This window comes from Cetorhinus maximus, chromosome 3 (assembly GCF_964194155.1).
Source record: "Cetorhinus maximus chromosome 3, sCetMax3.hap1.1, whole genome shotgun sequence".
In the NCBI taxonomy this organism is placed as follows: domain Eukaryota; kingdom Metazoa; phylum Chordata; class Chondrichthyes; order Lamniformes; family Cetorhinidae; genus Cetorhinus; species Cetorhinus maximus.
In genome coordinates, this window is record NC_135881.1 from 121,346,089 (window position 1) to 122,499,521 (window position 1,153,433).

At 44.0% G+C, this 1,153,433-nt stretch overlaps 4 protein-coding genes across 7 annotated transcripts in view; 2 read left to right on the forward strand and 2 right to left on the reverse strand.

The window, feature by feature from the left end:
- Nucleotides 1-195,548: 195,548 nt before the first annotated feature.
- sp4 (sp4 transcription factor) lies at nucleotides 195,549-286,273 on the forward strand. The gene is made up of 6 exons (XM_078538865.1): nucleotides 195,549-195,670; nucleotides 195,990-196,072; nucleotides 196,444-198,112; nucleotides 264,049-264,286; nucleotides 268,163-268,362; nucleotides 283,811-286,273. Exons 1-6 carry the CDS (start codon nucleotides 195,664-195,666, stop codon nucleotides 284,059-284,061), a joined length of 2,448 nt encoding a protein of 815 aa, XP_078394991.1. The 5' UTR covers nucleotides 195,549-195,663; the 3' UTR covers nucleotides 284,062-286,273.
- Nucleotides 286,274-328,623: 42,350 nt separating this feature from the next.
- Nucleotides 328,624-880,763, forward strand: LOC144678871 (dynein axonemal heavy chain 11-like). Its single transcript, XM_078538870.1, has 82 exons — nucleotides 328,624-328,973; nucleotides 334,470-334,613; nucleotides 341,945-342,147; nucleotides 356,134-356,323; nucleotides 356,484-356,583; nucleotides 361,940-362,151; nucleotides 369,081-369,314; nucleotides 370,284-370,451; nucleotides 398,647-398,763; nucleotides 409,428-409,565; nucleotides 412,754-412,878; nucleotides 422,110-422,305; nucleotides 429,494-429,598; nucleotides 436,843-437,238; nucleotides 457,425-457,757; nucleotides 460,658-460,912; nucleotides 463,635-463,804; nucleotides 464,312-464,534; nucleotides 465,387-465,503; nucleotides 465,642-465,728; nucleotides 472,124-472,282; nucleotides 475,797-475,880; nucleotides 481,449-481,607; nucleotides 484,185-484,307; nucleotides 486,576-486,698; nucleotides 496,055-496,279; nucleotides 500,025-500,116; nucleotides 502,463-502,589; nucleotides 507,707-507,859; nucleotides 523,316-523,549; nucleotides 535,180-535,311; nucleotides 540,111-540,271; nucleotides 549,226-549,382; nucleotides 549,633-549,778; nucleotides 549,874-549,990; nucleotides 558,161-558,299; nucleotides 559,863-559,955; nucleotides 566,853-567,047; nucleotides 572,124-572,201; nucleotides 596,302-596,434; nucleotides 603,698-603,825; nucleotides 607,412-607,560; nucleotides 611,880-612,030; nucleotides 613,675-613,806; nucleotides 633,633-633,806; nucleotides 637,790-637,994; nucleotides 638,884-639,049; nucleotides 642,107-642,209; nucleotides 646,027-646,266; nucleotides 653,206-653,367; nucleotides 662,315-662,508; nucleotides 666,081-666,243; nucleotides 675,159-675,282; nucleotides 678,953-679,095; nucleotides 691,189-691,350; nucleotides 705,085-705,318; nucleotides 706,131-706,277; nucleotides 710,894-711,007; nucleotides 711,712-711,855; nucleotides 715,819-716,001; nucleotides 730,482-730,583; nucleotides 733,789-733,923; nucleotides 747,284-747,457; nucleotides 750,532-750,767; nucleotides 750,905-751,027; nucleotides 768,249-768,453; nucleotides 771,362-771,526; nucleotides 772,579-772,719; nucleotides 790,580-790,750; nucleotides 792,700-792,822; nucleotides 794,583-794,776; nucleotides 807,928-808,076; nucleotides 810,951-811,078; nucleotides 814,303-814,530; nucleotides 815,187-815,378; nucleotides 834,468-834,587; nucleotides 850,597-850,839; nucleotides 872,002-872,184; nucleotides 873,429-873,544; nucleotides 874,513-874,625; nucleotides 878,262-878,402; nucleotides 879,632-880,763. The coding sequence occupies exons 1-82, from the start codon at nucleotides 328,749-328,751 to the stop codon at nucleotides 879,877-879,879; spliced, it is 13,416 nt and encodes a 4,471-aa protein (XP_078394996.1). The 5' UTR covers nucleotides 328,624-328,748; the 3' UTR covers nucleotides 879,880-880,763.
- On the reverse strand, nucleotides 880,189-897,389 carry cdca7b (cell division cycle associated 7b). Of its 3 annotated transcripts, none has more exons than XM_078538868.1 (11): nucleotides 897,258-897,389; nucleotides 895,515-895,619; nucleotides 893,521-893,646; nucleotides 888,476-888,610; nucleotides 887,164-887,439; nucleotides 885,041-885,118; nucleotides 884,209-884,394; nucleotides 883,779-883,907; nucleotides 883,119-883,268; nucleotides 881,916-882,052; nucleotides 880,189-881,012 (listed from the first exon to the last, which is right to left on the reverse strand). In XM_078538868.1, the coding sequence occupies exons 2-11, from the start codon at nucleotides 895,617-895,619 to the stop codon at nucleotides 880,985-880,987; spliced, it is 1,350 nt and encodes a 449-aa protein (XP_078394994.1). In that variant the 5' UTR covers nucleotides 897,258-897,389; the 3' UTR covers nucleotides 880,189-880,984. The 3 variants fall into 3 exon arrangements, with proteins under 3 accessions (XP_078394994.1, XP_078394992.1, XP_078394995.1); XM_078538866.1 differs by lacking the exon at nucleotides 897,258-897,389 and adding an exon at nucleotides 896,970-897,049; XM_078538869.1 differs by lacking the exons at nucleotides 893,521-893,646; nucleotides 897,258-897,389 and adding an exon at nucleotides 896,970-897,048.
- Nucleotides 897,390-1,129,027: 231,638 nt separating this feature from the next.
- Nucleotides 1,129,028-1,153,433, reverse strand: part of LOC144678872 (rap guanine nucleotide exchange factor 5-like) — a 282,112-nt gene continuing 257,706 nt past the window's right edge. For both annotated transcript variants that reach the window (XM_078538871.1, XM_078538872.1), the window contains exons 21-26: nucleotides 1,143,973-1,144,063; nucleotides 1,141,888-1,141,938; nucleotides 1,138,783-1,138,870; nucleotides 1,132,582-1,132,646; nucleotides 1,131,409-1,131,463; nucleotides 1,129,028-1,130,241 (exon numbers count right to left, since the gene is read on the reverse strand). In XM_078538871.1, the coding sequence (XP_078394997.1) occupies nucleotides 1,130,123-1,130,241; nucleotides 1,131,409-1,131,463; nucleotides 1,132,582-1,132,646; nucleotides 1,138,783-1,138,870; nucleotides 1,141,888-1,141,938; nucleotides 1,143,973-1,144,063 (469 nt within the window). In that variant the 3' untranslated portion in view covers nucleotides 1,129,028-1,130,122. The remainder of the gene's footprint in view (nucleotides 1,130,242-1,131,408; nucleotides 1,131,464-1,132,581; nucleotides 1,132,647-1,138,782; nucleotides 1,138,871-1,141,887; nucleotides 1,141,939-1,143,972; nucleotides 1,144,064-1,153,433) is intronic.

The following is a 1,153,433-nucleotide window of genomic DNA, read 5'->3' on the forward strand; positions in this document are numbered from 1 at the left end:
TCCCAAAGTCCTATATATACAGCTCAAAATAACATATATAAAATAATAAATACATAAAATACTTAAACATAAAGTCCACCAATGAATGCTAGAAATGCCTCCAAGCTTTTCTTGAACACATCTTTACGCGTCTCTGGCCCTGGAGCTTATGTTCTGCCACATTCCCAGCTTGCATTGTGTAATGTGGAACTTCTTAAATCAGGAAACTCCTACTGTTGCTCTGAGTGTAAACAAGTGGATTACAACTCGCAGGATGCAGCAGTATCACTGTGCTTATCACTTTTATGAGCTAACACTTCCAGAATGCAGTTTAAGAATTGTTAATATGAACCTGGAAATTTCAACAGCTGTAACTTACCTTTCAAATTCTAACCAGGGAACAGTGGGCAGACACATCCCCACTGAACACCACTTATGTCCCCCCAGCATTTAGGATTGGGCCTGGGGAATTCAAAGGATTTCTCATAAAATCTACCATTGTATCCTCCATCTAGTGGACCCTGCACCTGCTGAAAGCAGGTATGGCTTCTGCTGGAGACTCATAAAGATCTGATGAGAACTTGCAATGGCAATCTATCTCACAAAATGCCAGGCAAATTCCCTGCTCGGGTAAAAGGATTTTACTGAGCTCAGTCTCTTCAGTTCAGGAAGTGGAATAGTTATAGTTTTGGGAAATGTAGAACGGTAGCTTTAAGAATAATCCTGTGCTGTAAATGATCTAAATAAACCAATGTGTTAGCAGCACAAGGAACCTCTTAGAGGAGAGTTCGTCTTTAGTCATGGAGTTTGATGCACACGTGTAGTTGCTGCTGCTGTTTTGTAAATAAAGTTTAATCTTTCCGCTAAGAAAAGTTGTCTGAAGGTCAGCTCCATAACAAACTGGCGACGAGGATAAATCTGATTCGGCGCTATACCTCGCCCAGTGATTGTGAGCATCTAAGTTCGTTAAAAATAAAAGAAGATATCATCATCTGAAATGCTACAGTTTAGCAGAATCAATCCCTTTGAGCCAGCCATGGACGATTGGTCTCAATATATAGAAAGTCTTGCATTCTTCTTTCAAGCAAACAAAATCACAGGAGAGGAAAAGAGGAGAGCAATTCTCCTGAGTATTTGTGGGGGCAACACCTACAGTTTAATTTGAAGCTTGATGGCCCCCGTGCTCCAGATTAGAACATTTTCAGTGAGTTAGTGGACCTCAGTCACAATGCAGAGATTCAGGTTCAATTCATGGAATAGAGCTCCGGGAGAGACATTTGCTCCCTATGTGGTGAAATTAAAACAACTAACAGAATATTGTCATTTTGGTGCAACCCTGAATGACATGCTCAGGGATCATTTAGTATGTGGCGTGCAGGAAGATACTATTCAGCAAAGATTGCTGGCTGAAGTGAATCTTGGTTTTAAGAAAGCGTTAGAAATAGCGCTGGTGATGGAAAGCATTGTAAAGGATTCACAAGCAATTCAAGGGGTGCAAAATGGTGTTCTCCCAGTCGGATGGTAATAGTCAGCCGAAAGTGGCCAAAAATCCAGGACTCCGAAAAATGAGAGGAAACAGCTTAGCAACTGGATCGAAAAATAACTTTCATCAATGTGGAAACAATCAGTCTTCTAGTGATTGGCAATTTTAAAAAGTTCAATGTTATTTTTGTCACAGATGTGGACACATAGTGAAACAGTGCAAAGTGAGATTTAAACAGGCCTCTGAACAACAAACAAAGTCCAATGAAGTCTATAGTGTAGAAGAGCCAGAAACAACCAATTCTTACATTTTATTCATTATTCAACATGAAAGTTGGGAAGACAGAGCCAATATTTGTCACAGTGCAAGTGAATGGCAAACCATTGAAAATGGAAGTAGACATGGGTGCTTCTACCACTGTAATAAAAGAACACACTTTCAGATATTTAAATAAAGGTGATTAACAATTAAATTTGGAACAAACATCTGCCAAGTCAAAAATGTGCACAGGCAAAAACATCCAAGTAAAAGGTATCATCAGAGCAACTGTTCATTATAGACACCAATCAGCACAGCTACCAGTGATGGTATTAGAAGGCAGAAGTCCAAGCCTTCTGTCTCAAAATTTGTTGAGAGAAATTAAGCTTAATTGGCCAGTGAGATTTTAAAAGGAAGCAGGAAGAGTTCTTGTCTTGAAAAAGATACTTCCCAGGCAAGGTACTTCAGAAAGAGCCTGGAGAGTCCAAAGACTGCAACAGGATGAAAAATGGAGTGTGTAGCCATTCAGCCACCTGAAAAAATGAAGACTGTATTAAACAATGATGTGGAAGAACAGCAGACGAAACCCAAAAAGACTCCGCTGAATGATAAAGTTCAGGATGAAGCGAGCGAACTTCGCAAAGAAAAGGAAAACCTGTTGAAAGACCTTCACACACTACAAGAATCCCTCAGGTCAAAGTTTGTGCCTCTGAAAAATTACAAAGAGAAACAGGGAAAATTTAACACCTCTCTGAACAAACTGAAGAACCAGTTGGCAGAGAAGACGCAGCAATGTTCAAGGTTCCAGGTGGAAGCCAACAGAGACAAAAAGGAGACAGAAGAGCTGAAGAATCAGCTGAATGAAGCTAAAGAGGCTTTGAAAGGAAAAGTCATTGAACTTTTCAAGATGCGGGGAGTTAATGAAGTTACGGGTAGCTCAACTACTGAAATAAGACAAGTTGTGTTTGCATCTGAGAGAAGTCTGGCCAACAATAATGTAAAAAAGGAGGCCAAAACTAAACTCTGTGGTAGAAAGAAGAAGACACGTAAGAAGAGGATGCAGAATTACTGACGAGGCACCGTCTCTGAACAAGACTAAGCCTAATACTTCCTAATTTGGAGGGGAAGGTGGAGAAAAGTCAAGGGAACCAAAAAGTGACTCATGATTTGCATAGTCGTGAGCGACAATTTACTGTTGGAGAAGCAGTATATGTAAAGAATTTCAGTGGTTACCTGGTAAAGTAAGCTGTGTGACCAGACTATTGTCATACCATGTGGAAGTGGAGGGCCGGATCTCCGGTAAGCATGTGGATCATTTAAGAAAAAGTGAGATACCCCAGCAAAATGATGTTCCACCTGAACCAGTGGTTCCTGTTGAAGTTGCTCAACCAAGGACAGACATGCCTAACGTCTCTGTCAGAGTGAAAGATACTGAACTGCAAGTATCCAATGAGGTACCTGATGTTAATGCGGTTCCAGAGAATGTGTTTCCTATAAAAGAATCTGAAGCCATGGAGCTGCGACATTCCACATGGATCAGGGAACCACTTGAACTTGTAATTTCATGACTTGTGTAAATATTGTAATGTCATGAGATGAATATCCTTGTAAATATAAAATGTACAGAAAAGTTAAAAGGGGAGGAATGTAGTAATTTTAGTTTTGGGAAATGTAGGACTGTAGCTTTAGGAATAATCCTGTGTTGTAAGATCACATGACCTGTGTAAACCAATGTGTTAGCAGTGCAGGGAATTTCTAGGGGAGGGTTCTTCTTGAGTTATGGAGTTTGATGCACATGTGTAGTTGCTGCTGCTGTCTTATAAATAAAATTTAATGATTCCATTACGAAAAGTTGTCTGAAGATCAACTCTATAACAGGAAGGGTCTAGGGTTTCCCATTTCAGCGATACATTGAGTCGAATGCAAACTTTATGAAACATAAAGCACAATGGACAAGAAAAAAATCATTGATCTGTCCAGCCTGTCCCAACAACTTGTTGATGCCTTGTTCAGCACTGCTCCCGCCCTCACCTGAAAGCCATGAAATCTCCAGAATGAAGCAAAAAAAAATTAAAAACTGAGGACAATTGGGGGGAAAATATCTCATATATTCCTCCCTATTTCCTTCTCATCTACCCTCCACACCCTCGCCTTAAATGATCAAAGCTAGTCTAAGAGACCACTCCTAGCCCTGATTAATGATGTACTGTATCTATTTTTTATACCAAGTAGCTAGAAATAGTCCAGTTCTGCCTTGAAAGAAGCCAGCAAGTGTCTTTGTTGGTCCTAGTGCTCCTATGCAGAGCTCCTCCAGCAGCTGCAGCATGGCTGGAGAAGGGTGCTGCCCTTCAGTGCAGGAGACTGCAGATGGCCTCGCAGGACAACCTTGGGCAACTCTGGCCTTAGAAGGCCAGACACCAGAAAGCACAAAGTTGGCATTAGTGGGAAAAGTCTGGGCTGGCTGAATGGGAACAGAAAAGTCACAGGGAGGCAGTGGTGGAAGAAGCAATGCCGTCAGCCTGAGAGACAAGAGCAGGGTTGTGTACCATGGAGCCACTGCCTCACTCCCAGAGCGGTGCCTCAGCAATCCCAGTAATCTGGTGGGGGACAGGTTGCTGGATGGCTGTGGCATCCTGCAAACCCCTTTGAACACTACTATCTGCAGCTCTGATGGCAGCAATCTGTGTTTGCGTGGCAGCAAGCTGACCTTGCACGACTTCAGTTAGAGCTTCCACTGCAGCATCCAGATGTTGGCTGACATCTGCAATTGAAACTGAGACATTGGCCATCAGCTGCTACATTATGGCTGAACGTGCAAATTGCCAATGCAGTTGACAACCATTTCCACACTGGAAAGGATGGACTTCAAGCTCTGCATAATCTTTGTGCCAAGCCGGATTCCCGAATGCTCCCTAGCATTGACTGCAAGCTTTCTAACGTGCCTGCCAATGCACCAAATGTTTCTTTGTGTATACCCATCAGCCATCCTCTGAAGGCTGCCATATTGAAGTCATCACTGAGTCCTCTGTAGCAGAACTCGTGTGTGACCTCGCCCTGCACCAGTGCTACCCTTGTCTTTCATTCCTCAGCTCCCCTCACAGTGTTCCATTTCCTGGTCCCACTGCACTTAATTTCCCAGTTTCCTAACTTAGAATAGAATCATGCTATGCATCGCCATGATCTCAGGCTATCCACAAGCAAATCCATGGGAAACCAATTAAGATAACTTATGTTTACAGTGATATAAATATGTCAGTGCACATTATTTAAGTACATGAATTGTGATGTTTTCATTGCAAACACAAGTATAAGTTAATCATGCATTTTTTTTTAAAAACCTAAAATTGTATTTCGTTTTTAGGTTGGGCATGGTCTCAGCAGTGTGGGTAAAGATGCTTCCTCTTCCTCCTTAACCAGCTGTCCCCCTCTACAATCCACCTGTGTCCCACATCGCCCATTGTGCTCCCACAACCTAAATATGTACATACATATGAATTAGGAGCAGGAGTAGGCTACTCGGCCCATCAAGCATGCTCCACCATTCAATAAGGTCATGGCTGATCTGATTTTAACCTCATATTCCTGCCTTCCCCCAACAACCCTCCACCCTCTTGCTTATCAAGAATTTATCTACCTCTGCCTTAAAGATATTCAAGGACACTGCCTCAACCTCAACTGTCCAACTTTCTTCAGTGTAAGTATGCTGCAACATCCTGATTTTGCTCCCAAGTAGCCTGGCTTGCATTGTAGGACTATATCCCCTTGTTCTTGATTGCTCCACCAGAGGAAGGAATTTTGTCATCTACTATTTCTGTAACAAATTATTTTAATGTTTTAAACACCTCGATCAGGTCACCTCTTAATCTAAGCTCTAGGAAATAGTTTATTCGGCCTGCCCTCACATTTTAACCCTTTAGTCCTCATGTCATTCTGGTGAATCTGTGCTGAACCCTTCCGAGGCTAATATATCCTTCCTGAGATGCAGTGAATACAGCACTCCAGATGGATGTAAAACAGTTGCAAACCATACTAATTTAGTAGTGGGACAGCCTGTTTTCAATCAGTCCAAGCATTGTTCTGACTGCTAATTTTGTGGGGATCCATTTTACAGACATGTTTGGCAGGCACCTAAAACAGGGATTTGGCCATATAAGTATAGTAATGAGTAGGGCAGATGTTGGGCCCTTTCAGGATTCTTCGGTGGGCCAGCAGACACCAACTGATGGTAATTTTTCTTTGAATTTTCTAATGGAGCCAGAAGGAACAGGAGTGCTCCAATTTACTTAATAGTCCTGGTAATAAGCTCCACTCACCTTCATCATAGCCAAGCCCAGAAATTACATTCAGACCTCTGCTGGTGGCCCAGAATTAAATTTTCTCATTTAATAAAAGAAAAATACTGCAGATGCTGGAAATCTGAAATAAAAACAGAAAGCATTAGAAAAACTCAGCAGGTGTGGAGAGAGAAACAGAGTTAACATTTTGGGTCGAATATGGCTCTCCTTTAAGCCGTTAACTCTGGGCAAAATCGTCCCAGATATGCACTAAGTGCATACCCATCAGCCACAATGGCAGCTTTTCACACAGTATCGTTCCAAATCTGCTGCATTAATTATGCATTCCCAGTATACACACCGTTTGGATGGTGGGTGGGCTCCAATTCACCCGCCATGCTGTCACCTCACTGCTTCATCACACCAGGTGCTACATTTAAAGTACAGCCGCGCTCAGTACTTCCAGCCCAGGACTGCAGCAAAGAAGACAGGGCCCTGAAAGGCAAGAAGACTGCAGCCCTCGAGCACCTTTTGGACACCGTGGAGGCCTGCTGTGGTGTCCTCTACACCCACTCTGGCCGCAGGAGGGGCAGCTACATTACCACTCCGGCTTGGTAGGCAATGGCAGTGATGATCAGTGCCAATGTTGTACAGAAGAGGTTGGCCATCCAATGCAGATAGAGGATGCACAACCCATTCTCACACATATACCCTCACATGTCCATCTGGCCTCATCTCCTCCGGAGACTGCTTCCTCAGCCCTCACCGTCTTGGGGCCACTTGCACAGATCATCATGTGCCCCTGCTCAAACCCTGGGATACCCTCCTATCCCAGTACAGCTCTCGTCCTGCAGCCCCTTCCCTTGCCTGAGGCCACTTCTCCCCCTTCCCCAAGCAAGCCCTAGCCCTGGAGCCATTGAAAAGCCACCCACATATAGCTGATCTGGTAGGTAGAGACCTTCCCGTCAGATCCCTAAAAGTGATGTGGTGCTGTCTGTGAAGCCTGGTGCTGACAACAGTGAGCACTGACCGAAGCAAGATAGGCAAACAAACCTTGAAATCCCGAGCAAAGTGGAGCCTGCCAAGTACATGCCTTATATATGCTGCTGTGGAACACATCAGCGTGTTTTCCCGCCAGCGTGGGGGGACGATCCAGCAGGGAGGGATGAGTCTGGCGGGCTGGCCTTATAATGGCATGCTGATGTATTAAAATGAAGTCCAGGTGTCCGGGAATGCGGTCCACCATCGGCGGGCAGAGCGGACAATTGCAAGCTGGCTTCACGATGCCGCGAAACAGGTTTCTGGCCTTCCTGCCATATTATCTGCTCATGTCACCGATCACACCCAACACTGGTGGGCACAGAAAATCCCGGCCTCTGTTTTTCTCTCTCCACAGATGCTGCCAGACCTGCTGAGTTTTTTCAGCACTTTCTGTTTTAATTTTTCACATCCATGTAAAGGCATGACAGGAGACTGCAATTCATATGAGGTGCAACTTTTGAGAATGACTCAGAATTGTTATTTGGGCAGACACTGCTCATAGTTTTGACCTGAGAACTAGAGGCATCCATCATGTCCCCAATGTAAAAGCTCACTTTGAAGCAGTTCATTCAAGTCTCTGAAAGGTGATTGGAAGGTGCCAGTAATATCAAAGTTCAGTATGCTGGCTATCTTCACTTTCATTAACACTTCTTGTCAATCTTATCCACAGATTATCGTGTACCAGATGATGCAACTCAGCAATTACTTCTTTGCTGATCAGACACTTCTATTTGGTTATTTTTATGTATCTGTCTTATGTGGAAGTGTTCACAGGCATAGTGCTGAATCTGCTCTGCCCCAATGCTCCTTTTATGTGAAACAGAAACAAAAATTGCTGGAAAAACTCAGCAGGTCTGACAGCATCTGTGGAGAGAAAGGCAGAGTTAACGTTTCAAGTCTGTATGACTCTTCTTCCTTTTACCATCTGATCACCCTCAATGTCAAAGTTGCTAATTGGTACTAAATTCATCCTGCTGCCACCATGTTTGGAGAAAATAAGATTCCCAATAGGCACAGAATCCTCAACTTGACTGATTAAATGCACTCCCTTACAATCAGAAGAACTGAACTAAGCCATTTAATGTGCCAGGACTAAACAAACTCTTTCTCTACTGAAAATGCTATGAATATTTTAACTTTTAATTATCTGTAGTATGAATCAAATACTTCTACATTGAAACTTCATTAACTTAAATGTGTCGGTACTTGATTTACCAAAATTGTCTCTAACAAGTTCAAGGCACCCTTTATTTGGGGAGCAAGGCAATATTTCATAAATTACACCGCTTGTTGCAATTCTTCTGATTGTACCAAAGGCAAAGGCTCACCCAAAATAAATGAATGAATGGTGAGGGCATAGTTCAGGCATGTAGAGCCATAATATTACATGGCATTACTTATTAAAGTGTCCAACTTTATGCAAGTCAGTGTTTTTGTACAGTATATTGTAGAAGCAGGCAATATCAATTTACTTGCCTGACTGTGATTTACAGGATGTGAACCTCCTGCAGAAGCTTACCACATATATGTTTTATTATGCTGTCAGTGTATGCTCTTTCTGCAAAGGCAATATTGTACAGTGTCTCATGCACTTCTCATTCAGCTGCAGATTGATCAGGCCTGGTCTGGTTTTACAACAGAAGCATGTGTTGAGGTTGACTGCAGGAGTCATGTGTGAAAGCAAGGTTTAGGCTGTAAAATTGCAACAGGATCATCTCCTGCACCACACATAAAACAACTAAACTATTTCTGATTGCAATATTTTCTGTTCGAAAATGACATTCCCTCTAACTACATGAAAAGTTCATGTTTTCCAAATTGTTCCTTCAAAGTAGAAAGCACTAACTCTTTATATCCAACTAAAATCAAGCAACCAATTAACAATGCCTTGATAAGGCCCTGATTTTCTCACCATGGCAAGGTTGGCAATGTACACCATAAATCCGCAAAAGAATACGTTGCATTTAGCACAGCTTTGAATTAGGCTCTCACCGTCCAGAGAAGCTGTGGAGTTTTAGTGAATGGAAGTGTAACTAAACCTCTATCTGCAGTTATTTTAAGCTGCACTATTCATTTTTGGGATTTGAGATTTTTGTCTATTTAACTGCTGTGTGTGGTCAATGACCTCAGGCCAGTCAAAATCATTACATTATAAATTATTAATACTTAAAATATAAATTAATTATTGGCTTCTATTTTCATGGATTATGAGGGCGTAAATTGCAAACCTTGAATCTTTAACTTAGTGAAAAGTTTTGATTTTAAATGAAAGCAAATCCCTGTGGACATGTTGAACATTTACAACACACCATGTTAACATTGTTAGGAGCAGATGGTTTGAGGCATATATATATCAATTTACAAATTTATTGAAACAATTGTGATTGGTAGGAAAATTAGAGTCATTACAAAAGATATTTTTTTTGTTAGTATCTCTATTGAGGTAGAGAACGGGGCATTTAAATTCTTAAAATTATCTCTTAAATTGAGTGAACTCCATCCATCATCGTTGCTGAGATACAATCCTGAAACTGCCTAAGAAACAGCACTGTGGGAGTACCATCGGCACACGGGCTGCAGCCGTTCTAGGAAAAGGCTCACCATCAGCTACTCAAGGACAACCAGGGATGGGCAATAAATGCTGGCCTTGCTGGGTGCAGCACAGAGCATAACCACAGATCACAACATTAGTTGAGGGGCCAAGAATAGACAGTTGAGAATTCGGTGAGAGTAGGAGTTTGGTGCAAAGGGGAACGGGGAAGCTTTGTTTTGTTCTTAAACCCTGTAGTGGTTTGCATAAGCTTGAGACAGTACAGCTGCAGAGTTTAACAGCATGTGAGAGTCGGTAGAGTTTAACAAGAGAAGCAGAGCGGCAAACACCATACAAACAGAGGGAAAAGCTCAAAAAGTGATCATAGTCAGCGCAAGGCATGGAATGGCATGGGTAAGTTATAGATAACTTTTACAACAACAACTTACATTTGTAAGTGTCAAGGTGTACCTTTAACATAGTAAAACATTCCAAGGCATGTCACAAAGACAATATAAAACTAAACATGGCACTGATTCACATGAGGAGATAATATGGCAGATGACCAAAAGCTTGACTAATGAGGCAACTTTTAAGGACTGTCTTACAGAATAAAGCAAGGCAGAGAGGTGAAGGGATTTAGGGAGGGAATGCCAGAGATTAGGGTCCTGGCAGCTGAAGGTAGCGGAAGATGTATATAATTCAGATAAATACACGGGGGAGATGTAGAGTAAAGGGTTAACATCAGAAGCACATGATGCTGATGTAATGATGATGTAACACCACATGATTAAGTAACAGAGATCTGGAGGGAGCAGAAGTTCCAACCTCATGAGAGCTCCTAATATCTATATAGTAGCTCTAAATAAATACAAACTGCAGTCTCAAGCAGCTTACTTTAAGGGAATAGACAAGCCCTAAAGAACCCCGTCTAGGCCCTGAATACATGATGAAACATGGGCCAGAACTTTATGTGCTGCGATTGGACTCATAGCTGCCCCAACCTAGCGTGAAGTTACGTGAGAAAACATCAGGCGGGCGTCCCGGCGTCATAGTGACTTCACAACATATCACGGTCAGCGGGCACGTGCAGAAGTCGGAAGCGCATCTGCCGACAATCAAAGTTCCAATTAAGCCAATTAAAGCCGCAGTTGACTGGGATTTTTAGTGGCCTGTGTGCTTTTTCGCTTGGTGCATGAGCCAATCGGCCAGGCGGCCTTCATGTTATTGCATCATTCTCAATCCAGGGCAGGATAAAATGCCCAGAAGACAGTTGAAGGTTGAGGAGTTATGAGTACCACTGTCAGTTGTTTGTAGTTGCCTTAGAGATAGCTTGTGACATTTGTTTGGGTGCAAATGTCCTTTGAACAATACTGCAACTCCTGCAGGCAGCTCCACAGCAGTTGTCAGCCTTCAGGGAGCTCGTAGTAAATCATACAGCCACACCCTTACTTGATTGTCACCTGCCTTCTTCCCGCACCTCCCCGGCAGCGCTGAGCTTCTCTCAGCACATGTTTCATGCTGGTCACCAGTTAGTTGGCCAGCCAGTGTGAAATCTCGTGTCAGTTGCAACCACGGCCAGAAGCACATATGGCATCCGTTTCTGGGCCCACCAATGCATGCATACGCCGAGCACAAAATTCAGGACATCGTGGCAGCAGGCAGTGAGTAAAAAACCCAGAAAAATCTCCAGAAAGCAGCTGCAGACCTGGCAAGTCAAGAGATATTTAAAAGAAAGATGAAAGGAGCAGGTTCAAAACGCAAAATGTCAGAGCATCGCAGATGCAGCAGATGCAAGCTGAGGCATAGACCCAGAGTCCAGACAGCAACGAGCACAGACCAGAATCAACAAACACCAGTGGAGCAGCAACAATTGCAGGGCTCAGTAGAAGCCATGGAATCCAGACTACAGATAAGAAAATACTGTCTGGAAGGATGGCCAGACTATATTCCTAACAATCCTGTATTATGTCAATACTTCAAACAGAGAAAGCACCTCACAATCATTGATGATCTCCTAGTTTGCAATGACAGAGTAGTCATTCCAAGAACACTTTGGCTTGATATTCTTCAAAGACTTCACCAAGGTCACTTAGGGATAGCAAAATATTGAGCAAGAGCCCAGCAATCAGCCTGGTGGCCAAGCATTACTCGTTCTATAGAAGAAATGATTTCTAATTGTCTTACATGTGCAGTGAACAGCCAAGAACGAAAAGACCCACGATCACCTTCTACTTTTCCATCAAGGCCATGGGAGCACCTGGGAATGAATTTATTGATTTTAAAGGCAAGACGTTCCTTATTGTCATTGATTACTGCGCAAGGTGGGGATTGAAGTGAACAGATTGCACAGCATCACGACGGGAGCCGTCATTCAATCACTGAAGAGAATTTATGCAACATACAACATTCTGGACATTGTGGTGTCAGACAATGTCCACATTTTGTGAATGAATTATTCCAAAACTTTGCAAAAGAATGCAGATTCATTCATGTAACCAGTTCACCTCATTATCCTCAAGCAAATGGAGAAGCTGAAAGAGGTGCACAACCATCAAAGACTTAGTGAAGAAGAATGAAGACCCTAATTTAGCTCCTCTGAGTTACTGAACCTCACCACTACAAAATGGTTTCTCACCATCAGAGTTGTTAATGGGAAGAAGATTGAGAACACAACTTCTAGCTCTGCGACAGAAACTAAAACCTAATATTATCCCAAACAACCACGAAAGGGTAAAATAGCATGAGGAAGAATAGAGAAATGAACAGGCTCGTAACTTTAACTTCAGGGCAGAACACAAGTGCTGAAGCCTGGGGAGGGGGTATGGGTATGAGACCTTCAGAAAGAAGGCATAATAATCAAATGAGCTCCACAACCGAGAACTTACAGGGTTGAGACAGACCTGGGAACTATAAGGAGAAACCGCAGTGCCTTAATATCCCTGGAAAGAAAGCCAATAGAAACTTGGGATTAATACTCAGATCCTGGTGGAGGTAAAGAAGAAGAAACCAGACAAAACTCTACAGCCACCCAGGAGAAGGACACTCACACCAACAGAAGGGAGAGTACAGAATATCCTCAACCTCCAAAAGAGATCAAAACAAGATCGGGGAGATTGGTCAAGGCATTTCAGAGACTAACCATGTGAAGTCTGAGACTTTGGGCGAGATGTAGGAGGATGTATACAATTGGGATAAATACTTGGGTGGAGATATAAAGTAAAGGTTAACATCAGAAGCACATGATGCTGATGTAATGATGATGTAACAGCACGTGATTAAGTAACAGATCTGGAGGGAGCAGAAGTTCCAACCTCGTGCAGAGGTCCCACTACGTACATAGTAGCTGTAAGTAAGGAGTAATGATTTTAACAAATTACAGTTCTTAAGCAGCTTACTTTGGGAGAATAGACAATTGAGATAGGGAGCAGCCTGGCCATAGAGGCATTTGTAAACAAGAAATAGATTGTGGCATTGCTTAATCTGAAGGCAAATTTGTTCAGTCAATACAAGGGTGATGGATGAATGGGACCTGTTGCAATTAAGGACATAGTTGGCAGAGGTTTTAATGATGACAAGTTTCTTGAGGGTAGAACATGGGAAGTTGACCAGAAATGCATTAAAATAGTCAAGTTTAAAGGTAACAAGAGCATTGGTGTGGTTTCAGAAGCAGATAAGCTGCGCCAGGGGCGTTGCTGGGTGACATTATGGAGGTGGAAATAGGATTAGTGACTGTGATTGGAAGCCCTTCTCGGGGTCAAATTTGACACCAAGGTTGCAAACAGTCTGGTTCAGCCCTCAGAGAGTTACCAGGAAGAGGGATGGAGTCAAATTTCTGCTCATCCAGAACTGGGTGTTGGACAAGCAGTCTGATAATTTAGAAACAGTAGAGAGAACAGAGAGAGAGATATAGTGAGGTAAAGCTGGGCGTCATCAGCATAAATGTGGAAACTGATGCATTTTCAGATGATGCCACTGAGGGTGGTAGAGTCATTTCCAGCACAGAAGAGGCTATTCGGCCCATGTAGATGAAAAATGGGAGGAGGCCAAGGATAGATCCTTGGGGTAGTCAGAAGTAACTATGCAAGAGTGGAAAAGGAAGCCTTTGCAGGTAATTAGATAGATAAGAATATAACCAGGCATGAGCAGTGTCAAAGGTTACAGACAGGTCAGTAAGGATAAGAATGCCATTTGTGAATTTGATAAAAGCCATTTTGTTTCTGTGGCAGGGGCGGATAACTGGTTGGAGGGATTCAAATGGAGTCCTGAAAGATGGGCATGGATTTGAGAGGTGACAACACATTCAAGGACTTTGGAGCACAAAGGGAGGTTGGAGAAGGGGAGGTAATTTGCAAGGTTGGAGGGGCATGGGTTCTTTTTGACAGTGATGACAGTGGATTTGAAGGAGAGAGGTACAGTAGCTGAGGAGCAGGTACCTTTAACAATATCGGTTATCATGGGAGCCAAGAAGGGAAGTTGAGTGTGCAGCGGTTTAGTGGAAATAGGGCCAAGAGAGCAGGAGGAGCAGATCAAGTGATGGGCTCTCTTCATCAGTAGCGTGGTGTTGCTCCTTCTCTTCCTTCTGGGGCTCCTGTGGCTGAGCAGGTAGCAGTTCTTGGGTGTCTGAAAGCAGAAAATTAGAACAGGGAGGTTGGGCTGAGGGAATGGGGGTGGCGCAAGAAGCAAAGGTTCCATAATCACACTATCTGCACCTTGCTCATTGTGCCAGTTGCAGGATGGGGGTGAGCTTGGAGTTGAGAAAGGGCAGAAGATACAAACATACCATCATCCTCATTTTCTCAGCAACGCTGGATGCCACTGGCTTTGTTGCAGCCAGCCCCATGTTGCAGAGAACCATCTCTTCCATAGGGCTTAGGGAATGCTGGAGTTCCTGCCCCCTGCCAGGTCTGCTTTGCTCTTCCCAATTGTGTGCCGCCTTGTCCTGCAAAAGACAGAGAAGAATGTCAGTGAGTGCATTGCAATGTGTTTGGCTGAATTGCCTACCACAGCTGAATAGCTGGAGGTATGAGGATGCAGTGGGAGCTGGGCGTGAGCTTGGCATCATTGAAATGTATGTGAGAGTGAGGTGGAGTATCTAGATGTTAGGCATACATCATGAGTACTAGCAAATGTTGCTGGGTGAGTGATGGGGATGTGGTGCATTGAGCAGCGATAGATGTTGGTGGAACGTTGGGTAGAAATTGTCATGTGACGACACATTCACTGACCATGACCAACTGCTGGAGCTCATTAAACTTCTTGTGGCACTACTAGCAGACCCTCTGCTCTAAGGTCCAGGAATTGACCTTCCTGGCCATATGCTCCCGTTCCTTTTTGATGGTGGTCCTGAGGGCCTCCTGTCACCCTCAGAGAACCTTAGCATCTCTCCTCTTGTCCATCTGTACCACTAATGCCCCCAACAACACATCCATGACCCTGGAGTCCTGGTGTTCATTTTCCTTGTTTACAATTGCAGCAATATTATTCAGCAGCAGACATCCGTAATTCAATGTAGCTTCCCTTTTAGAGTGAGAATCCACATGCCCCAAAGTAAGAATCAAGTAAACAAGGTAGCTGCACCAAATTTGCATGCCACGTACCTCCACCCCACACTCCAAAAACAGCATAAATTCTAGCCTGGGATGACCAAACACCTTTATAATTTTCAACAGATCAGAAAGAGCTAGCATGGATTTATAAAGGTTAGATTATGCCTAATGAATCTGATTGAATTCTTTGAAAAGGTAACTAAAGTAGTGGCCAGAAGACATTTGATAATGTCCCTCATAAGACTGATAAGAAACTGCTAGCTAACTGAAGCTCATGGAATTGAGGGCAATCATTGACCTGGTTAGGAAATTGGCTGAATGGTAGTAGACAGAAAGTAGGAACATGGGCAACTTCACTAATTGGCAGGTTGAAACCAGAGACACCAATCTGTTTTGATGCCTATTATACTATTTACTGTATATATTAACAACTTAAATGATGGGATAAAGGGATACATATCCAAGTTTACCCATGACATAAACGAAGGTGACATTGTAAGCAGTGTAAATGGAAGCATAGCATTGTGAAGAGATATTAACAGATTAAGTGAAAGGGCAAAACTGCAGCAAATGGACTTCAATATAAGTAAATGCACTACACCCACTTCATTCACGCATCAGCACTCAGGATTTACTCCTTACATCCAGATACTCTACTCCATCCATTTTATATCTAAAAGACATAGATCAGACTACTTTCTAAATGGTGAAAAGCTAGAAACAATGGAGATCCAAAGAAACTTAGAAGTCCATGTGAACAAACCATTGCAATGTCATGGACTGGTACAAAAATCTGAAAATGGAATGCCAACCTTTATATCTACAGGACTAAATTACAATAGGTTATTCATCTTGCTACAGCTGTACAAAGCCCTGGTTAGCCCACACCTGAAAAGTTGTGAACAGTTCTGCATGCCACACTTTAGGAAGGATATATTGTGCTTTGAGGAAGTGCAGTGTTGGTTTACTTGAATGATAGCTGGACTCCAAGGGTTACATTATGAAGAAAAATTACATAAATTAGAGTTATATTTCCTGAAATTTAGATTAAGGGGTGTTCTGATCAAAGTTGTCAAGATTTTAAGGGGACAGATAGGGTGGCCGAATCTTCCATTCTGAAGTCTAAGGGCAAAATCGTCCCAGATTTGCGCCAAGTGCGGTAGCGGGTGTGGAAAACGATATCTAATCCACAGGCCGCAATGGCTACCTCATTAATAATGCGCTCACAGGAACACATGCCAGATCGCTGGTGGGCGGGCTCAGATTTGCCCGCCACGCCATGGCCTCAGCATTTCCTTGCTCGGGCACCATATTTAAAGCACACCAGAGTGCAGGCTACTTCATGTCTAAAGACCAGGACTACTCCAGGCGACAGATGGCCCTGAAAGCATAAGTGACGGCAGACCCCAAATTTAGTGACGCCTCTCTGAGACACCTCCTGGATGCAGTGGAAGGCCATTGGGAAACTATAGGAAGCAATTCTGAGGGACAGAATTAATCTACACTTGGAGAGACAGGGATTAATTAATCAAGGACAGTCAGCATGGTTTTGTTAAGGGGAGATCATGTCTGACCACTTTGATTGAATTTTTTGAAGATGTGACCAGGTGTATAGATGAGGGCAATGCATTTGTCGTAGTCTCCTTGGACTTCAGCAAGGGTTTAGATTAGGTCCCGCATGGAAGACTGATAACGAAGGTAAGAGCCCATGGAATCCAAGGCAATTTGGCAAATTAGATCCAGAATTGGTTGAGTGGCAGGAAGCAGAGGGTGATGGTTGAGGGGTGTTTTTGTGACTGGATGCCTGTGTCCAGTCACAGGGATCCACAAGGAACGGTGTTGGGTCCCTTGCTGTTTGTGGTATATATAAATGATTTAGACTTGAATGTAGGAGGGTTGATCAGTAAGTTCGCGGGTAGCACAAAAATTGGTGGGGTGGTAAATAGTGAGGAGGATAGTCTTAGAATACAGGAGGATATAGACGGGCTGGTCAGATGGGCTGATCAGTGGCAAATGGAATTTAATCCGGATAAGTGTGAGGTGATGCACTTGGGCAGGACAAACAAGGCACGGGAATACACGATGAATGGAAGGACCCTGGGAAGTACCGAGGATCAGAGGGACCCTGATGTGCATGTCCACCGGTCCCTTAAGGTAGCGGGACAGGTAGAAAAGGTGGTTAAGAAGGCATATGGGATACTTGCCTTTATTAGCCGAGGCATAGAAAATAAGAGGAGGGGGGTTATGCTGGAACTGTATAAAACGCTGGTTAGGCCACAGCTAGAGTATTGCGTGCAGTCCTGGAATCCGCATTATAGGAAGGATGTGATTGCACTAGAGAGAGTGCAGAGGAGATTTACCAGGATGTTGCCTGGGCTGGAGAGTTTTAGTTATGTGGAGAGATTGGATATTTCCCTGGAGCAGAGTAGATTGAGGAAGGACATAATTGAGGTGTATAAAATTATAAGGGGCAGAGATAGGGTAGACAGGAACGAACTTTTCCCCTTAGTGGAGGGATTAATAACCAGGGGGCATAGATTTAAGGTAAGGGGCAGGAGGTTTAGAGGGCTTATGAGGAAGAATTTTTTCACCCAGAGGGTGGTGGGAATCTAGAACTCACTACCTGAAAGGGTGGTAGAAGCAGAAACCCTCATAACATTTAAGAAGTATTAAGTATTAAAAAGTATTTGGATATGCATTTGCGATGCCATGGCATACAAGGCTATGGGCCTGGTGCTGGAAAATGGGATTAGAATAGTTAGGTATTTGTTTGACTGGCGCAGGCTTGATGGACCGAAGGGCCTTTTTCTGTGCTGTAGACCTCTATTATTCTATGACTGTATGACACTGTGATGTCCCCTACCCCTGCTGTGGCTGCAGGAGGTCCACCAGAGTCACCAATCCGACCTGGGAGATGGTGGCAGCAGCAGTCAGTGCCAATGGAGCACCAACGAGGTCATCCAGTGCAGGAAGAGGATGAATAATCTCATACGTTCTGCTAGGATAAGTCAACCAGCTCATCATTCTCAACACACTCACAAACCCATCACACATCCACAGGGATCTCACACCTCAAGGGACAATACCACTAACTCTCACAAAGTCTCACATCTCCATCAGGCTCATATCCTCTGGAGCGCGTAACCTCATCCCGTCCATGGCTCCGCTCACCACACAAACATTCAGTGCCATGTGTCCTGCTCACACTCTCTCCATCTGTTTTCATGCAGAGGAAGCTGGCACACAACAGCAGGGAGAGGTCCCAGATCGGGGGTGGAGTGGCCCACATTAGGCCCCTCACTCACTTTGAGGAGTGTGCCATCGCGCTGAGGACATGGACCCTGACTGTGGTGATGGTGAGGTTGGCAGCGAACACCCTCGTGAGGATCCTGCACCAGGTCATCCCTCTCTCAATACAACTGTGAGTGCTCTCTCTCTTGCTTTTGACTCTGCTGACATGTACTAATTATCTCTACTTTGGTTCACAGGCAGCTCTGCCAAGCGACCAACACCCTCAGCCAGCCAGTCCCTCAGCTCCATCCCCATCCTCACTTCCAGCCAAGAGGACACCTCCTCCATTGAAAGGCTGGAAATAAGCAGCCTGGAAGACCAATCACAGCGCTTACCCACACCCTGCACCAGCGCAGAGACACACACCTCGATGGGACCTAGATCTAGAGCAGGCACGGGTTCACAATCTGGTGGTCACCGCACGGACAAATGTCCGCAGCAGGAGGCAACAGGTTCAGTCAAGCTCTCCGGCACTCAGAGGACTGCTGGAAAAGAGGCATCCATGAGGTCTGTGTCAGATGACGGGCCACTGGATTTTGCCTTCCAACTCATCACGTAGAGTCAGCAGAAAGCTGAAGGCAGAAGGCCGAAGGAACATCAGACAGAGCTGTTGGAAACCCTCAACAGAGTGGCACATGAGTTGGAGGAGTGAATCTGCCTGCAGTCTGGTGAAGTGGTCCCTCATGTGCGCATATGGAGGTCTCCATGGGGAGAATGGCGGATGCCACGGAGACCCTGATCCAGCAGAACGCGGAGATGTGCGCAGACCTGCTTTCCATCGTGACAGCCATGGGTGAGTTCCTGCAGTGGCAACACGAGAGGGAAATAGGGCACCTCGATGTCCCTCCAGGTGCTCCTTCCCCTCAAGGAGTCAGGCATCTGAAGGAGGAGGACCGGCAGCTGGACACCCCTGGTTCAACCACTCAGGAACCTCAGAGGCTGTCTGCTCCCTCTGAGTCCCCTTCACCCATAACCCCCTCAACCTCATCCTCTGTCACTGCAGAGGAAGCAGCTGGCCCACGGGAAGTCAGCTAGAGCAAGCTGGGGCCCCCAAGGTCTCACCTCTCCAGAGGATACATGCTAAAGTCATCAGAGGCAACAGAGCCAATCACTGCACAGGCTGTCTCCACCCCTGCTGCGGATGTCAGGGCAGCACCTAGAAGAAATCGTAGGCCTAGAAAAGTTAAGAAATTCTGATCACAAGTAGCTACACGGGTGAACACATTTTGTCACTTTATGATCTGAAAATATATTCACTTTCACTGAACAATGTTTAATGGTGTCTTTCAGCTTCATTTACAGGCTTTGCAAGTGCTCCCCCTGAATTCCCCTGCCCACTAGCAGTTCAGCTGCAAGCAGCTGGATGATGAGTGATTCGGAGGGAGAAGTGTGTGTGTGGAAGGGCCTTCCGGAGACTCATGCAAGCTCTCTCCCACATCCATCATCCATCACACTCATCTCAAAGTCCCGAGCATTTGCAATGCTGCCTGCTGGAGTTCTCCTTCAGTTGTCCATCCGAGCTGACCCGTATCTCCGCCCACCCACTGATCACACTCCCATGCAGCACCTGTTCCTGCCCAACACGAGGCCCTGCTCACTTTTGATTTGCACAGCATGGTAGTCATTAAGCTTTTGATAAGCTTCCCCGTCCTTTCCCCTCCACCTGTCACCCATCGCTTCCCCCCATCACACTCCACTCCCCTAGCATCACCTTCCATCTCTCCAACTTTACCATACAGCCTGAACCCTTGTCATTCCAGGATGTCCAGGTGAATGTGGACATTCCCTACCTTCCTGAAAATCCCCCCCACCATCTACATTGACCGCCCCGACCTCCTCCTTCCCACCCCCAGTTTGGTGTTTGCCTCCATGTACCCGCCAACCACCCTCGCCGCCCCTTCGACTGGTACCAACATACCCTCACCCTTCTACCCTACAGGCTCACTCTGCCCCCTCTCACACTCACCATTCCATCCTACCAAGTCCACCCTCAGTTCACTCCCAGGAGACTTACATTGACTCCACAGACCCCTCCCTTACACGTTCACCTGGGCATTCCACCCCCTCTTACTCTTTCCTCCACCTTTGCGCCCTTCTCCGACGCAGTCCCTCCTCCCCCATACTCCCTCTCCTCACCAAACTCCCTCCTCCGCCCGGACACCTTCTCCCCTCCAAATTCTCTCCTCCCCCGGACACTTTCCCCCCTCCGAACTCCCACCCTTACACCTACCTCCCCACTTGCACCATTGTTATACCCTTCTCCCCCGTACAACCTCCTTCCCCCTGGACGCCCCCCTTCCCCCTCCCAACTTCACCACCCCGACACATTCGCTGTCCCCCAACCTCACCTCCCGACACCTTTGCCCCTCCCTATTCCAACCTCAACCCCCTCCCCGCACAGTTCCGAAGGAGGTCCCGAAGCATCAACGAGACCATGGTGCGAGTCCACGGCGAAGTCCATGAAGTTCCAAAAGCTCAGCGAGGTCAAAGCTGCTGCGTGAAGACCTCCCACCTTCCGAGAGCTGCTTCATGGAGGAGCCATGTGCATGAGGATCCACCCAGCCTGCGATGTACATGTTATTCCTGGGTCCAGTAGCTGTCGGCCTCCAACATCTTCTTCTCCTTGGATGTTCACGATCTGAGCAAGGCCCTACAGTTAAGTCCCAACTTCTGCACATCATGTTTGTCCAGACATGTTCTAGGTCAGCGTGTTTTCCCGTCCACATAACAGTAAATTGGGCATGGGAGTGGGTGGGGGGCACTTTATTTTTATTCAGTCACGGGATGTGGGCTTCGCTGGCTGGGCCAGCATTTATTGCCCATCCCTAGTTGCCCTTGAGAAGGTGGTGGTGAGCTGCCTTCTTGAACCGCTGCAGTCCATGTGGTGTAGGTACCCACAGTGCTGTTAGGAAGGGAGTTCCAGGATTCTGACCCAGTGACAGTGAAGGAACGGCGATATATTTCCTAGTCAGGATGGTGAGTGGCTTGGAGGGGAACTTCCGCATGGTGACGTTCCCATCTATCTGCTGCCCTTGTTATTCTAGATGGTAGTGGTCGTGGGTTTGGAAGGTGCTGACTAAGGAGCCTTGGTGAGTTTCTGCAGTGCATCTTGTAGATGCTGCAGCGGGGTGCAAATCAGGTTCACACCATCCTCCAGCGGGATTTGCAATCTGCCATGACGGACACCATCGGATATTCCCGCTGTGAACCCATTTCTGCCCCTCCCACCTAATTCTCCAACCCCTCCTGCCATGATCCCGCCGCCAACAAGAGCAGAAAATTCATGCCTAAGTTTGGTGGGGGAGTGGGAGTAATTCCCGCTATGGGGCAGGACGGCTGACCGCGCACAATCCTGCACTCTTCTGCTTATTATAATGCGTCCGTGTGGAGCTCGCTGAATCTCATGACAGGGAAGTCACCATGCCTGCTGTCACCTCAGGGGTTCAATGGTCCGGACACCCTATTTAAAGGGCACCCAGACAGCGTGCATTATCCCTCCCACTTTTGCCCAGTCACTGCCCCACCTTTCCCCGCTAACCCTTTCTCACTTCCTTGGCCTTCCTCCATGCAGCATGCACTGCTACCATCTGGCCTCAAGTGTAGACTGGCATTTACAGACCCTCCCCAAAGAGGACAATGCAGAGACAACTCACTGGTAATCATGGAAGAAGTCTACCTCACCAGGTGCACGCCACTTATGTGCAGTTGTGAATGTGAACATTCTAATTTCTCCCTGGTTGGGAACTTAATTTGGAGGGGGAAACCTAACTCCGGTGAGGTGGCCCTTTAATGAGCATGCATGACATGCTATTGCATGAGAAAGGCCTTTCTGACATTGTTCGTCAGGAGGCTCGACCCACCTTTAACCCGTCTTAAAAAATCCCGAGAACCTAACTGCTAAAGTTCATCCTGCCGTCGGTAAACTGAATTTTTGTCCTTCTGCCGAATTAAGTTCTCCTGCTGCCAAGCCTCCCATTGCTGGTGGGACAGAAAGATTCCACTCACCAATGGAGATAAACTACTTCTGCTGACTGGGGAATCTAGGATGTGGGGACGTGGATTAAAAAGTTCAGGAGTGAATTTAGGAAACGCTACTTTGGGCAAAGAGTAGTAGAAGTTTGGCATAGCAGTTATGAATTCTCTATGGCAAGTCGATGTTGGGCCAGATGTTAACTTTAAATCTGAAATACACAGATTTATGTTAACCAAAGGCATTAAGGAATATGCAACAAAGATGGCCAAAGATGAAATATGGTGTTAGGTCACAGATCTCGTTAAATGGTGGAACAGGCTTGACGGGCTAAATGGTGTACTCTAGTTCTTGCATTCCTATATTCCCATATTCCAAAAATGCAGGTGCAGGAAGTGGATACTCAAAGGGCTCAGCTGTAGAGTCTTTGCAACAGTAAGCAATTTTTAATAATTGACGGTTTCAACCCGATCAGGGTTCAGAGATCCTGTGGTATACAGCTTATATATCACTAGCGATCTAATTTCAAAACTTTACATGAGCTACAATGATTAGGTTACTGGAACAAAATCACAGGGAAGATTTCCTTGTGTCTTCACCTCCCTCAAGTTTTCAGTAAGATGGTACTAGCTCTAAGCTTGTTCCGGTCATGTCTGTCAATTGGTTTTCCTGCCCCAGTACCTAATCAGGGAAAGTCAGCAGGGTCAGTCACATACAACTTAGGTGGATGCAAAGCCTTAAATTCATTGTTCTCATGTACATCAATTGAAACATTCTCTTCTTACTGCTAGACATACTCTCAGTCTGCAGTGAAAAATGTTATAATCTGAAATTAGACCTTATAAAATTCTTAAAATCAAGCAGCAGAGAGGTTCAATGGGACACAGATTCACAAAAGCAGTCAATGAATACACATTAACATTTTAAAACTTGAGATTTAAACACTTAAATTTGATTTTGATCATAAAAGTACACAAGTCCCAATTTTCAAATTCACTTTTGTTGAAGTGTATATTTTTTTCTTGAATTACATTAAAATAAGGCTTGATACTAACCAGCAGTGCACCAAGATTACTGCAATATAGTCTTCGTCGATCTAATACTACAAAACATTTGTAGTGCACAAGATATTAAAGAATGTAACTTTTGGATTATTTGGATGACTTGCCCAGTGTTCTACCATTGCTGTCTTGCTAAATAAATGGCATTTGCAAAGGGGTGGAACAACACACACAGTGACAGGCATTTATACTAGTACTGAACCTTATAGATTATGAGGGTCTCCTGGAAACCCCATAGGTATCAAAAGATGAGTGAACTCTCATTTATACTGCAATCACTACCTTCCCCAGTGCACAATAAAAAATGATTAACCTATTTTTCACAGCTATCATTGGCATCCCCCGTGTATCCTTGTTATGATTAGCTTGTTTCCAGAGGCACCCTTCAGGATCAGCAAATGTAACTCCTGATGACCCCAATCTCATGCTAGGTAGCAAATCAGCTTCAGAGTTAAACAAATTTTTGAACCTTTGGCTCCACGTGTTTGTTTAGTATTGAAGGTCACAATTATAATCAGCATGCCGTGCAGCATAACTAAATCTTATATACAATGTTACATTTTTCAATTAATTATTTTTAAATTAGAATAGGCAGGTTGTGAACATGACTAAAAAGACATATGGGTTTTGGAAATAGAGGCATACAGTGTAAAAGCAAGGAAGTTATGATGAACCTTTATAAAACACTGGTTCAGCCTCAATGGAATATTGTGTCCAATTTTGGGCGCCGCACTTTAAGAAACATGGGAAGATTTCAGACAGGGTGCAGAGAAGGTTTACGAGAATGGTTCCAGGAATGAGACTTCAGTTATGAAGATCGATTGGAGAAGCTGCAGTTGTTCTCCTCAGAGAAGAGAAAGTTGACAGGACATTCGATAGAAGTATTCAGAATCTTGAGGGGACTGGACAGAGTAGACAGGGAGAAATTGTTCCTGTCTGAAAGACATAATCTAATGCAATTCTCAAACATAATCCAGGGATTTTGTCCAGTCACTGAATTAAGGGTGTAATTTGCATGATACATAAAGCTATCTACTAATTTTCCTGGTCTGGCACCTGGTAAATAATTTTAGTTGTAGAAAACATAGAAGAATTTGCAAATAGTCAGTTCATCCTGCTTAACCCCAGGTAAATCAAACATTATCAGTGAAATAAAAACAAGCACTGATATATTGTTTCTTCTCTATTTACATTGGAAAGTATTAGCCCATGCCTAATGCTTTTAGCACTTGTAAAATGCTGTTGTTTTCAAAAGAATACAAGCTATCATGCTGTCAATTCGTGACAAATTTCATAAGGAAGTGGCAGAAACTCACCAAAATTTTACAGCGGTGCTCCAACTTCAGAACAAATCTTAAACCAACTGTGTTTAATGATACTGGGTGTATTTCTGCTTATAATATGCATTGTGAACTATGAGCACAGCTAGCAAGCAGATTCCTGGTTATTTTTAAGTTCAAAAATATATGTCATACAAAAATTATCAAACATAAATATGATTATCTGGTCAGATACAACAGTCTCAGGTCCACCATGTTTTGCTCTTGCCATCTTTACTTAAATAAATACTTAAAAAAGGAAAAATTTGCAGAGACGTGAGGAAAGTGCATGAGAGTGAGTCCAATTGGATACCACTTTCAAAGAACTGACTCAGGTACAATGGGCCGAATGGCCTACCTCAGTGCTGTGTAATTCTCTGATTTTACCCCTGAGGGCAGATGTCAATTTCTTAATATTTTCATTCCTTCAGAAGAAATACACTGTAAGCAAGGCAACTTGTAGGTGTTATATTTGCTAATTGATACATCCACATTTAAGATCTATTGAGGCATTTTACGTATGCTGAGAAGCAGGGAGTTTGTATTATTTTTGTGTGCACAAAAAAGAATCATGGAAACAAAGGCCTCAGTTCCTGAAATAAATGTTATACAGATGATGCAAATAGTTTAATATTTCTCTACAAGATCAGGCAATTTAGAAGATTACATGTTATGATGCCACATTCGAAGTAAATGAAAATGAAACCTCCCATAATTTTCATTTTTTCTAAGTTCTACATAAACATGCTTGTTTTCATTGACCATTCTACATAGCATCCAACAGAGGGAGCTATGATGTTACACAACAGATGCATATTATACTGCTTCATTTGCCGGAAAATACAATGCAATAATTCCGCCTTCTAGAGCCAATTTGCATCCAACCAGACTGATAAAATCAAAGTCACATCTCTCTGATGGCAGTAGAGGGCCTTAATGAAATTCATCTAGGTAGTTTTTGGTATGCATAATTCACACCAAAACACTGGCTATAATTTGTCCACTAAAACAGTCAATTTTGTTTTTATTCATTCATGGGATGTGGGCTTCGCTGGCTGGGCCAGCATTTATTGCCCCTCCCTAATTTCCCTTGAGAAGGTGGTGGTGAGCTGCCTTCTTGAACTGCTGCAGTCCATGTGGTGTAGGTACACCCATAATACTGTTAGGGAGTTCCAGGATTTTGACCCAGCGACAGTGAAGGAACAGCGATATATTTCCAAGTCAGGATGGTGAGTGACTTGGTGGGGAACTTCCAGGAGGTGGTGTTCCCATCTAACTGCCCTTGTTCTTCTAGATGCTAGTAGCCATAGGTTTAGAAGGTGCTGTCGAAGGAGCCTTGGTGAATTCCTGCAATGCATCTTGTAGATGGTACATACTGCTGCCGCGCTGCGTCGGTGGTGGAGGGAGTGAATGCTTGTGGATGTGGTGCCAATCAAGCGGGCGGCTTTGTCCTGGGCGGTGTCAAGCTTCTTGAGTGTTGTGGGAGCTGAACTCATCCAGGCAAGTGGGGGTTATTCCATCACGCTCCTGACTTGTCCCTTGTAGATGGTGGACAGGCTTTGGGGAGTCAGGAGGTGAGTTGCTTGTCACACAATTCCTAGCCTCTGATCTGTTCTTGTAGCTACAGTGTTTACATGGCTAGTTCTGTTCAGTTTCTGGTCAACAGTAACCCGCGGAATGATGATAGTGGGAGATTCAGTAATGGTAATGCCGTTGAACATAAGGGGGCAATGATTGGATTCTCTCTTGTTGGAGCTGGTCATTGTCTAACATTTGTATGGCACAAATGTTACTTGCCACTTGTCAGCCCAAGCCTGGATATTTTTCAGGTCTTTCTGCATTTGGACATGGACTGCTTCAGTATTTGAGGAGTCACGAATGGTGTGACAATGCTGAACATTGTGCAATCATCAGTGAACATCTCCACTTCTGACCTTTTGATGGAAGGAAGGTTATTGATGAAACAGCTGATGATGTTTGGGCCGAAGACACTACACTGAGGAACTCCTGCAGTGATGTCTTGGAGCTGAGATGACTGACCTCCAACAACCACAACCATCTTCCTTTGTGCTAGGTATGACTCCAAGCAGCGGAGAGTTTTCCCCATGATTCCCATTGACTCCACTTTTGCTACGGCTCCTTGATGTCACACTCAGTCAAAGTGCCTTGATGTCAAGGGCAGTCATTCTCGCCTCACCTTGGGAGTTCAGCTCTTTTGTCCATGTTTGAACCAAGGCTGTAATGAGGTCAGGAGCTGAGTGGCCCTGGCAGAACCCAAACTGGGCACCAGTGAGCAGGTTATTGCTAAGCAAGTGCGGCTTGATAGCACTGCTCATGACCCCTTCCATTACTTTACTGATGATCAAGAGTAGACTGATGGGGTAGTAATTGGCCGGGTTGGATTTGTCCTGTTCTTTGTGTGCAGGACATACCTAGGCAATTTTCCACATAGCTGGGTAGATGCCAATGATGTAGCTGTACTGGAACAGCTTGGCTAGGGGCACAGGAAGTTCTGGAGCACAAGTATTCAGTACTATTGCCAGAATATTGTCAGGGTCCATAGCCTTTGCAGTATCCAGTGTCTTCAGCCATTTCTTGATATCACTTGATACTGAATTGGCTGAAGACTGGCATCTGTGATGCTGGGGACCTCTGGAGGGGGCCAAGATGGATCATTCACTCGTCACTTCTAGCTGAAGATTGTAGCAAATGCTTCAGCCTTATCTTTTGCACTGATGTGCTGGGCTCCTCTATCATTGAGGATGGGGATATTTGTGGAGCCTCCTCCTCCAGTGAGTTGTTTAATTGTCCACCGCCATTCATGGCTGGATGTGGCAGGAATGCAGAGCTTAGATCTGATCCGTTGTTTGTGTGATCGCTTAGCTCTGTCTGTCACTTGCTGCTTATGCTGTTTGGCATGCAAGTAATCCTGTGTTATAGCTTCACCAGGTTGACACCTCATTTTTAGGTATGCTTGGTGCTGCTCCTGGCATGCCCTCCTGCACTCTTCATTGAACCAGAGTTGATCCCCTGGCTTGATGGTAATAGTGGGGTTGGGGGTATGCTGGGCTATGAGGCTACAGATTGTGGTTGAGTACAATTCTGCTGCTGCTGATGGCCCACAGCGCCTCATGGATGCATAATCTTGAGTTGCTAGTTCTGTTCAAAATCTATCCCATTTAGCACAGTGGTAGTGCCACACAGCACGATGGAGGTCAATGTAAAGGCAGGACTTCGTCTCCATAACAACTGTGCAGTGGTCATTCCTACCGATACTGCCATGTACAGATGCATCTGCGGCAGGCAGGTTGGTGAGGATGCGGTCAAGTATGTTTTTCCCTCTTGTTGGTTCCCTTAACTCCTGCCACAGACTCAGACTAGCAGCTATATCCTTTAGGATTCGGCCAGCTCAGTCAGTAGTGGTGCTACTAAGCCACTCTTGATTGACATTGAAGTCCCCCACCCAGAGAACATCCTGCCACCCTCAGTGCTTCCTCCAAGTGGTGTTCAACATGGAGGAGTACTGAACCATCAGCTGAGGGATGGTGGTACGTGGTGATCAGCAGGAGGTTTCCTTGCCCATGTTTGACCTGATGATTCATGGAGAGTTCATGGGGTCAGGAGTCAATGTTGAGGACACCAAAGGCAACTACCCCCCGACTGTATACCACTGTTCCACCACCTCTGCTGGGCTGTCCTACCAGTGGGACACGACATACTCAGGGATGATGATGGTGGTGTCTGGAACATTATGTGTAAGATATGATTCCATGAGGATGGCTATGCCAGGCTGTTTCTTGGCTAGTCTGTGAGACAGCTTGAGATAGCTGTGAGACTAGCCCCCAGATGTTAATAAGGAGGACTTTGCAGGGTCGACTGGGCTGAGATTGCCGTTACCTTTTCCGGTGCCTAGGTCGATGCCGGACGGTCCATCCGGTTTCATTCTTTTTTTGTGATGAGTGGCTTGCTTGGCCATTTCAGAGTCAACCACATTGCTGTGGGTCTGATGATCTGGAGTCACATGTCGGCCAGACCAGGTAAGGATGACAGATTTTACTTCCCTAAAGGGCATTAGTGAAACAGGTGATTTTTTTACAACAATTGACAATGGTCATAATTAGGCTTTTAATTCAAGATTTTTGTTGAATTTAAATTCCACCATCTGGATTATTAGTCCAGCAACAACACCACTACACCATTGCCTCGCTAATGTTGTATCACTTGTTCATGATATTTAAGAGATCACAAGAATCATTTCACACAGAAAATTCACACAGCTACAGTGGAGTATGTGTTATGTCTTGTAGTTCCCAGGAGTTTGAAATAATTACACTTTTAGATACAAATACTGGAGCTTACGTCGCGTGTATTTTTCCAGATCTCACCATATGCTGTGGAATGATACATTGTTGCTTTGGTACATTGACTGTAATTCAGTAATGAGACCCAGGGCATATTGGATATAAATGTATACCAGCGCATTACAATATAGTTCCTAAATCATTTTGGAACAACCCTCTTTTTAAAAAAAATACCCGTTATATCAACCCAATCATTAATTTTTGTGTCTAAGCTAAAGAAAATGTGCAATCGATTTTCGTAATTAAACGTGTAATTCTACACTTAAAACTCTTTTGTAGCTTGTTTTATTTTCTCAAAAAACATTATTCACGGTATTGCTCAGTGGTAAAATGTTGTGCCTCCATCTAGTGGATTTTGTATTCATCACTCTCAGTGGTAAGTTGGCACCCTGTACTGGTGATGTTGTGCATGTTGCTCCTGGCTTTGTAGGAGTTGTGCTTTATGTTTCTAATGTCGTGTCACTTGTTCATGATGTTGCTGAAAAAAGACATTTTGTCAAAGCTTTTTGTCTTGCACTCATCAGAACAATCGCAAGAATACCAATGTCAGAGAAAGCAACAACTTTGTCCTGATGAGTACAAGATGAAAAGCTTCAGCAAAATGTCTTTTCTCAGCAATACTCAAGCTCTGTGCTACCAAACGACTATTTGTTAATGACGTTGTTGATGTTACACCACTTGTTGATGATGCTGTGGGTGTTATCTCAATTGTTAGTGATGTTGTTGGTGTTTCTGATGACCGTTTCTGCTTTAATAGTTCAGGTGGAGGTAGAATATGCACTCTGTTCCTTCTCATCTGCTTACCGGTTTCAGTCTTGATGATTTATGATCTTGGATTCTCAGCTTCACCAACAAATTTTGCTGGGTTCCACATTTTCAAAACAGGATCCTGTACATATACAATTTGACCTCTTAACAACTCAGGCAAGATTGGAAATACTTGAAGCATTGACTTCCAACTATCTATGCATCAGTGAGTTGTTGCCTTACTTGCTCCTGGTTATTTGAAGAATATATCTTGCTTGGCAGAGTTGTCTTGTACTTCTTGCCTTTAATAGCTCCGCAGGCAATTTCATGTCAGCCTTGAGAGGTGTAGCTCAGAGTGACAATAAGGCAAGTTATGAGTCTTCCTTTGTTTCTTGGCACTGAATGAGGGTCCTCTTGACTGGTTGGACATGTCTTTCTCTGAACCCATGTCCCCTTGGGTAATGTGATGATAATGTTGAACCTATATTGTTCAGCAAATTCCTTCAGCTCTCTGGAGATTCCATTATCACATATTACTCTTTCAGGAATCCCTTGCTCAGCAAACAGAACTTATACTGCTCTGGTGATTGCTTTAGCTCTCAAATCTTTCATTTTTCTGATGAATGGCAACTACTATAAGACATAAAAACAGAAAGTGCTGGAAAAACTCAGCAGGTCTGGCAGCATCTGTGGAGAAAGAAACACAGTTAATGCTTTGAGTCCAATATGACTCTTCTTCCGCTTCAAATTTATGGTTGTGGCCTTATTTCTCACCTTCTTCCTGATCTGAATGGTTATGCGAATTTATTTTCTCTGAGAATTGTCACATTCTGACATGTCTTTGAGGTGTATGGTTCCTATGTCCCTTGTTGTGTCCGTAAACTCACTGTCATCTTCCAGGGAATGGATGTTTTGGTTTCTTTTCTTTCTCAATCGAACTGTTGCTCTGCCTCTGGTAGCTCATGAACATCTTCTTTCTTTGCTTTGGATATCTTTTCCCAATGATTGGGGTTTTCACAAGCTCTGCAGTTTGGTCTGTATGTGGGACGTTTCCTTCAGTCTGTAAACTCATGTGGTCGGCCACAGTTCTAGCACATCTTTCTCTCTGCCTGTTGTGCATTATTTTGTTGCTGTTTCTTTCCATCAAACCTGCTGCCTTTCCCTGACTTAACTGAAGGCTAGCCATTTGGGTAATCAATGTCTTCATCTGTCTACTTGTGCCTTCATGTGCCCTAGCAGTGTCAACAGCCTGCAATATTGTGAGCTTTCCTTTTCTAATCAGAGCTCAAATGAGCTGATTTACCAGCCTTCTATCCATTTCCTTGAATTTACACTTGCTGGCTACATTTTTCAATCTTGTTAAGGAATTATCAACAGGCTCACCTTGTTCCTGCCTCAGTTTCATTGCTGCCGCAGCTGCTATCTTATTTTTGCATGATTCACTCAGCATTTTTCTCTCTCTCTGGGTTGAGTTTTCTCAATCTAATTCAATATTTATTTTGTTTATTATGCTTGGGCTTTACACACAAATACCTGCTACCACCATATTTCATGGTTCCCAGAAATTTGAAATAATCACACTTCTGGATACAAATACCGGAGCTTACACTAAGTGTATTATTCCAGACCTCACCATGTGCTGTAGAATGATACATTGTTGATTTGGTACCTTGACTGTACTGCAGTGGTGAGTGATGTGGCTTTTTTGGATATACATCTATATCTACGCATTTCAATAAATTGTAATAAATCCTTTTGAAGTAATATAACAATATAACAGTATGCTACTCTTGGAGTGAAAGTGAGCCACATTTTTGGGGAAAGTGCATAAGAAATATTTGTGCAATAACTTGTGCTGTACCTATATAAAAGCAAAAGCTGTTCTGATGAAAGGTTATGACTTCGGAACATAGGATATAGGAGCAAGAATAGGCCATTTGGCCCGTCAAGCCTGCTACTCCATTCAAACAGATCATGGCTGATCACCTACCTCTACTCCATTTTTTCCCCAATATCCCCATATCCCGTGATGTCATTAGTATCCAGAAATCTATTGATTTATTTCTTGAACTTACACAATGATTGAGCTTCGACAGCCCTCTGGAGTAGAGAATTGCAAAGATTCAACACCCTCTGAGAGAAGAAACTCCTCCTCATCTCAGTCTTAAATAGCTTGCCCCTTATTCTGAGACTGTGTCCCAAGGAGAGTTCGAAACCCTGGAACTGAACCCTTGCGGAAGGCGTCTGAGAGAAAGAGGTGGCTTGGGAGAAGATTCCAAGGTGAGTTCTTGGAAAGTGGAGATTGGAAACCCTTGTGTGAACAATGGAATTCAGTGAGACTGGTTGGGTCATGGTGTAACAGGCATCTCGGAGGAGTTGATGAAAGATCCATAGCATCTGGTTGAGGTGGCATCTGTCACTTGGTTTCAGAGTGTGGTGTGTCTGACCACAGGGTGCCTATTGGTTTACATCGACTGTACTTACTATGAACATTAGTTTATAAGATAGCTTTTGTAACTTGTGTTATCCTTACAAATCTGTATACATTTGTAATGGTATAGTTGTGGGTGAAGGAGTATTGTAATATAGTTCATCTTTTCTTGTTAAATAAATATTTTATTCTTTTGTTAAAAGTTCATTAGCTGACTCCGGTGACTCTGTTCAGTAGCTACTCTCCATGTATCTAAATAAACAATTAAAAGTTAGGATCAATCAAGCTGGGTTCCACCCTGGGATCAGGCTTGTCCAGTGGTAACCTCAGCTGAGAACCATGACATTTTTAAAACATAAATACATTTGGCCTGGAAAAGGTATCCACGACGGAAGGGATCCTTTTTAAATTAACCTTGTTGCGAACAACCAAGGGGGTTGAATAAAGAAGGGGAGCCAGTTCATCCCTTCTTACCCAGGAGCATATCAGTTTGGGGTACCTCATCCAGGATCATAAGAAATTGGAGGAACCTCACCCAGTGACTGGTTGTAACAGTTGGTACTGACCACCACTGCTACCATCTCCCAAGCTGGAGCAGTGAGATTGCTAGACCTTCTGCAGTCAGAGCAGGGGCTGGAGGACATCATGACAGGCCTCCAAAAGGTATTCCAGTGATGGGTCACTGAACTCTTCCTGGCTTTCAGGGCCATGTCTTCACTGGAGCAGTCCTGGGCTGCAAACATTGAGAACTGTGTGCCCGGCTGCAGTTTAGATATGACACCCGGAGTGAGGAAACGGTGAAGTAATGGCATGGCGGGCAATTCAGAGGCCCCCCGCCAGTGAGATAGCGTGTTTCCTGTGGCTGCATAATTAATGTGGTGGGATTGGGACAGTACGGTGTGAAAAGCTGCCGTTGCAGCTGACGGGTAAAATGTCCCTTTTCCTGCTCACTTCTGCACTTAACTGCAAATCTGGGATGATTATGACCCTTGTCTCTGACGCAATATCAGTAAAACCAGGATTTACAAGGTTTTCTGGAACCAATACCTTGCCTGACCGTCTGTGTCTCACAGCCCTAACTCTGTCTCTCACTTCGCCCTCTTTTTCCCCCTTGCACTGTATAACAAAGTGGGCTGCTGTTACTGAACGGCCAGTGCAATATTTTTTTTCATGTTAATTAAACATATTTCCATTTAAAAGTTTTCTGAAAGGCTGAGCACAGGACCAGCTGGAAGCAGCAAAGTGACGTCTGTGTAGACCAGTGCCTATGCACAGAAGGCCATACTGTGTTGGCAGGAGACACAGTGTTTACATGGCACATGATGTGCAGCAGTCTTTTTCTCCTCCACTGTATTTGAAGCAGGAATGTCAAATAGTCAGTCTCTTTACAATTGTTTGCTCTTCTTTTCTGCCTTTTTGCAATGCCTGGTTACATGAGCCCCCTATTCAACTACCTGACAGTAGTCTCAGTTTTTCATATGGATCACTACTCACCTGCTGCTCCCCCAGACTTCCACTATAACCTTCTGCTATTTCTTATTATTTAACGGCTTCCACCCACTCCCTTCATGAACTGTTACCCCAGTATTGCACAAAATTGCATTTCAGAAACAACACAGGGTATTTAAACACCCTAACCTCAAATGTTAGGGCAGGGTTAGTACTACATGCTAGAGTGAGTAGAAGTTCATTATCTTGGTGTAACACTGGCATAAATGACTTTGCTCATTTTAAAGGCCAGCGTTGTGTGAACACAAGTTGTTGCTGTTTTAAAATGTTGACCAGATGTAAAGAAGCAGGCAAAAATATTGAGTAGGTTTGCTTAATGGAGGAAGAAAAGGCCAGGAAAGGCGGTTCCAGTTGGAAATATTGAAATCAAAGGTTCAGAAAGAATAAGAGCAACAGAAAGAAGAACATTGCAGATGGAGGAAAAGAGGGAACAACATGAATTCAAGGCCAAGAAGAAGGAGAAACAGTGCCACCATGAGGCCAAGGAGAAGGAGAATAAACAATGCTACACTCTTGAACAAGCAGTGAAATGTGCATCAGCTATGAGTTCACTAATTGAGGCCCTGGGCTATGCACCCCACAATTTTATTAAATCGAATCTGATTCTATATTTTAAAGGAAGGATTGATATTGATAGCTTTCTATGGGCATTTGAATTATTAGCCAATCACCATAATTGGAACAAAAGAGAACGGGTCAACTGACTCGCAACTTTGCTATGCAGAAAGGTGCTTGTGGTGATCATTCAGATCAACCTTGTAAATATTATAAACGATTGGTCTTATGCTTTAACAGCTAAAGCATACAGATCCATTCAGTGCATATAAAGAAATGGTTATCAAGCCAAAAGGTGCATGCGTTTAGAAAGCAAAAATGTCATAGGTCATGAAAGTCTTGGTCATTTATGTTAAGGGACATATACATTGACTAGTTCCAGGTGATTTAAGAAACTGGTTACTTGATCAGGAATGTAAAATCCTCAAGAGGTTTGACACACATCATTCATTTGATGGCCTGGGACAGGTCAGATCCCTTTTGTCACATGGCTGAACTGCTCAGTGAGTCAATTGTTCAGGTCAGACTGGCAGGTCAGAGTAGCACAGTCCAACCCAAATACCTGAAGACAATGAAATCAGATGTTTCAGATACCAAGTTGTTCAATGTGCAGCACACTATTAACATCTTTGAGACCTTGCCAGGCTTTCAGCACAGAACACCAACACCACCTAATCTAACCAAGCATATAAACCTTTATGTCATGAAAATATAATAATTTTCATAATATTATTGTGATTTATTGTAAAGGTAGGTTAATAGTGGGGTTTGGATTAGTTTCTCTGTGTGGACATGCGTGTTGGGGGGGCTTAATTGAATTGGAGACAGCTGGTCTGGAGCTTTTGAGTTATCAAGAGGGAAGCTATGTTGAAATGCTAAATATATAAACATGGCTGAAGTTTTAGGGTGTGAAGTGTGAGGAACATTTACATTTTTAGATAAATTAGGTTAGTTTGAATTTCAAAGAGATGATAAGATGTTACATCTAGCCATAAGAAACTAAGCCAATCAGTGTGTTTATTTTTCCCAAAGGTTACTGATAATGTGAGTACTATGAAAGATTTATATTATGAGAAAAGTAAAGTTGCAAAGAATTATTGGAACAATGGAATTTACATTAAAAAGGGAGAAATATGTATAAAGATGAAGCTATGTGTAAGGGGGAAGACATTCTAAGATCTAACACAAGTGTGAAAAGCTTCCAGCCTATATGCATCAGGTTGCTGACTACAGGAACTGAAGCTAAGAAAACTCACTTTGATTATCACTGTCCAGGGTATTGTGTACTTTGTCTGGGTCTGTTGAAATTTATTTGTTTTTACTGCTGCCTTAACAGGGGTGCAACTGGGAGCCAGATTAATTAGAGGATTTAGGAGTTATTATAGTAGTAATTTATAGACCTATGTATGTGCTTAAAATATTTTCTTTTATTAATAATTTAGTTTTGTAAAAAAAAAACCTCTAAGTCCTGGTGGACTTATTACTACTGAGTTCAAGGCACACAACCCAAAATAAAATACACATTGCAAAACAGTTGTGGCAGCTGTTTCCAGTTTCCCTCTGGGATTTGAGCAGCTTGGCATTTACCACCTGTTGTGCCATAATACCTTGTTTCAACATACTGGTCATACATATGCCTGAACATATCTCCTTTTACCTTTTATTCATGGCTGTTTCAATGAGGTCATGAGACTGGATGAAGAGAATATCCTGCATGTTTTCCCACCCAGTTTTCCTTCTTCAAATAATGCTGGCACAAATGACTTCCTTAAAAAGAAAACATCATGGCTGGTACCAGAATAATGAACATTCATTTGCATATGCTTGAGCACGTGGTCACTACAACTGTGCTAGGTAGAACAGATAACTGCATGATGCTGGTGTCTTTCCATAAGCTAAGAGTTCTCGTTGGCAAACAACTTATCTGTTGCTTTCCAACTGCAGCAGTGCACTACTGCTTAACTGATTTGGTATATATCTCCTAAAGTAACTTGGAATGATCCGATGACATATGTTATTACGTGACAGGTGATGTGTGCCAGGTGAACCAAATCCACAAGGGGAACTTGGCTATGCTATCACAATTTGTATTTATTACAAGAAGATTTGGGCACTGAGTTCAGAAGTAAGGAGTCCACTAACACCTTTAGAGATTTTAAAAACTAAATTAACATGTATCAACAAAAGAAAAGATTTCAAGCACATACACAAGATTACACTTACATAATATTATAACAAATCCCAAAATTCCTAATTAAACTGACTCCCAGCTATACAATTGCTTTAAGGCAACAGTCCAAAATAGGTTCTAAATTTAAAAAGCAAGCCAGAAAATTTACCTCAGCACCCATTTGACAGTGGAATTCCAAAGGCTTTTCTCCAACTTTAGTTACTGGGCACAGCAGACTTTTGCAAGAATGGCTGGAGGCTTCCCGGAGGGTGTTTCCCACATTCCTGTTAGATCTTACATGCCACCCACCACCCCCCAACACAGCCTTCCATTCCTCTTTATATATATTTCTCTCTCGTTAATCTGTAAATCCCATTGCTTTATATGTCTTCGGAACGTTACTTTTCCCATAATATAAACATCTTTCATGTTGCCAATATGGTCAGTACCTTTTGGAAAAAATAAACATAATAACCTTGCCCTATATATCTTGTTAGCTTTGAACATCCTACCATCCCTTTGAAACCCAAACAACTCCTTCACTTATCTAAAAATGCAAATTTCCTTCACACCCTACGTGCTAAGACCTTACCTATGTTTACTCATTAGCATTTCAAATGCCTGTTACCCCAAGCTTCTTTTGATAATTTCAAACTTGCAGCTTATCTGACTCTAATTTAGTTAAATCACACTGACAGAACCATCTAAACTTACACCCATAAACCTACTTTACAATAAACCACAATAATAGTATGAAAATTATGATAGTTTTGTGACACATAAAAGTTCATGGTTTTGGTTACCTTCATTCCAGACACCAAGAAAAATATCCTTGTAGCAGGCCTTGTTCAAAGATTGGAAAGCCTGGCACATTCTGTCCTTGACTCCCTAGTGATTGAAATTGGACTCATTAGATTCCCGGACATACCCAACTGTGGCTGGGCCTGTGTACACAGCTTTTTGAGTAAGGGCATGAAAGTGCAGTCCACTTACAGCATAAACCATCGGACTTTTCATCCCCCTAACACAGATCCTCTGCCTCCATAAACAAACAAGTAGATAGAAAAGAATAGCCAGAAAACAATTCTTGCCTTCTGAATTTGGCTGTTGAAAATTAAATTCACCTCCCAGAAATTCAGAAATAAACTTGCTGAAAATCTTTCATTCCAGTGTGCGTGCCGAAATCCACCCAGCTGAAATCTCTGCTGCTGACCGCACCCAAACTTCCCATCATCAGCTGCATGTTCTCTCGTTTTAGAGACAATGTCTTGGGCATCTACCAGTCATGAAAAGTCACAAAATGCAATGGAGCTGTCGGTGGATGATTGTTCCCTTTATAAGGTAGCAAAAAAAGTACCCTTGTCAAAATCTTCAAGAACCTAGGCAAAATTCCAGGCATTGACCTGCAGGTGAGTCTCATTTGTGCCCCCGTAAAAGCTGCTGCACTTTCCTTTACCAGCTATTGGCTAAAATAAGCCTCGGCCTGGGAGTTCCTTCTGCAAAACCCCTTCCCACCACCCTACTCCCAGCCATAAACCCTCCCTAGTGGTTGACATTTTTTGGGCCAGACAAAGGCTCTGCCCCAAACAGTCTTTCCATGGGAACTGGTGGGAAAGTCAGGAACACCGCATATCCAGACCCAAATCTAATTTCTGGCCCACTGGATGTATGATGAGATCTTGGCAGAACAACAACAGCAAATTTTGTTTAGATAGCACCTTTAATGTAGTAAAATGTCCCAAGGTGCCTCATAGGTGCTTTATAAAACAACATTTGACACTGAGCCACATAGGAGACATTGGAGAGATGATCAAAAGCTTGATCAAACAGGCAGGTTTTAGAGAGTCAGAGAGAGAATTCCAGAGTTTAAGTAGCTGAAAGCACAGTTGTTAATGTTGGACCAATTTCAAATAAGGTGTACACAAGAGGTTTTGGAGGAGCACAGAGATTGGAGGGTTGTTGGACTGAAGGATGTTACAGAGAAAGGTAAAGATGAGGCCATGGGTGTTTTGAAAACAAAGATGATAATTTTCAAATGGAGGCATTGCCAGCCTGGGAGCCAATGTAGGTCAGTGAACACAGGGGTTTTGGTGCGTGTTAGGATGCAGACAGCAGATTTTTGAATGAACTCAAGTTTCTGAAGGATGGAAGCTGGGAGACCAATTAGGAGAGCATTGGAACAGTTGAGTCTCAAGAGAACAAAGTCACGGATGAGGAGGGTGATAGATTTTTGGCCCCAGAAAATTGAGTGGGGGGAGAAAGCACAAAGGTGGAAAAAGTAAGGCAAATACAAACACAAAAACAAATGTGAAGAAAATAATGCAGAAAGCACAAACCCAATTAGCAATAATCAAAAGAGTAGAATGACAGCTCATCAGAAATCATAGTCTACAATTGTCCTAAGTTCAGCTTCCACTCTCAACACATGTACATATCCACAGGAAACTTCTTTTGACTCTGTATCTGTGATGATACACACTCTTTAGTCTAATAATCCTCTTCAGTATAATTTTAAACATTCTCCCTCTTTCCATTCTGAGATGGCACTTTCCCTATAGTTATGCACCTCCTTCTAGTACCACTGTTGACTTGCAGCACGCAGTAGGAATAATCACAGCACACAGGATGATGCCTGAAATACACGGGTGTACATATCAGGAGAGATTGACAGGCTGGGTCTCTTCTCTCTTGAAAAAAGAAAACTGAGGTCTGACCTAATTGAGGCCTTTCAGATTATGAAAGGTTCTGACAGAATCAATACAGAATGTTTCCTCTAATGCGGAACAGCATAGCTAGAAGTCACCAATACCAGATATTCACAAAAAAATTCAATAAGGAATTCAGAACAAACTTCTTCAACCAAAGAGTGGTAAGAATGTGGAACTCGTTACTGTGGAACTCGTTACCACAGAGATTGGTTGAAACAAATTGTATGTTGCATTTAAGGGGAAGCATATGAGGGAGAAGGGAATAGATGGTTACGATAGAAAGTTTAGATGAGAAAAGATGGGAGAAGGCTCAAATGGAGCGTAAGTACTGGCATGGACTAGTTGGACCAAATGGCCTGTTCTGTGCTTTATATCCTATGTAATCCAATATTCCACCAGTTTATGCCACAGCTTCTTTGGACAACTAATGGGTAGCACCATCGCACCAATGTGTCCAAAATGAGGTAAATCTTTAGTTAACACTTCCTGAAAAAGCCTAGGCGTAGGATTTCTGCAGGCACTCCCCAATCTTCCACCATAGCTTCAGCAGTAATCCCAGAGAAATTATATAAACAGCCATTTACACCATTTCTCCTAGTTATGATGGAAGATCAGGAGAGCCCTCCTGGGAATTACTGACATCAATTCATTGTTGCCAGTAAAGTTGGAGCCTGCTTTTTGAACACATACAATTTTTCAAATATATTAGTAGCTTCACCTTTATACTAATACCTTTTCCAGAGTTATTAGACCCAATTGTGTCCTCTCATTGTAGCCATGGTGGGATCACAGTACTTACATACACAACAGAGTAATGGTGTTACTCTGACTGGGGAGATTCACACAATGGTGTCTCCTGGAGGCCATCAGGACCATTACTCTAGTTTGATATATATAAAAAATTATCTCTACTTGGGCATCTTTTTCAGCTGTCTGTCTGAAGTAAGGCAATTAATCAACTAACCACAGCAGGCCTCGAATCTACCTCAGCCAGAAGAAGGATTGAACCCATGCTGTTGGTGTTAATCTGATCCACATGCTAACCATCTAGTCAACAAAGCTAACTAGTACTTGGGCATAAAGGGTATAATTTCAAAGTTTTCAGATGACATTAAACACAGAAATATAGTAAACAGTGTGGCGCATAGCTCAGGAGGACATAGACAGGTTGGCAAAATGGGCAGATACATGGCAGATGAAATTTAACCCACAGAGAAATGTTAAATGATAAATTTTGATGGGAAGAATGAAGAGAGGCAATATAAATTAAATTGTACAATTTTACAGGGTGCGGAGGGAGTGAGAGACCTGGGGGTGTACATACCAAATCTTTGAAGGTGGCAGGCCAAGATGAGAAGGCCGCTAAAAACACACAGGATCCAGCTTTAAAAACAGAGACATAGGGCAGAATTATTGGCTCATCGGGCAGGCATGCGCCTGACCCGAACGAGTGTAAAATGACGCACGATGACATTGGGCAAGCTTCCTGACGTCATTGCGCACTTGCGATATTTCATTCGGCGGGCGCGCACAGGAGTCAGCAGCATGCCTGCCGACAATTAAGCAGCCTATTAAGGCCCTTAATCAACTAACTGACTTGAATTTTTCACTGCTCGTCCAGCCGTTCGGTTGGCGGGTGGGTGAAAAGGCCAAGCGGCCTTTGCATTTTTGGCGAAACCTCATCCATGATGAATAAAAGCTTTATGCACTCATATTTTACATGTCCCTGCTCACATGAGGGGACATGTTTTCATTATTTTAAAATTCTTTATTTTTATTGATAAAAATCCTCAGCTCCCTTAGGCAGCTCTGTACCTCAGGGAGCTTTTACTGCATGCACCCGCGCGCATATGTGAACTTCAGCACTCATGCTCCTCTCGCCCCCATCCTGGCAGCGCTGAGGGCTGCAGCGCACATTTCACGTTGGCTGGCCATTAACTGGCCAGCCAGCGTGAAATCGCGGTCAGGACCCAATCACAGGTGGCAGTCCATTTCGCACCCACTCCCACTCGCCCCCGCCAAGCTCATCCGATGACCAGGAAATCCTGGCCATAAAGTACAAAAGCAAGGAAGATATGCTAAACCTTTCTAAATCATTGATTAAGTCCCAGCTACAGTATTTCCAATTCTGGGCATCACACTTTAAAAAAGATATAAACTATTTAGAGACTGTGCTGGTGAGATTTACTAGAATGGTACTAGGGATGAAAGAGAAACCAGAAAATCTGGGGATTGTCTGCCTTAGAACAGAGAAGGCTAAGGGAATATTTAATAGTGATGTTCAAAATCGTGAAGTGTTTTGATAGAGTAAACAAAGAGAAACTGCTTCCAGTGGCAGAAGGATAAGTAACCAAAGGACACAGATTTAAGGTGTTTAGCAAAAGAATCACATATGCAATGTGGAGAAATAATTTACACAATGTGCTTGTTCCAGGGATGACAGGACTGTCTTACAAAGAGAGATTGGGGAAACTGGGCCTGTATTCTCTAGAGTTTCGAAGAATGAGAGGTGATCTTATTGAAACCTACAAAATACTTAAAGGAACAGACAGGGTAGATGCAGGTAAGATGTTTCCCCTGGTTGGGGAGCCTAGAACCAGGGGACACAATTTCAAAATAAGGGGGAAGCCACTTAGGACCGAGATGAGGAGAAATTCCTTTACCCAGAAGGTTGTGAATCTTTGGAAATCTCTACCCCAAAGGGCGATGGAAGCTCAGTCATTGAGCATGCTTAAGGTAGAGATTGATAGATTTCCGATTAACAATAACAAAAAGGGTTATGGGGATAGTGTGGTTAAAAGACATTGAACTGTTCGATCAGTCATGATCATATTGAATGGTGCAGCAGGGTCGAAGGGTTGAATGGCCTTCTTCTGTTCCTATGTCCCTATATCCCTGACAGGGTGGTTGGAAGCAGATTCAATAATAACTTTCAAAAGAGAACTGCATAAAAATTTAAAGGGTAAACATATGTAGGATTCTGGGGAAAGAGGCAAGGGAATGGAACTAATTGGATAGTCCTTTCAAAGAGCCCCACTGACACAATGGGATGCATAGCCTCCATATGTGCTGTTTGGGCAGAATTTTGCCCTCGTTGGGCGGGCACGGCAGGCGGGCCCGGGAGTGGCCGGGAAAGTGACCGCTACCCACGATCAGGCCCTGACCACAATTTCAGGCTGCATGGCCAATTAACAGCCAGCCAGCACGAATTGCTGCCTCAGGATCTGCCTCAGGGAGCTAAAGATTTCTAAAATAAAAAAATAAAGAATTTTAAAATGTTAAAAACATGTCCCCCTCATCTGACTCTGTCACATGAGCAGGGGCATGTTAGAAATTAGTTTCAACATTTTTTTTTAATCACTGATCGAAACGTCGTCCTGTCCATGGATGAGGTTTCTCCAAAAATCCAAAGGCTGCCTGGCCGACTCGCCTGCCTGCCGACCGTAAAGTTGACCAGGCAGCGAAAATTTTCTTTTCATTATGACTTTAATGGCCTTAATAGGCTGCTTAATTGTCGGTGGGTGCGTTGCTGACTCCCGCGCATGCCTGCCAACCGAAATATCGTGTGAGTGCATGATGACATCGGGGCACTTGCCTGACGGCATTGCACATCATTTTACACTTGTTCAGGTCAGGTGCATGCCCACCTGACGAACAAAATATTCTGCCCTATGATTTGAAAAGGAAGAAGGAGAGAAGACCTTGCATGAGCCCTTGAAGTCAGGTCACTTCAATAATAATCACACACTCCCTGGACTGAATGGCTCAAGCATGGAAAGCAAGCTGGATATATAAGTGTAGGATATGAAGTAAGTCAGCAGCTCTTAAAGGGATGCTGCTTCGTGATGAAGCAGAGTGACACATTGCCAAATCTAAAGTCTTTCTGCTAGCAGATCAAGGAAGAAGCTAGGAGAGATAGTGACAGGAACAGGGCTGCTCTTTTTCAGGGTTTTGCTGTGAAAGTCTTATTGCAAGGGGTGTTGCAAAAGTAGGTTGTTCTGTTCTGAGCTAAAGGGTGGGGTCTGTTCAACAGCACTGTTCCTGTACTGGACATTACCAAGTGAGTCAATGGTATCTCCTATACATGTAGGTTGTAGGAATATGTGAAAACAACATTTTCTGACCAAAATCAGTTTGCTTAACTTTAATCTTTGTCGGCTCATGATGGAAAACAGCAAGAACGCATTCCCAACTCATGCTCCTTCACTGACACAATGTGGGAAGTACCTGAGCACTTTTCAGCTGGTTAAAACATTCTCACGTATACCTATGTTTACAGGGCACACTTTGTTCACGAGGCAAAAGTGAGTTTTAGGACCATCAAGCACACTTCAACATTCTGCACCAATGTAAGCTACTTGCATGCTCCCTGCTCATGGAATCTGCCTGCAAATGAAAGTGTACAATTCATGAATTAGCACTGCTACTGCAAAGATTTACTCAACAGAAGCACATAATCAGGGATAAGTATGCAGGGTCACTGTCCTACACACCTTAGTTCACAATACATGCTCTTGTCACATATGAGCTAGAATCACTAATTGATGCCCTCTGTGGATCATCACTTTGAAATGGTGGAGAGGCTTGTATGCTCCGATGATCCCTTGAGCAATGTTGTCAAGAGCTCCTCGCTCCTGGTAGGGCCACCCATGGTGCGAAGGTCAGTGGGAGGTGCCAGACCAAATGTTCCTCAATGGCAGAACAGGCAAAGGAACACTGTGTCTCACTGTCTGCAAAAGCAGGAGAAGGCTTCAATGGCAAGGTGGTCCCTTTCATCATTGTTCAACACGTCACTGAAATCGGAACACCAGCCCGTCGAGATTGTGTGGGCAATGACGCCACCCCAAGGTTCCCACATTATACAAAGTCACTCACAGGCTTCTGCCAGGGTCCATTTGCCAAGTCCTGTGGCAATGGAGAATGGGTGATGATGACAGGGCTGTGAACCTGGGAGTCCCTAGTGAAGAATCTGCACACAGGTGACTGATGCATGAAGGTTGTTGGACACTTGTGTTGGGACGGAGATGTCTCTGGGCAGCAGCATCTGTGACTGAGCAGTCCTCTTCAGGATACCCTCTGCTCACCCCAATTGGGTTGGGAGCTAGAAAAGGTGCCCTAAAAATAGGCTGTTCCACATTCTCCTGGCTGGAGAACCACACACTGCAGGATCGCCATCTTCGTGGTCAAAGAAAGAAAACTAAATTTTGTTATTTGGAATGTTAGGACACTCATGGATGACCTCAAGAGTGACCATACGGAAAGAAGAACTGTAATCATATGATATGAAGTATCAGGACTCCAAATTTACAACGCTGCCCTCAATGAGACCTGCCTTCCCGGGAGGAACAGGAACAAGAAGGGGATACACCTTTGACTGGAGAAGAAAGGCTGACAGCCACCCTCATGTACACAGAGTTGGTTTTGTCATCTGCAATAGGATCTTGGATACACCACCAGAGTTCCCCAATTGTATCAATGAAAGGCTCATGACATTTCACCTACATCTCAGCCATGATCAGCAGGCCACCATCACCAGCATTTGTGCTCTGACCTTTGACTCCAATGAAGATGTTAAGGAAAAGTTCTAATCTGACCTTGATGAAGTCCTCATTGCCATCCCAAAAGAAGAAAAGATCATCCTTCTGGGGGCTGTAATGTCAGGGTTGGCCATGACTCCAATGCCTGGTGAGGAATCATTGGGAAAAAGGGGGTGGGAATATTCATGGTGTCCTCCTGCTGACAAAGTGTGCTCAGTATGTCCTCATTATAACAAACATCCTCTTCTGCCAGAAGGACAAATGCAAAACTAGATGGAGGCTTCCTAGATCAAAGCACTGGCACCTCCTGGATTGTCATTGTTCAAGTCAAAGATCTAGGTGATGTCTGTATCACTTAATTCATATGGGGGACTGATGCCTGCTGGGCAGATAATCGACTTGTTCGATCAGTGATGAACATCCAACCAGCACCAAGGTGTCACAAGAACCAAAAGTCCAAAGGGAAGGAAATCAATGAGCCAGCTGTAAAGCAGCCCGACCAAAGGGAGGAACTTCAGTATAGCTCACAACCAATCTGGAAAATCTTCACACATCCATCTCAATTTTGTAAGAATGAGATCAAATAAAGTCAGCTGTACTAGACTCCTGTGCCCAGACCATTGGGTTCGGGTATTGTTGTCATCAGGACTGGTACAATGAAAACAATGCTGAAATATGTGACCTCCTGGAACAAAAACAAGCAGCTTTCATTACCTGGCAGTACAACACAAGGTTGCAAGTCAAGAAGGCAGCATTTCAACAGTTCAAGGATGACACCCAAAGACAAATCCATAAGATAAAGGACAAGTGGTGGGAAGAGAAAGCCTGAGAGATCCAACATTATGCTGATCGTCATGGCATGCAAACCCTTACTGAAATCACCAGAGCCATCTATAGACCAAGTTCAAATCAACAAAGTCCCCTTCGCTCACAATTTTGTGTCTCTCGTCTTATGGATGACAATGCTATTCATCAACACTGGAAAGAACATTTCCAACAACCCTCAACTGTGGATCCATAGTGGCAGCTCATGCTCCCTAGTACCCTGTGGTAGAATGCATGCGTGAACCACCATTGATGGGAGAGCTGCAACAAGCAATCAAACGGATGAAAAGCAACAAAGCCTGTGGCCTCAATGGTACGTCAGCTAAGGCCTTCAAAGCTGTTGGGTTTTTATCTCAAATCAAGACTCCATGCACTCATCTTACGGATTTGGGAGGAAAAATAACTCCCCCAACTTCAGAAATGTGACAATTGTAACTATCTTCAAGAAGAGAGATAAATCTTGCTGTGGAAACTATTGAAATATTTCACTCTTGTCCATAAGAGGAAAAACCCTGACATGCATTCTCCTCTATCGCCTACTTCCTGTGGCTGAGGAAATCCTCAGAGATGCAGTGTGGCTTTTGACCTTCCAGAGGAACCTCTGATATGGCCTTTGTTGCTGACAAATTCAAGAAAAATGTCTAGAACAACACCAGGAACTCTTCATTGCATTCATCGATCTGCCCAAAGCATTTGACTCAGTAAACCACGAGGCTTTATGGATTGTGCTCCAGAGGTTTGGATGTCCAAAAAGCTTCATCACAATCCTGCAACAGCTTCATGATGATATGACTGCAACTGTCTTGAGTGGGAGATCTGAAACAGATGCCTTCAAAATTTGGACCAGTGTCAAACAAGGCCTTGTGATAGTCCCCATCCTATTTACAATCTACCTAACAGTGTCTATTCACCTCATCAAAGATCAACTGTCCTCTGGTGTAAGTATTAAACATTGCCTGGATGGAAATTTTTTTGACCTCAGTCACCTCCCTCCGTGCCAAAACTAAGCTAATCACCGTAGATATTCATGAGCTGCGGATGACTGCAGTGTAATTTCACCAGATATGCAAGCCACATTAATCTCTTCAATTCTGCATACAAGAGACTCAGACTGTCCTTTGAATGTTGCCAAAACAAAACTCATATATCATCCCAGGCCTGGTCAGTCAAATATTCCACCTCCCATATGTGCTGAAGGAGAGACTCTAGAATATGTTGAGCACTTCCTATACCTTGACAACCACCCCCCTCAAAAGACCACCATTGAGGAAGAGACGTAACATCGGATCAGCTGCGCCACCTCAGCCTTCTACAAACTATGACAACAAAGAACATCTCAAGTCAATGAAAGTCCTTGGACTGGATTTTCAGCTTGGCGTACGGGCGCGTACCTGACATGATCGACCGTGAAACAGTGCACAATGATATCAAGCAAGCGTCCCGACATCATCACGCACTCACGCAATATATCGGTCAGTGGGCACATGCAGGAGTTGGCAGCGCACCCGCCGACAATTAAGAGTGCTGCTAAGCCCATTAATAAATTAATTAAAGTAAATTTTTCCTGCCCGTCCAACCTTACGGTTGGCGGGCGGGCGGGCGAGCAAAAAGGACAAGTGGCCTTTGGATTTTTGAGGAAGCCTCATCCACGGGCAGGATGAGGTTTCCTATGTTAATTAAAAATAAAATAAAACTTTTTAAATCTCATTTTTAACATGTCCCTGCTCATGTGCCAGAGTCACATGAGGGGACATGTTTACCATAATTTTAAAATCTTTATTTTTAATTTGAAAAATCTTCAGCTCCCTGAGACAGCTCTGTGCCTCTAGGGAGCTTTCACGGAGCGCAGCCACGCGCATGCGCTGACTTCCATGCTCGCTCTCCTCCCCCCCCACCACCCAGGCAGCACTGAGCCATTAATTGGCCAGCCAGCATGAAACCGCGGTCGGGGCCCCATCCTGGACAGCAGTCGGTTTTCCGGCCATTCCTGGGCCTGTCAGTTGGCAAGGTAAAAATCCTGCCCCTAATGTACAGAGCAGTTGTTGTCACCACAGTCCTGTACTGCAGTGAGACCTGAACTATGTACGAGTGACACAAAAGAACGCAAGATAAGTTCCATCGACATCCTCCGGATTCAATCAGAGGACCGTCAAACAAATGCCAGTGTCCTTCATGAAGCCAGCTCCAGAAGCATTCATGCAAAACTCCTGCCAAATAAATTATGGAGGATTGGACGCTGTGCCAGGATGGCTGCAAAGCATCTCCCTGCGGGGTCCTGTTTTTTGAACTTTCAAATGGCCAGTGTTTCGGGGGCAACAAATAAAATGTTACAAAGACACTGAAGCTCTCATGAAAGTGTGGCAGTATTGACATTAATGACTGGGAGAAGATTGCTACCAATTGTTCAAAATGGCAAGGACTTGTCCATCAAGCTGCATCATGCTTTGAGTCCAAACGCCTTAATGATGAGGCAGAGCAGTGGCAGAGAAGGAAAGGAAAGGAAGCAAATCCTGCACTCCGGATCCCACCACATTGTGGGACATCCTGCCCCATGTATCCAAAGATCTTCGAGTTGATATTTGGCCTGTTCAGTCACATAAAGACCCATGGCAGAAACTCGCGACCCTGAGTAAACATCATCCTCGAATGGATGGCCAGCCAACGACAGCAACTACCTGATAAAATCTATTCAAAGTCTCAGAACTGAGCATCCATGTTCCATTAATCCGAACAAGCGCCAAGCATCCTGCTATGCCTAGGGTCGAATATGGTGATATCCACTGGCCACATCTGTGTAGCGATGTTTGCCTATCTACCAAAAATGCAGATCATTATGGAGGGAGTGTGCACTCCAAAACCATTTGCAATGAAGCTCCCAGTGGCAGAGGTCCTTTGTCAACATGTCTACAAGTTTATTTTTCTAATGAATGCACTAATTGGGGATTTAAAAAAACATTGGGCAAAATTTTAGCTCAATCACAGTAGGGTAGTCCAGCAGTGGACCAGAATCCCGAAAGGTCTAGCAATGGTCTTTGCCACATCTTTTTAACTCAGTCTCAAACTTAGCATCCTGCTTCCTGGATTCCCAACCAATCAGAGAAAGCGGACATGATAATAACTCACTCCTGGCAAAGATTTCTATTTATAAGGGGATCCTGCCTGCCAGGGGTTACAATTCATCCATTCCCAAGTGTCAGCACAGGCTGGAACATTGGTGATGGACTGCCAATGGGGGAAGGTCACTGCCCAGTTCTTGGGCACATCCCTAGACATGATGCTGCAAGCAATAAAGGGCTGTATAGATGTGTTATTCCAGATGGATGGGAGGAATAAACCAGCATCAGAGAGCAAACAGGCGTGGTCCGAAGTTGCCAAGGAGGTGAGCAACAGGAGTGTGGTCCCTGTGAATACGGAGCCCAAAAGGGGTTCAATGACCTTATTCAGGCAGAAAAGGTGAGTAAGGTAAGAAGTAGAAGGCTAAGAGGGGAGTTGAGGAGAAACCTGTCTCATCCAGAGGGTGGTGGGAGTCTGGAGCTCACAGCCTGAAAGGGTGGTTGAGTCAGAAACTCTCGTAACATTTAAGAAGTATTTAGATATTCACTTGCGTTGCCGTAGGCTCCAGGGCTATGAGCCAGGTGCTGGAAAATGGAATTAGTGAAGTTAGATCTTTGTTGACCAGCACGGACATGATGGGTCGAATGGCCTCCTTCTGTGCTGTAAATGTCTATGAGTCTATGAGGCACTTTCCAGTGCAAACCCCATACTCTGATCTCCTGCACAGCACTTCTCACATTGCAGATCCACTCATTCCTCTCTCCAGGCACCTCCACACATTACCATGTGAATAGTCAACATTAAGACTCATCCTCATTTACTGGACATCCCACATCCATCCCTCACAGTCACCCTCCATAAATGTTGTAATTCCATCCTCTCCACATAATCCATTTCTCACATTCATAACTCCCTGCTTTCTCTCCTTGTAGAAGAGAACCCAGAACTCCACAGAGAATCAGGGATGGCCCTCCAGTGATAGCCACCCCAGCTGCTGCTGTGTAACTCGAGTCACAGAGTGCCTGGCCATTGGAGATGGAAAGATGGGGGTCCCCCAGATAGCAGATGGCAGAATTAGATATCACACTGCCCAAGGAAACACAACAATCACTCATGTTGGCATGGTGTCACCTATCAATGAAAATGGCGGGAATTCCCCTAGGGCTTGGGAGGCAGTTTTGGAGGTAGGGGTGGGGGTGAGGGTGAGGGGGAAATTAGAAAAAAAACTTACAGCAGACTGCTTTTCTGCCATGTTCCAGCCTTCAGCCGCTTTTCCCCACCGGGGCAGGTTGGTATACAAGTCAACAAACCTTGAAGTTGAGGCAAGAAGGCAATTAAACTCAATAAGGATGTAATTAAGAGGGAATTTCCAAATGGAATCCTTCTTCCCCAAAAGGGGGGAGGTGTCAGCTGTGGCTCAGTTCATAGCACCCTCGCCTTTGAATCAGAGGGTTGTGGGTTCATGTCCCACTCCCGGAAAACCAAGAACTGTGATTGTACTCGAAAGAGTTGCAATCTGTGACTGTTGATTACTCGGAAGAGTTTTCTTCCCCAAAAGGAGAGAAGTCCCTCGCTGAGTCTCCAGCCGGATAGTTAGGAAAAGGGATGGAGTGTCTCAGTGTAATTGACAAACTGTGAAGGCTTTGATCAGTTGCACTGAAGAGCTGCAGACATGGCCAGTCTGAGAGACAGCCTTGCAAAGCAGCCCTTCAGTCAGAGATACGTCCTGTCCACAAACAGCAGAAAAAATCCAATCCAGCCAATTATCACTCCATCAGACTACTCCCAATCAGCAAAGTGGTGGAAGATATCATCACTATTGCTATAAAACAACATGTACAGCACAACCTGTTCAACGACGCTCAGTTTGGGTTCCACCAGGGTCATTCAGCTTCTGACTTCATTACAGCCTTTGTCTGATATGGAAAAAAAAGCTAAATTTCAGAGATGAAATGAGAGTGATTGCCCTTGACATCAAGGCAGCATTTGACTAAGTGTGGCATCAAAGAACTGTTAAATGTTCCGCTCCCTTCCTCCTCACAGTGGTTCTTGGACCCTGGAATTATGAGAACAAAATGCATGCAGCAAACAGGGTTTGGCTCAATCTTAGATTCATTCGTTTAATGAACCCACAAAAGAACAGTACAAACCCATTTGCGATTTGACTGAAACTTACAATCACTCATACAGCTGGTCATTGCCAGTGTTGATTGTAGGGCTGGATCTGGAGATGACCAGTCCCTGTCCTTCTCCTCCTGACTTCAGTGGCCAAGATTTGATGCTGTCTCTTTTTTAGGGTGTTCAAGTCACACTATCACACACCTGAGCCTCAGGCGTAGATTCTGTTAAAATCCCATTGGATTGTCCGGCACTTCACCCACCATTACCCTGGTCCTTTCAGTGTTATGAGCTATGCAGAACTGCAAGGGCATAGACAATTCTCCTGCTGTTTACACAACAGAAAGATAATATGAGTTCCCTCCCACGGCAGGGGCGCTTAACTCATAGCTTATTAAGGTGTAAACGCTCCTTTCATTCTCAAAACAGGAACTGCTCACAAGTCGTAACTATAGTTAACCTGGGTTATTGTCCAGTTTCGAAATCAATCATGAGTCAGTTAGCTTTCCCTCTGTGTGTCAAGGTTAACTGTTTCATGTCCTTCAGTTCGGGGGTTAACTGTTTCATGTTCTTCAAAACCCACTCAAACTTGACATTAATAAGGATTAGGTGGAAAACTCAAACTGGTTGGAGTCATAACGAGCACAAAGGAAGATGGATGTGGTTGTTAGAGGTCAAATCATCTCAGTTCCAGGATATCATTGCAGGGTTTCCTCAGGATAGTGACCTAGGCTCAACCATCTTCAGCTGCTTCATCAATTATCTCACCTCTAACATAAGGCCAGAAATGGAGATGCTCACAGATGATTACACAGTGTTCAGTGTCATTCACAGCACCTCAGATACTAAAGCAGTCTGTGCCCACATGCAACATGATTTGGACAACCTTCAAGCCTGGGCTGATAAGTGACAGGTGACATTCATGCTGCACAATTGCTAGGCAATGACTTTCTCCAACAGGAGAGAATCTAATCATCTCCCCTTGACATTCAATGGCATTACCATCACTGAATCCTCCACCATCAACATTCTGGGGTTTACCAAACTTAACTGGAGCAGCCAGATAAATATTGAGGCTGCAACTGCAGGCCAAGGGCTGGGAATTCTATGGTGACTAACTCACCTCCTGACTCCTCAAAGCCTGTCTACCATCTACAAAGTACAAGTCAAAAATGTGATGGAATACTCTCCACTTGTTTGGGTAAGTTCAGTTCCAACAACTCTCAAGAAGCTCGACACCATCCAGGACAAAGCAGTCCGCTTGATTGGCACCCCATCCACTAAGTTAAACTTTCACTCCTTTCACCAACGATGCAGAGTGACAGCAGCATGTACCATCTAAAAGATGTGCTACATCTACTCGCCAAGGCTCCTACCAAACCCACAGCCTCCATCACCTTGAAGGACCAGCTATCCTGACATGTGCCCCATGAGGCTATGGCTCACGCAGCAGGTTGCTGTTGACATCTGCATCCTCATGGTGCAACACAGCCTTCATAGTGGGACAGACAACCATTGCCTGTGACCAACAAGGTGCCTGTCACTGGAGGCCCAACATCCCCTGCCTCTCCCAACCCTGTTCCTCTAGTTCTAGCCAAGTTGTATGATCTTTTCTCTTGCACAGAGAGAAAGCAAGAAGGTAGGAGAGTTAGGAATGGCTTGTGTCTATTTGCTTGTTTGAAGAAGCTGTTGCCCATCGTCCTGCCCTTAGGTGAGTTTGCTTCATTGCAGCCCCTCAGCTGACCCTTTAGAGAGCAGACCTGGGGACCACCCATCCCAGCGCATCTCACTGTTCCTGTAGATGCTACAGCCTGAAAAGTTGAAGTCCAGCTTAGTTTCTCTGAAGAGATCATTCCTTTGACAAAATAACCTCATCATCCCTCCCACTCTCCTTAATTGGTCAAGGGGTCCAGAGGCGGGCTCTTAATATTTTTTATTTGTTCATGGGATTTGAGTGTCGCTAGCAAGCCAGCATTTGTTGCCTCTCAGATCCCTCCTTGGAAAATTTTTGGTATAGTTGACTGGAACAGAATTAAGGCATTATGGCAGCTTCCTACATGGGTATCTTGCACAGACATGTACAAATACCTTACAGTGGTTGCGTACCAGTTTAACATTAATGAAACTGATTTCCTTTGGATTGATGAATACTCCCAGTTTATCTGTGGGCGCCTTGAATGTTACATGGGTACAATCTATCACTCCCTGAACTTATGAAAATCCAGACATTGAAGAAAATCTGTAGGCCCTCCTGTTCTGACTCAGTTGCAAAGAAAACATTGTTATGAGACTGTAGAGACCAATAGCTTTTTAAATGAGATGAATTTCCCAAACAAACAATGGAAACAAACCGAAGGACAGGACTTCACATTTTAAGACTTTTACTGTAACAAACAAACTAACATCAACAGAGATCAAACATTATTTAACAAGCAATTAATACATCAAACTAAAGAAAAGGCACTTTTACATTAACTAGCGCAATTGAGATAGATATTACAATCCTTTTCACTGTGCATTGCACTTCTGGCAGATGTGCAGCATTACAATAACAAGTACAGTGTTAGTCCCAGCTCTTCACCAGGCTCACTTCTCCCTGCCGCACTAGATCAAAATTTCCAGTGTCAATTTCCGGGGGTACCAATCAAGTGCGCTGCTTTGTCTTGGATGGTGTTGAGCTTCTTGAATGTTGTTGGAGCTGCACTCCTCCAGGCAAGCAGAAAATATTCAGTCACTTCTGACTTGTGCCTTGTAGATGGTGCAAAGGCTTTGGGGAGTCAGGGGGTGAGTTACTGTCTGCAGAATTCCCAGCCTCTGGCCTGCTCTTGTAGCCACAGTATTTATATGGCTGGTCCAGTTCAGTTCCTGGGCAATGATAACCTCCAGGATGTTAACAGTGGGGAGGATTCAGTAATGATCCTTTTAAATGAGTGTTATGTTCCTTCTATTGGGTTGCTTTGCTCAGCGCACATAGTTGCACACCTATCTACTGATGAGTGAGTTGGTAATCAAGATGATGCAGACGAAGAGACCATTGTAAGCCGAAGCACATGCTGTTTATTAACATAAGTAACAGAGCACCAACACATGTGTGCTTCTCAAACCAGACGCTATTCTAAAACTACTGATTAACAATGTAGCCCATGCTATACAGCAATTGGGTAATACAGTCATGTGGTCAATCTGCTCACATTCTCTTAAAGGTATATTGCACCTCAGATTAACACATCCCTCCCCCTCTACTCAAAGGTACAATTTACAATCTTTACAATATATCAACTATTTACATAAATAAACTATTTACAAATTCAGTCTCTCTGGAGGCTTCTTCAAACATGTCGTACATCGTACTTCTATGACTTCAGATGGTTTATCTGAGGCCTCCCTCTCAGGAGTCATCTGTCCATTAGGCTCTCCAATAGGAACCTGTAAGTTTGTTTCTTCGACTCTCTCAGGCTCAACAGACCCTACAGGTACTTCCAAACAAAGGGGAGTTCCTTTCACATATCATGTAGACTCAAACAGGAATGCTTGGCGCATCCTTTCTTGTAAATCTGTTTCCCTTTTCCTGAGGTGATCTATGTGTCTCCTAATTTCCTAATTATCCGACCTTCAACCGATATATGATAGAGAAGAGGTCCTGTCACTGCACTAACTTTACCTGATAGCCATTTGGGCCCATCTCCAAAGTTCTTTGCAAAAACTGTGTTTCCAGCAGTGAAGTTGCTTTCATGACTGTGGTAATCATGTCCATTTTTCTGGGCCTCCTGACTTCTCTCTACTGTCCCCGCTAATTTCAGACTTATGAGACTCAAACGTGTCCTGAGACGCCTCTTCATCAATAACTCCGCGTGGGCAATACCGGTCAGGTCATGTGTGGCATAGTCCTATAGCTGAGTGGGAAACATGATAATCTAGTTGCAATAGAGTCTCCATCCAGTTTTTTCATTCCAGACTTGAAGGTCTGGACTGTCCTCTCGGCCTTGACATGTGTTATACCATTTAGACTTGTAAATCTTTGGAATTCCCCACTGGTGAATGCTGTTCCATTATCAGACACTATTATCTCTGGTAAACCGTGTATCACAAAACTCTGATGGAACCTGTCTATGGTGGCGGCAGATGTGGGTGACCTTAGTTCATATACATCCATCCAATTCGAGTGAGCGTCCATAATCAAGAGAAACATTCTACGCAAAAAAGGCCCCACATAGTCAATATGGAGGTGGACCCACGGCCTTCCTGGCCATTCCCAGGGATGCAATGGAGCCGAAGTGGGCAATTTCTGTACCTGTTGGCACTGTATGCAGCTCTTGACTAAGTTTTCGATTCCTGTATCCATTCCTAGCCACCATAAGTAGCTGGGTGCCAAAATTTTCATTCTAGAAATGCCGGGGTGAGCACTATGCAATTTGGTCAATAATAGTTTTCTTCCTCTCGGAGGCACAATGACTCTCGTTCCCCACAGCAAGATGCCATCCTGGCAGGTGAGCTCATATCTCCTATTAAAATGCGGCTTTGCTTCATCAGACTTTGGCTCGTTAGACGATTCCCTGTAAGTTCCCTTGTGCGAAACAAAACTGGATCTCAGTCTGTCCACTCTCTTATTTGTTTGGCATGTACTGGTGACAAATCCCGAAAGTTTAATAACAAGACAGGTACTTGAGGAATTGGGACATTTGCATTGCTATCTTTTAGAGGTAATTGGCTCAGTGTGTCGGCATTTGCAATCTGGCTTCCCAGCCGGTGGATAGAAGTATATTTGTGAGCAGCCAGAATCAGTGCCCACCTTTGGATGCGTGCAGAAGCAGTTGGGGGTATTGTCTTAACTTTGCCAAACAAGTCTAGTAGTGGCTTGTGGTCGGATACAATGGTAAAGTGGTGGCCATGGACGTATTGGTGGAACTTCTTAACGCCAAATACAATGGATAAACCTTCTTTTTCTATTTGTGAGTATCTTCGTTCTGCAACACTGAGTATTCTTGAGGCGTAACCAATGGCCATTCGGAGCCATCCGCCATCCAGTGGGAGGGTACTGCCCCTACTCCATTAGGGGATGCACCACAGGAGAAAATTAATTCTTTCTTTGAGTCGAAATTTACCAATAAGGCCGATGAATATAGCAACTGCTTTACTGTCATAAAAGCTTATTGTTGTGGAGCTTGTCGAGTCCACCTGTGGTTTTTCTTGAGTAACCTGTATAATGGAGCCAGTACTGTTGACAAATTTGGGAGAAAACAGCCATAATAGTTAATCATACCCAAGAAGGATTTGAGTGCTGTGGCATTTTTTTGGTGCTGGCATCTCATGAATATCTCTCACCTTCTCTTCTACTGGGTGAAGGCCCTGTGAGTCGACCCTATGACCCATGTAAACCACTCCTTTTGCTTGGAAGATACATTTTTCTCTTTTCAAACATACTCCAGCTTGTGAGAAACACTTCAATACCTCTTCCAGGTTAGCCAGGTGTTCAGTTAGTCCTGTTACTAGGACATCATCAAAGTAAACCACAACATGAGGCAGTACTTGAAGTAAATTTTCCATGGTCCATTGGAAAGTGGCACAAGCCGATGTGATTCCAAAGGGTAACTGGGTATATTGCTATAACCCCCTATGTGTGTTGATAGTCACAAAGTCCCAAGAGGCCTTTTCTAGTTCAACTTGTTGGTAAGCGTGGCTCATGTCAAGTTATGTATATGTGATTCCCCCTGCCAGCTTGGAGTACAATTCATCAATTTTCAGAATAGGATGCCTATCAAGTTTGGCCATTTTCTTAATGGTTAACTTGTAGCCCCCACATATTCACACACTCTGGTCAGGTTTTTGTACTGGAACTATGGGCGCTGTCCATTTGGAAAATTATACAGGTTGTAAGACTCCCAACCTTTCCAGCCTGTCTAATTCAACATCAACTTTCTCTCGCAGTGAATAGGGGACTGCCCTCGCCTTCATGAATCTAGGGGTGGCCTCAGGATCCATGTGGATTTTAGTTTGCTGCCCCTGGATCTTCCCAAGCTCCTCCTTGAAAACAGAGTCATGTTTCTGTGATAATTCTTGCAGATCTATCAGTCTGGGCAGAATTTTGACCTCGGTGGGTGGGCTGGGCAGTGTCGGGTGGATGAGGTCAGGAACCCAACTGCTGCCCGTGATCGAAGTCGGAAGGTGATTTCACGCTGGCGGGCCAATTAAGGAGTTGTCCATTAGGCAGCAGATGCTTGATGTCCAGTGCGGTGTGCAGGAGGATCTCGTGGAGATCCATGAGGGTATGGTCTCCATGTTGGAGGAGTCCCTGCGTGCCATGGTCTCCATTTTGGAGGAGTCCCTGCGGAACATGACCACTGCGTTGACCCTAATGGCCGAGCACAATGCCTCCTCCATGGAGAGAGTGGCGACTCTCATGGAGAGGCTCCTCCAGGGACACAATCAGGGATCCCTGGGGATGCACTCGGACCTGCGAGCTCACACTCCGGCAATGACCTCAGCTGGCAATGTCCATGCATGAGATGAATGGAGAACCCAGTATCCCAGCTAGGTGCCCATCCATCAATGATGAGCAGGGAGGTCGAGAGCAACCTCACATTGGCGCACGAGCTGCCTGTCGTCTCTGCGGGCTCCTCTCAGGGTGCTCCAGATGACGGCAGCAGTTCCTCCACCCTTCTGCCAGTGACCATGGCATCTAACGAGGCAGCGGCTAATGGGGAGATGCCAGCCATGGCACAGGACATTCCCTCCCAGGCGGCGCCACCACAGGCTCCACTGACCAGAGGACGACCGCCAAGGTCATCAAGGTCAACAAGACAGCAGAGTCAGCAGGCTGTCTCCAATGCCAGTGCCAGCAAGAGGGGAGCACCTAGACGTAGCACCCGTAAACGTAAGTTTAAAGCACCTTAAGCACAAGGCGGGGCTGGTCATGGGTGATATTTTGTTCCTCCATTTTGCTTTTAGTTTTTTAATGGTGTGACTACCAACACCGGTTAATGTTCAGATCAGGAATCTGTCACTTCCAACTTTAATGACATTTGATTTTGTGTTATTGGCCAAAGTATGCTTCATTTGTCCTGTAGGTGCAGGGTAGGCCAATGTTTAATAATGGATGTGTGTCTCTTGAAACTTTATTGCACAGGCACTGAGTGTATCTTGGTGGCCAAGGAAATGCTCCTCTCTGGGATCGAAGCTGGAGCCTGCAGCCCTGGCATGTGGTGGTGGTTCTTACTTGGTAGCCTGGCTGAACGAGCATTGGATCAAGGCGTCCCTGGTGTCCCTGCCTCCCTGGAGGTTACCCAGGTCAGCGTCCATGCCCTCAGCGTTCTCCTCACCGTGCTCATCCTCGGACTCACTACTGGACTCATCATCTGTGGCCTGTGCAGCTGCATCAACATCATTTTCCTCCACTGGGGTCCCCCCTTGTCAGTGCCAGATTGTGGGGAGCGCAGCATGCAATCACTATCAGTGACAGACACCCTGGGGGGTATTGCAGTGCACCCCCTGAATGGTCTGGGCATCGGAAGCACATCTTGAGAAGACCTATGGTCCTCTCTAACACTGCCCTGGTGGAGGCATGACCCCTGTTGTACCACTGCTCGGCCTCTTTCTTGGGTGGCAGAGAGGCGTCATGAGCCACCTTTTCGGGGGATATCCCTTGTCACCCAGCAGCCATCCATCCAGTTGGGCTGGAGCACTGAAGAGCCTTGGCACCTGAGAGTGTCTGAGGATGTAAGCATCATGGGAGCTGCCAGTGTACCTTGCACAGACTTCTGAATCTGCATCTTGTGGTCACACACTATCTGCACGTTCATGGAGTGGAAGCCCTTCCTGTTGACGAAGGCACCAGGCTCACCTGCTGGTGCCTTAATGGCCACATGTGTACAGTCTATAGCACCCTGGATGCGGGGGAAGCCAGCAATTGCTGCAAAGCCTCTGGTTCGCTCAGCCTGGCTGGCCTCGTCCGTACGGAAATGAATGAAAGTCAATGCATGCCTAAGCTTCTGTCACCAGTTTGACACAACTGTGAACAGCTGATTGAGAGGCGCCACACAGAACCCCCACTGAGCCCTGGAAAGAGCCGGAGTTGAAGAAAAGTTGAAGGCCACTGTGACCTTCAGAGCCATGGGGTGTCCACCTATACAGTTGGAGCTGATTTCAGGCCCGATCATCTGACAAATGGAGTTAACGGTCTCCCAGAGCCTCCTTCAGCATTGCACCTCAGACATATCGAGGTAGCTGCATCGCCGCCTGTAAACCCTGGCAGCAGGATAGTGGTGTCTTCTGCGGCCCCTTCCGCCTTGGACTCTCTACTGTCCCTGCGCCCCTTGTGCCTGCACCTCTCCTCCCACAGGTTGCTCCCCTGGAAGCTGCATTGGGACACCTGGCCTCCTCTCCCTTCTGGCTCTCTCTTCCTCCTCAGAGCAGGTGCCTCCAGCGGAGACCACAATCCCTATTACCAGGGTAATGGAAGGCTGTCTGATACCTGGAAGGGTCCACACAGTCTGAATCCTTCGGGAGCCTGGAAAGAAGCCTAGAAATGCTCAGAATGCAGCTTTGAAGTGAGATGAGGCTGTCCAGTTCAAATAAGCAACCAGCAGTACACAACCTCGAAAACTCCTCACTACTCGGATTGACAATGCCACTGACCCTTCTTATCCCGCCCTCGGATGAGCTTTTGCAAATTGTGGTCTTCCCAGCTGCCCGTTTTGCCTGTGCAACAGCCAATAAATCGCACGGGCAATGTAAAATTGCCGACAATTGGGGTGTCAAGGGCCTTAATTGGCCTCCTAACTAATGGTGGGCGTGGCTCCGTCTCCTGCGCGCGCCCGCCAAATGAGATATCGCGAGAGTGCGCATTGACATCGGGATGCTCACCCAACGTCAACGTGCATCACTTCATGCTTGAGTGGGTCAGGCGCGCGCCCGCCGAGGTGAAAATTCTGCCCTCTGAATTAAAAAATCTCAGTCCACTCCAACTTTAGTTCCTTAAGTCAGTTCTGATCAAATAGACATGGACTCTCCCCTTCTACCATTATTAAGGATAGATTAACAGACTGATTTCCATACTGTACTGGAACATTGCATATACCTCTTACTCATATGTCTTCACCATATACGTCTTTAATTTAGCATTTGAATTCTCCAGATTTAATGAGTAGTCTCCTCTATTCAGGTATTTGAACGTATGTTCCCCTATAACTGTCGTGGATGCCCCTGTATCCACCTCCATTCAGATGGGTTTCTCGTTGACTTTCACCATCACGTAGATTGTCTGTTTTACCCATTTTTATGTTGTTTAGTGAGTAAGTATCTGACCCTGTTTCTTCTGGTTCCTCCATTATGTAGATTTCACAATTTCTACCTTTTTACTTAAAGTTATGTCTTAATCTGTCTTTACAATGTCGCATTACGATGACTAAAGAAACGTTCACTTCTTTTAAATTGTCGCTCATTTGCAGGCTGTGTAGTTCCTTTTCTGCCGTTATCATTGTGGGTTTTCTCTATTAAACCATTGTTTTTTGCTGGCCTGTTAATGGTGGCTGTTTCCTGCCTTTCCGCGGAGTCCTGTGCTTCTGCGCCATTTCTAGCCGGTGCTTCCCTCCCGACGTGAAGGAAAGTGCCATTTTTTACTTCCTTGATTGCTTCTGAGTCCCTGACTGCGCTTTCCATTGTGAGCGCCAACTCCAGCACCTTGCTGAAGTCTAAATTTGTTTCTGACAACAGCCTTTTTGAATGGCGTCTTCGTTAATCCCACATACTAATCGGTCTCTTGACATGTCGTTAATTGGCAACCCGAACTCACAGTGCTCTGTCAGCTGTTTGAAGGCTGCTACATAGCAAGCGATTGTCTCTCCAGGGTCACCGCACCTTGAATTAAATTTAAAATGCTGCATTGTTACCAAGGGTTTCGGCTGAAAGTAGCTTTTTACAAGATTTACCAACTCATCAAAGCTGTTGGAATCTGGGATGTTGGTGCCATTAGACTACAAATTAGGCTGTATATTTTACTGCCACATGTCGATAAGAGGACTGCTCACCTCTTCTCCTCCCCCGAACGCAAGGTATTCAATGTAATGTCATCAGTGGTCTAATCAAACGGCTTGATACAGCCAAACTGTGGCATGCTGGAGGGAGAAAGTTTCGACAACTATGATGAAGGTCATACTTACAATTGCCTTGCAAGGTACGGCTGATTTACTCCTAGTTAATTTCCGTGGTTTTCTTTGCCGTCGACTGGTCGCATTTTGCCTCGTTGCTATGTTGTTATGTTCCTTCAATCAGGCTGCTTTGCTCAGCGAACACGGTTGCACACCTATCTACTGATGAGTGAGTTGGTGATCAAGATGGTGCAGATGAAGACTGTTGTAAGATGAAGCACATGCTCTTTATTAACATAAGTAACGGAGCACTAACACATGTGCTTCTCAAACCAAACCTTATTCTAAAACTACTGATTAGCAACGTAGCCCGTGCTACACAGCAGTTGGGTAATACAATCACATGGTCAATCTGCTCACATTCTCTTAAAGGTGTCTTGCACCTCAGATTACCACAATGAGTGCTCAACAACTAGTACTCAGCATGTAAAGTTAATAATGAGGATATTGAAAGAAAAGTGGAAGCACCCTCTTTGAACATATAAACTTGCCTTAAAAAAGGATGTGTGTGCGTAGGTAAGGAACAGGCTTGTTTATGTGCTCCTATTCATCCAATCAGCACTTCCAAACAGATCATTTTCAGAAATAATATTTATTGACACATCTGTGCCTTGTGTGAAAATAGCCATAGCGTTCTGTTCTAAAATATCTCCAAGGGTTATAGGCTGCTAAGCAATAAAAACATAAGAAAGGGTTATTACATTTTAGTTCCCAAAGTTTACAGACACATATATCAGGGCATCTAAAATAACCATACATTACTGAAATAACAAAATCCCATTTACATTAAGACTATTCTACATTACATCACAATGTTGCAAGTCAAGAAAATGGAAAATGAAGTGAATTCATGTGTCAATGTCAAATGAGGCTCATCAAATATTATATTGTTCTACGCTTCAAAGTGAAATGTCAGAATTTTTAAAATACCATAATTGACAGTTAAAGTAAAAAGATTGAAGACAGGCTGAAGAGTTGGTTGAAATCATAATTATGCTAATCAAAACAGCAATGCTGCTTAGCCTAGTTCTTTCATGTTGGTGAAACTACTCTCTGATGTTACCTGGTCTATACCAGTTGGTGTAAGTATGCATCACTTTATTTGACCAGCACAAACTAAAGGCTTTCCAATCAATGATACAATTGTCAGAATAAAGGCTATGAGCTTGGACATAGGCCTGACAGAGGACTAAGAGATAGATCATGTCAGGGTTTGAGATGGGGTTGTAATTTATAAATCAGAATAAGGGCACATTGGGGAATTAAGTTCAGTAAGGATTGGGTAATCGGCCAGCAGGATAGCACAGAATAAGATGCATGCTGGTGAGTTTTCCCTATATATGCAGGGAGTGCTCATCAATGACTTGATCCCAGGCAAAGAGTTTCACACACTGTAACGGTCAAGTATTCGAGGGTGTGGAGAGGTAAAGCTCAATGTTGCCATCACACATATGGAACCTGTCACCATACTCACAGATAATTTCACTAATGGGTAGCATTTAGATACACAACATGAGAAGACCAGAGAAAAGTCCTGGTGGAACATCTGTAGGTGCATGAGGAACCACTGAAAGAAGTATTCTGACTACAGTGGGACTGGAATGAATAGAATCATGACAGAAGAAGGAACGGCCTTCTGTTTCAGAGGCTGGAGAGAAGTTGACAAGTATAAGCAGGACTAGAATGCTGTGGTCGTAATCACACAGCATGTCACTGGTGACTTTGGGCACAGAAATCTCAGTGGACTGGGAAGGACACAAACTGGAGTGTAGCAATTCAAATAGGTCTGGGTGTTAGAGGAGAAAACAGAGCTGGCTAGTAGCAATGCATTCAAAGAAGAGCAGAAGAGCCATAGAAAGGAAGAGGATATTAAGGTGGCAGATTAGTAGGAAAGATTGGGACTGGGCTTTTTCACAAAGGAGGTGATGATAGTAGTTTTGAAATGTGAAAACGATGCCCTTGTAAAGGATACAGATATTTGAGCATAAAAATGATAAATTTAGTATTGAGCTCTAAACAAATCAACAAAATTATGTATACGCAACTTGTGCATATATTTAAGTGGCCATGCATGAATATCTTTTTTAATTGTGTTTGATTATCATTTAAAATTCAATCATGGATGGATGTTGCACATAGTCAGACAGAGCAACAACAAGTTGCAGCTATATAACATTAAATGGTGTAAAATAACATCACAGAAAGCATCAACTAATATATTCAAAATGTATATTTCCAAATGAGGTATCCCCAAGATTTCAATATTTGGGCCTATGATTTTTATTGTCCTCATCAATATCATTTGGACATATAACTAAGGAAATTCATAGGAAAATGTGAGCTATTAAGAGTTTCTAGAAAACGTTATTTCTGTTGGTGCACCCACAAAATTGTGTTTTCAGTCTGGACAAAGCTGCAGGAATTCATGTAGTGGGCTACTTAATGAGAAGGGAGTAACAATCAATCCTCAGTGGGAATAGTTATATTCATATGAGTCCCAGTAAAAAACACAAAACATTTCTGTGTTAACTAAATGACCATAACAAAGAAATTGTGTTGGCATGGCGGTCTGTGGAGACAATTATCCCTCCGGAATGAGACACAAAACTCTTCTAGAAAAGCAATTGGACAGCCACCTTAGGTTGAGCCACTCCAGATGGGTCAAGGTGCAGGTAAATAATGACCCTGTCTTCGTTATCTACCCTCCAGTGACAAAGGATGCTAAGTGTTATGAATGTTTTAACTGTTCTAGCTGAGAGGAAGCTACAGCTGCATCTGTCAATCTAACCCAGACTGTTTTTAAGCCTTCTTTTACACAAACTGACGAGGAAGATTTTATAAGGCCTTTTAAAAAGTCCATGAGGATTCCCAGTTCAATTATTAAGGATTGGGAGGGACCTTATTCAGAAACAGAGGCTAGAAGATCAGGCATCGAACCTAAGTGATAGTTTTATTGATTGGGATTCTAAAGTCTATAATAATTTCACCATATATATTTTGATCCATAAAGATATTTCGGATAACTTCAATGCTGCCAATAATGAAAATAGTATGGTTAGTTCAGGAAGTTCCTACTATGAATGGATTAGAATTCTACCCAAGGATAACCATTATGACTTTAACTGTAATAATCCAAATGTTGTCAGGATTCATTATCCTATGGATCAATTAACATTGCTTGCAAAGAGGTTTTTAAATATGATAAATTATTTTTAAAACTTAAACTTAATTATCTTATGAACTTCTTGACCATTTGTAGTAAATGTGACAAATGGGGGAGGGATTATCATACTATTCTTGTTATTATGCTAAATGTGCAAGAATAAGGCAAGTAGACCATGTGGAAGAATTCCAATTTTCAAATTCTCAATTTGTAAAATGAAATTTAAGATACAAAATGTTCTTAGTCAGCAGGAATGCCATCTTCATGCTGAAGTACATAATGCAAAAAAAATTTAAAATGCTTCCTCACAGAAAATCAAAGGTAGGAAGTCTATGTGTTCCCATAATGAAGTACAACTCTTATCAGAGCCAAAGCTTAAATACAAAGATTTCCGCAGCATTAACATTATAATTATCAAGAAATTAACAACTAAAACAAACAAGCAAGTATCCAATAAAAAAAGACCGGGATTTTCCACCCCCCTCCGCGGTGGACGTAATGGCAGGCAGGAGTGGAAAACATTGTGAGAAGGCCAAAAATCGAACCAGTTTGCAATCGTCTGCTCCACCAGTCAATGCCAGGCCGCGTTTCCTGACTTTCATCTCATTATAAGCCCTGCTCGCCAGAATCATCCACCCACACAGGATCACCTGGGCACTTTGGCAATTAAAACAACGCATGTTACAACAGTACATAAACAACATACACCTGGTGACCTGCACTTCACTCGTCACTTCAAGGTTAGTTTGCCTAACATGCATCATGCTGCACTTGCAGAAATCATTGTCAGACTTTGCAGGCAGCACTGCATTGCTTTCAGGGGGTGTCACAGGCAGGTCTGTACTTACCAGGCCAGCAGCAAGGCAGGGGTGGCTTTTAATGGGCTGCAGGGCTTGGGCTCCACTGGGGATGAGGGGGTGGGGGGGTGGGGGGGGTGGTTGGCAACTGGCCTCAGGTAGGAGAAGGAGCTACAGGGCTAGGGCTATACTGGGGTTTACGAGTGTGGAAAGTTGCACTCAGACATGTGACAGGGGGGAGGGTGCCGGGGAGGTGGGGGTTATTTGTTGAACAGTGTAAGCAGCCTCAAGATGTGGATGACCATAGGCACTGTAAGGAACATAAATTTTTATTTCTGTTGGACTCTTGTAAAGAACATATCTTTTTATTTTCTGTTGGAATATGGGTTAAAATTACAATGGCTGGAGTTTGAAAGACATGTCCACTGGAATAGGATGAGAGATATATACAATGTTGCAATCCTGGAACAGAGTGAGCCATGAAAGAGTCCTGGGACAAGGGAGCTGCCTGGCAACAACATTTTAATTGACTCCCAACCAGGTGACCAGGTTTTGTGTGAGGGCAGTACTGCAGAACAGCTCCTAACCTGAAAGGAAAAAGACCTAAAACCTCTCTCTCCTGTGTCTGTATGATTTCAGTAATTCTACAATAATAGCTAGCTGGCTTTTTCTCCTCACATCTCTATTACCTGCTCTCTCTCTGAAAACCCCTGTCAAGAGGCAAAGGGGAAAATCACTGTTAGAGACATTGAAGGGCAAATACTCAACCAGTGAACTAAATACTGAAAGTGCTGGAAGACCACCTCATGTCATCAACAAGAAATTAAAGGAAATTGGAAGACATTGATCAAAATCAAGCCATTGAATTCTGTACTCCAGAATTGATGCTATTGAACTGTTTTATCCCACCCTTAAAATCCATGTTTTTGTGTGTCTTGTATGTGTGTGCATAGGGATTTAAGAAGCGGTAGAGTTTAGGTTATAGAGTTAGAAATTAGCAGTTCATATTTCTTTCTTTTGCCACTGGTTAATGATAGTTTGCTCAATAAACAGTTATTTACTTATTAAGTTTACAACCCTGGTGTTTGTATTCTGTTAACCTAAATTGAACAGTTAGGTAGAATTAGGGCAATCTGATGGTTTGGTCAAGCTTTTCATATGTTTTGAGGCTCAGGGAACAGTGGGGCTTGATATTGCTGCGCACTATCCCCAGTGAGACATGACAAAGTTTGGGGGCTCGACCGGGATATTTTGGAACAAAAGATAATGGCAATTTGGGTTTAGATTTAGTAAATAATAAAAGTTAAAAGGAAACACCAGGTTTGTACGGTCAAAAATAAGATAGCACTGGAAACTGCTAAAGCTTTCCTGCAAGTGGAAGAAATGTCCCTGACGATTTTACAAGAGATCCCAAAAGCCAGGTTAATCGAATTGGCAAGTAAATTAAGAGTAGAATTGCTTGCCAAACCTAGGAAGGTAAAGATAATTGAAGGTACAGCATTTGAAATTGGAAGGAATACCCAAGAGACCAAGTTCTCCAAGGAGTGGTTCATTGGAATGGGCTCAAGTTCAGTTGCAAATAAAAAAATTGGAACGAGAGGCAGCAGAAAATCAAAGGGAAAGGGCATTCCAAAGGGAACAGGTGGAAAGGACAGAGAAAGAAAAAGAAAAGTTAAGAGAGAGAACATTCCAAAAGGAACAGGCAGGAATGGCATTCCAAAGGGAGCACATGGGAAAGGACAGGGAAAGGACATTTCAAAGGGAATTAGAAATGGCGAAGTTAGAAAAGGAGGAAAGAAAAAGAGAGAAGATTCCAGCTTAAAATGCTGACAGTTAAAAAAGGGACACCAGTAGGTGAGGCAGGATTTATTTCCAGATCACAACCCAGTGGGGAGATGTTTATATTTGTACAAGCTCTTCCAAAATTTGAGGAAAGGGATGTTGAAGCATTCTTTATTTCATTTGAGAAGGTAGCTAAACAGATGAACAGGCCAAAGGAAAACTGGACATTGCCCATGACGAGCAAATTGACAGGTAAAGCACAGGAAATTTATGCTTCACTATCAAAGAAGATTTCTAGGGATTATGATGTGGTGAAAAAGGCCATTTTGAGTGGATATGAGTTGTCCCCTGAAGCAGACAGACAGAAGTTTTGAAATTTAAGGAAACAGCCTGGGCAGTTTTGAATTTGAAAGGATTAAGCAAAGTAGGGGACTCAATGTCAATAAAACAACATCATTATCGGTTGATCCCAGAGAAACAAACTCGGTTAGAAACAGAGATCCAATATATGCTGGACAATCAATTGATTGAGCCTAGCCAAAGTGGCTGGAGTTCACCGGTAGTGTCGGTTCCTAAGCCAGATGGATCCACTAGGCTTTGTATGGACTGCAGGAAAGTGAATGTCGTAATGAGGACAGATTCATACCCAATTCCTCGGTTAGAGGATTGCATCGATAGGGTTGGCAGTGCCTCATTTCTTTCTAAAATTGACCTATTGAAGGGGTACTGGCAAGTGCCATTAACATCAAAGGCTGAAGAAACATCTGCCTTTGTTACACCAAATGGGTTGTATCAATGTCTAGTCATGCCGTTTGGGTTTAAAAGCACCCCAGCTACACTTCAGAGACTTATGAATCAAGTCATAGCTTAAGTACCTAACTGTGGTTTATTTAGACGATGTCGTAATATATAGTAACACATGGTAAGACGATGTAAAGCAATTAGAGGATCTGTTTAAGCAATTGCAGTTGGCTGGCTTAGTCATAAATCTGGCCAAAAGCGAATTTGCAAAAGCAAGGGTAACTTACCTAGGTCACATTATAGGACAAGGGCAAGTGCTGCCAAGAACAGCAAAAGTGAACGCTCTAATAGAATTTCCCATTCTTAAAGCTAAATGAGAAATCCTGAGATTTTTGGGAATGTGTGGGTTTTATAGGAAGTTTGTGCCTAACTTCAGCACAATGGCTACACCTCTCACCAATTTGTTAAGAAAACAGGCAAAAATGGTATGGTCAGCAGAATGCCAAGCAGCCTTTGAAAAGCTGAAGGCAATCTTAATAAATGAACCAGTGTTGGCTGCGCCTGACTTTACCAAACCTTTTAAAATGGCAATTGATGCTAGTGACTTGGGGGTAGGTGCAGTCCTATTACAAGATGATACCTTGAGGATAGAGAAGCTGGCGGGGTACTTTTCCAAGAAACTAAATCAATATCAGAGGAAGCAGTCTACAGTAGGAAAAGAAACTCTAACATCATTGTTGTCTCTTCAACACTTTGAAGTTTATGTCCGACATGATAACAAAGAAACACTAATAATCTACATTGACCATAATCCACTGGCATTTATTGAAAAGTTTAAAACTTGAAATGCGAGACTGTTTAGATGGAGTCTATTTTTTCAACCATTTAATGTAAAGATCGTTCACATTGCCGGCAAAGATAATGTGATTGCGGATGCATTGTCCTTGGTGTAAAATACTAAGATAAGCTAAAGGGGTAAGAAATGCTAAAGATTGTATAAGACTGTGTAAGGGAGAGGAAGGATGAATGAAAGTAAGTCTCGTGTTTTGTTGTCCATGTGTCACATACCTTGTGATAATATACATTTTGAAATGGTGTTTCATCTTTTTTAAAGGTGGAGGCATGTGAGGAACATATCTTTTTATTTCTGTTGGACTGTTGTAAAGAACGTATCTTTTTTTTTTCTGTTGGACTGTGGATTAAAATTACAATGGCTGGAGTTTGAAAGACATGACCACTGGAACAGGATGAGAGTTATATATACTATGTTGCAGTCCTGGAACAGAGTGAGCCATGAAAGACAGGATGGAGCCAGAAAGGATCCTGGGCCAAGGGAGCTGCCTGGCAACAACATTTTAATTGGCTCCTGACCAGGTGACCAGGTTTTGTGTGAGGGCAGTGCAGCAGAATAGCTCCTAGCCTGAAAAGTCAAAGACCTAAAACCTCTTGCTCCTGTGTGTGTATGATTTCAGTAATTCTACAATAATAGCGAGCTGGCTTCTTCTCCTCATGCCTGTATAAACCTGCTCTTGCTCTGAAAACCCCTGTCAAGAGACAAAGGGGAAAATCATGGTTAGAAACACTGAAAGGCAAATGCTCAACCAGTGAACTAAATACTGAAAGTGCTGGAAGACCACCTCGTGTCATCAACAAGAACTGAAAGGAATTTGGAAGACATCGATCAAAATCAACCAATCGGATCCTGTACTCCGGAATTGGTGCTATTGAACTGTTTTATCCCACCCTTAAAATCCATGTTTTTGTGTGTCTTGTATGTGTGTGTATAGGGATTTAAGAAGGAGTAGAGTTTAGGTTATAGAGTTAGAAATTAGCAGTTCATATTTCTTTCTTTTGCCACTGGTTAACAACAGTTTGTTCAATAACAGCTATTTACTTATTAAGTTTACGAACCTGGTGTTTGTATTCTGTTAACCTAAATTAAACAGTTAGGTAGAATTAGGGCAATCTGGTGGTTTGGTCAAACTTATCACGTTTGCTGTGGCTCGGGGAACAGTGGGACTTGATATTACAACGCACTATCCCCAGTGAGTCATGACAGCACATCCGCTTGAAAATGTTCAGGGACTGACAAACAGACATACAGCAGAAGCACGATGGGATCAAAGAATACAGCGGGAGAATGGAGAGGTCTGTGAGGCCAAAGTGTGTTTTGCTGAAGATGGGTTTGTGAATATTTGTTGGGACAGAAGCGAATGAGAACTCCTTGGTTGTTTTAATACAAGCTTGACATGGGAGTAATTGCCACTTGGTGCGAGAAGTAGAACAGTAAACCAGTCTTCACAGTGATGAACACAAAAGGATAACATACCCAAAAAAGATAATAAATTACAAATGCAGGTCACAGACAAGAGTTAGTATACAGTACATTTCTATTGATATGCAGGACATGGGGCAGAATCATCCACAATTTGCACTGAGTGCAGTAGCGGCGGGAAAAATGATGGTATACCCATTGGCCACAATGGTGGCTTTTTGTGCCATTTCGTCCCAATCCTGCCTCATTAATCATGCATTCCCGGGAAACACGCCGGGTCGTTGGCATGTCGTCCTTTCATTCATCCGCCCCACTATCACCTCAGGCCTTCAGTAAACTGGGTGCCATATTTAATGGCCACCCCTGCACAGAGCTAGCACTTTTCAAGAGATGGGAAGCTGCTGCGAACTGATGGCTGCCAAAGGGAGGAAACATGCTGCCCCCAGATTTAATGATGCCTCCCTGAAGCACCTACTGGACACAGTGATGCCCATCCCCTGCTCTGGGCAAAGGCCAGCAAGCAAGGTCACCGATCCTGCATGAGAAGTAGTGGCAGCGGTGGTCAGCACCAACACCCCTGCAAAAGAGGACAGCTATCCAGTGCAGAAAGAGGATGAATAGTCTCATCCGTTCCGCCAGGGTAAGTCACTCTTCTCATCACTCATAACTCACACATTCACAAACCCATCACACATCCACAGGGATCCCACACCTCAAGGGACAACAACACTAACTCACACACACATGCTCACATCTCCATCAGGCTCATATCCTCTGGAGATCATGTCCCCATCCTGTCCCTGGCTCTGGTCACCACACAAACGTTCCACGCAGTGCCATGTGTCCTGCTCACAATCATTCCATCTGTTTTCATGCAGGAGAAGCTGCCTCACATCAGCAGGGAAGGGACCCAGACCGGGGGTGGAGTGACCCAGATTAGGCCCCTCACTTACTTTGAGGAGCGTGCCATAGTGCTTACTGGTGAAGATGTGGACCCTCCCTGCAGCGATGGTGAGGTTGGTGGCAAACACCACCTGAGGATCGTGCACCACATCATCCCTCTCTCAACACAAAAGTGAGTGCTCTCTTTCCTGCTTTTGCCTCTGCTGCCATGCACTACTTATCTCTACTTTGGTTCACAGGGAGCTCTGCCAAGCAACCCTCACCCTCAGCTAGCCAGTCACTCAGCTCCATCCACATCCTCATCTCCAGACAAGAGGACACCTCATTCATTGAAGGGCTGGAAATAAGCAGCCTGGAAAACCCATCAGAGCGCTTACCTACAGGTGCTCCTTCCTCTCAAGTAGTCAGGCCGGGGCCTTCGGGCACCAGAAGGGAGGAGGAGAGGGAGCTGGACACCGCTGGGTCAACCACTCAGGAATCTCCCTGTCCTCTCCCCCCAAGGCCCCTTTGCCTGTGACCCCCTCAACCTCATCTTCTGTCACCACAGAGGGAACAGCTGGCCCACAGGAGGACAGCCAAAGCAAGCCGGGGCCTTCAATGCCTCGTCCCTCCTGAGAACCCATACTGAAGTCATCAGAGGCATCAAGGCCAACCATTGCACAGACTGTCTCCACTCCTGCTGCGGATGTCAGGGCAGCAGCTAGAAGAAGTTGTAGGCTTAGAAAAGTTAAGAATTTCTGATCACAAGTGGTTGCATGGGTGAACACATTTTGTCACTTTATAATCTGAAAATATATTCACTATCACTGAAGAATGTGTAATGTTGTCTTTCAGCTTCATTGACGGGCTTCGCGAGTCCTCCCCCTGCATCCTCCACCACTAGTAATTCAGCTGCATGGAGCCAGCCCACAAGTGATTCTGGAGGGAGAAGTAAGTGTGCATGTGTGTGTTTGTGGTAGGGCCTGTCAGAGCTGTGCGCAAGCACTCTCCCACGTACGTAGATCCTTCCTCCATCACACTCATCTCACTGTCCTGAGCATTTTCAATGCTGCCTGCTGGGGATCTCTCTCAGTTGTCCATCTGAGCTGAGCTGTATCTCTGCCCACCCACTGATCGCATTCCTATGCAGCCCCTGTGCCCGTCCAACATGAGACTCCTTCACTTTCCATTTTGCGAGGTGGTAGTAGTGAAGTTTGTCTTCAGCTCCCCCATCCATTCCCCTCCCCCAGTCACCCATGTCTTTTCCCCCAGTGTTGTTGAGCCCCCCAGCATCACCTTCAACCTCCCCCCATCACCTACAGCCAGAACCCTTTTCTTTCCGGGATGTCCAGGTGAATGTGCACATTCCCGACTTTCCTGAGAATCCCACCTCCATCCACATTAACCTTCCCAACCTCCTCCTTCCCAACCCCAGGGTCCATGTCTGCCTCCGAGTCCCCACCAACCACTCTCCCCGTCCCTTCTACTGCTACCGATGCACCGTCACCTTCCCATCCTACCGGCTCACTCTGCCCTCTCTCATTCTCACCATTCCCTCCTACCACGCCCACCCTCATTTCACTCCCATCCAAGACAGTCATCAGCTCCATAGACCTCTCCCTTGCACGTTTACCTGGACATCGTACCCCGCCCACCCCCCCACCACCCACTCCTTTCTCCACTTGTGCTCTTTCCTCCCCCCTTACTTCTTCCTCCCCACAGACTCCTTCCTCACCCTGGACTCCATCCCCACTGCGAATTTAGGGTTCGGTAGCTGTTGGGCTCCAGCATCTTCTGCTCCTTGGGTGTTCATGATGTGAGCAAAGTCCTAACAGTAAGTCCTGACTTCTGCAAATTACACTTGTCAAGACGTGTTCTGCACCGACGTGTTTTCCCACTGGCATGGGCGGTAAATTTGACGTGGGGGAAGATTCTGGCGAGGAGGCCTTATAATTAGATGCACGTGTATTAAAATGATGTTCCTGACGTGTAGTGGCGGGAAAGGTGGCGCGCCATTGACGGGCGGAGCAGATGATCGCAAACTGGTTTCACAATGGCATGAAACCGAATTTTGGCCTTCCCACCATATTGTCCGCTCACACCCACCATGACGCCAGACACCAGCGGGCATGGAAAATTCCGCCCACGGTTATCCATGCAACCAGCTTTGTCATGTCCTTTCGAACAGCCTATTACATCAGTACATGTAATTTATGTAATTATACATTCACTGTTGCTAATTTGGTGATTTTACATCTCTGTGCCATAACCCAAGGTATAACTTAATGGTAGGCCTCTCAAAAGTTTTATGTTTGGTAGGACAGAAGTCAGTGATTATAAATCAACATTTATCTTCCGATGGATCTAATGCTTGACTGAATTTCATCTGCACTCTGGAGGTGAGATATTGCAGCTATTATCAGTCTTAGAAATGGTCTGTTGGAAACTGAGTTAAGACATCCAAAACTTGTTTCACTTGCACTCAATCACTATTCAAGATTTGTATTTCCATTAATTTGGGCTGTTTACAAACTACCACAGGTGAAGGGAAAAGTGCTAGCCACACCCTGTTTTTCCAATTAATTATTTCCAATAGATTGTTGACAAATTTTGGAAATTTAGATTTTATTGGCATCCAATTCTAGTTCCATTCACGACCTCTCAGGTAATGAAGCTAGCATGCAGCAAGACCTGGACAACATTCAGATTCGGGCTTACTTGGGCAAATAACATTCCTGCCACACAAATGCCAAGCAATGACCATCTCCTACAAGGGCTGAGTTTACACCGGAAATGACAACAGCAAACTCAGTCCTGCCAAACCAGCCAAGTCCTCCTTCCTAACATCTGGGGGCTAGTGTCATAATTGGGAGAGCTGTCTCACAGACTAGTCACCCAACAGCCTGACATAGTCACACTCACGGAATCATGTCTAACAGACAATGTCCCAGACACCACCATCACCATCCCTGGGTATGTCCTGTCTCGCCAACAGGATAGCAGAGGTGGCAGTATAGTGGTATACAGTCGGGAGGGAGTTGCCCTGGGAGCACTCAACATCGACTCCAGACCCCATGAAGTCTCATAGCATCAGGTCAAACATGGGCAAGGAAACCTCCTGCTGATTAACACATATCACCCTCCCTCAGCTGATGAATCAGTGCTCCTCCATGTCGAACACCACCTGGAGGAAGCACTGAAGGTAGCAAGGGCACAGAATGTACTCTGGTTGGGGGACTTCAATGTCCACCACCAAGAGGGGCTCGATAGCACCACTAGTGACCAAGCTGGCCAAGTCCTAAAGGACATAGCTGCTAGATTGAATCTGCAGCAGATGGTGAGGGAACCAACAAGGGGGATAAACATACCTGACCTCATCCTCACAAACCTGCCTGCCGCAGATGCATCTGCCCATGACAGTATTGGTAGGAGTGACCACCGCACAGTCGTTGTGGAGACGAAGTCTCGTCTTCACATTGAGGATACACTCCATCGTGTTGTGTGGCACTACCACCGTGCTAAATGGGATAGATTTCAAACAGATCTAGCAACAGAAAACTGGGCATCCACAAGGCACTGTGGGCCATCAGCAGCAGCAAAATTGTACTCAACCACAATCTGTAACCTCATGGCCCAGCATATACCCCACTCTACCACTGCCACTAAGCCAGGGGATCAACCCTGGTTCCATGAAGAGTGCAGGAGGTCATGCCAGGAGCGTTACCAGGCATACTTAAAAATGAGGCGTCAACCTGGTGAAGCTACAACACAGGGCTACTTGCATGCCAAGCAGTATAAGCAGCAAGCGGCAGAGCTAGGCGATTCCACAACCAGCGGATCAGATCTAAGCTCTGCAGTCCTGCCACATCCAGTCATGAATGGTTGTGGACAATTAAACAACTCACTGGAGGAGGAAGCTCCACAAATATCCCCATCCTCAATGATGGGAGAGCCTAGCACATCAGTACAAAAGATAAGGCAGAAGCATTTGCAACAGTCTTCAGCTGAAGTGCCGAGTGGATGATCCAACTCGGCTTCCTCTGGAGGTCGTCATCATTACAGATGCCAGTCTTCAGAGAATTCGATTCACTCCACGTGAAAGGCACTGGATACTGTAAATGCTATAGGCCATGACAATATTCTGGCAGTAGTACTGAAGACCTCTGCCCCAGAACTTGCCGCGCCTAGCCAAACTGTTCCAGTACAGCTACAACACTAGCACCAACCCGATTATGTGTAAAATTGCCCAGGTATGCCATGTACACAAAAAGCTGGACAAATCCAATCAGGCCAATTACTGCCCCAGTGGTCCACTCTCGATCATCAGTAAAGTGATGGAAGGGGTCATCAACAGTGCTATCAAGTGGCACTTGCTTAGCAATAACCTGCTCACTGATGCTCAGTTTGTTATTCCGCCAGGGCCACTCAGCTCCTGACCTCATTACGGCCTTGGTTCAAACATGGACAAAGGAGCCGAACTCCCGAGGTGAGGTGAGAGTGACTACCCTTGACATCAAGGCAGCATTTGACCAAGTGTGGCATCAAGGAGCCCTAGCAAAACTGGAGTTAATAGGAATTGGGGAAAACTCTCCGCTGGTTGGAGTCATACCTAGCACAAAGGACATCAGTTCCAGGACATCACTGCAAGAGTTCCTCAGGGTAGTGTCCTCAGCCCAAACATCTTCAGCTGCTTCATCAATGACCTTCCTTCCATCATAAGGTCAGAAGTGGGGATGTTCGCTGATGATTGCACAATGTTCAGCACCATTTGCGACTCCTCAGATACTGAAGCAGTCCATGTCCAAATGCAGCAAGACCTGGACAATACCCAGGCTTGGGCCGACAAGTGGCAAGGAATATTTGCACCACAGAAGTGCCAGGAAATGACCATCTCCAACAAGAGAGAATCTAACCATTGCCCCTTGACATTCAATGGCTCAAACCCCCACTATTAATATCCTAGGGTTACTATTGAACAGAAACTGAACTGGACTAGCTATATAAATACTGTGGCTCCATGAGCAGGTCAGAGGAATCCTGCAATAAGTAACTCACCTCCTAACTCCCCAAAGCCTGTCCACCAACTACAAAGCACGAGTCAGGAGTGTGATGGAATACTGTCCACTTACCTGGATAAGTGCAGCTCCAACAACACTGAAGAAGCTCGATACCATCCAGAACAAAGCAGCCTGTTTGATCCACAAACATTCACTCCTTCCACCACCAACGCACACTGGCAGCAGTGTGTACCATCTACAAGATGCAGTGCAGGAACTCACCAAAACTCTTTAGGCAGCACCTTCCAAACCCACAACCACTACCATCTAGAAGGATAAGGGCAGCAGGCACATGGCAACACCACCACCACCTGGAACTTCCCATCCAAGTCATTCACCACCCTGACTTGGAAATATATTGCCATTTCTTCACTGTCACTGGGTCAAAATCTTGGAACCCCCTCTCTAACAGCATTGTGGGTGTATATTCACCACATGGACTGCAGCAGTTCAAGAAGGGTCTGGGAGGAGTGATGGGTTTGGGGGAGTGTCAGGGTCCGGGGTGTGGGACGGGAGGGTTTGTGGGGGGGGGTTCCAAGGTCAAGAGGGGGTCCGAGGTCGGCGGGGTCAAGGTCCGGGGGGTAGTGTGGGGGATCCGAGGTCACGGGCGGAGGTGGGTCAGAGGTTGGGGGTCCGAGGTCCAGGAGATTCATGGAGGGGGTGTCCGAGGTGCAGAGGGGGTGGGTGGGAGTCAGAGTTCCAGGGGTGTCAAAGGTCAGCGGGGTGGGCGGGGGTGTCAGAGGTCAGGGGGTGGGGGTAGTGGAGGTTGGGGGTGGTAGGGGTTGTCAGGGAGTGGGGGGAGTCCCGTGGGCGGGGAGGGATCAGGGGTGTGGGGAAGTCCCATGAGGTCAGTCTGCGTCCTTTCAATAGTTACTCAAAAGTTAGAAGAGGTTTTCATTTTTCTAACATTTTCTGGGTAACTTCTGGAGTAACCCTGATGGAACTATCTGAAGTTTGTGATTTAAATGGCATTATAGGATGTTTCCCAGCGCAGTGCAATTATCCAGAGGAAGTGTGTGCTTCTGGGCAATTGCTGTGCAAACCCTTACTGGGAATTTCCTAGAGGAATTCCCTAGCGCATCTTTGGGGTACGCGCCAAATCCGACACTGGGAAGTGCAAAAGCTATGGGCCAATAAAAAAAAAAGAAAGCCTAAACACCTCCCTTTGGCATTTAGCAGCCTGACAGCAATCCAGCATGTTACCTGTGCATGCATAATTAATGATGTGAGAAACGGACGGATCCAGTGCGAAAACCCATCATTGCGGCCGGCAGGAGCAACACCATTTTTCACATCCACTCCAGCACTTAATGCAATGCGGGGCAAATCCCACCATAGTCTTAAAAAAAATTGTGTTATTAATATTTACCTCATACCAATAGTACAGGTCACAGAAGTAACACCAGAAGCAACTGAATGACCTAATCTCCAGCAACAGAAGAATTTTCAAATCAGAGTGCAAGCAAAAATAGAAATTCAAGGACTATTGCATGAAAAACCTGCAAGAGTAAAATTAATTTACTATTGATTGTAGATGCAGAACAGCTAATGCTAGTCAAAAGGAGCAAGATGGTAAAATACATGCGATTAATTTAATAGAGAATGTCCAGAAATTATAATTACAATTAGAGAAGCGAAAGTAATTTTACTCATTAGAATAATGGTTTTCTTAAATCGTGCAATAATCATTTTAGTAGATTTTTTAATAATTGTTTTAATAAAGCTTTTAAAAACACTGGTTCACAGAAAAGATATGTAAGGAAAAATACAATTTTAAGAGGACTCAGTTCCTTTTTAAGAAGGATATAAAGAGATTGGCTAGACAGATAATGGATGGTCCTGATCGAATTAAATGCCTATTAAGTTGGGAAGAATTGGAATTATAAAATAGCACATTATCAAATTTTAACAATAAAGTTCATATCAATAAATTTGCAGCCTGTATTAAAAAGGCCAATAATGAAGATCTCATGGTCTCAGTGAGCGAGGTAGAAATTAGCAAAGCACTAGAAAAATTTAAAAGAATCCGGGAGAAGAGTGTCTGACCTGCAAGAAGAGTGGCTGTGGTGCAACAGGGCAAGCTCCCTAACACAGGACTGGAGGCCTTGGCGTGGGAGGTGGACAGGGGAAAATAGGCCCTCTAACCACAGTGGACCAGACCCTTCAAACAGACACTGCCAAAGCAAAGGGAGTTGGTAACTGTCACAGTCAATGTCTAGCCCCACCAATCTGGAGGCAGTGCCATTACATACAATTAGATAGAACATACGGCACAGAAACAGGCCATTTGGTCCAACAGACTCTGTCTATGTTAATACGTATAACATACAAATTAGGAGCAGGAGTAAGCCTTTCGGCCCCTCAAGCCTTCTTTGCCATTCAATAAGATTATGACTGATCTGATTGTGGCCTCAACCCCACATTCTGCCTACCCCCAATAACCTTTGACTTCCTTGTTCGTCAAGAATCTATTTACCTCTGCCTTAAAATTATTCAGTGACCCTGCCTCCGTTATTCTCTGGGGAAGAGAATTCCAAAGATTCATGACCTTCTGAGAGAAAACATTTCTTCTCATCTCCATATTAAATGGGAGACCCCTTATTTTTAAGCTGTATCTCCATGCTCCACTCAAACCTCCTACCATCTTTCCCCATTGAAATCTATCATTGTAACCCTTTACTCCCTTCTCACTGATATGCTTACCTAGCTTCGCCTTATATGCATCTATATTTTTCACTTCAACCACTCCCTGTAGTAGCTAGTTCCATGTTCTCATCACTCTTTGATAAATAAGTTTCTTATGAATTCCCTATTGGATTTCTTGGTGACCATCTTATATCGATGGTCTCTAGTTATGCTCTTCGTCACAACAGGAAACAATCTCTCTGTATCCACTCTATCAAAGCCTTTCATAATTTTAAAGATCTCTATTACTTCACCCTTTGGCCTTTTTCTAAGAGAAAAGAGACCCAGCCTGTCAATCCTTTCCTGATATGTATGCCCACGCATTTCTGGTATCCTTCTGGTAAATCTTCTCTGCATCCTCTCTAGTGCCTCTATATCTTTTTTATAATACTGCAGTACTCTCAGTGTGGTTTAACCAAGTTTCAATACAGGTTTTGCATAACTTCCCTATTTTTCAATTCTATCCTTTAGATATAAAGCCTAGTGCTTGGTTTGCTTTTTTTACGACCTTGCTAACCTTTGGCATAACTTTTAATGATTGATGTGTTTATACTCCGAGCTCTCTTTGCTCCTCCATCCCACCTAGATTTGCAGCTTCCTATTGAAATGTACTACCTCACTTTTATTGGTGTTGAAGTTAATTTGCCAATTATTTGCCCACTGCCAGTTTATTAATATCCGCTTGTAATTTGTTGCAGTCCTCCTCAGTATTGATTATCTTCCCGAATATGGCGTCATCCGCAAATTAAGAAATTGTGCTTTTGATTCCAAAGTCCAAGTTGTTAATGTAAATTGTGAACAGTAGTGGAACCCCTGAAGGATTCTCAAAATTCCCACATTTTTCATATCATCAACAAGGATATGACTTTTGGACTTTTACCTGAAACCAGACAACGAGAGGAGACAGAATACGCACTCTTCCCTTTAAAACAATCAACACGAAACTAAAGCCCATCAAAATCTTGCATAAATAATTGCTACTAACTACTAAGGCAGGATGACCACAATCTGCAATTATGCGAATCCATCAATATTCCACACATACAATGGCTTTCAGTTCAAAACTAGTTACGGGGGCAGGAAGACAATGATAAACATCATGCGAGCCCATTAAAAACAACGGGACAACAATCACCTGAGGAAGCCCACCAAAATCAAACAAAGAACTAACCTTGATTTGGATTGAGATAAGAAATTCGATAAAAAACAGTATAACTGAGCCAGCAGATCTGAGTGGGAGCAGTTTTGAAAGCAGTTTGTTTTTGGGCAAGGCCAGCAGCTCTGAGTGAAAGCAGTTAGTTCTTTGGGCAGTGAGGAGTTTAAGCAGGGAGCTGAGCCAAGCGGAGGAAGGAGATCTGGAGGTTTGCAGGCCCGCAGGCAACATCGCAGTGAGGGGCACGGGGTGGCAGGCTCAACCGAAGACAACAAGGCCGCAACCGCAGCCCTCCACGAAGATCGACCACCCACAACAGCGCCCTCCACCCAACTGAAGAACCTTCTCAGATTCCATAGACCAGGACCACGTGGGGACAGCAGGCCCCAGAGGACACAAAGAGCGTACCCCAAAACTGCAACCAGCTTACCTGGCTGGATTTCGAACTCTCAAGGAACTCTAGTTGATGAGCATGATCCATGACCTCTTCTAGTTCAATTTAGTTAGGTTTTGGCAGTGGGACAAGGGTAAGGGGATTAGTAGCATGATTTTCCGTCATTATGCCGTGTGTTCCCCATTCTTAACTAAGTGTACTTTGTAAGTCTGTATAATATCAGTGTAATCCTACTGTTATAAGTTCATTTGTGACTTCAATAAACCCAGTTTTTTTCTTGCACCAAAACCTGTTGTCTGCTGCACTAAGTCCAAGGTCTAGAACCCAGGGAGTGGGAGCGATTCAAACCGCTCAGAAATCAGAGGTGGAGCTGACACACACACCACCACCCCCAACACCCCTCCCAATGTCATCACATGCCATTTAGCACTGAGTCAGGACTGCCGAGTGCCTGCAAGGGCCTCACAAATTCTGGCCAATGTTTAGTTTGCTCTTTCCTTTTAGCAGAATATATTTTTCCTGCACTCTGTCGAACATTCTTTTAAATGTTTCCTGTTATTGTTCTACATCATCGTTTGCCAATATTGTTCCCCATTTTATTCTGTTCTGAGCCCCTCAGCTTTTCTACAATCTATTAACCTGGTTTTCATCATAATTATGTACTTCGCTACCAATATGTTAAAGAGTATTATATTAGGATCACTATTGCCTAGATGTTCCCCTACTTTTACTTCTCTTAACTGCTCTGGTTCATGTTTCCCCTAGTTGGGGGACTCTAGAGCCAAGAGCCACAGTCTCAGGATACAGGGCAGGCCATTTAGGACTGAGATGAGGAAAAATTTCTTCACTCGGAGGGTGGTCAACCTGTAGAATTCTCTACCACAGAAGGTTGTGGAGGCCAAGTCACTGAATATATTCAAGAAATAAATTGATAATTTTCTGAATATTAGGGGCAACAAGGGGTATGGAGAGAAAGCATAAATATGGCGTTGAGATAGAGGATCAGCCATGGTCATATTGAATAGCAGAGGAGGCTCGAAGCGCCAAATGGCCTACTCCTGCTCCTAGTTTCTATTCCCCAGTACCAGATCCAATAGTGAATCCTCCCTTGTTGGGTTTTTAGATATTGGGTTAGAAAGGAGTCCTATACATTATGTAGGAACTCCATTCCCTTATCCCCTTTACTCTACCTCTTCTGTCCAATCACTATCAGGTTAGTTAAAATTTCCCATGATTATCATTCTATGTTTTTTACTCAATTCACTAATTTGTTCGCATATTTCTTCCTCTACTTGCACTCCACTATTAGGTGATCAGTTGACTACATCTATTAGTGTGATTGATCCTTTATTATTTTTTATCTCTATCCATATGGATTCTATTTTTGCCCTGCTGAAGTTGTGTTCCTTTTTCTTACTGCCATTATGTTATCCTTAACAAGTGCAGCTACTGCACCTCCTCTTTCTCCCTCGCTATCTTTTCTAAACATGCTATACCCAGCAATGTTGAATTCCCAGTCTGGATTTTTCTGTAGTCATGTTCCAGTAATCCCTACTATGCCTGGTTCCTCTCAGTGGATGACCAGCTACCCTGTTTTATTGTGGACACTATGGGTGGATGTTTTACCCGCTGGCTGAGATGGCGGGTTTTCACGCTGTATCATCACAAACCCACCACATTATTTATGCATTTCCAGGAAACACGCCATTTTGATGGTTACCACCTCGACGCTTCAGCACACCGGGCACCATATTTAAAGTCCAGCTGCGCGCACCACATCTCAGTGCTTCTAGCCCACAACTACTGCAGGGAAGATGTCCATGAAAGGCAAAAAGATTGCAGCCCCCCTGGTTTAATGATGCATCACTGGATTGCCGTGGAGGCCCACTGTGATGTCCTCTACCCCGCTCTGGCCGCAGGACGGGCAGCAGCATCACAAATCCAGCATGGCAGACAGTGACAGCGATAGTCAGTGCCAATGCTGCACGGAAGATGTTGGCCATCCAATACAGATAGAGGATGAATGATCTCATCCATGCAGCCAGGGTATGGCAACATCTCATCACTCTAAACTCACACACTCAAGCCCATTACATATTCACTGGCATCTCACTCACTGCCAGCTCAAGGGACAACACCACCCATTCTCACATGCATACCTTCACATGTCCATCTGGCTTCATCTCCTCTGGAGACTGCCTCCTCAGCCCTCACCATTTTGAGGCCACTTGTGCAGATCAACATGTGCTCCCACACACAACCTGGGATAGCCTCCTTCCCCAGTACAGCCCTCATCCTGCAGTATCTTCCCTTGCCTGAGGCCGCTTCTCCCCTTTCACCAAGCAAGACCTAGCCCTGCAACCATTGAAAAGCCACCCACATATGGCTGAACTGATAGGTGGAGACCTGCCCGAGAGCCCACCTAAAAGTGATGTGGTTCTATCTGTGAAGCCTGGCACTGATGACTGTGAGTGCTGACTGAAGCAAGGTAGGCAAACAAACCCTGAAGTTCTGCATGAAGTGCAGCCTACCAGGTGCACATCGCTTATGTGCTGTTGTGAAACACGTCAGTGTGTTTTGCCACTGGTGTGAGCAGACGATCCAGCAGGGGGGGATGAGTCTGGGAAACTGGCCTTACAATGATATGCAGATGTATTACAATGAGGTTCCCGATGTCCAATGGCAGGGAGCACGGCCCGCCATCAGCAGGCTGAGCGGACAATCACAAACTGGTTTCACACCATCGTGAAACCTATCACGCCATATTGTCTGCTCACGCTACCAAACACGCTCGATGCCAGCAGGCATGGAAAAACCCTCCAATGTTATTGCAGAACAGACATTTTAGCTCACTTTTAATAGGTTTCCTCTTACTTTATCTTTAACCATCTTTCTAGGTCCTGTTCTGTAACCCTACTTATTCCCTTGCCATTAGTATCCTTCCTCACTTTATTCTTTCCTTTGATTTTCTGCACTGTTTTGTTTACATTTAAACTGCTTCCATTTCCTGTGGATGCCTTCCCCCATGTTACTTCCTTAAAATAGTAAACTGCCGCAAGAAGTCCAATCACCTCACATAAGTGGCAAATGAATGTGTCTCCAAATAGCATTTCCAACCAACTGCACTACTGCCCTCAGGCGTTCCCTGTGCAACATGATTTTGATTACAGTGTGGCTGGGGGAAGGCTAAGAGAGGAGTTAACTGGAGTATTGAACTCAAATAGCACCACTAATGGCTAAACGATGTTGCTGCTACTTGGCATTGTGATCTGGTGGCTTTGTATACTTCCAGCAAACATTCACTGAGAGCGTGCTAACATCCTCACCTACATGAAGTCCACACGATTCAATACTCCAGTTAGCTCCCACCTTAACCTCACACAGGGGGAACTTGGAAATAGGCATGGCTGCATGTATTCACCCCAACAGAGGAGATGGTGCTTGCCAACGTTGAAATGACCATGACTGAGTGTGTGATGAACGGCGGGGCTGAAAGCATTGAAGATGACCGTGTGCTCTTACCTAATCCTCCTTCTCACATCCCACATCCCCCTCATCTTAAAATCTCTGTTCATATACAAACTGCAGATGGTCTAAGCATGCGCCTCTTGACATCCCTGTCTCCTCCACACCACACCCCTACCCTATGCCACTCTCCTTTCAGACACCCATGAACCTGGCTAGGCAGTGGTGAAAGAGAAAGAGGTGAAAGAACAGGAAGACAGTGATAAGATGAAATACTGTCATTCACTCTCACACTTGCACTCAGTATTACACGTTGACTGACATCATGATCTGCCTACTCTGCATACTTCCGACGTATGCTCCCAGTGCCCGCACACATGATCTCACCAAAATGGTGTAAGACACAGCAGCACCAAACGTGTGAGTACATGGCACAGAAGCCATCTTAGACTTGACATTACATCGGTAGCACTGAAAATACATGTGCAACGTATCCGAATTTCACAGCAGAGAAATTTTTAATTAAGAAGTGTAAGGCAATGGTCTATGAACAAAGCTGCTTGGCACATGTGTTTTGCGCTGTAAGAAATAGTTCTGCTGTGTTAATCCTTAGAAGCCACCTGCAATTAATGTTTGATGCACTCGCCTTCATTGTTGCATTTCTGTTATCATTTATTTCTTACTGGCATTTTTACTCTTTGCTACGTTGGCTATCCTGGTCATCAGCATGCACACTGAGGCCTCTTTTCAGCTGCAGTTAAGACACTAAGGGCAAGAAATTTAGCTTGTTAGCACCTGTTGGGCACTCTAGGAGCCTTTAGTATTCCAAAATGGCATCAGACCGGGCGTGAATCACATGGACTACATGTAGGTGAGGACATCGGCACACTCACAGTGAATGTTTGCCTGAAGTATACCTGGCAGCCAGATCATGATGTCAGGTAGCAGCAACATTGTTTAGCCATTAGCGGTGCCCTTTGAGTTCAATACTTCAGTTAACTCCCCTCCTAACCTCACACAGTGTTCAAGAGCAGGAAGGAACCTCCAACAAGTACTATTTAAAGGGATCATCAACTATTTACAGGTTAGTTGTTGGTTGATTTCTTCTGCCATTTCACAATTAGACAAGTGTTTGCTGCTTTCCATAGTTGCTTCAGGTTGCAAAGGTTTACAGGGAGTGGTGTGGCAGGTACTCAAAGGTACTTTTTCCTGACTTCAAGGCTTCTGCACAAACCAGATGCTCCTTACTATGGGTGCGCTAGTAAACATTCCCTTTGGAATGCAATATGCCTTAGAGAAGGAACAGAAGCAACACAGAGCAGGACAAGCTGCTGGAAGAGGGAGGAGAAGGAAGGGGTAAAGGGCACCCAGCAGGAAGACATAACCACCCAGCGTTCAGTGTACAGTTTTCCTAATTCAACCTCAATGAGAAGCAATGTGTGAGACATCTGTGCTTCAGTAAGGATATCCTCAATGAAATTTTATCACCTGATGCAGCCACCAGATCACTGGAGTGCTGTGATACCCTACAATCCCCTTTTCACACTGTAATCCAAAGACATTATGGCAGCAGTCTGAGCTTCCAGTTTGCTAAACAGTTTATTTATTTTGGAGATCCTGGGGTGGGGAAGGGTTACACTGTAAAGTTATCCTAGAGAAGTTCAGGATTGTAAGATGTTTTTCCAGTGGTATGTTTGAATTCTAGGTGCAGTATAGGCTTCATTGTACTTGCATTGTACTTATTCGTGTCTGTAGTTGAAGTATGGTAGCATGTGGCATGGCTACATGGAATAGCTTTGGTGTTCTTCATGCCATTCTTCCATTCTTCATTTTTCTTCAAAATAAAAAGGACTGATAACTGTCTGAAAAGAAGTAATTGTAAGAGTTTCTGGATAACTGTTGGTCCACATTGAATTTTTAAAATTCATATAGGGTACAGTATTGTGATCAGAGGCCTGAATGGATGCTGCTAATGTGGAGCCTCACCCATCAGACATTCATAACAGGAATTCCCTGAGGCATCCTTTTCATGGGAAGACTTCCCCAACATCTATGGCCAACAGGCATGGCTCCATGCCAATAGTGCACGTTCAGAAAGTAAATCCTGATGATCGACTCCTTGCAGCTTTTCCCTTAATGCCTGTTTCATCTGGGAAAGAAAATACATTGCATCAGCATTACATTCCTACAACAATATAAGAACCACCCCTCCACCCCTTAAATATTTAATCTGGCTCCCTGTTCAATCACATGATTTAAGTACATTAGTAATCAACCTTAATTTTCACCCTGCAGCAATTGTGGTTAGGAAAAATGCAGTGACTGCTGCAGCACACTCAACAGTGCCACTCCTGTCATACTCAATTAGCATTAGCATAATGCTTTACACTAACAGCAATTTCCAGGCTGTAGGAAACTTAAAATGTCCTGAAGAGGTGAATATTTGCACACCAATCTACTTTTCCAATTTTGTTGGATATAAATGATTGTTATATATGATATATGATATGATAATGATAGGATATCCACTAACCTGGAAATCAACCATTAGTCTGTACAAATAAGTCGGATATAGACAAAGCAATGAATATCTCCTTCCATATGAACCATGTACAATCCTTTCACCTGAACTATTTTGCCTTTGGCAAACAATGCTGCATGAAATATGTCAGGTGGTGTTGTTTCAAAGCTGTTTGACTCTGCCTTTCTTCCTGCATGAACAGGGCTACGTTATAATTTTAATCTGAACATTTACTTAATTTATTATACAGTGAGTCAGATCAACAGATGGTCTGAAATTACTACACAAAGAACTCTTTCTTATTGTGTTATAAGGGGAAATAATTCATGGTTTGCTCCACACATCATCTTGGGTATGTAGAACACTTATAAGCTTAGAGTATCCATTAGCACAATCCAGGTGAAATCAGCCGAACTAACACAAAAGATTCTGGAAACTCAAGTGTAAGCTACATCAGGAATAAGTTGGGTTTCTGCGCTCTTTTATGCTAGTTTAAAAATGAGATAATGAGATCATTAAAAATGACAGGCCAATGCCGGTCAATCCCACAAAACTGGCCACAACCCCAGATTTTCCATTAATTTTCCGCTGCTTGTGTTCTTTTGCATTTATTCAAGGGGGGTTCTCAATTTGAGCTTGTTTCTTTTAGGTACACAAGCATGAATAGATAAGCTTTTATATATTAAAAATATTTAATTTACTAAGAAACTTACTAGTGTGCACCAATGAAACCAGTAAATAATTCAGTATGGTTCTTTTTAAGTCATTATCAGTGGGGAGGGCTAAACACTGCTGTATTAATAAAACTGCACGAGATTACCATACTTAAAAATGCTGGTGAAAAAATAAACAATTATTGTACATACCCATGTAAAAATTGACTTTTTGAGACCAACTGTTTTGGCAAAAAGTTAAGGGGTCAACTTTTACACAGGTAATGTTTTCGAGGGGTTTGCTTTCAACTGAAACACACCCGTTCAGGATACCTAACATGGTCCTCAAAAGAATCCACGAGATAGTGGGGGAAGCAACACCCATTCCAGTCATTTATTGTCTCTCTCTCTCTCTCTCTCTGTTTTAATTGCAGAATCAGCCCCCCACCCCCGCTCCCACCCCCAACAAACCCAACAGCCCAGGACAGGAAACGGTGGCGGCAGCTGGGCCTGTGGTTTCAATCCTATCAGGGGCCAGGAGAAGGAAAGAAAGGGAAGGGAAGCACCATTAGAGAATTTATGCCGACAGCCTCCAGCCATCAACCCCCAAACCTAGTCCTTGGTGCAGGGGAATTGCACTGATTCAGCACTCACAAGGGCCTCCCTTGCCCTACCCAGGAAATGTGAGGGTGATGGTCGAAGGCTCAAGGCCCAGGCATTCATTTAATTAATTTTCACTCTGGAAACTAGCCCTTGCATCCTGTTTCGTTATGCACTGTTTATTTCCCTTCTCCGACCTGTCAGTTTCTCCCACCAAAAATCAAAATCAATCTTCGTTCTTGTCTTAATTGACAAGTAGGAACTGGACGAAATACCATAAAGGTAACTTTTTTAATGAACAATGAATTAATGTTTTTGATGTGATTGTAGAGATTATACTTTGGTTCTGAAATTTTTGGGTTTTGATGCCTGAAAAGCTAAGGTTGACTTTTATTTGAAGTGTATGAAAAATTACATCTTAGGCCATAACTTAGAGGGGTTAACTTTTACATGAGATAGGCTTTTACACAATGGGCAGAATCATCCCAGTTTGCACTAAATGTGGTAGTGGGTGGATAAAACAATGTTTTACCTGCCAGCTGCAATGGCAGCATTTCACACCGTATCATCCCAAACGCGCAGGATTAGTTTTGCATTCCCAGGAAAACACTGTTTCAATGCCGGGTGGGATCTCATTCACCCGCCACACCATCACCTCGCAGCTTCATTACACTGGGCACCATATTTAAACTCCAACCACGCACACACCCCTCAGTGCTTCTAGCCCACGACTGCTGCACGGAAGACATGGCCCTGAAAGGCAAGAAAACTGCAGCCCCCGGGTTTAGTGACACGTCCCTCGAACGCCTTTTGAATACCATGGAGGCTCGCCATGATGTCCTCTACTCCCGCTATGACTGCAGGATGGGCAGCTGCATCACTAATCCAGCATAGAAGGTGGTGGTAGCGGTGATCAGTGCCAATGCCCTGCAAAAGAGGGCAGCCACCCAGTGCTGCTATAGGATGAATGGTCTCATCTGTTCCACCAGGGTAAGTCACTCTACTCTTAACTCACACACTCACAAACCCAATAACACATCCAAAGGGATCTCACACCTCAAGGGATAACACCACCACTAACTCTCACACACACCCTCACATCTCTATCAGGCTCATATCCACTCGAGCTCACGCCCTCATCCTGTCCATGGCTCCGCTCACCACACAAACATTCCATGCAATGCCATGTGTCCTGCTCACATTCTCTCATCTGTTTTCATGCAGGAGAAGCCTGGTACATCAGCAGGGGAAGGTCCCAGACCAGGGTTGGAGTGGCCCACATTAGGCCCCTCACTCACTTTGAGGAGTGTGCCAGCACGCTGACTGATGAGGACGTGGACCCTGCCTGTGATGTCAGCGGCGAACTCCTACCTGAGGACCCTGCACCACATCATCCCTCTCTCAATGCAAGTATGAGTGCTCTCTCTCTCCTGCTTTTGACTCTATTGCCATGCACTAAATATCTCTACTTTAGTTCACTGGGAGCTCTGCCAAGCGACCGACACCCTCAGCCAGCCAATCCCTCAGCTCCATCCAGATCCTCAACTCCAGCCAAGAGGGCACCTCCTCCATTGACGAGCTGGAAATAAGCAGCCTGGAAGACCCGTCACAGCGCTTACCCAAACCCTGCACCAGCGCAGAGACACACACCTCGATGGGACCTAGATCTAGAGCAGGCACGGGTTCACAATCTGGTGGTCACCACACGGACACATGTCCGCAGCAGCAGGAGGCAGGTTCAGCCCAGCTCCCCGGCACTCGGGGGACAGCCGGGGAAGAGGCATCTGTGAGGTCGGAGTCAGATGACGAGCCACTGGATTTCGCCTTCCAACTCATCGTTTAGAGTCAGCAGAAAGCGAGGGAGCATCACACAGAGCTGTTGGAAGCCCTCAACAGAGTGGCTCGTGAGTCGGAGGAGTGCATCCACCTGCTCTCTGATGAAGTGGTGCCCACATGAGCGCATATGGAGGTCTCAAAGGGAGGATGGTGGATGCCCTGGCGACACTCGCCCAGGAGAATGCAGAGATGAACACAGACCTGCACTCCATCTCGGGAGCCATCGGTAAGTTCCTGCAGTGGCAATTCAAGAGGGAAACGGGGCACCTCAACATCCCTCTAGGTGCTCCTTCCCCTCAAGGAGTCAGGCCAGGGCTCCCGGGCACCCAAAGAGAGGACAAGTGGCAGCTGGGCACACCTGGGTCATCCACTCAGGAATCTCAGAGGCTGTCCTCTCCCTCCGAGTCCCCTTTACCTGAGGGCCTCTCAGCCTTGTCCTCTGTCTCCACAGAGGGAGCAGCGAGCCCATGAGTGATTCTGGAGGGAGGAGTGTGTATGTGGCAGGGCCCTTCAGAGCCTCCTGCAACCATTCTCCCACGCACGCGGATCCTTCCCGTATCACACTTATCTCAAGGTCTTGAGCATTTTCAATGCTGCCTGCTGGGGTTCACTTTCAGTTGTCCATCTGAGCTGACCTGCATCTCCGCTCACCCACTGATCACACTCCCATGCAGCACCTGATCTTGCCCACCAAGACTCTTGTTTCACTATCAATTCGGACAGCATGGTGCTAATTCAGTTTTACTTTTGTTCCCCCATCTTTTACCCTCCCCCAGTCACCCATTTCCTATCCCCCATCACAATTGACACCACCCCCACCCGGCCCCCAGGGCTCACCTTCCACGTCCTTTCCATAACCTACCAGCGACAACTCTTTTCCTTCAGAGGTGTCCTGGTGAACGTGTACATTCTCTTACTTCCCGAAAATCCCACCCCCATCCACATTCACCTTCCCGACCTCCTCCTTCCCACCCCAAGGTCTGTGTCTGCCTCTGAGTCCCCACCAACCACCCTCACGTCCCTTCTACAGCTACCGTCGAACCCTCGCTCTCCCACCCTACCGCCTCACTCTGCTCTTGGTAATTCTCACCATTCCTTCATACCACACCCAACCTCAGTCCACTCCCAAGGAGGCAGTCATGGACCTATCGACCTCTCCCTTGCAGGTTCACCTGTACATCGCCACTCTGGGCCCCTTCCCACCCTGGAACCCCTCCCCACCTCCGGACTCCTTCCCCCTCAAGAACCCCTCCCCCCGCTTAGTCCTCCCCTTCCTGACTCCCTCAGGCACCTTTACTTCTTCCACCACTCTTAATCCTTCCCCCTTCCCGACTCATTTCTCCACCCTTACTTCTTCTTTCACCCTTACTCCCTCCCCTCTCCATACTCCTTCCTTCTTCTCGACTCCCTCCCCTTTCCACACTCCTTCCACCCCTGGACTACCTCCCCTCTCCACACTCCTTCCTTCTTCTCGGCTCCCTCCCCTTTCCACACTCCTTCCACCCCTGGACTCCCTCCCCTCTCTGCACTCCTTCCTGCCCCTGGACTCCTCCCATTAAACCTTCCACACCCGCCTTACACCTACTTCGCAGTTGCCATCTTCTACCCCATTACCCCTCCTGCCCCATACTCCCTCCCTGCCAAATTCCCCCCGGTACCTTCATTCCACCCCTCCCAACCTTCCCCCGACACCTTCTTGGCCTCCCACTCCCAACCTCCCGATCTGATACCTTCATTCCCCCCTCCCAACCTTACTCCCTGAAACCTTCATTCTCTACCAACCTCACCTCCCCAGCACTTTCATTCCCCCCCCAACCTCACACCCCACACATCGTCCTCTCCCACTTCATCTTAGACCTTCCTCTCCTACCCCCTCAACGATCATCCGTTGTGAGCATCAACGGTGACTTTCCAACTTCCGTGAGCTGCTTCAGAGCAGAGCCATGTCCACGAGAATACACCCAGCATGCCATGGATATTCCCCCAGGATCCTGTTGCTGTCAGGCTCCAGCATTTTCTGCTCCTCGGATGTCCGCAATGTGAGCAAGGCCCTGATGGTAAGCCCCAGCTTCTGCACGTCACACTTATCAAGACGTGTTCTGCACTGGCGTGTTTTCCTGCTGATGTGGGCAGACGATCCAGCGGGGAACGCAGCCCGCCATCGGCGGGCTGAGTGAACGATCGCAAACTGGTTTCACGACGTCATGAATCCAATTTTTGGCCTTCCTGCCAAATTGTGCACTCACGGCACCAATTCCCACCTACTGCCCTCCCTCAGCTGATGAATCAGTACCCTTCCATGTTGAATACCAGTTGGAGGAAGCAATAAGGGTAAGAAGTGCACAAAATGTACTCTTCAACTTGATGACGGAGTTCATTGTCCATCATCTAGAAATGCTCGGTAACACCACTACTGACCAAGCTGGTCAAGTGGCAGGTGGTGAGAGAACCAACAAGAGAGAAAATCTCCTAAACCTTGTCCTCACCAATCTACCTGTCACAGATGCATCTGTCCATGACAGTATAGATATGAGAGATCACTGCAGAGTCCTTGTAAAGATAAAGTTCCAACTTCACATTAAGGATACCCTCCATCGTGTTGTGTGACACTGTCACCCTGTTAAATTGGATAGATTCAGAACAGATCCAGCAACTCAAAACTGGGCCATCCATGAGGCGTTGTGGGCCATCAGCAGCGGCAGAATTGCTTTCAACCACAATATGGCCTGGCATATCCCCAACTCTACCATTACCACCAAGCCAGGGTGTCAAGCTTGGATCAACAGTGAGTGCTAGAAGGCATGCTAGGAGCAGCACCAGGCAGACCTAAAAATGAGGTGTCAACCTGATGAAGCTACAACATAGGACTACTTACAAGCCAAACAGCGGAAGCAGCATATGATAGACAGAGCTAGGTGATCCCACAACCAACAGATAAGATCAAATCTCTGCAGTCCTGACACATCCAGTGATGAATGGTGGTAGACAATTAAACAAATAACAGGAGGAGAAGGCACCACAAAGATCCCCATCCTCAATGATGGAGAAGCCCAACACAAAAGAAAAGGGTGAAGCATTTGCAACCATCTTCAGCCAGACATGTTGAGTGGTTGATCCATTTCAGCCCCCACTTGAGGCCCCCAGCATCAAAGATGTCAGAGTTCAGTCAAGTGTGGCATCAAGGAGCCCTGCAAAATTGAAGTCAAGGGGAATCAGGGGAAAACTCTCCACTGGTTAGAGTCATACTTTGCACAAAGCAAAATAGTTGTGGTTGTTGCAGGCCAATCAACTCAGTCCCAGGACATCATTGCAGGAATTCCTCAGGGTAGTGTCCTAGTCCTAACCATCTTCAGCTGCTTCATCATTGACCGTCTCTCAATCATAAGGGCAGAAGTGGGCACGTTCGCTGATGATTGCACAATATTCAGCACCGTTCCCAACTCCTCAGATACTGGAGCAGTCCATGTCCTTATGCAGCAAGAATGGACAACATTCAGATTTGGGCTGGTAAGTGGCAAGTAACAATTGCACCACACAACTGCCAGGTAATGCACATCTCCAACCAGAGAGGGTCTAACCATCTCTCCTTGACATTCAATGGAATTGCCATTGCTAAATCCCCCATTATTCACATCCTGGGGGTTACCAATGACCAGAAACTGAACTTGACCAGATTCATAAATACTGTGGCTACAAGAGCAGGTCAGAGACTGGGAACTCTGAGGTGAGTTACTCACCTCCTGGCTCCCCAAAGCCCGTCCACCACCTACAAGGCACAATCAGGAATGTGGTGGAATACTGCAGCTGGGATGCAGTTCTAACAACACTCAAGAACCTCGACACTATGCAGGACAAAACAGCCCGTTTGATCGACACCCCATTCACCACTGACACAAAGCTGCAGCACTATGTACAAGATGCACTGCAGCGACCCACCAAAGCTCTTTCGACAGTACCTTTCAAACCCACGACCTTTAACACTTAGAAGGACAACGGTAGCAGATACATGTGAACACCACCGCCTGCAAGTTCCCCTCCAAGCCACACATCATCCTGACTTGAAACTACATTGTCATTCCTTCACTGTTGCTGGGTCAAAACCCTGGAACTCCCTTCAAGAAGACAGCTCACCACGACCCTCTCAAGGACAATTAGGGTTGGCAATAAATGCTACCCTAGCCATTGACACCCACATCCTGTGAAAGAATAAAATAAAACTTCATATTTTTCTTCAGCTGTCATCATCCAGATAGGGTGTAGCCCTGGCAAGGCGTGTTGTCTGTCATGGTGTGTTGTCTGTCATGGTGGAGCAGAAATCTCTCTCACTCTTACTGCCTGCCATGGAAGGATTAGCAACCTGCTTGGCTGCAGCATGAACACTCCTTCCGTGACCAACAAGTCCGAGAATGGCACTTGAACCCAGCACTTCTGGCTCAGATGCAGGGACGCTACCCACTGAGCCACAAGGCATTCTTTTATGTGGTACTTACGGAAGGACAAAAAGAAAGAAAGACTTGCATTTACATAGCGCTTTTCATGACTACTGGATGTCTCAAAGTGCTTTACAGCCAATGAGCTTTTGAAGAGCAGTCACTGTTGTAATGTAGGGAACGCCGCAGACAAAATGGACACAGCAAACTCCCAAAAACAGCTATGCGATATTGACTAGGTAATCTGTTTTTGTGATGTTAAATGAGCGATAAACTTTGCCCGGGACACTCGGGGTAACTCCCCTGGTCTTCTTTGAAATAGTGCCATAGGTTCTTGTATATCCACTTAAGCAGGCAGAAAGGTCCTTGGTTTAACATTTCATGTGAAAGAAAGCATCTCTGACAGTGTAGCACTCCCTCAGTACTGCTCTGGAGTGTCAGCCTTGATTTCTTTTGTGCTCAAGCCCTGGATTGGGACATGAACCTGGAACCTTATGACTGAGACAAGAATGCTACTAATTGAGCCATGACTGACAATCATAGACCATTGATAGACCAAAATTAGTGATACATGCTAGGGTTGTCCTTCTGTTTGAGGGCCTTGATACTGTGATGCTGACCTCTTGAATATCAACTGCACTTGAAGGATTTCATAGGTTCTGTGATGATCTTGTGGGGTTGAGGTAACAATCTGTGTGAGAATTTGGAAGGGATGGGTGCTGTTAACTTGTTCCACCTTCGACTTGTTCTGAAGATGTGATATATAAAATATTAATTTAGAATGTCATTGGCTGGACATTTTTTTGTATTGAAATTCTTTGAAAAGAACACTTTTCCAAAACAAAAGACACTAGCCTACAGCAGCTACTATGTTGCATTTGCAAAGGTCACATGCTGCTTTATGGAGACAGTCTATAGAGCTCTCAGAGAGAGGTCATGTGATTCAACTCATGGTGAAAAGGTGTTGGACTGAGAATAGTCAGATACAGAACGGCCACAGGGGAAACAGCCTTGCCTCATCTCCCTTTCTTCTGATACCTCTCTCATCAAAGCTGAGCTGCTTGTGATTTGAAAAAAAAACCCAGAAGACCTCATCGCTGCAAACCGAGAGCTCTTAAAGGAGAGTTTTGAATCAACCAGCCATGACTACAGACCGACTGCTCCACTGTAAACAAGCCTCTGGACAATCCCTGAATAATTTGTTTTCTGACTTTACTTGTTACTTGGCTAAGCTTTGAGATCTGATACTCTGCAGAAATTATTTCTTTTTGCATCCTTTGGTGGGGGGGTGTCTTGTTTTTTGTTTCAATGATGCACACAGGCTGTCGACATTGTAGCTGAACTAACTTTATTGATAACACATTTTTCTAACATAAACACATATCTCTGCAGTAACTGAATTCTATCAAGACAAGTTCCAACATGTGCTATCTTCAATACCTAGGTCAGGTGGCCCCCTTTCGAGTAAAGAGTGCCATATGTTATCTAATACTGGAGTCCACAACCACAATCAGCTATTATCATGATACTTCCCTTTTATTGTTTAAAAGCTTTACACAAGGTCTCTTATCTATTCTGTCTCACTGTTTTAATCAGTCTGTTTTGTCTTTTACTGATCTATGTGCTTTTTTCACAATTCTTCCACTGAATGTACTGAATGGTGACAGAGTTGATTTTAAAGGACAAGGGGCCTTCTCCAGCTCTGTGTCACTATTACCTCTTAGAAAGTTTTCAGGACTCTCAGGCTTTGTCTGGGTTGCATTTCATTTATTTTCTGCAAGAATTTCCTGTTTCTCCTGTACTGTTGTTTGTTTGGAGTCTGCACTATGTAAGACCTTGGTTCTCCTGTGATTCCTGTGACAACAGCAAGATTCCAGATCCCTTCATGCTGAATCCTCGCTGTTTCTCCCATGGTCGTGCCAGGCAGAGGTCGGGCCCCTCAGTCAAACTACTGTTTCTGCTTCTGATGTCTCAGTTTGAGCAGGTCCTGCATGCTGTAGCTCACTGGCTGTGGAAATATCAGTTGGGGCGCAGTTGGAAGCTTAGTACTTAGTCTTCTCCCCATCAGGAGCAGTCATGGAGATGATCCAATGCCCTCTAATGGAGTATTCCTGAAATCCAGCAGAGCCAGGTAGGAGTCTCTTCCATTCGCCTTTACCTTCTTCAACTGGTGTTTTAAAGTCTGCATGGTACGTTCCACCATTCCATTGGATTGTGGATATTTGAGACTTGACATAATGTGGTAAAACTCCCAGTCCTGTGCAAATTTGTGAAACTCAGTGCCTGAGAATTGTGGACCGTTATCTGAGATGAGCACTTCAGGTATGCTGTGGCGAGCAAAAATGGATTTTAGATGATTTTTTACAGTGATGCTCTTCCTGCCATTTCTCAACAACACAGGCTCAAAAAACCTTGAGTAATAACCTACTGCTAATAGGTACTCAATGTTGTCAAATATGAACAAATCCACTCCAATTTTCTGCCAGGGCCCCTCTGGAACACTGTGTGGTTGAAATGGTTCTTTTTGTTGCGATTTACTGTACTTTTGGCACACTGCACATGCCTTCAACATTTCGTCGATTTGTGCTCCCATTCCAGGCCAATACACTACATCTTGAGCTCTTCTCCTGCATGTTTCTATGCTGAGGTGACTTTCATGTATGCGCTGCAGCATTTCTTTCCTCGATGTTGCAGGAATTATGATCCTTTCTACCTTGAGAATGATTCCTTCTGCTGCACGAAGTTCCTCACAGAAGTTCCAGTACTCTTGCACATCAGAAGGGGCTACGCTCCGATGTGTGGGCCAGCCAGTTTGTACAATCTGCTGCAGTTTTCTCAGGGTGGTGTTGTTCTTGGTCACTTCCCTGATCTCATCCAGTTTGGTTACAGCCACAGGTAAGTTCTTTGTCAGCATGTGAACCTGTGCTTCCATTTCTTTATCCTCTTTCTCCGTGATGGTTAGGTCTGCACGTGACAGAGTGTCTGCGATGTACATTTCCTTGCCCGGTTTGTATTTAACTCTGACCTGGTACTTCTGCAGACGCATTAATAATCTTTGGATTCTTGGTGGTGCACAGTTCAGGGGCTTTTTAAGTATAGCTTCCAAAGACTTATGATCAGACTCTACCTCTACGTCTTTGCCATAGACAAAATGGTGGAAGAGTTCTAGGCCAAACACAATTGCTAGCATTTCCTTCTCTATTTGGACAGACCATTACTGTGTTTCAGTCGCTCCTTTTGAAGCATGTGCCACTGGTACCTCGTTTTGCAAGAGGACAGCTCCCAGGCCAGGCTTTGAAGGTCCACTGAGGTCTTGACAGGCTGACTGACATCGTAATACTTTAACACTGGTGCCTGAGTCAGTGTTCTCTTCAGACTGGTCAAAGCTTCCTGGTGACTCTGTTCCCAGTGCCATTCCACATCATTTTGTAGATGTTCTCTGAGAGGTGCTGTCAGGTCTGACATGTTCAGAATGAATTTCCCAAGATAGCTCACCATTCCCAAAAACCTCTCCAAGTACTTCTTATGTTCTGGGGTGGCATGTTCATGGCTGCTTCGATTTTATTCGGGTCCGGCTTCAGTCCCTCACTTGTTAGCACATGTCCCAAGTTCTTGATTTCATGAAGACCTATTTTGCATTTTTCTTTCTTCAACTTAAGGTTCCTTTCTCTAGCTCTGGCCAGCACCTGCCTCAGTCTGTGGTCGTGCTCTTCTCATGAGCCTCCCCAGACCAGCACATCATCGATATAGATTTCCACGCCCTCTAACCCTTCAAACAGCTGCTTCACTATTCTGTGGAACATCTCCGGAGCTGAATTAATACCAAAGCGTAAGCATAAAAACCTATATCACCCGTATGGTGTGTTGAAGGTACAGGAATAGGAGCTGCTTTCATCCAGTTTGATCTGCCAGAAGCCTGAACTCGCATCCAAGACTGAATAGTATTTAGCATCAGCTAGCTTACACATGATCTCTTCTACTGTGGGCAGCTGTTAATGCTCACTTTGTACTGCCTGGTTTAGGTCTCTGGGATCCAGACAGACTCGCAGATTTCCATCTGATTTTTCGACAAATACAATTGGATTAATCCACTTTGTCAGTTCTTCAATTTTCTTGATGATGTGAAGTTTCTCCATTCTGTCCAACTCTGCTTCCAGTCGATCTCTCAGCATTACTGGTATTTTCCTGGGTGGGTGTATTTTTTGTGTCACAGTTTCATCAATCTTGATGGTGTGTTCTCCTTTTCGGCAGCCAATCCCCTGGAACACATCTTTATACTCGCTCAGGATGTCATCAGTGGTGACAATCATTATACTCTTGATTAGCTTCAGATTTTCACAAGCTTTGATTCCAAGAATGGGTTTTGCATCAGTTTTCCCCACTATGAATGGAAGTGCTTGAGACTGTTTTTTGTAGTTCACTTTAAGTGTGTATTTGCATTCTACTGTAATTTTTTCGCCTGTAAAAGTAGACAGCTTCGCTTTTGTTTTAGTTACCTGTTTTTCTTTGCTTATCATACGATACAGGCTTATGGGAAAGGCATTTGCTTGTGCACCTGTGTCAAGCTTGAAATTCACCATCATGTTGGCAATTTTTAAATCAACCTTTCATTCGTCTTCTTTGGAATTTGTTGTTACTGCTCCAGCAACAAGTTCAGTTTCAGTGTCTGTGTCATCATCTGCAATCGTGTGCACTTTCATCAATTTACACATCTTAGCGAAGTGATTTAGTTTATCACAGTTCTTACACTGCTTTCTGTAGGCTGGACAACTACGTGACAAATGCTCTGTTCCGCATCGGCTGCATTTAAATGTTTTAATAGCAATTTTGTTCTTCTTATGTTCAGACTATTTGTTCTTTCGCGGGGCTGTTTCTGTTTAACTGCATCTAATTGCTTGACCATGTGTGGCTTATCATCTTCTTTCATCTGTTTAATCTGGCATTTCGTTGTCTCTGCCACTCTACAGATATTTATTACTTTCTCCATCATGAGATCTACTTCTCTGAAAAGCCATTCTCTGAGAGAGTCATTTGCGATTCCACAAATTATTCTATCTCGGATGAGTGATTCTTCAAGCTCTTCAAAATCACATGATTTAGCTCATTTTCTCAGCTCAGTTATGTACTGACTAATGTTGTCACTGCCTTACATGCATGTAAAAAATCAGTATCTTTCATACGTGATGTTTTTCTTGGGGCTGCGGTAGGCTTCAAATTTTTCCATTATTTCTTTCAAGTCATTTCGTTTGTCATCACTTTCAAATGTGAATGTATTATAAACTTCTAGGGCTTCTCCCCTTGCTACATGAAGAAAGATAGAAGACTGTATCTCAGGGTCTTCTTATCACTGCCCATCGCCGTGACGTACAGCTCAAATCGCTGCCAAAACCTCCTCCAGTTTTCGGTGAGATTTCCCTCCAAACTGAGCTCTTTCGGTGGCTTAAGAACCTCCATTGTCGCATTTAGTTTACTTTTGACACCATGAGCAGAATTTTGCCCTTGGTGGGCGGGGAGGCAGCCGATCGCCGCCGCCGAAACGGGCCTCGCCGCCATTTTACGTGGGCGGGCTATTTAAGGCCCGCCCAGTGGGCCGCCCGACGGGAAGTGCTATGAGCTTTCTGTGGTGGGGGGGGGATTCCCCAAAAGCGAGAGTGTGCTCTTTTGCGCATGCATGCGAAAAAGCGCACATCTCCCTGAAACAAAGTGCTGCCTCAGGGAGATCACTGAAAGTCTGTGAGACATTAAAAATAGAAAAATAAAAAAATCATTAACATGTCCCCCTCATGTGAAAATGTCACACGAGATGGGACATGTTAACGAACACTTTAGTAAACTTTTTTGAAACCGAAATGAAACCTCATCCCGCCACTGGATGAGGTTTGTAAAAAAATCACTTACCCGCCTGCCCGTTGGGCCCATGCGCCGACCCAAAGTTTGCACCGGCCCCTCAAAATCCTGGTCGATTGGTCACTTAATAGCCTTAATGAGACCTTTAATTAATGGCGGGGGTGCATCACACTGCATAGCATGCCCACCGCCCGAAATATCGCGCTGACGTCGGAACGCTCGCACGACATTTTAAGCGCTGATGAGCGGGCTCTGCCTCCCACACGCCAGCCAGAAGATTCTGCCCCATGTCTTGTTTTTTGTTTCAATGATGCACACAGACCGTCGACATTGTAGCTGAGCTAACTTTATTGATAACACATTTTCCTAACATAAATATATATCTGCAGTAAATGAATTCTATCAAAATAGACTCCAACTTATGCTATCTAACATTCAATCCCCAGGTCAGGTGACCCCCTATCTATTACAGAGTACCATATTGTATCTGATATTGGAGTCTACTACCGCAATCAACTATTTTCATGACTTGGGGAGTGGGTGGGGGGTGGGGACATTTTGTGTGTGTTGTTTATTCATCAGTGGGTAGTTGTACATATTTGTATATTTTAAACCTTTTGTTAATCATTTCTGCATCTTTACCTAAGTAAGCTCTCTAAATAAAACTAAAAAACTAAAATAAAACGCAGTAAAACTAACTCTATTGTTAAAATAAGGAATCTGTCTAGCTTATTTCTTGCACCAAGTTATATACAGTTAAGTATATATTAAATTGGCAATATCACCTCCCATTTAAATGCAAACTCTGTTATAACCAACTCAGGAATGGGGCAAAGAGTGGAGTCAGTTCACCCCTGTCAGCCTCTTCATTACAAACTTCTTATACGAGGTAGAAAGAGATCTTTGCTCTTTTACCAAGTGTCATCTACAGGGGCTATCATTCCAGTGATCGTGCATTCAAGAGTTCTTTCACACACGTTAAAAACTCAAAAAAGTAAATAATTACAGACACATGCAAGACAAATGGCTACCTTTCACACAATTGTGATGTTTCATTTATCCAAAATCACATAATAAAGGCTGCTAAATAAAAATTAACTGCAATTATCTGCTTTTATTCATGCCATACCATGGAAGAATTAGCAGATTGATTATTGACTACTTAGTTAAAATGAAAATAAAACATGAGTATTGAAGTACCCAGCTGTACGAGAGGCATTGGTAATCATAGGTCACTGTACATCAACAACGTCAACAATTTATATTTATATTGCATTGCACAGGAACGTTATCAAGCAAAATTTGACACTGAGCCAGAGAAAGAGATATTAGGACAGATGGCCAAAAACTTGGTCAAAGAGGTAGGTTTTAAGGAGCATCTTAAACAAGGAAAGAGAGGAAGCGATGCAGAGTGGTTTAGGGAGAGCTTAGGACCAAGGCAGCTATGGCAGCGCCAATGGCGGAATGATTAGGATCAAGGACGCTCAAGGGGTCAGAACTAGAGAAGCACAGTTATCTCAGAATGTTGCAGGGTTGGAGGAGATGACAGAGATAGGAAAGGGCAAAGCTGTGGAGGGATTTGAAAACAAGAATTACAGTATTAATATCAAAGCATTACTTAACTGGGAACGAACCACACTTTCAAAATCCCAACTCCCCAGCTTTTGGCCCATCGTGTGTCATAATATTTCTGCAGCTACTGATTTGCTCAACCACACCCTCAGTTCCATCTTTGATGCCCTACTTCCCAGTAAGACCATTAAGCTCTCTCACCCTTGCCATTTCCCTGATATGGCCCTCATCTCCGCACCCTTAAGTCAAATAAAAACACAGACGTGAAAGGATATGACAGACAATTTGTTTAGCCATTCAATGCCATATCTGGCTAGAATACATAAAGCACTTTGGTCCTCCTCTCATCTGCTAAAATGATTCATTATAGCCCCTGGCTTCTTTATTGTACTGCAAATTGGTTTCTTAAACCCTCTCCCCGTCTCCTCCGTGCTCACCTCCAACAATAATTGTGAGGAGCACATGGGCTTCTTTGTCACTAAGGGAGAGGCCATCCAATCAGCTGCCTCTGCCATGTTCCTCCTTCCCATTAGCCCACCTGGCCATGCATCCTGTAAGGCTCCTCCTGAACTGGTATCCTTCTCTAGTTTCTCTCCTACCTTCCTTCATGCCCTCTCTGAGCTCATCTTGTCCATGAGATCACTCCTGCTTCCTCAGCTGTATTCCCACTAAACTGCTGATCACCCAATTTGCCCTCCTAGACCCCATGTTAGCCAATATTGTTAATGGTTCTGCCTCTTCACCTGTTATCTCTCCATCCTATGCATCTGTCATCATCATCACTCTCCTCAAAAAATTAATCCTTGAGCCCACACTCCTTGCAAACTACTACCCAATCTCCAGCCTCGCTTTCCTTGCCAAAGTCCTTTAATGTGTTGTAGCTTCCCAAATCAGTTCCCATCTTCCGCGGAACGTCAGGTGCCACAGTACCGAAACAGTTCCTATCAAAGTCACAGTGACATCCTGTGTGACTGTGACAAAGGTAGACTATTCCTCCTCATTATTCTCGACCTGTCTGCAGCCTTTGACACAGTTGACCACACCATCCTCCTCCAATGCCTCTCGTACAGCTGGATGGAACTGTTCTCAACTGGTTCTATTCTTATCTATCTAAATTTAGCCAGGGAATCACTTGCAATGGTTTCTCTTCCTGCTCCCACATTGTTACCTCTGGTATCCCACAAGGATCTGTCCTGACCCTCTCCTATTTCTCATCTAAATACTGCCCCTTGGTGATATCATCCAAAAGCACAGCCTTACTTTTCACTTGTACACTGCTATGACCCAGCTCTACCTCACCACCACCTCTCTTGACTCCTCCACTGTTGCTAAATTATCAGATTACTTATCTGACATCCAGCACTGGATGAGCAGAAATTTCTTCCAATTAAATACTGGAGCCATTGTTTTGGGTCCCTGCTCCAACCTCTGTTCCCCAGCTACTGACTCACACTGGCAACAGTCTGAGACTAAACCTGGCTGTTCACAACCTTGGTGTCATATTTGACCCCAAGAAGAGCTTCCAACCACATAAAAGCATCATCACTAAGACAACTTATTTCCACCTCTGTAACATTGCCTGACTTCACCTGTGCCTCAGCTCATCTGTTGCTGAAACCCTCATCAATGATTCCGTTACCTCTAAACTTGATTTTCCAATGCACTCCTGGCTGGTCTCCCCCATTTTACCCTCTGTAAACCTAAAATCATCCAAACTCTGCTGACCTTAGTCCTAACTTACATCAAATTCTATTCACCTGTCATCTGTGCTCAGTGGCCTTCATTGGGTCCCAGTCAAACAAGGTCTTGATTTTAATATTTCCATCCCTGTTTTCAATCCCTCCATGGCCTCAACCCACCTCCCTACCTCACTTTTCTCCTTTAAGACACTTGTTAGGTTTTACCTCTTTGACCAAGCTTTTGGTCATCTGACCTAATATCTCATTATGGGGCCCATTGTCATATTTTATGTTATAATACTCCTGTGAAGTGCCTTGAGATGTTTTATTACGTCAAGGCACTTTATAAATATAAGTTGTTGTTTTAATGTAGGTCAGTGAACGGAACTTGTTGTGAGGTAGGAAATGGATAGCATAATGTTGGATGATCAAGTTTATGGAGGATAGAATGTGGGAGGCCAAACAGGAGTGTGTTGGAGTTGTCAAATCTAGAGGTGAAAAAGTCAGTCACACAGGTCTGGAAGACTTGTTGCAGCAGCTCTTGGGGTGAGGGGTCCTACATCCTACCCGACAAGTGAATGAAGTAGCCAGTGAACTACTATCAAAAAAGTATTTTTGATGAAACTTCTTTCTGTGTGGGTCCATGTCATAACCATCTTCTGCACGGCCCTCTTGTCTACTTGCTCCAAAGCTTCTTCCGCTGACCTTTGAACATTGGATGCCAGGGCCGAAAGGAAGTCTTGCATATTTAAAAAGTGTAAATAGCAGGAAATATGGTGATAAAAACCACCTGGCTCATGAAAAACAAGACCAAGGCTGTTCTCACATAGTCTTCAAACTTTGCCCAACCAAATATGCCAGAGCGGGGGGTGCTGGGTGAAGAGTGGAAGTTAAGGTGGGGGAAGGAAGGGAGGAGGTAGAAAGTCTAGTGCAAATTTCCTCCATGTCCGTAATCCAGCTGATGAGCTATGCACAATCACAACAACTTGCATTTATATAGGATCTTTAAAATAGTAAAACATCCTCAGGTGCTTCACAGGAGTGCTATCTAATTAAATTTGACATCAAGCCACATAAGGAGATATTAGGACAGGTGACCAAAAGCTCAAACAGTTTTAAGAAGCATTTTACAGGAGGAAAGCGAGGCAGAGAGGCAGAGATGTTTAGGGAGGAAATTTCAGATCTTAGGGCCTAGGCAACTGAAGGCCCTAAGATCTGAAGATCACAATAGGGTGATTAAAATCGGAAATGCATGATAGGCCAGAATTGGAGTTGCGCAGGTATCTTGAAGGCTTGTAGGGCTGGCGAAAGCTACAGAGTTAGGGAGGGGTAGAGTCATGGAGGGATTTGAAAAAAGAATAAGAATTTTAAAATCGAGGCGTTGCCAGACCAGAAGCATGGTCAACAAGCACAGGGGGGGATGGGTGAACAAGACTTGATGTGTATCAGGACACAGGTAGCAAAGTTTTGGATGAGTTCAAGGTTCTATAGGATGGAAGATGAGTGGTAGGCAATGGAATATTCAAGTTGCGCAGTAACAAAGGTATGGAAGTGGGTTAGAGCAGCCGCTGAGCTAAGGCAGGGGTGGAGTTGGATGATGTTATGGAGGTGGAAATAGGCTGTTTTGGTTGTGGAACAGATATGTAATTGGAACCTCTTCTGTGTCAAAATGACAAAAAGGTGATAAACAATTTGATTCAGCCTCAGTTAGTTGCTAGACAAAAATCTACCCTCCTATATATTGTACCCTTCAGTTGCTTTTCTCATTTTAAAAAAATGTGCAACTTCCCCTTAAATTTGCTGCCACACATTGGGTGGGATTTTCCTCGGCTGTGAGAGGTGGGTTGATGGGTTTGGAGGTTGGGGAGCAGGGTAGAATCAAGGAAAATTGGGAAAAACGCAGTTGGACCTGACATGTTCCCAACTCCTTCTATCTTACCCAGTGGCAGGTTGGTGGAGAAGTCAAGAATCCTCATGGCTGCGGTGGAAGGCAACTAATGTCTTTAAAGAGTAATTAAGAGGGATTTTCCCAGTGGAATCCCTCTTTCCCAACAGCGGAACAATCTCATGTTGTGTCTCCAGCCCAGCAGAAAGGAGAAGGCAAGAGCACAGCAGCAGGGACTGCCTCAGTGTAACTGTGAAGGCTTTGATCAGTAGCTGAAGAGCTGCAGACATGACCAGGCTGAGAGACAGCCTTGCAAAGCAGCCCTTCTGTCAGAGAGTGTGCTGTCATTGATTGACAGTAGAGTCCAACTGCCTGGAAGACACTTCACCCAACCAGCACTACACCCACCTTCCTGCTGCCAGTCTTCACTTGCATGGGAGCAGCTTATCCAGTTACACCATCCATTCTGTTGAGCGTTTAGGGCAGGGCGCTTTCCACTGCAATATACTTCAGCTGTCACTGGGGCAACAACAGCAACAGCTGCCTTCTCCACAGCCACTTGCCCCTCTACAGCACATGGGGACAGCCACTGAGATGCAGGTGGAAGGAGGCCAGACCCCCCACTAGAGGGTCTATGGGCAATAGACCAGCTATCCTGATATGTGCGAGCACCAGTGCTTCATGAATCTCCAGCTGGTCGCTGCTGACACCTACATTCTAATGGTGCAACACCGTCTTCCCAGTCAACCAGGCAGCCATTGCCTGTGGCCAACATGTTGCCTGTCACTGGAGGCCCAGCATCCCCTGCCTCTCACAACTCTGCCTCTTTGAATCTTACAAAGTTATAGAATCCCTTCTCCTGCAAGGAGAGGATACAGGGAGCGGAGTGTTAGGAATGTCTTGTGTTCAGAGCAGTGAAGGACATTGGGAATGTGAGGGATGGTGTGAGAGGGCAATAGGGTGAATGTTTGCTGATCAAATGTGGGGCCATAAGATGCCTGCAGAGAGAGGAATGAGTGGAGCTGTAAGGTGTACTGATTGGAAGAGTGCCATGCTAGAGAATGCTGGGCAAGTCAGAGTGTGGGGCTTGGCATCTGATAGTGTTACACCACTCACCTGTCATATCCTCCTGAGACCCTGCATTCTCCTGGACAACTGTTTCCAGGTTAGAGGGGTCACACTATTGCTGCTCTCACTTCAGCCACTTCCATTCATGCCTACTTGGTTGAAGAAGCTGTTGCTCATCCTCCTGCCTTTAGAAGAGCTCTCTCAGCTCCCTCAGTTGTACCTTCATGAAGAGTGGGAGACCCAGGCTCCAGCCTTCCCAGGTCTGCTCTCCATTCCAGTGGGTGCTGCAGCCTAAAACACCTAAGCCCTGGTGAGCTTCACTGGCACATAGCATAGTCCCTTTAAGCAGAAATCCTTCTTCCGACAAAATGGATACATCATCCCTCCCACCCTCCCTAATTGATCAAGAAGCCCGGAAGGCAAGTTCTTAATTGGTTCTTAACTGGAAGTCCTGCTACTCCAGGGATTGAGTTCACAACCTGAAAATAGTCCTGTCACCTGAAAACACAAAAATGATAAGATTCCTGTCTCCAGCTCTCTGCCTACCAGCTCTGAAGAAGAGTCATTCTGAATTGAAACATTAACTCTGTTTCTCTTTCCACAGATACTGCCAAACCTGCTGACTTTTTCCAGCATTTTCTGTTTTTATTTCAGATTTCCAGTATTCACAGTATTTGCCTTTATCCCTGTCTCCATTGTCACCTTTGGCAGTCTTTTCCATATGTGCACCACCCTCTGTGTGAAATGGTCAAATATAAATTATATCCTCTCCTTTCTTCCTTTAATCTTGAACCTGTATCCTCTACTTTCAGACTTTATGATTATATCAAACAGTTTATTTGTGTTCAGTTCATCTATTCACCTTGGTATCCTCAATAAATTGACCACTGAGCCTTCTTTTCTCAGGTATAAACATTACTAATTTCCTTTGTTAGTGATCACAACTTTAGAGACCCAACTCTCTACTGTCTCCAAACCAGCATGTTCAATCTACAGTGCAGCGACCAGGAGACAACATGTCGGGCGGAACCTTCTGGTAGCGGCAAGGTTGTTGGTAGTAGGACCAGAAGTGTGTAGCATTTCCACTTGTAGACAGGACAGTTGGCCACACACGATCACATGGCAGCCAGCCAATTGGGCGTTCACGCACAAGGAGGATGGTGAATCAGGCAGCAGGGGGGACAGGAAGTTGATGCCCCACTATTACTTCATGGAGATGAAGATCCAGGCATCATATTTAAAGTGCGCCAGGCAGGCATCCATTCGCTGCAAGCCAGGAGCATTATTCTTACCGTCTGAGAGGAGGTTTTTGGAACTGGTGCCACGCACTCTCCACCTGTTGAGCCTGCTCACCTGCTGTCACCCCAAAAAAAAGTGGACAGATGTCCAAGCGCAAACAATGTGTGGCTTCACGGTTCAGCAATGTCTCTCTGCAGGTATACCTCCAGACCAGACAAGACAGCAGAAGTGAATTTTAAGCCAATGTTGTCGTCTATGATGGCTCTGGAGGATGCTGAGCTTGATTGTAGCACTCCTCCATATCGCTTGGGGGCGCCTCACCCGAGTCATCAGCCATGTATACAATGGATAGTCCTTGTCACCATTCATCCAGCAACCTGACCTGGGGCTTCAAAAAGCCATGGGAGCCGTGAATTGCCCCAGGTGTATGCATTGTGGCAGCTCCCTGGGAAACAATCACAGACCTGCGTTACTCATCTCCTGCGCTTGCAAACCAGCTGGAAGGTCAAGGAGTAAAACCCTTTACAAGACACAAAAACCTGTTCCCAGGGAGTTCTAATGGCCACTTCAGCCCAGCTGTTGACCCCTTGTGCTCAAGGAAACCGAGGGATGGCCTCAAGTGCAACTGCCCCTGCTGCCTTGCTGTCTTCATCGGTGGGGGTGGTGGATAAAGTCATAGGTACAATAGAATAGGGCATTGGTCACCTCCTTTATGCACCTATGTGTGGCAGCCTATATGTCACACCCTGGAGATGCCACATATGTCACCCATCACAGAGGTAAAAGCAAAATACTGCGGGTGCTGGAAATCTGAAACAGATGGTTGGACCTGCTGAGTTTTTCCAGCATTTTCTGTTTTTGTCACCCATCACACCCTGGAATCCACCACTAGCGTAGAAATTGAGTGCTGCTGCAACCTTGAGGACCACTGGCATGGGGTTGACACAAAATCCACGTGGCTGCACATCTCAATGAGCAGCCCAATTTCCCAGGACATGCTCAGATGCCACTGGCATCATCTCTCTGACACCTGGAGATAGATGGTTCTTGTCCTTAGGATACATTGACACACCAGTATCCATTTCTGCCAATGCCTTCCTTGGATGTCTGTATCCAGACCAGCCTCCAACTCTGACGATGCCTGTGGCCTTTGTTGTCAGGCAGCAAGAGCTCTCTTTCTTTGCATTCTCTCCTGATGCTCCAGAGGTTGCAGGAATATCGGGTGAATGAAACCCATGGTTATTGCAGTAGTTGCAATGTGGAAAGAGGGCAGGCATAGAGATGAGAGCAAGCTTGTCCATGGTTCTCATCCATCGAACTAATGATCAGGGAGTCCCTTTAATCAGCCAATTATGCACCCACAGAACTCCACCTACCCAAGACGGTCCTCCTCCCACTTTGATCTGCAATCTTGGCATCCCCAGATACATTTGAAGCGACCCAAAAAATATGGTGCATGGAAACTTCCAAACCTGTCCCTGTACCCTACGCCATCCTCCTATCATCCTCACACTTGCCCCCATCACCGTTGACCCACCCAACATGAACCTTCGCTTTCACTTGTGACCCTTGAACTTCCCCCATTATCTTGGACCCTATCATCATTTTCCTGGACATTCCATCTCTCCCCCTGTGCCTAACACCTGCCTATACAAATGTCCACTCTGACCCTGAACCCTCCCATATCCTCCTCACTGCTTGTGTCCGCTCCCATGCCCCACCCTATGAGACCTTTGAACCCTGCCACTGGACCTGCGCCCCCCTCCCAAATCCAACTCTCCCCTGTGACTCTGACTGTTCCCTCAACCAACCAGCACCCTCAATTCAACCCATAGGAGCCCAACATTGACAGTGCCAACCTTGTCTCTTGGGCCCATCATTCACCTTATCATCCCTGCATGAACCCAGCCCCCCTCCTCACCCCAAGGCCACCACACCCAGGATGCTAGGGCCTTCCCTCCACCACACCTCCCTACACCCTCCGTCAATCACCATCAACCTTCGTTCTATCACCCTCGACCCTCACCCCATCACATTTGCCTTGCCTTCAGTGACCCTTGACCTATCTCCATCACCCTTGACCAATTATCATTCGCCCTAGAGCTTCTCCTCATCACCATTGGTCAGCCATCCCTCACCCTCAACCTGCCATCCATCATCCTCAACCCTCCCTCTATCATCCTTGACCTTGCCTCTGTTTCCCTCAACTCTCATAACTTCACCATTGACCTTCCTTGTATACCCTTAACATCCCCACAATCATGCTTGACATGCCATCTTTAGACATTGACCTTCCCTATACAGTCCGACTTCTCCCTGTCCCCCATCAGATTTCGGACACCTACCACCTCCCTCCCTCCTTCCGTCAGCCATGCCCCGTCCACCACCCAATCTCAATCACACAATGCCTCCTCCCTATTAGTTGAACAAAGCTCCCCATACAAGAAACTACTCAATCCAAATCTACCAGGAAGAGTACCTCATCTCCACATTTAAGCAGTCGTGAATCTGAAGACATGTGTTTCTCATTCACTGAATACTTAATTGGAAAGGTACACTTAATTCTGGCAAGTTTGCCTTTTAATAAGCATGCATGACACACAAATGTATGAAAAAGATACTTTCCGCCAGGAAGTTCGATCCACCGTCAATCCACCACCAACCTAATACCACAGTTTCTTCCTTTGGCCTCTTGTACAATTAAACCCACCTCATTTCCTGCTCCAGGGGCTTCACAAGATTCCACTCTTCTTCTTCAGTGCTCTTAATACTTCATATTCCAGAGGCCTGTAACGGCATTGTTATCCCCGGATGTAAGTTAAATCATTCTTACTATATGCTCTTATTAACTTTGTCAAGCACTGTGTCATGGGCTTCAAAAACATATCCATAAGTAGCCCCAAATGTCTCTCCTATGTTCAGTTCTGTGGTCTACTATCATTCATCTAATATTTTCAGTGTTTATTGCTCTTTCTCAGTCTCAACTCCTTGGATTTGTCCACCTTAAATGACATTTTCCACTTGTTAGCCCAATCTCCAATCTTTCCAGATGCCTCTTATTTAGTGTGCTTTTACCCTCCTATTTGGAATTCCTCCAGTGTTATAATGATTCACACTATCAAATAATTTAGGTGTGTCACTATGTGTTTTATAAGGCTCCATTCCCAGCCCAGAGACTCATTTGACAAGTGTGCAGATCAGATATTCAGGCACCGTGGCCAATACGCCCAATTCACAACACTCTCAGCTTTTTGATAAGTGCTTCAATCATTGGAATAGTATAGCAATTACTATGATCTCAGTCAAGACCAGTAATTTTCTTATTAAAAAAATCCAAAATCCAAAATCCTTGTTATTTACTGAAAGATTGAAACTGCAAGATTCCATGGTTTAAAATAGAAGTACTTTTACTATACAAGAGTCAAACATGCAAACACTAAATACTATCTTGGGTAACTACCTATACTTTAAAACCCAGAATCAACATACGTTAAACATGAATTAAGAGACAAATTGTGGCTGATTATAAACTATAAATTACGCAATAAATGGCAGATACATCTAGGACAGATCTTACGAATTAGCTAAGCAGTCCACTCATCATATCTGTCAACAATCTCAGTCACAAAGTCTTTCAAAACTCTATCTTCCTCTCAAAGAATTTTAACCCTCCTTCTTCTTGCATTTAGCCTGATCCCTAGCCAAGAGCAGCGCACAACCAACCCGAGTTCTACAGTCACAGTCTTAACCAAAAATGGCATACGTCTGCAGAACATCCTTAACTCTGTTTACAATGGTCTGGATGGTGTAGATCCACCAATGTTATTTTTGAGTAACAGAAACAGCAGAAGCTACTGTATATTTGCCTATTCTCAGCTTTGGGATCTAGCCTCCGCCTTCTTCAGCCTGCCTGTACTGCACCACTGGAATCGCCATCCGAGCTATGAAGGATCTGCGTCCTTTTATATGGTTTCAACTAGTTTCAATCTCCCCAGAAGTTTCGGTTTCCAATCTCAGTTAAGTTTTAGCTTCCTTAGAAGCTGGAAGGGTCAGTATCCTTTGTCATGTCCCTTTTCAGGTTCCCTTTTCAATTAGGGTCTGTCTCAAAAAACACAAGCTTTGAAACCATGGATTCCATCACACAAAGCACTCTATTTAATTTTAATTGACAAAAAAATAAGAGCACTAATAATCAAACAGTGTTCCTCTGAGATTCGCAGAGTTCATGGATAAGTCAGATCACCAATAATGAGAATGTAGTAACGCACCTCTATTCACTTAATTACCTGACAAGTCATCCCTCTAGTAAAGCTAGATTACTGAGATTATATCAGCAGACAGATATTAACAGTTTCAGTCATTGGAATACCTATTCGTTGACCTCATCTGCCATTGATAAGTTTGATTTTTGCCAGGCCAGCCTAATTAATAGAGAACCACACTAATGTAGAACACTTTATCAAGGGAGAGGATGGGCCACAGAAGTAAGGAAATGAATGAAAAATTGATTGTCAGCTTCCTCGTCTCATATTGATCCCCTGTTGTGTTGGCCAATAATAGTCATGACAGCTTCTGTAGACACCTGAGTAATTTGATTCCTCTGCCGGACTTACCAAAGGACACTGTCCTTTGCAAAATAAATCTTCTATAGGAAAATATAATGTAAAATATTTGTTATGTTATTTATAAACAGGAAATAAAAATTCTCTAATATAGTGCAACTGAGAAGTAAATGAAAATAATTACTATAAAACAAAAACAACTTACATGTCCTCAACTATTTTCTATTTTCTGTTAAAATTATCTTTCTCCACACACAACTACAAGTTTATATTTTACATTAAACAACACGGACAGCCAGTAGTTTATGAGATTAATATTGCTTCCTCTCCCCAAAGTAGATGGCCTTGTTCCCTAGACAGCAAACATTTAAGTGTCAAATATAGTAGGCTACCTACTAAGTTTGATTCTGATTATGACCAGCTAGGAAGTAGCTGAAAAACATACAATTAGTCAAAGTTGAACTAAACTAAGAAGTTTTTGAAGTACAACTGGAAAAAAGTCACTTATGCGTTTAAAGTCATTGAAAATTTATATTTTATCAGCATCTGATTTGGACATAATAATAAACTAATCTGCTCATAATTATTATAATTAGTGTTTTCTTTAACAAATTGAAGATAATCTCATCAGAGCTCAACTATACTGAGATTCAACAATGATTAAATAGAAGAAGATGGCATCACGCTCATCACCACCGCTGCCCAGGAGACATGGCCAGCAAAGGAAAAAGGCCACAGCCCCTGCTTCAATGACGGCTCCCTTGAGCAACTGCTGGATACCATAGAGGCCCACTGGGATGTCCTCTATCCCCGCTCTGGCCGCAGGATGGGCAGCAGTGTGACCAATCCAGCCTGGGAGGCAGTGGCAGTGATGGTCATTGCCAACACCATTCAGAAGAGGACAGCCATCCAGTGCCGCAAGAGGATGAATAATCTCCTGTGTTCCGCCAGGGTAAGTCACCCTTTTCATCACCCTCAATCACATACTCACAAACCCATCACACATCCACAAGGCCCTCACTCACTGCCATTTCAGGGGACATTACCATTCACTCTCTCACACACACCGTCATTGTCCTCATCCCATCCATTGGACCACTCACCACCCACACAATCCAGGCATACTTATCATCTGGCCTGGTAGGTGTCCAGCTTACAATTTCTCCATCTCTATCTATGCAGGGCAAGCTGGCACACAACAAGAGAGAGGGGTCTCAGACTGGTGGCAGAATGCCCGAAATCAAGGTCTTCACGGACTTTGAAAACAGACCCATTCTAGCTGGCCGGCAACAATCAGAACCGGTCCAGTGCTGATGGTGAAGTCGGTGTTGCACTACCAAGTGAGGATCCAGCAGTGCAACACCAATCAGACAACCATGCCATGAGTGATGTGTCCTGTTTCACAGGCCACTGCCATGCACTAATTATCTCCCCTTGCTTTCGCGGGCACATCTGCCAAACAGCTGACAGAGTCCATGACCGAGGGCAGGAAACGTGGCCCGCCATCGGCGGGCTGATTAGACAATCACGACCTGCCTTCCCGTCATTGTGAAACAGATCGCGCCATATGGTCTGCACATGCCACCTATCACGCCTACCGCCAGTGGGCAGGAAAATCCGGTCCTTTGTCACCAACTTGGGTACGGGAACTGACTTTTGAAATTTGGAGGGCCTCACCTGTACCACGTGGCAGATGCTGCAGGTACAACAGAGGTGGCACTGGAGGAAATATTACCAGTCCTGAATTTTATTGATGTCACCAAGGAGATCAGGAACAAGAATTGCATCCCTATTTTGACCCCCATCTGCCCAGTTTGCAGTGCCAGTGTAATCAAAACCTGAAGGAAATTCAGGATCAGGAACTCTGAAAATGAAGGCAACAGTGAACCAATTTTTTTTTATTTATCTCTGCAGAATGTTGCACAAGTTCATTAGTGATGACTGTAGTATAAAGGGTTAATGTTAAATATATAAAATATATAGTCTACATCATCAGTGATGCAAGATCACATGACAACATCATGGAGAGAGATAGTGCTACATAGAGCCTCGTGCTAAGTTTGTTAGTTAGTTAGTTAGTACAACATTCAATAAAAGGTAGAGTTTACCAACAGCCTTGTCAAGTCAAAATTATGGACAACCCCATCCAAGACCCACAACAAATGATAACAGATGGTGACAGCGGAAAGCACAACAAAAGACAAATGGAGAACCCTGTGACTGGGAACAGCATCAAGAGAAATGACTGCAGGACAAGGACACCATGGGAAAATCTTCAACAAAACTCCAGAAAAGACTTCAGTGAAGTGAAGCCATGGAGACAATCCTACTATTACCGGAGTGCTTTAACTATGTGAAAGGGCTAGATCAAGCATAAAAGTGACAGAACTGGTGTCACAGGTTTACCAGGTACAGAACAGCTTTACAGCTAGCAGAGGAGATTTGTAAGGAACTGGTCAGTATCTTACTCTACGCCATAGGCAGTAATGCAGATGACACAATGGTCAGACAGGGCATAAACAAAGACACGGTGGCATATGAATAAGTTATTAAAGCCTATGATACTTATTTTCCATTTTGAAGGAACACCATTATCGAGAGGGCAAAGTTCGATAGGCGTATGCAATGTTTGGGAGAGAGCATAGATTTATTCATTAACGATTTATATCAACTAGCTGGGAATTGCAAATATGGACCTTTGAAAGATGAATTAATTCATGATAGTGCTGTTGTAGGAGTCTTAGAGGAGACTTTATCAGATTTTCTGCAGTTGAGGGAAGATTTGACCATATTGAAAGCTGTGCAGTTAACAAGGCAGGCAGGAGTGAGACAGCAAAACCAGGTTTTTATTCAAGGTGGAAAAAAAATCTCATGGAGAAAAATGGCTGATAAAATACAGATGTAGGTTACAGAAGTAGCAGCACGCCTAATCCCAAGCAAGGAAAATGTGAAGAGAGCATGGTAGCCGTTATTACTCAGCGTTCTCATTGTGGCAGGAAAAGGCTGTATCGGCACATAGTGCCATTCCTGCAAGAGAGACCATTTTAAATCGATAAGGCACAGCAAAAAGCTCCTAACACAAAAATTAAAGGAGAAACAACTAAGGTCATCTACCATTCAAAAAGGTGAAGACAAAAAAGGTAATGAAGTGCCATTCTTGGAAGAAATTACACGATCAAATGGGAACTATTGGCGGGCAGATATTATGGTTCAATGGATGAAAAAACAAACTTCAAATTAGATGCTGGAGCAGTAGTTTTGAATCTTTAAGGCACAAAACAGTAGCTAAAGCAAGACTTCTTCCAACCATCGACCATATGACTGCATGGTCCAGGAGGCATTCAACTGAAGATCAAGGAACAGTTGACTGCTAAACTCAAGCGCAAAGGAAGATAAATCATCATAGCTTTGTATGTGATTCCCAACCAAGAATGTTCACTGTTAAGTGGAAAAGCTTGCACAGATCTACAACTCATCAACAAAGCTGATGAATTAGGAAGCTGTGAAAAGCCAACAGAAATTCAGGACAGAGTTCACAAAAGTATTCGGAGGTCTAGGAAAGCTGAAAACAGCCTACCGCATCACATTGAGACCAGAGGCAGTGTGCTTGTTCGTCCCAAGGAAGATTATCCACCCACTTTTATAGAAAGTGAAACAAGAAATTGAGTCAATGCTGCATCACGGAGTCTTCTCACCTGTAACCAAAGCTACGAGTTGGCGTTCAGGCATGGTGCCAGACATCAAAACCAAATGGCTCAATAAGAATCTATGTTGACCTCACACAATTAAACAAAGCAGTGGAAAAGGAGATCCACCCAAAGGCATCCATGGATAAGTGTGGCAAAACTAGAACAAAATGTAATTTTCACAAAGTTGGATGCAAATAGTGGTTTCTGACAACTACCTTTGGATGAGGAATCCAGACTACTGACTACATTTATCACACCCTTTGCCAGATATTATTTCAATCACCTCCCCTTTGGGATCACTTAAGCACCAGAGATTTTCCAGAGAACAATCACAGCCATTTTGGATGGACTAGAAGGGGACACCTGTCACATGGATGACAGCCTGATCCATGGGTCCACTACACTGGAGCATGATATAAGGGTGAGAGCAGTGTTGTAACATTTAGAAGAAGTAGTGCTAACTCTCAACGATAAGTGTGAGTTCTTAGAGCCAACCATTAAATTTCTGGGACATATCATTCAGGCATCAGGACTGATCTCCAAAAAACCAAGGCAATCAAGGATTTTCCACCATCCCGTAATGTTAGAGAGCTTCAACACTTCATGGGGATGGTCAATCAAGTGGGGAAGTTCTGACCCAAAGTGGCACATGTGAATGAACCACCACAAGAATTGTTCAGGCAAGACCAAGTATGGTGTTGGGCAGAGCATAACAAATCTCATTCCAAAAAATAAAAGAAATGCTCTTTTCACCAGACATATTGGCACACTATAACTCAAAACTGCCCACAATAGGATGCATCAGTGACTGGGTTAGGAGCAGTATTCTTCCAAATCCAGAAAGATGGAACACGCAGACCAGTATATAATGCATCTCAGTCATTGACTGAAATGGATCAAAGAAACACTGTAATCGAATAAGAGACATTATCAGTCACATGGGCCAGTGAGAAGTTTGCCGACTACACCTTAGGCCTGCAGTTCACCATTGAGACAGGCCACAGGCCACTAATCACCTTAGCAAGGAAAGTCTTCCAACCATGGATAACGAAAGTAATCAAGGATTGGGTTAGGTCAAAGGAAGAGGCGGATAAGTTGCCAAAAAGAATGCTAAGCCTGAGAATTGAAAGCATTTCAGAATTCTGCAAAGGAGGACCAAGAGAAAGATGAAGAAAGGGAAAATAGAGAATGAGAGTAAACCAATGAGAAAGATAAAAATGGATTGTAAAATCTTCTATAGGTATGTAAAGAAGAAAAGATTAGCAAAAAAAGTCTGAGTCCATTACAAGTGGAGTTAGGAGACTTTATAATGGGGAATAAAGAAATGGCAGAAAAACTAAACTTCATGTCTGTCTTCAAAGAAGAAAATACTAAAAGCCTCCCAGAAATAATGGGAACGAGGAACTGCTAGATATTAATATTAGTAAAAAAATAGTGACAGAGAAATTAATGGGACTTAAAGTAGATAAATCCCCTGGACCTGATGATCTACATCCCAGAGTGTTGAAAGAGGTGGCTGCAGAGAGAGTAGATGCAACAGTGGTCATCTTTCAAGATCCTACAGACTCTGGAATAGTTCCTGCAGATTGGAAGGTGGCAAATGTAACCTCACTATCTAAGAAAGGAGGGAGAGAGAAAACAGGGAATTACAGACCTGTTAGCCTGACATCAGCAGTAGGGGAAATGCTAGAATCTATAATAATGGATGTGATATCAGGACACTTGGAAAATAATGGTAGGATTGGGCAGAGTCTACATGGATTTATGAAAGGGAAATCATGTTTAACAACCCATTGGAGTTTTTTGAGGCTGCAACTAGCCGAATGGATAAAGGGATGGATGTGGTATATTTAGATTTTCAGAAAGCTTTTGATAAGGTTCCACACAAGGGGCAGAATCATCCGTGTCCGGCTGGCGTCAGGCGTGTTCGATGGTGTGAGCGGGCAATATGGCGAGGACAAATATCAGTTTCACAACGTCATGAAACCAGTTTGCAATTGTTCTCTCAGCCCATCGATAGCAGGCCACATTACCCGCCATCAGACGTCAGGAACCTCATTGTAATACATCAGCATATCATTATAAGGCCAGCCCGCCAGACTCATCCCCCTCCCCCTCCACTGGATCGTCCACCCACGTTTCACAACAGCATATAAAAGGCGTACTCTTGGCGGGCTGCACTTTAAGGGGAACTCAGAGGTGTGTGCACGGTAACGTTGCGGAGTGCTCGCGAGGGACGCCTATTGAACTTCAACGTTGAGACGCATTTTGGTGGGGGAGGGGGGGCAAAGGCTGCCCTGCGGTTGAGGTGACTTTGGGGGGGCGGACAAAAGCTGCCTTGCGGTTCAATGTAATGCACAAGCACATGCTGGGTCGGGGAGGGCACGGGAGGCAAAGGAAGCAGCCTTGCATTTGGGACACGGTGTATAGAGTGACCATTCCTCTACAGCTGAGACAGTTCAGGCGCAGCCACATTGACATGATTGGAGTTGTGCCTCTAGCTTATCTGCCCACTCAAACAACACAGCTGCATCAAAATGCCACCAAGTGCTCTAGAGCTTTTAACCCCACAGGCACAGACTGCAAACTAATCAGTGGTCTAGTGGACTGCAGAACAGTTAGACGGTTGGGGACAACTGGACACATTGTACAATCTCCTTGCTAAAGCTGGCCGTACAGCAGTTACTGGTGGAGGCGCTCACAGCCCCTTGCAATATCATCATCCCGGCTTGGACCAGTCTCTTCCATGGTTCAAGATAATAATATAGCCTTGCAGTGCGGGTTAGGAGAATGCCTGCATCTGAGCTGAGAACACAGCATGCAGTCCAATGGACAAAGCTGCCACCAATTGGTCAAGTGGAGTGGGTAGAGGTGGGTGGGGTTTCGGGCAGCCATGCAGCGCACTAATCTCTGGCCATCCAAGTGGTGGCTAGCACTCTCTGCGATGTGTTAAGGGGCCTTCAGATTTAACCAAGAGAGATTCTTCGTACACCTATGCTAATCACACATCTCTCTCTTTCATCCTACAGGAGGAGTACATCAGGATCATGGAGCCTGGTGAACTAGCTGTATGTCTCGCGGCGTACAGAGAGCGAAGATAACGGAGAGGAGAGTGACTGAGGCTCCTGGTGTGCAGAGGAAGGAGCAGCACCCTCAGGAAGAAGGGGCTCACACTCAGACCGCCGAAGAGCCACAGCGGGCCATCACCAGTCGGTGCCTAGCGATACCCAGGGTCTATAGTCACCACCTTTCATTCCTGCAGATGACCACAAACCAGTGTCGCTGAAGACTGCGCATGTCCAGGGAATTGGTTGCTCACATCTGCCAGCTACTGCAGGATTTGGCACCACGGGGACATGAAGGGCATCCACTGCCAGTAGCTGTGAAAGTGACCACGGCACTCAATTTCTGCACCAGTGGCTCCTTTCAGGGCTCCATGGGTGACCTCTGTGGGATCTCACAAGCCTCCAACCACAAATGTATCCATGAGGTCACGGATGCCATCTTTGCGAGGGCACACAACTTTGTGCATTTCGCACGGGGGCCAGGACAGCCAGGATGCAAGAGCGATTGGATGTGCCCAGATCTCAGGTTTCCCACAGGTGCAAGGTGCCATCAACTGCGCTCACATGGCGCTAAGGTCTCCATCACAACATGCGGCCAACTATGTCAACCGCAAGAGATTCCATTTGCTGAATGTGGTGTGCGACCACCACAAGCACATCCTGCAGGTCTGCACACGGTTTCCAGGGAGTGTGCACGACTCCTACATTCTCAGTCATTCACAGATTCCTGACGTCTTCCAGGGTCCACAGAGGCTCCAGGCATGTCTCCTCAGGGGCATGACATCCCTGCGGCGGCCTCAGACTGCAGCAGAGCGAAGGTATCACAAGGCTCATGCTGCAGCTCACAACTTGGTGGAGCAAATGACTGGGATGCTGAAAATGAGGTTCCAGTGGCTGGACTGGTCTGGTGAGCCCTGCAATATAGTCCGCAGAGGGTGTCATGCATCATTGTTGCCTGCTGCACCCTTTACAATCTGGCGCTGCAACAGGGAGAGGAGCTGGGTGAGGAGGAGCTGGAGGTCTTCTCCGATGAGGAGGACATCAATGGTGATGAAGGTGAGGAGGCCCTTGAAGGCGATGATGATGGCGATGAGGCCTTCGCTCTGGCCAGATGAGGTAGGGGCGCTCGAAATGCCCTCATAGCTGCTAGATTTGTAGAGAATAATGATGACATGCAGTGAGGAGACACCATAGATCCTCACGTCGTGTCTGTCAATATTTGACTCCAGTCTGGTTTATGGAAACACATCTGTGCTAGGAAATAGAGATAGTTTAAGTAAGTTATATTGGTATTTATAGGTGTTAGGAGCGAGTTTTAGCTTTCAAGTTTAATTTTGATTTGTATTTCTGCATCTGTGTGTTAAGAAAGGCCAAATTGAGTTTTAGTTTCACTTTAAAAAGGTGCTTGCAATTCTAATGAGTTTTTTTACGACTGCAAACTAAGGTAAACAAACAAGGGTGCAAGAATTGGGCTGTTGCCTAGCAACAGGGGCCCAGAGAGGCAGGTCCCTCCCACAGACACACAGAAAAGCTAGAAACAGCAGTTTGTTTTTAGAGGCTGTTTGAGCTCAGTTGGTTTTGAAAGTAGCTGCCAGGAGAGACTGGAGCAAAGGGGACAGATAGCAAGTCCCAAGCTAAAGAAAAGACCCCAAAATCCAGGGGAGTGGAACAAGAAAAAGTCCCAAGCAGACCTTCTACTTAAAGGAAGGACAGAAACCTGGAAAAGGTCCTGTTAAATGAAGTTAAGTATGAGAGGCAGAGAGAAAGACTCCAAGCTTCAGATTTAAAGAGACATGCCCCTGGCATGGAGACGCAGTGGAAGAAAACTGTTTGAAACTGAGCTAATTCAAACAAGAAACCTTGGTGTTGAGACAGTGGTAAATCTTTACTAGAGTTTTGTACCTGTCAGGGTTGTTGGGATAAAAGGGACAGTGTGAGTTTGAATCATTTTCTGGTAACTCTTTTGAGCCAAAACAACTAAACTAAATTAACAAATCAAGGATCAAATTAAAAGGCAGCCCCTTAAAGGGAAACTGCAAAAACAAAAGACAAAATTTAAAGGAAACTTACAAACATTAAACCAGTCATTTTCTGGTATCTGTACTAAAATCTTTCCAACCTTTTTGTCTAATGCGATATAGTTTTTTTTTTCTTGTTTAATGAATGTTTTATTCTTAATGGTACTCTGGCAGACTCTTGTCAATGTGTTCAGCAGCTGATCTCCAAAAATTTCTTTAAAAAAAACAAAATTTGGATCTACCAAGCCAGGTTTCACTCTTGGATCTGACTTGTCCAGTAGTAACAACAGCTGGGATCATAACAACCTAAGGAAAGATATACTTGTCATAGAAGAAGTGCAACAAAGGTTCACTAATTTAACTCCTGGGATGGAAGGATTGTCCTGTGAGGAAAAATGAAATAGGCTGGGCCTTTATTACTGGAGTTTAGAAGAATAAGAGATGATCTCATTCAAACATACAAAATTCTTACAGAGCTCAACAGGGTAGATGCAGGAAGGATGTTTTCCTTGGCTGGGGGGCATTCAGAACCAGGAGACACAGTCTCAGAATAAGGGGAAAACCATTTAGGACTGAGGTGAGGAAGAATTTCTTCACTCAGAGGGTGGTAAATCTTGGAATTCTTTGCCCCAGAGGGCAGTGGAGGCTCAGTTCAAGACTGAGATCGATAGATTTCTACATATTAAAAACATCAAGGGAAATGGGGATAGTGCAGGAAAATAAAGTAGAAGATCAGCCATGAATGGCAGAGTGGGCTCGAAGGGCTGAATGGCCCACTCCGACTTCTATTTCCTATGTTTTTTATGTTCTTATCAAATACCAAAGAACTAATAAAGACACCACCTAGAGTCCAGAGATTTTGGCTGATACTCATTAGGTTCAATGCCACGACCGAATATGTCTAAAGCAAACAACAAACAACAGGAGATGCATTGTCACGCATTCCTGTGAAGAAGCCAGAACAGGAGGACACAAATTTCATTGAGGATTTAGAGTCAAAATTCCCACTAGCAACAACACGGAGGCTGAATGAAATCCAACAAGCACAAAAAGCAGATGAAGAATGTGCTAAAATTAGGGACTACAGCAAAAATGGATGGCCAGAATATGTTTCAAACAATCTCATCTGAATCAATACTTCATGCAATGAAGACATCTCAGTGTTGTGGATGACTTACTAATTTGAAATGATGAGAGGTTGGTCATACCGAGAGTCCTCAGACTCGAGATCGTTCAGGGGATACAGAGGGACACCTAAGCATGATAAAGTGTCATGCTAGACCCCAGTCTGGTGTCTGAGGATCTCAAATCACTAGAGGAAATCATCTGTGCAACCCATCTCCATGAGCAAAGAGAACGACTGATGGTATCCTCATTTCCATCCAGGCCATGGAAAAATCTTGAATGGACCTTTTCAAGCTCAAGAGGAAGACATTCCTCATCGATGTTGACTATTACTCTAAATGAATTGAGGTTAAACGTCTTCATGGTACAACTTCAGATGCAGACATCAATTCACTAAAATAAATTTTTGCCACACATGACATTCCCAATCTTGTCATTTCAGACAATGGCCCACATTTTGCTAATGAATGGCTCAAGGAATCTATGGAAGACTAAGGATTTGTCCACACAACTCGTCCAGCCAGGTATCCACAAGCAAATGGAGAGGCTAAAAGAGGAGTAAGGGTGGTAAAATCATTGTTGAAGGAAAATGATGATATCAACTTACCACTGTTGAACCACCATTCCACACCACTTCAGATTGGTTCGGCTAGGCCCGAACTTCTGATGGGAAGAAGACTATGGATTCAACTTCTTCCACATACACTCATGCCATATCAAAAATCAACTGATATAGAGAAAATGAAGGAGAAGCAGGATTAGTATTGTGAAAATCAGACCAAAAACTACAATCAAAGTGATAGAATGCACGATTTACCAGAACTCCAACCAGGTGAATCAGTCTGGATTAGAGACCAGATCGAAAAGGCCAGTTACTGTAAAAGACACAAAATCCAAGATCTTATCTTGTAGAGACTGAAAATGGGATAGTGAAAAGAAATAGGAACGCACTTATATATAGAAGAAGAAGACCATCAATGGAAATGGACTAACTATCCATGTGATCAGGAAGACAACTTGAACAGAGAACCAATAGTCTCTGATGATTCACATACTATTCTACAGAGTTTGACAGCGAACTTGGAGAACTTGAATCCTGTGCAACCTCTGAGGGAGCTGGGAGCAAGGTTGGGGAGATTGGTGAAAGCACCATAGTGTTTATCTCTGTGAACCAGAGATGAAGGCAGAGACTTAGGGGAGATTTAGGGTTAATGTTAAATATGTAGTTATATAGTCTACATCATCAGTGATGTAAAATCAAATGACAACAAAGCATGGAAAGAGATATTTCTATGTAGAACCTCGTTCTGAGTCTGTATTGTATATGGTATAATGTTCAGTAAAAGATAGAGTTTACCAACAGACTTGTCTCCAGCAGTATCTAAATTAAGATCACGAAAAACCCCATCTAAGACCCACATCAATGATAGCTTGACAAGGCCATTTCTTGCTCTGTATAATTCAAAATCTTGATCAAAGAGTAACAACGGGCAATTGATAGCAGAGGGGCAACAGCAGAGTCTTGAGCTGTCTGTGCTCAGTCTAGTTATGACAACTAACTTATACTGAAGAAGGCATGTTCTAACTGCAGTGCAACATCTAGATATAGTACAGAAATCTATCAGAATTATGATATCACGTAGCTTATCCTCTTTGAATGGGTTGAATGACCAACTATGCTCAAAAAGTCTATGGTTCCATTAAAGGAAAAAACAGGCCTATAGTTTTGGGTTACTCGAGCAAAGAACTGGCACAAAATACCTTGAATCTGACAGCCTGCATCTGAGTGTTTTAAAAGGGTTAGCTGCAGAGATAGTGGATGCATTGCTTCTGCTATTACAGAGTTCCTTAGATCTAGAATAGTTCCCTAGGATTGGAAGGTAGCAAATATAACCCGGCTATTTAAGAAAGAAGGAAGAGAAAAAATAGGAAGTACAGCCCAGTTAGCCTAACATCAATAATAGGCTAAATGCTGGAATCTATTATTTGGGACATGGTAAGAGAATATGTAGAAAATCATAATATGATTAATCAGAGTCAACATGGATTTATAAAAGGGAAATTGTGTTTAACAAATCTGTTTGAGTTCTTTGAGGATTTAAGTAGTAACATGGGTAAGAAGAAACCAGTGGATGTAGTGTATTTGAACTTTCAAAAAGTATTTCATAAGGTGCTGCACAAGAGGCTATTAACCAAAATTAGGAATCCTGAGATTGGGGGAATATATTTTGATATATTTTTTGAATGGTAAAATGTGAAATGTTTGCATTCAGAGGGACCTGGATGTTGTCATACATGAATTACAGATTGTTAATATGCAGGTAGAGCAAGAAATTAGGAAGATAAATGATATGTTAGTGTCATGAAGAGATATTAATGTCTATAATGTTATTGGGAAATTATTTTTTAAATGGAATTGTAGCGGGTTCTGTTTCTATCTGTTTGACTGTGTGTGTTCTAATTGGATTAAAGCCAGTTAGTCTGGGTGCTTTGATGTATAGTAGTTTAGTATAGTATATGTATAGTATAGTATAGCCTCTAGGGGAGGTGATGGCGTAGTGGTATTGTCACTGGACAAATAATCTAGAGACCCAGATTAATGCTCTGGGGAACCAGGTTCAAATCCTGCTACGTTAGTTCAAACATGGAGAAGGAAACTTCCTGCTGATTACCATGTACTGCCCTCCCTCAGCTGATGAATCAGTGTTCCTCCATATTGAACATCACATGGAGGAAGCACTGAGGGTGGCAAGGACGTAGAATGTACTCTGGGAGTGGGACTTTAATGTCCATCACCAAGTGTGGCTCAGTAGCACCACTGCTGGCTGAGTCCTAAAAGACATAGCTGCTAGACTGGATCTGCAGCAGGTGGTGAGGGAACTAACAAGAGGGGGAAAAACATACTTGATCTGATCCTCACCAGCCTGCTTGCCACAGATGCATCTGTCCATGACAGTATCTGTAGGAGATGAAGTAGGAGATGAAGTCCTGCTCTCACATTGAGGACACCCTCCACTGTGCTAAATAGGATAGATGTTGAACAGATCTCAAAACTGGGCATCCATGAAACACTGTGGGCCATCAGCAGCAGAATTGTACATGAACACAATCTGTAACCTCATGGCCTGCCATATCCCCCACTCTAGCATTACCACCAAGCCAGGGGATCAACCCTGCTTCAATGAAGAGTGCAGGAGGGCATACCAGGTGTCAACCAGGTGAAGCTATAACACAGGACTACTTGCATGCCAAACAGCATAAGCAGCAAGTGATAGACAGAGCTAAGTGATCCCACAACCAACGGATCAGATCTAAGCCCTGCCACATCCAATGGTGGTAGACAATTAAACAACTCACTGGAGGAGGTGGCTCCACACATATCCCCATCCTCAATGAGGGAGGAACCCAGCACATCAGTGCAAAAGAAAAAGCTGAAACATTCGCAACAATCTTCAGCCAGAAGATAAAAACAAAAAATTACTGCGGATGCTGGAAATCCAAAACAAAAACAGAATTACCTGGAAAAACTCAGCAGGTCTGGCAGCATCGGCGGAGAAGAAAAGAGTTGATGTTTCGAGTCCTCATGACCCTTCCACAGAACTGAGTAAAGTTAGGAGAGGGGTGAAATATAAGCTGGTTTGGGGGGGTTGGGAGAGAGAAGTTGGGGGTGGGGGGGGGGGTGGTTGTAGGGACAAGCAAGCAGTGATAGGAGCAGATAATCAAAAGATGTCACAGACAAAAGGAACAAAGACGTGTTAAACGTGGCGATATTATCTAAGAGAATGTGCTAATTAAGAATGGATGGCAGGACACTCACGTAATACCCTGTCAGTCTTTCCACCCCACCCCCACTAGAGCTGTACCTTAAGTGTCCTGCCATCCATTCATAATTAGCACATTCTCTTAGATAATATCACCACCTTTAACACGTCTTTGTTCCTTTTGTCTGTGACATCTTTTGATTATCTGCTCCCATCACTGCTTGCATGTCCCTACAACCACCTCCCCCCCGCCCCAACTTCTCTTCCCTCCCCCCCCCCCCCCCCCCCACCCCCCCCCCCACCCCCACCCACCTTAATCCAGCTTATATTTCACCCCTCTCCTAACTTTACTCAGTTCTGGCGGAAGGGTCATGAGGACTCGAAACGTCAACTCTTTTCTTCTCCGCCGATGCTGCCAGACCTGCTGAGTTTTTTCCAGGTAATTCTGTTTTTGTTTCAGCCAGAAAATATCTGTCCCAGCCTCCTCCGGAGGTCCCCAGCATCACAGATGCCAGTCTTCAGCCAATTCAATTCACTCCATGTGATATCAAGAAACGGCTGAAGGCACTGGATAATGCAAAGTCTGTGGGCACTGACAATATTCCGGCAATAGCACTGAAGACTTGTGCTCCAGAACATTACCCACCCTTAGCTAAGCTGTTCCAGTACAGCTACAAGACTGACATCTACCTAGCCATGTGGAAAATTGCCCACGTATGTCCTGTATACAAAAAGCAGGACAAATCCAACCCGGCCAATTATTGCCCCCATCAGCCTACTCTCGATTATCGGTAAAGTAATGGAAGGGGTCATCAACAGTGCTACCAAGTGGCACGTGCTTAGCAATAACCTGTTCACTGATGCCCAGTTTGGATTCTGCCAGGGCCACTCAGCTCCTGACCTCATTACAGCCTTGGTTCAAACATGGACAAAAGAGCTGAACTCCTGAGGTGAGGTGAGAGTGACTGCCCTTGACACCAAGGCAGCATTTGACCGAGTGTGGGATCAAGGAGCCCTAGTAAAACTGGAGTCAATGGGAATCAGGGGGAAAACTCTCCATTTGTTGGAGTCATACCTAGCACAAAGGAAAATGGTTGTGGTTGTTGGAGGTCAATTATCTCAGTTCCACAACATCACTGCAGGAGTTTTTTAGGGTAATGTCCTAGGCCCAACTATCTTCAGTTGCTTCATCAATAACCTTCCTTCCATCATAAGGTCAGAAGTAGAGATGTTCGCTGATGATTGCATAATGTTCAGCACCATTCGCGACTCCTCAGATACTGAAGCAGTCCATGTCCAAATGCAACAAGACCTGGACAATTATCCAGGCTTGGGCTGACAATTGGCAAGCAACATTCACGCCACACAAGTGTCAGGCAATGACCATCTCCAAAAAGAGAGAATCCAACCATCGCCCCTTGATGTTCAATGGCCTTATCATCACTGAATCCATCACTATCAACATTCTGGGGGTTACCATTGACCAGAAACTGAATTGGATTAGCCATATAAACACTATGGCTACAAGAGCAGGTTAGAGGCTAGGAATCGTGCGATGAGCAACTCATCTCCTGACTCCCCAAAACCTGTCCACCATCTACAAGGCACAAGTCAGAAATGTAATGAATACTCCCCACTTGCCTGGATGAGTGCAGCTCCTACAACACTGAACAGTCCGCTTGATTGGCACCACATCCACAAACTTTCACTCCCTCCACCACTGACACAAAGTGGCAGCAGCGTGTACCACCTACAAGATGCACTGCAGGAATTCACCAAGGCTCCTTAGACAGCACATTCCAAACCCACGACCACTACCATCTAGAAGGACAAGGGCAGCAGGGAGATGGGAACACCACCGCCTGAAAGTTCCCCTCCATGTCACTTACCATCCTGACTTGGAAATATATCGCCGTTTCTTCAGTGTCACTGGGTCAAAATCCTGGAACTCCCTTCCTAACAGCACTGTGGATGTACCTACACCACATGGACTGCAGCGGTTCAAGAAGGCAGCTCACCACCACCTTCTCAAGGGAAACTAGGGGCGGGTAATAAATGCTGGCCCAGCCGGCGAAGCCCACATCCTGTGAATGAATAAAAAATAAAGTTTGAGATGTTAATTGACTAAACAGTAAGGAAGTTAAAAGGTAAAGTGTACATTTGCATTTGTTGAATAAAGCATTCAAGAGTGGGAGTAAAACCTTGCACCTAGCTGGGAGATGCCAAGCAATGTGTTTACATTACTAATAAAATTAGTGGGATGAAAATGTTATTGTTAGATGTGAAGTTAAATGCCTAGTGATACAATGGAAAATTTACATTCAAAGGTATAAAGAGGGAAAGGAGATTGTGTGTAAGGTAAAGGCATTTAAGATCTAACCAGCCTGTAAGCCTCCAACTGTGTCTGCAAAGGAACCAAATTGCAAGGAACCTCAATTTTGAATTTGTAAGGTCAAATGTGCTTTGCCTGGTGTCTGTTTAAAGTCTATGGGTTACTGTAGCCTTGGTGGAGATTTGCCTGGGAGTGATTAATTTGGGGGTTAGTTTAAAAGTTATTATGGTAGTAATTTGTAGACATGTGTATGTGTTTAATTTGTTGTAAATTAATAAATGTTTAATTTAGTTTATAAAAAATACCTCCTGAGGCTCGGTGGTCTTATTCCTGAATTCAGAGCTGCATCTCAAACATTCCAACTGAAAATATAGATTATGACAGTTGTTTCATGTTTCCCTCTGGGATTTAAACAACTCAACCTTTACCAACTGCTGTGTCATAACAGTTAGCTTTTGTTACAAAGGGATTTTGGTAAAGGACATTAGTGAAGCCACACCTGGGGTACAGTGTGCAGTTTTTGACTTCTTACAGAAGGAAGGACATACTTGCCCTAGAAGAAGTGTAATGGAAATTCACTAGACTGGTTCCTAGGGATTTGTTCCATGAGTAAAGATTAAGTATATTAGGCCTATATTCCCTGGAGACCCTCCAGACAGACACTGCAAAGGCAGCGGAGCAGATAGCCACCTCGATCAATGCCAATAGTCTGGCCCCGAATAGTTGGTTGCAGTGCCGCAAGAAGCTAAATGACCTTAGATGACTGGTTAAGGTCAGTGAATATATCTTCAAATACCTTATCCTTACAAATGAACTACTAGCCTCACACACTGCTCAATTCGCCACGCCATTGTCACCCACTAACTAATATCTCCATTAATCAGTACTCATGCCTCACATTTATAGCTTCACCTTACTCTCATACATTTAGCACTACTCCAAACTTCACACCCACACCTCACAGCTTGCACACACTGCAAGCTATTCAACCATGACAACCGCATCACCATCAGATTGCACCAAACACACTGACACACTTTCCTTTCTCACAGGACAAAGTGGCACACAACTGTACCCAGCAGTACCAACCTGCATGGCTGCATGTCTCAACCCAATGGTGGAGACAGAGCTCACTGTCATTGAAGTGGCCATGACCAAGGCTGTAGCCAACAGTGAGCCTGAAAGTATTGAAGATGATGCTATTTTCATACAAATCCACCTTCTCACTTTCCACTTTCCCATATCCTACAGTCTCTTCTGATTTACAAGCTGCAAATGGTGTAAGCATGCATCACTTGCTTTCCCCCCCTCCCCCTCACCTCAATCCCTCCCTGTATCTTTTGCCTTTAAGATGCCCAAGAACTGCAATCTGGCCAGGCAGTGGTTCAAGAGCAAGGTGGAAGAGGAAGAAAAGACTGATAAAGAAGGAACACCACTACTCAATTTTACACTTACAGCCACCAGTTCAGATAGTAACACTGGGAAGAATTTTTCCCCGTCGGGGGGGAAGTGCAGGAGCGGGCACAGGCAGACATGCCTCCAATCGGCGCCCCCAATTGGGGGCACACTGCCATTTTATGTGGGCGTGCCAATTAAGGCCTGCCCAGCGTGATATCCGCCAGGAAGCCCACATCTCATGAATGAATTTTTAAAAATCTGAAGCTGGGCGCTCAAGCCCAGAGCTGCTTGAGGTTGTCCTACAAGGCCATCTGCAGTCTCCCCATTGAAATTAAGCAGCCTTCCACCAGTGATGCTGCAGGCACTAGGGTAGCACTGCATGTGAACATGAGGACGGACAAAGCCAAAGGAGACAGGCACTAAGGGAATGTACAGCAGCAACAAGTTAACTTTTGCATGGAAAATTGGGTGGTTTGATTTCTGGAATTGATTTGGAATATCTACTTTGAGTTGCCTTTTATTTTGGCATTGTGGCCAAGAGAATGCTGTGATGGTCAGTAATAGAAGAAAAATGAGATGTGGAACTGATGGTGAGTGGGGAATATGGATCGCATTCATTGGTGGAACAGTCAGATGGGGGTGTGTTGATTGCCTCCTCTCCTCCCCCTCTTCCTCCCCAGCTGCTGAGCATATACCTGGTGGCAAGGGCTGTGCCCTCATGATAGCAAATTTGTGCAGGATGCAGCAGACCACCATGAATTGTGACATGTGTTCTGGTAAGTACACAGGGCTCCTCCAACAGCAGGAACATTGTTTGAGCATCACAATGGTCTCCTTGATATCATTTTATTTGGCAGCAAGGCTCTTGGTTTTTGCATGCTTACCCATATGTGTGTGGGTTGTGCACTGGTGTCATAACCCAGGTGGTCTACAGATAGCTTCTATTGCCCAGTTTCCATAATCTGGTTCCTTGTGGTGGTTCACATGTTAATGGTCCAACTGACTGTCGCAGAATAATGATAGTCTGACTGCTACCAGGTTATAGAGCATTCACTTGCATGATGCACTGAGTATGGTTGCAAACCACCATTGAGGGAGTAGGGTTCTTTCTGTTTGTGTTACATCTCTGAATTTACATGCAATGCCCACAAAGTGACTTGTATGCAGGAAATGTCACCCTGCACCATGGTGAAGCCTACTATCCTGCCAAGGCTGCATGTTCACTTCACTTGGCTGGGAGCTCCACTCCCACTCTTCCTCCCACTTCTTTGAGCAACTTGCCCTCTATGTTGCCTCTGCTCATTCTCTCTGTCATGTGCAGGCCAAGGGGGATAAAGTCTACTGCACCCACATCTAAGCGCAAGTAGTCTGAGCAGAACCCTTGAAGTCATGACCAGCTCTTCTTCGTGTATCACACCACTCTCTGTAGACTTCACCAACATTACATATCAGTACAAGACACCCCACCCCCCAAACACATCTACTAAATAAGTAACGGCCCATAGTAATCAATCAACAGCTAACCTAAAAGTAATTGATGATCCCTTAGTTGGCAGGGTCTGGGGGCTGGGAGGGGGCAGGTTGAGGTTCTTCTTGCTGAACACATGTTCAGCTGTGCAAGATTAAGAAAAGGTATGAGCTGGAGCATTCGGGTTGAAAGTGACACTGCTGGAATCAAAGCAGCAATTCATGCTAACTGGTGTCATGATCCACCTACTCTGCACACTTCTGGCATGCACTTCCTGCACCCATGCTAACAACCTACCCAAAATGACATCTGGCAGGCTGCACGTCAGAAATGTGCACACATAGCACAGACATCATTTTGGTACTAACACTATGGGCAACTACATAACTGATTTTGTGGTGATAGAAACTTATATTCATTGAGGGTTAACTATGTCTGTGGTGTTCTAATCGCCAACAGTCATACTCACTGCATTGTAACCATTGGTAAGTTGAAACCATCCAATCATAAGACATTAACAATACTCTGAAGCTCGACACCATCTAGGCTGCATGATTGGCACCCCATCCACCACCTTCAACATCCACTCCTTCCACCACCAATGCACACTGGCAGCAGCGTGTACCATTTACAAGGTGCACTGCAGCAACTCACCAAGGATCCTTCTGTAGCACCTTCCAAACCCATGATCTCTACAGCCTAGAAGCAGCAGATGCGTGGGAACACCACACCAGGAGCAAGTTCCCCTCCAAGCCACTCACCATCCTGACTTGGAAATATATCACCGTTCCTTCACTGCCACTGGGTCAAAATCCTGGAACTCCCTCCCTAGCAGCACTGTGGGTGTACCTATGTCACAGGGACTGCAGCAGTTCAAGAAGGCTGCTTGCCACCACCTTCTCAAAGGCTTCAGAAGGTTACATTTTCCTGTGGAAGCTCTTGGAGAATTATCCCTCCTGCTGGCTAAAGGCCTGAGCCCACGTCACCAATGAGCACAGTATTATCTCTTAACAGTGGAAGTTATTTTTTTCACTACTGGATCTTTTCAAATAACCTTAGTCACATTATGAATATCAGGGATGCTCTATACAGGCAGACACCTCAGCTCATGCATTTCGCAATGGAACCCATAAAACAAAGAGGGCAAACAGTCCAATTCTGTAGGCTTGCAGGGTTTTCCCGGGGGTGGGCGGGGTGGAGAGCAAATAACAGCACAAGACCTTAAATACACACTACAACAACCCCTTCATTTCATTAATAGGAGTGGATTTAATTCCATTTATTTCCAATTATACAATGCAATCGCTTTGTCCCAAACATTAACACCTAATCAGGAAGCAAGGCAGAAATCTATCATGGTGTTTTTTATCATGCCCCAACCCCTGGTATCAGTTCTGATGTGCCGGAAACATCTAACAGGGTGACTGATTGGCTCCAGTACAGCATCTGCAGATAGAAATTGAGACAACAGATATTTCGAGGCCTATGGGGTGACAGGAACTCTGATCAAGCAGCCTCATTTCTGATGCCTAAATAAATGTGGTGAAGGCCTCCAGTATAGTAAAAGAAAGTCCAGATTCATTGTAGTTTTCTAGATGCTGCATAATGTCATAGTGCAGAGGGGATTAGTTTCTTAAGGCAGCAGAGGATGAAGGTGAGGAAGTCAGAGAGATGGCCTATGTTATGACCACAGCCAGTGTTAATTGCTGCGCAAATCAAATCCCAGAGGGAAACTTGGCTTCCAGGCCACAGCCTTTTTTTTGTATTCTGATAACGAGAAGACGATGTAGCGAGTTCAGCAGTAATTCTGGGTTTTTTTTAATTAAAAGTAACAACTTTATTAACAAGAGAGAAAAGAAAACTTACACACACAAGATTACAGTTACACAATTCCGGTTACTCTTACAAAACATTCCCCCAAACTCTCTACTTGGCCAAACCTCGAAGTAAACACTTTCCAGGCAACACTCCCTTATAGCTATTCAAATATTAAATCCAGTAATATCACACAAGGCAGATTGCTGTAGCTTCAATAAAGGTGTACCACATGACCTTTACCCTCTTCCACTTTGCTATGGAATTCACTTCAGAATCAAACTGCTTGCTGCAGCCCAAGGCTTCTCAACAGCTCAGACAGCTCCAGCTATCTCCAGCCATCTCCAGCTCAACAGCTATACAACCATCTCCCCAGCACAAAAGCCAGAAACCAGCTATCCACAGTAACTCTAATGTACCTTTTTTTTCCTTTCATCTCATTCCCATTGATCTCACACTCCTTTGAAGCTCAAACCCTTGCAAATATTTACTTGTGCCTCAACTTAACACCTTTATCCTTTTCATGTTCCCAAAACTTCAGATCAGTTGACTCCTATCAACTCTGCCCAGTTTACTTAAATCACATATTTGCACAGACACCCGGCCTTCTTTACAGAGTAACCAAATATTCCCCAAAATATTAAAAATATCCATTCTCACATCCAACCCCTAACAAAAAAAATGAACCGTCATAATTCCAAAAACATGATTTTATTTTTCAACCCATTTCTTATTGCCTACTACATTTAAATATACAAACAAACTATTACATCATAGTGCACAGGCATTAACCATGAAAATATATACACAAGTTTTTTGTAAAAATTTAATTCATTCCCGTCCATTCTCCATTTGCAAAAATCAAACTTCTTTTGAATTTTAAACTCTTGATAATGCATCTGCTAACATGTTTTCTCCTCCAGCACCTGTATAATTTGTAAATTGAACAGTTGCAATAATAAACACAACCAAAGCAATCTTCCGTTTCTGTTTCAAAACTTATGCAGGAACTTCAAAGGATTGTGGTCGATGTATCTAACTGTCTCTGAAGAATTGTTTGCAACACTCACTTCAAAATGCTGCAAAGCTAACACCAAACTTAAAGTCTCTTTCTCTATAGAGTTTTAGTTATGAGGAGAGATTGGATAGACTGGGGTTATTTTCCCTGGAGCAGAGGAGATTGAGGGGAGACATGATTGAGGTGTATAAAATTATGAGGGGCAGAGATAGGGTAGACAGGGAGGAACTTTTCCCATTGGTGGAGGGATCAATAACCAGGGGGCATAGATTAAAGGTAAGGGGCAGGAGGTTTAGAGGGGATGTGAGGAAGAATTTATTCACCCAGAGGGTGGTGGGAACTCACTGCCTGAAAGGGTGGTAGAGGCAGAAACCCTCATAACATTTAAGAAGTATTTGCATGTGCACTTGCGATGCCATGGCATACAAGGCTATGGGCCTAGTGCTGGAAAATAGGATTAGAATGGTTAAGTACTTGTTTGATCAGCACAGATTCGATGGGCTGAAGTGCCTTTTTCAGTGCTGTAGACCTCACTGACTCTATGACTCTATGAGTTGAATATTTCTCCTGGTGTACATTCAACTTCCGTGAGAAATATCCTACCGGCTTCTCAATTCCTAGTTCATCTTCTTGTAACAATACAGCACCAATACCACTCTCATATCGCTCTCATCAACAGCCAATGTAAATGTCAGGAAGACTTATGAATGTATATAATGTTATTATAAATTATTTTTTTTTAACTAGAGGTTTAGTCTGTGTGTATTAATTGGATTAAAGCCAGCTGGGCTAGGTGCTTTGATATATAGTAGTTTTGAGTTGTAAACAGTAGGTGGGGGAGACATTTGTATTTTGCTGATTAGAGCACTCAAGAGTGGAAGTGAAATCTTGCATCTAGCTAGGAGACACCAAGCAATGTTTATATTACTAATAAAATTGGTGCTATGAAAGAGGTTCAAAGGGTCTGGTGATACAATAAGAATTTACATTCAAAGGGGAGTGCTGGGTTTAACAGAAAGGAGTTGTGTGTACAGGTCAGAGGCATGTAAGATCTAAGCAGCTGTAAGCCTACAACTGTCTGCAAAGGAACCAAATTGAAAGGCACCTTATTTTGAATTTGTAAGGTGAAAAATGCTTTGCCTGGTGTCTGCTTAAAGTCTATGGGTCATTTTGCCTTAATGGAGATTAATTTGGGAATTTGTTAAAAAGTTATGACAGCAGTAATTTGCAGCCATGTGTATGTGTTTAATTTGTGTAAATTAATAAGGTCTTATTCAGGTCTTATTCCAGAATTTAGAGCTACAACTCAAAACATACCAATTCAAAGTATCGGTTATGATAGTTGTTTAAAATTTCCCTCTGGGATTTTAAATAACTCAGCCTTTATCAACTGCTGTGTCATAACAATTGGGGGCTCTTGCTGGGATAATATTTAGATTTCCTTGATTGGTTTGTAATTGGTGAATCTTAAGGTTACAAGTACGAGAAGCACTTTGAATTCAGGAGTTGGTGAGGTTTTTTAGAAGTGGTAAGACTGCAAAATGGCTTTGGCAATTGCTAATACTTGTCTGGGAGTAGAAGATATAACACTGATTGGGTTGCAACAAGTAACCAAGAGTAAGTTAACAGAGTTGGCAGATAAGTTAATATTGGGAATACCTGCGGGGGCTAGAAAATCAGATATAATTAAAAGTATAGCACAACATCTACAGTTGGAAGTGAAACCTGACACTAGTGAGTCACATCTGGAGGTAGTGAGCCTTCAGTTATAAATGAAGACGCTTGAATTGAAACAAGCAAAGGAACTGAAAAAACTTGAATTAGAGGCAAAGGACAAAGAAATGGCTTTTAAAAGGGAATAGGTAGAAAGGCAGTAGAGAGAAAGAAAACAGGAAAGAGGATTAGAAATTGTGAAGATAGAGAAGGAGGAAAGAGAAAGAGAGAGAAAGAGAGAGAGAGAGAATCCCAACTGAGAACGTTGGCATTTAAAAAAGAGACACCAAGAGATGAGGAAGGACTTGTCTCCAGCCGGGGAGATGTTTAAATTTGTACAAGCTCTTTCAAAGTTTGAGGAAAAAGGTATTGAAGCATTCTTTATTTCATTTGAGAAGCTAACTAAACAAATGAAATGGCCACAGGAAAACTGGATAATTTAATAATCTAAATTATTACAGTCTAATTTAGTGGGTAGAGCACATGAGGAATATGCTTCGCTATCAGAAGAATTGTCAGTGAATTATGATGTGGTGAAAAAGGTTATTTGAGTTGGTTGCTAAAGAATACAGGCAGAAATTTAGGAATATGAGAAAATAGCCTGGGCAAACTTATATTGAGTTTGAAAGAGTAAAACAAAGTAATTTTGACTGGTGGATACGGGCGTTAAAAATAGAGACAACATATGCACTTCTTAGGGAAGTAATTCTTTTGGAAGAATTTAAAAATTCAATCCCTTCAGTAGTGAGAACTCATGTGAAAGAACAGAGGGTTCGAATGGTAAGAGCTGATGATTGTGAGTTAGTTCATAGAGCTAAACCTTTTTTTCATCACCCTTTCAGATTGGAAAAGGATAAAAAGTGGGAAGGTGAAAGGAAGGTAGTAGCCAGAGAAGAGAAGGAGTGGCTGAAAGTTCCCAGGAAGTTTTTTCTCAGAATAAAAAGGAAGGTGCTGAAGGCAGAAGTGACATTCAAAAATTGAGGTATTTTCATTGTAATAAAGTGGGGCACACAAATTTAGTGTGTTGGAAATTGTAGGAAAAATCTGTTGGAATTATTAGGGTACAGAAAAGCCCTGGAAGTAAAAGTACTGTGGGTTCTGAGGTTCAGGAACAGAACCACTGGTTTGTTTACAGGTGAAAGAGGGAGAATCGGTTTTAGGTGAAGAAGTGGGAATGTGTTCACAGTTTACTCAAGAGAATTTTGAAGGGCAGGTTGCAGAGATGTTTAAAGACTTTGTGTGTGAAGGGAAAGTCTTTCCATGTGTACAGGGTGGAGTAGGTAAAGATGTTAAAATTTTAAGAGGCATAGGGGCTAGTCAATCTTTAATGTTCTGGAATAATGATATTTGTTGTTCAAAGGGAGTATTGCGGGAGCAGGTGATAATAAGTGGGGTTCATAGAGATGCTAAATCTATTCTGTTGTGGAGGTAAATTTAAGGAGCAAATGGAAGTCAGTGACATTATAGTTGAAGTGGTAGAAAAATTGCCCTTTGCAGGGGTTCAATTTATTCTGAGTAATGATATAGCTGGATTACAAGTGTGGGTGATGCCTATGGTAGTTGAGTAGTCTGTAGAAGTGTTTTCATCAGAGGTGTGGCAGAAGGAACATCCTGGATTGTTTTCTGATTGTGTTATAATGAGATCAAAGGCTCATAGGGAAGAACAAGATAAACAAGAGGGACAGACAGTTCAAAGGCAAGAAGAAGGTGTCAAAATCCAATTAGCTGGCACTGTGTTTGATTGCATTGTTCAGGAGGAAAGAATACAGGACAATTTAGCTGAAATGTTTAACTCAAGGGTGTTTGTGAAGTTACAGAAAAATGATTTGCAATTAAAACAGTTATATCAGAAAGCTTATTCAGAAACAGAAGCAAAATGCATTCCAGTATGTTATTACCTTCAGGGAGATATTTTAATGAGAAAATGGAGGTGGGATCCTGTCTCAACAAATGAAAGCTGGAGTGAGGTGCATCAGATTGTTATCCCATTAGCATATAGAAATGAGATTCTGAGGATTGCTCATGATATTCCAACAGGGGGACATTTAGGAATTAAGAAAACAGGAAAAGAAACAGGTATTTTTTTTGGTCAGGCTTGCATAAAGATGTAGTCAAATTCTGTAGTACCTATCATACATGTCAATTAACAGGCAAACCACAAGCAGTGATTAAGCCGGCACCTTTAATCCCTATACCAGCATTTGAAGAAACTTTTTACCAGGGTCATGATTGATTGTGTAGGACCCCTCCCTAAGACTAAGACCAGGATTTTATGGCCCCGTCGCAGGCGAGGCAGTACTCCAGCCAGAAGTCCATTGACTTGTGGCGGGACCAGAAGATTGCGGTGGTAGGCGAGTGCGGAAAATCCCACCCTAAAAGTGGAAATCAGTATTTACTGACAATAATGGATGTGTCTACCAGGTTTCCTGAAGCGATACCTTTAAGAAATATTACAACTAAGAAGATTGTGGGGGAGTTAATTATATTTTTTGCAAGATATGGTTTACCTAAGGAAATACAATCAGATCAGGGGGTCAAATTTCATGTCACAGCTGTTTAAGGCAGTAATGAACAGTTTGGAGATAAAACAGTTTAAGTCAATCGCTTATCATCCAGAGTCACAAGGAGCTTTGGAAAGATGGCATCCAACTTTAAAAACTATGATGAGAGTGTACTGTCAGGATTATCCACAGGATTGGGATAGAGGAATTCCATTCTTGTTATTTGCTATTAGAGACACTCCTAATGCATTGACTGGTTTTAGCCTTTTTGAATTAGTTTATGGTCATGAGGTAAGGGGACCACTGAAATTGATTCATGAGAAATTGGTGGGTCAAAATTCGGAAACTATTCCCCTGGATTACATATCAAATTTCAGGGAAAGATTGAACAGAACATGTGAGTTGGCTAAGGAACATTTAAAGACATCACAGCAAGTGATGAACGTGAAGACAGATAAGAAAGCTAATACTCACAGTTTTGTTTCTGGAGACAAAGTATTAGTTTTGTTACCAGTACTAGATAATTCATTAAATGCAAGATTTAGTGGGCCTTTCAGGATTGAAAGAAATTGAGTGAGGTATATTATTTAATAAATACTCCAGATAGAAGAAAGAAGCAGAGGATGTGTCATGTAAATATGCTTAAAAAGTACTTTGACAGTGAAGAGGAACAAAAAGAGGTATTAGTGATGGTGGATGATGAGAAAGAGGTAGAAGTGCAGGGCTCTTAAAATGATTTTCCTCTAATTAAGGTGGATAATGAGGAGTGTTTGAAAATTTAAATGAAATATTGAGTTACCTTCCAAACAAGTGTCAAAGTGATTTGGAAAGGCTACTGCAGTCACATAAACCTATTTGTGGAAATAAATTGGGGAAAACAGATTTAGATATACATGATGTCTCTGTACAAGTTTCATCTTCAATAAGGCAACATGCTTATAGATTAAATCTGGCAAAGTTATCACAAGTACATAAAGAAATTGAGTTCATGCTTCAAAATGATATCACTGAGTCTAGTTGCAGTAACTGGAGTTCGCCTATTGTACTAGTACTGAAACCGGGTGGAACACACAGACTGTGTGTGGACTATCGAAAAGTGAATGGGGTGACAAAAGTGGATTCATATTCTATACCACAGTTGGAAGATTTCATTGAGAAAGTGGGACAATCAAAATTTATCACAAAGATTGACTTGCTAAAAGGATATTGGCAGGTACTGTTGTCGGAAAGAGCAAAGGATATATCAGCTTTTGTAATGCCAAGTGGACTATATCAGTTTAAAGTCATGCCATTTGGTATGAAGAATGTACCTATGACATTTCAAAGACTAACACAAAGTAATTGCAGGTCTAAGCAATTGTGCTATTTATATTGATGATCTAATAGTTTTCAGTCAGACGTGGGAGGAGCATTTGCAGCATCTGGAAGAATTATTTATTTGACTACAAGAAGCTATTTTGGTGATGAACTTGGCTAAAAGTGAATTTGCAAAAGCACAAGTTACGTATCTAGGGCATGCCATTGGACAAGGTAAGGTGGCTCTGAGAGATGCGAGAGTCAAGACTATTGTGGATTTCCCAGTGCCTACAACAAAACGAGAAGTTTTGAGATTTCTGGGCCTGAGAGGTATTACCAGAAATTTGTACCAAACTTTAGCCAAGTGGTTGCTCCACCTGAGCTATTAAAAAAGAACAAGAAGTTTCAATGGGCACTGGAGTGTCAGAAGTCATTCAATAGTTTGAAAACTGTATTAACTACGACACAGTTTTGGCAGTACACAATTATGCCAAGCAATTCAAGTTGGCCGTTGACGCAAGTGATATAGGCATTGGGGCTGTACTGTTACAAGATGTTGACACTGGAATTGAAAAACCAATAGGGTATTTTTCACAGAAGCTGAATGTACAACAGAGAAAATATTCAATGATTGAGAAAGAGACCTTGGGTTTGATATTAGCATTGCAGTATTTTAAAATTTATGTTGCAAACAATTCATCAGAAACAATTGTTTATCCTGACCATAATCCTTTAAAGTTTTTGGACAAATTTCGAGACAAAAGTGCAAGGCTTTTCAGATGGAGTTTATTATTACAACCGTGTAATCTACGGATTATATATGTTGCTGGAAGAGAAAATCTGTTCACAGGTGCGTTACCAAGAGTTTGAAGTTTAAAGGAAAATTGGACATCTTTTTTTAAACCTGGACATTGAACTGGAATAATTTTTGTTGATACCAAGGACTTGTGTATATATATTGTTATGTTAATACATGCATGTGGTAATATAATAGTGTAATAAGTATAGGAGATAGTATGAGATGGGTTATGTTTAAAAATGAAGCCGTCTTTTAGAGTTATGATGATTCATTTTTTGATAGGAAGGGGGATGTCAGGAAGAGATATTAATGTATATAATGTTACTGGAAATTATTTTTTTATATAAATAGAGGTGTGTGTTAATTGGATTAAAACCAGCCAGTCTGGGTGCTTTGATGTATAGTAGTTTTGAGATGTAAACAGTAGGTAGATGGGGCATTTGCATTTTGTTGAATAGAGCACTCAAGAGTAGGAGTGAAATCTTGCACCAAGCAATGTTTACATTATTAATAAAATTGGTGCTATGAAAGGGGTTCAAAGGACCTGGTGATACAATGAGAATTTACATTCAAATGGGAGTGCTGGATACAACAGAAAGGAGTTGTGTGTACAGGTCAGAGGCATGTAAGATCTAAGCAGCTGTAAGCCTACAACTGTCTGCAAAGGAACCAAATTGAAAGGAACCTCATATTGAATTTGTAAGGTGAAAAATGCATTGTCTGGTGTCTGCTTAAAGTCCATGGGTTGTTGTTGCCTTAATGGAGATTAATTTGGCAATTTGTTAAAAAGTTTTGATTGTAGTAATTTGTAGCCATGTGTATGTGCTTAATTTGTGTAAATTAATAAATGTCTCATTTAGTTTGATATAAAAAGCTCCCAAGAAGTGGTGGTCTTATTCTTGAATTTAGAGCTGCAACTCAAGACCAATTGAAAATATAGGTTATGACAGTTGTTTAAAATTTCCCTCTGGTAACTGCTGTGTCAGACCAGTTATCTGCTTTGTCAAATCAGGTGCTGTTAGAACAGGTGTAGTTGTTAGTACAGCTTTCAAGGTATCAAATGCATCCTGACACTGTGTCCATTGGAATTTTCTGTTCTTTTTTAATAATTCAGGCAATGGAGCAACTACACTGCTGAGGTTTGGCATGAATTTCCGATAATATCCATTCATGCCTAGAAATATCGAAACTTCCTGTTTCGCTGTAGGCACTGGGAATTCCACAATAGCTTTTACTTTTGCATCTCATGGGGCCACTTGACCATGTCCAACAGTATGGCCTAAATATGTAATTTGTGCTTTTGAAAATTCACTTTTAGCCAAATTCACAACCAAATTGGCTTCCTGCAATCAGTCAAACAGTTCCTTTAAGTGTTGTAAATGTTCTTCCCACGTTTGACTGAATACTATTAAGTCATCAATATAAACATCACAATTGCTCAGTCCCTCAGTCACTTGGTTTGTTAGTCTCTGAAATGTTTCTGGTGTAGTTACTTTGCATTGATATAGGCCATGTGGCGTTATGAAAGCTAATATCTCTTTTGCCCTTACCGATAAGAGTATTTGCCAATATCCTCGCAGCAAGTCAATTTTTGTGATAAATGTTGACTGTCCCGCTTTCTCGATACAATCCTCCAGTCATGGAATAGGATATGAATCTGCTTTTGTTACCGCATTTGCTTTTCAGTAATCAACACACAGTCTCTGTGATCAACCCGGTATCAGCACCATTACAATAGGTGAACTCCAATTACTATGACTGGGCTCTATGATGTCATTTTGAAGCATGAATTCAATTTTTTTCCACACTTGAGCTAAATTTACTGGATTTAATCTATATGGGAGTTGCCTTATTGACTCTGAATTCCCCACATCAACATCATGTACAGCTAAATCTGGTTTCCCCAGTTTACTTCCTCAAATTTCTTTGTGAGGCTGCAATAGCCTTTTTAAATCACTCCTGACACTTTTCTGGAAGGTAATCCAATATTACATCCAGACTTTTAAGCACTACCTCATTGTCCAAGTTAATCAGAGGAAGATAAATTTCGGAATCCTTAATTTCTACCTCTGTTTCCTTAGTTACAGCTACCAGTACCTCTTCCTATCTATCCTCTCTTGAAGTATTTTTTGAGCATATTTACATGGTACACTTGCTGCCTCTTCCTTCTATCTGGGGTACTTACTACATCGTTTACTTCACTCAGTCTCTTTTCAGTATGCTAAGGTCCACTAAACCTTGCCTTCAATGGTTCACCTGACATTGGCAACAATACTAACACTTTTTCCCCAGCCACAAAGCTATGAGCCTTTGACCTTTTGTCTGCCTGTGCCTTCATCACTTGTTGAGATATCTTTAAATGTTTTCTCACTAATTCACATGCATTACTCAACCTCTCTCTGAATTCTGTCACAAGATCCAGGAGATTTGTTTCAGAACTCTGATTCACTAAATTGTCCTGAATCAGTTTGAGTGGTCCCTTCACTTCATGACCGTAAATTAACACGAAAGGACTGAACCCTGTTGACTCATTAGGGTTGTCCCTAATAGCAAATAACAAGAATGGAATCCCTTGGTCCCAATCATGCATATAGTCTTGACTGTTTGCTCTAATAATAGTCTTTAAAGTCTGATGCCACATTTCTAAGGCATCTTGTGCTTCAAGGTGATAGGCTGATGACCGAAATTGCTTTATTCCTAGGCTGTTCATTACTTCCTTAAACAGTTGAGACATGAAATTTGATCCCTGATCTGGCTGTATTTGTTTTGGTAATCCATATCTTGTAAAGAATTTGGTCATCTCCTCCACAACCACCTTTGCTGTAATCTTTCTTAAAGGAATTGCTTTTGGAAATCTGGTGGACACATCCATAATTGTTACTAAGTCCTGATTTCCATGTTTTAGTCTTAGAGTCTTAGAGTCATAAAGGTCTACAGCACAGATAAAGGTCCTTCGGCCCATCGAGTCTGCGCCAGTCAAACAAGTAGCTAACTATTCTAATCCCATTTTCCAGCACTAGGCCCATAGCACATCCAAATACTTCTTAAATGTTATGAGGGTTTCTGCCTCTACCACCCTTTCAGGCAGTGAGTTCCAGATTCCCACCACTCTCTGGGTGAAAACATTCTTCCTCATATCCCCTCTAAACCTCCTGCCCCTTACCTTAAATCTATGCCCCCTGATTATTGATCACTCCACCAAGGGGAAAAGTTCCTTCCTGTCTACCCTATCTATGCCCCTCATAATTTTATACACCTCAATCATGTCTCCCCTCAATCTCCTCTGCTCCAGGGAAAATAACCCCAGTCTATCCAATCTCTCCCTCATAACTAAAATTCTCCAGCCCAGGCAACATCCTGGTAAATCTTCTCTGCACTCTCTCTCGTGCAATCACATCCTTCCTATAATACGGGTTCCAGAACTGCACGCAATACTCTAGCTGTGGCCTAACCAGTGTTTTATATAGTTCCAGCAGAACCTCCCTGTTCTTATGTTCTGTGCCTCGGCTAATAAAGGCAAGTATCCCATGTGCCTTCTTAACTACCTTATCTACCTGTCCCGCTACCTTAAGGTGGACATGCACGCCAAGGTCCCTCTGATCCTTGGTACTTCCCAGGGTCCTTCCATTCACCGTGTATTCCCGTGCCTTGTTTGTCCTGCCCAAGTGCATCACCTCACACTTATCCAGATTAAATTCCATTTGCCACTGATCAGCCCATCTGACCAGCCCGTCTATATCCTCCTGTAATCTAAGGCTATCCTCTTCACTATTTACCACCCCACCAATTTTCGTGCCATCCGCAAACTTACTGATCAACCCTCCTACATTCAAATCTAAATCGTTTATATATACCACAAACAGCAAGGGACCCAACACCGATCCCTGTGGAACCCCACTGGACACAGGCATCCAGTCACAAAAACACCCCTCGACCATCACCCTCTGCTTCTTGCCACTCAGCCAATCCTGGATCCAATTTGTCTTAGCAAGGGGCCCTATGCAATCAATTAGGACCCTAATTAAAACCCTGTTAAAAGGTTCCTCAAATGCTGGAACTGGAATTAAAGGTGCAAGCTTAATCACTGCCTGAGTCTTTCCTATCACCTGGCATGTGTGATATGTCTGACAGAATTTGACTGCATCTTAATGTAGTCCAGGCCAATAGAAATGTTTTTATATTTTAGCTTGAGTTTTCCTAATTCCCAAATGTCCAGCCAATGGAATTTCATGAGCCTCTCTCAAAATGTCATTCTGGTACCCAGATGTCATTACTACTTGATGCACTAACGCCCACTTTGCATCTGCTGGAACATGAGCAATCTCCATTTCCTCATTAACACATTGTTCTTAAATAATAACACTCTAGAATACATTCTGCTTGTCTTTCAGAATAAGCTGTCTGATATAATTTCTTTAAGCCCGAATCCTTCTCCTGTAACTCCACTGTAACTGCACTAAACCAAACACCTCAACCTCGTTCTCTTTTATCTTCTCCGCCTGAATAATCTTTTCAAAGATTGATCCAGCCAACTGATTTTCAGTATCGTCCCCCATCTAGGAGGTTCCTCCCCTTTCTGTTTAAACTTGTGTGTTTATGATCTCGTTACCACACAATCTGGAAACAATCCAGGATGCTTCTTGTGTAACATCTCTGTTGATTGCGAATGTGTTTTTCAGTCCATTGTGGAGTTTTACTTGGAGCTGGTGTACTTGGTCACCGCCTTTGTCCCTTCTGACATGGCGTGCTTGGCTAGTTCCCCAGGCAGCAGCAGGTGGACGGCAGTCTGGATCTCCCGGGATCGAATGGCGCTGTGCTTGTTGTAATGGGCCAAGCGGGAAGCCTCACCCGCAATGCACTCAAAAATATCGTTCACGAACGAAGCTCATGATGCTCATGGCCTTGGAGGAGATGCCAGTGTTGGGGTGAACCTGCTTCATTACTTTATAGATGTAGATGGAGTAACTTTCCTTCCTCGATCTTCGCTGCTTCTTGCAGCCCTTTGCTGTCAGTTTCTTTAAGGCTTTCTTCACACTCTTCTTGGGAGCTGGTTTCTTCTCACCAAGCATCTTCAGCTTCAGGCACAGACTGCTCTACTACAGTAGACAATGTCCATATCAGTGATCCAGCTATATCATTCCCTTGAATAAATTGAACTCCTGCAATGGGAAATTTCTCCACTATCCCAACAATCAACTCTCCTGCTTTCAAATCGCTTTTTACATTTACCTTAGACAATGAAATAGGTTTGACTTTGCCATGGATTCCCTTAATTAATATTTTGTCTTGCAATAACCTTTCTGGACAACCGATAACACTATCCCATAACATTAAGGACTAGCCAGCCCCGGTATCCCTCAAATGTTAACATCCTTTCCTGCTCTTTCCTGTACATATGGATATATTTTCCCTTTGCATGTAAAACCTTTAAACATCTCTGCAACCTACCCTGCAGAACTCCCTTGGGTAAGTTGTGAACACATTCCCACTAGCTACCACTGATCCACCTGCACACAAACCATTGGGTTCTCTTGCCTCTGGATCTTAGAGCCCACAGTACTCTTATTTCCAGAACTTTTCAGAGTTCCAATTACCGCAACCGCTTTCCCATTTAATCTCCAACAACTTGATCTTGTGTGTCCCGCCTTATTACAATGGTAACATATCAGTTTCCTTCCTTCAACTTTACTTTCCACCTCACCATCTTTAATAGACTGAGTCTTTCAGCTTGATCCTTATTACTAACATTTTTACCATCACTAGGTTTTCTAAATCTCGAACTTCCCTGAGAACCATGTGACCCTTTTCCTACACTTAACTGTTTGTGTGAAATATACATATCGGCTAAAACAGCAGCTTCACTGAACCTTTTTGCTTTATCTTTCATCTAAGTATGTCTTAATATTTACTGGAAGGCTATTTCTAAATTCCTCCATAATTATAGCCTCTCTTATATTTTCAGAAGTCTTTTCTCTCCTTCCTTCCTTCCTTCTAAGTTTCGCTTTAGCCAATTCATACTGCCTGGCTCCTTTCTCTCTCTGAAGCTCCGTATCTCTTTCCCTCTCTCTTTCCTCAGATGCTAACTTCTCTCTCTGAAGCTCAAGTTCAAGCTTTCTCATTTCTATCTCTAATAATCTTTTCTTTTCCTTTTCCTGCTCCTCTCTTCCCCATTGAAGTTTCTTTATTTCTAGGTCTTTTAATCTATTCTTTTCTTTTTCCAGTCTTGGAACCATAGAACCATAGAAAAGTTACAGCACAGAAGGAGGCCATTTGGCCCATCTTGTCCATGCCAGCCCGAGGACACTCAGGTGCCCTTTCTAATCCCACCTTCCTGCATTCGGCCCATAGCCCTGCAGTTTACAGCACTTAAGGTGCAGATCCAGGTACTTTTTACAAGAGTTTAGAGTTTCTGCCTCTACCACCAACTTGGGCAGCGAATTCCAGACACCCACTACCCTCTGCGTAAAAAAGTTCTTCCTCATGTCCCCCCTACACCTTCTGCCACTTATCTTGAATCTATGTCCCCTGGTTCTAGAATTCTCCACCAAGGGAAACAATTTTATCCTGTCCTGTAATTTCTTGTAATTTCTTTCTTTCTCCTTTCTTTCTAATACGAGATTTTTCATTTCTCTTTTTTTTCCTCTTTCTTCCAAATCAAGCTTTTGTCTTTCTCTATCTCTTTCTATATCAAGCTGCTTCATTTGCAACTGAAGTCTTACCACCTCCAGCTGTGACACACTAGTTTCAGATATCCCTTCGTCCAACTTTAAATGCTGGTAAGTACTTCAACCATATCAGTCTTACGAAATTCTGCTTTTATTTCCACCTGCACTTCTTTCAACTGAATTTTAGTCAGAGATCTCAAATACTGCACAGATACATTTTCCACTCCCAGAAAGGTCATAGTGATTGCCAAAGCCATCTTGCAGTCTAACCACTTTAAAACCCCTCAACACAAAATTCCTGAGTTCAGCGTTCTTCTCTTCCTCGTATCCCTTGGATTCACAAACTCCAACCCAATCAACGAATTTTAATAACCCCGCAAAGAGCCCCTAAATTTTTTATGACCATTGCTGTTGTTAATTGCTGCATGAATCAAATCCCAGAGGGAAACTTGGCTTCCAGGCCACAGCTTTTTTTTTTGTATTCTGATAACAAGAAGACAACATACCGAACTCAGCAGTAAGAAGTCCAGTAACACTTTTAGGTTTTTAAACATTGAAACCAAAAGTTTTATTAACAAGAGAGAAAGGAAAACTTATATACACACACAATTACAGTTACACAATTCCAGTTAGTCTTACAAAACATTCCCCCAAACTCTCTACTTGGTCAAACCCACAAGTAAACACTTTCCAGGCAACACTCTCTTATAGGTTTTTAATATGAAATCCAATAATATCACACAAGGCAAACTGCTGTAGTTTCAATAAAGGTGTAATACGAGACCTCTACCCTCTTTCACTTTGCTAGATACAGGCACGGTACCAGAGGATTGGAGGTCTGCGAGCGTTGTAACATTATTTAAAAAGCGTGCGAGAGATGGGCCAGAAAATTATAGGCCGGTCAGTCTGACTTCGGTGGTGGGTAAATTATTGGCAACAATTCTAAGAGACAGGATAAACTGTCACTTAGATAGGCACAGACTGATCATGGATAGTCAGCATGGTTTTGTTAAGGGAAGATTGTGTCTTACTAACCAAATTTTTTGAGGAAGTAACAAGGAAGATTGATGGGGGTAGTGCAGTGAATGTGGTCTACATGGATTTCAGTAAGACATTTGACAAGATCCCACATGGCAGACTGGTCAGGAAAGTGAGTCCTCATGGGATAAAGGGGAAGGTGGCAGGTTGGATCCAAAATTGGCTCAGTGACAGGAAACAAAGGGTAATGGTCAATGGATGTTTTTGCGAGTGGGAAATGGCTTCCAGTGGTGTTCCACAATGCTCAGTGCTGGGGCCCTTGTTGTTTGTTGGATATATTAATGATTTAGACTTAAATGTTGGGGGCATGATTGGGAAATTTGCAGATGACACAAAAGTTGGCTATGTAGTTGATAGTGAAGAGGATAGCTATCTACTCCTGAATGATATCAATGGTTTGGTTGAGTGGAGAAGTGGCAATTGGAATTCAATCTGGAAAAGTGTGAGATAATGCATTTGTGGGCAGCAAACAAAGCAAGGGAATATTCAATAAACAGGGAGTTATTGAGGGGGGTTGAGGAAGTGAGAGACCTTGGAGTGCATGTCCACAGGTCCTTAAAGGTGGCAGGACAGGTGGACAAGGTGGTCAAGAAAGCATATGGAATGCTTTCCTTTATTGGGCGAAGTATTGAATACAAAAGTAGGAATGTAATGATGGAACTGTATAAAACGCTGGTTAGGCCACAGCTGGAATTTTGTGTACAGTTCTGGTCACCACATCACAGGAAGGGCATAATTGCTCTGGAGAGAATGCAATGGAGATTTACAAGAATGTTGCCAGGCCTTGAAAATTTCAGCCAAGAGGAGAGATCGGATAGGCTAGGATAGCTTTCCTTAGAACAGTGGAGGCTAAGGGGTGACCTAACTGAGGTGTACAAATTTATGAGGGGCCTAGATAGGGTGGACAGGAAAGGCATGTTTCCCCTAGCTGAGGGGTCAATTACCAGGGGGCATAGATTTAAGGTGATTGGTGGAAGGATTAGAGGGGTAATGAGAAAAAGCTTTTTCACCCAGAGGGTGGTAGGCGTCTGGAATTCACTGCCTAAGTTGGTGGTTGAGGCTGAAACATGCAAATCATTTAAAAAATACCTGGATCTGCATCTGAAGTGCTGTAAGCTGCAAGGCTATGGACCAGGTGCTGGAAAGTGGGATTAAAATGAACGGCTAGTTTCTTTTTTCTCTTTTTGGCCAGTGCAGACACGATGGGCTGAATGGCTTCTTGCTGCACCGTAACTTTTCTATGGGGAGAATTTTCTCCCCATCGGGCGGGCTGGGCGGGAGCGGGCACGGGCGGGCGCGTAGCCAATCGCCACCTGCAATCAGCTGCGTGCCGCCATTTTACGTGGGTGGGCCAATTAAGGCCCACCCAGTGTGACGTGCACCTGGAAGCGCTCAGCGTTACCTGTGCGGGCAGGTGGAGGAGGGAGAATCGGGGCCTGCGCTCTTTGGCACATGCACGTAAGAGAGCGCAGAAATCTCCCTGAGGCAGCTCCATGCCTCAGGGAGATTAATTTAAGAATAAAGCATTGCGAAAAAGAGAAAAAAAAATTACTCAAACATGTCCCCTCATGTGACAGTATCACATGAGCTGGGGCACGTTTATGTATTTCAATAAAAATTTTTATTGAATTTATAAAGCCTTCATGAAACCTCATCCCACCCATGGCTGAGGTTTCATGAGAAATGCGAAGGCTGCCCACCAACCTTAATGCTGGATGGGCAGCCCATACAATTAGCTCAATTAGTTGATAAATGGCCTTAATAGGCCTTTGACAGTTCGGCGGTGCGCAGCCAACTCCAGTGCGCGTGCGCTGAACCGAAGATTGGAATGACGCACGGTGACATTGGGACACCCGCCCGACATCACCACATGTCATTTTACGGGTTGGCGAGCAGGGCCCACCTGAGGATTCAGGCCTATGGTTCTATGGTTCTAATTCACTTAAGAATCAAACTGCTTGCTGCAGCCCAAGGCTTCTCAATGGATCAGACAGTTCCAGCTATCTCCAGCCATCTCCAGCTCAATAGCTACAAACCACCTATCCACAGTAACTCTAATATACCTTTTCTCCCTTTCATCTAATTCCCAGTGTTCTTACACCCTTTTGAAGCTCAAATCCTTCTAAATATAAGATCTTTCATGTTCCCATCCTGTCTTTGCTTTGGGAATAAAAATATAACACCCCCACTATAATTCACCTATGGACTCCTGCAAGGTGCAAACATTTTGCTACCTCTGACTCCTCTTTGAAATTCAAACAACTTCTCAACTTATTTAAAGTTGCAAATGTTAGATCTAACTTATTCACTTGTGCCTTAACTTAACCACTTTATCCTTTTCATGTTTCCAAAGCCCCAGACAGCCTAACCCGTACCAACTCTGCCCAGCTTATTAACTCTCACGTACACACAGACACCCAGCCTTCTTTACAGAATAACACAATATTCCCCAAAATAATAAAAACAAACTTACATTCTCACAGCCTACCACACCCTGGCTATGAGCAGGTAGCAAAGGAAAAGAAGATAAAGTAAGAGATGTACCAGCCTTCAGCCAGAGAAAGGACATAGCATCTTATATATAAAAATAACTTAACACTTATACAGTGCCTTTCACAATCTCAGCATATCCCAAATTTCTCTACAGACAATAAAGTACTTTATAAAAGAGCAAGCTGTTGTAATGTAGGAAACACAGCAGCCAATTTGCACACAGCAAGATTCCGCAATAGCAGATGTTTTTTTTATGACGAATGTCTTGTGACAAATGAAATAATACCCACATGACCCCTCCACTGTCCCAAGTGTTCTTCAGTAATAGAAAACCTAGGCCTGAATTTTACCCTTGGTGGGCGCTTGATGGGAGGGCCCAGGAGGTGTCGGGAAACAGGCCCCCCCACTGCGATTGGCCCATGACCGTGATTTCACACTGGCTGGCCAATTAAGGCCCACCCGCCTGAAACGCATCTTCCCAATGGTAGGGAATCGCCGGGCAGGGGCGGGGGCCTGTCGGGCGCTGGGTCCAATGGCGACTTGGCGGGCAGTTTAAAATCAGCAGAGGCAGCTCCCTGAAAGTTGCCAGGGCAGAATCATATTCTGCGGTCTGGAGACTGAAGCTATGGACTCAACAGCGGCCGGGGGCGTCAGGCAGGAGGACAGGTCGGGTGGGCACTCGGTCCCCTGTTTTTTGGATGCGTGCCTCGTGGCCCTCATGGAGGAGGTGGCTGCCAGGAGGGACACCCCCGTTTGCAGAGAAAGCAGGAGGAGGGCACCGCACCAGACAAATAAGCTTGGGAGGAGGCGGCAGCCAAGGTCAGCAGCCACGACGTTGTGCAGCGCACATGAGTGCAATGTCACAATGTGCCCTGCTGCGCTTGGGAAGGTGAGTACAGTGTTGGATCAGTGTGGAAAAGTGTTAGGGGCTGGCTATCCCCCCATGGAGCTCAGGAGTGTTAGAGTCTGAGTGCCAACTGTCAATGTCGCTGGAGCTGGCCAAGGTGGTGAGCCCTGGTGCTTGGACTACCTGCCTTGCGACACGACTTGAATGTGCCCTGCGAGGTGTTCCTCAGCTGGGGTTGGCCAGGCTGCAATGACGCTGCAGGTAGAGAGTGGACTAATCCATGCTCCTCTGTCCTAGCCACATAACCACATTGAGAGGTCACGGACAGGCGGAGGACCCCAAGCCTCCTCATATTGACCCGATTTGAGCAGGACGCCTTGGAGCTGGAGAGCCACCACACACCTCGTTCAGCCAGCCGTGGAGATGCTGGAGTGTCAGATGAAGGTAAGAGTGCAGTGCACGGAGGTGAGAGTTTCGAATGGTGCAAACATTCTTGTGTTGTCTCTTAATCAATGGGAGCTTCAGAACTGGAGTACCCATTGATCATTGAAAGACAATGGCACCATGATGCAGATCTCCATTGTCTCACCAGGGTGCCTGGCATGCACAGTGACAGTGTGATGACTTAAACTAATGACACATCATTGTTCTCCCTTAGATTCGCCAGCAGGCACTCATTCCCAGGAACCCAAAGAGCCACCCCTGACACCAGAGGACCGCGGGGCTTCAGTTGCACCTGCGTCACATCCTATCTCTGAACCAGGCACCAGCGCAGATACCAGCACCTCACTTGGTGTTAGATCTTCAGCTAGAATGTAGGTACACAACGGTGAGGGCACTTCACACTTGCTTAAGGTGCAGGCGGAGGCAGAGAGTGCCCAAGGCGCCGGCAGTTGGAGGACTGCTGGAGACTAGGATGATGCTAAGTCGAAGGAAGATGATGAGTCTCTGAAGTCGTCCATTAGGCGGCAGATGATGGATGTCCAGTGAGATATGCAGGAGGAACTGGCGGACATCCATGAGGATATGTGTGTCATGGTCTCTGTTGTGGAGGAGTCCATGCAGAACATCAGCACTGCATTAACCCTCATGGCCAAGCACACTGCCTCCTCAATTGAGAGAGTGGTGACCCACATGGAGACGCAGCTCCAGGGACAGAATGAGGCGTTCCTGGGGTTGCGCTCGGACCTGCAAAACATTACATGGGCAATGATCTCAGGTGGTCAGTGCCAGTGTGGGAAATGGATGAGGCACCCAGTATTCCAGCTAGGTGCCTGTCCATCAATGGTGAGCAGGGAAGTCCAGAGTGACCTCATGTTGGCGCACAAGCTGATTTTCGTCTCTGTGGGCTCCTCTCAGGGTGCTCTGGATGATGGCAGCAGCTCCTCCGTCCCTCTGCCAGTGACCATGGCATCTGATGAGGCTATGATGACTGGGGAGATGCCAGCCGTGGCACTGGCCGCTCCCTCCCAGGTGGGGTCAGCACAGGCTCCACTGGCCAGAGGTCATCAAGGCCAACAAGACAGCAGAATCAGCAGGCTGTCTCCAATGCTGCTGTCAGCGACAGGGGGACACCAAGACGTAGCACTCATAAACCTAAGTTTAAGGCACCATGAGCACAAGAGGGACTGGTCATGGGTGATTTTCTGTTCTGTAGTGTTTTGTTTACGTGTTTACAGGTGTGGAAATGAACACCAGTGATGGAGTGTCAGTTTGTTTTGTGTGAAAATTACATAAATTTTGCTTTTGGTCGTAATTGCTTAAGTATACTTCACATTTTTTTTTTGGTGCAGGGTACGCTCTGCTCTGTGGGGTATTGTAGCGCTCCCCCTGAGCAGTCCAGGCATCAGAAGCACATCTTCAGAAGGCCTATGGTCCTCTCTATCACCGCCGTTGTAGAGGCATGTCTCCTATTATAACGCTGCTCTGCCTCTGTTCTTGGGTGGCAGAGAGCCAGCATAAGCCACCTTTTCAATGGATAACCCTTGTCACCCAGCAGCCATCCATCCAATAGAGCTGGAGCACTGAAGAGCCCTGGCACCCGGGAATGTCTGAAGATATAAGCATCTTGGGAGCTGCCAGGATACCTTGCACGGATTTGCAGAATCTGTGTCTTGAGGTCACAATCTATCTGGATGTTTATCGAGTGGAAGCCCTTCCTGTTGGAGAAGGCACCGGGCTGACCCATGTGTGCCTTGATGGCCACATGTGTGCAGTCTATTGCACCTTGGATGCGGGGGAACCCAGCAATCGCTGCAAATGCTCTAGCTCACTCAGCCTGGCTGGTCTCGTCCATACAGAAATGAATAAATGTCATTACCACCTGAACAGAGCTTCTGCCACCAGCTTGATGCAACTATAGACAGCTGATTGGATCATTCCACAAAGATCCCCCACTGACCCCTGGAAAGAGCTGGAGACATAGAAGTTGAGGGCCATTGTGACCTTCAGAGCCACTGACATGGGGTGTCCACCCACACAGTTGGAGCTGATCTCAGGCCCAATCATCTGACAAATGGAGGTCACAGTCTCCCTGGATAGGCGGAGCATCCTTCAGCATTGCACCTCGGACATATGCCCCTCGCTGCCAGCGGCATTGGAGGCAGCCTGCTAACTCTGCTATCTTGTTGGCCTTGATGACCTTGGCGGTCATCCTATGGCCAGTGGAGCCTGTATAGGCCCCGCTTGGGAGGGAGCGGCCAGGCATCGCCGCCTGTAAACCCTGGCAGCAGGATAGTGGTGTCTTCTGCGGCCCCCTCCACCTTGGACTACCTGCTGGCCCTGTGCCCCTTGTTCCTGCACCCTTCCTTCCACAGGTCCCTCCCCTGGAAGCTGCAATGGGACATCTGGCCTCTTCTCCCTTCTGCACCACCCCCCCCCCCCCCCACCACCCCCACCTCTTCATCCTCAGAGGAGGTCCCTCCAGCGGAGAGCACAATCTCCGTTACCAGGGTTACAGAAAACTGTCTGATACCTGGAAGGGTCCACATGGCCTTAATCCTCCAGGGGCCTTGCAGACACCAATGAGTCCTGAAATGAAGCCTGGAAATACTAAGAATGAAGCTCAGAACTGAGATGAAGCTGTCAAGTTCCAATAAGCAATCAGCAGCAAACTATCTCCTAAACTCCTCACTATGACAATGCTGCTGACCCTTTTTATCCCGCCCTTGAATGAGGTTTTGCAAAAAATGGGCTGCCCGCCTGCCCGTTTTGACTGTGCAATGAGCGTAAAATCACGCGGGCAATGTAAAATCTGGATCAATTGGGTTTTTAATGGCCTTAAGTGGCCTTTTAATTGTTGGCGGATGTGGCTCCGACACCCGGATGCGCCCGTCGACCTGAAGATTACGCACATGCAGGATGACGTCGGGACACTTGCCCGACCTCATCTCGCGCAATTTTACGCCCAGTCGGGTCAGGCACGTGCCTGCCTGTGAGGCATAAAATTCTGCCCCTACATTCTCACAGTTAAAAAGCACTCATTCCACTAAGTTTCATGCATCTAGAAAAATAAATTATGAAGTCAAGTGGTTAAGCAGTTTTTGCATTCTTTAACAATGTTACCAAATGAACCAACAATTTCAAATCCTCCCAATGCAATTATCCCTTTCCAGCATGTTTATCCTTTGTGACTAAATTCCTACTTTCCCACTCAAACTTTTGTGCTTCTAAGAATGCCCTAACTGATAGGATGTTGAGAGGTGGATAGGTGAAAACACTCCCCTAGATGCCTCAAAGAGATTCAGGTGGTATTATCTCAGTGATGCTACTACTCCTGAAGGGTCCATGTCTGGTAGGCCATTGCTTGCAATGTAAAGGATGCTGAGCCCAGGACTGAAAGTCACTCATGCTAGCATTGTAGAGGGTTGTAGGGAAGTCAACTTATTATTACTCTCATAAGAGAGAGTGACATCTATTACTGCTCCTTGAATCCTACCGGTGCTGCATGGAGGCTCAGAAGTGCAACTGCTTGTTGGGGGATCAGGCTAAACAGCCTCAATTGGCTTGCAAGTCCTAAAGAAGTGTCTTGTGAAGACTGAACTCAAGACATTTAGTGAAGCAAGTATAGTTCTTTCTACTTCCTGGCATCTTGGTGCCACACTCTACAGAGTATTTTGTGTGGTATGTGTTTTTGGGGAGAAAAAACTATGGCCAGAATTGCCCCGTTGGCAATTTGGGGGCGGGGCCCACTCGCCAAGGCGAAAATGACGTGGGGTGACATCGGGAGGAACCCCCGACGTCATCCCGGTCCCTTTAAATTTTCAGGAAGGCAGGCGGACAGCGAAATCAGCTGTCCGCCCGCCAACCTGTCAATGGCCAATTGAGGCCATTGACAGGGTAATTAAAGTAATTAAAGGCCCTGCCTGTCCAACCTTAAGGCTGGCAGGCAGGCTAGGAGCTCCAGTGGGCTTCTGATAATACATGAAAGCTCATCCACTGGCGGGATGAGGTTTCATGTTCCTTTTTAAAAACTTTAATAAATGTAATGTGATATTTATTAACATGCCCCATCTCATGTGACATTGTCACATGAGGGGGACATGTTAATAATATTTTTATTTTTCTATTTTTTAAGTTTTGTACACTGTCACTAATCTCCCTGAGACAGCACTTAGTCTCAGGGCGCACTTTGACAGCTGGGGGTTCCCTCCCTGCCCACACAGGCAGGCCACTGGGCGGGCCTTAATTGGCCTACCCACTCAAAATGGCGGCGGGCCCCGTTTCGGCGGCAGGGGTTGGCTGTCCGCCCACCGCCGAGCCAGTGGGGCCCGCATGCCCATCAAGGGCAAAATTCTGCCCTATGTTTTATGTTGGGGTGATGAAGAACTTCCTTTAAGAACTTGGCTTCTCGGAAAAGAGGTTTTTTGGAAATCACAGCTTGCTTTCAGTAACTGATCATGTGATCAAGCTGTCTGGAGATAAACAGTTAATTGTAGGGGTGAGTAGATTCCTGGATGTGGTTCTGTGTTCGAGCATTTTGGGTTTTAGTATAGAACAAGCTGGATGCAGGGAGCAACTCTTTCAAACAGGATTCAGTTGAAATTCTATGTTCTGGCTGAAAGGATTTTAAAAACCTTGATGCCTGAAGGACTCTATAAACAGTGAGTTAGACTTTTTGGATAGCCAAGCTGAGAAGAGAGAGAGTTCTAGGTAGAAAGTGCCAAAGTTAAAGAACATTAAAACCAGGAGAGTTCTGACCCGAGGTGGCTAAGCTTAAGACAGTAGCGACGCCTGTGTTGAACTGAGAGTCTACAAGCTTAAGACAGTTGGAAGAGATTTGAAGGGACAACCTTGCCAGAAACAAGTGGAAGGACCAAAAAATGTCCACCCTTACACGAATCTTTGAAATAGTGCTCATATCAAAAATGGGAAGATTAACAGCTTGATAAGTATCTGTTTTGAGTTTTGGTAATGTAAGTCAAATGGGTGTAGAAGGAAATTTGAGTTAAGAAGTTTAGTTTAGGGTATATAAGTAATTGTGCTCATTGTACTTTTAATATCTTTAACATAACTGACTATTTAAGGTAGGATGTAATTATTAGCATTCATGTTCTTTGATTTTTCTGTATTAAAATTGTTCTGCTTTAAACCATGAACCTTGCAACTTTATTCTTTTAGTAAATACATGGGTTGTCAGGTTTTTAAAAATATAAGCATGTTACTGATCTCTACCATGATCATAACACATGATAAACTGTTTGCATTGTGTTGCAGGTCATTTAGTGGACTTCTCCCATTTTTCCATCTCCTCAGTCATATGCAATGTCTCTATTGCTCCGGAAATCACTGATCTATTGAAGAATGGCTCCCTAGGCTCATCAGCTGAGGGAAGCTATTTCTTCACTCTATCTGGGGAGGAATGTGTTTGCGTCACTTCTTCCACTTCCAGGTGCTCATGTGTATTAATACTTGGTGCTTCGCCCAATGAAAAGCCCTTTAGCTCAGTAACTACTCCCTTTCAAATGGGTGAAGCTGGGCTAATGCTACAATATATAAGATGCTATCACGGATTTGTTGAGAATAGGACAGGAGTTCTGGAGCCCTATACCCTGATGTTTTTCACATGCATTCTCCTCCTGTTGTATACAAACACCCTAAAAGGTCAAAAACACAAAAGCTTTCTTCAATCACATGTCTCTTTGAAGAAATAACAATTAAATCAAAGGCCATTTGAAGACTTTGAAATGTTAGAGAAAATGGAAACTGAATGTGCCCGGCCTTGACCAACATCTTCTTGGAAATCTTCCTCTTACTGTCCCTCTCCACACACTGTGTCTTCCTACATTTCCACCGCATGTACATTCTTCTATGGCCTCATCCAGTTGGTTTTTCTTGTCTCTGGTTTGGTGCAAACTTCTCCTTTGCAGCAGAGAACACAGTGTTGAAGGAACCTAATTGGCAATTAAATTTCTTTTCACTAAGGCCAGAATTAAAATTTTTTAGGTGCAGGTTCCCATTACACACCTTTTCTCCGAGACCAGCACAACCCCTTATAGTAGGCATTATGAATTTAGATGGTAGCTTGGTGCAATATTTCAATATTGGTTCTAGAGGTTTCACCTAGTTGCTGGCATATAGAAGACATGATGGATATGGACCAGAGCCATGGTTCTATTATTCTTACAGGATATGCGTGAGGAATAATGGATTCACTTACTTTTGTCAACCTTGTGAGGTTATTAAACCTCTTTCTGCACTGGATGGCAGTTTGTTGAATGCATATCTGCATATTTAATGGTCTACTTGCCCTCAGTCCCCAGGAGTCTATTTCCTTCTTTGCCATTTTTCTGTTAGCAACATATCCTCCAATGCATCAGAAAACCTCAGGTCTTTCCTGCTGCTGAACCCGCTCCCATACCTTGATTTTCTTAAAAAAACACAAATATACCCTTTTAAAAACCTGCAAAATTTCCTTCCATCCCAGTGGCTGGACCCAGATAATGGGCTTTACCAGCCCAGGCTTGCCTTAAGTACATTTCATGGAAAATGTCAGCAGATTAGTGTTCCTCAGACAAATGGAAGTCCTACTCCACTCATCACCCTATCATCCACCTGGGGAAATTTCAGCCTGATATCTATTAAATGTTCAATTAGTTTTTTAAAGTTTTTTTTAATAAGGGTTAACTTAGAAAGCAAGGAGAACTGGTGGCGCACCCAGGAGGAAAAGGGACTTTCAGAAGAAAATGGAAGAGTTATTCTATGAGAACTTGAAATTTATTTTTAGAATTTCAGATTCGAATCTCCACAAATGGCTCTCATGAGTCACCTTCCAATGTATACAACTTTGCAGAACATATATGATTATTTAATTGTTGTGAACTGTTAACTGTCCAGTAAAACGCGACAGAATGCATATCTACTTCATTATTAATGCAGTATCTTCCAAAAATAACCTGTCTGATGTGCTAATGCAGATGATATGATACCTTTAAAATGAATAAATTTTCTTTCTCAGATATGCCTGATCACCTGGTGTACAAGCAATGTTACAAACAGTAGCATGCTATGCAAACAATGTCCTATGTTGGTCCACCAACATAATAGGCGTAACTCTCTAGGTCACTATTCCTCAAACTGTGGCTGTGCTGTAATGATGAGACCCACAGCTTGTCTAAAATTTAAATGGGGTTTGTCAAAACCTTGTACAAACTGCAGCCACGTCACACACTAGAAAATGAATACTGAATCCAGACCACAACTGAAAAAAAAACTACAAAGCAAGTAAAGTCCATACGGGTAGAAAAAGCTGTGCTAAATAAATGAATGGTATCAGCTTTGGTCTGTTCCATTGAACTATGAAGTACAAACAAGCAACACTATAAGTGACACAGGGTTTCATTCCTAAGAGAGCAGCAAAAAAAAATCAACCTCCAAAAAGCGTTGGAGTAAAACACTGCCAGTGACAGTTACTATACGAGCTGCTGCTTAAAATTCCGCTTTGTACTTTTTTTATTTTTTCATGCAATGTGAGCATCGCAGGCAAGGCGAGGATTTGTCATCCATCCCTAATTGCCCTTGAGAAGGTGGTGTGCTGCCTTCTTGAACCACTGTTGTCCATCTGGTGTAGATACACTCAGAGTGCTATTAGGAAGGGAGTTCCAGGATTTTGACCCAGCAAGAGTGAAGGAACGGTGATATATTTCCAAGTCATGATCATGTGTGACTTGGAGGCAAACTTAAAGATGATGTTGTTTCCATGCATTTGTTGCCCTTGTCCTTCTAGGTGGTAGAATATGGTACATACTGCTGCCGCTATGCATCCGCGGTGGAGGGAGTGGGTGTTGAAGGTGGTGGATGGGGTGCCAATCAAGCAGGCTATTTTGTCCTGGATGGCATTAAGCTTCTTGAGGGTTGTTGGAGCTGCACTTATCCAGGCAAATAGAGAGTATTCCATCACACTCCTGACATGCACCTTCTAGATAGTGGACAGGCTTTGAGGAGTCAGGAGGTGAGTTACTTGCCTCAGAATTCCCAGTCTCTGACCTGCTCTTGTAGCCATAATCTGCCTGGCTCACTTTATTTTCTAGTCCATGGCGTAATATAAGAGTCTGGCACATACAAATAGGACTGAATACAGTACCGCCATACATACCTAGGCCTAGGGTCAGTGTGGTGTTGAGCAGAGATGTGAAAAAACCTTGACATGGAGTTAGTTCCTTGCCTGTACCCTTTACTATATATATCTATATTGTTACAAATAGTTAGTAAAGACTTGGGGTGGAATTTTCTGTGCCCGCCAGCTTCAGGCGTGTTCAGTGGCATGAGCGGACAACATGGCGCGATCGTGTTTACGACGGTGTGAAACCAGTTCACGATTGTCCGCTCAGCCCACTGATGGTAGGCCGCGTTTCCCGCCATCGCACGTCAGGAACCTCATTGTAATATATCAGCATATCATTACTAGGCCTGCCTGCTGGAATCATCCACCCCTGCTGGATCGTCCGTCCACATCAGTGGGAAAACACAACGATATGTTTCGCAACAGCACAAAAGCAACGTGTATGTGGCGGGCTGCATTTTGAGAGGAACTCGGAGGTGAGTACACAGTAACATTGTGCAGCGCTCGCTAGGGTAGTTGTTGGACTTCAAGCTTGAAGGGCACTGGGGAGGTCGGGGTTAAGGCCAGCCCTGCCACTGATGCAACTTTTTGGAGGTCCCCCCAACCTAACCCCAGCCCCGCACTCCATTCCCACCACCCCCCTCCCCACCCCACCCCCCACCCCCCCACAACATCACCGTCTTCCCCCTCCGGCACAGACTGCAAAGTCATGAGCATTTTAGTGGGCGGCAGAGCAGCTGGACGGCTGCACACATTGAACAATCTCCTTGCTAAACCTGGCCATGGAGCAGTCACTGTTGGAGGTGCTCACAACCCCTTGTAATGTCAGCAAGCTGGTTTGGACCAGTCTCCCCCATGGTTCAAGCTAACAGAGCAGCCTTGCAGTGCGGGTTAGGAGAATGCCTGTGCCTTAGCTGAGAGCACAGCATGCAGTACAGTGGGCAAAGCTGCTGATAATCAGTAAAATGGGCTGGGGTGCAGGCGGTGGGGTTTCGGACAGCCATGCAGCGCACTAATCTCTGGCCATCCAAGTGATAGCCAGCACTCTCCGGGAATTGTTAAGGGCCCTTCACACTTAACCAGGACAGGTTCTTAGTACACCCATGCTAACCACATGTCTCTTTCTTCCATCCTGCAGGAGGAGTACGTCAGGATAATGAAGTCTGACGAACTAGCTGTATGCCTGTTGGCCTACAGAGAGCAAAGACAATGGAGGAGAGCGCGACTGAGATTCCTGGCTGCACAGAGGCAGAAGCAGCAACCTCAGGAAGAAGGAGCAGTTGGGGCTCCCGCACACGCCACCAAAGAACCACAGCAAGCTGCCGCTGGTTGGCACCTACCAACAACCAGGGTCCATAGATGCCGCCTGTCATCCCTGCTGATGACCAAGAAACAGTGTCACCGAAGACTGCGCATGTCCAGGGAACTGGTCGCTGACATCTGCCAGCTACTGCAGGATTTGGCACCACGGGGGACATGGAGGACATCCACTGCCAGTGGCTGTGAAAGTGGCCGCAGCACTCAATTTCTATGCCAGTGACTCCTTTCAGGGATCCACAGGTGAGCTCTGTGGGATTTCATAATCTGCCACCCACAAATGCATCCATGAGGTCACGGATGCCACCTTCGCGAGGGCACACAACTTTGTGCCTTTTGCCCGGGACCAGGACAGCCAGGATGCAAGAGCGATTGGATTTGCCCAGATCTCGGGTTTCCCACAGGTGCAGGGTGCCATTGACTGCACTCACCTGGCGCTTAGATCTCCATCGCAACACACGGTCAACAACATCGACTGCAAGGGATTCCATTCACTGAACTTGCAGCTGGTATGCAACCACCAGAAACACATCCTGCAGGTATGCACACAGTTTCCAGGGAGTGTCCATGACGTCTACATCCTCAGTGAGTCACAGATCCCTGCAATCTTCCAGAGCCCACAGAGGCTGCAGGGTTGGCTTCTTCGGGACAAGGGCTACCCGCAGAGGCCGTGGCTGATGACACCCATGCGGTAGACTTTAAATATGGCGCCCGGCATGATGCAGCAGTGGGATGATGGCAGATGGGCGAATGAGAGCCCACCCGCCATGGAAACGGTGTATTTCCAGGGAATGCATAAATAACGTGGCAGGTTTGGGATGATACGGTGTGAAAACCCGCCATCGCGGCTGGTGGGTAAAATGGCATTTTACCCGCCCGCTACTGCACTTAGTGCAAATCTGGGGCAATTCCGCCCTTGCTGTTAACCTACTGAAGACTACAAAGGCCTCTTTAAGACACGTCATTCTGTAGCCAACACCCTTACTACATGGCAGCAGCTGGGGATCAAAAACTCCAAAATGCTGAAGGACTAAGAAAAAGAACATGAATGGAAATTCTGAGAGAAGGTGCCAACAGAAGCTGAAGACACTGAGAAAATTCACCAGAAAATGCTCCAGAGAAAAGAACCTGGAAGCTGAAGGCAGAGATTTTTACTGCAGCAGAAGACTCCATTGAATCTACCTTGGAAGTCCAGCTTCAAAACATAGGGTCCATAGCAGCTAGGCCAGAGAAGCCTCTCGCTAATCGAGTGTCATAAGCACCGTTTGAACAAAACCCACCTCTAAAACCCAATTTCCCAGTCGCAGACCCAAACAGGTGAACATGCTTCTTTACTCTATAGGGCCAATTGCAAATGACATCATTGTGAGACAGTGGCATGAATGAGTCACCTGCCAAATTTGAAGAGATTTTAAAATCATTTGACATTTATTTCAACTTGCGAACCAACAAAACATTGGAGAGAGCTAAATTCAATAAGAGTCCAACTGCCTGAGGAACCTGTCAATTCATTCATAAATGATCTCTACAGGATGACAGAAAGGTGTAATATGGAGATTTAAAATCTGAACTCATCAGAGACAGAACCATAGTGGGTGTCACAGACGATTCACTCTCTGATCTCCTACAAGCTCGATAAAGCAATCCAGATAATTAGACTGTCTGAACTAAATGAGCAACACAGGACAATATTAAGGAGCATGAATAAAACATGGAACAGAAGCCAACCCTCAGTCCAGCTGATCAGGTCACAAAGGCATAGGCACAATCCAAGTAAGGGAGTGACCTTGACAGTGAGATCAGTGTCCTGCGAATACAGCCAATGCTTCCACTGCAATGGGATTGGACACTTTGGCAAACTGTACAAGTCAAAACCCCAGATACAAGGTCCAAAAGTAATCCACGAGACCAAGGCCAGAAACCTAGAAGATACACAGCCACACTTCTTGGCTGAGGTCAAGGGTTGTGGTTCTTCATTTTGGAATGTTGACATCCTTGTCAATGTTCATCCAACGAGTTTTAAATTAGATTCAGGTGCCAACGTAACAGTCCTGTCAGACAGGAACCATGGCTCAAAGACCTCTGGCTTCGAACAATGGACACTCCACTTTATGGGGCAGGAGGAACCCAACTTCCAGTCATTGGCACGATTTTGGAACCACTAAGGTATGGTGGGAACAGACCTTTGAGCTGATGTACGTCATCCGTAACCAGCCTTTCTCTCTCACCTGAGCAGGGATGCCCACATAGCCCTGGATCTCCTCCAGATGGCAGAGGATGTCAAGGCAGCCATTGTCGTTAGTCAAACACACCTGCACGGTCCTGAGTACCCAAACACGAAAGAGTATTCAGATTTGGATTTCAGCTTTGAACTCTCTTTATTTGCGGAGCAGGTCATCCATTCTCATCACAGGTCCCAGAAACCCCACAGTGTTCAGACCAGCCGACCGTCCATGAGATAACCATGGCATCTCCAGGTGCAGTGGTACAACAGAATGACCAGCAGTCTGAGGAGGCTCAGCAACCACCGTACACATTCGGCAGCTCCCAGCCAGCGTGCCACGACCTGCTGCAACCTGGTAGTAGTCTTCCACCATTGACAACAAAAAGCAGAGGTGAGCGTACACTAAACTTTCTCACCACAAGAACGCTCTTCCTCAGCCACAGGGGCCATCAAGAGGCAAATGGAATGTTGTAATTTATTGCAAGGGAAATGGAATATAAAAGTAGGAATGTTTACTACAGTTGTACAGGTCATTGGTGAGACCAAATCTAGAGTACAGTTTGGTCTCCTTGTTTAAGAAAGGATATAAATGCATTAGAAGAAGTTCCGAGAAGGTTTACTTGACTGATAACCAAGATGGGTGATGAGGTTATCTTATTAAGAAAGATTGCACAGGCTGGGCTTGTATCCTTTGGAGTATAGAAGATTGAGAGGTGATCTTATTGAAACATGTAAGATTCTGAGGAGACTTGACAGGGTTGATGTTGAAAGGATGGCTCCCCTGTTGGAGAGACTAAGGGACACAGTTTAAAAATAAGCGGTCTCCCACTTAAGACAGAGCTGAGAATTTGTTTTCTCTCAGAGGGTTATGAATCTTTGGAACTCTCCTCCCCAGAGCACAGAGGAGGCAGAGTCAATGAATATTTTTAAGGCAGAGGTAGATTGACTCCTTTGTTAGTCAAGAATCTAAGGTAATCAGGGGTAGGTGGAATGTGGAACGGAGGCCACAATCAGGTCAGCCGTGATCTTATTGAATTGTGGAGCATGTTCGAGGGACTGAATGGCTTAATCTTGCTCCTAATTCATATGTTTGTATGAGACGGCCTACACAGAGAAGAAAGAAGAGAAAGTGGAGCCAAGGAAACAAATTCAATGTTAATCCACCCCTCAAGAAATGATTCAGAGTAGCAGCAACCACTGATCAATGCAACCACCAAATTGACCAACTGCAGTTCAACATGAAGCAATGGAAGAAAAGAATGAAAGCAAACCCAATTGCCAGTCCAACCTCCAAGCCAACAGCAAAAGCCAGAAGTAACAGAACCTACCACTCTTCCAACAAAACGGCAAACAAGATAGGGAAGGATTATTAGGCCTCTAGACTGCCTGAACCAGTAAATTCAAGGGCCTGAAAGGGAAAGATGGGGTACTGATAATATTGCATTAGTGATAATGTAGTAATAGTAATAATGTGGTAACAACAATTTAGTGCATGAGACTGATAACAATGTAAGACATGAAGTAAACTAGTGTAACTTCATATACATTAAGACTTGGGGGGAGTTGTAGTCTAAAGGTCTGGCACATACCGGGTTAATGTGGAGCTGAGTACAGTACCACCCACACACTGAAGTAAGATGGCACATGACTTAGATCTAGGGTCAGTGTGGTGTTGAGTAGAGATGTGCAACAACCTAGACATGGAGATAGCTCCTTGCCTGTGCCCTTTGCTGTATATATGTATATAGCTACAAGTAGTAGGGCAATTAGGGTTGGGCAATAAATGCTGACCTAGCCAGTGACACCCACATCCCATCAATGAATTTTTAAAAAATTAATAAAGTCTTGCTGTTAACCTACTGAAAACTATGAAGATAGCAGGTAAGAGAGACAAATAGGAGAGAAACAAGGATTATACAACATGCAATATTTACCTGTTACCTATAAAATTTACACTGCATACATTTACCAAATACACTGTCAAAACTTTTGGGGGAGAGGAAAGATCATCTCTTCAGAACTCTCAAGAAAACACATTTTATGCCTTCAGCATATAAAGCCACCTTTGTAAATGTCAAACTGCTGCCAAGAGAGAGGTAATGAGCTTTGTTTTGAGAAGTCTAGCCTGAAATAAATGAGGAAAATATGAATGACCAGGAGGCAAGACAATTTTGGACATTCCATTTCTGGAGATACTGTGTGTCATTACACAAAGCACTGCAGTCCTGCCATTACCCGTCACAAACAGTGGTGGACAATTAAAGATCTAACAGGAGGAGAAGGCTCCATGAATATTCCCATTCTCAATGATGTGGTAGCCCAAAAGACAAGGCTGAAGGGTATGCAACCTTCTTCAGCCAGAAGTGCCAAGTGAATGATCCACCTCAGCCCCCTTCTGAGGCCCCAACATCACAGATGCCAGTCTTCAGCCACCATGGTTCACTCACGTGATACCAAGAAACAGCTGAAGGCACTTGATACAGAAAAAACTAGGGGCCCGACAACACTCTGGCTACAGTGCTGAAGATCTTCTCTCCAGAACTAACCACACCTCTAACCATGCTGTTCTTATACAGCTATAACATTGGTAGCTACCTAACAATGTGGAAAATAGCCCAGGTATATCCTGTCCACAAGAAGCTGTTAAAATCCAATTTGGTCCATTGCCTCCCCATAAAACTATTCTCAATCATCTGCAAAGTAATGAAAGGTGCTACCTACATACTATCAAGCAGCACCTACTCACCAATAGCTGGCTTACCAATATCAATGGGTTCTGTCATGATTGTTTCCAGGCCTCAGTACACCCTCGATCCAAACATGGACAAAAGAGCTGAATTCCAGAGATGAGGTGAGAATGATTGTCCTTGGCATCTGGAGGCATTTGATTGAATGTGGCAACAAGAAGCCCTAATAAAATTGAAGTCAATGGAAATCAGGGGGAAACTTTCCATTCATTAAAGTTATACCTAACACAAAGGAAGATTGTTGAGGTTGTTGGAGGCACTAAATACTGCAAAGGCTATTGGCCCTGACAATATTCCGGCAGTCGTACTGAAGAATTGTGCACCAGAATTAGTTGCGCCCCTAGCCAAGCTGTTCCAATACAGCCACAATGCTGTTATTTACCCAGTAATGTGGAAAATTGTCCAGGTATGTCCTGTCCATAAAATGCAGGGCAAATCCAACCCTACCAATTACCGCCCCATCAGTCTACTCTTGATCACCAGCAAAGTGATGGAAATGATCGGCAATAGAGCTATCGGCATTCCTTCAGTGACACTGGGTCAAAATCCTGGAACTCCCTTCCTAACGGCACTGTGGGTGTATCTACACCACATGGACTGCAGCAGTTCAAGGAAGTAGTTCACCACCACCTTCTCAAGAGCAATTAGGGATGGGCAATAAATGTTGGCCTTGCCAGCAATGCTCACATGCCCTGAAAAAATAAAAGAGGCAGCACCCAGTGTCTCGATGGGCCTTTTTAAGATTGTCAAGAGAGGCACAGAGGGAAGCTGTAGGCTTATCAAAGGGGTGTATTGCCTGAGACATAGCAAGAGTAGGAAGTTCGAAGAGTGCTGAAGAGTTGAGGCAGAGTAGAGAACCTGAGAGGGGAAAGATGAAAGGAGACATAACGACAGAAGAGGGGAAGGAGGCGTAAAGAGAAAAGGAAAAGAAAAATATGGAAACGGAAAAGATAGGCTGGTCAGAGTGACAGCCAAAACATGCACACAAATGTATACAGGGAAAACTCAAGTTACATAGGCCTGGGTACACAGTAACTTATTATGTGATATACATTGTGATAGGAAATATAGGGGTGACATAGTGGTAATGTCATTGGGTTAGTAATCTAGACACCCAGGCTAATGTTCTGGGGCATGTGTTCAAATCCTATGGCAGATGGTGGAATTTGAATTCAATTGATTAATAAAATCTGGAATTGAAAACTAGTCTCAGTAATGATGACCATGACAGCTATCATCGATAGTTGTAAAAGCCCATTTCATTCACTAATGGTTCACCAAGGAAATCTGCCATCCTTACCTGGTGTGACCTATGTGAGACCCACAGTAATACCCTCTGAAATGGCTGAGTAAGCCACTCAGTACAAGAGCAATTAGGAATGGGCAACAAATGCTGGCTTTGCCAGCGATGCCCACATCCTGTGAAAGAATAAAAATAACAGGAAATAAAGAGGAGCCAAAGAAACAAGTCAGATGTGCCATGGTAAAGTTGGCATAGGTTAGGGTACAGTCACTTGGAGTATCAGTGAAGTGTGGTCCATGTTTGGAGACAAGTGTGTTGTGTGAGTGAAACCCAGAAGTTACATAAAGGAGGATGCATTGAAGGAGGCATTTCCCTGTGAATGGAGATCCAGTGTACATAATTAGTTGTGGGTTAAAAAAATGACTGAAGAAGTTAAAGGTCATCATAAGATCTGTACTTCAGCCCAGGAGAATAAATAATTGGCCAGAAACAGTCTGTGGAAGGAAGTGGTTAACCAGTACAACCTGTACTCAAGTCACATATACTCCATAGGAAACAACGACAGTAGGGGGAGTGCTAGTTCCAGTACCAAGAGACTCTACCTGCTTTGGCACATGGGCCATGGGGGCATCCTCCAGGCAACTACTCTTATGGAGCCCTATTAGTCCTAAAGGCTTTCCTTGCTATTTCCAGCACTCAGGTTCTGGAATGGCCTATTTTATTTCAGTGGGAATATACCGGTCTCTGGGTGTTCTCCTTTCAGGCTGCAGGAGAGCTTCTCACACTCTCCTTGTGTTTTCTTTTCTGGATGGGGGGGGGCCTCTCCTATCTAGGTCACCCTGCTTATCGTTCCAATGTTCTTGGGAATGGTCTGGAAGCCTGAGCTTCCTGGCATAATGGTGAAATCATAGCTATCTACTGTGACTGCTGCATCCCTAGCTGTGAGGACTCTCTGCTCCTCTAAGTGCATCTGCAGGATGGAGGGTAAGCAATTTTTGAATTCACCCAACAATATCAGCTCAGGCAACCTCTAATAGATGCATGGGATCTTTAGGGACCTTACCCATCGATCAAACGCAATTTGCTTCAGCCGTTCCTACCCGAGGTTGGTTTGTGCAGGTTTCTTATGAGTGTTCTAGGACTACTGGAGATATACCTCCAGGATTAATTCATAGGCACTTAGGATGACAGCTTTGGTCTGTTCTTAATTCATGGACATATCAGAAAGCAGCATGGAGTAGACCAGTTGGGCTCTCCCTGACAGCTGCCCTTGAATTAAAAAAAGTCCAGATATCTGATGACCATTTTAGCTGTCCTGCTACTTTCTCAAAACTGGCAAAAAATGACTCCACATCACTCTCATCGAATTTGGGAATGAGTCAAGCATACTTGAGGGCCTCAGAGAGTAGTTCAGGGCTAGAGAGATAGGGAGGGCTGCTGGGTAGAGAGAGATTTTCCTTCGCACCTTCCAGCTGCCTGGTCTCTCTCTCTCTCCCTTTGAACTGCTAGCTCCCTTTCCAATTTTCAGAGCTGGAATTCTTCTCTTTCCCTTTCTCTCTTCTGTTCCCTTGCTCTCTCTCTCTCTTTCTCTTTCCCTTTCTCTCTGTTTCACTTTCTTGAAATTCTAGCTGCATCCTGAGCTTTTCCAGCTCTAATTTGGCTAGGAGAGGGGATTCAGACTCATGGCTGAGCCCTTCATATTCCTGTTCTATCAGATACGTGAGATCCAAATGTTTTACCAACAACTGGATCAGTTTACCTCCCTTCACTTTACTGGGTAACTTTAACTGTACCTCCCTAGCTACAATCTTCAGTTGCTCTGTGCTAAGGGATACTAATATTTCACCATTCGGATCTCCTTGTTGACCAACATTTGGGCATCAAAAGGTTCCATTTTCTCATGTTAGGGAAAACAAATTTGCTGCGGTAAGTTATGTTTGTTTTAAAATTTGTCCCAGCCACCGAGTTTTTCCTGTTGGTTTCCTGTTTTATATCAAGTTTGGCTCATGTCCAACTTGGACTCTGTTCAAATTCAAATGGGTGCTCCTGGTCTTGAGCTCCAAATTTCTGTTACAGACAGGAGTGGGGGTTATTTAAATAGCACTAATTTCTCCTCTCACCGCCCACCTGTAAACAGAATGGTGTTTTGATTTGTTCCCCTCTTTATAAGCGGTGGCGTATTACCCAACCCCCTCGGTTTTAGTGTGATCCAATATTCTATTAATAACCCCACAGCAAACTTGAGGTAGCATGAGCTCAAAGGGTTAGTTTATTTGCACACACTCAAAACGCGGAAAGAGGGTTCACAAAGTCCCCCTCCCATTCATATAGTAAAGAGAGGCATAGAGAAAAGATTTATAGTGCAGAGACCACAGAGAAAAGAAATAATGTTTCACATGGGTTCCAGAGTCCAGAATCAAAGTCCAATGAAGTAATTCTTCATGGAAGTAGGTGGCTTGAAAACCGATGCTGGGTAATTCACTTCTCTGGTGGTGTTGACTTCACATGAGATAGGCATGCAGAGATGAATCAGTCTTGTAGGTGATGGTACAGAATTTCCAGCAAAAGCAGTGCAGATAGAGGCCAGGCTTTCCACCCAGGCAGAGTTCCTTGTCTGTGAGGCTGCTAGTTAGATGGCAAACAACAGATTGAGCTATGCAGTTCCGGAAGGCAATATTACTTGTTCCACAAGCCAGAGGCTCATGTCACATGGCTCGCACCTTTCTGATTTGATAATAGCTGATTGTGGTTGTGGACTCCAGTATTAGATACTATACTGTACTCTGCACTAGATATGGGGTCACCTGACCTGGGGCTGAAGGTCAGATAGCACATGTTGGAACCTGTCTTGGTAGAGTACAGATACTGCAGATATATGCTCAAGTCAGGAAAATGTATTATCAATAAAGTTAGCTGCGCTACAATGTCGACAGCCTGTGTGCATCATTAAAAAAAGAAACAAGACATGGTGTCAGAAGTAAACTAAACACAACAATGGAGGTTCTGAAACCACCAACAAAGCTCAGTTTAGAGGGAAATCTCGCCAAAAACTGGAGGAGTTTCTGTGAGCACTTTGAGCTATACCTCACGGTGACGGGCATTGATAAATAAAGAGCCTCAGATGAAGTCTTCCATCTTTATTCAAGTTGCAGGGGAAGAAGCCATAGAAATCTATAATACATTCATGTTTGAAAGTGATGAGAAATAAAATGACTTGAAAGAAATAATGGAAAAATTCGAAGTCTGCTGCAGCCCTAAGAAAAACATCACATATGAAAGATATTGATTTTTTACATGCATGCAAGGCAGTGACAACATAAGTCAGTACATTACTGAGCTGAGAAAAAAAGCTAAACCATGTGAATTTGGAGAGCTTGAAGAATCACACATCTGAGATAGAATAATTTGCAGGATCGCATATTACTCTCTGAGACAATGGCTTTTGAGAGAAGTAGATCTCACACTGGAGAAAGCAACAAATATCTGCAGAGTGGCAGAGACAACGAAATGCCAGACTAAACAGGTAACAGTAGATGATAAGCCACACACGGTCAAGCAGTTAGATGCAGTTAAACAGAAACAGCCCCGCGAAAGAACAAATAAACAGTCTGAATATAAAAAGAACAAAACTGCTATTAAAACATTTAAATGCAGCTGATGCGGAACAGAGCATTTACTATGTACTTGTTCAGCTTACGGAAAGCAGTGTAAGAACTGTAGTAAACTAAATCTCTTCACTAAGATGTGTAAATCAAAGAAAGTGCACACGATTGCAGATGATGACACAGACACTGAAACTGAACTTGTTGCTGGTGCAGTAATAACAAATTCCAAAGAAGACGAATGAAAGGTTGATTTAAAAATTGCCAGCATGATGGTGAATTTCAAGCTTGACACAGGTGCACAAGCAAATGCCTTTCCCATAAGCCTGTATCGTATGATAAGCAAAGAGAAACAGCTAACTAAAAAAGCGAAGCTGTCTACTTATACAGGTGAAAAAATTACAGTAGAAGGTACACTTAAAGTGAACTACAAAAAACAGTCTCAAGCACTCCCATTCATAGTGGGGAAAACTGATGCAAAACCTATTCTTGGAATCAAAGCTTGTGAAAATCTGAAGCAAATCAAGGGAATAATGATTGTCACCACTGATGACATCCTGAGCGAGTATAAAGGTGTATTCCAGAGGATTGGCTGCCTAAAAGGAGAACATACCATCAAGATTGATGAAACTGTGACACCCAAAATACACCCACCCAGGAAAATACTAGTAATGCTGAGAGATCGACTGAAAGCAGAGTTGAACAGAATGGAGAAACTTCACATCATCAAGAAAATTGAAGAATCGACAAAGTGAGTTAATCCAATTGTAATTGTAGAAAAATCAGATGGGATTCTGTGAGTCTGTCTGGATCCCAGAGACCTAAACCAGGCAGTACAAAGAGAGCATTAACAGCTGCCCACAGCAGAAGAGATTATATGTAAGCTAGCTGATGCTAAATACTATTCAGTCTTGGATGCGAGTTCAGGCTTCTGGCAGATCAAACTGGATGAAAGCAGCTCCTATCTCTGACCTTTCGATACACCATACAGGGGATACAGGTTTTACACCTACATTTTGGTATTAATTCAGCTCCAGAGGTGTCCTACAGAACAGTGAAGCAGCTGTTTGAAGGGTTAGAGGGTGTGGAAATCTATATCGACGATGTGCTGGTCTGGGGAGCCTCACGAGAAGAACACAACTACAGACTGAGGCAGGCGCTGACCAGAACTAGAGAAAGGAATCTTAAGTTGAAGAAGGAAAAGTGCAAAGTAGGTCTTCATTAAATCCAGTACTTGGGACATGTGCTAACAAGTGAGGGACTGAAGCCAGACCTGAGTAAAATCGAAGCATTAACATGCCACCCCCAGAATGCAAGAAGGACTTGAAGAAGTTTTTGGGAGTGGTGACCTCTCTTGGGAAATTCATTCCAAACATGTCAGACCTGACAGCTCCTCCCAGAAAACGTCTACAAAATGATGTGGAATGACACTAGGAACAAAGTCACCAGGAAGCTTCGACCAGTCTGAAGAGAACACTGACCCATGCACCAGTATTAAAGTATTACGATGTCAGTCAGCCGGTCAAGATCTCAATGGACACTTCAAAGCCTGGCCTGGGAGTTGTCCTCTTGCAAAATGAGGCACCAGTGGCACATGCTTCAAAGGCACAGCAGCCGTATGCCCAAATAGAGAAAGAAATGCTAGCAATTGTGTTTGGTCAAGAAATCTTCCACCAGTTTGTCTATGGCAAAGATGTGGAGGTAGAGTCTGATCATAAGTCTTTGGATGCTATACTTAAAAAGCCCCTGAACTGTGCACCACCAAGAATCCAAAGATTACTAATGCATCTGCAGACGTACCAGGTTAGAGTTAAATACAAACAGGGCAAGGAAATGTACTTTGCAGACACTCTGTCACATGCATACCTACCCATCACGGAGGAAGAGGATAAAGAAACGGAAGCACAGGTTCACACGCTGACAAAAAACTTACCTGTGGCTGTAGCCAAACTGGATGAGATCAGGGAAGTGACCAAGAACAACACCACCCTGAGAAAACTGCAGCAGATTGTACAAACTGGCTGGCCCACATATCGGAGCGGAGCCCCTTCTGATGTACAAGAGTACTGGAACTTCTGTGAGGAACTTCATAATGCAGAGGGAATACTTTTCAAGGTAGGAAAGGTTATAACTCCGCAACACTGAGGAAAGAAATGCTGCAACGCATATATGCAAGTCACCTCAGCATAGAAACATGCAGGAGAAGAGCTTGAGGTGTAATGTGTTGGTCTGGAATGGGAGCACAAATCGGGGAAATGGTGAAGGCATGTGCAGTGTGCCAAAAGTACAGTAAATCACAACAAAAAGAACCATTTCAACCACACAGTGTTCCAGAGGGGCCCTGGCAGAAAATTGGAGTGGATTTGTTCATATTTGACAACAGTGAGTACCTATTAGCAGTAGGTTATTACTCAAAGTTTTTTGAGCCTGTGTTGTTGAGAAATGGCAGGAAGAACATCACTGTAATAAATCATTTAAAATCAATTTTTGCTCGCCACGGCATACCTGAAGTGCTCATCTCAGATAACGGTCCACAATTCTCAGGCACTGAGTTTCACAAATTTGCACAGGACTGGGAGTTTTGCCACATTACGTCAAGTCCCAAATATCCACAATTCAATGGAATGGTGGAACGTACCATGCAGACTTTAAAACACCAGTTGAAGAAGGCAAAGGCAGGCGGACGAGACCCCTGCCTGGCTCTGCTGGATTTCAGGAATACTCGATTAGAGGGCATTGAATCATCTCCAGCACAGTTTCTGATGGGAAGAAGGCTGAAAACTAAGCTTCCAACTGCACCCCAACTGTTATTTTCACAGCCAGTGAGCTACAGCATGCAGGACCTGCTCGAACGGAGACAGCAGAAACAGAAACATAGGCTAGGATTTCCCTCTTTGAAAGGGGTTTTATTGTTAAAAGAGGTGGAGTTCATAGTGCCAATTTTATTAGTAATATAAACATTGCTTGGTTTCTGCTCGCTAGGTACCAGATTTCACCCCACTTCTTGAATGCTTTATTCAAAAAATGCAAATGCACTCTACCGCTCTTACATCTCAAAACTAGTACACATCAAAGCACCCAGACTAGCTGGCTTTAATCCAGTTAAGACACACCTACAGAATAAATCTCTATTTTAAAAGAAAAATATTTTCCAATAATATATACATTAATAGCTTCATGACAGTGGCTGGAGGCTTTTCTCCCAAGTCGGTTTCACACAGTCACCTTTCAAGATCGCACACGGCCACAACTCTCAGAGCCTTCTGCCCTTCTTTAAATATATTTTATCCCTTTTGATTTGTAAATCCAATTGCTTGCACTTGTTTTTAGAAGTTACTTTCCCCAGAATATAAATATCTTTCATGTTGTCATTATGGCCAGCACTTTTGGGAAAAATCAACTTAATAACCTCGCCTTCTTTAACTTGCCAGTTGTAAACATTTTCCATGTCCCTTTGAAAGTCAAACACCTTTCCCACTTATCTAAAAATGCAAATCTCATTCACACCATCTCTGCTGAGACTTCACCCTAGCTTTACTCATCTTCATTTCCAATGCTTGTTTTATAACTCACTTCTTTGATAATTTAAACATTGCAGTCAATCATCTCTAGTTTAATTAAATTGGCCACACATACAGAATCATACACCCACACACACGTTGGGCAGAATCTTTAAGTCAGCAGGCGGGCGCAATCAGTGGGTCCAGGGTTGGCCAGGGAACGGACTGCCGACCGCGATTGGCCCCCCAACCACGATTTCATGCTGAAAAGCTCAGCGCTGCCAGGGTGGGGGTGGACGCTGACGTCAGCAACGGCACAGGCGAGCACTGACAGAAAGCTCCCTGAAGGCAGAGAGTTACCTCGGGGAGCTAAAGACCTGGAAAGCATTAAATAAAGTTTTTAAAATCAGGAAAAAAATGTCCAAGCATCGCAATCAGTCACCTGAACATATGCATGATAAAAATGCTGTCCATAGATTTTTCTTTTTCTTTCATTTAATAATGGAAACCTCATCCCACCCTTGGATGAGGTTTCATGAAAAATACAAAGTCCACCTGGCTGATTCACCCCTCTGCCAACCATAAGGTTGGATGGACCATGAAAAATCAGAGACAATTGCACCTTTAATAACCTTAATTGGCCTCTTAATTATCAGCAGGCATGCATCCGACCTTTGCGCGTGCCCACCAACTGAAATATCACGCGAGCACGGGATGATGTCACACGATTTCGTGTCTGATTGGGTTGGGCATGCGCCCATCCAATCAGCATAAAATTCTGCCCATAAGCCTACTTAAAATGTCCCACAATAATATTAGGAAAAATATGATAGCTTCCTGACAGTTGTAGATGGTGGACAGGTTTTGGGGAGTCAAGAGACAGTGTGCTTGCACACGAACAGGAGAGCGAGCACATCCTGAGTGGGGCACAGCCAGAGTGGGTATTCAGAATTTGGTGCAAAGCGGAATTCGGTGCATAGTGGACGAGGTGCTCTTTGCATTTTTTCCTTGCTTTTCCAACTTCTTAAACCTTCAGAGTGTGCTGCAGCAGTAGAGGCTACAAGGGAAAGGAATCACTGGTAAGTAGTGGGTAAGGTATTTACTACTTTAATCGCTTATAGTTTAAGGTCTTTTTGTGGTTTACAGTTTGTATACTCTACAGTAACGAGGATCAGGAAAGAAGGGCCCTAGAGTAATTGACTTAAAAGGTTTAATTTAAAGGGATAAGTCATGGCAGGAGCACTCAAAGCCATGGTGTGCTCCTCGTGCTCCATGTGGGAAGCCGGGGACATTTCCAATGCCCGGGACCAGCATGTGTGCAGGAAGTGTGTCCAGCTGCAGCTCCTGGAAGCTTGGGTTTCAGAGCTGGAACGGCGGCTGGGGACACTGGAGCATCCATGAGTCTGACAGCATCATGGATAGCATGTTTAGAGAGGTGGTCACACCGGAGATGAAGGGAATTGAGGAAGGAAGGGAATGGGTGACCACCTGGCAGTCCAAGAGAAACAGGCAGGTAGTTCAGGAGTCCCCTGGGGTCCCGCTCGCAAATCGGTATTCCGTTTTGGAGGCTGATAAGGGTGCTTGTTCCTCCAGGGAGTGCGGACAGAGCCAAGCTTCTGGCACCATAAGCAGCCTGTCTGTACAGGAGGGGAGGAAAAGTAATAATAATAGGGGATTCTATAGTCAGGGGAATAGATAGGCACTACTATGGCCGTCAACATGACTTCAGGATGGTATGTTGCCTCCCCGGTGACAGGGTCCAGGATGTCACTGAACGGCTGCAGGGCATCCTGAAGGGGGAGGGTGATAAGACAGAGGTCATGGTACATGTTGGTATCAATGATAGGTAGAAAGAGGGATGAGGTCTTGCATCAAGAATTCAGGGAGTTAGGCAGTAGACTAAAAAGCAAGACCTCTCGGGATGTAATCTCTGGATTACTCCCAGTGCCACGTGCTAGCGAGCTCAGAAATAGAAGAATAGCACAGATGAATACATGGCTTAAGAGTTGGTGCAGGAGGGAGGGTTTTAGATTCCTGGATCACTGGGACGGTTTCTGGGAAGGTGGGACCTGTACAAGCGGGATGGTCTACATCTGAACTAGAGCGGGACTAACATCCTTGCAGGCGTGTTTGCTAGTGCTGTTGGGAGGAGTTTAAACTAATTCGGCAGGGGAAGGGGAGACAGAATGTTAGCAGAATAGGGACACGTCATAATACAGTAAAACAATCAAGTCAGAGGGAGTACAGCTGCAATAAGTTTCAAGGGAGTGAGGCAAGGCTGGATGGCCTCTACTTTAATGCCAGGAGTATTACAGGTAAAACAGGTGAGTTAAGGGTGAGGGTTGACATGTGGAATTGTGATATAGTAGCCATCACTGAGACGTGGTTGAGGGAAGGGCAGGATTGGCAGCTCAACATTCTGGGATATAGGATCTTCAGGCGAGACAGGGGAGGGGATAAAAGAGGAGGAGGCGTTGCATTATTAGTTAAGGAGTCCATTACTGCAGTAAGGAGAGATGATATCTTGGAGGGGGCATCGAATGAAGCTTTGTGAGTAGAGCTTAGGAATAAAAAAGGGGCAACCACATTATTAGGTGTTTATTATAGACCCCCAGATAGTCAGCAGGAAATTGAGGAGCAAATATGTGCACAATTTGTGGAGGTGTGTAAAAACAATAATAGGGTAATTATATTAGGTGATTTCAACTTTCCCAACATTAATTTGAATAGACATAGTGTCAAGGGCTTGGATGGAGTGGATTTCTTGAAATGTGTACAGGAGAACTTTTTAGGTCAATATGTAGAGGGTCCAACAAGGGACGGTGCATTGCTGGACCTAATTCTGGGGAATGAAGCCAGACAGGTGGCTGAGATGGTGATGGGCGAACATTTTAGTGATAGCGACCACAATTTGGTACAGTTTAAGTTTGTTATGGACAAAGAAATCGACAAGTTGCAAAAAAATATTTTGGATTGGGGGAGAGTGGATTTTAGTAAAATAAGGCAGGATCTGGCCAAGGTAGACTAGGAAGAGTTACTTGTGGGGAAATCTACAGAGGAACAGTGGGGGGTGTTCAAAAAGGAAATGTGGAGGGTACAGGCTCAACATGTTCCCTCTAGGGTGATAGGAAGGAGTAACAAGCCCAGAGAACCATGGATGACCAGAGATATTCAGGTTACGATGAGAAGGAAAAGAGAGGCTTTTAGCAAGTACAAGGGAAGCAAATCAGCAGAGGCATTAGTGGAGAACAGACAGTGTAGGGTGGAGCTTAAGAAAGCAATTAGGAGAGCAAAGAGGGGATATGAGAAAGCTCTGGCTGGTAAAAGTAGGGAAAATCCCAAGATATTCTATAAGTATATCAATGGGAAGAGGATAACAAGGGAAAGAGTAGGGCCCATAAGGGACCAAGGGGGCAATCTATGGGTGGAGCCAGAGGACATCGCTAGAGTGTTGAATGAATACTTCACGTCCGTCTTCACCCAAGAGAATGAGGGTGAAGGTATCAAACTCGTGGAGAAAGACTGCGAGGTTCTTAAGCAAATTGATATAGTGACAAGGTATTGGAGGTGTTGGCAGGCTTAAAAGTGGACAGATTTCCAGGTCCAGATGATTTGTGTCCCAGACTGCTGAGGGAGGAGATTGCAGGGGTTCTGGCCCAAATTTTTAATTCCTCTCTGACCACGGGGTAGGTGCCAGAGGACTGGAGAACAGCTAATATGGTCCACTGTTTAAGAAGGGTTGTAGAGATAAGCCAGGGAACTACAGGCCAGTGAGTCTCACGTCATTGGTAGGGAAACTATTGGAGAAATTTCTGAAGGAGAGAATCTATCTCCACTTGGAGAAGCAAGGTTTGATCAGGGATAGTCAACATGGCTTTGTCAGAGGGAGGTCATGCCTAACAAATTTGATTGAATTTTTTGAGGAGGTGACCAGGTGTGTAGATGAGGGTAGTGCAGTTGATGTAGTTTATATGGATTTCAGCAAAGCCTTTAACAAGGTCCCACATGGGAGATTTATAAAGAAGGCGAAGGCACATGGGATACAGGGTAATTTGATAAGGTGGATTCAAAATTGGCTTAGTTGTAGGAGACAGAGGATGATGACAGAAGGATGCTTTAGTGACTGGAAGCCAGTGTCCAGTGGCGTACCACAGGGATCTGTGCTCGGTCCCCTATTATTTGTCATTTATATAAACGACATAGATGACTATGTGGGGGGTAGGATTAGTAAATTTGCGGATGACACAAAGATTAGCCGGGTGGTTAGCAGTGAGGTTGAGTGTCTTGGGCTACAGGAAGATATGGACGGGATGGTCAAATGGGCAGATAAGTGGCAGATGGAATTTAACCCTGAAAAGTGTGAGGTGATACACTTTGGAAGGAGTAATTTGACTAGGAAGTATTCAATGAACGGCATGGCACTAGGAAGTTCTGAGGAATAAAGGGACCTTGGCGTGTGTGTCCATAGATCTCTGAAGGTGGAGGGGCATGTTAGTGGGGTGGTGAAAAAGGCATATGGGATACTTGCCTTTATCAATTGAGGCATAGATTACATAGAGGTCATGTTGGAGTTGTATAGAACCTTGGTGAGGCCACAGCTGGAGTACTGTGTGCAGTTCTGGTCACCACATTATAGGAAGGATGTGATTGCACTGGAGGGGGTGCAGAGGAGATGTACCAGGATGTTGCCTGGGATGAAACATTTAAGTTATAAAGAGAGGTTGGATAGACTTAGATTGTTTTCGTTGGAGCTTAGAAGACTGAGGGGTGACCTGATTGAGGTGTACAAGATTATGAGGGGCATGGACAGGGTGGATAGGGAGCAGCTGTTCCCCTTAGTTGCAGGGTCAGTCACAAGGGGGCATAAGTTCAAGGTGAGGGGCAGGAGGTTTAGGGGGGATGTGAGGAAAAACCTTTTTACCCAGAGGGTGGTGACAGTCTGGAATGAACTGCCTGGGAGGGTGGTGGAGGCGGGTTGCCTCACGCCCTTTAAAAAGTACCTGGATGAGCACTTGGCACGCCATAACATTCAAGGCTATGGGCCAAGTGCTGGTAAATGGGATTAGGTAGGTAGGTCAGATGTTTCTCAAGTGTTGGTGCAGACTCGATGGGCCGAAGGGCCTCTTCTACACTGTGATTCTGTGAAGAGGTGAGTTACTTACTGCAGAATTCCTAGCCCCCGACCTGCTCTTGTAGCCACAGTATTTATATGGCTAGTGCAGTAGTTTCTCTTTTGAAAGCCACGATTGAATCTGCCTCCACCACACTCAGATAATGCATTCCAGATCCTAACTACTTGCTGTGTAGAAACTTCTTCCTCATGAAGCCATTGCTTCTTTTGCCAATTACCTTAAATCAATATCCTTTGTTTCATGATTCTTCCACCGTTGGTAACAGTTTCTCCCTATCTATTCTGTTCAGACTCCTCATGATTTTAAACTCCGCTATCAACTCTCCTCTAAACCTTCTCTTCTTCAAGGGGAACAGGCCAAGCTTCTCCAATCTATCTATGTAACTTAAATTCCTCATCCCTGGAACCATTCTCATGAACCCTTTCTGCATCCTCGCTAATGCTCTCACATCCTTCAAAAAGTGTTGTGCCCAGAACTGGACACAATGCTCCACTTGAGGCCAAACCATATTTTATACAGGTTTTTCATAACTTCCTTGCTTTTGTGCTCCTTGCCCCTATTTATAAAGCCAACATCCGAACTCTCAACCGGTCATGCCACCTTCAGTGATTCATGCACATGCAACCCAAGGCCCCTCTGCTCCTGCAACCCCTTTAGAATTGTATCTTTTATTTTATATTGCCTCTCCCCTTTTTAACCTACCAAAACAAATCACTTCACACTTGCCTACATTAACTTTCATCTGCCACTTGTCAGCAACTTGTCTATGTCCTTTTGAAATTTAACATAATCCTCTTCACAGTTCACAATACTTCCAAGATTTGTGTCACCTGCAAATTTTGAAATTGTGCCCTGTACTCCAAAGTCTAGGTCACTAATATATATCAAGAGCAAGGATTCCTAATTTTGACCCCTGGAGAACCCCACCGTAAACTGTCCTCCAGTACAAAAACCAATCATTCGTTACTACCGTCTCCTGTCACTCAGCCAGTTTTACATCCATGTTGCCACTATCTCTTTTATCCAAAGCTTGGCAGACAAAACTGTAATTGAACAATGGGCTGCCTTTAATAGAGGAGATAGCTCAGGAACAGTCAAGGTATATTCCCACGATGGGGAAAGGTAGGGCAAACAAATCCAGAGCTCACTGAATTATGAAATAAATATAGAGTAAGATGAAGCAGAAGAAGGGCATGATATATGATATGGTATGTCATAAGATATGATGTATGTGAGGTGGATAACAAGTTCATTGTGCAGCACTTAATCAAATGCCTTTTGAAAGTCCATGTACACCGCATCAAAGCATTACCCTCATCAACCCTCTGATACCTCATCAAAAAACTCAAGCAAGTTAGTCAAACAAACAGGATTGGCCCTTAAATCCAAGCTGGCTTTCCTTAATTGCACAAGTAATTTTAATTTTTCCCTGAAAAGATTTCTAAAAGCTTACCCACCACTGAGGTTAAACTAACTGGCCTGTAGTTGCTGGGCTTATCCTTACACCCTTTTTTGAAAAAGGGTGCAACATTTTCAATTCTCCAGATCGATGGCACCAACCCTGTATCTGAAGAGGATTGGAAAATTATGGCCAGTGCCTCCGCAATGTCCACCCTTATTTCCCTCAGTATCCTTGGATACAACTCATCTGGTCTTGGTGACTTAACAATCTTAAGGCCAGCCAGCCTATCTAATAACGCCTCCTTATCAATTTTAAATCCATCAAGTGTCTCAATCTTCTCCTCTATCACCATGACTTGGGCAGCATCTTCTTCCTTGGTAAGGATAGATACAAAGTACTCATTTAGTACTTTAGGCATGCCTTCATGTATAAGTCACTTTTCAGGTTCCTCATCAGCCCCACTCCTCCTTTTACCACCTTTTTACTATTTATATGCTTATAGAAGACTTTTGGATTCCCTTTTATGTTAGCTGCCAGGCTCTTCTCATATACTCACTTGGTTTCCCGTGTTTATTTTTCAATTCCCCTCTGAACCTTTTATATTGAACTTGATTCTCCATTTATAGTATCCACCTGACATGCGTTATATCTACCTTTTTTCTGCTTATCGTACTATTTCTTTCATTATTCAGGGAGCTCTAGATTTGTTTGCCCTACCTTCCCCCTTCGTGGGAATGTACCTTGACTGTTCCTGAATTATCCCCTCTTTAAAGGCAGTACATTGTTCATTTACAGCTTTGTTTGTCAACTTTTGAGTCCAATTGATCGGGGCTAGATCCATTCTCACCCCATTGAAAACTGCCCTCCCTCAATTAATTATTCTTACTCTGGATTGCTCCTTGTCCTTTTCCATAGCCAACATAAACCATATGATATAATGATTACTGTCCCTCTAAATGTTCTCCCCCTGACACTTGATCCGCTTGGCCCAGTTCATTCCCAAGAAACAGATCCAGCATTGATTCAAAATTCAAATATTAACCAACAGCTGTGGCACATCAAAGATTTTATTTCTGTTCAATTAAACGTTTAACATTTCCCAATCTTTCAATTTTTTTACTCGTAAGAATCTGTTTTTTGCTTTAAAAGTATCTTTCTAACTTTTCATCTTTTCCAGGAAGCTTCCTAACACTTCCTCGGCTACTTTTTCTCCTCTTCTTACTTCAGTGGCGGTGAAGAGCATGCCTTATATCTTAATTGTTATTAGTATAAGCTTGATTCTCAGGCTGAAACATTGGTGACCAAATCAAGAAGATTGACTGAGTAACATAGATCCTAAGAGGTTAATCAGTTGGATAGACATTTGTCAACTATGATTGCTAGATGCCAATTTGCTTACAAAGGTGAAGTTCAAGTCATCTCTTTTCTAGGGATCTGTTCATGACCAGGGCATTGTTTCAAAGTTCTTTGTCAGTAATTCCATTGCAAGGCTTACGCCACATCTTTGCTACTACTCAGCTCAGTATCAGGATGCTGACAGTCTTATCCCAACTGTTCCAAGAATTTTCCTACTTGTTGGTTGTTGCTATAAGATACATGTCACATTAGTCAATTCACTATTCCATCAGTTTGAGTGGTCTCGTTTAGACTTCGCTGAGAAGATACCATCTCCATTAACCTTCAGGTGACACTAGGATGTATTGATCCTGTAAAAGTTTCAATTTTGCAGAACTCAAGGTATACTTTTTTCTTTAAACAAAACATAGGACTTAGAATTCCAGCTTTTCGTCAGCTTTAGACTTGGAAATGGTAAAATCAGCCAGGGTTACTGCTCAAGTGAGCCCCGAAGGGACGCATGTTTGTCTACAGATGTTGGGTGAGGAGGACAAACTTGTGCTGTTATATCCCAATGGTAAAATTGCCCTGTTTCATGTTGCCACTACCCTTGGAACCTCAACCCAATGTGTTTCTTTAGCTCGAGGAAACATAGGGAGGAAAGATTTTGATGCAGTCTTACATCGGCAAAAGTGTATTTATAGATAATGGTCCTGAATGTTGCAGAGACATATTTGCAACAGCTTGTGAATAAGGAGGAATTGTAATTGCACTATGGTCTATGGCATGCTTTGTGACAAACGTATACAATGCAATATTTTTGTCTCACATGTTATGGTAAATGACCCACCTAGGAATCCTGTTTTTATTTATTATCTGGGATATGGGCAGCACTGTCAAGGCAGTATTTATTATCTGAGGGATTTAGAGTTAACTATGTAGTTGGTACTGGGGTCAAATAGAATACGGTTCGGGGGAGGGGGCAGTGGTGGTGGGAGGGTGGTTGTGGGATGCGGTTTGATTCCTTTCTCCGAAGGACATTAGTAAACCAGTTGGGTTTTTACAATTCAGCAGTTTATCATCATTTTTCTACTGTTATTCCATAAATTATGGACTTTATTAAATTCAATTTCATAACTTGCCATGGTAGGTTTTGAATTCACAAACTCTGGGTTGTTACTCCAATACCATTATCGTCAGGCTATAAAACATGATAACCCCTACTTATATAATGGCTGTATGACTACTATGCATTGGATAGACCTCAGAAATAGAAAAAAAAATCAATAAGGATAGATTTTCTGTCCATTGATTAAGAATGGGTGAAAATTCTACCACTGTGTACTCAAAGATAAATACAAGTGGATGAGTGAGAGAGAGAGTGAGACAGAGACAGAAGAATGCAGGTAGACAAAAAGGTAAAACTTAACACAATTGTAGAAAGTCCAGAGGAATCTTGAAGTGGAACGCCCCAACTGACAGATATTTCTGTAAGTTATGTAACCTATTATTTAGTATAATGCTTATACATTGTTCAGTCTTCGTTCCTTGTTATTACTAATTGGTATACAGTGAGAAGGAGCCTCTGAGATCATACCTGCTAATATATCTGCTAATCCATGTTCTTCAAACATTGGCAGCTCTACTGCTGGTCAACATTACAATATTACATTTCTGGAGAATTAACATTGAACAGCAATTCTTAAGTAAAAGATTTCATCACTAAACCATCTTCTGAGCAAATACATAAACATCTACAGGAAAAGGTATCAACTTGCAATATTTATAGCAATTAAAATTGACTCAGTCCCAGAATCTCACCACAATTTATCTACTGTTCATTGTAGTATGTCAAAAAAAAACGTGATGGGTGATGATTTCTGGAGAATAAAACCACAATGTGACATCTGGGTACATGGTCCATAAATATGCAGAAACCACCAGCTGTGAATTGTATTTCTGCTTTTATTTTCTGCTATGTATAACTTATCGCAACTTTTAAGAACTTTATTCAATGAGATTTCTTTACCTTTTTCTCACCAAATTTTTCCACTCTCCTTTTCAATGTTAATTCTATGGTGAACTTCCTCTGGTGCATTGCACAAGTTGCCAACGTCCCATATCTTAACATTGATGGGGACTGCAAGCAAATGTTTACAACCATGATGTGTATCACAACTGCATACAATCCTGACCTCATCAATGTACACACATGCACTCTATCAACAAGAACCATTGGCTGGCAAATGGAATTTTGAATTTGGCTAATTTTTCTTTCTTTAATCCAGGGCAGTTAACCCATCATAGGCTTCCTTGTTGTATTTGTTTATATATTTATGCCATCTCTCCTGGATTTCCAAGGCCCTCAAGTGGATCAGGCCCTAAAAAAGGCTAATAGAATCTAGAACTGTGTGAATATCCATCTTAATTTCAATAGTTTGAGTCAAGATATAATGGTGAATCCAAATAAAACTTTAGTAAAACTACAGATGGAGTACTGTCTACCGATTTGGTCTCTGCACTACAGGATGGCAAGAGAGAGAGTACAGGACATTCTCTGGGACACTGTCTGATATGAAAAGACACATCATAAGGCATGAAAATTTGGGGCAGAAATGAGGAGATTATGGGGTAGTTTGATAGAGTAGTTTAGAATTATGTAGCAATAGGGCAATGTCGATGGAAACAGGTTGTTTCCAGTGGTTGAATGGCCCAGAACTAGGGGCTATAAGAATAAATGTAAGAGATTCAGGATAGAGAACAGGAAATTTTTGTTTTAAACACAGAGGATTGTGAAACAGTGGAATGTACTAGCAGAGTGTTATATTGTTATATTATTCACGAAGAGCTAGGATCTAATTGCTGTCTGAATATATATCCCAGGATACCATATTCACTGTCATACTGCAGTCATGTGCTGAGGAACAATGTAACAATCCACCAGCCACATGGAAAAGAACAAGAAACACACTCGATGAAGCTCCAGCATTTTGAATCTAAACCATGATCATTTCTAACTTACAGGAACCAGGAGACATAACATGGTCGTAGCAGAGTGTCTGTGAGTAAAAACCCAAACATTTTAAACACATCTAATGCTGAATTAGGTTGAAAAATCAACCTGGATTAATACCAGAGAGAGAGAAAAAAAACAGCGTGAATCATGCAAAAATAAAATGGCTGCTGCCACAACAATAAACATGCAGCTCCACCCATGATGAATTGGGAGGCTGATAATGTCGTAGAGGTATTTGAGAAGTTAAAAGAAAAGTGCTGACTGACATTCAGTAGCTTTCTAAAAGGCACCAGTGAAGAGGAAAGGGTCAGCTACAGGAGAGAAAGGTTTAGATTTTTGGGAGCCGAGTGAAGACAACAACAAAAACCCATACAAAATTTTTGAAAAATTCAAAAACACCATGCCAGTCAAAGTCAAATATCGGATTTACTGATGTGAATTTCAAGGCGAGGCTGGAATCAGGTGACATTGTTAAAAATTCCATGCTAAGATTGAACAATGCAGCCAGAAAGTGTAAGTTTAAGGACACAAATCATCGGCTGCTGTCAGCTTATTTGAAGCTCTGCGCACCCTTAAGCACAAAAAAAAGAGTTGAATGGAAAGGACAAGCCCACAATATTGCAGGCTGTAGACACTGCCAGAGCACATGAAGCCTCGAGTGTTCAGATGAAGATGCTGACTACCCAAATGGCTAGCTTTCAGTTAAGTCAAGAGAAAGGCAGCAGGGTTGATGCAGTGAAATAGCAACAAAAGAATGCACACCAGAGCGAAATATGTGCAAGAGCTGTGGATGACCACATGAGTTCACAGACTGAAGGAAATGTCCCAAATATGGAACAAACTGTGGAGCTTGTGGAAAGCCAAATCACTGGGAAAAAATGTACAGAACAAAGAAAAAAAAGATGGTAAACGAGTTATCAGAGACAGAGAAACAGGGCGAATGAGAAGTAAAAGGAGCCAAAACATCCATACCTTGGAAGATGAGAATTGTATTTGAGAATACAATAGACATAGGAACCTATGCAACTGCACGAACTAGCTGGATGCGCCAGTTCCCAGAGAAAAGCAATTCTCAGCTTTTCAGATCAGGAAGAGGGTGAGAAATAAACCCACAACCATAAATCTGAAGCTTGATACCAAAGCACACAATATCATCCTGCTCAAACTATACCAAAAGATCTTTCCTGAAAATTTGAAAGAAAATGGGTGCCCAAGGAAAGGTGCGCTAAACTGAGTAATGTTATGCTAATGGGGTATAGGTGAATGGAGATTCAACAGCTAGGTTCAACCCAAATCAAAGGGACACAGAAAGGAAAAGATATTAACTGTATGTTCTATGTCACTGAAACAGATGATCCTGCTATCCTGGGGTTGAGCAGTTGGTAACAGCTGCAGCTTATCTCAGTAAACCATGAGACAAAAGGTCTAGATATCAAGACCTATCACCTAGTGAACGTAATACCACCAAAACTGAGTCAAATTAGAGATGAGACCAAAGACGAAGAGTTACAGATACTCTCAGCAAGTGGCCTGGGGATGACCTTATAAGATACAGCAAACACAGCCGGCAATATGAAGAGTATTGGTTTATCAGAATGACATCGCACTAGAAGATGGTGCTCTGCTAGCCGGATCCAGAATAATCATACCCAAAACAATGCAGGAAGAGCTTCTCCTAAAGCTACATGAAGGCCACATGGAAATCACAGAATTTCAGAATAACTTTTTACAGCAAAAGGAGGTAATTTGGCCCATCATGTCTATGCCAGCTCTCTGAACGTGCAATTCGTTTAGTGCCATTCCCCCGGTCTCTCCCCGTAACCCTGAACAATCTCAGAATTTTTACAGCGCTGAAGGGGGCCCTGGAGAAGTGTATGCTCAGAGTCAGATCAGCTGTGTGCTAGATAGGCATCTACAAAGATATCAAAAGAATGGTGTCCAGATGCAATGTATACCAGAAGTACAAAAATACACAGCAAAAAAAGGAGATGATAGCTACTGAAGTAACCACCCAGACCATGGAAACTGGGGGAGCCAATTTATTCACACACAATCAAGACTGGAATCTCATAGTTGCAGACTATTACTCAAAGTTCATTTTTATCTGAAATGTGAAAGATTTGACAGCTACAACAATCACCTCAACAGTACGAGTTCTTGGCTGTACAGAGTTTGAGTATTGCTGAAAAAAAACATGTTGTCTAAGCTTCTCATTTTGCACTCATCAAGAAAGATGCAGGAATGCCAAATTTCAAAGGCAGCAACAATTTATATGGCATGAGAAAAGGGTGCTGATTGGTTAGCAAATTGACTGATGCGTCAAGGCATTGCCATGGAAAATGCTGGGTGACAAGGGCTATCCCTCGAAAGGTGGCTCCCATGACACTAACATCCTGAGACACTCCCAGGTGCTGAGACTCTTCGGTGCTCCAGTCCGGCTGGATGGATGGCTGCTGGGTGACAAGGGCTATCCCTCGAAAGGTGGCTCATGACGCCTCTCTGCCATTCAAAAACAGAGGCCGAGCAGCGGTACAATAGGAGCCACGCCTCCACAAGGGCCGTAGTAAAGAGAACAATCGGTCTTTTCAAGATGTGCTTCTGATGCCTGGACCGTTCAGGGGCCGCACTGCAATACCCCCCAGATCATGTGTCACTGATAGTGGTTGCATGCTGCACTCTCCACAATCTGGCACTGGAAAGGGGGGGCGCAGTGGAGGAAGAAGATGTTGACGCCACTGCTCTGGCAGCAGATGATGAGTCCAGTAGTGACTCCGAGGACGAGCACATTCAGGAGAACGCTGAGGAGATAGACGCCGACCTAGGCAACCTCCAGGGAGGCAGGAACACCCGGGAGACTTTGATCCAACGCTCCTTCAGCTAGCCTATCAAAGATGAATCACCAACACATGCCAGGGCTGCAGGTTCCATACTCGATATCTGAGAGCAACATTTGCTTGGTCAGCAACATTAACTATATGCCATTTCAGTAAAGCTCAATGACAAACAAGTCACTTATAACATCATGGGTTATCCTGCAGGACTAATGAGGCACCCAGAGGCTTGCTGAGAACCAACACATTTAATGCCTTGCAGCTTGGCATACAGAAATCAAAGTAAATTAAGAGGTGTTGAACAGCTCGCCAACTTAACAGTAACTTAAAAGTGGGGCAAAAGAAAACCACTTGTGATAAGCCCGTGTTGTGTCTAAGGTGATTTACGTTTACGCTTGCGGATCTACATCTAGGTGCTGCCCCCTTTCTGGCACCGGCATTGGAGACAGCCTGCTCACTGTGCTGTCCTGTTGGCCTTGATGACCTTTGGCCTGTGGGGCCTGTGGTGGCCCCGCCTGGGAGGGAGCAGCCAGTGCCATGTCTGGCATCTCCCCAGTCGCCGCAGCCTCATCAGATACCACGGTCACTGACAGAGGGGCGGAGGAACTGCTGCCATCATCCGGAGCACCCTGAGAGGAGCCCACAGAGACGACAGGCAGCTCGTGCGCCAATGTGAGGTTGCTTTGGACCTCCCTGCTCACCACTGATGGATGGGCACCTAGCTGGGACACTGGGTGCCCAATCCATCTCTCACACTGACACTGATCACCTGAGGTCATTGCCGCTGTGAGGGCTTGCAGGCTCGAGCGCGTCCCCGGGTAGCCTTGATTGTTCTCCTGAAGCAACTTCTCTATGAGAGTTGCCACTCTCTCCATGGAGGAGGCATTGTGCTCAGCTATGACGGTCACTGCATTGTTCATGCTCTGCATGGACTCCTCCACTACAGAGACCATGGCGCACATTCCCTCATGTTTCTCCGCCAGATCCTCCCCCACACCCTGCTGGACTTCCAGCATCTGCTGCCTCAGGGATGATTCCAGAGGAACATCATCAGCCACCGACTGAGCATGTCCCTGGGCCCCGGCATTCCTCCAACTGCTGGCACCCTGGGAACTCTCTGCCTCTGACTGCATCTCAAGTGAATGTGAAGTGCCCTCACTGCCGTGCATCGAGATACTAGCCGACGATCTTATTCCTACCAAGGTGCTGGCATCTGCGCTGGTGCCTGCCTGATTGAGAGGGTGTGACACTGGTGCACTAATGTCTTCTGTGCCCTCAGGGGTAAGCAGCGGCCCCTCAGCTCCTGAGTCCGGGCGTGCTCTGGTGAGGCTGAAAGGAAGAGCAAGGACATTTGATTAGTTGAAGTCGTTACACTGTTAATGTGCATGCCTGGAACCCAGATCAGGGTGAATTCCTCCTTCCATTATCAATGGGCAACCCATGTTGGATGCTGAAATCAATATACAGTCAACAGTGGAATGATTGCACTGACAGACATTGTGACTTCAGTGCACGGCACTCTTACCTCCCAGTGGCACCCCAACCTCACCGCGGCCGGTTGACCTGGGGACATGGCGTCTCTCCAGCTCCAGTGCCTCCTGCTTGTATCTGGTGGATAATGAGAAAAAAGCAGCTACCCTCTGCCAGTCCGCAGCCTCTCAGCATTATTGTGTGCTGTCTTCTCCTGAAAGGAGGGAGGAGCATTGATTAGTCTGCCCTGTACCTTCAGCGCCATTGCAGCCTTGCCACCCCCAACAGAGGGAAACCTTGCAGGGCTCATCCGATTCGTGATGGGGCCGCCATATACTCATTCCAAGTAGCTAGGGCTCACTCCCTTGCCCAGATGCTGCCTTCATGGCATTTGCTAGTCACACTGTAAGAACTTACAAACCCACAACCACTACCACCTAGAAGGACAAGGGCAGCAGATAGATGGGAACACTGCCACCTGGAAGTTCCCCTCCAAGTCACTCAGCGTCCTGACTTGGAAATGTTTCACCGTTCCTTCACTGTCGCTGGGTCCAAATCCTGCAACTCTCTCCCTAACAGCACTGTGGGTTTTCCTGCACCACATGTAGCAGATCCAGAAGGCAGCTCACCACCACCTTCTCACGGGCAACTAGGGATGGGCAATAAATGCTGGCCTAGCTAGCGATGCCCACAGCCCACAAATGAATGAATACAAAAACAAAATTCTGAGGTGGGGTGGGGGCAACCTAACTGCTGTGCTAAGTGATCCATGCCAACATGGTACTCACCCTTCCCGATCACAGGAGGTCATTAAACCGCTTGCGGCACAGCACTCAGGTGCGTCTCACCACATAGTAGGAGCTGACCCATGATACCACCTCCTCCCAGGCATGTTTTGTTTGGTGGTGGGGGTCTCCTCCTCCAATCTCTTGGGACCAGGATCTCGTGGTGTGCTGCCACCTCCTCAAGGAGGGCAGCAAGGCACTCATCGGAGAGCCTCTGGGCCGACTGCCCCGCTGACCTGCCCTCCCGCCTGGCCTGCTCTCCGAAGACGTTCTCCATCATGTAGCTACTAACCAAAATCAGTGGCAGATTTAGGACGGCTGCCCGCGCCATTTTTGAATAGGCAGCCAGGTTGCCATTGGACCAGGTGGACATTGGGCTCCCGCCACCGCCCGTCCTGTCCCACTGATCTCGGGAGCCGCAAATTATGCTGGGCGAGCTTTAATTGGCCCACCCACATAAAATGGCTGCGCGGAGCCAATTGCAGGCGGCGCCAAGCCCGGCTGCCATAAGAACAATTCTGCCCATAGTCATTGAAGCAGAGATCATATCATAAGAATTGGTTAGATAGGTGGTTGAAGAAAACGGCAATAAAAGTGGGACAAAAGAAGGTACTTGGAATTAGGACTACTGAGAGCATGAAGGATAAACACGAATTGAAGGCTAAACAGCCTATTTCTATTGTGATTTATATGTAATTCTATGTAAGTGTAATTCTACTTTGTACTTTTGATTTTTGTAACCTTTTTATGCTTAATATTAGTTGGTACATTCTAGTCTGAGTTATATCCATCACATAGACAGCATGTTAAATCCAGTGAACAAATTACTGTGCATGGAATAATTGTTAACCTCTCAAGCACACATTGGTACAGACCAAATACAGAAAAGATAGTTTCCAGATGATAGAGGGCATTATCTGTTTGCTTAAGCTGATGGTAAACTGTTAATAAATGGAAACAATGAGAGAAATAAGCGATGAGAATGAGAAATGGGACATTTTATACTTTTGACATCAGAAGCTCAATGTCAGCAAAAACACCCAAATTCAGGGATTATAATTGAGTAGGTGCAAGGTAAAGCTTCAACTCCAACCTCAGAAAACCAATCTATTTCTGCACAAGTCGCATCTCTATTTTCTGCACAATCCCAACCTTGAGAACCAAGAGAGTAAAATTGCCAGACTGTGCTAACATAGAATCCTTTTTTGCTGCACTCACTGTGAAAGGGGTTGAAGCAACCCACACATGTCATTTAAAACCTTGCATCTGCTAGGAGAGAAATGTTTACTCTCCTCCTACAATGTGAAATTTTCAGTATCTGAGGCATTGCCTCATAACCTAGATATTAACTTCAATGCCTTGCCGCAAAAAGTACATTTTTAAAAACAAACACAGTGACCCAACATAGCACGCTCCATTTTTAATAAATGAAAAGTACTGGCTGCCTTATTACCTATTTACAATCATGAAAAATGGCAGTTGGTGGAATATTATGATATGTGCTGCTTCCATGCATGAGTGGCTGTCTGCTGTCCCTAACCTAGATCCAATTTGCATACCTGCGAAAAAAGCTAATTTAATTTTCTCGTACTCAGCTCCTCTCTCAAAGCTAATTGCGGTTTCCCCACTATTAATCTGTCTAAAACAGCTAATTCAGAAGTGTCCTAGAATCAAACATGGAGCCTTTTTAAAAATAATATGGTCCCTTTCTTCACTGGATAAACTTGTTGAACATCGGGGAGTAGGTTTGACTTATTATGAAATGTCCTTCTTGTAACAAGGACCAAGAAGACAAGAAAACATTGCCAGAGGCATGTTCTCATTAGGAAGCTTCAACTCTAGAACAGTTTACATAAAAGTCATAAAGGCTAAAACACCTTCTCACCGTACCAAACTTTCTATGATTGCTTGAGTATCATTTTTGGGCACAACTGATCCAGCTGTTATTAAATTGAGCAGTAGATTGCCTTATGCATAATAATTCATATGATTATTTTTCAAATGTTGGTATCTTATAATTGACAATGGCAAATGAGGATTCCATAAAGAATCAAACTTCTTTTAATTATTCCAAATTTTGGTACAGCTTTACAAAATATTTACACAAAAACATGTGCAAAGGAACCATAATAGAAATTAAAAAACCCTGAGCTGATCAGGAAACAATAATCTGATGTACAGTCAGTGCAAGTATATAGTGCAATTAGATGTTACATAATACTGTTTATTTGTCTTCAAATATTCAGGAAAAAATACACCAGTAGCTACTGGGTTAATGTCCTGGGGCCGAGTTGAGATATACATTAAATTGTGCTATAGAACAAATTATTTACCAAATTGTATCATTCCTTTTTTCATTTATCTTTTTCCAACTGTGTATTATAGGGCAGCTCCTGCACAGATGTCTTTTGCCACTATACATATACCTACCTCTGGCAGAGAGGACAGGCAGATGACCAACCGCTCAGAGGTGACGCACTCATTGATTTTTCCATTCAGGTTCGTGAGCAAGTGTATTTTATGATAAAGATACAGCCAGGATCAGGCGTCACCAGGTGGGGAATCCTGGATGCAGAATCAGAGCATCAATCCCAATTTCTGGATCACTCAGCCACCCTACATAACCAACAATAGTAACTTCTGTTAAATGAAATTTGATTATGTCATGTTGGTGGCAGCACAATACAAAAATTGTGCTTAGTTTCTCCCAGAAAGAAACAGCTAACAAACTCTCATGGACAAATAACTGCAGGGATGGGACACATATTCCCTCAATAATTCCCTCGTTTTCACACTCCCTTAACTGGTCCAATTCCCATATTTATCACATATACCAACCCAATCTATTCATGTGTGATTACATCTCCATACCCATGAATTGCCACACTTTCCTGCTATAAACTATTTGAACTCTTCAAACCTCGAATACTATGCTGAAATAAATCCAGTCCAGATTAAATTCTAAAAACTGCAAATTGTCACAGCACAGCAAAAACTAATAGTTCAGGGAGTCAGAAATTTCATCCCAATTGCAAATCAAGTTTAACCTAACCAACTATCATGTGACTCCAGGGGTTATTTCCAATTAAGATCTTCAGTTATGGAGCAACGTAGTGTTAATGAAGTACTATTAGCAAGTTCTCAATTCATCATATTGCCCTGCCAGTTTCAGTACTTGAATTTTTATAGCCAGTGTTCTAAAATCTCTGCTACCTGTAAACAGTCCATTACCAATGCCTGACACACCCCATTGGGAGGAGCTGTAAAATTATATGTATGAATAGGCCAGCTTTCATCATTAACACAGGCTGAGTTGAACGTGGAATCCATGCAGTTAGTTAAAATGGCACCATATCATCCTGGTAGCCATGTGTTACATCTAAAGGTGGAGCTCAAACAATTTCCAATACTTCCTGTAAAATTTAGTACACAATTCTCCATGCTTTAAGCCCTTAAGGCATAGGAGGGTGGCATGCAAATGTAATTTCTGTAACATGCTTTAAGATCAAGAGCATGCAATAAAATGTACAGTAAATTACATGGTCCAGGCAAACTCAGGCAAAGTACTGGTCACTTGTGAACACTGAGATGATGAAAATTGTCAATACTAATATGCAAATCTATTTGCAAAAGGCTTAATCCTAAATACCCCCTCCACCTCATTGTCTGGGTACTCAGTTTTCAATGAAAAGATATCTTCAGAAGCATCCTGAGTTTGGCGTTGCAATCATTATGGATTGGCAATTGCATCAAAGCAGCCCTCCAGAAGTCCCAGGAGCGTAAACAATTTGAATTTTCCTCAACCAAAACTGCACCTCCAACCATCTACATGAACATAATACAAAAGGCATTCCACTAACACTTTATAAAACTGTTCTCCCATATGCACAGTGAGAAAACTACATCATCCACACATGCAAACACATACATTGCAAAACGATACCCACCAAATCCCCTCGCACATACTTTACAAAACTGACCCCAGCCCCTCATACATGCAGTGCAAAACTGGCTCCATGCACCACACACATAAATCATTAAATGATACATCACTGAAGGAGGTTCTCATCCTTGTGCCTATGCCAGTTATTTGGGAGTGCTGTCCAACTGGTTGCACTCCCCCAACTCTTTCCCAATTCTCCTGTATATTTTTCCCTTCAAATATTTATCCAATTCCTTTTGAAAGTTACTTTTGAATCTACTCCAACCATTCTGTCAGGCAATGGATTGCGGATCACAATAATATGCTGTGTTTTGTCATGTCATCTTTGGTTCTCTTGCCTCAATATTAAATCACCTTAATCAGTGTCCTCCAGTCACTAACCCTTCTGCTACTGGAAACAGTTTTTCCTTTATTACTCTATTAAAACTGTTCATGATTTTGAATACCTCCACCAAATCTTCTCTTAACTTTCACTAAGGAAAGCAACCTCAGCTTCTCCAGATAACTGATTCCATCATCCCTCGTACCTTCCAGCAAATCTCTACTACCTGGTATCCAAGGCCTTGACATCCTTCCTAAAGTGTGGTGTCCAGAATTGAACACAATACTCCAGCTGAAGTCAAACCAATGTTTCATAAAGGTTTAGCATAACTTCCTTGCTTTTGTACCTATTTATTAAATACACCAAGGATCCCAAATGCTTAAAAAAACAAAAGCCTTTTCAACTGTCATTTTCAGAGATTTGAGCACAAACCTCACCCCCAACCAAGGCTTTCTGTTCCTGGCCTTACCAGAGATGACCAGATCCAATAAAGAAATTAAGCAAAACTTTAAAATTGTATCATTAAGTTTATGTTGCTTCTACTCATCCTTCCTACCAAAATCTATCACTTTACACTTCTCTGCATTACATTCCATCTGCCTATTTCACTCATCTGCCTATGTCCTCTTGAGGTCTTACTATCCTCTTATTCTTTAATTTCAGAGTGTTGTGTCATTTTCAAACCTTGAAATTATGCTCTGTATATCAAAATGAATATTGGTCTTAATATCAATACCTGGGGATCATTGTATGCTCCAGTCTAAAAGAATAGTGCTTTCTGTCCCTTGGCTAATTTTGTATTCATGCTGCCACTTTAATCCCATGGACTTCAATTGTACTAACAAGTCTACTTTTGAGTGTGTATAGACACAAAGAACTCAATCAAACTGGCCAAATACCATTTTCCTTTAACAAATGATAGTTTCATTTATTAGCATGTACTTTCCAATGTCTCCAAATCAACTCAATTTTGAATATTTCTAAATTTCCCCACCATCAATGATAATCTGACTTCTCAGTAATTGATGGCTTAATCACTGCTGATTTTATTTAAACAGGGATATAACATGTGCAATCCTCTAGTCCTCAGGTATCAGCACCCCTCACCCCAACCACCCAAGGAGGGTTGAAATCTTGAGTCCAGAGCCTCTGCAATTTCAATTCTTACTTCCCTCAGTAACTTAGGATACATTTTTAAAAGTGCATGCACCCCACCACCTGCATTACAATATGTGCATGCACCCCTGCCACCTGCATTACAAAATGTGCATGCACCCCTGCCACCTGCATTACAAAATGTGCATGCACCCCTGCCACCTGCATTACAAAATGTGCATGCACCCCTGCCACCTGCATTACAGAAATGCATCTACGTTTTTCCCTAAATCTGCTCTGGGATTGAAGAACGACACAGAAACTTGACAAATGGACAACAGGCACCCGAACCCTAAGAAATGTAACCCTAAATGCTTTAAATACAGAGCACGAAAACACCACCGCCCCCTAACACACAAAGCGCCGCCTTTGTTCATTTCCGCCCAGCCTACCCTGATGCAGGGGGAGGGGGGAAGGGCAGCTCTGGGGCGGGGAGTGCGTCAACATACACACATACATGGATCCGCCTATCGCGCATGCCTGAAAGCCTGGCCATGGCCTCCTGGGAGCTGTAGTTCCAATCACCACCATCGAGCAAGCTTTGCAGGAGGGGGAACTACAACGTCCGGCGTGCTCCGCGCACCACCCCTGCCATTCCAGCGTCGCAGCCCCAGAACCAATCAGCTGGCGCCTCGAGCTCGGAACGTCAAGTCTCCGGGTTCGCTGGTGCTGTCGCCGGGTTCGAAGCACCGCCTCCCAGTTCCATTTCCGTCAATCAAGAGGAACCTGATTATTCCGTCCTACGCAAACAGCCATTCGTGGAAAGAAAGGGCCAGCCCTGCCTTGTTCTGCCTACATTTTGTACTGGCCTTATTTTTTTCCCTTCTTAAGCAATGCAGAATGAGTGGTACGTAACCCTCCCTCTATCCCTCCCTCCTTTAAAAAAAAACAAGAGGGAAAAAGTCAATTTACCTTGGTGACAAGCTTTCTGCTAATTGATCAGCTTGACACCAAGAATCTACAGTAGTGAGTTGTCTGAGACAACCCTCTTTTGGGTGTTACTTTGTATCCACTGGGTCGGGTTTCAAACCACGTTTCTGTTTTTTTTCCCTCCTTGGGGGGTTGATCTGAGAACAAAGAGAGAATAGGCAAACAATCATTAATAAGATAAGTTCATTTTTTATGAACTTATCTTATTATGATTGTTTGTATTTTTTTGTTCACAGATCAAAAGGAGGAAAGTATGGCCACCCTAACTGAAGGAGGGAAACCTGGTGAATATTTGCAAATCAAAACATCAGGCTCACAGGTAATGAAAACTAAAATTTCAAATCAAGACTTGTAATGTGTGTGTGTGTGTGTGTAACATTTTATTTTACGTGTTTAGATGAAAATGCTTCCTGTGCCACAACTGCTGCTGCTGAACTAATGTTGCTAACCACTTGTCTGTGTTGCATTTGTACGTGAAGCCATTTTTTTCCTGCAGATCTGAGCACCTACTTCCTGATTTTTAACTAACTATGAATGCACGATTTTAAATTTGTTCTAATGATTGAAATGCAACTGTTTTATCGTTAATTGCACTGTACTTCCTGAGTGAAGCCCCTTTTTGTGCTAATGTAAATTCACACCCACTCTTTCCTCTCTAAACCCGCCCACTGTGTGTGTCTATGTGGGTAGGACACCCAGCCCTCTCCTCTCGCCCTGCTCGCAGCCACTTGCAGCAAGATCGGATCCCCGGGGCCGGCGGACGGTGTAGCCGCCTCCAGCACAGTCCAGGGCGGGCAGCTTGTCCTCGACCAGAGCTCGGGAGCGGTCCAGCAGCAGCAGCAACAGCAGCAGCAGCAACAACTGGAGCTCGTCACCGCTCAGCTGTCGGGAAACGGCTGGCAGATCATCGCCGCCGGCCCTGCCACAACGAAAGAAGGCGCGGCTCAGCAGCAAGGGGCGTCGGCAGCTCCCAACAGCAACAGCAACGGTACCAGTGGGCAGGATGGCACAGCAGGATCCCCCAGCAAAGCCAGGCCCATCGTCTCGGCGGCCGGTCAGTACAGCGTGGTGCCGGTGCAGAGCCTCTCCAACCCGACCATGGTGGTCAGCGCGGCGGGGGCCGGGGCTTCGGGCGCTGCCCTCCAGTACCAGGTCATCCCGCAGCTGCAGACGGTGGACGGGCAGCAGCTCCAGTTCAGCTCGGCCGGCCTGCAGCCGGACCTGCACCGGCAGATCCAGATCGTGTCGGCGGGAGGCGGCCAAGCCATCCTCGCCCCGCTGAGCCGGAGCGGCGCCGCCGGCCATGCGGCGCCCCAGAACAGCTCCCCGCAGAGCACCACCGTCCCCATCCAGATCCGGCCCGGCCTGTCCATCCCGCTGCAGCTCCAGGGAGTTAACATTTCCGGCGCTCAGGCTCAAATGGTCGCCACCTTGCCGATCAACATAGGAGGCGGCGTGACTTTGGCCGTGCCCATAAACAGCATGGCGGCGGCGGGCAGCACCGGAGGAGGATCCATCCAGTTCGTCCAGCCTTCCGACGGCGGGGTCTCGAATGGGAGTCAGGTCGTTTCCACGCCCATCTCCTCCAGCGCCTCTCTGAACAACACGCCCGAGTCTCCACCTCTCGCCACCACCGCTGCCTCCACATCCACCTGCGTGACCAGCGCCTCCCCGGCCCTCTCCTGCAGCGCTTCCCTGGTCAACTCCTCCGACGCCGCTCAGTCCGTCTTCAGCAACGCGTCCAGCTCCGAAAACGCCGAGGAGGAGTCGGCCCCCGGCGCGCCCGCCTCCGAGGCAGAAGGTCCCAGCATCGCTCAGGCCAACGGCCTGCAGAGCCTGCAGGAACAGGGGCAGCTCCAGCAGGTGCAGCTGGCTGTTGGGCAGCAGCTGTCGTCTCCCCTCCAGCAGCAGATCATTCAGACAATTCCCCACCATGCTGTTCAAACCATCCAAGGGGCTGCAGTGCAAGGCCAGACTGTACAGACTGTCCAGCAACAGGCCTTGCAGAACGTTCAGCTGTCAACATTGCAGAATCCAACTCAGGTGATCATCAGGGCACCAAGTTTGACACCATCTGGGCAAATAAACTGGCAGACCATACAAGTGCAGAACATCCAGAGCCTTTCAAATGTGCAGCTCCAGAATGCTCAGCAACTAACTGTGACTCCAGTGTCCTCAAGTAACTCTGGTGAAACTGCTATTGCCCAAATTACCCCTGTAACTGTTACTGGCGGTACCATTAATTTAAGTGCTGCCCAACTTGCATCAGTTCCTAACCTCCAGACAGTCAACATTGGCAGTTTGAGTTCAGGAGGACTCCAGGTGCAAGGAATACCAGTGGCCATCGCCAATCTAGCAGGTATGACCATACTTGGCAAGTATTTCTTACAGATAATATAAATGTGTGGAAAATTACTTCTAATGTAGTTGCATATAATAAAGTCTTTATATGCATAGAGCTGCATATAATAAAGACTGAAAATTGAGTACAAGATTAGTTTATTCCTGGAATTCCAAATTAAGCGTTTCTATTTAATTTTGCAGAAAACCTTTTAGAGCAGTTGTTTTGTAGAGAATGTGTTGACAAAAGGAAAGTGGGTTAGTCTTCAGGGAAGTAAGTTTTAAATAGTCTGTTTTTGCTTTTGGTGTTTTTCTTATGTAGCATTGTTTAACCAGATAGTGATAGGTTTGATTAAATAATGATTATACATTAGCTGGTTAATGATATCACCATCAAAATATGTAGCAAAACATATTGTGGGGAGTAGAGAAAGGCTGTGCATTTCACTTCTGTTGTATTAAAGCTACAGAGTGATGCCTTTCAGTACAATTATACCAATGCATGTTAATAAAGGGAAAATGTATTTCTCAACACTTGCTCCTTTAAGTTTAATGTTTCCACATCAGTGGTGATATTTTTATTCCTGTAGGCATAACTGTTTCAGTGATAATTGTACTTCTTGGTTAGCAGAATGTTTTTGCATGCTAATCAAATTAATAGTAGAGCCAAGCTGCAAAATTTAAAAGTAGATTCAGATCACTTAACCATCCTGATAGTTTGTTCCTTATGTCATATTTATCTTATTTTAGTAAGAGGCCCATTTCCCAATATGGACATGGGTGGCAATGGTAAAGACTTCTGAGGATCAAAATCTCCAACCATTAATAATTTGCAGATTAAAATTTTCTAGTGACCTTATAAAAGGACATTTAAAAAAAAAAATGTTCTTATTTTCATTTAATTACAGTTACATCTTCTAAACTATCAAAGCTTTCTACCTTAAACTGAAAAATAACCAAGTCTGACTTCTCAAAGTAGAATACAGTTAAAATTTTTGTTATCCGGCATGCTCGTGGAATGGGTGGTACCGGTTAATCAAAAATGCCGGTTAATGGGGAGTTACATTACTCTGGTCACAAGGAGAGGTGCAATATATCTTTGTTCAGACACAATAACCAAAACTGACCAAACAATTTCAATGTAAAACCCAAGAATAACTTTGCAGATTTACAATCTATTGTTATTATTAGTTTTTTTCTTAAATAATGCATTATCTGAATGCTGAAAGTGATTGGCTTTTTTTAAAAAATCAAGCTGTTAGAAACTCCTGTTACTAGAGGATTCCAGTTGGTAGAGCCAGATAACAAAAAGTTTTTTGTATTTCCTAAGTAACTTTTTATCTACTCAAAACATAATTTCAAATAAATTTCATTGGCTGATATTTGTGTAACTCCACATACAAAGAAAATTGAACTCTCTCCTGTATTCTGGGCTTAGAAGCATGACTAGTTACCTTATTTCGGCAAATTCTGTCTTCACCACCACTGTTATCTCATTCTGCAGCTTGAATCATGTTTTGATTTGGCTTAAAATCACTACAAATGTTTGGTCTGTCGCTTTGCTGACACCGTAAGTTCAAACTTCAACACCACTTTTTCCTGATTGGCCTGTGAACCGTAATATTTTTAGTCTGTAAGACAATTTTTAGTGATGCAGTCACAGCTCCAAATGATTTTTTTTTAAGATCAGGTGATTTGGAGTAAATAATTCATGGCAAATGTAAAACTTGACTGTTGACCAGTCACTGAGTGGATTACGTGTACAGTAGGAGAAATGTTCTAAATCCATGTTCTTTAATGACAAAGATTAACTATTCAGTTCACAGGTAACAGTCCCATAAACAGTGTACTAATCAAGGGGTAGAGATTATGTATTAAGCTTCTGTTTATGGTCCTGAATGCATAGTAAGAAAATGTTGTTTCAGTAAAGCCAGCCAGTCCTGAAGACTGATGAGGCAGGTTGGCTTAAACTTAATGTGTTAGAAGCTCCTGCTCAGGATTATGCCAGTGTTTTTGAAGAAAAATTGCTCTATCCTGTGCCTACTTAGGCTTTTTAAAATATATTTCAAATAACTCTTGGGATGTAAAGAAAATTGTTTTGCTTCCAATTAGAAGGTAAATGTAGATTGTGACATTTCCTTGTTCACTCTAGTTCCTAATAGTCCATTAAAAGCATCATTGGGTGCTGAGGTGAAGTGAATGCATTTGCTTCAGTCAGCCTTGGAACTAACAAGAAGGTTCATTTGAGAGTACTGCATGGTCACTTTTTCTTTAAAGTTTTCTTTAGTTGCATTTGTGCAAGTATTTTCACCTTTTCAAGATTTTTGTAGTATAGTTTCTCACTTTTACCAAAATCTAATTGTGTTTTGTATATTAAATGAAAAATAATTTGCCCTAACAGTCTGGTGAGTAAAGGCATTGCCCACTGTGGCACCAGTTCATGAAGGCTGGAAAGGCCCCAGGTTAATTCCTGTTTTAATCCGTGCTAATACGTCCAACTGGTGCTAAATATAATACAAAAATTACAAATGTCACTTAAACAAATGAATATGCTGGTTACAGGTTATGTAGAAGGCTTCAATCTAATTAACTATCTCTTTTTATGTTCTGCTGTGTCCCATTTTGGCCCCATTTCTTAATTAAAATTTGTATTTTTATACTTAAAATATAGTAATTGCCACTAGAGTCACTGGAAGGCATTGGATATGCTGGAGTCTGTCTAGAAATGCAAGTTCTTTGGAATCTTCTCCATGAATAGATATTTTGATTACACACAGACACCCTAATTTTCCATTAATAATTCACACTTCTGCCTTATTACTATAGCACTAAATTATGTTCAGATAAATATAGTAAAACTAGAGTACCCTGCACTTAAGTCATTGCCATTCTATCAGAGACCAGCACATTGAGTATTAGTGCAGTGGATTGTTTCAATAGTATTTTGATTTTAGAAATTTCCTCTGACTTGTTGGGTGAATGCATTATCTATTATGATACTGAGCCTGTAGGCCCTGGGTTTGATCCACGATTAGCGCTGAGTAGCTGATTTTCAGCAAGGAAGCAGTTAGGATATGATGTATGCTTTAGTGATGCTTAGTTAAGGAAGGACAAAATCATCCACTCTTGGTTGCTGACCACTGATTCCTGCTGGGAAGTACAATGCATTATGAGTACAGAATTCAACTGAATTATTACATTTTCTATAGCCAAATAGTCGACCAAGAGTCCATGCCTAGATTTATGCAGGAAGAATGGTATTTAGATAGTGTCAGAGAGGAAAAAAAGAACTGTATCTCAACCAGACTCAGCCTTCAGATGTTGTGTGGAGCATAACAATTTTCGTTGCAGGTCAGAGATCACACTTTTTTTTTCTTCAATTTTAAGTGCATTAAAGTGAATCAATTTATAACTCCCTTTCTTTTAAACCTTAAGAAAAATAGTCTTCAAAAACAATGGCTATTATGAGTGACATCCAAGTGTAAGAAGAGAAGTGTGAATGTACTATGTACACTTTCAAATTTTTAACTGTCTAGCCCTTGATCATCCATTCACCATGACATTTGTGTAGCTACTGATTTGACTCGATCACTTCCACATTTTTGTTGCCATTGTCTTCACTCAAACCATATCTCTCACAATGGTTTCTCATCTCCACTCTCAAGGATACAGACATCAATTCTTATGGTGGACAACTGGTTTACCCAGTCATCATCTGATCTGGCTTGACCAATTAAAGCACTATTGGGTCCTTCTCTCCTTGGCCATAACTGCTCAGTGTTCCAGGATTGCCTTGGAATGCAAAGATAACTCTCAGCTTTTTTCCTCTACAAGCCTTCACCTCCGAGAAGCCTTTTTCCCCTATCCCCCCCATCTTCACTGCTAACAAGTGCAAGAAACTCATGGACTTCTTTGTGATTAAGACTATCTGTTCAGCATCGCCTGCTGCTCCCTTGTCCAAGCCTTGAACTTGCATCTTTCTCAAGTTTCTCCCCGCTTGCCCTCTTCTGAACTCATCTTGTCCATGAGACCCACGTCCTGCTTCTTTGACCCTATTCCCACTAAACTGCTGATCACCCAACTTCCCTGCCTGGTCCCTGTTCCTTCCTTCCCTGTTAATGGTTCCTTCTCCTCAGGTACTACCCCCCCTCCCCTGAAAATCTGGTATTGTCATCCACCTCTTCCACAAAAAAAACCCTTTCACCTCCCCGTCCTTGCAAACTATTGCCCGGTCACCAAATTCCCTTTCCTCTCCAGAGTCTGAGTGTGTGTCACTTTCCAAATATATGACTATATTTCACTCAACTCCATGTTTGAATCCCTCCAGTTAGGTTTCTGCTTCTGCCACAGTACTGAAACAGCTCTTATTAAAGTCATAAATGACATTCCATGTGACTTTGACCGTGGTAAACTATCTTTCCTCATCCAGCTCAACCTGCCTGCAGCCTTTGACATGATTATCCATACCGTCCTCCTCCAATGACTCTCCTGTATCTTCTAGCTGGGTGGGTCTGTCTTTGGCTGGTTCCATTCTTATAGAATCATAGAATAGTACAGCACAGGAGGAGGCCATTATCTAGCTATTTGTAGCTAGAGCATCATCTGCAGTGGCTTGTCTTCCTGATCCAGCATTGTTATCTTTTGGAGTCATCCAAGGATCTGCTCATTGTCCATCCTATTTCTCGCCTGCTTGCTGCCCCTTGGCAACATCATTTGAAAGCACAACACCATGTTCCACATGAGACTCCTAGCTCTAACTCAGCATCACCTCTCCCAACCGCTCCACTCTCTGATTTGTCGTGCTATTTGTTTGTCATGGTATTTGTCCGACATCCAATCTTGAGTTGAAATTTCCTCTAATCAAAAATAGGAAAGACTGAGGCCGTTGCCCTTGATCCTTGTCATAAGCCCTGTTCCCCAGCCACAACTCTGTCCCTTGTCCTGGTTGCTCTCTGCGACTGAACCAGATCATTCATAATGCTGACATTCTGTTTGGCCCCTAAATTAACTTCCAACCACGTATTCGCTCCATCACCCAGACAACCTTCTTTCGTCTCTGTAACATTGTCCATCTTTGCCTTTGTCTCAGCTCATTGCTGGTTAAGCTCTCATCTGTAACTTTGTTCCCCCTACAGTTGACTATTCCAATGCTGTCCTGGCCAGCCTCTCGTCTTTCATCCTTCGTAAACTTGAACTGATCAAAAACTCCGATTGAGTCCTGTTCACCCTTCACCACTGTGCTCACTGACCTGCATTGGCTCCTAGTCATTTTCAACCTTGTTTCCAATGGCATCAGCCTTCCATGGCATCATGCCTCCCTATCCCTGTAACCTCCCCCAACCTTAAAACCTTCCACATCTTTGCTTTCCCCCAATTCTGATCTCTTGCCCATCACTGGTTTTAACACTTGACCATTGGTGGCTGTGCCTTCAGCTTTCTAGATTCTGAGCTCTGGAGTTCCCTGCCTAAACCTCTCCACCTCTCTAACCTTTTCATTTCCTTTAAACATGTCATAAAACCTGCTTAAGATATCTTAATATCTCCTTATGTGGCTTGGTCTTAAATTTTATTTGCTTTTACTCTAATAAAGCAACTTGGAATGCTTTACTGTGATAAAGGTGCTATAGAAGTGCCAAATTGTTGTTGTGATGTATATTGTACACCATGAATTGGGTGTTAAAAGTTCCTAAAGTAAAAGTTCTATTTTACTGTCACAATGCATCAGTTTAAAAAAAAAGGCAGTTTGAAGTGTGATTCAAATGATAGCAGCTGATTCTAACAGGTTAATATAATGCCCTGATGAAGATAACTTGTTCCAGCAACAGGAAATAATTTGAAGAGGAGGGGTTTGGCAGGTAATTATAGCTGGGTTCCTAGACACAATCAGACAGAGCAAGTTATTATTTGCTCTTAATGGGTAAGGAAATATTTCAGATTCCCAAGATGGATGGATGGCTCTGCTACCTCAATAGGTAATAGAACCTATCAGGTTTTTCAGTTGAGTTAATTCTAATTTCTAAGATTGAATTACCATGGGGAATTTGTTACACAAGAATTGCATCAATAATTATTTCCAACTGACACAGAAACCATAAATGGGACAAGTGGTCAAAGATGGATAGAACGTGCCAACTTGAAGACTTAATTATCCAAAGCCCTATCTCGAAAAGGATAATCAAAGTACTGAAGATTTTGCACATTTCTGTTTAATATTTTGTTCTTGATGGTATCTGCCATCTTTTGTACATCACTGTTTCTTTGAAATGTAATTTAAATACTTTGGATGTTTTAGTCAGTAAAACCTGTAGTGTGTTTAATATTCCACAATTTCTGTTATCACTGTTCTAACTGGGTCAGGACAGATCTAGCAATCAAAATCGGGGCAAACATGAAGTATAGTGAGCCAACAGCAGCATTGGATTGCAACAGGTACAATCAGTAACCACGTGTCCCAGCACATCCATCAAGCTAAGGGATCAACCCTGGTTCCATGCGACATATAGAAAGGTGCCTCAGAAGCAGCATCAGGCATATTGTAGAATGAGGCACTAACCTAATGAAGCTACAATTCAGTGCTCTCTACATGCCAAAGCAAAAAGCTATAGTGGCTCCACATCAATAGATAAAAGCAAAGCTCCGTAGCCCAACCACATCTAGTGAAAACTGAGTTGCTTGATTCTTCAGCATCCAGAGGAGGAAGCTTCAAGAATAACCTATCCTCAACTGTGTTGCAGTCCAGCAAATGAATATAAAAGACAAAACTACATGCCATCATTTGCAGTCATGGGTTAAACTTCCACATGTACACTGACAACATCAGGCTTTACAAATCTGCCACCCCCGTCGATCCCTTCGCTGTTTGAGTTGTCATTGCTTGACTGGCATCCAGCCACAATTGGAAAGACTGAAGCCATTGTCTTCGACCCCCACCGCAAACAGTGATTACATCATGCTCTCTTGTCTTTGTCACAGACACAACCAAACAGTTAGCAATCTTGGTGTCCTGTTTGCCCTAGAGTTGAACTTCCAACATTATATGCATGTTTTCAAAAAGACTGCTATTTCCATATCTGCAATATCACCCACTCTCTTGCCTTGATTCATTTGCTGGTAAAGCCCTCATCCATGCCTTTATCAGCTGCAGACCTTGCCATTTCATTGCTCTCCTGGCCTGCTACCCATGAGTTTATAGCACAGCAACCGGCCACTCTGCTCAACTGGTCTATATCAGTGTTTGTGCTTCATGTGAGCCCCCTCCCGCCCTATTTCCTTATATTTCTTTCTCCTCATGTAATTATCATATTTGCCCCTGATGCATAAATTCTATATGACACCAGGTCTGTGTCTCCTGTCTTTTCTCCGCTGTGTTGGTTTTTGGTCCCCAATCTCTATTCTCTTCACAGCCTCATCACTCCCCATCTTTCATTCCAGTCCTACAGCACTTCCAGAACGTGTTATTCCTCTATCTCTGGCTTCTCGTACACCCTTCTTGCTTTATCCCACTATTGGTGGCCATGGAATTCCTTCCCCAGTCATTCCGCTCCATTCTGCCTTCTGTGCTTCCATCTCACCTTCTCTGCCTTTCCATCTAATCCTCCTGGATTGAGCCTTTCTCTGAACAAGCTTTTGGACACCCCAATTTATATTTTTTTTCTTTGGCTCGATGTTCATTTTTTGTTTGACTACACCTCTGTAAAGAGTTTTTCTACATTAAAAATTCTATATAAATACATTTCTTTTGGGGAATGTCTTACTACATCTTCAATCCATAGTGCCAAGCAGTTCACCCTGTTGAGTCTCCTCTCAAAGTCTTACAATTTACCAACAGGGTAAAAATTGTCCAGCCAGTTCAGTTCAGTCTTAAAATTATAGAATGGTACAGCCTGGGCTGGCTCTTTGTAGTACTATCCAGTTAATCCCACACCTGCTCTTTCTTCTTAGCCCTTTATTTTTTTTCTCTTTTAATGTTTATCCAGTACTCTTTTTTTGAATGTTACTGTTGAAGCTGTGTTTACCAGTCTTTCATTCCAGATCACCACAACTCTCTGTGTATATATGTTTCCTCATATCATTTCCGATTCTTTTGCCAATTATCTTACATCTGTGTCTTCTGAGAACTGATCCTCATGCCACTGAAAACAGTTTCTCTTTACCCAATCAAAACCATTGATTTTGAATACTTTTCTATCAAATCTCCCCTTAACATTCTCTGCTCTTAAGGAGAACAATCTAGCTTCTCCATGTAAATTAGGTCCCTCATAACCGGGTACCGTTCTAATATATCTCTTCTGTACCCTCTCCAAGTCTTTGACATCCTTGCTAAAGTGTGACACCAAGAATTGAGCACACCATTCTAGCCGAGGCCTAACCAGTGTGTTTTATAAAAGTTTAGCATAATTTTCTTGCTTTAGCACTTTATTTCTCAAATTAGATTATGAACTGTTCATCAGAACAGTTCTGATGAAAGGCCATTGACCCAAAATATTTACACTGTTTCTCTCCACAGCTGCTACCAGATCTACTGAGTATTTCCAGCAGATTTCTGGCATCCACAGTATTTTGCTTTCATAATAGATCTAGCGCTGTTTTCTTTCTCACTGAGCCTGGAAACACAATCAAGAAAGTTGCACACGTTTCTCCCTTTTCCTATTGTTCCTGAATACCTTGTATGCAAGAATATTAAGTTCCCAAACCTTCCCTCCTTTAAGCTGGGTGCCCATTATTTGTCGCAGTCCCACATGACAACTTGTGCACTCCAACCTTATTTACACCACCTCATATGTTTATGTATGTGCACTTCACACCCGCCTTGGACTGCTTTCTATTTGCCCTCCCCCCTTTGATCTCTCCTCTTTCTGAATTTACTGTAGTGCTTTTTGGCTTGCCTAATCCTATATACACTTTGTTTCTGCTTTCTAATATTTCAACCCCTGCCCAATTAGTTCAAACCTTCCTCCATGTGACAATTAGAAGTGGTGGCATACATTGGACTTTAGGAGAGCTTTAGGCCCTGTTAACATCCTGACTTTAGCGAGGAAGACCAAAACACCCAAATTAGTTGATCCCTAGCTAAACTATTCCAATGCACCTATGACGCTGCCATGTATCCAACAATTCGAAAGACTTTCCAGCTTTGTTACAGCTCAAAAAACATGACTAACTAAAACCGACAACTATCACCTGATCAATCTTCCAGCACTTTGTTGTTTGTTTGTGGAAGGAGTCAATAATAATCCCATTAAGCAGCACTTACTCACCATTAACCTGCTCACTGATATGAGAACATAAGAAATGGGAATAGGAGGAGGCCATTCAGTCCCTCAAATCTGCTCCGCCATTCCATAAGATCGTGGCTGATCATCTTGTGTTTCGATTTCCAAATTCCCACCTACCCCAGGTAATCTTAGATGCTTGTTAGGTAAGGGAATCAATCTACCTCAGCCTTAAAAGTATTCACCTCCACCACCTTCTGAGGCAGTGTTCCAAAGTCACACAACCGTCTGAGAATAAAGATTTCTCCTCACCCCCTAAAAGGGCGACCCCTAATTTTAAAACAGTGCCCCCTAGTTCTGGACTCACCCACAAGAGGAAACATCCTTTCAACATCCATCTTGTCAAGGCCGCTCAGGATCTTGTATACTTCAATCAAATCACACTTCACTCTTCTAAACTCCAGTGGAAACAAGCTTAGTCTGTCCAACCTTTCCTCATAAGACAACCCACTCATTCCAAGTATCAATCTAGCAAACCTCTTCTGAACCACCTCCCGTGCATTTACATCCTTCCTTAAATAAGGAGACCAAAACTGCACACAGAATTCGAGATGCGGTCTCACCAATGCCCTGTATAACTGAAGCATGGCATCCTTACTTTTATGTTCGATCCCTCTCGTAATAAAGGATAGCATTCCTTCTTAATTACTTGCTGTACCTGCATACTAACTTTTTGTGACTCGTACTAGAACACCCAGATCCCTCTGCACCTCAGAGTTATGCAGCCGTTCTCCATTTAAGTAATACTCTGCTTTTTTGTTCTTCCTGCCAAAGTGAACAACTTCACACGTTCCCACATAAGCTTCATTTGGCAGACCCTTGCCCACTCACTCAACCTATTTATATCTATCTGCAACCTCCTCATGTCCTCTTCACAACATGCTTTCCTACTTACCTTTGTGTTATCCGCAAATTTAGTTACCATGTTTTCACTCCCCTCGTCTAAGTCATTGATGTAAATCGTAAAAAGGTTGAGGCCCCAGCACAGACTCCTGTGGGACTCCATACCTCACGTCCTGTCAATCCGAAAAAGACCCATTTATGCGTAGTCTGTGCTTTCTGCCAGCCAGCCAATCTTCTATCCATGCTAATATGTTACCCCCTACACCTTGCACTTTTATTTTCCATAATAACTTTTGATGTGGCACCTTATCAAATGCCTTCTGGAAATCCAAGTACAGTAAGTCTACAGGCTCCCCTTTATCCATCATGCATGTTACTCCTTCAAAAAAAACTACAATAAATTGGTTAACATGATTTTCCATTCACAAAACCATGCTGACTCTTCCCAATTGCTTTGACCTCTTCCAAATGTCCAGCTATAACCTTAATGATCGATTCTAATAACTTCCTGACGACAGACATCAAGCTAACTGGCCTATAGTTTCCTGTTTTCTGCCTCCCTCCCTTCTTGAATAGAGGGGTTATATTTGCTACTTTCCACTCTGATGGAACCTTTCCAGAATCTAGCGAATTTTGGAAAATGACTACCTCAATAGCCACCTCTTTTAAGACCCTAGATATGGTCCATCGGGACCCAGAGACTTGCCAGCCTGCAGCTCCATCAATTTGCTCAGTATCGTTTACCTAGTGATTTCAATTTCACCAAGTTCCTTTCTCCTGTTGGCCTCCTGATTTGCAGCTATTACTGGAATGTTTTTTGTATCCTCTATGGTGAACACAGAAGCAAAACATTTGTTCATTTCTTCCGCCATTTCCTTATTATCTACACATAACGCCTCACTGTCACTCTCTAGAGGACCAACACTCACTTTACATGCAACTCTTGCAATCCGTTTATTCATTTGTAGCTAGCTTCCTCATGCTTTCTTTCTTCCTCATAATTTCTTTCTCCTGATTAACCTTTTATTCATTCTCTGCCGTTCTTTATATTCTGACTGATCATCTGTCCTGCCACTCATCTCTGCGGAGTTGTATGCTTTTTTTCCCTTAAGTTTGATGTTTTCCACTACTTTAGTTAACCACGGATGGTGGGTCCTCCCTTTAGAATTTTTCTTTGTAATAGGAATGTACTTATTCTGGATACTCTGAAATATCCCCTTAAATGTCTGCCACTGCTTCTCTATTAATCTATCCTCTAGCCTAGTTTCCCAGTTCACTTCAGCTAGCTCAGTTTCACTTTAGATTCCACCAGGATCACAAGGTCCTGACCTTAAGTTTTTTTTTCTTTATTTGTTCATGGGATGTGGGCATCACTAGCTAGGACAGCATTTATTGCCCATCTCTAATTGTCCTTGAGAAGGTGGTGGTGAGCCACCTTTGGTGTCAGCTCTGGCTCAGTGGTAGCATTTGCCTCTGAGTCACAAGGTTTTAGGATCAAGGGCCACTGTAGGACTTGAGTGCAAAAATGAAGGCTGGTACTCCAGCGCAGTAGTAAGGGAGTGTTGCACTGTCTGAGGCCATATAGAGTAATGCTATATATAGAAAAGAAAATAGAATAGAAAAAGGCTATTCAGCCCATCAAGTCAATGCCAACTGTGCTTTAAGCAATCCAAAGCCAGCTTTTGGATCCAGTCGTTAAAATGAGGCCCCTGTCTGCCCTCTCTTTGCCCTTTGAGACAAAAATGACCATGTTCTACATCTGCGGTGCTTGGTAGGGTTCATAAGAATATAAGAAGTAGGAGCAGGAGTAGGCCATTCGGCCCCCCAAGCCTGCCACGCCATTTAATATGACCATGGCTGATCTGCCCCAGGCCTCAACTCCTCTTTCGTGCCAGCTCCTCCTAGCCCTCAACTCCCCGATATTTCAAAAATCAATCTATCTACCTCTTTAAATATTTTCAGTGATCTAGCCTCCACAACTCTCTGGGGTAGAGAATTCCAGACATTTGCTACTCACTGAGAGAAGAAATTCCTTCGCATCTCAGTTTTAAATGAGTGTCCCCTTATTTTGTCACTGTGTCCCCTAGTTTGAGATTCCCCCACTAGTAGAAACATCACCTCAACATCTACCCTGTCAAGCCTCCTCAGAATCTTGTACGTTTCAATAAGATCACCCCTCATTCTTCGAAACTCTAATGAATAAAGGCCTAACCTGTTTAGCCATTCTTGATAAGTCAACCCCTTCATCCCAGCAATCAGTCTAGTAAATCTCTTTTGAACTGCTTCCAATGCCAGTATTTCCTTTTTTAAATATGGGGTCCAAAACTGTACTAAGTACTCCAGGTGCGGCCTCACCAACACCATGTACAGTTGTAACAAGACTTCCCTATTTTTAAACTCCAGCCCCCTAGCAATACAGGCCAAAATTCCATTTGCCTTCTTAATTTCTTGCTGCACCTGCATGCTAACTTTTTGTGCTACATGCACAAGAACACCTAGATCCCTCTATGCTGCACTTTTTGGAGTCTCTCTCCATTTAAATAATAGGGTGCCTTTTGATTCTTCCTACCAGAGTGCATGACCTCACATTTTCCTACATTAAACTCCATCAGCCATGTTTTTGCCCACTCGCTCAGCCTATCTATATCCCCTTGCAGATTCCTTATGTCCCCATCACAGCATGCCTTCCCACCTATTCTTGTATCGTCAGCAAATTTGGATACATTACACTCTGCCCCCTCCTCCAAGTCATTAATATAGATAATAAATAATTGAGGCCCTAGGACTGATGCTTGTGGCACTCCACTAGTTACGTCTTTCCAACCTGAAAAAGACCCATTAATCCCGACTCTGTTTTCTGTGTGTTATCCAATTCTCAATCCATGCTAATACATTACCCCAATATCTTGTGCAATGACCTTTTATTGAATGCCTTCTGGAAATCCAAATACACTACATCTACCGGTTCCCCTTTATCAACGCTGCTTGTTATATCCTCAAAGAATTCTAGCAAATTTGTCAAACATGAATTCCCTTTCACAAAACCATGGGCATCACATTAACGGTTTTCCAATCCGCTGGGACCCTCCTGGAATCCAGTGAGTTCTGGAATATTTCAACCAATGCCTCCACTATCTCTGTAGACACTTCCTTTAAAACACTTGGATGCAGGCCAACAGGTCCTGGCGTCTTGCCTGATTTTAGTCCCGAAAATAGATGATGAACGTGACTTGTCTGTGAATTGGATTATAGTGAGGGTGAGTTGCACATCATCAGCCTCCCTCTCTCCTGTCCTGACCTATCTTGGTCCACTGGCAAGACAAGTCTAGACAGCTAGAGATGGAGATAGATCCAGACAAAGTGTCTAGGACATCTTCTGCATCTTATTGAGCTCTACGTGTTCCATGACACGATGCTGGACTGCCTTCTAGACTGTTGGATCTTAGATTGGACTCAACCACGCAGTCTGGTGGAATCAGTCTTCGTATGCCAGGATAGATAAATCTCAATAATAATGATAGATAAATAAGTTGCAGAGAGTAGGAGGCCTGACAGATATCCTCGCCTGGTTTGGCCTGCCTGTCAAAGCAGTTTATCGGGGTGTGTCCGCTGTCGTATGCTAACAACTACTTGGCGCCACAGATGAGAACTGAGTGAAGGTGGACCAATACAGGGTAAACTGCAAAGAGTGTGACGAACCCACCTGTGAGAGGTGCTATACCCCTCCTTTGCACCTCATCTGTGCCTGCCCTCTAGCACATAAAAGATTCCATGGCACTAATTCAAAGAAGAGCAGGGGAGTTATCCCTGGTATCCTAGCCAATATTTATCCCTTGATCAGCATCCCGGAAAACAGATTATCTTGCCATTATCACATTGCTGTTTGTGGGAGCTTGCTGTTTGCAAATTAGCTACTGTGTTTCCCACAGTACAACACTTCAGAAGTACTTCCAAGGCTGAAAAGTGTCCAGTGGTCATGAAAGGCGCTACATAAATGCAAAGTCTATTTTTTGATTCTGACATGATTGTAAGAACTGGGTAGCTAAGAATACCTGACTTTGACATCAAGGCACCTTCAACTGAGTATGACATCAAGGAAACCTTGCTCAGTTGGGTCGGAGGGAACGTTTTCCAGTGGCTGAGGTCATACCTGATGCACAAGGAGGTGACCGTAGTTGTCAGAGGCCAGTTATCATAACACCAAGAAATTTGATGCCAGCGTTCGTATCATTCACAGTTGCATCGTCCATCATAATGTCAAAGGTGGGGCTGTTTGTTAACTATTCCATAGTGTTCAAATTCTGTCACAGCTCCTCTGCTAATAATTTTTTTAATTCTCTCACGGGATGTGGGTGTCACTAGCTAGGCCAGCATTTTTATTGCCCATCCTTAATTGCCCTTGAGAAAGTGGTGGTGAGCTGCCTTCTTGAATCGCTGCAGTCCAAGTGGTGTAGGTACACCCAGTCCTGTTGCAGGAGGGGAGTTCCAAGATTTTGACACAGTGAAGGAATGGCAATATAGTTTCAAGTCAGGATGGTGAGTGACTTGAAGGGAAACTTGCAGGTGGTGGTGTTCCCATGCATCTGCTGCCCTTGTCCTTCTAGATGGTTGTGGCCGTGGGGTTGGAAGTACTGTCAAAAGAGCCTTGGTGAGTTGCTGCAGTACATCTTGTAAATGGTACACACTGCTGCCACTGTGTCTGTGGTGGAGGGAGCGGATGTTGAAGGTGGTGGATGTGGTGCCAATCAAGCGGCCTGCTTTGTCCTGGATGGTGTCGAGCTTCTTGAGTGTCGTTGGAGCTGCACTCATTCAGGCAAGTTGGGAGTATTCCATCACATTCCTGACTTGTGCCTTGTAGATGGTGGACAGGCTCTGGGGATTCAGGAGGTGAGTTAATCTCTGCAGAATTCCTAGCCTCTGGCCTGCTCTTGTGGACACATTATTTATATGGCGGGCCCAGTTCAGTTTCTGGTTGATGGTAACCCCCTCCAGGATGTTGACATTGGGGGATTCAGTGATGGTAATGTCATTGAATGTCAATGGGAGATGGTTGAATTCACTCCTGTTGGAGATGTTCATTGCCTGGCACTTGTGTGACACAAATGTTACTTGCCACTTATCTGTAAATTGGCATGTGTGGCTTCAGACTGGTGCTGAACATTGTGCAATCATCAATGAAAATATCCTATGCTAGCCTACAGCAGGACTTGGGTGGGATTCTGGCTTGCTTTCAGTAGTGGTACATAGCATTTGCAGCAGCAAAGTGCCAAGCAGTGATCCTGTCTCCTGAGAGAGAGAGAGAGAGAGAGCCAAACACCCCCACCCCACCTCCCCAGCATCTTAAGGGTTACCATCACCAAGTTCTCCTGACATCAATATCCAAAGTTCACTATGGTCAGAAACTAAACTAAGCGCAGCAATATCACCAATGTTTTTAGTTCAAGTTTCCTGCAGCCGACTAGGATGTTTTAACTTTTGTACTTTTTCTATAAAATGCCTACTTTGGCCCAAGGACATGTGTAACTATAGCATCATGTACTCTGTCTGAAAATGACTATTAGACCTCAGCTTTCACCTCTCGTGGATAGAAACAGGTATAGGCCATTCAAGGCCATAGGCCTTGATCCTGTCTCTTTCCCACCAACCCCTCACCCCCATGCAGTATGATCATGGCTAACCTGTATCCGAACTCAATCCGCCTGCCTTGGCTCCATTTGCATAATTTTTTAATCCCCAAGTTAAAATTATTAATTGAGCTAGCACCTTTTCCTTTTTGTAGGAGAGTGTTTCACACTTCTACCTCCCTTTTCAGTGAATAAGTGTTTCCTGACCACTCCAGAAAAGCCTAGCTCTACTGTCATGGTTATGTCCTCTTGTGCTCAACTGACCCACAGAGAAAACTTCTATCTACCCTCTTGGTTCCTTTCAAAATCCTGAAAATTTCATTCAAAACATCCCTTAACCTTCTGTATTTTGGTGATTACAGACCTAGTTTATGTACTTTTCCCTCATCATCTAACCTTTGGAGCCTTGGTTCACATTCTGGTGAATCTGCACTGCATTCTCTCTCCAAGGCCAATATATTCTTCCTTAAGGTGTGGTGCATAGAACGTACACAGTACTCCAGATTTGGCCTATCAAAGCTTTGTATAATTGCAGCAAGACTTCCTCCTAGCCTTTTTGATTTTTTTTGTACTCGATCACGACATTTTGGTGATCTGGTGATGGAGCCCCTAAATCTCTTTGGACCTCCACTGTCCCTAGCTTTTGACTTTAGTAAGTTACTTAATGAATCATTCACCGCCTTTTTCAAGCAGCACATCCCAGACTGTATCTTTCCTTTCAATATTCTAGTTGAGTCATTCTTAGTATTTTTCCACTTGTCTATTTCATGCTAGTGCCCCAAGCCCCTGTGACTATTTTGACTAACATTGTGATATCCAAGTTCCATCTAAGTGTCTATTGTCCCTACCCATTTTTACAGGAGTACAGTTCATTTCTTCCACGTCAGTTGCCTTAACATACTCAGACTGTATCTTCTGCACAGAGGTGCATCTGGCACATCTCTCTTTCTTGCACTAGCCCTCTTCTCCCCTTTACACACGTTTCCTTATCACAATTTTAACCCCTTATTACATACCATTCTAATTTCTCAGTGCGCCTCATGTAAACATGGAATTGACAGGCAGAAAAAGCAATTGGCCCATCAAGTCCCACATACATAATAACCCCTAGCCTTTGACCTCTACTCCAGAGAAACACAAGTAACAAAGTAATGGGAGCACCATTATCTCCAAATCACTTGGCACCCTGACTTGAACATATATTGCTGCACCTTCATTGTTGCTGGATCAAAAGACCTTAACTTGATACCTAGCACCATCACCTCGAGCTCAATGATGCAAGGAGAATGCCAATCGTCACCACCAACTGGAAGTTTGGTGTATGTTTTTGTTTTTATTGGAAACCAAAGTGTAAGACCATGCTCGCATTCTGGGAACATAGTTTTCATTCAACTAATGAAGCTAATGCCCCGTGCAGAAAGAAAACACCTAGTGATGTAAGTGGTAATCATCAGGTAATACAACTGCTAGGGTAGCCTGTTGGAATGATCCGCTTCCAGGAGCTGCTGAAAAATTATTACAGAAGAAACCCGTTATTAAAATCTAAAATCCAAAATATATCAGTCGTGTGTATTTTTCAAAATAGTTGTAAACTGCTGATAAGTTTGACTTTTGAATGATAACTTTGCAGATTCAGTGGCACAGTTGGTTAGCACAATATTCTGCTATCTCAGGAAATAGTGGTCACATCTACCCCCGGATTGATAGGGTAAAATAAAACATTTTATCTCAATTGCCTGTGGGAGATCTATCTGAAAGAGAAGTTTTGGGCAGCTAAAACTAGTGGAGGGTTGAGTAATTATCTATAATTTTGCAATAAATTGACAATCTCAAACTATAAGGGTGGCCAAAATGAGAAATGGTGTTGTATTCCTTTGAATGACAACAAGTTACAGTAAAATCTGTTATCTGGAAAACACGGGAAATGGGTGGTGCTGGTTAATCAAAAAATGGCAGTTAACGGAGAGTTCCATTTATTGATGGATACAGCGCGACACTTGTATCATGAGCTAATATGCAAATACTCAGGAAGTAAAGAACAGTATTACTTTTACTTCTAATCTTCAACAGTGCGTTAAAACCTAAAGTATAAATTAATACAATATACAGGTCTGGTTTCCGGATAACTTTGTAATTGCTTCTGGTTGGTAAAGTGACAATTCATACTAGGGGAACTTCAGAAATTCTGATTAGTAGAGAATTCTGGTTGGTAAAGTGCTGAATAACGCAAAGTTAACTGTATATTGTTGGGGCAGAGTCAAGGGAGCTTTACTGTGCAATCTGTCTGTGCTGCATTTGATTAGATGTTGACACACATCCCATTCTCTAGCCTTGATATCTATGACTTTGGGGGAATCTCCCACCACAGCAGGAGTACCATACAGCAGAGACTGTAATCACTCATTATTGAACTGTTTGACTTGCAGCATTACACCACTGAGATAGCTATAAGCAAGGATATCGAGAAGTGTAAATCCGATGCATGCATTGTAAAGGTCATTATAATAGTGCGTTACCATTGTGGACATGACTTGCTTTTAGAATCCTGGCTAAGAGATGTGTCTGGTTGGTAGCTACAATATGGCCTGCCAAAATGATTTTTGCAGTGTGAGCAGCCATACATCATGTGACAATTGATCATTAAAAGCAAAGCACTGAAACACCTACAGAAGAGGTGAAGGTGGCCATGGAGACTGGAAGGTAGTGTTCATTGGCTTAACGGACTAGTGAGCTGCAACATAAGCCTACCCAAAGGGCTGTCAAGAGAAACCAGAGCAAACCCAGAAGCTGATTGAAAGCAACTTATTGTTTTCCTCTTCAAGAGGTGTATGTTCCAGCTTTAACTACTTTATTTCAAGTGCCAGAAACTCAGTCACAGACCAGCAAGAGTGTAAGAATAGGCTCAAACTGTGTCCGTTTGTCATACAGCATCCCAGTGTTCTTGATGAAGCCATGATGCTAGCTGCCTCAACTGTGGAGGACCCTACTAAGTGGGGGCCCCAAATACCTCTCTGACTTCAAGGAAACCATAATCTATCTAACTGTATGTTGACAATCATCAAACAATGCCAATTCACTATTGAGCCCCATACAATCCGCCAAGGGATAAATGAATTAACTACATTAAAACAAAGCCCCTATAGTGTCCCTTCTGAAGAGCCATAAGTACATGTGAATATTAGAAAAACAATGTGTGACCTATTGAGAACTCTGCTCAAAAACAGAGTCATCTTAAATCTTGGCAAATGAGAACATTGCTCATTTTTCATCTATCAATGCCAATGTCCATCTAGTTTACCTTCCACTATTTTGGTAGTTCCAGGAAACAACGGTAATGGGGTTGTTGACAATCATAGCAAGCAATCAATCTCTATCAATTAATCTACAACAGACCCAGATGTGGCGTGAGGGATATCTCAATAGTGGAGAGCTTTGAGGAGAAGGAGACCTATCTCTGCAGCAAAGACAATTTGGCCTATGCATTAGGCATTAGTCTTAGATCAGACAGGAAAGCCGGTTGAGCAGCCTTCCGCATACATTGCAGTCTGGCGTTTAGCAACATTGATGTCTCTGGTGCTGCCTGTGATCTGTAGTGTGTGGTCACCTGAGTTTACCTGGAACAAGGTGCAAAGTGAAATGCCTGTACAATGTCCTCCAGGCACTTCACCATTTGTGTCATTCAGGAGAAAATTTACAATTTAGAAGCAATATGCTTATCCTGGAGATTGCAAAGCAATATATCGGGGAATCCAGCATTCTACAGGCAAGGCGTGACTGGGCAATTTGGATGATGTGGGCTAAAGCATCTTAAAAGCCCCTGGACTCCATATATCACAGCAGCCGCTTTGACCGTCACAATGTGCTTGACCATACCATTGTAACACCAGCAAATGTTCAAACATTAGGGGTGGAGAAGATGTGGGAAAGGAAGAATAGGAAGCTAGGTAAAGGTGGAGGGGCAGCACTGTTAATCAAACAGGGCAATGGTGCAGTAGTTAGAGATGACCTTGGTTTAGGAGATCAGGATGTAAAATTGATTTGGGTGGAGATGAGGAATAGTAGGGGGGAAAAGTCATTAGTGGGAGTGATCTACAGGCCCATATCAGTAGCCACAGTGTAGGGCAAAGTATTCAAGAGAAAATATTGTGTGCTTGTGATAAAGGGACGGCAATAATCATGGGTGATTTTAATCTAAACACAAACTGGAAAAATCAGATTGGCAGTAGTAGCCTGGATGAGGAGTTCTTAGAATTCTTTTGAGAGAGTTTCTTAGAGCAGCATGTTCTGGAACCAATCAGAGACAGGTTATATTAGACTAGGTATTGTGTAATGTGACAAGATTAATTAATGACCTCAGAGTAAAGGCATCCCTAGGTAGCAGAGACCAGAATATGATTGAATTTTACATCCAGTTTGAAAGGGAGAAGAGCGGGTCTAAGACTAGTATCTTAAACTTAAATAAGGGCAACTATGTGGGGATGAAAGCTGAGCTAGTTGAAGTGAATTGGGAACCTAGGCTAGAGGATAGATCATTAGAGAAGCATGGCAGACATTTATGGGGATATTTCAGAGTATTCCGAATAAGTACATTCCTATTAGAAATAATTCTAAAGGGAGGATCCACCATCCGTGGTTAACTGAAGAAGTTAAGGAAAGCATCAAACTTAAAGAAAAAGCATACAACTCCACAAAGATGAGGGGCAGGACAGATGATTGATCAGAATATAAAGAATGGCAGAGAATGTCTAAAAGGTTAATCAAGAGAAAGAGATTAGAGTATGAGAGGAAGCTAGCTAGAAATGTAAAAACAGATAGCAAGACTTTCTACAAGTATTTAAAAAGGAAAAGAGTAAGTAAAGTGAGTGTTGGTCCTCTAGGGAGTGACAGTGGGGGTTTAATAGTAGATAATAAGGAAATGGCGGAAGAAATGAACAATTATTCTTCTTCTGTGTTCACTGTGGAGGATACAAAAACATTCCAGTAATAGCTGCAATTAGGAGGTGAACGGGAAAAAGGAACTTGGTGAAATTGAAATCACTAGGGAAATGGTACTGAGCAAATTGATGGAGCTGCAGGTTGGCAAGTCTCCAGGCCCTGATGGACCACATCTTAGGGCCTAGCTAATGAGGTAGTCGATGCACTGGTGTTAATTTTCCAAAATTCGCTAGATTCTGGAAAGGTTCCATCAGATTGGAAAGTAGCAAATATAACCCCTCTATCAAGGAGGGAGGGAGGCAGAAAACAGGAAACTATAGGCCAGTTAGCTTGATGTCTGTCGTGGGGAAGTTATTAGAATCGATCATTAAGGATGTTATAGCTGGACATTTGGAAGAGCTCAAGGCAATAGGAAGAGTCAGCGTGGTTTTGTGAACAGAAAATCACGTTTAACCAATTTATTGGAGTTTTTTTGAAGGAGTAACATGCGCAGTGGATAAAGGGGAGCCTGTAGACTTACTGTGTTTGGATTTCCAGAAGGCATTTGGTAAGGTGCCACATTAAAGATTATGAAAATAAAAGCGCATGATGTAGTGGGTAACATATTAGCATAGATAGAAGGTTAGCTGGCTGGCAGAAAGCAGGCACTATGCATGAATGGGTCTTTTTCTGATTGGCAGGATGTGACTAGTGGAGTCCCACAGGGGTCTGTATAGGGCCCTCAACTTTTTACGATTTACATCAATGACTTAGATGAGGGGAGTGAAGACATGGTAGCTAAATTTGCAGATGACACAAAGATAGAAATTATGTTGTGAAGAGGACATGAGGAGGCTGGCAGATAGATAAAGATAGGTTGAGTGAGTGGGCAAGGATCTGGCAAATGGAGTGTAAAGTGGGAAAATGTGAAGTTATTCACTTTGGCAGGAAGAACAAAAAAGCAGAGTATTACTTAAATGGAGAACGGCTACATAATTTTGAGGTGCAGAGGGATCTGGGTGTTCTAGTGCATGAGTCACAAAAAGTTAGTATGCAGGTACAGCAAGTAATTAAGGCGGCTAATGGAATGCTACCCTTTATTACGAGAGGGATTGAACATAAAAGTAAGGATGTTATGCTTCAGTTATACAGGGCATTGGTGAGACCGCACCTCGAATACTGTGTGCAGTTTTGGTCTCCTTATTTAAGGAAGGATGTAAATGCACAGGAGGCGGTTCAACTAGATTGATACCTGGAATGAGTGGCTTGTCTTATGAGCAAAGTTTGGACAGATGGGCTTGTTTCCACTGGAGTTTAGAAAAGTGAGGGCTGATTTGATTAAAGTATACAAGATCCTGAACGGCCTTGACAAGATGGACGTCGAAAGGATGTTTCCTCTTGTGGGTGAGTCCAGAACTAGGGGGTCGCCCTTTTAGGACAAAGGTGAGGAGAAATTTTTTCTCAGAGGGTTGTGCAACCTTGGAATTCTCTGCCTCAGAAGGTGGTGGAGGCGGGGTCATTCAATATTTTTAAGGCAGAGGTAGATAGATTCTTGTTGGACAAAGGAGCAAAAGGTTATCGGGAACAAAAACAATTACCTGGAAAAACTCAGCAGGTCTGGCAGCATCAGCGGTGAAGAGAAGAGTTGACGTTTCGAGTCCTCATGACCCTTCAGCAGAACTGAGAATAGTTAGGAGAGGGGTGAAATATAAGCTGGTTTAAGGTGGGGGGGGCGGGGAGAGAGAGAGAGAGAAGTTGGGGAGGGTGGTTGTAGGGACAAGCAAGCAGTGATAGGAGCAGATAATCAAAAGATGTCACAGACAAAAGGATCAAAGAGGTGTTGAAGGTGGTGATATTATCTAAGAAAATGTGCTAATTAAGAATGGATGGCAGGACACTCAAGGTACAGCTCTAGTGGGGATGGGGTGGAAAGACTGACAAGGTATTAGTTGTAGATTTAAAAATAATGGAAATAGGTGGGAAAAGAAAAATCTATATAAATTATTAAAAAAAACAAAAGGGAGGGGGAAGAAACGGGGTGGGGATGGGGGGAGGGAGTTTAAGATCTAAAGTTGTTGAATTCAATATTCAGCCCGGAAGGCTATAAAGTGCCTAGTCGGAAGATGAGGTGCTGTTCCTCCGGTTTGCGTTGGGCTTCACTGGAACAATGCAGCAAGCCAAGGACAGACATGTGGGCAAGAGAGCAGGGTGGAGTGTTAAAATGGCAAGCGACAGGGAGGTTTGGGTCTTTCTTACGGACAGACCGCAGGTGTTCTGCAAAGCGGTCGCCCAGTTTGCGTTTGGTCTCTCCAGTGTAGAGGAGACCGTATTGGGAGCAACGAATGCAGTAGACTAAGTATGGGGAAATGCAAGTGAAATGCTGCTTCACTTGAAAGGAGTGTTTGGGCCCTTGGACGGTGAGGCAGAGGAAGTGAAGGGGCAGGTGTTGCATCTTCTGCGTGGGCATGGGGAGGTGCCATAGGTGGGGGTTGAGGAGTAGGGGGTGATGGAGGAGTGGACCAGGGTGTTCCGGAGGGAACGATCCCTACAGAATGCGCCAGGGGGGGTGAAGGGAAGATGTGTTTGGTGGTGGCATCATGCTGGCGTTGGCGGAAATGGCGGAGGATGATCCTTTGAATGCAGAGGCTGGTAGGGTGATAAGTGAGGACAAGGAGGACCCTATCATGTTTCTGGGAGGGAGGAGAAGGCGTGAGGGCGGATGCGCGGGAGATGGGCCGGACACGGTTGAGGGCCCTGTCAACGACCGTGGGTGGAAAACCTCGGTTAAGGAAGAAGGAGGACATGTCAGAGGAACTGTTTTTGAAGGTAGCGTCATCAGAACAGATGCGAAGGAACTGAGAATGGGATGGAGTCCTTACAGGAAGCGGGGTGTGAGGAGCTGTAGTCGAGGTTATCGGGGTTAGATGGGAATGTGGAAATCGAAACACAAGAAGATCAGCCATGATCTTATTGAATGGCAGAGCAGGCTCGAGGGGCCAAATGGTCTACTGCTGTTCCTAATTTATGTTCTCCTGACACCTGCTAGCCCCATTCACACTGACCCTCTGCCTAAATCCAATCACTGAGAACATTAGGCCGTCATAGCACAATAACTAATTGGGCTGCCTTCATGGTGCTTCTAGCAGAGAAGTACGGCCACCAGATCATCTGGGTAATCTCTGATAGGGCCAGGAAGCAGTTATTTGGTACTCTAATGCGAATGGCAAAATGAGTAATTCCAATTCAAAAGGATCCTAATGATGGGATTATTGTGATACCCCAACACATCAACTCACTTGATTACCTGAAAAAAAATTGATTTGATAGGGACATTAAACTTGGCTTAGGGAGACAAAAGTAAGAAGCATCTTTAGAATAATATCCAATTGCTTCATAAAATCAGTGAGATTTTTCCTGCAGAAAGGCACAATCCTAAACAATCCTGGTATCGGATTCACCACTACTGGGAGTGCAGAAACAGATTCCATTAAAGCATAATTCTTCAAAGAACACCTCTGCATGCCCCCACCAAATCAAACCTCAAGGAATTCTACAGTAGCTGGGCAAAGGTACTGCATTTGTACACATGTAGCACTGTTCAACCCCTGATCACAGGGCCCGCCAGTAAAGGAAAGGATAATGCACTGAAAAGCAAGGCAACTGCCTTTGCCCAGCCAGTTACTCTTACTGAATTCTAATTGAAGCTAAGGGGTGTGTGTGAAAGAGAGCCTCAGCGGAAAATTGCATAATCACATGTAAGCTTGTTTAGGCACCCACTGAGATGATGGCTGCAACAGCTGAGATCTTCACCAAATCACTGAACGTGGGCTACTTCCCAAGATGCTGGAAGTCAATTTTGTTCACAATAGTCCAAAAACCAGACTATGTCCAGACCAGACTAATAAGCCTGCTTTTCACGAGCTAATGTGCCTACGGCAATAAATGATGGATACGGTGGAATTACACGCACTTTAAAGCATCATCAAAATCTCAGCAGCAATTCATGCAAAGATGATCAATTTACTCTTGGGTATTTTGTTTCCAAATGGAATATTTTTCATCATACAGGCTAACTTATTAGACTAGGCTGAAGCCTTGTTATTGTTCCTCTTCTCCCATCACCAGGACTGCTGCTCTATGATTTGAGATTAGTAATTGAACACAGGAAGGACGACAGTCAGTGGAAGTACATTGTGCTGCCAGTTATAAGTATAGGTTGTGACATCTTTCAGATTAGTGGTAACAAAAACAAGTATGTCTGTGCACTGAGACATCTGGGTAGCCCTTTCTGAAGTTATTGATTATCTGAGAGATTGGATCATTGGCCCTTCCAATAGTGAATAGTAGAGGGGAAAATGATAGAAAAAAGTGACTAACTTCAACCCAAGTAAAATGCATAACAACTGGTAGCTGATATTAGTCTTAAATAAAAACAGAAAAATGTTGGAAATATTCAGAACTAAAGAATGAAGGACCCCTGGCCTAAAACATTAACTTTTTCTGCCTCCACAGATGCTGCCTGACCTGTTCAGCATTTTCAGTTTTTATTTCAGGTTTCCAGCATCTGCAGTATTTTCATTGTTGTTTGGATGTCAAAGATCTGATAACTATCCATGGACAGGTGTTGGGGTTTGAACACTATTTTTCTCTTGCATATAGTTTAATTACAGATTGTACAAATAGGATGAAAGTCAACTCTTCGTCTGGTGGCAGCCTTCCATCTTGCAAGATGATGGTTTGTGCCGTGGTCTTCAACTCTGATAAGCATCACCTGGTGTGGTTCAGGACGCCCACTCTGGCATGGCAGTTTCTGCCACATTTCCTTAACTAAAATTAGTTTTGAAAATTTCATTCCCATATTTCCCCAAGGAGCATTTCAGAAATCTGCCCACTAGTTGTACAATTGACATTCTTTCTTATATCAACTTATAGTTACAAAGAAACTCTGATTTGAATTCGAAGGGGGTAGGAGTGGTTGATTCAATACAGTATTTATTTAAGATTGTAGATTTCATATATGAAAGATATACAAAATAAATTGCCCTATCTTATATGCTTCAAAAATCAAGACCTGTAGGTGTAGTTTTTGTCTCTAAACTGAAATCCATTTGAAGAGGGAAAATGTCAGAGATAACACTTGCTTATCAGCTACAGTTAAGCCAACATCAGACGCAGCTCCTTCCTTTACGCAGGCAAAAAATTGAGCCATTTTTTGTGTAATATATTAAAAATAATTATGTTTGCATGCACTTAGTTTATGCCAAACCTACTTTCTGTTGTCATTTTTATTACACTTTTGCTTATTTAAACTTGTCACATTGTTATTAAATGCTCCAAACAGTGATAGCAATATAACAGTTCAGTTTCACGTTTCCAAATTCTTTAACCTTTTCTGCTGAGAAACCTTTTATACCAGGGAGAGATCAAAATTGAAAACCATAACTAATTTTCCCTTTAACATGTGCACTGTGGCCAGTTGTAGCTCCCAAAACACATCCAGCTAATAGAACAGACCAAATAGAAAATCTGGAACCTTCCAGGACTTTAAGACTCAGTAACATGTTGAATTTACCTATTCAGCCATCAGACTCTGTCAAATGCACATTTATCAATGTTTTTATCTACCTTCAAAGCAGTCTGACAGTGACTTTCCCGATAGTAAGTAAATAGCACAATACTAAGAAAAAATCCTGACCTATATCTACCAGCTATCCCCTCTTCAAGCTGTGTCTTGGTTGAAGCCTTACTCCAGAGAGGTGAGTGTAGTGCTGAGGGGTGCTGTCCTTTGGACAAGAAATCAAGCAAGGCCCTGTCAGCCTCGGGGGGTCTAAACGGTCCCATGACACAGTTCGAAGAAGAGAAATAGAGTTCTCCCAGTGTCCTAGCCAACATCTATCCCTCTAACCACGCCACCAAAAGTAGGTGATCATTAATTTCTTCTGCTGCTGTTTGTGGGATCTTGCTTTGCACATTACAACAATCAGTGCATTTAAAAGCATTTAAATGACTGTGAAACACTTCAAGATATCATGAGGATGTGAAAGGTGCCATGTAAATATATTTACTTCTAATCCACAGATATTACTCATTATATAATGGAATGTGTAGGAGCTAGGCACCATGATGAGCAAAAGGATCCACAGTGTTAATATATCTTCAAAATGATCCAGGAAATAATTTTTGGAAGTAGTTAACACAATAGCTGGGATAGGTATTTTAAACTTATTGATGAGCGTTGCAATATCAATGAAGAATGGAATCTCCTTCCAGATGGCTCTGTTGTGCTCCTGATAGGTGTCTTATGTTGAACTATTTGGTGGTTAGTCTTCTGTTATTTTGACTAGTATCGATTGAATGGATTATCAAGGATAAAAAGGAGAATAACTTGTATGGAAATCCAGCAAACAGTTTCAGAAAGAAATCAGCCTGATTGGTTCCATCCAGCTTTTTTGAGGAAATAATATTTTAAGTGGATTGTTAAAAACATTGACATGTTGTAACTAGATTCCCAAAAAGCCTTTGACAGAGTTCCACATATTACTCATAAATTCAAAGCAGTAAGATTCCAAGATAAAATCTGGGATTAGATAAGAAGTTGGTTGAAGGACTGGAAGCGACAGGTAATTGAGTGGGAGGGGTAGTGCTGAGTGCGATACCCAAGAATCACTATTGAAATTCCCGCTGTTCCTGATTTCAGTTTATAACTTGGATTCAGAAGCTCAATGCAAGGAGACTAAGCGGCAAAGCTGCTGATTCAGCAAACAGTCATTGTATAGGGGGCACAGAGAGACAATTGAATGATAGCACAACACAAAACAGATGACCAATTGTATTGCTTAACAGGGGCACTATAAGTACAGAATAAGTACAAGAATGGTGCAGGTTGTAATGTTGATTACAAAGCAATTTAGAGGGCAGAGAAAGGGGCAGGAGTAAAAGGTGTGAACTTCCAGTTGACATTGAAGCTCCCTTGAGAAATATAGTTGTATTTCTTTCTTATACGAAAAGTTATGTTGGAGGGTGGCTTTCAACTTTAGGACAAAAAGAATGCCTGCATTTATACAGCCCTATACCATATCTCTCAGGAGTGCCTTAAACCACTTCACACACAATTAATTATTTTGAAATGGTGACCATTATGGAAATGGTGATGGTGGCTATTTTGCATAGAGCAAGACAGCAGTGAGTTTATGAAACTTTGTGTTAAAACATTATTTTTAGAAACAGTTGTGTTTCATAATTTTTTAGGGTTTTTTTGAATAATATTTGAAATCCAGTTTTTTATAAAAGAAATGGCCAATAGTTCTCAGATTATTTTGGGCTATTCATTGCATCAGGTTTGGGTGAGATTTGTCAAGCAATCTCAGCACATGGCACCCACACAGTACTCTTTAGTAAAGTGGAGAGCAAATAATTTTTCACTTTGGAGAACTATAGCTATGGTCAGGAAGTCATTGGTGCTTATCTCAGCTTACACTTAGTTTCAGCATCACTGGGTTGGAGAAGAAGAAAATCAGCTAGGATTCTCACTAACTAGTATGCTTTCCTGGAAAGTGCATGGGTATATGGCTTCCATTTACCCATGATGCCTGCCACAGCTGAATTGTTTGCTGGTATTCAGTGTCTACACTTGCTCAGATGACTATTCTTCATTGCCAAAGTATTGGTCCATGGCGTTCTGTCAAAATAATGGCAAGGCTAATAATGTTCTCTATATTATTTAACTGTAAATGCTAGAACAACTTCAGGCAAGGGCAAAAGCATGGTAAAATGCATAAATCAAAAAATTGTTGCCTGCAATGTGCCATGCCACCACCAGTTTTACATCTCAATGTCTGCTTCACCATTGAAATATAACGTGAAGTTGCTGTACTTGTGTAGGAGATATGCACTTGCCACACAAAATTAAGCCTAGCCTATTTCGGTCTAAGTTCCATTTTAACAACGTAATACGTGGTATAAAAGTACAGAGCTGATGAAAGTTTCAAAGAGCTGTAAATGATAGATCAGTTTTGAATATGAATGATTATTACAAGAGGATTACATAGAATTGTATAAAATGACATAGGTTTGCTCTTGAGCTGTAATTTCTTTCAGTTCAACCAGTCCATGATGGTGTTTATCTCCACACAAACAGTAATCCTAATCTTGTGCCTGCTCTGTTTCCATATCCCTTTATTCCCCTTCTTGGGAATCTGCAGTTTAAATGATGCTATAACTAATTCAATATTGACAGTCCCTACATCAGAAATTAATTGGTAGAGTATTTTGTAACCTCACAGCTGTTTGAAGAATGTTTCTCTGACCTAACATTTAATCTTCACAGAATCTCAGAATTGTTACAGCAATTTGGCCCACTGTGTCTGTACTGGCTCTCTGAGCAATTCACCTAGTTCCGTTCTCCAGCCTTCTCCCCATAATCCTGAACGCTCTTCCTTTTCAGATAACGGTAAAATTCCCTTTTGAATGCTTCAACTGAATCTGCCTCCACCACACACTTGGGCAGTGCATTCCAGATCCTAAATACTCGCTGCGTGAAAACGTTTTTTTCTCATATCACTTTTGCTTCTTATGTCAATATCCCCTCTCATTCTCTATCTTTTGACCGGTGAGAACAGTTTCTCCCCATCTGCCTTATCCATACTCCGCATGATTTTGAATACCTCTATCAAATCTCCTCTCAACTTCTTTTCTGTAAGGAAAACAAGCCCAACTTCTCCAATCTATGTAACTGAAGTCCCACGTCCCTGGAACCATTCTCATGAACCTTTCCTGCACTGTCTCCAATTCCTTCACATCCCATCTAAAGTGCGGTGCCCAGAACTGGACGCAGTATTCCAGCTGAGACCAAAATAGTGTCTTATACAAGTTCAGCATAACCTCCTTGCTCTTGTGCTCTATGCCCCTATAAAAAAAAGCGTAGGATACTGTATGCGTTACAACAACACACTCAACCTCTCCTGCCACCTTCAATGATTTATGCATATATACACCCAGGTCTCTCTGCTCCTGCATCCCCTTTAGGATTGTACCCCATATTTTATACTGTCTCTCCATGTTCTTCTGACCAAAATGAATCACTACATTTCTCCGCATTGAACTTCATCTACCACCTGTCCGTCCATTCCACGAATGTGTCTCATGTCCTTTTGCAGTTCTACACTATCTTCCTTGTGGTTCACAATGCTTCCAAGTTTTCGATCATCCGTAAACTTTGAAACTGTGCCCTGTACGCCAAGGCCTGGATCATTAATATATCAGGAAAAGCAAGAGTCCCAACACTGACCCCTGGGGAACTCTACTACAAACCTTCCTCCAGCCTGAAAAACATGCATTCACCACTACTGTTTCCTGTCACTCAGCCAATTTCATATCCATGTTGTTACTGTCCCTTTTATTCCACAAGCTATAACTTTGCTCACAAGTCTGTTACGTACCTTTTGGAAGTCCATGTACACTACATAGACAGCATTGACCACATCTGATACCTCTTCAAAAAACTCTAGCAAGTTAGTTAAGCATGATTTTCCTTTAAGAAATACATGCTGGCTTTCCTTAATTTGTTCATGTGACTATTAATTTTGTCCTGAATTATGGTTTCTAGGAGTTACTCCACCACCGAAGTTAAACGTAATACTTGCAATTCTCCACTCCTCCAGCATCACCCCTAAATCTAAGGAAGACTGAAAAATTATGGCCAGTGCCTCTGCAGTTTCCACTCATTTCCACCAGTGCCCTGGTATCTTTTCCACTTTAAGTACAGACAGCCTATCCCACACCTCCTTATCAATTTTAAACCCTTCTAGGGCCTGAATTACTCCTTCTTTTCACTATGGCCTGGGTAGCATCATCTTCCTTGGTAAAGACAGATGCAAAGTATTCATTTCATACCTCATCTATACCCTCTACCCCCATGAGTAAATCGCCTTTTTGGTCCCTAATCGGCCCTACTCCTTTTACCATCCATTTACTAGTTATATGCCTTTGGGGTTCCCTTTTATGTTAGCTGTCAGTCTCTTTTCATACTCCCTCTTTGCTTCTCTTAGTTTGCTTTTTCACCTTCCCTCTGAATCTTCTGTATTCAGCCTGGTTCTCAGTTGTGTTTTCTACCTGACACCTGTCATAAGCAAACTTTTTCCCCTTTGCATTAATTTCTATCTCTTTTGTCATTGATGGAGTTCTTGATTTGTTTGCCCTACCTTTCCCATTTGAGGGAACATACCTAGAGTATTGCTGAGAAAAGAGATGTGCTGCTGAAGCATAAGTCTTGCACTCATCAGGTCAGATTTGCAAGAATACCAAATTTCTAAGGCAACAATGATGTATACTGCAGGAGAAGAGGGTACTGATTGGTTGGAAAGTGGATTCTGGTAGAGGCCTTGCCATGGAAAATGCATCAGAGAATAGTTAACCATCAAGCTTTTGTTTAAATTCAAACCAGACAGGTCAACTCTGGCCGAGGTATTGCCACAGAGAAAAACCAGGTAGTTCCCCAAGCTTTTCTTTAGAACATGCCCACACATTACACCTTTTTCAACTTTCTGTTTGCAAAGGACAGAACCCTGTGTGTGAATATATGTAGCTTCGAGCGCATGTAAGTGAGCCATACAGCAAGCCTGATTGACGATCTTAAATTGATTGTTAGTGTAATTCTTAGCACAATCTAAATTGTTTAGTAAGTGTTGTCCAATCAAAGTATCCAACATTAGATGTGATTCCATGTTCTGAGTTTTACAAGCATGGGCTGGTTGAATACAGTCAGTATTTTGCCTGTTGCGAGCAACCAAAGGGAGGTGCTATTTAATATGATCCACTAGTCATTGGGATGTATGGCCTACATAACCTGGCATCACACCGGCACTGAAATTCATATATCGCATTACTCATTTGTATGATCGGCAGAACGTCTTTTTGGCTTGACAGCAACATCCTGTTGATGGAGAATACCATTTGTATTGCTACTGCATAGTAGCAGAATGCAACAGCTAGTTCAACTGTTGCTCAAATTTTTGAGACACATTATCCTATCAGGAAAATCTGAGGTTCAGGACCGAAAGTGGCGGCCATAGGCGACATCCATGAGTCTGTGCTAAATACAATGAACAGTGATCTGACTGGGGTAGCCATTATCCCTCGGGATGCCTTTGATCTACCCTATTTCAGCTTCAAGCTGGCATAGTGAGCAAATGGCCTGGGCCCTATTTCTGAGGTTGCCGATAAGGTCAAGCGTATAGCGCATGTATGAATTCCAATGTGCATATTGACCAGTGAAGGCAGGCTTGCTGTAAACGAGTAGTAGAAAACCCACTGGCAGATTTCTCAACTAGCACATCAAGGAAAGGGTACTCATTTGACTGCTCCATTTCAAAGGTGAATTTGAGCGCAGGATGGTGCCCATTAAGTTGTGTAAGAACATTTTTATATGCAGCTGCAGCAAGCTTATATCTACATATCAGAAATATGTAGGGGGTCATTCCATCAAAGACACGTTTCTTGTGGAAACTGCCAAAGATGTTGGCGAGAGCTGGGCCTAGAGGGAACCCTGTGGCAGCATCATCTATTTGGGCATACATGGTGAGGTTAAAACTGAATTCAACTACGCGAGTTGCTGAGTTAATAAGTTCAATGAGTACAGATTCAGACAATGGTGACATCTAGATTGCCATGATATAGTGAAGTGGACGTTATGTTAGTCAATAGGCTAGCAATGTCAAACGAGTGCAAAGACACGGCATTGCTATCAATATGCAAATCTTGTATGGCCTTCACAAAGGTGAAGGAATCCTTCATTGTGCATGTGGAAAACTTGCTCAGAACTGGTTGTAGCAGCTCACTCAACCATTTGGCCAATTTTGTGCAGAACCAGTCATAGATAAGATGGGGCATAAAGGGACATTGCTATGCTCTGCCCAAGACCCACAAAAGTAATCTGTGCCTGTAACTCCATGCATTCACATACATGCACTATAACCCTGATTTAAACCCCACCTGTTAACTTACTATTCCTTATTTTGGTGCAATCTCTCCCTTCCAGTATTCTGTGCACCTTAGTGTTCCATTCTGAAATTATCCCACACGCCTGTCAAGTTATCCCCACACACCTCATAATTGCGTGCAGTCCTGGAATCCGCATTATAGGAAGGATGTGATTGCAGAGGAGATTTACCAGGATGTTGCCTGGGCTGGAGAGTTTTAGTTACGAGGAGAGATTGGATAGACTGGGGTTATTTTCCCTGGAGCAGAGGAGATTGAGGGGGCGACATGATTGAGGTGCATAAAATTGTGAGGGGCATAGATAGGGTAGACAGGAAGGAACTTTTCCCTTTGGTGGAGGGATCAATAACCAGGGGGCATAGATTTAAGGTAAGAGGCAGAATGTTTAGAGGGGATGTGAGGAAGAATTTATTCACCCAGAGGGTGGTGGGAATCTGGAACTCACTGCCTGAAAGGGTGGTAGAGGCAGAAACCCTCATAACATTTAAGAAGTATTTGAATGTGCACTTGTGATGCCATGGCATACAAGGCTATGGGCCTAGTGCTGGAAAATGGGATTGGAATAGTTAGGTACTTGTTTGGCCGGCACAGACTCAATGGGCTGAAGGGCCTTTTTCTGCGCTGTATATGTCTGACTCTATGACCTGTCAAGCTGGTTTAAACTCTTCCTAATAGCACTGGCAAAATGTCCAGCGAGGAACTCCATCCTGGCTTTAATTATGTAAAACCTGTCTGCCTGTAAAGCCCCATCTCCCCCAGAATTGGCTCCAATGTCCCAAGAACCTTAAGTCCTCCCCCCTGCACCATCTTTTCAGCCACACACTCATCTGCTTAATACTTCTATTTCTATACTCATTTGAGTGCGGCACTGGGCATAACCAGAGATTATTACTTTAGAAGTGCTTCTTGCTAATTTCCTACCTAGCTCTCCAAATTCTGACTGCAGGACCACATACCTCCCTGGCTATGTCAGTGGACCACGACTGAAGGGTGTTCATACACACTCCCCACCCCCAAAAAAAAAAACCTTTCAGGATGCTCTGCAGCTGCTCAGTGACATTCCTTGACCCTGGCACCAAGGAGGCATCACATCATGCTGGATTCATGGCTGTGGCCGCAGAAACACCTATCTATTCCCCTAACTATCGAATCACCAATGACTATTACTCTTCCAGCCTCCTTTGTAACTCCCTGTACATTGAGCCACCGGTGGTGCAATGGACTTGGCTCTGGCTGCACTCCCCAAATGAACTTTCGCTCTCATTAATATTCAGAACTGAATAACTAGTTGTAGAGTGGGATGCACTTGAGGCACTCCTGCACGATCTGCCTGTTGCTTTTTGACTCCCTGGTGGTCACCCATTCCCACTCTTCCTTACTGTTAAGCTGTGGGGTGGCCACATCTATAAACGTGCTATCCATGAAGCTCTCAACATTATAGATGTACTGCAGGGATGCCAGCTGCTGCTCAAGTTCTGAAGCCCGGAGCTGAAGCAACTGCAACTGACTTCCTGCACATATGGTTATCCGAGTTCCCACGTAGCACAGGATGTGCAGCCTCAGGGTTGGAGCAGCCTTGCAATTTTTCTATTTATTAGTTAACCTTGCTACTGTTAATAAATCTTACCAATTCTAATAAACCTTACCAATACCATTGAACCATACTACTGTTAACCCCTTCACATCATAACTTTAGACACCTCTTGTCAAATCCCTCCATAATCTCGGCTCTTGTGAGAAGTGTTGCAATTTCTTGAGTCTTTCTTTGTATTGCTTTATTCCAGGCAGCGTCCTAGTGAATCTGCACTGTGCAGCAGGGTGTGGTTCACACACGATGGAAACCAGAACTCAGCAGGACAATTTGAACTCGGTGCTCAGTCCAAATAGACCCTATTTTTGCTGTAGCAAGGACCTTAACTCACAGTGTGGGAGTTACGACTTTAGAGGAAACATAAATGCTCATGATAGGTGGATAAAGTGTGTAGAGCTGTCAAAACTGTGAAGTTATGTAACTCCCCAGCCTGTATCATTGAGAGTTGAAAAAATCTGCTCTAGCAGTTACAATAGTTTTTTGTTGTCATTGCCACAAGTGCTATCATTATGTAATTTTAATGCTTGGCTGCTTTCCACAATCTACAGTTACCCCAACAGGGGAGCTGTAAGGTCACTGATTGATTAACAATGCAAATAGGTCATTAAACGATTAGCAGTCTTTAGTATGGGGTTATGAGTACAAGCCCGTTTGATTTTATAATGGATTAAATATTTGAGGGGCTTTTAAAGCTTTGAATGGTTTTCATTAATAGGAGTGCTTTTTAACTATAATAAAAGCTGTAATAGATAATTTAACCTTAATTTATTTCATTTCAACATGGCTCCTGAGGTCTGCCCATGGTGGATGTTATGTGAGTTGACATGGAGGGTGTAAGAGCCAAGGTGGTGTGTCGGGGGCATGAGTTAGCATGGGGGCTATAAGGGATCATGGGAGTGGGTGGGGGGGTCATGGAATGGAAGGGGCATGGGAGAAGGGGGTGATGAAGGTTGAGGGTTAGAGGGCCTAATATTTAACAGAACAACTGGGGCAAAATCACAGAATTGAGCCGGGTCTTTTAACCAGCCCACCTCAGCACTCGGCAATTCCTGCGGCCTCCTCTGATCTGCATCCAGGGCCAACAGGCCTAACTACATTCTGCACCCGCCTGTATTTTTCTGCATTTTAATTGGTATTATAATTTGGAATGCACTACCTGAAAGGATGAAGGAAACAGATTTAATAGTAACTTTCAAGACTGAATTCAGTATATACATTTGAAAGGAAAGATTTCAGGGTTGTGGTGAAAGAGCAAGGGAGCTCTTTGGGGCTGATTGGTTAGCTCCAAGGAAACATAAGCATGATGGGCTGAATTGCCTCCTCTTGTGCTGTAAGATTCTGATTACCAGTTTGTATGGCGTTATCTGTGTGAGGTGCTGTATTTAATGCGTTGTCAACCTGAATCCCACCCCAACTCATTGCTTTTCCGCATTCTAAATATAATTATTTGTAGCAAAATTTACCATCTCACATTTACTAACGTTGAATTCCAACTGCCATTTTCTGCCCATTTCACTCCTTTAATGAACTTCCTTTGCAGTTTCCATTTGGTCCTCAGTAATATGGCATGCATAATAACCCTGTCAGTGCCATTCTCTCTAGCCATAAGTCCATATCCTTAATGTGGAATGAACAGAAATAGTTCCCAACAAAACTCTGGAACATAGCTGCCCACTTCCAACCACTCTGGGGAAACTGCCCTTAGCTGATGCTTTCTCATTCCTTTATTACAACTTCTTAAATCCAATTTGCTAGCCTTCTAATTCCATACTCCTGAATTCTCTCTGGTAGCTTTCTGTGTTGTTACGAAGCCAAGCTTTGTAAAAATAACTTAAGTTATAATGGGTGACTTTAATTACCCGAATGTGGACTGGAACAGTGGTAGTGTAAAGGGTGGAGAGGGGCAAAAGTTCCTAGATTGTGTTCAGGGAAATTTTCTACAGCAGTATGTGTCCACTCCAACAAGAAAAGATGCCCTGTTGCACCTGGTTCTTGGAAATGAGGTGAGGCAAGTAGATCAAGTGTCAGTGAGGGAACATTTAGGAGACAGTGATCATTGGATTGCCTATCATCCTTTTCTATCACTATCCTAAAACATGCAGAGTAAGAATAATTAACTGGATGAGAGGGGACTTTGATGGGGCAAGAACAGAGCTGGGCCAGATAGACTGAAACAAAAGATTGTCGGGAAAAACTGTAGCTGAACAATGGGCTACTTTCAAAAAATGATTGGTTCGGGCACAGCCAAGGTATATTCCCTTGAATGGGAAAGGTAGGGCAAACAAATCCAGAGCTCCCTGGACGGAAAAGGAGAAAGAAATTAAGGTAAAAAAGAAAAAGTGTGCTTATGACAGGTGTCAAGTAGAAAATACAATTGAGAACCAAGAGGAATACAGAAGGTTCAGGGGGAGAGGTAAAAAAGCACATGAGAGAAGCGAAGAGAGATTGAGAAAAGACTGGCAGCCAGCATAAAGGGGAGTCCAAAAGTCTTCTATAGGCATATAAATAGTAAAAGGGTGGTAAAAGGAGGAGTAGGGCCAATTAGGAACCTAAAAGGGAATTTACACGTGGATGAAGGGGTCATGGCTGAGGTATTAAACGAATACTTTCCATCCATCTTTACCAAGGAGGTAGATGCTACCCAGGCCATGGTGGCAGATCAGGAAACTCTGTTACTAGAAGGGTTCAAAATTGATAAAGAGGAAGTGTTGGAATAGACTGTCGGTACTTAAAGTTGACAAGGCACTGGATGAGATGCATCCAAGGATATTGAAGGAAGTGAGAGTAGAAATTGCAGGGGCACTGGCCATAATTTTTCAGTCTTCCCTAGACTCGGGAGGTGCCGGATTACTGGAGAATTCAAACATTACTCCCTTGTTCAAAAAAGGTTGTAAGGATAAGCCCAGCAATTACATACCAGTCAGTTTCACGGCGTTGGGCAAGATTCTGGAAACAATTATTCAGGGTAGAATTAGTGGTCACATGGAAAAATATGGGTTGATGAGGAAGAGCCAGCATGGATTTCGAATGGGGAAATCGTGTTTAACTAACTTGCTGAAGTTTTTTGAAGAGGTAACAGGAAAGGTCAATGAGGGTAATGCTGTTGATGTGGTGTACGTGGACTTTCAAAAGGCATTTGATACAGTGCCACACAACAGACTTGTGAGAAAAGTTATTGCTCATGGAATAAAAGAGACAGTAGCAACATGGATAAAAAATTGGCTGAAAAATAGGAAGCAGAGAGTAATGGCCAATGGATATATTTCAGGCTCAAGGAAGGTTTGTGGTGGAGTTCCCCAGGGGTAGGTATTGGGACCCTTGCTTTTCCTGATATATATTAATCTAGATCTTGGTGTTCAGGAGATAGTTGCAAAGTTTGCGGATGATACAAAACGTGGGAATGTTGTAAACTACAAGGAGGACAGTGTAGGACTTCAAAAGGACATAGACAATTTGGCGGAGTGGGCAGATGAAGTTCAATGTGAGGTGATGCGTTTTAGTAGGAAGAATATGCACCGACAATATAAAATAAGGGGTGAAATTTTGAAGAGGGCGAGGGAGCAGAAAGACCTGGGTGTATATGTGCATAGATATTGAAGGTGGTAGGACAGGTGGAGAGAGCAGTTAATAAAGCATATAGTATCCTGGTCTTTATTAATAGGGGCATAGAGTACAAGAGCAGGGAGGTTATGCTGAATTTATGTTAGAGCTCACCTAAAGTATTGTGTACAGTTCTGGGTGCTACATTATAGAAAGAATGTGAACACATTAGAGAGAGTGCAGAAGAGATTTACAAGAATGGTTCCAGGGATGAGAAATTTCAGTTACGAAGATAAGATTAGAGAGCTTGGGACTGTTCTCCTTGGAGGGAAGAAGTCTAAGAGGAGATTTGATAGACATGCTCAAAATCATGATGCACCTGGACAGAGTAGATAGGGAGAAGGTGTTCCCACTCGTAAAAGGATCAAGAATGAGTGGGCACAGATTTAAAGTGATTTGCAAAAGAAGCATTTGTGACGTGAGAAAAAACTTTTTCACACAGTGAGTGGTTCGAGTCTGGAGTGCACTGCCTGGAAATGTGGTGGAGGCAGTTTCAATCGAGGCATTCAAGAGGGCATTAGATGACTATTTGAATAGAAACAATGTGCAAGGGTATGGGGAAAAGGCAGGGCAATGGCACTGGGCCATAATGCTCATTTGGAGAGCCGGTGCAGACACGATGGGCCGAATAGCCTCCTCCTGTGCCGTTAACATTCTGAGATTCTGTGATGTATTCACTGGTCGAAAATCATTGACTTAAGTTTTAAAAGAATTAAAACAGCAAGCTGTTTAGATGTTTAGCTACTGGGAGTCAGGTGATTTTGTAATATCGGCACAGAATCAAAATTACCTCAAATCTCAGGAAAGTTCTTAATTAAATTACCCTGGGAGGGGTCTTCTCCGGGGTGGGGTTTTGAGACGAAACCAGTTGTCGAATTCACACCTATTGTTTGTGCACTCACGCAAAACTCAAAAGTCCAGACTGAGTGTCGCTCAGGGTCATGAAGGGAGCTGCAAGGAACCAGTTCATCATAAGTAGGCATTAACAGCCACCATCTAAAACTCGTTTTGTAGCAATAGCTTCTCACTTTGAATCATATGGATAATGGAAGTATTGAACATTTTGGTCACGTGACCAAAATTGGCTTCAGATGACAAACCTTTCTTATTCCAAGAACCAGAGAGAAACAAGGTGGTCTGGAAACAAGCAGCACAGAAGATCCCTACCTGGGCCTCTCCCTATGTCTCCACCTGTTTTTACCAGCTTGAGCCCTGTTTGCTTTTTGACTATCCTTGTGCCGCAAGCAGAAATTTTTTAAGAATTCAACCCAACAGCTGCTGCCTCCAGAAGAATGGATAAATCATCCGTCTACATCTTTAAACCACCCCAGCACCAAAACCAGAAGGACCACCAAACTCAGGCTGGATCCACCCAAGTCATCAACCTATGAGAACCATATCACTTTAATCTTCATTGGACTTCATCTATCCTCCCATTTTATAATGTTTCCTTGTATGTGTGAACCTGAGTGTTTGTGAGAGAGTTGGAGCATTTTATTATTTCACTTAGACCAGTTTAAGTACAATAAAAACTATCCTTTTCCCTTTTAAAAAAAAAACAACACAAGGAAACCTGCCTGTGCCTTTACAGTCACAACACTTAAACAGTTAATCACTCACTGAATTGGCAAGCATGTCTGTCTCTCTTCGGGTGCTCTGAAGAAGAGTCATATGAATTTCAAAGGTTAACTGTTTCTCTCCACAGATGCTGCCAGACCTGTTGAGTTTTTCTAGCATTTTCTGTTTTTATTTCAGATTTCAGCAGTGCTCTGTTTTTATTTTATGCCCTGAAAGGGCTTTGAAGACCATGGACTTCTGTGATTGGTCCATGGTTATGCTTGGCAAGGTAGTGAAGTGGGTTGCTGTTGCTTTCTGCAGATGGCTGACCAGGAAACTCTCCTGCTCTTACCGTCACCCATAGAAGTATGGGAAGGAATTGCATGTCAACCAACCCGTTTGGCCACGTTATGTACACACCTTCCGTGGCCAACAAGTCCTGCCAGGCAGGGACTTGAACACGGAGCTTCTTTCCCAGAGGTAAGGAGACTATCCACTTCGCCACAAGACCTCTTGGTAAGCACATCCTTTTTGCAAAAAAAAACCTGTCGCAGTCAAATGAGGGAGGAGAAGTGGGGAGCTATCCTACCCCTCCTTACCTGATTGTAGCAGTGTAGTAATTTATCAAAGGCTTCCTGAAAGTTCATGTGCAATACGTCCACTATATCTCACACATCCATCCTACCAATCATGACTTCAAAGAACTTGAATGGATTTGGTCAAGCACAACTTTTTCCAAAAATTATCTCTCGAACGCTATGGTTCACATATACAAGAAGGGATTACAAAGTGGGAGGATAGATTAAGTGATACTTTTAAAGTCCAATGAAGATTAAAGTGATATGGTTCTCATAGGTTGATGACTTGGGTGAATCCAGGCTGAACTTGGTGGTCCTTCTGGTTTCGGTGTTGGGGAAGTTTAACGATGTAGATGGACGATTTCTGTCCTTCTGGAAACGGCAACTGCTGGGTTGAATTCTTAAATCATCTTATTAATCTAGATATGTCGTAGTTTGATTTTTATAAGACTCCAACTATTCCCAACTATAGAAACTGACTGGCCTGTAATTACCTTGGTTAGCTAGTGAGATAGCCTCATTAAAGTTATCTGTTTCTATCTTTTGATCTCTAATAAGCAGATTGACCAATTGAACCTCCTTTGTACATCAGTCGTCTCCACTGCATATGATCACTCTTTCAACAATATTGCTGGCATTCTATTTTTCTTGCCTGTTCTGTCCATCTTATTTACACTATAACCAGGTATGTTTGTTTATATTTGCCCTTCCTGGGTGATTAGATGTTGAAAAAATGATGATCTCTAGGGTACACTGTCAGAATATAATAATTTGCCTGAGTTCTCTGTCATCTGTGCGAAATATATTGTTAGATCAGAGATGTTTAGGAGGTTGAAGGAGGCCAGGACTTAAGAGTGAATAGAGGTGGGAAAGGATAGAAAGCAAGGGTAGAACAAGAGGGAGAGCATAGCTGTTAGCCATTTCATCTAGGTAGTTATCACTGGGTCTACTGATTTTAGGATGTGTGAGGAAGAAAGAAAAACCTCTTGAATCTGTATGAAAAACCCTTTACTTTAAACAGTGGAGTGAGGGTTAGATTTTTTTTAAATGGTGGAAAGGAAGTACAATCTGTTGATTTTTATATAAGTTACTGCTGCTTTTTTCTAATATTTTGTTATATCTCATGATGTGTCAAAGTGCTTCAAAGCCAAAAAATTTCTTTAGGAATGCACTCACTATTGTTATGTAAGCAAACATAGCATCCAATTTGCAAGCTACAAGTCCCAGAAATAACAATGAGTTAAGTGATCAATGGCTCTGTTTTGATGATTTTGACTGAGGGATAAATGATGGCCAGGACACTGGGCCAATTGCTGTTTTTTGAATTGTCGTGCTCTCATCACTGAGTTAGAAAATTGAGAGTTTCAGGGCGTGAGCTGATATCTGGGCCTGCCCTCCCAGCCAGATGTAAAGATCTTCTAACTCCAAGGAGAGAGTACTGCTATTGAGTGAAGTTAAGATTTAAGTGCATTTGTCTCGCATAGTGAGAAATTTTTAAAATGGACTTCAAAAACCCAATGGTCATTGTGGACTTCACTGTCAAATAACTGGAATGCAATATTAATCTATGCAGACACTGAAAGATTAGAATATGACAGCAAAGTGACTGAGGAATTCCTTAGATAATTTTGACCATTTGAGAGAGATATTCAGTTGCATTGGAGATGATTTATCAATGCCTGCAGATTAGGGAGTTGGTTAGCAAATCAAACAGCTGTTTGGTTGATGAAATATAAATCCCTGAAAACCTAGAGTTTTAGACAGTGCCAACAAGAAATAAAGACTGGAGAAAGTTGTGGAAACAGCACAGAATAAGAGCATGGATGCAAATGTACAACTAGAGAGTTTCTCTGTTATGTTTAATATCCATGCACGCTCTAACACGGTCTCTTTAAGAAGCTGCTTGATGTCAGTGTGTGAAGATCTCTAAGCAATTAGTTCATTATCTGGAGGTGTCCATTTATTGAATGGTTATAAAGAGTTCAAGATTAATTTACACAAAATTATTGATTGTGCGGGTGATATTTGATCATGTACTTCTAGGTACTTCCTGAAGGAACAGATTTTGGGGAAAATACAAAACATCTTAATTTTGCCACGCATCTTGGTATTATCTGCATTTTGCAGTCTGACATTTCCGAATATATAAGCGGACGAGTATTTATAGACCTAGTGCACCTGGTACCGATTGTTTTTTTGATGGCTATAGAGAATTAAAATTTGTAGTGAGGCATGGAAGACGGTAACAAGGGTATCAAATTGGAGAGTACATATATTCATAAGGAAAGTTGTCCACAGCCAGATTTCATGTTATCTCCTTCACAAGGGCAAATCTCTCATAGAAGATACTACTTAAAATTGTTACACTACTAGCTACAAATTTCAATTAAAATATAGAGCCTACAGATTCTAATGATCTGAAACAGATTTGATCCTCACATAGAACCATAGAAAAGTTACAGTGCAGAAAGAGGCTAGTCAGCCCATCATGTCTGCGCCAGCCAAAAAGAGAAAAAAAAAACTAGCCGCTTGTTTTAATCCCACTTTCCAGCACCTGGTCTGTAGCCTTGCAAGTTACAGCACTTCAGATGCAGATACAGGTACCTTTTAAATGAGTTGAGCGTTTCAGCCTCAACCACCAGCTTAGGCAGTGAATTTCAGATGCCCACCACCCTCTGAGTGAAAACATTTTTCCTCATGTCCCCTCTAATCCTTCTAGCAACCACCTTAAATCTATGCCCCTTGGTAATTGACCCCTCAGCTAGGGGAAACAAGTCTTTCCTGTGTACTCTATCTAGGCCCCTCATAATTTTGTATACCCCAATTAAGTCACCCATTAGCCTCTTCTGTTGTAAGGAAAACAACCCTAGCCTATCCAATCTCTCCTCATAGCTGCAGTTTTCAAGCCCTGGCAACATTCTTGTAAATCTCCTCTGTACCCTCTCCAGAGCAATTATGTCCTTCCTGTATTGTGGTGACCAGATCTATACACACAATTCCAGTTGTGGCCTAACCAGCGTTTTATACAGTTCCGTCATTACATCCCTGCTTTTGTATTCAATACCTCGCCCAATAACAGAAAGCATTCCATATGCTTTCTTGACCACCTTGTCCACCTGTCCTACCACCTTTAAGGACCTGTGGACATGTACTCCAAGGTCTCTCACTTCCTCAACCTCTCTCAATAACTTCCCATTTATTGAGTATTCCCTTGCTTTGTTTGCCCTCCCCAAATGCATTACCTCACACTTTTACAGATTTAATTCCATTTGCCACTTCTCCACCCACTCCACCAAACCATTGATATCATTCTGGGGAGGGATGGCGTAGTGATATTGTCGCTGGACTAGTAATCCAGAGACCCAGGGAACTGCTCTGGGGACAGGGTTCGAATCCCACCATGACAGATGCGAGAATTTGAATTCAATAAAAACCTGGAATTAAAAGTCTAATGAACTATTGTCGATTGTTGTAAAAACCTATGTGTTTCACTAATGCCCTTTAGGGAAGGAAATCTGTCATGCTTACCTCCAGACCCACAGCAATGTGATTGACTCTTAAATGCCCTCTAAAATGGCCTAGCAATTCACTCAGTTGTAACAAAACCGCTACAAAGTCACAAAAAAAGAATGAAACCAGCCGGACCACCTGGCATTGACCTAGGCACCGGAAACGACAACGTTTCAATGACAACATGCCGACCCTGCAAAGTCGTCCTCACTAACACCTGGGGGCTAGTGCCGCAATTGGGAGAGCTGTCTCACAGACTAGTCAAGCAACAGCCTGACATAGTCATCCTCACGGAATTATACCCTGCAGAGAATGTCACAGACACCACCATCACCATCCCTGGATATATCCTGTCCCACCGGCAGGACAGACCCAGCAGAGGTGGTGACACGGTGGCATACAGTCGGGAGAGAGTTGCCCTGGAAGTCCTCAACATCGACTCCGGACCCCATGAAGTCTCATGGCATCAGGTCAAACATGGGCAAGGAAACCTCCTGCTGATTACCACATACCACCCTCCCTCAGCTAATGAATCAGTGCTCCTCCATGTTGAACATCACTTGGAGAAGCAGTGAGGGTGGCAAGGGTGCAGCATGTAATCTGGGTGGGGGACTTCAGTGTCCACCTAGAGTGGCTCAGTAGCACCACCACAGACCGAGCTGGCCGATTCCTAAAGGACATAGCTGCTAGACTGGGTCTGCATCAGGTGGTGAGGGAAAAACATACTTGACCTCATCCTCACCAACCTGTGTGCCGCAGATGCATCTGTCCATGACAGTATCGGGAGGAGTGACCACTGCACAGTCATTGTGGAGATGAAGTCCTGCCTTTACATTGAGGATACCCTCCATCGTGTTATGTGGCACGACCACCATGCTAAATGGAATAGATTTCGAACAGGTCTAGCAACTCAAGACTGGTCTTCAGCCAATTCGATTCACTCCAGGTGAAATTAAGAAATGCCTGATGGCACTGGATATTGCAAAGGCTATGGGACTTGACAATATTCCGGTAATAGTACTGAAGACTTGTGCTCCAGAACTTGCCGCGCCCCTAGCCAAGCTGTTCCAGTACAGCTACAACACTGGCATCTGCCTAACTATGTGGAAAATTGCCCAGGAATGTCCTGTACACAAAAAGCAGGACAAATCCAACCCGGCCACTTACCACCCCATCAGTCTGCTCTTGATCATTAGTAAAGTAATGGAAGGGGCCATCAACAGTGCTATCAAGCGACACTTGCTTAGCAATAGCCTGCTCACTGATGCCCAGTTTGGTTTCCGCCAGGGCCAATCAGCTCCTGACCTCATTACAGCCTTGGTTCAAACATGGACAAAATTGCTGAACTTCCGAGGTGAGGCAAGAGTGACTGCTCTTGATATAAAGGCTGCATTTGACCGAGTGTGGCATCAAGTAGCCCTAGCAAAACTGGAGTCAATGGGAATCGGGGAGAACTCTCCACTGGTTGGAGTCATACCTAGTACAAAGGAAAATGGTTGTGGTTGTTGGAGGTCAGTCATCTCAGCTCCAGGACATCACTGCAGGAGTTCCTCAGGGTGTGTCCTAGGCCCAAACATCTTCAGCTATTTCATCAATGACCTTCCTTCCATCATAAGGTCAGAAGTGGGAATGTTCGCTGATGATTGCGCAATGTTCAGCACCATTCCTCAGACACTGAAGCAGTCCATGTCCAAATGCAGGAAGACCTGGACAATATCCAGACTTGGGCTGACAAGTGGCAAGTAACATTAGCGCCACAAAAGTATCAGGCAATGACCATCTCCAACAAGAGAGAATCCAACCATCACCGCTAAATGTTCAAAGGCATTACCATCACTGAATCCCCCACTATCAACATCCTGGCGGTTACCATTGACCAAAAACTGAACTGGACTAACCATATAAATACTGTGGCTACAAGAGCAGGTCAGAGGCTAGGAATCGTGCGACGAGTAACTCACCACCTGACTCCCCAAAGCCTGTTCACCATCTGCAAGGCTCAAGTCAGGAGTGTGGTGGAATACTCCCTGCTTGTCTGAATGAGTGCAGCTCCCACAACACTGAAGAAGCTGGACACCATCCAGGACAAAGCAGCCCGCTTGATTGGCACCACATCCGCAAACATTCACTCCCTCCACCACCGACGCACAGTAGCAGCAGTGTGTACCATCTACAAGATGCACGACAGGAATTCACCAAGGCTTCTTAGACAGCACCTTCCAAAACCACGACCACTACCACCTAGAAGGAGAAGGGCAGCAGATAGATGGGAGCACTACCACCTGGAGGTTCCCTTCCAAATCACTCACCATCTTGACTTGGAAATATATCGCCATTCCTTCACTGTCGCTGGGTCAAAATCCTGGAACTCCCTCCCTAACAGTCACTGTGGGTGTACCTACACCACATGGACTGCAGTGGCTCAAGAAGACAGCTCACCACCACCTTCCTTCTTGAGGGCAAATAGGAATGGGCAATATGTGCTGGCCCAGCCAGTGAAGCCCACATCCCGTTAATGAATAAAGAAAAAATCTCCAATTTTAATTGCTCCACCATTGGTTGTGCCTTCAGTTGCCTGGGCAGCAAACTCTGGAATTTCCTACCTAAACTGCTCTGCTTGTCCACCTCTGTTTCCTCCCTTTAAAATGCTCCTTAAAACCTACCCCTTTGACATCATTTTTTGTTTTATAGTATTCATTTGAAGCATGCTAGGAGGTTTTACAATGTTAAAGGTGCTATATAAATAAAAGTTGTTGCTGCTGAGCATATCTGATTTCTTTGTACTTTATGCCATATAGTTTCGATAGCATCGCCACTGAGTTTAGCTGACTAGGATGCACCCACGATAGTTAAAAGTTTAGCAGCTGTTTTACAAATTCAGCAGCTGTTTTACAAAGATAATCTTGTCTCCCTTGTGATACAAGCCATGGGGCTGGGAGCTGCATTGAAGTAAACTTGGTGAGTTTGCATGCATCCCATATTTAATGCTTACTGCAGCCACAGTGGTGTTGGGAGTGGATATTTGGTTCTATAGCAGTTATGCTGATGTAGCAGACTGCTCTGCCTTAAATGATCTTGAACTTCTTGATGATGATGTGCTAACCTGGCGAGTGGTGAATATTATTCATGCGTTTCACCATGATACCAGTAGGTAATCTTCTGAGTTTCAGTGTTAAATGCTGAGTTGACGAGTAACACTTTTCTGTCACTTCAGACACTCTGTACTCTGCTTAACCCCATGCCTAAACTTCTCTCCAGCACCATCTGCCGCTGCATTTCTAAATTTAAAGTAAATTACTATTGCTGCCAAAATAAACCTGATGGTTATAGATCAGTAATTTTACTGTTTTGATATTTAAGCTTTAAATTCCTGGTTTAATTTAGTTTAGAATTTATGTTTTAAATTTTCCAGAACTTGGTGTCTTAAATTTCAGAAATGTTCCTTTCCCCTCCTAATAGTCCTGATTTTCTCCAGCCTGTCCTTTTTCTTTTAGCTTCATTTATATCTCCTCTTTTCCTCCTGCCTGCTCCTTCAGTGTTGGTAAAGGCTGCCAATGGCTGGAGATTGTTTCTGAAGCTCTTCAAAGGCTTCCTGAAGCTTTGGCACCCCCATCTGTTGTTATGGTCCATTTTCCTTGTCTACATCCCTTTAAATTTGACTTGTGCATACCTTTCCTCCTTGTCAGTAGTTTACTCTTTTTCAATTTGTTCAAATCTATACTTGAAATTATACTACTGAGATGATCACAGGTCCCTCACACTTGAGTCTGTCTAAAACTTGCCAACAGCATAATAAGAGCAAAAGAGGAAAATCTAAATTGAAGCATCAAATGGGCACCACAAACATGAGTTGAGGTCTTTAATACATTTGCCTGCCAAGTTATTCTCCATCGCTAGGATTGCACATTTGGAATTAACGATACTACCTACGCAGCACAGAATTACAATTCTTTGTGATGCTTACTATTTGACAATAGCAGCATAGCTTCTGTGAACCCTTAGATGAAGTAACATTTAATCTTGTTAACGTTTCGAGCCTTCACGGCCCTTCGGCAGAACTGAAGCATAGTTAGGAGAGGGGAGAAACATTTCTCCCCTCTCCTAACTATGCTTCAGTTCTGCCGAAGGGCCGTGAAGGCTCGAAACGTTAACTGATTTCTTCTCCACCGATGCTGCCAGACCTGCTGAGTTTTTCCAGGTAATTCTGTTTTTGTTTTGGATTTCCAGCATCCGCAGTAGCTTTTAGCTTTTATAACATTTAATCTTATTAACTTCTGATATTTTCATAAAATCATGTACTTTTCCATGCAGGTGAACTTCAAGCTTTCATCAAAATTTTCAGGTTACTAAACATTAGTTTGGTATACATAGACATTACTAAATTGTCAAAATCATTTCTCGTTTGAGAGTACTCAAAAATAAAATAGAAACATCCAAAATTAAATGAAAGTAGCGTTGGTGAGTCCAGCCAAAGGTAGAGAAGGAAGGAGAGAAAGAAAAGAATCATTTATTTTCTTTTAGATCTATGAAGGCAGTTTGGAGGTGCCTCCTTGAGGGGTCAGATAATCCCAATTATCCTGCTGCACATGAACTCCAAACTTTAGTGAAGGAATGAAGATAAGATAACTGATTCAAGAGGCAGGATAGAATTTTACATCAGCTACTGATCGTATCTATGTTTACCTGTGCTGTCTTCAAGGCTGTCCAATAGCACCATGTATTTCACCCCAGTGAAACTGGATAACACAAGCATTTTCTATATTGGTAATCTTTGGAAAAAAATGAAAACTGAATAGAGTTTATGCATTGTACAGTGTTCAGTTAAACCCTTTGTCCTTGAAACCATCACCTGAAAAAATTTATCTAAAGCTGCATATTGAAGCTTCAATTGTGTAAATGTAAAATAAAACATCCTTCAGTAATAGCTTATTATGCTTGGCATGGCTACATTTATACACGTGTCATGCTTCTGTAAGCAAACTAAACTGATTTTTTAAATTATGCATTCCTGTGATTATGGACGTCACTGACTATACTATACTCATTGCTCATCCAGGATTTTCTTGTGGGCATTAAGCATAAACCATATAGTATGGTACTGGAGCTATGTGGCAAGTTCCCTTCCCTTAGGATGTTAGTGAATCAGTTGGGACTTTACACCGATCCGGCAAGCTTCATGGTCATTTTTTTGCTTCCACCTCCCAGAGTACCAGGGTTACTGAATTTGAATTTCACAATTTACCATGGTGAGTTTTGAATTTGCGACCTGAGGATTGCTAGAGTAGCACCTAGAGTCAGAGTTATACAGCACAGAAACAGGCCCTTCGGCCCATCGTGTCCATGCTGGCCATCAAGCACCTATCTATTTCAATCCCATTTTCCAGCACTTGGCCCATAGCCCTGTGTGCTGTAGTATTTCAAGTGCTCATCTAAATACTTATTGAATGTTGAGGGTTTCTGCCTCTACCACCCCCTCAGGCAGTGTTCCAGATTCCAACCACCCTCTGGGTGAAAAGATTTTTCCTCAAATCCCCTCTAAACCTCCTGCCCCTTACCTTAAATTTGGTTATTGACACCTCTGCTAAGGGGAAAAGTTTCTTCCTATCTACCCTGCCTATGCCCCTTATAATTTTGAATACCACTATCAGCTTCCCCCTCAGCCTTCTCTGCTCTAAGGAAAACAACCCTAGCCTATCCAGTCTCTCTTCATAGCTGAAACCCTCCAGCTCAGGCAACACCTTTGTGAATCTCTTGGGCACCCTCTCCAGTGCAATCACATCCTTCCTATAGTGTGGCGACTAGAACTGCACGCAGTACTCCAGCTATGACCTAACTAGCGTTTTATACAGCTCCAATATAACCTCCCTGCTCTTATGTTCTGTGGCTCAGCTACTAAAGGCAAGTATCCCATTTGTCTCCTTAACCACTACCTGTGCTGCTGCCTTCAGGGATCTCTGGACATGTACACCAAGGTCCCTCTGATCCTCTGTACTTCCTAGGGTCCTAACATTCATTGTGTATTCCCTTGCCCTTCCAAAATGCACCACCTCACACGTCTCAGGATTAAATTCCATTTGCCACTGCTCTGCCCATCTTACCAGCCCATCTATATCACCCTGTAATCTAAGGCTTTCCTCCTTTATATTTACGACACCACCAATTTTCGTGTCATCTGCGAACTTAGTGATCATACCTCCTATATTCACATCTAAATCATTAATGTACAAAACAAACAGCCAGTGTCCCAGCACTGATCCCTGCGGTATACCACTTGTTACAGACTTCCAATCGCAAAAGCAGCCTTCGACCATCACCCTCTGCCTCCTGCCGCTAAGCCAATTTTGGATCCAATTTGCCAAATTGCCCTGGATCCCATGGGCTCTTACCTTCTTGACCATTCTCCCATGCGGGACCTTGTCAAAAGCCTTACTGAGCTTCATGTAGGCTACATCAACTGTACTACCCTCATCTACACAGCTAGCCACCTCCTCAAAATTCAATCAACTTTGTTAGACATGATCTTCCCCTGACAAAGCCATGCTGACTATCCCTGATTAATCCCTGCCTCTCCAAGTGGCGATTAATCCTGTCCCTCAGAATTTTTTCCAATAGTTTCCCTACCACTGATGTTAGAATGACTAAACTATTAGACCCTTCTTTTCCTCTCCCTCCCTTTCTGCTCTCTCCCAACCCCTTGGAGCAAATAGACTGCTTGCTCTATATTTTTAAAATTTGTATTAGACCATAAGACGTAGGAGCAGAAATTAGGCCATTCGGCCCATCGAGTCTGCTCCGCCATTCAATCATGGCTGATAAGTTTCTCAACCCCATTCTCCCGCCTTCTCCCCGTAACCTTTGATCCCCTTACCAATCAAGAACCTATCTATCTCAGTCTTAAATACACTCAATGACCTGGCCTCCACAGCCTTCTGTGGCAATGAATTCAATAGATTCACCACTCTCTGGCTAAAGAAGTTTCTCCTCATCTCTGTTCTAAAACGTCTTCCCTTTACTCTGAGGCTGTGCTCTCGGGTCCTAGTCTCTCCTACTAATGGAAACGTCTTCCCCACGTCCACTCCATCCAGGCCTTTCAGTATTCTGTAAGTTTCAATCAGATTCCCCCTCATCCTTCTAAACTCCATCGAGTATAGACCCAGAGTCCGCAAACGTTCCTCATATGTTAAGCCTTTCATTCCTGGGATCATTCTCGTGAACCTCCTCTGGACCCTCTCCAGGGCCAGCACATCCTTCCTGAGATACTTTTTATTATTTATTATAAAATATTATTAATATTTTTATTACTTATTAAAATAAGTATTCCTGCGTGAATTTCTCCACCATTGGAATGGAGATTCTACTTGGGTGCATTTACAGCCTTGAAGATTAATTTTGGATATTTTGATGAAAGCTTGTAATTTTCCATGCGGGTGAATTTTATGATTTTATGAATTGTTTCGCTAGCATCTAAAGTAAGGAAATTATTCAGGTGCAGTTTGATTGGTACTGATGATACTTTGAATTTGGTTTGATCATAGCACATAGAATTATCCATGGGCAAGTTGAATTGTCACACCCATTATGATGATCTTGCTTTTGTTGAACTGTGTGATGCTACAACTTGTATCAGAGACTGTATTTAGGAAGAGGTTTAAAAGGACTGAATCATTTCTGTGAATGCCTTCAAATGAAATAATTGTTACTGTAATTGCAAGCAAAAAAGAGCAAGAAAGGAAGACTTGAGTTTATAGCACCTTTCGCATCCACTGGATGTCCCAAAGTGCTTTATAGCCAATGAAGTACTTTTTGAAATGTAGTCACTGTTATAATGTAGGAAATGTGATAGTTAATTTGCACATTGCAAACTCCCACAAACAGCAATGTGATGATGACCAGACAATCTGATTTGGTGATGTTAACTGAGGGATAAATATTGGCCAAGACACCAGGGATCACTCCACTGTTCTTCTTTCGGGATAGTGCCATGGGATCTTTTGTATCCGTTTGAGAGGGCAGATGGGGCCTTGGTTTAAAATCATAAACAGAAGATGACACCTTTTGGCAGCGCAGCACTCCCTCTGCACTATACTGGAGTGTCAGCCTCGACCATTGTGCTCAAGTCCTGGAATGGGACTCGAACACGTAACCTTCTGACTTAGAGGTGAGAGTGCTACTTATTGAACCATGGCTGACACTCATTGAAAGTTTAATTTATTTAGTGGATATGCTTTTTTGTTTAAAGTTTGGATTTGTTCAACTTCTTGATGTTTGTGCAGAAATATGTTTCTGCAGAAATATAATAATTTTATTGTGCAGGTATCATTGGTTTCTAAGGCATATTCCTGTTTTATAGCTGACTTTTTAGTTAGTAACATACATTGATTGCACTCCATAGTCAAAGGCACAATGTGTGCAAGCTTGATTTGATGAAGCATGTTTTGTGATCAGTGATCTCCTGGAATTTGTTGTGATTGCCTTCAGAGGTCAGAGTAATTGTCTACATTTTCTCTTTCCCTCAATTAGCCCAGAGTTTTTTGAAATTCATTCTTCTCTCTCCCAAAAGATCATATGACTAACTGAGAGGTGACACTGGGAGTCATAGAATTATGCAGCACCGCATATATTCCCACAAGGAAAAAGGGTGGGCCTCCCAAACCTGGATGTCAAAAGGCATTAAAAGCAGGATAAGGCAAAAAAGAGAGCTGATGTCAGATGCCTGCAGCTCAATACTGCAGAAAGCCGAGAGAGCACGGAGGTGAAATTAGCAAAGGAACCATAGAATGGCCAGAGCGCAGGAGGAGGCCAGTCAGCTCTTTGCACTTGTGCCAGCTCTCTGCAAGAGCAGCGCAACTAGCCCTACTCCCCCTGCCCCGTCCCCATAACACTGTAAATTACTCCTGCTCAGGTGTATATCCCCTTCCCTTTTGAAAGCTACAGTGGAAACAGTCTCCACCACACTCTCAGGATGTGCATTCCACATACTGCATATAATAAGTTTCTTCTAATGTTGGCATTGGTTCTTTTGCCAGTCACCTTAATAAGTGACCCTTGGTCTCCAACCCTTCCACTGATGGGAACCGTTTCTCCCTTTCTCTTTTGTCTAGGCTCATGATTTTGATTTCCTATCAAATCTCCTCTTAATCTACTCTTCTGTAAGAACAACATCCAAGCTTCTCCAATCTGTCCACATAGCTGAAGCTCCTCATTCCTGAAATGATTCTTGTGAACCTTTTCTGCATCCTCTCTAAAGACACAATGTTCCAGTTGAGGTGGACCCAGTTTTTTTTTTAAGGCCCCATCGTAATTTCCTTGCTTCTGTATTCTCTGCTACTAATTATAAAGCCCCAGGATCCCATGTCTTTTTTTTAACCACTTTCACACCCTGCCCTGCCACCTTCATCAGTTTATGCACATGTACTCCCAGATTGTTCTGCTCCTGCACCCCCTTGAGAATTATGCCCTTTAGTTTGCATTGCCTCCTTATTGTTCTTAGCAAAACTCATCACTTCTTCACACTTCTGTGCGTTGAATTTTATCTGCCACTTGTCTGCCCATTCCACCAGCCTGCCTATATCCTCTTGAAGTCTATCACCAGGCTTCCCACAATTCACAATACTTTGAAGTTTTGTGTCATCTGCAAATGTTGAAATTGTGCTCTGTATACCAAAAGAAATTAGGAAAGCAAAGAGGGCATGAAAAATATGGGGAAGTAAATGCGAGGAAAAGTCAAACTTGCTTTACAAAAACATAAACAGCAAGAGGATAGTGAAGGAAAGGGTAGAGCCAGTTAGAGACCCAAAAGGTAACTTGTGTGGAAACGTGGTTCTTAATGAATACTTTGTTTCTGTTTTCACTGAAGAGAAGGATGTGGCAGAAGTAGTTGAGAAGCAGGAGTGTTCAAGGGAATCCCAAAGTCTTCTATCTGCAAGTAAATACTGTAGTAAAATGGAGGAGTAGGGCTGATTAGGGACCTAAAAGGGGATTTGCACATGGAAGCAGGGGGCATGGCTGAGGTATTAAATGACCACTTTGCATCTGCCTTTACCAAGGAATAAGATGCTATGGTGAAAGAGGAGGCAATTCAGACACTAGAAAGGTTTAAAATTGATGAGGTGGTATTGGATAGGCTGTCTGTACGTACTCAAAGCTGATGAAAAACCTGGACCGGATGAGGTGCATCCAAGGATACTAAGGGAATTGAGACTGTAAATTGCTGAGGCACTAGCCATAATTTTCCAGTCTTCCTGAGACTTGGGGCTGGTGCCAGAGGACTGTAATATTGCAAACATTATGCCCTTGTTCAAAAATGGGTGTGAAGATAAGCCCAGCAAATACAGGTCAGTCAGTTTAACTTCACTGGTAGGAAATTTCTAAAACAGTTCAGGACAAAATTGACAGTCACTTGGACAAATGTGGGTTAATTAAGGAGAGGCTAGATAGGCTGGGAGGAATCGAGGTATATAAAATTATAAGGGGGCTAAATATAGTGGTTAGGAAGGACCTATTTCTGTTAGCAGAGAGGACAATATCCAGGGAGCATAGATCCAAAGCATTTGACAGAAGGATAAGAGAGAAGTTGAGTAATTTATTCCCCCAGAGGGTTGTGGGGTCCAGAACTCACTGCCTGAAAGGGTGGTAGAGGCAGAAACCCTTGTGGCATTTAGAAAAACACATGGATATGCACCTGAGATGCTGTAACTGACCTGGCTACGGACCAAAGAACTGGAAGGAAGGATTATGCTGGAGAGCTCTTTTCCAGCTGGCTTGCAAATGATGGGCTGAATGGCCGCTTCCTGTGCCATAAAACTTTCTATATTTTTATATTAGGAGGAAGCCATTTAGCCCATAAGGCTTGTGCCAAATCCTTGAAAGAGTTTTCCAATTAGTTCCAATCCCTGTTCTTTCCCCATAGGCCTGATTTTTTTTTTCCGTTTTTTTTCAAGTATCTATTTTACCAAAACCTTTCATAATTTTGAACACTGCCTATTAAATTTCCCTTTGAACTCCTCAGAGCAGAGGATGTTGATCAAAGCTTTTGTAGCCTTTTCACACAACTGAACTCTCTCATCCTGGGTTGCTTACAATTATGATCAGCTGGGACAGACTTGCTGGACCAGTCAGCTTTTCCCTGACTGTCTTTTTGTATGTTCAGACAAGGTACATGTTTATCAATCGAAAAGCAGAATACTGCAGATGCTGGAAATCTGAAATAAAAACAGAAAATGCTGGAAATACTCCAGTCTGGCAGCATGTGTGGAGAGAGAAACAAGAGTTGACGTTTCAGGTCATGGATCTTCCATCAGAGCTGAGAAAGTTAGAAACATAATAGGTTTTGAGCAAGGGGTAGGTGGGACAAGGACAGTAGGAGAACCTGTGGTAGGGCGAAATGCAGGAGAGATTAAATGACAGACTCCCAGGACCAAGGAGAATGATGATGGGGCAAGAGAAGAGACAAATAAACAAAAGATGTTCCCTAGAGAAGATGTGCTGCTGTGTGAAAATAAATTTTTTTTAAAATGAAACAAGCAAAGGAAACAAAATGGGGATAGAGGTCATGGTCTGAAATTGTTGAACTCAATGTTGAGTCCTGGAGGCTGTAAAGTGCCTAATCGGGAGATGAGGTACTGTTCCTCCAGCTTACGTTGTGCTTCACTGGAACATTGCATCAGGCAGAGAACAGAAATGTCCGCGTGAGAGCTAGGTGGAGAATTAAAATGCCAGGCCACCGGCAGCTTGGATCATGCTTGCAGACTGAGCAAAGGTGCTCCGCAAAGTGCTTGCTCAATCTGCGTTTGGTCTCCCCAGTGTGGAGGAGACCACATTGTGAGCAGCAAATATAGTAGACTGACTTCATCCTAGGGTCTTGAAAGAAGTGGCTAGTGAGATAGTTGATGCGTTGGTTTTAATTTTCCAAAATTCCCTAGATTCTGGGAAGGGTTCATAAGATTGGAAAATAGCAAATGTAACTCCTTTATTCAAAAAGAGAGGGAGACAGAAAGCAAGAAACTACAGGCCAGTTAGCCTAACATCTGTCATAGGGAACATATTAGAAGCTATTATTAAAGATGTTATAGCAGGGCACTTAGAAAAGTTTAAGACAATCAGACAGAGTCAACATGGTTTTGTGAAAGGGAAATCGTGTTTAACCAATTTATTGGGGTTCTTTGAAGGAGCCACATGTGCTGTGGATAAAGGGGAACCAGTGGATTTACAGTACATAGATTTCCAGAATGCTCTGGCAAGGTTATTGCAGAAAATAAAAGCTCATGGTGCAGGGGGGTAATATATTGGCATGGAAAGAAGCAGGAAACAGAGGGTATGCATAAATGGGTCTTTTTCTGGTTGGTGGGGTGTAACGTGTGGTGTGCACAGGAATCAGTGCTGGGGCCTCAACTTTTTACAATTTATGTAAATAACTTGGATGAAGGGACAGATGGTTATTGCTAAATTTGTTGATGACACAAAGATAGGTAGGAAAGGAAGTTGTAAAGAGGACGTAAGAAGGTTACAAAGTGACATAGGTTAAGTGAGTGGGGAAAAGACCTGGCAAATGGAGTATAATGTGGGCAAATGTGAAATTGTCTATTTTGGCAGGGAGAATAAAAAAGAAGCGTATTATCTAAATGGTGAGATTGCAGAGCTCTGAGATGCTGAGGGATCTGGATGTCATAGTGCATAAATCACAAAAGGTTAATATTCAGGTACAACAAATAATTAGGAAAGCTAATATGTTATTGTTTATTGTGAGGGGAATTGAATACAAAAGTAGGGAGATTGAGCTTCAGTTGTACAGGGCACTGGTGAGACCACATCTGGAGTATTGTATACAGTATTGGTCTCCTTGTTTAAGGAAAGATGTAAATACATTGAAGCAGTTCAAGGAATGTTTACTAGGGTAATACCAGGAATGGTCAGGTTGTCTTATGAGGAGAGGCTGGACAGGTTAGGCTTGTATCCACTGGAATTTAGAAGAGTAAGAGGTGACTTGATCAAAACCTTTAAGACCCTGAGGGGCCTTGACAGAGTGGATGTGGAGAGGATGTTTCCTTTTGTGGGAGAATCTAGAGCTAGGGGTCAGGATTTAAAAATAAGGGGTCGCTCATTTAAGATAGAGATGAGAATTTTTTCTCTGAGGGTCGTGAGTCTTTGGAACTCTTCTTCAAAAGGCAGTGGAAGCAGGGTCTTTGAATATTTTTAAAGCAGAGCTAGATAGATTCTTGATTAACAAAGGGCTGAAAGGTTATCTGGGTGGGAAGTTACAATCATATCAGAATGGCGGAGCAGGCATGAAGGGCTGAGTGGCCTACTCCTGCTCCTAGTTCATTTGCATGTACGTATGTGTGTATGTAAGTTATAAGAAGTACAAGTAAATGGCTGTTTCACCTGGAAGGAGTGTTTGGATCCTTGGACATTGAGGGCAGATTAGGTAAAAGGGCAGGTCTTTCATCTCTTGCCGTTCCCTCCATGATACCCTGGTGCACTCCTCAAACACCCCGTTCTTTCTCGTGGCATCTGTCTATGCAAATGCACGAGATGTAACACCTACCTTTTTACCTGCTCTCTCCTCACCAGCCAAGGCCCCAAACACTCCTTCCAGGTGAAGTAGAGATTTACTTGTACTTCTTTTGGAGGTTGATTAGCTCAGTTGGCTGATTGCTGGTTTGTGATACAGAGTGATGCCAACAGCGTGCGTTCAATTCCCAAACTGGCTGAATTCATCCATGAAGGCCCCACCTTCTCAACCTTGCCCCTCGCCTGAGGTGTAGTGACCCTCATTATCTCTAATGAAAGATAAGCCTATGGTCCTCTGGGACTACGGCAGCTTTCATTAATTTCTTCAATTTAATCTACTATATTTGCTGCTTACAATGTGGTCTCCTCTACATTGGGGAGACCAAATGCCGATTTGGTGAGTGCTTTGCGGAACACCTCTGTTCAGTTGCAAGCATGACCTCAAGCTTCCAGGGGCCTGTCACTTTAATTCCCCATGTTACTCTCATGACATCTCTGTCCTCTGCCTATTTTTTGCACTGTTCTAATGAAGCTCAATTTAAGCTTGAGGAACATACAAAATAGGAGCAGGAGTAGACCATTTGGCCCCTTGAGCCTGCTCCGCCATTCAATAAGATCATGGCTGATCAAGTTTGTGTTTTGAATTCCACATTACCATCTACCCCATAACCCTAGATTCTTGTAGACAAGGGAGTCAATCTACCTCCGCCTTAAAAATATTCAGTGACCCCGTCTCCACCGCCTTCTGAGGCAGAGAGTTCCAAGTCACACTACCCTCTGAGAAAAAATAATTCTCCTCATCTCTATTTTAAAATTAGGGGTCACCCTTTTAGGACAGTGTCCCCCTAGTGGTGATCTGGCAAAAGTTGACTGGTTACAGTTACTTAAAGGGAAATTAGTGACAGACCAACGGGAGGCATTCAAAAGCGAGATTCTACAGGCACAGTCTCCACAAAGATAAAGGGCAATATTGCCAAATCTAGAGCCCCCTGGTTAACTAGAAGCTTAAGAGGAAAGCCTGTGATAGTCACAATAACTTAATACTGTAGAAAGCCTACAGGAATATAGAAAGTACAGGGGTGAAGTAAAATAGGTAAGTAGGAAAGCAAAGAGAGAATATGAAAAAATATTGGCAGGTAAAATCAAAGAAAACCCAAGGATGTTTTACCAGTACATTAAGAGCAAAAGAATAACTAAGGAAAAGGTAGGCCCTATCAGAGATGAACATGGTAACATGTGGAACAAAAATACCTGGAAAAACTCAGGTCTGACAGCATCTGCAGAGAGGGATACAGTTGATGTTTCGAGTCCATATGACTCTTCATCAGAACTAAGAAATATAGAAATGAGGTGAAATATAAGCTTGTAGAGGGGGGTGGGACAGGTAGAACTCGATAGGGGGCCAGTGATAGGTGGAGGCCAAGAAGAGACTGCCTCCACGAGATAGGCCTCCACCTATCACTGGCCCCCTATCGAGCTCTACCTGTCTCACCCCCCCTCTACAAGCTTATATTTCACCTCATTTCTATATTTCTTAGTTCTGATGAAGGGTCATACGGACTCGAAACATCAACTGTATCCCTCTCCGCGGATGCTGTCAGACCTGCTGAGTTTTTCCAGGTATTTTTGTTTTTGTTCTAGATTTCCAGCATCCGCAGTATTTTGCTTTTATCTTATGGTAACCTGTGGGTTGATGCTGAAGATGTGGGTAGGGCTCTCAAGGAGTACTTTGTCTCTGTTTTCACTAAGGAGAGGGATAATGCAAATTTTCTAGTTTAAGAGGAGTGTAAAATATTAGGTACAGTAATCAGAGCGAGAGAGGATGTACTGGAGGGACTGACATTCTTGAAGGTGGATAAATCACCAGGGCCAGATGGATTGTATCCCTGGCTGTTAGAGGAAGCCAGGAAGGAAATAGCGGATGCTCTGACGACCGCTTTCCAATCGCCCACTAGATACAGGAGAGGTACCAGAGGATTGGAAGTCTGTGATCATTGTACCATTATTTAAAAAGGGTGCGAGGGATAGACCAAATAATTATAGGCTGGTCAGTCTGACTTCAGTGGTGGGCAAATTATTAGAATCAATTCTGAGAGACAGGATAAACTGTCATTTAGAAAGGCACCGATTAATCAGGGATAGTCAGCATGGTTTTGTTAGAGGAAGGTCATATCTTGCTAATTTAGTCAAATTTTTTTGAAGTAACAAAAGATTGATGAGGGTAGTGCCAGTAGATGTTGTCTACGTGTATTTTAGTAAGGCATTTGACAAGGTCCCACATGGCAGACTGGTCAGAAAAGTAAAAGCCCATGGGATACAGGGGAATGTGGCAAGTTGGATCCAAAATTGGCTTAATGACGGAACAAAAAGGGTAATGATTGATGGGTGTTATTGCAAATGGAAAACGGTTTCCAGTGGTGTTACACCGGGCTCAGTGTTGGGTCCCTTGCTGTTTGTTGTATTTATTGGTGATTTGGACTTAAATGTGGGTGACATGATTGGGAAATTTGCAGATTTCTTTTTTATTCATTCATGGGATGTGGGCTTTGCTGGCTAGGCCAGTATTTATTACCGTAAGATATAGGAGCAGAAATTAGGCCATTCGGCCCATCGAGTCTGCTCCGCCATTCAATCATGGCTGATAAGTTTCTCAACCCCATTCTCCCGCCTTCTCCCCGTAACCTTTGATCCCCTTACCAATCAAGAACCTATCTATCTCGGTCTTAAATATACTCAATGACCTGGCCTCCACAGCCTTCTGTGGCAATGAATTCCATAGATTCACCACTCTCTGGCTAAAGAAGTTTCTCCTCATCTCTGTTCTAAAAGGTCTTCCCTTTACTCTGAGGCTGTGCCCTCGGGTCCTAGTCTCTTCTACTAATGGAAACATCTCCCCCACGTCCACTCTATCCAGGCTTTTCGGTATTCTGTAAGTTTCAATCAGATCCCCCCTCATCCTTCTAAACTCCATCGAATATAGACCCAGAGTCCTCAAACGTTCCTCATATGTTAAGCCTTTCATTCCTGGGATCATTCTCGTGAACCTCCTCTGGACCCTCTCCAGGGCCAGCACATCCTTCCTGAGATTCGGGGCCCAAAATTGCTCACAACATTCTAAATGTGGTCTGACCAGAGCCTTATAAAGCCTCAGCAGCACATCCCTGCTTTTATATTCTAGTCCCCTCGAAATAAATGCCAACGTTGCATTTGCCTTCCTAACTACCGCGTCAACCTGCAAGTTAACCTTAAGAGAATCCTGGACAAGGACTCCCAAGTCCCTTTGCACTCCAGATTTCTGAATTCTCTCCCCATTTAGAAAATAGTCTATGCCTCTATTCTTCCTACCAAAGTGCATGACCTCACACTTCCCCACGTTGTATAACATCTGCCACTTCTTTGCCCATTCTCCTAACCTGTCCAAATCCTTCTGCAGCCTCTCCACCTCCTCAATACTACCTGTCCCTCCACCTATCTTTATATCATCTGCAAACTTAGCCAGGATGCCCTCAGTTCCTTCATCTAGATCATTAATGTGTAAAGTGAAAAGTTGTGGTCCCAACACTGACCCCTGCAGAACTCCACTAGTCACCAGCCGCCATCCTGAGAAGGACCCCCTTATCCCGACTCTCTGCCTCCTGCCAGACAGCCAATCTTCTATCCATACTAGTACCTTGCCTCTAACACCATGGGCTCTTATCTTACTGAGCAGCCTCCTGTGCGGCACCTTGTCAAAGGCCTTCTGGAAGTCCAAGTAGATAACATCCATTGGCTCTCCTTTGTCTAACCTACTCGTTACCTCCTCAAAGAATTCTAACAGATTTGTCAGGCATGACCTCCCCTTGATGAAACCATGCTGACTTTGCCCGATTTTACCATGCACTTCCAAGTATTCTGAAATCTCATCCTTAATAACGGACTCTAAAATCTTACCAACGACCGAGGTCAGGCTAATCGGCCTGTAATTTCCCGTCTTTTGCCTCACTCCCTTCTTAAACAGGGGAGTTACATTAGCGATTTTCCACTCCTCTGGGACCCTCCCTGACTCCAGTGATTCCTGAAAGATCACCACTAACGCCTCCACTATCTCTTCAGCTATCTCCTTCAGAACTCTGGCGTGTAATCCATCTGGTCCAGGTGATTTATCCACCTTCAGACCTTTTAGTTTTCCTAGCACCTTCTCCTTGGTAATGGCCACCATACTCAACTCTGCCCCCCGACTCTCTTGAACTTTGGGGATGTCACTCGTGTCTTCCACTGTGAAGACTGACGCAAAGTTCCTATTCAGTTCCTCCGCCATTTCTTTGTTCCCCACTACCACTTCTCCAGTGTCATTTTCCAGCAGCCCAATGTCCACTTTTGCCTCTCTCTTACCCTTTATATATCTAAAAAAAACTCTTGCAATCTTCTTTTATATTACTGGCTAGTTTACCCTCATATTTAATCTTCTCCCTCCTTATTTCTTTTTTAGTTGTCCTCTGTTGGTCTTTGTAGGCTTCCCAATCCCCTGGTTTCCCACTGCTCTTCGCTGCATTGTATGCTTTCTCTTTAGCTTTTATGCTGTCCCTGACTTCCCTTGTCAGCCATGGTTGCCTCGTCCTCCCTTTAGTATGCTTCTTCTTCCTAGGGATGAATTTTTGCTGTGTCTCCCAAATTACTCCCAGAAACTCCTGCCATTGCTGTTCCACTGTCTTTCCTGCTGGGTTCATCTCCCAGTCAACTCTGGCTAGCTCCTCCCTCATGCCTCTGTAGTTGCCTTTATTCAACTGTAATACCGTTACATCTGATTCCAGCTTTTTCCTCTCAAATTGTAGGGTAAATTCTATCATATTATGGTCACTTCCTCCTAAGGGTTCCTTCACCTTAAGCTCCCTTATCAAATCTGCCTCATTACACATCACTAAATCTAGATCTCCCTGTTCCCTAGTGGGCTCCACCACAAGCTGCTCCAAAAAGCCATCTCGTAGACATTCTACAAATTCCTTTTCTTGGGATCCACTACCAACCTGATTTTCCCAGTCTACCTGCATATTGAAATCCCCCATGATCACTGTAACCTTGCCTTCCTTACACACCTTTTCTATCTCCTTGTGTATCTTGTGCCCCACATCCTGACTACTGTTCGGAGGCCTGTACATAACTCCCATTATGGTTTTTTTTACCTTTGCGGTTCCTCAACTCTACCCACACAGATTCTACATCATCTGACCCTACATCATTTCTTGCTATCGATTTAATTTCATTTCTTACTAACATAGCAACCCCACCCCCTCTGCCAACCTGCCTATCTTTTCGATAGGATGTATATCCTTGGATATTTAGCTCCCAGTCCTGGTCCCCTTGCAGCCATGTCTCCGTAATGCCCACCACATCATACCTGCCAATTTCAATCTGCGCCACAAGCTCGTTTACCTTATTTCGTATACTGCGTGCATTCAGATACACCTTCAGTCCTGTATTTCCCGTCCCCTTTCTCATTGTCGTCCCTTTATCTGATGTGCCTATCCAAATTTGCCCTTGAGAAGGTGGTGATGAGCTGCCTTCTTGAAACCGCTAAAGTCCATGTGGTGTAGGTACACCCACAGTGCTGTTTAGGAGGGAGTTTCAGGATTTTGACCCAGTGACAATGAAGGAATGGTGATGTATTTCCAAGTCAGGATGGTGAGTGGCTTGGAGGGGAACTTGCAGGTGGTGATGTTCCCATGTATCTGCTGCCCTTGTCTTTATAGATGGTGGTGGTTGAGAGTTTGGAAGGTGTTGTCTAAGGAGGCTGGGTGAGTTCCTGCAGTGTATTTTGTAGATGGTACACACTACTGCCACTCTGTGTTGGCTGCTTTGTCCTAGATGGTGTCAAGCTTCTTGTGTGTCATTGCAGCTGCACTCATCCAGGCAAGTAGAGAATATTCCATCAGACTCCTGACTTGTCTCTTGCAGATGGTGGACAGACTTTGGGGAGTCAGGAGGTGAGTTACTCGCCGCATGATTCCAAGCCTCTGACCTCTTGTAGCCATAGTATTTATATGGCTAGTCCAGTTCAATTTGTGGTCAATGGCATCCCCCAGGATGCTGATACACAAAAATTGGCCGTATAGTTGATTGTGAAAAGGATAGCTGTTGCCTCCAGAATGATATCAATGGTTTGGTTGAGTGGGCGGAAAAGTGGCAGATGGAATTCAATCTAGAGAAGCGTGAGGTAATGCATTTGGGGAGGGCAAATTAGACAAGGGAATACACAATAAATGGGGGGATTTTGGGAGGGGTAGAGGAAGTGAGAGACCTTGGAGTGCGTATCCGCAGGTCCCTGAAGGTGGCAGGACAGGTGGATAAGATGGCAAAGAATGCATTTGGAATGTTTTCCTTTATTGGACGAGATATAGAATACAAAATCAGGGATGTAACGATGAAACTGTATAAAATGCTGGTTAGGCCACAGCTGGAATTTTGTGTACAGTTCTGGTTGCCACATTACAGGAAGGACACAATTGCTCTGGACAGAGTGCAGAGGAGATTTACAAGAATGTTGCCAGGTCTTGATAATTGTAGCTATGAAGAAAGATTGGATGGGCTGAGGTTGTTTTCATTGGAACTGAGGTGGCTGAGGGAGGTGACCTGATTGAGGCGTATAAAATTATGAGGGGCCTAGATAGAGTAGACGGGTGCCCTGTTTCCCCAGCAGAGAGGTAATTACCAGGAGCACAGATTTAAGGTGATAGGTAGGAGGATTAGAGGGGACATGACAAAAACTTCTTCAGCCAGAGGGTGTTGGGTGTTTGGAGTTTGCTGTCTTGTTTGGTGGTGGAGGTAGAAACCCTCAACTCATTTAAAAAGTACTCGGATCTGCACCTGAAGTGCTGTAACCTGCAAAGCTACGGACTGGGTGCTGGAAGGTGGGATTAGAATGGGCAGCTTGTTTTTTCTTCTTTTTTGGCCAGCATAGACATGATGGGCTGAATGGCCTCTTTCTGTGCCATAACTTTTCTATTCTATATTTCTGGACTCAGCACCTCATCTTTCGATTAGAGACTTTACAGCCTTCATGACTTAGCATTTGAGTTAAACTATTTTGTTTCTGTTTTTGCATATTTCAATTTTTTTTTCTTATTTTTACTTTGTTAGCAGCACCATTGCTTTCGGCATATCTTCTGTCACTTTGTTTTTGTTCTTGCTCCATCACATTCCTTTTGGTCCTGGAGGACTAACTTTTCTGCCATTCAATCTCTGCTGTCTTTCACCCTGTCACAGACTGTCCTTTTGTCCTTATCCCACCCACCCCTTGCTCAAAACCTATTACATTTCTCAAACTTTTCCCAGCTCTGATGAAACATTAACTCTGTTTCTCTCTCCACAGATGCTGCCAGACCTGCTGAGTTTTTTTTCCAGCATTTTCTGGTTTTATTACATGTTCATATCAGTCTGAGTTTCCATTGTTGCAATGTTAAATTCCATTGTATTAGAATTTGCTGCCAAAATAATGGCCGCTCGCCATTTATTAATGTGCAAATCTTCCAGCAGCCAGCGGTGAGGAAGAGATACTATGTGAATTGCTGATCACCACAAGTTGGGCAATTTGCACTTTGCTATCCTTGTGAAAAGAGTTTGCCAATAATCTCCATGTGAGTTACATGAAGTTGCTACATTTGCACGTTAACTGCCCATTAAACTTGTTGCAGAAAGGTATGACTAGTACCTAACAGCACAAGTCATTTTTTTTTTAGATTTGGGTCCTTGCAAGGCTAATCAACCTCTCCAGTCCAGAAGGAAACAATTTAAACTCTGGAGACGCCTTCCCACATTTCTTTATTCTCTATCAAATATTTCCTTTCCTCTTTCTTTCTCCTGTACTGGATTTGACTCTGATTCCTTCTCCATCATTCATGTTTCTTTTTGAATCCTTCAGCCTCATTGATTGAGGAATTACATTGTTGGTTATTTTATTCACCAAGGTTCCAGATGCCCCATTGCCCCCTCATTCAAAGGGTAAAATATTTTCAAGCTGAAGGGTGAGGGGGGAAAATGTCTGTCTAACCGGGCATGCTCCAACAATTTTTTTTGCCAATTGTCATTTGGCTGCATGCCAAAAAATGTTTTAAGGAAGAATTTGGCTATTTCATTGTCTAACCTACTTGACCACACCACCTTAATCCATGGGTATGTGGTGTTGTCTTAAAAGTCTGTAAGCATAAATATTGTGTGTAAGTATAGCAATGGGGGAGTAATACTTCAATTGTACAGACTCTTGGTCGGATCCCATCTGTGGAACATTGTTCGGTTTTGGCTCCTACACCTCAAGAAAGATATGTTGGCCTTGTAAGTGATATGGTACAGATACACCAGAATGATGCTGGAGCTTGGGGGGTTAAATTATGGGGTCAGGTTGCAAAAAATTGTTTTGCATTCCCTTGAATTTAAAAGGTATGGGTGATCCAATCCAGGTCTTCAGAATGATTCGATAGGGGAGAGGCAGGTAAACTCTTTTTCTCCAGGGAGCGAATCCAGAACAAGAATAAATTTGCATTTGGATCTAAGCCACTTAGAACTGAAATCGGGAAGTATTTGTTCACACAAGGGGTGATGAAAATTTGGACCTGTTACCTCAAAAGGCTGAATGAATTGAAATGGTCAATGCTGAGATTCATAGATTTTTGTTTGGTAAGAATATTGAGGGATTGGAGCAAAGCTAAGTAGAGTTGAGATACAAATCAACCATGTTCTAAAGCAGGCTTGAGGGACTGAATGTTCCTATGTTTATGTTCCATTATTGAAATTTGTATAAATATTTAATGTAGTTAATCAATGATGTAAGAGATCTAGGAATATGGGGAGTTCTTCAATTCAAAAAGGACATGCAAGTAGAAAAATTTAAGAAAGTGTTAGAACTTCATTGGGTAGATGCTTTAACCACTTTCTTGCTATGTGCTATTCAAATATGAAGAACGAATAGCTTTACATGTAATACTATTCCACAGGTCAACACCAGAACCAGGATGGCGGAGATACAAAATGGCATCTGAAAGTACAGCCTGCAACTGTAACTCCAGTTACAGTAGCTGTTGGCAGCATTGCCAATGCTGCACTGGGCACTGTTAGCCCTAACAGCATCACCCAAGTACAGCTCCAAACAGCTAGTGAGCAGGATGTCCAGCCTGGCAAAAGGCTAAGAAGAGTTGCCTGCTCATGCCCTAACTGCAGGGACGGAGAAGGGAGGTGAGTAATGATAGTAATTTATTTTTTTTTTAATTTTTACCATGTTCCCTAACGCCTGAATTTCTAAAAGCTGTATTAAAAGTTATTTGGACTTAGTGAGTACTCTAAAACATAGCACCAAAAGTTCATTTTGGCACGGAGAGTGGGGAAGAACTAGTTTTTTAATGGCAGCCCCAGTTTGAAAACCGCCATTACAGTTTGCCTTCCATTTTCTGTAAGCCTTGTCATCAGCACCATAACCATCTTCCCCCTAAAAATAATTTGGAAATATGCATATGTAACTTTTTTTTTAAAAATGGTTGCAAATATTGCAAACCCTGGAATTATTTAGGAAGCAATTGGAATTTGTGATTGAAGAGACGGAGGCTTTATGAAATAGATGAGCAACAATGGGATGTGCTGTGTTGGAAGAAGAAGCTCGATAACTCGCTTGCACCACTCTCTGAAATGCTTCAGATGCTCAGCATCTGTCTTCAAATGCATGTAAATATAGTAACTGCACCAGAATTGGCTGAGGCTGGATTATTCTCTTAAACAAATTGTTAAATTGCATGATACCAGAGAGTGGTGGAAATGTGGAATTCATGACCACAGGGAGTAATTGAGGCAAATAGTACACATGCAATTAAGGGGGAGTTAGATAAGCATACGCGGGTGAAGGGAATAAACAGTTATGCTGATAGCTAGATGAACAACGATGGGAGGAGGCTCGAGTGGAGCATAAATACCAGCATGGATTGATTGGGCCAAACGGCCTGTTTCTCTGCAGTATATTCCATTTAATTCCATGCCACCGTAAATAAATTCAGATCAAAATAATTTAACTTTTAACTGAGTAAGTAGAGCTTTGAAAAATTTCATGAACTGTCTCTTTAAGCAAGCACTGATACCATAGACCTTTCCTCAATCTCTATTCTAAATGGTTGACTATTTGACTGGAAACCATAGTCTTCAGACTGATTATGGGGGGCCTAGCTTGGTTGAAATGAGCTCTGCCCTCAATGCTATTAAATCCAAGTTCCTTTGATAGGCAGCAGGCATGTCTTCTTGGAAGCTGTTCTCAGCAAAATCCAGGAGTTTACTTTGTTTGCGGCCAGCTATTTGAAACCTACTTATGGAGAACCTGGTGGCATTGTAGGGGTTCCCCTTTTCCCTCAAAGACCCTCTCCCCACATAAGTTCGTGACACCAGACTCTCAAGTGTATGGCTTGAACAAAATGACCAGTGAGATGAGTTTCTTCTGCTAATTCATAGTCACTTTACTGAATCACCCACAGCCCTCAGAAGGTCCACTTTCAACAATCACGAATACAGTTATGTTACCCGGAACCCTGTCCCATTAGATGCTAAACCCCCCCACCTTGTTACTAATACAGATACTTCTATGATTAATTAAAATAACACGGGAAAACCACAGAATTAAAACAACCTGTTCCCAGTATCAAACACACAGTCACCATAACTCAGTTTAAACTTGCAAAACCACAGGCAAAACATCACATCTTGTCCCAAAACCTTAAGAAAACCCTTAGACCAATATCACCACAATTTGGCTGAAACTACTTACAGTCCCCAACACGGCTGGTCTGTCCAGTGTTGATTGTAGGCCCTGAGTCAAGATGACCAGCCCCAACCCTTCTTCCGAATGCAGCCCAGATACTCAGATGTGCTCTTCTGTTATAATAATTTAACTCAAGACTTGTCAAAACATATTCCCTGTTGTTCCAATGTCCAGTTAGTTGATTCCATGCAAATTCCAGACAAGTGTTATCAGCTCCTGCTGGTTTAAGCAATATGGGGTTTTCCATGGAAGACGTATCAAGACGAATATTACCAGTTCTCATTGTATGAGCAGTTCTCCTGCTGTTTGAGGTGGCACACTAACAGCACCTGGCTCCAAGGTTAATGAGGGTTTGAATGACCCTATTCCCAGCACTTTGCCTATGATGCAGACCTTAGTTGCAGAATTCTTTGAGTGTATTGTATTGATGATATGTCCTTTGTGCCATTGTATTGGGTAATCAGACTTCTCAGTTGCATTAATGGCAGGTAATGGCATTTCCCTGGTGCCATTGACTGACTGCTATTAGGGAACAATGTCCAAACCCTTTTGGTGAGTCACTGTTTTTGCTAGATGTCCGAATTAACTCCTTGCTGCCCAGCTCTGTACTGTCAGGCTGCAGCTTGGCTTTTAGATTTTTGTAGTTCCAAACATGAGGTCAAAACATGTCAGTGTATTTTGGATTTTATATTCCATAAATTTCCCTATCTGAGGGAATTCCGGTCCTACACATGGTGCAGATCTTGCACATAAATGTTTCAAGAAGAAAGAATAGTCAGTTCAGCCCCATTGAGCCTGCTCTGCCATTCAATTAGATCATGGCTGACCTGCATCTGCTATCCATTTTATCTGCCCTTGCTCCAAATTCCCTCGATACCCTTACCTAATAAAAAATGTATCTCTGTCATGAATTGTCCTAGCATCCACAGCCTTTAGGGGAGAGTTTTTCAGATTTTATACCCTTGGACACACAACTTTCTATTCCTTTATCTAAGTCAAAATATTAGAAGTAAAAATGAAGGAATTAACCTTCAAACTGAAAGGGGACAAACTTTGAAGCTTTGAATCCGTCATGCCAGCTCTTAAGAACTTTTGTTTTCCTCACCTGGCTTGTTTTAAAATAAGAAATAAATGAATGATATGGGTGCTGAGTATGGATTATATATTCCACTGAAGCATGGAACTTTGCTAAATATTACAATTGGTCACAATTAATTTGCTCTTTGGCATTTTAATATATCTCTATTTGCCTCCAGTGCATTGAGCAATATGCTAATTAATAAAAGTTAACAAAGCAGTTTAGTAGTGACATAATTTGCACTCTTGCTCAGGAGACCAGAGTTCAAATCTAATGTGGACTGGTTCACACTGCTTCCTCTAGGGGGCAGATGTTTCCAGTCATTGTTATTTTTGGAGAGGAAATTAAATATGCCGTCAGTGTAATTTCTTGATACATGGCTGAAATGTGCCTTTGTACAGGTTAATCTTTCAGTGCTCCAGATTAAAGTCAGAAATGCCACCAATGCACAGGTCCGCATTTGTAACAGAAAGTTGTGACACCATTACAGGTGGGAATTGTCCAAAATAAACCAAATCCGCACACTGCGCTTTCCTGCTTTAATACCTGAGAATCGTGCACTGCGGAGGGGGCCAACTTCAGGGGAATGTCAAAAATAATTGAAAGAAGAGTGGCAAAAGAAACTGGTTACGTTGTGTGGAATGATTGTAGTTGCAGCCTAAATGAGTTTATTCTGTGGCTGATATTTATACGGTTCATTAAAAATTAGTGTTTACCAATTTCCTTTTGAAATCCACATATACCTCCTGCGGAACATTCCCTTTGATTGTGGCTTGGCTCTGTGGTTGCCTGGAAGCAACTGCTTAATGAAATGGCTAGCCCATTAAAAATTCATGCTGACTGCCCCTGATTATCGCAAGTGTTGTGTATCCCTTATTATGGTTTCTTACCACCATCCAGAGGTAGGGGAAACTTTGCCCTGACAAGGCTATCCTAGAGAAGCAAACATGAGGCCAACACTCAGTGTATCTAGCTCCCAGCCAAGCTAGCACCTGTGTGCTAGTGCTCTCTTCCTGAATTTATGGCAGGATTCTTGCTGGAACAACCGAACGGTTTTTGGGCCACTGGAGAAACCTTAATTTGAGCAGTTTTCAATCACCCTTACTTTTATTGCTTCAGAATGAAGCTGCTATTTAGTGTGGGATTATTTTCACAAAGGATGACTGGTTTACAGAAAATGTTGGCATGCTTTAATTTTTCTCTTGGAATCTTCCAATTGTGATTTCTGTTTAAATAGGGGCCCATCTGAACCAGGGAAGAAGAAACAGCACATTTGCCACATGGAGGGTTGTGGAAAAGTCTATGGGAAAACTTCCCACTTACGGGCACATCTTCGCTGGCACACTGGTGAGAGACCATTTGTGTGCAACTGGCTGTTCTGTGGCAAACGTTTCACACGGAGTGATGAATTGCAGAGGCATAGAAGAACTCATACAGGTTAGTAAAGAACAATGAAGCACTTTCTTTCTGTTTAAGTAACATTCAAGACTTGGGTGTTTATAAGTGAAAATTGCAACTGAAATAAAGCCTGTTTTCAATGTTCAAGCCTATCCTCGACCTTTTACCCTGGCTATCACTTTCTTCCCCTAATCTGGGGAATGGTACTTTGAAGCTATGTTATTGATTCAGCTCTCACCAATATCACTTTGTAATCAGCCAGCAGGAGAATTGATTCGAGTGTTAAGGGCTTTGTTCCAGCACAGCCTCTTATCAAAAGGGAAAAGCATAAGTCTCTGGGAGCAAAGCTAAAATAAAAGCAAAAAACTGCGGATGCAGGAAATCCAAAACAAAAACAAAAATACCTGGAAAAACTCAGCAGGTCTGACAGCATCTGCGGAGAGGAACACAGTTAACGTTTCGAGTCCGTATGACTCTTCAGCAGCAGCTGGGGGGCTCATAAATGTCACAGTTCAAAGTGAACTTCCTGTGAAAGTTCTGGGGGTAAAAAAAAGCTCATTGTCTTCATCACTGATTATCTCAAGTTCAAAGCTGAACCAATGTGAAACCTACTCTGGATCTGAGTATAAAATGTTCCCAATGATCTAACTTTTTAATCCTTATCATACTGTCCAACCCATTCTCTGCCAGATTTCACTTAGAAGCATCAATAAATGTTCTGAAGTCTAATTCTTTAATGTAGTGATTTTGTGTGATTTCTGATCAGATTGAAGTTTTAATTGATGGGAATGTAATACCAAAAAAAGTTTCTTGTATCTGAAGTTGGTTGAAAGCTTCCTGGGGTGTTTTTGATGCCAGTTGAATATTCAAATTAGATGTGTGACTCAGACAGTATAAGCATGAATATTTGTTTATTGTGCTTTGAGGCAAGACATAAATCAGAGGTTCATCGCCATCTAACAAAGTAGCCATTAGAATAGCTTCAGCAGTTATCCAGTAATAGCACTGAATGATTTTCTTCCAGTTTATACAAATGTTGGATACTGACGGCACTTATAAAATTTTACAGTGCAATCTTATGTGCCAGCTTGAAGGCACTTAATGTTCTTCTGTTTTTTTCCCCAGAGGAAAAAAATCAGCTTGATAATCATTAGTTTGACAGGAAGATGTATATGCGATTTTGTTGTACAAATGTATTGAACCTCTGTAGCAATATTTCATTTTCATCATATATATTTTTAAGTGCATATTTTCTTGAAGAGCTCTGACCTCTTATTGTCAGTTCTCTGAATGCATGCTGCTGTTATGTTCACAAGTTTTCCAAACATAACAGATCAATCAGCATCTGAACAGACAAGTTAGTGTTGTGGATTTAAACTGTTACTATTAACTTTGGTTTATACAACAGCAACAACCCCTGTCTACATAGGACATTTAAAGTAATGAAATGTCCCAATGCACTTTATAGAAGCATTATAAAACAAAGTATGACACTGAGCTACATAAAGAGATATTGGGTCAAATGACCAAAAGTTTGGTCAAAGAGGTAGGTTTTAAGGAGTGTCTTAAAGGAGGGAAGTGAGGTAGAGAGACGGAGAGATGTGAGGGAATTCCAGTGCTTGGGGTTTAGGCAACTGAATGCATGACCACCAATAGTGGGGCAGTGAACATTGGGGATGCACAAGAGTCCAGAGTTAGAGAAGCGCAGATATCTCTGGATTGTGGACCTGGAGGAGATAGGGAGGGGTGAGGACATGGAGGGATTTGAAAACAAGATGAGAATTTTAAAATCAAGATGTTGCTTCACTGGGAGTAGGTGTAGGTCAGTGAGCAGAGGGATGATAGATGAACAGAACTTGCTGTGAGTTAAGACACGGGCAGCAGACTTTTAGATGACCTCAAGTTTACAGAGGGTAGAGTGTGGGAGACAGCCTAGGGTGCTTTGGAATAGTAAAGTCTAGTGGTAACAAAGGCATGGGGATGAGGGTTTCTGCAGCGGATGAGCTGAGACAGGGGAAAAGTCAGGAGATGTTACAAAAGTGGTCTTTAGTCATGAGGTGAGGTGAGAGTGACTGCCCTTGACATCAAGGCAGCATTTGACAGTGTGTGGCATCAAGGAGCCCTAGCAAAACTGGAGTCAATGGGAATCAGGGGGGAAGCTCCACTGGTTGGAATCGTACCTAGCACAAAGGAAGATGGTTGTGGTTGTTGGAGGTCAATTATCTCAACTCCAGGACATCACTGCAGGAGTTACTCAGTGTGGTGTCCTCGGCCCAACCATCTTCAGCTGCCTCACCAATGACCTTCCTTCCGTCAAAAGGTCAGAAGTGGGGATATTTGCTAATGATTGCACAATGTTCAGCACCATTTGCGACTTCTCAAATACTGTCCAAATGCAGCAAGACCTGGACAATATCCAGACTTGGGCTGACAAGTGGCAAGTAACATTCACGCCACATAAATATCAGGCAAGGACCATCTCCAACAAGAGAGAATCCGACCATCGTCCCTTGATGTTCAGTGACATTACCATCACTGAATCCCCCACTATCAACACTTTGGGGGGTTAACATCGACCGGAAACTGAACTGGACTAGCCATATAAATACTGTGGCTACAAGAGCAGGTCAGAGGCTAGGAATCGTGTGACAAGTAACTCACCACCTGACTCCCCAAAGCCTTTCCACCATCTACAAGGCACAAGTCAGGAGTGTGATGGAATACTCCCCACTTGCCTGAATGAGTGCAGCTCCTACAACACTCGAGAAGCTTGACACCACCCAGGACAAAGCAGCCCGCTTGATTGGCACCACATCCAGAACATTCACTCCCTTCACCGGCAATGCGCAACAGAAGCATTGTGTACCATCTACAAGATGCACTGCAGGAATTCACCAAGGCTTCTTCTACAGCACCTTCCAAACCCATGACCGCTACCATCTAGAAGGGCAAGGGCAGAAGGTAGATGGGAACACCACTGCCTGGAAGTTCCCCTCCAAGTAACTCACCGTCCTGACTTGGCGTTCCTTCACTGTCGCTGGATCAAAATCCTGGAACTCCCTTCCTAACACCACTGTGGGCGTATCTATGCCACGTGGACTGCAGCGGTTCAAGAAGGTAGCTCACCACCACCTTCTCAAGGGTAATTAGGGGTGGACAATAAATGCTGGCCCAGCCAGCGAAGCCCACATCCCATGAATGAATTTTTAAAAATGACAAGAATATGTGATATCTTAGGATCAAATGTGACACTAAGGTTGTAACCCAACTGTATGACTGAATGTAAGATATTAAATTTGGATTGTGTTGAAAATAATTAAATGGGTGCTTTTGCTCTGTTGGGTTTTGGAACATATTTTGCAATGCACTTTCACCATTTCCTTTCTTTTAAATGTATAACTGAGTTTTGTTGAGTAATGCTTAAGTATTTAACTGGAAATCAGCATGATTGGTCTATTGGGCTGCTAACGGCTCCCATTCTCCTGAAAAATCACTGATGAAGATGTAACAATAAGTCAAAAGCACTTACTTTTCACAGAACCAGTGGAATCAAGCACCTCATTGACTGTTCCCCTTGAGACAATATATCAGTGTCCTCAAGCCTTCAGCTGCTTGTATGTGCCTGGTCAATAGGAGACTGGCTTTAAAGGAAATATTCAGTTACAAATTGCTACATGCAAAACAGGTTTTGATTTCAGGTAATTTTACAAGGACATTCAGTACTTTAAAAAGGTGATGGACTATGTTTTATTACAGAATAATCATAATGCCGCAAAGGTTTCATAGTTAGCCTTTTCATTTTAGTCAGTGTTCTCATGCTGGTTTTGGGATGTTGATAAATACATTTAAGTTGATTTTAAATTATTTTATTTTCTAAGTGTCTGCTGGTGCCTTTGTTCTCTGCATTACTAATAAATGTATTGCTCTCTAAAGAGAACTGCTGATATCAATTAATATTGCCTCCTGTAGCTGAGATGTCAATTTTAAAAAAAATACCCTTTCAGCCTTTGTTTTTGCCTATGATTTAGAATCTCCCTGTTAGTTATTTCCTAATACAATTAAATCCAACTCTGTTGGCCCAGCACCAGTTTTTGTGGGTCTACAATTCTGCTGTTCAAGTGAGGGAACTGGATTCAGTGTTCTAAGTGGAGGGAGTGGTTGATTGATATACAGGTGGGCATACTGTCCATTTCTGTTCTGTGCTGTGATACATTGGCCTCAAACTGCACAGATTCCATGCTATTTAAGGTGCCATCCCTTGACTCTGGTCACAATCTAACCTTTAGAAGGTCATGGATTCAAACCCCTCTCCATAAATTTGAAAATATAACAACTAGAGGTTTAAGATTTTTTAAAGAGACATTACTCCACCTTTGCAGAACATTGTGTATTCCATAGCACAACATTCTTGTCCTTCTAAAATAGTGACTGATCTAAGGCTGAGCAATGCCAGTCAAAGTTGTTGAAAATATATGTATTACACAGTGGGCTTTCTGGAATATGCTAAGTGTGTCAAACATCAATCTGATTGCTGAAAATGTAATATTCGCAAACCAGCAAATCAGAAATGAACAAATTTACCAGTGAAGTAGAAAATGGAAGTTAAAATTACCAATCAAGAGGTAATAAGCTACAAGAGCAACCAAACTGCTACCAATAAAACAAGTAGCGAGGAGCAAGCAATAAACTCACTTTTAAAAATTAATTCTTTTGTCTGCCACTGTTTTTTGTCCTCCATCTCTGGAGCTATTTACAGCATAGACTTGGACACCAAATTTGAGAAAATCAAACATTTATTCTGAATGTATACTGATTGTATGGAGGCCAACAGCAACATTTGACTGTGTGATCTGCACAACCAATTGCCATCCTCACTTCAGGTGGACTCAACCAGCCTCCAAAAATCATTGAATGACTGAGACCAGAATATCAGTCGGGGTCACAAATGTCCTGTTATGCTAAAAAATGCTCCCCATTTTTGCTAAAGTAGAACATTTCAGACAAGGTTTCTTACGTTGCATGGAATGCAAAGTTACAAGTTTAATCATTGTCTCAAAGATAGAATCTCTAAACATCCAACCTCAGCCGCTGCCTTCCCAATTTAACTGACTGTTTTCAGATTCTCTCATCACCTTTAAAGGAAGCTATTATTGATACCTTTTAATAATTCTAAATACCTGAATGATGAATCACTCGATTGCAAACTTGTCGTCGATTTCGAACATGATAAGGGCAGACTAAGCCCAGTTAACCCTGCAAAGTCCTTCTCACTAACATCTGGATTGGTGCCAAAGTTGGGAGAGCTGCCCCACAAACTAGTCAAGCAACAACTTGACAGATGTGATTCTCTTGGTATAACTAACCACCAATGTCCTAAACTCATCTTGCCACCATCCCCGGATCAGAAATGGCAGCACGGTGGTACACGGTTGGGATCTGAGGCCAGCAGGCGCACGTTTTGGTGCCACCAGCCTCCATGCTAGTCCACCACTATGATCCCAACTGCACTTGAATAAGTGTGGCTCGGGTCGGATCAGCTGCCTGCCACTACCTGGCAGGCAGCCAGTTGAGGCTGGTTATTGTTGAGGGCCCCATTCCTGCCCTAACTGAAATCTCCCATCAGCAGTGTGGCAGGCCACGTTATCCTGGAACCTCCCTAGATCCTTGGCAGATGTTGGGCCGCAGGTGTGGCCCTCTAGGATTATAATCAAGTAGTTGTGGCTTTTTAAAACATAAAATTAAACCTACTTGCAATTGTCCTTTGCAGTCTCTATTTTCAGATTGGTAGCTCGCACCTTGGCAAGTGGGACTGCTGATCACCGAGTACTGGAGGACTTCCCATTGGGTCTCCAGAGCCAGGATCCTGCCTACCTCCCCGATTGGATGGCTAACTTGGCCCCTGGTCTTTAATTGGCTGAAGATTTGAAAACCCTGTGGGTTTGCCTAAAGCATGCCATGCGGGGTCAGGATCCAGAACTAGCTCCTGTTTCTGGTTCCTGACCACCTGATTTGAAATGGCAGCCCCTCACTGCTGTGATTTAGTGCTGTCTTTGTTCAAGTACTTGTTAACCTATATAACATTTTACATCTGCATGTTTTGTAGGTTATTAACTAGCATTTCATTGGGAGTTATTCAGTCAAAACTATATCGTCACTGACTTGTGTCAACGTTTTTTTTCTGGTGTTGGAGGTTTCGTAGGGCAAAGAACTTCACTACTCGGCCGGAAAGAAAATAAGTGGGAGGTTAAATATGTATATAAAAATGAGAAATGCTGGGTGTAAATTCAGTCATTTTTGAGCAACGTAACAAAATTACTGTTGAAGGCTATTGTAAACCATGCCATATCGGGAGTTGCACATGTTGGTCGACCAACATGAGAATTCAAAAACAAATAGGATAGGCTATCCCATATTTAAAAAAAACAATTTGAAGAAACAATAACTGCACCTTGAAAACCTGCTATTCTTGATTGGAATTTGCCTGTGCGCCTATTAGGCAGTAACAATGTTTTATCCAGAAAACAATCAAGTTCATTTTATGAACTGGGCTCCAAACTGGCTATTAAGTTGTAATCATTGTGAGTGGCACTTAGACACAAAAATAAAGGACATTGTTTGCATTAATTAATGGTGTATTGGGCAGTGTTGAACTTACTACCAACTTCCTGTTAAGCTGTGGCTCAGTTCATAGCACCCTCGCCTTTGAATCAGAGGGTTGTGGGTTCATGTCCCACTCCTAGAAAACCAAGAACTGTGATTGTACTCGAAAGAAGTTGCAATCTGTGACTGTTGATAACTCGAAAGAATTTTGGGGGGTGTCAGCTGTGGCTCAGTTCATAGCACCCTCGCCTTTGAATCAGAAGGCTGTGGGTTCATGTCCCACTCCCGGAAAAACAAAGTCAAGAACTGTGAATGTACTCGAAAGAGTTGATTATATACTGGGAGGTGTCAGCTGTGGGTCAGTTCATAGCACCCTCACCTTTGAATCAGAGGGTTGTGGGTTCATGTCCCACTCCCGGAAACCAAGAACTGTGATTGTACTCGAAAGAGTTGCAATCTGTGACTGTTGATAACTCGAAAGAGTTTCCTGTTAAGCTGTGGCTCAGTTCATAGCACCCTCGCCTTTGAATCAGAGGGTTGTGGGTTCATGTCCCACTCCTAGAAAACCAAGAACTGTGATTGTACTCGAAAGAAGTTGCAATCTGTGACTGTTGGTAACTCGAAAGAGTTTCCTGTTAATAGTATGCTAATTACATTGTTAGCATACACAGGTGAAGGGCATTGTTTAATTAAGTACTTTACAGTGATGAGCATAGCTGCCTTCCAAGCAGTTGACCTGGGGTCATGAGGACTCGAAACATCAACTCTTTTCTTCTCCGCCGATGCTGCCAGACCTGCTGAGTTTTTCAAGGTAATTCTGTTTTTGACCTGGGTTCAGTTCCTGACTTTCGCAATTTGTTGATTTTGTTCCCTTTCAAAGTTTCCTTTTAGTTACAGTGCCCAATCAGGGACTGTCACCCACCCCCGGGCCACTGTTTCTGCTTAATTTAATTGATTCACTGTTTTATTTAAAAGACCATATAAGTAGGGAACAGCTGGGACACTGGTTGGATTGGAGGTGATCTGTGAGACTGAACAAAGTCAATAAACTCAATAGAGATAAGCTCTGTGTCTTGGTTTCTGCTTCACCAGCCGACTTGGATCCTGTAACATTTTCTCCTTTTATAAACAAATGTCCTAACTAATTTTAGTCTGGTAACTAATTTTTGCAGATTTGATAGAAAAAGGCTCATTTATTTTGACTGAAAAACACAAACATTGCTGTTTCATATTGCTCTGTTAGAGATTTTATCATGAAAAAGCTAAGCTTCAGTTTTCTAAAAGAACAGATCTTGTATTACAAAGCTGTACTTTCAGCCTATTTGAAACCTTGTTAATGTTGAATAACTCAATACAGGTTGCATTGATCTGAATTGCATAGGTTTTGATTTGGGCCTGGTACCTGTGTTGTATAAGAATAAAACTACCAAATAAGTATGATCCCAATAGTTAAAGATTTCTCTTCTGAAGTGCAGGACACGGGTTGGCTGACAGAACATAGGTTGTTAATAATCCCAATGAAGAATGAAGTTTCAATGGTTTGTTTGCCAAATTAACTAGAATGGAGATTACTCCTTGTAATTTGCTAACTGTCATATTGTAGTATTTCATGTTTTCCCTAGGGTTTAAGAAAGTTTTGTAGCAGGCTTTTAAACAAAGCTAAGGATAGAGCTTAGCTGGGGCAGCAGCATCAGGCACAGAATGTAATTAGTTTTGCTGCATCTGAGTTGCAGAGTGAAATGACAGGTTCCTCATCCAATTCTGGCCTTTTGAGCATTCCCCCATTTTAATATCCCCACCATTTGCAGCCATCCCATCAGCTACCAAGCCCTAAGCTCTGGGATTCCCCTAAACTATCCCCTATTCCCTCATTAAATTACTCTGCTTCTCTTCCCCTCTTTTCTCCTTTAAGGTGCTACTTAAAACCTACCTCTTTCACCAAGCTTTTGGTCATCTGCCCTAGCATCTCCCATGTGGCCTGGTGTCAAATTTTGTTTGATAATGCTCCTGTGAAGAGCCTAGAGGTGCTTATTATGTTAAATGCTGTATCAGTGCAAGTTGTTGTTATCTACCATGCTTTAACTGCAACTTCACTGCACTTAATACATTTCAATGGTGAATCGGACAGCAAGATGTCATTTTTAGGAAGCTAATGATGGAGCGGTGCAACTCTGACAGCAACCTTTAGATATTTGAGTTTAACCATGCATCTGGTCCTTTCCTGAAGTTGCTGTATCTTTTGTGCATAAGTAACAGCAATCACCATTAGCCTCAATGTTACTATGCAGGAAAGTCTGGGCCAATGCATCCCACTACAGCTTAAAAATAAAGTTGAGGTCTCTAAACCAGAGGAATATGCTGTTGAGAGCAGCTTGAAGGTTGTTAAAAGATTGAAAATTCAGTATGAATTTGTCTGATTGATCTACAGTCCTATGTAGATTATTTATTATTATGATCCAGGTTAAGAGCAATATTTGTTTCACTTTAGACATTTAATCTCTTTTTACAATAGTGTGAGAATCAGAAGGGGTTCTGAGTTGCATTCTGATCTGATTGTGCTGATATACGTTTGTATCATTTTGGTGTTGTACAGCACTGGCCTGAATCATAACTGGTGAATAGACCAACATTGCTGGTGGTATTTTGCCCAGCGAGAGTGCTTTGTTGCATCTGGCAGGATGAAACATGGTAAATTATCAATTTGCTTCAGGGCACTGTATTCTAAATGCAGTCATATTTTTATTGGTTGGAGCTGGCTGACAGTTAGACATGTTAGTAATGACACTATGGCAACTAAGTTAAATGTCTCTCCAAATAGTAAAATGCAGTCTGACAACAGCGAATAGGATTCAGTTGTCATGGGATTTGGATTTAATCTTTATATGATTCAATTAGAATTTGTGTATGACGTCCAGTAATCAGACATGTGTAAACATAATTATTAAACCAAAAGGTCAATTAAAATAGATTTCAGATTTCCAGCATCCACAGTATTTTGCTTTTGTTTAAATAGATGAACCTGGTGAAAGACTTCTCACACAAAGTGAAAATGATTTGCTGCAGGTTGCCAGAGAACCAAATGATTGTATGTTGGTTTTAAGGATAGGGCTTGTAGCAAACAATTGCTTTTAGAATTGACTTGATTGAACTTCTGTGTACATTAACTACTTTTAGGGTCATTTAGTTAAATGTTTCCTTCCTTGCACAACACTTCCCATGAGTTTCACTAAATCCTGTCTGGTATCTGCAGATTGCCATTTTGGCTATTATGTATGTCAAAAGCCAGACAGTAAATGAACGAAAGAATAGATGACCTGAGTAGCTAAATTAAGTATGCACAATGATATTTTCCTCCAATGGGGGAGTGGGCAAATGTTCAATATGAATGGATGGCTATTTTTATTCCCTGAATAATAATCCATTAATTGATGGCACAACCACAGTTAAGTGCAAGCTAAGTTTGTAAACTTAGCATTTGGGTTTTATATGGAGGGGTGATGGTTAATAAAGGGATTTGGTGAGTGCATTAGCACTAAGTTCACTACTAAACATTCTTCTCGTGTGCTAGCTGTTTAGAATCTGGGAAAAACAAATGCCATTTAGTCATTTTTATTTTTATGCATGTTGTTGAAGGAATGCAGTGTAAAGTTGTTGAATGGAGTGTAAAAGTTGGGAATTTGGTGAGAGTGGAAATTCTCTACTAAGTATTGGGTGAACATATCTCAAACTAAAATTTCATTTAGTATTTTGAATTTAACTTAGAAATTCAGTTTACAGTTTCTCTTAAAGTTTTTAGTTAACAGAAACTGTCAGTGGCAGTTAATTGTCAATTAGCCGTAGGTGATTACCTGAATAGGTGCTAATTACTGAGTAGGATGTGAAGTCAGCGATTGTAGTTTGGGGGCATGGTTCAAAAAGGTTATGAAAGTAAGCAGTATCTGCTAAAGCACAGAGTGGCTGTCATGATCCCAGCTGGGGTTACCCCTGCACAAGCCTGATCCCAGAGTGGAACCCAGCTTGATGATCCTAACTTTTAATTTGTTTGTTTAGATACGTGGAGAGTGGCTACTGAACAGAGTCACAGAAGTCAGCTTTTAACACTTTGAACTTTTAACAAAAGAAAATATTTATTTAACAAGAAAAGATGAACTATATTACAATACTCCTTCACCCACGATTATACCTTTACAGATGTATACAGATTGTAAGGCTAACACAAGTTACAAAAGTTATCTTATACTCTAATGTTCACAGTAAGTACACAGTCCATGTAAACTAAATAGGCACCCTGTGGTCAGACACACCACAGTTTGAAACCAAGTGACAGATGCCACCTCAACCAGATGCTATGGATCTCCCCTCAGACGCTTGTCCCACCATGAGCGAACCAGTCTCACTGACATCCATCTTTCGTACGAGGGTTTCCAATCTCCATTGTCCAAGAACTATCTTTAGAATCTTCCCCCAAACCAACGCTTTCTCTCAGACACCTTCCGCAAGGGTTCATCTCCAGGGTTTCGAATACTCCTTCTGATGTTCCTCTTCCCTGGGTCACCACGTGCGTTCAAGCTGTCATCCATGCACTCTCTTTCACCGACTCAGCCATCAACGGTATACCACTGCTTCATATGCCCATAGCAAGGAGTTACAGACCTTCAGCTGTTTCTTTGGACCTTCTGGCCTCTTGCAAGCTGTTCTCGCATTAAATCTGCTTTCTGCAGCTTTTGCCTCTTTAAATCTGGAGCTTTACTCTTAACTTCACTTAACAGGACTTTTTCCAGGTTCATGCCCTTCCTTTGACTAGAAGTTCTTATTGGGACTTCCTTCTGTTCCGCACTCCTGGATTTTTGGGGTCTTTTCTATAGCTTGAGACTGGTTATCTGTCCCCTTTGCCCCAGTCTCTCCTGACAGCTACTTTCAAACACTTTAAAACTCAAACAGCCTCCAAAATCAAACTGCTGTTTCTAGTTTCTTCTGTGTGCCTCTGGGAGGGACCTGCCTCCCTTGACCCCTGTTGCTAGGCAACATCCCAGTTTCTCTACTCTTGTTTGTTTAACCTAGCTGCTACAGTCATAAAATTCTCATTAGAAATGTAGGCACCTTTTAAAGTGAAACTAAAACTCAATTTGACCATTTCTTAACATAGAAATACAAATCAAACTTGAACTTTAAAGCTAAAAATCATTCCTAACACCTACAAATATAAATATAACTTAAAACTATCTCTATTTCCTAACAGGTTGTAAAAAGAGTGCAGTATAAACAGAGGGTAAAAGTTGGGAATTCAGTGAAAGTGCAGATTTAGTGCTGCTTTTTGCCTCCAATACTTGAGGTCTGTGTAAGCTTGAGTCAGTAAGTATTTAAAAATTCTTCTCTAGTGTTTTAGTGGTTAGTGCAAGTTAATATGTGCAAAAAGAAAAAAACAAACTACAAAGCACTGTAGATATTAATAATCTAAGCTGAGATATAGCAGAGCAAGTTGTGTGTCTGAACTGCAGGATGTGAGAGTTTGTGGTCAGTGAGACTGTTCAAAATGTCTCAAATATCTCTGACTCAGTCATTGAGCAGGAATGTGAATTGGACATGCTCAGAGAGACAAGCGAGGAGAAGTAGCATCTTGACGGTTTGCTCCAGACTTAGTCGCACCTCATAGAGCAGTACAGGTTCAGAATGGGGCTGGTGGATCATTAATGTACAGAGTAAGGGGAACCCAAGTGAGGTGGAGAATGAGGAACCACAAAAAACTGATCCTATCCCAACATGCACGTTAAACATGCTAATTGTGAGGATAAGGATAAAGATAGTCAAAAAGACACATGGAATGTGAACTATTCCACCTGGAAGCAGAAGAGGGGAGAGCTTAATGTGGTGGTTTTAGGATATTGAATAATTAGGAAGATAGCATCCTTTGTAGGCAGGATCAGGAGACCCAGATGGTATTTTAAAAAAAAGGAAAATGCTGGAAATACTCAGATGGTCAGACAGCACCTATGGAGAGAGAAACAGAGTTAACGTGTGATGTCGATGATCTTTCATCAGAACTGGGAAAAGTTAGAAATGTAGGTTTTAAGCAAGTGAAAGTGGAGAGGTTGGAAAAAGAACAAAAGGGGGAAGGTCAGTGATGATGAGATGAAATGACAAAAGAGTTGGTGGTGCAAGGCCAAAGGGGGTAGTAATAAGTCAAGAAAAGAAACAAAATATGTGTCTAGAGGAGGTGTGAATGGCAGAATGATGCCCAAAAGCAAAACCAAGAGTAAAACTGTTACCTGCAAAGAAAAAGGAAACAAAATGGGGAGGGCAGAGATTATGGCTTGAAATTGTTGAACTGAGTATCAAGTCTGGAAGGCTGTAAAGTGCCTAATCGACAAATGAGGTGTTGTTCCTGGAGCTTATATTGTGTTTCATCAGAACACTACAGGAGGGTAAGAACAAAGAGGTTAATTGGAAAGCTAGCTGTATGAAAGGATATGGACCATGATCTCATTGAATGTTGGAACAGGCTTGAGGAGGCTTCTCCTGTTCGTATATGCCAGAATTCCTTAAATTTTAATAGCTCATTTTGAAACAGCATTGCCTGAGGAACCCACCAATGGTACTTTGGGGTAAACCTCAGCTAACACGTTTTCTTTATGTACAATGTATATTGCCTTTTTATTTGATTTTTACATTAAACTGATACATAGCTGCAGGATCAGCTATAAAGTATAGAAACTTTGGGAACAAAAGTGCTATGAATGGGCACAATAATTGTAAAGACTCTCCCTGTGAGAAATATCAGAAAACAGAAATCAGTGATTTAAGGGCATTTTTTAACCCTCTATGTTGCTCCCCATCTCTCCTGAAGGCAGTGACTCTTGCTGAGGTACTGTCGCTGACATGCAGACAGTTCTCCAGTACCCCACGCGATGTTGCGAGTCAGCAGACTATTTTACAGTAAAGTAAACATCATCACAATCAAGTCCAATCCTGTATGCCTGCCTGAGACCTGTAGTCGGAATTTTGTGCATCCCTCCCCTGGGAGCAGGCTGGCAGGTTGTGGGGAGTAAAATTGGGTGGTGTGGTGGAAGGGTTGCTGTGTGCCTGTTGCCTACCTACCTGCTCATGTATTTTATCAGCAGCATGGTAGATATCAAGGCGGTGAGACTGTCAAGTCAACTTGGCTGCAGGCTGGGGTTCTCACCCACCACCTCCTGTTTGGACACCCTGTGCCCCAGAGGGCAACACCCCTCGCCTCTCCCCCCCCCCCCCCCCCCACCACCACCACCACCAACAGAAAGGGCCCAATCACTGCCCCCACAACCCTTGCCTGAGTGGCCTCGGCAAGGCTGCCCCACTTAACTTGAACTCGGGCAGTACTCCTGCTGGGGGACTGACTGCAGTGCCTGGCAGCTCTTGAAGGTGGGGCATCCTTCCTCATGGGGGCAGAAACCACGGTCTCGGGCAAATAATTGCCTGATGATCGTAATATGCATTTGGGGTTTTTAGGGCTGGTGAGAGGGTTAAATTTTATGCAGAGGCCCCTAAGTTTGCACAGGCTCGGAATTCAACTTTGGACTTGTTTGTGGCAGCCTGTTAGGTGTGCTGTAGTTACTGCCTTGCTATAGTGACACCAGTCACCCCTCTAAGTAGTCTAAGTGAAATTTGGAGGAGGTGACTCACGCTGCCTATATTTGCTTGTATGATAGCATGAGTCAAGGGTGTAACAGAAATGCTGCCTTTCCACCTAAGCCAGATATTTGTTTCTCTTGCACATGTACTTTTTCCATCTCTCTGAAGGTGGGCCAAACAAATATTTTTGTAGACGGTCTGATGAGTCATTATGCTGTTTAAAAATTTTAGTACAGTAAACATACAGAATCGCTGTTATGACTAGATTTGTGTAATTCAATCTGTACAAGTTAATTTTTATGTAATACAAAGTAAAAAACTTGCCATGTTGGTCCACTTTTGTGGGTCATCTTATTTGACTTAACTAAAATGGATTCTAAGTATCCTCCAATACTTCTAACCTTTCAGCTTCAGTGAAAGTTGTCTTTAACAAACTGAACTGTGCTCACAGTTTTCTCAGGAAATCCATCATTAGAAGTGTCTCCACCACCTGTGCTGCCTGACCTGAGTGTTTTACAGAATATTTTTCCTTTCAAACCCTTTCTGTTGAAATGTGGTGAGAGAACTCCAGAAATGTGAGAATGGCTTAGTATTATGCGGTGCATTTTTCTAATGAGCAACCTGGACAGCCTGCGAAATGGGTTTTAATAAACTTTACTAAACAACATACAGCGAAGGAAGTACTCAGACCTGCGAGTGTGAGTGTGAGTGAAGTTTACTGTTGACCAGGACTAAATTATAAGCATTGGTTTTGCCCTTCCTCTACCCAAGGCCATTGATTTGAATTTGTCATGGGAAAAATGGTCAGCATTGTGAAATGTGTTCCCTGAAATGTTTTGTCATTTTAAAAAAAAAGAAGAGTTTCACTTGTTCAGTCACCATAAATCAATGGGAATAATTATGGACTGATGGAATTGCAGAAAGTAATCCCAAAATCCCAGACAAGAGTGCTTTAAAATGGAATTTGACTTGTCTCAATCACTACAAACCTGTGACCATGCTTATAGACAATGGAACAGCTTAGAATCATAGAATCAACCAGCTTGGCAAGATAGAGCTCTTCTGTATGCAGCAAAATGGGGCTGATGGTTAACATTAATAAAACTTCAAGAACTTGTGTTTTATTTCTAAAGCTAACTGAAACGTTAACAAGTCTGTATGGCTGAAATATGAATACTCGAGTATTCTCTCTGCCTACACTCTTACACAAAAAAAGACCTGTAAGTGCAGTAGTGCTTTCTAAGGTATTGACCTTTTAAACCTATTTCCTTGCTTTCAGGTGAAAAGAAGTTTTCCTGCCCAGAGTGCTCGAAGCGGTTTATGCGAAGTGATCATCTTTCAAAACATGTTAAAACTCACCAGAACAAGAAAGGTGCTGCTGTTGTCCAAAGCGTTGGGAGTGCCTCACCAGACATGGAGGCATCTGTGGCAGAGGTTCTTGTCTCTCCCAGAATAGTTGCCATAACCACCGCTCCCCAAGATTCCAGTCCACCAATGCCAGCTATGGCAAATAGCATAGATGAATACTGATATCTTTAACATGCAGCAGTCCAGATTCCGCACTTATCTGTTTATTTCAAAGAAGTAGAAACAATATTAAAAATCTAGAAGAGCGTGGGGCGGGGGTGGGGAAACAACTCCTAGATTGCAATTCGTAACCTGTTGTATAGATTTGGATCTAACATTTTAACTGAACCAAGTAGCAATATGCAAAATAGCTGTTCAGCACCTGCCATTTATAAATTTATTGGGTATTGTGATTTAAACAATCAGTTTACCACTGTTTATTAAAAATGCCATTATTAGGATAATCCCTCTTGTAAACAAAATTGCTTGTTTGACACTATCCAAACTAAGTCTTTCAGTGATACTTCCTTTAGTTTTTAATTGTACAATCTTAATAAACAGAGTCCTATTAATGATAGGGAGCTCTTTACAGAAAATTCCATTTAAAAACAATAAGGTTCTCAGTAAGCTTGCATTCTACCACAATCTTGGGCAGATTGTATCTAATGGTCATAGTGTAGTAACCACATTGATTATTCTAGGATTACTGATCTTTAAAAAAAATATCAGTTTCTCAACTCTCCATCTTCTCTAGAGTGGATGACAATCGAAATTTTAAAATAATTCTATATGCTAGAATCATTCTCTTTAACAAGTAACCAAATTACAAAGAATATATCTGAAATAAGTGGATCCAGATACATTGGTAAGCAGCTGCAATAATGTAGAGCGGCTTAAGGGGATCCTATTTGATTCAACCTCTCTGTAAGGAGGATGATTTTATTCCAAGTTTTATTTACATGTGGAATAGATCTCAATTTGTAGTTAACATTTAATTGTGATGAACGTTTTTGTAGAAATCTGATGTCTGCAGCTGTTTAGTTATTGGAATAGCTTAAATGTTGAAGATGTCAGCTAGGGGGAAATTGTGGATACATGGTGGCAATTGCAACTCCCCTGGATGTCTAAGAAAGAAAACTACTTCTAATTTTCTTTTCTTGTGTAAAATATTTGTTTTACAAACTTTTTCAATTAAACTTGTGCATGCTTTTTTTTTACTCCTATTTTTTTCTCACCCAACTGTCATTGTTTAGGCAGAATTTTGTTGATTTCTTAAAATATTTTCATGGACCAGTTAACTGTTGTTAGCCCTGTGAGAGGGGGTTAATTTTGTTTAAACTTTACATATTTGGCTTTTATATGTGCACGTGTATGTTTGTGTGTCTTTTTTTTGCTACTTACCTCCATCTTTTAGGAATCATAAATTTTCACAAAGCTATCCTTGCTAGGGCCTTCTGGAGATAGGCTAGGCACTGCTTTGATCTAGTGTCTCAGTAAATCTCTTCTTGGAGACTCTGTGCTCATTCCTTTTTGTATAAATATGTTTATACCACCAACTTATTCGTGTATTTTGTTGGTCTTGATCCTTGGTACAGCTATATGAAATTATGATATATGTATAGTTCTATGAATGGTCAGTGTTGCCATTAGTGATACTTGCAGTTTTCCCCCCAGTGAGTTAGTGTCTGTTGCAAGTGGACATGGCTGTAGAAAATTACAGTTCTGAAATTTGCATCTTGATTTATTATTTATCACAAGTATTATTTACTTGCTTATTGTGTGCAAGGCCAGGAATGAAGGAGATGTATTTGTAGGTGCAAGTAAACTTGTCCTTTTGGGAAGCAGTAAAATATAAAATTATATATATAGATTTTCATCAATATAGTCATTAACTACCGTATTGTGATTATGCAGTTTGTTTCTGGCCTTGCAAAAGTACTTTTGCTTTAACTTATGTCTGCTTCCATTTGTGGTTATAATCATGCATGTAATGATTAAAAATAAATAATTGCCCATCAAACTAAATTCTAACTTACAGATGTTTAAGAGTAAAAAGTACACAATTAATATGTGTAAAAATATTAAGAGGGAATATTGTTGATGGTAGTATTTAGGGAAAAATAAATTTTGGTTTTGAATATCAGACTTTCTACAACAAAATTATTAACCTGAATATTTTGTTACAATAATTCACTTGTAAATCTTTTTTTAAAATGTGTTTTCCTGGCATCATAAACTTTTAATAATGGATTCTGCCAGAATGGCCTTAAAGGCACGATTTGTTCACATTTTTATAATGCAAATTTGTATAAAAGAGTGCATTTTGTGGTGAAGAAGTGTTTTTTCACCTGCAGCAGAAAACTGAACTTGTCCATTAAAATATCCTTTAAGTTGAGATGCTTGTGCTTGTTATTTTATTGATTGAATATTCTTGGTCATTGTTCTTATATTTTCTTAACATTTTGATTTATCTTTTCAGCTAAACTACAAACAAAGTCACTTACTTTCAACAGGCAAATGAAACTGCTTCTTAAATGGAAAAATCACTTCAATGCACATCAACAGTAAAGCCTGCAAGACAAATTAAAATACAAGGTGCCCTGAATATTGAGATAAAATAATTAAAGAAATGTCCACACATAATAGAAATGGCCTGAAACACATTCCATATATGTTTGACCTGTTCATTCAGTAACAGGTTTGGAAAAGAAATGCTATACCCAATGTTTCTTCTCTCGGTCATTTTTTTGCAAGTTATTTTTGCTCAAAGTTACCTCTTGTTCTGCAATGACTGCCACCTCAGTTTGACTTGACCTGACACTGCTGCAACTCTTTGGGCTGGATCAGACCTGCCCCGTGTTCCTCACCACTGCTTTGTGTGGCTGACTGCTGTCCAGGTTAATAATTCCCTCAGATTTCTCCTCCCACCCCACACCCTCCATTGTTGGAAAATGCTGCATTCTGCTCAGAATGAGGACTAATTGCTTTTAAACTTGAAGCAAGTGCTTCTCCATAGCATTGGCACCAAGCATGCTTTTTTTTCCATTTGCCACTCTCCCCGTGATACTTAATGGAGCTTTTTTTCTTTTGCTCATTCCAATACTGTGCAGCTCATCTTTTACCATAATCCATGGGCCTGGACCGATTTACAATAAGAGGTTTGCAAAACTTGGAATTCTCTCTCAGTATTAAAATGGACTGCCTCACTGCTCATCGCAAAGTTCAAGTGGAGCAGCTGTGGTCCCAACATTAAAATAAGTGAGAGGTTCAAACTCAAGTTGCTGAAGTGAGTTGTGTCATTTGTGATAAAAGCAAAATACTGCGGATGTTGGAAATCTGAAACGAAAACAGAAAATGCTGGAAAAATTCAGCAGGTCTAACTCTGTTTCTCGCTCCACAGATGCTGTTAGACCTACTGAATTTTTCCAGCATTTTCTGTTTTCATTTCAGGTTTCCAGCATCTGCAATATTTTGCTTTTATTACAGAAATAGGCCATTTGGCCCAACAAGCCTGCGCTGGTGTATATACTGCGTACAGGTTTCCTCTAATTCATCTATCTCATCAGCGTTTTAAAATAGATTTCTGTACCCTTTTCTCTCATGTACTCATCTAGTTTCCTTTTGAAAGCAACTAACTTATTTGCCTCAACCACGTCCTGTGGTAGGAAATTCTACTTTTGAACCACTGAGTAAAGACATTGTCTTTGTTTTCCATTTGGATTTGTTTGAGTAATATAGTACAATTTCAGAATTTGCAGATGACACCAAATTGAGAAGCATAGTTAATACAGTGGAGAACTGTGACAAAATACAGGAAGATGTTAATAAACTTACAAAGTGAGCATTTAATAGTCAAATGAACTTCAAAATAGATAAGTGGGAGGTAGAGCATTTTGGTAGGAAAAATAAAAAATATAACATACTCTGGTAAATGAGTGAATGAGGTGGAGGAACTAAAGGATCTGGGGGTATAGATAAATCACTTAAATGTGGTGATTGGGGTTAATAAAGCCATTTTTTTTTTAAAAAAAAGCACTGGGGTTTACTTCTGCTTTCCAATTCTAACCCTCTAGAAGTTATGGGTGGAATTTTCCATGCCCGTTGGCATTGGGCGTGTTCCACGGCATGAGCAGCCAATAGGACGAGCAGGTCAAAAATCGGTTTCACAATGTCATGAAACCAGTTTGCAATCATCCGCTCTGCCTGTCAAGGGCGGGCCGCGTTTCCTGCCATTGGCTGTCAAGAACCTCATTGTAATACATTATAAGCCCTGCCTGCTGGAATCATCCCCCCACGCTGGATCATCTGAGTACGTTGGCGTGTTTTGCAACAGCATATATAAGGCATGCAATTGGCAGGCTGCGCTTCAGGGGAACTGGGAGGGGAGTGCACAGTAACATTGTATAGCACTCGCCAGGGTCACCTGTTAGACTTCAAGGTTGCGGCAAGTTGGGGGGGTGGTGGGCAAAGGCTGCACTGTGGTTGATGGTGGTGCAGGGTTGGGGGGAGAGAAGCAGCCACACATTTTGGAAACCTTGTATAAAGTGACCATTCCTCTGCCACTGAGTCAGTTCAGAGCCACGTTGACATGGTTGGAGTCGGGCCTCTGCTTATCTTCCCACTCAAGCAATGCAGTGGTATGAAATTCCCACCAAGTACTCCAGAGCTTTTCACCCCTTGGGCACAGACTGCAAACTAATGAGAGTTTTAGTGGAGTGAAGAACAATTGGACTACTGGGCACATTGTATGATCTCCTTGCAAAAACTGGCCATGGAGTAGTCACTGGTGGAGGGCGCTCAGAGCTCCTTGCAAAGTCACCATTCCAGTCCTCCCCATGGTTCAAGCTAACAGTGCAGCCTTGCAGTGTGGATCAGGAGAATGCCTGAGCTGAGAGCACAGCATGCAGTCCAATGGGCAAAGCATATACCAGTCGGTCAGGTGGAGTGGGGCGGAGGAAGGTGGGGTTTTGGGCAGCCATGCAGTGCACTAACCTCTGGCCATTCAGGAATCATTAAGGAGCCTTCAGACTTAAACAAGAAAGGTTCTTAGAACGTCCAAGCTAACCCACATGTCTCTTTCATCCTGCAGGAGTATATCAGGATCATGGAGACTGGTGAACTAGCTGTATGCCTCGTGGTGTACAGAGATTGTCGATGGAGGAAAAGAACGAGGGAGGGAGCTGCACACTCGGGAAGAAGGGGTAGCTGGGGCTCACCTACGCCACTGAAGAGCCACGGTGAGCTGTCGCTGGCCGTTGCCTAGCTAGACCCAGGGCCTATAGACGCCGCCTTTCATTCCTGCAGATGACTGAGAACGAGTGTCGCCAAAGACTGCACGTCTACAGAACTGGTCGGTCACATCTGGCAGCTGCTGCAGGATCTGTCGCCAACCGGACATGGAGGGCATCCACTGCCAGTGGCTATGAAAGTGACCACAGCGCTCGATTTTTACGCCAGTGGCCCCTTCCAGGGCTCCACATATCCTCTGTGGGATTTCACAAGCCTCCAACCACAACTGTATCCATGAGTTTACAGACACCACCTTCACAAAGGCACACAACTTTGTGCATTCTGCCTGGGACCAGGACAGCCAAGATGCAAGAGCGATTGGATTTGCTCAGATCTCAGGTTTCCCACAGGTGCAGGGTGCCATTGACTCCACTCACATGGCACTCAGATCTCCGTAGCAACAAGCAGTCAACTATGTCAACTGCAAGGGCTTCCATTCACTGAATGTGCCACCATCACAAACTCATTCTGCAGGTCTGCGCACGGTTCCCGGGGAGTGTCCATGACTCCTACATTCTCACTCGGTCACAGGTCCCTGACATCTTCCAGGGTCCACAGAAAATGCAGGGATGGCTTCTCGGGGACAAGGGCTACCCACAGAGGATGTGGCTGATGACATCCATGCAGTGGCCTCAGACTACAGCAGAGCGAAGGTATAACGAGGCTCATGCTGCAATTCGCACCTTGGTGAAGCAAAACATCAAGTTGCTGAAAATGAGGTTCCGGTGCCTGGACCGGTCTGGTGGAGCCCTGCAATACAGTCCACAGAGGGTGTCATGCATCCTCGTCGCCTGCTGCGCCCTTTGCAGCCTGGTGCTGTAATAGGGAGAGGAGATGGCTGAGGAGGAGCTGGAGGTCTCCTCCGATAAGGAGGACACTGGCGGGGATTTGGCTGAGGAGGTCCTCAAAGGTGATGATGACAGCGATGAGGCCATCGCACTGGCTAGATGAGGCAGGCAGGCTCCTCATAGCTCAGGAGGTCCTCATAGCTGCTAGGTTTGTGGAGGATGATGACAATGTGCAGTGATGAGACATCATAGATCCTCACATTGCATCTGTGAACATTTAACTCCTGTCTGGCTGATGGCAGCACACATACCCCCTGTGAGAATGCTCCTGTCAAGGAGACGCAGTCGAGACCCTAATAGTTGCCAAATTCCAGGAGGATGATGGCAACATGCAGTCAGGACACTCCATAGATCTTCACATAGCCTCTGAGGATGTCTGACTTCTGTCTGGCCAAGGGCAGCTCACTTGCGCTCTGATCAGAGTCACATCATAGAGACGCAGCTGTGAAACTTTAAATGCACCTGGCCCTTTGTTTTCAGTCTTCAGCACCTGAACCCTACAGGAGCACAGCATCACCGGCCACAGATGTTGAAGAGATGGGAGCCAGCCACATCTTAAAGCTGCTGAGAATACAAAGAGAGAATGAGAGAACTCTGTGATGCCTGCCCATGACATTCTGGCAGCAATGACCAGCACCATCGAGTTGCAGGCATCAGTAATGTTTCCAGGGAGTGTGTGCTGGACCATCACTTTAGTCTAAAGGCTGCACAGAGCATAAGGAAAAGGCCCTAGACTGAGACACCTGCCTTTATCTTGTGCAGAAAGGTTTCACATCTGAATGACGACACTGCTCATCAGAACAAGGAGCCATAGGCAGCGAGACATTCTTGGGAGTTTATTTTCAATCGTGAACATTATGTACAAGTGATTAACACCTATGCCCAAGCTGTGCAACTACATCCTCTTGAGGAGGTGTCAGCTGTGGCTCAGTTCATAGCACCCTCGCCTTTGAATCAGAGGGTTGTGGGTTCATGTCCCACTCCCGGAAACCAAGAACTGTGATTGTACTCGAAAGAGTTGCAATCTGTGACTGTTGATAACTCGAAAGAGTTACATCTTCTTGAGAGGTGTCAGCTGTGGCTCAGTTCATAGCACCCTCGCCTTTGAATCAGAAGGTTGTGGGTTCATGTCCCACTCCCGGAAACCAAGAACTGTGAATGTACTCGAAAGAGTTACATGCGAACTGTTGATAACTCGAAAGAATTACATCTTCTTGAGAGGTGTCAGCAGTGGCTCAGTTGATAGCACCCTCGCCTTTGAATCAGAAGGTTGTGGGTTCATGTCCCACTCCCGGAAACCAAGAACTGTGAATGTACTCGAAAGAGTTACATGCGAACTGTTGATAACTCGAAAGAGTTACATCTTCTTGAGAGGTGTCAGCAGTGGATCAGTTGATAGCACCCTCGCCTTTGAATCAGAAGGTTGTGGGTTCATGTCCCACTCCTGGAAACCAAGAACTGTGAATGTACTCGAAAGAGTTACATGCGATCTGTTGATAACTCGAAAGAGTTACATCTTCTTGAGGTGTCAGCTGTGGCTCAGTTCATAGCACCCTCGCCTTTGAATCAGAAGGTTGTGGGTTCATGTCCCACTCCCGGAAAAAAAAAGTCAAGAACTGTGAATGTACTCGAAAGAGTAACATCTTCTTAACCTTCCTAACCCTGTTACTATGTCTTGGTGCTCCCTGGACATCCACAGAAGAGGTGGAGGCAGCCTGATGACTGCTACACTCTGCCTGTGATGACCTTGGCGGGCGTCCTCTGGAGGGATGAGTCCTGGAGGACCTTGGCATGCTTTTGTGGTCCTGATGCATAGAGCTGGAGCTGCTGGGGTCACAGGAAATGGGGATTCAGATAGCTGGGCACTCCCCGAGTCACCTGGATGGATGACCCAGGGGTGTGCACCTGCTCCCTATGGGTGTCTGAGGGCCTCTGATTAGAGTGAGAACCAGCTGCCCCGCACCCCTCTCATTACACACCTTTGGCGGCCAACTATGGCGTCAGCAATGGAGTTCAGCCCGTGCAGCAGTGCAGGTCCAATGTCCAGGACCAAGGTCTCCATGGCGGCTGCCATCCTGCCACTGTTGACCTCAGTGCATTGGCATGCCGGTGCTATCACCTCAGCCTCAAGGCCGACACTTCTCCATCATGCCTTGCATTCTGAGGAGTGCAGCTGACATCCATTCCTCATGTTCCCGTGCTTGCTTTTGCAGCTCCAGCAACTGAGTTATGACCGAGTCCAGAGCCTCGTCATCTGACTCAGACTCAGCAGATGTCTGGCCTCCAGCAGTCCCCCAAGTGCCAGAGACCTGTGAAGCCCTTGCCACTGCTCGAGTGCAATATGCTCACCAGATTGTGATCCCGAGGTTACTCTAAAGCTAAGTCCCACCGAGGTGTGCGTCTCTGTGCTGGTGGAGGACGAGTGAGCGCTGTGAAGGGTTTTTCATGAAGATGCCTTCGGATTCCTCTTCAGAGGTTTCTTCAGGGCTTGATTGGAGGCCCTGGGTCGTGGACTCTGTGGGCTGTTTCCCAGATGTGCCTGCAAAAGCAAGGGGAGATAATTAGTGCATGGCAGGGGACAGTGGAACAGAACACATCACTCTCAGCATGGTTGTCTGATGGGTGTTGCATTGCTGGATCCTCACTTGGTAGAGAACCACCGACCTCACCGTCAGCACAGGACCGATCCGGATTGTCGCCTGCCAGCTGGATGGCTCTATTTTCAAAATCCTTGATCTTAATTTCAGGCATTCCACCATTAGTCTGTCACCTCTCCCTCATGTGCCAGCTTGTCCTGCATGAATAGAGATGGAGAGAGTGTAATCAGGATGCCTGGCCTGTGTGGGTGGCGAGTGGTCCCACAGGCAGGATGAGAACAATGAAGGTGTGTGTGAGAGAGTGAATGGTGATGTCCCTTGCACTGGCAGTGAGTGAGGGCCCTGTGGATGTGTGATGGGTTTGAGAGTCTGAGTTGAGAGTGATGAGAAGAGTGACTTACCCTTCGTTCCCCAGGGTCTCATTCATCCTTGTTCAGCACTGGGTGGCTGTCCTCTTTTGCAGGGTGTTGGCTCTGACCACCGCTGTCACTGCCTCTCAAGCTGGATTAGTGATGCTGCTGCCCATCCTGTGGCCAGAGCAAGGGTAGAGGACATCACGGTGAGCCTCCACTGCGTCCAAAAGGCGCTCAAGGGACGTGTCATTAAACCTGGGGGCTGCAGTCTTTTTGCCTTTCAAGGCTATGTTTTCTTTGTAGCAGTCCTGGGCTGGAAGCACTGAGAGGTGTGCACGTGGCTGCACTTTAAATATGGCGCCCGGCATGATGAGAGCCTGCCACCATCGAAAGGGCATGTTTCCCAGAAATGCATTATTTATTGGGCAGGATTGGGACGATACGGCGTGAAAAGCCACCATTGCAGCTGGCAGCTAAAACATCCTTTTTCCTGCCCGCTACCGCACTTAGTGCAAATTTGGGACAATTCTGCCCTATGTTGAACTTTACTGAACCTTGGTTAGAGCACACTTGGAGGCCAGTTGTAATCTCCATATTATAGAAAGGATATAGAGGCACTGGAGCAGGTGCAAAATAGATCTTCTAGAATGAATACCCTCAATGACTGATTGTACTCGGGAAAGATTGTACAGGCAGGAGGTCTGTTCTCTAGAAAAAGAGATGACCTGATCACAGCCTTTAAAATTGAAAGGTTTTGACAGGGTAGAAATAGATAAGATATTGCCACTTGCAGGCAAGACCTGAACGAAGGCCCATAAATACAATATAGTCACAAATACACTTAATAGGGAATTTGAAGGAAGTTCTTTTCCCAGAAAGTGGTTAGAATGTGAAACCTGCTACCTCAGGATTAGTTGAGGCAACTAACATAGATAAGGGAGAGCTAGATAAGGACATGAGGAAGAAAGGAATAGGAAAATATGTTGATGAGGCTAGATGAAGAAGGGTGCAAAGAGGCTCACATGGAGCTTAGGCACTGACTTAGATCTGCTTCTGTGCTGTGAATAAGATGTATCTCATATTTATACCCCAGTTTTAGATTCACCCACAAAACATTTGTGCCACATAAATGCCAGGCAATGACTATAGCCAACGACAGAATTAGCTATCTCCCCTTGACATTCAATAGCATTACCATCACTGAATCTCCTCACTATCAATATCCTGGGGTTTACCATTGACCAGAAACTGGACTGGACTAGCTATATAAATACTGTGGCTACAAGAGCAGGTTAGAGGTTTGGAATCCTGCAGCAAGTAACTCACCTCATGACTCCCCAGAGCCTGTCCACCATCTACAAGGCATAAGTTCAGAGTGTGATGGAATACTCTGCACTTGCCTGGATGAGTGCAGCTCCAACAACAATCAAAACTTGACACATTTCAGGACAAAGCAGCCGCTTGATTGGCACCCTATCTATCACCTTAAAACATTCACTTCCTCCACCACGACACATAGTGGCAGCAGTGTATACCATCTACAAGATGGACTGCAGTAATTCACCAAGGTTCCTTCGACAGCACCTTCCAAACCTACGATCTCTACTACCTAGAAGGACAAGAGTAGCAGTGGATCGGATAGACACTAGGAGCAGGAGTAGGCCATTCAGTCCTTCGAGCCTGCTTCACCATTCAATATGATCATGGCTGATCCTCTATCTCAACACCCATATTCCCACTTTTTCTCCATACTCCTTGATGCCCCTAATATCCAAAAATTTATCAATTTCTTTCTTGAAGATACTCTGACCCGGCCTCCACAGCCTTCTGTGGGAGAGAATTCTACAGGTTGACCACCCTCTGAGCGAAGAAATCTTTCCTCATCTCAGTCCTAAATGGCCTGCCCTGTATCCTGAGACTGTGGCCTCTGGTTCTTAACTCCCCAACCAGGGAAAACATCCTCCCTGCATCCAGTCTGTCTAGCTCTCTTAGAATTTTATATGTTTCAATCAGATCTCCTCATTCTTCTAAACTCTAGTAAATACAGGCCCAATCGAACCAATCTCTCCTCATACGACAGTCCTGCCATCTCCTGTATTAGCCTAGTGAACCTTCGCTGCACTCCCTGTATGGTAGTATATCCTTTCTTAATTAGGGAGACCAAAGTTGCACGCAATACTCTAGGTATGGCCTCACCAAGGCCTTGTATAACTGCAGTAAGACATCCCTACTTCTGAATTCAAATCCTCTTGCAATGAAGGCCAACTTACCATTTGCCTTCCTAATTACTTGCTGCACCTGCCTGTTTACTTTCATTGGTGTACAAGGACACCCAGATCCCTTTTTACATCCAGATTTCCCAATATATCACCATTTAAATAATACTCTGCCTCTCTGTTTTTCACATCGAAGTGTATAATTTCACATTTATCCATGTTCTACTACATCTGCCATGTGTCTGTCCACACACAGAACTTGTCTAAATAACCCTGAAGCCTCCTTGCATCCTCACGACCCTGCCCAGTTTTGTGTCATCAGCAAACTTGGAAATATTGCATTTGGTTTCCTCATCCAAGTCATTTGTATATATCGTGAATAGCTGGGGCCCAAGCACTGATTCCTACGGTACACCACTAGTCACTGCCTGCCATCCGGAAAAAGACCCATTTATGCCGCTCTCTGTTTCCGGTCTGTTAACCAATTCTAAATCCATGCCAGTATGTTACCCCTGATCCCATGTGCTTTAATTTTGCTCACTGGCCTCTTATGTGGGACCTTATCAAAAGCTGCCTTGAAATCCAAATACACCACATCCACTGGTTCTCCCTTATCAATTCTACTAGTTACATCCTCAAAAAACTCCAGTAGATTATTTAAGCATGATTTCCCTTTCATAAACCCATGCTGACTTTGTCTTATCCCGTTAATACTTTCTAAGTGTTCTGTTACCACGTCTTTTAGAATAGACTCTAGCATTTTCCCCACTACTGATGTTAGGCTAACTGGACTGTAATTCTCTTTTTTCTCTCCCTCCTTTTTTAAATAGTGGGGTTACATTTGCCACCCTCCAACCTGTAGGAACTGCTCCAGGGTCTATAGAATTTTGGAAGATGACCACCAATGCATCCAATATTTCCAGGGCCACTTCTTTTAGTACTCTGGGATGTAGATTATCAGACCCTGGGGAGTTTCAGTCTTTAACCCCATTAATTTCTCCAGCACCATTTTTTTTTTTTACTAATGCTGATTTTCTTCAATTCTTCCCTCTCACTAGACCATTGGTTCCCTAACATTTCTGGGAAATTAGTTGTGTCCTCTTTTGTGAAGACAGAATCAAAATATGTGTTCAATTCTGCCATTTTTTTGTTCCCTATTATAATTTCCCCCATTTCTGACTGTTATGGACCTACATTTGTCTTTGCTAATCTTTTTCTCTTCACATATTTATAGAAGCTTTTACAGTCAGTTTTTATGTTCCCTGCAGATTTACCCTCATACTCCATTTTCCCCCTCTTGATCAATCTTTTTGTCCACTTTTGCTGAATTCTAAACTGCTCCCCATCCTCAGGCTTGCTGCTTTTTCTGGCAATTTTATATGTCTCCCCTTTGGATCTAATACTATCCCTAATTTCTTTTGTAAGCCATGGTTGAGCCACCTTCCCTGTTTTATTTTTGCGCCAGACAGGAATGAATAATTGTTGTAATTCATGCATATGTTCCTTAAATATTAGCCATTGCCTATCCACCATCAACCCTTTTATTAAGGTTCCCCAATCCATCATTGCCAACTCACACCTCATGCCCTTGTAATTCCCTTCATTTAGGACCCTAGTTTTGGATTCAACTTCTTCACTCTCCATCTCAATGAACAATTCTATCATTTTATGGTTGCTCTTCCCCAAGGGACCCTGCACAACAAGATTGTCAACTAATCCTTTCTCATTGCACAATACCCACTCTATATTAGCCTGCTCTCTAGTTGGTTCCTCAACGTATTGGTCTAAAAAACCATCACACACACACTCCAGGAAATCCTCCTCCACAGTATTATTGCTAGTTTGTCCAATCTATGTGCAGATTAAAGTCACCCATGATTACAGTTGTACCCTTATTGCATCCAACTCTAATTTCCTGTTTAATGCCTTTCCTTACATCTCTGTTACTGTTTGGGGCCCTTAGACAACTCCCACCAACGTTTTCTGCCCTTTTGTGTTTCTTACCTCCACCCAAACAGATTCCATATCATGAGCCAATATTCTTTCTCACTATTGCATTGATTTCCTCCTTTACTAACAGTGCTACCCCACCTCCTTTCACTATTTGTCTGCTCTTCCTAAATATTGAATACCCCGAATGTTTAGATCCCATCCTTGGTCACCTTGCAGCCATATCTCCGTAATTGCAACTATATCATGACCGTTTATATCTATTTGCGCTGTTAATTCATCTACCTTATTGCGAATGCTCCGTGCATTAAGATATAATGCCTTTACACTTGTCTTTTTAACCTTGTTAGTCATCTTAGCTTTATTTTGCACTATGACCCTATTTTTTTTTTGCCCTTGTTTTTTCTGCCTTCCACTTTTGCTTTTTACTTTTCTGTCTTTCGTTTCCATCCTTGTTTCCCCCTCCTTCGTCTCCCTGCTCAGATTCCCGTCCCTGCCATTCTAGTTCAAACCCTCCCCGACAGCACTATCAAACACTACCCCCTCTCTCCTCCTCCTCCCCCCCCCCCCCCCCCCCCCCCACCCCCGGAGGACATTGGCCCCAGTTCTGCTCAGATGCAACCCGTCCTGTTTGTACTGGTCCCACCTTCCCCGGAACTGGTCCCAATGTCCCAGAAATCCGAATCCCTCCCCTCTACCCCATTTCTTCAGCCACATATTCATCCGATATATCCTGTTATTTCTATTCTCGCTTTCTGTCTCACTGGTAGTAATCCTGAGATTACTACCTTTGATGTCCTACTTTTTAATTTGCATCCTAACTCCCTGTATTCAGTTTGCAGGACTTCATCCCTTTTTTTACCTATGTTGTTGGTACCAATATATACCACAACCACTGGCTGTTTGCCCTCCTCCTTCAGAATGCCCTGCTGCCTCTCCAAGGCATCCTTGACCCTGGAACCAGGGAGGCAAGATACCATTCTGGAGTCTCTTTTGTGGCTGCAGAAATGCCTGTCTGATCCCCTTACCATTGAATCTTCTATCACTATAGCTCTGCCACCTTTCTTCTCTTGTGCAGCAGAGCCACCCGTGTTGCCATGGACTTGGCTCCTACTGCTTTCCCCTGAGAAGTTGTCCCCACAACAGTATCCAAAACAGTATATCTGTTAGAGAGGGAGGTGGCCACTGGGGACTCCTGCACTATCTGCCTTCCTCTACTGGTGGTTGCCCATCCCATTTCTGCCTGTTCAGTCTTTACCCTCGATGTGACCACCTCACTGAACGTGCTGTACACGATAATCTCAGCATTGCGGACGCTCCACAGTGAATCCACCCGCAGCTCCAGCTCTGAAATGCGGTTAGCCAGTAGCTGCAGCTGGACACACTTCCTGCAAACATGGTTGCCAGGGACAGTGGAAGTGTCCATGACTTTCCACATAGTGCAGGAGGAGCCTATCATGGGTGTGAGCTCTGCTGCCATGAATTCCCTTTAGATTAAGTTCATTAGTTTCTCCCCTTAAAGAATACTAACTACGGTAGGGGCCTTATTCCACTCCAAACACTCCTACTACAGCCCAAAGTCCTCACGTTATTTTGTTTAAGCTAATGGACTGTAGCAGTTTAATTAGTAGAAAAAGTAGAAGTACTCAGCTGACCCTACTTAGCAATCAGCTGCCTCCCCTGCGACGCGTCACTTTTTGAATCATGGTGTCACTTCAAACTCCACTGCCTGAAGGTCCAGAGAGAGGGTATGCCTCTCCTCTCCGGTCTCTGCCTCTGTTTATCCTGCCCTTTTATATTGCTATCGCTGGCTTCTCCTCTCTGTTCTAAAACTCACCTTCTTCCAACCCTAACAGCAACTTTTAGTTAATTACTAAATTAAAGAAAGAACAGAGTTTAGATAGAATTTAACCCTTAAACTCCCTCAGTCACCAATCTCTAACTGAAGCTCTCTACTGCAGCCAAACACAGCACTCCAGTGCAGACACCACCCCCTGCATGTTCCCCTCCAAGCCACATACCATCCTGACTCTGAACAAAATCACCGCGCTTCCCCCGTTGCTGGATTAAAATCCTGGAACTCCCTCCCTAACAGCACTGTGGATGTATCTACACCACATGTACTGCACCATTTCAAGAAGGCAGCTCACCACCACCTTCTCAATGGCAATTCGGGACGGGCAACAATGCCCACATCCTGCGAAAGGATGAAAAAAAGCACTAACATTCTCTCCGTTTCTATCTTGCCCAACGCATTCATGATTTATAAAACCTCTATCAAGTCTCCTTTCTGAAAAAAGCCCAAACTTTGTAATCTTTCCCAATAGCTGTAATCTCTCAGTTCCACGGTACCATCCTAGTAAATCTGGAATTTTATCAGTGTTTCTATGTCCTTTGTATAGTATAGAAACCAAATTGGGCACATTAAATACAGCCTCCTCAGGATCCTTTACAAGTTCAACATATCTTCACTTTTTTTGAATTCTATACTTCTACGTTACCATTTTTAATTGCTTTGCTGAACTGAGATGCGGCTTTTTGCTCTTCTCTATTTAATTTATTCTTTCCTAGCTTTCATTGTTGCTGATATTGTTACTAATTTACTCTCTTCAGGTAGTGTCTCCCTCTCCATCAAATCTTCCTTTCTCTCTTCTCTCCATGAAAGTACCAACCCTTGATCCCCTCCGTCCTTGCAAATACCACCTCCTCTCCAACTTCCCTTTCCTCTCCAAAATCCTTGAATGCATTGACACCTCCCAAATCCATGCACATTTTTCCAGGAACTCCATGTTTGAATACTTTCAAAGCTTTCCACCCGCCAAAGTACCAAACGGGCTTTATCGAAGTCTCAGAAACATCCAATATGACTGTGGCAAACTATTCCCTCTTGTCCTTCTCAGCCTGACTGCAGCCTATGACGTTGTTGACCATACCAACCCCCTCCAGCATCTTTCCACCATCATCCAGATGGGTGGGACCGTCACTGCTCTCACTGGGTTCCATTCTCATCTATCCAGTCATATAGAGACTATCACCTGCAATGGCTTCCCCTCTTGTTCCTGTACCGTTGCCTCTGGTATCTCCTATGGACCTATTCTTGATCTCTTCATGTTTCTTATCTACATGATGCCCCTCAGCGACATAATTTGAACCTCAACACCATCTCTCTTGTTTCTTCAAGTGCTTCTAAATTGTCAGACTGCTTCAAAGATATCCAATACTTTGGATATCTTTTCCTCCAACGTTGGTAAGACTGAAGCCATTGTTTGCAGTCCCCACCACAAACTCCGTTCCCTCGCCACTAACTCCATCCCTCTCCTTGGTAACTATTGGAGCTTGAACCAGACTGTTCCCAAGCTTTGGTGTCATATTTGACTCCAAAATGAGCTTCCTACCACATACTCATGCCATTACTAAGACCACTTATCTCCATCTCTGTAACATTACCCAACTCTGCTCCTACTTCAGCCATCCATCCATAATTAGCCGTAGCCACAAGGGGTTGTAGGCATCTCTGTCCACTGCAATTCTGCGCGCCACTGTAATTCCTCCCTCCATCCAATTTCTGATGAAGTCCACCCATCCAGCCCATCTCTGACCTGGCCTGTTCTTTCTTAATACCTCACCTATTGTCACCAGCACAAGACACCCGCCCTGCCTTTTGAAAATCCAAGTGCATGATATCCACTGCATTAACCAAGCTTAAATATTTTCTGACCTATTTGTACACATTAAAGCGTTGGATGGGAATTTGAATTGTGATTGGTTATAGTATTTGGGTTCCATTCTGATCTTTATATTCTGACTGTAATGTACAGGTGAAATAAAACACAAAACAACTATAAGTGTTGTGATATGGGCCACACAGATTTAAAGGAGGAAATGTTATATTGTCTTCAATGGCAATTAATTCAGAGCTATAAAAGGTGGCTGCTACAGAGATTGAACACTCTACAGAAGTAAAGTTCAGACTATTAGATGTATGGCTGACTTTGCTGCTTCATGATCTACTGTAATAAATAGTATGTTAAGATTGTGCTGTGAAATAATGTCAGACTCCATTTTTCAAAATGCCCTAAATTAGAAGATGAGGATGGACACGGTTGCCATCAATTAAATCTTTTTCCACTTGTACACTGAAACCTTGAGAGTTATTTTCTTTTGCCCCCAGTAATAGTCAAGCCAACTAAAGGCACAAAGAAAGCAGTAAATTAATTTTTATGTGGGTTTAACTAGTATTGTTAGTTTCAGATGCTCTCGATTTGTCCATTACAGTGCTTTTTGAAAAAAATAATAAAACACTTCTGGGAAACCAAATTCAAGAACACGCAAGCTCTTATTTTGGCAAACTTCAAATTAACAATGAACAGCAACGTTATTGTCCTTGAGATACTTGGAGGCCGAGCTCATTTGCTCCTCTTGGGCAGTTCTAATATTGGTGCAATCTCTTTGTTCTATACATTTTAGAATCTGTTTTTTAAACAGATTATTTCTTAATGCCTTAGTTGGCTTATACAGTCTCAGTGAACAATTAAACTAACTGACTTAAAGCAATAGGATATATCTATCAGATCATTTGATCATTAATTGGGATATTCTGTTGCTTTTAGTATTTTAAGTATTAACATTAAAGGAAAGTTTGTAAGACAACTGATTAATCCTAGGACTGGGCGTTTAACCAGGTTAAGAACTGAATATTTTGTATCACTGTCCTGTGAAAATAAATTTGTTCTTTTAATGAGCCCCAAATCAGAAATCAGGTACATTTGAAGATTTTTATGTACAGCTCAGTATTGACAATTCAAAATCCCTTGTGTTCACTGCACCAATACCACTAAAGACACAGATAAATTTGCATGCCTTCTAGCAGGTAAGTTTGACTTTTTCAGGTCAATCATTGGAGAAAATGACAGAGTTTTTTTTGATCACTCCAGACAGCCTACAGGGAACTACGGTCAAGCTTTCTTTAAACTACATCATTGGAATTCAGCTCATGTTGCTCAAATCTTAACGTTAAGGATATGTTTTTGATAGCATTTCAAGTTATTGAAGCAATTCATGTATTTTTAAAGAAATGTTGCAGGTACATTTTAAACAGTCATTTTATTTCCCTTTAAAAGGTATTGCTATTTTTACACTAAATAGTAAATTTCATGTCAACCTTGGCGTTCGGCATTCAATGGATGGTCTTTTCTATATCTTGAGTCTAAAATGTTCATTCTATTATACTTCTTTGGAAGGGTGTGGAGAAGCCTGATTAGAGTAGGGGAAAGATTATTGAAGTTAGTTTTACATGCTGAACAAGGAGTCTCTTCCATGTCTTGAAAGTAATTTCTCCAGAGCCTTATTGTCGAGAGAAAAGAGTAGTCAGTGCCGATTGATAGAACAAAAATGGAGTGAATAAGACAGACTTATTAGACCAAGGATGATTGCACATTTGACAAGCAAATCTTTTCTGTTGCTTTGAAGTATATTGTACTGATTAGATAAAGTCGTTGATGAATTGAGGTAAATTTTCATAAATACAATAACTGTGTGATTAAGTTTGCATTGGTGTAGAATATGTTTGTATCTGAATGTTTATTTAACTAGGATTGTAAATGGTCTGCAGACTGTATAATTGAAACACTGGGCCCTAAAGGTCGCTATCATTTTGCATCCACGCTTGACACCAACTTCACAAAAATTAAATTATTTGTTCTTGGGTTCTTTAAAATACTTCCTTGAGATACAGGTTTACAGGACTGACAAATAATCCCTTTGGCGAAATTATGTGGATCCTAAGAAACTGAAGAACACCAGGTGATCATTCGTAGGCACTGACTGTTGATATGAGGGAATCATTGGATGTTCATGGAGTCTGCACGACTGGAAGCTCGCAAACATAGTTCCAATATTTAAAAAGGGTGATAAATGTGACTCAAACAAGTAGAGTCCTATTAGCCTAACATAGGTGGGATCATTGAAGGAGAAGAATGGAGGATATCTGTATAGCACCAATGTTAAAAACAAGAGGCATATAACAGGAAAGGGAATATTCTGCCTGAAGATCTTGACCTTAAAGAAGTATAATACAAATAGAAAATTCTGGAAATACAGGCTAGTCAGCTAATGTAGAGAGAAAAGATAGGATAGAATATTTTGTGTGTTTGCCCATCATCAGACTGACAGCTAAGTGACAAACTGAAACTTTAATAAAATTCAATGAACAGAAGGAGGTAGAGGATTGTGGAAAGAACCAACAGGTACATCTGTCACGGACGAGTAGTAACGTTGAATGTCCTGCAAACTGCTAAATGGAAAACAGTGCAGACAAAAACAAAAATGTGGGTAAGTTAATGTTTCTCTGGAGCATAGAACTTGAATTTTCCTCCACGCTACCAGCTGAAATTGAGCCGTAAAGCAGAGGAAAATCTTCTGATTTTGTTGGCCATGGTACATGAGCTGTGTGACAGGACTCAGCAGTAGGCACCTCTCGCCCCCCTTCTGACCTGTTCTTAGGTTTTTTGTCTGTTCAAAAGCTAAAAAAAATGTCCAACAAACTCATTGAACATTAAATGGACAAGCAAGTAACAGTAATATCATGCTCTGGATAATGGTTCACTCTAATTTGGCAATGGGAGGGGAACCAGGATGAAGCATTGGAGAGAGGAAATCAGGTGCACTGAGAATCACAGAATCTTTACAATGCAGGAGGAAGCCATTCGGCCTTGAGTCTTCACTGGCTTTCTGAAAGCGCATTCTACCTAGTCCAATTCCCCTGCCTTATCCCTGTAACTTTGCACATTCTCTCTTTTCAGATAGCAATCCAATTCCCTCTTGAATACCTCGATCGAACCTGCCTCCAACACACTCTCAGAAAGTTCTTTCCATGCTCCAGCCACCCTCTGGGTGAAAAAGAATTTCCTCACATCACTTTTACTGTTACTCCTTTTGCCAATTATTTTAAACCTGTGCCCTCTAGTTCTTGATGCTCCCTTGAGTGGGAACAGTTTCTCACTATTTACCCTGTCCATACCCCTCAGGATCTTGAATACCTCTTTCAAGTCTCCTCTCAGCCTTCTTTTCTCCAAGGAAAACAGTCGCAACCTCTCCAATCTATCCTCATAGCTACAGTTCTTTGTCTCTGGAATCATTCTTGTGAATCTCCCCTGTACTCTCTCCAATACCTTCACATCCTTCCTCAAGTATGGTGCCCAGAACTGGACACAGTACTCCAGATGAGGTCTAACTAGTGTCTTATACAACATGACCTCCTTACTCTTGTACTCAATGTCTCTATTAATAAAGCCTAAGGTACTATTATCTTAGCCTTATTATCTGCTCTCTCAACATGCTCTGCATCTTCAATGACTTATGTACGTATACACCAAGGTCCCTCTGTTCCTGCACCTCCTTTAGAGTTTCTCCCTTTATTTCATGCTGTCCTCCCTATTCTTCCTGCCAAAATGAATCACCTTGTACTTCTCTGCATTCAACCTCATCTGCCACTCATTACCCTAATCTACCAACATGTCTTTGTCCATTTGAAGGTCAAGAGTATCCTCAACACAGTTGGCAACATTTCTAATCTTTGTATCATCTGCAAATTTTGAAATCATGTTCTGGACACCACAATTTAGGTCATTGATATATATCAGGAAGAGCAAAGGTCCCAACACTGACCCCTGGGGAACTCCACTACAAACCTTCCTCCAATCTGAAAACATCCATTAACCACTACTCTTTGTTTCCTGACACTCAGCCAATTTCTTATTCAAGTGCCTACTTCCCCTTTTATTCCATGAGCTGGAATTTTGCTCACAAATATGTTGTGTGGCACGGTATCAAATGCCTTTTGAAAATCCATATACACTAACATTATTGCCCTTACCAAGCTTTTCTGTTACCTCCTCAAAACACTCCAGCAAGTTGGTTAAACATGATTTTCCCTTAATGAATCCATGTTGGCTTTGCTTAATTATCCTGCACTTGTCTAAGTGACTATTGATTTTGTCCTGAACTATAGTTTCCAGAAGTTTCCCTGTCACTAAAGTCAAACTGATTGGCCTGTAGTTGCCGGCTTTATCCGTGCACCCTTTTTTGAACAAGGGTGTAACATTTGCAATTCTCCAGTCCTCTGGCACCACCCCTGTGTCTCAAGAAGACTGGAAGTTTATCGCTAGTGCCTCTGCAATTTCCACTCTCACTTCCCTGGATGCATCTTACCCAGTCCTGGTACCTTATCTATTTTAAGTGAAGATAGCCTTTCTAAAAGCACCTCCATCTCAATTGTAAATTGTTCTGGCGTATCAGTTACCTCCTCTCTCACCTCAGCCTGGGTAGCATCTTCTTCCTTTGCAGAGACAGATGCAAAGTACTTGTTTAATACTTCTAATATTTCTCCTGCCTCCATGTGCAAGTCCCCCTTTTTATCCTTAATCAGCTCTACTCTTTTTTTTCATTCATTCACAGGATGTGGGCTTCACTGGCTGGGCCAGCATTTATTGTCCATTCCTAGTTGCCCTTGAGATGGTGGTGGTGAGCTGCCTTCTTGAACCGCTGCAGTCCATGTGGGTACGCCCACAGTGCTATTAGGAAGCGAGTTCCATCCTTTTATTATTTATATGCTTACAGAAGACCTTTTATATTTAGCTGCCAGTCTCTTTTCATGCTCTCTCCTTGCTTTTCTTATTAGTTTTTTCACTACCCCTCTGGTCCTTCTATATTCAGACTTATTCTCCATTGTATTTTCTACCTGACATCTGTTGTACATGCACTTCTTCCTTTTCACCTTTACCTCTATCTCTCTTGTCATCCAGGGCATTCTGGATTTATTTGTCCTATTTTTCACCTTCAAGGGAATATACCTTGACATTGCCTGCAATACTTTTTCTTTGAAAATGTCCCATTGTTCAGCCACTGCCTTTCCTGCCAACATTTGATTCCAACTCGCACAGCTCAGATGCATTCTCATCCCATCAAAGTTGGCTTTCCCCCAATTAATTATTCCTGCTCTGGATTGTTCCTTGTCCTCTTCCATGGCCAACCTAAACCTTATGATACAATGGTCATTGTCCCCTAAATGTCTCCCACCAATATTTGATGCACTTGGGGCAACTCATTCCTCAGAATAAGGTCCAATAGTGCCTCCCCTCTCATTGGACCAGAAACGTACTGCTGCATAAAATTATGTTGAACACATTCCAGGAACTCTCAACCCTCTTGTCCCTTTGCACTACTCCTATCCCAGTCTATAGAATTGAAGTCTCCCATTATAATTACACTATAATTCTTGCATCTCTCTGTAACTTCTTTGCAGATTTATTTCTCTACATCTCTTCCACTAGTTGGTGGTCTACATACCACACTGATAATGTTATTGCACCTTTTTCATTACTTACCTCTAGCCAGAGAGATTCCGTCCTTGACCCCTCTGGAACATCCTCTCTCTACAGTACTGAAATGCCATCAATAATCAATACTGCCACTCCCCACAATTTTTCTTCCTTTCTTGCCTCTCCTAAACATCTTGTACCCAGGAATATTTAACACCCAGTCTTGCCCTTCTTTGAGCCCGGTCTATGTTATAGCAATAATATCATAATTCCATTTGTCAATCTGTGCTTACGTTTCACCAATCTTATTAACCACACTCCATGCACTCACATGCATGCACATTAGCCCTGATTTAGGCTTTTTTACTTTTGTGCTTACTCTGACCCCATCTAATGACTTACTTTTTAAAAATTAATTTACGATATATGGGCAACGCTGGCTTGGCCATCATTTATTGTCCATCCTTAATTGCCCATGACTGTTACTATTTCCTACTCTAATTCTATCAAACTCTCCAAGTATTCTATCTACCTTGATGCTACTCTGATATATCCTCCTTCTCAGTTAATATTTCTCTACTTCCCACTGCCAATTTGTCTCCTCTCCATTCCCAATTTTGCCTCGGGTTCCCACCCCCCTGCCAAACTAGTTTAAACCCTCCCTAACAGCACTAGCAAATGTCCCCGCTAGGACATTAGTCCCAGTCCTGTTAAGGTGCAACCCATCCTTCTTGTACAGTTCCCACCTGCTCCAGGACTGGTCCCAATGCCTCAGAAATCTAAAGCCCTCCCTCATGCTCCATTTCTCCAGCCATGTGTTGAACTACTCAATCTTCCTATTCTTATGCTCACTAGCACATGGCACTGGGAGTAATCCTGAGATTACTGGGTTTCTTCAGAACGGGCGTGTGTTTGAGAGAGAAAGGAACATGATTGGAGCTGGGGTGGCCAAAGACTTTCTTGTGGAGCTTGGAGAGGGAGTAGTCCCCCTCCTCGCTCACTGGAATCTTAAAAAGAAGCAAAGGCTCAAAGCTTACTTGGACCTCTTCTTGCCAGCCAGGTGTCCTACCCTGTCACTGTTGCTGGACAACAGTGTGGAACTCCCCGGTGGTTAAAAATATGCTGTGATGCCAATGATATCATTGGGCCATAATATTTGCAGATGATGTGGATCCTTATCTACTTTTAGCAGTAGCTTTGTCAATGGCTTGAAATGTGGCTGTAAAAATTTAAACTGCCAAGAATGGGGTTAGCATTGCTTGAGTTTGATATTTTAACTTTCCCTGGCCCTCTCCTGCCTGTTGGGGTGGAGCAGGTAGGGTTAAAATGTATTTAGGAGAAATAGGGATAGGACAAAAAATGAAGCCGGGGCGGCAGTATTGATCAAAGATACTGTTACTGACCTGGAAAGCGATGTTGTGCTTAAGCGTTCAAAGACAAAATCTATTTGAGTTGAGTTAAGGGGCAGAATTGGAGTTGATACATTTGTGGGTGTATCCTATAGGACACCAAATAGTGGGAAGGAGATAGAGAAGGAATTGACAAGGAATGTTTCAGAAAGATGTGAAAACAATAGAGTGGTGATAATGGTGAATTTTAATTACCCTAATATAGACTAGGAAAGAGGCAAAGGGGAGGAATTACTGAAATATGTACAAGAAAACATTTGTGATCAGTATGTTTCTAACCAAATGGGGAAGGAAATAATGCTCAATCTTGATCTGTGGAATGAAATGGAAGAGCCTTTGGGAAAAAGTGATCGCAGTATCATTATGCTTAGATCCGGTATGGAAGAGGGCAAGGAACAATCAAACATGAAAACACTCAACTGGAAGAGGGCTAATTTCATTGAATTTAAAAGGAATCTGGCCCATGTGGTTTGGAAATAAAATATTGTCAGCTACAATATGCCATGTAAGGCCTTCAAACAAGAGATGGGTTTGGTCATAAACTAAACAGATTCTATGCAGTAGAGAGGAGGGGCATCCAAAACTGGATGACTAAAGAAATAGAGGCTAAAATGCAACAGGAACAATAAGGCTTGTGATGAATGTCAGTTTCATAATAAAGAACAAAAACAGTTCAAAGAGTACAGAAGAGAAATGAAGAGGAAATGAGGGACAAAGAGAATGTATGAGAAAAGATTAATGGGTAACATAAAAGAGAACACTAAAGCTTTTTTTATTTATATAAAGAGTAAAACGATGGTTAAAGGAAAAATGGGGCTGATTTAAGGACCAAAACAGAAATTACCTTGTGGAGACAGTGGGAATGGCTGAGGTACTAAATAAATACTTTACTTCTACCTTCACAAAAGAGGAAGGTGCTACCAATGCTATAATAAAGGAGGAAGTGATAGAAAAATTGGATAGGATGAAAATAGATTAAAAAGTTGGCAGTACTCAAAGTAGAATCGGATGCACGATCCTAGGTTGCTAAATGAAGTAAGAGTGACTTTGGCTACGATCTCCTGATCTTTGGATACGGGAACATTGCCAGATGACTGGAAGGTTGCAAATGTTATATCCCTATTCAAAAAAGGGGAGAACAATAAACTCAACAACTACAGGCCAGTCAGCCTATCATTGGTAGCAGGAAGACTTCTAGAGAGAATAATCCAAGACAAAAATCACCAGAAGGATGTGGATTAATAAACAACATTCAACACAATTTTTTTTAAGGCAAAGCATGTCTGACAAACTTGATTGAATTTCTTGTTAAGTAATGGAGAGAGTAGAAGAGATTGTGCAAATGGACTTTCAGAAGGCTCTTGATAAAGTACTGGACAAGAGACTTGTTAGCAAAATTGAAGCCCATGAGATTAAAGTGGCAGTGTGGGTACAGTGTGTCTGATAGACAGAAAGAAGTGTATTAGTGAACAGTTGTTTGTTAGACTGGAGGGGAGTATGCAATGTCTCTTGGGGAGAGGTATTAGGACCACAGGTGGTTCTGATATGTATTATTGACCCGGACTTTAGGCATAATTTTAAAGCTTACAAATGACACAAAACTTGGAAATGTAGTAAACAATGAGGAAGACAGTGGCAGACTTCAGGAGGACAGAGACTAGTGAAATAAGCAAACACATGGGATGGAATATTAATGTGAAGGGTGTTAATTGTTTTTAATTGTATGCAGCTGGTAGGCATTCATTTGTGCTTCTAAACTAGACACCCACTGAAGCTGTCATTGTTGACTTGGGAGTTACTTGCTTGTAATGTCTAATTTTGTAAGTAAATGCTTATAAAAGTGTATAAAAATTGGCTCCAGTTCTATCCTTCACTATTGACTTTCTGAAATATAACACAGTGCTTGGGTTTGAGTGCTGATGGGAAGTTAAAACTGGCAACATTCAGAGGGAGTTAGGAGGCCGTCTCCAACCCGACCTCTGTGTTTCACTCCAGCACATTAGGCTGTGTGGGCAACCCCCTCAGACAAGGCAGGGTGTTCAAATACCGTACACTAATTGTTCAATTAGCATAACATTTCAATATATATTTGAGTTTTACATTGAGTCCATGGATTTCCTCAACTTGGTGAAACTCACCAGTGAAATTGAGGTGAGTACATGACAGCAATTGAGCAGACTGAATCAACCTCAGGAAATATGCCAATAACAGTTTCCCTCATACCTGCTAATGGGAAAGGGTTTGTCCACAGCACTTTTACTGAGAGTTTACCTTCTACTCTTTGGGTGTTTGGTCTAACACTTCTGGATCAGCGACACTTATTCTGCCTTAGATTGGACCTCAGATGAGGACCAAGGAGACCAGAAACATCACCCGCAGCCTGCTGGTCAGAGGCTATGCCTGCAGAGGAGGGAGGGCAGCAGCAGAGAGGAGGCACCACCCATAAAACATTCTACAGGCGAGGGTTCAGTTTCTTTGACGTCACTGAACAGCAGTGTCTCAGAAGGCTCAGGATGTCAGGTCTGGTGATGACAGATATCTGCGCACATTGCCACTATTATGATCCTTGTGGGGAATCATAAACCAAAATAACTAAATTTACCAAATGTCTCCCAAACAAAGAAATTATCAACAAAATTTCACTTTTTTGCAACTTTTAGTTTAATTTAATCAGAATCAATGTAAACTAAACATGAATTAACAGGCAAATTACAATCGGTACAAACTATAAATTACACAAGGAATAGCAGATACAACAAAAACTATCTCACAAGATTACAAGAATTCACATCTCTCCCCACACAAATGTGGCACCCACATGCAATCTCACAAACTTTCCAACTCAGCCTCCGGTACATTGAATCTCTCACTTTTCCCACGGTCCTCAAGTCACCTTGCACTGTTTCAGAGTACCCCAGAGATAGTTGTCACCCAATGGTACACTTCTGCAGAAGCTTCTTAGCTAGGTCATGACAGTCTTGATGGCACAGATTCCCCAAAGACTCCATGAGGTGATTCCTTCATTAAACCTTATTAAATGGTCTGATTGGTTCTGGTAAAATTACAGCCCAGCAGTGGAATTGTCCAATTCACAATCCATGTTCTAATCCTGTCTTCAGCTTTCTGTCCCTTTTAACTATATTACATGGAGAGGTCCTTGTAAATATGCCTTCTCTGCTCTTCTCCTCCTGCAGCTTCTTTGTCCCTGGAAACACCTATCTTAACTTCCTTCCTGTTTGTTCTGCTTCCAGGTAAGGGGTGCCAGGTCACATGGACCAGTATTTCTTATTATCCAAGAGAATTACAATCAATCCCTTTATAATTGATGCAAACTCATAAAAGGCTTTTTCAAACGTCCTTAAAAACAATTACAGATTGCCTAGACATTTTTTAAAAATTATTTATTTTCCTTACTGTATACTTCCAGGTCAAAGGTTGTCACACTACTGGCTGTCAAAGTCACCACCACCATTAACGTCTTTGCCTCTGAATCTTTATAGGTCTCTGTCTCAGAAGTGTCCAGGATCTCCCAGTCGATTACCTACAAATGCTCTGTCTTTACCATGGAAGAAAATACTGTTAAAGTAATAGAGGAGGTGGTTGTGATACTGGATGGGCTAAAAATTGGTAAAGAGGAGGTAATGGAGAGGCTGGCAGTACTTAAAGTAGGTAAGTCACCAGACCTGGATGGGATGCATCCAAGTATGCTGAGGGAACTAAGGGGGAAAACCACAGAGGTACTCACCATAAACTTCCAATTCTCCTTAGATATAGGGGTGATCTCAGAGATCTGGAAAACTAAAGATGTTACAACCTTGTTTGAAGAAGGGTGTAAGGATAAACCCAGTAACTACAGACCAGTCAGTTAAACATTGGTGGGAAAGCTTAATAGAAACGATGATACAGGACAAAATTAACAGTCACTTGGACAAGCATGGATTAATCAAGGAAAGCCAGCATGGCAAAAACAGAATTACCTGGAAAAACTCAGCAGGTCTGGCAGCATCGGCGGAGAAGAAATCAGTTAACGTTTCGAGCCTTCAAAAGCCAGCATAGATTTGTTAAAAACAAATTGTATTTAACCAACCTGATTGTGTTTTTTACTGAGGTATTTGAGAAGATTGATGAGGGTAATGTTGATGTAGCATATACAGCCTTCTAAAAGGCGTTTAATAAAATGCTACATAATAGGCTTGTCAGTAAAATTGAAGCCCATGGAATAAAAGGACAGTTGCAGTGTGGATATGAAAGTGGCTAAAGACCAGGAAACAGAGTGGAGTGGTGAGCAGTTATTTTTCAAACTGGAAGTAGGTACACAACAGTGTTCCCCAGGAACCAAGATGAGGACCACTGATTTTCTTGATGTATATTAATGATATGGATTTGGGTGTACAGGTCATGTTTTCAAAATTGGCAGATGACACAATATTTGGAAGTATTGTGAACTGTGAGGAGGAAGTGATAGACTTCAATAGGCTGGTTGAATGGACAGATAGGTGACAGGTGAAATAATGTAAAGAAGTGTGAAGTGATGCATTTTGGTCAAAAGAATGAGGAGAGACAATATAAAACAAAGGGCTTATTTTAAAGGGATGCAGAAAAAGAGAGACTTGAGGGTATATGTGCACAAATTATTGAAAGTGGCAGAGCAGGTTGAGAAAATTATTTAAAAAAAGAAACATACAGTATCCTGGGCTTTGTAAATAGAGATATTGTCTACAAAAGCAAGGAAATGATGATGAACCTTTAGCACAATCATTTGACCACAACTGGAGTATTGTGTCCCATTTGAGGCACTGTACTTTAGGAAAGTGTGGCATTAGAAAGAGTGCAGAAAGGATTTACTAGAATGCTTCCAGGGATGAGGGAATTCAGCTATGTGAACTGATTGGAGAAGTCGGTGTTGTTCTCCTTAAAGAAGAGAAGGTTGAGAGGAGATTTAATAGAGATGTTCAACATTATGAGGGGTCTAGACAGAGGAGACAGAGAGAAACTGTTCCCCTTGGGAGAAGGGTTGAGAACCAGAGGACACAGATTTAAGGTGATTGGCAAAAGAACTAATGGAAACGTGAGGAAACACTTTCTTCTGCAGCGAGTGGTCATAAACTGGAATGCACCGCCTGAGAGTGTGGTGGAGAGGTGGGTTCAGTCCTGCCTTTGGGGAAAGGGCAGCGAAGTGGGACTAGCTGGACTGCTTTTGTAGATAACTGACATGAACTTGATGGATCAAATGGCGGCCTCCTGTGGTATAACTATTGTATGAAATGCATTAGACAGGTGACTATTGGATTGTTTGCCAAGGGCAGGCAATTATGTCCACTTTCCTACAATGTTGTCTATCAGAATGAACGGGTGCTCTGATGCATTGCTCTGGCTCACTTCCCACAGGTGCAGAGTACCTCTGACCGCACACACAAGGCAATCTGGGCAACCCAAGACAATCAGGAATATTCATCAACCACTAGAGCTTCCACTCATTAATACGTAGCTGGTGTGCAACAAAAAAAAGATGTTTTATGCCGGTGTACACAAGGTTCCTGGGCAGTTGCCATGTTGCTTTCATCCTGAGACAGTCAAGCCCACTGATCTGTTCGTATCTGAAAGCAGACTTAAGGAATGGTTGCTAGGCAACAAGGGTTAGCTACTGCAAACTTGGCTCCACACACCTGTCAAAAATCCCAGTATCAAAGCCCAACAGCACTACAATGAATGCTATATCACCAACAAGTATGTGATTGAACTGACCATTGACATGCCAGGGCCTCCAGAATGATCATGATTTACTGGGCTCTGCAATAATGTTGCACAATAGCAAGGTATCGTTCCTGCAGGAAGAACATGGTGAAGAACTCAGACCCTTCTCGGAAGATTCAGAGGGGGGAGTGATGAGGGCAGTTTCAAATTGCTACCAGGGATGTCCTTATTAATGCAAAGTTCATCTGAGTTGCACCTGTGCACCCAAGTCACCAGAAAATGAAACTGCCATTCTTCTCCACCACCCCACTAATGCCACTGAGACAAAACAGTTTTGCAATTAACCAGCAATCCCTACACCAGCAGCCCCATTGGTTTCCATCAACCTATGCCTTCCTATTCATCATCAAACATGTTAGAAGACCATTTACCATTCAGCACCCAAGGATGGGCAAGATAGCAATGTGGTGAAAAAAAACATTATCGCAAGTGAAATAAAGAACAAAAACCTGTCAAAACGTTTAATTCGGACACCCATGTGCATATTTTTGTGCAGCTACAAAGCCTTACGAAGCAACTACAAACCCTTTCGCCAATGTGAATAGATTCTCGCTATTTATTCAGTTTAAATACCTCATGATTTTAAAAGTTCTATCAATCCTCTTAATCAGCTGTGGATAAGTTAGTAGCACTCTTGTCTCTGAGTCAGAAGATTATTAATACTATCCCAGGACTTGACTGCAATAAATCTAGGCTGACACTCTAGTGCAGCACTGAGGGAGTGCTGAGATGTTCAATCAGTCTTTTAGCTGAGATGTTAAACCAGGCCTCGTCTGCTATCTTAGGTGCAAATTGGCTGCTGTGTTTCCTACACTCCAATAATCACTATTCTTCAAAAGTACTTCATTGGCTGAATAGTGCTTTGATAAGTCTGAGGGTTGTGATAGCGCTATATAAATACAAGTCTTCTTTATTTTCTTTTCCCTTTTTTGTTATTTTGCAAGGTGCGATCCGTGTGGCTTCAGCAGAGGCAGAGGTAGGCTGTTCAGATTCTTACTGTCACTGTGAGATGCTCTTGGCAGATGTCCTCTAGGTTTTGGAGCCCATGAGAGCCCCACCAAAGACTGTTCTACCTGCACCTGAGCAGGATTAGACTCAGTCACTGGGAGATGAGGCAGCATATGGGCTGCTGACTGAGGAGTGTGTTGCAGGTGAGAATTGGAAGCACCTTGAGTGGAATCTCCATTTCCATGATTCTTCCACTATTATCACTGTTATGGCCAAGCTTCACTTAACTGCTACTACTTTACTGGTGAGTACTTTGGTGCAGATCAGCACATCAGTGTCAGGCCAAGCTGAAAGTATCTGTCAACCTATTTATGATGGCAGACATGTTGGCATCCAGAGTCTGCATAGTGATGTTGAAGGTATGCATGGACTCATTACAGCATTTGATGTTACATGGCATTGACTGGCCTCTCAGAGACATGGGGTACCCAGCTCTTTGAAACTCAAGGAACGTTGCCCAGGATTGCTATAATGAGCACCATGTGACTGCCAGATGAAGCCATCACAAGTCTCAGATGTACCTCAGGTGCCTGAACAGATCAGGGACTCCCTTCTGTATGCATCAGCCAGAGTCTCCAGGATGATCTTGTTTGCTATGCTCTGCACAGCATTGTGCGACAGCAAGTTTGGACCTGCAGAAGGAAAAAGATGCAGAGCACTGAGCCTCTTTGGATGATTCTGAGGAGGAGCAGGAACCAAGGAGGAGGAGGCAGAAAGTGATATGGGCAACACACCACCAGCAGTGCACATTGCTGCCCGTGTTACTGTGTGGGCCACTTAGGTCCCACTAGCGCACCCATCTAATATACAAAAGCAATTTTTGCATTTTTGCACACATCCCCCCACCGCCCCAGCACACACACCACTCACAGGAACTAATACAAAACAGTCCTGCAAACAACCAGGTTCCTTTTCATAGTCCTCCATTGTTCAGCAGCAATTCATGTCTTCCTATTAATCACCACACAACTGAAAAGGCCACATGCCAGGCAGCAACCAGAAAAGGGCACAATGGGATAATCCTGCAAAAGAATTATATTTATGCAGCTTGCACATAAAACAGAAATGTAACAATCTAATATTGTGAAAGACATGCATGTGCATACACCCTTGTGCAACTACAAATCTTTACTATTCCTTTTCCTAGCCCTTCTACGTGGTGTATCACCCGCAGCTGAAGTAGAGGTAGGCTGCTCAGATCCCGGTTTTGACTGCTGAGCTACTCTGAGGTGCCAATGTCCTGTGGGTTTGCGGGTTACATGAGGGCCCCACCTAAGACTGCTTCACCTACATTTGTGCAAGGCCAAAGTTAGCCACTGGACATGAGGCAACATATGAGGTCCTGCTGGGGAGGGGATGGGGGTTGATGCAACAGCTAAGAAGTGGAAGTGCTTTGAGCCAAGTCCCAACTTCTATGTCACAACTTTCACCATCATTGCTCTTGTGGTCTAGCTGCACTTCCCTGCAAGCAATGAGCTGAAGAACACTTTTCCAGATCAGTGGGGTGAGGAATGGCCAAGGCTATGGTATCATCTATCCTATTTAAGATGGGATTTATAGTGTGTAAGTCATTGGTGACAGCCTGCAAGCACTCATGTGACTGCCCCGTTTGATGCTCCGTGCAGGTCGACCTTTTTTTTTTCCCTGGACAAAGAAACCATTGTAAAGGCCTGTGGCATCCTGTCAATCTTCAAATGTGAGCAATGCTGCGGGAATGCCAGCCATCACATTACACATTCTCTGCTGCTGCTGCAGAAGAAATCTATTTGCTGACAGCCCCCAAGGTACTGCATCTGCTAAGTAGGGCTTGGAGTGTGCTCCAACATGACCTCTCCACTGCCGTCCCTGTCTTTGCCATCTCTTCTTGCTCACTTGTGATGTGTGTGTAACCAGGTAGGACCCAACTGTTTGTCTTACTGGTCCCACATGTTACAAATGATGGACTTTGTATGATGATTATGTTTCAAACTGTCTCCTTTAATTCAAGGTAAATGGAGTAGTGGGAGATGTGACCTCCTATGAAATATGCCTGGAGAAAAGCCCATGTAATCTCATACTAAATCTGCCTGGAGACAAGCCCATGTGACTTGGCTACCATTGGGACAGGGATCCAGCTTAAAACTTATTGAAAATAAGGTGCAACCTCTAACGTCTGGGCACAAGAGAGGAGGCAACTGTTCTTGCTGCGTACAGACTTACAGACTCTCAGAGTCAGTCAGACAGAGAGTTTTTGGGGAAGAAGACCTGCAACAGGTGCTGTTATGCCAAGCGGATAAAAAGGACTGTTTTCAGATTAACTTTGATGCAAAGTACTGATGAGGGTGGATCCCCTGTTCAAAGAAATGAAGCTTGTGTAGAGTTAAAGACTAAAGAGTCACCAAGGGGACGCCTTGGTACTGGAAGTCCATTCAACTTTGTTGAGAAGATTGGGTGAAGGGGATTTTGTTTAATAGGACACTGGAAGATTGATCTTAGTGGGGGAGGGAGAAGAGATCCTGTTAAAGCCTGGAGGAGATTGAAAGTTTAAGCACAAGACTACATTTCTGTTGAGAGTACATTGTAATGTATAAATGTGTTGCGGGTTTCCAGTTCTGTTCAGAAGTTAATGGTCTATACCTGTTCTGTGATTTAATGTATTATTTGCCTACTAGATAATGTTTAGTCAATGTTGAGTTTAGTTTGTTTATTGGAATAAAAGTTTTAAGACATCAAATCTTGTTGATTCTTTCTATTGGTCATTGAGAAATTCATATCTCTTAAAATTTATCAGTCTCTATGGGGATTGTAATATATAGAAGTGTGAGTATCTGATCGACTGCATGGTCTGCATGAGTCTTGTGAAGGTGCATCCTCAGAGTGAGTGACCTCCTCTTAGGAGTCATCATTGATGGCCTGGTTCGCCACCTGCAGGACATGTGAAGGGTCTGTGGGAGAAAAGACATGAATGAGTACTGTGAAGGTAAGATTGCTTGAAGTTTTCATTATGCACACGATCATATTTCACTTGCTGTTGACATCAAGTCAACATTAGTGTTGTCTGCCATATGTTTGTGCTATATTTAATTATGTCACCAGGTAGCTGGGAGGCCCTATCTTCAATGGCCAAGCACACCAAGACTCCACTGATTTCCAGCGACTGCTCCTCTGGACTTCCAGGCTGTCAGTTGGCTGGAGGGCCACCTCCAGTTCTCTGCTTCTCCCTCGTGTTCTGTGCTCTTTTCCTGCAAGGTGGGAAAGGAGTGACTATGAGTGAGAGTAATGGCAAGTGTTGAATGGATGGATGAAAACATTGGTTGAAGGTGATTATGAGGGAGAGGCTTGGCATTGCACAGTGATGTAGGTGAGTGCCGGTGGTGGATAGACAGATGGGAATGTGAGTAAGTGCATAGGCAGAGAGGGAATTGTGCACCAGCAAGCTAACTTGGTGTGAGCATGATGTGCTGGAGAGCCTTGGGAAGACAGAGGGAAGGGACTGGAGTGATATGCACATCAGGATGTGGACAAATGTATCACTGCTTTCACCTTCCCTGCACTGTTTAGGTTATTGAAACACTTGTTGCATTGGACCAGGAGTGGGGCACCATGCATCTGATGCTGACCTCCAGTGCCACCTCCCACCATGCCTTTTTGTTGTTGCCAGCTGGGTTTTTCTTCCCTCTGCTAGAGAACAAAATCTCCTCCAGGTCCTCACAGCCCCCAACAGCACATCCAGGAGATGTTATTGAAGTGAGGTGCAGCCTTGGACTTTCCACCTTCCATGGCAACCCTTCTTTCTCTCTCCATCCCACCTTCAACTATTTCAACCTACACTTTCAGAATGTCCCTTTAAATAGTGAAGTTGAAATTGAGTCATGCAGGTAAACATCGTGCCTGCTGCCACTAATTGGTTGGGAAACCTGGAAGTCATATGTTAATGCAGTAGCTATGTAAAAAAAGCCATTGACAGATGCATTTCACATATCTTTGTGTCTCCCACAGGTTATAGCCTGAGAAGGTGGGGCAAATCCACTAGGTGAACCAGTGCAGACTCAACAGGCTGAATGACCTTCTTCTGTACTGTAATAATTCTGTGAACCATTTGAAGATGAATAGATCCATAGAGTCTGTCCAGAATGTCGGGGTGCAAGTTATGCACAAAATGATTGCCATCCACTTTCCCACCCTCAACAATGGGCCGTACAATCTTCTGGGAGAGGAAAATAAACCTTAGACTGATTTAGGATAAAATCTCTTTGAAATTCCTCATTGACCCCTGAAGATGATCAAACAAGCTCTAGCAGGCTACTGTGATGGGGTGACTCATCCCCAATACGCACTTGCCTTTTGTATGTAGTCATGTCGGCTACACTCGGGAATTCGTCCAATTCCCTTTTGAATGTTTGCAGCTGATCTGCACTCTCTGCATGAGTTGGCAATTTGTTCTCTAGGTCAGTCGAAGTAATTTTCATTATGAAAGGAGGAACCTCCTGGCATCTAACCTAGTTCTGTGCTTTAATAATTTGTACTCATATCTCCTGGTCCTCCCTAACATATTAATATGGATTTAATCCTTTTATTATTTTAAAGACCACAATCAAATCTCCTTGAAGTCTAAGTGAGTAAAAATGTTTTGTAATAATAAGGGCCTTTAAACTGGGTATCAGTCTAGTGGCCTTTGAACCTTTTACAGGGCTTCTGTATCATCCATCTTGTCAGGGGATCAAAATTATGCAAAGTGTATTTTATAGGCCACTAACTAGTGGGGAAGCTATAGAGGAACAAATTGGAAATTACAGAGTGGTGCAAGGACTATAGACAGTGATAATGGGAACTTCAATTATCTTAACATAGTCTGGGATAGCAACAGTGTAAAGGGCAGAGTGGGAAGTTTCTAAAGTGTGTTCAGGAGAATTTTCTTGATCAGTACGTTTTCAGTCCAATGAAGAAGGAGTAATTGCCGGATATGGTTCTCAGGAATGAGGTGGATCAAGTGGTCAAGTGTCAGTAGGGAAGCATTTAGGGAACAGTAATCATAAGGTCCAGGTCAGCTATGAAAAGGATTCAGAGCAATCTAGAGTAAAAAATAGTTGGAGGAAGGGTCAATTTTAGTGGTGGAGGAGCACAAATCTGTCCTAGATAAATTGGAATCAAAGATTGGCAGACAAAACTGGAACAAAACAATAGTCTGCCTTTAGAGAAGAGGTGTTTGGGGTACAGCCAAGGTACATTCCCATGAAAGATAAAGATAGGGCAACCAAAGCCAAGAGACTTCTAGATGATGAGCGAGGTACAGAGTAAGATGAAACAGAAAAAGGGAGCATATGAAAGACATCAGATTGATAATAGAAATGAGAACCAGATTAAATACAGAAAGTTCAGAAGGAAAGTGTAAAGGAGATAAGAAAGACAAAGAAAGAGCTTGAGAAGAGACTGGCAACTAAGATGAAAGGGAATCCAAGATTCTTCTATAGGCATGTAAATAGTAAAAAGATAGTAAGGGGAGGGTGGGGTTGATTTGGGAGCAAAAAGGAGACATACACATGGAGGCGGAGAGCATGGCTGAGGCACTAAATAAATACTTTGCATCTGTCTTTAACAAGGAAGTAGATGCTGCCAAAGTCATAGTGAAATTGAAAGTTGAGATACCGGACATACAAAAATAATTGATAAAGAGGAGGTAATAGAAAGGCTGACGGCACTTAAAGTTGGTAAGTCACAAGGATGGGATGCATCCAAAGATGCTGAGGAAAGTAAGAGTGGAAATTGTGGAGGTACTGCCATAATCTCCCAATCCTCCTTATATTCAGGGTGGTGCCAGAGGACTGGAGAATTGCAAATAATACACTCTTGTCCAAAAAAGGGTGTAAGGATAAACCCAGCTAATCCAAGCTAGTCAGTTTAACCTTGGTGGTGTGAAAGCTTTTTAGAAAAGATAATCTGAGACAAAATTAACAGTCACTTGGGCAAGTGTGAATTAATGTAGGAATTGTTAAAGGCAAATTACGTTCAACAAACTTGATTGAATTCTTTGATGAGGTAACATAGGTAGCTGATTAGGGTAAATTGGCTGATGTGGTGTAACTCTTTCTCTTTCGAGTTATCAACAGATCGCATGTAACTCTTTCGAGTACATTCACAGTTCTTGGTTTCCAAGAGTGGGACATGAACCCACAACCTTCTGATTCAAAGGCGAGGGTGCTATGAACTGAGCCACAGCTGACATCTCTGCTAATGTGGTGTACTTGGACTTCCAAAAGATGTTTGATAATGTGCCACATAATGGGCTTGTCAGCAAAGTTGAAGCCCATAGAAAAGGGAAAGTGGCAGCATTGATATGAAGTTGGCTAAGTGACAGGAAATGGAGAGTAGCAGAAGGGTTGTTTTTCAGGCTGGAGGAAAATATACAGTGAGGTTCCCAAGGGGTTTGTACAAGGACCACTGTTTTTCTTAATATATGTTGATGATTCTGACTTGGGTGCATAGGACAAAATTGGCAGATGACACAAAATTTGGAAATATTGTGAACTGAGGAGGCTAGTGATAGTCTTCAAGAGGATGTAGCCAGTTGGTGGAATGAGCAGATACCTGCAGATGAAATTTAATGCAGAGCAGTTCAAAGTGATAGATTTTGGTAGGAATACTGAGAGCCAATATAATCTAAAGAGTATAGGGATGCAAGAACAGAGAGACATGGAGGTATATGTGCACAAATCTTTGAAGGTGGCAGGGCAGATTGAGAAAGTGGTTAAAAGCCACATGGGATCATGGGTTTTATAAATAGATGCATAGAGTACAAAAGCAAGAAAGTTATGATGAACCTTTTTAAAAACGTTCAGCCTCAACCTGTACTATTGTGTCCAATACTGGGCACTGTGCTTTAGGAAGGATGGGAAGGCTAGAGAAGGTGCAGAAAAGATTTATGAAAATGGTTCCATGGATGGGGGAGTTCAGTTATGAGGATAATTGGAGAAGTTATCTAGTTCTCCTTAGAGAAGGTTGAGAGGAGATTTGATAGAGGTATTCAAAAACCTAAGAGGTATAGTGGGAATAGATACAGGAAAACTGCTCTCATTGGTGGAAGGGTCAAGAGCCAGAGGCCAGAGATTCGTGGTGATTGGCAAAAGCTTCAAAGATGACATGAGAATAAACTATTTTAGGCAGTGAGTGGTTAGGATCTGACCAGATAATTTGCTCTTGTAATGTTGAGTGAGGGATAAATATTGGCCAAGACACCAGGATAACTCCTCTGCTCTTCTTTGAAATAGTGGCATGGGATCAGTACATACGGACATATGAGATAGGAGCAGAAGTAGGCCATTCACCTCCCCCCCCCCTTAAACCAGCTTATATTTCACCTCTTTTCTATTTTTACTTAGTTCTGTTGAAGAGTCATACGGACTCGAAACATTAACTGTGTTCCTCTCTGCAGATGCTGCCAGACCTGCTGAGTTTTTCCAGGTATTTTTATTTATTTATTTTTTTGTTTTCTCTATCTATTCTGTCTAGATCCTTCATTATTTTGAAAACTTCTATCTAATCTCCTCTCAACCTTCTTTTCTTGAGGGAGAAGAATCCTAGCTTCTCCAATCTATTCATGTGCCTGAATTCCTTCATCCCTGGAACTATTTCAGCAAATCCTTCCTGCGCCCTCTCTAAATTCTTCATATCCTTCCTAAAGTGCGGTGCCCAGAATTGGACACAATTCTTAGCTGAGGCAGAACCAGAGTTTTCTAAAGGTTCATCATATTTTTTGCATCTCCCGATGGCTGAGTCTAACCCTGCTCAGGTGCAGGTGGAACAGTCTTGGGCTCCAAAACCCAGAGGACATCAGCCAAGAGCATCTCAGCTGTCAGACCAAAGATGTGAACAGCCTGCCTCTACCTCTGCTGAAGCTACACAGGTTACACCATGTAGGAATAGCAGAAAAAGGAAGAGAAAAGAAAAAGAAAGACACACAATTATACAGTGCTTTTCAAGACTATCAGGCATCTCAAAGTACTTTAAAGCCAATAAAGTACTTATGAAGAGTAGTCACCGTTGTAATTTAGGAAATATGGCAGCTATGTTGCACACAACAGGCTTCCACAAACAGCAATATGATAATGACCAGATAATTTGCTCTTGTAATGTTGAGTGAGGAATAAATATTGGCCAAGACACCAGGATAACTCCTCTGCTCTTCTTTGAAATAGTGGCATGGGATCAGTACATATGGACATATGAGATAGAAGCAGAAGTAGGCCATTCAGCCCCTCAAGTCTGATCCACCTTTCAGTAAGATCATGGCTGATCTGTTTCTGTTTCAAGTTCCACATCACCATCTACCCCCAATAACCTTAGATTCTCGTTAGGCAAGGGAATCAATCTACCTCTGCCTTAAAAATATTCAATGACCCCACTTCCACTGCCTTCTGAGGCAGAGAGTTCCAAAGACTCACAACTCTCTGAGAGAAAAAAATTCTCATCTCTGTCCTAAAAGGGCGATCCCTAATTTTAAAAAAGTGCCCCCTAGTTCTGGATTCGTCCACAAGAGGAAACATCCTTTCCATGTCCAGCTTGTCAAGACCATTCAGAATCTTATATACTTCATTCACCCTGCACCCTTCTAAACTTCAGTGGAAACAAGCCCAGCCTGTCCAACCTATCCTCAGAAGACAACCCGCTCATTCCAGGTGTCAATCTAGTAAACCTCCTCAGAACCGCCTCCAACACACTTACATGCTTCCTTAAATAAGGAAGCCAAAACTGCACAGTGTTCAAGCTGTGGTCTCACAAATGCCCTGTATAACTGAAGCATAACATCCTTACTTTTATGTTCAATTCCTGTTATAATAAAGGATAGCATTCATTCACCTTCTTGATTATGTACTGTACCTGCATACTAACTTTTTGTGTTTCATGCACTAGAACACCTAGATCCCCCTGCACCTCGGAATTCTGCAGTTGTTTTCCATTTAAGTAACACTCTGCTTTTTCATTCTCCTTGCCAAAATGAATAACTTCACATTCTCTCACTTTATGTTCCATCTGTCAGATTTTTGCCCAATCACTCAACCTATCTAGATCTGTCTGCAAACTCCTTATGTTTCTGCACAACATACTTTTCCACCTATCTTTGTATCATCTGCAAATTTAGCTACCATGTCTTCGCTCCCCTCATCTAAGTCATTGATGTAAATTGTAAAAATTTGAAGCCCTACCACAGACCTTTGCAGGACTCTACTCATCACATCCTGCCAATCAGACAAACACCTATTTATGCATACACTCTGTTTTCTGCCAGGCAGCCAATTTTCTATCCATGCTAAGATGTTACCCCCTACACCATGAGCTTTTATTTTCCGCAATAACCTTTGGTCATGATTTACTGGGCTCTACAATAATGTTGTGCAACAGCGAGTCTCGTTCCTGCAGGAAGAACATGGTGAAGAGCTCAGACCCTTCTCGGAAGATTCAGAGGGGGAAGTGATGAGGGCTGTTTCAAATTGCTACCAGGGATGTCTTTATTAATGGAAAGTCCATCTGAGTTGCACCTGCGGACCCAAGTCACCAGAAAATTTAACTGCCATTCTTCTCCACTACCCCACTAATGCCACTGAGACAAAACAGTCCTGCAACCAGCCAACAATCCCTACACCATCACCACAGCCACTGCCGCCCCCTCCACCCCCCACTGCCACCCACCCCCCCAACAATTGGTTTCCATCAACTTATGCCTTCATGTGGCACCTTTTCAAATGCCTTCTAGAAATCCAAGTACAGTACATCTAAATGGTTCCCCTTTATCCACAGCACATGTTAGTCCTTCAAAGAACTCTAATGAATTGGTTAAACATAACTTCCCTTTCACAAAAGCATGCTGAGTCTTCCCAATTACCCAGAATTTTTCTAAGTGCCCAGCTATAACCTCTTTAATGATTGATTCTAACCCCCTCCCCCTGACAGACATCAAGCTAACTGGCCGAGAGTTTCCTATTTTCTGCCTCCCTCCCTTCTTCAATAGAGTGGTTATATTTGCTACTTTCCAGTCTGATGGAACCTTTCCAGAATCTAGGAAAATTAACACCAATGCATCTACTACCTCATTCACCAACTCTTTTAAGACCCCAGGATGAAGTCCATCTGGATCTTTTACGTTAACCTGATAGGGCTAAAGAGCGCTGGATTAACATCTCAGCACTGCACTAGAGTCTCAACATAGAGTTTTATGCCAAGGCCCTGGAATAGTACTTGAACCCATTACCTTCTGACTCAGAAGTAAGAGTGCTACTAACTGAACCATAGTTGATTAAGAGGTGTGATAGAGCTGTTAAAATAATGAGGGGTCTAGGCAGAGAGAGAAATTATTTACATTGGCAAAAGGGTTTGTTGTTGCTTTGTAAATCTTTGTAGCTGCACAAAAATATGCACGTGGGTGTCCGAAAAAATGTTATGACAAGTTTTATAAAATTTTAATCACAATAATGTTATTTTTTTTCGCCACTTTGCAATCTTATCCATTCTTGGGTGCTGAATGGTAAGTGGTCTTCTATCATGGTTGATATGAATTGGAAGGCATAAGTTGATGGAAACCAATTGTGTGTGTGTGGAGGGGGCGGGTGACGTCGGCTGTGGTGCTGATGTAGGGATTGTTGGCTGGTTGCAGTACTGTTTTGTCTCAGTGGTATTAGTGGGGTGGTGGAGAAGAATGGTAGCTGCGTTCCCTGGTGACTTGGGTCCGCAGGTGCAACTCAGATGAACTTTGCATTAATAGGGACATCCCTGGTAGCAATTTGAAACTGCCCTCATCACTTCCCCCTCTGAACCTTCCGAGAAGGGTCTGAGCTCTTCACCATGTTCTTCCTGTGGGAACGATGCCTCGCTGTTGTGCAACATTATTGCAGAGCCCAGTAAATCATGATCATTCTGAGGACCCTGGCATCTGTTGGTGATATAGCATTCATTGTAGTGCTGTTGGGTTTTGATGCTGGAGTTCCTGATAGATGTGTGGAACAAGTTTGCAGTAGCTATCCCTTGTTGCCTAGCAACCATTCCTTAAGTCTGCTTTCAGATACGAACAGATCAGTGGGCTTGACTGTCGCAGGATGAAAGCAACATGGCAACTGCCCAGGAACCTTGTGTACACCGGCATAAAACATCTTTTTTTTTGTTGCACACCAGCTACGTATTAATGAGTGGAAGCTCTAGTGGTTGATGAATATTCCTGATTGTTTTGGGTTGCCCAGATTGCCATGTGTGTGCAGTCAGAGGTACTCTGCACCTGTGGGAAGTGAGCCAGAGCAACACATCAGAGCACCCGTTCATTCTGATAGACAACATTGTAGGAAAGTGGACATAATTGCCTGCCCTTGGCAAACAATCCATCAGTCACCTGCCTAATGCATTTCATGCAATCATAGAATGGTTATAGCACAGAAGGAGGCCATTCAGCCCATCAAGTCCAGCTAGTCCCAGTTTGCTGCCCTTTCCCAAAGGCAGGACTGAATCTGCCTTTCCACCACACTCTTAGGCAGCGCATTCCAGGTTATAACTCTACTTGCTGTAGAAGAAAGCTTTTCCTCATGTTTCCATTGGTTCTTTTGCTGATCCCCTTAAATCGGTATCCTTTGGTTCCCAACCCTTCTCCCAAAGGAGCAGTTTCTCTCTGTCTACTCTGTCTAGACCCCTCATAATGTTGAACATCTCTATTAAATCTCCTATCAACCTTCTCTTCTTTAAGAGAAAAATCTCACCTTCCCCAATCAGTCCACATAGCTGAATTCCCTCATTCCTGGAACCATTCTAGTAAATTCTTTTTGCACTCTCTACTGCTTGACACTTACCTAAAGTATGGTGCCTTGAATGGGACATAATGCTTCAGCTGTGGCCAAATGATTGTGCTGAAGGTTCATCATCATTTCCTTGTTTTTGTACACTGTGCCTCTATTTATAAAGCCCAGGATGCTGTGTGCTTCTTTTTTAAAAACCACTTTCTCAACCGCCCTGCCACCTTCAACAATTTGTGCACATTTACCAACGCTGCCCACCTACCCCTCCACCACCCCCAGGTCTCTAGTGGGAATCAGATGTACTTTGTATAGTCTCTTAGTTAACTCTATATATAATCTTATCTTCAGATAAAGAACCCACACTCATGACCGCAGCCGATGTTATTCACTGAACAAGCCAAATCTCTGAGGAAACTTGTCTTGCTGATCGTAACTTTTGTTTTGTATTTTGAAAACAAGGGGAAAACTACTGATCCCAGGAACATAGAATCCCAGTAACACTTTTAGGATTTTAAAATTAAAAGAATTATTAACAAGAAAAAACCTTAAATGCACAAGATTAAAATTACACAGTTAAAACAGTCCTACAAAACATTCCCCCTAAAAAACCCACTTGGTCAGAACACACAAGTAAACTACTTGGCAACAGCTCCCTTATGGATTTGAATCATAAAAGTCCAGTAATCCAAGGCAAACTGCTGCTACTTAAGTAAAGTATACCACACAACTTCTCACTCTCTTCCGTTCTGCTGTGGAACCGAAGAAACTTCAGAAACAGACTGCTTTCTGAAAACAAAGACTTTTCTGGCTTGACACTGGATGGCTGCTTCAAGTTCACAACTTTTCTCAGCACAGAGCTGGTCTCAGAACATCTCCCACACACAACCAGCACAACTCAACTAAACATCTTTCCTTAAATATCCTTTTCCCCTTTGATCTTAGACTCCATTGTTCTAAGCACCTCTTTGAACTCAATTTTTCCAAAATATAAAAATCTTTCATGTTTTCCTATTACCCCCACGTTCGGGTAAAATAAAATTGAATAACCTTCCCTTGTTTACCTATGAAACCTTTGTAAGTTGTAAAAGTCCCTTGTCACTTCTAAACTTCCTTTGAAATTTAACAGCTGAAAGGTCAAGTTCCGACTTATCCTATAATGCAATTTTTAAACCCAACCTATTTACTCTACATTCAACTACACCATAGCCTCTCATTTTAAATGCATGCATCTATCTCCTTTACCTTTCATCTCTCTGTTCCCTCAGACAAGCTGTCTTTAGTAACTTTTCCCCAATTTAATTACACACACTCACAGCCTTCTTTACAGAATACCACCATATTCCCAGAAATATTTTTAAAAAATCCATCTTCACATTCATCAATCCTTGTCGTGTGATTTGTACACTTATGTCAAATAGAAGGACATAATGCTGCCCACTGTGTACAAGTCCCATTGGTGGCGTAGACACGTTGAATGCTCTTAGAAGTTTTGTTAGAAATTTAAAAGTATGGCACTGCCAATCTAGCGCTTGCAACAGCATGTAATGTTTTGTTTCTTTGATAACTTTACAGAAGTTAAAAACATTTAAACTGTATACTTGAAGAATTACTTTTCATTCTTCTGTGCTACATACAGGACACTAAAGCGTTAAGGTGGGCATTCGAGAAATCTGACCCATACCCACACAACCACCCCCCACCACATCATCTCCCCTCCACCACCCAAAGGTGTCCTGATAAATGAGATTCTTGTACATAATTAAGTAATTAGACATAGTCCACACAATACTCTAGATTTTATACATTGATTTTCTTTAGTGAAGTTTTAGCTCCAATGCATGCGGGTTTGTTGTTTACTCTTGTGGCTCATTGTATGCACAGGTGCTGCACTTTTCTACTCATTTTAGTTTGGTAACATGTAACATTTGTCCTGATTTAAAAAAAAATCGGGGTATTTGTCAGTTAATTTATGTATATGAGCCTGTAATATTGGTGTGCATTTTTCATTGACTGTTTACATTGATACAAACTGATATAATTGTAGCACTTGGTACCAGTGCTTACCACCGCCTCCCCGGCCGTGTTGGTTTGTTCCGGTGAGGCTCTGTGGAAAGAAGGCATCGACCTGAAGTGGAATTGTTCACTGGCGGAAGCGGGGAAGAGGTGAACGATAGAAAGACCACATTTCTTTCCCATTCCCAAGGAAACCAGTCCATAGCAGGATCCACCTCAAAGGAGTCAGGGCGTCTGCTAAATGCGCAGCTTCAGTGCTCTCGCGGAATGAGTCGGGAACGCAGTGAAAATAAAAGTTGGGCTCAATTTACTTATTAAAAAAAATACATTTTGTTGGAAGCCGAAGTGCCAAAAATCAAAGTGAAGGAAATGGCAGAAGAAGATGAGGAAAACCATGTTGAAAGTTTCGCAGACGATGAGAGGGTGCAGTACATCGCAGACTGGATTGTCTTCTCATTGAGACTCCGAGCTGACAAATGGGTCAAATTCATTACGAGCGCAGAGAATCAAAAACTCCTGTCCGATTTTCTTGAAAGAGACTATATGCTGGTGTGGTTTGTTAGCACCACCGGGCTCCTCGCAGCCTCCTGGGAGGTAAGAACAATCCGTACTTCCACTACCCGCTTTATCCGGATCAGTTAATGAAGATTAAATGTTGCAACAGGTTGCCTTTTATCACCCCTTCCCCTAATACGTAGAAAAAACACTGAAAAAAACTGAAAAAAAAAGTAAATGAATCTTTTCTGAACAGCAAGTTCTTGTTTCGTGTGGGTTAACAGTATTGCCAGTGTAAAACATTGCATGTGTTGTAAAATTCCACCAAAAACGCAAGTTTTCTCGGATAAAAATGGAGTAACGCAAAATAGTTTATGGCCATAAATCCTGTTTGACAAATTTGACAAAGAAGTTGCATTTTCCTTTTTAAAAAGAGCTGAAATATTTTGGCTTCATTAAAATAACTGATGAAGAGTCATGCGGACTCGAAACGTTAACTCTTGTTTCTTTCTCCACAGATGCTGTCAGACTTGCTGAGTTTTTCCAGCATTTTTTGTTTTTGTTTCAGATTTCCAGAATCCGCAGTATTTTGCCTTTATTAAAATAGTATTTGAAGAAAATCAGCCTTATGCAGCAAGTTTCTTTAAAACTTCTAATCGAGAATTTGAATATTACTGATATAGTATTGCATTATATTTGTTTACAGCGTAGAAACGGGCTGTTCGACCCAACAAGCCTGTACTAGTTTTTATGTTTCATACGAGCCTTCTTCACCCTCCTTCATATAAAGCCCATCAATATATCCTTCTATTCCTTTCTCTCGTGTCTGTCTAGCTTGCCTTTCAATGGCATCTATGTTATTCACCTTATCGACTCCTTGGGGAAGCATCTTTCACATTCTAATCACTGGATAAAGAGTTTTCTACTGAATTCCAAATTACATTCATTAGCGGCTCTCGTATATGTATAGCCCCTCTCTGTGTACCCTGTCAAACCCTTTCATAATGTTGTTACCCCTCAGTCGTTTTTCTAGAGATAAGGGTTTCAACCTGGTAATTTGGATAGGTATAATCTTTGGAATTTGGTATTCTAGTAAATTTTGCACCCTCTCCAGTACCTCTGTGTCCTTTTTTAAATAATGTGGAGACCAGAACTATTCACAGTACTTCAAGTGTGGTCTAATCAAGGTCTGTACAAGTTTTACGTAACTCCTCTGATTTTCAATTCAGTCACTCTGGAAATGAGCCCTGTTGCTTTATTTGTTTTATTAAATGGTCATATAATCTATGCTGCTACTTTAGTGATTTGTGTATCTATTGTTCATTGTATATTGCGTTTAATTTATGCAGTTGCTGAGCATTAACTGGTGATTCACTTGAGTCCCTATAAATGGAGAGAGACTGAAACTGTGGATGTTGGGTTATATGTAGCTCTGTAAATAAATATCAAAGTGTGTAAAGATTGGCTCCAGTTCTATCCTTCAGCAATTTGCTTTCTAGATCATAACATCTGCATCTCCAGATCCCTCTGTTTCTCTACACTATGTAGATAATTATTTTCCAAGCATTATATGGCCTTTATTCTTCCTACAGAAATGTTCTACCTCACACTTACCTATATTTACTATCTACATGACACGTCTGCAAGTTTATTCATGTCTCTCTGTATTTTAGTTCTCCTCTGTATTAACTACACCCCTCTAATTTTGTGCTATCCATAAATTTTGAAATTGTAATTCCAATCCCCATGTCCAAATTGTTTATGTACACAGTGAGCACAATGATCTCAGCACCGATCCTTGTAGCATACCACTTTCACCTTGAACCCTCTACTCTCTGCATTCTGTTTTGTATCCAGCTTGTTATCCATTCTGCTGCTTGTCCCCTGACCCCACGTGTTCTGACCTTAGTCTACTATGTGTTTCTTAAGGCCTTTAGAAGTCCAATTATTTTATGTCTACTACATTACCCTGTTCTATCCTTTCTATTAGTTTTTCACAGAATTCAATAAGGTCGGTCAAGCATCATCTCTTTCGAAACCCATGCTGACTACTCTTTATTACATTTTCAGTTTCTAGGTACTTTTTCTATTATATGTTTGAATAAGAATTCTTTCCTACTACTGACCTTAAGTTAATTGTTATATAGTTCTCTGACTTGTTCCATTTCTGTTTTTAAATATAGGAATGACATTATCTGTCGGCCAGTCCTCTGAAACTATTCTGTTTGTGTTTTTATATGTATGTAATAGTGCCGCTGCTGTCTTTCCTTAATCTGTTAACCACGCGTATTAAAAGTTATTTTTATTAACAGTAGACCAATTCCATTTTATGCATGAGTACATATTCCAAATGTTACTGCTTCAACTGTTATATGAATGTGCTATTTTATAAATTAATTCTTTCAGACATGTCAACCTGTTTAGGGAAGGAGAGAAGGTTAAATGAGGTTACTGCAGTGTGTAAATGACCAGAGAAACCTAGGTGTTCAAATCCATAAGTGACTGCTGCCATCCCCACATTACAACAGTGATTACAATTCAGAAGTACTTAATGGGCTTTAAAGCGCTTTGAGACATCCTGAGAGATGCTATATAAATAGAAGCCTTTTTTAATAATTCCCGAAGTGTGAGTGCAGGTGGATAAAGCCTTAAAAATAGCAAGAAGAATTATGGATTTTTAAATGGGGCCTTAGAGTATAAGAGTAAAGAAGTAATGATAAATTCGTATAAAACATTGGCTAGCACACATATGGAGTACAATACTATCTGTACCAATAGGTGCTTCATTAAGAAGGAGCATTCACAAGGAGCATTAAAGACATAGGACTCAAAATTTAGGTGCAGCTGCTTTTGGGTGTGGGGAGGACACAAGGACTGATTCCTGTTGCTGAATGGTGAGGTCAGAGGTGCCCCTGGTTTCATGGAGCCTGCAATTGTGGTATCTGGAGATTGAGGGAACTGAAAATGTGGGAAATCACAGGTGGGGGTGTGGGGTGAGAGGGGCTTGGAGCTAGGAGCATGGCAATCATGGGTTTGAAAAGAGGCTGGATGGTTTTGGACTGGGGAGGGGATGTTAAGAGTGGCAATGATCAGAAGAGGAATTAAATGTGGGGTGTTTTCCATATTCAGGTAAGTTAGTTTCTTCCTTTATTTGCAGGTTCCCTAGGGCTGGTTTCCCTGAGTTCTGCTGGCTCCAGAAAGAAGGCAAGGCAGTGGGATTAGTTTTGGATTGCTTCAACAAAGAGCTGTTGAAAACACAGTGGGATAAGTGGTCCCTTTCAATGCTGTAAATATACATGGCTCTAAAACTTACTAAAAGCTAAACAACTTCAGAAGGCCAGACACAACCATGGATTTTAACAGCTCTAAAACTCTCCTGAATAAAGGCCTTTTACTTGTAGCTCGATAAAACGTACAATGGGGCTCGGACTTGTTATAAGTCAAACTACAAGTATATACATTTTATTACTTGTATAATGGAAACTTTTGGCACAAATTGTGAACATTCTTTAATTTCTTGAGAAATTGCGGGCTTTAGTGAGTATTTACTAGTACCCTCTTGCTCAACCTGATTGTTACAACTACTTATACAGTCATCATAATGCATTGAGGCACTCTTGTCCCTACCCCAGCTCACACAAGCACTCTTCATTTCTGATTTATTTATGCTGATATTTATTAATTTCCCTCTCTTCCTGTACTTTACATTGGGACTTCTCTCCTTCTTCCCTGCCCTTTCCTTCATGCAGACACTATTGCCCCTGCTTCTCCCTACTTCAAGTTGGCATTCTTCCCTGTTTCTTTCCACTACAAACTTGCACATTTCTCTCTACCCCACCAAACGAACCTCTTGCTCCCCCCTTCCCCCAATTAATGGTGACAGTCTTTCTCTGCATCCTCAATTCAAGTTGGTACAATTTGTGATGATATTCTTATCTCCCTATCTGCTGCACCCACAGCAACCCTATGTTCTCTCCACTGATCTCAAACTGACACTTTTTTTCCTCCCTTATTCCCCTGGAACTCTCCTTCCATTCTTCCTCAGCACTTCTCCCAGCTTTTATTGGATGCTGCTCAAGAAGATTAAATGCTAGTGTGCACTATGTGGATAGTATTGGGTGTCATTATAAGACCAGCATTTATTGGCCATCCTTTGTTGCCTTTGAGAAGATGGCTGTGCACCTTCTTGAACTGTTGCAGTTAATATGCTGAAGGTATCCCCACCATGATATTAGGTAAGGAATTCCAAGTTTTTGACACTGCGACAGTGAAGGAACAGGACTATATGTTCAACTTAGGATAGTGTAACTTGGAAGTGAACTTGGTGGTGATCGTGCTGTCATGCACCTGCTGCCCTTGTCCTAGGTGAAGGAGATCACAGGTTTGAGAAATTGAAGAAGTCTTAGCAATTTATTGCAGTGTATCCTGTAGGTAGTAGACAATACAGTCAAGCAACAGTGTTGCAGGGAGTGATGTTTAAAGTATGGATGGACTGCTGACGAAGTGGGCTACTTTGTCCTGGATGGTTGAGCTTCTTCACAGCTGCTCTAGTTGTACACATCCGAACAAATGGAGTACTCTATCATGCTCCTGACTTCTGCTTTGCAGGTGTTGGAGAGGCTTTGGGGATTCAGGAACAATGTTTCTGTTAAGATGTGTGAATGTGCAGCCACACAGATGCTTGGAAGGTACAGCGCAGGCCTTGTTGCGTTAAATGGTGTGTGTGACTGTAGCCGCCCCAAACATTTAAAGCTACTGTGCATAGAAAAAATTGGCCATGCACCACAATAAAATTTTAAAGGGAATATTGATCAGGAAGTGAGCCACTCACCACAAAATACCCAGCCATTGACCTTCTTTAGTTGCTACAGTATTTATGTAGTTGGTCCAGTTAAGTATGGATCAGTGACGTTCCCCAGGATGTTGATGGTGGAGGGGGGGGTGGGGTGGTTTCGATGTGGATAATGTAATTGAATCTCATGGGGAAGTGATTAGACATTCTTGTAGGAGATGGTCATTGCCTAACATCTATGTGGCAGGAATGTTACTTGCCACTTATCAGCCCAAGCTTGGATGTCATCCAGCTCTTGCTGCTTATGGACAATGCACTGTTTCATTATCTGAGAAATTGCGAATGGAACTTAACACTGCAGTGATCAGCAAACAGCTTGTACCTATAAAGCACAGTATGTGCTGCAATAGAGTGAGGTGAAGTCACTCCATCTCAGAAAGGATTTGAAAGCAGCATGAGGATCTTGAAGCCAGTTCACTGAGGCATGAGGAGCAAATGCAAATTAGCTCAAAAGATCATGAGAGATGCGAGTGCGGAACTTCGTGCTGATGGTAGATGATCATAGCATTGTGAATGAGTTTTAATTTATCAAGACTAGCAAGGAGAATATTAAAGAAGCCAAACCTAAATATAGGAATGCTGGGTTCTCAGCAACACAGAGGGAAACAGCAGTTGCAGAGCTCATGATGCTGTTGTGTACACAAGTGTAGCACGTTACAATATTTATGCTTATCATCGGGCAAGTGAAACACAATTAATACATGTAAGTGACAATGTCTAATCACATTTTAATTTATTTTCAGTTACCTTCAAATTTGAAAAGTAAAGTTGTTTACATAATCAAGAAAATTAGAGGTCCCATTCTAAAAGAGAATTACAGAAGAGCCCTACTGTTCGGGCACCTGTCTACAACTCCGTTGAATCAAATAACCACATTAGTTGAAGAGGTGAGTGGCTTTTCAGGTAAATTACAAAACTAGAGGAGCCAAAGTGCTCTGATTTAGCACTCTTGCTATAAGTATGAGTTTATTCTTATGTTTCTTTTGATGCTTTACTTTGATAATTATTTTACTGAATACATAAATATAATGTAAGAATTGAATTCCTGCATTATAAAGCTAAAGATTGTTTAAAAGCAGAATGAAATGTAATTTATTATTATTATTTTAAATATACAGGCACAAAATCAGTAGCCATTCTGGAATGACTGGAAACTAGGTTGGACCCCAGATATTTTGGAAGGGGAAGGGGAGGGCGGGGGGGGGGCGGGAATTGTAACCCCCAAAGACCGGGGTTTGGTTGTGGAGGTCGGGGTGGAGGAGAGGGGGTATGTGGGGTTAAACAGAAACCCAACCCCTAACCTGCCTCCAATTTCAATGAATCAAGTTGAGGGTGGGAGACTAACTGTTTTCTAGAGGTGTGACTTATAATTTAAATATTTTAATCGGCTGCCTCAAATTGTAGCGGAGTTTTACTTTTAATGCCCATGGGTCATGTTTCCAATGATTCAGGAAACTCAGGAGCTAAAGGGAGGAGAGAAGGCCTGGGCCCATCAGGTGGTGTCTTTACTTTTGGAGGTAATTAATTTCTTTCTCTTCCCCTGGGGGAAGTGATTCAAGTTTCCAAGTTGTTGCCCTTCATCTGTAAGTCTGAATGTTGAGCGTTGGCAGGTTATTTAATTTGGTGGGAGATAGGGGGGCATAGCAGCCAAACTTGATCCTGTTGTCAGTTGGTAACCTATTCTTGTATATCAGCAGGAGTCCTTCCTCTGCCTGAGGCTAGCTGTGGCACTTACATTGCTATTTCCAGCTCAAATCTGCTAACTCAGCATGGATCTGGGGTTGAACCTGGACACTTCTTGTTCTATATAGTGCAATATCCTATTCTGTGGTGCAATGCCCATTAGTGATTGGGACAGTGCTGCTTTTATTTAAACCTTTCATACTATGAGTAACTCATCAACTGAGAGGGAAAGCACATTGCCTGTTTCCAGATTTCTACCATTTCAACTTCATTTAACCATTAAGAAAAAATGAGTTCCGTGAAATGACTCACTCATGCAATTCCCTCCTCCACAGTGATAGCCCTAGGAAGATCATCAGCATCATGGTAACAGGAGTTAGAATAATCTAGTAATAGAGTTTCGGCCAATCTATTGCCCACAGTCTGAAGTTTTCATCATTTTTGCAGCTGCTAGACTATATGACAGACATAGACATGGACACAGGAGATATGACCTGTGTCTGATGATTTTCCCAAAATATATTTTTGTTGCACTTTTATTTTGGACAGCCCGTATTGTTCTGATGCAATTGTGAAGCACCTGTACAGCAGAATGGGAGAAATTTCATTGATGCACATTGCTACAATGTTAGCAGGCCCACAGGTCTCTGGAAGGGAAGGCAGAAATTTGAGAATGAGACTAGTAAATGTGCTTTCAAACACTCCACTCATTTGGAAGTGTTTCATATCAAAAAGAAAAATTGACTGTTCTACATCCTGTGTATTTTCTTAAAGCTTTTGCTTTTCTTCCCTTGGTGCCACTGTTAGTGCACAGAATAGTTGTGACTCTGCAGGCAGCTAAACAATGCAACTGCACTCTGCACTGTTTGCCTGGTAGTTATTGACCAAACCGTGAAGAAATGTGTGGGTGGAGTGGACTGAGAACACAGAACGCTCTGCCTCCACCAGGTTTGATACTGAGGATAGATTTTAAGTGTGCATGTCCTTGCTTGTGGTGAAGTACCTAGCCCACAGTGATCATGGATTGAGAAATTTCAGGTCTGCTGCCTGTGATTTTCCAGCCATTCGATTTAAGTTTAACCAATCTAAGAAAATGATTGAACAAAAAAAAAGACCATGCAGGGGTCATGGAGTGAAACCTCACAAGGAAGATTAACTGAAGTAAAAATGAAACTGATGCAGCATTTGTGCGGTATCGTCTGGATTCTGGCCAGGCAGTTTCCAATTTAAACTTGTGTTCGCTGGACCTTTAGTTCGTGTTCCAGGCAAATGTGATTATACATATGCGTAAAACTTTTGTCCTTCAGTTCACAGTTTAAATGTTTAGAGACCAGGATGAGCAGCATCTGCAAAGGCTGAACATTTAAATTTACTCAAGGTACTCCAAAAAAAATGTTTGAGGCCATTTTAAATTTTTTTGAAACCTATTTCACGCTGTATTGCAGTTGCATATTCTTTAGTTTTTGCTGCATTTTCCTCACTGCATTAATTCAGGCTGCTTTAATCTACTGATTTGTTGCATTATATAATAGACTATAATATTGCTTATAGCTGAAACATAATTTGCAGCAAAGTGCGAAGGATGGGAATTCTGTTGAGGTTGCAATTGCATTGCATCATTTAGATGATGAAGATGAACTTGTCTCAGGCTAACAAAGGCAGATGCATAAACACCTGAGGCACCATGTCTGAATTGGCTATTTACCTAAAGACCATCCTGTCGCAGCAGATGTGTGCATGGGGAGCTGTCACAGAAATATACCATCTGCTCCAAAGTGATCTGGAGATTCACTTCTAACTCAGAGATTGCTGTTTCAGTGACAGTGCTGACCACCACCACATCTTAAAGGCACAACATCTTTCCAAGTCACTGCAAAAGATGTCTGCTGAATCAGTCATTCTGTTGTCGGTAGATGCAGCCTACTGGTGCAGCATTTGCAAGAGGTAATGACATCTTCATCACTCCCTATAGAAAGGGGGAAGCAGCTGGGTATCATTGTTGTCAATTGGCTGCAGTTCCACAGTGTTGGAAATTCAGCTTAACGTTGGTAGCGATGAAACTCTTATAGACAATAAATCTGGATAAAATTAATTGACATTTAGAAAAGTATGGGCTAATAACTGAAAGTCCAGCATGGATTTCTTAAAGGCAGATGATATTTGACTAACCTGATTGAATTCTTGGATGAAGCAATGGAAAGGGTTGATAAGGATGGTGTGGTTGATGAAGTGTAAATGGAGTTTTGGATACCCTCATTGCATTTAAAAAACTCTTGGATATGTACTTGAAATGCCATAACCTAAAGGCCTACCGATTAAGAGCTGGAAGGTTGGATTAGACTGGAGAGCTCTTTTTCAGCCAGCATGGATACGATGGGATGAATGGCCAGTCAGTGGCGGTGCTGATTGCCTTCGGGAAAACCAATGCCAAGCAGCACAGAATGAAAAAAGGTTTAGTACTTATCTTATCACTGCTGGACCTGATCCAGATATCTTTGAGCTGATTCCTGACTTTGACCTCCAGGCTTCCCTGGCTCCAACCGGACCTTTTTTTTTGCAAAAATACACTTTATTCATAAAATATCTTCAACCACATTCCAAACCATTTCAAAATCACCATTACAAAAGTACCATCAGGTTCAACTTTTACAACATGTATCACAAGGTGCATCAGTAGAAACAATTAATATTACAATCATTTTCAGACATTCATTTTGAGCTGTACAGCCCGAGGGGTTCTACACAGTTCCCAGCCCCTCGGTGCACTGTGGCAGAAAGGTCTTAGGCAGCGACCCTTCCCCATTGCGCCTTTGCGGCAGCTGCCCCAAGCTTTAGTGCGTCCCTCAGCACGTAGTCCTGGACTTTGGAATGTGCCAGTCTGCAACACTCGGTCGGGGACAACTCTTTGCGCTGGAAGACCAACAAGTTTTGGGCAGACCAAAGAGCGTCTTTCACCGAGTTGATGATCCTCCAGCTGCAGTTGATGTTTGTCTCGGTGTGTGTCCCTGGGAACAGCCCGTAGAGCACAGAGTCCTGTGTCACAGAACTGCTCGGGATGAACCTCGACAGAAACCACTGCATCTCTCTCCGGACCTTCTTTGCAAAGGCACAATCTACCAGGAGGTGAACAACGGTTTCTTCCCCACCACAGCCACCTCGAGGGCAACGTGCCGAGGGAGTGAGACTCCTGGCGTGTAGGAAGGATCTGACGGGAAGGGCCTTTCTCACCACCAGCCAAGCTACGTCTTGGTGCTTGTTGGAAAGTTCTGGCGATGAGGCATTCTGCCAAATGACTTTGACAGTCTGCTCGGGGAACCATCCCACAGGATCCACCCTCTTCTTTTCCCTCGGGGCCTCTAAGACGTTACGTACCGACCACTGCCTGATGGACTTGTGGTCAAAGGTGTTTCTCTGCATAAGTTTTTTCCACGAGGGACAGGTGGTACGGCACGGTCCAACTACTTGGAGCGTTCCGCGGCAGCGTGGCCAGACCCATCCTTCGCAACACCGGGGACAGGTAAAACCAGACCTCCTAGTTCCCCCACCCCCAGTTGCACTCTGAGGCTCCTCAGTGAGACTGCAGACCTCCATGATCTTACTCAGTCACTTACTTGCACATTAGCACATGAACAGACTCATACTGCAGTGCTTTCTGCATGACAATATGGCCTGAGGCCCAAAATCCCAGGCTTCTTGGATTTTCCCATTTGAGCGGGGGCTGCTGCCCAAAAGTAAAAAAAAAATGAATGCTGCAACGGTGAGGCATTCAAAAATGAATGCTGAGGAATTTCTAGTCTTGCATATCTTCAAGAGAATAGGCAGGATGAGGAGGAGACAAAACCTAGATGCTGCGGAGAGGATAAAGGAAAGTGACAATTGCAGAAAAAATAGGGAGAAAAAATGGGAGGTGAGAGGAAAAGGCAATTTAACTTCTACTGGGCATCAAGCAGTTGAGAATAGCAAGGAAACAGTGGCTGCCCCTTGGATGCCCCAGTGCAGCTCCCCTCCCCCTTATACTGGCCACTTTTGACTCAGTGAAGCTGCAGGATTCCCTATATCACTTCACAATTTTCTAGTCTTACTAATGAATGTAACAAATTTTTACCTCACTGCGTGGCAATAAATCAGACTTGCACCTTTTGGTGATGCAAGTCATTGTTCTTCATTACAAAATGCAGCTTTCCAGTGCAATCAGGTCTTACTGGCGATATGTTTACAGGTAAATGGAACGTTTTATTGTAGATTCATTTGATTATAAGCACAAAGGCTTATTACTTTCCTTGTTTCCTGTTACGGAAGAAAATATAGCAAAAAGTCGTGTGTCCCCCCCCCCCCCTACTTTGGGATAATTTGAGATAATAGTGCTTGATTTGTGTTCCTTGTTTTGTTTATTTAGGTTGGTGTGTTGGGGTAGTTAAAGGAAATCTCATTCTCCTACGCCAAACAAGATTGCAACATATTGTTTCTTAATCTGCGCCAGATTCAACTACTGGTTTTCTGTTATGTACAAAACACAGCAAAGACTTTGTCTGTTTCATCTGTTTTGTTTTATGTAACCATGGAGTTAACGAGTAACCATTGCTAAACTGTTTTGTGGCTATTTGTTTATACCTCCAATAAAATATTGCGGGGAAGACTTGCACAGAAGAAAGAGATCTGTGCGTTTGATAACATAAAACCTCATGATGGTCACGGTTGAGATGGCAGTGTCAATAGCTGTACTTGCTAGACAACTGTGTGCTCTGATGTAGTGGCAACATCGATAAGTTTGAATATATATACAGTAGGGGTAATTTTCTGAAGGCTCACTCCTGGTGAGAAACCATATCTGCCAACTGTACCCATGCAGACAAGTGGTTTAAATCTCGACTTTCTGCATCAGTTTAAAACATATGATAGTGAATCTGTAGACCATTTCATGGTCTATTATAATTTCCTTTGAAGTCACAGTCACATAAAGCCAAGGTTTATCTCATGTTGTGGATGATATCCAGCCATGTTGCTAGTAGTGAGATGTCACACTATTACTCCCAGATGTTTATTTAGGAAATTTTCAAGGAAAATATTTTCAGGAAACTAGAAAGAATAACACAATTAATTCCCTTCATGCCCTCACCCCTGTCTGCCTACATAACTTTCCTCTATCTCTGACGTTTTGTTTTTAACTCCCATTCCTATCACCCTGCCGTTTGTAGTTATGCCTTGAGCTATCTAGAACCTATGATCTGGGATATGCTTCTTTAACCTTTCCACCTCTCAATGATGTCTTTGTGTGCCTTCTCTCACTCACCTCACCTCATGTAGCAGAATGTCAACTTCACCATCCATGAAACAGGTCGATGACAGTGCCAGCCTGTCATTATTTACAGATTCCATTTCATTCCTGTTCTTTCAAACTTCCTCAGTAGTTTCCATCCATCACGCCCTCCCCCAGCCCCAACACCAGACAGCCTTTGCAAAGGTTAAAAACTGCTGTGGTCATTTTCGACTCTTCATTTTTATTGCCCTGTAAGATGCCAGCTTCCTTTTCTGTGCCTATGTCCCTTTAAATTTGAACAACAACATGTTCAGGGTTCACCAGGATTCCCTTAATAACACTCCTTGTGCAAGGCTCAAGTGAGGTAAGCCTCTTTTAACTTATCTGAGCTTGAGGAGTGCCTGGATTCATAGCACATGAAATGTATCTTGACTTTGTGCAACAGTGTGACTTGGAAACTATAGTAGGAAGAAATGTAACATGGGCTGCCGATTCATCCATTTTACACTAACGCAAAAGGTCAAGATATGGCTGAATGTTTTCTGAATCATAAGTTCCAGGAGCTGGTCACCCTACAGCCAGTTAGCAAGTGGGTGGCCGCCCAGACTGGTAAGAAGTGGCAGGCAGTACAGAAATCTACCAGGGATGTGACACTCTTAAACCAATGTTTTTCAATTACTGGGAAGGGAAACAACAAACAATGCATCTCTCAGATGAGTTTCAATATCATTTTTCTCCAGCTTTTGGTCCTGTATTCTCCCCTTGTCCTGCTATTTTGAAGGTGGCGGCCATTACTTGGTAGAGTCAGTGGTGGTCCTTTAGAACCTTACCAAACTCTGAACTTCATCTGAAAACCACACACAGAGACTTGCCAGTTGAGGTCAATTGATAGTGACCCAGACATAAATTTTTCTCCCTCACTATCCCGCTGACGCTTGAAAGTGTAATTTTGAATCTTGCAAAAATCATTAAAAAAATTAGCAGTCTCCAAGTTAAGATAACTGAACTGAGCAAAGATCAAACCTTGAACTTGCTGAAATGGCTCAGTTACACATAGGTCTAAACTTTGGCTATAGTTAAGAAAGGACAAGTTACCAAAGTAACTTCTGAAAATGGTATGTGCTTGAAATGACGAACACCAGCCACATAATTTTTAGACTGTAATGTCTTGATATATTTCCATGTTTGGTTACATGTTATTCTTATTTCATCATTGTAGCACATATCAGTAATGCAATACAATTAAACCAATGAATATTCTCCTGACATTTTCTTTAGGTTCTGGTGCCAGTTCTTTCAAACAAGAGAAGCCACAGAACATGGCCACAGTTTATTTCACAAGATGTAGACCTTCATGTGGAAAATATTAGAAACAAGGTTTATGTTGTGAAAGGTCAAGCGATGGGACGGACCCTCCTGCCTATACCAAGCATCGCAGCCAAAATGAGAGGCAACAGTCAGAAACAGGGGAATGGGAACAAGTAAGGTGAAAAAGTTAAATTTATTGTAATAAATGCAGGTGTTAACACTGGTCATACACACAGTTGAAACTGGCATGTCTTTCAGTTAATTACTTTAGTACATGCCCATCTATATTAATCAGTAATTTAAAAAAGCCAATTTATGATACTGTGGACATGAAATACACACTGGGGTAATTGTGAACCTCACTAGCTGTGCTGTGATCTGGCAGAATGGATTGTCTGCCCATTGTAGAACCCATCCAATTTTTTTCCATTGTTGACAATGTCTGGGCGATCTGGTCTGCCACATTACTGACCAGGTGGTGAAATTCAAAATTAGCCCTTTTTGTGTCTCACACACTGATAACCCTTCACAGGCAAATGGTCACATTCGACTGCCTAATATATGTTAAATAAAAAGATCACCTGGGTGTTAGAAACTGTTAATATTGAAAACTTGGCCATCAATGTTCAATGTTCAGACCACGTGGACTACAGCGGTTCAAGAAGGCAGCTCACCACCATCTTCTCAAGGGAAACTAGGGATGGGCAATAAATGCTGGCCCAGCCAGCGAAGCCTACATCCCATGAATGAATAATCAAAAAAAATTGGATTACATCTGCTCAAGACCCTTACAGCTGTCTCACTGGTGAGAAAGATATCATGCTGAGTGTGGGATTTGTTTGTTTTTATTAACAGTTCATAATTCTTTGATATAATCAGTTGTTTGTGCCTTTGAAAATGTTTATGATTGACACTTTTATTTATTGATGAAAGATACATGATTGGTTGCTTGTCTCAATTAGGACTACGTCTTTCTTCAGTGAAATCTTTGCTCTGCTAGGTAGCTATCTGCAAATTTGTGGAACACTCATGAACATTCGATTTTACCTTTGGAAGTGGCATTAGTCCAAAGTCCAAATATAATGCAACTGAGAATAGCTAGAATTTTGAGTTACTTTATTGTTTTGAAGCAGAGACTACACAAGGATCTGCAACGTAGTGAGCTCTGCTGTTTGCTCTTGCTTCAGTTTGATTTTACTTAATGAATCTGCTTTGTAACTCTTTATCCAAGATACAAAGTCTGCCAGAGTGATAGTTGTTTGTCAATTAGAGAGACCAATAGTTCTCTGTGGAATTTATATTAATTAGTATCTAGTATCTATGCTTCATTGGTAGCAGGGTTTAGTGTTTGCCCTGTGGCTAACTGGTTCAGATTACTTTGTGCATAATGCTAAATGTTGCATAATAGTGAGTGTGGTCTTAGAAGCAGACCTTTGTTTTTCTACAGCCAGTGCAATCTAGGGTGTGTTTAAATCCTAATACAGAGCATGTTTTGCAGTACTGCACATTCATTGCTTCATACTGGCTGAATAGTTTAAATTAAACGCTAACTCCGGTCACCGAACAGGAACAGCAACTCGGCTCCCACTCTGCCAGCGCATGCGTGGCTTCTCATGCCACCGACATCACTGTTGTGTGCCTGCTCCCCACTTCCCTGCTGTTTATTCCTTGCCACCTGCTACTTTCCGCTCCTTTCGTCGCTCCTCCCTGCTCCCTGCCATCCGCTCTACCTGCCTTTCCAGTTTCCGGTTTCCTCCCAATCCCTTTGCCCCTTCCTCCCTCAAGTGGGAGGGAGTGGCGGTGGGAAGTGTGCAACAGGAGTGGGTGCAGGAGGGAATAGGGAGTGACAGAGGGAGCAGTGAAGAGCATGTTTTTTCCTCTGTTGGCTTTCCACCATCGTTTTGCAGACAGCTTTCTGATATGTCGCAGCCAGTGATGTCATAGGCACTGCACTGGTGGACGATGTGGGTGAGCGCTGTGATGGTTCTTCAATTAAGAGTGTCATCCAGTTCCTCTTCTAAGGTGTCTTCGGGGCTGGAGTCAAGGACCTGGCTCGTTGACCCCCTCGGCTGCTTCCCTGGTGCCAGTGAAAGCAAGGAGAGATAATTAGTGCATGGCAGGGGATATACCACCTTCTGCCCTGTGGATGGTGTTCTCATCCCGTCCATGGCACCATTCTGCACCCACACATGCCAGGCACCCTTATCATCTGGCCTGGCAGGCGTCCTGCTTACACTCTCTCCATCTGTCTTCATGCAAGACAAGCTGGCACACAATAAGAGGGAGAGGTCGCAGACTGGTGGAGGAATGCCTGAAACCAAAGATCCTTACAGACTTTGAAAATAGAGCCACCCATCTGGCCAATGATGATCTGGACCGTTCCTGTGCTGACGGTGAGGTTGGTGGTGCTCAATCAAGTGAGGATCCAGCAGTGCAACATGCATCAGACAACAGTGCTGTGAGTTAGTTCCCCTGTTACGCAGTCCCCTGCCATGCATTAATTATCTCTCCTTGCTTTCGCAGGCACATCTGGGAAGCAGCTGAGGGGGTCCACAAGCCTCCAGCCCCGAATACACCTTGGAAGAGGAATCTGATGACACCATAATTGAAGAACCGCTCGCCCACACCCACACCCTCCACCAGCGCAGAAACACACACTTCAGTGGGACCTAGATCTAGAGTAGCCTCGGGATCACCTGCTGAGCACATCACACTGTCTGATCCACAACAGATGGCGGCAGGGACTTCCCAGGCTGTCAGCACTCGAAGGATTGCTGGAGGCCAGAAATCTGCTGAGATAAGTCTGATGAGGAACCTCAGGACTTGGTCATTCCACAGTTGCTGGAGCTGCAAAGGCAAGCTCGGGAACATCAGGAAGAGATGTCCGTTGCACTCCTCAGATTTCAAGGCACGGTGGAGGAGTCCGTCTGCCTTCAGCCTGGGGTGATGGCGCTGGCATGCCAATGCATCAACCACTGGTAGGGTGGTGGCTGACATGGAGACCTTGGTCCAGGACATTTGTCCTGCACTGCTGCAGGAGCTGCACTCCATCGCTGAGGCACTTGCTGGCATCCATCAGTGACAACACAAGAGGTGGGTGGGGCATCTCAAGCTCACTCCAGTTGTCCCTTCCTCTCAAGAAGCCAGCTAGGGGCCCTCGGACACCCATAGGAAGGAGGATCAGCAGGTGCACACCCTGGTGCCATGCACCCAGGTGACTCCAGGAGTGTCTGGCCCATCTGAATCCCCTCTTCCTGTGACCTGAGCAGCTCCAACTCCACAGATCAAGGAGGGTGGCACTGCCACACAGCAGGGTCCCAAAAGCAGGCCGGGGTCCTCCAGCTCTCGGCCCTCCAGAGGATGCCCGTCAAGGTCATCACAGACAACAGGTATAATAGTCAGCAGGCTGCCTTACCTCTGCTGTGGATGTCGGGGGAGCACCAAGGCGCAGAAGCAGGGTTAGAAAGGTCCAGAAGGCTCAATTGCGCAATGTGGGCAAGGGTGTCAATCACTTTTACTTAATGTTGACTATTGTAAATATACTCCCAAGAGCATCTCCTTGCCTTTGGCTCCTTGTTATGTTGAGCAGTGTTCATGTCAATCAGATGTGAAACCTTGCTTCCTGCACAAAACAAAGGCTACTGTCGCAGTCCAGGGCCTTTGTAACCTGAGTGCAGAGTTTTCCCGGCTTCAAAGGCACTGTCCAGATTAGTGATTCCTGCACCTCGTGTTTGCTGCAAGAGTCTCGTACCCAAGCGACACTGGGTTCCGTGATGTTCTCTGTGCTCTCAGCACCTTAGGGGCAGGGCAGCCTCTCCGCCCCCATTCCGACACCATTCCTGACAGGTGAAGATGTGGTGCCGAAGATGACGGGTGATGAAGCCTACCAAAGGATCAAGTTGTCTGAAAGTCCATGTGGCCGCTATTTCTCAGCATCGTTTCCATGATATAAGCCTCTGCACAGAGCGTATGTGTGCTGCCCTCAGCCAGACAGGTGTCAGACGTTCGCAGAAGCAATGTGGAGATCTCAGGGGTGTTCTCACTGCATCTCGTCATCATCCGCCTGGAATCTTGTGACAATGAGGGCCTCATGGCCACGCCTGCCTCGTCTGGCCAGTGCAATGGCCTCATCGCCTGCACCCTCACCTTCCAGGACCTCACCCCCTTCGACTTCCTCCTCATTGGAGGAGACGTGCAACTCTTCCATCTCCTCACCATCCAGGTCCTCCTCCCTTTGCATCACCAGGTTTTGTGGCGCAGCAAGCCACTGTGATGTGCCACACCCTCTGGGGAATGTATTGCAGTGCTCCACCCGATCCGTCCAGGCACTGGAACCTCATTTTCAGGATGCCCATAAGTGTGCTCAGCCAAACTCCGGGTTTGGCATGAGCCTCATTGTACCTTCTCTCACCAGGAGTCTGAGACCGCTGCACAGGCGTCATCATCCACGACTTCTGTGGACAGCCCTTGTCCCCGAGGAGCCAACCCTGCATCCTGTGTGGTCCCTGGAAGTGTTAGGGATCTGAGCCCTGCTAAGGATGTATGAGTCATGGATGCTTCTGGGCTATCTTGCACACACCTGCCTGATCCGTTTGTTATGGTCGCAGACCAGCTGAACATTGAGAGAGTGGAAGCCTTTGTGGTTCACATACTGGACTGCTTGTTGCCAGGGAGATTTAAGAGCCATGTGGGTGCATTCGATGGCACCCTGCACCTGTGGGAATCTGGAAATCTGAGCAAATTCCAGCGCTCTTACTTCCTGGCTGGCCTGATAGCTGTTGAAATTGACAAAGGTATGCGCCTTGGCAAAAAGGCCGCACGTGACCACCTGGATACACTTGTGGGTGGAAGCTTGCGAGATCCTGCATAGGTCCCCAGTGGAGCCCTGAAAGGAGCCACTGCCTTGGAAATTGAGTGCAATGGTAACTTTAACTGCCAATGGCAGTGGATGCCTTCCAAATCCCCATGGTGCCAAATCCTGCAGAAGGTGGCATATGTGCATGACCAGTTCCCTTGACATATGCAGGCATCAGCCTGGTTCTCACTCATCTGCAGATAACACATGTGCTGCCTGTAGACCCTGGGTCTCGCGATGTGCCTATTAGCGATGGCTCTGTGGGGCTCATCCTCTGTGTGTGGAGGAGGCCATGCGGTCCCTTGATCTTCAGGGTTCTGCTCCTCCCTTTGGTGAGCCAGGAGCCTTTGTCACATTCTTCTCCTTTGCTCCTGTCCATAAGCAGTGAGGCAGACAGCAAGTTCACCAGACTTCATGTTCTTGATGGTCTCTTTAGAGATGTACTACTGAGAGGCTTCCTTAGTTGAATAGCGAACTTTATTTATAGAGCTGCTAGATTAGCTGCAGGCCTCTAGCAAGGCTACATACACACTCTAGACTAGGAAAACTCCGCCCCTTATAAACTTCCCCATGCTCGGTGTTGATTGGCTGTTCTGACCACATGATCATTACTCAGTAAGGCTGGCCTTAAAGCAACAACCACCACATCCCTCCCCCTTTAATTCCTTGTTTTACATTCCTTATTTACTTTATTACTTTTACAGAAATTACTTTATACAGGTGAATAGAAAACAATATAAAAAAATCTTAGAAATAATCACACTGGCACTTTGTCATGAATTCAGATTATACACTTATATACATAGGTCCAGTAATTATAAATCAAATCATTGAGGGGGTTTTCTGTTCCGGGTAGAGCGGCGTAATTCAGTAGCCTGAGGTTCTCCTACAGGATTGATACTAACAGGTACCCCTTTTGGCAAAGGCAGTTCATTACTATTTGATTCAATGGAAACATCAGTTATGTCTATAACAGGTTGATCAGGTACTTTGGTGCTTACGGGTTCGATAACATTCGTTGGTGACAACACTGACTGTGGAAGCGTCTTCCTGCTCCTCAGGTGATCCATGTGTTTACAAACAATCTGGCCTTCCATGTCTACTTGGCATGAAAGGGGTCCGGTCTCTCGGACAATAATCCCTGGGATCCAACTTGGACCGCTACTGAAGCTCCTTACATATACGGCTTCATCTACTATAAATTTCCCGGCTCTGCTACGAAAATCGTGACTTGTTTTCTGATTACCTTGGTTCTTCTCTCTGGCAAATTTGGAAACACGAGGCTCAGTCTTGTTTCTGAGATGACACTTCATAAACAGTTCTGCTGGTGGAACTTCCGTGGTTGCATGTGGTGTCATGCGGTAGCTCAGAAGGAAGCATGGGAATTTGATTTGCAAGGTTCCTCCTGACAATTTTTTAGCCCTGACTTGAAAGTTTGGATGGCTCTCGGCTAGTCCGTTTGATGCTGGGTGGTAAGGCACTGTTCGGATGTGTTTAATGCCGTTTAGATTAGTGAAGTTCTGAAATTCAGCGCTTGTAAATAGGGCTCCATTATCTGATACAAAAACTTCAGGCAATCCGTGAGTCGGTAACAATGGCGTAACCTTTCGATGGTAGCATTCGACGTAGGTACATTTTGAATGTGCGTCGATTATGACCAAAACCTTAGTGCCTAGGAATGGACCCAGGTCGTCTATATGGATCCACACCCATGGTCGGCTAGGCCATTCCCAAGGATGTAGTGGGGCTGCAGCTGGCAACTTTTGTTGCAGTTGGCACTGTTGACAGTACTGGACTAACTTCTTGATATCTGCTTCTATACTAGGCCACCACATGTAACTCCTAGTGAGCATTTTCATTTTAGGAATGCCAGAATGAGTGCTGTGTAATTCCATTAGGAGCAGTTCTCTGCCTGGTACAGGAACTCTTGCTCCCAGAGTATGATGCCATCCTGACAACTCAGTTCATACTTGCGGGTAAAAGATGGTTTCATTTTCTTGGAGACTGGGTCATTTAACCACCCTGTAAGTATCTGGTGTCTCACTTTGAACAGAAGCTGATCTCGATTGGTCCAGTTCCTGATCTGCTTCACGTCGATGGTGATGTGTTTAAAAAATTCATTGCAAGGACGATTTCTTGGGGTACAGGAGTACACAAAATGCTTTCTTGCAAGGGTAGGTGGCTTGCTATGTGTATCCCAGTTCAGTGCTTGAAAGTGTATTCGTAGGCGGACAGAAATAATGCCCATTGCTGAATTCTTGCCGAGGCTATCGACGGGATAGCCTTGTCTTCTTTGAAAAGGCCCAAAAGCAGTTTATGATCAGCGACTGTAGTAAAGTGCCTGCCATGTAAGTACTGGTGGGATTTTCTAACTCTGAAGATTATTGACAGTCCTTCCTTCTCAGTCTGCCAATTATCTTTTTCGGCCACTAAGAGGGTTCTTGATATGTAACCTAATGACCTCTCACAGCCATTGTCCATTTCATGGGCAACACTGCATCAACACAATACGGAGAGGCATCGCAGGTCAATATCAATTCTTTAGATGTGTCAAAGTGCACTAAAATTGTTGAGGAGTGCAGCAGTTGTTTTTACTCTGCTGAAAGCTGCCTCCTGTGAAGCCTTCCAGGACTAACGATGGTGTTTCTTCAGCAGTATGTGCAAGGGGGCCAGTACAGTCGATAGGTTGGGTAAAAATCGCCCGTAGTAGTTTACCATACCTAAAAATGATTTGAGTTTGGTGATATTTGTGGGGGAAGGCGCCTCCTTTATCGTCTTAACCTTTTCTTCCACAGGGTGCAATCCTTGTGCGTCTACATGGTGCCCCAGATAGGTGACCTTGGTGGCTTGGAAAGTGCTTTTCTTTTTCAGGTGGTCTCTAGCTTCCAGAAATATTATTAATACCTCCTGTAAATTTGCTAAATGCTCGGCCTCTGTCGATCCAGTTATGAGGCCATCGTCAAGATATACTACAACCTGTGGTAATCCCTGTAGCAAACTCTCCTTCGTCCTTTGAAATATTTCACATGCCAAGAACGCACCAAAAGGTAGGCATGTTTACTTGAATAGACCTTTGTGTGTGTTTATTGTGACATACACCCGGGGTGTGTTACCTAACTCCAGTTGCTGGTACACGTGGCTCATATCCAAGCCAGTGTAGGATTGACCTCCTGCCAGCTTTGCATACAAGTCTTCAGTTCTTGGAATTGGATATTTATCAACTTGGCGGCCTGATTAACTGTTAGCTTATAATCGCCGCAAATGCAGATGGTCTTATCTGGTTTCAGTATGGGGATGAAAGGTGCTGCCCATTCCGAAAATTGAACTGGCTGTATGATGCATAGTTCCTCCAACCTGTTTAACTCAGCACCCACTTCTTCTCTTAAGGCATATGGTACCGGTCTTGCCTTTTAAAAAAAAAAATCGGGGAGTTGCCTCTGGATCAACATAAATCTTGGCTTACGAGCCTTTGATTTTTCCTAATTCGTTGCAAAAGACGCTGTCTTTTTTTAAACAATTCTAGCAGTCCTCCTGCCTGCCCTTGAAAAATCTCGGACCAATTTAACTTGATTTCTTTGAGCCAATCACGGCCCAGAAGGCTTGGTCCTTCCCTAGTCACTATTATTACTGGGAGCTGGGCTGACTGCTGCCTACAGCTCACAGGTACCATGGCGGCGCCTTCTACTTTTATGGCTTCTCCCATTAAGTCTTCAACTGGGCAAAAGTTCTGTCCAGGCTTAAGGTTGGGTACCTTCTCTCAGGTACTGAAATGCGTGTTCATCCATCACTGTGGCTGATGCCTCTGTATCCACCTCCATAACTAGAGCCTTCCCGTTTACATGAAGTGTGACAATAATAGGATCTGCCTTGGCTGCTTTAGGATTAAAAAGAGAGTGAATGTCAGAATCAGTTATTTCAGGCTCTTTCACATATGTACTTCTAACATCTTTGCTGGCTGGTTATTTGGCACTCTGGACTTAGCTCTGTACTGATTTATCAAATGTCCTCTTTTGTGACAGTAATTGCACTCAACCTCCTTAAATCTACATGTTTCAGGAGTGTGGTTACACCCACATCAGTAACATTTCAACTTCAGGATCACTGTTTGATTGCCTCCGGTATGTTTTTTTGATTTCTGGGTGATTGGGAATGACTCCCACTTCGCGGCTGCTTCAGTGGTTTTGGCACCACGCCTGGCTGCAGGTTCCCGCCCTAACTGGTGAACGGCGCCATTTTGCAAGCTCTGTAGCTCCTGTGAATCTTTTCAGCACTGGCCATGGAAAGCACTATCTCCATTGCTCGTTTAAAATTTATATCGACTTCTGCCAGCAAACGATGCTGAATGCCACAAGCTAACTGATACCACAGCATGTCGCTCAAGGTCGCTCCGAAATCACAATGCCCTGACAATTGCTTCAACTTAGCAATATAAATTGAGATCGATTTGCCTAGGGCCCTCACCGTCGTATTAAATTTGAATCTTTGCATAATGGCTGATGGTTTGGTCTGAAAATGGCCCTTCACTAAATCCACAAGCTCACTGAATGATTTGGAGTCGGGCACGCTTGGGGCTGTGAGACTGCAAATAAGGATATAGGTTTGACTTCCACAGATGCTCAAGAGAATTGCTTTGCGCTTTGCCTCCTCCACTATTTCGTTGGCCTGGAAATAAAACCCAAGGCGCTCGATATATTGAGTTCAGTCCTCCGTGGAGGAGTCAAATGACTCACCCTCCTGAAGGGAGGCACCCTGGTGAGTATATATATTTTTTCCTTCTTTAAGACAAGATACTCATGGTTGTAGGGCGAGAGGTAGTGCCAGGATCATTTATCCTCATCGCCAGATGTAGAGATGTACTATTGAGAGGCTTCTTTAGTTAAATAATGAACTTTTTTTACAGAGCTGCTGAATTAGCTGCAGGCCTCTAGCAAGGCTACAATACACACTCTAGACCAGGAAAACTACGCCCTTTATAAACTTCCCCATGCTCGGCGTTGATTGGCTGTTCTGACCACATGACCCTTACTCAGTAAGTCTGGCCTTAAAGCAACAATCACCACAGTCTCCTCACTGCAGTATCAAAGAGAGAGATGCAAGGGTTAGCAATTATTTCCTAAGGACTGCTCTTGGTCCAGTCATTGCTTGCGGCTGCCTCTCAAGGCCCCTTAAAGCATGCCAGAGAGTCCAGGCCACCACATGGATGCCCAGTGTTTAGTGCATATGATGGCTCACCATGCCCGCACCCAGCACCCCTCCACACTACATGACTGAGTAGCGGCAGCTTCAGTTACTCAACTGCATTCTGAACTCTCAGCTCAGACGCAGGCATTTTCCTAACCTGGACTCCAAGGCTTCATGGTTTGCTTGCACCATACAGGTGACTTCGCAATGTCAACTGAAACATAATGCAAGGGACTAGGAGTGCACCCCTCCGTCAGTGTTTGGTGGCTGCCTTTCCCATCAGGATCCTCAGGCTTATCCAGTTGTGCAATGGCAGCACCTTAGCACTCATTCAAGTTTGAAGTGTGCGTGTGAGGAGTTAACAGTAGATGAGCAGTCATTGGCACTGTGAGGAATTAGTGCTGCTTGAGTGGATACAGTTGCTTGACTAGGCTGACTCCAAGCATGTCACTTCAGCTCAAGCTAAACGCTCTCAGTTGCAGTGGAGTGCTCACCTTTTACATGCTGTGCCATTAGCCCGGCCATTTTCTCCCCCAACTCCCACATGTGTTTGTGCTGAAACTTCAGTTGGTGTTGCCTTAATCCCCCTTTGCACTGTCGCCCTTGTCTCGAGGTTGCCTTCTCCTGCTTTGCATTGTCACCCTTGCCCTGGCACCATAAGCCAGCCACGAAGAAGCCCCTGCGCAGACTTGTCTGTGCCTCCACCTGAATCCGGGGAGCTGCTGAGATCATCATGAGCGCTGTGCAAAGTTGTGTGCCCTCACCTCCGAGTTCCCCTCGAAGTTGAGGTCACGAGGTCCCTATCTTTTTAAAGGTAGTTGTAAGTCACGGTGTTGTGGGATTTAAATTTGATGTAGGGGGATGATTCCAGAGTGTGGCCATGATAATTAGTTGCTAAATTATTACAATTAAGTTTCTGTCGTTCGACGGCGGGAAACGCGGCCCGCCATTGATGAGGGAGGGGACAATCTCGTCCTGGATTTACGTCGTTGAGAAACGTGACTAGGGCCTTCTCACGAGATTATCTGATCTTGCCACCGAACACACCTGCTGTTAATGGGGGCGGAAAATCCCGGCCATGGTGTCTGATTTTTGCTGTTGTAAACAAAAAAAATATATTGAATGCACAGTTATCTTGGTTCTGTGCGTTTTATGCTTCAGTACAGTTTTAAGGTTTGTGCAGAGCAAAACAGAATGTAAAATACATCACCTACAGAATATTTAACAGAATACCTGAGATCCAGTTAACTTGTGTAATTGTCAGCTGTGTGTAATTGTGTAATTAGAGGCAGTCTTCCAACCTCCTCACTTGCATCTTTGTACATTATCCCTTTTTAGAACCCTTCTGCTTGTTCTCAGTCATCTTCATTACTTCTGTTTCTGAAAATAAAGACATGTATTTATATCATCTTATCACATCCCAACATGCTGCAGGCAGTGAAGCATTTTTGAGGTACAATCATTGCTTTTTTTATAGGCAGCCATTTTGAATACATTAACAGTCCATAAACAGCAATGAGATGAACTATTAATTAATCTGTTTTGTTGGTGGCCAAGACCCAGAAGTTTGCTGGTCTTCAAGTAGTACTGAGAGATCAAATAGCGCTATGATCGCTGAGCGTGCAATTTAACATTGTCCTCAAAAGCAATACAACACTCCCTCAGCAATTGACTGAAATATCTGCCTAAATTATGACCTCCAATGGGGCTTAGACCCACTACCTTCTGATTTAGGTGAAAAGACTCCCAACTAAGCCATGTTGTCAAGTGCTAATTCAAGTTAAGTACACAAAAACACTGCAGCAAATTCATTTGGGGTCTGGAAAGCACTTTGGCATCAACAGCTATACATATTATATGAATGCATATAGTTGTTTTGTAAATTGAACACTGTGTACCCTGTCCAAGCTAGAATACCAGCATTAGAAATACATACGTATTGAAATGTTTGTTTAGATTATCCCCACCAGAGCTGTAGCCTTCTCGGAAGGTTAACCAATATCCAGCAGGAGCTATCTGGTCAGTTTCTTGTTGTGATTGTCTTTTTGAAATGCTGTGTTTTTATAGCTCTACACAGTCTACCTTTTTTGAAAAAAATGTTTCCAGTTTGTTTGAGAGATCTGGCTGGCTGTCTCTCTAGCTTGAGAGATAATTTTCTTTGTGGGACACAGCTTGAAAGGTTTTGAGAAGCACTGAATGAAAGAGTGCTGTTCAAATTTGTAATCAAGAATGACACTTGTCTTGTGTGAATTAGACCTATGGTGTTGGGCAGATTGTATAGATTGGCTTTTGGTATCCTTGGTTGTGTCTGTGGTCCCAGTGAATAGGTTAAGCTTATTTTGAACATTCTACAGAGCCAGATTTTGCAATAATAATGATGGTAAAAGTGCCAGCGCTTGCTGTCTTTATTCCTCCGAAACATGGGATTGCTGACAACAACTTCTGGAGTCCACATGTACACAGTGATACGTGGCGATCCAGAAGTTGCTGTTAGTAATTCCATGCTTCTCCATATGGTGCACTGTTGAAGTCCCCTAGACTGCAAACAAATAGAAATTCCTGAAATTGCCCTGCCATCTTGCATTTTGTTGAATGATGTGTTAACTGGGTTTTTAATGGTGTACTGAGTTCAAAACTACTTTGGAAAAGCTAATCTTATATTTGTGGAATGTCAAGTTTTTCTATTATGATAAAAAAGTCACCATTTTAAATTTTCTTTTAGTGTTTGTTAAGGATATTTCAACTTCTATCATAATCCATATGTATGTTCCAATCATTTATTTCAGCCCCTCTACAATTTTAATTGCAAGTGGAAAAAATGTGTGCAGTTTACTTCCTAGTTTGCCATCTGAGAATACTTCAGTGTGATTGACTGCTTTCTTTGCTTGATGATGTCACTGCTGCTGGACACTTAATGATTCCCTTGACTTGGCGCCAGATTCAAGCTAACGTCGGAAAAGTGGAAATCCACACCACAGAAATCACTAGATCTTTGTGGGCAGTTTTCTGTGAGGTCACTGCCAAGTGCTGTCACGTCATCATTGTCCGCAAAATCAGGACCATGGTTGTTTTTTTGCCTCTGCAGTTTTGCTTGCTCATTAACTTTGCTTGAACTGCGTTCCCTCAATGATTAGCCATTGATTGCTATCAGGTCACAAAAATTATCTCGTTTAGATGCCTATACACAAACACTATTACTGAAACAAAAGCTAATAAAATGTAATTAAATCACACAAAAGCCAGTATATTTATTATTGTAATACTATATTGCTAATCTACGAAAAGGAAGAAATTCAATTCCAATTACAAATAAATAAGTTAAATACTTATATATATACTATTTTAACTTTAATTTTAACTTTTTCTTAACATAAATGGTTCTAACCATTTTTCCCTTAATTTTAACTTGATGCGCTTAAATTTGTCATTTTTTAAATTCCTCTCCTCCCTGCGATTCTGTTGTCTTACTTGGAGTTGGGAGCTATTTAAGAAATTTGGCCTTTGGCAAAAAAAGAATATTTCCTAGAGGTTACTTTTTCAGCCACCAAATGGCAAAGATTGTTGCGCAATGAGTGTAGAACACCAGAAAATTATAAGGCTACTGTAAATCATGATAGTCAGTTACTGACTTTTAGCAGACAACAGTAACCACTGTAACTAAAACAGAAAATTCTGGAAACAGCAGGTCAGGCAGCATCTGTTAAGAGAACAAACAAGTTAATATTTCAGGCTTTCGCTCTGTCAGAACTGAAAGGCATTACAGATGAACAACGTTTAAAAAGAATCAGAACCAGAGGATTGGGAAAATAGCACTAACACGCACGCACACACACACACACACACACACACACACACACACACGGGAAAAAGAGTGGATGACTGGCAAAGCGCTTAAGTCTAAAACAGGAAACGGCTGAATAGCAGAAGTGATATAAACTTACAAAGATAGGAGGCATAATGAGAAAAATCAAATAAATAAATGACATAGTCACGATAGCATGTGTTTAATCACTCTGTGGTGTTTTGGATTTCCTTATATTAAAGTGCAGTTCCAATTCATATCATTTAATGAAAGAGAAATTGTTTGGCCATTTCTGTCTCATTCCTGCTTTGTGCACTTTAGGCTAGGTCATTATGACCGGTTAATAGTTCATCCAATTGAATCGATGGTAATCAAATGGACTCATCAAATTCGGGATGTACTGGAGAAGGATTCTTCTGAACCATTGCTGCAAGGGCTAAATCCAGGTCCAAAGATGGAGTTGGATTTCTGGAAGGCAAGGAAAGAAAACTTGCTGTGCATTCATGAACAAGTAAGTGGAGTAAAAACAGAGATATACTTTTTAATTGTCAATTCTTTTTTTATTTTCAGATTTTGGAAAAATTGGAGAAAGTTTGGTTCCCATTGTCACAATTGTTTATTAATCTGTGCAGGAAATTAATCTTAATTTAACTTTTGCATTCTTCTTCTAGCTTCAGACCCCAGTTGTTCGAAAAATGGCCAAAATTCTAGAAACAACAGAAAGCAGCTACTTTCCCACTTTCAAACAAAGTTTACAAGATGTTGTAGGTGGTAGGTACTGCTCTTACATTTTGTAAGTAACATTTGTGGAATATTTTCCAGTGCAAATATGATCAGTAGTGACTCTGAACAGTGTAAATATTAGTTCTAGTTTGTTGATACAGAGGCTGCTTTATATTAACCATTTTGTATCCATAAAAATGATTCTGCATTGTGTTGGTAGAAAAATTTTGCCTGGGTATGAAGTTGCTGAACTGCTCCTTTTCCTTTGAGCAAAATCTATGAGAACACTCTTGCCCCATATTAATTCCATATAGCCCACAGTTGGCAGTTGCTAAGATTCAAGAAATTCTCGGGGGATTAACTATTTAAAAACTTTTGGAGTATGATACCAACAAGGATTCTTCTGATCTTCAGCTTTTTATGCCATTTCTACAGGATTTTGTTCGATCTTTTGTTGAAATTATGGCAGGATATCAAGACGATGTCAACTCCTGAATTGTTTTTACCTTTCTAACATTATCATAAAACAGAACATTGAAACTGAATCAGTATTTTAAGGTCATTGTACAAATGTAGCACTCTGGTTTTCCTTACTAAAATATAAAATGGAACTGAATCTGCAACTCAAATTTGTTGCCTCGACTTAGCTCTTCTCAAACTACTGTGCTCTGGATAAATCGGATTGCTACTCCACTGTCCACAGAAGGTTAAAAACCTGTTGTCTGTTTGAAGCACTTGTTTCCTTTTTAGATGAAACAATGAATGTAGATTGATCTACATCATGCTTGCTTGTGATGCTGCAACTAATTCTACCAGTATGGCCTCTGTAACATGAAACTTATACAAGGGTCTAATATTCATGTCACTCAAATTGATATATAATTATAAAAGTAGTGATGTTAACACTTAATAAAACAAAACAGTACCATAACATTTCATCACAGGTATCAATAGTAGGTGGCTTACCTTGTGAGTTAGGCATATTAGTCATGTGCCTACAATATTCATAATTACTAGCATTTATGGTGCCTACAATGGTTCACCAAAATTTTGAAGCATCTTGTAAAATTAATAAAATATTATTTGATCTCCTGTGGCATTGCATGCAGTGAATTAGAGAAATGGATACCCTCTTTTCTGCCTTGGATGGCTTTAGTCTTCTCTTAGAACCATAGAAAAGTTACAGCACATAAGGAGGCTATTTGGTCCATCTTGTCCATGCCAGCCCAAGGACACTCAGGTGCCCTTTCTAACCCCAACTTCCTGCACCCGACCCATAGCCCTGCAGCTTACAGCACTTAAGGTGCAGATCCAGGTACTTTTTACAAGAGTTTAGAGTTTCTGCCTCTACCACCAACTTGGGCAGCGAATTCCAGACACCCACTACCCTCTGCGTAAAAAAGTTCTTCCTCATGTCCCCCCTACATCTTCTGCCACTTATCTTGAATCTATGTCCCCTGGTTCTAGAATTCTCCACCAAGGGAAACAATTTTATCCTGTTCACTCTATCTATTCCCCTCATAATTTTGTACACCTCAATCAAGTCACCTCTCAGCCTTCTTTGTTCTATGGAAAATAATCCCAACCTATCCAATCTCTCCTCGTAGCTACACTTTTCTAACTCTGGCAACATTCTTGAAAACCTCCTCTGCACTCCCTCCAGGGCTTTTACGTCCTTCCTGTAATGTGGTGACCAGAACTGCACACAATACTCCAGTTGTGGCCTCACCAGTGTTTTATACAATTCCAACATTATATCCTTACTTTTATATTCTATACCTCTGCCAGTGAAGGAGAGCATTTCACATGTCTTCTTTACAACCTTGTCTACTTGAACTGCTGCCTTCAGGGACCTGTGTACTTGTACGCCAAGATCTCTCACTTCATCTACCCCTCTTAGTATATTCCCATTTATTGTGTAATCCCTGTAACTGTTTGACCTCCCTAAATGTATGACCTCTCACTTCTCTATGGTAAAATCCATCTGCCACTTTACCGCCCACTCCACCAACCCATCTATATCGTTTTGGAGATTGGTGGTCTTCTGTTTGTGTTTCTATTTCTCTACACTACTGGTTCTTTTCGTTGAGCTGTTTTTGATTTTCCTCTATATACTTGGTTTTGCATTCAAGGGATGTGGGCGTTGCTGGCTAGGTCAGCATTTATTACCCATCCCTAATTGCCCTTGAGAAGGTGGTAGTGAGCTGCCTTCCTGAACCGCTGCAGTCCATGTGGTGTAGGTACACCCATAGTGCTGTTAGTGAGAGAGTTCTAGGATTTTGACCCAGCAACAGTGAAGGAACGGTGATGTATTTCCAAGTAAGGATGGTGAGTGGCTTGGAGGGGAACTTCCAGTTGGTTGTGTCCCTATGTGTCTGCTGCCCTTGTCCTTCTAGATGGCAGTGGTCGTGAGTTAGGATGGTGCTGTCTAAGGAGCCTTGGTGAGTTCCCGCAGTGCATCTTGTAGATGGTGCACACTGCTGCCATTGTGTGTTGGTGGTGGAGGGAGAGAATGTTTGTTCATGGGGAGCCGGTCAAGCGGGCTGCTTTGTCCTGGATGGTGTTTGAATGTCAAGGGGCGAGAGTTAGATTCTCTCATGTTGGAGATGGTCATTGCCAGGCACTTATGTGACGCGAATGTTACTTGCCACTTGTCAGCCCAAGCCTGGATATTTTCCAGGTCTTGCTGCATTTAGACATGGACTGCTTCAGTATCTGAGGAGTCGCGAATGATGCTGAATATTATGTAATCATCAGCGAACATCCCTACTTCTGACCTTATGATGGAAGGAAGGTCATTAATGAAGCAGCTGAAGGTGGTTGAGCCTAGGACACTACCCTGAGGAACTCATGCAGTGATGTCCTGGAGTAGAGATGATTGATCTCCAACAACCACAACCATCTTCCTTTGTGCTAGGTATGACTCCAACCAGCGGACAGTTTCTCCCCTGATTCCCATTGACTCCAGTTTTGTTGGAGCTCCTTGATGCTACACTCGGTCAAATGCTGCCTTGATGTCAAGGGCAGTCACTCTCACCTCTCCTCTGGAGTTAAGCTCTTTTGTCTGTTATGACGTAGCAGATGATATGTGCCAGGCGGATCAAATCCATGAGGGAAACCTGATACTGCCATCACAATGGTTTTGCAATTTGTATTTATTTCAAGATGTGTGCATTGAATTCAGAAGTAATAAGTCCATCAAGACCTCCAGAGATTTAAAAAAAAAACTAAATTAAAATATTTATGAACAAAAGACAATATGTCAAACACATACATACTTTTCCAGTTACTTAATACTATAGTGAATACTAAAATTTCTACCAAACCTGACTCCCAAATACCCATGTAAGGCAACAGTCAAAAAATAGATTTTAAAGTTAGAAAGTCAGGTCAGCACAACTATCATTTTTAAGGACAGAAACTCATGCAGACGTGCTGGAGGCGCTTCCGAGGTGGTTTTACAAGCTTCTGCTATATTTCACAGGGCCCCTCTCAACATAGCCTTTCATTCCCCCTTATTATTCCCTTTTTAATCTGTAAATTCCATTGTCCCATATGCCTTTGAAAATATACTTTCTCATAATATAATGGTACTAATATTTTCATGGTGCTAATATTGTCAGTAACCTTTGGGAAAAATAAACACACTGCTTAGCCTAGCTTCTCTTGTTAGATGTAAACATCCTGCTATCTGCTTGAAATTCAAAACTGCCCTGATTTATCTAACAATGCAAATTCTCCTCACACCTTACATTCTAAGACTTCAGCCATGTTTGTGTATTTAGCATTTTGAACCTAGCTTCTTTTGCTGAGTGAAAGCCTCCAGACCAGCTGTCTTCAATTCAATTACATCCCTCCCACATATGCACACACACTCACGCACACATAAGCACACAGAGAAACCATCCACACCCCATTATTAACCTACTTTTACAATAAATCACAATAATATTATGAAAAAATGTCCATGTTTGAACCAAGGCTGTAATGAGGTCAGGAGCTGAGTGGCCCTGGTGAAACCCAAATTGAGCGTCAGTGCGCAGGTTATTGCTAAGCAAATGGCGCTTGATAACATCGTTGATGACACCTCCTGTCACTTTACTGATGATCAAGAGTAGACTGATGGGCGGTAATTGGCCGGGTTGGATTTGCCCTGCTTTTTGTGTACAGGACATACCTGAGCATTTTTCCACATTGCCAGGTAGATGCCAGTGCTGTAGCTGTACTGGAACAGCTTGGCTAGGGGCGCGGCACATTCTGGAGCACAAGTCTTCAGTAATATTGCCGGAATATTGTCACGGCTGACCTTTGCAGTATCTATTGCCTTCAGACGTTTCTTTACATCATGTAGAGTGAATTGAATTGGCTGAAGACTGGCAACTGTAATGCTGGGGACCAAGGAGGAGACCAAGATGAATCATCCACTTGGCACATCCGTCTGAAGATTGTTGCAAATGCTTCAGCCCTATCTTTTGCACTGATGCGCTGGGCTCCCCCATTATTGAGGATGGAGATGTTTGTGGAGCTTCCTCCTCCAGTGAGTTGTTTAATTGTCCACCACCATTCGCAACTGGTTGTAGCAGGACTGCAGAGCTTACATCTGATCCGTTGGTTGTGGAATCACTTAGTTTTGCCTATCACTTGCTGCTTATGCTGTTTGGCACACAAGTAGCCCTATGTTGTAGCTTCACTAGGTTGACACCTCATTTTTGGGTATGCCTAGTGCTATTTCTGGCATGCCCTCCTGTACTCTGCTTTCTTTTCTGTCTTTTTCCTTTTTTTTTGAGTGGTAGATGAAGGGTGTTAAGGTACAGTATGGCGTGGAAAGTGCAATCAATCAAAGAAGGGAAACTGATGAGTGTGTTGGGATAGTTAAGTTTAAAAGGGGACGAGGATTTGAGCAGCAGGTGAGCTGAGGCAGCAGTGCAGTCAGGCGATGACAGACAGACACGCACAGCCTCTTTTAAGGGAAATGCTCAATATAAACCTCAGCTCAGCGAAACATTTGAAATTTGCCCTCTTGTTTTTCTAATTATGTGAGCAAATACTACAGAGCAGAATTTGCTAGGAGGTAAAGAAAAATGTCCCAACGGTAAAGCTGACTGAAAGGTATTGATCCATTCAGGGAAACTAGACACACTGCAGTGTTAAGTCTACACAATCTAACTTCAGCTCACAGCTATGGGCAAAAATATCATGTGTTAGCACAGGCCAAGACCTGCAAAAAAAAAATGTTTTTATGAAGGCATTAAAAAGTGCAAAAGGCAATCCAGTAGACTCATTTGTTCAATATATTGCAAAATATGCATTTTAAAATTTTGTCTGAACCTTTATTGGAGCGGTTGTTTCCATGCATCAGTATCATATACTAATATTGAATTTTTAATGTTGTAATTTTATTAAGCACTGGTGGAAGTTCAAGATATCGACCTCCATCTTAGACCACTGCTACGCCATATTGAAATTATGCAAGAGAGTGAACTTGCAGAGATTCTTGTGTTCATTCCAGCTCTCTTCCACACCATCTGCCTCATCTGGAGCCACTCCAAATATTATTGCATTCCTATTCGCATCATAGTTCTCCTGCAGGAATTCTGCAATTTGTTGATTGAAAAGGTAATTTTTAATAAGCGTCAAATTGACTTAACAGCTTTCAGTAAGCAAAGTGATAGTGATTAGCAGTGAAGAAATACCTGTTATTAGGGAACTGTTATTCAGTAAAACATGGTAGACATTTGACTTTAGTTGTTAATGGCAATAGGTAGTCTTTTGAAATCAGAGAAGGATTTGATCAGGTTACAAATGGTTAAAAATAAAGAAGCCAATTAGCCCCCAAGAATAAACAGCTAACCAGTCATGGCTTTATTCACTTGAAATACAAATATAAGTCAAATATGGTATCCAAAATTGTTAATAATGGTACATCCTGGGACATTACTGCGTGATTTTTCTGATGAACTTTAAAGTAGAGAAGGTGCTTTAAGAAATAGTCACCTTTATTGTCATGTTTTACACCACAAACCTCAACTTTTTTTTAGCTGTAACAGTAGAAATATACATTTAAAAATAATAGTCAGAGTTCAAATTAAAATATTTCAACTGTCTAATAGTGGTCGATGCTCATGTATATAAAAATGATATTGAGTTTAATGACAGATATCTCACTGCATATTTTTACAACCTTCCAAACTTTTTCCCATTTCTTCTTCCTTTCCTGTTGGCACTCAATCTTTCTGAGATGCGATATTAGGTTCACTAAAGTGTGACTGTTGGTTGAATGTTCAACTTTATCCTATCCTGACATCCAGGTACCCTCAAAATTGTGTCCCTGGCTCATTTACTCTCCTTAGTTCAGGGATAGTTATAACTCCATAATGCTCCAGCACAGCATAGCCCAACCTGAGATTGGTTCTGCTTTAGCCTTTAATCTGTTAACAAACAAACGCAGCAAAAGCTTGTGTAGATGAATGTGGCAAATTGTGATGGGAATTAATTAAACATATACCAACAATTAATAAGGTGATCCAGTAATGCTTTTGTGAGGTTTTATTCTCACAATATGTTTGCATTTACTATGATTTTAAGATCATTTTGAATGTCAGTGTAAATTTGTTTAGTGTAGCTGACACGTTAGAATTTTCCAAACTTTGAAGACTTTTCAATCAGAAAAGATCAATGAGTGGAAGAATACTTTCAGCCTGGGGCTGTTCTGTTGCCGTGACAACCCCCACAAGAGGATTGACTCTTGGATACCAGTGCTGAAATTCTGTTACAAACATGTAAAAAATCTTTTCCCGTGCATTGTTACTGAATAAGAAAAATTAAACACTATTTGACAATTAACTATTATGATGACATGAAGAGGTATATTTTCCTTTGTTAAACGCACCTTCTGTTGACTTTCCCACTCACGAGACTGCTTGGTCAAATCCTTGAAGTATACTTTGAGTGTATTTCTGCTGAGAATGTCTCTCTCCTGAAATGCTTGATTCAGATGAGAATAAACTCAAAATGGCTCAGGCATTAATCGGGTTTTATATTGTAATTTAATTTTCAACATCGCAATAAACATATGCCTTAAAATTTAGCCACGGTATAACAACTTTTAAAGTGATGTCAGCCAAAATACATTTTCCAATATTTTTCCTTCTATTAGTATTACTTGGAATATTGCATCAACAGACTCCACACTGTTCCCAGCCCCCTTCATGAAAATCCTATTCCTCCTAGTGGGGATTTAGTAGATAACATTTATTTTGCAATTTACTGAATAGCAATGGTGTCTTTTATATTGTTATATTATCCCAATATTAGGAACTATATGTTCATGCGTATACATACATAAGTATCCAAAGTGCTGCATCACTCACTGCTGCACTGCAGGCATGGTATTGAGCAACAGTATCGGTCTGCAGCACATGGTGTGACCTGAGAAATTAAAGCTGCAGCATTTGAGTCTAAAAGTGTGACTATTTTGAACTTCTGGAAACCACAAGACATAACGTGGTGGCACCTGGTGGCTTTGAGTAAAACCCGAACATTTTAAATAGATGAGAGAAATAAACCCAAATTAGTGCCAGAGAGAGAAAAAAAGACTGAATGAATCGTGCAAAAGGAAACACTGCCACTGCAGCAATGATTGCACAGCTCCAACTCCGGATGAATTGGGAGACTGATGATGTCATTGAGACATTTGAGAAGTTTAAACAAAAATGCAGATTAGTCTGGTAGCTTTCTAAAAAGGCATGAGCGAAGAGGAAATGATCGGTTACAACCTTGTGTGAGCAGGAGAGAAAGATTAGATCTGTTTAATAGCTGGGAGATCAGTGAGGATGACAGTAAGAACCCTGCCAAAATTGAGAAATTCAGCACACATCTCCAGCCAAAGTCAATTGGATCCATTGATATGAATTTCAAAGCCTGAGGCAGGTATCAGGTGAGCCTGTTGAAATTTTTTTGAGATTGAGGAATGTAGACAGAAAAATTCAAAGAAATGGATGAAAGGCTGGTAGATGAGCTCATTTGGGGCTCTGCACACACTGATGTACAAAAACGTTTGATTGGAAAAGACAAGCTCACAATATCACAGACTGTAGACATTGCCAGAGCACATGAAGGCACACAGATGAAGATGCTGACCACCCAAATGGTTCACTTTCCGTTAAGTGAAAAGAAAGGCAGCAGGGTTCATGCAGTGAAACAGCAACAAAAGAATGCATACTAGATGGAGAGAAAGATGTGCAAGAACTGTGGACGATCACATGAGTTCACAGACAGAAGGAAATTTTTCTTCACGTAGATCAAACTGCAGAGCTTGTGGAAAGCCAAATCATTGGAAAAAGATGTACAGAACAAAGAAAGAAGATGGTAAATGAGTTCTCTGAGACAGGGCGAATGAGAAAGAAAATAAACAAAAACAACCATACCCTGGAAGATGAGAATGAGTTTGAGGATGCAATAGATATAGGAACCATACAACTGTATGAAATGCCAGATGCAACAGTTCCCAGAGAAAAGAAATTCACACACTATTCAAATCAGGAAGAAACTGAGAAATAAGCTCACAACCGTAAAGCTGAAGCTTGATACTTGAAGACAGAGTAACATCATCTCGCTCAGACTAAATGAAAAGGTCTTTCTGAAAATTTGAAAGAATATGGTTACCCAAGGAAAGATGCCCTGAAACTGAGCAACATCATGCTAACGGCATACAGGGGAACTGAGATTTGACAGCTAGGAGGAACCCAAATCACAGGGGCAGATAAAGGAAAAGATCTTAACTACATGTTCTATTTCACTGAAACAGATGTTCTTGCTATCCTGGAGCTGAGCAGTTGTGAAGAGCTGGAGCTGATCTCAGTAAACCATGAGATGCAGGAGGCAACACTGAGGGTTAAGGTAATGCACCCACTGGTCCAAATGTATGCAGAGTGTTTTGATGAGATGGCTGTATGCTTTTGAAGGTTTTGAGTATCACAGAATCTTTACAGTGCAGAAGGAGACCATTCAGCCCATTGTGTCTGCACTGGCTCTCTGAAAGAGCATTCTACCTAATCCCACGCCCTTGCCTTATCCCTGTAACTTTGCACATGCTTTCTTTTCAGATAGCAGTCCAATTCCCCTTTGAATACCTTGATTGAATCTGCCTCCACCACTCAGGGCATTCGTTCCAGACTCCAACCACTCTCTGGGTGAAAGAATTTTCCCTCACATCAGTACTTCAGATGAGGTCTAACTAGCCTCTTATACAAGTTCAACATGACCACCTTACTCTCGCACTCAATGCACCAATTAATAAAGCCTAAGATACTATATGCTTTATAGCATATGCTGCTCTGTCAACATGCCCTGCCATCTTCAATGACTTATGTACATATACATGGAGGACCCTCTGTTCCTGTGCCTCCTTTAGAGCTTCTCCCTTTATTTAATGCTGTTTTGGCATATTCTTCCTGCCAAAATGAATTACCTCACGCTTCTCTGCATTGAACTCCATCTGCCACTTGTCTGCCCAATCCACCAACATGCCTATGTTCTTTTGAAATTCAAGAGTATCCTCATCACAGTTGACAATGTTTCCAATCTTCCTATCATCTGCAGATTTTGAAATCATGCCCTATACACCACAGCCTAGGTCATTAATATATATCAGGAAGAGCAAAGGTCCCAGCACTAACCCCTGGGGAACTCCGCCACAGACCTTCCTCCAATCTGAAAAACAACTATTTATCACTACTTTCTGTTTCCTGTCACTCAGCCAATTTTTTGTCCAAGTGCCTACTTTCCCTTTTATTCCATGAGCTGGAATTTTACTCACAAGCCTGTTGTTTGGCACTATTTCAGATGCCTTTTGAAAATCCATATATACCACATCAACAACATTGCCCTTATCAACCTTCTCTGTTACCTCCTTAAAAACTCCAGCAAGTTAGTTAAACATGATTTTCTCCTAATGAATCCATACTGGCTTTCCTTAATTATCCTGCACTTGCCTAAGTGATGATTGACTTTGTCCCGAACTATAGTTTCCAGAAGTTTCCCTACCACTGAAGTTAAACTGACTGGTTTGTAGTTGCAAGCTTTATCCATGCACCCCTTTTTGAACAAGGGTGTGACATTTGCAATTCTCCAGTCCACTGGCACCACCCCTGTGTCTAAAGAAGACTGGAAGATTATCACTAGTGCCTCTGCAATTTCCACTCTCACTTCCCTCAGTACCCTTATCCGATCCCGGCACCTCTATTTTAAGTAAAGATAGCCTTTCTAAAACCTCCTCCTTTTCAATTGTAAATTTTTTGAGTGTGCCAGTTACCTCCTCTCTCACCTCGGCCCAGGTATCACCTTCTCCCTATCACTATTGATCCAAAGAAGAAACCAGTGATTCATTCACCATGTAAAGTACCAATAGAACTGAAAGGAAAGCTTGAAAGAAAGCGCCAACAAATGGAAGAAAAGGAAGCTATTGCTAAAGTCACAGAACCCACAGATTGGGGGAAATTCCATCATTGTGAGAGAGAAGCCATAGGAACAACTACAAATTTGACTGGATTCCAAAGATCATAATCAAGCCATTAAGAGGAATAACTACCCTGTTCCAACACTGGAGGAGATCACACCATGCTGCTTTCCAACAAGCAGAATGTTAACACAACTGAGAAGACCACTGCACAGCTACACCCTAGTTCCAATAATGAGAATCCAAATGATCTGAATTACTGCAGATTGCAAGTTTGGGGTCGTGGAAAGGGCTGTGAGCACTGGCTACTTATCGACCAGCAGAATTCCAGTCCTACCGAGAATGCTGCTTTTTTCTGTGTATTGAGTCACCTGATAGTTCTTCCACCTTTGAGCTGATAGATGAATTTGACATGGAGGAGGTGGACCAAGAAGTGGAAGAAGCGAACCCTTCTTCTGGAAAAATGAGCGTCTCTGATGTGGAGGACACACGTTCTGAAAATGCAAATAATAGCAGCACCAATTGAGACAACTCGAAATCCATAACTCAGTCTTTCAGAGAGATGTATACCACTAGTGAGTGGATTTTGAAGCCAAACAGGACTGAATCCTGTGGGAGTTCCTGTGGCATTCAGAAGAAAGCAATCGAGATCGAAAACCTTGGCAAGCTGAAGTGCCTAAGTGAGCACCATAGTATCATAGTACCATCGCCTGATTCAGAAAACAGTGCCCAATGCCTTCATCCACTATTGCCAAACAAAGTGGCAGATGTGTGTAGAGCCAATGAGCAATGCAGCAGCTTTGCAGAGTGTGTGTAGTGCTTGTTTGTGTGTGTGGCTGGAATTGCGAAATAGATGTGGCCAACAAATGGCTACTTAAACAAGGAGGGAGAGACCAGAATGGTGTGCAGACAGGCCAGTCAAGCAATTGTAATGCAGAGCAGCAGAAGACCGATTTAGACCTGTGGTTGCACCCCCAGTCAAAATCCATAAAAGAGACAGAGTCCTTTGTCAAAAATCCTATAAAGTCGCCTGAAGCCCTGTAATCAAAGACTTCAGTTGACACCGTACCCAAGTAAACAGAGAAGAAAGCTGAGCAACGAATATCAAATACACGAGACAGAGGTACAACACCCTATCACCTAAGCAATACGGTGAATAATGTTTTTGAGAAAAGAAAACAAACTATAAAAGACTTGAGGTTTTCAGTTTAATTATATAAGTCAATTGTTAATCTTCTTTAGTTCAGACATATTAAAAAGTTAATGATTGGAGTAGTTATATTGATATATAGAGGCATTCCTTTTTTAAAGAAAGGATTTCATGTTGTTACATTATTCCAGTATTATTTAGGAGCTATATGTGCATGCATATGTATACGCAAGTGTGCAGAAAGCCACATCGCTCTCTGTTGTATAGTAGTCAGGGTACCGAGCAACAGTATCAGTCTGCAGCACATGGTGTGATCTGAAAAATGTACTCAAAGCTGCAGCATTTGAGTCTAAAATAATGATTATTTTGAACTTTTGGAAACCACAAAACATAAGTGCCCAACATAATAGGAGAATTGTAATTTAGCAAAGTGACTAGTAATTTAGCTAAGTGTTCATTTTTATTTGATTTTCTTTGTCATTTTACTGAGTTCCTTAGAAGAGTAGGGCTCTCTTGTGGCACCACATTAATTTAGTTAACCAGTACTCAAACTTGAAAACTGCTAGGCTAAATATTCACTTAATTATAAACAGAATTTAGAAATATATACACCTACATGCACGATGAATATTCTTCTTCAATTATTCATTTTGCAGTAAAATGACAGGTTGTGGGTGGGGAGGGAGGAAGAGATGGTTATTTTAAGCCACATATTTTGCATCATATTTAAAATACAGTTTCCAAAATTGATTCAGATCAAAATGTAATTAGTTAAAAGCAAAGTTTTTACACAATAAAACAAAAGATGTAATTTTGTTTCATTTAAGTTGATAAAGCAGACCATTGATAATATGGTATTTAGATAATCAGGTGTGCTATTTTTTAGATAGTTATTCATGTTTAAAATTAATTTCCATTGTGAATGTACTCCCTTTCTAGGCCACAGTTTCTTTGTCACCAGAGGAACTTTTGAAAGAGGAGATTGAGGAATCCCTGGAACGTGTGCAAATATCTGTGAAAATCTTCAAAGCTTATAAAGACTGTTTCTTGAAGCACAAAGAAAAGTTAGCAAGCTATTACAGAAACTTGCAAGATTGCATCCTCTGGGACTTCCCATTATCAATGGTTTTCTCACGGTTTGACAGATTTTTTAACCGGCTACTACAACTTGAGGTAAATGTAACAAACTTGTTGTTCAGTGATTTCTTTTAATATAATAAACCTTATGTGACATTGCAGATTTTTCTAATGGATAACTGTAGTAACTGTAGCTTTAAGGAATGTAGTGACTGTAGCTTCAAAATTTATTGTACTGTGTAGTATCACGTGAGAGTGTGAACGAATCAGCCCTAAGCGCAGGGAACCTTAGGAGTGGAGTTTGTGTCTCGTTGTGGTTCTTGATGAAAGCATGTAACTGCTGCTGAAGCCCTGTAAATAAAGTTCACTGTTTCTTATGAGAAACCTGTCTGGGAAATCAAGTCTATAACAATAACAATGTCTACAGATCCATATTCATATCTAATTAAAAGCCTTCGATGTATAGATACTTTCTGTTTGCAAAACTTGTTTTCCTTGCTGGGATTTTCTAGGAGATGGAGCTAAATGAAAGGCAGAACCGAAATTGTTGAGAAAATAAGGCAACTAATAAATGGAGAATAGAGACCAAGCTTGCGTATACTTGCAGAATTCCATTGGAGTCTGTTTTGGCTTTTTGCAGTTCATTCGTAAACATTTGAATAAATTCAAATAAAATTTGCTAATGACAGCATGTTAAATCTAGGTGACCAACTTACAGGTGATTGAGAATATTCAGTAGGATGTGAACACATGATATGGCTGGGCTGTGCAGTGGATGGTGAAGCTTAATGTTTAAAATGGGAAACATTTTAATCTTTTCAGCAAAGAATAAATTCAGGAGTAAATTTAGTCATGGAGAATACTCAGCTTTTTCTCACTGTTTGCATATGTTTATACTATTGCATTTTCAAAAATATATTTTCCCGCTCTAATATAGAGTTGCACATGTGTAGGTGCATACACATGCACACATACCTATTGTGAACTGATGAGCGTTTTCTGGTGAATATTTGCTGTCTGTTCGTTTACCTGAAATATTTGTGATGTTGTTTCTTTTTGTTGCAGGACTTGTTTATTACCATGCTAGAATTCCAAAAACTGGAGAAGCTGGAGTTTGGTGGCATGAAGGGAAAAATGCTAAGTGAACAAATTTCTAAAATGAACAGTGAATTCTTGGAGTCCTGTAAGACTTTCAGGGAAAGCACCTATAATCCTTTGGATTATGAAAACACGGTAAAGATGATTCTTTGTCCTTTGTCAGATTTATGCGCAAAGTGAAACTTCAAACTTTTAAATGTTGTAGCCCTGAAATTCCTTGTGGATTCCCTTGTACTACCCTCCGTAACTTTGAGGTGAATAAGGCAAAACCCTTGGAGAAGTGAATGGGGTTGTGTCGAAGTGTTAGACTGGGAGAAACTCCAAAGAACTTTGAGGTCTAGTTTCAAATATTGAGAGATATGGTGCTATTACTTTTTTTTAGAAATTTGATTTATTTTAGTTGTTATCCTGTTGTTTGATTTTGCTTATGCTTGTTCTATTTGTACAAAATAAAAACAAAGATCAAGTGCCTAGAACTGATACTGGGAGTCTTACCATTCACATGTCTTCTTTGGCACTGCTTTCCATCAGTTCTTTCCATAATATATACAAAAATAAACTTTCATGCTTATGTTTTTTGAATGGTTACTTGGATTCCATCAATAATTTCCTGGGCTTTAGGGAATCCTGCCACTTGAAAGATTGCAGTGTCATTACATTACCCATGGAATATGATGAAGATTTTTGCCCTGAAAAGCTTCATTGAAGTGTTTGATGAATATGTGGCAATGTATATTGGCTGATGTTGCAGATGTTCCCTGAGATACTTGAAAGGACGCAGAAGCTTAAAAGTTCAAGATGGTAGTAACCTTCACAACCACTGGCAATGCTCTTTGCGTGGTTGAGATGTCTGCAGTTTAATTTGCAGCAGATAACAGAATTATATTGTTGCCTCCCCATTGAACCTCAACTTACAAGGTGATCTGAAAGGGAGCTTCCCAAGTAAGTGTGCAATCCTGCCACAAAACTGGATTAACATTAAATTGTCTGTTGAAATGACAAATAGACCAAAAGCCAAATTCATATTGGGATTTGGCGAAGTGTATGTCAGTCTAAATTTCTGATCCTTGTTTGCCCATTTCATTTTTGTGTATATTTATGTGACACTGGTTGTTGTGGGGCATTCTGGGTATTGCAGTCCGACAGGAGCAGTTGAACACAAACACCTGGCATTTGACGGAGGAGGGCATCTTATGGCATCCCTGAATAGTTGGATATTTTCTTGCACCCTTAAGCTCAAAATATTTTTGCTCTATATATTTTTGGCATTGTGAGCTGATTTGAGCTCATGATATGTGCAACAGGGCACCCAGGGGCCTTTTTAGACAACAATGAATAAAGTTGTCTATGTATTATGAGCGGGCCCCGCTCTCTGATGCATAAAATGACGCGCGGTGACGTTGGGCGTGCGTAATTCAGATCTTAGGTTCGGCGGGTGCGCCCCGGAGTTGGCTGCACGCCTGCCGAACTGTCAAAGGCCTATTAAGGCCATTTAAACAGCAATTAAGACAATTAACAGGGCTGCCTGCCCAACCTTAAGGTTGGCAGGCAGGCGAAGAGCCCAGGCAGCTTTCGCATTTTTCATGGAGCCTCATCCATGGGCGGGATGAGGTTTCATGAAGGTTTTTAAACTTTAATAAAAATTTTAAATAAAATTCATAGACATGTCCCAGCTCATGTGACACTGTCACATAGGGGACATGTCTGAATAAATCTTTTATTGACTTTTCCACAATGAAATTAAACCCCCGAGGCGAGATTTCTGCACTTTTTCGCATGCATGCGCGAAAGAGTGCAGACCCCGACTTGGTCTCCTCCCCCCCGCCCACACAGGGAGTGCTCAGCGCTTCCGGGTGTGCGTCGTGCTGGGCGGGCCTTAATTGGGCCGCCCACATAAAATGGCAGCAAGCAACTGATCGCGGGGGGTGATCGGCTGTGCCCGTGCCCGCTCCCGCTTAGCCCCCCCCGATGGGTAGAAAATTCTCCTCCCCATAGTGTATCTCCTATGAGAACTAATGATTGAGAAATAAGCAGACAACGGGCTGAGAAGGAGGGTGAGTTAGTGTATGTGAATTCAGTGTCAAATGAGGTAGAGAAGGAAAAAGAGAGAAGAAAAAGATTGGATTAAGAGGGAGAAAAAAGGAGATTGAAAGGAAAAGTAATTTTTTTAATTCAAAATTTTACTTATTTAAAATCTCCAACATTAATTCACTACCTTAAGGAATGAGACTCCACACTACATATCATCCGCTCTCTAGGCCAGAGAGGCTGATTGAGAGTTATCAATGATGATCTTGCAAAGGTCATTTGCATGATTAATTGCAAGACCAACTTTCTGTGCACAATTAATATGTAAATACAGCAACTTAATGAAACCCATGGGAAGGTTAAGGGCGAGATGATTTTGCAAAGCTAACGTCAGAGTAATGGGGTATCTCTTCCTTGCCACAAGTTCTGATTGATTTACACATTAATAACAGCATGGTCATTTGCATGCTGTTATATTTTTCCGCATATTCTGGTTCAGGATCTGCAACTTGCATCAGTCATCAGTTAGAAATTCTGACTACCCAAGGCTCATTGGAAATTCCCAACTTAAAAGCCCAGGCTTCATATAGTGCGAAGAGACCTATCAGGAGAAACTTTATGCAAGTATTTCTAATGTTGTTACTCATGAACTCATGTCAAGGTAGAAGGATATTTTTGAGCTCTGTGCACCCATGTGAAGAAAATGGTGGTTCCATTTGGTGTAAAAGACATTGGGCTGGAATTTTGTGGAATTGTGTCGACTCTGAAGGTTTTCAAAAATGGTAATAGGACCCAGTTCCAGGATTCCTCCTCCTATTCCTGGTTCCGGCAATCTTCATCCAACCCCGCTCCCTTTGCAATTTAAAATTTGGCTCTTCATCACGCGTCCCCCCTCCCCCCCACCCCATTATTGTGTATACCTGTCAAAATCAGTTTGGACTTCAGAATTGAAAGGTCGAAAATTATGAAAAATGCTTATGGATGAGCAAAGAAATTCTCCACAGATGTAAAAATAGTGCTGTGAAGGTTGTAATTTTTACATTGTGTGTTAGGATACAAGGGCTGATGCTGGTTGCTTTATATTCTCTCCTTATTTAAGTAGTAGACATACACTACCACGCAAATATACTAAATTAAAAGCAAAATACTGCAGATGCTGGAAATCTGAAACAAAAGCAGAAAGTGCTGGCAAAGCTCAACAGGGCTGAGAGCATCTGTGGAGGAAGAAACAGAGTTAATGGGCAGAATTTTGCCCTAGGTTGGCGGGCGGGCCCCACTGGCTCGGCGGCGAGTGGGCAGCCGAGCTCCGCCGGAGAAGCGGGCCCCGCCACCATTTTAAGTGGGTGGGCTAATTAAGGCCCGCCCAGCGGTCTGCCCGACGGGAAGCGCTATGCGCTTCCTGTGCAGGGGGGTGGTGGGGAATCCCCAACTGTCAAAGTGTGCTCTTTCGCGCATGCATGCGAAAGAGCACACTGCTCCCTGAGACTAAGTGCTGTCTCAGGGAGATCACTGACAGTGCTTCAAAGTGTCAAAATAAAAAATTTTTAAAAAAATTAACAAGTCCCCCTCATGTGACATGTCACACGAGATGGGACAAGTTAATAAACTTCACATAATGTTTATTTAAGATTTTTAAAACGGACATGAAACATCATCCCGCCAGTGGATGAGGTTTCATGTTTTATCAGAAGCCCGCTGGGGCTCCTGGCCTGCCCGCCAGCCTTAAGGTTGGACGGGCAGGGCCTTTAATTACCTTAATGATCCTGTCAATGGCCTCAATTGGCCATTGACAGGTCGGCGGGTGGACAGCTGATTTCGCTGTCCACCCGCCTTCCTGGGTATTTAAATGGGCGGGATGACGTCTGGGGTTCCTCCCGACGTCATTTCGCGTCATTTTCCAGTCAGCGATGGGCCCCGCCCCCAAATCGCCGACGGGAAAATTCAGGCCAATGTTTCAAGCCCAATATGACTCCTCTTCAGAACTGGACGTGAAGATAGGACAGGGAATTGTGTTCAAAAGATAGAACTGAAATAGCTAACTAAATGAAATAAAATAAATTGGCCACTTTTGCTATTATATCATGATAATACCAAGAATAAACTGAACAAGATGCTGTTTGAATAAGCAGTTCAGACAAATTTAAAATCCTATAGTCACAAGTTATTTGTATTGCTTTGGAAGAATGATTTTTATAATAACATTTTAAAATTATATTTAGCAGGTACTTAGACTTGCATAAATATCACTTTAACCAGATTTTGTTTTCCTTTAGAATACTGTAAATATGAAATCTCTTTCTGCGCATGAAGATCAGGATACAACCATTGTCATGTTACAAGTCACATTTCTTGCAGTGGAAATACTGCCTGTTGTTATGAAGTGCATCTACTCGTGTAGCAGTATTTTATGCTTTTGTCAAATGGTAATAGGTGCCCATGTCATCTTGAATGTTAAAAATGTGTTGTGTATTTGTAATCAACATGTTTATGCTGCTTTTGACAAACTGTATTCAAGCATCTTCACACCGTTCTGAAATTTTTTTAAAATTGCAGCTTTATGGTTAGAATGAAGATGTCAGCTGTAAGATTAGTGTGTTGGAATTTGTGGATATTAGAAAAACAGATTCAAGAAACATATTAAAATGGTTAATAAAAACAGTGCATGCTCAGCAAGCCTGGCAGCATCTGTGGAGAGAGAAGCAGAGTTAATGTTTCTAGTTGTGTGTAACTCTTCAGAACTGAAGGAGGGTAGGAATGTGGTGGGTTGTATGCCATCGAAAGGAGGGGTGGGAGGTGGAAGAACAAAAGGAAAGGTCCGGGATAAAGCAGAGGGCAGGAGAGATTAGATGACAAAGATATCATGGAACAAAAGGCAACAGGCGTGGTAATGGTTGTCGTAAAGGACAGCATTTGTCCAGAGTGAGCTTAAATGCCAGAATGATGAACAGCTCTGTCCGAAAGCAAAATCATGACAAATAACATTCAAACCGGCACATAGCAAAAAAGATGTGAATCATTATGGGGGACAGAGCTCGTGGGGTGATATTTTTGAACTTGAGGTTGAGTCCAGAAGGCTGTAAAGTGGCTAATCGGAAGATGAGGTGCTGTTCTTGGAGGTTGTGTTGAGCTTCACTGGAACACTGCAACAGGCTGAGGACAGAAATGTGAACATGAGAGCAAGGTGGTGAATTAAAATAGCAAGCAACCGGAAGCTTGGGGCCAGGCTTGTGGACTGAGCAGAGGTGTTCAGCAAAGCGTCACCTATTCTGCATTTAGTCTCCCCAAAGTAGAGGAGACCACATTATGATCAATGAATATAGATTTTTAAAAAATTATTGCACTAGATTTTGGACTTTGAACAGTGAGGAGAGAGGAGATAAAAAGGCAGGTGTTATACCTCCTGCAATTGTATGGGAAAGTCCCATAGGAAGGGTGTTATGACCGGGTAGTTGCTAAAGCTGAGTTATTTAAAAGAAATCCCAGAGGGAAACTTTAAACAACTGTCTTAACCTATAATTTTAAGTGTTGTGTTTGAGATACAGCTCTGAATTCAGGAATCATACCACCATTCTTGAGAGGTTTTATATTAAGCTAAATGAAACATTTTATTAATTTACACAAATTAAATGTATACACATAGCTACAAATTACTACGATCATATTACTCTTGCATAACTATTGCATTCACAATGAAGTGAATGAATTAACCCCGCAAATAGATGTAAAGAGGTACGATATAGGCGGGATTACGGAGACATGGCTGCAGGGTGACCAGGGATGGGAACCAGGGGTATTCAGTATTTGGGAAGGACAGACAGAAAGGAAAAGGCGGTGGAGTTGCATTGCTTGTTAAAGAGGAAATTAACGCAATAGTGAGGAAAGATATTAGCTCTGATGATGTGGAATCTGTATGGGTAGAGCTGAGAAACACTAAGGGGCAAAAAACGTCAGTGGGGGTTGTATATAGACTCCCAAACTGTAATGGTAATGCTGAGAATGGCATTAAACAGGAAATTAGAGATGCATGCAATGAAGGAACATCTGTAATTATGGGTGACTCTAATCTGGATATAGATTGGGCAAATCAAATTAGTAACAATACCGTTGAGGAGGAATTCCTGGAGTGTATACGGGATGGTTTTCTGGACCAATACATTGAGGAACCAACTAGAGAACAGGCCACCCTAGACTGGGTATTGTGTAATGAGAAAGGAATAATTGGCAACCTAGTTGTGCGAGGCCCCTTGGGGATGAGTGACCATAATATGATAGAATTCTTCATCAAGATGGAGAGTGACATAGTTGATTCTGAGACTAGGGTCCTGAATCTTAATAAAGGTATGAGATGCGAGTTGGCTATGATGGATTTGGGAAACGTTACTTAAAGGGATGATAGTAGATAGGCAATGGCAAACATTCAAAGAGTGCATGGGTGAACCGCAACAATTGTTTATTCCTGTCTGGCGCAAAAGTAAAACAGGAAAGGTAGCCAAACCATGACTTACAAGTGAAATTAGAGATAGTATTCGATCCAAGGAAGAGGCATACAAATTGGCCAGAAAAAAAGGACAGACCTGATGATTGGGAGCAGTTTATAATTCAGCAAATGAGGACCAAGGGATTGATTAAGAAGGGGAAAATAGAGTAAGAGAGTAAGCTTGCGGGGAACATAAAAACTGACTGTAAAAGTTTCTAAACGTATGTGAAGAGAAAAAGATTGGTGAAGACAAATGTAGATCCCTTACCGTTAGAAACAGGGGAATTTATAATTGGGAACCAGGAAATGGCTGACCAACTAAATACATACTTTGGTTCTGTCCTCACAAAGGAGGACACAAATAACATACCAGAAATGTTGGGGAACACAGGGTTTAGTGAGAGGGAGGAACTGAGAGAAATCAGTATTAGTAGGGAAATGGTGTTGGGGAAATTGATGGGATTGAAGGCTGATAAATCCCCAGGGCCTGATAATCTACATTCCAGAGTACTTAAGGAAGTGGCCCTAGAAATAGTGGATGCATTGGTGGTCATCTTCCGAGATTCTATAGACTCTGGAACGGTTTCTACAGATTATAGGGTAGCTAATGTAACCCCACTATTTAAAAAGGGAAGTAGAGAGAAGACAGGGAATTATAGACCAGTCAGCCTGACGTCGGTAGTGGAGAAAAATCTAGAGTCTACTATAAAAGATTTAATAGCTGAGCATGTGGAAAACAGTGGCAGAATCAGACAGAGTCAGCATGGATTTACGAAAGGGAAATCATGCTTGACAAATCTACTGGAATTTTTTGAGGATGTAACTAGTAGAGCTGATGAGGGGGAGCCAGTGGATGTGGTTTATTTGGACTTTCAGAAGGCTTTCGACAAAGTCCCACATAAGAGACTAGCATGTAAAATTAAAATGCATGGGCTCGGGGATAGTGTATTGAGATTGATAGAAAACTGGTTGGCAGACATAAAACAAAGAGTAGGAATAAATGGGTCTTTTACCGAATGGCAGGCAGTGACTAGTGGGGTACCGCAGGAGTCGGTGCTGGGACCCCAGCTATTCACAATATATGTTAATGATTTAGATGAAGGAACTAAATGTAATAGCTCCAAATTTGCAGATGACACAAAGCTGGGTGGGAAGGTAAGCTGTGAGGAGGATGCAGAGATGCTTCAGTGTGATTTGGACAAGCTGAGTGAGTGGGCAAATGCATGGCAGATGCAGTATTATGTGGATAAATGTGAGGTTATCCACTTTGGTAGCAAAAACAGGAAGGCAGATTATTATCTGAATGGCTATAAATTGAGAGAGGGGAATGTGCATTGAGACCTACGTCCTCGTACACCAGCTGCTGAAGGTAAGCATGCAGGTGCAGCAGGCGGTAAAGAAGGTAAATGATATGTTGGCCTTTATAGCCAGAGGATTCGAGTACAGGAGTAGGGATGTCTTGCTGCAATTATACAGGACCTTGGTGAGACCACACCTGGAATATTGTGTGCAGTTTTGGTCTCCTTATCTGAGGAAGGATGTTCTTGCTATAGAGGGAGTGCAGCGAAGTTTTACCAGACTGATTCCTGGGATGGCGGGACTGACATATGAAGAGAGATTGAGTCGGTTAGGATTATATTCGCTGGAGTTCAGAAGAATGAGGGGGGAATCTCATAGAAACCTATAAAATTCTAACAGGACTAGACAGATTGATGCAGGAAGGATGTTCCCGATGGTGGGGGATTCCAGAACCAGGGGTCACAGTCTGAGGATATGGGGTGGACCATTTAGGACTGAGATGAGGAGAAATTTCTTCACCCAGAGAGTGGTGAGCCTGTGCAATTCGCTATCACAGAAAGTAGTTGAGGCCAAAACATTGTATGTTTTCAAGAAGGAGTTAGATATAGCTCTTGGGGCAAAAGGGATGAAAGGATATGGGGAGAAAGCGGGAGCAGGCTAGTGAGTTGGATGATCAGCCATGATCACAATGAATGGCGGAGCAGTCTCGAAGGGCCGAATGACCTACTCCTCCTATTTTCTATGTTTCTATGTTAACAAATTCACAAACTAATCTCAATTAAGGCAACAGCACCCATAGACTTAACCAGACACCAGGCAAAGCATTTTCACCTTACGAATTCAAAATGAAGTTCTTTTCACTGTGATTTCTGTGGAGACAGTTGGAGGCTTACAGCTATTTTGACCAGCCATTTCCTCTGCTCCACAGACACAACACTGCTGAAGTTATACCTAGCACAGCTCATTGAATGTAAATTCTCATTGTATCACCAGCCTCTTCTAACAATAAAACCCCCTTCATAGTCCCAGTTTTGTTCAGAATATAAACATATTGCTTGGTCTCAGCTTGCTTGGTGCCAGAATTCACCCCATTTCTTGAATGTTCTATTCAAAAAATGCAAATGCACTCTATCTCTCTGTTTACATCTCAAAACTAGTACACATCAAAGCACCCAAACTAGCTGGCTTTAATCCAAATAAGACACACCCACAGACTGAACCTCTATTTTAAAAGAAGAATATTTTCCAAAAATATTACATACATTAATAGCTTCATAACAAAAGGGACGAGGTATTGGGGTGATTGAGAAGTGGGTCAGGGTGTCACAGAGGGAACGGTCTCTTAGGAATCAGACAGGGGAGGGCAAAGATATGTTTGGTGGTGGCATCATGCTGGAGGTGGCAGAAATGGTGGAGGATGATTCTTTGAATGTGGAAGTGGGTGGGTGGAAAGTGTGGACTGGTATGGTTATCCTGATAAAGTAGAACCTTGGGATCTCCTTGGTATTGTTCATGGTAAATTGGGGGAAATGCTGTTTCACATGAAAGGAATGTTTTATCTTGCAAAACACAGCAGATGAAAGTCTGCAGCCTTTCCAGCGTACTCCTAACATAGGATTAGAGGAAGTTGCTGAAAGGTCAGGAATTACACTGTAATGCAAATGTGCTTTCAAGTTCCCAACCACCTAACCTTGCCCCTTCAGTTACCATAATACCTCTGCAAATGCTCAACCACTCCCTATCCTTCGCTTTTGATGCCCTTGTCCTCAGAAAAATTCCACTGTCTTCACATCTGGATTGTTCCTCCTTTGTTTCCTCAGTCAAAGGAGTGCGGACTTGAACATATACACAAGTGTCTTATCCATCCACAGCCAGACCTACCTGGATCACTTCAAGCTCTACTGGGCCTCAGTTACCTCTGCCAAAACCACTCACTTTCCTGTTGTCATCCTGACGACAAAGCCCTTGAATTATTTACTCAATTACCAACTAACTCTTTCAACTCATTTCCATCTTCCAACAAGCATGAGGTACGTAATAGTACTTTGTCACCAAGGTAGACATCATCCATGCAGCTGCCTCTGCTGCTTCCTCCTCACTCCATCCACTTAACTGAACCTTCTATCATGGCTTCACGCCTATACTCTAGGACTCCCTATTTCTGTCTGCCTCGTTCCTGTCTGTCCCCATGCCCTCTCCAGCCTGTGGGTGGACATAAACAACCCCATGGCACTTTCATAGGAACAATTTGCGTTTATAAAGCACCATTAAAATAGTTAAACATCTCAAGACATTTCACAGAAAGGATTATCAAACAAATTTTGACACTGAGCCACATATTAGGACAGGTGACCAAAAGCTTTATCAAAGAGGAAGGTTGGAATGAACATCTTAAAGAGGAATAAAGAGGTTGAGATGTTTAGGGAAGGAATTCCAGAACTTAGAACCTAGGCAGCTGAAGGCTTGCTCATCAGTGGTGGAGCAAGGAAAATTTGGGGATGCTCAAGATGCCAGAATTGGAGAAACGCAGCGATCTTGGAGGATCGGAGAGTGAAGAAGATTACAGAGATAGGAAGGGGCGAGGTCATGGAGGCATTTGAAAACAAAAATTCAGGCATTGGGAGCCAGTCTATGTCAGCGAGCACAGGGTTGATATGTGAATGGGACTTGTTAGGATTTAGGACATGGACAGCAGAATTTTGGACGAGCTCAAGTTTACATTTGGTGGAAAGTGGATGACAGGTCAAGGAATAATCAAGTCTATATTCTATAGGAATAGCCAAGTCTAGAGGTGACAAAGGCATGGATGAGGCTTTCAGCAAATGGTGACCTGAGGTAGGGGCTGAGATGATAAGCAATTAGTGTTAAACTAATAACACTAGCTGAATAATTCTCCCACAAAGCAGAAGTCTAATCTAAAGTCTAGCAAGAACCCGATCTGTTTTATGTAACTGGAGGCAAGGAGGTGTAGCTACGAGGAGAGATTTGATAGGTTGGGATTATTTTCCATAGAACAAAGAAGGCTGAGAGGTGACTTGATTGAGGTGTACAAAATTATGAGGGGAATAGATAGAGTGAACAGGATAAAATTGTTTCCCTTGGTGGAGAATTCTAGAACCAGGGGACATAGATTCAAGATAAGTGGCAGAAGGTGCAGGGGGGACATGAGGAAGAACTTTTTTACGCAGAGGGTAGTGGGTGTCTGGAATTCGCTGCCCAAGTTGGTGGTGGAGGCAGAAACTCTAAACTCTTGTAAAAAGTACCTGGATCTGCACCTTAAGTGCTGTAAGCTGCAGGGCTATGGGCCGGGTGCAGGAAGTTGGGGTTAGAAAGGGCACCTGAGTGTCCTCGGGCTGGCATGGACAAGATGGACCAAATGGCCTCCTTCTGTGCCGTAACTTTTCTATGGTTCTATGGAAATTTCCAGGCAGCATGTGATTATCTCTTGCACTTTATTCATGCAGCTGTTCATCATTACACAAATTGGATCACTGATACTTAATTCAGGAGACTATGTAATTCAAATCCTTCTCAATTGAACCAAAAAAACAAAGAGAGCTATGCATTTCCACAGACTTGAAAGGTGCAAGAAACAATTGACGGAACTCTTGTAACACTTAATTTTATGAAAAGGAAATACTTTTATTCTATAAGTATACAACTTTTGTGTGCTGCCACTCACTTTATACTACATGTCAATGCCAGCTCCCTAGGAAGTTGGACCATACCAACCATCATGATTCAGAACCGTGGATCCTCATGGTTGATTGATAATGAGGCCTTCTGATGCTGGGCATATGCTCAGAGGTGAAGCTGGTCTTTGTCATTATGAACCGAATAGTTCACATCAAGATCTTGAGAGCCCTATGGGAGTGTGGCATTTGGGCTGACTCTAAAGACATCAACAAAGCTGTAGTAGCTTCCAATTTGGAAACCACCAGGAGATGTTCCTGGTGTCTTGATGGTGTAGGAATCTCTCACCTGTCAGATCTCCAGGTGACCTGCAGGTCATGAGCCACTTCTTCCATTTGTCCATAATCTCATCCACATGTGACGAAATCATATTCATTGCTTGCTCCCTTATCATAGCGCCTTTGAAGACTGGGCCCCTGAGATTTGGATTCTTAGGCTTCACAGCCAAGGATCATTTGTCTACCCTTGTGGTTAAGCTACGAGCTTATGAACGTACATATGAATTAAGAGCAGGAGTAGGCTTCTCGGCACTTTGAGCCTGCTCCACCATTCAATAAGATCATGGCTGATCTCATTGCAACCTCAATTCCACATTCCCGCCTACTCTGATAACCTTTCACCCTCTTGCTTATCAAAAATCTATCTCGCTCTGCCTTAAAAATATTCAAAGGCACTGCTTCCATTGCCTTTTGAGGAAGAAGGAAGACTCACTATCCTCTGAGGAAAAAAAAAATTCTCCTCATCCCTGTCTTATTTTTAAACAGTGACTCCTAGTTCTAGATTCTCCCACAAGAGGAAACATCCTGTCCACATCCACCCTGTCAGGACCCCTGAGGATCTTATATGTTTCAATCAACTCTTACTCTTCTAAACTCCTGCGGCCTAGCCTGTCCAACCTTTCCTCATAAGACAACCCGCCCATTCCAGGTATTAGTCTGGTAAACCTTCTCTGAACTGCTTCCAATGAATTTACATCCTTCCCTAAATAAGGAGGCCAATATTGTACACAGTACCCCAGATGTGGTCTCACCAATGCCCTGTAAACCTGAAGCATAACCTCTCTACTTTTGTATTCAGTTCCCCTTGTAATAAACAATAACATTCTATTAGCTTTCCTAATTACTTGGTGTACCTGCACACTAACCTTTCGCGATTCATGCACTAGGACACCCAGATCCCTCTGTATCTCAGAGCTCTGCCATCTCTCACCATTTAGATAATTTTTTTTCATTCTTCCTGCCAAAATGGACAATTTCGCATTTTCCCACATTATACTCCACTTGCCAGATCTTAGTCCACTCACTTCATTCATCTTTATCACTTTGTAGCCTCTTTGTGTCCTCTTCAACACATTTTCCTACTTATCTTTGTGTCATCAGCACATTTAGCAACCATACCTTTGGTCCCTTTATCCAAGTCATTTATATAAATGATAAAAAGTTGAGGCCCCAGCACTGATTCCTGTGGTACACCACTCATTACAACTTGCCAACCAGAAAATGACCCACTTATGCCTTCTCTCTGTTTCTTGTTAGCTAGCCAAACTTTTTTCCATGCGAATATGTTACCCACTACACCATGAGCTTTTATTTTCTGCAATAACCTTTGATGTGACACCTTATGAAAAGCCTCTGGAAATCTAAGTACAGTACATCCACTGGTTCCCCTTATCCACAGCACATGTTACTTCTTCAAAAAACTCCAAATAAATTGTTTAAACATGATTTCCCTCTCACAAAACCATGTTGACTCTGCTGGATTACCTTAAGTGCCCTGCTATAAGGTCTTTAATAATAGCTTCTAACATTTTCCCTATGACAGATGTTAAGCTAACTGGTCTTGCTTTCTGTCTGTCTCCCTTTTTGAATAAAGGAGCTACATTTGCTACTTTCCAATCCAATAGAACCTTCCCCGAATCTAGGGAATTTTGGAAAATTAAAACCAAAGCATCAACTTTCTCACTAGCCACTTCTTTTAATACCCTAAGATGAAGTCCATCAGGACCTGGGGACTTGTCAGTCCGCAGCTCCAACAATTTTCTCAGTACCACGTCCCTGGTGATTGTGATTTTCTTGAGTTCGTCCCTCCCTTCCGTTTCCTGATTTCCAGCTATTTTTGAGATGTTACTTGTATCCTCTATAGTGAGGACCGATGCAAAATACCTGTTTAATTCATCTGCCATCTCCTTATTTTCCATTATTAATACCCCGCATTCACTTCCTGCAGGATCAATGCTCACTTTGCTAACTCTTCTTTTTTAAATAGCTAAAGAAACTCTTACTATCTGTCTTTATATTTCCAGTAAGCTTTCTCTGGTACTCTAGTTTTTACTTCCTTATTAATCTTTGTCATTCTTTACTGTTTTTTATATTCTGTCCAATCTTCTAACCTGCCACCCATCCTTGTGCAATTATATGCTTTTTCTTAAAGCTTGATACTATCTTTAACTTTTTTAGTTAACCACGGATGGTGGATCCTACCCTTAGAATTTTTCTTTCTTGGTGGAATGTATCTATTCTTTGAATTCTGAAATATCCCTTTAAATGCCTGCCACTGCATGTCTATGGACCTATCCCTTAACCTAATTTGCTTGTTCACTTTAACTAGCTCTGCTTTCATGCCCTCTTAATTTCCCTTATGTAAAATGTAATCATGAGCCCTGCTACCTAGGGGTGCCTTGACTGTGTCAGCTGTGGCTCAGTTCATAGCACCCTCGCCTTTGAACCAGAGGGTTGTGGGTTCATGTCCCACTCCCGGAAACCAAGAACTGTGATTGTACTCGAAAGAGTTGCAATCTGTGACTGTTGATAACTCGAAAGAGTTTGACTATGAGGTCATTAATTAATCCTATCTTGTTGCACACCTCCAGGTCTAGGATGGTCTGCTTTCTGGTTGGCTCCAGAATGTGATGTTCTAAGAAACTATTCCAAAAACATTCTTTTAACTTCTCATCTAGGCTACCTTTGCCCAACTGATTTTTCCAGATTATATGTAGATTAAAATCCCTCAAGATTATCACCATTTCTTTCTGGTAAGCTCTCATTATTTCTTCCTTTATACTCAGTCCTACCGTGTGGGTATTGTTACGGAGCTTGTACACCACTCCCACAAGTGGCTTCTTGCCTTTATCATTTCTCATGCCTACCCAAACTGCTTCTACATCCTGGTTTCCTGAATTTAGTACATCCCTCTCTATGGTGCTAATGTCGTCTTTAATTAATGGAGCCACCCCTCCACCTTTTCCTAGCTTGAGTATTGCTGAAAAGGAGACTTCTTTTGTCGAAGCTTTTTGTCTTGAACTCATCCGGACAATTCGCAAGAAAATGCCAATGTCAGGGGAAGCAACAAATTTATACTGTATGAGAAGAGAGTGCTGATTGGTTGGCAAGTGTACCATCAACTTGTGCATTCTCCATGGTAGTACCAATCAGAGTCCACATTTTTAATTCATTCATGGGTTGTGGGCATCACTGGCAAGGCCAGCATTTATTGCCCATCCCTAATTGTCTTTGTCAGAGGGCATTTAAGAGCCACATGTAGGCCAGACCAGGTAAGGACAGCAGATTTCCTTCCCTGAAGGGCATTAGTGGACCAGATGGGTTTTTTACAACAATCGACAATGACAATCAACAATGGTTTCATAGACTTTTAATTCCAGATTTTTATTTAATTCAAATTCCACCATCTGCTGTGGCGGGATTCGAACCCACGTCCCCAGAGCATAACCCTGGGTTGCTGGATTACTAGTCCAGTGATAATGCCATTGCTACTTGCCAACTAATCAGCACTCTCTTCTCATACAGTATAAATTTGTTCTTTCCCCTGACATTGGCATTTTCTTAAGAATTGTCATGAGGATTGCAAGAAGAAAAGCTTCGATGAAAAACGTCTCTTTCAGCAACTAAAGTTCTGTACTATCAAATGATTATTTTTCTAGCTTCCAGTCCTCCCTAAATGTCATGTACCCTTCAATATTCAGGTCTCAATCTATGTATTCCTGCAGCCATGCCTTTGTAATGGCTATCAGATTGTATTTATTTATTTTTATTTGAACTGTCAGTTCATCTGTTTTGTTTCAAATGCTACATGGATGCTACGTGCATCCAGATATGGAGCCTTTCGTTTTGTCCTTCTTTATTTTTGTAACCTCTGTCATTATCTGCTGATTTAGATTTGTATTCTCTATCGCTTCCTGTCATGGTCTGTGTTTCATTTCCCATATTAGTACCTTTCTCTTTTACCTTGACTCTTCTCTTTGTTTTACCACATCTTCCCAAATTTGATTCCTTGCCCCCACTAGTTAGTTTAAAACCCTCTCCACTTCCCTAGTTATATAGCTAGCTAGTACACTGGTCCCAGCACGGTTCAGGTGTAGACCATTTCAATAGTACAGCACCCACTTTCTTCCGTATTGGTGCCGGTGCCCCACAAACTAGAACCCACTTCTCCCACGCCAGTTTTTGAGCCACATATTGATTTCTCTAATCTTATTTGTCCTATGCCAATTTGTACGTGGCACAGGTAATAATCCAGAGATTATTAACTTTGAGGTTCTTCTTTTTAATTTGGTGCCTAGCTCCTCATACTGACTACGCATAACCTCTTTCCTTGTCCTGCCTATGTTGTTGGTACCTATATGGACCATGACGACTGGATCCTCCCCCTCCCACTTTAAGTTCCTCTCCGGCCCTGAGCAGATGTCCCAAACCCTGGCACCAGGCACGCAACACAGCAGCTTGGACTCTCATTCTTTCCTGTAGAGAACAATGTTGATCCCCCTCACTATATTGTCCCTTACTACCACTATGTTCCTTTTTGCTACCACTTAAATAACTTCCTGTACCACAGTGCCATGGTCAGTCATCTCATCCACCCTATGGCCCCCACTCTCACCAAAGCAAACTGAAAGAACTGCAAACCTGTTGGACAATTGCAAAGGCTGAGACTCCTGCCCTCTGGATTTCCTTACCTACCTCACTTGCAGTCACAGCCTCCTGTACCCGACCGCTGACCAAATTGGAATATCCTATCCTGAGGGGTGTGACTACTCCTAGTACAAAGTGTCCAGGTAACTTCCCCCCATCCCTGATGCATCACAGTGTCTGCAGCTTGGCCTCTAGCTCATTGACTTTGAGCCAAAGCTCCTTGAGCCACAAAGGCTTACTGCAGACTTGTTTGCCGAAGATCACGATGGCACCCAAGAGTACCCAGATGCTGCAGCCGTGACACATCACCTGTCCTGTCATCCTTAATGTGTTTCAATTAACTACTTAATTATTTCACTAAATTAATTATTTTCTGTTTTTATATATTTTCTTAACCTTACCACCAGTTTGTATATTATTTTAAACTTTAGGAATAGAATAGACTTTAACCACTTACCAGATACTCACCAAGCAATTAGCTTCTTCCCCTGTAGTAGAGTAAGAACCAATTCCTACTGGGTGAGAAAGTTAGAAAAACAAAGGAGCACTTCCTTTAACTCCCTCACTCACCCAACTCTCTTATTCGAAGTTAAGTTCCAGCACTTTCCCTCTCTTGCATTCCAAGATCCTCATTCTGACTAGTGTTCGGTTCACCTGATGAAAACCCTTGTGAAAACCATTGCTACTTATAAATGGATGTTACTGAACGGGTGAAGGACAAATAAGATGTCATGATACAGTTGGCGTTTAAGTGGAAGGGCTTGAGGCTGTTCAATTTGCAGCATGTTCTACAATGAAAAGGTCTAGGTGGTGATCATTGTGACTGGCCCTTTCCAGCAAAACATCCCCTGTGGTATGAAACACAGAGGAACTTGTTTAGCTGTAGACTCAGTGACTTTCTGCAGTTTCTCTTGCAAAAAGGCACTGAATGTAAGAACATCGTTTCTTTGAGAAAACTTGTGAACCTGAGATTAACTATGAGCATTTCCCAGCTTCTATCAATCTTCTTTTGTCAACTTGCCTCCAAAGTCACCCTCTCCCACAAACCATCCTGATACCTGCCCAATGCAGTGCGTCATCTTGATGCCTGTTCAATCATTTTAGCACCGCTGCTCATTCCCTGGTTGTATTTCTGTGCTGTTGAATATAGACCATCTTTACTTTTAGAGGGAGAGAAAGGTACATGAGTGGCATAGACACTTTACTTCATCCGTGCATCCCATGATGATGAGATGCGAAGGTGCATTGTTCATTTAAATAAAATGTCTTTGAAAGCTTGTGGCCCTTCTGGCAGGCAAATAAGAGTTGGCAGAATGGTTTTGAGCGAATAAGGTGCTTGAGTGTTCACTCTGCAGTTTCACTCTGCAGAGCTTAGTTTCTCTCTCGACACCTGAAAGGTAGAGAAACTAAGAGCTAAGGAGCTGCATGAACTCTGATTGATGGAGAATGTGTATTGACAACAGTACCTAAACTTAAATAAAAGCAAAATATTGCGGATGCTGGAGACCAGAAATAAAAACAGAAGGTGCTGGAAATACTCAGCAGGTGTGGCATCATCTATGGAAAGAGAAATACGGTTAACATTTTGAATCCAATATGACTCTGTTCCAAAGAAGTCATATTGGACTCGAAACGTTAACTCTGTTTCTCTCTTCACAGATGCTGCCAAACCTGCTAAGTTTTTCCAGCACTTTATGTTTATATATTAGTGCCACAGCTTACCTGGGCCACCCTTGAGTTTATTGAAACTCCTCCTGCATTGTGTGAGTTCTTGGAGCGGTGCAGGATGCATTGATCCACTCTGTCACACCCCTCTGGACAGTCTTTTGTGGGGTTTCATACTCTTCGTACCCAGCAGTCTGCCTCTCTCACATTAGCCACAGCATCTGCAAGAGATGGATTTGAGAATTTGGGGGGGTGCTTGCAGTTGCCAGCCACTTTTAAAGGTTGCAGCAGAACTGTATTTACTCCTTTCCCAGTAACAGTGAACTTCTCGGAAGGGGTTTTACCATTCCAAACTTACCCTGCATAGCATTTCAGAGCAATGGGAGGAAAAATCAGCCTGCATAGTCAATTGTTGATTTGCTGTTCGAGGGGCGTAGCTGTGCTAAAATTGACTGAAACATTGGTTTATATAACTACAGTAATAGCACTTTGAAAAGTAATTCATTGCTTTCAAAGTGCTTCAAAATATCCTGTTGATGTAGTTTGGTGCTAAATAAATGTAATTATTTATATATATATATTTCCAAGCCACTCACCATCCTGACTTGGAAATATATCGCCGTTCCTTCACTGCCGCTGGGTCAAAATCCCGGAACTCCCTTCCTAACAGCACTGTGGATGTACCTCCACTACATGGACTGCAGCGGTTCAAGAAGGCAGCTCACCACCACCTTCTCAAGGGCAATTAGGGATGGGCAATAAATGCTGGCCTAGCCAGTGACGCCCTCATCCCGTAAATGAATTAAAAAAAAATTAATTCTAAGAAAGAAACCGAACCTAGTACTGAGTGATATTGTTGGACCAGAATTAATGTTTTTAAATTCAAAGATTAATTTATATGATTACAAGATGGATTTCAATGAACATGGCCATTTAGGCCATCATAGACAATCTACCAACAGAGACTTTGTTGTGAAATTCAGTTTGATAATGCCCATTGTTGCTACGGATGACATTTGGGGACTAGAATGGTGTCTGCAGCGCACAGGCACTTCTACCTGTGAATCATACTGATGCCATTGGTGAAGAAAAATGTCAATGAGCATGCAGCTAACTTGCACTTAATGCGTGTAGAGCAGGCAGGTCATAATGTCAATCAGCATGCAATGCTGCTTTGATGCCAGTGGTGCCATTTTGGAGCTAAATTCAAAAATTAAAATGTCCACTGCTTCTTTTATTTCTTATGTGGTGCAAGGATCTAAGAAATGAAACTCTTGTTGAGCATCCATTTTTAAAAAAAAATCCTACATTGAAAATTGACTTAAGAGGAAATAAAAACATGCCACTTAAATCTCATGCAGGAATATTTTTGTTGCATAGGAAAGAAAGTCTGAGTTTCAACACTAAATAAAGTTTAGGAGTTGGACACTACTGTAATGAATTTAGATTTATGTCCTCTCTTAAGCTGACACAGCTGAGCACGGGTTAATCAGTAGAACAATGCCCACCAGCTCCATTTAAAGAGATCATCAACTACTTATAGGTTAGCTGCTGGTTTATTTCTTCTAGCTGTAGCTTTAATTTGACAAATGTTTGGTGCTTTCCATAGTTGTTTTCAGTTGTAAAAGTTTACAGGGTGTGGTGTGGCAGGTACTGAAGGACCTTTTGCTGACTTCAAGGTTTCTGCACAAACAGGTTGCTCCCAGACATTGGTGCACTGGCAGGCCTTCTCATTCGAATTGAACGTCATTGGGAGAATGAGTAGAGGCCACGCAAAGCAGCACAGGCTGCTAGAAGAGGGAAGGGGTGAGGGGTGCAGAAAGGCCCTCAGCTGGAGGCCGTATCCACTCAGGATGTTCGGGGAAGAACACTGATTCCTGAACCTTTGCGAGGAACAATGTATGAGTTGTTTGTGCTTCAATAAGGATGTCCTCACTGAAATCTGCCACCTGCTGCAGCCACAACTGTAACCTCAGAACAAGGCAAGGACCGCATTGCCTGTGGCTTACTTTTGCCGGTGCAGAGTTAATGAAACTACTGTGTTTTGTTATTGGAAGAGTTTAAATAACTTCTTCACGGGTGTACTGTTGGATCCTGACAAGGGCCGGATTTTTGTAGAGTCAGGCCAACTCTGGCGGCCTTTAGAAATGACAGGCAAGACTCGATTCTGAGATTCTTGTCCCCATCCCCATTTGTAACCAGCCTACTTCGGCACTTGCGATCCTCCGTGGCCACCTCTGAACTGCCTCCGCAGTTGGCAGGCCCACCTCCATCCCACCCCCGCCTCCCCAGCACAAAAATATGGCAATTTGGCAGACCCGTCTCCTCTTAAAGGAAACTGGTCTGCTGAGTTGGGAAATTTGCCAACTTGACCTTCCCACCACCTCCACGAAAATCCAGCCCAAGGGATCAGAGGAGTTATTTGACTTGTCAGGGGAAAGCTTGCTTCAGTAATGGGAGCTTAAATTGCAGTTCCTCTGTAGTTGAAGCAAGACTTCGAAATAGAGCACAGGTACCAGGGAGGGGAAGCAGTGTTCAGAGGAATAGGGAGGAGGAGGAGAAGGAGAAGGACTGTTAATGTGTGACCCTACGCATCAGGGATCTGCAGGAAGCATTTCCCCTATCTCCAGAACACCCAGAAACAGCGTGTGAGGCGCCTGCGTTTCAGCAAACAGGACTTCCTACAAGTCCGCCTGCAGGGTGAGGATATTGCTGTGGTCATCAGTGTCACTGTTGTCTTAATTTTTTATGCTAGTGGATGCCTCCAGGTGGGAGGAGGCGACACCAGTAACATCTCACAGTTCATCATTCATTGCTGCCATGGGGAAGTCACAGAGGCCCTTTATAGAAGGAAAGGGAACTTCATTGTCTCACTGACAAGAGAAAAGCAAGAGGAGAGAGCATATGGATTTGCCAGGCTAGTGGGAGTCTCAGTGGCTCATGGTGCAGATAACTTCAGACGTGATATTAATGGGGAGATGATCCATAACCACATGGTCTGCCACTCTATCAATGTCCAGTTGGTGTATGATGATGACTTGCAAATACATTCTATGAATGTCTGCTATCCTGGCATTTGTGCTACCTATCTCAATGGAATGTGGTGCACATTGCAACACCTGCATCTGAAAATATGTCTCAATGCTTTTTTCACCCCTTTGTGCCTTGTCTTCCTGATTTTGGAATTTTCTGGATTAAAATTTTTGATATTGGTTACCATCTTGTATAGCTCTCCCCTTTCTGTTGCATCTGTTCAAGGCTGAAGCATCAAAATGTCTCTAGACTTTTCTAACGCAGTTATCTGAGGCAGGATGTCTATTCTGAGGCTGTTTGTCATAATTGTCTTGGTGACCAGAACTGGACCAAATATTTAAGGTGTGTCTGATGAGAACCCTGTAGATTTTAAGCACATTTGTCTCCTAACTCTCCAAATTTGGTTCTATATTTTGACATTCTACTACATAAACACCCTGCATATATTGAAGACCAAATCTACCCCTACCCTTGATTCATTATAATTTTTTCCTCAGATATCTTGACACCATTCATGCTCTCTGCCTTCATGGATAGATAAAATATGTCAATGATGGAAGAGACTGCATTCATTTAATCTGGCAGGCACATTTTGATTTAGAGATAAAGCAATGAAAAATTGTAATGTAGATTTTTTGCGAATATAGGTAGCAGTTTAATGACAGAAGTGTATATGGTAAGGGACATGAGTAATTGACATTTGCATTTCCATTTAAGTGTAATTTCACAATATCTAGGTATTCTATAAATGGGATTGAGTATTTAAGAAAATGGTATAAAAGTTTTTAAGTACGAATTTTTCAATGTCAGCAGACTCTTGCTGTCATGGAGGGAGGAGGTTGATTTTGAAGGCTTTAATCGTTGGCACATGTAATTAGCATACGTCTGCTAGACTAAGACCTGTATGTTCAACAACAGCTGCATGCCTCGGGAGGAAAATATTGATTGCTCCAGTGATCCAGTTACATGACAGCATTTCAATGTGTAGTCTTGCAAAAACTCCTCCTGAAAATCACTTTAAAAGTCTGTGCTTGTGAGGTACTATAACTGCATTTGTAACTTTTGTTAGATTGATGAATCAGTAATTTCATATGTATTTTGACTTTGTGATAAACTGGTCTCTAACATTGTTTTCAAAAGTTAATTCTGCATCTTGAACTGGTAGTCAAGCTGTATGAAAGCACAGATTTTATAGGTAATGCAGAAATAGTTCATTACTGACTAGAATTTTTAGCAAAAGATAACCTTCATCTATGGCTAATAGATTGGTAGTAATCATTATGTGGGTCCTTTGGCACAGTCGGTAGCTTCCCTGCCTCTGAGCCAGAAGATCCGCGTCCAAGTCCCACTGGAGGGCTTGATAGGCAAGGAAGTTGCATTCATAATGCAGCCAAACATGTTGAGTATCAACTTGTAAATCTTTCCAACATATGCCAATGGCGGGTAGTGAGAGCAGGTGAGATTCCTGGTCAGCCATGTAATGGAAAGAAATTGAAGCCTCTACCATTGCTATCTATAGCTCCAGACTACAACTTGCAGGTAAAAGTGTGTGTTGCCACAACAGTTTGGATTCCTTGCAATCGTTGGGGGGGCTGGTTGGCTCAGTTGGAATAACAGTCAGTGTGGATCAGATTGATACCAACACCAGGGGTTTGATCCACGTTCCAGTTGGGGTGGATTCGGGACTTGCCTCCTTGTTCTACCTGTGGTGGAAGCTGTGGCGCTGTTAATCGGACCAACTTTGGGCAGAGAACTCGAGAAGAATCATTATGGGGTAGTGCCATCTTCGCAGTCAAGATAAACAAGTCTGACATGACCTATGAGCAGTTCCACCTTCTCTACTTATTTTACTTGAATATTTTAAATGATTTTAAGAGCCCAGATTATCCCTTCATATTATTTACTAGTCAATTTCTATATTCCCTTTTAGCTTCCTAAATTCCTTTTTCGCCTGCTCACTACATTTTCTATATTTTCTTTAGCACTAATTGATCTCAAGTTGCTTTGCAGGAGCAAATTGAAGGAGAGAAATTCAACACCATTTTGCCTGTCTTTTTGGGTGAAGAATTAAGAATGAGCAATGAATTTTAAGAGCATGTCCTGTACAATAGAATTTATTACACGGATAATGCTGATGGTGATTGAAAAAGCATTAGAGGTTTAGCATCGAAAGAAAATAACACTAATAAAATTTAGCCACTTAGACGTTGGTATCCAGAATGTTCTTGAAGTTCTGAGTGATGCCTAATTTCTTCAGTGGGTAGCAACTTAAATCTACGTCCTCCTGCCAGTAGAAACAATTTCACCTTATTTACTCTATCAAAACTCTTCATCATTTTGAAAACCTCTACTAAATCAGTCAAATTCCAGTGAAAACCAATACAAGTTAGATTCCAGAAAGCCCTAGCATAGTTTATTTCCTACAGGATTGTTGTAGAAAATGTAAATACTCCATGTAGGCAGGATTGAACATAACACTATTTGCGATTCCTGAGGTTGATGGTACAGCTAGCTTTGCAGGAGCACTTCAAGGAGATGCAATTTATGACCTTTGTTGTTTTGACACTTTGGCATGACCTAGCAGTGCGCAATTGAATTATTTTTGTTTGGTCTGGTATCCTAGGATATATAGACTGCACACATGAATAACTCCAGCATTACCTAGCAATGCAGAATCAAAGAAATTGTTCTTTCATTGTGAGTTTCTGTTTTCATGTAAGTTGCTGTAAGTTGCAGAAAAATGTAAACTTCAGACCTGATTTTTCTCCACTTGTGATAACATAAAGTAATTGGAATACATGTTTGCTTATGTGGACTGATGAAATTAACCATGACTTTATGTACCATGTGTAATCATGCGGCAGGCGGGGGCAGGATGTGTCCACCCCCATTGTCACCTGACTCAATTTAATTTTGGGGTGGGCTATAAAAGTCTCCCTTCTGAAAACATCCAGTCTCTGCAGGCAGGGAGAATTGGTAGGAAGCTGACAGCAAGACCTTGCTCCTGCAGGGCCAGTGAACAATCTTTTTGTGAACCACTGTCTCCACGCCTCGGATAGCTTTTGTAAATTTAGAACCCTGACTCCCCCACTTTCATCTACAGCAGTCATCTTCCTGGACCACCTCAACTGCCCCACCCGCCCCTGCACGCGCCTCCTCCCTCTCCCCCGCACCCCATTCCCTGCATGCCTGCATACAGACAAAGAGCGAGCCCGCTGTTCAGCAATGCCTCCCTGCTGGTTCTCCTCCAGGCCAGGTGATCCCACATGACCAATAGAAGACCCCGCCGCCTGACCAGGCTGGCCTGGACGGAGATTGCAGAGGAGGTTAGCAACCATGGAGTCGAGCCACAAAGAAGGATACAGTGCCGGAAAAGGGTCAGTGATCCGTCAGGGTAAGTGGCAGTGTGGTGTTTCTTCAAAGATCCTTTAATGAGAGTATCAAGCAGCAGAACTTTACAAGTGGAGAGAAAGGCCAAGCTGGAAAATGCTTCATCATTCACATTACTGCATGGCAATTGATACCAGGCCATGTGACAGCTGTGAACGATAAGGTGTTTGGGTTCCAGTTAAAACATGGAGCCAGCATGTGGCACAGGGATACACAGGGACAAGGGAGTTAGGTGTCTCTTGGACATGCCACTAAGCCTCCCACTTTGTTATGCAGGATACAGAGACCGTCAGCACCAAGGAGGGGGCCAAGACTAGATGAGGTGTTCCCAAGTTGAAGGCTCTAGCGCCATGTGAGGAGGAAGCCATGGAAATTGTGGGAGGACAGTGTGGTCATTCCATTGCAGGTGACGAGGCTGGATATGCCATCCAGCAGAGTGAGAATGTCTGTCACTTGGTGCTGAGACGTGGGCATCCTAGAGATGCACGTGAAACTGTGGTTTCCTGATAGCTTGCCCTTCTCCTTAATGTCTTTCTTCTTGTTCTGCACTGCAGGTTATCACCATAGGATGCAAAAGCCCAAACCCTATAGAAGAAAGTGATGACTCTGCTTCTGTTGGTGAAGACTGGCACCACTCAGAGGATACACCGTCATCTGCCTCTCACTCATCCTCCACCAACGCAGTTACATACACGGATCTCAGAGGATTTGTGTATAAAATCGAGGGGACATGTTGGTGAACGCTTCATGGACACATACCACCAGCTGAAGGAGGCTGTGTCAACCGAGGTACCTGACAGTTGGAGGACTGCTGGGAATCAGGCCCATGCTGAGCCCAGCTGGATGATGGGCCTCTGGTCTGAGCCACATTAAGCCTACTGGAGATGCAGAAACAGGCAGGGGAAAATCGGGAGGGGGGGAGGTGTGCGTGCGTGGCGGCGGTGTCAGAGGCTATGTGGAACCTTGCATGAATGGTGGAGGAGTCCAATTAAGCCTTGAGTTTTGCCATTTCTCTGGCAGGTGAGAGCTTGGATTTCTCCATGGAGAGTTTGGCAACCGCCATGGAGAGCAAGGCCTATCATATGACCCACGTGTGAAGACCTGCATTCTATTGTTCTGGCCATGGGTTCAGGACAGCAGTGGCTGGGTGAGAGAGGAATGAGGCACCTGGACCTCCCTCCAGCTGTCCCTTTTCCTCAGGGACACAGGGAGGTGCCATTGCACACCGAGAGGGAAGAGTAGAGCCAGCCAGCTGCCCCAGGGGTGTCCTCTCAATGCACTCCCAGAGTGAGTGGTCGCTCCTCATCCTCTCTGCTGGTGACCCCGGAGTCTCCGGTAGGCACGGCTGAGGAGGGTGTTCCTGCACCAGTGCAGGAGACACCAAGTACACAAAAGCCCTCAAGGCTTCGGGCCACCAGAGGATGATCACCAAGGTCATCATATGCAACAGGGCATTGCTGTTAGAAGCCTTTCTCCTCCTCAGCTGTGGATGTCGGGGTCACATCAAGGTGTAGGAGAAAAATTAAAAGATATTTTGAGGGAGCAATAGTGGCACGGGGGTTGATACACTAAAAACTTGTGTATATGTTGCATGATATTAGTTCCATTTGATAATTGTGTGCACCATGTGAAATATCTTTTCAAAGGCGTAAAACTTCCAAATGTTGATGCTTAGAGATAAGTAAATGCACTCATACAAGGAACAGCAAAAGTTAACCTGCAGGAACAGCAAGCAATTAGGAAGGCAAATGGCCTGTTGACCTTTATTGCAAGGGGATTGCAGTATAAGCATAAAGAAGTCTTGCTACAATTGATTAGGGTTTTGTTGAGACCACACCTTGAGCACTGCACATAGTTTTGATTTTCGTATCTAATGAAGAGTATTGTCATGCCCAGATGACATGAAGGGAAAAAAAAATATATATATATGTCTATATCATCCTGGCTACTTTATAAAATTATTTCTGAAGCCTGACTAGCTACCGCTCATACAAAATGAATTTCTAGCCTTCAGAAAACAGCAAGGATCTTGTTATTTCTAAAGAGGCTCTAATGTACCCTGTGACTGCAGAAGTCAAATTCCAAGGAAATGCACAAAGAACCTTTGCATTTTTAAGGCCGATCTCTGGCCAATGGAGACGCTACTTCTGCAAGGACAAAGGGGCCCTGAAACTACTGAAACTTAATAATGGGCAAGAATCCAGAGCAGGAATATACATCCTTTGTCCGAAACAAAGGAAAGATGTCACATGACGCCCCCCCCCCCCCCCCCCCCCCCCACCTACGTCAAGCTGCTAGAACCTGTAATATTGCCATGTGGAGCTGAATCCAGGCAGTCTTCCATCTTCCATCAACAAAGCATCAACAGAAACAGAGTCTGTCCAGGTTTAAATTGCCTGGCCCTCATCTACACTGTTTTCTACTGGAACGTCTGAACTTCAGTACCAGTACCTATTGCAAGACTGATTCATCTCCATGTGCTTCTCCCATTGTGGAAGTCTGTGCTACTGGAAAAGTGGATCATCCCACATCAGTTTCAGCCTGCTAATCCCTCTGAAGAAATACACCATTGGACTTTTGATTTTGAACTCTGGACTCGCGTGAAACAATAATTCACATTTTGGTCTGCGGTCTTTGCCCTGTACCTCCTCCTTTCCCTTACCCCTCTTTTATTGTGTGAATGTACCGGGTTTACGTAGTGACGCTCTCTCCCCGCATTTGGAGTGTGTGTAAAATAAACTAACCCTCTGGTTTTACTCTATCTTGAGTTTGCTGTGGGGCTATTAAAGGAGGATTGGATCACTCCAAAAACTGAAGGATTGGAGAAAATACGCCACCACTTAAAAAGCTGGTGAGAGGAGAAATCAGGGCTGTTTTGATTTAAAGCCCCTCCTGTCCATAACAGTATAATTCCCTTTGGGGTCGTACAGTGATCACTAGAATGGTAGATTGGTCCCTGGGATGAGCGGGTTGTCCTATGATGAGAGGCTGAGTTAATTGGGCCTATATTCTCTGGAGTTTAGAAGAATGAAACGTAATCTCATTGGAACATACAAGATTCTGAAGGGGATTGACAGGGTAGACACTGAGAGGTTGTTGCCCCTGGCTGGGAAATCTAGAACAGAGGGGCACACTCTTGGAATAAGGGGCCAGACATTTAGGATGAGATGAGAAATTTTTTCACTGAGTGTTGTGGATGCTCCAGTGTTGCATATATTGATGACTGAGATCAATAGATTTTTGATCTCTCACGGAATCAAAGGATACAGGGAACGGTCAGGAAAGTGATGTTGGGGTAGGAGATCAACTACGATTGTAATGAATGGTGGATCAGACTCGAGGAGCCGACTGGTCTGCTCATGCTTTCTTATGTTATTATCCATGGTTGCTACATTTATGGTTCATGCCTGGCAGCAAGAAAATTTTAGAAGGCTCTGATAATAAAGTCAAAGTTGTGGCGGTGGTATTAAAATGACAGTCACCATAACGGCGACAGATTAAATGTGCCTAGGAATGAATGGAAAGTTTTTTTAATGTTAACAAATTATTTGAAAATTTTAGTTTTCAAAAAGGTACAATGCTGCAGCAGGAATAATGTTTTAATCTACAGTGCTTCATCAAAAGTAATGCCATTTGGCCATTTGGCAACATTTGTTGTCAGACATGAAGATTGGATTGTCAGCAGAAGATCAATAATTTCCTGCTGCATAGTTTTTACATCCTTTTGATATTGGTATTTTTTGGAGTACTTTTGTAAAGTAGATCATTCAATCAGGTTGCTTTATTTTCTGACAAAATTATAATGCATTCTGCTTGACAGGATTTTGAAAAAGACTACATTGTGTTTAAAGAAAAAATTGTGGATTTTGATAGGCAACTTGGGACCATTCTGTGTGCAGCATTTACAGACTGCTCTGGTTTGGAGTCTGCTTTTAAGGTATGAATTTGTTTAAAGTTGACATGCAGAAAACAATGAAAATTGATACAAACTGTCATGCTATGTTTTTCTAAGTCATTTTTTTCTATCTACCGCTTTGGTGCATTGTGTTTACTTGCTTTTAACAATGACTTTGAATATTTACTTCTAGTCAAAAAGGCTAATTGTGTAGATACACATTTTTAACAAGAGAAAAAATTGTCCTGTATCTATCAGTTGCAATTGGAATGCTCCTTTATTAGGGACCAGCTTGATATGACTGTCTGGAGTAAAGAGTAAGGAGCATAGATAAGAAATTAATGTGATCACATTAATAGTGCACTAATAATTGCGCATGAGAAAACAAAATCTAAAATAATTATTCCAAGATGGAGAGGCGGGTATGGGAGCATGTTGGTACTCCATGGAGCCCCTGCTACTCTACCAAGCAGTGCCTCCTCAATCATCGCAATCTATTGGAGAATAGATTGCTGGACTACTAAGATGCCCTGGAAGTCCAGAGACATATTGACAACAATGTGCAGTCTAAGGTTACCTGGCAGCTGAGATTGTATGACAACAGTCTGAGCTTCCATTGAAGCACTCAGACTTTTGGTGGAAACTGCTTGTGCTGCGCAGTTGTTGAATCATCAGACTCAACATCCAGTGTTGGACAAACAGAAATTCCCTCTGATTGAACATTGGGAAGATTGAATCCACAGCTGTCAGTCCCCACTTTTGAATTGCATTCTCTAACTACTGACTATATCCCTCTCCCCGGCAACTATCTGAGGCTGAACCAGAATGTGCGCAGTCTTGGTGTCGTATTTGATCTCGCGCTGAGCTCCTGATTACTCAGTGTCTTTAAGACCGCCTGTTTCCAGCTCCATAATGTCACCCAACTCCACCCTTGCCTCAGTTCATCTGGTACTGAAATCCTCATCCATGCCTTTGTTACCTCCAGACTTGACTTTCCCAACGCACTCTTGGATGACCCCTCCACATTCCACCATAAACTTGAGGTCATCCAAAACTCTTATGATCCCCAGGTGACCAATAAATGAATAGAATTTAACAACCCCAATGACAAAAACAAAATGGACAAGATTTCACTTATTATAACTTTTACTTTAACAAGCAAACTAAAATCAACATAAATTAACAAGCAAACTAAAATCAACATAAATTAAACATGAATTAACAGGCAAATTGTGGGCAATATGAACTATAAACTACACTTCAAATAGCAGGAACAACAAAGATATGTCTTACAGATTTATCAAGCAGTCTACCCAGAATCACGTCCAGCCATAAAGTCCTTCAAAACTCTGTTTCCCTCAGGTAGAGTTCCATTTCTTTTCTCCGCACAGGGTTTAGCCACTGATTCTCTTCCAACAGCTGCTCCCATTCAACCCGTGTCCCACAGGCATGATCTTCACCAAAATGGCTGCCTCTGGTCGTCTTCTTATCGTGTCCACAGACAGCCTATACATGGCCCAGCCAGAACTGGACACATTTTTGTGCCTTGTTGTTGAATTCGGAAAGATCTGCAACAGTACAGGGTTCCTCTAGCGATTGGCATTGCGGGTGATGTTGCATAGTCTGTGGCTCAGTTCCACATTCACAAGTTGTTGGGCTGGTTGTATATCCCCATTTGCTTAGTGACACCTTTGCATGACCTACACCAGTCCTAAGTCTGTTAAGGCACTTCCAGGTTGCCCAGTTGCAATTAGCTCCTGGGGGAAGGCTTTTATCCGGTAGAATTTCCATCGCTGGGGGTTGTTCGAGACTGGTGAGCCGGTCTTTCCACAAAGTGATGCGGGCTTCAGATGGGGTTGATTGTAATGGAACAACACTGTTCATGAAGCTCTTCCTTGACTTTAGGCGGCTGGGTGTAGGTGTATGACCATGTAGAGGATGCCTCTCATCTGATGTTTGACGGAGTCGCTCTTTCTTGCTGGCTACTGTTCTTCTTATATCAGGGGGAGCGATACCCACCAGGATATATAGGCTGTTGGTGTTTGTTGGTTTTAAACAACCTGTGATAAGTCGGCAGCTTGCATTCAGAATGGCATCCATCTTCTTAGCATGAGTAGATCTTTCCCATGCAGGGCAGGCGTATTCGGCAGTGGAACAGCAAAGAGCAAGTGCACTGGTTCGCAATGTTTTCGAGCTTGTTCCCCATTTTGTGTTAGTGAGCTTATTCAGGATGTTGTTTCGTGAGCTCACTTTTGCCTTTGTCTTTTCGATGTGGTTCTTGAAGGTGAAGCGTCTGTCAAGGGTGACTCCTAAGTAGATAGGGTGCTCGCAATGCGTCAGTGTTGCTTCACACCGGGTTACTTTAAGCTGGCATTTGGCTTCATGTTTCCTGAGGTGGAATGCACAAACTTGCGTCTTTGATGGGTTTGCGTGAAGGTGGTTTTCTTCATAGTAGGATGTTAGACCCTCCAAGGCCTCAGAAAGCGTTTTCTCCATTAGCCTCTGGTTAATCGGTCTCTTTAAGGTAACTGAAGAAGCAGCAGTAATTTTTACTTTTTAACTTGCCCTCTTCCTGCTTCCTGGATTCAGCCTTCAGATTTCCTTCTTTAAACTGCCCCAAACACAACTCTGTACAGCCTGCCTGCACTGTACTGCTGGACAATCTGAGTTTGTTATGGCTCTGTGCCTTTATCTAGTTTGAAGTTTCTGCAGAAGCCTGAGGTCAGAGCCTCATTTCCCAGAAACCTGAAATTTTAGCTTCCCTTTCAGCTGAAGACTTGACAAACAAAAAAAAAAGAAAAAAAAGCTTGAAACCAGTGTCAGCGTAGTCAACAGAACATTTGACCAGTCATTTGTTCAGACAATAGCTCATGCACGCTTCCTACTGATTCCGCAAACTGCAGATTCTATCACACTTGACCCCACTCATCCTCCCCAAACCCACCTTGGGAAAAAGAAAGCGTTACCATATTGAAGATTTCTTTGCAGCTTTTTGGAATACAGTTAGTTCTTCACCTCATAAACATATTATCAAATAGCTGTATAAGTAACATTTTTCCTCTGTCATATTTCACAATTATACATATCGTATTTGCAAAATTAAAAGGGCTTAACCAATAACAAAACCAAGCGAATGTAACAATTAGGATTTCGATTTCAACTTCCACGACTTCTCAGACTGCAACTTTCTTGCAAACAAGAGTGTGGTTTACTGCTAGTTGAATCACCTTCTTTCAGTCGTCTCAGAAGATCTCCCTTTTTATTTTGCATAATGTTTATAGTTTTTTCATGTTCTTCTTTAAGATGTTGTACTTCCGTTTTGTATTCCTCATGTTGCCTTTCAGAATCTTAATGCATTTTTGCACATCAGTGGGATATCATCATTTACAATTATGTTTGTAATAATATTCCATAGTTTTCTCCTTTGCCCATGTTGTAACCTCCTTCGTCCCAACCTTTAGCATGTTCTGCTCATCCTCTCTGTGGCTGTGCTCCAAACTCCGTGAAGTCAGGACCCCGTGGCAACGTTTGTGAAGGGGCTAAAAGTCTTGTGGTTTGTTTGGTCTGGTTAATCTTGTCAAGAACTGCAAAATTGATTGCTGGCAGTCAATCTGGCCTCTGGGTACTGGCTGCTATGATCTGGAACCCAAGGAGAAATTCTCGGTCACGTCACTTCTTACCCTCTGGCTATCCTTGGTTAACTCTCACCACTCTAAATGCCTGTTGAATTTTTCCATGATTATTGCTTCAAAAACCTTATCCACCATTGATGTTAAATTGACTCGCCTATAGTTACCAGGAATGTCTTTGCACCCTTTCTTAAATGAGGGTATTACATTTGCCACTCAAATCCTCTGACACCTGCCCCACATTGGCAGATTGGAAGATTATGGCAAGCCCTTCCGATATCTTTGCTTCCAATTCCTTTAGCAACCTGGCATGCAAGCCATCCAGATCAGGCAACTTATCCATTTTAGCCAGCCTTTCTAGTACATCCTACCTTTCAATTTTCACCCTGTCCTCTAGCATCTCCCAATATTGTGTTGCACCCTCTTCCTTGATAAGCACCAATACAAAGTGCTCATTAAGTATTCTAGCCTTGCCCTGTGCCTCTGAACTCGTATCAACTTCTTTATCCCTAATAGCCCCCACCCTACTTATTACTGCCTGCTTAATATTTACATGCTGAAGGAAGATTTTTGAGTTCCCTTGTATGTTAACTGCTATTCTATTCTCAGATTCTCTCTTTGTCAGTCTTATTTTCCTCTTCACTTCCCCTCTTGACTTAATGGGCCATAAGTTCCAAGCTCCAGGGCATTGTATCTGGGGGGTACCCCAAAGGAGCGCTGGGACCCCTCCTCCAATCCCGGAGCTTCCCAGGTAAGGATTGAATTGCACGGCAATTGCCTGAGAAGTGTGAACTTCCCATGGGCAATTGCCCTGCACTGAGAACCATCCGAAAATTGTGATTTAAATCCGACTGTGTTACATCAATAGCTACCCAGACAAAGATAGAAGAATTAAAACCACTTCTAGCTTCTGCGTAAGTATTGTACAGGCCCACATTGACTCTCCCACAGTACTCCCCTCACACCCTTGAACCCCCAGGGGACTCCTATCCCCCGACCCATCCCCCCCCACCCCACGCCCTGAGTACTCATCACCCCCCACACCCACCCCACTGGACTCTCCCAGTCTCCCCACCGTGGAACTCCCCCCTCCACAGGACAACACCCCTTCCTCCCCCCAGTACAAGACTCAGGACTCCCCTAGTCTCCCCCCTCTCCACCAGCTCCATGGGACTCTGTTCTTGCACCCCCCACTCCACCCCCCGACAAGATACTCTTCTTCCCCACCCCCATGGGACTTCCCCTACCCCGCCCCAAGGCCTGGCTTGACCTGACCCAACAGGATCGCCACCCCACCCACTACTCAAGGCCCAACCCGACCCAATCTTGCACTCCCGTCCCCTCACCTCACTCCCCACCCCCACCCCCTCACTCCACTCCCCACCCCGCAAGGCCTGGCCCAATTGACCTGACCCGAACTGGCCCGACCCGCGTGCCCTATGCACCCTACCACCTCCAAAAACCCTATCCACTTATCTTATATACTTACCCTATCAAAGACCTGTAAACGTGGCTGAACCTTTAAACTTATCTGGTTTGTGGCAGCTAGTGCCGTAAAAAAAATGGGGCATTGCTTCCATACCTTGGACACTACAGCCCTCGATGCTGGCCTATGGACACGCTGCACTGCCTAGATCTTGCCCGGCCTGAGTTGGAAGGTCAGGCAAGTTAGGATTGGCTGGATTTTCAGGTAAAATCTTCTGAGCAGGCTGGCAACCTGACTCAATTGCCACTCCGTCGGAAGTTACAGGCCATTTGGCCAGGTTATCGGTTGAAAAATCCACCTGCCATGTATCGTATATCCTACTTTTTCTTGCTTCATCATATTCTCCATCTCTCTCATCATCCCTTCCCTTTCCCGCTTGTTGGCATGTACTTGTGCTTGGAGTTTACCAAGCTTATTCATCACACTTTGTGCATATACACACATGCATTGTAAACCAGTATTTTTATTCCTCCTAGTCCATGTTAATCTGTTCCTATCTAATATGGTCCTCCTTCCTTCTCTAGTACTATCTGAAACGCTCACTCCTTTATGCACCTTATTTCTCTTTTCTGCTTCTATATATTGGTTCCCAGCCCCCTACAAAAATTCGGCTGAAACCTTCCCAGCCACACCAGTGAACCTCTTTTTTGAACCTCTTTCCTGCCTCAGGACTAGTCACAATTTCCTAAGAATCTGAAGGCCTCCCTCCTGCACCATGGACAGAATTTTACATTTGGCATGTGGGGCCGGGCCCGACACACTGGAACGTAAAGTGACGCGCGATGATATTGGGCGTGCGTTCCGATGTCATTGCGCTGTCTCATGATACTTTGTTCGGCGGGCGTGTAGCCGATTCTGGCACGCGTCCGCCGATAATTGAAAGGCCTATTAAGACCATTAACGAACTAATTAATTTCAAATTTACACTGTCCGTCCAACCTAACGGTTGGCGGGCAGGTGAAAAGGCCAAGCGGCCTTTACATTTTTTAGGAAACCTCATCCACGAGTGGGATGAGGTTTCCTAAAGCTATTACAACTTAAATAAAAACTTCCTTTGAAAAATGAAAACATGTCCCATCTCATGAGGGGACATGTTTCATTAAATTTGTATTGTATTTATTTATTTTTTTAACAATCGCTTCAATCTCCCTGAGGCAGCTCCGGAGATTGAAGTGCTCTTTCGCGCGCATGCACGAAAGAATGCTGGAACCGACTCTCCCCCCGCCTGCACAAGAAGCGCAGCACTACTGCTCGCGTTCCGCGCTGGGCAGACCTTAATTGGCTCACCTGCGTGAAATCGCGGTGCGGAGCTGATTGCGGCCGCCCCCGCCTGCTTCTGCCGAGCCCGCTCGACCAATGCAAAATCCTGGCCCATATCTCAAGTCTCGCAATGATTCTCTCTGTTTCTCTAGCTTTTCCAAACATATTTGCTCTATGTCATTGCTATTGATGCGTACCACAATGCCTGGCTCACTCCGTTCTCCCTGCAGAGTATTCTGCACCCTCTGCGTGATATCTTTTACCCTGAGACCAGGGATTTACCATTAATGGCTACCCTTAACTATGAAATCTCCTATAACAACTGCATTTCTACTCTTTGCTATTCCCCCTTGTGCAGCCCCTTGCCCTTGGAGCCTAGGGCTAGGCTGTACTACTTCGATGTTACCTTCTTGAACACAGCATTATTCTGGGGATAGTTTTCTGTGCAGAGATTGGTTTATCTGGCTTCTGTAAAAGGTGATGGGCTGTAACTTCTGAGTTCCAGGGTGCCACATCTAGTTGGGGGAGGGGGGTACCCCAGAGATGCACTGGGGGACACCCCCGACTACCCTGGAGGCTCACAGGCAAAGTGCACATGGCAATTGCCCGTAAGTGCAAACTTCCTCTGGGCAATTGCCCTCCACTGGGAACCACCTGAAAATGTGCTTTAAATCGGATGGCTCCTACTAGGCTACATCAATAGTTACTTAGAAAAAGTTAAAATAATTAAAACCACTTCTAACTCCTGAGTAAGTATTGCACAGACCCAGACTCCCCCAGCCACCGAACCCCCCCAGGGGACTTTCCCCACCACCAGACTGCTCCCCTCCCACTGAACTCCCACACCGACCCCCGATGGGACACCCATGGGACTCCACCCACCCCCAAGGACTTCACCCCTGACATGAACTCCCCAATCCACAGGATTCCCACCACCCCCAAGGGGACTCTTCCCTATGTAAGAGATTCCGTTCCCTTACAATAGTTCTTGGACTCCAGGGGAGAATCTTCGGCTTGGCGAGCAGGGGAGGGGCCCGCTCGCTGAGGCGTAAAATGACACTGGGTGACGTCGGGCGTCCGTCCCGATGTCACTGTGCATCATTTAGATTTTCAGTTCGGCGGGCACGTAGCTGAGTCAGCTGCGTGCCCACCAAACTATCAAAGGCCTATTAAGGCCATTTAACTAACAATTAAAATAATTAACAGGGCTGCCCGTCCAACCTTAAGGTTGGTGGGCAGGCGAAGAGCCCAGGCGGCCTTCACATTTTACATGGAACCTCATCCACTGGCGGGATGAGATTTCATGAATGATTTTAAATTTTCTCAAAAATTTCTATTGAAATTAATGCACATGTTGCAGCTCATGTGACAGTTTCACATGAGGGGAAATGTCACAAAAAATTTTCAACACTTTATCGAACTGTATAACTTAAAACGCATTCCCGACTCAGGGAACCCCCCCCCCCACCCGCACAGGGAGCGCACAGCCGGGGGTGCCGATCGGGACGCGCCCGTCCCCGCACAACCCCCCCGACGGGGAAAATTTTACCCCAGGAATTATGAGAACATCATGCCCACAACACAGGGTTTAGCTCAACCTCAGATTCATTTGCTTATTGAACTCTCAAATTTCCCCCAGTGCAAAGTCCTCTGTGATTCGACTGAAATTTACAAAATACCTCCCAGCACAAACCCCTCGATGACTTGGCTGAAACCTACAATCACCACACCAGCTGGTCACTGCCGGTGTTGATTGTAGACCTGGATCTGGAGATGACCAGTCTCTGTCCTTCTTGACTGCAGTGTCTGCTCTCTGATGTTGTCCACTTTTATAATGATTCATATCACACTGTCACAGGCACAGACCCTGTTACCATTCCGCTGAGTTGTCCGATGATTTGTACCTCTTTACCTTTGTTCACTCGGTGCTCTGGTCTAGACAGGACTGTGAAGACGTAGTTAATTCTTCTGCTGCTAACATAACAGGAAATCATGTGATCTCCTCCCCATGGTGAGGGATACCTGGCTGCAAGATTGACTGTGGCGTCAATATTCCTTTCATCCCTGGCAGGAACTAATTGTGCTATGTAATGTCAGTTGCCCTGTGCCATTATTGTCCATGATAGTGGCCCTCTTAGTCTCTTGATGATCTAGAGTTTTGGTTAACTCGGCCCTCTGTATGTTACAGTAATCCATTAGTATCTGTACAGTTCATCTGGGTGTGTGGCTATTTTATATTCTTAGAGCTCAGGGTTCCTGTCCTTCACCACCCCCCACACCCCCACCCCGGCCAGGCCCCTCTTTCACACCCCACCCCCAGCCAGGCCTGACTCAACACCCCTACCCCCGAGGCCTTACCCAACCTGAACCCCCCACCTCCTCCCGAGGCCAAGCCCAACATTCCCTAAACCTCCTGAGACCCGACCCCCCCACCTCCCCCCACCTGAGGCCCAACCCAACCTGACCCCGAAGCCCAACCCCCCCCCGAGGCCCCACTCCTGCCAGAGGCCCGACCCCCACACCCTCCTGTGGCCTGTTTGTATGGCTGGTGCAGCTCAGTATCTGGTCATAGGTGGTTCCTGGGATGTTGATGATGGGAGATTTAGGAGTGGCTTTGAACTTTAAGGGGAGATGGTTAGATTCTCTCTTGTTGGAGACGGTCATTGCCTGGCACTTGTGTCGCACAAATTTTATTTGCCATTTATCAGCCTAAGCCTCAATGTTGTCCAGATCTTGCTGCATGCAGGCACAGACTGCTCCATTGTCTGAGGAGTCAAGAATGGCATTGAACACTACGCAATCATCAACGAAGACCCCCACTTCTGAACCTATAATGGAGGGAAGGCCATTGATGAAGAAGCTGAAGATGGTTTGGCCAAGGTCACTACCTTGAGGAACTCCTGCAGTGATGCTCCTGGGACTGAGATGGTTGGCCTCCAACAACCACAACCATCTTCCTTTGTGTTTAGTATGACTCCAACCAGTGGAGAGTTTTCTCCGATCCTCATTGACTTCAATTTTGCTAGGGCTCCTTAATACCGCACTCAGTCATAAGCTGCCTTGATGTCAAGGACAGTCACACTCACCTCAAATTTGGAGTTCAGCTCTTTGTCCATGTTTGGGACCAAGGCTGTAATGAGGCCCAGAACTAAATGCCCCTGGTGAAACCCAAACTGAGCATCAGTGAGCAGGTTATTGTTCTGCAAGTGCTGTTTGAAAACACTGCCAATTACATCTTCCATCACTTTGCTAATGATTGAGAGTAGAGTGATGAGAATGTAATTGACAGATTTGATTTGTTCTGCTTTTTGTGGACAGGACAGACCCAGGCAATTTTCCACATTGTCAGGTAAATACCAATGCTGTATCTGTATTAGAACAGCTTGTGTACGGGGGCCCGTACAAATCTCCAGTACTGCAGCTGGGATGTTGTCAGGGTGCGTAGCCTTTGCTGTATCCAGTGGTTTTAACTAATTTTTGAAATCATGTGTGCAGTGAATCGAACTGGCTGAGGACTGGCATCTATGATCCTGGGGAGTTCAAGAGGAGGCTGAGACAGGTCATCCACTTGTCACTTGTGGCTAAAAATGGTTGCAAATGTTCCCTTTTCTTTTCCACTGATGTGTTGCACTCCCTCATCATTGAGGATGGAGATGTTTGTAGAACCTCCTCTTCCAGTTAGTTGTCTAACTGTCCACACCATTCGTGATTGGGTGTGGCAGGACTGCTGAGCTTGATCTGATCCATTTGTTGTAGGATTGCTTTGCTTGTCTATAACATGCTGCTTCCACTGTTTAGCATGCATGTACCCTGTGTTGTAGTATCACAAGGTTGGCACTCATCTAGCGAGTGGTTAGGATCTGGTGTGCACTGTCTGAGAGTGTGGTGGAGGCAGGTTCAATCGAGGCATTCAAGAGGGAATTGGATTATTATCCGAAAAGGAAGAATGTGCAGGGTTACGGGGAGAAGGCAGGGGAGTGACACTAGGTGGACTGTGCCTTCAGAGAACCAGCACAGACATGACAGGCCGAATGGCCTTCTTCTGTGATGTAACTATTCTATCTGCGATGGTACTACATAGTTTGTATGGTATTGAAATCGGGTTTTGCCTATATTCAAAGCAATACTCGTAGCCAGTGTTAAGGATTGAGAAAAGTTTAACACGTTTTACTGTGCAGTATTTTCAACATCGTGAATGCATATTTTACATCCTGTAAAGATGAAATATACCTAACTAGCTTTAATGATTCCTTATCCATAATTTGGTTTATTGTGCTGCAACGATTGAAAGCCAAAAATATTCATCTGTATTTATTTGTTTTCTCCCAAAGCTTCTTGCTGTCTTTGGTGTGTTTCTGGAGAGATCCACCATTAAGGAGATTTTTAGTCCAAAGTACTTTACTCTGCTAGAGATGTTTGATCAAGAACTGGACAGATGTAAATGTTTATATGACAAACATCTAGAACAGGTTTGTTGAATAATAAGATAGTGTTTCAGTTAAAGTTGCCTTTAATAAATGTTTACATTCTTGAAAAGGGTTTAATTTTATGATCTCTTCCATTGTGGCACTTCTCTGTCAGAACAGTCACATTGGAATCCTTGACTCTTCGACAGTTTTGCTCGATAAATTGGCAAGCACATTGGATAAGAACGTATGAACATTAAAAAATTTGAGCAGGAGTAGACATTTGGCTCCTTGAGTATGCTCTGCCATTCAATACGATCATGGCTGATCTGATTATGGCCTTAACTCCACTCTCCTGCCTGCACCACCCTGCCACCCCCAAAAAAACCCTGACTCCCTTGTCAATCAAAAATCTGTCTAACGTAGCCTTGAATATATTCAATGATCCAGCCTCGGCTGCTCGCTGAGGAAGAGAATTCCAAGCATGTGATGCACTTGTGGAACTAAATGTAGCTGAATTGCTGAGTGGGAAGCCCCTCAAGGGGCATAGCTGAAGTCTGTCAAAATGCCTCATACTCCGCATTTAGTCATTCCTGTGCAGAATGGATAAATGAAACTCCGAGTCAAGTACTTCCAAGCTAGATCCTGAACGGTGCAGAGAGTAATTCTATTGTAAATTCATTCTCTGAACGTGGGTGTTGCTGGTAAGGGTGGCATTTATATTGCCCAACTCTGTTGTCTTTCTGAAGGTGGTGATAGCCTGACTTCTCAGACAGCTGCAATTCATGTGGTGAAGGTGCTTTTAGGTAGGGAGTTCCAGGGTTATGACCCAGCGACAATGAAGGAACGGCGATATATGTCAAAGTCAAGTGTTCTGTCAGAATCAATGTAAGAAAATATTTATGAAGTCGAGAAATGAAAACCGCATTTTGCCAATGATTGCCTGGACATTTCCAAACTATTTAAACCACGTTTTTTTCTGAACAAACCTCTCCTTTCCTTAAAATATTGAGAGAACCGCAGAACTTGGACTGGAATGCATCACATATAAGTTTGGTTTTATGATTAGTTCAGACATCTGCAGAGCACGTTTTAAAATAAATGCAAAGAATATCTTTAAGATCATGTTTTATTTTAAGCTTGAGCAGAATGAATGCTAAAAAGAATTGGGATTTCTAATGTTTTCAATACGACATCTCAGCTTTGTCAGGTAAGTAGAAGCAAAGAGTGATTGTTACGGATCGAGGACAGTTTAGAGCATTTTCTGAAGCACGAGCATCAATTACTTCTAAATACACTGAAGTGCTCAAAGGTGAAAATGGAGATTTTGGCTTAGAAACAAGGTCTGCATGCAGCCACTGCTTCAAACACCAACTGAAGCTGGCAGCAGGATCACAGAAAATTGGTCTGGCAGCCTCATTTGCTTACTAGCAGCCAAGTATGGGTGCCAGTCACAGCTCCAGAGGCAGCTCGCTGGTCACTTGGTGCAGCATGATTGGCTGATATCCTTAGAAGAATCGGGGAGGTGAGCAATCAGGAGTAGAGTTCATGGTAACCAGCACTGGATCCCCTGTTGGACTTATTTTTCTGGGGGCAGTCACCAACAGCCACTTTAAACTCAAAGTGATAGAAAAAGAAAATAAATATTTGCATTTCTATGGTACCGAACAGCCCACAACACTTAACAGCTAATGAAGTTATTTTGAAGTATAGTCACTGTCGTTATGTAAGAAATGTGGCAGCCAATTTGTGCACAGCAAGCTCCCACAAACAACAACATAGTAATGATAATCTGATTTTGTGATGTTGATTGAGGGATGAATATTGGCCTTGACACCAGGAATAACTCTCCTGTTCTTCTACAAAATAGTGCCAGGGGATCTTGACACCTGAGCAGGCAGATAGGTGCCTCAATTTAATGTTCACGTGAAATACAGTAGCTCTGACAACGCAGCAGTCCCTCAGTAATGCACTGGAGCATCAGCATGGATTTTTGTGCTCAAGTCCTGGAGTGGGACTTGAATCCACAACCCTCTGACTCAGAGGCAAGAGTGCTACCAGTTTTGCCATGGCTGGCACTTAAACAACAGAACAGGGCTCCATCTAAATGGTGTAAAGATAGAAACAGTGGAAGTCCAAAGTGACTTGGGGGTCCAAGTACATAGATTATTAAAATGTCATGATCAGGTACAGAAAATAATTTAAAAGGCTAATGGAATGCTGACCTTTATATCTAGAGGAGTAGAATACAAGGGGGTGGAAGTCATGCTTAGCTATACAAAGCCTTGATTAGACCACACCTGGAGTACAGTGAGCAGTTGTGGGCACAACAACTTAGGAAGGATATTGGCCTGTGGGGGACTCTATAGTGTAGATTTGCTAGAATGATACCTGGACTCCAGTGATTAAATTCTAGGGTCATATGTCCTGGAATTTGGAAGATTAAGTAATGATCTGATCAAAGTTTTCAAGATATTAAGGGGAATAGATAGGGTAGATAGAAAGAAACTATTTCCAGTAGTTTGGAAGTCTAGGAGTAGAGGCCATTGTCTAAAAATTAGAGCCAGATCTTTCGGAAGTGAAATGAGGAAACACTACAACTCACAAAAGATAGTTGAAATTTGAAACTTATGCAAATAGAAGTTGATGACAGATCAATTGTAAATTTTAAATCTGACACTGATAGGTGTGTTAACAAAAGATGTTAAGGGAAATGGGGCAAAAGTGGGTATGTGGAGTCAGGTCACAGATCAGCGATCTCAATAAATGGTGGCACAGGCTCAAGGGGCTAAATGACCTACTCTAGTGTTCCTATAAGCTAGTTTGATTGCTAAGCAGTCAGCTGCAGTCAAATGTTACAAAGGTAGCTTGAAGTATTGTGCCCCATAGTTGAGTATACAAAGTGCGGTATCCCTGTTTCAGTTACATGCCCTGGGCACCTATTGAAGAGCCCAAACCAATATGATGGGCCTGCCATATTAAACCATCCCGTGTCTGTTGTATGCCTGTAACATAGTGTCGTGCAAGCCAATTTCCAGGCCAGTGTTTTATTATTTTAGCTTACTGTTTTTTTCCAATTTGCTTTATGGATTGATTATGGGGTGCACAATGCAGTTTAAGAACCGTTGGTATGACAAATTTATTAACTAATAAAATATTGAAAAATGAGAGGAATAATGTAGTCTATTTCGTAGGGTTTAAAGTCAAGATTTGTGTTTGTTTAATTGTATGTCTATGTATCTGATAAACAGAAAGAAAAAGGTGCTGAACTATTAAACAAGAACATGCCTGCAACTTCAGGAAACTTAAAATGGGCCAAAGAGCTTAAGGAAAGGATTCAAATACCTTGGTCAAATTTCAGGCTTATTGATCACATGTAAGTGTGTATGTATTTATGTATTAAGCCATAAAATAATTATACGTTTTTTATGGAAAATCCTTCATGATATTTCTTTGCAATAATTTAAGATTAGGCCCCAATTTTCAGTAGCTTCCCACAACTGTTTGTCTTCATTAAACAGAAGAAATACTTAAAAATGTATGAGTTACATACTGTATCACTTGTATGTGAATACTATTCCTTTGGGAAATATAGCCTCCACAAATTGTCTATCAAGACCAACAAAGCCTCACACTCAGAAAGTAACAGCCATACTACAGGAAGCCTCCACTTGTAGCTGACATATGGCAACCGAAAGTGATATCTCTGCCTGAAACCTTTTTTGGGAGCAGGTGACTGCTTTGCTAGAAAAAAGGGAGGAAAACTTATTGCACGATTGAGGAGCAGCAAGAACATAGTTTCTGCTATTGTAATTTCTGTGGGTCAACTTTTACTATAGGTGATTGAGGCATACAAGTATAGTAGGACTCAAAATTGAACAAACCTTTGAGGAACAATTTCTGGAGACTTATATTATTTACTAACCCAAGTAATGTGCCCAAAGACTTTAAACTATTAGCCACTGGAAGTCCCACAAATAGTGCTTAATACTTCACAAACAGAGAGGTTGGAAGAAATTTTAAAGCCCAGAAATGGATGGGTTTGAGTCAGGTGGGAAGTAACAATAGAAATAAATCTCAAACCTGAACCCACCCCACCTTGAACATGCCCATTTCTGCGATCTTCTCCCAATCTCCAACCTCTTTCACAATCTTCTCCCTGACCCATAATCTCTTCCTCCTTCCTCTCAGCTCCCTGATGTATTGTCTGGTGATGAGGGCCTACCCACCAAACAGCCAACCAACTTGTCAACCTGGCTGCTGTAGCTGGGAAATCAATTCCAAAAATGCGAATCAGCTCCCATTATTAAATTTGACAGGACTTGAGGGAAACCAATTCTTTCTGCCTTCCCAACTGCTAAACTGCCACCCCACTTCTTTCCTGCATCCAAGTTAATATTGGGACTGTTATCTATCAGTATCACCACATGCTGTTCCTCTGCCTTACACATCCTCACTGGGTTGACTTTTAAGAGGTTATTTCTTGATCCAGTGCACCAGCAGAACCTGAAGCTCGTGTCAGGAAATCATGACCACAAAGTCTGTGATTTTACCTTCACCAATTTTAATGTATGGGAAACAAAAAGACCATAGGTGGAATTTAATGCCCTTCCCCAAGACGAGTTTGGAGGCGGGTGGGTATTTAATTGGGCGGGAGGGTGCTAGGTGGGGACCCCGCTGCTTTTCTGCCTCTGCGCCCATTAAGTCTTGGGTGGGAAGGCTCGTGGATGACCCTCCCACCATGCTACCAATTGAGGCCCTTAAGTGCGCAATTAATGCCTGTTTCATGGTCTCATCCCACCGCCACTAGTATTCAACCAGGGCCAGGGGTGGGGGACGGCGGGGGGAGGGTTGGCAGTCGCCACATGGAAGGCCCAAAAAGCAAAAGTTTATTTGCGGACTACTAGGCGAGACCCTTGTTGTCAGATACTCAGTGCCTGATGGAGGGACCCGGGATTGGGAAGGGGCTGTGAGCTGACCCCAACCACTCTCCTGCGATTGTACACTCCCCACCCCGTTACTGCCATTCCTGCCCATCCAGCACTCACTCACCAGCAGGTCTGGGTCCCCTGGTGATCCTAGGCCTCCCCTTCGGTGCATTGGTGGCAGCTGCAAATACTTCTGTCGATGCTGCCTGCAGTGGACAGCTGCCAGCCTCTGATTGACTGCTCGCTCTCGAGGGGGCGGGATTTCTGCCCCTGGGGTCCTTGATCCTGGTGAAGGTCTGCTGCTGGCAACTTAAGTGCCTGAGGGAGCATTTAATACCGGCGGGCCTTTCCCAGAGGAGGGGACGCAGGGAGTGGGACCCCCATTGCAAAATTAAAACCCGCGTCACACGTCTGTGATTTTTCCAGATGCATTTCTTAGGAGTCCTGATTTCCACTAATGCTGGTGGATCATGAAATCACTCAGCAAGATTTACCTTCTTCTTCTTCTTCTTCTTCTAGAAGTCTTCTTCAATATGTTATTATTTCCCAGGGCTTCAAACTAGAACTCCTCAGTCTTTATTTCTTAGTCTTTACTTACTGCTAAGTTCAGTCCCACTTAATCCATCTTGCTCATTTAGCTTTTTACTCTTTTTTTAACCTTAAATATGAGTCTTTGCCTTGGTTTCTCCGTTGGAAAAAGCAATGGCTTTAATCTCACGAAAATATTTTGTAATTTTCATCAAATGCCTGTCTATTTTAACTTCAGATTTGTCTCTCGGACTCTTAGTTATGTATCTCTGCTTGAATGAATTCCTTACACAAGAAGAAACTTTATATACTCTGTGGTGACCCATACAACAAGCTAGTGCTTAAAAATCCTAAAGATTGAACATAAAAATTTAGGAAATAGGAGCAGGAGTAGGCCATTCAGCCCATTTAACGAGATCATGGCCTACCTTCCACTTCAACACTGTTTTCCTGCACTATCCTTGTATCCCTTGATGCTTTTAAGATTCACCTCCCCATGAGTGAAGAAATTCTTTCTCATTTGTCCTAAATGGTCTGCCCCTTATTCTGAGACTGTGCCCCTCCAGTCCTAGAACCTCATCGAGGGGAAACACCCTTCCTACATCTACCCTGTCAAGCCCTGTAAGAATTTTGTTTGCGTGAATGAGATCACCTCTCATTCCTCTAAACTCCAAGAATAAAGGCCCAGTCTTTCCTCATAGGACAATCCCCCCATCCCAGGAATTAGTTTGGTGAACCTTTGTTGCATTCACTTTTTGGTATATCTTTCCTTAGGTAAGGAGACTAAAGCTGCACGCACTACTCCAGGTGCTGTCTCACCAAGGCTCAATATAATAACGGTCAGGGATCTTTACTCCTATACTCAAATCCTCTTGTAATAAAGATCTATATACCATTTGTCTTCTTAATTGCTTGCTGTACCTGCAAATTAGCTTTCAGTGACTCATGAACAAGAGCACCCAAGTCCCTTTGAAGTTCAACACTTTCCAGCCTCTCTCCATTGAAGAAATGCTCTGTATTTCCATTTTTCCTACCAAGTGGATGATCTCACATTTCTCCACATTGTATTCCATCTGCCAAATTTTTACCCATTCACTGAACCTCTCCAAAACCCCTTGAAGCTTCTTAGCATCTCCACACAACTCTCACTTCCACTTAGTTTTGTGTCTTCTGCAAACTTGGAAATATTACATTTAATCCTCACATCCAAATGTTTGATACAGATTGTGAATTGCTGGGGCCTAAGCATTGATCCTTGCGATACCCCACTTGTCACAGCCTGCCAACCTGAAAATGACCCATTTATTCCTACCCTTTCTTTTCTGTCCATTAACCAGTTCTTAATCCATGCCAGTATATACCACCCAATCCCTTGTGCTCTTAATTTTGCTTACTAACCTCTTGTGTGAGGTATCAAGAGCTTTATGAAAATCTAAATATACCACATCCACTGGTTCCCCCTTATCTATTCTGCTTGTTATTTCCTCGAAAAACTCCAACAGGTTAGTTAAGCCTGATTTCTTTCTCATAAATTCATATTTACTCTGCCCAGTCCTACCATTATTTTCCAAGTGTCCTGATATTACATCATTTATAATAGATTCTGACATTTTCCCTACTACTGATGTTAACAAGTCTGTTGTTGCCCGTTTTCTCTCTCCCTCCTTTCTTTCTTAAACAGTGAGGTTACATTTGCCACCTTTCAATCTGCAGGAGCCATTCCAGTGTCTATAGAATTTTGAAAGATGACCATCAGTACATCTTCTATCTCTACAGCCACCCCTTTGAACACTCTCGGATGTAGATCATCAGATCCTGCGGATCTATCTACTTTAGGTCCCATTAATTTCCCTAGTACTTTTCAAAAAATATATTTTGCAATTCCTCGTTTAGATTAGCCCCTTGATTTTCCATTATTTCTGGGAGGTTTTTAGTATCTTCCTCTGTGAAGACAGACACAAAGGGCAGAATTTTCCCCCCGTTTGGGGGGGAGGTTGATGGGTGGGCGCATGTAGGCGCGCTTCCGATTGGCACCCCCGATCGGAGGCGCGGTGCCATTTTATGTGGGTGGGCCAAATAAGCACTATGCGCTTCCTGTACGGGCGGGGGGAATCCCAAAATCGAGAGTGCGTTCTTTCGCTCATGCGCACGAAAGAGCGCACTCATCTCCCTGAGGTAAGTGCAGCCTCAGGGAGATCGCCTCTACTTTTAAAAATATTAAAAATAGAAAAAAAAAATTCCCTGACATGTCCCCTCATGTGACAATGTCACATGAGTTGGGACATGTTCATAATTTCCAACAAAACTTTATTAAAATTTTTAAAACCCTACATGAAACCTCATCCCGCCTGTGGCTGAGGTTTCATGTTTTTTCTAGTTGCTGCCGGGGCTCCTGGCCTGCCCGTCAACCTTAAGCTGATTTTGCTTCCTGAAAATTTAAATGGGGCGAGGTGACGTTGGGAGTTCTGCCCAACGTCACCGCATGTCATTTTATGCGTTGGTGAGCGGGCCCCGCCCCCGCTCGCCGACAGTAAAATCCTGCCCAAAGTATTTGTTTAGTTTCTCTGCCATTTCCTCATTTCCCCGTTTTAAATTCTCCTGACTGTGCTTGTAACGGCCACATTAGGTTTTGCTGATCTCTTCCCTTTTACATAAATATGGAAGCTTTTCTGGTTTTTTTTTGTATCTCACTAGTTTACTCTCGTATTCTATTTTCCCTTTTTAAATCTTTTTCTTTGTCCTCCTTTGCAGAAATCTAAAATGCTCCCAATCGTCAGGCTTAGCATTTTTTTTTGGCAATTTTAGACGCCTCTTCCCTTGATCTAATGGAGTTCTTGATTTCCTTCATTAGGCACAGTTGGAACACTTTCCTTGCTGGGTTATTGTACATTAAAGGAATGTATTTTTGTTGTAGACTATGTATTAGTTCTTTAAATGATAGCCATTACCTGTCTATCATCATATTTTAATGTAGTTCCCCAATCCACCAAAGCCAAATTGCCCTTTGTACCTTCATAGTTTCCTTTGTTTAAATTTAAGACTCTAGTTTCTGATTGAACTACTTCACTTTCAAACTTAATATAAAATTTTATCATATTATTCTTTCCTAAATGCTCTTATACAAAAAGATCATTAATTGCTCTTTTTCATTGCACAATACTAGATTTTAAATAGCCCGTTCCCTAGTTGGTTCCTCAACATACTGCTCTAGAAAATCATCTCGGACACATTCCAAGATTTCATCCTCTATAACATTAGTGCAACTTAAGTGAGAGATTGCAGAGCTCCTTGCCTTTTGAGGAAAGGCTGGACAGGTTAGGCTTGTATCCACTGGAATTTAGAAGTCTATGTGTAGATTGAAATCCCCCATGATTACTGTATAACCCTTGTTACACGCAGCTCTAATTTGATTTATACTGTCATTTACATTATCGCTGCTGTTTGGTGGCCTATAAACAATTTCCACCAACGTTTGCTGCCCCTTGCTGTTTCTTAGGGCAGAATTTTCTGCCTGTCGGTTGGGCGGGCCCGACCCAATCTCTGGCAGGCGGGGAGCCGATCTCCGCCGGAGAAGCGGGCCCCGCCGCCATTTTATGCTATGCGCTCCCTTTGGGGGTGGGGGGGGGGGGGTGGTGGGGAATTCCAGAAAAGGAGAGTGCACTCTTTCACGTATGTGCACGAAAGAGCGCACATCTCCCTGAGGCTAAGTGCTGCCTCAGGGAGATCGCTGACACTTTTAAAAATATTAAAAATAGAAAACAAAATTCCCTAACATGTCCCCCTCATGTGACAATGTCACATGAGATGGGACATGTTCATAATTAACATAATAACTTTATTAAAAATTTTAAAACCCTGCATGAAAGCTCATCCCGCCCGTGGATGAAGTTTCATGTTTTATCTGTTTGCCGCCGGGGCTCCTGGCCGACCTGCCAACCTTAAGGTTGGACGGGCAGGTCCTTTAATTGTATAAATGATCCTGTCAATGGCTTCGATTGGCCATTGACAGGTCGGCGGGCCCACAGCTGATTTTGCTGCGGGCCTGCCTTCCTGAAAATTTAAATGGGGCGGGATGGCGTCGGGGGTTCTGCCCTATGTCATCCCGCGTCATTTTACGCGTCGGCGAGCAGGCCCCGCCCCCTCCTCGCCGACGGCAAAATTCTGCCCTTAGTTCCACTCAAACTGATTCTACATCTTGACCTTTAGAACTAGGATCATCTCTCACTACAGTACTAATGTCCTCTTTAATTAACAGAACTATCCCACCACCTTTGCCCAGCTTCCTGTCTTTCCTGAATGCCACATATCCTTGGATATTCAGGTCCCAGCTTTGGTTTTCTTGTAGTCATGTGTGTGTAATGGCTATCAGGTCATATATATGAATTTCCATTTGAACTGACAATTCATGTGAACATACAAATTAGGAGCAGGAGTAGGCCATTCAGCCCCTCGAGCTTACTCCGCCATTCAATAAGATCATGGCTGATCTGAATGTAACCTCAATCCCACATTCCTGCCTACCCCTGATAACCTTTCACCCCCTTGTTAATCAAGAATCTGTCCAGCTCTGCCTTAAAAATATTCAAAGACTCTGCTTCCACCTCCTTTTGCGGAAGTGAGTTCCAAAGACTCACTACCCTCTGAGAGAAAAATTTCTCCTCATCTCTGTCTTATATCAGCAACGCCTTATTTTTAAACAATGACCCATAGTCCTAGATTCTCCCACGAGGGGAAGCATCCTCTCTACATCCACCCTGTCAAGACCCGTCAGGGTTTTAAAGGTTTCAATTAAGTTGCCTCTTACTCTTCTAAATTCCAGTGGATACAAGCCTAACCTGTCCAGCCTTTCCTCATAAGACAACCCGTCCATTCCTAGTATTAGTCTAGCAAACCTTCTCTGAACTGCTACTAACGCAGTTACATCTTTCTTTAAATAAGGAGACCAATACTGTGCACAATACTCCAGATGTGGTTTCACCAATTCCCTGTACAATTGAAGCATAACATCCCTACTTTTGCAATCAATTCCCCTGACATTGAATGATAACATTCTATTAGCTTTCCTAATTACCCGCTGTACCTGCATACTAACCTTTTGTGATTCATGCACTAGGGCACCCAGATCCCTCTGAATCTCAGAGCTCTGCAATCTCTCACCATTTAGATAATAAGCTTTCTTTTTATTCTTCCTGCCAAAATGAACGATTTCACATTTGCCCACATTATACTCCATTTGCCAGATCTTTGCCCACTCACATAACCTACCTATGTCACTTTGTAGCCTCCTTACATCCTCTTGACAATTCACTTTCCTACCTATCTTTGTGTTGTCAGCTAATTTAGCCACCATTCCTTTGGTCCCTTCATCCAAGTCATTTACATAAATGGTAAAAAGTTGAGGCCCCAGCACTGATCCCTGTGGCACACCATTCGTCACATCCTGCAAACCAGAAAAATACCCATTTATGCCAACTTTCTGCTTCCTGTTAGCTAACCAATCTTCTTTCCATGCCAATATGTTACCCCCTATACCATGAGCTTTTATTTTCTGTAATACCCTTTGATGTGGCACATTTTTAAATGCCTTCTGGAAATCTAAGTATGGTACATCCACTAGTTCCACTTTATCCACAGCACATGTGACTCCTTCAAAGAACTCTAATAAATTGATTAAACATGGGGGAGAATTTTTCCCCTATTGGGGAGGGTTGTGCAGGGGCAGGCGCAAACCCAGTTGGCCCCCCTGATTGAGTCTGCGCCGCCATTTTACGTGGGCAGGCCAATTAAGGCTCGCCCAACGTGATGCACGCCCGGAAGCGCTGAGCGCTCCCTGTCCGGGCGGAGGGGGTTCCCTGAGCCAGGGCCTGCGCTCTTTCGCGCGTGCCTCAGGGAGATTAGTTTAAGTTTTAAACATGTAAATAAAGAAATTTTTAAAATTTAAAACATGTCCCCTCATGTGACAGTGTCACATGAGGGGACATGTCAACGAATTTTAAAAATAAAATTTATTCAATTTTTAAACACTTCATGAAGCCTCATCCCACCCGTGGATGAGGTTCCATGAAAATTGCGAAGGCCGCCTGGGCTCTTTGCTTGCCCACCAGCCTTAAGGTTGGACGGGCAGCATTCTAAACTGCTTTAATTTATTTCTTAATGGCCTTTATTGGCGCCCGCTGAACTGAGAGTGTAAATGGCGCAGGGGTGACGTTGGGACGCACGTGGGCCCTGCCCCCGCTCACCGACCGGAAGATGCTGCCCCAAATATTGCTGGCATTCAGAGACAGAGCCATTAGTTTCCCTACTGTTTTTGTAAACTCTAGCCCTATCTGCTGGTAAAGTCTTGAGTTTGCAATCACTTGCCTTCCTGCCAAACTCTGATTATCATTATCTTATGAAGGAATAAAGAACCTCAGAAGGAGGTGAAGCATTCAATGGTGGTTGGGTACCGTTCTTCACCAGGCGACATGAACTAGGAGTAAATAATTGAATAATGTTAACCTTGGGTTTAAAAACCTGAATGTTTTTAAGGAAAAGTAAACTGAAGGGAGTGAGTAATTCTACGATTTTGTTCGTTATCACAATGAAAGATTAATTAAGAATAAGAGCCTGTAGAATGGGATGTTTTCACTGGAAGAAACCATGAACATAGTATTAATTTAAGAGGGAAACAAGGATTGTGGTGAAGAGATTTGAGATTTAACATGAGAAGAACTGTCTATGAAATGATAAGATTTTTCTTAGATTAGCAGCAAATAAGTACAGATATAAACTTTCTCCCAGCGCAGAATTATTTTACGAAATGCTTGTCTTTCTCACAGTTCTAGCTTGTTATACATAACTTACAGATCTCCTGTCCCAAGTACGATTACCTGGTTATGATCCAAGCTGCTACAAAGTCTCACTGGAGCTCTGCAGCCAGCTGCTGTGTACACAGGGGCAGTCCAGGGTGATTTGTGCTTTGATTTTTTTTTTCCTCTTGCCATGTTGTAGAGAGCAACTGACTTAAGTCATAGGATAAACTATATGTAGGATGAACTTGATACAGTCAAGATTCAATAATAATTCTTTGAACTAGAATCAGATTAATTCTAATCTATTCTTCCTTTATTATGTTGTTGACAGTTGGAATGAGTTTTGTATATTTCTTTCAGAAATCTTGAAGGCCCAGAAGCTGGGACAGTATATCAAAAATATATGGAGATGCTGACTTTACTGGATGAGTATGAGGAACAGATTTACTTTGCATGGACAAGTGGGGTCCACGCAATCTGCCAGTTCAACTTGGATCAGTCGATTATCAAGCGCAATTTTGAAACTGGTTTTCTCAGTGTGAACTTTGACCATCAGGTACAATAATAGTTAATATTCAGATTCAAATTTATTAAAATTAAATTTATAAAATTAAATGCTTTTGAGTTTCTGTAGGGATTTCTTAGTTCTTCTCTGTAACTCTGATGTATGACCATGTATGTAGTTTCTCTGGGGTTTCTGTCAGAACTTCCACCAAAGTTACATCGGGAAGACACTGGTCGAAATTCTACCCCAGCATAACATGTAATTGGGTCAAACTGGAATTGTAGGAAGTGAATTTCTCACTGCCTTCCGTACAGTTTGGAGGGGAAAGAATTGGGTGCAACATCAGAAGGATGCAGCCCATCCGATATTGCCCCCATCCTCCCTCTCCAAAGAATCTACAGGCCACACAGGTTCTATGAGGAACTCTGAGGTACTTTGAATTGGAAGGGTTTGCTTCTCAAAAACTGCTTTAGGGCATCTCCTAACCTGTGGCATGAGGATCTCAAACCATGGTTATCAGCCAGCACTGCTCTCTCAATGGCTATGAAGAAGACCACTGCCATCAGATTTACAGAACAGGCTCCTTTCAGGCTACCCCAGGGGATCTCTGCAATAGGGAACTGTAAGGGCAGGCATGCAAAGGTTGCTGATGCCCAGTGCAGTGGAGCATGCTCTTCATTACTTTAGATATCTCTACTAGGCAGCAGAGAGAAAATGCGCAAAGTTCTAATAGAATTGGTGGCTTCCCCAAGAGTAATCAGTAGCATCCATATTTCTCTGAAGGTGCCCACAATACTGAAATAAAACTGGAAATAAAATGGCTAGAAAAGTAGGATGTACCACTGAATAATGAAGACCGGGTGTGGTCAGTGAGGTTCGTGTCGGCCTAGATCGTGTCAACTCAGGTCACAGACTTGCCACGCTGAAGGTTGATGAGGTTCAAAAGAGTGCAGTTTTTGGATGTGTTTGGTTTTTGGATTTACGGGTAAAGGATATAAATAGGCATATGTAGTATAGAACTTGAGTATTGCTGAAAAAAAGCATTTTGTTGAAGCTTTTTGTCTTACAGGACAATCGCAAGAATAACTAATGTCAGGGGAAGCAACAACTTTATACTGAATAAGAAGAGAGTGCTGATTGGTTGGCAAGTGGACTCTGATTACCAACCAATCAGCAGTCTCTTCTCATGCAGTATTAAGTTGTTGCTTCCCCTGATATTGGTGTCCTTGCGATTGTCCTGCAAGACGAACAGCTTTGACAAAATGTCTTTTTTCAGCAATACTCGGGATAAAGGATACTTGACCTCTATAACCAAATACTAGAAATGCCCTGGAAGAAAATCGAGTTGGAGCTTTACAAAGGAAATGTGAAAAAAACTGCATTTGTTCCTGCTGTTTCACTGATTTATTTGATATTGACAGACTATCTAATAAAAAAGGGAAAGAAGTCCTAGCTTGATAAAAGCTTCCTTAGCATCTCATGGCATTCTTAATCATCAATAATCATATAAAATAATGGATGACCATCCAACAAAAATAATTCCAACAGCTTGCAGAGCAGAAATAAAACCAAAGTGCTGGAAAAACTCAGCAGGCCTGGCAACATCAGTGCAGAGAGAAACAGAGTTAATATTTCAACTCCAACATGGCTCTTTGGAACAGCTTTTTATTTTATTCATTGATGGGATGTGGCCGTCACTGGCTAGGCCAGCATTTATTACCCATCCCTAATTGCCCTTGAGAAGGTGGTGATGAGCTGCCTTCTTGAACCGTTGCAGTCCCTGTGGTGTAGGTACACCCACAGTGCTGTTAGGGAAGGACTTCCAGGATTTTGACCCAGCGATAGTGAAGGAGTGGCGATATATTTCCAAGTCAGGTGAGTGACTTGGAGGGGAACTTCCAGGTGTTGGTGTTCCAATGTATCTGCTGCCCTTGCCCTTCTAGATGGTAGTGGTCATGGGTTTGGAAGGTGCTGCCTAAGGAGCCTTGGTGAGTTTCTGCAGTGCACCTTATAGATGGTACACACTGCTGCCACTGTTCGTCGATGGTGAAGGGAATGAATGCTTGTGGATGTGGTGCCAATCAAGCAGGCTACTTTGTCTTGGATGGTGTAAAGCTTCTTGAGTATTGTTGGAGCTGCACTCATCCAGGCAAGTGGAAAGTATTCCATCACACTCTTGACTTGTGTCTTGTGGATGGTGGACAGGCTTTGGAGAGTCAGGAGGTGAGTTACTCGCTGCAGGATTCCTAGTCTGTAATAAAAGCAAAATACTGCAGATGCTGAAAATCTGAAACAAAAACAGAAAATTTTGGAAAAACTCAGTAGGTCTAACAGCATCCGTGGAGAGAAAGACAGAGTTAACGTTTTGAGTCCGTATGACTCTTCAGAGTTGTGTTCAGAGTTCTTCAGACTCTTCTTCCTAGCCTGTGAGCTGCTCTTGTAGCCACAGTATTTATTTGGCTAGTCCAGTTCAGTTTCTGGTCAATGGTAACCCCCCAGGATGTTGATATTGGGGGGGATTCAGCAATGGTAATGCCATTGAATGTCAAGGAGTGATGGTTAGATTCTTTTTTGTTGGAGATGGTCATTGCCTGACACTTGTATGCCACAAATGTTATTTGCCACTTGTAAGGCCAAGCCTGGATATAGTCCAGGTCTTGCTGCTTTTGGACTGGACTGCTTCAGTATCTCTGGAGTTGTGAATGGTGCTGAAGATTGTGCAATCATCAGCGAACATCCCCACTTCTGACCTAATGATGGGGGAAGGAAGGTCATTGATAAAACAGCTGAAGATGACACTACCTGAGGAGCTGCTTGCAGAACAGTATGAGTTCAGGCAATTCACTGACTGGCCAAGATATCTGCAATCAATGGACATGACTGAGAGCAGTGTTAAAATTGGAAAAGCACAGCTAGAGAGAGCATGTAAGTTATGTACAGATTTAACTCCCTCCTTTTAACTAGTATACACCAATTGATATACTGGCAGCTTAGCAGCTCAAAGACCATTTGGCAAATGAGATAAAACAGTCCTCCCTGTAGCAATTGCAGCTAGTGAGTGATGTGAACAAGGAGGTGGTCTAGAAATTGACTACACAGCCTAATAGGTAGTAAGAAACATACCTATGCTTCTGACCAAAAGTGTGCCACCCGCAACATTGGGCAAGGACAAACAAGACTTTCTTTACCCAGACCTGAAGCAAGCCCTTTGCATCTGCAGATCAGGGGCAGAATTTTCAGTTTAGTGGGCGGGCGCAGTCGGCGGTCCCAGGATCGGTCGGGAAATGGGCCACCGCCCGCGATTGGTCCCCCCCCCGGCCAATTAAGGCCCACCCAGCGTGAAACGTGGCTCCCCACTGGTCGAGAAGGGCCGGGTGGGGGCCTGTTGGTCGCCAGGTCCAATGGCGACCCGGTGGCCGGTTTTAAAACAGCGCAGGCAGCCCCTTGAAAGCTGCCATGGAAGAACATCTCTTCTGTCTCTTGTTACCTAACGTGATGGAGTCGAGTGTGGCTGGAGACACCAGGCGGGAGGGCAGGTTGGGTGGGCACTTGGCCCTCAACTTTTCGGATGAGTGCCTCCCAGTCTTCCTGGAAGAGGTGGCTGCTAGGAGGGACACCCTTGTCCCCAGAGGTGTGAGGAGGAGGCCATCGCACCTCACAAAGAGGGCATGGGAGGAGGTTGCAGCTCGGGTTAGCAGCCATGACGTGGTGCGGTACAAGTGGGTGCAGTTCCGCAAGAAGTTCAATGATCATCTGCACTCAGGAAGATTGAGTACCATGTTGGCATGGATCAATGTGCAGAATTGTTAAGGTATAGCCGTCCCCCAGTGGACCTCAGGAGTGCTAGAGTCTGAGTGCCAACTGTCAATGATGCCGGAGCTGGCCAAGGGGATGAGCCCTGGCTGCTTGGACTTTCATTACAAGTGTGAGGGTTTGCAGTTCCGAGCGCAACCCCAGAAACCCCTGATTCTGTCCCTGGAGCTGCCTCTCCATGAGAGTGGCCACCCTCTCCATGGAGGAGGCATTGTGCTCGGCCATGAGGGTCAACACAGTGCTCACACTCCTCAGGGACTCCTCCACAACGGAGACCATGGCATGCATACCCTCATGGATCTCCAACAGATCCACCTGCACATTCCATTGGGCATTCAGCATCTGCAGCACAAGCTGCACTGGCCAGAGGATGACCGTCATGGTCATCAAGGCCAACAAGACAGCAGAGTCAGCATGCTGTCTCCAATGCCGCTGCCAGCGAGAGGGACACCAAGACTTGGCACTCAGAAATGTAAGTTGAAGGCGGACAGCTCACAAGTGATTTTCTGTTCATTTATGTTTGGTTTATATGTCGGCTGGTGTGGTCATCAGCACCAGTAATGGTAATGTCATTATGCATTCAGTGTGACAATAACATTAAATTTGCTTATGTTCTGATGGCCTGAGCATGCCTCACCTTTTTTCTGGTGCAGGGTACGCCAGTATGTAATGTTGGACCTGAGTGGCTAGATACTTTATTGCACAGGCACTGAGTGGACTTTGGGTTCAAATGAAAGGGTCATTTCAGAATCCGGAAACCCTGGCATGAGGTGGAAGCTGATCTTTGGCAGCCTGGCTGAAGGAGCGTTGGATCAAGGCGTCCCTGGTGTCCCTGCCTCCCTGAAGGATCCAGAGGTCTGCCTCCACACTCTCAGCATTCTCCTCACCGTGCTTCTCTTCTGACTCACCACTGGATTCATCATCTGCGGCCTGTGCAGCTGAGTCAAGATCCTCTTCCTCCAGCCAGTGCCAGATTGTGGAGAGCGCAGCATGCAACCACTATCAGTGACACCTGCTCTGGGGGGTGTTGTAGTTGGCCCCCCCCTTCCCCCACCGAATGGTCCAGGCATTGGAAGTGCATCTTGAGAAAACCTATGGTCCTCTTAGCCACTGCCCTTGTGGAGGCATGACTCATATTGTAACACTGCTCTGCCTCTGTTCTTGGATGGCGGAGAGACATCATAAGCCACCTTTTCAACGGATAGCCCTTGTCACCCTGCAACCATCCATCCAGTCAGGCTGCAGCACTGAAGAGCATTGGCACCTGGGAGTGTCTCAGGATAAAAGCATCATGGGAGCTGCCTGGGTACCTTGCACAGACTTGCAGAATCTGCATCCTGTAGTCACACACTATCTGCACATTCATGGAGTGGAATCCCTTCCTGTTGACGAAGGCACCTGGTTGACTCGCTGGCACCTTGATGGCCACATGTGTGCAGTCGATGGCACCCTGGACATGGGGGAGCCCAGCAATAGCTGCAAAGCCTCTGGCTCGCTCAGCCTGGCTGGCCTCGTCCGTACGGTAAAGAATAAATGTCAGTATCCGCCTGAACAGAGCTTCTGTCACCAGCTTGACGCAACTGTGGACAGCTGATTGGGAGACTCCACACAGATCCCTGGAAAGAGTCAGAGGCATAGAAGTTGAGGGCTGCTGTGACCTTCAGTGCCACTGGCATGGGTTGTCCACCCACACAGTCGGAGCTGTTCTCAGGCCCAATCATCTGACAAATGGAGGTCACTGTCTCCCTTGAGAGGCAGAGCCTCCTTCAGCATTGCACCTCAGACATATTGAAGTAGCTGCATCGCCGCCTAAACCCTGGCAGCAGGATGGTGGCGTCTTCTGCGGCTCCTTCTGCCTTGGGCTACCTGCTGGCCCTGTGCCCCTTGTGCCTGTGCCTCTCCTCCCACAGGTCCCTCCCCTGGAAGCTGCATAGGGACACCTGACCTCTCTCCCTTCTGCCTCTCACTTCCTCCTCAGAGGAGGTGCCACCAGCGGAGACTACAATCCCCATTACTAGGGTAATGTAAGGCTGTCTGATACCTGGAAGAGTCCACATGGTCTGAATCCTCCGGGGGACAATAAGTCCTGAAATGAAGCATGGAAATGCTAACAATGAAGCCCCGAACAGAGATGAAGCTGCCAAGTACCAGTAAACAACCAGCAGAAAACTATCTCCAAAACTCCTCACTACCCACACTGGCAATGCTGCTGACTCTTTTTATCCCATCCTTAGATGAGGTTTAGCTGCCCGCTTGCCCGTTTTGCCTGTGCGACGAGCGTGAAATCTAGCTTAATTGCCTTTTTAATGGCCTTAACTGGCCTTGTAATTCATGCTGGGCGCAGCTCTGACTCCCATGTCTGCCCGCTGACCGAAATATCGCGCAAGTGCACGATGACGCTGGGACGCTTGCCTGACATCATCACGCACTATTTTACGCTCGAGCGGGTTGAGCACGTGCCTGCTCAGCCAAAAATTCTGCCTCAGGTGTCTAATGAGTGCTTCAGGTCCCTGCTGCAATATTGGTTTACCCTGAGGCAACTTGCACCAGCGCTAGCTGCACTCAGAAGCTAATGCTAAAGATCATCTGTAAATCACCATCCCAATCCCTACCACCCCTCGCACTCTTGGTCCTGAGATTAACATCCTTCTCTAACATCTTCGATTCTTGATTTTGAGACTTGATCCCATGAGATGTTGCTAAGTGATGTTGACCCACCTCCACCACCAATCGTTTCCCTCAGGCATGGGGATTTCCTTCCACTCCTCTTGGCCGCCAATCACTTACAGTGGCCCAAACTTCCATTGCTCACCTGCATGCCCTCCTGCAGCCACACCACCATCTGAGACCTAATTTTCAGTGCTCCTTGCACCCTACCATTCATGTGCAAGGAAAATATTTTACCCAAAAATGTGCGGTCCTGAATTTTTACAGTAAAGGTAAAAAGCTGGAAAAGCTTAGAAAAAGGTTTGGAATTTTGCTAACGGGAAAACAGAAATGGAAGGCAGCACACGTGCAACAATAACAAGGGGATAGTAAATCCTACAATTTGAGAATTGAAGGTGAAAAGGCTTATAAAACCAAAGAGAGAGTTGCTGGAAACAATCACCATTTGTAGAGGAAATTAACAGTTTAGTCTGTAACATTGGACACGCTGTGTTACGGGCATGTGATTCTCCCCTCACAATTTTTTGCTCTGTGCTTTGCCTAAAAGAAGCTTAACAACCACAATCGATTCCATTCAGTCTTCAATGCAGTGCTAATATCTGTAATCAAGTGTAGGAAATAACTAAACAAATGTTCAAAGATTATAACACAAAGCAACTATTTAGAGATTCTTACCTGTGGTGCACAATGCTGTGACAATGACTAGAAATATTTAACTAGTTGTTAAGCAATATTTTTTGATGGAATGTTGTGTTGCAGCTTGTTGCCGTATTGCGAGAGGTGAAATACCTTCAGATATTGAACCAATCCGACATCCCGGAGGCAGCTGCAGCCATCTTCAAAAAGAGAGAAACTTTGACCAAGGTTTGTCTTTACCAAAGATAGAATGTACTTTAACCCATGGGATGTCTCATTTTTAATTTTAATTAACAATTCAGACATACTTGCTTTCTTTGCAATATGATGTCTTCGCCACATTCATTCAAATTCATGATTGACTAATGCATTTTTATTGCAAAGTCTCCTTTCGAGTAAAACTGAGCATTATAAGTGTAAAAGAGGGATTCTTATGATTTTCCTCACGTCTTTGTTTTAGAAAAAAAATACTGCCTGTTAAATATTGAAACATACATCACTGACATAGACTTAGGAAGACCTGAATTACCTCTTGTTGCATTTATGTTTAATATTGCTAAATAAAAAAAAAAAGAATTTCCTCTTTTTTTGGGAGAAGGAGTTACTAACTCCTTTGTTTATAGATTTTAACGATCATCAATGGTAGGTGAGTGCAATTTTTGTGGTGTGTGATTTTAGGAAACCAAATTTTTGTTATAACAGAAGTTCAAATTGGTGGAAGGTAAATTTAGGACTGATGCCAGATAAAGAATGATCAGCACTCATATTGGACTTCCAGGCTGGGAAGTGAAAGAAAAAGCTCTGGAATAATTTAGCAGTTCCATGCTATGTTGAGAACACTGGGCTCTGCCTAGAAATTGGGCTGCTTGGCGTCCATTTATCAGGTGCATGAGGGTGACTAAAATGATGGGCAGGAACACGCACACTTCGTGCACTGACTACATTATTGTGTAAGAGCAAACAATAGGCGGTCTTTACCCACACATGAACCAGGCATTAGACCTTTAGAATACAAAGAAATAAGGGACCTAATGTCTGCTTTCGGTTCCCCCATCAAATTGGTTTGCCCTGAGATGGGCTGTCCCACATCTGCTGCACTCAGAGAAACTAGCCTACTGTTTACCCGCCACACAAGGAGGTAAGTAACTCATCTGAGCATGGAGTCGTGAAGAACTGGAGTGCTGCTCCTCCCAACTCCCATGCCTACATTGAAAGTTCAGTTCGTCACTCATGACTACCCCTGACCACCTCCCCTCTTGCTCCTGCTATTGTCTACTCCTCCAGCTCTGAACCCCAGTCACTGACTCAAGTTCCAACCTGACCCACAATCTCAGAATTCAGCCCCACTAATCACGGATCTCCAATCTGACTTGCAGCCTCAACCAGACCTGTGGCCAAATCCGACCCTTGGATCCACGTTCCTGAGGGCTACTGTGACACTACCAGTGCCCCGATTTTTTACTTCACTCCTCTCTTTGCAGCTGCAGCACCATGCTGGCTCTGTGGCATTGAGATTTGAAGCTCATTATCAGGGTGCCTCAGACCTCACTATTCTGGTGCAGGGTAAAAATGGGCAATCCTAAGTTTCTAGGCAGATAGGTTCTTTATTGATAGAAGGGTTTACATGGTCCATTGGCCTTCTTTATTTCTGTCCATAATCAACATAAAACCAACCAGCCAATCACTGCACCTGTATTCATTCTCCTTTCACATCTCTGTCTAATTCAGCATTATAATAGATGAAAGATTTTTATTCCAATGTTAATGGTTTCACAGGAAAATGAATGAACCCAAAAGGCAAGATCCAGGTCTTTGACTGAATATTAATCAGTACAGTTGTATACCAAGATCTCCATAGAATGGGAAGTTGTTTTATAAAGCTCTAATTTACAGGTCTTAATGACAGAATTTTATAAAAGAGACAATCTCAATCCAAGGCTGCCATGTATTATTTTAATGGAACTGATTTTCAATGTCATCACCTGGTGCCAATGTAGCAATAGCAGCCTCAAAATAGAGGTTGGTAACCTTCCTGTCCTGTTAACATGGGCATTCTGGCTAGCTTCATTTTGAAAGGGGACTACTACTGGATGTTCAAAGAGCTCATGCTTCAGGCAATAGACTCCTTTTATATGAAAATATAGGTCCTATGATGACAAGGCAACAGGGATGGATAAGAAGAAGGGATGCGGCAGCAACCTGCCAGACACCAGCATGTCCCCCGAGCCTCTCCTTCCTCAGCAGACCAAAACAATGGAGGAGGAACCAGTAGAAGGACAACCGAGTGAATGGCAGCTGGTGAAGAAGGTCTAGAAGAACAACAGAGCAAGAAGGAATCAAGCCAGTGGCAAGGGATGACCCCCATTAGAGTTAGACTATAGTGGCTGGTGCTCTTCGGATGAGGAGGGAAAAGGACAACACCTGTGCAGAAGAAGTGGCAAAATGCTAAGGAGCTAGAAGAGAAGAAACCCGAACTACAAAATAGTGTAGTCAACGAAGGGGTCAGTGCATTCAAGTTCAAAGGGAAGAGGCCAATGCATCCTAGCTCTGGGAATCCAGGAGCAGCAATGTCCGTGAAGAGAAACAGATTGGAAAGACCACTCCAACGGAGGACAGCCCAAACTTTGTTGCTTCCACAACCCACCCCGATGTTACCTGGACGGAACAACATTAGCGGGGCGGACCAGAATGGCTTTCTCGGCCCAACAGCAGTGAGACTGTTGTAAACAGTACAGGTATGCAGGAGCTTACCCAAGGGCTGGAACTGTCACAGACAAGAAGTAAGAGACACACAGTTTCAAATAGGTTTAAAGGTTGACTGCCTTAACGTGCATCGTGTCAAGTCTGCAATGCAATATGTTTAGACCTTGGGTACCTTGAAGAGGTAAAAGCTTACCTGCTGTTTCTGCAGGAATGTGGAATACTGCACTTCAGCACCTATAAGCAATGGTCGCAGTCGTGGTCCCATGGGCCATCGATCTGGTCAGGAGGAAATGATTCCCATTCCTTTGGCTTTGGTAAACAGCTGGGAGGAGGCAACTTCACCATCTCCAGCGTTAAGGAGGTGGTGGGTGGTTGCATCCTCATTGCAGATGAAATGTACAAAAATGCCCTGCTCTGGTTATGTGTATGCCCGGGCTCAAAGCAGCAAATGGCTGGCCGTCCTTCAGCGACTTCCACTCCTGCAGGTGATGTCCAGACCGGTCACTCTACCCAATGCCTTCAACCGCATCATCGATGTGGCTGGACAATCCAGCAGACCCATCAGAAAATTGGTAAGGGGCCACATCCAGACTCCTGATGGAAATAGTAAAAGATGCTAAACTGCATGACATCTTCAGCAACCCTGAAGACGGAGTGCTGTGCAGATACACCTGGTTGAGGCCAGATGGTTCCACCTGTTCCAGGATTAACTTCCTGTTTTAGTTAGATCCACTGACATCAAGCCAGTGTTCTTCTCTGACCACTATCTCCAATTGGCCGACTGTCACCTACAGGAGGAGCAAAAGGTTAGCAGGGGAACATTGAAGCTGAATGTGAGATTGTTGACCCCAGAAAACATCGAGGAACTCAAAAGGGATTACAAAGGTTGGAGAACTTCGAGTCCCTGACACACACACTGGTGGGAAGCAGTTAAGGTAAATATCAAGAGGTTCTTCAACCTTGAAGGTGTTCAGAAGGCGAGAGAGACACAGACAAATATCCTGACTCCAGAAAAGCATGCAGAATCCACTCCTGCTGCAGTCAATGGGGCTCAAAATTAAGGAAAAGCTCCAAGAGGTGAAGAGCCAGCAGGCCTCACTCTTTGCTGTGGAAGCCTCCAAGATCATCTTCTGGTCCAAAGTCCGCTCCGTGGAGCAGAATGAGACATGTTTAGGTTTCTTCTTCCAAAAGATACACAGGGAGAGTTTTGTTATCAGCAGCCTGAAGGAAGAAGATGGCTCACTAATGCCATTGCAGTCTGAGATGCTAAGGACCAGCAAATTTTTTTATACCAGATTGTATGATGTGAAGCTCACAGACAATACAGTCTCCCAGTCCTTTCAGTCTTAGAAGACAGTATGCAGGAGAGTCTGGATGAACCATTAACCCTGGACAAAGGCTGCCATGTTCTTTGAGACAAGTAAAACTCCGAGAAGTGATGGCTTGCCTTTAGAGTTGTTACGACTCTGTGGGACTGGATCAACCCAGACCTTCTGGAAGTGTATGAGAGCATGCTTCTGACCAACAGCATGTTAGACTCTGAGGGAAAACATCATCGCCCTCAACTACAAGTGAAAGGGGGAGAGGGAGGAAATCAGGAATTGGTGACCCATTTTACTGTTTAACGTGGAATACAGAATTCTGTCAAAGGTCATCACCAATCAAGTCAAGTTGCTCTGGATTTAGTGTTCCACCCAGATCAGACCTGCGCTGTACCTGACAGGAAGGGCTCTGCATAGCCTCATGCTAAGCATGAATATGATTGCCTACGTGTGGAATAGTGGGGTGGACACCTGCCTCATCAAGCTGGGCCAGTCGAAGGCCTTAAACAGAATATTACACACCTCCATGATGAATGCACGCTCCAAAATGGGGTTTGGGGAGGAATTTGCAGTTGGGTCCAACTGCTCTGCACAATAGTGCAGTTTCAGTAAAGGGTGGGAATCGAAAAGCTTTCTGATCAAATCTGGAGTCAGGAGACCTCTCTCCCGTTTTGTTTGTGTACTGTATTGAATCTTCTGATGAGCCTATCTGGAAAAATGCATGCATAAGATGAGTGACAGTCCTAGGCAGCGGAGACACTCTTCTTCAGAGCCTTTGTCCCCCTTCAGGTTAGACTACTTGAAGATGCTGGGGATATGGTTCGGCGGGGCTGGGGCATGTGCCAAAAACTGGAAGGAGCATGTAGCCATGGGAAAACAAAAACTGGGCATATGGGACCATCAATCCTTCTCCATTGCGGGTAAGAACCTGGTCATTCGGTGCGATGCACTCTTGGTGTTGCTGTATGTGGTGCAGGTCTGGCATATTCCTGACTCCTGCACCATAGCAGTTGTGCAAGCCATCTTCTGCTTTGTCTGGAGATTGAAAATTGACCATGTCAGCAAGCACACGATGTACAAACCTCTCGACAAAGAGGGGGGAAAATGTACCCAATTTTACCCTCACTTTGATAGCCATCTTTGTGTGCAGCTGCCTCAAGTTGTGTGTAGAACCTCGATACACAAACATCATGTCACCACAGGTTCTATCTGTCCTCAGTGTTGTGAAAGACGGATCTGGTCACGTTTTTACGGAACACTCCATTCAGTCAGACCACGCCATACCAGGAGAAGTTTATGCGGAAAAGCACCTTTGACCACAAGTCCGTCCATCAGTGGTCCGCACGTAATGTCCTCGAGGCCATGTGGAAAAAGAAGTTGGTGGATCCTGGTTGGATGGCCCGAAGCTGGAAAGAGGTGCAGTGGTTATTGTTGAGGTTCATCTCGAGCATCTCCATGACGCAGGACTCTGTGTCGTATGAGCTCAGGGGCGCACTTCAAGGTGAACTCCAAGATTGCTGCTGGAGGACCATTACTTGGATGAATACACTCTTTGGTCTGTCTGGAACTTGTTGGTCTTCCTGAAACTTGTTGGTTTTACAGTGCCAAGACTTGCCCATGACCAAACGTTGCAGACTGGCACATTCCAAGGTCCAGGACTACATGCTGAGGAATGCACTAAAGCTTGGGGCAAACACTGCAAAGGGTCAGTGGGGAAAGGATATGGCAGGTCCACCTGCCATGGTACACCTGAGGGGCTGGAAACTATGTAAAACTCCTCAGGCAGTATCCTTGTGTCGGAATGTATAGTGTAAATATCACACGTAATTACAATTGTATTGAGGCACCTCAGAGTACCACATACTGTTTGAAAAGAACTTGAACTGTAATGCGCTTTTTGCAATATGTAATTTGAACTGTTACGTAATGTAATTTTATAAATTTTTATGAATGAAGTATATATTTTGAAAAAGAAATTAGGTTCATATTATCATATTAAATTTGAAGTGGCCAGAACCTGTACTGTGCAGACTTTGACCTATTCCATGAGCAACAGAAACAAAGAGCCATGCCAAAGGTAAGCGTCAGATTATTTTTGTGGATCCTGGAGCAGCTGGGCTGGCAAAAATAATCTGGCTGCTGCTGCCCCAGGATCCAACCCTCCAATTACCTTGCTAATTGCTGTTCTGACACTAGGACACTTGTTTGGCACCCCACAGCGCACCAGATTTAAATGAAGCTGTGGCCTCAATGTTGCAGGGAACTCTTCGGTTGTAGCCTGAAATTTGTTTCCACATTTTTGCAAGTACCCTGCATTGCTGAACTATGGAATGGTGCCATGGATTGGGTGTCATGGATTGGCTCTCAACGCCTCTCACAAGTACCATGTGCAGCACCACCATGAGTTCAGCACCCATTAGACAGGGGATCAAATGCTAGCTACCCTGTCACTGGCCTGCTGAGTCATGCCTGCACACATGATTCCCTTTCTCTTCACCTTGGCCGGTCACTGATTGACCTCTTACCACTTCCATCTTGACAAAGGCTGTTAATGGATTGAATTGCCTTTTCCTGAAACATGTTGGTTTTTGGTCCTCCAATTTGACACTTCCCTTTAATTGCCACTGTCTCTTTATATTTCAGTCAGACAACTTTCAAACCAAAACAAAAATAAAAATACCTGGAAAAACTCAGCAGGTCTGGCAGCATCTGCGGAGAGGAACACAGTTAACGTTTCGAGTCCGTATGACTCTTTAACAGAACTAAGACAAACCAAATTGGAGCCAACTCCCACTTGGAGACAGAAACAAGCTCTAATCTCTTTTACATTGCAGTTTGATAGATTCAATGTTAGTTGCATAGACTGTGGTGATGAAAAATTTAACTCTGATTGTGAGAAATGGCCCTAACTGTTGCTACTGACTCATGACTTCTGCTGCTTTAGCATCTTTTTTGAAACAAGCGGATCACAGCTGAATGATTGAGATTCTGTGCTCCTCAAGCCCCCTGAAAATGATCTTGTGACCGATAAATACTACAGTATATGAAGTTAGATAATAAAATATATTGTTAGTGTATACAAGGTTCAGTAAAGGCACACCACCATCACAAGAAATGTTTGACAACTTTTTATTTGATTATGAATGCACAAGATGTAAACCTTGTCATAGCATATCAATTCATCAGTTCCACATGATATCACTGAAAATGGCATGCTGTTTTCTCTGCCCTGCCCCGTCCCCACTATAGGAAAAAAATTGTAAAATGCTTTTCCACGAAGATAGTTCTTTAATAAGTCATTTAACACAACTGATATATGGGAATCGAATATCGGATTTGTCATTGATTTATTCATTCATACAAAAAATGCAGTTCATACCTCTGGTGGAATGTTAGTATTTGTAATGAACTTTGCTAATTATTGTTTGTTGTCTGTAAATTATTTAGTATGTAGGAACCTTGGAGTTAATGGTGAAGTGGTACAATAAGCTGAAACAGACTGTCTTGGAAGTGGAATTTCCACTGATTTTTAATGAGCTGGAAGCTATTGACAAACGGCTGAAGGCTGCAGAGGAGACCGTTACCTGGCAGAGTGAAAATTGCTGGAGCTACATTGTGCATATGAAGGACACCGTGCATGATCTGGCAAGCAGGGTTCAGAAGACAAAAGAGAATGTGGAAACTATACAAACACTTATGAAAACTTGGAGCGAGTGTGCTATGTTTACAAGGAAGGATAACAAAAAAGATTATCTGCTGAACCTGGAAGACCGTGAAGACAGAGTAGCCAAGTGGTACAAGTTGATAAGGGAGGATGGTGTTACGATTCACAAATTGGTTGAGGTATGTCTTAAGAAAAGAACAAAATATAATGCAATAAGCTCGGCAAAATATAAATGCCAGATTAAATATTTTGTAGAAAGTTTTAATACAGCGAATGCAATATTGACTGTGCTAACAGGAGTGCTTGATATTCAAATTCAGCTAATACAATGTAGAGTGATTTTTTTCAAGCTCTTCCTGTTCATAAAACGTAATGTCAGCTTTAGCTCAGTGGTGATGTTCTCATTCCTTAGTAAGAAAGTCATGGGTTCAGGCATCACTCTAGAAACTGGAACACATAATCTAGGCTGAAGCTTCAATGTAGTACTGAGGCAGTGCTGCACTGTTGGAGGTGCTGTCTTTCAGATGAGGTGTAAAACTGAGGCCTCACCTGCATCCTCTGTGTCATATGGACATAAAAGATGCCACGGCGCAATTTGAAGAGTAGGGGAATCCTGGTGTTCTGGCCAATTTTTACACCTCAACCAACATCACTAAAAACAAATTATTTAATGATTTATCTCATTGCTGTTTGTGGTACTTCTGCACAAATTGGCATTCGCCTACATTATAATGCTGACTAAACTTAAAAAGACATCAATTGTCTGTAAAATGATTTGGGATATCCAGGCACCGAGGTGCTATAATAATGTGTTCTTTCTTTACTTTTTGTGTCATGATTGTGAGTAATGTTTTTTTCTGTCAACATTAGCAATGGGAGCTGCCTCTTTGTAATGGAAATTCTATATGCTAACAGTTCTAGATCTTTGGTTACAATGGCCAGAATTTTCGGCTTGGCGAGCGGAGGCGTAAAATGACGTGGGGTGATGTTGTCGGGCGTGTGTCCCGGCGTCACCACGTGTCATTTAGATTTTCAGTTTGGCGGGCATGCCCGCTGAACTGTCAAAGGCCTATTAAGGCCATTTAACTATCAATTAAAATAATAAACTGAGCTGCCCGTCCAACCTTAAGGTTGGTGGGCAGGTGAAGAGCCCAGGCGGTCTTCGCATTTTTCATGGAACCTCATCCACGGGCGGATGGGGTGAAAATTCTCCCCTGTGTGTTGCAGTGACATGAGTCATTTTACACTTGAGTTTTACATTTTGAAAATTTTAAGATTACTTTTAATGCTGATCGTTATTAGATCATGAATGCCCTATAAGAAACAGCACTGGAAGCAGAATCTACAATAATAATTTTTAAAAGAGAAGTGGACAAATATTCCAATAATAAACTTGTAGAAAGTTTTGGGGGAAAAGCAGAAGGGTGGAGTTAAATGGATAATTCTTTTAGCAAGGCAGCATGGGGCAATTTACTTTGTTTTAAAATTTTACAATTCTGTGAAAATATTTGTTTACAAAGTTACTTCTCTCCTTTGCACCCAACTCTTGCCCTGTTCCCAGACACATTTTTTAAAAATATGTCTCATTGTCCTGCTTGCTAACACCCAACCTCATTCAGACTCCAAGAAATTAAACTGTTGCTACATAGGCTCTAAAAGACTGAGCTCTCAAGTTGAAAAATACTAAAGTTAAACATTTCAGTGCACCCATCAGCTAAAAAGATCTTAGGCCACATCTGTGTTTATAAAACAAGTTTAAATTTTGTACATGATTTGAATTAAAGTTAATATAATTGATCAGTAATACAATAGTACCCAGAACACATTAACAAGTTTGTTATTACCGTGTCCGGCCCATATCCCGCGCATCCGCCCTCACGCCTTCTCCTCCTTCCCAGAAACATGATAGGGTCCCCTTTGTCCTCACTTATCACCCCACCAGCCTCCGCATTCAAAGGATCATCCTCCGCCATTTCCGCCAACTCCAGCATGATGCCACCACCAAACACATCTTCCCTTCACCCCACTTGACGGCATTCCGTAGGGATCGTTCCCTCCGGGACACCCTGGTCCACTCCTCCATCACCCCCTACTCCTCAACCCCCACTTATGGCACCTCCCCATGCCCACGCAGAAGATGCAACACCTGCCCCTTCACTTCCTCTCTCCTCACCGTCCAAGGGCCCAAACACTCCTTTCAAGTGAAGCAGCATTTCACTTGCATTTCCCCTAACTTAGTCTACTGCATTCGTTGCTCCCAATGCGGTCTCCTCTACATTGGAGAGACCAAACGCAAACTGGGCGACCGTTTTGCGGAACACCTTTGGTCTGTCCGCAAGAAAGACCCAAACCTCCCTGTCGCTTGCCATTTTAACACTCCACCCTGTTCTCTTGCCAACATGTCTGTCCTTGGCTTGCTGCATTGTTCCAGTGAAGCCCAACGCAAACTGGAGGAACAGCACCTCATCTTCCGACTAGGCACTTTACAGCCCTCTGGGCTGAATATTGAATTCAACAACTTTAGATCTTAAACTCCCCCTCCCCCCACCCCGTTTCTTTCCCCCCCCACCCGCCTTTTTTTTCAATAATTTATATAGATTCTTCTTTCCCCACCTATTTCCATTATTTTTAAATCTAAAACTAAAACCTTTAGTCTTTCCACCCCACCCCCACTAGAGCTGTACTTTGAATATCCTGTTTTCCATTCTTAATTAGCACTTTTCTCAGACAAAGACCACCACCTTCAACACCTCTTTGACCCTTTTGTCTGTGACATCTTTTGATTATTATCTGTTCACACCACACCCTCAATGTGTCTCTTCCCCCCCCCACCCCCACCCACCTTAAACCAATTTATATTTCTCCCTTGTTGAAACTATGCTGCAGTTCTGCCGAAGGGCCATGGAGGCTCGAAACGTTGACTGATTTCTTCTCCGCCGATGCTGCCAGACTTGCTGAGTTTTTCCAGGTAATTCTGTTTTTGTTTTGTTTTTAACAAGTTTGTCCTTCAGTGAGTGGATTTCAATAGTTTCTGTATGTTGGCATTCATTTTGTGATTTACAGAAGCCTGTTGTTTATGATTCCCTTATTAGTAGAAACCAGTACTGCCTCTAGAACACACTCGTTGTTATAAATTTTGGTTCCAATAGATCATACGCAGGTGTGTATTACCCCCAACCCAGTGCAGAGAGGACCTATCATGGCCCAGTTACCTACACATGCACCCCACATCATGTTCCACATCACGCTTGCAGCCCTGGGCTACTGGACTCAGGTCCTCGACCCATGCTGCTACCCCCGCTCACACTCTACGCTCCCTGCTCTGCCATCTGAAGCTGAAAAAACAGCCAAAACAGTAGCCAGGCACAGGCTCAGCAGGTAACCGAAGTATTTTTAATCACAGCAGTGGTGGGGAAGGGTAGGAGACTGATCCAAGATACTTTAAATATCGCAAAAGAACAGCAGGCCAATGAAAGAAATTTGCTCTTACGATATAACGAATGTAGTGCAGAGCAGAAACGTTGTCTTGATGTCAAGAAGAGCCCAGGTTAGGAGTTTGAGACTAAATTTGAAAGATGATATAGATCTAGATTTTTGCAGATTTTTTCCACCAGTCACAGAACAAAAAAAAGCAGCAAATTCTACTCAGAAGCGGAGTCTTACATTTTAAAAAATGCAGTGCAGTGCCGAAGCGTGGTCCAGATGTCCGCCAGACTCCTGAAGCAGCTGCAGTGATGCCTTCAACCACAGCATTGTTACCATCAATGGTGCTACTATTGCAATGCTGTTCCACATGGGCATTAACAATTGCTCAATGACAGCAATAGTGCCAAGGTCTCCCAGTCAAATAAATGAAAGAGATAAAACATTGCAGTGAGATCCAGTCTATTTTTAACTTTGGGACTGAGCACACATTTGCTTTTTCAACTCAGCAGCCTTGAAACAGAAATTGATCACAGCTATATTCCCACCTCATATAAACAAACCAGTTCTTGCCAGAGTTCCACTTTATCGCTTCTGCTTCAAAAAAGAGCTTGACAATTTTTCTGGTTTTTGCTTAGGGGTATTTTTACTTAACCCATAAAATCATATTTTCTCACTTTAATTAAAAATATATAGACAACATATTGAAAAGTTGTAATTTTTGCAGGAATGTTTTCTTCAAAGAATTAATTTGTCATTTATATAATTCAAGATAAGATCCACAAGACCATGAAAAGACTCGATAGGGTAGATATCGGAAGGATGTTACCACTTGTGGGAAAGACTAGAACTGGGGGACACAGTTTAAGAATAAGAGGTCTACCATTTAAGATGGAAATGAGAATTTTTTCTCTCAAAGTATCATTAGTATGTGGAATTCTCCTCCCCAGAAAGCAGCAGAGGCTGGATCATTGAATTTATTCAAGGCAGAGCCAGACCTATTTTTGACGGACAAAGGAGTCAAGGGTTATGGAGGGCAAACGGCAAAGTGGGGTTGAGACCGCAAACAGATCAGCCATGACCTTATTGAAAGGTGGGGCAGGCTCAAAGGGCTGAATGGCCTACTCCTTCTCTGAAGTTCTATGTTCTTATGCTCTACTCAGAACTCAGCTGAGGGAAGAGACTCCCAGGAGGACAGTGGAAACGCTTTAGGGATGTCCCCAAAGCATCCCTGAAGTGGTCACAAATTCTTGCTAACTCATGGGAGCGTGTGGTTTGTGTCCGATCAAACTGGAGAAGGTTTATCCAGGAAGGCACTCGGCACCACTTGCCGCACATGCGGTACTCTGAGGGTCAGACAGATGAATTGTTTGAAGGTTTGTGTGCTCTCTTCGAAGTCTCGATTTTGCTTCTGCGTGCTCCCGGTGAAGTCTCTTGATGTGTTTGGTTCTTTCCCATAACCCTTGACTCCCTCCCTTGCCTATCAAAAATCTGTCTAACTCTGCCTTGAATAAATTCAATGACCCACCCTCCGCTGCTTTCTGGGGAAGAGAATTCTGCATACTAATGATACTTTGAGCGAAAAAATTCTCCTCATCTCCCTCTTAAATGGTAGATTGTGCATTGGACTTAACATTTATCTCCCAACCCATCGAACTAGTGTGGAAGCACGTCATCCTCAATCCCAAGGGACTGCGGAGGAAGAAAATGATGATTCCAGTAGACAATTGTGGAGATCATCTTTTAAAAATTTTTCTTGGGGTGTGACCATCGCTGCCAAGGCCAGGATTTGTTTCTCAACCCTAATTACCCTCGAGAAGGTGGTGGTGAGCCTCCTCCTTGAACCACTGCTGTCCATGTGGTGTAGGTACACTGCTGTTAGGAAGGGAGTTCCAAGATTTTGATCCAGTGACAGTGAAGGAATGATGATATAGTTCCAAGTTAGAATGGTGTATGGCTTGGAAGGGTACTTCCAGGGGTGTTCCCATGCACCTGCTGCCCTTGTCCTTCTAGACGATAGAGTTTGCGGGTTTGGAAGGTGCTGTCGCATGAGCCTTGGTGAGTTTCTGCAGTGCATCTTGTAGATGTTACACACTGCTGCTACTGTACATCTGTGGTGGAGGGAGTGAATGTTTAAGATGGTGGATGGGGTTCCAATCAAGAAGGACGCTTTGTTCTGGATTGTGTTGAGTTTCATGAGTGTAGCTGGAGCTGCATTTATCCAGACAAGTGGAGAGTATTCCATCACACAGTGGGAGCACAGAGTGGAGATGCTGAGGCCTGAGTGTGTCGAGGGACGAGTGCTAACTTGGGAATTTGCTACAGGTGGGAATTGGCTGCGGAGAGGGAATGAGGTGCTCCTTTTCTCAGCTTATAGCAGCTGGTGAATATCAATTAGGTGAGCTGGCAGGTGATTGGTTGGTGAGTTTTATGATTTTATCCCTCTAAATGGGGGCAGTTGTTTAAACTGGTATTGGGGAGATATAAATATTGCATTAAATTTATAGCTTAAATAGTTAAACTACTTAATATAACTACAGATAACAGTTGAGTTGTATTTCTAAACTTGAAATCTAATTAGTTAAGTAAACACAAAGATGACAGGGCAATATGTGTTGTTGTTTTGGCATATGGAACTGGTGGACACCAATGTGATCCACGGCAACCAGATATGCAGTTTGTCTGCAGCTCAAGGAGCGTTGGGTCTGAGTTGATGAGCTAGAGTCTGAGCTTTGGACACTGAGATGCATCAGGGAGGGAGTAAGTTACCTGGGCACTTGCTCCATGTGGCAGTCACACCCCAAAGGCGAGGTACTTCCAATTTGGTCTGTGGTCAGGGGCAGGAGGATGTGACTGCCAGTGAGGCAAATAAGGAGATCCAGAAGTTAGCAATGGAGGAGCCTCAGCCCCTGCAATTGTCCAACAGATTCAAGGTTCTTGCAACTTGAATGGATGAGAGCAGTATCTGCAGGGTGGATGAACAAACTGACCACAGCAGTGCAGTCATTCAGGTTGAAGATGTTAAAAGGAATGTAGTTATAGTAAAGGACAGTATCGTTAGAAGATTGATACTCTTCTTTGTAGCCGAGAGTGAGTCCCAAAGGCTCTGTTGCCTGCCTGATGCCAAAGTTAAGAACCTCTCCTCGGCTGGAGAGGAACTTGGAGTGGCGGGGGGCGAAGGACCCAGTTGCTGTGGTGCACGTGGGTACTAATGACATAGGTAGGGCTAAGAAAGAGGTTCTGCTGAGGGGGTATGAGCATCTATGGGCTAAATTAAAAGGAGAACCATAAAGTCAATAATCTCTGGATTACTACCTGAGCAATGAGCAAATTGGCACAGGGTACATGAGATCAGACAGTTGAATGCATGGCTCAAAGATTGGCGTGGGAGAAATGGGTTTCAATTCATAGAGCACTGGCACCAGCACTGGGGAAAGTGGGAGCTTGTGCATTGGGATGCTCTTCACCTGAATTGCATTGGGACCAGTGTTCTAACTAGTCGTATAATTAGGGCTGTAGAGAGGGATTTAAACTAAATAGTGGTGGTTGTTGGGGGGGGTGGGGTGTGAGTTGCGGGGTGGGCTCACATGAGGGCAGATTTGCAAAATTAAAGGGAAAGACAAGGCAAAAGTGCAGGGTAGCCAGAGTGTGACAGCGAGGGCAAAGCAAACAAATGTAAGTGTGCACGAGCAAATATGGCCTGAGTAGGGAACAGTTACTTTATACAAATGGGGAGTGTTGGGGGGGTGGGGTGGGGGAGGAGAGTTCAGGTGAAGGGAGATTTAGAAATCCAAAGCTAAAAGTTTAGGCAATAGAAAAGTATATTGGTATGGGTAAAGACAGCTGAGTGCGACTGGAAGGGAATAGAGAGTTTAAAGGTAATTGTGCATCAGAGGGTAAGGTCCATGCAGGGAATAGTAGTTTAAAAAAAATTGAAGTCACTTTATTCTAATGTGTGGAGCATCCACAATAAAATAGATTAACAAGTAGAGATAAATGGTTTAGATCTATTGGCCATTACAGAGCCATGGTTACAAAGTGACCAAGGTTGGGAAATAAATATTCCAAAGTATACAACGTTTTGAAAATACATGCAGAATGGAAAAGGAGGAGGGGTAGTCCTGATAATAAATGGCATAAGGATATTAGTGAAGAAAGATCTTGGTTTTGAAAATTAGAGTATAATCCTTGATTGGTGGAGATTAGGACAGGGAATATTTTATAAACCCCTAACAGAAGTTATACTGTTGGACAGAGGATTAAACAAGAAATTATTGGAGCTTTTGACAAAGGCAATATAATGGTTGTAGGGGACTTTAATTTTCGTAAAGACTGGGGGCAGAATCTTCTGGATGGCGTGCAGGTGGCGGAGTCCGCACACCAGCACTTAAAATGTTGTGCGAGCGTCCCGACGTCAGCTCACGGCATCGCAATATTTCGGTTGGCGGGCGCTATTCAGCCATTAATGGCGCGCCTGCCATTAATTAAAGGCCTCGTTAAGGCCCTTAACTTGCCAATCGTTGACGATTTTGAGGAGCTTGTGCGAACTTCGGCTCGGCGCACAAACCCAACGGGCAGGTGGGTAGGTGATTTTTTTTCAAACCTCATCCAGTGCCAGAATGAGGTTTGATATCGGATTTAAAAGTATTTAATAAAGTTTTTGTTTATTTCATTAACGTGTCCCATCTCGTGTGACATTTTCTCATGAGGGGGACATGTTAATGAATTTTTTATTGTTCTATTTTTTATATTTGCCAGCCTTTCAGCGATCTCCCTGAGGCAGCACTTTGCCTCAGGGAGATGTGCACTCTTTTGCGCGCATGTGCGAAAGAGCGCACTCTGACAGTTGGGGAACACCCTCCCCCCACTGCACAGGAAGCGCATAGTGCTTCCCGCAGGGCGGGTCTTAATTGGCCCGCCCACTTAAAATGGCGGCGGGGCCCATTTCGGCAGCGGTGATTGGCTGCCCGCCCGCCACTGAGCTGGTGGGGCCCGCCTGCCCATCAAGGGCAAAATTCTGCCCTGGATTAGTCAAATTGGCAAAAGTGGTCTAGAAGACGAGTTTGCAGAATGCTTTTGTTACAATTTCCTGGAGCAATATGTTGTGGGATGAAGCTATTTTAGATGTAGTATTGTGCAATGATACAGGGTTAATTAGTACAATCATGGTAAAAAAAATCCACTGGAAAATAGTGATCATAATACTATTGAATTCCACATTAATTTGAAAAGGAAACACACCAATCACAAACAAGGATCTTAAACTTAAACAAAGCCAATTATGTAGGGATGAGGGGAGAGCTGGCTAAGGTTGATTGAGTAAATCGACTAAAAGGTATGGTAGTAAATAAACAGTGAGAAACATTTAAAGAAACAATTCAAAATTATTCACCAGGATATTACCTGGGATGAAACATTTAAGTTATGAAGAGAGGTTGGATAGACTTGGGTTGTTTTCGTTGGAGCAGAGAAGACTGAGGGGTGACCTGATCGAGGTGTACAAGATTATGAGGGGCATGGACAGGGTGGATAGGGAGCAGCGGTTCCCCTTAGTTGAAGGGTCAATCACGAGGGGACATAAGTTCAAGGTGAGTGACAGGAGGTTTAGGGGGATGTGAGGAAAAACTTTTTTTACCCAGAGGATGGTGACGGTCTAGAATGTGCTCCCTGGGATGGTGGTGGAGGCGGGTTGCCTCACATCCTTTAAAAAGTACCTGGATGAGCACTTGGCACGGCATAACATTCAAGGCTATGGGCCAAGTGCTGGTAAATGGGATTAGGTAGGTAGGTCAGGTGTTTCTCATGTGTCGGCGCAGACTCGATGGGCCGATGGGCCTCTTCTGCACTGTGTGATTCTGTGAAAATGTTAATCAAAAATACATTTCATTGAAAAACAAAACCTCAGCAAGAAAGATCCACCTGTGGCTTACTAAGGAGGTTAAGGATAGTACAACAAAATCCTTGTTATCCAGCATGCTCTGGGAATGGGTGGTGGCGGTTAATCAAAAATGCCTGCTAACGGGGAGTTAACATTATCTAGACAGAAGACAAGGTGCTGCTCTGTCTTTGCGGGGTTGAGGGGGGAGGGGAAGCAGCTGGGCAGCCAAGGGCCCCTCCGCACAGCAGGGCATCACAGTAAAACCAGCACAACTGAAGCCATGATCTTCAGACTGGCTTTTAAAAAAAAAATCGAGCTGTCAGTTTTACTGACAGTTGCTTCGAGCAGTATAGCTTTGTTCAGGCATAATAACCAAAACTGACCTAATATTTTAACAATTTCAGTGTAAAGCCTAAGAACAACTTCTGCAGATTTGCAATCTCTTATTTTTTTTAAAGAATGCATCATCTGAACACTGAAAGTGACCGACTTTAAAAAAAAAACCACCTTGTCAGAAATCCTGGTTACTATAGAATTCCGGTTGGTACAGTGTTGAATAGCACAAAGTTTACTGTATTAGATTAAAAGATGAGGCTTATAATATTGCAACGAATAGTAGTAAGTCTGAGGTTTGGGAGTGTTTTAAAAACCAGCAAAGGGCTAACAATAGTTGATAAGAAGGCAAAAAATTGAATCTGAGAGTAAACTAGTCAGGAATATGAAAACAGACTGTAGGAGCTTTTACCAGTATATAAAAAGAAAGAGAACAGCTAAAGTAAATGTTGATCTCTTAGAATCAGAGACAGGAGAAATTATGTTGGGGAATGAGGAAATGGCAGAGCCATCAAATAAATATTTTCTGTCTGTCTTCACAGTAGAAGACACAAGCTACAAACCAGAAGTGGACCTAGGGGCTAATAAGAGTCAGGAAATTAAGGTAATTAATATTAGCAGAGAAAAAGTATTGGAGAAACTCAAGCAACTAAAATCTGACAAATCCTCAGTTCCTGATTGCTTATATCCTAGGGTTCTAAAAGAGATAGCTGCAGAGATAGTGGATGCACTGGCTATGATTTTCCAAAATTCCCCAGATCCTGGAATAAACCCAGCAGATTTAGAAGTTCTGCAACACTATTATCCAGAAAGGAAGGAGAGAGAAAACCATGAACTACAGGCCAGTTAGCCTGACATCAGTCATCGGCAAAGCGCTGGAATCTATTATTGAGGAAACCTCAACAATGCACTTAGAAAAGCATCGTATGATTAGATCAAGTCAACGTGGTTTTACGAAAAGGAAATCTTGTTTCACAAATTGATTAGTTTTTTGAGGATGTAACCAGTAAGGTAGATAAAGGAGAACACCTGGATGTTGTATACTTGGATTTCCAAAAGGCATTCATTGAGGTGCCACACAAAAGGTTAATACACAAAATAAGGGCTCATGGAGTTAGGGGTGATATATTAGCATGGGTAAAGCATTGGTTAATGGACAGGAAGTAGAGTGTAATGATTAATGGGACATTTACAAGTTGGCAGGCTGGGACTAATGGAGTGTTGCAAGAATCAGCGCGGGGGCCTCAGCTATTTACAATCTATATTAATAACTTAGACCAAGAGACAGAGGGTAATGTATCTAAGTTTGCTGATGATACTAAACTAGGTGGGAATGCATGCAAGGTGGGAGGACACAAAGTAGCTGCAAGGAGATATAGACAGGTTAAGTGAGTGGACAAGAAGGTGGCAGATGGAGTATAATGTGGGGAAGTGTGATGTTATTCATTTTAGGAATAAGAATATAAAGACAAAATATTTTTGAAAAGGCAAGGAACTTGTAAATGCTGATTATCTTCTAAGTACAGTAAGTAATTAAGAAAGCAAATGGCATGTTAATCTTTATTGCAAGGGGATTGGAGTACAGAATAAAGAAGTCTTGTTACAATTGTATGGGACTTTGGTGAGAGCACACCCAGAATACTAGGTGAAAATTTGGTCTCTATGTTAAGGAAGGGTATACTTGCATTGGAGGCAGCAAAATGAAGGTTCACTAGAGTGGTCCCTGGGATGAGAGGGTTGTTCTGTGATGAGAGGCTGAGTAAATTGTGTCTAGAGAATATTCTCTAGAGTTTGAGAGATGATTTCATTGACACATTCAAGATTATGAAGGGACTTGACAGGGTAAACAATAAGAGGTTATTTCCTCTGACTGGGGAAGCTAGAGCAAGAGGGCACAGTTTTAGGATAAGAGGTTGATCATTTAGGACTGAGAGTTTTTTTCCCTCAAAGGGTTGTGAATCCTTAGATTTTTACCCAAGAGGGTTGTGGATGCACTATTATTGAATATATTTTTGGGTGGGGTAGACAGATTTTTGGTCTCTAGGGAAATGAGGGATATGGGAAGCAAGTGGAAAAGTGAAGCTGAAGTCCAAGTTTAGCCATGTTCATATTGAATGGCAGAGCAGGCTTGAGGGGCCATATGGTGTTCTCTTGAACCTGTTTTTTATGTTCTTATGTTCACACTCCTAACTTGTATGTTGCACAAGGTGGACAGGCTTTGGTGAGTCAGGAGATATGTTAATTGACTGCAGAATTTCCAGCCTCTGACCTGATCTTGTAGTCACAGTATTTATATGGCTGGTCTAGTTAAGTTTCTGGTTGACGGTAATCCCCAGGATGTTGATGGTGGGCGATTCAGTGATGGTAATGCTGTGAAATGTCAAGAGTAGATGGATTTTCTCTTGTTGGAGACTCTCATTGCCTGGCACTTGTTTACCGTGAATGTTACTTGCCACTTATCAGCCCTAGCCTGAATGTGTTCACAGCTTGCTGCATATGGTGTTATGACCGATCCCCGGGTGAGGTCTCCTAACTTGTTAACTTCCTGAACGGGGCCCCAATTTTGTTAGGCTCCTGGGTGAGGAGGAATGAACTGACTTCCCTTCCTTATTTAACCCCCTCGGTTGGTCGCAACAAGGTTAATTTAAAAGGGGTCCCTTCCCACCCTTCCTCCCCCTCCCCCACCCCCCCCAACCCTCAGAGATACCTTGTCCCAGTCTAAATGAATTTAATTTTTTACAAGGAGCCAATTTAACCAAGCTTTCTTGAGGCAAAGAAAGAGTAAATTTCTTAGTTACTAAAAATCTGAGAAAAATATTAAAAACACAAGACACAGATCAGAAAAGAGAAGTTAAGAGTCCAAATAAAAGCTAAAAAGTTATGCAAATCAGTTTTTGGCATGTCCGTGAGGCATAGATGGTGAAACGCTGTGGCTGTTCAGTTGGATAATTCTGGTCAAACTGACTTTGGCAGTTTCTCAGTGGGTTTGGAGACACTTGGTTCTGCAGGTTAGCCTAGAAGCTGTCCTATTTCCTTTTTGATTGTGGCTTCTGTTTTAGTGCCTGCACCTCCAGCAACAGAGAGCGAGGGACTTCACCTGCAACTGCAGGGGTGACTAGTTGGCCGTCTTCTTGCTGTCACACACACAGCACACGACCACACACTGCACTGCTCTGCAGCTAGCTTTTTAACTCATTTCCCCCCGTGTATTCCTGTAAAGTTGAGGGGGTGGGGGGAACATGTCTTACACCCAGAATCTGTTTTCTTTGATCTCCAACCAGTTTACACATTCTGAGCTATGAATCAATAGGTGATGGATTTTAGATGACTGCTAAGACATGGCAATCAGTCTTTTGTCTCTGCAATCACAGGAGATTAAAATTCAGTCTTTTGCATCTTTCCTGCCTCCCTTTCAAGTATCTTGGCTTGAAGAAGGCCATGACACCTTTCCAGATGCAACATTCTCTCAGGACAGGTCTGTCAGTATAATCCACAAAAGAAATTTCCAGGAAGAAGTTCAATATGCCCGTAAGTAATTTGTGGCTGTAATCTATTTTTCCATGACATTTTCACCGCACCAGGAATGAAATGAGATGCATTCTCATTTTGTTACAAAGCAAAAAAATACATAAAACAACAAACACCCATATACATATTTATTTTCCTAGCCTTGGTCAATATTATCTCGTCAGTCCTGACCAGGCCTCTCTAAGTTCTGGATAGGGTGTCTGCAATCACACTTGATTTCCCGGCAATGTGGGTGATTTTTATGTGATACGGTTGAAGAAACAAACTCCAATGGATTAACCTGCATTCTTAAACTTTTCCACAAAGGTAAAGGGTTGTGGTCAGTATGGTCTGTGTGGTCTCTCTGTATCTATTTTGGATATACATCTCAACGCGTTTGAGAGTCCGTAATAAGCCGTGGGTGTCCTTCTCCACTGTGGGATGCCGTTTCTGATGCTTGTTTGGTTTTTCTGGAGAAGTACTCGTTTGGCCTCCCAATTCCTGATTTGTCTTCCTGGAGGAGGACAGCCCTTACCCTGATGTCACTCGCATCAATGGCTACTTTAAAGGCTTGGTTAAAGTCTGGAGCTGCAAGCAGAGGCCTATTAAAATGGCCTTCAGCTTTTTGAAAGCTGTCTGGCACTTCTCAGTCCATACTACCTTTGCTTTTTTCTGTAGTAGGTCTGTCAATGGGGCTGTTACTGTGCTGAAGTTTGGGTGAACTTGTGGTAGAACCCAGACATCCCCAAGAACCTCATGATTTCCTGTTTTGTTGTGGGAATGGGAACTGTGCTACTGCTTGTACCTTTGCAGACCTGGATAGTACTTGCTCTTGACCCACTACATGTCCTAGATGGGTCACCTGAGATCTTAGCGAACTCGATCTTTACAAGTGTGACCACTAGGTTAGCTAACTGTACTTTCTGGAAGTGGGCTTCCAGTTGCTGTAAGTGAGTTTCCCAGGTGTCGCTGTACACTAGGCACGCTATGCAATAGGGTTAGCCTGCACTACCTGGTTCATCAGTCTTTGAAAGGAGTCCAAATGGCATGACGCGACATTGGTATAACCCATCTGGAGTTATGAAGGCGGAGATTTCCTTCGTATGGGCAATTAAGGGAACCTGCCAGTATCCCTTGAGAAAATCTAACTTTGTAATGTGGGCTGCTTTACTTACCCTATCTATGCAATCTTTCAGGCTGGGTATCGGATAGGAGTTGGCTCTGGTCACTACGTTAACTTATTGGTAGTCAATGCAGAATCTTTTGGAGCCATCCAGCTTGGGCACGAGAACAACTGGGGAGCTCCAGCTAATGCTGCTAGGCTCTATTATGTGGTGCTCCAGCATGTAGTTAATCTCCTCCCGAATCTGGACTAGCCTTTCTGGGCCTAGACAATAAGGATTTTACCTGATGGGAGGGTCCTCTCCCACATCCACATCATGTACAGATAGTGTGGTGTAGCCTAGTTTTCCTCTGCACAAGCCTTTAAATGCAGTGAGCTACCTCATCAAGTCTGCTCGCTGTTCAGCACTTAGGTGGGTGAATAAGGAGTCTAAGTTCGCTAGTATCTCTGTGTTGGTTAGCTGGGTAGTAGGTGGTTTAATGTGGGCCTCACCCACGTCTCCTTCCAATTCATCCCCACTGTTACCCTCATCCTCTACGTCGATGGGAATGGGACAGACCGTTACTTGCTTGTCCTCTTCTACTTTATCATGTTGACGTGACACAGCCTTTGCTTTTTCCCCTGATCTGGGGTCTCAGTTAGACGGTTTACTTCCCCGAGCTGCTTTGCTACTCTGTATGGGCCATTGAACTGGGCTTTTAAGGGTTCACCTGGTATTGGTAGGAGCATGAACACATAATCTCCTGGCTGAAAGGTTCAGGCCTCACATGTTTGTCTGCCTGTTTCTTCATATCTGTCTGAGAGATTTTTAAGTGTTCTCGGGCCACAACACAGGCTCGCCCGGCACACTGTTACGTAGCTGAACATGGAGACTTCCTCCATCTGTTCTAAAAACCTCTCCTTGATTAGTTTCAGATGCCCTCACACTTCATGCCCGTAAACTAATTCAAACGGAATAAAGCTGGTGGACTCATTGGGTGAATCCCTGGTTGTGAACAGAAGAAAACCTAATCCTTTATCTCAGTCATAGGGGTACTCATGGCAGTATGCCCTGATCATGGATTTTAGGGTCTGGGGTACTGTTCTAGCGCCCCCTGTGGCTGCGCGTGATATGCTGAAGACTTCAGCTGGATCATGCCCAGGTTACCCATGGCTTCCCGGAATATTTTGGACATGAAATTTGAGCTCTGATGTGACTGGATCTCGGTGGGCAGACCATACCTGGTAAAGAATTGGGTTAATTCTTCCACCATTGCTTTGGCAGATATGGTTCTCAGGAACAGCCTCTGGGAAGTGGGTAGCCACATCCACCCCTTTGTTTTGGGCAGGGACCCCACACAGTCCACTAACAGCTTGCTGAATGGTTCCCCAAATGCCGGCACAGGAATCATATGTGCCGGTTTTATTGCAGGCTGAGGTTTCCTCACAACCTATCAGGTGTGGCAGGTTCTACAAAACCTTACATTCTTGTGGAGGTGTGGCCAGTAAAAATGCTGGCTGATACGCACTCGGGTTTTGCATATACCAACATGCCCAGCCATCGGAATTTTGTGAGCTAGCCATAATATTTCCCTGCGGTACCTCGACGGCACAACTACCTGGTGGATTACTGTCCGCTCCTCATTTGCAGGTTTGTGAGGGGGCCTCCATTTCCTCATCAATGCCTCATTTTTAATGTAGTATCATTCAGGGACTGTTTCTGCCTCAGCTTCAGTGTGTGCAGTCTGAGCTAATGTTTTTAACAGTGGATCAGCTTGCTGGGCTACTACCAAGGAAGATCTAATGATTACCTCCTTGGGGTCTTCTAGACTCCCAAGAAAGATTTCAGATAACCAGACTGTAGGGTCTTCTGTCTGCAGTGCCACTTCAGCCTCCACTGACGGAGCTTGTCTGGCCTTAGTCCGCATTACCACACAGCCAGGCAAAATGCCGGGCACATTCTCCTGCAGGTGTTCTGTCTCCCTGAGCTCAATTGGCTTCTTTGAGACCACTGAAGATGCTATTTTACCTTTGATCCCGCCTGGTCATTGCTGAGGAGCAGGTCGACCCCATCCACAGGCAAACTTTGGTCAACTCCCACGGTCACTGGTCCTGACACCAGGTCGCACTCCAGATGCACCTGGTATAAGGGGATGGACACGTACCCTCCTTTAATCCCCTTTACCAACACCTTGACACTTGCTGCACCCTCTAGTGAAAGGGTCATACCTTTTACCAACAGTAGAGTTTGGCTGACCCCTGTATCCCTCAGTATCATTATAGGTTTACTCACCTCACCCTAGGGAAATGTGGTCACCCTTTCTTCAGATACAAAATCCGTGTAACTCTCAGGGATTTGTTTAACCTCACTTGAACTCTCAGGAGTGCATCTACAGGGATTCGCAGCCAGTCAGAGCCATAGCCTGATCTGCTATGCTCTCTTACTGACTCCCATTCTCTGCATGGGGTGTTTGTGCCCCAATAAATTCCACTGGTTTTTCTCGTAACCTCCAGCAGTTGGCCCGGAGGTGCCCTACCTTTTGGCAGTTAAAGCACACAGACTTCTTTGCTTCACTTTTCATCTCAGCACTACCCTTTCTATCCCAAGGAGGACCCCAGCATTTCCCCATCTCCCATGGGTGCTCAGTTTCCTAGCACTCTCTCCGCCTCTGTCCTTTACAGTTGGTCGGAGGTGACTTGGGGAGGTTATTTTGTGGGACAAGGATTTGTGGATCAGCTAATAATCATCAGCCAATGTGGCTGCCTGCCTGGCCCCTGTTACCCTCTGTTCCTCTAGGTGTGTTTGTATTGGGAAGGGCATGGAGTTTTTAAACTCCTCAAGGGAATTATTTCATGGAGGTTTTCGTAGGTGGCTTCTGTTTTAAGCGCCCAGTCCCACTGGTCAAAAACAAGTTGCTTAAGCCTTTCAAATTCCAGGTAGGTCTGATCAGGCCATTTCCTGAGGGTATGGAATTTCTGACGGTATGCTTCCGGCACTAACTGCTATGCACATGAAATGGCCCCTTTTTGCTACCTCATAGTCAGTGACACTTTCCTCAGGCAAGAGGGAGTAAACCTCGTGAGCTTTTCCTGAAATCTTACTGTGCAGTATTAGGGACCAAAGTTGGACTGACCACGTTAACTGCTGTGCTAACCCCTCGAGAGAGATAAAGAAGGCTTCCACCTCTGCTTCATCAAACGTAGGGATTAAATGAGCAACCTTGATTGCCTCAGCCCTTAAGTCTGAGCTAGTGGTGTCTTCAAGGGACACAGTAGGATTCCTGCCCCTCAGCTTGAGCTGTTTTAGTTTAAACTCCCTTTCCCGCTCTCTGTCCTGAAATTCCTTTTCTTCCCTCTGTGCCCTTTCGTGTCTTTACTCTTTCTCTCTTTCTCTTTCTTTTTTTTCTTTCCTGAAATTCTAATTTCCCCTGCTCTATATTTAATCTCTGTACCGCTACGCTGTCCACTTCATTGTCCTCAATTTCCACCTGTAGACTGTTGGCCACCACTTTTAAAATTTCGGGTTTTTCTGGCTTTTGGGCAAAATTCTAATCTTAAGTGCCTCACTCCCTCTTTTAACTGTTCGAGGGACAGAACCGTTACATTTTCATAATTAATGTCCCTTCCATCTGTAAGAACACTGGCATCAAATGTGGACATTTTTACACTTTAGTAGAACAGGCTCAAAAAAACCTGTTTGTGTATTTTTTAAAATTGGTTTCAAGGGAACAATTTACTGTCCCCATTCTAATTCTTTTGTTTCGTCTGGAGGAGCTATTCTGGCACAGAGCCCCCAATTTGTTATGACCGGTTTTCAGACAAGCCCCCAATTTGTTATGACTGGTCCCTGGGCGATGTCCCCCAATTTGTTAACTTCCTGAACGGGACCCCAATTTTGTTATGCTTCTGGGTGAGGAGGAATGCGCTGACTCCCCTTCTTTATTCAACCTCCTTGGTCAGTCACAACGAGGTTATTTTTAAAGGAACCCCTTCCTCCCCGTGGATACCTTTTCCAGTCCAAATGTATTTGTTTTTTTTAGAAGGAGCCAATTTAACCAGGCTTTCTTGAGTCAAAGAAAGAGTTAGCTTATTAGTCACCAAAAACCTGAGAAAAATAATAAAAATGCAATACACATACACACAGATCAGAAATGAGAAGTTAAGAGTCCACGTAAATTTAAAAAAAAATATGAATCAGTTTTTGGCTTGTCTGTGAGGTGTTGATGGCGAAATGTTGTGGCTGTTAAGTTGGGTGATTCCGGTAGAATTGACTTTGGCAGCTTCGCAATGGGTTTGGAGACATTTGGTTCTGTAAGTTAGCCTAGAAGCTGTCCTATTTCCTTTTTGATTGTGACAGCCAGGTTGGGGGTGGGAGGAGCGCGAGCACTGAAGTTTGCACATGTGCGGGGGTGCGTTCACTGAAAGCTCCCTGAAAGCACAGAGCTGCCTCAGGGAGCTGAACAATTTCAAAATGAAAAATAAAGATTTCACAAATAATACGAACATGTCCCCACCTGTGACTCAATCACATGAAGAGGGACATGTGAAAAATGAGTTCAAAAAACGTTATTTTTTGAATTCACTGTTGGAAACCTCCTCCCGCTTATGGATGAGGTTTTGCAAAAAATGCAAAGGCTGCCTGGCTTATTTGTCCACCCACCAACCATAAGGTTGGTCGGGCAGCGAAGAATTCTACTTAATTAGCTGCTAAAGGGCCTTAATAGGCTTCTTAATTGTCGGCAGGCGCGTTGCTGACTCTCGCACGCATCCGCTGACCGAAATATCGCACGAGTGCACGATGACGCTCTCGCTCGAAGTCATCACGCGCTGTTTCATGCTGAGGTATGTCGGGCACATGCCCGCATGCTGAGCTGAAAATCCTGGCCCAAGACTTGTTGTTGCCACACTCTGTCAAATGCTGCCTTGATGTCAAGGACAGTCATTATCGGTAGTATTGAGTACCACCATTTTCCCCCCCAAGCTTTCAGCAGGTCTTGTAATGGATTCATAAACCTCAATATTGAATACAACCTTTTGGCATTCTACTTAACAGGAGAGTGGTTTCTGAGACTCTGCAAGGTTATTCCAAATGATTGTACTCCACCTCTGGGGATTTTCTCCCATTCTATTTGGCCGTGCATGTGGCAGCGAGTATATATAGCAAACACGATTGTGGAGGGTTGTCATATCCGTTACTAAGTCTTTTACAATTCAGAAAAATTAGGTTGTTTTCAATCTCTTCTATAAAGAAGTAATTTTCCACATGTGAAATAATGAGTTAATATTTACTGTTTTAAAAAAAAGCCTTAGCGTGTGAATGTAGGTTAATTCCTCCCTTAATCATTTTAATATGAATCTCCAAGAATCCAGATTTAGTACTAAACTGTAGGGTAGCTCTGTCAAGTCCTTGCTTGCAATAAGGTACCTTGCATGTTGTGAATGCACATCAAAAAATTGTGATCTTGCTGCCAACCATTTTGTATACTTTGGTTTTAATCAAATGGGAAAGACTACCTTATAATCATTATGTACGGAACTAGAAAATAAATGTGCATTTAGGAATTACATGACACATTGAGCAGTTTTACAAAACCGTACTCCTTGAATAAAGCTTTGACTACTGGGAGTAGAAATTGAGATTTCAAGGCTTGCATCCCATATGACTTTCTGTCCCTTTATTTTAATGAATGAAAAATCACGGAGTGACACCCAAATTCCCCAAAGTCAATGTTCAATGCTCAGAGTGCAATGTCATAAAATTTCCCCAATCATTCCAGTTAGGATGTCAATGTAGTGACAGCAAGCCAGCTTGCATCTTATAATGTAGAGGCTTTCGCTGACTCTCACTCCTCTCTGTCAGTTTCTTTTCACCACTACAGCCTCAATATTTTTTTAAAAAACATGTTGGTATATCTTGTGTTAACGTGTTGGGAATAAAATAGAAAGTGCACTGTAGTTCAGGATTCTAACACGGATCTCAGGCCTTTGACAAATAATTCCAGTTCGTTTGTATTCACTTGAATGGTAGCACATTATTTTGCGAATGAAAAAGATGAAGATTTCTTTTTGGGCCTCAGAAGACCTAAGATAATACTTTCTCTTAATTTGTTTCTGATTAACAGGAGAATCTCAGACTTTTGAAAGCAGACCCAGTTACTGAATCATGGAAGACCTATTTGGAGTACATTGACGACATGGTTTTGGATGGTTTCTTCAATGCTTTTTCATGCTCTCTAGAATTTTTTTTCGAGAATACTGAAGTTGCTTTGAAACCTGCTCCTTTGTTTATGTCACAAATGATCCTAAGTATCCCAGAAATTGTATTCAAACCTTCGCTGGATAAGGATGCTGCTGATGGATTCTATGATTTAGTTGAAGAGTTAATAAGTGACATTTATAAAATGGCTGCACTGGTGAAGCGAGTAGCTGATCACCTTGAGATTGATAACTATCAGGTAACTAATATAAAACTACTCCCTTACCTATAAATTTTATTTTATAGAGAGCAAATATGAAAAAAAAAAATTGACATGTTTTAATATTACTTCTGATCATCACAAAAACAAAGAAGTACCATTTCTTTGCTTTGCTTTCTTTTAGGGGTGCAACTGCAAATTCTAATCCAAATAAAGTAATTTTATTCTCATACTGTATCTTTAGCATAACCTTATTTTTAGTGTCCATTCTATTGCAGAAAAAGATGACATGTTGTCAAAGCTTTTCATCTGGCACTCAGCAGGACAGATGCAAGAATGCCAAATTTCAAAAGGAGCAACAATTTATAATGCATGAGAAAATGGTGCTGATTGGTTGGCAGGCCGACTCTGGCCGAGACTTTGCCATGGAGAATGCACCAGGGAACTATTGTCCCTGAGGCTTTTGTTTAATTCAAAAAAGGCACAATGCATGGACGTGTTCTTTTTGCCAGCAGAGGACAGGCACCAGTGTATGAATATTGGTAGCATCTAGCAAGCATAAATGAGCCAGACTGCAAACCTGACTGATAATCTCAAATTGTTAGTGTAATTCTTAAAACACTCCAGATTGTTCAGAAAGGCCGTATAAACATGTAAACACATCTAATGTTTGCCATTAAGTTCTGAAAATGAAACAAAAGGCAGAATTTTGCCGTCGGTGAGCTGGGGGCGGGGCCCGCTCGCCGACGCGTAAAATGATGCGGGATGAAGTCGGGCAGAACCCCCGACTTCATCCCACCCCATTTAAACTTTTAGGTAGGCGGGGGCGCAGCAAAATCAGCTGCGGGCCCGCTGACCTGTCAGTGCCAATTGAGGCCATTGACAGGATCATTTAACCAATTAAAGGACCTGCCCGACCAATCTTAAGGCTGGCAGGCAGGCCAGGAGCCCCGGCGGCAAATAGAGAAAACATGAAACCTCACCCAGCGGCGGGATGAGGTTTCATGTAGGGTTTTAAAAATTTTAATAAAGTTGTTCTGTAAATTATTAACATGTCCCAACTCATGTGACATTGTCACATGAGGGGAGATGTAAGGGAATTTTTTTTTCTATTTTTAATATTTTTCAAAGTCCAGGCGATCTCCCTGAGGCAGCACTTAGCCTCAGGGAGATGTGCGCTCTTTCGTGCGCATGCGTAAAATGATGGTGCGGCCTGCTTATCTGGCGGCGATCAGCTCCGCACCCACTGGAGATTGGGTCTGGCTCGCCCGCCTGACAGGCAGAAAATTCTGCCCAAAGAGCTGGAAAAACTCAGCAGGTCTGGCATAATCTGTGGAGAGGTAAACAGGGTTAACGTTTCGAGTCTACTATGACTGTGATGGATTTTATGCTATTGAAAAGGTGGGGGAGGGGGCATCAGGTGGAACAAAAAGAAAGGCCAGGGCTAGGTTAGAGGACGGGGAAGTTTAAATACAAAAGATGCCATGGAACAAAAGGCAAAGGGAGTGGTAATGGCAGCAGTAAAGAAACAAAACATTAGTCCAGAGTAGGTTTTAATAGCAGAATAAAGGTCAGCTCTGTCTGAAAGCAAAAACATGAAAACAAAGTACAAACTGGCACCTGGGGGGCAGGAAAAATCAAAATAAAGAATAGAGTTCATGTCTGAAGTTGTTGAACACACCTGACATTGCATCGGCACTTAAATTTATATACTGCATTACTCATTTGCCAAAGTAATTACTCATTACTCAAGCGAAAAGACATTCTGCCTATCACACAAATGAGTAAAAATAGCTCTGTAGAAGAGTCATATGGACTTCGTTAACTCTGTTTTCTCTGCACAGATGCTGTCAGACCTGCTGAACTTTTCCAGCATTTTCTGTTTTTATTTCAGATTTCCAGCATCCACAGTATTTTGCTTTTACGCAAGTGAGTAATGTGTTATATGAATTTCAGTACCAGTGCGATCCCTGGTGCGTGGGCCGTATGAAGGCTGGCTCATTGTATCAAACAGCACATCCCTTTGGCTGTTCGCAAAAGGCAAAATACTGATAGTACTTATCCAGCCCGCGCTTGCAAAACTCAGAACTTAATGGCTAGCATTAGATGTGATTCCACAATTCGAGAGCACTTTCTGAGCAATCCCCAGTGTGCTAAGAATTACACTAACAATCAGTTTAAGACTATCAGTCAGGCTTGCAGTTTGGCTCACTTATGCTTGCTAGAAGCTACCTATATTCATATGCTGGGACCTGTCTTCTGCCAGCAAAGGGAACATGTCCAGGCATTGCACCTATTTTGAATTAAACAAAAACCTCAGGGACAGTAGTTTCCTGGTGCATTTTCCATGGCAATACCTTGACCGATCAGAATCGACTTGCCAACCAATCAGCCCCATTTCCTCATGCAATATAAATTGTTGTTCCATTTGAAATTTGGCATTCTTGCATCTGTCCTGATGAGTGTAAGATAAAAAGCTTCGACAGCATGTCTCTTTTCTTCAGCAATACTCATGTTTGTTCTGTGTTAGTGAGGCCTGACCCTCATATGGACTGGGCCTCCTTTATTCGCCATACTGCGGCTGACCACATTGGGGAAAATCTGTCCCACTGTGTTTGTTACCAAAAGTCACGGAGATCCACATTGAGCTAACTTGGTAGCATGTAAATTGACTGAAAAATCAGACATATTTGGATTTTCTGAATGAGATCAAGTGTTGGTCTCTAGGCAGGTTTAGTTTTAATTTGTCCATAAAATGTAGATACCATTGATAAATCAGTGTTTATTGCTCACACAAGTTGTCCTGAGGCTATTAAAAGTCAACCACATAGGGTGAGATTAACGTTAAGACTATTGGGTTGCTAGTCCAGTATCATGACCACTATGCTAACCATTGTGGCTATCGAGGAGAAAATAAAATGGGTTGTTTCTTCACACAGAATGACATGGAAGATATACTTGACCTGTCAGACATACGGCAAGAGATCATGGATAGGGTAACAGAGGTCATTAACAAAGCTGTGGAATACAGGAATTCATTCGACCCATACTCTTACCTGTGGGTAGATGATAGGATAGAATTCATGAAGCAGTTTTTATTATACAATCATGTACTGACTGCAGAGGAGATTGAAACTCATGCTGATGAAGGTGTTCCTGAGTGTCCTCCTACTACAGAGCAGTTTAAGGAACAGGTAAGGCTAAGTTTTGCTCAAATAAAATTGTTTATTCAGCTAAAAAATATTTTTTGTTAAATTTTAATATTAAAGCAAAATTAAATTAAATTTCCAGGATTCCAAGTAATCCAAATGTTTATCATGGACGACAAAGGGGACCAAATTGGATAGCCCCGAAAATGAATGCAGAGATCACAATGCACAATTTTACTTTTGGCTCACAGAATGTGAGCGTCGCTAGCAAGGACCAGCATTTGATGCGGATCCCTAACTGCTCTTGAGAAAGTTATTTTATGTTTGCCGCCTTGAACCCCTGCAGTCCATGTGCTGTAGGTACAGCCACAGTGCTGTTAGGAAAGGAATTCCAGGATTTTGACCCAGCGGCAGTGAAGGAGTGGTGATATAGTTTCAAGTCAGGATGGTTTGTGACTTGGAAGGGAAATTGCAGGCAATGAGATTGCCATTCATTTGCTGCCCTTGTCCTTCTAGGTGGTAGAGATTGCAGGTTTAGAAGGTGCTGTCGCATGAGCCTTGGCAAGTCGGTGCAGTGCATCCTTTAGATGGTACTCACTGCTGCCAGCAATATTGACAGTATGTCAATTTTGAGTTGCATGCTCATTTAAACGATCTCTATGTCCAGCTAGCGCTAACCATGCTGTTTGTTGGATGGGCATATGAGCAAGGTGCAATATTGTGAGTGGCTAGCACCACTTAAAGCGAGGCTGCACTGCTAAAGGTCGTCTACACCCCCTTAAAAGGCTGGTGTGTGTTGATGAAGCCGGTTCTGGGAGTCTTAGAGAAAGTCTGACCTGGGAAAGAGTGAGGAATGACAACAGAGGAAGTGTGGCTCCAAGGTTTTTGGAGGCTGCACTGGAGGTCTTGGTGGAGGAAATGGAAAGGAGAGATGTTATGCATCTGCAGCTAGGAAGGAAGCCCTCCAGGCACAGATAAAAAATGCAGTTAAGCAGATAGACTATGCCAGGAGTCAACCCTAGAGGACCTGGACGTAATGCCACAAGAAGTGCAGCTGCATGACATGAGTGGACAAGGTCAGTTATAGTATTAGTGATCTGCCTAAGGGCAGGTCTTCTGCTCATTTCTGCATGTCTCTCAGCCTTGCGCTTTTCTCTTCAGTTGCTCTCAGCAACCTTACATTTTAAGTTTCAGGTTGTCTAACATCAGCATTCTCTTCCTCCCTCTGTGTCTACAAAGCTGCATATTGGGCAAACATGCATCACTTACTTTCTCCATCTGCCAGCAACACAACCCCACCCTTTACCTTTTCGAATACCCATGAGGTGCAACCTGACCAGAAGTGAATAATGTTGAAGGCACGGCCACCAGCTCAGTTACTGACACTGTATTTATCTTCAAGGATAGAATAGAGGTAGGATCTGCATACTGGGCCTGAGTGGTCTGCAGCCAGGGCAGGGAGCAAGGCTAGTGTAGGTGCCAGCTTGTCAGAAAGCAAATTTGCACATGGCTTCCGCTGCAGAGGATTCAAATGAGAAATGCGATGATGCAGCCTGCTGAAGAACGCTGATATGTACACACAACACAATGCTTGGTGCATTATGAAGACTGCCACAAGGCCTGTGGTCAATGTTAAGCAGCATGGAGGAGTCCAGCACCAACTTGGCACAGGGCTTTGTGCTGTGCTTGGAACCCAGCTCGGAAATGGTGGCCATTCCTATTTACAGACTTATCCCAAATATGATGTCGCTTCCAATTGTCTATTCTCAGCTTCCATCACGACACAAACAGCAGCCACCCAGTGTCTGAGTGCTCCAGTAGAAATTCAGACTGAAGTCAATCAATCAGACTGCAGCCATATGGCGGTGGTTACAGTATGTAAAGGGGCTTACAGGGTATCACAGTTGTCCAGCAAATCTGTCCTCTAATAGATTACTAGGATTTCTGAGGCTCCATCCCAGTGGAGGGACAGTGGCCCCATGGAGCATGAACCTGTCACCTGTCCTTCCATGCTTGCCACCACCAGTGCCCTTGCTTGTTGCCGAACAGCCAGTGCCCTAGACTGCTGCCATCTATGCTGAGCGGCCCAGAGCTGTTTGAAGTTGACCTCCAAAATCATGTGCGGCCTCCTTCACTGGAAGTCAGCAGCCTTCCACCAGTCATACAGCATTCACTCAGGTAGCGCTGCAAAGGCGTACCAGCACAGAGAAAGGTATCCAGAAGACAGACACTAAAGGAATGTACAAGAATGATTAGTAGACGTTTGTATACAACATGGCATGATTTCATTTTTAAATTTGGTTTGGAATGCTTATTTTATGGTGGCATTTATTTTTTCTTAGTATTGAATCTTTTAATAATCTTTGTCATCTGAGAATGTTGTGTAAATTTCATGTTTACTTTGTGTACATTGTACAAACTCATTTGTGAAAAAGATTCAGTTCTCCAAGAAAGGGAAGGAACTCAGAATCTCAAAGAAAGGGCTGTGGATTTGCTTTTATCCATTTTACACTAGCAGACAAAGCCAAAATTGTGTGGGAAATTCTAATGCAAACCAATATCCCACCACACCACAACTCAGTTAAAAACCCAGTCTATTTTAACATTAAACAGTTTTGCAAATATTGTAAAAAAAAATTAATGATTTTGAATATCGCACATACTATGCTGCAAGTTATTGTTTGCAAGCTTAATATTACAATTGTTGAGCTTAAAAGAATAGAAATTCCTATGGTTACAGTTCTTAATTTTATGTTTTGTTTTACAGATTGATATCTATGAAAACCTGTATATCCAGATCAGCAAATTTGAAGACAGTCGAGTCTTTGAAAGTTGGTTTAAAGTTGACATTAAACCATTTAAGGTGGCATTGTTAAATACGATCAAAAAATGGAGCTGGATGTTTAAAGAACACCTCATGCGTTATGTTACTGATAGGTGGATAACTTACCATTTTTGGGATTTGAAAAGAAATGTGTATGACCTACCTTTTAAAACAGGGTTTTCAGCTACAGTAGTCACTCCCCTTCATGCTTTACCTTATATCATGTTACATTGCTGGTTGGGATAATTTGCTCTAATGTACCAAATCATTTGCTAAAAATGCACTATGTGAGATTTTTTTGCTTAGGGAATGGCAGGTACTCACTCAACAGAGTTGATTATTCAGCTCCTTTTTACATCGGGTAAAGTTCATAAGGCCATGTAGAATGCAACCAGCAGTGCTTAGCTATGGAACGAAAACTCTAAAAGGCACAACAGAATACTGCAATTACTGCTTGTTACTATTCTAAACAAAATTTGAAAACCATTGGATGATATGGGCTGGAAGATTCTTAGTTCCCCTACCAGAAATTTGGCAGGAGTGCACATTTTATTATGTATCGTTTTTTAATGTGTTCTCACAAGCGCGAGTATGATTTTTGTCTTCTTTCTTTCACACAGCCTAAGTGAACTTGAAGAATTTATCAAGGTGACAGATAAGGGACTTAAAAAGAAAGTGAAAGAAGGAGACTATAATGGCCTTGTTGATATAATGGGACATCTAATGGCTGTGAGAGACAGACAGACCATCACTGATGAACTTTTTGAACCTTTAAAGGAGACAATTACCCTTCTTGAGAGTTATGATCAAAGTATGCCAGACCAAGTTTACATGCAGTTAGAGGTAGATTTTTTTTTCTTTGTTCAAACGTATTTGCAGTAAATTTATTGAGAAGAATGTGTTTGATTTGAAAAAGAATGGAACTTTGCGACATAACATGGCTCCTTGTTTTGATCGTTCAATTTTAACATTGGGCGGTTGAAGCATTCACTTGAATTTGGCGGACACATCATTAACATATGCTGGACATATATACTGGACTGACTGACTGAAGAGGAATGCTCCTTCGTGCCCCACAAGGAAAGAATGGACTCATGCCCCCACCAAGCTACCTCCTCTATCCACCCATAAGACCTTGCTGTACACTACCCTCTATCCCCCGCTTCCCCCACCACCTCCAGTGAATTACTTGAGTACTGATGGGCAGCATCCAGGTCGTTTGATCTGCTATTAGCCAACCAACTACTTATCGAATGGGTAGTTGTCCAGAAGGATACAAATGAAACCTGACTGTTAAAATTGGCAAAGCCACACCAGGGAGAGTCCTGGGCTTCAATTCTAGCAGCTGCCTGTGGATTTCAGTCCGTGAAAATAATTTTTAAATCCACCGACTTCGTGGTAACCTGGCACAATGGGTCACGTGCCAGTTGTAGAACCCAACCTGTTTTTGATCTACTGAAATCAAAGGAACAGAAATCAGGGACAAGCTGTAATGGTTGATGATCCACTCCGCCAGAATACCGCACCGGCGGCCAAGTTGAAAATTATCTCCCCCCCCCCCCACCAAAGCACTGTGTGCAATTCCACAGGCGTTCAACTAGTTTTTATGAATAACATTTGTTTTCAAGATAAAGTTAAAGGAAATTTGGTAAAAATTTCTTCTTTTGAAACCAGAAATTTTTCAATGATCAATAGGAATTACCAGAAAAGTGGAATAATACAAAGAAGATTGCTGTTTCTGTGAAGCATGAAGTTGCAGCCCTCCAGACTGCAGAGGTGTCACTCATCAGAAAAAGATGTGTGGCATTTGATGTAAGTGCGGTCTTTTTACTTCTAAAAACCAATGCAACCAAACTTGATTTAATTCACTTTGTTCTTGAAAAATCATGTAAGTAATGAAATTTGAAAACTCACTGAGGGCATGGTCTATATTCCTTTTTCTTTTAACAGACTAGCCAAATAGAGTTTAGAGAACAATTCCAAATGGAAGCACCTTTCACATTTAATTCTGTGAACCCGTATACATTGCTAGACAAGGTAGGAACAAAGTCCTGAGAGTTTTGATGGAAATGCTACTAAGGTTTGATATAGCATATCAAAATAGATATTAAAGAGCATGTCAATGGGACAGACTAATATTCTTGAATATATGTTGTACTGTTCGAAGTATGAAGACTGTAACCGGATTTATGTACTTTTCGGGTATTGTGACCTTTCAAGTTCACTTGCAAAATGGTAGTTACTCAAAATCTATTTCTAAGTGACTCCACAATGAGAGAACATTATAAGATGGTTTGTGACAGGTCATTTCCTACTCTGCAAGCTGCCTTATCCACCTAATTTCCACATGACAGCCTGTACTAGCACTGTTCCCTCTTGTTCACTTTGTAAGGACTAACTTTGACATTTGTTTTAGTTGTAAATAAGTGAAATGGAGTCACAAATGTTGAAAACTCATGATTTAAAAAGTGATGCATTTTACTTAAATTCAGTACAGGTCGTTATAAGCTAAAAATTACGATTAGCAATATTAATGTATGGAAGGTTAACATATCCACATGACTTTCCTCTATCGCTTATTGTAATGAGAGGCAGTAACTGTTTAAAATAAGCCGGTTGACGCTTGAGTTAAAATAAGAAGATTACCATACTGTAGGCTAATATTATAAATAGTTATTTTTGAGGTGATATTTGAATGTACTTCACTCCATTGCTCAACTACTTGACTTTTGGGCCTCTATCCATCATAATACCTGTGCTGCTATTGACTTGCCACACTATTCACTTACTTTTGCGTTCCAATACCCATGTTCTCTGCAAATCTAGTCCTATCTCTTACACCTACCATTCCCACCAGTGCAAGTTCCACCTTTTGCTCTCTGAAGTCAGGATAGTAGCTTTTAAGCACACTGATGCACAACCAGTCTAGCCATCCATTCCTAGAATTGACTTAACCACGTCAAGCATTACATTGCCTCTCTCCTCTCAGACAAACTACTCGTCACAAGAAGGTCATCTTGGAGATCTAGGACATCACAAGACTGCTTTCTCCATGATTAACTGCCTACTCAAACACATTACTCCCTCACTGCCAATATGAGTATGAAGAGGTCACAGAATTCTTTGGCTCTAAGATTGAGGCAATTGGGGAGCTGCTCCTGTCCCTTCCAATCCTTCCAGAATCTCACTCCTGATTTTCTGTGACTCTGTAGCTCCCCTTACCCCCACCGCCACCACCACCACCATGCATTTCATGAGGTTCACCTGCTGCTGGTTTAATCCCTCTCCCATCCAACAATTTTATTATTCATTCATGGGATGTGGCACTTTGCTGGAAATGCCAGCAATTATTGCTCATCCCCAACTGCCCTTGCGACAAAGGTGGTAAGCCACCTTCTTGAATATAACTATCACTTGGCTTGATAGGCTATTTAAGAATTGACCACATTGCTGAGGTTCTGGACTCAAACCATGTATATGCCAGACCAGGTAAGGATGGCAGATTTCCTTACTTAAATGACATTAGTGAACCAGATGGATTTTAAATCCAGTAGTTTCATAATCACCATTCCTGATACTAGGTTTTAATTCTAGATTTAATTTAATTAACTAAATTTAAATTCCCCAGCTGCCTTGGAGGAATTTGAACTTGTATTGCTACATCATTAGATGAGGGCTTTGGATTCATAGAGTCATAGAGGTCTACAGCACAGAAAAAGACCCTTCGGCCCATCGAGTTTGCACCAGTCAAACAAGTACCTAACTATTCTAATCCCATTTTCCAGCCATAGCCTTGTATGCCTTGACATCACAAGTGCACATCCAAATACTTCTTAAATGTTATGAGGGTTTCTGCCTCTATCACCCTTTCAGGCAGTGAGTTCCAGATTCCCACCACCCTCTGGGTGAAAGAATTCTTCCTCACATCCCCTCTAAATCTCCTGCCCCTTCCCTTAAATCTATGCCCCCTGGTTATTGATCCCTCCACCAAGGGGAAAAGTTCCTTCCTGTCTACCCTCTCTCTGCCCCTCACAACCTCCATCATGTCCCCCCTCAATCTCCTCTGCTCCAGGAAAAATAACCCCAGTCTATCCAATCTCTCCTCATAACTAAAACTCTCCAGCCCAGGCAACATCCTGGTAAATCTCCTCTGCACTCTAGTGCAATCACATCCTTCCTATAATGTGGATTCCAGAACTGTACGCAATACTCTAGCTGTGGCATAACCAGCGTTTTACACAGTTCCAGCATAACCTCCCTGCTCTTATATTCTATGCCTCGGCTAATAAAGGCAAGTATCCTTTATGCCTTCTTAACCACCTTATCTAACTGTCCCGCTACCTTAAGGGACCAGTGGACATGTACACCAAAGTCCCTCTGATCCTCAGTACTTCCCAGGGTCCTACCATTCATCATGTATTCCTGTGCCTTGTTTGTCCTGCCCAAGTGCATCACCTCACATTTATCCGGATTAAATTCCATTTGTCACTGATCAGTCCATCTGACCAACCCGTCTACATCCTCCTGTAATCTAAGGCTATTCTCCTCACTGTTTACCACCCCACCAATTTTCATGTCATCCACGAGCTTACTGATCAACCCTCCTACATTCAAGTCTAAATCGTTTATATATAACACAAACAGCAAGGGACCCAACACCGATCCCTGTGGATTGTTAGTTAGAAATATCACCACCATGAAATCATACCCCTCTTCAACATTCAGCGTCTCTTCAGGGCACCCATGCCAGTTGACATTGTTAATAACTTTCTTTCATCTCTCTTTCAGCTTCTCTTCCTTTCAAACTCATTATCATCACTCATGACCTTCCTGCATTCTCTGGTCATCACAACGTTAAAAACCACATTTTCTTGGTTGATTTGGCCTGAAAGGGATCTTTTGGTTGATGTTTTTATGCTTTTCAGACCAGGTGGCCGCTTTCAGGCATTTGTGCGTTTTCTTGATGACATTAGCAGGCAAGTTTTCGATTCTCTAGGTTGTCAGGGCTCCCAACTATCGGCCTCATCTCAAATCCAAAATATTTTTAAAAACAGGGTGAACCTAGTCCAGAAACCCGTCATGGGGGAGCATGGCCAGCACTTTGTACTATAATAGTGGCTCTAGTCTATTCTGGACTAGATATTCTGTCTGTGGTCCTGCAGCTATCACACAAAAATCATCAATATGCAACTAAGCACTTCCATGAGGGCAGAATCAGGGCTGCTTACGCCCAGTCAAACTGAGTGACTCCTGGTGCTGTGCCACATTGCCCCGCCTGCCAATTGCCACGGCATCATCATGCTCTGAGAGATGGAAAAATTCATGAAAAACTCCGACCTTCCCATTCATGGAGACCTGAAAAAATCACCATGGAAACACTTAAAATTGTGCTGGTCATTCTACGAAATAGCAGCTGATATTCATGCAGCTGGTATCAACCCACTATCCATTGGATGGAATTGGGGGCCGGAGGCAGCATAAAGAACCAACACCTCATCACTGACCAAATAGCAGAGCTCCCTCTCTTCAACCTCACTCAAAGACAGCGCTCAACCAAATGTACACAGGGCATAGATGATGCAGCTACCTGTGCCACAGATGGATGAGGGATGAAGTGCGATTGTGGCTAGACATCCGAAAAGAAACTTCTTAGTGAAGTCTTAGTACCATGCTTTCTTGTGTAAGACCCCAACATGCACTATCACTTTCCAACTCCATGCTTATCATTCTCAAAACTCCCTCTTCAAATCTCTATAATCCATCTTCTACCTTTCTCACATACTGAGAGAGAGAACTTTGCCCAAACTCTCAAATTATATCCCTTGTTTACAATGTAAATGGCGTGTTATTTCTTCTTGCCCTTCTCAACCTCTGCACTGCTTTATGTGGCTCACAGTGCCATTGTCCTCCATTGCCCTTCCTCCAATTTCAGCTTGATGACACTGTCCTCGCATGATTCTACTTCTTATTCCTAAAACAGCCGACAGAACTCCAGTAATGGTTTCTCATCTTGCCCCAACTCTGTCAAGGACATGGCTGAATATTGGTAGGGCATTAGATTAACATTTCTGAGGTAGTAAATCCAAATATACCCATAGCATGTTTGGAAAGTGCATTCAGTAATCCTGGTAGGTGGTTTGCTGACAATGGAAAAAAAGACCATAAGAGATGCAAGATTGTTGTAAAAAATTTAACTGGTTTATTAATTTATTTTAGGCAAGGGAACCCCTGCCACTTGTGCTAGTTAGTTCAACAATATATAGTTGATTTAATGCTCTCTGAATTGGTCCAACAAACCACTCAATTGTGAGCAGATACAGGATCATGTATGTGCTTGGTGCCAGTCTCTACTTCACCATTACTGTTCTCGACTCCATGCAGGCAGAGTGCCCGGTGGACATCTAATTGTGGGTGTTTTGTATGTATTGCAAAATCAACAAAGATTTGAAAACTTGTTTTAAAGATTAGCTCATCAGTTTGCCAATGTTGCGGTGAACAGTGAAAACTGATTAACCATGAGCAGCGGACCATAAACTTTCAAAATCTATGAGATTCATTTGATGTTATCTAGTCTTTTGAGAGGCATTGATATCATTGTGGCAAACATACCAAAAGCCTGTGCGAGGGTGAAGCACTGTAAAATAAAGCAGTTTAGATAAGAGGCAGGTAAAGAATACAATCCTTTAGTGCATTAGATTGCTTTATATTAGATAGTTGTGTTCCTCCTTTATTGAGAGCATCGTTCGTGCATTACTCTTGAAATTAGGGCTGTAACTTCCAAGCCCCAGGGCAGTGTATCTGAGGGATACCCCAAAGATGCACTGGGGAAATTCCCCAGAGGTTCCCAGGTAAGAAATGCATGGCAGTTGCCTGGGAAGTGCAAACTTCCCATATGGGCAATTGCTCTGCAATTGCAACCATTCAAAAATTGCGATTTAAAATCGCAAACTTAGGATGGTTCCAGCTGATATACAGTAATAGTTACCCAGAAAAAGTTGGAAGAACTGAAGAAATAAAATCACTTCTAGCTTTTAGGTAACTATTGTACAGACCTACATCGACCCTCCAGGGAACACTCTCCACCCTCCCCCATTCTCTCCCTCCGCACCCCCTTATGGGACTGCATCCCCCTCCACCCCACTTATGGGACCTCCCCAGCCCCTGTCTACTCCCCCCACCCCCTCCAAGGTCACCTCCCTATCCAACTGCCTGACAGGACCCGCCCCCTGCAGGCCCTGTGCATGACCCCTCCCAACTGCGTGAACCCACCCATCTCAACCACCACTGGACTAGCCGACAGCACAACCCCCCCCACCCAGCCGGCTGGCCAACATCCTCAGCATCCACCCCCCTCCCCCCCTGCCGAATGGTCAACCCCTGCACCCAAATTCTGAAACTTACTTGACAAACCTACTTTCCCCTGGATTGAAAATGACAGGACCTTTAAACTCACCTGATTTATGGCACACAAGTGCTGTAAGGGGCGTGGCCTCCTTGCCTCCGATTCGGCAGCATTCGACTGAAGGTATAAGGAATGTCTGGTTGAATTGGGGTGGCTAGCTCCCTGTGTTTACTTTACTCAAGCTGATTCAGTAATCCAACAGCAGATTAATTGATTTACATACTTGTAGTTCTTCAATGCTCAGAGCTCCTTTGGTGTCGAAGCATTTATACAATGGTGCAACCGGCAGTCCATCTGCTGTTAGATGAAATGCTATGATATGAAAAGTGAAATTGTTTGTTTCCCCTATCCATTTACGTCTTGCTAGCTGTAGAAAGCAGTGCCAACAAAAGCATTTTAGTTTCCTTTGATGTGAATTTAACTGGCTTGCATTTTCAATTTAGAAGTTACGTTCACAATTATCATTTTTACAAGTAGGTTATAGTCTTTTAGAAGTCAAAACATGCCTCTAGCTCAAGGGGTTAATTTGTTAATCTCAGTCTTCAAATTTCAATTGACCCAACACCCACAGCCTTTTGGGGAAGAGAATTTCTCTAACCTTTGCGTAGAAAAAAACTTCTCATTTTCACCCCTGAATGGGCTAGCTCTAATTTTAATAATGTATCTACTTGTCCTTCCTGAGGTGCAGTGCCCAAAACTAAACAAGCCTGATGGGGTTAATGTTCTGTCCAGATGAAGTATAACTTGTTACCCTTTGTGTTTCAGACCCTTTAAATAAAGACCAACATTCTTTGAGCCTTTTTAATTACTTTCTAACTTATTATTCTTTGACAATGGTCATGTAGATTTTCTAACCTTTGCTAATTGTAAAGTGTTTTGTAAGCAAAATATAATACTGCTGTACCATCATTAACAAAGACAACACCGCTGTGAATATTCCATCTGATTCCCTAATACTGACCTTGTGGGCAGTAGAATTAACAGCTATACTAATGGAATGAACTGAACTCTTTCCAATTCTGCCATTCAGGCTAACCAGGAGCTCAGAGCCCTGGAAGAAGTGACAATACAAATGCAAGAATCAGCCAACCTGTTTGAGGTGACGGTTCCTGAGTATAAGCAGTTAAAACAGTGTCGCCGAGATATAGTTCTACTCAAGCAACTTTGGGATATTATTGTATACGTAAAGGTAAAGCATCCATTTATTCTTGTGTCATAAAAAAACATCTATTTATCATTATTTTTCTTGTCATTTCCATTCCTTTCTGTTGGTACTCTCTTTTCCCTTTACACTGGGAAATGACACTGCTTAAGGTGAGGACTCCTCCAAGAAGGTCATAATTGATGTTACCCTGCAGATATACAACTGTGGGTGCGTTTTGCAAAGGGTAAGACTAGCATGGCTGTTTTTTTCTCTTGCGTCATGTAATGAAATATTCTATTACCTTGTGATACTTCAATTGAAAGATAAAGTGAGATCTGCTGAATCTCACTGGACAGGAAAACCCCAACCATGGGGAAGACTGGGTGAGCACTTGCAACTTCTAGTCAGGTAGTCAGGTGACTCTGTTGTTACAACAACAACAACAACATGGATTTATGGTGTGTAGTTGAAATCTGGAACTCTCTCCCTCAAAAGCTGTTGAGGCTAGGTCAGTTGAAAATGTCAAAACTGAGATTGATAGATTCTTGTTAGGTAAGTATATTAAGGATTTCAAAACCAAGTCTGATAAATGGAGTTAGGATACAGATCAGCTATGATCCAGTTGGATTGTAGAACAAACACAAGGGGCTGAATGGTCTGCTTCCAATGTTCTTATAGCACCTTTAACGCAGAAAAATATTCCAAGGCACTTCACAGAGACCGAATAAAGCACTGGATGCCAAACCAAAGAATGAAATATTAGGCAGGGTGACTGAAAGCTTGGTTAAAGAGGTAACGTTGAAAGAGATAATTCAAGATGGCGAGAGAGAGAGAGAAAGAGATATGGAGAAGCAGAGGGGTTTAGGGAAGGAATGCCAGAGCATGAGATCTGGGTGACTGAAGGCACACCAATGCTGGGCAAAAGGGAGGAGGAATGCACAAAAGATCAGAGTTGAAGGAATGAAAAGTTTAGGAGTTGGGTTGTAGGCTGGAGGAGGCAGTGACTGTAGGGAGGGGTGAGGCCATAAATGGATTTCAAAAAGAGGATGATAATTGGAGGTATTGGGAACTGGAAGCCAGTGTAGGTCATTGGGAGGAAGGTTGATGGTTGAATGGGAGCTTGATGCAAGGACGGATACTGGAAACTAAGCTTCAGATGAGCTGAAGTTTATGGAGGATGAAGGAAAGTATTGCAACAATCAGTTTTGGTGGTGACAAAAGCATGGTTTAGAGCTTCATCACCAGAATGGAGGTAGAAAGGGTGGAGACAGTAAAATTGGGCAGTGTATAAAATGGACAACCAAACCTAATACTACCAATTACTCACCAGGTGGATTAGGCTTTTTAAACTTTTTTCATGCGGAGTGGGTGTCACTGGCAGGGCCAGCATTTTCCCTTCCCTAATTTTCCTTGAGAAGGTGGTGGTGAACCACCTTCTTGAATCACTGCAGTACATTCTGTAGCAGTTTGATACAACTGAATGGCTTGCTGGGCCATTTCAGAGGGCAGTTACGAGTCAAACATGGTTGTCATTCTGCTGTCACGTGTAGGACAGACCAGGTAAGAATGGGAGGTTTCATAAAGGACGTTAGTGAACTAGATGGGTTTTTATGCCAATTAATGACAGTTCTATGGTCACCGTTACTGAGACTAGGGGCAGAATCTTGCCCTTGGATGGCGGGCAGCCAACCCCCGCCACTGAAACGGGACCCGCCGCCATTTTAAGTGGGCGGGCCAATTAAGGCCCGCCCAGCGGCATCCCCGACGGGAAGCACCATGCGCTTCCTGTGCGGGGAGGGGAGGGAATCCCCAACTGTCAAAGTGGATGTCCTGTCTCAGGGAGATTACTGACAGTGTCAAAAACATTAAAAATAGAAACGTTAAAAAATTATTAACATGTCCCCCTCATGTGACAATGTCACACGAGATGGGACATGTTAATAAAGAACACATAAACTTTATTAATTTTTTACAATACGGACATGAAACTTCATCCCGCCAGTGGATGAAGTTTCATCAATAATCCGGAGCCAGCCTTAAGGATGGCCGGGCAGGTCTTTAATTACTTTAAATAGCCTGTCAATGGCCTCAATTGGCAATTGACATGTCGGTGGGCGGACAGCTGATTTTGCTGTCCACTCGCCTTCCTGAAAATTTAAATGGACCGGGATGATGTCGGGGATTTCTCCTGACGTCATCCCGCCTCATTTTCCCCTCGGCGACCGGGCTCCACCCCCAAATCGCCGAGGGGAAAATCCTGGCCTAGCTTTCAATTCCAGACTGATTAATTAATTGCATTTATTAATTAATTGGATTTTAAATTCCACCAGCTGCCATAGGGGGACTTGAACCCATGGGCTTAATTTTCTGGTTGGCGGGGGGGTGGAGGGGGAGCGAGCTTGGGTGGGTGCGGACCCGATCATCGCCCGTGATTAGGTCTGCGCCACCATTTTACACGGGCGGGCCAATTAAGGCCCGTCCAGTGTAATGCGCAACTCCCGAAGATAACGGAAGTGGACAGGCGGCGGCAGGAGTGCATTGTCTGCCAAGTCCAATGGCAACCCGGCGGCCTATTTATATGAAGCTCTGGCAGCCTTTGCAAGGCTGCTCACAATGGTAAGTGGAAGGGCTCACCAGAGGACTTTTGGTTAGCAGGCCAGTCTGGAGGGTAGAGCGGGGGGCCATTGTGCCCCTTGTTTTTCGGGTGACTGCGTTGCTGTCCTCCTCGAGGAGATAGCAGCACGGCGGGAGGTGCTGGTTCCCCAGGATGGGAGGAGGAGGCCCTCCCACATGACAAAATGTGCCTGGGAGGAGGTGGCGGGGGTGGTGAGCTCCCGTGAAGTGGTGCGGCGCACCTGGATCCAGTGTTGCAAGCGCTTCAACGAGTTGTTGTGCTCTGGCAGGGTGAGTACCATGTTGGCATTGGTCATTTAACCCAGCAGGTCGACTTACCCCCCCTGCTGCCCACTCCCCCCAAGTCTGAGTGTAGTGGCTGCATCGAATTATTGATGGCATGTGTCCTTTGCTGAGTGGGCCAGCAGATATTGCCCATGCTGAGGTCAGCCTGTGAGGGTGATGAAGAGATGTGTTTTGCCCCCGCAGCATGTGTTATACTAAGTCCCACATGACTGGTTTGGGGGAAACCTGGAGGAGATGCACCTAGGTGCTGTGTTTGAACTCCAGGACATGTCCAAGTCAGGGTGATGACATGCTGGGAGGGGAGCTTCAACGTGGCAACGAACCATCTGCTGCCCTCTGCACTCCACGTGCGATTCGCCCATCGCCAACCGCGAGGTGGACGGACCCCGAAAAATCGGGGGCAATTACACCTTTAATGGGCTTAATTGCCCTCTTAATTGTTGGTGGGCGCGCTTCCGACTTTTGTGTGCGCCTGCCGACTGAAATATCGCAAACACGCAGGATGACATCGGGACGCTCGCCTGACATCATCACGTACTATTTTACGCTTGAGCGGGTTGGATGTGCGCCCACACGCCGACCTGAAAATTCTGCTCATGGAATGTTTCAGCTTGAACATGTATATTTTCCCATTTAACAGACTAGTATTTGTGACTGGACCAAGACACAGTGGAGACAAATCAACGTGGAGCAGATGGATGTGGAGCTCAGGAGATTTGCAAAGGCAAGGCAGCTTCTCGCATAATATTGTTGTCTTCTCTCTTTTTAGCCAATTTGTCAGCAGCTTAAATCTTGCATCCTAATGCACTGGAATCTTAAACAGCAACAACTTGTATATTGCTGATGTTATTCTATTTTGGACCACTCTTCAAATCTAAGTGACAGCTCTTGTTGAACTGTTGTCACATTTTCTTGGTCCGAGTGAAGAACATGCTCAGTGGATGCCTGATCCAGAAAGACTGTTAAAGGGGAAAAAGAGGAAGATTGAATTTGATAGTTTTCCAGTTCCTATTTGTTTCTATTAGGCCATTGTTTCTTTTGCTACCATTTTGATGTTGAACCGTCTTTGAGAGTTCTGCTAGAATCAACTTGTGGTAGTTAGAAGTTAATTAATTGCCTTGTGTCCCATTTTTCTCAATTTTGAATTAGGTAATTCTTCATTGGCTAGCATCTCTTCCATCATCACATTCAGCTTTCTTTCTGTGACTTTTGATTTCTGTAATGCTTTTGTCTTTCTTTACTTATTTTTCAGAAAAAGCTGATGGAATATCCGCATTTCCTTATAGAGCATCATGGTTTGAATTAGTAGCTCACTATGTAACTTCACTTGGATTATTGATATATGATTATTGATCACTTAGTTCCATGTCTGTAATATCACTCACCTTAGCCTATCTAATGCAGAAACCCTCATTAATGCCTTTGTCACTTCCAGTTTTGAATACTTCATTGCTCTTCTGGCTGGCCTTCCATCCTCCATCCTTTGTAATGTACAGCTCATCGAAAACACTACTTGTCAAATCGAATTCTGCACCATGCCCTCAATGTATCCTCTTGTACAAATCCCACTGTGCCCCCTCCACCACCACCCCCTGCCCACCCACAACCCCTGCCTTTTTTTCCCTATCATCGAGGCACATGCTTTCAGCCATCTAGGACCCTGACTATGGAACTGATTCGCTAAAGCCTTCCACCTCTCTATCATTCTTGCCTCCTTTATGGCCCTCATTAAAATGAACTTTTTTGACGAAGGCTTAATCATTCCCTCCTTTGGTTTAGCATTCATGTTTGTTTACAGCTCTGCCTTGGAACATTTTTCTTTACAAAAGATGTTGTTGTTTATTTCTGATTATTGGTGTTATGATTTGGTGTTATGACTGGTGGAAATTTTATGTCAGTCTGGTAGGTAGTTAGCAGAGGTGCGACCTGAAGTTATTTTCAGTCACCTTTCCGAATGTTTCATGCCTAAATATTTTGTTAGGAAATCAGTGATTCTTCTCTTGAAATTCAAATGTTTTCTGTGTCAGAGCATGCCTCCTTTAAAAAATGTTAGCTAATATTTTTGCTCCATTCACAGCTAGGAGATTAAAATAAAACATTTATTAATTCACAACATACTGATGGAAAAGACATAACTTCCAGTGTATGCTCACTATACTTTGTGATTGATTGTGTACTTGTAATTGGCTTGATTTGGGAGCTGATTGGGGGAGGGAATGAAGGAGATATAAGTCACATAGCTGGAAAATATTTATGAGCCTAAAGGTTGAAAATCTGGTGTAGTGAGCAGAGAATTTTTATATGCAAATTGATTACAGCTTATATCATCCCTTTATCTTTCTAGTGTACGCGCTAAAGGGAAAGTGCATCTTGAGTGTGAATGTCTCTCTAGGTCAGTGCAAATACAGATATAAAACCCAAATATATTTAAGCTTGCAAGGTTCTGTAGACTCAAATCTTAAAGATTCACTATCCATCAATCTGTTCTGATTAATCTTTATTTAATTTGTGGCCAGAAGATAACTTAATGAAGGACCCAGATTTAATTTTGTCTGTGAGTTGGAGCAAGGTACAATGAATCATAATCATGCAATTGGACAGAATTTCGTTTAGATTCAGTGGGAGGTTGCTTATCATTTTATATAGTACTGTGATTATTCGGGTATTACCAGCCAGTCATCTTTTCAGATTTCACATTTTACTTGCACCTCAGTAAAGGCTAAATGGAAGAGAAATGTTAGATGACAACTTGTTAGAATTGCTTGACTTTTCTGTATAGAAATCTGCATTCCTGGCCTTTAGTGTAGTTTCACAAGACCCCTATTGTTGTCCTTCCACAACACAATATCCAACTATTCCTTAAATGACTCCAGAGTTGCTGTCATGGTTTAGTTTGACATCATGTTCTGCATCTAATATTTCCATACTGTTTCATATATCTCTAAAGATGAAAAGCCCATTTCTTTTCCCCCACCGTTTCCTCATAACCTAATCTTTTGATGCTAAGGAAACTATCTTATGGTTCTTCTCGAGCTGTCTGTATTGCCTGAATGTCTCCAAACCAGACCTGAACCTAGTATTCAAGATATGGTCTGACTGGAGCATTACCTGCTGTAGGCATGACTTTGACTGTCTGGCACTCTTTTATTTTGGCTGTAGTTAGTCATTCTGTTCACTTTGTTGATTTTTTGCTCCTCTGTAATTGGACATGTTGACGTCATTCTCAACCAAGACCCCCTCTATCCCTTTCAACTTCACCTTTAGTTTTTTCATGATCATGTGTGGAGTACTTATGTAACCATTTTCTTCTTCTTATGGGCAGTACGTTATACATGTCTGTAGTTGATTCTGTTTGTCATTGTGCCATCTATTACACATTTCGTCTAACTCATTTTAGAGAATCAGTTTCTGAATACAAACCATTAATTTAAATTGGGAACAAAAGGAATCCTGACACATTTCTCTGGAGCATTCCACCATCTTCCTCTAGTATGTACCCTTTACTTCCAACCCTTAAGCTAATTTAGCCAGCTTTAAGCTTGACCAATAGCCTTTCATGCAGAACTTCATCAAATGCTTTTGCAAGTGAAGGTACAGTATGCTTGAAATGTTGCTTCTTCAGGCAGGTCTTCTTCTGAATCCATGTTGACTACTGTTTATTAGGTTAATAAATAAGTTAACACTTGATAATTGATTCCAGTATTTTGTCAGGTAGTGAAGTAAATTTTAACAGGCTATAGTTCTTTGAGTATGCTTTTCAATCCTTGTTAAGTTACTATTTTGAAAATGGGTGCTAAATTTGCTTGTTCCCAATACACTAAGTTCCCCAAATCATCATCCTTGGCTGGGATTTTTCAGTTTTCACATGGGCGGGAATGGAAAACTTGGAGACGCAGCCAAAAGTCCATTGACTTTCAGCGGGATCGGAAAATCCAGGCTGTGGATGGGACTGGAAAATCCCACCCCTTGTCTTCCTTAATAAGTAAATACTTATATCATTAAAGTTTGTTTGTTTTGAGCCTTTTTTCCTGTCTGGGACCTATACCTCATTTATATCAAAGTCATTAATTCTACAAGGATGTCACAACCTAGGCAAGGGGTATATTACTCATGCCTTCCTTATGGTTATCAAGAGACCAGCAAAACCCCAACAGAAACAGGGTAAATGGGGAATTTGCCAACCATCCACCATAAATTCAGCAAGAGACCAGCAGAACCCCTGTGGAATTTTAGAGTTTTTGTGTTCATCTTGGTTAACAATTTTTAGGGTGTTCACCTCTTCTCTGATTGTCCTTTTACAATTTCAGTTATGTTTTACATTGTTCCAAGAGGTCGGGCAGCTTCGGAGTGGCCCTCAGGTCATTTAAACTTCCTTCTCCACTCTTCCTCACCCTCTATTTTCAATTCAGACAAGTTTGCTCACAGCATAATAATTACTGCATTTCTGCTAATTAGTATATTAAATCAACAGCTTCATTCAGAGGTCATAAATGTGGTAAGGCTGAGAAATGAAATATTCACACTACACTACAGAAATATTCACACTACACTACAGAAGGCTCTTCTGTGCACGTAATTTTCTCAAGTTTCTTTCTCTACTAACATCGTAAATAAATGTACGATTTCTTCTGATCACATTTATGATTTGCACATACTGACCAGAGGAAATCTCCCTGAATTTGTTTACAATGTTGCTGCATATGAAGATGAGGAAATTTTTCCAAGGAAGCACTGTTGGACACAGTTGAGCAGAGCAGAGGCTGTATCTCAATAAGTCCATCCTCAGCCCAAAACATATATGGGTCCTGGGTGAGTTTGTGACCATCCTGGTGGGCTCCTATTAGACTTACAGCCAGAGTGTGCATGGACAACCATGGATTTTTAAGGTGTAAAAGTTTTCAATCATGGCCAGAATTTTGATGTCGGCGTACGTTCCGGCACGCCGATGCGTAAGATGATGCACAGTGATGTCGGGCGTGCATCCTGAAGTCAGTGCACGTCATTTAGATATTACGTTCTGCGGGCACGCGCCAGAGGCGGCAGCACGCCTGCTGAGCTGTCGATAGCCTATTAAGGCCATTAAAAAACCAATTAAAGTAATTATCAACGCTGCCCATCCAACCTTAAGGTTGACGGACAGGCGAAGAGCCCAAGCTTTTCAGAAAACCTCATCCATGGGCGGAAAAAGGTTTCCGAAGGTTTTATTAAATAAATAAATAATTTTTGCACAATTCATAAACATGTCCCAGCTCATGTGACACTGTCACATGAGGGGGCATATCTAAATAATTTTTAATTTTATTATTTATGTACTTTTATTATGTACTTAATCTCCCTGAGGCAGCTCTGTGCCTCAGAGAGATTTCTTCGCTCATTCACGAGCATGCGCCAAAGAGTGCAGGCCCCGACTTTCCCTCTACCACCCGCAAAGGTAGCGATGAGCACTACCGGCTGTGCATCACCCTGGGCGGGCCTTAATTGGCCCGCCCACATAAAATGGCAGTGCGCAGCCGATCGAGGGCGGCTATTGGCTCCGGGCCCGCCCACGCCCGCTCCCGACCGGCCCGCCCAACATGCAGAAAATTCTCCCACATGTTTTCTGTCAATAACCTTTTAAGAAACCATTTTGAACAACACATGAAAAAATCATCAGCCACCTTCTCATTTTATGTGATTGTGCTGGGATGCTGTACGAAATTTGGTGATGGGCCTGTTTTGGATCTGTTTGACAAAGGTTTGCCTACCTGTAACATTGCCCAGAATTTATTCACTACTTGTAGTGTGCTATGCTTTGGGGACATAGCCTAATATCCTGACTTAAAAAAAAGCCTCTGAGTGAGATTTCTTGTCAAAGGCATAAACTGGCAAAATTGATACGACTGTATCACAATATAATGGCACGATACTTAGGTTTGACAGAAAATTACAGAAAATAGAAAATGCATCGGCAACAGAGCGTAAATTCACAAGTCATATACTCTCAACTGACAATTAAACTGAAAGGGAGCACAATAGGGTTGTACCCCTAGTGCTAACATGCACAAGCTCAGTGAATTTAACTAGATACCTTTAGGGACCATGCAATTTCTCCCCGCATTCTGCATCTTACAAGTCTATCGATTTTTTAGTGTTGCATGAATATGTTTGCTTCCTATGTACTTTTACATTATTTTGCAGTACCATGGAAGCCTTTCCTTTCATTTTTCTAGTCTATCATGTGCCGCTGTAATAACCTGCTGCATGTTATTTTTAGTCAAAATTCTCATTTCTTGTTGCTTTACACCTTGTATAGGAGATCAGAATGTTAGACAAAGAAGTGCGTGCTTGGGATGCATATACCAGCCTGGACTCCACTGTAAAGAACCTCCTCACATCACTACGAGCAGTGACGGAATTACAAAACCCAGCCATCAGAGAAAGGCACTGGTACCAGCTGATGAATTCCACTGGGGTCAGTTCAAAATAAATTACTGCAATAATTCAAGATTCTTTACTAATTTAGCTTGGAAAGGATTTTGTTTTAATTTACATCATATTCTTGGTATAACACCAGATGCAGAGTACAAAGGATTAAATCTAAAAGGTACTTAGAATTTTGTTTAGGATTGGACTTGTGATTAAATATCGTGTAACACAGCAGTTGGTAAAGGCTGAGTTATTTAAAATCCCAGAGGGAAACTTTAAACAACTGTCATCACCTATATTTTCAATTGGTATGTTTGAGATGCAGCTGTTAATTCTGGAAATGAAAACACTAAGCCTCCAGAGGTTTTTTATATAAATTAAATTAAACATTTGTTAATTTTACAAGGTATTAAACACATGCACGTCTACAAATTACTACCGTAATAACTATTAATTAAATCCCCAAATGAATCACTCTTAAAATCTTCACCAATGACCCATAGACTTAAACAGACACCAGGTAAAGCACATTTTATCTTACAAATTCAAAATAAAGTTCCTTTCAATTTGTCTCCTCTGCAGACAGTTATAGGTTTACAGGCTGCTTAGATATTACACGCCTCTGACTTCCACACACAAAACTCTTCTGTATATACCTAGCCTTCCCTTTGGATGTAAATTCTCATTGTATCACCAGGCCCTTTGAACTCCACCTCTTCTAACAATAAAACTCCTTTCATAGTACCAATTTTATTAGTAATATAAACATATTGCTTGGTGTCTCCTAGCTAGGTGCAAGATTTCACCCCCAGTCTTTGAATGGTTTATTCAACAAAATGCAAATGCACCCTCCTCCTTACTGTTTACATCTCAAAACTACTATACATCAAAGCACCCAGACTAGCTGGCTTTAATCCAATTAACACACACACATTCACAGGCACAGACCCTACTACAAGTCCAATTTAGAATAATTTCCTATAACATTATATACATTAACATCGCTTCATGACATAGGCCCTGGTATTTACTTGGGGCTGTGGAAAGAGCGGTAGGATTTCTGAACAGGAAAACCCAAAGAAAGAGTTTCTTGCATGTTCAGCTTTTAACTTCAGAAGAATATGTTTTAATTTTTTTCTGCTGGTTTCCTGCCTGACAGCCAACCTGATTAACAGATCCTGAAGATCAGCATGAGTGTGGTTGGCCAATGCTGGGGACTGTGAAGAGGTTTGCTTGTAAGGCCTGGGGAGAAACACGTTGGCTCCTCCTGGCCACAAGCAGTGCTGTAAATGCACTTGCCTTTTGGACCTGGCCCATCTTGATTCCTTTTACCTAGCAGGTTTTTCCAAGCCCCAGGAAAACTGGATGATGTTATTCATTGGCTGGGCAGCCTTCTCCTGTCGCTTTCAGGGAACAAGATACCTTGGTTACCTCTCACCAGCTCTAGCATAACCTCAAAAACGGCATGAAACCTTGAGGCTGCCATGCCACAGGTGTGTGGTCTCTGCCTTTGCTGCTCCTCACTTCTCCCTGTCACAATAATGGCTGCTGGCATCTCTGTAGATAAGGTCCAAACTTGCAGGCTCCCACCTCCTTTCCACACCCTCCGCTGCTAATGGGCCACCAAACCCACCCTCCAGCCAATGAGAGCCAACTTCCAGGAAAATCGCTTCCGCCTTGGAACTGGTCAGAACTGGTGCACCGGTTGGGACTGGAAAGTTATTTCCTTACCTGAAACAGAAGGTCCTGCCTGTGTGTTCAGAAGGAAGTCTAGCCAGAACTTTATATAACTGTAACAGAACATCACCATTTGTATTCCAACCCCTTGAAACAAAGGCCACCATTTTGTTAGACTTTTAAATTATTTTTTGTATGTATCTACTAATTTTTAGTGAATTCTGTACTTGGATCCTAAGTCTCTGCTTCTCCACTGTTCCTATCTTATAGCTGTTTAGAACACTCTTGATCTTTGTTCCAAAATGAATGACCTCACATTTCCAGCTGCCACAGTTTTGCCCAATCATGAGTCTATCAATGTTCCTTTGCAATTTTCTGCTCCCAGCTATACTATTAACTGTGCCACATAACTTGGTGCCATCAGAAAACTTTGAGACGTGGGTCTATATTCCTTCATCAAAGTCATTTATAAATATAGTGAAATGTTCACATTCTATCAATTTGAGTACTTACCCATTCTTCCTACTCTCTGACTCTTAACCCCCTAACTACTTCCCTATCCAAGCCAATAGGTTGCGTTCAATTCCATGAGCTCTCATTTTTGTTAGCATTCCCTTAGGTGAAACGTTATTGAACTCCATGTAAATAACATCCATATTTACTTGCGCACCTACCACATTTGTTACCCTTTCAAAAAAAACTAGTTTTGTTAGAGATCACTTACCTTTTACAAATCCACATTGGCTATCTCTGATCAGATTGGTCAGCCATTATAGACATGAGAAATTGGGAAGCCATTGCATGCCAAAGCGAAACCTGTACACTTGTTTAATTTGCCTCAGTAATAATTTTATGCAAACGTCCCAGAAAAAAGATAATTTTCACAATATTTGTAGTGTTTGTATTTTTAATAAAGGATTGATTTTGTTTCTTATCTGTTTTTCAGGTTAAGTTTATAATGAGCGATAATACAATCCTGGCTGATCTGTTAGCTCTGAAGTTACACAGAGTGGAAGATGAAGTCTGGAATATTGTGGACAAAGCTGTGAAGGAGTTGGGAATAGAGAAGGTTTTTGACTTTTCAATTTCTTGAGTTTTTGGAGAACAGATAGCTCAAATAAACTGAGGGCAAAGCACTGCAAATGCTAGAAATTTGAAATAAGAACTGAGAATGCTGTAAATTCTCAGGGTCTAGCAGCAACTGTGGAAAGTGAAGCAGAGATAAAGGGCGGAATCATGTGCCCTCCTCCTTGCGGGTTTGGTGGCGGGCTTGCATTTAATCAGGTGGGAGGGTAGTGGGTGGAGACCCGCTGCCTTCCCTCCTCCATCCCAATTAAGACTGCGGCGGGAAGGTCACTTAAGGCCTCATCTTGTTGCTGCTGGTATTAACCAAGCAGTAGGTCGGGGGCTTGTCATGCAGAGAGCACAACGAGCAAGCCCTGGCGTGTTTGTTTGCAGGCTCTCAGGGGGAGTTCCTTGTTCAATGGCACTCAGTGCCTAATCAAGGAACCTGGCATCAGGAAGGAGGAGACCTGCTGAGAGCCACCCACCCTGCCCTTGCATGATGACACAGGGCAAAAAGAGGTAGTAATAGGACAAGTGAAGGAACAACAGGTGTGATAGAGAAGGTGTAGATGTGAAAACAGAATCACCACTGACAACTGCCACCCAAAAACAGAAAAAATTATGATCTGGAATTATTGAACTCAATGTTGAGTCCAGAAGCTTGTCAAGTACTAGTGGAAGGATGACGTGCTGTTTTTTCATCTTACATTGATCTTCATTCGAGCAGTGTAGGAAGCCAAAGACAGAAACATGGGAGTGGAATGGAGAGTTAAAATGACAGGCAACCGGAGGGTGGGGTCATACTTCCAGACTGAATGGCAGTGTTTTGCAAAGTGATCAAAACTCAATCTGTGTTTGGTCTCCTCAGTGTAGAGGAGAGTCAGTGGCTGATAGTGAATATTGGCCGAAAGTTTCAACCAATCATCTTCTGCCATTTATGAAGAGACCATTCCCTCTGTGGTCTTCTCATCCATTACTCCCAACAGCCCCTCCCCTTCTCACAACACCTTCCCACTAAAGTGTAGGAGATGCAACATCTGCCCTTTTACTTCTTTGCTTCTCACCATCCAAGGTCCCAAACAAACCTTCTAGGTGAAATAGCGTCTATATGTACTTCTTTCAATTCAATCTACTGTATTCACTGCTCACAATGTGGTCTCCTCTACACTGGGGTGACCAAACTCAGATTGGGTGATTGCTTTACAATCAGGAAGCGTAACCCTGAACTTCTGGTCACGTGTGTTTTTAATTCTCCACCCCATTTGCACACTGGCCTTTCTGTCCTTGGTCACCTACACGGTTCCAGTGAAGCTCAATGTAAGCTCAGAGCAGCATCCCATCTTTCAACTAGGTACTTTCCAGCCTTCCAGATTAAACATTAAGTTCAACAACTTCAGACCATAGTTTCTTCCTTCCTTTTTTTTTGCCGTTAGTGTCAGTATTGTTTCTGCTTTTGCATTTACACCTCCTCTAAACATTCCTTTTGTTCCTTCATCTGTCACATTGCTATCCCTTTTTTCCTTCACATTTTTTTGTCACTTAAGTACTCCTGCTTTCCATCCTATTGTAGACCTTACTCTGCCTGGTTTAAAAATGGTTACATATCTTAATCACTCTCAGTTCTGACAAAGGATCATTGACCTGAAATGTTAATTCTGTTTCTTTCTCCACAGATGCTGCCAGACCAGTATGTTTCCTCAATATTATTTTCTGGCATGCCTATCCACTTATGTATACAGAAAGATTTTAAAGACAATTTGGTGATCTAAATCTGTTCTTGACACATTGTTTGAGGCTGGAAATAGAGTTGTAGCTTTTTACATATTTCATGAGTTAGAAGACACTTGACGTCACAAAGGCTACATAATTTCAATGATTCTGCCTTTGACATATTGTAACTTCAAAATACCAATATATGCAACAGCAGATTACTTTTTCTCCAACTGCCTCTATACTGTGGTGGAAAAAGGGTGTGGCCTTTCGAATTATTATGATTGTTGTTATTTAATGTTATGGATCTTTACTAATTAATGCTGAAGCTGGACCCAGTCTCATCTGTCCAGACAGTATGGGAAATGTCATGATCCTATTAATTTGCTTACCATGCATGTATCCAAATGAGGGAATAAACATTTCAGTTCAAGTTCATTGTGACCGATGTGAGGCCAGAAACCATAGCAGTTAAATGGTCATTTTCAAAACTGATTCAGAAAATTATATAATGCTTTTTGAGCACATTTTAGATGGATATCCAATGATCTCTCATTTTCAGGTCCTCACAGAAATCAGTTACTCATGGACCACTATGGAATTTTCATATGAGGAACACCATAGAACGGGTACCCCTCTGTTAAAGTTTGATGAAGAACTCATTGAAATTCTTGATGACAGCCAAGTATGATTCTTTAATTTTGTCTGACTTATTCTCTTTGAGTTGAGGCAATGTTATCGCTAAAGGTACAGGCCAAGTTATTGAGAAGCATGGATGTAATTTTAACCTAACTCAAAGTCAATGGAAACTGAAATTGGGTGTAAAATGGGTGTCTGCTCAGATTGCATCAGTTAGGTTAAAATTGCCTCCCACAGACGAGAAATTGGATCGTGCTATGGTCATACTTTTGGGGTGTAAAATGGAGCAAATAACACCAATTTCCCAGTGCTATCTCCTACGTCCCACAGCAGCTGAAATGCATCCAATACCATATTGAATTGGGCAATTTTTAGGTACCTCTGGTGGCCTGCAAAACAAGCATTGATCACCTTTATATATTAATAAAGGGCCCAATGCCTGTTTCAGGACTATTCTTGGAATTTCATTAAGACTGAGCACGTTCGACTCAGGTTTTTGGATTCTTCAGCGGTCTAACTATCGATCCTTAAAGGGACCGCTGGAAGCCAGCACTTAAAGGTATTTTCTTTTAAAATTACCTTCATGTGGAGCCAAAGGGAATGGTAACACTCCTTACTTAACAAGGCTGTCCAGATTCTGACATGCTACTACAAAGCTGGCCGTTGTGCCACACTGATAGTATATTTTATCAAAGAATATGGAGAGATAATACAAGCTAAACGGTACAATTTTAAAGGGGGTACAAGAATGGAAAGGCCTTGGGTTGTTTGTGCACAAATCTTTGAAGGTGCCAGGACAGGTAAATAAAGCATACAGGATTCTGGGCTTTATAAATAGAAGCATTAGAGTACAATAACCAACCTATATAAAACACCAGTTGGCCCCAGCTGGAGTATTGTGTTCACTCTGTGAATCACACATTAAAAAGGATAAGAAGGCTTTGGAAAGAGTACAGAAGAAATTTACAAGAATGGTTCAGGGATGAGGGATTACAGTTATTGAATTTCTCTGCAAAAGAGCTGATAGATGTAATGTGCTGAATTGCCTCTTCTATACTGTTCTGTTATTCCATGAATACCCTGAGTTAGCTGACATACCTTGAAAGACCACTTATCTTTAGAAGATGTATTTTCCTGGATGAATAGTAGAATGTATTAGTGGCACTATAGGTGTGAAACCAATTTTTTATAGACGTGTGGCATTTGCAATTTCTTATTACTTTCTCACCTGTAAGGATCAATCTTGTAATAGACAAGCCTTCTTTCTGTTATATAATAAAGGTCAAATACTGTGGATGCTGGAGATCTGAAATAAAAACAAAGTTCTGGAAAATACCCAACAAGTCTGGCAGCAACTGTGGAGAGAACTCCAAAGGGTTTCAAGGAAGAGTCATACTGGACTCGAAATATTAACTCTGGGGAGAATTTTCCCCATGTCGGGCCGGTCATGCGGGAGTGAGTGCGGACCTGACCACCACCCGCGATTGGGTCCGCGCCGCTATTTTAGGTGGGCGGGCCAATTAAGGCCTGCCCAGTATAGCGGGAGTGGGTGGGCGGTGGCGGGCGTGCACAGACCGCAGGGTCCAGTGGTGACCTGGCAGCCTGCTAAATGAAAGCCTAGCAGCCTTTGCAAGGCTGCTCACAGTGGCTTGGAGAAGAGCACATCAGAGGGGCAATGTGCCTGACGCAAGTCCGGAGGGTAGGCCATCAGGGCAGGCCAGGCTGGAGGATAGGCCAGCGGGGCAGGCCAGGCCAGAGGATAGGCCAGCGGGGCAGGCCAGGCCGGAGGATATGCCAGCGGGGCAGGCCAGGCTGGAGGGTAGGCCAGCGGGGCAATATGCCCCTTGTTTTTCCGACGAGGAGGTGGCAGCACGGCAAGAGGTCCTTCTTCCGAGGGACGGGAGGCGGAAGCCTCCCCACCTGACCAAACGTGCGAGGGAGGAGGTGGCCGATAGTGTTAGCTCCCATGATGTGGTGTGGCACACATGGGTCCAGTGCCGCAAAAGGTTCAATGATCTGTGCTCGGGAAGGGTGAGAACCATGTTTCCTCAAGTAACTTAATGCAGCCGTCACCTTTTCCCCCGCCCACCAGACCCCGCAACTCTGAGTACAGTAACGGCATTGAATCCTTCACAGAATGTATCCCTCGCTGGGTGGGCCAGCAGATATTGCCCATGCCCAGTTCACCCTGGGAGGGTTGAGCTAGGATGTGTTCTGCATCCGCAGCATATGTGACACTGACACCCAGAGCATAGAATGGGGTTGAAAGTCAAGGGTCTTCACCTAGGCAGAGTGCTGGAACTGGGAAGCATGTCAAAGTCAGGATGCTAACATGCTGGGAGGGGAACTTCCAGGTGGCGGGGCACCAATCCATCTGTTAGCCTTTGTGTTCCACGTGCCTGTGCCTCCTTGCTTAGCAAAGTGACACCTTGTGGTGCCATAATTCAAGGAGGCAGCATTTGAGCAATGGGGGTGGGGTTAGCCCTGGCTTGTTTGGATGAGTGTGCAGCAGCTGCAGGGTGATGAAGAACTGGAGCCCTGCAATGTCCCACTATGTCTGGGTTGGCAGGGATGTGATGGGAATTCAGGTACAGGCTGGACTAATCAATGCTCCTCTCTCCTTTTCAGGAGAAGACTGCACACAGTTCCGCTAAACGAATATGGAATAATGGAGGCCAGGCCCAGTTGGGCATTCTTATGCCTTTCGAGCAGCAGGCCATGGACCTTGAGAGGCGCCATGCCCCCAGGTCCACCGGTGGCGGTGAGGCTGGGGTGCCACGGGGAGGTATGTTTGACGGACACTCAGGTCACCATGTGTGTCTCAGAAGCCATGGCACTGCTGAACGCTCAGTGATTGAAGTTAGCAACATGGGTTTACCCTTGATTATGGAAGGATGAGCGCATAATGATCCGAGGGAGCGGCATGCAAGTTGACATTGTCGGCACTGTAACTAATCAAATGTCCTTTTTCGTCCTTTCGGCATCACTGGAGCAGGGCCGGGAGGAGGAGGCAGAGGGCCTAACCCTCACCTCTGAAGCCCCAGAGCAAATCCACTCACCAGCGTCACACCATCTCAGCCAGGCAGGCACCAGCGCAGATACTAATGCCTCGGTGGAAATGAGATATTCGGCTAGTGTCCCAGGGCAGGGCGGTGAGGGCACTTCACACTCGCTTGATGTACAGGCAGAGACAGAGAGTGCCCAGGGCACCGGCAGTCAGAGGACTGTTGGGGACCAGGTACATGCTTGGTTGGTGGCTGATGATGTGCCTCTGGAGTCGTCTGTGAGGCAGCAAACGCTGGAAGTGCAGCAGGGTATGCGGGACGAACTGGCAGAGATACATGAGGCTATGCGTGGCATGGTGCCCGTGCTTGAGGAGTCCACGCGGAGCATCACTGATGCAGTGAGCCTCATGGCTGAGCGCCTTGCTTCCTCCATGGAGAGAGTGGCAACTGTCATGGAGAGGCTCCTCCAGGAGACCAATCAGGACCTGCAAGCCCTCACAGCGGCATTGGCCTCAGCTGGTCACTGCCAGTGTGGGATTTGGGCACCAAGAATCTCAGCTCAGTGCCCATCCATCTGTGGTGAGCAGGGAGGTCCGAAGTGACCTCACGTTGGCGCAGCAGCTGCTTGTCGTCTCTGCGGGCTCCTCTCCAGGCACTCCAGAGGGCTCCTCCACCCCTCTGCCAGTGACCATGGCATCCAACGAGGCTGCGGTGACTGGGGAGATGCCAGCTGTGGAACTGGCCGCTTACTCCCAGGCGGGACCATCAAATGCTCCACGGGCCAGATGACGTCCGCCAAGGTCATCGAGGCTAACAGGACAGCAGAGTGAGCAGGCTGTCTCAGTTGCCAGTGCCAGCGAGGACACAGCACCTAGATGTAGCACCTGTAAGCATAAATTTAAGGCACCTTAGGCACACCATGGGTTTCTCACTGGTGCTTTTATGTTGGCCCATAGTAGTTTCTGGAAGACCTGGTGTGATGTCCAACACTTTTTGCTTTATGAAGTTACATTTGTTCCCTCAATATATTTTGACATGTTGCCATGCCTCAGGGTGATTCCTTACTTCTGCAAGTGAACAGGAAGCCATGATGTTATGAGTGAGTTGTTTGACATTGAGCTTTATTGACTAACTAATGTTAATATCCCGGCTGATTTAGCACTCGGGTATCGAGTGTGGAGCCTGCAGCCCTAGCATGTTTTGAAGGCCCATCTGTGTTGTGCTAGCTGAAGGTTCTCTGGATTAAAGCCTCCTGGGTGTCCCTGCCTTCCTGGAGTATGCCCGGGTCAGCGTCTATCCCTCAGCGTTCTCCTGTGCGTGCTCATCCTCGGACTTACTGCTGGGCTCATCGTGTGCATCTGGAGCAACTGTGTCTAAATCTTCCTTGTCCACTGTGTCGCCCATTTCCAGCACCAGATTGTGGAGAGCGCAGCATGCAGCCATTATCAGTGACACATCACAGCCCTTGTAGAGGTGTGGCTCCTATTATACCACTGCTCAGCTTCTGATATTGGATGGCGGAGAGGCATCATGTGTCACCTTCTGAGGGGGATAGCCCTTGTCACCCAGCAGCCATCCATCCAGCTGGGCTGGAGCACTGAAGAGCCTCAGCACCTGGGAGTGTCTGAGTATGTAAGCGTCGTGGGAACTGCCTGGGTACCTTGCTCAGACTTGCAGAATCTGCAGCTTGTGATTACACACTAGGGCATTCTAAAGGGGGTGGGCAAACAGGCAGAGATCGTGGTACATATTGGTACCAATGACATAGGTAGAAAGAGGGATGAGGTCCTGTAAGCAGAGTTTAGAGAGCTAGGAGACAGATTAAAAAACAGGACCTCAAAGGCAGTAATCTTTGGATTACTTCCCGTGCCACGCGCTAGTGAGTATAGAAATAGGAGGTTAGTCCAGATGAATGCATAGCTGGAGAGATGGTGCAGGAGGGAAGGCTTTAGATTTCTGGGACATTGGGACTGTTTCTGGGGGTGGTGGGACCTGTGCAAGGCGGACGGATGGGTCCAACATCCTTGTGGGGAGGTTTGCTAGTGCTGTTGGGGAGGGTTTAAACTAAATTGGCAGGGGGATGGGATCCTGAGAGGAGGTTCAGCAGGGAGAATTGCACAGCCAAAATTAGAAGAGAGAGCAAGTGAGCCTGCAAGGCATAGAAATCATAGGCCAGTTAAGGCACAAGGGAGTTTGGCAAGGTTGGATGGTATTTATTTTAATGCAAGGAGTCTGACGAATAAGGCAGATGAGTTGAGGGCACAAATTAACACATGGAAGTATGATGTCATTGCTGTCACAGAGACATGGTTGAGAGAGGGGCAGGATTGGCAGCTCAATATTCCAGGATGTAGGGCCATCAAGTGAGACAGGGAATGAGGTAAAAGAGGAGGGGCTATCGCAATATTGAGCAAGGAATCAATTACAACAGTAAGGAGGGATGACATCTTAGAAGGCTCCTCAAATGAAGCCATATGGGTAGAACTGAAAAACAAAAACGGAGCAATCACCTTGCTGGGAGTGTACTCTAGGCCCCCAAACAGTCAGAGAGAAATAGAAGGGCTGATATGTCGGCAAATTTCAGAGAAGTGTAAAAATAATAGGGTAGTAATAGTGGGGGATTTCAACTTCCCCAACATTAACTGGGTTAGTCATAGTGTGATAGGTTTAGAGGGAGCGGAATTCTTAAAATGCATCCAGCAGAGCTTTTTAAGCCAGTATGTAGAAGGTCCTACAAGAGAGGAGGCGGTCATGGACTTAATTTTAGGGAATGAAGCCGGGCAAGTGGTAGAGGTATCAGAGGGGGAGCATTTTGCAGATAGTGATCATAACTTCGTTAGATTCAAGGTTGTTATGGGAAAGGACAATGATGGGCCAGAAATCAGGGTTCTAAATTAGGGGAAGGCCGATTTTAATAAGATCAGATATGATTTGGCCAGAGTGGACTTGGAGCAGCTACTTTTAGGTAAATCTGCGTCAGAGCAGTGGGACTCATTCAAGAAGGAAATAGGGAGAGTACAAGGCCAACATATTCCAGTAAAGACAAAGGATGGGATCAACAAGTCCAGGGAACCCTGGATGTCGAGGGATACACAGGATTGGATAAAGAGAAAAGGGAGGCTTATGGCAGATACCGAGGGCTCAAAACAGTGGAAGCTCTAGAGGAGTATAGAATGTGTAGGGGGGAACTTAAGAAGGAAATTAGAAGAGCAAAAAGGGGGCATGAAAAAGCATTGGCAGGTAAAATAAAGGAAAATCCAAAGTTATTTTACAAGTACATTAAGAGTAAGAGGATAACTAGGGAAAGAGTAGGGCCCATTATGGACCAGAGTGGTAATTTGTGTGTGGAGCCGAAAGATGTAGGTAGGGTTCTAAATCAATATTTTGTGTTGGTGTTCACAAGTGAGAGGGACTACGTGGGTATGGAGATCAGGCAGAAGGACTGTGATATAATTAAAGAAATTAGCATAGAAAGGGAGGAGGTTCTAAGTGGTCTGGCAGGCTTAAAAGTAGCTAAATCTCCAGGCCCGGATGAAATGTATCCCAGGCTGTTGAGTGAGACAAGGGAGAAGATAGCAGGGGCGCTGGCAATAATTTTCAATACCTCTCTGGCCACAGGAGAGGTGCCAGAGGACTGGAGGACAGCCAATGTGGTACCGTTATTGAAGAAGGGAGGAAGGGATAAACCAGGGAACTACAGGCCAGTCAGTCTAACTTCAGTGGTGGGGAAACTATTGGAAGCAATTCTGAGGGACAGAATTAATCTACACTTGGAGAGGCAGGGATTAATCAGGGACAGTCAGCATGGTTTTGTTAAGGGGAGGTCATGTCTGACCAATTTGATTGAATTTTTCGAAAAGGTGACCAGGTGTGTACATGAGGGCAATGCATTCAACGTAATCTACTTGGAGTTCAGCAAGGCTTTTGATAAGGTCCCACATGGGAGACTGATGACGAAGGTAAGAGCCCATGGGATCCAAGGCAATTTGGCAAATTGGATCCAGAATTGGTTGAGTGGCAGGAAGCAGAGGGTGATGGTTGAGGTTGTGTTTTTGTGCCTGGATGCCTGTGTCCAGTGGGGTTCCACAGGGATCGGTGTTGGGTCCCTTGCTGTTTGTGGTACATATAAACGATTTAGACTTGAATGTAGGAAGGTTGATCAGTAAATTCGTGGATGGCATGAAAATTGCTGGGATGGTAAATAGTGAGGAGGATAGTCTTAGATTACAGGAGGATATAGATGAGCTGGTCAGATGGGCTGATCAATGGCAAATGGAATTTAATCCGGAAAACTGTGAGTTGATGCACTTGAGCAGGACAAACAAGGCACGTGAATACATGATGAATGGTAGGACCCTGGGAAGCACCGAAGATCAGAGGGACCTTGGTGTGCATGTCCATCGGTCCCTTAACGTAGCGGGACAGATAGATAAGGTGGTTAAGAAGGCATATGGGATACTTGCCTTTATTAGCCGAGGCATAGAATGTAAGAGCAGGGAGGTTATGCTGGAACTGTATAAAACGCTGGTTAGGCCACAGCTAGAGTATTGCGTGCAGTTCTGGAATCCACATTATAGGAAGGATGTGATTGCACTAGAGAGAGTGCAGAGGGGATTTCCCAGGATGTTGCCTGGGCTGGAAAGTTTTAGTTATGAGGAGAGATTGGATAGACTTGGATTATTTTCCCTGGAGCAGGGGAGATTGATGGGGAACATGATTGAGGTGTATAAAGTTACGAGGGGCATAGATAGGGTTGACAGGAAGGAACTTTTCTCCTTGGTGGAGCGATCAATAACCAGGGGGCATAGATTTAAGGTAAGGGGCAGGAGGTTTAGAGGGGATGTGAGGAAGAATGTTTTCACCTAGAGGGTGGTGGGAATCTGGAACTCACTGCCTGAAAGGGTGATAAAGGCAGAAACCCTCTTAACATTTAAGAAGTATTTGGACGTTCACTTGCGATGCCATAGCTTACAAGGCTATGGGCCTAGTGCTGGAAAATAGGACTAGAATAATTAGGTACTTGTTTGACCAGTGCATACTCGATGGGCTGAAGGGCCTTTTCTGTGCTATTGACCTCTATGACTCTTACTCTATGACTATCTACACGTTCATGGAGTGAAATCCTTCCTGCTGACGAAGGCACCAGGCTCACCTGCTGTAGCCTTGATGGCCACATGTGTGCAGTCGATTGCACCCTGGACGCGGGGGAAACCAGCAATCGCTGCAAAGCCTTTGGCTCGCTCTGTCTGGCTGGCCTTGTCCTAGCGGTAGTGGATGAAAGTCAATGCGCACCTGAATAGAGCATCCGTCACCTGCTTGACACAAGTGTGGACAGTTGATTGGGAGACTCTGCAGAGGTCATCTACCAACCCCTGGAAAGAGCCGGAAGCATAGAAGTTGAGGGCAGCTGTGACGTTTAGAGCCACTGGCATGGGGTGACCACCTACACAGTTTGCGGAGATCACAGGATCTATCATCTGACAGAAGAAGCTGACTGTCTCCCTTGAGAGACGGAGCCTCCTTTGGCACTGGACCTCAGACATATTGAGGTAGTTGCTTCGCTGCCTGTATACCCTGGCAGCAGGATAGTGGCCCCTTCCGCCTTGGACTCCCTGTTGGTCCTGCGCCCCTTGTGCCTGTGCCCCTCCTCCCAAAGGTGGCTCCCTTGGAGGCTGAATATGGACTCCTGGCCTCCTCCCCCTTCTGGCCCTCCCTCTTTAGAGGTGGTGCCTCCAGTGGAGAGCACAACTCCCATTCCCAGGCTAAGGGAAGGCTTCCTGAAAGCTGCAGGCCCCAAAAATGATCTTTACTGTAGAGTCCTGACCTGAAGGCTTTTACTCCTGCCCAAGCAGCTGGTATGAGTTTTGAAGTCTTCCTGCTCACACAGGCAAGTATAAGTAACTTTCACACTTAAATACCTGAAAGATCACATTCGCGACCCCACTCACCCCTCTTATCCTGCCTGTGGATGAGGTTTATACAAATGTGTCCTACCCGCCTGCCCGTTGCACCCGTGCGACGTCCTACAAGGTAGCACGGGCTGCGAAAAATCGTATTCAATTGCTGCCTCAAGGGCCTTAACGGGCCTGTTAATTGGCGGTGGGTGCACATCTGAACTTATAGCGCAACTGCCTTCCCAAACATCGTGATGATGCGTGGTGACATCGGGACGCACACCCGACGTTACCACGCGTCATTTTACGCATTGGCATGCAGGGCCCGCCCCCGCACGCCAGCAGGAAAATTCTACCCTATGTTTCTCTCTCCACAGGTATTGCCAGGCCTGCTGAGGTTCTCCAGCACTTCCTGTTTTTAACTTCTTCCTCTTATCCTTGCAGTATTAATTATGGATGAGAATTCCCCTTTGTTTTAAAATGTATTTTTTCTTGCTTTATAGGTGCAATTACAAGTTATATTACTGAGCAAATATGTGGAGTATTTTATTGAGGAGGTCTCAACCTGGCAAAAAAAGTTGACAGTGGCAGATTCTGTCATCTTCCTCTGGATGGAGGTCCAACGCACATGGTCTCACCTAGAGAGTATCTTCATTGGATCTGAAGACATTCGAAGCCAACTTCCTGAAGATGCCAAGCGATTTGATGAAATAGATTCAGACTTTAAGGTTGAATTATTATTTTATTTTGTTTCATTTTTGCTAACGTATTATGTCATTTTTATAAGTTATAAGTCTGGATTTTCCTCAATGTGACAACACTGCCAGCAGACTAGTGGTATCACAGAATTGTTGCAACATGGAAGGAGGCCATTTGGCCCGTTGTGCCTGCACCGGCTCTCCAAATGAGCAGTTCACCTAGTATCATTTTCCTGCCTTCACCTCTTAACCCTGCAGATTGTTTCTTTTCAAATAATTATCTAATTCCCTCTTGAATGCCTCGATTGAATCTGCCTCCGTCACACTCTCAGGCAGTGCATTACAGACCTGAACCACTCACTGTGTGAAAAAGTTTTTACTCATATCGCATTCGCTTCTTTCACCAATTACTTTAAATCTGTCCCCTCTGGTTCTCTTCCTTCCACCGATGGGAACAGTTTCTCCCTATCTACTTGCCTCATGATCTTGAATATTTCTATTGAATCTCCTCTCAGCTTTCTTTTCTCCAAGGAAAAAGGTCCCAACTTCTCCAATCTATCTTCACAACTGAATTTATCATCCCTGGAATCATTCTCATATACCTCCTCTGCACTCTCTCCAATGCCTTCACATTCTTCCTAAAATACGACACCCAGAACAGTACGCAATACTCCAGCTGAAGTCTAGCTAGTGTCTTATACAAGCTCAACATAACCTCCTTGCTCTTGTACTCGATGTTCCTATTAGTAAAGCCTAGGATATTGTACGCTTTACTAACTGCTCTCTCAACCTGTCCTGCCACCTTTAATTACTAATGCACATATACACCCAGGTCCCTCTGCTCCTGTAATTCCTTTAGAGTTTTATCCTTTATTTTTTACTGTCTCTCCATGTTCTTCCTATCAAAATGTACACCTCACATTTCTCTGCATTGGACTTCACCTGCCACCTACCCGTCCACTCCACCAACTTGCCTATGTCCTTTTGAAGTTCTACACTGTGCTGCTCATGGTTCATAATGCTTCAGTGTTTTGTTTTGTCCAAAAATTTTGAAATTGTTCTCTGTACACCAAAGCCTAGATCATTCATATATTTCAGGAAATGCTAGGGTCCCAATTCCAACCCCTGGGGAGCTCCACTACAAATGTTCCTCCAGCCCGAAAAACATCCATTAACCATTACACTCTGTTCCCTGTCACTCAGCCAATTTTGTATCCATCTTGCTACTGTCCGTTACATGAGCTATAACTTTTCTCACAAGTCTGTTGTATGGCACTATATCAAATGCCTTTTGGAAGTCTATCTACACCACATCAATAGCATTGCCCTCATCAAACCTCTCTGGAACCTCTTTGAAAATCTCCTGCAAATTATTTAAACATGATTTTCCCCTAAGATATGCATGCTGGCTCTCCTTAATTAACCCGCATTTGTCAATGTGACTGTTAATTCTGTCCTGCATTATTGTTTCTAGAAGTTTCCGTACCACCGAAGTTAAAATGACTGGTCATTAGTTGTTGGGCTTAACCTTATCCCTTTTTTGAACAAGAATGTAATGTTTGCAATTCTCCAGTCCTCTGGCACCACCCCTGAGTCTAAGGAAGACTGAAAAATTATGGCCAGTGCCTCTTCAATTTCCACTCTTGCTTTCCTCCATGTTCTTGGATGTATCTTATCCAGTTCCGGTGCCTTGTCAACTTACCGACAGCCTATCCAATACCTTCTCCTTATCAATTTTGAACCCTTCTAGTGACTGAATTTCCTCCTCTTTTACCATGGTCTGGGTAGCATCTTCTTCTTTGGTAAAGATAGATGTAAAATATTCAATATCTCAGCCTTGCCCCCTGCCTCCATGTGTAAATACTCTTTTTTGTCCCTAATCAGCCCTACTCATCCTTTTACTAGCCTTTTATTATTTATATGCCTATAGAAGACTTTGGTATTTCCTTTTATGTGAGCTGCCAGTCTCCTTTCATACTCACTCTTTGCTTCTCTTATTTGCTTTTTCACCTCCCCTCTGAACCTTCTATATTCAGCCTGGTTCTCAATTGTATTTTCTACCTGACATCTGCCCTAATCACACTTGTTATTTTTTATCTAAATTTCTACCTTCTTTGTCATCGAGGGAGCTCTGGATTTATTTGGTGGGAAACTTCAGACTCACTTATGGCTGACCAAAATGAGTTTGCCCTAATCAGCCTAATTTAAATATTTCTAGTTGGCTCACGTTGGATTCCTTCCTTCAGTTAGGAGCTCACCATTAGAAGGCAGGACAGAGCCATTGCTGAAGGCATGCAAAGCTGCTTCATTAACAGATTTCTTGGTCTGTTGAAGTTGCAAACCTACTGATGTGTAATTGCTGCTCCTTTGTGTCTCAGCCAATTGGTCATCCCTGATCAGGTCTTTGTGTGTTGGATACCGTTGCACACCCTCTGACAACTTGAGCTACCTTGTTGAGTGCTTGTCTTAGCATCATGAAAAATGTGATATCTTATTATTATTGCCAATACTTGGGCAGGTGCATCCAGTATATGCTGTCACTTAATGATGAAAAGTATGTGTTTCAGAATTTGGTGGAAATTTGGCATAAATGTGTTTTCTACACCTGTCCCGTTCCAGCTTCTAAAGCACCAGGTAAAAAAAGGAACATTCTGGGCTGGATTTTCTCTTTAGAATCGGGATCTACGAGTTGGGACATTTCTTGATGTTGCATTCCCTAGTGCTAAAGTTTGGGGAATTCCCATGAGATTTTAGTCTCCAGAAGTCAGGAGCAGGCTTGAGTTGGGAATGCCACCTCCAGAAGCAAGCCCCCAGCGGCAACGGAGGCGTGTGGGTGGTGAGGTGGGCCGGCTAGAAGGCCCGCCTCAGTCTGCTGGGACTTTGTCCCAGTTCTTTATATGTTCGTTAGGCCCCCTAGTCCCCATCCCTCACTGCCTCCCCTGTCCACTCCATGCACCTTCCATATACACTCTTCCAGGATCCACTATGTTCAGGACCAGTGAGACATACAATAACATAGGCAAGTCTTCCAGGAGTGGAAGAAGCTGTTTCCCAGGCAGGTGAACATAAATTGTGAGGTTTAAGGGAAGTAAGGGCGGTTTCAGTCAGACCATAGAAACTCAGCTCTGTGAGTTTGGGAGGGGCTGAGGGTTGAATGAAAGGACGTGTGATCTTGCTTTGTGTTATATTCGAATAAAGTGTTTGGAACTTGGATTGATCAAAACCTATTGGTGGTAAAAGATAGAAATCTCCACATTGTTGGGACCATGTAACACGTGGTGTCAGAATTGGGATCAAGTCTCTAAAGTAAAAGATGAAGGAAATATTGAGAGAACTGGTGCAGACCATACAACCTCTGCCAGAAGCCCCTGTGCTCGCACAAGAGAGGACCACCCAGATCCTTGAGGCCCAGTAGGAGACCACCTGACTACTCATGAAGGAGGCTGACCAGAGTTGAGTAGTTGACACAATACGTCTTCTGGATTTTATGCTCCCAGCCTGTCAAACTCATTGAGCTCAGTCTCTTGCTCTCTCACTGAGCTCAGTCTCTCTCGTGCCCTCTCCCACTCACTGAGCTCAGACTTTCTCTTTTCCCCTCCCTCCTTTAATGTTGACCTGGCAGGGGAATGTTTGAAATTCTACTCCCACTGCAGGTGTGGTTATTTTTAAAGGGGGCCATATCTTTACTCATGGACCTGAACCCTAATTCACCCTGCTACATTAGTTATTAATTCATATCTAAACAATTATTCCTGCTTTTACTTTTTTAATAAAGGAATTAATGTCTGAAACAGCCCAAACAAAGAATGTTATTGAAGCAACAAATAAACCAAAATTATATGAAAAACTCGAAGCTCTCCAGCAAAGGTAAGATTTTAAAAATACTGCGTTTAACACATTCAGGTGTGTATGCTTACAGCCAGGTGTTTCTACCCTTTCTTGTTGATTTGGGCCCCTTATACTTAAAAGGTGGATAGTTGGAGAGAATCGTTTCACTTTTGAGAAATAATAGTTCTTTTCTTCGATAAAATGTATTTTTTTTCCCCTGACAGTATTGTAGACTGAGCTCTAAGGGTAATTCTGCACCACTGAGGGACTCCACCACTGCAAAACCAGAAATTAATTGATTACAGTGGGACATTTCCTGTAGCACCCAAAGGGAAGGCGCTGCATTTAAAGGGACGGAAGCCCTAAAAGGAACAGAATAAAATCTAATGTTAATGGCTTGGAATAATGCCATATTGGATAGAAATAGCTGATGTAAGAGGGGCATGCAAATGGGCTGTTAATACCACCAAATTTTGGACATTAAAGTTTCTAGAACCTTCTTAATACTTTTGGGACAGACAGAACACTTCCAATTACAGCAAAAATTGCGTAATTTCTTAATTGTTTGTTTCTGTTAAATACATTATCAAGCAAACGAAGAACAAAATTCATAGTAATTTCTAAAAGGCATTTAAAGATGATAAGAAAAGCTAGGAATTCTGGAAATAACAATAGGAATTAGAAATTGCTGGAAAAATATTTCAAGTCTGCCAGCATCTGGAAAGAGGTGGGAATCTTATTGATTCTGTTGAACGATGGCCAGTAGAAATCTGTTTTTTTCCCTTTCTGAATATTGTTGGGTCTGCTTTTCTTCATTTTCTGTTTTTCTTTCAATAAGCCTGAAGAATGGATTTCCCATAAACTCAATGGAACTGTCAGAGTATGACGATTTTCTGCCCCTATTATCTCACACCACTATTGACCCAACATGTTTTCTGGGCCCTTTTTAAAACTGTGCATTAAAGACACGAATGATCTTCATGTCCAGTGTGTTTGAGCATGCTCAGTGCCCAGTAACAAGGTGAAAGAAAAAGAGAAGCACCATGATGTTGGGTCTCTTGTCGCTTTTGAGTTATCCCAGGAATTTTGGGGCTTCTCTTCAGTCAGGGGTGGCATGCCTGGAACTACAACAAAAGAAAGGGACATAGGTTGGAGGAAGTTTTTCCTGTATTCCAGTCTCATCTCCCTCCACATATGCCAGAAGGGAACCCAACTGCAAAAGCATTGCAAGAGCTTGGTCATGGACCTTTCACCTGGATTCCCTTAGAGCAGAGGATCTGGGGGGGTGCAAGGCAGCAAGGCTGTGGAAGCCTAAGAAGATAAGGAAGCATCTGGGTCCAGAGGCATTCTGTTTGCTGTTTGTAGATAGCAGTGAGAAGGCTGACAGACTTCTCAGTGCTACATTTCCACCCTAATTTCTAGATCCTGCCCAGATGCAGGCCTGCAGTTGAGTTGATTTTGTATTCTAAAGATCTCAATCCAGAAATATAGATGGGTTCAGGTTTCTGCATGCAGAATGCACTTCAGATATGCGCTGTGTACCGGTGCCCAGGGAAAGAGAAACTCTCTCACTCTCATGCTGAATGCACAATATACATAATTCTCATTCCTCGTTTTGAAGGCAATAGGATTATATTGAAAACATTTAATTATAACTTAATTAGAAAGAACTTGCATTTACATTGCACCTTTCATGTTCTCGGCATTTCAGTATGCTTCACAGTCAATTTTTACATTTTTTTCGTGAGATGTGAGCGTTGCTGACAAGGACAGCATTTATTGCCCATCCCTAATTACGCTGAAGTGGTGGTGAGCCACCTTCTTGAACAGCTGCAGTCCATGAGGTGTAGGTACACCCACAACGGTGTTAGGATGAAAATTCCAGGATTTTGATCCAACAACAGTGAAACAACAGTGATATATTTCCAAATCAGGATGGCGTGTGGCTTGGAGGCGAACTTGCAGGTGGTGCTGTTCCCATGCGTCTGCTACCCATGCCCTTCTTGGTGGCAGGGGTTGCGGATTTAGAAGTTGCTGTCAAAGGAGCCTTGGTGAATTGCTGCACTGTATCTTGCAGATGGTACACACACTGCTGCTACTGTGCATCAATGGTGGAGGGTATGAATGTTTATGGCGGCGGATGAGGTGCCAATCAAGTGGGCTGCTTTGCCCTGGATTGTGTTGAGCTTTTTGAGTGTTGTTGGAGCTGCACTCATCCAGGCAAGTGGGATCTATTCCATCACACTCTTGACTTGACCCTTGTAGATGGTGGACTGCCTTAGAGAGTCAGAAGGTTTACTAAGTATTTTAAATATTTTTGAAATGTGGTCACAGTTCTAATCAAGGGAAATTAAGGTGCAATTGAATATCTCTTTTTTCCTGTAGGTTAGCCCTATGTGAAAAAGCTTTAGCTGAGTATCTTGAAACTAAGCGTTTAGCTTTCCCGAGGTTTTACTTTGTGTCCTCGGCAGACCTACTGGATATCCTTTCCAAAGGAACACAGCCTGTACAGGTATGCAATCAAGTGATTTGTTGTTTCTAGTATTATGCAAAAACTATAAGAAAAGCTACAGAATTGTTTACATCTTTTCTGCATTGCAGAAATCAGAGGACTGATCTTGCAAGTTCATGCAGCTGACAGTCGAGATCCCCTGCCAACAGTGCGCACTCGGCAAATAATTAGCATATTGAAAAATATGTCAAAGCCAATAGTAATCCATGCAATTACAGCTAAAGAATGGATTGTTTGTAAAGGGTCTGGATCAGAGCCATTAATTCATTTTTGAAACTGTCAGACAAGAATATTGATATAATTGAAGCACTGTTTGAGTTTTTCACTGTTTGATTCAGTGGTGTCAAGGAAAGGTGATGAGGATTGAATAGGTCGTTGTTCTATTTTGAATGTTGGTCTCTTGAGAACTGCAGTGGTATTATGGAAAGGTATGCACCATTGAAATGCAAAAATATAATTTGATTTCCAGGGCTTAATAAAAGGCTAAAAATGTTTTTGTGATATTATCATAACAATCCTTAACAGACTTGTATTAAAATTCTCTCCCAACTTAGGTGGCATTGATCCATTTATTTTGATATTATTTAACAGGCTGGATTTAATGTTGACAGACAAAACTTTCAGTGAAAAAAAATCACCAAATATACTAATAGATTAATGATATAAAAATGTGTATTTGCTTGTCTTAAAAATACAATATCCACTAGATTGTAATGAAGAAAACTCTTGGCACTCTCAAAAAATGTGCTGAATTACTAACATTGAGTTCGCCCACTGTAGTTTGTGTAAGATTTCATTTAATGACTGTTAATATGGTGGAGTTTGTAACTCCGGATGCAGTGAAACTGTTACTTGTTAATCAATACGGAGAATTTATTATTGTCCTCTGATAAATATTGTATAATATGTCATATAATGTATAAAATATTCTATAATATAATCTGTTCCTCACAGAGAGAGAGAGAAATTATTTTTATCCAATCAAAGTCTGCATGATACTGGAATTTCATTAGAATTATAACATGATCCTGCATAAAAGATCTGTTAATGATTTAGGATTGATAGTCGCATTTCTTTTTCTCTTATTTTTATTGTTAACTTTCCCCTTCTCCTCCTTCTCTTGATGACATTGAGTCCTTGCTGGAATACAGTTTCATGGGTAGTGAGCACCCTCTGGTACTTGCATAACTTCATGCATGATCTGGATTGTGGGTACTGGCTATGGGAATTGTCCATTCAAACTAGGCCCTGTCCTCTCCAATGTTGGCAGAAGTAAACTTTCCACAGAGTCTTTGTATAACAAATACGAGATTGGGCATTCCTTAATTTACAGTCCTTCCGATAGAGGTGCTGACCTCGATATTTGGGGGAGGTAGAGAGGTTACATGTCTGCGACTGGGTAAACTGGAAATAGTGGAAAGGTGAAGATATTGCTGAATTTTTCACTATGACTGCATTATTTTTTTTAACTCCACTTACCACCTGGCAGCTGTCCAGATTGAGAGGCTGGTTAACTGCTGGGCAGGAAAGCCTGCAGTAGAAGGCTACAGCTAGCAGCTGTCACCAGCAAAGAAGACCAAGGATTGGTGGGTAGGGAGGTGATGGTTGAATTGCCTCCCTGAGGAGGGAAAGAACATCAGGGGATTTGGTCACCGGATAGTGTGCATTTCAGGGGTGGGGGTGGTCACGGTCATCGGCTGGTCACAGAGAGGGAGAGACCACAGTCAAAAATTGCTTCAGGAGCTGGGGTTTGGGTAGCGGGGAAGCATTCCTGCTGGCCTGGCCCACACTCAGTGCCCTAAATAGCACTCACCTGCTGGATCAGGCAGCATTCCTCTCCCCCTTGCCCCATGCCTCTTCCACTGCCACCTGCCCCCTCTCCCCACCCCTGCCCCTACCCCTGGCCCCGGCCCTTTAGCTGCTGGGTTCCCCAAGGCCTGGAAAACCCAGTCTGCAGTCGTTTCTTTTAAATGGCTCCCAAGATATGAGCAATGGAACTTCATTTAAATATTAAACCACTGATCAGCCTCTCCAGAGTAGGTTATTTAGCTGACCCCTAAAGCTTCTGCAGTTGAACCTGAGGTAAGTATGTTCATATTGGAGTTGGGATTCATAGTTTTAAACCATTTAACCTCTTCTACCCCCCTCCCCTCAGGGCCCTTTTCCATCCATCATGGGCCGGTGGAGGTTAAAGTCTCTCACTGAGACCTGTTGTTGTACTCTTATTGACCTCAGGCTGAGCTCAATGGCAGGCGAGGGCCAGGATTTTCTGTGTCCACCGGCGTCAGGCGTGTTCAGTGGTACGACCTGTTTCATCAAGGTGTGAAACCAGTTTGCGATCATCCGCTTAGCCCGCTGACCATCGTGATGTTTCCCACCAGCGGACGTTGGGAAATTCATTGAAATACATCAGCATATCATTATGAGGCCAGCCCGCCGGACTCATCGCCCTGCTCCCCCCCATCCCACACCGCTGGATCGTCTGCCCATGTTGGCGGGAAAACACGCCAATGTGTTTCACAACAGCACATAAGCGACGTTTCACCTGGCGGCCTGCAGTTTGCTTGGGACTTCAAGGTTTGTTTGCCTACCTTGCTTCTGTCAGCACTCGCAGTCATCAGCACCAGGCTTCACAGACAACACCACATCACTTTTAGGGGGACTCATGGGTAGGTCTCTACCTACCAGATCAGCCATATGTGGGTGGCTTTTCAATGGCTGCGGTAGTAGAGCTTGCTTGGGGAAGGGGGAGAAGTGGCCTCAGGCAAGGAAAGAGGCTGCAGGACGAGAGCTGTACTGGGGAAGGAGGGTATCCCAGGGTATTTGTGGGGTCACATGTTGACCTGTGCAAGTGGCCTCAAAATAATGAGAGCTGAGGAGGCAGTCACCAGAGGAGATGAGGCCAAATGGACATGTGAGGGAGTGTGTGAGAATGGGTGGTGATGTTCCTTGAGCTGGCAGTGAGTGAGATGCCAGTGAATGTGTGATGTGCTTGAGTGTGTGAGTTTAGAATGATGAGTTGTTTGCCATATCCTGGTGCACGGATGGGATCATTCATTCTCTATCTGCATTGGATGGCCAACCTCTTCTGTACAACATTGGCACTGACCACCGCTGCTATTGCCTACCAAGCTGGAGTGGTAATGTAGCTGCCCCTCCTGTGGCCAGAGCGGGGGTAAAGGACATTACAGCGGGCCTCCATGACCTCCCAAAAGGCACTCAAAGGCTGTAGTCGTCTTTCGGGGCCATGTTCTCTTTGCTGCAGTCCTGGGCTGGGAGCACTGTGCGCGGCTATACTTTAAATATGGTGCCTGGCGTGATGAAGCGGCGAGGTGACGACGTGGCGGGTGAATAAGAGCCCGCCCGCCATGGAAACGGCATGTTTCCCCCGAATGTATAAGTAATGCAGCAGGTTTGGGACAATACTGTATGAGAACCCGCCAGCATGGCCGGCGGGTAAAATGTCGTTTTACTCGCCCGCCACCACACTTAGTGCAAATCTGGGACGATTCTGCCAGGAATCAAACTGAGAACCAGTCTATAGTCCAGTCTGCCTTGACCAAATGTGTTTTCAGAGGCAAATAACTTTTGTTTAATTTCCATGGTATCTTTTTCACGGACAGCATTATGTTGTGTGTAGTTACTACTTTGTATTACAAAGACAAGGTTTAAACATTTAAATTAGCATACAAATCCTATTCTATATATAGGTGTTCTCTGTAAACACTAGTTAGTTGCAGCTATTTGAATGGTGTGAGCACTTTCAAAACAACCATCTTTTTTTTACTAAACAAGCACTGTCTGTGAATTTCTGTTGTGTCATGACAATTTAATTGTCTAAAAACTGCAAGTGCACAAGGTGGCTATTGTGCTTTTAATTGTTTTGGACAGTTCCACTGTTGAAGGCGTAGACTACAACAGTGAAATTTAGCACAATAATTAGTTTGTTATTGAAGTAAATTTATGTTTTTGGCTTTTTTCGTTTATGATTGCAACAAATGGTAGCAACTTATTTTGCTCAGACTTTTGATTTTCATTATTTTATTATTGTAATCAGATTTACAGTTCTTGAAGGCTTGATCATACGAAACAGTAATTCAGTGAATCCACAGCCCCCTCACCTTGTGTGCTGAGTTTTGCCATGCTGTCCTGCCCCCGCATCATGGCTAAAAAGCTGCGGGGTGGGGAGCGAGCCCGCCCACGATCCCTACTGCTGCCCTGCAGCAATTTAAAGATGGGAGCAGTGTTAATCACCTTAAGGCAAAATTTCAGCCCCATCTTAGCTGCCAGCCAACCAGATTGGGCTGGGCTTTCTGCAAGTGGGGTTAGAAGGTTCAGGGGCTGAGTTCTAGGAGCTGGGGGAGGGTTAAAGGAGGGTACCTGTGATGGGCCCAGGGGATCCACAAAGAAGGTTCCCCTCCTCCTTGCCTGACGTCAGCCCATGCAGCTAAAGCTGCCAGGCGTCCTACATGGTGTTGCCCCCCCCGCCACCACCACCCACTGCAGATGAAATACCAGCAGGGACGGCTGTGGTCCTTAAATAGCCATTAATTGGCTGTGTAAGGGTCTCAATAGGCCCAAGAGTGGTCGGGCCGCCCCCGCCCCCAGTAAAATTTCACACTGGTTGGGGGGTCTGAATTGGGGGCCCCTCATGATTTTGGACACCTCTATCGATTCTCCTGTTAGCCCTCTCCTCTCCAAGAAGAATAGTCCCAACTTCTCCAATTTATCTTGGGAGGTGGGTGGTTAGTGGTGGGAAAGTCACCTGCTGGATTTTAGGTGCCTCCCCACCTTCAAATTCGATGGCAGGGGAACAAAAATCCAGGCCATTTTGTGTTGGTTAGAGAATTGGTGCTGCACAGTTGTAGACCTATCTGTGACTTAGATTCTGTGCTGGGAGTGCACGATGAACAAATTTGCTTTTAAGAGGTTTCCACAATGTAGGTTAGGATAGCAAAGTCACTGCTTTTTGTGTAACATCATACCAGCAAAAAAATATATTGTTTCAGTTAAGATTTTGCCATAAAGTTGCTGACAGAATGAACTACACTTGGTATCCTGAGGTTGTCCTTTTAATCTCTCAGCCACAGCCTAATTGTGAAAATATTGTATTTTAGGTTACTCGCCACCTTGCTAAACTCTTTGATAACATGGCTGACCTTAAATTTGGAGAAGATGGAGAAAAGGCAATAAATAAGACTGCGATAGGAATGTACAGTAGAGAGAAGGAATATGTGCCATTTCAAGCAAAGTGTAAATGCACTGGGCAGGTAAGACTGATAAAAGACTTGCAGTTCACAACCTCAGGATGTCCCAAAGCTCTTAAAGACAAATGAGTATTTTTGATGTATAGCCATTGTTGTAATGCAGGGAACAAGGCTGCCAATTTGTGCACCTCGGGGTCCCACAAACAGCAATGTGATAATGACCAGATAATCTATGTATTAAATGTGAATTCAAAATCACGGAATTGTTGCGGTGCAGAAGTAGGCCATTCAGCCCTTCGTATCTGCACCGCCTCTCTGAATGAGCATTATGATTCAGTGCAATTCTCCTGCCTTTTCCCTGTAATCCACATTGTTTCAATGAAGTACTCATCTAAAGCCCTCTTGAATGCCTCGATTGAGCCTGTCTCCACCACAATTCCAGGCAGTACATTCCAGAATCAAACCATTCGCTGTGTGAAATTTTTTTTCTCACATCACATTCGCTTCTTTTGCAAACCACTTCAAATCTGTGCCCTCTCGTTCTCAATCCTTTTATGAACAGTTTCTCCCTATCTGTCCAACCCCCTCATGATTTTGAACACTTCTATCAAATCTCCTCTTAGCCCTCTCCTCTCCAAGAAGAATAGCCCCAACTTCTCCAATTTATCTTCGTAACTGAAGTTTCTCATTCCTGGAACCATTCTCGTAAACCTCTCCTGCGCTCTCTCCAATGCATTCACACCCTTCCTATAGTGTGGCGCCCAGAACTGTACACAATACTCCAGCTAAGGTCTAAATATTGTCCTATACAAGTTCAGCATAACCTCCTTATCCTTGTACTGTGCCCCTATTGATAAAGCCTAGGATACTGTATGTTTTATTAACTGCTCTCTCTACATGTCCTGCCATCTTCTATGACTTATGCACATATACACCAGGACCCTCTGCTCCTGCACACGCTTTAGAGTCATACGCCTTGTTTTATACAGTCTCTCCTGTTCTTCCTACCAAAAGGAATCACCTCACACTTCTCTGCATTGAACTTCATCTACCACCTAACTGCCCACTCCGCCAACTTATCTATGTCCTTTTGAAGTTCTTCACTGTCCTCCTCACAGTTTACAATGCTTCCCAGTTTTGTATCATCCGCAAACATTGAAATTGACCCCTGCACACCAAGACCCAGATCATTAATATGCATCAGGAAAAACAAGGGTCCCAAAACCGACTCCTGGGGAACTCCACTACAAACCTTCCCCCAGCCGGAAAAATATCTATTAACCATTACTCGCTGCGTCCTATTACTCAGCCAATTTTGTATCCACATTGCTACTATCCCTTTTATTCCATGAACTGTAACTTTTCTCGCAAGTGTGTTGTGTGGCACTATATCAGATGCCTTTTGGAAGTCCATGTACACCACATAAACAGCATTACCCTCATTAACTCTCTCTGTTACCTCTTCAAAGAACTCCAGCAAGTTAGTTAAGCGCAATTTTCCCTTAAGAAATCCATTGTGGCTCTTCCTAATCAGCTCCCATTTTTCGATGTGACTATTAATTCCATCTCGAATAATTGTTTCCAGAAGCTTCCCCACCACCGAAGTTAAACTCACTGGTCCGTAATTGCTGGGTTTATCCTTACGACCTTTTTTGAACAAGGGCATAATGTTTGCAATTCTCCAGTCCTCTGGCACCACCCCTGAGTCTAGGCAAGGCTGAAAGATCATGGTCAGTGCCTCTGCAGTTTCCACTCTCACTTCCTTCAATACCCTTGCATGTATCTCATCTGGTCCCGGTGCCTTGTCACCTTTAAATACCGACAGTTTATCCAATACCACCTCCTTATCAATTTTGAACCCTTTCAGTCACAGAGTTTCCTCCTCTGTCACCATGGCTTGGGTAGCATCTGTTCCTTTGATAAAGACAGATGCAAAGTGTTCATTTAACTCCTCAGCCATGCCCCCTGCCTCCATGTGTAAATCTCCTTTTTGGCCCCTAATCAGCCCTACGACTCCTTTTACCACCCTTTTACTATTTATGTGCCTAGAGAAGACTTTAGGATTCCCCTTTATGTTGGCTGCCAGTCTTTTCTTATGACCCCTCTTTGTGTCTCTTATTTGCTTCTTCACCTCTCCTCTGAACTTTCTGTATTCAGCTTGGTTCTCAGTTGTATTTCCTACCCGACACCTGTCATAAACACACTTTTTCTTCTTTTTCTTAATTTCTATCTCCTTTTTCGTCCAGGGGGCTTAGGATTTATTTGCCCTCCCTTTGCTTTTTGAGGGAATATACCTTGACTGTGCCTGAACCATTTCTTCTTTGAAGGTAGCCCAATTTTCAGCTACAGTTTTTCCCGCCAACCTTTGGTTCCAGACTGTCTGGCCCAGCTCCATTTTGGCCCTGTTGAAGTCAGCTCTTCCCCAGTTAATTATTCTTACTCTGGATTGCCCGTTGTCCTTTTCTACAGTCATCCTAAACCATATGATACAACGATCACTGTCTCCTAAATGTTCCCCCGCTGACACTTTATCTACTTGGCCCACCTCATTTCCAAAAATCAGGTCTAGCAGTGCCTCCTTTCTTGTTGGACTGGACACATACTGCTGTAAAAAATTCTCCTGGACATACTCTAGGAACTCTTGCACCTCGTTGCCCTTTACACTACCATTATCCCATCCCAGTCTACATTTGGGTAATTAAAGTCCCCCATTATAACAACTCTATAATGTTTGCACCTCTCTGTAATTTCCATGCAGATTTGTTCTTCTACATCCTTTCCTATAGACTACACCGAGCAGCATAATTGCACCCTTTTTGTTCCTAAACTCCAGCCAAATTGATTCTGTATTTAAACCCTCTGGGACAACCTCTTTCTCCAGCACTGCAGTGCTCTCCTTAACCAATACAGCCACCCCTCTTCCTTTTCTTCCTGCCCTACCTTTCCTGAACACCTTGTACCCAGGAATATTTAACACCCAGTCCTGCCCTTCCTTGAGCCAGTCATCTGCTATTGCCACAACATCATAATTCTGCCTGGCAGTCTGTGCCCAGTCTTATTTATTATACTCCGTGCATTCACATGATGCAGTCCATGTCCAAATCCAGCAAGACCAGGACAAGATCCAGGCTTGGGCTGACAAGTGGCAAGTAACATTCGCACCACACAAGTGCCAGGCAATGACCATCTCCAACAAGAGAGAATCTAACCATCGCCCCATGACATTCAATGGCATTTACCATCACTGAATCCCCCACTATCAACATCCTGGGGGTGACCATTGACCAGAAACAGAACTGGACTAGTCATATAGATACTGTGGCTACAAGAGCAGGTCAGAGGCTAGGAATCCTGCGATGAGTAATTCACCTCCTGATTTCCCAAAGCCTGTCCACCATCTACAATGCTCAAGTCAGCAATGTGATCGAAACATAGAAACTAAGAGCAGGAGTAGGCCATTTGGCCCTTCGAGCCTGCTCCGCCATTCAAAATGATCATGGCTGATCCTATACCTCAATGTCAAATTCCCACTTTCTCTCCATACCCCTTGATGCCCCTAATATCCAAAGATTTATCAATTTCTTTCTTGAATATACTCAGTGACCCGGCTTCCACAGCCTTCTGTGGGAGAGAATTCTACAGGTTGACCACCCTCTGAGTGAAGAAATCTTTCCTCATCTCAGTCTTAAATGGCCTGCCCTGTATCCTGAGACTGTGGCCCCTGGTTCTAGACTTCCCAGCCAGGGGAAACATCCTCTCTGCATCCAGTCTGTCTAGCCCTGTTAGAATTTTATACATTTCAATCAGATCCCCTCTCGTTCTTCTAAACTCTAGTGAATACAGGCCCAGTGAAACCAATCTCTTCTCATACGACAGTCCTGCCATCCCCGGTATCAACTTAGTGAACCTTTGCTGCACTCCCTCTATGGCAAGTATATCCTTTCTTAGGTAGGGATACAAAAACTGCATGCAATGCTTCAGGTGTGGTCTCTCCAAGGCCTTGTATAACTGCAGTAAGACATCCATACTCCTGAACTCAAATCCTCTTGCAATGAAGGCCAACATACCATCTGCCTTCCTAATTGCTTAATGCATCTGCCTATTTACTTTCATTAACTGGCGTACAAGGACATCCAGATCACTTTGTACATCCACATTTCCCAATATATCACCACTTAAATAATACTCTGCCTTTCTGTTTTTCACAGCAAAGCGTATAACTTCACATTTATCCACGTTATTTTGCATCTGCCATGTGTTTCTCCACTCACAAAACTTGTCTAAATCGCCCTGACGCCTCCTTTCATCCTCCTCACAACCCTGCCCAGTTTTGTGTCGTCAGCAAACTTGGAAATATTGCATTTGGCTTCCTCATCCAAGTCATTTATATATATCATGAATAGCTGAGGCCCAATCATTGATCCCTGCAGTACACCTCTAGTCACAGCCTGCCACCTGGAAAAAGACCCATTTATTCCCACTCTCTGTTTTTGGTCTGTCAACCAATTCTCAATCCATGCCATTATATTATCCCCAATCCCGTGTGCTTTAATTTTCCCCACTGGCCTCTGATGTGGGACCTTATCAAAAGTCTTCTTGGAATCCAAATGCACCACATCTACTCGTTCTCCCTTATCTATTCTACTAGTTACATCCTCAAAAAGCCCCAGTAGATTAGTTAAACATGATTTCCGTTTTATAAAACCATGCTGACTTTGTCTAATCCTATTAATGCATTCCAAGTGTTCTGTTACCATGTCTTTTATAATAGATTCTAGCATTTTCCCCACTACTGGCTTACTGGTCTGTAATTCTCTGCCTCCTCTTTTAAATAGTGGGGTGACATTTGCCACTCTCCGATCTGTAGGAACTGCTCCAGAGTCTATAGAATTTTGGAAGATGACCACCAATGCATCCAATATTTCCAGGGCCACTTCCTTTAGTACTTTGGGATGTAGATTATCAGGCCCTGGGGATTTTTCAGCCTTTAACTTTGTTAATTTCTCTAGCATCATTTTTTTTTACTAATACTGATTTTCTTCAATTCCTCCTTCTCACTAGACCCCTGGTTCCCTAACATTTCTGGAAAATTATTTGTGTCCTCTTTTATAAAGACAGAACCAAAATATGTGTTGAATTCTTTTGCCATTTCTGTGTTCCCCATTATAATTTCCCCCAATTTCTGACTGTTATGAACCTACATTTGCCTTTGCTAATCTTTTTCTCCTCACATATTTATAGAAGCTTTTACAGTCAGCTTTTATGGTTCCCTGCAGGTTTACTCTCATACTCCGTTTTTCCTTTCTTGATCAATCTTTTTGTCCACTTTTGCTGAATACTAAACTGCTCCCAATCCTCAGACTTGCTGCTTTTTCTGGCAATTTTATATGTCTCCTCTTTGGATCTAATACTATCCCTAATTTATTTTCTAAGCCATGGTTGAGCCACCTTTCATGTTTTTTGCGCCAGACAGGAATGAATAATTGGAAAAACTCAGCAAGTCTGGCAGCATCGGCGGAGAAGAAATCAGTCAACGTTTCGAGCCCTCATGGCCCTTCAGCAGAACTGAAGCATAGTTTCAGCAAGGGAGAAATATAAATTGGTTTAAGGTGGGTGGGGGGGAAGAGACACATTGAGGGTGTGGTGTGAGCAGATAATCAAAAGATGTCAGAGACAAAAGGGTCAAAGAGGTGTTGAAGGTGGTGGTCTTTGTCTGAGAAAAGTGCTCAGACAAAGACCACCACCTTCAACACCTCTTTGACCCTTTTGTCTCTGACATCTTTTGATTATCTGCTCACACCACACCCTCAATGTGTCTCTTCCCCCCCACCCACCTTAAACCAATTTATATTTCTCCCTTGTTGAAACTATGCTTCAGTTCTGCTGAAGGGCCATGAGGGCTCGAAACGTTGACTGATTTCTTCTCCGCCGATGCTGCCAGACTTGCTGAGTTTTTCCAGGTAATTCTGTTTTTATTTTGTTTTGGATTTCCAGCATCCGCAGTAGCTTTTAGCTTTTTGTTTTTAGGAATGAATAATTGTTGTAATTCATGCATACGTTCCTTAAATATTAGCCATTGCCTATCCACCGTCAACCCTTTCAGTAAGGTTTCCCAATCCATCATTGCCAACTCGCGCCTAGTTTCCTTTATTTAGATTCAGGACCCTAGTTTCGGATTCAACTTCTTCATTCTCCACCCTAATGAACAATTCTATCATTTTATGGTTGCTCTTCCCCAAGGACAACAAGATTGTTAATTAATCCTTTCTCATTGCACAATACCTGGTGTAGGATGGCCTGTTCTCTAGTTGGTTCCTCAACGTATTGGTCTAAAAAACCATCACGTACACATTTCAGGAAATCCCCCTCCACAGTATTATTGCTAATTTGGTTTTTCCAATCTATATGTAGATTAAAGTCACCCATGATTACAGTTGTACCCTTGTTGCATCCATCTCTAATTTCCTGTTTGTCTTCCCTGACATCTCCGTTACTGTTTGGGGGCCTATAGACAACCCCCACCAATGTTTTATGCCCTTTGGTGTTTCTTATCTCCACCCACACAGCTTCCACATCATGATTTTCTGAGCCAATATCCCTCCTCACTATTGCATTGATTTCCTCCTTTACTAACAATGCTACCCCACCCCCTTTCCCTATTTGTCTGCCCTTCCTAAATATTGAATACCCCTGGATGTTCAGCTCCCTTCCTTGGTCACCCTGCAGCCATGTCTCGTAATTGCAACTATATCATAACTATACCTATTTGTCGTGTTAGTTCATCTACCTTATTGGGAATGCTCCGTGCACTAACATACAATGTTCTTAGACTTGTTTTTTTTAACCTTGTTAGTCATCTTAGCTTTATTTTGCGCTATGACCCCATTTGTGTTTTGCCCTTGTGTTTTCTGCCTTCCACTTTTGCTTCTTACTTTTCTGTCTTTTGTTTCTATCCTTGTTTCCTCCTCCTCTGTCGCCCTGCTCAGGTTCCCACCCCCCCTGCCATTCTAGTTTAAACCCTCCCCGACTGCACTAGCAAGCATCCTCCTGAGGACATTGGTCCCAGTCCTGCCCAGATGCAACCCATCCTCTTTGTACTGGTCCTACATTCCCCAGAACCGGCCCCAATGTCCCAGGGATCTGAATCCCTCCCCTCTACACCATTTCTTCAGTCACACATTCATCTGATATTTCCTATTATTTCTACTCTCGCTTGCTGTGGCACTGGTAGTAATCCTGAGATTACTGCCTTTGAGGCCTTACTTTTTAATTTATGTCCTAACTCCCTATGTTCAACTTATAGGACCTCATCCCTTTTGTTACCAATGTCATTGGTACCAATATGTACCACGACCACTGGCTGTTAACCCCTTCAGAATGCTCTTCAGCCTCTCTGAGACATCCTTGACCCTGGCACCAGGGAGGCAACATAACTTCCTGGAGTCTCTTTTGTGGCCGCAGAAACGCCTGTCTGTTCCCCTCGCTATTGGAATGCTCTCCACTTGCCTGGATGAGTGCAGCTCCAACAACACTCAAGAAGCTGGACACTGTCCAGGACAAAGCAGCCCACTTGATTGACGTCCCATCCACAAACATTCACTCCCTCCACGACCGACGCACAGTAGCAGCAGTATGTACTATCTACAAGATACACTGCAGGAATTCACCAAGGCTGCTTAGACAGCACCTTCCAAACCCACGACCAGTACCATCTAGTAGGAGAAGGGCAGCAGATAGATGGGAACACCACCACCTGGAAGTTCCCTTCCAAGTCACTCACCATTCTGACTTGGAAATATATCACTGTCCCTTCACTGTCGTTGGGACAAAATCCTGGAACTCTCTCCCTAACAGCACTGTGGGTGTACCTCCACCACATGGGCTACTGCGGTTCAAGAAGGCAGCTCACCGTTTCTCATGGGAAACTATGGATGGGCAACAAATCACAGAATCACACAGTGCAGAAGAGGCCCTTCGGCCCATCGAGTCTGCACCGACACTTGAGAAACATCTGACCTACCTACCTAATCTCATTTACTAGCACTTGGCCCTCCTTGCCTTGAAGCCTTGAATGGTATGACATGCCAAGTGCTCATCCAGGTACTTTTTAAAGGATGTGAGGCAACCTGCCTCCACCACCCTCCCAGGCAGGGCATTCCAGACCGTCACCACCCTCTGGGTAAAAAAGTTTTTCATCACATCCCCCCTAAACCTCCTGACCCTCACCTTGAACTTATGTTCCCTCGTGACTGACCCTTCAACTAAGGGGAACAGCTGCTCCCTATCCACCCTGTCCATGCCCCTCATCATCTTGTACACCTCAATCAGGTCACACCTCAGTCTTCTCTGCTCCAACGAAAACAACCCAAGTCTATCCAACCTCTCTTCATAACTTAAATGTTTCATCCCAGGCAACATCCTGGTGAATCTCCTCTGCACCCCCTCCAGTGCAATCACATCCTTCCTATAATGTGGCGACCAGAACTGCACACAGTACTCCAGCTGTGGCCTCACCAAGGTTCTATACAACTCCAACATGACCTCCCTACTTTTGTAATCTATGCCTCGATTGATAAAGGCAAGTGTCCCATATGCCTTTTTCACCACCCCACTAACATGCCTCTCCGCCTTCAGAGATCTATGGACACACACGCCAAGGTCCCTTTGTTCTTCAGAACATCCTAGTGTCATGCTGTTCATTGAATACTTCCTTGTCAAATTACTCCTTCCAAAGTGTATCAGCTCACACTTTTCAGGGTTAAATTCCATCTGCCACTTATCTGCCCATTTGACCATCCCGTCTATATCTTCCTGTATCCCAAGACACTCAACCTCACTGTTAACCACCCGGCCAATCTTTGTGTCATCCGCACACTTACTAATCCTACCCCCCACATAGTCATCAATGTCGTTTATATAAATGACAAATAATAGGGGACCGAGCACAGATCCCTGTGGTACGCCATTGGACATTGGCTTCCAGTCACTAAAGCATCCTTCTGTCATCACCCTCTGTCTCCTACAACTAAGCCAATTTTGAATCCACATTATCAAATTACCCTGTATCCCTTGTGCATTTGCCTTCTTTATAAGTCTCCCATGTGGGACCTTGTCAAAGTCTTTGCTGAAATCCATTTAAACTACGTCAACTACACTACCCTCATCTACACGCCTGGTCACCTCCTCAAAAAATTCAATCAAATTTGTTAGGCATGACCTCCCTCTGAGAAAGCCATGCTGACTATCCCTGATCAAACCTTGCCTCTCCAAGTGGAGATAGATTCTCTCCTTCAGAATTTTCTCCAATAGTTTCCCTATCACTGATGTGAGACTCACTGGCCTGTAGTTCCCTGGCTTATCTCTACAACCCTTCTTAAATAGTGGAACCACATTAGCTGTTCTCCAGTCCTCTGGCACCTCCCCTGTGGCCAGAGAGGAATTAAAAATTTGGGTCAGAGCCCCTGCAATCTCCTCCCTTGCCTCCCTCAGCAGTCTGGGACACAAATCATTCTGACCTGGAGATTTGTCCACTTTTAAGCCTGCCAACACCTCCAATACCTTGCCACTCCCTATATCAATTTGCTCAAGAACCTCGCGCTCTCTTTCCCCGAGTTTGATACCTTCATCCTCATTCTCTTGGGTGAAGATGGATGTGAAGTACTCATTCAACGCTCTAGCGATGTCCTCTGGCTCCACCCATAGATTGCCCCCTTGGTCTCTTATGGGCCCTACTCTTTCCCTTGTTATCCTCTTCCCATTGATATACTTATAGAATATCTTGGGATTTTTCCTTTTATCAGCCAGAGCTTTCCCATATCCCCTCTTTACTCTCCTAATTGCTTTATTAATCTCCAACCTGCGCTTTCTGTACTCCACTAATGCCTCTGCTGAATTGCTTCCCTTGTACCTGCTAAAAGCCTCTCTTTTCGTTCTCATCGTAACCTGAATATCTCTGGTCATCCATGGTTCTCTGGGCTTGTTATTCCTTCCTATCACCCTAGAGGGAACATGTTGAGCCTGTACCCTCCCCATTTCCTTTTTGAATGCCCCCCACTGCTCCTCTGTAGATTTCCCTACAAGTAGCTGTTCCCAGTCTACCTTGGCCAGATCCTGCCTTATTTTACTAAAATCCACTCTCCCCCAATCCAAAAAAATTTTTTGCAACTTGTCTATTTCTTTGTCTGTAACAAACTTAGACTGTACCATGTTGTGTCTGCTATCACTAAAATGCTCGCCCACCACCACCTCAGCCACCTATCCGGCTTCATTCCCCAGAATTAGGTCCAGCACTGCGCCGTCCCTTGTTGGACCCTCTACATATTGACCTAAAAAGTTCTCCTGTACACATTTCAAGAAATCCACTCCATCCAAGCCCTTAACACTCTGTCTATCCCAATTAATGTTGGGAAAGTTGAAATCACCTAATATAGTTACCCTATTGTTATTGTTTTCCACACCTCCACAAATTGTGCACATACTTGCTCCTCAATTTCCCACTGACTATCTGGGGGTCTATAATAAACACCTAACAATGTGGCTGCCCCTTTTTTATTCCTCAGCTCTACCCACAAAGCTTCATTCGATTTCCCCTCCCAAGATATCATCTCTCCTTACTGCAGTAACTGACTCCTTAACTAATAATGCAATGCCTCATCCTCTTTTACCCCCTCCCCTGTCTCGCTTGAAGATTCTATATCCTGGAATGTTGAGCTGCCAATCCTGCCCCTCCCTTAACCACATCTCAGTGATGGCTGCTATATCACAATTCCACGTGTCAATCCTCACCCTTAACTCATCCATTTTACCTGTAATATTCCTGGCATTAAAGTAGAGGCCATCTAGCCTTGCCTTACTCCCTTGAAACTTAATGCAGCTGTACTCCCTCTGACTTGATTGTTTTACTGTATTATGATGTGTCCCTATTCTGCTAACATTCTGTGTCCCGTCCCCCTGCCGAATTAGTTTAAAGTCCTCCCAACAGCACTAGCAAGCCCGCCCCCAACGATGTTAGTCCTGCTCTGGTTCAGATGTAGACCGTCCCGCTTGTACAGGTCCCACCTTCCCCAGAAACGGTCCCAGTGATCCAGGAATTTAAAACCCTCCCTCCTGCACCAACTCTTAATTTCTGAGCTCGCTAGCACGTGGAACTGGGAGTAATCCAGAGATTAGAACCCAAGAGGGCTTGCTTTTTAGTCTACTGCCTAACTCCCTGAATTCTTGATGCAAGACCTCATCCCTCTTTCTACCTATGTCAATGGTACCAACATGTACCATGACCTCTGCTTTATCACCCTCCCCCTTCAGGCTGCCCTGCAGCCATTCAGTGACATCCCAGCCAGCAAAGGCCACATCCCGTGAATGATTAAAAAAAACATAGATGCAACATTAATCTGATTTAGACTTCATTACTTTCTCCCTTACTCTGACTCCAGCTATTAACTTACTATTCTCTGTTGTAATGCTATCTATCTATCCCAGTATTTGGCACACCTTGGTATTACTCTCTTGATATTCTCACCTGGTTCTCACACCCCTGCCGAGTTAGTTTAAAGCCCCCCCAACAGCACTAGCAAATTGCCCCACAAGATACCCAGTCCTGGATTTTTAGATTTTTTAAAAATAATTTGCAAGAGGACTAACATTTATCAGTGCCCTTTCTTGGCGATCAATTGCATTTGCAGTTGATGTTGCCGCAACTCAGAACACATCTGCAATGAAGCTGCATGGTCAATTATAAAACTCTTGATAGGTACATTAGAGATACAGAGAACACACAATGATTATATCCAGCTGTAGAATGGAGGGACCAAGCTATAGAAAGACCAGCATCATGTGACAATAGATGGTATTAAAGAAAGGTGAAATGTACCGTACAATTCTGAAGGACACACCTTGAAAAAAACAAATGTTACAACAGGGAGTGGATCTGTAAATACAATGCTAGAAACTCTGCACTTGTGAAAGTGTTTAGAAAAGGGTGTCCAATTTTAAAAATAAACAATGAGAAATACTGTCAATTATCTTATACCAATACATGTAGATATCCAAGAATATATGTCTGCCTGACAAGCTTCACAAATGGTATTCTTAACCCAAATCCATTTGCCTGCTGGAATTGAAACACAAAAGTAAGCTCAGGAGAATATAACAGATGTATTGCAACAGGCTACAAAAAAACAATCAGAATGTCAGCTGATAATGATTGCCAAACTCTTTATGCACACCCAAAATTGGAAATTTTAAAGTATTCACCTGCTTTTCTAACTGCAGCTATAAGGTGGTACATAATTTGTTCCACTATGCTTATATATACCCACTCACACAAACTGGATCAAACCTATGCATTATTTATCCAAAATTTACTCTTGTAATTCATATTAATCTCTCTTCTTCAACAGTTATTTTGGAGAAAAGACTAATTGTGACATGTAACAAGTGAAAATCCTTACCTACCATGAAGTCATAATGGAGTTTACATGCTAACTAGAGATGTGCAATAAATGCTACCTGACATCATCACCCACAGATGATGAGCAAATAAATATAATTTAAAAACCATCATCATCACTACACTCCCCAAAAAATCCACCCTTGGTCCCTATGTCCTTGCTAACTATCATCCTGTTTCAAACCTCCTTTCGCTGCCCAAGTTTGTTGAACGTGCTATTTTCTCTCAGCTCCATGCTCACTTTTTGCACAACTTACAAAAATGTTGCCCGAACCAAAGTCACGACTAGCACAGGAGCTCAAAGATTTCCTGCCCTGCCATAAGTGATGAGGTCCCCTCCTCGCTGACTGCAGTCAAGTGAGGTCTAAAAGCGATACCAATTTTGGGTGCGCAGTGTGACTGCTCAGCCAACTTCATGCCTGTTTTGGAGCCGAAGTTAAAACTCCCCCTATACCCCAAGACAGTCCTTAGTTCTGCTATTTTTTGGGGGGTTGCTGGATGGTGGTATTAACATTTTCAAAGTAGACAGGTTAACATTCTATTAAATAGGAAAAAAGTACCATATGAATAATTTCTGATTTTTTTTGGTGAAAATTGAACATTATCATTAACAAAGAACTGTCAGCCTGTCTCTCGATCTCTCTTTCTCCCTTTCACATCTCTTCACACCCCACTCTTTGTCACCTTTTTTGCTGATTCCCTCTGTCAGACTAATACATTTTCTGACGTTTATAGAATATAAAATAAAAGGTACAAAAGATCTGAAATGAGTTGATTGTCATATTTTCTCTTTCTCACTAAGCCATACATTGGAGTTGTCACATTTATTAAAAACACTAAATTTTTGCACAATTATGAGTTTTGAATTTGTACTCTTGTTTCTCAAAATTATTTGAAGAACAGCTACTAAGCAGAAATATAACAAAGCTGAAGAAAAATATTACATGACAGCAGCTGAATGAGTGGCACTGATTTAAAAAAATTAAGTTGATAATTATTTTATCACTAAATGTAGGCATAGGAATTTACAATGGCAAAAATTGACCCATGAGGGGAGATTTTCCTGGGTCTAGGTGCAGGCTTACTGGATCACCTTGTTCCAGAACATTTTGGAAAATTCAGGTAGGTCAGACTCACGTCTGTAAAGAAATCTGTTCAATTTTCTTCATGTTTAAATTAATGGAGTGAAAATGGGTTAGATTAACTCAGCCCCCCTGGAAATGGGATTGGAGATGGTGAGGGCGGGCAGCCAATTAGGCTGGGTAGGGTCCCAATGAAGGATGATTTTGAAGCGTTACAGGAAATTTCCCACCAGCGGAGCAATCCCCCCACCCCTGCCAAATTGGCTGCATGCGGAGCTCTCGGTGCCACGCCAATGGGGCTTCTGAGCCAAAGGCGTCATGCCCCAATGAGGGGCTGTTTGGATGAAAGGCCACATTCATGGCTGTGTTCAATCCTGCTGAGGGGTTTTCCCCACCGGCTTTGGGAGTCCTCAATACAGCATTTCTGGGTTGGCCAGCAACAGTATTTCAATATTGAGGCACCCTCCTGAACTCTGACATGCTTCAGCAGTGCCGCCTCTGTTAGTGGGACTACTGAGCCTCCAGAGCTGCTGGCTCTCATTGGCCCTCAGCCTTGGCAGACCAGCTTAAGGGTGGCGGATGTGAAGGCGGCTAATTAGAAGGCTGTCTATCTTGCTGCCGGCAAGCGCGGGTGTGGGCTCCCGTTTGGTCACTGTGTTAAGATCCTAAAGCCCATGAAAAAGATGCTGCCCAGTGAGCCAGATTTCTTTACGGGCATGAGCTCCAAACCCACCCAAGTTTTTCAATGGTGGATGCAGAAGTAAAATTGTTGATACAGAGAGATATGATTCATTAATTGTACTTTTTTAAAGGTAAAAATGAGGAAGAAGGTTTACAGAGGTTGAGTATGAATGTGTTTATTTCCTTGAACCATTTCATTGTGTCCCCATGGTCCTTAACGTCCTTAGTAAGGAGAATATGCTCCAGCCCTGTTCCAGTCCTCCATCGATGGTATGCTGAAATTGGTTAAATGTGCATAAAAATAGCTACCGGTTGCTCTTCTAATAATTTATTTCCTTAATTTTAGCAAGTGCTTGCATCTACTCGAGAGCAATACCTCTACAATCAGAAGCATGTACACAAAAATTTGCAGCAGGTTCCCTTATTGCACCACTCCACCAGTTTTACTTGATTATCAAGTTGTAGAAAGTTTATTGTCTGAACCATTCAGGGCCAGAAATCCTCGGACTGATTCTGCCAACAGAAGCGTGGCAGCACAGGTGCTGATAACGTTCAACACCTGACCCTGTCAGAGTATCCAAGGTCAGGACAGGTCCACTTAATTTGGATGCCAAGTGGGTGTTCTCTAGAGAGCAGACGTTGTCAAAGCAGCACTGGTTGGGCATGCATTCTGCACCTGGTGAACCTGGTCAGACTAATTTTTAAAGGACTACCCAATTGGCCTCATTTGTAAGCCTGGACCCAACTCCGGGCACTGAACAGACATGTTTACTGGTTTATCCTGGGATCCAGGTCATTTAGCAACACAGAGCTTGAGGCTGAGGAAATTCCAAACATGGGAATTTATTCCCCTTGAGCCTCCCCCTCTGACATCAAGGGCCAAGTTTGCAATCGATGGATTTTGCCCCTGTCCCAGATTCCTGAGCAAATTACAAGTCAGGAATCTGAGCATAACCTCAGTGTCCCTATCAGAACTGTCACCTCGGTCATGTCTCCTGTACCCAATTTGTGCTGTAGCTGAGTGTTTTCAACCCCAAGGTATTCATTCATTTGGTGATTACAAAAAATGGCTAGTGATAAAAATATTTCATCAAAATTAACCTATGAATTAAATCTTAAAGCACAAATTCATTGGTGTTTTATGATTTACATACCTGATGGTGTGAATAATGCAGCAGTGTAAATTAATTTCCAGCGAGCTTTTAGCATAAAAACTACGGTACCACTTTTTCACCATTATGACTAAAGATGATTTAATGCTTGCTCAGATGTTTATATAAAAATGGTCCCTCCTCTGCCTTTTTTAAGGTTGAAACTTGGCTAAATCGATTGGAGGAAACTATGCAGGAAACCGTCCGCAATCAGATTACAGAGGCTGTAGCAGCTTATGAGGAAAAGCCAAGAGACCAATGGATTTTTGACTATCCGGCTCAGGTGGCGCTGACCAGCTCACAAATATATTGGACTACAGATGTAGGAATTGCATTTGAAAGGCTTGAGGAAGGCTATGAAACAGCACTGAAAGATTATAACAAAAAACAGGTATACATAAGCATTGTGTATAACAACAATAACTTGTATTTATGTAGTATCTTTATTATAATAATCTGTCCCAAGGTGCTTCACAGAGGCACTATGAAGCAAAATTTAACATCAAGACACAAACAGATATTAGGGAAAATGACCACAAGCTTGGTCAAAGAGGTAGATTTTAAGGAGTCTCTTAAAGGAGGAAAGTGAGGTAGAAAGGCAGGGAGGTTTAGACGGGGAATTCCAGAGCTTAGGACTTTGGCAATTGAATGCACAGCCACCAATGGTGGAGTTATTAAAATTGGGGAAGCTCAGCAGGCCAGAATTGGAGGAGCGCAAATATCTTGGAGGATTGTGGAGCTGCAGGAGATTGCAATGATCTTCTTATCGTGACCACGGACAGTCTATACATGGCCCACCCAGAACTGGATATGTTTTTGCGCCTTGTTGTTGAATTCGGCAAGATCTACAACAGTGCAGGGTTCCTCTAGCGATAGGCATTGCAGGAGATGTTGCATAGTCTGTGGCTCAGTTCCACATTCACAAGTTGTCGGGCTGGTTGTATATCCCCATTTGCTTAGTGACACCTTTGAACAATCTACACCAGTCCTAAGATGATAATGAGGGGTGAAGCCATGAAAGAATTTGAAACCAAGGATGAGAATTTTAAATCAGGCGTTGCTTAGCTGAGAGCCAGGCCAGTGAGAACAAGGGTGACAGATGAACAGGATTTGGTGCAATTAGGACATTGACAACAGAGTTTTGGATGACTTCAAGCTTATGGAGGGTAGAATGTGGGAGGCTGACCAAAAGTATGTTAGAATAATCAAACCTGGAGATTGAAGAGGCACGAATGAGAGTCCCAGCAGCAGATGAGCTAAGGCATGGGCGGAGTCGGGCGATCTTATGGAGGTGGAAATAGGCGATCTTTTTGATGGCGCAGATATGTGATTGAAAACTCATCTTGGTATCAAACAAGACACCAAAGTTGCAAACATACTGGTTCAGCCTCAAGATGGTTGTCAGGGCAAGGGATGGAACTGGTGGTGAGGTTACAGAGTTTGTGGGATCGAAGACAATGGCTTCAGTCTACCCAATGTTTAATTGGAGGAACTTTCTGCTCATCTAGTACTGGATGTCGGGCAAACAGTCTGACAATTTAGAGACAGTGGAGGGTTTGAGAAAAGTGGTGAAGTAAAATGGGGCGCTGTCAGTGTACATATAGAAACTGATGAATTTTCAAATGATGTCGCCAAGGGACAGCAGTTAGGTGAGAAATAGAAGGGGAGGCCAAGGAAATTTCCTTTTGGGACAAGATCATTGTGCTTCGTAGTTGAAGCACAATTGTTTGATTACAAGCGTAAATTGTTCACATATCTTTTATTTTCAAGTATAAATAATTGAAAGATAGCCCATGTAATTGAAATTAGGTTGGTAACTATCCCGTTAATAGGGAACTTGCAGCAATGCACATTGGAAAATAGCACCACAACATTTATTGAATGTAAGAATTAAAAATGATAATGAAGAGTCAAAGATCCCAGTAAGTTGAAAAGAGCATCAAAGAACAGAATTTTATGGATAAGTAGATTAATGCCAAAATGAAACATAAAATGGAGGGCAGAATCTTGCCCTTGGATGGCGGGTGGGCCCCACCGGCTTGGCGGCGGGCGGGCTGCCGACCCACGTCACTGAAACGGGGCCCGCCGCCATTTTGAGCGGGCGGGCCAATTAAGGCCCGCCCAGCGGCTTCTCCGACGGGAAGGGGAGGAATTCCCCATCTGTTAAAGTGCGCTCTTTCACGCATGCGCGCGAAAGAGCACACTTCTCCCTGAGACAAAGTCCTGTCTCAGAGAGACCAGTGACAGTCCGAAAAACTTTAAAAATACAAAAATTATTAACATGTCCCCCTCATGTGATGATGTCAAACGAGATGGGACATGGTAATAAAGACCACATAAACTTTATTCATTTTTAAAAATACGGACCTGAAACTTCATCCCGCCAGTGGATTAAGTTTTATCAATAATCTGGAGCCCGCTGGGGCTCCTGGCCTGCCCGCCAGCCTTAAGGTTGGATGGGCAGGTCTTTAATTACTTTAACTAGCCTGTCAATAGCCTTAATTGGCCATTGAGAAGTCGGCGAGCGAACAGTTGATTTCGCTGTCTGCCTGCCTTCCTAAAAATTTAAATGGACTGGGATGACGTTGGGGGTTCCTCAGGGGTCATTTTCCCCTCGGCGACTGGGCCCCGCCTCCAAATCGCCGAGGGGAAAATCCTGGCCGGAGTCACTGGCAATGTTAGGTTTTACAGCAGTGCAGAAAATATGGCAAGTTTAATTGGGAAGTGAAAAGAGATTGAGATTAAATGTCTGCAAATAATATGACAGGAAATAGAAAGAGCTTTGATAAGCATGTAAAAAATAATAGCTTAAGAGAGCTTGGGACCACTCAGCATGGAGAAGTGCTGCGCTTTTCCCTATCTCCAGACTAATGTCTTGATCAAGCAACCCCCTTTATCTTGCCCTTACTTCTATCTGAAAGCATTATTATATTTCCTTTCTGTTGTCTCCAACCCTTCAAATTTAACAGGTGCAGTTTTCCCATCTGAGCTTGCACCTGGAACAGCTATGAAAATTAGGTTAGACTGGAGAATGTTGTCCTATTTGCATCAGAATTTGACACAACCATTGTGAACTAAATTGATTTGACTAAGTTTCCTCTCGTTAAACATTGAGAAGACCAAATCTATTGTCTTCAGCTGCATCGTTTTCACCCTCCTTCCCTTGGCCTTTGTCCCATGTAGAAGCAAACTATTTTTAACTTTGACATCCTATTTAAAATGAGATCACAGACTCATATCCTCTCTATCACAAATACTGCTTGCTTCCACTTCTCTAACATCATTTGCCTTTGCCTCTGCTTAATCCATCTGCTGTGGAAACCCTCATCCGTACCTTAATCAGTGCACCATTCATAAGCTTCAGCTGATTCAAAACCCTGTTGCCTGAATCCTATCCTACAGCAAGTCTTGGTCCTGCATCACCTCCGTGCTCGATGTTCTACATAGGCTCCCAGTCAAGAATGAAATAAGAGCAGGAGTAACCATTTGGCCCCTCAGGTCTGTTCTATCATTTAATAATAAGATCATGACTGATCTGATCATGGCCTCAACTCTGCTTTCCTGCTTGCCCCTGCCCTCAATAACCCTTGACTCCCTTGTAGATTGACAACTTGTCTAACTAAACCTTGAATATATTCAATAACCCGATCCTATGGGGTAGAGAATTCCAAAGATTATTGACCCCCTTGAGAGAAGAAATTCCTCTTCATCTCCGCCTTAAATAGGAGACTCCTTATTCTGAAATTGTACTTGTTAGTTCTAGATTCCCCCCACAATGGGAAACATCGTTTTAACCTCTACCCTGTCAAGCCTCTTCGGGATCTTTTATGTTTCAATATGATCATCTCTTGTTCTTCTAAACTCCAATGAGTATAGGCTGGACATACTGAACTTTTCATCATAAGGCAACCCCTTTGTCCCAGCAATCAACCCTGTGAACCATCTCTGAAGTGCCTCCAATGCAAGTATATCCCTCCGTAAATAAGGAGACCAAAATTGTACTCATACTCTAGGTGTGGTTTCACCAATGTCCTGTACAGTTATAGCAAAACTTCCCTATTTTAATACTCCACCCCCCCATGCAATAAAGGCCAAAATTCTGTTTGCCTTCTTAATTACTTGCTGTATTTACATGCTGCCTTTTCATGATTCATGTACAAAGAAATCCAGGTCGTTCCATACTAGAGTATTCTATGGCCTCTCTCTATTTAAATAATGTTTGGTTTTTCTATTCTTCCTATCAAAGTGAATAACCTCATATTTTCCCACATTATACTCCTTCCGCCAATTTTTGCCCACTCACTTAACCTATCTGTAGACTTTTGCCGACTCTTTAATCCTCCTCACAACTTGCTTTCCTATCTATCTTTGTATTGTCTATTTGGCTACAATACACTCTGTCCGTTCACCCAAGTCATTGACATACGGCCCCAATAACTCAAATTTAAAATTCCTATTCTCATATATGAATTCCTTTAAGGTCTCTCCCCTCACTATCTTTTTAACCTACTCTATCCCTTCTCCCTCTGAGAATGCTGCAATCTTCCAGCTCTGGCCTTTTCCAAATCCCTTTACTATATCCCTGTACCTTCTTTGTCCATCATTGTTAGCCATGCTTTCAGTCATCTAGGCCATAAGCTATTTAATTGCTCCCCTTAAACATCTCTACTCCCCTCTCTGGTCAAGCTTTTTGTTGACCACCCCATAATATTGCCTTTTTTGTTAGATTACACCTTTGTGAAGCTTTCTCTGTGTTACAGAACCATAAAAATGCAAGTTGTTAGTATTGAATTGTAGATGTACTTTGCTTTTCGTTAGCATTTAATTGACTGCTACTTTTCTTTCAGGAATACAGGCTTTGAAGAAGTGCTGTCCTTCTCTCTGACAGGATTTCCATTTTTCTCATTTTGCCTTGTTCACCTTCACTACTTCCAGTTTCCCTTCTAATGTTTGATCAAGTGGCTACTAAATCACAGCCACCCCCCCCTTCTTAAGCAACTGTCTCCAGCTCTGACTTATTCCACATGAATTACAACTGGAATTCCAGATGTTTCAGATCTGCCCAAGATTACAGATATTACCAAGATATTCAGTGCCCCTCAAACTATTGTCCTTGCCACTTTATGAGAACCACCTGAGTGCCACCACGTGCACAGTTTCGACATCATCATTCAGCAAAACTGATTCACTCCATCTGGTTGCCCTAGCCGGCTGCTCCATTATATCTTTCATCTCATCTGGTGCTTTAACAAAATACTTTTTCTCTTCCTTTCAGGCACCAAGAACCACAAGCTTTAACAACTCTTAGGTACCAACACCCTTCTAGATCCTCCTTCTTCTTCACTTTCCTCTGATCCCCCATCCCTGCTTTCAATCTTACCCTTCTCCATCTTTTTCACTATCCCCCCTTTACTTCCCATCTGACTCTGAACATGAAGACCTTAGCTTCACACCCTTACACCCCCATCTTAGCATGATACCTTCACCTCCACACCCACTTCTTTTGCCAAGAGTATTCTCCCTGCACAGTGAACCCTTTTCCCCATCTTTACAATTTTTGTTTCACCTGGAGCCCTCTTTATGGCCTTTTACTTTCTCTAGATCTTTTCATTGGGCACTGCCTGTATGACATCGGCAACCTCAATTTTTTTTAACTCCTCTCAACCATTCTAACCTATTGGTATTTGAACTTGCAGCACTCTGCTCTCTCAGGTCCAAACCTAACATCATCATGAAACCTGCTGACAAAATTAGTGCTGTTATTGTTTGACGTCTTCTATCTTGCAGATGCTAATAGCCAACTCTGATACTTTCTCCCATCTCCCCTGGACCATGACCCACCACCGAACATCAAACCATCATCTGTTAGACTGCCACTTACCTCACCCCCTCTGGAGATCTTCCCTCCATGGCCTCCAACCTTATAGTTCCCAATCCCGCGAAGCGTATTTCTGCCTCCTTCCCAAGATCCACAAAGAGTGGTGCCCTGGTCTACACATTGTTTCCATAAGACCATAAGACATAGGAGCAGAAATTAGGCCATTTGGCCCATCGAGTCTGCTCCGCCATTCAATCATGGCTGATAGGTTTCTCAATCCCATTCTCCCGCCTTCTCCCCGTAATCTTTGATCCCCTTACCAATCAAGAACCTATCTATCTCAGTCTTAAATAGACTCAATGACCTGGCCTCCACAGCCTTCTGTGGCAATGAATTCCATAGATTCACCACTCTCTGGTTAAAGAAGTTTCTCCTCATCTCTGTTCTAAAAGGTCTTCCCTTTACTCTGAGACTGTGCCCTCAGGTCCTAGTCTCTTCTACTAATGGAAACATCTTCCCCACGTCCACTCTATCCAGGCCTTTCAGTATTCTGTAAGTTTCAATCAGATCCCCCCTCATCCTTCTAAACTCCATCGAGTATAGACCCAGAGTCTTCAAAGGTTCCTCATATGTTAAGCCTTTCATTCCTGGGATCATTTTCGTGAACCTCCTCTGGACCCTCTCCAGGGCCAGCACATCCTTCCTGAGATACGGGGCCAAAATTGCTCACAATATTCTAAATGTAGTCTGACCAGACCCTTATAAAGCCTCAGCAGCACATCCCTGCTTTTATATTCTAGTTCCCTCGAAATAAATGCCAACATTGCATTTGCCTTCCTAACTACCGACTCAACCTGCAAGTTAACCTTAAGAGAATCCTGGACTAGGACTCTATTCTTCCCACCAAAGTGCATGACCTCACACTTCCCCATGTTGTATTCCATCTGCCACTTCTTTGCCCATTCTCCTAACCTGTCCAAATCCTTCTGCAGCCTCCCCGCCTCCTCAGTACTACCTGTCCCTCCACCTATCTTTGAATGATCTGCAAACTTAGCCAGGATGCCCTCAGTTCCTTCATCTAGATCTAGTTCCAGCCTATTCTTGCCCCATTGAACTGAATCCTTCCTAACTCGACTTTTTTTCCCACCTTGTCCAGTCTCTTCCCGCCTGCATCTGTGACTCTTCAGCACTCTCCACCACTTTAACAGTTTCTAGTTTCCTGGCCCTAACTGCCTCTTTTCCACCATGGATGTCTAATTGCTCTACTTCTCTTGAGGACCCTCAGCTTTTTCCTTGAATGATGGTCCAACTAATCATGATCCATAGGCAACTTTCTCCACTTGGCTGCATTTTTTCTTACGCTGGCCCCTTGTCCTTTGACTCCACTGACTTCCTCCAAATAAAAGATATTGCAGTAGGAACCTTTTATGAGTCCTAGCGCTGCTTTTCTTTATGGGATATGTGGAATGTTGTTTTTCCAGTCCCATACAGGCCACTCCCCTCATCTCTTTTTCTGGTATGTTAGTGACTGTATCAATCCTGTTTCCTGCTTTTGCCCCAAACTGGAAAATGTCATCATATTTTCTTCCAGTTTCCACCCCTCAGCTTCACAAGGCCCATCTGTGACTCCTTCCCTTCCTGGACTTCATTTATCTCCATTTCTGGGGCAGGCTAATAACCAATACCTGCTATACCCACTGACCTTCACAGCTACCTCAACTACATTCCCACTCATCCCTCTTTCTGTTAGGATTCTATTCCATGCTCCCAGTTTCTCTGTCTACATTGTATCCGTTCTGAAGAGGCCACCTTTTGTTTTTCATTTACCCAGTTACCAATCTCTTTCGTCATCTAATTTCTCCTGCTTTACACCTTATCACTGATCTTCATTCTTCTAACCTTCCTTCTCCTACCCTTTTCCCTGCCTCTTTATTTGCTTAAAACCTCTTTCAACTCTAACTTTTGCCAGTTCTGATGAAAGATCAATGAGCTTAAATGTTGGGCTGGATTTTACACTCCCCCACCAGGATTGGAAGCAGGGGCGTAAAATCTCCACCGCCCCCTAACATGTCTCACATTTTAGGGGTGAGATGTCGGGTGAGCCACCTGCTCTTTGGCCTATTGAGGTCCTTGAGTGGCCAATTAATGGCTCGTATTTTATCCACTGCAAGAAAGGCATGTGAAAAGCCTGGCATCTTTAGCTGCGGTGGCTGCTGTCAGGCAAGGTGAGGGGACCTCCTTTGCAGCTCCCCTGGCCCCTTTGGAGGCACCACCTCCCCTCAAGATCATTTCCCCCCTCCCCCCAATCTAACCCCCCCCACCAGCCTCTTGAACCCAGCCCCCCACCCCACTCATCCCCCCCGCTTGCTGAGACCCCAGGCCCTGAATTGCCTGGGCTTCTCAGTGTGGTCAGACTGTGTGTAGTCCCAGCAGTGGACACTACTCCTGGCTGGGGCTGCTGGGACTATGTCCATTGGCAGGCAACTTTCTAAGGCGGGGCTTCCTCCTTCGATAGGGGTGGAAGTCACTCCTTAAAGTAATTAATGCTGCTGCCAACAATAAATTTCTGCAGGACAGCCATCAGGATTGTGGACGAGCTTCCACCCGAAGTTTTAGCTGGGAGGGGGCAAGAACCATGGCACCCAGAAAATCCAGCCCGTTGACTCTGTTTCTTTCTCGGGCCTGTTAAGTATTTTCTGTTGATATCTATCTGTAACCCAAACACATGCACTATGATGTGAGGAAAAAATCTGAATCTCTTGTTTATCTTGAGGCCCATTTGTACTCGTGTCTTCCAGTTCTATGTATTTTAGTTAAAAAATACTCTGCTAACATTGAGATTCAGCATTTTTTTTAGGCTTTTGTTGCTTTCGGTAACCGTTCTTCTTAGTGCACTGATTAGAGATGGGTCAGATTTTCCTATTATTGTACTTGGCATAAAGAATCACTAGGATACTGAGCAAAACAAGCCGGAAAGATGATGCCTATAGCGAGTTTTCCATCCATTTAAATTAATGGCTCAAAATCAGCAGGCTTTGTCTCTGCCCAGTTTTTCCCTATACATGGTGCCCAGGCGATCCTATACTCTAAGCACAGTAACAGAAATGTTTGTGTTCAGCAGGATCATTGTGTCTTCACAACCCCAGAAACACCTACACTCTTTTGCCTTCACAATTAGTTTTTCTTTGTACTCCATAAAGAGACAAAAGGTTATTAGTAGAATTTGAAGAAAAATGTAATATTTCAGAGAAGTTCAGCAATAGTTAAATTAATCGAGTTGACACATCTTCATTTGGATATCTTAATGAAGAATGATGAAAAGCTTCATTGAATGTGAAGCTGTCAGCTTATATAAATTACATTTCTCAGCAGAAATAATTTACGTGAGCTTTACGATTTTCTTTGAAAAAGCTTTTAAATAAAATGTTCTGCATCCTCTATCTAATTCTGTCTTTGTCCTTCCGGAGATTTGCACTTTTCAGAGTGGATATGAGCTGTCAGAGGAAGTATGGAGCTTGTTGATAATCTATAAGAAAGTCGTATTTGCTTTTTGGCTATATTCAGTTTTCCAAAAGATGTCAGATTACATGCTAATTTGCTGAATGTGCTATTCTTTTGGAATACTAAATGAATCAGACAATGTGCTTGAACTCCCAGTTGACTGAGCTTCCACTCATTTGACAGTCACACTGCTAAATAACTGTTCAGTATGTAAACTTCACTCTTGAAATCCATGCATCTAAAGTCAAACAGTTCAGTATCAGTTCTGTTGCCTCAGTAAATTTCTGTAACAACAATGTATGCTCAGATGTTTTGGTTATCTTTGTTACCTCAAGAAACTGTAATGTATATTGTATCATAACTAAATAATTTTCATTTATATAGTACATTTCACAACCTCCCAAAGCAATTTACAGTTAATGAAAACACTTTGAAGTGTTGTTGCTGTTATAGCATCCAGAGATATATACAAAAACGCTATTTTCAAAACTTTAATATAAGTAATTTGTACATTATTAAAATAGCAGGCAGCGTAACTTGCAATGGTAGCAAACTGTAATTAGAAATAGTCTCATGATTGACTGGGGCTTTTTAATCAGGTGATTAATTCTGCTGTTATCCCAGTGTAGAGATCTAAAAAGTGTTGTTAGTGGTTGGTTTGGTAATTTTATGTCAAATCTCAGTTGCAAATTAATTGGATTGCACATTGTAAGGCATTTAGATAGGGGAGAAAAACACCTGAAAGTGCCAGTTATACACCTGTTGGTGTGTAAAGATTGCTTTCTGTTATAATACTGCAAGGAAGCATTTTCCAATCATATCACTAATCGAAATGCAAACTGTGCACTATCAGGATCTAGATTCAGGTTCCTGGCAGTATTGTAGAACAGGTCCCAATTGGTGAGTTTGCATCTTCAAATCTGCCTTTGGAACTACCAGAACCTCCGTCTTCAGTCCAGTGAGTTTTATATTCTCATTAATAGTTGTTAGATTATTTTTATGACTTGAAAGCCTCTTGGCTGAGGTATCTATTACTTTCCACCAGTTATCAACTGCAAATGTGGGAATAAATGCAAAAAATCTTTGTTTCTACATGATTAGAAATGAACCCTTAACATGGTATCATTGTTTCCCTAAAGTTTGTGCTGATCTCCTGTCAGAGAATCCTTATGGAAATTCCAGATTACAGTCTTTTCAGCTGGGGAAATGTCGTGGCATATGGGGCTTCCTACAATATAGGAGTAGGAACCCATGCGTGTTAATATTTGCAACAGTTGGTTACGTAAGATGCCTGATAAGAATTTCTGTGGAGCTTCTCCAGATATCCCAGCATAACTTGAATGAGTATATGCAGAAACCCTGAAGAAGCAGTGTGAACCACCCAATTGTATTGTTGCTCTTGGGTCTCCACTACACTTCCACAGAAGTTACAGTGGGAGATCAGAAAAAACCCATGTGGAAATTCTACAAAAGCAAACAATGTATATTTTACTTTTATTGGTTTACAGAAGTTGCTGGACATTTGACAAATTGAGCAGGTTCAACAAGTAGGATCTCCTTCATATTGAGTACCATAGATATCAGCGTATCAGTTGACCTTTGAAGCCTTGAAAAACTCCTCCAAAAATGAGGGTCAACTGATACACCGAGTATAAAAGTGAACCGCCAGTGTGGGTTGTCACCATTTCAAAATGCCATTGGCATCCAACGCAAAGAATGTGCATGTCTTAAATGTCTGTGTATCTTTGCAACATAGCTTGCATAGCCAGCTTGATCCCCTGCATCCAGTTATGAGGTACCGTCAGGAAAAACATGCATAGGTGGGGGTGAAAAATTGAGGCTGACTGCTATGGAATAAAGGATTAACTCTAATAATAACTACTGAACATGTGTGGAAGGAGCTATGTCACAGTGATGTTAATCACTGAGAAGACGATTGAGCAGCATCTTTGAGAGTAGCTCCAGGTATGTCTTGGTCTTACTAACTATTTACAAAGGTTATCTACGTAAATAAATGTGTTTTCAATAAAAGACCATTGCCTCCAACAAGATCCCTTCTAGAGTAAGAAGCTAGCAAATTCTGAGATAAAACCACGATAATAGAATTACTATAGCACGTTGTGGCTGAAAAGCAGCATCAATTTGTATGCTGAATAAATGCAAAAACATGATTTTTAGAACTGGAAAAATGGGGTCATCTTATATGCCAGGTAGACTTATACGCCGCGATTTATATTACTCTGGTGAGGTCACATATGCCAAATTCTTTGTACAAACAGTGGGAGCACAACATCAAGCTATTCTGAGGAGTGCTCTAATGCACATGTGCTTGCAAAACCATGTTGCAACAAATAAGTTTCTGGGAAAATTTATTAGAGACATTTTCATATTTTTAAACTTCCGTAAAATGGGCAGGGCTGATATCCAATCTCTGAGCCATTATTTTAAATTTAAGACTAAAGGTAATATTTTGGAATGAAAATTACTATCAAATAATCAAGTCAGGAACTAAGTGGTCATTTGTTAAACTACATCTGAAATTCAGCCACAAAGTGAAATTAAGTGTTGTGAATTTACTTTGTGGTCCATCCTATCAGCTATTATAATAGCTATTCAGTCTGCAAATTCTATTTATTTTACATTTGTTTTCCATGCATAGGGTTCCTGTGACTGAAATGGAGTGATTTATTTTTAATTTACAGGTGGTGCAGTTGAATACTCTGATCAACATGTTGCTGGGAGAGCTGATACCAGGTGACAGGCAGAAGATTATGACTATATGCACCATAGATGTCCATGCTCGGGATGTTGTGGCAAAGCTTATTGCTCAAAAGGTACGTTAGAGAGTTGATTGCAAGTAATCTACATCTTTATTTTGTTTCTTTTTTGAACAGGCTACTTTCCCTTCGTGCTACCTTCTTGTAATTTGTGTACTGTTCATGTATTTTTCACTAAAATATAGAACACTACCTTGAACTGGGATATTATGGCTTGGATTTTCACAGAGTTCCGAGTCTCCGCGGATCTTCTAAAACGGTGGGCGGAACCTAGATTCAGAAGCCCTGTCCTGATTTCTGACAGATCCTGTTTTCGATGGTAGAGGAAAGGGAGTGGGATAACTCTCTCTTGAGGGAAACTGAACTCAACAGTGCGATTTAAACTCAATGCTGAGTTCAAACAGACCCCATTTTCACATTAACAAGGGCCTTAACTGGAACGTGGGAGTTATGAATTTTTAGAGTAGGCGTAAGTGCTCTTGAAAAGCAGAGAGGGTCTGTCGAACTGTCAAGCTGTAAAGTTATTTAAATTCCAAACACTATTTTTAAAAAAAAAGACTGCCTGTGTCAGAGGGAAAAAAAAATAGCCTTGCAACAATAGCTGTTTGTTGACATTACCCTAAGGCCTGTTATTATGTCAGTATTAGTGCTTAGCTGCTGTCCACAGCCTATAATTATCCTAGCAGGGGTCCTATGTTTACAGTTTAGCAGCTCAGAGGTTATTAAAGGATTAGCTGTCTTTGAATGCAAGTCCGTTTTCATAAGGGATTAAGTACTTGAGAGGATTTAAACATTTTGAATGGGCTTTCATAAATGGTAGTTTGTTTTTTAATATAGTGAAGGCTGTAATAGATATTTAGAAATTTATTTCATCTCAACATGGCTCCTAAGATCTGCCCATGGTGGATACTGGGTGAAATGGCATGGACGGTGTAAAGGAAAAGGATGGTGGGTGGGTTGGCAGGAGTGGTTATGAGTTGATATTAAGTTTGCATTGGGGATATTGCGACAATGGGGGTGGGGAGCATGCATTGGCGTGGAGGATATGAGGAGCCATAGCGGGTGGATGGGGAAATGGGTTGGCATGGATGGTAGGAGGGGCCATTGAGGATGGGTGGGATAAGGAGTTGGCATGGGGAGTGGATGAGGGCTAGAGGGCCTAAAACATAAGCAAACAACTGAGATAAAACCCCAGAGAACTGAGCTGGGCCTTTTAAACAGCCCACCTCACCATTTGGCAACAGTTGAGCTACCTCCGATCTGCATCCAGGGACGGCAGCCCCGACTCCATCCTGCATCTGCCATTTTGGAAGAGAGTTCCAAAGTTCTACCACCTTTTATGTGAAGAAATATCTTCAAATTTCACTCCTGAACAGTCTGAGTCTAATTTTTAGACAATGCCTCCTAATCCTACACTCTCCAATCAGCAGAAATAGTTTCTCCCAAGGCACCATACCTGTTCCCCTTAATATCTTGAAAACTTTGATCTAATCACCCCATAACCTTCCAAATTCCAGGAAATGCAACTGTCGTTTCTTTAATCTGTTCTTATAGCTTGATTCTTAGAGAACGGGTATCATTCAAGCAAATCTACGTTGCACTCTCTCCAAGACCAAAACATCCTTTCTATGGTGCTGTGCCCAGAACTGCTTGCTGTGCTCCAGTTGTGGTCTAACCAAGGCTTTTGTATGCATGGCTCAAGCATCACTTCTACCCCCTTGTATTCTAGTCCTCTGGATATAAAGGCCAGTATTCCATTAGCCATTTTGATTATTTTCATAATTTATTTCATCATTTCGGAAGTTCTGACCCCAGAAAGTAGTGAAGATGGAGGCATTAAATTTATTCAAGGCTGAGTTTGATTGATTTTTCATAGCCAAGGGCTGTGGGGGACAGACAGGAAAATGGAGTAGAGACCACAACCAGATCAGCCATGATCTCATTGAATGGCAGCGTAGGTTCGAAGAGCCGAATGGCCTCCTCCTGCTTCTAAGTCCGATGTTCCTATGACTTCACATTTGCCTTCATGGAAATCCATTTGCCACAGTTGCCCATTAGACCATAAGACATAGGAGCAGAAGTAAGCCACTCGGCCCATCGAGTCTGATCCACCATTCAATGGGCTGAATTTTCCCCCCGTTGGGAGATGTTGATGGGCGGGCACGTACGGGCGCGCATCCGATCGGCGCCCCCGATCGGAGGCACAGCACCAATTAAGGCCCGCCCAGCGTGACGTCCACATGGAAGCGCTATGCGCTCCCTGTGCGGGTTGGGGGGGGGAATTCCTAAAATCGAGAATGCACTCTTTTACGCATGCACACGAAAGAGCGCACTCATCTCCCTGAGGCTAAGTGCAACCTCAGGGAGATCAGCTCAAAATGTGAAAAAGCTCAAAATAGAAAAATTAAATTTCCCTAACATGTCCCCTCATGTGACAATGTCACATGAGTTGGGACATGTTCATAATTTCCAAAAAAAACTTTATTAAAATTTTTAAAACCTTAAATGAAACCTCATCCCGCCCGTGGATGAGGTTTCATGTTTTTTCTAATTCCCACCGGGGCTCCTGGCCTGCCCGCCAACCTTAAGCAGGCAGGTCCACTAATTACTTTAATTGCTCTGTCAATGGCCTCAGTTGGCCATTGACAGGTCGGCGGGCGCACAGCTGATTTTGCTGAAAATTTAAATGCGACGCGGTGACACCGAGAGTTCCGCCCAACATCACCGTGCGTCATTTTACGTGTCGGTGAGTGGGCCCTGCCCCTGCTCGCCGACAGTAAAATCCAGCCCAATGAGATCATGGCTGATCTGATAATCCTCAACTCCACTTGCCTGCCTTGTCCCCATAACCCTTGATTCCCTTACTGATTAAAAATCTGTCTATCTCAGCCTTGTATATACTTAACAACTCAGCCTCTGCAGCCCTCTGCGATAAAGAATCCAGATTGACTACCCTCTTAGAGAAGAAATTCCTCCTCATCTCAGTTTTAAATGGGTGACCCCTTACTCTGAGATTATGCCCTCTGGTCCTAGACTCTCCCACAAGAGGAAACAACCTCTCAGCATCTACCCTTTCAAACCCCCTAAGAATCTTATATGTTTCAATAAGGTCGCTTCTCAATCTTCTAAACTCCAATGAGTACTGGCCTAACCGACTCAACCTCTCCTCATAAGAATTATCCCTCCATACCTGGGATCAACTTAGTGAACCTTCTCTGGACTGCCTCCAATGCCAGTACATCTTTCCTTAGATAAAGGGACCAAAATTGTTCACCGGATTCTAGGTGTGGTCTAACTAGTGCCTTGTATAGTTTTAGCAAGACTTCCCTATTTTTATACTCCATTCCCTTTGAAATAAAGGCCAACAGCCCATTTGCCTTCCCTATTACCTGTTGAACTTGTATGTTAGTTTTTTGTGGTTCATGCCGGAGGCTCCCAAATCCCTCTGTGCTGCAGCCTTCTGCAGTCTTTATCCATTTAAATAATATTCAGCTCCTCTATTCTGCCTGCCAAAGTGTATAACCTCACATTTTCCCACATTATATTCCATCTGCCAAGTTTTTGCCCACTCACTTAACCTGTCTGTATCCCTCTGTAAACTCCTTGTGTCATCCTGGCCACATGCCTTTGTGTCATCTGCAAACTTGGAGATAGTACATTTGTTTCCCTCATCTAAGTCACTAATATATATTGTAAATAATTGAGGCCCCAGCACTGATCTCTGTGGCATTCCACTAGTTATAGGTTGCCATCCCGAAAATACCCCCCTTATCCCAACTCTCTGTCTTCTTTTAGTCAGCCAATCCTCTATCTATGCTAATATACCACTCCCATCACCATGGGCTTTTATCTTATTAAGTAGCATATGTGCGGTACCTTATCGAACGCCTTTTGGAAATCCAAATATATTATATCTGCTGGTTCCCCTTTATCCTGCTTGTTACCTCCTCAAAATATTTGTTAGGCATGATTTCCCCTTTATGAAGCCATGCTGACTCTGCTTGATCAGATTATGTATTTCTAAATGCTCTGCTATTACATCCTTTATAATAGACTCCAACATTTTCCCAATGACAGATGTTAAGCTAACTGGCCTATAGTTACCTGTTTTTTGTCTCTCTTTTTGAATGAGGGTGTTACATTGGCTGTTCTCCAATCCTCTGGGATGTTTCCAGAATCTAAGGATTCTTGGAAGATTACTACCAGTGCATCCACTATCTCTGCAGCTATCTCCTTTAATATCCTAGGATGCAACTCATCAGGTCTAGGGGACTTATTAGCCTTTAGCCCCACTAGTTTCCCTAGTACTTTTCTTTTTGCCCCTTGATTATTTAGTATTTTTGGAATGCTATTAGTATCTTCCACCGTGAAGACTGAAGCAAAGTATTTATTCAACTCCTGTGCCATTTCCTGGTTCCCTATTATTATTTCCCCAGCTTCATTCTCTAAGGGGCCTATGTTCACTTTGGCCCCTCCCTTTTTATAAATTTAAAGAAGCTCTTACTGTCTATTTTTATACTAGTTGCTAGTTTACCCTCAAAGTTTATTTTCTCCCTCTTAATTATTTTTTTGGTCATCACTTAATCTATCAATATTTCTTCCTAATTTTATGTTTTCCATCTAAACTCTTACAATGCTGATTATCTTTGCACCTTCAGCAATTTTGGCGATGTGGCTTCCTATCCCATCATCTTAGTCATTAATGAATAGTTGAGAGTCCAACACAGATTCAAGTGGGACACCACTGGTCACATCTTGCCAGTTAGAGTACCTGCCAATTATCCCTGCTCTCTGTTTACTTCCGCTCAACCAATTTTCTCATTAGATAAATATAAATATCCATGATTTTCTCTCAGGTCATGAATGCCCAAGCCTTTGCTTGGCTGTCTCAGTTGCGGCATCGCTGGGACAACAACAAGAGTCACTGCTTTGTCAACATATGTGACGCTCAGTTTCAGTACTCTTATGAATATTTGGGCAACACTCCTCGACTGGTGATCACTCCTCTGACTGACAGGTAAATAGTACTAACTCATTTTAAAGTCAAAACTTCAAAGTTTGTTTAACATAATATTTTGTCATCTTATTTCTAGTCCATCTTTCATGGCATTGCATACGGGAGGGCTGATTTTATCACTGGACAGATAATGACCAAGTAGTGGGCAGATTGTGGCTGTGTCTTGTAGACATGAGGTCCAAGCCATTTTCAGGCTCGGGCCTCATTTACAAACTGTCAAGCTGTTGCTTGTGGCAGCTCACTTGTTTTGGGAGAGTTGAGAAGTTGATAGCTTCCACATCGAGCTGGCCAACATTTAAAGTCCAGGAGAGGCAATCCTGCTCCTTCTGGTGCCACTTAAGAAGATGATCATTGTCTGAACTGTTTGTCAAAGACTGCTGGTACAAATGGATATGGTATGCTTTCCAAACAGCTGTACTCCAAAGTTGCAATCAGGATCCGGTGTATGTCATAAGGCCTTGATTTGCATAATACATGTGGCCTCCTGTCTGAAAAAGGTAGGTGCTCCAGCTGCATATCTCACCTTCCCAAGGTAATGGCAGCTAGGCCATTTTCAGGGCCTACTTCCCTGTTTATATCTGCGAATGAAGTTAAAATCGACCTTGCAAGGCTTAAACCAAAGATGGGGTGAAGCAGAATTAGAAGGCAGATTTAATTGGACCATTGTACACAGAGGAAATTCAATTCACATTTTTCAGTCATACACTCTGTCCTTAGTTTTATAGTTCCATTTTAAGTTCTTCTCCCCATGTATATTATTGGAATGACTTATGTAAGCTTGCCATACTGCAATTATGCATGTCCACCAATGATGGCACTGTATTATGTCCTCTGGTAGAAAGGTGTAATTATAGTCTGACGAGTTTATAGGGAGAGGGAGGTGACAGGGGAAGGAGAATGAAGCAAAGATTTTGCGTGAGGGAAAGAAATGAAGAAGGAGAGACAGGGTAAGAGAAAACTAGGAGTGAGAAGAGAAGGGAGGATGGGTGGGGAAAGGACAAGGGCAGATAGGGTTGGAAAAAGAGGAAGTGGAGACAGAAAAGAGAGGGATAAGGAGAGGGGAGAAGGACTGAGGGAGTGGCAGAGGAGGTGAAGGATTAAATAGAGAGAGAGGGAGAGGGACAGAATATATAAACACTTTAAGAGATGATACCACAGATCAAAGGCTTTTGCCAGCCTTCAAGAATACCTCATTTAAAGTAGCAATAGAATCATTGAATAATAGACTGGTTACAGCACAGAAGAAAGGCCATTTGGCTAGTCAAACCTTTGCTATCTCTCTGCAAAAGCAATTAGCTAGTTCCATTCACCAGCTCTTTCCCCGTAGCTCTACAAATCCTTTACTTTCAGGTACTCATCCAATTCCCTTGTGAAAACCACAATCAAATCTCACTCCATCACTCTTTCATACAGTCTGTGCCACCTGTTCCATTAACAAAAAGGTTTTTCTTCACAGTTGCATTTGATTCTTTTGCCAGTCTCATTAAATTGGTGTCCTCTGATTCTTGATCCTTTGCCGAGGGGGACACTTTCTCCATGACTTTTAACACCTTTATCAAATATACTTGTAACTGAAGTCCCTCATCCCAGGAACCATTCTTATAAATCTTTTCTACTCCCTCTCTAAAGCCTACCCGTCCTTCCTAAAGAGCAGTGCCGGATATGGACACAATACTCCAATTGAGTCCAAAACAGTGTTTTATAAAAGTTCTTCATAACTTCCTTGCTTCTCTACCCCATGTCTCTGTTTACAAAGCCCAGGGTCCCATATGCCTTTTACCAACTTTCTCATTCTGCCCTGCCACTTGAATGACTTGTGCACATCTACCCCCAAGCTTCTCTGTCCTCGACCTGTTTTAGAATTGTACCCTTTATATTGCCTCTCTGTGAAATTTTTACTCTTTGAAAGATACTTGAGAGTTACCACTAAGTTAAACTTAGGAAGTTACTTGAGAGTTAACACTATCTAATCAATCAACCAGTCAGGATTCAAGTGCAACCAATATGGTGGGATGTTTAGTCTTTAATACGAGTTTAAAATGCTATATAACATTACTAGTTATATAGCAGCATACGAACAAGTAATATGTACCAGTCCGGATCGGGCAGGATGGCTAGCATGCACGCCCAGCTGTTTCTTTCTTTCACTTCTCTTCTCGGTGCCCAGGTCTTCTCGACTTCTGGACCCTCTCAGGAAGGTTTGACTGGAGGTTTCTGTCAGAGTCCTTTTCAACTGTTTACTCCAGTGAGCCCTCCCAAATTCTCTTACCTTATACCCTTTTCCAGGGTAAATGCCTGGATGTATTGTTAACACAGCCTTGTGGTCCTACAAAGATTTGTTTTATCTCAAAATATCTTATGGACGTCAAGTTCCATGCCTGAACTTTGGGTTTAGACACCTTTGATGTCATTCACCTGCCATTACTCTTTTGTGGCCACATTTGGTCATTCTCACCTAATTTCTTCCTTATCATCTCTAGGGCTGTCATAGATGAGTTCTATCCTCCCATAACATTCCATCTCTGGTAACCCACTAACTCCACCAGAAGGTTTTATTCATCCCACCATGAGTTATTTATGCTTAGGCCTGTTCATCAGGCTTACTAACAAACATTCTCAATGGCCATTGAGTGCAGTTGTTCTTACCCCTTATCAGGCTGAGGAACTGAGCTATTAAGCACTGCAATCACATCTAATATTCCCACATATTACTGGACATATGCATTTCAACAATCATTTTAGTTAATCAAAGTTAAGTGAAAAGTCTAACACAGCTTCATACCAATTGCCATCTCTTTCAACTATGGCTTTTTGTTCAAACTAGCAGCCATACCTAAGAATAATGATTACTCTAGCCTGGTTTCCATGACTGTGAAACCTTAAGCAATTTTCAGTAAAAATGCACGCACAAATCTAACCCAGCCCTTTACCTAGTTCAGGCTAATTTTATGTGTATATTCTAATGCTATTCCTAATTTCTATTTCTAATTAAGTTTCTCTGTTCCTGCACCCTTTTTAGAATTGCCTCTTCTCGTTCTTCCTACCAAAAGGTATAACTCCACATTTCTTCTGCATTAAATTTCATCTGCCATGTGCACACCCATACCACCAGCCTGTGTCCTCTTGAAGTCTATCACTATCCTCCTCATGGTTCGCTGTGTCATCTGCTACCCCTTCTCCATTTTTTCCAGAACACCTTGGCCCAGATTTTTGTCTCGAGCTGAGGAAACATGAGTCAGGCTAGTTCCTGATTTCCGCTACCTGAGCCCACCTCTGAACCCCATTCCTGCCATATTTTTGTCTCTGAGAGACATTGGCGGAAAGGGATCAGATTTTGTGAGCCGCAATGTAGGAGGAGTGTGGGTGCGGAGGCAGGCTGGTTAGAAGGGCCACCTCGATTCTCGGGGACACCGGCCCAGATCCCAACATCATTCATATGCCCCCTAAACCTCACCCCCATGCGCCCTCCATGTCTCGTCATATCCCTGTGTCACCCCATGTGCTCTCCATGCCCCCTCATACTCTCATGACCGCTCTGTGCCTCCCATACTCCCTTTACTCTTCATGTCTCCTCACACTCCCTATGCCTCCTCCATGCCCCCCATGCATCTTCCATAGCCACTCACCCAATAACCACAATGTAGAGACCTCAGGATGTGTTTGAAATAAGCATTAGAAAGTAAACTTCTAACAATCTAATAGAGCTGCCATTCAAATACACTTGACAATGAAAAAAACTCTTATTCATAAAAGCCATTCAAAAAATGTAAATCCCCCCAAGTGGTCAATATGTTGTAAAAACAAACACTTCTTCACTTACCCCAGCAAAGACAGATCCTTTAATAACCTCCTAAAACTCCATCAAAATGTAAACATAGCCCCCTCTGAGATAATTGGCTCTGTAGCTTTTGAAAACTTAGCCAAGCATTCATAATGGCCACAGCTATCGAAACAAACCATTGCAGCTCACAAAAGGTGAAAATGAAAGAATAGACAGCGTTTCATTTCCACTTCAAAGCAGTCTGCCTGTGAATCTATGGAGTGGAGCAGATGGCTAGAATTCTTTTGAACTGTTAATAGCAGGGCATTTTTTTTCCAAAGTTAAAGATCCCCTGATATTTCAATCACAGTCCAAAACATGACAGGAGTATTCCCAGCACATTTTTCTACTGTTCAGAATGCATTATGATACTTTCTCTTATAGGAAAGGTACTCTAATGCATCTCAGCACTTAAACAATGCTGGTGAATGTAATGGTCAATTTATTTTTTTCAGGATAGAGCCATATGATGAATCACTGCAGTTAAAACACATCTACATTACAATACAGCATCTAATAATGACATTTGAAGTTGTCAAAATATTTAACAGTTACCTGTCAGAGTGTTCCTGACTTCTCAGCAGATTTCACCCAGTGGTCATGAACTCTCCAATGAGGTGTTTTTTTTAGAACTTCCAAAACCCACACCAGCACACAAAAATAGTTAGTGGGGTTAGGAAATTCAAATTCTATAGGGCTGGCAATGGTGACCTTGACCTCAGAAGATGTGCATGTAGTTTGCTTCCCATGGCCTCCCTAACCCAGGAAAAGGCCACACAAAAATAGTGCAGGGTCAGGAAGGCACCGCAAATTTGTAATCAGTACCAAAAATTCTAAGTTTTGTCCAATCCCATTCCTGCCTCCATTACCAGGTGAAAATCTGGCCCCTTGGGCTGAATTTTGCCGTCGGCAACCAGGGGGTGGGGCCCACTCGCCGACACGTAAAATGACGCGGGATGATGTTGGAGGGAACCCCCATCATCCCGCCCCATTTAAATTTTCAGGAAGGTGGGGACACAGCCAAATCAGCTGTGGGCACGCCAACCTGTCAATGGCCAATTGAGGCCATCGACAGGATCATTGAAACAATTAAAGGACCTGCCCGTCCAACCTTAAGGCTGGAGGGCAGGCCAGGAGCCCTGGCGGGAATTAGAAAAAACATGAAACCTCATCTACCGGGGGGATGAGGTTTCATGTAGGGTTCTAAAAAGTTTAATAAAGTTTTAGTGTAATTTACGAGCATGTCCCATCTCATGTGACATTGTCACATGAGGGGGACATGTTAAGGATTTTTTTTTTCTATTTTAAACGTTTTTAAAAGTGTAAGCGATCTCCCTGAGACAGCACTTAGCCTCAGGGAGATGTGCGCTCTTTCATGCGCATGTGCAAAAGAGCGCTCTCTTGATTTTGGGAATCCCCCCGCCCCCCCCCCCCCGTCCCACCCGCACAGGGAGCGCGTAGCGCTTCCCGGCAGACATCACGCTGGGCGGGCCTTAATTGGCCCGCCCACGTAAAATGGCGGCGGGGCCCACTTCTCTGGCAGGGACCGACTCCTCGCCCGCTGGAGATTGTGTTGGGCCCGCCCGCCCGGCAGGCAGAAAATTCTGCCCCTTGTATCCAGGAATTTTCAGTACCGAATTCTGCCTTTTTTTTGAGCCAGGTCTGCTCCTCTCATCATTATGGCATCTATGCATACATTGATATGAGGCAGGTATTCCTGCCACTCACATACATTAAAGATGCTCTTTCCTTCCAAAGATGAAACTTACCTATAGTGATTGGCTGAGCAGTGTCGCCTCTGATAACTCAACACCTAGAAAGGTGGCTCAAGCTGATAACTAAATGGACTTCCTTTGGTTATAACAGGGTCTTCTCCAAAAGGTGGCAACCCTCTGGTGACACTTCGGCTCTGGCATTGTAAACCACCTTGGCATTGAAGAAGTTTTAACAAATGATGAAGGAGAAGCTGCACAAATGTGGCTGCTTCATCTGCATGGGTGTATCAGAGGCAGTATTTCAAATACCAGAACATGAGCAACTCATATTCTCCTGTGTCAAATCATGCATAGGATATATCAATTCTTGTACACTATTTCAAAGACAGGATGTGAATGGCAGTGAATGTGCCTGTTTCTTCCCTATGTAATACTCGCTTTCCATGTCCAGAGATTTAGCTGCTTTCCTTATGATTAAGAATTAGCATAGCCACCTAATTGTATTTTCCTCAAATGCTGAACTGTGTACTGTTTGTACCATACAATATGTACATTTTTTTCATGAATTATTAATTTCAATTTTTAAACCATATTTCAAGTGGGGAATTATTTGAGTTGGTAAGAGAGATGCTTCATTTTAACTCCCCACCCACTCGGTTTCACCGGGCAGTAGAAGTTAAAACCCACCTTGGCTGTTATATCTACTAGTTAAATAGCTGTAAGCCACCTTTGAGGTCTGAAACCAACATATCATTGGTAAGTTGGCCAGATGCCCAATGTCAACACTAATACCAAAGTGATGAAAGATTGTGACATGGGGAAAGCACGCCTTTTCACAAAGGTATGAGCATTCGTAAAGCTGGATTTTAGCATTAGTAAACCTGGAGAGAATTGGTTTTATTAATGCTTCAAGGACAGAAAATTAATGCAGCTGTTTCCATTTTCTCTATTGACTGCAGCGACAATAGAACTTCTCTGATCTGCAAGCATTACACTGCTTATTCTCTTAGGCAATAACACAGCAACACTAGATGGCAGTGTCAGAGGTTATTACAATGCTAATTCTAAGACCTATTACAGGGAATTATTATCTCTTAAACTGCCACTGACTGCAGTCATTTTCTCCAGTCATATGAAATGTATTTACTATATTTCACCTGTAAAAAGTGTCTATAATGGTGTCAAAGAAAACCTCAGAGTTAAACATGATAGTAAATTATACTGAAAGGACTAATACTATGGAGTAAATTGTACAGGAAAGATAAATTGGAGCAGGACTTCAAATTAGAATATGACAGTTACACAAGTGGCATAGGTTCAAACTTGTAAAAGGAACTATGAAACAGATGTGAGAAAGTTCTTGTGCAATGAGTGAGCAACATGTGAAGTGTATTTCTGGCTATTGTAGTGCCCTGGGATCAATTGGATATTATTAGGGGTGCAGTTGGTTCTAACTGATGAAATATATAGACAATATGACCTTCTTGATTCACATCTATATTTTTATGTTTTGGGACAACAGGAAAACATGTTTGTACTAATTCCAATACATACTTAATTTTAAATATACCTAAGTAGTTATTTTCTCTGATAATTTATTTTTGAAAGTTTTTGTTAGAGTTCCTTGGGAGAGACTAAAAAAGTGCATTTCATAATTGGTCTGAAAACAGTGTGCCATCGGTGATATATGGGAGGCACGTGGACATGCTCTGCACTTACTAGTCAGAATATGTCTGCACCAATGATTTCTTGAGTAAGTGTTCTGTGGAGAAACCTTTTATTAAAGTGTAACTACTCCTAAAATAAAGTTTTATTTAATCCATATAGGACATGCCTGGGAGAAAATGATGATACAAAATAGATCTAATAAAGACAAAAACTTTGCAAAAAGATTTGATGATAAAAGGGATAATTTTACAACATTGCGCTGCTGGTGTGTAGCTTCACGTACCAGGAGTGCATATCTAGAATTTGGAGGCACAGTTTTGTTCAGTAGATTATCATCTGTTATCAAGTTTGTAAAATTTATGTAACACAAAAATTGGAATTGGTGCTGCTACTGTAGTCATAATGCTAAAACATTTTTCAAAGGTGCATGATATTTCATCAGTGGTGTCACAGACAGATTGTTTTAAAAAATAAGTTCGTGGAAGACTGGAAGCATGTATTTCTCTGCAAAGAATATTTAGCTTTATTCTATTAGAAACCTTATGTCTGTGTGCATTTCCTGCCTGCGCAACTTAATTTCCTGTTACCATACTTTTGTCTCACTTGTATCAACAGTTTGCATTATAAATTCCTATGTTATACATTTAGTATTGTTGGTTTTGTCTATGTAAATTCACCACTTTGATCACATAGTCTGGCTACTGGGTTTCCACAAATTGCTAAAAATGCTCTCTTAAATTTCCTTGGCCTGCCTCTCATTCTCAGTAACTAATATTTCTATTGTCAAAGGAAGTGTTTAAGCAGTGCAGAAACTCAAAAAAGGGGCTATTTAAAATTAGAATTAGCAAACTTATCCATTGTGTTATCTCTTGTGTCTTACAATTCCTTCATTAAAGCCTTAAGACTCTCCAAAAGCCTGGGCTTGGATTTTGATGACAGTGAGATGAATTTATGTAGTGCATTTGAAACATGTACAGTGTATCTAAATTCTCAAATTCCCAGGATATATCAGTCCACTTTCAGTAAGTAGTTTCTCCTCAAATTATTTTGAAATGTGAGATGACAAATTTCAAAAGCTTCAATGAGATTAAATCGATGTGTTTTTTTAAAACTAAGACAAGATATACATATGTATGAATGAGTATGTGAGTTGAAAAATGACGAGTGCATTAATTGTACACTTGTTGTATTTCTTGTGTTATGTTGTGTAACCTTCAGAAAGTGTAAATCCCAAAGGACTGAGAAAGAGAGGGTGGAAGAGAATTTGACTGACTTCAGTTTTCAAAAGCAAAACCATTGAATTTGAAGCCAACTAATTATGTCACCTTTGTGTTTTTTTTTGCTAATTACTAATACCTGTCAAACACATTCTAATTTCTAATACCTATGAGATCAAAAGAAAGGAACAGAGAGACATATTGAGTGATAGAGACAGAGGGAGGTTGAGCAATAAAAGAATTAAGATTATGAAAAATATAAAAATAGAAAAAGACAGTTTATTTCCTCAATTTCTTTAAAAAAAGTGTCAAGTTTTTAAAGCAAAGCTTCTTTAAGGGGAACAATAGGAAGTGAACAGAGGAAGACAAAGAGAAGGGAAACAAATTGCAAGTTAGAGGGTCTCGAACACCTTACAAGCACAAAATTATACTCACTATGTAGTGTTTTTGTCAGAATTTGATGTAAATATGCATCCTTTATCATACTTTTCATGCTGTTGTCAAAATTGAGATAATTATGTTTTCCATTTGAAGGTGCTATATTACCCTCACACAGTCTCTTCATTTAACCATGAGTGGAGCACCTGCAGGTCCCGCTGGGACAGGCAAAACAGAGACCACTAAAGATCTTGGACGTGCCCTAGGTGTAATGGTGTATGTCTTCAACTGTTCAGAGCAAATGGATTATAAGGTATACTTCCTAGTGACTGACACCGTGTGTCTACCTCACATTTATAAAACAAAATGTATGAATACTACAACATACAACAGAAGCAAAATACTGTGTATGTTGGAAATCTGAAATCAAAACAGAAAAATGCTGGGAATACTCAGCGGGTCAGGCAGCATCTGTGGAGAGAAAATTAACGTTTCAGGTCAACCTTTCATCAGAACAGGGTGTGAATACTACTGTATATGAATACTACTTTTGCATTGTACAGTCCATAGGAAACATCTACAAAGGTTTGGCACAAACTGGTGCTTGGGGCTGCTTTGATGAGTTTAATCGAATTTCCATTGAAGTTTTATCAGTCGTTGCAGTGCAGGTCAAAACAATACAAGATGCCATTAAAAACAAGAAAAAGAGGTGAGCATAAAAATATAAATGAACAGTTTTGTAGTCATCATTTATTAATGCACATCAATTTAGACAGTTTAATATGTCTTATTTATTGTTTGCAGATTTGTCTTTCTTGGGGAAGAGATTTCTTTAAAACCTGCTATTGGCATATTTATAACGATGAATCCAGGTTATGCTGGTCGAACGGAGTTGCCGGAAAATCTTAAAGCACTTTTCAGGTAGGTGAAATTAGCTGATTTGAGTACTGCTGGTATAATTGCCTGCTGACTACAGGTATGTACTCTGAGTACTGGAACAAGATTACTGAGATTTCCTTTGGAAGTGCTATCCTGAAGGAATCCCCCCAGTAACTTTACTGTCTGTAACATTTATTGAAGAAGAGTACTGGCCCGGATGCTGTCAGGCTGATGGGGGTCTCACCCAACAGTCGGAGAACTGGGGGGAAACCCCATGAGTTTCGTGGGGGAGGCCCAATGGAACCAAGTGCCTTTCAGTTGTTTAAATGACCAAGGTCTGGCCTACCTCCTGATTGAGGTTCCTGATGGTGGAAGTCTCACTAACTGAGAGCTGGCAGCCATTCACAGGCCAGCAGCTCCTTATGCCACCAATGGAAGCAAGGGCAGAGGGTGGCTTTCAACGCCAATCGCCTGCCTATGCCTAGTCCCTTGATTGATTAATTAATAAAAGAAAACCTAATTTGAATGTCGCTAGCAAACTACAGCTCCAAATGAGTGCTGCAGTAGCTGCAGCTTTGCGGCTGTGGAAGAACAGGAAATCGAACGGTTACTGTGTTGGATCAGCTAGCAGATCAGGCCTGGGGGAGGGATCCAAGAGGGGCCAAGCACCAAGTGGCAGTGGGCTACAGTATGTGGAGAATACCTGGAAGACCGCTGGCAAACCTGTCAAGGTTTGCTGGCAGCTTTCCGAGGGAGTCGGAAAGCCTTGCGACCTCCATTTAATCCCTGATTCACCACTAAATTGCAATGGGCTCATGGATAATGGGTGTTAATTGGCTCATTAATGAGCCAAAGGACATCCCACCACTGGCAGCAGGGAATCCAACGTCAGCCACTGCCGCCCTTTGACTTAATCAGGGGAGGTTTTTCCACTGCTGGATCCTGATGCGGGGCCTCTCCCATGGTTAAGTGGTCCCAGCCACTATGTTTCCCATCGCAATGGGCTGCATTTAATCCAGCCCAGTGTCCTTTGATAAAAATATTGGCCACCGGAACACTAAATACAGCATGCTGGAAAAAAAAACGTTTCAATGTTAGCTGCTGTAACACAAATAAGTATAAGCCAGAAATTTACATGCGAGCAACGGATGTGCGGCCGACCCAGAAAAGTGTTAAATCTTGTGAGAACACATCCCGACGTTATCGCGCGCTTGTACGATATTTCAGTGAGTGGGCACATGCGGGACTGGGAAGCGCGCCCACCGACAATTAATCAGCTACTTAAGGCAATTAAAAATGCAATTGAAGGCAATTTTAAGTTGCGATTTTGCACTCGTTGCATGGGCAACACAGGTGGGCAGCCATCTCATTTTTTCAATTTTCTCATCCAAGGGCAGAATAAAAAGGGAACAGAGCATTGGCTGTGTGAGTTGTTGGGAGTTTACGTGAGAGATTGCTGCTGTTTGTTTGTTGAGATTTCAGACTTTTCCTGTGGTTTCTTCTGAAGTTTTTGCTTTGTTCGCTTTGTCTTGAGGACTCTTTTGTTTTGTCAACTCTCGGAGCATTTCTGCTGAGTACAGCCTTCAGTGCTTGGGACAGTGCCATCTGCATTTCAGCAGATGAGGATTTTGTACTTCACTGGGGGGGACCTCCTCTGAGGGGGAAGAGAGGAACAGAAGGGAGAGGAGGCCAGGTGTCTGCAGGCAGCATCGCAGGAACAGACCTGTGGGAGGAGAGGCGCAGGTGCTGGGGGGTGCAGGGCCAGCAGAGAGAGCAAAGCGGAAAGGACCACAGAAGACCCCACTATCCTGCAGCGAGAGTCTACAGGCAACGCTCCAGCTACCTCAACATGTCTGAGGTCCAGTGCCGCAGGAGGCTCTGCCCCTCTAAGGACACTGTGACTTCCATATGTCAGATGATTGGTCTGGAGATCACCTTCAGCTGTGTGGGTGGGCACCCACTGCCAGTGGCCCTGAAAGTAACAGTAGCCTCAATTTTTTATGCTTCCGGATCTTTCCAGGGGTCAGTGGGGGATCTGTGTGGAGTGTCCCAATCGGCTGTCAACAGTTGTGTCAGGTTCGTCACTGATGCTCTGTTCAGGTGGGTCCACACATTCATTCTGTACTGGATGGACCAAGCCAGCCAGGCTGAGCAACAAAAGGTTTTGCAGCTATTGCTGGGTCTCCCGCATCCAAAATGCTATAGACTGCACTCCTCTGGCCATCAAGGTGCCAACGGGACAGCCGAATGCCTTCATAAATAGAAAGGGCTACCACTCCATGAACGTGCAGGTAGAATGTGACCACAAAGCCCTGATTCTGCAAGTTTGTGCAAGGTAGTGTTATGAGACAGCCTTTTGGTAAAGCTGAGTTATTTAAAAATCCCAGAGGGAAACTTTAAACAACTGTCATAACCTATATTTTTAAGTGGTATGTTTGAGACACAACTCTAAATTCAGGAATCAGACCACCAGTTCTCGAGAGATTTTATATTAAACTAAATGAAACATTTTATTAATTTACACAAGTTAAATATATACACATGGCTACAAACGACTACGATCACAACTTTTAACAAATTCCCAAACTAATCTCCATTAAGGCAACAGCAACCCATAGACTTAATCAGACACCAGGCAAAACATTTTCACAATACAAATTCAAAGTGAGGTTCTTTTCACTTTGGTTCCTGTGGAGACAGCTATAGGCGTACAGCTATTTTGATCTTACATTGCCTCTGCCCTGCATATACAAAAATGCTGAAGTTATACCTAGCACAGCTCATTGAATGTAAATTCTCATTGTATCACCAGCCTCTTTGAACTCCACCTCTTCTAACAATAAAACCCCTTTCATAGTACCAATTTTTTTAGTAATGTAAACATATTGCTTGGTCTCTGCTAGCTAGGTACCAGATTTCGCCCCACTTCTTGAATGCTCTATTCAAAAAATGCAAATGCACTCTACCTCTCTTACATCTCAAAACTAGTACACAACAAAGCATCCAGACCAGCTGGCTTTAATCCAATTAAGACATGCCCACAGACTAAACCTCTATTTTAAAAGAAAAATAATTTCCAAATATATATACATTAATAGCTTCATAGCCTGGCAGCAACCATGATGCATACATCCTGTGACATTCCTAGGTGCCAAGGCTGTTCATGGCTCCAGCTCAGCTGGATGGTTGGCTGCTGGGTGACAAAGGATATCCCTTGAAAACATGGCTCATGACACCACTCCAGCACCCAAGGAAGAAGAGAGGTACAATAGGAGTCATGCCTCCACAAGGGCGGTGGTTGAGAGGACCATTGGTCTCCTGAAAGGTGTTCAGATGCCTGGACTGATAAGGGGGTGTCTGGCAATATGCTTCAGAGCACGTGTCGCTTATTGCCATTGTCTGCTACGCTCTGCTCAATTTGGCGCTGGCAAGGGGGGACCCACTGGAGGATGAGGATAGTGAGGTAGCTCCACAGGCCTCAGAGGACGACTCTACTGATGGATCTGATGAAGGGCCCAGGCAGGCACAGGGTAAGGACCTGAGGTCAGACCTGAGGAACATTCAGGGAGGCAAGGACACCAGGGAGGCCTTTATTCAACGCATCTTCAGCTAGGCTGTCAAGGCATGGCTCTGCTCTCATGGCAAGGGCGCCACCTCCTTCACACACATTTCTGAGGAGGAAGTCCCATGACCCCAGTGTTGCCTCACAACCTCTGTAATAAAGTTTGCTGCCCCTGCCGCCTATCATAATGCACTGATGAGGCCTGCACCTGTGGAAAACATAAAGGACACACAGTACATTGAAACAAAATCTAGATTCATAATTTCCAGAGTTGCGAAAAAGGAACATAACATATTTTTGTTGCTATTGTCACCCAAAAACAATACATAACACTGAGAGAATATCACCTGTGATAACTGTATCCTGTGCTCACGGTACCTTAAACTTAAGCTTGAGAGTGCTATGTCTTGGCGCCCCTACCCCCACTCCCCTCGCTGGCAGTGGCCTTGGAGGCAGATTTCTGACTCTGCTGTCCTGTTGTCCCTGATGACCTTGGCGGTCATCCTCTAGCTGGTGGGGCCTGAGCAGGCTCCACCTGGGAGGGTGCGACCAGCAACATGACTAGGCACCCCTTAGTCGTCACAGCCTTAAAAGATGCCACGGTCACTGGCAAAGGGGCGGAGGAGCTGCTGCCCTCGTCTGGAGCGATGTGAGAAGAGTCCACAGGGATGACAGACAGCTCGTTCACCAGCATGAGGTACATCTGGACCTCCATGCTCATCATTGATGGATGGGCACCTAACAGAGAGACTAGGTGCCTCATCCATCCCTCACACTGGTGGTGACCTCCTGAGGTCACAGCCAGTGTCTGGGACTGCACGTCTGAGTGGGACCCCAGGAACCCCTGATTCTGTTCCTGGAGCTGCCCCTCCATGAGAGTCGCCACTATTTCAGTAGAGAAGGCTGTGTGCTCGGTGCTCAGGGTCAATGCAGTGCTAAACTCCTCAAGGACTCCTTCTTAACAGAGACCATGGCATCCAAATCCTCAGGGATCTCCGCCAGATCTTCCCGCGCATCCCTCTGGACATCCAGCATCTGTCACCTGATGGACAACTCCAGAGGCTCATCATCTACCTTGGACTCAGCAATTCTCGGACAGCTGGTGCCCTGGGCACTCTTTGCCCCCGCCAACTCCTCATGTGAGTGTGCCATGACCTGCCCACGTGCACACCTAGCTGAGGTGACGAATGACAGCCCACCGACATGCTTGTACCTGAGCTGGTGCCAGGTAGTGAGAGAGGATGTGACGCAGGTGGATCTATGTGTGGATTCTCCTCCAGTGTCAGTTGAGGGTCCTCAGCGTCCTGGATGCCACTGGAGGATGCGCACCTGAGGGAGGAAGACAATATGTCAGTGATATCAATCATCATTTAGGCGACGTGCATGCTAGGCGGCCTGGTAAGACTATGGACATCAGCATTGTGGTGCCATCGTCATTGCTGGATCACTGGGGACTCTTGATTAGACGTTATCTTTTGAGATGAGAGGATCCTACATTGTTTGCAATCTCTGCCTGTCCCGCATCTGTCCACTGGAATCTTACCTTCCTCTGAAATGCCTGCCTCTCCGTGACCTGATGACCTTGGTGCACGCTCGCACTCGAGCTCTAGGGCATCCATCTCACATTTGCTTAGGATGAGCAGGTTGGCCACCCCACCACCCATTCTTGCGCTCTCAGCAGCATTGTGGCTTCTCTTCTCCTGTATGGACAAAGGTCTATCCATTAATCCACCCTCTACCTGCAACACCATACCAGGCTCGCTCCCCCCTCCCCCACACCCGTGAAGCAGGTAGAAGTGCCTGTCATATTTGCACGTCTGACCCTTGTATGCACCCAGGGCTACCAGTCTGATCTCCCAGTCATAGCAGGCACAGGTATATGTGCCTTCTGTTACTCTGGATCTTAAACCCTTGAGCGCCAAGAAGGGTGGCCACCCATCAAGACTCCTCCACACAGTGCCGTGCCAAATTGTTACCCTTCCCGAGCACAGAAGATCATTAAATCTTTTTTGGCACTGAATCCAGCTGCGGCCGCCTTCGTTTGGTGGGGTGGGCTCCTCTTGTCATCTCGTGGCATCAGGATGTCCTGCCTGGCACTCACTACGTCCACGAGAGTGCGCAGCCACTTGTCCGAGAAGCAAGGGGCAAAGTGCCCTCCTGCATTTTCCTCCTGCCTGACGTGTCGAGCTGGTGATGACACCTATACTTCAGCTTAGGTTTAGACAGGTCCCTATGCCTCCTCTGGAACTCCTGGCAGCCTTCAGGGTGCTGCCTCAGCCGTTTTAAAACCCCCCACTGGACCCGACGCCCGCCATGCTCTCGCCTCTGCCGCCAGCTCTTCCCCAATGTGGGGGTACATTTCACGCCGGCCAGCCCTTAATTAGCCAGTCAGTGTGAAATCATGTTCTTCTGATGCTCGCAGGCCAGAAGCGGCAATCAGGGCTAATTCCGGGCCCGCGGATCATGCACGCACGCACACAATGTACACAAACTTCAGGCCATATGTTTGTGTCCAAAGTATAATTTAGTTTTAATGTAAACCACGCAATTTTGAAGGTAACTTTGACTGCCGTCGATAGTGTACCACAGATGATATCAGATTAGATGCTCGTTATACATGACTTTGAATTTTCATTTCATTGGGAGAGTTGTAAAACAGGTAGCTGATTCTCTATTGATCAAAGTAAGAATTATTCCCTTTGAGTGTTGTTTTTTGTGACTGTAAATGGCAGACCTTTCCAGTGCACTCACGTTGCTTCAAATTATATATTGAATATTATTGGATGATGCACTGCGTTAGTCACTGACCTTTCACCTTTCCAATTGGTGGAAGTATTCTGACTGTAAGGACTTCACATCAAATTAATTTGGAAATATGCCTGCTGGACTTCCATTGCCATTAACTCTACAAATACTGTAGCCCATTGACCACATGGTGCTTGACCCCTCTTGGATAAGTTCCAATCCCACCCCTTAGGCTTGATCTGCCAGCTGGTCCAGAATGTTAACCATTCGATTTCCTGTTCTTGCACAGCCTGAAAGCTGCAGTGCGGTGTTAATTTGGAGTTGTAGTTGCTGGCTGCATTCACATTAGGATTTTGTTTTAATAATCTGCCATTGGTTTGCCTATATATGTCATCTTACCATATAAATCTTGAATTTGTGATCATGACAAAAATGGGTGTGAGCTAGACCATGTTCTGGCGTATCTGCACTGGCAATTGAAGGTGAGCCACACCAGGCTGAATTCTGTAATGGGAACTCCTACCGCTAACTTAATGGCCAGAGTTTGAAGTCCAGACCAGAGTTGGTGGTGAACAATTTGGTGCCACTGACCTCTAGGCCAATTTCCCGCCACAATCCTACCATGAGCCATTTTGATTGAGGGCACCTTGGGGTTGAATCAGCTGCTCACAGGCAAGTGACGGGTAGCTAATTGAGGCTACTTAAATTTATTACGGTGGCTATATCCAGGCCAACATGGTGGGCTCAGACTGGTGGGGGTGGGGGGGTGGTGTGGTGTTGGGAGAGTGTGCATTTATGAGTCGCACAGACCGATAATAGCTGGCAGGCCACAGCTGCAACTGCTGGCTATCCCCTGGAGTGGTTGTCACTCAAGGATCATGGCCAGACAGCTGTGGCGTTTTTAAAAAGTAAAAACCCATTTACCTTCACTTGTTGCTTGTTGTCTCCATGTTCACAACAGCAGCTCCCAGCTGGGCTGGTAGGGCTGCTGATACCAGAGTGCTGGAGAGCCTCCCATTGGCCCTCCAGTGTTGGGAGCCCGTCCACCATCAAATCATTTACTGCAGACTAAATGGCAATGCGACAGAAATTGTAGATTTTGAAAACAACTTTTACATGTGGAATAGAATCATTAATGGCTACCTAAATAAATATTGTATGAAATTACTTAGATACACAACACAGAAATTAGCCATTTGGCCCAGCTAGTCTGTGCTGGTGTTTATATCCCATGTGAGTCTCCTATCTGTCTCATCTCAACTTTTCAGCATGTCTTTCTATTCCTTTTTCTCTCATATAGTTGTCTAGCTTCCTTTTGAAAACTCCCTAAGCTGTTTGCCTCAACCATTTGCTCTGGTAGTGAGTTACACATTCTATCCACTTTCTGAGTAATTTTTCCTTATTTAGTTCGTTTTTTCGTAACAATATTGTATTGTTGGCTCTAGTTTTGGATTGTCTCACAATTGGAAACATTCTCTCTACACCTACCCTGCCCAACCCATTCATAATTGTAAAGATGTCGATCAGGTCACCTTGAACTCTTAACCGCTTCAGTTTTTCCTGATAATATGTCAGATCTGATGCCAACTTTGTGAAAACAAGAAATTGGACTTTTTCCAATGCTTCTATGTCCTTTTTATAGAAAGTGCATCATTAATGAATAATATTTATAACACTGTATATATCAAACAAAAGTCTGAAGTTGATTCTACATTGAAATACAGCGCATAGCATCAAATATGTATGTAGCAGCTGAGTAAATAACTCTTGTAAAAATGGCTTACTGAGATAGTGCATACATAGGTCTGCAATATATGTACAAATTCCATTGTTACAGTTGAGTGTTCATATGTATGCAGTGGAGTCACAATGAACTTTATCTCAGGTATCTTGCTTCTTTTTTAGGCCTTGTGCTATGGTTGTCCCTGATATTGAACTGATTTGCGAGATTATGCTGGTTGCTGAAGGATTTTTAGATGCCAAATTGCTGGCCAGGAAGTTCATCACTTTGTATACTCTCTGTAAAGAGCTGCTATCGAAACAGGTTTTTAAAATTTCTTTGACTGATTTCACAATCATTGTTTATTTACAAAATTTGAAATTCAATATTTTAAGCGTGAAGATGTTCTGATTTTGACCTGGCATGAATGTTAGAAAATCATATGCAATGTATACCAGAGTTTCCGACGTGTTCCGTTGATGAGGCATCCTGCTGACATTAGAAAGTCAGAAAATTACTTCTTAAATGCTTGCATTTGTCATACTGCATTTTAATGTTAAACCATACACTTCTGTTGCTAACTTTAGGTCAAGAATTTTCTTTGAGTTTCTTCTCCACCACCAAGAGTGCAACAGAAATCTCATAAAAGGGGCTTCGCTGCACTTCTGGTGAAACTACAACGGTGGTGTCTGAGGAGATTTTTGGCCTAAGTCTGTATACATTAATAGTGGAATATCCTGTCAGCAGCTATTGTGAGTTAAATCAAGATATTTTAAAGGTCATCTGACACAGTATCGTGTTTTGAAACAATTGATTTGTTTAAAATGAAACATTTCAAATAAGTGCGCGACCAGAGGTAGTCACGTTTGTTTTCTGTACAACATTGCCCAGAATAATGAAAGATAGTGAGAAAATGTCATGGCAACTGCATGCTTTCATTGCCCACAATGAAGCTGTCGGTACTCATGATGTCATGTATTATAAACAGGAAATTAGATGAAGATTAAAAATTCCAAAAAGGGAAAAGATTTCCATTAGTACTAACCGCCCACCACCCTGATAATTATATAGAACTAAAATGTCAGCCTTGTCAGCAAGCATTTAAAACTAGGATTCCAGCAACAAAAGGCCTCAGTCTAGCAGTGTTAGTTGCCATGTCCCTGTATGCTTTGGTATTTAAGGTGTAAACTGATCATCAGTGGATAAAGACTGCATGAATTGTAGAAAAAAAAATTGACAATGGCGTGGAAAGCATAAGATAACCTAGTAAGACTACATTGCTGTTTTAACTTTGGAGTTGCAGCACTGACTTTATTGAGAAATTCCTTTTTGAATTTTCAGAGAAGCATTTTTGAAAAATATTGTGATGGGTAACTTAGTGATGCAGTACATTGGAACCTATGGTTTTCTTTTGCTGTGTCCTCATAAAGTGCTGAAGTCCATGAGTTCTCCATATTGAGAGGACCAAATTTCACCTTTGCTAGCAGAGCAAGTTTCTGAGCAAAAGTGAGGTGATTTCCAGGGGGAGGGAGAGAAAGTTCAGAATTATCTATGTATTATATCCTTGGAACATGAATGCTTTAGTTCTTGCCCTCCAACCACAAATTCACTAGTTCAAGTAAGGGGCTCACCTTTCTTTGCGAATGTGAATTCCCTGGACTCTCAGTAGGTCATTTAAGGGAGCACTGTGTAACACTGAGGTCTCAGGCAGAGAAAAAACTGGCACGATGAGTCATGCTTCATAGCTGGGCACAAAGCAAGGTTTACTACTTCTTAATTTTAACTTTTTTTGCTACAGCAAATGTTGAAAATACACAGCAATCATAAAGAAAAAAGACACTTTGTTGCTGTTTGTTGCTCACCAGGTTCACTTTGTTTCTTGTTAAGGATCATTATGACTGGGGTCTCCGTGCTGTCAAATCTGTTTTAGTTGTTGCTGGTTCCCTTAAGAGAGGAGACAAGAATAGACCAGAGGATCAGGTAATTCAAAAATTAATAGACCATGCAGTCTTCTTCACCCTTTTTTAATCCTAAAATAGTGATCAATTTCAGAGAAATCACAATCTTATTGGGCTGATGGGTTTTCGTGATTTACAACTTGTGTGCTGTGATTCAGAAACAAATATTTTTGTAGTGAAGTTATTCAAATATAAAGGATATCCTTATTACTTTAAAAGTAACCCAAAGTTATTAAATATTTCATTTAAAGCACAGTCTTATGTAAAAAAAGTAAACGCTTCACGTATACTTGCTCCATTTTCCCTTCCCCTCCTTTTTGCTATTCTCTCACTGTCCTATGTTTATTGAGAATTTAATTGTATTCATAATCTAAATGATAGACTTGACCTACCTAATTTAACCTTGTTTGCCTTATTTTTATACATGAAATTTGTAATTTACCTTGAATGCACTACTTACCTTGTATCCAAGGTCCATTAGCTGAAAGTTTTAAAGGTCATTTTCTTTAATTGAAAACGAGATTCCAAAGATAAATATGCACGTGTCCAAAAATAAAATGCTGCTGGCACATAAATGAGCCTGAAAAGGCATGGCTAAGTAAACCTTCAGAGGTGCTCAAATCTATATGCAACTTAACACACTGAAAGAAAATTGCTCCAATGGAAATTTGTATTTTAGTTTTCAAATGACTGTGAAATTTAAATAAAACAAGTAGCTTAGGGGCGGAGTCGTTCCAGATTCGCACAAAGTGCGGTAGCAGGCATGAAAAAAGATGTTTTACTCGCCAGCCTCAATGGGGGGTTTTCGCACTGTATCGTCCCATACCCGCCTCATTAATTATGCAGCCATAGGAAACATGCCGGATCACTGACGGATGGCCTCCGATTTTCCCGCCCCGCCGTTACCTTGTCACTTTCTCATGCCGGGCTCCATAATTAAACTGCAGCCACGAGTAGACTTCTCAATGCTTGCAGCCCAGGACTGCTCCAGTGAAGATATGGCCCCAGAAGCCAAGAAGAGTGCAGCCTCCCGATTCAGTGATGCATCCCAGGGACACCTTTTGGATACCGTGGAGGCCCGCTACAATATCCTCTATCCCCACCCTGGCCGCAGGAGGTCCATCAGTCTCACCGGCTTAAAAGGCTGTGACAGAGGTGGTCAGTGCCAACGCTACATACAAGAGGTTGGCCATCCAGTGCAGAAAAGGGGTGAATGATCTCACCTGTGCCGCCAGGGTAAGTCAACCATCTCATCACTCAGCTCTCACACTCACAAGCCCATCACACATTGACTGGCACCTCACTCACTATTAGCTCAAGAGATATCACCTCTCTCTCTCTCTCTCTCTCTCTCTCTCACACACGCCCTCACATTCCCATCTGACCTTATTTGCTCTGGAGATCACCTCCTCATCCCGTCCATGGCTCCACTCAGTACACAAGCACGCCTGGCATCCTTCTCATTTGGCCTGCAAGCACCTTGCTCACACTCTCTCTGTCAGTCTTTACGCAGGACAAGATTGCGCACAATTAATTGAAATGTGTCATTCAGAGGTCCCAGACCAGGGGTGGATTTCAAGGTCCTCACTCCGTTCGAGAGTCAGGCGTTGAAGCTGGCTAGAGAGGACATGGACCATTCCTGCGGTGATGGTGAGGTTGGCGGCAAGCATCCACATGAGGGCCCTGCACCACATCATCCCTCTCTCAACACTACTGAGTCCACTGTTCTGTGTGTAACACGGCTGCCAAGCACTAATAATCTCCCTTCTCTCCTGGGCACATCTGCCACGTTGAGCAACCTGGAGCCTGACACCAGCGCTGAGAGCACCTCAGATGAGGACCCTGAGGGCAGCGCTTTTGAAGTCCCGTCACAGCGGTCACTCACAGCCTCCACCAGCGCAGCGACACACATCTTGGTAGGACCTAGATGTACAACAGCCTCGGGATCACAATTTGATGAGCACAGCACACAACCTGTTCCACAGCAGGCGGAGGCAGGGATATCCTAGGTTGTCGGCACTCGGTGGACTGCTGGAGGTAAGGAATCTGCTGAGTCCTGAGTCAGATGATGAGCCTCTGGACTCAGTCCTCAGTCAATTGTTGGAGCTGCAAAGCCAATCACAGGAACATCAGGAAGAGATGTCTGGTGCATTCCTCAGATTGCAGTGGACGATGGAAGAGTCTGTACGCCTTCAGTCTGAGGTGATAGCATTGGCATACCAACACATCGATGTCAACACTGGCAGGATGGTGGCCACCATGTAGACCTTGGTCCGGGACATCGGTCCTGCACAGCTGCATGAGCTGAACTCCATCGCTGATGCCCTGGTTGGCCACCAACAGTGTCAATTTGAGAGGGGTGCGCGGCAGCTCGATCTCACTCCAGCTTCCCCTTCTCCTCAAGGAGTCAGCCAGGGGCCATCGGGCACTCATAGGGAGGAGGACCAGCAGCTCGACTCCCCGGGGCCATCCACCCAGGTAACTCCAGGAATGTTCGGCCCATCCAAATCTCCTCTTCCTGTGATCCCATCATCTCCAGCTCCACAGGCTGAGGAGGGTGCAGCTGGCCCACAGCAGGACACCCAAAGCAGGCCGGAGCCCTCCAGAGGATGCACTCCAAAGTCATCACAGACAGGACGTCGCAGTCAGCTGGCTTCCTCCACCTCCGTTGTGGATGCCAGGGGAGCACCAAGACACAATTAGAAAGGTTAAGAAGATGTAGTTGCAGTATGGGCACAGGTATTAATCACTTGTACATAATGTTTACTATTGTAAATAAACTCCCAAGAATGTCTCCTTGTCTATGGCTCCTTGTTCTGATGAGCAGTGTTCGTGTCATTCTGATGTGAAACCTTGGTTCCTGCACAAAATAAAGGCAGGTGTATCAGTCTAGGGCCTCTTCCCTGTGCAGTGTGTAATCTTCAAAGTGATGATCCGGCCTCACATTCTCTGGACACATTACTAATGCCTGCACCTCAATGGTGCTTGTCATTGCTGCCAGAATGTCTTGGGCAGGCGTCACAGAGTTCCATCCTTCTCTCTATGTGCTCTCAGTACCTTTGAGGTGGGGCTGGTCCCCATCTCTTCAGCACCTGTGACCAGTGACGCTGTGCTCCTGAAGGGTTCAGGCATTGAAGGCTGACCAAGGCTCAGATGCATTTACAGTTTCACTGCAGTGTCTCCATCGTATGACCCTGATCACAGAGCACAAGCGAGCTGCCCTCAGCCAGATAGGATTAGAGATTCACAGAGGCAATGTGAAGGTCTGTGGAGTGTCCTCACTGCATGTTGTCGTCATACTCCTGGAATCTAGTGACTATTTAGGCCTCCACTGCATCTCCATGACATGCGCCTGAGCACTGAGGGTATGTGCGCTGCCATCAGCCAAACAAGAGTCAAACATTCACAGATGCAAGGTGAGGATGTTTAGGGCTGTCCTCACTGCATCTCATCATCATCCTCCACAAACCTTGCAGCTATGAGGGCCTCATGAGCGCACCTAGCTCACCTGACCTGTGCAATGACCTCATCGCCGTCATCCACTTTGACGTCGCCCTCACTGGAGGAGATGTGCAGCTCCTCCATCTCCTCCTCAGCCAGGTCCTCCATGTGTTGCAGTGCCAGTTTTTGTAGCGCGCAGCAAGCTATGGTGATGTGCGACAGCCTGTGGGGACTGTGTATTGCAGTGCTCCACCCCCAGACCTGTCGAGGCACCAGAACCTCATTTTCCACTTGCTAATCGTTTGCTCCACAAAAGTCCGGGTCGTGGCATGAGCCTCATTATACCTTCCCTCTGTTGCAGTCTGAGGCCGCCGCATGGGCGTCACCAGCCACGTCCTCTGTGGGTGGACCTTGTCCCCGAGAAGCCAGCCTGCAGCCTCTGTGGTCCCTGGAAAATGTCAGGGATCTGAGACCTGCTAGAGATGTAGGAGTCTTGGATATTCTCTGGGAATCATATGCAGACCTGTAAGATGCATTTGTGATGGTCGCATGCCAGCTGAACATTTAGCTAGTGGAAGCCCTTGCGGTTGACGTAGTTGACTGCTTGTTGCCATGGAGATCTAAACGCCACGTGAGTGCAGTCAGCGGCACCCTGCACTTGTGGAAAACCAGTGCTCTTGCTTCCTGGCTTTGCTGATTCCGGGCGAAATGCACAAATTTCTCTGCCTTGGCGAAGATGTTGCCTATGACTTCCTGGATACACGTGTGAGCGTATCTTCCAAGATCCCCTTACAGGTCACCTGTGGAGCCCTGGAAGGAGCCACTGGTATAAAAATTGAGCATCACAGTTACTTTCACAGCTACTGGCGGTGGATGCCCTCCATGTCCCTGTGGTGCCAAATCCTGCAGCAGGTGGCATATATGACCAACCAGTTCCTGAGACATGTGCAGTCTTCTGTGATCTGCAGGAATGACAAGCTCTGTCTATTGGCCCTGGGTCTAGCAAGGTGCCTACAAGCGAGGGCTCTCTGCGGATCCTTAGCTGCGTGCGGAGCAGGCCCTGCCACCTCTTCTTGAGGGAGGTGCTCCTCCCTTTGCCTGGCCAGGCGCTTCTATCACACTCTTCTTCTCTTTAAGCTGTAAGACATACTGCTAAACCACCAGGCTCCATGATCCTGATGTTCTCCTCCTGCAGGGTCAAATAGAGAGATGCCTAGGTTAGTATATATGTACTAAGAACCTCTCTTGGTTAAGTCTGAAGGCAGGCCCCTTGACGCATGCAGGAGAGTGTTGGTCACCACTCGGATGGCCAGTCTGCAGTGTGCCCATTGGCTGTCTGAAACCCCACCCACCTCCGCCCCATTCCACTTGACCGATTGGCGGCAACTTCAGCCATTGGACTGCATGCTGTGCTCTCAGCTCAGGCGCAGGCTCAGCTCAAACTGCAAGGCTGCACTTTTAACTTGAACCAAGAGGGACACTGGTCTAACCCTTAATGAAGACATTGCAAGGGGCACTGAGCGCCTCCAGTAGTGGCTGCGCCATGGTCACTTTTTGCAAGGTGATTCTACAACTTGCCCAGTTGTCCAATTGTTCTGTGGCCCCCTAAAACACACATTAATTTGCAGTCTGCACCTAAGAGGTGAAAAGTTCTGGAGCATTTGGTGGCACATTCATGCTTTAGTGTTGCTAGAGTGGGTAGAACTGCTTCAGAGGCCTGACTCCAAGCATGTCAATGGAGCTGCTGCTGAACGGTCTCAGCTGTGGCAGAATACTCGCTTTTTTGACCAGCTTTTCCGAGTGTGTGGCAGCTTCCATCACACCCCCCCCACCCCCCAGCATGTGCTTTTACTCTTCCTTCTGACTGTGCTGCCTCCTCCCCCCCGCCCGCCCCCCACCAACCAGCCTCACCTGCACTGGAGCCCTTGCCTTGATACCACACTGAAAGTCAGCCAAGAGAAAGCGACTTGCCCCTGTACCTGCCCCTGCCCCCAGAATGCGCATCACCTCATGATGTCCTACGGGTGATCCTCATGAGCGCTGTGCAAGGTTGTGTGCTCTCACCTCCGAGTTCCCCTCGAAGTTCAGCTTGCCAGGTGTACGCCTTTTAAAGGCAGTCATGAATCACGCTGTTCTAAAGTCATGCTGACGAGGGTGGTAAATTTGACGTGGAAGGATGACTCCGGCATGAGGGCACAATGATGAGATGCAAATGCATTAAAATTAAGGTCCTGATGTTGGATGACGGGAGACGTGGCCCGCTATTGATGGGCAGAGGGGACGATTGCAAACTGGTTTTACGATGGCATAAAACAGACTTTTGGCCTTCGCGCCATATTGTCTGCTCATGCCCATCATGACGCCCGCCACCAATGGGAGCGGAAAACTCTGGCGCAGATTGTTAAACCAGCAGAACTGCAGTGGGGCAGGACTAATGTCAGTTTTAGCCCTGACCCTGGCTGATCCAGACCATGGGTCACCTAAATAATTTTTGGCGTTCCCTGGCCTCCACAGGGGTGGCAACATGTATTGGTTGTGCAGAATGGAGTGCCCATTTAATATATATAAAATACATAATATATATATAATACATTTTTATATATGTACGTATGTGTGTAATATATAATATATATATGTGTGTGTGTTTGTGTGTGTATATATATATATATATATATTATATATATGTAAATATATACACACACACACACACACACACACACACCATGCCATGGCTCATGCTATTGATGGCATTGGGATCTTTGGCCTTCTAATATGTAAATGCTCTGTCTGCAACCCATCATGTCATGCATTACAATTACATAAATTACAGTATTATTTTCATTAGTTGTATATTGATAAATCTGCCTATATTTGGCAACATTTTCTATGTCCCCTGTCTTCTGGTCTCTTTGATGAGAAATCTGGAAGTGGCAAGGACAACCAGAGAACCAACAGAGCACCCCGGGAATAGATTTCCGCCACATGGACTGCAGGGTTCAAGAAGGCAGCTCACCACCACCTTCTCAAGGGCAATAAATGCTGGCAGTTGTACTGTGGTGGTTGTGTACATTGTCCATTTATAATAGAGTTGATCTGCAGACAACTTTCTAAGTGGAAATATTAGATTTATTTACAGTACAGCCAGCAGCAACTACACATGTGCTTTCAACTCCATCTCTATCTCTACACTGACTGTGGAGGTAGCCCCCACTCCTAACACATTGGTTTACACAGATCATTTGATCTTACATCATAGGACTATTCTTAAAGGCACAGTCCAACATTTAACAAAACCATAATTACTACACTGGCCTAACCAACGATGCCCACATCCTGTAAATGTATTTTAAAAAATTTGACTGGAATTAACCCAACATAAATTCAACAGTAATTTTGGGTCTTTTCTTTTCCTTATATTACTGCAAACCTGTGATGAAAATGACATAATTAGTTTGTAACAAGTTATTTCTTTTCCAAGGTGTTAATGCGTGCTTTAAGGGATTTCAATTTACCAAAGGTTGTGACAGATGATGTGCCCATTTTTATGGGACTCATTGGTGATCTGTTTCCTGTCCTGGATGTTCCTAGAAAGCGAAACCAGGAATTTGAACAGATGGTTAGGCAGTCCACTCTGGAACTCAGCCTACAACATGAAGAAAACTTTATCCTTAAGGTGTGAATACTTTCATCTTAATAAAAGCACTTTTTCTCTTTGATCAGTAAAAGTAACAACTGTTTTGTCCTCTTTGGTTGAACTGAGAAAGTTACATAAGTTGATTGTTGAATTGTGCCATGCTAAATCTGTCCGCCAAGTCACAATTTTACTATTGTGCTTTCACAGATTAGTATTTGAATACTAATGAATAAGAGATGCATTCCTACCTTTAAAACAATGCCTGATTTTTAAAATTGTATGCAGGGAGTGTCTAGGATCAGAAGGAGAATGTTGACAGGGACGGGTGCAGAGTCGGGGGACGGATGGCATTTCCAATTGGAAGATGACATGATCGAAGATAATGGGGGGAGATGGAAGGGTTTTAGAGGGAACGTGCAAAGTGATGCTGAGAGGTTCATGAGTAATGGGGACAAACATGAACATGAGAGAAGGAGAGTGGAGAGTAACGGCTTCTAACACAAGCCTGAGAAGTATCATTTTCACAATGTCTCCAAAAGCACGTGCGATGCCAGGGTTGGAGATTGAAGTGGGAGAAGGAATGTGGGTGGGTGGTGGAGGTTTGGCTATGGGCAATGGATTTCACCTGTAGAACATCCATGGACACACATGTTCTTGTATCACTGTCTGCCTACCTCACACACTTAAATTGGTGGAATACCTATGGGTCTCATACGCTTGATATTCCTGTAACCTCCGGAGCAGGAGGAGAGAATGTGACAATGGAGAGCTCTTGCTAGTCAAGAACAGAGGCCACAGTGCCAGCAGTCGGCAGCACCGGAGGGGGAGGTTGGTCAGGTTGCAGCCATCCAGGGAAGGCCTCGTTGAAGTTGCGCACTGACACATCAGCACCTCCTCAGGGCAAAAACCAACTACCTGCAGATGCCAGAGAAGTAATGCCAGAGATGCCAGAGGTTGTCCCTGGAAGTATTCACTGAAATATGTGGGATTGTGCAGCAAGACCTACAGTCATGTGGATTTAGCAGGAACCCCAAGCCAGTGACTCTCAAGATGACTGCAGCGCTCAATTTTTTCACCACCAGTGCTTTCCAGAGCTCCGCAGGCGACATATGTGGCACATCGCAGGCTGCCACACACACATGCATAAAGGGGGTGACCAATGCCATTTTCCGTTGTGTGAATGAATTCATCAATTACTCCGCAGATGGGGACAGCAAAGCAGCAAGGGATTTGGCTTCAGGGACATTGCTCATTTGCTAGATTGCAAGGAACTGCACTCACGTGACCGTTAGAGCTCCCAGGGACCAGCCAGCTAGCAGCATTTGTGAATTGGAAGGGCTTTCACTATTTCAACGTGCAACTGGTCTGCAACCACAGGCAAAGAATCATGTCTGTGCATGCAGCTCACGCCTGCACCAAAGCCAATATTGAACAAACCATTAGCTTGTTGAAAATGTGCTTCCGCTGCCTTGACTAGCCTGCAGTACGCACGACAGAGGGTATCACGAATAGTCGTAGTCTACTATGCACTGCACAACATGACCATGCAACGTGGAGAACCGTTGAAACAGGAAGAACAGGAGGAGCAGCATTCTCCTCAGATGGGGATGAATTGGATGAGCCTGAGGAGGAGGCCAAAATGCGCATTCTTCTGCGACCTTGCCCACTGGAGTCAATGGGGGTCAATGGCAGGGGGGAGGTGGTGGTATAGTGGTATTGTCACCGGACTGGTAACCCAGAGACCCAGGGTAATGCTTTGGGGACCTGGGTTCGAATCCCACCATGGCAGATGCTGGATGCCAAGGCCAATGAGAGAAGTGCACAGGATACGAGGGACAACCTAATATACACTAGATTTGCCCAAGGGTGAGGCACCATCATGACTGTGTCCCATCGGCAGAACTGCATTGCCTGCTTGGGATGTAGACCAATCTGTTCCCAGTTCCCTTGTGGAGCTACCTCTGAACCTGGGTCTTCTGCCACCTGGAAGAATAAGGGGAGTGGAACTTGGTCACACACGCACTTGCCAGTGAATACTGGCCCTAAGACATCTGTGTTACATTTGGACGAAGGTCAATCAGGCTACCATGACTGAGAAATTAGATCCTGCACTGTCCTTGCAAGGCTTTGTGTTCACCTACAACATTTCATTGATCCCTGCTGAGAATGTTCTCAGACACTGTCCTTTATGATGCATCCAAGGGGGGACCAGCTGAGTCTGCAAGTTCAGCCATGTCCCACGAAGTGGTGAGTATAACACTGGGCACTAACATGAACATTCAATAAAGAGTTACTACAAAAGCCCATCATTGTTCATTCCACAATAAAGAAAATGCCTCTAACTCCTCTGTAACCATCAATGTGTGCCAACCATGACAAAATAGAGCACCGTAGTCACCTTGAGTGTCCCTGGCATGGGATTCCTGTCATATCCACTGCCTTGCAGGTCTTGCTGCACAATCCCATGTATTAGAGTGACCATGCCAGGATATTTAGCTCTCTGACCAAACTGGTCCCAATAAATAATGATATTGCACACATGAATAAAGTGAAACCAATGTAATGTGCAATATTTGCAAGTGAAATTTAAATTTGAAAAACACCTGTTTCACCTTTGTGCTCTCAATTAGTCTTAAGTTTTCCCCCACGGCCACTCCATCTTGGTACAACCCCAACATTAATACCTGAGATGGAGGCAGTCTGTTCAATGCACTGCCCCATTGTCTTTGATGACTGTAATGGACATCCTCTGGAGGTCCATGACCCTGAGAGCTGTATCCTACTGGGGGTCTCCTGCACTGGTGCAGGGGTTTCTTCTGCAACCTTGCCCACTGGAGTCAATGGGGGTCAATGGCAGGGGGGAGGTGGTGGCGTAGTGGTATTGTCACTGGACTGATAATCCAGAGACCCAGGGTAATGCTCTGGGGACCTGGGTTTGAATCCCACCATGGCAGATGCTGGAATTTGAATTCAATAAAAAAAATTAAACGTCTAATGATGACCATGAAACCACTGTCGATTGTTGTAAAAAACCCATCTGGTTCACTAATGTCCTTTAGGGAAGGATATTTGCCATCCTTACCTGGTTTGGCCTACATATGACTCCAGATCCACAGCAATGTGTTGACAGTTAAAGTGCCCTCTGAGCAAGGGCAATAAATGCTGGCATAGCCAGCAGTGACCACATCCCATGAACAAATAATAAAAAAAAAACAAAAAAAACCCTGGCCTTTGCATGGATAAGGGGCTGCACAAGATGCCATCATACCTGTTTGGAATATCAACATGGCAGTCTGAACTAAGACTGTTTAAAGGTCAAAGTGTTTAGAAAGCCTTTTTCCAGAGAGAGATTCAAGGCTGTTTAGATATTCCCATAAAATGCAGAAAATATCTGCTTATTAAAGACCCCAATTTCTTACAACTGGTTTCTCATTTGTACGGTGCATCCAAGTGCTCACAAATAAGCCACAATTTCACATGCTTTAGGCTCAGTTGCCATGTGGCACTGTGGCTGAGCACGCATTCATCCACCTGGTATTGCTGCCCACTCACAAATATAAATTAATTAATGACCCCATGTGAGACCCTTTGTTGAGATGCAACCCCTGACTCCATGTGAGACCCTATGGTGAGATGCAACCCCTGACCCCATGTGAGACCCTTTGGTGAGATGCAGCCTCTGAGCAGGTCATTGCCCCATTTTCTGCACTAGACCCAGGTTCTTGTATGGACCAGAGGCTTGCTCACCTCCTCTGTGACCTTCATCCAGGTCACCTTGGACTGGGGAGGGGGTCTTCTGTTGTCACCCATGGGAAAGAACAGATCCCATCTTTCCCTGATGTCTTAGAGGAGAGGTGGGAGGTGTCGTTAAGCTATGGGCAAGCCTATGTCTACTCTGTCTAGACTCAGACATATTGGATGTGAGGGGAGAAGAGGAGGTGGGGCGGGTGGATGATGAATGACAGTAAATAATACGATATACAGTGATGGAAGAGAAATTTTGCCGGGGGGTGGCAGGGGAGATTAGGGTCACTATCTGAACCAAAATAATAACGAAACTACTGAGGCAGTGAAGTTTGGCGTGGAAGTTATGATCATGATGCAGACCCTTCCTGTTTGGCCAGAAGGCCTTATTATAGGCTGCCCCTACCTGCTGCATTGTCAGTTGATGGCAGGTTTCACCACTGAAAAGTTTCCCCCACCGCATGATCGCACACCCCCCTTGTTCCTGCCACTGACACTTTACCGCCCACTTCCAGTTCTGCCATCGGGAACAGCATGCCATTGATAAAATATTATCCAAAGTGTGGGTTTCCTCTCTTTATTGTACATTCCTGAGTAAATTGAGGCGCCAGTGCTTCATAAGTACATCATTGGTGAGAAGAGGAGCACTTTCCTCATTTCTATCATCCAATGTCAATAATCTGAACCCAAAATTCACCCAGGCCAAATAGAGTTCAGTTAGATACAGACCAAATGAGGATGAAATTCAATTTGGGCTAGTGAGCAAAAATGGATGGTCGTAGATCACGTGTCCATTATAAACCAAAGGAAAATTGAGCAGGTTGTATAATCTGCTACTGTTTATTTTGCAATGCTGTCAAAGTTGAATTTTTCTAACATCTTTTTATTCTGTCCAACAATTGGCTTAACTCTAACCTGAGAGGTGCCCTTCTCACTTTGTAGTGTAAATTTCTCCACTTCCAATCAATGCCAACTTGTCTGAGTATGAGTGGCAATTTTTATTTTGCAGTTATTTCTAGATTCGGGGCAATTTTGTGCTGTGGGCCCTACGTTAAGGAGGAACTGAGTCAGATTTTCAAAATTCATTCCATATCTGTCAAGGCTGGATAAAAATTCTAGGATTAAGGATTGATAGAGGGTCGTAATAAAGAACCATCGTTTCAGGTGAAAATGGGATAAAAGTTATTATATGACAGTTATCATACAGAGAGGCTCTCTAAAGTATTATAATATTACAAACATAGAAACACAAAGCTTAGTTACATTGCTAGATATAAGTGGATTTTTTCAGAAATAAAAATACCAGTGCGTTCTTCTAACCCATTCCTTCAGTTTAAGTAATCATTGTTGTCAATGTTGCCTTTATCCTAGGTGGTTCAGCTGGAAGAGTTGTTGGCTGTCCGTCACTCAGTCTTTGTGGTTGGAAATGCTGGGACAGGAAAGAGTCAGGTGAGCAAATCATCATCTGCCAAGCTGTAAGATTACTCAGAAGTAATTGATTGTGTGCATATGTTGAATAGCATGTAAACTGAGTGGTGTGTTAGAAAAACTGCACACCTCCATTTGTCGTAAAGCGTTTTGTAGTCAGTAAAGGTTTTTCGAAGAGTAACTGTTGTAACGTTAGGAAATCCGGCACGCTCCCACAAACAGCGATGTGATAACGATGGGATAATCTGTTTTTATGATGTTGATTGAGGGATAAACGTTTGCCGGGACATCAGAGAGAATGTGAGTGCCCTTACTCTTCTTTGAAATAGAGCCACGGGATCCTTTATGTCCACCTGAGAGAGCAGGTAGGCCCTAGGTATAACATGTCACTCCAAAGACAGCACTCCCAACACTGCAACACTCTCTCTCAGCACTGCACTGGAGTGTCGGCCTAGATTTTTGCGCTCAAGTCTCCTAAGTGGAACAGAGTCCACAACCATTGGACTCAGAAGCAAGAGTGCTAACAACTGAGCCACAACTGACTTGGCTGAGCATGGCATCAGCTTGTGGGCAACACTGATGAGTTTGCTGTTATTACCCATCCTCCCCTGAAAACTGCTGTGCCCCTTGTGATGATGGTTCTCCCACAACTGACGGAACAACAAAATATTTGCAAAACAGAATGCTGTGTAACTTGGAGGGGAACCTGGAGCTGATGGCGCTCTTGTTGTTTTCGGTGGTAGAGGTCACAGGCAAGGGAGGTGTTGTTGAAGTCAATTTGGTAAGTTGCTGCAGCACATCCTGTAGATAGTACGTACCACAGTCAGAGTTGGCTGGTACTGGATATTGAGCCCAACGGCAGAGGTGTTGATTAAGCAAACTGCTCTATCCTGGATGGTTTTAAGCCTCTTGAGTATTGTTGAAGCTGCACACAGGTGAGTGATGAGCATTCCATCACACTCCTAACTTGAGTCCTGTGGAATGCTTTGCAGGGGCAGGACATAAGCCACTTATGACAGAGTACAACCTCTGTGCAGCATTGATATGGCTAGTTTCAGCTGCTGGTCAGTGACGAAACCATGATCCTGATGTTGGGGGACTTGGTGAGAGTGACAGCATTGAAAGTCGCTGCCAGAATATCTGAACTTTCACTTGTTCAAGATGGTCATTAGCTAGCACTTATGTGATGTGAGTGTTACCTGCCATTTGTCAGCCCAAGGAAAGATTTTACCCAGACCCTGCTGTATCTGTAAAATCTGACCAATAATAACTTACATTTATATAGCAGCTTTCATGTAACAAAACGTCCCAAGATGCGTCACAAGAGTGTGATTCCTCAAAATTTGACATTGAACCACAGAAAGAGGCTGGATAACCAAGAACTTTGTCAAACAGGTAGTTTTAAGAAGCAAGTGGAAAGGTTTAAGGAGGGAATTTCAGAGCTGAGATCCTAGGCACATGAAAACACAGCAGAGCAATTACATAAAAGCTGAAAATGCTGGAAAAACTCAGCATGTCTGGCAGCGTCTATGGAGAGAGAAACAGAGTTAATGTTTTGAGTCTGTATGACTCTTCTTCAGAGCTGAAGAGAGGTAGAAATGTGATGTTTTTCATGCTCTTGACAAGGGGGTGGAAACAGGTGGAGAAAAATAGAAGGTCAGGGATAGGTTGGAGGCCAGGAGAGATAAAATGATGAAGATGTCATGGACACAAGACAAAGGGGGTGGTAATGATAGTGTTAAAGTCTAAAGCAGATGTTAATAGTGGCATAAAGGTCAGATAGCAGAGCGAATTAATAGCAGAACATGAGAACAAGATACAGACTGGAACTTAGGAGGTTCGTGGGCAGGGGGGGTTGGAAAAAATCAAAATGGAGGACAGAGTTCAAGGTTTAAAGTTGTTGAACTCAATGTTAAGTCCAGAAGGCTCTAAAATCTCTAATTGGAAGATGAGGTGCTGTTCCTCCAGCTTGCGTTGGGCTTCACTGGAACGTTGTAGCAGGCTGAGGACAGAAATGTGAGCATGAGAGTAAGATGGTGAATTGAAATGGCAAGTGACAGGAAGTTCAGGGTCACGCTTGTGGACTGAGCGAAGGTGTTCCACAAAGCGGTCACCCAGTCTGAATTTAGCCTCCCCAATGTTAAGTCCCCAGAGTTACCTGGACACTGTGTTTCAGGAGACAGTCACACCCCTTAGATTAACTACCTTAAATTCGGCAGGAGGGTGTGACTATGAGCGAGGCAAGTAGAGGGATCCAGGAAGTAGCACTGCAGGAGCCTCAGCCCTTGCCCTTATCCAACAGGTTCAAGATTCTTGCTCCCTGTGTGGATGAGAGCGGGGACTGTAGGGAGGATGAGCAAACTGACCATAGGACCGTAGTACAGGGAGCCATTCAAGTGGGAGGAGAAAAGAGAAATGTAGTTGTAATCAGGGATAGTATAGTTAAGGGAATAGAGACTGTTCTCTATAGCCAGGATCGAGAGTCCCGAAAGCTGTGTTGCCTTCCTGGTGCCAGGGTTAAGGATATCTCATCTGGGCTGTGGAGGAACTTGGAATTGGAGAGGAAAGATCCAGTTGTTGTGGTCCATGTAGGTACCAACGATATAGGTAGAAGGAGGAAAGAGGTTCTGCTGAGGGAGTACCAGCAACTAGGGGCTAAATTAAAAAGCAGAACCAAAAAGGTAATAATAATCTCCGGATTACTACCTGAGCCACGAGCTAATTGGCATAGGGTCAATAAGATTAAAGAGCTAAATGCGTGGCTCAAAGATTGGTATGGGAGAAGTAGGTTTGAATTCATGGGACATTGGCACCAGTACTGGGGAAAGACAGCTATTCCGTTCGGATGGGCTCCACTTAAATCAGGCTGGGACCAGTGTCCTGGCGAATCGCATAACTAGGGTAGTAGATAGGGCTTTAAACTAAATAGTGAGGGGGAGGGTTCAGTTACATGGAAATATAAAAAATCCAAGTTTAAGGAGAGGGTAAAAGTGCAGGTTAGTGACGAGGCTGATTGCTAACAAAAAGTGAAAGGAAGGACAGAGTGTGTGAACGCCATATTGCACCAAAGAATCATATAAGAGGAGGGAAAATTGACAATAGGGCAAACTTAAAGGCTTTGTATCTAAATGCACGTAGCATTCGGAATAAAACTAATGAGTTAACAGCGCAAATAGAGATAAATAGGTATGATTTGGTGGCGATTACTGAGACGTGGTTACAGGGAGAACAGGTTTGGGAGTTGAATATCTAAGCATACTCAGTGTTTCGGAAGGATCAGCAGGAAAGAAAAGGAGGTGGTGTAGCTTTGTTAGTAAAGGAAGAGATCAGTGCTATAGTGAGGAATGATATAGGCACTGGAGAGCAAGACATAGAGTCAGTCTGGGTAGAAATAAATAGCAAAGGAAAGAAGTCCCTGGTGGGAATAATCTATAAGTCCCCAAACAGTAGTTTAACAGTAGGGCACAGTATAAACCAAGAAATACTGGGAGCATGTAAGAAATAATCATGGGTGATTTTAATATGCATATAGACTGGACTAATCAAATTGGCAAGGGTAGCCTTGAGGGAGAGTTCATAGAGTGTATTAGAGATTGTTTCTTGGAGCAATATGTTGTGGAACCAACCAGGGAGCAGGCTATTCTGGATTTGGTTTTGTGTAATGAGATGGGATTAATTAGCGAACTCATAGTAAAGGATCCTCCAGGGAAGAATGATCATAGCATGATAGAATTTCAAGTTCAGTTTGAGAGTGAGAAAATTGAATCCCATAGTAGTGTTCTGGAGTTAAACAAAGGTAACTACATGGGTATGAGGGCACATTTGGCCCTAGTGGACTGGGCAGGAAGACTACAAGGTAGTACAGTGGCAGATATTTAAGGAGATATTCAGTTCCTCCCAAGTAAAATATATCCCAATGAGGAAGAAAGATGGTAAGAGGGGGAAAAAGCATCCATAGAACCATAGAAAATTTACAGCACAGAAGGAGGCCATATGTCCCTTCTTGTCCATGCCAGCCCGAGGACACCCAGGTGCCCTTTCTAACCCCACCTGCACCCGGCCCATAGCCCTGCAGCTTAAGGTGCAGATCCAGGTACTTTTTAAAAGAGTTTAGAGTTTCTGCCTCTACCACCAACTTGGGCAGCGAATTCCAGACACCCACTACCCTCTGTGTAAAAAAGTTCTTCCTCATATCCCCCCTACGCCTTCTGCCACTTATTTTGAATCTATGTCCCCTGGTTCTAGAATTCTCCACCAAGGGAAACAATTTTATCCTGTCCACTCTATCTATTCCCCTCATAATTTTGTACACCTCAATCAAGTCACCTCTCAGCCTTCTTTGTTCTAAGGAAAATAACCCCAAACTATCCAATCTCTCCTCGTGGCTACACTTTTCTAACCCTGGCAACATTCTTGTAAACTTCCTCTGCACTCTCTCCAGAGCTATTACGTCCTTCCTGTAATGTGGTGACCAGAACTGCACACAATACTCCAGTTGTGGCCTCACCAGTGTTTTATACAATTCCAACATTATTTCCTTACTTTTATATTCTATACCTCTGCCAATGAAGGAGAGCATTCCATATGCCTTCTTTACAACCTTGTCTACTTGAACTACTGCCTTCAGGGACCTGTGTACTTGTACGCCAAGATCTCTCACTTCATCTACCCCTCTTAGTATATTCCCATTTATTGTGTAATCCCTGTAACTGTTTGACCTCCCTAAATGTATGACCTCACACTTCTCTATGTTAAAATCCATCTGCCACTTTACCGCCCACTCCACCAACCCATCTATATCGTTTTGGAGATTATGGCTATCCTCTACACTATCCACTACTCGGCCAATCTTTGTGTCATCTGCAAATTTCCCAATCATGCCCCCTACGTTCACGTCCAAATCGTTAATATATAACACAAACAGCAAGGGTCCCAACACCGAGCCCTATGGAACACCACTTGAGACAACTTTCCATTCACAAGGGCATCCATCGACCTTTGTTTCCTGTTACAAAGCCAACAATCTATCCAGTTTGCCACATTACCCTGAATCCCATGGGTTTTTACTTTCCTGACCAACCTGCCATGTGGGACCTTGTCAAATGCCTTGCACACACACCTTGTACACAACATCCACTGCACTACCTTCATCAACCTTTCTTGTCACTTCCTCAAAGAATTCAGTCAAATTTGTGAGGCAAGACCTTCCTTTAACAAATCCATGCTGACCATCCCTGACTAGTCCATGCCTTTCCACATGACAGTTAATCCTATCTCTCAGGATTGATTCTACTAATTTGCTCACAACTGATGTAAGACTAACTGGCCTATAATTGTTTGGCATTTCCTTTAATCCCTTTTTAAACAATGGAACTATGTTTGCATTTCTCCAGTCCTCCGGTACCTCCCCTGTATCGAGTGAAGATTGGAAAATCATCCTCAGAGCATCTGCTATCTCCTCCCTGACTTCCTTCAGCAGCCTTGGAAACAATCCATCTGGCCCTGGTGACTTATCAATGTTCAAGGATTTCAACCCTTCGAATACTTCCTCTCTCTTTATGACTATCCCGTCCAATATCTCGCAGTGTTCCTCCTGGACTACTATATCTACATCCTCCCTTTCCTTTGTAAACACGGAGACAAAATATTCATTCAAAACCCTTCCCACAGCTCTGCATCTACACACAAGTTTCCATCTTCAGCTCTGATAGGTCCCACATTTTCCTTAACTAACCTTTTAGCATTAATGTATTGGTAAAACATCTTTGTGTTACTTGCTAATCTTTTTTCATGCCCTCTCTTTGATTTCCTTATTTCCTTTTTTACTTCATCCCTGCACTTCCTATATTCATCTAGGCTATCTGCAGTGCTTAGTTCTTTGTGCCTATCGTACACTTTCTTTTTCTGTTTGATCTTCCCCTGTATTCCTCTAGACAACCAGGGAGATCTAGATTTGGCAGTATCACTCTTATTTTTGTAGGGGACATGTCTACTTTGTACAATTAGGATCTCACTTTTTAGTGCCTCCCACTGGTTTTCCACTGTTTTATCCTCCAGCAGTGCTGTCCAGTCTACCTCAGCCAAGTCCCTTCTCATTTCTGCAAAATTTACCTTCCCCCAGTTCAAGACTTTTACTCCTGCCTTATCTCTGTCCTTTTCCATGGTAATGCTAAATCTAACTGAATTGTGATCACTGTCCCTGATATGGTCGCCAACTGTCACTTCACCCGCTTGCCCTTCTTTGTTCCCCAAGACTAGGTCTAGAATTGCATCTCCTCCCTAATCGGTTGAAAAAATTTTCCTGGACACACTGCATGAATTTTTCTCCCTCAGTGCCCCTTATATTGTTTGAATCCCAGTTGATATTAGGATAGTTGAAGTCTCCTTCTATTATTGCCCTCTTGCAGAAATTTGCCTACATATTTGTTCTTCTATCTCCCTTTCACTATCTGGGGGTCTGTAGTATACTCTCAGTAGTGTGACTGCCCCTTTTTTATTTCTAAGCTCAATCCATAAAGCCTCGTTTGTTGACCCATTTAGTATATCATCCCTTCTCACAACTGGAATTGATTCTTTAACCATTAGTGCTACGCCCCCTCCTTTTTTTATCTCCTACTCTATCATGTCTGAAGGCTTTATAGCCAGGAATATTAAGCTGCCAGTTTTGTCCCTCCTTTAGCCAGGTCTCCGTTAGAGCAACGACATCCTGCTGCCATGTGTCTACCTGTGCCCTTAACTCATCTACCTTGTTTGTAATACTCCTTGCATTGAAGTATAAACAGTTTAACCCCGTCAATTTCCCTTGCTGGACACTTTTTAAACTTTGATTCTCCTGCAACTCCAGGTCTGTCACAACGTCCCTAGCTAATGTTCTACCTCCATTTTTCTGATCTGAATCTGACCTATCTGATCCTACTCCTGGGATCTCATCCCCCTGCCACATTAGTTTAAATACTCCCCAACAGAACTAGCAAAAGCCCCCGTGAGGATACTGGTCACAGCTCTGCCTGGGTGTAGCCCGTCCGGTTTGTGCAGGTCCCACCTTCCCCAGAACTGGTCCCAGTGCCTCAAAAATCTGAATCCCTCCCGGCTACACCATCTCTCCAGCCACGTGTTCATTTGGTCTGTCCTCTTATTCCTACTCTCGTTAGCACGTGGAACTGGGAGTAATCCTGAGATTACTACATTTGAGGTCCTGCATTTTAATTTATCTCCTAACTTCCTGTACTGAGCTTGCAGGACTTCATCTCTTAGTTTACCTATGTTGTTAGTACCAATGTGTACCACAACCACTGGCTGTTTACCTTCTCTCCCTAGGATGTCCTGCAGCCGCTCTGTGACATCTGGATCCTGGCATCAGGGAGGCTACATACCATCCTTGATTCACGTTTGCGGCCACAGAAGCATCTGTCTGTGCCCCTAACTATTGAATTCCCTGTCATTATAGCCCTGCCACTTGTTTTCCTCCCGCCCCTCTGAGCAGCAGAGCCACCCACAATGCCGTGAACTTGGCTGTTGCTACTTTCCCCTGAGAGGCCATCCCCCCCAACAGTATCCAAAGTGGTATATCTGTTAGAGAGGAGGATGACCACAGGGGATTCCTGCACTACCTCCCTGAGTCTTTTACTGTTCCTGATGGTCACCCATTTCCTTACTGCCTGTGTAATCTTCACCTGCGGTGTGACCACCTCGCTAAACGTGCTATCCACGACTTGCTCAGCATCGCGGATGCTCCACAATGAGTCCACCCACAGCTCCAGCTCCGAAATCCGGTTAGCTAGAAGCTGCATTTGGACACACCTTCCGCACACATGGTCACCAGGGACGCTGGAAGCTTCCCTCATTTCCCACATCCTGCAGGAGGAACATATCATGGGTCTGAGTTCTCCTGCCACGAGGTCCCTCTCGATTAAGCTAGTTACTCCCTTAAAAAAAATACGCTAGCTTGGGGCCTTATTTATGTTAAGCATGGCTAAGCAAGGAAGTTGAAGATAACTTAAAGGCAAAAACTAAGGCATACCAAATTGCAAAGGTCAGTGGCAGGCTGGAAGATTGGGAAACTTTTAAAGATCAACAAAAGGTTACTAAAAAAATAATAAAAAGAGCAAAGGTAAATTATGAAAGAAAACTAGCGCAAAATGTAAAAACTGATAGCAAAAGCTTCTACAAGTCTACAAAAGGAAAGAGGGTAGCTAAAGTGAACGTTGGTCTCTTGGAGGACGAGACTGGGGAGTTAATAGTGGGGAACGCAGAAATGGTAGTGATGCTTAGTCAATGTTTTGCCTCAGTTTTCACAGTGGAGGACACTAGTACCACCCGAATAGTAACAGGTAGTGCAGAGGATATAGAGAAGGAGGAACTTAGAACAATCACCATCACTAGAGAAAAAGTACTGAGCAAACTATTGGGATTAAAGGGTGACAAGTCCCCAGGCCCTGATGGCCTACATCCCAGGGTCTTAAAGGAAGTGGCAGCGGAGATAGTGGATGCATTGGCTATAATATTCCAAAATTCCCTAGATTCTGGAAAGGTTCCAGTGGATTGGAAAAATGCTAATATAACGCCCTTATTCAAAAAGGTGGGGAGGCAGAAAGTAGGAAACTATAGACCAGTTAGTTTAACGCTTGTCATTGGGAAATTGTTGGAATCCATTATTAAGGAAGTAGTAACGGGGCATTTGGAAAGTCAAAATGCAATCCATCAGAGTAAACATAGTTTTATGAAGAGTAAATCATGTTTGACTAATTTGCTAGAGTTCTTTGAAGATGTGACAAGCAAAGTGGATCATGGGGATCCTGTAGATGTAGTAAATCTGGACTTTCAGAAGGCCTTTGATAAGGTGCTGCACAAAAGGTTAATACACAAGATAAGATCACACAGAGTTAGGGGTAATATATTAGCTTGGATAGAGGATTGGCTAACCAACAGAAAGCAGAGAGTCAGGATAAATGGGTCTTTTTCTGGATAACAATCTGTAACTAGTGGGGTGCCACAGGGTTCGGCCCTTGGGCCCCAACTGTTTACAATCTATATTAATGACTTGGATTCAGGGATAGAAGGTACTGTAGCTAAATTTGCAGATGACACCAAAATAGGCGGGAAAGTAAGTTGCAATGAAGAAATAAGAAATTTACAAATGGATATGGACAGGTTAGGTGAATGGACCAAAATTTGGCAGATGGAGTTTAACGTGGATAAGTGTGAGGTTATCCATTTTGGTCAGAAGAATAAAAAGGCGACTTATTATTTAAATGGAGAGAAACTTCAGAATGCTTCAGTGCAGTGAGATCTGGGTGTCCTTGTGGATGAATCGCTGAAAGCTAGTATGCAGGTACAGAAGATAATAAGGAAGGCAAATGGAATTTTGGCATTTATTGCTAAAGGAATAAAGTATAAAAATAGGGAAGTGTTGTCGCAACTGTACAAGGCATTGGTGAGACCGCACCTGGAGTACTGTACACAGTTTTGGTCCCCTTACTTGAGGAAGGATGTAGTTGCACTGGAGGCGGTTCAGAGGAGGTTCACCAGATTGATTGCAGAGATGCAGGGCTTGTTTTACGAGGAGAGATTGAGGCCTATACTCGAGAGAATTTAGAAGGATGAGAGGAGATCTAATTGAGGTATATAAGATGCTAAAGGGGATAGACAAAGTAGACATGGAGCGGATGTTTCCCCTTATGGAGCATTCTAGAATGAGAGGCCATAGTTTTAGGCTAAGGGGTGGTAGATTTAAATCAGAGATGAGGAGGAATTACTTTTCTCAAAGGGTCGTGAATCTGTGGAATTCACTACCTCAGAGTGCAGTGGATGCTGGGACGCTGAATAAATTTGAGGAGGAGATAGACAGATTTTTAATTAGTAATGGGTTGAAAGATTACAGGGAGAGGGCGGGAAATTGGAGTTGAGGCCGAAATGAGATCAGCCATGAACGTCATGAATGGCGGGGCAGGCTCGAGGGGCTGAATTGCCTACTCCTGCTCCTAGTTCTATGTTTTATGTTCAATATAGAGGAGACCGTTGGAATTCTCTACCCCAGAGGGTCGTGGATGCTTCATTGTTGAATAGACAGATTTTTGGTCTCTGAGAATCAAGGGATATGTGGAGCTGTTTGGAAACTGGAGTTGAAGCCCAAATCAGTCATGACCGTATTGAATGGTGGAGCAGACTCGACGGGCCATATGGTCTATCCCTGCTCCTATTTGTTGTCGGTTGTTGTGTATTTGAAGTTTGCACAAGGGGTTGCAGGCTTCTCTATGGTTCAGGACGCCATTAACTGCAAATGCATCACTTTCAACTCTGCTATGTACCAGAATAAGAAACGGGATTCCACTCAGTGTGCAGCTGGTGTGTTACCACAGGCAGCACATCATGCAGGTCAGTGCAAAGTATCCTGGCTGCAGTCAAGGGTACTTTCATTCTACGACAGTCTGATGTACCAGATGTATTTCAGCCACCATAAAAAAAATCAGTGGGTGGCTACTAGATGTCAAGGCTATCAGTTGATAAAATGGCTAAAGACTCCAGTATGAAGGCAATGCACAGCATGCATGCAATGAGAGCAAACTGCCAAAATGTTTTGGAGCTGATCTTTGGCATGCTAAAGCAACAATCCCACTGCTTGGACCACATTGGAGGATTCCTGCAGTACTCAGCTGAGTGGGGCTCTAGATTCGTGGTGAAATGCTGCATGCTGCACAGCCTTGTCATCGTGAAGGGACAGCCTTATAACCATCAGGTGAGAAGCTGAGGTGCAGGAGCATGTGGACGAAATCTTGGAACAGTAGGAAGTGAGATGGCAACGTAGATATCCCCTTTCAGCCTGGATTCTTTATGAAGAACTAAATCAAGTGCACCACCAGTAATCTTATAGCTGCAGAAGTTAATGATTCACGGGGTTTAAAATCTTCTCATTTTTCCTAACAACTTGAAATTCTTAAAAGTGGAACAAGGAAAACACTCAGAAACCATGTTTTTGATCAACCAACTGAAACTCAGAAACGAAAGCTCCTGCGTTTGGATAAAATAAAACTTCCACTTGTGATTGGAAAGGGGTGAGAAATATGCAGGACAGAGAAGAGTCGTGCAGAGGAAGTGAGCGAGAGGCGGTGGAGGGAGCAGGCTAGAAGTGTAGAGGATGGCTCCTCGAGCTGCAGGCATTGAGTGACGTCATTGTGCAACCCATACTGTGCAGAGTCCTGGCTTCATATTGCAAAAAGGATATTGAAGCACTGGTGAAAGTGAAAAAAGATTTGTAAAGATGGTATCAGAACTGAGAGGATGCAGCTTTCAGGGAAGACTGAACAAGGTGGATCTCCTTTTCTAGAAAAGGGAAGACTGAGAGGTGACCAGATAGAGGTCTTTAACATCATGAAGGAGTTCTATAGGGTAGATGTAGAGAAGATGTTTTCACGTGTGGGAGATCCAAGGCTAGGGCTCATAAATATAAGATGCCCACTAATAAACCCAGGAAGGAATTCATGAGAAATGAGTGGTGAGAATGTGGACTCACTACCACCTCAAGTGGTTGAGGGAAGTAGTATAGATGCATTTAAGGGGGAGCTGGATAAGTACATGAGGGAGAAAGGAATAGGAGGATATGGTGATAGAATGAGATTAAGTAAATAGAGTGAGAGGAGGCTTGTATGGGCATAAATACTGTCAGCAAACCAAATGACCTGTTTCTGTGCAGTAAATTCTATGTAATTAATATATCACAAAGCAATTCCAGATAGAACCTCATGCAGATCTATAATTCAAAGACAGTAACAATAATCAAAGTAACCATGGGGAGGATTATTCCTATAGCTGTATCTAGTGACCTCGTACACCTGGTAATGCACATTTTCTCAGTATCATAATTGAAACTATATATGTACTTTACTTAAAATGCACCACACACAGCAAACAGATCAGTTCTCCCCCCCCCCCCCCCGCCATATCTCCAAATACTTTAACTGTCAATAGCTATCACTGCTGTCCTTACTTTTGCATATATTGATTTTGAGTTGTAAAAATCAATTTAACAAAAATAGGATAGTTATGTGCAAATGATTTTTTAATCGATTGTTATAAGCCCCAGATATGTGCTTTAACAATGTGAGTATGTTTGAAAGTTCCTGTCCTCAAGAAAGTAATAATCTCTGTTCATGAGCACGCACTGAATAAAACTAGGCATGTAATTGCATGCTGGAATTTATTATCAGATAGCATGCCTTGAATTGAAAATGTTTTGTTTAATAAAAAAGCCGTAGTGTAAATGACTTTGTGATTACTCTGTTATTAAAACTGAACTGCTATAATAAAGTGAGATACTTATAGGACTTTTACATTAAACTGAGAGGGAAAACAGTAAAATGATGAAGTGTAATGTTTTCCTAATTTAACTTCAAAATTTATTATAAAGTTTTAAAGGAGTAGCATTTGTAAAGTAAGATAACAGTTTTCACTGTTGATTGACAAGTACAATTGTATCTGTATTGTCAACAGGCATTTTTGAATAATTTGAACTATAGGTAAAAGCACCAGAATATGGCTTATGTTTAAATTTGTTTGTCCCTGGTTACAGTGCAGAACTTTCATGCTGAAATACTGATGAGAATTTTTGCAGGCAAAGGGAAAGTAGGTTTGGATGTATGCAGGAAATTAAACCCCCCTAAAAGTGATGTTGGAATGGGATCCCACATCATTCTGCCCTCTTCCAGTTTTCACCTGGGCGCTTTCTGATGCGAGTGAGGATCCTCTGTCCAGCTGCCGGGAAACTGATTAAGATTGGCAAATAGCCAATTAAGTCTGTCTTTAAAACCCTGCATTTAACTTTAAGTGGTATTATCGCTGGACTAGTAACCCAGGGTAATGCTCTAGGGACCCAGGTTCGAATCCCACCACGCCAGATGGTGGAATTTGAATTCAATAAAAAATCTGAATTTAACTGTCAGCAGTGGGTTCCATGTTTTCATCAGGATGGAACAGTTGAGTGAAAAGTGGGAAGTCATTGCTGACTGGACTTTATCTGCTTGGGACACTATAAAGACTGAAACTGGCAATCTTGTGGTATGCCACAGTGAAACCCTAGCACAGAAAGAAGTAGTTATGCTCACGACTGAGATCACTGCTTTCAGAGGGAATTGCAACTTTGTGCACTAACTTTCAAGTGCTTTGGAGTTTACTTAGCTAAATCTCAACTTCCTGACTGTCAGACTTCCCTGCAACATGAGAGCAAACTATGCAACAGTAGCATTTGACCTCTGAGAAGGAGCAGCAGGCTCAGCCACTCCTGGAGCTGCAACAGCTAGAGCAGCAGCAGCTGCCTTCTCTGCAGCCATATACCGCTCCACAGAACAGAGGGATGGATGGGGAGCTGGTGCTCAAAAGAACTGACATACCCAGCACAGGACATAGGTCAAAGTTGAGTTCCTCAACTTGTCAGTACAACTGACACAGGAAACTAAGGCTCTCGCGGGAGGTAGTTGCAGACATCTGTAGCCCATAGAACCAGATATCTGCCAAGAGGACCAGGTGGCCATGCATTGCTAGTTGTCAAGGTCACCATAGCCTTGAATTTCTTTGCCTACAGCTCCTTCCAGGGATCTGCTGGAGACATATGCAGGATATCACAATCTGTTGCCCATAAGGGATCAGCCAGATCACCAATGCCCTGTTTGTCATGGCTGCCAACTATATCAAACTAGCTGCAAATGAGGCCAATTGAGCTCAGAGCACAGTTGGCTTTACTGCATTGAATGGATTTCCACAGGTGCAAGGGGTGATTGATTGCATATATGTGGCATTCAAGGCTCCCTCAGATCAGCCTAGAGTCCTCATGAATTGAAAGGACTTGCATTCTCTTATTCTTCAGCCTCTTTGTGATTACCACAAAGTGACCATGCATGTCTGTATGAGAATCCAGGGAGTTGCCATGACTCTTTCGCCAAACAAACCTGCCGCAGGTGTTCTCTTCACCAACCAACTACAGTGGCTGGCTGCTGGGAGACAGGAGCCACCCACTGAAGACTGGCTGCTGACCCATGAGAGGAGCACTTCCACTGAGTCAGAGGAGAGATAAAGCAGGAACCATATTTTCACCAGGGATACAATAGAGCAAGCCATTGGGTCACTCAAGATGAGGTTCCGATACCTGGGCAGATCAGGAGGACCCCTTCAGTATGCCCCATCAAGAATCTCTAGGATTGTTGTAGTCTGCTGTGCCCTTGCTAACAAAGCGCTGCAAAGAGGAGTGGAGTTGACACAAGAGGAATTGGAGAGTGCCTAGTATCCAAGGAGGAGGATGAGGAGCCTGACGTGCCCTTGGTGCCTTCAGCCGTATACCTGGCTACCAGAGAAATCTGTTATGAACTCACCCAGGTATGCGTTACTTGAAGAATACACTTGCAGAAATACAAGAATGCCATCAAAAACACTGTGCCACTACCCCCACTCCCCAGCATACCTCATTTGTAGAGTCCATCAGCAAACCAACACACTCACACCGTTTTCTTCTCATCAAGGTTGATCATTGTATTCACTGGAAGAAACTGGTTAGGATTAATGGGGGATTCAACAAAGTTGAAATCATGAGAATGTCGAGTTCACACTGACTAATGTTTTCATTGAAATAAAGATTATTATTAAAACTTTAACATTGTATTAAGTACCCAAGAATCCCCTTGTGCAACTTAGATGTCATCCTCTTACGCTTTCTACTACTTCTGTGTGGTGCAACCCCTGAGGCTTCAGCAGAGCTGGAGGCAGGCTGCTCATTGCCCGACTCTGATATGCGATGCACCTGTGGCGATGTCTTCTGGGTTTTGGAGCCCCATAGCAATCCTGCAGTAGACTGTTTCACCTTTGCCAGGCCAGGAGGTAGTGTGTACACCTCTGTGTGGTGGTCGGGGCACAAGGGATGAGGAGTGGGAACACCTTGAGAAGAGTTGTACTACCTTGTGTCCTTTCTCCATCTTTCCTCTCTTGGCCCAGCTGCACTTCTCTGATAACTAAGAGTTGGAGAGCATTTTGCTGTATATCAGTGAGCCTTTGAGCCACTAAGGTAAGGCTTTGCTCCATCCTGTGTAAAGTGGCAGCCAGAGTGTGCAGGCCATTGCTTAGTTTCAGCAGACACTTGGAGGACTACACTGTTTGATTCTCCAAGCAGTAGCCACACTTTGCGTGGAGGTGAACATAATGCAAATGCCCGAGATATCATGGCCCTGTTGTTTAAGATGGTTCTTCTATTCTCTCTCCAGTGATATGCACCACCTCTGGAAATGTTGACAGCAGTATATGTACTTTCTGTTGCTGTTCCACAAGTTCCTTTTTCATGCATGGCCCCAAGACTCAGAATCTGTGTACAGCTGAGCAGAGTTGGAAGTGCCCTGTGCCTTCCTACATGTACTCTCCACTGCTTTCTCTTCTCCAGCACCTGCTCCTACTCACATGTGCTCCTTACCATATGCCACGCTATCTATCTGTATGCCTGGCCCATCGAGGTTATATGTCTGCGCTGGTTGAGGCTAAGCAAGAGTAATGTGACAGTGCACCCTCAGAGCAATGATCCTACATCCTCTCTATCAGGATCTGTGGAGGACCTGTGGGAGATGGAAGACATGAGTTTGTGCTGAAAGTAGGTGGAAAGGGTTACAATCTTGGCATAGGGCAGATTGAGAGAGCTCATATATTGGTGACTTCCATTCAACATGAGTGACAGTTAAGTGCCATAAGCAATGCATCATCACATTTTATCACCAGGTTTTTGAGCCACCCTCCTCTCCATCACTGACACCTGGTACTTATTGCCATTCTGCCAATCTCAAGGGCAGTCAGTGTGCCTATGTCTGCGGATCCAGCCACGGTTCTCTGCCTCTCTCTCTCTCTCTCTCTCTCTCTCTCGAGCCATGGCCTCTCTTCTGCAATGAGAGAAGGCAGAGAATTATGAGCGTGAGAAGTAGAATGTGTTTTGAGGATGGAATGAGAACGTTTGAAGTGAGTGATTTTGAGGAATGGGTGTGAGGGGTAATAGAATGTGAGTATTGGCTGTTGAGATGGAGATTTGAAGAGGAGGATGTAGAGAAAGGAATGTGTGTGACAGCAATCTATGTTGGTCAGAGAGTATTGTGCAAGGGAATGCTAGCGAGCTGAGAGAGCGATGGCTGCCAGCTGAATGTGCCAGACCTAATGAGATCAGTAAACCTTTTTCTTATGACTTCATTGAGTGCATTTGGGCCAGTTTCTTTAAGCGGTGTGTTCTAGGGCCAACCAGGCAGCAGGCTATTCTATACCTGGTAATGTTCAGTGAGACAGGATTAATCAATAGCCTCAGAGTAAAGGAACCTCTGGGCGACAGCGATCATGACATGGTATAATTTCACAATCAGTTCGAAGTTGAGAAGTGTGGGTCAAAGTCTAGTGTTTTACACCTAAATAAAGGTAATTATAAGGAGATGAAGGCACGAGTTTGGCTAAACTGAACTGGGAAACTAGATTAAAAGGTAGGACAGCAGAGATGCAGTAGCAGACTTTGAGGAGATACTTAATAACTCTCAGCAAAGACTTATCCCAATGAGATAGAAAGGCTCTTTGTTAAGGCTGCATTACCCATGGCTAAATAAGGAAGTTAAGAATAGTATCAAATTGAAAGAAACACTGTACAATTCTGCGAAGATTAATAGTAGGTCAGAAGATTGGACAGATTTTAAGAACCAGCAAAGTAAGACTAAAAAAAAGGGGAGAAATTAGAGTATGAGAGAAAGCTAGCTAGAAATATAAAAAGATAGTAAGAGTTCGTACAAGTATTTAAAAAGGAAAATAGTAACTAAAGTGGGTAAAGGCAAAATACTGCAGATGCTGGAAATCTGAAACAAAAACAGAAAATGCTGCAAAAACTCAGCAGGTCTAGCAGCATCTGTGGAGAGAGAAACAGAGTTAATGTATGAACCTTCTTCAGAACTAAAGTGGGTGTCAGTCTTCTAAAGAGTGAGTCTGAGGAATTAATCATGGAAAACAAGGAAATGGTGAAAGCATTGAACAGGTATTTTGTTGCTGTCTTCACTGTAGAAGACTTAGAAAACCTCTCAAAGATACTTGAAAATCAAGAGGTGAAAGGAAGGCAGGAATTAAAGCAATCACCATCACAAGGGAAAAGGTACCGAGAAAACTATTATACCTAAAGGATGATAAGTACTGAGGACTTGATGGCCTGCGTCTAGGGTCTTAAAAGAAGTGATTGCAGATTTAATAGAGGCATTGGTTATAATCTTTCAAAATTCCTTAGATTCTGGAAGGGTCCCAGTGGATTGGAAAATAGCAAACCTTTATTCAAGAAAGGAGAGAGGCAGAAAGCAGAAAACTACAGACCTGTTAGCCTAACATCAGTCATAAGGAAATAGCTAGAATCTGTTATTAAGGAGGGGGAGGTTATAGCAGGATACTTGGAAAATCATAATGGGATCAGGCAGAGTCAACATGGTTTTGTGAAAGGGAAGTCATGTTTAACTAATTTATTAAAGTTCTTTAAGGAAGTAACAAGCGACGTGAATAAAGGGAAGCCTGTAGATGTGGTGTACTTGTATTTCCAAAAAGCATTTGATATGGTTCCACCTCAAAGATTGCTATGCAAAATAACAGCTCATGGTGTAGGGGGTAACATATTAGCATGGCTAGAGGAATGGTTAGCTAACAGGGAGTAGAGAGCAGATATAAATGGGTCTTTTCATGTTGGCAAGCTGCAACTAAGCGCCACAGGTATCAGTGTCGGAGCCTCAACTATTTACAATCTATGCCAATGACCTGGGTGAGTGGACCAAATGTATTGTTGCTAAATTTGCCAATGACATCAAGATAGGTAGGAAAGTAAGTTGTCAAGAGGATGTAAAGAGTCTACAAAGGGATTTAGATAGGTTAAATGAGTGGGCACGCATTTGGCAGATGAAGTATAATGTGGAAAAATGTGAACTGGTCCACTGTGGGAGGAAGAATAGAAAAGCAGCATATTATTTAAATGGAGAGAGATTGCAGAACTCAGTGGTACAGAGGAATCTGGGTGCCCTGGTACATTAATCACAAAACGTTAATATGCAGGTACTGCAAGTGATTAGGAAGGCAAAGAGAATGTTGGTATTTATTACAAGGGAAAAGTAGGGAAGTTTTACTGCAGCTGTACAGTGTCTTGGTGAGACCTCATCTGGAGTACACTGTACAGCTTTGGACTCCTTATTTAGAAAAGGATATAATTGTAGAAGCAGTACAGAGAATGTTCACTTAACTCATTCATGGGTTGAAGGGCTTATCTTATGAACGATTGAACAGGCTGAGCCTATACCCATTGAAGTTCAGAAGAATGAAGGGTGATCTTGTTGAAACATATAAAATCCTGAGGGTACATGATAGGGTGGAGACGGGGAGGATGTTTACTCTCGTAGAGGATCTAGAACTAGTGGACACAGTTTAAAAATAAGAGGTGTCCTTTTTAAGATGGAGGTGGGGAGAAATTCTTTTCTCTGAGGACTGTGAGCCAGTGGAACTCTCTTCCATAGAAAGCAGTGGAGGCTGGGTCATTGAATTTATTCAAGACTGAGATAGATAGGGAGTCAAGGGTTATGGGAATCAGACACATTATTTTATCAAAGGGTGAAACAGGTTTGAAGAGCTGAATGGCCTACTCCTACCTCTATGTTCCAATATTTTCCAGCACTGGATCCAGGTCCTGGGCAGCACAATGCTGCTGCTCACAGCCTCTGCTGCTTTCAGCTACAGCCTGGCTGTCCTTCTCCACCCATCCTCAGGGCAGAGGATTTATGTCCTGGCCCTCACTGCCATCAATCATTACCTCCAGGAAAAGTCTGAGAACTGGAGGGGCGGTCTACCCACTTCTTGTTTCCATCATGAGAGAGTTTTCTCCTTTGCACAGCTACATTTATTGCTTCCATTGTGAGCCCTGCAGGGGCCGGTTTAAATAGGAAACCTTTCATTGAATGATTTGGTGCGTCAGTTCGCCAGCCCTCCATGATGGTTGGACAACCCGGAATTGAGATGCTAATATCATGGCTCAGTTAACGAGCCATGGCTAAGCGCAATGGGGCGTTCGGCAGTGTTCCTGGCTTTCTAATGGTCCTGTCATTTTGGCAGGGATTGAGGTGACAAAATCCTGCCCACTATAACCAGGGTATCCACTATGGTCTTATATTTGTTAGATTATTTACTGAAATTATATTCATGCTCAAAACTATATACTAACATATAGCTTCTCACTTAGCTACATGGTTCTTGTTTTCTCCTACATTCATTTTTAGTTGCAAAGATTTAACAAAAAAGGCTTCTAATTCAAAATTCACTCAGGAAAACCATGTCTATATATAAGCTTAAAAGGACAGTCTATTGGGTTTCAACCAACCTGTTGAATTTTATGCATATCTGTGTATGGAGACGGGGACAGAATTTTTCTGATGTACCAGAAGTCCCACTGTCGTCCAAAGGCAGGAGGCAACTCCGTTGCAGTGGGTCCACACGTTGCTTGTGGCAGCCAACTCAATGGCTGCCGCCAGGGCTGGCACCCTTAATAAGGACAGGTTCCCATCCCCAAGAACTGCTTGACCAATCAGAGGGAGCCAAATGGCACCACCTGCCCACCAAAGCACACCACCCCTGCCCTGCCTGCCAAGTCCGACATCTCCAAACAGCACTTAACTGTCTTCAAGGGCACACAGCCATCAATGTGCCACCATCCTGCATGTGCAGCCCCAGCAATGATCACCACTAGCAAATAGTTGAGGCTGCAACACAGATTCTTGTGAAGTGCCACTAGTCACATCCTACCAATTTGAGTACTTTCCCACTATTCCTACTCCCTGTCTCCTATTGCTCCACCAATTTTCCAACCAGGTAAATAATCTACCTTTAGTTCCATAAGATTTGCTTTTATTAACAGTCTCTCATGAGTGACTTTATGTAATATATCCTGAAAGACCGTATAAATAACATCCATAGACATTCCCCTGTGCGCTACATCAGACACCTCTTTGAAAAAATTCAGTCAGGTACATCAGGCATGACCTTACCTTTACAAATCCACACTGGCTGTCTCCAATCAGCTCAAAATTTTGAAAGTATCCAGTCACTCTATCTTTAATAAGTAATTTTCCAACAACAGACAGTAGGCTAACTGTTTTATAATTCTCTGGTTTCCCGCTTTCAACCTTCTTAAATAGCATAGTAGCATGAGAAAATTTCCAGCCTAAAGGAATGATCCCTGAATCAGTAAAACTTTGAAAGATCATGGTTAGAGTATCTGCAATGTTCTCACCTATTTCCTTTAAAATCCTGGAATGGGAATTGTTGTATGATGTTGTATGTGCCTGCATGCCACTGCAATGTAAAGGTGCTCGGCAGAGCAAGGGTTAATGTGGGACTGGAGAATTTGCACTGCCCACAGTGTGATGTATAGAGTCACATGGTAATAGACTGAGAGAACAGTCTAGAAAGAACACTCTGGAACCAGCCTACATGGAGGTTACAGCACCATGCATAATAGTATTATGATAATAATGTAATAATTTGGAATCTGTAAATAGTTAAAGGTAACAATAAACAGTTCATTTTTAAATATACAAGTCTCAAGATCTCTTCGTTGATACATCACGGCACACTATAATACAACATGGTTGACAGTGTTGGGAACTTTTACAAGATATCATATTAGAGATGCTATCATAATCCGACATGGGGATCCATGGTGATATGAAAGTTGGTAGCTAAAAACATGAACCCAGAACAGCATCCCAAGGTATGAAAAAATACAAGCAGCTGAAGCCTAACTAGAGAGACGTGCACCCTAGAAAAAAACTTGAAGATAGTGCTGTAGACGCTTCACTACAGACCTGGAAGTGAGGAATCCACCAGAGTGAGTGAAAGTCCACTTCTGAACATTGCAAGAATCTGAGTGACACAGTCCATGAGATGGTGGGCAAAAATGCCAACAGTAGCTGTACTTACATTTTAGAATAGGTGACGGTCCCAAGGGCTTAGCATCCAGAGGGCAGCTGAAAGAGAGTTGTAAGTAAAAAAAACCTGAAAAAGGCTGGCAGAGTTGAACAGAGAAACCTGCAGAGCACAGTAATAAAAAAAAACCTGCAGAGTTTAAGAGAAAGGGAACCCTTTTTGAGTCAGATCCCTGCCTTCATACACAGAACAAAATGCTGAAATCTTAGTTTTAGAAACACTCTAAACTGAAAGGAGATAGCTTCAAACACCCTCATTTTAAAATAAGGAGAGCAGATTCAGGCTTACGGCCCAGTGCAAAACAGCACAGCACCAACAGTTGGAACGCTCTGTACCTGCATTGATGCATTTGTTGCAAAATACAGTACTTGCAAAGCTTTCCTTTCAAAGTTGAATCAAAAATCTCCCAGGAACAAGTCTCCAAAAAAAGACACGAGGGAAGCCAACTGTATCCTAGCAATTACAGCCTGAGTGAAAAAAAACAGTTACCGCACACACTGTCTTAAAGCAATAATTACATTTAAAGCCATAACTACAAAAGGAAAAACCAGCCATAGATGGAAAATTGGAAGAGCCAAGTGCATTTGTGCTATGGAGAGGGCTAAACCAGACCAAAGAGTGGGAGATCTTGGAGAAGACAATTTTTGGTTTACAGGAAGCTTACAGGATTAAGTAAGGAATCAGAAGAAGTACAAGTTAATAATTTTTTATTCCTCAGTTTATTTGCTGGTGAAATACTCCACAGTAAACATATAAATCAATAATCAACAACATTTGGTGAGATTTTAAAAGACTTTGACAGGTATTTTAAACTTCAAGTTGTGGAGAGTGCAGACCCTAGAAGAAGGCCTAGCACACCCCCAATAAAACACCAAGGGCAGCAAGAGACCCCAGAGAGAGGACAACTCCCAATAAACCACCAAGGGAACAAAATACCCCAGAGGGAGGGCAACAAAAGACTGAAGAATGAAGGTGACAGCAAACCCCAGAGAAAGCAAGTCCAAATTCCCCAGAGTAGGGGAGATAGATGGCAGTACAGAGTGAGCAGATGGCTATGAATGAAGGAAACCTTTCTGAGGTAACTCAATAGAAGCAAAATGTGCAGGAAGTAAATTATGCTGTTGTACAAGAAAATTTTTGCATCAGAGCTGAACTGGAAATTTGCAGCGCAAGATTCAAGCTGAGTATATACCTTTGAAAATGCACAATAAACTAAAGTCTTTAATAAGCCATGCTGTTCAAGATTTGAACAAACAAATTTCAGAGACAACACAAAGGTATCAGGAGAAACAACAACCCTCAATTCCACAGTTTGCAAGTCAAAGCAGGAGCTGGGAAAACTCAACCAGATGTACAGCCAAGCAAAACAGCACGCAGAAAAGGCATGCAAAGAAGTTGCGACCCTGAAAGACTCCTTGGAGAATCAATATGTAGCAATGGAAAAACATGAGGAGCTAAAAAGAATGTTGAGTGTTACTTCAGAAAAAGCTGCGTTGGAACTATCAGTAGCAACGAAACGATGCACTGAAGCCCAGAGTGAGTTGGCAAGAGGTCAACAAGAAAATAAACAGTTGATTGTCCTTCAAAATCAAATACAAAAGGAATGCATAGCCTTTCAGCAACATGAAGAAATGAAGACTGTCTTAAACAGCAGAATGGAAGCACAGCAGAAGAAATGTGAACAGACTATATTGAATTATAGGAGAATCCAAGATAAAGCAAGCGAGCTTCGCAAAGGAAAGGAAAACCTGCTGACAGACCTTCACACGCTCGGAATTCCTTAGGATAAAGTTTATTCCTCTAGAAAATTGCAAAGAGAAGAAAAATAAATTTAATGGTACTCTGAACAAACTGAAGAACCAGTTGGCAGAGAAGACCCAGCAATCTTCAATATTACACAAAGAAGCTGAAAGCTACAAGAAAGAGACTGAGGAGCTGAGGAAGCAGTTGAATGGAAAAAAAGAGGCATTGAAAGGGAAAGCCATAGACCTTTCCAAGCTGCAAGTGGATAATGAAGCCATGAGTAGCACAATTGCAGAACTGAAACAAGTTAAGACTTTGCCGGAGACAGACCTGGCCAACAGTGAATCCAAAATGAAGGACAAGGACAAAGTTCTGTTGCAGTAAGAAAACAAAACGACAGAAATGAGATCGGAAAATGTAAATCTGACACTAAAGCACGAGGCACTAGAAGAGGAAACAGCTGAGCTGCGTGAAAGGATTCATAAGCTTGCAAAATGATTTGAAAATAAAACAGCAAACAAATGTTTGGCTGAGATGGTGAAACAAGTGGAAATGAAGATTCCATTTGTGAAACATTCAGCAAGAACATGGTAGGCACTATGGAAAAATAAAATTTGAGGCCACTCCAGGAATGAATGGAATGCACATTCCCCTTGGAAGGAAGAACACAAACCTATGGTATTCGAAAGAAGCAGACAAGTTGTTAAGAAAGAGAAACATAACTCGAAAGAGCGCAAAAAGCGAATCAAATGGAGATGACCAAGTACTGGAAACACAGAGTACTATCATTCCTCACATCTGATAGACCGAGATGTGGAAGAACTGTCAAGCCTCAAGACTGTCTGAATTTATAAAGTCAGCGACTTGAAATGGGGGAGCAGGGATAGCAAATAAAGATTGTATCACAAATAGGTACAATCCGTTGGAAGGGAACATTTTCTTTGGAGAAGGAAGGGGGATGTTGCATGCATGCCACTGTAATGTAAAGGTGCTCGACAGAGCAAGGGTTAATATGCAACTGGAGAATAGCACTGCCCACGGTATGATGTATAGAGTCATATGGTAATAGACTGAGAGAATAGTCTAGAAAGAACATTCTGGAACCAACCTGCATGGAGGTAACAGTACCATGCATGACAGTAACCTGGGATCTGTAAATAGTTAAAGGTAACAATAAACAGTTCATTCTTAAATATACAAGCCTCAAGATCTCATCGTTGAGACACCAGTATTACTGTAGTGTCAGAAATCAGTATCAGCATCAATATTTTAAATGCATTTTTATACAAAATTTGATTTTTAATAGAAAAATTAAGTATCTTAGCAATGAAACTTCTGTAATATGTTCCACTTTAACAATTAACATGTGAATTAATATCCTTTCTATGTATAGATATTAAAGACTTTGTTCAGGACATATGTAAACGTGAAACGAAAACCTCTCTGGAATGATCTTAACCCAAAGGCCGTCAGCACAGATGAGATGTTTGGTTTTATACACCCTGCAACCCGAGAGTGGAAGGATGGCAAGTATTCCAAATACAGTATTTTGAACAGCTGTAGCTCTGCTGATAAAACGAGTCAGGATTATTGATGAAGGTATTCATTTAACTATTTAATTTACCAATAAGAGGCACCTTATTGCTGCCAAATAGTCAAAAGACTATTAAATTACAATCCGTGTTCATTTCTCAGTTTTATCAGTGAAAATAGATGCATTAAAGTACATAGGTTGACAATACTCTGTAGCAGAGGAAAGTTTTTAGTCTTTTGGCATTTCCTTTTTATAATCATCAAGGTGAGGGATGTCAATATTGGGGAATGAAATACTAATGAACTTTGAGAATATCAATGGAGTCCAGTAACATATTTATTATGTTCCGTAACTAGTAATCCAGAGGCCTGTACTAGTGATCCAGAGACGAGTTCAAATCTCACCACAACTACTGGAGAATTTACATTCAGCTCAATTAAGTAAATCTGAAATCAAATATGCTACTTTCAGCAAGGGGCCCATGAAACTACCACATTGTTGTAAAGACGCATCTGATCCACTGATATCTTTCAGGGAAGGAAATCTGTCGTCCTCACCTGGTCTGGTCTGTTAGCGTACCCAGACCGACAACAATGTGGTTGACTCTTAACTGCCCTCTGAACTACCACGGAAACCACAATGAAAATGTCTAATTAGCCTAAAAGCGGATGGGTCACCTGGCATTGACCCAGGCATCAGACACGACAAAGGCACGCCCAGTTTAGTCGATCCTTTAGAGCCCTCATAAGAACATAAGACATAGGAGCAGGAGTAGACCATTCAGCCCTTTGAGCCGCTCCGCCATTCAGTGGGATCATGGCTGATATTCTAATTCAATACCATCTTCCTGCACTATTCCCGTATCCCCTGATGTTTTTAACATGTAGAAATCTATCGATCTCAGCCTTGAACATACTTCACTAGTGTCAGGGTACTTGTGAAAAATTTGGGAGAGCAGTCTCACAGACTGGTCATACAACAACCTGACATAGGCCCAGATTTTCATCCCCGGGCTGGGTGTACAGAGTCAGGAGCTCTCCCAGCTCTGCGAGCCCAACTTCAAAAAATGCCCTTCCGCAGGTCGGAGTTTCGGCTGAAAGGGACAGGCTGAAATAGGAGCCGAGGTGGGGGACCCCCAAATGAGCCTGCCAGGTGCGGACGCCTGTCTCTGTGCTCTGGCAATGTGTTCAAATAAATAAAAGAAAAGATTAAAACAAAAAACAGCCCTCACCATTTATATCTCCTTACTCCATTACACACTCCCTGTGCCCCATCCATGCCAACCCAAGGCACCGCATGCCCCCATACCCAACCCGCATGGCGCTCCCTATTCTATATGCAAACCCATGCCCCCCTATTGACCCCCAATGGCTCCTCATACCCCTTATGCCAACCCCTGACCGGCACCCGCAATCCTTTACCCTTACCTTAGCTCATCTGGTATCCTTGGACACTTCCTTGACAGCTTTGGCACTTTCTTGACAGCTTTGACAGTTCCTTGACAGCTTGACAGTTCCAATGAGTTTATGCATAAAAAGTGTATAATCATGCCATTGACAGAGCTATGCGACCCCACGACCAAAGGATCTGATCAAAGCTCTGTTACTGAGTCATTCTTGGTGATTGACAATGAAATCCCTCACATAGAGTACATTCTGTGCCCTTGTTACTATTAGTACTTCTTCCAAGAGGTGTTCAAGGTGATGGAGTACTGATTCATCAGCTGGGGGAGGGCAGTAGGTTGTAATCAACAGGAAGTTTCCCTGTACATGTATCACCTGATGCCACGAGGTTTCATGGGGTCCGGAGTCAATGTTAAGGACTCAGGATGACTCCCTCCCAACTCCAGTGAGACAAGTCGTACGCAGGGATGGTGATGGAGGAGTGTAGAATATTGGCTGAAAGGTATAATTCTGTAAATGTGACAATGGCCCAGATTTTTGCCAGGATGGAGGCTCTCCATCATGGTGAAAATCCCAGAAATGGCTGAAAATTCTAAGCACCATCCCCGAAAACGGCATTTCCCATCTTCACTAGGGCGGGATTGGAGTTGGGCCGGGGTTCGCACATGTGCAATTTGTGGAGGCAGCTGGCCATTTAAATCATCAGCTGCCTCCACTGAAGTGGGATTTTGGAAGACCAGGAGTGTGCAGATTAGAACAGAAAAGTTAAGAGGAGGTCTGAACTTGGTGGATGTGTTTGGATAGTCAGGGAACCCATTTGGAGAGGTAAGGTACCTCTTTCGAAAAGGTCCCAGGACACCTTTGGGAGAGGCAAGGCACCTTCTGGGATTTTTAAAATTAAACATGATTATTGCTGGCTGAGTTCTGATGGACATACCTACCAGGCTGGACCTGCAGCAGGTAGTGAGGCAACCAGGATGAGTGAAAAACCTACTTGACCTTGTTTTCACTAACTTAACTGTCGTGGAGGATTCTGTCCATGACAGTATTGGTAGGACTAACCACCATACAGTGCTTGTGGAGATGTTATTCAGTCTTACATTGAGGACATCTTCCATTGTATGACCGTACCACTGTGCTATATGTGATCATTTCAGAACAGCTTTATTAACTTAAAACTGGATATCCATGAGGCACTGCGGACCATCATCAGTAACAGAACTGGATTCAACTACAAACTCTAAACTCATAGCCTGGTCTATGCCCCCCTCATTCTGCCTTTGCCTACAGGCCAGGGGATCAAAACCGATTCAATGATGAGTGTAGGTGAGCCTGCCAGGAGCAGCATCACCTAAAAATAAGGTGCCATCCTGATGAAGCGACAACGCATGCTAAACAACCAACCACAACCAATGGATCTGATCGAAGCTCTGCAGCCCTATCATATCCATTCATGAATGACAATGGACAATTAAGCAAGTGGTGGGAGGAGAAGGCTGCACACACATCTCCATCTTCAAAGCCGTCGGAGCCCATCTTAACTTCCTCCTGATGTCCCCAGCGACACAGATGCCTTTCGTGAGCCAGTTCAATTCACTCCAACATATTCTGTCTTGCCCACTTGTGCTGTAACCCCAATATCAAAAGAGCATCCCCTGCTGCACATAATTAACAATAATAATTTCCAACACAACCAGTTATCCTGTGACATAAGTGATAACTGCTCAATGTCAGTTGTGGCAAATTAACATTTCTTATGCTATATTTGACTCCAGTAGGCATAAGTTGCTTAAATTAATTTCACTTAAGCCTCTTACAGCTGACAGAAAGAAGAAAATTTTGTGTCATTAAATGAAATTGGATGGGCATCTGAAGGAAATAAACTCGCAAGGCTACGGGGACTGAGTGGGCAAGTGGGATTAACTGGATTGTTCTGCGGGGAGCCAGTATGGACTCGATGGACTGATTGGTCTCCTTCTGTACTGCAAATGGCTCTGACTAAATCCAGGACCCAAAGCTGAATGAATTGCACCTTAATCTGTTAACCACGTGGTCTTTATTAACTTGGAAAAAAGCTGGCAATTAAAGAATTTGGAATTAAAACAAAGTAGCCATATCACTGATTGTGGATCCAGTACAGTTCATTACAACTGCCCCCCACCTACCATCTCTTTTCTTTAGGTGATCCCTTCTAACAGCCATGCAGAAATGGGAACAGGAAAGTTCACTGAAGACCTAAGCTCCATCACTTTGTCATGCCATTTACATCCACTGAGTTGAGCGATGGCTGCCACTGGAAGCAATGGTGGTGGAGAAAAATCTCAGCAGCGAATTTTAGTGTTAGATTTGGCATAAGATTTCCTTTTCACATTTACCTCTATTTTGCATCCTGGAACCCAAATTTTTGGGCAGTAATACTGAGAAAAGCACCCCCTTCTAACCCCAGCTTTCTCAGCATTGCCTATCCGTTCACACTTTTCCACCTGAGCGAGTTTAACTCATTGAATAAGCTGTGTATTACTACGGTGATGTACAGCATTTCGCTCTTGAGTGTCAGCTTAGTTTAGATGATCTCACCTTTTTCTCTAAACCAGAGGCATTATGGTTTCAGACCCTACTCCAAGCAATTATGCACATACTCTAGGATGACACTTCAGTGCAGTACTGAGAGAGCACTGCATTGTTTGATGGGTCATCCTTTAAATGAGATGTTAACCCAAAGCTCCATTGGCTTTTCTAGCAATTCAGATGGATGTTAACAATCTAAGAGCCTCTATTGAAAGATGATAAAGAGGTCCCCTGGTGCTCTCACTAACTCCCTTCTCTCAGCCTACACCATCAAAAACAAAAACTTGTTATTCATCTCATTCTTTGTGGGACATTGCTTTGTTCAAAATAGCTACCGTGCTTGCCTACATAACAACAGTGATTGCGCTTTAGACATGGTAAGGTACAATGTGAATCAAAGTCCCTTCTTTGTTAAGTGCCCAATGTACAAAGTTAAGTGGTTTTACTATATAAATTAAGTGTATTGGCATCTGAAGAAAATCCTTCTAGAAGCAATTTCTGTTGGGTTTGGGAAATATAGGGGGCAGAATTTAATGCTCTTCCCCCATGGTGAGTTTGGTGGTGGGGCAGCATTTAATCAGGTGGGAAGTTAGTGCTTAGGAACCCTGCTGCCTTCCTGCCTCCCCCCTGATTAAGACTGTGGCAGGAAGGCCCATGGACAGGCTTCCTGCCCCACTCCTAATTGAAGCCCTTATGTGGACAATTAATGCCCACCATAAAGGCCTCATTCTGCCAATACTGGAATTAACCTAGCGGTGGAAAGGTGGGGTTCACCATCCATGAAGCACAACAAGCAAACCCATGCAGGGTTGCTTTCGGACTCTTGGAGGAAGGGTCCCTTGTTCAAAGGCACCCAAAGCCTGATCAAGGGGCCTGGCATCTTGAAGGTAGGGCCACTGAGAGCCAAGCCCTGCCATTGTTGCCAAGCCCTTTCCACCCTTCGCTGTGACCAGCATTCTGCGACGCCCCCCCCCCCCCAATCACTCACCTGTGGCCTGGGATCCAGCAACAATACTAAGCCTCAGGTGGGTGTCATACCGGCCACAGCCACAGCTTCCCCAAAGGCACTGCTGATCTATAGAGCTGCCAGTCTCTGATTGGCCAGCAGGCTGGACTTCCACCCTCAGAATCCTTGATCCTGGAGAAGGCCTGCCACTGTCTAGTTAAATGCTTGAGTGGTACTTAATTTGGCGGGCCTTCCCTAAAAGAGGTGATGTGGGTCTCCAGCCAACTTCCCAACCAGCAGGTGAGACCCCTGTTACCTCCATCAAATACCACCTAGAGTATCTGTGTGCTATACCACACACCTGACATTGTGGGTCACGATTGCACATTGTTGACGTTAGTAAATGTAATGCCGCTACAATGACTGAGCTTATAAAGTTGTCAACCTTTGATTATCAGGTGCAGAATTTTAAAAGATATACATTCTATTTTCTCCACTTCTTACGCTTTTTGAATTGTATTCATTGTGGTGGGTGCCCCACCAAAACTTAACAGTCTATTGTGTATAAAATGCAAATTTGGATTGTGATTAGAATATATTTTAATTTTTAATTTAGAAGGTAGAGCAAATGCATTGTTGTCATGTTTTGATTTTAAATCTGTGTCCCCTGGTTACCGATTCTCCTGCCTGTGGAAACAATTTCTCTCTTTTGACTTTCTCATACCCCTCAATTTTAAATACCTCTATTAAATCTTCCCTTAACCTTGTCTACTTTAAGAAGAACCAACCAAGCTTCTCCACTCTCTCCAGATAACTGAAACCACTCATTGCTAATGTCATTCCAGTAAACCACCTCTGCATCTCTCTAAGACCTCACTATCCTTTCTAAAATGTATTGCTCAGAAGTGGAAATATTACTCCAGCTGGGACTGGAGTTGGAGGTGATGGCATAGTAGTATTGTCACTGGACTAGCATTTCAGAGACCCAGGGTAATTTCTTGGAGACCTAGGTTCGAATCCCACCATGGCAGGTGGTGAAATTTGAATTCAATAAAGATTAAAAGTCTGATGACCACGAAACCATTGCCAACTGTCAGAAAAACCCATCTGGTTCATTAATGTCCTTTAGAGAAGAAAATCAGCAGTCCTTATCTGGCCTGGACTACATGTGACTCTCGACCCACAACAATGTAGTTGACTCTTAAATGCCCTCTGAACAAGGGCAACTAGGGATGGGCAATAAATGCTGCCCCAGCCAGCGAAGCCCACATCCTGTAAATGAATAGAAAAAAAAGTCAAGTTTTTCATCATTGGCATACTTTGAAATTATGCTCCCTATACCCAAGTCCATGTTATTAATTTATATCAAAAAGAGCAGTGGCCCTAATAATGGTACAACTATTGCACCAGTGTATACTTCCCTCTAGTCTGAAAAACAACTGGTCACTATCATCTACTTTCTGTCTTGCAGCCAATTTCTTATCTGTGTGCCATTGTCTCTTTAATCCCATGGGTTTTAATTTTACTGACAAATTTATGGAGCACTTCATCAAATGAAGTCCAGGTACACAACATCAACTGCACTATCTTTAACAACCTTCTTTGTTATTTCATTGAAAACCTTGATAAAGTTAGTCAGATATGACTTTTCTTTAACAAATCCATGTTAGCTGTCATTTATTAACCCATACTTTTCCAAGTGACAATTAATTTTACCCCCAATTACAGCCTTTATAAGTTCCCCCACCATCGACTTAAGCTGTTGAGCCTGTAAGTTTCCTGTTTATCCCCCTCCCTTATTTTGAACAGAGATGTAATATTTGCAACCCTCCAGTCCTCTTGCAACTTCCCCACCCAAGGAGGATTGAAAGATTGTGGCTCTACTTCCCTCAGCAACCAGGGCTACATCCCATCTGGTTTGAGTGTTTTTTTCTAATTTGAGCACTGCCAATCAAATCAAATCCTGCCCTGTCTCATGTGCATTTACGTTTGCACACTGTAGGGAGGTATTGCAGGGTGGCCATCAGGAACAAAATCTTTTTTCTGTTCCCTTGCCTATAGGCCCTAAGACTAATTGTAGCAAATCTGTTAAAATCCCTGGTGAAAATTTGTTCACTCAGTGCAGACCATGCTGCTTTGTATAGCTCCATGCCTCAGTACTAAATACATTGAAATTACTCACCACGCCAGCGGTGGAGCCTAAATGGGTATTGCACTCTTATCTGTTGCATATTGTAATTTTTAGGCAGGCAGAAAAATCTTGAAATATACTTGACAGTTTCAGTAAAGTTGTGTATAACTGCGTTTCTCCTATATTTGGTGTTTCTGTTGTTCACAGGTCTTTTTTCCTCTATCATGAGAGAGCAAGCCAACATAATGCATGATGGTCCAAAGTGGATTGTGCTGGATGGTGATATAGATCCCATGTGGATTGAGTCATTAAACACAGTTATGGATGATAATAAGGTAGATAATGCTTTCATTAGGGAATAGTACAAGTGTGTGTTAGGAATTATCAAAATACTCGAGATGTGCAAAATATGCATGCATGTTACTCTGTTCTTTTGTAAACTCTGGCTCATCACACGGATGTCCTAATTAGTCTGAAGCATCCCTACTTAACAGAATCTTTCATTTCATTTTTAAATCCACTATTAATGCTGCTAAGCAAAATCTTATTTTCATCTATCTTTTCCTCCCACTCTTACCTTGATGGTCGAGGCAAAGAGTCTCTTTTCATGTTCTATTCAAACCATTGTAACAACAATTTTTATCCTATCAGCTCCATTCTATCCTCTGCTCTCAGGAATCCATTAAGAACTCTGACCCTGCTGCTGCCTAGAATGTATGCCTTTAAACTTATTTCTGTCCTGTGCCACCTATTAGCCTCCGAATTCTGGCTATATTTTCTTCTGGAAATGCATTATTTTTACAAAAAATCCCTATGAAAGATGGTCTTTTCTCAACTTTCCTAAGTAATCAAAACTTGTTTCAGCTAGATCATATGCCAACAGTGCACACAATCTCCAGACCTCCTACATTGTAATGGCTGAATCGCTACATCTTGATTTGCATTCAGCTCTTTGTTTTTTTAAATTTTATTCGTTCATGGGATGTGGGCATTGTGGCAAGGCCAGTGGTTATTGCCCATCCCTAATTGCCTTTGAGAAGATGCTAATGAGCTGCCTTCTTTAACCACTGTAGTCCATGTGGTGTAGGTACACCCACAGTGCTGTTAGGAAGGGAGTTCCTGGACTTTGACCCAGTGACAGTGAAGGAATGGCGATATAGTTCCAAGTCATGGTAGTGTGTGACTTGGAGGGGAACTTTCAAGTGGTGGTGCTCCCATGCATCTGCTGCCCTTGGCCTTCTAGGTGGTAAAGGTTGTGGATTTGGAAGGTGCTGTCAAAGGAGCCTTGGTGAGTTGCAGCAGTGCACCTTGTATACAGTACACACTGCTGCTGCTGTGCATCGGTGGTGGAGGGACTGAATGTTTGAGGTGGTGCATGAGTGCCAATCAAGAAGGCTGCTTTGTCCTGGATGGTGTCGAGCTTCTTGATTGTTGTTGGAGCCACCTCATCCAGGCAAGTGGAGAGTATTCCACCACATTCATGACTTGTGCCTTTTAGATGCTGGACAGGCTTCAGGGAACCAGGAGGTGAGTTACATGCTGCAGAATTCCCAGCCTCTGACCTGTTCTTGTAGCCACAGTCTTTATATGGCTGGTCCAGTTCAGTTTCGTGTCAGTGTTAAACCCCACAATATTCTTAGTGGAAGATTCAGCAGTTGTAATGCCATTGAATGTCAAGAGGAGATGGTTAGATTCTCTCTCGTTGGAGATTGTCATTGCCTGGCAATTGAGTGGCATGAATGTTACTTGCCACTTATTAGCCCAAGCCTGAATATTGTCCAGGTCTTGCTGCATTTGGACACGGGCTGCTTCAGTACCTGAGGAATCGTGAATGGTGCTGAATATCGTGCAATCATCAGCGAATGTTCCTACTTCTGACCTTATGATGGAAGGAAGGTCATTGATAAAGCAGCTGAAGATGGTTAGGCCTCGGACACTATCCTGAGGAATTCACAAAGGTGCATAAAAAGAACCAATACCTTTCAATTTTTCAAAAACAATCTTTCACCTCTTACAAGTTTGTTCAACAGCTGCCACGTGTCACTTTGGATAGCTATGCCTTCAGTCTATCTTCATCTTTTAACGCTCACTAGCTCCTCTGAATCTCTACTCTTCCTTTGCTGTTATGGGTGCCTCCAAGAATCTGGGTTTCTCCTTTTGTGTCAAACACAGCTTTTCTCCTCAAGAACTCTTAACCTTGATCAAAGCCCAAGTAACTCCCAAGACTGGAATACTGTGCCAACATGTAGGGAGAACTTTCTCAGCACTTACGCACCTGGAAAAAAAAATGTTATTTGATATGAACTACCATTGTCACTTGTAGGCTCAACTCTTTTTCTGTGGTGGCCTTTCTTTATTTTATTGATATATGGCCAATGCTGCTTTAAATTTTCTCCCTCGCCTTTCCGAACTGTAGAAATGCTATCCTCCACACATTTTTTTCTTCCTTTCCTACACATTGCAAGTAAATTCAGGCTTATTACGCAAACCCCTCCGCTTGTTCACACTTTAAGTTTACTTCAGACTTGTATAACTCATTTCCTTCTTCAGCCTTTTGCCCTTCCAACATTTTTTAATTTTCAAACCCCAAGCTTGGCATTACCTAACCATTACTTCCTGATTTACCTCATTGTTTACTATTTCCAACCTTGATTGTGTCTCACTCTGCACCCTAATTTCTCATTAATAAAAAAACTAGGAGTTATGAAGTTTCCATTCTAACGCTGGGGTCTTGGGAAGCATCCTTCAGCAAATCCACATGGTAGCTGTAATGCTGAAGTATTGGGATCCAGTCATTTTATAATTTCTTTGCTTTGTAGTAAATTTAGAACTTCCCTGAGCTGATTTATCTTGAGTTCGTTGGTGTTCATAGAATCGTGCAAGTTATAACACAGAAGAAGGCTGTTTCATGCTAACTCTTCAAATCTTTTACTCCTTCCTATTTCTATTTCCTTTCTTTATTTCCTTTTTATATTACTTCTGTCCAATATTTCTCCAATTTTCCTTTAGATTATGTTATAGTCTCTGCTCCACTGTTAGCATTCCACATGTCCTAATAGCCCTCTATGGACAAAAGTAACTTCACCTTTTGTTCATCTGGTGATAAACCTGACCCCATGCCCCCTCGTTACCAATTCACCAATTATTGGAGGATCTTTCATTATTTACCTTTGTCACAACCTTGAAACCTATACTGAGTCTCTTAACCTTTGCTTTGGTGAAGAAAGCCCTGATTTTTCAAGCCCTTCTTTACAGCTGTAACCTCACATTCTTGATCTAATTTAGTGATACTTCACTGCACCCTTTCTATGTTTCTAATAGGTTTGCTGGAACTGGCCAGAACTGTAAGCAATACTCCCATCAGTGGCCTAATCCACGCCTTGGATGAGTTCAATATCACTTCCTTACATCTATATTTAGGACCCCAATGTAAATAGCAGAATCCCATTTGCCCTTTTTTTGGCTTCACCTACCTGAAATCCAACCGTTAAAGAGTTATGGGATAAAATTTTGACTTCACCACCTGGGTTGTAACCTGGGAAATTGGATCACTTGTTCATTTTAGAACTCACCTGATCGTGATTCTATTGACAGTAGAATGAAAATTAAGTCGGTTCTACAATGCGAAAGTGATCCAACCCTCCAGACTATCACTGAGGACAAAAATCTTCCTTTATGATCTTCACACTAAGATTTCTTTGTTCCTCCATTTCAGAGTCTTGAGAAAGTGAATTTCTGTTTGACATTTTTGTGTTTCCACAGCTCTTTCTCTTGGTTTAATGAGTCACCCACTTGTTTTGAAAAGGAATATATTAATTTTATTTTTTCATTTAAAACTTTAGCTATTTTTCTGTTGTTGTAAATTGTAATATGTATAACAATATTAACTGTTGAAAATCTTTTTTTGATATTTGCATGCAGGTCCTGACACTTGCCAGCAATGAACGTATTCCACTTAATCCTTCCATGCGCCTTCTGTTTGAAGTAAGCCATTTAAAAACAGCTACACCAGCCACTGTTTCCCGAGCCGGCATTTTGTATGTCAATCCTCAGGACTTGGGCTGGAATCCGTGAGTTATTGATTTTATTGGTGCAAATGACTGTGCATGTTTTGCATCATACCTTTTGGTAGATGTGTTTTATGTTAGCCATGGTGCAGTTAGTAGCACTCTCACTTCTGAGTCAGAGAATCGTGGGTTCAGCTGCCACTCCAGAGACTTAAATGAACACCCCAGTGCACTAATGGTATGCTGCAATGTTGGAGATGCGTGTTTTGGGTGAGACATTAAACTGAGTGCCTGATGTCTCAGATGGGTATAAAAATCTCCATTTCGAAGAAGAACAGGGGAATTATACCCGGTCTCCTGGCCTATATTTATCCCACAATCAACATCACTAAAAACAGATTATCTTGTCGTTAACACGTGGCTGTTTGTAGGAGCATACTGTACGTAAATTAGCTAACATATGTCCTACATTACAACAGTGACATTACATTTCAAAAATAAAGCGCTTAAGGAGCACCCTGAGGTCATGAAAAGTGCTACATAAGTGCAAGTCTTTTTGGGCATCGCATAGTGAAACAGACCTGTTACTGTAAGTTGAAGGATAGGTAGTTTTATACTTATGGAAGCATGATATTAATTGTCGCTTGGTAGTACAGAACTTGAGTATTGCTGAAAAAAGAGACATGCTGTGAAGCTTCTTACCTTGCATTCATCAGGACAAACGTAAGAATGCCAAATTTCAAAGGAAGCAACAATTTATAGTGCATGAGAAAAGGGTGTCAATTGGTTGACAAGTCGACCCTGGTCCTGGTGTTGCCATGGAGAATGCACCAGAGAGCTATTGTCCCCCACACTTTTGTTTAATTCAAAAAAAGGCACAATGGCTGGACATGTTCATCTTTTCCTGCAGATGCCAGGTCCCTGCTCATCAATATATGTAGCTTCTAGCAAGCATAAGTGAACCACTTTGAGAGCCCAACAGATAATCCTAAATTGGTTGTTAGTGTGTTACACTAGTGAATTGCTGCTCGCTTTGAAATTTGACATTCTTGTTCTGTCCTCGTGTGCAAGATAAAATGCTTCAACAGCATGTCTCTCTTTTCAGTAATGCTCAGGCATTATATTGTAATACACAATGGCTGGGAATTTTTCAGAGCTGTTCCAAAGAAATTTCAAGCCAATGTTTTGTTATAGAAAAAGAACAACAACTTGCATTTAAATAGTACTTTTAATTAGAAAAAATAGTCCCAAGTCGTTTAAGAAAGATGTAAAAAGCCAATGAGCGATGCTCAGTCAAAGAAGGAGATATTAGTGGGGGTGACAAAGAAGTCAAAGAGGTGGGTTTTAAGACGGGCCTGAATGGAGGAGAGGAAGGTGGAGAAACAGCAAGCTTTAAATGGATCTCAGAGCGCAAAGCTCAGGCGGTTGAAACCACAAGCAGCAATGGTGGGCTGAAGGAAGAGCGGGGATGCAAAAAAGGCTAGAGTCAAAGGACTGTCGTTCTCCAAGGGTGTTGTAAGGCTGGAGGAGGTTACAGAGAAAGGGTTGAACAATGATATGAATGGATTCAAACATGATTATGTAAATTTTAAATTGGAGATGTTAGGGGACTAGAAGCCAGTGCTGGTGATAAGATGTGACTTGGTGTGGAACAGGGTACAGGCAGGAGAATTATTGATGAGCTGATGTTTAAAGATGGTGAAGGATCAGAGACTGGGTAGCAAAGCAATGGAGTAGTTGAGTCTAGAAGTGACATAGGCACACATGAGGTTTTCAGCAGCAGTTTGAATCAAGGTTGAAGGTGGACAATGTTACCAAGGTAGAAGCAGGCAGGCTTTGTGATGGAATGTTTCTGGGAGTCAAATAGTTGTATTATGCAAGCTGTATTATGAACAATCTGAGACAATAGCAAGGGAAATGGAGTTGGTGATGAGATTAGACAGCTTATGGCAGGGCCACAAGATGATGGTTTCAGTCTCCCGGTGTTCAACTGGAAGTGATTGCAATTCACCCAACATGAGAGAAAGATCAAGCAGTCTGACAATACAGAGCTAGTGGAGGGGCCAAGAGAGGTAGTGATAGTAGAACTGAGTGTCATCATAGTGGACATGGAAACTGACCCCATGACTGTGCATGACCATCACAGAGTTTGTTCCCGAGCCAACAATTCCACTTCTCTTCCTGACAAGCGTCCCAACGTCATTGTGTAGTTCCACGATATTTTGTTCAGCGGGTGTGCGCTGGAGTCGGCAGCGTGCCCGCCGACAATTAAAGGGCTGATTAAGGCCACTAAAAAGGAAATTAAATTGAAATTTACACAGGCGAAAATGCCAAGCAGCCTTTGCATCCCATGAGCGGGATGAGGTTTCCTAAAGCAAATAAAAATAAAATAAAAATTTTACACTTGAATTAAAAACATGTCCCTGCTCATGTGACAGAGTCACACGAGGGGACATGCTTTATGACATTTTTGTTTTGTTCATTAAGTTTTTTTAAACAGCAGCTCCATCTTCCTAAGGCAGCTCCATGCCTCAGGGAGATTAGAGCGTTCTTCCGCGGGTGTGCGTGAAGTTCACGCTCACCCCGCTCACACTCCCCCCCACCCCACACAGGCAGTGCTGAGCGTTGCCGTTGGCGTTTCACGATTACTCAATTGGTCCGCCCATGTAAAATTGCGGTGCGGTGCCGATCGTGGGCGGCGGTCGGCTTCCCGACCACCCCTGTCAAGCACCCTCGCCAAGGGCAAAATCTTGCCCCTAATATTTTATTAGACTCATATCCATTCAGGGGAAGCTATTTGTGAAGATAACTGACTTTCACATTCAGCAGACTTTCAATTGACTTCTCTTTTTGCAGTTCAGTGTGATATCCACTGGACCAGTGATCCCAGGGATTTGTTAGTATTTCCTTATTCAGAAATTTAACTTAAATATTCTCTAGATTTACATATTGCTATGATAATATTTTTCCTACAGGGCAAATCAGGTCATTGGTACCTTATGCAATTAATATTTGATAGATTACAAGGAGATATGTTTTCCTTTTTGACAATTCTGTATCGTTCCAGTTTTATTTCCATTTTGGTTTATGTTCGATTGAAAAGAATAGCAGCCTATGATTCACGTAGCAAATTTTCCGATTTTTAGAGGTTTGACCTTTGCTTTATGAAATGGTGGGGTAGCCATTATTAGTAACCTCCTCCAGCAGTACAATCTTCTAAGATCTCTGCAACCTCCAATTCTGAACTCTTGAACATTCCCCATATTAATCGCTCCACCATTGGTGGTTGTAATTGCAGCTGTTTAGGTACGAAGCTTTGGAATTTCATCCTTAAACTTTTCTGTCTGTCTCTCTCTCTCTCTCTCTCTCCTTTAAGAAGTTCCTTAAAGCCTATCTCTGACTTTTGGTTACCTATTCTAATAATGTATGTTGCTTGTTGTCAAACTTTGTTCATGAATGCTCCTGTGGTGTTTTACAAGGATAAAGGTGCTTTTGAAATGAAAGTTGTGGTTACTGATGTTGCCATGGGCAGCATATAGATGAGGAACTCCTGGGGAAACAGAGATAGGAAGTATGGGGATAGGAAGAGAAACAGTTGCTAGAGATGGAATATCCAAGAGTGGAACAGAACAATTCAGCATGACAACAGAGGAGAGGCATTGGAGAAGGTTGATGTAGTTGGCTGTGTCAAAGGCTGCAGAGAGGTCAAGGAGAAAGAGGAAAGAATGTACTATGACCACAATCACAGAGAATGCCATTTGTGATTTTGTTTAGGGCTATTGCAGCAATGTGGCAGGGCTGGAAATCTGGAGTTGCAGGAAAGATGGGCAAGGATTTCAAAACTGCAATCATCCGCCACTCTCCCCCACCCCGTGTACCCGCAGAAAAAAACATCCTCAACTCCTCTGTCTTTGCAAACTCCTGCCTTGCCTCCTCTCCTTTCCAGAGTTCTAAATGTGTCCTGTTGTTGAGACATTGGAAAAGCTGGCAATGTTCCCGTCCACCGTTACCAACCACCACCACCTGCAGTATAGAAATCTGGCTGCTCCCTCATCCTGTGACAAGAAGCAGCTTTAAAATGCAAGAAAAGCCCTAATCTCCACCTATTATGCCGCAACCACTATCTTGACTTCCTTCCACCATTATCAGCCAGGACTCCAGCTAACCTTATCCCCTTTAAATCGATGGTCTTGTAGGTGCGTGCAGAAACTCCTGCCCCTACAGCCCCATAAAGGAAACTTTCACTTAAGGCAGTAATATGACCTACCCCAGATCCCAGTCAAATCTCCAGCTATTCTGGCAGGTTTCAGGATCTTTAAGTTTACATTTTTTGAATAAAAAGTATTGCATGTAGCCATAACTTTATGATTCTTAATGCACAGATATGTAACCAGCTGGATTGACACAAGGATTTACCAGTCAGAAAAAACCAACCTGACCATTCTCTTTGATAAATATGTTCCTTCATGTCTGGAGCAACTACGATCTTCCATAAAGACCATCACCCCCATTCCTGAAATCAGCATGGTACAGGTAATATCGTAGCTACTTCCTCCCATGATCTTCTAGAGGTTGCTGATTTTCATAAGTCACCTAAATAAGAGAAAACTACAGCTGTTAGTGATAACTTAAAATTATTTTTAATCATTTCACTGCAATAACTGTTCACCCTTTCAATATTTCTTGGAATCAATACACAGGGAACATGCTTAAGGAATCTCAGCTGCTGGGTGTGCATAGAGAAATCTAGGTGCAACTGCACATGATTTTCCAATCATTTAACATAATAGCCCAACTTCAATTATAGATACCAGAGAGTGAGGTTCCCCATGTTAACATGCACTCAGAAGGTCATTTAATGAAATGGCGATTCACCTAAGAGGTTTCCAGTAACTATCCACCAGTTTAAATGCAGATACTCAGAAATCTTAGATCTCCCCTGTTCCTTGGCTTTGAGGAAGAAGAGGCAGAACATTAGGAGGGCCTGCAGGGATGCAGGATTAACAGGCATTGCATCCAGCTTTTGGTTCCCTATTCATTCCCTTTCCAGTCTGTTGATCCAGTCTGCTACTTCACTGAGATCCATCGGCAATGCTTTAGAAGATTGATCCTCCCACACAATGTTGTAACTGAGTTGTGTTGGACATGAGGCAACTTCAGGCACATCTGATAAGGGAAGCCTCTAGGATCTGAGTCTGCTGCCAATAAGTTCTAACACCACAAGTCCCCTTGACAACAAAGTCAACTCAGTGGCTTACTGAAATTGAGCTGTCTACAACAAGGCTGTCATGTGGGGATCACTATGTTATTTCTTCATGTAGGCACTACTCTCACCTTGATAGACAGCCTGCCATGGGGGCGGACGTAAAAAGGTGTCAGAGCAGGCATTTTGTGTCTGTTACAGTGTGGCTTACTGCAAAGTCTGAAACTGGTGTTTCTTTAGGGTAACAAGCATACAGTTTGAAAGAGCTAGTTGAGATGTTACTGGCTATAATCCAGCAAAGGAGGACCCAGCTTTATGGCCTTGAAAGAAGGAGGACTATGAAGAGCATGATCACACCCATGGAAAGAGATTGCCTTCGCTTTAAAGAATGCCTTCTGATAGCTGCATTTTATTCTCTACTTTGACTGATTATATTAGACATAGCATTACAAAATGCAGTGCTCTCTGGTACGATACCCATGTGGATAGCCTTCCCACAGGAACCTGAACATTGTGTAGGTTGAATTTTCAGTTATGGGATAAATTTCTGCCAAGTATGTCTCTGTCTTCACCTAGTACTCACAAGCGTGCTTCTGACAAGGATCAATAGAGTTGATTTTGATCGTGTGTGATAGGGAATTGGTGGCATATTTTAGATCACTCCTGATTTTAATAGAAATGAAAATGAGAAGATTTGTAATATGACTGTCAATTCGCTATCACCCATTTTACACAATCTCACAAAGACAAAATCGACCCCAATAGATCAAGAATTTGTATTGGGAAATAGATCTATGTACCACACCTGCTACTATTTTGGCAAATTCAACACAGCAGGGATTAACCTAGTCTGTAAGGTGTGCTACACTGCAATAAATTCATCTGTTGAACGGTTGTGGAAATGCAGATGTAACCTTTAATTCCCTGTCTTGATCATTTTTCTGTACTAATCTAATCATGTTAATACCATTTAGACCCTTTGTTCCCTTTTGGACTGCCTACTGACTCCAAAGAATGTGCCCCCTGATTCTCCACGTGAACTGTATGAGCTTTATTTTGTCTTTGCCTGCATTTGGGCCTTCGGTGGAGCAGTTTATCAGGATCAGGTTAGTTCTTGCCTATTCTTGGTTTGACTCTTTGAAATTCATTTGCACAACTCCCCTTTGAGTGATGCTGAGTAGATTTATGTTGACTCCCTGGGGGCAGGCAGGCTGCTACCTGCACAGTCAACTTGGCATTCCTTGTTTATATCATCAGATAGTGATGCACAGCGCTGCCTGTCCTTGGGAAATCAAGGTAACTCTGCAATTAGTGCTACACAAACAAATTTTTCCCCTTTTATATTTATGTTATAGATTTTTTTACTGTGTTGAAAATGGCTGTGACCATTCATGTTTTATACACTTCTTTTGCTGTGAGATGGTTTGACTAACAAAGAGAGTGTTATGATCCTAGAACAAACCCCAAGTTTTTGGTAAGATCCGGTTAGGGACAAGTTGGATGGAATATTAAAAAAAAACAAAGAATGACTAAAAAATTAATAAGGAGGGAAAGCAAACTAGAAATATAAAAACAGATAGTAAGAGTTTCTATAGAAATTGAAAAAAAACAAAAGAGTTAACAAAGTGAGCATTGGTCCTATAGAAAGTGAGTCCAGGGAATTAATAATGGAAAATGAGGAGGTGGCAGGTGAATTGAACAGGTATTTTGCATTGGTCTTCACTATAGATGGCACAAGTAACATCCCAGAAATAGCTATAAATGAGGAAATGGAAGAGAGTGAGGAACTCAGGAAAATTACAATCACCAGGGAAGTGGTACTGAGCAGATTGTCAGCCCGAGACTCCAACAAGTCCCCAGGTTCTGATGGATTTTATCCTAGGATCTTAAAAGAAGTGACTAGTGACATAATTGATGTGTTGGTTTTATTTTTCCAAAATTCCCTAGGTTCGGGGAAGGTTCCATTAGATTGGAAAATAGGAAATGTAACTCTCCAAAAAGGGAGGGAGACAAAAGGCAGGAAACTACAGGCCAGTTAGCACCTGTCATAGGGAAAATGTTAGAAGCTGTTATTAAAGATGGTGTGGCAGGGCACATAGATAATTTCAAGGGAATCAGGCAGAGTCAACATGGCTTTGTGAAAGGGAAATCATGGGCAGGATTTTTCAGTCGGCGTGCCGGGGGGGGGCCCGACACGCTGATGTGTAAAATGATGTACAATGACGGGGGCTTGCATCCCAATATCATCGCGCTGTCTCACGATGTTTCATTTGGCGGGCATGTGCCGGAGTTGGCTGCGCGCCCGCCGATATTTAAACGGCCTATTAAGGCCATTAAGGAAGTATTAATATGATTGTTAATGCTGCCCGTCCAGCCTTAAGGTTGGCAGGCAGGTGAAAAGGCCAAGCGGCCTCCAAATTTTTTAGGAAACCTCACCCACGAGATTTTATTAAATAAGTTAAAAAAAATTCCGAGATGTAAAAACGTGTCCCACCTCATGTGACACAGACATGTTGAATATAAATTTTTCTCCATTTATTTAATTATTTCAATATCGATTTAATTTCCCTGAGGCAGCTCCGTGTCTCAGGGAGATTGAAGTGCTCTTTCGTGTGCATGCGCAAAAGAGCACTGGCCCCGGCTCTCCCTCCTCCCCCGGCCCACACAGGTAGCGCTAAGCACTACGGCCGCGTCTAACGCTGGGCAGGCCTTAATTGGCCCGCCTGCGTAAAATGGCAGCGCAGCGCTAATCGCGGGCGGCGATCGGCTCCGTGACCACCCCCGCCGAGCCCGCCCGCTGCCTGAAAAATTCAAGCCCATGTTTAACCAATTTACTGGAATTCTTTGAAGGAGTAACATATGCTGTCGATAAAGGGGAACCGGTGGGTGTACTGTGCTTAGATTTCCAAAAGGCATTCGATACGGTGCCACATCAAAGATTATTGCAGAAAATAGAAGCTCATGGTGTAGGGGGTAACATATTTGCATGGATAGAAGATTGGCTAGCTAACAGGAAACAGAGTAGGCATAAATGGGTCATTTTCTAGTTGGCAAGATGTAGAGTGATGTGCCACAGGGATCAGTGCTAGGGCCTCAACTTTTTACAATTTATATAGATGACTTGGATGAAGGGATCAAAGGTATGGTTGCTAAATTTGCTGATGACACAAAGATAGGTAGGAAAGTAAGTTATAAAGAGAAGGTAAGAAGGCTACAAAGTAACATAGATAGGTTAAGTGAATGGGCAAAGATCTGGCAAATGGAATATAATGTGGACAAATGTGAAATTGTCCATTTTGGCAGGAAGAATGAAAAAGAAGCATATTATCTAAATGGAGAGAGATTGCAGAGCTCTGAGATGCAGAGGGAAGGGGCGAGCACAGTATTCCTTGCCAGTCGGAGAGCGTCCTAGTGCATAACTGACAATATGTTAGTATGCAGGTACAGCAAATAATTAGGAAAGCTAGTAGAGTGTTATTATTTATTGTGAGGGGAATTGAAAAAAAAAGTAGAGAGGTCATGCTTCAGTTATACAGGGCATTGGTAAGAACACATCTGGAGTTCTGTGTACAGTATTGGTCTCCTTATTTAAGGAAGGATGTAAATGTGTTGGCAGCAGTTCAGAGAAAGTTTAATAAACTAACACCTGAAATGGGAAGATTGTCTTATGAGGAAAGATTGGACAGGCTAGGCTTGTATCCACGGGAGTTAGAAGAGTAAGAGGCGACTTGATTGAAACATATAAGACACTGAGGGGGTCCTGACAGGGTGGATGTGGAAAGGATATTTCCTCCAGTGAGAGGATCGAGAACTAGGGGTCACTGATTAAAAATAAGGGTCACCCGTTTAAGACAGAGATGAGGAGAAATTATTCCCCCAGAGAGTTGTGAACCTTTGGAATTCTCTTCCTCAAAGGGCATTGGAACCAGAGTCTTTGACTATTTTTAAGGCAGAGGTAGGTAGATTCTTGATAAGCAAGGGGGTGAAAGGTTATTGGGGATAGGTGGGATAGTGGAGTTGAGGTTACAATCAGATCAACCATGATCTTATTGAATGGCGAAACAGGTTCGAGAGGCCGAGTGGCCTACTCCTCCTAATTCGTATGTTGGTATGTAATATTTTGTTTAAAGTAGACAAAGGCTGAAATTTTCCAGTCCCGTTGGCATCGGACATCATGACAGGTGGGGGTGGGGGACAATATGGCGAGAAGGCCAGAAATCGGTTTTAGGCTGTCATGAAGCCAGTTTGTGATCGTCCGCTCAGGCCGCATTTCCTGCCGTTGTACATTGGTAACGTCATTTTAATACATTTGCATGTAACTATAAGCCCTGCTCGCCAGAATTATCCCCTCACATCAAATTTACCGCCCATGTCGGCCTGACTTCAGGTGGCATGCTTCACGACTGCCTTTAAAAGGTGTGCACCTGGCAACCTGAACTTCAAGGGGGACTTGGAGGTGAATGCACACAACCTTGCGCAGCGCGAGCGAGCATCACTCGTAAGACATCAAGGAAGAGGCACCGCGCATTTGCGGAGGGCACAGGCAAGTTGCTTTTTCCCCAGCTGGCTTTCAGTGCAGGGCAAGGGCTGCAGTGTGGGTCAGGCCGGGGGTCGAGGGGTGTGGTGTGGGGGGGGGGTGTGGGGGGGCAAGGAAGCACAGGCTGAAGGAAATACTCAAGCACATGTTGAGGGGTGGGGAGGGGGGTGAGGGAAGCAGCAAAAAGCTTGTCAAAAGTGAGCATTCTTCCGCAACTGAGACCATTCAGCAGCAGCTCCATTGACATGCTGGGAGTCGAGCCTCTGAAGCTTTTCTGCCCAGTCAAGCAATGCAAAAGCATGAAAGTGCCACCCAGTGTTCCAGCACTTTTCACACCTTGGGCACAGGCTGCAAATGAATGTGCGTTTTAGGGGGCAGCTGAGCAATTGGCTGATTGGGCAAGTTGTACAATCCCCTTGTGAAAGGTGGCGTTGGTGCAGTCAATAGTGGAGAGGCTCACAGCCCCGAACAATGTCTTTATTAAGGTGTGAACCAGTATCCATTATGGTTCAAGCTAACAGTGCAGCCTTGTCGTGCGGGTTAGGAGAATGCCTGCGCCTGAGCTGAGAGCACAGCATGCAGTCCAGTGGGCAAAGCTGCTGCCAATCAGTCAAGTGGAGCGGGGTGGAGGTGGGTGAGCTTTCGGACAGCCAATGAGTGCACTACACACTGGTCATCCAAGTGGTGGCCAGCGTTCTCCTGCATGCGTGAAAGGGCCTTCAGACTTAACTAAATGAGGTTCTTAGTACACATATGCTAACCCACGCGGCTCCCTCTTTGAGCCTGCAAGAGAAGAAGGGACCATGGGTCCTGGTGATTGTGTGGTATGCCTCATGGCTTACAGAGACTAGAGAACAAGAAGAGAGCAGCGGGGGCCTGGTTCGGCAAAGGGAGGAGCACCTCCCTCAAGATGAAGGGGCATTAGGGCCAGCTGTGTGCGCAGCTGAAGATCCACAGTTGCTCGTTGACGCCTCACTAGACCCAGGGACTATGGATGGCACCTGTCATTCCTGCAGATGAGCAAGAACCAGTGTCGCCAAAGTCTGTGCATGTCTAGGGAACTGATCAGTCACATATGTCACCAGCTGCAGGATTTGGCGCCACGGGGACATGGAGGGCATCCACTGCCAGTGGCTGTGAAAGTGACCAGGGCATTCAGTCTTAATGCCAGTGGTTCCTTCCATGCTCCACAGGTGACCTTTGCAGGATCTCGCACACCTCCATACACGAGTGTATCCAGGAGGTCACAGATGCCATGTTTGTGAAGGTGCAGAAAACCTTGTGCATTTTTCCCAGAATCAGGAAAGCCAGTAAGCAAGAGCGCTGTGATTTGCGCAGATCCCAGGTTTCCCACAGGTGCAGGGTGCCATCGACTGCACTCACGTGGTGTTTTGATCTCTGTGGCAACAGCAGTCAACTACATCACCCGCAAGGGCTTCTACTCGCTGAATGTTCAGCTGGTGTGCGACCACCACAAACGCAACCTGCAGGTCTGCGCATGATTCCGAGGGAGCGCCTATGACTCCTGCATCCTTAGCAGGTCTCAGATTCCTGACATCTTCCAGGGTCCAGAGAGGTTGCAGGGTTGGCTCCTCAGGGACAAGGGCTACCCACAGAGAACACGGCTGATGTGGCCTCAGTTTGCAGCAGAGTGACAGTACAATGAGGCTCATGCTGGACCAGAACTTTGGTGGAGCAAACGATAGGCATTTTGAAAATGATGTTCTGGTGCGTTGACAGGTCCAGTGGAGCACTTCAATACAGCCCCCAGAAGGTGTTGCACATCATTGTCACTTGTTGCATGGTAAACAACCTGGCGCTGCAAAAGTGGGAGGTCCTGATTAAGGAGGAGATGGAGGAGCTGCACGCATCCTCCAATGAGAAGGACATCGAAGGGGATGACGGTGATGAGGTCCTCTAGGCAAGGATACCGGTGATGAGGCTATCGCATTGGCCAGATGGGGCAGACGCACTCGGGAGGCCCTCATAGCCGCAAGATTCGTGGAGGATGATGACGAGATGCAGTGAGGACAGTCCTGACATCCTCACTTTGCACCTGTGAACGTTTGACTCCTGTGTGGCTGACAGCAGCGCACATACCCTCAGTGCTCAGGCTCATGTCATGGAAACGCAGTGGAGGCCCTAATAGTCGCCAGATTCCAGAGGATAATGATGACATGCAGTGAGGACACTCCATAGTTTTTCACATAGCCTTTGTGAATGCCTGACTCCTGCCTGGCTGAGGGCAACTCGCTTGCGCTCTGTGATCAGGGTCGTATCATGGAGACGCAGCCATGAAAATTTAAAAACACCTGACCCTTTGTCAGCCTTCAGCACATGACCCCTTCAGGAGCACAGCATCACAGGTCACAGATGCTGAAGAGATGGGGACCAGCCCCACCACAAAGGTGCTGAGTGCACACAGAGAGAATGACGGAACTCTGTGATGTCTGGCCATGATATTCTGGCAGCAATAACAAACACCTTTGCGGTGCAGGCATCACATGTGTCCAGTGAGTGTGAATCCGGACCATTACTTTGATCTGAAGGTCACACACTGCACAGGGAAGAGGCCCTGGACTGAGACACCTGCCTTTATCTTGTTCAGGAACCAAGGTTTCACATCTGAATGACACGAACACTGCTCATCAGAACGAGGATCCAAAGGCAAAGAGACATTCTTGGGGGTTTATTTACTGTAGTGAACACCCTTGTCGAGGCTGTGCAACTACATCTTCTTAACCTTCCTAATCCTGCCCCTACGTCTTGGTGCTCCCCTGACATCACAGCGGAGGTGGAGGCAGCCTGCTTACTGCTCTGCCCTGTCTGTGCTGACCTTGGCAGATGTCCTCTGGAGGGCTGAGTCTTGGAGGCTCCAGCCTGCTTTTCTGCTGTGTGGCAGTGGCACCCTCCTCGGCCTGTGGATTCACAGGAAGAAGTGATTCATATGGGCCAGACACTCCCGGAGTCACTTGGGGTATGCACCTACTGATCCTCTTCCCTATGGGTGCCCTAGGGCCCCTGGCTGAGTCCTTGAGGAGAAGCAGAGGCTGGAGTGTTATCAAGCTGCCATGCACCCCTCTCAGGTTGGCACTGGTGGAGGCCAACTATGGCATCAGTATGGGGTTAAGCCTGCGCAACAGTGCAGGATTGATGTCCTGGACCAAGGTCTCCATGGCGGCCGCCATCCTACCACTGTTGACCTTGGATCGTTGCGCACAACTTCTGATCCCTTAGAGATTGCTAGTTCTATGCAGGGATGCCCTTTCAACATGGCGCCCAGATTACTGAAGGCCTGAGGTGACGGCAGGGTGGGCAAATCGGAGGCCACCTTGCCATTGATCCGGTGTGTTTCCTAGGAATGCATTATCAATGATGTGGGATGCGCTGGGAATGGGATGATCCTGTGCGAAAACCTGCTGTTGTGGCCAGTGTGTCAAACGTCCTTTTTCCCTCTCTCTACCGCATTTTGTGCAAATCTGGGACCATTCCACCCAAAGTTTGAGAGCTGAGACACTTGCTCAGTGAAGAAAGCCAACAAACAAAAATAATCTTTCCTATACAAGAAAGATAAATCAATTTGCAATATCTATTTTGAACTCTAACATTCAGGGTAAGTGTGAGGAATATGTGAATTAACAAGCCTACTGTGGTCCAACACACCACACAACACAATAAATGGCAGATGCGACCAAGTCAGAGTCCATTGATTTCTCAACAATCCACCCACCCGTCAGTGACTGTGAGTCAGCCAGTCTCACTGAAACTCTGTTTCTCTCACGAGGGATTCCATTTTCACCTTCGAAGATCTCACCTTGGAATTCTCTCTAAACGTTGCTCCAACTTGGACGTCTTCAATGACGGCCCACCTCGCAGAGTTTCAATCTCTGTTCCCTTGGACTCCCAAGTATTCACTGAAACACCAACTCACAAGCAGACCTTCAGCTCTTTGGCCGCGCCAAGCAGAGCACCACTGCTCCAAAGGGGTAGCTTTGCCACAACGGCTTGCAGATGGAGTCACCAACCTTTGGCTGCCTTCTTAGATCTTCAGGGCTTCTCCTGAGCCCTGTTCAATTACTAGACTTGAACAGCAACAATGACGGCCCACTTTGCAGGGTTTTACCTCTGTCACCCGAGATTCTGTTTGCCTGGATTTCCGAGTATACACCCAAGCACCAACTCACAAATGCAACTTCAGACCTTCGCCTGTGTCAAGCAGAGCATTCCTGCTCCAAATGGGTACCTTTGCCCCAACGGCCCACAGCACAGAATCACCAACATTCAGTTGCCTTCTTCACTTAAAGTGTGCTCCCTGCAGCCCTATGCCTGTTTGGAGTCTGTTTCTCTGCTCCTCTGTTTTCAACTGAACTTAACTGGGACCTGTTTCTGTCCCCTGCCTCTGTTCCCTCCGTGGGACTTCCTTTTGGGACCCCTCCCTGTCCCCTGCCTGGGACACTTGCCTGCGATGGTGCGCTGCTCCTGGTCACCTGACCCGGGTTTCATGTGCCATTTTCTTATGCACTGGTGCACTGGGCCAAAACAGAATGAAAAAATGACAAAGTGCAGCTCGCTGTAGGTCTGTGCATGTGCAAAAGCTCTGAGGCCTGTAAGGAGTTGAAGTTCCTGACGTCTCTGCTCTCCAACAAAGTAAATTTAGGTTTCATAACAGAGAACTAGTTAGTTGCTGTGGTATAAAATATGACCACCATCAAACCTCCTGCAATTGTACGCACTCACTGGGATTCTTTCGGGTTGATAGGGAACCCCCGTCAGTTTGGTGGGGAACAGAATCAAGCGCCTTTCACGCACTTAAGTGGCCACTGTCAGGCAATGCCTGCGATTAAGGAACCCGGCATCGGAAACACTGCTCACTGAGAGCTGCCAGCCAATTACAAAGCTGGAAGTTCCTCATGCTACCAGCAGGAGCAGTGGCACTGCCAGCAATGCACCCACCAGAGGCCCAGGATCAATGTGGGATCCCAGGCAAAAGGTGAGTGAATGTGGGGTGGAGGTCACAAGAGAAGGGCTGGCAAAGGGGTTGGAGGCAAGAACAAGTGGGGTGGTTTTCAGCGGCCACCCCCCTGCTTGCTGCTGGGTCCCTCAATTAGACATAGCGTTGCCTGATAGTGAGGAACCCCCCCGCTCCAACCCCCCCTGCCCCACCCCTGGGAGGCTACTGGCAAAACCACAGGTTTGGTTGGGTGGCTGTCCAAGGCCACGGGAAAGCCATGTGGCCTCCACTAAATTGTGGTGGGCTCAGGGATTATGGGTGTCAATTGGCTCATTAATGAACCTTATTGACACCCCATCAGTGGCAGCCGGAAATACCGTGTTAGCTTCTTCTGCCCTCTGACTGGGTAGGAATACCATGTTAGCCCCTTCTGCCCTCCGGCTTAACTGGGGGAAAGTTCCCCACTGCCACAAGACTGATGCAAGGCCTCTTCCATGATTAAGTGGACCTAGCTGCCATGATTTCCTCCGCAATGGGCTGCATTAAATCCAGCTCACTGATACTGCAGTCAGTTTTCAAAGGAACCACTTGGGATTTCTTGATAACATGAGTGGAAATTATTTCTGCCTTAGCATTTTTCTTAGGCATTTTCTTTGCAATACACTGGATTTTTGTGTTTTCCTGAAAACTGATTTTGGCTTAGGAATGTAAAATTGAGATTTTTTTGATTTAAAAGTTTTCAACTATAATGTGGGAGATACGAAATCCCACACTTGTATTAATGTATAGTGAAACTTTTCTTAAGAACAATTCATCTATAGAGAAGGCAAGGGGGAAAATTTTTTTGTCTTTTTTTTGCAAAGGAGAGTATTATGAAGGCGATCAAATGAGGAGGAATGCGCACTAATATCAGACCTCATGATTTTCTGCCTGTGCCTAATTGCTTCACTGCATTCTGCCCTTGTGTTACTTAAAGCTAAGGGAATGGGAAATCTGCTACCATCTATGAATAGAAATCACCCAATATCAGTAAATATAAGTTCTCAAGGACCCTAGAGGAACAGTAGAGAAGCCGTCAGGATCCTGAAGTCCGAAGTCTGAAGGTGATACATGCATATTGTTTGTATTGTATCTGATATGGTGCCCCTACATAAGTTTATCTGATATATCAATGTAAAGTATGACCATTTTCAATGCATTATGCAAGTCATCTCTAGATTTCCAGATCGCACACATGGGGGTAGATTTGTCTCGGGGCTTGTTTTCGGGTTCACATTTGGCGGTGTGAAGACAGCATGCGCTCAAACTAAGAGGCCCAAGGATTGCCAGGAATTGCTCCTTGAGCCTCAACTACATATTGGAGGTGATCTGTTAGCGGCAGTCACACCTTTGGGGAGGCAATGACGTAGTAGTATGGTCGCTGGACTATTAATCCAGAGACCCAGGGTGATGCTCTGGGGATCTGGGTTTGAATCCCACCGCAGCAGATGGTAGAATTTGAATTCAATAAAAATCTGGAATTAGAAGTCTAATGATGACCATGAAACAATTGTCGATTGTTGTAAAAATCCATCTGATTCACTATTGTCCTTTAGGGAAGGAAATCTGTCATCTTTACCTGGTCTGGCCTACATGTGGCTCTAAACCCACAGCAATGTGGTTGACTCTTAAATGCCCCCTGAAATGGCCTAGTAAGCCACTCAGTTGTGTCCAATTGCTACAAAGTCACAAAAAAGGAATAAAACCGGACTGAGCATCCGGCATTGACCCAGGCACCAGAAACAACAACTGCAATCTCAACCCTGTAGACCCTGCAAATTTGTCTTTACTAACATCTGGGGGCTAGTGCCAAAATTGGGAGAGCTGTCTCACAGAATAGTCAAGCAACAGCCTGACATAGCTATCCTCACGGAATAACATCTTACAGATAATGTCCCAGACACCACCATCACCATCCCTGGCTATGTCCTGTCCCACCAGCAGGACAGATCAGCAGAGGTAGCAGCACAGTGGTATACAGTTGGGGGGGAGTTGCCCTGAGAGTCCTCAAATCGATTCCGGACCCCATGAAGCCTCATGGCATCAGGTCAAACATGGGCAAGGAAACCTCCTGCTGATTAGTACTGCCCTCCCTCAGCTGATGAATCAGTGCTCCTCCATTTTGAACATCACTTGGAGGAAGCACTGAGGGTGGCAAGGGTGGCAGAATGTACTCTGGGTGGGGGACTTCAATGTCCATCACCAAGAGTGGCTCGGTAGCACCACTACTGATGAGCTGGCCGAGTCCTAAATGACATAGCTGTAGACAGGATACGCAGCAGGTGGTGAGGGAACCAACAAGAGGGAAAAACATACTTGACCTCATCCGCACCAACCTGCCTGCCGGAGTTGCATCTGTCCATGTCAGTATCAGTAGGAGTGGCCACCGCACAGTCATTGTGAAGACGAGGTCCCACCTTCACATTGAGGATACCGTCCATCATGTAGTGTGACACTACCACCGTGCTAAATGGGACAGATTTCGAACAGATCTAGCAACTCAAGACTGGGCATCCATGAGGTGCTGTGGCCCATCAGCATGAGCAGAACACAATCTGTAACCTCATGGCCTGGCATACCTATCATTACCATCAAACCAGGGGATCACCCCTGGTTCAGTGAAGAGTGCAAGAGGGCATGCCAGGAGCCAGCACCAGGCATACCTAAAAATGAGTTGTCAACGTGGTGAAGCTATAACACAGAACTACTTAACGTGCCAAACAGCATAAGCAGCAAGTGATAGACAGAGCTAAGCGACTCCACAACCAAAGGATCAGATTTAAGCTCTGCAGTCCTGCCACATCCAGTTGTGAATGGTGGTGTACAATTAAACACTGGAGGACGAGGATCCACAGATATCCCCATCCTCAATGATGGATGAGCCCAGCACATCAGTGCAAAAGATAAGGCTGAAGAATTTGTTACAATCTTCAGCCAGAAGTGCTGAGTGGATGATCCATCTCGGCCTTCTCTGGAGGTCCCCAGCATCACAGGTGCCAGTCTTCAGCTAATTCGATTCACTCCACGTGATATCAAGAAATGGCTGAAGGCGCTGGATACTGCAAAGGCTAGGGGCCCTGACAATATTCTGGCAATAGTAATGAAGACTTATGCTCCAGAACTTGCCGCGCCCCTAGTCAAGCTGTTCCAGTACAGCCACATTACAGCCTTGGTTCAAACATGGACAAAAGAGCTGAACTCCCGAAGTGAGGTGAGAGTGACTGCCCTTGACATCAAGGCTGCATTTGACTGAGTGTGGCATCAAGGAGCCGTAGCAAAACTGGAGTCAATGGGAATCAGGGGGAAAACTCTTTGCTGCTCAGAGTCATACCTAGCACAAACGAAGATGGTTGTGGTTGTTGGAGGTCAGTCATCTCAGCTCCAGGTCACTGCAGGAGTTCCTCAGGGTAGTGTCCTAGGCCCAATCATTTTCAGCTGCTTCATCAATGACCTTCCTTCCTTCATAAGGTCAGAAGTGGGGATGTTCGCTGATGATTGCACAGCACCATTTGTGACTTCTCAGATACTGAAGCAGTCCACGTCCAAATGCAGCAAGACCTGGACAATATCCAGGCTTGGGCTAATGAGTGACAAGTAACATTCGCACCACACAAGTGTCAGGCAATGATCATCTCCAACAAGAGAGAATCCAGCCATCGCTCCTTGATGTTCATTGGCATTACTATCAGTGAATCCCCCACTATCAACAGCCTGGAGGTTACCATTGACCAGAAACTGAACTGGACTAGCCATATAAATACTGTGGCTACAAGAGCAGGTCAGAGGCTATGAATCCAGCGACGAGTAACTCACCTCCTAACTCCCCAGAGCCTATCCATCATCAACAAGGCACAAGTCAGGGGTGTGATGGTTTAGTCCCCACTTGCCTGGATGAGTGCAGCTCCCACAACACTCAAGAAGCTTGACACCGTCCACGACAAAGCAGCTTGCTTGATTGGCACCACATCCACAAACATTCACTCGTTCCTCCACCAACACACCGTAGCATCTATGTGTACCGTCTACAAGATGCACTGCGGAATTCACCAAGGCTCCTTTGATAACATCTTCCAAACCCACAACCACTACCATCTGGAAGGACAAGGGCAACAGATACATGGAAACACCACCACCTGGACGTTCCCCTCCAAGTCACTCACTATCCTGTCTTGAAAATATATCGCAGTTCCTTCACTGTCACTGGGTCAAAATCCTGGAACTTGCTTCCTACATGGGTGTACCTACACCACATGGACTGCAGCGGTTCAAGAAGGCAACTCACCACCACCTTCTCAAGGGCAACTAGGGATGGGCAACAAATGCTGACCCAGCCAGCGAAGCCCACATCCCGCAAATGAATAAAAAAAGCTTTCCCTACAAGAAAGACCAAATTCAGGCTGCCTGTCTGGTTGACAGAAGCTCTCAGATCTGTGTGGGACTTCCACCTATACACTTTTGGATGTGAGTGGGATGATGGAGTTGGGAAGTACTACAGGGGCGGTTGCCAGGATTGTGAAGTTGGGGAAAGCACTCTTGCCTCCGCGGAAAGATTTCATTCAAAAGAGTCATAACTGCAGTTCATGACCTCGGGCTGCTAAAGATCCTCCAGTTAATCAGGCCCAAAGCCTGTTCCACTCATTGGCAATTGCTCCCTAATTAATGTATTCAAGGATTGTAATGTTTGTTTTACGTGGCTGCCCGAGACATCTTAAAAAAAAAATGGGTCCCACAAATTTGGCAGTGGGCCCAATGCCGGTGCGGATTGGACGCAATCCATCCTGGTGCTACGTTAGTATGCCTTACACCTATATTACACACAAAAACAGGCACAACACAACAATTTCTTCCTCATGGGCAGAATTTTCTCGTTGGCGTGCGGGGGCAGGACCCGCACACTGACATGTAAAATGACATGCAGTGATGTCGGGCAAGCATCCCGATGTCACCGCGCGCCATCGTGATATTTCGTTGGGCGGGCGCATGATGATATCCGATGCGTGCCTGCCATTAATTAACGGGCCACTTAAGACCTTTGAGGCACCAATTGACGACGATTTTTCAGCACCCGTGCGATCTTCAGGTTGGTGCACAAGTACAACGGGCAGGCAGGAAGGAGACATTTGTATAAGCCTCATCCGTGGGCGGGATAAGACAACTCAGTGGGATTGCGAGTCTGTTCTCTCAACTATTTAATTTGTAAAGTTACTGATACTTGCCTGTGTGAGGTGCAATACTTCAAAATGCATACCAGCTGCTTGGACTGGACTCACAACCTTCAGGTCAGCACTCTGCAGTGAAGAATCATTTTTGGGCCTGAAGGTTTCAGGAAGCCTTCCCTTAGCCTGGGACTGGGTGTTGAACTCTCCACTGGAGGCACCTCCTCTGAGGAGGAAGGGAGGGCTAGAAGAGGGAGGAAGCCAGGAGTGCACATTCAGCCTCCTTTGGGAGGAGAGGCACAGGCACAAGGGGTGCAAGGCCAAGAGGTTGTCCAAGGTGGAAGGGGCCGCAGAAGACACCACTATCCTGCTGCCAGGGTTTACAGGCAGCAAAGCAGCTACCTCAATATACCTGAGGTGCAGTGCTGAAGGAGGCTCCATCTCTCAAGGAAGACAGTCAACTATATCTGTCAGATGATTGGGCCTGAGATCTCCCCTAACTGTGTGGGTGGACAGCCCATGCCAGTGGCTTCAAAGGTCACAGGTGCCCTCAATTTCTATGCCTCTGGCTCCTTCCAGGGCTCGGTGGGTGATCTTTGCGGTGTCTCCCAATCAGCTGTCCACACTTGTTACAGGCATGCATTGACCTTCATCCACTACCGTTGGGACCAGGCAAGCCAGACACTGCGAGCCAGAGGCTTCGCGGCCATTGCTGGCTTCCCCCGCATCCAGGGTGCAATAGACTGCACACATGTGGCCATTAAGGCACCAGCAGGTGAGCCCGATGCCTTCATCAACAGGAAGGGCTTCCACTCCATGAACGTGCAGATAGTGTGTGATCACAGGATGCAGATTCTGCAAGTCTGTGCAAGGTACCCAGGCAGCTCCCATGATGCCTACATCCTCAGACACTCCCAGGTGCTGGGGCTCTTCAGTGCTCCAGCCTGGCTGGATGGGTGGCTGCTGGGTGACAAGGGCTATCACCTCAGAAGGTGGCTCATGATGCCTCTCCGCCATCCAAGAACGGAAGCTGAGCAGCATTACAATAAGAGTCACGCCTCCACAAGGGCTGTGGTGGAGAGAACCCTCGGCCTTCTCAAGATGCGCTTCCGATGCCTGGACCGCTCAGGGGACGCACTCCAGTACCCCCCAAATCATGTGTCGCTGATAGGGGTTGCATGCTGCGCTCTCCGCAATATTGCGCTGGAAAGGGGGGGGCGCTGTTGGCGACAAAGACGTCGACACAGTGGCTGTGGCTGCACACGATGAGTCCAGCAGTGAGTCCGAGGATGAGCACGCACAGGGAAATGCTGAGGGGGTAGACGCTGACCCGAGCATACTCCAGGGAGGCAGGGACACCCAGGAGGCTTTAACCCAATGAACCTTCAGCTAGCATAACACAGATGGACCTCCAGGACAAGCCTGGGCTGCAGGCTCTATACTTGGTCCCGGAGTGCAAAATCTGCCTGGATCGGAACATTAACTAAGGGCCTTGTCAATAAAGCTGAATGTCCCACAAATCACTCATAACATTATTGGTAACTATCTACCGTCAGAAGAGGCACCCTCAGCCATGGTGACATGCCTGAATTTAATGGTATAACAAAAGGAACTTAAGAGAATAAAATGACAAAGGTGTGCAACGTCACACCAACTCGTAAAGACCTCATTGTGGGCCAACACGAAAGCACCAGTGATAACCCGTGGTGTGCCTAAGGTGCCTTATGTTTACAGTTTTGGGTGCTATGTCTTGCTGCTGCTCCCTCGCTGGGAGTGGCATCTGAGACAGCCTGCTGACTCTGCTGTCCTGTTGGCCTCGATGACCTTGGCGGTTGTCCTCTGGCTCGTGGAGCTTGTGCTGGCCCTGCCTGGGAGGGATCTGCCAGCTCCACAGCTGGCATCTCCCAAGTCGTTGCAGCCTTATCGGATGCAATGGTCACTGGCAGAGTGGCGGAGGAGCTGCTGCCCTCATCTGGAGCGCCCTGAGAGGAGCCTGTAGAGATGAGAGGCAGCTGCTGTGCAGCTGTGAGGTCAGTTTGGACCTTCCTGCTCACTGTGGATGGATCGGCACTGAGCTGGGAAACTTGGTGTCCAGACTATCTCGCACACTGGCACTGACCAGCAGTGGTCAATGCCAATGTGAGGGCTTGCTGAACGCATCCCAGGAAGCCCTGATTGGTCTTCTAGAGGAGCCTCTCCGTGAGAGTCGTCACTCTCTCCATGGAGGATGCATGGCGCTCGCCCATGAGGCTTATTGCATTGGCGATGGTCCGTGTAGACTCCTCCACCACAGACACCGACCCAAACATAGCCTCGTGTATCTTCACCAGATGCTCCCACACACCTGGCTGCATTTCCTGCGTTTGCTGCGTCGCAGACGACTCCAGAGGCACATCATCAGCCACCGACTGAGCATGTGCCTGGTTCCCTGCAGTCCTCCGACTGCTGGCACAATGGGCACTCTCTGTCTTTGCCAGCTCCTCCAGCGACTGTGAAGTGCCCTCACCGCTGTGCCCCGGGACACTAGCTGATGATCTAATTCCCACCGAGGGCAATAGTATCTGCGCTGGTGCCTGACTGGCAGAGATGGAGTGACGTTGGTGAGTTCGGGATTTCAGGGCCCCTGCTGCTCCTCCTCCCGGCCCTCCTCCGCTGATGCTGAAAGGAAGAACAAGGACATTTGATTAGTTAAGGTGGAGACGATGTCTCTGTTCCCCGGATCATTATACGTTCATCCTTCCATAAGCAATGGTCAAGCCATGTTGCAAACTTCCATCACTGAACATTCAGCACTGCCATGGCTGCTGGAACACTAATGGTGACCTCAGTGCTGGGCAAACATACCTGCCCATGGCACCCCAGCCTCTCTGACACTGGTAGACATGGGCGCATGGCGCCTCTCCAGATCTAGGGCCTCCTGATTGGACCTGCTAATGATCGTCAACTAGGCCGGCTCTCTGCCAGTCCTCACCCGCTTGGCAGCATTATGTGCATTCTTCTCCTGAAAAGGAGAGAAGAGCATTGACTAGTGCTAATTGTACCTGGACTCTCTTCGCGGCTGGCCCATCCCAACCAGAGTGGGACATTGCAGGGCTCCAGTGCCTCCTCACCCCGCTGCTGCCGAACACACACACAAAAATGCCAGACCTGTCCCCCCACCCCCTTCCTTGGCCAAATGCTGCCTACATCACATTTGGCACCACAAGGTCTAATCTTCCATAGCAAGGAGGCACATGCACGTGGAGCACAGAGAACAGCAGATCGATTGGTGCCACGCACCTTGAAGCTCCCCTCCCAGCATGTCATCACCCTGACTTTGACATGTCCTGGAGTTCCAGCACTGCGCCGAGGTACAGCTCCTCCAGGTTAGCCCCAAAACAGTAATGTGGGCCTCAGTGTACCACATGCTGTGGGTGCAGAGCCCATCTCTTCACCACCCTCTCAGGGTGACCTAGGCATGGGCAATTTCTGCTGGCCCACCCAGTGAAGGACACATGCCGTCACTGATTCAATGTAGTCACTACACTCAGAGTTGGTGGGGGGTGGGGTGGGGCGCCGGGGGTGGGGGGAAAGCCCACCTGCTGGGTTGTGACCAATGCCAACATGGTACTCACCGAGCGCAAGAGGTCATTGAAGCGTTTGCGACACTGGATCCAGGTGCGCTGCGTCACGTCACGGGAGCTCACTATCTCCGCCACCTCCTCCCAGGCACGTTTGGTCATGTGGGGGGGCCTCCTCCACCCGTCCTGGGGTACAAGGACCTCCCACCGTGCAGCCACCTCCTCGAGGAGGGCAACAAGGCAATCATCGGAAAAACAAGGGGCACAGTGCCCCTGTGCCCTACCCTCCTGCCTGGCCTGCTCACCAGCAGCGCTCTGGGGACCCCTTCCAGCAGCCATGTTTGACAGCCTTTGAAAGGTTGCAGCAGCTTTTTAAAACAGGCCACCGGGTCGCCATTGGACCTGGCCGTCATTGCAGTCCCGCCGCCGCCCGCCCACTCCCACTGTCCTCAGGAGCAGTGATTCCTGCTGGGTGGGCTTTAATTGGTCAGCCCCCGTAAAATGGCGGCGCGGAACCGATCACAGGCCAGAAAATTCTGCCCCTTGTCATCTTAAATTTAAAGCAGTCTTCCAATCTACCTTTTGTTTTTAAAGTTCCCAGTCAGTGAAAGGCTGGCATGTGGGAGTGAAGCCTTGTGGGAACTGGTGCCTTGGCTTATGACTCTATGGCATTCAAATCCATGCAGAGCTATGCATAATAAGGCCCATATCTCCATCAGAATCATCATTGAGCAATGAATTCAAATTCAAATTCTGAAGCAGCACTTCTGACCATGGACAGGTTGGTTTCATTGTGCAGCAGATGTTCAGTATTATCATGGTAAGTTGCATTCTGCACAACCTTGGGCTGCATTTTACATGCCCCCTGCCAGGCATGTTTTCAGCCAGGGGCTGGGTGGGCAGGAGGGCATGTCAAATAGGGCCCACCCCACCACCCTGCCCTGACCTGACCTCAGCCCCATAATGCAGGGTGTGGGCGGGCACCAAAATCGGCAGCCCTCCCATCATATATAAGCACATAACGAATAATACACTGCCCTCGCCAAAAGTGGTCGGCGTGGGCAGTTGAGCGGGAGTAAATAAAACCTTTTCAAAGGGCAGGAAGGAAGGGGGGGGTTTGCTATCTTTGGGAGGTACCCTTTGTGGATCGGGGGGTGGGGGTGCGGGGTGCAGCCTACCTAAGCTAAAACCCCACTTTCTTTCTACCCGTCACCTCCATTGAACACACCACCTCTACTCCACACACTTCCCTAAACTGCCCAAACCCTCCCTGTCCAAGACCCCAGGCATACCTGGCTTCAGGATCCATGGTCTGCCTTCTTACTGGCTGCAGTCCCGACAAAGCCTATTAATGCGTTCTTGGCTCTGTAGGGACTGATGGAGCTGCTGATCAGTTGGATTGGTGGGCAGCTCCCAAGGGTGGGACTTCCTTCTCAGTAAGGGGCAGAAGCCCCGCACTGCCACAATTTAGCCCACCCGCAGTGCGTTATGGCTGTGGGGCAGGCTGGCGTGAAGTGGATCAGCTCCGTGCCGACTTTGGTTCCAGGAGGGCGAGCCATCGGCACACCTCCTCCTTCCCCACCCCCCCATCCCCCATCCCTGGTAATATCCTGCCCCTTGTTATAGAAAAAGACATTCACTTGGAGGAGCTGCAGCAGTAACTTAATTACTGAAGAAGAGTGGAGGAAGGAAGCCCAGAGGTGGCTGCAGAAGAGCACATTGTATTAAGGTTGTTTACCAGTTACCAGGGAGATTCGGTCGACTCCAATTTAGTTCAACAGCTCACATTGGTGCAAACTCAGCATGATCAAATGCATGGAATTTCGAGGCAGTGATTTTGATAAAATTGCTTGAATGTGCACTTTTAGTTAACTTCTGGTTTCGATACATATTTCAAATTAAATTGTTATTGGCATTGAATATGCATGGGCAATAATCTAGGCAGTTATGCTGGGACCACATCCAATAAAGCTCTCCAATGCTGGCACCACCGGAGTATGCAGGATCATTGGGAATGCAACTCTTCTATGTTCAAAATGGGAGTATCCATGCCATCAAGGTGCATCTCAGGGATCTGTTAGCCCACACAGACCACAAATGGCAGTTTGTAGTCATCCGATTGGTATGTGAGAGTGCCTGGTTCTCCACCTGGAGAAATGTTTCTTATGCACTTTCAATGTCCTGTGTAAGGGAGTGAATTTTTTATTTTATTTTTCACTGAACTGTTCTTCCAAGGTCCAAGCCTTTTCCCATTCTCGTCTACCTTCCTTGTGGGGCCCACCTGCCCTCTTGTAGACCAGTGCACCTCACCACATTGGGCGTACTAGCCTTCAACCTTGTCCTGAGGCCTACTGAGATTGAGGGAGCATGAACTCTTAACATAGGACGCTCTTGTCACTGGTCTGACCCTGTCTAATTCCGGGTCCATATTTGGTGCAGATGGGTTCTGCCCAGACCAAGCCTCCTGAAATCTCCAAGCAAAAGCTGACATCAGGGCTATGAGTCCTGGCCCATTTTCAGAGTCTTTCACTGCACTCCTGCCAACTTGGAGCTACTGTTCAGTTAGATTATCCTGCAGCGCATAAATCTTTATCAAATCCATTTATAGAATCATGTAAAGGCAGCGGCTCTTCAGTCATAAGTTAGACTGTATGAAACAATTAACGTAATTATTGATTTTTTCTTTCAGCTGGTAGATTATCGTGTTGAATTCAGTCATTGGTGGTTCAAAGAAATGAAAGCTGTTAAACTTCCATCCCAGGGAACTGTGTTTGATTATTACCTTGATCCTGAAACAAAAAAATTTATTCCTTGGTCTGAAAAGATACCAGCATTTGAAATGGAAGCAGATGACCCTCTACAAGTAAGTACACTCCTGCTTATTCGGATGGAAAGAAAAAAAAGCTGCAAATACCAGAAACCTCAAAATGGAAAATAATGGATTTACACAGCAGATCCAGCAGCAGCTGAAAAGAGAAAAGGCAGATTAACATTTCAGATGTAAAACTTCTCAGATCATTGTCCTTTCATTATCGAATTTACGCTGCCGAGTCCTTTCTAACCACTTGGAGCTATCAATCAAACTGTGAAGTTACAAGTCTCCCAATGTGATAATGATCGGTTGTGGAAGCAGTCAAGCAGCACTAATACCATAATGATAGCACTAATACCATAGCCTTCAGCCTTATGTCAACAAACAGCTTTTGAAATTGCAAGCACCGATTCTTTTTCAACTGAGAGATGCAGGCTGGTTTTCATCAAAATTTAAAGAACAGGGGATTTAAATGACTTGACAATTCAATCGAACCTATCCACGTTTTAAGCACATTAATGTCTACTCCTAACGATCTCAAAGCGTTACCTGACCGCCCCAAAGAACTCTGCTAAAGAAATCCGCAAAGAACTAGAACTCCTCAGATTCATAAAGTCCACAAGTTGTGTTTCAGAAACTTGGGTGACAAAAGTTGCTTCTGAGTGAAGGCAGCTGCACTTTTAACTGTGCTGCTATACCTCTGTTTTTTTTACCTTTTGCATCCAACCAAGATGGAGATGGAACCTTGGTTTAACATCTCATCTGAAAGATGGCACCTCTGACAGTGCACTATTACTCAACCCCTGGAGTGGGACTTGAACCCAGAAACTTGCAACTCAGTGGTGAGACACAAATAGAATTAAGCTTCCATAACAAAAATCACATTATTAATAGTTTCCAAGTTTGAATATCTGTGTAAAATTGTCAAGTCTTAAGTGACTTAGATGCATTTTTTAAACTGAATATATATAACTACAAACAATGACAGCAAAAGTGTCATTATTTTTTAATGTAATTTTCTACTCTGAAACTGTCAGATGTACTTTTAACGGAAGGCCCTCTTTTTTGGCACACCTCTTACAGGAAGGCTTCAGATTCTACAGCATCAAACAGAATAGTGATGATCATAAATCTGAGCTGTACCATTATGAACAGTTAATCCACTATGTTGGACAGAGTGGACAGCCTAGGCCGAGTGGCAAGTTTTCCTGGAGTACAAAGCCTTACAAATGATTCTCAAATTAGGATCAGGAGTTGCTTCCTTGATCACAGAATGCATAATAACATTTCTGTGATACCACCTGAACAATAATTGAGTGCAACTCTTTTCTGTGCATAATCGCTATGGTGTTGATATGAAGAGCCCTAATGCTTACAATTGGTGTCATATAAAATGACTGCCCTCTCACATTGATGTCTCAGCACTTGTCATTTGCTTTATGCACGTGAGCACTGCAGGCACCTGGGCCTGAATTTTGGCGAAGACGGAAGGACTCTGTGCCTTACCCAAATTGGTGCCAGAGTCCCGAATTTGGAAGTCTCGCGTATCCAGCACCCATAATTTTCATCGGGGACGGGGCGTAATTTTCACCAGCAGGGTGGGGGGGTGGAATAGGAAACAGGGGCAGGACATATTTCATACATGCACAGTTCACGGTGGTAGTTTGCTGTACCCAAATTGACTGCTGTGTGTCCTACATTACAACAGTGACTATACTACAAAAGGTCCTTCGTTGGCTGTAAAGTGCTTTCAGATGTCTGATGGTCATGAAATAGCTCTGTAACTGCAAGTCGTTTTCCTTTTTTGGCGATGTATAAGTTGTCAAGCTGGCTAATAGTGCAATCCTGGTTCATGATATGAGTGCATATGAGGAAATTGCGTGCATGATTTTCTGTGTATTAATTTTAACAAATACAAAATTTAATTTAAATTTTTGATGGCAAGAATATTAAGATAGCAACTGGCTGACATGGAGAGATTGGCAAGGCACCTTATGTGGAGGGTAGAGGCCAATGGTTCAAAAAGGCTAACAGCAGTTTGAATCCCATTCACTTGCACCCCCTGCCCCAACTCCCGATCTCACATGGATGAAAGACCCTATTCAATGTAATATTGCTAGATCCAACAATCCCCAATCTTCCACAATGCCCTTCAATGTCCTTCTAAACCTCAGGGTTTCCAAACATTTTCACCTTCCCACTCCCAGATCCCACCAGCACCTCTCAGCTCTAGACCGTATTCCCAGAGATCCCTCTACCCATAACAGCTCCCTGTATTCACAGGCTCCATCCCAATGCCCCAAAGTCCCTTAATGCCTTTCCCCATTATCACAGTATTCCTGGAACCTTGGGAGCTGCCTTCCAATGATCCCAGAGACTCAAAATACTCTGATATGCCATCCTTATATTGCTGGATCCCAGAAACAGCCTGAGTGCTGATATGTCAGCACCCTGGTAAGATTACATTGCATAACACTCCTGTTCAATAAGACTTCTAACAGTATGAGAAGCACCATGGGAGATCTACTAGTAGTAAGTCAAATATAATGGTACATTTTACTCTTGTATTCATATAGAAGTTGAAATTGTGATTCTCTGTATTGTAGTGCTAATGTATAGTGGATGCAGGTGATGCATATTGCCAGATGTTGAAACCTGCAGTGCACCCATTACACTTAATATAATGAAGTGAGGAAATACCTGTGGTGCTGAGCATCTGCAAACAAGGCCTGGGATTGACACATTAAAGTTTAAAAACTATATAAATATAGTCCTTGTCCCATAAATCAGCCCCAGTATATAAAACAGTTGCTGAGTGGTTGGCCTGTTCAGACATGTTGGTTCCTTTTCTTCAAAGTGGAATCTGCTTGGTAATTGCATCAAATAGCTGCATGTTGACCTAGCAATTTCATTGTTTTATGGTCTCCTTGGGTATGTAGGTACTTACATCTTAGAGCTGCGCCCAGCACCATAATAATGACCTAGGTTTTGTAGTCAGTGGCGAAGCCACGATGCTTGCTGCAGATGCCAAAGAAAACTGCCTACAAAACTCTAGCGATCTCTGTGGAGTTAATTTCCCTTTTCCTGATATTACTTTGTATCTGGCACCAAGTCAAGGGGATCATCAGGAGTCCACCAATAGCGGTATCATCAAGCAGGAAAAGCAGCCAATATATTGAAGTATTTTCACAGGCAGAAAACCAGTGTGTAAATCTCACTTTTAGTTACATTTCACAAAGAGTGCAATATGTGATCAAAGCATGCAGATGCTGAAATATTGTAAGCAAAGAAGTAAAAATATTTTTAAAATATGTTGATTTATTTTATCATAACAGTAAAATTTGGCATCCTGCAAATATAAAATTAAGTTTTCAGGCCTAGTGAGATAATTATGAACTTAGTACATTTAATCCATTTACACTTCATTCAACAAGGCGTAACGTTTTCATGGACTTTTGCAACAGAGCTAATAGCATAAAAGGGCAAGTTCAGTGATTTCTGATTGATTGGAGACTGAGGCGCCTTCAGCAGTGCACCTTATGAAGAAGTGCAGGATCACTGACAGCAACTTCTGGATTTAAGCACTTAACTGCACATGTGCACGCTTCAGAAGTTGCTGTCAGTTTCAGAGCAGTGATGATGATGAATGCTGAAAATTTTAGCGTCAATACTACCACAAAATTTGGGCCAATCTGCAAATGAGCTGACCTTGCATTATTGTTCAAGATTAGCTGAATGCGCTGCAGATGTGTAGAAGACCAGCAGCTCTGCCACCATTATGGGTTACATCATTGTTCGCCACATCTTCTGCAGCATAGATGTGAAGTGGCCTCAAACAGTAGCATTGTCCAAATAGGTGTTCCTGGACCTACCCTATTTGACAACTTTCTGCTGAAGTGCTACTACATCATTGAGATATTTAACTCTGTTATTAAACTGGGTGATCTATGACATTGGTCTGGAATAATTGAAGTTCTGTGTTATGCTTTTATTAATCAGATCTTACTACAAAAGTTGCTCTTTGTTCATTGCAGGCAGTGCTTGTCCCTACAGCTGAGAGCACCCAGTTACAATACTTTGTTGATTTGTTGCTGGAGAAAGGGAAGCCAGTTATGCTTGTGGGAAATGCAGGAGTTGGCAAAACCATCCTAGTGCAAGACAGACTTGCTAATCTGTCAGAGGACTACATGGTGTCCAAAGTGCCTTTCAATTACTACACCTCTTCAGTGATGTTACAGCGTAAGTTATTTGTGTTTCATGGACTATTTCGCAACTCGCACTGATGTTTAGTGAAGCCTCATGAGATCAACTCCAATCAGAATACCGATTTTCTTTTTAAAATTGCTAGTAATGTGAGTTTAGATTGGGTTGAATTCAAAAACATTCTCAATTCTAGCTATGTTGGAAAATTCCTGTGCAGCTTAGTAAATGATGGAGCCTCTACCAGCCCTTTAACAGGTGAGAGGGGGCATCACCATGAGTTCCTGCATTTCCAGCCCTTAGAGGAACCCAGTTCAACATTGCAATAGTGTTCCAATAGTGGAAGTGGGATCCATCTGGTGGCTCACGTTAGAATTGTGGGATACAGCTCTCAAAGAGAAGGTTTTTTGTAAATTATTTGTATGCGGATCCACACTATAAGGGTACACTGGGGGCTGATCTCAGTTCCTTTGGCGGGGAGGAGTTTGCAGGAAGGTGGAATATCTGATCTATCCTTCAGAACTGACAGGCGCCATGACTTTGTAGCCTTTTGGAATTGGTAGGTATCCCAGAGATACAGATGCCCACTAATGGGATTTACATCAGGAAGATCACCCCGCCGACCCTATGAACTTTAAGCAGGTCAGTGGTGAAAAGCACCCGTCACTGCCACCACTCCCATGGATTTTTGGTCATTGTTTTTGTCTGTAATTAATTACTTGAATCTCAGCAAATTATATTTTCTACCCACAAAAAACTATCAATGGAAAATCCTACAGAACCCTGATTGAATCAGGATATTTCCAATGTGTGTCTCCAGCACATGACTTTCCCCGATAAGCATACAAATTAATAAATTTTACTCTTATCTGTAAAACATATTTATTGACTACGGTTACATGTTTTTATTTTCCTAAATATAAATCAGGTGTTCTTGAGAAGTCTCTTGAGAAAAAGGCTGGTCGTAATTATGGACCCCCTGGAAATAAGAAGCTAATTTATTTCATTGATGACATGAATATGCCAGAGGTAGACACTTATGGAACAGTTCAGCCTCACACACTTATCCGCCAGAGCATTGACTACAAGCACTGGTAAGTATAACATTACACACAGACAGATTATGATGAGTGTACAGGCCAAAGTTGAGATGTTCATTATGTATAATTTGATTCTATGCAGAGTGCTCCTAGTTGGTTGTTTTAGTAAATAAAATAGAAAAAAATCTTCTTTTTGTTGAAGTGTCCTGTTCTTATCTGTAGTAAAGAAAAAAGACTTGCATTTATATCACACCTGTTGTGTAACATAACAAAGCACTTATAATCATGTTTTGAAATGCTGTCACTGTTGTGCAGGTAAATGCTGCAGCCAAGTTGTATTCAGGAAACTTCCACAAACAGCAGTGAGATGATTGACAAAATTATTTGTTTTAATGGTGTTGATTGATGAATGAGCCAGACATCAGGAATTATCTTTGAATAAGTGATATGAGATCCCGTACGTTCATTTGATTAGATAGATTAACTTCCATTTAACATTCAAAAGATGGAACCTGTAATGAGCAGCATTCCTCCAGTAATACACTAAACTATCAGCTTACTTTAAGACTTGCAGTGGGGCTTGAATCTTCGCCTTCTGTTTCAGAGGTGAGAGTGCTGCATGAATAAATAAAAAGTTGTGCTAATCCCAATCAGTACTGACTTCAAATATGAGAATCTCATATTCAGAATGGCCTGTCGCAGCAGAATATGTATGAATGGAACCAGTTTTTTATCTTCTAGAAATGTGGGTCATGTGAAGGCATAATGTTGATCCTCGATATTTAATTCCTGATACCACACAGAACCATTTCAACCCGTCTTAGTATTTTCTCCTTTCTGACAAAAAAATTGCAAATTTGAGGCTACATAACTGAATTCTAGTAATTTTGTGTCTCAGTAAAAGTGTGAGAGTTTTTTGGTTATTTAGATAAAAAACTAACATTCAATTAGGGCATTGCCAAGGTTGAAAATTAGGAGAGAAAATTAAATAGATCAGATAATAACCAAATGTTCTCAAGTTTATGGGCAGAATTTTGCCATCGACGAGCCCGCTCGCCGACGCATAAAATGACGCGGGATGACGTTGGGGGAACCCCCGATGTCATCCCGCCCCATTTAAATTTTCAGGAAGGTGGAGGCACAGCAAAAATCAGCTGCGGGCCCGCCGACCTGTCAATGGCCACTTGCGGCCATTGACAAGATCATTTAAACAATTAAAGGACCTGCCCGCCCAACCTTAAGGTTGGCGGGCAGGCCAGGAGCCCCGGCAGGAATTAGAAAAAACATGAAACCTCATCCACCGGCGGGATGAGGTTTCATGCAGGGTTTTAAACAGTTTAATAAAGTTTTACTGTAATTTATGAACATGTCCCATCTCATGTGACATTATCACATGAGGGGGACATGTTAAGGATTTTTTAAAATTTCTATTTTTAATCTTTTTAAAAGTATCAGCGATCTCCCTGAGGCAGCACTTAGCCTCAGGGAGATGTGCGCTTCCCGCCGGACGACACACTGGGCGAGCCTTAATTGGCCCGCCCACGTAAAATGGCGGTGGGGCCCGCTTCTCCGGCAGGGATCAGCTCCCCGGCCACCGGAGATTGGGTCGGGCCCGCCCGCCTGACAGGCAGAAAATTCTGCCCTATGTTTTGAATGACTGAGAAAGAGGACGGAAGGATTCCTATTGTTTTGTCCTGAAATAGAATGGGTTGGAATAGGAGACTCTAGGCTATGTTATGATTTCAATACAATGACAATGCAGAGAGAATGAGGAGTGCGTAAAATGGCATGTTTGGTGACCAGATGGAACAAGGGAAGAAACTTCAGATAAGCAATGACCGTAGCAGCATTGGTAAGAATGTCAAAGTCGTTAGAGGGACAATGTGTTAGATGATGAGCTTTTTCGTGTTAGAAGTGTATTTTGCCCTGTAATGGTTTTCCTTTACCTTTATGGGGGAAAATTGGCTATGTTCCTGCAAACTGTGACGTGTTTTTTCTCGTTTTGTTTATTTTGAAGATTGTTTTTTTTTTATTTGTTTATTCCAAGATGACAATGAAATTTTAAAAATATGTACAGTGGTTCTCTCAAATCGAAGAACTGCCTTCTGAATTTGCCCTTGCATGTCATTTGTTATAAAATACACAGAACGTCATTTGAAACTGTTAGAGGTTAGAATACCAACTATATTTTGCAAATTTAAAAGATTCCTCATTTCTCAGAACGTTCATTTTATTAACAGATTGAACATTAAAGGCACTGGTATGGTTGAGCGTGTAAGCAACAGAAAACTGCTGTTTATTTTTAGTAGAGGTAGGGAGGTTCTTTCATGTCCCTTAATCAGAAAGAAGAAAAGAAAGTGCAGTAGTAAGCCATGTCTTAATGTAAGTCATAATTGTTGAATTACCTTGGCAGTATAATTATAGTGGTGTTCGCACCTCAGATCTTTGTGTCAGCTGTTCACATGCATAAGAATGGACTTTGGACACTTGCATATATTTTACTTGCATATCAATGCACTTTTTATATATGAAAGTGAATACAATTCCAGCAAACAGCAGAAACATAAATAAGCAAAAAATACAGTACTTCACATATAAGCAGTCTTAGCATTTATTAAATTTATGTAAATATGCATTCATTGTATATAGTTGAAACAATAAATCACTAGTGTTGGATTGATAGCTTTAGACTCTAATCCTAGCAGCATTTTTTAAACTAAAGAACCTGTTGTAACACAGCAATTACTTACCAAAGCACAGTATATGAATGTGTTCAGAATGTGATTTTATTTTCCATGTTTCCTAAGATAAGAACAGCAGTATTGTATAATAATAAATCCTATGCAGCTGACTCAGTTGTCATGAAATGTAACAGGGGTTCGTGATAAATGTGAGGTGTGGTGAAATTGGAATTCAGTGATAGCACACTTCTATTATGTAAAATAAATTTGTGAGAGGTGCAGAGTGGGCTGCTGATTAGTTGTCATTTTGCCGCTACTGCCGAAGAGCAGTTTAACCTGACGATAATTCTAGTAACTTTTTCTTCAATTTGGATGCATTTGTTCAGGTTCTTGATTCTATTCTGAATTCTTCATATTTAACAATGATCAGGTATGATCGGCAAAAGTTGACCCTGAAGGAAATCCACAATTGCCAGTATATCAGCTGCCTGAATCCAACTGCAGGAAGCTTCACTATCAATCCTCGGCTTCAGGTAAAGATGAACCATGATCTAGCTATAAATGGTTGTCAAAAAAGGCAGATTTTTATGTCAATATACATATTTTAGCCCTTCATTTTGGTATGAGTGATAACAGTTCCAGGATTGTGAGTCCCCCCCCAACTCTCTAGTCCGAAGTTCTGCCAACAACTGAAATGTGTTAATTATCTGAACTAGTAAATAAATGGTTTTACATTGGTTTGTTTGAACCACATATAGTATAGTTTGCTCAACACATGTATCTGAAAAGACTGAGGCCTGAATTTTCGCTACTGGGTTGTGAGAGTCAGGACGATTCCTGGTTCTGTAAACTCGAATCAGGAAAAATTGCTCCTGAAGGTTGGATTTTTGGTCCGGGGTTGTGGGGGTGGTGTTGGTGTGCAGTGGTGGGGGCAGTTGAAAATGGGAGTCATGTCGGGCGACCCTGGAAAGAGTTTAGTGGCAGCCAGTTGTGGAGGCGGGCTGGGCAGGTGGTCAGCCTCAGTGCACCTGTACTTTGTCGAAACAATGAAGACAAACAATAAAATAAAAAGCAGCAGCCTTTACTCTTCACCCCCCCCCCCCCAACACACTCCTCTTACCCTATCCATGCCACCCCATGCCATTTCATACCCCTCCCCCTCCATATGGCCACTCATCCACTCCATGCCAACCTATGCCCCTCCACTCACCCCCATGGCCCTTCATAGTCCCTATGTCAACTTAGTGCCAACTTATGCAAACCGATACCATCCACCCACCTCCCTTTGCCCTTACACCTACCATGCCAACTCACCCATTGTCAACCATGGGCAGACCTTCAGACCCATGCTGAAATTAAACAAAGTTAAGTGTCTATTGATGAATTCACTATTTCAAAAAAACAAACTCTCGTTGATAGAAACCTATTCATCACATTTAAATGTGTTTAATCTCTTATGGAAAAAAAAGCATTGCAATTCATTGCCCTTCATCAAAGAGTTTATAACCGCTTGGATTCGTCAAAGGGAGCTTTGAGGGACCACTTGGAGCTGTCAATCAAACCATGAACTGACAGGCACCCCACTGTGATAATGAAAGGTTGTGGAATCCGTCAGCAGCACTAATCCTGTAATGATAACCCACAGGCTTATGTCAGCAGACAGAGTGAAAAAGCAAGCACTGATTTTTTTTTAACAACATAGACAGCTTTGTTTTCAAATATTTAAAGGGCAGGAGATTTAAATCCTTATGGCTCCCTTTGATGGTTCCTTTTGATGGCTCCCTTTGACCAATTTCTTGACAGTTCCTTTTGACAGCTCCTTTTGATAGCTTTCTTGAAAAGTTCCTCCTAATAGCCCTCTTGACAGTTCCACTGGGTTTAATAGTTCTAATGAGCTTGACAGTTCAAATGAGTATGCGCTTTTTATACACATTCCTGTCTAATTTTAACAAACCCAAAGGGCAGCTTACCTCTCTCAAAGTGCACTTGACCTCTCCCAAAGAAATCCCAGGACCATATCCAAATGGGTACCTTACCTCTTCAAGAGGTACTCTACCTCTCCAAAGAACTCTGCAGCTTTAGACATTCTCCTACCATGTCTAAAGTGCACAAGCTGTGTTTTGGACATCCCAGTATTGAAAATCAGGTCTGACTGAGGCAGTTACACTTTAACATGTGCAGTTGTTTCTGTGAACCACGGATGTGCAACTTAGAACCCACCCGAATTACCCCACCCCCCCATGAACATAGTGGGTGCTGTGCTTGGGGTGGGACTTCCGGATTCAGGCCTCTGCAGCCATTTTTGTAACGATGGAGAGGCTCTTCGTCTTTATGAAAATACAGACCTGAAGCAGCTTTACTCCTATTTCAGTGAAACATCTATTTTAATGCAAAATTTATATGATTGTACATTTCCTATCTGTCCATTACGTGACTTGTGTCACCCCTGCAGATTTCTTTGTCAGTCTTGCAATTGAAATTTTTTAAAACCAGAATTGTAATTGAGCAAAAATTTACAACTGGATAGGAATTAAGCGTGCCAATGAAAATATTGCAAACATTGACGAAAGCGAATTCAAAATAGCTTCCAATCAAAAATTGTCAGTCAACAGCAGCTAACAAGGAGTAGAGGGCAGCCAGTCAAATTAATTCAATTTTGTTTCAAAATCTTTTTGTTTGATGTCTTGATTTTTTAGTAACTCAACAACTAAGGTTGGCAAATAAACTTTATAAGGCATTAAACAAATAGAGGAAAAGGTTAGAGCATTACTGTTAAATATCCTTTATGAAACAGCTTTACAAGAATTCAGGCACTTAGGTCCAACATAACTTTATAGCCATCAAAATGAATAGGTGGATAATTGTAAGTGAGGTATATGGATTATTTCATAGTGTAGAAGCAAAGCTCTATGCCAGGCTTGCAAATTCTTAAGTTACTTGTATAGAATTGTATTTTGTATGTTTGAATATTGGAAGTAACACACTCTAAGACCTATGGGCAGGATTTTCCCGTCGGCGTGTGGGGGGAGGGGCCCGCTTACCGACGTGTAAAATGACGCGCGATGACGTTGGGTGGAACTCCCAACATTACCTTGCCCCATTTAAATTTTCAGGAAGGCGGGGGCGCAGCAAAATCAGCTGTCTGCCCGCCGACCTGTCAATGGCCAATTGAGACCATTGACAGAGTCATTAAGCTAATTAATGGACCTACCCATCCAACCTTATGGTTGGCGGGCAGGCCAGGAGCCCTGGCGGGCATTAGAAAAAGCACGAAACCTCATCCACGGGCGGGATGAGGTTTCAAGTAGGTTTTTAAAAATTTTATTAAAGTTTTTTTTTTAAATTATGGACATGTCCCAACTCATGTGACAGTGTCACATGAGGGGACATGTCAGGAATTTTTTTTTCTATTTTTAATATTTTTGACAGAACAGCTGATCTCCCTGAAGCAGCACTTAGCCTCAGGGAGATGAGTGTGCTCTTTAGTGCACATGCGCAAAAGAGCGCACTCTCAGGTTTAGGGACTCCACCCCCCCCCCCACACCGCCCGCACAGGGAGCGCATTGGCCTACCCACGTAAAATGGTGCCGCGCCCCCGTGGAGGCGTGCCTGTGCGCGTCCGCAATTCAGCTTCGCCCCCGACTAGGGGAAAATCCTGCCCTATGTCTGTATTTGAAGCCTGGAGATGAATTTTCGGAGACAACAGTACTGAGCTTTTTCATCCAGTTCTGGGATCAACCCTATGGGAACACTCACCGTCGACCCTGCCATAGCCCAGGGGGATTCCCTCATTTTCATATTCTCAGTGTGCACCCATGCCACGAGGGCCATGTTTCAAGAGCTTGTCATAGTAGGGTGTTGGGAGGGAAATAGTAGCAGAGGGCTACCCACCATCCAGCTTCAGAGAGATTGAAGGAGCTTTAAAGCACCTTTGTTTTAAGGGTCTGATTTATTTTCACCGCTCGCTTCCATCTTTGGACATGCAGCATGAACCACCAGATGGGATCCAGTATCACTTGTCTGCAGATCTCAGGCTGGAATGACAGGAATTCCAAAGGGAATGTCTTTTCCAGTTTGTGCTTCCTCTGCTTTGTAACAGAGGCTCTATCCCAAGCAAGGCTTGCATACGGCTTAGTGTGAGAGTGTGCAGAAAGGCCTGTGGTTATTGGGGGCCCAGAGTCTCCAGCATTGTTATTTGTTTGTATAAGTTTTCAAGCTTTTTGTCATTCTTGATGGACTTATGACTGATGTGAGGCCTCAGTTATAGTAGACAGTTGAATCCCATAATTCATGGGGCACCTTTTTGGTTTTTTATAGAATTGATTTTGTTTTTATTTTTCCCTCTTCCAGAGACATTTTACAGTGTTTGCGGTGAATTTTCCTTCAGCAGACTCCATGGAGATGATCTACAGCAAAATTCTAAGTTTTCATTTTCAACATTTAAATTTTGCAGCATCAGTAGTAAAGACCACTCCTGCTGTGGTCCAAGCAGCCATCTGGCTTCAACAAAAAATGACCCACATGTTCTTGCCAACAGCCATTAAATTCCACTACATTTTTAACCTTCGTGACCTCTCCAATATTTTTCAGGTAAGGGTGCAGATAATATGGCTGCAACTTTATCCAATTATTTTTATCCGATCTGTTTTATCCGATTTCTATTTGAGGGAAGCAGTTGAGGTGTATGCATTTTTCTGGAATTAATTCATATTTTAGTGTGCAATTGAAATAGAATTCAGAACATGTAATTAATGTGCAATGCAGTGAAAGGGATTGGGTGGTAGACCTAGATTTGACATTGGACTTTCTTTTTTGTGACTGGAGCACATCATACCAACTGATGAAAATCTCCTCTCTCTGCTGACTGACCCTAAATAAAGTGAGTTTGGATTATCTCACTCCAGTTAATCCCAGTTCCTAGTACGTGCCCAGAGCACAAACTGCTACAACTTTACCATTGATTTGTAATTATGCTCAGAATTTCCTTTCTACAGTGTTACGATCCCAGTTGATAACTTTTAATAAGAGATGAATTTCCCAAGCAACTAACAGTAATAACCAAAGGACAAGATTTCACATTTCAAGACTTTAACAGTAACAAACAAACAAAAATCAACATAAATCAAACATTACTTAATGGGCAACTAGTACATCAAACTAAAGAAAAGGTGCGCTCGCATTAACCAACTCAATTGAAATACATCTTTCAGCCTTTTTTGCTGTGCATCGCATTTCTGGCAGATGTGTAGCACAAGAACAAGTCAAGTCCAGTGTTACTGCTGGCTCTCCAGCAGGTTCACATCTCCCTGCTGTGATAGCTCGAAACTTCTCGTGACCTTCGAAAGTCATTCCACTCACCCTGAGTCTTCCAGATTTGACTCTCACCATTCTGCTGCTCTACAGCAGTACCTGTCTTGTCTCTCTCTGCCTGTGCGTCTCACAAAGAAGCTGTCCGTTTACTGTGAGTCACTGTGGAAATGTGTGAAAACTGTCACTTGATTTCACTAGGTTTCTGGGATGATTCTGGAATTCCCAGTTGTATCTTATGTTAAAGGAGACATTTTAAAACAGGCCTGACCAACCTTTTTGCGTGGGGGGAGCCACACTTCAATTTTTCTCATTTTCGTGGAGGTGGCGATGAGTGAATTTTGGAAAGGTAAGGTTTGGCACAACATTAAACATGAGTTTCAGAAAAAAAACTGAAGTATGAAAACAACAATTTACTGAGCACAAAAAAAGTCAAAAAATTGATTATTAAAAAAATGAATAATAAATAAAGACGACCATTCGAATGTAGAAGGGGGTGTGAGAGTGGGTGACAGTGCCTGTTGGTGTTTTGGGGGTGAGGGTGAATAAGAACTCTGAGATTGGAGCGAGCCAGACATATACACTCCTACCCCTCTCTAACACGCACACACAACCCCCTCTCTTTCTCACACACACACTCACCTCTCGCTCTCTCTCACTCAAACACACACACACACAAACAAACAGACCCTCTCTCTCTCTCACATACATACACTCATCCTTTCTCACTCAAACGCACACTCACCCTCTCTCTCTTGCGTGCACACACTCACTCACTCACTCTCTCACACTCACATACACTCACCCTCCTCCCTCCCTCTTTCTCACACACACACCCACCCTTTCTCTCACACACACTCTCACCTTTTCTCACTCTCGCACTCACATACACACATACACTCACCCTTTCTGACTCACACACACACACATTCACTCCTCACTCACACACCCCACTCTGCACCCTGGCTCAACATGCGGTGAGGCTGCTCACCCAAAATCTGGCCTGACCCACTGCCTTCTCTATGGCCCCTTGTACCCCCATGCCCCCTCTATCTCCCCATGTATCCTCCATTGCCACTCACCCAATATTCACTAGACACAGATCTCAGGAGGCATGTAATAACAATGGGAAGTCTTTGAAATGAACATAAAACCAATTAAATCTCTAAAAATCTGATGAAGTGTCATTCAAGCACACAACCATTCATACTGAAGAGAAATGCCAGAATCATTGAAAATAGTTAAATCCACTCAAGTAGTAAAATTAAACAAACATTTATTCAATAACCGCATCAGGGACAGATACTCCTTTAATAACCTCTTGAAACTGTCAATCAAACTGTGTACATACCCCCTGCTGAGTGAAGTTCAGCTTTTTTGAAATTCAGCAAAAACATACATCATGGGCTCAGCTGTCAAAACAAACCATGACAGCCCCAAATGATTGAACTTATTGAAACGGAAAGAATAGATGGCTAGTATTTTTTGAGCTATAGCAGAGGACCACTCATTCAAAGAATTCCAGGAGAAGGTGATGGTGAAACCCAGCATGTCAGTGCAAAAGATGAAGCCGAAGTATTTATGACCATCTTCAGCAAGAAGTATCAAGTGGATGATCCATCCCTACCCCCTTCTGAAGGCTCTCCACTTGCCTTGATGAGTGTAGCTCCAATAACACTCAAAAACGGAGGGAGGCGGGTGTAAAGGGGGAGAATGCAGCAACTGGGGAGGTAGGTGTAAGGGGGGAGGAAAGTGTAAGGGAAGGACTTTGGAGGGAGGATGGAGTCCGGGATGGTGGGGGGTGGGGGCTGGGGGGTGGTGGAAGGAGCCTGGAGCAAGGAGTAAGGCAGGGGAACGTGCAAGGAAGGGGTCTGTGAAGCCAATGACTGCCTTCTGGGAAGGGAAGTGAGGCTGGGCATGATAGGAAGGAATGGTGAGTACAAGACGGGGCAGAGTGAGTCAGTAGGGTAGGAGGATAAGGATGCTACGGTAGGGTTAGAAGGGGCAGCAAGGGCGGTGGTGGGGACTCGGAGGCAGACATGGACCCTGGGGGTGGGAAAGAGGAGGTCGGGGGGTCAATGTGTTTGGGGATGGGATTCTCAGGAAAGTCTGGAACGTGCATGTTCACCTGGACATCCCACAAGGAAAAGGGTTCTGGCTGGTAGGTGACATTGGGGAGGTGGAAGGTGATGCCGGGGCGTTAACAATGCTAGGGGAAAGGACATGGGTGACTGGGGGAGGGGAAAGGATGGGTGAGCTAAAGACATATTTCACCAGTACCATTTTGCAAAATCGAAAATGGAAAGGAGCCTCATGTTAGGCAGGAACAGGTGCTGCATGGGAGTGCGATCAGTGTGGTGAGCTCGGAACATTAAGATGAGTGTGATGGAGGAAGGATCCGTTTGCGTGGGAGAGATGGATCCGGGCGCGCGGGAGAAAGAAGGACCCGGGCGCGCGCGGGAGAGAGAAGGACCCGGGCGCGCGCGGGAGAGAGAAGGACCCGGGCGCGCGTGGGAGAGAGAAGGACCCGGGCACGTGCGGGAGAGAATGCTTGCACGAAGATCCGAAAGGCCCTGCCACACACCCACTTATCCCTCCAGGACCACTCATGGGCTGGCTGCGTGCACCTGAACTGCTAGTTGGAGAGTGGTGGGTGGATGCAGGGCGAGGACTCACCATGCCTGTCAATGAAGCAAAAACACACCATTACACATTATACAGTGAAAGTGAATATATTTTCAGATTATAAAGTGACATAATCTATTCACCTTTGCAACCACTTGTGATCAGAAATTCTTAACTTTTCTATGTCTACCAGTTCTTTTAGATGCTGCCCTGACACCCACAGCAGGGATGGAGACAGCCTGTGCAATGGTTGACCCTGTTGCCTCTGATGATTTTGGCGTGGGTCCTCTGAAGAGCTGAGGCCTTGGGTGCCCCGTTTTGCTTTGGCTGTCCTCCTGCGGGCCAGCTGCTCCCTCTGTGGTGACAGAGGACGAGGTTGAGGGGGGTCACAGGCAAAGGAGACTCGGAGGGAGCAGACAGTCTCTGAGATTCCTGAGTGGATGACCTAGGGGTATCCAACTGCCGCTCCTCCACCCCCCTTCAGGTGCCTGAGGGCCCCAGCCTGACACCTTGAGGGGAAGTAGCACCTGGAGCGACATCGCGGTTCCCCGTTTCCCTCTTGTGTTGTCACTGCAGGAACTCAGCCATGGCTACCGCGATGGAGCACAGGTCTGCGTGCATCTCCATTGTTCTGCTGGACCAGGGTCTCCATGGCGTCTGCCATCCTTCCCATGGAGACATCCATGTGCGCACATGTTGGCTTCACTTCATCAGAGAGCAGGTGGAAGCACTCCTTCGACTCAGTTGCCACTCTGTTGAGGGCTTCCAACAGCTCTGCGTGATGCTCCCCTGCCTTCTTCTGATTCTCCACGATGAGTTGGAAAGCCAAATCCAGAGGCCCATCATCTGACTTGGACCTCACAGATGCCCGTTCCCCAGCAGTCCTCTGAGTGCTGGGGAGTTCGGCTGAACCTGCCTCCTGCTGCTGCGGACATGTGTCTGTGCGGTGACCACCAGACTATGAACCCAAGCCTGCTCTAGATCTAGCTCCCACGAGGTGTGTGTCTCTGCACTGGTGGAGAGTGTGGGTAAGTGCTGTTTATTTGCAGCTCTTCAATGGAGGAGGTGTCCTCTTGGCTGGAGGTGAGGACGTGGCTGGCTGAGGGTATCAGCTGCTTGGTTGAGCTCCCTGTGAACCAAAGTAGAGACAATTTGTGCTTGGCGCCAGAGTCAAAAACAGGAGAGAGAGTACACAACAAAAACACAGACTCAAAACGTTAACTCTGTCTTTCCCTCCACAGATGCTATCAGACCTGCTGAGTTTTTCCAGCACTTTTTGTTTTTGTTTCAGATTTCCAGCATCCGCAGTATTTTGCCTTTATCAGAGAGTACTCACAGTTGCGTTGAGAGAGGGATGATGTGGTGCAGGATCCTTACGTGGGTGTTCGCTGTCAACCTCACCGTTGCCGCAGGCACCATCCACGTCTTCACCAGTCAGCGTGATGACACGCTCCTCAAAATGAGTGAAGGGCCTAATGTGGGCCACTCCACCCCAGTCTGGGACCTCTTCCTACTGTTGTGAGCCAGCTTCTCTTGCATGAAGACAGATTGAGAGAGTGTGAGCGGGACACATGGCACTGCATGGAATGTTTGTGTGGTGAGTGGAGCCGTGGACGGGATGAGGACACGAGCTCCAGAGGATATGAGGCTGATGAAGATGTGAGGGTGTGTATGAGAGTCAGTGATGTTGTCTCTTCGGGCGTGAGATCCCTGTGGATGTGTGATGTGTTTGTGAGTGTGTGAGTTGAGAGTGATGAGAACAGTGACCTTGGTGGAATGGGTGAGACCATTCATCCCCTTTCTGCACTGGGTGGCTGTCTTCTTATGCAAGGTGGTGGCTCTGCCCACCACTGCTATTGCCTCCCATACAGGGTTGGTGATCTTGCTCGCTGGCCTTCGCTGGTGGCAGTGACCATCGCAGCGGGCCTCCACGGCGTTCCAGGGATGCGTCACTGAATTGGGGGGCTGCAACTTTCTTGCCTTTTGGGGCCATGTCTCCTGTGCAGCAGCCCTGGCTGGAATCACTGAGAGTTGTGCACATGGCTGCCCTTGAAACATGGCACCTGGTGTGAGGAAGCGGTAAGGTGATGACGTAGCTGGCGAATCGCAGGCCGCCCGCCAGCGAAACAGCTTTTGTCCAGGGAATTCATGATTAGTGAGGCGGAATTGGGATGATACGGCACAAAACTCTGCCATTGCGACAAGCAGGTAAAATGTCCTTTTTCCCACCCACTACTGCACTTAGTGCAAATCTGCAACGATTCCGCCCAAACATTTCACTCTTACTTATTCCTTACAAAAACATGTATTTTATTCATAGCCCTATATCAAAGACTTTATAACCACTTGGAGCTGTGAATTTCCAGGCTCCCCACTGTGATAACGATGGGTTTTGGAATCAGTCATGTAGCACTAATCCTATGATGATACCCCTCAGCCTTATGTAAGGTGACATAGTGAAATTGCAAGTGGCCATAACAGGCTGTTTTTTTTTAATTTAAAGGCCTTGGGCATTTAAATGCCTTGACAGTTTGACAGTTCCAGTGAGCTTATCCACTTTTTACGCACATTGTCTAGTTTCAACAATTCCAAAGGGCCCTTGACCTATCCTGAAGGACACTTTAACTCTTCCAAAGGTGTACCCGGACCTAACCAAAAGTCTCTGTTACCTCTCCAAATGACTCTGCAGCTTCAGACCATTTGCTCAAATGAGTCCATGAATCATGTTTTGCACATGTTAGTAATGAAAATTGGATAAGTGTAGCTGCCTCTGTGATCCAGGGCCCTCCGTCCCCTCCCACCTCCCAGGTGAAAATGGTGGCTGCTGGGTTCGAGGGCGAGGGTATCTGGAATCAGGGCTTTGGTGCCATTTTGGTTAAGTTGGAAACCTCTTCCACCCCAAGAAAATTCGGGCCATGCTGTCTCACTTACTCAGTATTTTCCAGCATTTTCTGTTTTTATTTTGATTTCCAGCATTCACAGTATTTTCCTTTATTTTCACTACTCATCTCACTGGTATTGATGGAGCCTTGCAATTTGCAAAAAGGGCAAGAGTGGCCGCATTTTTAAGTAATGTGTTTTATGTGAAGCCTTTAGGGATGTTTCTGAGAGACAATCAGGTGCTATATAGTTGCTAAGTCACTGGTACCTATTTTGTTGGTGCCCTGGTGGAAGCCTAAGATAGGCAATGGGCTTCATCATGCTATGGAGGCTTTAGTGGCTGCCTGCAGCCACCAATCAAATGTAAGGCCTGAATTATTTTTCAAATTTAAACACTCTCCTGTAGAAGGAAGCCTAAGAGTGCTGGCCCATCTCCAAAGGTGCTGCAATTGCCTGCTCCCTGGAGACAGCTACAGCCCTCCTACTGACATTTACCTGATGGGCGCTGCTGGCAAGACAGGCGGAACTACCTTAGTTCCTCTTGTCGAGCGAACTACCTAATACATTCGTTACATGTATTTTGGGGATTTCCCCTTGTTAACGTCCCTATCTTTAGTCCCTATCTAATGTCCCCATTTGTATTGAATCCAACTTTTTATATAAACTTGTTGAAATTGATTGCTGAAGAGTTCCAAAGAATATTTTGTTTCATTCCAGGGAATACTGTTCACACTTCCTGATTGCTTAAAAAAGCCAATGGATTTGGTGTCGCTCTGGCTTCATGAATCATCCCGTGTTTATGAGGACAAGCTAGTACAATCGAGAGATTCCGAGCTCTTCCAGAAAATTCTCTTGGACACTGCCAAAAAATTCTTTGAAGTAAGCCTATTTTCATAGCTTCTCAAAATAATACAGCGCACGAGGACATTGGACCCATCATGACTGTGCCAGCCCTTTGAAAGAGCTAAATTACTCCCACTCTCCTGATTTTTCCCTACAGCCCGGAAAGTTTTTGCACTTCAAGTATTCATCAAGTGCCCCTTTGAAAGTTACGATTGACTCTGCTTCCACCATCCTTTCAGGCAGTACGTTCCAGATCAACAACACGTTGCGTAAAAAAAATCCTTATGTCAAGCCTAGTTCTTTTGCCAGATACTTTAAATCTGAGTTTTAGTAATTGACCCTCCTACCATTGAAAATAGCTTTTCCTTATTTACTGTATCAAACCTTTTATGATTTTGAACACCTCTATCAAATCTCCCTTTAACCTTCTCTGCTGTAAGGAGAACAACCCCAGTTTCTCCAGTCTCTCCATGTAACTGAATGCTTTCTTTCCTAGCACCATGCCAGTAAATCTCCTCTGTACTCTCTCCGAAGCTTTGACATCTCTCCTAAGGTGTGAGTGAAGGTCTGTGCTATGAAAAATGCCAGTGATGCTTTCTTTAACTAATGAACTAACCTGTATTTTGTAATATTAATCCACTACTGTAAATTGACATTTGTAAAAAATCACAAGTAATGATTTTTCATATCTGACAATCTTTATGAATCCCTCAAGAATTGTCTAAGCAATTTCAGGTCAAATAACTAATCTTATTTTGTTGTTCCACTGAAAAACTATGGGGAGAATTTTCTCCCCGTCGGAGGGTGTTGGGCGGGCGCGGGCAGCGATCAGCTGTGCGCCGCCATTTTACGTGGGTGGGCCAATTAAGGCCCGCCCAGCGTGACGCGCATCCGGAAGCGCTGAGTGCACCCTGTGCAAGTTGGGGGAGTAGGGGAGTCTTTTGCGCATGCGCGCGATGGACTGCAGAAATCTCCCTGAGGACCAGAGCTGCTTCAGGGAGATTAGTTTTATATTTAAAAATTTAAATAAAAGAAAAAAGAAATTAGCGACATGCCTCCTCATGTGACAGTGTCACATGAGCTAGGACATATCTATTAAATTTTTTGAAAATTTTTATTAGGACAGAATTTTCTGGGTGACGTGCGGGTGGTGGGCCCCGCACATCAGCATTTAAAATGGCGCGCGCTGACGTCGGGCGAGGGTCTCGATGTCACCGTGCGCCATCGCGATATTTAGCTGGGCGGATGAAGCATGACGCGCGCCCGCCATTAATTAAAGGGCTAGTTAAGGCCCTTAACTCGGCAATCGACGCCGATTTTGAGGCGCCCGTGTAATCTTTGGCTCGGCGCACGGGCACAACGAGCAGGCGGGTAAGTGACTTTTTAACAAACCTCATCCACAGGCGGGATATGTGGGCTCAATGGGATTGTCAATGTTTTATGTGAAGTATTTATTGCAGCAAGTATTTTAAACTTTCCTGTGTGATCTGGAGCAGTTCAGAACGAATTCCAGCAGCTTTCTCTGTACTTTGAAGCTTCAGCTCAGCACTCTGCAGTCAGGAATCTTTATTGGGCCTGCAGCTTTCCGGAGCCCACCATTTAGCCTGGGGGTATGGGTTCTGACATCTCCACTGGAGGCAGCTCCTCTGAGGAGGAAGGGAGGGCTAGAATAAGGAGGAGGCCAGGATTGGACAATCAGCCTCCAGGGGAGTCACCTTTGGGAGGCCAGGCACAGGCACAAGGGGCGCAGGGCCAAGAGGTAGTCCAAGGTGGAAGGGGCCGCAGAAGATGCTACTATCCTGCTGCCAGGGTATACAGGCGGCGAAGCAGCTACCTCAATATGACTGAGGTGCAGTGCCGAAGGAGGCTCCGACTGTCAAGGGAAACAGTCAGCTACACCTGTCAGATGATTGGCCCTGAGATATCTCCTAACTGTGTGGGTGGACATCCCATGCCAGCAGCTCTGAAGCTCACAGTTGCCCTCCACTTCTATGCATCTGGCTCCTTCCAGGGCTCGGTGGGTGATCTTTGCGGTGTCTCCCAATCAGGTGTCCACATTTGTGTCAAGCAGGTTACAGATGCTCTGTTCAGATAGGCATTGACCTTCATCCACTTCCGCTGTGACCAGGCAAGTCAGGCACAGCAAGCCAGAGGCTTCTGGGCCATTGCTGGCTTACCCCGTGTCCAGGGTGCTATAGACTGTACACATGTGGCCATCAAGACGCCAGCAGGTGAGCCCGGTGCCTTCGGCAACAGGAAGGGCTTCCACTCCATGAACGTACAGATAGTGTGTGATCACAGGATGCAGATTCTGCAAGTCTGTGCAAGGTACCCAGGCAGCTCCCATGATGCCTACATCCTCAGACACTCCCAGGTGCCAGGGCTCTTCAGTGCTCTGGCTCGGCTGGATGGTTGGCTGGTGGGTGATAAGGGCTATCCCCTGCGAAGGTGGCTCATGACGCCTCTCCACCATCCAAGAACAGAAGCTGAGGAGCGCTACAATAGGAGCCACGGTTCCACAAGGGCTGTTGTGGAGAGAGCCATCGGTCTTCTCAAGATGCGCTTCCGATGCCTGGACCGCTCAGGTGGCGCACTCCAGTACCCCCCAGATCACATCTCTGTGATAGTGGTTGCCTGCTGCGCTCTGCACAATCTTGTGCTGGAAAGGGGGGATGCAGTTGACGATGAAGACCTGGCCGCAGTGGATGCAGCTGCAGATAATGAATCCAGCAGTGACTCAGAGGATGAGGAAGCACAGGGCGATGATGAGGGCAGCACACCGACCCGCAACTACACCAAGGAGGCAGGGGCATCCGGGACACTTTAATCCAACGAACCTTCAGCTAGCCCCACACAAATGGATCTGCAGGACCAACCTTGCCTGGCGCTTCCACACGTGGCGCTTAAGTGCTACATCTTCCACTTCATCAGCTGCAACTAAGGGCTTAGTACAGAAACATCAATGTCCACTCAAACACTCATGATATGTCTGTGAAACAGACAAATGCAGCACAAAGGAGACACCCTCAGCCATGGTAACAAATGTGGACTTTATTCCCATCCATCAGGTGGTGCCACAAAAAACATAACAAAACGTTGCTCTGACGTTGACAAAAATAAATTCCCCAATCTAGGGGCAACAGAAAAGCACCAGTGAGAAACCCATGGAGTGCCTAACATGCCTTGTCTTGGTGCCGCCCCAACGCTCAGAGTGGCTTGTGAGACAGCCTGCTGACTCTGCTGTCCTGTTGGCCTCGATGACCTTGGCGGACGTCCTCTAGCCTGTGGAGCCTCTGCTGGCCTCGCCCGGGAGGGAGTGGCTGGTTCCAGAACTGGCACCTCCCCAGTTGTCGTAGCCTCAACGGATGCAACGGTCACTGGCAGAGGGGTGGAGGAGCTGCTTCGCCAACATGAGGTCACTTTGGACCTCCCGCTCACTGCAGATTGATGGGCACCGAGCTGGGACACTTGGTGCCCAGAACATCTCCCACATTGCCAATGACCACCTGTGGCCATTAGCGCTGTGAGGTCTTGCAGGTCCGAGCATAACCCCATCAGAAGCTGATCAATCCGTTGAAAGCCCCTCTCCATGAGTGTCACCAATCTCTCCATGGAGGAAGCCTGACACTCTGACATGAGGTTCATGCCTTCACTGACACTCTGCCTGGATTCCTCCACTACAGAGACCAAGTGAAGCACACTCTCACGAAATACTGCCAGATGCTCCCGCGCACCCGGCTACTTGTCCTGCAACTACTGCATGGCTGACATCTCCAGAGGCACATCATTAAGGCCCTACTCAGCATGTGCCTGGTCCCCTGCAGTCCTCCGGCTGTTGGGGCCATCGGCACTCTCTGTCCATGCCATCTCCTCCAGCGATTGTGAAGTGCCCTCTCCACTCTGCCCCGGGATACTAGCCGATGTTATATTCCCCACTGATGTGGCGCTGGTGCCTGGCTCGCTGAAATGATGTGACGCTCGTGCCAATTGATGCCCCTCAGGTGTGGAAGGGGGACTCTGGACGTCCTCCTGGAGGTTATGCGGTGGTGATGCTGAAATTAACAACAAGGACAGTGGATCAGTTAGCGTTCAGTCAGTAATACCTTTCATCCCTTTCCCCCCCAGGCTCATAATGCGCTCAACCTTCAGGAACCCAAAGACCTAAGGGGTGGTAAATAGTCAAGAGGAGGCCCAAACATTACATGCGCATACAGACAGGCTGGTCAGCTGGCCTAAGGAATGCCACATGGAATGTTATGTGGATAAGTGTGAGGTTATGCACTTGGGCAAGACAAACAAGGTACGGGAATACAGGAGAAATGGTAGGACCGTGGGAAGTCATAACGATTACAGGGACCTTGCTGGGCAGACCCATTAAGGTAGCAGAACAGGAACATAAGGCGTTTAACAAGGTAAAAGCCAGACTTGCCTTTATTAGCCAAGGAATAGAATGTAGGAAAAGGGAGATCATGTTGCAAGTGCAGAAAACGCTGTCGAGTCCACAGCTACACTTCTGCATTCACTTGTGACCTGCGCTTCATGGGAGGGATGGCATTGGAGTGGGGAGAGTGCAGAGGTTCCTGACCTGGATGCATGCTGGCCTGCAGAGTTGGAGTTATGAGGAAACATTGCAAACACTTGTGACATTTGCCGTGGAGCGCAGGAGATTGACAGGTCACATTATTGACCTTCATACCGTTATGAGGGGCACAGACCAGGTGGACAGAAGGCAACATTTCCCCTTGGCGCAGGGATGACTAACGTGGTGGCATTTATTTAAGTTGAGTGCCATGAGGTTGACAGGTGAGATGCTGAGGACCTTTTGGACGCACTGGCTGAAAGGGTGGTGGAGGTACAAACCCTCCTAAGATGCAATAAGTATTTAGATGTGCAGCAGCAATGCCATGGCATGTTAGGCCATGGGGATAGTGGTTACAAATGGGATAAGGCGACTTTGGAAGGTGCTGGAGACGCGATTCCTCAAGGGGCCAAGGGACCTTTGTGTATGACCCACATGTCTGACTGTATCAGTCTGTGAATGAGCAGTGTTGCTGCATTAATGATTGCAGCAGCCATCAGTGCTTTGGATGGTGGGAAGACAGAGCGGATGGGACTGTGGGCCTCAAATACCTGGCCGCTGCACCCCAGCCTCACCGCCACCTGCTGACCTGGCCGCTTGGCTCCTTTCTAGCTCCATGGCCTGTTCTTCGAAGTGGGTCAGTGTGTGTAGCATGGCCTGGCCACCACCAGTGAGCAAACGCTCATGGCTGCTGTATGCAGTTTTCGCCTGCAGAACAGAGAACACTATTTATTGGGGCTGATCGCTCATGCACTCTGCACATACATGCCGCAACCACAGTGGCCCATCTGAGGCCTCCAGCAGCTCCTGTCCACACTACTGGTGATCAGTCACCAGAAGATAGTACGGCTGTTCCCAACCCCCTCCCCCAACAGCCACCTTGGACACATTCGGCGTCCATCACTTGCAATAACACACGGGTCTTAGCGCCCATGGCAAGGAGGGTCAACTAGGTGCGGCGCTGAGGCCAACATATGGCTCTTGGCCACAACACCTTGAGCTCCCCTTCCACCATCTCATCACCATCAATAAGACATGTGTTGGAGCTCTGAGTATGTGTCTAGCTGCCTCCCCTGCAGGTTGCCCCCAGACTACTCAAGTGCGACAAACACCAACATATGCTGCGGGGAGAACCCACCTTCTCATCAACCACTAAGGCTGATGTGAGCATGGCCACTATCTGTTTGCCCACCCAGCGTGCGCTAAATGCCCAATGCAGTAACGACACGAAGACACTGAGGCCTTTCTGCCCTCAGCCTCAAAGGCTAAGGCTACCTGCTGGGTTAAAGGGCCAAGGCCGACATGGTACTCACCCTTCCAGAGCGCAACAAATCATTGAAGCGTTTGCAGCACTAGGTCCCTGTTTGACGGACAGCATCTAGAGAACTGTCCACCTCCGCCACCTCCTGCCAGGCCCGCTTCGTGACGTGGGGGCCCTCCTCCTCCCATCCTCGGGAAACAGGACCTCTCGCCGTGCTGCCACCTCCTCGAGAAGGCAGGGATGAGAGAAGCATTGGCCCCCCTCTGGCCTACCCTGCAGCCTGCCCTCCTCTTCTGGCCTTCCCTCCGCCGGAGCCCGCTGTGCAGACTCCCTGCACCTGTAGCTGTCCATAGTGATCAGCCTAAAGGAGGCTGCCTGGCCTTTCTTTATACAGACTTCCAGTTCCCCATTGGAACCGGCGGTCTGTACACGCCCGCTGCAATTTTAAAAATCCTGCTTTCCAAAGGAGTGTGAAATGCGCTGGGCAGGCCTTAATTGGCAAAATAGCAGCGCGGCCCGGATCACCGGCGGCGATCGGCTCCGATCCCGTCCACGCGACACATGGAAAATTCAACCCTTAAAGTTTAAAAACCTTCATGAAACCTCAGCCCATCTGTGGATGAGGTTTCATGATGAATGTGAAGGCCGCCTGGGCTCTTCACCTGCCCGCCAACCTTAAGGTTGGACGGGCAGCTCAGTTAATTATTTTAATTGCTGTTTAAATGGCCTTAATAGGCCTTTGACAGTTCGGAGGGCGTGCAGCCGACTCTGTTGCACGCCCGCCGAGCTGAAGATCTGAATGATGCGCGGTGACGTCAGGACGGATGCCCAACATCACCAAGCGTCATTTTACATGTCGGCGAGCGGGCCCCACCACCACTCACCGACCCGAAGATTCTGGCCTATGTTTAATATGAAGATTTGATTTGCTTTGTAGTTAATTTTTTGAATGATTTTGAATCAGATTGATTGACTTGATTTGAGTTGTTGCAGTCTTGGAAAGGGGGGAAACTGCAACATATGTGAAAGTACCCATTTCTGCTCTCACCTTTTCCCTTTCCTCCCCACTGCCCACAGCCACAATAGGCTATCTGTTGTCCTCAGCTTCCATCCCACCAGACTCCGTATACAACAGATCATCCTCCGCCATTCCTGCCACTTCCAACCTGATGCCATCACCAATCACAACTTCCTCTCCCCTTTCAGCATTCTGAAGGGACTGTTCCATCCTCGATATCTGGTCCACTACTCAATCACCCCTTCCCCTTCCCAAGGCACCTTCCTACGCAGGTGCAGGAGATGCAATACTTTCCCTTTTACCTCCTCCTTTCTCATCATCCATGACCCCAAACACTCCTAAGTGAAACAGCAATTTACTTGTAATTCTTTCAATTTAGCGTACTGTATTCGCTGCTCAAGATTCCATCTCATCAGCATTAGCAAGACCCAATGCAGCATGGATGGCTGCTATGCAGAACACCTCCATTCAGTCCATAAGTGTGACCCTGAATTTCTAGTCATCTGTCATTTTAATTCTCCACTCTACTCCTATTCTGACCTTTCTGCCCTCAGCCTCCTACACTGCTCCAACGAAACTGACCTTTCAACTAGACACTTAACAGACTCACGTTGTGTTCAACAATTTCAGATCAAAGCCTCTGCCCTCGTTTAGCTTTTTGGACAGCAGCTACCAGTGATAGTGTCAATGAAAATAAGAAACTTGAGTATTGCTGAGAAAAAAAGATGTGCTGTCTAAGCTTTTTGTCTTGCACTCATCAGGACAAATGCAAGAATGCCAAATTTTAAAGGGAGCAACAATTTATACTGCATGAGAAAAGAGTCCTGATGGGCTGGAAAGTCGACTCTGATTAGTAGAGGCATTGCCATGGAGAGTGCACCGGAGAACTATCGTTCCCCATGCTTTTGTTTAATTCAAAAAAGATGCAATGCCTAGACATGTTCCATTTGCCTGCAGAACACAGGTCCCTGTGTATGAATATATGTAGGTTCTAACAAGCATTAAGTGAGCTACATTGCAAGCTTGACTGATGATCTTAAATTAGTTGTTAGTGTAATTCTTAGACTCTCTGGATCGTAGAACCCATCTAACATTAGACATTATGGGCAATATTGTCCTGCCATCGGGGGGGATGTTCGGGACCGGGCGTGGGTGGGTGGGTTCCCAATTAGCACCCCAGGTCAGGGGCGCGCTGCTTTTTTACGTGGGCGGGCCAATTAAGGCCCGCCGAGTGTGACGTCCGCCAGGAAGCGCTATGCACTCTCTGTGTGGGCAGGGGCGGGGGATTCCCTGAGCCAGGAATGTGCTCTTTCGCGCATGCATGCGGAAGAGCGCACAGATCTCCCTGAGGCAAATTGCTGTCTCAGGGAGATCGGCTCAGGTTTGAAACATTAAATAAAGATCAGAAAAAAATTTCTCTGCCATGTCCCCTCATGTGTCACTGTCACATGAGTTGGGACATGTCCATAACTTCTATTTTAAAATATTCCGAAATTTTTAAATCCCTCATGAAACCTCATCCCATCCGTGGATAAGGTTTCATGTTTTTTCAGAAGCTCGATAGGGCTCTCGGCCTGCCTGCCAACCTTAAGGTTGGATGGCAGGTCCATTAATGATTTCAATTACTTTTTTAATGGCCTTAATAGGCCATTGACAGGTTGGCGGATGAGCAGCCGAGTCGGCTGCACTCCCACCGACCTGAAAATGTAAATGATGCTGGGTGACGTCGGGACGCCTACCCGACGTCACCCCGCGTCATTTTATGTGTCGGCAAGCGTGTCCCACCCCCTGCTCGCTGACCAGAAGATGCAGCCCTATGTTTTGAGTTTGCGTGCACGGGCTGGTTGAGTAAGATCAGTATCCTGCCTATTGCAAACAGCTGAAGGGATCTTAAAGTGGGGAAGGTCCCTAAGGATAGCAATTGCTGCAACCTTGTACATGTTGGTAATTTGAAGCCATAATTTTGTAAACTTTGATTGTCTCAAGTAAATACGGGTCTTTTTTATTTTGATGTTCTCAGTATTGAAAAGAAAAGAGATGTAAAGGAAAAAATTCTAAATCTTGATCAAATGTTCTGTTATTCAGCTTGGTTCTAAGTGGAAAATTTCCTTCTTTCATATTTCAGGATGTCAGCGATTGTATTTTACTGCAGAAGCCATTGATTTATTGCCATTTTGCTCTTGGAATTGGCGATCCCCATTACATGCCTGTAAAAGATTGGAATACCCTGAAGAAAATACTGACTGACATTCTTGACAACTATAATGAGCTGAATGCTGTGATGAGCCTAGTTTTATTTGAAGATGCAATGCAACATGTGTAAGTATAAATAAAGGGGTTAATTGTTCAATTTATTTGTTTTTTATTTAATTCATCATTCATTCCTTGCTTCTAATAAAAACACACAGGGAGTCAGCAACATCATGTCCCACAGCTACTGCACTTGGGAGCCCAAATTCCTGACTGGTGACTGCTAATTATACAGATAAAGTAGGTGTAACTGAAAAGTAGTGGAATTTGTTGAGGAATGCTAATGGTTATACATCTGTGTTTAGAACTTCTCTGAATGTTGCTACCCCACTCTTGCAAAATGCGATGAAAAGCATTTTGTGTTTTATGAGGGCTTGGTAAAAGGCAATCAAGGTCAACTCCTGTGCACTTATATGGGGGCAGGTGATGGAAAATGACTACAAATCTCTTTGTTAGCTGCTGAAGTCATTTGATTGGTGTACTCTGATCCACTATTTCTCTTGTACTATGTAAGAATCCCAACTACTCCCTGATCCTCTCCATGTCACATGCAAAAAAATAAATATTTTTCTGTGTCTGCTATTTCCTCATCATCTTTCCTCATAACTATACTTGTTTTTCCTGTCACTCCACATTCTGCTGGGCACTATTAACTGTGGGGGAGCCCAAACTGCTGCCATTCCAATCATTGCTGAACAACTTGAAACTGTTTACAACAGGTTAACCTCTTCACTGAAGGAGAAAAGCACAAAAAAAAGCTTTTCTTGGGCCCGGATTTTTGCTGCTGAGTTGGGAGCACCGCAAATTTGACTTGGGTGAAAGTGTGCTGGATATTCTAATTTTCTTTCTCGGGGGTGGTGGAGGGGGTGGGCACAGGTGTTAAAGCGAGTTGGGCCTGCCATCCCAGGAAACAGTGCAGAGGCAGCCATAGGGGCTGCCAGGTGCTGTGTAACAGGCTGGCCTTGGTGATCTGGGACTTGTAAGAGGAAGAATAAAATGAAATAAAGCCTTCTAGCCCTCACCCCTCAAACCACCCCACACACGCTCCCATGTCCCATCCATGCCAGCTTATGCTACTTCAGGCCCCGCACCCATCTCCCATGACCTCTCATACCCTCCATGTCAGCCTATGCCCCTTTACCTACCCCCCATTGCTCCTACCGTCCATGCCAAGCCATGTCCCTCAATTCCCCCCAATGACCCCTATGTCAGCAGTTCCAACTCATGCCAACCTATACCCCCCCACCCACCACCCTTTGCCCTTACACTCTCCTTGCCAACTCACCCAGTACCTACCGTTGGCAGACATCAGCACGCATGCTGAATCCCCCCCCATGGCCCCTATGTCAGCAGTGCCAACTCATGCCAACCTATGCCCCCCACCCACCACCCTTTGCTCTTACACTCTCTGTGCCAACTCACCCAGTATCTACCATGGGCAGACATCAGCACCCGTGCTGAAATGAAATAAAATGATGCTCCAAAGTCTATCCATGACATCACTATTTTAAAAAAACTCTCATTGATAAAAACCCATTTACTGCATTTAAATCCCTTCAATTACTTAATCCCTTATAAAACAAGCATTTATATTCCTAGTCCAAATGTCAGTCAAACTGAATTGACAGGCATCCCATTGTGATAGTAATAGGTTATGAATCAGTCATGCAGCAAAGTCCTATAATGATAGCCCTCAGGCTTATGTTTACAGACACAGTGAAATAGCAAGAACTGTTCTTTTTAAACTGCAGACCTTTTTAAATTTAAAGGGCAGAAGATTTAAATGCCTTGACAGCTTGACAGTTTCAATCAGTTTGCCCACTCGTTACACACATTCATGTCTACATTTAACAATCCCAAAGGGCATTTGACCTCTTGCAAAGTGTACATAATCTCTTCAAAAGTGTACCTGATCTCTCCCAAAGGGCACCTTACCTCTCCCAAATGACATCTTACCCTTCCCAAAGGGAAACCTAGACCTATCCAAAAGAGTCCCTTACTTCTCCAAAAGGGTACCCTACCTTTCCAAAACTCTGGTAAGTTTAGACCTTCCTCTGAAAAGTATAAAACCCATGTGTCGTGTTTTGGACATCACACTAACAAAAATTGGATCTGTTTTAAGGCAGCTACACTTTTACATGTGTAGCTGCTTCTATGATCCATGGATGTGCGAACTTCAAACTTCCCCATTCACCCGCTGGTGAAAATGGTGGATGCCTGGTTCAGGGGTGGAGCTTCCGGAACCAGGGCTCCGGCACTAATTTGACTAAGCTGTAAAACCTTTCTGTCCTTGTGAAAATTCAGGCCTTGGTTATAATCGATTTTAGCACTCACTAATGCTCTTCTGCAGCTGTGATATTTGATATTCCATATATCGTGAAGTCCTGGAAATTTTTATACTTTATTTTATGGGACTACCTTCCTAACTGCTTGCTTTACCTGCATGCTAACGTTCTATGTTCCTTGTATGAGTACACCAATTCCCTCTGAACATTAGCATTTACAAGTTTCACGTCTTTTAAAAAATACTCTTTTCTATTCTTACTACAAAGTGAATATCCTCATACTTCCCCACAGTACACTCCATCTGCCACCTTGTTGTCCACTGTCTATACAGTTGTTAACCTGTTTATAACTCTTTGCATCCTCTTTCTGTCCTCTTCACAGCTTACATTCCCACCTGGCTTTATATCAGCAGCAAACTTAGATACATTACTCTTGGCTTCTTTATCTAATTCATTAATATAAGCTGTAAATAGCCGATGCCCCAGCACTGATCCTTGTGGCACTCCACTAGCTGCTGCCTGTCAACTTGAAAGTGGCCCACTTATCTCTACTCTTTGCTTCCTGTCCATTAACCAATCCTTTATCCATGCTAATATATATATTAGCCTCAACTCCATGAGCCCTTGTCTTTTGTATTTATGTTTTCTGTGGCATTTTATTGAATGCCTTTTGGAAATCCAGGAATATTACATCTACTGGTTCCCCTTTATCCTACCTTATTATTTACATCCTCAAAAATACTCAAATAAATTTGTCACGTATGATTTCCCTTTCATAAAACCATGTCTGATCGTACTATGATTTTCCAAGTGCATTGTAAAGACTTTCTTAATCATAGGTACCAGCATTTCCTGATGATTAATGTCAGATATAACTGGTGTGTAGTTCCCTATTTTCTCTTTCTCTCCTTCCTTGAATAATGGTGTTACATTCGCTAACTTCCAATCTGCTGGGACTGTTTTAGAATCTAGAGTACTTTGGAAAATTATAAGCAGTGCATCCACCATCTCTGCAGCTACCTCTTTTAAGGCTGCCTTCCAGGCTTGGGGTGTACTAGGATGTCCCCTTCTCTTTATGGCTGCAGCCATTAGCGGGCCCACTTGCATCTGTGTTCCACAGCCTTCATTCTTGTTAGGTATAGAGAAAGTTTGGGCCCAGAAATCTGGATCAAGACAGAGCTCAGTTCTGGTACATTCCAAACTAATTACTCCTGGACAGGAGTGGAGAAGAATATTATCCTCAGAATGCCAGCTTAGTTCTGTCATCAGTTAGAGTAGGTCTTGTACAATTTTACTTGATAGTATTAGAAGATACGTATCACACAGAGTTTTAAAGGTCCTGTTTCTTTCTCACAGGTGTCGGATAAATCGAATATTGGAGAGCAGCCGAGGATATGCTCTACTGGTAGGGGTTGGTGGCAGTGGAAAGCAGAGTTTATCCCGATTAGCTGCTTACATTAGTTCTCAAGAAATATTCCAAATCACACTGAAGAAAGGCTATGGGATCTCAGACTTGAAGGTTAATATTTTTTATTTACAATCCTGCATTATCAAAGTGGTAATCGCTACTTGCTGTGTGCTGACGCTCTGATTGATGTCCTTCCAATTGCTCTTCCAATGTAGCTGAATAGCTTTTCTGAATGCAAAAACTGGCAAAGGCAAATGGAAAAGATACAAAAAACAGCAAAGAGTGACAAACTATAGCAAGAGCTATGATAAGGAGTAGGCAAAGAACCTTGCGAGGGGTATTAGAACCAATGCAAAACAATTTTACAATTCTTATTCGGAAACAGGGTGATGAGGAGCAACCTGGTAATGGTGGCATTGTCAATGAAAATAGGGAAAACTATGTTGAATAGTTACTTTGGGTGAGATTTTAACTTGCTCAAAGCCCATTCACTTACACAGAGTTAAAATCAGGCCCTTTGCATTAGTATTTACAGCAAAGAAAGAGGTTGGCATGTTGATAATCCAAAGGGACAGGGATTTACCAAAATTAGCATGACCAAAATAACAAAATAAAAGTAATGAAGAAAATAATGGCAGGAAAGAGTGGAAACAAGGGTTGTATTCCCTGAATTTAGAAGATATAGTCTAAAAATTAGAGACAGACTTTTCAAGTATGGAATTAGGAAACACTTCCACGTGCCAAGGGTGTTAAAAATTTGGAACTCTCTTCTGCAATGACAATAATCGATGCCAGATAATTATAAGTTTTCAACCTGAGATTGATAGCTTTTGTTATTTAAAGGTGTTCAGGGATATGGGGCAGAAGACAGATGTATGGATATAGGTCACAGATCAGCCATTATCTCATTGAATGTTGGAACAGGCTAGAGGTGCTACTTGGCCTACTCCTGTATCTAGGTTCCTGTGTTCTGTTTCATCTGCTCAGTAACCGTTGTTGGATCCTGAACAAGGTAAATTGCATGTAATAAAAACAGAAAATGCTGGAAAAACTCAGCAGGTCTGTGGAAAGAGAAACAGAGTTAACGTTTTGAGTCTGTATGACTGTTCTTCAGAGCTAAAGAGTCGTACAAATGTGATGGATTTTATACTGTTTAAGAGGGGGTGGAGCAGGTGGAGCAAAATTTCATCACAAACCCACCGACTCCCACAGCCACCTTGTCTACAGATCCTCACACCCTGCTTCCTGTAAGGACTCCATCCCATTCTCCCAATTCCTCCGCCTCCGTTGCATCTGTTCTGATGATGCTACCTTCCAAAACGGTGCTTCTGACATGTCTTCCTCTTTCCTTAACCAAGGGTTCCCCCCACTGTGGTTGACGGGGCCCTCAACCATGTCTGACCCATCTCCCGCACCTTTGCCCTCACACCTTCTCCTCTCTCCAGGAACAATGATAGGGTCCCCCTTGTCCTCACTTTTCATCCTACCAGCCTCTGCATTCAAAGGATCATCCTCCACCATTTCTGCCAACTCCAGCATGCCAGCATGATGCCACCACCAAGCACATCTTCCCCTCACACTCCCTTCCCTCCCATCAGCATCCCATAGGGACCGTTCGCTCCGTGACACCCTGGCCCACTCCCCCATCCCCTCCAACTCCTCATCCCCTTACCATGGCACCTTCCCATGCAATCACAGAAGGTGCAACACTTGCCCCTTCACCTCCTCCCTGCTTACCGCCCAAGGCCCCAAACACTCCTTTCAGGTGAAGCAATGCTTCAGTTGGACCTCCTTAAATTTGGTCTGCTGTATTCTCTGCTCCCAATGCGGTCTCCTCTACATTGGGGAGACTAAACTCAGATTGGGTGACCGGTTTGAGGGACACCTTCGCTCAGTCTGCAAGCAGGACCCAGACCTTCCTGTCGCTTGCCATTTCAATACACCACCTTGTTCTCATGTCCACATGTCTGTCCTTGGCCTGCTGCAATGTTCCAGTGAAGCCCAATGCAAACTGGAGGAACAGCACCTCATCTTCCGATTAGGCACTTTACAGCCTTCTAGATTTACCATTGAGTTCAATAAATTCAGACCATGAACTTACTCCTCCATCTTTACCCCTTTTTAATCAATTTTTAAATTTATATTTATTTATTATTTATTCATTTTTATTTATTAATTCATTTTTAAATGTTTAAAAAGTTATCCTTTTTCCCCAGCCCCCCACAGGATCATCTGTCACTTGTTTCTATGTTGTGCTTTCACACAACGCTGACCTTGTTCTGCTATTAAAACATTCTGTTATCTTACCTTTATGCCACTATTTGCACCTTCTTTAATCTTTAACGCTACCATTAACACTCCCTTTGTCTTGTGCCCATTAGAGCTTTGTCAATCTCTCCTGAGCTCCCACTATTGCCCTATCCGTGAACTTCTATTTTGCTTCACCTGCTCCAACCTCTCTTAACAGTATAAAATGCATGACATTTCTATTGCTCTTTAGCTCTGAAGAAGAGTCAAATAGACTCGCAACATTAACTCTGTTTCTCTCTCCACAGACGCTGCCTGACCTGCTGTGTTTTTCCAGAATTTTCCGTTTTAGTTTCAGATTTCCAGCATCTGCAGTATTTTGCATTTATCCTTTTGCTTTTAAATCGCAGGTAATTTAATTTTAACCAATGGCTATGTGATTGGCAGTTTGATTTTAAAGCTTTTACTTTGGACCAACAAAGGATGTAACATTAAGTTGCTCTGGGTTTTACTCACTCCCCCTCAAACAACAGCTAAGTAATTCATGAGAGTGTACTTTCAGTTCTGATTTAAGGATCTGCTTCACAGAGCTGGGAAGTAGTGGCCCCTTTATTTAAGGGGAGGCAGAAAGCAAACAAAGAAACCAGCAAGGCTGAGAACCCAGGTCCTGCTGAATGTAACAGCAGGACCTCGTATTCATTGTTTTCCACTTGCTGCTGGCCAAATGACTGACTGATTGCCAGGCATGCATACCAGTGGCAGGAGACTACGACTGGGTCCCTTGAGGATGGTCTCTGGCAATTAGGGTGGAGGGAGGTCACCAATTGCAGCAGGGCTAAGGAGAAGCCAGAGCAGGCAGCAGGCTGAAGGTTTCTTTTAGGGGCTTAGGGGAGCACTCCTGCTTCTCCCAGCCACAAGGAGTGCTATGAAAGACATTTATCTTCTGGGATCTGCAACTGCTGCCTCAATTTCAATGCTGGGATTCCTGACCTCAGGGTACCCCACCTGACCTCCATTAAATTTAAATCAGGCTCCCAATTGCACTGTAGCATGTGACTTAAAAATGTTGAGGAAGTGTATCAATTCTCCAGGATGGGACAGTTACACACCTCACTACCTGTTGGCACAAAAATGGCAGAGAGTATGTACATGATTTGTGTTTTCTCATGTTTTCTCCTTTCCCAACTTTCTCACACATGTCCTCAGGGTTGTTAATACCAAGTCCAATGTGTTTGAACTGCTTCATTTGGTAATTCAGGCTGTTGTTTGCATCTGCATTTGAAATCTGCAGCAGATTTCCACCCTTAAGTATGCTGTGTCAGATATAGTGCAAATATTTGCCTGAAACATTTAGGAAGGAACAAATTCAAACTCAGTTAACGTAAAGAGGGGATATGAGAAAGCTCTGGCTGGTAAAAGTAGGGAAAATCCCAAGATATTCTGTAAGTATATCAATGGGAAGAGGATAACTAGGGAAAGAGTAGGGCCCATAAGGGACCAAGGGGGCAATCTATAGGTGTAGCCAGATGACATCGCTAGAGTGTTGAATGAATACTTCACATCCGTCTTCACCCAAGAGAATGAGGATGAAGGTATCGAACTCTGGGAGAAAGACTGAGAGGTTCTTAAGCAACTTGATATAGGGAGTGACAAGGTATTGGAGGTGTTGGCAGGCTTAAAAGTGGACAAATCTCCAGGTCCGGATGATTTGTGTCCCAGACTGCTGAGGGAGGCAAGGGAGGAGATCGCAGGGGCTCTGACCCAAATTTTTAATTCCTCTCTGGCCATGGGGGAGGTGCCAGAGGACTGGAGAACAGCTAATGTGGTTCTGCTATTTAAGAAGGGTTGTAGAGATAAGCCAGGGAACTACAGACCAGTGAGTCCTACTATTGGAGAAAATTCTGAAGGAGAGAATCTATCTCCACTTGGAAAGGCAAGGTTTGATCAGGGATAATCAGCTTTGGCTTTGTCAGAGGGAGGTCATGCCTAACAAATTTGATTGAATTTTTTGAGGAGGTGACCAGGTGTATAGATGAGGGTAGTGCAGTTGATGTAGTTTATATGGATTTCAGCAAAGCCTTTGACAAGGTCCCACATGGGAGACTTATAAAGAAGGCAAATGCACATGGGATACAGGGTAATTTGATAAGGCGGATTCAAAATTGGTTTAGTTGTAGGAGACAGAGGGTGATGACAGAAGGATGCTTTAGTGTCTGGAAGCCAGTGTCCAGTGGCGTACCACAGGGATCTGTGCTCGGTCCCCTATTATTTGTCATTTATATAAACGACATTGATGACTATGTGGGAGGTAGGATTAGTAAGTTTGCGGATGACACAAAGATTGGCCGGTTAACAGTGAGGTTGAGTGTCTTGGGCTACAGGAAGATATAGACGGGATAGTCATATGGGCAGATAAGTGGCAGAAAGAATTTAACCCTGAAAAGTGTGAGGTGATACACTTTGGAAGGAGTAATTTGACAAGGAAGTATTCAATGAACGGCATGGCACTAGGAAGTTCTGAGTAACAAAGGAACCTTGGCGTGTGTGTCCATAGATCTCTGAAGGCGAAGGGGCATGCTAGTGGGGTGGTGAAAAAGGCATATGGGACACTTGCCTTTATCAATCGAGGCATAGATTACAAAAGTAGGGAGGTCATGTTGGAGTTGTATAGAACCTTGTTGAGGCCACAGCTGGAGTACTGTGTGCAGTTCTGGTCGCCACATTATAGGAAGGATGTGATTGCACTGGAGGGGGTGCAGAGGAGATTCACCAGGATGTTGCCTGGGATGAAACATTTAAGTTATGAAGAGAGGTCGGATAAACTTGGGTTGTTTTCGTTGGAGCAGAGAAGACTGAGGGGCAACCTGATTGAGGTGTACAAGATTATGAGGGACATGGATAGGGAGCAGCTGTTCTCCTTAGTTGAAGGGTCAGTCACGAGGGGGATAAGTTCAAGGTGAGGGTCAGGAGGTTTAGGGGGGATGTGAGGAAAAGCTTTTTTACCCAGAGGGTGGTGACGGTCTGGAATGCACTGCCTAGGAGGGTGGTGGAGGCGGGTTGCCTCACATCCTTTAAAAAGTACCCAGATGAGCACTTGGCACATCATAACATTCAAGGCTATGGGCCAAGTGCTGGTAAATGGGATTAGGTAGGTAGGTCAGGTGTTTTTCACGTGTCGGTGCAGACTCGATGGGCCGAAGGGCCTCTTCTGCACTGTGTGATTCTGTGATTTTGTGAATCAGTGTAGGGATATAAGGATGTCAACGACTTTCGCTCATAACTCTTCCTGAGCTTATGGGATCAGTGTGAAGTCAGCCAATATGGACATGGCCGGTGGGCACAACTTGGCTGATTCATTATGGGTAGGGAGGAGGAATATAGGGGTGGGTCGATTGGAAGAGGAAATAATTGGGCGTTCGCAAGTCACTTGGGGCAAAAGAGCATCACTATCTAAAAGCCTTTAAACTTGATGTCATCCTCTAACTTGCCTGATACTGTTGGTAGTCTTCTAGGTGCCTGAGTACTCTTTTTTGCCTAGTTAATGCTCCTCCATAGACCTGTACACTAAAAATTTTCCAACACCCAGATCACTTGAATGTTCAGGAGGCAGGAAAACCCAGAAATCCGGAGATGAAGCTATGTCACCAGTTCAATGTCCACCCACCCCAAGCCCCATCAGGAATTCATCTCAGTGCTTCATTGGGATGAAATACCCAACTTTTCTGGCCCCCTTCCAATTTTCCATCTTTACCAGATCTCTTCCACATCTTTATTCCCAACTTATTCGCCAGTCTCCCAAACACATCCCAGGCCACATTATGTTGTACTTCCAAAACTAGTGTCTGAAATGTTTGGTTATCACAGGACAAACTTTCTCACCCCACACCACAGACGGATACTCTCATACACCAGGTGACTTATTAGAACATTGTGGGCATCATAAAATAAGCTACCTGCTGTGTGTGAGGGTTATCGGTGGGAAGGGGTCTTGGAAAATTTACCTCCACAGGTGACTGTTTTCAGTTCTGTTCCTAAACATGTATGTCATGCTTCAGAGAACTCACTTGCAGTTATAGTGTTGTATGGACAGACTCACCAGTATAGTGTTAGCACAGCCATGCTAAATTACAGTGAATTAAGAACATGAAACTTTTTAGAACAGGAAAAGACTATTGGACCAATTAAAGCCATCCTTTTTCAATAGATTCTGTAAAACTCGCTAATTATTGAACTTGTTATTTGAAATCTTCTCTATAAAGAGTAATTTGCATGAATCATTTTTGTCACCTTCCTTCATGAAGTTGAAAACTTCACTGATATCCTTGGAAGTTCTTCTCCAAAGAAATCAAGCCCAGCTCCTTAAGGCTTCCTCATCACGGAAATTGTTGATAACTGTGTCCTTGCCTTTCTACTCTCTGAGCAATAGTGACATTTTTCCCCTGATTATGGAAGACAATAGCATATGTTGCTCCAGATGGGGTTGACCAACACAGAACAACACAGCCTCATATTTTTTAGATTTGTAATCTGTCCCTTTGCTCATACAATCTATTGACTATGCCTTTTGTACTGAAGCTAAGCACTGTGCTGATGGTTTTGGAGATCCCTCCACTATAACACCAAAATCTCTTTTGTAATTAGCGTGCTGATCCATGGTTCCTTTAGATATAAAGAGCCCTTTCTCATTCCTTGCTCCCATGCTACTATTTTACATTCATTAAATGTAAAATATAAAATAAAATAAAATGTTAAATTTTATCTGCTACCCATTGGCCTATTTACTTGTAATAAAATCGAAATGCTTCTGACTCTGTACTGTTCCTTGTTATATTCCCTGCCATCTATTTTAATGCCATTTTCAAACTCTGAGTTCTTTTTGTTCCTCATTCAAGTCAACAGATATATAGGGGAAGATTTCCCCCCCACTTGGGGGGGGGGAAGTGCGGAAGCAGGCGCTGCTGGCTGGCCTTCCGATCGGCGCCCCTGGTCGGGGGGTGGGGGGGGGGGGGGCTCCCATTTTATGTGAGCTATGCTCTCCCTGTGCGGGCGGGGGGGATTCCCTCAACTGGGAGTGCGCTCTTTCGCGCATGCACGTGAAAGAGCGCACAGATCTCCCTGAGGCAAAGTGCTGCCTCAGGGAGATTGGCTTCAATTCAAAGGTTGACAAAAAGGTAATAAAAAGATTTCCCTGACATGTCTCCTCATGTCACACTGTCACATGATGTGGTACATGTCCTTAACTTTTATTTAAACATTTGATAAACATTTAAAAGCCCTCATGAAACCTCATCCCGCCCGTGGATGAGGTTTCATGCTTTTTCCGAGGCGCGCCTGGGCTCCCGGCCTGCCCGCCTACCTTAAGGTTGGATGGGTAGGTCCGTCAATCAAGTTAATTAGTTTTTTAATGGCCTCAATAGGCCGTTGACAGTTCGGTGGGCGTGCAGCCAAATCGGGGCGCAATCCTGACGTATCCCCCGCGTTATTTGACATGTCAGCGAGCAGGCCCCACCCCGTCCCCACTCGCCGACCGGAAAAACCTGCCCATAGAATTATATAGGTCTCAAGGCTGACGCTGCTTACCACATTCATAACCTCCTTCCAGCCGGAAAAATCCTCAGTTATAGTAACACACTTCACTATTTTTAAAACCAATATTCTATTGAAAGTATATTTTATCTATTTCTTGACTTCTTACAATAGCCATTAATCACCATTAATTTCTAATGTGGAACCTTGTCAAAAGCTTTCTGAAAATGTAAGTGTATAGTGGCAACAATGGTTCTGCCCACCACCACCAACCAGCATGTCATTAATGTCTTCAAAAATATCCAGTAGGTTAGTTCAGCTAGATCTTCACTTCCTAAATCTGATATACCAAAAGTTACGTTTTTGCAAGTGTTAACAGTAGGTTTCTGAAGATTATTTTGAGGTCTTTTGCTCTAAGTGGTGTTAAGCTCTCTAGTCCAAATGCCCCAACATCATCAGCCGGGGCAGTTAAATAATTTCTTTCTGTCAATGTAATGTCTTCTGAAACTCATATTATTATTTTGTTGTGCCTATTTCCTTTCCTTAGGCTCTTATACCCTTCTATTTTACCTTAGAGGAAATGCCTCAACTATTCAGGTACATCGCAGATTCCTTTAACACACATTTCCATTCTGCAACCTCCTTTCATATGCTCCTAATGTTAGGATAAAATACACAGCTTTCATTCTCTCTTTTATTGCGTCGTCTCCTTATTGCCCATTGTTCCCCCTGCCCCACAAGCGCACAAGCACACCATTTGCTATTCCTGGTGGAAGTGATGACTCCCAGGAGTCTGTATGCATGCCATCTGTTGTATATGACAGGCAACTTAAGTTTGATTTTCTGTTCAGTTGAATCTACGGATATCCGGGGTTTGCGTGTACCTGTGCATAGAAATATAACTTATTTAAGTATATGATGAGAGGGTAGTTATGGCATTTACCAATTTATTTTTAGGTGTTTTATCTGTTTTTCACACACTGGACTGCAGCAGAGAGAAGAGGCAGGTGGCCACAGGTCTCTGCCAGAGCACTTCTGTGACCAGCTGGTGAGGGCAATGAAGGTCAACCTAATGTGCATCCCTCGCACAGTTATCATTCTCCCTATTGGTTAGACATGAAGCTGTGTTTCACAACTTGCTGACTTTCAATTCTCAATATCGCAGTCTGCTGTGCTGCTCTCTTATGGATTGTGGCATTGGGTCACTCCTTTTTTTAGAAACATTGTAACATTTCACCTTCTGCTCCATTTAGGTTGATCTTGCTAATTTGTACATCAAGACTGGAGCCAAAAACCTGCCAACAGTCTTTCTTCTGACAGATGCTCATGTTCCAGATGAACGTTTTCTGGTCCTGATCAACGATTTGCTGGCATCAGGTAAAGAAACTAATATTGTGGCACAGGTTTCATTTCAGAATACAGTCAGGCTTTGCGAAGTGGTGTCAGGCCTCTGACGGTGCTTTGGGAGTTTTGCGACAGCTACACCTTCACTCAGGATCTCCCTCTGAAAAGCCAGCCAAGATTGTCAGTCTACAATGTGGGGAATTGTGTCAATTTCAAACTGCTAAATAAATGACTTTGTGAAAGTACCAGCGAAGGGTGAATGACTGATAGTTAGGAAATGAAACACACTTTGTCCTCCCTATATCGTCATTGAATTGAAATTAAAGCTCACCACACACTGCTGAAAACACTTGCTATCTAAATTTTTCATCTTGCACTCATCAGGATAGCTTGCAACAAATTACTAAACAGTAAGGGGGGAAACAATAATTTATACCGCATGTGGTAGATAATTTCAGTGCCGGTGTGATGCCAGGTGTATAGGCCGTACATCCCAACGACCGTATCACGTCCTTTCAGCTGTTTGCAAAAAGCAAAGTACAGACCGTACACAACCAGCCTATGCTTGCAAAACTCTAAACATGGGGCAGAATTTTGCCCTTGGCATGTGGGTTTGGCAGGCGATGGCGGTCGGAAAGCTGACTGCTGCCCGCAATCGGGCCCGGAAGGCAATTTCACGCTGGTGGGCCAATTAAGGCCCACCCAGTGTGAAATGCGAGCGGCAGCGCTGAGCGCTGCCTGTGCGAGCTGGGGGAAGAGTGGGACGAACATGACTCTCGCGCATGCGCACGAGTGCACGCTACATAATCTCCCTGAGGCAGAGAGCTGCCTCAGGGAGATGAACCAATTTAGGATTAAAAAATTAAAGACCTTATAAATACTATGAAACATGTCCCCTCATGTGTCACATGAGCGGGGACATGTTTTTAATTCAAGTGTAAAATTTTTGTGATTTTTTTTTGCTTTAGGAAATCTCATCCCGCCCGTGGATGAGGTTTCCTAAAAAAATAAAGGCTGCTTGGCATTTTTGCCTGCCCTCCAACTGTTAGGGCAGCATAAATTTGAATTTAATTAACTTTTTAATGGCCTTAATAGGCCTCTTAATTGTCAGCAGGCGCACAGCTAACTATGGCATGCGCCTGCTGAACGAAATATTGCGGGACTGGGCGATGACATCGGGATGCTCACCCAACGTCATCACGCATCATTTTACGATCGGCCGGGTCATGCACGCGCATGCCCACTGAGCGTAATTTTCTGCCCATAGTGTCCAACATTAGATGTGATTAGATTGGGCAACACCAAACAATCTTGATTGTGCTAAGGACTGCACTGAAAACCAATTTAAGATTGGCAGTCAAGCTCGCAGTATGGCTCACTTACAAATGCTAGATGCCACATACATTCATACACAGGGCCCTGTGCTTTGCAGTCAGAAAGGACATGTCCACACTTTGTACCTTTTTCATCCAAATAAAAGCTTAGGGAACAGTCATTCCCTGGTTCATTCTTCAGGGCAATGCCTTGATCAATTAGAGTCGACCTGCCTGGTTTGAATTTGAACAAAGCTGTGCAGCAAACTGCCCCATGCTGCATTCTTCATGGCAACGCCTCCACCAGTCAGAGTCGACTTGCCAACCAATCAGCACACTCTTCTCATGCAGTATAAATTGTGTTCCCCCATTAAAGTTTGGTCATTTCTTATGAGCTATCCTAATGAGCGCAAGATGGAAAGTTTAGATAGCATGTCTCTCTTTTTCAGCAATACTGAAGTTCTGTACCACTAAACGACTATCATCACACATTCTTCTACACTAATCCATCCTTTTACTGGAGCTCAAAAATGTAGACTTGTTTACTTCTGCCAGCCTTTTCGTTCTTCTACAACCTTCAGACTTTTTAAACTGCAAATTTGTCACCTCCTAATCACTAATTCCTAATGACCTCTTCATTTTAACTTTTATAGCCTAGGTGTCATACGGCACTATGAGACCTTTTGCACCTCATTGGCTGCAAAATGCTTTGGGACACCCTGAGGGCATGGGCGCTGTATAGATGCAAGACTTCTTTCTCATTCTGCTTGGTTTCTCATTGTGAACAAAGCTGTAAGGTTTCTGCTGAATGGCAGCTGATCCGAAGAATTAACCCCCAGCTCTGAGGAAGTTACAGCCGATTAGAACTGTGGCTTTTCTCTATGGAAAGAATGTTCTTTTCTGTTACACCTTTATATTGAAAAGATGCTCTGAAATATAACAATTTACATTTTATGACACTCTTCATGTAGAAAACATACCAGAACATTTCATAACTAATGAGAAAATATGGTTCCAGTGACAGAACAAATTTCTTTAATTCTAAAGGACTTTTAGTAAGTACATTCTTATTTATGTCACTTTAAAAATAGGATGGATTGGAGGAGATTTGCTGCCAGGCTTCTTTAACTGGCTCAAATTGGAGTGTTAAATAGTAACAGCTTGCAAAAATATATGCCTTTCACATAAATACCCGAAAGCACTGATTGCCCTATCATTTACTTTTTCTCCCATTGAAAAGTGCCTGGCCTACCTATATGACCTCCCCATCACATCACAATTGTTAGGAAAAAGCTCATGAGGCCCAGGTCATTTGACTTCTGGTATAGTTCTGTAAAACTTCTAATTGATCAATTTTTGGCATCATTTAGATTTTTCCCCCTTGCACTTCTGTGAATCACCTTCTATGACCTGTATGTTGTTGGTTCTGAATTGTTTTGTAATGCTATACATACTTTGAGGTGAGAGAGACAACAAACAACAAAAATTTTAGTTTAATGGCCTGGTTAATGGTTAACAGACAGCTCTATAGGGAGATAAATATGGACTTTATTGCTGAGCTTTCTGAAGGCTCGTGATAATTTTCTATCCATTTTAGTCAATAGGTGGAAAAGTCATGTGCTAATAGGAAAAGAAATAGAAAACCTTAGTCTACATTTTTATGCACTCTGACTTTATATTATGGAATTTTGTACTGAGTCTCTGACTTGGCAGTGTAATTCAGTGAAACAGGTTTCTTCCCTTGTTTTGCACCGCATTGTGCTGCCATCCTCACAGTCTGCATCCAGTTGCAAATCAGAGAGGTGAATTGGCAAAATTATTAACAGATCATACTTAATGATGCTATACCATATGCCATCACTAATCAGTGCCAAATGATTGCTATGATCATGCTGTATCAAGTATACTGTAGTTGGCAGAAGTGCAAATAAATGGCTTTCGCAGTCAGGCAAAAGTGGATTTGCATGAACAAGCAGGAATTTTGTCATTTTGACTGACCTCATTACATAGTCAAAATGCAGTGAAACTACTTCTTGTGTTATGAGATGGGGTGGCTGTAAATAAAAAGATCTAGAGGGCATTTTCAAAATGTCATTTTGGAAGCACTTGAGAATTAAACAAAATGCAGATTACTCTTTTCACGAAAAAGGTCTTCTTTCGGAATTATTTTTTTTTAAAAAGAAAAGAAAATGTAATGGTGATAAAGTGCTTAAATTAGTATTTGAGAAAAGTAATAATGTTTTGTTTTGAAAATATTTGGATTACATCATTGCTTTAAAGGTCCTATTGCCACTCCATCTCCCCAAAAAAATCAGCAAAAATATTACTGTTTGCGTTGCCATCCTTTTGATCAGATTGTGAGAATCAAAATCTTGATTTGCTTTAAACAGGTGAAATTCCAGATCTGTTCAGCGACGAAGAAGCTGACAATATCATCGGTGGTATTCGTAATGAGGTCCGAGACCTAGGGTTAATGGATAACAGGGAAAATTGCTGGAAGTTCTTCTTGAACAGAGCACGGCAGCAGCTTAAGGTATTTATGCTCCACAAAACATATAAAAGCACAGCAAGCTTTCTTTTCCCTTCTAAAGAAACTGCAGACATTTTTAAAACTAAATTTAATATGTTCATTCCTAATGAGGATGGTTTTTGGAATTTTAGATTACTTTTTAGGTCAGTTTCAGTTGGAGAATTGATTTTTAATACAATTGCCTGGTTCTGTCGTCTTGTAGGTCAGCTGCAGTCCCAGCACAGTTGTGATTCAAGAAAATCTATCACAACTTGTGTCATGTTGGAAGTAGAAGCATGATATTTTGACTTTTAAAAATTTCCTTGGTAGGATTGTAATAATCTTTGCACCAAACTGAGAAATTAAGACGTGCATTTCTTTTTGTGAAAATATCTAATTTGATGCATGTTAAAAATAAGGTAATGCATGTAGGTGTAATGCAGTGGTAAAACAACAGATTGTCCCACATTACAGCATGATTTAATTCCTCACGGAGTGCCTGAGCTCAGCTGTGCCACTGGCAGTCATGCCAAAAGAATCCAGCAACTTCACTGCATAGAGGAAGCATTGGAGTCTGAATCAAGCATTCACACATCTCCTAGTGGCCAGTCCATAAGCATCCGTAACAAAGACCTGGGAGCAATTTATAAAATAAAGAATAATATGATTCTTTGAACTAATATGAGGAGATATAATTATTAAGGAGGGAATTTAAAAGCAGGAAAAATAAACTTCTGAAATAAAAAAAACTGTTAATTACTTGAATTTGGTTTGAAAACTTTCTCTGTTTTTGTAGTTTTTTGTTGGGAACATGACCCAGATACATTTGGTACATTGGCAAATGGTGCAAAATATTGGGGAACTGGCCAGATCCCTCTTGCAGTGTACTCCTGCCGTACATCCAGTGGGAGTTTAGCGGAAGGACGGCAGGGAAGGCTAGGACCTGGAAACATTGAGGGTAGTTTAAAGGCCAACAAATAGGTGTGTTTTGGGATGGTTGGTAAGTTAAAATGTTAAAAATCTGAAACATGAACAAAACTCCTCTCAAATCCAACATTTCCACAGAGCTCGAGTGAGGGGCGGGTGACCAACATGCTCCCAAGAAACTGATTAATCATCGAGACCTTTTGAGCCCACCTCCACTTTGACAGGATTTCTATTTTTAACTACAGCCACCGGGGCTTCCCCAGAAATCCTGACAGGTGAAAGTAGTTGAGAAGAGCTGTATGCATTAAGTAAGCAATTTAAGCAATGCTCGTGGGCCAGGAAGAGTATAAGTGTTTCCCCCCAGACCTCACAAGCTGCCCAGTAAGCACCCATCTCACCTTCAGTATCTCCCCCGACACACTGTGTCACAAACCCCCCTCACCCCTACCCGCAATCTCTCCCCGATCCCCCATCTCCAACCTGTCCTTGCCACCCACCGCCATCTCTATCCTAATCTGACCTCCAACTCCCTGCTCTGACCACACAACCCCTCCCCTCCACCTGCTCCTGACTTAACTCTACCCCATCTCTGCCCTGGATATGCGACTCAGCTCCAGTCTTTCCTAACTCTGTCAGCGACGCTCTCCTAACCCCTGTGATCTCTAATCCCAATATGGGCTAAACTTACCAACTTCTGGGCTGAGGCCTTGTCTGGAGTGTTCCCTGTCTGACAGGCAGCCAAGTCTGTCACTCAGGCTGGCCCCTAAACATAAAAAAAAACACACATGCCAAGGAGTGGGCCTGTAGCTTTTGCTCAAATAAGCTACTCATTTATTAAGAGATCTCAAAATTTTAAGCACAAATTGTATTCAGCACGATTCAATTTCCGTGACCTTTTAAAAGCATTATGCTAGAAGTTGGCCCCACCCACAAAACAGGCCATATTCCAAAAGTGAAATAATTACCATTGAGAGCTTCTGTTAATTGCACTCATTTGCCCTGTTCCTGTCGATTGGTGTCATCCTCACTAGCTGCCAAACCTCCAAGTTTGGTGTCATTGGAAAATTTTGAAATTTTACTCTGTATTCCATTATCCAAGTCATTTGCATATATCAAAAAAGTAGTGGCCCCAGCAGTGAATCTTGGGAAATACCATTCAACCTTCAAACAGACTGAAAAACAACTATTTAATATAGCACCCTGTTCTCTATCCTTAAGCCAATTTTTTATCCAAGCTTAAACTGATGCTCCTATTTATGAGCCTCAATTTTGTGAACCAGCTTTTTATGCAATACTTTGTCAAATAATTTCTTAAAATCTATATAGGTAATATCCATTGCATTCCCTTCAGCAACCTTGTCTGTTACTTAGTCAGAAAATTCAATTGGATTAGTCAAACACAATCTGCCTTTCACAAATCCCTGTTGGCTCTCCTTAATAAACTCAAGCCGTTCCAAGTGCCTGTTGATTTTTTTTTTCCCTTGGTTATTGTTTACAAAACCTAAACTACAAAGTTAAATTGGCCGGTCTGTAGTCACTAGGAATAATATCTCTCTTGAATAGGGTGTCACATTTCCACTCACCAACACTCTGGCACCTCCCCTGTATCTAAGGAAGATTGGAAGATTATGATGAGCCCTGCACCAAGCTACCACAGTTAAATATATCAAAGAATATTTTTTACAAATAATGGTTTTGAAATGCTGACCGATTGCGTTGGTCTGTGGTATATTTTGCATTTGGCAATATGCAAATGAGTTTGAATGGAAACTGAAGGGGGTTGGAAGGGGAAAGAGTCACACTTCTCAAAACAGATGCAATTTTGGGATCATTTTGCACTAGTTTTGTTGTTTGCACCTACAATGGAACTGCAGCCTCCATAATTCCTTCCCAATGGTCTGAAACGTGATCCCAGAAAATATCACGACCATCATGTCCAGCCTTCCCTGGCAGTCTCACTGGGCGGGATTGTCCCGGATTTGCACAAAGTGCGGTAGCGGTTGTGAAAAGGGGCGTTTTACCCACCGGCTGCAATGGCGGCTTTTCTCATCACATCGTCCTATTCCTGGTGTGTCTCACCTCATTAGTTATGCATTCCCGGGAAGCACACCAGGTCACTGGTGGCCATATTTAAAGGGTGCCCCTGCACAGGTGTGGCATTCTTTAAGGCAGCAGAAGCTGCTCCAAAGTCGTGGCTGCCAAAGGGAGGAAACATGTGGCCCCAAGTTTAGTGACGCCTCCCTCTGGCACCTACTGGACATTGTGGAGGCCTGCTGTGAAGTCCCCTACACCCACTCTGGGCAAAGACCAGCAAGCAAGATCACTAATCCAGCATGAGAGATGGTGGCAGCGGTGGTCAGTGCCAATGCCCTGCAAAAGAGGATAGCCACCCAGTGCCAAAAGAGGATGAATGACCTCCTCTGTTCCGCCAGGGTAAGTCACTCTTCTCCTCACTCTTAATTCACACACTCTAAAACCCATCACACAGCCACAGGGATCTCACTCACTGCCAGTTCAAGGGACATCACCATTCACTCTCTCACACACACCTTTATCTGCCCTGCAGATTGTGTCCTCATCTTATCTATGGCACCACTCATCACCCACATGTGCCAGGCATCCTTCTCATCTGGCCTGGTTACACTCTCCATCTGTATTCATGCAGGACAAGCTGGCACACAACAAAAGGGAGAGATCGCAGACTGGTGGAGGAGTGCCTGACATCAAGGACCTCACAGACTTTAGCAATAGAGTCATCCAGCTGGCTGGAAACTACCTGGACAGTTCCTGTGCTGATGGTGAGGTTGGTGGTGCTCAACCAAGTGAGGATCCAGAGTGCAACATCCATCAGACAACCATGCTGTGAGTTAGTTCCACAGTCCCCTGCCGTGCACTATTTATCTCTCCTTGTTTTCGCAAGCACATCTGGGAAGCAGCTGAGGGAGTCCATGACCCAGGTCCTCCACTCAAGCCCCAAAGACACCTCGGAAAGAATCAGATGACACCCTAATTGACTACCCATCACAGCACTCATCCACACCCTCTACCAGCACAGAGATGCACACCTCAGTGGGACCTAGTTCTAGAGTAACCTTGGGGTCACAATCTGGTGAACACATCACACTGTTTGATCCATGGCAGGCGGGGGCAGGGACGTCTCAGGTTTCTGACACCCGGAGGACTGCTGGAGACCAGAAATCTGCTCAGTGTCAGAAGACGAGCCTCTGGACTCAGTCATACTTCAGTTGCTGGAGTTGCAAAGGCAAGCTCGGGATCATCAGGAAGGGATGTCCGCTGCACTCCTCAGATTACAAGGCACGATGGAGGAGTCCATCCGCCTCAGTCTGACGTGATAGCGCTGGCATGCCAACACATTGAGGTCAGCATTTGTAGGATGGTGGCAGCCACGGAGATCTTGGTCCAGAACATCAGTCCTGCACTGCTGCGCAGGCTGAACTCCATCGCTGACGCCATAGTTTGCCTCCAACAGTGTCAACACGAGAGGGGTGTGGGGCAGCTCAATCTCATTCCAGCTTCTCCTTCTCCTCAAGGAGTCGGTCAAGGGCCCTCAGACACCCATAGGGAGGAGGATCAGCAGGTGCACACCCCGGGGCCATTCACCCAGGTGACTCAGGGAGTGTCTGGCCCACCCTAATCCCCTCTTCCTGTGAACCCAGCAGCTCCAGTTCCACAGGCCAAGGAGGGTGCCACTGCCGCACAGCAGGACACCAAAAGCAGGCCAGGGCCTTCGAGGTTTTGGCCCTCTAAAGAACGCCCGCCAAGTTCATCACAGACAGGGCGTAGCAGTCAGCAAGCTGCCTCCACCTCCGCTGTGTATATCGGGGGAGCACCAAGATGTAGCAGCAGGTTAGGAAGGTTAAGAAGATGTAATTACACAGCCTGGGCACAGTTGTTATTCACTTTTACAATAATGAACATTAAGTACCTAAACTCCAAGAGCGTCTCCTTGCTTATGGCTCCTTGTTATGATGAGCTGTGTTCGTGTCTCTCAGATGTGAAACCTTGGTTCCTGCACAAGATAAAAGCAGGTGTCTCAGTCCAGGGCCTCTTCCCTGTGTGATGTGTAACTTTCAGACCGAAGTGATGTTCCAGATTCACACTCCCTGTACACATTACTGATGCCTGCACCTCGATGGTGCTTGTCATTGCTGCCAGAATGTCGTGGGCAAGCGTCACAGTCCATCATTCTCTCTGTGTGGCTCTCAGCACCTTTGAGGTGGGGCTGATCCCCCATCTCCTCAGCATCTGTGACACTGTGCTCCTGAAGGGGTCAGATGCTGAAGGCTGACAAAGGATCAAGTGCATTTAAAATTTCACGGCTGGGTCTCCATGATACGACCCTGATCACAGAGCACAAGCGAGTTGCCCTCGGCCTGACAGTAGTCAGGCATTCACAGACGCAATGTGAAGATCTATGGAGTGTCCGCACTGCATGTTGTCATCATTCTCCTGGAATCTAATGACTATTAGGACTCCGCTGCATCTCCATGACAGGAGCCTGAGCACTGAGGGTGCGTGCCTTGCCATCAGCCGCACAGGAGTGAAACCCAGATGCAAAGCGAGGATTTTAGGACTGTCCTCATTGCATCTCGTCATCATCCTCCACGAATCGTACGGCTATGAGGGCCACCTGAGCGCACACAGGCCACCTGTGGAGCCCTGGAAGGAGTCACTGGCATAAAAATTGAGCGCTGCAGTCACTTTCACGGTCACTGGCAGTGGATGTCCTCCGTGTCCCTGTGGCGCTAAATCCTGCAGCAGGTGGCATATGTAGCTGACCAGTTCCCTAGGCATGCGCAGTATTTGGTGACACTGGTTCTCAGTCAGTTGCAGGAATGACAAGCGTTGTCTATAGACCCTGGGTCTAGCAAGGCACCTATGAGCGACAGCTCACCATGGATCTTTAATTGTGTGCGCAGCAGTCCCTGCCGCCCCTTCACCTTGAGGATGGTGCTCATCCCTTTGCTGAGCCAGGGGCCTCCGCCACTCCCTACTTCTTCTCTGGTCTCTGTAAGTCATGAGGCAAACCACTAAATCACCAGGCTTCACGATCCTGATGTTCTCCTCCTGCAGAATCAAAGAGAGAAAGTTACATGGGTGTACTACGAACCTCTCTTGGTTAAGTCAGAAGGCCCCTTCGCACATACAAGAAAGTGCTGGCCACCACTTGGTTGGCCAGTGTGTAGTGCGCTCACTGGCTCTCCAAAACCCATTCAACTCCGCTCCACTCCACTTGACCGACTGGCAGTAGCTTAAGCCACTGGACTGCATACTGTGCTGTTAGCTTGAATTATGGATACTGGTCCATGCCTTACTAAAGACAAGGGGTCTGTGAGCGCTTCCACCAGTGACTGCACCATGGCCACCTTTCACAAGGGAATTGTACAACTTGCCCAGTCAGCTAATTGCAGCCTGCACCTGAAGTGTGAAAAGTTCTGGAGCATTTGGTGGCAATTTCATGCTTTTGTGTTGCTTGGGCGGGCAGAAAGGCTTCAGAGACCCGACTCCAAGCGTGTCAATGGAGGTGCAGCTAAACAGTTTCTGTTGTGGAAGAATGCTCACTTTTGACAAGCTTTTCCAAGTGCGTGGCCATTTTCCTCATTCCCCCGCACCAACCCCCAGCATGTGCCTGAGTATTTCCTTAAGTTTGTCTTGACCCACATTCCGCTCCAGCCCTACCCTACCTCCCCGGTTTGAGCTGCACAGGAGCGCTTGCCCCGGTACCGCACTGAAAGCTAGCCGGGAAAAAGCAACTTGCCTGTGCCCTCCGTGAATGTGCAGTGCCTCTTCCTTGATGTGCTAGGGTGATGGTTGCGTGTGCTGTGCAAGGTTGTATGCACCCACCTCCGAGTTCCCCTCGAAGTTCAGGTCGCCAGGTGCACTGCTTTTAAATGCAGTCGTGAAGCACGCCATTCTGAAGTCACACCGACGTGGGGTGATGATTCCTGCAAGTAGGGCTTATAATTGGATGCAGATAAATTAAAATAACGTTCCCGACGTGTGGCGGTGGAAAACACGGCCCGCCATTGACGGGTGTAGCGGACAATGACAAACTGGTTTCATGGCAGCTTAAACCGATTTTTGGCCTTCTCGCAACGGGACTGGAAAATTCTGGCCACTGGGTTCTTGTAAGAAGAAAGAGCTTTAACCCACAAGAAACAATGCCATTTGCATCCGAGAAGTCATGGCAAATATGTGTGGATTGAAAGCAAACACATATCATTCTGTCAATTGGCAGAATTTGGGTCTGCCTAAAGATCTAGATCTAGCACTTGGCTTTGACCTCGGAAAATGTTAAATATTTTCCAGTTTAGTTTTGCGTGGGTAACTTTCATCCACTTGGCGCAACCAATTGCCAGAGATACACTCCTGGTGGCATAGACGTCCAACCAAAGTGTTTAAATTAAGTATCTTAGGTAATTAAATTAAGTAACTCTCCCCTTAATCCCTTCCTACCCATTGACAGCCTGTACAAACTGGACGGGTTGCACCCCAGCAGGACCGGGACCAATATCCTCGCAGGGGTATTCGCTAGTACTGTGGGGGAGGATTTAAACTAGATTGGCAGGGGATGGGAACCTGAGCAGGGAGACACAAGAGAGGGAAACAAAGATAGGAATGAAAGACAGAAAAGTAGAAAGCAAAAGTGGAAGGCAGAAGAAATGAGGGCTAGCTGCAAATAGGGCCATAGTACAAAAAAAATCTGTAAAAATGTTTAAAAGACAAGTCTAAAGGCACTGTATCTGAATGCACGGAGCATTCGCAATAAGGTAGACGAATTAATAGCGCAAATAGATGTAAACAGGCACGATATGATTGCAATTACGGAGACATGGAAGCAGGGTGAGCAAGGCTGGGAACTGAATATCCAAGGGTACTCAATATTTAGGACAGACAAGCAAAAAGTAAAAGGAGGGGCGTTGTTAGTTAAGGATGAAATCAGTGCAACAGTGAGAAAGGATATTGAGTCCATAAATCTAGATGTTGAATCATTCTGGGTGGAGCTAAGAAGCAACAGGGTCGGAAAACATTAGTGGGAGCTGCTATAGATCTCCAAACAGTAGTGATAAAGTAGAGGACGGCATTGAACAGAAAATTAGAGGTGTATGTAACAAGCGTGCTACAGTAATCATGGGTGACTTTAATATACATATAGACTGGGCAAACCAAATTAACAATAACACTGTGGCAGATGAATTTCTGGAGCGTACACAAGATGGCTTTTTAGACCAGTATGTCAAGGAACCAACTCAGGAACAGGCTATCCTAGATTTGGTATTGTGCAATGAGAAGGGTTTAATTAATAATCTTGTTGTGCTGGGTCCTTTAGGGAACAGCGACCACTACATGATAGAATTCTTCATTAGGATGGAAAGTGAAGTAGTTTGATCTGAAACTGGGGTCCTAAATCTTAACAAAGGAAACAATGAAGGTATGAGGCATGAGTTGGCTAAGATAGGTTGGGGAACGTCATTAAAAGACATGACAGTGGATAGACAATGACCAACATTTAAGGAACTATGTATGCAGTGCAACAGTTATATATTCCTTTCTGGTGCAAAAATACAACAGGAAAAGTGGCCCAATCATGACTAACAAAAGAAATTAAGGATAGTATTAGATCCAAATAAAGTTGCTAGAAAAAATAGCAAGGCTGAGGATTGGGAGCAGTTTGGAATTCATCAAAGGAGGACCAAAAGATTGGTTAAGAGGGGAAAAATTGAGAGTAAACTTGCAAAGATCATAAAAGCGGACTGTAAAAGCTTCTATAAGTATGTAAAAAGAAAAAGATTAGTGAAGACACACGTAGGTCCTTTACAGTCTGAAACGGGAGAATTATAATAGAGAACAAGGAAATGGCAGAGCAATTAAACAGCTACTTTAGTTCTGTCTTCACAGAGGAAAACACAAATAACTTCCCAGAAATGCTAGGGAACCAAGGGTCTTGTGAGAAGGAAAAATTGAAGGAAATTAGTATTACTAAAACAGTAGTGCTGGAGAAATGAATGGGACCGAAAGCCAATAAATCCCCAGGGCCGAGGAACCTACATCCCAGGGTACTAAAGAATGTGACCAAGGAAATACTGGATGCGTTGGTTGTCACCTTCCAAAAGTCAGTAGATTCTGGAACAGTCCCGGCAGATTGGAAAGTGGCAAATGTAACCCCACTATTTAAAAAAGGAGGGAGGGAGAAAACAGGGAATTATAGACCGGTTAGCCAAACATCAGTAGTAGGGAAAATGTTAGAGTCTATTATAAAGGATGTGATAATGGGACACTTAGAAAATATCAACGGGATTAGACAAAGTCAACAAGGATTTGTGAAAGGGAAATCATGTCTGCCAAACCTACTGGAGTTTTCTGAGGATGTAACTAACAGAATAGATAAGGGAGAACCAGTGGATGTGGTGTATTGGATTTTCAGAAAGCTTTTGATGAAGTGCCACATAAAAGGTTAGTGTGTTAAATTAAAGAGCATGGGATTGGGGGTAATATATTAGCATGGATTGAGAATTAGTTTGCAGACAGGAGACAGAGAGTAGGAATAAGTGGGTCTTTTTCGGAGTGTCAGGCGGTGACTAGTGGGGTGCTGCAGGGATCAGTGCTTGGGCCCCAGCTATTCACAATATATATCAATGATTTGGATGAGGGAACCAAATGTATTATTTCCAAGTTTGCTGACGACACGAAACTTGGTGGGAATGTGAGCAATAAGGAGGGTGTTAAGAGGCTTCAAGGTGATTTGAACATGTTGAGCGAGTGGACAAATATATGGCAGATGCAGTAAACGTGCATAAGTGTATAGTTATCCACTTCGGTAGGAAAAGCAGAATAGCAGAGTGTTATTTAAAAATTTTAAAAAAGGGACCTAGGTATCCTTGTACACCAATCACTGAAAGCAAGCGTGCAGGTGCAGCAAGCAGTTAAGAAGGCAAAAAGTATGTTGGCCTTCATTGCGAGAGGACTTGGGTACAGGAGCAAGGATGACTTACTGCAGCTGTACAGGTCCTTAGTGAGACAACACATGGAGTATTGTGTGCAGTTTTGGTCTCCTTACCTAAGAAAGGATATACTTGCCATAGAGGGAGCGCAGACTGATTCCTGGGATGACAGGATTGTCATAGGAGGAGAGATTGGGCCGACTAGACCTGCATTCACTGGAGTTTAGAAGAATGAGAGGAGATCAGATTGAAACATATAAAATTCTGACAGGGTTGGACAGACTGGATACAGGGACAACATTTCCTCTGGCTGAGGGTGTCTAGAATAAGGGGTCACAGTCTCAGGATACGAGGTAGACCATTTAGGACTGAGATGAGGAGAAACTTTTTCACTCAGAGGGTGGTGAATCTATGGAATTCTCTACCACAGAAGGCTGTGGGGGCCAAGTCATTGAATATATTTAAGAAGGAAATAGATTGATATCTAGACTCTAAAGGCATCAAGGGGAATGGGGGGAGAGTGGGAGTACAGCGTTGAGATAGAAGATCAACCATGATTATGTTGAATGGTGGAGCAGACTCAAAGGGCTGAATGACCTACTCCTCTTATTTTCTGTGTTTCTATGACAGGCTGCTTCTGCTTCTCCATTCATCTCCCTCCTCCAATCTCCATCTCTTTTATCCCATCATCTCTTTCAAACCCCTCTTTATCCTGATCCTTTACTCATTTTCGTCCTGTCCCAGTCTCTTCCCACTGCCTTTCTCCTCTCCTTTCACATCTACTCTTGGCCACTTTCCAACTCCTCTCCCCCATTTCTGTCCATCTTCTTCTCTGTCCTTCCCTCCCTTCAACTTCCCTCTACTACCTCCCATCTGGCACCATCCCCCCCCTCTTATGCTTGACGCAGTTGCCTCCCTGCTATCTAATACTGTTTGAACCGAATATTACGCTTGTTCTTGGCTACCTAATGCAAAGGTGGAGGACACTAATTAGTATAATAATAAAAATGACTATACTTGGGAAAATAATGTAGCCCAGAGCAATGCTCTTAATATCTTCGCTCTTGTCACAAAATAACCTTGTTTCCATGGTCTCCCACTGCAGTACAACCTATTATTAAATTCTGTATGACATAGACACAGCATACTCAATATTTAATCATGGTTAAAGAAGAACTGCTTCTTCTGTAACTGTCCCTAAATTGTATAAAATATTTATTTATTATTTACCCAAATCTTTACAACTTAAACATGTAATTTTCGACTTCAGTTTTATCTTTTAATAAAGAGCAAGAATTTGTAGTTCAAACTTAGAGCTCATTCTTCACCACTCCTTTATAGTATTCATTTATCTACATGCCATTGAAAGCACTCAGTTTCTCAGAAGGATATTGGGGCTCACCCTTCGAGAGCACACACTAACTCCAACCGAAAAACTGGAAATAGGACCCAGATATGTTGGGCTACATTGAGAGTGGTGCCTAGGACAGACCCTCTGTCCCTTGCAAGGCTGGTATGATAGTAGAGGCAAGAACATTGACAGTTCCATGTCCTCTTCCTCGCACATGTTTGGAGCATCTTCGGAGTTTAGTATGCCAAGTAAGAAAAGGTGTACTCACCACTTTGCTAATGATACTGGATCTCACCTGGGACTCGCCCTTGGAACAGGCATGCTCCGTCAGACTGTCGGACATATTCCGGGGGCAGGTAAAGTTTCCAAGGTGTGAACCTAGTCGTACTGGAATCCATCAAGACCATGTGAGTTGCCCTCTCACTGACTCCACAGTCTAATGGTCCAGTGCCAGGGGTCATTAGTAGGATCCATCCCAATGTAAATTGCCGAGATAATGATCTGTGAATCTTCGGGCATCTTTTTCCACATAACTGAAAATAACCTTTTTTAAAAAAAGAACCGTTCAGAATTCATTAATATACAAGGCTGCGGAGAAATTACAGTTCATTTAAAATGTTGTTACACCTTTCTTAAGGATAAACATTTTTATGCCATGAGTAATTAATTAGTACTGTGTTTTTTAGTCATTCAGAGCGAAACAGCCTTCTACTAATGTAAATTTGATCCAATACTTATGTAGATAAGTGGCTTCTTAGCTGAACTTATTAGAATGCTGATCCACTAATAATCTTCTCATGGGATCATAATTCACCCTGAGTACTTGCTTTGATCAAGGCTATTATATGGTTATGCTTTTAATCTTGTCCCCTGCAGGTTGTTCTCTGTTTCTCCCCAGTTGGTTCAACCTTGCGCGTGAGAGCCCGGAAGTTCCCAGCCATAGTTAACTGCACAGCTATTGACTGGTTTCATGAGTGGCCACAGGAGGCCCTAGTGTCTGTCAGCAGGAGATTCATTGAGGAGATTGAGGGGATTAAGGTGCGTATCTTATCAGGGTCAGTCAAAGTTAATGTGCAGAAATGCATCAATGTATGAGACTTAAAAGACATTCTTACCTTAGTCACATTGTTTTAAGTGATAATGATCATTGAAAGATAAGATTCTTTCTACTAAATAATCTGAGAAAGTTAAAATATTTCTTTGAATGAGAAATACTTCAGAAATCTCACTTTGTGATTAATCACAGGACTATGATGTACATTATACACTTTGAGGAATAATTTTCAGTCAGCAATTTGAGGTACAACATTCTGTAAATACTAAAACCAACATCCTTTTATACATTTATTAAAACATTAGCTTCACAATATTACAGTTTTATTAATTATAGTGCCCACATTCCTTTAGCAATTTTATTTACAGTTATGGTAAGGATATATCAAATATTATTATTAATTTAAAAATTGATTTTGGATGTAATTGACAGGAATTTCTAAAGTACCATATTTAATTTGCTTCATATAGTAATGAACATATAAAATGTTACCTCAGGTGATTTAAAATATTATTTATGTTGCAATTATTAATAAAGCACAATAAACAGAATTTAGTGCTTCAAGTATTAGCTGAATATTGGCCAGATATCAGTCATAATGTTGCTTTGACATAGCAGGAGCAACAAAGCTGTTTCAATTACATAGGCCAGTTAACCCTGGGCTTTATCGAAGGTTTTTATCAAGTCAAGGAGTCAATTACATTGATTTTGCATTTACAGTTTTTTTAAAAGGCAACTGCTTCACATATCTATATTTTCAATAGATAAGTATGGGAATTTCTGTTAAAAAAATACATGGGGCTATAAATTGAATCGCACTCAAATTAACCCGAATGAAACTGGTGGCTGGAACAGGGCAGATTGTTCCGCTGGCTTGCAGGTACCATTCATGGCCTCATGAGTAGCTCAGGAGTTGGAGGAGGAAGAACAAGACAGGCTGACTCAGATGCCAGCTGAGGACCTTTGCTGGAGATTGGGGGTGGGTGGGTGGTTGGGGGGGATTGTGGGGTTATGGGGCAATTGGCTCCACATCGATACAAAAAACCTTTGGATGGCAGCCTCCAGCAATCCTTTTCAGAACCATTGGTTTGGCTGCTGATTGCCTAAAAGAACTGACCACAGTATACACTGCACATGCACTGCACAATCATAAATGAATCTTGCAAAATGGTCTGGAATGGGTGTTGGGTCACCAATTTGCATATGCAACGGGCATAACTCAAGTTTCAGGCAAGCGTTCTGAACGCCTATTGAGAAACCTGATCCAATATAGCAAGTGATACACTTCGAGTGCAGAATGAGCACATGCATGACATCCACCATATTAGCCCTTTGGGTGCCCATTTTATACCTCTGAAGCAAGAGTAACCCGATCGAATTTAGAGACTATGCTGTTCAAATATAGTTGTTGTGAAAAATAGCCGTAAGGGCTTCATGCTGTTAGCTAAACAAAAGCACAGAATTGTACTATATGCACGTTTACTACTCTTTAATGTTTTGAAGCTCCATTTGAAGTCTGAAGAAGTTAATTATAGGCCTTAAATGATCATATAGCAGTCAGAAGCTCACGTTCTGTATTGTGGTAACTACCGATTGTATTACAACGTGATAATTCCATTACTGTTAATGCCTGGGTTTTTTGTGAAATCCCCAGAAGAAGAATTTAAAATTATTCAGCCAGGAAGACAATTTAGAGGTTTCTTTTATCTCATGCCCTGAATTATGTGTGAAATTTTAACATAGATTCTGAATTAGTAGTAAGAAAAGCAGAACGTGTTTTTATCTTTTGCAATTGGAATTATATTCATAACCTCAACATTTTAGTTAATTTGGCTCATGCAGTTTCTCATTAATCGATGTTTAACGAGAATTTCAACATCTCATGCTGCTGTACCAACATCAGGAATTACTTTAAAAATTATTAGATGTAACATAAAATCAAGCTATTAGATTTTAAGAAAGAAATTGAAACGGTTCAATGTGACATTCATAACAAACTCTGTTCTTCTGAATGTTTTACATGTTTAAATATGCAGCTTCAATTCATGAGCATTTTATTACTAACAAAATCAACTAAAAAAATACAAGCAAGCTATGCAGTTTTCAGAGTTTGCGACATATGCCTATCATATCATTTGCCATAATTTAAATATTAATCATCCAAATACCTATGCCTTCACAAATCGGTGTTTTTAAAAAAAAGTTTTAAAAAATGAAGGAAAATGCCAAAAATCTTTACTCTCAGGTTTTTTTATTATGTTTACGCAGAACCAGTTCAGCTCATTTTCAGAAATTTGTTAAATTTGGTTTTATTTTGCTGATAGTTTTTCTTTAAAAATATCCCTAGTCATTAATGTTATGAACTCTAATAGATAATAAAATAAAACTCCTGGCACCAAAAACAAAATGTCTGAGTGAAAATTTGCTTTAAGTGAAATTTAAGCACTTTGAGATGATGATTTCATTTTGCAAGTCCCAAAAAAGAACGATTGACGCTTCTTTTGACATAAAACTAGGGCATTAGTTGCATGCATCACTGCACTGTGCTCACAGACAAATGCAAAGCGGATGGTGTTGAAAAAAATCATAGCGATCAATCATTGGTAGGACAAATAATTTATGCTAATGAAATTACAATAATTAGTAGTCGCACAATGACCCTTTGAGAAGCCACAGCTGTTAAAGTCAGGAAGTGCTGTCACCACTGAGCTTATCTGAACAGACGGGACAAATTGTGAATGAAGGATAGAGCAGTCATCAAAGAGTTCTGTTCTGGGGCGATTATCGTTATCTGAAAGCAGTGTGAATTACTACCAGCTGCTCTCTGACTGACTCTGTCCTCCATGCTGTGCTGTTTTGTTAAGTTAATGGCAACTGCCGTTTTACCCCTTGAGATGTGTCTTCTCAAAGCAATTTTAGTGCTACGAAGATATAGGTTTAGCAGATTGGTTTCCGGCGCAAGTGTTTTGAATTGGGTATGCTGCTCCACAACAAAAATTGAATTAATATATTGTATTAGTATATGCAGCCATTTTTACAGGGCTTGAGACACTTTGACAAGCAAAAATTGTACTTCTCTTTAATCAGAATAGGTATCCCTTATTCTAAATGTTAAACAATTCTTCACCTTCACACAAAATGTGACAAAGGCATACACAGCCCAGTCAACCCTGCAAAGTCCTCATCAGTAACACATGGAGACTTGTGCCAAATATAGGAAAGCTATCCAGTGACTAGTCAACCAACAGCCTGACACAGTCACACTTACAGAATCATACCTCAGCCAATGTGCCAGGCTCCTCTATCACCATCCCAAGATATGTGATGTTGCACCAGCAGGACCGAACCACTGGAGGTGACAGCAAAGTGGTATACAGTCGGAAGGGAGTGGCCCCAGGGAGTCCTCAACATTGATTCTGGATGCCATCAGGTCAAACATAGGGGGGCAAGGAAACCTCCTGCTGATTACCACCTGTAGTTGTCCCTCAATTGATGAATCAGTACTCCACCATGTTGAACACAGTTTGGACGAAGTACTGAACGTATCAAGGGCACAAAATGAACTCTGGGTGAGGGACTTCAAAGTCCACCACTGAGAGTGGTTTCATTACTAAATCAGCTGGCCGAGACCTGAAGCACACATTTCCTAGACTGGCTATGGCAGCTGGTGAGAGAACTAACAAGAGTGAAAAACCGACTTGATTTTGTCCCCAACAACCTACCTGTTATAGATGTATTTATCCATGACAGTACAAGTCATCATGGCATAGTCCTTGTGGAGATGATTCCTGTCTTCACAGTGAGGACATCCTTCATCATATTGTGTGGCACTACCGCTTTGCTGAATGGACTCAGAACAGATCTAGCAACTCAAACCTAGGCATCCATGAGGTGCTGTGGGCTATCAGCAGCAGCAGAACTGTATTCAACTACAATCTGTAATCTCATGACCTGTATGCCCTTCACTCTACCATTGCTACCAAGCCACAGGATTCCCTGGTTCAATGAGGAGTGTAGCATACCAGGAGCAACACACACATACAGAAAAATGAGGTGCCAACCTGCTGAAACCGTAACACAGGACAACATGCATGCTGAGCAGTGGAAGCAGCATGCTATAGACAAAGCTTAAGCAATTCCACAACCAACAGATCAGATCAAAGTTCTACAGTCCTATCACATCCAGTCATGAATGGTCATTGACCATTTAACAAGTAATAGAGGGAGGAGGGTCCATAAACAATCCTATCCTCAATGATGGCAGAGCCCAGCAGATAGGTGCAAAAGACAAAACTGAAGCATTTGTAACCATCTTAGCCAGAAGTGCCAAGTGGATGATCCATCTTGGCTTTCTCCTGAGGGCTCCACCACAGCAGCCAGTCTTCAACCAATTCGATTCGCTTCACATGATAGCAAAAAACACCTGAGCGCACTGGATATAGCAAAGGTTATGGGCCCTGACAATATCCAGTCAGTGGTAATGACAACTTGTGCTCCAGAACAAGCTGCACCTCCGACCAAGGCATTTTAGTACAGTTCTGCAGCGGTTCAAGAAGGCAGCTCACCACCGCCCTTCTCAAGGGCAACTGGGGATGGGCAATAAATGCTGGCCCAGCCAGCGAAGCCCACTTCCCGTGAATGAATAAAAAAAGTTAAATCACTGGCATCTGCCTTCTCAAGGCTTTCCGCGCTGTATCGTCCCATCCCTGTCAAGTCCTGCCTTGTTAATTATGCATTCACGGGGAACACACCGGATCACTGGCAGGGGGGCTCGGATTTGCCCACCACACCGCGACCTCAGTGCTTCCTCACTCCAGGCACCATATTTAAAGCGCACTAGAGCACAGCCTACTTCATGTCTGCAGACCAGGACTACTCCAGGCAACCAGGGGCCCCGAAAGCATAGAAGACGGCAGCCCCTAAATTCAGTGACGTCTCTCTGGAGCACCTGGTGGACACAGTGGAAGGCCGCCGCGATGTCCTGTACCCCTGCTCTGGCTATAGGAGGTCCACTAGAGTCACCAATCCAGCCTGGGCGGCAGAGGCAGTGGTGATCAGTGCCACCAGAGCACAGAGGAGGTCAGCTATCCAATAAGAGGATGAATGATCCCATCTGTTCCGCCAGGGTAAATCAACCAGCTCATCACTCTCAACCCAGACACTCACAAACCCATCATATACCCACAGGGATCTCATACCTCAAGGGACAAAATCACTAACTCTCACACACACCCTCACATCTCTATCAGGCTCATATCCTCTGGAGCTCACGCCCTCATCCCATCCATGTCTCCACTCACCACACAAACATTCCATGCAGTGCCATGTGTCCTGCTCACACTCTCTCCATCTGTTTTCATGCAGGAGAAGCTGGCTCACAACAACAGGGGGAGGTACCAGACTGGGGGTGGAGTGGACCACATTAGGCCCCTCACTCACTTTGAGGAACATACCATCACACTGACTGGTGAAGATGTGGACCCTGCCTGCGGCGATGGTAAGGTCGGTGGTGAACACCCACGTGAGGATCCTGCACCATATCATCTCTCTCTCAATGCAACTGTGAGGGCTCTCTCTCCTACTTTTGACTCTGCTGCCATGCACTACTTATCTCTACACTGGTTCACAGGGAGCTCTGCCAAGCGACCGACACCCTCAGCCAGCCAGCCTCTCAGCTCCATCCAGGTCCTTACCTCCAGCCAAAAGGACACCTCCTCCATTGAAGAGCTGGAAATAAGCTGCCTGGAAGACCCGTCACAGCACTTACCCACACCCTCCACCAGTGCAGAGACACATACCTCAGTGGGACCTAGATATAGAGCAGGCTCGGGTTCACAATCTGATGGTCACCGCATGGACACGTGTCTGCAGCAGGAGGAAGAAGGTTCAGCCCAGCTCCCCAGCACTTGGAGGACTGCCGCGGAAGAAGCATCAGTGAGGTCCGAGTCAGATTCTGAGCCTCTGGATTTGGCCTTACAACTCATCACGGAGAGTCAGCAGAAGATGGGGGAACATCACGCAGAGCTGTTGGAAGCTCTCAACAGAGTGGTACATGAGTCAAAGGAGTGCGTCTGCCTGCTCTCTGATGAAGTGGTGCCCACATGTGCATACATGGAGGTCTCCATGAGAAAGATGGCAGACGCCATGGAGACCCTGGTGCAGCAGAATGCAGAGATACATGTAGACCTGCATTGGCAACGTGAGAGGGGACACGGAGCATCTCTTCATCCCTCCAGGCGTCCTTCCCCTCAACAAGGCAGGCCAGGGCCCTCGGGCACCCGAAGGGAGGAGGAGCGGCAGCTGGACACCCCTGGGTCATCCACTCAGGAATTTCAGAGGCTGTCCTCTCCCTCCAAGTCGCCTTTGCCTGTGAGCCCCTCAACCCCATCCTCTGTCATGGCAGAAGGAGCAGTTGGCCCACAGGAGGACAGCCAGAGCAAGCCGGAGCCCTCAGGGCCTCACCTCTCCAGAGAACGCAAGCCAAAGTCATCAGAGGCAACAGGGCCAACCATTGCACAAGCTGTCTCCACTCCTTCTGCAGATGTCAGGGCAGTGCCTAGAATAAGTGGTAGACCTAGAAAAGTTAAGAATTTCTGATCACAAGTGGCATGCATGGGTGAACACATTTTGTCACTTTATAATCTGAAAATATATTCACTTTCACTGAAGAATGTGTAATGTCTTTCAGCTTCATTGACAGGCTTCGCGAGTCCTGCATCCTCCATCACTAGTAATTCAGCTGCATGCAGCCAGCCCCGAGTGATTCTGGAGGGAGAACTGTGTGGCTGGGCCTTTTAGGAGCCTCTTATAAGCATTTTCCCACGCACACAGAGCCTTCCTCCATCACACTCATCTCAATGTCCCAAGCATTTTTAATGTGGCCTGCTGGGGATCTCTTTCAGTTGTCCATGTGAGCTGATCTGTATCTCCGCCCACCCACAGATCACACTCCCATGCAGCACTTGTTCCTGCCCAACCTGAGGCTCTACTGACTTTCGATTTGAAAAACATGGTTGTAGTCAAGTTTCTGCTCAGCTCCCCCATTGTTTCCCCTCCCCCAGTCACTCTTGTCCTTTCCCCCATCACTGTTGACATCCCGGTATCACCTTCCACCTCCTGCCATCACCTACCAACTAGAACCTTTTTTCTTTCCAGGATGTCCAGGTGAACGTGTATGTTCTCTACCTTCCTGAGAACCCCATCCCCATCTACATTGACCTCTCCGACCTCCTCCTTCCCATCCATAGGGTTCGAGTCCCCACCAACCACCCTCGCCGTCCCTTCTGCTGTTACTGTCGCACACACTCTCCCAACCTTCCAGCTCATTCCGCCCCCCTTTCATACTCACCATTCCCTCCTACCACGCCCAGCCTTATTTCACTCCCCAGGAGGCAGTCATTGACTCCACAGACTCCTCCCTTGCACATTCACTTGGACATTTCCCACCCCCCTTACTCCCTCCTCTCCTCTTGCTCCCTTCTCTCCCCTTACTCCCTCCTCCACGCCTATTCCTTCCTCCCCCCTCCGAACTCTTTCCCCTCCGAACTCCTTCCCCCCCACCAAACTCTTTCCTTTACACTGTCCTCCCCCTTACACTTAATTCTCCAGTTGCTGCATTCTCCCCCTTTACACCCTCCCAACCTCACCCCCCCAACACCTTCCTCATCCCCCTGACAGCTTCGTCCCCCCGCACCCCCCAACCCCCTGCCAACGGTACACCTCCCTCTCCCAGTCAAACTAGACCTTCCTCTTGCAAAAACCCCCCCACCGTTACGCCTTCCCCTCCCACTCACAGCTAGAGCTTCCTCTCTCCCCCCTTGCTGATCATCTGTAGCAGCCCATGGCCAAGACTGTGATACTGTGATGTTCCGAAGCAGACCCCAGACATCAACGGGGATCTCCCACCTTTAATGAGCTGCTTCATGGCAGAGCCGTGTCCATGAGAATCCACCCAGCATGCGATGCATGTGCTCCTCCAGGGTCCTGTAGCTGTAGGGCTCCAGCATCTTCTGGCCCTCGGATGTCCATAGCAAGGCCCTAATGGTAAGTCCCAACTTCTGCACGTCACACTTGCCCAGACGTGTTCTGGGCCGGCGAGTTTTCTTGCTGGCATAAAGGTAAATTTGGCGCGGAGGTATGATTCCGGTCGGGTCTTAGTTTGCATCCCTCCAGTGGGATTGGTGTTCCGTCTTGGCGGACACCATCGGATGATCCCGCTGTGCTTTCACGCCAGCGTGAAACCAATTTTTGGCCTTCTCGCCAAATTGTAGCCCCCCGCCATGACGCCCAACGCCAACAGGGCAGGAAAATTCTGGCTCAAAACTTTCATTCCAACTGAGGAAAAGCACGACCAATGAAAAGTTTAAGAAACACTAGATGAAGCATTCGAATTTTAAACAAAGCTTTAATTTGGTACACTTATCCGCAGCTTCAATAATTTATCTGTCCATATCCAAAATCAATTGTGCCTGACTTTTATCTAAAGATGCTAAGCATCTAATGACAGTGTGATGGTGAATTATGTATGGCCTTGCTTAGTGTTTGTGTACCTCATTTAATTCATATTAATTGATTTTTGGGCATCTGTTGATTAATTAAACTAGCTACATGTGTACAAGATTCATTAGATCAACCATTAGATGTGATGTGATATAAAATAAAGCCAAACAAAGGACATCAAGAGGACGATGTGGTAAAAAAATCTGTAGTGACTCGGGTATGAAAGGAGCATGTAGGCACAGGCATGGTCGTTTTGCTATTGAACTAATAATCCACAGGCCTGGGCTACTGATGTGAAACCTGAGTTCAAATCCCACCATGGTAGCTAGGGAATTTAATTTCATTTAATTAAATAAAAATAGAATAAAACTAGTATCAGTAATAGTGATCATGAAATTACTGGAATGTTGCAAAACATCAGTTTGCTTCACTACTGTCTTTCATATACAAAAATCTGTAGTCTTCACCTGCTCTGGCCAATATGTGATTCCAAAACCACAACAATGTGGTGGACTCTTTGCCTAGCAAGCCACTCACATTGCTAAGTCACTACAAAAAAGTCTAAGAATAAAACCCAGACATCGACCCAGGCACAGCACACGTCAGACCCACAACCAGCCCAGTCGACCCTACAAAGTCCTCCTCACTAAAATCTGAGGACTTATACCAAAATTAGGAGAGTTGGCCCACAGACCAACCAAGCAACAACCTGACATAGTCACAGTCGTATTCACAGAATCATATCTTTTAACCAATGTCCTAGATTCCTCCATCACCATTCCTAGATACTTTCTGTCCCACTGCCAGACAGACTCATCAGCAGTGACCCATGGAGTCCTCAACATTGGCTCCATATCCAATGGAGTCTCACGGCATTAGGTCAAAAATAGGTAAGGAAACCTCCTGCTGATTACAACTTACTGTTGTCCCTCAGCTGATCAAACAGTACTCCTCCATGTTGAACAACAATTGGAAGAAGCACTGAGGGTATCAAGAGCACTCTGAGTGGGGGACTTCAGTGTGCATTACCAAGGGTTGCTTGCTACTGTCACAACTGACCAAGCTGGATGAGTCTTGAAGAACATAGGTGCTAGACTGTACATGCAGCAAGTGTGAGAACCAACATGAGTGAAAAACCTACCTCACCAACATATCTGCTGCAGATGCATCCATCTGTGATAGTATTGGTAGAAGTGACATCTGCAAGTCCTTTGTAGAGATAAAGTCCCGTCTTCACACTAAGGACACCCACTATTTTGTTTTGTGGCATTATTACCATGCTAGATGGGATTGTTTCAGAACACATCTAGAGCTCAAGACTGGGTATTCATGAAGCGCTGTGGGTCATAGGAAGCATGTGGAGCATAGGAGAACACACCAGAAACAGAACCCAGACATGCCTAAAAATGAGGTGCCAACCTGCTGAACCAACAACACAACACTAAAACATGCTAAAAAGCAGAAGCAACACACTCTAGGGAGTGCTAAGCAATCCCAGACCATCCAGTCAGATCAAATCTTTGCAGTCCTGCTTCATCCAGTCGGGAATGGTGGTGGACTATTAAACAAATATTGGTCAGAGGTCCATGAATATCCACATCCTCACTGAGGGAACATGAATGTAAAAGACAAGGATGAAGCATTTGTAACCAATGGATGTTCCATCTCAGTCTCTTCCTGAGGTCTCCACGATCACAGATGCCTGTCTTAAACCAATTAGATCCACTCCAAGTTGTAATGAGAAACGGACGAGCGCAGTAGATATCGCAAAGGCTGTGGGCCCCAACAACATCTCAGCTGTAGTGTTGAAAACTTCTGCTTCAGAAATTGCCATGCCTTTATTAAAGCTGTTCCTGTACAGCTACAACAGTGGCATCTATACGACAAAGTGGAAGATTTCCCAGTAATGTAGGGTCCTCAAAAAGCAGGACAAATCCAATCTAGCTAATTGTCACCTCAACTGTCTAGTCTCAATCATCAGCAATGTAATGGAAGTATCATCAAGCAAAATCTACTGACCAATAACCTGTTCACCGATGCTCAATTTAGGTTCCACCAGGGCCACTTGACTCCAGACCTTGTTACAGCCTTCATCCAAACATGGGCAAAAGAATTGAATTTCAGAGTGTTGGTCCTTTATGCTAAGGCAGCATTTGACCGAGTGTGGCATCAAGGAGCCCTACTAAAATTGAAGTCATACGGAATCAGGGAAAAACACTCCACTGGCTAGAAGGTTGTTGTGGTTGTTGGAGACCAATCATCTCAGGCCCAGGAAATCACTGCAACAGTTCCTCAGGATATTTCCCAGGCCTAACCATCTTCAGTTGCTTCATCAATGACTTACCCTCCATCTTAAGGTCAGAAGTGAGGACGTTTACTGACGATTGCACAGTGTTCAGTTCCATTCACAAATCCTTAGAGAACGAAGCAGTCCATGACCCCATGCAGTATGCCCTTGTTAACATTCACCTTGAGTTGATAAATGGCAACACTTGCACTACATGAGTGCCAGGTAATGACCATCTCCAACAAGACACAACAGTCTAACCGCCTTGCCTTAACTTCAAGAGGATTAACATCACTGAATTTCCCACCATTAACATCCTGGGGTTACTGTTGACTAGAAATGTAAGTGGACCAGCCATATAAATACAATGGCCCAGATCTTCCAGCCTCCGGATAGCTGGAGACCGGACGTTTCCCGGAAGATGTGCTATGGGACCCTGGGAAGTCCCAACACAAGGACTCTATGGGAATCACCCAGGAAGTTTGAACTTCCAATGGGCAATTCCGCTACTCCCAGGACCCTCCAAAAAAGTCTACAAGTCTGAGTCAGTCGGAGACTTCGGATGGTTCCAACTTACTTACCTGGGTAGTTACCCAGGAATGTTAGACTGGAAGAAACCAAGTCTAACACCTGGGTAACTGTACAACTGACCCTGATCACACACACTGGCCTCCCCGACTACCCTCCGATCCCCTGACTACCCCCTACCTCTAGTTCGCCCCCCCTAACAATCCACTGACCCCAACTGACTAGCCCCCACCACCTGACTTCGTCCCTGCGACCCAACCGGACTAGCCCCCAACCTAACTCCCAACTCCCACCCTACCCCACCTCCAACCGCCACCCCCCACCCCCCCACCCTCCCCCTCCCCACACCCACCCTGACCCACCTACCCAATCACCCGCTCTACCTACCTGGCATCCTACCCTTTACCCACCCTACCCACTTACCTCACCCATCCTAACCCCTTACCCACCCTATCCACTTACCTTACACACTTACATTCTCTCCATTGCTGTTTTCAAAGCAGTTTGGGGACACTTAAACTCTTTACTTACTGAATACAGCATCCAGTGCTGTAAAAAAAAAGGGCTATGGTTTCTGCGCAGATTCTCTGTGCTGTTCCTTATGAGATTTGCTACACTGGGTCGGATGTGAAGAATCCTCCATTGAAAGACTGTCCTGAAATATTGGAGGAAGGTAAATGCATTTTTTGTCCGATCAGGGTTGGAAATAGGGTTTCTGATCCTGATCGGAAGACCTGGGCCTATGGTTACAAGAGCAGATCAGAAGCTGGGAATTCTCTGACAACTAACTCACCTGCTACCCACACCTATTTCCCCCGCCCCCCCCAATAACCCCAGAGCTTTTCTACTATCTACCAGACACACGTCAGGAGTATAATGGAATACTCTTCATTTGTCTGGAAGGGCGTGGCTCCAGTAACAGTCAAGAAACGCAACACTATCCAGTACAAGGTGGTCCACTTGGTTGGCAACCCATCCACCACCTTAAACATTCACTCCCTCCACCACCGATGTGCAGTGGCAGCAGTGTGTACCATCTAAAAGACGCACTGCAGCAACTCGCCAGGGCTCCTTCGACAGCATCTTTCAAACCTACAACCTCTGCCATCTAGAAGCAAAGCAGGCGCAAGGGAACACCTTGACCTGCAATTCCCCCACCAAGGCACACACCACCCTGCCTTAGAAATATATTGTCATCCCTTCTTTATTGCTAGGTTATAATCCTGGAACTCACTTCCTAACTGCCCTATGGATGTACCTACAAGTTCAAGAAGGTAGCTTGTCACCACCTTCTCGAGTAATTAGGGATGGGCAATAAATGAAATATCCACATCCCATGAGCAAATAAAAAGAAAAGCCATGCGAAGCATTATCTATGTGCAGTATTTGTAAAACTTACTTCAGTCTTCAAGAGTAATCCTACTTTGTATTTGGCTATCATAAAACTGGAAGTTTAATTATTGAATAGGTAACTATACAAGAGATCCTCTGTCCAGCTTTCACCCTCTCTGCCAGGCAGGAACCAGGCAACAAGGCAATGAAAATCGCAATGCAATGTTCACGGTCCCATTTATGTGTCCACTGGCCTACAGTTTTGGAGAGTGCTCGCAAACAGGGGAGTGTTCCCATACTAAACAGATACTTGAAAGTCGGGGTTCTATGACTTAGCCAATGGAACTTTAGGCTACTGCTGAACAGAGTATTTGATGAGTAGGCCTTGCCCAGTGGAATTAAACAACTTAACCTGCTTTCCTGAAAGACACTATTGGAGATTGCCACAAAAATGGAAACACACAGTTTCTGCAACAAATTAGTGACTCACCTTGCTCGTTCCAGGTCATATGAATGTAGATCTCTCCCCTGCACAAAATGTCCCTTCAGCTTGGCTCCATAAAGGAGCCTCTAGATTTATCGCTTTCCCAGTCAGCAGCTTATCTGTCAAATTAAAGTGAGGACAAACCGTAAAAATTGTTCGAGTCTCTCACCAATTACATCAGATAGGCCTCCAGATCACAAAACCTGATGTTTGTCTGATGTTTGCCTACAATGCTTTTTGAAATGGTTCTTATGATTAATATAGAAATTACAATATTATCCAGTTACATTTAGATTTCCCCCATATAACAAGATGTTGCAATATAAAGATAAATATTAAGGGCATTCATTGCTTTAGATCACAATTTCTTCCTGACTCAATATTGCGATCCTGTAAGGTTTAAACAGTTCAGGTACCTACCTCTTAGTCTTCTGTGAATATCTATGTCAGTGCTTTTCAGTTATAAATGAAGTAATTACTGAATAAAAGTCCAATGTCTACTATTTAAATAACATATTACTGAGAACAATGTGAGATTTCTTTTTTATAATTAGATTGAAATGCCTTCTCTTCTTCACTATTTTGAAGCCAAATTTGCAGGATTCCGTCAGTCTATTCATGGCTTACATTCACACCAGTGTAAATGAAATGAGTAAAAACTACCGCCAGAATGACAAAAGATACAATTACACAACTCCTAAGAGCTTCCTCGAGCAGATCACACTCTACAAAAACTTGCTGCAGAAAAAACAGAAGGAATTAACACAGAAGATGGATCGCCTTCTGAATGGTATCCAGAAACTAAAGACGACAGCATCGCAGGTAAACACGGACTGGAATGTTGCTGCATTTTTTTATTTTATATAAGTAACACAGTAAAAGGATGAACCTGGAGTTAATTGTAACAAGGACAAATGTCTCATGGGATGCAGGGAGACTCACAAAAATTGTGGGCAAAAAGTAGGCAAGTTATGGTTTTCTCAGCATGCTTGGTACATGCTACAGTAATTTGATTCAGAACATTAATTAAAACAAAAAGTCTGCACGATTTTAATAATGGGGCAAATACGTACAAATTGGGCTAAATTAGTAAGCTTTACACCAAGAAATTTGGATCTATCTCCCACATGGAAATCTACATAGCAGACATCTGAATGCAGCTCACCAGCAAACCAGAGAACAAATAGTAATACAGTACTCGATCACGAGTCTAAAATTTTTCCTTGACATGTACACGTCTTGGTGCCACACATTTATCTACAGTTTTGTTTCTGTAATGGTTGGTGGATTGGTTTAGATAAAACAGCTGTGAATCAGGACTGAGTAGGTACAAGTCAAACATAAATAAAGAGACAGAAAAACAGCCAATTGGAAACTGCTTATGGAAACAAAGAATCCTGAATGACTGTCTTATAGCATTTTATCATGTCTCTCAGAAACATCTCAACGTCTTTGCCATGCAGTGAATTATTTTTTGAAGCACATTATTTCTGTGGACAAATAAATAGTACTTTGCTACCTGTATAACTGAATGTACTGATTATAATTTTGAATAAAACATTCCCCACTTTTAGAAAGCAAGATGCACATGTGTTGAGCAGACATTTATTTGACATGGTTATTCTTTTGGTTAGGTGGAAGATCTGAAAAGCAAGCTTGCATTTCAGGAGGTTGAATTGAAATTCCGAAATCAAGATGCTGAAGCTCTAATAACTAAAATAGGATTTCAGACAGAGAAAGTGAGCCATGAGAAGGCAATTGTAGATGCAGAGGAGTATAAGGTCTGTATTTCTGTTTTATTCCAATTGTCTCCTCTCTTCTAACATCACTGGCACTGAAATTTTGACCTTAGCTTGCTTAATTAATTAGTCAAATGTTAAATTGAGAAATGGAATTGTTCTCTTCAATTGCCATAATTTTACATAAATTCCCCTAAACAAACAGGTGCTTTTTATTGAAGTTCTACATTCAGTTTGTTTCTGCTTGTGAGACCTGATTTAAAGACCTTGGGGGAATTTTACGGCCCCGCCCACCACCGGGATTGTCCGGTCCCGCCGAAAGCCGGGCCACCAAATCTCCCGCTGCGGGTCCTGCCACAACAGGGCCGGAAAATCCCGGCCCATGGGCCGTAAGCTTTGAGTCCCCAGCGTCGGATTTGGGGGGTACCCCAAAGATGTGCTGGGGAATCCCACTTGGAAGTCCCCATGTAAGGATTTACACGGCAATTGCCTAGAAGTACACAATTCCTCTGGGCAATTGCCCTGCGCTGGGAACCATCCGAAAATGTGCTTTAAATTGCAAACTTCATATGGTTCTGCCAGGGTTACAGCAATAGTTACTCAGATAAAGTTAGAAGAATTAAAACCCCTTCTGACTTCTGGGTAACTATTGTAAACACCCAGACCGACCCCCACCAGACTTGTCCAGGCCCCCGATCTCCGACCTGTCCCCCCATCTGCCCAGCCCTCTGAGCCCCTGACCTCTGACCTCTCCCCACCGAACCCCCCCCACCCCCCCATGCATCTCCGACCCCCCCAGAACTCCCAACTCCCCTCACCCCCCTGACCTCCGACTCCCTCCACCCCCTGACCTCCAGCCCACCCCACCTCCCCCCTCTGGTCCTCCGACTACGTCCCCGACCTCTGACCCCACCCCCCCACACCTTCCCCAACTTGCAGTCCCCCCCACACATCTCCCCCCGACCCCTAACAACACCCACCCCGCTCCATACCTCTAACCCCCCCAACCCGTGCCACACCCGAATTCCGACCCCTGGCCCCCCCCCCCTCCAAAGAGCCCCCCGGACCTCTGAGCCCCCAACCCCAACCTCCGGCAGTCCCCACACCCCGTAGACCTCCAAACCCACTCACCCCCCAACTCCTGCGAAGAATCTTTCAATGCAGGCCCCAAGCAGCTTTGGTGAATAGAAGGGTCAGCGTAATTTTCAAGGGCAGCTGGTAAGTGAGTATTTATTTCTTCTAATTCCTGCGGGCCATCACCTTCGATGCTAGCTGGAATTTACAGCCCCATGTGTGCTCAGCCCTAAGGTGGGTCTTTGGCTTATAGTAGCCTTTCCACATCTGGAGGTATTTCGTCTGTTCAGGCTGCTCTGCAGTTTTTATTTTATTTATTGCTGCCCTGTATGTGAGTGATGGTCAGTGGGATGGAAGTTTTTTAACGGAGGGTAAATAGGTAGAGGTTCAGATGATGATCTGGAAGTGAGGGGTTTGGGGGGTAAAAGGTAATTTAAGGAAAGCATTGATTAATAATATGCTGCTATATAGCTCTATCTGTAGGCTAATGTTCCCAATCTGTACCAGTAATACTGGGCATGTGCAGCATTGAATGATCACCATGCTAAAGTACCTGAAAATAGCATTCAGTCCTGTTGGTATCATAGGCTTCAAGTTACATGCATGCATGAGGCTGCAATTCATTTCAGTCAGGCAATCTGGATGCCTATATTTTATTTAGATAGGTGAGAGTGGAGCCAAAGCAAAGACCACTCAACTGGTAGTAGTTTCCTCTATAGACAGTGTGTGTCTTGGGTTGGGAATAAAATCCAGGGCTGCCGGAGCAGCTGAAAGGGTCAGGGTGATTATTTTATATCTTTAATCATGTTGCTTAATGCAGTCCCCTGGCTAGTTCTGCTTCAGGCACAAATTCTTAAGTCTTCAGTTGAGATGTTATTGGGTGTCATCTAGTAAAGGCTCCAGGGGAAAGAAGCCCAGGAAGGGCTAGAAGAAGCCCTTGGCAGTGTGTCCCACCTAGCACCCATTAAGGACTGCCTTCTGAAATCTGGGTTACATTCTATATGTTGGCACACACACAACGCCTTCTCACACTCTGCTTTTTTCTTAAAAGGTAGCTGATGAACAAGCACAAGGAAGTAGCACCTCAAACCCAAAAGTAGCTGTTCAAAATCATAGTCAACTACCACAGAATCTCATGCTACAGATAAGAATGAAAATGCCATAACAGTAGATACCAATGGCAGCAGTGGTGACCATAAACAATACGTAGGTAGTCAAATTTGTTGTCAGTGAGAAGCTTCACTGATATGCAGAATGATTTGGAGAAAGATGAGGGAACATGTGAACTATAGCAGAAGGATTTGGGGAAAGCTGAGTGCCAGTGTAGCAGAATGATTCCGAGATGGGAGCCTTTGTAGTTCTATAGGAGAGTTACATGTCGATGATCAGCTGAGTTGAGTTTGTTGCTATAAGGGCATCATGATGGTGGGGAACTTGACAGTGGGCACAGATTCTGGTTAGCTAAAAATCCCTTTTGAACTGTCTGGCAACTGGCACAACTCAGTTATTGCTTTGTGAGGAAGGTGAAACCTTCTGAAGCATTGCAGAGATTCACCATGAAGTAAGCTGCTGCATTCTCACCCCACCCACCTACTGCCATTTACATGAGGTGGGATGAGAATGCAGTTGCTAAAGATACCAAGGAAAATCTGCTGTTTTGAAATAGAAACTAGGAGCAGGTGTAGGCCATTCGGCCCTTCGAGCCTGCTCCTTGAGCCTGATCATGGCTGATCACCCAACTCAATAGCCTGCTCCCACTTTCCCCCCATATCCTTTGATCCCTTTCGCCCCAAGAGCTATATCTAACCTTCTTGAAAACATACAATGTTTTGGCCTCAGCTACTTTCTGTGGTAATGAATTCCACAGGCTCACCACTCTCTGGGTGAAGAAATTTCTCCTCATTTCAGTCCAAAATGGTCTACCCCGCATCCTCAGACTGTGACCCCTGGTTCTGGACTCCCCCACCATCGGGAACATCCTTCCTGCATCTACCCTGTCTAGTCCTGTTAGAATGTTACAGGTTTCTATGAGATCCACCCCCCCCCCCCCCCCTCATTCTTCTGAACTCCAGCGAATATAATCCTAATCGACTCAATCTCTCCTCGTATGTCAGTCCCGCCATCCCAGGAATCAGTCGGGTAAACCTTCACTGCGCTCCCTCTATAGCAAGTACATCCTTCCTCAGATAAGGAGACCAAAACTGCATACAATATTCCAGGTGTGGTCTCACCAAGACCGTGTTCAATTGCAGCAAGACATCCCTGTTCCTGTACTCGAATCCTCTGGCTATGAAGGCCAACATACCATTTGCCTTCTTTACCGCCTGCTGCACCTGCATGCTAACCTTCAGCAGCTGGTGTACGAGGACGCAGGTCTCATTGCACATTCCCCTCTCTCAATTTATAGCCATTCAGATAATAATCTGCCTTCCTGTTTTTGCTACCAAAGTGGATAACTTCACATTTATCCACATTATACTGCATCTGCTATGCATTTGCCCACTCACTCAGCTTGTCCAAATCACACTGAAGCATCTCTGCATCCTCCTCACAGCTCATCATCCCACCCAGCTTTGTGTCATCTGCAAATTTGGAGATATTACATTTAGTTCCTTCATCTAAATCATTAATATATATTGTGAATAGCTGGGGTCCCAGCACCGATCCCTGCGGTACCCCACTAGTCACTGCATGCCATTCGGAAAAAGACCCATTTATTCCTACTCTTTGTTTTATGTCTGCCAACCAGTTTTCTATCCACCTCAATACACTACCCCCAATCCCATGCGCTTTAATTTTACATGCCAATCTCTTATGTGGGACTTTGTTGAAAGCCTTCTGAAAGTCTAAATAAGCGACATCCACTGGCTCCCCCTCATCAACTCTACGAGTTACATCCTCAAAAAATTCCAGTAGATTTGTCAAGCATGATTTCCCTTTCGTAAATCCATGCTGACTCTGTCCAATTCTGCCACTGTTTTCTACGTGATCAGCTATTAAATCTTTTATAATGGGCTCTAGAATTTTCCCCACTACCGACGTCAGGCTGACTGGTCTATAATTCCCTGTTTTCTCTCTGCCTCCCTTTTTAAATAGTGGGGTTACATTAGCTACCCTATAATCTGTAAGAACTGTTCCAGAGTCTATTGAATTTCGGAAGATGACCACCAATGCATCCACTGTTTCTAGGGCCACTTCCTTAAGTACTCTGGGATGTAGATTATCAGGTCCTGGGGATTTACCGGCCTTCAATCCCATCAATTTCCTCAACACCATTTCCCTACTAATACTGATTTCTTTCAGTTCCTCCCTCTCACTAAACCCTGTGTTCCCCAACATTTCTGGTATGTTATTCGTGTCCTCCTATGGGACCTCATTTGGGAAACAGGGACCCAGATGTGGGCCTTAATACCCACCTTATCCTCTATTTCACTCTGATGGCTGCTCCAGGTACAAACAAAAATGAAGGACTTAATGGAGGAAAATCAAGCCCTAAATCTCAGTAAGTCCTAAAATGTACTCAAAAAGAAGGCAGCAAGACTATCGAATGATCATTAAATATATAACAACATTCCTCTTTGTAGGTAGCAGCAATACAGGCTGAAGTAGTTTTGAAGCAGAAAGAATGCGAAGACAACCTTATCAAAGCCGAACCTGCACTAGTGGCAGCTACTGGTGCTCTAAATACCCTAAATAAGGTAAGGTCACACAATCACACCTCAGCAGCATTGAAATGGTATATTATGTTTTTCAACCTGAGGATAGATATTCAACGACTCCTGAAAATTGCCAGATCCCCGTGTCTTTTGCTTTTCATGTGTGTCATTACTACAGTGCTTGGGCTTGCAATTCTGGTCTTTGAGTGTAGGGGCCCTTTAGCATTGCAATTGGGGTAGGTGGGCCAAAATTTGGGGGAGGACCTTGTTCCACTGGGCTTCCACCCTTTTATTTGTTGTTGGTAAATTGGGATAAAAGTGGATGTGGCCTGCGGCCTGAATCACCAAAAAGAATAAGAACAGCAATGTCATAGGAGCACCCATCCAAGTCACATATCATCCTAACTGAGACAAAACATTTGTTGTTCCCCCATCATCGTGGGATCAGAATCATGGAATTTCCTATCTAATTCCCTATCAACAGCGTAGATGCCTCATCACTGACTGCACCAGTTCAAGAACAGGGTCAAGCGCCATTTTGTCATGTCATTTGGGGAAGGGCAACAGATGTTGCCTTGCCAACTTTACTCACACCCTGAGAACAATTTTTTTTTAAAAAAGTAACACTTATTATGAAAAATTGAGATATGCAAATACAGTAATATTTATGCTGTAACAGTAGTGTTGAGCTCATGTGGACTTATATTTGTTATAAAGTATAACATTTTCTGCTATTTCTATTCTAGATGAATTTGACAGAGTTGAAAACCTTCCCCAATCCTCCTGTGGCAGTCACGAACGTTACTGCAGCAGTTATGGTGCTGTTAGCTCCCAAAGGCAAAGTACCTAAAGACAGAAGTTGGAAGGCTTCCAAGGTCTTCATGGGAAAGGTGGAATCATTGTACTATTTTAAAATTGTTCCTTGGGAGCAGTAATTTGGATTTAAAAGGTTTAACAAGATAATTGGTCTAAACAGTGGAAGAAAAGAATAAAGTAGCAGATATGTGAAGAAAAATAAAAATAAATCAAAGGGAGGAACTTAATACATTTGATGTAAGTTAAAATAGTTAAAGGAGAAAATAATGAGCCACATGGTTAAGAAAACCCTCAAGAATCTGGTGACTTGCACATCACGGTATTAAAAGAAGCGGCTGTGGAAATTGTAAAAGCATTAGTCATAATCTTTCCAAACTGTCTTGATTCAAGAATTGTGCCCTTGGATTATGAAAATGCCAATGTCACTCCATTATTTCCGAAGATTGGGAGAGAGAAAACCAGGAAATTATTAGACCAGACCTATTAGTCTAACATCAGTTGTGGAGAAATTATTAGAATCTGTTATTAGGGATAGAGTGACTGAGCACTTGGAGAAATATGAACTGATCAGAGAAAGTGCTGTAAGGATTTGTAAAGAGTAAATCATACCTTACTAACCTAGTTGAATTTTTTTAGATCATTAATATGGTGGATAGTAGTGTCTATGGATATTTTTATATGGTCTTCCAGAAAGCATTCCACAATCCACACAGATCGTTGGGGAAAAATAGAAGCTCATGAAATTGGAGACAGCTTTTAGACCTGGAGAGAACACTGGTTTGTGATAGGAAATAAAGAGGGAGGATAATAGAAATACATTTTTCCATTTGGCCAAATGTGACCAGTGGTGTTCCCCAGTGTGTTACATAGGGGCCTTAGCTTGTCAGTATGTTTATAAATGACTTAAATGAATAAATAGTGAACACTAAGCTTGCTGATGGAAATAAGTTAGGTAGCACAGTAAGCAATGCACATGGGAACAGAAGGTTTCAAAGGGACAATGATGAATTAAGTGAGTCGGCAAAAAAAGTGGCAGGTGGAGTTCAAAGTGGGAGTACAAAGTCTTCCATTTTGAACCTGAGAAAGATAGATGAGAATATTTTCTAATGGTGAGAAGCTAAGAACTGTGAAGAAGCAGTGAAGTTTAAGGATCCAAATACAGAAATCTATATAAAAAAAACTAGCGAACAGATACAAAAAAAATCTTTTACAAGGCAACAGAATATTCACCTTCATCTCAAAAGGATTGGAGTGTAAAGGGATGACAGTTATGCAATATTGTAGAAGATTCTAGTGGCATGTTATTAGCAAAATTCAGGTGCATGGTATAAAAGTAAATATGACAGCATGGAGAGGAAATTGGTTAACAGGCAGGAAACAAAGAGCTGAATTTTAGTTCCAGGACCCTGACTCCGACACTGAGCTGAATTCTGGGTCACAAACCTGGAGGTGGCTATGGCGAGACTCTGGAGGAGGTTTTTGAGGAGGCAGCCAGTTAAGAGGCTGCCTCCAAGATATCCATGCAATAAGGACAGTAGCTGAGCTCTGTAGCTTGGAGGACTAATGGGAGCACCTGAGGCTCTGCACAGCTCCACTAGGAGGGGTGAGTGCTACTGCTGCAGATGAGGGATCGCGAGGGGCGTCTCAAGGTGGAGAGGCCCTCTGAAGCCTTGTAAGTGTTTCAAAATATACTTTGGCCACAGCTGCAGGACCATCATAGCTAGGGGGGGGGGATCCCCTCCATTGAATGGCCTGCGACCACAGCTATGGCCCTCCCGCCTCAACAGATCCATGCTGGGCTGCTTTGCAGGATTTACCTCTGCCACCTGCACCCCCTTCAGCCTGCCACTGGGTGGCCGCTGCCATTCCATCTACTGACCCCAGCCACATGAAATTTGCTGATGTTACAAAGGTGGGATACCGAACTGCAGAATACGGTACTCACTGCTCATGATGCAGTCTCCTCTACAATGGGGGGACCAAACGCAGATTGGATTGCTTTGCAGCGCATCTCTGTTCAGTCCACAAACGTGACTTTGAACTTTGTGTCACTTGCTATTTTAATTTTCCCATTCCCATTCTTATCCCTCTCTCCTTGGTTCTTCCACTGTTCTAATGAAACTCAGTAGAAGCTTGAGGAACAGCAACTCACCTTATGATTAGGAACTTTAGAATCTCCCTGGACTCAACATTGAGTTCAACAATTTCAGATCATAACCATTGCTCCCATTTTTGTAGAGAGCATCTGATGGTAATGATTTTGCTATTGTTATTTACACCTCCCGAACACACCCACTTTTTATTTCTTTACTTGCCCTGTTACCATCTCCTTTTGCCTTGCACCATCATCTCTATTGTCATTTAATTTCTCCTGCCTTACACCCTATCACAGACCTTCCCTTTCGTTCTTTTTCCCACCCTTCCCTTTTCACCTGCCTTTGTACTTGCTTAAAACATTTTACCCCTCTAACTTTTTCCAGTTCTTACGAGAAGTCATCAACCTGAAACAATTCTGTCTCTCTCCACAGTTGCTGCACAACCGACTGAGCAATTCAGCATTTTCTGTACTTTATCTCTGTTGTGGTAGTCTAACCTGAATATTAGTTAGTTATACATTTACGTAGCTTCTTTCATGTCTACAGAATATCCCAATGAACTTCACAGCCAATGATTCTTTTTGAAATTACAACAGTGTCTACACTGGCTGTGAAGTGCTTTGAGATGTCTGGTAGTCGTGAAAAGCGCTATATAAATTCAAGCCTTTTTAAATATAGTCATTGTTGTTTGGGGCCAAGGGAGCAGTCAGTTTTCAAAGTCCCACACACAGAAAATATATCAAAAGACCAGGTAATTTGTTTTAGTTGATTGAGGTGTGAATGTTGTTCAGGAAACTGGAAGAGCTGACAGGCCTTCTTTTAATAATATTGTGTGATCTTTTAAATCATCCACTTGAGCAAGCAGCCAAGGGTCTCAGTCTAACATTTCATCCAAAAGTCAGCCACCTCTGCTGGCGCAGCACTATAGCCGTATTGCATCGAAGTGTTGGCCTAGGCTATGTTCTCTAGTCTTTAGTGGGGTTTGACTTCTAATATTCTGATGTAGTGAAAACATTGCTAGCTAATTAAGTTAGGCTAACACTTAATGGAAGGATGCGGTTGATGGGCTGAATTTATTTGCTTTTTTTTATGATCTTTTGGGTGGGGGAGAAAAGCAGTTAGCAGAAATATTTATTTTTTGTTATATGTTGCATATTACTTTGCATCTGATTTAAGTAATCAGCTGAGGAAAATATAACATAGAAGGAATATGATATAGGCAGAGGATGAAGTCAATGTACAGCAATAATACCATCAAAGAAAAGCCTTCCTCATAGACTAGGCTGTTTTTAATGCACATTGCAAATACTATTCTGAAAATGAAATATTGTATATCATGAGCAATCCACCCATTCTGTTCAGAGGTGTCATACTGTCGGAGGTGCTGCCCTTTGGATGAGATATTATTATGGGGCCCGCTTACCCCCTCAAGCGAACGTAAAAGATTCCATGACACTATTTCAAGGAAGACATGGGACGTTCTTCCAAGTGGCCTGGTCAACATTTATTCCTCAATCAACACCTAAAAACAGTTATCAACAGATATGATAATAGGGTAAGATGCAGTGAGGTAGGAGGAGGTTCCTGTGGAGTATAAGTGCCAGCATAGACCTGTTGAGCCAAATGATCTGTTTCTGTGCAATTCTATTGAATAATGGGGGCAATTTTCAACTTATTGATGGAACATAAAGCCAAAGCAAAATAAATGGATGAAAATTAGGTGAATTCTATAATCGGTGCCCTGACCCAATTTTACCTTCCAGCTGTAAATTGAAGATTACCCAAAAATGTTTTTTAAATCTTGGTTTCAAGCTCCTTGGGTTTGCATATAATAATGGTTTGGTTATAAAAGGGATTGGTCAGACAGTTCCAAGTTTGTGTGATTTTTTTTTTTCCCTCAGTGTGGTAATGACAGTTGTGTTCTGGTGCTATATCCATCAGGTTGATGACTTCCTCCAAACTCTGATAAATTACAATAAAGAACATATCCCTGAAAATTCATTGAAAGTAGTAAAAGAACAATATCTGCAGGACCCAGACTTCAACCCTGACCTGGTTCGCACAAAGTCATTTGCAGCATCAGGTCTCTGCGCTTGGGTTATTAACATCATCAGATTCTATGAGGTGAGAGATATTTTTTTAACCACAGTACCGCTGTTTCAGTACAATAAAACAAGTATTTCATTGGCAGAAAAAATATTCATGCATAAAATAATAGTAATTATTAACTTATTTTAAATTCTGTAATTATGAACATATGTGAGTTTGTCTGTCATGTACAGGATCTCAATTTTTTCTCTCATCTATTAATTAAAGAATTTAGACAGTCTGTGGCTGTGCGAAAAGCAGTTCTATGCAAACTTAATTATACTGTCCCACCAGTAATCTATAACAACTGCTATGTTGAGTGAATAAATTGCAATTTTGTTAGTGATGATTTTGCAAAGCGCCCTAGATTCATAAATTGTGACCTTGGACTGGAAAATTCAAAATGTCACTTGACTATTCAAGAAGAGAGGGAAAAAACAGGTAACTACTAATTCATCCATTTAACACTAGTTGTGGGGAAGTTATTGAAATCAATCTTCAGGCAATTGGCAGCTATCACTTGGTCAAAGAGAGTCAGTATGGATTTGTGAAGGCTGCATCATGTTTGATTAATCTAGTTGAATAGTTTTGAGGAGGTCAGTAGCAGATGGTTGGAAGGAGAAAATGTGAATGTTACCTATGTGAACTTCTAGACGGCATCAGTTAAAGTTTTCCAGTAGAGATTATTTGAAGGTAACCTGGTGATATGGGTTAGTAATTCATTGGAAGATGGCAGGGGAAGTGGGGGTAAAGAGAACATTCTCTGATCAGTGGACTATGGCAAGTGGTGTTCACCAAGTATCTGCACTGGTGCCTAAGCTCTTCACTAGATATATAAATGGCTTGAGTGAAAAAAAGAGTTGTAAAGCCAAATTTGGAGATAATGCTAAGTTTGTAAGGACGGTAGGGTGTGTAGGTGAGAGCAAGAATTTTAAAAGGGACATAAGACAGACTAATTGAATGGCTGAAACTCTGGCAGATGGATTAAAGTGGGGCAATGTCATTCACTGTGAATTGGAGAAAGACCAATTGGATTTTTTTCATTGTGAGACACTTAAGAGGAGCAAAGGGATTTGGCTGTTCATGTGCACAGAATACTAAGAACTAGTGCACAAGTACAAAAAGTTCTAACAAAAGTTAATATGACGATGTCCTTTATCTCAAGAGGATTGGAATAAAAAAATGATGAAGTGGTGCTTCAGTTGTCCAGGGGTTAGGTTAAACCCCATCTGGTGCACTGTGTTTAGTTTTGGGCACTGATCCTCAGGAAAGATATACTGGTCTTGGAGAGAGTGAAGTGCAAATTTACCAGAATTATACCAGAGCTTAAAGGGTTAAATTATGAGACCAGGTTGCATGAAATTGTCTTGCATTATTCCCTTGAGTGCAGAAACAGTGACATCCTTCCGTGTCGTAAGACAATGGTTTGTGCCAACATGGTGAGTACTGTGTTAAACATCGCCTGGTGTAACTCAGGAGCCCCACTGGCATAGCAGTCACTGTCGTATTTACTGCTATGGAAGACAGTGGGCTGAGAAGATGTGCAATTCTCTAGCCACTGTTTTCTCTGGACCTTTTCTCAACCAGCTGAGCTTTTAATTTCTGTTCCCTTTTTCCAATGCCTCTCCAAACAGTCAACTTTCAGAGGTCATGGCCATCAGCGATTGCCTCCCAGTTGTCAGTGTTGATGTCAACCATCTTCATATCTCACTTGCAGATGTCCTTGTAGAGGAGGTATGGATGCCCAGGAGGTCGTGACGCAGCGACCAGTTCACCGTATACGTCTTTACTGGGGATACAGATGTTATTCATATGAGGAATGTAGCCGAGGCAGTGCAGATGTCATTGGCTTAGCAATGAGTGTATGTTGGTGGAATTAGCATGCTCCAGGGCCCTGAGTGGGTGACCTTGTCCTGCCAAGGGATGTCGAGGATACATCTAAGACAGCAAAGGTGGAAACTGTTCATCTTTTTCTCCTGCCTAGCATATGTTGTCCAGGTCTCATCACTGTTGAGAATTGTGCTGAAGATGCAGGCTTGGTAGACTCACAGTTTGAAGTTCTCAGTCAGGTTGCTGTTGTTCCACACACTCTTTTTCAGTTTGGAAATACTAGCTACAGATTTTGTGATGCATGTGTTGATTTTAGCATCAAGATTGCTGGTGATTGTGGAGCCTAGATATGTGAAGCTATCAACAACCTCCAGTGACACATTGTTAATGTTGATGGATGGCGGTATGGAAACCTCCTGGACCATGACATTTGTCTCCCTGATGTTGATGGTCAAAAGAATCTCTTTACCGGTTTGAGAGATTCTGTGCATTTGTCTCTGAAGGTGTTTCCTGTTTTGGAATACTAGTGCAGCGTCATCAGCATAGAGCACTCTCTAATGAGGACTTGGCACACCTTTGTCTTGGATCTCAGGCGAGTAAGGTTAAACAGCTGTCCATCAGTTCTGCTATGTAAGTAGACCTCCCTCAGTGGATGACCTGAAGGCATATTGCAGCAGCAAAGAGAAGAATATGCCAAAGAGTGTCGATGTCAGAACACAACCCTGTTTGACCCCACTTCAGATCTCACAGGGTTCTAATGTTGTCCAGTCATAGCTGACCTTACCCATCATGTCCTCGTGGAAAGAGGAGATCACATTGAGCAGCTCCGATGGGCAGCCAATTCTCTCCAGCAGCTTAAATAAACCAGCTCTGCTCATGTGGTCAAATGTCTTGCTGAGACCGATGAAGGCAATCTATAGCGGTTTGCATTTCCCTTGCAGCTGCCGGACTGAGAAGATCATGTTAGTTGTGGATCTTCCAGTTCTGAAACCACATTGGGATTCGGGGTAGATGGTTTAGGATCTGCTATCTGACAAGGGCAACATGGCAAATACTTTTTGCTCAGCAGGGATGTGCTTCGATAGTTGCTGGAATCACTGCAGTTCCCCTTGTTCTTGTACAGGTCACGCATAACCTGGGTCACTGCCTACCCCATCCAGTAGAGACAGGGAAGTTTGTGCGGATGCTACAGGAGTATTCGTTTCCTGTGCTTGATGAGTTCAGGCGGTTTAGCATCCCTGGAGATTTGTCCACGGTAAGCAAGTCAATGGGTGGAATCATCCCAGATTTGCACTCAGTGTTGTAGCGGGCAGGAAAATGGGCATCTATCTGCTGGCTGCAATGGCGGCTTTTCGTGCCCTATCTCTCACTTCCTGGTGCATTCTGCCTCATAAATTATACATTCCCAGGAAACATGCCAGGTCACCGGTGGGGTGGTCTCTAATTCGCCTGCATAGCCGTTACTTCAGGCTTTCAGTAATCCTGGTGCCATATTTAAAGGCCGCGCATGCAAGGAGCTAGCACTCTTCAAGGGATAGGATGCTGCTGGGAACTGAGGACTGCCAAAGGGAGGAAATGTGCTGTGCCCAAATTTAGCGATGCCTCCCTCAAGCACCCACTGGAGGCTGTGGAGGCCAGCTGCGAAGTCATCTACATCCGCTCTGGGTGAAGACCAACAAGCAAGGTCACCAATCCAGCATGGGAGGCAGTGGCAGCAGTTGTCAGCACCAATGCCCTGCAAAGGAGGCAACCACTGAGTGCGGAAGAAGGATGAATGACCTCCGTTCCGCCATCACTCTTTCCATCACTCACAGCTCACACACTCACTAAACCCATCACACATCCATAGGGATCTCACTCACTGCCACCATTCACTCTTTCACACAAACCTTCTGCGGATCGGATCCTCCTCCCATTCATGGCACCACTCACCACCCACATGTGCCAGGCATTCTCCTCACCTGGCCTGGCAGGTGCCCTGCCTAAACTCTCTCCTTCTGTCTTCATGCAGGACAAGCTGACACACAACAAAACGGAGAGGTCACAGACTGGTGGAGGAATGCCTGACATCAAGGCCTTCACAGACTTTGAAAGTAGAGTCATCTAGCTGGCCGGCGACGATTTGGACAGTTCCTTGGCTGACAGTGAGGTCGGGAGTGCTCAACCAAGTGAGAATCCAGCTGTACAACATCCATTCAGATAACCATGCTGTGAATCAGTTCTCCTGTCCCCTGCCATGCACTAATTATCTCTTCTTGCTTTCGCAGGTACATCTGGGAAGCAACCGAGGTGGCCCATGAGCCAGGTGCTTGACTCAAGCCCCGATGATGCCTTGGAATAAGAATCTAATGACACCCTAATTGAAGACCCGGCACGCTGCTCACCCACACCCTCCACTAGCGCAGACACACACCTTGGTGGGACCTAATTCTGGAGTAACCTCGGGGTCACAATCTGGTGAGCACATCACACATCACACTGTCTGATCCACAGCAGTCGGAGGACTTCCCAAGTTTCCGGCATTCGGAGGACTGCTGAAGGCCAGAAATCTGTTGAGTCCAACTCAGATGACAAGCTTTTAGACTCGGTCATACCTCAGTTGCTGGAGCTGCAAAGGCAAGCTCGGGAACATCAGGGAGGGATGTCTGCTGCACTCCTCACATTGCAAGGCACGATTGAGGAGTCTGTCCGTCTGTCCGCCTTCAGTCTGTGGTGATAGTGCCGGCATGCCAACGCACTGCAGTCAACATTGGTTGGACGGCAGCTGCCATGGAGACCTTGGTCCTGCACTGCTGTACAGTATGAACTCCATCACTGACACCATTGTTGGCTTCCAACAGTGTCAACAAAAGAGGGGTGTGGGGAAGCTCGATCTCACTCCAGCTTCCCGTTTTCCTCAAGGAGTCAGCCAGGGGCCCTCGGGCACCCATAGGGAGGAGGATCAGCAGGTGCACGCCCTGGGGCCATCCACTCAGGTGACTCCGGGAGTGTCCAACCCATCCGAATTACCTCTTCCTGTGAACCCAGCAGCTCCAGCTCCACAGGCCAAGGAGGGTGCAACTGCCACACAGCAGGACCCCAAAAGCAGGCCGGGGCCCTCCAGGTCTCGGCCCCCCCAGAGGATGCCCGTCAAGGTCACCAGCAGGCTGTCTCCACCTCCGCTGTGGATGTCGGGGGAGCACCAAGACATAGCAGCAGGGTTAAGAATGTTATAAAAATGTAGTTTCACCGCATGGCCTCGCGCATTAATCACTTGTACATAATGTTGACTCTTGTAAATAAACTCCCAATGATGTCACACTGTCTGTGGCTCCTTGTTAAGATGAGTAGTGTTCGAGTCAGTCTGAAGAGAAAGCTTGGTTCCTGCACAGGAGAAAGGCAGGTGTCTCAGTCCAGGCCTCTTCCCTGTGCTTAATGCAACCTTCCCAGGAAACTGATGGTGCACCTTCACTGTCACTGGACATATCAGTCATGCCTGTACCTCGATGGGGCTTATCATTGCTGCCAGAATGTCCTGGGCCAGTGGCACAGAGTTCCGTCATTTTCTCTGTGCACTCTCAGCACCTTCGAGGTGCAGCTGGCTCCCATCTCATCAGTATTTGTGTCCGGTGACAGTGTGGTCCTGAAGGGTTCAGCTCATGAAGGATGCCATAGGATCAGGAGAAGTTAAAGTTTTCCCACTGCATCTCCATGATATGACCCTGTTCACAGAGCGCAAGTAATCTGCCATCAGGCAGACAGGGGTCAGACATTCACATAAGATCTGTGAGGATCTATGGAGTGTCCCCACTGCATGTCGTCATCATCCTCCTGGAATGTAGGGACTATGGGCATCCGTTGCATCTCCATGACAGAAGTCTTATCACAGAGGGTATGTGCACTGCCATCAACTAGACTGGAGCCAAACATTCAGAGATGCAATGTGAGGATCTATGGAGTGACCTCACTGCATGTCGTCATCACCCTCCACGAACCTAGCAGCTATGAGGGCCTCCCGAGCACGCCTGCCTTGTCTGGACAAAGCAATGGCCTCATCGCCATCATCCTCTTCTTCGAGGGCCTCCTCACCCTCACCCCGTTGACGTTCTCATCAGAGGAGATGTGCTGCTCCTCCATCATCTGAAGGAATGGTGAGCGCTGTCTGTAGACCCTGGGTCTAGCTAGGCCCAACCTGCAATGGCTCGCTGTGGCTCTTTAGCGCCGTGCACAGGAGCCCCAGCTGCCCCTTCTTCTTGAAGTGCTGCTTCTCCCTCTGCCCAGCCAGGTGCCTCTGTCGCTCTCTTCCTCTTCGTCTCCATTCCCTGTATGTCATTAGCCATACAGCTAGGTCACCAGGCTCCATGCTCTTGATAGCATGGGTGTACTAAGAACCTCTCTTGGTTAAGTCTGAAGGCCCCTTAATGCATCCCGGTGAGTGCTGGCCACCATTTAGATGGCCAGAATTTAGTGAGTTTCATGGCTGCCCAAAGTCCCACCCATCTCCGCCACACTCCACCATCATCCAATTGTTTTGCAGCTCCCTAAAATGCTCAATAATTTGCAGTCTGCACTCGAGGGGTGAAAAGTTCAGAATTATTTGGCGGCACTTTCATGCCTCTGCATTGCTTGAGTGGGCAGATAACCTAGATGCCCGACTCCAAGCACGTCAATGTAGCAGCACCTGAACTGTCTCAGCTGTGGCAGAATGCTCACTGAGTACAAGGTTTCCTTAACGTGTGGCCGCTTCCCTCTGTCCCAACTCGTGCTTGTGCACTACCACCAGACGGTGCTGCCTTGCCACCCCTTGCCTCAATCGCAGTTCAGCCCTTGCCCTGGCACTGCACTGTCAGGCATCCGGGAAGAAGTGACTTGCCTGTGCCCTCACCTGAATGTGCTTCCTTGAAGTCGAACGGGCGACCCACGCGAGTACTGCACAACATTAATATGCACTCACCTCCGAGTTCCCCTCGAAGTTCAGCTCACCAGGTACATGCCTTTTAAATGCTGTTGTGAAGTTGACATAATCAGATGATCCAGCATGGGGAGATGATTCTGGTGAGCAGGCAAGATGCTGAGATGCAAGTGCATTGAAGTTAGGTTCCCAACGTTCGTGCAGCCCGCCATAGACAGGCGGAGTGGACAATCGCAAACTGGTTTCACGACGGCGTAAAACCTATTTTGGCCTACTCGCCATGTTGTCCGCTCACAGCAGCCATGATGCCTGACTCCAACGAGGGTAGAAAATTCCAGCCAATATATTTGCTAAGTTTCTCCACTCTGGGTTTGCTCTCTAGTTCTGTCAAGGCAGGTAGGTTTCTATGGCATCTAGAGTTTCTTTGGGGGCAGTGTTCTCCCAAGAACACGACTCAAGGTGGTGTTCTGTACATCTCTACAACTGCTTATTGCAGTCGGTGATGAGTTCTCCAGCCTTTGTTTCCAATGGAGCCTTTTTCTTTGCTGATGGACCTGCTGCTCTTTGATCCCTTTATACCTGCCCCTCGTATTCCCTGTGTCAAAGGACACCTGGATGTTCTGGCAGAACTGTAACCAGTAGTCATTGGTGCACCATCTAGCAGTCTGTTTAACTTTACTTTGAACAGCTCTAAGTGTATTCATAGTCTTCTCACTTGGATCTCGCTTTTAATTAATGAGAGCAGACCACTTGGCTTCAATGATATGTCCCATCACAGTGACGTTAGCCTCGAACCAGTCAGCATTTTTCCACTCTTGCTTCCCACATGTTGAGAGTGCATTGTTGTAGATGGTGTCTCTAAGTATGTTCCATTTCGCTTCTGTGTGGGAATGCCAGAGAGCACCTGTTCAATCGATTGGAGGAACTTTGGTTTATATATGGGCGGGCAGTATTGCTGACTTTGATACTTTGAATGAAAAAACTTAATGGGTTGCATCCTAATCTTGGTGCACATCATGGAGTGATCTGTATCCCAGTCAGCACTATAGTAGCTGCATGTGTAAAGAATGCTGTTTAGAGAGTCATGTCTGGTGATGATCAGGTCGAGCTAATGCCTCTGCCCTGATCTTGGAAGTCTCCAGGATACCTTGTGGCATGGTTTATTCTGAAAGAAGGTGTTAGTTACACAAAGCTTGCGATAACAGCAATGCTCAAGTGGCCTCTATCCATTCTCATTTATTGTCCCCAGGCCATGATGTCTAAGACTGGAAGGCCATGCCTCATGGTCTGCACCCACTCTTGCATTGAATTTCCCTAATAGGTAAAGTTGTTCTGACTTAGGGATTCTGGTGATAGCAGTGTCAATCTCCTCTAGAGCTGGTTTTTTGCCTCTTGTGGAGCACACAGTGTTGGAGCGTCAATACTCATGCAGTTAACTGGCCCTGTTTGAGTCATTTGTAGAGGGTTCTATCATGTAGAGTAAAGAGCTCTTTACAACAAAGCCTGCACCTTGCTCACATATTTCCTCTGAACTTTTCCCCTTCTAGAGAAACATGTAATGTTTTTTTTTAGTGATTCACTCTCGGCAAGCCTAGCCTCTTGGAGGGAAACTCTGTTATCATTCAGCCTATCAAGTCCCATGTTAGCCATGGCTGTCTTGCACATGTTATCACCAGCTGCAAGTTCTCTGTAAATCCTGTGTCTATGGTCCTAATGTTCTAGCTAGCCAATCGAAGAGTTGGCATTATCTTTCTTTTTGTTTGTTTGCGGAGTGCGATGGATTCCAGCTACTTGTTGAGCAGAGACTCTAAGCTCCAAGCACCTATTGAAGTAGATGGACCATGGCAGGTGAGCACCTTACTTGCCAAGGGCTGCCTGACTTGAAGTGCGCAGCAGTTGACCTGTAGGACACGATGATCCCTCCCACCTTCGAAGACAGCCCAAAACACCCTTTCTCTGTGCCAATCAGGTTGGGCTTAACACTCATAACTACTGTCACCGTATTGTATTAACACTCTGCTACAAAATTGGAGTGTCCTCTCCAGGGTGCAAGCCTGGGCAAAATTTATGGAGACCCTGGACTGCCCAAATGTCCTCTCAACCTCCCCAGTTGAGTCCAAAGGAATGCAAAACACTATGTTTGGCATCGGATTGGTTGGATTGGCAACCAGGGTGGATCTGCACACTTTATGTCTGAGGGCCAAACCTCCATTGGCAGGATATTTAGGGCGGGGGGGGCAGGGCCCGCTCGCCGACGCGTAAAATGATGCGGGATGACGTCGGGTGGAACACCTGACGCCACCCTGCGTCATTTCCATTTTCAGGTCAGCGGGGGTGCAGCCGAGTCAGCTGTGCGCCTGCCGACCTGTCGACGGCCTATTGAGGCCATTTAAATGTCATTAACATAATTAACGGACCTGCCCGTCCAACCTTAAGGTAGCCGGGCAGGCCAGGAGCCCTGGCGGGCTTAAGAAAAAGCATGAAACCTCATCCACGGGCGGGATGAGGTTTCATGAGGGTTTTTAAATATTTAATAAAGGTTTGAGTTAAAGTGATGAACATGCCCCAACTCATGTGACAGTGTCACATGAGGGGACATGTCAGGGAAATTTTTTGCACATTTGTCAAGTATTAATTCTGAGCCGATCTCTCTGAGGCAGCATATTAGCCTCAGGGAGATCAGTGCACTCTTTCGTGCGCGTGCGCAAAGGAGCGCCCTCCCGGCTGAGGGAATCCCCCCCCTGCCCGCACAGGGAGCGCATAGTGCTTCCTGGTGGACGTCACGCTGGGCGAGACTTAATTGGCCCGCCCACGTAAAATGGCGGCACGCCCCTGACTGGGGGTGCCGATTGGAGGCGCGCCTGCTCGCGCCCGCTCCTGCACTCCCCCCTCAATAGGGGGAAAATTTTTCCCCATGAGTTCCTCTGAAGACTTAGCCTGGGGTTGTGACCGACTCAGTTTCCGTATGTCACCACAAGGAGGCACAGCTGAGGACTTGCATTTGGCTTGCTTTTTCACATTGCTGCTAGCCAGTGATGTAGGGTGAAAATGAGAAGCAAACTAGCACACAAAAGCAGAAAGCATCCTAACTCTTTTCAAACACACACCAGGTGCATCACATTGACCTGTTGGACACACAAAGATAGAGGGGGTGATGTAATCAAGGTCCTTAAGATAATAACGGATTTCATTGGGGTCGATCCAGTGAATCTATTTCCTATGGTGGAGAATCCAGAACAAGACAATATTGCCTTAAAATTAGTACTAGACCAGGGAGGATTAAAATCAGGAAGCATTTTTTTCACATAATTGGGATTAAAGACGTGGAAAACTCTTCCAGGTAAGGGCTGTGGATGCTGTCAGTTGAAATTTTCAAGGTTGATATTGATAGGTGTTTATTTTAAAAGGCCTGTGTAAGATGATATACAAATATGGCTGCCCTGAAGGATCAGGGTCATCTGCTCATTTCATGACAGCATGATGGCCACCATTCGATTACATTACAGCTGATCTATACCTCAACTCCATTCACTCAACTTCAAACTAGATCTCTTGATATCTTTTAAAATAAATATCTGTCGATCTCAGTCTTGAAAATTTCAGCATGAGGGCCAGTGTGATGCAGAATGGTGCCTCATCGGATGCCTTTGCTGTCACCATTGGCACTAAGCAAGGCTGCGTAATGGCCCCAGGTCTGTTTGCCCTCTCCCTTCCAGCGACGCTGTTGTATGGTGTACTCAAAGATCTTGACGTCGGAGTACACATTCAGTTCAGGACAGATAGCAACCTCCCCAATCTGCAAAGATTCAAGGCTTTCACAAAGGTCACAGTTAAGTGAACGCTTGTTTGCCGATGATGGTGATCTTAAAGCACACACTCCGCAGGACATCCAGTTGCTTATTGACCTCTTTTCTCAAGCCTCAGACGGCTTTGGCTTTACATTAGATCTTAAAAGGGCAGAAATCTTGTACCAACCAGCTCCTGGCAACAAACTCCTTAGTCACAATTAACAACAATACGTCCCTCAACTCAGGTTGAAAGTTCAGCTATTTTGGGATTATCCAGTCCCACAACACCAGGTCAGATGATGAAATCACCCATTACCTGATGAAAGGAAGCTCAGCGTTTGGCAGGTTCACCCTCAGGCTTTGGTGAGGGCATGGAGTTTGTCTCAAAGCAAAGATCAAAGTCTACCAGGAAATGGTTCTCACATAATTTCTCTATTGGCTGTGAGGCATGGACAATCTCCCAGGGTTACTCAAAGCAACTAGATGCTTTCCAACTTCGGTGCTTAAGACCTATCTACAATATCAAGTGGTAGGACAAAATCAGTAACACTGATGATATTGGAAGGTACCGCATACCTGGTATTGAGAGCATGCTTATCAGAGTTCAGTTTCGCTGGGTTGTCAATGGAGTTCACATGGAGGATTCCCGCATACCAAGGACAGTATTCTACAGCCAACTGACTGTGGGAAGCCACCATAGGGTGTTCCAAACTCAGATATGAGAACATTCTGAAAGCCAATCTCAGAGCCTGTAAGTTCCCCGCTCCATGGGGAAAAAGAAACTCAGATCCACATGGAGAAGTCTCTGTTATCAAACAATTTCAGCATTTGAGGAAAACAGAATCAGGTTCCGAAAGGACAAGTGAGCACACCTCAAAGCCCCTGCCTTCACCCACCCCTCCAACAGTAAGTATCCCAACAGTGACTTCATGGGCTGGATTTTACAGGGCTCTGCATTCCCTGCCCCCACCCCCACCTCCGACCCTCCAACCAAAAGGTCGGTCATCAGCCTGCCCAACACAAAACGCAGCCAGCTCACAGTTGGGCGCAGCATTAAATGTTTCAGAGTGAGAATTCCACCCCAATCTGGGAGCAAGTCCCAACCAAGAGAGCTGCCAACCAATCTGATTGGCTGGAGGCACTATGGTCCCAGCATCACCAGGATCAAGTGGTGGCCACTGCTATGACTACAGGAAGACTGATGGAGCCCAAACTTATAGGTAAGTCTGTGATTTTGGACAGGCCTAGCTGGTAGCCTCGTTGAGGCAGGGGTGGGGGGTGGCGGGGGGAAATGGCGGGGTCTAGGTTTGAGAAACCAGAGGGATGGTTAAAGGCGGGGAAGGGGAGATTACAATCTTGAATTGACAGTGCCTCCGATGGGCACAAATACCCCACCCCGCTCTTGCTGCCTGACAGTAGCCTGCGCATTGAAAGCTGCTGAGCTCCTCGCCTTGCCTTTGCCCCTCCCTGCTGGACATAAAATAGTGGAGGGGCTAGAGGGTGGCTATTATGTGGCCATTAATAGCCCTGAGGTGAGCAGACTGCCTGATGCCTTCCCTGCGCAACTTAATATGGGAGACAGGGCCGGGGAGGGGGGGTGGTGGGTGGAACGTGGTGGGAAGGGCTTGTGCTTTATTTTACAAGACACCTGCCCCACCACCTTCAAATACACGGGTGGGGGGGTGGGTGGGGGTGGGGAGGTTTGGGGGGGGGGTGGTGGGTGGGGAGAGGGCGGGGCATAAAATCCACCCCATATGTAATATTTGCAGTTGGACCTGCACGTCAAGATTTGGTTTAAAATCATATGAGACAACACCAACCAAGATGGTGAATAATTGGTCTCCTTGCTGAAAATCACCTGTCGACGCATCACCTCAGCATATTCCTCACAGTCAATATATCCTCCCGTATATTTTTTTATTTGTATTTAAAACTACCCCTTTTACCTTTTTTGTCCAAGCTAACCCTGTTTATTATCTCCATCTTTTCCTTGCTTATAGCTGGTTGTTTGAATTTCCTCCTCTACTCCCTTAATTCTTCCTGCATGTTATCCCCTTCATAATTCTTTTATTTGCGTATTCACCTCAAATATTTCTGCCTTCACTACTTGGTCTTTTTGGCTTTTATTTTCCTTGCTTCCCTTCCTTGTGAGTTTAAATTACTCTCCGTTTTTCTTATTTATCTGTTTTGCCAGTTCGGACCATCACCATCATCCTGAGCTGTTGCTGCATCTGTCACCATCGGCGAGCTAAGCTCCTTCCACAGCAGCAGCAATGGCAGCATGAGTTCAATCTCATCGGGGTGCCCATAACTACTCCCAGCTTCCACTCTACCTGAGTTAGCTCCTGTCATGTTCAGATGTAGCTCATCCTTACAAAATAGTTCCCATCTTCCCCACAACTGGGGCAGGATATTGCGCATCGGCGAGCAGGGGAGGGGCCCGCTGGGCGACGTGTAGAATGAAGCGCAGTGACATTGGGGGGAACCCCATTTAAATTTTCAGGAAGGTACAGCGAAATCAGCTGTGTGCCCACCGACCTGTCAATGGCCAATTGAGGACCTGCCTTAAGGTTGGCGGGCAGGCCATGAGCCCTGGCGCGAATTGGAAAAAGCATGAAACCTCATCCACGGGCGGGATGAGGTTTCATGTAGCTTTTTAAAAATTTTAATAAAGTTTTTGTGAAAATTATGGACATGTCCCAACTCATGTGACATTGTCATTTTATTTTTCAATTTTTATCTTTTTGACACTTACTTCCGATCTCCCTGAGGCAGCACTTAGCCTCAGGGAGATGAGTGCACTCTTTCGTGCGCATGCGTGAAAGAGCGCACTCTCGATTTTGGGACCCCCCCTGCGCCCGCACAGGGAATGCATAGCACTCCTGTGCAGACGTCATGCTGGGCGGACCTTAATTGGCACCATGCCCCTAATCAAGGGCGCCAATTGGAAGCGCGCCTGTTCGCGCCCACCCATCAACTTCCCGATGGGAGGAAAATTCAGCCCCTGGTGTCAATGTCCCTTAAAAGGGAATTAATTCAATCACCAATACCACCCCTCTAACCATGAATTAGCTTATCACTAAACTCCTTTAAAGACTTGAGGCCTTTTCTTTGTTTTACCGTTGCCTCCCACATGGACTACGATGATTAGCCACTCTCCCTCACTTTCCATAATTTTTTAATCTTTCTGAAATGCCTTACCCTTTGTTTCTGTAAATATTCTATTTATTTATCTTAAATTTGGATTTCACCACTGATGTTGTCTCTGTTGCAAAGTCTGTTTGACCAATTTTATGATTCCCTGTGATTAGGCAACTCCGTGCAGCTAATCAAAGCAAAAATCTACCCTATGCTCTTTCATTGGTTTGCCAGTTCTCAGTACAACCTACAGGATGAGCACACATCCATTACTGTTTATTCAGCCAGACTTTTAAGTATCTTCACATTTCTGGTTTGGAGTTGTGATGTCTTTCTAGGATTAACAATAGATGGGTCAGTTTGACACCAAAGTACAATAATGTCACTATCTGATAACTTCAGTAAAGCTTAGTCAAAACCAAACTGCCAGTCAGGTATAAACATTTACTTTAAATGCAACTGAATAATTTTCTGTGCTGCATCTTCAGATAATCACTTTTCTGTTCATACTTAACTCCTGCAGTTTTTGGTTAATTGATGTCCAATCTGATTAGTTTCCTATTATTTTTATATTCAGCATTTCCACCTGAGGTCTCAACTTCACCAACTTTCCATGCCACAAAGTGATTATCGGGTGATGAATCGGGTGTTCTGTTTTTAGACTAAAGTGTAATTTTACAGTTTGTGCTCCCAATGGCCATGGCCATGGCCATAAAGCTCTAAAAACAATTGTTCAAGCAGACTCACCACCACCTTCCCAGACCAATTAGAGCTTGGAAATAAATATTTGAAAAAACTATTCTAAAATTGCTTATATTCTGGGAACAAATTATGAAAAAGTTATAACTGCATTTTGTTATCACTGCTAGGTGTACTGTGATGTGGAACCTAAGCGCTATGCTCTAACCCAAGCAAATGCTGAGTTGGCAACAGCCACTGAAAAATTGGAAGCCATCAGAAAGAAACTTTCAGTAAGTACTTCAGAATAACACACTTAATAGATGTAAGTAAATGTTGAACAAGCAAAAGAACAAGATTTGATCAATCGCTCCATATTCAATTTGCATTATTAAGCACTGAAACTCATTCAGTTTAATAAGAGAGACACCTAATCAGAAGTAAAAGTTTCAAAAAGAAGCTTGAGAGTGAAGAGAATGGGAAGAGGTTGTTGGGGGCTGCAGGAGTGGTGGTGGAGAAGGATGTGGGAAAGAGAATGGGAACTGAGAGTACAATGGGAGAAGCTAGGAGCAAAATTCAGATGGGACTAACTTGATAACACTAGAAGAAGCGAGAGCTGCATTAAAGGGACAGAAAAGCCACAGAAATCACACTAAGTCTTTCACTGAAGGACTTGTCTGAGTTCAAAATCCAGAGGGAAAAATAGAGAATGAGAAGACTGCAACAAAAGCGATTTTTTTTGTTTCACAAGATGGGACTTTGATGAGGTCTTCTTGCTGCTACCACAGAGACTACCTCCTGTCCTGAGTTTTTATGGACTTTGTTTGAATAGATTGACAATTATGGCTTGTGCAGACACAGTTTCCCAAAAGGTACTCCCAGAAGGCAAGCATATGTCTGGAAAATATACCTACACCTTGTTAGATGATATGCATAGGAATGATTTTGAATGTTACTGTAAAACTTGAGTTGAATCATTAGAGAGGTATCGTTCTGTCTGGAAATCCAACTGTGGGCAGTGTTTTGATTACTTTTAAATATGAGAAAATGTTGGCAAAAGATAATTGTGTGTGTGCTCATGATAATATTGAGGGACAGTGATCCTGAATCTACTGATAGTAATACTGATGAAACATTGAGTACGTCTGTTGATTATCTAAGGAATGCATCCATAGGTATAATTATGATACATCTTCACAGTGTGTAATCTCTACAGATAATCACAGCTTTTCAGTTTTACCATTAAAGCCTTGGTGACTAAATTAGGTCAGGTACTGCTGAGTCATAGATGTTTTTCTCTTTATGTAACTTGAGAGTCTAATTAACAGAAAGTAATTTTGACTTTCACATTTTGGGACTGATTTTCCTTTTGGCTGCAAAGGCAACGGAGCAAGACCTGCACCCACTACTTGCACATGCCTTTGACTACAGCCTATTTCCTGAGCTCAGGGTATTTTACACATTGAGAATGAACACTGGAGTACCTTACAATGTGTCAAATGAAGGGAAGAAAAAATAGTTAAAAGTGGTTTCAAATTTTGTAGAACTCCTGTTTTGATTCAGCCTTGGTGAAAGCAAAGCAGCACTTAAATGTTAAACCACCCCCTGCATCTAACCTATGCCTGATGCAGTTGCAGGCCATAGCACAGGTACAAATTCTTCAGCTGCCCTGAAAAGCTGAAACTGACTCTTGCCAGTAAAATAAGGCTCCCTGCAACAATACAATGCCAATCCTTTTGAAATTATACAGAAATGAATATCAATAGATGATTGCATATCTCATAATTACACAAATGCACGTGTAGCTGCATTTCTCTTATCAGCATTGAATGGATAGCCTATCTTATGGCAAGGAAGTTTGTGAATAAAAGGTGATGTTCAAGCCATTTAAACAATTCACTCCTTGGACATCCTGTTGTACTTTCAATAACAATACACATTTCGTTAAACCCACTGTATCCAATCTATCTCGTCTCTGAACGGAAGGCTTTTTCTTTAAGAAATACCTCTTTAGCTTGGTGTTAACTCTTTGCATGCTATTTCTATTAATACAAAATTCAAGTTAAAAATTCAATGCAGACAAAAATTCCCTCCTTTTAAAAATTTGATTTCAATATATTTGAATGTAAAGTTTTTTAAAATTTCCTCAAATTACTCGTCACTCTATGTTCTTCTTACCATACATTGGATTGGCTTTCCTTCCAAATTTTTTCTTTTATTTGGTTTTACCTCTGGCCTGCATTAATTATCTTTTTTGCTTGCTGTCAACATTTGTGAAACACACTGCTCCTTTGCTGCACTAATATCAGTCCCCTGCCTGATCACGATCAAATTTGTCTGTGACTCAAAAGAGCCACTCCTACCCATGTACACGGTCACCTGCTTCAATAAGTTTTCTCAGTATCACCCAGCTAAGAAAGGTTCCAATTGGTGCTTCTTGATAAGTTTGATATGTTCTTTAGCTGGCTCCTCAGAAAAGGCTTAAAGAATTCAAAACCCTGAAGAGATCTACTCTCATATTAACTTACCATGAAAGCAAGATGTGCCACAATGGCCCCAATATTTTTGAGAAGGGTACATGGTTGAGCAGAAAAAACCTGGAAAGACTGGGGATTTGGCAGAACCTCATTTTAAGTTTCTTCTTCTGTTTTTCTCCCAACATCCAGCCAAATTGGAAAACGAGCAATGGAGAGGGAGGGATGGAGAAATCAGGGCATGTTGGGTGAGGGAGGGAGGAAATGAGTGGCCATGATCGGCAAAGGTGAGGTTGAAGGCTTCTCTGGGGAGAATGAGGAAAACACCTTCTTGAACTAGCAGCTTCTGCCTCCTTTTTACAGCTAGGTTTGCTGGGCCATTTGAACTCAGCCTCAACTGTTAAGGCCAATGTATTTAGAAAAAATCGTTTCAAAAATATTAATCACAATATATTATTTCTTAGCACTTTTATAGTATAATGATTATAACAGGCAATGAATGATATAATACACTTGCAACCTTGTTATTTATGTTATGTAACAAGATTACAGATTGTAACAACAGAACACTTGTCAGTTATTTTCAATCTCTTGGAGTTAAGCAGAGCCACTTGTCACAATTTTTACCCTCTCTGTAAATTGAGAGAAACTGTAATTGTTTAATGAAGTGCGGACTATTAGGATGACTGCTACATTACGTGAGGGATAAAATACTAATTCCATTTGGTTCTAATTTCTATTTACTTTGGTTTTGTATCTGAATTTAAATTACTGTAATTCATGAGATTAGGGCATATGATTTAGCTCCACTCAATCAAATGAGGATATGAATATTTTTTCTCACTTATTTACTCCTGTTTAAGTCCTCCCTCTCCTTCATCATAAAATATTTAAAAAGTTAAAAGAACAGATCGAAAGCCTTACCTTTAATGTGACATGAATGCAAAGTTTTCAATTACCACTTTGACAGCAAATTAAATATTTTCTTTACGCGAGCATTTCATTTTCCATTTTCTATGTATAGGATCTAGATGCTAACCTATGCAAACTCACTGCCAGTTTTGAAAAAGCCACGGCAAAGAAGGTACAATGTCAAGATGAAGTAAATCGAACCAACAGGACAATTGAATTAGCAAACCGACTGGTCAAGGGGCTTGAGGTAAGGAGTATCTTAGAACATAAGAGCAGGAAAATAACATTTTTATGAACAAAAGAAGGTCATTTGATGCAAACAAATCGTAATTGTAAGTCAAGTTTATCTTCTCTTCACATTCCTCAACCCCTTCTCTCCTAAAAAGATCCAATTGTCTCTTTATCTTATTTTTATTATCTACAACAATGGCTTCCTTTACATGCTTGTTATTAGGATGTGGACAACACTGGAAAGACAGTATTTTTTTGCCATTTCTAATTGTCCTGTGGGTATTGAGAGCCAACCACAAAAGCCCCAATCTTACCAAGGAACAAGTGGGCAGGGTGCAAGCAAACAACCCCAACATGGACAGTGTGAGTCGCGGGTGCACTTAATTCCTCGGCCTCATTAGCAGTGGTGTTGGTCAGCATTCTATCTGCAATAGTCAGGAAGCAGCAGTTGGCTGATGGGAGTGTGTGATGGAAGCCGCATCAAAGGGAGGCTCACCAGCCCCCAGGAAATTCACAGGGAAGTGGGGGGGCCTAAACTTGTCTGGTGAGGACCCAGGCTTTTCCTGGCCCCACGGGTAAGCCAATAGCTCACTTGTTTGCACCACTTCTGGTGCTAGGTCCTCTTCCTGTTATCTTCACCAGTTGGGAAATGCATAATGGTTTCTCCGAACAGGACTCAGTTAAAATTGCAGAATGCATTCAAATGAAGCCATGGGACTCTGATTGGCATATTTAAAGGACACAGTTGGCTTAAGAAAGGTTGACCTTGCCAACTGCTCAGAAGAGCAGATTAAAATTGGAGATGGTTTATGTCAGGTGGGGAGGGTTAAAATCACTTTTTTGAGTCAGGAAATTAGTTTTTTATTTATGAAACATATCACTTTCCTCTGAAATAGTTGTCAATGACATCCTTGGCTTGTGAGTCTTTGCCATAATCCTTGGCAACAACACAACTGCAGCCTATAACCTTGCAAGGCTTCCTTTCTTGGTCTATTTTGCACAGGCCTACCCATTCACCAAGTTTCTTGTTGTCATCAACCTTAATCAAGTTGATCTGATGCTCAGCACAGTGCACCTCTACCAACTTAACATACTGTGCCTCATCACAATGCCTGCCAGGACTGGTGGTAGGATCAGGTATGGGTTGCTAATTGGCTTCCCTGAAGGACATTATTGAACCACCTCAGTTTTGCAACAATCCAGTTACTTTCATGGTTATTTTCCTGGTGCAGTTCGTATTATTACATTGATTGAATTAAATTTCATAAAAACACAAGAAATGGGAGCAGGAGTAGACCATACGGCCCATTGAGTCTGCTCCGCCATTCAAAATGATCATGGCTGATCTTGGGCTTCAACTCCACTTTTTCGCACTGTCCCCATATCCCTGATTCCCTCAGGGACCAAAAATCTGTCTATCCCAGCCTTAAATGGATGGAGTGTTCACAAATCAGTTCCAAAGATTCACAACTCTGAGTGAAGTAATTTCTCTTCATCTCAGTCCTAAATGATTAACCCCTTATCCTGAGATTCTGCGCTCCCCACCACCCGTTTTCTAGATTCCCTGACCAGCGGAAACAATCTCTCAGTGTCCACCATATTAAACCCCTTCAGAATCTTGTATGTTTCAATGAGATCATCTCTCATTCTTCTAAACTCCAGAGAATATGAACCCAATTTACTCAGCCTTTCATCATACCACAGCCCTCTTATCCCAGACCAATCTAGTGAATCTTTGCCGTACCACCTCCAATGCAAGTATACCCTTCCTTAAATACGGAGATCAAAACTGCACTCAGTATTCCAGATGTGGTTTCAGCAAAGCCCCGTACAACTGTAGTAAAACTAATTCCTTTGCGAAAAAGTCCAACATATAATTTGCCTTCCTAATTGCTTGCTCTACCTGCATGCTAACCTTTTATGTTCTTGAACGTTGGCACTCAAGTCTCTCTGAACATCAACATTTACAAGTTTTACACCTTTCAAAAAATATTCTGCTTTTCTATTCTTACAACCAAAGTGAATAGTCTCACACTTACCCACATTATATTCTGTCACCTTGTTGCCCGCTTGCTTAACCTGTCTATATCTCTTTGCAGCCTCTCTGTGTCCTCACACTTTACCTGTCCACCTAAATTTGTATTGTCAGAAAATTTAGATACCTTGTTCGCTGTCTCTTCATTTAAGTCATTAATATAGATTGTAAGTAGCTGAGGTCCCAGCATTGATTTTTGCAACAGTCTACTAATCACAGCCTGCCACCTTGAAAATGCCCCATTTATGCCTACTCTTTGCTTCCAGCCCATTAACCAATTCTCTATCTATGCTAATATATTATCCCCAACTTCCACGAGCCCTTACCTTGCCTGTTAACCTTTTGTGTGTAGCCTTATCGAATGCTTTTTGGAAATCCAGGTATACTGCATCTACTGGTTCCCCTTTATCTACCTTATTGGATAATCCTCAAAAACTTTAATAAATTTGTTAAACAAGATTTTCGTTTTGTAAAACCACGTTGACTTGATCTAATCGTGCTATGCTTTTCTAAGTGCATCGTTGAGACTTCCTTAATAATAGATTCTAGCATTTTTCCAACAACTGATGTTAGGCTAACTAGCTTGTAGTTCATTGTTTTCTCTCTCCCTCCTTTCTTGAAAAGCAGGTTACATTTTCCAGCTACCAATCTGATGGGATCATTCCTAAATCTAAGGAGTTTTGGAAACTCATAGTCAGCACATCCATGATCTCTGCAGCTATCTCTTTTAGAGATGTATGTCATCAGGTACCAGGGATTTGTCAGATTTTAGTTTCTCCGATACTTTTTCTCTGCTGATATTAATTACCTTAATTTCTTCACTTTTTTTAGCCCCTAGGTTACCCTGTATTTCTGAGATGCAACTTGTGTCTTCTACTTTGAAGACAGGCATAAAGTTCAATACCTCTGCAATTTCTGCATTCTTCATGATAATTTCTCCTGTCTCTGCTTCTAAGGGACCGACGTTTACTTAGGCTACTCTCTTCCTTTTTAGATACTTGTAACAGATCTTAGAGATGGGGAGGTGGTGGCATCGTGGTATTGTCACTGAATAGTATTCCAGGGACCCAGGATAATGCTCTGGGACCGAGGTTCAAACCCCACCCACCATGGCAGATGGTGAAACTTGAATTCAATAAATATCTGGAATTAAATGTCTGATGATCACCATTGTTGATTGTTGTAAAAACCTATCTGGTTCACTAAAGGCCTTTAGAGAAGGAAGTCTGCCGTCCTTACCTGGCCTGACCTACATGTGACTCCAAACCCACAGCAATGTGGTTGACTCTTAAGTGTCCTCTGAAGAGCAATTAGGGATGGGTAATAAATGCTGGCTTAGCCAGCGACACCCACATCCAATGAATAAGAAAAAATCTGTTTTTTATGTTCCTGGCTAGTTTACTTTCCCTTTTTATCAGCTCTTTTGTTGGTTTCTAAAACGTTCCCACTCCTCAGACTTGTTACTGTTCTTTGCAATATTATAAGCCTCTTCTTTTAACTTGATACAGGCTTGTCCAACGTTTTTGCTTGGGATGGTGGGGAGGCACATTTCCATTTTTCTCTCACTCAAGGGACCAATGAACAAATTTCAGAAAGATAATGTTTGACACAATGTTAAATTAAATTTTAAAACAAAGTTGTGGTATTAAGAAAACAAACAACTTGCTGAGCAAAAATAAAGCTATGTCAAAGCAATAAATTGTTAAGTTAAAGAAGAGTATTAATGAAAATAAGTCTTTTGGTAGTACAGAGCTTGAGTATTGCTGAAAAAAGATATTTTTTCAAAGCTTTTCGTCTTGCACTCATCAGAACAATTGCAAGAATACCAATGTCAAGGGAAGCAATAATTTTATACTATATGAGGAGAGAGTGCTGATTGGTTGGCATGTGGAGAATCCACCACTTAATGGTGACTGACAGTTAAATGTCAAGAATTGTTTGAAAATTAAACCCGGCAGCTTGACTCTGATTAGTCAAGGCATTGCCCTGAGGAATGAACCAGCAAATGGCCATTGCTTATTTTGTTTAGCTAAAACAGGCGCAATGTGTGTACACCTTCTTTCTGTCTGCAAAAAATAGGGCCCTGTGTGTTAATGTAGGTATCTTCCAGTACACGCAAATGCACCGCATTGTGAGCTCAACTGACAATCTTAAATTGGTCATCGGCATAATTTTTAGCACACTGAGGATTATTTAGCAAATATTGTCCAATCATGTAATTACATTTAATGTTGGACACCGTGTTTTGAGTTTTGCAAGCATGGGGCTGGTTGGATACAATCTGTACCTTGCCCATTCGAACAGCGGAAGGGACATGCTGTTTGATACGATCTGCCAGTCATTGGGACTTGCAGCCTACATACCTAGTATCACATTGGCACTGAAATTCATATACCACATTACTCATTTGTGTGATAGGCAGAACACCTTTTTGGCTTGACAGCAGCATCCTGTTAATGGTGAATACCACTCGTGTTGCTACTGCATACTTCACCTGTTGTTCAAATTTTTTAAAGATACCTTGCCCTTCCAGGGTAGTCTGAGGTAGACTGGGCACTTCTCAGGGCTGAAAGTGATGGGCTTACTACCTAAGGCCTAAGACTATCAGCAGTAAACACAGGAGAGGAGCAGCCTGTGATTGAAGGAGCAGCACCTTGCAGAGTCTTCTACTGCAAATTACCTGTTTGACCTGCATTTTGAAACTGGCTTCGGGAGCCAGAGGCAAGCCGGGGGTTGGACAAGCGTAATTTAATACTATCCTTAACTTCCTGTTTGAGCCATGGATGGGTCTTACTTGCTGAGTTTTTATTTTTTAATGGAATGTATTTTTGTTGAACATTGTGAATTATTTATTTAAATGTTTACCTCTCTTTAGTTACCTCCATACTTTTTAGTCTATTTATCCAATCGATCTTAGTCAGTTCCCCCCTCATATCTATGTAATTGGCTATGTAATTCACAGTTTGTTATGGTGAGAATTGTTAGCCTAATACCATAATCAGTAGGCTACAATACCTTTTTTGATGAGTTATTCTACAAATCTACTACTCTCTGAGTTCTCTGCTTACTTTGAAGTTAGCTGTTCTTTAATGTTACTTTTGGTATTTGAATTCTTCACTGTATTGAGTAATTTATTTGGATCAATTTTGTCAATCCTTCATGATCACAAAAAAAATGATTTAGGCCATTTCAGTGTTTTGTTCATATGCATGCTGCAAACTCCATTCCCTATTCACCAATTCCACCCCCTCACCACTCCCTGGCCGCTCTTTCAACCTGAACCAGACTGTTTGCAACCTCCTATTTGACTCTGACTGAGCTTCTGAGCCAATATATTCTCTATCACTAATTTCTCCTACTTCCACCTCTGTAATATTGCCTGTCTCCACCTCTGCCTCAGCCCAGCTGCTGCTGAAAATTCATCTTGCTTTTTTTTGAATCTCCAGGCTTGAATATTTTGGTGCTCTGACAACCGGCCTCATATCCTAACTTGCTCCAAGTCTTATTCACCCAGCAACCTTGAACTTGCTGACCTACATTGACTTCCAGTCCAACAAGTCAAATTATGATTTGCATCCTTGTGTTCAAATCCCTCCACGGCCTCACCCTTCCCTAGCGCTGATACCTCCTCCAGTCCCATAACCCTCCAAGAGTTCTGTGATCATCCAACACAGACATCCCCACCCATTACCTCACCATTGGCATCCATGCCTTCCACTGCTCAGGCTCTAAACTCTGGAATTCCCTCCCTAAACCTCTCTGCCGCTCGACCTATCATCCTTAAGACACTCCTTAAAACCTACCTCTTTGACCAAGCTTTTGGTCACTTGCCCTGATATCTCCTTCTTGTGCTCAGTATCAATTTTCTGTCCTGTGAAGCACCTTGGGATGTTGTCGGTGGTTTATAAATGCAAGCTGTTTTTGTTGTTCTCTGCCCACAGCATCTGATTTTGAAAGCCAGGAACTGAAATTAATAAACCTGATTTGGCTCACTTATTCAAGTAAAAAAATGTTATTCTACTTACTGCTTACATTAATGCGCAAGTAACCACCCTTTGAGTTCTTTGTATTAGTGGTTTTTGTTTCTGCCCTCAGCAAAATTTGCAATATGTTTGATGATAAGCTTCAAATTAACTTCACAGCCTCTGTCTCCTTTACAACTAAGTCAAAACTAAACTGTGCAAGCCAAGCATTACATATGTGCCGATCAGGCTTTGTGACAAAGCTCCCAAGTTGAGTACAGGTATCCAATGGAATTTATACTTAGTCAGTAATAGCAATTATAGGAGGAATGAATTTGCAGTAAGTGTGATGGAGGTACAGTCAGCTTCTGTTCAGAGTACATTATTCAGAGTACATATATTGAATAATACAATTTGACCACTGGTAAATTTAATAATGTTTCTAATTTGTTTAGATTAGTTGGCAGACTACTAATGACTCAGAACATTAATTATGGAGCTAGTTTGAGAGACATAGCACATTTAAAACCTTTCAGTGATTTCAAGACAGATGATTTTGTCTATATATCATAGGAAAGCATTTGGATAATAAATCACATGGATGGACCCCAATATATATTTAATCATTAACTTACTCCCAGGCCGAACAGCTGCTGAAAATTAGAAAGGGTCACCTTAGACTAAATGACATTATGTGCAATCTATAATACATTAGGATGAAATTATAGTGATTTTTAACTGTCTGAAATTTTATTGCAGTACATGAAATAGCTCCTAAACCCTTGTTGCTAAAATGTCACCAATGATAAATTATGTAAAGATAACATGTTACAATTATTACAGCTCTAACTAGAGCCCAAATTGATGACCAATGAACATTTTCACTAAACTTCCAATGCCATTTACAAGATCAACATGTATACTTTATTGGTTATAGCCCACCATCCAGAGATGAAAAGAGGATAGATTAACCAAAGTACATCCTTTGCAAATTAATTGTTTCATAGCAGGATTGTTCTTCCACAATGATTTATTGAAATAGGCAGTTGTACATATAAAAATAAAGATAAAAATGCCAGAGGAGATATTTTCTGTGAAACTACACAAATTGCGATTTACTACATAAATAGTTGATTTAATTTGTATATTTCAAGACAAATAATAATTACATCTGCACACTCTTCCCAAAGTTAGTTATTTGAATATTGCCATAGTTACTTTCCACCTTCAGGTGTATGTATAGAATAAGCTATGACATAGTATTTCACAGACTAATTATGAAATAAATATTAACCGTTACATTTATAGATTGAGAGTTGAGAATTTGATCTACATTGATGTAGTCTTCAAGACCAATTAATGCATTCCTTGTTAGTTTTTATCTGTCAAACTCAGTATCATTTTATTCACCATAAATCTGAATGCTTAGTTTATGACAAAATGTAAGGCTCATCAAGTAATAGTCTTTATCTTCCATGATGCAACTGGTCATTTCGTACCAGTGAGTGTGTTTGTTTGTGTGTCTGTATTATAATGCAACTAAGAAAAACTAAGGGCCAGATTATCTTGGGGCAGGATATTGAGTTTGGCGGGCAGGGGGCGGGGCCCGCTCGCCGGCGCGTAAAATGACGGTACTCCCGATGTCACCCCGCGCCATTTCAATTTTCAGGTTGGCAGGGGCGCAGCCGAATCAGCTGTGCACCCGCCGACCTGTCAACGGCCAATTGAGGCCATTTAAAAAGTAATTGAAGTAGCCAAAGGACTTGCCCATCCAACCGTAAGGTTGGCAGGCAGGCCGAGAGCCCTGGCGGGCTTCAGAAAAAGCATGAAACCTCGTCCACGGGCAGCTTAGGGAATCCCCCCCCCGCCCTGGCGGAAGTCATACTAGGCGGGCCTTAATTGGCCCGCTCACATAAAATGGCGACATGCCCCTGGATCGGGTGTGCCCACATGCGCCTGCTCTTGAACTTTCGCCCCCAACGGGGGTAAAATTCTTCCCTTGGAGTCGAAACTCCTTTAAAAATGTTGGACAGAACGCAGATGCTGAAGTCCTGCCAGCATTTCTGACAGATCCAATTTTTGCCAGTGTGAGAAGGGAATCGGGTGGGGTTCACACAGACGGGAATCCTGAACTCCGCAGGGCCATTTTAACATAGTGCTGAGCTCAAGCAGACATAATTTTGGCTGGTCCAAAGACCTTAAATCACAGTGCTGGAGTCACTAATTGATGGAGCAGATGTTAACACCTTTAAAGGTCGGATTAAGTCTAAGTCTTATGATCTGAAGTTTTTAAAATCTCCCGCTCTTTAAAAATGAAAAAAAACAAGCTTAAGCTGTAAGTGAGAGTTAAAGAAACACTGTCTGCTGGACTGCTTTGATTGACAAGCCATTTGGTGTAGGTTAGAAAAAAAAATTACGATACGTTCATGCAATTTCAATTGAGGTCTTTGTTAACATTTCCCAAGGCTATTATTATGCCATTATAAATGTTTAGCTGAGTTTCAAAAGTTATAATTATCTCAAGGGAATTTGAGTTCACAGTTTGATTGATAATTTAAAGAGGCAATTAAAGGGTCAGCTATCTTTGATGTGGGTCTGAATAGAAGTTTGTTTTTATAAGAGATTAATCATTTGAGATTTAAAAGCCTTGATTGGGTTTCATGAACGGGAGTTTTTTTTCTCTATCAAGTTTGTAGGAATGAGAGCTGTATCACATTATTAGAAGTTTAATTTTTTTGATCTCCATGTGGCTCCTGAGGCCTACCATGGTGGATACTGAGTGAGTGGCTATGGAGATATCATGGGGACGATGAGAAACGTTGAGAGGTGGGTGGTGGGGAATGAGAGGATGTGAGGGGTAGAGAACCTAACAGCTTCTGAAACAACAGGTTAAAAAGTCCCAGAGCAACAAGGCAGGCCCGACTCAATCCCATCCCTGTCTCCCTGGAGGCGTAGTAGGGCCCTTTAAACCAAGGCAGGTCAGCTGAGCCAGGAAACTTCCCAACTGGAACTAACAACTTCGGTAGCGAAAATCCGGCCCTCTTATTTTTTATTCGTTCATGGGATGTGGGCATCGCTGGCTAGGCCAGCATTTATTGCCCTTGTTCAGAGGGCATTTTTCAAGGGTCAACCACATTGCTGTCGGTCTGGAGTCACATGTAGGCCAGACGAGGTAGGGAAGGACCAGATGGATTTTTTACAACAGTCAGCAATAGTTTCATGGTCATCATTAGACTTTTAGTTCCAGATTTTTTTTTATTGAATTCAAATTCCACCATCTGCCTTGCTGGGTTTCGAACCTGGATCCCCAGAGCATTACCCTGGGCCTCTGGAATGCCAGTGCAGTGACAATACCTCTACGGCATTGCCTCCCAATCAAAGTTTTTAACCTATTATATGAAAGAGGGTCATTTGTCATCAAGGATTAAAGTAGGTGCACCCTCTCTTAGATAATTCTAATCTTTATCTTATTGCCATAACTATGCAGTTTTATTCTGTGCGTGTATAGGTGGGGCAATGACCGAATATTATAAAACTATTGAGTGTTACAGCTCATATGATCCCTGTGTTAATAATTGCGATTTACCAGAAACTCTATATTTTGCTCAGTGGTATGACAGTGTAGCTTATGCCATTTTTGGAATGATTGAATTCCTAAATTAACTGTTTTTTCAATATGTTTGCCTGCTGCTCCTGCACACTCGATAGTGCAGAATTAAGGAGGACAAATGGGCACCTAAACAAAGTTGGGTCTGGGGTTATCAGAGAAATAATAGAACTAATCGTAAGGAAGCTTTGATTAGATTTCACAAATTTGTTTTCCCCTTCGCTCAAAGCTCTATGCCAGAATCACCAATTCAAAAATCCACTTATGCCATTGGAAAGCAAAACTCATTAAGTAAGAGATTTTACTTTTCAATTTCCTTCCAATAGAAAACATTAAGTTTGGTGAAATTAGATAAAAAAAGTTGGGTCTGTTTTTGCTTCCATTTTAGTTTTTTTTTAAGAAGAGTTTATTATTTTCATGAGTAATGCTGAAGTGAAAGATAATAGAAATTGTGGATCATGCAGCTTTAATAGTACTTAATGACAGTACTTAATTCTGTAAGAGTGTCATCTACAGCTGTTTGTAGTGTTATGGGAAACTGGGTCATAACAAGTATAAGACTATCTCCATTACCCTAGCAACGTGGATAAAACAATCAAAATATCTTGGAGTTTTCACATAGTGTGTGCGGCAAATTGTGGGTTGAGTTTATGGACCCAGCTTTAATATGAGATGATTATGGTACATACTTTACCTTAATAAAATCCAATGGATTTTACCATAGATAAACTAAAATTTTGCTGTTAAACTCCCTAAGCATATGACTGATGATGGTGTCTATGTCATTTTTGTCATGTATATCATGAAATGCCAGAGTTATCATTCTGCTGATAAGGTGTACCTTTAAGACCACAAAGTCTAATTGTTGTTCAGAAAACACTTGAGTATAATGGATTCACAGCCTTCTAACTTAGAAGCAAAAGGCCCACTAACTGATCCAAGCTTACGGTGAATTCATAACTGTATTGGGGTGAATCCTACTGTCACATTATTTCCCTCAAACTCCTGTTTATATGCATAGGATTATAGAATCAGATTTTCATCTTGATATGGATTGCTGAGAGTTCAAGCCCACTCAATCTGACATGCTTTGATAATTCTGATTAAACATTTAGGTCTAGATTTGTTTGAGAGAACTGGAACTGGCATGAGTAGGAAATGGGTCAGGGACTTATTTTGTCAAGGTTCCCATCTATTTGATGTTATCTAATTTCCTACTGGAGATGCACAATACATTTACCAATATTTCAGCATCCATTTACTAATAAAAAGAAAATTACGTAAAATATTTTACCTTCTGCAGTTTTGTAATTTGCTTCATAAAAAGGCTTCATAAGAGACAGATGTTTGTCCATGAGGTGCATTACCATTTGACCAGAAACTGAACTGGACTAGTCATATAAATACTTTGGCTACAAGAGCAGGTCAGAGGCTAGGAATTCTGCAACGAGTAACTCATCTCCTTACTCCACAAAGCTTGTCCACCATCTACAAGGCACAAGTCAGGAGTGTGATGGAATACTCTCCACTTGCCTGGATGAGTGCAGGTCCCACAACACTCAGAAAGCTTGACACCATCCAGGTCAAAGCAGCCCACTTGATTGGCACCACATCCACAAATGTTCACTCCCTCCACCACTGATGCACAGTAGCAGCAGTGTGTACCATCTACAAGATGCACTGCAGAATTCACCAAGGCTCCTTCGACAGCAGCTTTCAAACCCACAACCACTACCATCTAGAAGGACATGGGCAGCAGATAGATGGGAACACCACCAGCTGGAAGTTCCCCTCTAAGTCACTCACCATCCTGACTTGGAAATATATTGCCAATCCTTCACTGTCGCTGGGTCAAAATCCTGGAACTCCCTAACAGCTCTATGGATGTACCTACTCCACGTAGACTGCAGTGGTTCAATAAAGCAGCTAGGGATGGGCAATAAATGCTGGCCTAGCCTGTGAAGCCCACATCCCATGAATGAATTAAAAAAAACTATCATCAACGCATTCACGGAGGCGTATGAAACAATGGGCCTTAGGCTAAACGTCTAGAAGACAAATATCACCAGTGATGCCTCCACAAAATTCTGCAAATTCAGTGGCAAGATAGATACCCCAATATTAGTGTTCTCTCTCAGGCCAACATCCCTACATTGCATCGTCTGCATGCCTGACACAAAACTCCCAAAACAAGCTCTCTACTCTGAGCTTTATCACGGCAAGTGGTTCTCAGGAGGGTAGAGGAAGTGTTTTAGGGACATCCTCAACCTCTCCCTGAAAAAATGCAACATCCCCACCCATCTGTCAGAATCACTTACTCGAGACCACTCAAACTGGCGAAGGAGCATCCGCAAAGATGCCAACCATTTCGAGCGTCTTCGGCGGACCCAGGTGGAGGCCAAGTCCAAACAGTAGAAGGAGCATACCAAACCTGAGCTTCCCATCCACCCACCTCATCAAACACTACCTGCCCCATCTGTGGCAGTATATGTGGATCCAACATTGGACTTTTTAGTCACCTCAGGACCCACAACCCTAGAGTGGAAGAAAGTCATCCTTGGTCCCAGGGAAATTCCTAAGAAGAAGAAAATGTGAGATTAGTTACCAGCTTGACAATGGACAATCACGAATTCAATTATATCCATATAAAGCCACTTCTTATTGGCTGGTCACAGGTGAGTGGATACATCATTGTGAAGAGATCTTACATTACCTTATGAGAAATGAGAGAGGTAAAGGTACACACCACAAGACTGGATATCCTTGTAACCTAGTTACATATTTATACAGAATGAAAGCCAGAAACCCAAAGTTTTTTTAATTGTGCTAAATTTGGTCATTTGGTGAAGTCACATAAATTGGCAACTTCAGGCAACGAGTTTGATTTGGAGCTCATTTCTAGAGAAATAATATTCTTTTAAGATGTACCTTTATTAAATCAGCTTGAAGATTTCTAAATTGAATGCAGTAGAAAATTGGCTTTGGCAATGATAATGTTGTTGAATGATTTTGTGATATGTTATAAGTGAAGCATTTGTGTGCAAGTGTGTTGCTTTGTTATACAGTAACATCATATCCTATCTTCTATCACCTTGCATTCTCAGTTAAATGTGACTGCTTCATAATTGTCTACATCATAGTTAATTAATACAACAAATATTATATGAAGTTACATTATATTGTAGTGGAAACGGAGTTCTGTTTTTCATCTATTTTTTGCCACTGTTACCAAAATTGCTTTCAGCTGTGTATTGTGGAGTGGGGTGATTTTTATCATTGCGTTGATAGCAGCAACGTATTACATCAATAACATAATCCTTTGTTGTTAACATACAAGAGATCTCCAGTAATAATGGAATGCAGATTCAGGATTTTGTATTAAAATTGTAATAATTTAGTCATCGTTTTCTTGAGTTGTCTGCCTGAAGGCAGGTCCTTGGCAATCATTCACTGAACCACAGCAAATTGCTGTGATTTTATTCACTACAAGTAGAATGTGGAGGCAGGCCCCAAGTCTGCCTTAGCCTGAATGGGGATTGAACCCCATGCTTTTTGCATTAATCCAATCCACACACTAGCCATTGAACCAACTGTGCCCCCCCCCCCACCCCCCGATAGTTTAGTACTTAATGGTAATTATTAGTCTTAAATTTGTTTTAATGTAAGAAATAGAATAATCTATTTTTCAAAATTGATCAATTTGTTAATAAGTAAACCAAAACCAGTTTGTGTTTGCATAATGATTAATTCCAAGATTTGTTTATTTCCTCAGTCAGAAAATTTCCGCTGGGCCCAGTCTGTCCAGTTCTTTGAATCTCAGGAGAAGACACTATGTGGAGATGTGTTGTTGACAGCTGCCTTTGTGTCATATGTTGGGTCCTTTACCAAAGGATACCGTCAGGAATTGGTTGAGGGCATGTGGCTTCCTTTTCTGAAATCACTGAAGGCATGTTCTCTTTTATCCACTGTGTCAGTTCTTAACTGTATATCCTCTATTGTTTCATGCAGTGATGTGAAATTTGCTCAGGCACCATCAGTCACAGTGATACTATTATTTATCATGGCAGAAAATTAATACATTTCAGTTAAGAAATGCAGTAATAAGTGGCAATTGCGCCGCATGGAATGTGTCACTTACATGAATGTTCTTTTTGAATTTCATAGAGGTGATGTCATATTAAGAAAATATGTCTGAGAAAAAAGAAATAATTCACAGTGAAACCAGTGGCATAAGTTAGCAGTTTGTTTCTTAACATACTTTGCATTTAAAACCTAACATTTCTTGTAATTCTATTCATTTTAATTTAATGACTTTACTAACTTAGAATAGAAATCATATACTGAAGAGCTGTAAGATGCTTGTGTTGTTGCAATAACTCAAATGCAGAAGGACATACCGTGTATGAGAAAAAGATTACACTGTAGAGATCGCGATGTATTCTCGGTATTTGCAACAAGTGTGCAACATTTTGTTATTCATTAATCCTGCATAGAGATGAGCAACAATAGCATAATAGAAGGATTTTCAGACTGTTAGTGCAAGTTCCATCATCAATGAGTAAGTTTTTTGAGAAGTGAGTTCTAAAAGGTAAATGGGGGATCTTTTATCACTTTTTTGCTTGTTTCTCTGATGAAGGGGGTGTCATTCTTTTTTTGTTGATTTAGTCGTGCATATTTAATTTCTGTTATTACAAAAGCAGCCAAAATCTAAATTGGCCACAAAATGGCCAAAAGCTACTCATAAATAAATACCAGCAAAACAAGAAGAGAGAGAGAAGAGGGAAGGATCTGCCAAGTAGCTGCTAGTATTCAAACATCCTTTCCTGCTCAAGGAGTGAAATGGCATCCAACAGGTCATTCCAGAATCTCAACCTGTCTGACAAGTCAATGTTAAATTAATGATGTCCACCAATCATAGTATTTAGAGGTTAAAAAGATTAAAGATAAAAGAAAGTACACAGGTGATATCCACCTGTGCTAGAGCCTACAGCTCAGATCCATCATGTCACAAATCCATATTTTCAGACCCTGTGTACACAGGCCTGGCAATGACTGAGGATAACTGCCTCCATAGGCTCCGGTTCCATGTCAGCACAAAGACAGTTGCAGAGTTGTGCCATCTGCTGCAAGGAGACTATCAGTCAACTTTCACCATAGGGCAGGCACTGCCAATGACAGCCAAAGTCACCTACCTTTATTAGTTCTTTTCATGTTAGCATGGAATCATTTGTGTATTGTAGATCAGATATATTAAATGCAACTTCAGGGGCAGCACTTATATTATCTTCCCATTGGATAGTAATAGGAACATTACATGATTGCACAAAAAGAATTTCACAAAGTACAAAGTGGTCAATGTCTTGCTCCTCCCCTGGCAGCACTGTCTCCTCCATTTCCACCCCAGAAAATGAGTGTAGCTACAACAAACCTAATACAGCAATAGTAGATCTAAGTTTGATTTTTTTTTTGTAGAAGATGAGCAATTTGTTAGCCAGTAACCTGATTTTGAAAAGGAGAAATAATTTACTTGCTGTAGGGAAATTCAGCATAATTTTTAAAATATCATTTTGATGAAATATTATGGGCTAAAAAATAGTCCATGTTGCCTTTTGGCCGTAGGGGCCACGATTCACAACCTGCCCACACCTGGTCACATGGATGTGGGCAACATGTAAATTTGGTGCTGCCACCTCATTTACCTGATTGTAGTGTAGGGCTGAGCATCGCCTGTGCTCAGTGCCCAGCAGGGAGCCAAGCAGCATTTGCTAATAACATATTGTGCAGCCATCCTTCTGTTCTTAAAGAGAATTACAGAAGGCTGCTGCCAAGTACTATTTCTGCAATTGTAAACAAGGAAAATCAAACACCAGGGCAGAGAGAGGGTTCCAGGGGCAAGTGTGATGGTAGGAGTGGACAAGAGGAGAGATGCCATGGTTCTGCAGGGGACGAGGAGGCTTTCAAGAACTACCCTCAGAAGGATAGGGAGGCCACGGAGGTCAAAATGACCTCACATGAGTACACCGCATCTCCATCGTTCCATCACATCAGAAGTCCCTGACACTCAGGATTCACAACTAACACCCGAATACTCCACCTCGCCTGCATACATATTCCAGTGATCCCAGGTTCATACCTTGCTCCTGCTGCTTCCATATAGCTCCAGCTATTCAGTTGTGGCAGACACATCACCCAAATACAGTGCCTTACAATCATTGACATTCTTCCCTCTCTTTTGCAGTACAAGGTAACACACATTAGTAGGGAGCAGGGCAGAACTGGCAGGGAACAAGGATACCTTTATTTCCTGAGCCCAACGGAGGAGTTGGTTCTACACGTCATGGCGCTGGCTGCAGTAGAGCCTGTAGCATCCTGCCTCATACCCCTTCTCAACTCCCAACTCGCCCTCATCCTGCTATCTGACATAATGATCAAGCTGCAGATGGTGTGGCCAAGAACCTCTTGCTATCTACCCACCTCCCCCATCATTCACCCTGACCCTCCCCTTCTGATTTTGTATGTTCAGATACTCATCCACAGTGCACCAGGAGGAGAGAGAGCAATACCACACCACTGATGGAAAGGCTCTGTCACTTGATCTGAGACTCAGAGTGACCAGCTCAGATACTGGCAATCTGTGTCCCTTAAAGGCTATTATATTTAAGATGTTAAAATTTTATACATTTGCAACCTCATTAACATTTTTTTAAAACTTGAGGTGGGTACATTTCAGGCAGATTGGGTTCAGGTTTCAGATTTTTGAAATTTTAACCTAACCCATCCTATCCCACCCTCTTCTGCCCTTCATGGGATAACATTACACCAGAGAAACTAGTAGGCAAATGGAGAGAATTATGCCATTCCTTCACAAAAATAACCTTAAGATCTACTTTTGATGTATGATACTCTATGATTAACACACTGCCATCCAAATATGCTAACTTGCTGCACAGACTAACGTTCTAGTAGAGCATTAGAGAAAATCTTACATTGAATTGTTCAATTCCTTTACTGATCTCTCAGGTTTCCATACCAATAACAGAAGGTCTAGATCCTATAGCAATGTTGACTGACGATGCCACAATTGCAACCTGGAATAATGAAGGATTGCCCAGTGACAGGATGTCAACAGAAAATGCTGCTATTCTGACCAACTGTGAACGCTGGCCACTCATGATTGACCCACAGCAGCAAGGAATCAAGTGGATTAGGAACAAATATGGAAGTGAGCTGAGAGTTGTACGCATGGGACAAAAAGGGTAAATAGTCTGAAGATAACTTAAATAGCTGACTTGTTTGAAAAAAACAAAGCTTTTAATTTAAAGCATGTTCATTCTATTGTTCTTACAAATTAATTTGAACACCAAATGTGCATTCTGAATCTTTTTAAAAAAAGTTATTTAGACATCATTGAGCGTGCACTATCCTGTGGTGATACCGTACTGGTTGAAAACCTTGAGGAAACCATGGATCCAGTTCTCGATCCAGTACTCGGGCGAAACACAATTAAAAAGGGAAGGTGAGTGCTCTCAATGAATAAATTATTGATTAAGTTACTTAACCTAAATACAATAACCTATAGCATAGCATCTGCTATTATTCAGTTGCCATTTTACATCTGTGATTTGATGAAGTGTTTTCTCTCTGCTTTTTGCCTCAGCTATGCCTATTTCCTGTGTGTAAAGCAGAAGAAGAAGGGGTAGAGATCAATTATAGCAGGTTCCTACTCTTTTGTATCTTACATGCAATTTGAGAAGTTTTCCAAATGGGGAGAGCTGTGAAATTGTGCCTGTGATAGGAAAAAGCAATCAAAAGCCATGTTAAAGCAATGGAAGTATAGGTGTACCAGGCAGAATAGCCATAGTAAGCTTTTAATAATAAAGCATATGTACAGGCTTTGCCAACCATTCTCACTTCTGAGTCATTTGGTTGTGGGTTTAAGTCCCATTCCAGGAGCCAGATTTTCCTATAGTCATGGAGACTCCGGAGACTTTTAAAAATGACGGGACCTGGATACGGAAATCCGGCTCCCATTTCTGACACATCCATTTTCACAGGGTAGGGAACTGTGAAGTGATGTGACTCCCACATGTGGGAAACCCGAACTCAGCAGGGCATTGCTGGCATGCCAGCATTTGTTGCCCATCCCTAATTGCCCTGAACTGAGTGCTCTGCTAGGCCATTTCAGAGGGCAGTTAAGAGGTAACCACATTCCTGTGGCTCTAGAGCCACGTGTAGGCCAGACTGGGTAAGGATGGCAGATTTCCTTCCATGAAGGACATTAGTGAACCAAATGGGTTTTTATGACATCGGTGATAGTTTAATGGTCACCATTTCTGAGATAAAGAGGAAAAAACTGCAGATGCTGGAAATCTGAAACAAAAACAGAAAATGTTGGAAAAACTCAGCAGGTCAAACAGCATCTGTGGAGAGAAAGACTGAGCTAATGTTTCGAGCCCATATGACTTCTTCAGAGCTGACTGAGCTATTACTGAAACTAGTTTTATATTCCATTTTATTGAATTCAAATTCCACCAGCTGTCATGGTGGCCTTGGAACCTACGTCCCCCCAATGTTCCCGGGCCCCTCTCTCTCTCTCTCTCCCCCTATGATGTGCCAGGGCCCCTCCCTCTTTCTCCCATGTTCCATGGCCTGCCTCTCTCCCCCTGATGTTCCAGGGCCTCTCTCCCTCCCCACCATGTTCCAGGGCCCCTCCCCCTCTTTTCGATGTTCCAGGGCCCCTCTCTCTCTCCCACCCCACCCCCTACCGATGTTCCAAGGCCTCGCTCTCTTCCCCCCGGGGAACCCCACGATGAGCTTGATTTTACAGCTCTCTGCTGGTGCGTTTGAAGGTGGGGGCTTGTAAATGCAGCATGTGGCCTGCCTGCTGCCTTCCTGCCCACCCTGACCTGTCCCCCATTTTACAGGTCAGTGAAGGCATCAAGCAGCCCTATTGAAACCCTTGAGTGGTCAATTAATGGCAGCTTAAGTGCCTCAACCCACCCCCACTGCTAATTTACCCGCAGCAGGGAGAGACCCAGGCCAAGCAGTTAGCCCGACAGGTTTTACTGGACAAGCTTGTATCGGGTAAGAATAGGGCGAGGAGGTCCCTTGTGGCAATCAAAGGCATCCCCTTCCCGCCCCCCCACTTAACCCTCCCACCCTGGCACCTCAAACTTCACTGAGGCCTGCCAGCCAGCCCCTTACAATATCCCTGTCAAGACCCCAACCACACAACAAAACATTATCCACCTGATAGCTGTCATATGCATCCTTTTTCTGCTTTATCTTGCTCCCTATCACTGTTGTCATCAAGCGAACTCTGGATTTGTTTGTCTTATCTTTCCTCCTCATGTAAACGTACCTCAACTTAACTGAGTTATGCCCTCTTTGAAGGTAGCCCGTTATTCTGTTACAGTTTTGCTAACAAAGCTTTGATTCAAATTTATCTGGGTCAGATCTGTTTTTACCCCACTGAAGTTAGCCCATACCCCAATTAATTATTTTTACTCTGGATTGCTCTATGTGCTTTTCCATAACTAACCTAAAACATATTATACAATGATCACTGTCCACTAAATGTTCCCCTACTGACACTTGATCTACCTCATTCCTGATTCATTGTGTGATAGGGGTCTAGACGAGGTTTTTAGGGATCGTCTATTCTCCCAAAATAAGCTGCTAGAGTCTGTAGCTTCTCAAAACCAATACTCTTTATTTACAGCAAGTATGTGCATGTTTGGACTTCTACACGAGTTTGGAGCTTCTCCTCTTCCAGGTCTCTTTTACTTCTCAGACATGTGATCGGACATCATTATTACATCACTATCATGTATACTTCTGATGTTAACCCTTTACTCTACTTTTCCCCTGACCCAGATCCAGCCTTCCTCCTTAGACCAAAAACAAACTAGTCCAGAAAATTATCTTGAAAGCATTTCATAAACACGTCCCCCATCTGCCCTTTACACTATCACTAACCCAGTCTATATTAGGATAGTTAAGGGCACCAATTAAAACCACACTACAGTCCTTGCACCTCCCTTTAATTTCCTTTCAAATTTGCTTCTCTATAGCTTTACCACTAGTTAGTGGCCGATAGAATAATCCAGTGTAATGATACATCTGTTGTTGCTTAGCTCTAACCAAATGGATTCTATCCTTGACCCTTCTAGGACATCCTCTCTCTCCAGCACAGTAATGTTCTCCTTAATAAGTGTTGTATCCCACCTCCTTTCTTTCCCTATCTTTGCTGAACACTTTATGCCCAGCAATAGCTGTATTAGCCCTGCCATTTTTTGAACCAGTTCTCTGTTATCACCACAACATAATATTCCCAGATGGCTATCTGCATCTTCAACTCATCAACCTTATTTATCACACTCTTCGCATTCAAATTCATGCATAATAAACTTAATTTAGACTTTATTTCATTTCCTCTTATTCTGACCCCACCCAATACCATACTATTTTCTATTCTAGTGGTATCTGTCTCTCCCAATTTTCTGTGCACCTTGTTTTTCCACGCCACCTGGTACCCACACTCCTGCCAAGTTAATTTAAATCTTCTCTAGTAGCACTAACAAATCTACTGGCAAAGATGTTTATTCCAGCTCTGTTCAGGGGCACCCCATCCACCCTACATGGGTTCCATCTCCCCCAGAACTAGTCCCAGTGTTCCAGGGATCTAAAGCCCCTCTCCTGCACCATCTCCCAGCCATGCATTCATCTGTTCTATCCTCGCAGTTCGATATTCAGCACGTGGGAGTGGTAGTAGGAGTAATCTGGAGATTATTACCTTTGAGGTCCTACTTGCTACTTTCTTTCCTAGCTCCCTAAACTCTGCCTGAAGGACCTCATCCCTCTTTCTACCTATGTTGTTGGTACCGTTATGGACAATAACCGCTCACTGTTCACCCTTCACCCTCAGAGCGCTATGTTGCTGCTCAGTGACATCCTTGATCATGGCACCAGGGGATAACACATCTGGATTCACATCTGGAGCCATAGAAATACCTGTCTGTTCCCCTATCAAATCCCCTATCACTATTGATTTTCCAATTTTCCCCCTACCCCCATGCAGCTGAGGGAACTCAGACAAGTATACAAGAAGAAATATTGGGTGCGTGCGATAAGAGGATGGTAATAATCATGGGTGTTTTTAATCTACATATAAACTGGAAAAATCAGATTGGCAGTAGTAGCCTGAATGAGGAGTTCATAGAGTAGCACATTCTGGAACCAACCAGAGAGCAGGTTATATTAGACTTGGTATCGTGTAATGTTACAGGATTAATTAATGACCTCAGAGTTAAGGTAGCAGCGACCACAATATGATTGAATTATACATTGAGTTTGAAAGGGAGAAGAGTGGGTCTAAGACTAGAATTTTAAACTTAAATAAGGGCAACCATGTGGGGATGAAAGCTGAGCTGGCTGAAGTGAACTAGCTAGGGGAGAGATCAATTGAGAAGCAATGGCAGACATTTAAGGGTATATTTCAGAATACCCAGAATAAGTACATTCCTACTATGAAGAAAAATTTTAAGGGAGGGCCCATCATGGTTAATTAAAGAAGTTAAGGAAAACGTCAAACTTAAAGAAAAAGCATATAACTGTGCAAAGGTGAGTGGCAGGTCAGATAATGGGAAAGAATATAAAGAATGGCGGAGAATGACTGAAAGGTTAACCAGGAGAAAGACATTAGAGTATGAGAGGAAGCTCGCTAAAAATGTGAAAATGGATAGCAAGAGTATGTACATGTATTTAAAAAGAATAAGTAAAGTGAGTGTTGGTCCTCTAGAGAGTGATAATGGGAAGTTAATAGTAGATAATAAGGAAAGGGCTGATGAAATGAAGAAATATTTTGCTTCTGCCTTCACTATAGAGGATTTAAAAAACATTCTAGTAATTGCTATAAATCAAGAGACGGAAGGGAGAGAGGAACTTGGTGATTTCACTAGGGAAGTGGTATTGAGCAAACTGATGGAGCTGCAGACGGACAAGTCTCCATGTCCTGATGGACTACGTCCCAGGGTCTTAAAAAAGGTAGCTAATAAGGTGGTGGATGTGTTGGTGTTAATTTTCCAAAATTCGCTAGATTCTGGAAACGTTCCATCAGACTGGAAAATAGCAAATATATCCCCTTTTTTCAAGAAGGGAGGGAGGCAGAAAACGGGAAACTATAGGCCAGTTAGCTTGGCATCTGTCATGGGGAAGGTGTTAGAATCGGTCATTAAGGAAGTTATAGGTGGGCACTTAAAGAAACTCAAGGTAATTGGGAAGAGTCAGCATGGTTTTGTGAAAGCGAAATCATGTTTAACCAATTTATTAGAGTTCTTTGAAGGAGTAACATGCACTGTGGATAAAGGGGAGCCTGTAGACATGCTGTACTTTGATTTTCAGAAGGCATTTGATAAGGTGCCACATCAAAGGTTATTGCGGAAAATAAAAGTCATGGTGTAGGGAGTAACATATTAGCATAGATTCCAGCAGAAAACAGATGCATAAATGGGTCTTTTTCTGACTGGCAGGATGTGACAAGTGGAGTCCTGCAGGGGTCTGTGCTGGGGATCTGGGTGTCCTCGTGCATGAATCGCTGAAAGCTAGTATGCAGGTACAGCAGGTAATAAGGAAGGCAAATGGAATTTTGGCATTTATTGCTAAAGGAATAGAGTATAAAAATAGGAAAGTGTTGTTGCAACTGTACAAGGTATTGGTGAGACCGCACCTGGCGTACTGTGCACAGTTTTGGTCCCCTTACTGAGGAAGGATGTAGTTGCATTGGAAGCGGTTCAGAGGAGGTTCACTAGGTTGATTCCAGAGATGCGGGGCTTGTCTTATGAGGAGAGATTGAGCAGTTTAGGCCTATACTCGCTCAAGTTTAGAAGGATGAGAGGAGATCTAATTGAGGTATATAAGATGCTAAAGGGGATAGACAAAGTAGATGTGGAGCGGATGTTTCCCCTTGTGGGGCTTTCTAGAACGAGAGGCCATAGTTTTAGGCTAAGGGGTGGTAGATTTAAATCAGAGATGAGGAGGAATTACTTTTCTCAAAGGGTCATGAATCTGTAGAATTCACTACCTCAGAGTGCAGTGGATGCCGGGACGCTGAATAAATTTAAGGAGGAAATAGACAGATTATTAATTAGTAATGGGTTGAAAGGTTATGGGGAGAGGGCGGGAAATTGGAGTTGAGGCCGAAATTAGATCAGCCATGATCGTATTGAATGGCAGGGCAGGCTCGAGGGGCTGAATTGCCTACTCCTGCTCCTAGTTCTTATGTTCTTATATCAATGACTTAGATGAGGGAAGTGAAGGCATGGTAGCTAAATTTGCAGATGACACAAAGATAGGTAGGAAAGCATATGTGAAGGTGGCATACGGAGGTTACAGACGGATATAGATAGGTTGAGTGATTGGGCATAAATTTGGCAGATGGGATATAATGTGAGAAAATGTGAAATTGTTCACTTTGGCAGGAAGAATAAATAGGCTTGTTTCCACTGGAGGTTAGAAGAGTGAGGGGTGACTTGATTGAAGTATGTATGATCCTGACGGTATAGACAAGGTGGACACGGAAGGGATGTTTCCTCTTGTGGGTGATTGCAGAACAAGGAGGCACTGTTTTAAAATTAGAGGTTGCCCTTTTAGGACAGAGATGAGGAGAAATTTTTTCTGAGGGATGTGCAACTTTGGAACACTCTGCCTCAGAATGCGGTGGAGGCAGAATCACTGGATATTTTTAAAGCCAAGGTAGATAGATTCTTGTTAGGCAAGGGAATCAAAGGTTATCAGGGATAGGTAGGAATGTGGAATTCGAAACACAAACAGATCAGCCATGATCCTGTTGAATGGTGGAGCATTCTTGAGGGGCTGAATGGCCTACTTCTGCTCCCATTTTGTATGTTCATATGTATGTTCCAGGACTGAGATGATGAACCGCCTTCCTTTGTGTTAGGTATGGCTCCACCCAGCGGAGAGTTTTCCCCCTGATTCCCATGGTCTTCAGTTTTGCTAGGGCTCCTTGATGCCACACTCAATCAAATAGAAACATAGAAAATAGGAGCAGGAGTAGGTCATTTGGGCCTTAGAGCTTGCTCCACCATTCAGTATGATCATGCCTGATCCTGTGTCTCAACGCCATACTCTCGTTCTCTCCTCATACTCCTTGACACCTTTAGAGTCTAGAAATCTATGTCCTTTTTAAATATATTCAGTGACTTGGCCTCCACAGCCTTCTGTGGTAGAGAATTCCAAAGGTTCACCACCCTCTGGGTGAAGAAGTTTCCCCTCATCTCAGTCCTAAATGGTCTAATCCATATCCTGAGACTGTGACCCCTTGTTCTAGACCCTAGCCAGAAGAAATATCATCCCTGCAAACCAGTCTATCCAGCCCTGTCAGAATTTTATATGTTTCAATGAGATCTCCTCTCATTCTTTTAAATTCTTAGCCTCAGGGAGATCGATGCGCTCTTTTGCTCTCGGCTGAGGGAATCCCGCCCCCAACCCCCACCAGCCCCCCCACGCAGGGGGCGCATAGCGCTTCCTGGCGGACCTCAATTAAGGCCCGCCCACGTAAAATGGCGGCGCAGCCCCGATTGGGGGAGCCGATCAGAGGTGTGCCTGCCCGCATTCGCTTCTGCAGGGGGAAAATTTTTCCCATTGTGTTTTTGCGCCAAAAAGGAATATATAACTGTTGCAATGCATACATTCAAACCTTAAATATTAGCCGTGGCCTATCCACCATCATGTCTTTTAATAAAGTTGCCCAGTCTATCTTAGCTAACTCACACCTTCATAGTTCCCTTTGTTTAGGTTCAGGACTCTAGTTTCAGCTGAGACTACTTCACTTTACATCCTGGTGAAGAATTCTGTCATGTTATGGTCACAGTTCCCTAAAGGATCCCGCACAACAAAATTATTAATTAACCCCTTCTCATTACAGAATATCAAATCTAGGGTAGCCTGTTCCCTAGTTGGTTCCTTGACGTACTGGTCTAAAAAAAAATCTCATACACACTCCAGGAATTAATCTGCCACAGTATTATTGTTAATTTGGTTTGCCCAATCTCTATGTAGATTAAAGTCACCCATGATTACTGTAGCACCCTTGTTACATTCGTCTCTAATTTCCTATTAATGCCCTTCCCTACATTATCACTACTGTTTGGAGGCCTATAGACAACTCCTACTGATTTTTTTCCACCCCTTGTTCCTTCTTAGCTCCACCCAGACTGATTCTACCACTAGATTTTCTGAGCCAATATCCTCTCTCACTATTGCATTGATTTCATCCTTAACTAACAACGCCGCCCCACCTCCTTTCTCTTTTTGCCTGTCTTTTCTAGATATCTGGTACCCTTGGATATTCAGTTCCCAGCCTTGGTCACCCTGCAGCCATGTCTCCGTAATTGCAGTCGTATTGTACCCGTTTACATCTATTTGCTTTAATGTCAAGGGCAGCCACCCTTGCCTCACCTCTGGAGTTCTGCCCTTTTGTCCCTGTTTGGATCAAGGCTGCAATAAGGTCAGGAGCTGAGTGGCCTTGGCGGAAACCAAACTGAGCATCAGTGAGCAGGTTATTGCTGAGTAATTGCCACTTGATAGCACTGTCAACAACCCTATCCATCACTTTGCTGATGAGCAAGAGTAGACTGATGGGATCTTAGTTGCCCGGGTTGGATTTGTCCTGTTTTTTGTGGACAGGATGCACCTGAGCAATTTTCCACATTGCTGGGTAGACCTCAGTGCTGCTTCAGAGCTATTGCTGGAATGTCATCATGGCCCATAGCCTTTGCAGTATCCAGTGCCTTCACTGATGTGCTGCTCCCTTGTCATTGAGGATGGGGATATTTGTGGAAATGCCTTCTCGTCCCGTGAATTGTTTGATTATCCACACCATTCATGACTGGATGTTGCAGGACTGCAGAACTTAGGTTGATTCGTTGGTTGTGGGATCATTTAGTTCTGTCCAACGCATGCTACTTGTGCTGTTTGGCAGACAAATAGTCCTGTGTTGTGGCTTAACCAGGTCGACACCTCAATTTTAAGTATGCATGGTGCTACTCCCAGCATGCCCTCCTGCTGTCTTCATTGAAACATTGGGCTGAATTTTGCCATTGGAGAGCAGGGGGCGGGGCCCGCTCGCCGACACGCAAAATGATGTCATCCCGCCCCATTTAAATTTTCAGGAAGGCAGGGGCACAGCCAAATCAGCTGTGCGTCCGCCAACCTGTCAATGGCCAATTGAGGCCATTGACAGGATCATTAAAACAATTAAAGGGCCTGCCCGTCCAACCTTAAGGTTGGCGGGCAGGCCAGGAGCCCCGGCGGGCAATAGAAAAAACATGAAACCTCATCCACCGGCGGGATGAGGTTTCATGTAGGGTTTAAAAAAGTGTAATAAAGTTTTTGTGAAATTTATTAACATGTCACATCTTTTATAACATTGTCACATGAGGGGGACATGTTAAGGATTTTCTTTTCTATTTTTAATGTTTGTACAACTTTCAGCGATCTCCCTGAAGCAGCACTTAGCCTCAGGGAAATGTGTGCACTTTCGTGAGCATACACGAAAGAGCGCACTCTCGCTTTTGGGGAATCCCCCTCAACCCGCACAGGAAGCGCATTGTGCTTCCCGGCGGTTGTCATGCTGGGCAGGCCTTAATTGGCCCGCTCACCAAAATGGCGGCGGGGATCGGCTCCCCTCCCGCCAGAGATTGGGTCGGGCCTGCCCGCCCGGTAGGCAGAAAATTCTGCCCATTGTGTAAAGGATTAAGTTCTTGAATGAAATGTTTGTTTCCTTAAAGGATTAAGCACTTCAAGGAATTTAAATGTCTTGAATGTTTTTTTATCAGTGAGAGTGTTTATATTTAATAGCGATGTCATTCATAGACACTTAGACCTTTATTTTATTTCATCTCAGCATGGCTCCTGAGGTCTGCCTAGAGTGGGTATTGAGTAAGTTGTGTCATGCTCTAGTATATTATGAACTTACAGTCAATACTTTATATTTTTATGGTTGCCTGAGGATCACCTAACTACTCTTGCAGAACGAAAGGCTCCCCTGTCTCGAGTAAATTAAAGAAATTTTCTAGACTGATGTCGACTCAATGTCTTTTCCCTGAAACTTATTCAATTTGAAATTAACCTTATAAATAGGTCATTCAGATACAAAGATACCAGCTGTATCAAACTCTCAAAGTGTGAAAGTCATCACACAGGATATATAATCAACCTGGCCACACACTTTATTTGGAAAAAGGACTTTGGCCTTGTAATAGGTCACATGGTGAGAAAGGCATATTTGTGTCCTGCCTTCAAAACAGCAAGAAGCTGTTCTGGACAGAAATCCATCAGACAACCACCAAACTGCCTACAAGTCCACTACATGGCCAAAGCTTGAAAGTGGGAGAAGGGCTCTGCATAACGTGTTCCAACTTAAGATTCATCTGAGAATGAACCTCCTGGAACTTCATCCACAAGAAGCCTCATTGCTTACTGAGAATCCTCAAGACTCTTGCTTCAACCATAAGCATCAATTCAACTAAGAAATTACAGGCCTGCCATGAAAGAGAGACTGAAACAATTATGCATTGTAATTGTATATTTTTTTTCTCTCCTCATTGTACCCAGCCTTTGTGTGAGTGATAGTGTGTGAATCAAGTGAGGGAGATGTCAGGTTTAAACATTCAGAAGGGGTGTGAGATAATAAATAAACTTCTCTGTTTTAAAAAGAAAGCTTTATGCTGGAATTATTTAAATTGAGATAATCACTCTGAGGGTAAGAAAGCTCAGAGACCTCACATACAAAATCACTTTGATCATGGGGTATTAAGAAAACACATAAATTTGTCCATGACAGTTGGCATGGATAGTGTATGGGCAAATGGTGGTAGGTGGTGGGGCACAGGTTGGCATGAGCTGGCACTACGTTGGCATAAGGTCTATAAAGGGCCATAGGGCTTTTATTTATTTGTTCACGGTTGTGGGCATCGCTGGCTAGGCCAGCAGTTATTGCCTATCGATAATTACCCTTGAAAAAGTGGTGGTGAGCTGCCTTCGTGAACCGCTACAGGCCATGTGGTATAGTTACACGCACAGTGCTGTAAGGGAGGGAGTTCCAGGATTTTGACCCAGCAACAGTGGAGGAACAGTGATATAAGGTTACGGGGAGAAGGCGGGAGAATGGGGTTGAGAAACTTATCAGCCATGATTGAATGGCGGAGCAGACTCGATGGGCCGAATGACTTATGGTCTTATATTTTATTATGTAAAAGGCATTATATAAAAAAAGTTGTTGTTTTCGTAACACAGCCACATTAAATGAAGGCAAACTTTGAATGGTTGCTGCTGTATTTGCCAGGTGGAGACAGCAACTACTTGTATTCATATAGTGCCTTTAATGCCTCAATCAGCGTTCTTCTAATCCTGGTCTCTTGTGCATCCCTGATTTTAACCTTTGATCCCCATACCAATCAAGAACCTACCTATCTCGGTCTTAAATACACTCAATGACCTGGCCTCCACAGCCTTCTGTGGCAATGAATTCCATAGATTCACCACTCTCTGGCTAAAGAAGTTTCTCCTCATCTCTGTTCTAAAAGGTCTTCCCTTTACTCTGAGGCTGTGCCCTCGGGTTCTAGTCTCTCCTACTAATGGAAACATCTTCCCCACGTCCACTCTATCCAGGCCTTTCAGTATTCTGTAAGTTTCAATCAAATCCCCCCTCATCCTTCTAAACTCCATCGAGTATAGACCCAGAGTCCTCAAACGTTCCTCACCCAAAGTGCCTTAGAGGTATAATAAAACAAAATATGAAATCCAGCCACAAAAGGAGATATTTGAGCAGATGACGAAAAGCTTGGTCATAGAGGAAGTGAATGTCTTAAAAGAGCAAAGCGAGGTAAAGAAGCGGAGAGGTTCAGGGAGGGAATTCCAAAGTTTAAGGCCTAGCTGGCTGAAGGCATGGCCACCAGCGGTGGATGGTTAAAATCAGGGATGCACAAGAGACCAGGGTTAGAAGAACGCTGATATCGCAGAGAATTGTAGGGTTGAAGGAGATTACAGAGAGATGAGGCCATGAAGGGATTTGAAAACAAGTATGAGAATTTAAAAATCCACGTGTTGCTTAACCAGGAGCCAGTCAGCGAGCACAGAGGTGATGGATGAATGGGATTGGTCCGCAGCAGAGTTTTGGATGACCTTAAGTTTATGGAGTGTGAGAATAGTCAAAGCTGAAAGTACTGAAGGCATGGAGAAGAGTTTCAGCAGCAGAAGAGCTGAGGCAGGGGTAGAGTCAGGTGATGTTATGGAGGTGGAAATAGGCAGTGTTAGTGACTCTATGGATGTAGTTGAGAGATCATCATGTGGCCAAATATGACCCCAAGGTTGCGAACAGTCTGGTTCAGCCTCTGACCAACTGTGTCAAAAGCTGTAGACAGGTCAAGAAGGATGAGGAGGGAAGGTTGCCTTTGTCACCGTCACATAGCATGTCATTGTGACTTTGATAAGAGCCATTTCAGTACTGTGGCAGGGGCAGAAACCTGATTGGAGGGATTCAACCATGGGAAAGATGGGCATTAAATGGGGATGTGACAATCCTCAACTTCTTTGGGAGAGGAAAGAAAGGTTGGAGAATGGTGGCAGCTTGCAAGGATAGAGGGTTCATGGGTTGGTTTTTAGAGGAGAGGGGTGCAGATTTTAAGGAGAAAGAACTATTAACAATGTCAGCTAACATGGGACTCAAGAAAAGAATCAAGCCTTAGATTGGAGGACCTGAGAAAGAACTGCCAGCGATTCTCTTTCACCTACAAACAAGTAACAAATGTTTCTTAAATCCAGCAAGGTGGATCATCGAGGCTTGGAGCCGAATGGCTGCTGTTTTTGGATGGTCCCAAAAGAAGGCCCTAAGCTATTTTTTTTTTATCATTCATTCACAGGATGTGGGCTTTGCTGGCTGGCCAGCATTTATTGTCCATCTCTAGTTGTCCTTGAGAGGTGGTGGTGAGCTGCCTTCTTGAACCACTGCAGTCCAAGTGGCATAGGTACACCCACACTGCTGTTAGGAAGGGAGTTCCAGGATTTTGACCCAGCGACAGTGAAGGAACGGTGATATATTTCCAAGTCAGGATGGTGAGTGACTTGGAGGAGAACTTCCAGGTGGTGGTGTTCCTATCTTTCTGCTGCCCTTGTCCTTCTAGATGGCAGTGGTTGTGGGTTTGGAAGGTGCTGTCGAAGGAGTCTTGGTGAATTCCTGAGGTGCATCTTGTAGATGGTACGCACTGCTGCTACTGTGTGTTGGTGGTAGAAGGAGTGAATGTTTGTGGATGTGGTGCCAATCAAGTGGGCTGCTTTGTCCTGGATGGTGTCAAGCTTCTTAAACGTTGTGGGAGCTGCACTCATCCAGGCAAGTGGAGAGTATTCCATCACACTCCTGACTTGTGCCTTGTAGATGGTGGACATGCTTTGGGGAGTCAGGAGGTGAGTTACTCGTCGCACGATTCCTAGCCTCTGACCTGCTCTTGTAGCCACAGCATTTATATGCCTGGTCCAGTTCAGTTCCTGGTCAATGGTAATCTCCAAGATATTGATGGTGGGGGATTCAGTAATGGTAATGCCATTGAACATCAAGGGGCAATGGTTGGATTCTCTCTTGTTGGAGATGGTCATTGCCTGGTACTTGTGTGGTGCGAATGTTACCTGCCACTTGTCAGCCAAGCCTGGATATTGTCCAGGTCTTGCTACATTGGAAATGGACTGCTTCATTATCTGAGGAGTCACGAATGGTGCTGGACATTGTGCAATCATCAGCGAACATCCCCACTTTTGACCTTATGGTGGAAGGAAGGTCATTGATGAAGCAGCTGAAGATGGTTGGGCCGAGCACACTACCCTGAGGAACTCCTGCAGTGATGTCCTGGAACTGAGATGACTAAGCTCCAACAACCACAACCATCTTCCTTTGTGCTAGGTATGACTCCAACCAGTGGAAGTTTTCCCCTGATTCCCATTGATTCCAGTTTTGCTCGGACTCCTTGATGTCAAGGGCAGTCACTCTGACCTCACCTCGGGAGTTCAGCTCTTTTGTCCATGTTTGAACCAAGGCTGTAATGAGGTCAGGAGCTGAGTGGCTCTGGCAGAAGCCAAACTGGGTATCAGTGAGCAGATTATTGCTACGCAGGTGCCGCTTGATAGCTAGCTGTCGTTTTTCAATTCCTTCCCTCACTTTTGGGTGCAAGCCACTTTCAATGAACTGAAAACATCATGGCCCTGGTAAAGACCTAAATTTAAAATACAGGTGACGTACATTTTGGGTACATGCCACCCAACCTGTGCTCAGATACCAAAGAAATTTATCGATCACATTATTACAGGCCTTGTTTATTGATCATTTTTTATTAGAAATATTTTGTGTGTTCTTGTGTGGCTCTGAATAGCTTCTTGTGTACTTTCTAAAACAAAATACTGCCAAAATAGTATGGAAACATTGCAATTGTGTTACTTCACTAAATAATAAATACAAATACTTCCTGCTAAGTGCTTCACAAGTAGTTATTTATTAATCACAGTTAATTTAGCCTAAAAATATCACATTAAAATGGAGTTAGTCAACTACAAATAATTTTAGTAAACTGAAACTAAAACTATTAAATGTTGAAATTGGCTATTTTCAATGTAGATATTTTTTAATTGAAAAGAAATGACAAGTATGCTAATATAATTATATATTTAATAGGCTTTGGAGGAGTACTTTTATGTTTCTCCCAGACCTCCTCATACTTTAACTGTGAATAATAAGTAACTATAAAAATAAGACAGAGCATTTATTTACTTATTTATTATTTAATAATGCAGCACCCCATTGCATCAGTTTCAGGCAGTCTCTCGCATCTGCTGATGGAAGAGAATTGGACTAACTAGGTGAGAGGTGCTCTAGAACTGCTTAAACAAAATTACTACTTAAAGTTACCTTTGGAAGGAAAGGGGTAGAATATCTTCGTGCTTAAATAAATAGCACTGATCTTTTTACATTTCTCAGCAGCTGTTTTCCGAGGTTCTTTCCAACCTCCATGCTCATCTTCTGCGGTCCACCTGAATTTCTTCCCTGCCTGCTCGTATGCTCTTCTGTTTCCAGAATCTTCCACTCCCAATGTTGCTTTTAAAAAGGAGTGAGGTTAATATCTAAATACAAATTGGAAGATATACGTCACGTTGATGGAACTCAGCAAGGGATAAAAATACTATGGCAAAATTTGAGAGGTTGATACAGTCGCTACTGCCATGGAAACAGTTAAATAGGTTGTTGATAATTGTTTTAAATTAAAAAGATTTGGCAGAGATCCTGCAGAACTTACAAAAGTCCTTTCAGACAGGCAGTGAAAAGGCATTAGAAAGGCGAAGGTAAAGTACAAATAGTTCTCGAATTGAGGGAAATTACGTGGCTAGGAGAAACTGAGAAGACAATATGACATATCCAATGTTGTCAAGTTACTGTTCAGCCATGTGAGCTATGGAATGGCAAGGAGAAAGATGAGATACTAAGGGCAGGGTTTTTAGGTTGGCGGGAGAGCACGATCGGCAAGTTCAGGATCAGCCAGGGAGCGGAACGCCAACTGCTATTGGCCCCCAACCACGAGTTCACGCTGGCTGGCCAATTAACAGCCAGCCAGCGTGAAACGCATGCTGAAATGCTCAGCGCTGCTGGCATTGGGGCTGGAGGAGGGCAGGCATTGACATAAGCGTGGGCACAGGAGAGCGCTAACAGAAAGCTCCCTGAAGGCAGAGAGCTGCCTCAGGGAGCTGAAGACTTTAAAACAGTTAAATAAAGTTTGTAAAATAAGGAAAAAAATGTCCAAGCTTCACGATCAGCCACCTGAACATGTACGTGATAAAAATGCTGTCCATAGATTTTTTTTTTAGTTAGTAATGGAAACCTCATCCAGCCCTTGGATGAGGTTTCATGAAAAGTGCAAAGTCCGCCTGGCCGATTTGCCAGTCCATTTGCCAAGTAAGGTTGGACAGATCATGAAAAATCAGAGACAATTACAACTTTAATGACCATAATAGGCCTCTTAATTGTCGGCAGATACACTTCCGACTTTTGCACATGCCCACCGACCGAAGTATCGTGCGAGTGTGGGATGACATTGGGACCCTCGCTTAACGTCATCTCGCGCGATTTCACGGCCGAGCCAGTCGGGCGTGTGCCCGCACACCAACCTAAAAATTCTGCTCTAAAATAAGCTTGGTGAAGAAAGTTGAATCTCATCATACAGTTCCTCACTCACTAGGAGTTTGCATGAGAGAATCAAGCAAGGTCAGTGCACATTTTAATTTCTGATATAGATTCACTCCCCAATGACAACTCGCTCCATAAAATTACTCATTATATTTATAACTTCACAGATAAAACACTGAGGTACAATAGTGTCACAACAAAACTGTTATATTTTAAATGTAGCTGCTTCTGCTCCACCACCGAATATGCAACCAGAAAACCTTATTTACATGTGTAAATATGGTTTGTGCCATACAAAGTGGGAGCAGCTCTGAGGAAATTTTAGGCTATAATGTTATTGTTGTTTGCCAATGTTAAGTTTTTTCTGACTTTGTCTTAAACATTTTGTTTATGTTATATCCCTGTTATTGCCATTGCTGCATCTTACTTCTTCTCTGATTAGTAATAGCTACAGAGCGGTTGGTGATGGATTTTGCACAGTCTACAAATTGAACTTCATTAATAATTGGAATGTTGTAGAGTGTGAAGTAATGAATACTAATTATTCCTTTCATGTCTTACAGTACCCTATAGGCCAATCCATCAGCAGAGATTTTAATTTGTTTTAGTAATGTTCTATCAATAGTGCATTAATTCTGTTTTGAGAAGCAATGCAGTTGAACTTGTCCTATCAGGGCCAATTTGCAGTTAGACTGACTAAACCCACTCAATTTGAAACAGTCTTAAGAGAAAAACCTGTACTGAAAAATAATATTCCTGTGCAGTGAAGCATATCAGATTGTTCCTAGGTCCAAACAAGACAGCAATATTGCAGAATTGTACACAAATAAGTTATATGAAATGACCCTGACCTTTGATCATGTGATGTAATTAATGTACTGACTGTTCACAACACAGAAAAGTTAAAGTTATGAAAATGAGTCAACGTTGAAGGCTCTGTTCACTACAGTGTGAAATTTGGAGAAATCTAATTATAAAAGGTCCTGAGATGGTAAACAATGAGCTGATTGGTGAATTGGTAATAAAGAAGCACAGCCATACTCAGGATTATCATTAAGAATGATGGGGAAGGTAGAATCATATGTTTACAGAAAAGTTTATTAGAACATGCTATTGTCACAGTAGCTATAACATAATTCAAATGGAAATTGATATGCGTAAAAGGAAGAATATAAGGGGAAGGGCAGGATGAAGAGTTGGAGCATTAGCTGTGGCAAGATCTGATGAGCCACAAAGCCTTCTTTTGTGCTGTAATTTCGAAAAATGAATTTTCCATTGTTATCCTGATTTGCATTATGATACAGTGGCTGCATAGAAGTCATAGAAATTTACAGCACGGAAGGTGGCCATTCAGCCCATCGTGTCCATGCCAGCCAATAAGAAGCCATCCAACCTAACACCACTTTACAGCTCCTCTTCCATAGCATTGTGGGTTATAGCACATCAAGTTCATTATATTTGTTCATCTAAAAAACGAATTTATTCATTTCTTTCTCAGATACATAAAGATTGGTGACAAAGAGTGTGAATTTAACAGCAGGTTCCGACTCATTCTTCATACAAAGCTAGCCAACCCTCACTACAAACCTGAGATGCAGGCTCAGACTACACTCATTAATTTTACTGTCACGAGGGATGGGCTTGAAGACCAGCTGTTGGCTGAAGTGGTCAGCACTGAGAGGCCGGATCTAGAACACCTGAAGGTACTTTACTTGTGAGGTGAACGTTGCCTGGAGATTGAACTGTAATTCCTTTAGGAGCAATTGAAAAAGAATTTCTGGTTCCTTTTCCTATTTTTATAATAAGGTATGTTTCTGTTAATTTTAAATTTATGAGAAGAATTTCAATCTCCAGAGGAGATGAGACTGGAGGTGGGCAGGCCCCCAATTTCTCAACATCAGTGAGCATGCTCGTTTGCTGGCGTGTTCCTGCCTCCGGGCTATTTTGGACCGTGCCAGTACCTGTTGGAAATAGCTATCCTCCTGTAAGCGGTGGGTAGCCAATTATGCATATTAATGGAACTATTAAGGCCCCACTCTTGCTGTCGACTGGAATTTTTCAGTTGGCAGATGCCACCCCAACACCCGCCCCCCCCCCCCATCACGCCTCTCCCCGCCGATGGCCGAAACACAGCCAGAGGATGGAGGTGTAGGCATCAAACGGAGATGCAGGCATCAAATGGAGTTGGAGGCATCAGACCAGGGAAAGGGGGAGGGTGGGGGGGTATGGTGACAGCGCTCCAGCTGGCTATATAAACTACCCCCACCCCAATGGGAGTCGCAGCTTATAAATGACCATAGAGGAGGGGTTTTCCACAATGGCGCTTTGGAAGCCATGGCCAAGTTTCATTGGAGAAATTTTATAAGCTTTGAGAAGGTTCCGAGGGCTCTTCCAACTTGAGATGCCCTCTTTCTCTCTGTTACCTGTTCTGGTAGTGCCCACCTCTGAATGGTGGGGATGCCATTGTCTAAGTACTGAAGGGCCTGTTATTGGTCCTCCAGCCCTTGGAGTCCATCCACTGTCCTTAATTCGAGTGCACACCCTGGCCACTGATTGGCCATTCCTTCAAAAATTGTTGGGGCCCCAATCCTAGAACAAAAACAGTGCCCTATATGTTTGCAACAGTATCTTAAAATATCATTTGTGGTCAGTAATTAAGTAATTGATCATTTCAAATTACCTTGCCTAATGATTAACAGATTGTATTGGTTTCTATGAACTGTATTTCAGAAAGTATCATTCATTTTGTGGTGAGGAGGGTGGAAGGATAATAAAAGAAAAAAGGAGAAATTTCAACCTGTGAGAAGATACTAACATAAATTTACATGCATAGACCATTCATATGCATTTACACTGTTTCTTGAGACCTGTAATCTCTACATGTCAGTACAAATGGCCTTTCATTTATCACCCATTTTATATGAAAACTGAATTGCATGTGCTCTGCAGAACCAAGCTGAAGCTTTCAGCAGAGTTTGTAGCAGTATTTGAATACCAAGAGTTACAATAGTATCGGACAATACAGCAGACCATTGTATCCCTTTACTTAATTAAGCATTTCAGGCCTTATTTTATTTGAGTCTGCCTGGTATGAACAGGGTGGGCACGTGCTTAAGATAGGTGTCAACGAATTTGCACTGCTTTCCAAAATGTTCACACCCAGTGTCATTTTAACTGTGGGGATTTCAGCACTGTTTGGCGCTTCCCACCAAAAGCAGGCATGAAGTTAGTCCATGAAAGCCAGGGCCAACAATATCTTTGTCCCTGTGGTATAATTTCAAGTCATGGGGAGGTCTGCACAGCACCAATGTCATTAATGAAGCCTGGCCTGAGGCGGAAGCATAGTCAGAAGGGGCCACATTAAGGAGCATTTTTTCACATTCATTATACTGTAATTCTGGGAGTGGCTCATGTATGTATGGATATGAGAGCAGTAGAGGACAACCACCTGCAGTGGTTGTTTGCTTTGGGTTTGCTCTGCGAACCTTGTGACCAGGCAGGATTGAATTGCATCCTTCTCCACAGCTCTGTGCCTGAGAACTAGTGTAGCATTGCCCTGACATTGTGAAGCTGAGGAAAGCATCCACAGAAAGTTAACAGTACCATGAGAAGTCAGAGAAAATGTAAAGTTTCTTCATATAAGGGACATCGGCCTTCATCTTGATTGGAGCAAGGTTACTAAGAGAGTGTGTGTGCGTGTGTGTGTGTGTGTGTGTGGGGAGGGGGTTGCGGTGGGAGGACGAGGGTTGCAGAGTTCCAGTTGCAAAACTTGCAAGAACGAGTTTCCCCACAGGTCTTGAAGTTCCAATTCCGCAACAAGATTTTTTTTACTGCAGGGTTCCCACCCGGGAGTGAGCCTGATTAACGAGCTTGACTTCCAGTCAGACAGGGAACATTTCAAAGCAGATAACTGTGGGGGGAGCGGTCTGACCCCTGATAGCGGGTAGGGTGTGGTGTAGATCCAGTCCCAAAGATGAAGGTAAACTTGGAGGGCAATAGGAGAATCACTCACATTCCCCCTGGACTATAAACTGTGCTGCAAGGGCACTTACCTTTTCCCCAAAGTTGAACTCACTTCCCTTCAACTGCCAGGAATCCCGAGGCCCAAGAAACCTGGCCGGCCAGAATTAAACTTGTAAAACAGATTAAATCTGAGGTTGCTGTCTCAATATAATATTTAAATTGCCAACCAAACTCCTGGAGTGAGTTGGCCGTCAGTTTTTCCCTCGAGCTCCCGCCCACCACCCCCGCATCCCATTTCCATTAAACTTGGAAGTGAGTTGGTTGGGATCAGGTTTGAGATGTTAACATTTTAGCATCTCATCCAACCCTAACCCACCTGTATTTTTTTGTGTGGGTTAAATTTCATTGATATTGTTCCTTTGTGCCAAAGGCACTGGTTTTATCAGCAATCTGGGGTCAACTTAGGTTTGTTTTAAAATTTCCAGCACTGCCATGAAGATTTTAAAAATTAAACTCGAGATTTAAATTCAAACAAAAGAAACCCTAATGATCATATCTTGCAAACATTTTTTTTGAATAGGATGAACTTATGGTGACTCTGAAATTCTATTATTCCAATGCACTGAACATTTTGTTTTCTGTGCACAGTCTGAGTTGACTAAACAGCAGAATCATTTTAAGATTGAGCTTAAACAACTTGAGGACGAGCTCCTTACCCGTTTGTCCGCTGCAGAGGGCAACTTCCTTGGTGACACGGAGCTGGTGGAGAGGCTAGAAACAACAAAGCTAACTGCAGCAGAGGTTGAGCAGAAGGTAAAACAATGTAGTCTCATTATCAATATTTCAGGGGATCTGTTACATTGCAAAAATTGTATTCTGAAACCTAAAGTACATACCTCAAATTCAGCTGTCTGCAAATGTGGAAATGGACTAATTGTTATAATGACACGGAATTCACACTACAATAGATATTGGCAGGAAAATCCTAATTCCACGGCAGCAGTCAGTTGTGAGAGACATGGCAAATTTGTGGATTCAGACAGCATTAGGTTATAAATTTGTCTTGGGCATTACAGCAAAATGCATAGTAGCGAATCCACAGCCTGGTTTAGGTTCCCCTTAATTTTCTATTCATTGAAGGGAGCATCAAAGAGGCTCACTGCTTTGAATCACATTAATAGGTGCTGGCGCCATTCAGAATGCATTTGGTGCTCCTTCCAAACTGCTTCCTGCTACAAAGTCTAATGGAGGGGTCTTCGCCATCAATATATCATTTAATATTTAATATCGTTGCAACAGGCTCACCCTGTGCACTGGAAAAACTCAGCAGGTCTGGCAGCATCGGTGGAGAAGAAAAGAGTCGACGTTTCGAGTCCACATGACCCTTCAACAGGAAGAATCCACAATACTTTCTGTTGAAGGGTCATGTGGACTCGAAACGTCGACTCTTTTCTTCTCCACCGATGCTGCCAGACCTGCTGAGTTTTTCCAGGTAATTCTGTTTTTGTTTTGGATTTCCAGCATCCGCAGTAGTTTTTTGTTTTTATCACCCTGTGCACTGTCTTTCCAGACGAGAGCTTACTTTTCTGACTTTGCACACCCGAGATAAATTTTGAGGAAACTTCTTATGGTAAGGAAAATGCAGCAAGGGAGAGGGACTTGGGAAGAGAATTCCAGTAGTATCTAACCCATGAGGTTTGTTATTCTTAATTTACCAAGTTTCTCGGTGCTACTGAATTCAAAATCCTCAAGAAGCTCTGCCACAATACTATTCATTGCTTCCAGGAGATCAGAAGAGATGGAAAATGTGGATTTACTTGTGTTAGCCTTGTAGAGTAATTCACTGGGAATCTGTTTTCATACAGGTGAATGAAGCAAAGGAGAACGAACTGAAGATCAATGAGGCTCGTGAGTGCTATCGGCCAGCGGCAGCAAGAGCTTCACTCCTTTACTTCATCATCAATGATCTGAGAAAAATGAACCCCATTTACCAATATTCACTCAAGGTATAAAATTACACATAAACCTAAATTAGTAATTTCCTACAGCAGGAAACAGGACAAAACAAAACAGAGTATGAATAAACAGGCTATTTTGGGTTTGGCAGTTTGCAACTAGTGGGCTACTACAAGGATCAGTGTTTGAACCTCAGCTGTGTGTATAATGCACTGTCCATGGCTTAGATGAAGGGATCGAGTGGAATATATCCAAGCTTACTGATGTTGCAAGGTTAGGTGGGTGAGTAAGCGGTAAGGAGGATGCAATATGGCTGCAAAAGGGTTTAGACAATGGCTGGAATTTTCCCCTCCCTTAGGCAGTGGACGTTAAGGCAGGCGGGTGGGGGGGGAGGGGGGGTGCGTGGCTACAAAATGGCAGGAAGTTCAAAAATCAGTTTCGTGTCATCGTGTCAATGGTGGGCCACCTTTCATGCCATCTAACGTCGGGTACATAATTTCAATGCATTTGCATCTTATCATCTTGCCTGTCCGGCAGAATCATCTCCCCATGTCGAATTAACCTCCCACGTCAGTGTAACTTCAGAACAAAGCGGTTCAGAACAACCTTTGAAAGGCATGCACTCGGCAAGCTGAACTTCGAGGGGAACTCAGAGGTAAGTGCACAGTTAAGTTGCGCAACGCTTGCGACTCCAAGAAGCAGGTGCCACGCATTCAGGTGAGGGCACAGGCAAGTCGCTTTTTCCCAGCTGGCTGACAGTGCGGTGCTGGGGCTGCGCTGCACTGCAGTTGGGGTGAGGTGGGGTTTGTGGGGACAGGGTAGCACAGCCTGATGGTAGTGCAGAAGCACACGCGGTGGAGGGGAAGGAAGCAGCCACGCATGAGAGAAACCTTGTATAAAGTCAGCATTCTTCCGGAGCCTAGACAGTTCATGCATAGTTACATTGACATGCTTGGAGTGGGGCCGCTCGCTTATCTACCCACTCAAACAACCCAGAGGAGTGAAAGTGCCACCAAATGCTCCTGAACCTTTCACTCTTAGGCACAGAATGCAAATTAATGAGTGTTTTAGTGGACTGCAGAACAATTGGATGACTGAGCAAGTTGTATAATCTCCATGCGAAAGCTGGCCATGGAGCAGTCACTGCTGGAGACACTCACAGCCCCTTGCAACGTCTTCATTCTGGTTTGGACCAGTCTTCCCCGTGGTTCAAGCTAACAGTGCAGCCTTGCAGCATGGGTTATGAGAATGCCTGCACCTGAGCTGAGAGCACAGCGTACAGCCCAATGGGCAAAGCTGCTGCCAACCGGTCAGGTGGAGTGGAGCAGAGGTGGTTGGGGTTTCAGGCAGCCATGCAGCACACTAATGTCTAGCCATCCAAGTGGTGGCCAGTACTCTCCAGCATGCATTAAGCGGCCTTAAGATGGAGCCAGAGCTGTATATGTTACCATAAGAGGTCCTGAGGAGGCCAGTGCTAACCCACGCGTCTCCCTCTTTCATCTTGCAGGAGGAGTACATCAGGAGCATGGAGCCTGGTGAACTAGCTGTATGCCTCATAGCTTACAGGGAGCAGAGATGAAGGAGATGAGAGCGACAGAGGCGCCTGGCTGGGCAGATGGAGGAGCAACACCCTCAGGAAGAAGGGGGCGCTGGGGCTCCTGCACACGCTGCTGAAGAGCCGTCGTGGGTCGGTGCCTAGCTAGACCCAATGTCTACAGGCGACGCCTGTCATTCGTGCAGATGACCGAGCACCAGTGTTGCCGAAGACTGCGCATGTCCAGGGTACTGGTCGGTCACATATACCACTTGGTGCAGGATTTGGCACCACGGGGACATTGAGGGCTTCCACTGCCAGTGGCTATGAAAGTGACTGTAGTACTCAATTTTTATACCAGTGGCTCCTTCCAGGGCTCCACAGGTCACCTCTATCTGATCTCACAAGCCTCCGTACACAAGTGCATCCACTATGGGGACATTCCATAGATCCTCACACAGCTTATGTGAATGTCTGACTCCTGTCTGGCTGATGGCAGCTTGCTTGCGCTCTGTGAACAAGATGCAGTGGGGAAACTTTAACTTCTCTTGATCCTATGGCATCCTTCATGCGTTGAACCCTTCAGGACCACACTGTCACCGGACACAGATCCTGCTGAGATGCAGGGCCAGCCACATCTCAAAGGCGCTGAGAGCACACAGAGAAAGTGACAGAATTCTGTGCCATCGGCCCAGGACATTCTGGCAGCAATGATAAGCCCCATTGAGGTGCAGGCATGACTGATGTGTCCAGTGACAGTGAAGACGCACCATCAATGTGCTAGAAAGGCTGCACAAAGCACAGGGAAGAGGCCCCGGACTGAGACGCCTGCCTTTATCTTGTGCAGGAACCAGGTTTTTACTTCAGACTGACAAGATCACTGCTCATCATAACAAGGAGCCATAGACAGGGTGTCATTGTTGGGAGTTTACTTACAATAGTCAACATTATGTAAAAGTGATTAATGCCTATGCCCACAGGGTGATACTACAGTTTCTTAACCTTGCTAACCTTGCCACTATGTCTTGATGCTTCCCCAACATCCACAGTGGAGGTGGAGGCAACCTGCTGACTGCTACACCCCGTCTGTGATGACCTGGAGGGCCTTGGCCGGCTTTCAGGCTCCTGCTGTGTGGCAGTGGCACCCTCCTTGGCCTGTGGAGCGGGAGCTGCTGGTGTCACAGAAAGAGGGACTCAGATGGGCCGGACACGCCCGGAGTCACCTGGGTGGATGACCCCAGGGTGTGCATTTGCTGATCCTCCTCCCTACGAGTGCATGAGGGCCCCTGGCTGACTCCTTGAGAAGAAGGGGAAGCTGGAGTGTGATTGAGCTGCCCTGCACCCCACTCCTGTTGACGCTGTTGGAGGCCAACTATGGCGTCAGCGGTGGCATTCAGCCCGTGCAGCAGTACAGGACCAATGTCCTGGACCAAAGTCCCCATGGCAGCCACCATCCTACCAGTGTTGACCTCAGTGCGTTGACATGTCGGTGCTATCACCTCAGACTGAAGGGAGATGGACTTGAAATCTGAGGAGTGCAGCGGATGTCCTTTCCTGATGTTCCTGAGCTTGCCTTTGCAGCCCAGTAACTAAGGTATGTCCAGAGGCTCCTCATCTGACTCGGACTCAGCAACTTTCTGGCCTCCAGCAGTCCTTTGAGGGCTGGAAACCTGGGAAGTCCCTGCCGACGCCTGCTGTGGATCAGACAGTACGATGCACTCAGACTGTGACCCCAAGGCTACTCTAGAGCTAGGTCCCACCCAGGTGTGTGTCTCTGTGCTGGTGGAGGGTGTGGGTGTGGGTGAGCGTTGTGTCGGCTCTTCAATTAGGGTGTCAGCAGATTCTTCTTCCGATGTATCTTCGGGGTTTGAGTCGAGGACCTGCCTCGTGGACTCCCTGAGCTACTTCTCAAATGTGCCTGCGAAAACAAGGAGAGATAATTAGTGCATGGCTGGGCACTGCGGAACAGGGGAACTGACTCGCAGCATGGTTGTCTGATGGATGTTGCACTGCTGGATCCTCATTTGGCTGAGCTCCTCCGACCTCATCGTCAGCACAGGAACGGTCCAGATCCTCGCCGGCCAGCTGGATGGCTCTATTTTCAGTCTGTGAATACCTTCATGTTCGAAATTCCTCCTCCAGTCTGCAACTGCTCCCTTTTGTTGTGTGCTAGCTTATTCTGCATGAATGCAGATGGAGAGAGTGTAAGCAGGACACTTGCCAGGCCAGATGATGAGATGCCTGGCATGTGTAGGTGGTGACCAGTCCCATGGACGGGATGAGGACACAATCCGCAGGGCAGATGAAGATGTGTGTGAGAGAGATAATGGTGATGTCCCTTGAACTGGCAGTGAATGAGATCCCTGTGGATGTGTGATGGGTTTGTGAGTGTGGAGTTGAGAGTGATGAAGAGTGATGAGAAGAGTTACTTAGCCTGGTGGAATGGAGCAGATCGTTCATCCTCTTTCGGCACTGGGTGGCTGTCCTCTTTTACAGGCCATTGACTCATAACACTCAGCAAAAATTTATCCTGGTCAAAAAGAAGGACTCAATGGGAAGGATGAACCACCCTTAGTTAACAAAGGTGGTCAAAGAGAGTATCCAATCAAAACTTAAGGCATACAAAGCAGCAAAACTAGTGGTAGTCCAGAGGATTGGGAATTTTTTAGGAACCAGCAGCGGGTGACTAAAAAGCTAGTAAAGAGGGAGAAAATTGATTATGGAAGTAAATTGGCAAGAAATGTAAAAACAAACAGCAAGAGCTTCTACGGATATATAAAAAAAGAGTGGCTAAAGTGAGTGTGGGACCTTTGAAGGATGCAACTGGAGAACTGATGACAGGGAACAGGGAAATGACAGATAATTTAAACCAATATTTTGCATCGGTCTTCACAGTGGGCGACACAATAAACATCCCAAAAAAAAACAGATAAGCAAGGAGCTAGTTGGAGGAAATATTTTGTATCAGTCTCTATCACGAGGGACAAAGTATTTGACAAACTAATGGGACTAAAGGCAGACAAGTCGCCAGGACCTGATGGCCTGCATCCAAGGGTTTTAAAGGAAGTGGCTACAGAGATAGTGGAGGCATTGGTCGAAATATTCCAGAACTCACTGGATTCTGGAGTGTCCCAGGGGATTGGAAAACTGCTAATGTGACACCCCTGTTCAAGAAGGGAGGGTGACAAAAAGCAGGAAACTATGGGCCAGTCAGCCTAACATTTGTCATTGGGAAAATGCTAGAGTCCATTATTAAGGAAGAAATAGCAGGACATTTAGAAAAGCTTAACACAATCATAGTCAACATGGTTTTGTGAAAGGGAAATCATATTTGACAAGTTTGCTAGAGTTCTTTGAGGATATAACAAGCAGAGTTGATAAAGGGGAACCGGGAGATGTAGCGTATTTGGATTTCCAGAAGACATTCGATAAGGTGCCACATAAAAGGTTACTGCACAAGACAGGAGCTCATGGTATTGGGGGTTATGTATTAGCATGGATTGAGGATTGGTTAACACACAGAAGACAGAGAGTCGGGATTAATGGGTATTTTTCAGGTTGGAAAGACGTAACTAGTGGAGTGCCACTATCAGTCCTAGGGCCTCAATTATTTACTATCTATATTAATGACTTGGAAGAGGGGGCAGAGTGCAATGTATCCAAATTTTCTGACAGTACAAAAATAGATGGGAGGGCATGTTGTGATGAGGGCATAAGGAATCTTCAAGGGGATATGGACAGGTTGAGTGTGTGGGCAAAAACTTGGCAGACAGAGTTAAATGTGGGAAAGTGTGAGGTCAAGCACTTTGGTAGGAAAAATCAAAAGGCAGGATATTATTTAAATGGAGAGAGATTCCAAAAAAGTGCAGCACAGTGGGATCTCTGTGCTCTTGTGCATGAATCACAAAAGGTCAGTATGTAGGTGCAGCAAGTAATTAAGAAGGCAAATTGAATCTTGGCCTGTATTGCTAGGGGTTGGAGTTTAGAAATAGGGAAGTCTCATTACAACTGTACAGGGTGTTGGTGAGGCCGCACCTGAAGTACTGCGTACAGTTTTGGTGCCCGTCTTTAGGAAAGGATATAATGGCATTGGAGGCAGTTCAAAAGAGATTCACTAGGCTGGTTCCTGGGATGAAGGAGTTGACTTATCAAGAACTACTAACAGGTTAGGCCTTTACTCATTGGAGTTTTTATTGAAATGTACAAGATTCTGAGGGGGCTTGACAGGGTAGATGTTGAGAAGACGTTTTCACTAATGGGGGAATTTTGAACTAGGGAAGCATAGGTACAGAATAAGGGGACACTCATTTAAAACTGAGATGCGAAGGAATTTCTTCTCTCAGAAGGTAGTGAATGTCTGGAATTTTCTACCCCAGAGAGTTGTGGAGGCTAGATCACTGAAAGTATTTAAAGAGGAGGTAGATAGATTTTTGAAATATATGGGAGTCGAGGGCTTTGAGGAGCTGGCACAAAAGAGAAGTTGACGCCTGGGCAGATCAGCCATGATCTTATTGAATGGTGGTGCAGGCTTGAGGGGCCAAATGGCCTGCTGCTCCTCCTATTTCTTATGCTTACTGCCGCCAGCATCTCCCATGCTGGATCTGTCACCTTGCTTACTGGTCTTTGCCCAGAGTGGGGGTAGAAGACTTCACAGCGCCCAATAGGTGCCCGAGGGAGGCGTCACCAAATTTGGGGACAGCATGCTTCCCCCCTTTGGCAGCCAAGACTTTCCAGCAGCTTCTGACACCTTAGAGAGAGCTAGCTCTGTGCAGGGGCACCTTTTAAATATGGTGCCTAAATTACTGAAGGCCTGAGGTGACGGTGGGGTGGACAAATCAGAGGCCACCCTGCCAGTGACCTGGCGTGTTTCCCAGGAATGCATTATTAATGAGGTGGGTGCGCCGGGAATGGGATGATACGGTGTGAAAAGCCGCCATTGCGGCTGGCATTAAAACATCCTTTTTCCCACTCGCTACCACATTTTGTGCAAATCTGGGATGAATCTGCCCAAGGAGTGGGAAAGAACGTGGCAAATGGAAAATAATGTGGAAAAATGTGAAGTAATCCACTTTGGCAGAAAAAATAGAAAATCAAAATATTTCTTGAATGGCAAAAAACTGGAAAAGATCTGGGTGTCCTTGTACATGAATCTCAGTAAGTTAACATGCAGGTGCAGCAAACAATTAGGAAGGCATTAGGCATATTGATCCTGATTACAAAGCGATTGGAGTACAGGAGTGCAGAAGTCTTACTGCAACTGTATATGCCTTGGAGAGATCATACCTGGAATACTGTACACAGTTGTGGTCTCCTTACCAAAGGAAGGGTATACTTGCCTTTGTAGAGGTAGAGTGACAAAGGTTCACTACTCTGATTCTTGGGATGAGGAGAGATTGAGTAGATTATAGGAACATGGGAAATAGGATCAGGAGTAGGCCATTCAGCCCCTTGAGCATGCTCTGAATTCAATTCAGTCGTGGCTGATCTACCTCAATGCTATTTTCCCACACAATCCCATATCCCTTGATATCTTTAATATTTAGAATAATCAATCTGTCTAGAATATACTTAATGGCTGAGCCTCCACAACCCTCTGGGATTGAGAATTCCAAAAATTCATCACCCTTTGAGTGCGAAATTCCTCTTGATCTCAGTCCTAAATGGTGTACCTCTTATTCTGAGACTGTGTCCCCATTCTAGACTCCCCCCAGCCATGGGAAACTTCCTTCCTGCATCTACCCTGTCAAGCCTGGTATGAATGTTGTAAGCTTCGATGATGTAATAACTAGATGAATTGTCCCTCCCTTCTGTCAATCACTCATCGTGTGATGCAATTACAGGGGCTTTCACCAAAAAGCTTATTGCATGAGTAATCCTGTGGGCGGGGCTTTGATGGGGACATCACGTCTAGCATGCAAGCACCTCTATGTGTCTCCTAAATAAAGTTTAGCCTTTTCTCCACCAAACCAGCTGCTCCATCAAGTGAATATGAGATCCCAACTCATTCTTCTAAATTTAAGAGAATATAGGCACAGTCTCCTTGATCTATCCTCATAAAACAATCCCGTCATCCTGGTGATCAGTCTGGCAAACTTTTGTTGCATCCCCTCTATGACCAATATATCCTTCCTTGGGTAAGGAGACCAAAACTGTACACATTACTCCAGGTACAGTCTTACCAAAGCTGTATACAATTGTAGCGAGACTTCTTTACTCCTGTACTCAAATCCTCTTGCAATAAAGGCCAACATACCATTTGCCTTCCTTAATTGCTTGTGACACCTGCATGTTAGCTTTCCGTGACTTATGAACAAGAACACCAAGGCCTCTTTGGACACCAACACTTCCCAATCTCTCACCATTTAAGAACTATCCTGTTTTTCCTAGCAAAGTGGATAACTTGATATTTTTTCACATTGTATTCCATCTGCCATGGTCTTGCCCATTCACTTAGCCTGTCTAAATCCCCTTGAAGCCTCTTTGCATCCTTCTGCAACTCATATTCCTGCCTAATTTTGTGTCATCAGCAAACTTGTAAATATTACATTTAGTCCCCACATCCAGATCATTGATATAGATTTTAAATGGCTGGGGCCCAAGCACTGATCCTTGTGGTACCCCACTAGTCGCAGTCTGCTAAACGAAGAATGACTCATTTATTCCTGCTGTTTTCAGTCCGTTAACCAATTCTCAATCCTTAGCAGTATATTATCCCTTCCCATGAGCTCTGATTTTGTTTACTAACCCCCTGTGTGGCACCTTATCGAAAGCCTTCTGAAAATCCAAATACACCATGGCCAGAAATTTCTCCCCATTGGAGGGGTTGTGTGGGGGCAGGCGGGAGGTGTTGTGGGGGGGGGGGGGGGGCGCAAACCCAATTGGCGCCCCCGGTCGGGTCCACGCCGCCATTTTACGTGGGCAGGCCAATTAAGGCCCACCCAGCGTGATGCTCACCTGAAAGCACTGAGCACTCCCTGTGCAGGCGGGGTGGGGGGTGGGGGGTGGGGGGGGTTCCCTGAGTGGTTCTCAGGGAGATTTGTTTTAAGTTTTAAACATTTAAATAAAGGAATTAAAAACTTTTAAAACACGTCCCCTTATGTGACAGTGTCACATGAACTGGGATATGCCAGTGAAGTTTTTAAATAATTTTAATTTAATTTTAAAACACTTCATGAAACCTCATCCCGCCCATGGATGAGGTTTCATGAAAAATGCAAAGGCCGCCTGGCCTATTCACCTGCCCGCCAACCTTAACGTTGGACGGGCAGCTCATTTAACTGCTTAAATTAGTTTTTAACAGGCCTTAATAGGCCTTTGAAAGTTCAGCGGGCGCACAGCCGACTTGGCTGCCCGCCCGCCGAACTGAAGATCTAAATGACGCACGGTGACGTCGGGATGCCTGCCTGACAGCACCACACGACATTTTACGCGTCAGCAAGCGGGCCCTGCCCCCGCTCGCTGACCAGAACATTTTTCCCCACATCCACTGGTTCACCTTATTTATTTTGCTAGTTATATCCTCAAAAACTCTATCAGTTTTGTCAATAAGTTTTCTCTTTCATAAATCCATGTTAACTCTGCCCAGTCCTACCATTATTTTCTACATGTCCTGTTATCACATACTTTATAATAGATTCTAGCATTTTCTTTTCTATTGATGTCAGCCTAACAGGTCTGTAGTTCCTTGATTTTTCACTCCCTCTTTTCTTAAATAGTGGCTGCATTTGCTACCTTTTGATCTGCAGGAACTGTTCCAGAGTCTATAGAATTTTGGAAGACAACCACCAACGCATCCACTATCTATACCCACCTCTCAAAATTATGGGATATAGATCATCAGGGCCCAGGGGATTTATCAACTTTTCGTCCCATTAATTTCTCTAGTACTACTTTTTCACTAATACTAATTTCTTTCAATTCCTCATCCGCACTAGTCCTTTGGTTTTCTAGTATTCCTGGGAGGCTTTTTGTATCTTCCTCCATGAAAATAGACACAAAGGCCTAAATTTTCCGGTCCCGCCCACCGCAGGAATTGTAGCAGGCGGAATGGATAATTTGACAGACCAGCAAAAGGTCCGTTGATTTCAGGCAGGACTGGAAAATCCCACTCAAAGTATTTGTTTAGTTTCCTTGCCATTTCCTTATTCCCCGTTATAAATTCTCCTGTCTTTGTCTATTGTGGGCCCATATTTATCTTTGCTAATCTTTTCCTTCTTGCATACCTATAGAAGCTTTTACAGTCCATTTTTATGTTTCTTGCAAGTTTACTTTCATATTCTATTTTTTTCTTCTTTATCAGTTTCTTGGTCCTCTTTTACTGAATTCTAAATTGCTTCCAATGCTCAGGCTTACTAATTTTTTGGCAACTTTATAAGCCTCTTCCTTTCATCTGACACAATCTTTGACTTCTCTTGTTAGCCATGGGAAACCCACCTTTCCTACTGGGTTTTTGTGCCTCAAAGGAATGTAAATTTGTTGTAAACTATGTCTTCATTCTTTAAATGCTAGCCATTGCCTGTCTACTGTCATACCTTTTAATGTTGTTTCTCAATCTACCACAGCCAAATTGCCCCTCAAAACTTCATAGTTTCCTCTGTTAAGATTTAAGTCCCTGGTTTCAGATTGAACTATGCCACTTTCAAACTTAATATGAATTTGTATCATATTATAGTCACTCTTTCCTAGAGCCTCCTTTACAATGAGATTATTAATTAGCCCTCTCTCATTGCACAATACTAGATCTAAGATAAACATTTCACTAATTGGTTCCTTAACATACTGCTCTAGAAAACCATCTTGTGTACATTCCAAGAATTTGTCCTCCACAGCATTAGCGCTAATTAGGTTTACCCAGTCTATATGTAGATTGAAGCCCCCATGATTACCGTGTTACCCTTGTTACATGCACCTCTAGCTTCCTGATTTATACAATTCCCTACATTACCACTACTGTTTGGTGGCCTATAAACAACTCCAACTAATGTATGCTGCCTCTTGCTGTTTCTTAGCTCCACCCAAACTGATTCTACGCCTTGATCTTCCGATCTATGATTTTCTCTCACTAATGTACTGACCTCAACCTTTATTAACAGCGTTACCTCACTTCCTTTTTCTTTTTGCCTCCCCTTCCTAAATGTCGAATACCCTTGAATATTCAGTTCCCAGTATGGTCACCCTTCAGCCATGTCTCCGTAATGGCAAATAGATTATGCCTGTTTACTTCCATTTGTGGTGTCAAGTCATCCACCTTGTTGTGAATGCTGTATACATTCAGATAGAGTGCCTTTAACTCTGTTTTTATACTATTTTCTCAATCTCTAGCCTTAGCTGCTGATGCACTCTTAAGTTTGTACTCTTTGTCCCTTCCTGCCACATTCAGATTATCAATTCCCATATTGTTACCTTGCTGTCTTGCATGGTCCTTTCTGTTTAGTTTATCACATCTTACCTCATCTGATTCCTCGCCCCCACTATTTAGTTTAAAGCCCTTTCTGATCCTAGTACAGTTTAGGTGAAGACATTCCACCAGTACAGCTCCCACTTTCCCCGGTACTGGTGCCAGTGGCCCAAGAATCGAAATCCATTTTTCCCGTACCAATCTTTGAGTCATGCTTTTAACTCTCTAATCTTATTTACCCTACTTCAATTTGCTCGTGGCTCAGGTAATAATCCAGAGATTATTATCTTTGAGTTTCTACTTTTTAATTTAGCCTCTAGCTGCTCATACTCTCCAACTAGAACCTCTATCCTTGTCCTACCTATGTCGTTGGTACCTACGTTGACCACCAGAACTGGATCCTCCCCCTCCCACTGCAAGTTCTCTCCAGCCCAGAGCAAATGACCTGAACCCTGGCACCAGGCAGGCAATAAAGCTTTCTGGATTCACACTCTCGCTTGCAGATAACTGTGTCTATCCCCCTTACTATACTGTCCCCTACTACCACTACATTCCTGTTAACTCCTCTGCTTGAATGGCTTCCTGTACCACGGAGCTATGGTCAGTTTGCCCATCCACCCTGCAGCCCGCACTTTTGTCCATACAGACTGCAAGACTGTCCAACCTGTTGGACAATTGCAAAAGCTCCTCCACTTCTACCTTTTCAGTCCCCATACCTGCCTCACTTGCAGTTCCATCCTCCTGTTCCTGACAATGGACCAAATCAGACCACATGATCCTAAGGGGTATGACTGCTTCCTGGAACAAAGTGTCCAGGTAACTTTCCCCCTCCCTGATGGGTCACCGTGTCTGCAGCTCGGCCTCTGAGCCAAAGTTCCTCCAGCCACAGAAAATTACTGAAGGTGTGTTTATCTTGGATCACACTGGTGTCCATGAGCTGCCACATTCTGAAGCCACCACACATCACCTGCCCTGCCATCTTTACAGCGTTTAATTAATTAATTATTTTACTGAATAAATTTTAAATAATGTTTCTAGTGTTGCCTATGCGTTTCTTCTTACTATTTCAACAAATGATGATCTTACCCGGATTGAAATTCCCTAGTTATGTTAAATAGGAAATACTCACCGGCCACTCGAATAAGGTTTACTACTATTAGTAAACCTTACGACTACAAATGAAACCTTGCTATTACTGAAATTACCTGAGTTTTGCAAGATAACTGAGGAAGATAGTCACCAACCAATCAACTGATTTCTTGTGACATCACACTTTCATTTTTCTCAGAGCTCAGTTAGTCCGCTCTTGACCAGCGGATTGGATAGCTCTTCTAGGTGCTGCTGTCTGCCTCCAGGTCCTCCTCTCTCTCGCTGTTCTACATGCTGCTGTCTGTCCCTGGGTCCTCTACTCTTCTGGGTGTTGCTGCCTGTCTCCAGGTTCTCCTCTCTCTCGCTCTTCTACATGCTGCTGTCTGTCCCTGGGTCCTCTGCTCTTCTAGGTGCTGCTGTCTGTCTCAGGGTCCTCTGCTCTCCTGCTCTTCTAGGTGTTGCTGTCTGCCTCTGGGTCCTCCTCTCTCCAGCTGTTTTCAGAGCTGCTGTTTGTCACCAGGTTCTCCTCTGTCCTGTTCTTCTAGGTGCTGCTTTCTGTCTTGGGGACCGCCTCTCTCCTGTTCTTTTAGGTGCTGCTGTCTGTCACCAGGTCCTCCTCTCTCCAGCTCTTTGAGGTGCTGCTGTTTCTCCGGGTCCTCTTCTCTCGCACCCATGTTTCCTAGAGTTTAGAGGAATGAGTGGCTATCTTATTGAAACATGTAAAATTCTTGATGGGCTTGGCAGGATAGGTGCTGGAATGATGTTTTCTAGTAGGGAGTCAAGACTTGGGGTCACAGTCTCAGAACAAGGATTTGGCCATTTACCTCTGAGATGAGGAGATATTTCTTCATTCAGAGGATTATGAACCTTTGAAATTCTCTACTGCAGTAAGTTCTAAATGTTATTTGAGTATATTAGAGTATTTTTTGGATACCAAGAAAATAAAGGGATACAGGGATAGTTCAAGATGGTGTGTAGCTGAGGGAGAAGAACAGCCAGAATCTTATTGAATGGCACAGCAGGTTTGAAAGGCTGAATAACCTCCCCTCACTCCTGTTTCATATATTCTGATTACATTAGTCACTTCCAACAGAGTTGGAGAGAAGCTGGAGAATGCGTTATCTTAAAGGAGGCTTGGTCAGTTTCAGATGACCAGCTTTAAAAGAGCACTAACAGAAACATTAAAGTGAAGCAAGAAATGGCATGGGAAAATTGATTTTTTTAATAAAATAGGATGGGGCAATAAATAGATATGTTTCTCGTTTCAACAAGCTTTAACAATAGTAGAATGCATTTGAGATTCTCTATTCCTGAGTCTCATTTCATTGGCAATTTAATCATAACCAGCTCTATTAAATTAAAATATATTTGAACGCTTCAAGTTTATGTTCCATTAGAACATAAGAACATAAGATCTAAGAGCAGGAGTAAGCAATTCAGCCCCTCGAGCCTGCCCCGCCATTCAATACGATCATGGCTGATCTCATTTTGGCCTCAACTCCAGTTTCCCGCCCTCTCCCCATAACCTTTCAACCCATTACTAATTAAAAATCTGTCTATCTCCTCCTTAAATTTATTCAGCGTCCCGGCATCCACTGCACTCTGAGGTAGTGAATTCCACAGATTCAAGACCCTTTGAGAAAAGTAATCCCTCCTCATCTCTGATTTAAATCTACCACCCCTTAGCCTAAAACTATGGCCTCTCATTCTAGAATTCCCCACAAGGGGAAACATCCGCTCCACGTCTACTTTGTCAATCCCCTTTAGCATCTTATATACCTCAATTAGATCTCCTCTCATCCTTCTAAACTTGAGCGAGTATAGGCCTAAACTGCTCAATCTCTCCTCATAAGACAAGCCCTGCATCTCTGGAATCAATCTAGTGAACCTCCTCTGAACCGCCTCCATTGCAGCTACATCCTTCCTCAAGTAAGGAGACCAAAACTGTGCACAATACTCCAGGTGCGGTCTCATCAATACGGTTGCAACAACACTTCCCTATTTTTATACCTTATTCCTTTAGCAATAAATGCCAAAATTCCATTTGCCTTCCTTATTACCTGCTGTACCCGCATACTAGCTTTCAGCGATTCATGCACGAGGACACCCAGATCCCCCTGTACTGAAGCATTCTGAAGTTTCTCTCCATTTAAATAATAAGTCGCCTTTTTATTCTTCTGACCAAAATGGATAACCTCACACTTATCCACGTTAAACTCCATCTGCCAAATTTTGGCCCATTCACCTAACCTGTCCATATCCATTTGTAAATTTCTTATTTCTTCATTGCAACTTACTTTCCCACCTATTTTGGAGTCATCTGCAAAATTAGCTATAGTACCTTCTATCCCTGAATCCAAGTCATTAATATAGATTGTAAATAGTTGGGGCCCAAGGACCTGTGGCACCCCACTAGTTACAGCTTGCCATCCAGATAAGGACCCATTTATCCCGACTCTCTGCTTTCTGTTGGTTAGCCAATCCTCTATCCAAGCTAATATATTACCCCTAACTCCATGTAATCTTATCTTGCGTATTAATCTTTTGTGCAGCACCTTATCAAAGGCCTTCTGGAAGTCCAGGTATACTACATCTACAGGATTCCCATTATCCACTTTGCTTGTCACATCTTCAAAGAACTCTAGCAAATTAGTCAAACACAATTTACCCTTCATAAAACCATGTTGACTCTGATGGATTGCATTTTGACTTTCAAAATGCCCCATTACTACTTCCTTAATAATGGATTCCAACAATTTCCCAATGACAGACGTTAAACTAACTGGTTTAAAGTTTCCTACTTTCTGCCTCCCCACCTTTTTGAATAAGGGCGTTATATTAGCATTTTTCCAATCCACTGGAACCTTTCCAGAATCTAGGGAATTTTGGAATATTATAGCCAATGCATTCACTATCTCTGCTGCCACTTCCTTTAAGACCCTAGGATGTAGGCCATTAGGTCCTGGGGACTTGTCACCCTTTAATCCAATAGTTTGCTCAGTACTTTTTCTCTAGTGATGGTGATTGTTCTAAGTTCCTCCCTCTCTATACCCTCTGCACTACCTGTTACTATTGCGGTGGTACTAGTGTCCTCCACTGTGAAAACTGAGGCAAAATATTGATTAAGCATCTCTGCCATTTCTGCATTCCCCACTATTAACTCCCTAGCCTCATCCTCCAAGGGACCAACATTCACTTTAGCTACCCTCTTTCCTTTTATATACTTGTAGAAGCTTTTGCTATCAGTTTTTACATTTTGCGCTAGTTTTCTTTCATAATTTACCTTTGCTCTTTTTATTTTTTTAAAGACCCTTTGTTGATCTTTAAAAGTTTCCCAATCTTCCAGCCTTCCACTGACCTTTGCAATTTGGTATGCCTTAGTTTTTGTCTTTATGTTATCTTTAACTTCCTTGCTTAGCCATGGATGCTTTTCCCCCCTCTTACCATCTTTCTCCTTTTTTGGAATATATTTTACTTGGGAGGAATTGAATATCTCCTTAAATATCTGCCACTGTTCATCAACTGTCCTGCATTGTAGTCTTCCTGCCCAGCCCACTAGGGCCAAATCTGCCCTCATGCCAATGTAGTTACCTTTTTTTAACTCCAGAACACTAGTGTGGGACTCAAGTTTCTCGCTCTCAAACTGAACTTGAAATTCTAGCATGCTATGATCACTCTTCCCTAGCGAATCCTTTACTATGAGATCATTAATTAATCCCATCTCATTACACAAAACCAAATCCAGAATAGCCTGCTCCCTGGTTGATTCCACAACATATTGACATATTGCTCCAAAAAACAATCTCTACTACATTCTATGAACTCTCCCTCGAGGCTACCCATGCCAATTTGATTGGTCCTGTCTATATGCATATTAAAATCACCCATGATTATTGCCGTGCCTTTCTTACCAGTATTTCCTGGTTCATACTGTGCCCTACTGCTGAACTACTGTTTGGAGACCTATAGATTACTCCCACCAGGGACTTCTTTCCCTTGCTATTTCCTATTTCTACCCAGACTGACTCTACGTCTTGCTCTCCAGTGCCTATATCATTCCTCACACTGATCTCTTCCTTTACTAACAAAGCTACATCCCCTCCTTTTCCTTTCTACCTTCTGAAACACTGAGTATCCTTGGATATTCAACTCCCAATCCTGTTCTCCCTGTAACCATGTCTCAGTAATCGCCACCAAATCATACCTATTTATCTCTATTGCGCTGTTAACTCATTAGTTTTATTCCGAATGCTATGCATATTCAGATACAAAGCCTTTAAGTTTGCCCTATTGTCAATTTTCCCTACTCTTAAATGATTCTTTGGTGCAATATGGCGTTCACACACTCTGTCCCTTCCTTTCATTTTTTGGTAACAATCAACCTCATCAGTAACCTGCACTCCTACCCTCTCCTTAAACTTTGATTTTTTATATTTCCGTGCAGCTGAACTCTCCCCCCAACTATTTAGTTTAAAGCCCTATCTACGACCCTAGTTATGCGATTTGCCAGGACACTGGTCCTGACATGATTCAAGTGGATCCCGTCGGAACGGAATAGCTCCCTCTTTCCCCAGTACTGGTGCCAATGTCTTCTTCCTTCTGCTGTGCAATTGAGTTCACCATTTTGAATGGTGGCGAATGACTTTTGAGTTTGGAGGCATACCTACTTTCCAAATAATGACACATAATTATAACAACAGGCAGCAAAGGACTTTATGAATATGTGCTGTCATCTGAGAATCTCATTCATTGGAAGCATATATCAGAAAACCATTTCATCCATTAATTTTAAATGGACAGGAAAATCATGACAAACATATCTACAATTTGTTTATATTGCACTTAAAATGTGGGAGCATGCATTTATAAAATGGTCCCTCAGAGGCTCGTCTTTTTGCCTTATCCGGAGACAAAGGAAGGGTACGACAGGATCAGAGATTGAAAAGTTAATGGATTGAAACCACATCCTGTGGAGAATTGCTAAACAATGTATAAAAGAGATTTAAATATTAGTAACCACCATTGAGCAGTGCTGTAGAAGAGTGGAGCATTGGCCATGTGTTGTTTCACAGGAAGGAAGAGAAAACAAAGGGAAAGTCATACCAAAACTATAGGGCAGAATTTTGCCATTGGCGAGCAGGAGGCGGGGCCCGCTCGCCAACACGTAAAATGACGTGGAATGACGTCGGGGGGAACCCCTGACACCATCACGCACCATTTAAATTTTCAGGAAGGCGAGGGCACAGCAAAATCAGCTGCGGCCCCGGCCATCTGTCAATGGCCACTTGAGGTCATTGACAGGATCATTGAAACAATTAAAAGACCTGCCTGTCCAACCTCAAGGTTGGCGGGCAGGCCAGGAGCCCTGGCGGGCAATAGAAAAAACATGAAACCTCATCCACTGGCGGGATGAGGTTTCATGTAGGGATTTAAACAGTTTAATAAAGTTTTAGTCTAAGTTATGAACATTGTCACATGAGGGGGACATGTTAAGGATTTTTCTTTTCTATTTTGAATGTTTTTAAAAGTGTAAGCGATCTCCATGAGGCAGCACTTCGACTCAGGGAGATGTGCGCTCTTTCGTGCACATGCGCGGAAAAGCACATTCTCGCTTTTGGGGGATCCCCCCCCTGCCCGCACAGGAAGCACATAGCGCTTCCCGCCAAATGTCACGTTGGATGGGTCTTAATTGGCCCGCCCACATAATATGGTGACGGGGCCCGCTTCTCCGGCAGGGATCAGCTCCCTGCCCACCGGAGATTGGGTCGGGCCCGCCCACCCGGCAGGCAGAAAATTCTGCCCATAGTCCCCACATCCCTAAGATGTCATATAGAGTGGCAATCACACTAATGCCAGTTGGATAACTGACTTTTCTGCTAATTTTCTTTAGGCCTTTAACATTGTATTTCGTAAAGCTATTGAACGGACAGAACAATCTGAGGATCTGAAGGAGCGAGTAGCAAATCTTACAGACTGCATCACATACTCTGTGTTTCTCTATACTAGCAGAGGTCTCTTCGAAAGGGACAAGGTTGCATTTATTTCTCTCACAACTTTCCAGGTGTGTATATTTTCTTCAATGTGGATTGACTCTGGTATTGCAGTCATTCTAAGTGTCCTGTTGCCTGCTTCGCTACATTTCCAGCATAATATATGACCAGTAAGGTGTTGAAATCCACCTTCCAATAGCAGGATAGATTATCAAAACCTTTGGGTCTTCATTGATAACACATTTATTGAAATATCTAACACAGGAGTGTTAATTATGCAATCATTTGCTCCTATTGATGTTGTTAATGAGATTACTCCATATTCAGTCAGTAACTTTCTTATTTGCAACTAGGAAGTGCTGGATGACACTAGTCCTTTAATATATTTTGCTAACAGGGAATTAAGCTTCCTAAACAGATCACAAGTATGTTTTCCAGTATAACACATTAGTAGAAAACTGTGAATTGAAAGCTGGATTTTATAAACATATGTTGGACTATAGTGAAAACATTTTGGAATCTGTAGAAATTGGAACTTCTTTGCAATTATATGTAATGCGATATTTATCCTATTGCAGTCTCTGATAATTAAACATTTAATATTGACAAATTGTTCGCAGAAATAATCCAGTTTTAGATTACTGTTGCATGCTGAATGCCTATCATTTGGTTGCATCCCCATTCTGAATGCCTTGGTGGCAGTGAAACAAGTTCAGCCTAAGTGCTGTGGAGATTGTGCTATTTGCAGAGTCCCAAAACTAGTGGGACACACAATTAAGTGTGACCAAGATTTAAACAAAGGCTGTGAAATTTTGTGAGGGTTCTCCCAGGCTCCTGCTGTAACTCCACTAGGACACTGATGGGACTACCACCCCACCCAATAAAGAGAGGTGACCTTGTACAATCTGGAATTGCAGTGCCAAATTATTTAAGTAAAATTTGCTAGAATAGCCCCATTAGAATTGCTCCTAAGATTAATTTTATTCTTTTATACTATTGTTCCTTCCTTTTATCTTTGTTTTAGCTCCTTTTTTATTCAATAATAGAAATTTTCCAATAAAATTTCTGCCCTTACATTGCATCAAGCTCTGTCCTTTTTTACCTGATTCTTTCTATTGGAACTTCTCCGAAGAAGGACCCAATAAAAAGTCTTGTATTTGGCTCCAAGATATTTTGGATTAGTGTATGAAATAAAATAATAAATATTCATCATGCCAAGGACCAAAATGAAGTATTTTCTCTAATTTTAATAATACATGAGGGGAGTATATTTTTGATTATATGCAATAGTGTAAAATAAATGATATCAAATCTGCAAAATAAATGAATAGAAATAAAAATAATGATATATTGGTTGGTTATAATGCATTTTACGCTATTGCTCAAAGTTACCCCAGAGTTAAAAAGAACTTGCATTCAGAACTCATGCCCACGATCTATCCTGATACAGAGTTACCAGCACTGTTAATCAGATTGATCTCTGAGGAGATAGCTTGAGTAAGGAACCAAGGCATACGATTCAAAGACAAATAGCTGTTTGATTTGTTCAAATATGTGCATGGCTGATAGCTGCTTTTGAATTTACTTAATAGTTATTAAAATCCAAGGAGCCCCAGCAACTATTTTTGGGGAGTGCATATGTAGCCTACAGTGTTCAAATAAGAGAATCTGATCAGTTTGAACAGCAAAGTGTCCAGATTAGTTAGCTCACATATTTGTTAAAATTATATATTTTTTTACGATTATACATGTTTTCATCTCAATTTTTGTGGGAGTTAAAGCCTATTACAAAGTCAACTTTTATCTGACTTCGCCATTTTCTGTGGAATTTGAGGATAAATGCAGGAACTAATAAAAGGTTTTCTGTTATCTTGGACTTGCTGTCAGAAACTTACCAAGACATCAGGTCCAGTGAAGGATCTATAAGAAGCTAAAATTTACCCATGTGAGTTTATCTAACATATGTAAGAAGGATAGGAAAGACCCCAAACAAAACATTTTAAACTGTTTTATTTTCCAGATCCTGTTGATGAACAATGAAATAGAACTTGAGGAGCTGGACTTTTTCCTGAGATTCAATGTTGAGCAAACATACAAGAGTCCTGTTGATTTTCTCTCCACTCAATCTTGGAGTGCCATCAAGGTAATTTTAGCATTTTATTTTGCCCCTTACACTTGTGTGAAACAACTTTGACTGTTTGGTATGTTAAGAGCCCTATATAAGTACAAATATAAGTTGTTGCATATGATCTGCTGGATTCAAATCCAGCATATGTCCAATTTCTCCTTAGCTCCCAACTCTCCCTGACCTTCTATTTTGCTCCACCTGCTCCACCCCCTCTTAAACAGTATAATATCCATCACATTTCTACTCCTCTTTTATCTCTGAAGACGAGTCATATGGACTCGAAACGTTAACTCTGTTTCTCTCTCCACAGATGCTGCCAGACCTGTTGAGTTTTACCAGCATTTTCTGTTTTTATTCAAGCATATGTCCAGTTAGCTTGCAAAATTAATAAGACAAGTTTAGACTAGAGCAAATCCACATGATCTGAATCAGGACCTACGACTATTATTTTTGCTCTGAAAGAAAAACATATTGTGCTAAAGTTTGGGTTCGCACTTGGGCATAAATCATTGCCTAGATGCAAAGAGGATAAGAAAATTGGACCGGTAGGAACACATGCCTGTCATGGAGCCTGCCTAATTTTTCTTCCATGTAAACTGTGATATTCCAAGAGGAATTCACTGTTTACCATGATTACAAATACAGTACAGTTTTCCAGCAGATCTGCACTAGAATAAACCTCATTTATTTCTTAATGACCTGCTGCCCCTCAGAGACATCCAAAATCACAATGCCACATGTACACTGACAATACCCAGCCCTGCCTCATCAGCACCTCTCTCAACCCCGCCACTATTCCTGTTATTTTTTTATGCTGCTTGTCCAAAATCCAATACTGGCAGAAATTTCATCCCAACTAAATATTGGGAAGACCAAAACTAGTGTCTCCGTCCTGCCATAACTTCATTCCCTTCCACCACCCTCCCTGACTATTTTCTGAGACTGAACCTGACTGTTTGCAACCTCGGCATTTTATTTGTTCCTGAGATGAGCTGTCAACACTGTTTTTCTTCTTCACCAATACCTCATATTTCCCTCTTCTCCCCTGTTTCAGCCCATCATTTGTTACTATCAGACTCAATTATTCTAATGCTCTCCTCGCTGGCCTCTAATTTTTCACCCCTGTAAACTTCAGCTCATTTAAAACACTGTTGCCCGTATCCTAACTCACACCATCCAATTCGCCCATCATCCCTGTGTGCACTGACCTTAAAATTTAAAATACTTATCCTTGTCTTCAAATCCCTCCAAAACCTGATGCTTTCCTATCTCGGTAATTTCCTCCAGCCCTATAACCTTTCTAGAAATCTGCATTCCTCCAACTATGGGCTCTTGTGTGTCCTCGATTTCCTTCATGCCACAATTGGCAGCATGTCTCCAGATGTCCAGGATGGAAGTTCTAGAATTCTCTCCCTAAACTTGTTAACCTCTCTTCTCCTTAAAGATGCTTCTTGAAACTTATGCATATGGACCAAGCATTTGGTGACCTGTCCTAATATCTCCTTGTACATCTCAGTGTCAGATTTGTCTGATAATGCTCAAAGTGCCTTGAGATGTTTGATGTTTTTCCAAGTTAAAGATGCATGTAGATGCGAACTGTTGCTTAACAGGGAAAAAGAGCTGATAAAAGCACCGTTGTTAGAAATGCTTTAATGGTGAAGTGAAGGAGGAGGCGTGATCAACGATCTTGCAGATTCCTGTACTCTTTTTCCCATGAGTGGCATGAAATATGTGAAATAAAAATGATGCAAGTGTATACTTTTGAATGTTTTTAGACAATGGCAATGATGGATGAGTTCCGTGGGTTAGACAGAGACATTGAAGGCTCGGCCAAACGCTGGAAGAAGTTTGTTGAATCAGAATGCCCTGAGAAGGAAAAGTTTCCTCAGGAGTGGAAAAAGAAGAGCTCCCTTCAGAAACTTATAATGCTTAGAGCTTTGAGGCCTGACAGGATGACGTATGCAGTGAGGTAATTGTACCAAATCATGTAAAGAATGTGTGAGAGGGTGTGAGGGCTTCATTGTTAAACTTTTTCAAAATGTGCAATGTCATCTTTGAGCTAATCCATCACTAGAGATTGGCATTGTTGATCATTATTGATTTCCACCAAAAAATTAGTTAGCCTGTTACTTTTTTTTCTGATATTTATCTGATTTTCCACGCTTTTTTGTAGGTCATTATCTTTGGATTTCCAGGCTTTAAATAGATTTTACTCGAATTTGAGCCACAAGTGCTGGTTATTCTGTCCCAGAAATCAACTCTTAGGGATTTAGGTACGAGTGGTTGGAGAGGGTTAAAGATGTCAGAAATGTGATTGCATCTGGGAGTCAGTTCCTATGAGCCAGCATCCAGGTTTAACACATGTGCCTTTGACTCCATGTGCACAAACCCCTGTAGTGAAGCAGTTTAGTGATTTGAAAAGGTTGATCCATGAACAACAACAATATTTTAACTGTACATGAACGGGTTTTCTGGAATTCTTGAAACTTGTCATTGAAATCAAATCAAGGAGAAAATGGCAATTTATGGGGCTCATTAAAGCTCAGCCACATACAGCAGTAAATTGTCAGTGCGCATGTTTCCTGTAAGCAGCACGGATGTATGGCTGCATCGCAATCTGGGAAAAAAACCACACAGGCTGCTCACAAGATTCACCTTTAAGATATTGTGCGGCCACTACCATGCTGAAAAATTTAAAATGAACAGGACGCATCCAGTGAAAAAACATTTAGAGGGGGCATTGGGAAAGGGTTTGTCAAGAGTATTTGTGCTGAGAGGTTAGTTTCTGCATTTTGAAGATATTGATGAGAGGCGGTGGCATAGTGGACTAGTAATCCAGAGACCCGGGATAATGCTCTGGGGACCTGGGTTTGAATCCCACCATGGCAGATGGTGGAATTTGAATTTAATAAAAAATCCTGAATTAAAAGCCTAATGGTGACCATGAAACCATTGTCGATTGTCATAAAAACCCATCTGGTTCACTGATGTCCTTTAGGGAAGGAAATCTACCGTCCTTACCTGGTCTGGCTTACATGTGACTCCAGACCCACAGCAATGCGGTTGACTCTTAAATGCCCTCTGAAATGGTCACTCAGTGGTATCAAACCACTACAAAGTCTGTAAGGAATGGAACTGGATGGATCACTCGGCATCGACTTAGGCATGGGAAATGACAACGGCAAACTCAGCCCTGTCGACCCTGCAAAGTCCTCCTTACTAGCATCTGGGGGCTTGTGCCAGAATTAGGAGGGCTGTCCCACAGACTAGTCAAGTAACAGCCTGACATAGTCATACTCATGGAATCATACCTTACAGATAATGTCCTGGACGCCACCATCACCTGGGTATGTCCTGTTGCACCAGCAGGCCAGACCTACTGGAGGTGGCAACATAGTGGTGTACAGTCAAAAGGAGTTGCCCTGGGAGTCCTCAACGTCAGCTCCAGTCCCCGTGAAGTCTCATGCGTCAAGTCAAACATGTGCAAGGAAACCTCCTGCAGATTTCCACATACTGTACCACCTCAGCTGATGAATCAGTACTCCTCTGTGCTGAACACCACTTGAAGGTTGCCACTGAGTGTGGCAAGGGCACAGAATGTACTATTGAGTGGGGGACTTCAATGTCTATCACCAAGAGTGGCTCGGTAGCACTACTACTGACCGAGCTGGCTGAGTCCTAAAGCACATAGCTGCTATACTGAGTCTGTGGCAGGTGGTAAGGGAACCAACAAGAGGGAAAAACATACTTGACCTCATCCTCTCCAATCTGCCTGCCACAGATGCATCTATCCATGACAGTATCTGTAGGAGTGACCACCGCACAGCCCTTGTGGAGATAATGTCCCTTCTGCACATTAAGAATACCCTCCATTGTGTTGTGTGGTACTACAACTGTACTAAATGGGATAGATTTCGAACAGATTAGCAGCTTAAGGCTGGGCAACCATGAGGCGCTGTGGGCCATCAACAGCAGCAGAATTGTACTCAACCACAACCTGTAACTTGATGACCTGGCATATCTCCCACTCTACCTTTATCGCCAAGCCAGGGGAGCAACCCTGGTTCAGTGAAGAGTACAGGAGGGAATGCCAGGAGCAGCACCAGACATACCAAACAACCAGGTGTCAACCTGGTGAAGCTACAACACAGGACTGCTTGCATGCCAAACAGTGTAAGTGGCATGCGATAGACAGAGCTAAGCAATCCCACAACCAACGGATCAGATCTAAGCTCTGCAGTCCTGCCACATCCAGTTGTGAATGGTGGTGGACAATTAACCAACTCACAGGAGGAGGAGGAGGCTCCACAAATATCCCCATCCTCAATAATGGGGGAGCCTAGCACATCAGTGCAACAATCTTCAGCCGTAAGTACCGAGTGGATGATCCATCTCAGACTCCTCCGGAGGTCCCCAGCATCATAGATGCCAGTCTTCAGCCAATCCGATTCACTTCACGTAATATCAAGAAACAGCAAAAGGTACTGGATACTGCAAAGGCTATGGGCCTTGACAATGTTCCGGCAATAGTACTGAAGACTTGTGCTCCAGAACTTGTTGTGCCCCTAGCCAAGCTGTTCCAGTACAGCTACAACACTAGCATCTACCTGGCAATTGGAAAATTGCCCAGGTATGTCCTATACACAAAAAGCAGGACAAATCTAACCTGGCCAATTACAGCCCCATCAATCCACTCTTGATCATTAGTAAAATGATGGAAGAGCTTATCAACAGTGCTGTCAAGTGGCACTTGCTTAGCAATAACCTGACACACAGTTTGGGTTGTGCCAGGGTCATTCAGCTCCTGACCTCATGACAACCTTGGTTCAAATATGGACAAAAGAGCTGAACTCCAAAGGTGAGGTGAAAGTGATGGCCCTTGACATCAAGGCAGCATTTGACTGAGTGTGGCATCATGGAGCCCTAGCAAAACTGGAGTCAATGGGAATCAAGGGGAAAATTCTCCACTGGTTCGAGTCATACCTAGCACAAAGGAAGATGGTTGTGATTGTTGGAGGTCAGTCATCTCAGCTGCAGGACATCACTGCAAGTGTTCCTCAGGGTAGTGTCCTAGGTCCAATCATCTGCAGCTGCTTCATCAATGACCTTCCTTCCATTATAAGGTCAGAAGTGGGGATGTTCGCTGATGATTGCATAATGTTCAGTACCACTTGCGACACCTCAGATACTGAAGCAGCCCGTGTCCAAATGCAGCAAGATCTGGACAATATCCAGATAACATTCGCAACACACAAGTGCCAAGCAATGAGCATCTCCAACAAGAGACCATGAGGGCCCCACCAAAGATTGCAACACCTGTACCTGTTGAAAGACAGACCCGGCCATTGAGAGAGTAGGCAGCATGTTGGGAGCTGATGGTTGGGGCAGGCGGTTTGTGGTGGGGTATGGGCAGCTGCAGTGGGTGAGAAATGGGAGTAGAGTTCCGGCTTCCATTCCCCTCTGATTGGTCTCCAGCAGTTCCTCTGCAGATGTGAGATCTGTGAAGGACCACCTCTTGTTTTCTCCCTCTCCCTTGTGGTCTGAGCTCTATTCTGCAATGGGGGATAAAACAGATCTAATCACTGTAATGGCATTGTTCAGCTTTGAATGCGTGAGGGGTATGAAATTGCATAAGGATCAGGGTGAGTGACAGTGATGGCTAGATTGATGGAGATGTGAGAAAGCGCATAGGAAGAGAAGGATGTGTGGGCTTGCAAGGCAAGTGGGTGTGAGCTATGTTGGAGTTGGCTTGACAAGGCAAAGTAAGAGGGCAGTGATGCAGATGTCACTCAATGTGCAATTGCACTCACCTTTCCTGTCCTTAGTTCATTAAAGTGCTTCCTGCACTGAAATCAGGAATGTGGCATAGTGCTCCTGCTGTTGCAGCAGCAGATTTCTTCACCCCATTGCTGGGACAAATGTTTCTCTCCAACTCCTCACTTTACTCAACAGTGCATCAAGCAATGCAGCATTAAATTGAGGTGCAGCCCTCGATCATCCTGGATCCATTCTGAGACTTCTCTCTTTCTGTTGATTCAAACTCCCAACTCCATCATTGGATTGGTCCTCTATAAACTCCAGTTAAAATTGTATCACTCGAGCCAGCACCACACCTGCTGTTGGGCACTCAACGCCAACCCAAAAGTTTTATTCCAATTAGGTTGCTGCGTTAAAATGCGACAGACAGGCAAACTAAAAGTTCTTCCGTGTTTCTCACTTCTACCGTACTCCACCCCCCCGCCCTGCCCCACTGCCACCCCAGTCCAACACCATCACTCTGCTCTGAACATACCTCAGACTTATTATTGGAGTCTTTCTCTTCCTTTCCTGCCTTCTGGTTGTAAACAACCCAAATTACAAAACCGTCTCAGAGTACCACAAAAAAAAGTAGAACGTACTGATGACATACATATTTTTTCAGTAGCTTTTTTTTCTGTGAATTCTGCCAAACTTTTGTTTTTCATATTTGTCTTTTTCAATTTTTACCCATGTTTAGATGTCCAAAACATACCTCCCAAGAAAATTCTGGGAATTTCTTTCAAAAACAGAAATTCAAAATGCAGAAATTTAAGAATAACTATAGGCTAAAAATGACCCTAATACCAATGATCTCTTCAAACTGCTTTTGGAGCATTCTTGATAATAGTGTCTTCCAACATATTAATTTGTTTCAGTTCCCCTTACAGAAAAACTGCGGCTCTGTCTTGGTGAAGGATCTTGCTAGATTTCATCCATACATGAATGATAGCTGAAGCTAATAAATTTCCTATGTTATTTGCATGGAAAATGGCAATTGTAATCCTACAAAAATATGATTAGTAGAAATGCCTATTAGTCAATAATCTGTTTTGCTTCATTAAAAATTAATCCAATCTTACTAGATACCCACTGAGAAGCAATCCTTATATTTATTAGATGAGATATGAGCTAATCTCCGCCCTGCCTAGGGCTCACTGCAGGCTGAGAGGTCTTCTGAAATAGGAGCCCTCCCTCTGTTCCTTACTGTTTCTCTGTCTCTTCTCTCAGGAGTGGGATGATTCAGTCAAAATCATGGAGCCAGTTATTTTTGATAATGTGAAGTTGCCCTGTCTCTCTTGGTATCTGGATAAATATAATTTCATAATTTATTGACTATAATCCAGACCCATCAGCAAAATTCTTAATTTTCGCATTTTTCACATTACTTGGTTATTAAAATTAATGCCTTGAATTTTAATCTCAAACCAAAAATTAGTTTAAAAATTAATCCCCTCTTAAATTTTTGAAATATTTATGGAATAAAAATGGCTGAGCATTATTAATTATCACTCTCTAGTATTTGTATTTTTTTGTGGAACTAAAGGTTTCTTTGGAATTAAGGTGGCTGCAAATGGAAAAATGCAATAAATTGTGCCTCTCTGGCTGATTTGCTAGTCTCATATGCAAAGCAGGCAGGCCTGCTGTCCAGTCCCCGCCACTTAAAATAGGCAGTCACTTACATAGGCTAAAACACAACAACCATAAGGCATTACATTAAGGCCAATTTCTAAATTGCCAACTGTGAGGGGAGATAATATGCTAGAAGGAGCATCAAATGGGTTAGAACTGAGGAACAAAAAAGGGGGGCAATTACTGCTGGCTCTGTACTATGGACCCCCAAACTGTCAGAGGGAAATAGAAGAAATATGCAGACAAACTGTTGTGAAATGCAGAAACAACTGGGCAGTAATCATCAGAAATTTCAATTACCCTAATATTAATTGGATTTAATTCAGTGTAAAAGGCGTAGAGGACACAGAATTCTTAAGTAGCAAGCCCAACAAGAGAAGCAGTTCTGGACTTAGTTTTAGGGAATGAAGTTGAGTAGCTAGAAGGGGTGTCAGTGGGAGAGCATTTTATTGGTAGTGATCATCAGTTAGATTCATAGTTATGGAATAAGGATAAAGATAGACCAGGAATAAAAGTTTTAAATTGAAAAAAGGCCAGTTTTACTAAGTTGAGATGTCATTTGACAAAAGTGGACTGGAAACAGCTACTTGAAAGTAAACCAGTGACAGAGCCAAAAGAGGTAGACTAGGAGGAGTTAAAAAGAGTAGAAAACAAATATATTTCCATAAAGAAATCCCAAATTTTGACTCCACCTAGATGTCAGGGAACTTATAGAATAAGCTATGGCGAATAAAGAAAGTTTATGTCAGATGCCAAAAGCTCAATACTGCAGAAAATCTAGAGGAGTGTAGAAAGTGCAGGGGTGAAATTAAAAAGGAAATTAGGAAAACAAAGAGAAGGCATGAAAAAAATATTGTCAAGTAAAATGAAGGAAAACCCAAAGACGTTTTATAAATACATAAAAAGCAAGAGGATAACTAAAAAAGCATGGAGCCAATTACAGACCAAAAAGATAACTAATGTATGGAGACATAAGACATGGACATGGCTCTGAATGAATATTTTGCATCTGTTTTCGCAAAAGAAGGAGATTAGCCTGGATTTTTGCTAAATTGCAATATTTGGAAGCCCTTTAAAAATATCAGACAGGACCTGATTCCGGGATTCCCATTGTGGGGAACCCCCTCCCCATTGTAATTTTAGTGGAGATGGCCCTTTCAGTAAATAGGTGTGGCTCACGGCCTCTCAGAGGTGGCATGAACCATGGGGGAGCCCCAGTTCCAAGTGGGGAACGAAAAATGCAGTCATTTCTTTCATTGACAAACTTTGAAATAGGAAACAAAAATGCTCTTTCAATTTTAATAGTTATCTGTCTTACAATACAGCATCTGTGATTTTACTGCAGTGATTGGGAACTCTAGTGTAATAATCTGAAGTGATTTAAATGCCCAGAGACTTTTATCATGAAAAAAACTTGAATAGCTTACAGTTAGGGAAAAAAAACCTGCCTGCCCCTCGACTGCTTTTATTGACAGGGCATCTGGTGTAGCTTAGGAAATAAAAGCTATCTGGTTTTTCAGTATCAAAATATACCATTGTTTACATTATCCAAGGTTTGTTATTATAGTGGAGTCTATTATGAATGCTTGGTTGAGTTTCAAAATGTCCAGAACCACTTAGCAGGGGCTGTTTTCACATTTTGATTGACTATTTTAAGAGGTTATTAAATGATTTTCTATCTTTGATGTGGTTAGTGAAATAGATATTTGTTTATTTTTACAACAGTTTGACCATTGAGGGGATTTAATTTTTTTTAAATGGGTTTTATGAATGAGAGATTTTTTTCCAGTATGAAGTATGTTTGAATAAGAGCTCAGTTAGATTGTTAGTAGGTTATTTTTTTCATCTCGATTTCAAAGACATGGATCCTGAGGTCTGACCATAGTGAATGCTGGATGAATGGCTATGGAGAATACATGGGCATGAAGGGGGAATGGGGAATATGAGAGGGTCTAGGAGGTGCATGGAGGGGGCATGGGGAGCATGAGAGAGCATTGGGGAGCATAGAGAGGGCAAGGGGAATATAAGAGAACATGGAGGGACCATGGGGAAAATGAGAGAGCATGGAGAGGACATGGAAGTATGAGGGGGAAATCGTGGTATGGGGGCATAGAGGGAGCCTGGGGAATATGGGGGAGCATAGAAGGTGCATGGGGAATATGATGGATCATGGAGGGGACCAGGGGAATGGAGTGTGAGGGAGATGGTTTGGACATGGGAATATGAGGGCCACAAGGGTATGGAGAGCGTAGAGAAACATGGGGAATCTAAATGAGCATTGGGAAGACACGGGGAATACAATAGGGCATGAATTGTATGGGGGAATGGCACGGACAAAGGAATATGAAGGGACCATGGAGGGGGCCACTGGGGTAGGGGGCATGAAGGTGTAGCATGGGACATATGAGGGGGCATGTGATGTGGTTGGGGAGCCGAGGGCTTGAGGGCCTGACAGTCATCGTTAAAACCCCAGTAAATTGGAGTGGGCGTTGCTGCCTCGGGCTTACCTAGAGGCAGTGGGCCTGTGTCCATCCTGCCCCACATCTCTCTCACACAAAAATAAGGCAGGAGAAGGCCTTGTTAAAGGAGAGGGGTCTGCCGGATTGGGAAGTTTCCCGACTCGACCTTCCCACCCTCCCCATGAAAATCTGGCCCTTTGCGGTTAAGGAGGAGTGTGAAATGTTGGATGAGATAAATATAGTGAGGGAGGAATATTAAGGTGTTTAGCATCCTTGAACATGGATGAATCACCAAGCTCAGATGAAGTGTATCTTCGCATGTTAAGAGAAGCAAGAGAAAAAATACCAGGGTCTTTGACCAACGTTTTCCAAATCCCAGGTTACAGGCGTGATGCTGAAAGACTGCTATCATTGTACCATTGTTTAAAAAGGAAGAAAAGATAGCCTGAGTAATTACAGGCCAGTCAACCCAACCTCGGTGGTAGGCAAATTATTGGAGAAAATTCTGAGAGATGGTCATTTAAAAAGGCACTGATTAATCAAGTACAGTCAGCATGGATTTGTTAATGAAAGGTCATGCCTAAATAACTTGATTGAATTTCTTGAGAAGGTAACAAGAAGGGTCAATAAGGGTAATGCATTTGATATCGTCTTCGTGGTTTCTAGCAAGGCTTTTGACAAGGTCCCACATGGCAGACTGATTAGAAAGTTAAAAGCCCATGGGATCCAAGGTGAATCCAAAATAGGCCATGCAACAGGAAGCGAAGGGTAACTTTCTATGGGTGTTCTTCTGACTCTTTCCAATGGATTCTTCAGGACTTTATTGGTTCCCTTGCAGTTTGTGCTACATCAATAATTTAGCCTCAAATGTAGGGGCCTGATTAAGAAGTTTTCAGATGTTATGAAAATTGGTTTTGTGGTTGACAGTGAGGAAGAAAGCTGGAGACTGCAGGAAGCTATCAATGGACTGGTCAGGTGGGCAGTAAAGTAGCAAATGAAATTCAATCTGGAGAAGTGGGAGCTAGTGCATTTGGAGAGGGCAAACAAGACAAGAGCATACACAATAAATGGTAGGATTCTGAGAAGTGTAAAGGAACAGAGAATCTTGAGAATGCATGTCCACAGACCCCTGAAGGTAGCAGGACAGAAAGATAAGGTGGTCAAGGAGGCATTTGTGATACTTTCCTTTATTTGCCAAGGAATGGAGTATAAGAGCAGGAAGGTTATGCTAGAATTGTATGAAGTACTAGTTAGACCACAGCTAGAATACTGTGTACTGTTTTGGTCACGGAATTACAGAAAGGATGTGATGGCAGTAGAGACAGTATAGAGGAGATACAAAAATGTTGCCAAGAATAGAGAATTTTAGCTATGAGGAAAGATTGTATAGTTTGGGAGTGTCTTCTGATGGGAGATTTATGTGGTGTATAAAATTATGAGAGGCCTAGATAGAGTGAATGGAAAGGGCCCATTTCCATTAGCAGAGGTCAACAGCTGGGGGCGTAGATTTAAAGTAATTAGCAGAAAGATTAGAGGAGAGTTGAGGAGTAATTTTTTCACCAGAGGTGAAAGACTGAAACCCGCTGCCTGAAGGGATGGTAGAGATGGAAGCCCTCTTCACATTTTAAAAATATTTGTATATTCATTTAAGGTGTCATAACCAACAGGACTACGGACCAAATTCTGGAAGGATTAGGCTGGATAGCCCTTTCTCAGTTGGCATGGATACGATGGGCCAAATGATCTCCTGTGCTGTGATTTTTCTTATGTTTTGAAAGCATTTTTAATGCTCTGTTTAATTCTGGCAAGAACAGCTGTGCTTACTCACTAGTCTTGATTTGGTCTACCCACTGTCTTTCCTTTCCCTTGATTTGTGCAGCAGTGTGAAGAATGTCAGTGCATCAAAACTGAACACTTACCCATTCATTTTTGTATCCATTGTGTTTATCAGGTGTTCCCAAGTCAGATGTCAAGGAGCTGTTTGCAGCTCATTTCACCTCATCAGTAGCACTCAGCAAACTTGCCTGATCACATATCTCCGGGCCTCAGTTCATGGCGTGCTTGTCTTGTCACCAGAGTTGGTGGCAGCAGCAGCTGATTGTATATCGAACACAAGCTCATGCTGATGCATCAATCTGATATTTCTTTGGCTGAATGATCGCACCTGCTATCCAGCCTCAGGTCCCATTTCACCTTGGATGAGATCTGGGTGACCTACAATAATTTAACCTACAACAATTTGTTAAAGAGGGAGGTTTTAATGCACAGGTAGTGAAACAGTAAGATTGAAAGGCGATGCAATGAGAAAATGAGTAAGTCCAAAACTGTAATTGTACCACGTATACAACCATCATATATAGTGGATAAATTGCATTCATACCAATGGTGCCTGCTGTAAGCAGTGGGAACTATACTAAAAGATACAGTTGTTTGACCAGCCAGTTTGGTTCTTTCATGGGGCAGATCTTTCAGTCCCCTGCGGCAGGTATGCACGTGGGGTGTCCCATAAAATTCTGTGGGTGTCCTTCCTGCTGTCTACTCACCCATCCATGACCTGGCAGTGATTTTATGGGGCACGGGTGAGGCCTACAGCACCCCAGCCACTTCATGGCCGCTTCTTGCCCTGCTGCAATTTTTATTCTGCTGGGAGGAGGTCAGAGATGATGTAGAGAGCCAGCAGGTTAGCCTGCCCAGATTTCGGGCGGGAAGGGAAGGGGGCGCCTCCCACACCGGTTTCCTTTCCCAATAGGGGTTGGCGTATTTCCAGTGGGGAGGGGGCACACGTAAAATAGGGTGGGTGCCCACCGCCCACCCTACCTCCTTCACGCCCACCCTACAACCTTCCCACCCACCCCTGAGCTCAGCCCCATAATATGGGTGAGCCCTATTAAAATAGATAATAAAGGGTCATTTAGGCTTGTTACCAAAGCCTATTTACTCTAATAATATGCTGCCCAGGCCATAAAATATTTGGTGTGGACAAGTTGGGCAGCAGTGGTAGCCCAATTGTTATTTAAATTGGCTCCTTAAAGGGCGGGAGTCAAGGTTGAGTTCTACATTTGGGGGCTGCCCTTTACTGATCAGGGGGCAGCCCCCCTGAAGATTGCAATCCCCCCATTCTTCCTACCCTCCCGCAGCCTTAAACCCAAGACCCTGGACTTACCTGTTTCTAGGGATCCATTGGGTGTTCTTGCTCCTCCTTTTGCAGTCCTGGCAGTGCCCACTAATGTGCTTTTGGTGCTAGCAGGACTAGTGGAGCTGCTGGCCAATCCAGTTGGCTGACAAATCCCAAGGACAGGACTTCTTCCACAGTGAGGGGTGAAAGTCCCACTCAGTCCTTGTTTAGGCCACCCACAGTGTGTTTTGGCTGTGGGGTGGGCTGGCTGCAACTAATTTTGTTTCAGGAGGTGATGATGGGGGCACGCCATCGAGCCCCCCACCACATCGTAATATTCAGCCCAATACCTTTGCATATCTTTATTTGTTTGAGTTGGCAATTCTTAAGCAAGCTTTTTTTTGGAGATTTTTTGTGCATGCCAGATAACCAGCTGGCCACAAATATAGTACCAAATTATCTGAAGTTGTGTGTAACTAATGCAACTGTGCTAATTTGTTGTTACTTTCCTTTTTATTGCACAACACTAAAGTTGCACAACACTAAAACTACATATAAATGAGCTATTAGTGAGTTTTGCCACACTTTATATTGCTTAAACTGCCATCTTTAAGTAAGTTGATTGGAGGGAATGATCACAATTTGTGCTGGTGAAGGGTGATTCCTCCTGAGTTCTTCTGCTCTGGTAAAGTTTATAATTACAGAAAAGTGGATTTTTATTTGCATTACTGTGTGTGTGTTTTGTTTAATTTATTTATAAAATAGAATTTAAGACACAAGTCTGTGACTGTTCCACATATAAAGGTTTTATGAACAACAGTACACAATGCTTGTATGCCAGCAAATTTCAGAAATGCTCTGTGATGTTAACTGTTGCTACTGATATAAAATTGATCAGTACATGTGCTTGCGTACTTCTACATGTACAAGTACAAATCTGTATCTTTAGACAGTAACCAGCACAAGCTTGATTGATTCACATTAGTTAAAAGTTTTAATAAAACAGAGCTATGGAGCAAGTAAAAAGCTTATTAAAGAGCTCAAGTAAAAAGTATTCACACTTTGATGTTTTATATAAGCACCCATGTGTTTTCAAACTCTTAAAGCTTGGAAAAGTGTCTAATAAAACAAAACAACTGATTGTTTAGTTTTCATAAACTAGCTAGAGACCTGAGTACTGAGTGGTGCAGTATTCTCTAATATTGCTCTTTCAGTTATATGTAGCTTATGCTATCTCCATAACATTAAGTAGGCACTTGGCTGATTTGGTACAATGTGCTATTTAGGTTTGCCAAAAGAGTATTTTCTATGATTGTCGTAAACACACAGGGGCTACAGATTTATGGCTGTTTCAAAAAATTCCTGCTGTAAGTCTACTGGAATAGATGCAAATTCGGCTGAACCTGGATAGTCTTAGTTTGACCACAGAGCAAAATTTCCTGTACAGTATTATAGAAGCATGAGTCTCATGCCTCCACAAGGCAGCTGATGTAAGAGGTGGCAAAGTCAGGGATTTCCTGAGTCAGGAATTCCTGCATGCCTGCTTTCAGTCGTGATTCCTATACCTAGCTGGTGGGAGGACATGAAGCCCAAATAGAGGTCAAAGCCAGCTTCGGAATCTGGACCCTGGAAGATGAGGCACAGAATTTTTTTTTTAATAATACAAGTAGCCCCCTAATTGGGAAGCTGGAGATAGCCTCTCCTCCTCAAGATCCATGTAGTTCTGACAGACTTTCCAATCACTTCCATGTGGGACCATCCCAGAAAAACCTTCAGTCCACCAGTGCCTCACTCCCACAGACTCTTCCCAAGACCCTGTTGACATAATTTGCAGGGCCATTAGCAGTGGCTACAGGTGCATTCATCCAGGTTCTTAAGATGGAATGTACCCTCCCCCTTCTACAGATTTTCAGGTCACTGTATTCCAGATATATGTATTTTATTTCATTTTGCCAACATTCTTTGACTGATACCATAAACTATTATCAGCAGGCAACATGCACTCAAAGTATTATTAGAAAGTTACAAATTACATCAGTTTTCAAAGATACATATATGAATAGAAAGTAGTGAAGTAACTTGTATTACTGGAAAAAAAATTCATCTGTTCTGTTACAGTAACTTTGTTGAAGAAAAATTAGGAACAGCATATGTCGATGGTCTACGGATAGACTTTGCAAAATCATTTGAGGAAAGTAATCCAGCTACTCCCATATTTTTCATCTTATCCCCTGGTGTTGACCCTCTTAAAGACGTTGAATCGCTTGGTATGAATCACTGGACTACTAAATCTTTTATTTTTACTCATTAACCTTAAAAATCTTCAGCCATGTGTAATTTAGCCATGGCAGCTTAGAGATTAACTTAATTTAAAACCTACAGGTTTTATGATCTCAGTGTTTCAGTGACTACTCTTGGAATGAAGCCATGTGTACTGGAAATGTACTTTTGAAGGATTACAAAGAAAATGAAAAATGTAGAACCATTAGTTAAATTCTAGAAAACCTCAAAACTATTTCAAGTTTGTTCAAAATTGATATGAATATCTTCATTAAAAATCTTGACAGTTGCCATGCCTGCTATGCTTTGTTCTAAATTGTTAAATAGGATTTATTATATCACAAGCTGTGAATATACCAGGTCTAGAATCTCAATGCCCATACTATGAAGAATATATTGATCTATTATATATTAAAAACCCTGCATGATTTCAACATTCCAAAAGTATGGCACAAGTATGTTGGCATATATGCAATGTTCATTGCCATAATGTTATACAACAGTGCCAAAAGAAAAAGTAATAACAACTCACTTTTGAAACCATATATCAAGTTCCCTCCTAGTCCCACTAAATCAAAAGTCAGAAACCATTCCAGCCAACAACGCAAACCCACAAAAACAAAAAATGCTGGAAACATTATTTCCTAAGCATTTTTGTTTCAGATTTCCAGCATCCGCAGTATTTTGCCTTTAACACAATCCCACTCCCTGTTGAAGGAAAATCAAGACCTTTGCACTCCTACTTCCCACAAAGAAAAGCTCAGACATAATGTCCCTTCCTTTCCCTGACACCTCATTTCTCTTTCTCCTCCTTACCCCAAACCCAGTCTCCTCCAACATCTCCACCTCCTGCTCTCCTCTCTCCTCTGCATTGTCTCTCCTCCTCCCCTTCTACACTCTTTCTCCTCTCTCCCAACTGATTCCTCTCCCTTTTGTTTGCCTTAGTTCAGTTATCTTTATACCCTCTATTGTTGTTTATCCTTAAAAGACCTCTTGAGCATGATTCTCCATGTGGAACACTCTGGGAGATCAACTAATAGGTCATTAGAAATATTAAACATGCATGCATTTTTGATTCCAATCTCTGTTGCCAATTTTTGGTAACATTTTTTATGTCACCAGTTACTATTGAAACTGCCTATGTGAGTATTTATTATGGGAATTCTAATGTATGCACTTAACTTTCACAGTTTAATTGCAGGTCTCCTATTACAAGCCTTTTCTTCAACTGCCCTTTCCTCTCTCCCAACTTCTTTACTGCAGCACAAAATGTTCAGCTCAAACAGCCTACCTCATAAGCTGCCATTTGTGTTTGGGTAGCTCTTTAGGAAATCCCTCCCCTACCCTGTCACCTAAGTCTGCCACTTTCTGTTCTTCCATCTTTTCTCTTCTCTGCTTCAGCCAAATTTATTTTTTACTTGCCAACTACCACTCTTTAGCCTTTTCTTGACCCACCCTTCACCTTGTAGATTTGTTTTCTTCAGTCTCTGCTCAACTCCATCTTCAGCTTCCAGTCCATTCCTAAACAATTTTTTTTTTCCAGACCCTTTCTTCGGCCTCAGACTCCAATTTCCCCTCCAGCTCACTTAAATGTTATCTGAGCTTCAGCCTCAGCAGCTTTTTTATTCATTCATGGGATATGGGCGTTGCTGCCTAGGCCAACATTTATTGCCCATCCCTAATCGCCCTTGTTCAGAGGGCATTTAAGAGTCAACCACATTGCTGTGGGTGTGGAGTCATATATAGGCCAGATGACAAATTCTCTTCTCTAAAGGATATTAGTGAACTAGAAGGGTTTTTAAAACAATTGGCAATGGTTTTATGGTGATCATCAGACTTTTAATTCCAGATTTTTATTGAATTCAGATTTCATTATCTACCATGGTGGGGTTCAAACCTGGGTCCCCAGATCATTACCCTGGGTCCCTGGAACACTAGTCCAGTCACAATACCACAATGCCACTGCCTCCCCCAGTTAGTGCTCCCTCCCAACCCACTGCTTCCATTTTCCCACTACTAGTCTGAATCCTAGCATCAGCCCCATGGCCTATTCAAGTGCCAGCCTCAACCTTCATTACCCACCTTCGTCAGACCTTCCTGGGCTCCCCACACTGCCACCCTCATAGAGTTTTTTTTAATTCCCATAGCTCTCTTGACAGCATCCTAGTCTTCTAGTTGCTACAAGAGTACAGCAGCTAGAGGGCTCCAAGTCCAGAGATTGTGCAGACCAATTAATTTTCTCTCATTGCTCAAATTTATTCCATCAATGATCTTCAAGATCCTCCCAGAACCCCACAGTAACAACACTAGCTCCACTACCTGTTTTTTGGGACATCTTTCCGTTTGGATGCCCTATGGGCCTAGCCAGACGATGGTGATTTGGGAGCCCAGGAACCAAATGCCACACCTGTTTCAAACAAGCCTTATATTGAGCTTATGCTATAAAGCAGGAAAATTCCTAGAAATCCCAAGGCAGCATTGTGTAAGACAGGGAACTGAGCATTCCCCAGACACAGCAATGAAAAGAATTCTACCCTGTCATTTTCTGTTGGTATCTCACTCCAAGTCTCATTTTTGAAAGCTGATTTGACCATTCATCTATCCAGGATATTTGCACCAGTATCTGCACAATCTGAAATTAAATGTTATATTTATTTGGGCTTTCTGAAAGGTCAAAGCACCCAAAAAGCTTCTTGATGGGTTTAAATGAATGGGGTTGCATCTTGGCTTGCCAAGCCACATTTTCCAATGAACCATCACTATTTATTCACAAGGCAAATTTCAGAATTGATGACATGTTTATAATCACAATATGTGAAACTGTGATGAAAGTGATTGCTTCTGTTTTGTTTTATTTTTAGGTAAAAAGCTAGGCTTCACTATTGATTCTGGAAGATTTCATAATGTTTCTCTGGGCCAAGGACAGGAGGTGGTAGCTGAAGCAGCTTTAAAAAAAGCTTCCAAGGAAGGCCACTGGGTGATTTTACAGGTACACTGTAAAGAGCATTAAAAAGCATAATGATGGTCAGATTTAATCAACAAATATTTCATAATTATTTCAGATGAGAAAAGAGCCATTTATTTGTAAGTTCCAAGTTTTGTAACTCCCCTCTCCTCCCCCACCCACTCTAGTTATTAGCAGCATGTCAAATTCTTACTTAAGTTGCCTATTGTAGTCAGTAGCCAGTGTTTGGTTTGGGAGATGATGGAATAGGATAAAGAGGACAGGTGCTTTTTCTACTCTGTACCCATTTACTGGTCTATCCATGTCATTCCAAACACTTGATTAATCTGTCCAATGATGCCATCATAGGTCAGGTATGATAATAGCTCTTCCTCCATTTTCCTTATTAATCGAAAAGTACCTAAGCTAGGATTTTTCGCTCCCGTTTGTGGCGAGCGTCATAACAGGCGAGAGCGGGAAATATCAGGAGATTGCAAAAATCGGTTTCACGTCGTCATAAAACCAGTTTGCGATTGTCCACTCCAATCTCGTGGTCATTAGCGCCAGGCTTCGCAGGCAGCATCCCTTTGTAGATGCTTTATGTCCTCTTGGCAGCTTGCTTTTCCTATCTATATTTATATTTGTGCCATCAGCAAAGTTAGCTACCATACATTCAGTCCCTTCATCCAAGTCATTGATATAGATTGTAAATAGTTGAGGGCCCAGCACTGATCCCTGTGGCACTCCATTAGTAGCAGCTTGCCAACACAAAAATGGCCCATTTAACCCTGCTCTCTGCTTCCTGTTAGCTAACCAATCATCTATCCATACTAACATGTTATACCCCACACAATGAGCTTTATTTTGTGTGGCACTGGGAAAACTCCCCTCCTCTCCTTAGAATAGTGTAGTAGGATCTTTAACATCCACCTTAATGTTTATCATCTCATACAGTAGATGGCACATCTGACGGTGCACTTCCTCAAATCCCTAAAATTTAAGCCATGACCTGATTCAGAGCAGAGACTGATTGAAAGTTGACAATACATGAGGCATAGGCCTGGGCACAAGAATTGCCTAGTTTCTTTTCCCCCTGTCATTATTTCACCTCCTCAATAAAAATTGATGGAGATCTGGTAGTGCCCCCAGTTCTGCCCTCCTTCAGTCTAGCAGGTGTAATTGTCCGCCCTCTTAATACCCAGAAATTTGAGGGCCTGTAACACATGGGCCAGAATTTTGACCTTGATGGGCGGGCGGGCCCCACCGGCTCGGTGGCGGGTGGGCAGCTGAACTCGCTGCCGGAACGGGGCCGGTTGCCATTTTACATGGGCAGGCCAATTAAGGCCTGCCCAACAGGAAGCGCTATGCGCTCCCTGTGCTGGTGGAGGGGGGGGGGGATTCCCCATCTGTCAAAGTGCACTCTTTCGAAGCGCACATCTCCCTGAGACTAAGTGCTGTCTCAGGGAGAGCGCTGAATGTTTAAAAAACTTTAAAAATAGAGAAAGAAAAACATTATTAACGTGTTCCCCCTCATGTGACACTGTCACACAAGTTGGGACATGTTAATAAATATGAGTGAAACTTTAATAAACTTTTTAAAAACTGAGATGAAACCTTATCCTGCCAGCAGATGAAGTTTTATCTTTTTTCAGAAGCCCGCTGGGGCTCCTGGCCTGCCCGCCAGCCTTAAGGTTGGTCAGGCAGGCCTTTCAATGAGCTTAATGATCCTGTCAATGGCCTCAATTAGCCATTGACAGGTCGGCGGGCGAACAGCTGATTTCGCTGTCTGCCTGCCTTCCTAAAAATTTAAATGGACCAGGATGACGTCGGGTGTTCCTCCCAACATCATTCCGCGTCATTTTCCCGTCAGCGAGGGGGCCCCTCCCCCAAATCGCCGATGGGAAAATTCTGGCTATGAACTTGGGTAATTAGTAAATGTCTTGAACCTGAAATTACACAGTGAAGTAACAATATTATTACAATCCCCATACAGACCGATAACCTTTTAGAAGCAGTGAATTTCCCAAATGTCCCAATGGAAATAACCAAATGACAGGATTTCACTTTTAAGACTTATACTGTAATAAACAAACTAAAGTCAACATAATTCAAATGTCAACCAACAGGCAAATGGTACTCAATTTTAAAAAGAGGTAAATTTCTTTAACTTTACACCGCACTTCAGGCACATGTAGTGTCAAAGAGCAGTTCAAAGGTTTCTCCCAGTTCTCTGACAATCACCCCTCACCACATTCAGTCAAATCTTCCAATGTCCGTTGCCAACTGCTCCACTCCCACCAAGTCTTTCCGATACGTATACAAGGCACACCTCCACGAATCCCCCTCTCCCTCAAGTCACGACAGCCCTGACAACCCATAATTCCAGAGATTCCTGTATTCAACCCTTTTAGAGAACTTAGTCAGCTCTGGTAAAACTGGTTTTCCCATAGAGAGCTTTACTTCTGCTCCCCATCATTTCCTAGAGAATCTGTTCTGGGGGAGTTCCAATTCTCTTCTGTCTGCTTCTCAGCAGCAGCTTTCTCCTGCTCCGAGAGTTTCTGTGAAATGTGCTAGAAAAACTGCAGCTCAACACCTCAAAAGGTTTTCTATTTGTCTCTCTATCCCTTCTCAACTCTCATCCCCATGGCGACCTTAAGTCACAGGGCATCTCTCCAAACTGAAGTGTTTACCAGGAATTCACCACCCTCTTTCAGAACTATTTGTTTTACTTTGAGTTAGAGGGACATTTTAAAACTTAATCCTCTTGCGAAGTTCAGCATTCATGACAGTATGAATGCATAATTTGTTTCTCTGAAAGTCCCCTCTCCACTGTTAGCAGAGTCAATAATGTCCTTAAAATAAATGACTTAATATCCCTACCAAAGTTTTTGAGAGGAATTTTAGAAAAAATGTAAATGTTCATCTATTAATATATCATAATTTCATGCTTTCTAACATATAATAGACTGCATGATGAGATTAAACATATGTACTAAAGGAAGCTGTAGAATGAAGTAATGTCTCATGCAAGGCTTTGTCCTGAAAGATTTTAGTGATTCATAAAGTGTATGAGTGTGAAATTTTGTGACAGATGAGCAATCCAAGGGACTTTATTACTATCAACGCTAATTGAGGATTACCATTCTTCCTTTCCATTGAATGAAATGAAGTATGTTGTCACTCTCAGCATATAATAAATATGTAATTTTTTCAAAAAAATAATTGCTAGCTTTTAAAACTAAAAATCCTGTAAATTCTTTTATTTCCAGAATATTCATCTAGTAGTGAAATGGCTGGGAACTCTAGAAAAGCTGCTGGAGCAATTCAGCGCAGGCAGTCATCCTGACTACAGGGTCTTTATTAGTGCAGAGCCTGCCCCAGCCTCAGAGGAACATGTAATTCCTCAGGGAATACTGGAAAGCTCAATCAAGATCACTGATGAGCCACCTACTGGCATGCTGGCCAACCTACATGCTGCCCTCTATAACTTTGACCAGGTAGGGGACAGACAATTTGCAGATTGCAGTCCTGTCCAGTGCTTGTTTTATACTTCTATCTAAATGTCAAGCTTATCTTCCGTCAAAGAAGCTTTAAAAACATACAATAAATTTATTCAGTCAGAAAAGCAAAGTAATTAAGACTGAAACATGCAGTCAGTACTATTTATATTATGCTTTTTCAAGAACTTACCAATACGCAACTAGTAACAAAATCTGATGTCATATCAGGATTAAGATACTATTGCAGTAGAACTTGTGATTGTAAATTGTATATCTCTATGAATGATTGCTGTCACTGTAAAAACTAAATAAACAGACTGAAACCTGAATGGGTTCACTGGTATAAAACGAATGATTATGATCAGCCACCCATTATATACTCTGATTTTTCTGTCAAATAGAATAAGGCGTAGAATGGGCAGCTGATTCAGTATTACTCACATCATCACTGAAAGTTAAATTATTCCCGAAATGTCTAAACTGGGACAGATTTACCTGATATGACCCAATTAGGAATTCTTTTGGGTTTGTGACCATGCCTAGCTGTCGGTCCCAAGTATAAAATATTGATTATCATGCAACACAGTCATTACAATAAGCTTTATAATTTAAAAATGTTGTAACCGATCCCTTTTTTATATTGTGACTTACAGAATATCCTGGAAATATGTTCTCGAGAACAAGAATTCAAAACTATTCTCTTCTGCCTCTGCTACTTTCATGCATGTGTTGCGGAAAGACGCAAATTTGGCCCTCAAGGTTGGAACCGAAGCTACCCTTTCAATGCTGGAGATCTCACTATATCTGTCAATGTCCTTTATAATTATCTGGAGGCAAATACTAAAGTAAGAGGCAATCTTTTGATTATTTATTACAACTAACAGCACAATAGACATTTATCCGGTAGAGAGTAAAAATTACTGCTGAAAGAAGTTAACATTGAAGGGCACAAAACATGGTGATGGGCAAGAAAAGGTTAGAGGTCACTTAAATTGGAAATCTTCTCCAAACTTATTTTGCAAAAGAACAAGGTTGCCATTGGATTGAGCTAAAAATAAAGTGAGGTCCAGACCATATAATTCAATAAAGTGAGTAACTAGTGTTCAGAATAAATAAACTTTAATCAGTTAAGTATAGACTGGCATCAGCTAGCTATGTACCAAAGTGGAAGAATGTATTGTTGCTGATTTTTACCCCATAATATGAGAAACTGTTCAAGTGCATGGTGTAACCATTATGGTCTGCACTCTCAAACCTATAGGGGGCAAAATTGGATAGCTCCCAAAAACAGGCGCAGGATCGGGATGCACGATTAACTCATACCCTTTCCTTCCAGTGTATACAGCAAACAATCTTTGGGGTGTTTCGTCGAAGTACTTAACTCCAACACATCAAAACTAGCTCTGGTCTAATCTGAGAGCACAGGCAACTCAACTGACCAATCAAGTTTCACAATTGCTCCCGCTCTTTAGATCTATATCACTCTTCTGTGATGACCTATTACGATTAGCCAGGATGGGAGTAACACGCAAATAAAAACAGAAAAAATGCTGGAAAAACTCAGGTCTGGCTGCACCTGTGGAGAGAGGGACAGAGTTAATGTTTTGAGTCCGTGTGACTCTTCATCCACAGGTGCTGCCAAACCTGCTGAGTTTGTCCAGCATTTTCTGTTTTTATTTCAGATTTCCAGCATCTGCAGTATTTTGCTTTCATCATGGGAGTTACGCTTCCTCAATAATATTGTTGATGTAAGGTCACTACCATACCTACTTTGCTTAATATATAAAGTAATATGTTTAAAAAACCCATAAGCCTGGCTCCCAATTTTAAATTCTACCCTAATCTTGTTAATAACACATTTCTCAAATTTTCCAAAAGAAATCATCAACATGCATCATGAAGATTCCTGAAACATTTCCTTTATGATGCCAATAAAACATTGTGGGATCTGCTTTCAGTGGAAGATTTTCAGCAAAAATGGATCTTATGGAAAATACCATACCCTGAAAACATCATTCAGGCCACAGACACACCTGTTTAGTTTTCACAGTTTTTCTTTATAATCTGCTGCCTTTTTGGGTGGTTTCAGAAACACTTCTCTGAACATTATCACGAAGCAGAAATGTAGCTTACATACCAATTGACCTGCACTCCCATGAATATGTGTCCTAAAGAGTAAAAAAGTCTTCTAATCTTAGTGTCACAACAGAATGGCTTATTTTTTCCATGAAGACTGACTGAAGGGACTGGTTCCATAGGAATTTTTTTTTAAGGCAGCAAATATCAGAATCTTCTCCAAGAACCGGACGCAAGTTAGAAGCAGTTGTTTACCCATATGAGAGACCTTAGCCCCGTCTAGTAATTTAAACATTGAATTTTGACAATCTTTTGTCCAGTTTGCTGAAGTCCTTGATGTATTTTTCTATGGAATGAGCTTCCATCCGTTTTCAGGTATCTATCAAATTCTGACCAGCCTCATAGGCATTTAATAAGTTATCTTTCTTGTAGATTTCATCCAGGAATTATATTAGAAGATCCAGACCTTCATCACTATCCAACTGGCTGGCATCCATCTCAGAAAAATCTTACCTCTAATTTTACTTCATGCAGGAAGTGACAAGGCCATACCTTGTCTTCTCTTTGGTAGAGTGGTAACCAGTGCCCACATATAAACCTCATTCTTCCATTGGTCAAATAGCTCAGACTCCCAGAACATTCTGAGGGTGATCATATCCCATCAATAATGCTGGCTTTCTGCCATTTTCCACTTTGGTGATGAGGATTTTAGTTTTATATCCAAAGAAAAATATATTGTTCTTTCCAGCCTTAATCTTTAGAAACCATCCTCTGCTACAACGTTCCAACTCAGATAGTCAGAGAGTGAAGCATAGAACTGGAGTCTAGTCTTTTTATGCTTCCAAGCTTTTATCCAAGCAATGACCACACTGATAACCTGCTCTTGTACATGTAAATGCAGGTGACTCCCCAGCTAATACTCGCCACCTGAATACAATTAACCCCAAATTGATATACATTTAACAGTCCTCCTGAATTTAATGTCAGGATCACATTATAATTCCATTTTCTGTCTGGTAGCCAACCAAGCTGACAGGCTGGCTGTCTGCTGGGTGGGAAAGCCAGGGCAGGAGAATGCAGCTAAGGATCTTGGGGATCCCCAAGACCGGGAAGGGGAAAGGCCAGATATTAGGGCTTGCGGGGATGGGGAGTGTTGGCTGTGATCACGGTATGGAGAGGGCATCAGAACTTGCAGGTGGAGGTATGTGAACGTGGTAGGAGAAGAGAGAGAGAGACGACACAAAAACAAAAAATGCTGGAAAAACTCAGCAGGTCTGACAGCATCTGGAGGGAAAGACTCTTCATACGGACTCAAAACGTTTAACTCTGTCTTTCTCGCCACAGATGCTGTCAGACCTGCTGAGTTATCCAGCATTTTTTTGTTTTTGTTTCAGATTTCCAGCATCCGCAGTATTTTGCCTTTATCAAGAGAGAAAGAGATGATGATTGGCAGACAAGCGGCTGATGGCTTCCTTAAGGGCCTGGGGAAAAGCACTGTGAAATCTGCGCAATTGCACAGTGCAATTGTTAAATTTAAATCAGGCTTCTAATTGCACTGAGTAAGCCTGATTTAAATATGTTAATAAGTGTTTCGCCTCTCCATAGCAGGACATTCAAATGCCTTGAAATTTTAATGCCATGCTATAAAAATTCAGCAGGCATGTAGGCAACAGACATGAGGTCGCGCTCCAGATATTTTTTTAAACCCCCCCCGCCCCCCAACCTCTACTTCCTGTCGTTGGGGAGTGGAGGTTGTTAACATCAAGACCATTCTATTGGCTAGACAACTAAGCGTTATGAATGCTGTTTGTTAAATTGTATACACTATCCATGTTAACGCTGCAAGATCTGCCTTCTAACTAAGTTACAGGTCTGGGCAAAATTACAAATCTTTGCTCAGGTTTTGAAAGAGGCTGAGGTTTTCAAACAAAATCTTTAATAAATAGATTAAAAGACACAGGGTGTGAAATTAGGTTCAGCAGGTGTGCCAAATAGGTAGTAGTGGAGCGACAGCCCATTATCCCAGAAGGAAAAACCAGTAAAAACTGGGAATTTAGCATACTGGTCTGAACTGGTCTTGTATACCTTAAAATGGAACACCAGTAAAAACTGGGAATTTAGAATACTGGTCCAAGCTGTTTTTCAACTTACACCAAATTCAATTTTCATTTCCAATGCAAAGGAAAATCAGACAGAATTCATGGCAAGCAACCAATTCACTGCTTTCCATTTTGCATCCCTACTGAAGCTGAGCTCCACCTCTACGGAAGAATGTTCATTGAGTAAAATTAATTATGTTATACAGGCATTTTGATGTTTTTATTTTGTTTAAACCCGTAGAAATTTCAACTTCAGTGAGTTGAAAATGGTCCATGATGGCAGAGTAAAACAGGGGTAATGAACCAGCAGCTCATTTTATACCACATCTGATTGTCTCTTTCATTAAATACATTGCTGACCTCCTGCCTGAGAATTCCTGTGGAGACTGTAGTCAATATATTTCAAGGTGTTGTAATTCCTCTAGTGGTTATCCTGGGCTAGTGATTGGAAACCACTTTTTTGTTTGTTTCTTTAATGTAATCGAATCCATTTGGACATCAATCCTACAAATGATGAGGATAACATTCAACTACCATGGTATTTCCTCCCAAGCCAAGTTATTGCCTTTTTTTTAAACTTGTATTTATATAGTGCCTTTCACAACCTGAGAAAGTCCCAAAGTGTTTTACAGCCAATTAAATATTTTTCAAGTACAGTCACTGTTATAATGTAGTTTAGATTAAGATTGGGGTTTGCCACTTTGCCATAGATTTCCACCCGCCTCAACAGTCTCTCCCTGATGAAAAAGGGCATGTTGAAATACATTTTTGTGTTTTCTATTCCAGTTAAGCTGCAATTTACTGATCACCACATCTGGATTACTGTCTGCCTGATATTTTGCAGGGGCCAAGAGGCTAATTTTCTGTTTGTTAATGTGCTAAACCATGATTACTATGGTTGGGTTCTGATTAGGGGCTTAACATCCAACCGGGTAGGAACCATGCTGCTTATTCGAAGGATACTGCATCCCTGCTAGGGTGGCACTTAAGTGGCTTCCATGTAAGATAACCGTGTAAAGGACTCTAATTCTAGACTTTTTAAAAATCAACTTTGTATTCCTTTGGGAAAAACCCCAGGTCATGTGGATCGTAAAGAAAAAATGCCCTTCATTATGTTAACCAAACATGGTTTACATGTGAATATACACAAAATTCATTAGGCAGGCAATGAAGCATTTGAAGAAAAGTAATTGGATACAGCATATCTGACAGTTTGTTGCGCTGAATGAAGAACATCAACAATTAGTTATGATGATGGTAGCTATTTAGGACTTGTCAGATGTACAAATGACTATATATTTTCCTATATTTGTCATTATTATGAGTTTAAGCTTCCTCCTTCCTTTGACTTTCTCAGTTCTGGATACTTCATATACATTTTAACAGATGTATATCACTTAGTGAGTCATGTTTTGATTGTAATCGAGGTTGATTAAAAGTAATTAAATCTGCCTGAGACCTTAATGGTTCATGTAATTTGAATCTGAAATGTGAATAAGTAAACAATCCACAGCATCTAAAGTGTAAAATATTTTGTGCTGATTTGATTTGAGCAATTTGTATAATTCTAATATTTAATTAAAACAAAGTAGTTAAACAAAATGCATTCTAAAGTAGATTGTAATTTGGAAGATAATTAATTTCACATCCTCCTGGCTTGATAGTGCATTTTTGTCAGTAAAATCTGGCAAGTGCTAATGAATACTGTATGCTATTAACCAGAAGCAGATTATATTCATTAGCCAAACCCAACTTTAAAAATGATGAAAGTACTTAACCCCTTCAATGCTAAATGTGCTTGTATATATTTATAAAACATTCACTTTTCAGTTATATACATTATTACATATATTACAGTTACTTCATATGAACTTCTGGCTGTGAATGATGTACAGTGGATGAGCCACAAAATACATACATAAATTGGAGTTGAATTGGTCAGGAATATTTAACTAATAATGTGCATTTCTATCAATTTAGCCCTAACATAACAAGAAAGAGAAAGGAACTTGAGATATGCTTATCCCAGGACTGTTGTAGAAACACCCATAGCTGTTGTATTGTTATGGGCCTGGAGATGAGAGGCTTGATCATTGCTGAAGGTCAGAGTTGCCGACTATCTGCCCCAAATGATACAAAACTGAGCTTCTAAGTGCACTTATTGTGAACAGATTCAGAGCCACAAAGAAGATATCACCAGTCTCAGCCAACTTCTCCACTAGAGCAAAATATTGTCCTTCAAATAACTAATAAACAACCCCTGCCTAACTCAGCAAATGCATGTTCCACTTCTTCCAAATCAAACACTTCCTCCAGGACTCTTGCACTGACTACTCCAGCAAGACCTTCCCACAACCCTCACCATAGTTCACTCTTGAACACAAACATCATATACATACAAACCTGTATAGCCTGCTCACCTTCGTGAAAACAGACTGCATGGAAGGATGAAAGAGAACTTTGGAGCAAAACCAAATAACTTAAGATTGAAGAAAAATATATGGAAAAAATCCTGATAATCACTACATAGATTGGAATACAAGAAAACCAATTCATTCTGCTAAGCAAATCTTAGCACACCTATAATGAGCTCTACAGCTTCCTTTTTCCTTATCTGATGGATGCTGAGAATACTGTGGCCACCCTGGCAGCTCCACATATCTCTTCCTCCCAAATTGAACTATTCTGATCAGCGGTATGAAATACCAAAGAAATGTAACAGCCAGGATTATATCTTCAGACAATGACTGGAATTTTCCAGCCCTGTTGGCATTGGGCATCATGCTGGGTGAGGGCGTGGTACAATATGACAAGAAAGCCAAAAGTCAATTTTATGCCTTCATGAAACCAGTTTGCGATCATCCGCTCCACCCATCAATGGTGGACTGCATCTCCTGCCGCCACACTTTGCTCCTGCATGTGTGAAGGGGCCTTCAGACTTAACCAAAAGAGGCTCTAAGGACACATATGCTAACCCATGCGTCTCTCTCTTTCATCGTCCAGGAGGGGAACGTCAGGATCATGGAGCCTGGTGACACAGTGTATGCTAAATCACCCGGCTCCATGGAGACCAGGAAAGAAGAAGAGAGTGGCGGAGGCGCCTGGCTCGGCAAAGGGAGGAGCATCTCCCTCAAGGTGAAGGGGTGGCAGGGCCTGTTGTCCATGCAGCTGAAGATCCTCAGAGAGCCATGGCTCGATAACATCTAACTAGACCCAGGGCCTATAGACAGCGCCTGTCATTCCTGCAGATGACTGAGAACCAGTGTTGCCGAAGACTGCCCATGTCTAGGGAACTGGTCAGTTACATGTGCCACCTGCTGCAGGATTTGGCGTCATGGGGACATGGAGGGTGTCCATTGCCAATGGCCATGAAAATAACCACAGCACTCCATCTTTACGCCAGTGGCTCCTTCCGGGGCTCCAGAGGTGACCTGCCCATGGCATTCTGGCAGCAATGACAAGCACCGTCGAAATACAGGCATCACTGATGCTTCCAGTGAGTGTGAAGCCATCACTTTGGCCTGAAGGTTACACACTGCACAGGGAAGAGGCCTTGGACTGAGACACCTGCCTTTTTCTTGTGCAGGAACCAAGGTTCCACATAGGAATGACACGAACACTGCTTATCATAACAAGGCAAGGATAAATTCTGGGGAGTTTATTTACAATAGTGAACATTAAATACAATGAATACTCATGCCCAGGTTGTGCAACTACATCTTCTTAACCTTCCTAACCCTGCTGCTACGTCTCGGTGCTTCCCCCAGCATCCACAGCAGGGGTGGAGGCAGCCTGCTTACTGGTACTGATCTGTGATGATCTTAGCATCCTCTGGACGGTCAAGAGCTGGAGAGCCCCGACCTGCTTTTAGGGGTCCTGCTGTGTGGCAGTGGCATCCTCCTCAACCTGTGGAGCTAAATCTGTTGTAGCACAGGAAGAGGGGATTCGGATGGGCTAGACACTCCCAGAGTCACCTGGGTGGATGGCCCCAGGGTGTGCATCTGCTGACCCTCCTACATATGGGTGTCCGAGGGCCCCTGGCTGCCCCCTTGAGGAGAGGGGGAAGCTGGAGTGAGATTGAGCACCCATCTCGCATACACACTGTTGGAGGGCATCTATGACACCAGCGATAGAGCTCAGCCAGTGCAGCAGTGAAGAAACGATGCCCTGGCCCAAGGTCTCCATGGTGGCCATCATCCTATCAGTGTTGACCTCAGTGCATTGGCATGCCGGCGCTATCACCTAGGATTGAAGGCGGACGGACTCCTTCATCGTGCCTTACAATCTGAGGAGTGCAGCGGACATCCCTTCCTGATGTTTCTGATCTTGCCTTTGCAGCTCCAGCACCTGAAGTATGATCGGGTCCAGAGGCTCGTCATCTGACTCGAACTCAGCAGCTCTCTGGCCTCCAGCAGTCCTCTGAGTATCGGACACCTGGGAAGTCCCTGCCGCCGCCTGTTGTGGATCAGTGTGATTTTTATATTATTCATTTATGGGATGTGGGCATCGCTGTTAAGGCCAACATTTATTGCACACCCAGAATTGCCCTTGAGACGGTGATGATGAGCTGCCTTCTTAAACCGCTGCAGTCCACATGGTGTAGTTACACAACAGTGCTGTTAGGAAGAGAGTTTCAGGATTTTGACCCAGTGACTGTGAAGGAACGGCAATATATTTCCAAGTCAGGATGGTGAATGGCTTGGAGGAGAACTTTCAGATGGTGGTGTTCCCATTTATCTGCTGCGCTTATTCTTCTAGATGGTAACAGTCATGGGTTTGGAAGGTGCTGCCTAAGGAGTCCAGATTGTGACCCCGAGGCTACTCAAGAACGAGGTCCCATGAGGTGTGCATCTCTGCATTGGTGGAGGGTGTGGGTGAGCACTGTGACGGGTCTTCAATTAGGGTGCCATCTGATTCTTCTTCCGAGATGTCCTCGGGGCTTGAACCAAGGACCTGGCTCATGGACCCCCCTCAGCTGCTTCACAGATGTGCCTGTGAAAGCAAGGGGAGATTATTAGTGCATGGCAGTGGCCTGTGAAACAGGACACATCACTCACAGCAATGTTGTCTGATGGATGTTCCAGTGCTGGATTCTCACTTGGTAGAGCACCGCCGACCTCACTGCCAAGACAGAAATGGTCCAGATTTCCCCGGTCAGCTGGATGACTCTATTTTCAAAGTCTGTGAGGACCTTGATGTCAGGCATTTCTCCACCAGTCTGCGACCTCTCCCTTTTGTTGTGTGCCAGCTTGTCCTGTATGAAGACAGATGGAGGGAGCATAAGCAGGACGCCTGCCAGGCCATTTGAGAAGGATGCCTGGCATGTGTGGATGTTGAGTGGTGCCGTGGACAGGATGAGGACACAACCTGCAGAGCAGATGAAGGTGTGTGTGAGAGAGTGAATGGTGATGTCCCTTGAACTGGCAGTGAGTGAGATTCCTGTGGATGTGTGATGGGTTTGTGAGTGTGTGAGTTGAGAGTGATGAGAAGAGTGACTTGCCCTGGTGGACCGGAGGAGATCGTTCATCCTCTTTCGGAACTGGGTGCTTGTCCTCTTTTGCAGGGCATTGGCACTGACCACTGCTGCCACCACTTCCCATGTTGGATTTGTCACCTTACTTGTTGGCCTTCAACCAGCACATGGGTAGAGGGCTTCACGGTGGGCCTCCACTGTGTCCAGTAGGTGCTGCTAAATTTGGGGGCAGGACGTTTCCTCCTTTTGGCAGCCATGACTTTGCAGCAGCTTCCAATCCCCCGCTCTGTGCTGGAACCCCCCTTTAAATATAGCGCCTGGATTATTGAAGGCCTGAGGCGATGGTGGGGCCGGCAAATCAGAAACCACCCTGCCATCTGGCGTATTTCTCAGGAATATAGTATCAATGATGCGGGACGCGCCGGGAATGGGATGGCCCAGAGCAAAAACCTGCCATTGCAGCTGGCGGGTAAAATGCCCTTTTTCCTGCCCGCTACTGCACTGCGTGCAAACCTGGGACGATTCTGCCCAATGTTTCTGCTTTGTGGGCATGCCCCAAGAGGTTTACAAATAGAAGTTTTGATACAACTGATCAAACAACTGCAACCTATAGGATAGTGAAGCCCCTGTCACAGAAATGTGGGACATAATCCAGGTGGAGCAGATGCTATACAGCCTGCCTTAAAATCCGCAAAATTGGATCTCCCCTTCATCTCCAAAACATATTCTCATCGGGAAGGACAAGTCGATATAAGAGAGATGGCAGTGTACATTATTAACCACCTTATCCAGTGACCATCCCGAGATATTGAGAATGACCCTTCAACAAGCCTGAATGCCGACCTATCCAAAGCTACGTCAATCCTGAAATGCGTATTATTACCATACCAATTTGCATAATTATGAAAACAGACTTATTGGATCAATATAGGCCCCGTAAATATACAATTTCAGCAGAACCAGTCTAAGCATTTTTTCATTTAGAAAAATGTGTCTCATATGCCACAGTAATGGCTGCCTTTGGGAAAAATATTCATTTTTAAGGATAAAATTGTTGGTTTGCTATAGTTCATGTACACATAAGTGTTTTATTCATAGTTAGATTTATATTAGACCATATAATTTTGACAAAGATCTAGAATAAATATATTCAAAATAATTATCTTTTGAAAATAATTATATGATTACATTTTCACATTCGGGGTTTCATTGATTTGGTGGGTACAAGGTGAAACACAAGCACAAGAAACAGTGTGTGTTTGGAATGCTAACAATCTCTACTCTCATACTTCCTAATAACTGAATTGTAACTGGTTAGATTGCACTTAATGATTAAGAGACTAGATTAGAGTACTGTAAAGGCTGATTTTAACTTTGCCTACCCAACAAGTATGATAGGGTTGGGTGGTGTTGGGGGTTAAAATGGAACCCAGGCTGAAGCCTCGGCATTTCTGCCCAACATTTAAACTTCCGGGCTTTCAGGAGCTTGGTGACCGGCCAATAGAAACAGGCTGGGACCTCATAACTATTGAAATGATGGAGTGAATTAAAATCTCCCAGGCCTCACTCCCTGGGTAGCTGGACAATCTCCATCCACTTTAGCCTCCACACTCAGTTCCCACCCTGAATTAAAATTAGGGCTGTACTATCTCAGAGCTTGTATGGAAAATTACAGATTCATCCTGCTAAACCCTTAGTAATTCTTGAAAAAAAACATATTTTATGTAGTAGTCCATGTATTCAGCCAACCATTGCCTTTCTAAAAAAGAAACAAGATCAATGACCCACAAAGAAGTTAAAGGGTCAGCATTTTAGATGTCACTGACTAAGTTGACACATTATTCTCTCATTACACCTTTCTTTTATATGTTCGTGGGATGCGGACGTCACTGACTAGGCCAGTATTTATTGCCCATTCCTAATTACCCTTGAGAAGGTGGTGGTGTGCTACCGTCTTGAACCACTGCAGCCCAGGTGATGTGGGAACATCGTTCCAGGTTTTTGAACCAGCGACAGTGAAGGAATGGAGATATAGTTCCAAGTCAGGATGGTGTGTGACTTGGAGGGGAGCTTGCAGGTAATGGTGTCCCATGCATCTGCTGCTCTTGTCGTGTTAGGTGGTAGAGCTCGTGGGTTTGGAAGGTGCTGTCAAAGAAATTCCTGTTTACTAGCAGCTAATAAGAGATTTTATTTGTTTAACAGCTTTGTGTTATATGAAACAGCACCTAACTTCAGTATGGGCAGAACATGACCTGATTGCTCTCAGGCAGATCCAAATATGACCCAACCCCTTTGCATACAGAACCCACCCTTGCCCTCTGCTAGCCAGAAATGCTCCAGCACCAGTTCATCATGCCAACCAGAACCTGACTTGACTGAAAATCATGATTTGCTGAGGTCAACAGGACTAGCACAAGTTTTTGTGGCATTCTAGATCATTGTCCAAAACATTTGGATTCTGAGACGGGTGGAATCTATGAAGCCTATCTGAGGTGTGGTACACTTAGCCTGAGCTTCACATATTGTATAGCAGTTGTTCACAAGTCTGGAAAAAGTCCTACTGAGTGAGGGGAAAATTGGAAGCTGCTGGACAGGCAAGATGGTAAACCGGACAATCCATGCTAGAAGTCGAGACCTGCACTCAAAGGAAGCATGAGTTGGAGAACTGCCACTGCAACGATTTCCCTTTCAATTTGTCTAAAATCTCCCAATAGCCATTCTGAATTTAAATTACATCAAAAGAGGAAAACAGCCCACCCCTTCTCTCCATTCCTCACCGTTCAGGTGTAAACTGCACCTACATTGGAAAATCTGGGACAGAGGTATCCAACCTATGGTCACTGAACCGTGTTAATCTACCCCTTGAAGCCCATGCAGCTCATTCACATTTTTACTTAAATTTCTTATTTGTCAGTTTATCCTGGATCAATTTTGTTGGTTGATGGTTTGAAGAGAGCTGTTCTTAGGAATGTTAATTCATTGGTGGATAAACCCTGAAACAGAACAGTTATTATCAACAATTTGAAACATAAGTAGATGAATGCCCCTCCAAGGGAGACAAAACCAGGAAGTTGGACACCCCTGATGCTGTATACCCCAGAGTTTTTGTGAGAGAATTTGTAGGGGAAGCAAGAAAATTCAGTAAGAGTTAACCATAACCTTGATGAAATCGTACCAAGGGATCAAAATTCCACTGGCACATACCAGGCTTGTATAGCAGAAAATTGTGCAGCCACTTACAGAAAGTGGTGAACAGTTGTTTATCAGACTAGTGAGACTGTATATTGTGATGTTCCCCAGGGGTCACTATTAGGACACTGCTTTTCTTGATCTATATTCATGACATTGATTTGGGTGTGCAGGATGCAATTTCAAAATTTTCAGGTGATACAAAATCTGGAAGTATTGTGAACTGTGAGGAGGATAGTGATAGATTTCAAGAGGATGCAGACAGGCTGGTGGAATGGGTGGACACGTTGCAAATTAAATTTAATGCAGAGAAATGTGAAGTGATGCATTTTGGCAGGAAGAATGAGGAAAGGCAATATGAACTAAAGGATACCGTTCTGAAGAACGGTCCTTGACCTGAAACATTAACTCAGTTTCTCCCCATAGATGCTGCCAGACCTACTGAGTATTTCCAGCATTTTGTGTTTTTATTTCAGATTTCTAGCATCCACAGTATTTTGCTTTGGTGATAAACTAAAGATACAATTCCAAAAGGGGTTCAGGAACAGAGGGACCTGGAGGTATACGTGCACAAATCGTTGCAAGTGCCGGTTGAGAAAGTGCTTGAAAAGTCATAAGTGATCCTAGGCTTTATAAATAGTGGAATAAATTCACAACAGCAAGGAAGTAATGGTGAACTTGTCTAAAATCTGGTTTCACTACAACTGGAGTATTGCATCCTATTCGTGGCACCACATTTTAGGAAGGAGGCAAAAGCTTTGGTGAAGGTGTCGAAAAGGTTTGTCGGAATGGTTCCAGAGATGAGAGACTTCAGTTAGAAGGATAGATTGCATGGGCTGGGTTTTCTTTAAAGAAAGAGAGGGTTGAGAGGAGATTTTACAGAGTTGTTGAAAATCATGAAGAGCCTGGACAGAGTAGATGGGGAGAGAATGATCAGTGGAAGGATCGAGAACCAAAATGCATTGCCTGAGAGTGGGGTTGAATCAGATTCAATCATGGCTTTCAAAAGGGAATAGGATAATTATCTGTAAAGAAAAGGATTGCAAGGCTACAGGGAAAAGGCAGTGGAGTGGGACTAGCTGACCCTACACCAAGCCGGCACAGACAAGATGTGTCGAATAGCATCTTCTGTGCTGTAACCTTTCTATATTTCTATGGGTGGAATTTAACGCACCCTCTGGGGGGCAGTGGACTGGGAAGTGAGGGAAGGGCTGTATAATGGGGCAGGAAGTGGGCAGGTGGGGTTGGGCCATGCCACGTGGCAAGCCACCAGGTGGCACGCCACCAGGTGGCACCTGGTGAACATGCCTGAAGTGGGGTAGGGTTTATGGGGTCCCTCCTGTTCAGGAACCCTGCACCCAATTAAAGGACCTGCCAGAATCAAGGGCTGCCCCTGCAGAAAGACATGTTCCCACCCTTTACACTAAGCCCCCAACCCTCCCTGCTCCCCTAACTCTCCGGGGCCTGCCTGGCTGGCCCTGTTGAGCCTGCCCCACTTGCCTGTGTTCTGGGGCTCCAGCAATGACTCTTCTCTAAGGTCCACTGCAGTACCGGCAGTGGCCACTGCTTCTGATGACATTGCTGGTTCCTAAAAGCTGCCAATCTCTGATTGATTCTTTGAAATCATTCAATAAAAGCATTCCAGAAATTGCAAGTACTTCAACTCTAAGAGATGGGACATCTGCTCTGCAGGACTCAGGAGCTTTGAGGGCAACCAGCAAACTGCGTGCTCATGCTCACTTCTTTGGGCAGGAGTCCTCTCCCCGTTCAACGGATCCTTTTACCCGCCTCCAATATTCTCCCTCCACCTGAACCCCTGCCTCTGGATTCTTACCTGCTCTTGATCTTTGCATTGAGAACTGTCGGCGTAACATCAGTCGTCTCAATTTCTCTGCTCCTCTCACCCACTCTAACCTGTCTCTTTCTGAACTTGCTGCACTCCGTTCCCGCAGGTCCAACCCTGACATTGTCATCAAACCCGCTGACAAGGGTGGTGCTGTTGTCTGGCGCACTGACCTCTACCTCGCAGAGGCTGAACGTCAACTTGCAGACACTTCCTCCTACCTCCCCCTGGACCGTGACCCCACCACTGAACATCAAGCCATTGTTTCCAGGACTGTTACTGACCTCATCTCCTCCGAAGATTTTCCCTCCACAGCTTCCAACCTCATAGTCTCCCAACCTCGGACGGCCCGCTTCTACCTCCTACCCAAAATCCACAAACAGGACTGTCCTGGCAGACCGATCGTGTCAGCCTGTTCCTGCCCCATGGAAATCATTTCTTGCTATCTTGACTCCATTCTCTCTCCCCTTGTCCAATCTCTTCCCACCTACATCCGCGATTCCTCTCTCGCCCTACATCATATCAACAATTTCCAGTTCCCTGGCCCCAACCGCTTCCTCTTCACCATGGACGTCCAGTCCCTCTACACCTCCATCCCCCACCGGGATGGTCTGATGGCTCTCCGCTTCTTCCTCGAACGGAGGCCCAAACAATCCCCATCCACCACTACTCTCCTCCGTCTGGATGAATTTGTTCTCTCACTGCACAATTTCTCCTTAAACTCCTCTCACTTCCTCCAAATAAAAAGTGTGGCTGTGGGTACCCGCATGGGCCCCAGTTATGCCTGTCTCTTTATGGGGTATGTGGAACATTCCTTGTTCCAGTCCTACTCCAGCCCCCTCCCACAACTCTTTTTCCGGTACATCAATGACTGCTTCGGTGCCGCTTCATGCTCTCGTCTGGATCTGGAAAAATTTATTAATTTTGCTTCCAATGTCCACCCCTCCACCATTTTCACATGGTCCATCTCTGACACTTCCCTTCCCTTCCTTGACCTCTCTGTCTCAATTTCTGGTGATTAGCTGTCCACCAATATTCATTACAAGCCTACCGACTCCCACAGCTACCTCGACTACAGCTCCTCACACCCTGCTTCCTGTAAGAAAACTCCATCCCATTCTCTTAGTTCTTTCGCCTCCGTCGCATCTGATCTGATGATGCCACTTTCCAAAACAGTTCCTCTGACATGTCCTCCTTCTTCCTTAACCCAGGTTTTCCACCAACGGTGGTTGACAGGGCCCTCAACCCATCTCCCGTGCATCCGCCTTTACACCTTCCTCTCCCTCCCAGTAACCTCACTTATCACCCCACCAGCCTCCGCGTTCAAAGGATCATCTTCCGCCATTTCTGCCAACTCCAGCATGATGCCACCACAAAACACATCTTCCCTTCACCCCCCCGGCGGCATTCCACAGGGATCATTCCCACCGGGACACCCTGGTCCACTCCTCCATCACCCCCTACATCTCAACCCCCCTCCCACGGCACCTTCCCATGCACCCGCAGAAGGTGCAACACCTGCCCCTTTACTTTCCCTTTCCTCACCATCCAAGGGCCCAAACACTCCTTTCAAATGAAGCAGCGCTTCACTTGAACTTCCCTCAATTTAGTCTACTGCATTCGCTGCTCCCAATGCGGTCTCCTCTACATTGGAGAGACCAAACGCAGACTGGGTGACCGCTTTGCGGAACACCTTCGGTCTGTCCACAAGCATGACCCAGACCTCCCTGTCGCTTGCAATTTCAACACACCACCCTGTTCTCATGCCCACATGTCCATCCTTGGCCTGCTGCAATGTTCCAGTGAAGCTCAATGCAAACTGGAGGAACAACACCTCATCTTCCGACTAGGCACTTTACAGCCTTCCGGGCTTAATATTGAGTTCAACAATTTCAGATCATGAACTGTCTCTTCCATCCCTATTCCGACCCCCCTTTTTCCAATAATTTATAATTTTAAAAAAATTTATTTTTCTTTTCCCACCCATTTTTAAATTTATTTCTATCTGTTGTTTTATCTCCACCTTTTAGCCCATTTCGATCCCTTCCCCTCACCCCACCCCCACTAGGGCCATTTGCCATTAACTTGTCCTGCTTGCTATGGTTAATGTCCCCATTAGCACATTCCTTAGATAATATCACCACTGTCAACATCCCTTTGTCCTTTTGTCTGTGACATCTTTGGCAATCCCTTCTTTGCCTCCACCTATCAATGGCCCCCTATCCAGCTCTATCTGTCCCACCCCCCTCTACCAGCTTATATTTCACCTCATTTCTCTATTTCCTTAGTTCTGATGGAGAGTCATACAGACTCGAAACGTCAACTGTATTCCTCTCCGCAGATGCTGTCAGATCTGCTGAGTTTTTCCAGGTATTTTTGTTTTTGTTTCAGATTTCCAGCATCTGCAGTATTTTGCTTTTAGCAAACTGGCTGATTGGCTTTTAGTTGCATCGAGGGCTCCTGGAAATAGCCACAGCAGGGTTACCACCCACTCTCCTATTGAACAGACACATCGCCCCAGCCATTAAAATCCACCCTATAATTCACTCATATACTCAAACAATTTTCCATATGTAATCTTGGTGTATATGAGAAATGTTACAGCAGAATATTTACTCCAAGTTACCAATCTTTTCCTTGACCATCGCCTCAATTGACTTTTGTTTTGTGAGAGCTTCACTTGACAAGTAAATCGTTCTTTTGTCTAACTGCTATTTTATTGGCTTGAAGACCAGAAGCAAAATGCAATAAAAACATAAATTGTTAAAAATATGCAGCAGATACATGATCTTGGTACATTTTCCAACATTATTTTACTCCTTGCAGTATTAAAAAACTTTAATTAGCATTAAATTTATGAGCTGTCTCTTTGTAATTGTAGATAGCCTAACCCTTGACCTCCCTTTGTTGTTTTCTTCAGTTGTACCTGGGTCTGTACAAGTCTGTAGCTGGTCTACAGAAAATGAATTTAATGGCATCATTGCCAGGAGATGGCTCATGCATACCAGACTCCCAGAACCAGAATTTAAAAAGACCAATATAAAAGGCCCTTTTATGTTAGGTATTCGCACAAATAGGTCTTCTTGCCCTTCATTCTCAAAGTCGAAGGATCTTTACCCAAAATGTTAACCTGCAATTTTAGTTATTTTTATTTCATTCCAGCACTTGCAGCTTTTTGTTTATCAGAACTACAGCAGACACGATGCTGGTTACAAAAATTAAATTCACTTAAATTACATGCAAATATTAGTCCAAATTTGAATATTAAAGTATGATGAGTACTGTTCAATATTTTTCATTGAATTGCTGTGAGGTGTTGAAGCTCCAACCAGCGGCATCGCAACAAATTTCTTTTGATTGTTAGGAATTGAAGAAAGCATTGTAGGAGAGTAACAAGTTGCCTTTTCAGTATAGCTTTTTTAAACAAATTACATCATTTAGAATACCAAAGAAACATTAGATATGTTGATATTACAAAGAGGAAGCTTATGGTTTTAATGACTTGAAAAACTCTGGAAAGAAGTGCAAAATGGTGGATGAGTACAAAGATCATGGATCAGCTCTGTATTTCCAGCAATTTCTGTTTTTTAGTTCACTTTGTACTTTTATTGGTCTGAACAACTTACTTCTCTGCACTAATGTTAGCTTTAACTATTAACAATCAAAAGAATTTCCCCATAACGCCACTGGTTACAACTTCAAAGCCTCACAGCAATTAGGTTGTTAATTAAGCAAAAGAAAACCTAAGGTGCAGGCATAAATCTGTGGGCAAGTGACTGAGCAGTCCAGCGCCTGACTGCCTGTTTGATTGCTACCGAAGTACAGTTGGTGCTTCAGGAGGTAGTTGTAGGGAGGGCTGCTTTCTGTGCCACTGCACAGCAATATCCCCATAAATCCCAATCTCAGCAGGCCTGGAATGAGGTGGGAACAGGCCTGAGGCTGCAGCTGATTGGTCATATCATTGGCAATGCCAGCCCTACATTGCATATTAGCAGTAGGTTGTTTTTACAACATATTCACAGCTCTGTAGCTAGTTTCTCTTGACCTGGACTCTTTGAAGATGGTTCCCATAGTGTTGCCAGGTAGGTATGGCAATACCTGCAACTCTTGCCAATGGGATCTTGATGGATGAATCCAATCAGGCTTTGTCAGCTGATAATTGCCCTGACTTGCCTGCTTTCAAGCAGCACTACATACTGTGATGGGGTGTTTCTGAAGAACTATCAGTTTAATATGTATTCAAACCTTTACACACATCAATTGTCTGCTTGAGTTTCAATCTACCTTGAGAATTGGACCCCCTGCAGCACTAATCATCTGGAGAAGTGACTGAGGTATGTTCACTTCTGTTATGGATATGTGGACACTGGCAGGAGGGCACAGAGCACTTCTTGTGATTACCTGGCTTCACTCTGACCCTCTACCTCTACTCACAAGCTCATTAATTTGAGGGATCCCCATTGGGAAAATTTCTGGTTTCAGTAATGATGGTACGGGCAAAAAAGAATGAAAACAATTGACACAAAAGCTCATGAGACCCTAAGTACCTACTGAAAATCAAAAAGGCTTAGGGGAAGTGGTCTAGAAATGGTCCAAAATTGCTGAGTCAACAGTTTACTAAACTTTTTCAAACTTATCGTTGCGTACAGCTCAGTGCCTAACAGCCTTAAGTAGGTATTTATCTGGGCATGATTTGGAATAGCATAAAGGTAAGATTAAAAATATGGGAGGTGGCATTACATCGCTCCGGCATCATTTGAATATTTTTATAAAGCTAGCATGACCTTCTTGCACCCTGTGTGTAGACAAGGGTTAGTGACCTGGCATATTCTTGTGCCATAAGCTGAATATTGACCTCAGCGAAGCACCACCTTCTCGAGCAGGAACTTCAGAAATATTATGAGGTGTTCCCTAAATTATATTCTAGCAGGGCTGTAAATTGTCAGGATACTTCCAGGCGACATCACAAGAATGGTGTACGTGCAGAGTAGACCACAGAACTTCACCTCTGATAATACAGAGCTCTAGCTCCTGAATCACAGGAATAATATGGATGTCTTAGAGCACACTTCCTCTTTATCATGTGATAAAGAAATGAATTGGAAAACCTGATCATGACGGGGAATGTTAATATTTGTCATATATGTGAAGAGGCTATTTCTGATTTTACAATACGAATGCTTAATATGTCAAATTAACCTTGTGTAACTTAGCTACAACTGGGAATAATTTAAGTGCTTTCCTATTGTTGTAGGTGCCTTGGGAAGACCTGCGCTACCTCTTTGGGGAGATCATGTATGGAGGGCACATTACTGATGACTGGGACAGGAGGCTGTGCCGTACTTACCTAGAGGAATTCATGCATCCAAACATGGTAAATATTGTAATCCTTTAGATGATTTTGGCACTGATTCTAACAAGGAAACTTTTTTAATGCCAGACTAAAAGGATTAAATATACTAGGTAATTTTACAAATCCATGAAAATACATTGAAGCCTCATTGGTGTTCGGACTGTCCACATAAAGAAAACATTACAAAAGGAAATAGTGGAAATATTACACCATGGCATTGAAGTTGCATCACTCCCCATTTAACAAAGACAAGTTGCAGACAGATGAATGCTCCCTATGTTCATTTGTAATTAAACTTCTTTATCCAGGAATGAAGTTATGCCTTAGGAAACCTTTCTGTCCTATTTTCCTTTCTCAGCCTCATTTGTTCCTCTTCGGACAATGCATCTCTTTAGACTGGGAAAGTGAATAGATGAATGGCTTGCTATTTAGGTCATTGCCAAAAGCCTTGAACCAATTTCATCTTCCTTTCCTGCTTCAAATGAAGGACATTGAGATTTGATAGAGGACACATGATTTATGCCATAGTTAAATTGGGCACAAACAATTTATGGGAAAGCAGCATAAATTACTTAACATTTAATATAAAAGTAAAAACAACACAAAACAATCTGGAATCAAAGCAGAGTTTGAATTTGCCCCATGCAGACGCTCAGCATGAAGGCTCGATCCAGTCAGGGTCCCTGACTTTATTGATGATGGGAAAAGCCATACAGAGACCAGTCATGGAGAACTAGGGTCAATTAGGCTGAAATCTCAGTCTGCTGGGACTGACCAACATTGCCAGTGATGGCCACTTAGGGAATTGAACCTGCTTGGAGCCCCGTGCAATTGTCTAAGCTGCACAGCCCCTATGTTCCCCTGAACCAAACCATAAACTTCTTTACAGGAGAATTCAATTCATCACTGTCAATAGTGGGCACTTAATAATGAAAATATCACCTCACATGCAACCTGTAAATTCAAGTGTTACATAATAACAGAGTGGAAGGAAAAAGAAATAGTAAACAAAAGTACACAAGGTTACATGAATCTCTCTTTATAATCCTTAATATTATTTGACAATTCTGATAAAAGTACATTTTCGTCTACAGTGTGATTGCATAGCAACAGTAAACAGAAGGTTGGACAGCAGGCCATAATTGAGGATAGACAGCTTGTTTGAAGGACTTGACCTCTGTTCTTGTGTTCTTCAATCGAGCAATCTATTAATTACCTCTTGCTTGCTCTCATTCTATTTATTGCTTTCACCTGTAAAATGTCTCAGCTGTAATCACTGTCTACAGTACTTGGATTTAACATAAGATGATAAATAAAAGGTTACAGGAAGCCTTAGTCAACCTCTTTGCATTCCTGCTCATGGTTTTGTACAGAAAGTAACTGAAGGAAATGTCGTAACAATATTCCAAGAACGTAATTCTGAAACACATTTCACACACTATTGGTAATGGGAATTCCAGATTTTTTAAATAATTGCTCCTTGGATAATATTTTTACTTATGCAAATAAAACTGGAATTCTTCCATTGATATGATTTACAATATATATTTTAAACATTGTTGGTGTTTTATGATAAATAACCTCCAGGTTCCACACCAAAATTTATAGGGCTCTTGGCACCCTCTACTGAGAGAGCAAGAGAAATGCATCACAGCTCTTTAAAATTTTCTTGCTTCAGTTGTTAACATTTTAAAGGGACCCTAAATATCAGTCACTGCTATTTAATGGTAATTCAAATAATTAAAACTTCTGAAGTACTGTGCCAAAACTTCACACTAAAGTTCCTTAACCACTATAACACTTTACTGACATATTCAAGGCAAAATGTTTCAGCTTTTAAAAAAAGTATTAAGCCCAACCATAGTATTTTCAGACCTTGCTATTGGTATTTTGTTAATTAGCTAGTGTTAAATCCAAACACTGCAGAGTAATTACTTTTATAATTGGAAGAAATAAAATAAATAGTTGTTTGTGATACCTCCAGAGTAATAATTCCTTTGAAAAGCAATGTTAATTTCTAGCAAAATATGCAATTAGGGGCACTGTACCTAATTCACATTACTGTACAGGTGAATCTAAAATCCCCATGGCTACATGTGTCATACCTACTTCATGCCACTATTTACGCAGCAAAGGTAAATCAAAACCCTACACAAGAATCTAAGAAAATCCACAGCAAAACAATACTCTTCATCCCATTAAGACTTCTTTGTTAGAAGGCCATGGATGATTATTCTGTCATTGGCATTTCTCCCATTCTTCTACACTCTGTTGACCGCCTACTTTAAGGAACACCAGCTTCCTTTACTGGCCTCCCAGAGAGAAAAAAAATCAAACTTTGTTAAATGTCTTAATAATTCTCAGTGGCATTTTTCAACAGATATCCATCCATCTCCTTTTTAAAGATGGCAAGTAAGCCAGCTGATCGACTTTCTCTGCAAACCTGCTCCATATACACTTTTTAGGAAGAATTCTTCACCTAAACCAATCACCTTGCTCAAGATGTGTGAATTCTGTCTCTTCTGAACTTCTTCTCATTGTCCAAGTTTTCCAAATAATGTGCATACTTCAATTTAGTGTATACCTACCATCTATTGAAGATCTATATCATATTAAGCCTTAGTATTTTATCCAATAAAATTAAACTTAATCACATGAGCCTTTCTTCATAATTTAGACCCAAAAGATTTGGAATCATTCAGGTCATTGTTTTCTGCATCCTTTTTTATATTCTATATTCTTTTTGAAGAGGAGTGATCAAAAATGCCCATCATACTTAAGAATTAATCTCCCCATTGATCTGTGTAGTATAACTTGTTCTGACTCCTACTCCAGGCGCACCCTGCTACCTGATCCTTACTTAATAACTGCTTTGCATGGACCAGATGCTCTCAGAATATGCTCAGTGATTACTGCCAAATCCTTTTCCATTTTGAAAAATGCCATTGAAGGATTTAAAGTCGGACCACCTTTTGGCTATTTTTGTTTAAAAATCACTTTAATGGGCCAAACCAGCTCTGAATTTTAGTTTGGTAATTAGCCATAGTTGATGAGGGACCATAGGCACCTCGCTCCATTATAGAGAGACAGTTGTTTATATAGCTTGAGGGGCACCATTCCTCATCAAACATGGGGCAATGTAAAGAGGTAGACCTCCATGAATTACCACAGCCGGTACAGAGATTGAACTCATGCTGTTGGTATCATTCTGCACCATACTCTAGCTATCTTGGCAACTGAGCCAACCAAGCCCCTGAATTTTAGTAATGTTGCTCTTAAGAGGGAAGCACTTGAATGCCTACTTTTGGGGTTAGCTTTGCACGCGCTTACATTTAGGCCCGGATTTTCACAGAATTGGGAAGACTCTGCGGAGCCTCCAAAATGGAACATGGACTCCGGATCCATAAGTCCCGCCCCCATTTCCAGCAGATGCCAGGTGAGGGGATGGGACGTGCTTTCCATGTGCACGGTTCCCAAATCAGGCGGCACATTTAATAAAGCAGCTGAGCTGAAACAGAAGTGATTTTCTTCACAGTAAGTGGCCGCCTTGTGGGACTTAACGACTTTGTGTGGAAAAGTCGTAAATGTTTCGGAAGGTCATCAAAAGGTGGATTTTCATTTTGGAGAGCGCAGGAAATTTAAAATTGTCTCACAGAAGGCCCACCGTCACAAGTAAGGTTTGTGGCTGGCCCCCAAGGAAATTGGAGGGTGGGGTTTGTGGGCTTAGAAGGGCACCTATGTTCAGCCATTCAGTATAATTCCTTGACTCAAGCAGCCAGATGGGAGGTAGGATAGAGTGCCAGGCTCACTGGGGAAGAGCAAGCAGAGAAGAAAGAAATGTGAAAAAATGGACATGGCAGGTACGGCCCATAGAGGCACGGCAACAGGAGCTACATGTGGCCAGATTCACGGGACACAGAGCAGTTGGCAGAACCAACACAGTGCAGCAGAAAGGAGGATGAGGAGGAGGACTATTAGATAATACCCCAAGGTAAAGGTCTACTGTATCATAAGGTCCTATCTTGACATGCCCAAAACCAAGACCCAGTGCAGACAAAGGCTGAGTCTCCCAAGAAATGGTTGCATGTGCCATAGTGCAGCAAGATCTGGCGCCACAGTCAAACAATCCTCATGGCCTGCCAGTTGTACTGAAGGTCACCATGGCCTTCAATTTTTATGTGGCTGGCTCCTTTCAGGGTCTGCAGCATTTCTCAGTCAGCTGCCCCAGTGCATAACAGCTATCACAAATGCACTCTTTTCTCTGGTGGGGGAGCACATCAACTTTCCCACAGATGTGTCAGCGCAGTTGCAGAGGGGCAGGAAATTCATCGACATAGCTGGAGTTCAGAGAGTGATTGTACACATGTCACTATTAGGGCACCAGTTCATCAGCTGGATAGATTTGTGAACAGAAAATAATTCCTCTCACCGAACATTCAAGTGGTGTGTGACCACAACAAGGTGTTTTTGTACACATGTGCACATTTTGCAGGAAGTTGCCATGACATTTTCATCCTTCAGCTGTTCCAGTCCACACCACATGTCTGTGGTTGGCTTCTGGGGACAAATGGTACCCTTCAAGGAGGTGACTGATGACCCCTGTTAGGTGGTCACAGACCAAGCCCATATGGCAATAGAATAGCAGCCATGTTCAGACCAGGAGCAGCATTGAGCAGGCTATAAGGCTCTCTGAAGATGCGGTTCAGTTGCCTTGATCACTGTGGAGTAATATTTACCTGCAGAGGTCTCAAGGATGGTGGTCATTTCCTGGATGCTCCACAATATGGAGTAGCAAAGGGACCTTCACACAGAGGGGACAGGAGCCAGTGAAAGAGCCAGCTCTATCACCTCTGAGGAGGAGGAGGACGATGAGAAGCACAAGGATGATGATGGAGATGGCTCATAGATAGAGGGTGGCAATGACAGACAAGCTGAGGGATAGACCCATATAACCATGGCTAATTTATTATGGGAGGGGATTATTGCCAGGAACCTCTAATACAGAGGAGATTCACGTAGCCAGCCTTTATGATTTCAAAGTAAGTCCATCAGCCAGTCCTTGGTGAGCAGCAGCTACACAATTGCCCTTTTACATTGAAAAGCCACACATCATCAAGGAAATGCCCATCCCCAATAGAAAGAATTCCAAATGGAAACATTGGAAGTCGGTGTCATTAGCATGGCTAAATCCAGCACCATTACCACCCTTGGGCTCAACATAGTCCACAGATTCACCTGAAGATGTCCTTTACAACCTGGACCATGCAAATTTCTGTTTGAGGCTGGCAAATAACCAGGGAAGACTTCACCTTGTGCCTGGTCAAACCATGCCCAGTGCAAGAGTGCACATAGGAAGTATGACTTAAGATGCAGGACCTGCAGATATGTTTGTATGGGCCAAAAGAACTGCAGCGATTGGACTAGGGTTGTGCCACACTTGTGCTCGCCACACCATTAACTTCTTTCCACATTATCCATCCAACACCGGCACCCTGTGTTAACAGTGTGTTATATCTGCAACATGCAGTACTGCAAAACACCTAAGCTCTCTGTCAATCCACGGCCTCTATCACCTAAGACAAAGACAAAGACTTCAGTTGCATGGGAGATCCCACACAAGCATGCTTCTCTGAAACATACATGGCATCCCGACATGCGGAATATCTACTTCCCTCACTGTGTAACACTCACATGCGTCTGACTGCCTTCCACACAGCATCAATGTTTGAAATGCACCAGATGGACTGCATTTTATCAATTGGGCAACATTTTCCCCCCATTGGGGGGATGTGCGGGAGCGGGCGCAGGCAGGTGGGTCTCCAATCGGCGCCCCCAGTCAAGGGCACGACGCCATTTTTCGTGGGCAGGCCAATTAAAGCCTGCCCAGCGTGACATCTGCCAGGAAGCGCTATGCACTCACTGTGCGGGCAGGGGGGGCGGATTCCCTCAGCCGGGAGTGCGCTCTTTCGCACATGCACATGAAAGAACGCACTGATCTCCCTGAGGCTAAGTGCTGCCTCACAGAGATCGGCTCCAATGTAAAACTTTCAATCAAGGTGATTTAAAAATTTCCCTGCCATGTCCCCTCATGTGACACTGTCACATGAGTTGGGACAAGTCCATAACTTTAAACATTTAATAAAAATTTAAATGCTCTCATGAAACCTTATCCCACCCGTGGATGAGGTTTCATGCTTTTTCCGAGGCGAGCCTGGGCTCCCGGCCTGCCCACCAACCATCGATCATGTTAATGAGTTTTTTAATGGCCTTAATAGGCCAAACTGAAAATCTAAATGACGCAGGATGACATCGGTACGCACACCCAACATATCCCCGTGGCATTTAACGCGTCAGCTCTTCGAAAAATTCAATCAAATTGGTCCGACATGACCTCCCCATGCTGATTGTCCTTGATTAATCCCTGTCTCTCCAAGTGTAAATTAAATCTGTCCCTCAGAATTGCTTCCAATAGATTCCCCACCACTGAGGTTAGACTGACTGGCCTGTAGTTCTCTGGTTTATCCCTTCCTCCCTTCTTCAATAACGGTACCACATTGGCTGTCCTCCAGTCCTCTGGCACCTCTCCTGTGGCCAGAGAGATATTGAAAATTATTGCCAGTGCCCCTGCTATCTCCTCCCTTGCCCCACTCAACAGCCTGGGATACATTTCATCCAGGCCTGGAGATTTATTTACTTTTAAGCCTGCCGGACCACTTAGAACCTCCTCCCTTTCTATGCTAATTTCTTTAATTATATCACAGTCCTTCTGCCTAATTTCCATACCCACGTTGTCCCTCTCACTTGTGAACACCAACACAAAGTATTCATTTAGAACCCTACCTACAAATTACCACTATGGTCCTTAATGGGCCCTACTCTTTCCCTAGTTATCCATTACTCTTAATGTACTAATAAAATAACTTTGGATTTTCCTTTATTTTACCAGCCAATGTTTTTTTTATGCCCCCTTTTTGCTCTCCTAATTTCTTTTTTAAGTTCCCCCTACACATTCTATACTCCTCTAGAGCTTCCACTGTTTTGAGCCCTCGGTATCTGCCATAAGACTCCCTTTTTCTCTTTATCCAATCCTGTATATCCCTCGACATCCAGGGTTCCCTGGATTTGTTGGTCCCACCCTTTATCTTTATTGGAATATGTTGGCCCTGTACTCTCCCTATTTTCTTCTTGAATGAGTCCCACTGCTCTGACGCAGATTTACCTAAAAGTAGCTGCTCCAAGTCCACTCTGGCCAAATCATATCTGATCTTATTAAAATCAGCCTTCCCCCAATTTAGAACTCTGATTTCTGGCCCATCCTTTTCCATAACAACTTTGAATCTAACGGAGTTATGATCATTATCTGCAAAATGCTCCCGCACTGATACTTCTACCACTTGCCCGGCTTCATTCCCTAAAATTAAGTCCAGTATCGCCCCCTCTCTTGTAGAGCCTTCTACGTACTGACTTAAAAAGCTCTCCTGGATGCGTTTTAAGAATTCCGCTCCCTCTAAACCTATTACACTATGACTAACCCAGTTAATGTTTGGGAAGTTTATATCCCCCACTATTACTACCCTATTATTTTTACACTTCTCTGAAATTTGTGTACATATTTGCTCTTCTATTTCTCTCTGACTGTTTGGGGGCCCATAGTACACCCCCAGCAATGTGATTGCTCCTTTTTTGGTTTTCAGTTCTGCCCATATGGCTTCATTTGAGGAGCCTTCCAAGATGTCATCCCTCCTTACTGCTCTAATTGATTCCTTGATCAATATTGCAATACTCCCTCCTCTTTTACCTCCTTCCTTGTCTCGCCTGAAGACCCTATAACCTGGAATATTGAACTGCCAATCCTGCCCCTCTCTCAGCCATGTCTTTGTGACAGCAATGACATCATACTTCCATGTGTTAATTTGTGCCCTCAACTCATCTGCCTTATTCGTCAGATTTCTTGCATTAAAATAAATACCATCCAACCTTGCCAAACTCCCTTGTGCCTTAACTGGCCTATAATTTCTATGCCTTCCAAACTCACTTGCTCTCTTTTCTAATTTTGGCTGTGCATCTCTCCCTGCTGAACCTCCTCTCAGGATCTCACCCCCCCTGCCAAGTTAGTTTAAACCCTCCCCAACAGCACTAGCAAACCTCACCACAAGGATGTTGCTCCCATTCTGGTTCAGGTGTAACCCGTCCTATACAAGGTCTGGCCTACATATGACTCCAGACTTGCAGCAATGTGGTTGACAGTTAAATACCCTCTGAACAAGGGCAATTAGGGATGGGCAGTGACGCCCACATCCAATGAATAAATTTTATAAAACTGGTGATGAACATTACCAGACATGCATGGGCACACCCTTGACCATCATGCTGTCGTTGGGAGATGGATTTCAGGTTGCAGTCTCCAGTGTCAAAGGCACATATGCATTTATGAAGTGAATTATTCGATATCTTAACAGCGTGCTCTAAAATTGGTGAACCCATCAGTGATATAATCCTGCATTCGTGAACACCCCTATATAGTGCCGCGCACACACCCCCCCCACCCCACCCTGCCATGTTGCCGCAGAGGAGGTGGAGGCAGGTTACTTAATTCTCCTGCTTTGTGGCATTGAGGAGCATGGTGGCTGGTCTTGCCATGCTGTAGCACATTGGTGACCTGTCTGAGACTGCCTGCTCTACATTTCTGCAGGGGCAGCTGTTGTCACTGGGATATGTACTGCAGACGAGGGCTCTGGCGGAGGGGCTGGGGAAGTAGTAGAAGATGATGGAACGGAGATGCTCTCAACCCTCATCTGCCTCGCCAATCTCCATAACCCTGGGGGGGCTTTCAGGTGAGTTAGCTGGGGTTGGCTGCTGGGCACAGCAGTCATCAATTCCAGCAACCACTGTGCCACCAATGCAACCATCCAAGGGAGCTCCTCATATATTCCATGGAGATCAACGCTCATACTCTGAACGGACTGCTGTAGGCTACTGAGTGACCTTGAACCCTTTACAAGATGTGATGCCGCTCTTACATGACTCAGAATGATACTGCATGTGTTTCTGAATGACATTGGCATTCTCTCATGCTTGGAGTTAATACGTTCGAGCCCCTGGGACAAGGTTAAGTTCATCACCTCCAAGGACTCTTGCGATCACAAATACTCTTTGCCTCAGGGAACTCCACCAGGTGTCCACACAAGCTGCTGTGCCCCATAAGATGCTTCCTGAGGCCCTGCTTCAATGCCTACTGGAGCACATCATTGTCACTGCCTCCAAGGGGGCTGAGCCCAACCATATAATAGATCAGATTGCTCCAGATTTGATCAATGTGCTTTCCATGCCATCCACAAACACCCAAAAATCTTCTACTGGCATGTAAATAGTAAGGGGGCAGTTAAAGACGGGATAGGGCCTATTAGGGAGAAAGAGAGTGATTTATGCTTAGAACTGCAGGGCAAGGCTAGAATACTTAATCAGTACTTTGTGTTGGTATTTACTAAGAAACAGGATGTGACAAAATATCAGTGGAAGTAGAGATAGTAGAAGTAATGCAAGGGGTGAAAATTGATGGACAGGATGTACTGGAAAGGCTGGCCATGCTTAAAGTGGGTAATTCGCCTGGCTCTGATGGCTTACATCCCAAGTTGCTAAAGGAAATAGGAATAGAGATAGTGGGAGGACTTGCCATAATCTTTCAATCCTCCCTAGATATGGGGAGGTGCCAGAGGATGGAGAATGATAAATGTGACACCCTTATTCGAGAAAGGGTGTAAAGACAATCCTGTTACTACAGGCCACTAGTTTAAGATCAGTGGTGAGTAAAGTTTTAGAAACAATAATCAAGGGATAAAATTGACAGGCACTTGGAGAGGTTTGAGTTCATTAAGGAGAGCCAGCACGGATTTATAAAAGGCAAATTGTGTTTGACTAATTTAACTGAATTTTTTGATGAAGTAACAGAGAAGGTTAATGATGGATGTTATCTATATGAAATTTAAGATATAATTTGATAAAGTACCAGATAAAAGGCACAAAATTGAGTCTCATGGAATAGAAGTGTCAGTGTCAGCTTGGATTAAAAAATGGCTTAAGGACAGAAATCAGTGAGTGTGGTAAACCATTATTTTTCAGACTAAAGGATGGTGGATACTGGTGTTCCCAAAGGTTCAGTGCTCGGACCATTGTTTTCCTTGGAGATATATATATAATATATATATCACTCAGATTTTGGAATGCAGGGTAATATTTCAAAATTTGACAATGATACCAAACTTGGAGATGTGGCAGTGAGGATGATAATTGACTGCAACAGGACATATGTAGGCTAGCAGAATGAGCAGACAAGTGGCAGATGGAATTTAATACAGAAAAGTGTGAGGTGATGTATTTTAGCAGAAGAAATAGGGAGAGGTAATATAGACTAAATGGCACAGTTCTAAAGAGCATAAAGGGAGAGAGGGGTCTGGGGGTCATGTTCAATGATCTTTGAACATGACAGTGCATATTTACAGAGTAGTTAGCAAAGCATATGGAATCTTGGACTTCATAAATTAAGGTATTGAGTACAAAAGCAGGGAAGTTATGTTGAACATTTATGAAGCTCTGATTAGGCTGCAACTGGAGTATTGCATCCAGTTCTTTTCACCACAGCCTAAGGTCCTTGAGGGGGTTTACCAGAATGGCTCCAGCGATGAGGGAATTTAGCTATAAGGTTAGGTAGGAGAAGCTGATGTTCGCTCTGGAGCAAAGGAGATTGAGGGGAGATTTGATAGAGATGTACAAGATTATGACAGGTTTAGATAAGGTAGACAGAGAAAGCTGTTCCCATTTGCTGATGGTACAAGGCTAGGGGACACAGATTTAAGGTTTTGGGCAAGAGATAAAGGGAAGAATTTTTTTATGCAGCAAGTAGCAATGAACTAGAACTTGATGACTATGAGGATGACAGAAGTGGAAAAGTGAAAGATTTCGAATGGAAATTGTATGGCCACTTGAGAGAAATAAACTTTCAGGGCTACAGGGATAGAGTGGGGGAATGTGGCTGATTGAATTACTCTACAGAGAACCGGCATGGGACTCAATGAGCCAAATGGCTTCTGTGCCATTATTACTCTATAGGCTGGATTTTACCAGTTCTCTGGGGATGGCCTGGTATGTGGAAGGCGGCCGTAAAATGGCGAGAAAAAGTGGGGGTGGCATGTCATCATCTTCGCCCACCCCCCCGTCATGCCATCTTGCCAGTGACAGGACAGGTGGCAGACAGCCCTCCCACCCAGAGGCCAGTTGAGCCACTTATGGGTGATTAAGGACCTCCTCTCTCCTGGCATTTTACCAGTGGCAGGTAAGCCCCAGTGGCCTCCCAGCTGGCTCTGGGGCAGGAGAGCGTCTAATTCAGGCACTCTTTCACCGAAAGATCAGCCCCTTAATAGCTAAAGCTGCCCCTGCGGACAGCCTGGCCTCAAACCCCCACCCCTTGCCGAGCCTGCCTGACTGACCGCTGTGCCCCGGACCCCACCTACCTGGCTGTGAGAGTACACAACCATTGCTGCAACCTCCTCCTCCAGGTTCAGTCCCAACATTGGCCACCGAGGGCTGGCAGCTGTTGGGGGTAGCTGGCCATTCTTATTCGGTAAGGCTGTCCTAGCACTGGGAAGAGGCAGCTCCAGGTCACACTGACCACACAAGTTGGGTTGCTTCACCCCACCCACACCAATGACCCCCACCCCACCCCCAGCTTTTTGAGCCTTAGGTGAGATCTCCACCACCACTACTATATTTAGTTCTGTGTCTCTATTGAAAGTAATGACCTCCGAATGGATTGCTATGAAAGTCCACTGATTGCTTTTTTGCAGGCAAAGCATTTTCCATTTATCACCAGCTCCTGTCTTCTGTTGTTTTGGAAGTTCTTAATGCAATTTGTTAACTATTCCTTGAACCTTACATTTCATTACTGGAGCTGTGTTAAACACCTTAAAAATCCAACTATATCTAACCAGTCTATTAGCTTAATTACTCCCTCAAGAGTTCCAAACGGTTTATAAGAAATTATGCTTTTATTTTCAAAACCACGATGACACTTCCAAATAATACACTGAAATAAGCTGAGATAAAATCCAGAAAGATAAAGATGAAAAGAAAAGAGCACATTTGTGCCACTTTTGTACTGGACGGGGGTGCAGCAATAACTGTTTATTAGAGTTGTAAAAGTAGGGAGCTGTGTTTTTATAGCTTATCCACATCAACCTGGGAAAACAGAGCTCAAACTGACAACGCTGTTTAAATGTTAATTTATAGCATTGCACAGAATGCCTTCAAGCAATTTTCCACTATGGATGTTAGGTTAACTGGCTTATAAATAGTAGGCTTGCGCCCTATTCTATCTTTAAATATTGGTGCTTTATTTGCCCTCCTCCAGTGTACAAGTACTTTTCCACAATATATAAAGCTTTGAAAAATATCAAGTAAAAGAGCATTGATCATTTACTCATTTAATTCCTTAATGATTTTAAGAAATATCCCATTTTTCCTGGAGTTTTATTGATACTTAATTCTTATGGTTTCTATGTACCACATTCTTAAGTATCAAGTATCAGAAATTTTCATAATGCATGATTCAAAAAAAAATTTCCTACACGCTGTCACTGCACTGATAATCCTAACCAACACTTTTTCATTTTTTTTCCCTTCATTCTCCAAGGGCTAATCCAGCACGTGTAGCAGAGGAAAAGGGGGTTTGATAATCCAGCAGAAATATGGCAAAGGACTGCACCTTAGGCTGCCTGCCAAATATCCTGGGTCCTGACCTTGTCCTGGAGTTCATTTTAGCCTAATGTGGGGGGAGGGGCGAGGGGCAACACCTCTGCCTGCCCCAAACAAGATCATTGACACAGGAGGGACGGGGATGGGTAATCCCTGCGCCAGGTGTTTCTGCATTATTAACTCCTCAGAGGAGCGTAAGTACATGATGCTATGTAGCAGCAACCAGAAGGCCGCAGCTACAGATAATGCTCCATTTTCCTTCCCTGTTTTATGGTGCTTTGTTCTGTCAGGAAGCCAGACAATGCTGCAGGAGGCCCAAAATGTTCCAAAACATTTAAGAACAGGAGCAGATGGCCTGTCCAGTGCCAGGGCAGAGAGGCCCCCAAGAAAATCAGCCCTATCATTTTTAAGAGCCCTTTCTCTTTTGCCGTTAACGCTGGGATTATCCTAATCCTAAATTAGAATTTTCTTGCTTTCTGCCATATCTGAGACAGAGAAAGAAATTTGTATTAGTTACAGCAAATCCTTGAATTAAGCCTGCTGAGAAGAAATCACGAAAAATAGAAAGGTATCCTGACTCCCCAAAGCCTGTCCACAAGGCACAAGTTAGGAGTATGATCATGTACTCTCCACTTGCCTGGATGAATGAAGCTCCAGCAACACTCAGGAAGCTCAACACCATTCAGGACAAAGCAGCCTGCTTGATTGGCACTACATCCACCATTTTAAATATTAATTGCCTCCTGGCAGCAGTGTGAAACATCTACAAGATGCACTGCAGCATCTTACCAACCATTAACAGCACCTTCTAAATCCACGACCTCTATAGCCTAGAAGCACAAGGGCAGCAGATGCATGGGAACACCACCGCCTGCAAGGTCCCTTCCAAACCACACACCATCCTGACTTGGAGTTATATCGCCGTTCCTTCACCATTGCTGGGTCAAAAGCCTGGAACTCCCTTCCCAACAGCACTGTGGGTGTACCTACACCACATGGACTGCAGTGGTTCAAGAAGGTGGCTCACCACCACCTTCTCAAGGGAAGTTTGGGATGGGCAATAGCTGTGGCCTAGCATTCCATGAAAAAATACATTTTTTAAAAATTGTGCCACTTTTGCATTGCACTAAGGGGTGCAGCATCCACTGAATAGTACAGCTGGACTCGTGGAAGCTACATTTTCACAAGCTTGTCCAAATCAGCCTGAAGTTGAGGAAGGTTGGACTTAAATTGCTGTTGCAATTTTAAATGAAGGAGAGAAGTTAATGCGGTGATCAGTTCCTTTCAGTCACTGAAATATAAATGATAAAAGCCAAATACTGCAGATATTGGAAATCTCAAATAAAAAGAAAATGCTGGAAAAACTCAGCAGGTCTGACAGCATCTGTGGAGAGAGAAACAGAGTTAACGTTTCGAGTCCGTATGACTCTTCTTTAGAGCTCTGAAGAAGATTCATACAGACTCGAAACATTAACTCTGTTTCTCTCTCCACAGATTCTGTCAGACCTGCTGAATTTTTCCAACATTTTCTGCTTTTATTACTGCAATATGAATGGCTAGCTGATCTCTGTGTGGGCAGCAGAAGGAACACTCCAGTACCATTTCATTTCCACTTCAGTATCCCTTAATCAGAAAGGAGAAAATTTTCTAACTGCTCAGTGAAGCAGTGAGTGTGTGCGCATGTGTGTGTAGAAATTAGATAAGGGTAGAATTGAGTTCAGCTATGACACCCCTTGCAATAATAGATCCTGCCAACACTCACCATCTAGCTTGTAGGTGAAGAATTGTTATTTGGATGAGGTACCAGAATGTGCTTTCTGACAGTGAATTGCTCATCCAGTTAGGAGAGGAAGACAGCAAAGGAGAACCTAAAAATGGGCTAAAGTGTCAAGGTAGTGCAGTGAATGCACAGTGGGACAATCCTAACCTACAGCAGTACTTGCAGAGAATTAGAAAGAAAATCAGACTATTTCTCCCTGTGAGCATGGGAGTAATTGACCATGGACTAAACCATTGGGTGGAATTTTACAGCCCCGTCGCAGTTGGGACGGGGCCATAACATGCAGTGGCATAACATTCTGCCTATTGTCTTCATTTTGGATATTTGTTATGACAAGGCTTTGCATTTTTGTACATCAACCAATGACCATTCCTGGTGGTCTGAGGCCACCACTTCCAGATGGCATCAACAACAGCACCACACAATGTGTAGTTGCCAATTTTAGACATAAGCTAATAATGCAATTGTGCTGATCAGGGCCAAAAAGAAAAATGCACAAAAGCCAGAAATGCTGTATAATTGGTAAAATACAAAATCAGATTCCTCATTTGAGTTATGCATTTCCCAGGCTCCGCTATGCTATGCAATATGGAGAAGCTCAAACTGGGTCTGTAGATGGATTCAAGGCACTGTATACAATAAGCAAGAGTCTCTTATTTTTGTCTGATATGTCCCTGATTAGCTGGTTAAGAAATATGAATCGGAAAAAGGTTTATGGATGTTAAACCTGTCCCATCACTGATTTTGTGCAGTTCAAAATGTTTATTTTGTAGCATGAATGTACCTTAGACATTCCTCTGCATCTTACTGCATCATATGGAGATGTATTACAGTCCTGTTATTTTCTAAAATTACATTGTGGTAATTTCAATTAAACATTATGATTCATAAATATTTCTAAACATCACATTTATCTTGTTCACTCTCTTATTGCTTAAAATATGTTGTTTGTTAAAGTCCAAATTAATTGGGTACTATGCACCAAGACAATTTAACTTGATTATAGCTCAAAACTTTTCATCTTGCACTCATTAGGACAGTTTGCAAGAATGCCAGTAGTAAAGGGAACAGCAGTTTATACTGCATGAGAAGTGAGTGCTGATTGGTTGGCAAGTGGACTCTGGTGGAGGCGTTGCCATGGAGAATGCACCAGGGAACTGCTTTTTGTTCAAATTCAAACCATGCCTCTACCAATCCAAGTCCACATGCTAACCAATCAGCACTCCCTTCACATGCAGTATGAATTGTTGTTCCCTTTATTGTTGGTATTCCTGCGAACTGTCCTGATGAGCGCAAGTCAAAAAGCTTCGACAGCATGTCTCTTTTTTCAGCAATACTCAAGTTCTTAACTATACCAAATGACTATAATTTTGCTCCTTAATATTTATCCATTTTAAGCACTGTGATTTCCATTATTGTAATAAAGTCTTGAAATTATTGTGCAGTTTTCTTATTATTTATCAAAGTATGCTTTCTGAATGCAAACCTTTTGTTGTAATTTAGCTTGAAGGAGAGCTTACACTGACACCAGGTTTTATTGCTCCTCCCAACTTGGATTATATTGGGTACCATAAGTACATTGATGAAATGCTTCCTCCAGAAAGCCCAGTGCTGTATGGCCTGCAATCCAATGCTGAAATAGAGTTTCTCACAGTAATGTCAGATAATCTCTTTCGAACATTAGTGGAGATGCAGCCGAGAGATTCATCTATTGGAGAAGGATCTGCACAGACTACAGAGGAAAAGGTCAGGATAATGAATCTTTCTTAATATCTTACAAAGTTAATATACAAAAATTGCAATATGTCAGAGTTGTTTTAACTTATCTTTTTCTTAGTGTATATATAAAAATGAACAGAACATGAAAATACCAAAGTAGGCTCAACTATGATGGTCTGGGGGGGGTATGGATACTTACATATGCTTTGCATCCTTATGCTCTAGCTCTGCAGTTGATCAGCATTCATTCAGGGCAAATACTGGAAGCGAGCAGCAAGATACCACAAATTCTGTCATTCTGGAAGTTGAATTCACGTGTCAGACAATACCCTTTCAAATTAGAAACAAAATGTTAGTGGTGCACAGCAAATCAATCAGAATCTTAAAGAGAGAATAACTCTTGCTTTATGTCGCACCTTTAATACAATGTCCCAAGGCATTTCACAGGGACTTTATCAAACAAAATTTGAGAAGGAGTCCAATCGGGAGATAGTAGGACAGTTGACCAAAAGCTTGTTCAAAATGGTGTGTAAGGAGAAGAGAGGCAGAGATTTATGAAGGGAATTCCAGAGCTTAGGGACAAGGCAGCCGAAGGCATGGCAGCTAATGGTAGAACAATTACAATTGGGAATAAACAAGAGGCCAAAATGAAAGAAGCACAGATATTTTGGGGGGTTTTTAGGGCTGCAGGAGGGTAAAGTAGGGGGAGGGGCAAGGCCATGGAGGGATTTGAAAACAAGAATGAGCATTTTAAAATTGAGGGGTTACAAAACTGGGAGCCATGTAATCGGCAAGCATAGGCCTGATATGTGGGTGAGACCTGTTGTGAGTTAGGATATGGGCAGCAGAGCTTTGGATGAGCTCAAATTAATGGAGGGTAGAAGAAGGGAGGCCAGCTATAACAGCATTAGAATTGTTAATTCTAGTAGCAAAGATGCATGAATGATGGTTTCAGCAGCAGAAAAGCTAAGGCAGGGGCAGAGTCAGGTGACATCACAGAGGTAACAGGAAGTAGGCAGTCTTCTTCGGAGTTCCGAAGAGGTCATGTTGAAATTGACTTGAAATGTTAACTCTGTTTCTCTCTCCACAGATGCTGCCAGATCTGCTGAGTTTTCCAGCATTTTCTGTTTTTATTTAAGTAGGCAGAATTGGTAATGAAGCAGATGTGTGGTTGCAGTTTCTTAGATTATGCTCCCTGCTGCTTGAAACACTTGATCCAAATCATTTATATTACAGTTGATTAGGCACTTTACAGCCTTTTAGATTCAACATTGAGTTCAACAACTTCAGACCATGAGCTCTGTCCTCCATTTTGATTTTTTTGCCCCGAGTGCCAGTCCATATCTTGTTCTCATGTTTTGCTTTCAGACAGTGCTGATCTTTATACTGCTATTAACACTTACTCTGGACCAAAGCTTTAGACTTTAATACTATCATTACCATTCCCTTTGTCTTGTGTTCCATACATCTTTGTCTTTTAATCTCTCCTGCCTTCTTGCCTATCCCTGACCTTCTGTTTTGCTGTACCTGCCCTCCACCCCCTTTTTCAACAGCATGAGACCCATCACATTTCTACCTCTCTCCAGTTCCAAAGAAGAGTCATATTGGACCGAAACATGAACTCTGTTTCTCTCTCCACAGAAGCTGTCAGACCTGCTGAGTATTTCCAGCATTTCTGCGCAGAATTTTGCCCTTGATGGGCGGGCGGGCCCGACCCACTCGGCGGCGAGCGGGCAGTCGATGGTTGCCGCCGAAACAGGCCACGCCACTATTTTCCACGGGCAGGCCAATTAAGGCCCACCCAGCGGGTTAGCGACTCCCATAGAGAACGGGAAAACAGTCGCAGGGGTAGGCGTGCCTGTATAAAGAGTGGCCAGGCAGCCTGCTTAAGGCAGTGCACCATGGCCACTCGGGGAGAGAGAGAGGCAGCTGTCACAGGACAGGAGCAGGAGGAGGGGGGCAGGCTGCAGGAGAGGCCAGTGTGCCCCTCGCTTCTCAGATACCTGCCTTGCTGTCCTCCTCCAAGAGGTTTCCAGCCGTCGGGATATATTGTACCCGGATGATGGGAGGAGAAGGGCCCCCCCATGTCACCAGACAGGCGTGGGAGGAGGTTGGTGACGCTGTCAGCGCCCATGATGATGTACGGCGCACAGGCGCCCAGTGCCACAAGAGATTCAATGATTTGCTGCGCTCTGGAAGGGCGAGTACCATGTCGGCCTTGGCCATTTGACCCAGAAGGGAGCCTTAGCCTTTGAAACCCCCCACCCAACGTCTTGCTGTCGTTACTGCATTGGGTATTTGGCACATGCTGGGTGGGCAACAGATAGTGACCATGCTTACATCAGCCTTCATGGTTGACGAGAAGATGGGTTCTCCCCAGATCATATGTTGGTGTTTGTCGCATTTGAGTAGTCTGGGGGCAACCTGCAAGGGAGGCTGCTAGACACATACTCAGAATTCCAACACATGTCATATTGATGGTGATGAGATGGTGGAAGGGGAGCCTCATGGTGTCGTGGCCATGTGCCATCTGCTGGCCTCGGCGCCACACCTAGTTGCGCCTCCTTGCCATGGGCGCTAAGACGCGTGTGTTATTCAAAGTGATGGATACTGAATGTTTCCAGGGTGTCCGTTGGGGGAGGGGGTTGGGAGCAGCCATACTATCTTCTGGGGACCAGTAGTGTGGACAGGAGCCGCTGGAGGCCTCAGATGGGCCACTGTGGTTGGGGTGCGGCGTGCGCGTGCAGAGTACATGAGCGATCAGCCCCAATAAATCCTCTTCTCTGTTCTGCAGGCAAAAACTGAACACAATGAGTGGGAGCGCCAGAGGACTGGAGGTGGACACGCCCTGCTCCAGGGCCTCACGACCTTTGAGGAGCAGGCCATGGAGCTGGGGAGGAGGCAGGAGGCCAGGGCGGCAGGTGGCGGCGAGGCTGGGGTCCAGTGGCCAGGTATTTGAGGTCCACAGTCCCATCCACTCTGTCTACCCACCATCCAAACCACTGATGGCTGCTGCAATCGTTAATGCAGCAACGCTGCTCATTCACAGACTGAGACACTCTGACGTGTGGGTCATACACAAAGGTCCCTCGTCCCCTTGAGGAATCGCGTCTCCACCACCTTCCAAAGTCACCTTATCCCATTTGTGACCACTAACCTCATGGCCTACCATGCCATGGCATCACTGCTGCACAGCCAAAGACTTATTGCTTCTTAGGGGGTTTGGGACCTCCACCATCCTTTCAGCCAGTACGCCCCACATTACTCTGTCCAAAAGGTCCTCAGCTCTGAACCTCATGGCACGCAACTTAAATAAAATGCCACCGTGTAACTCATCCCTGCGCCAAGGTGAAATGTTGCCTTCTGCCCACCCGGTCTATGCCGTTTCTAACCGTATGAAGGTCAATAATGTGACCTGTCAATCTCCTGTGCTCCACGGCAAATGTCGCAAGTGTTTGCGATGTTTCCTCAGCACCACAACTCTCCAGGCCAGCATGCATCCAGGTCAGGTACCTCTGCAATCTCTCCACTCCAATGGTACATAACATGCAATGCGGCATTCCTGAGGCCATCTGACCAGCCTGTCTGCATGCGCATCTAATGTTTGGGCCTCCTCTTGACTCTTTTCCACCCCACCAATGTTCGTTTCCTTAGGGTCTTGAAGGGTGAGCGACTTATGAGGCTGGGGGGAAAGGGATGAAAGGTTTAACTGACTGAACGCTAACTGATGCACTGTCCTTGTTGTTAATTTCAGCATCACCACCACATGGCCACGCCCAAAGACACCGCAGCCCCCCATCACACCTGAGGCACAAGACGTGCAACTTGCGGCACATCATTTCAGCCAGCCAGGCACCAGCACAGCGACAAACACTTCGGTGGGAAATTTACCGTCGGCTAGTGTCCCGGGTCACAGTGGAGAGGGCACTTCACAATCGCTGGAGGAGATGGCACGGACAGAGAGTGCGATGGCACCAGCAGCCGGAGGGCTGCAGGGAACCAGGCACATGCTGAGTCCGGCACTGATGACGTGCCTCTGGAGTTGTCACCAATGCAGCAGCTGCAAGACAAGGGGCAGGAATCGCGTTTGCATCTGGCAGGGTTGCATGAGGGTATGCTTCAGTTGGTCTCTGCGATGGAGGAATCCAGGCAGAGTGCACGTGAAGGCATGAACCTCAGGGCAGAGCTTCAGGCTTCCTCCACTAAGAGATTGGCGACTCTCATAGAGAGGGGCTTCAATCAAATGGAACATTTCATGATTGGGTTACGCTCTGACCTGCAAGCCTTCACAGCGGTACTGGCCACGGGTGGTCATTCCCAATGTGGGAGATGTTGTGGGCACCAAGCATCGGCGCTTGGTGCCCATGCATCTGCGGTGAGCAGGGAGGTCCAATGTGACTTCACGTTGGCACAGCAGCTGCCTGTCGTCACTGCGAGCTCCTCTCAGGGTGCTCCGGATGAGGGCAGCAGCTCCTCCGCCCCTCTGCCAGTCAACGTTTCTTCCGTTGAGGCTGCGACAACTGGGGAGGTGCCAGTTCTGGAACTGGCCACTCCCTCCCAGGCAGGGCCATCACAGGCTCCACGGGCCAGAGGACGCTCGCCAAGGTCATCTAGGCCAATAGGACAGCAGAGTCAGCAGGCTGTCTCACAAGCCACTCCAAGCAATGCGGCAGCACCAAGATGAGGCACCCGCAAACGTAAGCATAAGGCACGTTAGGCACGCCACAGGTATGTCACTGGTGATTTTGTGTTGGCCTTAGAATAGGGAAAAATATACTTATGTTTGCCATGGAGACGTTTCTGTGATATGTTGGACATAATAAAGTCCACTTTTCTGACCATGGCTGTGCTGCACTTGTCTTTTTCACAGACATATCATGAGTGTTTGAGTGGACATTGATGTTTCTGTACTAAGCCCTTAGTTGCAGCTGATAAGGTGGAAGATGTAGCACCTAAGTGCCACATATGGAAGTTCCAGGCAATGCTGGTCCTGCTGATCCATGTGTGTGGAGCTAGCTGAAGATTCATTGGATTAAATTGTCATGGATGTCCCTGCCTCCTTGGTGTAAGAGCGGGTCGGCATACTGCCCTTCATCATCGCCCTGTGATTCCTCATCCTCTGAGCCACTGCTGGATTCATCATGTGCAGCCTCATCCACTGCGTCAAGGTCTTCATCCTTAACTGCATCCCCCCTTTCCAGTGCAAGATTGTGCAGAGCGCAGCAGACTACCACTATCAGAGAGACGCGATCTGGGGGCTACTGGAGTGCGCCCCCTGAGTGGTCCAGGCATCGGAAGCGCATCTTGAGAAGACCGATGGCTCTATCCACCACAGCCCTTATGGTGCCCTGGCTCCTATTGTACCGCTGCTCAGCTTCTGTTCTTGGACGGCGTAGTGGCGTCATGAGCCACCTTCTGAGGGGATAGCCCTTGTCACCCAGCAGCCAACCATCCAGCTGAGCCGGAGCACTGAAGAGCCCCGGCACCTGGGAGTGTCTGAGGATGTAGGCATCGTGGGAGCTGCCAGGGTACCTTGCACAGACTTGTAAAATATGCATCCTGTGGTCACACACTATCTTCACATTCATTGAGCGGAAGCCCTTCCTGTTGACGAAGGCACCGGACTCACCTGCTGGTGCCTTGATGGCCACATGTATACAGTCTATTGCACCCTGGACGCGGGGGAAGCCAGCAATGGCCGCGAAGCCTCTGACTCGCTGTGCCTGACTTGCCTGGTCACAGCGGAAGTGGATGAAGGTCAATACCCGTCTGAACAGAGCGTCTGTAACCTGATTGGCACAAGTGTGGACAGTTGATTGGGAGACACCGCAACGATCACCCACCGAGCCCTGGAAGGAGCCAGAGGCATAGAAGTGGAGGGCAACAGTGAGCTTCAGAGCTGCTGGCATGGGGTGTCCACCCACACAGTTAGGAGATATCTCAGGGCCAATCATCTGACAGATATAATTGACTGTCTGCCTTGACAGTCGGCGCCTCCTTCGGCACTGGACCTCAGGCATATTGAGGTAGCTGCTTCGCCGCCTGTATACCCTGGCAGCAGGATAGTGGCGCCTTCTGCGGCCCCTTCCACCTTGGACAACCTCTTGACCCTGCGCCCCTTGTGCCTGCGCCTGGCCTCCCAAAGGTGGCTCCCCTAGAGGCTGATTGTCCAGTCCTGGCCTCCTCCTTATTCTATCCCTCCCTTCCTCCTCGGAGGAGCTGCCTCCAGTGGAGATATTAGAACCCATACCCCCAGGCTAAATGGAGGCCTCCAGAAAGCTGCAGGCCCGAGAAAGATTACTGTCTGCAGACTGGTTTCAAAGTACACAAAAAGCTCTTGGAAATCGATCTGAACTGCTAACAATCACACAGGCAACTTTAAAACACTTTCTGCATTAAATACTTAATGGAAAACATGAACAACCCCTCTGAGTCCATATATCCCGCCATGACTTTTATTTAAAAATCTCCTACCCACTTGCCCGTTGGGCCCGTACACCGAACTGAAGTTCGCACGGGCCCCTCAAAAACGTCGACAATTGGCAAGTTAAGGACCTTAACGAGGCCTTTAATTAATGGCGGGCGCGCGTCCTACTGCCGTGCGCGCCCGCTGACTGAAATGTCGCAATGCCGCGCGCTGATGTCGGGACGCTCGCGCGACATTTTAAGCGCTGGCGTGCGGGCTTCACCACCTGCACGTCAGCCAGAAAATTCTGCCCTCTGTTTTTATTTAGATTACAGCATTGCTGTCACTAACAGCAGAGTTGTATATAACAGTATCATTTCCCAACAGCATTGACTTTGATTCTAAATGTAGTTAAACTACTTGGGAGAACCTGCGACATATTACAATGGTAATGAAAAAAACCAATAATAATTTCAAGTGCATAGATGCTGCCATAGTTGATGACCATTGATGATGGCTGTTAGGACCTACTCTAGCACCTTGTTTGAAGAAAGAATTCAGGTTAGCATTTGGTGTGTCTGATGTCTGAATGTAAAATCATTAGCAGAATTCACATGGGTCAGAATTTTTGCGTCAGCGTGAGGGGTACGGGCCCGGCATGCCAACACGTAAAATGACACGCGGTGATGCCGGGCGTGCGTCCCAACGTCACCGCATGTCATTTAGATCTTTCGTTCGGCGAACGCACCGGAGGTGGCTGCGCACCCGCCGAACTGTCAAAGACCTCTTTAGGCCAGTAAAAAACCAATTAATGTAATTATCAACGCTGCCCGTCCATGCTTAACGTTGGCGGGCAGGCGAAGTGCCCAAGCAGCCTTCATGTTTTTCAAGAAACCTCATCTATGGGCGGGATAAGGTTTCCTGAAGGTTTTATTAAATAAATAATTATTTTTTTCACATTTCATAAATATGTCCCAGCTCATGTGACACTGTCACACGAGGGGACATGTCAAAGTAATTTTTATCTTTCTTTATTTAAAACATTCCATATGAACTTAATCTCCCTGAGGCAGCTCTGTGCTACGAAGCCTGTTAAACTACAAAAGTGGTGCTCATGACACACACACTTCGGATGTGATTGGCAAAAGTAGCAACATGAAAAAAAATTTTTTTTTTTTTTTTAACGTAGCAGATGGTTAGGATCTGGAATGCACAGCCTGGGAGTTTAATGGAACAAATTAAATCATGGCTTTCAAAAGACAATTGGACAATTATCTGAAGAGAAAAAATTTTCAGAGCTACAGGGAAAAAGACAGGGGACTAGGACTACGTGAGTTGCTCTCGCCAAGAGTTGGCGTGGATGCGATGGGCCAAATGGCCTCCTGTGCTGTAACCATTCTATGAATGTGTGCCAGATGTCACCTTCATAAATGGGTTTGCCTACACACACAGCTAGCAACGACCTACAGCATGTAGAGAAGGCAGCTCATGATGAATAACACTTATTTGATACCAGCATTGCTATGTTAATCCTCCTGCTTCAGTCCAGGTCCTCTTTTAACTTTGAGCTGCCAAACATGCATTAAATGGTGTGAAGAACCCTCCACCAGCCTTATCTAATGAGATAATGAACAACTTGCAGGTTAGTTTCTGGGTTATTTATTCTGACTGTTGCTGCAGTTCTATGCGTTTGAGTGTTTTTCTATACTTGATAAAAGTTTCAATAGCTGCAAAGAGTGCTCTGCCTTGTGATGAAGGACTTTATTGTGATTTAAAAGCTTATGTTTAGGAAAGATGCCACTTGGTAATGGGCATGACTGGGATGAGTGAGCAGAGCACCACTTTTTTTTTCTTATTCTTTCAAGGGACGAAGGTGTCGCTGGGAGGCCAGCATTTATTGCTCATCCCTAGTTGCCCTTGAGAAGGTGGTGGTGAGCTGCCTTCTTGAACCGTAGCAGTCCATGTGGTGTAGGTACACCCACAGTGCTGTTAGGAAGGGAGTTCCAGGATTTTGACCCAGCAACAATGAAGGAACAGTGATATAGTTCCAAGTCAGGATGGTGTGTGACTTGGAGGGAAATTGGAGGTGGTGGTGTTCCCATGCACCTGCTGCCCTTGTCCTTCCAGGTGGTAGAGGTCATGGGTGTGGAAGATGTTGTCTAAGGAGCTTTGGTGAGTTGCTACAGTGCATCTTGTAGATGGTACACACTGCTGCTACTGTGCATCAGTGGCAGAGGGAGTGGAGGTGGTGGATGAGATGTCAATCAAGCGGGCTGCTTTGTCCAGGATGGTGTCAAGCTTCTTGAGTGTTGTGGGAACTACACTGATCTGGACAAGTGGGGAGTATTCTATCACACTCCTGATTTGTGCCTTGTAGATGGCAGACAGGCTTTGCGGAGTCAGGAGGCGAGTTACTGTCCTCAGAATTCCTAGTCTGTGACCTGTTCTTGTAGCCACAGTATTTATATCGCTGGTCCAGTTCAGTTTCTGATCAATGGTAAACCCCCAGAATATTGATAGTGGGGGACGTGGGGCAGAACAAACTGCTATGAGAGGGAGGAGAAGAAAGGCTCTCAGCGGAAAGCCATGTCCGCAGAGGCTATTTAGAGAGCAATTTTCTTATTTGAACTTCAGCTACAACCAATTCTTGAGACATCTGCATTTCACTAAAGAGATTGTAACTGAAATCTGCAACTACTGCAACAACAGCTCCAACCTCAAAGTCTGCATTTCCTGTAGCTGTAAAGATTGCCCTGGCTCTGAACTTTTATGTATCTGGACATCACATTGTCCTCTTGGTTACAATGCAAAAATAAAAACCAACACAAAGTACAGATTCTAATCCAAATTTATAAATCAAATCATGCCATACTGAATGCATCGTGAGCTAATCACCCTTGCACATTCACTTTTAATTCCTCTTCTGTGTGCTTTTTGCCTGTCCTAGTGCTCCTATGAGGTGCTTTCCCATTGGCTACAGAGTGGCTGGCGAAAGGCTGCTGTTTTTTAGTGAGGAGCACTGCTGATGGTCTTGGAGGACAGCCACGTGAAGCTCTAGATAAGGCGGCATGTCTGCAAACTGCACCATCTTAGCATGGGTGGGCTGGCTGGCTGACAGGCAACAGCAATACAAAGTGACAAGGGTGAAAGAACGAATTTTGTCTTCCTGAGGACAACAGCTTTATATTCCATGGAGCCACTGCCTCTCACCCAGGGTGGTGCCTCAGCAATCCCAATACTCTTTTGCTGGAGTGCTGTGATGCCCTGGCAGACCCATTGCACACTTGTCTCCAGAGCCATGATGGCAGCAGTCTGAACTTCTCTGGCAGCAGTCTGAGATTGCATGTCAGCAATCTGAGCTACTACTGCAACAGTCAGACGATGGGTGGATGCTGCTTGTGCTGCATTGGAAGCTGAGACATCCGCAACCAGATGCTGCATCAAGCTGGTCCCCCAGGTGGGCTATTGGAGGTGGCCACCTGTTCCATCTTGGAAAGGATGGACTCTAGTTGCTGCACAAAACATTGTGCCTAGTTAGCGCTGGACTCCCCTGCGCTCCTTGACATTGAATGCAGGCTTCGCAGTTCACCAAGTATTTGGGTGTGCACACCCATCAGCCTTCTTCTGTAGCTGGGCCCATGAAGATCATCATCTGAGTCCTTTACAGCAGAAATCTTGAGCGACCTTGCCCTCCAACAAGCTGGCATCTACATACTTGTCTCACCAGATTCAGTTTCCATGTCTGCTATTCTCTAAATTACACACAGTTTCAGTATCTAAGTTGGTTGCTGTAACTGTGAAATCATGTGATGGTATCTCTTCATCTTCACTTTCTTCTTGCTCTTTCTTCCTCCACTACCTGGACAGTGGGCAGTTACTGAATATCTGAAATGAAGAAAGGACAAAGGTTGAGTAGTGGTGAGGGGAGAGAAGAAAGTAAGAAATGCATGCTTAAAACATCTGCAGCTAATAAGTCAGAATCGATTGAGAGATTAGGTAAAATTGAGGTGAGAGGAGGATTAGATGTGCATCTTCAATGGCTTCAGCCTCAGCAATGGCCCTTCCCATAATGGCCAGCTGTGTCTCCTCTCAAGGGTTAAAACATCCAGGCCCATTTCTCCAACATCCGTTAATTCCTGCTGCTTCCTGTTGTGAGCCACTTTCACCCACAAGAGAGAGAGACAGATGTGTGTCAGCGAGCGTTGTGCAATCTGTTTGGGTGATGTGATTGTCATGGTTCAATAGCTGCCAGCATATATAATCTTTGAAATGTGGTTACGAGACTTGCAACAATGCCAAATGCATGAGGCTGAGTTAAAGCATACGAATGTTAGGTATGAATCCTGATTGATAAAGATTGCTGGTGGATGAGTAGTGAACTAAGCAGTGGATAATGCTAGTGGTGCAGTCGGTAAGATGTGGAATTTGGAGATACTGATTTTGACACGAGATAATTAAACTACTTCTTGTACTGTATGCAGGTTCTTGGAGCTATATCCCTGGCATTGATTGAGCTTCTCCACTACCTCTTGCTGCTGCCTTCTAAGCATGTGTCTGGAAGGTGTTTAATCCTCCACCCCCACACACCCCCCACCCCACCACCTGCACTGAGAATACAAAATATATCTCCTTTTTTCCACCTCTTTTACCAGCCCTCCAATGCCACATCCCAAAACCCAGAATCCTTGGTGCATGCTACATCCCATGATCAGCTATTATTCATTCTTCTTCACACAATATTCAGAATGATCTCACCACCACCACCTGCCACAATGCGCACAGACCCCAGACCCCGCACCTCCCCCACCCCCGCCTTTAAGAAGTGCAGGATATATTTAAGTAGTGATGGGCACTCATGATATTACTGCATGCAGAAATCATAGAATTAACCAGGCAACATGATCATATCGTTCCTGCATTGTAATGAACAAGCACGGGTTAATCGTACATCACAATCTCTGTGTCCATTTTCGGGGACTATCCAAATTAACCCCCTTAGTTTTTACTTCCTTTCTTTTAGTTGTGATCTTAAATTAATGCTCTGCAAGAATCTTAATTAGTTATTAAACAGTGCAAATTGACTTTCCCTATTTATCTATCATAAATTTGAGGGTTTAAATAGGTAAATGGCCAGCAGTGCAGTAAATTGACCGACCCTAATGTTCTGCTTCTCTTTTGAATACTTAAGCATAGTTGTCAATGCAGCTTTGCCTTTGAGCAGGGACCAAACCTCACACAGGATGTAGAGAGCCGAGCACATCTAAGTTTTAAAAATATCACAGAATTGTTACGGTACAGAAGGAAGCTATTTGGCCCATTGTGTCTGCACCGGCTCTCCAAATGAGCACTTTGACTCAGTGCCATTCTCCTGCCTTTTCCCCGTAACCCTGTACATTGTTTCTATTTAAATAATCATCTAACGCCCGCTTGAATGCTTCGATTGAACCTACCTCCACAACACTCCGAGGCAGTGTATTTCAGACCCGAACCACTAAGTGTGTGAAAAAGTTTTTCTCACATTGCATTTGCTTCTTTCGCAAATCATATTAAATTTGTGTCCTCTTGTTCTTGATCCTTTTACGAATGGGAACAGCTTCTCCCTATCTACTCTAACCAGCCCCCTCATGATTTTGAACATCTCTATCATATCTCCTCTTAGCCTTCTCTTCTCTAAGGAGAACAGTCCCAACTTCTCTAATCTATCTTCGTACCTGAAGTTTCTCATCCCTGGAACCATTTTTGCAAACCGCTTCCGCACTCTCTCCAATGTGTTCACATCCTTCCTAAAGTGTGCCACCCAAAACTGTACACAATACTCCAGCTGAGGTCTAACTAGTGTCCTATATAAGTTCAGCATAACCTCCTTGCTCTTGTACTCTATGCCTCCATTAATAAAGCTTAGGATATTGTATGCTTTATTAACTACTCTCTCCACCTGTCCTGCCACCTTTAATGACTTATTCACATATACATCATGCTCCTTCACACGTTTTAGAGTTGTACCTCTTATTTTCTATTGTCTCTCCATTTTCTTTGTACCAAAGTGAATCACCTCACACTTTTCTGCATTGAACTTCATCTGCCACCTATCTGCCCACTCCACCAACTTGTTTATGTCCTTCTGAAGTTCTACACTGACCTCACAGTTTACAATGCTTCCAAGTTTTGTATCATCCGCAAACTTTGAAATTGTCCCCTGCACACCAAGATCTAGATCATTAATATGTATCAGGAAAAGCAAGGGTCCCAATACTGATCCCTGGGAAACTCCACTTCAAACCTTCCTCCAGCCCGAAACATATCCATTAACCATTACTCTCTGTTTTCTATTACTCAGTCAATTTTGTATCCATGTTGCTACTGCACCTTTTATTCCATGAGCTATAACATTTTTCACAAGCGTGCTGTGTGGCACCGTACTGAACGCCATTCAGAAGTCCATGTGTACACTACATGAACAGCATTACCCTCAACAACCCTCTCTGTTACCTCTTCAAAAAACCCCAGCAAGTTAGGTAAACATGATTTTCCCTTACAAAATCCATGCTGTCTCTTCCTAATCAACACACATTTTTCCATGTGACTGTTAATTTTATCCTGAATAATTGTTTCTAGAAGCTTCCCCACCAGCAAAGTTAAACTCACTGGCTGGTAATTGCTGGGCTTATCTTTACATCCTTTTTTGGCACTGGGAGTAATCTGGAGATTACTACTTATGAGGTCCTGCCTGCCAATTTTCTACCTATCTCCCTAAATTTTATCTGCAGGACCACATCCCCCCTTCCTACCTAAATCATTGGTACCACCATGGACCACGACCTCTGGTTGTTCACTTATTTGCACTTAACGGTTAATACTTGCATATGGAGACAAATATTTCTTTGAGCCTTTGTCAAATGTAAATATTTGTCAGGCTTGACACAGAGGAAGAAGTGGCAAGCATAAGCAAAGCGAAAGCAATCACAATGCTGTGACGCAAAACAGATTCTGTGGACGAGTAACCAACTGGTACAGCATCATACCCCCTCCCCCCCTTGTTTGTTTGATAGATGAATAAGTGGCTGTGCAACTCTGCGGTGGGTGCAAGGAGTGTTGGCCAACTTGGCATTTCTGGGCCCCTTCCTCACAGCACAGCAGTGCATTACTCACGGCAGCAGCTGGAAAGCAAAATAGGTTTTTTTTCCACCAGATGCCTTTTGTAGACAAGTAGGAATCTGAAACATGGGATGAAGTTTCCTCTGGCTGTGGGTCTAGAACAAGGGGTCACAGTCTCAAGATATGGGATAGACCATTCAGGACTGAGGCGAGGAGAAACTTCTTCACTCAGAAGAAGGTGAACCTGTGGAATCCTCTACCACAGAAGGCTGTGGAGGCCAAGTCACTGAATATATTTAAGAAGGAAATAGATTGATTTCTAAACTCTAAAGGCACCAAGGGATATGGGGAGAGAGCGGGAGTATGGCATTGAGATGGTTGAGATAGAGAATCAGCCATAATCATATTGAATGGTGGAGCAGGCTCAAAGGGCCAAATGACCTACTCCTACTTCTAGTTTCCTATGTTTCTATGAAAACTATTGGAAGATTTTATCTGGCAGTTGAGGTTACGTCTCATGGTCACCATTCTTCCCCTTGCTACACCCGCTATGTTTGCTTGTAGGACAAAGCTGCACTGGGCGCATTAGGCTGTGATAATCTTTGATGCTAGTGATATGTTTGACCAAGACTATGATAGAAGCATGTGTCACATGATTTCTCTCCTCAGGTTGTCACCTTGAATTATGCACTGGGACGTCATTAGTCACAATTTCAGTACACATTATTGGTCCCCCAACAGAAATTCCTACAGTCTTTATAGTTAATTAACACTGGCAGCATTGACTTGTAGAATAAAGAGGCCCTGGGAGCCGCCAGGAAAACAGGCACTCACAGGTATAACTCTATTCCTGCGGCTGCAGATTAACTACACATTTGTGAAGTGATAGCCCGGTCATTCATGAACAATAGCAGCACTGAAGCATAAAACCACAAAAGTAGTCAATTCTGCCCTGCATTCTAGGGATTTTTGCCGCACAACAGAAGTGAAAGCTCTTTCCTGCTACTGGCTGTTCTCTACTGATAAATTCTCTGGCTCGCTGGCAAGCAATGCATCAGAGACATGTATGCTACCAGCATGCACGCATTGAAGATGTGTCAGAGATTTCCAGTTGTTTCTTGGAAGGACCTGATACATATGTGTAACCTTAACAGCCAAGGTCAGAGCCATCCCAATCCTGGCAATGACTTTCCGGTCTGGGCGAAGGAGTGTACATTGGGCTGCTGGGCGGAGGGAATTGATCCTAATAGAGTTATAGGTGCAAATGAACTCATCAAATACGACTCCTTTGATTTTCTCTGGAAGCTGCAAATAGAAGGGTTTGCAAATTGGTACACACTTTAGTTTCTCCAAACCAACACAGTAATACCTTTTGCTGGTCTAACAGACATAGCTTTATTGCTAATAAGACTCTAAATTATTTCACTTTACTTTATACAAGTAAAGATTTAATGAGCATAATGCGCATCAGTGTTGTGCACATTTTACACTCAGTAAGCCAGAGCATGCCATGCCTTTTGGAATCGTGGAATCTTACAGTACACATGATGGCCATTCAGCCTATCATGTCTTGTGCAGACTCTGAAAGAAATATCCACTTCAGCCCAGGCCCCTGCTCTTTCCCCATGGCCCTGCATATTTTCCTTTGAGTATACCTCCAATTCCTTTTTAAAAGTTACAATTGAATCTGCTTCCATTCCCTTTCAAGTAGTGCATTTCAGGTCATAACAAGTCACTGTATTAAAAAAATTCTCATCTCATCTCTTGTTCTTTTAACAATTATAGATTGTTTATTAATAAATTAATATTTATTCTTAATCTGTGTGCTTTGATTGTTGGCATTCCCGTTAGTGGAAACACATCCTTATTTTCTTCTCCATCAAAACCCCATATAATTTTGAACAGATTAAATAGGGATAGCTACCTAAAACAAACATTCAGCCCCTTGCATATGCTAACAAGGGACTAGTGCCTGTTTTAGGAACACTGTACCAAATTGGGCTGCCCTGAGTAGAGAAGGCATCGAGCCTGTTCCACTCAGGTTTAAGGACATGGGTGCAACCTAGCCAGCAGCCACCATCAGAAAGTGTATTTTTTTTCTTTTGTTAAATTGATGTGGAGCTACAGCACTCCTGCATCCACTGTCAACCCCAACTGCTGTCTTCCCCTTTTGGGACTTGCCTGAGGGCTGGTCCCGGTAAAGCAGGTTACCCAAAATTGGATTGCTCAGTAAGGAGAGCTGCCTGAGGTGGTGCAACAGGCAGTGGCAGTTTGCCACAATTATGTACATGAGGCTTAATGACCAATTTGCCATGATCCTTGGCTTTCCACCTTCGGGCATAGGGATTGTTCCCACATCCATTTGGCACTTCAGAACTGGCCTAAATTAATTTATAGTCCTTAGAATTTAAATGCTTATGTTACAATCCCCATAGAGCCCGATAACTTTTTAAAAAGAGATTTGAACTTCCAGTTAATAGCCGATTGGATGATACAAGATTTCTTGTTTAAGACATTTACTGTAACAAACTAACAAAAGCACTATTGACTAACACTATTTTTGAAGGCAAAGTGTACCTTAAACCACAGAACAGAACTTTTAACACAATCAGGTAAATATTATACTGTCTTTTAAATAGACATTCAATTCTCCTAGATTCAGTCCAAAATGATTTTTAACTCCCGAGGGTTCACTTCCATTCATTTTCTTTCTCAACCTGGTAACTTCTAACCCCAGAACCTCCTTCACAATGAGATTATTACTGGAGAACCTCCCTCTAGTACAAGATAGGCGAATTTTCCAGGCTTGTTTTAACTCCGCACGAATTTGGTCTTTTTAATCCAAGTGCGAACTTCTATCCACATTCTGGCATGGTGAACCATTGAGACTTTCAACCTCCAGCTGCTCTCTCCCGAACACTGGAAGACTAACCTGTCTATGATATTCAGTGATATTTTGGGGAAACCTGTAACCCAATATCACCATGGCTTCCTCTGTACCCTTCCCATCTTAAAGCCCATACCATGGTGACGTGATGCACATGGGCCTTGTATCCAGGTAGAAATGATTAGCTATCCTTGAGACCCCAACTCTCTTTTATCTTGGAAGTAAGTTAACAGTTTAAAGCACAACTGTTTAAAACCCAACATTATCAATACTTTTCTGGGACTTTGGAGACTATTCACTATTAGCACTCAGGCTGCTGCCATTGTCTCCAAGTATAAACACCTAGCATCATCTTTCTAGGGAAACAATCTGGACTCCCTTTAATCTCTCATAATCAAACCACCCAGGCTTGCTGTCAGGCAGACTTTAAAACAGGTTACATGACCCCCTTCATTTTACCTTAAAGACATAGTTCCAAAATATTGCACTCTTATAAGCCTCATAATTGTAACAATTAGAAGTACTATTATAATGAGTGCAAGACAGAAAGCTTCAACCTGTCTCTTTTAGCAATACTATGGGCAGAATTTCACCCATGTCGGGCGGGGGCGGTCGGGAAGCTGACAGCTGCCCGCGATCAGGGCCAGAAGGCAATTTCACACTGGTGGGCCAATTTAGGCCCATCCAATGTGAAACGCGAGCAGCAGCGCTCAGCGCTGCCTGTGCAGGCGGGGGAGGGGGTGCAAGCTCGGTGAGCGCGCACTTCATAATCTCCCTGAGGCACGGAGCTGCCAGTGAGATGAAGGGATATGAAAAAAAAACTTTTTAATGTAGCGATACATGTCCCCTCATGTGACTCTGTCACATGAGCAGAAATATTATTAATGGAAAATTTAAGTTTTTATTTTTATTTGCTTTTGGAAACCTCATCCCGCCCATGGATGAGGTTTCCAAAAAAGTACAAAGGCCACATGGCCTTTTCACCTGCTCACCAACCGTTAGGTTGGACGGGCAGCGAAAAATTTATTTTAATTAACTTCTTAATGGCCTTAGTAGGAGTTGTTGGTGGGCGTGCTGCCGACTCCAGCACTAACCCGCCAACTGAAATATCGCGTGTTATTTTATGCTCGGTCGGGTCGGGCATGCGCCTGCTCGCCGAGCCAAAAATTTTACCCTATAAATAGTTTGTCAGATCACATTAGAAATATTAGTGTTGCTTCCATGCTCAGGTGTAGCGGCAAGGAACAATGCTGATGAAGAGCATTGGTCAAAAGATCATGAACACACTGTAACAGATTTTCCATCTTTAAATCTAAGTTGATAGAAAATCAGGCACTATAAGTCCATAGTTTCCTGACCCTTCTCTGCACCAGGGGTACCTCAACACAGAACCCCCCCCATTATGTTCAGTATAGGAAGGACCTACTGTTGTTGGAGGAAATCCAGTAACAATTCCTCAGGATGATACCTGGGATGAAGGGACTGATTTATGATGGTGGAGGATGATGAGAATGTTAAAGGGTGACGTATTATGTGTATGCTAGAGCCCCAAAACAACTTAGAAGGGATGCAGTTCAAAATCATCAGTGGAATTTTCCGCACCTGCCAGTGGTGGGAAGTGTGGCAGGTGGGCCTCTTAATTTGGTGTGATTGAAAAAATCAATTTCCCATCAGCGGAAAATTAGTTTGGAATTTTGTGCTCCCAACTTTGATGTTGGGTTAAAGATGGGTCAAGTTTCCCGACGAACAATGTCGGGAACCTGTTTGCATTCATTAGCATCTCACGCATGCTAATTAAAAGACCATCTTGCTGGAATTATGTTCGACCTCCAAATTAAGTCTCCCGCCAGCGAGAAATTTGAATATTCAGCTTTACAACTGTATGCAAGTGGCACGCACCTGGCGAGCTTCACCTCTTCCACCACTTTGATGTCAGTAGATGTTACTTTCGCCTCCTTAGAGATGTTGCATAACTTCATTCGAGTACCGGTAGCAAACACAGCACTAAGGCTGGACAAGAGAGGCATATGAAGGGTGGAAGCAGTGGGGTTGGGGGGTGGGGTGGATTGAAGGCTGTACAGAGGAGGCAAGCTTACTGGGGAAGTGGGGGGGGTGTGTCAACAGTGGGGTCCTGGGGGGTGAACTCAGGCTACTGGTGATAGGAGAGAACAGCCACAGTCAGAGGGGAGCGTGGGATGCGGTAGGGTGGCAGGTCCAGGGTGAGAGCCTAGTAGGTGAAAGTCTCATTGGGGAGGGGAGGGGGGCAGAGGGGTGGGGGGTCAGAGAGATAACACAGGTGGACCAGATAACAGGAGGGCGCAGGTTCAGGGTGAGCATGCAGATGGTAACAGGTATTGGCTCTGAGGAAAGGAAAGGCATGTGGAGGTGGATCATGGCAGGGTCCAGGGTATTGGGGGGAGGATCAAGGGTGACAGAGGGGAGAGGAATAGTGATATTGGGTGGGTATAGGGTGATGGGGGAAGTTGGCGGGTGACAGACTGAGGGTAAAAGGTGGTGGAGTGAGTTTGAAAGGTGACGCGCACCATTTTTCCAATCTGACCTTGACCATGCAGTTAGTCAGTCAGTGAGATCCGTCTCAGTGGGTGGAGGGTCTTTTTGGATGGGCGGAATTCAAAGTCAGCACATGTGGCCGACTAAAGGGACTCCCTAATAATTGAGGTAACTGGATGTCAACCGTGCTGAGTTGTGTTCTCCTCTCCATGGTAAAGCTGCATTGGTTTGTCCCTGACTCATGGGTCAAAACACTGAGATTCCAGTGAGGTCTGGAGCTGCACTTCATTTGGTGCCATTTGCTGTCAGAAGCAGGAATGAGGGGACAGACTGATGGACGGCAGCCAACTCATGACTCCAAACCTCCATCCTCCCGAGTGAATGGTCTTGGCTGACAAAAGACTCATGCAGCTAGTCTTTCTATGCTGTCAAGGCAATGGTTTCTGGAGAGAGTCTCGAGGGTAGTGGAAACAAGCGGAATAGTGTCAAAGAGAGTCTTCTTGCACATGGCTGTCACCACCCTGGTCTCAGAGCAGTATCTCCATACGCAGACATGTATGAACGGGAGTAACACCCATCTCTGTTTCTCCAAGATGCCCTAGACCTGGAAGGGGTGGGGTGGGGATGCCATATCCAGACGGAGGCCAGGTGAAGGGTATAGCACTGGCCTGCTGGCTTTGAGATGGAGGGAAACCTGTAAAGGACATGCTCACAAAATGTATCAGTTCAATTCGTTCACACATCCACTGAGATGTTGATGATGCAGGCTGCAGGCAACCCTGCCCTTGGTTCTTATCCAGATGAGAAGAAGGAGGGCCCGTGGCACAGGGCCAGGAGGAACAAGAGCCTGAACAACAAGAGGCAGCAGGGCTTCTGGAAGGTCAAAATGCTGGTGAACATGGGCCACTGCAACGGCGAGCATTGGCTAATCATGGGTGTGTCGCCAGCAGCGCTCATATCTAGAGATGAGTGAAAGGCAACGTGCCCTTATATGTCCCAGGATGTGGTTGCTCACATCAGCCAGCTTATATTGTACGAGCTGTAGCTGCAAAAACTCTGGAAGGGTAATATGAGGTCTTTGCCTGCATTAAGTGAATGTCTGTCTGGATGTCTTTTAAATATGGTGCCAGGTCCTTTAACCCCATAAGGTGACAGCGAGCAGGCAACCTCCTGCCTGCTCCGCCACGAGATTCACCAAGCTCATTGTGGATGCATAATTAATGAGCTGACCAGCAGAGGATCACGTGTGTTCAGCTGTCCCTCTGCCCAACAGGAATCACGTCAACCTTCCTGCCCGGCACCGGACTTAGCCTCAGAATGAAAAATTCCATCCCATGATTTTTCTACTCACCAACTTCATTTATGTAACTCCCATATGATCTTCAAAGTATACTTCCTGTCTTTTATGCTCAACTTCATCTACTATCTTATACTTCCTATCTTTTATGCTCAACTTCATCTACTATCTCATGCTTAATCTACACTTTTTTTTTTACAATGTTCTCTTTCACTCTTCTGAAAGACTTCTGACAATTTTGTTTTTTATCAGCCACCCTGTAACTTACTGAGATGACAAAAACAGGGTCTAAGAGAAAAGTCTTAAGGAGGCTTCTGAAGATAGGAAGGAAAAAAAGATGGCGAAGCAAAAATGATGTTGGGGGGGGATGTTCTGGAGGGCAAGGCTGGTGTACCTGAAGGAGCAATAACTGGTGGTGTATCTGAAGTAACTTGGTGGGTGTAACAATTATTCACTTTCTTTATCCGAAACTGACTGTTTCTTAGGATCATAAGTGTGTTGGTCACATAAGATTTACTTTAAAATTTAAATGAATTGGTGAAAGGCTAGCCAAAGCTTAGTTGTCACGAATCAACAAAGTTATTTTGAGTCATCTGACCAATTTGGCAATTTGCCATCTTTAACATTGAATTGTTTCATGCAGTGCTGAAATTCATCAGTCACGCCATTTATAGTTTTGTACTTTAATCTGATTTAATGGCGTGCAAGTTAAAATAGACAAACATAAAAGATGAGCACAACAGGATACAAGTGCTTAAGAGTCACTGAGTCATACACTTACTTACACATGAGAGGTTAAACAGAAAGTATTCACAAAGTCTGTAATCTAAGTTCAGATGTAAATTTTGTTAACCATAAATTGTTACAATGATTCACATCACTGCCAAAAAACAATTAAACATATTTGAAATGAAAGGCAATTACAGTATGGCCTGAATCTTTGTGTATGCTAATTATCTGTGCCACAGTTCTAACTACACTAATTTCCTTCAGATGAAGAATATTCTGGATGATATTTTAGAAAAACTTTCTGAAGAATTCAACATGACAGAAGTTATGGCAAAGACAGCAGAGCGTACTCCTTATATTCTTGTTTGTTTCCAAGAATGTGAATGTATGAACATACTTACGCGAGAAATCAGGAAATCACTTAAAGAACTGGACCTTGGACTGAGGGTAGTTATTTTACAATATAGTGTGTTGATTTATAAAAGAGGTGGAAGGTAATGTTATGAGCCTACATTCATCGTAAAAAGGTTCACTTGCTAGGATTGATTTTGGAAATTCAAATGCGTGCATTGCCCATGATTTTCTACCCCTGCCTCAGCCCATCCTTTGTTATTTCTAGACTTGACTATTCCTATGCATTGCTGGCTGGCTGGCCTCCAGTCTTCCACCCTTTAAAACTCTGCAGCTGTCCTAACTCACATTAAATCCCATTCACCCAACTCTCTGTCCTCACTGACTTACATTGGCTCCTAGTTAAGCAATGCCTCAATTTATAAATTCTCATCCTTTTTTAAAAATCCATCCATGCCTCACCCCTCTTTGACCAAGCTTTTGGTTATCTGCCCTAATATCTCCTTATTTGACTTTCAGAGTCAAATTTTATTTGATGATCCTCCTATGAAGTGCCTCAAAACATTTTACTATATTAAAGGTGCTAGATAAATGCAAGTAGTTGTTGTTTACTAAATAAATGGTTGGAAAATCCTGGACTGCAGGCACAAAGACCCCATTTTAACTCTTCGCAGCTAGATAGGTTCTACACGAGTTATAATCTTACTCCAAATTTCCAGTATGTTTTCCTAGCAAACGAGGCTCCTTACTTGGCAGCTATAGGTGTTTTTCATTTAATCTAACATTTTACTAATTTCAAGTATTTCAAAAGCAAATGAAAAAGGGGCTGAGTGATGCAATGGGAGATACCCACTTTTACCTGGCGGGCTGGTTGTAAAACCAGGTCAGACCGACGGAATGAAAGCCTTTACTGTGTAACAGCTTTAAAAGTTTCTAATTAAAATGAGCCTGAGCTGTCCCTACCTAGTTCCTAATGATTAGGAGCCAAGAGAATAAATATACTCAAGCTCAACACTAAATTGCTGCTCATTATCAGATATGCTGCAAGAATAGCTGGCATGCAAAATTGAAATGTCACATTGGTACAGTTGGAGGCACTTTTAGATTAGGACCAAGCACCATTGTTGGGGAATGTAAAATGAACTTTACCCAGTACTTCATGTAGACATTTATAAATAGTCAAAACTATTAATGGAAATGTGCAAGTTCCTGATTAGGAGAGTGGAACAGAGCAGATAAGGACATATTTTCTGTGTGAAATTCAAGATTAGAAAATACACGTTAATTAAAAGAACTAGGTGAGTTTTTGTCTATTCCTGTCTATACTTTGTTGTACACAGGGAGAGCTGACTGTCTCAGCTGAAATGGAAGCATTACAGTCAGCATTGTACTATGATAATGTTCCTGAAATATGGAGCAGAGTGGCATATCCATCTTCATATGGACTGGCACAATGGTAAGAGAAATTAGCTTCATAAATGAATCATTTAATGGTTAATTATACAATTCAGACAAATGAACAGCTAGGAAAAATACTCAATAGTTTAATAAAACTTGGTTATATTTTGAAAATCAGCATTAATTTATTAACATTACATATCTATTACCATTTAAAATTTAGATTAACACTCCCCAGCACAGAGTGGAATATGAATAAAAGGGAAATACTTCAGAGTATAAGTCTTCCAACTTCAGCCTTCCCAATGGGGAGCCTAACCCTCCAACAGCAGAGATCAAAAATTCAGGCAAGTGCTGTGCATGATTTCCCTCCTGTTAAGTTAATGGTTGGAAAATCAAGTGCAGTGTGTGCCTAAATTTCCAATTTGCATTTCCTGCTAGCAGCAGAAAGTCAGATTGCGCCAGATACTTAAGATAGGTTTTGAAGGTAATGCTTTGTAGCTATTCCCAATGAGGGGCTGCTCTGTAAATGCCAAATTATTTGACATTTGATCCACTTCATGTTGAGTGTCACTGCTCCCATTAGCATATTTAAAGGTATTTTAACAAATTGGCAATGGTCAGCAGATGCTCTCCTTGAAGGGTTCACCTCTGTCAGAGCACATTACAATGAATCTAATGGATCAAAGAGGCGACCAAAGGCACATTGGAGATCTCTAACAAAGTTAAGAGCACTATGCCTCTGCCCTAATATCCGTTTGTAAAGACCACGGCCCTGAAGTGCACAGGCTACCACAAATCTCACATGGCAACTGCAGTGGGAGACTAGCAAAAAATTGCATTAAAGACCATTTACAACGTCTTTCTACTTCAATTGCGGCAGTTTAGGAGAACCAGAGAATTTAAGGGCCCAAATTATGGAAAATATTCCAATTAGAATAGATAAAAACATGCAAGTGTGCTGACTGAGTTATGGGAATTCATACATATATATTTTTTTGTTGCAACTTACTCTTTGTTTTGGAGGTTCAATGATGTTATTTTACGTTGCCGAGAACTTGATACTTGGACTCAGGACCTTGGTCTTCCTGCTGTTGTCTGGCTTTCTGGTTTTTTCAATCCTCAGTCTTTTCTTACTGGTAAGTTTGACTGGTACATATCAGTTCAGATATATAATGGACACAAGTGAAAGCCATCATTATGACCAAATTTTACAAAAAGACTTTTGAAAATATCATGTAACGGGATAACACAGCCCTGAAATTCAGCGATTTCTTTCTTAGTTTCACAGAAGATTCATCAACCACTGGCATCTCCCAGTATTCAGAAAATAATGCACTGGGCTGTCCTTTTTCAAGTCTCAAATTGTTATGTGACCATGTTATAAAGCAAAATAAATGAGTAAAGCCAGAGCTCAAGGGTATAAAGCATAAATTGAAGTTTAACACTGAACAGAGTACTTGCCACCTTATGAAACTTCCTTTGCACTGCACTTAAATCCTCATCAAAGCAACTTGCATTTATATAGCATCTTTAATGGTAGTAAAACATTCCAAGGCCTTTCACAGAAGCTATTATCAAACCAAATTTGACACAAATATATAATTAAATATTAGAACAGATAACCAAAAGCTTGGTCGAAGTGGTAGGTTTTAAAACACATCTTGAAAAAGGAAAGAGAGCAGTAAAATGGTTTTGGAAGGAAATTCCAGATCTGAAGGTCTATGCAGCTGAAGACATTTCTGCCAGTGGTGAAATAAAAACATTGCTGTTGCATAAAAGGCCTGAATTTGAAAAGTGCAGAGATTTCAAAAAGTTGTAGTGCCCCGGAGGTTAGAGCTGTGTTGTGGTGGTGGGGAGACAGGCCATAGGGTTTGATAACAACGACGAGGGACTGAATTTTCCTCTTTCATTCGGGAAGCACGAATCGGGCTGTTTCCCGATGTCGCGTTCCCAACTTTGGAAAGGCAGCCCCATTCAACCTGGAATTTTGGTCTGAGTCGGGTGCAGTAGGAGTCAGGCCCGCGAGGGCAACGGAGGCAGATAGGTTCTATGGTGGCACGTTAGAAGGCCTGCCACTATTTACTGGGACATCGGTCTAGTTCTATTCATGGTGGTTAGGCCCCCTATCTCCCATGCTCCCCTTGCCCACTCAGACTTCTTTTCATGAGCCTTTCAAAACTCCCTTTGAAAAAAAAAATTGCCCCCTTACAAGCTTATAAAACTGTCGAATAGCCATTCATATTCCAATTGAAAAAACCTTTAATCCATTTACCATCTCCTAATCTTGTCCAAATAAACAAACAGGCATTGAAAAGCCTCTTCAAAGATCTGGCTCAATGCTCATTAGGATTTTGGGAGATTTTACTACAATAAGGGGATATATAAATGCAAGTTGTTGATAGTAAACTTCATTCATTTTGTTGCTTTGCCACTGACACGACCTCTGGCAGAAGAGATGGGAACTAAAGTTTCTCTGACTCTTTCAGGCACTGGGATGGAGTGACAAGTCCAATACACCCATGTCCTCCTGACCCTGCTGGAATATTCAGTATCTGGTTGACAAAATGCCAGTATAGATGCAACTAGATTGTAACGAGGATCAAAGTTGTAATGCTGGCCAATTGGTGAGGTAGCGATGAGGGGCTGGGTGGGGGAGAGAAACATAATCAACTTAACCATGGCAGAATTTTACATTCCCCGCTGACAGGTTTGTTAGCAGGGGAGGTGACGGTAAAATTTCTGAGGGTCTTCCGACTAGGTACCCGCCCGGCCTCAATTTTCAGGCTGGTGGGAGGAGTTCAGGGGCAAGGAGGAATCCTGAAAATTAACCCTGTTCAAGCCTCGGCCAGGAAGTGGAGGGGTGGTGCTGTGCCTTCGTCAGCAGCCTTTTAACATTGCACCCCCCCCACCCGCCCACCACCAAAGGTCTGACCACTCCACTCCAGGGCTCCCTCATCCCCCCCCAGCCTGTCCTCTGACGCCTCAAATCCCATCATTCCCCCCCCTCCTTCCTCTGGCCTCTCCTAATACCCCAGGCCTCGCCTACACTCCCCACCCTGAAACCCCCAAAACCTACCTGGCCCTGGACTCCCAGAACTTAGGCTCTGGGGACTGCGTGTAGTCCCAGACTTGTCCACTGCAGCTTCTGGCACTGCTGGGAGTAGAGAGCTGGGCAGCTCTCAGAAACAGGATTTCATGACTGAGAGGCGGAAATCCCATTTCCAGCCAATTGACACTAATTGCCGTGTGAAATGGCTGCAGGGCAGCCAGTGTGGGTGGGGGATGTGTTTGCCGCCGACTCCTCAAATGAGAAATTCCGTCATTTGAAGTATCGTGGCCCATATCCCAAAACAGGGCAGTAAACCCCTTATTCCTTTTGGTCTGCAAGGCTCGTGCATGAATGATGTCCAACCCATTTAATCTCCCAGTGATAGGTTCTTCAACTTAAGCTGCATGGATATGTATCTTTATTTAATGTATAGAATCATAGGGGGCAGCTGTTCAGATCGTCGAGTCTATGCCAATAAGTCCCTCCCCTCTCTTAGCCCTACAAAGATGCTTCCCCTGTATCTCTGAAGTATTTATGTAATTATCCTTTGAAACAGATTCAATAGTAGCCTTCAATCACTCTATCAGGCAGTACGTTCCAAATCCTAACTTGTTCAAGCTTTTTCTCACTTTGTCCATGTTTATTGACCCTCTAGCCACTGGAAAGTTTGTTTACCCTGTCTAATCCCTTCATAATTCTAAACACCACTATCAAATCTCCTTAGTATTCTCTGCTCTAAGAACAAACTCCACTTTTTCTGAGTAACTGTTATCCCTTATCCCTGAACCACTGTAGTGAATCTCTTCTGTACCCCCTCCAAAGGCCTTCACATAGAGTGGTGCCTAGAATTGAGACACATTACTCCCACTAGGGCTGAATTAGCATTTGAAATAGGTTCATCAACAACTTGCTGGCTTTTATGCCTCTATTTATGATGCCCTGGATCCCATGCTTTTGTTAGCATCTCCAGTAATTTTCAAAGATTTGTGCACAGTCACCCTCACCCCTCCTGTAATTGACACACTGTCCCATTTTTCTCACCATGGCTAGATTTGTCCTGGTGAGTGAAAAGTCAGTTGTTACAATTTCAGTCTTAAGACCATAAGACATAGGAGCAGAAATTAGGCCATTCAGCCCATCGAGTCTGCTCCGCCATTCAATCATGGCTGATAAGTTTCTCAACCCCATTCTCCTGCCTTCTCCCCGTAACCTTTGGTCTTATAGCAAAACTCATCATGTTTAAGTACTGGTCTGAAGGCAAAAGTTAGAAGTGTTCACTGTTGACCAGTGCATAATTATAAACAAGAAAAAATACCCGCCAACAATGATATTCAAACAATTAGTCACACACTAGATTTTTTGAAAGATAAAACACCAGCAGTAAATTAACACTCTTCACAGTGGGACCAAGTTTGAATTCACTCATAGGATGGAAGTAAGCTTGATCTACAATTTGACAATGGAGCAATGGCTGATATTGGAAATGAAGAATAATCTTAGTTCAGGGTACTATAATGAAGTTACAGTTAAGAAACAATATGACGATGCCATGTGTTTGATTAGAGCCCCTAAAATGAAAGAAGTCCCAGTCACACCCATGGAATAAATTCAAAATTAAATCAGAAAATGCTGCATTCTCAGCAGGTTAGGCAGCAACGCAAGAAATCATAAGTATAAGACTAATTCTGAAGGGGGAGAAAACTAATTCTGTTAAGTTATTAAGCAATTATGCAGAGCATCGCCCGAAAGAATGAGTGGCCTTTGGATAAGATGTGCTTGTCTGTGGATGTCACCAAGAAGACCAAAGAAGACTATAGTCATCCACCGAGGGAAGGTGCCTACCTCCATGGACTCTTCTTGGAAGGTAGATGCGAACATTTCTATTTTAACCAAATTGGAATCTTAAAAAACCCTTAAAATTATAAACCATATAAAATGATGGAAGTCTTTTGTTACATATTAGTTTACAGGCTCTTTGCTGCCAGGTTCCGTTTATACATTGTAATGCTGGAACCAATGCTCATTTTTGTGGGACCACACAAATGTCAAGTAATGTTACTACTAGGGTATTTTCTGGCACAGCCAATAGGACTACATTTCCAAAATAGTTGAATACAACACAGAAGAAAATATGACCAAACAGACCACACCTTAAATGATGTCAGTTCTTGCATCAAGACACAAGACCCACAAGGCTGTGTTCAAGGGGTTTGGGTGTGAGAAATTACTGGAGAAACTTGAGCTTTGCAGGATGGAAAGGAAGTACCTGAGATGGCATTAACTATTTTTTGCTATATAAAATGAGTGAAAAGGTGAATCTAGTATATTACTTTTGAGTTACACTGGTGAAGGTAAAGTGTAGATTCAAACTACACTCGTTCATTCCTATTTATATTTCCCTCTGCATAAGTACCATTGTTGTTCCTGGGGCTAGTACAAACCTACTGCCAAGCCAACTGCAATTCAAAGCAGGTAACATTTTCTCATGAGATCTTCACTCAGCCAAAATACAGATTATAAAATGTCAGATACTTAATTTTATTCTGGTAAAAGATATGGTATGGATTGGTCAACACCTAGGAAATACTGATTGTAGGGTATTTAAACAAAAGAACTGAAAAAGAAGTGGAAGCCCAAGGTAAATATAGTACTTGACTGGAATGGAAAAAAGCCATTTTCAATTGAATAAAAAGGATAATTAACCAAAATGGCACACCCAGAGGCAATGATTAGGGAACTGATTAGACATATTTCCACAAGGTGATACAAAAGTTGGATATTCAGCATAACTCCACATATCAGTAGACTGGAAGCCCTGGCCACAATGACTAAAGCCACTTATAACAGGTACTTTAAGCAATTTAATTTATTACATAAAACTGATGTCAAGCAAGATGTGAAAAGGGGGAGTTAGATTGGGCCCAAAGCAATGTTTTGCGGAGTATTAAGTATTGAAATAAGCACTCATATGAAACTGTATTTAGCATTTATAGTTTATTGGCACTTACACTAGCATAAGTGGATGGGAGAATTTTCAAAATTAGGAAAAGTGTTCATAGTAATAAGATGCATTTATATTTGACCATATTTTAGGTGCAAGATGGGACATTCAAAGTGGCATCATTACAGAAGCACGCCTTAAAGACCTGACTCCTGCAATGCCGGTTATCTTTGTACGGGCCACTCCAGCAGATAGGCAAGAGATGAAGAATATTTATGAATGTCCAGTTTACAAGACCAAAACTAGAGGACCTACATATGTCTGGACTTTCAATCTGAAGACCAGAGAGAAGCCTGCCAAATGGATTCTTGCTGGAGTAACATTGCTGTTATCTGTTTAGAAATAAGAACGAGGAACAATTTGTCAAGGATTAGAAGAGTAAAGTATTAACGTTAATCCAAGACCTGCATTTAATATGTTCTTCTAAAGACATTTACGGAAAGCCTTTTCTTTTCCAGACTTATACCACAGAGATTTATGTAATCTTAGAACCCAGTCCAAAAGATGTAACTTCTAAAATTGGTTCCATAAATTAGGAATTCACAATAGGGTAGGTAACTAATCAAATGGATTGCAGATTGCTCACAACTTGTAAAATGCCTTATTTATTGTACTAGGAAGAAAATTAAAAATTATCTAGATATCAGTGTAAGGTCCATTGCAACAAGTTTACTTTTATTTCAACATTTTTAATCAAAGTAAAAGATTGTGCATATATTGTTATTTTCTTACATTAAATGCCAACAGAAATTCCAACTTCCATGCAGCATTTTACATAAAAAATTCTAAATTTGCTTATTCAGTTTAACATTTCTTTAGACAATAAAAAAAACACTAATGCTTTCAAAGATTCTAGATTAAACAGAAAGATGATCAATTAGATTACAAAAAGCTAAATGTAAAACCATGCAAAAACACTTAAGTTTTCCAGTTTGCTTGACCTATCCTTGTGCTTATGTTGAACGCAACAAGAGAAAAACAGCAGTGTTGCATTTATGTTGCTATAGGATAACACGAGAACACAGAGCAGGATTTAGTGTTAATATTGTCCATGTAAACAAGACATTTACCTTTGAATAGCAATAATAAAACAAATACTTGCAATCATCTGTGGTCCCTGATATTGCAATTAACATGGATCATCCATTCATGTGTGGAATAGATTCCTTAAGGTTTAACAAAGGATTTGAACAAACAGCCATAAAAGGAACTTTTCAACTATTACGAGGCTTTGAAAAACTTTACAACTCAAGTTCTGCAGATCGCATTTACATTATTTTTGCTAATTATTTCCAAGTTCTGGTAATTACCAGTAATTGTAATATTAAAATAAAGTGTGCTTTTTATACATGTTTCTTAAAAAATTAAAAGGTCATTTTACTAAAACAAGCTGCAAGAAACTTCTTAATTCTTTAACCTGTTTACAGATCCTAGTAGTTGCTGTTTCAATCTTCAGTTAGCTGCTTCTGTAAGCTAAAATAGAGGTCAGTGATTAAAAAGTTGTCAACACTTCTAATCATCATTAACTTATGACGAGTTCTTTATGGAGGTTTTTTTAACTAAATTAGTTCATACTTGTCACCAATTATACAAGAAACTAATAGTTACTAACAGTTCTGTCAATTTTGTACAGTATCATTGTGACTGTTGGGGCTAGCTAAAGGTGACATGTTTACATTCTCTCTGCTGGAATTACAAGTTCCCGGAGATGCAGAAGATCCATTCTTGATGATGATCTCCTGATTTGCTCCCATTACAATATAATATAGTTGAAATCACAACTCATTGTGGCAATGAACGAGTTTATCCTATCACTCCCAGCACACACCAGCAGGCCAGAATTTTCCTTTTAAAATTCCTCACCATGACCTGTACAGGCCCAAAAAAGATCCCAAATTCAACCCTTAGACTGTTGGGTTAGCTAATCTTAACCAGGATGCTGGTAGGGTTTCTGCAAATCATCCTCATTATGCCCAGAGACAAAGGGGAAAAAATCAGAACTCCCTTCCATATAAATTCACCAATTTGAATTTTACTTGGATGGGATTAATCGTGGCCCTTATGGTCAAGTAATCTACCAAAAGTGGGCTCACGTAAAAAGTGGCTACCTGGAAGAATGCAAAACAAGATCTCAGCATGATATTAAGAATGAGGAGAAAATGAGGGTAAAAGCTAATTCTAGATGCTCGCATTCTACTTCTGCAAGTCTAACCAGCCTTTTTTCCTTCCCTGAAGTACAGATTCTTATGGTCAACAGGTGAGAGAATGGAGTGATTATGACACAGTCCCCAATAATTTCCAGTGGTTCTTCCAATGTCCTGCCATGACTTCTGAAAATATCTAGTTTTCAAAACCAAAGGAACTGCACAGGCCTACCTTTCCAAATAGGCTTGAACATTGTCATAGCCATAAAATTTTGCCAAGTGAACAAGAATGCCAGTAGCACAGCGTCCATCCCGACGACGACAGAAGCTGCAGTTACAGATCCCTCTGCAAGGAGGACATACCCAGTCCTGCGCAAAGCAAAAAAATAATGAGATGGTACATATGAACAAAAAAAAATTAAACTATCTGACAAGAGAATCTAGGACTGAAAACCCTCTGGGTGGGTAGACTCCACATATTGTTAGCTCAAGTAACAGGATTTATCTTTCTGGGATCTCTGGCACTGGCCCCACTAAAGTTTGGAGCATCAGGGGGACATCCTTTGATTTGAATGTGAACTTGCCAGTTGCTGCGACAAGGGGCAACAGGCTTTCTCACTTTTCCACCCAACCCCTGAAAAAACATCTGAGCCCCTTCAGTGACTCCCTTTTACAAGGGAGAATACTTCTGAAAAAAAGATCTAGGCCACAAACCTAACTTAAATCTTCAGGCGGATTTTAAGCTGTCTGGCAGCCTGGCACATCTAGTCTTATCAGGCATACTGATAAGGTACCACTAAGAGCCAGCGATGCAATAATTCCCATGTGTGAGCATTCCTGCCCTACGCAGCTACGCTTAAAGGGTAGAACTTCCACCATCCCTTTAAGACCCATGGATAATCCCAGCATATCTAGGTCCTGGCTCAGTCTGGGCCATTTTCACAAGAGTAACAGTGGGATTGCATTTGACAAGAAGCAGATTTTCAATTCCCCTGTCTATTTAAGAGTTATAATACCTACTTATTTTGACCTCTGCTACAAATCTAAATTATCCAAACTATATGTTCTGCTAGATTCAGTTGGTGCAGGATCAACGTCTAATGAAACAAACATTTGGACACTCAGACCTTATCAATTTTCTCATAGGTCAGAAAAGTATGTTATACCACTAAAAAGCAATACAAAAGCTTGTTTAAGGATTCTCAAAGAGGTTGCCTTTCAGCTGTTACAAAAATAGTACTGTTTAAAAAAATTGAAATGGGATTAAAAATATTATAAATTGAAAGGAAAACTATACCCTTCCCAATAGCAAACAGAGCCAATAATTAAACTCTAGCTGTGCTCCCACGCAAAAAAGCACATTGAGTAATTAATAAAATTTATCTAGCATCGATTAATGCAACTGTATAGTGCTTCTAAATGTATATAAACTTACAGGGTTTAGAAGGGCTGATTTCACATTTTCACCATATCGATTGCGCAGACAGGGTCCACAAAATTGTCCTCTCACGCCATAGCAGTCCTGATTACGACATATTGTTTTTGTATCTATTGTTTTCTGCCGGCACTGATGGCAAGTGCTGCCCTACAAGCAGAAAGGAATGAACATTTTTGTCAATATGACATTAGTGGAGAAATACTTTAGTAAGAGACTATAAATAGTAAGTAACAGAAGTGTGATAGAAAACAACATAAATTATTTTTCAGGCAGAAGTGGGCATTTAGCAGATTTCATAATCAGTTATTGTCACCCATGCAAAAATGGTGCAAATTACATTGATCTGCAGTATATGTCCATGCATACTAGGAATCATTATCTGCAACTAAAGGAGAATATAAGCCATTTTGGAATGACTTGCAATTATGCCTACTTTAAAATTGTTGACATGTTTGTGTGGAACTAACCATAATGTTAGCCATGAATGATTAAAATGTACTGCCATTCTAACTCCAGCAATACAGCCGCAAAGTTACATCAAATCTCGTAATTAAAATATTGGTTTATTAAGCAATTAATCAATTAGACTCATGCAGCTTGGTTTGAAAAACGTTTCAAAACACAAGGGTCAGTTGTACTCCCGAAGATCTGAATTACCAAACAACGGTCGTAAATTTTATCTTTAACGGTGATGGCAACATTTTCCAGATCCTCTTCTGTTATATCATCAGCAGGTCTTGGCTTTCCTTTTGAAGATCTTCGCCTCCTCTTGCTCAAACCTCCATCCTGTTAAAGTACATTAATACTTAAAATTTCTATCAGATATTCACACAAACAACTAACATTAGAAATGAAGTTTGACAAATACTCCAATTATTGCTTATACATACATAATAAAAAACATTAAACAATAAAACGTGTACTGGTTATCTAGTTTTATAGCAGCTAACTCAATGCTATGGGTTGCAAGTTTATGGGGGGGAGAATTTTGCTGTAATTAATTCTACATGGCTATATTTGCATAGTATATGGGGCATTTCTAGGCAATACATTATAATAAAAATCAATTTCAAAGCACTTCAGCTACCTCAACAAAACGATTTGTTAGATCAGCTCTCAAGCGGAACTTTTTCACTTGGTTCATAAGTTTGGTTGGAGAAATCGCAAACTTTTCTACAGAAAAACCCTCACGGGGCCGTGCACTCCTGGATGGATTGACACGGCGTTCAACCTTGCCTTCAGAAAATGTTTTCTTTGGGGTTCGTTTTTGTTTCTGGAAAGAAAAAGATGCTGCATTTAAATAGGGATTAACTAATAAATACATCTATTATGTACATAGTCTAAAGTAAGGTTTATATGCAATAACATAAAACTGTTCAGACGGTCAATTCTGCACCATTTACCTCTGCTCTAACATGGCAGTTGTGCCCTTGGATTAACAGTGGATGTGAAAGATAGCATCTCCAACATTGCAGTACTAAGGTAGTGTCAGCCTCGATTATATGCTCACGTCAATGGAGTGGAGGTGAAGCCACACATTTCAGACTTAAGACGGGAGGATGGAACCACTGAGCCACTACTGACACCTATATGGTTTCACTAGTCATGTGGCTGCTTTTATTTTAGCATTTTAATTGGCCAGCCTGATGTGACAGTTTTTTAAATTTCTGTTCGTACAAACAAATGTATTGATCCTCCTATAAAGAGGAAACAGCTTTATTGCACAGAATTTCTGTAGTCAGTTCAGCTTCTAAAGAAAACCATAATTCTAAAGTCTTGATAGTTAAATTTGATTAAGTTATAAATTCTATTAATACTCAAGTCAATGACGAGCCGAGGCCAAGTTTTTTAAGTTACAATTTCATCGCGATGAAAGATTATACATCAGAATTATATACGTTATACAATACAGTACTTACTGGAGATGATGATGAAGTGCATACTTTCATTGGAAAGAGTCCAGGCATTGTTTTTAGTTCCGCCATTAGTTTAGCGAGCTATAAAAAAACGAACATTCAATTTAGTCATTTAAATAACAAAGCACCAACGAATGGGAATCCATAAAGCAACCACCAGAACAAAAACATTAAAAGCACAATTTGCTGGAACACGAAAGGCTGAGAATTATCATTGAAACTCACCAAAACCGAGACTAACAGACAGGCAATATAGTACTCCCCATTTACAGCTCTCCTATTAATGACACCACACCTCTCATGTGCTATGTTTATATGATTTCATTCTTATTTCACGAGGCTTTCTAAAACAAGTTTTTAATAGCTAGCACCCAAGATACCCACACCCTAAAGTTTAGCTCAAATTTTATGCATCGAATTCTGGTGACATATAACAATGAGAATATCAACCAAATTCATTTACAAACAAAGCAAGAATGTGTGTACAACCAGCCATGAGTAAGAGTCACTGCTTTTTGTTTTAAAATAGAACAGAAGGTTAAGGAAATTTAGGCTAGTTAAAGTATTCAAAAAAGAAAGCACAAATCTGAAATGGATTTAGGAATGGTTCCAAATCCAAGAGAGAATAAAAGGTGTTTGGCTATCAAAACCACAAAGGTTGGATGGGCTTAATAAGTCTCTGTTAATATCTGTAGTATGTTTTTGATAAATGTAAAGTAGCATTACTATTTCACTGATTTGATACATCCACTGAACGTACTGCAGGGCTTTAAAAGTTTAGTAAGAGTCTCTCATCATCCCTACAAAGATGATGGCCTCAAAAATGGAGCAGCCTTACAGCCATATTCCTGCTATAAATCAAGCAGAAATCTGATGGAAAGTCCACAAATCAAGCGGAGGCCCAGTAAATAGACCCTGACCACCTGGCAATACACTTTATTCACAGTTAACATGATCTTCCTTGTCTAAGAAAGCACAGCCAGAGAGTGGACTCCAAGGTCTCTGACCTCATTCTTGGATTTACTAGAGGGCCAGTGTGGAAGAGGATCTGGAGGCACATTGACCGATGGACCAACTCAAGTGGGGACAACCTGGAGCTCCAGGGGTGGGTTATGGTCTGAAAATCCCCAAAGAAAAATTAAATCATTCTTCCTGACCCACAATTTGGTTGGGGGTTGGGGGAAAACAGACAGGCAACAAGGTGGGAAAGAAAGAGAGAGATTCCTATTCTGGTGCCGGAAAAGCACACATAATGCCACTGATAACCAAAAGAGGGAATCTTCCATTGACACTAGAAGGTCTGGCAGGGTCAGCTTTGGAAGTTCCCAGTGGGAATATCCTGGCACTTGCATTGCATGTCTGCCCTGTACATTTTCATGCCTCATATATAGACACTGTACTGCAGACTAGCCAAATACAGGTTCACAGCTATTGTTTCCTGCATCTTTAATCATTAATGTCAACTGTGTCTCTCTATATGTGGACAGTGCTGTGTTGAGAAAAGCCACTTTCCCCTCGGGATTGAGGTATAGAAAAGCACTCAACGCACTTCCTAGTGCCTAGTAAAAACAACAGCAAAAAAGTTAACTTGACACATTCTCAGGCATTTGACCATCATTCTACAGAGGAAGTGTAGGGTTGCAGGGAAACAAATATTGTAGGAGTTTGTCAGCTGTTAGATCAGTCTGTTGCCTTTTATGTCATCTCTTTAGCTCACCTATACTTCTTTTTGCAGGTAAATAGAAAGGCTGTATTTGGCTATACCAGTCTTAGGCAAAGTCAAACTCCAATGCAAGAAAGGTTCCTGCATTGGGACACCTATTTGAGAGGCTTGTTTTGGTGAATTTCATGTTATTTCATTAATCTTTGAAAAAGGCACATTATTACACACTCTTAAAGCAAACAAATTGTAACTAAATGCTATCCATTTGAAGTTTGAGCACTGTCTGTATAAGGCTGTTGAAAAAGGGGGTGCTGGAAAAGTAATGACTTGCATTATATAGCAACTTTAACATTAAAAAAAATTAAGGCTCTTCAGAGGTGTAATCAGACAAAAAAGCATCATTCTCCATTAACTGTCTATCAATTTCAAAAATGAAACTAAGACTGTTGAAAATACACCTAACCATTTCTTTATTTTCTTTGATGTTCATGGCCCTCTTCAACAATACATTAGAATTTTTCTTTCCAGACACTAAGTCATCATCTGATTCAGACTCAGAGTCCTGGATCTCTCGCTCTTTTCTTTTCACTGGCCGCCTTGTAGGAAATTTAAATGCCACACGCAGTCCAAAATGGCCTTTCTTTGGTGTTGCTTCCATCTCACTTTCTATGGAAGATTCATCATCTTCATCATATTCAGTGAAACCTTCATCTTCATCCTCCATTTCCAAACTCTCAGGCTGAAAGAAAAACAAACTCATTACAAAAAAACTAACAAATAGCACATACTCTTATCACTCGGTAATTATCTGCATTTATTAGTGAATGTTTATAGCATCTAAAGCTCAAAGAAAGTGCAACAGGCAGAATTTAATATTGCCTTATATATCGGAGAGAATCTGTGATACTGGGGGTCAATAGTCATTTTGCCTCTGGGTTTGAAAGTAGCTCCTGTAAATGGGAAGGAAGTCTGCTCTCTGCCAGCTATAAAAATGAGTGTGGCATATTATCACCCAGCTCTCAATGGGTATGATTCACTGGGCTATTTTTAATGGCAGTATCTGTTAGCCAATGCAGTTTTTTTCAGTTGATTCGCTCTAACCACTTCAGAACCAGAATTTTTTTAAAACATGGAAAGTAATTCTGAATTTCACTCAAAACAGGCCCAAAATGATCTCCCGCAACTGCCCAATGGCTCCAGGTCTTTTCCTCAATAATGACCTCCTCAACAATTGGAAAGGGCAAAACGGTGAAAATCCAGCAGCATGAACACAGGTAGGTGGAAGGGATTGTAATCCCATAGTCATAGCAAGATACTGAAAGTTGCAAACAGGAGCATAATGCTCGCACAGGGCACCAGTTTGCATTGGCCATTAGACTCCAACCTATTTCAAAAAGATTGGCCAGCTATTTTGCCTGAAATGATTACATCAGAAGGCTTTGGACAACAATTTTCAATTGCCAAATACCACATTTACACTGGAAAACAGATGGGTGGGCAGTTCCAAGACTACCTTGATGTAACTTTGTGCTCGTGTTGAACTTGATGGAGACAGAATTACCAGCTATTCTGTTTGCCTTATACTAATTACCTCTATCAGATCGATACCTGCCTTTTAGGAAACAATTTCTCTTAAAATACTCATTTACATACTGGATTAACAGTGGTAATTTTGATAGAACTCTCATATGTTGCTCCCTTAAAAGGGGAAACACAAAAACAAAGAAAGCAACTAATATACTAATGTTAATTTTAAGTTTTATTGCATTCCTTACCCTTAAGTCCACTTTGCCATTAGATTCAACAGTACATTCAGGGAACCCTTCAAAAACATAATCAGTTGACCAACTATCCTCGGTGAAAATTTCAATAAGCTCTTCTGTAATAAACTTGGACTGGAAATGGGGAACCTGAGAATCAAAAATAACGGAGAGCAAAAAGTCCAAATAATTACATTTATATAAGCTAGTCAATGGTTTGGGAGTAGTTGCAACTGTTAATACCAACTTTGGAATAATTAACAAGGACCTCAGCTTCAGTTTCCACATCCAGCACCAGCACTCCTACAGTTCTAAAGCCAAACCATTTGGATTAGGAGCAGTCTTTGGTCACTAACCTCATGCAGAATTCACAGTTGTTCAAAGAGTAACTATGCTTAGGTCATGGGAAGAGGAAAGGAAACTCCTACTAGCAGAGTGCAAGCCAGTGAAGAGAAGCTGGCCTGTAGAATTCTAGAGTTGGCCACATCACCCATTTAATGTCACAGATCAAGATCTGAAGCAGATTTCAGACAATTCAAAGTCGAAATGAAATAACACTAAGATTTTGAGATTTCTGTCTGGGTTTACAAGCACGTTTCAGGCAGCTGTTCACATAACTCAGCACTTTAGTTTTGTTTCTTTGAGTTAGTTTATCACTGTGTTTTATAATGTCTGGCTTCCTAGTTATCAAATGGGAGAAGAAAGATGTAATGGAGTTAACTCGGCAAACTCCTTGATTACATTGAGATGACACAACCTAGTTCCGGGGTGCTCTATGGATCAGAAAGCCAAGATCCTACACGTAGGCAAACTATGAAAGACCACAATGTTGTAATGCTGCAGCAAGAGTGCTCTTCTGCAGTTGATTCTGAGTCATGTTGTCGGGCAAAAACAGAGCTTTGCTATACTTGACTTGGGAATGGTTGATGCTGACACTGGGTATCTGAAAATTTGACTTCAGCAATAACATTCCTCAACAAAAGGAGCACAAATTTAATATATACAAGATAATGTTAAAATGTGGATTTCTCTGTTTCAAGAGTAGCCAAAGTAACACCCATAATCAAGAAGGGAAAGGAGGAGAAATCAGGTAACAAAGACCAGTTAATCCAAAATATAAACAAAAAATGCTAGAAACACTCATCAGGTCAGGCAGCATCTATTGCAGGAGAACTCCATCAATTACCTTTCATCAGGGCTCATTTTAAATCTAGTATCAGTTGTAGGCAAGCTCTCAAAATCATAACTCATTTAAAAATGCATGGGTTGACCAAGGACAACCAGCACAGGAGAAGATCACATCTGATTAGTTAGTGGAAATGATTGGATAAATAAAGGGAATTTAGTATATTGTGCATTTTCAGATGCTATTCTGTCTCACTAGCGAAAAATTAAGGCACACAGTGCAAGAATGAATGGGTTTTAAAAACTGGTTAATCAACAGGGAACAGAGGGGTAGGGTATGGATGTTGCTTAGGCAGAATAGCTATATCCCAGGGATAGTGTTAAGTCCACTTTTGCTCTCAGCGTATACGGGGATGATTTAGACTTGGGTATGGAAAGCAATTTCAAAGTTTCCTAATAGCATGAAATTTGGGTGCCCCTTTCTAGGATGGGCATTAAAGTTTTAAACAGTACAAAGCATACATCAGGTAAGGGAAGTTATAAGAACATAAGAAATAGGAGCAGCAGTAGGCCATTCGGCCCCTCAAGCCTGCCCCGCCATTCAATAAGATCATGGCTGATCTGCCCCAGGCCTCAACTCCTCTTCCGTGCCAGCTCCTCATAGCCCTCAACTCCCCGATATTTCAAAAATCTATCTAACTCCTCTTTAAATACTTTGTGGTCTAGCCTCCACAACTCTCAGGGGTAGGGAATTCCAGACATTCACTACCCTTGAAGAAATTCCTTCACATCTCAGTTTTAAATGAGTGTCCCCTTATTCTGTAACTATGTTCCCCGGTTCGAGATTCCCCCACTAGTTGAAACATCTCAACATCTACCCTGTCAAGCCTCCTCAGAATCTTGTACGTTTCAATAAGATCACCCCTCATTCTTCTAAACTCTAATGAATAAAGGCCTAACCTGTTTAGCCGTTCTTGATAAGTCAATCCCTTCATCCCAGGAATCAGCCCAGTGAATGAATCTCTTTTGAACTGCCTCCAATGCCAGTGTATCCTTTCTTAAATACGGGGACCATAACTGTACACAGTACTCCAAGTGCAGCCTCACCAACACTCTGTACAGTTGTAACAAGACTTCCCTATTTTTAAGCTCCAACCCCCTAGCAATACAGGCCAAAATTCCATTTGTCTTGCTGCACCTACATACCTACATGCTAACTTTTTGTGTTTCATGCACAAGAACACCCAGATCCCTCTGTGCTGCACCTTTTTGGAGTCTCTCTCCATTTAAATAATAGTCTGCTTTTTGATTTTTCCTACCAAAGTGCATGGCCTCACACTTTGCTACATTAAACTCATCTGCCAAGTTTTTGTCCACTCATTCAACCTGTCCTCTTGCAGACTCCTTACGTCCTCATCACATGCCCTCCCATCTATTTTTGTATCGTCAGCAAATTTGGATACATTACACTCTGCCCCCTCTTCCAAGTCATTAATATAGATAGTAAATAATTGAGGCCCTAGGACTGATCCTAGTTACATCGTTCCAACCTGAAAAAGACCCAGGAATTCCGACATTCTGTCTTCTGTTTGTTAGCCAATCCTCAATCCATGCTAATACATTACCCCTAATACTGTGAGCTCCTATTTTGCGCAATAATCTTTTATGTGGCACCTTATCAAATGCCTTCTGGAAATCCAAATACACTACATCTACCGGTTCCCATTTACCAACACTGCTTGTTATATCCTCAAAGAACTCTAGCAAATTTGTCGAACATGATTTCCCTTTCACAAAACCATGTTGACTCCAATTGTGTTAATCTTTTCTAAATGCCCTGCTATTTCTTCCTTAATAATGGACTCTAGCATTTTCCCAGCGACAGACTGGCCTATAGTTTCCTTTCGGTCTCCCTCCCTTTCTTGAACGGGGGTGTCACATTTGCGGTTTTACAATCCACTGGGATCCTCCCGGAATCCAGTGAGTTCTGCAATATTTCGGACAATACCTCCACTATCTCTGCAGCCACTTCCTTTAAAACCCTTGGATGTAAGCTATCAGGTCCTGGCGGCTTGTCTGCCTTTAGTCCCATTCATTTGTCAAATGCTTTGTCCATCATGATAGAGACTGTTACAAGATCTTCCCTCCCATTAGTTCCTTGCTTATCTGATATCTTTAGAATGTTTATAGTGTCCCCCACCATGAAAACCAATGCAAAATATTGGTTTAAATTATCTGCCATTTCCCTGTTACCCATTATCAATTCTCCAGTTGCATTCTTCAAGGGTCCACGCTCACTTTCGCTACTCTTTCTTTTAATATACCCATTGAAGCTCTTGCTGTTTGTTTTTATATTTCTTGTCAATTTACTTTCATAATCAATTTTCTCCCTCTTTATTAGCTTTTTAGTCACCTGCTGCTGGTTCATAGAAAATTCCCAAACCTCAGGCTTACCACTAGTTTTTGCCACTTTGTATCGCCTTATTTTGATTGGATACTCTCCTTGACCACCTTTGTTAACCACGGGTGGTTCATCCTTCTCATCGAGTCCTTCTTTTTGACCAGCATAAATTTTTGCTGAGCGTCATGAAATATCTGCTTAAATGTCTGCCACTGCTCATCCACTGATGTTCCCCTTAGTCTATTATCCCAGCCCGCTTTGGACAGCTCTTTGTTCATACTTCCGTAATGGCCTTTATTTAAGTTGAAGACACTGATTTGAGATCAGAGTTGCTCGCTCTCAAACCGAATTTCAAATTTTAATTTAGTAGAGGAAAATTTTTTAAAGGGACAGAGAGTTTGAAGAAAAGATTTAATAGAAGTTTTTAAAATTATAAAAATGTGATCAAATGAATAGGAAAAGATTGTTTCTCAATTGGTGAGGCGGTGATGGGTGAACAGAAATTATTTAGATTCATTAGATATAATGAGAGAAAGATTATGAAAATTTCTTTAGAGGAATGTTGGAATGCTTTTCTATTTTTGAGTGGCTGAAACAAATACCATTAATTCCTTGAAGAGAAAATTGTATAAACATTTGAAGAAGGGAAAGATAAAAAGATATAGGAAAAGAACAGAACAGGCTGATTTGGATTGCTCCACTGTTGAGCTGGGTGGGTGACCCCCTCCCATACCATAAACTTGTTATGGTTCCAATTCTTGTAGGCAGGAATTAGTTGTTTGAAAATGATGAAAAACAAAATTGCTGTCTGTCAACAGCTATTGAGAGAAATGATACACTAACGTTTTAGGTGTAACCCCTCGTCAGGATTTGCTGAATTCCAAGTCCAAATGGATTTGATGAAAATCAATGTGTTGAACATTACAAAGGAATGGATTCAGCCACATTTTTTTCCATGAATCCAAATACTAAGATGAGTACCAGATCTGTATGCCAAGACAGTGCCATTACCACATTGTGATAATGTGCTGTGCCCTCACTTAACCTCAAGAGGCATAGGCCATGTGGAAATGACAATTAGGAACAGGAATCTTTCCCGGGAAGCAGGAAGGGAAGAATTGATCAAGGTTTTTGAAAATTTTGGGTAGGGGCTAGAGGGAAGATGTATATGATTTTTAAAAAAATGGTTACAGACAATTTCAAATCTGATTCCTCCACATTCTTAACATGAAAGTAACCATCTGACTGGATGGTATCATCTATTGGATGCTGGGCAGTATCAAATCCTCAGAAGTTCAGGGGAGGGGAACTGCCAAGACTGCTTATTTTGCAAACATTTTATGGATATTAACACCCATTATTTTAACTAAGACTTTCAATGCAAAAGATAGAAAGGCACCATTCAAAAGATTAATAAATATTACACAAGTGAACACAAAGCATGATAAATGGAATCTCACTTATTCATGACAATTTATTTTTCATTAAACTACTACACAGTGATATAGCTTGCTCCATTTCATTGTCAACTTACACTCATGCTTTGGTTCTGTTCATCAACAGCAGCATGATCATGTAATGTATTGGATTCAGGATCTTGAAAACCCAAAAACTCATCATCACTTGGTGCGTCAAAGATGTCTGCTATTAATTTTGGGATCTGTGAATGTAGAGGGAAACTAATCAAACAGAACTGCATCTAAGTGGCATACTCAAGAAATATATCCAGATTGCAGCTTTATTCTCTTCACAAACAAGTTTGAGAATTTATTTACAATAACCTGCAGGTCTCAATGGAATTAGCACTGGAAACATTAGTTTGGCATAGGCTGTCTAGGCAGGGAAAAAGAAAGAGGGTAAAGTGCATTTGTGGGCTCATGTGAAGGTTAACATGGTTGAATAACCTACAGAAAACCACTATTCTAGCTTACAAAGAATGATCTTTTACTTGAGTGAGGTACCAGATTAAGAAAAAGTAAAAGCAAAATACTGCGAATCCACAATCTACTCTGTTCCCATGCCACCTATTGCATCCATTTTCCCAGCCACTGCCTCAAACAGAACCATACTGTTTATAACCTTGGTGATCTATTTGGGCCCAAGCCAAGTTTCTGGCCCTGCCCACCCCCTCAAACATCTAAGTCTGCCAACTTCCATCTCCGTCTGTAATATCACTCCATCTCAAGCCCTGACTCAATTCATCTAGGTTTTTGTTAGCCGAGATACTATTCCAATGCTCCAAGATGCCTCCCATCCTCCTTAAACTTAAGCTTCTCCAAAAACATGCTGCACATCCAGCTCACACCAAATCCCATTCGCCCATCAGCTATGCTCCCACTGGCTCGTCCCCGAAAATCCTATAAACAAATTGCATTAGCGCAGCACCTTTAACAGAGTAAATGATTCCAAGGCATTTCACAGGAGCATTATAAAATAATGTATGACCCTGAGCCACACAGTGATTATTTCCAGCATTTTCTGTTTTAAGGTCAGGCAACATCTGAATTTTGACAAAAAAGTTTGAAACGTTAACTGTTTCTCTCACCACAGATACTGTCTGACCTGTTGAATATTTCCAAAATGTTATTTCAGATTTCCAACATCTGCAGTGTATTGCTTTCATGCAAGGCGTCATTAGAAGCAACCAAAAGCTTGGTCATGTGCTGAATTATACGGAGTGTCTCAAAAAGCGATGCAACGCAATGAGGATTAAGGAGACATTTCCACAGCTGAAGACGCTGCTACCAATAGTGATGAAATCAGAGATGCACATCGACTTTGAAAGGTTGCAGGGCTGGAGGAGATATGGAGGAACAAGGCGAGAGATTTGAAAACAAAGATAAGAATTTTTAAAATCACGGTGGTGCCAGATTGGAAATCGATAGAGGTCCGGGAGCACAGGGGCAAGGGATAAATGAGACTTGGTTTGAGTTAATCCTTGGTGAACTCTGCATTTCTCTAACGCCAGCTTGTTTTTCATCCTCCACATCCTTTACTCTACCATTAGCAGTTGGACCTACAGCCTACTAGACTCTGAAATTTTGTTCCAAAGCCTTGCTCTCATTTTAAACCACATGCTACTTTTGGTCACCACTCCTATGTCTCCTTCTTTGGCTCATTGTGATTTTTTTTGTCAGGCCATGTTCCTGTGAAATGCCTTGGGACATTTACTGTTAAAGGCTCTTTACAAGTGTAATAGCATCCATTTGGAAAGATTTTTCTTCCACTAATTCAGCTCACAAGGGCTACTGATCCTAGTATCAACTTGTCACAAGTATGCACAATGTTTTACTGGTTCAGGCAAGTAGGATTCATTAGTCACAGTGATTTGGCGGCTTCTGGTGAATTCATTTCATTGCTCCAGTTTCACACATTCTGAACAAGAAGTATCAGCCACTTCCACAAAATGTATAAGGGGTAGTCAAAACATTAAGGTAGCTACTCCCACATAATACTTTACTTAAACTGTTGGCAAAAACAATAATTAAAAGTTCTTTATGCAGTATTTACTTTTTTCTGCTTACTTACATATTTAAAATGATCACATCTATTCCTAAAATCAGCCTCTTGAAAACCCATAAATTCTTCATCGTCACTCTGAGCATTAAAGATATCTGTAACCAATTTTGACATCTATGAAAGAGAAAAGTGACAAAATGAATTGTTTCATTAAGCTTTAAATTAACTTTATAATCCATGCAAGTATCTACTACATATAACATAAGTTGTGATTGAGCTGCAATCATTTTTTCAATAAGCATGACGAAATGAAAATATTACTATTATAACTTTAATACAAATTCTCTGTCCGAGGACAGGTCCCTGCATATGAAAATATCTAGCCTCTAGCAAACATAAGTGAGCCCCATTGCAAGCCCGACTGATAATCTGAAATTGGTTATTAAGAGTAATCTTAGCACACTTGGGATTGTTTAGCAAGTGCTGCCCAATCCCACCTTTGTGAGTTTTGCAAGCACAGGTTAGTTGAGTACGCATCCGTAATCTTGTAAATCGGGCCTGAGCCATTTGATCACCACATCAAAGCTATCCTGTGGATTAATGGCTACACCCAGCAGATCATTGCTCACGCAAACTCACCAGTGGGCCTAAGACTGCCACTTTTGGAGCTAAAAAGTGCCCAGTCTATCTCAAATTACCCTGTAAGGGTGAAGCAGGTCAAACATTTATGAAACAGGTGAAGCTAGCCACTTCACACTGCTACTATGCAGTAGTAACACAAGTTGTATTTTCCACTAACAAGATGCTGCCATCAAGCCAAAAAGATGCACTGCCTACCACACAAATGAGTAATGTGTACAAGAGTTTCAGTGCCAGTGTGATGCCAAATACATAAGCTGTACGTCCCAATGACTGGGACGGATCATATAAAACCTTTACCTGTTCACAAAAGACAAGACTATTGACTGTCCTGAACCTGGTTCATGCTTACAAAACTCAGAACATAATGTCTGTTAGATATGATACCGTGATTGGGCAGCACTTGCTGAACAGCCCTGAGTGTGCTAAGAATTATACAAACAACCAATTTAAGATTAACTGTCGGGCTCGCAATGTAGTTCACCTACACTTGTGAGAAGCTACATATATTCATATGCAGGGACCTGTACTCTGCCGGCAAAAGTCCCGATGTTGCACCTTTTTTTGTAAAACCAAATGTTAAAAAAAATGAATATGGGTCACAATAAAAACAAGTTAAAAGTTAATTGAAAGTATTTTGTTTCACACGGTTTCCTGTTCTCAAAACTTGTGGTTTCAAAGCACAACATAAACAAGGAGACCGACTGCCCAAGACCAAAACAACTCGCACTTCACTGGGCTGGTGTAAATTGATAAAGAGCATCAATAACTCTCAGAAGTCTCCAACTGCAAATAATCAGTGATCTTCCTGCGCTATTACACGGCATTTCGGAGCAAGTTGGGTCGGATTTAAATCTGACGAGCGCACTTTAAAGAAAGTCTAACCATTTTTCATACGTATTCTTGATCCCGCGAACAACGGCTTATGAAAATGGTAATTTTAAACTAGGTCCCGAGAGTCCAGCCAGTCGCCAGTTCACCGGGGCTCTGAGGGGAAGCGTGCACATTTCGCGCCAAACCAGCCAAACCCCAATTATTTACACAACAAAATGCAAAAAAAATTTAAACTGAGGAAAAGGAGTAAGTGCAATTGTTGCACGGGCGACCACTATCCGAATCACAATTGTAAACCAGTCTCGCAGTCGATGCTGCAGAAGGAGCTCCTACACTCACCGCTAGTGCTGCTGCTGTTCCGAGGTTCCAAAAATCAACAACACCTGTGTAACCCCCACTGCCCGATAGAACACCGAGACTGAATGGAACCCCGCGGGACAATGGGAATGTTCCATCAGCGGAGCATGGGGGATGCGCAGTCAACCAGCTCTCAGTCCTTGCACATAGAACGTTGGTAATGCTACCATTCACTGCATACTGATCATGTTCCAACTTTTAGTCTACCTACTAATTCATTTAATCAATGATTGAGTTTATATTTTATACTACACATTGCCTACTTGTGTTGTTGGATGTATGATCTCCCCTCAAATATGTCAATGGTGTAGCCCAGCTGCAGGAAAGCGCGCTTGGTTTTTGGCGCGTAAGTTGGTCGCTGACTCAGTGAGTGTGGGTTCCAGTGGGCGGGGGAAAACTAGGCTTGTGGTTGTTAGTGAGGGGAAGGGGAAAGTTGTTATTTTCAGACACTAGCGCTTCTGGTCCAATGTAATCCCCAAGCTAGTCCTTTCAGTTACTTAGCTGGCGATCTCAGTTTATTTAAAAGAGATTGCCCATGCTGGAAATTCTGGATTTCAAAACAGAAAATGCTGGAAACACTCAGCAAGCCAGGCAGCATCTGTGGAGATTCCTTCTACCCCAAAAAATGAAGACTTGCATTTATATAGCACTTTTCATGACTATCACTACGGTTTTCCATTAAATGTACGGAGGTCTCAACAATTTTCTCAAAATAGCTCAATTGTCACTGATTGTGGCTTTACCCTCTTTACATGAACCATATCAGAGATTTCTGTCAGCATTTCACCTTTTCACACAGCGTCTCCTCTTTACTTCCTCTCCTCTCTCCTCCTCTTTACCTCATGGTCCTTTTTTTATTCTTTCATGGGATGTGGGTGTCACTGGCAGGGCCAGTATTTGTTGCCCATCCCTAATTGCCCCTGAACTGAGTGGCTTGCTCGGCCATTCCTGAGGCACTTAAGAGTCAGCCACATTGCTGTGGGTCTGGAGTCACATGTAAGGCAGATCAAGTAAGGGCAGCAGATTTCCTTCCCTGAAGGACATTAGTGAACCAGATGGGTTTTTAAGGCAGTCAATGATAGTTTCATGGCCTAGCTTTCAGTTCCAGATTTATTAATTGAATTTAAATTCCACCAGCTGTTGTGATGAGATTTGAACCCATGTGACTGGGCCTCTGCATTACTAGGTCCAGTGATATTGACATTATGCCACTGTCTCTCCCCCCCCCCCCCCCCCCCAATTTGGAAAAAATGTCGGCAAACCCAAAAAAACCCTTTTGACTGCACCCTGTGAATCAGAATGTTGCCCACTCACCAACAGGTAAGCAACTGTGCCGGGACACTCCTATGTGTGTAGAAATCCTTCTCACCAGCATCCAGTATGAGTGCTGGAGAGTAAACCTTTTTTTCCAAATGAACTGGTTCTCAGCTTTTTGCTGCCCTGGTTATTAACGTTCCCTTTCAGTGGCCTGATTGGCCATTCTGTCAGAACACACTGTTCAGCCAATCATAGATTCCATGGGAGAGGCCAGCATGGGAGGCACTGATTTAAAGAAGGCACTGAGGTTAATTTATAGGAGTTACTGGGCGGTGATTTATAGGAGGTCATGGGGATAAATTACCCCATGACCTATAAATGAATAACCTGGGAGCCAGGAGGGAATTAGCTTCAGGCTGATGACAGAAAATTGATTGCATTGTCCACCAACTGCAAGCCACACTTGAAGTAGTCCGATGGCGCCCATCAGTAAACCACCACTCAGCACTGAGGAAGATGTCAGGAAAGTTCGGTTGAGTCGTTCTCACGTGCTTTCCTGCTTGCAGCTCCAGGTGCAAACAAAATCTCCCACGTTTGCTAGTTTAAAATCCAACTTCTGGCTGGAAACATCTATTGCTAGAACCCAGTGTGCAAATAAAAGTAAACAAGATTTTTAAATGGAGATTGGGCTTGCCATTGTGCATTGTACAGTAAATTTAGAGCCGAATAGAGGGTTCTGTGATCTTGTGACAAATTAAGCCTTGGTTCAGTTTTTTTTTCAAGATAATGAGGCAGCAATGTCATTGAAACAACAGTCTGTAGCTTGTAACTGCTGTCTTCAATAATTGCGTGTCTTAATATGGCTGCCAACTCTGGCTGGACCATGACCTTCAACTGTCCCTCCCCCAGAGTCCTGCCAACAATCAACCCAACCCAATCATCACAGAGCCCAAGGCTTTTCAATGTGTGCTGGTTTTGACGTTTGAAAATCAGGTCACCCTGCAGATGTCCCAATCACAGGATCGTAACAGCACAGCAGGAGGGCATTTGGCCTGTTGTGTCTGTGCTGGCTCTCCTAAGGAACAATTTACCTAGTGCCACTCCCCATAGCCCTGCACATTCTTCCTTTTCAGATACTAATCCAAGAACCTCTTAAATGCTTGATTGAACCTGCCTCCACTGCACTGTCAGGCAGTACATTCCAGATCAGAAGTGGGGATGTTCGCTGATGATTGCACAATGTTCAGCACCATTCACAACTCCTCAGATACTGAAGCAGTGACACCATCCAGGACAAAGCAGCCAGCTTGATTGGTACCATATCCACAAACATTCACTCCCTCCACCACTGACGCACAGTAGCATCAGTGTGTGCCATCTACAAAATGCACCGCAGGAATTCACCAAGGCTCCTTTGACAGCACCTTCCAAACCCATGACCATTACCATCTAGAAGGACAAGGGCAGCAGATAGATGGGAACACCACCACCTGGAAGTTCCCCTCCAAGTCACACACCATCCTGACTTGGAAATATATCACCGTTCCTTCACTGTCGCTGGGCCAAAATCCTGGAACTCCCTCTCTAACAGCACTGTGGGTGTACCTACACCACATGGGCTGCAGCGGTTCAAGTAGGCAGCTCACCACCATCTTCTCAAGGGCAACTAGGGATGGGCCCAGCCAGCGAAGCCCACGTCCCATGAATGAATAAAGAAACCCCAACCACTTGCTGCATGAAAAAGCTTCTCCTCATTGCTTCTTTTGCCAATTATCTTACATCTATCTGCTCTGTTCTCAATCCTTACACCAATGGCAACAGGTTTTCCCAACTACTCTGTCCAGACCCCTCATGATTTTGTATAACTCTATCAAATCTCCTCTCAAACTTCTCCAAGGAAAACTATCCTGTCCAAGGAAACCCTCTCCAATCTATCTATGTTACTGAAGTTTCTCACCCCTGAAATCATTTTGTGAATCTTCTCTGCACTCTCTACGTTGCCTGCACATCTTTCTGGCCTCTTTAATTCTCCACTTCACTCTAACCCTCTGATCTCTGCTTCCTATACTTCTCCAATGAAGCTCAATGCAAACTTGAGGAATGCCACCTCATTTTTCTACAAGACCTTCCAACCTCAACATTGAGTTTAACTACTCGAGAGCTTAATCACCACTCCCAATTAACAAATTTGGAGTTCCTAGAAGGGATAGTGACAACTTGGATAAAAGATTGGCTTAAGGACAGAAAACAGCAAGCCATGGTAAATGATTGTTTTCCATACTGGAGGATGGTAGACAGTGATGTTCCCCAAGAGTCAGTGCTAGGACTACTGCTTTTCTCCTGGGGGCTGGAGAGGAACTTGGAGTGGAAGGGGAAGGATCAAGTTGTTGTGGTCCACATGGGTACTAATGACATAGGTGGAACCAAGAAAAGAGTTTTGCTGAGAGAGTATGAACAGCTAGCAGCTAAATTAAACAGCAGTACCACAAAGTAACAGCCTCTGGATTAATACCTGATCCACAAGCAAATTTGCAATATGGTAAATAAGATCAGATAGTTAAATGTGTCACTCAAAAATTGGTGTGGGAGAAATAAGTTTTGATTCATGGGTCACTGGCACCAGTACTGTGGAAAGGCAGAACTGTACTGTTGGGATGGCCTTCACTTGAACTGCACTGGGACCAGTGTACAGGCAAATTGTATAAACAGGGCTGTAGAAAGGCTTTAAACTAAATAGTCAGGGGAGGGAGGATTCATGTGAGGGGATATTTACAAAGTTAACAAGAAAGGACAAGGCAACTGTGGAGGGTCAAAATACAGGTAACGATAACCGTAGTGTGACAGGAAGGGACAGAGCATACAAACATATGAATGCACCAGAAAATATGGTCAGAGTAGGGAAAAACCATTAAGACAAAATGAAAGGCTCTTTGCCTGAATGCTGACAGCATTCGTAAGAAGATGGATGAATTGGTTGCACAAATTGAAATAAATGGTTATAATATGATAGGCATTACAGAGATGTGGTCGCAAGATAACCAAATCTGGGAACTGAATACCCAGTGATATTTGACACTTCAAAAGTATAGGAAGAAAGGAAAGGGATGTGGGGTAGCTCCGTTAATAAAGGATGAGATCAGTACAGTAATGAGACAAGATCTTGGCTCAGAGGATGAAGATGTAGAATCAGTTTGGGTGGAAATAAGAAATAACAAGGGAAAGAAGTCACTGGTAGGAATAGTATATAGGACACCTAGCTGTAGCTACACTGTAGAACAGTGTATAAATCAAGAAATAATTGGGGCGTGTCAGAAAGGCACTGCAATAACCTTGGGTGATTTTAATCTTAAATTAGTTTGGAGAAATCAAATTGGCAAAAGTAGCATTGAGGATGAGTTCATAGAACATAGTCAGGACAGTTTCTTAGATCAGAACATTCTGAAACCAACCAGGGAACAGGCTATCTTAGAATTGTTAATGTGTAATGAGACTGGATTAATTAATTATCTCATAGTAAAGGATCCTCTAGGGATAAGTGATCATAGCATGATAGAATTTCAGCTTCAGTTTGAGAGTGAGAAACTCTAGTCTGAAAGTAGTGTCTTAAACTTAAGCAAAGGCAATTACCAAGGTATGATGACAGAGTTGACTAAAGTGGACTGGGACAATAGATTACGAGATTGTCAATGTCTTATTAATTACATTGTTAAGGTTTAATGGTAGTTACATTGTTAAACAGGGGATGGGTCTTTGTACACCTTGTGTTGGTCCGAGTTGAGTGCAATGCCTGACTTGGCGGCTGCGACGAAGGGCGGTGCGTCCCGCAAGGCGTCGAAACAGTCGCTGATTAAAGTCACCAAGAAGCCGCCTAAGAAGCGAAGAAAATCTCGCAAGCAGAGCTCTTCCATTTACGTGTACAGGGTGCTGACCCAGGTCCACCCTTCCACCAGGATCTCGTCCAAGGCCATGAGTGTTATGAATTCCTTCGTTGTCGACATTTTCGAGCGCATTGCCTCCGAGGCGTCGCACCTCATTCACTACAACAAGCGCCACACCATCTCGGCCCGGGAGATCCAGAGCGCCGTCCGCCTCATGCTGCCGGGGGAATTGGCCAAACACGCCATCTCCGAAGGCACCAAAACGGTCACCAAATACACCAACTCCATTTAGGAAGACAATTATAAAGATTATAAATGGATATTCCTACTCTAAAGAAAAATTCTAAAGGGTAGGCCTACCATCCGTGGTTAACTAAAGAAGTTAAGGAAAACATCAATCTTAAGGAAAAAACATATAAATGGGGATAATATCTGGCGGCAGAGGTCCCCAGTGGAGGGCTGTCTACACAGGAGGCCTCCCACTTACCATTGGGGACCTGGGGTGTGAAGGTGTTGCACACAGCAGTCCCAGATTCTTGCATGTTTTGCAGCCTTGTGGAGTCCGTGGACCACGCATATGTAGGTTGTACTAGGCTGCACCCCCTTTTAGGTTACTTGAAGAATCTTCTACTGTTGTTTTGTTTGCACTTCAGTCCCATGCTCCTGACCTTCAGAAACCTGGTGTGGAGAGGGGTGGGGAGGGAGGAGGACCTCCTCGTGAACATGCTCCTGGGGCTGGCCAAGTTGGCCAGATACATAGGGTGTCATAAGCTGCACTCCCTTTTTAGTTATTTGAAAAAAAATGTTTCTTCATTTTTGTTTGCACTTCAGTCCCATACTTCTAATCTTTGGGCACCCCGTAAGGAGGGGGACGGGGAGAGAGGAGGACCTCCTCATGAACATGCTCCTGGGCTTGGCCAAGTTGGCCATCAACAGGTCCAGGCAGCGGGTGATCAAGGAGGTCATCCGGCCCCACTGTCTGCCTCTCTTCCACGGCCACATTCGGCCGTGCCCGGTGGGCACCATGGGGGTTGGGGTGCTTTGTTGACCCCCCCCTTAATCACATTTTATTTTGAATTTTGTAAGTTTCTTTTAAGATTTGCCTTTGTTTTTGCTGTATCCCTTTAAGAGGCTGCCTTTTAATTTTCTTAATTTAGTTTAAATGAGTATAAATGGGGATGGCTGGGACACTGGTGTGTTGGAGGTTGTGTTGACTGTGAACTAAGTCTAACTAATTAAACTCTCTCCAGCAAAAAATAGCTGCTGTGTCTTTCTTTTAACTTCACCAACCGGTGTGGATCTGGTTAACAAAGGTAAGATGGTAGAGAAGCACTGGATGACATTTAAGGAGATATTTCATAACTCTCAACATCGAGGAAGAAAGACTTTATGAGAGGGATGCATCATCCGTCAACCAAGGAAGTTAAAGTCAAACTGATAGAAAAGGCATACAATGCTGCAAAGATTAGCGCTAGGCCAGAAGATTGGGAAAATTTTAAAAACTAGCAAAAGATGACTCAAACATAATAAAGAGGAAGAAATTAGAATATGAGCATAATCTAGCAGGTGATATTAAAACAGACAGTAAGCCTCCATAAGTATATAAAAAGGAAGAGAATAGCTAAAGTGAGCATCGGTCCCTTAGAGCATGAGACTTGGAATTAATAATGCGAAACAAGGAAGTGGCAGAGGCTGTGAACAAATATTTTGTACCTGTCTTCACAGTAGAAGACACAAAAATCTAGTAGAAAATCAAGGAGAAAAAGGGAGAGAAGAACTTAAAAACAATCATTCTTCTTTAGTTCTCTGCCCAAAGGCAGGTCCAAACCATAGCACCACAACCTCCACCACAAGTAGGGCAAGGAGGCAGGCTCCAGATCCATCCCAGCCAGAACCCTGTGTAGTTGCACCAATCTGATCCACACCACCAATCCAGCCAACTGCCCCCCGCCCCAAGGAGTCCAAGTTGCTGTGGCAACATACACTTTAACACGCATGTTCTAGCCTGAAGCTATGGATAGTGATGGTAGAGGCTCCAATTTCATCCATCACATGACTGACCAGGAATTTCTCCCACTCCTATCACCTGCCATTGGTGTATGTTGGAAAATTTTAGGCTGATGTTCAACCTGTTTGGCCGCTTTATGAATGCACCTTCCTTGGCCATCAAATCCTGACTTGAGCCTAGAGCTTCTGGCACAGAGGCAGAGACACTACCCACTGCACCAGAAGACCTCCAAAACAATCATTATCACTTGAGAAAAAGCCCCAAGCATACTAATAGGACTAAAAGTTGACAAGTCCCTCGGACCCGATGGTCTGCATACTAGGGTCTTAAAAGAAGTGGCTATAGAGACGGTGGATGCATTTGTTATAATCTTCCAAAATTCCCAAGATTCTGGAAAGCAGCAGATAGGAAAATCACTGAAGTAACACCAAGATAAAAACAAAAAGCTAAAAGCTACTGCGGATGCTGGAAATCCAAAACAAAACAAAAACAGAATTACCTGGAAAAACTCAGCAAGTCTGGCAGCATCAGCGGAGAAGAAATCAGTCAACGTTTCGAGCCTTCATGGCCCTTCGGCAGAACTGCAGCATAGTTTCAACAAGGGAGAAATATAAATTGGTTTAAGGTGGGTGGGGGGTGGGGGGGGGGTGGTGAGGGGAAGAGACACATTGAGGGTGTGGTGTGAGCAGATAATAATCAAAAGATGTCACAGACAAAAGGGTCAAAGAGGTGTTGAAGGTGGTGGTCTTTGTCTGAGAAAAGTGCTAATTAAGAATGGAAAACAGGATATTTAAAGTACAGCTCTAGTGGGGGTGGGGTGGAAAGACTAAAGGTTTTAGTTTTAGATTTAAAAATAATGGAAATAGGTGGGGAAAGAAGAATCTATATAAATTATTGAAAAAAAAGCGGGTGGGGGGGGAAAAGAAACGGGGTGGGGATGGGGGGAGGGGGAGTTTAAGATCTAAAGTTGTTGAATTCAATATTCAACCCAGAGGGCTGTAAAGTGCCTAGTCGGAAGATGAGGTGCTGTTCCTCCAGTTTGCGTTGGGCTTCACTGGAACAATGCAGCAAGCCAAGGACAGACATGTTGGCAAGAGAACAGGGTGGAGTGTTAAAATGGCAAGCGACAGGGAGGTTTGGGTCTTTCTTGCGGACAGACCGCAGGTGTTCCGCAAAACGGTCGCCCAGTTTGCGTTTGGTCTCTCCAATGTAGAGGAGACCGCATTGGGAGCAACGAATGCAGTAGACTAAGTTAGGGGAAATGCAAGTGAAATGCTGCTTCACTTGAAAGGAGTGTTTGGGCCCTTGGACGGTGAGGAGAGAGGAAGTGAAGGGGCAGGTGTTGCATCTTCTGCGTGGGCATTGGGAGGTGCCATAAGTGGGGGTTGAGGAGTAGGGGGTGATGGAGGAGTGGACCAGGGTGTCCCGGAGGGAGCGACGCCTGTCTCTTTATGGGGTATATGGAACATTCCTTGTTCCAGTCCTACTCCGGCCCCCTCCCACAACTCTTTCTCCGGTACATCGATGATTACTTCGGTGCTGCTTCACGCTCTCGTGGGGACCTGGAAAAATTTATTAATTTTGCTTCCAATCTCCACCCCTCCATCATCTTCACATGGTCCATCTCTGACACTTCTCTTCCCTTCCTTGACCTCTCTGTCTCAATTTCTGATGATAGACTGTCCACCAATATCCATTACAAGCCTACCGACTCCCACAGCTACCTCGACTACAGCTCCTCACACCCCGCTTCCTGTAAAGACTCCATCCCATTCTCTCAGTTCCTTCGCCTCCGTCGCATCTGTTCTGATGACGCTACCTTCAAAAACAGCTCCTCTGACATGTCCTCCTTCTTCCTTAACCGAGGTTTTCCATCCACAGTCGTTGACAGGGCCCTCAACCGTGTCCGGCCCATATCCCGCGCATCCTCCCTCACGCCTTCTCCTCCTTCCCAGAAACATGATAGGGTCCCCCTTGTCCTCACTTATCACCCCACCAGCCTCCGCATTCAAAGGATCATCCTCCGCCATTTCCGCCAACTCCAGCATGATGCCACCACCAAACACATCTTCCCTTCACCCCCCTTGATGGCATTCCGTAGGGATCGCTCCCTCCGGGACACCCTGGTCCACTCCTCCATCACCCCCTACTCCTCAACCCCCACTTATGGCACCTACCCATGCCCACGCAGAAGATGCAACACCTGCCCCTTCACTTCCTCTCTCTTCACCGTCCAAGGGCCCAAACAGTCCTTTCAAGTGAAGCAGCATTTCACTTGCATTTCCCCTAACTTAGTCTACTGCATTCGTTGCTCCCAATGCGGTCTCCTCTACATTGGAGAGACCAAACGCAAACTGGGCGACCGTTTTGCGGAACACCTGCGGTCTGTCCGCAAGAAAGACCCAAACCTCCCTGTCGCTTGCCATTTTAACACTCCACCCTGTTCTCTTGCCAACATGTCTGTCCTTGGCTTGCTGCATTGTTCCAGTGAAGCCCAACGCAAACTGGAGGAACAGCACCTCATCTTCCGACTAGGCACTTTACAGCCCTCTGGGTTGAATATTGAATTCAACAACTTTAGATCTTAAACTCCCCCTCCCCCCATCCCCACCCCGTTTCTTTTCCCCCCCCACCCGCTTTTTTTTCAATAATTTATATAGATTCTTCTTTCCCCACCTATTTCCATTATTTTTAAATCTAAAACTAAAACCTTTAGTCTTTCCACCCCACCCCCACTAGAGCTGTACTTTGAATATCCTGTTTTCCATTCTTAATTAGCACTTTTCTCAGACAAAGACCACCACCTTCAACACCTCTTTGACCCTTTTGTCTGTGACATCTTTTGATTATTATCTGCTCACACCACACCCTCAATGTGTCTCTTCCCCTCCCGCCCCCCCCCCCTCCCCCACCCACCTTAAACCAATTTATATTTCTCCCTTGTTGAAACTATGCTGCAGTTCTGCCGAAGGGCCATGAAGGCTCGAAACGTTGACTGATTTCTTCTCCGCCGATGCTGCCAGACTTGCTGAGTTTTTCCAGGTAATTCTGTTTTTGTTTTGTACTGAAGTAACACCTCTGTTCAAGAACAGGAACAGAAAGCAGAAAACTATATGCCAATTATCCTAACGTTTGTCATCGGGAAAGTGCGAGAACCCATTATTTAGGAAGTAGCAGCAGGAAATTATTTAGAAAATTATAATACAATTAAGCAGATCAGGAGTCATGGTGGTGTAGTGGTAATGTCACTGGACTAGTAATCCAGAGGCCCAGGCTAATGCTCTGTGGATGTGAGTTCAAATCCCACCACAGCAGCTGGTGGAATTTAAATCCAATGAATAAAATCTGGAATATAAAGTTAGTCTCAGTAATACTGACCAAAAATCTACATTGATTGTCATAAAAACCTACCTGGTTCACTAATGTCCTTTAGGGAAGGAAATCTACCATCATTACCCAGTCTGGCCTACATGTGATTCCAGACCCACAGCAATGTGGCTGACTCTTAACTGCCCTCTGAAATCACTAGGCAGGTCACTCAGTTCAAGGGAAATTAGGAAATGCTGGCCTTGCCAGTGATGCCCACATCCCTTGAAAGAATCTTTAAAAAATCAACATGGTTATATGAAAGGGAAATCATGTTTGACAAATTTGTTAGAGTTCTTTGAGGTTGTAACAAGCAGGGAGGATAAAGGAGAATTAGGAGATTTGGAATTTGGATTTCCAAAAGGCATTCGATAAGGTGCCACATAAAAGGTTGCTACACAAAGATAAGAGCTCATGGTGTTGGGATAGCATATTGGCATGGATAGGCAGCACCAGTTTGGGTGTATTCTCACTCTGCTGCCTTGCCACTCCAGCCTTGCATCAGCAATGGATCAGCTTCCCTGTTCCCAACTGATTGGAAAATCACTAAAGCAAAACCTCTCTTCAAGGACAGGGAGAGGCAGAAAGCCTCCAATGAGGGCTTCTTCCTCAGCAGGGGTGAGGACTTTAAGATTAGGCACTCCTCTGCAGGTATTTGTCCTTTTCTTCAATTTATGGGTCTGCTTATCCTGCTGGAGAAAGTGGAGATTTAATGAATTGACAAATGCCAACTTACCACCTTATCTGCATGCAGACCAGCATACATACTGGTCCAATGTGTAGTTTATACCCAATTGCTCACTCAAGCCAAACTTTCATACCTGACAGATAAAAGCAAAATACTACAGATGCTGGAAATCTGAAAAACAGAAAATTCTGGAAAAACTCAACAGGTCTGGTAGCATCTGTGGAGAGAGAAACAGAGTTAACGTTTCGAGTCCGTATAACTCTTTGTCAGAGCTAAAGAGAAGTAGAAATGTGATGGATATTATACTGTTTAAGAGGGGTTGCAGCAGGTGGAGCAAAATAGGAGTTCTGGGATAGGAGGATTGATGGGAGCTCAGGAGAAATTGACAAAGATGTAATGGACACAAGACAGAGGGAATGTTAATGGTAGTGTTAAAGACTAAAGAAGGTGCTGATAGTGGCATAAAGGTAAGATAGCAAAATGTGTTAATAGCCGAACAAGAGTCAACGCTCTGAAGGCACAACATAGAAACAAGTGACAGCCCTGTGGGGGGGTAGGGTGCAGGGGGGTTGGGGAAAAAGGATAAAATATATATATACAAAATTTTAAAATTTTAAAAATAAATAAACAAATAAAAGTCAAATAATTGGATTGAAAAAGGGGTAAAGATGGAGGCGAGAGGTCTGAAGTTGTTGAAGTCAATGTTAAGTCTGGAAGGCTGTAAAGTGCCTAATCGGAAGATGAGGTGCTGTCCTCCACTTTGCGTTGGGCTTCACTAGAGCATTGCAGCAGGCCAAGGACGGACAGGTGGGCATGAAAGCAAAGTGGTTTGTTGAAATGGCAAGTGACGGGAAGGTCTGAGTCATACTTGCAGACTGAGCGAAGGTGTTCTGCAAAGTGGTCACCCAGTCTGTGTTTAGTCTCCCCAATGTAGAGGAGGCCACATTGGGAGCAGCGATGACAGTAGACCAAATTGAAGGAGGTGCAAGTGAAGTGCTGCTTCACCTGAAAGGAGTGTTTGGGGCCCTGGACGGTGAGGAGGGAGAAGGTAAAGGGGCTGGTGTTGTACCTTTTGCGATTGCATGGGATGGTGCCGTGGGAAGGGGATGAGGAATTGGGGTGATGGAGGAGTGGACCAGGGTGTCACCGAGAGAATGGTCCCTATGGGATACAGAAAGGGGGCAGTGGTGGGGTGAGGGGAAGATGTGTTTGGTGGTGGCAACATGCTGGAGTTGGCAGAAATGATGGGGGATGATCCTTTGAATGTGGAGGCTGGTGAGGCGAAAAGTGAGGACAAAGGGGACCCTATCATGTATCTGGGAGGGAGCGGAAGGGATGAGGGCAGAGATGTAGGAGATGGGTTGGACAGGGCTGAGGGCCTTGTCAACCACAGGGGGGAGGGGGGTGGGGGCGGGGGGGGTGGGGGGGGGGGGGGGGCGGGTGGTGTGGGTAGGAACCCTCGGTTAAGGAAGAAGGAAGACATGTCAGAAGCGCCGTTTTGGAAGACAGCTTCATCAGAACAGAGGCGATGGAGGTGGAAGAACTGGGAGAATAGGGTGGAGTCCTTACAGGTAGTAGGGTATGAGGTGATGTAGTCGAGATAGCTGTGGGAGTCAGTGGGATTGTATTGAATATTGGTAGACAGTCTATCACCAGAAATGGAGACAGAGAGGTCAAGGAAGAGAAGGGAAGTGTCGGAGATGGACCATGTGAGGTGAGAGAGGGGTGGAAATGGGAAAAAAAATTGATAAATTTTTCCAGGTCCAGATGAGAGCATGAAGTGGCATCAATACAGTCATCAATGTATCGAGAAAAGAGTTGTGGGAGGGGGCCTGAGTAGGACTGGAACAAGGAATGTTCCACATCGCCCACAAAAATTCAGGCATAACTGGGGCCCATGCGGGTACCCATAGTCACGCCTTTTATTTGGAGGAAGTGAGACAAGTTAAAGGAGAAATTGTTCAGTGAGAGAACAAGTTCAGCCAGGGGGAGGAGAGTGGTGGTGGATGGGGATTGTCCGGGCCTCTGTTCAAGGAAGAAGTGGAGAGCTCTCAGATCATCCTGGTGAGGGATGGAGGTGTAGAGGGATTGGACGTCCATGGTGAAGAGGAGGCGGATAGGGCCAGGAATCTGGAAATTGTTGATATGAAGGACATCAGAGGAATCATGAATGTAGGTGGAAAGAGACTGGACAAGGGGAGAGAGAATTGAGTCAAGATAGGAAGAAATGAGTTCTGTGGGGCAGGAACAGGCTGACATGATGGGTCTACCTGTACAGTCCTGTTTGTGGATTTTGAGTAGGAGGTAGAAGCGGGCTGTGCGGGGTTGGGAGATCGAGGTTGGAAACTGTGGAGGGAAGATCTCCAGAGGAGATGAGGTCAGTGACAGTCCTGGAGACAATGGCTTAATGTTCGGTGGTGGGGGCATGGACCAGAGGGAGCTAGGAAGAAGTCTGAGAGTTGGTGCTCAGCTTCTGCAAGATAGAGGTCAGTACACTAGACAACAACAGCACCACCATTATCGGCAGGTTTGATAACAAAGTCAGGGCTGGGCCTGAGAGGATGGAGTGCAGCAAGTTCAGAAGGAGACAGGTTAGAGTGGGTGAGAGGAGCAGAGAAATTGAGACGGCCGATGCCATGCCGACAATTCTCAATGAAAAGACCAAGGGCAGGTAAGAGGCCAGATGGAGGGGTCCAGTTAGAGGGAGAATACGGAGATGGGTGAATGGATCCGTTGAACAGGGGGAGGACTCCTGCCCAAAAAAGTGACCACGGAGACAAAGGTGATAGAAGAAGAGTTCAGCATCGTGCCGAGCCCAAAATGCATTGAGGCGAGGGCGTAAGGGTATGAAACTGAGTCCTTTGCTAAGTACAGAACGTTCAGCATCAGAGACGGGAAGGTCAGTGGGTATAGTGAATACATGGCAAGGGCTAAGATTAGTAGAGGGACAGGAAGGGGTGAAAGGTCCTGGATGAGCATTGGTGTCAATAAGTTGTTGGAGCTTGCATTCCTTAACAACCAAAAGGAAGAGAAAAAGTTTCTTGTTAAGGTGTTGGATGAGATGAAGAGTAAAATGAAACTGGGGACAAGGGCAGCTTTGAGATAGGGTAAGTTGGTGCAGATGAAGAGAGAGGCTGAGTGTGTACATATGGCAGTGCATGACACTGAGTGTGGATCTCAGGATGTGGCGAGAACAGCAGTCCGAGGACCGTTGTATGTCCTGGAGATACCTGTAATCCTGGGTGGATTCGAAACATGAGAGATGGAACTTCAGTTGGAATCCATGTGAAAGAGACAAATGGAAATCCTGCTGGAGAGAAGAGCAGTACTTCTTCAAGGTAGGCATTCCTAGAAGAGCAGTGGTAGTGAATTAAACTCTTAAGATAAAAGTAAAATACTGCGGATGCTGGAAATCTGAAATAAAAACAGGAAATGCTGGAAAAACTCAGCAGGTCTGGCAGCATCTGTGGAGAGAGAAATAGAGTTAACGTTTCGAGTCCATATGACACTTCTTCAGGGCCAAAGAGAAGTAGAAATGTGATGGATATTATACTGTTTAAGAGGGGTTGGAGCAGGTGGAGCAAAATAGAAGTTCAGGGTTAGGGGGATAGGTGGGAGCTCAGGGGAGATTGACAAAGATGTCTTGGACACAAGACAAAGGGAGTGTTAATGGTAGTGTTAAAGACTAAAGAAGGTGCTGATAGTGGCATAAAGGTAAGATAGCAAAATGTGTTAATAGACGAACAAGGGTCAGCGCTCTGAAGGCACAACATAGTTAGCTCTATTTCCCCCTCCACAGGTGCTGCTCGACCTGCTGAGTTTTTCCAGCATTTTCTGTGTTAATGTCATACATGCCATGTGGTCCTGAGGCTGATCACCACCTTCCTACCCTAGCTGCACACTTGCACAAATACATAGCCTGATGTCCACATGAGAGGAAATTCCATGCCACCATTCCACTTACACAGCCGGATCGAAGGAGGTCATTGACCCTTTTCCAACACTGCACCCATGATCTTGGTTGGACCCCATGTTTGTTAACCTCTTCTGTCCAGGCCACCTTGGTCAGGTGGGAGGGTGTTTTGTTGCTATTGCTCAGTAAGAGCACCTCCCTTGTACCATGACACTGAACCATGGGGCTGGTCTAGATGTTTGCTCTGACATCTTCGCCTTGGATGCCCTGGCCGTGGGCGGGGGGTGGGGGGTCCGAAGATAATGGATTTTAATGAGATGGGGATATAATAGGGGGATATGTTTGAAGGTAGCTAATGGCTATGAAAGGTTGAAAAGAAATTTGACTAAACTACAGAACGAACAGAAGTGGAGGTGCAACCTATGGCTTGATGCAGAGCCTCCCTGCTTGTCCAAGGGGCTTTTTTATAGCCCGCCCGGACCTGCTGAACTGTCACCTGACAGCAGGATCCTCCAATGGAAACTCGCCTTGGCAACGTATATGCACGTGTTTCACGTGCACGCCACCAGCCCTTTAAATTTTTCATATGAATTCGTGTGGGTGCTGGCTTCCAATACAAAAGTGGAGGTGGTACCCACTTCTGGTTCTGCTGTCAGGAACGGTGCATCGCTGATTAAATTCCTAATTTAGAGAAAAGCATAGAGGTGGGAACTGCATCGATGAGCCAGCGGGCACAGGCGCAAGTTCCCCGCAGCCAGGGCAAGAATAGCGGAGGGACCTGCTCACCAGAGTGTGAGGTCACACACCAAGTTCTGTTGCAGAAGACTCAGATGAGCACATATGGGGCAGTGTATAGGAGAATGCTGATGCATACACACAACGAATTTCTTGGTGCATTGGGAACCCTGCTAGAAACCCTGCGGTCAATTTTAAGGAGCATGGAGAAATCCAGCATCAACTTGGCACAAGGCTTTGTGCAGAGCTTGGAAATGGTGGCAAATTCTGTTCACAGGCTAGTGGACCAAACCAAGATGCAAGATGGCCAATATCTCAGCTTCCTTTGTAACACAGGCAGCTTCCACCAGAAGTCTGAGTGCCACAGTGGAAACTCAGACTGAAGTCATGCATGGTCAGCTTGCTGCCATCATGACTGGATAGTGTTCAAAAGGGCTTTCAGGGTATCACAGCAGTCCAGCAACCTGGCCTCCAAGAAATCAGCTTTTATTCTTAGACCCCTGCCACTGCACTAATGCCCTTGTTTATTGTATATCACTTGGGAGTTAATTAAATTCGGGTGTTGTGCAATGGGTGGGGACTCGCCTGGGTTCATTTATATGGGTGCAGGCTGAAATTTTAGTTGTTGGCTGGAGGTGTCTCTCTGTAAGTAAAAGCTTGTAAGTATATAAAGACTCAGATTTAATCCTTCCCTGCCTGGCTATTCATATTCTAGCATCCACATTACTGTCTGTCAATCAGACAGCCCAAACATCTGCTGTCTTCTAGGCCGAAGATGCTCAAGGTAACGCTATAACTCCTCCACTGAGGGCCAGCAGCCTTTTGCCACTCATACTCCAGCTATGGAGGTAGCACTGCATTGGACACTAGGACAGGCAAAGGCACACGGAAGACAGGCAGGAAAGTGAATGCACAAGGCTGATTAGTTGACTTTTGGATGCACTACAGAATGATTTCAGTTGTGAATTTTGTTTGTAAGGTTTATTTTGCGACGGCTTTTATTTTGGGATTGTGGCCTAGAGAAACTGATGGTCAGTAACAGAGAAAAGGTAAGGTATGAGGAGGTAACAAGTAGGTTAGACAAAGGAGAGCCAATGGATGTTATCTACTTGGACTTCCAGAAGGCCTTTGACAAGGTGCCGCACAGGAGGCTGCTCAGTAAGATAAGAGCCCATGGCGTTAGAGGCAAGGTACTAGCATGGATAAAAGATTGGCTGTCTGGCAGGAAGCAGAGAGTGGGGATAAGGGGGTCCTTCTCAGGATGGCGGCCGGTGACTAGTGGAGTTCCCCAGGGGTCAGTGTTGGGACCACAACTTTTCACTTTATACATTAATGATCTAGAGGAAGGAACTGAGGGCATCCTGGCTAAGTTTGCAGATGATACAAAGATAGGTGGAGGGACAGGTAGTATTGAGGAAGCGGGGAGGCTGCAGAAGGATTTGGACAGGTTAGGAGAATGGGCAAAGAAGTGGCAGATGGAATACAATGTGGGGAAGTGTGAGGTCATGCAATTTGGTAGGAAGAATAGAGGCATGGACTATTTTCTAAATGGGGAGAGAATTCAGAAATCTGGAGTGCAAAGGGACTTGGGAGTCCTAGTCTAGGATTCTCTTAAGGTTAACTTGCAGGTTGACGCGGTAGTTAGGAAGGCAAATGCAATGTTGGCATTTATTTCGAGAGGACTAGAATATAAAAGCAGGGATGTGCTGCTGAGGCTTTATAAGGCTCTGGTCAGACCACATTTAGAATATTGTGAGCAATTCTGGGCCCCGAATCTCAGGAAGGATGTGCTGGCCCTGGAGAGGGTCCAGAGGAGGTTCACGAGAATGATCCCAGGAATGAAAGGCTTAACATATGAGGAATGTTTGAGGACTCTGGGTCTATACTCGATGAAGTTTAGAAAGATGAGGGGGGATCTGATTGAAACTTACAGAATACTGAAAGGCCTGGATAGAGTGGACGTGGGGAAGATGTTTCCATTAGTAGGAGAGACTAGACCCAAGGGCACAGCCTCAGAGTAAAGGGAAGACCTTTTAGAACAGAGATGAGGAGAAACTTCTTTAGTCAGAAAGTGGTGAATCTATGGAATTTATTGCCACAGAAAACTGTGGAGGCCAGGTCATTGAGTGTATTTAAGACCGAGATAGATAGGTTCTTGATTGGTAAGGGGATCAAAGGTTACGGGGAGAAGGCAGGAGAATGGGGTTGAGAAACTTATCAGCCATGATTGAATGGCGGAGCAGACTCGATGGGCTGATTGGCCTAATTTCTGCTCCTATGTCTTATGGTATGGGACTAATGGTGAATGGGAATTGGGTTGTGGTTATTGGTATTACACTAGGATGATTCTTCATGTCACCCAGCCACAAAGGACTGCCTCCTGACTTCCTGCTCCTCCCCCTTTTCATGCTCTGAATTGCTTGCTGTTTGCTGGTGGTAAGTGTTGCCTTCATGATGGTAGGGTTATGCAGCATGCATCAGACCACAATGAATCTTGACAGCCACCCTGCTGAGTATTGCGCGGCTCTTCCAGTACAGTCTATGCAGAACAAGCATTGTTTCAACATGTCAGTGGTCTTCTCTATTTCATTTGGCAGCATGATTTTCATTGTATGGGTTGTGCATCAGAGTCATCAGCCATGTAGTCAGTGAATAGTCCTTATTGACCAGTATCCACCCTTTGGTTTTCCATAGTCTCAAATGCAGTTGGCACAATGGACTGCTGCAAAATAAAGGCATCAAGACTGCTGCCAAGATATCGGGCATCGACCTGAATGATTTTCTGTGTGTGGTCACACACCAGCATTGAGGGAGTGGAATCCCACTATGCACAATGGTGAAACATGCAGTCCTAGTAAAGCTGTGTGCTGGCTCCACCTCTTTCACTCTGGCAATATGCAATAAAATGTTATTAGCTCCCAAAGAATAGAATGATCAGTGATGTCCCGTATGCAACAATGGACAGCAAACTGTGAGATGTTGTAAAAACAAGCTCTTGCATGGTAGGAGACAGTTGCAAAAATGCATGATGATCACCTTCATAGCCACTGGTATGCAGTTCTTCCTCTGTTCTGAAGCTGTAGTTGTGACTGTAGCCAGTGTCAGCTTTTAGTGAGGACATCATTACTGAATCACAGACATTGCACACCTTGGGCTGAATATTCCGTGCCTGCTGGCACTGGGCATGCTCAGCAGTGCGAATGGACAATATGACAAGAAGGCCAGAAATCAGACGTTGTGAAACCAGTTTGCGATCGTCCGCTCAGCTCATCAATGGCGGGCCGCATTCCCCAACATCGGATGTTGGGAAATTCATTGTAATACATCTGTATATCACTATAAGGCCAGCCCTGCTGGAATCATTCCCCACCCCGCCCCCAAACCCTGCTGGATCCTCTGCCCATGTAAGCGGGAAAACACACCAGTGCAAAACACGTCTTGACAAGTGTGAGGTGCAGAAGTTGGGACTTACCACCAGGGCCTTGCTCACCTCGCACACATCAAGGAGCAGAAGATGCTGGAGCCCGACAGCAACGGGATCCTGGAGGAACATCCGTGGCATGGTGGGTGGATTCTCATGGACATGGCTCCACTGCAAAGCAGCTCACGGAAGTTGAAAAGTTACTGTTGAGGTTCTGCTCACAACAGATGATGGTCGAGGGGGTGGAGAGGAAGGTACAGCTGTGTTTGGGAAAGGAAGATGTACCGGGAGGTGGGAGAGGAAGGTCTTGAGTTGACTGGGAGAGGAAGAGGTGTCAGGATAGGGTGAGGTTGGGAGGGGGGGAATGAAGGTGTCAGGATGGGGTGAGGTTGGGAGAGGGGGAATGAAGGTGTCAGGATGGGGTGAGGTTGGGAGAGGGGGAATGAAGGTGTCAGGATGGGGTGAGGTTGGGAGAGGGGGAATGAAAGTGTCAGGATGGGGTGAGGTTGGGAGAGGGGGAATGAAGGTGTCAGGATGGGGTGAGGTTGGGAGAGGGGGAATGAAGGTGTCAGGATGGGGTGAGGTTGGTAGAGGGGGAATGAAGGTGTTGGGGGGGTTGGGGGGAAGGGAGTACGAGGGAGAAGGGGGTAACAGTGGAAAAGACGGCAACTGGGGAGGTAGGTGTAAGGGGGGGGGTGTAAGGTGTAAGGGAAGGAGTTCAGAGGGGCAGAAGTACTTCAGAGAGGGGAGGGAGTCCAGAGGGCCAGAGGGGGAAGGAGTGCATAGAGGGGATGGAGTAGGGCTGGAGGAAGAAGTAAGGGTATCTGAAGGAGTCAGGAATGGGGGAGCACTAAGTGGGGGGTGGAGTCCGAGGTGATGGGGGGGCAGGACTAAAGTGGGGGTTTGAGTCCGGGGGGTGGAGTTCCAAGGGGGGGATGGGGTTCGGATAGGGGAAGGGGTTTTGGGGGAGGAAGGGGTTCAGTGGGTGGGGGGGGTGGGGGGGTTGGTGGGATGTCCAGGTGAACGTGCAAGTGAGGCCTCTAATGAGTCCTTAGCTGTCTCCTGAGGAGCAAACTGAAGGAACAAGGTAATGGTGCGAGTGACCGAGGGCAGAGTGATATGGTAGGGTGGGAGGGTGAGAGCTCAACATTAGCCATAGGCGAGGGTGGTTGGTGGGGACTTGGAGGCAGACATGGACCCTGGGGATGGGACAGAGGAGATCAGGAAGCTTAATGTGGATGGGGGTGGGATTTTTGGCAAGGAAGGGAATGCGCACGTTCACCTGGACATCCCCAAAGGAAAAGGACTGTGGCTTGTAGGTCATGGAGGGGAAGTGGATGGTGGTGCAGGGGGGTCAACAGTGATGGAGGAGAGGAAATGGGTGACTCGGGGAGGGGAAAAGACAGGGGAGCGCATGAAAAGCTGAATCATGACCATGCTGTCTAAATCGAAAGTGAAACGAGAGTCGTGACGGGTGAAACCATGTGCTGCATGGGAGTGTGGTCAGTGGGTGAGCGGAGATGCAGGTCAGCTCAGATGGACAACTGAAAGTGAACCCCAGCAGGCAGCGTTGAAAATACTCAGGACAGTGAAATGAGTGTGATACGTGAAGGATCCGCGTGGGTGGGAGAGTGCTTGCATGAGGCTTCGAAAGGCCCTGTCACGCACACACATCTCCTTCCAGAATCACTCATTGGCCAGCTGCTCCCTCTGCAGTGACAGAGAACAAGGTTGTGGGCTCACAGGCAAAGGGGACTCAGAGGGAGAGGACAGCCTCTGAGATTACTGAGTGGATGACCCAGGGGTGTCCAGCAGCCGCTCCTCCTCCCTTCGGGGCCCCGGCCTGACCCTGAGTGGAAGGAGCACCTGGAGGAATGTCGAGGTGCCCCATTTCCCTCTAACGTTGCCACTGAAGGAACTCGTTCATGGCTCCTGTGATCTCGCACACATCTCCACGTTCTGCTGGACCAGGGTCTCCATGGCGTCCACCATCCTCCCCATGGAGACCACCATACATGCACATGTGGGCACCACTTTATCAGAGAGCAGGCGGACGCACTCCTCCGACTTGCGTGCCACTCTGTTGAGGGCTTCCAACAGCTTTGTGTAATGTTCTCAGACCTTCTACAGGAGGAGTTGGAAGGCCAAATCTTGAGGCTCCTCATCTGACCCAGACCTCACAGATACCTGAGCCCCAAAAGTCCTCCAAGTGCCAGGGAGCTCGGCTGAACCTGCCTCCTCCTGCTGTGAACATGTGTCCATGCGGTGACCACCAGATTGTGAACCCGAGCCTGCTCTAGATCTAGGTCCCACTGAGGTGTGCGTCTTTGCGTTGGTAGGGGGTGTGGCTAAGCGCTATGATGGGTCCTCCAGGCTGCTTATTTCCAGCTCTTCAATGGCTGGAGGTGAGGATGTGGATGAAGCTGAGGGATTGGCTGGCTGAGGGTGTCGGTCGCTTGGCAGAGCTCTCTGTGAACCAAAGCAGAGATAATTAGTGCACGGCAGCAGAGTCAAAAGCAGGAGAGAGAGCACTCATATTTGTGTTGAGAGAGGGATGATGTGGTGCAGGACCCTCAGGTGGGTGTTTGCCACTGACCTCACCATTGCTGCGGGCAGGGACCACATCCTCACCAGTAAGCGCAATGGCACACTCCTCAAAGTGAGTGAAGGGCCTAATGTGGACCACTCCACCCCCCGGTCTGGGACCATTTCCCACTGTTGTGAGCCAGCTTCTCCTGCGTGAAAACAGGCGGAGAGAGTGTGAGCAGGACACATGGCACTGCGCGGAATGTTTGTGTGGTGAGCAGGGACATGGACAGGATGAGGACACGAGCTCAAGAGGCTATGAGCCTGATGGAGACGTGGAGGACAGATGAGACCATTCATCCTGTAGCAGCACTGTGTAGCTGTCCTCTTTTGCAGGGCATTGGTGCTGACCACCGCCCCCCATGCTGGATTGGTGAAGCAGCTGCCCCTCCTGTTGCCAGAGCGGGGGTAGAGGACATCACGACGGGCATTCATGGCATCCAAAAGACACTCGAGGAATGTGTCACTAAACCGGGGGGCTGCAGCCTTTTTGCACTTTGGGGCCATCCTGTCTTCCGTGCGGCAGTCCTGGGCTGGCAGCACTGAGAGGTGTGTGTGCGGCTCCACTTTAAAATATAGCGCCTGATGTGATGAAGCAGCGAGGTGATGGCATGATGGGTGAATGAGAGCCCGCCCACCATCGAGACGACGTGTTTCCCGGGAATGCATAATTAATTCAGCGGGTTTGGTACAATACGGCGTGAGAAGCCGCCATTGCGGCCGGCAGGTAAAATGTTGTTTTTCCTGCCTGCTACCGCACTTTGTGCAAATCTGGGATGGTTCCACCCATCGTTCCTCACTGAGGTTCAGGTTTGAGAATTGCTGCCTGAACACACTGTGCAGGCATGATCTCCTATAAAGAGCCATTCTCTCCCTCCTCATTCTCCCTCTTTTGGCAGCTTGTCCTGCTCTGCATGCCCAGTTTTTATTCTCCAAATCATGCTGCAGTCCATGAGAAGGCCTATTAGTGCATCCATGTCTATGAGCAGCTGGTTTCTGCAGAAGCCCTAAGGTCACCAAACATTCTTTGAGCCCCTGCAACCCCAGTCCCTGTATACCTTGGTAACTTGAAATAACAAGAGAATGCACCAACGAATTGTAGAATTGAACAATAGCCAGAAAAACAAGATCAACCAATAACTAAATTGTAAGCAGTTGATGATACCTTTGTAAGTGGTGGGAGGAGGGGGCTCCTTCCTGCTGCTGAATGCGTGGCAGGATGTGAGAGGGAAAGGGTGTTGGACTCCATGCAAGATGTTACCACTCATGTCACGCTGATTGACATCATGATCGACTTTCTCTGCATACTTCCAGTGACCATTTAGTGTACCCATGGTAACAGCCTACTAACATGGACCATTATTTAATGGAGATGACAGGTATCTTGCTCACCGGCTGAAGAGCCAGCAAAAGCCTCATGTTGCTTCTTTTCCGGAAGGCCTGCCAAATTAACTGCCAATCAGGCACTTGACTAGACAGCGGTGTGCCTTCCTTAGGATCAAGACCCAGGGATGGAAGTCCCAACTGCTGAAAGCTGCTGGTCAATCATTGCTCAGCAGTGCCAGTGGGGAGGTGGTGGCTGCTACCGGTACTACACCCATCCAAGGTCGAAGATTACCCAGGGACCCAGGCACAGTGAGTGATGGTGGGAGAGGGGTCACGAGGTGGGGGAACTGGGGGGGAGAGGGGATCAGCACATGGACATGGGGTGGCTCTAAGTGGGTCCCCCGATCAGGCACTGGGTGCCTTTGAATGAAACCCTCCCCACCCCCCCCTCCCTTTGCAAGGAACCTGCAAGCAACTCCAATATCAGCAATGGTGGGATGAGGCCCTTAAGTGGGCATTCCTGCCACGGACCTAATCGGGGCAATGACGGGAAGGGGGCAGGTCCACACCCACTACCCTCCTGCCTGATTAAATGCCCCAACCCTGCCAACAACTCCTCATGGGGGACAACATTACATTCAGCTCATAGTGTCTGGTGTGATACGGCCCAAAGGTTTTTGGCACACTGTGGATGCAATTTTGGATACCAAACAGCACGCAACAGGTGCTCCTATCTGAATTTTGCACTGAATGTCTTGCATTTATATTTAGGGGGAGGCGGTGGCAGAGTTGTATTGTCACTGGGCTAGTAATCCAGAGACCCAGGGTAATGCTCTGGAGACCTGGGTTTGAATCCCACCATGACAGATGGTGAAATTTGAATTCAGTAAAAACCTGGAATTAAAAGTCTGACAATGACCATGAAACCATTGTCGATTGTTGTAAAAACCAATCCGGTTCACTAATGTCCTTTAGGGAAGGAAATCTGCTGTCCTTACCTGGTCTGGCCTACATGTGACTCCAGACCCACAGTAATGTGGTTGACTCTTAAATGCCCTCTGAACAAGGGCAATTAGGGATGGGCAATAAATGCCCACATCCATGAATAAATTTTAAAAATCAACAAAATCCAATCAATTACCCTTTCAAGCACAATGACTGTTGCTATCTATGTTAAGAAAATGAGCGTGGGTCTTCTTCAATTTCCTCATGACAATCTGGGTACTTATGTTTCAGCAAAATCTTTGAGACTGAAAGAAAACAGCCTTCATTTCAAATAGTCCTTAAGTGGACAAATATAGTGCAACACTACTTACCCCTACAGTTATATTTCAGTTTTAATTCAAGAAAGTTTTTCAAGTGACTGAAAACTGTATTGTTTCAATAACCTTTTTGGTGTGAAACTCAGCTTCCCTTTATTCCACTTCCTTGCATTGTTTAAAAGTGAAAATGTAATGATGTGTAAAGGAAATTCTGAGCAATGAAATACATTTTTTTTGGAATAATTTATAGGAGTCCATGTAAACACAAAGCTTTTGTGTTGGGATTTATTGCCATGCTTCAGCTTCTCTTTGCAGAATGGTAATTGCGGCAAAGATTTATGGCAACTGGGGCATGTTTCTTAGCACAAAAGAATTTCAATTTTCAATTGTAGCTACCAGAATGGAGAGTCAAAACCCGCTGTCACTTAACATTTTCATCCATATATGTCTACAAACACTTAGCTTTAGTTGCAACAGTTACTTTTAACCTCAGCCAAGCTCTGTGCTAACCACCAAGACACTTTTTTTTTACGTGGGTGGATGATCCACTATCCTGCTGCCAGGCTATACAGGCGGCAAAACAGCTACTTCAATATGTTTGAGGTGCAGTGTCGAAGGGGGCTCCATCTCTCAAGGGAGACAGTCAACTGTATCTGTCAGATGATTGGGCCTGAGACTTCCAATGCAAACGCCCTCCTTCTTCTCGGCCTCTTGGCTAAGATCAAGTGTTGCAGGAGCGACACCATGGTCCTGCCATGGCAAGGTCGGGATGGAAGGGCGAAAACCAATCGCAATCCGAATTCATACCGTGGGTTACCTATCACCGTCCGAGTCACGGTGAACCACAGCGACGAAGGAGGATCACCTATGGATCGGGGCTTCTTCACCAGGAGGATCCTGTTGAAGGCGTGCGGCTTCCAAGCTACGGAGATCTTCACCCTGCATGACTCCCGCAAAGGTGGTTATTTCGACGTGACGTTCAAGCAAGTGGCAGACTGCGTCCGGCTCCTGAGGGTGTTCGAGGAGAAGAGAGACCTGCCGGAGATGAAGATCCTGACGGCGGAGCCGCACTTTTCTCTGCCGTTGCAACGGGAACGTGAGGTGATGGTGCATGTGTACAACCCCTTCGTCCCTGTCGCCGACGTGGTCACCTTCCTCACCAGGTACTTCGATAAGGTGGGGAGCGGCACTGAGATTCGAGACGACTTGGGGATCTGGACAGGCAAACGCCTGTTTAAGGTCACGCTAAAGACCGATGGTAAGGGAGCCATTTTCCACCCTCCTTCCAGTTTCGCTATCGGGGGAAACCGTGGCTACCTGGTCTACGCTGGGCAACCCAAGCATTGTCGCTCATGCGGCAAGGCTGGTCATGTGGCGGCCAACTGCAGCGCCTCCCTCTGCAAGATCTGCAAACAGGAAGGGCACCAGACAAAAGACTGCAAACAGGCCAAGTGCTGCAACCTGTGTGGCGAGGCAAGTCACCTCTACAGGACCTGCCCCAAACGCTGCCGTACTTACGCACAGGCAGCCAAAGCCGACCACGGGGAAGCAGAAGAAATGTTCCGTGTCACTCCAACCACCAAGGCCCCCAGGGAGCTCAACGGGACAAAGGAGGACACAGAGAGAGACAAGGTGGAGAAAGAGATTGAGGCAACAGAGAGCCAATCAACAGCACTACCCCCTGAACCTTCCAGTCCTCAGGACAGCGAATCAATGGAGGAGGAGGCAGCAGTGGAAAAGCAGCAGGGGGAGTGGCGGACGGTGAAGAACAAGAAAAGTAAGAGGGAGCGAAGAAGAAGCAAAGGCGTTTCCCAGAGAAGCGGCAAGAGGCGTCTCCCATCCGACACGGATGACAAGGGCAGCAGCTCTTCGGATGAGGAAGTGCCAGAGCGGCACCGACAGAAGAGGCGGCAAAGCTCCAGGGCGTTGGAGGACGAGACACCCGAGCTCCAGAAAATTGGAGACAACAAGGAGACCAGCGCACCCCAACTTGGCCTGCAACCTGAGGAGGCCAGTGCACCACAGCCCCTGGAATCTGGGAGCAGTGAGGCAATCATCGCACCCCAGCTCCAGGAAGCCGGGAACAGCAACCCCCCAGAGGGGGTGAGTTTTGGAGAAGCTTCTCCAGCAAAGGTCATCTCAAAATCCGCTCACTACGTGAACCTCCAGATGCCACCGGAGCAGAACACGGCCAAGGAGATCTACCTCAGCCCATCCAAAGTGAAGGAATTTGAGCTCACTACGGGTATGAAGGAGCAGACTAAAGGTCTGGGACTCTCAGAGACAGTGGGTTTGGTAGGAGAATAAATGCTTTAATATGGGTTTAAAGATTGTATCCATAAATGTGCGTAGCATTAAATCTACTACGCGATGTGTTGCGACCTTGGACTACCTAGCCAAGGTCAAAGCTGACCTGTTGTTTCTGCAGGAGTGTGCGATACCGCACCTCAGCTCCTACAGGCAATGGTCACGATGGTGGTCCCACGGGCCATCGATCTGGTCGGGCGGAAACGACTCTCGTTCCTCCGGCCTGGGTATTCTGCTGCGGGGAGGCAACTTCACCGTCTCCGAGGTCAAGGAGGTGGTGGGCGGGCGACTCCTGGTAGCAGACGTAATGTACAAGAACGCTCCACTCCGGTTAATTAACGTGTACGGCCCGGCACAAGGGGCTGAGCGGCTGGAGGTTTTTCAGCAGCTCCCACTGCTGCTGGCGACCTCCAGGCCGGTCATTCTGGGCGGGGACTTCAACTGCATCATCGATGCGGCTGGACGATCCGGCAGGGCCGGAAGCAGATTGGACGCTACGTCCAGATCCCTGATGGAAACAGTTAAGGATGCCAAGCTGCACGACGTCTTCAGCAACCCTGCAGACGGAGCGCAGCGTAGATACACCTGGTCGCGGCCAGACGGGTCCATTCGTTCCAGGATAGACTTCCTGTTTGTGTCCCGTGCATTCACAGTCAGATCCACCGACGTCAAGCCGGTGTTCTTCTCTGACCACTGCCTCCTACTGGCGGACTGCCACTTGGAGGAAGACCTGAGGGTGGGCAGGGGGGCATGGAAGCTAAATGTGCAACTGCTGACCCCAGAGAACATTGAGGAGCTCAAGAGGGAGTACAAAGGTTGGAGAACCGTGAAACCCCTCTTTGAGTCCCTGACACACTGGTGGGAAGTGATCAAGGGAAGCATCAAGAGGTTTTTCATCCGCAAAGGCACCCAGAAAGCTAGAAAGGAACAGAGGGAAATGTCCCGACTCCAGGAAAAGATGCAGAATCTGCTCCGGCTGCGGTCGATGGGGGTCGATGTCAAGGAGGAGCTCCAAGAGGTGAAGGGCCAGCAAGCCTCGCACTTTGCCTCGGAGGCCTCCAAGATCATCTTCCGTTCCAGAGTCCGCTCCGTGGAGCAGGATGAGACGTGCTCACGTTTCTTCTTCCAAAAGGTACACAGAGAGCGCTCTGTGATCAGCAGCCTGAAGGAAGAAGACGGCTCAGTAAAGTCATCACGGTCCGACATTCTGAGGATCAGCAAATCCTTTTATGCCGGACTGTATGACGTGAAGCCCACGGACAGCACGGCCTCCCAGTCCTTCCTGTCCTCTATCACGGAGGTCTTAGACCACAGTACGCGGGAGAGCCTAGACAAACCGCTAACTCCTGACGAACTGACTAAGGCCCTCGAGTCCTTCGAGAAGAGTAAAACTCCCGGAAGCGACGGCTTGCCGGCGGAGTTGTATTCGGCTCTGTGGGACTTGATCGGCCCAGACCTGCTAGAAGTGTACGAGAGTATGCTCCTGGCCGGCAGCATGTCAGAATCCATGAGGAAAGGCATCATCACCCTCATCTACAAGCACAAGGGGGAAAGGGAGGAAATTAGAAATTGGCGACCCATTTCACTGTTGAATGTGGACTATAAGATTCTGTCCAAGGTCATCGCCAACCGGGTCAAATCCGCTCTGGAATTGGTGATTCACCCTGACCAGACCTGCTCTGTGCCAGGCAGGAAGATCTCTGACAGCCTGGCGCTGCTCAGGGATACGATTGCCTATGTACAGGACAGGGGTGTGGATACCTGCCTCATCAGCTTGGATCAGGAGAAGGCCTTTGACAGAATATCGCACACCTACATGGGGGATGTGCTCTCCAAAATGGGCTTTGGGGAGGGAATTCGAAATTGGATCCAACTGCTCTACACTAACATCAGTAGCGCAGTCTCAATCAATGGGTGGGAAACAGATAGCTTTCCGATCAAATCTGGAGTCAGGCAGGGCTGTCCTCTCTCGCCTGTCCTTTTCGTGTGTTGCATAGAACCCTTTGCCGAGTCCATCAGGAAGGATCCGGGCATAAGAGGAGTGACGATCCCAGGCAGTGGAGGCACTCAGGTAAAAGCCTCCCTGTACATGGACGACGTCGCCGTTTTCTGCTCGGATCCGCTGTCGGTGCGCAGACTGATGCACGTCTGCGACCAGTTCGAACTGGCCTCGGGAGCCAAGGTAAATCGTGGGAAGAGCGAGGCCATGTTCTTTGGGAACTGGGCTGACCGATCCTTTGTCCCCTTCACTGTCAGGGCTGACGGCCTGAAGGTGCTGGGGATATGGTTCGGAGGGACCGGGGCATGCGTTAGAAACTGGAAGGAGCGAGTGGCTATGGTGAAAAGGAAACTGGGCATGTGGGAGCGACGCTCCCTCTCCATTGCGGGTAAGAACCTGGTCATCAGGTGTGAGGTACTCTCGCTGTTGCTGTACGTGGCGCAGGTCTGGCCCATTCCACACTCCTGCGCGATGGCGATCACTCGAGCCATCTTCCGCTTTATCTGGAGGTCGAAAATGGATCGTGTCGGCAGGGACGCGATGTACAAGCCTCTAGATAAAGGGGGAAAAAACGTGCCCAACATCGCCCTCATACTGATGGCCACCTTTGTGTGTGGCTGCATCAAGCGGTGCGTAGACCCTCAGTACGCAAACACCAAGTGTCACTACGTGCTGAGGTTCTACCTGTCCCCGGTGTTGCGAAGGATGGGTCTGGCCACGCTGCCGCGGAACGCTCCAAGTAGTTGGACCGTGCCGTACCACCTGTCCCTGGTGGAAAAATTTATGCAGAAAAACACCTTTGACCACAAGTCCATCAGGCAGTGGTCAGCACGTAACGTCCTAGAGGCCCTGAGGGAAAAGGAGAGGGTGGACCCTGTGGGATGGTTCCCCGAGCAGACTGTCAAAGTCATTTGGCAGAATGCCTCATCGCCAGAACTTTCCAACAAGCACCAAGACGTAGCTTGGCTGGTGGTGAGAAAGGCCCTCCCCGTCAGATCCTTCCTACACGCCAGGAGTCTCACCCCCTCTGCACGTTGCCCTCGAGGTGGCTGTGGTGGGGAAGAGACCGTTGTTCACCTCCTTGTGGATTGTGCCTTTGCAAAGAAAGTCTGGAGAGAGATGCAGTGGTTGCTGTCGAGGTTCATCCCGAGCAGTTCTGTGACACAGGACTCTGTGCTCTACGGGCTGTTCCCAGGGACACACACCGAGACAAACATCGACTGCAGCTGGAGGATCATCAACTCGGTGAAAGACGCGCTTTGGTCTGCCCGAAACTTGTTGGTCTTCCAGCACAAAGAGTTGTCCCCGACCGATTGTTGCGGACTGGCACAATCCAAAGTCCAGGACTACGTGCTGAGGGACGCACTAAAGCTTGGGGCAGCTGCCGCAAAGGCGCAATGGGGAAGGGTCGCTGTCTAAGACCTTTCTACCACAGCGCACCGAGAGACTGGGAACTGTTTAGAGCCCCTCGGGCTGTACAGATCAAAATGAAAGGCTGTAAATGATTGTAATATTGTTTGTACTGATGCACCTGGTGATACATTTTGTAAAAGTTTAACCTGGATTGTACCCTTGTAATGTTGTTTTTGAAATGGTTTTGAATGTGATTGAAGATTTTTATGAATAAAGTATATTTTTACAAAAAAAAAAAAAAAAAAAACGCCCTCCTTCCAGATTCGCTATTGGGGGAAACCGTGGCTACCTGGTCTACACTGGGCAACCCAAGCATTGTCGCTCATGCGGCAAGGCTGGTCATGTGGCGGCCAACTGCAGCGCCTCCCTCTGCAAGATCTGCAAACAGGAAGGGCACCAGACAAAAGACTGCAAACAGGCCAAGTGCTGCAACCTGTGTGGCGTGGCAGGTCACCTCTACAGGACCTGCCCCAAACGCTGCCGTACTTACGCACAGGCAGCCAAAGCAAACGAGGGGGAAGCAGAAGAAATACTTCGTGTCACTCCAACCACCAAGGCCCCCAGGGAGCTCAATGGGACAACGGAGGACACAGAGAGAGACAAGGTGGAGGAAGAGATTGAGGCAACAGATAGCCAATCAACAGCATTACCCCCTGAACCTCCCAGTCCTCAGGGCAGCGAAGCAATGGAGGAGGAGGCAGCAGTGGAAAAGCAGCAGGGGGAGTGGCAGACGGTGAAGAGAGCCAAAAGGAAGAAGGAGCGAAGAAGAAGCAAAGCCACTTCCCAGACAAGTGGCAAGAGGCGTCTCCCATCCGACATGGATGACAAAGGCAGCAGCTCTTCGGATGAAGAAGTGCCAGGGCGGCACCGACAGAAGAAGCGGCAAAGCTCCAGGGCATTGGAGGACGAGACACCCGAGCTCCAGAACATTGGAGACAACAAGGAGACCAGCGCACCCCAACTTTGCCTGCAACCTGAGGAGGCCAGTGCACCACAGCCCCAGGAATCTGGGAGCAGTGAGGCAATCATCGCACCCCAGCTCCGGGAAGCCGGGAACAGCAACGCCCCAGAGGGGGTGAGTTTTGGAGAAGCTTCTCCAGCAAAGGTCATCTCAAAACCCGCTCTCTACGCGAACCCCCAGATGCCAACTGAGCAGAACACTGCCAAGGAGAACTACCTCAGCCGATCCAAAGTGAAGGAATTTGAGCTCACTACGGGTATGAAGGAGCAGACTAAAGGTCTGGGACTCTCAGAGACAACAGGTTTGGTAGGAGAATAAAGGCTTTAAAATGGGTTTAAAGATTGTATCCATAAATGTGCGTAGCATTAAATCTACTACACGATGTGTTGCGACCTTGGACTACCTTGCCAAGGTCAAAGCTGACCTGTTGTTTCTGCAGGAGTGTGCGATACCACACCTCAGCTCCTACAGGCAATGGTCACGATGGTGGTCCCATGGGCCATCGATCTGGTCGGGCGGAAACGACTCTCGTTCCTCCGGCCTGGGTATTCTGCTGCGGGGAGGAAACTTCACCGTCTCCGAGGTTAAGGAGGTGGTGGGCGGGCGCCTCCTGGTAGCAGACGTAATGTACAAGAACGCTCCAATCCGGTTAATTAACGTGTATGGCCCATCACAAGGGGCCGAGCGGCTGGAAGTTTTTCAGCAGCTCCCACTGCTGCTGGCGACCTCCAGGCCGGTCATTCTGGGCGGTGACTTCAACTGCATCATCGATGCGGCTGGACGATCCAGCAGGGCCAACAGCAGATTGGATGCTACGTCCAGATCCCTGATGGAAACAGTTAAGGATGCCAAGCTGCACGACGTCTTCAGCAACCCTGCAGATGGAGCGCAGCGTAGATACACCTGGTCGCGGCCAGACGGGTCCATTCGTTCCAGGATAGACTTCCTGTTTGTGTCCCGTGCATTCACAGTCAGATCCACCGACGTCAAGCCGGTGTTTTTCTCTGACCACTGCCTCCTACTAGTGGACTGCCACTTAGAGAAGGACCTGAGGGTGGGCAGGGGGGCATGGAAGCTAAATGTGCAACTGCTGACCCCAGAGAACATTGAGGAGCTCAAGAGGGATTACAAAGGTTGGAGAACCGTGAAACCCCTCTTTGAGTCCCTGACACCCTGGTGGGAAGCGATCAAGGGAAACATCAAGAGGTTTTTCATCCTCAAAGGCACCCAGAAAGCTAGAAAGGAACAGAGGGAAATGTCTCAACTCCAGAAAAACATGCAGAATCTGCTCCGGCTGCGGTCGATGGGGGTCGATGTCAAGGAGGAACTCCAAGAGGTGAAGAGCCAGCAAGCCTCGCACTTTGCCTCGGAGGCCTCCAAGATCATCTTCCGTTCCAGACTCCGCTCCGTGGAGCAGGATGAGACGTGCTCACGTTTCTTCTTCCAAAAGGTACACAGAGAGAGCTCTGTGATCAGCAGCCTAAAGGAAGAAGACGGCTCAGTAAAGTCATCGCAGTCCAACATTTTGAGGATCAGCAAATCCTTTTATGCCGGATTGTATGACGTGAAGCCCACGGACAGCACAGCCTCCCAGTCCTTCCTGTCCTCTATCACGGAGGTCTTAGACAACAGTACGCGGGAGAGCCTGGACAAACTGCTAACTCCTGATGAACTGACTAAGGCCCTTGAGTCCTTCGAGAAGAGTAAAACTCCCGGAAGCGACGGCTTGCCGGCGGAGTTGGATTCGGCTCTGTGGGACTGGATTGGCCCAGACCTGCTAGAAGTGTACGAGAGTATGCTCCTGGCCAGCAGTATGTCAGAATCCATGAGGAAAGGCATTATCACCCTCATCTACAAGCACAAGGGGGGAAGGGAGGAAATTAGAAATTGGCGACCCATTTCACTGTTGAATGTGGACTATAAGATTCTGTCCAAGGTCATCGCCAATCGGGTCAAATCCGTTCTGGAATTGGTGATTCACCCTGACCAGACCTGCACTGTGCCGGGCAGGAAGATTTCTGACAGCCTCGCGCTGCTCAGGGATACGATTGCCTATGTACAGGACAAGGGTGTGGATACCTGCCTCATCAGCTTGGATCAGGAGAAGGCCTTTGACAGAATATCGCACACCTACATGGTGGATGTGCTCTCCAAAATGGGGTTTGGGGAGGGGATTCGAAATTGGATCCAACTGCTCTACACTAATATCAGTGGCGCAGTCTCAATCAATGGGTGGGAAACAGATAGCTTTCCGATTAAATCTGGAGTCAGGCAGGGCTGTCCTCTCTCGCCTGTTCTTTTCGTGTGTTGCATAGAACCCTTTGCCGAGTCCATCAGGAAGGATCCGGGCATAAGAGGAGTGATGATCCCAGGCAGTGGAGGCATTCAGGTAAAAGCCTCCCTGTACATGGATGATGTCGCCGTCTTCTGCTCGGATCCGCTGTCGGTGCGAAGACTGATCCACATCTGCGACCAGTTCGAACTGGCCTCGGGAGCCAAGGTAAATCGTGGGAAGAGCGAGGCCATGTTCTTTGGGAACTGGGCTGACCGATCCTTTGTCCCCTTCACCGTCAGGGCTGACGGCCTGAAGGTGCTGGGGATACAGTTCGGAGGGACCAGGGCATGCGTTAGAAACTGGAAGGAGCGAGTGTCTATGGTGAAAAGGAAACTGGGCATGTGGGAGCAACGCTCCCTCTCCATTGCGGGTAAGAACCTGGTCATCAGGTGTGAGGCACTCTCGCTGTTGCTGTACGTGGCGCAGGTCTGGCCCATTCCACACTCCTGCGTGGTGGCGATCACCCGAGCCATCTTCCGCTTTATCTGGAGGTCAAAAATGGATCGTGTCCGCAGGGACGCGATGTACAAGCCTCTAGATAAAGGGGGAAAAAACGTGCCCAACATCGCCCTCATACTGATGGCCACCTTTGTGTGTGGCTGCATCAAGCGGTGCGTAGACCCTCAGTACGCAAACACCAAGTGTCACTACGTGCTGAGATTCTACCTGTCCCCGGTGTTGCAAAGGATGGGTCTGGCCACGCTGCTGCGGAACGCTCCAAGTAGTTGGACCGTGCCGTACCACCTGTTCCTCGTGGAAAAATTTATGCAGAAAAACACCTTTGACCACAAGTCCATCAGGCAGTGGTCAGCACGTAACGTCTTAGAGGCCCTGAGGGAAAAGGAGAGGGTGGATCCTGTGGGATGGTTCCCTGAGCAGACTGTCAAAGTCATTTGGCAGAATACCTCATCGCCAGAACTTTCCAACAAGCACCAAGACATAGCTTGGCTGGTGGTGAGAAAAGCCCTCCCCGTCAGATCCTTCCAACACACCAGGAGTCTCACCCCCTCTGCATGTTGCCCTCGAGGTGGCTGTGGTGGGGACGAGACCGTTGTTCACCTCCTTGTGGATTGTGCCTTTGCAGAGAAGGTCTGGAGAGAGATGCAGTGGTTTCTGTCGAGGTTCATCCTGAGCAGTTCTGTGACACAGGACTCTGTGCTCTACGGGCTGTTCCCAGGGACACACACCGAGACAAACATCAACTGCAGCTGGAGGATCATCAACTCGGTGAAAGACGCTCTTTGGTCTGCCCGAAACTTGTTGGTCTTCCAGTGCAAAGAGTTGTCCCTGACCGAGTGTTGCAGACTGGCACATTCCAAAGTCCAGGACTACGTGCTGAGGGACGCACTAAAGCTTGGGGCAGCCGCCGTAAAGGCGCAATGGGGAAAGGTCATTGTCTAAGACCTTTCTGCCACAGTGCACCGAGGGTCTGGGAACTGTTGAGAGCCCCTCAGGCTGTACAGCTCAAAATGAATGTATGCATTGAATACTAATTGTATTATAATTGTATTGAAGCACCTCAGAGTGCAACATGATGTATGTTGATAACTCCAATACCATTGTCTGATTGTCTGTAATGACCATATTGTAAAGATTGTAATATTAATTGATTGTATTAATGCACCTTGTGATACATGTGTAAAAGTTGAATCTGATTGTACTTACGTGATGGTGATTTTGAAATGTTTTGGAATGTTCTTCCAGATATTTTATGAATAAAGTATATTTTTCAAAAAAAAAACTGTGTGGGTGGACACCCCACGCCGGTGGCTCTAAAGGTCACAGCTGCCCTCAACGTCTATGCCTCTGGCTCCTTCCAGGGCTCGGTGGATGATCTTTGCGGTGTCTCCCAATCAGCTGTACATACTTGTGTCAAGCAGGTTACAGACGCTCTGTTAAGGCGTGCATTGACCTTCATCCACTACCGTTGGGACCAGGCAAGCCAGACACAGCGAGTCAGAGGCTTTGTGGCCATTGCTGGCTTCCCCCGTGTCCAGGGTGCAATAGACTGTATACATGTGGCCATCAAGGCGCCAGCAGGTGAGCCCGGTGCCTTTGTCAACAGGAAGGGCTTCCACTCCATGAACGTGCAGATAGTGTGTGATCACAGGATGCTGATTCTACAAGTCTGTGCAAGGTACCCCGGCAGCTCCCACGATGCCGACATCCTCAGACACTCCCAGGTGCCGGGGATCTTCAGTGCTCCGGCTCGGCTGGATGGATGGCTGCTGGGTGACAAGGGCTATCCCCTCAGAAGGTGGCTCATGACGCCTCTCCGCCACCCAAGAACAGAGGCTGAGCAGTGGTACAATAGGAGCCACGCCTCCACAAGGGCTGTGGTGGAGAGAACCATCAGCCTTCTCAAGATGCACTTCCGATGCCTGGACCGCTCAGGGGGTGCACTCCAATACCCCCCAGATCATGTCTCTTGTGCTGGAAAGGGGGGACACAGTGGACGATGAAGACATCGACACAGTGGCTGTGGATGCACACAATGAGTCCAGCAGTGAGTCCGAGGATGAGCACGCACAGGGAAATGCTGAGGGGGTAGACGCTGACCCGGGCATACTCCAGGGAGGCAGGGACACCCGGGAGGCTTTAACCCAATGAACCTTCAGCTAGCATAACACAGATAGACCTCCAAGTCAAGCCTGGGCGACGGCTCGACACTCGACACCTAAGTGCAAAATCTGCCAAGTTAGCAACAGTAACTAAGGGCATTGTTAATAAAGCGAAATGTCCAACAAAGCCCTCATTACAGTTTTGGAAATCATATACATGCAGAAGAAAAGAGGCACCCTCAGCCATGGTGACATATCTGAATTTAATGTGTGAAACAAAGCAGCTTATAAAAAAAACGACTACAGTGTTACAAATCAAATAAAATCATAAGGGCCTCATCTCGGGCCAACAAAAAAGCACCAGTGAGAAACCCGTGGTGTGCCTAAGGTGCCTTATGCTTTCGTTTCCGGGTGCTCCATCTTGGTGCTGACCCCTCGCTGGGAGTGGCTTGTGAGACAGCCTGCTGACTCTGCTGTCCTGTTGGCCTTGATGACCTTGGCGGTCGTCCTCTGGCCTGTGGAGCCTGTGATGGCCCCGCCTGGGAGGGAGCTGCCAGTTCCACAGCTGGCATCTCCCCAGTTGTCGCAGACTCACCAGATGATACGGTCACTGGGAGAGTGGCAGGAGGAGCTGCTGCCCTCATCTGGAGCACCCTGAGAGATGACAGGCAGCTGCTGTGCCGACGTGAGGTCACTTTGGACCTCCCTGCTCACCGTGGATGGATGGGCACTGAGCTAGGAAACTTGATGCCCACACCATCTCTCACACTGGCACTGACCAGCTGAGGTCAATGCCGATGTGAGGGCTTGCTGGTCAGAACGCATCCCCAGGAAGCCCTGATGGGTCTCCTGGAGTAGGCTGTCCAGGAGAGTCGCTACTCTCCCGAGCATGGCGCTCGGACATGTGGCTCATTGTTTTGGTGATCGTCCGTGTAGACTCCTCCACCATGGAGACCAAACCAAGTATAGCCTCGTCTATCTCCCCCAGATGCTCCCACACACCCGGCCGCATTTCCTGCGCTTGCTGTGTCGCGGACGACTCCAGAGGCACATCTTCAGGCACCGACTGAGCACGTGCCTGGTCCCCTGCAGTCCTCAGATTGCTGGTGCCATGGGCACTCTCTGTCTCTGCCAGCTCCTCCAGCGACTGTGAAGTGCCCTCACCGCTGTGCCTCAGGACACTAGCTATTGTTCGAATTCCCATCGAGGTGCTAGTATCTGCGCTGGTGCCTGCCTCACAGAAATGGTGTGACGCTGGTGAGACTTCAGGCCCCTCAGGTGTGAGAGGGGGCCTCTGCTCCAAAGTCCATCCCTGTTCCCCGGATCATTATGCACTCAACCTTCCATAACCAATGGTCAAGCCCGTTGCAAAATTAAATCAGTTAACATTCAGCAGTGCTATGGCTGTTGGGAGAACAATGCTGACCTCACTGTTGGGCATAAATACCTGGCTGTGGCACCCCAGCCTTACCAACACCAGTGGAACTTGGCACACGCGCCTCTCCAGATCCAGGGCCTCCTGCTCGAAACGGCTTAGAATGGTGATCTGCGCCTGGCCACTGCCAGTCCTCACATACTCTGCCACGTTATCAGCATTCTTCTCCTGAAAGTGAGAGACGAGCATTGATTAGTGCAAATTGCACATGGACTCTGTTCACGCACGGCCCTCCCCAACCAGAGCGGGACATATCAGGGCTCCAGAGCCTCCTCACCCCGCTGCTGCTGAACACTCACAAAGATGCCAGGCCTGCTCCCCACCCCCACCTGCGCCCCCCCTGGACACATGCTGCTTACATCACATTAGGCACCACACGGTATATCTTTCCATAGCAAGGAGGCGCAAGCACGTGGAGCGCAGAGGGCAGCAGATGGTTTGTTGCTACGCCACATTGAAGCTTCCCTCCCACCATCTCATCACCCTGGAGTTCAAACACAGCGCCTAGGTGCAGTTTCTCCAGGTTGCCCCCAGACCAGTCATGTGGGACTCAGTTTAACACATGCTGCGGGGGCAAAACACATTTTCTCAGCACTCTCTCAGGTTGACCTCAGCATGGGCAATATCTGCTGGCCCACCCAGCAAAGGACAAAAGCTATCAATGATTCAATGCAGTCACTACACTTGGACTTGGTGGGGGGTGGGGGGGGGGGGGGGGGGGGGGGGGGCAGCAGTGGGGTAAGCCAACCTGCTGGGTTAAATGCCCAATGCCAACATGGTACTCACCCTGCCAGAGCGCAACAAGTTGTTGAAGCGTTTGCAACACTGGATCCAGGTGCGCCGCACCACATTGCGGGAACTTACCACCCCCGCCACCTCCTCCCAGGCAGGTTTCGTCATTTGGTGGGGGCTCCTCCTCCCATCCTGGGGGACCAGCACCTCCCGCCGTGCTGCCACCTCCTTAAGGAAGGCAGCAAGGCAGTCATCCGAAAAACAAGGGGCACACTGGCCCTACCCTCTGGCCTGGCCTGTCCCGCTGGCTACCCTCCAGACTGGTCTGCTCACCAGAAGCCCTGTGCTGCAGCCTTGCATTGTGAGCAACCTAGAAAAGGCTGCTAGGCCTTCATTTAAACAGGCTGCCATTGGATCCGGTGGTCTGTCCACGCCTGCCGCTGCCCGCCCACTCCTGCTATCCTTGGGAGCCGAGAAAAAAGCTGGACGGGCCTTAATCGGCCCACCTGCGTAAAATGGCAGTACGGACCAGATTGCAGGTGGCGATCAGGTCCATGCCCGCTCCCACTCCACACCGCCACCCCCCCATCCCCCCACCATCAACCAGAAAATTCTAGAATCTTTGCAGTGATGATGTTTCAGCATCTAAAGGAATATCTCAGTTTAAAGAAGAGGAAGAAACTTTTAGTCCAGTGACAAACATGATCTAGAAGCAAAGAAATCAAGTTCCAATTTTCCATCCTTGTCACCCTTTCTCCTTTCATGAAGAATGTGGATCACTTTAGGGTATGATTCAAAGAGTTTGGTATGGACTGCTGAAGCTCTTCATGGCTTACTCTAAATGTGAATGCTGACAGTTATGCAACTTGTTGGGTCATCACATTTAAGCCTCACTGTCTTCTTGATTAGCATTTATAAACATTTTCTCCCATCAGGGTTCAGTGGATGTTGATCGAGAGCAGGAACATTAGTTGGTTTTTGCATGCTACCAGTTTTGCATGCGTCACCCCAACCACTAGGTACTTAAGGTGACTTTAGTTGCCCCTATTATCTTCCTGGCTACAATCTTTCTGATACGTCTGGCTTCATTACTTCATAACACTTACCTACTAAGAGAGACATAATTTCTGGAATTTCTCTGCCTTGGTCAATTTTCTAATCAGAGAATGACATGATATGCTCAACTAGAATCTGAGATCTCACTGCAGTGAAAGGAATTAAGCAACAACATTCTTTCAACAAATGCCATCCCTTCCGCAGTCACCTTGGCATCTCATTCAACTCTGAGCTAAACTTCTGCCACTATATTCTCTCCATCACAAAGACTGTCAACTTCCATTTCCACAACATTGCCCACTTCACCCTCAGCTTCAACCCCATCTCTTGCTGAAACCTGAATCCAAGACTTTGACATTGTGGACTCAATTATTCCAAACTCCTTTTCACAGTGCTCTCATCTTCTACCCCCCTCCCCACCATTAGCTGCAGGCCATCCAAAGCTCTATTGCCTGTATGGTATCCTACACCATCCCGTTCACCCATCCCACTTGTCTTCATTGACCTACACTATTCTCCCAGTCCTCCAGTATCCCAGATTTAAAATTCTTATCCTTGTTGTCATGACCATGTAAAAGGTGTTTTCTCAAAGTGATCCATTAGCTAAGGATTAGTGTGCATGTGTGCATATGTGCATGCATGCGTGCATGTGTGTGTGACCTCCTTTTAATTTGAGTGGTTCAATTTAAAAATAACCCAGCAGTCAAGCTTTATTCTTAAACAAGAGAAAGATTTGTTTATTGCAAAACTACTGCTGAAAGTTACTTATGTAAAAGTGATAAAGTTATTAACTAAAATACAGAAACAAAGAATGAAATACAGATAAAGGAAGAGCAATACTTAAAGATAAGATTTCAAATCCACCTCTGTGAGATATTATTGTGGGCCTATTGCTTGAATTCCTTCTTTCCGAATTGAAGGGGTTGAAACTTGAGGTTTAGTTTAGCAGCTGCAATGGCTTTTGAAGTTGAATAGTCCGAGTTTTCCTTTGTAGGTGGACCCAATAAGTAGAACAGATGATGAGAGAGAGTAAAGGCTCCTTCCCTTACTGGAAACTGCAGGTAGTGACACTTGAAGATTGCCTGGTTTCTTCTCAGCAGACCAGGGATGATTTTCTGGATGCCTTACTACCCTCTGATGGTGGGAAACCCCAGCTGTCACATGTGGCTCATGGCTGGTTCAGCTGAGAGCTGTGTACTGGTATCGTCTCTCACACTGGCACACAAAATGGCTTCTTACAGCATCCTTTATACACTTCAAAAAACATAAAATTGGCTGCTATCCCAAACTGTTGAATCATGCTTCCATATTAGTTATTGGGTTAGCCCAAGTCTGGGGGTGTAATCCTATCCATTGTGTTTTAGCTGAGGTAATTATAACTTTTTAAAAGTCTCAGCCATTAACTTGAATGGGTCCCGTTCTTCCAGCTTTGGTGAGATAGAGCTATTCATATCTCCAGGGAACGCATTGTCAATTAGTTTCTGTTTACCCTTGTGGAAATGTGCTTTGGATTGCAAAAGTCTTCATATATCTAGGTATGTCTACTTGCAGTCCAGTTGGAGCCCTCTAGAAGCTTAACAAATGTTGCAGTTGTAAAAGATCAGGCGATTTTTAGCAGCCATTTTTTTGGCTCTAAACTGTCTATTTAAAACAAAGATTAGCATCTTCACAAAATCTATAATATCACAACTACACATTTGTGACATTGTTTTTAAATGCCTCCTGGCCTCTCCCTTACCCTAGCTCTGTAAACTCCTCCAGTGCTGCAAACTCCTCCTTACTCTGAGCTCCCAGTTCTTCTGATTTCATCCTCTTGTGCATCCCTTCCTTTTCAACTCACCATTAGCAGCCATGCCCTTGGCCATCTATGGCCCATGGCCTGGAATTCCCTCCTTGAGCCTCTCTGCCCTCCACCTTCCCCTCCCCCTCCTCCAACACTCTTAAATCCAACATCTGTGACCAAGCTTTTGCTCATCTCTCCTTTGGTTTGATGTCCATTTTATACTTGCACTTTGGAACTATTTTCCACGTTAAAAGCACTTTACGTAAACTGCTACTGTTGTGTTTACAAAATGTTTTGCCTTAGTGATTTCAAAAATTGAGCTTGTCAAAACCTATTCCTGGCCCTCAAATTATGCTGTTGGATGCTAATAAACAAAGGCCAATGTATTTGTCTGAAATTTCTTTCTCTGCTATTATGGTGGAGGTTTAACTCATTTAAAAAACAATAAAGATTGCAGAGAGAAGAATTTCTAATGAATTTGTCCATATATTTATACCCCAGGCTGTAATTTCAAGGTTTTTGTGTGAAAAATATATACATTTTAAAATATCATCCAGCATAAAATGCAAAAGAAAAATGGTCAGTTGGTCCACCAATGATTTAGTTATATATCCCTGGGTGATCTTTGAGCCATAAAGACCACAGGAACACTGGTTGTCCAATCTCTGACCTGTGCTTAGTTTGCTGCTCCCAACGTCAGAATAGCAATTGTCATCCTCTAGTTAACCTCAGCATCGTTGAGGTAGGGAGGAGACAACTTTCTGCTCCAAACCCAACCCGGCGATGCTAAACGTTCATGTGCAGTAGTTCTATGATAGCAGGGTAGGATTCAGTTTTGATGCCTATCATAGTTGAATAGCATACTGGGACTCCAAAGAATGACTGAAACCTGTGGAACCATGTCCCTATATAAATTAGCATCTTAAGGAGAAGAGGTGCAATAGGTGCAGCAGTGAAAAAAATAGAAATCAGATCAGAAGCTTTTGTACACATCTTTGTACGTAGGAAACCGTTATCTATGCAGGAAGCATGCACATTTCTGAGGGAGGTGCTGTGAGGCTGATACAAGACCCATAAAACTGTTCGGTGAATAAGCTTCACTCACTTTATTGGTTTCGAACAGCCTCATAATAATGCTACAATGAAGTGTCTGAAGATCTGAAATATCAGTTGTGGTTTGTTGAAAATTCAACAAGGTTCTGCAAAAACAGCAAATCTAATCCATTCCTGTCATTAAAACAAGCTGTCATTATCAAATCCTCATCTTATAATGTTTGCTGTGAAGCTGTTGAAAGTTATGGTATGCCTTAGATATTTTATATCTCACATTTATGCTTGTCAGGAAGGCGAGCTAGAATCATTGAGCATAGGGAAAGGTTGGTAATCAGAGCTGCACACTCTGTCATCCATGCTTGTGAAGAAGATTGATAAACTCGATAACTGGACAGAACTGTTTTGTTGTCTGGTGGTAATGAGGCAGAACCTGAATCCATGTAATACATCTGGTGGCAGGCTGCCAGACAGACCTTGCAATTCTTTTTCCTTCTGAAGGCTTGCTCTTAAAAAAAATGGATCAATAGCAAAATATGTGAACCATGTTTATAAATGCAAAGCCTGTAATGGTGCCAATATCAAATGGGTCATTTTTACCACCAATGCAGACCTTGTCAGTACATGATGGACTAACTTTGACTGGAGTTCTCATAAATGCTAATTACATTATCATGAGATCTGTGTGTAGATTCACTGCAGTTTCCCTTTCTGGGCTCTATTTTATTGATACTTCTCTGTGGTTATTGATCCTATGAACTTTCTGCTCTTGTTTCTTCTAAGTGCCAAATGCACTACCCTTCAAATTCTTCCTCTTCCCTCAATCCTCACTATGTTCAGATCAAAGGGATAATTTTCCAACTTCAGTGGGAGCTTTGCCTTTCTAAAGTGCATGTTAGAAACCCGGGCATGTTGCAGTTGATTTTCAAATACAGCCAGAGAACACCCATTAAAACCCACAGGGCGTATTCTGAAGGCATGAGAAAAATTACCCATGGCATCACAGGCTAGCATTCCTCCAGTCAATGTGCAGCAAACATAACAGTGAATGCAGTTTTCTTCAACTGTGGGTCATGAGAGTGATTTAAAAAATGTTCTCTGGCCTGAGGCAGAGTGTTAAGGTGCAGTGCCTATAGTTTGCCAACTGAAATGAAATGACTGCCTGTAAAATACATGCAATACGCACTGAGACCCCAACATGGTGCAGCATTGGGAATGCAGCCCTTACGCCTTACATTCCCAAATCACCATGTCTATAAAGGTTTGGCTGGAACTTGGTGGCTTACAAAGGGAAAGACTCAATTCCTTAAATAACCATTGCATGCTTTGCCACCAAGTCCAATGGCACATTAAATAACTTGTATGTATTTAGTCATTCTTCATACATTGCACTATGAACTAGTCTGGGCCTTGCAGTGCACTTTGTTGCACCACAGTGCCATAAGCATATACTCTCCCTGTTTTAAAACAGAAAGCTGATCACAGCCATAAGAAACAGAACTGGTGAACTTGCCATGATGAAGTTGCATTGCAAATTGTTAGATTCGCGACCATGGAGGCCGTGGGGGATGGCAGGGGGGAGCAGGGAAAAGCTTGGTAACTTCACATCATGTCAACAGTAAGTGTTTTCCTTAGCTTCTTCACATAATAAATTCAGACACTATATTGACCTTTGTTACTGTACGCAGAACTATTTCCCACAGCAGAGAAGAGAATCATGGCAAGAAGTTGTTCATGTCGGTATGAGCTATGTATTCTTCTCATCTTTTGGTTCTCAGATGGTATTAATAATCACACTTTAAGTTTGTAAAGATTGGAAACTCTTTATGTTTAATTTTGCTATGCTGTCTGGTTCAAAAGAAAAACCAGCTTGAGCTGGTTATGTACACATCACTTCAGTCTCTAGTGCAGCTGTGAAATGTGGACCCTGAAACATTTACACATAACGCATTAACTTCTAGCTATTTACAGATAAGAAAACATACTGTTATATATTGTTGTGTTATATGTCTCATAAATGCTCCTCCTGGGCCTAAAGAAAGCTTAGGCTTGCCCTGCCGCCGACTCACCCACCACCACAACCACTACGCACCCCCCCCAGCCCTCACCACCCCCATGCCATTTCCACTCCAGCAATTGCAAGAGCCTGTGCAATGCTCCAGCAGTCAATCCTGCCACCTGCAATGGGCAGGCTCTGGGTCACAAACTTTCAGCTTCTTTCTGCTAACTTCGTACTCAGAGCAAGTGAGAGGTTGACTGGCAGGATTTGAAAGTAGCAAAGCAGCTAAAATATCCTAGGCCTCATTTGTGGAGGGGTGGGTTAGTTTCTAATTCACATCTGGTAGCTACATGCCCAAAACAGGTCTGGAGTTAACATCAGTGCTTTTTAATACCTGGCCATGCCTGCTACTGTGTTTTCCTGCTAAAGGATGAACCAGTAGGGGATGGAGCAGATCAGTAACCTATGTAATGATCTGGCTTGAAGGCAGGAGACAAAGAAGAAATACTGGGGCAGATTGTACTGTGCAATTGTGGTATAATTGGGGGTTACAGCATCTCAAAGCAAGAATAAAGAAAATGACTGGAGATGAAAATTCCAATGATTGCACAAACATGAACAGGTAAATGTTACGAGGCTCTGCCAGTGGCATGGTAACTGACACGAATCAGTCAGCCTGCTTAAATATAATAACAAATAGGAAAGTCATAGGAAAACATTAAGTGTTCCTCTACAGACATTGCCAGCAGTAAAGTTTTTTTGAAAGCACGTATTTAAGCATTAGGAAGTAACATGAGTGGAAAGCAAACCAATAACCTATTCAGCCAGATCTGTCCATAATACTGCAGGCAGCTTAACATTGTTCACTTATCCATTTTAACCATACGAACACATGTTCATACAAACATACAAATTAGGAGCAGGAGTAGACCACTTGGCCCGTCAAGCCTGCTTTGTCATTTAATAAGATCATGGCTGATCTGATTGAACCTCCCGCTATCCCTGATAACCTTTCACCCCCTTGTTTATCAAGAATCTATCTACCTCTGCCTTAAAAATATTCAAAGACTCTGCTTCCACTGCCTTTTGAGGAAGAGAATTCCAAAGACTCACTAACATTCGAGAGAAAAAATTTCTCCTCATCTCTGTCTTAAATGAGCGACCTCTTATTTTTAAACAGTGACCCCTAGTACTAGATTCTCCCACAAGAGGAAACATCCTCTCCACATCCACCCTGTCAAGACCGCTCAGGATCTTATATGTTTCAATCAAGTTGCTTCTTACTCTTTTAAACTCCAGTGGATACAAGCCTAATCTGTCCAGCCTTTCCTGATAAAACAACCTTGCCCATTCCTGGCATTAGTCTAGAAAACTTTCTCTGAACTGCTTCTAACGCATCTACATCCTTCCTTAAATAAGGAGACCCAATACTGTACAATATGTCATAGAATAATCAGACTCCATTGCAATCACCCGATACTACAGATCAAACAGATTCCTCGGAAAACGAGCAGAATCGCCCCAGATTTGCACGAAATGTGGTAGCGAGTATGAAAAAGGATGTTTTACCCGCTGGCTGCAATGGCGGCTTTTCACACTGTATTGTCCTAATCCTGCCTTATTAATCATGCATTCCCGGGGAATACGCTGTTTCACTGGCAGGCGGCCTCCGATTCGCCCGCCACACCATCACCTCGCCGCTTCCTCACACCAGGCACCATATTTAAAGTGCAGCCACACGCACACCTCTCAGTGCTTCCAGCCCAAGACTACTGCACAGAAAAATTGGCCCTGAAAGGCAAAAAGACTGCAGCCTCCTGCTTCAGTGACGGGTCCCTGGAACGCCTTTTGGACACCATGAAGGCATGCTGTGATGTCCTCTATCCCCAGTCTGGCCACAGGAGGGGCAGTAACATCACCAATCCAGCTTGGGAGGCGGTGGCAGCGATAGTTGGTGCCAATGCTGCCCACAAGAGGAGGTCGGCCATCCAGTGCAGAAAGAGGATGGACAATCTTATCCGTGCTGCCTGGGTAAAGCAACCATCTCATCACTCTAATCTCATACACTCACAAGCCCATCACACATTCCCTGGCATCTCACTCACTGCCAGCTCAAGGGACATCACCACTCATTCTCTCACACACAACCTCACATCTCCATCTGGCCACATCTCCTCTGGAGATAGCCTTCTTATTCCATCCATGGCTCCACTCAGCACACATGCACGCCTGGCATCCTTCTCATTTGGCTGGGCATGCGCTCTCCACACTCTCTCTATTTGTCTTTATGCAGGACAAGATCGTGCACAATAAAAGGCGGAGGTCCCAGAGCAGTAGTGGAGTGCAGGACATCAAGGTCCTCATTCCCTTCAAAGACCACGCATTAGAGCTGGCTGGAGAGGACGTAGACCGTTCCTGCGTTGATGGCAAGATTGGTGCCAAGCATCCAAGTGAGGATCACGCACCGGATCGTCCCTCTGGCAACTCAACTGTGAGTCCACTGTTCTGTGTATCACGGTGACCATGCACTAATAATCTCCACTTTCTCTCATAAGCACATCTTCCATGTTGCCCTCAGGCAATCTTGGCCCTGACTCCAGAGCCGACAATATCTCGGATGAGGGCTGAGGACAGCACACTGAAAAACCCGTCACAGTGCTCACCCACACCCTCCACTGGCGCAGCGGTACACACCTCGGTGGGGCCTACATGTACAGCAGCTCAGGTTCACTATCTGGTGAGCACAGCACACAATCTGTTCCACAGCAGGTGGAGGCAGGGACAACCGAAGATGCTGACACTTGGAGGACAGCTGGAGACAAGGGATCTGCTGACTCCAAGTCAGATGATAAGTCTCTGGACTCGGTCCTCAATCAGTTGTTAGAGCTGCAGCGGCAATCACGGGAACAACAGGAAGGGATGACAGCTGCACTCTCCAGATTGCAAGGCACGATGGCGAAGTCCATCCGCCCACAGTCCAAGGTGATCGCGCCCTCATGCTAACGCATCAAGGTCAACATTAGCAGGATGGGGGAACAGCATGGAGACCTTGGATCAGGACATCTGTCCTGCACTGCTGCACGGGCTGAACTCCATCACTGACACCATAGTTGGCCTCCAAAAGTGTCAATGTGAGAGGGATGCGGGGCAGCTCGATCTCACTCCAGTTTCCCCTTCTCCTCAAGGAGTCAGCCAGGTGTCCTCGGGCACCCAAAGGGAGGAGGATCAGCAGGTGCACATTCCAGGCCTCTCCTGCCAGGTGACTCTGGGAGTGTCTGGCCCATCCGAATCCCCTCTTCCTATGACCCCAGCAGCTCCAGCTCCACAGGCCGAGGAGGGTGCCACTGTCACACAGCAGGGCGCCAAAAGCAGGCCGGGGCCCTCCAGGTCTCAGCCCTCCAGAGGATGCCCGCCACAGGACATAGCAGTCAGTATGCTGCCTTCACCTCCGCTGTGGAGTGGATGTTGGGGGAGCATCAAGATGTAGCAGCGGGGTTAAGAAGGTTAAGAAGATGTAGTTGCACAGCCTGGACACAGGTGTTAACCGCTTGTACATAATGTTCACTATTGTAAATAAAGTCCCAAGAATATCGCCTTGCCTATGGCCCCTTGTTCTGATGAGCAATGTTCGTGTCACTCAGATGTGAAACCTTGGTCACTGCACAAGATAAAGGCAGGTGTCTCAGTCCAGGGCCTCTTCCCTGTGCTCAATGCAACCTTCCCAGGAAACTGATGGTGCGCCTTCAACTGTCACTGGACACATCAGTCATGCCAGCAGCTCGATGGGTCTTATAATTGCTGCCAGAATGTCCTGGGCCGGTGGCACAGAGTTCCATCATTTTCTCTGTGTACTCTCAGCACCTTCAAGGTGCAGCTGGCCCCCCATCTCATCAGCATCTGTGTCCATTGATGGTGTGGTCCTGAAGGGTTCAGCTCACAAATGATGCTGTAGGATCAGGAGAAGTTAAAGTTTCCCCACCGCATCTCCATGATATGACCCTGTTCACAGGGCGCAAGTGACCTATCATCAGCCAGACAGGAGTCAGACATTCACATGAGCTCTGTGAGGATCTATGGAGTGTCCCCACTGCATGTCGTCATCATCCTCCTGGAATGTAGGGATTATGGACCTCTGCTGTGTCTCTATGACCAGAGCCTTATCACAGAAGGTTTGTGTGCTGCCATCAGCCAGACTGGAGTCAAACATTCACAGATGCAATGTGATGACCTATAATGCCTCTTCATTGCATGTCGTCATCATCCTCCACGAATCTAGCAGTTATGAGGGCCACCCGTGCATGCTTGCCTTGTCTGGCCAGCGCAACGGCCTCATTGCCATCATGCTTGCCTTTGAGGACCTCTTCGCCCTCATCCCCACTGACATCCTCCTTGTTGAAGGAGATTTGCAGTTCCTCCATCTCCTCCTTAGCTAGCTCCTCTCCCCGTTACAGTGCCAGGTAGCGAAAGGTGCAGCTGGCAATGACAATACACCCTCTGCGGACTGCATTACAGGGCTCCACCAGACTGGTCCTCATTTTCAACATTCTGATGGGTTGCCTTACCAAGGTGCGAGTTGCAGCATAAGCCTTGTTGTACCTTCTCTCTGTTGCAGCCCGAGGCTGCCGCATGGGTGTCATGTCCTCTGTGGTTAGCCCTTGTTCTCAAGGAGCCAAACCTGCAGCCTCTCTGGAACCTGGAAGACGTCAGGGACCTGAGACCTACTGAGAATGTAGGAGTTGTGGACACTCCCTGGGAACCATCCGCAGACTTGTAGGATGTGTTTGCAGTGGTCATACACCAGCTGAACATTCAGCAAGTGGAAACCCTTGCAGTTGATGTAGTTGACCATTTGTTGCCACGAAGACCTGAGCACCATGTGAGTGCAGTCGATGGTGCCCTGCACCTGTGGAAAACCTGAGATCTGGTCAAATCCCAGTGCTCTTGTATCCTGGCTTTCCTGATCCCAGGCGAAATGCACAAAGTTGTGTGCCTTCTGTGACCTCCTGGATGCATTTGTGTGTGGAGGCTTGCGATGATCCACAGGGTACCTGTGGAGCCCTGAATTGACCCACTGGCATAAAAATTGAGTGCCATGGTCACTTTAACGGTCATTGGCAATAGATGCCCTCCATGTCCCTGTGGCGCCAAATCCTGCAGCAGGTTGCAGATGTGACCAATCAATTCCCTGGACATGCGCAGTCTTTGGCGGCACTGGTTCTCAGTCCTGCAGAAATGATAAGTGGCATCCATAGACCTTGGATCTAGTTAGGTGCCGACCAGTGACGGCTCGCTGTGGCTCTTCAGTGGCATGCGCCCAGCCGCTCCTTCTTCTTGATGGTGCTGCTCCTCACTGTCCAGCCAGGTGCCTCCATCGCTCTCTTCTCTGTCATCTCCGCTTTCTGTAAGCCATGAGGCATTCAGCTAAGTCACCAGGTTCCATGCTCCTGATGTACTTCTCCTGCAGGATGAAAGAGAGAGATGCGTGGGTTAGCATGGTTGTACTAAGAACCTCTCTTGGTTAAGTCTGAAGGCCACTTAACACATACCAGAGAGTGCTGGCCACCACTTGGATGGCCAGAGTTTTGTGCGCTGCATGGCTGCCTGAAACCCCACCTACCTCTGCCCCACTCCACCCGACTGATTGGTAGCAGTTTCACCCATTGGACTGCATGCTGTGCTCTCAGCTCAGGCGCAGGCATTCTCCTAACTTGCACTACAAGGCTGCACTGTTAGCTTGAACCATGAGGGAGACTGGTCCAAACCGGGATGATGACTTTGCAAGGGTCCGTGAGCACCTCCAGCAGTGACTGCTCCACAGAACAGCTTTCGCAAAGAGATTGTACACCGTGCCCAGTCATCCAGCTGTTCTACAGTCCATTAAAATGCTCATTAGTTGCAGTCTGTACCCGAGGGGCACTTTTGGTGGCACTTTCATGCCTTTGCATTGCTTGAGTGGGCAGAGAAGCTAGAGGCCCGACTCCACGCATGTCAATGTGGTTGTGCCTGAACTGTCACAGCTGCAAAGGAATGGTCACTTTATGCAAGGATTCCCTAATGCGTGGCCGCTTCCCTCTCCCCATCCCCTGCACGTGCTTGTGTACTACCATCAACTGCAATGCAGCCCTTGCCCCAGCACCTCACTGTCAGCCAGGCAGGAAAAAGCAACTTGCTGGTGCCCTCACTTGAATGTGCGATGCCTCAACTTGAAGTCCAACAGGCAGCCCTTGTGAGCACTGCGCAACATTAGTGTGCACTCACCTCTGAGTTCCCTTCAAAGGGCAGCTCACCAGGTGCACGATTTTTAAATGCAGTTGTGAAACACATCGACGTGCAATCACACCGATATGCCTGGATGATTGTAGTGAGCAGGGTTTATAATGATATGCAGATGTAGTAAGATGAAGTTCCCGTCATCCAGTGGCGGTAAAGGTGACCTGCCATTGACAGGCCGAGGGGATGATCGCAAACTGTTTCATGACGTCATGAAACTGATTTTTGGCCTTCCCGCCATTTTTTTGTTTCACACCTGCCATGATGCCTGACACCAGTGGGCACGGAAAGTTCCGCCCAATGTTGAACCACTTCTGGTCACTGTGATAGTTTCAGGTTCATTGCTCTGTAAATTCATCTGCTTTTCCTCAGTCCCACAGCTACACCTAGGTTTCTAATTTGCTCCCACCCAGTGTACCATCTCCGATCTACTGTCCTTCCATTGCAGGTCTCCACCAAATGTTCACACTCCACTTCTGCTCCTTGCCCTCTTCCACATTGGCCCTGTGATAAGCTTTATTGTCTTTAATGGCAGCCAAAAGTCTGGCTGCACGGTGATCACTGAGCACCATGGACTGTTGCAGGAAACTATTTTGCAGTCACCTGCAAAATTCTGTTGAAAGCACCTGACTATTGCTTGAATGGAATCTTTTACAATTTCTTTAGGCATCCTGCTGGCTATGTGGCTGCCATCAATAAAACCCTGCACTTTTGGGAATCCAGCCATCTGGTAGAAGTGCTGGGTCCTTTTAAGTTGAACCCTTTTCTACAGACATACAAGCATAGGAATTAAGAGCAGGAATAGGCCACTCGGCCCCTCGAGCCTGCTCAGCCATTCAATAAGATCTTGGCGGATCTGATTGTAACCTTAATTCCACATTCCTGCCTATCCCTGATAACCTTTCACCCCCTTGTTAATCAAGAATCTATCTAGTTCTGCCTTAAAAATATTCAAAGATTCTGCTTCCACTGCCTTTTGAGGAAGAGAGTTCCAAAGACTCACTCCCCTCTGAGACAAAAAATTCTCCTCATCCCTGTCTTAAATGAGCGACTCCTTATTTTTAAACAGTGACTGCTAGTTATTGATCCTCTCACAAGAGGAAACATCCTCTCCACATCCACCCTGTCAAGACCCTTCAGGATTGTGGAAAATGGAAATTTGTGATGCCAAGTGAGTAAGGTTTCAGTGAACTGCATCTGAGCACATGTGGCAGACTGCTCTGGTTGGCAAGGGCTTGAAATGAGTTGGTGGCATAAAGGTTCTAAGCAGTGGCAACTTTGACTGCAACAGGCAGGGCTTTTCCTGTTGTAGGTGTAGCCCAAAGATCGGACTCCAGTATACGGGGCCCCTGCTGAATCACATATGGTGAAGATAGATCTCTTCTGACATGCCGACATGGCTGTGCTCAGTTCGTAACATGTAAAATCCTGGGCTAATTGCAGGTGGTGCCAGTCACCTGTGGTGCCAACATACCTGCATTCCTCCCGCTGCAAGAGCCCCTCATCCTCCTTCAAATCCAGCTCAACCATCGACAAGGCCAGCCATGTCAACAAAGAAAGATTGGAGCTGTGCACCGAAAAAGTGCTGAACTGCAGAAAAACAACAGCAAGCAGCAGTAAAAAAAAGAAACAAAGTAGCTGGAATGCAGAAAAGTCTGCCTGTATAGACAAAAGCAGATGTCAAATACAACTCTTACAAATATGGCAACATAACTACATACTAACATACATATGAACATAGGAATTAGGAACAGGAATAGGTCACTTGGCCCCTCAAGCCTGCTCCGCCATTTAATAGGATCATGCTGATTTGATCATAACCTCAACTCCACCAAGACGTAGCACTCGCAAATGTACGTTTAAGGCACCATGAGCAGAAGATGGGACTGTTCACAGGCAATCTCCTGTTCTGCCATGTTTTTTTTATATGTTTACTGGTGTGGGCATGAACACCAGATATGGTAATGTTCATTTGTTTTTAGAGTCAAAATTATATAAATGTTGCTTTTGTCCTAATGAGTATGCTTCACCTTTCTTTCTTTGGTGCAGGGTACGCCAGTATCCAATGCTGGACGAGAGTGGCTCTAAACGTTATTGCACAGGCACTGAATGGACGTTGGGTTCAAATGAAAGGGTCATTTCAGACATCTGGGATGGAGGCGGCAGCCCTGGCATAAGGTGGAAGCAGATCTTTGGCAGCCTGGCTGGAGGAGCGTTGAATCAAGGCATCCCTGGTGTCCCTGCCTCCCTGAAGGATACAGAGGTCTGTCTCCACACCCTCAGCGTTCTCCTCACTGTGCTCCTCTTCTGTCTCACCACTGGATTCATCCTCTGTGGCCTGTGGAGCTGCTTCAAGATCCTCTTCCTCCAATGGAGAAAGTTGAGGGCCACTGTGACCTTCAGAGTCACTGGCATGGGGTGTCCATCCACACAGTTGGAGGTGATCTGAGACCCAATCATCTGACAAATGGAGGTCACAGTCTCCCTGGAGAGGCAGAGCCTCCTTCGACATTGTACTTCGAACATATTGAGGTAGCTGCATCGCTGTCTGTAAACCCTGGCAGCAGGATAATGGCATCTTCTGTGGCCCCTTATGCCTTGGACTACCTGCTGGCCCTGCGCCCCTTGTGCCTGTGCCTCTCCGCCCACAGGTAACTCTCCTGCAAGCTACATAGGGACACCTGACCTCCTCTCCCTTCTGCCCCTCTCTTCCTCCTCAGAGGAGGTCCTCCAATGGAGACCACAATCCCCATTACCAGGGTAACAGAAGGCTGTCTGATACCTGGATGGGTCCACATGGTTAAAGTTCTCCAGGGGTCTTGGAGACACCAATGAACCCTGAAATGAAGCCTAGAATTTCTAAGACTGAAGCTCAGAACTGAGATGAAGCTGTCAAGTTCAAATAAGCAATCAGCAGCAAACTGTCTCCTAAACTCCTCACTACTCACACTGGCAATGCTACTGGCCCTTTTTATCCCTCCCTTGGATGAGGTTTTGCAAAAAGTGGGCTGCCCGCCTACCTGTTTTGCCCATGCAATGAGCACAAAAACGCACAGGCAATGTAAAATCGGGATGAACGACCTTTTTAATGACCTTAAGTGGCCTTTCAATTGATGGCGTGCGTGGCTCCGACACCTGCGCGTGTCCCCTGACCTGAAGATTGCGCGCATACAGAATGAGCTCGGGATGCTTGCTCGACATCATCTTGCGCAACGTCACGCCCGATGAAGTCGGCGCTCGCCCGCCCGCGAGGTGTCTAATTCTGCCCTCTGTCTTAAGTGGGCGACCCCTTATTTTTAAACAGTCACCCGTAGTTCTAGATTTTTCCCACAAGAGGATACATCCTCTCTACATCTGTGCTGTCAAGACCCCTCAGGGCCCTATATGTTTCAATCAAGTCACCTCTTACTCTTCTAAACTCCAATGATACAACCATAGCCTTCTATCTACAATCTAGCCTTTCCTCATAAGACAACCTGCTCATTCCAGGTATTGGAACTGCTTCTAATGCGTTTCCGTCATTCCTTAAATAAGGAGACCAATACTGTACACAGTACTCCAGATGTGGTCTCACCAATGCCTTATATTACTAAAGCATAACTTCCGCACTTTAATATTCAATTCCTCTTGCAAAAAACTATAACATTCTTTTAGCTTTCCTAATCATTTGCTGTACCTGCATACTAAACACTTGTGATTCATACATGAGGACACCCAGATTCTTCTGCATCTCAGAGCTCTACAATCTCTTGCCATTCAGATAATATGCTTCTTTTTTATTTTTCCGGCCAAAATGGAGAATTTCACATTTTCCCACATTATAGTCCATTTGCCAGATTTTGCCAACTCACTTCACCTATCTATGTCCCTTTGTAGCCTCCTTATGTACTCTTCACATCATACTTTCCGACCTATCTTTGTGTCATCAGCAAATTTAGCAACCATACCTTCAGTCCCTTCATGCAAGTCATTGATATAAATTGTGAAAAGTTGACGCCCCAGCACTGATCCTTGTGGCACATTACTCATTTCATCTTGCCAACCATAAAATGACCCATTTATGCCTCCTGTCTGTTTCCTGTTAGCTAGCCAATCTTCTATCCATGCCAATATGTTACCCCCTACACCATGAGCTTTTATTTTCTGCAATAACCTTTGATGTGGCACCCTATTAAATTCCTTCTGGAAATCTAAGTACCATACATCCACCAGCTCCCCTTTATCGACAGTATACTCCTTCAAAGAACTGCAATAAATTGTGTAAACATGATTTCCCTTTCACAAAATCATTTGACTTTGCCTGAATATCTAGTATTTTTTCAAGTGCCCAGGTATAATGTCTTTAATAATAGCTTCAAACATTTTCTCTATGACAGATGTTAAGCTAACTGGCCTGTAGTTTCCTACTCTCTGTCTCACTCCCTACATGAATGAAACAATTTTCCAATCTAATGGAACCTTCCCTGAATCTAGGGAATTTTGGAAAATTAAAACTAATGCATCAACTATTTCCTTAGGTATTTCTTTTAAGATCCTCGTATGAAGTCCATCAGGACCTGGGGACTTGTCAGCCTGTAGCTCTAGCAATTTGCTCAGTATCACTTCCCTGGAGATTATTTTCTTGAGCTTCTCCCTCCCTTCCATTTCATGATTTACAGCTATTTCTGGGATATTACTTATATCTTCTATAGCGAAGATGCAAAATACCTGTTCAATTCATCTGCCATCTCCTTGTTTTCTCTTATTAATTCCCCAGATTCACTTTCTGTAGGACCAATGCTCACTTTGTTAACTCTTTTCTTATTTTAAATAGCCATAGAAACTCTTACTATCTGTCTTTATATTTCTAGCTAGCTTTCTTTCGCAATCTATTTTTTTCTTCCTTATCAATCCTTTAGTCATTCTTTGCTGTATTTTATATTCCATCCAATCTTTTGACCTGCCACCCATCTTTGTGCAATTATATGCTTTTTCTTTAAGTTTGATACTATCTTTAACTTTTTTAGTTAACTACGGATAGTGGGTCCTCCCCTTGGAATTTTTCTCTCATTGAAATGTATCTATTCTGTGTATTCTGAAATATTCCCTTAAATGTCTACCACTGCATCTCTATGGACCTATCCCGTAACCTAATTTGCCAGTTCACCTTAGCTAGTTCTGCTTTCATGCCCTCACAATTGCCTTTATTTAAGTTTAAATTGCTAATTTGAGACCCAATCTTCTCTCCCTCAAACTGGATGTAAAACTCAATCATATTATGATCGCTGCTACCTAGGGGCACCTTCACTATAAGGTCATTAATTAAACCTATCTCATTGCACAATACCAAGTTGAGTATAGCCTGTTCTCTGGTTGGCTCCAGAACATGCTGTTCTAAGAAACTGTCCCAAAAACATCTATGAATTTCTCATCTATGCTACCTTTGCTCATCTCATTTTTTCAGTCTATATGTAGATTAAAATCCCCTATGATTATCACCATACCTTCCTGACAAGGTCCCATTATTTCCTCCTTTATACCCTGCCCTACCATTTGGTTACTATTAGGGACCCTGCACACCACACCCACAAATGACTTCTTACCTTTATCATTTCTCATCTCTATCCAAACCACTTCTACAACCTGATTTCCTGAATTCATGGCATCCTTCTTTATCGGGTTAATAACATCCTTAAGTAAGAGAGCCACTTCTCCACCTTTTCCTAGCTTCCTGTCCTTCCTAAATGTCATGTACCCTTCAATATTTGGTTCATAATCTATGTCATCCTGAAGCCATGTCTGTAATGGCTATCAGATTATACTTGCTTATTTCTATATCAGGTCATCTGCTTTGTTCCAAATGCTACATGCATTCAGATACAGAGCCTTTAGTTTTGTCCTTTTATTTTTGTAACCTCTAGCATTATCTGCTGATTTACTCTTAAATATGTACTCTCTGCCCCTTCCTGTCACGGTCCATTTATCATTTCCCACATTAATACCTTTCTCTCTTGCCTTGTCTCTACTCTTTGATTTAACACTCTCCCAAATTTGATCCCTTGCCCCCACTACTTATTTTCATGCCCTCTCTACATCCCTAGTTATGCAGCTCGCTAGAACACTGGTCCCAGTATGGTTCAGGTGCAGGCTGCTCCAAAGGTACAGCCCCCACTTTCTCCAGCACTGGTGCCACTGCCCCCTGAAATGGAACCTACTTCTCCCACACCAGTCTTTGAGCCACACATTCATTTGCCTAATCTTATTTGCCCTTTGCCAATTTGCATGTAGCTCAGGTAATAAGGTTGTGACCTTTGAGGTTCTGCTTTTTAATTTAGTGCCTAGCTCCTCATACTGGCTTTTCAGAACCTCTTTCCTAGTTCTACACATGTCATTGATACCTACATGGACCATGACAACTGGATCCTGCCCCTCCCATTGCAAGTTCCTCTCCAGCCTTGAGCAGATGTCCTGAACCCTGGCACTGCGCAGGCCAAATGGCCCCATGGACTCTTGTTCTTTGCTGCAGAGAACAGTGTCAATCCCCCTCACTATACTGCCGCCTAGTACTGTTACATTCCTTTTTGCTCCCCCCACTTGAATGGCTTCCTGTACCATGGTGCCATGGTCAGTCACCTCATCCACCTTCAACCCCTACACTCATCAAACAAGCTGAAAGAACCTCAAACCTATTGGACAATTGCAAAGGCTGAAGCTCCTGCACCCATGCCCTCTGGGTCTCCTTATCTGCCTCACTCGTAGTCATACCCTCCTGTCCCTAACACTGAACAAATCAGAAGACCTTATCCTCAGGGTTGTGACTGCCTCCTGGTACAAAGCATCCAGGTAACTTTACCCTTCCTTGATGTATCACAGTGTCTGCAGCTCAGCTTCAGGCTCAATAACTCTGAGCTGAAGCCCCTTGAGCCACGGACACTTACTGAAGACGTGTTTGCCCTGGATCACATTGGCATCCAGGATCTCCCACATGTGCAGCCGTTACACGTCAGGTATGATGATTTTAGAGCAGAGTAAACATTTATTAAAAGGAAATAGAGAAAAAAAAACACAATTGCACTTAAACACAAAAATGGCTTCACACAGTAAACATTACAACAGTTCCACACGATCTTAACTGCCCTCAGAGCTAACCTTCCCCTTTTCTGTTCAGCAACTATCCTTACAGATTTTAAAATCTATAGAATTCCAGTAATTTTTACCACACAGCGTCTATTATCCTTGGGGTGTTCTCTGAGGCTGACGGAAACTTGGTCTTCAGGTCTGGCCTTGTTCACACTGTCTTTTGGGAGTACTGCCCAGCTATCCTGCTGTCTGCTGTAATATCTAACCAGCTACTCTGCTATCTTCTGGGAGATCTGACCAGCTACCCCCACCTAGGCATCAGTATTTCCGTAAATGCATTCCTTCTCTTTGATCTCTCTCTCATCTCAACCAGTCTCTTCAGAAATGCTTTCTTCCCAGAATTGATTAAACTCATTTCATTACCCTAGCTCTTAGGCTTGTAAAAACAAACTTACCCTATCTTTACCCTACTTACACCTTTTACAACCTGCATATATCCCCCTTTGAACAAAAACAACTCCATTCAAAAACACTCCTCTTATTGCTTTATGTGAAATTCCGATTGAAGTTCTTCTTGGCTTATTAACATATCAAACCCACTTCTTACTGTGGATTTTAGACTCGTGCATTCACTCTGGCTCTTACTCAAATTACTCAAACCTCCTGTCTTCCAGTACATAAGAAAAATGACAATGACATTAGCAGATGAAAATTATTACTATTTCTTGTTTTCTTGACAGTGCTTAATTAGCTATCTGGTTTAATCTGGTTTCTGTAACTGCAGTTCTGTATGATATAAATTCAGGTGTCTTTAGTGCTAATTACAGACAAGAGTAAATTTTTCAAGAAAAAGATTAATACTTTAAAATTCCCCACTCACCAAACTCCCTGGTAACTGTAGGTAATAGAGTTCTGTAGCAAAGAGCATACAAGCTTCCCAGGGGCCATTTTATACAGGTACTCAGTGAATCAGGAGCTATGATGCAAGGCAGGGAGTTCATCATATCAGCAATATTGCATTGTTGCAGAAGTTCTTCAGAGCATCTTCAGATGCTTCATCAATGACTTTTCCTCCATCATAAGGTCAGGAATGGACATGTTCGCTAATGATTGCACAATGTTCAGTACCATTGGTAACTCCACAGATGCTGAAGCAGTCCATGTCCGCATGCAACAAGAGCTTGATAACATTCAGGCTTGAGCTGATAAGTGGAAAATACCTTTTGCACCATGCAAATGCTAGGCAATGATCATCTCCAACCAAAAGAAGCCTAACTGCCTCTCCTTGACATTCAACAGTATTGCTGCCACTGAATTCCCCCAACATCAACATCCTAGGGGTCATTATTGACCAGAAACTTAACTGGACCAGTCACATAAATACTTCGATTACATGAGCAGGTCAGATGCTGGGCATTCTGTGTTGAATGACTCAAGTCCTGACTCCCTAGTGCTTTTACACAACCAACAAGGTACAAGCCAGGAGCATGATGGAATATTCTCCACCTATCTGGACAAGCGCAGCTCCAACAATTCTCAAATAGCTTGACAATCATCCAGATAAAGCAACCCACATGAATGGCAGCCCATCCACCAGATAAAACGTTTACTTCCTCCATCACCAGTGCATCGCTTGAGAAATCATTTCTATTTATTGAGAAACACAAGTGATCAGGTGGTATAGTTGCAAAGGGTTTATTATTTTAAACTTAATGGCCTGAATTTTATGTCCTGCGGGTGGGTGCGTGACCCACCCGTATAGACGTGAAATCATGCAAGGTGACATCAGGTGAGCGTCCCAACGTCATCACGAGCTTGTGCGATATTTCGCTCGGCGGGCGTACATAAAAATTGGAAGAGCGCCCGTCGACAATTAAGTGGGCAATTAAGCCCATTAATGTCCCAATTGTCAACTATTTTTCGTGGCCCGTCCAACCTTATGGTTGGTGGACAGGCCGATTGGCCAGGCAGGCTTTACATTTTTGATGAAACCTCATCCAAGAGCGGGATGAAATCTCCGTTAGGATTTAAAATAAAAGGAAATATCCGGGGATTGTTTTTTTTGTGAGGTCTGCTTGCAAATGCTTGATTGTGCTGCATGGACATATTTGGGCTTTCTTTAATTATTTGGAGGACTGCAGCACCCTGAGGCAGCTGCCTTCACGGAGCTCTCTCGAAGCACTCACCCATGCCTGTGGTGACATTGGCGCTCGCCCTCTTCCCGCCCCCAACAGCAGTGCTGAGCCACTCTCCGGCCGCGTTTCACACTGACTGGCCAGCCAGCATAAGATCATGGTGGGGGCCAGTATTTATTTCAGTGTCAAGGGATATAAAACCCATCTGTCCAAAAGGAATAGTCGTTTCCTGGACCCATTGGGAGTCAGACGAGTATTTAAACAACAGAAATAATAATTTAGCATAAGTATGCAAGCCTGAGAACAGTAGTGAGAAGGTCCCACTGATTCCACCACATGGAAACAATACTCCAAGCAATGCAACTCTGTACGACCAACACATTAAATGTTTTCCACTTCATTATTTTTTTTTCGTTTCTTTGCTGTTGTGTTCTTTAACAAAGAAGCTATTTCCTCTATTGGGGGAATCCAAAACAAGGGAGCATAATAAGACAAGGGTTAGGACATTCAGGAGTGAAATCAGGCAGAAAATATTCACACAAAGCATAATGAAAACCTGGAACACTCTCCTCAAGCTGTGAATGGTGAGGAAATTGTGATTTTCAATACTGAGATTGATTGATTTCTGCTAGTTAAGGGTATCAACAGATATGGGGCAGGATATTTAGGTTTTTAAATGTATTTCCATCCATTGTTTTATCTCTACCTTTTAGCGTTTTTCGATTCCTTCACCCCACCCCACCCCCGCTAAGGCTATCTGTACCTTGTCAAACAAAAGGTGTGGCTATGGGTACCCACATGGGCCCCAGTTATGCCTGTCTCTTTATGGGGTATATGGAACATTCCTTGTTCCAGTCCTACTCCGGCCCCCTCCCACAACTCTTTCTCCGGTACATCAATGATTACTTCGGTGCTACTTCATGCTCTCGTCGGGGCTTGGAAAAACTTATTAACTTTGCTTTCAATCTCCACCCCTCCACCATTTTCACATGGTCCATCTCTGACACTTCCCTTCCCTTCCTTGACCTCTCTGTCTCAATTTCTGGTGATAGATTGTCCACCAATATCCATTACAAGCCTACCTACTCCCACAGCTACCTCAACTACAGCTCCTCACACCCCGCTTCCTGTAAGGACTCCATCCCTTTCTCTCAGTTCCTTCGCCTCCGTCGCATCTGTTCCGATGATGCCACTTTCAAAAACAGTTCCTCTGACATGTCCTCTTTCTTCCTTAACCGAGGTTTTCCACCCACGGTGGTTGACAGGGCCCTTAACCGTGTCCGGCCCATCTCCCGCGCATCCGCCCTCACGCCTTCTCCTCCCTCCCAGAAACATGATAGGGTCCCCCTTGTCCTCATTTATCATCCCACCAGCCTCAGCATTCAAAGGATCATCCTCCGCCATTTCCGCCAACTCCAGCATGATGCCACCACCAAACACATCTTCCCTTCACCCCCCCTGGCGGCATTCCGTAGGGATAGTTCCCTCCATGACACCCTGGTCCACGCCTCCATCACCCCCTACTCCTCAACCTCCACCTACGGCACCTCCCCATGCATACGCAAAATATGCAATACCTGCCCCTTCACTTCCTCTTTCCTCACCGTCCAAGGGCCCAAACACTCCTTTCAAGTGAAGCAGCATTTCACTTGCACTTCCCTCAACTTAGTCTACTGCATTCATTGCTCCCAATGCGGTTTCCTCTACATTGGAGAGACCAAACGCAGCCTGGGTGACCGCTTTGCAGAACACCTTTGGTCTGTCCGCAAGCATTACCCAGACCTCCCTGTCGCTTGCCATTTCAACACTCTACCCTGCTCTCATGCCCACATGTCTGTCCTTGGCTTGCTGCATTGCTCCAGTGAATCTCAACGTAAGCTGGAGGAACAGCACCTTATCTTCCGACTAGGCACTTTATAGCCTTCCGGACTGAATATTGAGTTCAACAATTTTAGATCTTGAACTCTCTCCTCCATCCCCACCCCCTTTCCGTTTCTTCCCCCTCCTTTTTGTTTTTTCCAATAATTTATATAGATTTTTCTTTTCCCACCTATTTCCATTATTTTTAAATGTATTTCCACCCATTGTTTATCTCTACCTTTTAGCACTTTTAGTATTCCCCCACCCCCACTAGGGCTATCTGTACCTTGTCTGTCCTGCTTTCTACTCTTAATTAGCACATTCCTTTAGATAAAACCACCACCTTCAACACCTCTTTGTCCTTTTGTCTGTGGCATCTTTTGGTTATCTCCACCTACTACTGGCTGCTTGTCCCAACAACCACCCCCCCACCACCACCAACCCCCCCCCCCCCCCCCGCCCTTAAACCAGCTTATATCTCACCCCTTTCCTATTTTTACTTAGTTCTGTTGAAGGGTCATGAGGACTTGAAACGTCAACTGTGCTCTTCTCCGCCGATGCTGCAAGACCTGCTGAGTTTTTCCAGGTATTTCTGTTTCTATCTATACCTTGCTAGTCCTGCTTTCTACCCTTAATTAGCACATTCCTTATATAATATCACCACCTTCAACACCTCTTTGTCCTTTTGTCTGTGACATCTTTTGGTTATCTCCACCTATCGCTGGTCCTCTATCCAGCTCTACTTGTCCCACCCTCCCCTTAAACCAGCTTATATTTCACCTCTCTTCTATTTTTCCTTAGTTCTGTTGAAGTGTCATTCAGACTCGAAACGTTAACTGTGTTCCTCTCCGCAGATGCTGCCAGACCTGCTGAGTTTTTCCAGGTATTTTTGTTTTTGTTTTGGATTTCCAGCATCCGCAGTTTTTTGCTTTTATCAGGATATTTAGGTTGGTGGGTGGGCAGGATCAGCGGGCCTGGGATCGGCCGGGGAACGGACCGCTGCCCGCGATTAGCCCCCGACTGAGATTTCACGCTGGCTGGCCAATTAATGGCTGCCAGTGTGAAGCGCGCGCTGAAATGCTCAGTGCTGCCGGTGTTGGGGCGGGAGGAGGGTGGGTGATGACGTAAGTAAGTGCGGGCGCAGGCATGGTCAAGCGCTGAATGAAAGCTCCCTGAAGGCAGAGAGCTGTCTCAGGGAGCTGAAGATTTGAAAACAATTAAATAAAGTTTGTAAAATCAGGAAAAAAATGTCCAAGCATCACAATCAGTCATCTGACCATATATGTGATAAAACTGCCGTCCATAGAATTTTATTTTTTTAAATTTGAGGTTTCATGAAAAATGCAAAGTCCGCCTGGCCGATTCACCCATCTGCCAACTGTAAGGTTAGACGGACCACAAAAACTTGGAGGCAATTACAACTTTAATGACCTTAATAGGCCTATTAATTGTGGGGGGAGGGGGCGTGCCTCCAACTTTTGTGCACGTCAGCTGACCGAAGTGTCACGCGAGCGCGGGATGATGTCGGGACGCCCGCCCGACGCCGTCCTGTGCGATTTCGCATCCGATCGGGTTGGCCACGCGCCCGCAGGCTGACCTAAAAATTCTGCCCATGGAATAATGGCGGTATATAGAGCTGAGGCACAGTTCAGCCATGATCTAATATATTGGTGGAATAGACTCAGGGGACTGAGTGGCTTACTGCTATCCCTATTCTTCCCTAGAGCTACTTACTGGACATGGCTTTAGTGATGTGATTGCTATGGTTGCAGTTGCCATAACAAATTGTTTCACTTGCATTTTTATCTAAAACAACCATTGCTGCTGGATTACCAATATTTGATGTGCTAAAGGGTGATGGATCATGTTAAAATAATTTGTACAGTTTCAGACCATCTTTCCTGATGATTTCCTCTGAGTTTTAACATGCTAATACGTAGTAAATAAAGTTAAGAACTCATAAAGAGAATATAAAGCACAACTAGAGTGAGATTAGTGAGTCAGCATGGGGAGTAAACAAAGCAAAAGGGGGCACTGGGTTGTTGCAGCAATGGGAATATTGGGGTGAGTGCAGTAGGAGGGCAGTAAAACTTACAAAGGAGTGACAACAGCATGAGCAATGTAAATATTTCAACACCACTGCTTTTTAAAAGTAGCAATGAAATAAAGACATTACTTTTATGTAGTCATTTATTTTAAAAATTTCTCAGTTGAAGATTTTCAAATGCACAATAGTGAGAAAGGAGAAGACAAGAACAACTCGAGGGTAGAATAAGGCAGATTAGTCTAACAGTTCATCATAATCAGCAGGCAGCGGTGATCAGAACAAACACAAACAGCGTCAGACATAGCTGTAGTATTTTTGAGTGATTAAAGTGCTTAGTTCACCATGGGAGGTAAGAATACCACAAGTCAGATATGAAGTGGTAATTGGCGAATGCTAATTAAAGATTGATCTGATCTTGTCTTGTTTTCCTTATGTACAATAACTTATGTACAATAATGGACTAATGATGTAAGGGTACATTTTCTGGCTAGCCATGTAGGTAATATTGGCATGGAACGTGAGAGTGTGGGTTAGGAAATTGGGTGAAGAAGCCCTTTAACAAGGTCATGGGTGCCCATAGTGGTATGCAAAGTAGGGAACCTTCTCTCGTCTGTGGAAAGTCCATCTAGGCCAGTGGTTTGAATGCCAGGATGTGTCTTCCCCTCCATGGAATTTCAACTCTATTGTTTTGCACAGAGGGTGGGTAGAATGTGAATTCTCTGTTGTTGAAGCAGAGTCTATTTTTTAAAGATAAATAAATTACATAGTTGCTTGAAAAAGAGGAATATTAAATATGGGAAGTGAACAGATGATCAGTTTTAGGTCAGGTGGTCTGGATATCTGGTTAGATCTGTCCAATTAATGAGTGCAAATCGCTGAATTACAACATAATAATGAATAGGGAGAACCCATTCGATCCATCATAGTTCATCTATCTAGCAGCACCCAATATGTCCCCTCTATAATTGTTTCTGAAATGATTCAGGATTACTGCCTTCACTACTATCTCTTGAAGTCCATTCCATACACTGATTCTTCTTTTTGTGATTAAGAATTTCCTGAGTTTGCCTTTAACTAGTTTCAACCTTTGTCCACTTGTACTGTTCTCGCAATTATCTTTAGAGCAATATTCTGGGTTTGCTTTTATTGTACACTTAAACTATCTTCTATACCACTATAAGGGGGGGAGAGGAGGGTTGTAGATCCAGCACCAGCAGAGGTGCAAAGCAGGCTGAAAGGGGATTGACACCCCACCTGAAAATCAGACTGGATGTAGAATGAGTGACTGATTTGCTACCAATTGTTTTGTGCCCCACCAGAGCTGAGTTTTACCCTCCCCACATCTTAACATCACCTTTCAAGTTTAAACTGCCCATGTTTCTCGAATCCTGGAGGTCAGAGACACATGCTTTCCACCCAAACTAATGATGACAGTGCCTTTGCTTCTAACACCTAGAGCAGATATTTGTGACAGATCTCGTCAACTTGTCTGTAATACTAAAATAAGGTTGAGTTTGGAAATTATTTCATGACTTCAAGTGCACAATTATCTCCAGTAAGGTATCACCTGATTGGAAAATTTATGTTTGTATTTCACAGAGAAAAACACTGGTGCAAACCTGATGGGCCAACTGTCTCGTTTCTGTTACATTACTTTTTATGACCCTAATGTTCTAAAAAGGTTGCAAAAAATTTCAAGTTCTCTTTATAACCGTTGCAAGACTATTTTGAGTCAAAGAAATGAGTTGCAGAAAAATAATGGATGGCAAACTAAATGTTGCTTCATCACTCTGCCTCAACCTGGGCATTCTTCTCTCTGCCCATCACTGCATTTATGCTGATGGTTTCAACTCCAGTGCTCACCCAAGTATGAAAATGGTGGGCACACAGCTTCCCTAATCACTTCCATACATTGCTGGTAAGGATACGAGCGCAGGTGTGCCCTACATGCACTGGAATCTTTGGGCAGATTGTGAGATCAAACGGCTTCTCAGGTTGATTTAATGCCCGTTCTGCCAATTTGGGCCCCTCAGGTCTAGTAAATGCCGTGTCCTAAACACTCGCAGCTGAACATATGTTCAGCATGCGTGAGGGACCTCCCCAATTCCAGCATTATTTAAAGGGACAGACATCCAACTTGCAAGTGAGGTGCTTTTAACTTACATTTGCTGTTGCAAGTTTATGGTAATACTGGCCCAGAACTTCCAATCTCTGGATGATTGTACCCTGGAAGTAACCCTCCCCAAAATTCCTTGGGGGACCCCTTGGAAGTCTCGATGAACTGACTACCCGGGAATTACCCAGGGAGTTTAAACTTCTGATGGGCAATTCCTCTGCATCTGGAACCCTCTGAAACGCTGAGTTAGAGTCGGAGACTTCGGATGGTTCTTACTTACTTACTAGAATAGTTACCCAGGAAAAGTTAGAAGGATTAAAACCAGTTCTAGCTTCTGGTAACTATGCTACTGACTCCCCCCATGCCGCCCCCCCCCACCCCCCCCCAACCCCCGACTCCCCACTGGACCCCTGACTACCCTTCAGACCACCCGATTACTCTCCCGATCACCATCCCCCTGATCCCTAGACTATATTCCCAACGATCCCCCCTGACCTGACTACCCCCCTTGACCACCCTACCCCCTCATTCACTTATCTGTCACCCTACCCACCTCACCCACTTACCTTACACACTTACCTTTCCCCGTGGCTTCTCGAAGTGGCTTTGAGACCTTTAAACTTTCCGGAATAAGGCAGCTAATGCCGTAAAAAGGGAGTGTGTCTGGCTTCCTCTGACAATCCTTGACTATGAAGGAAGGACTCCCAAAACAGGAACAGGCATTTCTGAAGAGGCCCATTTTGGAAGTACAAGTGAGAAATGCACAGCTCCGGTGCAAGGTAAGAAAATAGGATTGGAGTGGCAATCCAACGGTGATTGCCACCCATAGAAAATTCGGCCCACTGTGTTGTGTTCTTGGAGGAGATTTTGTGTCTTGTTACAGTTTGAGGGGAGTGTTGCTGCATCCTGATGGAGGAGTTTTCAGTCCTGTCAACAGAAAACCTGTTGAATTATGGGGGCATTAGTTGTGGTCTACTGGAGCAGACATGGAGTGCAGGCTGAGGGGAGGAGGGAGGAGGAGATGGGCTCTCCACAGAGGGCTTTATCTACCAAGAGTGTTGAGGGAGCATTTCTCCTACCTTAACCTCAGGAGGAACAATGGGTGAGGCACCCACCATTCACCTAGGAATTGTTCGCTGCACTGTGTCACCTCTTTCAAGAGAATAGAGAGCTGCACAACAGAGTGAGAATGGTAAAAACGAAAAGCTAAAAGCTACTGCGGATGCTGGAAATCCAAAACAAAAACAGAATTACCTGGAAAAACAGCATTTCACTTGCATTTCCCCTAACTTAGTCTACTGCATTCGTTGCTCCCAATGCGGTCTCCTCTACATTGGAGAGACCAAACGCAAACTGGGCGACCGCTTTGCAGAACACCTGCGGTCTGTCCGCAAGAAAGACCCAAACCTCCCTGTCGCTTGCCATTTTAACACTCCACCCTGTTCTCTTGCCCACATGTCTGTCCTTGGCTTGCTGCATTGTTCCAGTGAAGCCCAACGCAAACTGGAGGAACAGCACCTCATCTTCCGACTAGGCACTTTACAGCCTTCCGGGCTGAATATTGAATTCAACAACTTTAGATCTTAAACTCCCCCTCCCCCCATCCCCACCCTGTTTCTCCCCCTCCCCCTTTTTTTTCTCCAATAATTTATATAGATTCTTCTTTTCCTACCTATTTCCATTATTTTTAAATCTAAAACTAAAACTTTGTTAGTCTTTCCACCCCACCCCCACTAGAGCTGTACCTTGAGTATCCTGCCTTCCAATCTTAATTAGCACTTTTCTTAGATAATATCACCACCTTCAACACCTCTTTGATCCTTTTGTCTGTGACATCTTTTGATTATCTGCTCCTATCACTGCTTGCTTATCCCCACAATCACCCCACCCTCAACTTCTCTCTCCCCCCGCCCCCCCACCTTAGACCAGCTTATATTTCACCTCTCCTAACTATACTCAGTTCTGCTGAAGGGTCGTGAGGACTCGAAACGTTAACTGATTTCTTCTCCACTGATGCTGCCAGACCTGCTGAGTTTTTCCAGGTAATTCTGTTTTTGTTGTAGAGTGAGAATGGTGCTGCCAGTAGCCTCAGGGTCGCAATCACCCTGAACTTCTCGCAGGTGCAGGTGACATAGCCAGTACATCCCAGTATACTGCCCATCACTGCATTAGAGAGGTTTTGGAGGCCATGCATACCAAGAGAGGAGACCTAGTCATCTGCTCTCTCACCAGACAGAAGCAGGAAGAGTGGGCTGGTGGATTTACCAGGGTAGCGAGATTCCCAAAGATGCAGGGAGCCATCAACTGCACATATGTGGCTCTGCAGGCCCAACAACTGAGAGGATATAGGAACATCAAGAGCTACCGCTTCATCAATGCGTAATTGTTGTGTGACTATGCCCAGAACGTCATGTCAGTGAATGTCCACTATAATGACAGCGGTGATGATGCCTTTGTCCTGAGGCAGTCAGCTGTTCCCACGGTTTTTGGGCAATCATGGTGAAACAAAGGCTGGCTGCTTAGAGGCAAAGTATACCCTCTACACACATGGTGCATGACTCTCTTCCATTTTCCTGACCATGTGAGGACAACACATCTATCACAAGAGGCATGCAGCCACAAGAAACATGATGGAGCAAACCATTGGTGTCCTCAAGTAATGGTTCCACTGCCTGGACTGCTTGGGGGAGTAATCCAGTACTCACCAGAGTGGGTGTCCAAGTTCAGGGTGGTTTGCTGCATCCTTCACAACCTTAGAACCATTGAACCATAGAAAAGTTACGGTGCAGAAAGATGCCATTCAGCCCATTGTGTCTGTGCCGGCCATAAAGAGAAAAAAGAAGCTAGCCGCTCATTTTTAATCCCATTTTCCAGCACCTGGTCTGTAGCCTTGCAGGTTACAGCACTTCAGGTACAGATCCAGGTACCTTTTTAATGAGTTGAGCGTTTCAGCCTCAACCACCAATTTAGACAGTGAATTCCAGAAGCCCACCACCCTCTGATTGGAAAGGCTTTTCCTCATGACTCCTCTAATCCTTCTACCAATCACCTTAAATCTATGCCTCCTAGTAATTGACCCCACAGCTAGGGGAAACAGGTCTTTCCTGTCTACCCAATCTAGGCCCCTCAATTTTGCAAACCTCAATTAGGTCAACCTCAGCATCCTCTGTTCTAAGGAAAACAACCCTAGCCTATCAAATCTTTCTTCATAGCTGCAATTTTCAAGCCCTGGCAACATTCTTGTAAATCACCTCTGTACTGTCTCCAGAGCAACTATATCCTTCCTGTAATGTGGTGACCAGAACTGCACACAAAATTCCAGCTATGGCCTAACAAGCATCGTACACAGCTCCAACATTCTCATCACATTCTGAGATCCACACTCAGTGCCATGCGCCGCCATATGAAAACACTCGACCTCTCCCTCCAGCAGCACCGCTGCACCTTTTCTCAAAGCTGCGCGTGCCCCCAGTTTCATTTTATTCTTCGTCTCATCCAACGCCTCAACAAGAAACTTTATCTCTTTCTTTCAGGTGCAAAGTAACGCAAGCTCCAACAACTCATCGACACCAACACCCATCCAGGACCGTCCACCCCTGCCTGTCCCTCTGTCCCCATCCCGTCTTCCAATCCCAGCCCCGGCGTGTATTCACCATACCCCCTGACCTTCCCCTCTCCGATGCTGAACATTCAGTGTTCAGCAAAGGACTTAGTTTCATACCCTTACACCCTCATCTCAATGAATTTCGGGCTCGGCACGATGCTGAACTCTTCTTCCACCGCCTTCTTCTCCGTGCTCACTTCTTTGGGCAGGAGTCCTCTCCCCGTTCAACGGATCCTTTTACCCACCTCCAATATTCTCCCTCCACCTGGACCTCTCCCTCTGGATTTTTACCTTCTCTTGATCTTTTCATTGAGAACTGTCGGCGTGACATTTGTCATCTCAATTTCTCTGCTCCTCTCACCCACTCTAACCTGTCTCTCTCTGAACTTGCTGCACTCCGTTCTCTCAGGTCCAACCCCAACATTATCATCAAACCCGCTGACAAGGGTGGTGCTGTTGTTGTCTGGCGCACTGACCTCTACCTCACAGAGGCTGAGCGTCAACTCGCAGGCACTTCCTCCTACCTCCCCCTGGACCATGACCCCACCACTGAACATCAAGCCATTGTTTCCAGGACTGTTAATGACCTCATCTTCTCTGGAGATCTTCCTTCCACATCTTCCAACCTGGTAGTTTCCCAACCTTGGACGGCCCGCTTCTACCTCCTACCCAAAATCCACAAACAGGTCAGCCCGGCAGATCGATCGTGTCAGCCTGTTCCTGCCCCACGGAACTCATTTCTTGCTATCTTAACTCCATTCTCTCTCCCCTTGTCCAGTCCCTTCCCAACTACATCCGTGATTCCTCTGACACCTTACATCATATCAACAATTTCCAGTTCCCTGGCCCCAACTGCCTCCTCTTCACCATGGACCTCCAATCCCTGTACACCTCCATCCCCCACTGGGATGGTCTGATGGCTCTCCGCTTCTTCCTCGAACAGAGGCCCGAACAATCCCCATCCACCACTACTCTCCTCCGTCTGGCTGAACGTGTTCTCACACTGAACAATTTCTCCTTAAACTCCTCTCACTTCCTCCAAATAAAAGGTGTGGCTATGGGTACCCGCATGGGCCCCAGCTATGCCTGTCTCTTTGTGGGGTATGTGGAACATTCCTTGTTCCAGTCATACTCCAGCCCCCTCCCACAACTCTTTCTCCGGTACATCGATGATTACTTCGGTGCTGCTTCATGTTCTCGTGTGGACCTGGAAAAATTTATTAACTTTGCTTCCAATTTCCAACCCTCCATCATTTTCACATGGTCCATCTCTGACACTTCCCTTCCCTTCCTTGACCTTTCTGTCTCAATTTCTGGTGATAGACTGTCCACCAATATCCATTACAAGCCTTCCGACTCCCACAGCTACCTCGACTACAGCTCCTCACACCCCGCTTCCTGTAAGGACTCCATCCCATTCTCTCAGTTCCTTCGCCTCCGTCGCATCTGTTCTGATGATGCCACTTTCAAAAACAGTTCCTCTGACATGACCTCCTTCTTCCTTAACCGAGGTTTTCCACCCACGGTGGTTGACAGGGCCCTCAACCGTGTTCGGCCCATCTCCCGCACATCCGCCCTCACACCTTCTTCTCCCTCCCAGAAACATGATAGGGTCCCCCTTGTCCTCACTTATTACCCCACCAACCTCTGCATTCAAAAGATCATCCTCCGCCATTTCCGCCAACTCCAGCATGATGCCACCACCAACCACCTCTTCCCTTCACCCCCATGGCGGCATTCCACAGGGATAGTTCCCTCTGAGGCACCCTGGTCCACTCCTCCATCACCCCCTACACATCAACCCCCTTGCACCGCACCTTCCCATGCAACCGCAGAAGGTGCAACACCTGCCCCTTTACTTCCCCTCTCCTCACCGTCCAAGGGCCCAAACACTCCTTTCAAGTGAAGCAGCATTTCACTTGCACTTCCCTCAATTTAGTCTACTGCATTCGTTGCTCCCATTGCGGTTTCCTCTACATTGGAGAGACCAAACGCAGACTGGGTGACTGCTTTGCAGAACACCTTTGGTCTGTCTGCAAGCATTACCCAGACCTCCCTGTCGCTTGCCATTTCAACACTCTACCCTGCTCTCATGCCCACTTGGCTTGCTGCATTGTTCCAGTGAAGCTCAATGCAAACTGGAGGAACAGCACCTCACCTTCCGACTGAATATTGAATTCAACAATTTTAGATCATGAACTCTCTCCTCCATCCCCACCCCCTTTCCGATTCCCCCCCTTTTTTTCCAATAATTTATATAGATTTTTCTTTTCCCACCTACTTCCATTATTTTAAAATGTATTTCCATCCATTGTTTTATCTCTACCTTTTAGCCCTTTTTGATTCCTTCACCCTACCCTACCCCTACTAGGGCTATCTGTACCTTGCTTGTCCTGCTTTCTACCCTTAATTAGCACATTCTTTAGATAATATCACCACCTTCAACACCTCTTTGTCCTTTTGTCTGTGACATCTTTTGATTATCTCCACCTATCACTGGCCCTCTATCCAGCTCTACTTGTCCCACCTCCCCCCCTTAAACCAGCTTATATTTCACCTCTCTTCTATTTTTCCTTAGTTCTGTTGAAGGGTCATTCGGACTCGAAACGTTAACTGTGCTCCTCTCCGCAGATGCTGTCAGACCTGCTGAGTTTTTCCAGGTATTTTTGTTTTTGTTTCCAACATTACCTTCCTGTTTTTGTATTAAATATCTCACCCAGTAAAGGAAAGCATTCCATATGCTTTTTTTACTACCTTGTCCACTTGTCCTGCCACCTCCAGGGTCCTGTGGACATGCATTCCAAAGTCTCTAACTTCCTTAACACTTCTGAAAATTCTCCCATTTTTTGGGCCTTCCTTTGCTTTGCTTGCCCTCCCCAATGCATTACCTCACACTTCTCTGGATTGAATTCCATTTACCACTTCTCCACCCACTCAGCCAAACTATTGATATAATTCTGGAGACAACAGCTATCCTCTTCGCTATCAACTACAGCAGCCAATTTTTGTGTCATCTGCAAATTTCCCAATCAAGCCACCCACATTTAAATCCAAATCATTAATATATGCAACAAACAGCAAGGGCTGCAACAATGAGCTCTGTGGAATGCCACTGGAAACTACTTTCCACTCGCAAAAACATCCATCAACCATTACCCTTTGTATCCTGTCGCTGAACCAATTTTGGATCCAACTCGCCACCTTCCCGTATATCTCATGGGATCTCACTTTTCCGACCAGCCTGTCACATGGGACCTTGTCAAATGCCTTACTAAAATCCATGTAGACAACATCCACTGCACCACCTTCATCAATTCTCCTCGTTACTTCCTCAAAAAATTCGATTAAGTCAGAAAGACATGATCTTCCCTTAACAAAACTATGCTGATATCCCTGATCAATTGTGCCTTTTTAAGTGACAGTTTATCCTGTCTCAGAATTGAATCCAATATTTTGCCCACCATTGTAGTCAGACTGACTGGTCTATAATTTTCTGGCCTATCCCTTGAACCCTTTTTAAATATTGGTACAACATTCGCAGACCTCCACTCCTCGCCTGACCTAGTGATGATAGGTAAATGATTCTCAGAGCATCCGTTACTTCTTCCCTGGCTTCCTTTAACAACCTGGTTTACAATCCATCTGGCCCTGGTGATTTATCCACATTCAAGGGTGCCAATCCCTCCAGTATTCCCTTTCACATTATACTTATTGTACCTAATATTTCACACATTTCCTCTTTAGCTAGAATATATGCATCATCCCTCTCCTTAGTGAAGACAGAGACAAAGCACTCATTGAGAACCCTGCCCACATCTTCAGCATCAACACACAAGTTACCATGTACATCTCTGATAGGCCCTACCCTTTCCTTAGTTATTCTCTTGCTCTTAATGTACTGGTAACACATCTTTGGGTTTTCTTTGATTTTACCTGCCAATATTTTTTTGTATCCTCTCTTTTCTTTCCTAATTCCCTTTTTTACTTCACCTCTGTACTTTTTATACTCCTTTAGGCTTTCTACAGTATTAATCTTTTTGTGACTGTCATAAGCTCCTTTTTGCTTTCTCATACCCTGAATGCTTCTGGATAACCAAGGGGCTCTAGATTTAGCAGTACCACCTTTTTATTTGTGTGAACGTGTCTAACTGTTCCCATAGAAACTTGCTTTCAAATACCTCCCATTGATTTGACACTGTTTTCCCTACTAGTACTGTATCCAGTCCACTTTTGCCAGTTCACCTCTCAGTTTTGTAAAATTTGTCTTCCCCCAATTTAGAACTTTTACCCCTGTTCTATCTTTGCCATTTTCCATAATGATGTTAAATCTAACTGTATTATGGTCACTCTCCACCCCATATGGTCACTCTCCACCTACTTGAACCACTTACCCAGCTTCATTTTCTAAGATTAAATTTAGAATTGCACCCCTTCTCGTTGGGCTGGCTGAAAAAGTTCTCTTCAATGCAGTTCACGAATTGTGTGCCCTCTGTGCCCTTCACATTGTTCATATCCCAATTGATATTAGGGTAGTTAAAATCTCCAACTATTACTGTCTTATTATTTTTGCACTCAGAAATATGCCTATATATTTGCTCTTCTAACTCCCTTCCACTATTTAGATGTCTATAGTACACTCCTAGCAATGTGGTTGTCCTGTTTTTATTTCTGAGCTCAACCCATATGGCCTCATTTGCTGCTTCATTTAGTATATCATCTTCTCACAGCTGTAATTGTTTCTTTGATCAATAATGCTACAACCCCACCTTTTTTTATCCCCCTCTCCTGCCTGAAAACTCTATTCAGGGATGTTGAGTTGCCATTTTGCTTCTCTTTAAGCCAAGTTTCCATTATGGCGATGATATCATGCTGCCAAGTACCTATCTGTCCCTCAGCTCATCAGCTTTATTTGCTATACTCCTTGCATTTACATAAACACCTTTTAATACTGCCAAATTCCTGTGCTGTACACTTTTTAACCTGTGCTTCTTCTGTCTTTCAGAGTCACTCACTAATCCTCCACCTCCCATTCCCTGCTCTGAATTTGCCCTCATGTTCCTATCCCCCGCCAATCTAGTTTAAACCCGCCTGCCGCCCCCCCCAGCAACAGCACTAGCAAACCTTCCTGCGAGGATATTTGTCCCAGTCCTGTTCAGGTGTAGACCATCGGGCTTGTACAGGTCCCACCTTCACCAGAACCAGTCCCAATGCCTCAGAAATCTGATGTCCTCCCTTCTCCACCCGCCATGTGTTCAGTCACTCTATTTTCCTATTTTTATACTCACTTGCAAGTGGGACTGGGAGTAAACCTGAGATTACTGCTTTAGAGATCCTGCTTTTCAATCTCCTTCCTAGCTCCCTGAAATTTGCTTTCAGGGCCTCATTCCCTTTCCTGCCTAAGTCATTGGTACCAACGTGGACCATAACATCTGGCTGATTACCCTCCCCCAGAAGAATGTCCTGCAGCCGCTCCATGGCATCGGTGATGCTGGCAGCAGGGAGGCAACATACCATCCTGGAGTCATGTCTACGGTCACAGAAAAGCCTGTCTGGGACCCGAGGGGTCTCCTGCACTACCTACCTGGCTCTCTTGGACTGCTTGGCAGTCACCATTTCACTTTCTGCCTCCAAGCTCCTAAGCTGTGATGTGACCACCTCTCTAAATATACTATTCCATTGTAGCTCTCAGCCTCGCAGATGTACCACAGTGACTCCAGCTGCTGCTCAAACTCTGAAATCTGGAGCTCAAGGTTCAGTAGCTAATGATAATTTCTGCACATGTGGTCATCAAGGAGACTGGTAACATCCACAACTTTCCACATATTACAGGACATGCATTCCACACGACTGAGCTGTCCTTCTATTGCTTCAGTGTACTTCCCTTATGTTAACTTTATTTTAATCTGGTTTACTTATACTACTTTATTTTACCTGGCCTTGACTTAACTTTACTTCCTATTGCTTGTGTTTCTTACTGAAATCTAAATAGCTCCTTCTTTTAAGAAGAATGTGTTTTTCTAATTTTCAGCTACTTGAAAACCCTCCCTCACTGCAGTTTCACACCAACTGATGAACTTATATTTCTGTGATGCCACTCTTGGATGTTTTCAAAACTCAGCCCTCTCATGCAGCTGTTCAACATCTGGGGCAGCATCATCCCAGATTTGTACTAAGTGCGGTAGCGGGTGGGTAAAACAATGTTTTATCGGCTGGCCGCAATGATGGCTTTTCACGCTGTATTGTCCCAAACCTGCTGCATTAATTATGCATTCCCATTTCCATGGCAGGTGGGCTGTCATTCGCCCACCAGGCCATCATCTCGCCACTTCATCATGCCAGGCGCCATATTTAAAGTGCAGTCACGTGCACACCTCTCAGTGCTGTTAGGAAATAGAGATAGTTTAAGTAAGTTATATTGGTATTTGTAGGTGTTAGGAATTAGTTTTAGCTTTAACATTTAAGTTTGATTTGTATTTCTGTATCTGTGTGTTAAGAAAGGTCAAATGGAGTTATAGTTTCACTTTGAAAAGGTGCTTGCATTTCTAATGAGGAGTTTTATGACTCTTAAAGAGAAAGCAAACAAACAAGGGTAGAAGGATTGGACTGTTGCTTAGCAACCGGGGGCAAGAGAGGCAGGTTCCTCTCACAGACACACACAGAAGAGAGAAACAGCAGTTTGATTTGGAAGCTGCTGGAATTCAGCTGGTTTGGAAGACAGCTGTCAAACAGAAGCGACCTAGAAGGGGACAGATAGCCAGTCCCAAGCTAAAGAAAAACCCCAAAAATCCCCATGGCAGGAGCATTCTCACAGAGGTTATTCGCGGTCCCATAAATCAGACTGGAGTCAAACATTCATGGATCCAATGTGAGGACCTTATGGTGTCTCCTCACTGTATGTCGTCATCATCCTCCACAAATCTAGCAGCTATGAGGCCCTCCCGAGCACGCCTGTCTCATCTGGCCAGCGTGAGGGCTTTATCGTCGTCATTGAAGCCTTCAAGGACCTCCTCACCCTCATCGCCATCGATGTCCTCCTCATCAGAGGAGACCTCCAGCTCCTCCATCTCCTCCTCAACCAGCTTCTCTCCCCATTCTAGTACCAGGTTGTAAAGGGCGCAGCAAATGGGACGATGTGTGACATTTTCTGTGGACTATATTGCAGGGCTCCACCAGGCACCGGAACCTCATCTTCAGCATCCCGATGGTCTGCCCCACCAAGCTGCAAGTTGCAGCATGAGCCTCATTATAGCGTCGCTCTGCTGCAGCCTGAGGCCGCCGCATGGGTGTCATCAGACACAGCCTCTGCGGGTAGCCCTTGTCCCCGAGGAGACATCACTGCAGCCTCTGTGGACCCTGGAAGACGTCAGGGATCTGTGACTGACTGAGGATGTAGGAGTCGTGCACATGCCCTGGAAACCGTGCGCAGACCTACAGGATGCGTTTGTGATGGTCACACACCAGCTGCACATTCAGCGAATGAAATCCCTTGCGGTTGACATAGTTGACTGCATGTTGCGATGGAGATCTGAGTGCCACATGAGTGCAGTTGATGGCACCCTGCACCTGTGAGAAACCTGAGATCTGGACAAATCCAATTGCTCTTGCATCCTGGCTCTCCCGGGAAAATGCAGAAAGTTGTGTGCCCTCGCAAAGATGGCATCTGTGACCTCATGGATGCATTTGTGGGTGGAGGATTCAGAGATCCCACAGAGGTCACCTGTGGAGCCCTGAAAGGAGCCACTGGTGTAGAAATTGAGCACCGCGGTCACTTTCACGGTCACTGGTAGTGGATGACCTCCATTTCCATGTGGTGCCAAATCCTGCAGCAGCTGACAAATGTGACCTACCAGTTCCCTAGTCATGAGCAGTCATCGGCGACACTGGTTGCCGGTCATCTGTAGGAATGAAAGGCGATGTCTATAGACCCTGGCTCTAGCTAGGTGCCGACCAGCGACAGCTTGCTGTGGCTCTTTGGTGGCTTGTGTGGGAGCCCCAGCTGCTCCTTCTTCCAGACGGTGCTGCTCCTCCCTCTGCATAGCCAGGAGCCTCCGTCGCTCCCTCCTCCTGGCTATGCAGAGGGAGGAGCAGCACCATCTGGGAGAAGGGGCAGCTGGAGCTCTCACACAAGGCATAAGGCAGACAGCTGGTTCACCAGGCTTCATGATCCTGATGTACTCCTCCTTTGGGATGAAAAAGAGAGACTCATGGGTTAGAATAGGTGTCCTAAGAACCTCTCGGTTAAGTCTAAAGGCCGCTTATTGCATCCCAGAGAGTGCTGGCCACCACTTGGATGGTCAGAGATTAGTGTGCTTGGCTGCGCAAAACCCCACCCACCTCCACCCCAGTCCACCTGTCCGCTTGGTGGCAGCTTTTCCCACTGGACTGCATGCTGTGCTCTCAGCTCAGGCACAGGCATTCTCCTAACCCGCACTGCAAGGCTGCACTGTTAGCTTGAACCATGGGGGAGACTGGTCCAAACCGGGATGATGACATTGCAAGGGGCTGTGAGCACCTCCACCAGTGACTGCTCCATGGCCAGATGTAGCAAGGAGATTGTACACCGTGCTCAGTCATCTAACTGTTCTGCAGTCCACTAAAATGCTCATTAGTTTTCAGTCTGTGCCTGAGGGGTAAAAAGCTCTGGAGCACTCGGTGGTACTTTTATGCCTCTGCATTGCTTGAGTGGGCAGATAAGCTAGAAGCCCAACTCCAATCATATCAATGTGGCTGCACCTGAACTGTCTCAGTTGAATGGTCACTTTATACCAGGTGTCCCTAATGCATGGCCACTCCCCTTGCCAACCCCCATTCACCCCACAACTTGCTTATGCACTACCTTCAAATGCAGGGCAGCCTTTTTTTTATTTATTCAATCAATCATGGGATGAAAGCATCGCTGGCTAGGCCAGCATTTATTGCCCATCCCTAGTTCACAGGGCATTTAAGAGTCAACCACACTGCTGTGGGTCTGGAGTTACATGTAGGCCAGACCACATAAGGATGGCAGGTTTCCTTCCCTAAAGGGCATTAGTGAACCAGAAGAGTTTTTACAACAATTGACAATGGTTTCATGGTCATCATTAGACTTTCAATTCCAGTTTTTTTTTATTGAATTCAAATTCCACCATTTGCCATGGTGGGATTTGAACCTGGGCCCTCAGATTACCAGTCCAGTGACAATACCACTATCCCACCACCTCCCTGCCTTTGTCCCTTTGCCCCCTCCACAGTCACCTCAACTGCAGGGCAGTCTTTATCTCCACCCCACCCACACGCCTCAAACTTGAAGTCCAACAGGCATCCCTCGCGAGCACTCTGCAATGTTACTGTGCACTCACCTCCGAAGGACAATCCAGTTGGTGGTGGTGGGGGGGGCGGGGGGGGGGAGGCACGGGTGGAAGATTCCGGCGAGCTGGCTGATTATTACAATGAGGTTCCCAACATCCGATGGTGGCAAACTGGGCCTGCCATTGACAGGCTGAGTGGACAATCACAAACTGGTTTTACGACATCGTGAAACCAATTTTTGGCCTTCTCGCCATATTGTCCCCTGACACCACAGAACACGCCCGATGCCAGCGGGCAAGGACGATTCTGCCCCTGGTCTCTTGCAGGCTCAGAAGGATAGAGAAAGAAAAAGAAAAGAGCACCTCCCTCCCCTCTCACCAAGCTCACAGCAATTCCACTCTGTAACAATGCATTCCACGACAGGGCACTTAACCTCTCTTACTTATACTTCTGAGGTTCAAATAAATCTCCTACCTGGCAGTTACAGAACCCAATTAGGCCAGTTCTCCATCTGCTCTCCAGCAGAGGGCTTGATTTGCTTGATTAGTCCTGCCCCCAAGCCTCTAAGAAAGTTAAAACTTAAAGAACAATAAATTTAAGTAAAATTCTGAATTGCAAGCAGGCTTTACTAGATTTTACAAAAGATTAACCTTTAAAATTTAAAATTTCATCCCCTTCTCGCCAAACCCGCAGCAATTCCACTCTGTAACAGTGCACCTTGCTATCTTGAGAGCTCAGCCCTTTGTCACCAGGCATCCGGAGTTCACCTCAGGAGCAGGAAACAGGGATGAGGCATCCAGGACCCCTTCACTCCAGATGAGCTACCTGGGAGTGGATAATCAGACTCTAGTTCCTAGGACCTCATCCCATTATGACAGCCGCTCCAAAATTCTCCATCTTTCAATCCCTCAAGTATAGACCTCCACAACATCCTCTTGGCCAAAACCTTGAAATAAAAGCCAGCAAAAATAAATCTTTCCATAACAACTTTATTCAACAACACATCGAATAATACATACAAAACTGAAGTATTCACCCTTATGTATTCCCTTGTCCTGTGGGTGTTTTTGTCTGTCCTAATGCACCTAAACAGTGGTACCCCAATACCTGTAGCATGGCTGGTGGAAAGTCACTGACTTTCAACAGTGGAGACTGCAGTAGACCTCACAGGATGCCCTTAAGCACCTGTGGGCTTGAAGGCCCAACTTCGGACTGCACCACCCCAGCATAGGTGGCAGCTGTCTTGGCTGGCTAGTTGAAAGGTAAAGGGTTGAAAGGTCTCATTATTTGAAAAAGATATAACCGCATTAAAAGCAATACAGAGAAGGTTCACTTGACTCATTCCTGGGATGAAGAGCTTATCCTATGAAGAAAAGCTGGACAGGTTGGGCCTATACTCATTGGAGTTTAGATGAATGAGGAGTGACCTTATTGAAACATGTAAAATCCTGACAGGGTAGATACCGGGAGACACTAGAACCAGGGGACACAGTTTAACAATGTGAGGTCTCTCTTTTAAGATGGAGATGAGGAGAAATTCTTTCTCTCAGAGGTCCATTAGTCTGTGGAATTCTCTTCCCCAGAGAGCAGCAAAGGCTGGGTCATTGAATTTATTCAATGCTGAGTTGACAGATTTTTGATAGAGAAGGGAGTCAAGGATTATAGGGGTCAGGCAGGAAAGTGGAGTTGAGACCACAACCCAGATCAGCCATGGCCTAATTGAATGGAAGAGCAGGCTTAAAGGGCTGAATGGCCTGCTCCTGCTCTTAAGGCCTATGTTCCTATGTTCATAGGTGGAGTGGCAGGTTTATGCCTGAATTCTTAACTGTTGAAAGTTTGTTTGTTTCGCTGTTTCCATTTGTAATCTATTGCTTGGTATTGATTGTCTTCTTGAAATGAAGTTTTAATAAGAAACCAAAATTATGTAACTATGCTTGCTGATGCAAAAGTTTCCGTTCAAGTTATGTGTATATTTTTTGAGACTGTCGAAAACATCCAAATGGGACAGTTGCTTGATGGATTTTGATTAAAAGTCATCGACCTAAAGTTTTTTCTCTGTTCCTCTGTTTCTCTCTCCAGAGATGCTGCCAAACCTGCTGAGTATTTTCAGCATTTTCTGCTTTAATATCTAATAATAATGACCTGTTTAAATGATGATCTCAGAGCTTCTCACATACCTTTTGCTGGCGGCTTCTCAAAAGAAATGTGTCATGTTGTACCACATGGTGCTATAACAGGTTCAGAGTGCCGTGACAAATTAGGAAACTTGCAGAAGAACAAATCAAAACAAACGTATCTCCTGCTGCAACCGATGATTATCTCAATTTCATCCACTACATTCACGAGTACCACATAGGCAAGTGGATTAATGAAGTTCATTGAACGATATTGGATCTTCTCATTGTAATTTGTAATGAGTCTAATCATAACTTACTTGCTTCCACCACTTTGTGGTGATGAATCAGTTCTTTATATACAAAAAGTTTGCAACAGCCTTTTTAACAACAACAACCTACATTTACATGGCAATCTTAAGGTACTAACCATCCCAAGCCGAGTGGGCAATGAGTAGGGGTTAGTAGAGAGGTAACAGGGTGAGCAAAGAAAGATATCATCAAGTAATGAGGAGGCCATGGAAGGCGTGGAAAGCTGAAGCAAGGCAGGTGGGTTTAGGCAGACATGCAGAGTGCAGGTTTGTGATAGCTGAAAGCTATACCACTGATGGTGAACCAGACTGTAACGGAACCTTTAAAGAGGAGATAGTTCAGGCAAAGTCAAGGTATGTTCTCACAAAGGGGAACAGTTGGGCAAACTAATCCAGAGCTTCCTGGATGACAGAAGAGATAGAATTAAAATGAAGAAGAAAAAGTGCACGTATGACAGATGTCGGGTGGCGAATACAACCAAGAACCAGGCTGAATTTGGAAGGCTCAGAGGGGAATTGAAACAGCAAATAAGAAAAACAAAGAGAGAGTAAGAGAAGAGACTGGCAGCTAACATAAAAGGGAATCCAAAAGTCTTTACAGGCATATAAATAGTACAACAGTGGTAAAAGGATGATTGGGACTGATTTGGGACCTAAAGAGTATTTATGCATGGAGGCAGGGGACACAGCTGAAGTATTAAATTAATACTTTGCATCTGTCTTTACCAAGGAAGAAGGTATTGCACAGGTCATGGTGAAAGAGAAGTTAGTTCAGACACTTGAAGGGTTTAAAATTGTCAAGGAGGAGGAATTGGATAGACTACCTGTACTTAAAAGTTGATAAGACACCAGCACTAGAGGAGATGCATTCAAGGATACTAAGGGCAGCGAGAGTGGAAATTACAGAGGCATTGGCCATGGTTTTCCAATTTTCCTTAGACTCAAGGGTGGAGCCAAAGGACTGGAAAACTGCAAATGTTACATCCTTATTAAAAAAGGGCATAAAGATAAGCCCAGCAACTACAGGCCAGGCAGTTTAAACTCAGTGGTGGGGAAGTTGGACCTGGTTCTTAGAAATGAGGTGGACCAAGTAAACCAAGTGTCAGTGGAGGAACATTTAGGAGACTGTCATCATTGTGTCATAAGGTTTAGGATGATGGTAGAAAAGGACAATGTGCAATCCAGAGTAAGAATAATGAGAGCCGACTTCAATGGGGCAAGAACGGAGCTGGGCCGGACAGACTGGAACCAAAGGTTGGGGGGGGACAACTTTAGCTGAACAATGGGCTACCCTCAAAGAAGAAATGGTTTGGGCACATTCAAGGTATATTCCCTCAAAAAGGGAAAGGTAGGGCAAACAAATCCAGAGCTCCCTGGATGAAAAAGGAGATAGAAAATAAGATAAAGAAGAAAAAGTATGCTTATGACAGGTGTCAGGTAGAAAATACAATTGTGAACCAAGTGGAACACAGAGGGTTCAGAAGGGAGGTGAAAAAGCAAATAAGAGAAGCAAAGAGGGGTTATGAGACAAGACTGGTAGCCAGCATAAAGGGGAATCCCAAAGTACTCGAAAGCACATTAATAGTAAAAGGGTGGTAAAAGGAGGAGTAAGGCCGATTAGGGACCAAAAAGGGGATTTACGCATAAAGGCAAGAGGCATGGCTGAGGTGTTAACTGAATACTTTGCATCTGTCTTTACCTATGAGGCAGATGCTGCCCAGGCCATGGGGACAGAGGAGGAAACTCAGTCACTAAAAGGGCTTAAGATTGATAAGGAGGAGGCTTAGGATAATCTGTCAGTACTTAAAGTTGATAAGGCACAGGGACTGGATGAGATGCATCTAAGAACATTGAAGGAAGTGAGAGTGGAAATTGCAGAGACAATGGCAATAATCTTTCAATGTTCCCTGGTTTCATGGGAGGTGCTGGAGGACTGGAGAATTGCAAACATTACGCCCTTGTTCAAAAAAGGTTGTAAAGATATGTCCTGCAATTACAGACCAGTCAGTTTAACTTCGGTGGTGGGGAAACTTCTAGAAACAATTATTCGGGATAGAATTAATAGTCACATGGAAAAATGTGGATTGATTTGGAAGAGCCAGCATGGATTTGTTAAAGGAAAATTGCATTTAACTAACTTGCTGGAGTTTTTTGAAGAGGTAACAGAGATGGCTGATGAGGGCAAGGCTGTTGATATGGTGTATATGGACTTCCAAATGGCATTTGATACAATGCCTCACAACAGACTTGTGAGGAAAGCTATAAGTCATGGAATAAAAAGGGCAGTAGCGATGTGGATACAAAATAGGCTGAGGGATAGGAAACAGAGAGTAATGGTTAATGGATATTTTTTGGGCTGGAAGAAGGTTTGTAGTGGAGTTCCCCAGGGGTCAGCATTGGGTCCCTGGCTCTTCCTGATATATATAAATGATCTAGATCTTGGTGTGGGGACAATTTCAAAGTTTGCGGATGATACAAAACTTGGAAGCATTATAAACTGTGAGGAGGACAGTGTAGAACTTCAAAAGGACATTGACACATTGGTGGAGTGGACAGATAGGTGGCAGATGAAGTTCAATGAATGGAAGTATGAGGCGATATACTTGGTACAAAGGACATGGAGAGACAGTATAAAATAAAGGATACTATTCTAAAGGGTGTGCAGGAGCAGAGACCTGAGTGTATATGTGCATAAGTCATTAAAGGTGGCAGGACAGATAGAGAGAACTGTTTCTAAAGCATACCGTATTCTAGGCTTCATTAATAGGGGCATAGAGTACAAGAGGAGGGAGGTTATGATGAACTTATATAAGACACTGGTCAGACCTCGGCTGGAGTATTGTGTACAGTGCTGGGTGCCACACAATAGGAAGGAGAATGCAGAAGAGGTTTACGAGAATGGTTCCAGGGATGAGGCGCTTCAGCTATGAGGAAAGATTGGAGAAGTTGGGACTGTTTTCCTTGGAGAGAAGGCTGAGAGGAGACTTGAAAGAAGTTTTTAAAATCATGAGGGGTCTGGACAGAGTAGATAGGGAGAAACTGTTCCCGCTCGTAAACGGTTTGAGAACCAGAGGGCACAGTTTTAAAGTGTTTTGCAAAAGAAGCAAATGCGAGGTGAGAAAAAACTTTTTCACACAGTGAGTAGCTAGGGTTTGGAATGCACTGCCTGGAAGTGTGGTGGAGGCAGGGTCAAGTGAGGCATTCAAGAGGGCATTGGATGATTACCTAAATAGAAATAATGTGCAGGGTTACGGGGCAAAGGCAGATTGGCACAAAGTTAAAATGCTCAGAGAGCTGGTGCAGACATGATGGGCCAAATGGCCTCCTCCTACACTGTAACATTTCTGCGATTCTGTGATCTGAAACTTGGAAGCATGTGCTTATGAACTGAGGAGGATAGTGTAGAACTTCAAACTACACAGACAGGTTGGTGAAATGGGCAGACAAGGGCAGATCAAATTTAATGCAGGGAAGTATGAAGTGATTAATTTTGGTTGGAAGAACTCGGAGAGACAGTATCTTATAAAGGGTAGAATTCTAAAGCGGGTGCTGGAGCAGAGGGACCTGGACGCATTTGTCACTGAAGTTGACAGGACAGATTGAGAAGCAGTTAATACAGCATAAAGCACTCTAGGTTTTATCAATACCGACAGAGTACAAAACCAAGGATGTTATGTTAAATCTATATGAAACACTGGTTCAGCTTCAACTGGAATATTATGTCCTGTTCTGGGCAGCACACTTTAGGAAGGATGTAAAGGCATTACAGAGGGTGCAGAAAAGATTCACAAGAATGGTTTCAGGGATGAGGAACTTCAGTTACATAGATTGGAGAAGTTGGGGCTGTTTTCCTTGGAGAAGAGAAGGTTGAGAGGAGATTTGATGGAGATATGCAAAATCATGAGAGCTCTGGACAGAGTAGGTAGGGAGAAACTGTGCCCATTGGTGGAAGGATCAAGAACCAGAGGGCACAGATTTAAGAAAATTAGCAATAGAAGCAATGGCGACATGAGGAAACACCTTTTCACGCAGCGAGTGGTTAGGATCTGGAATACACCGCCTTAAAGTGTGGTGGAGGGAGGTTCAGTCAAGGCATTCAAGAGGGAATTGGATTATTATCTGAAAAGGAAGAATGTGCAGGGCTACGGGGAGAAGGCATTAGATGAATTGCTCCTATGGAGATTTCCATGTGACTACTAATTCTATCCCGAATAATTGTTTCTAGAATCTTGCCCACCACTGAAGTTAAACTGACTGGTCTGTAATTGCTGGGCTTATCCTTACAACCTTTTTTGAACAAGGGCGTAATGTTGTAATTCTCCAGCCCTCTGGCACCACCCCTGAGTCTAGGGAAGGCTGAGAGATTATGGCCAGTGCCCCTGCAATTTCTACTCTCACTTCCTTCAATATCATTGGATGCATCTCGTCCGGTCCCGGTGCCTTGTCAAAGTTAAATATCAACAGCCTGTTCAACATTTCCTCCTTACCAATTCTGAACCCTTCTAGTAACAGAGTTTCCTTATCTGTCACCATGGCCTGGGTAGCATCTACCTCCTTGGTAAAGATGGATGCAAAGTATTCATTTAGTACCTTAGCAATGGCCCCTTCGTCCATGTGTAAATTCCCTTTTAGGTCCCTAATCGGCCCAACTCCTTTTACTATTTATATGCCTATAGAAGACTTTGACATTCCCCTTTATGTTGGCTGCCAGTCTTTTCTCATAATCCCTCTTCACTTCTCTCATGTGCTTTTTCACCTCCCCTCTGAACCTTCTGTATTCCCCTTGGTTCTTAATTGTATTTTCTACATTTCTACAGATGTGCCACAGTGGCTCCAGCCACCGCTCGAGCTCTGAAACCCGGAGCTCAAGTTTCTGCAGCTGGCAACACTTGGTGCACATGTGGTCGTCTAGGACACCGATAGCATCCATGACTTTGTACGTATTACAGGACACGCAATCCACTTGACTGAGCTGTCCTGCCATGTCTTAACTACTTCCCTTACGTTAGCTTTATTCTACTTTGGATTATTTTCATTACTTTACTATATTGGCCCTAAATTTCCCTTATTCCTGGCGCTTCTCAGTTAAATCTAAGTACAGCAACTTGTTTAAAAATATCACACTTCTCTAATTTACTCACCAGGTCCTACTTACCAAGTCTGCTGCTCTTCTTTCTGAGGAAAGGTAGAAAAGCAATGAGCATCTCCTCCATCCTCACCGAACTCCTTCAGTCACCTCTGCTCTCGAACTCTCACCGCTTCTCATGCTGTTTTTATAGCTCTTCTGCTTTCCTTTAGGTGCTGCTGACTGCCTGGCTTGGGGTCCTCCTCTCACACTCTGCTCTAGGTGCTGCTGACTGCTTGTCCCAGGGTCCTCCTCTCGCAGTCCCCTCTCCTCTCCAGAATCACTCGTGGGCTGGCTGCGTGCAGCTGAACTGCTGATGGAGGGGGATGCAATGGGAGGACTCGAGATGCTTGTGAATGAAGCTGAAAGACACCATTACACACTATTCAGTGAAGATGCATATATTTCCAGATTCTAAAGTGACAATATGTTTTCACCTGTGCAACCAACTGTGATCAGAATTTTTAAACATTTGAACAGCTTAGACTTCTAGTTGCTGCCCTGACATTCACAGCAGAGGTGGAGACAGCCTGTGCAATAGTTGGCCCTGTTGTCTCTGATGACTTTAGCTTTTGTCTTCTGGAAAGCCGAGGCCTTGAGGGCTCTGACTTGCTCTGGCTGCCCTCCTATGGGCCAGCTGCTCCCTCTGCAGTGACAGAGGACAAGGTTGAGGGGATCACAGGCAAAGGGGACTCAGAGGGAGAGAACAGCCTCTGAAACTCCTGAGTGGATGACCCAGGGGTGTCCATCTGCCTCTCCTCCTCCCTTTGGGTGCCTGAGGGCTCCGGCCTGAGTCCTTGAGGGGAAGGAGCACCTGGAGGGGTGTCGAGGTGCCCCGTTTCCCTCTCGCATTGCCACTGCAGAAACTCACTGATGGCTCCCACGATGGAGTGCAGGTCTGTGCACATCTCATGTTCTGCTGGACCAGGGTCTCCATGGCCTCTGCCATCCTCCCCATGGAGCCCTTCATGTATGCACATGTGGGCACCACTTCATCAGAGAGCAGGCTGACTTGTGTGCCATTCTGTTGAGGGCTTCCAACTCCAAGGGCTCTGCATGGTGTTTCCCCATCTTCTGCTGACTCTCCAGGATAAGTTGGAAGGCCAAATCCAGAAGCTCTATTCTGACTTGGATCTCAGGTATGCCTCTTGCCCATCAGTCCTCTGAGCGGTGAGGAGCTTGGCTGAATCTGCCTCCTCCTGTGGACATGTGTCTGTGTGGTGACCACCAGATTGTGAACCTGAGCCTGCTTTGGACCTAGGTCCCACTGAGGCTTGTGTCTCTGTGCTGGTGGAGGGTGTGAGTAAGCGCTGAGACGGGTCTTCCAGGCTGCTTATTTCCAGCTCTTCAATGGAGGAGGTGTTCTCTTGGCTGGAGGTGAGGACCTGGATGGAGTTGAGGGACTGGCTGGCTGAGGGTGTCAGTCACTTGGCAGAGCTCCCTGTGAACCAAAGCAGAGATAAGTAGTACATGGCAGCAGAGTCAAAAGCAGGAGAGAGAGCACTCAGTCAAGTTGAAAGAGGCATGATGTGGTGCAGGATCCTCAGGTGGGTGTTCACCACTGACCTCACCGTTGTCACAGGCATGGTCCACATCCTCACCAGTCAATGCAATGGTACATTCCTCAAAGTGAGGCCACTCCACCCCCTCCCCAGTCTGGGACCTCTCTCTGCTGATGCAAGCAGGGTTTTCCTGCATGAAAAGAGATGTAGAGAGAGTGAGCAGGACACATGGCTCTGCGTGGAATGTTTAAGTGGTGAGCAGAGCCATGGATGGGATGAGGTGTGAGCTCGAGAGGTTTTGAGTCTGATGGAGATGTGAGGGTGTGTGTGAGAGTTATCTGCGTTGTCCCTTGAGGTGTGAGATCCCTGTGGATGTGTGATGGGTTTGTGAGTGTGTGAGTTGAGAGTGATGATAAGAGTGACTTATCCTGGCGGAACAGATGAGACCATCCATCCTTTTGCGGCACTGGGTGGCTGTCCTCTTTTGCAGGACATTGGCGCTGACGACCACTGCCACTGCCTCCCAAGCCAGATTAGTGATGTTGCTGCCCATCCTGCGGCCAGAGCACGGGAGGCCACCACTGCGTCCAAAAGGCGCTCGAGGGCTGTGTCGTTAAATGGGGGGCTGCAGTCTTTTTGTCTTTTGGGGCCGCGTCTTCTGTACAGCAGTTCTGGGCTGGAAGTACTGAGAGGTGTGCGCACGGCTGCACTAAATATGGCGCCTTGCATGATGATGTGGTGGGCGAATGAGAGCATGCCTGCCATCGAAATGGCGTGTTTCCCGGGAATGCATAATTAATGCAGCGGGATTGGGACGATACAGTGTGAGAAGCCGGTTTTGCGGCCAGTGGGTAAAATGTCGTTTTCCTCGCCCACCACTGAACATAGTGCAAATCGGGGACGATTCCGCCCAAAGAGTCCTCCAGAAAACACAGAAAATGCAAATAACTGTCAGAAAAACACCCTCAACCAACTCTCACCTAAACTCCTTCTTACACACATAGTCGCGGCTCTGATTGACTGTTATCCTGCCCTGGATTGAGTTTCACTTAAAAATGGGATGGCTGACTGGCCGTGTGTCCCATGCACCGACTGCAAAACCACACGGGCCACGTAAAATTTCGATCAATTGCCTTTTTAATTGGATAATTGCCCGATAATAGTCGGCCTGGTCCACTTCCAACTCCCGAGTGCGCCCACCAATCGTAATAATCGACGGCGCGATGATGTTGTTTTCTAGCATGAATTCATGCGAAGCCATGTCAGCCGCGTGCCTGACCCTGCAATGTAAAATTCTGGCCCTGATGTTCAAAACAGGGACAACTGGTACGAGAAACCACTGGAGGAGATTCACTACCTATGTCTGATATGGTAAAATCAGAGCAATAAAAAGGCAGTACCACAGAGGCGCATCATGAAAGTAAGGGAATGAAATGGTGAACCATGTTAAAGCTCAGTGAGTGGTCAGAGAGGACCAACAATGTGTTAATGTGCTGTGGTGACAGTAACACAGGATATTGGGGCTGATTTTATAGACTCAAAGGCTCATAGATGTCTACAGCACAGAAGGAGGCCATTCGGCCCATCGTGTCCATGCCAGCCAACAATGATCTGACTATACTAATCTCATTCTCCAGCACCTGGCCCATAGCCCTGGAGGCTATGGCAACATAAGTGAATATCTAAATACTTCTTAAATGTTACGAGTGTTTCTGACTCAACCACCCTTTCAAGCAGTGAGTTCCAGACTCCCGCCACCCCTGGGTGAAAAAATTTCTCCTCAACTCCCCTCTTAGCCTTCTACCTCTTACCTTAAATCTATGCCCCCTGGTTATTGACCCCTCTACTAATGGAAAAAGTGCCTTTCTATCCACCCTATCTGTGCTCCTCATAATCTTATTCACCTCTATCAGGTCTCCTCTCAACCTTCATTGCTCCAAAGAAAACAACACCAGCCTGTCCAATCTTTCCTCATAGCTCAGACCCACCAGCCCAGGCAGCATCTTGGTAAATCTCCTCTGCACCCTATCCAGTGCAAGCACATCCTTCCTATAATGTGGTGACCAGAACTGCACGCAGTACTCCAGTTGTGGCCTAACCAGCGTTTTATACGGTTCCAGCATAACCTCCCTGCTCTTGTATTCTACAGCTCAACTAATAAAGGTCTCCCATATGCCTTCTTAACCACCTTATCTACCTGCCCTGCAACCTTCAGGGATCTGTGTATATGCACACCAAGGTCCCTCTGATCTTCAGAATTTCCAGGGTCCTACCATTCACAGTGTAATCCCTTGCCTTGTTAGCCCTCCCTAAGTGCATTACCTCACATTTTTCCAGGTTGAATGCCATTTGCCACTGCTCTGCCCACCTGACCAGTCCATTGATATCCTCCTGCAGTTTATGGTTATCCTCCTCACTATTTACCACCCTACCAATTTTCGTGTCACCTGCGAACTTCTTAATCATACCCCCTACATTTAAGTCCAAACAATTTATGTACACCACAAACAGCAAGGGCCCCAGCACCGAGCCCTGCAGAACCCCACTGTAAACAGACTCCCAGTCACAGAAACATCCCTCTACCATCACACTCTGCTTCCTGCCTCTCAGCCAATTTTGAATCCAACGTGCCACTTTTCCTTGGATCCCATGGGCTTTTATTTTCTTGACCAGTCTGCCATGAGGGACCTTATCAAAAACCTTGCTAAAGTCCATGTAGACCACATCAAATGCATTACCCTCATCAACACTCCTCGTTACCTCCTCAAAAAATTCAATCAAATTTGCCAAACACGACCTTCTCTTAACAAATCCATGCTGGCTATCCCTGATTAATCCATATCTCTCCAAGTGCAGATATATTCTGTCCCTCAGAATTCTTTCCAGTAACTTACCCACCACCAAGGTTAGACTGACTGGTCTGTAATTTCCTGGTCTATCCTTTCCTCCCTTTTTTAATAATGGAACAATGTTAACAGTCCTCCAGTCCTCTGGCACCTCACCTGTGGCCAGAGAGGATTTGAAAATTACTGCCAGGGCCCCTGATATCTCTTCCCTTGCCTCCCTTAACAGTCTGGGATGCAGCTCATCTGGCCTGCAGATTTATCCACTTTTAAGGCCGCTAAACCTACTAGTACCTCCTCTCTCTGTGTTAATTTCCTCTAATATTTTACAGTCCTCCACCCTGATGTCTATATCTGCATCGTCTTCTTCCATTGTGAAGGCAAATGCCAAGTATTCATTGAGGACTGCATCCATGTCTTCCGGGTCCACACACACACATTACCTCTATGGTCCCTAATTGGCCCCAATCTTTCCCTATTTATTCTCTTGCTCTTTATATATTAAAAAAAACCCTTTGGGTTTTCCTTTATTCTACCCACCAATCCTTTCTCATGCACTCTCTTAGCTTTCCTAATTTCCCTTTTAAGTTCCCTTCCACACTTTTTATACTCCTCTAAGGACTCTGCCAAATTGAGCCCTTGGTATCTGCCATAAGCTTCTCTTTTTTCTTAGTCCTAACATTTATGTCCCTTGACATCCAGGGTTCTCCAGACTTGGTCCTCCCCCTTTGTCTTTGGGGGAACATATTTGCCCTGTACTCTCGCTAGTTCCTCCTTGAATGCCTCCCACTATTCTGACACAGTTTTATCTGTACGTAGCTTCTCCCAGCCCACTTGGGCCAAATCAGATCTCATCTTAGTAAAACTAGTCTTTCCCCAGTTTAAAACTTTTATTCCTGGCCCAACCTTATCCTTTTCCATAACTCTCCTAAATTTAACTGAGTTATGGTCACTATCTTCAAAATGCTCCCCTACTGACAGGCCTTCCACCTGCCTGGGGTCATTTCCGAATTAGGTCCAGATCTGTCCCCTCCCTTGTTGGGCTTCTTACGTACTGGCTAAAAAAGTTCTCCTGGATGCAAATTAAGGATTTTGCTCCCTTCTTACCTTACACACTAAAACTATCCCAGTTAATATTTGCATAGTTAAAACCCCCTACTATTACTTCCTTATTATTCTTACACTTCTCTGAAATTTGATTACATGTTTGGTCCTCTATCTCTCCCTGACTGTTTGGGGGTCTATAATACACACCCAACAGCATGTTTGTCCCTTTTGTGTTTTTTACTTCTACCCATATGGCTTCATTTGATGATCCTTCCTAGTTAGCATCCCTCGTCACTGCTATAATTGATTCCTTGATCAATATTGCAACCCTCCCCACCCCCACCCCACCTCTTCTATCCCCCTCTATATCTCAACTGAATACCCTATAACCAGGAATGTTGAGCTGCAAATCCTGTCCTTCTTTTAGCCAAGTCACAGTCATAGTTATGATATCATACTCCCTCGTGCCTGTCTGTGCCCTCAGCTCGTCTGTCTTATTCCTCAGGCTCCTTGCATTAAAATTTATTCCATTTAGCCTAGCTAAACTCACTTCTTTCTTACCTAGCCTATGTTTCCAGACTCACTTACTAGCATTTTAACTTTTAATTCCACCTCAGCTTCTCTCCTCTCTGAACTACTTTTCAGGATCCCATTCCCCCTGTCAATTTAGTTTAAATCCACCCCAACTGCATTAGCAAACCTCCCTGTGAGGATGTTGTCCCGTTCCTGTTCCAGTGTAACCCGCCCAGTTTGTACAGGTCCCACCTCCCCCAGAAATGGTCCCAATGCCCCAGGAATCTAAAGCCCTCCCTCCTTGCACCATTTCTCCAGCCACGCATTCGGCTGCTCTATCCTTCTGTTCTTATACTCACTATTGTGTGGCACCGGGAGTAATCCAGAGATTATTACCTCTGAAGTCCTGTTTTTCAATTTCCTCCCTAAAGTCTGCTTGCAGGACCTATTTCTCTTTCTTCCTATGTCATTGGTCCCAACATGGACCACGACCTCTGGTTGTTCACCCTCCCCCTTCAGAATGCCCTGCAGCCGCTCCGTAACGTCCTTGACCCTGGCGCCCGGGAGGCAACATACCATCCTGGAATCACGTTTACGGCCGCAGAAGTGCCTGTCTACTCCCCTCACTATCAAATCCCCTACCACTATTGCCCTTCCACACTTCTTCCTCCCGCCCTGAGCAGCTGGACCACCCACAGTGCCATGGCCTTGGCTCTGGTTGGACTTCATGGAAGAACCATCACTCTCACCGTTTCCCAAGGCCGAAAAATGGTTTGTGAGCAAGATGCACTCGGGGGATTCCCTCACTACCTGCCTGGTCCTGTTTTGTTAGAGAATTGCTTTTTCATCCTGATCATTCTGCCCCTTCCACTAAAAGAGATAATGTGAAGACAAAAACACAATAAATGAACATGGGGGAGAATTTTCTCCCCGTTTGGCGGGCCGGTCGGGAACGGGCGCGGAACCAATCGCCGCCCGCAATCGGCTCCGCGCCGCCATTTTATGTGGGTAGGCCAATTAAGGCCCGCCTACGTGACGCTCACCTGGAAATGCTCAGCACTACCTGTGTGGGCAGGGGGAGGAGGGAGAGTTGGGGCCTGCGCTCTTTCACGCATGTGCGCGATGGAGTGCAGAAATCTCCCTGAGGCACCAAGCTTCCTCAGGGAGATTAACTTAAGTTTTAAATGTGGAAAAATTTTTTAAAAATTATTCTGACATGTGACAGTGTCACATGAGCTGGCACATGTTTATGAGTTTTCATAAAAATTAATATTTAATTAATGAAACCTTCAGGAAACCTCATCCTGTCCGTGGATGAGGTTTCATGAAAAATGCGAAGGCCGCCTGGGAGCTTCGCCTGCCCGTCGACCTTAAGGTTGGATGGGCATCTTTCTCAATAGGCTTAATTAGTTCATTGATGGCCTTAACAGGCCTTTGACAGTTTGACGGGCGCGCAGCCGACTCTGCTGTGCGCCCGCCGAATGGAAGATCAGAATGACGCGCGGTGACTTCGGGGCACATGCCCAACGTCACTGCACGTTATTTTACAGGTTGGCGTGTGGGGCTGGCCAGAGGATTCTGCCCATGATGATTACATTTTAAAAAAATACTCACACATCTTGCAAAAAGTGCACTCGGAAATATGTACCATTTTCTTTCCTTCAACATTTAGAAATTATTTTTTATTTTGTTTAACCTTGTTTCAATTCATGATCATTGCTAAATATTACTTGTGTCTTAATCATTCTAACATTCAAGGAATGAAGTTTAACTACTGAACCTTTTCAAGTGGGGAGGCCCCAGTATGTACAATGCTGGAGTGTCTGATATGCCAACCGATAGATTGCGTGAACTCAAATGCACTCACATTAATTGGTGATTTTTCCTCAGTTAGCATACAGCTCACAAAATAAAGGACTACATGGCGTGGCACTATGCCAATTGTTGTGCCATGCAGGAAGGGAATGATTAATGCTGGGTGACCCAGCCAACCTCGATGGTGCCTCTTCCTGCTCAGACACAAAATGTAGTTTCAGAATTGTCATGCCCCAGATGAAAGGGATGTGCGCTGGCAACCAGCTTGTGAAAGGGAAGAAAAAAAATCCTCTTTTTAAATTCAGCTTTTAAATACCCCTTCCATTTATCCCACATTATGGTGAGAATGTGGAATAGGTTCTCATTAGAAGCAGCTCCTGCTGTGTTGCTGATTTTTAAAACAGCTAGAGAAATATCCGGTTAGGAGCAGGATTGAAGTATATAAGCATAAGCACAGGCAGTCAAATCTTCTATGAAATACTTTTGACACTGTGCTGCTGGGCCCATGCAGTCTCTGTGGAATGGAGCTGATCAGGGCTTAGAGATGTGAGTGGCAGGATTAGGTTCATGTTCTAGAATTTTCATTAAATCATTTGGAGGCTGAGAAAAAAATCCCACAACTTGTTCAGGTGATTGAATGAATTTTTGACTCAATAGTGGGGTAGGGGGTAGGTTCTACACATCTGCGGGGATTGTCGAATGGTGTTAGCTGTTCCACAATTTCTTATACTGTTATTGGCCATCTAGATTAATACTACATTTTTTGTGTGTTACTGTCTGATTACACGGGCGATGGGCACCATTTAGTGGCCTCCATTATTCATAGCAGCAGATGAGCCCTGCTGATAGTGGGGGTGGCGGTGAAATCAGCAAGAGTCCCACCCCAGTTTTCTCAGAGTGACCTGGACAAGGGCAATTCTACCGATCAGTTTGAAAACAGATTGATGAGCTGCTGTAATACCTAAATGCCCTTTTGAACAAAGGCATCCAGAGCCATGACGATCAAAGGTATGTCAAAGGTCAACTCGCTTGCAAAAAGCATGGTGAGCGGAGCTCAAAGGCTGTGAAATGAATCAAACACTTGACAGTTAAATATCCAAGAAGTTGTAATTATTTGGTTCTCTGAATACTACAGCTCTGAAAAATATTTATTTTAGTTGCATAATGGTGATGCAATATCTTGTGAAAACTGTAAATGTTTCTATGGTGAAAATACAGTATCATAATATATAATTACTGGTAATGTACCCTTCCTATCAAACATAACAACATGCCTGGACAAACTGGATGTTGATAACCTCACAATATTTTTGCTCAGTGACAATGAATGCCACATACATCGTGACCATGGCTGGCAGCTTTCCAATCACCTGCTGATGTTAGTTCACCCTCCACAGCTGCCAGTTTTACAAAGACTTGATCCTGCTGCCAGTTTCAACAGGAGATTGTGCTTTCCGAAGCCAATATAGAAATACAGAAAATCTTCATTTATTGTGACTCCAGAGAGGGAGCTACCTGCATACAGAAAATTAGCACCAATCAGGGGTGATGTAAATGCCAAGTTTAGTCATAGCTCTCTGGTACCAACTGTGACTGGTGTTCATGAGATCATTGTAATTGTTTTTTTAATATACCTCCATTATGCGGAGTAACAGGAGGCATTTCATATATGGGTATGTAATTTAGTCAGCTAATTACAAAAAACATATCTTGTATGTAAAATGGTATGTGAGTGAAAGTACTAATGTAATGATTTAATCCTTAGGGTTCAAATGACATCATCACTCTTAAAATCAAATTGTTTCTAACCATCGCTAGGATCCTCGAAATTAATTTTTTCCGTGTGCTAACTTTTGTCAACGCATACATTTGGATTAAAAATAGAAAAATAGCCGTTCATTCTTGGGAGCTCATAAGGGCAAGTCAAAATTAGTCTGTTTATTTTTATCAGTTAAATAATTTGGTATCATAGCTACAGAATGGTAGTCATGTGATCCGGAGGAATATGCGCAAAAAGGGAATTATTTTGCATTTGCAAAGCAAAGTAACAAAAAAGTTAAGAGCAACTCTATGTTATAACTGGATTTGGTTTTATTTTATGCTCTATTTGTATTTTTTGTGAGCAACTTTAAAATGCTCATTTGGTGATAATAAAAATGATGACCAGTTCCTGCAAACTGGAATTTCATTAATTGTTGTCACTAAACTCAAGCTTCTGCAACCAGGACTACCATATCGAAGCGATCATGGTATGAGTCTGTGCTGCCTGCAGGGAGTCCCAGCAGTGTATATCTGGAATTCAGCAGCAAGTTGCCTGCAATTTTCCAGCCATTAATAGTCTGTTAGTCATGGGCAGTGGACACCTAAATTTCTGATAAGCATATCTGGCAGTGTAGATTCATAAAATGACCCTTTACATCTGTTGGCAGGCAGGAAACAGAGAGTAGGAATAAATGGGTCTTTTTCGGAATGGCAGGCAGTGACTAGTGGGGTGCCACACAAATCGGTGCTGGGGCCCCAGTTATTCACAATATGTATCAATGATTTGGATGAGGGAACCAAATGTAATATTTCCAAATTTGCTGCCGGCACAAAGCTAGGTGGGAATGTAAGCAGTGAGGAGGGTGTTAAGAGGCTTCAAGGTGATTTGAACATGTTGAGTGAGTGGGCAAATACATGGCAGATGCAGTGGGTAAGTGTGAAGTTATCCACTTTGGTAGGAAAAACAGAATGGCAGAGTATTATTTAAATGGTGAGAGACTGAGAAATGCTGATGTACAAAGGGACCTGGGTGTCCTTGTACACCAATCGCCGAAAGAAAGCATGCAAGTGCAGTAAGCAGTTAAGAAGGCAAATGGTATGTTGGCCTTCATTGCGAAAGGACTTGGGTACAGGAGCAAGGATGTCTTACTGCAGCTGTACAGGGCCTTGGTGAGACCACACCTGGAGTATTGTGTGCAGTTTTGGTCTCCTTACCTAAGAAATGATATACTTGCCACAGAGGGAGTGCAGCGAAGGTTCACCAGATTGATTCCTGGGATGGCAGGATTGTCGTATGAGGAGGGATTGGACCGACTAGGCCTGTATTCACTGGAGTTTGGAAGAATGAGAGGGGATCTCATTGAAATGTAATAAATTCTGACAGGGATGAACAGACTGGATGCAGGGAGGATGTTTCTTCTGGCTGGGGAGTCGAGAACAAGGGGTCACAGTCTGAGGATACGGGGTAGACCATTTAGGACTGAGGTGAGGAGAAACTTCTTCACTCAGATGGTGGTGAACCTGTGGAATTCTCTACCAGAGAAGGCTATGGAGGCCAAATCACTGAATATATTTAAGAAGGAAATAGATAGATTTCTAAACACTAAAGGCATCAAAGGATATAGGGTGAGAGTGGGAGTATGTGCGTTGAAATAGAGGATCAGCCATGATCATATTGAATGGCGGAGCAGGCTCGAAGGGCCAAATGACCTACTCCTGTTCCTGTTTTCTATGTTTCTATGTCCTTTCTCAACCTGTATTTTTGATGTATATCAAATGTGCTGTTGAAAACCAGATTATTTGTTAAATTAATTATAACATATAGAGAAAACATATTAACTGTGTGTTTTCTTGATAAGCAATTGTTGACTATTGCTTAGTAATATTGCTGCAATTATGCTCAAATCCTAAGCTCAGTGTGGACATCATCACACATGAAATGCGCAGAGATTCTTGCCTGATATCTGTTATGACACCTGCCACCAGCAAACAGGGAGGCTACATACCAGTGATTTTAAGACAGTAATCTCATCTCAGGGTTCAGTTGAGAGTTATAATTATCATGAAATCATGTCCAAGTATCCATTAGTTCCTATTATGAAAGACTACATCATTAGTATTGGGTTAAACATTCAATTTATCTCATGAAAGTGGAAAAATGACATTAAGCGCATTTGTATTGTGATAAACACATTTTTATATTCATACTTTACTCAGTGAAACAGAGATTGTGATTTTAATAAACTTATGGGGTGAAATTGGTCTTCAGTAGAATGGGGATAGTGAATTGACAACACAATTTACACTCTACTTGATTTTCTTTTCTATTGACTTCAATAGAATAAAATATTGGGCCTGGTATAAAACAGGCTGCTAGCTCACTATTACCTGTTTTGCACTATTGCCAAAGACCAATTTCATCCAAGACCTCAGTATGTGGCTTTTTGTTATTTTTTCAGATGCTTGACCTAGTGAGAAACTGTGAAGCATGTTCAACTCTGTGCAGTAGTTAAACATCTAAAGCAGCCTCATGAGTAAATGCTCATGTATACATGAGATCCTTGAAAAAGCAAAAGAAAACAACCACACTAACCTACAATGCACCAGGTTGCACAGATTTCATCTGCAAGCTTCACTTGAAAACGGCACAGTGTAACATAGAAAGTATACAAGACCAACATGGAAATCAGTATGGTTTGGAGGTACCGATTGAACTATCCTACAGCTTACATTGCATGTACAAAGGTAAGGGCAGGAAAACATGGATAAGAAAGAAACGTTAAGTTCTGAAAACATGGACTAAAAGGAGGGATATAACGTCAAGTATAACACTTGGAATAGATGGGCTAATGTTTCCAGTGTAGATGTCACATCAGAACAGAAAACTGGTAAATAAATTGTCACATTTGCTTGTATAACAACAGTCACCACTCGTGGGCTATAAAGTGCTTTGGGAAGTCCTGGGACTATGAAACCTGCTTTATAAATGCAGGCTCTTTCATACATATAAGGAAATTCTGCCGTTTAGTGAAGAGGGAGATAAACAAAAGGTATTATTTTGTTATGACAACATGACATAAAAAAGACCCAATGATGGATTTCAACTCAATTTGTATTATTCTGTCGTGCAAACAGAAAATTATTTGTCAAAGATTGTTTTATGAAGTGGGTGCCCATTTCAGTCTATGAATTCAATTTTAAATACCCACACACGAATTTGGCTGTGTATCCATTACACCCACAAGGGAGCACTGAATATTTCCACAGAGCACTGGGAAGCTTGCTGACTGTATTCTAATGAGGTCTGAACCATGTTCAGGTATTTGGCAGTAAAAGCAGGGTGGGGGAGGGGGAAGGGGGGGGGCGGTGCGGTGTAGGTTGGGTGGGGGGAGGTGTGGGCGGAGGGATGTTGAGTGGTACGGTACACTTTGATGGTGAGGAGTGAGGGAGTTTTGAATGCACATGGGGCCAGCAGTGGGCCATAGAATGCTCCCCCTGGCTTCACATAAATTCTCCCCAAAACTGTTTGAGTGTATTATTGGAGCAGCCCATAGCTGTCCCTTTAAGGGCTGCTAGTTGGGCTGCTCACTGTTTGGTAGAAATGGATGGAGCTTGCATGTGAACAGCCTTTTTATTTATTCTTTAAAATTCCAGTGGGCAAAGAGCCCAATTGCTTTATGCAAGTGACCTGCTTTCCTATTTGTATATGACAGGGTCTTACAAACACCAAACAGTTAATATGCTTCTGGTGGTGTTGGATGTGGGACACTGGGCAAACTTCCTGCTCTTCTTCACTATAATTCCATGTAATACTTTGTAGCTGCTCAAACATACAGATGGGGCCTCAGTTCAGTATCTCATCAGAATGGTCAGCACCCCTGACAATACAGCACTGTATTAAAACATCAGCCTAGATTATGTAGTTCAAGCCCCCAGGAGTTGAATTTGAATTCTCAAATTTCATGGCTCAGAGATGAGAAAATTATCAAATGAGCCAGATTAGCTCATGAGATGAAGATAGTGCACTTTCCAAATGAAGATGTTGATGTAATGCAAGTTTCAACATTTCATAGGTCTCACTTTATTTAACTTGGTAATGCACAGTACACAAACTATAACTGCCTTTTGCAATGTGTCAAATAAGATTCATTACTTTAAATTAAAATGCTTCAGTGGAACACCCAGGTGGCTCAGTGAGCTTACTCAGTTAGCAGCCGAAGCACACAAACTCAGTCTAAGGTTTAACCCCTGATCTAGGCCGAATTAGTTGATTTTAGCTGAGGTGACGGTCAGGTGCTCTGAAATAAAGATAAAGAAACAACTTGAATTTAATGTGTGCCTTTCATGACCTTAGGATGTCCCAGAGCATGTCATAACCAACGGGTTCACTAATATCCTTTAGGGAAGTACCTGCCATCCTTAGTCAATCAAGCATAGGTAGGTGTAAAGCTCTACACAAATCTGAAATGACCTGAAAGAATCACTCAAGCTGCTACAGTGGTTAAAGGGGAAGGCCCACCACCACCTCATTTGGGAAATAATATAAGCAAAGATGCAACTTGAATTGCAATGTCTTAAAATAGACAACTTATAAAAATTATACTTTCACAGACTGTGAGCGTCACTGGCTAGGCCAGCATTTGTTGTCCATGCCTAATTACTGTTGAGAAGGTGATGGTGAGCCACCTTCTTGAACCACTGCAATCCACCTGGTGAATGTACACCCACAGTGCTGTTAGGAAGGGAGTGCCAGTGAAGGAACAGCGAAATAGTTCCAAGTCAGGATGGTGTGTGCCTGGAGGGGAACTTGCAGTTGGTGGTGTTCCTATGCATCAGCTGATTTAGTCCTTCTAGGTGGTAGAGGTCATGGGTTTGGAAGGTGATTTCAAAGAAGCCTTGGTGAAGTGCTGCAGTGCATCTTGTAGAAAGTTCAGATTGCTGCCAGTGTATGGTGGTGGGATGCCAATCAATTAATCAAGTGGACTGCTTTGTCCTGGATGGTGCTGAGTGTTGCTGGAGCCACACCCATCCAGGCAAGTGGGGAGTATTCTATTACACTCCTGACTTGTGCCTTGTAGATGGTGGACAGGCTTTGGGGAGTCAGGAGGCGAGTTACTCACTGCAGAATAACCAGCCTGTGACCCACTCTTGTAGCCACAATATTTATATGGCCAGTCCAGCAATGCTTCTGGCCAGTGGTAGCCCATGTTGGGATTCTGTGATGGTAATGCCTTTGAATGACAAGGGGAGATGCTTAGATTCACTCTTGTTGAAGATGATCATTGCCTAGCACTTGTGCGGCACAAATATTACTTGCCACTCATCAACCCACGCCTGACAGTTATCCAGGTCTTGCTGCATATGGGCACAGACTGCTTCAGTGTCTGGTATCAGTGAACAATCTCACTTCTGACTTTATGATGGAGGGAAGGTCATTGATGAAGCAGCTGAAGATGGCTGGGCCTAGGAAATGTAACATTTTCCACACCTAATGTATTAGAAATTGTACTGCTGTATGCAAATTTCTGTTATTTGAGAGACGGGTCAAATATTAATTTAGAGGTGTAAGGGGGCTACATCGAGAACAAGCAGAAGGCAGTTCATAATAATAATACAGATGGCACATGAGGCTTGAGTGCCATCTACTGTGCAAAACAGGCATTACAATTAGTCACAAAATAAATTGGTAGCAGTAGTTCGCAAAGAGACTTCTGTTTCCTACTGTAAATGGCACAATTTTACAATCCCACAGTTCAGAATCTTTCCACATCCGTAAAGAGTGTCATTCTATAGCTTATATTTTAAAACTCATTCAACATTTACAAAGCAGCTAAAAACCACGAAGTTGATTTTAACCTTACCAGCCTAGTGAAAACCAGATGGTATAGTAATTAAAATGGAATTGCTGCCAGTGTCCCGACTCAAAGCCACAATCTTAAATTTTAACCTGATTTTCTGAGCAGAGTCTGAGTTGAGGGGGGTGTTCTTCCTTAAATATGCAGATTGGATCTGCGGACATAATTGGGCCTCCAACCACTATTCTAACTCAGGTCTGTGTGGGAAAGCTGCTACAACATTCTCGTCAGATGAACTGCAATTGGAAAAGGATCAGAAGCAGAAGAAACCATTTGAGATAAGTTTTTATAATTTTGCTTTGTGGAGCCAGGAAGAGCAAGAGTGTTTCATACAAAGGCAAGTGGAGGTTTGGAACTCCTGAGTAGATTTTGACTTTGAGCGATAGTGTAAAATGGGTGATGGTGAATTGACATCCCATTTTTAATCTCAGCTCATTTTTATTTATATCGACTTTAATGGAAGTGAAAATTGAAAGAGGTGAAAAATAAGTCGCTGATTCGCTTTCACTCATTTTACGTTCAGGGTGAACAACTCCCAGGGGAAAAATTAAGGACACTTATGTATGGGGGATGGTAAGATGATGGGGTGGTGGTGTGGAGGGCATGTTGGTGAACCTGTTGGAGCAGGAGGGGGTACAGAGCAAGGCATCTGCGTTTTTTTCATTGAGGACTTACTCAACAATAAAGATATCTCACTGGAGGCCACATCAAAACTAATGAAGAAACTTATTCCAGCTACCTTGCATGGGATGACTACTCTTTTGAAAGGCTTTAGTGTATTGTCATCCCCAAACCTAAAGCAGGTGGAGCTTTCATACTCTTCCACCTTATGCCGATCTTCCGTGTCAAGAGATTGGCAATTGAGCTCATCCATCCCACACACTGTAGAAGTGCAACTGTTATCCAACACCACGCAACTGAATGAATCAGTGACCAAAACACTCATCATCAGACTCAAGCTTCCAGTAATCGATACAACTCCTTCAGGCCAATCATTACCAGCGTGGGCATTCTTCATTTCACGCATTACCTCAAAGACTCGATTTTTACGTTTTGGACAATTTGCTGTGCAATGATATTTAGAATCACAATGAAAACACCTGCTAATCATTCTCTGTGAATTTCTAGGGTTCAAGCACCCTACGGTCACCATCCCAGTCCTGCTTTATGCCTTGATTCTCAAATTGGCTAAAAGTGCGGCCCTCTTCAGGCTGCCTATCATCAACTCCTTCTTTGTGCTGACACCTGCTTCTAGTATTTCGTGACTTCAAAATTCAGTAACCATGGAGTCCTCCATTCTTGGCATCACTGCAGAGTAGCCTGTACTTGATCTGAAAGGAACTGGAAATAACTGCGTTCTTTAGGGCAGCAGCCATTTGGTCTAAAAGAGAGACTTATCCATGTAATTGAACCCCTGTCAGTATCAGAAGTCTATCTATATGCGGAATCTGTGCACAATCCAGTAAGTTGAATGCCAGCACAGGCTCTAGGTCAAACTTTGGCAATCTCTTATACAACCTATAAGAGTCCATAATACACTCTTCCATGGACCGATTGTCTTCTTAAATTTATCAAACATTGACCATGCTTCATAGGCTTCCAAAAGACCATCCTTCTTGTAAATCCTATCCATAAATTGTATTAAAAGGGTTAATCCCTCTCCGGTATCCAAATTACCCACATTCAGCTCTGAAAATACTTTACTTTGAATTTTACTTTTTCCTGTTAGTGACAAAGCCAAAACCATACCTTGTATCCTTTTGGATAACAAAGTAACCTAAATCCAAGTTTCCACCTCATTTTCCACTGCTCATACTGTTCGCACTGTGAAAAAAGCACATCATCAAAGCTTGAAAATTAGCAGCAAGTCTAAACTATTTTGTACTGGAGGTTGCCAGGAACAGTACTTTTGTCAGAAGATAGAGCAAAAATACCTTATTCGGCGTCCAACACCAGAGCTCAATGCTTATTCTCTGCTACCATGTTATACCTTGCTGCTCATTCACTGAGCAAAAGAGAAATCTGGAGCCAATCTCTCCTTAACATAGGAATTTATTCACATAACCCAGAGAACAAAGTCACAGACACCCTTTTCCTCCCCCCACACAGGTTCTTATACATACTTAAAAATAATGACCTAGCCTTTTCTCAATTAGTAACAGTTATTTTCACTTACAACTAGAGCATTCACTTCATTGCAGCAGGATTGCAACATTAACATTCAGCGATGGTAATGCCATTGAATGTCAAAGCGAGATGGTTAGATTCTCTCTTGTTGGAAATGGTCATTGCCTGACACTTGTGTGGCGTGAATGTTTCTTGGCACTTATCAGCTCAAGCCTAGATAATGTCCAGGTCTTGCTGCATATGGACACAGACTGCTTCAGAAACTGAGGAGTCACGAATTGTACTGAACATTGTGCAATCGCCAGGGAACATTCCCACATCTCACATTGTGATGTAGGGAAGGTCATTGACAAAATACTTGAAGATAGTTGTGCCTAGGACATTAACCTGAGGAACTCCTGCAGCAATGCCCTGGGATTGAGTGATTGAACTGCAACAACCACAACCATCTTCTTTTGTGCTAGGTATCACTCAACCAGTGGAGGGTTTTCCCCTTGATTGACTTCTGTTTTGCTAGGGCTCCGTGATGCCACACTCGGTGAAATGCTGTCTTGATGTCAAGGGCAGTCACTCTCACTTCTTGAATTCAGCTATTTTGTCCATGTTAGGACCAAGGCTGTAATGAGGTCAGGAGTTAAGTGGCCCTGGTGAAACCAAACTGAGGCCCGGATTTTCACTTCATCATGGAGACTCTGTGTCCGAGCTAAAATTTTTAACCTTTCTTTGTGAGATAAGCCCTTCATCCCAGGAATGAGGCACGTGAACCAAGTGCTTCTAACACAATTATATTTTTTTCAAATAAGGAGACCAAAACTGAACACAGTCTTCAAGATGTGATCTTACCAAGGCCCTATACAGATGCAGTAAAACATCCCTCCCTTAATATTCCATCCCTTTGCAATATATGCCAATTTTACATTTGCCTTCCTAATCAGTTGTTGTACCTGCAAACTAACTTTTTGTGATTCATGTACCAGGACACCCAGATCACCCTGTACAACTGAGTTCTGCAATCTCTCTCCATTTAAATAGTATACTACTTTTCTATTCTTCCTGCCAAAGTGGACAAGTTCACATTTTCCCACATTATACACCATCTGTCAAATTTTGCCTACTCACTTAACCTGTCTATATCCCTTTGCAGGCTCTCTACCTTCTCTTGACAACCTACTTTCCTACCTATCTTGGTGTCATCAGCAAATTTAGCTACCATACGTTCAGTCCCTTCATCCAAATAATTGATGTAGATTGTAAATAGCTGAGGCCCCAGTGGCACTCCACTTGTTACAGCTTGCCAACCTGAGAAAGACCCATTTATTCTTTCTCTCTGTTTCCTGCTAGCTAACCAATTCTTTATCCACGCTAATATGTTACCCCCCCTATACTATGTAATCCCATCTTGTGTAGTAACCTTTGGTGTGGTACCTTATCAAATGCCTTATGGAAATCCAAGCACACCACATCTACAGATTCCGCTTTATTCACCTTGCTTGTTACTTCCTCAAAAACCCCTAATAAACTAGTTAAACATGATTTCTCTTTCACAAACCCATGTTGATTCTGCTTGATCAAATCACGATTTTCTAAGTATTTTGCTGTAACCTCCTTAGTGATGAATTCTAGCAATTTCCCTATGTCAGGTGTTAGGCTAACTGACCTGCTTTCTGTCTCCCTCGTTTCTTGAATAAAAGAGTTACATTAGCTGTTTTTCCAATCCACTGGCATCCTTTCAGAACTTAAGGAATTTTGGAGGGTTATAACCAATGCATCTTTTATCTCTGCATCCACTTCCCTAGGATGGAGGCCAACTAGCCCTGGGGACTTGTCAGCCTTTGGGTCTAATAGTCTTCTCAGCACCTTTTCCCTAGTGATAGTGATTGTTTTAAGTTCCTCTCTCCTGCTCACCTTTTGATTTATATTTGTGTATATTTGGGAAGTTTCCTAAGTCTTCTACAGTGAAGACAAACACCAAATACCTGCTCAATGCCTCTGCCATTTCCTTGGTTTCCATTATCAATTCCCAGACTCAATTCCCCATAATCACTGTCACCTAGAGGCACCTTTATTATGATGTTATTGATTAATCCTGTCTCATTGCTCAATACCAGGTCCAGAATAGCCTGCTCCCTGGTTGGCTCTAGAACATGCTGCTCTAAGAAACTGTCCCAAATACACTCTATGAACTCATGTTCCAGGCTACCTTTGCCAATCTGATTCACCCAATCTATGTGTACATTAAAGTCATCCCTGATTATTGAGGTACCTTTCTTACATGCCCCATTTATTTCTTGCCTGTGTACCATGTCCTACCTTGTAATTACTGTTAGGGGCCCTATAAACTAATCCCACAAGTGATCTTTTAACTTTACAATTTCTTATCTCTATCCAAACTGATTCTACATTATGCTCTTTTGAGCCAAGGTCATCTCTCACTACTGTACTAATGACATCCTCAATTAACAGAGCTACCCCATCACCTTTTCCTAGCTTTCTTTTTGAAATGTCAAATACCCTTCAATATTTAGGTCCCAGCCTTGGTCACCCTGCAATCATGTCTCTGTAATGGCTATCAGTTCATATGTATTTATTTCTATCTGTGCTATGAATTCATCCACTTTATTATGAATGATGTGCGCATTCAGATACAACACATTTAACTCTGTCTTCTTACCATTTTCACTCTCTGGCCTTGTCTGCGGGTGCGCTCTTAAATTTGTACTTTCTGTCCTTTCCTGCTACATTCTGGTTATCATTGACCAAATCATTACTCTGCTGTATTATCTCATTGCTTCCCTTTGATTTACTACATCTCCACTTGCATGATCTCTTCCCCCCACTATTTTAGTTTAAAGCCCTCTCTACTGCCCTAGTTATATGGCTCACCAGAACAGTGCTCCCAGCACAGTTCAGATGAAGACTGTCCCAACAGTACAGCTCCCACTCTCCCCAGTACTGGTGCCAGTGCACATGAATTATGTTTATGTTCTGATGAAGAGTCATATGGACTCGAAACATTAATTCTGTTTTCCTCTCCACAGATGCGGTCAGACCTGCTGAGCTTTTCCAGCTATTTTTGTTTTTATCACATGAATCAAAACCCATTTCTTCCACACCAGTCTTTGAGTCATGCATTCATCTCTCTAGTCTTATTTATCCTACGCCAATTTGCTTGTAACTCAGGTAATAATCCAGAGATTATTTTAGATTCCGCTTGTTAATTTGGCTCCAAGATGCTCCTAATTTCTAAGCAGAATCTTCTTCCTAGTCCTATATATGTCGTTGGTACCAACGTAGACAATGACCACTGGATCCTTCCGCTCCCACTGCAGGTTCCCCTCCAACTCTGAGCAGATGTCCTGAACCCTGGCATTGGGCAGGCAATAAAGCTATCTGGACTGCTCTCAGCTGCAGAGAACTCTTTCTATCCCCCTGACTATACTGTCTTACTACTATTACTATATTCCTATTAACTCCCTTCACTTGAATGTCTTCCTGTACCATGGTGCCACAGTCAGTTTGCGTATCCACCCTGCAGCCACTGCTTTCACCCATACAGGCTGCAAGAACCTCAAACCTGTTGGATAATTACAAAGGCTCAGGCTCCTCCATTTCTACCTTCTGGGTCCCCATTCCTGCCTCACTCACAGTTACATCCTCTTGTCCCTGAACACTCACAAAATCAGAAGAACATATCCTAAGGGGTGTGACCACTTCCTGATACAAAATGTCCAGGTAACTTCCCCCTCCCTGATGCATTGCAGCGTCTGCAGCTCTGTATCCAGCTCAATGACTCTGTGCAGAAACCCCTCTATCCACAAACACTTACTGCAGGTGTGCTTGCCCTGGATCACACTGGTGTCCTGAAGCTCCCACATTCTGCAGTCACAACACATCACCTACTTTACCATCTTTATTATCTGTTAATTAATTTATTATTATTTTCTTAATTAATTTATAATTAACAAAAGCTACTATTCGCAATAAGCTTTGCTACTGCTAGTGAACTTTACTAATACTAATAAAACCTTACAATTACTAAATTACACTAGTTTTGAATGATAAGCAAGCAAAATACTCACCAACCAATCAATTACCAGTTTCCCTTTGACATCACACTTTGGCTTTTTTTTCTCTGAACACAGTTGGCCCACAGACAGAGCCCCCACTCTGGTCAGTTCTCTCTCCCCTCTTCTCTGTCTAAATCTCGCTGAAGTCTGGCTGATCTCTTTCCTCTTCTTGCACTGTTTAAAGATCCCAAGTCTCAACACTTGCTGTTAAGCTTCCGACGTCTCGCTGCTCTCTCTCCCTTCCTTGCGCTGTTTACACCTCTGAAGTTTGTTGACTTAAGCCTGAGGGCTATTATTATAGCATTATTGCCACTTGACTGCTTCCACAACCCAACATTATTACAGTGGGGGGCCTGTGCATTCATAGTTTGATGACAGCTCGAAGAGATTATTAAGGGATTAGCTGTCCTTGATGTGGGGCTATGAATACAAATGTTTGGTTTTATAATGGAATAAGGTACTTGAAGGGATTTAAATGTATTGAATGAGCTTTTATCAATTAGAATGTTTTTTTTAATACAGTGATATCTGTAATAGATACTTTGAGCTTCATTTTATTTCGTCTTAGCCTGACTCCTAAGGTCTGCCCATGGTGGATACTCGGTGAGTGTTCTTGGAGGGTGTCAGGATGGTGCATGGGGGGAATGGGTTGGTGTGAGTTGGTGCTAAGCTGCCATAGGGACCATGGGTGTTGGTTAGAAGGGCATAGGTTGGCATGGAGGGTATGAGGGCCATGGAGGGTGGGTAGAGGGGCAAAGGCTGGCATGGAGTCATCATGAGAGCTAGGTAGAGAGGCAGAGGTTGGCATGGAGGATATGAGGGGGCATGGGGTGTCAATGGGGGCCTAAGTTGGCATGGATAGAGCATGGGGAGTGAATGGGTATAGGAGGTGAGAGCTAGAAGGCCTAACTACTTTAACACATCTGGACAAAATCCTAGAACATCGAGGCAGACTTTTTAACTATTCCACCTTGGTACTTGGCAGCCCCTTTGGCTACCTCAGGACTGTTTCCAGTGGCGCCGGTCCTGACTCTTACATGCACCCAGAACAAAACCCACACCCAGAACGAAAATCCCGACTGTTCAGGGCTGTTTCTCCTGACACAGGTGAGCCGAGCCGGAAATTTTCCTGATGGTGCTCACCCACCTCGGGAGCAAAGATCTGGGTCGACTTGAGTCAGAATTTTGTTTTTTGCACTGCTATTCATGGACTAGACAGTAGGAATTAATGTAGATTGATGCACAATGGAGTTTTGAAGTTTGCTGGGCTTGAAAAATTGGTTAGAATAAAGGTGTAAATCAGACACTGATGACACAAAGCTATAAATTTAACAGGAAACTGTGGCTGTGAGAATTTCCTGAAGGTGTTTAAAAGTAAATATGTAATGCAGGAAGAAGCAAGGATGTAAAATGTAACCCTGAGGTGCCTCATTTCAATAGAAAATGAGCCAAGGAATACTGCAATAAATAAAGGCCTAAGAATTGACAACATTAACTGGGAAACTAGGAACTTAAAAACAAACCAACTTACAATAGCCTCAAGGATAAAGAAAAGCGGGCAAAATATCCATCTTCTGACCTACAGTCCTGAGAATTTGATGAAAGTCTTCAGGATAGTGAAGTTGTGTGAAAAGATAAATAGCAACAGTGTTTTCACTCGTTCATGAGACAATAACAAGAGGGCAGAACACTTAAGACAATCACAATAATGATAGGAAGAAGAAATTCTTTACACAGAGGTTGGATAAATGCACAATTCTCTGTCATAAACTGTGGTTAAAAGCCCATTTTAGAAAGGAGTTATATTAAAGGTTTGGGATTCAAGAGTTTGGGATTTGAGCAGGAGAATGGGATGAGACTTAAAAGCAGAAAATACTCAGCAGGTCTGGCAGCATCTGTGGAGGGGGAAACAAAGTGTTTCAAAGTCAATTACTTTTCATCAGAATTGGGAAAAGTTACGAGAAGTAACAGAATTCAAACAAGTGAAGGGGAAGAGATGGGAACAAAGTACAAAAAAATAGGTCTGTTGTAGCTTGGAAGACAGGAGAGATTAAATGACAAAAGGGTTTATGATGCAAGGCCACAGGGAATGGCGATAGGCCAAGTAAAGAAACAAAATATGTGTCTAGAAGGGCTGTGAATGATAGAATCATGAATAGCTGCTGTCTGAAAACAAAGGAACAACAAGAGAGGGGAAAGAAAGGAAACAAAATGGGGGCAGAGGTTAAAAGCTAAAATTGTTGAACTCAACATTGTGTCCGGAAGCTATATAGCCTTTAAAATGCAGGAGGCATCCTTGTCGCATTATTGGCGTCCAAGGGCCACCTGATGCAATTTTTAGGCCCTGCCTGCAAATGAGTGAGCAACACACTGTGTTTAAATATGCAAATCAGGGTCCAATGCTGATTCTAGGATCCTAGTTTAAATTTTCAGCTGCAAATGGGCTTTTGCATCAGGTATTGAATGGCCTAACCAGCCTAGCCAGTAGTCCTTAAAGGGTTTGCTGGAGGGTATTGAAAATTTAGGAACCTTTAAATTTTTTGGAAGGTTGTTTTCTCCCACTGTTGAAAATGAGAATCAGCCCTGTGAATGCTGAATCTCTCGCAAGGCTCAATAACATCATTGTTTTGTTTATGTGTGCGGTATGGTACGATGTAAATACCTAAATAATATTACCAAAAATATTAGATAACATTGCAATTTGATCAGAAGCACTTGAAAGAATGAAAGGAAAATGGTTGCCTAATACACAAGTTCGTAGACCTTTGTGTTAAAGTAAATGAATTTGCACCAGTAATGGGTAGAAATATATAAAATAAGATTTGTTGTGTATAACTAATAACTAACAAAGTGAAACCACATTTTGAAATTGGCTGCAATAAAGTCCCAGACTGACAAACCAAATAACTTGCATTCAGCTTCTGGGCGCAAAAATTTGAAGCCTTCAGCCATGAGTTTGAAAATCCAATCAATAGAGTGAGTGTGTGATGAAGGAGAAATGCTTTGGAGACTGATGAACTGAATCAATGCGTCACTAGAAAACTGCACTACGTTTTCCTGCTTGTTTAGGAAGTTTTCAAAGTTGCTTAGTTTAAACAGTGGTGGTTAACCAGTTGGAGATTCATGCTAAGTATTCTTCCCAATAAAGAAATACAATTTCAAAAGAGGAATGAGGAGCTAGTAAGAATGGTGGAAATTATAATAAGGGCGTAAGGGGCAGAGCTTGGGCATAAAAGGACCAAGCTTCAGCCTGGATGGATTGTACACTAGATTGCTTAAGGCAATACCAAGTGAAAACAGTCACAGTCCGGGACAAATTTTAGGGATACGTTGGAAATTGGAATAATGTCAGAGGATTGGTGTAATTGCAATTAAAAATGGGGTATAATGATAACCCTCGCATTTGTAGGACAATGATCTTCATATTCAAGGGCATTCTGCAGAATAGATTAATTAATCTGGGAAAATATGGAATAAGAGGAAATTCGTACAAGAGGGAGAAAGGTCAAGGAGCTGAGGCTTGCTCAGGAAGCTTTGAAACATATTTCTGTGGCATCAGGAGGAGTGGAGTATTCCTCTGAGTCTACACCAAAATTTTTGACTGCTCTTATCCCAGCCCCTGCTCCCACACTTCCATCTCTCCACCTCACCACACCCAACAAATTACCTGGCAGCCTCTTGACGGCCTGACCTTTGAAGGCTGCAAGTCAGCGAGCTGCCTCTGGATGGCTGTTTTGGGCAGACAACTGGCTAGTGGAATGTTAAACCACACTGGGCTTTCCACTGCAGTTCCCAGTGGGCTCCCAATGGTCCCCGGTGACTTCACATCCAAGAGTGAGACTCTGCCCTGAAGATCAGTTAGATCCTGCAGACCCTGAGAGATGTTGTCCGGAAGCACTCAGGAGGGGTTTCCTCTCCAAATGGCCCCCAAAGCCTGAAGGTCAGTGTCAAAGCATCCATTTTGGATGCACTGGGACTCCGCTTTCAGGGGACGGCTGCAGCTGTTTACAATGTGTCCACTCATTACAGGCAGCATTGTGCTGTGTTGAACAGGTCTCAGATATTGGCACTGAGGTTGGCATTAGGCTTCGCTATTGCATTTGCCCTCATCGACCTACATAGGCACTCAGGAGCCAAATCGCTCCAATTTAAATCTTTGTATTTAAAATTTCCATAGTTTTGCTCCCTCTATCTCTGTAGCCTTCTTGAGCAATATAACTTTACCTAATGGTCTCCATTCCTCTCCTTCCTTTACCCCACCTTTGCCACTTTGCCTTCAGCTGCTTATTGGCCCCAAACTCTGAAAAATCCATCCCTAAACTCCTCTGCCTCTTCACCTCCTCTAAGGATTCTCACTAAAATCCATCTCTCTGACCAAGCTTTTGGTTACCCTTCAAAATATCTCCATTTTTGACTGTGTCCTTTTTTTTTGCTTAAACCTGTGCAAAGCACCTAGACAATGTTAAAGGGCCTTATAAATGTAATTTTTAGTGTTGAAAAGTTAGGAGAAGGAAGTAGCTGCTCTGGTGAGATTATTAGCCTTCTTTCTGCACTGCACTGCAAGAATTCCTGGGGCTCAAGTAGGTGGCATCCACTGAATAGGCACCACCCTCCACAGATACAATACTGCTCTCTTTGTGGCTCTGCAGACCTTGACCTTAAACAACTAATTTCCTCTTCCCCATACCTCCCTTAGGAGGATGTCTCAGGTCAGACTCGATGACTACTCTTCTTTTGCCTTCTGCTGCCAGCCTTCTCACCCAGCCTACCTACTTCCTCCAGTGCAGCTGTTGCCGTTTTATGCAGAGGTAAGTTTCCTGTCCTCCTGCTGTGCTAAGCCTCTGTCTCTTCTCCAGTAATCCCCTTCCACCATCTGGCAAACTGCCAGACTTACTTGGACCATAATCCCCATCTCTAACCCAATTTTCTATCCCCCTGGCATAACTGAAGCATTGCGCACTGGATTTAGATATCTTTTGACACCTCTCTATGTGCAAATGCATGAATCCTACAATTTATGGTGTGGTTAATGCCAGGACATCACAGTGGGTGGAAAACTCATCCCATCTCACTTCTGGTGGAGCATTAGTTCCTGTGGATTTTCAAGTCCTCTTATAAAAATTATCCTCATCATTGACAATGAGCTCAATAGGAAATTTACTACAAAGTTCCCGAACTGCTTGATTGCAGTGGATGGACTTTGTTGTCGTGCAAGTACTGTGAGGAGGTGGAAAAGAATTGGCTCCATGTGCAGCTTTTCCCTTCAATTCGAACAAATGAGAAAAAATTACATCAAATTACCCTGATATAGTCTTATTTGAGAGCCTACCAGAATTAACGTAAAGAACACCAGCTGATTATCTTTTATAGAAACAGTAATTCTTTTTTTGTTACAAGAGTAAAAGACTTTAACTCTTTGAATGCCAAATAAAAACTTTAGCAAACGGTGCTAAATTTAGAATTTTACACTGGGTATTACATGAGAAGTGGGGGAGGACAGTGAAGGGAATCATTGAACAGATTTTATGCGAACAGTATTCTTAAGGAGTTAAACAACTGCACAGCTATTATTTTTGAGGTAAGTGACATAAGAACAGCTTGAAAAGAGTTAATAGAAGGTTGACAACAGCTTAAATTGTGACAGTTTTGAGGTGTCATTTCCAGAGGATGCTGTTGCAGGTGGCTTCCAGTCGATGTTGGCTGTGATACAGATGGCAGATAGCCTGGAATTTTTGGATTTTTTTTCTCTAGGAATGGATGCACAGATGCAGTGGCCCCAGATATTCTCTGTGAAGATGGATGGAGCGCTGTGTGCACCAGCTTCCTTTCACGGTCACCTACTTCCATAAATGCTATAAATCGGGAATCAGTTATGAGCACCAAATGTCTGCACATTAACTCCAGGAACCCTCACTCTGTTTGTGAAGCACAAAGTAATATTACAGCTGTTCAGGGCTTTAGGTCTACTGTGCTGTCAGTGTGCTAGAAAGAGGACAGATTTGACTCTCTGTATTTGTCCTTTCTCCCCTCCCACTTCAATTTGCTCCCCTTCTCCTCTGAAGATGTTAACTCGTAATAAGAATGGTTTCACAGAGGTTGGGTGGCCTCTTCTCCTTCATCCAAACGTGACACTCACTTTCCAGTGACAATCTTTGGACAGTACTCAGAATGGGAACCAAGGCTGGCTTGTCAGTCCAGGTGTAGTGCCCCTGCTGGTTACAGCTTTGATCAGCTAACTTGTGTTTGTAACTGAGGCCCTCTCACTCTGGAAAATGCTTACTTTGCATTCTACTTCTCCAAGTTCTTTTCTCTTTCATTTGCTCCCTGCTCACTTTATCCTTTCCCCAGGAACGTCAGACTCTTCGAATCACTAGCTGCTTTGTGGCTGTTATCAACTGTGGCATCAGCATGGACTGGAAGACGAGCATTCTTGAGGATTAAGGCCAGCAATGCTAGCGTCAGGGAGGCTTCTAATGCTAGTGCCTGGCTTGAAGTTCAACACACCACCAATGTACCATTCCCTTTCTATTGACCTATTTAGGAGCTATCGAACTTGCCCAATGGAAACATTAAAATGTGTAGAGTCAAGACACTAAGTGGTTTGGCAGGCACAAACTGGGCTGGATTTAATGGCAATGGCCATGTTCACTGGCTGGCAAGCTGGTGGCAACCCAACCATGGCCATTTCCAGAAGCCTTGACAGGATTAAATGCCAATCAGGCAATCAACTGCCTTCTGTCAAGGTTCCTGTGGTTTTAAACTTGAGGAACCTGCTCCAAGAGCTGCTGGCCAATCACAGAGCCGACAGCTCTTCAGTTCCAGCAGTGCCATTGGTATCAGTGACCACTGCTGGGACTGCAGGAGGCCATAGAGCAGCAGCCATGGAGTGCGCCCTAGAAGAGAGGTGAGTGGGCTGGGCTGGCCAGTGTCAGTCAGGCAGGCCCTGGCAAGGGGGTGGGGTTATTGCAGAGGGGCTGTTCTAGAGGAGGTGGCATGGCATTGGAGGGCACTCCATGGGGCACAAGGTGCATGATTGGGAGGGACCCCCCCCCCCCCCCCCCCCCCCACCCAACTGCCAATGTAGCATACGCCCCTTGTACCCCCCACTGCTGCTGGAATATCATTGGTCACATAAGGACCTTGTTTGTCCTCTAGGTGGAAAGGCCATCCTCAACCTTCCCCACCCCTGAATTAATCAGGAGGCGTCAGGAAAGTTACAGCACTGCCACCACCTTCCCACCCAATTAAATGGCCTCCCAACTGACTCTTGTGGGTGATGGATTAAATTGTGGCATTAAATTCCTCCCATTATCGCACTCATGCCATGACTTTACCAACTTGTACTGACGCTAAGCTGATATAAGTCTGGCTTCAGATGGTATTGTACACTGTTGATTGCCAGTGATATATGACAGTGGGTGGTAGGTAGTCCTTCTCTACAACCTGGATTTAACTGCAAGGCCAATCTTCAGGTGCGGAATATTAAATGAATCCTTCAACATCTTAAAGATTCAGTAAAAATTTCCTTTGCAGATATAGAAATGTGTATTACCAATTTTGACAAATAAAGAAGGACTAGAACATCAGAAAATTAGACTGCTTTGTAATTCAAAGCATTAACTGTATTGAAAATAAACATTGCATTTTTCTTTGTATAAATGGTAGTCCAGAAAAGATAGGTTAAACTTTAAGGGCTCATCAAAAATGTAACTAAGTAGATGTTTCTGATTTGTTTTGTGTCATTATGTAGTGTTAAGTCTTTATTCTCGTTTATGCTTCTTTATCTCACCATGCTCCAACTGAAATTATTTGTGATTACTATTAGCAGATCTTGCAGGGTGTTGCTCTTGGGCATTATGAGCTGTGGAAAGTGGTGTTATGTCTTTACCTCTAATGAGCTGATGGCTCACTTTAACGTCAACATTTTGCATTTGTCTCTTGAGAGCATTGTTTATCTGTTAGGGCTGAGCATGGAAACTGCGGGGGTCCCTGAAACATTGATTGGACAGATTTGTTTTAGCTGCAATGTATATTTTTTGGGGGGAATGTTTGGAAAAATTTTATGCAATATAATTGGTAAAAAACTAAAGACACCAATGAGAAATTATGGATTAAACCGATAAAGATAAAAAGGTAAAAATATGAGACATTGTGCTACAAAGATAAAGAGGGGCCAGAAAATGGGTGTAGCGATATCTATAATTTATTTTGAATTAACATTCCTTAAACCCTCCAGCTACAAGATCCAAACTCTCAAATGCCAGAGATTGAATTCGAAATTCCAGGGGCAGGGCCATTTGCAAGGCTGAGGGAGACACTGGTGCCACCTGAAGAGATTATCAGGGATGCCCAGCTCATCTTCCCTTGTAAGGTAGAGCCACTTCACCCAGGGTTCACAGACAGAGCGAAAAGCCAAAAGTAAACTTTATACAGTCTTCAGCTCCAAAAGGAAGCATTATGCCTACAGGCAAGGTAATCAATCCACACTAGATAAATGTGTGCTCTTTCAGTCCAGTTCTCAGCCTGGGAACTCTCTTGATGGGACCCAGCTGGGGTGTGGCTGGAGTGGCGGGGATTAGAAATCCAATTTTGACTTTGGGAATTTCCACACCTTGTCCCACCCACTTATGTCGATTGACGTGTGGAGCTGTGGAAGCTCTGCTCCCAGTTAGCCATACAGAAAATTCACACTTAAGACAGGAACCTGGAGTATCTCTCCGCCAGCTAGAGTCATACGTAGCACAAAGGAAGATGGTCTGGATGTTGGACGCCAATCATCTCAGCTCAAGGACATCACTGCAGGAGTTCCTCAGGGTAGTGTCCTAGTCCCAATCATCTTCAGCTGCTTCATCAATGACCTTCCCTCCATCATAAGGTCAGAAATGGGGATGTTCGCTGATGATTGCCCAGTGTTCAGCACCAATCACAACTCCTCAGACACTGAAGCATCCCGTGTCCATATGCGGCAAGAGCTGGACAATATCCAGACTTGGGCTGATAAATGACAAGTAACACTCGCACTACACAAGTGGCAGGCAATGACCATCTCCAACAAGAGAGAATCCAACCATCTCACCTTGACATTCAACGGCACTACCATTGTTGAATCTCCCCACCATCAACATCCTGCATGTTACCATTGACAAGGAACTTAATTGGACTAGCCACATAAATACTGTGGCAATAAGAGTAGGTCAGAGGCTGGGAATTTTGTGGTGAGTTACTCATGTCTTGACTCCCCAAAGCCTGTCCACCATCTAAGTCAGGAATGTGATGGAATACTCTCCACTGGCTTGGATGAGTGCAGCTCTAATAACATTCAAGAAGTTCGATAGTATCCAGGATTAAGCAAACCGCTTGATCGGCACCACATCCACCACCTTACACATTGACACTCTTCACCACCGGTACACATGGCAGCAATGTGTACCATCTACAAGATGTACTGCATCAACTCACCAAGTCTCCTTCGACAGCACCTTCTAGACCAGTGACCTCTACCACCTAGAAGGACAAATGCAGAAGAGGCATGGGAATGCTGCATTCTGCAAGTTCCCCTCCAAGTCGCATATCAGTCTGGGGCTTGTAACTGTATCATCACTTCTTCACTGTCACAGCGTCAGTAACTTGGAACTCCCTAACAGCACTGTGGGTGTACACCAAATGGACTGCAGCGGTTCAAGAAGGTAGCTCACCACCACCTCCTTAAGGGCAATTAGGGATAGGCAACAAATGCTGGCCTAGCCAGCAACACTCACAGCCTACGAAGGAATAAAAAAAGGTCCCAGTTAAGGTTGTGACCATTCTGATGGGCTCCTTTTGGCCTTATTGGGGGTGTCAGTAAAACAGCCTGAAAAGCAGGGCTTTGTTTTGTTTAGCCCTATTTGTACCAATTCCTTCCCTGTACACTCCCACTCTGTGTCTCACATGAAAACCTTGGAAAATAGTAAAAGCTGATTGACAGCTTCAAAAGCTCTGACACACCCACTAAAACTGACAACTTGAAAGCAATCAAGAATATAGGTTCTGTTTTATGGTTCTCATAAGATAGAAATAATCACGTTTTCGACTCATAATGCTGGAGCTTCATTGAGTGTATTTCTTGCCTCTCTCCATGTGACTGGTGGACTGATCGACTGATACATTGTTACTCTGCACATGACTGCAGTGCAGCAGTGAATATGGCAACCTGGGATATATATTCACATAACAATTACTTCCTAACTCTTTATGAATAATATAACAATTTAACAAGATGACTCCCCTCTTTCTTGAAAAAAATGCCTCTATATTAATATAACTGTTCCGATCATTAACTTTTTCTTTCTACAGAAGAATGACAATCGACTTTTTAATTAAACTGAACACCTTTTGAGTCTGTTATAGCTTGTTTTATTTTCTAAGTATATTATTCATGATATTGCTTAAGTGGTCGGATGTTGTGCCTTTTAAATTTGGCAATCATCGCTCTCAGTGATGAGTTGGCACGCTGTACAGCCAATGTTGCGCATGCTGCTCCTGGTGGTGTAGGAGTTTGATTTCACTAAAGTTGTGTAACTTGCCCATGATGATGCTAAAGTTGAACCGTTTGTTAGTGATCCTGTTGATGTTGTCCTGCTGGTTAGTGATGTTGCTGGTGTTGTTGATGATCTTTTCTGCTTTTCCACCTCAGGTGTAGATCGAATATGGATGCTGTTCCTTCTCATTTGCTTACCGGTTTTGGCCTCAATAATGTATAACCTTGAAGCCTCAACTTCACCAACTTTTTCTGGGTTCCAGGTTTGCATGATTGGATCCTGTTCATGTACAGATTGTCCTTTCAACAACTTAGGCGGGAATTTAGCATGCTTGTTGAAGTGTTGACCTCCTCTTACCTGTGCATCAGTGAGTTGTTGTCTTACTTCCTCATGGCCATTGGAGGGAGTATCTTGCTTGTTATCTCATACTTCTTTCCATTCAACAGCCGTCCAGGCGATTTTATGCCAGCTTTGAGAGGTGTAGATTTGGGTGACAATAAGGCAAGTTTGGGTCTATATCTCTGTGTTTCATGAGGGGTCCCTTGACCGTCTGGACGTGTCTTTCTATAAACCCATATCCCCCTGGGTAATGTGGTGATGAGGTGGTGATGTTGGACCCATACTGTTCAGCAAATTCCTTAAACTCTCTGGAGATGAATTGGGTTCCATTATCACACATTATTCTTTCAGGAATCCTTTGCTCAACAAACAGAACTTGTACTGCTGAGATGATTGTTGTAGCTCTCAAATCTTTCACCTCTTGGATAAAAGGAAGTTTTCAGTAGTAGTCTGCAACTACGAGATACCGTTCTTGCTCGTGTGTGAATAAATCGGCTCCCACAGTTTCCATGGTCTGGGTGGTACTTCGGTAGCTATCATCTCCTTTTTATGTTGTATATTTCTGGCATACATCACATGTAGACACCATTCTTTTGATGTCTTTGTAGATGCCTATTCAGTACATGGCTGACCTGGCACTGAGCTTACACTTCTCTATTCCCATGTGGTCTTCTTGTATCTTCTGGAGAAGTTCTTGCTGCATTGTTTTGAGTATTATTATTCTGGATCTGACTAGCAGGACACTATCTTCTAGTGAGATGTCATCTTTGATAGACCAATACTGCCATATTGCTGGCTGCGCTTGCTGTATCTTATCAGGCTAAATCTGGATCACTTGCTGACAGAGCATCTGTAACTCTTCATTTTTGATGGACTCATCTCTAATTTGACCCAGTAATTACATTCACTAGGTGATGGATCCTTATATCTAGATCTTTTCTCTCATTTTTCTCCTATGGCAACAACCGAGCTAAGGCATCTCTAGAACCATTTCTCTTCCCGGTTTCTATTTCAGAGTGAAATCATAATTCTGAAGCCTCAAGCGTAACTTCAGCAGTCTTGCTGATGCTCTACACAGATTTTTCTTGTAGATCTGCTGCAGTGGATGATGATCACTCTCCACTACGAGCTTTCTCCAGTAGAGATATGTATGGAATTTCTCACATCCCTACACGACTGCCAAAAGCTCTTTTTATTTTTGGATATCTGATCTAAGCTGATGTTAGAGCTTTAGATGTGAATGCTGTTGGTGTTCCCTCTTGGACCAGGGCTGCTCTCATTCCTTTTGTAGAAACATCTACTTGCAGAGTGACAGGTTTCTTTCAGTCATAGCGTCATGGGTGCTTTTAAGGTGCTTCCCCAAAGTTGCCCACGGACAATGTATTTGTATATGTGTGCATGTATATTTTACCCTTGGAGTAAGCAATTCAACAACAGCAAAGTTATTTTACTTAAAAAAGAAAAGGTCAGTTTATTTCACTCCATTGCTCTCGAAGTGACCTAAGAAAAAGATAAAGGCCAGAATTTTCTGGCCCCTCCCGCTGGTGGGATCTTCCAATCCTGCTGGAATGTATGGACAATTAAATCATTTGCCGCATTTTCTGCTGCAATGGGGCTGGAAAATTTCGCCCAAAGCTACTAACACATACACACACAAAGATTAGTCACAAATGAAGATAAAGCAATACTTATAAATGTAAATCAAGATTGGTCCATATTTGCTGCAGGCTGCTGAGGTGTTGCACCTGAAGTGAAGGTCTTGAGGTTGTAGAGTTATCTCTCCAGCTGCAATAGCTTCCACTGTCGAATTGCTGGAGGTTGCTTTAACAGGTAAGCTTAGTAGGTGGAAGAGAAGTTTACAGGGAGGAGAGGGGTTCCTTTCTTCTGGTTCTGCAGGCATGGCACTTTCAAACTGCCTAGTTACTTTCACCAGTGGCTGTTTATGGATATCTCTCCCTGTCTCTATGGGTTGAAGGTTATTTTAGTTAGCACTCTGTGGATTAAGGTGGATCTGCCTTTTGTAGGCCACTGTCGCAACAATGCCCAAACAATTGTTCCAAATAAGGAAACTGGTTAGCCCAGGCCTGGGGCCTATCTTAGACATTGTCTGTTTGACGATCCATTGAATTCCAAATATCTTTTGTGATTCCTCCTGAAGTAGACGTAGTCATGTCCAATCTGGGTGGTAAGAGAAGTCATGTGACCATCAGGATCGATTTTGTTTCAATTTTTTTAAAATCAGTTCAAGGTTTTCAAAAGTAGTCTTAAAATACAGTTTCTTTTGAAATTCATAGCGTTGTGATGAAAACACCGTCATGATACATAGTATGACAGACTTGCCTCCTTGCATATTATTTCTTTGAAAACCTCTCTCATGTGACACTGGCCACAATTTCTTTCATCAGCTCTCGTGGGTTTGTGTGTGGCCTGACATGTGAGGTATGAAATAACCCATGTAGTGGCTCAAGCCAAAGAAACTTCTCAACTCTTTCTTTTCTCTTGAAACTTCCATCTCAGAGATGGATGTGACATTTTCAGGACTCGGCTTGACTCTGTCAGGTGTCCATTTTTCCAGAACCATTCTGAAAAACTGGCATTCCCTCATCTCCACGATGCATGTTTTCTGCATTTAGCTTGATTCCAGAGGTTGTGGTTCTCTCCATGGAATCATGTAGATGGTGGCCATGTCTTTTTCATCGACACCATATATCTGGATATATGCCGAGAGGTACATCTCGCCTACTTTTTGCTGGAACACATCTTATCTTACTTTAAGGCCAAAAGGCAGACACAGGAATGTGTACGGCCAAAGGGTCTGTTGAATGTTGACTACAGTGAAAATTCTTCATCAAGCTTCATGTTCCAGTCACCATTTCTCATCAAACTTGCTGAAAACTTTTGCAACTGCCAGTGTTGGCGTGATCTCATCCAGTGTTGGAATAGGATAGTGATTCCTCTTTATTGCTTGATTAAGCTCTTTGGGATCCAAGCAAATTCTTATCCATCCATTTGGCTTCTCTCTCACCACAATGGAATGAATCCAATCTGTAGGCTCCGTGACCTTCCTTTCTTCCATCTCTTGGAGCTCTCTTTCTAGCTTTCCTATTAGTTCTATTGGCATTTTACATGGGGGATGAATCACAGGTTTCATCACTGGGTCAACAGTGGTGTGATACCGAAAATCTTCAAAGCATCCAACCATCTTATCTAAACCCTCTGGGTACATTTGTACCAGATCTTCCTGGCTTTTGATCAGAGGGCACTTATAAATTGGTATAGTACCTTTAACCCTCAATGTCATCTCCTTTACCTCATGGTTTACTGAGATAAGCTGCAGTTCTTTGCAACTGCTCATCCCTAGGATAGCAGGACCATCTGTTCCAGTGATATAGAACATACAATTAATGTCTTTTCCTTTATGTGTCCTTCTAATTTGTGTTGTTCCTAGCTGTTGAACCTCAGTTCCACTATATTTTGTTTATATGATGTTGCTCGGTTTCAGAGCATCTTTCCTTGGATAACCATTTTCTTTTAAATTGTCAGGAAAGATCTTTGGTATAATCTGAGCTGGATGATGTTATTCTATGTGCTGGTATCAAGCTTCAGCTTCAAATTTATGGTTGTGGGCTTATTTCTTATTCTCTTCCTTATCTGAATGATTGTGTGTGTGTTTCTTTGTTCGGGGACTGTCGCATTCAGTCATTTCATGCAGTTGTGTGGTTTCTATGCCTATTGTGTTATCAAACTCATTGTCATCTTCCAGGATATTGATGTTTTGGTTCTCTGTACTTCTCATTTGGGAGGTTTTATAGTGCAGTGGATAGTGTTACTGCCTTAGAGCCAGAAGCTTTAGGTTTGAGTCCCAGCCCAGGATGCAATGGCCAAGAAAGGCATATTCATAATGCAGCCAAGCAGATTGAATATCAATCTGCAAATCCTTCCAACATACGCCAATGACAGGCGGTAAGAGCAGGAGAAATTCCTGGTCAGCCATGTGATGGAAAGAATGTTGGTGTCTCTACCATCACCATCCACAACTCCAGACTACAACATGCATGTAAAAGTACAATTTGCCACGGCAACTCAGATTCCCTGAGTGAACTCCACCCCAACTTTTCATTTGCTCTGTCTCTAATAACTCATTTATCATCTTCTTTCTTTGGCTTTCCACAAGCTCTGCAGTTTGATCCACATTTCCTTCTGCTGTGAGCTCATGTGGTCATCCATGGCTCTTGCACATCTTTCTCTTTCTCCCTCTGGTGTGCATTCTTTTCTTGTTTCACTGCATCAACCCTGCTCTCTTTCTTTTGTCTTAAGTGAAAGCTAGCCATTTGAATAGTCAGCATCTGCACCTGTCTACTCATAGCTGCATGTGCTCTGACAATGTAGACAGCCTGTATTATCGTGAGCTTTTCCTTTCCAATTAATCCTTTTTGTGCTTCTGGATGTGCAGAGCCCCAAATGGGCTGATCTAGCAGCCTTTCATCTGTGTCCTAGAATTTACATTTTCTGGCTGCATTTTCAATCTTGTTAAGAAATTGTCAACAGGCTCACCTGATTGCAGTCTCAGGCCTTGAAATTCATAATGGTAGGTCCAATGATCAGACTTTGGCTGGAGTTGTGTGCGGAATTTTTCAAAAATTTTGTCTGGAATTTCTACTGTCGTCTGCACTCAGCTCCCAGCTATTAAACAAATTTAACCCTTTCTCTGGCTTGGTTTACCAATGTACACATTTTAATTTCTCTATTTAATAATGTAACTTTGTAGTTTTATAAAAACGCTCTGTGTTGATGACTTCATAAAGGCTATTTATTTTTGATAAATATTATCATAAATGTGAACACAGGTCTCTCACAGAAACATACTTACCATCACTGCAAGGTGATATTAATCTTCGATATATAGCGTATCAAAATCTTGAAAGTTGTAAATTCAAATTACAAGTGTAGATGTTTCAAACGCTTTTCTAAAACATTGTAAAATTCATTGTTCATTTTGTATATAGGGAGGAGTCTTGTGTGTTAAGCAGTTAGCTTCACATATGCAGATATTTATCATATCACTGCTGGCCATGACATACCCTCTACTTATACAAAATTATTGTACCTGCTTTGATTATAACTCACAACAACAGAATTATGTTGCATGAGTGATTGAGACAGAGGGGAGTCTGACATTTGATAATAGCAAGCAAGCTGAATGACTATTGAAGGTTTCAAGTTAGTTGTCAACAGTCAATGCATTTAGTGAAAACAGATTGTCACATGAACTAGATATCAGCATTCCAGCCATCAATATCATTGTGCATCAAGCATTTTACCTTTGTCCCCTCTTGCCGCATAAGTTCATAAACAAAAAACTTTCTTTATGAATGAAGCTCTTTTGCAGTTGGATGGAATAAAAATTCAGGAAAAATGTTTTCTCATTTCATACAAATATTTTTGTACCTGGTTTACACCACAGTCTAATACAGAACAACCTCTGTCATCCACAATCCTATTATTCAGGAGAATTTTTACAGGGCAGAGACTTCCAACAGACCTTCCTTCTTTTGGGTTACTTGTACAAGGGCTAGGTCAACATTTATTGTCCATCCCTAATTGCCCTTGAGAAGGTGGCGGTGAGGAACCTTCTTGAACTGCTGCAGTCCATGTGGTGTAGGTAAATCCTCAGTCCATGTGGTGTAGGTATACCCACAGTGCTGTTAGGGAGGGAGTTCCAGGATTTTGACCCAGCGACAGTGAAGGAATGGTGATATATTTCCAAAGCAGGATGGTAAGTGGCTTGGAGGGGAATTTCCAGCTGGTGGTGTTCCCATCTGTCTGCTGCCCTTGTCCTTCTAGGTGATAACGGTCATGGGGTTGGAAGGTGATGTCTAAGGAGCCTTGTCTAAGAAGGCATCTCACCACCCCCTTCTCAAGGGCAATTAGGGATGGGCAATAAATGCTGGCCTAGCCAGCGACGCCCACATGTACAAATAACCCAAAAGAGGAAAGGTCTCAAAAGGTCCCTGCAAAAAATCTAATGAATATTAGGATTATAGATAATGGAGGCTGTAGTGTATTAGACTGTGATGTAAATTTGGTGCAAAGATCTTGGTATAAAATGGGAAAACATTTTTCCTGAATTCTCAATAGTGCTAACAAGTGGCACTTGCTTAGAAATAGCCTGCTCACTGATGCTCAATTTGGGTTTTGCCAGGGTCATTCAGTTCCTGACCTCATCATAGCCTTGGTTCAAACATGGGTGTAGTGACTGAAGGTGTAACATTTCCTACTGCCTATTAGGGGTCACGTGATTGTTCTGACAAAAGAGACCTAATCGCGGGTTATCCAGGGGGTGGAGCTTTCTAGTCATGGACTTGGTTCAAACATGTAGCTTCTAAAAGAGCTCTGTAATAAAGTTATCTGTTTCACGTAAGAAACCTGTCTGGTACCTCAAGTTCATTACATTTGCTGACAAGGGTAAAATAGCTCCGATGCTGCACCTCGCCTTGTGAATGTGAGTCCATCAGTTCTTAAGCAAAGAAGGAAAAGTATACTCACCAGTCATGCCACTCTTTGGCAGAATCGACCCTTATGATGGGTCCATGGAAGACTGAAGTCAATACATAGAGCACCTTGGTTTTTATTTTGTGGCGAATGAAATAACAGCAGAGGAGAAAGAGAAAGCAATTGTTTTAAGTATCTGTGGTAGCAAGATATGTAACTTCATTTGCAGTTTGGCAGCCCCGAATGCACCCAATTCTAAATCTTTTAACGAATTGGTAGACCTCGTGAAGATGCATTTTCAGCCAAAGCCACCAGTAATAATGCAGAGGTTTAAGTTTAACTGCAGGGTAAGTGCCCTTGGAAAGTCCATCGCAACTTATATAGCAAAGTTGAAGCAGTGGACTGAGCACTGCAACTTCAGAGATACACTCAATGACATTTTGTGGGATCAATTGGTTTGTGGCGTTCCTGATGACGCCATTCAACACTGTTTACTTGCAGAAGTTAACATCGATTTGAAGCACGCCATGGAAATAGCGCTAGCAATGGAGAGTGCTGAGAGGGACTCACAGGCTTTACAGAGCATGCAACACGGCGTCATTCTTCAGTTGGGGGCGGAAACCTACTGCCGGGTGTGGCACAAAAACCAGAGAGACAGCAGTGAAGCGGGCGACAGTCTCAGCTGCTCGAAAACTGAAAAGGCATTTCAGCACCGACTCCGAAGTTAATCTGTTACACGTGGGGGTAGCCATGGCCAAAATCTTCTGTTCACTGTGTGGGGGCGGGCCCCACATGCTGATGCGTAAAATGACATGTGGTGATGTCGGGTGTGTGTCCTGACATCATCGCGCGTCGTTCTGATCTTCAGTTCGGCAGGCACGCACCGGAGTCGGCTGCGTGCCCACCAAACTGCCAAATGCCCATTAAGGCCATTAATTAACTAATTAAACTGATTGTCAGGGCTGCCCTTCCAACCTTAAGGTTGGCGGGCAGGCGAAGAGCCCAGGCGGCCTTCACATTTTTCATGAAACCGCATCCACAGGTGGGATGAGGTTTCATGAAGTGTTTATTAAATAAATTACGTATCAAAAACTCATAAACATGTCCCAGTTCATGTGACAATGTCACATGAGGGGACATGTCTGAGTAATCTTATTTTTTCTTTTTTGTGATGTTTTATTGTTAAACTAATCTCCCTGAGGCAGCTCCATGCCTCAGGGAGATTTCTGTGCTCTTTCCCGCGCATGTGTGAAAGAGCGCAGGCCCCGACTCTCCCCCCCCCCCCATCCCCCAGCCTGCACAGGTAGTGCTGACCGCTTCTGGGTGCACGTCATGCTGGGTGGGCCTTAATTGGCCCGCCCACATAAAATGGCGGTGCGCAGCTGATCACGGGCGGCGATCAGCTCTGCACCCGCTCCTCAACCGCCCGCCTGACAGGGAGAAAATTCTCTCCCATGTACTGGAAACCTGCAGATTCAAGGAGGCAAAATGCCATTGCTGCCGCAAAACAGGGCATGTAATAAAGCAATGCAGGGTGAAATCGAGATAGCCAATCAGGCAGCAGACCAAAATGATTGAAGCGCATAATATAACAGAGCCTGAAGCTGCCAATGCTGATATCTATTCCCCATTCAATGTCAAAGCAGTAAAAACTGAACCAGTAACTGTCACCTTTCAAGTGAATGGGAAGCCTCTAATTACGAAGGTAGACATGGGAGCTTCAATCACAGTGGTGGGAAGACACACATTTAAATACCCAAATTAAGGTACCCAGCCACTGAATCTGGAGCAAACCACAGCTCAGCTGAAGACATATGGGCAGAATTTTGCCCTTGGCTGGCAGTGGCAGGCAGGGACGGTCAGGAAGCTGACTGCCGCCTGCGATCGGGAAAGGACTGTGATTTCACACTGGCGGACCAATTAAGGCCCACCCAACATGAAACATGAGCAGCAACGCTCAGCGCTGCCTGTGGGGCGGGGGAGGAGGGAGAGCGGATTGAGCACAAACTTCGTGCATGCGAGTGAGTGAGCGCTGCATAATCCCCCTGAGACACAGAGCAGGGACACGTTATTAATTCAATTTTAAAACTTTTATTTTATCTTTATTTGCTTTTGGAAAACTCATCCCATCATGGATGAGGTTTCCAAACAAATGCAAAGGCTGCTTGGCCTTTTTGCCTGCTTGCCAACTGCTAGGTTGGATGGGCAGCGAAAAATTAAAATTAATTGATTACTTAATGGCCATAACAGGCCTTTTAATTGTCAGTGGGGGAGCTGCCAGCTCCGGCATGTGCCCACTGGCTGAACTATTGCGTCACTGCGTGTTGACATTGGCAAGCTCGGTCAACGTCAACACGTGTCATTTCACGCTCGAGCGGGTTGGGCGCATGCCCGCCCATTGAGTGAGAATTTCTGTCCATACACTGGACTGTCAATACAGGTAAAGGGCATCACCACAGTAGCTGTATGCAATAGGCAACAAACAGCCCAGCTTCCAGTGATCTTAGTGACTGGTGAGGGACGTAGTCTTCTAGGCCACAACTGGTTAGAAAAAATTAAGCTCAACTGGTCAGAAATATTTCAAGTGAGAGCAGGAGGGATTCCTGACCTGTTAGAAAATACGACAGTGTATTTCGTGATGAATTGGGAAAGATAAAAGGCTTACAAGCAAAAAGATATGTAGATTTGCAGGCCACATCCAAGTTCTTTAAACCCAGGCCTGTGCCTTATGCCCTAAAGGAGAAGATGGATGCAGAATTGCGCCACTTAGAGAAGCTAGACATTATCCAATGTTCGGAATGGGCAGCGGCCATGGCCCCTGTGATGAAACCTGATCAAACGATTAGCATTTGTGGAGACTACAAATTGACTGTGAACAAGGCAGCTAAACTAGGTAAATATCCTATCCCGAGGATAGAAGATTTGCTTGCAAAGCTAACTGGAGGCATATCTGACATCAAACTGGACATGAGCCATGCATACCAACAGCTAGAGCTGGATTGTATGTCTAGAGGGTATGTAACCGTCAACACTCACAAGGGCCCGTACCAATCTACAGGCCTACCCTTTGGAGTATCATCTGCCTGTGCAATCATCCAAAAGGCCATGGAAAGACTATTGCAAGGAGTGTACCTAGATAATGTCCTGATCACAGGGTCAACGGAAGCCGAACATTTGGCCAACCTAGAAGAGGTTTTAAGAAGATTTTTGGAAGCTGGTTTATGATTGAAGGAAGAGAAATGTACATTCCAAGCGATAGAAGTCACTTACTTGGGTCACCGAGTGGATGCCAAAGGGTTGTATCCAGTCGAGGAGAAAGTCAGGGCAGTCTGTGTCACCAGTGTCACTGAACTCAAAGCTTTTTTGGGCATGATTAATTATTATAGTCACTTCTTGCTAAACTTGTCAACAGTGTTAGCACTTTTACACTTCCTATTGAAAAAGAACCATCGTCGGTCATGGAATTCGCAACAAGAGGAAGCCTTTGTGAAAGTTAAGAAGCTATTACATTCATCATGTCTACTGGTACATTATGACCCATCAAAAGAACTAATATTAACTTGTGACACATCTCCTTACGGTGCGGGAGCTGCGTTGTCACACAGGATGGAAGATGGTTTCGAAAGGCTAATTGACTATGCCTCCAGAACCCCCCTGCAGCCCAGAAGGGTTATTCACAACTTGAAAAGGAAGGTTTATCAGTGATATTTGGAGTGAAAAAATTCCACCAGTACCTGCATAGTTGACATTTCAGCATAGTGTCTGACCATGAACCATTAATGGGTATATTCAGTGAAGATAAAGCCATTCCGCTGATACCTCAGCAAGAATTCAACGTTGGGCTTTGATATTATTGGCATATGAGTACACCTTTATGCACCGTCCTGGCATTAATATTGAAAATGCCGATGCACTCAGTCGTTTTCTGTAACAAAATAGCATTGTACATGCTCCAGTGCCACAAGAAGTTGTGCTTGTGTTGAATTTCTTGGATATTTGGCCTGTGTGTGTGAAGCAAATTAGGAATTGGATGAACAGAGTTCCAATTTTGTAAAAAGTCTGAGACCTGATATTGAAAGGATGGTTGAATTCACCAGTGTCTGAAGAGATGAGACCATTCCATGCCTGTAAAACTGAGTTACTGAATTTACTGAGTGAGATGCAGTTTTCATGCAGAATTTTGCAAATGGACCTAGTTGGGTTCCTGGTATAATTGTCTCTGAAACTGGACGCCTGTCATTCCAAGCGTAAGTGGAAGGCCGGATTGTTCGAAAACATGTGGATCATCTAATGAGTAGAAAGACATTCCAACAACCAGCTATCCCGCCTGTAATTGATGTCAAACCTTTAATCCCTGAGGTGACAGGTCAACCTAGAATAGACATACTGATGTCTCTGTTGAATTGCCTAATCCTGAATTGCCACTTTCTAATGATGTACCTGATGCTGCAGTTCTTGATAATGTCGATCCAGTGAAAGTAGAGATATGCTGCTCTAACCGAATTAGAAAACCGCTTCAGAGACTTAATCTTTAATCACCTGACCTGTATAGATATATATATATATATATATATATATATATAGGAGGAAATGTAGTGATTGAAGGTATAGCCTTTCCTGCTGCCTATTAGGGGTCATGTGATTGTTCTGACAAATGAGTCCTAAGTGTGGGTAATCCAGGGGGCGGAGCTTTCTTGTCATCGACCTGGTTCAAGCACGTAGCTTCTAAAAGAGTTCTGTAATGAAGTTATCTATTTCAAGTAAGAAACCTGTCTGGTACATCAAGTTTATTAGAATGGACAAAAGAGCTGAACTCTAGAGGTGAGGTGAAAGTGTCTGCCCTTGATATCAAGGCAGTATTAGACCGAAGTATTGACATCAAGGAGCCCTAGCAAAACTGGTGTCAATGGGAGTCAGTGGTGCAAAGACTGATGCAAAGACTGTATAAGGGATAAAACACTCCTATTACTCAATAGAATTAGCGTTTATTCCCACATCCTGAACAGAAATTTTAAGATAATAATAGTTAAAAGAGATATTGTATATAGAAAGTTGAATCCCTCAAACAAGGGATAGGCAGGATGGACTGGAAAGGCTGGCTATATTTAGAGTGGATAAATCACCTGGCCCAGTTGGCTTACATCCCCGATTGCTAATGGAAATGGATGTGGAGATAATGGAAGAGCTTACCAATAATCTTCCAACCTTCCCTAGATAGTGGGAAGTGTCAGAGTGTTGGAAAGTAGCAAATGTGACACCCTTATTCAAGAAAGTGTGTGAGGACAGTCCAAGTAACTACAGGCCAGTCAGTTTAATATTTATGGTGGATAAAGTTTACGAAGCAGTAATCATGGAAAAAAATAACTTGGAGAGGTTTGAGTGAATTAAGGCTAGCCAGCATAGATTTGTAAAACGCAGATTGTACTTGACTAATCTAATTGATTTTTTTTGATTAAGTAACAGAGAAGGTTGATGAACGAAATGCAGTGGATATTGTCTGTATAGATTTTAAGCAAACATTTGACAAATTACCACATAAAAGGCTTTTTAACAAAATTGAGGCTCATAGAATAGGTCAGTGTCAGCTTGAATAAAAAAAATTGACTTAAGGACATAAAGCAATGCATTGTGGTAAATGGAGGCAGTGTGTACCATTCTCAAGATGCACTGCAGGAACCTTAGAAAGCACCTTCCAAACCCACGACTGTAACCATCTAGAAGGACAAGAGCAGCAGACACTTTGGAACACCACCATCTGGAAGTTCCCCTCCAAGCCACTCACCAACCTGACTTGGACATTTATTGCCGTTCTTTCACTATCGCTGGATCAAAATCCTGGAACTCCCTCCCTAACAGCACTGTGGGTTGTTTTTCAGACTGGAGGAAGGCAGGCGGTGGTGTTCTCCAAGGGCCAGTGCGAGGGCAACTGTTTTTTTTGGTTATCTATAAATGACTTTGATATTGAAATACAGAGTAAAATTTCAAGATTTACTTTGGAGGTGTGGCAAATAGTGAGGATGATTCCAGTTAACAGCCACAGAACATAGATAGGTTAGTAGAACAGGTAGACAAGTGGCAGATGGAATTTAAACAGAGAAGTGTGAGGTGATGCGTTTTGCAAGAAGAGATAGGGAAAGGCAATATATGATTAATGACACAGTTTGAAAGGCTGGGATTTTGTGGGACCTGAAATTCCTGTTGAAAATCAATGGATGTTTTGCTGGCTCACCAAATTTTCCATCCCACCCACGACCACTGCAGGCAGAACGGAAAATTTAGTGAATCAGCAAAACGTCCATTGACTTTCAACGGGAATTTCTGTCCCGATCTTGGCCAAAGAGTGTGCAGGCATAGCGAGACCCAGGGCTTCATGTGCATAACTCTTTGAAGATGCCAGACTACTCTATTGAAAGAGCAGTTAGGAAAGCACGTGGGTTTTAGGCTTCATAAATAGGGTATTGAGTAGAAAAGCAGGAAAGTTGCGCTGAACCTTTAAAAAGACCTAGTAAGGTCACAACAAAAATATTGCATCCTGTTCTAGTCACCACACTTTGGGAAGGAAATGAAGATCCTTGAGAGCATGCAAAAGAGATTTACCAGAATGGTTGCAGCGATGAGGGAATTTAGCTACGAGATTATGTTGGAGAAGCTGGCATTCTTCATGGAGAGCACGCGTAGGAGACTGAGGTGATATCTGATAAAGATGTACAAGATGTACAGCTTTAGATAAGATGGGAGGAGGTCTTGAGGTAAAGTGGCAGCATCCCTGCCTCTGCGCCATAGCTCCAGCTCCAAGTCCCATTCCAGCACTTGACGGCCAAGGAAGGTGTGTTCATAATGTGGCCAAACTGGTTGATTATGAACTTGTAAATCCTTTCAACATATGCCAATGGCAGGCAGTAAGGGCAGGAGAGATTACTAGTCAGCAATGTGATGGAAAGAAATTGGAGCCTAAGCTATCACTTAGCATAGCTCCAGTCTACTACATGCATGTAAAAGTATATGTTGCCACAGCAATTCTGACTCCTTGTGGATTGATTGGCTCAGTAGCTGGAGTGGATCAGATTGGTGTCAACAGCATGGGGTTTGATCCCATTCCAGCTGGAGTGGATTTGCCTCCTTGCCATACCCGTGGTGGAGATCATGGCACTGTGGGTTGGACCTGCTTTTAGGCAGTGAAGTCAAGCAGAAGAAGATAAGGAAGGCTGTTCCCATTAGTGGATGTTACAAGGACTAAGGGACATAAATTTAAGATTTTGGGCAAGCGATGGATTTGATGAAGAATTTTTTTACACAACAATTGGCAATGACCTGAAACTTGCTGCCTACAAAGGTAGTGTTTGTGGAAACAATCAATGATTTCAAAAGGAAATTGGATATGTACTTGAAAGAAATAAGCCTGCAGGGCTACAGTTGGGTGTGGGGGATTGGGGGGATGGTGATATGGGAATGAGGCTGACTGGATTCCTCTACAGAGAGCCAGGATGAACTTGATGGACTGTATAGCCTCCTTCTGCGCCATAATGATTCTATGACTCTATGAGGTTGCTCCAGAATCTCATGTGCAGTGCTGCTCTACTCAGCATAAAGGTGAGTTTGTGCTTCATCGGACAGATCAAGTGTAGGTTGAAGTATTAACTCAGGAAGTCAAGCTGAAGAGTTTTCCCATGGCTGTGGCTCACGCCTGAAAATTGGACACAAATCTAAATGTATTTCAGGCAATTCCCCAGGTTTCGATCGATCTTCCATTGAAGTTGCAGCAGACAATTTGGAAAACCCACATGGGAAACTTTATGGTAAATATCAACAATTTGGAATATCGTTACTTTCCAAAAATACTATACAAACACTCTATTCCAAATGAAACCTGGGATGTACAATATTGGTCTAAAAACATGAACTGTGCTACTGATGAAATCTGTATAAAATGTATTATAATTTTGGAGTTGATAATTCACCCCACCCCTGATGATAGGTGGGGGAGGGTGAGGGGGAGTTAAAAAATGTAAAATCACTCAAAGCGACCCTAACCAGCCTGTGCCCCGCTGCCGAGAGTTGGGACTGCCCATGATGATATTTTAATCAGGCTCCCACAGTGCAATTGGCTGGCCGGTTTGGCTTCCCAGGTCTCAGGAAACCTGACAGATAAATGGAGACCTGAGCAGTCAGATCAAGCAGGTAGGTGCTTTTTGTAGCATTGCTCCTGAGCCAGGATGAACAAGTGTGGTCCCCAAGCCCCTCAGGCAAATCACTACTGATTGCAGCCTCTTGTCACTGACGTGACCAGCAAGCACTCCATCCTCACTACTGTGCTATGAATCACAACCACTGGCCCCCACCACTATGCCCCAATATTCTACATTTGCTGAGGACCAATCCTGGCTTTGGCCTTACTGTTGGCTTTCACATCTGGCAGCTAGCCATTTTGTTAATCTGACTGGCGGCTGGATGGGGAATGGGATAAATAAATGACGTAGTGCTGTCATTAAACTCAGCAGGACCTCCACATTTCTGGGATTTCTTGGAATCCCCCTACCCGCAAGAACAATCCCCTGTTCCCTTTGTGCCTTTTCAGGGCTTTTTAAATTAGATTCTTTACCCTTTGATTCAACTAATGAGTCTTGCTAAATTTTTAAAAAAACATATATACATGCATATCAATAGAATTTTTTCTAGACATGATAAAGTTAACTTTCCAGCTGACAATTTCCACATTTCATTTCATATGTGCATATGAAAAGAAAGCTAAGAACAAACCGTTAGGCCCATCAGTGCTCATCCTGCCCATTAGAAGGCATTGTCTCAAGGACTACCCTCCCCGATTGTTACATGATACTTCTTCAATGGGGCACAAAAAAACAGAGGAAAGAAACCTATGGCCAATTTCAACTCTGGGCCATTCCTGCTTGAGTTTATAAGGCAAGCAAGCAAACTGCATTGGTGAACGGGTTACTATATAGTTAATTAAATACCACCCATCCTCACTATATCCTGCTGTTCTTGGGACTGTTCTTGAATGAAGAAGACTATTTCTCATCCATCATGTTAGTCATGATGCTCACGGATGTCTTATCACACTTCGCCCTTTATACCATTTAACTGCCTATTTTAAAAAAAAAATCCATCACAGGTACTTAATTCCACCTATCAATGTAGTTCTCACACTTTGTGCTCTATCCAAGACAAGGGTGACACTAGTATGGAGTGGTGCTCACAAATGTAACCAAAGCCCAAAGTGGAGCAGACAGTGTTTTGTGTCAATTAATTGTCATTTCCTTAGGTTTGTGCTCTATCCCTCAACATCTACGCAATGAGATCCTGGCCCGCATTCTGCAGTTCTGATTCAGGACTACATGGAGTTGATGGGAGAATAAATTGGCAGCTGGAGCATGAATGCTTCACCCTCATTTTCAGCTGTTTTCAGTGGTGCAGGAAAGTTGGATGGAGGGAGGATTGTAAACGCCACACTGTTGTTTGGAAGTTGCTAGCACCATTCTGGAAGTGGCCATTTCAAAACTTCTGCAATTTTCATTGAGGCGGCCGGCTTTTCAAAGCCTTTCTAAATCACACTTGTGTGAGGTTGGAGATGTGAACCATAAATTGGATAGGGTAGAGCCTAAAGAATGTGTAAAAGTGACTTTGCCTCTTTACCGTTCATCGGTGAAATGCAGTAGCCTGAGTTATATGTATTTTTAATATAGTGAGTTATGACAGTACTTTGATTAGAAAAGGTAAGTGACCATTAAATAATGCGGTTGCCAAGTTGTTACTTCTGATAACTGGCAAGATGTCAAGTGAAAGAACAGCATTGTGAAAGTGAAAGAATCTTCAGATGCATTAGAATAGATAATCCACTGGATAAAATGCTTTTCTGCATTGTACAAAATGGGAAGCATAGCAAAGTATGAGATCAATTGTTAATTCTTTAAACTTTTCCCATGGCTTTCATTCAATATTTAAAGTAGCTCAGCCATCTGTTTGGCTGTTTGAAAGCTTTGGTATAGTCTGAACTTTTGGCTGTCTTCCAAATCACTAATGGATTCTGCACTGCAAGATTTGTTTACACAGTTGTCCAGAGGAGTGTCAGTTTAATGGCTTGGCTGCCTTCTAAATCAATAATGGATTCTGCACTGCAGGGTTTGTTTACACAACTGTCCAGGAAAGTGTGAGCTTGCATATTTTGACAGATTTACAGGCTTCTCAGTGATAATAGTAAGAGCCTGTTCAAGCGATATTTGTTGATTTTGACAGATTTGAGCTTTTCAAGCACTTCCAAATGTTATTATAGTGTATATAAGTTCTGTTTATTAAAATGAATGCTGAGTAATTGGGTAAGGAGGGATGAAGAGGGAGGTGAGGGTGTGAAGAGGGGTTGAGGGGGTGAAGAGGGAGTGAAGGAGGATGAGGGTTGGTAGGGCGGGTGAGGTGTGTTAGTGCCGATCTGTAGAACTGAGCAGATGTCCCAGCAAACAGATCAGGCCTTGTGCGTCCCAGCCTCTGCCAGGTGAAAACCTCATTGACTAACACTCCTCGGACAGAGGCAGGATCATGACATCGGGAAAATTTCTGACTCCTGATTCCTGCTTCCATGGTGAAAATCCGCCCCCTTTTTTATGCTTTTGGCTATTGCTGTAAATTGTGTTGCTAGTTCATAGGTATTTTGCATTAAAAGCAACAGAGCACTTTTCTATGTATTTTTTCTGTAGTCTGTCCCCATTTATTTGGACACTCAGTCTGCTTCCGCCACTCAACTGCATAATTCAGTCTTCCTCTACAGGTTAGCCCAATCTCCCAAACTATCCCGATCCCTCTGAAACATTTACATTACATTACATAGAATCATCAGGCCATTTGCTCCAATCAGTCTGTGTTGGTGATTATCCACCACATAAACAGTAGCTCTAATCCCATGCACATGCCATGTTCCCAAATCCAATCAATCACCTGTCTAATTTATTTATTTTTTATTCATTAATTTACTCTTAATAGTTGACAAGGGGAGATGAAATTCATTGACTTCAATGGAAAGGAAAATCATAGGGTGGTGGAGGAGGTGTGTTGTGTTATGGAAGAAGCAGCAGATTTGATCCCGTCCATTTTGCATTGCAGCAGTGCTGAAACAAATTTCACTCCCATGATTTCTGCTTCAACCACGATCTCCAGTGCTGCATTCCACATTTCACTAACGCTCTGTGTAAAAATGCAACTCCTGCTCCTTGTCCTAAATCTCTTACATTTAATGTTGTATCTTTACTCCTTTGTTCTACACATTTCGACTAGAAACAATCTCTTTTCATTTGCTCCATAACTTTAAACAACTCAATCAAATCCCCCCATAATCTTCTCTGTTCTGATAGAAACAGATCTTTCTTTGTATTTATACTTCCTCATTCCATACAGCATGTCTGCGCTTTACCCTTTGTATTGCCTTAGAATTATTCCTATAGTGTTCAGCACAAAACTGTTCGAAGTACCCCAACTGTGACATTTGCTAGGAATTTATATAGATTCTATGTTGCATATTGAGTTTTATAAAATCCTCTTGCCATAAAACCCATTTGCATTAACATTTTGTGACCTTTCCCATTTAAGGTGCTGGTTTTAATGTTTTGTACAGTTGAAACTCCAACCCTTCTGCTCCTCTACATCAACTAACCTAAAACAATTGAAAGTATATTTATTTGATTTATGAGCTGAACTGTCACACTTCACACTTACTGACAGTTCCCACTGCTACTTTTTGCTCATTACTGTACCCCATCAATAGTACCTTCCAGCGTCCTTTGGTCCACAGAATTATTTACAATGACCTATATTTTAGCATTGCCTGCAAATGTGGACCAGTCCCTCTTGCCCTATCTCCAGATAATTGGTGTTGATTCTGCTTGTTCCTGATTGTTTTATTTCCCTCCTGTTTGGTATCATGGAGAAACATGAAGAGCTTTGTTACTGCGCCCTCCCCCAAATCATTAGTGCATATTGGAAATAATAATGGCCTCAAAACTGATTGTTGTATACCCTGCTAGTTATCCTATCCTTAAATTTCACAAACAACCATAACATCCAGCTGAATTAAGAGCAGGATTTGACCCATCAATTCTTGGCATTAGCTATGGAAAGGCACCATGAAACCCCAGATTGCAATAGAACCTAACTTGGTTAGGTTCCAGGGAAAAAATACAGCAAAAATACATAGACTATGCTCCTTATATTATAGACTGTTGTGATACAGTTGGGCAACATGGAACAACTGATGCAGCCTAGAGCTCTTAATTTTTTTTCCAGATTAAATGTGTTTACGTAAAAAACGAACACATTGTCTCTTAATGGGCTTCAAAGAATTCAACAGAAGAATAAACTACAAATCATAAGCATCCATCTGATATCCAGCACGAACCAAGGTGCCAATTCTTCTAAGTCAGGATAAAGACAGCTGAATACTTATCCTGTGAATCCACTGTATAGATGATGGCTCACGATGAGTATCTTCTTGCACAAATAACAGTTTTTTACACTTAATTTTCTGCTAAATTGGAAGCTAACTACTTCCCACATTGTTTTCCGAACACCTGCAGCTGCGTTGAATCTCTGTGTTCTGTTCCTTTTAGGTAAAACAGCATTGCACTTCCGTCATCTCTTTATTATGCTTATCTCTTCTTTTCATTACACTGCAGAGCTAATGACTCAGACAGAATGGTCAGTCATTAAGTGACAGGCAAATGATACCATTTGCATGCGTGACTAATCGGTCTGAATAAATGAAATCACAGACTTTCATTCTCATCATTCATTTTACAAACATCGACACAGGCGCACAGCAGGTAGTTTGTTAGAGCCAGCCTTGTAAAACAAATTTGTTGCAGCTGCTTAAGCATGTTAAGTTTGATTTGTAGGTTTAGGGTATTTTTTTCTTTTTAAATTATAAGCTGAGGACTAAGAGAAACAGAATAATGCAATCGTTTTCTTGCTTCTTTAACACATCTTTTACATCATGTATTTTTAAATTATTTCCAGTGGTGGAGTAAACTGTACATGATCATAAGTTATACAAGATCAACATGTTTCAATTTTGTTAAAAAAACTATACTGGTATTTTTGGATGGCTTTGTGTTCCTTGTCTTTGGGATATTGCTTAAGGCACCAGCCTTGCTTCAGTATGATCACTCTTACCTCTGAGTCGACTAGTTGGGGGTTCAAGTCCCACTCCAGAAATTTGAGAATGTAATCTATATTGACACCATTGAGGAACTGCTGCACGGCCATCATTGGATGAGACGTTAAGCTAATAAAATTAAAGTGGATGTGCTATTTTGAAAAATAGCAAAGGATTTCTCCTGGCTGATATTTATCCCTCAACCAACATAGAGTCATAGGCTAGAATTTTTAGCTCATCAGGCAGGCGCACGCCCGACCCGAACAAGCGTAAAATGACGCGTGATGATGTCGGGCGAGTGTTCCGATTTCATTGCGCACTCGTGCGATATTTCAGGTGGTGGGCATGTGCGGGAGTTGGCAGTATGTTCTTTGACAATTAAAAGGCCATTAAAGTCCCAGTTGAGTTAAATTTTTCACTGCCCATCCAACCTTATGGTGGGCAGGCAGCTGAAAAAGCCAAGTGGCCTTTGGATTTTTTAGGAAACCTCGTCCACGGGCGTGATGTAGTTTCCAACAGCTATTAAAAATTAAGTAAAAATATAAACATTTCATTAATAACATGTCCCTGTTCATGTGACAGTCAGACAGATGAGGGGACATGCTTTTTAACAATTTAAAATCCTTTAGTTTTATTTCTTAAAATCTTCATCTGCCTGAGGCAGCTCTGTGCCTCAGGGACCTTTTCCTTCACACATGCATGAAGTTCTCCTCCACCCCCACACGGGCGGCGCTGCAGCGTGCGTTTCATGCTGGGTGGGCTTCCCAACCGCTCTCACCCGACGAAGGCAAAATGCTGGCCAAAGAGTCCCAATGGTACAGAGGGAGGCCATTTGGTCCATCGAGTCCATGCCAGTTCTCTGACAGTCAGTCATATTCCCCCACCCTATTCCTATAGCCCTGAAAATATATGTCACTCAAGCACCAATCTAATTTTCTTTTGAAATTGTTGATCATCTCTGCTTCCAGCACCCTGATGAACAGTGAATTCCAGGTCATTACCACCAGCTGTATAAAAAAGTTCTTCCTCACCTCCCCTGTATCACCCTAAAACAAGTTAGTTGTTCTTTATCTCATTACTGTTTGTGGGACCTTCCTGCGTGCAAATTGGCTAATGCATTTCTCTACATTACAAAGTAACAACATTTTTAAAGTATTTAATTGGCTATAAAGAAGGGATGTCCTGAGGTTGTGAAAGGTGATGTATAAATGCAATTTTTTTCTTTCTTAATAATTTCATTGAACCTATTTCATATACAGTAATTAAACCTTATATACAGATAAGCATTAGCATTGGAAGAGATGCAGCACAGATTAACAGGGGCTGAGAGAGTTAAATTATGAAGATAGTTTGTATAAACTTAACTTGAGGCACAGGATTGAGGGATGATCTGATCAAAGTATTTAAAATGATGCAGAGTTTCAATAGGGTAGTTACAGAGAAACTATTTCCTCTGTGGGGAGAATCAGGAACAAGGGGATATAATCTTAGGCCAGGATTTTGCCCTTGTTGGGCGGGCTCGCTGGGATGGGTGGGAGCGGTCGGGAATCCGGCTGCCGCCTGCAACCAGGGGCGGACCGCAATTTCACGCTGGCGGGCCAATTGAGGCCTGCCCAGCGTAAAACACGCGGGGCAGCACACAGTGCTGTCTGTGTGTGTGGGGTGGGGGGAGGAGTGCGAGCGAGCAAGTTCGCGTATGCGCGTAAGTGCATGCAGGAAAAGCTGCCTGAGGCACAGAGCTGCCTCAGGCAGCTGAAGATATAAAAAAGCAAAAATAAAGATTCTAAACATGTTACAAGTCATGTCCCCTCATGTGATTCTGTCACATGAGCAGGGACATGTTATTAAAGGCCTGAGTTTTTCCCTTGTCGGGCAGGCTTGGCAGGAACAGGCGGGGGTGGTCGGCTCCCCGACCGCCGCCTGCGATCAGCTCCGACCTGTGATTTCACAGGGGCGGGCCAATTAAAGGCCGCCCTGCATGGATTGCGAGCGGCAGTGCTGAGCGCTACCTGTGTGGGCGGGGGGAGGCGGGAGACGGGACCTGGCGCGCAGTTCGCGCAAGCACTCGAAAGAGCGCTTCAATCTCCCTGAGGCACTGAGCTGCCCCAGGGAGATTGAAGCGCTTTGTAAAAAAATGAATAAATGCAATAAAAATTTAATGAAACATGTCCCATCTCCTGTGACTGTGTCACAGGAGATAGGACATGTTTTTAATTTCAAAATAAAGGTTCTATTTAATTTGTATTAACGTTAGGAATCCTCATCCCATTCGCGGTTGAGATTTTCTAAAAATGTAAAGGCCACTTGGCCTTTTTGCCTGCCCACCAACTGTTAGGTTGAACGGGCAGCGTAAATTTCAAGTTTATTAGCTTGTTAATGGCCTTAATAGGCCTTTCAATTATCAGCGGGTGTGCAGCCGACTCCGGCGTACACCTACCGAACAAAACATCTCGCGAGTGCATGATGACGTTAGGACACATGGCCGACATCATCGCGTGTCATATTAAGTAAAGGCGTATCGGGTGCGCGTCTGCGCGCCGAAGGTAAAGTTCTGGCCAATGAAAAGTTACAATTTTTATTTTTAATAGCTGTTGGAAACCTCATCCCACCCGTGGATGAAGTTTCCTAAAAAATGCAAAAGCTGCTTGGCCTTTTCGCCTGCCTGCCAACTGTAAGGTTGGACAGGCAGCAAAAAATTACATTTAATTGGTGCTTTAATGGCCTTAATAGGCTTGTTAATTGTCGGTTGGCACGCTGCCAACTCCCGTGCATGCCCGCTGACCGAAATATCACGTTAGTGCACATTGATGTCAGGACACTTGCCTGACGTCATCGCGTATCATTTTACGTTCGTTTGGGTCAGCCGCGTGCCCGTTCGACGAGGTAAAAATTCTGGCCTTGAAATTAGAGTTAGGTCAGGCAGAGGTGAAATCAGGAAGCACTTTTTCCACACAAATACCAATCTGGAACTTTATTCCCGAATCAATGCTGGAACAAATGGAGCTATCAAGGCTGAGAGAAATCGATTTTTGCGGGGTAGGAGTATCAAGAGATGTGGAACATAGGCAACAAAATGAAGTTGAGGTGCAGATCAGCTGTGGTCTAATTAAATGGTAGAACAGGTCCAAAGGGCTGAAAGGCCTACTGCTGTTTGCAATACCATGTTCCTAAACACAATGAGAGTAGCCAAGAAGCACTGATTAAACACTTGGCAAATTCTAGACATCTGAAAATGAAAGTCGGACCCCTTGTCACTGATGAGCTGATGGATTGGGATTTAGTAGTTATAGAATATAATCAATATGGAATATTGAATCCTGAAATCAAATGGAAAATCAGAGAATCACTGTAGAAGTCAACCAGAACTGCTGTGCAGTGCTCCTGATTTTCCAATCATTGAAATTAATTATCAAAATATTGGGAGTGACACCCAGTTCTTCAATCTGTATTGACGGTGAGTGAGGCTCCACTCTAGGAATGGAGCCATGTAAACTTTATCCTACAGTGCTTTGTGTAGTGGGTTGTGACACTACTGCTCCTGCAATCTTCCAAGTAGAAATAGCAAGCCCAAATAATGCATGTATAGTGAAATAATGCTACTATATAGGTAAGAGTACAGCTCCTATTTCTTATGTTTGTATGTTCTTATAGGACCCCACCTATGATGTCACTGAGCCCCTGCAGCTTGGAAGCACTTCATTTCTGATTGCATTTGATAACATGAAAAAAATGCATCTGCCAAGAGTGATACCCTTTCAATATAAAATAGAGACTCTCTCTAGATGAATCGGCAGCTCCCTGTGATCCAGATCAGCTTTCCACACCAGCACCAAGAATGCCTCTCAACACCAGCTCCACTCCAGCCTCATACCCCCACCTGACTGTGGAAATCTTTCTAAATGTACTGGAATGACTTGGCGATAAAACGGACTTTACAAAGCCTCAATGTTTGGGCATTAGAGGATGGAAGCTCAAACTGCTGCCAAGCAGACCTTGAACTCCAACATTCACACAGGCTTTCACAGGTTGCATGAAAACACGGAGAAGGGCTTCAGCTGTCCTGTAGATCAGGTTGACAAGGCACAGGCGCATGCGAGTGGTGGAGGTGACATGGGAGAGGCACTCAGGATGATAGCTTGCCTGCTCAACCAGAAGCTCCTCAATCAATGTCCATCCTGGTGCCAGAAAGCCTTCTGGGCCAGGCTGCCTAGTCCATAGTAGTCTGTAGCATGAACCTCTTAGATCCAAGGTCCTCAACGCCACTGACCACAGCCAGCTCAGGAGTCTGTATTGGAGGCTAAGTAGCCTTTCACCCCCCATGCTGAAGCCACCAAGGTTGCACCATGTAGCAACATCAGAACAAATAAAGGCAGGCACTAGGGCCATGATGATCATTGATTTCTGGACATGTTCATGTTCGTTATTGCAGAATTAAACAGCATTCTTGGTGTGCGGAGTCAGTTGGTGAGTATTTGATCACCAGTCAACCTTATTTGACTGAAAGACTCTTGCTGGTGTTTGAATTGAGGACAGTCCAAAGGATAGTGGAGGGACTAGGATTGAGTGAGCAGTTATATTTGGTTTATCAACGGGTTATTCTTCTGCAGCTGTCACTTTAACAATAATATAAGCAAGGTCTTGATAAGCATTTGGTTTACCTATGCCACATCTTTTTCCAGGAAGGGTGGAAATGGATTTACTGGTTGTCCTGCTGTAGGGAAATCACTTACTATCTTCCCACAATGTAATGACAAATTTCTTTAGGAGATCATGACAGATAACAAGGAACCAGCGGGGGGTTTTAATTAATCCCTTAAGATCCATAATCATGACTCCATGGGCCAGGGGGCTGAGTTTTTCAGAGAGGTAAATGGAAGGCTGGCATTAAAACAGAAAAGGAAATAGCTCAATAGTACAGCTGACCAATTTACTCATTGACTGTCCTGTTTTCTTCCTCAGTCTCCAGTGATAGCTCCCGACCCCTGTGTTTAGAGGTAGAAGGTAAATAAAAAAAACTGGAAGTATTTCAGAAATATGACTACTTCCATTTGTATTACACAGCCGAAGATAAAGCATTTCCATTTGGTTCAAAAGTTGGCCTTCGAGTGGTCACTTCAGAGCTCTGTGTGCTATTCAACACATTGGGCAGAATTTTCCTGTTGTCGAGTGGGGTAGGGCCCCACATGTCCGTGATTAAATGATGGGCGGTGACGTCGGGCGAGCGTCCCAATGTCACCACCGCCATCGCCGTCGTACGTCGTACGGGCACAATGGGCAGGCGGGTAGGAGACATTTGTATTAACCTCATCCACGGGCGGGATAAGAGGGCTCACTGGGGTTGCAAATGTGCATAGTCAAGTATTTATTTTTGAAAGTCTTTGAAACTTGCCTGTGTGATCTGCAGTACCTCAAAACGCATACCAGCTGCTTTTTCTGGACTCTTAACCTTCAGGTCAGCACTCTGCAGTGAGGAATCTTTTCTGGGCCTGCAGGTTTCAGGAAGCCTTCCCTTAGCCTGGGAATGGGAGCTGAACTGTCCACTGGAGGCACCTCCTCTGAGGAGGAAGGGAGGGCTTAGAAGGGGGAGGAGGCCAGGAGTGCACATTCAGCCTCCAGGGGAGCCACCTTTGGGAGGACAGGCGCAAGCACATGGGGCGCAGGGCCAAGAGGTAGACCAAGGTGGAGGGGGCGGCAGAAGATGCCACTATCCTGCTGCCAGGGTATACAGGCAGAGAAACAGCTACTTCAATATGTCTGAGGCGCAGTGCCGAAGGAGGCTCCATCTCTCGAGGGAGACAGTCAACTATATCTGTCAGATGATGGGGCCTGAGATCTCTGCTAACTGTGTGGGTGGACACCCCATGCCAGTGGCTTTGAAGGTCACAGCTGCCCTCAACTTCTATGCCCTTGGCTCTTTGCAGGGCTCGGTGGGTGATCTTTGCGGTGTCTCCCAATCAGCTGTCCACACTTGTGTCAAGCAGGTTACAAACGCTCCTTTCAGGCGTGCATTGACCTTCATCCACTACCGTTGGGACCAGGCCAGCCAGAGGCTTTGCTGCGATTGCTGGCTTCCCCCCCTGTCCGGGGTGCAATAGACTGTACAGATGTGGCCATCAAGGCACCAGCGGGTGAGCCCGGTGCCTTCGTCAACAGGAAGGGCTTCCACTCCATGAACGTGCAGATAGTGTGTGACCACAGGCTGCTGATTCTACAAGTCTGTGTCTGTGCAGGGTACCCCGGCAGCTCCCATGATGCCTACATCCTCAGACACTCCCAGGTGCCGGGGATCTTCAGTGCTCCAGCTCGGCTGGATGGATGGCTGCTGGGTGACAAGGGCTATCCCCTCAGAAGGTGACTCATGACGCCTCTCCGCCATCCAAGAACAGAAGCTGAGCAGTGCTACAATAGGAGCCATGCCTCCACAAGGGCTGTGGTGGAGAGAACCACCGGTCTTCTCAAGATGCGCTTCCGATACCTGGACTGCTCAGTACCGCAATCCAGTACCCTCCAGATTGTGTCTCGGTGATAGTGGTTGCATGCTGCACTCTCCACAATCTTGCGCTGGAAAGGGGGGACGCAGTGGACGATGAAGATGTTGATGCAATGGCTGCGGCTGCACACGATGAGTCCAGCAGTGAGTCTGAGGATGAGCACGCACAAGGAAATGCTGAGGGGGTAGACGCTGAACTGGGCATACTCCAGGGAGGCAGGAACACCCGGGAGGCTTTAATCCAATGAACCTTCAGGTAGCACACCACAGATGGACCTCCAGGACAAGCCTGGGCTGTAGGCTCGATACTCGACACATAAGTGCAAAATCTGCCAGGCTAGGAACAGTAACTAGGGGCCTTGTTAATAAAGCTAAATGTCCAACAAAGCACTCATTACAGTTTTGGAAACCATACACATGTAGAAGAAAAGAGGCACCCTCAGCCATGATGACATATTTGAATTTAATATGTCAAGCAAACCAACTTATTCCAAAAAAAAGACAATAATGTTACAAATCAAAACAAATCATAAGGACCTCATCTCGGGTCAACACAAAAGCACCAGTGCCTTATGTTTTCGTTTCCGGGTGCTACATCTTGGTGCTGCCCAATCGCTCGGAGTGGCATCTGAGACAGCCTGCTGACTCTGCTGTCCTGTTGGTCTCGATGACCTTGGCTGTTGTCCTCTGGCCTGTGGAGCCTGTGCTGGCCCCACCTGGGAGGGAGCTGCCAGTTCCACAGCTGGCATCTCCCCAGTCGTCGCAGCCTCACTGGATGCTATGGTCACTGGGAGACGGGCGGAGGAGCTGCCACCCTCATCCAGAGCGCCCTGAGAGGTACCCGCAGAGACGACAGGCAGCTGCTGCGCCGACATGAGGTCGCTTCAGACCTCCCTGTTTACTGTGGATGGATGGGTACCGAGCTGGGAAAGTTGATGACCAAACCAGCTCCCACACTGGCACTGACCATCTGAGGTTAATGCCGATGTGAGGGCTTGCTGGTCAGAGCGCATCCCCAGGAAGCCCTGGTGGGTCTCCTGGAGTAGCCTCTCCACGAGAGTCACCACTCTCTTCATGGAGGACGCATGGCGCTTGGACAAGTGGCTCATTGCTTCGGCGATCGTCCGCGTAGACTCCTCCATCAAGGAGACCAAGCCAAGCACAGCCTCATGTATCTCCCCCAGATGCTCCCACACATCCGGCCGCATTTCCTGCACTTGCTGCGTCGTGGACGACTCCAGGGGCACATCATCAGTCACCAACTGAGCATGTGCTTGGCCCCCTGCAGTCCTCTGTCACTCTCTGTCTCTGCCAGCTCCTCCAGCGACCGTGAAGTGCCCTCACCGCATTGGGATACTAGCCGATGTTCCAATTCCCACCGAGGTGCTGGTACCTGTGCTGGTGCCTGCCTCGCAGAAATGGTGTGATGCTGGTGAGACTTCAGGCCCCTCAGGTGTGAGAGGGGGCCCCTGTGCCTCCTCCTCCTGGCCCTGCTCCGATGGTGCTGAAAGGAACAACAAGGACAGTGAATCAGTTAGCGTGGAGACAATGTCAAAGTGCATCCCTGTCCCCCGGATCATTATGCACTCATCCTTTCATAACCAATGGTCAAGCCATGTTGCAAAATTAAATCAATTAAGCACTGCTATGGCTGTTGGGAGAAGAATGCTGACCTCACTGTTGGGCATAAATACCTGGCCGTGGCACCCCAGCCTCACCGACACCAGTGGACCTTGGTGCATACACTTCTCCAGATCCAGGGCCTACTGCTCGAAATGGCTTAGAATGGTGATCTGCGCCTGGCCGCCGCCAGTCCTCACACGCTCTGCCGTGTTATGAGCATTCTTCTCCTGAAAATGAGAGATGATCATCGATTAGTGCAAATTGCACATGGACTCTGTTCACACACGGCTCACCCCAACTAGAGTGGGACATATCGGGGCTCCAGTACCTCCTCACCCTGCTGCTGCTGAAAACTCACACAAAGATGCCAGGCCTGCTCCCACCCTCCCACCCCCACCTTGGCCACATGCTGCCTACATCACATTGGGCACCACATGGTATGTCCTTCCATAGAAAGGAGGCACAAGCACATGGAGTGCACAGAGCAGCAGATGGTTCATTGCCACGCCACCTTGAAGCTCCCCTCCCAGCATCTCATCATCATGACTAGGACATGTCCTGGAGTTTTAACACATCGCCTAGGTGCAGCTCCTCCAGGTTGCCCCCAAACTGGTCATGCGGGACTCAGTGTAACACATGCTGCGGGGGCAAAACACATCTCATCGTCACCCTCTCAGGCTGACCTCAGCATGGGCAATATCTGCTGGCCCACCCAGCAAAGGACAAATGCTATCAATGATTCAATGCAGTCACTACACTCAGACTTGGGCTGGGGGGGCTTGGGGCTGGGTGGGGGGGAGGGGTGGTAGCGGACGGTGGGGGGGTAAGCCGGCCTGCTGGGTTAAATGCCCAATGCCAACATGGTACTCACCCTGCCAGAGCGCAACAAGTTGTTGAAGCTCTTGCGACACTGGATCCAGGTGCGCCGCACCACGTCATGGGAGCTCACCTCCTCCGCCACCTCCTCCCAAGCACGTTTTGTCATGTGGGGGGGCCTCCTCCTCCCGTCCTGGGGAACCAGCACCTCCCGCCGTGTTGTCACCATTTCGAGGGGGGCAGCAAGGCAGTCATCTGAAAAATGAGTGGCACACTGGCCCTACCCCCGGCCTGGCCTGTCCCACTGCCCTGCCTTCCAACCTTGCCTGCTCCGCCGGCCTACCCTCTGGCCTGGCCTGTTCCTGTGCCCTGCCCTCCAGCCTAGCCTGCTCCGCTGGCCTACCCTCCGGACTGGCCTGCTCACCAGAAGCCCACTGGTGAGCCCTTCCACTTGCCATTGTGAGCAGCCTTGCAAAGGCTGCCAGCGCTTCATATAAAGAGGCCACCGAGCCACCATTTGACCTGGCGGACAATGCACTCCTGCCGCCGCCTGCCCACTCCCGCTATCCTCGGGAGTCGCACATTACGCTGGGCGGGCCTGAATTGGCCTTCCTGCATAAAATGGCGGCGTGGACCTGATTGCGGGCGGCGAGCGGGTCCACACCCGCCTGCGCCCGGTCCCACTCCGCCCGCCCCCCCGCCAACCAGAAAATTCAGCCCAGCAAATCTATTGTTTCATGTCCTGTTTGTATTGTAACTCCTGCTATTTGATAAGACTTGTACTACAGAACCACAAACCTGGAGAGGTATAATTTACACCTATTGTGATTCATTGAGATATTCTCCCTCGTAAAATTTCCAACTCAAAGCTATTTCACAGCTCGAATCAAGTTCAAGGGCTGAGAGGTGGGATAATTTCACAATAAAGCTGGAGTTTATAAATGCACTGATTAGATGCAAGGCTAGTCAGCGATTGAGTTGCAAGTCTGCAACAAATGTGCATTTTGCATTTTAAGTACAACTAGTTTGTTAGAATTTACAAATAATGATGATAAACCTGAGTGTGACCCTATTCTGCAGAGCGATATATTTACTACACTCTTAAATGGGAAAAAAAGAGAACACCCATTAACCGAGAAGTCCTTGATGTAATGATATCTAGAATCCATGTAGTATTTTTCTCGTAGTTAACACGGTAACCCCTAAATATGTACTTGATGTAATTTTTGTTAGCAAAACCCAGTTTCAAAAAACACGCACTTTGCAAACAAATTTTAATTTGGTGACTTGCAGGCAGACATCTAGTGGCATGTATTTAATCTGATAATAGATGCTGGCAGGATAATGAGCATTTAGCCATCTGAAATGGGCACACTGAGTCATGGTGCTCTATACATGAACAGATTTTTAAAACTGTTTTGTTGCCAGGTGTTTCAGAGGCTGTTGGTAACAGTCCAAAAGCAGTAACCCTTTGCATAAATGGAGAATAGCGTTTTCCTAAGCGATGGTATTTCTGTTCTATACAAAGTATGTTAATGTGACAAGATCTTTCAAATATATGAATAGTTCTTAAATCATTCCTTACATATCTATGATATTTTGATATTGGAATGTGGGTAAATGCATACCTGATCCAAGGGTGGAATTTCAATGTGCTATTGCTATTCCCTCCTGTTAATCTAAGCATAACCATGACCTGAACTCTATATTTCTTGACAAATTAACTTTGTGTTTATCAGGATTCATCCAAGTCTGGACGTGGTTGTTAAAAAGTTTTCTGTTTAATTCCTCAGCCCTGTTTATTATCATTTTTCCTCAGCCGGGAGGACTGCATTTAACGACATGTGTGCTGGTGTTGAAGGTCGGTCACCATTTCTGAGAAAAATTATCCTTAATAAACACAGTATGCATTCAACCATTTGATGAGGGGATTTAATTGGCAGCTTTCAAATTTCTACAAAAAACGCATGTCCAATTCTGGGTATTTGTAGAGTAACAACATTCTGACTGCAATTCTGGAAAGAAGGAAAATTCAGGAAATGAATCACCACAGACCACTTGCATGCCACCTTGTGTGTGGACTGAGATCTGAATGTGGACTGCCAGCCCATCTTCTTGGCTGGGCTATGGGGGAGAGTTTTCACCCCTTCGGGAGGGGGTTGTGCGGAAGTGGGCATGGTTGGACGCAGAGCCGATCGGCGCCTCCAGTCGGCTGGGCGCTGCCATTTTACGTGGGTGGGCCAATTAAGACCCACCCAGCGTGATGCACGCCTGGAAGCGCTCACTGTGCGGGTCGGGGGTGGGGGGGTGGGGGGCCGTTGCCTGAGTTGGGAGTGCGTCTTTCGCCCAAGCGTGTTTTAAGTTTAAACAGCCTGATAAAATGTTTTAAAAATTTTTATGACATGTCCCCTCATGTGAAACAGTCACATGAGCTGGAACATGTGCATTAATTTTAATAAAAATTTTTCTGAAAATTTTAAATCATTCATGAAACCTCATCCTGCCCGTGGATGAGGTTTCATGAAAAATGCGAAGGCCGCCTGGGCTCTTCGCCTGCCCACCAACCTTAAGCTTGGATGGGCAGCTCAGCTGATTGTCTTAATTGCTTTTTAATAAGCCTTAATAGACCTTTGACAGTTCGGCGGGCGCACAGCCGACTCGGGTGCGCACCTGCCGAACTGAAAATCTAGGTGACACACGGTGACACACACCCGACGTCACCCCGCGTCATTTTACGCCTCGGCGAACGGGCCCCACCCCCGCTGTCCGAGCCGAAGATTCTGCCCATGATGCATGACATGGGGGATCTTAGAATAGTGGAATAAAAGGGCTAGTAATCAGGTATCGGGCATAAAGGGCTGTTAGTTGCACCAGAAAACCACAGGAGTTTCCAGTATGAAGTAAGGCCATTTGGCCTATCTTGCCTGTGCAAGTTCTTTGTTAGAACAATTTAGACCTGATCTTAATGTTCTACTCTCTTCCAATGGCCTGATAACTTTCTTCATTTCTAGTGTTTATCTACCCTTCCCTTAAAAATACTGGGCAAGGAAATTAAACTTCAATGCGCCTACTTATTGGGTGCAAAATCAACTTTGAACATGGGTAATATTACGTTATGATCTCCTGTACCCAATCTCTATTGAAAGTATGCCAGCTACCAAATAGGAATTTGTGACTTCCAGGTAAACAGTGTTCTCCTGAAACATACTTTAGACATTGCGAATATGTAAGTTGGGGCCCTAGCAGCATTTGGAGGATCTTGGTGCATAATTGAAATGAAACGTGTCCTGTGCATGCTCCACCCAATTGTTCCCCATCTTCAGTGGCCTAACTAGTGGTCCTTTAGCCACCCACAAAAATCTCTTTTGTAGTTTCATTTCTGTGAATCACAAGTGGAAGCTTTGTTCTTTCTGGCTCTACTAAAATACTGTGGGCAGTTGCTGGCCCTGACATGACCCCTCTGCTTCACCTCTCCTTCCCAGTTCTCAGATAGAATTTCTATAACAAAATAAAAGAACAAATTGCACACTTCTGAAAGAATCATATCATGGGCATTTTCGATTCCACCTTTCCTCTGTGGAGTTATGCTATCCAAAATGCACCATAACAATCCACGTCACTTGATGACCAGGCATAACGGTGTGGGGCAGTGGGAAAAATGCACAGAAAGGTATTTTTGTTAGCATTTTATACAACTTAAGTTGCTAAATAATAGTTAACAGTGTTGGTTGAGATGCTTTCTTTTGCGTTGCTGAGTACGAGCCTTATTTCACAGGCTTATGAAGAGTTTTGATGATGAGCTCTGACATTATTGCCAGGCAGGGCCAGATCATTCAAATGACCATTTGTTCAAGGTGCTGGCCAGGATTTTTTTGTACAGCACTGGACCAGTGACAGTGTCAGTGAAACACAGAAAATAAAGGGGAGCATAATGCCTTTCACAATCATGTTAATAACTGGCAAAAGAAAGAAGATTTTGGAGAGGGAGGAGTGAACAATAAACAAAGAAGTCGAACACTTGGTTTTTAAGCAAATATTAAATAAAGAATAAAACACAATTTACAATATAAAGAACAGAATGAATGATTTGGGGTGAGAGAAACAAGGAATTAAATTGCATCTTAAGTGAATTTTGTAATTTAGAAGGCAAACAGGTAAAAGAAGTGACATCTTTCACTGGCAGTACAGGTTGTCAATTTTATCAACACAAACTGTGTTAGCTTTCAACTTGGGCAGGTTGGGGAAACGGTCAGTAATAGATGGCCTGTCTGATTTTCATTTGGATTGACTTCAGTAGAAAACAGTGCACAACAGGCAGCAATGTCTGCTACTTCCCATTGCCCACTGAAAGTTAAAATTGACTCCTTTGTCTGCTGGTTGAGGAAGTCATCACATCCTCAAAATATTGCAATTATGGTATGCACTTATTATATATTTAAGTTAATAGCAACTAATATCATAAGGTCTTCTGCACCAGTATTAACAATGATATCAGGTAACTTTTGTAAGTCACAAGTCAACATACAGGATCATTTTCTGTGCTTGAAATTAATTAATTATTGGTCTGTAATCTGAAACTTACCTAATATTAAAAACTTGCCATTCTGGAATTACCCAAAGTAATTTAATGAAAATGATTTTGTGTCACCATGTCTAATTCTTCCACTTCCAAGGTTTTGGAGTCACACCAAGAACCCATCACCATCTTAGTTAGATGAAGAAAGAAAGCAATGCTGATAATGTAGGGTCACAGATAGCTTCTTCCTTTGTAATAATAATGGAAAATTGGTGAAATACATGGAAGGTCAGTCAGCATCTGTGGATAGATGATTTAAGTCTACATTTCTAGGAGGGCCAAATCACCAGCACTTTCAGTTTCTTGCTTTTTAATTCTTCATTTGTGTTCCTTTAAAATGCATTTTTCAAAAATTATTATTTCTAATATTGATTATATTTCATTGCATTACACATCATTCCTCAACTAAACAAGTGGTCAGGGGGACCATGCTCAAACCCGGACCAATACATCTCAGGAATTGGCTTCTTGAAGATGATTAACTCTCAGTTCACTTGGTTCACTTGCCTTTGCAGAGAAAAGCTTTGCTACCACAAAGGAATCTGTAACCTTCATTCAACCATACCCTCCCACTCAGTGAGGGATTTATTGTTCATTGAGTTTTAACTATGCTATTTCCAGTTTTGATTCAAAACTGCAGTGAGGTCCTCAAAGGGTTAGAATTGCATTTATTAGGAATTTTGTGGCAACTCATGAAAAAGGTCATGGAAAACATTTTAATTCCAAAGCAGAACTCATTAAAATGACACAGGACAAAGACTACAATGGAGTTACCATATCTCTATCAGGTAGAATCTATACCTAATTTTAGAGAAATATTTCTGCCTTATTTTCTGTCTTTGTATTCTTGAGTTCTTGGCCATCATGTTTAAAATCTTTTAAGTCATCAGGTGACTACATTAAATTTCTACTACAGATGACTTCAGATAAACACAAACCCGATTTAAGTGTAATTTAGCTTTGTATATAGAATTGCAATGTACCAGGTCACTTACATTTCATTTAGAGAATGATCCACGCATTGCATTTAAATACAAGATCCTGCTCTCGGCACACAATATCCTCCAATTATCTGTGTTTTAATGTTTCATACACCAATTATGTATAGTCCTCTGCCAGATTTAATTCTGAGATAACAGCTTAAAGCTGATAATTTCCTGTAAAATGTATAGCTTTTGTTAAGTATTTTCTGTTGGATTTGTTTGAATCAAAGTGTTAGATGAATATTCAATGGGCTGTGGTAGAAAGAAGTGCTATTTTTATCTGCAGTTTGTAGACATTCTGATCCAATTCTAATCTTCATTCAAGCACAAACTGTCTCTGAAAACAAGTTACCTGTTTATCAGGATCTAACTTTAGCTACACAGAGTGCAAAAGCAGTACAATCTGAAAAAGATCCTTATGGGACTAATTCAATCAATACACTCACAGCAGTTTTAATTCTCAGTCATCAACAAGAGGCTAGATTCTGCTGTCAAAATAACGGTGAGAAAAATGGCACTCACTGTTATTAATGTGTAAATGTTACAGGAACTTAAAACGAGGGGCAGATGTGTGGTTAATGCAAATATACAAAAGTTGCTATCTGAGTTGTGCCACTCTGCCATTAGCTTTGTGAAACTGGCATTGTGCTGTCTGCCTTCATCACTGAAATGCATTGAATATTGTGAGGTTGTTGTATTTGTAAGGTAGATACGAACTAAATCTGCCAGAGCTATTTAGGGCTAGTAATTACAAGCGTAAGTACACCTTTAATGATGTTAGCAACTACCAATGAACCGTTCTGGTACCATAAATTAACTATTACAAGTGCAGAGTCTCATTCTTTCAGGTTTTAACGTTTTCAGGGAGAATTTTTAATTTTATTTTTTTCTTAATTCGCCTTTCTGTCTCTTGCTTAATCCAATCTTTCTTCCCCTCCCTTTTTATTTATCTTTCTGTACCTGATTAAGCATTGAATTTACCCCCTTTAATTCACCCTCCTTTTCAGTCCTTCCATTGTTTCTTCCCCAATCCTTAAATCTCATTGGTTAAGGAGATTGGTTGGTTTCCCTGTTCACTCAGATTTTATCAGCAAATTTGCGGATCACATTTTTGAGCTGGTAAGTGCAGAGAAGCCTAAATAATGGCAGATCGGTTATATGCCCTTCTACAGCAAAAACTGGCCCATTAATAGTTTGACTGATGTCATTGAGTAGACTTTGTTGTTCAAAATATTTTGAAGTCATTTTGCTTCACTATTATCGGAAAATAAAGAAAGTAAATGGCACAAAAAATCCTAAAGAGAGAAACCAAAATGCTTTAAACGTGAGAAAGAAATTTAAAATTTAAAATGAAATCCATTAGACTTGTGTCCTTGAGACTGGTTTTCAATCTAGCAGGACACCAGGCAGGCTTATCTCTTTAGGATCCCTGTGCCAGGCACCATTACACGGGGAATAAACAATATCCTCTAAGTCTTCTGATATTACTGTTCTTGGATCGATCACTGGCAGGCACGTGAAAACGTCATAGAGTGACTCACCCTATAATTTTTTCTCTTTCTCTGTCAGAAACCCTTAGTCTCCACTCAGCATGTCCTCAGATAACACAGCTGACATCTGGACTAATATTGCAATTCTGCCATTAACATTCTGACAAATTATAATATATACACATTACAAACTATTGACCTTTTTTAAAAAAGAATTAACTGATGCAATGCTCCTTAGATCACCATTTTGCATGCAGATTGGGTAAAAGAAGTGCAATTGCACATTTTCAGCTGCTGGTAGTCTACTCCAGTTTCCCAAGCAACACATGGCACAGGGCCAGGTGCGTTAGGTCAGTATCATAACCATCACTCAATCTGATTTGTAGATGTGACAGAGTTAGATCTGACCTGTTGGGTTAGCATACACACGTGTAACAACTTAAAAAATAATTAAACCCTCAGGAGGGATTAGGATGTAAATAAAGAAGCAATTGCTTCAAATTCTTTCTATGCCAGTGGCTCCAATTTCTCTTTGATTGATGAGTGAAGCTTTGACTCTGCCCCATTGCTGTAACCATGGTGAAGCAGGATCTCCATCTGCCTGTTGGAATTTCAGGAATCAGACATGTAGTGGGTGCCAGTATTGCTGTAGCTGGAACACTCTCTCAGTCAGGGTAGTGGAGCAGAAATTTGAGGTGGAGGGAAGCCACTGGTGCCCAATGCCAACAGGCTTGCTGGAAGGTGGAGAGATACACAAACATTGGCCAGAGTTGCATTCACCTTAGTTAGCTCCAAACAACTATGGTCTCCCACAGGGATCAGTTCTCACACCAGCTCTCTTCAACTATATACTGGTGACCTCCCTCCCAAAAATTCACAACTGTCGACTTGGCCCTGGCTTTCCAGGCTAAAGAAATTCAGGACATTGAGAAGGCACTCACTGACGATCTATGTTCTCTAGAAGCCTACTTCAGAAAATTGAGACTTTGACCAAACACTGGCAAAACTGTCATTTCAGTCCTCCACCTGAACAACGCGAAGGCCAAGGAAGAACTCCATGTCCAATTCTGTGGCTGACCACTCACCCATGACCCAATACCAAATATGTTGGCATCACTCTTGACCTACCGGCAACACCTCCAGAACACCAGATCCAAGGTCAAGATGAGAATGAATCTCATAGGAAAACTGGCAGATACCACCTGGGGCAGCAGAGCCAACACACTGCTTAGTGTTTCACTCCTCCTGGTCTACCCAACAGCAGAGTAATGCTGTTCAACCTGACTCTGCAGCCACTACACAAATGTGATAGATATCCACCTCCAGGAAGCCGTAAGGATTATTTCTGGGATGTTGAAAACAACACAGCTCGAGTGGCTTCCTGTGCTAGCACACATTGAGCCTCCTGGTGTCTGCAGTGAAAGCAGCCTCCTCAAAGAACACCACCTGTTGACACCTAATGAAGCACTCCCATTGAGCCAGGACCTCAAAATAAAATCCCATGCACTCACCTGAAATCCCATAGTCGTACTGGAACACACTCTACACCCTACAAACTCACATCAGCCCCACCTCTTGATGGCGTACTTACTGGTTGACTGCAAACATCACCAAAGGCACTGGTACGTGACCCATGCAGTGAAGTCCCAGGCTTCAACCTTCCATGGAAAAACTGCTTGAGGGCGGGCTCCACAAGAGGAAAATGAGAAACAGTTCAAATTGTGACTGTGGCCATCCAAATCAGAACAAAAAACAAATTATTCAACAAGAAAAGATTAACTATATTACCCACAACTATACCTTTACAGATATATACAGATTTGTAATGATAACACACGTTACAAAAGCTATCTTATACTCTAATGTTCAGAGTAAATACACAGTCCATGTAAACCAATAGCAACCTGTGGTCAGACGCACCAGTCTCACTGAACTCCGTCTTTCACACAAAGGTTTCTAATCTTCACTCTCCAAGAACTCACTTAGGAATCTTCTCTTAAACCAATGTTTTCTCTCAGGTGCCCTCCACAAGGGTTCACCTCCAGGGTTTCGAACTCTCCTTCTGATGTTCCTCTTCCCCAGGTCACCATATGCATTCAAGTTGTCACCCACACACTCTTTCTTTCACCAACTCAGCCATCAGCAGTACACTACTGTTTCACATGCCCATAGCAAAGAGTTACAGACCTTCAGCCATCTTTTTGGACTTTCTTACCTCTTGCAAACTGTTCTCACTTTAAATTTATTTTCTGCAGCTTTTGTCTCTTTAAATCTGAAGCTTGGAGCCTTTCTCCCTGCACCTCACTCTTAACTACACTTAACAGGACCTTTCCAGGTGCCTGTCCTTGCTTTGACTAAAAGGTCTCCTTTGGACTTTCCCCTCTCCCACTCCCCTGGATTTTTGGGGTTTTTGTTAGCCTGGGACAGGCTATCTGTCCTCTTTGCTCTAGCCGCTCCTGGCAGCAATAAAAAAGAAAATCTGAACTCCACAGCTTCCAAATCAAAACTGCTGTTTCTCTTCTTGTGTGTGTGTGTGTGTCTGTGAGAGGGACCTGCCTCTCTGGTCTCCTGTTGCTAGGCAACAGTTCAATTCTTCTACCCTTGTTTGTTTAACTTAGCTGCAACAGTCATAAAAAACCTCATTAGAAATGCAGAATTAGAAAGACACCCTTTTAAAGTGAAACTAAAACTTCATTTAACCTTTCTTAACACACAGACACAGAAATACAAATCAAACTTAAACTTTAAAGCTAAAACTCATTCCTAACACATACAAATACCAATACAACTTACTTCATCTATCTCTATTTTCTAACGCAACCTCAACATCAAACTATAACTGCTTCCCCAGCCATACAAATAAAAAAGCTCCAAACTTTCTTTAATTTAGATCACAGCACTTTTAGCTTGAATGTGACTCAAAAAGATATACAAAAGTAAACAGTTACCTCCTGACAAACAGTTTGCTTGTGCAGAATTGTCATAAACAGAGGCCAGAATTTTTACCTTGATGGGCGGGCGGGCCCCACCAACTTGGCGGCGGGTGGGCAGCCTGACTCCGCCACCGAAACGGGGCCCGCCGCCATTTTGAGTGGGCCGGCCAATTAAGGCCTGCCCAGCGGCCTGCCCGACAAGAAACGCTATGCGCTTCCTGTGCGGGGGATGGAGGGATTCCCCATCTGTCAAAGTGCGCTCTTTCACGCATGCGCGTGAATAAGCGTACTGCTCCCTGAGACTAAGTGCTGTCTCAGGGAGATTACTGACAGTATAAAAATCTTTAAAAATAGAAAAATATTAAAATTATTAACATGCCCCCCTCATGTGACAATAAGAAGCACATAAACTTTATTGAAGTTTTTAAAAACGGGCATGAAACCTCATCCCGCCAGTGGATGAGGTTTCATGTATTATCAGAAGCCCACTGGGGCTCCTGACCTGCCCGCCAACCTTAAGGTTGGACAGGCAGTGCATTTAACAAGCTTAATTATCCTGTCAATGGGGGTTCCTCCTGACATCATCCCACATCATTTCCCCGTTGGCAAGCAGGCCCCAAATTGCCAGCGGGAAAATTCTGCCCAGAGTGAATCATAAACAAAATGTAAAGTTGGGAATTTGGTGAAAGAGTGAATTCAGTTTAGAGGAGGAAGGAGCCACTACTTTTTGCCTCCATTACTTGTAGTGGTTCATGTAAGCTTGAGGCAGTAAATATTTAAATTTTTGCCCAGTGTCTTAGTGTTTAGTGTAACATTAGGGAAGTGAACATGTGATTGATGGTGTGGTGCGAAAAAAAGGAGTTCCATTTCACAGCACTAGTACTGGGTCAAGAAGGAACTATACCATTAGGAGAGGGTCCATCTAAATTGGGCTAGGATTGGGTCCTAGTAGAAAGGATAAATAGGGCAGTCACAAGGACTTTAAACCAGGTGGAAAAGGTAGTATAAATAATAGTTTTAATACAAATGAAAGGGAAAAGGGTAGACATTACAGGTAAAGAGAAAACTAAAAGATGTAAAATAATTAAGCCTGGAGAGGGAAATAAGAAATATGTGAGTAAAATGTTAGAGTAGATGGTCATGTTGGGATGTGTGACCCAGATAAGCATTCTTTATATAAACACACAAAGTATAAAGAACACGCTGAATGAATTGCAGGTACAATTTCATCTTGGAGGGTATGACATGGTAACGATTGTGTGAGGAACTAGAAATAGTTTTAAGTAATTTATATTTATATTTACGTGTGTTAGGAACAAGATATAGCGTTAAGTTTAATTTATACTTTTTTTATTTGTGTGTTAAGAAATGTGAAACCTGGGTTTGGTTTCATTGTAGAGTTTTTTGAGATGGAGCTAGGAAGTCTCCAGGCCCTGTATGTATACATGCATTTTTAATTAGGTTTTATGACCCTTGAAGTGAAGAGATGGGTTACCAAGGGGTTAGTGGTTTAGAGAATTTAAACAAACATAAAAAGTGGGGAAAAAACTGTGCTGTTGCCTAGCAACAGGCCATCAGAGAGAGATCCACAGAGACACAGGGAGAGACAGGAAGGCAGATTTTGGTTCAGTTGGCATGTGTATACCACAGAATGAAGACAGAAAAGGTCTCAGGCTCTCTCTAGCTGGAAATGATGCCAAACTGTTGAGAAAATGAGTTTGAGGAACTCACATGTATTGCTCTAAAGTTAAAGTAAGAGTGAATTTAGAGTTAATTTTCGGGATATGTCAAGGGAAATGCCAATTATGGAAGGACTTCTAGTGAATGTTCAGAAGTCTACTTGAAACGAAACCTCTTTGCAACTGAACCAGCTCTCGCCTGGGTGTGAAAATAGTGGTACCTCTTCACTGGAGTGTGGCGTCTGCAAAGGTATTGCTGGGATAAAAGGGATAGTGTGAGTTTGAATCATTTTTTCCCTTTGCGTCTGTGTTGAAATCTTTCCAACCTTTTTTGTTGTCTAGTGTAATATAGTTAGTGTTTCTTATTTAATAAATGCTTTTTTTTTTTGGTCAAAAATCAACAGCAGACTCCTGTGAATCTGTTTCAGTAAGTGCCCTCCACAGTGTAACAATAAAATTATGGCCTATCAAGCTAGATTCTATTCTGGCATCTGACTTGTCCAGTAATAACATCAGCTGGGATCATAACAAAGTGAGGGCTCTTGGGGGATTAAAAATCCTTGAATTTAACTGGGATCTGTGACTCCTTAAAAAAACAAGGGCATGGAGTTACTGTGCATAGGAACAGGATTTGCTGTGAAATATAATACACTGGTTGGAATTCAAAAATAGCTTTGACTGTTGCTAAGAATTATCTGGGAGAAGAAGATGTAACAGTGGATTATTTGAAGTCCTTGACTAAGGCTAAACTGAGAGAGTTAACAGATAAATTGAATGTACACATAAAAGCAGGATTCTGTAAGGATAATATATTTAAAGTATTTATCCAGCATTCAGAAATAAAGGGAGGGAAACTTGAAATTGATGTAGCACAGCTAAAGTTACCTAAGATTCAATTGCAAATGAAAAAAAACTTGAACTGGAGGAAAAAGATAAGGAGAGAGAGATGAAAAGATTTGAATTGGAAGAAAAAGACTAAGAGAAATGAAAGAAATTGAATTAGAAAGAAAGGGAAAAAAAGAAAGAGCAAGAGAAATGGAAATGAAAAAATTCAAATTGGACAAGGAAAAAGAAATGAAAAAGAAAAAGCTTGAATGGGAAAAAGAGGCAAAAAGTTGAAAGAAATGAAAAACACAAAGGCTTGAGCTTGAGTTTCAAAGAGAGAAACAGCTCAGACAGCATGCATTGGCTAGAGATAGGCTTAGAATAAAGGAAGAAAAAGGAGATAGTGGTTCAGAGGATGATTCTGATTCCCCCGAGGAATTTGATTTAACTAAAAATCTTTGTTTAGTGCTTAAATTTACAGAGGATAGAGTTGAAAGATATTTCACCTAATTTGAAAAGATAGCTGTGAAGCTGAAGTGGCCTAAAGGTGCTAGGATTTTAATGTTACAAAGTGTCCTGTCAGGTACAGCTATGAATATGAATATGTACACACATTTGTCAGAGGAATAAGCTGAAGACTATGAAGTAGTTAAAATTGAATTACTCAAAGTTTATGAGCTTGTCCCTGAAGCTTATCAATTAAAGTTTAGAGCCATTAGAAAGAAACCTAATCAGACATTTGTAGAATTTGCAAGAGAAAAATAAATGCTATGAGAGCAATAGTTTTGATCACTGAAATTTTAGAAAACCTTTGAGAACGTGAGGGAAATCATGATTATGGATGAATTCCAAAATTGAATTCCAGTAACCATTGAAACTTACTTAGATGAGGGTTAAGTATCACAAATCTGAGAATCAGCAGTTTTAGCTGATACCTATATCTTACACAGGCAGTAACATTTGGGGAACTGTCTTATGGGAATTAACAAGGAAATTCAGTGATAGAAAAGGTACTAGTTCCAGAGAACAAACTGAAGGATGCCAAAATAACAAAGGAGGTAGACTAGAACCTAAAAGCGATATAAAGAAAATAATATGCTTCCATTGAAATAAAACGGGACATACTAAAAGTAATTGCTGGAAATTAAATGGGAATCCTATTGCAGTAACAGGAATGCATACAGAATCCTCAGAAAAGTTTATATCATGAAAGGAATAGGGTATTAAAACCATAGCAGTGGTACAGGTGAAACATGTCCCATCAGAACCCACTAGGAAGGAGGATATGGCTCAGGATGGTCCTGAAAATCTTTCCTTGATTACTGTGAAAGAGAGTCAGGCTACTGAAGGTACTCACAGGGAGATGTATTCCCTTACTCCTCCAATAAAATAAATAAACAAGTTATGGAAAGGTTTAAAGATTTTGTCTATAGAGGAGAGGTGTTCCCTTATTCTTCTAAACAAGGAGGCAAACCAAAAAGACATTGAGAGACACTGGAGCAAGTCAGTCACTGATGTTAGTACAGTTTGTCTTCCAGAGGGACTAATGGAGGAAAAAAAGAAATTGGAGGTAAACATGGAGGTTATAAACTCATCCCATTATATAGAGTTGGATTAAAGAGTGACTTAGTAAATGGAGAATTTGCATTTGGAGTAGTGCATCAAATTCCTTTAGAAAGAATTGAATTTATCTTGGGGAATGATTTGGCTGGATCAAAAATATTAGCCTCATTGAGGGTGTAGGAACAACTAATGGAAGTGAGAGAAACTGAGGTGCTACAGAAGGAACACCTTGGATTGTTTCCTAACTGTGTCGTGACTCAGTCTTAGGTTCATAAAATTAGACAGGAAGAAGAAGAAGCTATACAAAAGGGGGATAACATAGAAATTCATTTATCCGACACGATTTTTGAAAACTTAAGCAAAAAGGAGCAATGTAAAGAGAATGAGGCTGACATGTTTAGCCCATCTTCTTTAGTAGAAATGCAACAGGCTGATCCTGAGTTGAGAGAGCTTTATCAAATGGCCTACTCAGAGACTGAACCAGAACAAATGCCTGAGTGTTATTATTTAAAAGACAAAGTGCTAATGAGGAAATAGAGACCACCTCAAATACCAGCCAATGAGGAATGAGTAGCAATTCATCAGGTGGCAGTTCCATCTGGGTATCTTAATGAAATTTTACGAGTGGCTCACAAAATTCCAATGGCAGGTCATTTAGGTATTAGGAAAACACAGGCCAAAATACATTTTCATTGGCCAGGGTTGCACAAAGATTTGGTTAAATTCTGCCAGACGTGTCATACATATCAGATATTGGGGAAACCCCAATCATTGATTAAACCCTTAATTCCGATACCAGCTTTTGAAAAACCATTTAGGAGGGTCTTATCGATTGTGTAGGTCCCCTACCTAAAATCAGAAGTGGGAATCATTGGGCAGGATTGTTCGCTGAGCGGGCGAGTTTGAAGAGGGCAGGGGGAGCAGTCGGGAAATCAATCACTGCCCACGATTGGGGCCGGACCGTGATTTCACTCTGGCGGGCTAATTAAGGCCCGCCCAGCGTGAAACACGTGCTTCAGTGCTCAACGTTGCCTGTGTTGGGGGGTAGGAGGGCGAGAGCACAGGAGTGTGCTGGAAAAGCTTCCTGAGGCAACACTGTGCTGAGATGAAGATATATTAAAAAATAAAGAATTTTAAGGTGTTAAAAAACATGCCCCCTCATGTGACTCTGTCACATGAGCAGGGACATGTTATTAATGAAAAGTGAAGGTTTTTGTTTTATTTTTAATAACTGTTGGAAACTCATCCCGCCTGTGGATGAGGTTTCCTAAAAAATGCAAAGGCCGCTTGGCCTTTTCGGCTGCCTGCCAACTGTAACGTTGGATGGGCAGTGAAAATTTATTTCAATTACATTTTTAATGGCCTTAATAGGCCTTTTAATTGTCGGCGGGTGCACAGCTGACTCCCTTGTGCGCCCTCCAACCGAAATATCGTGCAAGTGCGCGATGACATAGGGTCTATGACATAGGTCTCTCACCCGATGTCACCGAATGTCATTTTACGTTCGAGCGGGTCAGATGCACGCCTGCATGCTCAGCAAAAAATCCTGCCCATTATCTTTTAACAATTATGGATGTTTCAACAAGATTTCTTGAGGCCGTGCCTTTGGGCAAGATTACAGCAAACATAGCAGTGGAAAAGTTGGCTCAGTTCCTTACAAGATATGGATTACCCAAGGAAATACAATCAGATCAAATCAAATTTTATGTCACAAATCTTCAAAGAAATGAATAGCTTGGGAATCAAATAATTTAAATCTTCAGCTTGTCATCCACAATTGCAAAGAGCATTATAAAGATGGCATCAAACTTTAAAGACCATGATTAAAAGCTTATTGTCAGGAATGTCCTAATGGTTGGCGTAAAGGGATTCCATTTTTACTGTTTGCTATTAGGGATGCTGCTAATGAGTCCACAGGATTCAGTCCTCTTGAACTGTTATATGGGCATGAGGTGATAGGACCACTTAAGTTAATTGAAGAAAAAATTATAAACCCAAGTTCAGAGACTACGCTTTTGATCTATTGTCAAAGCTCCAGGAAAGATTAGCCAAAGCATGTGGGTTAGCCAAACAGAATTTGACAACCGCTCAACAAACATTGAAAGCTAGGGCAGACAAAAATACCAAAGCTCAAAATTTTGTTGCTGGAGATAAGGGTTGGAATTTTCCCTCTAAGTGGCAGCGCCCAGTCCGTTATCCGTAACTCACATCCGATTCTGCCTTGTTGGAGCCTTATTAATTATGCAAAGGCACGTATTGGTACGAATGACCAGGTTGGTCGGGAGCTGCTTTGTCCGCCTGCCGTCAGCTGACTGGTTCAAAGGTCCTGGTGCCATATTTAAACACCAGTCCAACACACAATCTCACTTTCTCCAGCCCATCAGCGATGTCTGGCAGCCAGAAGAGAAAGGCCGAGAGCCTGAACAGGAAGGCAGCATCACACTTCACACAGCAGGCCCTCCAGGCCTTGATCAGAGGGGTGCAGGTGCACAGGCGAGTGCTCTGCCCCAGGGATGGCTGCAGGAAGCACAACAACCTCACCTCTCTGGCGTGGGACTGTCACAGAGCAGGTCAATGTGGCTGACAACCACACCCGAAGTGTTACCCAGTGCAGGAAGAGGATGAATGATCTCGACCGCTCCGCCAGGGTAAGTCATCCTTCAACACCCTCCAATATCAAACTCTCATATAGCGGGGGACACATATCAACACTCACCGAGATGTTCACATCACCACCATCCCATCATCATGTTGCTCGCACTCCATCTTCTGGCCCTTCTGGAGAGTGCTCACCACACACAGGGGACATGCGTCTTACTCAACCCCTGCTCCATCTCTTCTCATCACATGCCTTTCTTTCTTCTTCATACAGGCCAAGCTGGTGCACAACAGGCGTGAGAGACCGTCGACCAGGGGAGGGACAGCCGACATCATTTCCCTCACTGAGTTTGAGGAGGCTGCAGCCCAGCTGGCTGGGGAGGACAGGGATCGCTCCCATGGGGAAGGGGAGATCAGCCTCTCCCACCAACCCAGTACAGATCACAGCTCCATCACCTCATCAAATCCTGACATTCACAGTGAGTCACGTGCAGTCTTATCTAGCTCATGCTCATTTACTGAAACTCTCTTTTCTATTCTCTAGGCACCAGCAGGTCGAGGTCCCTGAGCCATCCCAGCACCACCAGTGCGAGCCCCCGGATTTCATCCAAGGACGAAGCTCTGGAAGAACCGTCACGGTGCTCACACACACCCTCCACCAGCTCAGAGACACACACGCCGGTGGGACACAGCTGTACATTAGGCTTGGGCTCACTTTCTGGGGAACACCTCACTGACACATCCCCAAAGCAGTCGGAGCCAAGGACAGCCCAGGTCTCCGGCACTCAGAGGGCTGCTGGAGACCAGCCAACTACTCGGTCCAAATCAGTTGATGAGCCTCTGAAAGTGGCCACTGAATCTATGCTGGAGATGCAGCAACAGGCGGTGGAACATCAGGCAGAGATTCGACAGTCACTCAGCAGACTAGAGCGAACGATGGAGGAGTCCGTTCGGGTTCTGCCTGATGTCGTGGACGTGACATGTGAGCGCATATGGGATACTTGCCTTTATTAACCGAGCCGTAGAATGCAAGAGCAGGGAGGTTATGCTGGAACTGTATAAAATGCTGGTTAGGCCACAGCTGGAGTACTGCGAGCAGTTAAGGCCACCACATTATAGGAAGGATGTGATTGCACTGGAGAGGGTGCAGAGGAGATTTACCAAGATGCTGCCTGGGCTGGAGAGTCTGAGCTATGATGAAAGATTGGATAGGCTGGGCTTGTTTTCCTTGGAGCAGCGAAGGTTGAGAGGGGACCTGATAGAAGTGTATAAGATTATGAGGGGCATAAATAGGGTGGATAGGAAGGTACTTTTTCCATTAGCAGAGGGATCAATAACCAGGGGGCATAGATTTAAGGGGATAAGAGGGGAGTTAAGGAGAAGTTTTTTCACTCGGAGAGTGGTGGGAGTCTGGTACTCCCTGCCTGAAAGGGTTGTTGAGTCAGAAACTCTCGTAACATTTAAGAAGTGTTTAGATATTCACTTGCATTGCCATAGCCTCCAGGGCTATAGGCAGGTGCTGGAAAATGGGATTACTGTAGTCAGATCTTTGTTGACCAGCGCAGACACGATGGGCCGAATGGCCTCCTTCTGTTCTGTAGACGTCTATGAGCCTTGAGGTCACCAATGAGAAGGCTGGCAACCACCATGGAGACCTTGGTCCAGCAGATCTTGCCGGATTTGTGCTAGGCCCTGCACCCCATGGCCACACACCCTGGTGAGCACCTTCAGGATGTAGGAGACATGGGATGTGGCACCTTGATTTTCCTCCAGGTGCACCATCCCCTGCAGGAGTCAGGGCGGGACCCTTGGGCACTCATAGGGAAGATGAGCGAGAACTAGACACCCCAGGGACCTCCTCTCAGGACACTCCAAGTGTGTGCAGCTACTCACAGCCCCCTCTGCCCATGACCCCATCCACTCCAGCTTCTCAGGCCACTGAGAGCGCTTCTGCCCCTGAGCAGGTGACCCTTATCAGGCCGGGGCCCTCCAGGCCTCGGGCCAGCAGAGGACGTCCACCAAGGTCATCGCAGACATCAGGACATAACAGTTAGCAGGCTGCCTCCACCTCTGCTGCGGGTGTTGGGGCTGCACCCAAGTGTAAGCTAGAGTTAGGAAAGTTAAGAAAAATTGATGTCACTTTTATGTCATGGGTGTGCTAGGCATGTAACTAAATTGCACTTTTGTTAATACATTTGATGGTTATGTGAATGTTCCTGTTAACTGAAGGTGTTGTGATTTTGTACTTTGGAATCCTCTTATTTCGAGGTTTAGCCTTCCTCCCACTCAGTGAGTCCCACTGTCAGATTCACATTCCTGTGAGGTCACCCTCACTTGAACTAGTCTATGCGCTGCTTGTGTAATGTCAGGGAGATGTGTTTAAATCAGGCTCGCCCAACCTATTTGCTTGCGGGAGGGGGGCATCTTTTCGTATTTTTCTCATTCAAGGGGCCAATGAGCAAAGTTCGGAAAGTTAAGGTTTGGCACAACAATAAACTGCATTTTTTTTTGAAGTTGGGTTTTCAGGAAAGAAACAATTGCTGAGCAAAAGTACAGAAATGTCAGAGCAATAAATTGTTAAATTAAAAAAGAGTAATTGATAAAAAGGACCAGAGCGTGAGAGGGTCAGAGTGTCTGGCTGACTCCCAGTCTCAGGGTGCTCACTCACTAACACACCCTCACCCACTTTGACTGGGTGTGTGTGTGTGTTGGTGTGTGGTGGTGAGAGTGGGTGGAATTTTCCGAGCCTGCTGGCAGTGGACGTGATAGGTGGTGTGCGTGGAAAATATGGTGAGGGAAGTGGCCACGCATTAGGGGCACCTATGTAAACTGACCATGTCTCTGCAACTGAGACAGGTCAGGCATGGCCACAGTGACATGATTGGGACTGGGATCCTAGCCTGCTCGCTCATGCAAGCATTGCGGAGGCACCAACCGGCCACCAAGTACTCCACACCTTACAACCCTGGCCCTCCACCACCCCCCAGCACCGAACTTTCAGCCCGCCACCACTTTATTGGACCGCGGGGCAGTTGGACTGCACACGTTGTACAATCTCCTTGCCAACGCTGGCCATGTAACAGTCACTGCTGGAGGTGCTCACAGCCCCTTGCAATCTCAGCATCCCGGTTTGGACCAGTCTCCCCCTTGCCGCAAGCTGATAGGGCAGCCATGCAGCGCATTCATCTCTGGCCATCCGAGGTGTGACCAGCTCTCTCCCGGAAGCTTAAAGGGGCCATCACACAGGGCCAAGAAAGGTTCTAAGTACAGCCATGATAACCACGTCTCTCTCTCTTTCATGCTGCAGGAGGACCATGTCAGGATCATGGATCCTGGTGACCTAGCTGTTTGCCTGATGGCCTACAAAGAGCGAAGAAGACGGAGGAGAGAGTGACTGAGGCTCCTGGCTGCGCAGAGGCAGGAGCAGCAACCTCATGAAGAAGGGGCAGCAGGGGGTCTCGCACACACTGCCCAGGAGCGACAGCAAGCTGTGGCTTGTCAGTGCCTAGCAATGCCCAGAATCTATAGACGCTGCCTACCATTCCTGCAGATGACTGAGAACGAGTGTCGCAGATGATTGGGCATGTCTAGGGACCTGGTGGCTCACATCTGCCACCTACTGCGGGACTTGGCACCAAGGGGACATGTAGGGCATCCACTGCAGTGGCTGTGAAAGTGACCGCGGTGCTCAATTTCTATGCCAGTGGCTCCTTTCAGGGCTCCACAGACGACCTCTGTGGGATTTCACAATCCGCCACCCACAAATGTATCCATGAGGTCACGGATGCCATCTTCTCCATGGCACACAACTTTGTGCATTTTGCCCGGGACCGGGACAGCCAGGATGCAAGGGCCATTGGATTCACCCAGATCTCGGGTTTCCCACAGGTACAGGGTATGATTGACTGCACTCATGTGGCGCTCAGGTCTCTGTCGCTACACTCGGTAGACTTCATCAATCACAAGGGCTTCCATTTACTGAACGTGCAGCTGTTATGCGACCACCAGAAACACATCCTGCAGGTGTGCGCACGGTTTCCAGGGAGTGTGCACAACACCTACATCCTGAGTCGCTTGCAGATTCCTGCAGTCTTCCAGGGTCCACAGAAACTGCAGGGTTGGCTCCTTGGGGACAAGGGCTACCCGCAGAGGCTGTGACTGATGACACCCATGCGGTGGCCTCAGACTGCAGCAGAGCGACGCTATAATGAGGCTCATACAGCAGCTCGCACCTTGGTGAAGCAGACCATCCGGATGCTGAAAATGCAGTTCTGGTGTCCGGACCGGTCTGGTGGAGCCCAGCAATACAGTCCGCAGAGGGTGTCACGCATCATCGTCATCTGCTGCACCTTTTACAACCTAGCGCTGCAATGGGGAGAGGAGCTGGCTGAGGAGGAGATGGAGGAGCTGCAGTTCTCCGATGAGGAGGACGCTGACGGGGATGAGGGTGAGGGGGTCCTCGGTGGTGATGACGAAGAGGATGAGGCTCTCACACTGTCTAGATGAGGCAGGTGCACTCGGGAGGCTCTCATAGCTGCCAGATTTGTGGAGGATGATGACGACATGCAGTGAGGTGTCCCCATAGATCCTCACATTGCAGTTGTGAAAGTTTGACTCCAGTCTGGCTTATGGCAGTGCGAATACCCTCTGTGAAAATGCTCCTGTCATGCAGATGCAGTGGAGGCTCTAATTGTTGCTCGATTGCAGGAGGATGGTGATAACATGCATTGAAGACGCTCCGTAGATCTTCACTTGGCCTCTGAGAATGTCTGACTCCTGTCTGGACGAAGGCAGCTCGGTCGTGCTCCATGATCAGGGTCATCTCAGAGATGCAACCAAAGAACTTTAGATGCAATTAATGCTATGTCCACCATCAGCCCTTCAGGAGCTGGTGCACAGCATCACTGTTCGCAGATGCTGGTGTGATGGGGGGCCAGCCCCACCTTAAAGGTGCTGAGAGCACACGGAGAGAATGAGAGAACTCTGTGGCACCTACCCACTACATTCTGGCAGCAATGACCAGCACCACAGAGGTGCAGGCACCAGTAATGTTTCCAGGGAGTGTAAGGCTGGACCATTACTGTGGTCTGCAGGCTGCACAGAGCACAGGGAAGAGGCCCTGGACTGAGTCACCTGCCTTTACCTTGTGCAGAAAGGTTTCACATCCGAATGACAAGAACACTGCCCATCAGAACCAGAGCCACAGGCAGGGAGACATTCTTAGGAGTTTATTGACAATATTGAATAGTATGTACAAGTGATTAATGCCTGTGTCCAGGCTGCGCCACTACTTTTACCTAACTTTCCTAACCCTGCTACTGTGTCTTGGTGCTCCCCGGACATTCACAGCAGTAGTGGAGTCAGTCTGATGACTGTGACACCCTGTCTGTGATGACTTTGGCAGGTGTCCTCTGGGGGGCTGAGAATTGGGTCCAATGGCGACCCAGCGTGCGTTTTAAAGGCAGCAAAGGCAGCTCTCTGAAGGCTGTCAGGGGAGAACCTTTGGAGTCAGTCCGGAGATTGGAACAATGTGGCCTCACCAGCAGCAGGAAATGTCAGGCGGGAGGGCTCCCGGCTCCCCCCACCCCGGTTTCTCGGACGAATGCCTTGCGATCCTCGTGGTGGAGGTTGGTGTCAGGCGGGACACTTTCATACCCAGGGATGGCAGGAGAAGGCCACCGCGCCAAACCATAAAGCTTAGGAGGAGGTGGCAGCCGAGGTCAGCAGCCACAACGTTGTGAGGCGCATATGGGTGAAGTGCCGCAAAAGTTTCAATGACCTGCTGCACTCAGCAAGGGCGAGTACCGAGTTGGCATGGATCAGTGTGGTGCATTGTCAAGGGCTGGACATTCCCCAGTGGACCTCAGGGGTGTTAGAGTCTAAGTGCCGACTGCCAATGACGCCGGAGTTGGCCAAGGGGGTGACCCTGGCTGCTTGGGCTGAGTGCCTTGCAGCTCGAGGGCGACGACTCAGATGTGCCCTGCAAGGTGATCCTCAGATGGGGTAGACCAGGCTGCAATGGCGCTGCAGGCAGGGAGTGGAATAATAAATGCTGCTCTGTCCTTTCAGGAGAAGAAGAACCAAAACAACATAGAGAGGTCATGGACAGGCGGAGGCCTCCCAAACCTCCTAATGATGACGAGGTACGAAATGGATGCATTGGAGCTGGAGAGCCGCCACATACTTCAGTCAGCTGGTCGTGGAGAGGCGGGGTCTCTGACAAAGGTAAGAGTGCAGTGCACAGAGGTGAGAGTATCAGATTGTGCAAACGTTCTTGTGTAGTCACATCACTAATGGGAGCCTCAAGCCTGGATTCCCCATTGATCATTAAAAGATGATGGCACCAATGCAAATCTCCATTGTCTCACCAGGGCACCTGGCATGCACAGTGACAGTGTGATGACTTAAACTAATGACATGTTGTTGTTCTCCCTTAGAAGCTCCAGCAGGCACTCGAATGTAGGACCCTGAAGAGCCACTCTTGGCGACAGAGGACTGGGCTTCAGCGGCAGCTGCGTCACGCCCGCTCTCTGAACCAGGCACCAGCACAGATACCAGCACTTCAGTGGGCATTAGACTGGTGGCTTGAATGTAGGTGCACAGCGTGAGGGCACTTCACACTCACTTGAGGTGCAGGCGGAGGCAGAGAGTGCCCAGGGCGCCGGCAGTCGGAGGACTGCTGGGGACCAGGATGATGCTGAGTTGAAGGCTGATGATGAGCCTCTGGAGTCGTCCATTAGGTGGCAGATGCTGGATGTCCAGCGGGCTGTGTGGGAGGATCTGGCAGAGATCCATGAGGGTCTGCGTGTCAAGGTCTCTGCTGTGGAGGAGTCCATGTGGAGCATAAGCACTGCATTGACTGTCATGGTTGAGCGCACCGCCTCCTCCATGGAGAGAGTGGTGACTCTTATGGAGAGGCAGCTCTAGGGACAGAATCAGGGATTCCTGGGTTTGCGCTTGGATCCGCAAGCCCTCACACAGGCAATGACCTCAGGTGGTTAGTGCTAGTGTGAGAGATGGGTAAGGCACCCAGTATCCCAGCTATGTGCCCATCCATCAATGGTGAGCAGAGAGGTCCAGAGCGACCTCACTTGGCGCATGAGCCACTTGTTGTTTCTATGGATTTGTCTCAGAATGCTCTGGATGATGGCAGCCTCTCCTCCACCCTTCCACCAGTGACCATGGCATCTGATGAGGCTGCGATGACTGGTGAGATGCCAGCTTTAGCACTGGCCGCTCCCTTCCAGGCAGGCTCCACTGGCCAGAGGATGACCGCCAAGGAGAGCCAGCAGACTGTCCCCTATGCCACTGTCAGTGAAGGGGAGGGTGGGGGGTGCGGGGTGGTGGCACCAAGATGCAGCATTTGGAAATGTAAGTTTAAGGCACCATGAGCACAAGAGGGACTGTTCACGGATGATCATCTGTTCTGTCATGTTTTGTTAATATGTTTAATGATGTGGCCATTAACACCAGGTATAGTTCTTGCTTTTGTGTTAATGGCCTGAGCATGGTTCACCTTTTTTTTGGTGTAGGGCACGCCAGTGTCTAATGCTGGACGTGAGTGGCTCTAAACTTTATTGCACAGGCACTGAGTGGACTTTGGGTTCAAATGAAAGGGTCATTTCAGACATCCGGGATGGAGGTGGCAGCCCTGGCATGAGGTGCAAGCAGGTCTTTGGCAGCCTGGCTGGAGGAGTGTTGGATCAAGGCATCCTTGGTGTCCTTGCCTCCCTGAAGGATCCAGAAGTCTGCCTCCACACCCTCACCGTTCTCCTCACTGTGATCCTCTTCTGATTCATCACTGGATTCATCCTCTGTGGCCTGTGGAGCTGCCTCAAGATCCTCTTCCTCCAGTGGGTCCCCCCTTGCCCATGCCAGATTGTGGAGAGTGCAGTATGCAACCACTATCAGTGACACCCGCTCTGGGGGGCATTGCAGTGCGCCCTCTGAATGACCCAGGCATCAGAAGCGCATCTTCAGAAGACCTATGGTCCTCTCTGTCACCAGCCTTGTGGAGGCATGACTCCTATTGTAACACTGCTCTGCCTCTATTCTTAGGTGGCAGAGAGGCATCATAAGCTACCTTTAAAACAGATAACCCTTGTCACCCAGCAGCCATCCATCCAGTTGGGCTACAGCACAGAAGAGCCTTGGCACCTGGGAGTGCCTCAGGATATAAGCAGTCATGGGAGCTGCCAGGGTTTAAGTTTTTGGTTATCAGGTTCGCTTTGTCCAGCGAACGCGAGCTGCCCCTTGATATTAACACATTAATTGGTGCTCGAAACAGTATAGGCAGAGAGACCGTTTAACTGAACAAACACTGCTGGTTTATTGGAACTAAGATCTGAACACTAACACCATGTGTGCATCTTCAATCACCTCCAGCTCTACACTTCCTGTTACCAAAGTAGCTCGTGCTGTGTAGCCATTGGTCAATACAGTCACATGGTTAATTAATTACATTCTCTTAAAGATACACAACACTCCACTTTATCACATCAGGGTACCTTGCACAGATTTGCAGAATCTGCGTCTTGTGGTCACAAACTATCATCGAGTGGAATCCCTTCCTGTCGACAAAGGCACCCGGCTGACCCGCTGGCACCTTGATGGCCACATGTGTGCAGTCGATTGCATCATGGATGCGGGGGAACCCAGCAATCACTGCAAACCCTCTGGCTCGCTCAGCCTGGCTGGCCTCGTCTGAACAAAAATGAATAAATGTCATTACCGGCCTGAACAGAGCTTCTGTCACCAGCTTGACACAACTGTGGACAGCTGATTGGGACACTCCACACAGTCCCCACTGACCACTGGAAAGAGCCGGAGGCATAGAAGTTGAGGGCCCCTGTGACCTTCACAGACACTGGCATGGGGTGTCAACCGTACAGTTGGAGGTGAGCTGAGGCCCAATCATCTGACAAATGGAGGTCACAGTCTCCCTGGAGAGCCGGAGCTTCCTTCGGCATTGCACCTCAGACATATTGAGGTAGCTGCATCGCTGCCTGTAAACCCTGGTAGCAGGATAGTGGCATCTTCTGCGGTCCCTTCCACTTTGGACTACCCTGCGCCCCTTATGCCTGCACCTCTCCTCCCACAGGTCGGACCCCTGGAAGCTGCATTGGGACATCTGGCCTCCTCTCCCTCTGCCCCTCTCTTCCTCCTCAGGTGCCTCCAGCGGAGACCACAATCCCTATTACCAGGGTAACAGAAGACTGTCTGATATCTGGAAGGGCCCACACGGTTAAAATTCTCCGGGGGCCTTGGAGACACCAATGAGTCCTGAAATGAAGCCTAGAAATGCAAGAATGAAGCTCAGAACTGAGGTGAAGCTGACAAGTTCAAATAAGCAACTAGCAGCAAACTATCTCCTAAACTCCTCACTACTCACAATGGCAATGCTGCTGGCCCTTTTTATCCCACCCTTGGATGAGGTTTCGTTGGAAGTGAGCTGCCCGCCTGCCTGTTTTGCCTGTGCAACGGGTGCGAAATTGCATGGGCAACGTAAAATTGCGAACAATTGCCTTTTTAATGGCCTAAGTGGCCTTTTAATTGTTGATGGGCATGGCTATGACACCCATGCTTACCCGCTGACCTGAAGATTGCTTGCGTGTGGGATGACGTCAGGAAGCTAGCCCAACCTTACCTCGCGCTATTTCACGTTCGTTTGGGTTGGGGGCGCCTGCCCATAAGGCATATAATTCTGCCCACTGTCTCTCTCACTCCCCCCTCCGCTCACAATCTCTAGCACTTACCCCCATGCACAGTCTCTCGCACTTCACCCCACCCCACACACAGTCTCTCACACTTCCTCCCCGGCACACAGTTTCTCTCACTTCCCCCCAATGCAGTCTCTCACAGTCTCCCCCACACACAGTCTCTCGCGCACCAACCCCACACACACCCACTCAGTCTCTTGTGCCACCACAGCCCCCCCAACACACACACAGACAGGTATGCTCGCCAGGGCACCATTTCCTCCCTGGGCCTGATGCGACTTTGTTTCATCCCCACCTTCCACGGGCTCCGACCCTGACTCTCCTGGTTCCCCTGGGCCCTGATACTCCTGGCTTTCCAGGCTCCGGCCCCAATATACCTTCACTTCCTTCGGTCCAGCAGGCCTCAGCACACTCACCAACGCCGGTGTTTGCTGCTTCTCCAATCAAAGACTGTTTCTTTCCCTCATTTGCTGCTGAGTGAGCCTATCAGCAGCAAACGTGGGAGAGAAGCAGTCTCTGATTGGAGGAGCAGCTCCATGTAGAATCTTCCATTGAAACTCATCTGTTTGACCTGAATTTTGAAAACTGGCTCCCAGGGTCACATAGAGGCCAGACGTTGGACAAGCCTGGTTTAATTCTTTATTAGAAGTGTGTAACGTAAGCGTTTCTAACCTTTCTTCCCCAAAGAACACCATTGAGTGAGGGCAGCTCATCAGCATTGATGTTCTAGCAGCATGTGTGTCTCCTCAGTGTTAGTGGCAGAAGAAAAGACATGCACAGGAGGAGGAGATCCCTAGGCATGTCCACATCTCAGTCGCAGCAGTGTTTGCATCAATAGATGGCAGCAAAGGCTTCAGATCTTCTCTCACACCAATCTTGTTCCTAAGTGGACTTTCAGTTCCCAGAGTGAGCTCACTCACGGGGCTCCACGGACCAAAGCAAAGACCATGGCCTGGTGATTCATGAGGAAAGTGTGAATGCGGGATTCGCTCTTGCTGCAAGTGGGTGGACATCCCCTGAGTTAAAAAAAGATGGCATTGAGGGCTAGGAGAGATGTGGCCGTATTCCCTCACTTGGCTTTGCTCTCCCTGGAACCTGTCAGTGATTAACGTATCACGGGCACATCTCCCACATCTTACTTCCTTCATGGTGAGATCGCGGTCATATTGACCCTCAGCGGCTTCCTGAGGTTCCTGGGCCTCTGGATCTTCATCCTCCGATGAGCTTTCATCCTCCTCCAGGCCGTCTCCTGACAGGGGTTCACCTCTTTGCATAGCCAGATTGTGAAGGCTGCAGTACACTGGTCCCTCGGAAATCTCAGGCACCTGAGAGTGACTCAGGATGTAGGAGTCATGGCAACAGACGTGCAGTATGTGCTTCCGGTGATCACATATCAGTTGCACGTTGATGGAATGATAGCCCTTGTGGTTTATAAACATTAGGGCCTGCTGTCATGGAGCCCGTATGGTCACATGGGTGCAGTCTATTGCACCCTGCGCTCTAGGGAAGCCTGAGATGGTGGTGAAGCCAGTGAATCTTGCAGGCTGGCTATCTTCATCCAGAGCAATCCTGACACAATGATGGGCCCTCCTGTAAAGGGCATCTGTGACCTCCTTTATCCATCGATGTATTGTGGACTGAGAGATGCTGCACAGGTCGCCTGTTGATCCTTGGAACGAACTAGAGGCCAAAAAATTGAGTGCTGTGGGTCACCTTCAAAACCATTGGCAGGGGATACCCTCCAACTCCATGTGGCATCAGGTCTTCATGGAGAATGTGGCATATGTGATGTACCAGATCTCAGGACAAGTGTAGACATGCACAGCATTGCCTCTCACTTATTTGTAAGTAGGAGGCTCTTGGACGATAAACCCTTGGTCTGGTGAGTCACCCCTGTTGTCTGGGTCTCTTCTCCTGACCCTCCTGGTCATGCTGTAGCTCCACTTGACCATGTCCCTCCTGCCGGAACTGTGCGCAGAGTCGCCTCTTCCTCTTTTGCCTCCTCCATTACATTAAGACCCTGGCAAAGGCAGCATTGAGCCCTGGATCCATATCTGCTTTTACCTTCTACCTGAAAGGAAACATTGAAGACATTAATGATTTCAGGGGCAAGAAAGCGAAGCTCAGAAGATGACATGTTTGGAAACTGTAAGGGTCCATAGCTTATCCTGCCCTACTTGCATGGTGGCTGATGCTGCCTTGTCCCTGAGACACTAACACACACATCGGGATGACCAAGATGGCACCGCAGATAGGTAACATCCTGAGCCCTGAGTGAGTTGCTAGAGTTTAAATGAGATGATTGATCCAGCCTGGCTCTGTGCTCCAATCTCTGATGTGACTTATTAATGACCAATCAGTTGCTCATGGTCAATGAGTGGATGCCTTTTGGCCCATTAAGAGTGTCACATCTGGTAAACACGTGACAGGCCTTCATTGATGGAATGCCATATATGATACAGCTGTGTCTCCCTCACTATTGCCTGTATTTCCAAATTTTACATTCCTACATTCCTATGTGTTATACTTGAGATGCAATGACTGTGATGTGTAGCCACTGAGTTCTGAGTAGCCCTTTAACAGTGCTAATGAGACCATTGATTTTAAATGGCTTTCATCGCAAGGAGGTCTTCCTCCTTTCTTTCTAAGCAGACTCCTGCTCACTCCTGCAGCAACAAGAGGTTAGAGAGTGACCCCAGAAGGGCCCCCATCCCTCGTGTTCGCCCTTCCCTCTCACTGCCATTCCACAGCCTTCCCTCCCCATTGGCTGCCTCATGTTTATCAGCTAGACCCCTCACCACAAAGCCCAGCCCCGGTTGAAGTGCTAGTCTCTGAAAGTGGAGGTCTGCATGAGTACCACAGCACAGTGGTGTTCCTCGGAACAATGAAAGCAAAGACCAGGAGCAGTCCAGCCCTACAGCCCCTGCAGAGTGGTGTTCATCGCAACAAGACTGGCGCAGTGCCATGGCCGGTATGTTCCACTCAGGTCAAAGTTACCAGTGAACTGAGGCCTGACTTGTGCACACCACCCTTTTCAAACGGGTTTGACGCCAATGTAATTTCCCGCTGGCGTGATGGAAGATTGGAAGGCGTGACAAGATTCCAGTGAGCAGCTGTTTTGATGAGCATCCCTGACATGTTAATGAATGCAAATAGCATTTGTGCCACGAGTTGGCAGGATAACTGGCCCACCATGAATACACCAACGTGAAAATTGCGACTTGTTTTTATGATGGTGGATTTGCGACTTTTTGCCTCCCGCTGGATTCTCCACTCCCACCCACCACAAAACTCACCACGGGCAGGATGGGAAAATTCCAGCCAAGGTGTTTGTGTTGTTACTTGTCTCTGGTGAACTGTTAAAAGCAAGGTTCACTGAACCTTACCAAATCAAAAAGAAACTGAATTATCTAAATTAGATAGTGATTACTCCAGATAGGAGAAAAAGTCAGCAAGTGTGTCGTGTTAATATACTAAAGTGATATTATGATAGGGAAAGTAGTCAGGAGAGGAGTGTGTTTACAGTGTTAAAAGAAATAGGGAGTGAACTTAAAATATCAGTGATTCAAGAATGAATCAGAAATCAAAAATTCTAAAGTTGACCCTCCAGTAATCAAATTGGACAATAAGTAGGTACTTAAAGATTTAGGTGCAATATTATGCTATCCTCCAGAAAACTGTCAAAGTGACTTATAAAAGCTATTGCAAACTAATAAATCAATCTGTGTAAATAGACCAGGGAAAATGTATTTGGCCATACATGATGTTAATGTGGGGGATGCATCACCCATAAAGCAACATCCTTACAGACTCAGTCCAGAGAAGTTAGCCCAAGTGAGGTAAGAGATCAAGTTCATGATGGAGAATGACAATATTGAACTGAGTCACAGTAGCTGGAGCTCACCTATTGTAATGGTACCAAAACCAGATGGGTCACAACTATTGTGTATAGACTATCGTAAAGTTAGTACCGTCATAAAGGCAGATTCATTTCCGATTCCACGATTAGAAGACTGTATTGGACAAGCAAAGTTTGTTAAAAAATTTGGCTTTTGAAGGGATATTGGCAAGTTCCATTGGCCAATACAGCCAAAGAAATATCAGCTTTCGTAACCCTGGATGTACTTTATCAATGTAAAGTCATGCCTTTTGGAATGAAGAATGCACCAGCAACTTTTCAAAGATTAACCAACAAGGTTATTAAAGGATTATGCAACTGTGTTGTATAAAATGATGATTTGGTTGTGTTCAGCCAAACTTGGGAGGAACATTTACAACACTTGAATGAATTGTTTGATCGATTGAAAAGAGTTAATTTGGTCATAAACTTGACAAAGAGTGAATTTGCCAAAGCAAAAGTGACTTATTTGGACCATACTGTGGGACAAGGCCAAGTAGCACCTAGAAAAGCTAAAATAAGGGCTATCTTGGATTTTCCATTGCCTAAGACAAAACAAGAAGTTTTCCGGTATATCGGCATGAATGGATTTTATCTGAAGCTCATTCCGAATTTAGCTCTGTAGTGGCTCCCCTGATAAGCTTGTTAAAGAAAAGCAAAAGATTTGAATGTGCAGAGGAGTGTCAGAGTGCCTTTAACAGCTTGAAAGCTGTACTGACTACGGCACCAGATTTAGCAGCACCAAATTATGGTAAACCTTTTAAACTGGCTGTTGATGCCAGCAAATTGGGTGTTGGTGCAGTTTTGCGACAGGAGGATGAGATGGGGATCGAATAGCCAGTCAGTTACTCCTCTCAGAAATTAAATTCATGTCAGAGGGAATGTTCAACTGTGGAAAAGGGGTCTTTGAGTTTGGTGTTGGCTCTACAACATTTTGAAGTCTACATATTCAACAACTCTGCAGAGGCTATTATTTATACCAACTATAATCCTTTAACCTTTTTAGCAAAGTTTCATAACAAGAATCTGAGACTATTTTGGTGGAGTTTAATGCTACAACCCTACAATTTGAAAATCATTCATGTAGCAGAAAGAGACAGTATAATAGCAGATGCTTTATCAAGAGCAAATATGGAGGAAGAAGAATGTTGCGATCAAAATTGATTTGTTTAGAATATGATTATTGTGGAAAAATCCTTGTATTTTTAATGTAAATACATTGTCACTGCTAGAATAAAATCTGTATATGTAAGATCGAGGCACTGATAAGAGGAGATGGTAATGGAAAAAGAAGATGCCTCTTAAAGACACCTTTTCATTTTTTTTGTCGGGAGGTGTTAGGAACTAGATATAGTTTAAGTAAGTTAGATTTGTATTTGTGGCTGTTAGGAATAAGATATAGCTTTAACTTTAATTTATACATTTTTTAATTCATATGTTAAGAAGGGTGAAACCTAGGTTTGGTTTCATTATAGAGTTTTTTTGAGATGGAGCAGGAATTTTCTGTTGAAGTCATATGGACTCGAAATGTTAACTGTGTTCCTCTCCGCAGATGCTGTCAGACCTGCTGAGTTTTTCCAGGCATTTTTATTTTTGCTTTGGATTTCCAGCATCTGCAGTTTTTTGCTTTTATATAGGAATTTTCCAGGCCCTGATCGTATAACATGCATTTTTAATGAGGTTTTATGACTCTTGAAGTGAAGAGGTTAGTGGTTTAGGGAGGCTAAACCAAACACAAAAAGTAAGAAAAAACTGCTGCTGCCTAGCAACAGGGGTTAAGAGAGAGGCCCACAGAGACACCAGGAGAGACAAAAAGGCAGATTTTGGCTCAGTTGGTATGTGTATACCACAGAGAAAAGGTCCAAGACTCTCTCTAACTGGAAAGGATGCCAGGCTGCTGAGAAAATGAGTTTAAGGAACTCATATGTGTTGCTCTATAGTCAAAATAATAGTGAATTTAGAGTGAGTTTTTGGGATATCTCAAAGGAGATATCAATTGTGGAAGGACTTCTAGTGAATGTTCAGAAGTCTACTGGAAAAGAAACCTCTTTGCAACTAAACCAGCTCTAGCCTGGGTGTGGAAATAGTGATGCCTCTTCACTGGAGTGTTGGGTCTGTAAGAGTATTGCAGTTTTTAAGGTCTACATAAAAGATAGGGAAAATGGTCATGTGGGAGGAGTAGGCTTAGTGGTTAATTTTGGAATTACTTCAATGGTAAGACAGGCTATAATGAGGGATAAGGGACTGAATTTTAAAATGGGCTTCAGGACCCTGGTGTTGTGGCGAAAAGCTTTTCTCGAGCCTACAAATGCCTGAAGCAGGATTGACTTGGTGGTTTTACTGAAGGTGGCCTCCTAATTTGTTGCCTGAGGACTCTCCATCCATTTAAACATGGCAGATAGGCTCCTAATGCTGCCAGCCCAATCAGAGCAATCCGGAATTTATCCTGGAGTCAGATTCCTAAAATCACTTTGAATATCTTGCCCCTGGAAACAGTATGACATATCACACTGTCACTTTGCACTTAATATCACTTATGTCATCAATAAATTAATGCCCTGCACTATGCTAACTTGGAACCCAGTTTCATCTACTTTCAGCAGTAACTCACCTCCCATAGATACTTTGATGGTGCTGACAGAGGAGATGAGTGAGGAGCCTGAGGACTCCTCAGATGAAGACCAACAATTTGAGGATGCACTGTCACATGATTCCTGAACGCCCTCCACCAGTGCAAATATATGTCACACCTAGGTGCATTCGCATTACAAAGAGATAGGTTGGCATATGTTGAGGAGCACATCACATGAGAAACAGGAGCAGGGACACGGAGGCAGGGACAGCAGAGGAGAGTTCCCATTGGAGGGCACAGGATACTTCTTCTCCTCTTCCAAGCATGTTGGGTGCTCTCCATCTTCTTCTGGCACCAGGCCCACTCCTCTCTGCAGCAGTGAAGGGTACAACAGACCACTACAATCCTGGAGTGCCCCTTGTTGGGGCATACTGAGTGTGCCTCCAGATCTGTCAAGGCACAGAAACCTCATTTTGAACTAGTTGCAGACACAGCGTTGAACCCAAGAACTGGGCAAGAAAGAACAAACCCAGTGTTAAAAATGCTCTCAGTTGCCTTTTTAATTGCTTTAATTGGATTCCTGCCACATCCAAAGGGGTTCCCTGCTGACCTTGGATCGGCCCTGGGAAAAACCAGAACAGGACAGGACAATGTAGATGATATAGAGAGTCCATGTGATGTCAATTTCAGGGGAAATTAACTCACTGCATGCACTGAAACCCACCTCCACTTGGCTGGGAAGATTCCCACCTGAGATTCTAGATTTAGGTAAGATTGACTTCAATGTGATGAAGAGAGACTGGACAAATCTGTTGATAGATGAAACAACAGGAGATCAGTGGGAGGTGATCAAAAAACAATTAATGTAACACAGAACCTGCAGATAATCCTAAGGAGCAAGTCATCTACATGCCGAGAAAAGAACTGCCGTGGATGATTATAAAGAGATAAGGGACAGCATAAATCTAAAAGAAAAAGCATACAAAAATGTAAAACAAACACAGATCCCAGCAACTGGGAGAGATACAAAGAACAAGAGAAGGTGACAAAATAGATAGTTTAGACCTACAAAAAGGGAGAATGAAAAAAAACTTACAAGAGATATCAAATCAACACAAAGATATTTTCCAATTTTATTAGGGAAAAAGGGATGGTCAGGAGCAATGTGAGCACCTTGTCAACTGATACTTTCTTTGGTCAATGAAGAAAAGGAGAATTTCGACCTATCCAGTTCTAAGAGTCCTTACATCTGTCCTTATTATGCATGCTTGGCTGAGAGCCCAGACTCGTAAGTGGGGTTCTGTTTTGACAGCTGGGGAGAATTGTTGACTTTGTTAGATTGACATACTTAAGTGTTTATAATAAATTGTTCTTTCTGTGATCTCTTCTCAATGTCTCAATGTTTATTTGTACAAGGTTAAGAGGTGTAAAGTGTTTGAAGCCTCTGTTATTGATGATTTAATGGTCTGTTTGATAGACACTCTAATAGGGTTGTAGGAACAGCCATTTTTGTTCAAAAGGAGATTTGTGAAGGGGTGTTATCTTTTTTCTGATCAGTTCCCCCGATACCATTGTTACTATAGGGTTCATTGATTCTGTACAGTGTATACTGGGTGGATAGGCATGGAAGGGCTATGAGTTGACATGGGAGCTATAAGAGAAATGGGGTGGGTTGGCATGGCAGCTATAAGGGGCTGCGGGGTTGGATGGGGGCCATGAGTTGGTATGGAGGGTATGAGTGGCCATGTGGGTAGGTGAAAGACATGAGTTGATATTGAGTTGGCATGGGGACTATAAGGGGCCATGGGGTTGGATGGGGGGGCCATGAGTTGGCATGGAGGGGACATGGGGGTGGATGGGTAAAACCTTTTGAACTTACCTTTCAAAAGGTTCCTGCATCCAGACTTTAGCTTTGAGGGGCCGTGAACTATGAGTCAACCAGAAGCTGGCACGACTTCACGAAAATTGTGGGGTCTAGGAGGTGCCTAGGGAGCTGGCTAGGTTGGGAATGCAGCGAAAATTGGGGAAGCTGGGAATGGGAGCTGGAATCCTGGAATCGGGTACTGCCTTCCCTTTTTAAATGGCTCCAGGGTCACTTTGACTCCATGAAAATCCAGGCCATAGAGTTATTTACGGCACAAAAGAGGGCCATTCAGCCCATCAAGTCCATGCCAGCTTCCCACGGAGCAACCCAGTCAGTCCCACTTCCTTGCTTGATCCCTGTAGCCCTGCAAGTTTACTTCCTTCAAGTGCCCATCCAATTTTCTTTTTAAATCATTAATTGTCTCTGCTTCCAGCACTCTCATGGGCAGTGAGTTCCAAGTCATTGCCACTCGCTGTGTAAAAAGGTTCTTCCTCACATTCCCCTTCATCCCTTGCTCAGAATCTTAAATCTGTGTCCCCTTGGCCTTGTACCATCAGCTAATGGAAATATTTTTTTCCTTGTCTACTTCATCTAAGGCTGTCATAATCTTGTACACCGCTATCAAGTCTCTCCTCCATTTCCTTTGCTCCAAGAAGAACAACCTATTAAGGTCATCCACTTTGGACCTAAAAGGAATAGAATAGAGTACTTTCTAAATGTTGCTAAAAGCTATAAACAGTGGCACTCCAAAGATACTTAAGAGATCCAAGTATATAGATCATAAAAATGACCTGGACGAGTACAAAAAAATGCTCAGAAAGGATATGTGGCCATTAAGTCCAGAGGACTACTATGCAAGCAAGTCCAGGTTATATGGGGGTAAGATGGCATAGTGGTTATGTATTGGGCCTGTAACGTAGAAACCTGGACAAATGATTTACAAGGCTGGAGTTCAAATCTTGTCTTGGCAGCTGGGGAATTTAAATTCTGTTTTTAAATAACTCTGGAATTTAAAGATAACTGCATTAAGAACGGTAGCCTTGAAACTACTGTGTTCTGAGATTGTACTTCTTGTCTGTGGCGTGGTACATGATTAGTAGACAGTTGCAGTCAAACTCTGGTGTCTACTTAACACTTGTTTATTAGTACTACCCCTAAACAAGTTACAGGCATGGTGCTTCAGCCTCTCTCTCTCTCTCTCTCGTGTCTAACACATGATTGAATGATGTCAGTGTTACATCATCATCTACATCATGTGTCCCATCTGTTAACCCTTTATTCTACACCTCCCTCCCAAGTATACTATTCAATCTTCAACAACAATATGAAACTATGGGCAGAATTTTGTGCTGATCGAGCAGGCACGCTCTCAACCCGATCAGACATGAAATTGCGCAAGATGATGCCTGGAGAGCATCCCGACATCATCCCGCATTGTGCGATATTTCGCTCAGCAGGTGCACGCGGGTGTCAGAGCCGCACCCGCCATCAATTAAGAGGCCAGTTAAGGCTATTAAAAAGCCAATCGATCAAGATTTCACATTGCCCATGAGATTTCGCGCTCACAGCATGGGCAAAATGGGCAGGTGGGCAGCCGACAATTGCAAAATCTCATCCAAGGGTGGGATAAAAAGGGTCAGCAGCATTGCCAGTGTGAGTAGTGAGATAGTTTGCTGCTGGTTGCTAATTGGTGCTTGTCAGCTCCTGTTCTGTTCGGAGCTTCATTCTTAGCATTTCCAGGCTTAATTTCAGGACTCATCGCTGTCTGCCAGGCCCCCTGAGGATTCAGACTGTGTGGACCCTTCCAGGTATCAGACAGCCTTCCCTTACCCTAGTAATGGGGATTGTGCTCACCGCTGGAGGCACCTCCTCTGAGGAAGAAGAGAGGGGCAGAAGGGAGAGGTGGCCAGGTGTCCCAATGCAGCTTCCAGGGGAGGGACCTGTGGGAGGAGAAGCGCAGGCACAAGGGGAGCAGGGCCAGCAGGTAGTCGAAGGCATTAGGGGCTGCAGACGATGCCACTATCCTGCTGCCAGGGTTTACAGGAAGCGATGCAGCTACCTCAATATGTCCAACATGCAATGCCGAAGAAGGTTCTGCCTCTCCAGGGAGACCTGAGATCAGCTCTGACTGTGTGGCTGGACATCCCATGCCAGTGGCTCTGAAGGTCACAGCGGCCCTCAACTTCTATGCCTCTGGCTCTTTCCAGGGCTCAGTTGGGGATCTGTGTGGAGTGCCCCAATCAACTGTCCGTTGTTGTGTCAAGCTGGTGACAGAAGATCTGTTCAGGTGGGTATTGACTTTCATTCATTTCCATACTGATGAGGTCAGCCAGGCAGAGGGAGCCAGCGGCATCGCAGCGATTGCTGGCTTCCCCCACGTCCAGGCTGCTATAGACTGTACACATGTGGCCATCAAGGCGCCAGCAGGTGAGTCCGGTGCCTTCATCAACAGGAAGGGCTTCCACTCCATGAACGTGCAGCTAGTGTGTGATCACAGGATGCAGATTCTGCAAGTCTGTGCAAGGTACCCAGGCAGCTCCAATGATGTGTACATCCTGAGACACTCCCAGGTGCCAGGGCTCTTCAGTGCCCCAGTCCGGCTGGATGGATGGCTGCTGAGTGACAAGGGCTATTTGTTGAAAAGGTGGCTTATGATGCCTTTCCGCCACCCAAGAACAGAAACATCTCCATCAATGAGCTGGCAGAAGTCACTGTTACTGAAATTAGTCCCTTTGGTGATGTTACAAGCTTCTATGAAGAGGTTAACTCTCCATTTGAAAAAGTAGGTAGTGATTGAACATCTGCTGACAGTTATGGAAAGTATCAAATAGTGAGCAAAGACCTTCGGCAGAATTTTCCCTTCTGGGACTAAGTCCTGTGGCGGGGTTGGGGATGGGGAATGTTGCCCGCCATGGAGGCCGCCGGGAATTTGTGCGGTATTGCGCAACTCCTGTGTCATTAATTACGTAGTCGGAGGTTTCCCGATATTTTATGTGGCAGGACAGGCTTGATGGCACACTCCCCACTATCATATCTGGGTGCCATATTTAACAGGTGCCTGGACAGCATCCTGCACAATGCTGAATGAGGAGTTGGCCAGAGAGGACAGAGAGCTCCAGAGCTCAAATTCAGTGATTCCTCTCTGGGTGTGCTGCTTGACCACGTGGAGGCCAGGAAGGACTTCCTCTATTCACCGGATGGGAGGAGGCCGAGCAGGGAGACAAACCTTTCATGGGAACATGTCTCCAGGTCAATCAGTGCCCAGGGCCTCCAGGAGACGACTGCCCTGCAATGCTAAAAAAGGATGAATGACCTCATCTCGCCACCAGGGTAAGTGAGCCCTCAGCTGCTCACACTCACCTCAATGAATGTTCCAGGGACATGGGCCTCAGTGGCACCATGGTAAGGTCATGCCTCATAGCCCCACTACAGTCCATCTACTCTGCAGGTGGAGAGGCCACAGTGGGCCCCTCACCCTTCCGCACAGAGACCCAGGAGGGGTTCGGGGCTGGGTGGGTGGGGAGGGAGGGGGGTGTGGGGGGCGGGGGGAGGGGGGAAGAGACTCAGGTGTTGAGGGCACCAGCAAGCACAAACTAATGACATGCCAGTCTGAGCCTTATCCTTCTATCTGCATGGCCTCACTGCTCTGGAATGTGCTGGCCCAGAACCCTTCCGGGCAAACTGCAGTGCATCAATCACATGGCGCATAATCCAGTGGATTATTTGTAAAACTGGAAGCTCGTGAAAGGTACAGGAAACCCAATTGTTCTCAAGCCCATCTTCTCTCTTTGCGCAGGAGAAGTTAAGCCATAATAGAAGAGAGAGGGATAAGCTGGGAGGTGCCAGCCACACTTAAAAGAACTCACTGATTTTGAGGAACGGTCAGCACAGTTGGCAGGGGTGGAGTGGGACAGATCCATTGGAGATGGAGAGATTGGCTTACAGCCTCCATCCAGTAAGGATCCATGCCTGTCATAGAAACCTAAAAGTCAAGGGTGTCTCCCTGTTGGAGGCAGCTCATGCTGTTACTCGCTCTCTCCTCTCTTACTTACGGGTGCCACCAGGAAGAGGGCAAGGCCCAAAAGTGATGAAGCCCTGTTCATCATGCACACAAGCCCGGAGAGGAGTGAGGACATCGCTGATGAAGAAAGTGCCCCTGTCAAGGTATCGCAGCAGACACCTGCACCCTCCAGAAGCCCAGAGACACAGATCTCAATGGGTATTAGTTCTAGCTTAGGAAGAGTCTTACAACCTGGTGGCCACTGCACGGACATTTGTCCACAGCAGGAGGAGTCAGGGTCAGCCAAACTCACTGGTACTTGGAGGAGTGCTGGGGAAGAGGCATCTGCAAGGTTTGCACCCAATGATGGTCCTCTGGAATTGGCCTTCCAAGAGATGCTGGAGAGGCAGCAAGAGACAGGTGAAAATCAGGCAGAGATGTTGGAGGGTCACAACAGGATGGCATGCGAGGCGGAGGAGACAGTCTGCCTGCTGGCTGATGAAGTGGTGCTGACCTGTGCATGCATGGAGGTCTCCATGGGGAGGGTAGTGGACTCCATGGGGATTCTGGTCCAGCAGATTCTGCCGGAGATGCATGGAAACCTCCACTGCGGTATCCATGTGGCAGCTTTTGCAGTGGCTGCACTCCAGGTGCTCCTTCCCCTCAAGGAGTCAGGCAGAGGCCATCAGGCACCCAAAGGGAGGAGGAGTGACAGTTGGACACTGCTGGGACTTCCACTCAGGACTCTCTGGGGGTGTCTGGCCCTTCTCAATTCCCTTTGCCTGTGACCCCTTCAGCCTCATCTTCTGTGACCGCAGAGGGAGCGGCTGCCCCACAGCAGGACAGCTAAACTAATCTGGAGTCCCCCTGGGCCTTGGGTCTCCAGGGGACAGCTGCCAAGGTCACCCAGGGCAATGGGGCCAATGGGTCAGAGGATACCTCCACCCCTGCTGTGGATGTCAGTGGAGAACCTAGAAGAAGTGGCAGGGAGAGAAAAGCTAGGAAGTTCTGAGTTCACAAGTGGTTGCTATTATTGTCACACATATCACACTTTTACAAATATAGTTCACTTGCACGTTAATCATGTCTGATGTGGTTTATTTGCAATAGTCCTTAAGCCATGCACCCCAACCGCACTCCTCCCTCAACGTCTTCCGAGGGACACCCCATGTCCCATGGAATCAGGCATGTGCAGGGAGGCAAAGGTATTTGACAGGCCCCTTGTGAACTATGTGCAAAAAGTCTCCCATGCACATGCTGAGCCTTTGCCCTTCACACTCTGATCTGTCCCAGGCCCCTAGCATTGTGGAAACTACATGCTGGGATTCCCCTTCTGTTGTCCAGTTGAGCTGACCTACATCTCTGCCCACCCCCGTCGACCCAACTCCCATGTAACAGCTCGAGATCTCCACCATGAGACTCTGCATAGTTTCATGTAACATCTGAAGCCCAATCTAATACCACAGGCAATCACATACTCCCCCTCAATAACTATTGACACCCAGAAATCACTTTGACCTCCCCACGGTCACCCTTCAACCCTCCCCCATCACCTTCCATCATGTACAGGTAAATGTTGAATTCCCCTACCTTCCTGAACATCCCGCCCCAGTTACAAGAGACATGCCCCCCCCCTCATCCTTCTGAACCCCCGAATTCATGTCACCTTCTACATCCCATCCAATAACCCTCAGTGCCCATTCACTCAACACCGCCGCACTCTCATCCTCCCATATTATCGGGTCCCACTGTCCCCTTTAACTGTCACCATCCCATCTAACCATTGGTGCCCACAGCATGATCCCCAGAAATCCTCCATTGACTCCACCGACTCCTCTCTCTGAATCCCTTTTCTCTCTGCACCCCACATGACCCTTCACACCTCTACAACCCCCCCATGACCCTTCACACCTCTACAAACCCCCATGACCCTTCACACCTCTACACCCCCCCATGCCCCTTCACACCTCTACACCCCCCATGCCCTTTCGCACCTCTACACCCCCCCATGCCCCTTCACACCTCTACACCCACCATGCCCTTTCGCACCTCTACACCCACCATGCCCTTTCGCACCTCTACACCCACCATGCCCTTTTGCACCTCTACATACCCCCCCAATTCCTCTCCTCCCTGTCTATTCCTTACTCCCAACAGCACAGACCCTTGACGCTCACCCACCAGTAACTCCTGTAGCCTTTCCTCTGCAGCTTGAAGATCAGAACCCTAGGAGGAGTTGCAGCTTGAAGATCAGAACCCTAGGAGGAGTTGCTGGTTGAAGATCAGAACCCTAGGAGGAGTTGCTGGTTGAAGATCTGAACCCTGGGAGGAGTTGCTGAGCTGAGAGCAACACCTCCTGGATGCTGCTGTGCAGAGAAGATCCACGTGGTAGATGCTCCACCCACTCACTGCTGCACGTGGGTTCCAGGGTAGGTTGCTGGATGTCTCCATCTTCTCCTCATCTCCACAAACTGCCTCAGGCCTTCTTAAGGTAAGCGCCGACCCTTACACGTTGGTCCAGATGTGTTCTGCACAGGTGTGATTTCCCACTGGTGGCACAGACGATCAGGTGGGTTGGGGGGGTGGGGGGGGGGTGGTTAATTCAGTTGGGTCATCGCCTGCATCCCATTAACGGGATGCAAATCAGTTTCATGCCAGCTTCCGGTGGGAATTGTGACCAAGGCCACGGCAGGCAGGAGTGCAAGATCCCAACATCATTTTATGCTGGCCTGAAACTGATTTTTCAGCTCCCTCTGCTGTAGGAAATAGAGATAGCTTGAGTAAGTTACACTTGTATTTGTGGGTGTTAGGAATGAGTTTTAGCTTTAAAGTTGACGTTTGATTTGTATTTCTGTATCTGTGTGTTAAGAAAGATCAAATGGAGTTTTAGTTTCACTTTAAAAAGCTGCTTGCATTTTTAATGAGATGTTTACGCCCCCTATAAAGTGTAAGTAAACTGTAAAGTGAAAGTAGGAAGAATAGTGCTGTTGCCTAGCAACAGGGGGCCAGATATGCAGGTTCCTCCCACAGTGACACACACAGAAGAAGAAAGACAGCAATTTGTTTTAGAAGCTGTTTGAGTTCAGTTGGTTTGAAGGCAGCTGTGAAGCAGAAGCAGCCTAAAAGGGGACAGACAACAAGTCCCAAGCCAAAGAAAAACCCCAAAAGCCCCGGGGAGTGGAAGAAGAGAAGAGTCCAAAGCAGACCTTCTTGCTGAAGGAAGGACAGGAGCCTGGGAAAAGGTCCTGTTAATGAAGTTAAGAGTGAGGGCTAGGGAGAAAGGTTCCAAGTTTCAGATTTAAAGTGAGAACAGCTTGCAAGAAGCAAGCAGGTTCAAAGAGACAACTGAAGGTCTGCTCTCTTGCTGCATTGTTCCAGTGAAGCTCAACGCAAACTGGAGGAACAGCACCTCATCTTCCGACTAGGCACTTTACAGCCTTCCGGACTGAATATTGAGTACAACAATTTTAGATCTTGAACTCTCTCCTGCATCCCCACCCCATTTCTTCCCCCTCCTTTTTGTTTTTTCCAATAATTTATATAGATTTTTTCTTTTCCCACCTATTTCCATTATTTTTAAATGTATTTCCACCATTGTTTATTTCTACCTTTTAGTATTCTCCCACCCCCACTAGAGCTATCTGTACCTTATCTGTCCTGTCTTATACTCTTAATTAGTACATTCCTTTAGATAATATCACCACTTTCAACACCTCTTTGTTCTTTTATCTGTGACAGCTTTTGGTTATCACCACCTATCACTGGCTGCTTGTCCCAACAAACCACCGCCCCCCACCCTTAAATCAGCTTATATTTCACCCCTTTCCTAATTTTACTTAGTTCTGTTGAAGGATCATGAGGACTCGAAACATCAACTGTACTCTTCTCCGCCGATGCTGCCAGACCTGCTGAGTTTTTCCAGGTATTTCTGTTTCTGTTTTTGTGAAGGTCTGTAATTCTTTGCTATGGACATGTGAAGCAGTGGTGTACTGTTAAGGCTGAATTGGTGAGAGAGAGTGAATGGAAGACACCTTGAATGCATGTGGTGACCCAGGGAAAAGGAACACCAGAAGGAGAGTTCAAAATCCTGGAGGTGAACCCTTGCCAAAGGTGTCTGAGAGAAAACGTCAGTTTGGGAGAAGATTCCAAGGCAAGGTCCTGGAGAGTGGAGATTGGAAACCCTTGTATGAAGGACAGCATGCAGTAAGACTGGTTGGCTCACGGTGTGACAAGCGACTGTGGGGAGTTGAGAAGAGATCTATAACATCCGTTTGAGGTGGTATCTGCAACTTGGTTTCAGAGTGTGGCGTGCCTGACCACAGGGTGCCATAGGTTTACATGGACTGTGTACTTACTGTGGACATTAGAGTATAAGATAGCTTTTGTAACTTTTGTTATCCTTACAAACCTGCACACATCTGCAAAGGTATGGATGTGGGTGAAGGCGTATTGTAACATGGTTCATCTTTTTTATTGAATAAATGTTTTATTCTTTTATTAAAAGTTCATCAGCTGACTCCTGTGACTCTGTTCAGTAGCTACTCCCCACATATCTAAACAAAAATAATAGTTAGGATCTATCAAGCTGAGTTCCACTCTGAGATCAGGCTTGTCCAGGGGTAACCTCAGCTTGGATCATAACAGCTGCATTGTCACCCCACCTGTCATTAAACCCATTGCAGGGACACAGCGCGCCTTGGGTGGGATCTTCTGCACTTAGTCCCTGCCAGAACAGTGAAGCCATTTTCAGGGTGAGAACCCAATTTCCTAATAGGTGGATTATTTCTTTCCCAGGACCATAGCATTTGCATCCAGCCTCTGGGCTCCCTGCTTAATTAGGAAGGGCAGGCGGGATGACGCGTCCATTCTGTCAAAGGAAGAATTTCTAGTTAAAGGGACCCCAGATTGGGCTTCAAGGGATCGCTAACACTTGGACTTTTGAGGCAGCAGCAACCACAGGAATGGAGAGGAGACCTGGGAAAGCTGCACCCCTGTTCTGTCCCTCCTACCTGGAGTTCTTGCTGGGGACCTGAGGGGCTGCAGTGAGGTGAGCTCTCCCAGGGAGAAACTGTGCAACCTGCTCTGCCACCTTCAACAATTTGCACATGTATGCCCACAAACACCTCTGCTCTTTTGCTCCCTTCAGAATTGTACCCTTTATTTTATATTGCCTCTCCTCACTTTTCCTATCAAAACATATCACTTGACACTGTTCTGCCTTAAATTTCATCTGCCATGTGTCCGTGCATTCCACCAGCCTGTCCGTGTCCTCTTGAAGTCAGTGACTATCCTCCTCACAGTTTACAATTCTTCCAAGTTTTGTGCCACCCATAAATTTTGAAATTGTGCCCTGTACACCAAAGTCTTGGTCATTAATAAGGATCCAGAAAAGCAGTTGTCCTAATATTGATCCTGGGGAATACCACTTCTTTACACCTTTCTCCAGTCTGAAAAACAATCACTCATCACTATTCCATTTCTTGTCACTCAGTCAACTTCATATTCATGCTGCCACTGTTCCTTTTATTCCACAGGCTTTAACTCTGCTGGCAAGCCTACTATGTGGCACCTTATCATAAACCTTTTGGAAGTCCAAGTACACCATATTAATTGCATTATCCTCTTCAACCCTCTCTGCCATCTCATCAAAAAACTCAATCAAGTTACTTGAACACAATTTGCCCTTAACAAATCCACACTTGCTTTTCTTAATTAATCCACTTATGTCCAGATGAATGTTAACTTTGTCCCAGATTATTATTTCTAAAAACTTTCCCACCACTGAATTTAAACTGACTGGTTGCTGGGCTTATCCTTACACCATTTTTGAACAAGGATATAACATGTGCCATTCTCTAAGCCTCTGACAACATCCCTATGTCTAAGAATTGGGGGTATACGGCCACTGCCTTTGCTAGTTTCACTCTTGCTCCCTTCAGTATCCAGGGATGCATTTCATCAGGTGACTTATCAAGACAGCCAGCCTTTGTAGTACCTCCTCATCATCAGTTTTTAGCCCATCCAGTGTCTCAATACCTCCTCTTTCACTATAACTTTGGTAGCATTTTCTTCCTTGGTAGAGACAGATGAAAATTATTCATTTAATACCTTGGCCATGCCCTCTGCCTCAAGCATAGATCCTGTTTTTGGTCCCTAATCAGCCCCATCCCTCCAATTACTAGCCTTTTCCTATTTCTATGTCTGGAGAATACTTTTGGATTCCCTTTTCTGTTAGTTACCAGTCTCTTCTCATACTCATTCTTTGCCTCTCTAATTTCTTTTTTCATTTCTCCTCTGAAATTTCTATATTCAGCCTGGTTCCCACTTGTGTTATCAACATGATATCTATCATACACCCCCCCTTTTATAAGGTAGACATAGAGAAGATGTTTCCATTTGCAGGCCAGGCCACAAATAGGGGCCTCAAATATAAGATAGTCACTAATAATTATAATAAAGGATTCAGAAGAAATACCTTACCAAGAGAGTGGATAGAATATGGAACTCCCTATCACAAGGTATAGTCAGGATGGATAACAGATATATTTAAGGTGAATTTGGATAAGCACATGAGAGAGAAAGGAATAGAAGGATATGTTGATGGAGTTATATGAAGGGGTGTGAGAGGAGGCTGGTCTGGAGTGTAAGTGCCAGCTTGGACTGAATATCTTGTTGATCTGCTATAAGTTATCTGAGGAAGAACTGAAATTTGTAATATGGTCATGGCTGCATCGCAATAAGTAGCAGAAACTAATCAATTTTCTCCTCACGGTCTCTGTTTGTAGAAAGCTGACTCAGAATCACAGAATTGTTATGGTGCAGAAGGAGGCCATTTGGCCCATTGTATCTGCACCAGATCTCCCAATGAACATCATGACTTAGTGCTATTCTCCTGCTTTCCCGCCCCCCCAAACCTTGTACATTGTTTCTGTTCAAATAATCATCTAATGCCCTCTTGAATGCCTCAATTGAACCTGCCTCCACCACACTTCCAGGCAGCGCTTTCCAGACTCGAACCAAGTTTTTTTTCACATCACACTTGCTTCTTTTGCAAATCACTTTAAGTCTGTACCCTCTCATTCTCAATCCCTTGATGAGCGGAAACAGTTTCTCCCTATCTACTCTATCCAGCCTACTCATGATTTTGAACACCTCTATCAAATCTTCTCTTAGCCTTCTCTCCAAGGAGAACAGTCCCAACCTCTCCAACCTATCTTCATAACTCAAGTTTCTCACCCCTGGATCCATTCTTGTAAACCTCTTCTGCAATCTCTCGAATGCGTTCACATCCTTCCTATAGTGTGGCGCCCAGAACTGTACACAATACTCCAGCTGCGGTCTAACTAGCGTCTTAGACAAGCTCAGCATAACCTCCCTGCTCATGGCTCACCCTGGCAAAGATCAGTAAAGGCAACACAAAATGAGGACTAATCTGGAATTTTCTAGTATTTTATGGTTCAACCAATGGGAGAACAGAATTGTTTATGTTTGATCATATCAGCTTTTTCTTGTTAAAGATCCTTCAATTTTTGCTACGAAGGAAGTACAGTGATTATAAAACCAAAGACCAACACTGTGCTTCTGAGTTAAATAGCTGGTTGCTGTAACCACAAGATGGAGTATTGAGCACTCTAGGATCATGGCATGCTATCTGGAGAGGAGGCAAGTTTCCAGTTTAAAATAAACACAAAAAAATGGTGGAAGTACTCAGCAAGTCTGGCAGTGCCTGTGAAGAGAGAAACAGAATTAGCACGTCAGGTCAATCACTTTTCATCAGAACTCTGCCTAGTAACGGAACACAAATAATGATTAAACTATTTCATTGCTGTAATTTGGAATCATTTTGGGGTCCTGGCTACCAGGTATTATGTAGAATTCTGTGATTCTATACCGGTTGGCACTTTGTGTTGTGGCCACAACATTTTCCATTGGAAGCCGAGTCATGTCATGTGGCTGTGAGCCTCGGATTTTAATCACCAGCTGAAGTGTTGCTTTATTAAAAATGTTATTCAACAGCATTGGATAGAGGAATAGGAGATAATATTAACCAATAATTAAATTGAAAAGTCAAGTTAATGACAGTAAAATTTTTATTATCCAGCATGCGCTGGAAATAGGTGGTGCCGGTTAGTCAAAAATGCTGGTTAATGGAGAATTCCATTTACCAATGGAATACAGTGCAATGCTTGTAGCATGAACTACTATACAAGTACTCAGGAAGTAAAGAACAGTATTCTTTTTACTCCTAACCTTCAACGTTACATTAAAGCATAACTTAAAGTATAAAATTATACAATATACAAATATGGGTTCCGGATAACTTTGTCATTTCTTCCAGTTGGTAAGGTAACAATTCGTATTAGGGGAACATCAGGAATTCCAACTAGTAGAGAATTCCAGTTTGTAGCATGCTGGATAACACAAAGTTCATTGTTGGTACATGAATTTGTGTGTGTGGATACAAATTCAATATTCAGTTTGAATCCATGTCATGGCATTTAGGATATGCCATGCCAATGGTACTTACCTTTAACTCAGGAATTGTTGCTTTCATCACATGATTTATTAACAAAATTTAACTGCTTCATAGTATAAAATACTTGTTAACCTGGGCTACATTTGTTTTGAGTTTTTCAGTGAGCACTGGGTTTGCTGTTTCAAAAGGCGTTTGATAACATGTCACATCACAGATTTATTGGGGTTTTTTACCCATTTCTGGGCCCTGCACTTGGCAAGGATACCAGAGTCTTGGAGAAGTTGCAGGGAAAGTTTACTGGGATTATACCAGGGATATGTGGACTTCACAAGCACTGCGGATGTTGGACTTCTGAAATAAAAAGGAAATGCTGGAAATGGTCAGTAGGCTTTTTTAAATTCATTCACAGGATGTGGGTTTGCTGGCTGGATCAGCATTTATTGCCCATCCCTAGTTGGCCTTGAGAAGATGGAGGTGGGACAATTGAGTGGCTTGCGAGGCTATTAAGAATCAACCACATTGCCATGGGTCTGGAGTCACATGTAGGCCAGACCAGATAAGGACAGCAGTTTTCCTTTCCCTAAAGGAAATTAGCGAACCAGAATGGTTTTTACAACAATGGTTTCACGGTCACCATTAGACTTTGCTTCATTGAATTCAAATTCCACCATCTGCCGTGGCAGAGCATTACCCTGGGTCTCTGGATTACCAGTGCAGCAAGAATACCTCTACGCCATCGCCTCCTCCTGGCAGCATCTGTGGAGAGGGAAATAGAGTTATCGTTTAAGGCCAATGAGCCAAATCCAGTTGTGATGAAAGGTCAGCGACCTGAACCGTTGACTCTGTTTCTCTCATATATGGACTTAGATAGAGAGATGAGGGAAATTGCACTGTTCTCCATACAGCAGGGAAGGTCATGGGGAGATTTAATAGAGTTCTTTAAAATTATGAAGGATTTTGAGATAGTAAATAACACAAAACTATTTCCTCTACAGGCGGGTTGGACAAGAGGAAATAGATTTATGAGACTTGGCAAAAGAACCAGAGGAAAGATGAAGGGAATTTTTCTTTCAGGCTTGGAATTGTCTTGAAATGTAGCCCCTGAAGGGGTGATGGAAGCAGATTTAATGGTAACTTTCAAAAGGGAATTAGACTTATGGATTAAAGCATGTATTGCTTCAATCACTCAATTATTAACAAAATTCACCCATTTCCATTCCAAGGATTTTTGAGAATTCTTTCCGGATGTGAATGTCCCTGACTAGGCCAGCATTTGTTGCTCACCCCAAATTGCCCTTTAAGCTGGTGGTCAGTCGCCTTCTTGCAGCGCTACAATCCATTTGGTGCAGGTACATCAACAATGCTGTAAGAAAAGGAGTTCCAGGATTTTGAACCAGTGACAGTGAAGGAATGGCGATATAGTTCCAAGTCAGGATGGTGTGTGGCTTGGAGATAATTTTGCAGGTAGTGTTGTTCTGCTGCTTATGCTGTCTTTCTCCTTTTAGATGGCAGAGTTCTTGGTTTTGGAAAATGTTTTTGAAAGAGCCTTGGTGAATTCCTGCAGTGCATCTTATAAATGGTACACACTGCTGCTACTGTGCATCTGTGGTTGAAGGTGTCACTATTGATGGGGTGTCGAAAAATGAAAATGAATATTGAGAAAAGGGGATAAAAAAGGGGGTGAGGATGGAGGAGAGGGTTCATGGTCTGAAGTTGTTGAACTCAATGTTAGGTCCAGAAGAACATATCCATCCTTGGCTTGCTGTAATGTTCCAGTGAAGCTCAATGCAAACTGGAGGAACAGCACCTCATCTTCCAATTAGGCACTTTACAGCCTTCCGGACTTAACATTGAGTTCAACAACTTTAGATCATGAACACTCTCCTCCATCCCCACCCCCTTTTTCATCCCCTTTTCTCAATATTCATTTTCATTTTTATTTTTTATCCACTTATTTTTATTTTTATTTATTTTCATTTTTATTCATTATTTTATCCCCACCTTGTATCCTATTTTCAGTCTTTTTTCCCACCACCATCCCCTCTCCCCACCCCACCCCCACAAGGGCCATCTGTTGCTTGTTCATGTTGTTCTTTCCAGAGTGCTTACCCTTGACCTGCTATTATCACATTCTGCTTTCTGACCTTAATGCCACCACTAGCACCTCCTTTAGCCAGTATCACTATCATTAACACCCCTTTGTCCTTTTGTCCATGACATGTCTGGCAATCCCTCCTTTTGTCTCCACCTATCACTGGCCTTCTATCCAACTTCACCTGCTTCACCCCCTTAAACAGTATAAATTTCATCACATCTTTACTTCTCTTTAGCTCTGAAGAAGAGTCATATGGACTCAAAACGTTTGCTATGTTTTTCTCTCCACAGATTCTGTTAGACCTGCTGAGTTTTTCCAGCATTTTCTGTTTTTGTTTCATTTTCAATATGCCTGGATATGCACTGTGAAGCTCTGTCAAGCGAAGTTCTCTTCCTAGCGAAGGGACGATGACTCTTGATCCCCGCAACAAGATTCCATCTTGACAACTCTGTTTTTCGGGCATAGAATGATTGCATCTTGTCAGACACTGGTGAATTCGACCATCCTTGCAATACTTGGTCTCGGAGTTTTGACAAAATTAGATCCCTGTTTGTCTAATTCCTAATTTGCTTCATACACACAGGCGAAGAGTCCAAGAAATTCAGTATAAGCACACCTTCTTGTGGCACTGGAGCATGTACAATGCTATCTGGTAATGGGAGATGACTGATTGTGTCCGCATTTGCAATATGCAAACCAGGATGGTGCATAAAGGTATACTTATACGCAGATAATATCAAAAGCCCAAAGTTATATTCTTGCTGAGGCTATTGGCGGAATGGCTTTATCCTCACTGAATAAACCCATTAATGGTTCATGGTCTGATACTATGGTGAAATGTCATCCATGTAGGTAGGTGGAATTTCTTCACTCCAAATATCACTGATAAACCTTCCTTTTCAAGTTGTAAATAACCCTTCTCGGCTGCAGAGGGGGTTCTGGAGGCATAGTCAATTAGCCTTTCGGAACCATCTTCCAGCCTGTGTGACAACACAGCTCCCGCACCGTAAGGAGATGTGCCACAAGTTAATATTAATTCTCTTGATGGGTCATAATGTATCAGTAGATATGTAATAGCTTCTTAACTTTCACAAAGGCTTCTTCTTGTTGTGAATTCCATGACCAACGATGGTGCTTTTTCAATAGTAAGTGTAAAAATGCTAACACTGTTGACAAGTTTGGCAAGAAGTGGTTATAATAATTAATCATGCCCAAAAAAGACTTGAGTTCAGTTACACTGGATGGAGAGGATGCATCTTTGATTGCCTTAACTTTCTTCTTTACTGGATGCAACCCCATGCCATCCACCTGGTGACCCAGGTAAGTAACTTCTGGCGCTTGGAGTGTACATTTCTCTTTCTTTAATTGTATGCCGGCTTCCAAGGATCTTTGTAAAACCCATTCCAGGTTGGCCAAATGTTCGGCTTCCGTTGACCATGTTCAGAACATCATCCAGGTACACTACAACTCAGGGAAGTCTTTTCAAAAGACTCTCCAAGGTCCTTTGAAAGATTGCACATGCAGATGATACACCAAAGGGTAGATGTGCATATTGGTACAGGCCCATGTATGTTTTGATGATTACGTACCCTCTAGACGTGCTTATCCGACTCTAGCTGTTTATATGCATGGCTCATGTCCAGCTTGGTATAGGATTTGCCTCCAGTTAGCTTTGTGTACAGGCCATCTATCCTCAGGATAGGATATTTAACTGGTTTAGCTGCCTTGGTTCACGGTCAATTTGTAGCCCCCACAAATTCAAATCGTTTGATCAGGCTTCATCACAAGGACTATGGGTGCTGCTCATTCCAAAAATTGGACTGGCTGGAAGATGCCTAGCTTTTTTCTGCATCCACCTTCTCCTTTAAAGTATAAGGCACAGGTCTGGCCTTAAAGAAATGGTGTATTGCCTGGGAATCTACATATATTTTTGCTTGCAAGTCTTTCAGCTTTCCCCATTCGTCACAAATTAGACTGTCGTATTTCTCTGGCTGTTCCAGAATTCCTCCTGTTCTTGAATTTCTCAGACCAGTTGAGCTTAATTTTTTGTAACCAGTCTCAGCCCAAAAGGTTAGGTCCTTTACCAGTCACTATGATCACTGGAAGCTGGGCTGTCTGTTACCTATAAGACACAGGTACTATGGCGATGCCCTTTACCTGTATTGACTCTCCAGTTTATGTCTTCAATTAAGCCGTGGTTTGCTCCAGATTCAGTGGCTGAGTACCTTCATTCAGGTATTTAAATGTGTGCTCCCCCACCACTGTGGGTGAGGCTCCCTTATCTATCTCCATTAGCAGAGGCTTCCATTCACTTGAATTGTGACGGTACTAGGTTCACTTTTTACTGCTTTAACATTGTACAGGGAATAGATATCGGTATCGGCAGCTTCAGCTTCTGCTGTATTATTCAATTCAATCATATTGGCTTGCATTGCTTTATTATGTGCCCTTTCTTAAGGCAGTAATGGCATTCTGCCTCCTTGAATCTGCAGGTGTCTGGTATGTGGTTACCCCCACATCTGTAACAGATTAACTTCAGAGTCGCTGCTGAAATGCTTCCACTATGCCTTTTCGTTTTCCGAGCAGCAGACTGTCTCTCGCTTACCTGCTGTGTCTCTGGTTTTCACGCCACGCTCGGTGGTAGGTTTCCACCCCAAATGAAGAACGGTGCCATGTTTCACATTCTGTAAAGCCTGCGAGACCCTCTCAGCACTTTCCAAGGCCACTGCTATTTCTATTGCGTGCTTCAAATCGGTGTTAACTTCTGCAAGTAATTGGTGCTGAATGGCATTGTTGTGAACTCCGCAAACTAACAGTCCCACAACATATCATTGAGTGTCTCTCCGAAGTTGTAGTGCTCAGTCAACTGCTTCAACTTCGCTATATAGGTTGCGATGGACTCTCCAGGGGCCCTTACTCTGGATTTAAGCTTAAACCTCTGCCTTATTACTGATGGCTTCGGTTGAAAATGCATCTTCATGAGGTCTATCAATTCGTTAAAAGGGTTAGAATGGGCGAGTTCGAGACCACCAGACTGTGGATGAGATTATATGTCTTGCTACCAAAGACACATAAAAGAATTGCTTTCTGTTTCTCTTCCGTGGTAATTTCATTCGCCACGACTTAAAATCCAAGGTATCCACATACAAGTTCCAGTCTTCCATTGAAGCACCATAAGGGTCGACTCTGCGGTAGAGTGGCATGGCTGGTGAGTATACTTTTTTTTCTTCTTAAGAACTATTGTACTCACATTCACAAGGCGAGGTGCAGCGTTGGAGCTATTTTACCCTTGTCGCCAAATGTAATGACTTGATGTACCCGACAGGTTTCCACTTGAAACAGGTAACTTTATTACAGAGAGCTCTTTCAGAAGTTATTTGGTTGAATGGGTCCATGACTAGAAAGTCACACCCCCCTAGATTACCTGCACTTAGGGCTCATACGTCAAGAACAATCATGTGACCCCTATTGGCAGTAGTAAAAGGGGCTATAACTTCAATCACTACAATGAAGCAGATGAAGATGGTTGGGTCTAGGACACTACCTTGAGGATCTTCTGCAGCGATGCCATGCGTGAAATGTTCAAGGGTATCATATAAAAGGGTATTCTCAGATTTAGTCAAACTCCAATTAAATTGAGGTGATGGTGTAGTGGTATTGTCACTGGACTAGTAATCCAAAGAGTCAGGGTAAGACTCTGGGGAGTTGGGTTCAAATCCTGCCATGGCAGGTGGTAGAATTTGAATTCAATAAAAATCTGGAATGATAACCATGAAACAATTGCTGATTGTTGTAAAAACCCATCTGGTTCACTAATGTCCTTTAGGGAAGGAAATCTGCTGTCCTCACCTGATCTGTCCTACATGTGACTCCAGATCCACAGCAATGTGGCTGACTCTTAAATATCCTCTAAACACAGGCAATTAGGGATGGGCGTTAAATGCTGGCCTAGCCAGTGATGCCCATGCCCCTTGAATGAATTTTTTTTAAAAAATCACTGTTTAAGGTAGATTTAGTTTATTGATAAAAACAAAAAACTACTGCGGATGCTGGAAATCCAAAACAAAAACAGAATTACCTGGAAAAACTCAGCAGGTCTGGCAGCATCGGCGGAGAGGAAAAGAGTTGATGTTTCGAGTCCTCGTGACCCTTCAACAGAACTGAGCAATATCAGGAGAGGGGTGAAATATAAGCTGGTTTAAGGTGGGGTGGTGGGGGGGGTGGGGAGAGAAGTTTTGGGGGGGTGGTGGTTGTAGGGACAAGCAAGCAGTGATAGGCATCTTCTGCATGGGCATGGGGAGGTGCCATAGGTGGGGGTTGAGGAGTAGGGGGTGATGGAGGAGTGGACCAAGGTGTCCCGGAGAGAACGATCCCTACGGAATGCCGCCGTGGTGGGGGGTGAAGGGAAGATGTGTTTGGTGGTGGCATCATGCTGGGGTTTGGCGGAAATGGCGGAGGATGATCCTTTGAATGCGGAGGCTGGTGGGGTGATAAGTGAGGACAAGGGGGACCCTATCATGTTTCTGGGAGGGAGGAGAAGGCGTGAGGGCGGATGCGCGGGAGATGGGCCGGACACGGTTAAGGGCCCTGTCAACGACCGTGGGTGGAAAACCTCGGTTAAGGAAGAAGGAGGACATGTCAGCGAAGGAACTGAGAGAATGGGATGGAGTCCTTACAGGAAGCGGGGTGTGAGGAGCAGTAGTCGAGGTAGCCGTGGGAGTCGGTAGGCCTGTAATGGATATTGGTGGACAGTCTATCACCAGAAATTGAGACAGAGAGGTCAAGGAAGGGAAGGGAAGTGTCAGAGATGGACCATGTGAAAATGGTGGAGGGGTGGAGATTGGAAGTTAAATTAATAAATTTTTCCAGGTCCCGACGAGAGCATGAAGCAGCACCGAAGTAATCACCGATGTACCGGAGAAAGAGTTGTGGGAGGGGGCCGGAGTAGGACTGGAACAAGGAATGTTCCACATACCCCAAAAAGAGCCAGGCATAGCTGGGGCCCACGCCGATTCTGCCAGACCTGCTGAGTTTTTCCAGGTAATTCTGTTTTTGTTTTTGTTTAGTTTATTGAATTAGGTTGCTTTGTTTAGTGTTCATTACAGCAAATTAAATATTCAAATATATTGAACCAAATTTTCTAGTTTCCGGATTGTCGGAGACCTTCCCTCAGCCTAAGGCTCAAAACACTCATTCCAGGTGAAATTGTAATTCTTTCAACTTGATATATTGTATTCACTGTTCATGACCAGGAAACCAAACACAGACTGGGTGATTGCTTTGATGAACACCTCAATTCAGGCCACAAGCGTGGCCAATCGCTACCCATTTCCAGTCATGTTAATTCTCTGCCCCACTCTCACTCTGACCTCTCTATACTTGGACTCCGACACTGTTCCCATAAAGCTCAACATAAGCTCGAGGAACAGCACCTCATCTTTTGATTAGGCACTTTATAACCTTCCAAACTCAAAACACAGTTCAACAATTTCAGATCAGAACCCCTCCCCCCATTTCTTTTGGTTTTGGTTATTGAATGGCAACTGTTGGTGAACATCCTGTTTTTCCATTTACACCTTCTCTAGACCCATCTTTTGTTCCTTTACTTGCCCCACTACCGTCTCTTCTTGCTTTGCACCATCACCTTTATTATTTAATCTCTCCTGCCTTCTTCCCTATCACAGACCTTCCATTTTGTTCTACTCACTCTTTCCTGCTTCTGTACTTGGATAAAAGCTGTTACATCTTGAACTTTTTCCAGTTGTAATAAAAGGTTATCTACCTGAAACATTGGGCGGAATCTTCCTGGTCTTGCAGTAACCAGTTTAAAGGCTGCACCAGAAGCTAATCAGGGCATTGGGTTGGCAGGCCGATGTGTTCCTGCCTCTGGGCGATCTTGCCAGAGGCAGATGAACGATAGCATCGGCTACCCACTCAGTAATCAATGAAGGGTTTAATGACCTTCCTGATATCAGAGCAGACTCCTGCTGAGTTCCGAATCCAGCAGCTCTGTGGAGGTGGCCACCTGGTGGCAGGCTGGGCGGCCATCAGGGCCGAAGGCACCATGCCCCAGTGATGGTGAAGGGCCGCACTCGTGGCTCAAACAAATCCTCCAGAGGGGTTTCCGCTCCAATCTCAGGAGTCTACTGGCTTTGTCCCTCCTCATTTTTGAAATTTTATGTACACTTCTGAGGCCGCCCTCATGCTGAAGTGCCCTCCCACTCTCCATTCTGCCTGAGCAGCGCCCAGATCTCCCAGTGAGGCTGTCAGCCTACCAAAGCTGCAGGCTGAGCCTCCAGCCTCAGAACCCACCTACCAACCTTAATTGGATGGAGGCAGTCAATTAGGAGGCTGCCTCCTGGAACATGGGTCTGGAGGGGGCATTGTAGACCAGTACAGGGTCAGGTCCCGGAACTGGTCCTGAACCCTAATATAAACAATCATCAGAAGATTGCTTCCATAAACTTTGTTTCTCTCTGCACAGATGCTGTCTGACTAAAGTATTTCCACATTCTCTGGATGGAATTTTCTGCCCCCGTTGGCATCATGGCAGGCGTGAGTGGACAATATGGCGAGAAGGCCAGAAGTCGGTTTTATGCCGTTGTGAAACTAGTTTCTGATTGTCTCCTCCGCCTGTCAATGGCGGGCTGCTTTTCCTGCTGTCCAGTGTCGGGAACCTGATTTCAATGCATTTGCATCTCATCATCTTGCCTGCTTGCCAGAACCATCCCCCCATGCTGGATCATTCAGGCACGACAGCATCATTGCACACCGATGTGTTTCCCAAAAGCATTTAAAAGGCGTGCACCTGGCAAGCTGAACTTGGAGGTCAGTGCACAGTAACATTGTGCAGCACTCTTGAGGGTCGCCCATTCTACTTCAAGGTTGAGGCGTCGCGCATTCAGGTGAGGGCACAGGCAAGATGCTTTTTCCCAGCTGGCTGACAGTGCGGTGCCGGGGCCCGGGCTGCACTGTGGTTGGGATGAGGGGGAGGTGGGTGGCAAGGCAGCATGGTCTGATGGTAATGCACAAGCACACGTGGGGGCGCAGGAGGGAAGCAGCCACGCATTAGGGAAACCTTGTATTCAGTGAGCACTCTTCCGCAGCTGAGACGGTTCAGGGGCAGCTACATTGACGTGCTTGGAGTCGGGTCTCTAGCTTATCTGCCCACTCAAGCAACACAGAGGATCGAAAGTGCCACCAAATGCTCCTGAACTTTTCACCTCTCAGGCGCAGACTGCAGATTAATGTGTGTTTTAGGGAGCAGCAGAACAATTGGACGACTGGGCAAGTTGTACAATCTCCTTGCGAAAACTGGCCATAGAGCAGTCACTGGTGGAGGCACTCACAGCCCCTTGCAATGTCTGTAATAAGGTTTGGACCAGTCTCCCCCATGGTCCACACTAACAGAGCAGCCTTGCAGTGCGGGTTAGGAGAATGCCTGTGCCTGAGCTGAGACCACAGCATGCAGCCCAATGGGCAAAGCTGCTGCCAATTGGTCAGGTGGAGTGGGGCGGAGGTGGGTGGGGTTTTGGGCAGCCACGCAGCGCACTAAACTCTGGCCGTCCAAGTGCTGGCCAGTCCTCTCTAGGAGGTGTTAAGGAGCCTTCAGACTTAACCAAGAGAGGTTCTTAGTACACCCAAGCTAACCCACGCATCTCTCTCTTTCATCGTGCAGGAGGAGTACATCAGAATCATGGTGCCTGGTGACCTAGCTGTATGCCTCTTGGCTTCTAGGGAGTGTAGACGAAGGAGAAGAGAGCGACGGAGGCACCTGGCTGGGCAGATGAAGGAGCAGCACCCTCAGGAAGAAGGAGCGGTTGGGGCTTCTGAAGGACCACAGTGAGCCGTCGTGGGTCGGTGCCTAGTTAGACCCAGAGTCTACAGGTGGCATTTGTCATTCCTTTAAATGACTGAGAACCAGTGTCGCCAAAGACTGCACATGTCCAGGGAACTGGTCGACCGCAGTTGCCACGTGCCGCAGGATTTAGCGCCACGGGGACTTGGAGGGCATCCACTGCCAGTGGATGTGACAGTGACAGCAGTGCTCAATTGTTATGCCAGTGGCTCCATCCAGGATTCCACAGGTGATGTCTGTGGGATCGCACAAGCCCCCACGCACAAGTGCACCTAGGAGGTCACAGACGCCATATTTGCGAAAGCACACAAGTCAGGAAGCAACAGCGCAGGGATTTGCGCAAATTTTTGGTTTTCCACAGATGCAGGGTGCCATTGACTGCACTCATGTGGTGCTTAGATCTCCATGGCAGCCAGCAGTCAACTGTGTGAACCGCAAGGGCTTCCACTCGCTGAATGTTCAACTGGTCTGCAACCGTAGCAACGCTTCCTGCAGGTCTGCACATGATTCCCTCGGGGTCCCCATGACTCCTATATTTTCAGCAGCTCTCAGGTCCCTCACTTCTTCCGGGGTCCACAGACTCTGAAGAGTTGGCTCCTCAGGGACAAGGGTTACCCGCAGAGGACGTGACTGATGATGCCCATGCGGCGGCCTCAAAGTGCATAAGAGAGAAGGTACAATGAGGCTCATGCTGCAACTCGCAGTCAGGTGGAGCAAACCATTGGGATGTTGAAAATGAGGTTCCGGTGCCTGAACTGGTCTGATAGAGCTCTGCAATATAGTCCGCAGAGGGTGTCGTTGCCAGCTGCACCCTTCAAAACCTGGCGTTGCAAAGGGTGGGGGAGGAGCTGCCTGAGGAGGAGCTGGAGGTCTCGTTCGACGAGGAGGACGCTGATGGGGATGAGGGTGAAGAGGTCCTCAAAGGGGATGATGACAGCGATGAGGCCATCGCACTGTCCAGCTGAGGCAGACATGCTCGGGAGGCCCTCATAGTCGCTAGATTTGTGGAGGATGATGACGACACACAGTGAGGAGACACCATAGATCCTCCCACTGCAGCTGTGAATGTTTGACTCCTGTTTGGCTGATGGCAGCGCACATACCCTCTGTGATAAGGCTCTGGTCATAGAGACACAGCAGATGCCCATAGTCCCTACATTCCAGGAGGATGATGATGACATGCAGTGGGGACACTCCATAGATCCTCACAGATCTTATGTGAATGTCTGGCTCCTGTCTGGCTGATGATAGGTCGCTTGTGCACTGTGAACAGGGTCATATCATGGAGATGCAGTGGGGAAACTTTAACTTCTCCTGATCCTAGGGCATCCTTCATGAGCTGAACCCTTCAGGACCACACTGTCACCGGACACAGAAGCTGATGAGATGGGGGGCCAGCTGCACCTCGAAGGTGCTGAGAGTGCACTGAGAAAATGACAGAACTCTGTGCCACCGGCCCAGGACATCCTGGCAGCAATGATAAGCCCCATTGAGGTACAGGCATGACTGATGTTTCCATTGACAATGAAGGCACACCGTCAGTGTGCTGGGAAGGTTGCACAAAACACAGGGAAGAGGCCCTGGACTGAGACACTTGCCTTTATCTTGTGCAGGAATCAAGCTTTCACGTCAGATTGACACGAACACTGCTCATCATAACAAGGAGCCATAGACAGGGTGATGTTGTTGGGAGTTTATTTACAAGAGTCAACATTATGTACAAGTGATTAATGCCCGTTCTCGTACCCTGCCGCTACGTCTTGGTGCTCCCCTGACATCCACAGCGGAGGTGCAGGCAGCCTGCTGACTGTTACGCCCTGTCTGTGATGACCTTGATGGGCGTCTTCTGGAGGGCCGAGACCTGGAGGGCCCCGGCCTGTATTCAGGGTCCTGCTGTGCGGCAGTGGTACTCTCCTTGGCCTGTGGATCTGGAGCGTCTGGGGTCATGGGGAGAGGCGATTCGGATGGGTCAGACACTCGCAGAGTCACCTGAGTGGATGGCCCTGGGGTGCACACCTGCTGATCTTCTCCCTTTGGGTGCACAAGGGCCCCTGGTTGACTCCTTGAGGAGAGGGGGAAGCTGGAGTGAGATTGAGCTGCCCCACACCCCTCTTGCATTGACACTGTTGGAGGCCAATTACGGCATCAGCGATGGAGTTCAGCCTGTGCAGCAGTTGAGGAGTGATGTCCTGAACCAATTCCCCATGGTGACCATCAGCCTACCAGTGTTGACCTTGCTGCATTGACATGCTGGTGTTATCACCTCAGCCTGAAGGCGGATAGGCTCCTCCATTGTGCCTTGCAATCTGAGGAGTGCAGCGGACATCCCTTCCTGATATTCCCGAGCTTGCCTTTGCAGCTCCAGCAACTGTGACATGACCGAGTCCAGAGGTTCCTCCTCTGACTCAGACTCAGCAGATTTCCGGCCTCCAGCAGTCCTCCGAGTGCCGGAAACCTGGAAAGCCCCTGCCTCCGCCTGGCTGAGGATCAGACAGTGTGATGTGCTCACCAGATTGTGACCCCGAAGCTACTCTAGAACTAGGTCCCACAGAGGAGATTACTCATCCTCTTCCTCACTGAGTGGCTGAACTCTTTTGCAGGGCATTGGCACTGACCACCGCTGTCACCACCTCCCATGCTGGATTGGTGACCTTGCTTGTTGGTCTTTGCCCAGTGTGGGAGTAGGGCACTTTGCAGCGGGCCTCCATTGCATCCAGTAGGTGCTCGAGGGAGGCGTCGCTAAATTTGCAGGCAGCATATTTCCTCCTTTTGACAGCCCTCAGTTCCCAGCAGCTTCCTATCCCTTGAAGAGTGCTAGCTCTGTGCAGGGGCGGCCTTTAAATATGGTGCCCGGTTTACTGAAGGCCTGAGGTGACGGCAGGGTGGGTGAATCAGAGGCTGCCCCACCAGCGACCCGGCATGTTTCCTGGGAATGCATAATTAATGAGGCAGGACGTGCCGGGAAGGGGATGATATAGCACCACAACCCGCCATTGCAGTCAGCATGTAAAACTTCCTTTTTCCCGACCACTGCCGCACTTAGGGACGACTCTGCCCTCTGTTTTTATTTCAGATTCAGTGACTGCCTGCTGAACCTGATAGGTTCCATTCTAGAGGGTGCTGGTGAGCACAATTGCAGCATAACCACTGGGATAGTGTCCTATGCGTTTCAAAGACTAATTTTAATTCTCATTCAAAGCTCTGCCTCCAAAATCCAAAAGTGATATTTTTCAGTACAACCAAGTGTACATTGTGATAGGTTGTCAAAAAGTGAGCATATCATTACTTCCAAGAGTGGGTACACTATCTCCACTAACCTCCACTGAGCCCTGCAGATATTATTAATATCTTTATGTTTGCTGCTTTAAAAATAGGGTCCATAGTTGATTAATAGGCCTTAAGTGAACATTCCATCAATCTGGCTAAAAATAGAAAATTCAAAGCAGAGGCAGAGTGATGTTGCATTCTGTAAATCTTCCATGTTAACAGTGCATGCGTACTGTGCTAATCTTTACTGCACAGGAACTGAATTTGTACATTTGCTCCACTGGATGGTGTGGTGCTTTTTGAAGTTAAATGCTGTTAATTCTAAATTAACCACTAGATGGTGCTACACTTCACTATAACAAATGTACCTTGTGTAAAACATCAGACCAGTTTGGTTTAGTCAGGGGTGTTTTTTATACAGACAGATGCTTGCAGAATATGTGGGTCAACAGTCTGTGAGCTGCAACAGGAGGCACTAAACATCTTTTGCTTTTATTTAATCTGAACGTAGGCTACTTTTTTTTGCGAGCTGAAGTATAGGGGGAGAAATTGGTTAGCCCTTTTTTGGCACAGGGATTGCAATTCACAGCCATTCCGATTGATATGGGCAACACAGAAACTTATAGCGTTGGCCTGGGCCACTGCTGCACTGCTTTCTATGTTTGAGTGCTGCCTGTGCACTGCAGGAGGGCCTGGCAGAGTTGTGTTTGCAGACCACGTAGCATAGCCAGCCTTCCCTTGTTAAAGGCCGGCTGCACCTTTTTCTATTTGTTCATGGGAAGTGGGTGTCGCTGGCTAGGCCAGCATTTATTGCCCATCCCTAACTGCCCCTCATTCAGAGGGCATTTAAGAGTCAGCCACATTGCTGTGGGTCTGGAGCCACACATAGGCCAGGCCAGGGGTAAGGACGGCAGATTTCCTTCCCTAAATGACATTAGTTAGCCAGATGGGTTTTTACAACAATCGACAATGGTTTCATGGTCATCATCAGACTTTTAATTCCAAATTTTTTTAAAATTCAAATTTAACCATCTGCAGTGGTGGGATTCAAACTCAGGTCCCAAAGCGTTACCCTGGCTCTCTGGGACACCAGCCCAGTGACAATACCACTCTGCCACTACCTCCTCTTTAAGGAAGTTGCACAGACATATTGCTACAATGTAAATGATTGCAAAATAAACATGAGGCTAGAGGATTCCATAATGATGGATATGGTACTGGAAGTGGTGCAAATGGGCTGGAGGAGAAACACCAATGGACCTACAGAGGCCCTCAACCACCATCCTTCGAAGGGATTGGGAGTAGGTGATCAGGAAGGTCAAATTGCAGAAGTGGGATCCAAGGACCTGGTAGCAGTGTCACAAGAAGTCTAATAATCTCATGTGGGTTGTGTACATCAGTGAATGCACCTTCTCATGACATCTCCTATCCACCACAACATCAGCCTCCCAGACTGCTTAATGCAACACACTCACGTCAGTCACAGAACAGCAGCTCCCTGGGACCCAGGACTGACACCTAACATCCAGTTATTCCACCTCACCCTCACACACATTCCAATGATGCCAACCTCACAGCCACCTCTCACTGCCTCTGCATTCCTCAAATTATTCAACTATGGCAGGCACACCACCTGAAAACAGTGCTACATAACCACTGACATTCTACCCCATCTCATGTACGGCATGGTCCTCTGCATAATGGGTCTGGCTGTGATGGGGTCTGTTGCATCTAATGCCACTGAGAACATTCAGAATAATGTCACATTCCTGCAGTATGCCCCTTCTCAACTCATAGCTTACCCTCATCCTGCTGTAGGGCACAATATGTAAGCTGTTGCTGGTGTGACCATGGACTCCTGTTTCCCACCCCAATCCCTTTTTTCCTCACACCAACCTTCCTCTTTCTGATTTTCTGCTTTTGCCTGCCCCACAGCAGCCCCAGGCAGGGGAAGGAGAACAACAGCTCAGCACTGAATAAGCGGCCCCATCTCTTGATGTGGCTCCTTAACCCAGCTCCACAAGTATTCAGGCAAAACTCCTGCAAAATCTACTATGATGTGTTCTGGGTCCTTTTATCTTGGTTAACGCACAGAAGATCTGCGGCCTTTTTCAGGTTGGAAAGATGTAACTGTTGGAGTGCCAGAAGGATCAGTCCTAGGGCCTCAATTATTTACTATCTATATTAATGACTTGGAGGAGGGGGCAGAGTGTAATGTATCCAAATTTGCTGAAGATACAAAAATAGGTGGGAGGGCGTGTGATGAGGACATAAGGAATCTACAAGGGGATGTAGACAGGTTGAGTGAGTGGGCAAAAACTAGGCAGGTGGAATTTAATGTAGGAAAGTGAGAGGTCGTGCACTTTGGTAGGAAAAATCAAAAGGTAGACTATTATTTAAATGGAGAGAGACTCCAAAAAGTGCAGCACAGAGGGATCTGGGTGTTCTTGTGCATGAAACACAAAAAGTTGGCATGCAGGTGCAGCAAGTAATTAAGAAGGTAAATGGAATTTGGGCCTGTTTTGCTATGGGGTTGGAGTTTAAAAATAGGGAAGTCTTGTTACAACTGTACTGGAGAATACTGATGGATGGCCATGCACACCGTGTTGCTGGTAGCCAGGTAGCCTCCTATCACTGTCAAGGAACATGGAAAACCTGTTTGAATTTGGCAATACGAATAGTGTAGATCTTGCCCTGTCCTTAGCCTCTGCTCCATCTCCCTGTCATGCTGCAGACACAGAGGCAATGCAATCGGAGCCCCATACCTGTTCCAGACTTGGAACAGGTCACCGACTGTTCTGCATGTACCCCTCGAACCCTATTCCCCCTACCATAGGGATGTGACAACACTCTCTGGAAAATACTGGAACTCACCACAATACCTCCAGAAACACTCCAGTCACTTCACGATTGAATGTGTCCCAAAAATTTAACTTGCCTGCAATCACAGAACCTGACCCTTTTGATAAAATGACGAGGGCCTATCTTGCAGCTTCATACTTGTATTTTATTTGAGTAAATAGTGCAGACGCAGACAGTACATTCATTACCCAGATTTGTCACATCAGCTGGTTGGGCTTTGTGACATCAGCAAAAGGCCGGATCAGAGACTTCCAATGCATGCAGGTGTGCCCTGCGTGTGCCCTTATCCTGATAGCTGGCAGAATACCACATGGGCTGCACAGGAAATGGCTGCTGGCGCAGGGAGGACAGTGCCAAGGGCTCCATAGTGTCATGACAAGCAGTGATACTGGAACACCAAAATACTAGTCACCTATTTTTTGCTTAGGCTTCAGTCCATTGATAATGAAAGCATTGGTATGAATATTCCAGACTGCTCTAATTCTAAACAACTTCCTAAATATAATGTGATAACATTTTAAAGAGGATTATCTGAGAGTGAGTGAAGGTAGGGATCAGTAATGACAATAAAACTGCTGTTCAAATGGATTTCGTAAAGACTTATTGTACAGTAGGCCTGCAGGTGGCCAATTACCAAGGTTACGTCTCTACATTTTCAAAGCGATCCGAAGGGTTGTATTCCTTGCTGAGTTGTGACAATATGGGAGTGAATTTCTGTGGGGCTTCTCCTAATTTCCCACTATAATTTCAGAGGAAGAGACATGAAAAAACCAGAGAAATGCGTAAATACCGTTCGCACCATTTTTCTGTGTTTCCACAACTCTTCCACTGAATTTACAGCTTATGAACAAACCTGGTAGATTCCTGACCATTGTATATACCAGTTGAAAATCTTGACCCCCTGTGTCAATATACAATGAGGCTGTGACTGTGGGTGGGCATCACTAGGCTTTGTTGAGAATTCTACCTCTTCTGTCCTCCTTTCACTTAGCTGCAGCCATGTCAGCTAAGAGATGTCATGATTTTTGCGCTGGGCCTAATTCCCAAAGATAATTGATCCCAGGGGAGATTGAATACTCTTAGAGATCAATCAAGGTGTGAATTTTTTTAACTTCCTTCCTTGGCTCAACAAACGAAGGCCTCTATTGAAGTGGTAGGATGCTGTCCTGATTTTCCATCAGGTGTAAGGTGTTGGGTGTCGTTCGGTAGGCCTTATTAAGGTATTTGTAGTCTTAGGTAGTTCAACAGGAAGTATTTATTAACTATTAGAAACTATATACATAGGTACAGCAAAGGTCCAAGCTAGGAGCTGTCTGCATGCTTGCTTCCACACATGCTTCTGTCTAACACTACATTGACCCCTAAGTTCAGGTCATGTGTTCTCTTACATCAGTGTGTGAGCGGTACTGTACCCAGTCCCACATTAACCCTTTATCTGCCCTTATACTACAGTTGGGGCTGATGCTTCTGATATGTCTGTACAGGTCTGGGCAGTCTGTTCCAATTATTTACATGTCCCCAACTCCAGGTCTTGGGACTGATTCCACGTCCCTTTCCGCTGGCATCCAGAAGTTTCAACCTGCTGCACTGCCAGTGAAGGAGCTGGGATCCTGGAATTTTCACCAACGTGCAGTTAGCTTCCAGAAGATGGCACTGTCCAAACATGTGTTGAATTGCCAAATTTAGTGGAGACTTAATGGGTAGGATTCAGAAATAGAGAAGGATTTCAAACTCGTGGGAGTTGTGTATAGGTCTCCTGGTAGCAACTATGAAGTGGAAGAACGTATTAATTCAGTGACCAGGCAAACATATAATAAAGGCAGAAGAGTGGTTTTAATGGGGGACTTTAACTTCAATAAAGATTGGGATAATCAGAAAGAAAGATAGTGAATTTCTTGAAAGTTTTCTGCACCAATATTTCCTAGAACCAACAAGGGGCTATGCCGTGTCAGATTTAGGAATGAATAATAAGCAAGGTTTCATATACTGCCTCATGGTGGATATGCTGAATAATTACTTTGTGGCAGTATTTACAGTAGAGGAAGAGGTCAATATCCCTGACATCCCAAGGAAACTGAACTGAATCAGGGCCAGGGGTTCATCAAAATTGACATAAGTAAACTAACAGTAATGGAATAAATAATGTCAATAAAGAGTAACAAATCCCCAGGACTAGATTGTTTCATCCCAGGAATTTAAAGGAAGTAGGTGAGAACATTGCAAAAGCCCTAACAAAAAATCTCCAAAGTTCTCTCCATTCAGGAACTGTTCTTTTAGATTGGAAACTTGCTCATGTCACTTCATTATTTAGGAATGTAAGGGAAAGGAAAGAATTATAGTCTAGTTAGCCGAGGATTGTTGGGAAATTACTAGAATCTATCAGTAAGAATGGAGTGACTGACCACCTCAAAGTTTTCAGTTGATCAGAGCGAGCCAGTGTGGATTTGTGAAGTGTAGGTCATGCCTGATGAATCTAATGGAATTTTTTGAAGAGGTAACTGAAGTAATGGACAGGGGAACATCTATGGATGTTATTCATATGGACTTTCAGAAAACATTTTGAAATCCCTCGTAAGAGACTGATGTTGAAACTTATGGAATTGAGGGCAAGCAACTGACCTGGTTAAGAAACTGGCTGTGTGGCAGGAGATAGAAAGTAGGGATAATGGGCGGGTACTCTAATTAGCAGGATGTGATTACTGGCACCCCACAGGAATCTCTGTTGGGATCTCAACCATGCACAGAATTTATTAACAGCGTAGGTCATGGGATAGAGAGCCACATATCCAGTTGCTGATGAGATGAAGAACTGTGGTATTATAGGTAGAATGAAGTATAAAAGTACAAAGAGATATTAATAGATTAAGCAAATGGGCTAAACTGTGGCAAATGGATTTCAATACAGGCAAGTGTGAAGTCACCTACTTTGGATCTAAAAAGGATAGATCAGTGTACTTTTTAAATGGTGAAAGGCTGGAGGCAGTGCAGGCCCAAAGAGACTTAGGGGTGCATGAACGTGGACCATTAAAATGTTATGCACTGGTATAAAAATAAATAAAATGGCTAATGGAATTCTGGACTTTATACCTAGAGGTCTAGAATAGAAAGGGCCAGAAGCAATATTCCCTCAGAGCTGCTGCAGTGCGCCCCACAAGTTCCCATACAGGCTACTTGCAAATTACTGTGGCCACGGCCCCCTTAAATTACTGCGCCTGTGTGGCTGTGCAAAAAAATTTAAAGGGCCTATGCACTTAAACAAATCAGCTAGGCACTGCAAAAAGAATTAAAGGGCATGTTGGTTCGAAATCATGCTGCGGATGTACAGTAAAACCACAATGATTCGAGTCCCAGGGGATCCACTGCTCACAAATTTGTATTACGCAGAACTTCATGATAGCTGAGGAGGCCCTATTCCAAATCGTCTACATGCAACCTGTTATGCCTACAAACATGGCCTATGTCAAACAAGAGATTCAAATGTCAAATGAAAACATAATAAAGCAGTAAATGTGTGAAAAAGTCTTCATTTAATTTGTTCACACCTTACAATGGCCTGACCTTAAAAGGCTGGAATTTTGTGTTGAAATGTTGGAAGTTAGCTCCAGAAAATCTCCATAATCTTTCTCCACTTAGCACACCATCTTCAGGTGTTGCACGATAGTGTTCTCCATGTTGTCAATGCAGTCAAACCTGTTTTTGGTGTTTTTGTGCCGCAGTGTGAAATCCTGGAACATCCCTATGGCCTTTGCAGTTTCTGCTCAGGAAACAGGCAGGTGAGCGGGTGGGCATTCATCGAACTCTTCAGGGTCATTGGGCTCCTCGGTTGGAGAACGTATTGTATCTACAACTGCATCATCTGTCAGTTCCGTTGGGCAGTGTACAGCATTGTCCACCTCTATGGAAGTTTCTGTGATTGTCTCTACTGGAATTTCCATGCTGGTCTCCACGGGTAAGCAAAAAGCGCCTTGTCATCAGATTGGTTGGCCTCACCTTGCCCTCCTCATTCTCGATGTCTTGTTCAGTTGTAACCTGTTTGAACCCAGTGGTGGTCTGGCAAAAGATGGTAAAACAGTCCACTTTCATCCGCATTAAAAATGTCTTGTGGTGCATTCTCATTCAAGACGTGGGCGAGACCATTTTGAAGCCAATCATTTGTCATTGCTGGCATAACCACCGACCCTCACCGCTTACCGTGCGGAAGATGATGCCATGTCTTGTCTTGAATCAGTCCAGCTATCCGTTGCTGCAGGTGAACTCCATGTAGCCCAGCTTCTTCGCCAGGGTGACTCCCCTTTCCTGCAGTATTGGACTGGAGATTGGAACGTTCTCAGCTCAGGCTGCCTTGAACCATGTTAGCAGAGCTTCTTCAAATTTGGGATAGGCAGCCGTTCTCATCCTCTTCCTTGCTGGAGAGAATTCCTGCTTGTCGAACTGTTCCAAGCCTAGGGATTCATAATGGTGGACAAACTCGATGGTGGAATCTCCCACTCCTTCGCGACATCCACTTTCCACTTTGCACCACAGTTTTCCACTTGCTGTATTAACTTCACCTTTTCTCTGATCGGCAATACTTATAATTTTCTCACAGGTTTAGCCATACTTGCAGGTTTTACACATCCTCTCACAGGGAGATCTCGATGTCAAATGATGGCTAACCCAGCTGTCCCTGATTTCACACTTTTGTGTGGTCTAACTCCACTCTGATTAGTTGGCGTGGTCATATGACATGCTTAGACAAGTTCAGCCAATCCGGAGTTACCACTATGGAATTTCGGCTTATAAAGGCATCATTCTTAGGATTTACTATTCTGCCAGTAGGAATGGTTGACAATTTCGACATAGGAAATGAGGAGAATTTTTTTCTCTCAGAGGGTCATGAGTCTTTGGAACTCTCTTCCCCAGAGCTCGCTGGAGGCAAGGTCATTGAATAGTTTTAAGAGGTACATAGATTCTTGACTAACAGGGGAGTCAAAGGTTATCGGGAGTAGGTGGGAATGTGGAGTTGAGGCCACAATCAGATCAGCCATGATCTCACTGAATGACAGAGCAGGCTTGAAGGGCTGAATGGCCTACTCCTGCTCCTAATTCATATGTTTGTATGCAGCTATGTATAGCCGGGAATTTGTGTCATCCAAGTTTGACTCATCACAATTTCACTGCACAAAGCATTGGTTAGATCACACCTCGAGTACTGTGTTCAGTTCTGGAGACCACACCGTAGGAAATAAATATTGGCCTTGGAGGGAGTACAGCGAAAATTTACTAGAATGATACGTAGACTCCAAGGAATATACTACCGGGGGGAATTTTCCCCATGTCGGGCGGGCTGAGCAGGAGCAGGCAGGGGTGGGAGCAGACCCGATCGCCGCCTGTGATCAGGTCCGCGCCGCTATTCTACACGGGCTGGCCAATTAAGGCCCACTCAGTGTATTTCTTGACTCCTAAGGATAGTAGGGGTGGGCGGGCGGCAGCAGGAGTGCACTGACTACCGGGTCTAATGACGACCCGATGGCCTGTTTATATGAAGCGCTGACAGCCTTTGCTAGGCTGCTCACAGTGACAGGTAGAAGGGCTCACCAGAGGGCTTCTGGTGAGCAGGCCAGACCGGAGGGTAGGGTAGCGGGGCAGGCCAGGCCGGAGGGTAGGGCAGCAGGGTGGGCCAGGCCAGAGGGTAGGGTAGCGGGGTAGGCCAGGCCAGAGGGCAGGGTAGTGGGGCAGGCCAGGCCGGAGGGTAGGGCAGCAGGCTAGGCCAGGCCAGAGGGTAGGGTAGCAGGGCAGTGTGCCCCTCGGTTTTTGGATGAATGCCAAGCTGCCCTCCTGGAGGAGGTGGCAGCACGGCAGGAGGTCCTTCTTCCGAGGGATGGGAAGCGGAGGCCTCCCCACCTGACCAAACATGCGGGGAGGAGGTGGCCGAGAGTGTGAGCTCCCATGATGTGGTGTGACGCACGTGGGTCCAATGCCCCAAGGGACTCAACGACCACCTGCACTCGGGAAGGGTGAGTACCATGTTGGCTGAGGTCACTCAATGCAGCCGTCAGCCTTTCCCCCCAATGCGCCACCCCACCAAAACCCCACCCCCACAACTCCTCACCCCCCACCACAACAACTCTGACAGCAGTTACAGCATTAAACCCTTCACGGCATGTATCCCTCGCTAGGTGGGCCAGCAGATATTGCCCATGCCTAGTTGACCCAGAGAGGGTTGTACTGAGATGGGTTCTGCACCCGCAGCATGTGTGACACTGACACCCAGAATATAGAATTGGGGGCAAACTCAAGGATTTGCACCAAGGCGCAGTGCTGGAACTGTGAAGCATGTCCAAGTCAGGCTGCTAACATGCTGGGAGGGGAGCTTCCTGTTGGCAAGGCACCAATCCATCTGGCTGGGTTGGCAGGGATGTGATGGGAATTCAGGGACAGGCTGGCCTAATCAGTGCTCTTCTCTCCCTTTCAGGAGAAGACTGCGCACAATTCCACCGAGCAGATGGGGAATGGTGGAGGGCAGGCCCAGTTGGCCAACTTGACTCCTTTTGAACAGTAGGCCAAGGATCTAGAGAGGTGCCATACGCCCACATCTGCTGGTGGCGGTGAGGCTGGGGTGCCACGGCGAGGTATGTTTGCCAAGCGCTCAGGTCACCATGTGCATCCCAGCAGCCATGGCACTGCTGAATGCTCAGTGATTGAAGTTTGCAACACGGGTTGACCATTGATTATGGAAGGATGAGAGCATAATGATCCAGGGGACAGGGATGCACATTGACATTACCTCTACTTTAACCAATCAAATGTCCTTGTTCTTCCTTTCAGCATCACCGGAGCTGGGCCAGGAGGAGGAGGCAGAGGGGCCACCTCTAACACCTGAGGGCCCTGAACATTTTGACTCACCAGCGTCACACCATCTCTGTCAGGCAGGCACTAGAGCACTTTGGTGGGAATTAGATCTTCGGCTAGTGTCCCGGGGCATAGCAGTGAGGGCACTTCGCACTCGCTTGAGGTGCGGGCGGAGACAGAGAGTGCCCAGGGCGCCAGCAGTCGGACGACTGCAGGGAATCAGGCACATGCTTGGTTGGTGGCTGATGATGTGCCTCTGGAGTCATCCATGAGGCAGCAAATGCTGGAAGTACAGCAGGGTGTGTGGGAGGATCTGGCAGAGATACATGAGGCAATGCGTGGCATGGTGCCCGTGCTGGAGGAGTCCATGCGGAGCATCACCGATGTAATGAGCCTCATGGCCGAGCGCCATGCTTCCTCCATGGAGAGAGTGGTGACACTCATGGAGAGACTCCTCCAGGAGACCAATCAGGCTTCCTGGGGTTGCGCTCGGGCCAGCAAGCCCTCACAGTGACATTGACCATAGCTGGTCAGTGCCAGTGTGGGAGATGGTTTGGGCACCAAGAATCCCAGCTCGGTGTTGAGCCATCTATGGTGAGCAGGGAGGTCCAAAGCGACCTCACATCAGCGCAGCAGCTGTGTGCTGCCTCTGTGGGCTCCTCTCAGGGCGCTCAGGATGAGGGCAGCAGCTCCTCTGCCCCTCTGCCAGTGACTGTGGCACCTGATGAGGCTGCTGCTACTGGGGAGTTGCCAGCTGTGGAACTGGCCGTTTCCTCCCAGGCGGGGCCAGCACAGGCTCCACGAGCTAGAGGACGGCCGCCAAGGTCATCGAGGCCAACAGGACAGCAGAGTCAGCAGGCTGTCTCAGATGTCAGTGCCAGCGAGGGGACAGCACCTAGACATATCACTCGTAAGCATAAATTTAAGGCACATTAGCACACCACAGGTTTCTCACTGGTGCTTTTATGTTGCCCCGCAATGAGATCATTAAGACTTGGTGTGATGTGCAACACCTTTTATTTTGGTTGCTGAAGTTCATTTTGTTAGTTCATTAAATTTTGATATGTGAGCATGGCTCAGGGTGATTCCTTATTTCTGCAGGTGGACGGGAAGCCAAGATGTTATGAGTGAGTTGTTTGACATTGAGCTTTATTGACAAGGGCCTTAGTTAATGTTCCTATCCAGGCAGATATTGCACTCAGGAATCGAGTATGGAGCCTGCAGCCCTGGCATGTGTTGGAGGTCCATCTGTGGTGGGCTAGCTGAAGGTTCTTTGGATTAAAGCCTCCCGGGTGTCCCTACCTCCCTGGCATATACCTGGGTCAGCGTCTACCCCCTCAGCGTTCTCCTGTGTGTGTTCATCCTCGGACTCACTGGCCAGAATTTTTCCATCGGCGATTTGGGGGCGGGGCCCGCTCGCCGATGGGAAAATGACACGGGATGACGATGGCAGGAACCCCCGACGTCATCCCGCCCTATTTAAATATTCAGGAAGGCGGGCGGACAGCGAAATCAGCTGTCCGCCCGCCAATCTGTCAATGGCCAATTGAGGCCATTGAACAGGATAATTAAGGTAATTAAAGGCCCTGCCCGTTGGGGGGCAGGCCAGGAGCCCCAACGGGAAGGAGAAAAAACATGAAACCTCATCCACTGGCGGGATGACGTTTCATGTCTGTTTAAAAAATCTTTAACAAAGCTTATGTAATATTTATTAACATGTCCCATCTCGTATGACATTGTCACATGAGGGGGACATGTGAATAATTTTTTTATTTTGCTATTTTTGATGTTTTTTAATCTGTCACCAATCTCCCTGAGACAGCACCCAGCACCTAGTCTCAGGGAGCAGTGTGCTCTTTCGTGCACATGCGTGAACGAGCGCGCTTGACAGTTGGGGAATCCCTACCCCCCCCCACCGCCGCTTCCTGTCGGGCAGCCCGCTGGGTGGGCCTTAATTGGCCCGCCCACTCAAAATGGTGACGGGGCCTGTTTCGGCGGCGGAGTTCGGCTGCCTGCCCGCCGCCGAGCCGGTGGGGCCCACCCGCCCATCGAGGGCTAAATTCTGCCCTCTGTGTGCAGCCGGAGCAAATGTGTCTACGTCTTCTTTGTCCAGTGCATCGCCCCCTTTCCAGCGCAAGATTGTGGAGAGTGCAGAATGCAGCCACTATCACCGAGACACGATCTGGAGGGTATTGGAGTGTGCCTCCTCAGCGGTCCAGGCATCGGAAGCGCATCTTGAGAAGACCAATGGTTCTCTCCACCACAGCCCTTGTGACGCCATGGCTCCTATTGTACCACTGCTCAGCTTCTGTTCTTGAATGGCATAGTGGCGTCATGAGGCACCTTTTGAGGGGATAGCCCTTGTCACCCAGCAGCCATCCATCCAGCTGGGTTGGAGCACTGAAGAGCCCCGGCACTTGGGAGTGTCTGAGGAAGTAGGCGTTGTGGGAGCTGCCTGGGTACCTTGCACAGACTTACAGAATCTGCATCCTGTGATCACACACTATCTGTACATTCATGGAGTGGAATCCCTTCCTGTTGACGAAGGCACCGGGCTCACCTGCTGGCGCCTTGATGGCCACATGTGTACAGTCTATTGCACCCTGGACACGGGGAAAGCCAGCAATCGCTGTGAAGCCTTTGGCTTGCTCTGTTTGGCTGGCCTCGTCCCAGCGGTAGTGGATGAAGGTCAATGCCCGTCTGAACAGAGCGTATGTAACCTGCTTGACACAAGTATGTACAGCTGATTGGGAGACTCCGCAAAGATCACCCACCGGCCCCTGGAAAGAGCCGGAGGCATAGAAGTTGAGGGTAGCCGTGACCTTCAGTGCCACTGGCATGGGGTGCCCACCCACAAAGTTTGCGGAGATCTCAGAGTCTATCATCTGATAGATGGAGGTGACTGTCTCCCTTGAGAGACGGAGCCTCCTTCGGCACTGCACCTCAAAAGTATTGAGGTAACGGCTTCACCGCCTGTATACCCTGGTAGTAGGATAGTGGCATTTTCTGTGGCCCCTTCCACCTTGGACTATCTCTTGGCCCTGAGCCCCTTGTGCCTGCTTCTCTCCTCCCAAAGGTGGCTCCCCTGGAGGCTGAATGTGGACTCCTGGCCTCCTCCCCCTTCTGGCCCTCCCTTTCTCCTCAGAGGAGGTGCCTCCAGTGGAGAGCACAACTCCCATTCCCAGGCTAAGGGAAGGCTTCCTGAAATCTGCAGTCTTCAAAAATGATCTTTACTGTGGAGTCCTGACCTGAAGGTTGTTATTCCTGTCCCAGCAGCTGGTATGAGTTTTGAAGTATTCCTGCTCACACAGGCAAGTATCAGTAACTTTCACAATTAAATATCTAACAGATACCACTCGTGACCCCACTCACCCCTCTAATCCCGCCCGTGGATGAGGTTTATACAAATGTCTCCTACCTGCCTACTTGTTGCGCCCATGTGACGACCTGAAGATTGCACGGGCCCTGAAAAATTGCAGACAATTGCTGTCTCAAGGGCCTTAAGTAGCTGATTAATTAATGGTGGGCATGCATCCGAAAACATCACGTGCCCGGCCACCTAAATATCGCAATGGCGCGCGGTGTTGTCAGGACACTCGCCTGATGTCACCTCATGTCATTTTACGCATTGGCGTGCAGGGCCTGCCCCCACACGCCAACCAGAAAATTCTGGCCCAGGAGAAATTACACTAATTAAAGTTGGATTCCCTTGAAGATGAAAGGGTGATTTGGTCAGAATTTGCTAGATATTAAGGAGAGCCGATAGGGTAGATAGACAGAAGCCATTTTCTCTGCTTGGGAACTTGGGGACATAGCCTAAATATTAGAGCGAGGCCATTCAGGAGTCAAACACTTCTAAACCCAAAGTGAGATAGAAGTTTGGAACTCACTTCTGTAAATGACAGTTGATGCTGTGTCAATTATTCATTTTAAACCTATGATCGGTTGTGGCTCGGTTGGGAGCACTCTTATTCTGAGTCGCAAGGTTCCAGGTTTATGTCCCACTCCAAGGCTTGGGGATGAAAATCAAGACTAATACTCCAGTATTGAGGAGTGCTGCTCTGTGGGAGGTCCAGTTATTTGGATGAGATCCCATCAAAGCTCCATCTGTCTGTTTGGGTGGATGTTAAAGATCCCAGGGCACTATTTTGACGAAAGGCAGGGGAGTTATCTCTGGTGTCCTGGCCAATATTTATCCCTCAGTAATCATCACAAAAGCAGATTATCTGGTCATTATCACATTGCTGCTTGTGGGAGTTTGCTGTGTGCAAATTGGCTGCCCCTGTTCCTACAGTGACTAAGGGCTGGATTTTACACTGAGGGCAGTATCCCAGCTGACAAAAAGATACCTGACCCTAGTTGGTGTCTGGCCCACTTCTGGTTTAGACCAGACATAACTGATCATGATATTAAATTCAGAGACCAAAAGTCAATTTTACAGGGCAAGCTGAATATCTCACTCTGCATTTCCTGTTTAGAACAGCAGTAACTCACTTCTCATGAAGGAGAAAAAGGAATTTACCAACAGAACTAAGTGTCTCGTTGGTGACTGCTGAAGATTTGTGCTACAGCACTCCAGACAAACATAAATTATTGCTATTACATCACAAGACTATTTAACATAGAGAATTAATATAAAGTAAACAACAAAATTTTCCGCAGGAACAATGGCCAGAATTTTCCTGTCAACGATTTGGGGGCGGGGCCTGCTCGCCAATGGGAAAATGATGCGGGATGACATCGGAAGGATCCCCCGATGTCAGCCCGGTCCATTTAAATCTTTAGGAAGGCAGGATGACAGTGAAATCAGCTGTCCGCCCTCCGACCTATCAATGGCCAATTGAGGCCATTGACAGGATAATCAAGATCATTAAAGACCCTGCCCGTCCAACCTTAAGGATGGCGGGCAGGTCAGGAGCCCCAGTGGGCTTCTGATAATACATGAAACCTCATCCACTGGCGGGATGAGGTTTCATGTTCGTGTTTAAAAACTTTAATAAAGTTTCAGTGCTTCTTATTAACATGTCCCATCTTGTGTGACATTTTCACATGAGGGGGACATGTTAATAATGTTTTTATTTTTCTATTTTTAGAGTTTTTTAACCTGTCACTAATCTGCCTGAGACAGCACTTAGTCTCAGGGAGCAGTGCGCTCTTTCGCGTGCATGCTCGAAAGAGCGCACTTTGACAGTTGGGGAATCCCTCCCCTCCCTGCACAGAAAGCACATAGCGCTTCCCGTTGAGGAGGCCGCTGGGTGGGCCTTAATTGGCCCGCCCACTCAAAATGGTGGCAGGCCCCGTTTCGGTGGCGGGGGTCGGCTGCCCGCTCTCCGCTGAGCCGGTGGGGCCCGCCCACCTGCCAAGGGCAAAATTCTGTCCAATATCCGCAGAGAGGTGGGGTTGTCTCTGCTGACGTTTTGTTGGCAAAAAGATCATGTCTGACTTTTATTAAGAATTTGAGGCCCAAATCTTGCTCCCAAGTCTGGTGCGCAGAGCCTGGAGAATTCCCAGCTCTATGAACCTGACTTTTAAAAATGGTGGTTCTGATTTTCGTTCTGGGGGGCGGGAGGTGGGCTGGATTAGAACTCAGGCCCGCTGCCCCCGGAATGAGTGTGGAGGCTGCCAGGTGTGGAGGTGGAAGGCCTGCCTCTGTGCTCCAGTATTTTGTTGAATTTGATTAAAAAGAGATTAAAACAAAAAACAGCCCTTCAACCCTCAACCCCCTCACTCCCCATACTGTCCCCATGCCTCATCCATGCCAACGTATGCCACCTCATGCCCCTTCATAACATCTATGCCAACCTATCCCCCTTTACCCACCCCCATGGCACCTCATACTCCCTATGCACCCTCTACCCCCATATCCCATGGCCCTTTGTGGCCCCAATGCCAACCTAGTGCCAACTCATGCCAAAACAAGGCCCCCCACCCACCACCTTTTACCCTTACCCCCTCCATGTCGGTTCACCTGGTATCCACCATGGGCAGACTTCAGGAAGCATGCCGACATGAAATGAAGTTATGTATCTACTGATGACGTCGCTATTAAAAATAACATTCTCATTGATTTAAAAAAAACATTCCATACATAGAAATTCCTTCAGCTTATCTCTTATGAAAACAAACATTTCAATTCTATAACTATTTGGAGCTGTGAATCAAACTACTCACTTAACAGGCATTCCACTCTGATAATGTTAGTTTATGAAATCAGTCTTTGCAGCACAAATTCTAAAATGATAGTCCTCAGGCTGATGTCAACAGACAGAATGAAATATCAAACACAGATTTTATTTTGAAGTCCAGGCTGTTTCTTAAAACGTAAAGCCCAGCAGAGTTAAATCCATTGACAACTTTGAAATTTCCAATGTATTTTGACAGTTCCATTGAGTTTGGACTGTTCCTTGACAGCTCGACCATTCTTTGACAGCTTTGACAACTTGACAGTTCTTTGACAACTTTGACAGATCTGATGAGTTTCTGCACTTTTTACGCACAATCATATTTACTTTTAGAAATCCCAAATGGTGCCTTACCTCTCCCAAAGGTGGCCTGGGGCCATATCCAAAGGGATACCTTACCTATCCAAAGGGGTACCCTGGTTATCCAAGCAAGTCCACCATGTTCAGACCTCCTCTTACCTGGTCTAATCTGCATACGTCCGGTTTCATATTCCTGGTCTACCAAAATCCCACTTCAGTGGACACAGCTGATGATTTCAATGGCCAGCTGCTTCCATGAATGTGCATTTGCGAACCCCAGCCTGACTCCAGTCCCGCCCCCACGAAAATAGGAAATGCCATGTTCAGGGGTGGGACTTTGGATTTCCGAGTTCATCTGCCATTTTCGCCATAACAGAGAGCTTCTACATCATGGTGAAAATCTGAGCATGTATTTTAATACCTCCATGCATGATTCAGTTATCTGAAGTCTGGCTCTTCCTGAAAAGCAGTACTTTAAAATATAATATTGAGTAGAGAAAATATATTTTTCTGAGCACCAACAACTATGATATATATAAATACATTGCACCAATAAAGAGTTAATAGATACATTGATAAAGCATCATTGAAATGCACAGTTGAACATAAAATATAATGGCCCTGCTTCTATTATTCATCATCACTACAACAAACACAGGTGCATAATTGCACAAAATTTCACCCAACTTGTACGTCCTTTTACTTTAGGAAGTGGCTAAAAAATATAACAGAAACATTTAAGGTAGTGTAAAGAATGCACATGGCAATCTGTGTCACTTCTCCTTGTGTCAAAGTAGGAGCAGCAGGGGCAGAAGGTGATTGGCCAGTTCAAATTGCTCCCAATAATTGTCGATTTCTATTTATTTATTAACTTGCTCAGGTAAAATGTTCCACCTGTAGTGAAGTCACAAACATTCATATAAAGGACATATTTATGATGTTGCTATAAAGATGGAATAGCAAATCATCCATAATTGTGTTATTCTGCTTCTGGATTCATGTTCCTTCAGTGAATAGAAGTTTCTCAATCAATCACATTTTTAGTTTCTTGTTGGAAATTATTAATTTACTGAGTAATTCATTGCTTTCGCCATTGCTCTTATGCAATGAAGCAGTTAGCAACTCTATTCAAAAAATGTTTAAGAAAACATTGGGCCTAGATGCTCAGCACAAACCCTAAATGCAGGAGCCACAGTAACAATAAACTTAATTTTGTCAGGGCATGCTGGAAAGCAATACCATCTTGGCTGTTTACTAGAGGCCTGACCCAATTCTGTGGTCATCAGCCAATTATCTGCCATGTGTCAGGGCTCCAGTCGCTCTGAGGGCAGAGATCCTGCTTCCAAGAGCTGCCAGCCAATTGGATGGCTGGCAGCTCTTCAGTCTGAGCAGTGCCAGTGGGACCAATGGCCATTGCTGGCCATTGCAGCCGGCCCAGAGCAGCATCCTGGACTCTGCCCTGCTACCAACGTAACTGGGGTTGGGGTCACTAGGGCAAGTCCTGGCAAGAGGGTGGGGGGTGGTTATTGGTGAGGGTGAGAGGGGGGTGGACTGTTTCCATGAGGATGGCCCTTGCCGCAGGAGGGCCCATCTGTGGACCAAAGTGCCTATTCAGGAGAGTCCACCTCTGAGCCTGCAGGGAGGTCCCCAGGTTAGCAGTCTTCCCATGTGGTGGAGGGCCCCCTGCCACTGGTAGAATTCCAGTGGCCACTGGTGAGAAGTGGCCCTTAATTAGCCAATGGTCAGGAAGACCGTCCTCGACCTGCCCTGCCTTTGAGAGAATTGCAGGGTGTAGGGAAGGTGACAGGCACTCCTCCAACCACCACCCTCCTTTTTGATTTCACCCCCTGCTCCCCAGTCAGTTCCCAAGGACACCCATTAGATTCCGCTTATCAATTCACTCTTTGCCAATGGAGGTGATGGCTCTGGGCATGGCTGTGTCATGTAGAAGTTCCAACACACTGGTAATGAACTAGTTATTCAAAAGCTGGTGGCAGTGAAAAATATTCCACTGTCCTTCTAAAATGATAGAATTCAGTCAAAGCCAAAAATATATCAGTATTAGCACTGATGTTAAAAAAGTGTTTTCCCCTAAATAGTAGGAGATTTTAAAAAATAATGGTGTTTTATTTGTGTGCTTTTAAAGGCAAAGGATATTAGTGTGGAAAACAGCTTTGTTTTCACTTTGGCCACTCATCAAGCTCTCCACATCAGGTATATTATAGGCTTAGTGCAGAGTGAAGCTTCATGTCCTCTTCCCTAGAAACATGCTTCCAACCCAACCTTTCTGCACAAGCATGATTTTTTCAAATTCAATTTCTTACAGGCTATCCCTTTGGCTTCTCTGTGCACCACTGATCATTTTGTGTCAGATTGGTCAAAAGTAGGCAGTTTGGTTGTGCTGTGCACCAACATCCACGGGTAAAGACTGCCCAAGGTCTTTCATAACCTGCAGGCAGACACAGGAGACTTCCATCTTTTCAATCCAGGCTGGGTCCTGACTGAAGACCTGAGATGAAGGGCAGTGTAATAAGCCACTGCATCACTTTGTCCTACTGTGGACTATTTCTAAAACTATTGTTCACCACTGAGATGATCAGATTATTAACTCCACATTAATTATATGAGAATCAATATTAGTTGTATTTTACTATGAAACAAGCACATTGAAAAATTTCCTAACATTTTAATAGTTGTTACTTTATTATCTTAACACTGCTCACAAATAACATGGAGGGATGTGACTGAGGTCTGGGAATGTGATGACATTACATTAGGAAAGAACATTTTCAGCATTAGGCTGTTGGGAGATTTTCACTGATGTTAATATGAATAATGCCATTCACACCAAAGATTACGTCATTGTTAAAAAGATCTTTAGGTTTAATTAGCAATGCTTCACTCTTTTGTTCAAAAATCACATTGCATCATGCTACAGCAGATGCCACATTTAGTGCAGTGTGAACATACCCAATAATATCATTTAAACTCAGGCTGTTCCTGGAATTGAGTCTATCAGCAGCGGGTAGATAATCACCCTCTGTGATTTTACCGGCAGTGATTGCCCCTGCCCCACTCCCCCACAACCCAACCCCCTCACCTCCAGCTGAGGCTGGAACCCAGCAGTTGGCTGGACACAGCCTCCTGGTGGCAGGCTGGAGGGCCAGTAGAGCCTATTTTAATTCACTCCCCCCAACCTCCAGAGCAGTGTGTTTCAGAGGGCCACGCCTACATCTGCAGACCATTCTGTGGGGGGTCTACCCCTCCTGGCAGCTGGGGCCACAGTTAACTTTAATCTTTTTTTTCAGTCTTCAGAGAGCACCCCCATCTTGAGGTGCCCTTTTGCTCCCCTACCTACAGTGGCAGTGCTGTATGGGGCTGCTGGCTGCCCATAGCCTCGGGCGGTCCATTTAGCTTTCCGCCTTCACAACCAGCCGTCCTTAACTGGCCAAGATACCCGGAGGCAGCCAATTAAGAGGCCTCCTTGGGGAAGAATGCATAGGTAGGCAGATCTTAAAAATGATTGTGGTTAGGACCTGGAAGTTGTCCTGACCAGGGGTGAAAATCCACGGTAGTAAAGTTCCACCCTGTGTCTTTTTAATGGAGTTGTATATTGTCAACGCAATGTCATGACATCTCCAGAGTACTTTTGGTCCAATTAGCACATTCTCAATATGAAGGAGGTTACATTGTACTTGCAGTTGGCCTCCATGGCAGCATAAAACAAGGCATTAAACCTATTGACCCAATAGGAATCATTAACCAACTGCAAATCAAAAACTGGAAAGCCCCTTTCTGATAGACCACTCAAGCATCACACTCCTACCACCTAAATTTCAACGGATAAGCACTTGACCACAGGGGTTCTCAACCAGAGGCCCATGGCCCTCTAGGGTTTTAAGAGGTTCACTACTGCCACCCCATGGCTTTTCCCAGTACCAGCAATCTAGCCCCCCGGCTTGGTCCAGCTCTTACCAACTACTGATCAACAGCCATCCCTGTCAACACCATAATAGTCGTGTGGCAATCTGATCTTTCACCTCTCTCTCTTGAACCAGCATTCTTTTGCAAAGTTCAACATTAAAACTAAACTTTCAACAATATTTAATACATTTTATAATATAATAACAAACTGTTATTTCATGACTCCATAATGTTTGATTTATTGCCATTCTCTCACAATTCACATTCCCCACCCCCGCCCCTTTTGCTTTTAATGCTAGCCGCTATTCTGTTTGAATTATAGGAACATATAGGTTCGGAAGTTTCAGCACAGAGAGGATTCTGGGTATTGGAGACGGTGAGGGCTCTGGGTATTGGAGACAGTGAGGGCTATGGGTATTGGAGACAGTGAGGGCTCTGGGTATTGGAGACAGTGAGGGCTCTGGGTATTGGAGACGGTGAGGGCTCTGGGTATTGGAGACGGTGAGGGCTCTGGGTATTGGAGTCGGTGAGGGCTCTGGCTATTGGAGACAGTGAGGGCTCTGGGTATTGGAGACAGTGAGGGCTCTGGGTATTGGAGACGGTGAGGGCTCTGGGTATTGGAGACGGTGAGGGCTCTGGGTATTGGAGATGGTGAGGGCTATGGGTATTGGAGATGGTGAGGGCTCTGGGTATTGGAGACGGTGAGGGCTCTTGGTATTGGAGACGGTGAGGGCTCTGGGTATTGGAGACGGTGAGGGCTCTGTGTATTGGAGATGGTGAGGGCTCTGGGTATTGGAGACAGTGAGGGCTCTTGGTATTGGAGACGGTGAGGGCTCTGGGTATTGGAGACGGTGAGGGCTCTGGATATTGGAGACGGTGAGGGCTCTGGGTATTGGAGATGGTGAGGGCGCTGGGTATTGGAGACGGTGAGGGCTCTGGGTATTGGAGACGGTGAAGGCTCTGGGTATTGGAGACGGTGAGGGCTCTGTGTATTGGAGACGGTGAGGGCTCTGGGTATTGGAGACGGTGAGGGCTCTGGGTATTGGAGACGGTGAGGGCTCTGGGTATTGGAGACGGTGAGGGCTCTGGGTATTGGAGACGGTGAGGGCTCTGGGTATTGGAGACGGTGAGGGCTCTGGGTATTGGAGACGGGAGGGCTCTGCAGGTACTGTAGACTGTGAGGGCTCTGGGTATTGGAGATGGTGAGGGCTCTGGGTATTGGAGACGGTGAGGGCTCTGCAGGTACTGGAGACTGTGAAGCCTCTGGGTGTGAATGTTCTGATGAATACAGCACTATTTCTTCTGCAGGGCAGGAAGTGTTAGTCCCATTTAGTACAACTGATACATGCAAAGCTGACAGCAATGACATCAATGAAAACAAAGTACCAAACCAGGATGAACATTGACAATTAAGAAAAACAAAACAATAAATATGTATGCTTAATTTTATAATTATTTTTATACATAAATACTACTTGTATTGTCTTTTACTGAGTTCTTAAAACATGCAGGGGGAACTCAAAAGCAAAAAATGGTTGAGAACTCCTGCTTTACGAGATCGAACAAGCAACAATGCCAACACATTTTTGTCCTGAAATACTCACAGCATATAACATTACCAACTGCTGGTTGAGGTACAGTACTATATTACAAGTGTCTGTCTCAATCATGGTGGGAAGTGGAGGTGGTAGTTGGTGGTAGACACAAAATAAATTTATTCCCTGTTCATGCTCCAGACCCCTTTCTTATTTGGTACTCTATGGACTCATTCTTTCTTAAAATGATCCTAAAAGAATCCTTGCTTTTAACATTGTTATACAAATTAAGCCAAACTACAAGCAAAATGCTGAAAGATAAACATGAATATCTAGATGTTTGTTGAAGCTGCAGCTGTTAAAGAAACAGTCGCTGCATTTGTAGCAAGGATAAGTTTCAATCGTGCCCATGCCACTGAGCATCTAGATAATGAGTGAATTTTAGCAGACACCAGAGTGATATTATGTGCCTATTCAAAGTCTGGAGAGGTTAAATACATTGAGTGCCCTTGTTTAAACATATTGGGCTGGAACTTGCTGAAAAAAATAACAGTGAGAATGACACATTCTATCATGATGTGTAAATTTGCTAGCAAGTTCAATGATTAAGTGATCTGCGTGATATGTGAATCTCTAGAACTCGCTGCTTGTTATACAGCCCTTTGTTGTTTGCTTTGCACAAAATGACACCCTGTCCTTAGCTTCCTATTATCTTTAAAATTTTCTGGATTTTCACTTTAATTGCCCATTAAAGTTAATAGAAAGTTCATGATAGTAATTAATAGCGTAAGTATCCTTTTAACAATTGATAATTATTAATGACTATCAATAAACCACTCTGGCCCAGAAAGTGAATAATTTAACTGTGGACTCTCATTCCTTCAGGTTGTGAATTGTTGTTGGAGATTTTAAAAATGTCAAATTTTAAATTTAAATTTTGTTCTTACTTTTCCTTCCTGTTTCCTTTTTCTCTTTCCCTTAATCCAATGTTTCTTTCCCTCTTTCTATTTCTCTTTCTGTAACTGATTTGATTTGAGAGAAGTTATTGCTCATGGCAAAATTGGCTGAAAAATAGGAAGTAGAGAGCAATGGTCAATGGATATTTTCGGGCTGGAGGAAGGTTTGTAGTGGAGTTCCCCAGGGGTCAGTATTGGGCCCCTTGCTTTTCCTGATATATATTAAGGATCTAGATCTTGATGTGCAGGGGACAATTTCAAAGTTTGTGGATGATATGAAGCTTGGGAGTGTTGTAAACTATGAGGAGGACAGTGTAGAACTTCAAAATGACATAGACAAGTTGGTAGAGTGGACAGATAGGTGGCAGAAGAAGTTCAATGCAGAGAAGTCTGAGGTGATGCATTTTCGTAGAAAGAACATGGATAGACAATATAAAATCAGGGGTTAAATTTTGAAGGGGGTGCAGGAGCAGAAAGACCTGGGTACATATGTGCAGAGATGATTAAAAGTGGCAGGAAAGGTGGAGAGAGCAGTTAACAAAGCATATAGTATCCTGGGCTTTATTAATAGGGGCATAGAGTACAAGAGCAGGGAGGTTGTGCTGAATGTATATAAGACACTCGTTAGACCGCAGCTGGAGTATTGTGTACAGTTCTGGGCACCACATTATAGGAAGGATGTGAACACATTAGAGAGAGTGCAGAAGAGGTTTACAAGAATGGTTCCAGAATGAGAAACTTCAGCCATGAGGATAGATTGGAAAGGTTGGGACTGTTCTCCTTGGAAAGAAGAAGGCTAAGAGGAGATTTAGTAAAGATGTTCAAAATCATGAGGGGGCTGGACAGAGTAGATAAGGAGAAGCTGTTCCCACTCATAAAAAGATCAAGAAAAAGAGGGCACAGATTTAAAGTATTTGCAAAAGAAGCAAATATGACATGAGAAAAAACTTTTTCACACAACGAGTGGTTTGGGTCTGGAATGCACTGCCTGGAAATATGGTGGAGGCAGGTTCAATCGAGGCATTCAATAGGGCATTAGATGATTATTTGAATAGAAACAATGTGCAGGAGTACGGGGAAAAGGCAGGGCAGTGGCTCTAGGTCATAATGCTCATTTGGAAATCTGGTGCAGACACGATGGGCCAAATGGCCTCCTTCTGTACCATTAAAATTCTGTGATTTGAAGTTATCCATTCTAATTCACCCTCCTTCTCAGTTGTTCCTCTATTTATTTCTCACTGCTTAAGTCTCATTGATTAAAGAGAAATACTGTTGGTCCCATTGTTCACTCAGGTCCCAGAAGCCATGTTGCCCTCATGTTGTCTTTATCAACTTACACTTCCAACTAGTTAGGGTGCAAAGCCTTTTTGAACTGAAGGTGCGGGAAAATGGCCAACTAATAGCATATGGCGTGAGATGCTTTATTCCAGCAAGTTCTGGCTGATTAATTCTACTGGAGGTCTGCTGGTCTCCTGCTGTAACTGCAGCAAGAGATTGATGGAGCCCCTCAAAACTGGTGTAAATGGCTGGCTCTTTAATCATTTATATCATGTTCCTGTGACTTCAGCTGGTCCCGCATTGCATCTCTGGCAGGAGAACTGGAGAAACTACAAAGTTTCAGGGCCACTAATTCTATATCCAGACTTTACAAAATGTGCTTTATTTATCTTACTTCACAAATACTTTTGGTACTGTTTTGATTATTGGACAATAGCCATCCACATCAAAGGAAGTTCTACCAATATCAGTCATAAAAATAACTAAAATCCTATTTAGTTAGCTGCTTTAAACAGCTTAACCTGGCATATGTTCATAGCACTGTAATGCCCTTTTTTATTTCATTGAACTCTTTTCAAAAAAGAAATACATTACAAATCACCAAAGTATTAGACAAGAATTTCTTTTTCAGGTTGCTCAATGTTGTTAGAGCAGGTACTGAGGGTTAATATTGCTAGATCCCAGCACTTTTGGATGTGCATTGGGTTTTCCGTCTTCACTATCCCTAGAAATATCAGTCCTGAAAAATAGTCGGGGTGGAGCATTTAAAGGATGCGATAACCTTAAAATTTTCCACATTTTCCATCACTTTGACAATACTGATTGCTGGGAATCCATATTTCAATAGGCACCCAGTATTGCTCAAGAGGCACAGCAACGCAAGTAATTTAATCACTCAAGATTGTCCAACAATCTTTTAAGCAGAATGGAGTGACAATTCTAATTGGCAGGTTTTGCCACTTTATTGGACCAAAGACCAAAGTTTTTTTAATATTCACACTGACTACCTCTTTAAGCTGCTGTAGCTATGTGTATCCTGTAGCAGCAACCATTTCCTACTCTCCCCAGTGACAGGCCCCCAAGAACAGGTGGCAACCCGGCCAAAACAAATTTAAAATTTAAATAGGTCCGTTTCTGGATATTTTGGCAGGTTAGTCCAATAGGTGCAAAGCCCACCCTGCCTGAGGAAGGACCTGTTCATTCAGTCAGAAAATAACTCTAAGCACCTCTGCTTTTTTTGGCATGAAAAAGTGCATTAACAATAACTGTCATGTAATCTGACAGAAATGGATATAATTCTATCCTGCAAATGCTAGTGCTTGTTTCTTAATTTGTTGGCTGCTCAGTGCTGCTGCTGTTGAAGTAGCTTGGATGATGCAACAGGGCTTCTGGACTGCATACCATGCAAATGTCTGATCAAACCCATTGTTACTTTCTCACCTGAAAGTAACTTAGCTTGTTCTTGACCTCTTGAGTTGAATTTGCAAGTAAACTGTGTCCATGGCTGCACAAGAGACCCCTCATGTAGCACATTAGCTGTGTCACTTTGCCACAGTTGCTGTAACTGCAGTTCCCTGTAGCATTTTTCAACATCAATAATCTTATGGTCAGATGGAGCTTTGGTTAAATTCTTGGCTCTAGTCTGTGAGAAAGCTGAAATAATGTCTGTTGGTTGTCAATAACGTGCAAGTGGTCGACATAAGCTTTCACATCCTGGTGGTCTTTCTGAGTACCTTCTGTACCTGGAGTCAGAGGAGAAAATGCTGTAATTACTTTCACATTGAAGCTTTCTCATTGGTTAGCTAGGTGTCCTATATGTGTGGAACTCTATCACTACAGGTGGAAATGTACTGTAAGTTCACTGCAAGTGGTGTGGTAACTTTGTTTATATGTGTAAATGGTGTTTCTGTTACACATCTGGTGACATTGTGGTTGCAGAGTAGGAGTAGCTCTAAGGAAATTAATTTATGTTTAGGATTCTCCAAAACAAACTGGTAAAAAGTCCAGTAAAACCAGCTTGAATATTTATTGACAGCACTGTGTTAGTTAATGAGTTTCACAGTGTCAGGCAATGAGTTGGAGGTGGGGTGGCACTTATAGCATGACGTACAGCAAATTGTCTACTTTGTTGTAAAACAAAGACTATTTACTCAGCAGTACAGTCTGTTTAACCAGCGCACCACAGAAAACAGTCTAAAGAGTCTTTTTAAAAAGGATCTCCATGATCTATGGCAAATTGAAATCATGACAAAAACTACAGCAATGCCTCCTGATAATGGAAAGGTGATCTCTCCAGCAAAAGGCAGAGTGAGGGTAGTTACTCAATACAAATCAATTATTTCCCCTGAGGCATACAGTGAGTGGAAGATAGTTATGTCCAAATTTCATGTGCAAAATTAATCCTAATCATTTCCAAACATGCTTGATGGGGGAAATCACCAATCACCTCCATTCTGGTCAGGAATACTAGTGTAACTATATGCAGCTGCTAGATTTTCCAGTTGCCTCGTCTGCAGTGTATATTCCCACCCCCAAGTCCAGAGTCAAGGCTTAGGGAACCTAAGTGTAGCCAAAGCAGTATCTGAGCGTTCTTTAATGCATGCAGTCCTTATCTGAAATTCCTTCAAATATGCTGAAGTAGATTGGAATGTGCATTCCTTCTTCTGTAATGGTTCTCTTTGGAAAGTTTGAATTGAACTTTGGACCATCTAAACATGAGGGGGGTTGGGGAAGGTTGCAGAGAGAGCAAACCTGCACTTTGAAAGTTGAGAGTGCTCATCTCTAAATATATTTTGAGCAAATGTTAACTTTTAGGATGAGGTTTTTTCAACAAGCGATCCATTTTTACAAAATCAAAATGTTAAATATTTAATTTTCTCCTCTGTAAGCTCAAAACTTTTGACACTTACTGATCTGATTATTTCTGCAGTGTCTCAGCAGCCTGATGGAATCTGCGATCATATGCTACGAACAGAGAAGCATGTGATTAAAAACAAGAGCAGAAACTACTTAAAGAGCCAGAAATGAAACAGGAATTATTTTCAATTTTTTTTTCCTAGAAGTACATTTGATTGTTGCTTCTGTAGCAAAACCTTTCCATTTGGAAGAAGATAAAATGTTGAGATTGCCAATAGAACATCAACAAGCAACAAATCACATCTGTTCCTACAAACATAAGCTACTTAAATTTCCCTGGATATTGTCTTAATCTCCTGCCATAATTTAGGTGAGAGATTAACAGAATTCCTGGAGAAACAGTCTCAACAATGTTTAGCTTGTTACATTGTTCACCCGGGCACTCTGCTGATCTTCCGCCAAAGTTACAATGGGACAACCTTCCAAAAATTCAGGGATAGAATAGTTTAAATTAAATCTAAATTTCTGAATGCAGCAGCAACACTTCTTTCAGATAAATACGACAAAGCTCCATGCTGCTGATCAACCAGGTATTACAAAGCAGTTAGCACCATATAATAATCCTTCAGTATGTTAATGCACCTGTTTCAGTCCTTTAATCCAACTACTAATTGCACTTTTAAAGGGGTCAATTTCTGCTCTCATTGGAGAATTTCATACACTGGCAGTGCTTACTGGAAATGTGGGTGAGTGCAATGCATAACTTATTGACAATCTAATCATGTGCCGCATGTCCCTGCATCCTGAATGTGTGTTGTTAGTCGGAATTTTTTAAATTTAAACCTATGACTCTAACTCAACCCAGATCAAACATTGAATTTTTAAATGCCCTTTAATTCCCCAAGTCCAGCTTTTGCTGTGATTTGTTCCATAGAAGTAAGTTAAAGTTGTGCAGAAACTGCAAAGAGCAGGAAACTCCCACTTTGCTTCATTATTTTTGTTACTTAATTGAAACTAATGGATATTTCAAAAAATGTAGCTAAAGATGACTGAATTATTAAGGACATCCCTTGATTGGTGAAATTTAAAACCAAGTATCTTTGGATCTACTGTAGACTTATGCACACCAAATACTTAAACGCATGGATATGACCTTTGAATGGTAATCATTCAAGAAAATTACTAAATATATACAAAAATACTAAATATATACAAATTACACATACCAGCTTTTCAAAGTTGATAAGATTGTCCAGGAAGGTTTTGTTTCCCTCATGGATAAATGTTACATCTAACAGAGAAAGAAATGAACAACTGAATAACAAAGTCTCAAAAACATTTAAACGCAGCTGCAGTACACGGTTTCAATAATAGTGCACTGAATACAGCAGCGAAATCGATTTGGACAGCAGTGTTGACTGGGGAAACTATAACATCTCAATTCATTTTGTGAGCAATATATTTATCATTTAATTGAAATGTTTGGGCAACTTGCTTAGGAACAATGGGGTAAAATTGTGTAGTAGGAAAGTACTTCTAATGTTTGCACTAATTTCATCAATTTCCAGGTAAAATACACATACAACACTAGTGCAAATTTTCATTTTCATTGCCTGGGTGATAATCTGATGGAGCAAATCATTCAGCTTCTACTGAACCCACCTGATTTTTATTCTACTTAATTCATTGAAATCAATGGGATGAACATTGGATTGGTTCAATAATGAGAAAAAATTTGTTATCTAGGTTCACGCTTGAATAAAATACACTTAGGAGAGGCACTGGACCATGCCTAGTGCTCATGCAGCTGTAATCCAACAAGGAGTCAACCCCATCAGCAGAGGAAAGGGATGGTGGCGGGCATGGGGGGGGAGTTGTGTGGTAGAGGGAGGAATAGTGAGAAAAAGAAAATTTAATAACACAGTAAATACACAGGTCTGGTGCGGGTGGAACAGCAAATTCGGAGAGGCAGCCAAACATCCATTGACTTTGGGTGGGAATTTCCTGTCCTGCCTGGAGGATCCCGGCCATACATTTGGTTTTTCAGAAATTTTTAACAAGGTTCCATCTATTTTGATAATTGGGAGTTGAGCATTGCTGGCTAGGCCAGCAATTATTGCCCATTCTTAATTGCCCTTCAGAAGGCGGTGGTGAGTTGCCTTTTTGAACCGCTACAGTCCACCCACAGTGCTGTTAGGGAGGGAGTTCCAGGATTTTGACCCAGTGACAGTGAAGTAGCAGTGGTATAGTTCCAAGTCAGGATGGTTTGTGGCTTGGAGGGGAGCTTGAACTGGTCATATTCCATGCATCTGTTGCCCTTGTTTTTCTTGGTGGTAGAGGTTGCAGGTTTAGAACATGCTGACGAAGGAATTTCAGTGAGTTGCTGCAGTGCATCTTGTAGATGGTACACACTGCTGCCACTGTGCGTTGGTGGTGGAGGAAGTGAATGTTTAAGGTGGTGGATGAGGTGTGAATCAAGCGAGAGTCGAGCTCCTTGAGTGTTGTAGGAGCTGAGCTCATCTGAGCAAGAAGGGTTTCCTAGAGGTTGGAACTTAAGCCACTTTTCTCCTTGATTTCTTTATATATGTAATTCTATAGAAGCCGGACACTGATGTCTGGGGCACAATTTCAAAATTAGCACATGACACAAAATTTGTGAATATTTTGAACTGTGAGGAGGATAAACTTCAAGAGGTTGTAAACAGGATGGTGGAATGGGCAGACACATGGCAGATGAAATTCAATGGAAAGAAATGTGAAGTAATACATTTGGTAGGAAGGGCAAGGGGAGGCAGTATAAAATAAAAATATATACAAAATATAAAATAATCCTAAAAAAGGTGCAGGAACAGAGAGACCTGGGGTATATGTGCACAAATCATTGAAGGTGCAGTGCAGGTTGAGAAAGTATTTCAAAATGGATCCTGGGATTTATGAATAGAGACATAGGCCGGAGTTTTCCGACTCCTCTTGCTGGCGGGATCTTCTGGTCCCACCGAAGTCAATGGGCATTTAAATAGCTCGCTGCATTTTCTGGCCCCACCCCCCGCCGCAGCAGGGCCAGAAAATTTTGCCCATAAAGTACAAAAGCAAGGAAGTTATGATGCATATTTATAAAACACTGGTTCAGCCTCAAGTTGGAGTATTGTGTCCAATTCTGGGCACTGCACTAATAGGGAGGATGTGAAAGCTTTAGAGAGGGTGAGAAGAGATTTAGAATGGTTCCAGGGATGGGGTCTTCAGTTATGTGGATAGATTGGAGAAGCTGGGGTTATTCTTACAGCAGAGATGGTTGAGAGGAAATTTGATAGAGGTGTTCCAGATCATGAGGGATCTCGACAGAGTAGATAGGGAGCAAATGTGCCCATTGGCGGAATGATCGTGGACTAAAGGACACCAAGATAGGGTGAATGGCAAAAGAACCAATGGCATGTGTATAAACTTCTTTATGCAGTGACTGGTTAGAATCTGGAACGCACTGATTGAGAGCTGGTGGAGGCAGATTCAGTCATGGAATTTAAAAAAGAATTAGATAAGCACCTGAAGGGAAAAATTGCAGGTCAAAGGGGGAAAGACAGGGGAGTGGGACGAGATGAGTTGCTCTTGCAGAGAGCTGGCATGATGGGCCAAATGACTTCCTTCTGTGCTGTAACCAATCTATGATTCTGTGATAAAAAAATGAAGAGTTAGAAGTTTGTAATTTGGTTTGAAATTTGCTAATAGACAGGAAAGAAAATTATAGAGGTGATATGTTATTAGAATGTAGGTTCAAATTCAACATAATAGAGGGTCAAACAGTTGTTAGGAGAGCTAGCTAAAGCATGTTTATGCAGAGTCCAGACAATTCCTAGTGGACCTCTGTGGTTTGGTGTGACCCCAGGTGGGATTGAAGAGGAGAAGTGCCCTCAGTATGTGTTAATTGAATAGTTGCATGGTGTGCTAATTAGAAAAAAAAGATCTAGTGTTCATAGTGGAAAATATGACACTTTCAGCATTTTATTTAGCTGCAATAAAGATATTAAAAAAGGGAAAGGGTGGCATTAGCAGAGGCACAGAGATTGTACTGTTGCTGCAGAAGGCTAATCCTATCTGTGTAGATCTATGATGTGTGTAGACAAATACTGAAGGTGGTTCGCAGTATCAGGAATTTAACTTTAGAGAAAAGGTTAAGGAAATTCTTTGCCATAGGGTAGACTTTGAGATGATCATGATTATGAAAGAGATTGACATGATTTTATCTGTACAAATTTGTTCATAGGGGCATTAGGTTCAGATATCAGGAGTTGAATTTTCTCCCCGTCAGGCAGGCTGGGCGGGAGTGGGCGCCCCCGCGATCGGCTACGCGCTGCCTTTTTATGTGGGCGGGCCAATTAAGGCCCGCCCAGCGTGACATGCACCCGGAAGCGCTCAGCGCTACCTATGCGGGCGAGGGGAGGAAGGAGAGTCAGGGCCTGCGCTCTTTTGCGCTTATGTGCGAAAGAGCGCAGAAATCTCCCTGAGGCATGGAGCTGCCTCAGGGAGATTAATTTTATAATCAAAAATTGAAAGAAAGAAAAATAAAATTACTCAGAGATGTCCCCTCATGTGACAGTGTCACATGAGCTGGGGCATGCTTATGTATTTTAAATAAATTTTTTTATTTAATTTATAAACCCTTCGTGAAACCTCATCCCACCCATTTCATGAGAAATGCAAAGGCTGCCTGGGCTCTTCGCCTGCCCACTAACCTTAAGATTGGACGGGCAACACAGACAATCAGCTTAATTAGATTATTAACAGCCTTAGCAGGCCTTCGACAGCTTGACAGGCGCGCAACCGACTCCCGTGCGCGCCCGCCAAACTGAAGATCGGAATGACGTGCAGTGATGTCGGGACACACGCCCGACGTCGCCCCGCGTCATTTTACACGTCGGTGTGCAGGGCCCACTCCCCGCACGCTGAACGGAAGATTCTGGCCCGGGGATGCATCTTAAAATTGGAAAGCTAGGTGCAAGATCATGAGGCAGGCAACAGTTTCTACCTAAAGGGGAATAGAATTTGAGTAAATTCACAATATAAATGGGTGATAGAAGCAATAGGATTTGTTTCGGGAGAGAGAACGTTAAGGGATAGGTGAGAAGGCGAGCAGGTGGGCACAATAGTCCTTTCCTGATCTATAGGCATTCTTGGAGCTCAATTTTCACGGTGGAAGACACGAGTAACATCCCCAAAGTTCAAGAGAGTCGGGGGGCAGAGGTGAGTATGATGGCCATTACCAAGGAGAAGGTGCTAGGAAAACTGAAAGGTCTGAAGGTGGATAAATCACCTGGACCAGATGGATTACACCCCAGAGTTCTGAAGGAGATAGCTGAAGAGATAGTCGAGGCGTTAGTGGTGATCTTTCAGGAATCACTGGAGTCAGGGAGGGTCCCAGAGGACTGGAAAATTGCTAATGTAACCCCCCTGTTTAAGAAGGGAGTGAGGCAAAAGACGGAAAATTACAGACCTATTAACCTGACCTCGGTCGTTGGTAAGATTTTAGAGTCCATTATTAAGGATGAGATTTCAGAATACTTGGAAGTGCGTGGTAAAATCGGGCAAAGTCAGCATGGTTTCATCAAGGGGAGGTCATGCCTGACAAATCTGTTAGAATTCTTTGAGGAGGTAACAAGTAGGTTAGACAAAGGAGAGCCAATGGATGTTAACTACTTGGACTTCCAGAAGGCCTTTGACAAGGTGCTGCACAGGAGGCTGCTCAGTAAGATAAGAGCCCATGGTGTTAGAGGCAAGGTACTAGCATGGATAGAAGATTGGCTGTCTGGCAGGAGGCAGAGAGTGGGGATAAGGGGGTCCTTCTCAGGATGGCGGCCGGTGACTAGTGGAGTTCCGCAGGGGTCAGTGTTGGGACCAAAACTTTTCACTTTATACATTAATGATCTAGATGAAGGAACTGAGGGCATCCTGGCTAAATTTGCAGATGATACAAAGATAGGTGGAGGGACAGGTAGTATTGAGGAGGCGGGGAGGCTGCAGAAGGATTTGGACAGGTTAGGAGAATGGACAAAGAAGTGACAGATGGAATATAATGTGGGGAAGTGTGAGGTCATGCAATTTGGTAGGAAGAATAGAGGCATAGACTACTTTCTAAATGGGGAGAGAATTCAGAAATCTGGAGTGCAAAGGGACTTGGGAGTCCTAGTCCAGGATTCTCTTAAGGTTAACTTGCAGGTTGAGTCGGTAGTTAGGAAGGCAAATGCAATGTTGACATTTATTTCGAGAGGACTAGAATATAAAAGCAGGGGTAAGGCTTTATAAGGCTCTGGTCAGACCACATTTAGAATATTGTGAGCAATTTTGGGCCCCGTATCTCAGGAAGGATGTGCTGGCCCTGGAGAGGGTCCAGAGGAGGTTCACGAGAATGATCCCAGGAATGAAAGGCTTAACATATGAGGAACGTTTGAGGACTCTGAGTCTATACTCGATGGAGTTTAGAAGGATGAGGGGGGATCTGATTGAAACTTACAGAATACTGAAAGGCCTGGATAGAGTGGACGTGGGGAAGATGTTTCCATTAGTAGGAGAGACTAGGACCCGAGGGCACAGCCTCAGAGTAAAGGGAAGACCTTTTAGAACAGAGATGAGGAGAAACTTCTTTAGCCAGAGAGTGGTGAATCTATGGAATTCATTGCCACAGAAGGCTGTGGAGGCCAGATCACTGAGTGTATTTAAAACCGAGATAGATAGGTCCTTGATTGGTAAGGGGATCAAAGGTTACGGGGAGAAGGTGGGAGAATGGGGTTGAGGAACTTATCAGCCAATGGCGGAGCAGACTCGATGGGCCGAATGGTCTAATTTCTGCTCCTATGTCTTATGGTCTCATAGGTTGACTCCTTTACTGTAGTAGCTTCCGTCTAGCTGATGTTTAAGCCTCAGTGTTGACAGACGTGAGTTTGGTAAACGGATGTGGAGTTTCAGCTGGGCAACTTGGAATCTACCTCCATTAAATCCGGAAGGGGGTGGGTAGTTGGTGGAATGGGATCAGATTTGACAATTTTAAAATTTTATGCGTTTTATGACTGAACCTGATGTTCCTCTGATAATAAAATGTTGACAATATTCAATTTTTCAATTGTTTAGCAGAGTGTTAAATACTGACATTAGTGGACTCTCAGGTTTAAATGAAAACTTACTGCTCATATCAGAAAATAGCTCAGGTTTAACCTTCATGCCTGCTCACTCAGTCTGAGCACTATAATCATCAGTGACACTGAATTACTCTGCAACTTACTTCAGTCTGAGATGAACTCTCTTGTTTTTCAATCATAGGATTATGTTGCCATAGAACCCAAACATGTGTAGAGTAAAGTGGCATTAAATTGATCTATTTTCCCATCAAACGCAACAGTTAAAAGTACTCAGCCCTCAGAAAGAACCCTGGCTGAGATTACCTTTCAGTAGCAGAGGCATGAAGGGAATCTTTGGTGGCTGCATCTTTTTGAAAGCATCCCTATATGCTTTATGATTCAGAGATGGATCCTGTAAAATGGTGAGACGATTAATGTGCTTAATGCAAAAAATGCATTGATAACAACTATATGCAACTTTAATAAACCATTGCCATTTTCTACCTTTCAACTTTTAAAAAAAGTAATTGCCAGTAATTTCTGTGTGGGTTCTCTTGATCGTCAGCTGTAATTTGAAAGCAAACCCCGGAGAAATGGCATTAATTGTTGTTTATATTTTTTCTGGGATTTCTGCTGATCTTCTGTTGAAATTATTGTGAGCAGACATGGGCCTCAATTTTTCACTCATCGGGCGTGTGCAATTTGCAGGCCCAGGACCCGCCCGACCACAATCGGCCCCCAACCGCGATTTCACCCTGGCTGGCCAATCAAAAGGCTCAGCACTGCTGGTGGGGGTGGGAAGAGGGCGGGCGCTAACGTCACCGCGGGTGCTGGTGAGCACTTCCAGTGAGCACCCTGAAGGCAGACAGATGCCTCAGGGAGCTGCAGGCCTCCAAAGAATAAACAAAACAACAAAAATGCTTCAAAGTATGTCCATCCAACACAATCAAACAACCTAAAGCATACCTCATAAAAAACTAGCCCCCGGATGTCTCTTTCTATTTTCTATTTCCACAGAGATCTCACCCCGCCCTGGACCAAGGTTTGAGCTAAAATGTAAAGGCCGCCTGGCTGATTTGTCCGTCTGCCAACCATATAAGTGAATGGGCCACAAAAAATCGTTTTCAATTGCCTCCTTAATGGGCTTAATTGCCTGCTTAATTGTCGGCGGGTGCGCTTCCGACTGCCACGCGTGCCCAACGTCACCTTGTGCTGTTTCACGGCTGGATGGGTCGGGCACGTGCCCGCCCACAGGACGTAAAATTATGGCCATGGAAATATTACCATATAGAGGAGGGGATGGAAGGGAAGTAAATGTTGGCACTCGTCAAAGCAAGAGATGCTTATGTTGAGGATTGGAAAACCTTTCCTTTGCCATAACCATCAATCAGTCGCAGGTCAAAGCACTGGTGAACCCTGGCCTGTCCAATCATTTTGATGTCAGCCAGTGTGGCTTTGGAGTTCCATCTCTATTCTGCACACAGGAGACTGTTACCTGTTTTTAGCTCCCAGGTTTGGCCTGTAAGTCTGTGCGGTTTACAACTTGATCTTCAGACTGGGCAAGTTGGCTCTCCACAGTTCTCAGTTCATTACCCTGCTTGCCAACCCCAGCAGAGTTTTGATTTCGGCTCCCTAGTCAGCCAAACCCAGCTCTACCATTGGCTCAAGCTATAGGTTAGTTTTAGGGGAGAGCTCTTGAGACTTTATAGCAACAGCAACTTGCATTTATATACTGCATTTAAAGTAGAAAAATGCCCAATTATGCACCTGAATTTCAACTTCAAAGGAGAAATCCACTGTTGCAATAGTTCCCAGTGAAAAACATTTCCAGTTCCTTCTTCAACCATTCTTATTTTCACTCTTTGTGAGCTGTAAGATTGACAGTTTAGGGCCAATTGGTGGTAAGCTGTGTTTCCTTTTGTGATAATTAATCATATCAAATAAAAATGGGGCTGAAAATGCTTAAATTATTTTATATTGGACAGTGACAGCCAGTCATAGAATCAAAGAAAGTTTACCGCACAAAAAGCCCACTTGACCCATTGTGTCTGTGCTGGCCAAAAAACGAGCCACCCAGCTTAACCCCACTTTCCAGTATTTGGTCCATAGCCCTGCAGGTTATGGCACTTGAGGTGCATATCCAGACACTTTTTAAATGAGCTGAGGGTTTCTGCCCCTACTACCCTCTGGGTGAAAAATGTTTTTCTCATCTCCCCTCTAACCTTCCTACCAGTCACTTTAAATCTATGCCCTCTAGTCACTGACCTCTCTGCTAAGGTAAATAGGCTCTTCTCATCCATTCTAACCAGGGCCTGTACAATTTTGTACATCTCAATCAAATCTCCCCTCAGCCTCTTCTATTCCAAGGAGAACAACCCCAGCCGATCCAATCTTTCCTCATAGCTGCATTTTTCCAGTCCTGGCAACATCCTCGTAAATCTCCTCTGTGCCCTCTCTAATGAAATTACATTCTTTCTGTAATGAGGTGACCATGAGAACTGCACACAATACTCAAGTTGTGGCCTGACTAATGATTTATATAGTTCCAGCATAATCCCCCTGCTCTTATATTCTATACCCCTGCTAATAAAAGAAAGGATTCCATATCCCGTCTTAAATGTTATACTGGTGCAGTCAATGTACATAGCTCTTTATTTCTGTAATTGGCTGGTTTAGAGCCCAACTAAAAAGCAGTGTTTAACCATTGTGGGGCTAACTGTATTTTAGTTTTAAATCACTGTTTTGTCAGGAATAAAAGAAAGCGTTTGCATTTGAATAGCACCTTTCATGACCTGAGCATGTTTCACAGCCTTTCACAACCAATGATGTGCTTTTGAACTATAGTCACTGTTGTAATGTAGGAAACACAGCAACCAATTTGCACAAGTAAGGTCCCACAAACAGCAATGAAATAATTGACCATATCATCGGTTCGATGAAGGATAAATATTGGCTAGGGCACTGGAAGAACTGTCTCACTTTTCCTCACACAGTGTTGTGGAATCTTCTGGATTTACCTGAGATTATAGTCAGGGTCTAAATCCCATGAAATCCCATTTGAATGATGGTACCTCCAACATTGCAGCACCCTCTCAGTACTGAACTGAAGTGTCAGCAGATTATGCACTCATACCTCTGGAGTGCATTTTGAATCCTGTAACCTTCTGTCATAGAGATGAATGCATTACCATTGAGCCAAGGCAACGAGGATTTGTATACCTGCCATGGAGCAACGCCCATCAGCGCATATTAGGAATTTGGGCATGGAGACTAGAGGACCCTGCATGATTTACCTTCCAATCATTTTCTTGGCATCTACATCTGAATTCCCAACATGTGAAGCTTTACATTGGGAATGTAAATTCATGAAATGACCCCGAAAGTGGTGTTCTGAATATTGTAAATATTCCCAAGTGTACTGGCACTTACTGTGAAATGTTCAAGTTCAGAGAAGAGTTTCTTAAATTTCCCAGGCACCTTCTAAGGAATGAACAAAGCAGTGTAAATATGAATGCTCTCATTAGATAATATCGCATAAGCAAAATAAATAACAGGCAGTTGTTCTCCCCCAGGATTACTTTCCAAATGGTGAAAAGCTAGAATCAGTGGAGGTCCAAAAAGACCTGGGGGTTCATGTACAAAGACCATTAAAATGTCAAGGACAGGTACAGAAAATAATCGAAAAGGCTAATGGAATGCTGGCCTTTATATCTAGAGGAGTAGAATACAAGGATTTAGAAATCATGCTTCAGGTATACAAAGATCTAGTTAGACCACAAGTAGAGTACTGACAAGTTCTGAGCACTACAGTTTTGAAAGTGTATATAGCTCTTGGAAGGAATGTATTGTAGATTTACTAGAATGACACCTGGGGGCGGATTCTCATCTCCAAATGGAGGTGAATCAGGGTGCAAAACACTGCACTTAGATTTTTTTTGGAGGAAAAACAATTTCCTCTGTCTACCCAACCCTGTGCTATTTTTGTGTGGCCTTTTCACAGATCAGGAAAGCCTGGTGTGCAAAACGAACATGCACCTCTTCTGAGTTTGGGGGCCCCACAGGAAGGACCACATGAGGACCACAGGAAAATTGTATTTCCTCCCGCACACCATTTTTGTATGATGGTGTAGGGTTTTAGCGTGTCATGACCATGGGGGAAGCCTGCTGCGGAATCAGGAACATTCTTACAGAGAAGTCTAAAATGTTTTGACACCTTTAAATGTCACTATTAGATGCTGTTTTGGAAAATAAATGTTTTTAATGCAGTGATTCACCATAGGGACCTGTCCTGCAAATGTAAGTTGACTCTTACATTGACTAGCATTGTGTAATTGTTGTTATATATTGCAGTACTTTTGCAATTCTCATAAGTACCATGATGCGTTAAAAGCGTAAAAATAAATGTCCTGTCAGCTTCTGCTGTCAAATTTTGTGCTCTGATTTAAATTGGCTGAGAGGGCTGTTAAAAAAAATGTGCTTTTGAAAGTTGAAAAAATCTTTTCACCTACTCCCCTCTATTGATTGACAGGCACTCTACTTTGAAATGGAAATGGGACACCATTCTGTTCTATCAATTTCGGCAATGTAGCTGGAAGCTTTTGTTATGACAGCTGCAGTCATTATGAATGCTTGGCTGAGTTTCAAAATCTAACCATGGCTTCAGGTCAGCAGGCGATCTATTCATGCAAGAATGATTGACAATTTTAAGAGGCTGTAATAATAAATATACCTTTAATGTGGTTTCTTTGTTTACAAACCAAGCAGGCACTTAAAGGCTTACAATTTATTTTACATTGGAGTAGTTTCTTTTTCTTTCCAGTATCAATGATAGTGTGTTTGAAACAGGGTTTTATTAGATTTTTAAAGGTTTTCTTTCCAGTGATTTAAAAAATAATTCCCATTGCTATTGCGTGACTCATGGATAAATGGATTCTACATAGTGGATACTGGTACAGTGGCTATGGAGGATACATGGGGATCATGGCGATGCCATGAAGTGTCTGAGGGGGTGTAGGGTGGCATGGGGGATGGGTGGTGGTTGAGGGGACATGGGCGATCTGAGGGGCCATGGGGGGTGGGTGAGGGGCAAGGATTATGGGGCTTTTAAACAATGTTAGGAGCTGCCAATGAACTAGCTGGCTTGCCATAGTCATGTGACTCTGCCATGAGGCAAGCACTGTAGGCTGTCATTTCTAATGAGTTCACTAAAGACTCTCACTGAGGCAGACGCTGATGAAGACTGGTGTCCTTTTACCTGAACCAACCACTCTGTAACACTCTGTAACTCTGTTCTGTTGAAGGGTCATGAGGATTCGAAACGTCAACTTTGTTCTTCTCCGCCGATGCTGCCAGATCTGCTGAGTTTTTCCAGGTAATTCTGTTTTTGTTTCACTCTGTAACACACCCTGACTTCCTATAATGTTAAATTTATTTCTATTTTCTTATGGTTGCACAATGAGGTCTCACATTCCTGATGATGATAGTTTGAGTCCTTTAATTAAAATCTCGTCTTACCTCCCAAGTCTGTGAGAGCCGGCAGATGGCAGCACTGTTGAGACCCATGATTATGGCGAAGAAAGAGTTAAGATTCCTCAATGCCCTGCAGCTAGGAATTAGAAGAGGTTTCAAGTTAGACTGTTGTGGAATTAAAAGCCTTGTGTTATGCACAAATCTGAAATATCTGAAACACTGCAAACTGCTCATTGAATAAGGATGTATTATCTGCTATCCATTACCTTACTGTCACACACAACTGGCAAGTTAAAATTAACATGGACATTTTTTTTCCTATTCTAACTTTTCTAACTCACCAGTACAATAGGTTCTTCATGTGATAGGAGTAAAACATGTTGTTGCTTGTTCCTGTGGGATCATTGACTATTTTAAATAAGGTATAAAATATTATTCTCTTAATAAACTTAATGTTCAACTTTATTTCTGTCACACCTAAAGGGTCAGGTCATACACAGTTCTGATCTGGAGTTACCTCACATTGACGTCTCATTACATAATAGTCACATCTTTATTTATACTAGTATCATCATTTTAATGTAATAAAGGCTTCTCTCATGCCACATTAGGTGTTATTATCTAACAAAGTATTGTAAATAACAAAGTCTATCTAAATAGACAAAATGCACTAATTGTAGCAAAATATTGTGAGCAAAAGGGATGGAAGCAGTTTTAATTCATAACAAAAACAACTAAAACTGCTAAGTCTGATCTGCTAGCATTTGGTACATTACAAAAATGCTGTTGTTGCCTGTGAAAGTTAAACGTTTCTAACACCTGGGCCTGAATTTTTAGGTCAGCGGGCGGGTGCAATCGGCCACTATCAGCCCTTGACCGTGATTTCATGGTGGTTGGCCAATTAACAGCCAGCCAGCATGAAGCACGTGCTGAGAAGCTCAGTGCTGCCGGATGGGGGTGGTAGGAGGGTGTGGGCCAGCGCTGAGAGTAAGCTTCCTGAAGGCAGAGAGCTGCCTCAGGGAGCTGAAAACCTGAAAAATCAATAATAAAGGTTTCAGAAACTGAAAGAATGTGTCCATGCCTCATAATAAATCTTCTGAAAATATAGATGGTAAAAATGCTGCCCACAGATTTTTATTTTTACTTTATTTCATAACGGAAAACAGGTTGCCCATGGATGAGGTTTCATGTAAAATGTAAAGACCGCTTGGCTGATTTGCCCATCCACCAACTGTAAGGTTGGATGGGCCACAAAAAAGCAGAGTCAATTGCTTCGTTAATGGACTTAATTGCCTCTTAATTGTGGGCGGGCACGTTTCTGACTTCTGCCCGTGACCACCAACCGAAGTATTCCGCAATTGCGGGATGACATCGGGGCGCTTGCCCGATTTCATGCTGGATTGGGTCAGGCACACGCCCGCCCGCCGAGCTAAAAATTCTACCCTGATAATGTACCCTCTAATTTTTGTAGTGCATAGGCAATTACTTTAAGCGTTTGTAAGACTTGCATATGGCTTGCGCAGCCACACAGCCGTGCAGCTTAAAGGAAACATTGCTACCTGGCATCAATAATAAAGACCATAGCCAGAATATTACCCCGTCGGGCGGGTAGGGGCAGTAGGGGAGCCGACCGCTGCCCGCGATAGGCTCTGCACTGTGATTTCACGTGGGTGGGCCATTTAAGGCCCACCCTGCATGGATCGCGAGCGGCAGCGCTCAGAGCTACCTGTGCGGGTGGGAGGAGGAGGGCGAGCCGGGCCTAGCACACAGTTCGTGCATGTGCACGAAAGAGCACTTCAATCTCCCTGATGCACGGAGCCGCCTCAAGGGGATTGAAGCGCTTTTTAAAAAAATTAATAAAGACAGTAAAAATTTAATAAAACATGTCCCCTCATGTGACTGTCACATGAGCTGGGGCACGTTTTTAATTCACAAATAGTTTTATTTAACGTTTATTTGCTTCAGGAAACCTCATCCCGCTCCTGGATGAGGTTTCCTAAAAAATGTAAAGGCCGCTTGGCCTTTTTGCCTGCCCGCCAGCTGTTAGATTGGACAGACAGCATAAATTTGAATTTAATTAGATTGTTAATGGCCTTAATAGGCCTTTTAATTATCGGCGGGCGGGCAGCCGACTCCGGCACACGCCCACCAAATGAAATATTGCGAGACTGCACGGTGACGTCGGGATGCACGCCCAACATCACCGTGCATCATTTTACGCTCGGGCGTGTTGGGTGTGCGCCCGCACGCCGAGTGTGATGTTCTGCCCCATAAGTAGCACACACACAAACCAAGTAATTCCAGAATGCTGACGATCTTTTTCCTCAGGCTAATACTGCTCAGTTTAGATCAGACCAGTTGACCAATGGTGAAGGGCGTAAAACAGGTTTTGCTAACCTGTTTTCCACCCAGCATGAACAGTTCAGATCAACCTGAAGGGCTTTTATGCTTTAAATCAATTCTCCTTCCCTGTCCCTCTCCTGCTGCCTATATTCTGTTTTGGGCTTGGTAAATTGTTGAAACGTCAGTTGAGTTTGGTGAACTAAACTGCTTTATAGGGCTGAAATGATATTTATTTGTGTTGTGTCCCATTGTATTTCTTTTCACTTCGAATTCAAAGTTCCTAAAACAGTCATCGGCCACACTGCTGAGGATTGTTATCTCCGTGGCGGAATTTTGTATGCCTGCTGGCGTCAGGCATGATCGGTGGCGTGAGCAGATAATATGGCGTGATCGATTTTACGACGGCAGGCAAGTAGTCCTCGATCATCTGCTCAGCCCGCGATGGCGGGCCGCATTTCCTGCATCCCTAAAATGCTCATGACTTTGCAGTCTGTGCCGAGGGATGGGCGGGACAGAAAAGCTCTGGAGCACTTGGTGGCACTTTGATGCCTCTGCGTTGCTTGAGTGGGCAGATAATCTAGGAATCCAACCCCAATCATATCAATGCAGCTACGCCTGAACTGTCTCACTTTATACAGGTTTCCCTAATGCATGGCCACTTCCCTCGCCCACCCCGAACGCTTGTGCACTATATTCAACGGCAGGGCTGCCTTTGCCCCCACCCCCCCTCCCCCTCCCCCACCAGTTGCCTCAATAGCGGGGCTGCCCTTAACCCTGACCCCCTGATGCCCCTGAAGCTTGAAGTACAACAGGCGACCCTGGTGAGCCCTGCACAACGTTACTGTGTACTCACCTTTGAGTTCCCGGGAAACATTAAGGGGCTGTCACACTTAACCAGGTGTTATGATCCCAGTTGAGGTTACCCCTGGACAAGCCTGATCTCAGAGTGGAACGAGCTTGATAGATCCTAACTTTTATTTGTTTGTTTAGATACGTGGAGAGTAGCTTCTGAACAGAGTCACAGGAGTCAGCTGATGAACTTTTAACAAAAGAATAAAACATTTATTCAACAAGAAAAGATGAACTATACTACAATACTCCTTCACCCACAGCTATACCATTACAGATGTATACAGATTTGTAAGGATAGCGCAAGTTACAAAGCTATCTTATACTCTAATGTTTACAGTAAGTACACAGTCCATGTAAACCTATGGCACCCTGTGGTCAGACACACCACACTCTGAAACCAAGTTGCAGGTGATACCTCAACCAGATGTTATAGATCTCTCCTCAATTCCCCCAGATGCTTGTCACACCGTAAACCAACCAATCTCACTGAATTCCGTCCTTCACACGAGGATTTCCAATCTCCACTCTCGAATAACTCACCTTGGAATCTTCTCCCAAATCAAAACTTTCTCTCAGATGCCTTCCACAAGAGTTCACCTCTATGGTTTTGAACTCTCCTTCTGATGTTCCTCTTCCCTGGGTCACCACATGCATTCAAGCTGTCTTCCACACACTCTGTCTCTCTGACTCAGCCATTAACAGTACACCACTGCTTCACATGCCCATAGCAAAGAGTTACAGATCTTCAGTTGTCTCTTTGGACCTTCTAGCCTCTTGCAAGCTGCCTTGCTTTAAATCTGCTTTCTGCAGCTTTTGTCTTTAAATCTGAAGCTTGGAGCTTTTCTTTTTGTCCCTCACTCTTAACTTCATTAACAGGACCTTTTCCAGGTTCCTGTCCTTCCTTTAACTAGAAGGCCTTCTTTGAACTTTCCCCTCTTCCACTCCCATGGACCTTTGGGGGTTTTCTTTAGCTTGGGACTGGCTATCTGTCCCCTTTGCTCCAGTCTCTCCTGGCAGCAAATTTTAGAACCAACTGCACTCCAACAGCTTCCAAAAAAACTGCTGTTTCTCTCAAAACAAAAACAGAAACAGCAATACCTGGAAAAACTCAGCAGGTCTGGCAGCATCGGGGGAGAAGAGCACAGTTGATGTTTCGAGTCCTCATGACCCTTCAACAGAACATGAGGACTCGAAACGTCAACTGTGCTCTTCTCCGCTGATGCTGCCAGACCAGCTGAGTTTTTCCAGGTATTGCTGTTTCTCTCCTTCTGTGTGTGTGTGTGTGCCTTTGGGAGAAAGCTGCCTCTCTGGTCCCCTGCTGCTAGGTAACAGCCCAATCCTTCTATCCCTGTATGTTTACTTTCTTTTCAGGGTCATAAAACTCCTCATTAGAAATGCAAGCACCTTTTTACAGTGAAACTAAAACTCCATTTGACCTTTCTTAACACACAGATACAGAAATACAAATCAAACTTAAACTTTAAAGCTAAAACTCATTCCTAACACCCACAAAGACCAATATAACTTACTTAAACTATCTCTATTTCCTCACACCAGTACAGATTCTTAGTACACCCATGCTAATCGCGTGTCTCTCTTTTTTATCTTGCAGGAGCAGGTTCATGGACCCTGGTGACCTAGCTGTATGCCTGATGGCCTACAGAGCGTGAAGAAGATGGAGGAGAGAGCAGCCGAGGCTTCTGGCTGTGCAGAGGCAGGAGCAGCAACCTCAGGAAGAGTGGGCAGCCAGGGCTCCCACACACGCTGCCCAAGAGCCACAGTGAGCCATCACAGGCCAGCGCCTAATGACACCCAGGATCCATAGACACTGACTTTCATTCCTGCAGATGACCGAGAACCAGTGTCTCTGAAGACTGCGCATGTCAAGGGAACTAGTCGGTCACATCTGGCAACTACTGCAGGATTTGGCGCCATGGGGGCATGGAGGGCATCCACTGCAGTGGCAGTGAAAGCTACCACAGCGCTCAATTTCTAAGCCAGTGGCTCCTTTCAGGGCTCCACAGGTGACCTCCATCCACAAATGCATCCATGAGGGCCACGGATGCCATCTTTGCGAGGGCACACAACTTTGTGTATTTCGCCTGGGACCAGGGCAGCCAGGATGCACTCATGTGGTGCTCAGATCTCTGCTGCCACACACGGTGAACTACATCAACCACAAGGGGTTCCACTCACTGAGCGTGCAGCTGGTGTGTAAATACCAGAAACATATCCTGCAGGTGTGCGCACAGTTTCCAGGCGTAGTGTGCACGACGCCTACATCCTCAGTCAGTCACAGATCCCTGGAGTCTTCCAGGGTCCACAGAAGCTGCAGGGTTGCCTCCTCGGGTACAAGGGCTACCCTCAGAGGATGTGGCTGATGACACCCGTGTGGCGGCCTCAGGCTGCAGCAGAGCAACACTATATTGTGGCTCATGTTGCAGCTCACAACTTGGTGAAGCAGACCATCGGGAAGCTGAAGATGAGGTTCCGCTGTCTGGACTGATCTGGTGGGGCCCTGCAATACAGTCCGCAGAGGGTGTCATGCATCGTCATCGTCTGCTGCGCCCTTTACAACCTGGTGTTGCAACAGGGAGAGGAGCTGGCTGAGGAGGAGATGGAGAAGCTGCATGTCTCCTCCGATGAGGAGAACACCGCCGGAGATGAGGGTGAGGAGGTCCTCGGAGGCAACGATGATGGAATGAGGCCCTCATGCTGTCTAGATGAGGCAGGCATGCTTGGGAGGCTGCCATAGCTGCCAGATTTGTGGAGGATGATGACGACATGCAGTAATCTCACATCGCATCGGTGAACATTTGACTAGAATCTGGCTTATGGCAGTGCGCATACCCTCTGTGAGAATGCTCCTGTCATGGGGACGCAGTGGAGGCCCTAACAGTCGCTCGATCGCAGGAGGATGATGATGACATGCAGTGAGGACACTCCATAAATCTTCACATAGCTTTTGAGAATGTCTGGCTCCTGGCTAGCTTCGCTCAGCTCTCTTGCACTCTGTGAACAGGATCATATGGAGACACAGTCATGAAACTTTAGAAGCACCTGACCGTTTGTCTGCCTTCAGCAACTGAGCCCTTCAGGAGCACAGCGTCACTGGTCACAGGTGCTAAAGAGATGGGGTCCAGCCCCACCTTAAAGGTGCTGAGAGCCACACAGAGAGAATGACAGAACTCTGTGACGTCTGCCCACTACATCCTGGCAGCAATGACCAGCACTGGCAAGGTGCAGGCATCAGTAATGTTTCCAGGGAGTGTGAGGCCAAACCATCATTTTGGTTCGAAGGCTGCACAGAGCACAGGGAATAGGCCCTGAACTGAGACATCTGCCTTTATCTTGTGCAGAAATGATCCACATCTGAGTGACAAGAACACTGCTCATCAGAACAAGGAACCACAGGCAGGGATAGACTCTTGGGAGTTTATTGACAATAGTGAACATTATGTACAAGCGATTAACACCTGTGCCCAGGCTGTGCAGCTAATTCTCCTTAACTTTCTTAACACTGCTGCTACGTCTTGGTGCTCCCTGGACGTCCACAGCAGAGCTGGAGGCAGCCTGCTGACTGCAACACCCTGTCTGTGATGACCTTGGTGGGCGTCCACTGGAGGGCCGAGACTTGGAGGGCCCCGGCCTGCTTTCGGGGTCCTGCTGTGTGGCCGTGGCACCCTCCTCGGTCTGTGGAGCTGGAGTTGCTTGGGCAACAGGAAGAGGGGATTTGGATGGGCTGGAGTCACCTGGGCGGATGGGCCCGGAGTGAGAAACCTGCTGATCCTCCTCCCTATAGATATCCAGGGGCCCCAGGCTGACTCCTTCAGGAGCAGGGGTAGCTGGAGTGAGATCAAGCTGCCCGGCACCCCTCTCGTGTATGCACTGTTGGAGGCCAACCATGGTGTCAGCGATGAAGTTCAGCCCGCGCAGCAGTGCAGGAGCGAAGTCCTGGACCAAGGCCTCCATGGCAGCTGCCATCCTACCAGTGTTGACCTCAGTGTGTTGGCATGAAGGCAGATGAACTCCTCCTCCATCATGCCTTACAATCTGAGGAGAGCAGCCGACACCCCTTCCTGATGTTCCCTAGCTTACTTTTGCAGCTCCAGCAACTGTGACATGACCGAGTCCAGAGATTCCCCATCTGACTCGGACTCAGCAATGTTCTGGCCGCCAGCAGTCTTCTGAGTGCCAGAAACCTGGGAGGTCCCTGCCTCCACCTGCTGTGGATCAGACTGTGTGATGTGCTCACCAGATTGCGATCCTGTGGCTATTCTAAAGCTAGGTCCCACTGAGGTGTTGTCTCTGCGCTGGTGGAGGGTGTGGGTGAGCGCTGTGACAGGACTTCAGGGAGGGTGTCTCCAGATTTCTTCGGGGCTTGATTGGACGCCCTGGGATGTGGACTCCGTTTGCTGTTTCCCAGATGTGCCTGTGAAAGCAAGGGGAGATAATTAGTGCATGGCAGTAGCCTGTGAAAGAAGACATATAACTCAGAGCATAGTTGTCTGATGGATGTCGCACTGCTGGATCCTCACTTGGTAGAGCAGCGCCGACCTCTCTGTCAGCACAAGACCGGTCCAGATGCTTGACGTCCAGCTGGATGGCTCTGCTTTCAAAGTCCATGAAACCTTGATTTCGGGCATTCCAACACTGGTCTGAGACCTCTCCCTCTTGCTGTGTGCCAGCTTGTCCTCCATGAATAGAGATGGAGAAAGTGTAAGCAGGACGCCTGCCAGGCCAGATGATAAGTATGCCTGGCCTGTGTGGGTGGTGAGTGGTCCCATGGACGGGATGAGGACAATGAAGGTGTGTGTGAGAGAGTGAATGGCGATGTCCCTTGAACTGGCAGTGAGTGAGATCCTTGTGGATGTGTGATGGGTTTGTGAGTGTGTGATTTGAGAGTGATGAGAAGAGTAACTTACCCTGGCAGAGCGTAGGAGATCATTCATCCTCTTGCAACACTGGGTGGCTGTCCTCTTTTTGAAGGCCGTTGGTGCTGACCACCGCTGCACCGCCTCCCAAGCCGGGTTAGTGCTGTTGCTGCCCATCCTTCGGCCAGAGTAAGGGTAGGGGACATCCCGGCAGGACTCCACAGCATCCAAAAGGCGCTCGAGGGATGCATCACTGAACCTGGGGGCTGCCGTCTTCTTCGGTTTCAGGGACATGTATTCTGTGCAGCAGTGGAAAGCTGGAAGCACTGAGATGTCTGCTTGTGGCTGGACTTTAAATGTGGCGCCTGGCGTGATGCAGCAGCGGGGTGATGGCGGGCGGGCAAATGAGAGCCATGGAAATGGTATGTTTCCTGGGAGTGCATAAATAATGTGGTGGGTTTAGGACGATATGGCATGAGAACCCGCCATCGCGGCTGGAGCGTAAAACGTCGTTTTACCTGCCCACTACCGTACTTAGTGCAAATCAGGGACGATTCCACCCCTAGTGTTCAATTGATCGGTGTTTGATTATGTGTGTCTGCTATCTACTCTTTGTTCTCTGGGTGTAGTTACTTAGAAAGAGAGACTGAACTAACGCAAATTGCTGTAAGCATGGGAGTAGACATTTTAAAGCATTAAACAGAACTCCTGTTACACACATATAACCTGGAGTGTGTCATTTCTGCATATCTCTGTGGCACAAGATAACACAACAGTATTCTTTTGACAGCCCACTTGTCCTTATTTCTTCAGCCTACATCATTCAGCCTCACTGACCTTTGATGACTTTTCTGTATTTATAAAGTATTCACAGTCATTCACATTATTCTTATGCACAAAATGACATGCAGTGTTCTTTATACTAAAATAGGATTGCAATTTTAAAAAACAGCCAATCTTCAAGATTCCCATTATTATTCTAATCTGATTTTTCTGGAACAACTATAATCCCTACCCCCTCCCAGGATGGTTGGGGAATGGGTTGGGGTAGAATATCAAAAATCAGAAATGCAACACCAACTAGCCTTTTACATACCCACTTTTGGTTTGAATGGTGGTGTAGGGTGGGGAAGGGAGCAAATAACCTGCTATACAGAGGCAGGTGTGCCATATGAATATTTTAATAAGGTTGTGTGCCATAAATTTAAGCAGGCTTTTAGGGTTATTGCCTGTGGGCTAGGTTTCACAGGGAACAGGAAACCTGACAACAGGAAAGAGGTGAGACCTGTCAGACCCATTGGATAAGTGCCTTTCCAGCACTGCTTGTGGGCTAAGAGTTTCAGGGCTGCTTCCCCGGCTCACCAAGCTAATCAGCGTCTCCTTGCAATTGACTGACCAAAGCATGCAACCCCCTGCACCCTTAAGATCTGATCATCC

What these genes read in the sequence shown, in the direction of transcription:
- cdca7b (XM_078538866.1), bottom strand. An exon ending in AACAGAACCAAAGCATGAGT is followed by an intron (nt 888,611 to 893,520) that starts GTAAGTTGACAA and finishes TTTGATTCTCAG; the next exon opens with GTTCCCCATTTCCAGTCCAA. An exon ending in ATGGCAAAGTGGACTTAAGG is followed by an intron (nt 887,440 to 888,475) that starts GTAAGGAATGCA and finishes TTTTTCTTTCAG; the next exon opens with CCTGAGAGTTTGGAAATGGA.
- sp4 (XM_078538865.1), top strand. An exon ending in TCAAAACATCAGGCTCACAG is followed by an intron (nt 196,073 to 196,443) that starts GTAATGAAAACT and finishes CTATGTGGGTAG; the next exon opens with GACACCCAGCCCTCTCCTCT. An exon ending in GGCCATCGCCAATCTAGCAG is followed by an intron (nt 198,113 to 264,048) that starts GTATGACCATAC and finishes ACTATTCCACAG; the next exon opens with GTCAACACCAGAACCAGGAT.
- LOC144678871 (XM_078538870.1), top strand. Translation starts at nt 328,749, where the DNA reads ATGGCAGAAGAAGATGAGGAAAACCATGTTGAAAGTTTCGCAGACGAT. An exon ending in GTTTGGAGTCTGCTTTTAAG is followed by an intron (nt 398,764 to 409,427) that starts GTATGAATTTGT and finishes TTTCTCCCAAAG; the next exon opens with CTTCTTGCTGTCTTTGGTGT. An exon ending in CGTATACATTGCTAGACAAG is followed by an intron (nt 465,729 to 472,123) that starts GTAGGAACAAAG and finishes TCTGCCATTCAG; the next exon opens with GCTAACCAGGAGCTCAGAGC.